The 1125093-nt window shown below is 38.0% G+C and overlaps 3 protein-coding genes, 1 long non-coding RNA gene and 1 pseudogene across 5 annotated transcripts; 2 read left to right on the top strand and 3 right to left on the bottom strand.

Moving 5' to 3' along the window:
* Window positions 1-29988: 29988 nt before the first annotated feature.
* Window positions 29989-158973, bottom strand: LOC112446322 (uncharacterized). Its single transcript, XR_003034254.2, has 3 exons — window positions 157306-158973; window positions 30384-30490; window positions 29989-30166 (listed from the first exon to the last, which is right to left on the bottom strand). It is a non-coding gene; the product is annotated as an uncharacterized lncRNA (long non-coding RNA).
* On the top strand, window positions 75590-123336 carry VWDE (von Willebrand factor D and EGF domains). Its single transcript, XM_059886025.1, is given in 27 exon segments — window positions 75590-75599; window positions 75752-75999; window positions 76834-76925; window positions 77461-77510; window positions 77513-77602; window positions 80277-80304; window positions 80306-80492; window positions 80740-80813; window positions 82197-82444; window positions 85130-85170; window positions 86650-86784; window positions 90551-90706; window positions 90831-90953; window positions 96351-96515; window positions 101088-101217; window positions 101220-101261; window positions 108298-108398; window positions 108454-108568; window positions 109611-109706; window positions 110606-110686; window positions 111941-112002; window positions 112060-112120; window positions 116360-116455; window positions 116559-116654; window positions 117536-117643; window positions 120429-120520; window positions 123322-123336. Coding segments are annotated over 27 exon segments (2742 nt in total).
* Window positions 158974-168668: 9695 nt separating the features above from the next.
* Window positions 168669-196282, bottom strand: TMEM106B (transmembrane protein 106B). Of its 2 annotated transcripts, none has more exons than XM_015468283.3 (8): window positions 195920-196282; window positions 193532-193753; window positions 190391-190454; window positions 184896-185055; window positions 176937-177077; window positions 176630-176679; window positions 175501-175554; window positions 168669-174755 (listed from the first exon to the last, which is right to left on the bottom strand). In XM_015468283.3, the coding sequence occupies exons 2-8, from the start codon at window positions 193749-193751 to the stop codon at window positions 174617-174619; spliced, it is 828 nt and encodes a 275-aa protein (XP_015323769.1). In that variant the 5' UTR covers window positions 193752-193753; window positions 195920-196282; the 3' UTR covers window positions 168669-174616.
* A 92203-nt stretch (window positions 196283-288485) lies between these two features.
* LOC101902990 (tigger transposable element-derived protein 1-like) lies at window positions 288486-290258 on the bottom strand (annotated as a pseudogene).
* Window positions 290259-572520: 282262 nt separating this feature from the next.
* THSD7A (thrombospondin type 1 domain containing 7A) lies at window positions 572521-1043328 on the top strand. The gene is given in 28 exon segments (NM_001206743.1): window positions 572521-572683; window positions 766817-767648; window positions 823919-824167; window positions 826993-827171; window positions 869842-869997; window positions 871324-871536; window positions 937526-937720; window positions 949720-949954; window positions 954502-954617; window positions 966588-966720; window positions 968124-968227; window positions 980807-981001; window positions 982704-982967; window positions 999699-999877; window positions 1002104-1002109; window positions 1004142-1004275; window positions 1009081-1009234; window positions 1011942-1012086; window positions 1013645-1013760; window positions 1017229-1017346; window positions 1017594-1017739; window positions 1018159-1018333; window positions 1032217-1032390; window positions 1036195-1036290; window positions 1039388-1039470; window positions 1039823-1040033; window positions 1042466-1042553; window positions 1043244-1043328. Coding segments are annotated over 28 exon segments (4944 nt in total).
* The last annotated feature ends 81765 nt before the right edge of the window (window positions 1043329-1125093 follow it).

The following is a 1125093-nucleotide window of genomic DNA, read 5'->3' as shown; positions in this document are numbered from 1 at the left end:
AAGACATTTGCAAATATAAAAGTCTTTGAAAACCCAGAGGTGAGCTAATCCAAGCCAGATTGTTTACATTTTCACGAAATTTATCTGGAAACATGTAATCCTGTGTTTTGGTGGAATTGGAGGAGCTTGATTCTTCTTTTGCCTCCAGCTTCTAATATTGTGTGATAAGTTTGGTAAAGAGGGCATTTGAGAATAAGCTGCTGCTGCTGCTGCTGCCAAGTCGCTTCAGTCGTGTCCGACTCTGTGCGACCCCAGAGACGGCAGCCCACCAGGCTTCCCCGTCCCTGGGATTCTCCAGGCAAGAACACTGGAGTGGGTTGCCATTTCCTTCTCCAATGCATGAAAGTGAAAAGTGAAAGGGAAGTCGCTCAGGCCTGTCTGACTCTAGCGACCCCTTGGACTGCAGTCCACGGGATTTTCCAGGCAAAAGTACTGGAGTGGGGTGCCATTGCTTTCTCCGTAAGAATAAGCTACTGTATGTCAATTATCTAAAGAATAGAATCATTAAAGCTTTTGAGAGCCACTGTGAATTGGTTGCTGTCTCTTTTATGTTTGAGATTGCTTGGTAAATGTTTGAATTTGACATGACTGCTCACTGAAGGATTTGCAAAAACTGACATGTTATTAAACTGAGGTCGGAGTTATCCAAGGAGAAAACTACAGTGAGAAAAGACACACATATAAGGTACAGACTGATTGTCTCTAGTGAGAGAAGGAAAATAGACAGGCAGAGAGAGCTGACTCATAGTCATGGAGGAGCACTAGAGAAGGTTCCAGAAATTATGGCTATTGGGTACTATGGGCTGCCTTTGACTAGCCAGCATTGGCTTCTGTTTTTGGATTTCCATGATAGTATTTCTTTATCATTCCACATGCAATCCATATGTTGCTACATTAGATAATCAAAATATAAATCAGTTCCTATGAACCAAAAGAGTATAAATGAAAGGGTGAGTTAAAACTTGAATGTTCTGTAATGGATGATAGTACTATTTAAATGCCATTAAATTTCTCCTAAAAAAGACTTTATTTTGACATGAATAGGCTCCAATCAGTAGCACTGATAAGCTGTGGTGCAATAAGTCACAAACCTTGGTCCATAAAAAGTTGTATCAGAATTTCCTGGGGAGGTTTATTACGTATTTTGATTTTTTGGGTTCCATCTCCAGAGACTGTATTCAGTGTGTCATAAGATAAGCCTGGGAATATACAATTAAAAAAATGCTTCCCAGGTGACTTTGATGTACAATTAACTTTAGGAAAAAATATGAAAGTTAGATTTAGAAGGTGAGACTCAAGTCTAGATAATTCTAGACCAATTCTATTATATTTTCAAGTTAGATTTCCTCATCTTTAACATAGATAACAATATTCTCTATCAGGTTGCGAGGATCCCTGAAATAATATACACAAAAAAGGCAATTTTGGAATAGAAAATTAATTATTAACTACTAAAATTCCTTTTAAAGGCAGTGATGCTTTTTTTTTTTATACAGACTTTATGAAATCTTAGAATGCCTGCAATGACACAGCCTCTTTCTAAAATATTCCCAGCCTGAAACCTATTCTAAGGAATTTCAAGCCCATAGCATCATCACAAAAGGTTCCCATGCCCAACAGCCCTCATACCAAGAGATTCCCAGGCCAGACTTTTTTCAAGGCATTAGTACCAATTTGGTTACTCATGTATAAATACTATTAAGATTCTCCTCTTTTGATTGTAAACTTTTATTTCACATTTTATGTGTTTTGTTTTGTTTGGGTGAGCTTCTTTTTTTCCCCTTCAATAATATAAACATTGCTTTCAACTCTATAGTTCTGTTTGTCAATGGAGATACAGGTTAATTATAGAAAAGTAGTTAAAAAACAAAGTTACAACCACAAAATAAAATATTATTAAGCTGTTAAAATATGCAAAATTTCACACATATAATTTAAATCAAAGGTAGCATAGAATATAAAGTATGTATATAGCAGGTTCCTCATAATATAATAAATTATGCTGTGCTGTGCCAAGTTGCTTCAGTCGTGTCCAACTCTGTGTGACCTTATGGACTGTAGCCTACCAGGCTCCTCTGTCCATGGGCTTCTCCAGGCAAGAATATTGGAGTGGGTTGCTTTGCCCTCCTCCAGGGGATCTTTCCTACCCAGGGATCGCACCCATGTCTCTTACATCTCCTGCATTGGTAGGAGGGTTCTTTACCACTAGCACCACCTACACATTTATATTTACACATATCCATATGTCTTTATATTTCAAACCCCCAAAGAATGTATATGAAAATTTTACCTGTGATTGTATCCGGTTCACTTCTAATATTTCTGTATTTTTCCAAATGTTTTGTTTTTTTTGACCATGACACATGACATGTAGGATCTTAGCTCCCTAACCAGTGATCAGACTTGGGCTCTCAGCAGTGAACGCATGGAATCCTAATAACTGGACTGACAGGAAATGCCTCTGTATTTTCCATATTTTTATATTGTGTATTATTTCACAATTTAATAAACAATTACTAAAATTATTTTTTAAATTAAAAAAATAGATGGAGCATAGTAGAGGATGTAAATGGCCTACTGATACTAGACGTCACTGTGGAAATACATACCACGATTCCCTGGATAATTTAGACACTAGCATGAGTAAGACTTTCGGTTTGGCTGAAGAGACCAGGGGGTGTGATGCAAAAGTGTGTAGGTCTGTTTTATAATCTGAAGGGTAGGTTTCAGTTACACAGTTATCCAAAACTCAAGGTGTAAACATAGTTAATAGCAGTTTTCCCAGCAAAGAGTTTAGTACCAGCTGACTATAAAAGTGAGACTGCTACAGCAGTTTCCCTACCACGTGAGTCAAATGATACAAAAATGTAAGTTGGGCACCTATGTATAGCTCCCTCAGGCTGTCAGGAAACCACATATGAGAGGAAATAGAAAACAAATAACTTGACCCAAATAATAGAACACTTCAGACACTTACGAAATTTTTTAAAAATTATCTTTTTAGGACATAATGAAGAAAGGTCATAGGATGTCATAGGTCATATGTTGAGTGTCATTTCAAATCACGACTTTCACAACCTAAAGTTGCCTATAAAGAATAATGGAAAGAAAACCAGAGAGTGTACCGACTTTAGTGACAGAAGAACCAGGTCTGAGTTCCAGTTATGGCACTGGAGTGTAGTTGAGTGGACTTAGGCATATATACTAACCTCTCCAAACCTTAGTTTCTCAACTGTAAAATTGAGATTATTCTACTGCCTACTTTACAAAATGTTCTGAGAATGAAATAAGCAATTGTGTGTGGAAATATTTTGTAAAGTAAAAAAAGACTTCACACATACATATGCATATGCCCACACACGTATCTAGTTTTTTTTCCCTTACCCTGGCAACTTTTAGTCCATTTAAATTAAAATTTATTTACAATTAAAATGACTACCTAGACTTTTTTGTTTGTTTAAAAGCCAGTGAGGATGTCACAGATTCGAACAGATATTCTGAGATGTAAAATATTACAAAAAATATTTTCTTCCCCAAAGCAACAGAATTTACGATTTTAAAAGAGGAGAATCTATTATACAGAGTGAAGTAAGCCAGAAAGAAAAACACCAATACAGTATACTAACGCATATATATGGAATTTAGAAAGATGGTAACAATAACCCTGTATACGAGACAGCAAAAGAGACACTGATGTATAGAACAGTCTTTTGGACTCTGTGAGAGAGGGAGAGGGTGGGACGATTTGGGAGAATGGCATTGAAATACGTATAATATCATATATGAAACGAGTCGCCAGTCCAGGTTTGATGCATGATACTGGATGCTTGGGGCTGGTGCACTGGGATGACCCAGAGGGATGGTATGGGGAGGGAGGAGGGAGGAGGGTTCAGGATGGGGAACACATGTATACCTGTGGCAGATTCATTTTTATATATGGCAAAACCAATACAATATTGTAAAGTTAAATAAAATAAAATTTAAAAAAAAAGGAGAATCAATTCAAATCTAGCGATAGATTTCAAAGCTTTTACCTTAGATCTTCAAGTCATTTGCAACAGCCATACCTCAGACAAGATTCCCAGTTGGAGGGAAATTAAAACACCAGTTCAATGATATTGTGCTAGAACTTCATTGTCAGCAACCTCCCTCACATCCAATTTGGGCATGACTTTCACACCTCAAGGGATTAAAAAATGTTTATTTAACTTGCAAAAAATATTTCTTCAAATGCATTGTGTATCTATATGCCAGCTCTGTTTGACCTTACCATTTACCAACCTGAGCTAGTAACTAAATTCAAAAGTATATCTAGCAAAATAAGGCTTTAATCTGTATACCTAGCAAAATATGACATTAACCTGTGTATCTAAGTACATTGCCCTGACATACATACACTTTCAACATATAATTTGCATTTTTAAATAATTATAAAAATCATTATTATAATCAGCATAATTATTATAAGTTATACTTTGGAAAATAGCTATGTGCAATCAAATAGCCAAATTATTATATTGTTCCAAGTCTTAGACTAAATCAATGTGATGTTGATTATCTAAACCAGAAGACAGGTAACAGAATTACTTTGGTCAGTGAAATGAAATCTTAGTATTTTTTTTTTTTTTCTAACATAGCTGGTATTCCAATGCAAGTAAATACTAGTTATTTAAATGTTACTGTCATAATATTTTTTAAGTACACAGGTCCTAGAAAAAGAGACATCCATCCAACATTAAAATCAGTGCTTTCAGTGGAGAGAGAGAGAGATCACACAAAACATATAAGTAAACAAAAATAAAACACAAGTCCATTGAATCCATGATAAGGAAGTACAAAATATTTTACATTGATCCTCCTCTTCATTGACTCCTTCTTAGGCAGAGAAGTCTCCTGATTGGTTGCTGGAACTTAGAATTACTCCAAATCATTATAACTGAATGACCAGAGGGATATGCTGCCATAATATCCTTTACCACAAAGAAGCAATGACTTCCATAAGGAATATTGAATGTCATATTTGCCATGAAGGCACCAAAGTAAGAAATAAAGAAGCAAAAGAATGTTATCACTGTTCTTAATGCATTAATATGGGCTTCAGTCCTGGTGTTTCTAAAACCAAGAGGTCCATTTTGCATCCGATGAGTGTGCTTGTAGAGAGAAATTAATAATATAACAGTGCATATTATAAATATAGTCAGAGGAAATATTAATGCCAAGTTGATGAGAAGAACTTCATTAATTTGCTTTGTGTTGAGTTTAGTCCTCTTAGCTGTGGCATTCCCGAGGATATCAATATCCACAATTTTAGGGTAATCCACCTTGACACACAGAGCTGCAATGCTCACAGAGGTCAGCAGGCTTCCCAGAAGCATCCAAGGCATTAACTTTGAGATCCTGACTTTCAGCCAAAGAAAACAGGACTGGGTAAAGCCTGTAACCTTGAGGCAGTAAAATAAAGAGAGACAGGTGGCAAACCAGAGACTGACAGAGCTGAAAAACATCCAAAAAAACAGCATTGGTGTACCATAAATTTTTGCGCTATAAAAGAGTGGAAAGAACACTGAGAAAAAACCTTGTACCATTAACACCGTCTGTAGACCAAATCTAGATATCCCTATACATACGAACAGGAGTTGCATTGGTGTTAGCTTTCGGCTTTTGACCAATTCATTGCTGTTGATGATTATAAGAAATCCATTTACTGTAACCCCTGTGATAAATTCTGCTGACATGATGATAACATGAGGAATACCTGACAAAGAGATCATGTTTCCTACCACAAATCTTAGCTTTTCCTTGTGGACACTGTTCCACACCTCCTCCAGATGATCTTGCAGATACACGCATACAGCATTGAAAAATGTGACCCTCTGCCAACTCCTGGGTCATAAGCAGAGTGGATCTAGAGGCTACACTAGACTTCTTCCTTAAGGAAGAGAATCAGAGGGAGTACTTTTTAAATCTGATGCCCTTTATTCAAAACGGTGGGAATGTAAATACAAAGATTTGAATGATGCTAAAGTATTCCAATTACATCCTGGCAAAAACTGTCATGTTGACATTATTCAGTTCTCACAATTACTCAATTATATAAAAAAAATCTGATTATAAATGTTTTATTTAGGTTACTACTGTTTTCATTTTTTCCAAATGCCACATTCTTGGGACAGACAACAATTTCTTATTATTGGCACAAGTATCCACTCTTAGATGTGGCTCTTTCTTCGGTACACTTTTTCCCTGTTAATACTCGTTCTAAGACACTTTAAATGAATTCTTCCTGACTCTCCCCCACCCAACCCCAGCCCTCCAAAAGGCAATTAATTTTTTCTCCAGAATTGAACATTATTTCCTGGGACTTAACTTTGTATAAGAATCCTTCATTACCCTAAATGATTTCTCATATTTTCAGTCTTCTTGGTAAAACTCTGACCTAAGGGTCAGCAAACCCCAGTGATAAAGGTAGTGTGTAATTTACTCACATGCTTATGTGCTCATGCTGAAGATCATCATTACAAAAGATAGATGGTACAGAAACTTAAAGCCAACAGCAGAGAGTGTAATTGCATATACGTTAAAATGATTTTTCTACCTTTTTACAAAGAGATGTCATATAACCTTGTTGAACTTTAGTTACAGCACATGTAAAATGTAAATAAATCATCACTGGGCTGTGCTTTTGCTTCTGTTAGGTCCATACTGTTTCTGTTCTTTATTGTGCCCATCTTTCAATGAAATGTTCCCTTGGTATCTCTAATTTTCTTGAAGAGATCTCTAGTCTTTCCCATTCTATTGTTTTCCTCTATTTCTTTGCATTGATTGCTGAGGAAGGCTTTCTTATCTCTCCTTGCTATTCTTTGGAACTCTACATTCAGCTAGGTTTGTCTTTCCTTTTTTCCTTTGCCTTTAGCTTCTCTTCTTTTCTCAGCTATTTGTAAGGCTGCCTCAGACAACCATTTTGCCTTTTTGCATTTCTTTTTCTTGGGGATGGTCTTGATCACTGCCTCCTGTACAATGTCATAAACCTCTGTTCATAGTTCTTAGTTAGAACTGGAACATGGACATGAAACAGACATGGAACAACAGACTGGGAAAATTGGGAAAGGAGTATGTCAAGGCTGTCTATTGTTACCCTGCTTTATTTAACTTATATGCAGAGTATATCATGAGAAATGCTGGACTAGATGAAGCACAAGCTGGAATCAAGATTGCCAGAAGAAATATCAATAACCTCAGATACTCAGATGACACCACCCTTATGGCAGAAAGCAAAGAGGAACTAAACGGCCTCTTGAAGAAAGTGAAAGAAGAGGATTTAAAAACTGGCTTAAAACTCAACATTCAAAAAATGAAGATCATGGCATCCAGTCCAATCATTTCATGGCAAATAGATGGGGAAACAATGGAAACTGACAGACCTTATTTTCTTGGGTTCCAAAATCACTGCAGATGGTGACTACAGCCATGAAATTAAAAGAGTGTTTGCTTCTTGGAAGAAAAGCTATGACCAAAGTAGACAGCATATTAAAAAGCAGAGACATTACTTTGCCAACAAAAGTTTATCTAGTTAAAGCTGTGGTTTTTCCAGTAGTCATATATGAATGTGAGAGTTGTACCATAAAGAAAACAGCACCAAAGAATTGATGCTTTTGAACTGTGGTGTTGGAGAAGACTCTTGAGAGTCCCTTGGACTGCAAGGAGATCAACCCAGTTAATACTAAAGGAAATCAGTCCTGAATATTCATTGGAAGGACTCATGCTGAAGCTCACCTGATGCGAGGAGCCAACTCAATGGAAAAGACCCTGATGCTAGGAAAGATGGAAGGCAGGAGGAGAGGACAACAGAGGATGAGATGGCTGGATGGCATCACTGGCTTGATGTACATGAGTTTGAGCAAGCTCCAGGAGTTAGTGATGAAAAGGGAGGCCTGGCGTGCTGCAGTTCATGGGGTTGCAGAGAGTCAGACAAGACTGAGACCAAACTGAACTGAACTGTGCTGTGCTTAGTCATGTCTGACTCTCTGCAATCCCATGGACTGTAGCCCACCAGGCTCCTCTGTCCATGGGGATGCTTCAGGCAAGACAATGGAGTGGTTTGCCACGCCTACCTGCAGCGGATCTTCCCAATCCAGGGATCTAACCCAGGTCTCCTGCATTGCAGGTGGATTCTTTACTGTCTGAGCTACTGCTGCTGCTGCTGCTAAGTCATTTCAGTCGTGTCCAACTCTGTGCGACCCCATAGACGGCAGCCCACCAGGCTCCCCCGTCTCTGGGATTCTCCAGGCAAGAACACTGGAGTAGGTTGCCATTTCCTTCTCCAATGCATGAAAGATGTAGTCTCCATTTTGCAGACTCCACAATGTAGTCTCTACATTTTCAGACTACGTCTGAGCTACTAGGGAGGCCCAAATCAGTATTACTTCATAACTGTTTGGTTATGGGGCTCAAACTGTTTAGTTCAGTGGCTAGGTCATACTAAGTACTCAACATACAGTAACTACTTATTAATACTATTAAGTTCAGTTCAGTTCAGTCGCTCAGTCATGTCCGACTCTTTGTGACCCCATGAACCGCAGCACGCCAGGCCTCCCTGTCCGTCACCAACTCCTAGAGTTCACCCAAACCCATGTCCATCGAGTCCATGATGCCATCCAGCCATCTCATCCTGTGTTGTCCCCTTCTCCTCCTGCTTTCAATCTTTCCCAGCATCAGGGTCTTTTCAAATGAGTCAGCTCTTTGCATCAGGTGGCCAAAGTATTGGAGTTTCAGTTTCAACATCAGTCCGTCCAATGAACACCCGGGACTGATCTCCTTTATGATGGACTGGTTGGATCTCCTTGCAGTCCAAGGGACTCTCAAGAGTCTTCTCCAACACCACAGTGCAAAAGCATCAAATGTCTTCTTATTGTATTTACCTCAGCAAAAAAATAAAAACCTGATTCTGTTAACATTTTTAATAAGGCAGTTAAAATGCTTTCAATAAGAAATAAGATTATAAGAGTATAGAAAATAAAAAAAGCATAGTACTGGGTTTGCCACCCACTGTACACATCATTCATGGTTTTGCTAGCCCATAAATGCACCTTCAGAGCCACTTGTGTGACATTACCCGGACACCTTCAGGTGACCTCCCAATACATCTTCTATACACCACAGATATCCAAAATGTAGTAAGATGTATCCCATCTTTATCTCTTCTAAAAGGCTGGTTTTGTGACCAATACATCAGTTTCCCTTTAGTGTCTGAATTTGTCATCTTTCTTGTCTATAAACCATGACTGTCCAGTGAATAGTATTTGCCTTGCCTGGTGATGGCGCAGTGGTAAAGAGTCCACCTGCTAATTCAGGAGATGCAGGAGATGCAAGTTTGATCCCTGGGTCAGAAAGATCCGCTGGAATAGGAAATGGCAACCCACCAGTATTCTTGCCTGGGAAAACCCATGGACAGAGGAGCCTGGTGGGGTTATAATCCCGGGGGTCATATAGAGTCAGATATGATGGAGCATGCATGCAGACATGACCTCTAGGGTCTATTCCCAATTCTTGGTACAGGTGAAGAAGCTTCTTCTCAATTCCAAACTCTAGACCAGAATCATGATTCTGGGATGAAGAAGAAGAAACAGGATTTGTACATTTCATAACTTGATGTCCTAAGTCACCTGAGACTGAGTTACAACTATTGAGTGACTGCATTTAAAAGTTTCTGATAACTGAGTTTTCAAATACTATAGAACTCAAAGGAATCTGGTCTTAGTCAAAATAAAAAGTCAAGCAATCGTAGCCTACCATTAACAAAAAGTTTTTTTAATTAATATTTTGTTACGATTGTATTTCACTGAATGAACTTGTTGAATTAAGTGATGTACAATAATTTGGCATGTACCTAATCAGTCAGATGATACTTATATGACAACTTAAATAATGTTAACTAAAAATGTGACTATTGGGGTAACTTTTTTTTTATTATAATAGATATTCATTGTTCTTTGAGAATATTGTTGCAAGGCATTATGGAAACGGTATATGAACATGGTCAAAATGTATTCTATTCTAGTGCAGCAATGGGGATCTTTTATATTTCTGATATCTTCACAACAATAACCGGTATTTGGGGAGACAACAATCATACTATCTTCTTCATTCCCTGTTATCCCTTCTCTGTGGTTATTTCTCTCAATTTCCACAGCAAACTAGGGTAGTAAAATATGGGCCAATATATATGAACTCTTGTTTGCTGCCTCAGAATGCACATCTGCCACAGAGACATAACATCTTAAGATAATATAAAATCACAAAGAACATTTTATGGGTAGGTTTTTTGAATCACACTTAATAGATAAAGATGTAATTTATAATCTGGAATCTATTCTTATTGAGTGTTCAACTGCTTTAAAATCTTTTGCTGAGTTAGTTTTAAACAGCCTTGCTTTTGTCACATTTTCACAGGTATATCTGGCAGTCTGATTTGTGGGTTATATGAATTTGTTAAAGAATTTATTTCATTTTGAAATCCTGGATTACAGCTCTAATTTGCCTCTCTAAATACTGCATTACTTAATTGAATACAAAGCTTGGATAGTCCAAGAAAGTGTAATTGGCATTCAACCACCCTTTTGCTGGCTTGTATTTGCATTCGTGATTTTCCTGTCATATGTGAATTGTTTTGCATGTGCCCTTATTGAACCCTGTTTTGGAAGGAGAATTTTAGAGAAGAGCTTTCTTAGATCTGGAAAAGTTCACGGCAAGTGAGACAGTGTTGAAATTAGTAATTTATAGGCTTGTTTATAGATCTTGGAAAGGCAGTGGTCAAATGGAGAAAGATAATTTTCAAATTAAACAATCTTTGAAAGTTTTACTAAAAAAATAGATTTCTTTGAAAAGAGAAATAACAGTATTTACCAAGAGACATTGGATATTTATGATTCATTAGGAGAATTTCAGTTTAGTCACCTTCCAGTAAATACATATGCTTCTAAATGCTCACACGAACCTTGCAAACTAGTGTACTTTCATGAAATTTTTGTTCGTCTGCTTGCTCTGCTTTTGCTTTGAACAACATGGTAAGAGTCACTTGATTTTAAGATGATGTTCATAAATAGCTTCTAAAATTAGGATAAACTTTAAATACTGTTATTAACCCTAGGTATTTCCCAGGCACAGAGATCAGTTTATTTGGTTCTCATTGGCTAGAACTGTACAGATGTCTGAATTTCTACAGCAAGAACACTGACGCCTTATTTTCTCATTAGCAGCATCTGGGCACTGTTTCCTTGCTGAGACCAAACTCGACTCACTAGAGAAGCAATATTTTAGAGTCTATGAAATATGTCTTCATGTCTTTCAATGTTCAATGTAGTTTCTATTTTATGTTGGATTGATTTTACTAGTCTAATGGGTTGTCTATGTGGATTTTTATTTTGAAGACAAATTTTTAAATTTAGTTTCTGAATTCCTTCCCCGAGTTTCCAGAATAATATTAAGTATCAGGTGAGTGAAGAAGAATCCAAATTGGGTGAGCATCAGGCTAATAATCCAAGCCACCACAAAATTTCTCCATATGTTATATTGCACTCAGGAGGTTAGTTTCTGAAAAAAACAAACTTCAAATTTAAATAATAGAAATTAAGGAAATTTGCTAATTGTATTCATATCTAACAATAATATTTAACTTGCCATAAGACTGACAAACATTTATTTTATTTTTAAAATATATTCTAGGCGTTATTCTACATGTGTGCATGCATGCTCAGTCATGTTCGACTCTGTGACCCTTTGGACTGCAGCCCACCAGCCTCCACCGTCCATAGGAATTTTCAGGCAAGAAGACTGGAGTGGATTGCCATTTCCACCTCCAGGGGTCTTTCTGACCCAGGGATCGAACCTGCATCTTCTGAATCTCCTGCACTGCAGGCATATTCTTTACCTCCTGAGCCACTGGGGAATACTTACTCTCATTTAATTCTTACTGAGAAACTATGGAATTGTTTGATGAACACAGTGAAGTCTCAGTTTTGAAACTTCAGGAGAGAGTAAATAAGGATTTGAATACAGGTGGTCAGCTTCTGTCCAGAGCCCATATTATTGACCAAAACACGACATCATATTCAGACTAGAATACTTTGCTTGACCAAGATCATCAGAAAATATATGTTAAATCACCTGGAGAATCACAGTGTAACAGCCATAGTCCTTTCCATCCTCATATATATTGGTAGGGAAGACTTAAAATCCATTCGTTTAAGATCACACCAGTGGAATGATAAAACCACAGAGACCCCGGAGTATTAACATATCTGACTGCATCTGGATGTCATGGGATTAAGGCAGCAGACAGCAAATACAATCTAGTAGTAAGCACTCAATAAATATCGTTACTGAATTTTTCTATGGAAGATGAGACACAACTCAGTTCTGGAATGGTAGACAATTCCTTAGGATTCAGAAAAACCTTATTGGAAGAAGAAAGGAATCAGATACCATCACAAAAATCCACATTTTATAGGGAAGGATATTTTGGAATCCTAAAAATTAAGTGACTTATTTAAGGTTCAAATGAGTAAAAACTTTTAGAACTAGTGTAGGCAGTTTCAATTTTCTGAACTTACCGTTTCTCAAAGGCAAAATGAGTGTATGGGGGAAAAATGAATTATCTACAATTTTGATTTTGTCAACATTTTCTGCCCAATGTTGGAAAGTTTCTTGCAGAACCCTGAATTAATTGAGCTGCCTCTGCATGAGCAATGTCCCATATAGGACAGATAGAGAATAGGATTTAATGATTCACTGATTAATATATTGGATTAATATCCAGTTTTTGAGCTAATTCTTCTCAACTTACCCCACCCTAGCCTAGTCATAATGTTTATTTTAATTCTACTTTGATGGTCTTTCTATGTGCAAATTATAATTTGTATCTCAGAGAATCAGTGAATGAGGAGGTAGAGAAGAGCTCAGTTTCTCCAAGAGACTGTGTTGTTAAGGATTTCTCTATCTCCTTATCACATGACTAACATTCAACTTTCACTGTGCCACGAGACAGTTTAAACCAACAGGAAATTAATGATGCAATACTTTTGAAAATTGCATAAAGGTGCAAAATGTAAATAATTGCTATAAACTGGTTGAATATGATGTATATATATATCTAAGAAATAGAATAGATGTAAATCTGGGATAGGGACATTTTAATTTTTTTCATTGGAACTGAGTAAAAGAAGCAGACCAAAGAAGAAAGGCTTAGTGCAAAATTCAGAGAGAAGTAATTAGAATGGTGTACTGTTAAAAGTAAGACACAAGCATTTTATTATTTCTCCATCCTGAAATGCACTCTAGCCCACCTTCAGATGTATAACATTCCTTAGTAACACACATGTAACCAGGAAAAGTAGCTGACAGCAGAAAATATGGTAATAAAAATAAGTGTAGTCTCCCAAGTTGAGATGTTATAAAATAATTTATGACGAGTAAGAGGTGTATAAATTAAACAATACATTTTCTACCAAAATATTGAGTGCAAAAAGCTCATTTAATTTTTAAATTTTTCTGATAATTTTAAAAGTTAGAATTACCTCTTTTGAAAATAGAGATAGGAAACTACATCTTGAGATATTAGATAACTTACCTAAATTTAACCAGACAATCCATGATCAAGGTAGAAATGTATTTTGATTTCCATATACACAAATGGATACATTCCAGGCACATTAGTCACATTTTCTACATTGTTGAGAGATTTCATATTCTGAAATACAAAAAGAATACAATTCCAAATCATAGTTCAGAACACATACAATAAAAAATAAAAATAAATCATGCAAAGTTGTTATTATTTAGCCCATTTTGAAGACCAGATTGTTTCAATAAATTTAAATAAACATAAAGTGTTTAGATATTTTGACAGTGATCTGTGTTTTCTCTGAGTGTGTTTTTAATATTCATTTTTCCATATCTATTTCATATATGAAGTGATCCTATTCCAACATGAGACCCTGCTATACCATTATATTTCTGGAGGGGCTCTGGACTCAAAAAGAAAAGCAATAGCAATTTGTTGGAGACTGTCATATTTGTTACTATTTTCCTGATCTTCTCAAGAATAAATTCTTAAAAGGCAAGATTTATAGCAACTAGAAACCAATTCAGTTAAAACGCCAAAACCATCATTTATCTTCTTTAGCTTCAGTATGTTAGTTTGGGCTATCCATGATCCAAGATCAATTTCTGTCTTTGTTTTCTTTTTTTTTTTAATGACCTTTGTTTAAGAGAGATATCAAAAGCTTAATCAAACAGTATTTTTCCTTGTTTGAGATATAGCTGATGTTACCTGGAGACAACATTTGTAGAAAATAAGAAGCTCTGTGTTCAATTTTGGTGATACTGACATTTCAGAGCTCTTGATGAATTGACGTGGCAATATATGAGCCTTTCAGAAGGTCACATGAAGCAGTCCATCTACAGTGGATAAAAAAGGTGGCACAAACCTTCCTTGATTTATATATGGATATAATCATGTGGGCCTTTTGTGCCAACTAAAAGAAAAAAATAGATTATGTATTAAGCAGTATGTGTAAATTGAGCTTTACCCCAAAGGTATTCACATATATAAATGCCAACACTTCTAGGAGACATTATTTCTTCTGAATCTGAAATATCAAGCTAGTATAGCATCACTACGAACAAAGCTAGTGCAGGTGATGGAATTCCAGTTGAGCTATTCCAAATCCTGAAAGATGATGCTGTGAAAGTGCTGCACTCAATATGCCAGCAAATTTGGAAAACTCAGCAGTGACCCAGGACTGGAAAAGGTCAGTTTTCATTCCAATCCCAAAGAAAGGCAATGCCAAAGAATGCTCAAACTACCGCACAATTGCATTAATCTCACACGCTAGTAAAGTAATGCTCAAAATTCTCCAAGCCAGGCTTCAGCAATACGTGAACCGTGAACTTCCAGATGTTCAAGCTGGTTTTAGAAAAGGCAGAGGAACCAGAGATCAAATTGACAACATCCAATGGGTCATTGAAAAAGCAAGAGAGTTCCAGAAAAACATCTAATTCTGCTTTATTGACTATGCCAAAGCCTTTGACTGTGTGGATCACAATAAACTGTGGAAAATTCTGAAAGAGATGGGAATACCAGACCACCTGACTTGTCTCTTGAGAAACCTATATGCAGGTCAGGAAGCAACAGTTAGAACTGGACATGGAACAATAGACTGGTTCAAAATAGGAAAAGGAGTACGTCAAGGCTGTATATTGTCACCTTGCTTATTTAACTTCTATGCAGAGTACATCATGAGAAACGCTGGACTGGAAGAAGCACAAGCTGGAATCAAGATTGCCAGGAGAAATATCCATAATGTCAGATACGCAGATGACACCACCCTTATGGCAGAAAGTGAAGAGGAACTAAAAAGCCTCTTGATGAAAGTGAAAGAGGAGAGTGAAAAAGTTGGCTTAAAGCTCAACATTCAGAAAACGAAGATCATGGCATCCATTCCCATCACTTCATGGGAAATAGATGGGGAAACAGTGGAAACAGTGTCAGACTTTATTTTTGGGAGCTCCAAAATCACTGCAGATGGTGACTGCAGCCATGAAATTAAAAGATGCGTACTCCTTGGAAGGAAAGTTATGACCAACCTAGATAGCATATTCAAAAGCAGAGACATTACTTTGCCAACAAAGATCTGTCTAGTCAAGGCTATGGTTTTTCCAGTGGTCGCGTATGGATGTGAGAGTTGGACTGTGAAGAAAGCTGAGCACGGAAGAATTGATGCTTTTGAACTGTGGTGTTGGAGAAGACTCTTGAGAGTCCCTTGGACTGCAAGGAGATCCAACCAGTCCATTCTAAAGAGATCAGTCCTGGGTGTTCTTTGGAAGGACTGATGCTAAAGCTGAAACTCCAATACTTTGGCCACCTCATGCGAAGAGTTGACTCATTGGAAAAAATTCTGATGCTGTGAGGGATTGAGGGCAGGAGGAGAAGGGGACGACAGAGGATGAGATGGCTGGATGGCATCACCAACTTGATGGACATGAGTTTGGGTGAACTCCAGGAGTTGGTGGACAGGGAGGCCAGGCGTGCTGCAATTCATGGGGTCACAAAGAGTCTGGCACAACTGTGCGACTGAACTGAACTGAACTGATACTTATGACTGGGCTTCCATGGTGGCTCAGTGGTAAAAAAAAAAAAAAATCCATCTATCAATGCAGGAGATGTGGGTTTGGTCCTTGGCTGGGGAAGATCCCCTGGGTTTCGTCCTTGGCTGGGGAAGATCCCCTGGAGAAGGAAATGGCAACCCCCTCCAGTATTCTTGCCCAGGAAATGCCATGGATAGAGGACCCTGGAGGGTTACAGTCTGTGGAGTCACAAAAGAGTCAGATACAACTTAGTGACTAAACAGCAACAACAAATATTTAAGACTGTGACACCCCAAACTGGTGAGTATAGGAGAAATGTTTCCTCTTCTAAGATTGCTGCTGCTGCTAAGTCACTTCAGTCGTGTTCGACTCTGTGTGACCCCATAGACGGCAGCCCACCAGGCTCCCCCGTCCCTGGGATTCTCCAGGCAAGAACACTGGAGTGGGTTGCCATTTCCTTCTCCAATGCATGAAAGTGAAAAGTGAAAGTGAAGTGGCTCAGTCATGTCTGACTCTTAGCGACCCCATAGACTGTAGCCCACCAGGCTCCTCCGTCCATGGGATTTTCCAGGCAAGAACACTGAAGTGGGGTGCCATCGCCTTCTCCCTTCTAAGATTACATGCATAGTATATTTGTGTATATGTGTATAGCAATATGTACTTATAATATTTAGGTCCTTCTGCTGATGCTGTCCCTTGGAAATAAAAGATTCTAGAAACAAGTTAACCAGTTGATTCTAAATTTTGAAGACTGGATTTTTGGAATTGAATTTTTCATTTGGGGTAGATGTGTGTTATTTCTTTTAAACGCACATGTTCTGATTCTCTAACATTTGGTGATCACTGGTAACAGGTAGAAGAAAGGGGGGGAAATTCTTGAGAGACTTTTCTTTATGCATTTATGTCAGAGCAGTTCTGTCTCTGAGGAAGAGTATATGTTCATTCACTGTAATCCTTACAAATTAACATACCAATGACAACTTTGTATCAAAATCCATTAAATGTTAGCAGTAGCCAATCAAATAAGTATGATTAATTATAAAGTGAGCCTATTTTTCCTGGGAAGTTTAAGAATAGATGTTAAAAAGGTAACTCAATATAACCATGGGTTCTATTACACAATTCTTCCATAAAAATGAAACAGAGTCTGTGACTAGTGTCTCTTTTTCTATTATTTTAATTAATTATTTGGTTGTTGTTGCCCTGCTTATTTAACTTACATGCAGAGTACATCATTAGAAACGCTGGGCTGGTAGAAGCACAAGCTGGAATCAATATTGCTGGGAGAAATATCAATAATCTCAGATATGCAGATGACACCACCCTTATGGCAGAAAGTGAAGAGGAACTACAAAGCCTCTTGATGAAAGTGAAAGTGGAGAGTGAAAAGTTGGCTTAAAGCTCAACATTCAGAAAACAAAGATCATGGCATCTGGTCCCATCACTTCATGGGAAACAGATGGGGAAACAATGGAAACAGTGTAAGACTTTATTTTGGGGGGCTCCAAAATCACTGCAGATGGTGATTGCAGCCATGAAATTAAAAGACGCTTACTCCTTGGAAGGAAAGTTATGACCAACCTAGATAGCATATTCAAAAGCAGAGACATTACTTTGCCAACAAAGGTCTGTCTAGTCAAGGCTATGGTTTTTCCAGTGGTCACGTATGGATGTGAGAGTTGGACTGTGAAGAAGGCTGAGCGCCGAAGAATTGATGCTTTTGAACTGTGGTGTTGGAGAAGACTCTTGAGAGTCCCTTGGACTGCAAGGAGATCCAACCAGTCCATTCTAAAGGAGATCAGCCCTGGGTGTTCTTTGGAAGGACTGATGCTAAAAGCTGAAACTCCAATACTTTGGCCACCTCATGCGAAGAGTTGACTTATTGGAAAAAATTCTGATGCTGGGAGGGATTGGGGGCAGGAGGAGAAGGGGACGACAGGAGGAGAGGAGGATGAGATGGCTGGATGGCATCACCAACTTGATGGACATGAGTTTGGGTGAACTCTGGGAGTTGGTGATGGACAGGGAGGCCTGGCGTGCTGCAATTCATAGGGTTGAAAAGAGTCGGACACAACTGAGCGACTGAACTGAGCTGAACTGGCATCTAAAGTGTTATCCCTGTAGTTGCACATTTTGGTGGAGAAGGCAATGGCACCCCACTCCAGTACTTTGCCTGGAAAATCCCATGGGCGGAGGAGCCTGGTAGGCTGCAGTCCATGGGGTTGCGAAGAGTCAGACACGACTGATCGACTTCACTTTCACTTTTCACTTTTATGCATTGGAGAAGGAAATGGCAACCCACTTCAGTGTTCTTGCCTGGAGAATCCCAGGGACGGGGGAGCCTGGTGGCTGCCATCTATGGGGTCATACAGAGTCAGACACGACTGAAGTGACTTAGCAGCAGCAGCACATTTTGGAGTAAGATTGACATCACATTTAGCTTGAGAAATAAGCATCGAAAACTGTGATATTCTTTATGCAGTTCAACATGTATTATCATGTGAAATGATATGAACATGTCCCACTGCTTTCCAGAGTCCAAATCAGATTCCCTTCTACCTTGCTCTGTCTCCCAAGTGATCCCTGGCATAAACATATTATTCATGAATAAATCTCCTCAGTATTTTGGCATAAATTACGAGAACACTTAGACACTTTTCTAGCTGGCACTATCTTGAATGAATACTAAAATCTTCAGTGATGGCTGGGCATAGTTCTAAAAATGGAAGCCCTATTATCATTAAATGAAGTGAAGTGAAGTGAATTGAAAGTCACTCAGTCATGTCTGACTCTTAGCAACCCTATGGACTATACAGTCCATGGAATTCTCCAGGCCAGAATACTGGAGTGGGAGGCCTTTCCATTCTGCAGAGGATCTTTCCAATCTAGGGATCAAACCCAGGTGTCTCCCTCATTGCAGGTGAATTCTTTACCAGGTGCTCCACCAGGGCAGTCCTATTATCATTAAATATCTTTTGTCAAATACTGTACAGATGAATGATTAATCTAGGTCTAGGATCACAGTTGCACAACTTTCAGTACTTTTATATTGTTTTTCTTTTGAAAAGAATGCAGTTGCTATAAACATTGATTATACATTTGTTATAAGAAGGGTTTTGCATGATAATACAGCATTAATTGACAACTCATTGATGCCGTAGATTACTTTTCATCCCATTATTTTGGAAAATGATCTTCCAAACCTCCAATAGGTAACTAACATTTTATAGTACATTCAAACAATAATTAACCATTCTTAAGTTGTTTCTAACTTTTGATAATATAAGTAATGCTAACCAGAACATCTTTGCATTTGATTTCATTTCTAATTACCTCCTTAGATGGGGATGTAAGAGAGGACCAAGGTATATGACCATTTTTAAGTTCATGTTATGTATTGCCATATGGTTTCCAGAGAAATTATATCAGTTTACATCCCATCAGCATAATATGAGAGTTTCTGTTTCCTATACGTCTCCTAGCTTTTTATGTAAAAATGTACTTTTTGTACTAATTTGATAAAATTACATTTGATAGTACATTTGATGCTAATGCTAAGTCACTTCAGTCGTGTCCGACTCTGTGCAACCCCATAGACGGTAGCCCACCAGGCTCCCCCGTCTCTGGGATTCTCCAGGCAAGAACACTGGAGTGGGGTGCCATTTCCTTCTCCAATGCATGAAAGTGAAAAGTGAAAGGTAAGTCGCTCAGTTGTGTCCGACTCTTAGCGACCCCATGGACTGCAGCCTACCAGGCTCCTTCGTCCATGGGATTTTCCAGGCAAGAATACTGGAGTGGGGTGCCATTGCCTTCTCCAAGTACATTTGATAAAATGTACTAATTTGATAGAGAAAATGGCATTTGATTTTTATTTGAATTTTTATATGAACTTTTCTAGATATATGCATGCCCCACTTAACTTTTCTCTTCTGTGACTCACCTATTTATATATATTGCTTTTTTTATTTTAAATTAAGGTAAAAGGGAATTTCTTTCATCTTTATGCTTTAAACACTTTCCTAATGAGAAAGGCAAACTTAATTCTATATATGCAATTAAAGTCATGATATACTTATAACTTCTTGCATCATTTTTAAAAGCATTTCTAATAGGAACACTTTAATTTAGCTACTATGCATTTTACTTTTTAATCTCCCTTGATATATTTTAATACATCATCTACAAATGGAGCCCAGAGTACATTGGAAATCTCCTGGTAAGTATGACAGAGATCCTTACGAGTGGTAACATATTCTGCCAAGAGTTTAGGCTCTTCTTGGTTATTGGGCCATGTTTACCTAGATTGTTATAGACTGATGAAGTAAGCAATTGTTTCATCCAATCCCCTTAGGCACATTTCACTGTTTGTGAATATGAGAGAATGGAGATTACTTTTAAAGATGGAATTAATTTTATTTCCTTGCAATGTTGATCCCTTGGGTAAGGTCCTTCAAATTAGTATTTAAAATTATTCCTTACTTATCTAAAGATTTCATTAAATTCCTATATTAAATCAACAGTTTATCATTGTTAGGTGAAAACCATGTTGCTAGTCAGAATAAAGATCAAATGAAAATGTTAGGTGGGGCAGCAAAGTCATCTACATATACATCACTAAAAACTGAGTGAACTGAACATCTTATGTAAACCATAAAGCTTATGTCAAAAATCTGTTTTTTTTAAATTTGCAAATATAGTCTCACTGTTCTGTGGACTCTATTAATAAGAACTACTTTTAGGCTGGTCTTTTGAAATATCTCACATTAAGAACTTACTGAATTAAGCCATCTGAATATTTTCTACTCATTCCAGGCAGTGGACTTATGAATAAGTTACAGAGATATTATAAAATGCACTAAGCTATTTCAATTGGTTTTTATCAGTCTTCTCATATAGCAGAGTTCAAATAATTTCACAATATTAAAATCATACATCATTCAATGTGATAAAAGGAAAGTGGAAATTTTTTTCTCCCAATAAATCTGAATTTTAATAGTATTTTTTCTTGGATGAAGTTCATACATATTTTATGAAGGGCAAAATTACCATTCAAACTTAAACTTTTTTAAAGGACTTACAATGTGGTCAAACTTTTTTTTAAAGCTCTAATTATTTATCTCAAATGGAGTAACTCAGAAAATGAGTGTCTGATGAACAGAATCTTCTGAGAAAGATGACATTACTAGCTTATAACACCCTGCCAGACCCAGACTACTCTGTCTTTCATATACAAAGGATTTTGTCTACTTGTACTCTCAATTCTAGCTATTCTGATTGAATTTTTACTGAAAATATCAATAAAACACATATGTTTATTTTCTTAAGAATTTAGTTATGTATATTACAACTCTAGATTCTATGTCAAACTATTGGGAAGCCAAAGTTAGCCCCATGAGGGAAGAAAATATAAAAGGTGTCTTATTCACTTAGAAAGAGCAAACAAAGCAAAACAAAACAAAAAACAATACGTAATGAAGGCAGTACCTTCTTTAATTAAGAAGATTAAAATGCAACATAGAAGCTTTTTGCTTTTAAAGTGAATCTCTAAAAATGTTACCATAAAAGCTTAAGTCCTGCCTATATATACTGGTAATTTTCAAACTGTCCGTTTTAACAAGTTAAATATCAGTGAATACCAACAATGTGCTGAAAAGAGAATGAAGAGAAAATTAATGACTTTTGGGAAGTAGGCAACAGAGTGATGAAAAGTTAAGTTGAAAATATGAACATAGACTATATATGTATATAGGCTCTTCTTTAGCAAATGATACACATGCCACACAGAAACAGAAAGTAGCATTTCTTATTTTTTCAATTAGCCTATTACGTGAAGTATAACAAAATGAGTAAACCAGTCTGGGATCCTTTTTTATTTACTTTGAACAGAAATTACTGTTCTTGTTACACAATAATTTGGAACTGAAAGAAAAATATGTATCCTGAGAGTTTAGTAGTTTTCAGAAATACTAAGTGAAAATTTTTGAATACTTCATTTAAGTATTTTCTGTGATATATGATTGGTTTGCAATGAAGGAAGATGGAAATCTACCTTGAGTGAAATAAATAATAGTTATACATAAAGTTAATATGAAAATTCAGTTGGATACAGACACTCATGATCTCTCAGGGCTCCAGGAATTTTTCTTGGATTATAGTTTTTCACTTTCTTACATTGCAGATGCCAGTGATGTCAATTAGGTATTGAGACCTTTTGTTTTCTTGGAACTAATAAACTCTATAAACCACTTTCTTAGAAGTTTCACAGAATCTGAGGTTGATTAGTGAGTTACATACCCAGATTAAGGTCCTTATCCTAAAGGAAAAAAGATATATGTATTGGAAGATTGTAATAACTGATGTTGAAAACAACTGGTTTTTAACACACACGGCATGGAGATAAAGGAATCGTTATTTATTTCTTAGATTCCACTGAGCCACCAGGGGAGCCCTCAAAGCAGTAGTGGATCAATTCAAACTTCCTTTGATCATGAGTGCATTTACTTATTTTCAAGTTTAACTTTAATTTCAAGTAAGTTTTTAAGACTAATTAATTTAGTTTAATGAGGTTTGGTTATAGCATTTTGTCTGGTGTATTGAAAAAAACAATTTTTACCTTAAAAAGGCATTAGCAATTAAAACCAAGACTGGCTTATAGGGAATACATTTTTGAGTCAATTTTTTCCATAGGAAATCATCTAGACATAATGATGCCTGCTATTTGATTATAAAAACAGCTTTTTGGTTTCATATAATGTAAATTCAGAATATTTATCATGTTCAACAAGCATTGTGACACAGTGGATTTATTGCGCCCCCAGTGAATTTGGATTCCTGACTGTTTTCTGATTAACTGACACATTATTGATCTATTAGGATGAACTGCACTTAAAAATCAGAATACTTCTTGTGTCTTTGTTTATAAGAAATATCATTTTCATGTTTCATGTATATGTTTTGGAAATTGTTCTAGTTATAATAATTTTCAGGATATGTATAGAAAGACAAAAATACACATCTTCTTACATATCTTTGGGTCATAATTCATCACCAAAATATATATATTTTTATGATTAATTATTGTATTGTTCTTTCATAGCTAATACAAGAATATTATTTTAACTTTTACATTAGTGACTAGGTTATATAATAAAATAACTAAATCTGTGAAGTAATAAAAGAGATTATTAAATAATGTTTAAAATAGTTTAAATGGCATATTTACAAAGATAAAATCATGTACTATGGTTTTAAATCCAATTTATCTAATCCTTATTTTGTTATCAAGGTAGTCTGTATATACAGAATGATACATATTTACATGGTGGAGGGGTTGTAGTTCCTGCTGTGTCTGCTTTGACATTAAATCACCATAGTGTAGGTAAATGTAGGTTTTGTTCTATGTAAATAAGTGAGATGATGGGTCTTTTTACTAATCCATATTTACATGTATTATCCAGATTTTCACTGTTGACAGTGAATCTTGTTAATAGCCATCCTGTTTTATGGAAATGTATGTGGAAAAGTTAAATACCATGTAAACATAGGGATCAGTTCTGGGTGTTCATCGGAAGGACTGATGCTGAAGCTGAAACTCCAATACTTTGGCCACATCATGTGAAGAGTTGATTCATTGGAAAAGACTCTGATGCTGGGAGGGATTGGGGGCAGGAGAAGAAGGGGACGACAAAGGATGAGATGGCTGGATGGCATCACCAACTCGATGGACATGAGTTTGAGTGAACTCCGGGAGTTGGTGATGGACAGGGAGGCCTGGCCTGCTGCGATTCATGGGGTCGCAAAGAGTCGGACATGATTGAGGAACTGAACTGAACTGAACTGAACTGAATGTAAATATGTTATAATTTAAATCCATTATTAAATTTAGTAATCCAATAAGCTGAAATACTTAAATAATGTTTGGTATAGGAAGAGATCTCTTTACTTGCGCAAATGTTCATTAAGTTGTTCAGATGCTTAGTGTCACACAGCTCAATGTCTGTGAAGAGTTAACAGCTTTGGGTGAGGGAGAAATTTCAGGACACCAGCTTTCGAAAAAATAAAACACAACTTTCCAGGCAGAGGTATATTTACCAAAAGCTAATGAAACAGGTGTTTCAGGGCCTCTTATTATCACTGGCTATTTACTTCCAGGGCCTTGTAAGGGACCATGGCAATGTGTGTGAACAGTTTTTTTGGTAACTTTTGCAAAAGCAAAATATTTTATCTGAAATTTACTAAGACTGGCCTCCCTTCACCTTGTTTTCTTTGTGAAAGTTAAGAAAGTGAAAGTGTTTTCTTTGTACTTTCCTCATTTTAAGTGGGACTGGAGTGACGCAGCAATTTGTGAGATATGTCTAAAAACAAATGGAGTTGGTGATGCACTGAGATTAAGTTTAATATGGTATAGTTATGTGGCTCACAGTCTCTTACATGAATAGTTACATAAGAGCTAGCTGTCTCTGTGTAGGAATGGCTTTCTACCATCCGTCATACCAATTTGGCTGGTGTCATTATCAGGAGTCCAAATTCCTACTGCTTCCTACATTCCTTGGGGCAAGGAATAGCAACTTTATTTGGAAGCTAGCAGACCAAGAAGATAGTGGACTGGTGTCTCAAAGAACCATCTTCTGTAGTGAGCTTAATCGCTCAGTTGTGTCTGACTCTTTGAGACCCCATGGACTTGGCTCACCAGGCACCTCTGTCCATGGGGATTCTCCAGGCAAGAATACTGGAGTGGGTTTCCATGTGCTACTTCAGGGAATCTTCCCATCCCAGTTAAAATTCAGGCTTCTTTATACTACCAGAGGAGGGGGTGTGGCTGGTTGTTGCAAACTTCTTGGTGCCAGAATCCTTTGTTTTTGCAGCTGTTTATGTAGGTTTGATTACAATCTTGCTGTAAACCTCCAACAAAACAATTGTTATTTACTGTTACACACCTTTCTCTGTGAATGGAAAAGTATTATACCTTTAAAGGTCAGAGCCTTAAGAATGGGCTACCATGCATATTTCAGGTCATAAGCAACATTCTTTTAGAGAGGTGTAGAGCCAACATGACTAAGCACAGGCAACAGAGCACAAGGGTTAGAGCTAAAGAAATAGATCCAATATGAAGTCAGATTTCTTCTTCTCTGTTAAATCATGTCACAAAGATATTAGCATCTGAGTCAGAACCTTTATAAACATGCCCAACAACATCTAACACTAGAAGTGTAGAAATGGATGAAAAATTTGTCTAAAAATAGACATACTCAAAAGCTAGTCTGTAAAAATTTGACCTAGCTTTACAGCCTACAAACAAAGGAAACAGCAAGCCTAAAACTTTATGTGATAGCACTAGTGGTAAACAGTGAAACTGAAATTATTTTTTCTAAATTATTATTAATGACAAAACATTTCAGTCACCTATGCTGAAGTATTGAATTATCTTCCTATTTTATGTTTTAAGTGCTATAATATTGCTTTATGTGAGGAGGCACTCAAAAACTATCATCCAAAAATGCATGAAAATGTATTTTAGAAGTGAGGGAATTATTAATAAAAGTACTGCGATTGTGATTTTTCTCTTTCTAAATATTTCTCACTTTTGTATGCCTAATTTTATATATTTTTTAAAATAAAGAGGGCCCAGATTATATAAACTCATAAAACTTGGTTCTGTCCCTTAAGGAATTTACAAAGAACTCCAAAAGGAGAATCTTTAGGAAGGAAGAAGTAATCCAACAACCTCTTTGTCATGACTTTCTAACTTGAATCCTGATGCTGTCACCACAGTCAGCTTTCAGGGAGACAGATTAATTTCTCTTTATTTAAATCCCTTTAAATTTCCTTTCTTGACCCTCAAAAAGAAAGTTTGCATCAAAAATATTACAGTTAGACATTTTTTCATGGTAGCGTCAGTTCAGTTCAGTGTCGCTCAGTCATGTCCAACTCTTTGTGACCCCATAAACTGCAGCACGCCAGGCCTCCCCGTCCATCATAAACCCCCGGAGTTCACCCAAACTCATGTCCATTGAGTCGGTGATGCCATCCAACCATCTCATCCTCTGTCCTGCCCTCAATCTTTCCCAGCATCAGGGGCTTTTCAAATGAGTCAGCTCTTCACATCAGGTGGCCAAAGTATTGGAGTTTCAGCTTTAGCATCAGTCCTTCCAATAGAACACCCAGGACTGATCTCCTTTAGGATGGACTGGTTGGATCTCCTTGCAGTCCAAGGGACTCTCAAGAGTCTTCTCCAACACCACAGTTCAAAAGCATCAAATCTTCAGCGTTCAGCTTTCTTCACAGTTCAACTCTCACATCCATACATGACCACTGGAAAAACCATAGCCTTGACTAGATGGACCTTTGTTGACAAAGTAATGTCTCTGCTTTTGAATATGCTGTCTAGGTTGGTCATAACTTTTCTTCCAAGGAGTAAGTGTCTTTTAATTTCATTGCTGCAATCACCATCTGCAGTGATTTTGGAGCCCCCCAAAATAAAATCAACCATTGTTTCCACTGTTTTCCCATCTATTTGCCGTGAAGTGATGGGAAAGTGCTGCACTCAATATGTCAGCAAGTTTGGAAAACTCAGCAGTGGCCACAGGACTGGAAGAGGTCAGTTTTCATTCTAATCCCAAAGAAAGGCAATGTCGAAGAATCCTCAAATTACCACACAATTGTACTCATCTCACACGCTAGTAAAGTAATGCTTAAAATTCTCCAAGCCAGGCTTCAGCAATACGTGAACCGTGAACTTCCTAATGTTCAAGCTGGTTTTAGAAAAGGCAGAGGAACCAGAGATCAAATTGCCAACATCCAATGGGTCATTGAAAAAGCAAGAGAGTTCCAGAAAAACATCTATTTCTGCTTCATTGACTATGCCAAAGCCTTTGACTGTGTGGATCACAATAAACTGAAAATTTTTCAAGAGATGGGAATACCAGACCACCTGACCTGCCTTTTGAGAAATCTGTATGTAGGTCAGGAAGCAATAGTTAGAACTGGACATGAAACAACAGACTAGTTCCAAATAGGAAAAAGAGTACGTTAAGGCTGTATGTTGTCACCCTGCTTATTTAACTTACATGCAGAGTACATCATGAGAAACGCTGGGCTGGAAGAAGCACAAGCTGGAATCAAGATTGCCAGGAGAAATATCAATAACCTCAGATATGCAGATGACACCACCCTATGGCAGAAAGTGAAGAACTAAAGAGCCTCTTGATGAAAGTGAAAGAGGAGAGTGAAAAAGTTGGCTTAAAATTCAACATTCAGAAAACTAAGATCATGGCATCTGGTCCCATCACTTCATGGGAAATAGATGGGGAAACAGTGGAAACAGTGGCTGACTTTGTTTTTCTGGGCTCCAAAATCATTGCAGATGGTGACTGCAGCCATGAAATTAAAAGACACTTACTCCTTGGAAGAAAAGTTATGACCAACCTAGACAGCATATTCAAAAGCAGAGACATTACTTTGTCAACAAAGGTCCATCTAGTCAAGGCTATGGTTTTTCCAGTGGTCATGTATGGATGTGAGAGTTGAACTGTGAAGAAAGCTGAACGCTGAAGATTTGATGCTTTTGAACTGTGGTGTTGGAGAAGACTCTTGAGAGTCCCTTGGACTGCAAGGAGATCCAACCAGTCCATTCTAAAGGAGATCAGTCCTGGGTGTTCATTGGTAGGACTGATGTTGAAGCTGAAACTCCAATACTTTGGCCACCTGATGTGAAGAGCTGACTCATTTGAAAAGCCCCTGGTGCTAGGAAAGATTGAGGATGGGTGGAGAAGGGGACAACAGAGGATGAGATGGTTGGATGGCATCACCCACTCAATCGACATGGGTTTGGGTGAACTCTGGGAGTTGGTGATGGACAGGGAGGCCTGGCGTGCTGTGGTTCATGGGGTTGCAAGGAGTCAGACAAAACTGAGTGACTGAACTGAACTGAACTGATGGGACCGGATGCCATGATCCTAGTTGTCTGAGTGTTGAGCTTTAAGCCAACTTTTTCACTCTCCTCTTTCACTTCCCTCAAGAGGCTCTTTAGTTCTTCTTCACTTTCTGCCATAGGGTGGTGTCATCTGCATATCTGAGGTTATTGATATTTCTCCTGGCAATCTTGATTCCAGCTTGTGTTTCCTCCAGCCCAGCATTTCTCATGATGTACTCTGCATAGAAGTTAAATAAGCAGAGTGACAATATACAGCCTTGATGTACTCCTTTTCCTATTTGGAACCAGTCTGTTGTTCCATGTCCAGTTCTAACTGTTGCTTCCTGACCTGCATACAGCTTTCTCAAGAGGCATGTCAAGTGGTCTGGTGTCTTTTTCAGAATTTTCCACAGTTTGTTTTGATCCACACAGTCAAAGGCTTTGGCATAGTCAATGAAGCAGAAATAGATGTTTTTATGGAACTCTCTTGCTTTCTCGATGATCCAGAAAATGTTGGCGATTTGATCTCTGATTCCTCTGCCTTTTCTAAAACCAGCTTGAACATCTGGACATTCACGGTTCATGTATTGCTGAAGCCTGGGTCAGAGAATTTTGAGCATTACTTTACTAATGCTAGTAGTGTCAGGGGAGTGTGTAATTTCCTCAATTCTGTCTCGTCACAATAAAAATTTGTAGCAATGGATGTTAAAGCCCTCAGCACATCACAGCTCTTGGACAGTGTTATAGCTCCATGTTACAGCTCAGTTTTATTTAGAAAATACATCCTCCAGGTGTGAGGGCATGCCGACCCAAAAGACACGGAGAGAAAGACAGAAAGAGCACAAGAGAGAAAAAGAGAGAGAGAGAGCATGAGTGGGAGAGAGACCCTGGCCCTTTGGCTCCTCTTTTTATGTGTTTTTTCCTCCCCCTGGGCCTGCCCTATATAAGTCGGGCTAGCGAGGAGTGCTGTTTGTTCTAATGAGGTTTCTCACTCCAGTACTCGGACCTTCCTTTGTTCTATTTTCACTGGCTTTTCCCTTTCTTGTCTTTTAGCCACTGCCATTCTGGACTCCTTTTTCCTATTCTGACTACCTAACAGTAGGATTATGAGTGGTTTTTAAAATATATCTTCTTTTGACAGTATTTATATTCATTGTCTATATTGAAAAGTACTTTTATTTTAGAAATTAAAACTGTAATTTTAAAGAACTTGGCTTAAACACAAAGTGAAAACTATCTTTGTTCTCATTGCTGCTGCTGCTGCTAAGTCGCTTCAGTCGTGTCCGACTCTGTGCAACCCCATAGATGGCAGCCCACCAGGCTCCCCCGTCCCTGAGATTTTCCAGGCAAGAATACTGGAGTGGGTTGCCATTTCCTTCTCCAGTGCATGAAAGTGAAAAGTGAAAGTGAAGTCACTCAGTCGTGTCCGACTCTTAGCGACCCCATGGACTGCGGCCTACTAGGGTCCTCCGTCCATGGGATTTTCCAGGCAAGAGTACTGGAGTGGGGTGCCATTGCCTTCTCCGTTGTTCTCATTAGCATGGTTCAATTGATACTAAATTTACATGATTGAATATTTATTTACTACAGGCCAGGCCAATGGCACCCCATTCCAGTACTGTTGCCTAGAAAATCCCATAGACAGAGGAGCCTGGTGGTCTGCAGTCCATGGGGTCGCGAAGAGTCGGACATGACTGAGTGACTTCACTTTCACTTTTCACTTTTATGCATTGGAGAAGGAAATGGCAACCCACTCCAGTGTTCTTGCTTGGAGAATCCCAGGGACGGGGAAGCCTGGTGGGCTGCCGTCTATGGGGTTGCACAGAGTTGGACATGACTGAAGCAACTTAGCAGCAGCAGGCCCTAGAATTAACTAATTTGTTACAATGTTAATTTTAAATGCATGAAAAAAAGAAACTGAAAAAATCATATGATATGTGCTAAATATTTAATCTTACACAGCATTGTTTTTTGAGGGAAACAGTTTATACTTTGTATATTATCTTGCATGTCTTATCCTGTTTGAGCAATCTGTGCAGAGATTTGAGTGATTACCTCAGAAGTCTTCCCTATCTCTTGCTTCTTAGGTCTCTTCTTGTCTGCATAGACCTCCTGTGGATAGAAGTAAGGGATAATTGGGGTTAAAGGCTATGGTGTACTAAATCTTTTTGCCCCCATTTCTCGTGTTGAAATTCTAACCCCCATTTTAATTTAGGTTTAGGAGGTGGGGTCTTTGGGAGGTAACTGAGTCTAGATTAGGTCATGAAGGTGGGGCCCTCATGAGCCGATTAATGCCCTTAAAGGAAGAGACAGCAGAGTTTGACTTTACCATGTTATGATACAGCAAGAAGAAGGTCATCTGCAAACCAGGAAGAAGGTTTTCACCAGACACTGTATCTGCTGGTACCTTGATTGTGGGCTTCTCAGGCTCCAGAACTGTCAGAAATATGTTTGTTGTTTAAGCCACCAAGTCTGCGGTATTTTGTTAGAGCAGCTTGAGCAAACTGAGACAAGAGACCCATCTCTGAGGGGAGTGTTGCATGGCTGGTATTCTTCCAAGTTTCCAGAAAAGACAAACAACCTTCCACACACCATCTCCTCACACCATCTCTTTCTCTTATTTTCTCTTTTCACTCTGAATAATGGTTATCTTCCCACGGGGTGATAATTCCCATTCACACGTAGGAAGCACTTCAACCTCTGTTGGTGAGAATATCCCTTGAAGAGAGAGCTTCTCTTTGTTCTTTATGAATGGCTTGAGAGCAAAGATATTTCAGGGTTCAAACCAAGCCTCTAGAAGCCTGTGCTGCTTCAAGGTTTTAGGAAGAGGGATTTTGCTACGGAGAGAGGAACTTGCCTTCCAAAAGGGAACTGGAAGGAGGAAGAGTGTGCCAGGCAGAGTCTTTGATGAAAACTGAAAAGGGCTGAAGGATACAAAAGGATGAATGAGAACTTCTGAGATATTTATTGTGAAATGTGCAATATAGACCCTCTGTTTTGAATCCTGGGTGACACTATTCAGAAATCTTTGATGTATAGGCTTGAAGCCTCTTCACTCTTTGGAAAAGGAGGCTTAAACAAGAGCTGAGACCTGGATTCCACGTGTAAAGGAGCCAGAGGTCAGCAGGAGTGCTGACACCTAGGTCACTTACAATAAATTATGGTGAATAAATTAATGATAAGAATCAAGACACACATGAATTATTTCAATAAAACTGTAAGAAAGTACATAGAGATGTAGGTAAAATGTGAAGATGACTGATTTATTATAGAATGGATATAGAATTTATGGCCAAAGGTCTATGGATTTGAGAGCTCTGTATGTTGTTTGCTTGTGGTCTATTCTTGACAAGTAACTTCAATTTTCCAAGTTTCTGTTTTCTACCTGTAAAATGTCTGAAGCCCTTATCTGTAAAATAGCTGCAACAATTTGTATAACTTCTCTGAATAGTTTTTTTGGTAAGAATTTTTGATAAATGGTGTGAAACTGCATTATTAGAAACCGGAAATTACTAGGTAGGAAGTTAGGCATGAGCAATTAGGGGTGGCCTCGCCAAAAAAGACTCAAGCTGGTCTTTAAACTCCACCCCAGACATATTCTCATGCAGCCCAAGAGAGCTCACAGATGTGCTACAAATTAATCACAGAAACTTCTTGAACTCTAGCACATGTGCCCTTAAAACACAGCTGTGTCCTCAAGTGACTTCAGGCAGTTGGGAGTTCCTTAATTGTCATAAATATTCTACACATACATGTGATTATAATAGACTGAATTATGGGAAAGGCATTCATATCAGAGCCTGTTATTATGTAACTTGCAACTGTCAATCAAAACTGTCAGTCCATAACTCACCTAAATGAATATGTAGAAGCCCTGTCTTGAAAACTCCCATACCTCATCATTCCTGTGCCAGTGCCTCTCTTGGCTTGGCCCACCTCTCCCTTGTGGTGTTATTTCTGTTCCTTACTTAATAAACTTGTTTTTGCCACAGATAAGGCCTCAGATTCTTCTCTGTGGCCTTACCAAGAACCTAGGCCCACAAGGGAGGGTCCTCTTTGACCCTCCCCCATGCTGTAACAGAACCCTTATATACATGGCCACTCTAGTCTATGATTAGAAAACAAGGTCATAATTTTTCCTACTATATGGTAACACTAAATCCCACTAGTCCAACTAATAAAATTAGCTCTAAGCTTCTTCCTAGTTTTTTAAGTTTTCCAGGCTATTGCCTCACATGTATCCAGGATTTAGAGCTATCCTTCTGTGGGAAAACTGCTGATGCTTCCCCAAGCCTTGGTACAGGTAAGACACTGTATGCTCCTATTTCCCACAGTACAACTGAGAGCAGGCTGTGACTTTTATCATCTAGAATTTGTTGAAGCGACGCATTAAAATAGAAGCATTACTTCTAGGGCAACTTCCAATTTGCATTAGAGTCTGTTAAACTAATTAAACAAAATGAATCATTAGGCTGAGGTGGCTCTAATGCCATGGCAGTGATGTAAGCAAACCAAAGTCTAAGCCTGTAAATGCCTCAAGGTTAAGAAATCAAAACCCAAGGTCAACCAATCACAAACAATTTAGGCTTTAAGCCACTACCAATCAATAATCTCTTTGCTTTGCTTCTCTCTTCTCTGTAGAAGAGTCTCTCCCAGAGCTCCTATCCATGGAGCATTCTTAACCACTTCCAGTTTGGCACTGTCTGATTCCAATCAACTTTTGCTCAAATAAACTCATGAAATTTTTTTAAACTTGTCTTTATACTGGAGTATAATTAACAATGTTGTGATAGTTTCAGGGAAACCCCACTTTCATAGTTGATGAACAATGTTGTGATGGTTTCAGGTGTACAGCAAAGTGATTCAGTCATACGTATACATGTATCAAATCTTTTTCAAATAATTTTCCTGGTTAGATTATTACAGAGTTTTGTAGACTTGTAAAATTTTTAATATGCCTCAGTAAGTCTTTTAGCACGTCCCTCAGAGGCGAACCATTCTCTACAAAGGAGAAGCCAGTTCACCTATCACTGAAGGCACCAGGCATTTTCTCACCTCACAGTCCAGGCCCAACTACCTATTCTCTAGGGAGAAAGCAGATTCTCACCTGCCAAGGCCATGGCCTTTCGCATTTCCTATCTCACACTTAATCCTTCCTGGGTTTCTAGACAGTGAAATCATATCCCTTCCCTTTAGCTTGGTACTTTTACCACAAGGAAGGGTCCAGTCCTGTGAACCACTGAAGACTGTCAAAGTATTTGATGACACATTTATCTAAGTTTGACTTGTGTACACACATGCACACACAGAGTTCAGTTCAGTCGCTCCATTGTATCTGCCTCTTTGCAACCCCATGGACTGCAGCACGCCAGGCTTTCCTGTCCATCACCAACTCCTGGAGCTTACTCAAACTCATGTCCATTGAGTCAGTGATGCCATCTAACCATCTCATCCTCTGTCATCCCCTTCTCCTCCTGACTTCAGTCTTTCTCAGCATCAGGGTCTTTTCCAAGGAGTCAGTTCTTCACATCAGGTAACCAGAGTATTGGAGTTTCAGCTTCAGTGTCAGTCCTTCCAATGAAGATTCAGGACTGATTTCCTTTAGGATTGACTGGTTTGATCTCCTTCAGTCCAAGGGACTCACACACACACACATAACTAATGCAGTACAAATAGTCCATTCCACACTATGTGCTGTGCCATCAAAATTCCATCCTTCTAGCTTACAGTCTTTGGTCCAGTTAGCTGGGTTGGAGGGAAAATGATCCTGATAATCTGTAAGCAAAATACTTGGCTAAGATTATCTCCCAGGGAGAAAATGATTGTTTTCAGCATATGGCCTCTCCTTGTACTGATTTAACACATGTTTCTTGGTCTGAAACATCTGCTTTGGGCTATTTCATGGTACTATGATTGCCCAGGAACTATGAGGAAGCAATAACTTCCAATAAAAAGCCCTACCAAAGGAATCCTCCACAGAAAAAAAGAATATTTGCCTGAAAGACAAAGCACTGTCTCTATCCAAGGAGGCAGGATCTATCTGTAATTTTCCCCAAAGGCAGTTTTTCCAGCCACAGAAAAATATTTAGATGTCATGCTCTGCTCAATTTCTTATATATTATATAATCATTGGCTGCTGCTGCTGCTGCTAAGTCACTTCAGTAGTGTCCGACTCTGTGTGACCCCACAGACGGCAGCCCACCAGGCTCCCCCATCCCTGGGATTCTCCAGGCAAGAACACTGGAGTCGGTTGCCATTTCCTTCTCCAATTCATGAAAGTGAAAAGTGAAAGTGAAGTCGCTCAGTCGTATCCGACTCAGCAACCCCATGGACTGCAGCTATAATTTAAAAGATTAAAATGACAGAAAATGCTCTTAATATATAATACAAATATATGATTAAACGTAAACAGTGGAAACAATGTCAGACTTTATTTCTGGGGGCTCCAAAATCACTGCAGATGGTGACTGAAGCCATGAAATTAAAAGATGCTTACTCCTTGGAAGGAAAGTTATGACCAAACTAGATAGCATATTGAAAAGCAGAGACATTACTTTGCCAACAAAGGTCCGTCTAGTCAAAGCTATGGTTTTTCCAGTGGTCATGTATGGATGTGAGAGTTGGACTGTGAAGAAGGCTGAGCGCTGAAGAATTGATGCTTTTGAACTGTGGTGTTGGAGAAGACTCTTGAGAGTCCCTTGAACTGCAAGGAGATCCAACTAGTCCATTCGGAAGGAGATCAGCCCTGGGTGTTCTTTGGAAGGACTGATGCTAAAGCTGAAACTCCAGTACTCTCGCCACCTCATGCGAAGAGTTGACTCATTGGAAAAGACTCTGATGCTGGGAGGGATTGGGGATAGGAAGAGAAGGGGACTACAGAGGATGAGATGGCTGGATGGCATCACTGACTCAATGGACCTGAGTCTGAGTGAACTCTGGGAGTTGGTGATGGACAGGCAGGCCTGGCGTGCTGTGATTTGTGGGGTCGCAAAGAGTCGGAAATGACTGAGCGACTGAACTGAAAGTATGTCTTAGAATTTGAATACTTATGCCTTTTTATAACTTCTAGAATAAACAATAGAATAAGTTATTACACTATCAACAAACATTAAAAGTCAAACATGTCGGCATTTTGTGTGCATATTTAGTAAACAATGTATAATAAAATTTTTCTTTTATTATGAAATTAATTAATGTGCATTATTCTTGAACATGTCTAGATTAAAATATTAGTAAAAATTTTTAGCCCAAAATAATTTTAATGCTTAGTGTCCTTATTTACAAATAGAAATTTCATTTCCAAATATACTGGCCAATGAGTTAGTAGGGTTTTCTACTTGTAATAATCTTTTGCTGCTGCTGCTAAGTCGCTTCAGTTGTGTCCAACTCTGTGCGAACCCATAGATGGCAGCCCACCAGGCTCCACCCTCCCTGGGATTCTCCAGGCAAGAACACTGGAGTGGGTTGCCATTTCCTTCTCCAATGCATGAAAGTGAAAAGTGAAAGTGAAGGCGCTCAGTCATGTCTGACTCTTCGAGACCCCATGGACTGCAGCCCACCAGGATCCTCTATCCATGGGATTTGCCAGGCAAGAATACTGGAGTGGGGTGCCATTGCCTTCTCCGAATAATCTCTTAGGTCATTTCAAATACAGTACCATCATTATAAATTTCTTCATGCTAAAGACTAAAGCATAAGCATTCACTTCATACAGTTATACAGGTGTATGTAACAATAAAGTGATGACATACAGTTTTATCTATTATAAACAAAAATAATAATATATCATAAAAATAAAAAATTATTACAAAACAATAATTAAATGTAAGTAATTAGTCACACAGAAAAAGTCTGGAAGGATGTAAATTTTTCCTTCATACATTCAGTTTTCTAGTTTAAACATCTATTACTTCAACCTTAAAATATAGCTTTATTGAGTTGATATTAATAGCAAACATGGATAAAATGTAAAATCAAACTGGAGAATCAGAAAAACCTTTTTAGGTGTTCATTATGAACATGTAAATCTAATGAACATAGTTTAAATTACAGATTGGTTAATTATTAATTGAGCCTTTAATTCTCAGAAACAGTGTTAGCTTGTTTAATTGATATTGAGGCCACATTATCTTACTCTTATTTTATATTTTATTCTTGGATCCTTCTGATACCTCTATCTAAAACTAGCACCAGTTTTACTTCCTTTATAGTTGAATAGAATAAAATTATTGATTTTACTTGTTAATTATCTGTTTCTTCTAATAGAATATAAGTTTCACGAGGTCTAGATCTGGCTTTGTTCATTCTAGTACTTTAGTTTCATGCATTGTTTACAGCAGGTGTCCAATGAGAAAACTGATAAACTCTGACTCAAAAACTTTTTCATTCAGATTATCTGGCTTTAGTCCATCAAATAGGTCCTGTTGGTGTGTTGCAATGAACTAGTGATATGTTTTCATCACACTGTTACTATAAATCCTGTTGGTTTTAAACCTAAATGCATGTTACTAGCTTGGATACAGGAAACCTTATCTTATTCACTGTGTGTGCTGACATTATTCTTTGCTTTATTTTATTTTCTCTATTTATGGCCTTTTGAATTCAATATATTTATTTTTTCATGTTCTCTTATCATGTTTATTTATAAGGATGCTTTAAATTCTCTTGAAAATGAGAAAGGTGGATAAGGAAGAACATAAAGAAGAGCATACATTTGATATGAACTGATTATAATTAGAATGACTATAATTTATCACTCAAACCATGGCATTTTTTGAGAGTGAAATAGAAAGTCTGTAATAATTACATCAACAAAGCAGCTATTTCTAGAAAAATAAGATGTCGCTCTAATTGTAATAACTTCACGTTTGGCAAGATATAGAAAGTTGTAAATACAAAAATAATGAGCCAGGAAACATGTGCTCTAGCTTGGTCTAGCCAGGTCTTTGGGACAATGACACAGAGCGTGGTCCTCTACTCTCCAACTGGTGTTCTCTGTGCATGTAGCTTCACTCTCCTTTTCCTAATCCATCCTTTTCTGGAATATTTTTTTACATACAGTACAGAAGTTCATTTGTATCACTCTATTCTCAAGGTACAGATTATTCTTTCTGTATTGTCATCCACTAAGTTATCCTACGAACTCATGCAACTCAAGCAAAAGCTGAACGTTTCTCAGTACTATATTCTGGATTTCTGTCTCAGAACCCTCCTTGAGGCAAGGAACACAGAGAAGACTATACTACATACCTAAGCAGAAAAAAGATGAAATATTGGAAGGAAGAGAAAGATGGACTGATACTTCAAAATATTATTCCACCAAACCTCTCACAACTGGGTCCAGTTCAGTTCAGTTCAGTTGCTCAGTTGTGTCCAACTGTTTGTGACCCCAAGAACTGCAGCACGCCAGGCCTCCCTGTCCATCACCAACTCCCGGAGCCTTACTCAAACTCATGTCCATAGCATCGGTGATGCCATCCAACCATCTCATCCTCTGTCATCCTCTTCTCCTCCTGCCTTCAATCTTTCCCAGTATCAGGGTCTTTCCCAAGGAATAGTTCTTCTCATCAGGTGGCCAAAGTATTGGAGTTTCAGCTTCAGCATCAGTCCTTCCAATGAAGATTCAGGACTGATTTCCTTTAGGATGGACTGGTTGGATCTCCTTGCAGTCCAAGGGACTCTCAAGAGTCTTCTCCAACACAACAGTTCAAAAGCATCAATTCTTCAGTGCTCAGCTTTCTTTATAGTCCAACTCTCACATTCATATATGACTACTGGAAAAACCATAGCTTTGACTAGACAGACCTTTATTGGCAAAGTAATGTCTCTGTTTTTTAATATGCTGTGTAGGTTCTTCATAGCTTTTCTTCCAAGGAGCAAGTGTCTTTTAATTTCATGGATGCAGTCACCATCTGCAGTGATTTTGTAGCACAAAAAAATAAAGTCTCTCACTGTTTCCACTTCCCCATCTATTTGCCATGAAGTGATGGGACCAGACACCATGATCTTAGTTTTCTGAATGTTGAGCTTTAAGCCAACTTTTTCACTCTCCTTCACAACTGGGTCCATTCTGGCCTATTTTTCTCCTTAATGTCTTTGCATGAGTAGTGTAAACTAAGACCCAGGGCAGCCAAAAAAAAAAAAAAAGAAAAGAAAAGATGTTTCTAACTCCTGTCCATGGCTATATAGACAGAAGATATAAATAATATTTTATTAAAAATTGATTTGTGGATATTTCAGGAAGGCTGATATGCAATATGTGATAAATGCCTCTGGTCAACAAAAAAAGATGTCACTAAAAGTGAATAGAAAAAACTTCACAGTTTTTCTCAGCAACCAGCAAACAAAAATGTAGAGGCCAGCACGACAGCCTCTATATAGAATAAACTGGAAGGAGTTAGACAAAGGCTCTGTAGGTGACTGTGGAGATACTGAATAATTAAGACAGAAAAGATACTTCAAAGAGTTTCTAGTTCAAGGTGTGTTCTCTTCACCTTAGTATTTCTGGAAAACAAGAACTTACATAGTTGTTATTCATATGAAGGCCAAAATATATATTAGAATATGTGGTTTTAACTTCTATGATCAATCATTAACTGTGCACAGACAATTTTCTTCATTTTAGGAGATTGCTGCCATGTATGGACAAGAATAGAGTTTTACAGTTTGCATCAAGACTGTCCAACATCAGTCCACCGGTGAGTAATAGCATAGCAGTGAATTGCAGATACAGCTTGAGTTTCATACATGTCAATTCAGTCCAAACAATGTTATCATCAGTATTTAACACTTGATTAGGTACTGGACAATCAGAGATATATAAACAAGGCTTTGATCCTCAATTAGCTTAGAGTTTAGTAAGTGAGATAAACCTAGAAACAGATCAAATTTCAATACCATGAGATAAAAGAAAATGTTCTACAGGGCAAGAGCAGAGTTCAGCTTTAATAATGTAAAGACATGAAGCAGGAAGTGTGAGAGTAAAGGCTGAGAAATTAGACACAGTCCAGATATGGAAAATAGTGTGCTTAAAAGTAGAAAATTATTCAAGTAAGTTAATACAACATAAGTGTATTTGTGTGTTGATGATAATATACAATAAGTTAGGTCCTACATGTGTTGAATGAAGAAGTTAATTATGTATATCTCAAGCTCTGACAGCAGTTCAGGACTGGAGATTGACATTGATGGGTTGGTGAATATGAATAACAGATAAAAATATGAGAGACTACTATACAGGCAAAGTGAGAACAAGGGGCCAAATAAGGGAGTTTAAGAACATATTTATTGAGAATCAGAAGAGCAAGAAATCTACCAGGAGTTTATAAGGGTAAAACCAGGAGATCCCTAGAGCACTAAAAAGACATTTAAAACTTTTTTGCCATGTCACAGGATTCTTGTATAATATCTGATAAAAACATGTGTGCACTTGTCCAGTAAAATCAATATTAAATAATGTTAAATAGAATATGCAATATTAACTAATAACAGCCAGTATAACCAATATAGTTAGTATTCACTTGTAGACGTTAATGCGCTTCGTACAGTCAGTATTAACTAATAGTTACACCCTTGTACCTCTAGTTTTATATTTTCAAATATAGAAATGAAAACTGAAAGTAAGAAAAAAGCCGAGTTTATTAGAAAAGATGTCATTATTTGATTCTTAATTTTCAGAACAGACTTTTATGTGTGAAATAATGGTTATATATTATACTAAATTAATTTAATCTTGTGCTAAAAAAACTTTGACTCATAAAATGACATAGCTATATATAGGATATACACTACAAAGCCCATGCTGCAAAAAAAGTGTAAGCAAGTGTAATGTAACATCAGAATTTTCCAAGACTCTTAGCTGATCCTTTTACGTCTTTGCCTTTGTCTTCAGATTGATGATGGCAAAGATCAACCTCTTTGGCAAAGTTTGTCCTACTAATAATGTGTGACTGCAGGTTGGCAGCTGTCCTGTTATTCAAGAGAAGGACTCCATGATTCCCATTCTATCTTCAACAAAAGCTCTAGACACATTAAAATTTCCTTTGAATTTTTTTATCTTTGCAAAGCTTAAAAACTATTAATCTGGATGAGATCACCAGTTCTAAAAGTTACTTTTTTATCCAGATATTAGATTATATTTGTATTGTTTTTTATTATTGTGCAGATTAGAATCTATAGAAGCTCCAAAATAGGCAGATATTTTTAAAGAAAAAAATACAGTCTGTGGAAGACATGTTGACAATTATTAATTTGCAAGCAATTTGTCAACAAGCTATCACTGGCATACCAAATAAAGCTGGGTTCTGTTATTGTAAATAAGGTTTCAATAGAACACAGCTATACCCATTTGTTTATAGATTGTTTATATCTGCTTTTGCCTCACCATAGCAGAGATAAATAGTTTCTATAAAAGATTAGCCAGTAAAATAAAAAATGCTTACTATCTAACCCTGCCAAACCTAGAACAAAAGCTGGACAGTGTGCATGGAGCAGAATGATTCTAGTTCAGCTGGGGACTAAACAGTATTTAGAGATCTCTGGCTAAGTGTTGATTAAGGCAGCCTTTTGTTCTCTTAGTGCTTATATGCTGATTAGTGTATTTACTCTGTTACCAACAACAGAAGAGGATATTTCAATCACTGTGCTTGTAATGATGACCCAGCAATGACAGTGCAGTAAGAATTGCTGATTATTGAGTACTTGCTAGGCATTATGCTCAACATTTTATATGCATCACTTTATTTATATAAACTATATCACTCAGTTGCAAATGATTCTATATTATTCCCATTTTCGAGAGGATAAAATGAGGCTTGGATACTTTGTGTAGCATCGTCAGGTCACATTTAAACCAACACCATCAATGTCAAGAGCCTCAATACTTAATATGAGATTAGAGGGCCAAGGGAATAAATAGTAGAGGCTTGTTCATACTCAGTCTTTGAGTGCAGGTAATTTTGTTAGAGGTGACATTTTAGTTAACTTATACGGAAAGGGGAAGAGTTAATCAGAAAAACAGAAGAGGGGATGGGTATATGAAGGCCATACGCAATCTCTAAACTTCCTGACAATTTTGCAGAGTAATATGTAATTTAGTTTGTTTCTGGGTACGCTGAGTAACAAGATTTATTTATGGGTCATATGAGAAATCAGAGATCAGATCAGATCAGATCAGTCACTCAGTCATGTCCGACTCTTTGCGACCCCATGAATCGCAGCACGCCAGGCCTCCCTGTCCATCACCAACTCCCAGAGTTCACTGAGACTCACGTCCATCGAGTCAGTGATGCCATCCAGCCATCTCATCCTCTGTGGTCCCCTTCTCCTCCTGCCCCCAATCCCTCCCAGCATCAGAGTCTTTTCCAATGAGTCAACTCTTCGCATGAGGTAGCCAAAGTACTGGAGTTTCAGCTTTAGTATCATTCCTTCCAAAGAAATCCCAGGGCTGATCTCCTTCAGAATGGACTGGTTGGATCTCCTTGCAGTCCAAGGGACTCTCAAGAGCCTTCTCCAACACCACATTTCAAAAGCACCAATTCTTCGGCGCTCAGCCTTCTTCACAGTCCAACTCTCACATCCATACATGACCACAGGAAAAACCATAGCCTTGACTAGACGAACATTTGTTGGCAAAGTAATGTCTCTGCTTTTGAATATGCTATCTAGGTTGGTCATAACTTTCCTTCCAAGGAGTAAGCGTTTTTTAATTTCATGGCTGCAGTCACCATCTGTAGTGATTTTGAGCCCAGAAAAATAGTCTGACACTGTTTCCACTGTTTCCCCATCTATTTCCCATGAAGTGGTGGGACCAGATGCCATGATCTTCATTTTCTGAATGTTGAGCTTTAAGCCAACTTTTTCACTCTCCACTTTCACTTTCATCAAGAGGCTTTTGAGTTCCTCTTCACTTTCTGCCATAAGGGTGGTGTCATCTGCATATCTGAGGTTATTGATATTTCTCCTGGCAATCTTGATTCCAGCTTGTGTTTCTTCCAGTCCAGCGTTTCTCATGATGTACTCTGCATATAAGTTAAATAAACAGGGTGACAATATACAGCCTTGACGAACTCTTCTTCCTATTTGGAACCAGTCTGTTGTTCCATGTCCAGTTCTAACTGTTGCTTCCTGACCTGCATACAAATTTCTCAAGAGGCAGATCAGGTGGTCTGGTAGTCCCATCTCTTTCAGAATTTTCAGATCCACACAGTCAAAGGCTTTGGCATAGTCAAGAAAGCAGAAATAGATGTTTTTTTGGAACTCTCTTGCTTTTTCAATGATCCAGTGGATGTTGGCAATTTGATCTCTGGTTCCTCTGCCTTTCCTAAAACCAGCTTGAACATCAGGAAGTTCGCGGTTCACATATTGCTGAAGCCTGGCTTGGAGAATTTTGAGCGTTACTTTACTAGCGTGTGAGATGAGTGCAATTGTGCAGTAGTTTGAGCATTCTTTGGCATTGCCTTTCTTTGGGATTGGAATGAAAACTGACCTTTTCCAGTCCTGTGGCCACGGCTGAGTTTTCCAAATTTGCTGGCATATTGAGGGCAGCACTTTCACAGCATCATCTTTCAGGATTTGGAATAGCTCAACTGGAATTCCATCATCTCCACTAACTTTGTTCATAGTGATGTTTTCTAAGGCCCACTTGACTTCACATTCCAGGATGTCTGGCTCTAGGTCAGTGATCACACCATCGTGATTATCTGGGTCGTGAAAATCTTTTTTGTATAGTTCTTCTGTGTATTCTTGCCATCTCTTCTTAATATCTTCTGCTTCTGTTAGGTCCATACCATTTCTGTCCTTTATCGAGCTCATTTTTGCATGAAATGTTCCTTTGGTATCTCTGATTTTCTTGAAGAGATCCTTAGTCTTTCCCATTCTGTTGTTTTCCTCTATTTCTTTGCATTGATGCTGAAGAAGGCTTTCTTATCTCTTCTTGCTATTCTTTGGAACTCTGCATTCAGCTGTTTATATCTTTCCTTTTCTCCTTTGCTTTTTGCTACTCTTCTTTTCACAGCTATTTGTAAGGCCTCCCCAGACAGCCATTTTGCTTTTTTGCATTTCTTTTCCATGGGAATGGTCTTGATCCCTGTCTCCTGTACAGTGTCATGAACCTCATTCCATAGTTCATCAGGCACTCTATCTATCAGAACTAGGCCCTTAAATCTATTTCTCACTTCCACTGTATAATCATAAGGGATTTGATTTAGGTCATACCTGAATGGTCTAGTGGTTTTCCCTACTTTCTTCAATTTCAGTCTAAATTTGGCAATAAGGAGTTCATGGTCTGAGCCACAGTCAGCTAAGAAATAATAATACTAAAAATAACAAAAGTTTCCCCACTTATTGAGCACATTCTATACAGGAATGCTAAAGCTTCATATGTACCGTTTGTTTCATCCACACAGTAACTCTATGAGGACTTCCCTGGTGGCCCAGTGGTTAAGAATCCATCTACCAATGCAGGAAACATGAGCTCTATCCCTGGTCTGGGATAATCCTGCATGCCACGAGGCAACTGAGCCCATGTCCCACAGCTACTGAGCCCACGTGCCTCAAACTCATGCTCCAAACAAAGGGAAGCCACCACAATAAGAAGCCTGTGCACCTCAATGAAGAATAGCCCCTACTGGCTGCAAATAGAGAAAGCCCTCCCATGGCAATGAAGACCCAGCACAGCCAAAAATAAATCAACAAATAAATAAAGTAAAACTTTAAAAAAAACATAAAGTCTGTTGCTTATTTAAATTATATGCAGAGTACATCATGTGAAATGCTGGGCTAGATGAATCACAAGGTGGAATCAAGATTGTTGGGAGAAATATCAACAATCTCAGATATGCAGATGATACCACTGTAATGGCAAAAAGCGAAGAGGAACTAAAGAGCCTCTTGATGAATGTGAAAGAGGAGAGTGAAAACTGGCTTAAAACTCAGGATTCAAAAAACTAAGGTCATGGCATCCAGTCCTATCACTTCATGGCAAACAGATGGGGGAAATGTGGAAACAGTGTCAACTTTCATTTTCTTGGGCTCCAAAATCAACGTGAATGGTGACTGCAGCCATAAAACTAAAAGCAGCTTGCTCCTTGTAAGAATATCTATGTCAAACCTAGACAGTGTTTTTAAAAGCAGAGACATCATTTTGGTGACAAAGGTCCACCTGGTCAAAGCTATGGTTTTCCCAGTAGTCATGTATAGATGTGAGAGCTGGGCCATAAAGAAGGCTGAGCACCAAAGAATTGATGCTTTCCAACTGTGGTGTTGGAGAAGACTCTTGAGAGTCCCTTGGGCAACAAGGAGATCAAACCAGTCAATACTAAAGGAAATCAACCCTGAATATTCATTGATTCTGAAGCTGAAGCACCAATATTTTGGCTACCTGAGGCAAAGAGCTGACTCATTGGAAAAGACCCTAATGCTGGCAAAAATTAAGGGCAAGAGAAGAAGCAGGTGACAGAGGATGAGATGGTTGGATGGCACCACAGCAATGGACAAAGAAGCCTGGCATGCTTCAAGGGGTCACAAAGAGTCTGACATGATTTAGCAACTGAACAGAAACAATTAAAAAAATAACTTTATGAGGCAAATATTATTACTATCCTGATTTTACAGATGTCAAAACAGGTAAAAATAAGTTAAATATATTGCCAGTGTTACCTGGTTAGTATCCCTCGTGTTTAGATGGTAAAGAATCTGCCTGCAATTTGGGAGACCTAGGTTCGATTCTTGGGTTGGGAAGTTCCCATGGAGAAAGGAATGGCAACCTATTTCAGTTATCCTTGCCTGGAGAATCCCTGGGACAGAGAAGCCTGGTGGGCTAAAGTCCATGGGATCACAAAGAGTCAAACACGACTGAGTGACTAACACTTTCAATTTTCACCTGGTTGGTAAGTGGCAGAGCTAATTTTCAAAACTTGTCATTCTGAATATAGGTCTCTTCCCAATGCAGTGCCTTACATTGGGAAACTCCTTGATTATGATGTAGTAGCTCTCTGAGGAATGGCAACCTGACAGCAACCCACCCCTACCCAGCTGACTTTTCAAGTAATGAATTCAACTTTCCAAAGGTAAAGACACAATGAGTCTAGAGAATGGGTTTAAAGAATCAGCTCTATCTCGGAGTGTCCTGCTATGGGTTGATTTGAGTGCCTACCTCTGTGGTCTCTACCCCCAATTCATATGATGAAGCCCTAAGCCCCAGTGTGACTATACCTTGAGACAGAGTCTTTCAGTTCAGTTCAGTTGCTCAGTCGTGTCCGACTCTTTGCGATCCCATGAATCGCAGCACGCCAGGCCTCCCTGTCCATCACCAACTCCCGGAGTTCACCCAGACTCACGTCCATCGAGTCAGTGATGCCATCCAGCCATCTCATCCTCTGTCATCCCTTTCTCCTCCGCTGCCCCCAATCCCTCCCACCATCAGAGTCTTTTCCAATGAGTCAACACTTCACATGAGGTGGCCAAAGTACTGGAGTTTCAGCTTTAGCATCATTCCTTCCAAAGAAATCCCAGGGCTGATCTCCTTCAGAATGGACTGGTTGGATCTCCTTGCAGTCCAAGGGACTCTCAAGAGTCTTCTCCAACACCACAGTTCAAAAGCATCAATTCTTCGGCACTCAGCCTTCTTCTCAGTCCAACTCTCACATCCATACATGACCACAGGAAAAACCATAGCCTTGACTAGACGAACCTTTGTGGACAAAGTAATGTCTCTGCTTTTGAATATGCTATCTAGGTTGGTCATAACTTTCCTTCCAAGGAGTAAGCGTCTTTTCATTTCATGGCTGCAATCACCATCTGTAGTGATTTTGGAGCCCAGAAAAATAAAGTCTGACACTGTTTCCACTGTTTCCCCATCTATTTCCCAGGAAGTGATGGGACCAGATGCCATGATCTTTGTTTTCTGAATGTTGAGCTTTAAGCCAACTTTTTCACTCTCCACTTTCAATTTCATCAAGAGGCCCTTTAGTTCCTCTTCATTTTCTGCTATAAGGGTGGTATGATCTGCATATCTGAGGTTATTCATATTTCTCCCGGCAATCTTGATTCCAGCTTGTGTTTCTTGCAGTCCAGCGTTTCTCAATATGTACTCTGCATATAAGTTAAATAAGCAGGGTGACAATATACAGCCTTGACGTACTCCTTTTCCTATTTGGAACCAATCTATTGTTCCATGTCCAGTCCTAACTCTTGCTTCCTGACCTGCATATAGATTTCTCAAAAGGCAGATCAGGTGGCCTGGTATTCTCATCTTTTTCAGAATTTTCCACAGTTTATTGTGATCCACACAGTCAAAGGCTTTGGCATAGTCAATAAAGCAGAAATAGATGTTTTTCTGGAACTCTCTTGCTTTTCCCATGATCCAGAGGATGTTGGCAATTTGATCTCTGGTTCCTCTGCTTTTTCTAAAACCAGCTTGAACATCCGGAGGTAATAAAGGTTAAATGAGGTCAGAAGAAGACTTGCAGATGACCAACATTCTCCCATGGTGGAGAGAAAATGTCTCTTCCTCTTCTTATAAGACCATAATCCAATCAGACTAGGGCCCACCCTTCTGACCTGCAAGACAGATGATGCAGTACTGGAAAACAGTTCAGATCAGATCAGATCAGATCAGTCACTCAGTCGTGTCTGACTCTTTGCGACCCCATGAATCACAGCATGCCAGGCCTCCTTGTCCATCACCAACTCCCGGAGTTCACTGAGACTCATGTCCATCGAGTCAGTGATGCCATCCAGCCATCTCATCCTCTGTGGTCCCCTTCTCCTCCTGCCCCCAATCCCTCCCAGCATCAGTCTTTTCCAATGAGTCAACTCTTCGCATGAGGTGGCCAAAGGACTGGAGTTTCAGCTTTAGTATCATTCCTTCCAAAGAAATCCCAGGGCTGATCTCCTTCAGAATGGACTGGTTGGATCTCCTTGCAGTCCAAGGGACTCTCAAGAGCCTTCTCCAACACCACATTTCAAAAGCATCAATTCTTCGGTGCTCAGCCTTCTTCACAGTCCAACTCTCACATCCATACATGACCACAGGAAAAGCCATAGCCTTGACTAGATGGACCTTTGTTGGCAAAGTAATGTCTCTGCTTTTGAATATTCTATCTTTAGAGAGCACTAATTTATAAAATCTGCCCCACCCCACCCCTTCCCCACACCAGTCCCATGAATGGTCTGTACTGGCTGCCAGGTACTTGTTTGTGTTGGAGTAAAACACACGCAGGGGTCAAGGCAAGCACTTGTAACCCACAAGCTATTAATAACTTCCACCGTAGAGGTGTAGTGCCCTTTGGAAACAGAGAGGGCCTCCTGGCGGCCAGATACTTGAACCTCTAATGAACCCAATGAATACACTCTGATGGTGTTGTCTGTGTCGTGAACACAAGGCTCTAGTCTTTAGATTTCCCCATGAAGTTCTAGTGCAAACCGCTTTGATTGGGTTTCATATAAAAAGCCAATTGACTTTAAAAAGGGAAAAAGAAAGAGCAATGGAAAGGTTTTATGTTTGAGTTGAAGAATATCAAGAAATCAGTGAGATCAGACTGATTACAAACGACTTTAAAATCTTCAAATCACACACAGTGGAGACCAGTCCTCTGAAGTTACAAACTATGTTTGGCAGCACTTAGTAGAGATGGAAATGGGTCCCTGAGGGATACAAAAAACCTTGGCAGAGAACAGTAAAGAGAGTTACAAAAAGTTTCATTTAATGGAAAGAGGATAGCTTATCTCTAAAAGGCTCCTCTAGATGGAATTCTCCAGGTAAGAATATTGGAAGGGGTCACTGTTTTCCAGGGCACCTTCCTGACACAGAAATCGAACCAGTGTCTTCTACATTGCAGCCAGGTTCTTTACCAGCTGAGCTACCAGGGACACTTATCTCTAGAGGCAGTCACAATCACTTAAGAGCACCAAAATCCCTACAACTCAGAGTGACTGAGTCCAAAAATAACTTCAAGTCATCTCAGAACCTTAAAGAACTATGTCACATGGGAATAATAGTTTTGATGCAAATGCTCAACTTCAGAAAGCGTAAAGGTTCTGAATGGCAGGAAGGAATGGGAAACTAAAAGAACAACAGCAAAATGCTTGAAAACTTCAACGCACAATGGGAACTTGTAAGTGATAGAGAGAGACAGTTAAAATCTCTGATTGAAACTTCCTGAGGATGAGTGTGCCTCATCTCATTAGAGAAGACTTACCCTGATGATGGCAACTTGAAATCAGAGGGGAAAAGGTGGTTCAGAAAAATGAGACACAACAGGCACCATCTTGAAAGCAGGACTCCATCTTGGGCTGGACTGTGAACTTTTAGCTATAGGCCCAGTATTTATGGAAACGACATAGCAACTGGAAAACCAGACCCCCCAGATGGAAGAGCTCCAGGGCTTGTACCTAGACTCTCCATTGCCTAAAAGAACACACTAATTATCTGCATAATTGAATAAAATAATACATTCTATTATGTTTTTTGGGGTATGACTACAGGCCTATTGATAATTGTCCACTGCTAACTACCTAGGCTTAAGGCATATGAATCATGGGTTAACTTTGATTGTATCTTTCTTTCCTTTGTTCAGACTAGCTTCAGGGAATTTGGGGAGGTGGGTTTGGGCATGTACACTTAGGGTATATAAGGTTTTCACAAAAGCTGTTTGGGGTCCTTGGCTAAGAGGAGACTCTGCCTTGGGCCCACCAGTGTAATAAACTGCACTCCACTATCTCCATTGTCCTTCTAAGTGAGTTTGTTTCCCAGAATGCGTGGCTACAGCATTATTTTCAAAGCCAGTCATTGGTTATTAAAGTAAATATTAGGTTATTTGTACTGATTTCTTCATATAACTGGTAGCACATAGAAATAGACTTTTATATTTCAAATATCTCTGACTGTTCATGTCAAGCTTCAATTATGGCTGCAGTTATCATGGACTAATTTATTCATTTAAAATGCAATACTTATACAATCGAATTCTGGGGGGTCCAATTGAAATGAAAATAATGTTTTAATAAGAATTATAGTTTCAGCTATCTATATTCTAAAACTACTCTTTTAGGAGTTATATAAAACTTTCATAAGAGAAAATGTGTCATCATTTAAAGGGCAGCACCTACACTAGAAAAAGGTCAATCAAAATTTCTTTAAAGAGAGGAAATCACACAGATTTTTGGCTGTACATATGGATGTTCTCAGCAACTGAATCAAACCTGCACATCACCCTGGACTCGGTGCCTTTACATCCCCCTCCTCCCCTGGCAACTTGAGGATGCAGGAAATTCCCTGACCCTCTCTGGCAGCTGCCCCGGGCTGCAAGTGGAATACCAGGTGTGGCAAAGACTGGATTCTAAACTCTGATTCTGCTCATTTTTGTCTGTTTTGATCATTTTCTTAGCTCTTTGAGCTTTCAGTCAACAGAGCTGCCAAGCAACTTCAAATTTTTTTGTCATAGGAGAAAATCCTGTATCTAGAAAGAAGTGGTGCTTTCTGATTCTTTCCCCACATTTGGCCATGTTACTGTAGGTATCAAGTTTTCAGTATGTAAAGGTAATGTTTTCATAAACTTTGGGAAGTTTGTACTCTCTTCCTCTCTCTCTCTCTCATTTTTTTTAACCAACAAATGTATTTTGTCACAGTTCTGAAAGCCAGAAGTCAGTAATCAACTGGCAGGGACTCACACTCTGGATGCTCTAGGGAAGAGTTCTTTTCCCGTGTTTTCTAGCTCCTGGAGTCTGCAACATTCCTATCTCTGCCTTCACTTTCTACGTTGCCTTCGTCTCTGTGTGTTCTACTCCATTTTAAGTTATAAATTCCCTCATCAATTGATGCTGCGTTTCATATCCATCATGTACAGAGTTCGATATAATTTAGTTGAGTTTCTTTGATAGCCCCAGTTAAACCTACTATTAAGATTTTTATTGGTTTAATAATAATTTTATAGATTATTTTAGGGTGAGTTGACATTTTTAACGATGTCTCATATCCACAGAAAAACATACATGAGTATTTAATAAACTGTCTTTCATATATTCAGCAGAATTTCCTTCATTCACATGCTGCACATTTAAGACTTGTTTTTCAGCATGTTAACCTGCCATATTATGCAAATACAACATTTTAAGGTGTTAAGCTTTTTTTCCTTCATTTTTTCCCCTTCTTTCTTTCCTTCAGTTAGCCTCTGCATAACCTCTGAGAGAATGGATAAAACAGGAAGATAACAGAAACTTGTTCCATGTGTTTCAACTTTTATTTTGAAAAGCTTAAACCCTGGAGGAGAGAGAGAGAATTTGGAGAGGGAATAAAATATCTCTGGGAGAAAGATGGCAGGAACAGTATGTACCCTTTCACCTGTCACCACCTGAAACACAGAGACATATGGGCATGCCCTAGCTGGACTAGCCTAGATTCGGAAAAGGGAGGAGAGGCAGGGGCAGAAATTAAAGGAGTGGCTATAGGGCAGATCTAGGCAGAAAGATCAGGATCAGCCTTGAAGAAAGTTTCCAGTGCCCTGAAAACGGCTATGAAGCAGCAGCAACCTGGGTACACATGACGAGCAAGGCAAAGTCTACTGCAGCGGATAAGAAGAGGGGCAGAACTCCCCAAATTAACAGAGCCTTGCCACTCTGCGGGGCCCCCAGTACTGACAATACCAGGGACATACCACATGAAGCAAGAACTCTTATCTTCTAAAAATTCCCTGAGTCGAATACACACTCACAATCCAAGCCCACACCAAACACATTAATAATTATCTTGTTATATTGATGATAGGTTTCCTAATTTAGCCCAAATATGCCCCACATCATTTTGTGGATTTGTTAAAAAATTATGGCATGATACCACATCCTTCACTTTCTCATATTAGGTGAGAAATAAAACACTGACACTTCAGTTGCTGAGCTAGGCATATTATTTAATATCTCAGAATTTGTCATTATTTGTTCCATGTTTTACTAAATTTGGCATGTATTTTCACAGGTTGATACTTAGGAATGAGGTTATCTGTGGCTTAGAGTTTTAAAATATTTATGAACTTTTTAATGTCACATATAACACACTTCACTTCACTTCATAACACACATACAGAAATGTAAATAAACCAGAGGTGATATACAAGTACAAAGTGATCTCTTGTTACAGCACCTATTCAAGAGAGAGAGTATTAATAGCAAGTTCTCAACCACCTCACTCCTTACACAGTTGGAAAGCTTAACCACAAACAAGGTTTGGGTTTATGGGTCTAAAACACCAATATGACTGCTTCTAATTCTTTTTTCTTTTTCCTTTGAAAATAACACTAAATGTACCCTTTTATGTATAGTTTTGAGAGTTTTCATGAACATAATCAGTGTGCACCTACCTCTATAAGGAAAGTATATAGTATATATCTCATCCCAAAATGTATTAATATTTCTTCATTCATTTGGAATCAACAAATATCCCATTGTCAGCCCCTGGAATCTACTTACTTGTTCTCTGAGCAGAATATATCGCCTTGCAATAATATCATATAAATGGAATCATACAGTAAATAGCCACTTAAGTCTGTCTATTTTCAATAGCATTATGTAACTGAGACTAATCCTTGGAAAAATGCCATATTTGCTTTACAGTTCCAGTGCTGCCTGTTCAGCAACATTTTTTCCAAACACAGCTTGCCAGAGCCACTTATTTACAAGAAATAAATCACTTTTAATGTTAGGGAGAGACATATAAAGTTTATTAAAATACAGCTTGACAATCACTATGCAAGTATAAATGAAGATTAATGGTGGCAACAATGAGGGAGCAGAGTAAGCGATGCATGAGACACTCTGGAGATGGCTCACTTTTCTTGGCATGAAATTTACAACTCCTTTATCACTGGATTTATTTTAGCTGAATCATGAAGGTGATCTTTCCAGTAAGAAATAAGGGGAAAGTAGTGTAGGCAAAGGAAACAGCGAGAACAAAAGTATGGTCGTGGAAAATCACACGTCACATTTTGACGTCACAGTGCAATATATGTGATTGCAGAAAAGGACGTGCATCTATCTCAATTTCCTAGTTCAAATACAAGACCCCTCTTTCATCTGATATTCTGCTGTTTAGATATAATATCACTGAGTTGTGTCATGCTAAGCAAGTATAACTGGAGTGGATTATACTGTGATTTGAAAAGATGCTAGACAAATTTTTGAGAATATGAATAATTAGCGAGCATTTTGTTGATCAGGTAGGTAGAGCCAAATGGCAGTGATTGTATATCAACTTGGGCTTTTATCATTTTTGTTTTTTAAATATTTGAGGGGCAAAACTGAAAGGACAAAGCAGTTGTTTTTAAGCAGGTTTTTAGGTGCCCTTGTGTATCAATGCCAGGTCTCTCAGCAAGGAGTACAGAAGTTACTGGGTCTTCTGAGACCAATAATGAAGCTTATTTTTAACTCCCTCATGAACCTACTGAATAACAGTGTCCATTCAGATCCTTGACCTACCTTTCCTAATCAGCATAATTCATACTTTTCCTGGATTAAATTTATTTATTTATTTTGCTGTATGTGTTTTTTTCTTTTTTTTAAATTTAAATTTATTTATTTGAATTGGAGACTAAATACTTTACAATATTGTATTGGTTTTGCCATATATCAACATGAATCCGCCATGGGTGTACACACGTCCCCCATCCTGAACCCCACTCCCACCTCTCTCCCCATACCATCCCTCTGGGTCATCCCAGTGCACCAGCCCCAAGCATCCTGTATCCTGCATCAAACCTGGTAATTTAATGAAGAACTTTTTGAGTGTCATCAATGTCTTAGTTACTGAGCCATCTTCTGCAAATAACACATTGATCCAGACAATCTTTACTTCAAGGACCTCACAATTTGGTGGGGTTGGCATACAGGGAAGTGGGAAACTTTCATGAAATAGGTAAAAATCCATTGACAGATGAATGGCTAAAGAAGATGTAATATTCATACACACACACACATATATATGTGTGAAATTTATGGAGGATAAATTAGGAGTTTTAGATTAACATATATATGGGCTTCCCTGGTGGCTCAGAGCTTAAAGCATCTGCCTGCAATGCTGGAGATCTGGGTTTGATCCCTGAGTCAGGAAGATCCCCTGGAGAAGGAAATGGCAACCCACTCCAGTATAAAGCAGGTGAACAACAAGGATCTAGCATATAGCACTGAGAATTATACTCAATATCTTCTAATAATCTAGAATAGAAAAGAATATTCATGTGTATATTTATGTATATAACTGAATCACTTTGCTGTACATTTGAAACTAACACATCGCAAATTAACTGTATAACAATTTTTAAAAATGGTTACTGAAAAAGAGCTGTAAGAATGTTTGGTGCTTGGAACTATGGGAATCTTTGACATGTTAAAAAACACTGGAAAAATCAAACCTGAGTAGGTAATAACCAGGTAAAAGATAAGGAACAGAAAGCCTTACGACCAGGGATATGAAAGAAATGGGGACTTTATTGGTGGTTCAGTGATTTAGACTCCATGTATCCAGTACAAGGGGCTCGGGTTCGATCCCTGGTGGGGGAACTAAGGTCCCACATGCTGCATAAGGCGACCCGAAAGTAAAACAAACAAACAAACAAGAAAAGAATAAGAGCCTGTCCTATCAGGATTGTGATCTGCTGCCTAGGAGCAGAGGTGTGCATTCGGGTTGAAGAAGAGGATAAGGAGAGGGGCCCACTCTGAATACTTTGTAGCTTATATTTTGAACATGAGGCCTCAAGCAAAAGACGGTGAGGATGAACTGACAGATTTAAATAGACATGTGGGTAAAAATGAAAACAAAAAAGAAGTTGTTGTCCATAAACTAGGTGAGAAGTAATGGCTATCTGCCCATGTAGCATCAGGAGAGAAGGAAGAACATGAATGGGTCCGAGTGGTGTTACAGGAGCAGACGGGTTGAAGGGACTGTCTGACTGTGGGAGGCGCAATGGAGGGAAATGAGAATGACCTGCAGGCTTTCAGTTGAGAGGAAACAAGGGAATTATTCCTGAGATAGGAGATCATGGAGAAGAATTTTGAAACTTAATGTGTAAATGGTACATGTGTCCAGAGTTGGCATGCTGGGACGTGGAGACCACAAGCTAGCTGTTGAATATGCATTTGGTCTTATGGGTATGGAGTCAGGAGAGTAGTTGATTGGAGTCAGGAGAGCAGTTGAGTGGTTGTGTCTGAGGAAACCCTGGAAACACCATGATATAGCAATGACTGGTGCCGAGTACCTAAAAACACATCTCAGATCAGTTCAGTTCAGTTTAGTCGCTCAATTGTGTCTGACTCTTTGTGACCCCATGAACTGAACTGCACGCCAGGCCTCCCTGTCCATCACAAACTCCCGGAGTCCACCCGAATCCATGTCTAAAATACATCTCAGGTTGCTCTTTTCATTTCTGAAATTTTGTGAAAGCTGCAGGGATAGAGGAATGTTGCTGCTACAACTTTAACCCTCTACTTCCTCCAACTTCTCCTCACTGAGGTGGAAGGTGCCAGGAGCATCCTCTGAGAAGCATCCTTCTCATGCACAGTCCAGTACGAGCCATTAGAGAGTGAGGAACCTGTCTGCAGGGATAATCAGGGGTGCTGCTTCTTCCATACCTCTTAAAAGTCCATCTCTGAAGTTTCTGAAACTACTCAGTCTTTCCCTGAAATAACTGCACCTAGCCAGCCGCGTGGGGCCATGCTACCTTCGGTGAGCACAGGCGCTTGGGTCCCGCGGGCAGTGCCATGCCGGAGCTGGAAATACCATAGAAGGGAGAGAGCACAGATTTGGGTTGGTGTCTCAGGCAGGAGTCACGGAGGCGGGAGCACAGGTTGCCATCGCGGTCCAAGAGAAGGCCTGGCTGAGAATCCAAGTGAGAACCCGCGGTCAACTCAAACTTGGAGGAGGAACAGACAGGGAAGCCCAGGATGGCCCTATCCTCCCCATCCCCGCGACCTGGGATCCCTGACGTCTTCGGAGGCTGGTCACCAGCTAGTGTTCCTGGCCACGAAGGTCGGAGAGGTAGGAGGCTCTGTCTATGAGAGGACGCGAGGAGCATCTTCCTGGACAACTAGAGGTTGTGACTGACCCTGACCCATAGCCACCCTGCCTTGATCCAGATTTTGCAGGGGTCACATTTCTTCCATTGGTTTTAGTTTTCCTCTGCATACTGGCCCTTGTCTTCTATTTTTGTCGCTGGTATCCTGCTCCTTAAAATTCCCTCAATAATCTCAGCACTTATCCGGCATTCTAGCAGCAAGGAAATTCTAATTAGCAAAAAGAATCATCAGACACTGCTTCTGTTTCGATCCCTCTTGCTACTGTAAATTAGATCTCTTTTGAGGGACAATCCTCCTGCTCCCAACTCCTTTAATCTATGCAAAGAAAACATAGTTAATGTATAGTGCAATTAAAACAACAAGAACAGTATTCATTTCTAGTTACTGTTTATTTTTTATATAGAAAGGAAAATCAAAGTAAAAATAGGCTATTATTATTTTCCAAGTATATTTATGTTTTTGAAAAGCTAAATCTGTCTTATATATGTGAATTACAAGTATTTTCAGCTTTTAGAAAGTGCAGAAAAATAATAATTAAAAAATTAAGTTCAAGACGTAACCATTTAGGATATAATTCTGTCTTTTGGGGCTTCCTTGGTAGCACCAGAGGTAAAGAATCTGCTGGCCAGTGACGAGATACAAGAGACACGGGTTTGATCCCTGGGTTGGGAAGATCCCCTGGAGAAGGAAATGGCAACCCACTTCAGTATTCTTGCCTGGAGAATCCCATGGACAAGGAGCATGGCGGGCTACAGCCATAAGAGTCAAACAGGACTAAACACAACAACACACTGTCTTTTTATTATTGTGTGGATTGTAATCAATTTTATTAAGTTTAGTTTGATTTGTAAAAGGGGAGCTATCTTCTCACCAACCATAAAATTTTTAAATGAATATTAGACCCAATTTATTAGATCATATCCTGAAATAACTCACCTGTGTATGGGTGTTTTCTTTTTTCTTCTAATAGAAATACCATGTTTTATAATGACCATTTAAAATGGATGCATGTAATGTATAAAATATGTATTTATTATAGCTAGACAAAACATTTTGCAAAAAATACTTCACCAAAATTTAAAAAGAAAAGACACTTCAGGCTTTATTATAGTTTTACTATAGACCACATATCCTCTTTTTACCCTTAACTTAGTCTTGTCATCTGTCTTCTATGGGCAAACATTGTCCCATGTTCTAAACTCCAAGTTTCATTGACTGGTACCTCCTTTGCTTTGCTAGCAGATTTACCATGGTTAAAATGTAATAAACATCTTATTTAAATGAAACCATTTAGTAGTAAATATGCACTTATTTCAGTTAGACAAAATATTAAAAAAAACTTGAGCAAAATTTAATAAGGAAGGAAGTTCATTATTTTGTTATAGACCACATGTCTCCTTTTCAGTCTTCACATAAATTGCATTGGCATCTCTAAAATAAATATTGTCCCTTACCAGGTTACTTTTAAGCTCCTATAAAAGTAAAGTAGGTAATATCATTTAATCAAGTAGAGACAGGAGAGGAGTGAGAGGAGGAAATGAATGTTTGTTGAGCATCCTTTATGTTTAGCAAGCATTGTAGGGACATGAAAATATTTATAAACAATCTTCATTAAACCGAAAGATCAGCTGAAGTATCATAGAGTTATTTATAAGTCATTAGCACCAGAAACATAGTAGATTTATCTTTGACATGTGGTATTAGATAATACCCCTCATGTCCAATTCTTCGCGACCTCATGGACTGTAGCCCACCAGGATCCTCTGTCCATGGGGACTCTCCAGGCAAGAATACTGGAGTGGGTTGCCATGCCCTCCTCTAGGGGATTTTCCCAACCCAGGGCTCGAACCCAGGTCTCCTGCATTGCAGGCGGATTCTTCACCAGATGAGCCACCCGGGAAGCCCATGAATGCTGGAGTGGGTAGCCTATCCCTTTTCCAGGGGATATTCCCAACCCACAAATAGAACTGGGGGCTCCTGCATTGCAGGTGGATTCTTTACCAGCTGAGCTACCAGGGAAGCCCTTATAAACAATCTTCATTAAACTGAAAGATCATTTCAGTTGAAGTACCATAGAGTTATTTATGTCATTAGCACCAGAAATACAGCAGGTTTACCTTTGACGTGTGGTATTAGATAATACCCTGGGCTTCCCAGGTGGCTTCAGTGGTAGAGAATCCACCTGCCAATGCATGAGATGCAAGAGACTTGGGTTTGATCCCTGGGTCAGGAAGATCCCCTGGAAGAGGAATAGGCAGTCCAGCCCACTGTTCTTACCTGGAAAATCCCATGGATATAGGAGCCTGGCAGGCTACAATCCACGGGGTCACAAAGAGCTGGACACAACTGAGTGACTGAGCACACATGCACACACACACAATAGATGATACCTTAGTTTTACAGCATCTACAAGTAACTGTGGAGTCAATGCTTTTTAATCCTGTTATAGTTACTTACTAGAATATTTTCATAAGATTTTAACTGATATTCAATTTTGGCATCAAAATAAAATAATGAAGATAATAAGGTAAATTTTCATTGAAATCCCAATTCAGAGCCAGTATGGAAAATTTTTTATGGGAAATAAAGCTATCTTATACCTGATTCTCTTGAAGAAGAAGCTGTAGAGTAAAATAGACTGTAAGTCAAAATAGAAGGAGCCAGTTAAAACAATTGACATATTTCTAATTGTCAGACATATTGTATTCTGAATAAATACTGCAGGCACTGAGGAAAAACTCTCATGTATTATACTTAAGATTTTGTTTGTTAATTGTTTGTTCACATACTGGGTGTAACAATATACTTTCTTTATTTCTTATGATTTTTTGAACATATAGCCCAACAATAATATATAATGCTATTAAACATTTGCAATCTTTAGAATCTTTTAATTTACACACCAATAATATTTTAGAACTTGTTCAAATATAAAACCAATATAGGTTTGAAAATAATCTTCGTCAGTTTTCCTCCTCTTTTACACATGACTGTTGGGGAAATCAGTCCTGAATATTCACTGGAAGGATTCATGCTGAAGCTCTTAATACTTTGGCCACCTGATGTGAAGAAGTGACTCCTTGGAAAAGACCCTGATGCTGGAAAAGATTGAAGGCAGGAGAAGAAGGGGATGATAGAGGATGAGATGGTTAGATGGCATCACCGACTTGATGGACATGAGTTTGAGCAAGCTCTGGGCGTTGGTGATGGACAGGGAAGCCTGGAGTGCTGCAGTGCATGGGGTTGCAAAGAATCAGACATAACTGAGCAACTGAACTGAACTGAACTGTGTTATGCTAAGTCACTCAATCATGTCCGACTCTTTGTCACCCTATGGACCCTAGTTCGCCAAGCTCCTCTGTCCATGGGATTCTCCAGACAAGAATACTGGAGTGGGTTGCCATGCCCGCCTCCAGGGGATCTTCCTGACCTAGGGATTGAACCCTCATCTCTTACTTCTCCTGCATTGGCAGGCAGGTTCTTTACCACTAGCGCCACCTGGGAAGCCTCTTAGTGAAGTGAAAATGAAGTTGCTCAGTCATGTCCGACTCTTTGCGACCCCGTGGACTGTAGCCCACCAGGCTCCTCCGCTCATGGGGTTCTCCAGGCAAGAATACTGGAGTAGGTTGCCATTTCCTTCTCCAGGGGATCTTCCCGACCTAGGGATTGAACCCAGGTCTCCCGCATTGCAGGCAGATGCTTTAACCTCTGAGCCACCAGGGAAGCCTGGGAAGCCTCTTACACACATGACTAAACTATAGTTAAGATTTCCCAATCTGATGCTTTACATTGGAAACTGTGCGGAATTAGCACACATTATCAAGTGGTAATCTTCATTTTGTTCATCTGTTTTTAAAATATTCTAGGTTATCTTGTACTGTTATTAACAACAAAAATTCTTTTCTAATCTCATGGTTATACTTGGATGTTATTTGTAATAGAATATGAACATAAAGGGCTATTTTTGATGTGTTCCATACTGATACTTTTTTGGCATGAGCTTCTGCTGTTTCAGAGGGAATAGGTGGATCCATTTTAGATGTGTCCTAACAACACAAGAGAAGACTCTATACATGGACATCACCAGATGGTCAACACCGAAATCAGATTGATTATATTCTTTGCAGCTAAAGATGGAGAAGCTCTATACAGTCAGCAAAAACAAGACCAGGAGCTGACTGTGGCTCAGACCATGAACTCCTTATTGCCAAATTCAGACTGAAATTGAAGAAAGTAGGGAAAACTACTAGACCATTCAGGTATGACCTAAATCAAATCCCTTATGATTATACAGTGGAAGTGAGAAATAGATTTAAGGGCCTAGATCTGATAGATAGAGTGCCTGATGAACTATGGAATAAGGTTTCGTGACATTGTACAGGAGACAGGGATCAAGACCATCCCCATGGAAAAGAAATGCAAAAAAGCAAAATGGCTGTCTGGGAAGGCCTTACAAATAGCTGTGAAAAGAAGAGTAGTGAAAAGCAAAGGAGAAAAGGAAAGATATAAACATCTCAATGCAGAGTTCCAAAGAATAGCAAGAAGAGATAAGAAAGCCTTCTTCAGCATCAATGCAAAGAAATAGAGGAAAACAACAGAATGGGAAAGACTAGGGATCTCTTCAAGAAAATCAGAGATACCAAGGGAATATTTCATGAAAAGATGAACTCGATAAAGGACAGAAATGGTATTGACCTAACAGAAGCAGAAGATATTAAGAAGAGAAGGCAAGAATACACAGAAGAAGTGTACAAAAAAGAGCTTCATGACCCAGATAATCACAATGGTGTGATCAATGACCTAGAGCCAGACATCCTGGAATGTGAAGTCATGTGGGCCTTAGAAAGCATCACTACGAACAAAGCTAGTGGAGATGATGGAATTCCAGTTGAGCTATTTCAAATCCTGGAAGATGATGCTGTGAAAGTGCTGTACTCAATATGCCAGCAAATTTGGAAAACTCAGCAGTGGCCACAGGACTGGAAAAGGTCAGTTTTCATTCCAATCCCAAAGAAAGGCAATGCCAAAGAATGCTCAAACTACTGCACAATTGCACTCATCTCACACGCTAGTAAAGTAATGCTCAATATTCTCCAAGCCAGGCTTCAGGAATATGTGAACCGTGAACTTCCTGATGTTCAAGCTGGTTTTAGGAAAGGCAGAGGAACCAGAGATCAAATTGCCAACATCCGCTGGATCATGGAAAAAGCAAGAGAGTTCCAGAAAAACATCTATTTCTGCTTTATTGACTATGCCAAAGCCTTTGACTGTGTGGATCACAATAAACTGTGGAAAATTCTGAAAGAGATGGGAATACCAGACCACCTGATCTGCCTCTTGAGAAATTTGTATGCAGGTCAGGAAGCAATAGTTAGAACTGGACATGGAACAATAGACTGGTTCCAAATAGGAAAAGGAGTTCGTCAAGGCTGTATATTGTCACCCTGCTTATTTAACTTATATGCAGAGTACATCATGAGGAACGCTGGACTGGAAGAAACACAAACTGGAATCAAGATTGCCAGGAGAAATATCAATAACCTCAGATATGCAGGTGACACCACCCTTATGGCAGAAAGTGAAGAGGAACTAAAGGGCCTCTTGATGAAAGTGAAAGAGGAGAGTGAAAAAGTTGGCTTAAAGCTCAACATTCAGAAAACGAAGATCATGGCATCCAGTCCCATCACTTCATGGGAAATAGATGGGGAAACAGTGGAAACAGTGTCAGACTTTATTTTTCTGGGCTCCAAAATCACTACAGATGGTGACTGCAGCCATGAAATTAAAAGACGCTTACTCCTTGGAAGGAAAGTTATGACCAACCTAGATAGCATATTCAAAAGCAGAGACATTACTTTGCCAACAAAGGTTCGTCTAGTCAAGGCTATGGTTTTTCCTGTGGTCATGTATGGATGTGAGAGTTGGACTGTGAAGAAGGCTGAGCGCCGAAGAATTGATGCTTTTGAACTGTGGTGTTGGAGAAGACTCTTGAGAGTCCCTTGGACTGCAAGGACATCCAACCAGTCCATTCTGAAGGAGATCAGCCCTGGGTGTTCTTTGGAAGGAATGATGCTAAAGCTGAAACTCCAGTACTTTGGCTACCTCATGCGAAGAGTAGACTCATTGGAAAAGACTCGGATGCTGGGAGAGATTGGGGGCAAGAGGAGAAGGGGACGACAGAGGATGAGATGGCTGGATGGCATCACTGACTCAATGGACGTGAGTCTGAGTGAACTCCGGGAGTTGGTGATGGACAGGAAGGCCTGGCGTGCTGCGATTCATGGGGTCGCAAAGAGTCAGACACGACTGAGCGACTGATCTGATCTGATCTGAACAAAGTAAATATCCACTTGAAAATGGAGAGTTCCAGAACTTTAGATATTTTTGATAAGTTGTATGCTGTCATATTAAAAGTGGAGCATATTTAATATCATATAGTTTCGGTTTTGTATCATTTTACATAGTGCTAGAATTTTTGTATCATTTTACATAGTACTAGATTTTGACCATTAAAATAGGTCCTTTTGAAACTCCTGTCTTTTGAAATTACATTATATGTCATGAAGCTTTTGATTCTTATATTTATCAAAAGAGTTTTAACTAGTGATAGCAGAAAAAAGTCACAGTAGTTTTGGCTTTGAACTTATTTTTTGTAGGTAACAGTATATTTGACAGATTTTTTTCTTTATGGGTCTTCATTAATTTAGAATTTATACACCTTTATGTCTTCTGCAATCTCAATGAACTAAATCAACAAAATAGATTTACTAATTCAACTTGATATAGAGTACTTGTGTGCTAGTTCCCGAAGAAAGTATAAACGAATTGGGAAAAAGAAAAGATATGAATCCTTCAAGTGCTCTGTTTTCAAGAAAGTGTACTTCTAAATGAAAAAAATGAAAATGATACATGTGACTATCAAGAAGTTTGATATTAGTGTTATTGAACAGGGTTCTTGGCCTCCTTAATCAATAGAAACTGATAAGAGAGCAGAAAAGAAATTCAGGCAAGGTGTTATTGGGACTCCTGCTGCAGCAGAGGGAGAAGGCGATGGTACCCCACTCCAGTACTCTTGCCTGGAAAATCCCATGGACAGAGGAGCCTGGGAGGCTGCAGTCCATGAGATCACGAAGAACTGAGCGACTTCACTTTCACTTTTCACTTTCATGCATTGGAGAGGGAAATGGCAACCCACTCCAGTGTTCTTGCCTGAAGAATCCCAGGGACGGGGGAGCCTGGTGGGCTGCCGTCTATGGGGTCGCACAGAGTTGGACACTACTGAAGTGACTTAGCAGCAGCAGTAGCTGCTGCAGCAGAGAAAAGAGAGAACAAGCAACAAGTTCCCTTGTTTGCTTGCTCCCCAAGGGGGTAGGCAAGCTGGTTCCTTTTGTGGAATGAGAGTGCGAGTGTGTCCAGGGGTCTGGCTGGAGTGGTGGCTTAGGTGGTTTGCCCACCCCTTTGGTGGTGGTGTGTGCAAGGGGCATGCACAGTGCTCCTGTCTCTTCAGAAGTGACAGTTGGATTTTTGGTCTTTTTGTATCTTATTGTTTGCAGTTATTTTTAGTACCTTATAGTTTCTTCATATTTTGTTGCCTGAGGAGACATCTGTGTAGATTCAAGCACTGCAGCAAAGGGTTCCAGGTCCCAGTTCCCAGCCTTTTCATTAATAAACAGTTTAGGGCTTTTAAACTGTTCTACTGCTGTTGATCTTGTTTTAATGTTAGCATTGTATCATTAGAGTTGTGTTGTTTTAATGTTAGTAGTTGGTGTTTTAATACTATAGTTGCGCCTACTTATAGATTTAAGGGGGAAAGATCTTGGCAAGAATTTATGGAAATTTTAGAGATAAGAAAATGTCTCAAACTCACATTAAGGGAGAAGGGTTAGAATCATAGGAACCCAGTAGTCTCAAGAATTGGTTGTTGACTGAGTAAATGATTAAAGTTGTTAATCTGTCAAGCATATTAATTATCCAGTATGTACCCAATCCAATTTGAATGAAACAAATGATTTTTATGAAATTTTTTGTATCTGAACTATTGTGGTCAGTCTATCTTTAAGTGAAAAGAATGCTCATTACCATTTTTTTTTTACTGTAATCCTAAAATTTCATCACTGCAAAACACAGCTGTGCTGCTACTTTGACATTTACTATATTCTATAGTTTTCAGTCATTATCATTAAGAATAGGTCATGCTGACTTATTAAAGCAAGCTGAACACTATTTAAATAATAAAGTTTAAAGAGCACGTAAAAAAGGTTTCCTGGTCAAGGACTCCCAGAAATCTTCTTGTGTTATATCCTGTTTCTAATAGTGAGTTACTAACTTGGTCTTAAGAAATAAAATCTAAACATGCCAATTTGTTTTTCAAAAATGTTCTTCATTCAATTTAAATATTGTCCTCTATCATCTATGAAATACTTTTATTACAGTGCTTTAACGGCACATGCCTTTTCCACTACTGCCTAAAGTTGAAACAGCTACTCACTAGAAACAGCTCTAAGAAATAATAGACAGGAAATTCACTTCCCTGAAACTAGACTGAGGATTTTCTTTGGTAGTTAGAGAGGAACAAGTCAAAGGTTTCACTTTACTAGAAGTCTCTCATTAAAACCGTTGCTCAACATGATATAATTTACAAGAAGCCGCATGTTTCCTCAACATGGCAATTTTTTCAGTCTCCTTTGGTAGTGAATTATACTCATCTGTTGCTTATATTGAGATGTACTTCCTAGCAGCAATGGGCTCCCCTATGTGACTGGTTGCGTGTGAACTGTCAGTGTTATATAAGCAGTGTTATCCTATCTCTCTTTGGAAATTCCCCTCAACGCCAACCCCACTCCTCTTGCAACCGCCCTGCCCCATGCCTTCTGCCTGCCTTTTGTCTGCGGAACACTTTAGCCAAAGAATAACTTTAATCAGAGAAATGAGGAATGCAGAAACAAAGGAAAATAGTCAAAGGAGACCAAATAATAATAATGTAGTCATTAAGCATAGTAAAGGATATTTAGCTCCTTCTCAAAGACTATATATAATAGTCTGAGCCATATCCTGTGAGCTGTCTTATAGGTACTGAAACACCAGATGGAAGAAGTTAAGTATATGATGACCAGACTGTACCCAGGATATGAGCTGCCATAATTCTCAGAATTGGCCTCAAAGAAATGGGAACAAGTGGACCCTGGAATTAAAGGTTAACTAATCTGGAAAAGTCAGCCGTGGCCACAGGACTGGAAAAGGTGTTTTCATTCCAATCCCAAAGAAAGGCAATGCCAAAGAATGCTCAAACTACTGCACAATTGCACTCATCTCACACGTTAGTAAAGTAATGCTCAAAATTCTCCAAGCCAGGCTTCAGCAATACATGAACCATGAACTTCCAGATGTTCAAGCTGGTTTTAGAAAAGGCAGAGAAACCAGAGATCAAATTGCCAACATCCAATGGATCATTGAAAAAGCAAGAGAGTTCCAGAAAAACGTCTATTTCTGCTTTATTGACTATGCCAAAGCCTTTGACTGTGTGGATCACAATAAACTGTGGAAAATTCTGAAAGAGATGGGAATACCAGACCACCTGACCTGCCTCTTGAGAAACCTGTATGCAGGTCAGGAAGCAACAGTTAGAACTGGACATGGAACAATAGACTGGTTCCAAATAGGAAAATGAGTACATCAAGGCTGTATATTGTCACCCTGTTTATTTAACTTATATGCAGAGTACATCATGAGAAACACTGGGCTGGAAAAAACACAAACTGGAATCAAGATTGCTGGGAGAAATATCAATAACCTCAGATATGCAGATGACACCACCCTTATGGCAGAAAGTGAAGAACAACTAAAAGCCTCTTGATGAAAGTGAAAGAGGGGAGTGAAAAAGTTGGCTTAAAGCTCAACATTCAGAAAATGAAGATCATGGCATCCGGTCCCATCACTTTACGGCAAATAGATGGGGAATTAGTGGAAACGGTGGCTGACTTTATTTTTCTGGGCTCCAAAATCACTACAGATGGTGACTGCAGCCATGAAATTAAAAGACACTTACTCCTCGGAAGGAAAGGTATGACCAACCTAGATAGCATATTCAAAAGCAGAGACATTACTTTGCCAACAAAGGTCCATCTAGTCAAAGCTATGGTTTTTCCAGTAGTCATGCATAGATGTGAGAGTTGGACTATAAAGAAAGCTGAGCACCGAAGAATTGATGCTTTTGAACTGTGGTGTTGGAGAAGACTCTTGAGAGTCCCTTGGACTGCAAGGAGATCCAACCAAGTCATCCTAAAGGAGCCCAGTCCTGGGTGTTCATTGGAAGTACTGATGCTGAGGCTGAAACTCCAATACTTTGGCCACCTGATGTGAAGAGCTGACTCATTGGAAAAGACCATGATGCTGGGAAAGATTGAAGGCAGGAGGAGAAGGGGATGACAGAGGATGAGATGGTTGGATGGCATCACCAATTCAATGGACATGAGTTTTGATAAACTCTGGGAGTTGGTGATGGACAGTCAGGCCTGGCGTGCTGTGGTTCACGGAGTCTCAAAGAGTCAGACACAACTGAGTGACTGAACTGAACTGAACTGTATCTAAAACAACCAAGATGATGCTAGTCAGACCACTGATGACCAGTTTGAAGATGACTATTAAAGGTGAATATGCTGTTTCTGTATTTAGCCTCCCTCCACGTCCATTTCTGGAGAAGGCAATGGGACCCCACTCCAGTACTCTTGCCTGGAAAATCCCATGGATGGAAGAACCTGGTAAGCTGCAGTCCATAGGGTCGCTAAGAGTCAGAAATGACTGAGCAACTTCACTTTCACTTTTTCACTTTCATGTATTACAGAAGGAAATGGCAACCCACTCCAGTGTTCTTGCCTGGAGAATCCCAGGGGGCAGGAGAGCCTGGTGGGCTGACGTCTATGGGGTCACACAGAGTCAGACACGACTGAAGTGACTTAGCAGTAGTGGTAGCAGCACCTCCATTTCTGTATATAAAAACTCTTGCCCCACTGGTTGTCAGTTAGGGAGGAGTTGGCCTTTGGACAGATGTCTACCCTCTCCCTTGCTCAGTTGCTGGAATCTGAAATAAAGCAAACTTTCCTTCCCATCAACCTGGCCTGTTTATTGGCTTTTGGGCAGTAAACAGCCAGACCTTCACCCTTTTGGTATAAATGTGGCCTAATAATTCTGATTTGTGTGATAATTTTTGAGATATTTAGTCTATAGACCCAGAAAGACAAAAATGCATATGTATGCATAGGCATGCTTACCTAACGAAGCTGATTAGACTTGTATTTTCTCACTTGTTGTTCAGTGGCTAAGTTGTATCCAACACTTTATGACCCCATGGACTATAGCGCACCAAGCTCTTCTGCTATGGAATTTTCCAGGCAAGAATACTGTAGTGGGTACCATTTCCTTCTCCAGATCTTCCTGGACTAGGAATCAAACCCACATCTCGTGCATTGGCAGGCAGATTCTTTACCACTGAGCCACCAAGGAAGCCTTATTTTCTCACTTACTCATATGAAAATTTTCGTTACAATTTAAAATTTAATAGTCCCATTTATCGTGTTTATTGCATGCCAGGAATGGAGGGGACATTTTGTTCACTATCTTATTTACCCCTCATCACAGCCCTGTGAAGTATTAATTGATCACCTTCTGTTACAAATGAGAAATCTAGGACAATGCTGGGATTTCTAGCACAAGTCTGCCCAACCACAAAGTCTGTACTCTTAGCTGCTATTTGATCAACCAAGTTCTCTTCTCAAATCAAAGAAAACATGTTAGTGAAAGGTGCATTTGGGCAGTGAAGTCAAGGAACATATGTACCAGACTAACCCAAGTCATGATTTTTGACACTCCATTATCCTACCCCTAAAATGAGGACTTCGATACTGAGCAGAGGTTGCTGATTGGCAGCTATACCCTGGAGTTGTGTCTTTGGTTTGACAAGGAATTTTTCTTTATTGTTTGTTTTTAACTAGTTGTTGGCTTTTTAAATTAGATATTTCATAAGTATTAAAAAGAAAAAAAGAATGAAAGAAGAAAAATGCTTGGTTATTGTGAAAAGAGACCATCTAGGATAATAGGCCCCTCTCCCCAAAAGAAAAATAGGCCCAAATTTTGTTAGTACAATAATCAGCTGGTGGTAGCAGCTCCTCTCTCTGTGTGGTCAATTCCTTTTCATGCCCTAGTCTCTACCTCTCAGAGCAGTTTCGAACTAAACCACTTTCACACATTTACATTGCCAGCTCTGCCTCTGTTGACATCTGAGTAAGTATCCTGTCCTCAAGCCATTATTTCCCAAACTATCCTGTGCAGAGCTGGTGGGTAGGGCCCCAAGATTTCCACGCAACCTTTAATCAAAGACTTTGATACACATTATTTTTAAAATAAATCATTTATCTTAAAATAAGCTTAAAAACCATTCATCTTGATGACTTTCCCAGCTCTAAAATAGGTAACTCTTATTCAGCTCTAACTAGAATATCTTTTCTTATTATTGTGCAGGTAAGAAAACAGAGAAATTCCAAGAAGGTTTAAAATGTTTCTGTAAAACAAAAAATCATACATTTTAAAACTAAGGAAGAAGTAAACAATGTGAATGGTAAGTAGTTATTAATAATAATACATAGTCTATTTTCATTACCTGTGAAAGATCTGCAAACTATGGCCCACAGGTCAAATCTGACTGATGGCAGTCAGTTTTTGTGGATAAAGTTTTGTTTCAGCACTGCTATACCCTATCCTTTATGTATTGTCTATGACTGTTTTTACTCTATAATTACAGAAAAGTAGTCTCAACAGAGATTGAATTGTCTGAATTTACTATCTGCCCCTTTATAGAAAAAGTTTGCAAAAATCTAGAGAAAAATCTGGGTGATACCCATAGAGCAGAATGGTTCTGGCTCAGTTGGAACTAAGTTAGTATATAAATTTGCTAGAGTTAAGTGATGATTAAGACACTGTTCTTCTCCACTAAATTTCTAATTGATTCATTTGCTCTGTCACAAACAACTGAATAAGATATCTCAGTAACTGTGCTTATAAATAATATAGAAATATACAGAACGTAGTACTGTCAATTCTCTAGCATTTGACAGGCATTATGCTAAATACTTAATTTTTAATACTAACACAATGATAAGCACTAGTATATTAGTTATATTTTCCCAGATAGTTTAAGTAGCAGACTTAATGTCAACGTAACAATGTAGTCACAGGGAATATAGTGGGAGGCAGATTCTTACTCAGCCTTTAAGTTAAGAGGAATTTGCTGGAGGTGTATTAGCTAAATTATAAGGGGTGTATGGGAGAAGAAGAGAAAAGAGAGAGAGTGAGGAGTTACAAAGGTCATAGGCAATCTCTAAATTTCCTGACAATTTCCTTTAATTTTATCTTCTTATCCCCTGCAGTAAATGGATATAGGTAATGAGATTGCACTGATAAGCTGCATGAAAAATAACAATACTAAAAACAGCCCAAGCCTCAGCCATTTGTTGAACATGTTCTAAGTGCCATGTATGATAGGACCTTACATATATGGTTTGGTTTAATCCACAAAGTAACTTTATTAGGCAAATACTATTAACCCCATTTTACAGATAAACAAGGGTAAAGAGAAATATCTTACCCAGAGTTACTAGATGGGAATGGGCAGAGTCAGATTTCAAATGATGTGCTCTCATTCCAGAAATCGTCTTAACCGCTGTATTGAACTGCTTCACCTTGTTCAGCCTCCTCAGTACAATACAGTAGCTCTCAGACCAGCTGACTTCCCATGTCAAGAATTGAAATTCTATAAAGGACAAATGACATATATACACTGCCACGTGTAAAACAGACAGCTAGTGGAAAGCTGCTGTATGGCACAGGGAGCTCAGCTCACAGCTCTGTGATGACCCGGAGGACTGGGGTGAGGATGGATGGGAGGGAGGCTGAAGAGGGAGGGGATATATGAATACATATAACTGTTGCACAGCAGAAACTAACAAAACATTGTAAAGCAATTATACTTCAGTAAAAAAAAACAAGGTAAAATAAATTCTGTAAAGGTGGGGACATGTGGGCTCAGAGAATCAGAGCCTGTTTTGAAGCCTTCTGTTGGGCAGAATTGTGATGCTAAGTCCCTTTCTGTGCATCAAGCAGGGATTCCCTGATCCAATCAGCAGCAACCAATAGTCAACATATTCAAACATTAGGAAATCAGGGGGAAGAATGTGACCATCAAGTAGAGATTCTTGGATGCCTCTCTATTTAGGTAGTCATTGAATTATTGGCCTCACTTTAGAAATCAATAAATTAATTCTCTCAACTGTTAAATAACTTCCCCAAAGTTATACAGCTTTTAAAGTATCAGATTCCAACTTTGAATCAAGGTTGGTCTAATCCAGTAATGTTTGTTCTTTTTTTCACATCATGAAAAATTTAATTTCTGAAACCTAAAATATCAGAAAATCCAGGAATTTAATTAAGTACACTAAAGTCTTTGGTTTTTCTTTTAAGGGTCTAAGCATTATTTGAAGTCTAAGAGGCTTGCTAATAGAGTAACCATTCATGAAGAAAAGTTGCTCAAAATTTCAAAAATGTTGACAGTAATTTTCATTTGCAGTATTCATAAAAGTTTGAGAATCTTTTACAAACTGACTTCAAAATTTGTCATCCCAATTTTGTACAAACAAATATTTAAGATGTTTTACTTTTCTTCACCTAAGATCAAATGAAATGCACTGAAATTTTCAAGACAATCCTTTCTAAGTCATGCTTTAAGTGTTACAACTGCTAAATAAGCTTCAAAATTGAGTCATGGAAAAAACAAAAAACATAATGTTTGATCAAAAAATTTGAGGATTTTTACATGTACACCCAAGGACTTACTCAAATGTTAATAACAACATTATTCACAATGACCCCAAAGCAGAAACAACTCAAAATGCCCATTAACTGCTAAATGGATAAGCAAAATATACTGTAATCATACAATGGAATATTATTTGCCAATAAAAAGGCATAAGGTACTGACAAAGCTACAGTACAGATAATATCAAAAAGTGAAGCCTGTCACAAAAGAACATGTATGATTCCATTTATATGGAATATCCAAAAAAAGAAAATATGTAGAGACAGAAGGGAGATTAGTTGTTGCTTGAGACTGGAGATGGAGAAAGACTATAAATTGGCATGAGATTTATCTTTAGAGTGATAGAAATGTTCTAAAATTAGATTGTTATAACGTGTGACCATGTGAAGTTGCTCGGTCACGTCTGACTCTTTGCAATTCCATGAACTCTAAGCTACCAGGCTCCTCTGTCCATGGGATTTTATAGGCAAGAGTACTGGAGTGGGTTGCCATTTCCTTTTCTAGGGGATCTTCCCGACCCAGGGATCGAAGCCAGGTCTCCTGAATTGCAGGCAAACGCTTTACCATCTGAGCCATTAGGGAAGCCTATAATGTTTGCACAGCTCTGTAAATATGCTACCATGCATTGAATTATGCACTATAAAACAGGTCAATTTTATGTAAATTAACAATACATCTCAATAAAACTATTTTAAAAAATGAGTTTGTATCTTATAAAAATCCAGCTTATTTCAAATTGGACTAGTGTGAATGTTATATTCTGACATCCATTAGGTTCCTTCGTAAATCTATCCATTTCCTAAATAATGGAATTACTGCTCCAATATTATCAAGCATTCCTTCTGGAGTTAAAGAATTTAACTAATTACATATTACAAGTTATAATTGTGAGGCTCAAAATGCTTTGGGATTTAGAAAAGGATGACAACATAAATCATATAAACAAAAACAGAAATGTCACATAGCTTTACCATCTGCTACAACATTTTATTTAAGTCTTCTAGAAGAATCTAAACACTATTCAAGTATAATCATGACACTAACCAGACATGTCAATTATAAAGGTGTTGTATAATATATACTTTAGATGTGAGCATTATTGCTTATGTATATGAATGGCTATTGACAGGGAAAACATACCTTTCCCTACTCCATTTAAAGTAACTTTAGTACTCTAGTCTCATTTTTAAACCACATTGTGGAAGATAGTAAGTTTAAACAAGTTAATTTTTGTATTAAAATAATGATTTTTCTAAAAGCTTCTCTTATTGTTGTACACCAGAAACTAACATACTGTTGTAGGTCAATTATACCAATATGTCAAACAATCAAAGAAATAAACGCTTAGAAAAAGAGATCAGATTTGTGGTTATTGGAGACTGGGGATGGGGGAATTGGGAATTGGATGAAGACAGTCAAAAATACAAATTTCCAGTTATAAAATAGGTAAGTACTAGGGATGTAACTGGAGAAGGCAATGGCACCCCACTCCAGTACTCTTGCCTGGAAAATCCCATGGATGGAGGAGCCTAGTGGGCTGCAGTCCATAGGGTCGCTAGGAGTCAGACACTACTGAGAGACTTCACTTTCACTTTTCACTTTCAAGCATTGGAGAAGGAAATGGCAACCCACTCCAGTATTCTTGCCTGGAGAATCCCAGGGATGGGGGAGCCTGTTAGGCTGCTGTCTATGGGGTTGCACAGAGTCGGACACGACTGAAGCGACTTAGCAGCAGCAGCAGCAGGGATGTAACATACAACATGATAAATACAATTAACACTGCTGTATGTTATATACAAAAGTTGTTAAGAGTGTAAATCCTGAGTTTTCATCACAAGGAAAATACTTCTTTTTCTTTTATTTTGTATCTACATGAGTTGATGGATGTTCACTAAACTTACCATGAGAATCATTTCATGAGGTATGTAAATCACATCACTATGCTATCTACCTTAAATTTATACAGTGCTGTATGTCAACTATGTTTCAATGAAAGTGGAAAAGAAAAAAATAGAAAATAAAGTTGTTTTTTTATATACAAATAACAGAAACAAAATCTTTGAAAAGTAGTAATTTATCACTCTTCTGTAAAATATGCTGAATTAAAAGGAAAACTGCTTAGGTACTAAGACATGGTCACATGTTGCAGTCTACGTGATTTTGTATGGTTGACTGATATGTAATCAGGTTGTCATTTCTATATGAATTTCTATTAAAAGTAAACTCAGTCAGGGGTTGAAAGTGAAAGTCACTCAGTCATGTCCAACTCTTTGTGACCCCATGGACTGAATAGTCCATGGCATTCTCCAGGCCAGAATATTGGAGTGGGTAGCCTTTCCCTTCTCCAGGGGATCTTCCCAACCTAGGGATCGAACCCGGACTTCCTGCATTGCAGGGGGATTCTTTACCAGCTGAGCCACAAGGGAAGCCCAAGAATACTGGAGTGCTTAGCCTATAGCTTCTCCATGGGATCTTCCTGACTTAGGAATTGAACCAGGGTCTCCTGCATTGCAGGCAGATTCGTTACCAACTGAGCTATCAGTGCAGCCCATTAATAAGGGGTTGAACCATATTGAACTCTACTGACCATTTCCAGGAAACCTCCTTGAAACCAATAACACTGAGATATGTTTAAGGAAGGGCTTTCGTTCTGGCTGATGGGTTAAAGATTCATTCTTCTTATTTTACCTTAATTTACTTTTTATTCAAGTATGGTTGTTGTACAATATTAGTTTTAGGTACGCACCACAGTGATTCAGTATTTTTATAGATTATATTCCATTTAAAGTTAACATATTAAACTGATAAGAACAAACACTATACTTCAGTTCAGTTCAGTCACTCAGTCGTGTCCGACTCTTTGCGACCCCATGAATCGCAGCACGCCAGGCCTCCCTGTCCATCACCAACTCCCAGAGTTCACAGAGACTCATGTCCATTGAGTCAGTGATGCCATCCAGCCATCTCATCCTCTGTCGTCCCCTTCTCCTCCTACCCCCAACTCTTCGCATCAGGTGGCCACTAGTGAGTTAAGTGGAAAAAGCTGAAAATAACTTAGTTGTTTTCAATGGAAAATTCATCTATACTGACTTAAGTCTGCAAAAATAGGCTGAATAAAAACCAGTTACAGTACTGTGGGGAAAAACAAAAGGTAATAAAAAGCATGTTTTAACATACATTATTTAGTGAGGTTCATAAAAAATTTGGTTAATATTCATATTAATTTTTTTTATTTTTGAAAAAGAGAATAACCAATGGAGGCATGGTACTCTAAATACCAGTGGTATATGTAAAATGCACTGTGTAAAATATCACTGAGAGAAATAATACAGAATGCCTGTATGGAGGATAAAGGGAAGCCAAGAGCTAATAAGTACTTAGTACAACTTAAGTGAAAAGAAAAGTTTTTCTTTTTTCTATCAAGAAAAAATTTCAGACGATAATGTCCTGGGAAAAGGAAACAACCAGTCCATTCTGAAGGAGATCAGCCCTGGGATTTCTTTGGAAGGAATGATGCTAAAGCTGAAACTCCAGTACTTTGGCCACCTCATGCAAAGAGTTGACTCATTGGAAAAGACTCTGATGCTGGGAGGGATTGGGGGCAGAAGGAGAAGGGGACGACAGAGGATGAGATGGCTGGATGGCATCATTGACTCGATGGACGTGAGTGAACTCCGGGAGTTGGTGATGGACAGGGAGGCCTGGTGTGCTGCAATTCATGGGGTCACAAAGAGTCGGACACGACTGAGCGATTGAACTGAACTGAAACCATATTGACATAAAATGAATCAGGATAAATAATAGAAAATTTAGATACCAGCTCTTTTTCTTTAAAAAGTGGTACTGGAATAATCCTCAAAGTAAATCACTCTGTGTTGTTTTTCTATGCCCTATTTCATTTGCAAATGGATTTTCCAGCCCATTTTTCTAGTGCTCTCTAAACAAGCAATTGTTGTATCTCAAAGTCTCAGTTTGATTAGACCCTGTTAGAATAAAATAATATCCTTAATAATAGAAACATTAACCATAAGTATAATTTTTTTCTGCATTATAGACTTGGATTTTCTTTGTGATACACTTATATTAAAGTAAAATCACTTCTCCCTCTTGAATAAACAATAAATTTAAGCCACCTGTTATGATACTCAGAATATTTGTGTAATTGTAAAAATTGCAGTACAACGTCACACACAATTTGAGAAAGTAACGCTTGAATGAAAATATTGAGTCAAAAATTAACAGATACAGCTTCAGGATAAAATAGAGAATACATTACAGCAGGTGCTTTGTTAGAATTGACAAAGTGATAATTGTGCCTTTCAAGCAGAAATAATTTATCTGTTGTTGTTTTTGGAATCTTTTTCTTTATATTTTACCAAATGTTTTTTGATCTACATTCTTGCAAGCAGTGATTAGCTTACCCAAATAGAGGATGCCAAGTGATTCAAAAATTAATTTCATGATTTATTTTCTTTTCAGTCATTTGTTATCTCTTCCTAGGAATCATTTCCATAGATAGTTCTTCCCTATTTGGAAATAAATTCAACATTTTTTTTAGTTTATTTAATAGAAAATTTTCATTCAGATATGTAATTTTTCAAAAATCATATATACTCGAAAGTAGTCTATTATTTCCTTAAAATCTAGATAATGATTTGGCCTAATGTTTAAAATGTTTGGCAAAATAATTATTACTGAGATTAATTTGGGATGGTTCATTTGTTATTGGGATTTTGTAACTAGATGTCTAACAAATAATACTTTAAAATACCTGAAATTACATAACTTTGTTCCCCTCACATTTAGACTAAGGTCTCAGAATTTCCCAAAATCTAGATTACAGAATTGAGAAAATTATTTTGTGATTATCATAAATTAATTACAGTGCATATCACAGAAAATATTTGTATTTTTTAGGACATTTAAAAAAATCTTACTTTTAATATTTATCAGTCAGATATTTTTCTCTTTTCTAAAATAGAATAAAAAAAAAATCAAAAGCTATTTTGAAACATTTAGATTCCCCCGATTTAATCTTAAAAATGCCCAGGGCTAAAAATTGTAAAATCTTCCAGAGTTCCTCGAGAAACCTTAAACTTTTTTAACCTCAGAAAAAATGAAAAGAATGACTATTGTTTAACACTTGATATTTTTCACTACTGCTCCTGCTGCTGCTAAGTTGCTTCAGTTGTGTCCGACTCTGCACGACCCCATAGACAGCAGCCCACCAGGCTCCTCTGTCCCTGGGATTCTCCAGGGAAGAACACTGGCGTGGGTTGCCATTTCCTTCTCTGAATATTTCCCACTAACATCGTGTAATCACTTCTGTAATGAACATCTCTTTCAACCCAGAGTAATGATGGATTGGGTTATGAGAGTAATTTATAGGAGTAAAAGGGTAAAGCATTTGATTTTGCATCATCATGACTATATTTATATCAGGAAATTATAGAGTAGAAATCTTATTTGTTCCTTTTTTTTAGAAAAGATAATTGCTTAACAGAAAGTAAATTCCTTTTCAAGAGCTAGACTTTTCAAGAGTAGTCATATTCAACATGCATTAATACAAGCTTGATAAGCTGACATATTTCTCTGCTATTAATATCTATGAGATTATGAGTCAAAGTAAGAATATGGTACTTTGCTGATTGCCAGAGAATAATTATTTTTCTAAATGTATTTTACTTTTCCTTAATATAAATCCCTGAGTTACAGTTTTCATGAGCTTTCCCATAACAACTCTTTAAGATGACCAACTACAAATTTTCTCCCACCAGGTCAGCTGTCTGTCTCATTACCACCACCACCTCCAGGAAGGCCAGAGGTTGTGGTGGAGCTTATTGAGTCCAGGCTTTTCTGTAGGTGTGCTTTTGATGTTTTCCCTACAAACAACTTGGTGGGATTTCACATAGCTTGGTCTAGGCTTTCTTCTCAAGAAATCAAAGAAGAACTGAAACAAGAGACCACAGTTCAGGCATTCTCTCTTTTAGAACTGGATGGTATAAATCTCAGACTTGGAGACAGGGTATGTTCAAAAAGTTGGATTTTCTTTTATTTTCATAAATGTGTTAATTTTTAAAAATGGATTTTAAAATTGGAAGTGGGAATGAATTGGGACATTAGCATTGACACATATATAGTCATGTAAAATAGATAGCTAGTGGGAACCTGCTACAAAGCACAGGGAGCTCAGCTCAGTGCTCTGAATGACCTAGATGGGTGAGGAGGGTCAGGGAGGTCCAAGAGGGAGGTGATATATGTATACTTAGAGCTGATTCACTTCATTGTGCAACAGAAACTAACACAGCATGGTAAAGCAATTATACTCCAAGAAAAATGAAAAACAAAAATGTTAAAAAATATATATAATCTAATATAAGCTTTATCCTCAGGATATAAAGCACAATGTTTTTCTTTTAATTTTTTTCTTGGAAGTTGTGCCAACTCCGGTGATAACTGGATTAATCAGTAATCTTAGTGACTTTATATGAGTATCTGCTTTAGTAATTCACTGATTATTATCAAGGAACCCTTATGAATTTATGTCCCTTTCTTGTTTTAAAATATAATTTTATTCTGGAAAAAAGTTTCTATTTTTTCAATGATAATATCATTTATTATCCACCTTTAAAAACATCTTAAGTACAAAGTCTACAAAACACTGATTTATGTTGAGGTTTATATAATTAATATTTTATAATGGACTTTTTCTCAATTTTCAAGCAAGCTTTTAAATTACTTTTTTCTATTATATCTTATGCACAATCTACCAAAAGTTAGAGTTAAGTATTTTAATAATTTATCCATATGTCTTCCAGAATTGTGTTGGTAAATGACTATTTGTTAACTGTATTCATAGATATTTTGTAGTGCTTCTGTCTTTTTCTTGGAGAACCCACATGTACAAAGTTTAGCCATCGAAAGCCGAGAATTTTTTGCCGGCATTAAGGTATGTAGCAGTGGGTGTAGATTTGAAAGATTATTCCTCTGGAACTGTGTTTTCCACATTGTGATCTGTGGCTGCTGGTTCCAGAACCACATCACAGACTCCATGCTGAGACCCAGGAGTTTGTATTTTTTGAGAAATAGCTCAAATAATTCTAGTGCCAGTGAGCTCTGAGGGCCTGTTACTGAACTACAGTTGGAATATACTTGCTTTTTTTTTTCTTTCAGAAAAAAATTCTGTCTGCCTTGAACCAGAATCATGAAGGCAGGCTTCAACCAGACTGCCTAAAATGTGTTGTGGAACCAAACTGTGCCTAAACTCTAAACATTACAGCAACTCCATGAACTCTTCTGTGCATTGCTGATGTATTTAAGGGTTTGGTTTTAATTGATCTTGTTTAGTTAAAAAATTCTAGTGTTTATTGCTATCATCAGCTCACTCAGCAAAACAGGAGCTATAGAGGGGAATGCCCTTTCAAAATTATTATATCTTAGAAATAAATTATATTTTAACATGATTGCTTTACATGTTTTCTTACACCAGTTACAACCTGAGCACTATATCTGAAGATGGGAATGAATACCAGTTGAGGATAGCACAGTTCCTATTGTTTGTCCTACTGGATTCAGTGAGCTTGATCAGGAGTGCAAAATCTCATTAAAACTGACAACTGTTGATCAAGGTAATATGCTAAATCCATTTCATTATTATATTTCAAATACTAACCAGTCCTTTTTTCCCTTCAGGAAGTCACTGGAGTGCACTCATATAATTAATTATATTGCATGTTTACATCATTTTACAACTCAATCATGTTAATAATACTGGGCCAAATTTATGATTGCCAAAGCAATCTATATTGCAGTCCACATTTATCCCTCCAGGGCTCAAAGCACAAGTTAGGAAAAAAAGACAATAATAAACAGTCTCCACATTGTTATCTTTCTCTTCCTCCTCTTTTTTCTCTTTCTCCTGCTCCTCATCCTTCCACTTACTCTTCTCTTTGCTTTGTTTGCAGAGATTGAGGGACACACTGGTCTTTAAGATCTTCCAAGTCATCCCTAATGAGGAAGGTGTGATAAGTTATGCTAAAAGTTCAAGCTTATGTAACACAAATCTCATAATGCATTCTTCCCACTCTGCTCTCTAATGTAAGCTCATGTCTGAGATGTTTTGCTTTCAAATCCTTCCATTTGAATTACTGGTTATGGAGATTGTATGACACGGTCACATGCATGTCACTGTCACAGCCACAGAGAGAGCTGAAATTCCCCCTCAGAACAAGACAGACTAGGAGAGGACAAACTGTCTATAGCAGTGACTGGGTTGATTGGGTTCTTTGTTTTTCCCTTAAGCCTCTGATATAGGGACCAATCAAGTAAAATATAAATAAAATAATTTTCAAGAGAGATTACAACTCTGTTCATATATTAATACCTTTTTCACCATAGGGCATAAAATTTTATTCAGTAAATACACCAAGTGCAATGTATCTAGGTCTTCACATCTGTATTACACTTAATTAAACCAGAGAAACAAAAGGATAAAAATGCTAAGAGAGATTGCCTTATAGGAAGTACTCACCCAGAAAAAGAGATGACTACAGAGATAGAAAAAAGAATCAAAAGAAGCTATCCCAACATGCTTGACACTCAACAGGCTTAGGTAACACCCAATTATTCCCTCGGATTTCAGGAGCAACATAAGCAATACTTTATTTTTAAATACAACCCAGAATATGAAATTAAACCCTCTCTCTCAGGCTGTTTGACATGTCTACCTCAAGCTATTTGCTTATTGTGTATTTTTGCATAATATGCAAATTTTACTAAAGTTTATGGGGAATAATAGGAAGAGGGTGATGTTATTGACATCTTCCAAAATTGTGTTAGGCAAAGATTTCCTTCCAAGTGTAAAGTATATTTGCTTGCTCTAAATTCTTTCAACACGATAAGCACTGCTAAAATAATACAAAAACAGCCTAAATATATTCCTACATTTTAGAAGTTTATCTGTTATTTGTCAATTAAAAACAATTTTCTTTTTTTCTGGATAAAATTTATTTCATCCTGATATTCTTCATCTCATCTTCCTTAAGTATATTCTCATTATATCTCTACTCCTGTAGAGCGGAAGTTGGTGTCTCCTACCATATTTCTGGGCTTTGCAGGTAGAGCTAGTGGTAATGAACTGGCCTGCCAATGCACGAGACTTAAGAGAGCTGGGTTCAATCTCTGGGTTAGGAGGATCCCCTGGAGGAGGAAGTGGCAACCCATTCTAGTATTGTTGCCTGGAGAATCCCATGGACTGAGGAGCCTGGTGGGCTACAGTCCATAGGGTTGCAAAGAGTCAAACATGGTTGCATCTCTGAGCACACACATGCACTGTATTTCTAGAAAGACCCCACTGCTTTTTCACAGTCTTAAAAAGAACAGTACTTGGCCCTCATATCATAGACTAGGGGGGATTATGTCTGTGGTTCTATCTAAGCAAGATATATTTCATATTCACCTTAGGGAGATGGCTAAGAGTTTAGATGTTTCTGTTATTATGTATATGGGAAAAGTATATATTCCTAGGGAAACAAAATGTATGAAGAGAAAATCTTTTCAGGAACTTAGAATCCATGCAGTGAGCCTATCTCAGATGGACTTTTGGTGGACTCTATCCATTTTGTTTAGTTATACAAATTTCTAGAGTTCCTTCCTCCTCTTTTCTTTCCAACTTATTTCTGTGTGTGTTTTTTGTTCCAAGGCAAAAAGCACCTCAAAGTTCTGAATATACTGGGACATTTAGAAGGTGAAAAGAGATTGAGGATTTATTTCTGGTGTGGAATTACTTAGTTTTGATTTTTCTGTTTTTAAAAATGATGAACTCTGTATCAATAATTAAATCTGCTTAGTGAACTCTATTTCAGTAATCATTGCTATCCCTCAACAATGGATAGATAGAATGTAAGTTCAAGCCCTAAGATTTATCTGTACCCAAGGCCTAAAAGAATTAGAAAGAAAAAATTAATGATGTTTCATAGTGTTAGAATTACATTGTTTTCTTTACAGAAACAAAAATAAATTTTATATTGCTTCTAAATTATTTCCAAGAGCATATGAATTTATAACCTATGAAAAATAGTAATATGTATGTATATATGTTTACACACATGTTGATTAACTATTTGTAAAGATCAGGTAGAGTTCAATAGCTTTGGTTTATTCAGACAGAAATTACCAGTATATTTTTAAGTAAGAGGAAATAATTTAAGAATAAATTCTGAATTCACTGTTCTATGTTGTTATGGATTTTGGTTGGTAGTTTCTCTTAGGAAAATTTTCTGTGTATTTTTTTCACTAAAATAGGTACAGAACAACCAGGCTTAAATTTGGCAGTCTTCCCGTCACGTGGACCTTCGTCGGACGTCATCCTGTGCTAACGGAACCTGCAGCCACGCTTTTGTCTACTATACTGCAGTTACACATTTTTCACAAGATGGGAATAGAGTCACAAATATTGTAGTAGAACCTATAGTTCATGAGAATTTCCTGTGGAACAGCTGTATTCCAGACAGCATCCAGGTTTACAGATTATAAAAACCTTTTTATAAACTAAGCTTTAAAAATATATGTATTTTATCACTATACCTTATAAACTTTTCATCTCAAAATTATTTAATGAGCTATTTCAGTTTTTAAATGATTCCTACCTTAATAACTATGATAAAACAGTAGCTAATTAAAAATTCACTGTTTGTTAGAAAATGTATTGTATATCTCTAAATAACAATTAATAGTAATATTTAGGGAAAATTTCTTTGCTTTTAAGATCAGAGTGAAAGATGTCCCAACTGCTTACTGCTATTCATTTACTGATCCACATATAATCACCTTTGATGGTAGGTAGGTTCCTGAAAGCTTTCTCCTTTGGTAGTTTGTGTTTTTCTTGGATTTTTTGCTTTGTTTTAAACATTATACAATTTTTTTTCTTAGTCCTCTTCACTGAAAGATTAAAAAGGAAGGCATGTATGGACATCACTGTTTTGTTTCTAAATATTTGTTCATGTGAAATGTTTTTTGCCCTAAAATCTAGTTCTTTTTAAATATACAGAATAATTGTGAAGCTGAGTTTGTAAAAATGAAGATTCTTATAAATACAGTAATTTTAGCTTGACCATTTACTTATCATAATGATTAAATTATGTATTCTAGAGATATGTACTGTATCACATTTCTACCTGATATTGAAATAATAATATTGAATGTTTAGGTAAGATGATTAAGCTAACACATATAATTATTTTAAAAATTAACCACTTCTAATTCATTGCAAGAATACTCAGGGGAAAAACTGTTGTAGCCATCATGAATACCTGGATGTCTGCCTTTGGAACTTAAAGTAAACTGAGCAAAATGACCCAACAGTAACCTAAACTAGCTTGCTATTAATACCTGCACAGAAGGATTTAAACTCAGTTATACTGTTTTGGGAAATACATGATTTTAAGATGTTGCTAAAGAAATAATAAGAATACCTCTTCATTGAGTCATAATATTCTTTGTGATAGAAGGTCATTTCTTCTTTAAAAAATTATGTGATCATTGCTAATAAAATTATTTAATATCAGCAAGAACATGTAGAGCCCCTCACCAATAACAAGTGAAATTCCAAAAGTCTGAAAAGGTATTGAAAGGTTGTAGGCGGTAACCCACATACAACAATCTTTTATGATTATAATTAAATTAAATTAAATTCTTTATGATTATAGCTAAACTTAGAAGCTTTAGTGGAAAAACCTGGAGAAAGCATAGTGGCTATTAATTTAATTTGTTATCATTCAACAGTATTAACCATGTAACAACTAAGTGGCAAACCACACTCTAAGTGCTGGAGTATGGCAGTGCACAAACAGACAAACGTCCCCTAGCCTCCTGAGGCTTACGTTTGTATGGGTGGACAGAGACACACGACAAAGTATGTAGTGTATCTGAGGGGAAAGAAAGCAGTGTCACAAAGAGAAGGTTGAAAGTGGGGACTGACTGAAGTGATGACACAGAAGAAAAATGCACTGAGAGAGATTTGGGTGTTTATTACTACCTTGTTTCATTTAGTAATCTACAAATAATTGTTGTGATGTATAAAGCTATTAGAATACAGATTTTCCATTCTTGCATCAAAATATATTGAATGCATATAAATACATTTAATATGTATATTTAGTTTATAACATACTGTTGTGATATTTTATACCAATTCTTAATGCAATTGACTTCTGTTAATGATAGGATATATGATAACTTCAAGACTGGAACATTTGTGCTTTATAAGAGTATGTCACGTGATTTTGAAGTCCATGTACGTCAGTGGGACTGTGGAAGCTTTCACTATCCTGTGTCATGTAACTGCGGCTTTGTTGCCAAAGAAGAAGGTGATGTAGTTACTTTCGATATGTGCAGTGGTCAGCTACATGAATCACAGCCATATTTATTTGCAAAGAGCCAAGATGTAATCAGCAATATCAAGATAAGTGAATCTTAGGAAGAAAAGTCATAGTATGTATGATTCTTCACTGTTAAAAGTATTTTTTGTTTTTTTCTACTGATTTTGGATTCAAATCTGAATTTCATCTATATTAAATTAGGTGCCATTATTTTCCAATGTTAATTTTTTTAAGAAAATAACTTACCAATTAACACTGATCTCAGAATACATTTTTTTCACTTACCACACAAATAGACACAACAAAGTTCAAACTGTCAAATCTAAGTGCCTTATTTTAAGATTTCAGTATGATAACAATAGATTATTCATAAAAATATTTTTATAACATCCAGTAAACAGTATATTAGGCAGAGATGAAATACATAATTAAGAATAAATATTTACGAGTAACTATTTTTGAAATGAATACAGATGATTCTGCTTCAGGAATAAACTGATAGATACATGAAAGAGATTAGAAAATCAAGAAATAGACCTAAGGTTATATATTTTAAAATAATACTTAATATCTGTGAACTGATTATTTGCATTTTAAGGTCACCTTCCTTTCATCTTCCAAAAAAGTAAATTCCAGGTGAATGAAATTTAAAATTTAAATCAAAGTAGTAGAAGTTGCCAGGTCCAGCACAGCCGGTGAGAAAGACCTGAAACGGGGGCAAGCACCATAATGAAAAAACAGACCCATATAATTTGGCAAGTGGGGAGTCAGGGGGCCATCCTACTGTCCATGGCAGGAAGACAAAATGGCTCCTTCCAGCCCTCACTTTTATTGGCAGAAGTCACATGAGATCATTAGGGAATAGCTATACTGGGGAGTTTGATTAGCGCAGGCTCTGCTGTTGATCAGGAATACAGGAATAACTTGTTTTGTTTCCATGGAGACGGACACAGGGGTAGGCAGTGAAGCGGAAGAGAGAGCTCTTCCTGACCCAAGAATGTCAGGTTAGCATGCTTACTAGGACAATCACGAGGGCGCGGTTTGCCGCACCCTCGAGTCATGGGGCAGGTTCTGGTCTCTACTCTGCCAGGTTGCAACAGAAAGTTTAAGTAAATGTTTTTATAGCATTGAGATGAGTAAGAATTTTTAACATAGCTTTATATATTTGAATTGTCATTAAAAACCAAAATGCAAATCAAAAAGGGAAAATACTGTTACATATAAAGCATAGTTAATATAGAAACCACTCATACATCACTAATATAGTCAGCACTCCAATTAAAATGAGAAAACAATATAAATAGGCAATTCACAAAGAAATAAAACAGACTAATATACCCAGAAGTACAAATAATCAACAAAAATATGAAAACGTCAACCTCATTAGTTTATCAAAGAAATGAAGATCAAACACCTCTCATGCAAGACCAAGTGTAGAACATGTAGTTACAGACTTTCCAGAGAACATATGTATTATTCATATATTATGATCTGAACCTGTGCATGCCATTTTTTCAGGAAATTTTAGTTCTGAAAATTTGTCAAAGTAAAATAATCAAGGATGTGCAGAACCTTAGTGATACTCATTATATTTTTCCAAGAGGGAAAAAGTACAATTAATCAGTGATGAATAAACCATTTAACCAAAACCCTAAATATAATGCTGTCACATAATAGAACGTTTTGTACTCATGAAAATTTTGGAGTAAATGTGGATTTATTGACAGGTGAAGAAGATATTAATGAAATGTAGGAGAGGTTTACAAAGCACTTGCATTAAGATATACTAGCTACCTCAGATTGAGTAGTACTGTAAAATTTGTTTGCTTTTGTATTTTTCTGCAGTGCACATTTAACTGATTTCATGCAAAGGAGAAAAGCTCTGTTTTTAAATTTAAAAGTTTAAAAGGGAAGGAGAGTCAGACGAACAAAACACAGGTGGTGTGTTTTCAGTGATCTTCAACACAGACACCAAAGCGCCTGACCTGGGAGAGGGCTGATCCTCCTGTGAGGAGGCTCATGGATGACATAGGCTTTTAAGATGATTCAAGAAACCCCCTTGCTCCCATTCCCAGTTGCCCAAGCAACTTTCTGGTATAATTTGGCTTCTTATTCTATTTACCTACTGACTGCAAGAGAATACTGATTACCCACAGGAATCTGTTCTCTTCTGGAATTATATTTATCTGTGTAAATTAATTACTCGGCAGTCTAGCTCTACATGAAATAATTATTATCAGAGATATTATTTTGGAAACATTATCCTCAACATTTCTAGCTGTTTTAATTGTATAAAATATTTGCTTTAGTGTAAATTATTTAACAAAAGGAGTATAAACAAAATATCTCAGTGGAAGGATCAATATGGAGATTAAACTTCAATATATAAAATATATAAAGATAAAACTTTATATTTTGCTCATTTTACTAATATGCTTAGTTTTTTTTCTAATCTGTCTAAATGGTACTCATTATTTTGTCCCAGTAAATTAGAGGAAGACATTAGAAAGTCAGTTTGATTCTCATAATCATTAAACCAATAACTCCTGATTTTCCTCCTACCACCACCAACCTGCTCTTTTCCATCTCAGTAAATGCAAACTTCTTTCCTCAATTGTTCATGTTAAAAACTCATAGTCACTTTGACTTTTCTTTTTATATCAAGCCTCACGTTTGATCCATCAGAAGCAAATTCACCTCTAGTATCAAAGAATTTTATCTCTTTCCCTGCTACCAACTTAGTCCAAGCCACCATTATCTCTCCCTTAATTATTTTAGATTCTCTTAAAGTTTATTCTCCATGCAGTGATTCCTTTGAAATGTAAGTCAGACTGTACTATTCCTCTGCTTAAATCCCTTTGTTGGCTCTTCATCACTTTCAGAGTAAAATTGGCAGGCCCTACTATAGCTTAGAAGACTGTGTATAATCTGAGACTCCTCTCTCACTGAACTCATCCACCATTCCTCCATAGGTCATTACTTTCCAGTGTTCTCTAGTGGAAGCGTTACTGTTCCTAATAAAGGCCAGCCTGCTTCTCCCTCAGGACCTTTGGACTTATCACTTCCTCTCACTGACACATTCTTCCACATATCTTCATGACTGACTTCCTTGTCTTTTCTATTCAAATATCATATTATCATATAAAATCCTTCCATGGTCATTCTAAATAAAATAGTTTTTCTCACACAACCCCATAGAATTTATCTCCCTTAATGCATTAATAGTTAATATACATTTTCTCCATTGTCTTGAAAATATACTTTTTCTCCACTGTCTTATGTGATACACTTCATATTTATTTTTTCTTTTTTGTCCTCTCATAATAGAATGTAAGTATCAGGAAGGCCAAGACTATTTTGTTCATGATTGTATCTCCAACATTTAGAATAACAGCAGAAAAATAGAAGTTGCTGTGTAAACATCTGAATATATAAAAGAATATTATTTTTCTAAATTTTCATAAATATTTCAGAACTCTAAATACAAATAGCAGGATTTTTATATCCTATTGCTTTTAAAGTTATATTCACGTAGATCTTGACAGTTCTTAAAGGATTCAATGACTTTATGCATTTATCTATTTTAATAGATAATGCATTTATCTATTTTAACCACTAGATCTTACTGATAGAGATAATGAATAATCTTGCCATGACCAGAAGGAGAGAAATACCATAAGAAGGTCATCTGACTCTGACTGATAAAGAAATTATTTTCTCCTACGACTGAGAAGTATACCTAAGATTATGGTATCAAGTATGACAGCAATAATACATAAAAATAGCAACAATACTGGGACAACAGCATGCACAAAATTTGATAATTCTTTCCTAAAAGTTATGTTAAGAATTGTTTTTTAATTTAATACATTGCATTGCTAAATACATTATCTTATTACAAGGGCATTTTTTCATAACCTATTTTTATAAGAGCATTTTTTCTGTAACGTGTCTCTAAGACATAAACCAAATGGCAAAGCAAAACATACACAAGGTGGCAGTAATTTGTTAATACTTGTATTATTTGGTATCAAATATTATTAAAATATTAATTAAACCTGTATAATTGGGCACTGATAATATCTGTAATGCTATTTCTATTGGCTGAATAGTAGGTAGTACTTCTTTTAATACTAGATTACTGTTAACATGTAACTGTTTAATTAATGTGCTAAATAATATTGGGGATAGACTTTAAAATATTATTTTACATATGCTTTTAATTTTGGCCTTGAAAATAATTTTTTCTGGAGTTAAAGAAAATATATTATATTTTTTAATCATTTTTTTCTGAAGACAAGTTTCCTGAGATTATAGAACTTGAGAATGCTGGATTCTGTAATATTTGAAAATATAACTGTGTGATGGTGAGAGTTTTTGGTCAAGGCTTCAAAGAATCACCTTCAATTAAATGTGAAGTTACTAAACTGAAGGTATGTTAATTATAATGTCAAAAACAATTAAGTTCATGAGTTATTCAGGTTAATTTTCTTTAGTTTGGAGTATCAATTAGCAACATAATCTCAAAGGATGTCATATCCTCAGAGAGCTGAACAGGAAAACTGTTAAGTTGCTTAACCATAAAGCTTCTCCTGTTTTTTATCATTTTTATTGAGGCATTAGCTCACTATTTCAGTCTCAATAAAAAATTAAAATAATATCAAATGATATCGGCGTCTTTATTGAAATGTAAAAACACAAAGAATGGAGGTCATTTTAATCGAAGACACTTTGTTTAAATTACAGGATTTAGAGATATGAACAATTCCCTTTTGCAAACCAAAAAGTTAGGAATAATTGTGCTCATCCTTTATATTTCCCTTAATATGGATTTCATATGGGAAAATTGCAAAAAAAAAAAAAGTGTTTTTCTTTCTTGAAGCCACATAAGACAGACATGGTCACTCAGTTTTAATATTAGTGCATCAAATTATACTTTATTTTTGATGATATTTATATGATCTTCCTTTTATTTGTGGAATTTTAAGGAGCATTTTAAATTTAGAAAGTACTTATTACGTTGGGTAAGCTAGAAGCTTACAATAGTAAAACATAATTTAGCATTTTTTTTTACTTTTCTCTCAATTCATTCTGAGATTGAGAATTTAAGGAGGAAATAACTTTTGTATGTGTCTTTGTCAAATAGTTATACGTAAGAGTTATGCTTATTGCAAGATTTTGAGTAGAGCCTTTCCAAATGAGCCATGAAATATTTTAACCTCAGTGAAATAATAAGACATGTAATAGAAAATGTAATATATATTATTTCATTCACTTTAGTGTTGCTCATGAAAGTTGTCATTATATTGTTCTTGGCAGAATAAACCACATGTTATCACCACATCATACCACATCACATCAAATGTGATCATCACAGTCCAATTAAGTGATCTGATGAGAGAATTTTATAGGTTTATATTCTCTTGGAAAGTACATTTTGTTCTTTCAGATATACTTTTTACTGTGCTACTTCTTCTCATACTACTTCCCTCCTTCAAATATCTGATAAAGAGTATACTCTGGAATTCTCTAACTCTATACAGAACTATAGGAAAATATATATATAATATATATATATATTAACAAGAATCAAAATTACATACATTAACTATTTTCTTTCTCACACTGTTTAGAATGTTTATGTATTTTATTTGTAATACTGTTGGATTTCTTTTTATAGTATTTGTATTCCACTTTGAATTTCCTTCACACTCTGGTTGATTTTAGTTATATACTTATTTGGAAGGTATGTGATATATTATCGTGGTTCTAATAGTTGATGCCATACAAAAGGTATACACTGCAGAGAAGTGTCACTTTCTTCTCATCCTTGTGTTCCTCTCCCCATTGCTCCTTCTTTCCATCCTGTTCCCATCCATTTTCCAAATGTATCCATTGTTTTTTTTTATTCTTATTGTATTTCTTTTGCACAGAGGAGAATGTGAATTTCTTTTTTCCTATGAATGGTAGCATAATACAGATGTTCTTTTTTACTTTTGCAGTAGTCATTTTTAACAAGTTTTTGTCTAGAGCTCCATCCACCCAGTCATTTTCTTCATTCACCCTAAAAGCATCTAGGACTTTACAGAATCCAATTTTTAAGAACTGGATCACTTAAGTGATCCAGAATTAAGAATCCCGTCACTTACTGATAGGATTAAACTTAAGTTGCTATCCTAGAAACAATGACCCTTCATGATCCAGCTATTGTCTGTTTTTCCAGGTGTGAACTCCTGTACTCTAGGAAAATCCCATGCTTTTTCCTGCATTACTGTTTTTTCACATGGTATCCCCCTCCAGGCTTCCTAAATTGCACTCATCTATTTCTGCTCCCAGTATCCAAAAGGCAGTCTCCTTTTTCACTTTCAAGAGAAGTGCTGTTCCTTTTTTGAAGCCTTCCTTGACCACGCTAGTTAGACTTAGCGGCTTCTTTCTCTCATTACACCTTATTTGAATCTTGGTTATAACAATAAGAAAGTATTTTGTTTTTCTTTCCTCTGTGATCTCTTTCTTTTAGAATATTCTCATTCCATATGAAAGAAAGTGAGTGTTAGTCACTTAGTTGTGTCTGACTCTTTGTGACTCTATGGACTGTAGCCCACCAGGTCCATGGAATTTTCCAGGCAAGAATACTGGAGTGGGTTGCCATTCCCTTCCCCAGGGATCCAACCCAGGTCTCCTGCATTCAGGCAGACTCTTTACCGTCTGAGCCACTAGGGATTCCATACAGATACTCACAAAATATTGTTGAATGGAAAAGAAAGAGAACCCTGTTTATTCTTCATTTGGAGTAGGCTTTCTAAACAGAAGAGTGGAAATAACCCCTGTATTCCTGGTCATTGCCTGGAGTCTTGTTTCAACACCCAAAACCAAAACAAGAGTCCATACATCCATCTAAGTGTCAATATCATGACTACCGTCTGATGATTGTTGTCATCCCCCTCTGCTGGAAGGGAATCACTGATTTATCTGCTAGGCCAGACTGTACACAGTCCCTTAAACATGGAGATGTGTTATGGGGCTCACTCTTTCAGCAAGATAGCTTCTGCTAGCCATAGACTAGTATGTTCTTGCTTTTTTTTTCCTGCTGACCTGTAATATTGAAACATCAGTATACTCCTATTTCTGAGCCCTTAAAAACATTCCAAGGCATAAACTTTTTAAATATCTGAACCTAAATTTTAGTAATAAAATATATCCTTTTTCTGTGTTGTTATGTAGCCAGAACGTTATTCTTGCTTTACTTCTTTAGATACCAATGCAATTCAATACTGAAAAATAGTATTTAAAGTTTAAGTATGATATGACGTTGAGTTATTAAATGTGGTGAATTGGTTAGAATATATTTAGTTTTAAGTTACATAAATTGAACTAGCTTGAGCAAAATGATATTATGAGGAAAATGCATTTTTCACAAAACCCCAATAGGAACCTGACTGCTGAATTCTCAGGAAAAAAAGAATTAAACTTGGGACTTAAACACCATGAAGACTCAGTTTGTCTGCATTTGTATGTGTGTGTGTATCTGTCATGGTCCTGCTTGTCTCTGTTTGTGAGCTTCATTTTTCCCTTTCACTAGGTATTACCTTTCTCCAAGAGTGATAAACATGGCCATCAACAGCTCCATAGCTTTTTATCTTGTAACTCAAGCCTCCAGGCTGGCTTAACATCCTCTATGGTACGAAGTTAAAACATCTGAAATAAGCATTGGCATAGCTTTGGTCTACCTACGGACCAGTCAGATGTAGTCAAGGGAGGTGGGTCATGTAAGAAAATGAGAAGCCCTTTGAAAACCATGTATATGGAGGCAGAAAGGGCGGTTTCAAGTAGAAGATGGGGTCAAGAGAAGTGAAGGATTTTCTGGGTAGAAAACCAGTCTGCTATGTATCAACTACATAGTCAAAAATGTTTCTTCTTGCTACAAAAGTCATTACTTGGGATCCATTATTTATGGCTAATATTGGTAAGTTATTTGATTTGAACCCACAAGAAGTGTGTGAGTCATTAAAAGCAATTTATATCAAATTAGGATGCATATGTATTCTGAATAAAACTGTCAATGTCAGTTTTCTTTCTTTATTATGCATTCCATTATACCAGGCACATATTTTAAAATTAATATTTTGGTTATATGCGACTCACTGGCAAAGCATTTCCATGATCTAACAGAGGTTAATTGATTTTTCATTACGCTTTCAGTTTAATAGCAGTAAATGGGTCCTTGAAGAGGCCCTCTACACATACACTGTTTTTCAAAACAGCAGGACTGTTGATTGTCAGTTGCCCGCTGATGTTCAGCAGTCTAGTACCATAGATATAATGAGTGATAAACCAATCATGAAGTGGCAAATAAAGGTAAAAAAGAAAAGATATCCTCATATTTATAAATAAAATATTTATGTATTAAAATTTCATAATGAATTTATAATATTATACTTAGAACAAATTATCTGATTATAGAACTACATATATCTTGCAGGTATCTAACAATAGTTATAGGTTCAGTAATCCCAAAATAATGATCATATATGATTGAGCTTGTCAAGTTAGTGGTCTCTATGAAAAGGACTTGTGTACTAGATCAGATCAGATCAGTCGCTCAGTCATGTCTGACTCTTTGCGACCCCATGAATCGCAGCACGCCAGGCCTTCCTGTCCATCACCAACTCCCAGAGTTCACTCAGACTCACGTCCATCGAGTCAGTGATGCCATCCAGCCATCTCATCCTCTGTCGTCCCCTTCTCCTCTTGCCCCCAATCCCTCCCAGCATCAGAGTCTTTTCCAAAGAGTCAACTCTTCGCATGAGGTGGCCAAAGTACTGGAGTTTCAGCTTGAACATCATTCCTTCCAAAGAAATCCCAGGGCTGATCTCCTTCAGAATGGACTGGTTGGATCTCCTTGCAGTCCAAGGGACTCTCAAGAGTCTTCTCCAACACCACAGTTCAAAAGCATCAATTCTTTGGCGCTCAGCCTTCTTCACAGTCCAACTCTCACATCCATACATGACCACAGGAAAAACCATAGCCTTGACTAGACGAACCTTTGTTGGCAAAGTAATGGCTCTGCTTTTGAATATGCTATCTAGGTTGGTCATAACTTTCCTTCCAAAGAGTAAGCGTCTTTTCATTTCATGGCTGCAGTCACCATCTGGAGCCATTTTGGAGCCCAGAAAAATAAAGTCTGACACTGTTTCCACTGTTTCCCCATCTATTTCCCATGAAGCGGTGGGACCGGATGCCATGATCTTCGTTTTCTGCATGTTGAGATTTAAGGCAATTTTTTCACTCTCCTCTTTCACTTTCATCAAGAGGCTTTTTAGTTCCTCTTCACTTTCTGCCATAAGGGTGGTGTCATCTGCATATCTGAGGTTATTGATATTTCTCCCGGCAATCTTGATTCCAGTTTGTGTTTCTTCCAGCTCAGTGTTTCTCATGATGTACTCTGCATATAAGTTAAATAAACAGGGTGACAATATACAGCCTTGATGAAATCCTTTTCCTATTTGGAATCTGTCTGTTGTTCCATGTCCAGTTCTAACTGTTGCTTCCTGACCTGCATACAGATTTCTCAAGAGGCAGGTCAGGTGGTCTGGTATTCCCATCTCTTTCAGAATTTTCCAGTTTATTGTGACCTACACAGTCAAAGGCTTTGGCATAGTCAATAAAGCAGAAATAGATGTTTTTCTGGAACTCTCTTGCTTTTTCTATGATCCAGCGGATGTTGGCAATTTGATCTCTGGTTCCTCTGCCATTTCTAAAACCAGCTTGAACATCAGGAAGTTCACGGTTCACATATTCCTGAAGCCTGGCTTGGAGAATTTTGAGCGTTACTTTACTAGCGTGTGAGATGAGTGCAATTGTGCGGTAGTTTGAGTATTCTTTGGCATTGCCTTTCTTTGGGATTGGAATGAAAACTGACCTTTTCCAGTCCTGTGGCCACTGCTGAGTTTTCCAAATTTGCTGGCATATTGAATGCAGCACTTTCACAGCATCATCTTTCAGGATTTGGAATAGCTCAACTGGAATTCCATCACCTCCACTAGCTTTGTTCGTAGTGATGCTTTCTAAGGCCCAGTTGACTTCACATTCAAGGATGTCTGGCTCTAGGTCAGTAATCACACCATCGTGATTATCTGGGTTGTTAAGATCTTTTTTGTACAGTTCTTCTGTGTATTCTTGCCATCTCTTCTTAATATCTTCTGCTTCTGTTAGGTCCATACCATTTTTGTCCTTTAACGAGCTCATCTTTTCATGAAATGTTCCTTTGGTATCTCTGATTTTGTTGAAGAGATCCCTAGTCTTTCCCAGTCTGTTGTTTTCTTCTATTTCTTTGCATTGATCGCTGACAAAGGCTTTCTTGCTATTCTTTGGAACTCTGCATTGAGATGTTTATATCTTTCCTTTTCTCCTTTGCTTTTTGCTACTCTTCTGTTCACAGCTATTTGTAAGGCCTCCCCAGACAGCCATTTTGCTTTGTTGCATTTCTTTTCTATAGGAATGGTCTTGATCCCTGTCTCTTGTACAATGTCACGAACCTCAGTCCATAGTTCATCAGGCACTCTATGTATCAGACCTAGGCCCTTAAATCTATTTCTCACTTCCACTGTATAATCATAAGGGATTTGATTTAGGTCATACCTGAATGGTCTAGTGGTTTTCCCCTACTTTCTTCAATTTCAGTCTGAATTTGGCAATAAGGAGTTCATGGTCTGAGCCACAGTCAGCTCCTGGTCTTGTTTTTGCTGACTGTATAGAGCTTCTCCATCTTTGGCTGCAAAGAATATAATCAATCTGATTTCGGTGTTGACCATCTGGTGATGTCCATGTATAGAGTCTTCTCTTGTGTTTTGGAAGAGGGTGTTTGTTATGACCAGTGTATTTTCTTGGCAAAACTCTATTAGTCTTTGCCCTGCTTCATTCTGTATTCCAAGGCCAAATTTGCCTGTTACTCCAGGTGTTTCTTGACTTCCTACTTTTTCATTCCAGTCCCCTATAATGAAAAGGACATCTTTTTGGGGTGTTAGTTCTAAAAGGTCTTGTAGGTCTTCATAGAACCATTCAACTTCAGCTTCTTCAGCATTACTGGTTGGGGCATAGACTTGGATTCCTGTGATATTGAATGGTTTGCCTTGGAAACGAACAGAGATCATACTGTCGTTTTTGAGATTGCATCCAAGTACTGCATTTTGGACTCTTTTGTTGACCATGATGGCCACTCCATTTCTTCTGAGGGATTCCTGCCCGCAGTGGTAGATATAATGGTCATATGAGTTAAATTCACCCGTTCCAGTCCATTTCAGTTCGCTGATTCCTAGAATGTCGACGTTCACTCTTGCCATCTCTTGTTTGACCACTTCCAATTTGCCTTGATTCATGGACCTAACATTCCAGGTTCCTATGAAATATTGCTCTTTACAGCATCAGACCTTGCTTCTATCACCAGTCACATCCACAGTTGGGTATTGTTTTTGCTTTGGCTCCATCCCTTCATTCTTTCTGGAGTTATTTCTCCACTGATCTCCAGTAGCATATTGGGCACCTACTGACCTGGGGAGTTTCTCTTTCAGTATCCTATGATTTTGCCTTTTCATACTGTTCATGGGGTTCTCAAGGCAAGAATACTCAAGTGGTTTGCCATTCCCTTCTCCAGTGGACCACATTCTGTCAAATCTCTTCACCATGACCCGCCCGTCTTGGATTGCCCCACGGGCATGGTTTAGTTTCATTGAGTTAGACAAGGCTGTGGTCCTAGTGTGATTAGATTGACTAGTTTTCTGTGAGTATGGTTTCAGTGTGTTTGACCTCTGATGCCCTCTTGCAACACCTACTGTCTTATTTGGGTTTCTCTTATCTTGGGCGTGTGGTATCTCTTCACGGCTGCTCCGGCAAAGTGCAGCCATTGCTCCTTATCTTGGATGAGGGGTATCTCCTCACCGCTGCCCTTCCTGACCTTCAATGTGGTATAGCTCCTCTAGGCCCTCCTGCGCCCGCGCAGCCATGGCTCCAGGTCACTCCTCTCGTTGCTGCCCCTGGTCTTGGGCGTGGGGGCGTGGGGTAGCTCCTCCCGTCTGCTGCCCCTGGCCTCAGGCTTAGGGGCGAGGGGTAGCTCCTCCCGGCCGCCACCCCTGACCTCGGACGTGCAGTAGCTCCTCTCGGCTGTTCCCGTGCCATCGCAGTCTGGTACTCTCGGTCGCCTCCCCTGACCTCGGGCGTGGGGTAACTCCTCTTGGCCGCCGCCCTTTGGGCATGGGGTCCTCCCGGCTTCTGCCCCTGACCTCGGACGTGGCGTGCCCGTCGCAGCCGCCTGCGCTATGCCGCGCCCGTTGCAGCCGCCAGGTATGTAACTTTTCCATTATTTTCACATTTGCATCATAGCTTTTTCATTTCCTGTGCTGCTGGAATATTAATGTAAGTTTTCACTTTCATATCACAAATACTAATAGAGAAAAGCCTTCTTCAAGGTTATTCAAGATTAAATCAAAATTGTTCTTCTGCCTATAACTCCTGTTAAAATGGCTGAGTTTCTGCCTTAAAAATTTTGAAGTGACAGGTTTACTCCTGAAACGTCAAAACAAGAGGTTCAGGTTGAATTTTCTTTCCTACACACATTTTAAAAGTAGTAATAGTGATTTTCCAATAAAATGCTGCCTTATGGTTACTTTATCTTCTTTGTGGCAAATGACATGCATTTAGACAGAATTTGTAAAATGTGAAGGTAACACATTCAAAGGGAGTTTCCTGTGGCCGCTAAGCTCATTGAACCATGCAAATATCTACCATTTAAGGGATAACAGAACAGCACAGCCTGGGCTGAAACTTCTCACCCATATCCTTTTTAATCTATATCCAGTCCACTAGGCTTATCAACAGGTTTATTTTCTATGTCAGTTGCTGATTTAAGTGATACCATGTGTGTAATATCACCTGGCTCTTCAGAACTAAGAAGCATATAAAATAGTTTTCATGTATCTGTTGTTCGGTCACTAAGTCATGTCTGACTCTTTGTGCCCCCATAGACTGCAGCACGCCAGGCTTTCCTGTCCTTCACTATCTCCCAGAGTTTGCTCAAATTCATGTCCATTGAGTTGGTAATACTATAACCATCTCATCCTCTGCCTCCCTTTCCTCAGATTTTTAAAATTTTCTTCTTGAGATTAACAATCAGATCACATCAATAAGAAATTTCTGTTTTTGAGAAGTTGTTTGATTTTCTTTCCCTCCAAATATTACATTTCCATATGTCCTGAAATAATTACTCTTCAAATGTTGTTATTCACAGTTGTTTTAACCTCTTGGGGCTATTTTGTTCTCATTTTTGTGCAGTGTTCCAAGTAATGTCAAGGAGATTTGGTAGAATGAGCAAGTTTATATATCCTGGACAAAATTTGATCTTCTTCCCAAGTTAAAAATGATTTCTACATTTATGATTATTTCTTTGTATGTCAGCATTTCTCTCCACTATTTGTGTAATAGCATCCATTATCAAGTATGGATGACTATGCCAGGGATCTAGTTTAGTCTTGCCATGTTCAAAGGACTAGTGGGCTCCTGGAGGAAGGGAGAATAACTATAAACCAATCTGATTCCTAGATATGCAGGGGAAAAGAGTCTGTTTTTATTTGTAAATAAAACACTTCCTGTGTGAGTTTAGCAGTAAAAAGAAAGAAAAGTGATGCTTTATTCCCATGTTATTTATAAATTGTTATAATTGTACAGAGGTACAATTATATGCATTTTCTTATTCCTTTCATATTGATCAGTTCCATTAACACATAGAGGAAATTATTTGTTTTCTAAGATGCATTTATGATCAGAATATACAAAAAAATGTTTTCTAAAGTGAAAAAAATGTTTGCTAATCAATACAGACTTATAAATTGCATTTGTTGGAATCATCAACATATATGTTGCTGTCTTTTATGTATTGTGTATTTTTTTTCCTAAACACTAACTAGTTGTATCTTGATTGGTGTTTTCCTTTTAAAAAAATCTCCATTAGGAAAATGTTTGCATTACCAATGGACTCTGCTACATTGAAGGGGATAACAATCCTACCAGCCCTTGTTCAATTTGTAGACCTAAAATTTCAAAATTTACATGGTCATTTTTAGAAAGTAAGTTATTCTTTTTAATCCAAATATTTAAAAACAATTTAAAATCATGGGTTACATAAATGTTTTTTTAAGATGAATACTGTGAAATTTAGGATTTTTCTTAATTGCATAATTTATTTTGCTGCAAGGAAATATAAGATGAAATGTTTTCATTATATATAATCTCTATGATTGCAGTACAATAGATATGGGATTTTTATTTTAATATGTAATAAAGAACACAAACCCAGCGCTATTATTCTGTGACATTCTGAGCATAATATTGGGTATGGATGATTTCTGGATGCTTTGTTCCACCTAAAAAAACTACCCAAATTATAGTCATGTACCATATAATTTATTTACTTCTTTAAATATAGCCATGTATGATTCGATATAGGTGTTTCTCACATTCTCTTTTTTAATAAGGCCAGGCATCACAAAATACAACAAGATATAATTACTCCCTGGTCCCATGTAATTTTATCTAAGGAGTCATAAAGCCTTATATTTACATAGTGCTTTGTAATGTCACCATGTACGTTATTGAAAGTGCAATTTTCATTATTGTGTTAGACCATATGAGTCATTGCTCAGGTGCAAGACTTGGGATATTATGGGAAGAGTAGAAATGTGGGGAAGAATTTAGTGCAAGAAATAAGAGAAACACAATGTAACTTCTGAATTGGTGTCTTTTTTTAATGGCTTTGTTATGACTGATTCATCATAAATTCACAGTGTTCAAAGATATAAGGGGCATTGAATTATCTGTTCCAAGACCCCCATATTGAAAGGTGGGGAAATTAAAATCAGTCAGTATTATAAGGACATACAGGGGCAAGTTCAGTTCAGTTCAGTCGCTCAGTCATGTCTGACTCTTTGCGACCCATGAATAGCAGCACACCAGGCCTCCCTGTCCATCACCAACTGCCGGAGTTCACACTCAGACTCACGTCCATCTAGTCAGTGATGCCATCCAGCCATCTCATCCTCTGTCTTCCCCTTCTCCTCCTGCCCCCAATCCCTCCCAGCATCAGAGTCTTTTCCAATGAGTCAACTCTTCACATGAGGTGGCCAAAGTACTGGAGTTTCAGCTTCAGCAACATTCCTTTCAAAGAAATCCCAAGGCTGATCTTCAGAATGGACTGGTTGGATCTCCTTGCAGTCCAAGGGACTCTCAAGAGTCTTCTCCAACACCACAGTTCAAAAGCATCAATTCTTCGGCGCTCAGCCTTCTTCACAGTCCAACTCACATCCATACATGACCACTGGAAAAACCATAGCCTTGACTAGACGGACCTTTGTTGGCAAAGTAATGTCTCTGCTTTTGAATATGCTATCTAGGTTGGTCATAACTTTCCTTCCAAGGAGTAAGTGTCTTTTCATTTCATGGCTGCAGTCACCATCTGCACTGATTTTGGAGCCCCCCAAAATAAAGTCAGCCACTGTTTCCCCATCTATTTGCCATGAAGTGATGGGACCAGATGCCACGATCTTAGTTTTCTGAATGTTGTGCTTTAAGCCAACTTTTTCACTCTCCTCTTTCACTTCCATCAAGAGGCTCTTTAGTTCTTCTTCCCTTTCTGCATAAGAGTGCTGTCATCTTCCTATCTAAGGTTATTGATATTTCTCCTGGCAATCTTGATTCCAGCTTGTGCCTCATCCAGCCCAGTGTTTCTTATGATGTACCCTGCATATAATTCAAATAAGCAGGGTGACAATATACAGCCTTGACGTACTCCTTTACCTATTTGGAAACAGTATGTTGTTCCATGTCCAGTTCTAACTGTTGCTTCCTCACCTCTTCTTAATATCTTCTGCTTCTGTTTGGCCCATGCCATTTCTGTCCTTTATTGAGCCCATCTTTGCATGAAATGTTCCCCTGGTATCCCTAATTTTCTTTAAGAGATCTCTAGTCTTTCCCATTCTGTTGTTTTCCTCTATTTCTTTGCATTGATCGCTGAGGAAGGCTTTCTTATCTCTCTTTGCTATTCTTTGAAACTCTCCATTCAGATGCTTATATCTTTCCTTTTCTCCTTTGCTTTTCGCTTCTCTTCTTTTCACAGCTATTTGTAAGGCCTCCTCAGACAGCCATTTTGCTTTTTTGCATTTCTTTTCCATGGGGATGTTCTTGATCCCTGTCTCCTGTATAATGTCATGAACCTCATTCCATAGTTCATCAGGCACTGTATCTATCAGATCTAGGCCCTTAAATAGTCTTGTTTTTGCTAACTCTATAAAGCTTCTCCATTTTTGGCTGCAAAGAATAGAATTGATCTGATTTTGGTGTTGACAATCTGGTGATGTCCATGTGTAGAGTCTTCTCTTGTGTTGTTGGAAGAGGGTGTTTGCTATGACCAGTGCATTTCCTTGGCAAAACTCTATTAGTCTTTGCCCTGCTTCATTCAGTATTCCAAGGCCAAATTTGCCTGTTACTCCAGGTTTCTTGACTTCCTACTTTTGCATTCCAGTCCCCTATAATGAAAAGGACATCTTTTTTGGGGTGTTAGTTCTAAAAGGTCTTGTAGGTCTTCATAGAACCGTTCAACTTCAGCTTCTTTAGCATTACTGGTTGGGGCATAGACTTGGATTACTGTGATACTGAACAGAGATCAATCTGTCATTTTTGAGATTGCATCCTAATATTGCATTCCAGACTCTTTTGTGGACTATGATGGCTACTCCATTTCTTCTAAGGGATTCCTGCCTGCAGTAGTAGATATAATGGTCATCTGAGTTAAATTCACCCATTCCAGTCCATCTTAGTTTGCTGATTCCTAGAATGTCGACGTTCACTCTTGCTATCTTCTATTTGTCCACTTCCAGTTTGCCTTGATTCATGGACCTAACATTCCAGGTTTCTATGCAATATTGCTCTTTACAACATCAGACCTTGCTTCTATCACCAGTCACATCCACCACCTGGTGGCGTTTTTGCTTTGGCTCCATCCCTTCATTCTTTATGGAGTTATTTCTCCACTGATCTCCAGTAACATATTGGAGAAGCGCGCCGGCTGTGATGGATCCGGCAGAAGCGTGGCTGAGAGGAGCTACACCAAATCTGAGGTCAGGGGTGGCGGCCGAGAGGACCTATCCCAAGTCCGAGGTCAGGGGCGACAGCCGAGAGTGCCAGGCTGCAACGGCACAGGAGTGGCCAAGAGGAGCTACCCCCAACCCGAGGCCAGGGGCGGCGGCCGAAAGGAGCAACCCCACATCCAAGGAGCGGTGGCTGCGCGGTCATAGGAGGGCAGAGAGGAACTACTCCACGTTCAAGGTCAGGAGGGGCGGCGGTGAGGAGATACCCCTCATCCAAGGTAAGGAGCAGCGCTGCGCTTTGCTGGAGCACCCGTGAAGAGATACCCCATGTCCAAGGTAAGAGAAACCCAAGTAAGATGGTAGGTATTGCAAGAGGGCATCAGAGGACAGACACACTGAAACCATAATCACAGAAAACTAGTCAATCTAATCACACAGACCACAGCCTTGTCTAACTCAGTGAAACTAAGCCGTGCCCGTGGGGCCACCGAAGACGGGCAGGTCATGGTGGAGAGGTCTGACAGAATGTGGTCCACTGGAGAAGGGAATGGCAAACCACTTCAGTATTCTTGCCTTGAGAACCCCATGAACAGTATGAAACAATATGAAAAGGCAAAATGATAGGATACTGAAAGAGGAACTCTCTAGGTTGGTAGGTGCCTAATATGCTACTGAGATCAGTGTATAATCATAAGGGATTTGATTTAGGTCATACTTGAATGTTCTAGTGGTTTTCTCCACTTTCTTTAACTTCAGTTTGAATTTGGCAATAAGGAGTTGATGATCTGAGCCACAGTCAGCTCCCAGCCTTGTTTTTGCTGACTGTACAGAGCTTCTCCACTTTGGCTGCAAAGAATATAATCAATGTGATTTTGGTGTTGACCATCTGGTGATGTCCATGTGTAGAGTCTTCTCTTGTGTTGTTGGAAAAGGGTGTTTGCTATGACCAGTGCGTTCTCTTGGCATAACTCTGTTAGCCTTTGCCCTGCTTCATTCTGTACTCCAAGCTGCTTGTTAACACAAACTTGATCTTTTATTGTTGGTTGTTGTTTACTTAGTTTGTGGTAGACACGAAAATCAATAACTATAAAAGTAAATAAATTGCAGTTCTTATTCTTGAAGTTCCTAAGTAGTGTAGGAAAGAGACACATACGTGTGAAGAACAAAGTTCATGGAAAGAATACAGGTGGTTGACATTGATTGGGTGAGTGTAACCATAGGAACATCTGTTAGCTCTGCTGCCATAACAGAATACCACAGACTGGGTGACTTAAACAGCAGAAATTTGTTTTCTTACAATTCTGGAAACTGGAAGCTTGAGATGAAGTTGCCAGCAGGGTTGGTTTCTGGCTTCTCTCTAAGTCCTATAGGATTCATGCCTTATGACCTCATTCAACTTTATTCACCTCCTTAAAAGTATCTCCAAATACAGCCACATTCAGGTTTAGGGCTTCCACTAATGAATTCTGGGGAACACAATTCAGTCCCTTAGAGAAGCATCTGCTGAAGAGGTGATGTGTAAGCTAGTTCTCTGATCTAATTTGCAAGGAGTTCAATGCACATGACATTTTTATATGTTCTTATTCACAGTGCTTTGGTTTCATAAGTTTAACTCTGATCTGTTTTTCGTGTATACATTTATAGTTGAAACACGCTTTTTAAATGAATTTATTGCACATACTGTGGTTCTCACAAGGTCTGACAACAGTGTAACTAAGGAAAAGGATGGTATATATGCCAGAGACGGAGGAATGTTAAGCCAACGAATGGAAATGCCTTTATTAGGTAATTATTTTAGTTAAACTCTAATGACAAGTATTATCTCTCATTTGTTTTTCAGAAGATTCCCATATTTACCCCTCAGGAATTTTTATTTTCAAAAAGTTCGAAGATTATATAATGCATTTTACAGATTATCCTTTTTCTTGCTAATCTTTTGAATTTTCTGGTTTATATTCTAGATAAATGAGTCATGTTGTGTTAGGAACAAATTGCATAATTATTTAAGGTGATTTTAGAGAAACTTAGGGTTGGAAGTGATCATTCCAAACTTATATTCTATAAATTCCTGGTCATTCATCAACTACTCAAACCCTACTCAAATGTGAAACTCACTGTTTCATAAGACCTTTTCTTCTTCACAATGCTTTCTTTATAACTCTTGTTTTATTCAGTAACACTCTATTATTCTTGCATGTTTCTAATTACTTTTCTTTATGCCTTTGCATACTGTGATGTCAGCTGTTTATCTTCCAAGATATTGCATTTGTTCATTTTGCAAGGTATTGTTGATTATTGCAATATAGGAAATGTATCCTAATTTTAAAGTTATTCATGCACCCAGTTACCTTATTTAACGCTATTTACACTCTTCTATGGTTTATTCTTGTCTTGATTTTGTCGGTAAAACATATTTTTGCAAATGGTGAGTTTGTCTCTATTTATTTTTATAGTAACTAAGATTTAGTCTAACTTTGATGTACCGACACTAAGCAAATATTTTTAATACATTATTTCATCTGATCCTCATAATAGCTATATATAGTAACTCATTTCCATTTTACAAATGAGTAAACAGAGGCAGGAGAAGGCAATGGCACCCCACTCCAGTACTCTTGCCTGGAAAACCCCATGGATGGAGGAGCCTGGTAGGCTGCAGTCCATGGGGTCGCTAAGAGTCTGACACAACTGAGGGACTTCACTTTCACTTTTCACTTTCATGCACTGAAGAAGGAAATGGCAACCCACTCCAGTGTTCTTGCCTGGAGATTCCCAAGGACGAGGGAGCTTGGTGGGCTGCCATCTCTGGGGTCACACAGAGTCGGACACGACTGAAGTGACTTAGCAGCAGCAGCAGCAAACAGAGGCACTGATGGGTTAAGCAATACGTTTACAGAGTTCTTAAATTACAAAGGCAAAACTTGAACTTGAGCAATCTAACAGCCCTCTTCCAGCTCTCAAATTTATGTTCTGATTGTAGTGGCTGGGACCTCCGGTGCAAAGTGTGTAGGAATGTTTCTTAATAGTTTTGTTTCTTAATGGTTTTAGTGGGAATTCTTCCATGTTTTGCCCCTAAGTATGATATCACTACAGGTTTCTGCTGGAATTTTCCTTTTATTGGTTGCTTTCTCAGAATTCTCTGGTTTTAAGTCAGGAGTGGGTTTTACATTTTATCAAATGCTTTTTATCATCACTAACTATGTGCTATAACTTCTGTCCCCTGGATTAACTTTTTCAGAATGTTTTCATAATTTTCTTTTTTATTTATTTAGTTTTGACTGTGCTGGGTCTTTGTTGCTGTGAGGGCTTTTCTCTAGTTGTAGAGAGTAGAGGCTCCTCTCTAGTTACGGTGCCCAGGCTTCTCTTGATTGCAATGTCTTCTCTTGATTCAGAGCACAGTCTCCAGGGCAATCAGGTTTCAGTAGTTGTGGTGTGTGGACTCAGTAGTTGTGGTTTGTGGGTTTAGAGCATAGGCTCAATATTTGTGGTGTACAGGCTTAGCTGCTCCATGGCATGTGGGATCTTCCAGGAACAGGGATTGAACCCATGTTTCCTGCATTGGCAGGCTGATTCTTTATCACTGAGCCACCAGGGAAGCCCTTTCAGACGTTTTTTTTCTTTTAACAAAAATGGATGTATCAAATTACTTTTTAACATGTTAATTTTTTCACTTATATCTTAATAAATTATGTTAGTTGAGATACAAGTCTATTTCATCCTGATGTGATAATATATAACTACACAGCTGCACTTGATTTATCTTAAATAAAATAGTATTTCATTTTAAATTTGTGTATTTTCAAAAATAATGCTGACTATAAGATTATGCCACTCTGATAAAATGTTGATGTTTCATCTCTTTGTGCATGTTCCAACAGTTTTGCAAAATAGTCTTTCCTTGAAATTTGGTAAAATTTTTTTTCCATTAGATCAGCTGTCCTGACATCATTTTAGGGTTATTTTATATTGTTTTTCTATTTCTTTCAATGTAGTTTTTCTGTCATCTACTCTATCTTCTTCAGTTCATTTATATTTTGCAAAAACTCATCGAGATTTCAAATTCTTAGTTTAAAATTATATGTATTATTATATACTTTAAAATTATTTTCATGTATGTATCTTTTCTGTTTTCTTATCTACAGAGTTGTTTAGTTTTATCTTTCCATTGTTTGTTTTTGGATAAAACTTGCCAAAATCATTTTTTTTCAAATAATCATTGAAATTTGCTTTTCTGTTGTTTATCTGTTTATAACTTTTCTTTGACTTTTTATTGTTTTGTAAGAGTTTATTCTGGCCACTGATCCTTTACATAATGTGTACTTGAAAGTGTCTTTTCTATCTCTATGGCCTACCTTATCTATATTGTCTTTTTATGCAGAAATATTAAAACTTTAAACAAATACTTCTATACTGTTTTATATTCTGTGTTATCTTGTGTATCTAAATATATTACAAGTTCTCAGAGGGCAAGAATCATGTGTTGACTTTTTAATGCTGTAAGACTCCTAGAATAGCATTTATACATGCAATAGATTTAAACAAAAAATTTTTAATTGAAATATGCATGCATGCGAAGTCACTTCAGTCGTGTCAGACTCTGTGCGACCCTATGGACAGCAGCCCCCAGGCTCCTCTGTCCACAGGATTCTCTAGGCAAGAATACTGGAGTAGGTTGCCATTTCCTTCTCCAAAATAAAAGGATGAGCAGTATCTTATTAAAGATGGTATTCTTATACAAATCAAGTTCCCAAATGTGTTTCACACCAGTGTCCTGAATATTCGGGGAATAAAAGAAAGACCTCACATCTAGATGAAAACAAATGATCTGGAATTGGTTGCTAATATGTTACCAAACAGAAACTAGTTACCTCATTAGAATGATTCTCTAACAAGAGAACCAAAGGCAGAGAAAATATGCTAACATTGCAAAGAATCCTGAATTTAGGTTATATATGAGGATGAATGCCTTGAATGAGAAGGTTGCTTAATTTGGGATTAGATATTGAAGTATAATTGCTTTACAGAATTTTGTGGTTTTCTGTCATGTATCAACAAGAATCAGCCACAGGTACACCCATGTCCCCTCCCTCCAAGACCTCCCTCCCATCTCCCCCCACCTCCCCACCCCATGCCCACCCTTCAGCCTGTCACAGAGCCGCTGTTTGAGTTCTCTGAGTCATACAGCAAATTCCCATTGGCTATCTATTTTACATATGGTATTGTAAATTTCTATGTTACTCTCTGCATACATCTCCCCTTCTCCCTCCTCTCCTCCCACCATGTCCATAGATCTGTTCTCTATGTCTGTTTATCCATTGCTTCCCTGAAAATAAATTTATCAGTGCCATTTCTTCAGATTCCATATAAATGTGTCAGTATAAGATATTTATATTTCTTTTTCTGACTTACTTCACTCTGCATAATAGGCACTAGTTTTGTCCACCTCATTAGAACAGATTCAAATGCATTCCTTTTTAATAAACTGTGGAAAATTCTGAAAGAGATGGGAATACCAGACCATCGGACCTGCCTCTTGAGAAATCTGTACGCAAGTCAGGAAGCAACAGTTAGAACTGGACATGGAACAACGGACCGGTTCCAAATGGAAAAGGAGTACATCCAGGCTGTATATTGCCACCCTGCTTATTTAACTTATATGCAGAGTACATCATGAGAAACGCTGGACTGGAAGAAGCACAAGCTGGAATCAAGATTGCCGGGAGAAATATCAATAACCTCAGATATGCAGACGACACCACCCTTATGGCAAAAGTAGAGAGGAACTCAAAAGCCTCTTGATGAAAGTGAAAGTGGAGAGTGAAAAAGTTGGCTCAAAGCTCAACATTCAGAAAACGAAGATCATGGCATCCAGTCCTATCACTTCACGGGAAATAGACGGGGAAACAGTGGAAACAGTGTCAGACTTTTTGGGCTCCAAAATCACTGCAGATGGTGACTGCAGCCATGAAATTAAAAGACGCTTACTCCTTGGAAGGAAAGTTATGACCAACCTAGATAGCATATTCAAAAGCAGAGACATTACTTTGCCAACAAAGGTTCGTCTAGTCAAGGCTATGGTTTTTCCAGTGGTCATGTATGGATGTGAGAGTTGGACTGTGAAGAAGGCTGAGCACTGAAGAATTGATGCTTTTGAATTGTGGTGTTGGAGAAGACTCTTGAGAGTCCCTTGGACTGCAAGGAGATCCAACCAGTCCATTCTGAAGGAGATCAGCCCTGGGATTTCTTTGGAAGGAATGATGCTAAAGCTGAAACTCCAGTACTTTGGCCACCTCATGAGAAGGGGTGACTCATTAGAAACGACTCTGATGCTGGGAGGGATTGGGGGCAGGAGGAGAAGGGGAAGACAGAGGATGAGATGGCTGGATGGCATCACTGACTCGATGGACGTGAGTCTGAGTGAACTCCGGGAGTTGGTGATGGACAGGGAGGCCTGGCGTGCTGCAATTCATGGGGTCACAAAGAGTCAGTCACGACTGAGCGACTGAACTGAACTGAGGTGCTATCTCATTGTAATTTTGACTTGCATTTCTCTAATAATGAGTGATGTACATGTAATAGACTTCAAATGAAGGAATGAAATACCTAATGTTAAATACTACAGAAAGTGTTAGTCACTCAGTCGTGTCCAACCCGTTGCACCTCCATGGACTGTACCAGGCCAGGCTTCTCTGTCCGTGGAATTCTCCAGGCAAAAATACTGGTGTGGGTAGCCATTCTGTTCTCCAGGGGATCTTCCCCACCCAGGGATCAAACCCAGGTCTCCTGCAGTGCAGGCAGATTCCTTACCGTCTGAGCCACCAGAGAAGCCCTCTGTAGGTAGAGCAGAACATTAATAAATATTATGCTAACTGTGACTAACATCTTTTTCTTTTTTGGTTGTTAAATTTGCATCAACTGTCAACAGAACATTCACTACTTGGTGCGAGCTCAGTCCACAGTCCTGCAACTACGAAAATGTTCTTGGCTGCAACCAACTACCTCTCACACTTCTCGTTAAAATCAATTACAACTCAAATTAATCATTCAAAGAAGGCTATTTCCCATCAGATATCAGATTTGAATATGTGGCTCATACCCCTAGTGCAAACCTCTTCCTGGAGGAGTTGGCAGTTCCTACAAACAACCATAGTTCTTTAAGCATTCACCTGAACAGTTCTCATGGTGAAGTATTACCCAGAGTCTCATCCAAACAGAGGCAGGAGAGTATAATTCTCAAACTAACAGGTCTGCCCAAGGTTATACACAGTATAAAAGGATGGGTTTACATCATCACTTATTACAGCCATCACTGTTTTGCCAGAAAAGCCTGGATTGACCAAAAGATCAAGTTGTGCTGAATCCCCTTGCTTTCTTGGTGTTTCCTGTGTGCCAACCACAGATGGTCACTTCCAGCGTGGACGCTGCCCCTTTGGATATTACGGAGATGGTAGCAATTGCAGAGGTAGTGTGACAACTCTTCAAATGTCACAAAGAAAACTATCTAGCTCACTGTTAAGTGCTTAAGAAGATACACCTTTCTATATATTACATTTTGTTTACTCCATTTAGTTCACTAACTTCTACTCATTTTATTTATTATTTGGGTATATTCTCTTCACATTTCAAAAAAATTAACACAAGTGTTGCTCAAATTTTTAATAATGTTGATACTAAAAAACATTATATAACACACTACAAATATATGAATTAATTACCTACTTGTTCTAGGGCCTTTGGAAATATTTTGTTTCTATTATGTCATATAATCCACAAGGACTCCATGTACTAGGTATTATTTTTCCCGTTATACAGAAAAGAAAGCACAACCGTACAGGGCCAACCGACACTCCTGGTAGCAAGCAGCTAGGTATAAAATAACAGTATGAATAACACTGTGGTCTGGGTTCTTTTCAGCTCACAGAGGGTATTTAGCCTTTAAATGACTAATCCTGCATTATTTGTATAAATTAAGTTTCTCTGTAATTCCTCCAGCTCTTAACAATAAAACAAGTTAGGCATCACTTTAATTTTGAAAGGATTGTTTACTTCTTTTCACAATCATCAGCATAGTTTTCTTTGATACAAATAAAACTTCTGGCTTAGAAGTTACATTTTAATGTTCATATTATTTTCTTGTGTGTGTGTGTGTGTTTTGATTTGTTTGAGACCAGCTTAAGAAACAGAGCTGTTAGGGTGTTCCTTTGTTCTGAGTTACCTTGAGGAACTTCATTGTTTTTTTTTTTTTTTTCTGTAGGAATAATGATAATAACCTTTAATTCTTACATGTTTATAACATAAAACTCCTTTTTATTAGCAAGTAAAACAACCTCAATCATTTCAGTTACTTCAAAAAGTGTTAAATGCCTAATAGAGTACATTGGGTTGTCAGAGAAGCTTAAGAAATAAGAACATATAAGCTTACGATGTGTTGCTGGCATTTTGCTCTTTGACATTCTGATTATCCCTGCCATTCACCAGCATTTAGCTAATTAGTATCTGACACTAAACTGCTCTCTGAAAGACTGAAATCCCTTTTATGGTTAGCAGCCACCATGTCCAACAGCAGATTTTCTATGGGACTAATTTCCTCATATGGTATGTTTTTCTTACCCTATTAATCATTTACCTCAGTCATCCTGGTAGTAAAACAAATATAAGGGGAAAAATAATTTTGTGAATGTTTGCAGTCATTATTGTTTAATAGCAATTTCAAATTTTCCAATTTCAGAGAATTTTACTTTTATTACAGAATTAAGTCTACAGGCAATGTGTATACACTGTATCTACAATTCAGCCTTTTTGCCTTGATTTTTCCAGCCATTTGTAAACATCCTTGGGGAAGAAACAGAGAGTGTGTTGCCACAAACATATGCAAATGCAAACCTGGTTACACCGGTTCTGACTGCCAAACTGATTAAGTATAGCTTTTATTTGTTTGCATAATGAATTTAATTGATAATTAATATTTCTAAGCCATGAGCTTTATTTTTTACAGCTGTATGTCATCCTGACTGCAAAAACCATGGAAAATGTATTAAGCCTAACATTTGTGAATGTTCCCCAGGACATGGAGCAATCTGTGATGAAGGTGATAATTCAAATTAAAAATCAAATAATAAAACCAAAATAATGCAATCTTTTAAAAGTGTTTTAAAGGTAATTCAGTTTTACTGTGTACATATTAATATGTACACAGTATATGTTAATATGTACATATTAATATGTATTAATGCTGGTGAGGGAGTCTAAGTTTTGTTAATGTTTATTAAAAATAATTTATTGAAGATTTAAAAAATTTAAATTTGCCAAATCAGAGAGCCAAAAAGCAATAGCTCATATATCTTTGGTAAAAGTATCTGCAGAAATATTTTTTTGATATTTAGTTATATGGAACCATATCCCTATAAATATTTTAGCTTCAAACAAAGGATATCTGCCTATTGAATAATTTCTCAAACATGGGTCCAAGGAACTGCTATTACCAAATAATTAGAAGGTATCAGGTAGCAAAAAGAAACCTAAAAATCATTTTTAAAAACATGTTTATAGCCATATAATTTCATTGCCTTGGTTGAAATCTTAAATGGAGAGTTTAGGAAATGGCATTCCTAAAATGGATAATACTTTAAAGAAAAAAAGTTGTTAAATTTTTAAGTAATATTTTTAAAGAATACATATTAGTGAGTTGTACATATATAATTATTAATAAACTGAGAGCCTATTGTGTTTTCATGGCAAGGCAAGGCACAAATTAATAAATTACAGTAAACACAGAATGAACTAACAGAAACAGTATGAATAGCATAGAAAATAATTATAGAAATATAGAAGTGTTCTCTTTGTAGGGCAAGAATGTGTAACTCCAAGTCTCACTTTTCAGAAGAAACCTTAGATTGTGCATTTCCATCCAGTTAACCAAAAGTTTTATAAACCAAAACATGCTGATGATTTATAGGTGTCTACAGAGTGTGACCTCATAGTCAATCCCACAGAACTAGATTTCATGCTAAAATAGAACTAAGTTTACTATAAATTGCTCATAGCAGAAGGTTTTATTGTGCTTGTGCTTCATAAACATAAACTGACTGTTTCCAAATTAGGAGCTGATTTAACACAATCTGTGTCTGCAGAAGGCTGGAGACCACCTTGTCAACATGGTGGCACCTGCTTAGCTGGAAACCCCCACTTTTGCCCGTATGGTTTTGTAGGAATAAGGTGTGAAACAAGTAAGCAAAGCTCTCTTGCAGTCTAGTATAATGAAATTGCTCCTTGAAGAGTTGATTGCTCTAATGCTAACTGAGATAAACCCAAACCCTATGCAAAATATATGCCTTCATGATTTGCTATGATGATTACCATTCTGCATACCACTGAGAGCACTGGGTGCCAGTAGTAAGTAAGATAAAGAAGCTTGTTCTTAGAAACAACTCTTTTCTGGACTCTGTCCATGACCATTACTTTGAGATAATAAGAATTCTAATTTGTTGTGTGTGCATAGTTGCTCAGACATGTCCAACTCTTTGCGACCCATGATCTGTAGCCCATCCGGCTCCTCTGTCTGTGGGATTCTCCAGGCAAGAATACTGGAGTAGGTTTCCATTTCCTTCTCCAGGGGATCTTCCCAGCCCACGGATTGAACATGTCTCTTGCATCTCCTGCATTGGTGGTTGGGTTCTTTAGCACTTGTGCCACCTGGGAAGCCCCTCTAATTGTTGGCTTATATACAAATTTATCTCATTTAATCTATGTCTATGATTACTTTCATTAGTAACAGTTTTCACAAATAGTCAACTCTTGCTTACTATTCATCTCAGTGATTTTCTACTTTCCCCATCTGTATTAACAGCAAACAATAAAGGTAACTGAATACGAAAACTGCGAACTATTTAAAGCCAAAAAATAAAATGTTTTTTATCTTTCTCTTTAATCTTATTCATTAGACTGTGGTTGGCAGTTATGAGCAACTAAGTCATAGCCTTTTCATACTGTTCATGGGGTTCTCAATTCATGGGGTCACAAAGAGTCAGACACGACTGAGCTACTGAACTGAACTGAAGTCATAGCCAATAAGATGACCAGTACCGAATCTAACTTACCTTTCTTTTAATTTATCCTATGATCTTAGTTGTCTGTAACAGGCACTGTGAAAATGGAGGCAAATGTCTTAAACCAGATGTCTGTGAGTGTAAGCCTGGCTGTAGCACAGGTAAAATCAGAAATATTTTCAATAAATATGTCAGTTGAAAGAAATTTAAGGTGCGTCAGTGGTTTAAGGTGCATCAATGGCTTAAGGATAAGGACTTGCAAAACATAAAACTAATCAGATGAGATTGGTATAGAGTTTTTATTTCAGATAGATTTTTAACACCCTGTCTCTCATATTCATTCATTATCTTTGTATACAACCATAGAATGTATTCCAGCTTTAATCTTATCCAACCCAACCAATACTTTCTTTTTTGGCTTTTATTTTTCCCTCATACTCTGCCTTATGGTGGAGAGAAACATATTTGTGTTGCATATTGAGGTCTCTTTGAAGATTTTTTTAAAAATCACAATGCAGACATTCTGTTTCATTAAATATTCAAGCACTTCTGAGTTAACTGGACATCATAATGTTATTCTATTTATTACAGTATCAGGCTTAATTCCTTGGCAGTGGTGTTTGCCATTATCTGTTTAATCCATTGTGATCTAAGGACTTTTCTCAACATAAATTTAATTCAGTGTTTATAGCTTGACAACTATGTGTGAAGCATGATGCAAAGGGAAATAAAGATCAATTTGATTTTTTCCCATTACAAGTAGCATATCATTAGTGAAGGAGATACAGATTATAATTATAAAAAGCACTATGTTACAAGTTGGGTAACAAGTGACATAATAAATGTTTACCTTTCTGGAAGCAGAGGAAAGAGAAATTCATTCTGACAGGTGCAGTTAGGAATAAAATTGTAAACTTTGGAGAATTGGCAAAATCGGGATTAAAAATGGAATTTGGGGTGACTTTCAAAGTGGAACAAAGGGAAAGAAGCAAAAACAAAGTGTGTTTTTGAGTGTGCTAGGACTTGAGTGCAGTGTTCCTATTTGAATTGGCAAGATGACTTAAAATCATGACTGAATGTATTTGAGCAGATTACAGACTATCCTGTTTGTGTTGCTGAATTGCTTTCTCTTAACTTCCAATTGTTTTACCAACAATGCTTACCAAGGGCATTCTGAATTCTAATAACAGCTTCTACATTCTTAGCTTGGTAATAACTTAATGAACAAACTTTCAAAGCTATTATCTGGTTATTCCTCTCCTCTTATTTTGGAAAAGTCTAATTAATTATAGGTTATGGGTTTAAATGGCAGTAAAAATAAAATATTTCATTATGCACCATTCTGTACTTCAGGGCAGCTTCCATTTTTAAATAACAAAACTTTTATGGTCCTTCTCCCTCCTACTGTTTACCAGCTTTGTGTGACCCCGTTTGCCTCAATGGTGGTTCCTGTAATAAACCAAACCCTTTCAGTTCAGTTCAGTCGCTCAGTCGTGTCCGCCTCTTTGGGACCCCATGAATTGCAGCACGCTAGGCCTCCCTGTCCATCACCAACTTCTGTCCGAATGGATTCTTTGGTACACAGTGTCAGAGTGGTAATTATTCTTTCTTTATAAATAAAAAGGCAAAGGAAAAGTTAGACACAAACAGAGCTCTGAGTAAACAAACATAAGACAATTTTCAAAGGGGAAGATGTTATTTATTTACTCTATTTCTTGTGACATTGCAGTTTTGGTCACCAAATTACCAATTCACAGAAATATATGAGTTATTGTGTAAAATGTTTACTTATTCAACTTATGTTAGGCTCACAGCCTTGGTGCATTTGTAGGACCAAGGTGTGAAACAAATAAGCCAAGCTCTCTTGCAGTCTTTCATGTGCAATGGTGTCATTTTTGTTGCCTTCTCTGCAAAAATGTTTTATTTACAGTCAATCTAATGTCTACTACTAATTTTATCTCATGATCTCTCTTGACTTTAGTTTCATTAAACACTTATGAAGAGCCAGCTACACACAGCAGTGTGCCCAGTAATATGAGACATAAAGATGTACCGTTTACCCCATTTACGGCCTATGACTTTAACACTTTCACTCATTGAGTTAATGCTATAAGCTGTTTTTGTTTTTGTTTTTTTTCAGAATAATGGGCATGACCTGAAGTTAAGCACACAGGCATGAAATAATGTCAATAAATTAAGTTTTAAATCTGTTTTCTGCATCTTAGTAGTTTTGAGCCTATATGAATATAGAGTGGATTTTTAGTATACGATGTGATAATTTAACTTCTAAAATACATACTTTCTTTGTCATGTTACAGTTTGACTTCAATCCTGTTTTGTTTTTTCACTTAGAGGTAGGTTAGGATTCTAAGATTGACACTGAGATGGAGAAGAAACCATCACTCTAATACTAGATATATTAAGCATTCAAAATGAGTTTTTCTAATTCAGATTTCTGTTAAGAAGCCAGGGTATGAACATGGAATGCAAAGACCAGGTTAAGGCAGATCTTGAAAATTAGGAGATTATTACTAAATGCATGTTTAAGAGTTTTAGGTAGAATTTTGAGTGGAGAATGTGAGAAAGGAAATAAAAAGCTATGCTTCTAATGCTATTTGCAATAGGTGTAAGATTTACTAAGAAAATTTATCCTCTAAAATGTATATGCTGACTATATAACTAAGTAAAGCAGGGACTCTCTAAATTACTAAATTGAACTAAAAATTGTCTAATGAACATGTCATGTTAAAATTTTTGGAGTTATCAGTCTTTATAATCTCCTAGTGGCATGGATATGACAAATTTATAGTTTCCAGGCCTTTACTTTCAAGTTTGAGCTAGACAGTTGCTGTCAGGTGTGAATGAGACTACAGTAGACCATATACAAGTACAGTCAGCACTTGGCATTAAGTAATGGTATTATTGTTATGATACGTTATAGAAAGTGCAGGGGAAAATATGGTCTTTATTTTTATTAAGTCACATCCCTTCTGAGCCCAAATAGAGGGAAGGGAAGATGGTATACATATTGAAAGCCACTGAATAAATTAGGCAGAATATGGTTAAAATAAGTATAAGGAGCATATACTGTGTATTCTATAGCATTTCAAAAGAGGGAGAGAGACACTGAGCTGAAAACAACACGAAAGGTTAACTATTAATAAGCAAGACTTAAAATGTGAGGCTGTGTGTGTGTTAGTTGCTCAGTTGTGTCCAATTCTTGGGACCCCATAGACTGTAGCCTGCCAGGCTCCATGGGATTCTCCAGGCAAGAATATTGGAGTGGGTTGCCATTTCCTTTTCCAGGGGATCTTCCTGACTCAGGAATCAAACCCAGGTCTTTGGCATTGCAGGCAGACTGAGCTATGAGGGAAGCCCAAAATGTGAGGCTCAGTTCAGTTCAGTTCAGTTGCTCAGTCATGTCTGACTCTTTGCGACCCCATGAATTCGCAGCACACCAGGCCTCCCTGTCCATCACCAACTCCCGGAGTTCACTCAGACTCACGTCCATCGAGTCAGTGATGCCATCCAGTCATCTCATCCTCTGTCGTCCCCTTCTCCTCCTGCCCCCAATCCCTCCCAGCATCAGACTCTTTTCCAATGAGTCAACTCGTCACATGAGGTGGCCAAAGGACTGGAGTTTCAGCTTTAGCATCATTCCTTCCAAAGAAATCCCAGGGCTGATCTTCAGAATGGACTGGTTGGATCTCCTTGCAGTCCAAGGGACTCTCAAGAGTCTTCTCCAACACCACAGTTCAGAAGCATCAATTCTTCAGTGCTCAGCCTTCTTCACAGTCCACCTCTCACATCTGAACATGACCACAGGAAAAACCACAGCCTTGACTAGACGGACCTTTGTTGGCAAAGTAACGTCTCTGCTTTTATGAATATGCTATCTAGGTTGGACATAACTTTCCTTCCAAGGAGTAAGCGTCTTTTAATTTCATGGCTGCAGTCACCATCTGCAGTGATTTTGGAGCCCAGAAAAATAAAGTCTGACACTGTTTCCACTGTTTCCCCATCTATTTCCCATGAAGTGATGGGACTGGATGCCATGATCTTCATTTTCTGAATGTTGAGCTTTTAGCCAACTTTTTCACTCTCCTCTTTCACTTTCATCAAGAGGCTTTTTAGTTCCTCTTCACTTTCTGCCATAAGAGTGGTGTCATCTGCATATCTGAGGTTATTGATATTTCTGCCTCATATCTTCCAATTTCCTTCATCCCTTAAATGCCATGAGCTCTTTCCATACACAAAGTAAGGCCAGATTACTTGGCTCATTTTGGAGTTTGATGGAAGATCCATCTGAGACTGGAGAATCTCATAAATATGTATACATGACTGGGTATTCTCCTAAACCTCCTTTTCTTAAAATGGGATTCAGGGTGGCACAATGAAGTCCATGTTTTATGCCATTTCTCTGTATTACTTTAATTATATATACTTTTTTGTATAGATGTAGTATTTATCTCTATCAAGTTTTATAGAGTATATGAGTACTGCCCATTATAAAAAGGTCTTTTATTCTTTTTATTTTTAAGTGTTAAATTCCTAACCACAGGTATTTCTTGTGGTGTTTTTGTAATGAATAATAGAAATAATCTTAAATTCAATAAGGATTGTTGTTGTTCAGTCGCTCAGTCGTGTCTGACTCTTTGTGACCCCATGGACTGTAACCCACCAGGCTCCTCTGTCCATGGGACTCTCTTAGCAAGAATACTGGAGTGGGTTGCCATTTCCTTCTCCAGTGTAAGGATTAGAAAGCAGAAAACTTAAGATCATTTCTCCATTATAAAAAGTACCAATAAAAATGCCAGAGAAAGGGAACTCAATCATTAACCAAAAAAGGCTCAGTCTAAAATAATGGATATTATTCATTTGCTAAAATCTTTCAGTTATATTGATTTTATACAAAAAGTGTTACATTATTTTCACCTATGAATCTACTTGAAATCAGCTGAATTTTTCTTAGTGTTTGGAAATTTTCAAAAGGGGAATCTGTCCACAAATACCTTATTACCAAAACAAAACAACTGGGCATTCACTTTTACACCAAAAACTAAAATCCACTTAATCATCACTTAAGGAAAATTAAATTTAAAAATTTATAGGCAAGTTTGCCTTTGTATTACTATTTTTATATAACTGAATTTAATTGTCACATCAAGAAGAAGTATGATGCAAGAAAAATCCTATAAAAGATACAAACATCAATTTCTGAACTCCATGGAACAGAACCATATACATAGAAGTTACTAGTATACTGAATTCAGGATTATCCAATAACTATTCTTGAAAAAGCCGATGATTTATTGTTAAAAAGATTTTTTCCCAGGCCCTGACAGGAATAAGTCACATATAAAGCTCTGTCTCTATGACCTCAGTAGGTACCTAAAAGTAACTTTAAAGTTTTTTCTAAACATATGACCAATTGTATGACCAATTTTTCTAACTTCCATAGGAACAGGTCTTATTTTGAGCTTGGTTTTGACTTATTTTCTTGTTTTTTTTTCCCAGGTCATTTCACTCTTTACTTTAGAGTTTGGTGAAACATAAGATTAGATTCATAATATTTGTACTATCATACTGAAGGCTCCATTGGTTATGAACACTTCACCAATATATTTCCAAGTTTGCTAACCCACTAGCAACGTATGGCTATAAGCATTGTATTTTATGATTTAGAAATGATGGTTTTAACAACTTGCAGTTGTGATCTTTTATTTTACTATCTCATTTCTCTGCCTTATGTCCCCATAGATCACACACACATAATGCAACATATAATAAGTGAATATGTGATATTCACAGATTGCTGCCATATATTCTTTTAGCTATCTGCCAGCCTCCCTGTAAGAATGGTGGTCACTGCATGAGAAATAATGTGTGCGTCTGTCCTGAAGGATACACTGGTAGGAGATGCCAAAAAAGTAAGACACTACTAAATATGTTTGCCAGCTACAGGTAAAGCAAACATATTAATAGCAAAGCTACTGATATTTAAGGACTAATACTTCATCCCTTTATCTCCAGGTATCTGTGTTCCCATGTGCATTAATGGAGGAAAGCTTGTGGGACCAAGCCTTTGCTCTTGTCCTTCTGGCTTGACAGGGAAACAGTGCAACACACGTAAGGGAAATGCCCTTAAAAGGCTAAAGTCCACATGGGAACGTAAAGCAGGACTTCAAAGAGCATGTTCCTTGTTTTTTGTTTCCTTGCTTTTATTTTTTCTTATTTAGTCCTACTTTAGAATTTATCTTTTTTTTTTTTTTTTTAGAATTAATCTTTTTTATTTCACTCTTCTTCCATTTCCCAGTGCAAAGCAATCCTCCTTCCATTGGTTTATTACTGGACTTGCCTAAACTTCTAAATCCAAAAGGTCCTAATTTCATATTACAAAATATGTATAAGCTTTCCTAGGAAATTCAGTTAGCATCAGTTGCATCAGTGTTTCAACTTTAAAACTGTTTTCCATAAATGTCTCTTGGAATGTTAACATCAAACAAACTCCTCTGCCTTATATCAAAATAAATCACTTAATTAAAAAAAATATATATATATATATCTTTTAAAAATAGAGTAAAATGCCAGTTCCTCTGAACTCTTTCTTTCTAATTAGCAGAAGTACAGGGTATCCTGTATTTTCCAGTCTAGCCAATACAGTTGCCAGGATAAATGACATGTATTTAAGTCTTGGTTTCAGTTATAAGTAGGAGTCAGGGGAAGTTTTTTAAAAAATTACTGATTTCTTGGCCCTGTCTCAGACCAGTTCAGAACCTCCTGAGAGGTTTTATTGCTTTCAATCTAGTTCTTGAGATGATGGCAGTTCTCATTCAAATGTTTCATTTTTTCCATAAAAGTCTAACAATGGGAAAAAGGTAAGGGGAAAAATTCTTTAATCATTGATGTTTTAACTGTTTCTCTTTTTTCTTTAATGAAAATTGTTGTGGCTTATGGTAGGATTTGACAAGTAAATTAAGTTCTAAACTTATTTATTTTTCCATTTGCAGCAATCTGCTTTCAGAAATGTAAAAGTGGTGGTGAATGTATCACTCCCAGCATATGCCATTGTCCCACCACATGGGCAGGAGCACAGTGTCAAACACCTAAGCCTACACAACTCACTTTCTACTCTGTGTTCTGAATCTGAATCTATTCTAATTATTAAATAAAGTATAGCTTTAAGAGAAATATATATAGAAAAATAAATCCCAGTATGCTGATTCATTAAAGTTTTAGAAATGCAGGGATGTCTTATCCGTTTCTATACCTATTTAAAAAGGAATGTGTGGTATGTTATATTAATGTTTTGTGTAACTTAGAAAGATCCAAAGTATAATCTGTGGGGTGTCAGTGAATTCCTCTTAGGTGGACTTAAGAATTTTTTGTTTTTCATTTTAAAAGATCTTTCTTTCTTTTTCTTCTAGTTTTATTGCAATATAATTGACATTCTGCACTGTATAAGGTGTACAACATAATGATTTTACTTACATATATCATGAAATGATTACCACAATGTTTAGTGAATATTCATCTCATATAGGTACAACATTAAAGAATTTTTTAAAAAAAGTATCTTTCCCTTGTGATGAGAACTTTTACTCTCTTATAAGCTTTTGTATATAATGTACAGTGGTGTTAATTGTATTTATCATGTTGTACATTTCATCCTCAGTACTTATTTAACTAGAAGTTTGTAACTTTTGACTGCTTTCCTCCAAGGGGGAATTAGATGAAGAAGGTTTTAATATATAGTTTAAATATTTTTCTATATTATAGGGTAGATACATATCTATCATGGAAATCAGACAAAATATGAAAAATTTTTAAAAAATAAATCTCTCCAAATTCCTTCACCCAGAACTAGTTTCTTCCTTGATTTTCTCATCTTAGCTATTTCCACTTTTAGTCATAAATTTTTACATAGATGGGATTTCATGCTAAAGAGAAAAATCAAATTTTATGTAATTTTGAAATTTATGTAAACTTGAAATAACATCTTAAAATATTAACAAATATTGACTTAATGGGAAAAACAGAAAATCTCCTCAAAGTACTTTCAAATGTTCAATAACTGCATAATATAAAAACTGGTAATGCAAATGTATTATAAACTGAAATTATACAATTGTAAAATGACTATTTTTTTACTAAAAATACCTGCTCTGCTTTTCAGTATGCTTGAGCCACACTCATTTCCATTTGTCAGAGATTCTGCATGTAATTTTTATGACTCTTAGAGTTTATTTTATTATTAATCACTACTCACTTCTCAATCTAGTAAAATACTTTCAAAGAAAACATTAAGTGCTAGCACTTATGTAAGAAATATGTGCTCAAAAATCAGTAATTCACATTGAAAGTCAGATGTGATAAACTGCTATAAAAAGGAACACTCGATTTGGCCTACTCATTCTGGGAGGGGCTGTGTGGACCATGAGAGAATGATGAGACGCTAAAAGCACGGGAATGTGAAAATATGCTCCAGTGCTTGTGAACTCAGGTACTTGAGCACAGTCTGAAGACGTGCACCCTGTTTTTGCACCTTGTAGCTTCTGTGTGAGTTTTTAAAAGTCCCCTTCCTCAAAAATGCTTTACTTCTCTCTGGAAACTGTCTAAATACTGATGATATTATTTATACAAGTTGTTTTACTGCCATCTTTTGGAAAAATTGTTGTAATAAATATTAAGTCTATGATGTCTGTGATATGAACAGTGTTTAGTTAGCTGTGGAACCTCATCCTTTACACAACCTGCTCAGCTGTACACAATAGCTCTGATAAAAACATATCTTTCAATGTTGCATTTATACTAGAGGGAGTATTATTCTTATATATGCAAGCTTCAAATATGAACTATTTAAACAGATACTTCTCCCGTGAAAAATAACTGTATTGTATATAATTTTACATCATGCCTATATTTAGTCAGTATTACTTAAAAGTGTTTCAGAGTCCTTAGAAACATAATTTTAAATGATACATTAAATTCCGTAATATAAATACTATAATTCACTTGACCTTTCCTCTCATGTTGAACATTTCTGTTATTTACAAACTGCTACTATTATAAGAATTTTTCTCTATAGGTGGGTAGGTAGGTAAATGATGGAGGAAAAAAAAGACAAAAGATAAACAGATATTGAAATAGATATAGGTATTTTAAAGCTGCATAGGAAGAGATTTTAAAGAAGAAATTTCTAGTAGAGATAATATGAAAATCTTTAGGAAGCTTCCAATAGAGTGGTTTCACATTAAACTTCCACTGAAGTGAAGTGAAGTCGCTCAGTTGTGTCCGACTCTTTGTGACCCCATGGACTGTAGCCTACCAGGCTTCTCTGTCCATGGGATTCTCTAGGCAAGAATACTGGAGTGGGTTGCCATTCCCTTCTCCAGGGGATCTTGCCAACCCAGGGATCGAACCCTGGTCTTCCATATTGGAGGCAGACACTTTAAATCTCTGAGCCACCAGGGAAGCCTTCCATCAGGAGTACATAAAACTTCCATTAGTAGTACATAAAATTGTCTGTTTTTCCATATGTTGGTCAGTACTGAGTTGCCCCTTTTAAATTTTTGCTAAAAAAGTTTTACTAAAAAGCAAATTATGAATGCTGATTTGAATCTCCTCTCTAAAGAAAACAAAAAGATCTGTTTTAAATACTTTAAAATATAGCCAATGAAAATGTTTGCTTTAATAATATTGATATCTTTATGAAATAGTAAAACTGTTGTGTTGTGTTGCACACTGGTTGCAGAAATATAGTAGTGCAATTGGTCATTCATTGATTCTTATGACTATTTTATAGCCAAGTTGCTGAATGGCTTCAGGCCTTTGGAATTGTCTGAAGCATTTGTGTTAAAAGACAGTAACTGTAAAAACTTGTGTATTACAGCAATTTGCAATCAAAATGTCTTTATGGAGGCATATGTGTACTCCCCAACATATGTTCTTGCCGCACTGGATATTCTGGAGTCAAATGTGAAAAGAAAATACAGGTATTTTACAGTTTAAACAAAGATTGTATTAGATATTGACACCTGCCATCAACTGGGATATTCAGCTGATAGATACAGTAATTTATACCTGTTAATGCTTTTTGTGCTTTTACTTCTAAAATAGAAAATATACAAGATTTTACTGTTTTCCTCTAAAACTAGAAATCGTATCATTTTTGTGTCATTATAGAGTTATCTTGTAGAATTTTCATGTGCGCTTATGGAATTTCAGTGTGTAGATAACAACCATCAAACATTATATAATATTTCATGACACCAGAGCTGAAAGAGAGCAAGTATCTCACAATATAGGTTTAAGACACCAATAATTTATATTTGGTCAAATACTAGTTAAAAAGACCACCTTCACCCTTTAAAAAAATTTTACCACCTTTACATCAGGGAATCACTACTTCATTGATGGGGGGAGGCGTGTTTCTAAACATGTTCAGCGGATCATATGCCACTGAAGCATTGAATATCCTCATTCTTTTCCTTGATAAGAGTTCTCTCTCTTCATTTGCGTGCAAGCATGCTAAGTCACTTCAGTCCTGTCTGGCTCTTTGCAAACATGGACTGTAGCCTGCCAGGCTCCTCTGACCACGAGATTTCTCAGGCAAGAATACTGGAGTGGGTCGCTGTGCCCTCCTCCAGGGGACCTTCCCAATTCAGGGATGCAACTCACATCTACTCAGGGATGCAACTCACATCTCTTGTGTCTTCTGCATTGGTAGGCAGGTTCTGAAAAACTAGCACCACCTGGGAAGCCCCTCTCTTCATTTACTTGATGTATGTTCAGTTGTGTCCTGCTCTTTGTGACTCTGTGGACTATAGCCTGCCAGGCTCCTCTGTCCATGGGATTTTCCAGGCAAAAATAACTGGAGTAGGTTGCCAAAAAACCATTTCAGAGAAAACAATTTTAAAAACTCTTCATATCATTAGAATCAGGATTTCTTTGTATTTTGAAAATCAAGAAAGCAATAAGACTTTCTTGCAGTTTCTGAAGCTGTACCCCCCCCCCATGTGAACTATAAAGCCAGTGCTATGTAAACATCTATTTTAAAAGTTTCTATGATTGTATCAGCACTAGTAAAATGAAATTGAATTTTTTAGGCCTCCAATTTTAAATTTCTAAATATCAGCCAACGTATTTTTTCAGTCCTGATTCCTACACAATCACAATTGCAGCAGAACTCTCCAAAAATTTCTTAATCTATTGGTTTAGTTGCTAAGTTGTGTCCGACTCTTGTGACCCCACAGACTGTAGCCTGCCAGGCTCCTCTGTCCATGGGATTCTCCAAGCAAGAATACTGGAGTGGGTTGCCATTTCCTTCTCCAGGGGATCTTCGCGACCCAGGGATAGAACCCGGGTCTCCTGCACTGCAGGCAGATTCTTTTATCAACTGAGCTACTATCTATTAGATTTCCTTTTAAAAAGCAATTATATGCTATTTAACACTTCAAAAAATCCAAGGGTCTTGAATATCAGAGTACTCTGGAGTATATTATATTTTGAAAAATGATAAGGAATTTTATTCCTGAAGATACTGAATGAGACTGGCTTGGTGGCAAAGTGGATATGTATATATGTCTTTCTCCTAGCAGTGGTGTTCCTCATGGAAGTTCCTCATCATTGTGTTCCTCATCTCCATTTTGAGAAAAACAAGATCGTAATAGTATTATGGTTTGAAAACTAGAAAACAAAAGTTACTGAGTATTTGATCAGCTATTATTGAGAAAAATAAATATTTTAATATAAAAGTTTGAGTTAAGGCAGTCTGAATATACTTTGAGATTTTTTTATGGCACAGAAAACCCTATGACCTCAAAAGCTTTCAAGTCCACTTTGACATACTAAACTACTTCTCTATGTTCTATTATTATGTATTTCTTTACTATCCAAATCCTTCCTCATATGACTACTAGCAGATCATCATCCCCATTTATGTTTCTGAGATCCATCTGGAACCATATTAAGGAAAGAAAAAAACACGAGGTCATGGGGCAAATGAAACAAAAAGAGTTAGCTCAAGGACCACATGTCCTGCTCTGTTGTAACCTGCTCTCCCAAGCTCTTATGGGTTGCTAGTATTTCAATGAAAGAGACAAAGAATTACTAGCTAGAAAGAAGACATGGAGAAAGAGGAAATGGGGAAGGGAGGTGCTAAAGAGGGTAGTTTGATGAACAGCTTTGAGAGATTTCATAACCTGCTGCCTAACTGCCAAGTGTATTTCTTACATCCCTGCCACTTGTTTGCTCTGTGACCTTGGGCAAGGTATTACACCCCACCCTGAGCCTTAATTGTTTTCATCTGTAATATGGAGCTTATATGGGGTTGTCATAGGATTAAATATGTTAAAGTATGTGAAGTACCTAGAACAGTGCCTGGCATGTAGAAAACACTATGTAAGTTTGTTGGTGGTTACACTGAATAGAAGAATAGAGAGAGGTGGAGAAAGAAAAGGATGGACAAAGAGACCTGAGAGGAAATTTTGCAATACATGAATGTCAAAAGTCTTTTCCTAGAGAATATAAAAATACTTATTTGGTTTTATGGAGCATGGATATTTCTTGAATATAACCCTTTACCAAGATGGAATCATATATAATTGTATGCAAGCTCCATTAAGTCACAAGTATTTTGACATTTAAATATGATCTTGATTAGATCTCAATTTTATGAGAGCAGTTCTTAGTCTCTAGTGCTTTATGTCAGGAGGAAGAAGGCAGCAAATAATGAGTCAGAATTACCTAGTTTTCTAATATTCTTTGAAACTTGATTTCCCTCTTTCTACTGCAGGTCAAATACCATTGAGTAATATCAAGTATAAGAACGGACATTTTTATTCAGAAGAAGTTGAAGTTAATTATTAATACTTGAAGTTTATTTATTTATTTATTTTACCAAAAATAAGTGTACATTTTATAAGAGGAAAACAGCGCTATGCCCATCAATATTCGTAACACAGAAACCTCAGGAGGTGAGAGGAGGAAGAGACATAAACATGTGAACACGGGGAGATGCTGGTGGCCGGTGCGTGACATCACGGTGAGCCTGCACACGCGCACACACACAGCTGACCACCTCGATGTCAAACACCTCGACGGAGTCGTCCAGCAGCTGCACGCGGATGTGCGTCCGGGCCGCTGGCCGTGCCACCCGTGCCGGGGGGCCCTGACCGGGCTCCAGGGTGCTGACGCCCACGGGGGTCGCGGTGCCCAGGCGTGCCCCCGGGGTCTGCAGGACTCTGTATGTTCCTTCCAGCTCCCCCATTCCTCAGCAGCTGAGAAGGAGTGTGACGCGGCCCGCCGCCTGAAGGCCTTCCCAGGCCGGGAGCAGACTCCTCTGGCCGCTCACTCTCCGGAGGCGCCCGCCCTGCCTCGGGCTTCGGCCCGCGGCCTCCGCCGCCCGCCCCCGAGGCGTAGCCTGGCCCCCGCTCGCCCGCTGCCGCGCGGCCCCGTACCCTCTAATACTTGAAGTTTATTTGAACATCATTCTTAAAGCTCTTTTAAAGGTTGAAGAAACTAATAAAAACAGACTGGTCTTAGTTGTCATTGTTAGAGAAAAGGAAAGGAGAAATCCAGATAATCAAATTTTTACTTTGACTTGTGATTTGTTATTAACATATTGAAATGATGTTTTTGACAGTCACAATATTTAATAAACTGAATATTTTCCTTGTCTTTACTGTGACAGTGTCTTTATCATCTGGGACCAGTCAGCATCACAGAAGGCATCTGACGTATCCAGATATAAAGTGTTAATGCAAAATTAGGAACTCTCAGGACTGCTGGAAGAGCCTTGGTGGGGATGGGGGAGACTAGGGAAGAGGTCAGGAAAGCAGCTGCTGAAGGTCAGAGAAATTGAGAATGAAGATGTCACTTTAATTCCAAGCATCTAACAGCAAACACCTTTGAAGAAATAATGGCTTCCTATTCACGCCCAGCTTCTGACTCTCTGGAAGGCTCTTTTCATTGGTGAACTCTAACCCAGAACCACACAGAGAAGGGGTTCTGGAAAATGTGCTCCTATCCTTAGGAGGAAGTGACAGTGATGCCAAGGGAACAAAAGTGAGCTCACACGGGACATATTGAAAGCTCTGCATCTTACTCCTTTGGACTATATTCTGGAGGTAAAGTTATTACTTTTCAGTGATAAAAAACCATGTTTAGTTTGGTCTGTTTATTTTTCATCTCTACTCTTTCTGCTGCTCTGACGTGTACCATTTCTGGAGAGCGGGGAAGAAATAATGGAGTTTGGAGTTTTAAAAGACTCATTTGGTCACTGTGTTTTCTGTGAAAAGGTCTTTTATTCATCCATTCTTTTCGGTACCATCATCTATTTTGATGCAGAAATGAGAGAAACTGTCACAAAATCAAATCTGCCTATAAATATCAAAAGAGATTTGAATACTTCATAAAAGAAAATTAGATTGACATGATTTTTAAAGAAGTGGGAATGTCAACAAAGAATACATAAATAACTGAAAGCTCTATTTCAGAGATGCAAATAATTATACATTAACTAGAGTTATAACACTTCTTTTTCTCTATTATATTTGACCTCAAACTTCATTATCTTTTTCAAAAAACATTTTATTTTAATTTGAACATGCCTATTAAATCATATGAGTTTACAAAACTCATTCTGTTTTTTTAAATGGAAAGACTAAGCATTCCTAGGCCATGTCTAAAATTACAAGACAAAGTAATACATTGTTAGAATAAAATTATTGCCTAACTTTGATAAGAATCTATGCATTCAGTGTCAGAATTAAGGAGATTTTATCATTTCATATTTGCTGAAAGATAAAGAATCATTTAAGAGAATATAACATGTTTTACTATGTCTTATTTTATTACCAATAATATAGAAATACAAATGCAAAATAAACCTTTAATAATTTATATGTGGTTAAATTTGTAGTCTGTTGTGAAAATAAGTGCTAGAAAGAAAAAAGTACTTTAGATGAGAGTGAATAATTTTTTAAAGTTAATAACTAGAATTAAATTCCTATAGAAGCTGTCATAATGAAATAGCTATAATTTTTATATCTGCTTCTGCCTTCTTTGCTCAGTATACAGTATTGCAATTTTATTAGTAACTTACTAAGCTGATCTTCAATGTATATTTTTTATAGTTAAAAAGTTATAATAGCTCAAGTATTTATCCTGAAATGTCTAAACCAGGATTTTAAAATCTTTATAAACATTTTCTAGATCCACACCAAGACTCTCAAGCTGCAATTAAAATATTAATCAGTAGACTATGCATTTATAATAGATTTAATGGACCCATATAGGCTAATAATGAAGAAATGCTATGGTTTACAGCTTACAGATTTTATATAAAAGCATTCCTTATGAAAGCTAATGACTCATGCAAATAGAAGTAATTTTCAGAAATACAATGTGAACTTTGAAAAGCAAGTAATTTGATAAATTTATGGAGAAGTAATTTAAGTTTTTCTTATTTCTTGGTTATATTTTCACATCTATTAACTTGAAAAATCTTTTATCCAAAATCTATTTGGAGAATATTTTGAAAATAATGTGTTTGAGAATTTAGGCAAAAGTACTTCAACATGTGTAAGTTCCAGTGTTTATGTTATCTTCCAAAAATGAATTCTGATCTTAAACATTGTTTAATATGCTTGGCTATTTTGTGTTTATTCGTGTTAACATTTAAATGAAATATATGAATTATCAAATATTCTTAACCTTTCTTTGACCCTCTAGAATTGGGGAGACCTGGGTTTTAATTCAACCCCAAATCTTCATGCCATCTTTTCCCAGTTATGTGGCCTTGCACAAACAGCTTCTATATTTAATTCCTTCATTTGTAAGATAGGGATAAATAATTCTCATTTCAGAGATTAGTGGATAATTTTTAATTTAAAATGAGATAATTATAAATAATTTTTCACAATGTCACCTAATAAATGCCCAATATGAGTGTTATTATATGTTGCTAAAAATGAATTAGTGGAACCACTAGGCTGAGGAAAAGATGACAGACTCCTCTATTTGAGTTTTAGGTTTTCCAATGATTATTGTATATTGGTGTTTCTTGTTTCTGACTAAAGAGTTTACTTTTAAAAAGCACTGATTAAACAATATGTGAGTCAAAAGCAAGATAAAATAAGGGGATGTAAATTTTCAATCAACTCTGGCATACAGTTATTTAAAATTGAGGACAGTCTTGTCCATCAATGTGAAAACCAACTAACCTCAGCTGTCAATCTTTTAAAAATGTTGTAACTGCCAGATGGAATTAGCAGAGTTTCACCTGCAGATGGTGCTAGATCCTCAGTTCCCAGATACCATACATGCGATGCAAGACGACCACTGGGTAAGACAGCTTATTAAACATTTAATGCAGACATGATATCTTTCAAAAATAAATTTCTTTGCTAACACAGTATCGGTCTTTCTTGTGACCTAGACATCTGTTACACCTGGTGATTAATCAATAATTTCAGCCACTTGGCTGACTGCAGTTAACAATTCCCATTGTGCTAGTAAAGGATAAATTGCATTTGAAGATTTAGTGACCATCTATATGAGATTTAAATTGCTGTGAGAATTATTAGGGTAAGCAGAAAACCTTTGTTTTTCATATGTACATTGAACTTGGAAAAGTCTAGAAATGCAAATAGTCAGTACTTTCAGGTATTTCAAAGTTATAATGTTTTCTCCTATTATTGACAAATAATCATAAGTCCCATATGTGGTACACCCTGAGAGAAAAAAAGGCTTTGTAAAGGATGATGGTTTTCTGAATATACTCCTTCTTGGCACTATAATTTTATCTGAAGTAAGCAGGTTCCCCCCAGCTATATGTCTTACATATGACAATACCTGGAAAGTCTTTGACTTGAGAGACTAGAAACTTGAGAAAAGTATTAAGACTTACTGGACAAAAACAGTACAGTGAAAGTAATTCCACTTTATTTCCCAACTCCCTCAGATAGGCAGAAAGATAAATAGATCATATACTATACATATATATATAGTAGACTCTGATATCAAACTTAAATCTTGCTCACCAAGTAACTGTGGCCCTTGCTAATGTGACCAAGAAATACTGTTAGGATCTAGTTTTGATTCTCATCTAAGATCTTGAGATCTTCATCTGCATTTTCTTTACTGCTTTGGTTCAATTCTGCCTGAGCTGAGATGTTCTCTCTTGGTTGAGGGCTCTGATTATGAATCAAAGGAAATTCTTAGAGTTTGTGTTTCCATGCCTCCAAGCTGTGTTTTTAGCCATCAAGACCTGTCAATGTTTGGCAAAAACCACTACAATATTGTAAAGTAATTAGCCTCCAATTAAAATAAATAAATTAAAAAAAAAGACCTGCCATTCTTTTCTAAGGACGATCTTGATGATATCCCCTAGGTTAGTTTATGGAGACGGCAGCTTCAAGGTGCTTCATCTATGAAGCAACCCCTTTGTTGCTGTATCAGTGTCCTCTGCTGATGCACTCTCATTGATGACTTGCAATTTCTGAGGACTCCAGAAATAAGCAGGACTTTTTTTCAAATTCTTTTTTGTGACAACAGTCAATTCTTCCTTTGGAGCTGACCTGAAATCTATCTCCCCATATTAAAGATTCAAGCCATTTTCAGTGTAAAGTCATCATCAATGCACCCTGCCTGCAGCATTACAAGTGAAATAAATAAAGCATCAGAAATGCTATGGATAGTCTGACCCCTTCATTTTCTACACAGTGGCCTGCAAAGAAGAGTAGAATGGTTCAAACCAAGAAAAAAACATAAAGCAGTAGCAGAACTTCGTAAAAAAAAAAAAAACAAAACTGGGGCACCTTCTCATAGCGTTTGTATCATGTCTCACATGAGTGATAGAAAAATATTTTAGTTTTCTTTTTCTCCCCAGAAAAGAAGAAACAGCTGTAGGAAATGAAAATTGACCTTACCAGAAATAAAACTTGAATTGCTCATTTTGAGGGTTGGCATACGGCTGTGTGCTTGGCTCTGCAGAGCAAGAGTGGGATTTTTCTAGAGCCATATGGTTGGAATCAAGAAGGGCAATGAGTTAAAGCAGACAGAAGGCAGTTTATGGGTAATGATAAAGTCCTGAAGCATAATATATTCTAAAATGTTTCCAATACTAGATTTACATTGAAAAGGAGGGGGCTGCCAGGAGATGCACTGAGGTGTTTTTCTCCTGAAATGAGAAAACAAGGATCCCAGACTGTACTACCTGTCAGCTCTGCTTAGATGACCTTACCTTCCAGTCGCTGTTAAACCAAATGATTAAGAGAAATGTCCTGTTTCTAATTGTTTGAACATCATGATAGTCTTCCAAACCAGTATCTATTGAGTTTCCACTGAAACAGAAAATTCCTTCATTAACCCATACAGGCAGGTTGATAACAGGCTCTGCCAGTCTATATTACTCAGCCCTAACTAACCTAGTGAGACAACTGACTAGAAAGGGAGTTGTTTCATTCCCCATTCCTCAGGGAAAACTAAACTGACAAGCATGGTTGAAACCATGATGGATAAGCAGTTTGTAACTTCTGACAGAATTCTCATGCTGAAAATACATATGTGAGATTTTAACTAATTAGGCCTCAAGCTCTTTGTAAAAGCCACACTGCAATTAATTAAGATGCTACTCATTATTTTTCAAAAAGCAAATTCTTTATCATAATTCACAAAAGTGTCAGAGAAGAGCAAACATTCTAACACTACCATATTATAATTTTTAATGCTAAAATAGATAAAATATTTAAGACGAACTCTGTTATTTTTAAGCTGTTCATTTGACTTGAAATTGACATATTGTTATGAATACTTTAGCTAACATGTAATTATAATTGAGTTAAATGAAAATTAAAATCAAGATTTGTAATATTTTATTGAGATCCAAATTTAAAGAATTATCACATCCACTTTTAAGAGCAGTGCTACAAAACGGGACCTGTCAGTGGAAATCTTGAGAGATACAGCCAATTAAGAGAATACATAAAAATTTTAAATAATAACCTCTGATATACTACTCTTTGAATAACAATATTTTAAGTGACATCAATAAAGTTATTACATATTCAGCTATGAAATTTCTATAGACCATATGAAACAGTAAGTCATGCAGAACTTAATCTTACATCTTTGAAAGATGGCTATGTTATATTAAATGAAAAATATGAAAAGGCAAACTTTTAGACAATCCTACTGCTGCTGCTGCTAAGTCACTTCAGTCGTGTCTGACTCTGTGCGACCCCATAGACGGCAGCCCACCAGGCTCCCCCGTCCCTGGGATTCTCCAGGCAAGAACACTGGAGTGGGTTGCCATTTCCTTCTCCAATGCATGAAAGTGAAAAGTGAAAGTGAAGTCGCTCAGTCGTGTCAGACACTTAACAACCCCATGGACTGCAGCCTACCAGGCTCCTCCATCCATGGGATTTTCCAGGCAAGAGTACTGGAGTGGGGTGCCATTGCCTTCTCCAGACAATCCTACTACACTCATTTTAAAATGTGTTTGCATGCACATATGTTTTTAATAACAAAATTTCTATGAAGACATATACTTTTTTTTTAATTGGTTACCTTAAGAAAGTATGATTAGGAGCTGAGGAATGATTTATATAGATGTTACTTATTACTTCTTATATATATTTGTACCATCTGCTTAGAATTTTTTAGTGATCTTAATTTTGTAACGTATACTTTTGTAGAATCTTCAATTAGCTTCAAACAATGCTGCTCTCTTGAAATACCAAGTAAGAGACATTCAGAATAATATGAATTGAAAATCAAAGGACGACTGCAGTTTATCTTAACTGAAAAGGGGCAATTAAAATTAATTAAAAATTTAATATGTTATTTTAGAAAATTTCAGTTGTGGTACTTTTTTCAGAGTAAAAAATTTTCCTAACTCATTATTGCATATGGATTAAAGTTGTAAACTGTTGTATTTAAATTAAGGAGAATGGTTTACAGTCCTCTGAGTATTATCATAAGATTAAAATTAATTGCTCAGAATTTTCAGCTGAGGCCAAACTGGACAGCTAATCAGTCATAAGCTAATGTTATTAGCTTGATTCTTGTTATCAAACTGTCTTCTGATAATACCAGGCAAGTGGGTGGGCAGAAAAAAAAAAAAAAAAAAACCTCCATATAAAAATGATGGAACCAAGTTCTTTTGTTTGCAATAGTTCTAACATTTAGAGATCACATTTATAGCAAACACTTGAGTTTACTACTTGAATAATTCAAGTAAAAAGCTTACATGTGCTTAAATTCATGGGACCAAAAATCCACAAAGTATATTTTCTACTTATAAGTTTGTTACAGAAAATGACGACTATCTTTCCTTTTGAAAAAATACATGATATTTGATACATACAAAAGAAAATGGCACTGTATCTCTGAAGTGATAAAGAATACCAAAATGGACACCTACAACTCAATCAATTCAGAAATATGCCAATGACAAAAGAGTTGCGCCTATTTCTGTTCTCCTTTTATAATCTTGCTTCTCCCCACTCCAAATTATTGTCCTGTATTTTGTGTTCATAACCTGTGTTGTAGATGCATGCTAAGTCGCTTCAGTCGTGTCCAACTCTTTGAGACTCCATGGACTATAGCCTGTCAGGCTCCTCTGTCCATAGAATTCTCCAGGTAAGAATTCTGGAGTGGGTTGCCATGCCCTCCTCCAGGGGATCTTCCCAACTCAGGGACTGAACTTGCATCTCTTATGTCTCCTGCATTGGCATCTGGGTTCTTTACCACTAGCACCATATCAGGAAACCTTTAAGACAATGACCACCACTTCCTGATACTAATACCCTTATGTGATCCCTTTCTTTTGAGGGTATGCTGAACTTAGTGATTCATTTGTAACCAACAGAATATGATAGAAGGAATGACTATCACTTCTAAAATTAGGTTATAAGATACCTAACTTCTCTCCCTACTTTCATATCCCCTTTCCCTTCTCTCTCTCTCTCCCACTCTCATTTTCCCTCTCTTCATCTCTGAGAAAAGCCAGTTACCATGCTACCAGTTTGCCCATAAGAAGGCCTATATAGCAATGAACTGAGGGAAGCCTCCAGCCAACCCAGGAAGAGCGGAGGCCAACAACCCAGGAGGAACTGAATCTTGATAAAAACCACAAGAGTGATTTTTGAGTGGATCATCCCCAGGTCAAACCTTGAGATGACACCATCATACTGACTGAAACCTCAAAAGACACCATGAGCCAAAGCACTTAAACCACACCTGAATTCCTGACCCACAGGTAATGTGATATAAGAAAATCATGTTTTCTGAGTCACCATTTTTTGGAATAACTTGTTAGATAACAAATGTTTATCCTTACCTTTATAAAGTTTTGATACAGAGCAAAAAGTTTATTAATTTCTGTTAAATCCAAACTTTAAACTGTTTTTTTTTTTTTTCTATTCTTCATCTTGTGAATTTATTATCTGCCTAATCTTCTATAATTTAGAAAGGTACTGAAATTTTTTTTTCCTTTTTTGTATTGGCTTAGTTCTTCTTGTAATTTTATCAAATTTCCCTTTATATACTTGAGGCCATTAAATTAGATGCCTAGACGTTTCTAGTATACCAGGCCTTTTCTTAGGTGGCATAACATACTGGTTAAGTGGATGGACTCTGGGGACAAACTGGCTTCTGCATTTGAACCCTCATCTTATTCCTTACAAGCCGTGATCTGAAGCAAATTATTTAACCTCCATCCCTTCATTTCCTCATCTAAAAAAAAAGGAAATATAAATAATATCTATCTGTTGGATTTAAATGTAGTTTAAACAAGTTGATACTTTTACACAGACAGCAATAGTTGACATAGAACTATTGGTAAATCACTATATGTTGTGACTTATTTATCCTTAATGCTTTTTGCTGAATGGTTATTAAAGGTTACCTAAAAATTATTTTGAAAGCTACTCATCTTTATTTAAATTTTCCTGAAAAAATATATTTATCTGGCTAATCATTTTCTACTGTACTTTCAATGCTTCTCTAGCCTTAAGTTTTATGTGTGCCTCTGGAATTCAATGCAAAGCTGATTTTTTTTTTTTTTTTTTACTAGTCATTTTGCCTTTTAATTGGAGAAATTGTGTATCATGAATTACAAATATTTTGACTTATTTCTTATCATTTTGGTTTTTCCTAGGTGTTCCACTTCTGCTATTTTTTCTCTTTTCATACTTTCTTTTGGATTGATTGAGATGCTGTATTTGTTTGGATTTTGCTTCCTCTTTTCCCTTTAACTGGCCTGGGCATAATATATATTTTGATCTTTATGATTATTGCCTTTGAAATTCGCAGTTGAAAAACAAAATATAAGTCACTCTTCACTCTCATTTCAAAAAATTTAACTTTTTCAACAGTTTAATTCCTGTCAGTCTCTTTCCAAGTTACATGCTATTGTTTAATTTTATCTTCCTTTATATTCTAATTTAGAAATTATTACTTTTATAAAGACAAAATTTGATTAAGTTAAGTGTTTACTAATTTGCTTTCCATTCTTTCTTGCCTCTTGACCTTCATTTTGGAATCAACTTTTTTCTCCCAAAGCACATTCATTTACAAGTTCCTTTAGTAAATTTCTATTGATGGTAAATATTCTATTTTTATGTTAAAGTACTATTATGATTCCCTCTTACTTGAAAATAGTTGTGCTGGATACTTAATTCTGGTTTTATGGTTATTTTCCTTCTATTCACTGAAACTATTATTTCACTGTTTCTAAAATTTATCTTATCAACCTAATTATTGTTACTCTGTTTTATTCTGGTTCTTATCCTATTCTTCTTTTTTTTATTTGTTCTGTAGTTTGACTACAAGGTGTCAAAATGTCATTTTATTTTTAATTTATACTGCTCAGTAAGTATTATATTTATTGTATCTATGGAATCATCCAATACCTACTCATAAGGTTGTTACAAGCATTAACTTAGTTAATGAAAGTCAAGTGCTGTGAACAGTACTTTGTACATAATTGATACCATGTCTGTGTTTTATTGTTACTGAATAATGATAACTTTTATTATCCTCTCCTTAATATTGCCTGCCACCACTGCCATTACTTGTATTCTTTCCTCTAGGACACCCATTAGGAATGTAAAGCACCTGTCCATTCCAGTCTAAATGTCAATTAACTAATCTTTCCTATTTTCCAAATCCTTGCTTCTATGTGCTGCTGGGTAATTTTGCAGATCTCTCTCTGAATCACTAATTATCTTTTAGGTTTTGTCTAATCTGCTATTTCATCTGCAAGTGTTGCTGATTAGGCATTCTGTGCCTGACTCTGTACAGTGCACTTGATCTTTACAGTGTCCCACCTAGGCTCCTTCCCTATAGTTTCTGGTGGAGCCAGTACAAGGGGAGCCATCGGTAGCAGACCTAAGTTCAGGAGGAAAAGGAAGGAAATGTCAGGTACTGAGTCCCCTCTTGTCTCCCTGTGTTATCATAACACTTTCATTTTGAGAGAGTTAACATTTTACTTCGTTATGAAGCTGGGATTTATTCTTGGTATATGAAAGGCACAAAAGGTATTTTTTCTTAAACGAATACTGAACTGCTTTCTTCTGAATCATGACAATTCCAAAATAACCAGGAAAAACAAATCATTTTGCATCATCTAAATATTACCATGCCCATAATCACTAAGTACTTTATGTGAAGTTGCTTCAAGAATGTTAAAGATAAATAAGCAAATCCTTTTCCAATCTAAAGAAGAGAAGCAGAGCAATTCTCTTTAGATGTATCACATCTGGTAACAGAATGGGAATTGTTGAATGAAGATGGAGAATCTGATTACAAGAAAGAAAAAAAAATGTTTAGAGATTTGGCATAATGTGATGTAAAGCTTTCAGAAAAGGAAAAACTAAAAACTGCCAAAAGGAATTTATGAGCTAACATGATTTTTTTTCCCATCTGAAATAAAAGACGATAATCATAAAAATGCTTTGCTACTTTTCCATATATTTTATTACTTATTTACATGCAACTACTACAACATTCAAGATTGCTGGGAGAAATATCAATAACCTCAGATATGCAGATGACACCACCCTTATGGCAGAAAGTGAAGAGGAACTAAAAAGCCTCTTGATGAAAGTGAAAGTGGAGAGTAAAAAAGTTGGCTTAAAGCTCAACATTCAGAAAACGAAGATCATGGCATCTGGTCCCATCACGTCATGGGAAATAGATGGGGAAACAGTGGAAACAGTGTCAGACTTTATTTTGGGGGCTCCCAAATCACTGCAGATGGTGACTGCAGCCATGAAATTAAAAGACGCTTACTCCTTGGAAGGAAAGTTATGACCAACCTAGACAGCATATTCAAAAGCAGATACATTACTTTGCCAACAAAGGTTCATCTAGTCAAGGCTATAGTTTTTCCTGTGGTCATGTATGGATGTGAGAGTTGGACTGTGAAGAAGGCTGAGCGCCGAAGAATTGATGCTTTTGAACTGTGGTGTTGGAGAAGACTCTTGAGAGTCCCTTGGACTGCAAGGAGATCCAACCAGTCCATTCTGAAGGAGATCAGCCCTGGGATTTCTTTGGAAGGAATGATGCTAAAGCTGAAACTCCAGTACTTTGGCCACCTCATGCGAAGAGTTGACTCATTGGAAAAGACTCTGATGATGGGAGGGATTGGGGGCAAGAGGAGAAGGGGACAACAGAGGATGAGATGGCTGGATGGCATTACTGACTCGATGGACGTGAGTCTGGGTGAACTCCAGGAGTTGGTGATGGACAGGGAGGCCTGGCGTGCTGCGATTCCTGGGGTCGCAAAGAGTCGGACATGACTGAGAGACTGATCTGATCTGATCTGATCTGACTACAACATTAATGGCATACATAACATAGAGAGATTGTGAGTTAACTTATAAATTTAAGAATAATAATTCTTAAAGAAACTACTTACATACTGTACACAAAAATCACTGCATTGGCACAAAAGTTCTTCACCCAATTTATATTTTAAAATTATTCCCTAACCAGCTAAATTCATAATAAACTTGAGAATGGGCAGTGCCATAGTCCACACTTATTTTCAGTTTCCCTGAAAAGTTCAGTGGACACGTGTGTATATCATTTCCAGAGCATCTTTTCTCATTCTCAACACCCCTACTTTGAGTTAGTAGCAGGAAATCTTAACCAAGACTCCCCAGTTCTATCCAATGATCATTTTACTAATGTTAACCTGTCAAAGTCTTGAACAAAGGTTCTTGAAACAGTGAATAACTAGGTCGATTTGGTCACTACAAAGCACCTCTAATAATTTTTGAGCTTCCAAAGATCAACAACCATCCACAGCTTACTCTTGAGCATTCCATCTGACCTAACTGTGCTTTTTAACCATCCTACAATGACAGAAATAAAATAGTTATGAACACTAGGATGACACCAGCTTGTCTTGATATCTGTACACCCAGTTATTAGGTTGGAGAAGGCAATGGCACCCCACTCCAGTACTCTTGCATGGAAAATCCCATGGGCAGAGGAGCCTGGTAGTTTGCAGTCCATGGGGTCACTAAGAGTCGGACACGACTGAGCGACTTTACTTTCACTTTTCACTTTCATGCACTGGAGAAGGAAATGGCAACCCACTCCAGTGTTCTTGCCTGGAGAATCCCAGGGATGGGGGAGCCTGGTGGGCTGCCGTCTAAGGGGTCGCACAGAGTCGGACACGACTGAAGCGATTTAGCAGCAGCAGCAGTTATTAGGTCTAGGATACTTTATTATCTGTATAAAGGAAACTATAATATTTCAGCACATATAAAACACAGCTCAACTACTAAATTATAAAACACTTAAATCAGGAAAAAGTCTAACAAGATCTGGTCTCTAACAATTCAAGAGTCTAGAAAGCACTGTTTTTCATGTTTTGGAGGTGGCAAACAAATCTGGCCTCAGAGAGTGTTCAGTTCAGTTCAGTTCAGTAGCTCAGTCATGTCTAACTCTTTGTGACTTCATGAATCGCAGCACGCCAGGCCTCCCTGTCCATCACCAACTCCCGGAGTTCACTCAAACTCATGTTCATAGAGTCAGTTTATGCCATCCAGACATCTCATCCTCTGTCTTCCCCTTCTCCTCCTGCCCCCAATCCCTCCCAGCATCAGACTCTTTTCCAATGAGTCAACTCTTCGTATGAGGTGGCCAAAGTGCTGGAGTTTCAGCTTTACCATCAGTCCTTGCAATGAACACCCAGGACTGATCTCCTTTAGGATGGACTGGTTGGATCTCCTTGCAGTCCAAGGGACTCTTAAGAGTCTTCTACAACACCATAGTTCAAAAGCATCAATTCTTCGGTGCTCAGCTTTCTTCACAGTCCAACTCTCACATCCATACATGACCACTGGAAAAACCATAGCCTTGACTAGACGGACCTTTGTTGGCAAAGTAATGTCTCTGCTTTTGAATATGCTATCTAGGTTGGTCATAACTTTCCTTCCAAGGAGTGAGCGTTTTTTAATTTCATGGCTGCAATCACCATCTGCCGTGATTTTGGAGCCCCCAAAAATAAAGTCTGACACTGTTTCCACTTTTCCCTATCTATTTCCCATGAAGTGATGGGACCAGATGCCATGATCTTCATTTTCTGAATGTTGAGCTTTGAGCCAACTTTTTCACTTTCCTCTTTCACTTTCATCAAGAGGCTTTTGAGTTCCTCTTCACTTTCTGCCATAAGGGTGGTGTCATCTGCATATCTGAGGTTGTTGATATTTCTCCTGGCAATCAGAGAGTGTTACATTTATCTAAAGAGAAATCCTAAATTCAAGAGGAAAGCGTCAGTGTACATGTCTTTATAAAAGATGACATTTAAATGAAAGTTTGCTTCTAACCTACAAGGTGTACACTTTATGTCTTGAAGTGCTGAGGACTTGGCAAATATGAATACTTATAAAACCAAACCCAACATATTCCAACTCTATATAACTTGATAGAGTAAAACATGAAAGAGGAAATGTGAAACAGCACTCTCTGTGTTGCTGAAAGTTAGACAGGGAAAACAATGAACAAATGTATCTGTCTTGAAAAATGTATAACTAGACTCAGCAAACTAGATACTTTTTATCAATTATTAAGGATGCATGTAAAGGGAATTTTTCAGCATACTTTCCTTCTCCCCTCTGCCTTATAGTTTTAAAGGTTCTTTGTTCCTTTGATTTATTGTTCTGCTTGTGCATTCCAGCCCCAGAGTCATAGTTAGGGGACAGCTAAAATTAAGGGACTAAGGAATAGTCTGTCAATCTTTGCCCCTTGGGTAGAAGGCTGCTATACAGCAAATGAAAAATGAAACATCATTAAGAATAAATTGTAGGTTTTGAGTATGTTCCTTTATTCTCAAAATGGGTTTTCTTTTTTGAGAATCGTCTCTTTCCATTTGAATTGGCTTGTATTATAAGCTGATTGTGGCATTCTGTTTTTGTTTGAGTCTGCCCAGATGTTCCTTCCATTTACAGGGGAAAAAAAAATCTACTTCTAATACAAAGTTCTGTATTTTTAAGTCCCATCTGATGAGTTGAGTTTCAAAGTCCTAGAAAATTCTTCAGAAACTTGTGACTTTTTTCTTTTTAATCTGCACTTTGCTTTCTAATTTGAGAAGAGCTTTTGTTGACTTTTTTATTAAGCTTTAAAAGTTTTCTTGCATTTTGCTAACCAGCTAAGTTTCACATTTCAGAGTAGCGTCTTCATGTAAAAAATTCTAATGTGACTGCTATTTAGTTTTGAAATATATGAATAGCCTTATTTTCACATTTTTGTTTGCACTGAATATTATCGCAGAAGGATAAGTTTCTCTGGAATAATATTTAATTATAAATATAGAATACCATATATAATTATGAACTATATCATATTTATAACATTATAATTATTTTAACATTTATAATTATTCATGGAAGGGAAGAGGAAAAGCTAAAACCTAGTCTTTTAATATCATTTTTAAAATCAATTAACTAAAATGCTAATTACATAACTCTAAGTTAAATCAAAACAATGGAGTTAATATATATATTTATTAAACCACTCAAAAGAGAATAAAACCAAAAGGAACAATGTGTCTATCACACATGATATATTTCTCACCCATTTTCATTTGAGGGGAAAAAACTGTTGGCAAAATCATGCCTTGGGTAGAAGAGAAGCTAGGTTTTATTAGCAAGTAGCCCAAAAAATGGAGTGGTAGGAAAGAATTTCTCAGGCCAGTTATCATAAGGAAATCATTGGGATCAAAGTCAAGAATTTGTGGAAGCTGTTTGCCCATATTTCAATATCCAAATATAGGGGGAATGAAACATCTTCAGGTAAGCCCTAGAAACTTGTGGAAGGCTAATACCCAGACTCCTGACGTGGCAGGCAGAACTGTCCAAAGTAGGAAAAGGAGAATGAAGGCTCTCCGATAGTGCAGGCTCTCTGACGTAGTATGCCCTCCTTCAGATCTTGTCCAAATAGTCAGGTGTCCTCCTTCCTTTCCAGGTTTCTCTCTTCCTCCATCCTCTCAGGCTGAACTATTAATACTTGCAGCTGAGCTACTGAAAAACCACTGACCAACTTTTATAGGCCTTTTAATTTGGGCTCAAGTTTTATTTTCTTAATAGTAATTTACTACTCCTCCAGATAGCTTGAGTATCTGCATTTCTAGAGCCTTGTGCATATTTTCAATGTCTGTGGTGTCATACTCTATTTAATCATTAGCCTCATATACAGGAGATGATCAGAAAATGTCACGCGGATTCATGAAGGAATCAGCAGAGCATTTTAACTATACTAAAACCGACACAAGATTTTTTAAAATTAGTACTTTTTAAATAAGCACTTGGTTATTATGATAAATTAATGCTAATCTTTAGAGTATCACATTCTTTTTTCAGAAAACATATTATGTAACTGCTAGAAACTAGCTGTAATTTTTACAAGAAAAAATATAGGTGATTCTCATATTAACTTTTATTCATTCAAATGTTGTTATAGGTTTTTAAAAGAGGCAGGATTCTCAGGTACCCAGTGCAAATTGTTGGCTTATTGTCATCATACTAAAATCTGACAAGCATGTAGGATTTTTGTCACAAAGACTCTGAGGTCAAATTACAAATCACTTTATAAGAATTCTGTTCTCCCTGGGATTGGGAACTATTTATTAGAGGGACAAAATATAAATACCAACAATTTTTAGGTACAAAGTGTTATCTATCAATGACAAAAACTAAAAGCTGTTTCTAGGTTCTAAAGTACCCTAGAGAAGACAATTGCAAAAAGCAGCTGCAAAAAATTTTTATGTGTACACAGTTCACTCTACATCAGAAGAGGAAATGATTATTTTACATCTTCATAATGGGTGATGTAAAGTTAAGAGTGTTGTGCTAGCCATATTGATTGACATGGGATCTTTTCTTTCACATTATTGTGGCTTGTGTATATCATCATCACAACTTTTAAGTTTTAGTGTGGTTGTCCACTGGTATTTTTTAGAGCTTTTTCAGTACCACGATGGAAAGAAATGACACAAAATAGATTCATAGGAGGTGCTGCTGCTGCTAAGTCGCTTCAGTCGTGTCTAACTCTGTGCAACCCCATAGACAGCAGCCCACCAGGCTCCCGTCCCTGGGATTCTCCAGGCAAGAACACTGGAGTGGGTTGCCATTTCCCTCTCTAATGCATTAAAGTGAAAAGTGAAAGTGGAGTTGCTCAGTCATGTCCGACTCTTAGCGACCCCATGGACTGCAGCCCACCAGGCTCTTCCATCCATGGGATTTTCCAGGCAAGAGTGCTGGAGCAGGGTGCCATTGGCTTCTCCATTATGGGTGGTGAAGTTCTTTTAAATACTCTTGAGTTGTTCCACTATGCACTGCTTTAAGAACTGGATGATGTAAGGCTGTCATTTTCTTCCTTCCATAACTTAATGGCAATTAACACAAACAAACCTCACAATCTTCATAATAATGTATCTCGTATCTCTCACGCGTCACTTTCCACCTGAATGTCATCCCAGTTCACCACAAATGAAAGTCTTGGTGATGCTACAGAATCCCAGGCACTATTTGTCACCAGCAATGGGACCCTGTTGGCATTTAATTTCACTTTTCTTCAACCCAAGTAGACCCTAAAACAAGGATTTCAGTGCTAGTAGTCTACCGGGAGGTGGACCCATGAATACCTTTAGGCTCAGTGGAAAAATGAGACAGCGAAGAAAAGTTAACTAAGAAATTTACTACTGCAGTCACCTGGAGCCTGATCTAACAGAGTGGATTCACAGTTCAAACTTACTCTTTGAAAATATGAGGAATTTTCCTGGCAGTCCAGTGGTTAAGACTCTGTGTTTCCACTGCAGGGGTTTTGGGTTCTATCCCTGGTTGAGGAACTAAGACCTTGCATGCTGCCACCACGAAAAAAGAGAGAGAGAGAGAGAAGAAAAAAGGAAAAGAGACTCTGAGAGGGCAGTGGTGGGTGAGTATGCACTCAGTCATATCTGCCTCTTTGTGACCCTTTGGACTGTAACCTGCAATGGGATTCTCTAGGCAAGAATACTGGAGTGGGTTGCCATGCCCTTCTCCAGGGGATCTTCCTGACTCAGGGATCAATCCCATGACTCCTGCATCTCCTGCACTGCAGGTGGATTCTAACTGTTATACCACCAGGGAAGCCCAAAGGGCAGTGGTATTTATCTACAAATTCCCACTACTGTAGTCATTGTCTGAAGAATGTTATGGGGGACTGAGAGACAAGCGCTAGTTAACCTGCATTCCAGTCTGCATGGGCAAAGTGAAGAAGCCAGAAAAATTCCTCTGGCAAATAAATGTACATGCTGATGATCAGAAGAAGTAGGGCTTATATATTATGGTAGTTCTAGGAGCAAGATTGAGGAGCAACTAGTAATAGCACTTCTTGATTTATTGATATATACCCCAGAAATGTCAAAAGCATGTGTCAAGAAGGCTAATGTCAGCTGCAATGATGGAAAACTTGTTGATCCATTATTCAGTTTCTAGACCTAAGCCATTTCTCATTCCCAATTGAAAGGGACAGTGGGTAACATTAAGGATGGACTCTGTCACACCACAGCAGGTATAGGAGATATTCCCCAGTCTGTCCAGAGGGATCCATGACAAGTATCCATAAAGATGCACATGGAAAGAAGTGGAAAATGGCAGTTCTTCAAGGACTGTTAGTAATAATTATAGGGTTGAGCTGTAACTGATACGTAGGATCCTTTTTGTGGCATAAGAGGTACAGTAGACAGCATAAGACCATGGACCCCAGTGGTCCTACTATATACCTTATCACCTAAAAGCGTCCAAGCTAGTAACATTTTCAATGGCCTCTTAAATGCCCAACTTGAGTCTTCAGCCAGGATGCCCAATCACTCTGAATGGTTGGAAGTTGGGATACTGTTCTTCAAGATTCAATATATACTAGTTTCATTTCAAGCTACACAGGATCTTAGTTCCCCAACCAGGGATCAAACCTGGGGCCCTCAGAAGTGAAAGCATGGAGTCTTAAGTGGAGTCCTAAGTCTTAAGTGAAAGCATGGATTCACCGGACCACCAGGGAATTCCCAAGATTCAGTATTTACTTTAAGCTAAAAGCCACTGTGTGGTGATATTTTCTCAAAAGCTTAATACCTAGGGTTGGGGCCAAGGTATGGGCATAACGATCAGCTCCCTCATTGTCACTGCTACCAACCCACTTGGGGAATGTTTGCTCAACTCTCCCACAACTTTAGCCTCCACTGGATTACAGACACTGGTTTGGGAAGGCGTATGAGATGGAATGCTTCTATCAAGGGACATAGCAAGGGTTTGCCACTAAATCTACAGCTTTGGTTGCCACCTGGACATTTTGGATTCCTGGTACCAAAACACAAGCAGGCAAGAGAAAGTCAGTATCCTGGGAAAAGTAATGGGCCATGGTTATCATAAAGTGATAAGGTTGGTGCTAGTGACAGGCACAGGGAAAAACAGGTCTGAAATTTAGATGGTTCTGTTGGGTATCTCTTCCTGCCTCATCATCTCCAGTGGTAAGTGTGAATGGACAATAAACCATGCACAATCAGTGATCACATGGGTAAGGGAAAAACTGAAAAGTGTGATGCTAGATTGATAAAAACAATTTTAAGATACTAAGGAAAAACTATTTATAAATTCAATCAAAATTTATAGAAATTTAATTGTTATCCTTATTACTTTACCTGATTATATGATAATTCATTATCATTATGGAATATGATTTTTTAAATTAGAAAATGGGTTATGGATACTGTACAATAAAAATGAGATAAGTTGTATATACAAATCCACTTTTCTTTAATACCAGAACTTGTTTGAAAAACTACAGTGTAATAAGTCTTTAATAGAAAATTGAGAAATTTGTTTGTTAGAGAACATCTATTTTTAATTTCAAAGGTTATTAAAATCAATTCTGTTTCACCATATCCTTTCATTCCACTTCATAGCACTCATATTGAACCCGGCAGTGCTTGGACAATCACAGCAAGTTGGTTATTATGCAGCCACACTTTAAAGTCTGTTGGCTTATTATGTAGCCATTAAGAAGATTGATTTTTTTCTAAAGTAATTTTCATATTTCTGATTAAATCTTCCCATGAATTTATTTTTCAGTTGTGGGACACATCAGAGTTGTATGGTAAAGTAAATTAAGCCTAATTTGAAACCTCATTTAAACCACTATTGTATATTTTAACACATTGAACTGATTTTCTCCTGTGTGAGGCAGGAATTTGTTTTAGATATTGAAGTTTTGCTTCCATTGCCGTGCTGACTAACTTTTACATCTCTGTAGATACCTTCTCCATCTTTCTCTGTGGCCCAGGGAGCTGAACCTAGTAGGCATCAATTTCCTTGCCCACAGACTTTGGCCTCAGCCATTGAGACAAAGCCAGGAGATGAGAGAGAGCTGGGAGCAGCGTGGGGGTTAGTGTGAAGATATTCATTCTTCCATATTCCCCCATGTTGTTTGTGGTCAGCAGACACATCACCTTCTTTAAAACCTCCTTCTCCAGGATCTGATCATTGCTACTTCCCCTGCCTCTTTCAATCTATGGCTAGTAAAGGCACTCTGGTTGTTAGTTGCACAAGCATAGCATACTGCCCCCCGCCGCCCTGCCCCACCTTGATTTATCTAAAGAGTCTAAAAATTTTCTAAAATTTTCTAAATTTTTCTAAAGATTTTTCACCATTCTAAAGAGTCATTTTCCTAAGCTCTCCTTTACTGTCAAACTTGAATCCACATGTGTGTCTTACCAGGACCCTGACTAATGTAATTACTTTAAGTATATTTCTTTTCCCTATTACAAAAACCATGTTGTTATTTAGTTGCTAAGTTGGGTCCAGCTCTTTGCAACCCCATGGACTGTAGTCTGCCAGGCTCTTCTGTCCATGGAATTTCCCAGACTAGAATATTGGAATGGGCTGCCATTTCCTTCTCCAGGGGATATTCCTGATCCAGGGATCAAACCCACGTCTCCTACTTGGCAGGTGGATTCTTTACCACTGAGCCACCAGGGAAGCCCCCAAAGCTAGAAAAGTTATAAAGGCCAATAACTGCTTTGAATTCATAACTTACAATTATTACAGTTAACTCCCTTGGACACACACTCCTTCACTTATAAATCCAGGATGGACGACTAAAGTTTCGAACAAAAGACCCTTTTCCCTACTTCCTCATATCACTTTTATCAGTTTACCTTGAACTTCTTTTTTTGTGTTTCTCTCCTCTCATCCTCCCCACTTCCTCCAAGTGAACCAAGGATCATACATACTGTATTTTCCCATTACATTAGTCCTCTCTCCAACTAAAGCCTAGAATGACAAATCTGCTAATTTGGAAAAATTTAAAGTGGTCTTAAAGTTCTACTTTTAAGTATACCTTAAATGAATATGATCAGTTGTCTACTGGACATTTTACTAAGTTATTGAATTAATATGCTCAAACATTGTCTTTATTTTCCTTTCAGCTTGCTACTTTTCTTTAATAACAAATGACAGCATGATCTTTATCAAACTAGAATCCATGTTCATCCCCAACCTCTCAATTTTTCTTTCTCTGACATCTAGTTATAATGGTTATTGTAAGGATAGCACCAAGCATGTATTGATTACTCTAAAATCAGTACTCTACTTATTTTATGTAACATTTATAATAATAGCTAATATTCATCAGGAATTACATTTATCATATACCATACTGAGTTTAACTTGTATTTGTTCAGTTTTAATAACATCACTTTGATGTTAAACACTATTTCCACTTTTCCAGGTGATACTGAAGTACAGTAAGTTATTAACTTCCCAAAGTTAACACAGATCATAGCTGGCCTAAGTTTGAGTTCAAAAATGATGCTATTAACTACCAGATTACTTTCTTTTTCTAATGCCATATGGGAGAAATACCCAATTTCACAGATGAGACAACTGATTTCCAAAGATATTTAATTAATTGCCCAAGATCACACAGCTAGTCAGAGGTGAACATAGGTGTTACATACACTTTTTCTTCCAAAATTCCCAGAAGCATAGTTTTCATTAAAATTTGCTCATAACACTTAAGAATTTTTTTCTTAAAATGTCCCACAAACTTCACTATTTGAGCAAATTTGAACAATAAAGTAATATTTATGAGCCATTTTTAAGATAAAAATTGTGAGTACAACTTATGTTCTCCAAACACCATAAGCACCATGATCATTCAGCTAGGAAGCAGAGTAGCAAAGATTACAACTTAGACTGTCTCACAACAAAGCCAGCTTTTTATCTATTTCATGTTATTACCAAATCCTATAGAAAAATAACTCTAAAATTTCCCCCGTTTCCTCTCCATTTGTATCACTACTGCCTCGTCACTTCTCTCTTTTCCAGTAAGTTCATAATTGTTTTTCCTTCTTCCTCCCTCACCGCTCCCATTTCATCACCCACACTACCTTTTTAAGTTTTTCTATAATTAAAATCAAATTACAGGGAGAGAATATTTGTATTGAACATCTCTGATAAGGGACTAGTATCCAAAATACATTTTAAAAATACCACTCAATGGTTAAAAGGTAAATGAACCAATTAAAATGTAGACACAAGATCAAAAGAGATATCTTTCCAAAGATGATATACAAACAGCCAAGAAGCACATGAAATGATAATCAATATCACTAGTTATTAGAGAAATGCAAAGTCAAAACCACAAGGAGATACCACTTTACACTTAACCACAATGTCTGTATTTAAAAGGGTGAACAGTAACAAGTGTCAGTGATAATGTGGAAATACAGGAATCTTCATAAATTCTTCTGGGAATGTAAAATGGTGCACATGCTTTGGAAATGGCTTCATTGTTTTTTTAAAAAAAAGTAAACTTAGAGTTATATTACCCAGCTCTCCCAATTTTCAGTATAGATTCAAAAGAACTGAAAATATATGTTCATATAAAAAACTGTACTCAAATATTCACAGAAGCATTAACTTGAAAAATACAATAGAAACAATCCAAATGTGCATAAATAAATGAATAAACAAAATGTAATATATGCATAAAATGGAATATTATTCAGCTCTAAGAGGAATGAAGTACATGAATGAACCTTGAAAAACTATTCTCAGTAAAATATGTCATTCACAGTCACATACTGAATAATTCTGTTTACATGAAATGGCCAGAATAGAAAAAATCTATATTACCAGAAAGTAGATTAGTGGTTGCCAAGGGCCAAGGGGAGTAAAGAATAGGAAGTGAATGCTAATGGGTATGAGGTTTCTCTTGGGCCAAGTCTTTTACTATAACTATTAAAATATATTAGATTATATTACATACACTATATAAGTCAAAGTAGACTTAGCAATGCTGTCGGAATAAACCATGGTAAAATCTAAGTAGTCTAACACAATCAAAAGTTAATTTCTCATGAATGCTGTAAGAAATATCTCATATTTAATATCATCTACTAAAAAGAGTTCAATTCATCAAACCACTGATGAAATGTTAGCTGTATCAAACAGGGAATGAAAGAAAAGACAGGTGTGTTTTAACCATCCTTCCACTGACAGCATCCTCAGTAAAATATATATTTACAGGATAGGTTACATTTGGCCATTTGGTTTTTTCTTTTTAAAAAAATCCTTTAACTAATAGATAAATTAGTATAAAGCCCTGAAAATTCATTGCTCTTTAATGACCTACAAAGGCTTTGTCTTCCTAATTTAAACATATTTTGATGCCTAATTAAAGATAAAATAAGGCCCTCTCATGCAGTTAATTTCATATCATTTTATGACTATAAGAAATAAAATTCAATTTTGTAGTCAAACAGCCTGCTAATTTTTGTGGTTTAGTAATAAAAGCTTAGATGTAATGGAAATATGTAGTGATTTACCTTGCAAATGATCAAAATAATCTATAAAGTCATTATTTTTAACATAAATTGTTAAAATTCATATTTTGTTATTCCGATAAACAGTCAGTTAAGACATTACTTATTAAACTTTAAGGGGTATTAAAAAGTCCCTAGTAATAGCACAAATTTCAAATTTGTTATATTTCAAAAATGTTTTTAATTATATAGTGAGACAGAATTTGAAGATAAGCAATACATTCTTAACAAGTAGGATCAATCTCCTGGACACAAAAAATACAGATTGGTCTATATGATATAGTTTGAGGGTGTTTCTCCAAGGACATTCCTACTTGCTGCTCTGTCTTAAATTCCAGTTAATGATTCAGTCACCGAAATATGTGTTGGTTGTTCAAAGACTTGTGAATTCAACAGTGAACAAGAACAAAGACTCTGTCCATTTCCCTGAAACCTTAGTCATTCATTATCACCTTAATAACGTTTGCCATAAATGTTCATGCTGTCTATACTATATTAACTTAATAATTTTCTTTAAAGTGACTTATTTTACTTAAATCTATATGAGAGAAATCAGTGCAAAGCATATTAAACAGGTGGAATTTGCTCTTAATAGACTGTAATTGTAAAGAAATTAATATAAGAAAACAAAATAACCATATTAATTAATAGAGTCCATTTGATAATGACTTTGGCCCTGATGATTCTGAACTTGAATAGAATACTCTCTCCTTATTTAAAGGAGGAGATCAAAAATAGCCAGGACATGGAAGCAACCTAGATGTCCATCAGCAGATGAATGGATAAGAAAGCTATGGTACATATACACAATGGAGTATTACTCAGCCATTAAAAAGAATACATTTGAATCAGTTCTAATGAGGTGGATGAAACTGGAGCCTATTATACAGAGTGAAGTAAGCCAGAAGGAAAAACACCAATACAGTATACTAACGCATATATATGGAATTTAGAAAGATGGTAACAATAACCCAGTGTACAAGACAGCAAAAGAGACACTGACGTATAGAACAGTCTTATGGACTCTGTGGGAGAGGGAGAGGGTGGGAAGATTTGGGAGAATGGCATTGAAACATGTAAAATATCATGTAAGAAACGAGTTGCCAGTCCAAGTTCGATGCACGATACTGGATGCTTGGGGCTAGTGCACTGGGACGACCCAGAGGTATGGTATGGGGAGGGAGGAGGGCGGAGGGGTCAGGATGGGGAACACATGTATACCTGTGGTGGATTCATTTTGATATTTGGCAAAACTAATACAATTATGTAAAGTTTAAAAATAAAATAAAATTAAAAAAAATGGTTTGAGAAGTATTGAAAACTACAAAAAAAAAAAAAAAAAAAAAACCTGGAACTTTCCATATAATCAAAAGAATCACAGAGTGATTTGTTTTTTAATATGATGTCTCAAGACAAATTATGATCACTTTGGAGAACAATTTAAACTCCACTAAAATGGGTTCCTTGGCTATAAGGATTTGTCCTCCTGTGAAATCTTTTTCTTAGGTACAAAATATTCTATACAGATTACTTGTATTGTGAAAGTAATTCTGTATTTTAAGTGACCTCATAGGATAGGAAGTCTTTTCCTGAGGTATTAAGACTCTGAGTAGATTATAATTGAAGAGACCCACTGGGCTCAGGCCTCAAATCTCTGAGATTTTAATAAAAGGGAAAAGTAGAGAGAGGTCAAAAGTAAGGTGAAAGAATATTTAACTATTTTGACAACTTCAAATCAGCTAGAAAGTTGAAATAGGATAAACAGCAATTCTCATTTTCAGTTTATAAAACGGTTTAGTTCAGTGGGTAATTAATAAATTCTTAAATAATTAGCTATTATATTCCCAAATTAAACTTCATTTTAATTACTTAACTGAGGTGTAACAAATATTACACAGGTGTGTTGTAAATTTATTATCTCATTTGAGATGAAAAATAAATCCAAGCTGGAATTATTGTTAAGGCAGAAAACACTGTCATTGCTGTGTTGGACAGTCTTTGTTTGCTCAACTAGAGATACTCCTTACTTATCTCCACCCTACTCTACATTCTGAAATACTTAACTTGTGTGGATTACATCAACATGCTCCCTTGTCCTCTGACATTCTATTCAATTGGGTAAGCCCAGCAGAAGTTTAGGGGAAGGGAGGAAAATGAGATCTGAATGTACTTTTTCTTCCTGGCTTCTTTCTTGTGGAGTGAAATGTGTTGGCAAGCCCCTTGACTAAAGACCTCAGCTCCTATTGAGGAATTTCTCTCGAAACAGCCCTTTTTGTTTTTTTGTTCCTTCTGTCCTAAGGGTGGTATTAGTGCCATGATTCACCAGTCTCAGGTGCAGTACAACTTCTTGTGCTTTCCCTATACTTTATCCACATGCTTTTCAAAAACAGTCATTTTTTTTAAACACTCGGCAAATTACCCAGTTTGGATGTATTACTTTATTATTTTCCTCCTAGGCCACTGACTAGCTCAAACACCCATTTATCTTCTCAAGAACTTCAGTGGTTTGGGGCCAAGTATTCACATAAAATTAATCTTTCATAAGAAGACCTAGTTTTAAAAAGACATTTTCTTATAATTGTTTTATATTTCAAAGGAAACAAACACTCTGCATTATTGTTGAAATTTGAGTTCCTGTTCTCTATTTCATCTTACAGTTTTTTAGGAGGAAAAAGGTCATTGACTAAAACACAGAAGATTCAAAAATACCTAAAATAACTATCAGATTGAAAATACATATTAAAATAAATTTTCTCTTGTAGGAGATTCATTTTCAAATTTTAATGACTAGTTCTGGCTACCATGGAGTAACTAGGAACAAATTTAAACTCCTATCATGAACACAATAAAACTGGAAAATTTTATATATACAAAAAAAATTTGTAAGCCTTGAAAAGCTACCACCCAGGGCTATTTATGATCCTTGAGAGAAGAGAGGAGGATGAGGTGAGCCCTACACTCATTGGCTTTTTCAGTGAGGCATTTTCCAAACTGTTAGCGAGGAAAATAGAACACAATCAGAGAGTGCTGTTTCACTGGGTGGAGAAAATAAAAATCAGAGTTCTGGGTTACATAACTGGTTGGGATTAGAGGATCAGAATACTAAAGAGAAGACCAACACAAGGAGGCCAAAAATATGCATTAAAATTTCCCTCTGGGAAGGGAACCCTCCTACAGTGTTGGTGGGCATGTAAATTGGTATAGCCACTATGGAGAACAGCATGCTGCTGCTACTGCTAAGCTGCGTTAGTCATGTCCGACCCTGTGCGATCCCATAGACAGCAGCCCAACAGGCTCCTCTGTCCCTGGGATTCTCCAGGCAAGAACACTGGAGTGGGCTGCCATTGCCATCATGGAGAACAGTACAGAGGTTCCTTAAAAAACTAAAAATAGAGCTACCATATGACCCTGCAATCCCATTCCTGGGTATATATCTGGAGAAAAGTATGGTCCAAAAAATACATGCACCCCAATGTTCATTGCAGTACTGTCTACAATAGCTAAGACATGGAAGCAATCTAAATATCCATTGAAAGAGGAATGGATAAAGAAAATGTGGTACACATATACAACGGAATTTTACTCAGCCATTGAAAAGAATGAAATAATGCTACTGCAACAACATGGATGGACCTAGAGAGTGTCATATTGAGTGAAGTAAGTCAGACAGAGGAGGAGAAATATCGTATGACATCCCTCATATGCAGAATCTAAAAAGAAATGATGCAAATGAAGTTACAAAACAAAAACAGACTCAGAGACTTCAAGAACAAGCCTATTGTTGCTAGCGGGAAGCATAGGGAGAAGGGATAGTTAGGGAGTTTGAAATGGGCACGTACACACTGCTATATTTAAAATGGATAACAACAAGAACCTACGATATAGCACTTGGAACTCTGCTCAATGTTATGTGGCAGCCTGGATGGCTGGGGGTTTGGGGGAGAATGGATATATATATATGTATGGCCAAGTACCTTTGCTGTTCATCTGAAATTATTACAACATTGTTTGTTAATCATCTATACCCCAATGCAAAATAAAAAGTTTAAAAAAACATACTCTTCTGGTCTTTGGCCAACTCATAAAGTTTGCATGTTTATTATGAAACACTGGGAGATCTAGCAGAGAATAGCGGTTGGGATACTGAAAGTTTGAGTAGAGATTTTAGAAGCTTCACAGACTGGATTTTGGGCCCATTAGAACAGAAATTTTTTCCAAACAGGGTTTTTCATCTAGAAAGGTCAGCCTTGCAATTGAGGACAAAAAGCTAGGAGTAAAAGGATAACTAGCATAGACCAGGACTATAAGTTCTTCAATCAAGCCATTCAAAGTAGAGGCTGGTAATTTACTCCTTGCCAGAGCAAAATATAACAAAATATAGGTGAATATATATAACCATAAACACCCACATAAAATAATTCAAATGTTTATTATAAACAATTATAAATTACTAAACAAGCAAAAAACAACAGGTAGTTGCTCATATTCAAGATGTAGGTTCAAACCCAGTAATGATTAAGGAAATGGAGTTGCAGAAAACGAGTTCAAAATTACTGTAATACATTAAAGATAACAGAAAATAATGAGGAATGAAAAATGATCTTTTGTAGAACATTAAAGTCTATAAAATTATCTTAATGGACATTTTAGAACAACAGAACACCAAAATATAGTATCCGAGATTAATAACTTATTGAATAACTTTAACAGCACACTGAACAGAGAAGACAAGATCAGTGAGTATAGATAGAGACTGTTGTCATGCTAAGTCATGGCCAACTCTTTGCGATCCCGTGGACTGCAGCATGACAGGCTCCCCTGTCCTTCACTATCTCCCAGAGTTTGCTCAGATTCATGTACACTGATTCAGTGATGCTATCTAGCCATCTCATCTTCTGCCACCCACTTCTCTTTTTGCCTTCAATCTTTCCCAGCATCAGGGTCTTTTCCAATGAGTTGGCTCTTCACACCAAGAAGCCAAAGTACTGGAACTTCAGCATCAGTCGTTCCAGTGAGTATTCAGGGTTGATTTCCTTTAGGGTTGATTGGTTTGATCTCCTTGCAGTCCAAGGGACTCTCGAGAGTCTTCTCCAGCACTATAATTTGAAAGCATCAATTCTTCAGTGCTCAGCCTTTCTTATGGTCCAACTCTCACATCTGTACATGACTACTGGTAAAATCATAGCTTTCACTGTTGAGCCTTCCCTGGTGGCTCAGATGGTAAAGAATCCACCTACAATGCAGGAGACCTGGATTTGATCCCTGGGTTATGAAGATTCCCTGGAGAAGGGAATGGCTACCCACTCCATATTCTGGCCTGGAGAATTCCATGACCTGTATAGTCCATGGGGTAGCAAAGAGTCAAACACGACTGAGTGACTTTCCTCTTGACTATCTGGACATTTGTTGGCAAAGTGATGTCTCTGTTTTTTGATAACGCTGTCTAGGTTTGGCATAGCTTTCCTTCCAAGGAGCTGCAGTCTTTTAATCTCAGGGCTGCAGTCACCTTCTGCAGTGATTTTGGAGCCCCAGAAAATAAAATCTGTTACTGCTTCCCCTTATGGTCCTTTCATTTGCCATGAAGTAATGGGACTGGATGCCATGATATTAGTTTTTTAAACATTGAGTTGTAACCCAGCTTTTTCATTCTCATCTTTCACCCGCATCAAGAAGCTCTTTTAACCCCTCCAAAAAAGTGTGGGGGATCTTCTCTAAAGCTGTGGCCTTCAGAAGTTTCTCCTTTTCACACTAGGTCTGCCTCCCACAATTCATCAAAAGTGACATTTAAGTGTTTCTGAAACCAGCTTGTAGCTACAGCAGCTTCTGTCCCAGGAAACTTTATCTTATCTATGACTTTTTATGTTTGCATTTCTCTCCAGGTTTTGGTCAGTGGTTTGCAAGTTTCCATCCCTGTGTTGGGAAGATCCCCTGAAGAAGGAAATGGCAACGCACTCTAGTATTCTTGCCTGGGAAATCCCATGGACAGAGGAGCCTGGCAGGCTACAGTCCATGGGGTCGCAGATGTGCATATGACTGAGCAACTAACACTTTCAATTTTCACTTTGCCCTGTAACCTCAATTCTTTGATAAGCCTAAGATAAGTCATTGATTTTCAGATTTTTTTCCCCATCATTTTTCTTATAAGGGTAAGAATGATGACTTCTAATTTCCTTGCATGTCAGAGTTGAAACTGGAAATCTGCATACATCTTTAAATAAATATTTTTATTTTATAACATTAATGTCTTTTTCAGAATTTATCTCTTAAGCCAAATCTAAAATGTCCCTAATATCAAATAAAGAGACATTTCTCAGAATGTCCCTTTACCTTTTTTTGAGATTCAATCTCATCCAAAGGAAATACTATGTCTATACTCGATTCTTTCATGTGTCTCTACTACAATTTCATATGACAATCTTCTCAATAATGCATATTTAAATTTAAAAGAACCTGGAGCTGTATTTTAAATCACATACAAAATTACTCCAATATGGGTCACAGACTTAAATGTGAAAGCTAAAACAAACAAGCCTCTACATGAATACAAAGTAAAATATATCCATGGTAGCTCTAAAAATAACGAGATTTGCTAAAATTAAGAACTTTGGTTCACTAAAATAAATTATTAAGAGAATGAAAGATAAGATAAAACAGAAAGAAAATAACCTCAATATATAGGTATCAACAAGCTCATTTCCAGAACATATGAAGAATTCCTATTAAATGAGGAAGAGGTCATTCAACTGTTAATGGGACATTAACAATACTTCCTAAAAGAGAGAATATCAAAGTGGCCAATAAATGTATATAAAAAGATCCTCAAAAAATTAGTTTTCAGAGGACTACAAGTTAAAACCACTCTATATCCACCAAAATAGGTAAATTAAAAAATATCAAAAGACAATAGGTGAAGGTGTGGAGCAAATAGAACTTTTCCTGGTATTAGCAATCTGGGAAAATATCTACCTTTTCCAACAAATGCCAAACATAATCTTCGACCTACCGATTTCAATGAAAAACAGCTTATTACTGATACACCCAACAACCTGTATGAATTTAAGAAACTTAATGTCAAGCCAGACACAGGAGTATGTGATGTATGAGCCTATTTACAGGAAGTTCAAAAAGAAAACTAAAATGGTGATAAAATCAGGATGGTGGTGCGTGTGTGGTGGGGAGTACTGTCTGGTTAGTGACAGGAGGGAATCTTCAAGGAAGTCTACAGTGTTTTGTATCTTGATTAGGGTAGTGGTTACATGAATGAATCAAAGTATAAAACTATATCAACTGTATCTTTACAATTTGAGCACTTTATATTGGGTAAGTTACATCCCAATTTTTTTAAAAAGATACATCGTCACTTTCAATCAACTGAAATAAATATAAGGTTGAAATCTTTGCTCCTCAAACAATCAATTTTTTTGTCTTGCTGCATAGGCCAAATAGAAATATTATCTTCAAAATATAAAGCATATTTTTCTTTAAAGTTTAAATGCTAATATTATTTTTCATAATAATAACATTAAGCTTCCTTTTGATTGTTCATGTTGTAAAAAACTGAATCTACCTCCTGCCAAGTTATACAGAACCATCTCCTCCATTTATTTACTTTTTCTTTTTTTTTTGTCAAATATTGAGAAGTGGCAGTGTGACACTAGTCAAAGATTTACAGCAAACACATTTCTAGTTTGAATAGAGGTTTCCATTGCAATATTGTTCTCCAACTAAAATGTCTAATTTGGTGGTGGTCCCCTCATTGACTAGTGACAAGTCCTTTAATTAAGAACAAAAGATCATAACTACTAGTTAACTCTTTGTATATAGTTTTCCTTAAGTTTGCAGAATATTTGCTTAGTCAGTCAATTCCAGCTAAACAATTTAGCAATAGTGTAGCAAACCAGGAATCTAGAGATATGGAACAAGGGGAAGTTTACATTAGTTTAACAGAAATACAACATGTACACAATATCAATTTTCATCTTGGGATTTGTATTAATAATGATGGATTCATTTTGATATTTGGCAAAACTAATACAATTATGTAAAGTTTAAAAATAAAATAAAATTAAAAAAAATAATGATGGATCAGCCATTTGGGAGTGATTCTAGCAAAAGCTTCTCATATTACGAATCTGGCATCAACACTATTTAATTACAGAGCACTGGCTGAAGTGCTCTTTAACTTCCTTCTACATACAAAGTAAAGTGTTATTTCTAAAGTTATTCCATTCTATTGCTTAGAGAAAGTTCCACAATAACTTCTTAATGTACCATATTATGATTTCTCCATAGCAGTCACTTACATAGGTGCACTTATTAGAAATTTAATCAGCTTTTCATTTTATGCATAGGTGAGTTCTTTGCTAACTATGAGGAAAAGAGAGCCATTTTGCTATATGCGGCAGTGGCTCAGTGGTAAAGAATTCGCCTACCAATGCAGGAGATGCAAGAGGTGCAGGTTTGATCCTTGGTTTGGGAAGATCCCCTGGAGTAGAAAATGGCAACCCACTTCAGAATTCTTGCATGGAAAATTCCATAGACAGAAGAGCCTTGTGGGCTACAGTCCATGGGGTCACAAAGAGTTGGACATGACTGAGCATGCATGCACCCCCTACTTTAAGAAAACATCATAGCTTCTGGGGCTTCTCTTTAAACTACTAGTGCAGCTCTGGAATCCTCATTACTTCTCTTTCATGTCCCTAGGCCTAGACTTGTATCAAGCCACCAAATATTAGGGAGCATGCTATCCAGCCTTACAGTGGTCACAGATCACTGTCACAACTTACATAACAAATTTAAACCTCTTTAATAAATTGTGGTTTTCTGTTCCCCCATTCCCAATAAAAGAAAGAAAAAGAACACATCATAGTATGCATTAGATTTCTCCATTCTCTCTCCCTTTTTCATATGTAGCATGAAAATATACTATATTTTCTTTAGCATAGAGACTGACTACATTATGCTCATTGCTGCACACTGTGTCTGGTTATAAAACTACTCATCTAAACCAGTAATTTCTTCTCTGCTGCTGCTGCTGCTGCTCCTAAGTCACTTCAGTCATGTCCAACTCATGGACTGTAGCCTACCAGGTTCCTCTGTCCATGGGATTCTCCAGACAAGAATACTGGAGTGGGTTGCCATGCTCATCTCCAGGGGATCTTCCCGACCTAGGGATCGAACCTGCCTCTCTTATGTCTCCTGCATTGACAGGTGGGTTCTTTACCATTATTGCCATCTGGGAAGCCCCCTAATTTCCTCTCAATCCTATACAAAAAACTGTACCCTGGAAACAGGTGAGGGCTCTGTTACATAATTAGATCCAGCTTGTCCAAATATAAAAGATACAAAAACCAAAACTACAAACTGTTAAATATTTTCTACTTTTGTTAAAAAACAGATATAGCTTTACAACAAGATTTTTTCATGGGGTAAAGGAACAGGAAAATTAATAGCACAATTTCAAAATTAGTTTTATTTCTTGACAAACAGCATGATGAAGACAGGCAGCCTGGAACTGAGCAGCAAACCGCCCCCCCCCCCCCGCCCCCCAAACACACACACACCAGAACTCTGGCCCTGTCCCCGCTGAAGGGAACAATATGAAGCAGCTGGACTGGGCGCCTGTCAGGAAAGCTTGTCCTCCAGAGCTCAAGCTTGCACTTCTCCATTCTCTAATCAAAGCATAGAACTTTTGTTTGCTTTTGAACCACTCAGTCTTATTCTATTGGCACAAGTGATACCAGGCAGGAGGCCCCCACCTGGTGATGCTAACCACCCACTCTGTCCTAAAGTTGCAGGGGATCACTCTGGGGCGTCATCAAACTCAAGGGAAGAGGCTCCTGAGCCCCAACCTCCAGCCAAACAACCTGCGGCAACAGACTCCCCTTGAGTATGCATGTGAACCTCTTTCTGACCTGAAGCTTCTCTTCTAGAACAAAACCCAAGTGTGACCAGGGATACTCTGGCCACAGCAGTGAGTCTCAATGTCAGGGGACACTTGCCTGCAGGTAAAAGACATAGATACCTTCACTTTAAGGAAAATATGACATATGACCATTATTCTCTTGTTATTATTTGGGCCAAGTATCTTAAATTGTCTGATGCCCTTTGTTTCCAAAAGGTAAGACAAAAGGTGGTCGCTCAGGGATAGAGAGTTCTGGCTGAGGCCTTGGGATCATCACACATATCTGAAGGCAGCTGGGGGAAAGTCCCGCTGCTCCACTGGGGTGATGACAACGTCTACACTCAACAGGAAGCATTTACAGAAAACAACCTGTGCCCCTCAGTGCCCCTCAAGAATGAGGGGCAGGGCAAAAGGCAGAAGGGGGATTTGTCACTAGCAAAGCCCATTAATAATACCCAGAAAATAAAAATAGAACATGGGTGAGAAAATAGTCTAACCTTTTTTTCTTTTCCTGTTGGCTTAGTCTTGTTTGATCTGCTCAAAGGAAGTCGTGTACAGAGGCCTCGCACCCAGCACTTCGGTCCAGAGTTCTCAGAGGGCAACGGCGACACCTGACGTTCAAGATGGCCGCTGTGGGCTGTGCGCAGAGGTGCTGCGCCTGCGCTGCCGGGAGCCTCCGGCAGCCAACAGCACACCTGGGCCAATCTGCAAGAACTCCGCCCCTCCCTGCTAACAAGGAGATCACGCCAGTCAATCCTCAAGGAAATCAACCCTGAATATTCACTGGAAGGACTGAAGCTGAAGCTCCAATACTTTGGCCACCTGATGCAAAGTGTCGACTCATTAGAAAAGACCCTGATGCTGGGAAAGATAGAGCGCAGGAGGAGAACGGGACGACAGAGGATGAGATGGTTGGATGGCATCACCCTGCTGACAAGACCCCTGTAAAGGATCCCCGCAGCAGCCTGTCAGGGAGAGCACATATTGTAAAGCAGGTGCTTGCGTCTCCATTCTTTGATCAAAAGAGGAAGCTTTCCTTTGTCTGGAAGAAAAGAAAAAAGAGAGAGGAAGAAAGGCAGGAAAGGAGAAAAAAGAAATGAAAAAGAAATGAGGTTTCTCTTTATGCCACCTGCTGTCTGCGTGCTGTCACTTCAGTCGTGTCAGACTCTTTGCTACCCTGTGGATTGTAGCCCGCCAGGCTCCTCTGTGCATGGAATTCTAAACTGAAATGAATTGCTGTGCCCTCCTCCAGAGGATCTTCCTGACCCAGGGATCGAAACCGCATCCCTTGTATCTCCTGTATTGTCAAGTGGGTTCTTTACCACTAGCACCACCCGAGAAGCCCATGCTATCTGGTACATTCCTGGAATTTTCTGCCCACATGATGAGTTCAGATCCTACCTCCAGGACTCTTTTTAAAAACTCTTGGAAAAAGTCTGAGGCTGAGGCAAGGTTTTCATTGAGACTTTTCAGAATTTTCTGTGTTCTACAACTGAATATGATGATGGCACGTCCCCTGCCTCCAGTTCTCCCAACTCCACCATCCATTTTTCCTCTTTGTCTCTTCCCACCCCAGTATCACTTCACACTTGAGGGGTCTCCAATGCCCACAAGGCACCCTCACAACTAGGATCCACAGACATCTTTGCTAACAGCTGTCTCTCTACCCCTAGTGTCTAGGGAGGAAGATGCCCACTGTAAGCAGGTCAACAGGAAGAGAGACTCCAGGAAAGAGCTCCCATAGGGATGAAGAATGGGCTCAGGGATTGTAGAACAGACAATTCAGAGTCCCAGGTACCATGGTATGGTTTAGAAGGTGGAACACTGTCTCTGAGTGGTCACATACCTTTGGTCCTACAGGCTGTGACATGGAAAATGGCAGCTTCTGTATGTGCTGGAATAGACACCCCTCTTGTCCAAGTCTAAGAGTTGTGTTGATCCCAGTACTACTGGACTGGGACTTCCCTGGTGGTCCAGTGGCTATGACCGTGCCCCCAATGCAGGGAGTCCAGATTCAGTCCCTGGTCAGGGAACTAGATCCCACATGCTGCCACTGAATTCACAGGCTGCAACCAAAAGTTAGCATGCTCCAGCTAAAACTCCCACGTTCCGCATCTAAAACCATCCTACATGAGGTAGTTTAAGAAGATCCCGCATGCCACAGCAAAGATAGAAGATCCTGAGTGCCGCAACTAAGACCCGGTCCAGGCCAGTAAATAAATGCACACATAAATAAATAAGAGAATGGCTATCTTAAAAAAGTACTAGTGGAATGACAAAACTTAGGAGGTTCAACGGGGTATTAGGATGTAAAAATATTAACTGTGTACAAAACATCAATGCTGTAAAGAAAAGGCAGAACATTGACAAGAATATTCAGTGAATGGAAAATAATCCTATGACTGATGCTTGCAGGCCATCACATGGTCTTAGAACACAAAGCATGTGGGTTTTGTATTAATGTCCTCCTACCTGTCTTTGTGGAGAAGACAATGGCACCCCACTCCAGTACTCTTGCCTGGAAAATCCCATGGACAGAGGAGCCTGGTAGGCTGCAGTCCATGGGGTCTCTAGGAGTCGGACATGACTGAGTGACTTCACTTTCACTTTTCACTTTCATGCACTGGAGAAGGAAATGGCAACCCACTCCAGTGTTCTTGCCTGGAGAATCCCAGGGATGGGGGAGCCTGGTGGGCTGCCATCTATGGGGTCGCGCAGAGTCGGACACGACTGAAGCGACTTAGCGGTGGCGACCTCTCTTTGTCCCTTCTTCCCTCTCTCAGGATGAGGAACCTGTTCAAAACCTGGTGCAGTGTTGTCCTACTCAGAATTACACTCCTCAAAGAGGTAACCTTGCTTTTTTTTCCTTTCCTCATCACCCCTGGAAACACCCTGGGTCTTAAAGAATGTGATGTCAGCTAGGTGAAAGGGAAAAGGCAAGGACAGGAAGAGCACTCTCTTTCACAGTGTCCTCTGAGAGGAGTTTTTATAGGCAGTACTCACTGGAAGAAATGAGTCTTTCATTGGTGGAGATCTGGTGTTAGAGGAAAATTTGTTGGAGACTGTTTGGGTCAATGCAGTTTGTACATAGCTACCTCATGGAAGTTAGGGACAGTATCAAAATCACAATGGTGCATTTTGGAAAATATGAGGATAACTGAACTGTGAAGATATATTTTTTAAACTAGGAATATTAAATGTACTATCACATTGCATAAATTATGCTGGTGATGGAGGAGAAGATGAAAAGACAGATGTATGAAAATAATGTGTACAATTTCTACTAGGAAATAAACAGAGAAAACATCATTACAATTTCTTCAGTGTGGGAAAAAAACCAACTAAAATCTTAGGTGTCTCCTTCATAAGAAAAAATAGCAAGTGTGTCTTCAAACTCTTTTCAGACATTTAAATCTTAAGGGTCTATTCCAGATTTTAATTTTTCTATTTTACAACCTAGGAATGACTTTTTAGAGATGCTATTAACGACTCCATTCTCTTTCACTAATATGAAATTATAATAATTTCATTGGAAATCACTACTATATATTATTTTATACTTTATTTCTTCCATAATTTTGTTCATATATTAGTCTCATACAGTACCTACAAGACATTATAAGATAGGAAATTACCAAGAGAGATTTAATGTAGAAATAACAATGGTATATAGTGTCCCTACCTATTCATTTGTGCTTACATAACTTTGGAGGTGCTCAAAGGGTTCCACAAATATTGAATCATTAAAGCTTAGTACTCCTGTGAGGTGCGCTTGGCTATTATCATTATAGTTTATTATTATTCAGACAAATCAAGTGTCCCCTGGAGTGCCGCTGAATGGCTCCTGCAGAAAGCATCGGCTTTTTAATATTCAGTATCTGAGAGTTCACATTTCAGCTTTGTAAAATTAGCTCATTTTTCTTAGGATCGTCTCTTGTGAATTACTGGCCATTATCCATTTTGGCTAGTGGAAAGTAGCATAGCAGAAATAAGGCTCACCCAGCTTTTAGCAAGCCTTCTAGGTGAAAGGCCATCTTGCTTCCTTCTAGAGATACAGGGTAGAGACAAAACAGTTGAGAGATGCAAAGTAATCAGTGCATGGTTTGCTTCCCACCACCATGTCTCATGAACAGAGAAATAGAGATAGTATCACCCGGAGATGGTATCACCTGTACTGTGCAGCCCGGGCCACAGATCTGTGGGTTGCTTTTTGGTTTTTTGCTTGTTTTTTGTCAGCATATCCCTTGCCTTCATTTATTTTCTTTCTGTCTCTATACCCCTAAGAACTGAATGACACGCCCTGATTCATTTCTGTGTTCATTTCAAATGTACCTGGTGTTTGGCAGAGATGCTTTGCACTTGTCTTTGAGAGAGGTGTGCTTTCAGAGATATACAGTGGTAAACCACCCTCAACCAGCCCTGATTTCTCTACAGGAATGCCTGGAGCCTGGAAGACTACAAAAGCCCGGGCTGCCTGCAGCTGCCCCTGGAAATCTCCACACTTTTCCTATAGCCCTGATTACCTGTCTGCCACTTACTGCTTAAAAGTCTCCAACTTTCATCCCTTCAGGAGAAGGTGCTTTTAGAGCATGAGCTCCCCTTCTCCATTCTCTGGTCATCGAATAAAAGCCTGCCTTGCTTGCACCAAACTGTTTTATTATTGGCAATATGATCCTGAGGAGATAAGAACTTTCTGACCAAGCCAGAAGGCTTCAGTTCAGCTAGGACTGTAAGATAGAGGCTGTCTAATTTGGTAACAATAGGTCAGATCCCACAGGTTAGGGCTCAGTCCTGTAAGACCACCCCTACTTTAGACACCAACTGAAATCCTGGTTGTGACCTGTACTTCTGACTCATGGGCTTAAAACGGGTTCCCATGACTGCTTCCCTGAATTTAGTAATTTGCTAGAATGGCTCACAGAGCTCAGGGAAACATTTACCTATGCTTCCCAGCTTATTAGGGCTTCCCAGGCTTCCCAGGTGGTGCTAGTGGTAAAGAACCCCCAGGCAAATGCATGAGATGTAAGAGACGCAGGTTCGATCCCTGGATTGGGAAGATCCCCTGGATCTTGGGAACCCACTGAGAATCCCCATGGACAGTGGAGACTGGCAGACAGTCCATAGGGTCACAGAGTTAGACACAACTGAACCACACATGCAGACATACTTTCCAAAAGCACAGCTCCTTGAGGGGCAGAGTAAGTTCTAGACCTCTGGTCTTCTAACAACCAGCCCAACACCCTAACCCATTTCCCAAAGTGTGATACGTTTGTGAACAGTGGAACAGGACGGTGTTTCTCTATACATTGGTAGATTTAAATGTAATGACTGTATAATTTTAAAACAATACGATTTCTCCACCAAACTGTGATATCATGGAAATTATTGGTTAGGAGAAGGCTAGCACAGATAGAATCTGTGGCTGAGGGTCAGTGGTGTCAACAGCAAATTAATCAGTCAATTGAAGAAAGAAACAGAAAATTTTATTTGAGACAAATTGAAGATTATAACTCAGGGGTAGCATCTCAGAAAGCTCTGAGAAGCTTATACCCATTAGAAGTTAGTTCAGTTCAGTTCAGTCGCTCAGTCGTGTCCGACTTTGCGACCCCATGAATCGCAGCACGCCAGGCCTCCCTGTCCATCACCAACTCCCGGAGTTCACCCAGACTCACGTCCATCGAGTCAGTGATGCCATCCAGCCATCTCATCTTCTGTCGTCCCCTTCTCCTCCTGCCCTCAATCCCTCCCAGCATCAGAGTCTTTTCTAGTGAGTCAGCTCTTTGCATGAGGTGGCCAAAGTACTGGAGTTTCAGCTTTAGCATCATTCCTGCCAAAGAAATCCCAGGGCTGATCTCCTTCAGAATGGACTGGTTGGATCTCCTTGCAGTCCAAGGGACTCTCAAGAGTCTTCTCCAACACCGCAGTTCAAAAGCATCAATTCTTCAGCGCTCAGCCTTCTTCACAGTCCAACTCTCACATCCATATGTGACCACAGGAAAAACCATAGCCTTAAGGCACAGTCAAATAACTTTTTGAGGCAGAGGCTGCTGCTGCTGCTGCTAAGTCGCTTCAGTTGTGTCCAATTCTGTGCAACCCCATGGACTGCGGCCTACAAGGCTCCTCCGTCCATGGGGTTTTCCAGGCAAGAGTATGGGGGTGGGTTGCCATTGCCTTCTCCGTTTGAGGCAGAGGGCCCTACATTAAATGTTGTATCAACAATTTACACAATCCTGATCTGAGCTAAGCATCATCTTGGCCCCTCATAAGATCAAGAAGAAATGTTATCTTTTAAGGAATTGTCTTGATGGTGTTAGGAGAATGTTGCTCTTTTTGGTGGGCAGACATTTCTGCTGATGAGGTCAAAGGGCAGAGAGAATTTTTTATGTGTAGTTTTCTTGTCTTGCCATAAAATATGAACTTTATTTCATAGAGGGAACGATGGCAACTGCCTAAAGTTCAAGAGACCTACCGTGTACCATTTTCACAGGCTTTGTTTAAAGTGGGGGCTATGGTGTAAAGGACAGTTAGAGGAGAAGGATGAAGAGAAGAAGGAATGGTAACTCTAGCTTTAGTTTGGGTTTTTTTATTTGCTTATTTGCTGATGTAAAAGTATTCATTTGTATAACTCACCATTTTTCTTTTCCAATGAAGTTATACTAATGCCAAAGATAGAGTACGAAATGATGAAAAAGTGCACTGCTTTGAAGATGATCTTCCTCTGGCAGTTTCCTTAACTGTGAGTCTCAAGATTTCTAATTCCAGGTATTGGTGTTCATTTCTTGGGAAACCCTTACAGAAGATCTGCGGCATAATGGGCCTGGGTGCGGGGATTCACAAGTGAATTCCCAAGGGATATTCCCAACTCAGCACCATCTTCAATGACCTTTCCTTCTTTTGTGTATGTTACTCACTCAGTCTTGTCCGACTCTTTGCAACCCTATGGAATGTAGCCCGTTAGGCTTATCAATGCATGCGATTCTGCGGCAAAAATACTGGAGTGGGTTGCCATGTCCTTCTTCAGGGAATCTTCTTGACCCAGGGATCGAACCCAGGTCTCCTGCATTGCAGACAGATTCTTTACCATCTGAGCTACCAGGGAAGCCCCAAATGAAAGATCTATCCATCTCTAAAGTTCTTCCTTTCTTTATGTAGATCCAAGTTTTTGGCCTGTACCTTCTCTTTGAAGAAATCATTTGAACATTTCTTGCAAGGCAGTTCCTATTGGCAACAAATTCTCTCAGTGTTTGTTTGTTTGAGCAAGTCTTTATTTCTTGTTTATTACCTTCAGTGTTGATTTCTAATTCACGATTACTTCATAATCTGAAAGAGCCACTGGAGCTCCTGTCATTTAGTCTGGGTTCCATGCAATAGAAAAGAGGATAGAAGAGGACCTTTTCCTTAAATAACTACCCATGAATCTCATATACAGTGCTTCCACTTACATTATTGGCCGAGATTTAGTCATATGCCACATCTAGGCACAAGGCAGGCTGGTAAAGGCAGTGTTCTGCTGCTGCTAAGTCACTTCAGTTGTGTCCAACTCTGTGCGACCCTATAGACAGCAGCCTACCAGGCTCCTCCGTCCCTGGGATTCTCCAGGCAAGAGTACTGGAGTGGGTCGCCATTTCCTTCTCCAATGCATGAAAATGAAAAGTGAAAGTGAAGTCGCTCAGTCGTGTCCGACTCCTAGCGACCCCATGGACTGTAGCCCACCAGGCTCTTCCATCCATGGGATTTTCCAGGCAAGAGTACTGGAGTGGGTTGCCATTGCCTTCTCCTTGTTGGTAAATGCAAGCTTGTGTGCTCAGTCATGTCCAACTCTTTGCAGCTGCATGGATTGTAACCTGCCAGGTTCCTCTGTCCATGGGATTTTCCAGTCAAGATTACTGGAGTGGGTTGCTATCTCCTCCTCCAGGGGATCTTCCCTACCCAGGGATCAAATCCACATCTCTTGTGTTTTTTTGCACTGCAGGCGTATTCTTTACAGACTGAGACATTGGGGAAGCCTCACTTGTCGACAAGGGACCCACCTAAAACTCACAGCTCTGTAAAAGAGGAGAGTGGATATTCTGAGGCAACAAGATGTCTCCAACAGCGGAGAGTAACATTATTTCTGTGAGGAAATGTGCCATTAGAATCATGAGTCCCAGTAGATAGATGACTAATGCATAAGGAAGCCATTCACAAAAAGGGCAGCTAATTTATTAGTACTTTAGCTGCTCTGTTCTTTGAGCACACATAAATCCAAATACTATAATCACCTCTACTGTGTCAGCATGATTCACCTACATTACACTGTTTGTATATAATTCATAAATGACATGTTTGTTTCAGCAAGCATACTTCATATAAAGATTGGCTAAACAGTATCAAGTTAATTTCCATAACCTTAAGTTATCTAGAAAGATTTTTGCTCCATGAAATTCACTACTATGGAAAACGAAACATTAAACTGTCTTCATTTAGAAAATAGATTTTATAATAGGTATGCTTTATGTTCTATATTGCACTGAATAAAATGAAAATGTAGAATCTAAGTTTAAGAGACATATTAAATATCTCTATTGCAAAGATAATAAAGACTGTCTATATGGTACATTTTAATTTGCTCTCAAAGTAATCATTAGCAATTATAAAATTAAGTGTGTAGTTCTTTTTTCTGTAATTAAATAGCATCAATTGTATAATTAAAACAAGAAAGATATTCACACAGCAGGAGTCAGAATTGTACCAGAGAAAGATATCTGAAGGGTTGGGAATATCCTCTAGAGAAGGGAAAGGCTACTCACTCCAGTATTCCAGCCTAGAGAATTTCATGGACTGTACAGCCCATGGGGTCACAAAGGATTGGACATGATTCAGTGACTTTCACTTCACTTCATAAATAAAGTTGAGGAGGCAGAAATTTTCCTCTACCCATCTAGGTCCTCTTGACTTAAAAAAGTACACAATGTGGGCTTCCCTGGTGGTTCAGGGAATCCACCTGCCAATGCGAGTTTGATCCCTGGTCTGGGAAGATCCCACATGCCAAGGAGCAACTAAGCCCATGTGCCACAACCACTGACCTGCGAGCTCTAGAGTCTGTGTTCTGCAACATGAGAAGCCACGGCAATGAGAAGCCTGCTTAGCACAACTAGAGAGGATCTCCCGCTTGCTGTAACTGGAGAAAAGCCCACACAAAACATAGACCAGCACAGCAAAAAAGAAAAAAAAAAACCCGCCAAAATCAACAAAACGTAATGTGCAGGTTGTGAGTTAAGTTTTATTGGGTGCATGAGAACTACAGCCTGGGAGACAGCATCTCAGATAGTTCTGAGAAACTTCTCCAAAGAAGCAGGGGGGAAGGTCAGTATATATAAGATTTTGGTGATGGGGGAATACATGCAATCAAGCACATATTTTTCCAGAAGATTTCTGCTAGTTTCATGAAGCTTTTGCAAGTAATGACAAACAGTTGTCACCATGAAAAGGAGTTTAGTACTTTTCTAGATATGGGGCAATATAAGAATTAGGCTCATAAAATCAGCTCCTGAAAAAATAAATCTAACTATCTAAAGACCTGTTGTCAGTCCCCACTGCACCCCTTTCCCAAGCAGAGTGCCTCATTTCTGCTCTCCACCCTGAACTCCTTTCAGGGGTTGTGGAAAGTAATTGGAGTGGTAGATGAATGAGTACTACAGCAGTTAATATAATAGGCAAGAATATCTCTTCTCATTATACGTATACAGACAATAAGAAAATCAGTAAATATGTATAATGTTTCACATAGAGATAGATGCTATGCAAGAAAGTAAAAGGCATGAGAAAAAAAAAGGGAATTCCATGGTTCAAGGGTGTTGAAAGTGCTTCTACCTTTTTAAACCTATGCACAGCTTATCAAAGAGTCAGCTAGTATTTTAGGAAGGAAAAGATACTGAAGAAGGCAATGCTTTTAACATTGTGATAAGTAACATGAATATTCAAAATGTAATTTAAGGAAATTCCATATTACTTAACTCAAAAAACACAAGATTATCCACAAGAACAAAATTAAAATTAACATATAAACAAGAGTGTAACTTTTAAAAAATTATACTTTATATGTGAACAAATAACTTCTGGAATAAAAGACTTTATCTCAAATTCATGAAAGCTTACATTTGAGTGTAAAATGAAAGTGTTAAGTCACTGAGTCGTGTCTGACTCTTCGCGACCCCGTGGACTGTAGCTGGCCAGGCTCCTCTGTCCATGGAATTCTCCAGGCAAGAATACTGGAGTGGGTTGCCATTCCCTTCTCTAGGGGATCATCCCAATGCAGACCGATTACCTTATTTTAAAAAATCTGACTTTAAGCTCATTCTTGACTTTTTATAGGTTTTTACAGATAGCATTTGTTTTAATTCTGAAGTTATTCACAAATTATTAAGACAAAAAAGTCAGTTTTATTTAGAGTGTACTCTTTAATATTTAAGAATTAAATACCTGAAACAGATTTGTTATTAGAATTCTTGGTGGTTCTAAACTCTTTGTGGAAATTTTAAAAAAAATATTATCATCAATATATTCTATTAGAATCTGAAACTCATAAAATGAAAAAAAATGTTCAACTGTTCATTACAAAATCACTTTAAGATACAGTTCCCAAACTTTTAAAGCTTCCTTTGAAGACTAACCATTTGAAATATATTTTTCCCTTGTCATTCTCAAAGCTATTTTTAAAATATAAACATAAAATATAAATTTAAGGTTTTATCTGCCCAGTTATGAAATATGTTTCAGTCATTAGCCAGAGCAGCTTTGTTAAACTGCACTGTTACCATTAAAGAAGTGACTGAACATCACACTCTAGGCCAATGGTTTCAGGGTCCGTTGTGGAAGATGGGTGGTGAGGGATTGTGGGTCTTCCCCCAATGACATCAAAGTGCCTGTGTTTTACCACGTATTGGGGTTATACATAAGACTTTGTATAAAAAATAGGTTTTGTAATGATGGACAGGGAGGCCTGGCGTGCTGTGATTCATGGGGTCGCAAAGAGTCGGACATGACTGAGCGACTGAACTGAACTGAACCTAAAAAAAAAAATTCTGAAAGTCACTGAGCAAAAAACAGACATCTATCAGGGAAAAAAAAAAAACACAAAAAAACACCTCATGAATTTGTTCTTCTTGAGAAATTGGCTAGGAAATGCACATGCACATAATAAATCTTTTTTTCACCAAGATACTACAGATCACATTTCATCTAACTGCAGATCATGCAACTTGATACAAGATTTTTAAAACCTTTAAAAACACTAATTCTAAGCTAGCAAAATGCATTTGAGTAATGATTAAAAGTTTAAAACACGTTTTTTCAGTTCAAAACAAAAAGAGTTCAAAAACAAAATAACAAATATTCTTTGTGATTAGGCAATTCTTTTAAAAGTACACAAATGGAAAAATGTCGCCAAATATTTCAGTAAGTTCAGAGGAAAAGAAGCAGAGCAGGGTAGGATACCTGAGCTGGGTGTTGGAAAATAAGTTTGGGAGACTAAAGAAATGGTTAAAGAACGTTCTAGGGAAAAAGAATGAGCGAAGTGTGGACAAAGGAAAGGAATGTTTCCAAGGAATGGGATATATCTCAGTTTGCCTGGGACATAAGGGAGGGGCAATGACAGGAAATAAAGACTGTGAATTGTAGGTTGTGGCCAGATTAAAAAAAGATTCCCAACACCACAGTTGGGACTAGGGCTTTATTCAGTAAAAAAACTAGGGACTAATAGCAACAGAGATTTCAACTACGAGACAGATTTCAGAGATATTACTAGACTAGACAGTATTAGGCAACAAATTAGAAGCGAAGCAGATGAAAAAAATCAATTTCAAAAGCATAACCAAGACACTTGACTGATACAAATTTTATTTTTCATGCTAAAATTTTTACAAATTTGATTTTGTCATACACAATTACAAGAGGAACAGTTACAAGTGAATTAAAAAATAGTATTTGGGGGCACTTCTATTCATTTTACTGTCATAAGTATGTTTTGTTACAGGTACAGCAACAATAGTTATTAACTACAGAACTGTTCAACTTGGAAATTTAGTAAGTATATTACAATGGAGGCTAATACCTAATATAAACAAATAGTAAGTGCCCAAACATAGTCTCACACTCTATTATTATTTATTGCACAATTAAAATCACTGGTTAGAACCTACCCACCGATGCCAACAATTTCTGACCAAGCATGTCAAGTCAGAAAGCATTTTAAAATCATTTCCCCAAATCTTACTTACTTTAGTTCTATGAGGAAATACAAGACAAAACACACAAGACAAAGCTTCCTGATATTATATGCCTAAAATAAATCATTATACAATGAAATTATGCATCTTTTGCAATGTGGCATTTTTCCCGTCTCACACAGTAACAAAAGATGAATACAGCTTACAGCATTTAAGAGTCAACTGACTACAGCTGACATAGTATCTCCCAGATTTCTAGTTTCTAAAATTCTGGGGGGAGTGGGACAATTTGAACTGTAACAGTCTACAAGGTAGTAACATTACCTCTTGGCCATTGGCCCAATACTAACCCCTTTTGTTTTTTAGTATACAAAATATGCTGAAAACATTTCTCTTAAACACATTTCAATTAATGTAATTAAATAGAAGGCAATAACTTCCTTCTAGAAGAATTAGATTTAGCTATGAAAAACTTGCCATATATTTGTTTAATTTATGGAATACTTTTTGGGTCAATACAGACCACAGTGTATTTTTAAACTTAAAAGCCTATGCTAAACATGAGTAAAAGGAACTAAAAACAGAATCACACTGGTAGTTTTTTAAAAATGAAAATTACCATTTTTATCCCTATAGTATATAAATATATCACTTGCTTTCATCCTAATTAAAGGTCAACTTAAAAAAAAAATCCACTGTGAAATTTAAATTCTAAGCACAAAAATATACAAATATTAGTTCTAATCAGAAATTTCAGCTGACAAGTGAACATTTTTACTTTCAAATATGTAGATCTGGGATACAGTAGTGAATTTTTTGATTGAACACATCACAAATATATCTAGTTTTCATGTAAAAATAATTTTTTTAAAGAAATAATGTTTAACAGTCTTTTTATCCCACCTCAAACATATTTTTTCCTTAAAATAGTTTAACATCTCATTTAAAACCTGATATTACAAAAAAAGAGAAAGAAATGAAATTAATTCTTAGATGTATTTCAGCCAAGTAGTTACTGTTTTCAGATGTTATGAACTAAAAAATCACAGAATGGTGAGTAACCTTTGGCTTACAATCTCACTAGTACCAACTGGGAAGCCCAATCAAGGAAGACATATGTACTTGTTAATTTAAAATTTTATATCTTTTATAAAGAAACCCTAACAGATAAGCATTAATAATTAAAGATAAACACTTTATACTAAAGATTTATAAAATAATAAAGTATCTTAATAGTATTCTTAAAAATACTATCAAAAGCCTCAGTCCTACATATTATGTGCAACATCCAATACATTTTTATGAATAAAACATTTTCAAAGGCTGGAAAGAAAATATGCTTACTGTAAGAACAATGATGCTTGAGTAAAACCGACCTGTGTGAATCTCTAATCTGCCACTTTAAAGCTTATGTATATTTCTTAACCTCTCTAAAACCCAGATTTCCTCGGAGACAAAATGGGGGAGGGGTAATGACAGTCACTACCTTACAGGACTCTGCCGAGGGATAATGAGAAAAGTTAGTACAGTCCAGTATGTGACACAGAAAGTAATCAGTAAACATTAGCTATACTGAGAAGTGACTTACTTTGGGGTCAAATATCTAACAAATCATTTTCTTAAATAAGACATAGCAATATACAAAGAATTATTTTAAAATTAAAAAAGAAAGTCAAATGGCATGAGGGAAAGTTGGGGACACGTACTCCAATTAAACATCCAGAATTATATTGCAATAATGATAAGGCTAAGAACCACAAAGATTCATCAGGCTGACGTTTGAAGTTTTTAAGTCACTTTCATTTTGTTTTGGCAATCACTTCCTATCTATTTGAACACCACACTGTGTTATTCCTAAACTACGAGTCAGAAGATCCAAAGTGAATTTTATTTTCTTTGAGAAAATAATTCTTTGAGTAATAATAATTCATGAATTCTTTGAGAAAATAATTATGTCATTTGCCTAAACAAACAAAAAAGCATAGAAAAAATGCACACAAATAAAACCATGGTCCTTTACATGTTACATGTACAGTAAAGATAGCTATTTAGAAATTGCAAGCAGTTTATCTGGTGTCTAATATTTTCAAACTATTATTTCAAATCTCAAATCCATTAATCTCTTCTTTATAATTAGTCTATCTATTATCTTTATTGGAATAATCACAGATTTAACAGAAAATTAAGCTACTTAAAAATATTAAGTTATAGATTATGCTCCAAAATATCTTACAAGTGTTCATTTCCCTTGAAAATATTTCAGGTACTAATTTCAAGATATCCAAAATCTTAGTTCATTAGTATTAACTGTACTGTCATTGTGTTACCCATGTGAACACTTTCTCTGATTTTTACTTGTACTAACCTGAGTCAACAGGGCTTTCCAGTGGGTGATTTCATTGACCAAGCACAGAAATGGCAGACAGAAAAATTCGGTCTGGCATCAGTTAAAGTATTTATTAAATATTCAGCAAGACCCTCAACTTCTCCATGCCTCTTTTTCATTTTCTAAAAGATGGAGCTCCTACCACCCTCCTTTTCTGACTCACAGGATTCTGACAAATGATATGACAAAACAAGAGTTCTGCAAAGGGCATGGTGCTCTATAAATGTAATATCAAAACATGTAGGCTTGGTTAGAAGGACCAGTCTATTATAGGTGCAAGGAAGTTATACTTGGAAATATCAGAGAGAAAAAAATTAACATCTTTACCATGTTTGTTGAATAAGATCTAAAAATAGTTTTTTAAAAATCCTATTACCACGTAAGAAACTGCATTGGACAATGACCTAAGAAAGGTTAAAGCCTCATCTGTTCTTTCCAGATTTTTATTTTAATGGCTATAAGTCTGCATCATCGGAATGTGCTTTTGTAATTGTATTAATTTACAGCCTACTTGGCTCTAGGGTTCTCTGGCAGTTACTTAACCCTCTGTGAAAATAGTCACAAGTGATCTTGATTTCTCTACTACTTTCTTTTTTTAACTTATTTTAAATTTCAGTTTCTTTCTGACTTGAATGCCAAAGAAAGCAGGAATAATAAGGAATTTTTAATTTAAAGAATGAATAAATATTCAGAACTAAGTCAGTAAAAGCAAATGTTCTCTAACTTTCCTGACTCTTCGGCAGATGCTCTGTGTCCACTTTACAAGGATATTAGAGCTACGCATCAGAAGAAAAGTCCACTTAGTTTACACTGTACAGTTTTCCAAGGTTAAAAGATACAAAGTAGGAAAATAAATTAGGATTGATTTTTGAAGAAGGCATATCTGAAAGGATGATTTTGAAGAAATGGGACGAAACAAAATACGGTATTTTTTTTTTAACATTTTTTGCTTTTACACAGTCACTTAAATGCTATTATCTCTAAAAGCTGTTAGTCATTCAGTCATGTCCAACTTTTTATAACCCCATGGACTACAGCCCGCCAGGCTCCTCTGTGCATGGAATTTTCCAGGCAAAAATACTGGGGTGTGTTGCCATTCCGTTCTTCAGGAGATCTTCCCGACCCAGGGATCGAATCTGGTCTCCTGCACTGCAGGCAGATTCTTTACTGTCTGAGCTACCAGGGATGTCTAACTCATTAACTAAATGAGAAACTAGATAGGTTACTGGTCAGGGATGTAGGAACAGATCCGGATGCACTAATGGAGGTGATTGTTGAAGACAAAGAAGTAAAAATTTTGAGGCAGAAGAGGGTCTGGATACTACTCATTAAAACATCAGAAGATAGTAGAGTGAGAAAAATGAAATGAGAACAATGTGAAAAATACAGTTAGAACCCACACAGTAGTGAAGTATGCAATTTCAAAGAGACAAAGGGTGATCAAAAAACATGGCAGAAAAAATATTAAATATTGGGTTGGACCACAAAATCCATAATTAATTTAAAGGGGTGATTTTAGTTTAATAGTAAGGATAGATGAGTTAGCAGTGGATTAACAGGAGACTAAGTAGTTAAAAACGAAAAAGAAGTTAGTACATTTCATCATTAAAATGGTTCATTGAGGAAAACTTAGAAAAAAAGGATATGAAAGCTAAGGGGAAACCTGAGTAGGTTTTAAAGGCAGAAAGAAGGGCTTCATTAGCTCTAATTACTTATAATTAAATAAAGCTCACGTTTTATAGTTGAGAGAATCAGACTTATAAATAAGAATGTTTCAGACCTATGTTAGGCACTTTTCAGGTAGAGAGAGGGGTAACCTGATTTATCACTAAGGAACTGAAGGAAATTAATCTCAAGCCAATGACTGTTTTTGGTATCAATAGTCAGCCCCTATGCTCAGTATCATGTATTTCAAAGGTACTTTGAACTTGGGAAGTGAAAAGGCCAAAAGCCCAAATGCAAAATGGTATTAAAAATATAAAATAGTAAAGTAAGTCAATAATTTACACTTCAGAACAACTTTAAACAAAATCCAAACCAAAAGTAGAAAACTTAAAAAACGTAACTCCTAGAGGCCTGATATCCACGACGTGCAAAGTAATTAAATTTAAAAAAAGTATAGATTTTGCTATAGCCACCATAATTTATAACAGGATTTCCTGGATAATTTTACCAAAGTAATAATTTCACCTCATTAAAACATTCATAAAATTGATGATCTGAGTACCTAACAGTTGTGAAAAGTATCTTCATAATTCTTTAGTATGAAAAGCAACATTAAAAAAGTGGATCACCAAAATATTTTATTTCAAATCTATGTTATACCTGATCAAATATGTATTTGGAAACATATTCACATTCTAGAGGTTTCTGAATTTCATTTTCCTGTTTTTTTAATTTTTATGAGCAACTTACTAGATTTTAAATCTGTACCACTTTAACATTTATTACAACTATTTAGAATCCATGCATAATTTATTTACAATACTGTACATTAAATGGTTATATTTGAATATTACACAAAAGTTTCACACAACTATAACATGGAAAGACATGTGAAACATATTATATAGGGGTTTTTAAAATTTTTCAGGTATAGAATTCTGCAAACATTATTTTGGTTTATAAGTGTTATGCAAACACTAGCTTGAAATAACACTGACAAAACCATGCAAATGAGTGGGATTTCAAAATGAAAAAGTAAAAATATTTAGCTAAAAGCTAAAATAGCATATAGGTTAAATACTACCAAGTAGCAATGGGAGTTTATAAAACAGGAAAAAAGAAAAGGTATTCTTTAAATGTCTTCATCAGTAATAGGCCCTCTGTAATTTTCTATAAAAACATTCAGAAATAAAGTTTCTCAAATTATGTTCATCACCAAAATTATGTTTTCAGTAGTGATTAGAGCTGTGAATTTTAAATAAGTATCTGTTATCCTGAAGGAGAAGTCTTAGTTTTCCCCTTTGGGAAAGGAGTGAAGAACATCAATCAGTAAATTTAGGTTCAAATAAAAGATCCTGGTATAAACATCACAAACACAGAGTGGAGAATTGTAATAAACTACAAGTCCACATATTCTTAGATATACTCTTAAAACAGAAGTGTAAACTTTAGGTTGTTCAATTTAAGATCTCCTATCACGAAGTACCTCATCCTTCAAAGTTTGGAAAATATCAATAGGTATTTTTTTTCTCTAGGTGCATCTCTGAGTTTTCACTGTTGTGGCTGAAGTACATTTAGATATTCAGATTGCCCCAAATGATACGTGGTGTTTCTTCCACAATCAACATACTGGTACCTTTCCTGGGATATCTGTTCGGAATGTCCAAAGTAAGTTGTCGTTACAGTAACTCTGAAAATAAAATAAATGGAGAGAAGCACTGAATAGTTATATATAAAAAAAACTTTCTAAAGTGGGAACACTTTATATATCAAAATTCTTTTCAGGGGGAGGTTATTTGATTAGTGATAACTTAATGTTGTAGACATGGGTCTCTTAGGGAGTATTTCGCCAGTAGACAACAGGAATGCTGGCTGAGCAAGCCCTATCCAAATAATTATATGCAAAAAAAATGTCATTTTTTTCAAAACACCTATCTTTGGCTAAAAATATATTTAGTTCATTGCACTCTTAAAAATAATCACACAGTTCTCTCATCAGAGAAAAAGGGTTAATTAGGTGTTAGCTAATGGCCTAAAGACCCAACCTATAACCTACAATGTTTTCATGGCTTAGGGAAACACCCAGCTTGCAAACCAATAACATTATTTCTCTTCACTACTGTTACTGCCTTTACCACAGGGAGCAAGGAATTGGCTGTTGAGCTCATCCTTCTCTCTGTATCAATTTCTACTGTTTTCCTGAGTTCTTGGAAGGTCCAGATTCACTATTTAGCAGACATGTGGTCCTTCCTGCTTCTCTGAGCTCCCATTTCCTCATGTGTAAAGTGGGAAACTATTTTCTTCACCTCACTGCACTTATGTAAGGCTTAAAAACACAAATGAGACAGCATTTATAAAGATGTGTATACTCTAAGCTAATGTTACACATCTAAAGTTGAAACAAAGAAATTACTTCAAAAAAAAATCATACTTACTGCATCATGAGCACTATGTTATGTACCTTGATGGTTAACAGTGTACAGAAATCACTGTTAAAGAAAAAAGCAATGTAAATACACACAAACTATGACATTAGAAATTTATTAACAAAATAGTTTAATTACAATTCCTCTTCCTATGTTAAAGCCAATAGAAATACTATTAAGAAGATATAATAATAGCCATTAAATGGTGGAGCATTTTCTATATCTCAAATGATTAATATTTTCATGGCTTCTTATTCTATGCTTTCATACTACAGCAGCTGTAGAGTTGTCTACTAACTACTTCTATTTTTTTTTCACCTTTTGAAATTTTAGTAACCAGATTATTACCTACTCAGAAATTCTGTATCAGGCTGATATCAAAAGAGGATTAAAAAATTATCACAGTTTTTTACTTAACAAGAGTTAATAATCATTTAGACCTAATTTACAAGTTTCACAACTTCAAACCTGAATAGAATATTAAATGTCATTAGCATTTGTAGTCCTCCTATACAAAAACAAAAAAATAACAAAATATGAGAATATGATTTTTATAACATAGTAAATAAAAAGTGACATGGTATGCATAATCCTAATTGTGAAAAAAAAACTATGTGTACAGGTATATGTACATTAATGTTACACATTTTGAAAAGAGAGAACAGAGATGATCAAAGGCCAGAAGGAATATTCTAAAAATGTAGTCTTGTCTCTGCTGAAATGATGGAAAATTAAACATATATATTTATTAAATATATATATTCACACATGTATATACGACTCTTTGTGACCCCATAACCCCATGGACTGTATATGGAATTCTCCAGGCCAGAAACTGGAGTGGGTAGCCTTTCCCTTCTCCAGGGGATCTTTCCAACCCAAGGATTGAACCCAGGTCTCCCACATTGCAGGCGGATTCTTTACCAGCTGAGTCACAAGGAAAGCCCAAGAATACTGGTGTGGGTAGCCTATCCCTTCTTCAGTGAATCTTCTCGACCCAGGAATCGAATTGGGGCCTCCTGCATTGCAGGCGGATTCTTTACCAACTGAGCTATCAGGAAAACCCTATATATTCACACATACACACACTTATTCTTTATAATTTAATGAGAGAAAATAATTAAAAATCAGAACTTACAACATATAACTCATTTCCTCTGCTATGACAGTAGGTACTGTATAATCAATCTGAAAGGCAAAAAATGAAAATAAACCAACAGAGAATAGTATCAAAATATCAAATATTTCAGACACATTTCATAACTTAAAAGAGTTTGGAAATCTCTCTTTTTATGGGTTTGATTCTATGACTTTCTTTTACATACGTATGGGATACATTTCAAAGTCTAATTTTTTAGGAAAACCCCCATCTCCTGAAAGTTAATATTATATACAAAGTTGAGATGTATTTAACTCCTCCAAAGTATTTTCTGAACGAAGCTTACTTGTTTCATATCCAGTGGACCGATACTGGTTATGTTGTTTAAGCGTGCCTTTCCAATAACTGTTTTTGAAAACTGAACTTGTGCAGTGATGTTTTCAACTTCAACAGAATAATAGTTATTGTTCGTTATATTTAGTGTATTCTGAAAAAGAAAGGAGGTAGAAAATGTGCAAGTTATCTTAGAATAGGCATAATAAAGAAGTATTCAAAATAAATAGAGAAAATGACTCCAGCTGTGGCTATGCTTCATTTACCAGGAGGAAGTAAATTGTCCCCCAAAACATCAAAGAACATTGAACCAATTATTTGGGTTTTGCCTGAGTGCTATGTATATAAAACACATACAATGAACATATACTTTTAAAGAGTAGGCTCAGGAAATGTATAGTACCAGAACATAGAAAAATCAATGTTATAAAATGTGTTTGTGGCCTTAGCAAAAATTCAATAGAAGTTGTTGTTCAGTTGCTAAGTTCGGTCCAACTAATTGCAACCCCATAGACTGCAGTATGCCAGGCTTCCCTGTCCTTCACTATCTTCCAGAGTTTGCTCAAACTCATGTCTATTGAGTCAGTGATGCCATTTACCATCTTATCCTCTGTGGCCCTTTTTCCTCTTGCCATCAACCTTTTCCAGAATCAGGGTTTTTTCCAATGAGTCAGCTCTTGGCATCAGGTGACCAAAGTACTGGAGCTTCAGCATTAGTCCTTCCAATGAATATTCTCAGTTGATTCCCTTTAGGATTGACTGGTTTGATCTCTTTGCTGTTCAAGGGACTCTCAAGAGTCTTCTATAGCACCACAGTTTGAAAGCATTAATTCTTTGGTGCTCAGCCTTCTTTATGGTCCACCTCTCACATCCATACATGACTACTGGAAAAACCATAGTTTTTTTTTTTTTGTAATTATTATTATTTTTTTAAATTTTATTTTATTTTTTAACTTTACAATATTGTATTGGTTTCGGACTTTTGTTGGCAAAATGATGTGCCTGCTTTTTAATATGCTATCTAGGTCTGTCATAGCTTTTCTTCCAAGGGAACAAGTGTCTTTTAATTTCATGGCTGCAGTCACTGTCTGCAGTGATTTTGGAGCCCAGGAAAATAAAATCTGCTATCTTTTCCATTTATTCCCCCATCAATTTGTCAGGAAGTGATGGGACCAGATGCCATGATCTTTAGTTTTTTGAATGTTGAGTTTTAAGTGAGCTTTTTCACTCTCCTCTTTCACCTTCATCAAGAAGTTCTTTTAAGTCCTCTGCTTTCCGCCAAAAGTCTGATAACATCTGAGGTTTTTGATATTTCTCCTGGCAACCTTGATTCCAGCTTGGGATTTATCCAGCTCAGCATTTCATATGCTGTACTCTGCATGTAAGTTAAATAAGCAGGGTGACAATATACAGCCTTGATGTACTCCTTTCCCCATTTTGAACCAGTCCATTGTTCCATGTCCAGTTCTAACTGTTGCTTCTTCACCTTCATACAGGTTTCTCATCAGGCAGGTAAAGTGGTCTGGTATTCCCGTTTCTTTAAGAATTTACCACAGTCTGTTGTGATCTACACAAAGGCTTTAGAGTGGTCAATGACGCAAAAGTAGACGTTTTTCTGGAATACCCTTGCATTTTCTATGATCCAATGGATGTCTGCAATTTGACCTCTTGTTCCTCTGCCTTTTCTAAATCCAGATTGTACATTTGGATAACCACAACATATTGGTCATCCAGTTTATTAAGACCTTTTTGTATAGTTCTGCTATGTATTCCTGCTACCTCTTAATCTCTTCTGCTTTTGTTAGGTCCCTGCCATTTCTGTTGTTTATTGTGCCCATATCTGTATGAAATGTTCCCTTGGTATCTTCAATTTTCTTGAAGAAATCTCTAGTCTTTCCCATTCCATATTTTCTTCTATTTCTTTGCATTGTTCACTTAAGGTTTTCTTATCTCTCTGTGCTATTCTCTGGAACTCAGTATTCAGTTGGGTATATCCTTCCCTTTCTTCTTTTTTTTTTATTTTATTTTTAAACTTTACATGCTTCTCTTCTTGTCTCACCTATTTGTAAGACCCCCTCAGACAACCATTTTGCCTTCTTTCATCTTTTTGGAGAATGGTTTTGGTCACTGCCTCCTATATAGTGTTATGAACCTCTATTCATAGTTCTTCAGGTACTCTATCAGATCTAATCCCTTGAATCTATTTGTAACTTCCACTGTATAAATGTAAGGAATTTTATTTAGTTCATATCTGAATGGCCTAGTGGTTTTCCCTCCTTTCTTGAGTCTGAATTTTACAATAAGGAGCTCATGATCCCAGCCACAGTCACTTCCAGGTCTTGTTTTTGCGGACTGTATAGAGCTTCTCCATCTTTGGCTGCAAAGAATATAATCAATCTGATTTTCGTACTGGCCATCTGGTGATGTCCACATGTAAAGTCATCTCTTGCATTGTTGGAAGAGGTATTTGCTATGACCAGTGCATTCTCTTGGCAAAACTTGGTTAGCTTTTGCCCTGCTTCATTTTGTATTCCAAGGCCAAACTTGCCTATTACTCCAGGTATCTCTTAACTTTCTATTTCTGCATTCCAATCCCCTATGATGAAAAGGACATCTGGTTTTGGTGTTTGTTCTAAGTCTTGTAGGTCTTTGTAGAACCGTTCAACTTCAGCTTCTTCAGCATTAGTGTTTTGGGACACAGACTTGAATTACTGTGATGTTGAATGGTTTGCCTTGGAAATGAACAGAGACCATTCTGTGGTTTTTGAGACTGCACCCGTAAAGTACAGCATTTTGGACTCTTTTGTTAACTATGACGGCTACTCCATTTCTTCTAAGGGATTCTTGCCCACAGTAGTAGATATAATGGTCATCTGAATTAAATTTGCCCATTTCCATTTCTGTTCACTGATTCCTAAAATATCGATGTTCACTCTTGCCATCTACTGCCTGACCACTTCCAATTTACCTTCATTTATGGACCTAACATTCCAGGTTCCTATGCAATATTGATCTTTACAGCATTGGACTTTACTTTCACCAGCAGACACATCACCAACTGGATGTTATTTCTGCTTTGGCTCTGCCTCCTCATTCTTTCTGGAACTATTTCTATACTCTTTCCCAGTAGCATGTTGGACACATCAATCAGGGGAGCTCATCTTCTGGTGTCATATCTTTTTGTCTTTTCATACTCTTCATGGGTTTCTCAAGGCAAGAACATTGAAGTGGTTTGCCATTCCCTTCTCCAGTGGACTACGTTTTATCAGAGATTTCCACCATGACCCATTCGCCTTGGGTGGCCCTGCACAGCATGGCTCATAGCTTCATTGATTTACACAAGAATATGATCCATGTGATCATTTTGGTTAGTTTTCTGTGATTCTGGTTTTCATTCTGGAGGCCATGGGACTGTAGTTCTTGCTTCTTCTGTCTGTTTTCTGATGGATGAGAATAAGAGCCTTGTGCAAGCATCCTGATGGGAAGGACTGGCTGTGGGGAAAGCTAGGTCTTGCTCAGGTGGGCAGGGCCTTGCTCACTAAATATTTAATCTAATTTTCTGCTGATGGGTGGGGCTGTGCTCCCTTCCTGTTAGTTGTTTGGCCTGAGCACCCAGTCCTGGAGTCTGCAGGCTCTATGGTAGGGCTGGTGGCTCAGATGGTAAAGAATCTGCCTGCAGTGCTGGAGACCCAAGTTTAATCCCAGAGTGGGGAAGAACCCCTGGAAAAGGGAATGGCAACCCACTCCAGTATTCTTGCCTGGGAAATCCCATGGACAGAGAAGCCTGGCAGTCTACAGTCTGTGGGGTCACAAAGAGTCAGACACAACTAAATGACTCCACATGCAGGCTCTATGGTGGGGCTAATGGCTACCTCCTCCAAGAGGACTTATGCCAACATGCTGTGCCTCTCAGGGCTACTGCTGCAGTGCCCATGTCTCCAAGGAAAATTACTTTTTTATTTTTCAATAAAAGTAACTCTAAAGTTCCATCCAAATTTTTCTAAATGTTAATATGTAAATGTCTTCACAGGCTAAGTTATTTCTGATTCTACTGAATACAAAGACAACCTTTTAAAATGTTAAGCAAAACTTTAAACTATTTTTTTTTAATTGGTATTTTATCTCATACATGAGTAGAGGTTTCCAACAGGTCACTTTTAAGAGGAATTGGAACAGTTTCAAGACTTGATGAAAAGAAATACAGCTGCATCATTTCCACACTTAATTAACAGCTGGGCTGAACTTCTGCAATTCTAACTTAAAGAACTGTTTCAAATTACTTTAGAAAACAGTCAATGAAAAGAAAAACTGTTAAATCAGGAAATAACAAAACATCTAAAATAGTGCTAACAAAATAAATCATAAATAAAATCACAAAACATTAACTAATAAATCTTGAAGAAGTATTTGTAAGGCAGATAGTAATGGTTGTCACCTATACTACGAGGCCTTACAAAGTGGAAAAAAAGACATAAAGCCTCCTGTTAAAAAAAAAAATAAGAGCAAAGGATATGAGTAAAGAAATCAGCAGAGTACAAATATAAATGGCCAACACTATTTGTCAAATTAATTTATGGTCAGAGAAAAGCTGATTTAAATAAAGGTGGAATATTGCTTTATATCCATTAAACTAGTAAAAGTTATAGAAAATGACAGATTCTATTTCTGGCAGGGATATGGGCCAAAGGGTGTATTTTTGCATTCCTGGAAAATACATGAAGGATTACAGCAATATTCATTGAAATTTAAATTATGCATTATCCTCTGACCTAGCAATTCTACTTCTGAGCAATTATTCCACAGAAATAAAAACATTAGGATGTTAATGACAGTGTTATTTGTAGTGGCAAAAAACAAAACAAAACACAAATCTTGAAAATAAAGTGAATGTCCAACATAAAGTAGAATGCTTGAAAAATAATATTATGTCATTACATGGAATAATATGCAGCCATTAAAAAGAATGAATGAACTCTAAGCAGAAAATCAGGAGTGATTCCTGCAAAGTATTAACAACTGAGAAAACCAAGATGCATAAAAGTATGTACAAAATATTATTTTTAGAACTAAATAATGATTTAAGAAAAACTGAACATATGAGTTTATAAGTTAATATGAATATGGAGAAAGATATGGAATGAGGCAACATGGGATAAGTGACAAGACAGAAAATGGTCTTAGTATAAAAATGATGACAAAAAAAAGAATGTGCTAGCAACCAGTAATTTTATGATCACATTTATGCATTCATTTTGTTAAATGTAGAGAAATGTTTTAAAATTCTATAAAATAGTAGAAATAACCTTTCTCTAAATATACAACATTTTCACCTACTTGGGTCTTAATACCAATATCATTTTATTTCTAGTTGCTGCTGCTGCTAAGTCACTTCAGTCATGTCTGACTCTGTGCCACCCCATAGACGTCAGCCCACCAAGCTCCTCTGTCCCTGGGATTCTCTAGGCAAGAATACTGGAGTGGGCTGCCATGTCCTTCTCCATTTATTTCTAGACACTACAGTAAAAAATTGTAAATTTAAGGTCAATGGACCCTCTGATATAGACCAAGGAATGGGATCCAGGAAAATTTTGGAGTTCTATTTAATATTGGTACACATTTTTTCTGATGAGGTGTCCATACTTTTCATTAGAATATTAAAATATTTTTTTAAATTCATAGGCAGCCCACACCATGGTAGTCAGCTCATTTTGTGTTGTCTTCCCATTTGCTCTGAGTTAATATTCCGCACAGAGAAGAAACTGCATCATGTGACATCAGTACCTTTTAGAACTGATCAGCATGGGTAGATGGTTTGAGGGGAAAAAAAAACGTGTAAGGTATTCTGTGGTGCCGTGAATGTTAGTCATTTTGGAGCTTGGGTAAAGGGAGGCAGGTTGAAACGTGTAGATTCCTCATAGAGAAGTTTTCTATTTCCCAGAAGTTAAAAGGTCTTCAGAGGACTGTACCTGTCATGGGGGTTTAGTAAAAAATGACCTCTCTCATTCTCCAGATCATGAAAATTATAGTGCAGCAGATGCTACATATTTCTAATTTTTAGCTGTTTCTAAAACAATGAAGGCCTATCTTTTAAAATTTAAAAAAAAAAATGCAAACAGGCTGGAAACAAAAATACTTTTAAGAATTACAGAAAGATAAATTGGTAGCTAAAAAGATAACACAAAGATGATGCAAAACAGGCTGGAAACAAAAATACTTGTAGAATTACAGAAAGATAAATTAGTAGCTAAAAAGGTAACACAAAGATAAACATCAAGAGAGACAACAAAAAATAAGACAGGACAAAAAAGTTTAGTATGAAAAATAAAAAATTTTACTGCTGAAAACTGAGAATCCATTTAATTTATAAGGCAAGGGACTGCAGTCATAGGCTTTTGAATAATGATGATTTATTATCAAAGGCCTTAAACTTATGGTCTTTAACTGCAAATTTACTTTCAGGAATTTATCCTTAAAAAATAACCGGAAATGGAAGCACAAAGTTTAAGCACAAAGATGTTTTTGGAATAAATATTTGTAATATCAAAACTAAGCAACTATTAAGAAGGTTGAGTAAAAATTGTAATATGGCCATATAAAAGACTACATGCAACCACATAATATGGGAAAATGCAGTGAGATCAATTAAGTGAAAACGTGTATGTATACACACTCACGTATATGTGTGTACCCTTTATACATAATTCCATTTTAAAATGTATTATGTGTAAATATATGCATGGAAATGCTTATATACAGAGTTAGCACACGTATATTTAGTCATCTCTCGGTATCCATGGGGGATTGGTTTCAGGACCAACTATCCCATCCACTCAAGGTTCCATCATACCAAAATCTACAGATGCTCAAGTCACTGATATAAAACGGTGTATATTTGCATATAACTTATGCACATCCTCCACATAACATCTCTAAATTACTTCTAATATCTAATATAGTGCAAATGCTACATACATAGTTGTGAATATAAAGTAAATGGTATGGAAATAGTTGACAGGGTATAGCTAATTCAAGTTTCTTTTTTAAAAAGAAGAATAAATGAATCCATGTGAATTCTTTTCTTCCTGTAACTAAGGAGTAATTCTACCCAACACACATTTCCTTTTCAGTCCCTATGTCTCTCAACCCCCCTCCAGCACCACAGGCGCATCTACCTCAATCTCTAGCACACCAATCAACTCTTCAAGGAAAACGAATGAGGTCCTATATTACCCTTCCAAACAAATCGTTGCCACACAGATGTACCTTAAAGCCAGAAGCAATGTATCTTCCTTACTAATAATACAGTGATTTGCAAACCATGCTTACATAAATGTAGAACACATACAAGACCTTCTCTGAGGTTTTTGTTTGCTTGTTTCAGGTGTGGGAAGGCTGCAGAATCCTAAAAATTATTTTCCTGAGAAACAAAGATTTTCACACATACTAATTTACAAGAGAAGTCAATCACTTGTTCACTACCTTTGAAAACAAAGGAATGGTCTGTTAAAGATGGCAAAAATTGTGTTTCACAAAACACAAGGACATGAAAATGTTACATGTATAACATCTATTCAATCAACTATATTAACATCTTGCTAGGAGCAACTGAGGGTCTAATGTTGAAAAGTAAACAGATTGTAAAAACTTTTCTCCCAGTAATTATTTTATTTTACCCTCTCAAAGGCATCTTCAAATGATAAGGATTCTGAATACACAGAATTTGCCATTTTCAGCAGAATCAAAGATGATAGAACAAGTCAATACATCAGACAGAAAGAAAGAAAACTAAGTATTAAAGTGTTACCTTTCATGTTCTCTCAATAAGGACAAAGGTGTTGCTTAACATGATAAAGCAATGATGTCTTCATGTTGATGTATGGCAGAAACAAGCACAATAAAGCAAATACCTCGCAATAAAAATTTTTTAAAAATAAAGGAATGAAGTCAAATATTAATATAAACATGTTCTTACCGTGATATTTAAATATATTGTGCGTTTTTGAACATCATAACTAACGTATGCTGATTTGACGCCAATGTATTTCACATCAATAGAACGAGGGAAAAGGAAAAACACAGCCAGTCCAGAAAGGAGCAGACAGACAAACACAGAAGCCATCACATACAGTTTGCTGGAAAAAAAAAAAAAAAAAGGAAAGTGAGATATTTAAACATAGATGCATCAAAAATTACATAATGAAACATTCAGAGAAGACATTTTCATTTTCAATTTTTTCCCTATTATACCAGCACGAAAAGATGTTATGATTTTTTTCTTTTTAACCATCTTTTTACATTATAAAAGTATTGAATAGAGTAGGTTTGAATCTATTAAGCATTAAAATATTCTTCTTAAAAGACATATTTATCTTTTTGGAGACTCAAATTTCAGGCTTATTATAGATAGAACATTTACTGTGGTGATGCCCAAAGCAGGCTGCTCATTAGAATCAAACTGCGGAGCTTTATAAAAGTATATATTTCAAGACTCCCTGATGAATTTACTGAAGTAGAATTTTCACATGTGTGTGAAAATCTGTGGTTATTTTATCAACTGGATATATAGTTAGAATCAATTGTTTCAGTTTGTTTCAATTTGTAGGAACTGTTTTTTTTTTTTTTTTTACTTTTGATACAATCTTTTAAGTGATATTAAAAAAAAGAAGGACATGATCTAAAGTCTAAACAACAGAAATATATGCATGTACACACAGATATTTAATTTGCTTACCTGCTTCCTCTTCAAAGTTCGGTCCCAAACTCTGAAGGTAATCAATTTTGTTGGTCTATAGTTTATCATTCTATTGTCTCTCTCTCTGTGTGCATGCATGTATGTAGTTTCAAAAGAAATGTGCTTTGGATATCATGCTATAGTAAAATACAGTTCTTCCTCGTTCCATTTTATATATAGATATAGTGTAACTTCTTCTACTAGTCCCTTTCTAGTGGCCACTTACATTATTTCTAGTTTTTGGTAAAATAAATACTAGCACAGTGAATAATGCATGCAAATGCTGTTATTTGACAGTAATCCTTAGAATAAACTTTTCAAAGTAGAATTCCTGAGCCAAAAGGTAAACGTGTATGTAATTTTGACAGGTAAGGCCAAATTTCCCCTTCAGTAGTAAGGCACAAGTGCGCTTGTTTTCACACAGTATTGCCAACAAAATAACACGGTCAAAATTTTGGACTTCTGCTCATCTGATACACAAGAAACGGTACCTCAGTATTGTTCTAATTTGCATTTCTCCTATGAGTGAGATTTAATATCTTTTCATATGTTTAAAAGATACTTGCTTTTCTTCCTTGTGAACTGGCTGTTCACAGATCTTACTTTTTGTATGGTTAGCCTTTTTCTTCTCAAACTGTGAAACTCTAGAGTAAGGATATTGGACCTCTAATAATATTTGCAAATACCACTTCTTAGTTTGCTATTTGTATCCTGACTTGATCTGCATCTTGTTTTTGCTTTTATCTTTTAAAAGTTAACCTACACTTTTATTAACTTTTTACATTTTATCCAAATTTATTAATCTATTCTTCTATTCAGTTCAGTTCAATTCAGTCACTCAGTCGTGTCCGACTCTTTGCGACCCCATGAATTGCAGCACATCAGGCCTCCCTGTCCATCACCAACTCCCGGAGTTCACCTCAAACTCACGTCCATCGAGTCGGTGATGCCATCCAGCCATCTCATCCTCTGTCATCCCCTTCTCCTCCTGCCCCCAATCCCTCCCAGCATCAGACTCTTTTCCAGTGAGTCAACTCTTCGCATGAGGTGGCCAAAGTACTGGAGTTTCAGCTTTAGCATCATTCCTTCCAAAGAACACTCGGGACCGATCTCTTTTAGAATGAACTGGTTGGATCTCCTCGCAGTCCAAGGGACTCTCAAGAGTCTTCTCCAACACCACAGTTCAAAAGCATCAATTCTTCGGTGCTCAGCTTTCTTCACAGTCCAATTCTCACATCCATACATGACCACTGGAAAAACCATAGCCTTGACTAACGGACCTTTGTTGGCAAAGTAATGTCTCTGCTTTTGAATATGCTATCTAGGTTGGTCATAACTTTCCTTCCAAGGAGTAAGCGTCTTTTAATTTCATGGCTGCAATCACCATCTGCAAATATCACAGTAATCCAAGTCTATGCCCCAACCAGTAACACTGAAGAAGCTGAAGTTGAATGGTTCTATGAAGACCTATAAGACCTTTTAGAACTAACACCCAAATAAGATGTCCTTTTCATTATAGGGGACTGGAATGCAAAAGTAGGAAGTCAAGAAACACCTGGAGTAACAGGCAAATTTGGCCTTGGGATACGGAATGAAGCAGGGCAAAGGCTAACAGAGTTTTGCCAAGAGAACACACTGGTCATAGCAAACACCCTCTTCGAACAACACAAGAGAAGACTCTACACATGGTCACCAGATGGTCAACACTGAAATCAGATTGATTATATTCTTTGCAGCCAAAGATGGAGAAGCTCTATACAGTCAGCAAAAACAAGACTGGGAGCTGACTGTGGCTCAGATCATGAACTCCTTATTGCCAAATTCTTCTATTACTGGATTCTAAAACAGTTAGGAAAGCTGCTCCACTCTAGGTTATTAAGAAATTAACTCTAATTTCTTGGACATTCTTAACTATCTAGAAATTATATAATAAAGAGTCAGACTGTTTATAAATCCTAGTTGCGTTTTTCTTTCCATGAAGACTTGGCATGCTGTTTTACTGCTTATGTGTTTAAAGCATTGTGGTCAAGAAGGAACATGCCAATATAAATCCTAGTTGCGTTTTTCTTTCCATGAAGACTTGGCATGCTGTTTTACTGCTTATGTGTTTAAAGCATTGTGGTCAAGAAGGAACATGCCAATCTGATTTTCTATCCCTTATAATTTAATCAATCCTTTGCTTGGGCATTCAAAGGGGCTGTTGAGTTTTTTGTTATTACCTTTGAAGTCCAGTAATTTCACTAAGACTGGTTATTTCCAAAATTATGGTATGTCTTTTCAGTGTGTAGATTTATGTCTTGTTTATTTCAAGGAAGTGATCTTGAGTTAAACGTTTTCTCTTTCTTCAGTTTGCCTCCTTTGATTTTCTTCAAGAGCTCCAGTTACATTTATGCTCGATCTCCTTGGCTTGTGTTCTGTACCATTTTCTCTCAAGTACTTTTCATTAATTTTTGTTTGTGTGTGTGCACGAGTGAATGTTTTCACTTCATCCTTTGTATCTGCTCTGTCTTCTAAGTGCACTTTCCAAGGTATTTCTTTGTGTTCTTTCTGCTTGTCTTCATCTCAAAATTATTTTTCTCTAATTCTTTCCAGGGACCTGTAGACTCTCTTTTCATATCCTTCTATTGTTTAGTCACTGTATTTCTGAGCTCCTCAACTTTTGACTTTTCTGTTTTACTGTCATAGCTTCTATAGTTTCTTTAATCTCTTTCAGAACACGGAAGTATTAAGTTAAAGTTCTCATCTGCTTCTGATAATGCTTTATCATTTGCTAGTATTTTGATCAGTTCTTCTTTTATAAGTTTTACTACCTGTATGCAGGTCAGGAAGCAACAGTTAGAACTGGACATGGAACAACAGATTGGTTCCAAATAGGAAAAGGAGTATGTCAAGGCTGTATATTGTCATCCTGCTTATTTAACTTACATCAGAGTACATCATGCGAAACACTGGGCTGGATGAAGCACAAGCTGGAATCAAGACTGCTGGGGGAAATATCAATAACCTCAGATATGCAGATGACACCAACTGTATGGCAGAAAGTGAAGAAGAACTAAAGAGCCTCTTGATGAAAGTGAAAGAGGAGAGTGAAAAAGTTGGTTTAAAGCTCAACATTCAGAAAACGAAGATCATGGCATCTGGTCCCATCACTTCATGGCAAATAGATGGGGAAACAGTGGAAACAGTGGCTGATTTTATTTTTTGGGGCTCCAAAATCACTGCAGACAGTGACTGCAGCCATAAAATTGAAAGATGCTTACTCCTTGGAAGGAAAGTTCTGATCAACCTAGACAGCATATTGAAAAGCAGAGACATTACTTTGTCAACAAAGGTCTGTCTAGTCAAGGCTATGGTTTTTCCAGTGGTCATATATGGATGTGAGAGTTGGACTACAAAGAGGGCTGAGCACAAAAGAACTTATGCTTTTGAACTGTGATGTTGAGGACTCTTGAGAGTCCCTTGGACTGCAAGGAGATCCAACCAGTCCATCCTAAGGGAAATTGGTCCTGGGTGTTCATTGGAAGGACTAATGATGAAGCTGAAACTCTAGTATTTCAGCCACCTGATGCGAAGAGCTGACTGATTTGAAAAGACCCTGATGTTGGGAAAGATTGAAGGCAGGAGGAGAAGGGTACAACAGAGGATGAGATGGTTGGATGGCATCACCGACTTGATGGACATGGGTGTGGGTAGTCGCCGGGAGTTGGTGATGGACAGGGAGGCACGGCATGCTGTGGTTCATGGAGTCGCAAAGAGTCGGACACTACTGAGCGACTGAACTGAACTGAACTTTCATATGATGCTTGATGGTAATCTGTTTTGTTTTTTTTTACTGCTCGTATTTAGATACATTTTTGTACTTTTAAGAGAAGTTGCCATATTATGTGGTGAGGATGGGCCAGGATTGCTTTCATAGCTTCACTGTTCAAGGACTCCATGCTCTGTTACACAAAGTATTAGATGGTCTCTACGTATATGCACTTCTATAGTTTTGGGACTATCTGTATGGTTTCTGAACCTCTTCTTTTATCACTACTCTTGTTCTATACAACCTGGATTCTACTGTCAGTAATTTTTTTCTTTAGGTTGTATCTTCCTTTTTGTAGGAGTTTTTGTTGAGTTTCCTTAAGGTCTTTGAGGACTTAGGATGGCCCAGTTCCTTTAGATTTTCTCAAGGCCCTTCTGTGTATCTCTGTCGACTTTTGTGCATTCTCTCCAACTTAAAGAGTTTTTAGATTTTCTATGTTAACAGAATATTCTCAGAGGAAATTCACTGGAAGTCTTCTGAGTGGGGGCCTCTTCTCTTGGGATAAAGTATTTACTTTGTCCAAGGGCTCTTAGGAACTCTCCTTCTGCGTTTCATCACAACTTCCCCAAAGCTGCCAAGCACTTTTGGGTCCTTATGTCATCATGGTATGAATAACCATATTTATTCTGAAGTTAGTGGGAATACCTTAACACCCATTTTTGATGAAAATGTTGTCTCTGTGTAACTGAGACCTAATTGCTCTTTCAGGTCTACCTGTTTTAACAGATTTAAGATTTCGATACTACACTGCTTTAAGAACTTATGCAATCAGGAATCATTTTTATTTTCTAATGACATAATGGATATGATGGCATAACTTAACCTGATACTATTTTTCCTTTTAATAGTTTTAACTAAAATACCTATTTATACATATTTGAAAAGCAAAAAAAATTTTTTTAATTGCCATTTTCTTATGATTACTTACGTTCTTCTTGGCCTTAATCTCTGATCACTGTATGGAATCAATGCCACCAGTTGGTTTTCTTGTCCTAAAAGAATTAGATTTAGAAATGTATTAACATGATTAATTAAAAGTATAATGACTCCTCATCAAAGTCTGGTTTGGAAAGAACACAATACCATCTGGCTCTCATCTCATTCCTTTATTAAATTCTCTCAAAATCTTCAAAAATCATCCAGTAGTAGCTGAGTTCCAAAGCAGACACTGTGTTTTTTTCATATCTGAATTTCTAGCTATTCAAAATACTATGAAGAATGAGAAAGAGTAATTCTTTCTTCCAGTGGGGGAAAAAAAAAATCACCAAGTCCAGGCTTTCAGATCTGAATTTACCAGGCTTTCCTTAACCCAGTTTTCCATTAAGATTTCAATTGGGTTATCTGAATGAGAGCAGAAGCAGCATACTGTTACCACTGTGTACTGAAACCCTATAACTAGAAAGGTTCTTAAAGTATTCCCCTTGAAAACCAAAACTGACATATATTAACTCTCAGGCTTCAAGACCCCAAACGTATATATAGCCTTCCAGGAAGGACTCTTTCAGGTCACACCCCTCTCTATATTAAGTTACTTCAAAATTCAATATTTCTTTCTTGGGTTGGTGGATCAGATGGTAAAGGATGTGCCTTCAGTGCAGGAGACCTGGGTTCGATCCCTGATTTGGGATTATCCCGTGGAGAAGGGAACGGCTACCCACTCCAATATTCTTTCCTGGAGAATTCCATGAACGGAGGAGTCTGGCAGGCTACACCAGTCTGGCAGGGGTCACCAAAGCATCAAACATGACTGAGAGGCTAACACTTTAACTTAATGAATAAATGGACCTCTAAATGCCAATTTTCCAATCTTATGAAAACTTGTTCTTCATATTAACTATCAAAGCCCCATAGTCAAATTCTCTTTTAAAGCTTTCCATAATACTTTTGTTATACCTCCCTGCCCCCTCCACAAGTCTCCTCTCATCCATACTTCCCCTACCATATTCACATATAAATATATATCTGTGTATGTGTGTGTGTGTGCATATCTTATTTGGTGCTATTCATCTGTTTAAATGGCTACTGATTAAAAATAACCCTTTAGCTACTATGTCTGTATCTACACAGCTAAAAGTAGATAGAGAAGAACAGTCTCATTTTAGATCACTAATTTCAAGTGGCCTTTAATAATGCCAACACTTACACTATATTTCCCGAGTTCATACTCTCAACCTGACTCTCCCAAACTACAATTTCATAACTTCAGCTTTCTCTTCAAACCTCCAATATCTTCTCCCCTGTCCTTACGCTCAGTTCACGATGCGGCAAAGACACAAGGATTCCCACCAAGCTCCTACCACCACATCCACGCACCCACCCGCTTGTGCATCCATGCACTCTACCTCCCCTCCTCCTGCTAGGAGTAAACTGGCTATGCTCCTCTGGAGGAACCTGTTGTGCTTGTGCACTGTAATATTCCTTGCCACCTGCATTATCAGTGTTCTATGGATCAGTCTCATCAGCAAACACATTATCCATTCCATCTTCAAAAAATTCTTCTCCTGACCTTATAGTCCCCTCTAGCTATCACTTTTCTCTCCTCTCCTGTACAGCAAAACTCAAAGAAAAGCTATTTTCCGACTATATAACTTTGCGCCTCCTATGCACTCCTGATCCCAGTCTACACACGTTATGCATTCCTTTGCTACCAAAATTGCTCTTTTAAAAGGTCTCTGGCCTCTAAATTACCAAATCCCAAGGTCAGTTCTAAGTCCTCACATTATCTGATCAGCAGTACCTAACATAGTTGATGGACTTCTCCTCCACCAAGGAGTACATTTTTCTCATTTACCTTCAAGGATACCATGGACAAAGGGATTTCCTGTTTCTGCTCTAGCTGCTATTTTTAGTGTCCTTTGCTAATTCTTTCTCATGTCACTGACCTCAAAATGTTGCAATGCTCCAAGGTTCAGTGCTAAAGTCTCTTCTGTTTTCTATTTACACTGACAACCTTGGTGCTCTCATTCAATTCAGCTTTAAGTATCATCTCTACACCAATATGACTTCATGCTAGGCCTTGCATTTGAATTCCCAGCCATTAGTATAACTAACTTCCTACTGAACATATCCACTCAGATGTCAAAAGTGCATCTCCAGTTTTATATATCTAAAACTGAACTCCTGCTCTCTCCCCTGACACATATACTCAAACCTTTTCTCTATATTAATAAGTGGCTACTCCATTCCTCCAGCTGCTCAGACAAAAATATCTTCAAGATCATCCTTCACCTTACTATCCACAATACACATCCAGACAGCCAAAAACCTACTGGCTATACTTCAAAAATATATCTAGATTGCAAAAATGAGACTTCAGCCCTCCCCAGGCCCCCAGTCTGGTGCATTAATACCTTAAACTACAATAATCCTTTAATTCTCAAATAGCTACTACCTCTGCAAAGGTATTGTCATTCTGGCCTTCCCTCAGCATCTCTCCAGGGTCAAATATTGACTTCAATCAAGAAGTAAATGAGAACAGTACAAGGTTTCTTACATTATTTCTCCTTACTTCCACTGCTACTAAAGTAACCTACAAACAGCACATGGGGATTACTCCCTATCAACTTCCCCTATGACAAGGCACAAATTGATTTTTTTTCCTATATGGCTCATCTTCATGTATCATCCCTCTTCATGTAGTTCCTTTAAAAAAGAACTAATTAGCGCATGACCAGCTTATTATTATTCTTTAAACAACAAATTAAAAATATTCGGTCACCACATTACTTAACCTAACACCCACTACAGCAAAGCAACCGTGACCTGATCTCTATTGATACCAAATAGGACTAAAAGTTTACAGTCAAGACACGCTGCATATCTGCTATAATTTCAGGTGGGAAAGAAAAAAATATTGGAGGTAGAAGGGTGCTTTTCATTATTGCTTTAGGATCCCTAATTAAAATCTTTATGTTTGTGTCCTTTTGACAGAAGATAACTGATAGGAAGTTTTACCTTTAATTCTGTCTTTTAAAACATAAATGGTTGTGCTTAGACCCATGAGTTTCAAAGTAATTGTGAAAGTTCCTGTAATTATTCTTTAATGGAGAAACAGTGCAGTAACACATACCCCTAGGAATTCTTCCTGTTCCTTGACAAGTGGGGCAAGTGACACTGTCTCTTCCCGTAAATTCCACATATGGGAACTGAGAGACATCGCCACTTCTTCCGTCTTCATTATGGACTTCACCATTAACCAATCCGTTCCTTATATTTTCAGTTGATGTCATGCCATCATAACCATCTTCTTTATTTGAATGTAAAGGCAAATGAGAAAAAGACTTTCCCATGTCTAAGAAAAAGACAAAAATCTTACAGTAAACTTCAGTTAAAAGAAAGTATACTTAAAAACATTACAGGATATTTATACTCATCAAATTAATTAAAATAACCCTCAAGGGAGTATTCAAACTACTATTTGGGTTGGAATTATATTCAATCAAAATAATGTCTTAAATAAAACAGCCATTGACTAGAGTCCAAAAGTACTTTTCTAACAAAATATTATGAAATGATATCATATCAAACTTGTGATGAGAAAGGGCTTTCAAACAACATTAAAATTTGACAGAAGTCTACACTTAAGAGTGTAGTTCTTAAGTGAGAACTCTTAAGAGTTCTCTGAAAAGAAACACATGTGCTTCACTTTTCTTAGAATAAAACAAAAACACGTTCTACCTTTAAAACAGCAGCAAAGCAAAAGTTGCTTTGGGCAGATTACAGCTAGGTCTCACCAGGTAATGTCAAAGTAGTATTTTTCAACCTTTTAAAATTCATGCCCTTATGTGATAGACAAAATCCACAATCTTTCTCACACTCACACTTCTAGCTTTAAACATTTGCAACAACAAAAAAATACAAAAAACAAACCTCCAGATTTTTTCTTTCATTCAACAGTTGGTGAAAGTTAAAATTAATAAATTAATATTCCAAAATATTGACTATAATTCACCAAGACAAAGCAGCAAAATTTAGAACATTAATTTCAAGTTTTTAGGGTAAGAGTATCAAAAACGCAGGTGGGAAATTAAATAAAATTTAAAGACAAATAAAAATAGGAAGTGCTAGTACCTATATCAAAAGACATCCACAGGTAAGTAATGCAGTAAGACCAGTTGAAGTCACACAAGTTTTAGGATTAAAATAAAATTTTTTTTAAGCCATATATTTTAATCTGTTGATATTCTCGGCACAAATTAACAAAAGGATAAAGCACAATTGAAAAACAATCCACTTCTGTTTCGAAATGTGACCATATATTTTTTATCATTTCCTAAAACAGATTATTAAAGGCATTCATATAAAAAGATATGTCTTTAAAAATGCTCATTGCTTTTAATAAGAAAAACTGACCCTCAAAATAATTCAACTTATCTTATTCTATGAAGAAAATCCGACTTTTTAAAATTTGTATGCGATCCATGTATTGGGGTCACTCGAACACAGGGTAAACAGCAGGATAAAAAATTACATAACTAGTGGACAAACTTAAAATTTCAGAATGATGAATAAAATGCTTGTTTTCAATATTTAAAAAAATCTATGTACACACTGCCCATTAAGTTCAAAAACATAAATAACTTATGACCTCTAAAAACGCATATATTTCTCTGGATTTTGCTCAAAGACATTTACTGCAAGCCAAACCAATACTTGCCAGTCACAGGTGGTTCAGGGGAGAATTAACATCACTGACCCCACACACTCTGACCTTGGGCTTATGTGGAATACTAGATGACCGGGGATCAGGGCGCCAAACGCACCCTTTTAGGATCTCAGTTAACACAACAGAGGTATAGGGTACCTCCCACTGTAATGACTTAAAGGGAAAAGACACAGAAGGCAAAAAAATAAAACAACAAGAGGCTCTCAGTCGGAGTCTGTTTTCTATCCTTATGTAACAGCTGCCTTAGAGTCGGCGTGGGACTGGTGTTTGTTTCATCAAGGTTAATGGACAAGTGCCAGGCTTTGTCAGGTACTGCCCATTCCTGCCCTCCCTACTGGATTTTCCTCAAAGAGCTGCTAAGTTTAACCACTTTTATTCTTGGAGACTTATAAAGAGGTGCTAGGCCCCTGTGCTCAATATATATATATATATATATATATATATATATATATTTTTTTTTTTTTAAATCAAAATCCCTTCATTTACTTAACAGCAACACGAATCTTAGGCTCATTATGGAAGGGGGGAGAAAAAGTACAGGACTCCATCCGATTTAAATAGGTCGTGAGCTTCTAAACGAAAAAAGTCGGCGCCTTTCGTAAGCCTGCCGACTCTGGAAAGGTTAAAGATGAAATACAGGCAGTCGGACAAGAATACTGAAAAAGAGCAGAACTAAGGGCTACCGGCCGCTCAAGGCGTGGGGGCCTGGTATCTTCCCCGTGCGCCGGGCTTGCACCGAAGCCCGGAGTCCCCTGGCAGAAGGCTGGGCCGGGGGAAGAGGAGCTGACACACCTCCATCGCCCGGCCCGGAGCGTCTCTCTGCCCCGCAGCCTCCCCTCCGCCACCTCCTCCTCCGGCTAGGCTCTTTCCGGGGCGCCCGCTCGGCCCCCGCTGGTGAAGGGGACCTGGGGGCTGCGCGTCCCGGGTCGCTCACCGGCACGCGGGGTGCTGTGCAGTCCCGAGCAACTCCGGCTCGGACAGGCCCGAGGGCAGGGTCACGGAGTCCGCAGTCCCGGGTGCTGGGGCGGGAGCGACGGGTCTGCAGCGCTGGGTCCCCGCGGGGTCGGGGTGGGGGTGGGGCAGCACCACCACGGCATCAGCTGAGGCCCGTCGCTGTCGCTGCAACCTGCGCCCGCGCCTGCGCAGAGCGCTCCTGGTGGGGCTGTGGTGGTGGTGGTGGTGGGGGCAGTGTGTGTGTGTGTGTGTGTGTGTGCGCGCGCGCGTGCTGTGGCCCGGAAGGGCGCACTACGCCTGCGTCCTTCCTCCGTCTTAAAGCTCTGAATGTCTGCGGCGGTTTTTATGTGCCGTCTCCCAGTTTCATTTCCTTCGTGTCTCAAGAACTAGTGGTAAAATTTGACTGCTCTGGCCCTGGAAGATTTGAAAATAGTAGTACTCCCTCCGTTTTCCCCTATCAGGCTGTTTCCCTTTGCAAAGGGGAAAGACGGTGACAGCTCCCTGAGCTGAAACAGCCTCTCGTCCAAGCTCTTCAAGTGGTCCCTGACACTCGCGACGCTGGGAGTGACATAAATCGGTTGGTAGACGGGTGTCTGGTAGCTGAGAAGTCACATCTGTTTTAATTTAGAACCTCTTAATTATAGAAAGGAATAGTAAGTGGGTGGGAACCGGATATGGTTTTGTTTTTGTACCTTATGTCTCCTTCCTCCCCATAAGTGCTTAGTTACAAAGAGTGTGAGATCCCCGCCCAAATCCCCGTGTTTCAACTCATCCCTGTGACTTGGGGCTACTCTCCCCAATATCTCAAAGGGTAGGTTATCTCATGTGAAAAATGAGAATAACCATACAGAGTTGTTTTGAGAGTTAAATGAGGTATTGGCAATGCCTGTCAACCGCGGACTGGACTCATTGCCTGCAGAGAACTTCACGTTTAATGAATGAAAGCTACTTTTATAATCACGGTCACAAGGTACCTCATAACCAAGGAAGTAAGTGATAGTAATTTATTGTATTTTTGTGTTCTGACACGATAGGTAGCCAATAGAATATGTAGATACGTAAAAGTAAGAAATGCAAATAAAAAACATACAATTTAATATCTTAAATTCCTATTTACACGTGTAAGATAATGAGCCTGCTCACATAATGTTGGTAAAGATATAAATAACCTGGCAAGCAGTTAGACAATATGTAGCAAGAGTATTAAAACTAAATTTTCACAACCTTTAGCCCCACAGACCCACCTTTTGGAATTTATCCTAAACCTAAGGTCTTCCATTGTGGCTCAGCTGGTAAAGAATCAGCCTGCAATGCAGGAGACCTGGGTTCGATCTCTGGGTTAGGAAGATCCATGGAGAAGGAACAGCTACCCACTCCAGATTCTGGTCTCAGTCCATGGGGTTGCAAAGTATCGGAAACGGCTGAGCAACTTTTACTTTCGAGGAGAACTCTAATAAGATTTCAGTACAAAGTGCATGCATGCTAAGTCGCTTCAGCCGTGTCGGGCTTTTTGCGACCCCATGGACTGTATGTCCATGTCCTTTCTGAGGACCCCATGTCCTCCAGGCTCCTCTGCCCACGGGATTCTCCAGGCAAAAATACTGGAGTGGGTTGCCATTTCCTTCTCCAGGGGATCTTTCTAACCCAGTAATCGAATCCAGGTCTCCTGTATTGCAGGCAGATTCTTTACCGACTGAGCTAGGAGGGAAGCCCTCAAAGTGACAGTTGTTCAGTTGTGTCCAACTCTGCGACCCTGTGGACTATGCAGTATGGAATTCTCCAGGCCAGTATACTGGAGTGGGTAGCCTTTCCCTTCCCCAGGGGATCTTCCCAACCCAGGGATAAAACTCGGGTTTCCCTCATTGCAGGCAGATTCTTTACCAGCTGAGTCACCAGGGAAGCCCAAGAATACTGGAGTGGTTAGCCTATCCCTTCTTGGGATCTTCCCCACTCAGGAATGAAGGCGGGGTCTCCTGCATTGCAGGCGGATTCTTTACCAGCTGAGCTAGTAGGGAAGACCAAGAATGCTGGAGTGGGTTGTTATTCCCTTCTCCAGGGTATCTTACCGACCCAGAGATCCAACCTGGTATTGGCAGATGGGTTCTTTACCAGGAGCACCACCTGGGAAACCCTCACTTAACCTAAATGTCCAACAACGTGAGGTTAGTTAAATCATTCCTCACCTCCCCTTTTAGCCCATATCTTCCCTTGGAAGCATTGATTAAATTATTTAAGCCCTCATATTTAGCCCAGGCCTTCCAAAGGTGAGGAGAGGGGTGAGCATCTTTCACTAACATTGTTTGAAATTTCAAAATAAATATTATGGCTAAAAGAAATCAAAATCATGGAGGAAAAAAAAAATAACTTGCAAATCTATTGTAATGGCCTACCTGTATCACCCTACACTTACAGAATTAAAGGGTTACCTAAATATAGAATAGCCATGCAATTAGATCTTATAAAATTTGTAAAAATTATGTTTTAAATGTTTTATTACATGAAAAGTGATGATAATATACCACTAAATAAAAGCAATATGCAATAGATAATGTATGAAATATTATAAAGGCTGTACAGTCTGTTCCCATTAGAACATATGGGTATAAATGGAAAGAACTATACAAAGTAAGCAGTCATTTGTAGTTTGAGGCTATGCTTTTTTTTTTTTAATTTGGGGAAGTGAGACATCTGCTGATTTATTTTGATTGGCTGTGCTGCATGGCACATGGGATCTTAGTTTCCTGTCCAGGGATTGAATGGACCCTCCTTGCATTGGAAGCAGAGTCTTAATCTCTGGACCACCAGGGAATTCCCTCATTTTTGAATTAGCAAATGTTTCTTTAACATATATTGTTTTTCAGTTTAAAGGTATTATTTTAAATTCTCAAGGCAATACTTAGTCATTATTCTATCAACTGTTCATGGGAGTGTAACTTAGTTCAGCCACTGTGAAAAACATTATGGAGTTTCCTTAAAAAGTTAAAACTAGAAGTACCATATGACCCAGCAATCGCATTATCAGAGTATATATCTGAAAGAGATGAACATGAGGTCTTGAGATATCTGCACTTCCATGTTCATTGTTGCATGGTTCACAGTAGCCAAAATATTGAAACAAAGTAAGAGTCAGTTCAGTTCAGTGGCTCAGTCGTGTCTGACTCTTTGTGAGCCCATGAACCGCAGCACGCCAGGCCTCCCTGTCCATCACCAACTCCTGGAGTCCACCCAAACCCATGTCCATCGAGTCGATGATACCATCCTACCATCTCATCCTCTGTTGTCCCCTCTCCTCCTGCCTTCAATCTTTCCCAGCATCGTGGTCTTTTCCAATGAGTCAGCTCTTTGCATTAGGTGGCCAAAGTATTGGAACTGCAGCTTCAACATCAGTCCTTCCAATGAACATTCAGGACTGATCTCCTTTAGGATGGACTGGTTGGATCTCCTTGCAGTCCAAGGGACTCTCAAGAGTCTTCTTCAACACCACAGTCAGTAGATGAATCAATAAACAAGATGTGCGTATATATTGATATATATGTATATATACATATGTATATACATACACACATACACAAACACATAGAAATGTTATTTGCCAGTGTGAAAAAAGGACATCCAGTTGTTTGTGGCAACATAGATAGAATTTGAAGGCATTGTACTAAGTGACAGAGAAGGCAATGACAACCCACTCCAGTACTCTTGTCTGGAAAATCCCATGGACGGAGGAGCCTAGTAGGCCGAAGTCCATGGAGTCGATAAGAGTTGGACATGACTGAGCGACTTCACTTTCACTTTTCACTTTCATGCACTGGAGAAGGAAATGGCAACCCACTCCAGTGTTCTTGCCTGGAGAATCCCAGGGACGGGGGAGCCTGGTGGGCTGCTGTCTATGGGGTTGCACGGAGTCGGACACGACTGAAGTGACTTAGCAGTAGCAGTACTAAGTGAAGAAAGTCAAGCAGAGAAAGAAATACCATATGATACAGTTTATACATGGAATTTTACAAAGCTGACCTCATAAAAACAAGCTAGGATTGTGGTTAAAAAAGGAGTGGGAGAAAAAGGAAATATTGTACAAACTTCCAGTTACAAGATTAATAAGTTCTGGGGACTCTAATGTATAGCATAGTGACTATAATTAACAATACAGTATCATACACTTGAAAAACTAGATAGTAAATGTTCTAACTGCAAAAAGAAATGGTAATTATGTGACATGATGCAGGTCTTAGATAATGAAGGCTATGGTGGCATCATTTTGCAATATATAAGAGTATCAAATCAACGTGTTGTACTCCTTAAGCTTATACAATGTTATACGTCAATTATATGTCAGTAAAGCTGGAAAACAGTAAGAATAATTAAAACTAGTTAGTGACTTGAATTACCTGAGTTTTTTACAGGATCTTAGTAATAATTTCTAATGAGAATAATTTTAAGAGTTTGAGAAAGCTGTGCTGAATGAATGAATTTATTGTACCAGGCATTCTTTATATCACCTCATTTAAATGTAATAGGTTCTATTATTATCCCACATCTTTTTTTAAAATAGAGGAAGTAGAGGATTTGCGGTATTATGACTTATTCATGGCCACAGAACTAGCAAATAGCAGAACTGGAACTCAAATATTCTGGTTTCAAAGGCTAAAGTATTATCCACCATAGCAGAGGTGTCTGTATTTAATTTTAAAGATGAATTTTGTCTGGAAAAAAGGATTAAAATACATGAAGACTGAAAAATATATGCTAATATAAAAAGTAATTCTTAAACTTCATAGCAGAGAATGTGAAGGGAATGAAACTGCTCTGGGTTTTCATGGAATAGAATGCTGAAAGCAGCAACAAGAATAATTTTTTTTTAGATTTGTTGGACTATAAAGAAAGCTGAGTACTGAAGAATTGATGCTTTTGAACTATGGTATTGGAGAAGACTCTTGAGAGGCCCTTGCACTGCAAGGAGATCCAACCAGTCCATCCTAAAGGAAATTAGTCCTGAATAGTCATTGGAAGGACTGATGTTGAAGCTGAAACTCCAATACTTTGGCCACGTGATGCAAAGAAGTGACTCATTGGAAAAGACTCTGATGCTGGGAAGGATTGAAAGTGGGAGAAGAAGGGGACGACAGAGGATGAGATGTTTGGATGGCATCACCGACTCAATGGACGTGAGTTTGAATAAACTCAGGGAGTTGGTGATGGACAGGGAGGCCTGGCGTGCTGCAGTTCATGGGGTCGCAAAGAGTCAGACATGACTGAGCGACTGAACAGAACTGATAGAGGTAGGATCTTAAATATGCTCATAAATTTTTTTCAGATATTCTTCCCCAATAGATAGTTTTACTACTCTTTGCTACTCTGTATTTTCAAATCTTAGTCTAATACTTACATATGAGATGATAATTTTCTTCTGTTTTTGTTTCTTTGTTTTTGCCACACGTACAGCTTGTAAGATCTTAGTTTCCTGACCATGGATCGAACCAAGGGCCTCATGAAAATGCCAAGTGCTAACCACAATCCCCACAATAGGTTTTCTTTAAGAAATAACAGGATTCATCAAATCAAAGTTTATTTGTTTCTTTGACTTGCTGTGTGTTAGTTGTGGCACACAAGATCTTTGATCTTCGTTGCGGCATGCGGGATCATTTCATTGTGGCATGTGGGATCTAGTTCCCTGACCCAGGGTTGAACCTGGGCCCCCTGCACTGGGAATGTGGATTCTTAGTCACTGCACTACCAGGGAAATCACCTAGAGTTCACTTAAAAGACATTCCAAATCAGTGCTTGTTAAATTATTTTCATAAATCTCTTTAGTAATATGAAATATGATATGAAACTACTCTCCCAAGGTGGGAGAAAAGAAACAAAAACATTTTGTGTACATTCTCAAGGGAGTCACAGATTTCCCTGATATCTGGCCATGTGGGCCAGATTAAAAACCCTTGCTGTAAAAATCATTAAGGATTAATGTGGCAAGAAAATAGATTATAAAACCCAGTTAGATAAAGATGGCTCTATTTAGACCTCAGTCATTACAACAATGGTGCTATATTTGCTAGCCATTATTTGTTCTAATTTTCAAAAGGGGCTTCAGGAAATAGTAATTATGAATTAGCTACAGAGACAGGATTCCACTGTGGCGTATCAGCATTAGGTGACCCTACATTTCTTTTCAAAATACCCTGAAAAGATTCACCTTTCTTTCTTTCTTCTTTTTTTTCTTTACAGTTTTTCTACTTTCAGTATTGCCATACTTTAAATTGCAGTTTAACCTTAAAGAGGGGTAAGTTTTAGTTTTTATTTATAAGTGAGACATAGCTTGGGCACCCTGGATTCTGGCTTTGTGTTCTTCAAATTTGCCTCAGTGATCACCGTGGTACTAATATCTAAGTAGACTCATTGTTTTATGCATTGTCATTTTAAAATAGCCTGGTCATAAGGAAATGTTACATGTTTTATGAATACCCTAATCATAGAAATAATATTCAAAATATAATAAATTTAAACTAAGAGTGAAGTAGTAAGAATCAAATTAATTAAAACTTTAAAGTCTTAAGGGAGCTTCTAAATATTGAGATCTTACCACTTTGACACCTAGTATCCCCCAAGCTCAAAGTGGTGTTTTAAAAATCTAGTTAGAGCTTGTAATTAAATGAATTGTTCTTTTTCATTAAATATTAAATCTAAAATAGGAAGTGAAAGTAGATGAGAAACTGGAAATACCTGAATAGAGATTTCATATGTATAAATTATTCATTGTGTCCCCCTGGTTCTTCAGTCTTCCAGAGTCACCCTTTCCATTAGTAGACAAATAAAACACCATGAACCCTCTTTTAGAGACATGTGTTGTTGTTGTTGTGTGTTGTTGTTGTTGTTGTTGTATTCGACTCTTTGCACCCCCATGGACTGGAAAGCTTCCCTGTCCTTCACCATCTCCTGGAGTTTACTCAAGCTCATGTCCATTGAGTCAGTGATGCCATCCAGCCATCTCATCCTCTGGCCCCTTCTCCGCCTGCCTGGGGCATATACTCCCCAGTTTTTCTAAAAATATCTGTGAAGGAAGGCTTACAACATTTTGCTGAAAGTTGACTGTCATTATTTTCCATGCTGTGCTCCTGGCTGAAGTCTTGATCACTTTGTGGTGTCGTATCACTCCTTCTGGATTCTTCATCGTATTCTCTGCATCCTTTTGCCATGCATTTAAACATGGTTCCTTTCTGTTAGACCACAAGTCATCATAAACAGAAAGCTGTATGTGTAACAGCTAAAGTGGTTTAAGCATACAAAAAGCAAACAACTTAAAACTGTATCCAACACTGGTTTTTATTAAAGTTCAAAGTTCATTTTCTGCCACAAGTCATTTTGTAGTGATCCTCCTTGTGCCTGAGCCCAGTCCATCAGTTACCCAGGAGCCCATTCTAATTCTCCAGCAAGATTTTTCCCAAATGCTTTCCTGTCAGTCCAGGGGCCCAGACTCTCCTTTTCTCAAGATATTGCAGTGAAAATAGAAAATTCCTCTTATAGAGGCCAGTTTGGCTGTACCTTTACCTTAATGTCTGTTTTAAGACTAGCCTTGAGACTTTTCTTTTTTTATGACCCAAATGGCCCCTTATGTTTGTTCTCAAATACAGCAGTGTCCTCCCACCTTTTGTAGAGTGTAGTGACATTTATATTAAAAATTTGAAATCCTTTCTTCTTTTGTTCCTTTATTGAAATGGAATGACTACAATGTAAAAGGACTAACGTGTAGGTATGAAAATTCTTCCTGTGAAATGCCAGTTATCAGTTCAGGTGTTGGATGAAAGTGTTTATTCTCTATAAACAGTTCTGTTCAACAAAAATACAATTGAGCAACAAATGCAAGCCATGTATGTAATTTAAAATTTTCTAGTAGCCGTCTTAGAAAAAGTAAAAAGAAATGGGTGAAATTAATCTTAATGATCAGTCAGTATGTCTAAGTCATTATTATTTCAACATAAATATAAAGATAAAAAATTAATAAGATATTTTAAATACTATGTTTCATATGAAGTTAAAAATTGATGCATTTCAATTCAGAGTAGCCACATTTCAGGTGCTCAATAGCTATATGAGGCTATTAGTTTATTTATTTTGTAAGTTTATAAATAAATTTATATTTATATACATAATATATTTTACCTATTTGTAAGTAAATAAGCATGTTCTTTTATTTTATTTATTTATTTATTTTTGGCTTTGCTGGGTCTTGGTGGTTGTGTGCGGACTTCACTGGCTGTGGTGAGCAGGGCTTGTGGTGCTCGGGCTTCTCATTGCAGTGGCTTCTCTTGTCATGGAGCATGGGCTGTCAGTGCACAGACTCAGTGGTTATGGCACATGGGCCTAGTCACTGCAAGGCATGGGGGCGAAGCATGTGGGATCTTCCTGGACCAGGGATCAAATTCATGTCCCCTGCATTGGCAGGAGGATTCTTAACCACTGGACCACCAGGGAAGTCTAGGATGTATTCTTTTAGTAACAAGAGTTCCATGCAGTAATACAAAATACCAATAGAGTTCTTAGTTTTTGCTTTTTTTTATTATATAACTAGAAATTTTTAGTTTAAGGAAGAAAAGAATACCACTTGCCTCTCATCTCTTTTTTTTTTTCTATTAATTTTTATTGGAGTATAGTTGCTTTACATTGTTATGTTAGTTTCTACTGTACAGCAAAATGAACCAGCCATACATATACAGGTATCCCCTCCCTTTTGGACTTTCTTCCCACTCAGGTCACCACAGGGCATTAAGTAGAGTTCCCTGTGCTATACAGTATGTTTTCATTAGATATCTATTTTATATATAGTATCAATAGTATATATTTGTCTATCCCAATCTCCCAATTCATCCCACTCCCATTTACCTCTCACCTTAATGACTATTTAGACTTTTGTGCTATCTCCAAACTTTATTTTGATTTTCATTATATTTGTTCTCTGTTACTGTTGACTAGAAAATATATTCACAACCTAAAAGTTGAGAGTTATGTTTTATTTGGCGGGAATTTTTAGGACTTCAAGCTTAGGAGTCAGCATTTCAAGTAACCCTGAGAGAACTGCTCCCAAGAGGTAGGCGGAGAGAGGCCAAGATAAATAGGGGTTTTGTAACAAAGGGCAGGTAGTCTGAACTTCAAAAGATTATTGTTAATTAAAGAAAACTAGATATGTCAAGTTTAGACATTTAGTGTGTTTCTATGTATGGGAAGACTCAAGAGTCTGGGCTCATTGAAATCATTCCTTTGATATGCACCTTAGCTATCTGGGGCCAGTATCCTGTGTTTTCAAATTCAGGAATTCTTTTCTCCTGAGTTCCCTTAGAGCTCATCAGCTCACCATAGACTGTGGTGCAATCGTTGATGACTGTGATAATCTTTCTTTACTGATATGGCAGGAAACATTCCATTTCTCATTCCTAAACACTGTTTTGCTTTCAAAAGCTCTTCCATACTCCAACTCCTAAATTATGGCAGTTGGATACAGCCTAGCCTATTAGCATTATTATCTTTTATGTTTCCCAACATGAAACCCCTAATGAAGTTTCCCCTGAGTGACAGATATGCATAGGAGTATCAGGTTAGTTTTAGATTTAAGACAGAAGAGCCAAATGGAAGCTGGCATATCTACATGGTGTGTGTTAAAGTATATGTATTAAACCTTCTGATTTCAACTTTTCAAAAGTATTAAGTATCACTGTGAAGATGTTCAGTTCTTCTCAGATTAGTCTTCGAATTTCAGTCATTAATAATTCATAATGATGGTTTTTAACAAGAAATATTAGTATATAGACATAGACCTTTGGCATATGGACAAAAATTGTTGCCTGCCATTTTGGTAAACAGAATGTTGCCCCACCATCAAGCCATTAACCACTGTAGCTGCCTCTGAGGGGCATTCAGGATGGAGAAAAACAGGGTATTGGCCCTAGGTAGTTAAGATGCATATCTAGGAAATAATTGCAGTGAGCCCAGACTCTTGGATCTTCTCATACAAAGGGAAGCATAAAAATCATTAACTTGAGATGCCTGTATTTTGTGATTAGCAGTAATCTTTTGATGTATGACTACATTTTTTTTCCCAGCAGAAACTTCTGTATATCCTGGCTCCTCTTTTACCTCCTTGGAGCAGTTCCTCACAACTATCTGAATAGCTCAGAGCTATTTCTCAGAGCTATGGCTGTTTCCCAGGCAATAAGCCTCAGTAAGATCCCCAAGTAACACATAACTTGCAACTTTTAGGTTGTGCATTTTTCTCCAGTCAACAGGTATCAGTAGAGGGCAATGTCCATTCCAGTCACTGTTCTACTTTGAACAGAACCAATGTGTGCTTTCAGAGAGGGTGTGTCTTATCTCTAAGAAATCACTCTCAAAAATAATATCCCCCTTTATATTGCTTAAAATCTAGTGAAGTAGAAAGGTAAATCAAGGAAAACAATGAAATATGATAAGGTATATGAATGATAGAAGTAGGCATAAAAGAATGCTATCTACTAGTATCCGGGAATAAAGATTGATGATGATTCCTTGGAGAAGTAAGGAATGTGTAGATTTTTTTTTTTTTAATTTCATTAAAATTTTCCTGTGGTATATTGGCTACCATTAGCATACATTGGCATACCATTAGCTATACATGTTTAAAGTACACAATTTGAGAAATTTGGACATATGAATATACTTGTAAAACCAAAACTGTGATAGAAATAATGAACATATTCACACCCACAAAAATTGCTTTGTGTCCCTTTGTAACCTCATTCTTGCTACTCTTCCACTGATATACTTTGTCATTATAGATTAGCTTGCATCTTCTAGAATTTTACATTAATGAAATCACACATTATGTACTCTTCTTTGTCTGGCTTTTTTTCATTCGTCTACTTGATTCATCCATCTAGTAAGTATGCACAGTCCATCCCTTTTTATTGTTAAGGAGTTTTCTCTTATAAGGACCATGGATGTGGGTCATGGTCCTGTAGCACAATCTATATTGTCTCTATGGTTTTACACCTAATCCTGAATGTATAAATGGACCCACATGGGGGAAAAAGCTTGGTATGGTCATTCTTTTTAATTTTAGCCATTAAATAGATGAGTAGTGGCTTCCTCCTGTGGTTTTAATCAGCATTTCCCTAATAGTGACTGATGTTGAACATTTTTTCAAATCCGTATTTGCTATTCTCATAGACTGTTTGATGAAGTGTCTGTTCAAGACTTTGCCCAGTTTTTCTTATTATTTTGTTTTCTTTTTATTGAGTTTTGGGAGGGTTTTAAAAATATATTCTGGATACAAGCATTTATCAGATATATGATGTGCAGAAAATTTTCCCTTCAGTCTCATTCTTTTAACTTTGTCTTTCAAAGAACAGAAGTTAATTTTGATAAATTTGAATTTATCAACATTACCTAAAGCCAGTTAGGTAAGAGAGTTAAGTAAATCAACAATTACAATATAATGTGATAAGTCCTATGATAAGGATTTGCATAGGATGAATGAAGAGATGGTGTTTGACTCAAACTTAAGATTAATAAAGACTTTGTGAAGGAGGAGATGCCTGAGGAGGAGCTAGTTGAGTAAAGCTGGAAATGGAGTTGCAGGCAAGATAAGAACATTGGCACAGTCTGTGAAAGAGAATGATATTTTAACTATGAAATCTGTATAAGTGGAGCATAGTATACCTATGAAGGCAAAAATGAAATTAGGCTGAAAACTGAGAAAATAGTCATTGAAGGATCCTGTGCATTAAATGGTTATGACTTTATGCTAATAATTATGGTCATATGTGCATTTTTAAAAGATTTTCAGTAGTTATTGCTGAAAATGCATGGGGATGGATGGGATGAATATTGGGGGCTGAGAGACCAAATAAGAAGTGTGAGAAGGACCCAGGACAAAAGTAATGATGCCTGGGGGACAGAGAAGGTTCAGTATAGTCCTTCAGTCATGTCCAACTCTTTGTGAACCCATGGACTGCAGCATACCAGGCCTCCCTGTCCATCACCAACTCCCAGAGTTTATTCAAACTCATGTCCATTGAGTCGGTGATGCCATCCAACCATCTCATCCTCTTGTCTCCTTCTCCTCCTGCCTTCAATCTTTCCTAGCATTAGGGTCTTTTCAAAAGACTCAATTCTTCGCATCAGGTGGCCAAAGTATTGGAGATTCAACTTTAGCATCAGTCCTTCCAATGAATATTCAGGACTGATTTCCTTTAGGATGGACTGGTAGGATCTCTTTGCAGTCCAAGGAACTCTCAAGAGTCTTCTCCAACACCACAGCTCGAAAGCATCAATTCTTCGGTGCTCAGCTTTCTTTATAGTCCAACTCTCACATCCATACATGACTACTGGAAAAACCACAGGTTTGACTAGACAGACACTTATTGGCAAAGGAATGTCTTTGTTTTTTAATATGCTATCTAGATTGGTCATAACTTTTCTTCTAAGGAGCCAGTGTCTTTTAATTTCATGGCTGCAGTCACCATCTGTAGTGATTTTGGAGCCCCCCCAAATGAAGTGTGTCACTGTTTCCACTGTTTCCCCATCTATTTGCCATGAAGTGATGGGACCAGATGCCATGACCTTAGTTTTCTGAATTTTTTTAAAATTTTATTTTATTTTTAAACTTTACAATATTATATTAGTTTTGCCAAATAAGTTTTAAGAAAGAGAAGGTGGATGGCTATAAATAATTGGAAAATAGACTAAGAAAGATTTGACTATCACTGAATATTTCCTATGAGACTGTGGAAGAAGTTAAATGTGAAATTGGAAAGAACATTTTTAAGCATAAATGACCTAAATGGTGTAGCCAAGAGACAAGGATGCACAATTTGAAATTTCATTATTTGTTTTATATATTTTGTTCTTTGAGGAACTAGTGGAATGGGATTGATGAGATGGCTGGTAGATCAACACGGTCATTAGCTTAGTAATGGACACTAGTAGTCAAGGAATAGGTGGAACCACATACTCAAGGGCTTCCCTGGTGACTCAGAGATATAAAGAATCCTCCTGTAGTGCAGTAGCCTCAGAAGACATGGGTTCGATTCCTGGGTGAGGAACATCCCCTGGAGGAAGGCATGGCAACCCACTCCAATATTCTTTCCTGGAGAATCCCATGGACAGAGGAGACTGGCAGGCTTCAATCTGTAGGGTTGCAAAGAGTTAGACATGACTGAAGTGACTTAGCACACACACACTATACTCAAAATACATCCCTATATGTTTTGCAAGTTGAAGATTATTTGGGATTCAGATCTTTATAGGAGAATAATAAAATCTTTCCAGGGGAATAATATATCATAATTAATACCTCCTGTGTTTGTATTTTAAGATTAATCATTAAATAATCAGAGCAATCTCATGTGAGACAACAAATTTGCTAAGTGACTTGGGAGACAATTAGACTATTCAGGTTGGAGTTCAACTGAACAGCAGGAAATGAAACTGACAGATTTTTTTTTTTTTTCCTGTTCAGAGTTGGTAACTATAGAGATCAGTGAAGTCAGAGAATGATAGGCAAGTTTTATGTGTTTAGTTGGGCAACTGACCAAATCCAAAAGGTCAGCCCAGCTTGGAAGTAGAACTTTCCCATTCCAGGCTAAGACAATATGGTTAGTATTAAAGAAACAAGAGCTTTCAGGACAAGGCTATCCTTATACAGTGTGAGAACCCTGAGCAAAGAGCCAACAAATGCAAATTAATGATTCAGGCAAAATGTCTGAGCAGTGATACATCTGTGGTGGAAACTAAGCTAAGAATATAGCTTAATAGTAAACCAAGGTCTATAGCTTCCCTGGTGGCTCAGTGGTAGAGGATCAGCCTGCCAGTCCTGATCTGGGAAGATCCCACATGCAGTGGAACAATTAAGCCTGAGCACCACACCTATTGAGTCTGTGCTTTAGAGCCCAGGAGCACGACTACTGAGCCTGTATGCCTCAGCTACTAAAGCCCATGCTCCCTAGAGCCTGTGCTCCGCAACAGAAGAAGCCACTTCAATGAGAAGCCCTCACAATGCAATGAAGAATAACCCCCTCTTGCTGCAACTAGAGAAAAGCCCACACAGCAATGAAGACCCAGCACAGCCAAAAAAAAAAAAAATCTAGAAAACCAAGATCTGAATTGTTCTCAACATATTGGAAGTCCAACAATGCACAAGTAGAGAAGGAAATGTGACCAGAGTCAGAGACTCGGAATGAGAAACATGGTCAGATAATAACAGTCACAAGGGGATCAAGTACTTTAAACTACATGAACAAGTACAGTTAAGTGGTTAGGAGAGAAAGAAGGAAGTATTTCACTTTTACTAGTGATCCTCACTCCTGCTGAAAAGAGAACTCTTGAGGCAGTGTTTTGAAAGTGTTCTAAAATAGAAATACAGAATCCAGTCAAGTTACAAAGTAGGACTTCCCTGGTGGTCCAGTGGTTGAGACTCTGCCTGTAAATGCAGGGCACATGGATTTAAACCCTGGTTCAGGAGGATCCCACATGCCTCAGGGCAACTGAGCCCATGTGCCACAACTCCTGACTTGTGCTCTGGAGCCCACGAGCTGCAACTCCCAAGCCCACATGCTGCAATTACTCGAGTCCGAGCTCCTAGAGTCCATGCTTCACAGCAAGAGAAGCCACCACGAGAAGTCTGAGCTCTGCACTGAAGAGTAGCCCCTGCTCACTAAAGCTAGAGAAAAGCCTGTGCAGCATCAAAGGCCTCATGCAGCCAAAAATAAAAGCCAGTTTATTTTAAAAAATTACAAAGTAGTAAAAGATTACTACATGAGTGCACTAAAAACAGGAGTAAAGGGAGACCAGCCAAATGTTTAATGGCTGTGTGTAGGCTGCAAAGATATAATAGATTATAATCTCATGGCACTTCAATCATCAAGGGAGTCTGTGCCCACCCTCTAACTCTTTCCCAAGGCCTGAACTAAATACTCAAAAGTAATATGTGAAAGGCCATGAGTAAGGCAGGATTACTGGGGAAAATCCCTTTAAGGATGCCAGGCTGTCTTCAAATGCACTGCAGCAATGCTCTGAGGATTAGAGGCAGGCAGCAAGATGGAGGAAGTTCAGCTCAGGCAGCAAAAGGCAGGCAAGACCAGGTAGTAAAGAGAACAACCCACAGACATACTGGAAGCTAAGCTTCTGAGCCAAGAGTTAACAATTCAGTGGATGGGCTGTCAGGTACAAAGTCATCTCTAGAGTTTTGCCAGTGCTTAACACCCAAGCACTTTTAAAGGACATAGTGAGCTGAATCTAATTAATTTCAAAAAGCCCAGACTCAGCAAATTTAAAGATTCAGTTTATGCAGGCTTCCAAAGAAGAAGCCTAGTAAAAAAAATGTGGTAAGATACTTTTTAGGGTAAATATTACTTATTGTTCTGTGTTATATAATATATAGCACATAACAAAAATTGTGAAATATGTGAAGGCACAAGAAAATGTGAGCCATGGTCAAAAGAGAAAATAGTTAAGAGAGGCAAACACAGAAATGGCCCACATGTTGCAATTATCTGAAAGGGAAAGGGACTTTAAAATCACTATAAAAAGTGTTAGAATATGTAGGAAAAGTGAACAACATGAATGAATAGACAAGATATTATGATGAAGCAAAGGGAACTGTTTAAAAAAGCAAATGAAAATGATAGAAATAAAATAGATAAAATATCAGGCATAAAAAGTCCACTTTGTAGGATTATTAGCAAACTGGATACAGCAGAAAGAGAATTCATAGATTTGAGATAGTTCAATAGAAATTATACAAATATAAAAAGCAAAAAAAAAAAAAAAATGGGGTGGAGGGGGACAGAGGGAAGTGTCTGATATTTGCAGGACAGTATCAAATGGTCTAGCATACATGTAGCTTAGAATTCAAGGAGAAGAAAAAAGAGGACAGAAGAAGTATTTGAAGAGCGAAAAACTAAGAAATCTCCAAAACAAATGAAGATATCAATCCAGAAAGCTCAGTGAGTCCTAAAAAACATAAATTGAAAGAAAAGCAAACTTAAGAGATCATAGCAAAAAAAATCTTAAAACCAGTCACAGAAAAATGATACACAATACATGCAGGGAAAAAAAATGTTTTAAAAAATCATTAGTGATTTTTTTATGTCAAAAAGAACAGATGCCATAGGGTATGGAAATGAAGTGGAATTTTTGAAGTGTCTTAAGATGGTGACTGCAGCCATGAAGTTAAAAGACGCTTACTCCTTGGAAAGAAAGTTATGACCAACCTAGATAGCATATTGAAAAGCAGAGACATTACTTTGCCAACAAAGGTCCGTCTAGTCAAGGCTATGGTTTTTCCAGTGGTCACGTATGGATGTGAGAGTTGGACTGTGAAGAAAGCTGAGCACCGAAGAATTGATGCTTTTGAACTGTGGTGTTGGAGAAGACTCTTGAGAGTCCCTTGGACTGCAAGGAGATCCAACCAGTCCATTCTGAAGGAGATCAGCCCCGGGATTTCTTTGGAAGGACTGATGGTAAAGCTGAAACTCCAGTACTTTGGCCACCTCATGCGAAGAGTTGACTCACTGGAAAAGACTCTGATGCTGGGAGGGATTGAGGGCAGGAGGAGAAGGGGGCGACAGAGGATGAGATAGCTGGATGGCATCACTGACTCAATGAACGTGAGTCTGAGTGAACTCCAGGAGTTGGTAATGGACAGGGAGGCCTGGCGTGCTGCGATTCATGGGGTCGCAAAGAGTCAGACACGACTGAGCGACTGAACTGAACTGAAGACTATAAAAAACATATATCAATTTAAATTTTATGTCTAGCAAAAAAAGCCCCAAATATTTCAGACAAAGCAAAGCTTTTTTCAGACAGACAAAAGCTGAGCAAATTCATCTCCAGAACATTTCCAGCAGAAATTCCAGAAGTTCTTTAGGCTAATGTGAAATGACATCAGATGAAAGTTTTGATATATAAATAAATATATAGAGAAATTTTCTTTTTCTAAAGCTACACATGCCTTTAAAAGATTATTGACTAAGATAGAACAAGGTGGTGGAGGAGTAGGTGGACGTGGAGTACGTCTCTCTCCATGGATACATCAGGAATACACCTTCAGACTCAGAAAACGAGCTGAGAGCAGACAAGAATACCTGACAAGCTCAGCTCAGCTCAGTCGCTTCAGTTGTGTCCGACTCTGTGCGACCCCATAGACGGCAGCCCACCAGGCTCCCCAGTCCCTGGGATTCTCCAGGCAAGAACACTGGAGTGGGTTGCCATTTCCTTCTCCAATGCAGGAAAGTGAAAAGTGAAGGTGAAGTCGCTCAGTCGTGTCCAACTCTTAGCGACCCCAGGGACTGCAGCCTATCAGGCTCCTCTGTCCATGGGATTTTCCAGGCAAGAGTACTGGAGTGGGGTGCCATTGCCTTCTCCGGAATACCTGACCAGAACCACGCAAAACTCAGTAGGAGGAAGGAACTAGGCGGGGAAATGGGAGTGTTAGTAGGACTGGACCTGCTTTGGCAGGTGGAGGAACTGAAACAGGGGTCCGAGCCCCACATTGGGGCAATTGTCTGAATCAGAGGAGAAATGTTTAAGGCTGAGAGTGAAACAGCTGATCTGTGGCAGCCTAAATGGAATGAGAATCAAGACAGTCCCTGCTGCAGCCATACATACCTGGCACAGGGACATGAATCAGCTAGAAGGCACAGCAGCTGGGAGCTGGAGTTTGGGGATTGTGGAGCAATCCCAGGGTGAGGGCTGCTGTTGACTGTGGAGAGACGGGTTGAGGGGAGGTGAGGAGGGAGACTGTGATGGAAAATGCCTGTGGAGGAAAGCTGGGCAGCCATGGAAGCAAGGTGATACTTCTGGGTCATCGTAGAGGGTGGAGCCAGTCCCATAGCCTCTCTCTCCCCACATGCGAGCATCAGCAGCTGAACAATAGAGAGGCTGGTCCATCAAATGCCTGATGCACTGAACTACGGAGTAGGACCCCACCCAGGGTGCCCCTTTAAATGCCTGATGGGCTGATCTACAGAGTAGGACCCCAGCCAAGAGGGCCCCTCTATGTGCCTGACTCGCTGAACAACAGAGAAGGACCCCAGGCAATGGAGCCCTCTAAGTGCCTTATATCAACTACAAAAAAAAAAAAAAAAAAACCTGTAAGTGATACAAACACATGGAGATTAAATAACAGGTTTATACATAACCAACAGGATACTGAATAAATCAAAAGGGAAATCAAAAAATTTCTAGAAACAGATGACAGTGAAAACACTGTTTTGAAAACTCAAAACTTTTGGGATGCAACAAAAGGAGTCCTAAGAGGGACATTTATAGCAATACAATCCTACCTCAAGAAATAAGAAAAACATCGAATAGACAACCTAACTTTACTCCTAAAACAACTGGAAGAGGAAGAACAAAACACCCCCAAAATTAGTAGAAGGAAAGAAATCATAAAGACCCGAGCAGAAATAAATGAGCAAGAAATGAAAGAAACAATAGTAAAGATAAATAAAACCAAAAGCTAGTTCTGTTGAAAAGATAAACAATATTGACAAGCCTTTAGCCAGATTCATCAAGAAAAAAAGAGAAAAATAAAATCAACAAAATTAGCAATGAAAAAGGAAGGTTACAACAGACAGTGCAGAAATACAAAGGATTAGAAGAGACTATTAAGAACAACTGCTGTTGCTAAGTCACTTCAGTCATGTCTGACTCTGTGCGACCCCATAGATGGCAGCCTGCCAGGCTCCCCGGTTCCTGGGATTCTCCAGGCAAGAACACTGAAGTGGGTTGCCATTGCCTTCTCCATTATGAACAAATATATGGCAATAAATTGGATAACTTGGAAGAAATGGACAGATTCTTAGAAAAATGCAGTCTTTCAAGCCTGCCAGGCTCCTCAGTCCATGGGATTCTCCAGGCAAGAATACTGGAGTGGGTTGCCATGCCCTCCTCCAGGGGATCTTCCCAACCCAGGGATTGAACCTGGATCTCCTGCATTGCAGGCAGATTCTTTATCATGTGAGCCACTAGAGAAGTTCCAAGCCACCCCCCACAAAGGAAAAGATGGTGAAAATTTCGTCATTTGGTAATGCAAATCAAAACTGTTTCTCATCCACTTGAAGGGCTGAAATGTAAAACAAAAATCCCTGAGATATGAAATGTATAAATATTAGTTCATTAATGGTAACAAGTTTACCTCACTCATATAAGCTGTTGCTGCTGCTGCTAAGTCTCTTCAGTCGTGTGCAACCCCATAGATGGCAGCCCACCAGGCTCCCCCGTCCCTGGGATTCTCCAGGCAAGAACACTGGAGTGGATTGCCATTTCCTTCTCCAGTGCAGGAAAGTGAAAAGTGAAAGTGAAGTCGCTCAGTCGTGTCCGATCCCTAGCGACCCCATGAACTGCAGCCTACCAGGCTCCTGCGTCCATAAGCTGTTACTATTGTGTAAACTGTTGTATATAGGACTCTGTCCTATGGTGAACATGTGAAGCAAATAAAATGCTCATAAACTGCTAAAGAAAATTGAAAAGTAAATTCTTTGGAGAACCATCTGACAGCTTCTTATTAAGTTAAACATACATCTGTCCTATGACCCACGTACCTAAAGGAATATCAAACATGCCCATAAAAAGACTTATACAGGAATATTCATGTCAGTCTTATTCTTCCTATATCAAAACTTGAAGAAAAAACCCAACAAATATCCATCAACAGGGTAAAGCAAATGATACACATTTGTACATTCATATAATAGATTGCTGCTGCTGCTGCTGCTAAGTCGCTTCAGTCATGTCCAACTCTGTGCGACCCCATAGATGGCAGCCTATCAGGCTCCCCCGTCCCTGGGATTCTCCAGGCAAGAACATTGGAGTGGGTTGCCATTTCCTTCTCCAATGCATGAAAGTGAAAAGTAAAAGTGAAAGTGAAATCACTCAGTCGTGTTGGACTCTTAGCGACCCCATGTACTGCAGCCCACCAGGCTCCTCCGTCCATGGGATTTTCCCAGCAAGAGTACTGGAGTGGGGTGCCATTGCCTTCTCCATATAATAGATTACTACTCAGTAATTTTTAAAAAAGAAGAAATTACTGATAAAAACAGCGTGTAAGTATCCAAAGAATATTTTGATGTGCAAAATAATCTGGATTTTTTTTTTTTTTTTTTTGAGTGTCATAAGTGGCTTTTATTAGGTTGAGGAGGGTCTCCTCTACACTGACTCTGTTAAAAGGTTCTATCATAAATAGATGTTGAATTTTGCCAAAAGTTATTATTTTATCCTCTTAACTTGTGATTTATTATTTTTAGTGTAATGTTTGGAATTTCTTTTTTCAATTAATTTATTTTTTAATTGAAGGATAATTGCTTTACAGAATTTTGTTGTTTTCTGTCAAACCTCAACATGAATCAGCCATCAGTATATATATATACATCCCCTCCCTTTTGAAACTCCCTTCCATCTCCCTCCCCATCCCACCCCTCTTGGTTGTCACAGAGCCCCTGTTTGAGTTTCCTGAGCCGTACAGCAAATTCCCATTGGCTACCTATTTTACATATGGTAATGTAAGTTTCCATGTTACTCTTTCCATACATCTTACCCTCTCCTCCCCTCTCCCCATGTCCATAAGCTTGTTCTGTATATCTGTTTCTCGATTGCTGCCCTTTAAATAAATTCTTCGGTACCATTTTTCTAGATTCTGTATATATGTGTTAGAATATGACATTTATCTTTCTCTTTCTGACTTACTTCACTCTGTATAATAGGTTCTAGGTTCATCCACCTCATTAGAACTGACTCAAATCCATTCCTTTTTATGGCTGAGTAATATTTCATTGACTATGTATACCACAACTTCTTTAGCCAATCATCTGTTGATGGACATCTAGGTTGCTTCCATGTTCTAGCTATTGAAAATAGTGCAGCAGTTAACAGTGGGATACATGTGTCTTTTTCAATTTTGGTTTCCTCAGGGTATATGCTTAGGAGTGGGATTTCTGGGTCATATGGTGGTTTTATTCCTAGTTGTTTTTTTTTTTTTTTTAATCTCAATGTTAATTTAATTTAATTTATTTAAAATTTTATTTTATTTTTAAACTTTACAATATTGTATTGGTTTTGCCAAATATTGAAATGAATCCACCACAGGTATACATGTGTTCCCCATCCTGAACCCTCCTCCCTCCTCCCTCCCCATACCATCCCTCTGGGTCTTCCCAGTGCACTAGCCCCAAGCATCCAGTATCATGCATCGAACCTGGACTGGCGACTTGTTTCATATATGATATTATACATATTTCAATGCCATTCTCCCAAATCATCCCACCCTCTCCCTCTCCCACAGAGTCCAAAAGACTGTTCTATACATCAGTGTCTCTTTTGCTGTCTCATATACAGGGTTATTGTTACCATCTTTCTAAATTCCATATATATGTGTTAGTATACTGTATTGGTGTTTTTCTTCTGGCTTACTTCACTCTGTATAATGGGCTCCAGTTTCATCCACCTCATTAGAACCGATTCAAATGTATTCTTTTTAATGGCTGATTAATACTCCATTGTGTATATGTACCACAGCTTTCTTATCCATTCATCTGCTGATGGACATCTAGGTTGCTTCCATGTCCTGGCTATTATAAACAGTGCTGCGATGAACACTGGGGTACACGTGTCTCTTTCCCTTCTGGTTTCCTCAGTGTGTATGCCCAGCAGTGGGATTGCTGGATCATAAGGCAGTTCTATTTCCAGTTTTTTAAGGAATCTCCACACTGTTCTCCATAGTGGCTGTACTAGTTTGCATTCCCACCAACAGTGTAAGAGGGTTCCCTTTTCCCCACACCCTCTCCAGCATTTATTGCTAGTTTTTTAAGGAGTCTCCATACCATCTTCCATAGTGGCTGTATCAATTTACATTCCCTTGCAACAGTGCAAGAACATTCCCTTTTCTCCACACCCTCTCCAGCATCTATTGTTTTTAGTTTTTGATGATAGCCATGTGACCTGTGTGAGGTGATATCTCATTGTAGTTTTAACTTGCATTTCTCTAATAATGAGCGATGTTAAGCATCTTTCCATGTGTTTGTTCATCATCTGTGTGTCTTCTTTGGAGAAATGTCTGTTTAGGTCGTTTCCCACCTTGTGATTGGGTTGTTTGTTTTTCCGGTATTGAGTTGTATGAGATGCTTGTATATTTTGGAAATTAATCCTTTGTCAGTTGTTTCACTTGCTATTATTTTCTCTCATTCTGAAGGTTGTCTTGTCACATTGCTTATGGTGTCCTTTGCTGTGCAAAAGCTTTTAAGTTTAATCAGGTCCCACTTGTTTACTTTCGTTTTTATTTACATTACTCTAGGAGGTGGGTCATAGAGGATCTTGCTTTGATTTATGTCATCGATTGTTCTGTCTATGTTTTCCTCTAAGAGTTTTATAGTTTCTGGTCTTACATTTAGGTCTTTAATCAATTTTGAGTTTATCTTTTTGTATGGTGTTAGGAAGTGTTCTAATTTCATTCTTTTGCATGTAGCTGTCTAGCTTTCCCAGCAGCATTTATTAAAGAGGCTGTCTTTGCCCCCATTGTATATTCTTGCTGCCTTTGTCAAAAATAAGGTACCCATAGGTACATGGGTTTATTTCTGGGCTTTCTGTCTTGTTCCATTGGTCTATATTTCTGTTTTTGTGCCAGTACCATACTGTCTTGATGACTGTAGCTTTGTAGCATAATCTGAAGTTGGAAAGGTTGATTCCTCCAGCTCCATTCTTCTTTCTCAAGACTGCTTTGGCTATTCGGGGTCTTTTGTGTTTCCAAATGAATTGTGAAATTTTTTGTTTTAGTTCTGTGAAAAATGCCATCGGTAATTTAATAGGGATTGCGTTGAATCTGTAGATTGTGTTTGGTAGTATAGTCATTTTCATAATATTGATTCTTCCTACCCGGGGACATGGACTATCTCTCCATCTCTTTATGTCATCTTTGATTTCTTTCAGCAGTGTCTTATAATTTTCTGTGTACAGTTCTTTTGTCTCCTTAGGTAAGTTAATTCCTAGATATTTAATTCTTTTTGTTGCAATGGTGAGTGGGATTGATTCCTTAATTCCTGTTTCTGATTTTTCAGTTAGTATTTAGAAATGCAAGTGATTTCTGTGTATTGATTTTGTATCCTACAGCTTTGCTAAATTCACTGATTAGTTCTAGTAATTTTCTGATACTATCTTAGGGTTTTCTATGTACAATTTCATGTCATCTGCAAACAGTGAGCACTTTACTTCTTGTTTTCTGATCTGGATGCCTTTTATTTCTTTTTCTTCTCCAATTGCTATAGCTAGGACTTACAGAACTATGTTGAATAACAGTGGTGAAAGTGGACACCCCTGTCTTGTTCCTGATCTTAGGGGGAACGCTTTCAGTTTTTCACCATTGAGAATGATGTTTCCTGTAGCCTTATCATATATGGCCATTACTATGTTGAGGTAGGTTCCTTCTATGACCACTTTCTGAAGAGTTTTAATCATAAATGGGTGCTGAATTTTGTCAAAGGCCTTTTCTGCATCTATTGAGATGATCATATGGTTTTTATCTTTCAATTTGTTAATATGTTGTATCACATTGATTGATTGTGTATATTGAAGAATCCTTTCATTCCTGGAATAAACCCAACTTGATCATGGTGTATGAGCTTTTTGATGTGTTGCTGAATTCTGTTTGCTAAAATTTTATTGAGGATTTTTGCATTTATATTCATCAGTGATATTGGCCTGTAGTTTTCTTTTATTGTGTTGTTTTTGTCTGGTTTTGGTATCAGGGTGATGGTGGTCTCATAGTATGAGTTTGGAAGTGTTCCTTCCTCTGCAATTTTTTGAAGGAGTTTTAGAAGGATAGGCATTAGCTATTCTCTAAATGTTTGATAGAATTCTCCCGTGAAGCCGTCTGGTCCTGGGCTTTTGTTTTTTGGGAGATTTTTGATCACAGCTTTGATCTCAGTGCTTGTAATTGGGTTGTTCATAATTTCTGTTCTTCCTGGTTCAGACTTGGCAGATTGAATTTTTCTAAAAATCTGTCCATTTCTTCCAGGTTATCCATTTTATTGCCATATAGTTATTCATAATGCTGCTGCTGCTGCTGCTAAGTCACTTCAGTCGTGTCCAACTCTGTGTGACCCCATAGACGGCAGTCGACCAGGCTCCGCCACCCCTGGGATTCTCCAGGCAAGAACACTGGAGTGGGTTGCCATTTCCTTCTCCAGTGCATGAAAGTGAAAAGTGAAAGTTGTTCATAATAGTCTCTTATAATCCTTTGTATTTCTGCATTGTCTGCTGTAACCTCTCCTTTTTGATTTCTAATTTTGTTGATTTGATTCTTCTCTTTTTTCTGGATGAGTCCGGCTAAAGGCTTGTCAATATTGTTTACCTTTTCAAAGAACTAGCTTTTTGTTTTATTTATCTTTACTATTGTTTCTTTCATTTCTTTTTCATTTATTTCTCCTCAGATCTTTTCTTTCCTTCTACTAATTTTGGGGGTTTTTTTTGTTCTTTTTCCAGTTGTTTTAGATGTAAAGTTAGGTTGTCTATTCTATGTTTTTCTTATTTCTTGAGGTAGGATTATATTGCTATAAACTTCCCTCTTAGAACTGCTTTTGCTGCATCACATAGGTTTTGAGTTGTGTGTTTTCATTGTCATCTGTTTCTAGAAATTTTTTTATTTCCCTTTTGATTTCTTCAGTAAGCTTAGTTATTTTGAAACATGTTGTTTAATCTGTATATCCTTGTGTTTCTTACCGTTTTTTTTTCTTGTTGTTGATATCTAGTCTCATAGTGTTGTAGTCACAGAAGATGGTTGATATGATTTCAGTTTTCCTAAATTGACTGAGGTTTGATTTGTGACTGAAGATGTGGTCTATCCTGGACAGTGCTCCATGTGCACTTGAGGAGAAGGTGTATTCTTCTGCATTTGGATGGAATGTCCTGAAGATATCAATGAAATCCACCTCATCTAATGTATCATTTAAGACTTGTGTTTCCTTATTCATTTTCTGTTTTGATTATCTGTCCAGTGGTGTGAGTGGGGTGTTATCATCTTTTACTATTATTGTGTTACTGTCAATTTCTCCTTTTATGTCTGTTAGTGATTGTCTTATGTATTGAGGTGCTCCTGTGTTGGGTGCATAGATACTTACAATTGTTATGTCTTCCTCTTGGATTGATCATTATGTAGTGTCTTTCCTTATCTCTTGAAATTTTCTTTATTTTAAGGTCTCTTTGGCTTGATATAAGGATTGCTACTCCAGATTTCTTTTGCTTCCCATTTGCATGGAATATATTTTTCCATCCTCTCACTTTCAGTCTATATGTGTTTTTAGGTCTAAAGTGGGTTTCTTGTAGACAGCATGTAAATGGATCTTGGTTTTGTATCCATTCAGCCAGTCTGTGTCTTTTGTTGGATGATTTAATCCATTTACATTTAAAGTAATTATTGATATATATGTTCCTATTGCCATTTTCTTAATTGTTTGGGGTTGATTTTTCTCAATTGTTTGGGGTAGATCTTCTTCTTCTCTTGTATTTCTTGACTATGTAAGTCCCTATAACATTTGTTGTAAAGCTGGTTTGATGGTTCTGAGTTGTCTTAACTTTTGCTTGTCTGAAAAGCTTTTTATTTCTCCATCAATTTTAAATGAGATCCTTGCCAAGTACTGTAATCTTAGTTGCAGATTTTTTCCTTTCAATACTTTAAGTATATCCTGCCATTCCCTTCTGGTCTGCAGAGTTTCTGCTGAAAGATCAGCTGTTAAGCATATGGAGTTTCCCTTGTATGTTACTTGTTGCTTCTCCGTTGCTGCTTTTAGTATTCTTTCTTTGTGTTTAGTCTTTGTTAGTTTGATTAGTATGTGTCTTGCTGTGTTTCTCCTTGGGTTTATCCTATATGGGACTCTTTGTGCCTCTGGATTTGATTGACTTATTTCCTTTTCCATGTTGGGGAAATTTTCAACTATAATCTCTTCAAAAATTTTCTCATACCCTTTCTTTTTCTCTTCTTCTTCTGGGACCCCTATAATTTGAATGTTTGCGCATTTGATATTGTCCCAGTGGTCTCTGAGACTATCCTCAGTTCTTTTCATTCTTTTTACTTTATTCTATTCTTCAGATGTTATTTCCCCCATTTTTTCTTCTAGCTCACTGTTTCGTTCTTTTGCTTCAGATATTCTGCTATTGATTCCTTCTGGAGTATTTTTTAATTTCAGTAATTGTGCTGTTTGTCTCTGTATGTTTATTCCTTAATTCTTCTAGTCTTTGTTAATTGATACTTGCGTTTTCTCCATTTTATTTTCAAGGTTTTTGATCATCTTTACTATCATTATTCTGAATTCTTTTTCAGGTAGTTTTCCTATTTCCTCTTCATTTATTTGGACTTCTGTGTTTCTAGTTTGTTCCTTCATTTGTATGGTATTTCTCTGCCTTTTCATTATTTTTTTTTTTCAACTTATTGTGTTTGAGGTCTCCTTTTCCCAGTCTTCAGGTTGAATTCTTTCTTCCTTTTGATTTCTGCCCTACTAATGTTGGTCCTGTGGTTTGTTTAATCTTCATATAGGGTGAGATTTGTGCTGAGTTTTTGTTTGTTTGTTTGTTTGTTTTTCCTCTGATGGGCAAGGCTGAGTGAGGTGGTAATTCTGTCTGTTGATAATTGGGTTTGTATTTTTGTTTTTTGTTTAGATGAGGCTTCCTGCACAGGGTACTGTTGATGGTTGGGTGATCCCAGGTCTTGTATTTAGTAAGCTTCCCTTATGTGAGTTCTCACTTTTTGATACTAACTAGGGTTAGTTCTCCTGCAGTCTAGGGGCTTGGGGTCAGTGCTCCCACTCCAAAGGCTTGATCTCTGCACCACCCTGTGCCAGCCCGGCTCCCAGATCCCAGTCCCAGCCAAAATAATCTAGATTTTTAAAAATGTATACAATGTAATTCTGTTTACATGAATTTCAAGAAACGGCAAAGCTAATATATGATTATAGAGGTCAGAAAGTGATTGTCTTGGGTAGAGGTAGAAATGGACAAAAGTGGCATAAGGAAACTTTCTGGGATTATATAAATGTTCTTTTATTTTAGTTTTGACAAAACAGTGTTGCATGCAATTGCCCAAACTCTTTGAACTGAACACTGTAGATCTCTTGTATTATATGAAAATTATACTTCAATAAAAAAATTTTAAATTTATACCTTAGATGTACTTTTCTTTCTCTTTATCTTACTTCGTCTTCCATCCTGGAGGTTTCTGTTTGTCTTGACTTTTCATTGCAGAAGCTTAATATTCCATACTTTTTTCCCATGAGATAATAAGGTCATATTCAATTCATTACTTTGGAGCTCTGTTTGATGTTTGTATCTTGTTACTCTTATTAATATTTAGTTGGGCTCTAAATTCCTGTTGTATAGAGGGTGTGCCTTTGTCTGGCCTGTGTTGCCCAGTCTTTTTGCTGCTTTATTTCCTTACCTGTTTTCCTGGATTTTGAACTTATTACCTCTTCTGACCTTTAGTACCTGTATAAACTTTAAAGTTCCTTCATGTGTCTATGTTTCTTTTTCATTCATTGCACTATCTCTATAATGCTGTTCCATGAAATGGAGGAACGATATACTGGTTTTGAAATAAATGTTAGCATTGCATACAGTACATTTGAAAGAAATTACTTTTAAGAAAAGTAAATTAAAATAATGAAACTGAGCAATAAATGAGTTGATGCTTTGATTGTATTTGAATAGATGTATTTTCTCCAGTATATCTAGCCTGATTTGATCATAAATAATTTGGATAAAATTTTAAAATTCAATACATGTATTGTGTCATGGAAATCATTGTGTATTATATATCTTAATTTTTTTCAATATTTGCTATTAAATAATTATTTTATGCTTTATTTTTAAGGTTTTTCTGGTCAAAGACCAGGAGGAGAGTGAAGATAGGCACAATTAATTATATGTATTGATTATTAATAATAAATCATGTTAAATAATTAAAATTAAATAGTGAATACTATTCAGAATTTTGAAATGGACAATAGATACAGATTGAATACTCTCAACCAAAGAGGCAAAGTTGACAGTAGCTTTGAAGAGCTGTTATCAGATAATAATAGTGAAATGCCATTTGCACTTTAAACTAGAGAAAGAGTTAGGGAAGGTTGTCAGATACTGGAAAAAAGAAATGAGAATTGTGTCCTGCAGAATTGGCTCATTAATTCCACTCCAGTGTGCCCTTTTGTTCATCTAGTCACATTTGAGCAGCTTAGCCCCTCCGTGTCTGACCCCAAGACGTGTGGGCTTGAGTATTTGATAGGATGGCTATTTAACAGAATACTGGTGCCTTCTGCAAGGGAATTCAAGTGTCAACACTGCCAGGAGTCTGCAGTCAGTCATTGGTCTTCTGCCTTTCCTGTCGTGTTCTTCCTGTCGTGTTCTTCCTGTCACTTTGATTTCATTCCTGCTCTGCTTCTAATGTACTCATCACCTTGCAATTGAAGTTTTATATGTTTTTACTGCTTAATCATTCTTTTCCAGCTAATGTTAAACACTTAGTATATCATCAGTGCCTTACTTTTATTATTCTCCTTATATTAAGAATTAATGATCTACATGGAAGTACTTCCCCCTGCCCAAACTCCCCGACAGATGTATTTGACCTTTTCCCCTAATATAATCATTCCTATGACATTTGCCAACCTGTTTTCATTGAATTATTTTGGAGAGTTCATAGAATACTTGGCGGCAATACTTTGAGTCACAAATACAAAACTAAACAGCAAATAGGGAACATTTGAAGAGGCTTTGGCACCAGCTAAATAAACCAGTTGGAAGACACAATCTGCTGCTTGAATCTAGTACCTGATGACTAATGGAAAATTACAGAGCCTCACTTCTAACCTTGACATTGTTATAGGATGTGTTTCACAAGAGATCAGGCATGTATATGCAATAAGTAGAACACCCAAAAATAAGCTCTGTTAAAGACAGCATCTATGAGAACATTCTACTTATTTTGCTTTTCCTATCCTGGCACTAGAACTTGACTAGAATAATTATGTAGAGGTCATTTTTACAAATACGGCTGCAATAATTCCTTTATTAGGACTCTAAATTATTATGTGCTTGTCTAGAATGACTGAACTCACTATGGGATGATAACTATATGAACTTTACTATTCAGTCAACTGGGAACATAATTATGTGTAATAGACAGTGGATTTCCATATTCCTTTTTCACTGAGAAATTGCCATAAAATTTATCCTGATGTATGAAAAGACATCACCTTCTTTTAAATCAAGCTTTGGTTCATTTCTTTTATTCTCTGATTATGGTGGGTATGCTGTTAAGTCTCTGTGCTTATGTTTCCTGTTTGTTTTGTAAATTTTTCTAATTCTTACTCCAAGTCTTCAAAGTTTAATTGTCTTTAATAGTTATATTTTTTAAAGGTTGACATCTTTCTTATCTTTTTCATAAACTACATAATGCCAGTTTTATATTTCCAGGTACAATGTGTTTTTCTTTTTAGAGAGAATGTGAGCATGTGTTGCACCTCTTTTTTTTTATTTTTAGGGATATCCATGTTCTTTGGGTAGTTAAGTGGTTTCTTCAAAAGAGAGGAGTGGGGTGGGATACAGATTTCTGATTTTGAAGAGAAGAATCCAAGGTTGGAAAGAGCAGAAATATACATATGTTTTTGTGTAATGCCAAAGAATAGCTTCTTAAATATTCACTGTAAACTATTTTATACTGATAATGTAGATTTTATATGAGTAATTTTAAGCATAGTAATACAGATGGTTGAACCTCAACATTTTTGTCTACAGTGTCTGAAAACAGGGGGCTTAACAGTGGTCTTAAGCACATATATACCTGTGGTGGATTCATTTTGATATTTGGCAAAACTAATATGATTTGTAAAGTTTAAAAATAAAATACAATTAAAAAAAAAAAACTGCTGAGGGATTTCTTCTTAACTATTAAGACCCATGTGCCAACAGATGATATGGTTGATAATAATTGTTGGCATATTTAATTGTATAATTTTTACAGTGAAAGTGACCTTTTCTTCTTGACACAAATCATTGTAAACTTCCACTGATCCTTTTTCCACATGGGAACCTCACATAGAACATAGATGAGAAATTACAATACATTCACAACAACTTCCCAATTGATATTTTTTTCACAAAAATAAAAATTAATTTCATTTTCACAAATTACCTCAGGAAAGAATTTTTGATCACTGTGGTGGTTATCAGTTCAGTCCCTCAGTCATGTCCTACTCTTTGCAACCCCATGAACCACACACGCCAGGCCTCCCTGTCCATCACCAACTGCCAGAGTTCACCGAAACTCATTTCCATTGAGTCGGTGATGCCATCCAACCATCTCATCCTCTGTTGTCCCCTTCTCCTCCTGCCTTCAATCTTTCCCAGTATCAGGGTCTTTTCCAATGAGTCAGTTCTTCACATCAGGTGGCCAAAATATTGGAGTTTCAGCTTCAACATCAGTCCTTCCAATGAACACCCAGGACTGATCTCCTTTAGGATGGACTGATTGGGTCTCCTTGCAGTCCAAGGGACTCTCAAGAGTCTTTGCAACACCACAGTTCAAAAGCATCAATTCTTCAGCACTCAGCTTTTTTTATAGTCCAACTCTCATATCTATACATGACCACTGGAAAAATCGTAGCCTTGACTAGACAGACCTTTGTTGACAAAGTAATGTCTCTGCTTTTTAATATGCTGTCTATGTTGGTCAAAACTTTCCTTCCAGGGAGTAAGCATCTTTTAATTTCATGGCTTCAATCACCATCTGCAGTGATTTTGGAGCCCCCCAAAATAAAGTCAGCCACTGTTTCCACTGTTTCCCCATCTATTTGCCATGAAGTGATTTATAGAGCTATGAAATTGCTAACAACAACATAGCCTAGACCTCTCTTGGGTGTGGCAAATGGATAGACAGTGTGTTTTTCCAAAGTGAAAAATGTAACCTTGTAAGAATAAGTCTGTTTTCAAAATTAATGTTTTAATTAAGATTTTATTCATATATTTTAAGGGATATGGATGTTCTTCTTTTGTTAGAGTTGTCAGCTTAAAAAAATGCACAATGTGAGAGTTGCATGTCAAGTTTTATTTGGGGCGAAATGAGGACTGCAGCCTGCAAGACAGCATCTCAGATGGCTCTGAGAGACTGCACCGAAGAGGTAGGGGTGGGAGAAAGGTCAATATATATGTGATTTTGGTCATGCAATCAAGCATTTATCTTTGCCAAGGTTTTCTGCTAGTGACAAGGAGCTGATGTCACCATGAAGGGATTCAGTACTTTTCTAGATATGAGAAGATTCAAGGATTGGGTTAATAAAATCAGTTCCTGAAATTATCTAACTATCTGAACATCTGTTCTGCCAGTTTTCCCAGAGCATGGCGTGCCTCCTTCTTGATACTCACCATGAACTCTCTTCTTAGGGAGTTGAAGGTCAGCTGCTGTAGCAGCATTTGTCATTGGCACAGTGTTTTATTCACCTTTTAAAAGTTTTTTTCACAAGTTGAAGTCAGAAGGTACTTATCTTGTATAAGTCCAAAAGGCAAGGGACCTAAAATTAATTTTTATCACGACGTTTAAAAAAATAATTTTATCTCAGACACCATTGCCAGAAATATCACAGATCAGATCAGTCGCTGAATCGTGTCCGACTCTTTGCGACCCCATGAATCGCAGCATGTAAATAATTGTTGAGTGCATAAAGGAACATCAAGGGAGGAAAAATACTTTACTATAATTTGAACCATATATATTTTATCCAGTTAGATGGTGCTAAAGCCTGAGATAGAGAAAACGAGCCAGCTGCACTCATCATTATTATTTAGCCTTTCATTATTACTAGTTACCCCCATTCGTGTTGGCTCCCATATTGTGTACTCTGTCCCCACCAGTATCAGTTCTTTGCCTCCCACAAAACGTTTTACTGCCCTGAGCTCTTGTAAGCATTTGAACTTCTTCTTAAGACTTGAAAGATACTCTGAAAAAAATGAAGGAACCAAGGAACCAATTATAAACTATAGAATGATAATAAGACATTATATAGTAACATGCTAATTAATAGCTACTCAGGAGGACTCATTAAAGTGGACCACCTGGTCTGACTGTAGCACTTTATTGATAGCGTGTGTACTATAGAGGCAAGAAAACAAGCATCGTACTATCTGACCCTCCTTATTTGGAACACGCAACATCTGGCAAACATTTTCTTCCTCTGTTTCCTCCACCTCCCAGAGGAAAAGGGACTATTTATTTCAGAGATTGATTTTAAGATTAAAAACTCATGTGATTGCAATTTAAATTTCTTACTATTCTCCTGCTCTCCGCCTCTGTGTCCTGCGGCCCCACAAGCCTCTTCTTTCTAAAGCCTCATCTTCTTGTTCTAAAGCTCACTGACTATAAATCTCTCTCTCTCTCTCTCTCTCTCTCTCTCTATGTAGATTGAACTGAAATACTCCCTCAAAACATATACATTTACATTCACAAGTTTGTTTACATCAAAAAATTTAAAATTTGCCCTAACAAAACTCAGACCATTTTGGTACAGTTAGAAGTGCCTTGAAAGTGCCCTCTCTGCACTCACCTTGGAAATTTACAAACACTATGTTCAGTAGTGATGGTGGTACAGCAAGATAACATTTCCTTACTTATATTAACATCAGTATGAAGTAAAATTTATATCAGTGGTAGACACAAAGTATACAAAGTCAGAGATAAATAATCTTTTAAGGACAATGCAAAGTAGTATAAACATGAAACATCATGGCATATTTTTTTAATTTATTTTTAGAGTATAGTTGCTTTACACTGTTTCTATGTTTCAATTTTGAGGAGAGAAATGTAAAAATATCACAGTCTTTTAACATGACATTGTGTACTTGAAACATTGCACTTTCCATGTTGGTCACACAGTATAGGTATTCTAGTGTGAACAAGTGTAGGTTCATTGATGACAGTTCTAGAAAGAAATCTCCTTTAACAGGATCATAATTCTGCTGAGAAGCCCTATTCATGTTGTTTCATTGTTCTGCCTGAGCTTCCCCTATGGATTTAATTCACTATCATATTTGGTTTTCTAAACATCTCCAGAAGGGAAGAGAGTTTTATTTTACTACAGCTGTTGTATTGCTTAGGTGTATGATACTTTTGTAATATAACATAATAAGATGTATTACAGTTTAATGAGTGTTGTTTTTTGAGTTAGGAGATCACATGTAATTGAATCACACTGAATTGAATAGGTTGGTTTAATTCCTGGAATCAGTAGTGCTAGATCTGCTGGGAAGGCCCACCAAAATTATTTTATCAATTATAGAATTGCACATGATATAATGGAGACCTTAATAGACTCCAGATTCAGATAATGTTATAACTTAATGACCAAGCAATACAGTTAAATGTCATTTCCAAATAAATAATACTATTGATCCCATGTCAGCAGCGTATATACTTATAGCTTCTCTTCCTGATATCCAGATCATTTACATTAATCAGTATCCCCTCTGTCTCTCTCACTCTCTCTGTCTCTCACATACAGACACACACACAGTCTTCACAGTCTTAGCATTTAAGAGGTACGAAAGATTCTGAAATTAACTGATGTTATAAAGGAACCAAAGTCTCATTAGCATACTGCTCTTATCAACTAGTTAGTTCATCACTTATACCCTAAGATCTTTCCAACAATGATTTAAAAGCCTAAATAATTAAGTTTCAGTCAGAATGTTTCATATTCTAAGTATCATCCATATTTTATATGGATACTAAGTAGTTTATGTATTTTAAAGTAAATGGTAAATATATTTTCATAGTAACCTTCAGTTTAAATGTACCATGTTGCATTTAAAATGTCATGCAGAAAAAGAGTTTCTGTATCATTTGTTAGAGACTATATCAGCCTACAAGTGTTGTCAATTTAGGTTTACTTCAGAATATTGTGGGTTTTCTTAAAATGACATATTTGCACACAGGTACAGACTATAACTTGGTCATTACTTTCATTAATAAGAAGATTTTAAATAATTAATGATTGCTTCTTAGATGTAGTATATAATAGTTTGAAAACAAGAAAAATCAAGAGTGGTTATTTTCATGCTTTAGTCATTCCTTATCCGGAGAAAACAGAGTGGCTGGAAAACACAGGGCTGAAGATTCAGACAAATAAGAGTCTGAATCCAGATTTGTGGATATATGTATGTATGTGTGCAGGAATATATTAGCATTAGCATGCTGCTGCTAAGCTGCTAAGTCACTTCAGTCATGTCCAATTCTGTGTGACCCCATAGACAGCAGCCCACCAGGCTCCCCCATTCCTGGGATTCTCCAGGCAAGAACACTGGAGTGGGTTGCCATTTCCTTCTCCAATGCATCAAAGTGAAAAGTGAAAGTGAAGTCGCTCAGTCATGTCTGACTCTTCACGACCCCGTGGACTGCAGCCCACCAGGCTCCTCCATCCATGGGATTTTCCAGGCAAGAGTACTGGAGTGGGTTGCCATTGCCTTCTCCCAGCATTAACATAAACATTGTAATATTTTACTTTTAAAAAAAATATTGTTTTTTTGTGTTTTTTTTTTAAGTTTTTAATTATTTTTGGCTGTGCTGGGTCTTAGTTGGTTTGTGGGCTTTTCTCTAATTGTGGCAAGGGGGTTGCTACTCTCTGGTTGCTGTGTGAGGCCTTCTCATTGCGGTGGATTTTCTTGTTGCAGCACAGGCTCTGGAGTGTTCGGGTTACCATAGTTGTGGTTCCCAGGCTCTAAAGCTCAAGCTCAAAAGTTGTGGCTCACGGGCTTAGTTGCTCCATAGCATGTGGGATCGTCCCAGACCAGGGATCAAACAATGTCTCCTGCATTGGCAGGCAGATTCTCTATCACTGAGCCACCAGGGAAACCCTAATTCCCATTTCAAATTTAATTTTTATCCCGTTAATGAAAATTTGTTTTGTCAAATAATAATGTTATGTCGTTTACTATTGATTAGAGGTTTGGATCAGCACACTTATCAAAAAGACATAGAAATCATTTCAAGAGTATCATAGCATTCTTAGAAAAATGGATAGTTTCTTTCTGAAAAGAGAAATTAGAACCTAGAGGCATAATTAATAAATTTGTTCTCAGTACAGTAGCCAGTGGAAGAATTTTGTACCATGTTGGAGTAGTCTTTTCCAAAGCTTTGCTATACCCGCAGACCCAGTTAATTCATCAGATGCCCAGTTTCTAGGCAGTGCTTTCCCACAGCACTTTCTGCAGTGATGGAAATGTCCTTTATCTGTACCATCAAATAGGACAGTCACTAGTAGCCACATTTGGGTACAGACACTTAAAAGGTAGAGACAGTGGAGATGAATTTTACATTTTCTATAATTTTTTTTTAATTTAAATAATCACGTGTGCCCAGTGACTATTCTGTTGGACAGCACCGTAGCACTTAATCTTTATTGTGGTGTTCATTACAGGGGATGTTTTTAATAATTGCATTTTGACCCTTACTCTGATAAGCTGTGTTACTGTGGTTCATTGTGTCATAAGCAACAGAAGTCAACTTTAAATAAGTTAAGAGGGGAATTTATTAGAAACATATTAAATTAGTTCATGAATTAAAATATGAATTGATCAACTAAGCTTCAAAAAGACAGACAAAAAGCCAACTCCAAGGACCTGAGTATCAGGAGCCTGAGACTTCTAGAGAGGCTACTACTAAAGTGACTTAAGTTTTAATAATCATCCAGAAAGAATCTTACTGTCTTAATGGATCAGTTGTCTAACTGGATCAGTTTATCCTTGATCTGAGCTCAGCTGGTAAAGAATCCTCCTGCAGTGAAGGAGACACAGGAGGCACAGTTTACATCCCTATGTTAGGAAGATCGCTTGGAGAAGGAAATGGCAATCCACTCCAATATTCTTGACTGGGGAATCCCATGGACAGTGGAGCCTGGTGGGCTATAGACCATGGGGTCACAAAGAGTCGGATACAACTGAGCGACTAAGCACAGCACAGGGGTGGAGGTAGATAGGAAATTATCTTGGTACTAAAGCCAGTCGAAAGATCAGTATAAGCTGGGTAGTCACTCCAACTTGTGCCTAGCATAAATACTAATTTAGATCAATATTTAGGAGGTTAGCATGACCTATTGTCCGACTCTGTGCAACCCCATAGACGGCAGCCCACCAGGCTCCCCCGTCCCTGGGATTCTCCAGTCAAGAACACTGGAGTGAGTTGCCACTTCCTTCTCCAATGCATGAAAGTGAAAAGTGAAAGTGAAGTCACTCAGTCATGTCCGACTCTTCACAACCCCATGGACTGCAGCCTTCCAGGCTCCTCCGTCCATGGGATTCTCCAGGCAAGAGTACTGGAGTGGGGCATCATCGCCTTTCTGTATAGGAAAATACTATTTACCATAGTTCAACTATAGTGTGTGAAGTATTTCCTAAAATTTTCCCTTGCTACTCAGGGATGTTGCATGTATGGTCTCTAAGCACTGGCATCACTGGATGTTATTAGAAATGCACATCTCAGAGTGCAACCTAGGGCTACTGAGTCAGCATGTGCATTTATTAATAAGACAGTCTAAGTGATTTGTATGCACATTAGGTTGGAGGAGACCACATAAAATGTTTTTCAGGTCAGCTTAATGAAAGCTTTCATGTGGTAATTTTTAATCATAAAATAGTACATATTTATTTACTTAAGTATATGGATAAAGGCCACGTGGCGGGCCACTGAAGGTGCCTCTAGGGCCCGGGAGCAGCCTCTGCCCGACAGCAGCTGGAAGCTGGGCCCTAAGTCACACAGCTGCAAGGAGATTAACTCTGCCAAAAACCTGGAAGAGTTCGAGAAGAAAACTCTTTCTTACCTAAGTTACAGGTCAAGAGGTCAGCTGTGAACAGAGTGAGCCTGGGTGACATGGTGATTGCCGTCTTTTGAGAAATCAGGAGACCCAGCTAAGCTGTGTCTGAACTGCTGGCACACAGAAACTGCTAAGCTACTAGGTTTGTGGTAACTTATTATGCAGTAGTAGATAACTGATAAAATTGTCATGAACCATAGATGCTATTTGGTATGTAGAATTGGATGAAATCACTTAGAATATAATGCCCAACAACTATCAATCCAATACTGTTTTATAGGTCACTTTTTAGTCAACTTTTAAAAGCATCTAAATGCTGTGCTAAGTCCTTTCAGTCGTGTCCAACTCTTTGCAGTCCCATGGACTGTAGCCTGCCAGGCTCCTCTCTCCATGGGATTCTCCAGGCAAGAATACTGGAGTGGGTTGCCATGCCCTTCTCCAGGGGATCTTCCTGAACCAAGGATTGAACCCTGTCTCTTAAGTCTCCTGCACTGGCAGGCAGGTTCTTTACTGCCAGCACCACCTGGGAAGCCGTCTAAGTGCTATGTCTAAGCCTAAATCCAAGTTTTCAGGAAAGAAAATGTTATTTGGCATGCTTAATCCATGAAATAATCACTGTATCTAGGAAGAAATCAGGGCACCTAGAATGAACACTGGCAAGGCCTCCATCTCTGTGAGTAGGGGGAAGGAAAGTGCAGTTGTCAGAGAAGAAAGCCACGGGCTTGGCAAACACCTTTACATTTGTCTGCAAACCTGTCCACTTGAAAGACTGTAGAATGATACATTTTAATTTTCATTTCTTGGCTACTGCATTTAGGGTCTGTGCCAATCAGAATTCTGCGTAACAGTTTTTCTGTTTCAAGACCTATTTGTTAAGGAGCTTAGATTCATTTTTAAAAGCCACATTTGTCATAGTATTATGTATCAAGGGAGACTTTGTATTGATGTTTTTAAAAGATACGTCTGACATGTAGTGTTTTTATTTTCCTTAATTATGAAAACATGACTGAGTGCACACAAGCACACACACACAAAGTGCATATACCAGACTGGGAGCTGGCCATGCTGCTTTCTCCTTGACCTATAAACGAAATGATCAGGCTGCCTTCATAAGATGCACTTGATCTTCCAAAATGTGGCCGTTCATAGAATGCAGTAATACTGAATTTCTAAAGAGGTCAAAGAAAGGATAATCTATTTAGCAGGAGGATTGGCTGATGCCAGAGCCCATCCTTTAGAAGATTACTGTCACTCTATATAAGCTTTACTAGAGATGTCATTGGCTCTCTGCTCTCATCTTCTATGAGACTTTTCGCTTTGGCTTCAGTCAGGAAGGGGCACGTGTATATGACCAAGAAATCCTTGCCTCCTGACCTCAGTGATATGTTCCTGAGGTGTGTTTGTTACTCTGGCTAGATCACTCCAGTTTTCTCTTGTGCCAGTGAGTGGGGGAAAGTTTTGGAATTGTAATATGCAGGAACTATTGGTTTAGTTAACTGTGGATATCAAAGAGGGACGCTATAAAGAACTGGTGCCGAGGTTATTCTTTTGACATGGCCTCACAGAATTTTTTTTTTAATTTTATTTTATTTTTAAACTTTACATAATTGTATTAGTTTTGCCAAATATCGAAATGAATCCGTCACAGGTATACCCACGTTCCCCATCCTGAACCCTCCACCCTCCTCCCTCCCCTCCCCTCCCTCTGGGTCGTCCCAGTGCACCAGCCCCAAGCATCCAGTACCGTGCATCGAACCTGGACTGGCGACTCGTTTCAAACATGATATTATACATGTTTCAATGCTATTTTCCCAAATCTCCCCACCCTCTCCCTCTCCCACAGAGTCCATAAGACTGATCTATACATCGGTGTCTCTTTTGCTGTCTCGTACACAGGGTTATTGTTTCCATCTTTCTAAATTCCATATATATGCGTTAGTATATTGTATTGGTGTTTTCCTTTCTGGCTTACTTCACTCTGTATAATAGGTTCCAGTTTCATCCATCTCATTAGAACTGATTCAAATGTGTTCTTTTTAATGGCTGAGTAATACTCCATTGTGTATATGTACCACAGCTTTCTTATCCATTCATCTGCTGATGGACATCTAGGTTGCTTCCATGTCCTGGCTATTATAAACAGTGCTGCGATGAACATTGGGGTACACGTGTCTCTTTCCCTTCTGGTTTCCTCAGTGTGTATGCCCAGCAGTGGGATTGCTGGATCATAAGGCAGTTCTATTTCCAGTTTTTTAAGGAATCTCCACACTGTTCTCCATAGTGGCTGTACTAGTTTGCATTCCCACCAACAGTGCAAGAGAGTTCCCTTTTCCCCACACCCTCTCCAGCATTTATTGCTTGTAGACTTATGGATTGCAGCCATTCTGACTGGCGTGAAATGGTACCTCATAGTGGTTTTGATTTGCATTTCTCTGATAATGAGGGCCTCACAGAATTTTATGATGAAGGAGATGATACTGGTTTGTGGAGAAGGCTGATGTACTGGTGAAATGGAGGTGGTGGTGGTAAAGCATAGATCAAAATTACTTTTGTTTCAGAGAAAGGGAACAGCTCTTGGCCAAAGAGAAATACCCCCAGAGGATATAAGGGTTGATGGTCTAATCATTCTTCATCTTATGAAACAGAAACATCTAAAAAATTAAACTGTCATATACCTTAAAGAATGGAGTAGGAAATGACAACCCACTTCAGTATTCTTGCCTGGAAAACCTCATGGACTGGTAGGCTACAGTCCATGGGGTCACAAAGAGTCGGACATGACTGAGCATGCACACACGTATCTTAAAAAATAGCTCAAAAATTATTTTAGTGTCTTTAGAATAAAGGAGAATTGCCTCAAATTTTGTCCACCTGCAAATTATTCAAAATAAAAGCAATACATTAACTCATTTTTACAAATAGTTTTCTTTTGTGTATGTGAAATTCTCATCAATTAATTTAAATGTTCATTTGAAAATGCTTATGAAGTATGTGGTAATTAATCCTAAAGTTGAATATTCTTAGCTTTTCTTTCTAAGTAATGAGTTTTTTGTGTCTTTAGAATTCTTCATTTTACTTTGTTATAGTTTAGAAATCTCTGAAATAATGAAGTTATAACCAGAAATATAGAATAATCTTTAGTTTGAAATATTTCTAAACAAGGGAGAGACATAAGCAAAATGGCCATATAGGAATTCCCAGGACCTGTGTTTATCCAGAAACTTCAGTTTGTGTAACTATCCACACAGGAAAGTGTAACTATCCCCACTTCATAAGTGCGAAGGATTCCAGGGAAGGGTTTTCAGGCCTCTGACTTATTCCAGCAGCTGCTCTTTCCAGGAAATGAAAGAGATACCTGCACTCCCACATTCATGGCAGCTTGTACTCACAGTAGCCAAGACACAGAAACAGCCTTAGTGTGTGTTCATGATGACTTCATATCTATGATGAATGGGTAAAGCAAATGTGGTTTATATACCGCATATGAAACATTATTCAGCCATTTTTTTAAAAAAGGAAACCTTAACTTTTGTTGACAATATGGATGGACCTTGAGGGCATTACAGTAAGTGAAATAAGCCAGAAAAAGAAAGGCAAATACCATATGTTGTCACTTAATATGTGGAATCTGAAAAAGCTGAACTTACAGAGATAGAGAATAAAATGGTATGTGTTAAAGACTGAAGCGGGTGGGAGGGGATGGGAGATGTTGGTTAGAGTATATATTGAATACTGCCAGCTGGATACTGCCAATCCTGGAGAAGGAAATGGCAACCCACTCCAGTATTCTTGCCTGGAGAATCCTGTGGACAGAGGACCCTGGTGGGCTGCTGTCTATGGGGTTGCACAGAGTCGGACACGACTGAAGCGAGCATGCATACATGCCAGCAATAACATGAATAAATTCTGAGGATCTAAAGTACATCACAGTGGCTATAATTACCAATGTGTATTATGTGGCAACCGAAATGTGATAGTACTGGGAAAAGCAATAAACCACTGAATCATTTTCTCAACCAAAATTACCAGGCGATTCTGCCCTTTAAAGGGATTCTCTAAATTCAATACTCAGAAAGAGTGGTCAGTGATGTTTGTGTTGAATAATACCTTACACCCTACATTGAGGGCTTTGAATTCTTTCCAGTTTTGCACTGTGTCCTAACAGTGTTATTGCTGAGGTGCCTGATTATACTCACTTGGTTTGGATATTATGCCAGCTTTATAAGTTACCATGCTGAAGCTGAGATGAATGATATTTTCATCCTTGTCCTTCTCAAGTTAGTGGTAATATCCGAAATTATCTTGGATAATTGCCTCTTTATATCCTTCAAAATATATCTATTGTATGGGTGATTCATAACTTAGAATTCTTTTTTTTTTTTCATAACTTAGAATTCATTATAGATGTTCATTTTCTTAATAAGGGCTTCCCTGGTAGCTCAGACGATGAATCCACCTTCAATGCAGAAGATGTGAGTTTGATCCCTGGGTCAGGAAGATCCTCTGGAGAAGGGAATGGCAACCTACTCCAGTGTTCTTGCCTGGAGAATTTCATGGACAGAGGAACCTGGTGGGCTACAGTCCATGGGGTCGAAAAGAGCTGGACATGACTGAGCGACTAACACTTTCACTTTCAGTTTCTTAAAAAACCTGTGCCAGATCACTCCCTAGGCTTCAGCTAGAATAGATTCAGGTGTAAGATATCACAGATGATCTTAGCCCCTACAGTAAACTTTTGAAATCGATGTCATAAAAGGGTGATTCTATCCTGTCATTTTCAACTTTTAAAGAAAACATAAAGGATTTCTTCTTTAGCAAATGCATTATTAACTTGTGTAAATTATAATCAGAATTATGCATTCACTGTGCTTAACTATGCAGTGTTGAGTAGAATATTTTAATTTATTCTTATTTAAAAATTTATTTTACAGAAGTAAACACATTGATTTACATTGTTGTGCTAATTTCTACTTTAGAGCAAAGTGATTTAGTTATACATGCCTTCTCTTTCATATTCTTTTCCATTATGGTTTATCACAGAATGGTGAGTATAGTTCCCCGTGCTATGCAGTAGGACCTTATGTTTACCCATTCTGTATAAAATACTTTGCATCTGCTAATCCCAAATTCCCAACCTATCCCTTCTCCATACCCTTACCCCTTGGCAACCACATGTCTGTTCTTTATGTCTGGGCATCTGTTTCTGTTTCATGGAGAAGTTCATTTGTATCATATTTTAGATTCTACATGTAAGTGATACCATGTATTACTTGTCTTTCTCTTTCTGATTTACTTCACGTAATATAATCTGTAGGTCCATCCCTGTTGCTGCAAATGGCATTATTTCATTGTTTTTTTATGACTGAGTTGTGTATCATTGTACATATGTACCACATCTTCTTTATCCATTCCTCTGTTGATGGCATTTAGGTTTTATCCATGTCTTGGCTATTGTAAATAGTGCTGCAGTGAACATTGCCATGCATGTATCCTTTTGAATTTTAGTTTTTTCTTGATATGAATGTTTTATTAATGTCTTATTCATTAGATCACTGTTTATGACACCAAGTTCAAGTGTAAAATTCACAAGTCACATGTGACTTGGTTGTTTAAACCTCATAATGCTTTCTTTATATGTAAATTTTATAAAAATGAAAGACCTATCTGGATGTTAATATTTTTTGTGTTATTCCTAAGTTGTTTTGTTGACTATAACACATTAAAGAGGACTGTCTACCTTTACTAAGCCAGTATTCTTTGTATTTTCTTTCCTTTCCTTATTTCAGTTCCTTAGTTTTCTTGTTCATACAATTAGGTTGAACTGTGTGAAATTACAATTTCTGCCATTTCTTTTATTTGGCTTAAATAAGAGAAATTGCAATAGAAAATGAATAAATTTTATGATGCCAAGAGTATTTGTCTTTGAAGATTCAATGAATAATACCATATGTCAAAATTTTTTCTTGGGAAAAAAGATAACCTGGAATTCCCAGACAAAAATTACATTTAACTTCATCAATATAAACATTATACTTAGTTCCATTATGATTCTAAGAAAAACTCATCTGGGGTTAATCATGCTGTAGACATTATTATCTATGAAATAACATTTATCTTACAGAGAAGATGAATATTTCTACCTGAAAGCACACAGAGCATATTCCTTCTTAATTAATTATCTTGTCTTCAAAACTGGATATATGACCAGTCATTCAAGCTACTGAATTGTGGATTTGGTGTAAATTCTAGTTATTATTTCAAGTAACCTACCTTGGTAGGAGGAGCAGTTTTCTCAGAACTACAGAGATGCTGTCTCCCATTATTAAATCCTAGAGTGCTTTCATTGTAAACAACTGTTTTCTTGGTACCTATAAAACAAAAGTCAAATTAACCTAAGGACTTTTTTGAACAATAAAAAGCAGTTGAGGAAGCCTCATTGAGGCCCTCTCAATGGGCCTTACAGATGCTAATAAGAGCAATTAAGAATATCAACAAAAAAACTTGGAAAAAAACAAAAAAGTTCTAGCTATTATTTCAATGAGATAATTTTTTTTTCTTTTAAAAAAGGAGATGCCACTAACGAATTTAAAAATATTCTTTGGATGGTTATTTAGAATGGGATAAATAAAAGAGACATTTATGTGATTAAAATAAGATTTAATACTACACTACCTAAAGCTGGTTTCCCTGTTGGGTCAGACTGTAAAGAATCTGCCTGCCAATGCAGGAGACCCAGGTTTGATCCTTGGGTTGGAAAGATCCCCTGGAGGAGAGAATGGCAACTCACTCCAGTATTATTGCCTGGAGAATTCCATGGACAGAGGAACCTGGCAGGCTACAGTCCATGGTGTCACAAAGAGTTGGACACGACTGACTAAGACTTTCACTTTCACCTTGGTAGGATGATTCTGCAATGTCTTTTTCTTGCTTTACAGTTAAGCTGTAAAACTGGTAGCCTTGTAAATAAATAAATAATGATAATAATATGCTGCAGTTATATTCTGTCTTAATATAAAATAATAAACAACTAGATACCTCACTCTTTGTTCATGTTTTGTTCTAACATGATGGACTATTAGACAGCAATGATGCAAACAAAATAGAGTCAGTATTAAAAACAGTATCTACTGTTCATATTTTGTACTCTAGTCACATTAAGATTGAGTGAAATCTTTTTTAACTGAAAATGACTTTAGTTCTATTTTTAAGTATTGAAACTGTTGGTAGTGTATAAAGCTGTTTGGGATTTGGTGGCAGATCCTTAGATATCAGGACAGATAAGAGAAAGCAATATAATATAGAATAAAAGAAACAGAAATTTTTAGTTTTTAAGAATATTGTTTGAAGTTATACAGAACAACAGAAAGTTTGTCTATAGTGATCCTTTATAATACTTTAAAAAAATTATGGAAATAGACAATATAGTCATTATTAATATCTAAGTTTCTTAAGTATTTTTCAAAATGGGCCTTTCAGATATTGGCTAAATTGTGTTTTGGTGAAATTAAAGGAAAAGAAGGTACAGGATTGGCCAGTAGTTTAGTTTTTATCTTGTAGACTAGAGGTCTATGTGAATATTATTCTATCACAGAAAAATTATGTTCCATTCCTCCTCTGCTAACCTTTTTCCTTTCTTCCCTCCCTTTCTTCCAGCTTCCCACCCTCCTTCATTTTTTATTTTCTCCCTTCTCTTGGTGAAATTAAGACGAAGGGGAAAAATGAGTTGAGAGGAGAGATGGGAAATGCTCTTAATACCACAAAGACTTTCAATGACAAAACAACAATCTTAACGACAAAGAATGATCTGTTAATTCCTTTGTCCATGTGTTATGGAGGCCTTTTCTCCCCAGTAATGCTGTTTGTGAGATAATCATGATCTATCTTAGATGTCCTTAGCATTACTCTGGCCTACTCTGGCCATCATTCCCACTGTAAGGCTCTTTATCCAATTTCACAGATGATAATTTCTAGTTTGTAAACCATTGGTTATCAGTTAAAAGAAATCATGCAGAACTAATGCTTTGGCTACTGTAATTAATCTTTATATTTAATCCTTGTTTGATGAATTGATCTGCATCAAAGAGTGGAGTATTTATTCCAAATCATATCCTTGGTGTACTGATAATCAATTTTTACTATCATCATAGTCATCTAGAAGAAAGGAGGAACAAAATGATGTATCTCGCATATAGACCATTAGTCATCATGTTGCATATCATAATGTTTTACTAAATGAGGAGTTCTGAATTCTTTGCCTTCCTACACAAGGTCAACTCTGGATATAAAATAACAAGGAACAATTAAGAATAATAAATGAGTAATGACAAAAGTTGAGCTTCCCAGGTGACTCAGAATTTGCCTGCCAATGCAGGAGACAATGGGTTCTATCTCTGGGTCGAGAAGATCCCCTGGAGTAGGAAATGGCAATCCAGTTCAGTATTCTTGCCAGGTAAATCTCATAGACAGAGGAGACAGGCGAGTTACAGTCTGTGGGGTCGCAAAAGAGTCAGACATGACTCCGTGATTAAACGACAATGACAAATGTATTAAAGATTTAGCTTTTGTTTAGTTTATAATCTATCACATATTACATTCTAACTCTTAATTCACTTATTATACCAAATTATTATATGTAGTAAAAAATATACTTAGTAAATCTTGCTTTAAAATTTTTTAAAATTTTGTAGCTACTCCAGGATTGGATATGTTATTGTTTTAACCCAGTGGCTCTCAAATGGGGATGATTCTTTCTCTTGGGGGGACATTTGGCAATGTTTAGAGATATTTTGTTCATCATGATTTAGCGTTTGCTCTTGGCATCTACTAGGAGGCCAAAGTTACTGCTAAATATCCTGCGATACACAGAAAAACCCCCTTTAACAAAAAATTATCTGGCCCAAAATATCAGTAATGCTGAAGTTATGAAATCCTGAGTTAAATATACATTGAACACTTCCTGGGCCCTTGATATTGTGCTTAGGAATATCTGGGGATACAAAATAGGCCAGGTAATCAATACACTGAAGAAGCTTGAAATCTCAGAGAAGAATTGAGTTGAAAGTGCCAATAATTATAACAATGATAGCAAACTGATTAATACATCACAAAAAGACAAAAATCATAAAAACTCAGTAGAGTCAACTCACACTTTCTTGGGAACTTAATTTTACAAAGAGTGTATATCTGGAATATTGGCTAGAAATAAAACTTTGGTTCCAGAATTTGTATGAAATTGTTATTTTTAAAAGCATTTTCCACTGATGTATAGAACAGTCTTATGGACTCTGTTGCAGAGGGAGAGGGTGGGAAGATTTGGGAGAATGGCATTGAAACATGTATAATATCATGTATGAAACGAGTTGCCAGTCCAGGTTCGAAGCACGATACTGGATGCTTGGGGCTAGTGCACTGGGACGACCCAGAGGGATGGTATGGGGAGGGAGGAGGGTTCAGGATGGGGAACACATGTATACCTGTGGCGGATTCATTTTGATATTTGGCAAAACTAATACAATTTGTAAAATTTAAAAATAAAATTAAAAAAAAAAAAAAAGTAAAAGCACTTTCCAAGTCTCCCCCCCGCCCCCCCGCCAGATTGTAGTCTGTCTCCAAGTTGATCCCCAGTTATCCTTTTGTCCTGAAATATGTGCTTCTGTGTAGCCCCCTCCCACACTGAATTGTGCTGACCTATATAACCAATAAGATATAGAGAAAGTGATACATAAACTACAGGGTCTAGTCAAAGGTATCACAGCTCCCACCTTGCTTTCTTTTGGATCTCTTTAACTGTAGAGGAATCCAGATGCCGTGTCATGAGAACACTCAAGTAGCCTTGGCAGAGGCATATATGCAGAAGAACTAAGGATTCCTACCAACAACCAGCACCAAATTCCTAGCCAGCTGTGTGAGTGGATCACTCAGCTATCATCAGGCCTCAAAATGACCGCAGCCCTGACAAACATCCTGATTGCAGCCTCGTAAGGGATACTAAGCCAGGACTGCCCAATATAAGCAGCTCCCAAATTTCTAATGTAGAGAAACTGTCAGAGAAAATAAATGCTTATTGTCATTTTTAAGCCTCTTAAGTTTTGGGGTAATTTGTTATGTAGCAGTATATACCTAATATATTCTTAATGAAAGTTGTCTCATTTTATGCTTCTAATAACAGTGTATGAGAGCACCTGATGTCCTCTCTCTACACTTTCTAGCATGGTGTGGTGTCATTTTTTGTTTTCTTTACAATGAAATAGGTAAATAATAGCATGTCATTGTTAGTTGGATTGCATTTTCTTAGTGTGGTTAACGAAGAAGGCAATGGCACCCCACTCCAGTACTCTTGCCTGGAAAATCCCTTGGAAGGAGGAGCCTGGAAGGCTGCAGTCCATGGGGTCGCTGAGGGTCGAACACAACTGAGTGATTTCACTTTCACTTTTCACTTTCGTGCATTGGAGAAGGAAATGGCAACCCACTCCAGTGTTCTTGCCTGGAGAAGCCCAGGGACAGGGGGAGCCTGGTGGGCTGCCGTCTATGGGATCGCACAGAGTCAGACACGACTAAAGTGACTTAGCAGCAGCAGTGTGGTTAGACATATTTTCACATATTTAAGAATTATTTAATTCAATATGGCATCTATTCACATACTTTACTCATTTTTCTTCCAGGTATCTGTTGTTTTCCTATTTATTTTTAGGAACTTGTCATATATTGAGAAAATTTGCAATTTGTGCTTGATCCAAGTTGCAGATTTTTCCTCTGGGTTTTTAAAAATGATTTTTCAATAAAAACATTTAAATTTTTTGTGGTAAAAATTTTCAACATTTAAAAAATTACTTTTGGACTTTGTACCACATTTATAAAACTCATCCCATTTCTGAGGTGACTTTCAAAATCCTACCATGGATTTTCTAGCATTTCTTGGTATCCTTTTTATATTTAAATATTTAATTCATCTGGAGTTTCTTTTATATTAAGGTATAAGGTAAAGATTGAGCTTCATTGATATTCTTGTTCCAAATAGTTACTCAAGTCAAAACAACAATCATTCTGAACCAATCTTTCTCCTAATTTCAAATGTTTTCTTTCTTTTACATTAAATTGTGTTTGTATTTGGGTGAATTTCAGGTTTTAAATCTATCTAGTATATTCTGTTGGTTGACCTCTCTGCCTATGTTATGTCACTATAGAGTTACATTATTTTTACGATATACTACTTTGCAGAATGATTCTATTTACTAACTCAATTCAATATTTATTGAGCACTTGTGGTATGTCAGATATTATTTTAAATGTTCAGGAAAAAGAGTGAAAATATTTTTGTGAAAATATACTTCTCAGTGGAGAAAATAGACAATCCTAAACCAAATAAGTTTATGATATGAAAAAAGCAAATTGGTATAAATACTATATTTTATATAGGATTTTCACAGGCAGTTTCTCTGAGAAGGTGACATTTCATGTGGAAGTAAAATGAATATGATTTAATAGAGTAAAAGCATTGCTGGCAGAAGGAAGAATGAGTACAAAGCTAATAGGCATTCAAAATGCACGTTTGAGGAATATTACTGAAGAAAAGTGGGCTTCCCAGATGGTGCTAACAGTAAAGAACTCCCCTGCCAATGCAGGAGACAAAAGAGATGCAGATTCGATCCCTGGGTGGGGAAGATCCCCTGAGAGGGCATGGCATCCCACTCCAGTATTCTTGCCTAGAGAATCCTGTGGACAGAGGAGCCTGGTGGGTCGCTGCCCATAGGGTCGCACAGAGTCGGACATGACTGAAGCAACTTAGCATGCATACATGCATTGGAGAAGGAAATGGCAACCCACCTCAGTATTCTTGCCTGGAAAATCCCAGGGATGGAGGAACCTGGTGGGCTGCCATCTATGGGGTCGCACAGAGTCAGACATGACTGAAGTGACGCAGCAGCAGCAGCAGCTCCAGAAACAACCGATGTGCTTATCAATGGATGAATGGATAAAGAAGATGTGATCCTAATTCAACCATGATAAACAAGAAAAATTTTCAATTTTTTACTATATGGGTGGATTTTGAAGGCACAATGCTAAGTGAAATTAGATGGAAAAAAGACACACTGTGCGGTATCATTTATATATGGAATCCAAAAACAACACAAAAAATACATGTAAACAGAGAGTAGAAAAGTGGTTGCCATGGGCTGGGGAGTGGGGGAAATATTGAGAGGTTGGTAGAGGGATACAAACTTTCAGCTCTAAGATGAATAAGGTATGGTACTGCTACTGCTAAGTCGCTTCAGTCGTGTCTGACTCTGTGCGACCCCATAGACAGCAGCCCACCAGGCCCGCCCCCGTCCCTGGCATTCTCCAGGCAAGAACACTGGAGTGGGTTGCCATTTCCTTCTCCAATGCATGAAAGTGAAAAGTGAAAGTGAAGTCGCTCAGTTGTACCCGACTCTTAGCGACCCCATGGACTGCAGCCTACCAGGCTCCTCCATCCATGGGATTTTCCAGACCTAATACAAAACATGTGGACTACAGTTGATAATACTACACTACACAACTGAAATTTTCTAAGAGAGTAGGACTTTAGTGGTCTCATGTTTAAAAAACAAAGCAAGGAAGAAAGAACAAAGAAAGGAATGGCTAGGCACCTGGAGTGGAGGACTCCTATACTGACCTATCCTGTTCTCAAGGAGGTCACAGTATGGAGAGAGAGCAGTCACTAGGATTTGATGAAGTCATAAGTGATCATGAGGCTCAACTTAGCAATTTTATGTTTATTTGCTTACTATTCATATTTTTTCTTTTGGTGAAATACATGTTCCAGTATTTCATTAATTTGCAATGCGATTGATTTATTTTATAGCATTTTAAGTATTATATATTCACAATATATTCATTTATAAAATACATATTTCTCTACTAGTATCCTTTTTCTATTTCTGGATATAATCCAAGATTTTGCAATGTATTTAGGCATCACATCTCCTAGTTTCCTCTAGTTTGTGAAATTTTCTCTGTACTTTCTTGAAAGTTTTAAAGATTACTGGTTAAATGTTTTGTAGAATATTGCTCAATTTGTGTATAGATGATATTTTCTCATGATTTCCCTGAGATTCTGGGTCTTGAGGAAAAATATCACATAGATGAAATGCCCTTCTCATTGCATCCTATCAGAGGCACAGAATAGAAACATGTATTCACTGGTGAGCTTAAGCTTGATCACTTGTTTGACAGTGTATCTGCAAAGCTTCTCTCCTGTAAAGTCATTATTTTTCCCTTTACATACTCTATTCTTTACAAGTGAGTCATTAAGTCCGGCCCAGAGTAGGAGAACTAAGCTCAGTTTTCTGGAGGGAAGGGTATGAAGATGTTTGTGTAGGTGTTTAAATGACTGTAATAATTAATACATGTCTTTTCACTATGCAGCTATCCTGTTTCTCCTCAAAGTTTTGTCCACTAATTTTAACATCAGCATGTCTTGTCTGCAGCAGTTGTTACTGTTGTGTTCTAATGGTGATTTTCTGTTTCTCACACTTGTGTATTTAATCTTTGGAATTCTTCTGTAAGAAGATTTGTTCTTTCTCTCCCATTTGTTTCTTATTCTAGGGTTTGAGAAACTTTTCCTGATAAGGTCCAGATAGTAAATATTTTAGACTCTGAAGGCTGGATTTTGAAGGCAAAATCCAAAGTATCTATTACTCTAATAGTTGCTCTAAGACATTGTTCCAAACTTTGCAGTCACTTTTAACTAAGTTGTGTCTGAACCCATGGACTGTAGCCACCAGGCTCCTCTGTCCATGGGATTTCCCAGGCAAGAATCCTGGAGCAGGTTGCCATTTCCTTCTCCAGGGGATCTGTAGTCTACTGTTAATTGTGTATGTGTAAAAGAGCGTTTCATAATGAGACACATATTTTAAAAAAACTGAGACATTTGGACATTGTCTTCTGGATACATTTTAATTAATGGAACATAAAATATGCTCTTGAGAGAACTTGGTGCTGTTTAAAGATCTGACAATTGGAAGATACTTTTTCTTAGTGGAAATACAGTCTCTTAAAACTTTAGCCAACTTCAGACATAGGTTCCTATATTTTATAGATGATAAAACTGATGCTTGGAGGACTTAAATTTTGTGAGGTCCTATATAGGGCTGAGACCAGAGTCTAGACTCTAATACTAGAGAGCGGTTTTTTCCCCATTATCCTTTGCTGCCACGTACAAGAAGATATGAATATGTCAGATAAAAAAAATGTAGAGTTGAACTAGTCTTTTAAAAAGTTTTACAACTATAATGATTTAAGAGTGACCATTACCTGTAATATTGGAAAAAGAAAATCCTTGTCTATTTGGTGTTTATGACTGCTCACTGCCGGGGAAGGTGGCAAGCAATAAAAGAAGTGCCCAAACATAAAACAAGTGCTCTGGCTCCCATTTGTTTCAGCAATTGTCAGGGAAGATAAATTAGTCAGCACAAATTCCCCAGAGGTGGCATGATGTGTAAGACTAATAAAACCATACCTGATGATTCCCTTGGAGAACGAAAGAATAACCTCAAAGAAGAATCGGAATTAACAAGAAATGAGACCAATCTTTCACAGCATCATGAAGGTTAGAAAGATAAAGCTATAGTACTCCAAAAGCCATGAAATTACTTCTAAAGGCAATAATCGATTTAGTGGGAAACATTAGAAAACTACAAGTCAAAAGCAACATCAACAAGAATGGTAAGCCCCGGGGGTCACAACCATCCAACAAAATGCCAGCTAAGCCCTGCGTCCCTCCGCCTGCTCCTCAGTTAAGATTGATTCTGTCCTGAATCCTGAGCCTGAAACAACTGTTTCCTGGGGAGAATTCTTTTCACTTACTAAGGATTACCTTTCCTTCCCTGCTTTTACAAAAAGGGAGTAAGGAGGTAAGGTGGAAGGAATGGAGGGAAAGGGGAAAAAGAAGAGAAGAAAAAGTCTTGCATTTGTCTGTTTTCTTCCTTGATTTTGCTTTACTTGACTGGTTGATCAGAAGACCTTCAATGAAATAGATTAGTTCAGCATTTTTTATGTTTCTCACAATAATATGAGTTTATTATAATAATAAGTAATGATTTTCTTGATCATGTCAAGTCTTTTCTGAGTAATATGCGTTGCTCTGTGCTCCGATAGGGCTTCCCAGGTGCTGCCTGCCAATGCAGGAGACACAGGTTCAACCCCTGAGTCAGGAAGATCCCCTGGAGAAGGGAATGGCAGCCTGCTCCAGTATTCTTGCCTGGGACATCCCAGTGATAGAGGAGCCTGGCAGTCCATGGAGTCACAAAAGAGTCGAACATGACTTAGCAACTAACAACAACAATAATTTTACTTATACATTTAGTTTTTCTCAAATAGCTATACTTTCTTGAAGAAACAATTGGTTCTTTCATATACTTTTCCTTTTTAATCTTAAGTGCCATTACCTAGAGACAAACACTTCCAATCACTTAATTCATTGTTCTAGTCCTTAGCTCATACTTCTAAATAACATGCACATGCTGATACTCCCTGATTTTCATTTACAGATATCTGTTGAATTCCTTGGATGAGGTTTTACTTCTCTTTGCCTCCCCCCTTCCCATCACAAATACTTTCCCTCTTCCTGTATTTCCAATGTACGTATTCATAACTGTTGGCTAAATCAACACTTAGCATTTGTAGTATTTATACATACCTAAATATTAATAATTAATTTAAAATTAATATTAAAAGGCTGTATTTTTTCTGGCCATATAAAATATACTTTTGATTTTCTGGGAAAAGTTATGTTGACTGTCCCCCATCGATAACTTCTGGTTTCTCTCTATAATACCATGGAATTTTTTTTCCAGTCTCCCAAAGAAAATACACTCCACAGTGAAGCAGTTAGTGAAAAAGATTTTTCTAAAGACCTGTTAAAATAGGAGACTTAAGAAGAACACAGGTCATATATTTTATGCCACATAATATTTTTACATCTTTAAAAATCTCCCTGAAGAATCATTCCCATGTCTTTTTTTCTCAGTTGCCTGATAGTGAAGGGCAACTTTTCTCAGTTGCCCTCCCTCCTAATAATTTATGTAATTCCCTGTGCACAGAGCTCTCTCTAACTCTCCCATCTTTTGATTTGCCTGAATCTTTCTTTTTTGTCTTTTTACTTTATGGCTGTGCTGCAGGGCATGCAGCATTTTAGCTCTGCAACCAGGGATCAAATCCACATCTCCCGCATTAGAAGGCAGAGTCTCAACCACTGGACTTCTGGAAAAGTCCTGCCTGAATCCTTTCTGACACCATGTATTCTAGTCCTCCTCAGGCTTTTCATCCTCAGAAACAACATATGACATCCGTGGTATGTCTGTGAAAGACCTTTGTGTCAGACAGAGTAGTCGGTTATTTCCTGGTGATGTTGTTTAGTCACTAAGTTGTGCCCGATTCTGTATAACCACATGGACTGCAGCATGCCAGTCTTCCCTGTGCTTCTCTATCTCCTGGACTCATGTCCATTGAATTGGTGGTGCTATCCAACCAGGTCATCCTTTGTTGCCTCTTCTCCTCCTGCCCTCAATCTTTCCTAGCATCAGGGTCTTTTCTAATGAGTGGGCTCTTTCCATCAGGTGGCCAAAGTATTGGAGATTCAATAGCAAATGAAGCAACTGACAAAGAATTCATCTCAAAAATATACAAGCAACTCCTGCAGTTCAATTCCAGAAGAATAAACGACCCAATCAAAAAATGGGCCAAAGAACTAAACAGACATTTCTCCAAAGAAGACATACAGATGGCTAACAAACACATGAAAAGATGCTCAACATCACTCATTATCAGAGAAATGCAAATCAAAACCACAATGAGGTACCATTTCACGCCAGTCAGAATGGCTGGGATACAAAAGTCTACAAGCAATAAATGCTGGAGAGGATGGGGAGAAAAGGGAACCCTCTTACACTGTTGGTGGGAATGCAAACTAGTACAGCCACTATGAAGAACAGTGTGGAGATTCCTTAAAAAACTGGAAATAGAACTGCCTTATGACCCAGCAATCCCACTGCTGAGCATACACACCGAGGAAACCAGAACTGAAAGAGACACGTGTACCCCAATGTTCATTGCAGCACTGTTTGTAATAGCCAGGACATGGAAGCAACCTAGATGTCCATCAGCAAGACGAATGGATAAGAAAGCTGTGGTACATATGTGCAATGGAGTATTACTCAGGCATTAAAAAGAATACATTTGAATCAGTTCTAATAAGGTGGATGAAACTGGAGCCTATTATACAGAGTGAAGTAAGCCAGAAAGAAAAACACCAATACAATATACTAATATATATATATATATGGGATTTAGAAAGGTGGTAACAACGATTACCTTATATGTGAGACAGCAAAAGAGACACGGATGTATAGAACTGTCTTTTGGACTTTGTGAGAGAGGGCGAGGGTGGGATAATTTGGGAGAACGGCATTGGAACATATATATTATCACATGTGAAACGAATTGCCAGTTCAGGTTCGATGCATGAGACTGGGTGCTCGGGGCTGGTGCACTGGGATGACCCAGAAGGATGGGATGGGGAGGGAGGTGGAAGGGGGTTTCAGGATGGGGAACACATGTATACCCCGTGGCGGATTCATGTCAATGTGTGGCAAAACCACTACAATATTGTAAAGCAATTAGCCTTCAATGAAAATAAATAAATTTGTATTAAAAATAAAACAAAAAAAACCCAAAGTATTGGAGATTCAGCTCAGTCCTTCCAATGAATATTCAAGACTGATTTCCTTTAGGGCTGGTTTGATCCCCTTGCTGTCCACAGGACTCTCATAAGTCTTTTCCAACACCACAATTCGAAAGCATCAGTAGCTCCTAAACATAAAGTGGTGGTAGTGCTGGCTTAGTCACTAAGTCGTGTCTGACTCTTTGCGAGCCTGTGGACTATAGCCTACCAGGCTCCTCTGTCCATGGGATTTTCCAGGCAAGAATACTAGAGTGGGTTGCTACTTCCTTCTGCAGGGTATCTTTCAGACCCAGGGGTTGAACTTGCATCTCCTGCATTGCAGGTGGGTTCTTTACTGCCGAGCCACCAGGGAAGCCCAAACATCAGGTACTTAATATAAAAAGATTTCTTGTTTATGACACATGCCCAGTGCACGTTGGTGGGAGGGGGTCTGCACCAGGTTGATTTATGCTTCCAGAATCATTGTCATAACACATTATTTTCACTTACAATTTTAGGAAAAGCAAGTCGCATGTCTATACTTAACTGTAATGGTTACCCTACTGTGTGCCAGGAAGGACAAACAGTATTTTAAAATAGCTCTAGTGATAATTTTAACCATTATAGTAACCGTGTGTGCATGCATGCTAAGTCACTTCAGTCATGTCTGACTGTTTGAGACCCTATGGTCTTGAGCCTGCCAGGCTCCTCTGTCCATAGGACTCTCCAGGGAAGAATACTGGAGTGGGTTGCTGTGCCCTCCTCTAGGGGGTCTTCCTGACCCAGGGATTGAACCCACATCTCTTACATCTCCTACATTGGCAGGCAGGTTCTTTACCATTAGTGCCACCTGAGAAGCCCATGGTAAGTGTGAGTGAGTGATAGTCACTCAGTCGTGTCCAATTCTTTGCTACCCCATGGACTGTAGCCTGCCAGGATCCTCTGTCCATGGGATTCTCCAGGCAAGAATACTGGAGTTGGTTGCCAGTTCATTCTCCAGGGTATGATAAGTACAAGGACTCCCTATATGCAAACAAACAGACTCTTACAAATAACATATATATATATAGTTACTGTTATATGTATTTTTCCTAGAAAAATCTTGACAAAATGCAACAGAAGTCCATGGTTTCTCTTATATTTACATTTCCTAGGGGTTGTTGATCTTCTTAAATCATTAAGCTTATGTTCTTCTCCCAAAAACTTATGAAATGTTTGCCATTTGCTGTAAATATTTTACTGCACAAGTCTCCTTTCACTTTGCTTCAGAGAGTCCAATTATTATATTGTTTGATATTGTCCCACAGGTCACTGCAACTCTGTTCATCATTTTTCAGTTTCTTTACTCTTCCTTTTGCATAATTTCTATTAATCAGTCTTCACATTCTTCAACAATTTCTTCCATTATCTCCAGAAATTTTTCATTTAAGTTATGGAACTTTTCAGTTCAACTTTAGTATTTTTTAAATTGTTTTCGCTTCCCGCTATATTCTCTTTCTAGTTGTTATTGTTGTCATCCTTGTTGTTGTTCAGTCGCTAAGTCATGTCCAGCTCTTTGCGACCCCCATGGACTATAGCACAGCAGCCCTCTCTGTCCCTCACTGTCTCCTGGAGTTCGGCCAAATTCACATCCATTATTTACTCATTATTACTATGAAATAAACATTTTATTTTTCTGCTTTAGACATATTTAAAATAGCTTCCTTAACGTCTTTGTTAAATCCAGCGTAGGTACCTGGTCATCACTGATGTGTTTTAGGGATTGGCGCTCATCCCTCAATACCCAGGCACCTTTAATACTGATAATTCCACTTGGACCTCAGGTGTCTGATCACTCACAGCAATGGTGGAACCACAGAGTTAACCCTGGCAGAAGACAGCCCTTAATGGACAGCCACCCCAGGAAAAGTCTAAAGCACCATGATCTGTACTCAGCCTGAAGTACTGCTGCTTTTTCTGGGGCCTGCTAATACATCTACCCATATTGTACTGCCAAGAAATGACTGTTAGGACTTAGAGAAAATGAACTCACGGTTCTCGGGGGGAAAGGGTTGTGGAGAAGGAAGACATAGTTAGGGAGTCTGGGATAACATGTACACACTGGTATATTTAAAATGGATCACCAGCAAGGACCTGCTGTGTAGCTCAAGGAATTCTACTTAATGTTATGCAGCAGTCTGGGGGAGAATGGATACATGCACGTGTATGACTGAGTCCCTTTGCTGTTCACCTGAGACTGTCACAACATTGTGAATTGTCTATACCCCAGTACAAAATAAAATGTTTAAAATGAAAAACGAAAGAAAGAGATGACTGTTAGGGCACTGGTGACTCCCTTTATATGCCATCAGATTGAGCTAGTCTCTTTCTGGAGTGCCAGCCTGTTACTCTAAAGTCTCCTCTTTAGTCAGGGATCTTAGTTGGATTATGGGGCCAGGAGAGGACTCTGCAACTTCCCTTATGTAGTTAAATATTAACTGTGAGGCCTAAGAACCAAAGTAAAGGACCACTCATTTGGGAAGTATTTACATAATGTGCTAAAAAAAAGTTTCATCTTTGGTGTAGATAATTAGTCAAATATTTTATCACCCCTTGGTGTCTGGGGTCTGTCTCCATGTTATCAGTTTTATAGCATATGTTTTAAAATTATCTTTTAAAAAGATATATATATATTTTCTAAAAGTGAAAATAACTTATTTCCCATTATATATATTTTGATAGCTTCTAGGAAGAAGGAGGGCCCAATTAGCCTGACTCACTCCTAACTCATCCATTGGATCACCCATCTAATAGAGGAAAATGTAACCTCCCTTATCTTAAAATGTCTAAAGAAAAACATTCTTCTGTGAGTTTACTTCTAAATTCATTGATTATTACATTAACTTAAAATATTGTAAAAGCTATTTAAATTTTCCAAAAGATGACATACCAACTTCTGAGAAGTGAAAATAAATCTAAGGCAAAACCTTAATTATTACATGCATATTTGATTTGTTATTGTAATACATTTTAGTTTTAATTATTAAAGTCTAAAATAAAAATTATTTAATGCTGAGAACATTGAAAACACTAAAGTAAATTTATCTCAGAGTAAAATTCTAGTGAGAAACTGAATATCAGCTATTAAATATTAACTTATATTGTCTTGAGAAAAGAATATTAGTGTAATGACAATCTAGGCATTTACTCACAGCAGAATATATTTCTGATTAAGAGTATTATTTCAGGCCCAGTAAGCAAATGAGAGTACCCATTCATTTCATGCAAACCTCTGACTAGCTGCCTATGGAAACAGATGTTTCTCGTTGCTCAACTAGGCTAGGTTCAAACCGGTGACCTGGAGGCAAAAGGTTGTGGATTCTGTTATCAATCATCTAAGTGACCCATTCCTCTAACAGCAAAGTACTGGCTCAGACAAAGGGAGGGGAGAATTATTTGATTCAACTCATCAACACATTATGCCAGTCTGTTAGCAAATATCATCTTGTACAAAATATGAACAGCATAAAAAGTAGGCTTCCTTTTATTGGAACATATGGAACATATGTGAGGAAAATGTGCCAAATCCAATATTCTGCAGATTGCTGTGAATTGTTAGTGAGAAGATTCATTTGCAGTTCCAAGGTGTTTCTTGCCTGTGACTGTCAAGCAATGGCAGTATGATGGATTGAGTTACCCCAAGCAGGTCTCCTGTGAATAGTCTCTGGCCTCTGTCGGATAACATTGCAGACGTGACTTTTACACTCACTGTTAACATACATGGGGAATAAGTTATTTCACTTTTCTATCACACTATTTTTTACTTCTTTGTACTAGATAACACAATAGAGAGTAAAAAAATGATTGTGGATGTATAGCTGGCAGAGAAGTCAAGAACTGCAGTCTAGAATACTCATTGCTTCATAAAGATCGCTCATATACCTAATTTCTGAAAACAGAATACAAAAAAGTGGAGACAGAATGTTGTCTTATGATTAGGTAGCAATAAATATTCAATGCAAATATGAAATGTACTCTTGTGCTTTTGTCTGAGATAACCTAACTCCTAAAACACTGTAGCAGAACATCTTTTCTGAAAGGATTCCAAAACAGTTTCAGCTGGAATTTTATGCCCAATTCATCACCGGCTTACTTTGTGCCACATAGTGTTCTAGAATACAGAAATGGACAAAGCCACCAAGTTGCCTAGCATTGTATGAACATAACTGATACCCTATTGAGAAGAGATAATACAGAGAGAGAAACAAATGGTAATGATAGTTTTAGTAAGGAATAGTTTAAAGAACTCAAAGCAAGGTAAGAGAAATGGGAGTCATGTAGTTTTATATGATTAGATAAGTTATTAATAAAAGGTCTGCATGAGCAGATAACATGTGGGAAGAAGTATGAATAAAAAGGAAAGCAAGTTTAAGGTAAAATTCATTTCAGGCAGAAAGGACGATTAAAAGACCATGGTAAGGAATTTGCATGGATTGCTCAAGAACTGGCAAGAAGATCAGTGTGTCTGGAGAAAATTGGATGAAGGAAGGAAAGGCAGACTAGGGGATGAAAGTTATCCATGGGCTAGATCATTTGGGACCACAAGGTATATAAATGCTTTGGGATTTGTTCCAAGTGTCATAGGTAGGTTTGGAAGGCTTAAACACAGGGATAGATTATTTACCTGTTAAAGAACTTCTCTGGCTGGGTATGGAAATAGACTCTAGAGGGTTAAGGATTGAAGAAAACAGTTCATTGCAGTAGCCCAGGTAAGAGTTCCTGATGGATGGAACCAAATGATTATAAGAAGTAGTATTCCTACTCTGGACATAATTAATGCTGATAGGATTTTGAGTCTGTGAGGACCAAAGGCATCAAGAATACTTACAAGAGAATACTGATAAGCTGAGTGAATGGCTGGGCCATTGCCTTAGATATGGAACATTAGAAGAGATGCCATTTTGAATGGCCAAGGGGTCAACACTCTATTTTGAACAGGATAAATGTATGAGAAAATGCCTGTTGGATAGCTGTATTTATTTTCTATGCTGCATCACAAATCATCACAAACTTAGTGATTTAACCCAAGTTTATTATTTCACAGTTTCTGTGGGGTTGGAGTCTGGCTGTGGCTTATCTGGATTCTCTACAAGCCTGGAAGCAAGCTGTCAGCCATCTGGGTTCTCATCTGGCAGTTTGATCGGGGAAGGATCAGCTTCCAAGCTCGTTCAGATTGTTGGCAGACTTCCTTTCCTTGGACCCATTGGGTTTATGTAGTCTTGCTTCTTTAACATCGGCAAGGAAAGCAACACTCTAGAACAATCAGCTAGCAGGATGGAGCCTTATATAGTACCAGAGTTGGAGAGAGAAGTTTTAGAGTTGTCAAAGCATTGATATTTCAAAGTCTTGGGTCCGGAGGAAAATATAATCGACAGTGACATGGAAATGGTAGTTTATTTCAGTGGACATACAGAGGGAATATTCCAGTCAACTAGAGTTTATTAAAAGGTGCAGAAAATAATCCTAAGATCAATTTTGCTACTTAATGGGTCAATTCTTGTCTGCCTTCACATGGCTATTACTCTTAACTAATTGTTGGCTGCTATAAGAGAGTTGTGTGCTTAGTCACTCAGTCATGTCCAACTCTTTGTGACCCATGGACTGTAGCCCGCCAGGTCCCCTATCCATGGAGGTTCTCCGGGTGAGAATACTGGAGTTGGTTGCCATACCCTCCTCCAGGGGATCTTCCCAACCCAGGGACTGAACCCATGTCTCCTGCATTGCAGGCAAATTCTTCACCATTTGAGCAAACCCATCAAAGGTTTAGGGTGTGCTTCCCAGGTGGCTCAGTGGTACGAATCTGCCTGTCAGTGCAGGAGACACAAACAACATAGATTTCATCCCTGCATCAAGAAGACCCCCTGGAGTAGGAAATGGCAACCTGCTCCAGCATTCTTGCCTGGAAAATTCCATGGATAGAGGAGCCTGACAGGAGCAAAGGGGAGCTCCTTCTTTGCTCCCCATGGGGTTGCAAAGAGTTGGACATGACTGAGTAACTGAGCATGCACACATACACACACACAATAAATCCCAACACAAATACTGTTCTAAGAGCTTTTAAAAGGTCATCTAATTTTATCCCTATAATAAATTAATGAGATAGACAATATTGCTATTTTAATTGATGAGAAAGCTAATGCTCAAGATCATACGGTTACTAGGTTCAGTTCAGTTCAGTTCAGTCGCTCAGTCATGTCCGACTCTTTGCGACCCCATGAATCGCAGCACACCAGGCCTCCCTGTGCATCACCAACTCCTGGAGTTCACTTAAACTCATGTCCATCGAATTGGTGATGCCATCCAGCCATGAGGTATAACTAATGGATGTGTTGTGACTTCATAATCTACACATTTAACCATGTCCTTCATAGCGTCTCCCTTTGTGTCCAAATTGCCTGGGTCCTGATTCCAGTTCTCCACTTCTGATCACTGACTGGTATTCTTTATACCTGCATGAATTTTTTTGATTTGTTTTCTCTCATCCTCCATCCAGATAGTATCTAGTTACTTCCTCCTTCCCTTAAGAGCTGTCTACATATACTTTGTAGACTGCAGTTGATTCAACATTGTGTAATAGAGGTTATCTTTCACAAACTTTAGTCTCATCACTAAAAACTAAGTTATCTAAGGAATTCAAATCTGAATTAAAGTAGTGCACAAGAGGAAATTAGTTAAATCTGTTAGTTTGAACCTAAAGAAAGAGGAAGTCCCGGAGAAAGAAGGAAGATGATTTTGAGTAGGAGAGAAAGAAGTAAACACATTCATCATTCTTACAATTATTATGCAAGTAGGCTATACGCATTATATATAAGAATAAACCAGGAATTATGACTTGAGAAATAACTTAAATATTTCAAAAGGGATGGTGCAAAATTTGTTTCTCAATCATAATGGAATGCATTATAGTAGAAATTTTAGTTGATTCCTTTTTGTCTTATTGTACTTAGCTCCTGGTGAATGGTTACAACTAATACATCTTACACAGCACATTCACTTATTTTTGTTCAAATTATATATAGGATATGGTTTAGTATATCTTTTTCACTCTAAGCATTTTTATCCTTGACCAGTATTAGCACTAAGGTATGTTTCTAGTGCATATTCAAATCGAGGGGTACAACTATATAGAAGATCCTTTTTCTTACTGAAAAATAGTCCAAGATAAATTATTATTTAAAAATCTCTGATATTTATAATAGTTTTTACTATGGAAAACCCCAATCTAATTTTCCTGGATAGATGTTTTAAAGAATACAGTTTAAATGATTCTAGATGTAAGCAAACCACTTTTCATATCAGAAGTATAGAGTATGTGCCTATATAAAATTGCATGTTCATAAAGTCTTTGTTGATCCTTTTAAACTTGTTCGTCATAGTAACCTGATCTAAAGACTTAATGTGTAAGGTTGACTGTTCCTGAGAGGGCTTCTGAATAGCAAGCATAGTTCCAATAAGTATTATTGATAGAATATATTCCCACCAAGACTAGGTCTTTATTTTACTCATTTTTAATGTAATAGAACCTGCTGTCATTAAGGGGAGAAAAATTATAGTCTCTAAATGCAAGTGATCTCAATTTGGATGATATCTACCATGCTAATTAATTCTAATATTTTACAGTGTTTACTTTGGAATTTTCTTTTACATTTTATAATGAAGAAAACAAAGTTGAATATCTAGCCTTGTTTTTAAAAAATTAGAGTCGTCTTTTCCTCATTATTTCTACTTATAGTACATATATAGAATTTTAAAAAATGTTAACTCAGAACTATGCATTTGAGAACTCACCCCTCAAAATACATAGAGAACAATCCTCCATAAGTTCACACTGCAGTGGGTGAGGATGTGGTTGGCTGTTACTCCTTTTGCTCGCCTTCCAGTTCCCTGAAGGAGCAGAATGATGCCAAATACTACTTGCTCACAGTTTCATGTTTCCTATGAATCAAACTGTAGGTACTTTCCAACAGTTTATTGAGAACATAGAAGCAATAACAAATTTATCAATAGTGAATGAAACAATGATCAGTCATCTCATATTTTTGTGTTTTGTAGGAAAACATCAGTGCAAGGAACCCAGGCTTGCTTTTCTGGACTCATGATTTTTTTTTTCTCCCCTGAAAGGAATTATAATTTGTGCTTTAAAAAGAAAATGTGGTAAGTGGCTTGAAGAGATTTCACCTTTCTGGGACTTAGTTATGCAGCCTGAAGGAAAACTGAATTTAGACTACAGGTAAAACTTAATCTAAATTGTTTGGCCTGCCAGATGGGCTTCCTACTGTTTATACTTCACTTCATATTGAAGACAGTCTACATTTAGCAACAGTATTCTACAGGGTTTTCCTTAATCTTCCTGCTTGTGTGCTAAGTTGCTTCAGTTGTGTCCAGCTCTGTGTGACCCTATGGACTGTAGCCCTCCAGGCTCTTCTGTCCATGGGATTCTCCAGGCTAGAATGCTGGAGTGGGTTGTCATGCTCCATGTGCCTTTTTGTGGGAACTTTGAAGATTCTTTGTATCCACTTCTAGTACATATGGAAACATAGACAACTTCAAAAGTATTAACCAAACTGACATTAAATTAATGCACTATATTATCTATGTGAAATGAAAATACGTGATGTATTCTGATTTCATTCTGAATTTACCACTTAGAAAGTGATGATGATCTTTAACCACTATGACTAAAGAAGTTGATTCAGTCTGTTTTGGCATATCTCCTTTGAATCTCCTTTTTCCTTGATCTGTGTATCGATCCTGAGTCCTCGGTCATTAAAATGACTTCATGCTATTACTACTAAGTTTTTGTGCACAAGATTTCAATGTTAGTTTTTCTAGTAATATACTTTACATTGTGAAATAGTTTATTTCTGGAAAACAATTTGACACTTTATGAAGTTAAATATACAGTTACCATATGATCTGCCAGTTCTACTCCTGGGCCACTCTAGAGAAATAAAAATTTAAGTTCACACAAAAACCCATACATGAATATTAATAGCAGCTCTGTACGTGAATGGATAAACAAATTGCTGCACAATCACTCTGTGAAAGACTGCTCAGTACCAAAAGGAACGAACTCCATATGTGCATCAACTTGGATGGATCTCCAAAACATTATGCCAAATGAAAAAAAGCCAGAAGTTTAAACATTGTGTGGTTCCTTTGATGTGGCACTCTAAACAAAGACAAAGCTATATGGACAGATCGGTGGTGGCCAGGGGTAGAGGAGGGGGTATGACTGTGAATGGAAAGCACAAGGGAGGTATTCTGGGGGTGATGAAGCTGTTCCATGGGGTTTCCAGGATGGCTCAATGGGTGAAGTATCTGCCTGCAACGTAGGAGATGCAGGTTTGATTCCTGGATTGGGAAGACCCCCTAGAGAAGGAAATGGCTACCCACTCTGGTATTCTCTCCAAGAAAATCCCATGGACAGAGGATCCTGGCAGACTATAGCCCATGCGGTTGCAAAGAGTTGGACATGACTGAGCACACACACACACACACACACACAGAAGCTGTTCCTTATTCTGATTATGATGGTAGTTATACAAATCTGTCTCTATATGTATAAACATCATTGAATTGTATTGTATTTTCCCAACCCAGGGACTGACTCCAGGTCTCCCACATTGCAGGCAGATTCTTCACTATCTGAGTCACCAGGGAAGCCCAAGAATACTGGAGTGGGATCTTCCCGACCCAGGAATCAAACTGGGGTCTCCTGCATTGCAGGCGAATTCTTTACCAGCTGAGCTACCAGGGAAGCCGTGAATTGTACACTAATAACAGTTGGAAAACAACAGAATGGGAAAGACTAGAGATCTCTTCCAGAAAATCAGAGATACCAAAGGAACATTTCATGCAAAGATGGGCTCGATAAAGGACAGAAATGGTAGGGACCTAACAGAAGCAGAAGATATTAAGAAGAGGTGGCAAGAATACACAGAAGAACTGTACAAAAAAGATCTTCATGACCCAGATAATCACGATGGTGTGATCACTGACCTAGAGCCAAACATCCTGGAATGTGAAGTCAAGTGGGCCTTAGAAAGCATCACTACAAACAAAGCTAGTGGAGGTGATGGAATTCCAGTTGAGCTATTCCAAATCCTGAAAGATGATGCTGTGAAAGTGCTGCCCTCAATATGCCAGCAAATTTGGAAAACTCAGCAGTGGCCACAGGACTGGAAAAGGTCAGTTTTCATTCCAATCCCAAAGAAAGTCAATGCCAAAGAATGCTCAAACTACCGCACAATTGCACTCATCTCACACGCTAGTAAAGTAGTGCTCAAAATTCTCCAAGCCAGGCTTCAGCAGTATGTGAACCATGAACTTCCTGGTGTTCAAGCTGGTTTTAGAAAAGGCAGAGGAACCAGAGATCGAATTGCCAACGTCCGCTGGATCATGGAAAAAGCAAGAGAGTTCCAGAAAAACATCTATTTCTGCTTTATTGACTATGCCAAAGCCTTTGACTGTGTGGATCACAATAAACTGTGGATAATTCTGAAAGAGATGGGAATACCAGACCACCTGATCTGCCTCTTGAGAAATTTGTATGCAGGTCAGGAAGCAACAGTTAGAACTGGACATGGAACAACAGACTGGTTCCAAATAGGAAAAGGAGTACGTCAAGGCTGTATATTGTCACCCTGCTTATTTAACTTATATGCAGAGTACATCATGAGAAACGCTGGGCAGGAAGAAGCACAAGCTGGAATCAAGATTGCCAGGAGAAATATCAATAACCTCAGATATGCAGATGACACCACCCTTATGGCAGAAAGTAAAGAGGAACTCAAAAGCCTCTTGATGAAAGTGAAAGTGGAGAGTGAAAAAGTTGGCTTAAAGCTCAACATTCAGAAAACGAAGATTATGGCATCTGGTCCCATCACTTCATGGGAAATAGATGGGGAAACAGTACAAACAGTGTCAGACTTTAATTTTTTGGGCTTCAAAAATCACTGCAGATGGTGACTTGCAGGCACGAAATTAAAAGACACTACTCCTTGGAAGGAAAGTTATGACCAACCTAGATAGCATATTCAAAAGCAGAGACATTACTTTGCCAACAAAGGTCCATCTAGGCAAGGCTATGGTTTTTCCTGTGGTCATGTATGGATGTGAGAGTTGGACTGTGAATAAAGCTGAGCACCGAAGAATTGATGCTTTTGAACTGTGGTGTTGGAGAAGACTCTTGAGAGTCCCTTGGACTGCAGGGAGATCCAACCAGTCCATTCCGAAGGAGATGAGCCCTGGGATTTCTTTGGAAGGAATGATGCTAAAGCTGAAACTCCAGTACTTTGGCCACCTCATGCGAAGAGTTGATTCATTGGAAAAGACTCTGATGCTAGGAGGGATTGGGGGCAAGAGGAGAAGGGGACGACAGAGGATGAGATGGCTAGATGGCATCACTGACTCGATGGACGTGAGTCTGGGTGAACTCTGGGAGTTGGTGATGGACAGGGAGGCCTGGCATGCTGCGATTCATGGGATCGTAAAGAGTCAGACACGACTGAGTGACTGATCTGATCTGAACAGTTAATTTTACTGCATGTTAATTTGAAAATGCAATAAAAACAACAATGTCATCACACACTCACTAGGATGGCTAAAATTTAAAAACCTATTTGGAGTCACGTATTTGGATAATTGTTCTTCAATTTAGGTTCGTCTGTCTGGAGAGCTGCAGTCCATGGAGTCGGAAAGAGTCAGATATGACTGAAGCAACTGAGCAAGCAAGTTTTTATCATGCTTAGACTGAGATTACAGGTTTTGGGGACGAATGTCCAGAGGTGAAATGCACTTTTCATCACATTTTATCAGGGAGTACATCAGATCAACATGGTTTGTCAGTAGTAATGTTAACCTTGATCATGTAGCCAAGGCAGTGTCGGCTTTTCCCGTACAGAGCTTTGATTTTATACACAGGTTGGCTAGGCAGGTGGGAGGAGTGGTCCCGAGCGTAGCCTTGACACAGTCAGAAATCAGGCAGACCAGATTCAGCGCCCCCTCATCTCAGAGAATCCTACTGTAAAGGTCGGAAGTGGGGTCACCCCTCTGACATCTGCACTGCTCGCCCCTACCCTGAACTTCTACTTTAGGAGGGTTTGAGATTCCTGACAAATCAAGAACCTGCTGTCTCCTGCTCTCTGTTCTGCTCAGGGCAACCAGAGCTTCTCCACAATCAAAATCACTTGACAGCTCTCTCAAATTCATATCTTTTAGCACGTTCCCATGGTTTTTCGGATGGAATCCGTATCCCTCACTCAGATGTCTGATCTGGTTCTGCCTCCTCTCACACCCTCCCCTCACGCCTCCCTGACTCCAGCCACACTACCCCCATTTCTGTGCCAGGAGTACACAGACCTCACTCCCAACTCAGGGCCTTTGCACTTACTCATCTCCTGCCTGGAACTCTCATTTTCCTCAGATCTCCTTATGGCTAACTCATACTACACATCTCAGCTCAAGCGGCCCCTCTGCAGAGAGCTTTCTCTTTCTCCACTTCTCCTGGGTGGCTCTCCTTCCTTCTAGTTCCGCCCTTCATAGTCATTGGTCCACTCTGAAATCACCTAGTTTATTTGGCTGTTGATGCCCATATCTCCTGTGAATTGTGAACTCCAGGAGAGCCACAGCCTCATCTGCCTTGGTCACCACTGTTCCCTGGGGTCTAAATACAGGGTCTGGCACACAGTAAGTTCATAAATTAAAAAATGTTCTATGAATTAATAAATCTTATCTTTTTCTGTATTCTTGAAATCAATCAGAGATTTAAACAGGAATATACTTGTGACTGAGCATCACATATTTTGTATGTTGAACCAATCAAGAGCTCAAACTGGAGGATAAATGCCAGTAACTGAAACCCCACCCAGTTCATTCAGAAGAAATTTCCTAGGTGACAGAGTCCGGTATTCCTCAAATGGAGCAGAAATCTCAACTAAACATTTGGGACTCCGCCCTTTATATACAGCCATGCCCTCCTCCAGGAGATCTTCCTGACCCAAGGATCAAACCCATGTCTTATATCTCCTGTATTGGCAGGTGGGTTGTTTACCACTACCGTCACCTGGGAAGCCCATATACATATATATGGTGGCTCAGCGGAGTTCAAACTGGAGGATGCTGCTGCTGCTGCTGCTAAGTCGCTTCAGTTGTGTCCGACTCTGTGCGACCCCATAGACGGCAGCCCACCAGGCTCCCCCGTCCCTGGGATTCTCCAGGCAAGAACACTGGAATGGGTTGCCATTTCCTTCTCCAATGCATCAAAGTGAAAAGTGAAAGTGAAGTCACTCAGTCGTGTTCGATTCTTAGCAACCCAATGGACTGCAGCCCACCAGGCTCCTCCATCAATGGGATTTTCCAGGCAAGAGTACTGGAGTGGGGTGCCATTGCCTTCTTCGAAGCTGGTAGATAAATGCCAATAACTGGGAAGCCCCCAGTTATTTACTAGGGAGGGGGGATTTCAGGGCGCGGGGAGGGGGAATGTGAGAATATGCATGTGCGTGCTAAGTCGCTTTCAGTCGTGTCCAACTCTTTGTGACCCCATGGACTGTTGCTTGCCAGGCTTCTCTGTCCATGGGGACTCTCCAGGCATGAATACTGGAGTGGGTTTCTGTGCCCCACTCCAGGGGATCTTCCCAACCCCATATACACATATATATAAATATTTTTATTGTGGTAAAAGTCACATAATATAAACATACTATTTTAACCATAATCGACTATATGGTTATAGTGGCACTAAGTACATTTACGTTGTTGTGTAACTCTCAGCATCATCCAGTCTCCCGAATTTTTCACCTTCCTAAACTGAAGTTCTATCCCCATTGGACACTGACTTGCCATTTCCCCTCCCCAGGCTGCCTACCCCGCAGCCCCTGGCATCTACCAGTATACTTTCTAACCTTATGACTTTGACTATTCTAGGTTCCTCGTATAAGTAGACTCAGTATTTGTCTGCACCTACTGTATACGGCAATGCATTTTTAAGTTTAACTTAATATATGTCCTATAAACAGATTGCACCTTCTTTTTTTCTACCTGTGCTATACAGTAGGTTCTCAAAAGTTATCTATTTATACACTCTGTATATATATCAACCTCAATCTCCCAATTTATCCCACTCCCCCTTCGCCCCCTTGGTGTCCATACATTTGTTCTCTATGTTTCTGTCTCTATTTCTGCTTTACAAATAGGTTAATCTATACTATTTTTCTAGATTCCACATATATGCGTTCAGTTCAGTTGTTCAGTTGTGTACAACTCGTTGTGACCCTGTGGACTGCAGCATGCCAGGCCTCCCTGTCCATCACCATCTCCCAGAGTTCACTCAGACTCATGTCCATTGAGTCGGTGATGCCATCCAGCCATCTCATCCTCTGTCGTCCCCTTTCCTCCTGCCCCCAATCCCTCCAGCATCAGAGTCTTTTCCAATGAGTCAACTCTTCGCATGAGGTGGCCAAAGTACTGGAGTTTCAGCTTTAGCATCATTCCTTCCAAAGAAATCCCAGGGCTCATCTCCTTTAGAATGGACTGGTTGGATCTCCCTGCAGTCCAAGGGACTCTCAAGAGTCTTCTCCAACACCACAGTTCAAAAGCATCAATTCTTCAGCGCTCAGCTTTATTCACAGTCCAACTCTCACATCCATACATGACCACAAGAAAAACCATAGCCTTGACTAGACAAACCTTTGTTGGCAAAGTAATGTCTCTGCTTTTGAATATGTTATCTAGGTTGGTCATAACTTTCCTTCCAAGGAGTACGCATCTTTTAATTTCATGGCTGCAGTCACCATCTGCAGTGATTTTGGAGCCCCCAAAATTAAAGTCTGACACTGTTTCCACTGTTTCCCCATCTATTTCCCATGAAGTGATGGGACCAGATGCCATGATCTTCGTTTTCTGCATGTTGAGCTTTAAGCCAACTTTTTCACTCTCAACTTTTACTTTCATCAAGAGGCTTTTTAGTTCCTCTTCACTTTCTGCCATAAGGGTGGTGTCATCTGCATATCTGAGGTTATTGAGATTTCTTCCGGCAATCTTGATTCCAGCTTGTGCTTCTTCCAGCCCAGCGTTTCTCATGATGTACTCTGCATATAAGTTAAATAAGCAGGGTGACAATATACAGCCTTGACATACTCCTTTTCCTATTTGGAACCAGTCTGTTGTTCCATGTCCAGTTCTAACTGTTGCTTCCTGCCCTGCATATAGGTTTCTCAAGAGGCAGATCAGGTGGTCTGGTATTCCTATCGCTTTCAGAATTTTCCGCAGTTTATTGTGATCCACACAGTCAAAGGCTTTGGCATAGTCAATAAAGCAGAAATAGATGTTTTTCTGGAATTCTCTTGCTTTTTCCATGATCCAGCGGATGTGCAATTTGATCTCTGGTTCCTCTGCCTTTTATAAAACCAGCTTGAACCAGCTGAAGCCTGGCGTTAGTTTACAATTTTTTCTCTTTCTGACTTAATTCACTCTGTATGACAGTCTCTAGATCCATCCACACCTCTGCAAATGGCATAATTTTGTTCCTTTTTTATGGCTGAGTTATTCCACTACATACACGCACCACATCTCCATCCATTCCTCTGTTGATAGACATGTAGGTTGCTTCCAAGTCCTAACTATTGTAAACAGCGCTACAGTGAACATTGCAATACATGTGTCTTCTGGAATTATGGTTTTCTCCAGATATATGCCTGGAGTGGGACTGCTGGGTCATATGGTAGGTTTTTTTTTTTTTTTTTTTTTTTAGTTTTTTTAAAGGAACCTCCATACTGTTCTTTATAGTGGCTATATGAATTTACATTCCCACCAATAATGTAAGAAGTTTCCCTTTTCTTCACACCTTCTCCAGCTTTTATTGTTGTAGATATTTTGATGTTGACCATTCTAATCACTGTGAGGTGGTACTTCATTGTAGTTTTGGTTTGCATTTCTCTAATAATTAGTGATGTTGAGCATTTTTTTCATGTGCCTCTTGGCTATCTGTATGTCTCCTTAGGAGAAGTGAATATTTAGGTATTCCACCTATTTTTGATTGGGTTGTTTATGTATTTATTTTGGTGTTGTGCTGCAGGAGCTTTTTGTATATTTTGGTGATTAATCCCTTGTCAGTTGCTTCGTTGCAAATATTTTCTCCCATTCAGAGAGATCTTTTCATCTTATTTATGTTTTTTTTTTTTTTTTAGGCTGTGCAAAGTCTTTAAGTTGAATTAGGGTCCCACTTGTTTACTTTTGTTTTTATTTTCATTACTCTGGCTATGGTGAAATATTTTAGATTTGTTAAAAAGAATATACAGAGAGTTCCTGAATGCCCTTTACCTATTTTCCCTTTATATTGATGTTGTATATAACCAAGGCACATTTGTCAAAATGAACAATTAGCATTGGTATGGCATCACCGACTCGATGGACATGAGTTTGGGTAAACTCTGGGAGTTGGTGATGGACAGGGAGGCCTGGTGTGCTGCAATTCATGGGGTCTCGAAGAGTCGGACATGACTGAGCGACTGAACTGAACTGAACCTCACTATTAAAAAAAAAAAAAAAAAAACAACTACAGACTTCATTCAGATTCTTCAGTTTGTTTTCTAGGATCAAATTTCTATTTCAGAATACACAGTGGTGATAGTTAATGTTTGCAAGCACCAAGATTTTATCCATTGCTTTCCTCCCATCATACTCTAGTCAGCTTGCTTAATGGTCCTGAGAATGTCTTCCTGTTCTTGATATTTTAGTTAACAGTAGACTCATTTGCAGAGAAGGCAATGGCACCCCACTCCAGTACTCTTGCCTGGAAAATCCCATGGATGGAGGAACCTGGTAGGCTGTAGTCCATGGGGTCGCTGAGGGTCGGACACGACTGAGCGACTTCACTTTCACTTTTCACTTTCGTGCATTGGAGAAGGAAATGGCAACCCACTCCAGTGTTCTTGCCTGGAGAATCCCAGGGACGGGGGAGCCTGGTGGGCTGCCATCTATGGGGTTGCACAGAGTCGGACACGACTGAAGTGACTTAGCAGCAGCATACTCATTTGAATTCGCTGACCTTAGTGACTTCTGTGTCCATTTTGTTGAATTGCTGTTCATGGTGGAATCCATAGCCATCAATGACTATAATAATGGTAGGAGGAAGATGATGATGGCATAAGGAATACAGAGAAAGAGCTTTGGTTTAACTTTTTGGTAGAAAGACCTTTTTTATTCATGAAATCTCAGCTTACAATGTAGCTTCATTACTACAGTGACATGAAAAGACCTGGGACATGTTAAACATTCAAAGGCAACAAGAATCAGGACAATTAGTATCACACACATTAAGCCTTTGAAACTGAATGTATCAGTTTAGTTTTCCTAACTAATCAAAAGAAGAGGTCATTATTATACACAATTTGTTGTTTAAAGTTATTAGATTAAAAATCTTAAGAATTAGACTTTAATATATATTTTAACTTTTTATTTTATACTGGAGTATTAACAATGATTAACAATGTTGTGTTAGTTTCAGGTGTACAGCAAAGTGATTCAGTTATACATATACATGTATCTGTTCTTTTTCAAATTCTTTTCCCAGTTAGATTGCTATGTAATGTTGAGCAGAGTTCCCTGTGCTATGCAATAGATCCTTGTTGGTTACCCATTTTAAATATAGCAGTGTGTACATGTCAATCTCAGACTCCCTAAGTATCCCACCTCTCCCTTTCACCCTGGTAACCATAGATTCTTTCTCTGTATCTGTGAGTCTATTTCTGTTTTGTAAATAAATTCATTTGTAACATTTTTGGAATCTGCATATAAGGGATATCATACTGGATCTCTCTATTTTAAAAATATATCTAATTTATGTATTATATATAGATGTCTACATAATACATATACATATATTACATAATACATGGCCATATATACATAAATATATATATATATATATATAATTTAGATGCACTTTGAAATATTTTAAAGTGTGATCCTTAAGATCTTTAATCTGCTAAATTTCTAAACAATTATATATGTGACATACAAACACACACACATACATACACATTCAGTGCCAGGAATTTTATTCTCAGCACTACTTTAGCTGTCTTCTTAAAAGTTTGATGTTTTATTTGCATTTTTAGAGTAACATTTAAATAGATTTTTCTGTGTTGTTTTGAGTGTATTCTATATAACTCTTTTGTGATTGCTCTATTACATTATACATACATATTTTGTGTGTGCATGTATATATATTTGTGGTAAATCTATGTTGTTGTTGTAGAAGACTATGTTTATATGTTGTTGTAGAAGCAGAAAAACATCTACTTCTGCTTTATTGACTATGCCAAAGCCTTTGACTGTGTGGATCACAACAAACTGGAAAATTCTTAAAGAGATGGGAATACCAGACCACCTTACCTGCCTCCTGAGAAATCCGAATGCAGGTCAAGAAGCAACAGTTAGAACCAGACATGGAACAACAGACTGGTTCCAAACTGGGAAAGGAGTATGTCAAGGGAAAGGAGTACATCAAGGCTGCATATGGTCACCCTGCTTATTTAACTAATATACAGAGTATATCATGCAAGATACTGGGCTAGATGAAGCACAAGCTGGAATCAAGATTGCCAGGAGAACTATGAATAACCTCAGATATGCAGATGACACCACCCTTATGGCAGAAAGCAAAGAAAAACTAAAGAGCCTCTTGATGAAAGTGAAAGAGGAGAGTGAAAAAGTTGGCTTAAAACTCAACATTTAGAAAACCAAGCACATGGCATCCGGTCCCATCATTTCATGGCAAACATGAAACAATGGAAACAGTGACAGACTTTATTGTTTTGGGGTTCCAAAATCCCTGCAGATGGTGACTGCAGCCATTAAATTAAAAGACACTTACTCCTTGGAAGGAAAGTTATGACTAACCTAGACAGCATATTAAAAATAGAGACATCCATCTAGTCAAAGCTATGGTTTTTGCAGTAGTCATGTATGGATGTGAAAGTTGGACTATAAAGAAAGCTGAGCGCCAAAGAATCGATGCTTTTGAACTGTGGTGTTTGAGAAGACTCTTGAGAGTCCCTTGGACTGCAAGGAGATCCAACCAGCCAATGGTAAAGGAAATCAGTCCTGAATATTCATTGGAAGGACTGATGTTGAAGCTGAAGCTCCAATACTTTGGCCACGTGATGCAAAGAACTGACTCATTGGAAAAGACCCTGATGCTAGAAAGATTGAAAGTGGGAGGAGAAGGGGACGACCGAGGATGAGATGGTTGGATGGCATCACCCACTCGATGGACATGAGTTTGAGCAAGCTCCAGGAGTTAGTGATGGACAGGGAAGGCTGGTGTGCCACAGTCCACGGGGTCACAAAGAGTGGGCCAGGACTGAGTGACTGAACTGATAGTTAACTATGTCGTTTTTGTTGTTTAGTCACTTAGTCCTGTTCGACTGTTTGCAACCCTATGGACTGCAGCCTACCATACTCCTCTGTCCATAGGATTTTCCAGGCAAAAGTGCTGGAGAGGGTTGCCATTTCCTCCTCCAGGGGATCTTCCCCACTCAGAGATCAAGCCCGTGTCTCTTGCTTGGCAGATGTATTCTTTACCACTGAATGACCAGGGAAGCCTATGATATATTTACATATTTGTATTATATCTATATATCTGTGTCTAACTATGATATTTCTAACCCCATCGTTTTTGTCTTCTCCTGGGACTCTGATGACAAGAAATTGAATCTTCTATCACAGTCCTGCAAATCCACAAGGGTGTGTTTATCTGTTCATCTATTTATTTATTGATATGTAGCTTTCTCTTTGTTGTTTAACTAGTTAAAGAGTTAGATATGAAAGTCCTTTGAACGTTCTCTCTATGAAGTACAAATAGAACTGAAAAAGGATATAATAATAGAATATAGTGTGTCTATGCAATGAACAAATATTTATATAGTTATAATGAGATAAATGCTGTTATGGGCTATAAACTTTTATAATTAACCAATATTCTAAGGACAGGAAATTTTATTATTATTATTGAATGGGAAATAAATATTACCAATCTTGGAGTAAAAATACAATGTATGGATAGCAGAAATTGGATGATAGACTGAAGAGAGGTGGGAGAATTATAATACTGTCATTGTCCAAAATAGGCCATCAAAAAATCATATCTGTAAATAATGGAGTAAAAAACAAGATTTTAAACTGTTACCATTCCACAGTGACTGTGTAATATATAAACTAGATGCTCATCAAACTTTTAAATACAACTAATCTAAATTTCTAGTTATTACTGCAGCTTCCTAAAACTGAATTATGGCCAGTAAATTGGAAAAAGAACTAATATACACTGTTTACTGATTTCTGAAAATCAGAACATGTTTTGTTTTTCTACATTCTCTCCCATATGTTTCTTATGCAGCTTTATTATCTCCAGAATATTTATTGTCTTTCATTTTTCTTTATGGAAGAAAAAGCGTTTCCCTTCCTCACTATATTTTTATTATTTTCAGCAAGTCATTCATTCATTCATTCAATTTCTTGGTATCCAATCTGTTATTCTTCCTCAATCCTGCTGACTTCTTATTTTGGTTTGAACACTCACTTCATACTTGGACTGTAACTTTCCTATATAGCTTTTAAATTTTTTTCCACAAGATTCTGGTTTGGTTTGTTCTGATATTCTCTGCTTTTCTAAAATCTACAAGATGTTCTACCTTATGAGTAAGAAGAGGTATTACTTGTGCCAAATTTTTCATCTTAAACCAGAAGCTCATGATAGCATTATAAATTAGTCATGATTCAAATTCATAGCAAACACCAGGACAGGAAATAAATCATAGAAGCAATAGGTATATATGATCCATGAATGCATCTAAAGATTCTGCCCCATTTTTATGTTTGAAAAGGTGACAGTTTTAAAATAATATTTATGTAGGTTTAGTATAATTGTCCTAAAATCTGAACAGAATTGAATAATCACTGAAAAACAACTTTCAAAGGTTGAGCAAGACAGAGAGGTATTTTCATTTAGAATTGTTAATATTTTTCTTTCTCACAGTTTCTAGCTTAACTCTAATGTATTTTAATTGCATCTTAACTCTACTGATCACTCAAGGCTAGTAAGAAGTGAATGTGATGATGGTGAGGAGACATTTTAATGTAACTGATAGATTAATTAACATTTAAGTATTTGAGTGTACATAAATCTTGTGATCAGGTTCTGTATCAAATTAGTTAAAATTTTCAATGTTATTACTAAATTAAGATGCTGAAGTCTCTTACTGCTGCTGCTAAGTCGCTTCAGTCGTGTCTGACTCTGTGCGACCCCATAGACGAAAGCCCACCAGGCTCCCCCATCCCTGGGATTCTCCAGGCAAGAACACTGGAGTAGGTTGCCATTTCCTTCTCCAATGCAGGAAAGTGAAAAGTGAAAGTGAAGTCGCACAGTCGTGTCCGACTCTTAGCGACCCCATGGACTGCAGCCCACCAGGCTCCTACGTCCATGGGATTTTCCAGGCAAGAATACTGGAGTGGGGTGCCATTGCCTTCTCCGAAGGCAAGTCTCTTAGGCTTTATTTTATCATTTGGTCCTTTATTACTAGAAAAGGCAATTGTGATAACCTGTACATTTTTGTAAGCTAATATTAGAAATGTTTAATGATAGCATATTGTTTAGTTAATTTAAAACTTGGTGCTAATAATTTTATACTTGTCAAGTCTTCCCAAAACTATATGAAGTGTTCTGCTATCAATTTAGCAAAATTTAAATCATTGTGAGATATAACAAGCTAATATTTGTATGTTGCAGTTCAGTACTTAGCAGACTGCTTTGCTCAAAATAGGTGTTACACTAAGCTTGAATGAATGAGTAATTTTGGGATTACTGAACCAAAACCTGTGGTTGCAGAATGGAAATATTTTGAGATAATAGAACTGGCTTTGTTTTATAGAAAGAATACTCAAAGCAGCTTTGGATAATCAGTTGTCAGCTTTGGGGTTTATGTGTCTGGGAAAGAGATAAATCGCAGCCTGTTGTGTAGAGACCACAGAACTGTAAGACCAAATTGAAATATTCAGTGGCAGAGGGATAGATGAGAAAAAAATAGTTTAAAGCTCTTACTCCTTCCTGATGGTATTATTTCCACCACTAGAAATTCCTCTTATAATTTTGAGTAAAGCAAGAAGTGAGACATAGTTTTCAACCCTTCCTTTAAGCATGGCTTCTTTTCCTTCATGAGAAATAAATTACTGGGCACACCCATATTTGAAAATAATTGTGATATTTATTTTAAGTACCTAGATTTTCATAGAAAACTGGAAATGTTTTAGTAAGAAATGGACTATTCAAATCATATACCCAGAACACTTATAATTCCTAATAAGGGCAATTATTAATACAATTATTGATAATTAAATATTTGATATTCATTTAGCAGCTAAGTTTTAAGTCATCTTTGTGATCCAAAGCTATATTCATATATACCATCTAACAAATGTTTTCCTAACTTCATTATCCCCAGTTAAGTAAAACTCTCTACTATCTGTTATCAGTTCAGTTAGATGCTCAGTCATGTCTGACTTTTTGCGACCGCATGAACCATAAAACACCAGGCCTCCCTGTCCATCAACAACTACCAGAGTTTACCCAAACTCATGTCCATTGAGTCGGTGATGCCATCCATCCATCTCATCCTCTGTCGTCCCCTTCTCCTCCAGCCCTCAGTCTTTCCCAGCATCAGGGTCTTTTCCAATGAGTCAGCTCTTCACATCAGGTGGCCAAAGTACTGGAGTTTCAGCTTCAACATCAGTCCTTCCAATGAACACTCAGAACTGATCTCCTTTAGGATGGACAGGTTGGATCTCCTGCAGTCCAAGGCACTCTCAAGAGTCTTCTCCAACACCACAGTTCAAAAGCATCAATTCTTCAGCGCTCAGCTTTCTTTATAGTCCAGCTCTCACATCCATACATGACTATTGGAAAAACCATAGCCTTGACTAGATGGGCCTTTGTTGGCAAAGTAATATCTCTGCTTTTTAACATGCTGTCTAGGTTGGTCATAACTTTCCTTCCAAGGAGTAAGTGTCTTTTAATTTCATGGCTGCAGTCACCATATGCAGTGATTTGGAGCCCCCCAAAATATATGACTATCTGTCATATATTTAATTTAAGAGCCAGATTCTTTTCTCCTACTCCCCAGTTTAATCCATTGTACCACCTGAGTAACTCTCTTAATTAGTTCACGTCTCCCTATGCTTATTGTCAGAATCCTCAACTGGGCTGTAGTCACTACAGCCATATTCCCTCTGCTCTTCCTCTCCATTCTCCAAACATCAGCCAGAATATGTCCTTTTTAAACCATCTCCTTCACACTGCTCATTTCCACCCTTCCCTGGGATCCTTAGGAACTCTTGGAACACAGTAGTCAAATGAGTATTTTTAGGAAGAGATAAGCTAAAATATATAAACACCAACTTTCCTAGCTCTTCAAATAAGGTTGGTTTAATTAATTTTTTGTTGTTGTTTAGTTGCTAATTTGTGTCTAATTCTTTGAGATGCCATGAACTGTAGCTGACCGGGCTCCACTGTCTATGAAATTCTCCAGGCAAGAATACTGGAGTGGGTTGCCATTTCTTTCTGCAGGGGATCTTCCCAACCCAGGGGTTGAATCCTGGTCTCCTTCATTGCAAGTGGATTCTTTACTGAGCCACAAGGGAAGCCCCTCCAAGCTCATGTGTATGCACAGTAATACTGTGTGCTCACTTCATGTAAGCCTCTCTGATTTTCTATTTCAGCATACAATGGTTTCTCCTGCCGCACAGATTTTACATATATTGTCCCCTCTTCGTGGAATGTTCTACCCCTTCTCTTTGCCTTATCTAGATGGTGATCCTCTTTCAAATCACAATATGGATATTGCTATGCAGGTAAACATTTTCTAACTCAAATAAGCTCCATCCCCAAATTATGTATTTCCTTAGCACTAGATAATGAAAGACAGGGAAGCCTGGCCTGCTGTGTTCCATGGGGTCTCAAAGAGTCAGACACAACTTAGCAACTGAACAATAGCAAAAACCAAGGCTCATAGTTTACTATGAAAAGCTAGGTTCTAACGCACAACCTCAATTTTGCACATAGAGTTTCTTGATAGTAAATATTGGTTTAATACTTTCTTCTCAATTAATTACTGAATGTGAACTCTCCAAAAATAGAAACTATTTTGTTAACTGTGTCCAACATCTGAATGTATGATATTGTCTGGTAGGTAGTTGGCATACAAAAAATATTTGTTAGCTGATTGACAAATAGAATGATTTAGAATTTACTATATAGTGTCGTATACCTAAAATATATTTTTCTAAATCTATTTGCACCCCTTATTATGTTGAACTTTGTCAGGCTAGTAGGTAAGGTGAAGAGAGGAGAAAGTGGGAAAAAAGATTGTCTGAAGAGCTAGAGGGGAAATTGAAGAGAGGGTAAAAGGCAGACACTGACAGTAGAGAATAACATCAAATCTTAGAACATAACAAAACATATCCAGAAGTCTTTCCTGGTTTTTTTCTTTTTCTTTCAACACAAGTTTTGCTATTTAGAGGCTAATTAACTAGAATGGTATCTCTATATCTTTGCCACTGTTAACTTTTGACATTTATATAGGCCATTAACACTTCCTCTAAAGTGACCATGTGAAGGGAGTGGGGTGAAATTTAAGCCAGGCAATTTGCTTCCTGTTGACAGAGTTTGTAATATGATTGATGGGGGCAGAAGGTGAAACTATCTGGTAAAATGAGTTTTTTTGCATTATCTGTGTATTTCATATATCAATGCCAGTATTTCTCAAACTGCAGGTCAAGACTCTAGAGGGAAGGGTTACAATATAATTTAAGGGGTTTCATATATGGGAACTATTTGGAGGTGGAAATTGTGGGTTATATTGAGAGTATGAGTCATCTTTTTATTCCTCAGCTCGCCACAATTCCTACTTCCTAACCTGTTAAAATTTGTTTTAACAATATTCTGCCAATTAGAGGATATAAATCTTTAAGTTGTATTATTCAAAGTGTAAGCACTTTAAAAGAAAACATTAGAGAGTGTTGAAATCACCTGTCTCTGCAATTCTGCCTGCAGCACCTTGCATAGTGCCTTAAAACCAGTTTATGTCTATAGGTTGATTTGCTTTCCACTTACTCACAGGAAAAAAAATATGATTATTATAAGAGAAAATGACCAAAATGTGGAATTGATAGGTACCACCCATCATAGTCATTATCGGTTATCATAGAGAAGAAAAAAAATAAAATGTGCAGAAAATGTTTATTCTTTATAAATTTGTTTTGAGCTCCTGATATATTAATAATATTAAACCCCAGATTAACTATATTTCCCAAGGTCTCTTTTATATATTTCATGTTTGATTTCAGGCATTAATTATGCTTTTGTGTCCCATTTGTCCATTTCCTTTTACATCACCTTTCTCTATTTTACCCAAGAAAAAGATCCTTTTACTTGTGGACCATGAAGATTTATATTAGTACCTAAACTTTACTGCCAAATTACATTCATATTGATCAAACAACTTTGGTTGAATATTAAGCCCCTGTAAACATTTTTTAAATTTTTCAGTATATGAACATGGAAAATAATGAAAGTAAATTGTTTACCTTATCTAAACAATTGCCAGAAGACATAAGGATTATAATGATAACATTTTATATTACAATTGCTTGTAATAGATGGTTTTATTATAACTGACAATTCAACTTAGAGTCATAAATAAGTAAACTGATATCTGCAGTCATATATTTTATTTTTTATTTGTTGTTGTTGTTTAGTTACTAGGTCGTGTCCAACTCTTTGAGACCACATGGACTGTAGCCCACCAGGCTCCTCTGTTCATGGGATTTCCCAGTCAAGAATACTGGAGTTGGTTGCCATTTCTTTCTTCAGGGAATCTTCCCAACCCAGGAATCAAACCCACATCTCCTGCATTGCAGGCAGACTCTTTACCACTGTGCCACTGAAGAAGCCCTGTTTTTCTATTAGTTATCGTTAAAATTAAATAAAAGAATTCTTAATTTTCCAGTAAGATATTCCTCTAAAAATACATTGTAATACTTTAATATCAATATTTAAGAACAGTTTTTGGCTTCAAGTAACAGACATAAATTATCTTAAACATAAGAGGGCATTCATTAGTGAATATAATTTCTAAGGGCCTGGGTGTATCTGAAGATGACTGACAGTTGGAAGCTGTGAGGAGCACCAAGACATTCTTTCAGTTTACCTTCTAGTATCATTTCACTTATCAGATATTGCTTTCTTCATAAAATCAAAGTCATGACATATGATATCACTTCTCTTACAGTTTGGCAAGAAAGAAAAGCAAGAACCCTCTTTTTCTACATCTTGGGAGAGATTCTCACTAACATGGCGGGATTAATATCCATAGCTTGACATGTAGGGATGTGGTTGCATTATGATTGGCCCTGTTTGCATTTCCTGCCCATCCAAATAACTGAAGACGACAATGTAGCATACAGTGGAGATATTATTGTGAATCCAGGATGTCATCCAAATGTGCACGGGCAAAGTTTTAATATTCACTTAAGCCAAGTTATATAATATGCACACACACATGCAAATACATACAATATAATTGTGCATACTAAAATCTTAAACTAGATTATCTGAAGTTATTTAATTGTATATTTGATAACTGTTTTTTTAATTGAGATATTAATTTAAAAAAAGAAAGGCTACTTATGATTGCCAAGGGTGGAGGGGTTGTGGGAGAGATGAACATGAATTGGGAATTTGGATTGGTAGGTGCAAACTATTACAGTTACAATGGGTAAACAACAAGGTCCTACTGTGCAGCTCAGGGAACTATATTAACTATCTTGTGATAAACCATAAAGGAAAAGAATATAGAAAGAATGTATATATGAGTATAACTGAGTCACTTTGCTGTACAACAGAGACTGGCGCATTATAAATCAGCTATCAGTTCAAATCAGTCACTTAGTCATGTCCAACTCTTTGCGACCCCATGGACTGCAGCATGCCAGGCTTCCCTGTCCATCACCAACTCCTGGAGTTGATTCAAACTCATGTCCATTGAGTTGGTGATGCCATCCAACCATCTCATCCTCTGTCATCCCCTTCTCCTCCTACCTTTAATCTTTCCCAGCATCAGAGTCTTTTCAGATGAGTCAGTTCTTCACATCAGGTGGCCAAAGTATTGGAGTTTCAGCTTCAACATCAGTCCTTCCAATGAACATTCAGGACTGATTTCCTTTAGGATGGACTGGTTGGATCTCCTTGCAGTCCAAGGGACTCTCAAGAGTCTTCTCAAACACCACAGTTCAAAAGCATCAATTCTTCGGCGCTCAGCTTTCTTTATAGTCCAACTCTCACATCTATACATGACTACTGGAAAAACCATAGCCTTGACTAGACAGACATTTGTTGGCAAAGTAATGTCTCTGTTTTTTAATATGCTATCTAGGTTGGTCATAACTTTTCTTCCAAGGAATAATCATCTTTTAATTTCATCTCTGCAATCACCATCTGCAGTGATTTGGGAGCCCCAAAAAATAAAGTCTGTCACTGTTTCCACTGTTTCTTCATCTATTTCCACTGTTTCGTGTTTGCTCTGAAGTGATGGGACCGGATGCCATGATCTTAGTTTTCTGAATGTTAAGTTTTAAGCCAACTTTTTCACTCTCAAAGCTCTTTCACTTTCATCAAGAGGCTCTTTAGTTCTTTACTTTCTGCCATAAGGGTGTGTCATCTGCATATCTGAGGTTATTGATATTTCTCCCAGCAATCTTGATTCCAGCTTGTGCTTATCCAGCCCAGCATTTCTCATGATGTACTCTGCATATAAGTTAAATAAGCAGGGTGACAATATACAGCCTTGACATACTCCTTTTTCTATTTGGAACCAGCCAACATCCGCTGGATCATCGAAAAAGCAAGAGAGTTCCAGAAAAACATCTATTTCTACTTTATTGAGTATGCCAAAGTCTTTGACTGTGTGGATCACAATAAACTGTGGAAAATCTTGGAAGAGATGGTAATACCAGACCACCTCACCTGCTTCTTGAGAAATCTGTATGCAGGTCAGGAAGCAACAGTTAGAACTGAACATGGAACAACAGACTGGTTCCAAATAGGAAAAGGAATACATAAAAAAAAAAAAAATCAACTATACTTCAATAAAAAAAAGAAAGCCTACTACTAGCTTTAAAATATGGTCATTGATTTTTCACATGTAGGTAAATATATTTTTAATCAAAAGAAGAGTCAGAAAATGTAATTTATTTTTATAAAATATTTTTAAAGATCCTTACGTAAGACTAAACACTTCAGAAAGTGTTAAGACAACATCTAAACAACATTTGCGTCAAAGAAAAAGATCAAATGAGGACTTAGAATTTATTTTGAATTGAACAAAAATGAAAACTCAGTGTATTAGAATTTGTGTGATGCTACTAAAGCAGTATTAAAGGGGAAATTTGTAACAGTGAATGCCTATATTAGGAAAGGAAAAAAAGGTCTCAATGACTTTAGTGTCCACCATAAGAAACAAGTAAAAGAAGAACAAAATAAAACCAAGTTAAGTGGGAAAATGAAATAAGATCAGAGCAGAAATCAGTGAGAATAAGAGCAAGATGGCAGAATAAGTAGACCCAGCCCTTGTCCCTCCACAAAGACACTGACTTAACAATCACTTCAATTCAGTTCAGTCCAGCTCAATTGTGTCCGACTCTTTGCGACCCCATGAACCGAAGCACGCCAGGCCTCCCTGTACATCACCAGCTCCCAGAGTTTACGCAAACTCATGCCGATTGAGTCAGTGATGCCATCCAACCATCTCATCCTCTGTCATCCCCTTCTCCTCCCGCCCTCAATCTTTCCCAGCATCAGGGTCTTTTCTAATGAGTCAGCTCTTCACATCAGGTGGCCAAAGTATTGGAGTTTCAGCTTCAACATCAGTCCTTCCAATGGACTTAACAATATATGGGCCAAAATATGGGTACTCCAGAAATCAAGAAATTGTGGAACCCTATGCAGGTGAAAAGTTGAGAACAGCCACACTGAAATTAATGATAAGAACTAGTTCACTTTATTTCCAGATACCTCACCCTTAAGTCAACTGAACTCATTGCTGTTAAAGAGAACTTCAACTCATGGCTTCTTGGTGGGAAAGAGAAAACTAGAATAAGTGTCCAACATGCAAGATTTTCAGATAACTGCCTGAAGGACTTTATTTCCTTCTTATATGACTTGGAGCACTGCCATGGTTGGAAACAGCATAGTTTGGATTCCTTGGGACACTGAAAGTAAGAGAGAATAGGAGTAATTTGCTTTTACACCAGAGGATCTGCAGTGCGATAGACAGGGGCCAGTGTGGGTTGGCACTATCAGAATGCAACCAATTTATGGCTTCTTGGGCGGGAGAGTGGGGCGTTCATCCAGGTATACCAAGGGTTGCCAGAGGGAGTGGTTTCTGACTGGCCTGACTTCTAGCACTGACAGAGAACCAGGATACTTTGGATGCCTGCAGGCCACGGAATAAAAAGGAGCTGGACAGCTTCATGCAGCAGTACCACAGAACCTGCAGTATTGCAGATAGACACTAGAGGGAGTAAGAGATTATGAGCTACTGAAAGAGAAACTCGTAATAGCAAATCTCTCTAGTCGGGAAATTACAGGTACAAGAACAGAGAAATTGCATCCCCCCGAAAAAGGTTTCAGGGGGCCCCAGAATCTCTAGCTGTATTAATTGGTGAAAATCTTCCCCTGTAAAAAGCCAGCCTAAAAGTACTGAGAAAAGTGCTATTTTTTCAAATGAAAAATAGCACACACATACACAAAATCACAGACACACAGAGACAGGAAACAGTACAATCAAAGGAACAAAATAAATCTAAACAAAGATTTATGAATTACCTGGCAGATAATTCAAGGTAATTGTCTTAAAGGAGATCAGTGGTCTACAAGAGAACACAGATAGACAACTAAACAAAATCATGAAAATACATGAGCAAAAAGAATATCAATGAAGAGACAAAAAGTACAAAAAAGAACCAAAAGGAGTTCTGGAGCTGAACAATACAATAACTAAATTGAAAAGCTCACATCAAGGGTTTGACAACAGATTTGATCAAGCAGAAGAGAAAAATCAGCAAAATCAATAACAGTTCATTTGTTTTTGTTTTTTTTTTTAACATGTCTAAATTTTATTTTATTTTTAAACTTTACATAATTGTATTAGTTTTGCCAAATATCAAAATGAATCCATCACAGGTATACATGTGCTCCCCATCCTGAACCCTCCTCCCTCCTCCCTCCCCATACCATCCCTCTGGGTCGTCCCAGTGCACTAGCCCCAAGCATCCAGTATCGTGCATTGAACCTGGACTGGCATCTCGTTTCATACATGATATTTTACATGTTTCAATGCCATTCTCCCAAATCTTCCCACCCTCTCCCTCTCCCACAGAGTGCATAAGACTGTTCCATACATCAGCGTCACTTTTGCTGTCTCGTACACAGGGTTATTGTTATCATATTTCTAAATTCCATATATATGTGTTAGTATACTGTATTGGTGTTTTTCCTTCTGGCTTACTTCACTCTGTATAATGGGCTCCAGTTTCATCCACCTCATTAGAACTGATTCAAATGTATTCTTTTTAATGGCTGAGTAATACTCCATTGTGTATATGTACCCCAGCTTTCTTATCCATTCATCTGCTGATTGACATCTAGGTTGCTTCCATGTCCTGACTATTATAAACAGTGCTGTGATGAACATTGGGGTACACGTGTCTCTTTCCCTTCTGGTTTCCTCAGTGTGTATGCCCAGCAGTGGGATTGCTGGATCATAAGGCAGTTCTATTTCCAGTTTTTTAAGGAATCTCCACACTGTTCTCCATAGTGGCTGTACTAGTTTGCATTCCCACCAACAGTGTAAGAGGGTTCCCTTTCCTCCACACCCTCTCCAACATTTATTATTTGTAGACTTTTGGATCGCAGCCATTCTGACTGGTGTGAAATAGTACCTCATAGTGGTCTTGATTTGCATTTCTCTGATAATGAGTGATGTTGAGCATCTTTTCATGTGTTTGTTAGCCATCTGTATGTCTTCTTTGGAGAAATGTCTATTTAGTTCTTTGGCCCATTTTTTGATTGGTTCATTTATTTTTCTGGAGTTGAGCTGTAGGAGTTGCTTGTATATTTTTGAGATTAGTTGTTTGTCAGTTGCTTCATTTGCTATTATTTTCTCCCATTCTGAAGGCTGTCTTTTCACCTTGCTGATAGTTTCCTTTGATGTGCAGAAGCTTTTAAGGTTAATTAGGTCCCATTTGTTTATTTTTGCTTTTATTTCCGATATTCTGGGAGGTGGGTCATAGAGGATCCTGCTGTGATGTATGTCAGAGAGTGTTTTGCCTATGTTCTCTTCTAGGAGTTTTATAGTTTCTGGTCTTATGTTTAGATCTTTAATCCATTTTGAGATTATTTTTGTGTATGGTGTTAGAAAGTGTTCTAGTTTCATTCTTTTACAAGTGGTTGACCAGTTTTCCCAGCACCACTTGTTAAAGAGATTGTCTTTAATCCATTGTATATTCTTGCCTCCTTTGTCAAAGATAAGGTGTCCATATGTGCGTGGATTTATCTCTGGGCTTTCTATTTTGTTCCATTGATCTATATTTCTGTCTTTGTGCCAGCACCATACTGTCTTGATAACTGTGGCTTTGTAGTAGAGCCTGAAGTCAGGTAGGTTGATTCCTCCAGTTCCATTCTTCTTTCTCAAGATAGCTTTGGCTATTCGAGGTTTTTTGTATTTCCATACAAATTGTGAAATTATCTGTTCTAGCTCTGTGAAGAATACTGTTGGTAGCTTGATAGGGATTGCATTGAATCTATAGATTGCTTTGGGTAGTATACTCATTTTCACTATATTGATTCTTCCAATCCATGAACATGGTATATTTCTCCATCTATTAGTGTCCTCTTTGATTTCTTTCACCAGTGTTTTATAGTTTTCTATATATAGGTCTTTAGTTTCTTTAGATAGATATATTCCTAAGTATTTTATTCTTTCCGTTGCAATGGTGAATGGAATTGTTTCCTTAATTTCTCTTTCTGTTTTCTCATTATTAGTGTATAGGAATGCAAGGGATTTCTGTGTGTTGATTTTATATCCTGCAACTTTACTATAATCATTGATTAGTTCTAGTAATTTTCTGGTGGAGTCTTTAGGGTTTTCTATGTAGAGGATCATGTCATCTGCAAATAGTGAGAGTTTTACTTCTTCTTTTCCAATTTGGATTCCTTTTATTTCTTTTTCTGCTCTGATTGCTGTGGCCAAAACTTCCAAAACTATGTTGAATAGTAATGGTGATTTGAAATTATTGAATCAAAGGAGCAAAGAAAGAAGAATATAGAAAACTGAAGAAAGCTTAAGGGGCTTAGGGATATGATTAAGCAGCTGTTACATACATTATAGGAGTTCTAGAAGTGGGGCAGGGGGAAGATTAAAAAAAAAAGGCTGGGGGGAGAAAGGGACAGAGAATGTATATGGAGACATAAAACAGAATTTCCCAAACCTGAGAAAGCCTCTTGATGAAGTGAGAGAGGAGAGGACAAAGTTGGCTTAAAGCTCAACATTCAGAAAACTAAGATCATGGCATCCAGTCTTATCACTTCATGGCAAATTTATGGGGAAACAGTGGCAGACTTTATTTTTGGGGGCTCCAAAATCACTGCAGATGGTGACTGCAGCCATGAAATTAAAAGACACTTCTTGGCAGGAAAGTTATGACCAACCTAGACAGTACATTAAAAAGCAGACACATTACTTTGCCAACAAAGGTCCATCTAGTCAAGGCTATGGTTTTTCCAGTAGTCATATATGAATGTGAGAGTTGGCCTATAAAGAAAGCTGAGAACCGAAGTATTGATGCTTTTGAACTGTGGTGTTGGAGAAGACTCTTGAAAGTCCCAAGGAGATCCAGTCAGTCCATCCTAAATGAGATTAGTCCTGAGTGTTCATTGGAAGGACTGATGTTGAAGCTGAAACTCCAATACTTTGGCCACCTGATGCGAAGAGCTGACTCATGTGAAAAAACCCTGATGCTGGGAAAGATTGAAAGTAGGAGAAGAAGGGGACAACAGAGGATGAGATGGTTGGATGGCATCACCGACTCAATGGACATGAGTTTGGGTAAACTCTGGGAGTTGGTGATGGACAGGGAGACCTGGCGTGCTGCAGTCCATGGGGTTGCAAAGAGTTGGACATGACTGAGCGACTGAACTGAACTGAGAAAGGAAATGGGCACCCAAGTCCAGAAAGCTTAAGGAACTCTAGCTAAAATAAATCAAAAGAGGTCCACACTAAGAGACACAGTATAATTAAACCATCAAAAGAGAAAGTCCTGAAATCAATAAGAAAAGCAGCTTGTCATGTGCCAGGGAGCTCACTTAAGATTATCAGATTTCCTGGCAGAAACCTTTCAGTCTGTAAAAGAGTGGGATGACATATTCAAAGTGCTAATAGGAAAAGAAAACTACAAACTAAGAATACTGTATCCATCAAAACTGTCCTGAAAAGATGAAGGATAAATAAAGACTTTCTCAGATAAACAACAGCTGAGAGAATTTATCACCATTAGACCTACCCTACAAGAAATTTTATAGGGAGTCCTGCAAGTTGAAATGAAAGGATACTATATAGTAATGTAAAAGTATATGAAAATACAGCTTGCTGGTAAAGGCAAATGTATACTTAATACAGAATGCTGTAACAGTGTATTGGTAGATTAGAATGCTTCTAATTTTGATACAAAATTTAAAAGATAAAAAGCGCAAAAATTAACTACAAAATTATGTTAATGCATCCACGATATATAAAGATTAATTTGTGACAATAATAAAATTGGGGGTGGGGATATGTAAAAGAGTAGTTTTACATATGATTGAAGTTGTTATCAATATAAAATAGATTTTTAGAGCTACAAGATGTTTTCTATAGGCCTCATGGTAGCCACAAAGAAAATATCTATGGAGGATACATAAAAGAAAATGAGAAAGAAATCAAAACATGTCAATACAAAAAAAAAAATAGCAAAAGCTTCACATCTTTCACAGCAAGTATTGTCAGAAAACTGTGGAAAAGTGAAATGGAGAGGTACATCTACTCTTTATTCCATCATAAATAGAAATTTTATCAAATCATAAATTTTTGGAATTCCAAAAATTTTTGGAATTTTGAATCAATCAGAAATTGTTTTAAGACTTTAAGAGGAGTTTTAGGTTCACAGCAAAACTGAGAGGATGGTATAACAATTTCCCATATACCATTTGTTCCCACACGTGGGTAGCCTCCTCTTATCACCATCCCCCAAGAGGATGCCGCATTTGTTACAATTGATGAACCATCATTTCATTATCACTCACAGTGCATAGTTTATATAGGGTTCACTCTTGGTGCTGTGCAATCTAGAAATACAGATATACAAATACACAAATATATTCATGTATATAATACAAATGTTTAATAATATGTATCCATAACTATAGCATCATTAATCATCAGAGGATTTTCACCGCCCTAAGAACTTTTTACTTATTCGTCACTATCCTTCCAGCCCTAGCAACCACTATTTCTCCTGTCTCTATCTCTTTGCCTTTTTCAGAATGTCACTGTTGAAATCATACAATGTGGCCATTTCAAATTGGCTCATTTCACACATTTAAGTTTCCTCCATGTCTTTTGTGATAGATCATTTGTTTTAGTATTGAATAATATTCCCTTGTCTGGATGTCCCATACTTTATTTATCTTTCCACCTACTGTTGGTCATCTTGGTTGCTTTCAAATTTTGGCAATAATGAATAAAGCTGTCTGCATATAGCTTTATTATAAACATTTGTGTGGAAGTTTTTGTGTGGACATGCTTCCAGCTCCTTTGGGTAAATATCAAGGAGCTTGATTGCTAGATCATATGGTATGAGTGTGTTTAGTTTTGTAAGAAACTGTGGAAATCTTTTCCAAAGCAGCTGTAGCATTTTGCACTTTTGCCAGCAATGTATGAGAGTTCCTGTTGCTCCATGTTCTCTTTGGCATTGTCAGTGTTTTGAATTTTAGCCATTCTAATAGTGTGCAGTTGTATCTCATTGTTATTTTAATTTGAATTTGTAATGGCATACGATGTTGAACGTCTTTTTATATAGCTTATTTGCCATCTGTATAACTTTTCTGGTGAAATGTCTTTAAGGGTACAGGCCCACACAAATTGATTTTAAGAGATGGCTAGATAGCATCACTGACTCAGTGGACATGGATTTGAGCAAACTCCAGGAGATAGTAAAGGACAAGGAAGCCTGGAGTCCTGCAGTCTATGGGGTCGCAAAGAGTTGGACACAACTTAGCAACTGAATAACAGTAACCTTTTTATTTAAAAAAATTTAATCTAAACTTAAAGTCCTCAAAATATGTGCTTTTTACCATTAAATATAATGTTAGTCAATTGAATATACTTTCTAGCCATTCAAAATGCTTTCTAATATATATCGCTCAGTCATGTCTGACTCTTTACCACCCCATGGACTCTACAGTCTGTGGAATTCTCCAGGCCAGAGTACTGGAGTGGGTAGCCTTTCCCTTCTCCAGGGAATCTTCCCAACCCTGGGATCGAACCCAGGTCTCCGGCAGTGCAGGTGGATTCTTTACCAGCTGAGTCACTAGGGAAGCCCAAGTATACTGGAGTGGGTATCCTATCCCTTCTCCAGCAATCTTCCTGATCCTGGAATCAAGCCGGGGTCTCCTGCATTGCAGGCGGATTCTTTATCAGCTGAGCCACAAGGGAAGCCGTCTACTATATATAGAAATATATATTTAAGTAAATATTTTAATAATTATTAACTTTGAAAATTTATACTTTCAGTTATAAAAATTACCACGGTTCACAATTAATATAGTTTTCAGTGCAAAAAATCTGAATGGTGTATATAAGCCTGAGGCTTTTGAAATTGTTTGTACTTTAGCATATGAGTTGCTACTGCTGCTGCTGCTAAGTCGCTTCAGTTGTGTCCAACTCTGTGCGACCCTGTAGATGGCAGGCCCCTCTGTCCCTGGGATTGTCTGCCATTTCCTTCTCCAATGCATGCATGCATGCTAAGTCGCTTCAATCGTGTCTGACTCTGTGCGACCCTATGGACAGCAGTCCACCAGGCTCCACCATTCACAGGATTCTCTAGGAAAGAATACTGGAGTGGGTTGCCATTTCCTTAATTACATGATGATAAATTATCCCAGGAAAATAAAAGATAATTATTAGGAAAAAATCGGGTAAAGGGTAAAAATAGATTTTATACCTCTGTTGCTAAGATATAAGGAACTCACCATGTTTTATGAAAGTACATCAATAATAGGACCTCTAATATGCATTGTGCTTAGTATAGATTGTCTACAAAAGAGAGTAGCTTCTTAGTGATTGAAAATATAATCTTTAAATATGTCACAATAAAGTTTTTAATAGGCAATAATCATTTTTCTAAGTTGTTAACTTACTATATGGAATTAGTAAATTTAGTTTGCAATAAACATAACATTTGATATCCAGTCAATATTTAACTTTATTTTAATGAAAATTATAAACTTGGTGACCTAAATTAATCTTGTATTGCCTGTATTTGAAAAACATTGAGGAAATTGTATGATTAGGAGAGACAAATTTGTTTTCCTGTTAGTAGTGATACATTCATATTTTCCAGAAAGCGAAAGAACTGTAAAACTATTCAAAGGGTTTGGGTCCAGGTTCAAGAAAAAAAAATTATTTCCTAGATGTTAGAAAGTTCATATGTCCCTCATAGTGAAATCCGGAGAAGGAAATGGCAACCCATTCCAGTATTCTTGCATGGAGAATCCCACAGACAGAGGAGCCTGGTGGGCTGCTATCTATGGGGTCGCACAGGGTCGGACATGACTGAAGCGACTTAGTAGCAGCAGCAGCATAGTGAAATCTTGCATATGAGAATAAGCCAGTTACTGCAGGCTATTATTACCTATGACATGGGAGAATTGGTACTACCCATTATGTATTCCAACTCTGTAGAAAGGTTTTCCACCTTCCTGCTTCCTCTCTTGTCTGAGCACTCATATCCCTGGATCTCCTTATTTGGAATCACAGAATCAGTGTGGCATGGGTGTCATTATAGCCAAATATGGGTCCTTTATGACATGACAATGCAGTCAACCCTTGAACAACATGGGTTTGAACTGCACAAGTCCACAAATACCCAGCATCTTTCTCAATATATACATGCAGTAGCACACAATCTGAGGCTGGTTGAATCTGTGGATGCAGAAAGGCAATTGTGGAGAGCTGACTCAGTGACTTGAGCATCCACAGAGTTTGACATATGTGGGGGTTCCTGAATCCAATCCTCTGCAGACACCGAGGGACAACTGTATCACTGTTGAATATCCAGGAAAAATACATCGGTGTTCACCACTAATGTACAACCCACAATTTTCCAAATGTGTTTCATTTTTTTACTTAAAGTTTGCCCTTCTACAGGCAATATCTTAAAGCTCTACTCATGAGATATGTAAATACATATAAGCATATCTTGGAGACCTTATGGTTTTGTTCCAGATGATTGCAATAAGGCAGATGAAGCAAATCTCATGAAGTTTTAGGTTTTATAGTGCATTTAAAGGTATGTCTATATGATACTGTAGTCTCCTAAGTGTGTGATAGCATTATGTCTAATAAAAAGCAATGTACATACCTCAATTTAAAAATTGTTTATTGATTTAGAAAATGCTACCATCATCTGAGCTTTCAGTGACTTGTAATCTTTTTGCTTCTGAAGGGTCTTACCTCAGTGCTGATGGCTGCTGACTGATCATGGTGGTGGTTGCTGAAGACTGGGGTGGCTATGGTAATTTTTAAAAATAATACAGCTATTGAGTTTGCCACATCAATTGACTCTTCCTTTCATGAATGGTTTCTCTCTAACATGCAACTGTTTGATAGTATTTTATCCACAGACCTTATTTCACAGTCAGAGTCAGTCTTTCAAATCCTGCTACTGTTTTATCAACTAAGTTTATGTAATATTTTAATTATTTGCTGTCATTTTGTCAGTCTTCACAACATCTTCACCAGGAGTAGTTTCCATCTTAAGAAACCATTTTCTTTGTTCATTCATATAAAACAGCTCTCTGTGGAAGTTTTATCATGAGATTGTAGCAATTAGCTACATCTTCAGGTTCCATTTCTAATTCAAGTTCTGTTGTTAATTCCACCACATTTGCAGTTACCCCCTCCATAAGAAATCTTGAACCCCTCAAAGTCATCCATGAGGATTGGATCAACTTCTTCCAAGCTCCTGTTAATGTTGATATTTTGATCTCTTTCATGAATTTCCTTAATGACATTTAAAATGGTAAATCCTTTCAAGAAGGTTTTCAATTTATTTTGCCCAGATTCATCAGAGGAGTTAGTATCTATAGCAGCGATAGCCTTAAGAAATGTATTTATTAAAGAATAAGAATTGACAGTTGAAGTTATTCCTTGGTCTGTGAGTTACTGAATAGATGTTGTGTTAGTAGGCATGAAACAACATTAGCCTCACGGTACATCTCCATCGGAGCTCTTGGTGATTAGGTGCATTGCCAATGAGCAGTACTGTTCTGAAAGAAGTCTTTTTTTTCTGAGTATAGATCTCAACAGTGGACTTAAAGTATTCAGTAAATTATGTTCAAAGTAGATGTGCTGTCTTGCAGGCTTTATTGTTTCATTTATAGAGCACAGGCAGAGTAGATTTAGCATAATTCTTAGGGGCCCTAGGGTTTTTGGAATGGTAAATGAGTCCTGACTTCAACTGAAAGTCACCTGCTGCATTAACCCTTAACCAGAGAGTCAGCTTATTTTTTGAAACCAGAAGCCAAGCACCAACCATGACTATCTAGCTATGAAAGTCCTAGAAGGCATTGCCTTCCAAGATAAGCTGTTCTACTTATCGAATAAGCTGTCCCATCTACATTGAAAATCTGTTATTTAGTTTAACCACCTTCATGAATTATTTTAGCTAGATCTTCTGGATAACTTGTTGCAGCTTCTATATCAGTGGGGGCAGATTCACTTTGCACTTTTTTTTCATGGAGATGGCTTCTTTGCTTCAACGTCATGTACCAACCTCTGTTCAAAATTTCCTTTTGCAGCTTCTTTACCTCTCTCGGTCTCCATAAAATTAAAGAGAGTTATGGCCTTGCTCTGGATTAGGCTTTGGCTTAAGGGAACATTGTGCTTAGTTTGATCTTCTACCCAGACCACTAAAACTTTCTCCATATCAGCAATAAGGTTGTTTTGCTTTCTTATCATTTGCGTGTTCACTGGAGTAGCATTTTCAAATTCCTTCAACAACTTTACACTCACAGCTTGGCTAACTGGTGCCAGAGGCCTAGCTCTTGACCTACTTTGGTTTTTAGCATGCCTTCCTCACTAAACTTAATCATTTCTAGTTTTTGATGTAAAGTGAGAGGTGTACAACTCTTTTGTTCACTTGAACATTTTGAAGTCATTCTGGTTGTTAATTGGCCTAATTTCAATATTGTTGCATCTCAGGGAATAGGGAGGTGTGAGGAGATGAAAACGTTGGAAACATTGTGAGAATTACCAAAATGTGACACAGAGACATGAAGTTGAAAAATACTTTTGGAAGAATGGTGCCAATGGACTTGCTTAATTGTGAAAAATATAATATCTACCACTTGAAGTAAAGTGAAGCAGAATAAAACTAGGTATGCCTATACATGGGGCTTCCCTGGTGGCTTACATGGTAAAGAGTTTGCCTGCAATAAGGGAGACTCGGGTTCACTTCCTGGGTTGGGAAGATCCCCTAGAGAAGGAAATGGTAACCCATTCTGGTATTCTTGCCTGGAGAATCCCATGTACAGAGGAGCCTGGTGGGCTACCAGTCCATGGGGTCACAAAGAGTCGGACATGACTGAGCAACTAACACTTTCACTTTATGCCTATACATGTCTTCTTTCCTCTTTGAAAACATTATATTAAAGTATATTATATAACATACAGTTATAGGTAATGGTAACCCACTCCAGTACTCTTGCCTGGAAAATCCCATGGACAGAGAAGCCTGGTAGGCTACAGTCCATGGGGTCGCAAAGAGTCGGACACAACTGAGCGACTTCACTTTCACTTTTGATAGTTCCAGGTAACTGTACAGTTCAGTGACTTTTTTACAAGATGAATACACTTATGGTACAACACATGCATGCGTGCTCAGGCATGTCCAACTCTTTGCGACCCTATGGACTGTCATCCACCAGGCTCTGTCCATGGAATTCTCCAGGCAAGATTACTGGAGCAGATTGCCATTCCCTCCTCCAGAGGAACTTCCTGACACAAGGATCAAACCTGTGTCTCTTACATCTTCTGTATTGGCAGACAGATACTTTACCACTGAGCCACCTGGGAAACCCATCCTTATGGCAGTTCAGTTCAGTTGCTCAGTCGTGTCCGACTCTTTGCGACCCCATGAATCGCAGCACGCCAGGCCTCCCTGTCCATCACCAACTCCTGGAATTCACCCAGACTCACGTCCATCGAGTCAGTGATGCCATCCAGCATCTCATCCTCTGTCGTCCCCTTCTCCTCCTGCCCCCAATCCCTCCCAGCATCAGAGTCTTTTCCAATGAGTCAACTCTTCGCATGAGGTGGCCAAAGTACTGGAGTTTCAGCTTTAGCATCATTCCTTCCAAAGAAATCCCAGGGCTGATCTCCTTCAGAATGGACTGGTTGGATCTCCTTGCAGTCCAAGGGACTCTCAACAGTCTTCTCCAACACCACAGTTCCAAAGCATCAATTCTTCAGTGCTCAGCCTTCTTCACAGTCCAACTCTCACATCCATACATGACCCCTGGAAAAACCATAGCCTTGACTAGACGGACTTTTGTTGGCAAAGTAATGTCTCTGCTTTTCAATATGCTATCTAGGTTGGTCATAACTTTCCTTCCAAGGAGTACGCATCTTTTAATTTCATGGCTGCAGTCACCATCTGCCGTGATTTTGGAGCCCCCAAAAATAAAGTCTGACACTGTTTCCACTGTTTCCCCATCTATTTCCCATGAAGTGATGGGACCGGATGCCATGATCTTTGTTTTCTGAATGTTGAGCTTTCAGCCAACTTTTTCACTCTCCACTTTCACTTTCATCAAGAGGCTTTTGTGTTCCTCTTCACTTTCTGCCTAAGGGTGGTGTCATCTGCATATCTGAGGTTATTGAGATTTCTCCCGGCAATCTTGATTCCAGCTAGTGTTCCTTCCAGTCCAGCATTTCTCATGATGTACTCTGCATATAAGTTAAATAAGCAGGGTGACAATATAGAGCCTTGACATACTCCTTTTCCTATTTGGAACCAGTCTGTTGTTCCATGTCCAGATCTAACTGTTGCTTTTTGACCTGCATATAGGTTTCTCAAAAGGCAGATCAGGTGGTCTGGTATTCCCATCGCTTTCAGAATTTTCCACAGTTTATTGTGATCCACACAGTCAAAGGCTTTGGCATAGTCAATAAAGCAGAAATAGATATTTTTCTGGAACTCTCTTGCTTTTTCCATGATACATCAGCCCAAATCCAAATATAGAACACTGTCCATCAGTCAAGAGGGCTTTTTCACCTTCCTATCAGGCATTAACTCTGTCTATTAAAAAGTCACTGGTATGCTAGCTTCTACTACCATGGTTTGGCCATTTTAAGTTTATGTAAATAAAACCACACAGAGTGTACTCTTCTTTTCTCTGGCTTATTTCACTCTAGACATTATGTCTGAGAAATCTGTCCATGTGGCTGCATATAGCAGTAATTTGTTACTTAAATTGCTGCATAGTATTCTATTGTATAGAAATGTGACCATGTAATTACTATACAGTGAAAGGATATTTTTACCATTTTGCCTATTTTGAATAATGCTATATTTACTAGTTGTGTGTGTGTGTGTGAGCATCATTTTGGGGATGGTACCCAGGGGTAAAATTGCCAACAGCGCATAAGAATGTATACAATCAGTTATGCTCAGCTTTTATAGAAACTGAAGTAGTTTTCCAAAGTGTTTTTGTGTACGTATGAGCAGTGTAAGAGAACGTTAGTTCTGAATTTGCTAGCCACCACTATTTGTGGTCACACTATCAATCTTCTCAATGTATAGTAGTGTCTTATTTGTGCATATTTGCATGCCCTTTTAAGTCATGATATTGCCTATCCCTTTATTTTATCATTGGTCACTTAGGTAAGTGTACTATCATTAATGAAATGCTTGTTCAAGTCCTTTGCACATTAAGAAAAAAGTTCTTCCATTTTCTTGCTAATTGGCAGGAGTTCTATTACATCATAGATGAGTACTTTGCCGAGTATATATGTTTAAAATATCTTCTTCCAATTTTGTCTTTTGATGAACATTAGTTCTTCACTTAAATCAAGTCTAAATTGAACATACTTTCATTGATAGCTGTTGCTTTTTGTGTTCTATTTAAAAACTACCTTTCATTTGGTTACAAAATTATTCTCCTATGTTATCTTCTGAGTTGGGGCTAAAAGAAAAGAAGGTTAAAATGGAGAAACAACAGAGGGATTAGAGTATTAGATAAGCTGCATCATTAGTTTTCCAACTTTGCTGTACACTGAGACATGTGGAAAGTTTTTAAGCCCCCAGTGCCCCTGCTGTGCCCCAAATCGACTAATAAAGAATCTCTCGGTTTGGTACCCAGGCACTGGTATATTTTAACTGGATTAGAGAGCATTTAGGTGGGGAAAAAATGAGCAAAGAAAGAACTGCATGGGACCAAGTACTGTGAATGTCAATTCAGGCTAGATTGTGGGTGCCACAGAGTGAAGTAATGGTGACTATCATGGGAATTAAAGCCATGGCTTGTAGAATTTTGCGTCCAGAATAAAGATTCAGATTGAATCCAGCAAATAGCAGGGCTGAAAAAGTTTTTTGAGGAAATTAATATGATTCACTAATCCATTAAGAGGATTAAAGTGGCAGGGGATAGAGGTGGATTGTAAGTGGGGGAAACGAGAAAATTTTCAAATTAGTACCTGTGTTCTGGCTTTTATAACTCTGGTAACTATCAGAAACTGTGTGGTGAATTTCACATGTATGAGATTTTTCTGACAAGAGGATCTAAAGCTACCATCAGATTTTCAAAGGAATCTGAAATTCCCAAAGGCTAACAGCAAATAAATTAGAGAAGGAAATCAGTTGGTAGTTATTATGTTTTGCCACTTAAAAAGTTATTGAACACCCAAACCATGAAAAGAGAAGACTGATGGCAGAGATGTTTATGGATGGACTAAGAAGTGTCAGAGGCTGAGTGTGTGTGTGTGAGAGAGAGAGAGAGAAAAGGGAAGAGGCAGAGGGGAGGGGAAAAGAATGGTGAAAACAAAACATGAATTAAAAGACAAGATGACAGGAAGAATAGATAGATGATTAAGAGGAAAATAATAAGAATGAGTAATGGAAGAGGTATTAAGATTTTATAATTTTATTTATTTATCGGCTGTGCTAGGTCTTTGTTGCTATGGCGGGCTTTTCTCCAGTCGTGGCGAGGGATGACTACTCACTCTCTAGTTGGCGGAGCACAGGCTTTTCATTGTGGTGGCTTCTCTTGTGGTTGAGCGTGGGTTCTCGGGCATGCGGGCTTCAGTAGTTGAAGTTCCTAGGCTCTAGAGCACAGGCTCAATGGTTGTGGCACACAGGCTTAGTTGCTCCACAACAAGTGGGATCTTCCCAGACCAGGAATCGAACCCATGTCTCCTGCACTGGCAGGCAGATTCCTTACCATTGAGTCCCAGCGAAGCCCCCTGAGGTGAAGATTTTAAAACTTGAGTTTGACAGACAATTTGATATATAGACTTGAACTTCTAAATCAATTGTATTGAAATGATCAGATGATCAGAAAGAAAAATCAATAATCAGTTCATGAATGTGAAAGTAAAAGTTGCTCAGTCATTTCTGACTCTTTGCGACCCCATGGACTATACAGTCCATGGAATTCTCCAGGCCAGAATACTGGAGTGGGGCGCCTTTCCCTTCTGCAGGGGATATTCCCAACCCAGGGATTGAACCCAGGTCTTCTGCATTGCAGGTGGATTCTTTACCAGCTGAGCCACAAGGGAAGCCTAATCAATCCATGGTCCTTATATTTTTACTGTAAGCATTCAGTGGGTATAATTTTCATTCTAGCCTCTTGTTCTTTGGTATCAAAAACTCTTTCTTTTATTTTATGCTAGGTGATCTACACATTAAATAAATTTTAAAGTAGGTATTGAAAATAGAATAAGATCCTTTAACAGATTTTAAAAAGTAATTATTTTAAGTGATAAAATTGTGTGCTAAAAGTTTAGATTTAGATGCAACTGTCAAAAAAGCTTAGGAATTCATTACAATTATGAAGGGATACATTTTTTAAACTCATTTTCTCACGTAGAGGTAGGAAAGAATTATTGCACAAAGAACTGATAGATGAGCTGAATCATATCACTGCTTCACAGATAAGGCTACTGTGAATGAAATAATGTGTTTAATGGGAAAAAGTTGACAGGTTCTTAACTTTAAACATATTACATATGTGTAAAGCCAGAATAATGGCATTTGGTACCCTGGGGTTAAATAAAAAACCCATGAGAAAAATCATAGACTTGATTTTTGGGAGATTGTGTTCATAAGGTAAAACCACATTCATTTTATGCTAATAAAATAAGCTGAGCATTTCTTGAGTGTAGTCTTTGCAAATAGCCATCATTTCAGAGACTGAGTCATCATAAAGTCTAGCTGTGTTTATCATTATCTTACCACTGATAGCTGGATAGCTACAATTCCAATAAGTCTTTCATGATAATATTAAATTTTTATTTTCTAAGACTTGACAATCTGATAACTTCCATAAGGCTAAATACACTAGGTTATAAAAGCTTAGTTTTCTATATCCTCTGTCCTCCTAAGTTTTTGATGTTATGCCTTCATATATCTACTAGGCATTCTTGAAATTAGTGAAATTGGAAAACTTTAATCTGCATCCCTATTGTTGGTTATTTTCCCTAGCAGAAGCAAGCTCAGAAATGGTAGATAATTGTTAGGATTTTCTTAGATGAGTGGGTGGGAAAACCAAAGAGGAAGGCAGGGAAAGACATTGAGTGCATTTGAGTTAATAGGCAATGGGATCTGAGCTGAATGAGAAAGTTAGTAAGCATAGGATGAGGTCACCAAGCAGCAAAGAGGTAAAGAAAGACCTGGCCACCTCAGATGTGCTGTAGAACCTTGAGAGTGGGAATAGTTAAACAGAATAATAAAAATATAGTATTTATATTTAAAGTGTATGGACTTTTATACCATTGATACTCAGTAAGTACTCTTTGTAGTGCCCACTATTTCCTCCTTACTCTGAGGATAAAGGGAATTTTATGTGTGATATTATTTAACTTTGTTGATTTATAAAAATAAAAAAATACATTATGCTTTAAAATAATTCTTAATGATAAAAATAGATACACAATGGCTAGAGCATGTTAGGAAATGAATGTAATAGAAGGAAGTGACTTTTAAATGATGAAGAAATATTATTTTTACTTTAGTATTCATTATTAGAGTCTTTGTAATGATTCAATATAATTACAGTGTTCATATTTTTGCAATGTACTGGCTAAGCCCAGTTGAAATTGGAGGATATGAAGTACTAAACCACTGTAAAAGAAATAATATCATGATATTAATAAGTTTGGTATTCCATGTAGATTAAGCAAGCTAAGGTGTTAAATTATGGATATCCAAATTATCTTTATTATCATTTTATAGGAGAAGGCAATGGCAACCCACTCCAGTACTCTTGCCTGGAAAATCCCATGGATGGAGGGGCCTGGTGGGCTGCAGTCCATGGGGTCGCTAGGAGTCGGACACGACTGAGCGACTTCACTTTCACTTTTCACTTTCATACATTGGAGAAGGAAATGGCAACCCACTCCAGTGTTCTTGCCTGGAGAATCCCAGGGACAGGGGAGCCTGGTGGGCTGCCGTCTGTGGGGTCGCATAGAATCAGACAGGACTGAAGTGACTTAGCAGCAGCATCATTTTATAGGAAAACCTACTAAAAGGTAGTATACAAATATACCTAGTATAAACGTGAATAAAAATGTGTGCTATAGTAAATTAGCTTATGATACCAAGTCTTCTTATATAATGAATTCTTTTTGGGTGGGCTTTTATTATTAATATAAAAGTAATAATAAGGAACTAATATATCATAATGGCTTTTGTAAGCATAACTACAACTGCTTTTGTAAAATGCAGGATGATAGGATAAAAACATTAAAATGCACACCATTAATTTATGATGAATTATAATGCCTGGTATGTTCCAATTAAACCTTGGTCAAATCTATTTTTAGCTTGTTAAAAATTACTTAACTTGGTCAATTTTGATCTTTATTTCCCCTTACCCACCCATAGTGTGGTTGCCCACCTTTTAATGAAGAAGAGAGAAGGACAAATATTAAACAAATAGATGTGAAGAGAGGTTTGCTGTATCATTTACTTCTACCATTGACAAGAGTGTCAGAATTTGTACGTGGATTTTGGTCAACAAAAATAGACTGAAATTTGTGGCAAAGTAAAATGTACTGAAACTCAGATGGAGTATCTGCATGAAACTGATGCCTATGGATGTGTAGGACTCATGAAATTATTAAATGTTTTAATCTTCATCTTTACTCAGAAAAGAAATCAACAGGTCCTACCCTCAAAGACCTTATTATCTAGAAGAATAAGGCAAGGCAAATGTGTGTTCAATAAGTAAAATGATATTCAGGGTGTATGAAGCTGAGAATGCTTTCCTCAGACTAGAGAATTCAAGGCAGCTTCATAAGAAAGATAATACTTCAAAGGAAGCTAGATGGGCAAGTTGGACTGAATTCATCTGGGGAGGGTGTGTGGACCGGTGTGAATAGAGACAAGAGTTGTAGGTGGGGCCAGGATATTCCAGATAGATCAGATCCTGCAAAGGTCTGGAGGTGTGAGGAATATTTCACATGTTCAATATGAAATATAGTTAAGTATGGCCAGGAGTGTAAGAGAATTATGAGGGATGATGCTAGAATGTTGGGTAGGGGCATATTGTGCAGGGATTTGTATGCTGAGGCAAAGAGTTAGACATTATTGTTCCACTGGAAAAAAGTCATTGAAGAAAAAACAGTGGAAAGATTTTTAAAAAGGCTCCTCTGGAGGCAAAGTGAAAATGGATTGGGCAGTGTATCTGGATGAAAAAGAAAAATTTAGAGACTTAATAAACACATGCAAACTGAAATGGCCAGTGTAACAGAAAATGATGTTTTCAAATACCTTATTGCAACAGAGGAAAGAATCTTTTTCCTCTCATCTTGTCCTTGTGATCTTTCTAAAACGTTAATTTGTATATGTGAAATCAGTGTTTCCTCTAGAGACTCCATCAGAGAGGAATCCACTTAGAGGGTCTTTCAGGTTGGAGGCAGGATCCATTTCCTTGTGCAAGGAGGATGTACATGTCTGCTAAGTTTCGTTAGTCATGTCCAGCTCTTTGTGACCCCGTGGACTGTAGGCCGCCAGGCTCCTCTGTCCATGGGATTCTCCAGGCAAGAATACTGGAATGGGTCGCCATGCCCTCCTCCAGGGGATCTCCCACACCCAGGGATCGAATGTCTCTTATGTCTTCTGCATTGGCAGACCGGTTCTTTACCACTAGCGCGACTATGGAGGACATCAGGTTCTTACTGGCTGTTGGCTAAAAGGTGTTCTCAAATCCCAATGGCTGCCTGTAGTTCCCTGCACTGTGCTGGGTACATGACAGTTTGCATATTCAAGTCCAGCAAGAGAGCATCTCTCCCATCTGGGGACTAATGTAATCCAATTGTATATAATTTAAGGTAATCATGAGAGCCTTTGACTGTGTGGATCACAACAAACTGTGGAAAATTCTTAAAGAAATGGGAATACCAGACCACCTTACCTACCTCCTGAGAAATCTGTATGCAGGTCAAGAAGCAACAGTTAGAATTGGACATGCAACAACAGACTGGTTCCAAATCAGGAAAGGAGTATGTCAAGGCTGTATGTTGTCACCCTGCTTATTTAACTTATATGTAGAATATATCATGCAAAACGCCCAGCTGGATGAAGCACAAGCTGGAATCAAGATTGCCAGGAGAAATATAAATAATCTCAGATATGCATATGACACCACCCTTATGGCATAAAGTGAAGAAGAACTAAAGAGCCTCTCGATGAACGTGAAAGAGGAGAGTGAAAAAGTTGGCTTGAAACTCAACATTCAGAAAACTAAGATCATGGTATCCAGTCCCATCACTTCATGGCAAATAGATGGGGAAACAGTGGAAACAGTGACAAACTTTATTTTTGGGGGCTCCAAAATCACTGCAGATGGTGATTGCAGCCATGCAATTAAAAGACACTCCTTGAAAGAAAAGTTATGACCAAACTAGACAGCATATTGAAAAGCAGAGACATTACTTTGCTAACAAAAGTTCATGTAGTCAAAGCTATGATTTTTCCAGTAGTCATGTATGGATGTGAGAGTTGGACTATAAAGAAAGCTGAGTGCCAAAGAATTGATGCTTTTTTTTAAATTTTTTTATTTTTAAATTTTACAATATTGTATTGGTTTTGCCAAATATTGAAATGAATCTGCCACAGGTATACATGTGTTCCCCATCCTGAACCCTCCTCCCTCCTCCCTCCCCATACCATCCCTCTAAGACAGAAATATAGATCAATGGAACAAAATAGAAAGCCCAGAGATAAATCCACGCACATATGGACGCCTTATCTTTGACAAAGGAGGCAAGAATATACAATGGATTAAAGACAATCTCTTTAACAAGTGGTGCTGGGAAAACTGGTCAACCACTTGTAAAAGAATGAAACTAGAACACTTTCTAACACCATACACAAAAATAAACTCAAAATGGATTAAAGATCTAAACGTAAGAATTGATGCTTTTGAAATATAGTGTTGGAGAAGACACTTGAGAGTCCCTTGGACTGCAAGGAGATCCAACTGGTCAATGATGAAGGAAATAAGTTCTGAATATTCATTGGAAGGACTGATGCTGAAGCTGAAACTCCAATAGTTTGGCCACCTGATGCAGAGAACTGACTCCTTGGAAAAGACCCTGATGGGGATGACAGAGGATGAGATGGTTGGATGGCATCACCAACTCCATGGACATGAGTTTGAGCAAGCTCCAGGAATTGGTGATGGACAGGGAAGCCTGGCGTGCTGCAGTCCAAAGAGTAGGACCCGACTGAGTAACTGAACTGAACTGAATCATGAGAATGATATCCCATCATCTTTGCCATTTTTCTATTGGTTTTTATTAGTTGGGAGGAAGCCACAAATTCTGCTTGCATCCAGAAGAATGGGATTATTGAAGGATATGCCTCAGGAGGCCATCTTATACTGTATCCTCCATACATACATTGATGAAGCTTTTGATCAAAAGTGAGAATCTAATAAGTAATCCTGTTAAAATGGAACAATCTGTTATACTTCAGGGGCTTTCCTAGTGGCTCAGATCATAAAAAATCTGCCTGCAATGCAGTAGACCTGGTTTCAATCCCTGGGTTGGGAAGATCCCCTGGAGAAGAAAATAACTACCCACTCCAGTATTCTTGCCTGGAGAGTTCCATGGACAGTGGAGCCTGGCAGGCTACAATCCATGGGGTCGCAGAGTCAGACACAGTTGAATGACACACACACACATACACACACATACATTATGTTTCAGAGAGTGATCTTTTAAAAATACAATTGGAATCATCATCTGTAACTATACCCTATTTTCCTCCTGCTTATAACATTCTGTAATTTTCTAACACACTTGGAGTAAAGGCCAAAGTCCTCATCAAGGTTTATAGACAAACTTGAGTTGGCCCCTATTAAATCATTTCCTGTGATTTCCCTCTTTGCCCTTGTGCTCCAGTCATATTCTGAATTTTCCTAGATGTGTGCCTTTGAAATAATTATTCCCTCTCCCTCCTTACCTTCTCCTTGTCAGTGCCAACTCAAAGTCAATGTAAATTTTCCAGAAAGGCTATAATCTAGAATTTTACCAGTCATCGTTGAGTATAACCTGGTTTCTATTGTCTTTTTGAATCAATAATTGATGGTATTTTCTTCTGGTCTATACTGCTTTTGCTGGTTAGCCTCCACCTCCTCTACAGTTGAATATAAATTCTACAAGAACAAAGTCTTAATGTGTGTAGTTCACCCAGAGCAGTTTGTTTCATTGGTGGGGCATAATATTTATTTGTTGAATGAATGAAAATCCCCTATAAATCTTCTCCGGAAGCAGCTTTTGTCATTACTTGGGAAATCAGATTTGAATTATAAAAAATACTTATTTTACTTCATGTGTTTTTGGTTTGACTGTCTACATAAATTGTCAAAATCTTAGCAAATATTGTAACTTGCATTTCTTTAGTAATCACCGTAAAAACCTCATGCTCTGAGAACATCATTTTTAACGCTGAATGTATGTTGCATGTTTGTCTGGACATAACCATTATTTTCACTGAGTTGCAGTTGTGAATTAACTATTTGCCTTATTTACTGATTAGCAAGTCGTATTGTTGCTTACTAAATGTATTTCAACCATGTAAATGATTTCTTATTCCAATAAAAAATAATGAAGAAACTGATTGCAGCTATGATTCACTTGCATTCTTAAAGAAATCCATTAATGGCAATGCTATAAGATTAAGACTATTCAAATGTGCTTTAATACAAATACCCCAGAAATTTTAGTGATTTTAGGAGTATGCTACTACCTTTGAAAGGGATGTGATAATGCCATTACCAATAAAAAGAAAGACTCTTGATCAAGTAAATATATTCTGGGACTCCTTCTAGCTTGTGCAGTGCTGCCTGGTGAGGAGCTTGATAAGAGGTTGGTTTGTGTTTGGAGTGCAATCTATACTACTGATGATGTGGACTGGAGAATATAGAAATCTGGAGAGGAACTGGATGAATAATGAGTTGCACAGAGCTTTTATCTTTTCTTTTTTTTTTTAGGGAAGCTATTCAACATTGAAAAATGTAGTAATTTTTTTTTAATATCAAGAAATTAGCTTTAATCAATTCCTCTAAGATTAAGAATAAAACAAGGCATGTTTTCTTTTCAGGAGACAAGACTGAAACTTGAACTTACAAAGCATACTTAAATATGCGGAGATTCATAGACACACTCATTTAATACCTTGTAACACAGTAGCTTGAAAAGAAGTATGCAAAAATTTATATATAATTAAGATCAAGGTGTAAAAAATGCCGGCAGTGGACTCTCCAGTAAATGCCTATTATCAGAAACTCACCTGAAGGAGCAAAGCTAGAGGAAGGTAATTAATCTTCAAGATTGAAAGTGTTATAATAGCAATTGTCCTTTTTGAGGTATATAATTGAATTTTCAAGAACATAGAGTCATCTACTTTTAAAGGTGAAAACAAAGAATGTGTATGGATTTATGACATTTCCCAAGCATCATTTTTATTTTTTAATGAAGAGATTCAAACTATTAATCTAGGTGAGATGTATATAATGACTGATCAAATTGTATCTTGGAACAGGCTGTCTAAATAGCTTATGGTCACACACAGTGACAAAGAGTTTTAATAGGTTTCATCAGCAAGGACTTCATGAATGAAAGAAGGGATAATTTCTCTTCCTATATGAGATAGGTTCTTTTCTTTCTGATGCTACCACCTCAAAAAATCTTTTCATGAATTATATAAAGGTTACAGCACTACATTCAGTCAGATAGTACTTGCATGCCCTTCAGTGATAAAGTTTCAAAGAAAGTCCTTCTCCTTGGTGAAAAAGGAGGGAGGGGAAAGAAAGCTTCATTCACTGTAGCACAGTATACAGGGCCAAGCGTTGTGCTGCATTATAGGTTTTGTGTGTGTGCTCAGTCACTCAGTCATGACTGACTCTTTGAGACCCCATGGACTGCAGCCCACCAGGCTCCTCTGTCCATGGGATTTTCCAAGAAAGAATACTGGAGTGGGTTGCCATTTCCTATTCCAGGGGATCTTCCTGACCCAGGAATTGAACTTGAGTCTCTTCCATCTCCTGCATTGGCAGGTAGATTCTTTACCACTGAGCCACCTAGGAAGCCCACTATAGGTTTACATAGATAATAAAATACAAAGTTTTCTTGCACGTTGGTGTTTTCCATCTGTTGAATAAACAAACAGGTTTTCTGTTTTTGTCATTTTTAAAACAACTTGTGCTAAGTCTCTAAATGAACAGTGTTCTCGATGTAAAGCAATGGAAAACTTGTTTAGAGAGAATGTTTTGAGAGGGCTTGTTTTGAGGGTGGGTGGGTTGGCTTTTAAGCTAAGATTTAAAAGACATGGCGGAGAAATCACTGGGTGAAAACAAGTGAATATGGCTTTATATGACGCAAGAGAAAAAAGAAGGAAGGTCACTAGAGAGATGAGTCACCCCCTGCAGATGGGTCAGTTAAGAACAATGACACACAGTCATTAGATTAGGAACAGGAAGGGTTATAAGTTGCTTTGGCAAGAGCAGTTTCAGTTGAGGGTAGAGAACGAAATTCAAATTGCTCAGAATTGAGGAATGAATGAGGGCAAGGCTGGTGGTAGTAAAAGGAAAGCCATGAATACAACCAATATCAAAAGCAACTTATATAGTCAATTTCATGTTGTTGTATGATCTAAACACTTGACAACACAAGTTGTAATTAGTAGCATTATTCCATGGTAGGTTATCGTAAGACAGTATTACATAACCATTAAATGTAATATGAGAGAATATTTAACAATATATGAAAAAGCTCACTCATTTATAAATTGAAAAGTGGAATGTAATACTGGCTATGCAGAAGTCTTTTAAATATATGACTCTAACACATCTGCCTATGAATATATAGATACAAAAAAAGATGGAACTTTCATGGTGGTCCAGTGGTTAAGACTGATGATGGTGGAGGTTCAGTTGCTAAGTGGTGTCCGACTCTTGTGACCTCATAGACTATAGCCCACCAGGCTCCTCTGTCCATGGGATTTCCCAGGGAAGAATTTGAATGGGTTGCCATGCCCTCCTCCAGGGGATCTTCCCCACCCAAGGACTGAACCTAATTGTCTTGCATTGCAGGTGGATTCTTTACCCACCAGCCACCAGGAACACCCCATGGTTAAGACTGCTGCTGCTGCTAAGTCGCTTCAGTCCTTTCCGACTCTGTGTAACCCCATAGACGGCAGCCCACCAGGCTCCACCATCCCTGGGATTCTCCAGGCAAGAACACTGGAGTGGGTTGCCATTTCCTTCTCCAATGCATGAAAGTGAAAAGTGAAAGGGAAGTCGCTCAGTCATGTCCAACTCTTTGCAACCCAAAGGACTGCAGCCCACCAGGCTCCTCCGTCCATGGGATTTTCCAGGCAAGAGTACTGGAGTGGGTGCCATCACCTTCTCCAATGGTTAAGACTACGCACTGCCAATGCCAAGGGGAACTTGGATTTGATTTCTGATCAGGAAACTAAGATCCCACATGCCATACACTGCAGCCAAAAGGTAAAACAAATAAAAGAAATAGAGAAAGATGTCAATATTAGATACCATTATTTTATATTATGTTCTATATATATGTGTGTGTGTGTAAATGTAACTACAAGAGTTCATATTCATTGACTATAAACAGGTGTTATATAAGTATAAACAGTCGTCATCTCTGGGTGATTGTTTTATTGACATTAATGTTTAACAATGAACGTGTATCTTATAATCACAAGTTAGAGATTAAGCATCATAAAAAAAAATGTAACAAGCTCTAAACTCACATAGACTTGCTTCAAGTCTATGCTCTGGTAGTCACTAATTTATCTTCCCCAAGTTACTCTTTAATCCTCTGTGAAAGGAGAATTAAAATAGATGGCTTGTAAGGTTTGCAAGATCATATTAACAATATATTAAAAGTTCTAGCACTTTAAAAATGATTATGCTGTCAATAATTTACTGCTACAGGCTGAATGTTTGTGTTCCTTCCAAATTCATATGTTGAAACCTAATCCTCAATGTGATGGTAATTGGAAGAGGGACTTTTGGGAGGTGATTAAATTTTGAGTGTTGAACTTTCAAGAATGGGATTAGTGCCCCCAGAGTGTTCCCTGCCCACTCTGCCATGTGAAGACATACCAAAAATATATCTGCCCATGAATTAGGAAGCGGGCTGTCACTAGATGCCAGATCTTCCAGCATGGTGATTTTGGACTTTACAGCCTCCAGAACTATGAGTAATAATTTTTTTAAAATGACCTGATTGGTGCTGTTTTTGTTGTAACAGTCCCAACAAACTAGGGCACCTCCATAGATTTTTTTAAAAAGTTATATATTCTTATATGTATATATGGGCTTCCCTGGAAGCTCAGCTGGTAAAGAATTCCCCTGCAATGCAGAAGACCTTGGTTTGATTCCTGGGTCAGGACGATTCTCTGGAGAGGGATGGGTTACCCACTCCTGTATTCTTGGGCTTCCCTGATGGCTTAGATGGTAAAGAATTTGCCTGCAATGCGGGAGACCTTCATTCGATCCCTGTGTTGGGAAAATCCCCTGGAAGAGGGCATGGAAACCCACTCCAGTATTCTTGCCTGGAGAATTCCCATGGACAGAGGGAGCCTGCAGGCTACAGTCCATGGGGTTTGCAAACAGTCAGATATGACTGAGCGACTAAGCACAGAACAGCACATATGTATATATACTACAATATGTATACATAATTTTAATATGTATGGAAAAGTGAAATTGAAAATGTTAGTCTCTCAGTCTTCTCTGACTGTTTTTGACCCCATGGACTGTAGCCCACCAGGCTCCTATATCCTTGGAATTCCCCAGGCAAGAATACTGGAGACGGTAGCTATTCCCTTCTCGAGGGGATCTTCCCAACCCAGGGATTGAACCTGGGCCTCCTGCATTGCAGGCAGATTCTTTACCATCTGAGCCACTAGGGAAGCATGTATCATATATATATCTTCAGTAGGATGTATTAAAAAGAACAATGGTGTAATAAACTAGGGAAAGAAGAGAATTTCAAGTAAACTAATGGAATTATTAGGTATAGTTGGTACAATTCTATATGGTCTTATACTTTTAAAATAAAAATAGTAATTTTTAATTTTTAATAGGAGAAAGGTTTTACCACCCATAATATATATCCTTCAAAGATTTTTTGTAATTTTAGGTATATTCAGGAAGTATCCTGTCATCACTGACTATGTGCTTACATATTCTACAAAACCCAAATGTGATTCATTGAGGTGTTAAAGGTGTAATTATGCTTCTGGAATTTGGAGTGTAGAAGGATCTAAAAGCGAAATGAAAAGGCCAATTATAAATTGGGCCTACAAAAATGAAAAGCAGTGATTTTTCTGCACTACTTTATAAAAAACAGAATCAGGTCATTCAGTTATTTTTACTTTAAGGTTAGGTTAGAAGATTAACTCCTTTTCTTCTTGTGATTAAGTTTGTGCAGGTTTTATAGTAAAATTTATGTCTTCTTTAAAAGTTATAGCAAAAGAGAATAAAGTTTTCCTCACCTGAGGCTACTATGAAATTGCAACTCAGAGGGAATTTCTCTTTCATATACCTTCTGTCATCAATGCAGGTTCATAAATTTCAGCTTTTTGTTTGAGTGTTCTATAAAAATGGAAATCTAAGTTGAGTTTGGTATATGCCTATTTATTTATATAAAAAGCTGTGTATACCACATATGTCCATTAATGATCTTTTGCTATATTTATTACTGCTAAGCAAGTCTGATATTTTGGCACACAGATGAAGGTGTTGGCAGACACATTCCCTTCCATTAAGGTAGTTGTAATCTGTGATAACATGGATGAAAACAGCCACAAACCACATAAAGAGTATTCAGGCAAAAATATGATACCAACTTTGAATAAGAAACAAAAGTAATAAACTGAGGGTTTGGTGCATTTTGGAAGAAATCAGCAAAGTAGTAATAGATGCATATGTAAATAAGCTCAGAAAAAGATTGTTATCCTCTCCTGTGTTCCTGGGGAGAAATTCAGGGAAATTATGGGACTTCAGTGATAGTTTGAACAGTAAAAGGAAATACATCGGAGAGAGCTTTGGGGTAGGTACTGTTGATATCACATAGATTTTCCGCTTTACAGTGATGAGTTTCATCCACTGAGGATAAAATTGGATTATATATCAACTCTCAAAGTACAGTTATATGATGGAGTTATTATCACCAACCATTAAGAGTCCCATTGCTGGATTTGCTAAGACAGCAGAGAGCAATATGAACAAAACATCTGGTATTATTTAAAAGCACATCCTTTGCTGTCAGGAGATTCCATTACTGGCTTGGCTACTCCATCATAACAATCTCTAAAGCTTTCTTTTTCTTATCTGCAAAACAGGCAGAGTAAATAGTTCTTGCAAACTCTCTTGTACTATCAGTAATGGTCTATGGTTCGGATTCACCATCAAACCCATGAGACACAGTATCTTTTAACCAGTACCAACTTTTTTGTTTTTGTTTTTAACTTTAAGGAAACTTCACATAGCAGCAATATGGCAGAGGCTATGGATTCTGCATGACTACTTTTTTTTTTTTTGCATGTACTACATATATTTATACATATATTTGGTTGCACCAGGTCTTAGTTGCAGCACATGGGATCTTTGATCTTCTTTGATGCCTGCATTTTTTTTGTTTTGTTTTGCTTTGTTTTTCATTTTGGCATGTAGGATCTTTAGTTGCAACATGCAAACTCTTAGTTCCGGCATGTGAGATCTAGTTCCCTGACCAGGGATCACACTCAGACCTCCTGATTGGGAGTGCAGACTCTTAGCCACCGAACCACCAGGGATCACACCAGACCTCCTGAATTGGGAGTGCAGACTCTTAGCCACTTAACCACCAGCCTAAGAGTCTGCACTCCCAATTCAGGAGGTAATGGATCCGGTAATGGATCCATAACATGTACTGCTTTTGATGTCCCAGTCACTTCATACTTGGGGCACTGTGATCAAAGATGCTGGACAACCTAGGCTTAGAGAGTAATCAATGCCTGCAATCCCTTTAGCTTTTTCCTTTAGTCATAGTCACCTCAGGTGCTCATAGTTAGCTCAATCATCAGAAAACTTGCTTGTTATCAATAGAGATTATTCATTACTTGCTGTGGACAACAAAGCAAGTGTTTGGTTCAATATGTAGTTCTTGGCTGGATTCTCACTTATTTTCTATGTGGCATCCAATTTTTCTATAAATCTTGTGAAATATATTGCTAGGAGAATTGACTGAGTCAAATTCTCAGGCATCCCTGATAAGTATCAGTCAACAATTACCCTTATTAATAAGATTCAAAATATGAGATTGATGTTTGGTTTTCAGGTGTTATCTGACCAGATTCTATTTAGGATGTGATATCTATAACTGTACTGCTGCTCCTACTAGACACACACACCTTTATAGCTTTTCTTAGTATCACACCTGGAAACAATTTTTACATTGCTTTCTAATCAAGAGTTGAAGGTATTAATTTTCTTTAGTTTATATTTTCATCAGTAAATAAACATTTAGACATATACTTAAGTAGCTGTTATAGAGAAGTGATTCCATTTTGGTATCAAAACTGTTTTTTCCACAGCATTGGATTTAATTCTAAGTTTCCAGTCAGGCAAAGTTGCCAAAGATCTCTTTCTATTTTGAGCATATTACTGAAATTGTCAGATTTTAGTGAAATTTACAAATATAAATGAATGTTCCATAATGTTTATTTATATATTCATGAACATGTGCTCAGTTGTATCTGACTCTTTGTGAGTCCACCAGGCTACTGTCCATAGGATTTCTCAAGCAAGAATACTAGAGCAGGTTGCTATTTCCTTCTCCCAGGGGATCTTCCTGATGCAGGGATTGAACCCAGGTTTCCTGCATTGCAGGTGGATTCTTTACTGCTGAGCCATTAGGGAAACCTAATTTATGTACATTCTTATCCTTCAGTGTTACAGCTCAGAGGTGAAGCAGACGGACAGATGATTGTATTTTGCACTGTTAGTCTTCAGAGGACCATATAAGTAGAGCAAGGAAGGGAAGCTAATCACATTGCTTTGTCTGCTTTTTTTCAGGGCTGCTTTTCTTCCATTACTTTTTAAAATCCATAAAATAGAGAAATATCATATGTTTAGTATCTTGGGATCCTTTGGTCCAAGGTTCTCTTAGTTTTCAGATTTTAAACCTTTTGGAGAAAGTTGTTAAGAAAAAAATGTACTTTTTATTATGACATTTTTCTTGTCTCTCTTCCATTTCTGCCACTTCTCTTCTCTCCTCTTGTTTCCAACTTAGTCTGATAATATGACAGCTTGAACCAACCAGTTCAATTTTGAAAAAAAAAAAAAAAAACACACACAGAAGGTATAATATTAAAAAGTACAAAATAACACTAACCAACCAAAATCAACCAAAAACGGAACAACTTCCCTTGCATTGTCCATTGGTTCCTAAGTGTGTCTCTTCTTAGAAAGGATGCTTCTTTCCCTACAAGGAGAATCTCTTCGCTATGCTATATTTGTTTTGGTAAATGATGAAGAGTTTCCGTGTGAGGAGGAGAATGAATATTTTTTAATGTACAGGCAAAAAACTACCTTTCAAAGGAAATGTGCCAGGAGATCAACAGGGGCATCTCTTCCGTCTTCAATGATTTTGTGCTTAAATGATGTGACTGTTTATTTCCCAGCAAGAGTTAGGACTTTTAGACTCTCGGTAACAGACAATGCATTACTTTTCCAGTTAGTTCATGACTTAATCAGGACTTATTTCCATCCTAGCTCATGCAGACATGATAGTAATGTATGCTGAGGCCCTTGCATCCTAGTTGGATAAAAAGAGGAGGAAGTTATTATCCAGCTTTATGGGAGCAAGAATATGAATACAGCTATTGAGCTATATCTTGCAGTGAATAATTATCTGTATATTATCTGAATGGTTCATAGAGAAAAGTCATGGATATGTCAGTGGTGGCTAAATGATAGAGCTGTATGCTTCACTTGGGTACAGCAACGTGAGAAGTCTAACTGACACAATATAAAATCCAGTGGCATTCTGGTCCAGGTAATCTGCCCACCATGAAAGAATTCTGGCCAATGATTGGTATTGGGAAAGGGGTTACAAATAGTACTGTTCCCATCATAATGTGACAGCAAGATTTAAGACAAGAAGGATATCAGAACCCAGCAAAGAAGGTGTGATTCATAGACACGTTCCCTCCCTATTTGAAAGTTGGTACTCAAGTTCTGAGATGGAGTTAGAATCACAGATTTAATATATTAGGCGATGCCTGCTAAGAAGTTGATATAAACTGTGGCTGTACAGAGCTGGACATCACGTACTGTGTGTATGACTGAGAAATCAGTTATCATCCCTATACAACTGTAGGCAGAGGAGATTGGCAGTAAGCCAGTTCAACATCTCATTTTCAAGCTCATTCCCACCCTTCCCTGGGATCTTTAAAAACTCTTGGAACACAGTCTCAAGATGAGTAATTTTAGGATTAGATAAGCTAAAATATATAAACACCAACTTTCCTAGCTCTTCAAATACGCTTGGTTTAATTAATTTTTTGTTGTTGTTTAGTTGCTAAATTGTGTCTGACTCTTTGCAACCCCATGGACTGTAGCCTGCCAGGCTCCTCTGTCCGTGGGATTTCCCTGGCAAGAATACTGCAGTGGGTTGTCATTTCCTCCTCCATGGATCTTCTGGACCCAAGGATTGAACCCACATCTCCTGCATTGTTAGGTAGATTCTTTACCATTGAACCACCAGAGAAACCCTGGTTTAATTAATTATTTCAAAATTTGAAATATCACCAATAATTGTGCCAGTGTTTATTTCTCAAGCAACAAAGACTTTAGTCCATGAGATAAGCACTACAGTAGTTTTCAATATCTGGCACTCATACAGTAAACCCTTCTCTCTGATTTTTTTCAAAACATAGAGTTCTAGGGTTCTCACTGCAGGAATTCTAGGGTTCCTTGGCCTGACAGGTTTGGATGCTATAAGGATATTATGGATACTCTTATGACTTTAAGAAAATGGATCATGCTATTTAATTGAGATTTTAAGTTTATAACTTGGTCAGTTAGCATCACTGACTCAATGGATATGAATTGGAGAAAACTCCGGGAGATTGTGGAGGATAGAGGAGCCTGGTGTGCTGGTCCATGGGGTTGCAAAGAGTTGGACATGATTTAGTGACTGAACAATAACAACTTGCTCCCCCACATGTTTCAAATACCGTTAAAACTGTAGATGTTACATTTTAAACTCGATGGTAAGCTTTTATACTTTATTTTGCTGTATTTACATAAAGTTGATTATATCCATTTTTTATGGAAAATATATCCAGTTTTATATTATTCCTCTACTTGCCCACTTTTTTTCTATTAGGAACTCTTCAGTAGTCTGTCTCAGTTCCCAAACTTTGCCATCAAAATCATCTCCAATACTTACTTAAAAGGCAGATATCTTTGTCCAACTTCAGACCTACTTCACTAGATGACTTTAATCTAATGCAAAATTTAGGACGCAGTTAGTTGTAGATCTGTTTCTCACCCTGCCACTTCTTCACTCTATAATTGAAGAAGTACATTCAGTATTCAGCAAACATTTGTTGATTGCCGTCAAAGTGCTGGAGACTGTGCTAGGTACCAGTGGTCCAAAATAAGCCAGCCATATTTCTGTCTTTAGAACCGGAGAGTTCTAAAGCACAACACAATGGCATACACAGCACAATAGTGAAGTGAAAAGCGCAACAGTAGCAAAGAAAAAGAGCCACCGCCCTTTGTACAGAAAAGGAGGGTACATTATTTCACAAAAGATATGACTTGTGAGCAGGGTTGAAGTAAGTTTCTGAAGAAGTAGACAGACACCCTAGGGAGAGAAAAAAATAAATATCCCTCAATGCTCAGAGAGAATGAAAATTTCTGGTGGGTGGAGCCTACCATGCATAGGTAGAAATCTAGGGGCTTGAGAAGGGCCCTATGAATTAGAGTAAGCAGACTCTTTTAGTCTACACGTGATGAGAAATACTGAAAGATTTTAAGGAAAATGATATGACCAGGTGAAGGTCTGCAGCTGCTTATGTATTACAAGGCAAATCATCTCTTAAAAGGAAGATTGTACCTTAATATCTCCACTGCACCAAAACAGCAAAATAGCATTGGTTATTATGAATGAATGTACAATGTAAAATAATCAGCTTTGATTTTTATAGTGGACTTGATTGGATTACTTTCATCCAGGGCACGTAAAAACAAAGATTCTAGTGATCTTGCTATGGGCAATGTTGCAAAGGACAAAATCTCTGTATTTTTATATAAAGTTTAAAAAGCAGTTATTAAGTTTTGTAAACATCTGAAATGAAATGGTGTTATTTTTTTAATTCCCCTCTTTCCTATTGGAACTTTCTGTTTGTGTATAGAATTCTTAAATGCAGTTCATTTAAGTACTGTGACAACCACAAGTACTGTCACAAACCAGAGTGCCCTATCTCTATATATGTCCTTCATCAGCTCAGATAGTTCTTATTCAATCTTCAGGGACGAAGGAGAAATGAAAAAAAGTCTCAGGACAAGCCAAGGAGATTCACTTACTATTTATAGAATAACCTTACGTTGGAGAGAATCAGCTTTTCAAAGAGAGGGAACTAAAGCTTTCAGTATATGTTTAATAGGAATGACATCATTGTGAAATATAAAGAAACAACTGCAAAATGAAAGGAATCATTTGTAATTCTAAAAGAAGAATGTAAAGAATAAATATAAAATTATCAATGAGCTAACTGAATGATTCTGTCATCTATTGTTTCATTTATTATTCTCTCTGGATGTTTATCTTGAGAATATTTTCTTAGGCAAGTTTTGCTATCCCCTCAAGACCTGTCCTAATAGTGAGATATTACAAAGTTAGCATCACCTTTGCATCCTGAATATCAGCTCTACACCCATATTGAATTTTTGCAAGTGTAAAAATTGATGTGTTAATGCATAGTGGCTTTAAAGTAATTATTCCATTTAAGTAATATTTAAAATAATTTAAAAAAATTCTACTCTTGTGGATCGTAAATCCTGCCCAGTTTAAACTCTAGAAGTGTGAGAGATACTCTGTTCCTTTTTTGTTTGAAATCAATTTCATGGAGCTGTAGTTTTTTGCAGCGCTTTTATTATATAACTGGGCCCAGAAGATCCCCATCCCCCATCTGTTCACTATAATGTTTTCTTCCCATTTTATTCCAGAAGATGCCAAGACAGCCTCCCGGTGGGTTACCTTGGCAACCTCATGTGTCATGTTTTAGAACGTCCTGGGGCTGCAGCTTTATTTCCATTTGCATGCGCTTCAGTCAGCTAACTGTAAATTATAAAGGCCTTTTGTAGTATCAACCTCTTTTTTTCTTACAGAGTGAAAAACAGATAATTAAGATTACTGTTCAGTAAAATCTATTTATATTTAGGACACTATATAGGAACACTTAGATTACTCTTACCTAAAGTCATGGTATTTTTCACAAGCATGTCATAAACTGATGCTGTAACGGCATATATATAATATGCAGTGTATTATACACATAATATAATACCCAGTGTGACTGCTTGATCTCATCTTTGAAAAGCATGTCACTTTCCAATCTTTTGATGACAACCTAGTTTTATTACATCAAGCTACAGATTTCCAATCAAGCAAATATTGAAAGTGTATCATTTAGTGTTTCTCATCTTAATAGTCCCATCTCTTTAGCTATATCTTTTTAAAAGTGTCGTAATTTTTTTCTGTAAGCTTAAAATACTTTCAAGATATTTTTTCAGAAAATAGCATACAATTTGTGTTAATCTTTCAAAGGTAGACTTTTGCATTTTTATAAAAAGCAAGAGACGTAGGTCTATAATTTGAGCAAAGTTATATATAAAATTGATAACAAAGCTAAAGTGAAAAGTAGTTCTCTTTGAAACTCCAGCATTTGTTAGGTATCAAAGTGAGGGCAATGAATCAATGTTTTCAGTTCAGGAAGAAAGCTACAGTCCTGCATGCTCCACAGTCCGCAAGATGGTTTTTGCTTCTTTGTGAAGAGTTTAGGCATTCCATGATGACTGACACCATTCCAAGAAAACGTTATGCTATGAAATAGTTACATTTTTCTGTTTGACCCAGCCTCAATGTTACTTTGAAATTAATAACCATCTCTTTCAAAGAAAGGATCTCTGAAGAGCTTTTCTAGGTAATTTTGAGGACCACCGTAAACTGGGCTAGCTATATTTTCCCCTTTCCTTTGTTAGGGGGATATACTGAATATGCATCAACGTGTGTAGGGTGATTCAGTTTGTATTCTCTTTTATAGTGCTTCCTTATAGGCTTCATTATTCTTAGTATGTCATATATTAGCTTTGAATTTGATGAAGATAGTCGAAATAGATCGATCATCTTTGTTCATAAACTTTATTTTTCTAAGATCCTTCTTATTCTAAAAGTATTAGGAGAATCTTCTAATATGGTGCACCCATTAAGGATGTCTGTATCTGAATATCATTTTTTGGTCAATATCCTTAAAGCAATATGGTTTCTTTAGATATGAATTTGTACTGGACAATTCAATACCTAAAAAGGACCTGGAGTAAAAGATGATTTTTTTTTTTTAACTACAAAGAGGAATAAAATTAGCTTGATATTTTATTTATTGGTTTGGAAATCCTTTGAAGAGATAAGAAGGAGACAGAAGGACTAACTTTGACAGTGTCATTCAGCTTGTTCATTTTAGATCAACTACCAATACCCAAGTCTTGTTCTTACAACACTATTAAAATCTTCTCCAGACTTTAGCTGTTTGTGACACCAATGATTGCTTCCAATTTTTTTTATTTTAGGTGAACGGTTTTAATGTTTGCATATCAAAGGCAGATTGTTTCTCCTTTTTATTTTAGGTGAACGGTTTTAATGTTTGCATATCAAAGGCAGGTTGTTTCTCCTATAGCCACAGTAAGGTTACATGTGTGTGTATATATGCTCAGCTGTGTCTGTCTCTTTGAGATTCCATGAACTGCAGCCTGTCAGGCTCCTCTGTCCATGGGATTTCCCAGGCAAGAATACTGAAGTGGGTTGCCATTTCCATCTCCGGGGAACTCTTCCTGACCCAAGGATTGAACCTGCGTCTCCTGCATTGTAGGTAGATTTCTTACAGCTGACCTTCCTGGGAACCCCACAGTAAGGTTAGCTAGCACTAAATGACAGGTGCGATAGTTATCTCTGGTTCTGAGCAGCCATTGAGCCAATGATCTCATTGAGATCATTGAGCAGATCTTCTAGTCAATGAAATGGTTTTTCATTTTAAATATTTTCAGATGAACTTATGTGCAGATGGATGAGGTAAACCATCTTTTTCAGTTCATGGCATATTGTCAGTCAACACTGTTCCATGCAAAGCTTCTCTCTTGTTTTCATTCTTTCTCTCTTAATTTTTTAATAATTTTATTGTGGTGTAATTTACATATGGGAAACTGAACCCATTTAAATTGTATGATTTATAAGTTTTGACATGTGAAAACATCTACGAAATTACCATAGATGTAGTTTTCAAGTCCATTAACAGAAGAGCCTCCTTGTGTATTTTGATCCTCAAAGTATTTTTTTTTTTTGACAATAAAGACTCCTGAGGTGCCCAGAGTCACACAGTGAATAGGCTCTAGTCTCAATCTTAAATTCAAGTTTATCAATTTCTGGTCTTTAAGTCTCAACATGGAATATAGAGTTTCTTTATTAAGTATCTTGAGTCTAACTGTGTATTCTGGAGTGGTCGTAAACCATCATCAGGTCTGATCCAGGTGAGTGAAGTAGAGAAAAGCATACCAATTATGAGTCAAATTGGATGGGTGGAAAAAATATAAGCCCCCAAACAAACAAGTCTTTACTCTTGTTTATTCATGGCTGTTGAGTAAGGACTTTATGTTTTCAGAGCTTCAGCATCCCTTTCTTTAAGCTGGAAGATCAATTCTTTGCCACTTATTTCAGACACCTGTGAGTAATAAATGAGGTGATAGATATAAAAGTTCTTTGAAGTTTGCAAAGTGTAAGACACATGAAGAATTTATGGATGGTAAAGTGAAGTCTCTGGGAAGAAAGTAACTGTTTTTGTGGGGTGCCCATAGAAGTAAGTCAAAACTAGAGCTCTACATACAGTCTAGTTAATAATAATAATCCCATGATCTTCATTGAATATTTTTATTTTAGTTACTTAGTAACTTTGTTTCATGTCAACATTGCTTCACATTGCTACAGATAGAATTAATCTCTGAAATAACATGAAAACATTTAACATAATTATTTTAGTGTAGTTTTTCCTCCATGGTCAGGAAACTAAAGGCTGGAATTAGAACTTTTATCAGAAAATAAGATATATGCATGCTAATTCAGTATATAACATCTTTTCATTAAATTGATTTTGTAAACAAAAATTTGTCTAACAGTATGTCGTGTTTTTCCATTTTTGTCATATTTAATCTATAAATTTTTCATGCATTTACATTTCAGGCAATTTACAATTCTCTTGATTAGTGTATCTATCCATTTCCCCATGTACAGGACAATTAATCTTATTTTTTCCCTGGGGTCTAGTTTTAATATTTGTTAGAGAAAAGTAGAACATGAAATGCCAGTAAAGAAATTACCATGTGTATCATTTGCTTTCAGTTTTGAATAATATAGGTGAAGTATGTTAGCCCCAGGAAAACCCTAAATGTTGTCTTCTTACTACTTAAAGCATATGAAGACTAACTTATAATGTAACGAAGTAGATTTTTTCCAAGCTACTTTTATAATAAAACTCACTTCTTGAATAATTCAGAGCAGTGGTTCTTTAGGGGGAAGAGGAGATGGTTTTGCTCCAAAGGAAGGGAAAGTATTAGTCCCTCAGTGCTGTCTGACCCTTTGTGACCCCCGTGGACTGTAGCCGGCTAGCCCCCTCTGTCCATGGGATTCTCCAGTCAGAACCCTGGAGTAGGCTGTCATTCTCTTCTCCAGGTGATCTTCCCAACCCAGGGATGGAACCCTGGCCTCCTGCGTTGCAGGTAGATTCTTTACCATATGAGCCACCCAGAAGCCCTTTGCTCCAAAAATATCTGGAAATGTTTTGGTTTTAAAAAGTGAAGGGGTGCCACTCATATCTAGTCAGTAGAGGCCAACGATTAGGCTAAACACCCTACAATGCACAGGACAGCCCCCACAACAAAGAATTGTCCTGCCCAAAATGTCAATAGAACTGATATTGAGAATCCTGGCTTAGATTCAGTGGGTGACAAAATCTCATAATTGGTTGAAAGACTCACTGAGGGTTGGGGAAGGGAGAAATTTTACAGAGGCAGATTGAATAGGCATTAAAGAAAGTCATGATTTCAGCATCCAGAGCTGGGGACTGGGGAGCCTGGTGGGCTGTCATCTCTGGAGTCGCACAGAGTCGGACACGACTGAAGCGACTTAGCAGCAGCAGCAGCTATGGTTTTCACACTAGTTTAAAAAATTAGAGACTTCCAAACCTTAGAGGAACAATCCACGTAGACTTAAAAATAAATCACACCTGAAAGCTGTTCTGTCAAGGGTGTTGGGAGATCAGCTTGGTCGGTCGTTTTGCCCTTCATAGATCCGTAAGGGTGGCCAGGAAGAAGGAGAAAAAAAATGGAAGGGAAAATATAGTAAGAGCAAAATCCAAAAAGGTAAGCCTGTGAAGGGAATAGCAATACTGTGGTGTCCTTTGTTACTGATTTTTGTGTGTAGTTTATTGGGTGGGTAGGAGGAAAGAGCGAGTGAGTGGGACGCTGGTCTTGAGCGCGCCCTCTGCCAGACTCCGACCTCCACGCCGCACCCTCCTCCGTGTCTGCCTATTCCCAGCAGCTGCGCCCGCAGGCTGAATATTTGTTGCTCCTGTCCGTCGCGTCTTTCAGGACCCCACGAGGAGCTCCCTGTGCCGCCTCGGGATAGTTCACGGAGAGGGCGGCCCGCAAGGCCTCCGCCCTGTGAGTTTTCGGGCAAGTACCATGCAACACTGTTGCTTCGAAGTTTTTTTCTGTTTAGACAACAATGGCAACCCACTCCAGTACTCCTGCCTGGAAAATGCCATGCACGGAGGAGCCTGGTGGGCTGCAGTCCATGGGGTCGCTAAGAGTCGGACACGACTGAGGGTCTTCACTTTCACTTTTCACTTTCATGCCTTGGAGAAGGAAATGGCAACCCACTCCAGTGTTCTTGCCTGGAGAATCCCAGGGACGGGGGAGCCTGGTGGGCTGCCATCCGTGGGGTCGCACAGAGTTGGACACGACTGAAGCGACTTAGCAGCAGCAGCAGCAACAGCAAGAACTGAAAGTTCCAAAATAGTTCTCCTTACACCTTATTATTGTTATTTTTTGGAGGAGGGATGGGGAGAGGTGGACTAGGACATGGAGAAACTGGGGAAATTTGACCCAATGAAAACAGTAATATTTTAATTAGCGTAAATATTTTAATTTATCCTTTACTTTCCTCATTACAAGCTGTTATCTTTTATTCCTTTGAACAAATATGACCTGAAGTTAGACTCAGTGAAAACTCAGGCAATCTTGATTCCAGCTTGTGCTTCATCCAGCCCACCGTTTATCATGATGTACTTTGCATATAAGTTAAATAAGCAGGATGACAATATACAGCCTTGACGTACTCCTTTCCCAGTTTGGAACCAGTCTGTAGTTCTATGTCCAGTTCTAACTTGCTTCCTGACCTGCATACAGATTTCTCAAGAGGCAGATCAGGTGGTCTGGTATTCCCATCTCTTTCAGAATTTTCCACACTTTGTTGTGATCCACACAGTCAAAGGCTTTGGCATAGTCAATAAAGCAGAAATAGATGTTTTTCTGGAACTCTCTTGCTTTTCTGATGATCCAGCAGATGTTGGCAATTTGATCTCTGGTTCCTCTGCCTTTTCTAAATCCAGCTTGAACATCTGGAAGTTCACGGTTCACGTATTGCTGAAGCCTGGCTTGGAGAACATGGGAGATGAGTGCAATTGTGTGGTAGTTTGAGCATTCTTCGGCATTGCCTTTCTTTGGGATTGGAATGAAAACTGACCTTTTCCAGTCCTGTGGCCACTGCTGAGTTTTCCAAATTTGCTGGCATATTGAGGGCAGCACTTTCACAGCATCATCTTTCAGGATTTGAAATAGCTCAACTGGAATTCCATCACCTTCACTAGCTTTGTTTGTAGTGATGCTTCCTAAGGCCCACTTGACTTTGCATTCCAGGACATCTGGCTCTAGGTGATTATCTGGGTCATGAAAATGTTTTTTGTCTAGTTCTTCTGTGTATTCTGGGTTTCCCTGATGACTCAAATGGTAAAGTGTCTGCCTGCAATGTGGGAGACCTGGGTTTGATCCCTGAGTTGGGAAGATCCCCTGGAGAAGGAAATGGCAACCCACTCCAGTACTCTTGCCTGGAAAAATCCCATGGGCCAAAGAGCCTGGTAGGCTACAGTCCTTGGGGTTGCAAAGAGTTGGACATGACTGAGCAACTTTACTTTCACTTTCTGTGTATTCTTGCCACCTCTTCTTAATGTCTTCTGCTTCTGTTAGGTCCATGCCATTTCTGTCCTTTATTGTGCCCGTCTTTGCATGAAATGTTCCCTGGGTATCTCTGATTTTCTGGAAGAGATCTCTAGTCTTTCCCATTCTATGGTTTTCCTCTATTTCTTTGCACTGATCACTGAGGAAGGCTTTCTTATTTCTCCTTGCTATTCTTCGGAACTCTGCATTCAAATGAATATATCTTCCCTTTTTTCCTTTGCTTTTGGCTTCTCTTCTTTTCACAGCTATTTGTAAGACCTCCTCAGACAGCCATTGTGCTTTTTTGCATTTCTTTTTCTTGGAGATGGTCTTGATCCCTGTCTCCTGTACAATGTCACGAACCTCCGTCCATAGTTCATCAGGCACTCTATCAGATCTAATCCCTTGAATTATTGCCAAATTCAGACTTAAGTTGAAGAAAGTAGGAAAACCCACTAGAGCATTCAGGTATAACAAAGACCTCATAGAGGGTAAAATACAGAGGGGTCTAATTAGACAAGTGAACCTAGTTTAATGGAATAATCCTGTTGAGCTGAAACTAGGATTTGGTAACAAAATGGTAAAGTTGTTTCAAAAAATTTAAAAATGAATTCCCATTGTCTCTTACCTGCATCTAGAGTTACTGTTGATGTTATATGAAAATAAAGTTTAAGGTTAATTTTGCTGATTGTTTTTAAACCCTCCCTGGCACTGTGCTTATCTTACTGAGAGATGCTTAGGAAGAGTTCTGTGAATGTAACCTATTTGAAAGAGGAGAATTTGTAGGGTGGGGGGAGCAGAGTGGGGAGCATAAGGCCACTTATTATTTCATTCTTGAAATAAATTCATGCCAAATCTGTAAGCTAAGCTACTTTGAAAAAACTTCAGTTTCATGTATGGTAGTTAGTAAAAGGAGGCTGAAAATTTTTGTTGGAGTTTTGCTTACTAATTGTGCAGTTTAAGACCAGTAACTTAACAGTTTGGGGGTAGTTTCTTCAACCTTAAAAGATAGTCAGTGGTTTGATTAGTGGGAATATATAACTATTTTTCTGGCTGTAACATGAATAATCACCTTCCTCACTCCTAACAGCCTTAGGTGGACCAGGTGAAGATGGGATGATGCTTCCCAGGTGCTTCTCATCATGATCTTTTCCCCTTCCCTTCCCATCAGGAGATTCTTGAATCCTCATAGACCAAAGACTGGGTGAGTTGCCTAACTGTATAAACTGCCGAATATTTGACTATTCTGCAAAAGACTTTCTGTAGTCATAGTTTTTTCTTAAGCAAAATTAGTAACAACATAGGTTTAAACTGGGTTGAGTGATGAATGATTTACCTTACAGTTGTATTTGAAATGTTGTTGTTAAGTTGAAATATGTCCAAACATGAGTGTGGCACATACATGTTAAGGTTACTGTATGTAGGCCTAGACTTTGGCCTAGGCGAAATGGGGCTGTAGAAAAATACCTTTATAAGTTAATTAAACCTTTAATTTCTAATTTGGTTCACTTGTATCTCCGACCTCCTGGATACGGTCCTGTGTAAATTGGGCTCATTTGAGCCCCTTCTTGGCCTTAAGATGTGTACTGTTTTCACTAAAATTTACCTTGAATCATTATCTGCAATGAATTTTTATTTTGAGTACATGAGATTTTTTTATGACTGATATGCCATGTATATAAATTAATCTAATTTATTTATATGGATTGCTATAGTACTGAATGTATACATGTTACTATATGTGAAGGTGAGTATAATATTAAATTTGCTGTCTGATTAGATCATGAATATATATATATGTGTGTGTGTATATATATATATATTTCCATGATATTTTGAAGGTTTGGGGATTTGGTACTGCATTTTCTGGTAGATATTAATAATTTGAGTCAAAAAAGATCTCAGCCATTGATGACGTGTTACTTGGAATTCCTTAGGTGGGATAAATAATCTATGCAGATGAGATTCTATAAACCTGTTCATCAGATATTTCCAAGGTTATGTTTGGGTAAATTCTCCTTTATGTCTTTAATCTATAAGATATAACATGTGCTAACATTGGGGAATTTGAACTGAGGAATACAAGAATTGTGCCAGTGTGTTGGGCACATTTCAAGTCAGATCTGCACCACTCACATAAGACTTGGAAACAAGATAATGAAAGTGTAGTTTTCAACCAAGTTTATCAGTTACTAGGAAGATAAATTAGAGGGGTAGCTAGAGGTTTGATGAGAATGTTAAGATCTGTGGAGAGGCTTGTTTGGGTCAAATTAATGGTGCTTCACCCATTTTCTATGGAGGAATGGAATGAAAGGCTTTTTGAAGAAGGGAATGTCTTCCCATCACCTGAAATTAAGTTGGGGAAAGTTCACAGTATCTGTTCATAGGGTTTGATAGCATTTTGGAAATTCATACTTACATACATGTAAGTAAATAAATGTATTTAAAAAGATGAGAGAAATGTCCCTGCCTGAGCAGAGTTAGGAAGCTGCATTAGGAGTAAACTGCAGTGACATCTTCCCTGGTAGCTCAGACGGTAAAGCATCTGCCTGCAATGTGGGAGACCTGGGTTCAATCCCCAGGTTGGGAAGATCCCCTGGAGAAGGAAATGGCAACCCACTCCAGTACTCTTGCCTGGAAAATTCCATGAATGGAGGAGCCTGGTAGAGCAAAGCCTGGTAGATCGCAAAGAGTCAGACATGACTGAGCAACTTCACTGGCAGTGACATCTGTCATTCTAGAAGGCTATATACATTTGACTGATTCTTGGGAAGAAGTTGTCCTGAAACCATTTAGAAAGTTTTTCTAACCAGGAAGACCAAAGGTGGACCTCTGGAAGTGAATAGAAGCCACCAGCAGAGAGGAATATTTCATGTCAGAACAATTGAGTGTTCAGTTGGATGTCCTTGGAGAAATGGACAGATGTGTTCCTTCTCACCCCAGTCAGGATTTGTCGTCTGTCGCCCAGAAGACGCAGCCTCCATATGACGTTGGCACCTGCCCCTTCCTCCATGTGACCCCTAAGGGTGACAGTCTAGTGAAGGGGGAAGGACTCAAGAGAAGAAAGCACCTAACCTGCTCACTGCTACAGGCTTATTAGCCTGAAATGGGCTCAAGATGGGAAAAGCAGAGGTTTCACCTTTATTAAGTTTGAATTTGATTATTACATTAGGTGGACATTTTAACTAATGAAATGGGATGATCCTTTTGATTAAAGGGAATTGGAAAACTGGATACTTCTTAAAGTTTTATCTAGGAACAGGAAAAGAATTATCCCAGAGAAGAAGGTTGAAAGACAGTGGAAGAAAGTTTTTTATGTTTATTAGGGAGTCTAACTTCTTTAAAGAAACGATTATTCTGTGATTCCTTTGTCTTTGGCTCAGCTGTGGGATCTTGGCCAATGTGCTTAATTTGTCCAAAGCTTTGGTTTCTATACCAGTATACGGGCATAATACTCGTACCTATTTCAAATCTTATTGTGAGAAACAAATGTTACTGACACAGTGCCTGACACAATGTAGAAAGTGAAAGTGAAAGTCTCTCAGTTGTGTTCGACTCTTTGCAACCCCATGGATGGTACAGTCTATGAAATTCTCCAGGCCAGAATACTAGAGTGAGTAGCCTATCCTATTGCCAGGGGATCTTCCTGTCCCAGGAACTGAACTGTGGTCTCCTGCATTACAGGTGGATTCTTTACCAACTGAGCTATCAGGGAAGCCTGATGGTTCAGTATCAGGCTAATTTATCTGTTTAGGTGAATTATTAGAATGACTTGGCTGAGGCAATACAAATCAACAGATTTCAAGCCTGGGCTGAAGAAAGTGGTGAGCAAAGGCACAAACTTGTCTGATGCCTTGATTCTGGCTACTCCTCCCAGATGTGAGGAAGGAAGTGTCAACTTGCCTAACCAGTTTTTTCCGACGCCTTTAAAAGTAAACACAGTAAAACAGCTTCTTAAAGATACAACTGAATATATATCTGTAAAAATAGGAGCACAAACCAGGGCTTCTCTGGGCCATTTATATAAAATAGTTTTAGGGGAAAAATAAAGATTCTGGCGAAGGTGAAAACGGAGTCCAGTTGTTGAAGGCAAAGGTAATACTTAAAAGTCAGATTGCATAGATGTCTAAATCCAAATGCCAGTGAATTATTTTCAGATAATACGACATCAAAGGCACTTGTGGCTATGGATAACATGTAAACATTTGAAATCTCAGAACCACTACTTTGGCTTCAAACACCGGGAAGGTGTTTAAATGGTGACCAAGGAGTAGCATTACTTTTGCTTTCTTTGAGTTTAAATGTTCCAGTTGTTTGCGAAAAATAAACCAATGTATTATGAAATTCAAGATGTAAACTAAACTCCAGAGGAGTGACATGTGGTTAGGAAGGCACTAAAAATATGCAGCTGGATTTTGATATTCTCATAAACATAAAGGCTTGATTTGGTTTTGGCCTTTTGTTAACTTTTAGTAAAATTACACAAGTAAGTATCTGCATACCAGGGAAAATAATCTCAATTAAAACATCCAAAAGAGAAGGCATCCAGCTCACTGTGACTTGTTCAACCACACAAATTGAACTATAAAATATATATAGGTATAAAAGAATACCCATGGTGCCTTTTTGTGTTCTTTAAAAGAAGTAAAAGTACCTGGCTCTTTGATCTTGTCTCTAGTCTCTTGCCTTTTTTAAACATGATTCCAAGGACACTTATTTCTCCATAAATGTGTAATCAGTAGGAGCTGACAAAATAACTTTCTGCAACTCCTTGTTCATTTTCCCTCCACAGCTCCGTAGCTCTTAAATGAGCGATTAAAAAAATTCGAAGTGTGGGAGGCAGAGGATCAGTGCAAATCCATCTGAACTTGAAAGAATCTTTTGATATTTTAAACTAAGTGTCCATATTGGGATGAACAGTATCATTATCTTTTCATGGAATAAACTACTGTTTTTAGAAACTAACCCAAGTTATGAAGAGCAGTAAATATTATAGTTTTAGTGAAAATGTTGTTATAGAGTTGTGTATTTTAAAACTTCTTTCTTTTCTGTCTTCTGAAAGCAAGTGTCTAAAACAAGCTTGGAGTATAATTTTGAATCGACAGTGTACTCACAGGTCCTTCTCCCTCATTTTATAACTGAATCTTAGATTGAGATTCTACATCGATTAGTAGGACTTGGACTGGAACATAGACCTTGCTGTACATCTTTATGATAAAAAGAAGTCCAAGAAAGTTAAGATCTGTGACAGTGACTTTTTTTTTTTAAAGGTTTGGATTTTGGGGGATAGATTTAGGTAAGTGAGAATAGCTTAATTTGATATAATATTAGTCTTATTTAATAAAGAAATAGGAAATAATAACTTTTTATTTTATTTTATTTTATTTTTAAACTTTACATAATTGTATTAGTTTTGCCAAATATCAAAATGAATCTGCCACAGGTATACATGTGTTCCCCAGCCTGAACCCTCCTCCCTCCTCCCTCCCCATACCATCTCTCTGGGTCGTCCCAGTGGACTAGCCCCAAGCATCCAGTATCATGCATTGAACCTGGACTGACATCTCATTTCATACATGATATTTTACATGTTTCAAGGAAATAATAGCTTTAAATCATTTATCTAAATTAGTTTAGAGATATAAAACCATAGTTTGAAAATGTCAAAGAATATTTGAGAGAACATTTACCTGGATAAAGCCACAGGAATGACTATTTATCGTTCTTTCCTTCTTTAGTAGGATATGGCAATCTTTCTTAAAATTCTCAATTTTTTTCAACATTTTCTAGATTGTAACTTTTGTTGAATTAGAGCACAATTCTTAAGGAATTTGAACCAGCTTTTTCATTTCAATTATTTAATTGTTTTTAATAGTGCTCATTTTATAACATTAATTTCAGTGCTTGATGTATGGAATATTTTATTATGTGCTGCTGTATGTACTTGAATGTTCAAATTCTGGTAAACTCTAGTAGTTCTGAGCAACATCATGTTTGTCAAATTTACTAACTGCTTGGCATACCATTTTCTTAAATAGCCTTAGACACATTTACTGAACTATGTACTAAAAATAGTTTATTCATTTGTAATCCGTATGATACTATATTGGAAAAGGGAATGGCAACCCACTCCAGTATTCTTGCCTGGAAAGTTCTATGGACAGAGGAGCCTGGCAAGCTACAGTCCATGGGGTCGCAAAGAGTTGGACACAACTGAAGTGATTTAGCATGCACACATGCATGATACTATATATGTATAGAAATTCATTTGCCAATAAAAATCCCACCTATCTGATAATTTTTATAGATAGAATAATAATTGTTTAATAAATAACATAATTGGCACTCTGAAAGGAATCAAACTGTGGATGAATTAAATAATTTGTTATTTTTAGTCTAGGCTATCTTTAAACTTTAATTAAAGAGGATGTTAAACTTGTTAACTTAAATGATTTATAAGGCAAATGATTGGGTTGCCACCTGTTACTGAAATCAGTACATTTTGGTGTAAAGCAATGAATTAAATAACCACTCCATTTTCTTTAGAAGCACTTGAGTTTATATAAGGTTTAGAATTTCATCCACTCTTCAAACTCCTTTTCAGTAAATTTCTCCTCAACCACCATGATTTAAGGTAAAATACCTTTTGTATTGGGTAAGAAGTGATGCCCTTAATTTAACCAACCACGTGACAGACGTGATGTGAAAATAGTTAAGTAACAATGAAAGCTGCTCCTAGAGACAAAAAACACACTGTGTAGTTTCACAGGAATTTTCATCTGTTAAAGTATAGTGACGTTTGAATCATTGGGAGTATTTGAAGAAAGGTTTGGGTCATTAAATAAAGGGTAGATGGTAGTTCATCCATGTTGGTTTCTGAAATTGCCTGTAAAATGTATCATGAAATAAATTCCTCCCACTTGCTATTTCGTCCCCCTTATGCTTGATACTGTGTGTGTAAATATCAGGCTGAAATAGTGGGACTTAAGTACTTAATTAGGTGACTCAGAATTAGATATTAAGTATAGGAGTATGGGGCATCTCTAATATTTTAAACCTTGTGGCTAATATATCATAATATATTTAAGGCATGATTGAAACTGGATTGTCTTCTAGTAAAAGTTCAAGAATCCAGAGTTGAATTTGACTGTTTTAAAATTACATGGTCATTAACTTGTAATCAGTGTTGTTGGTTTATCACAAAACAGTATTCTTGTTAGCAGAAATCATTGTCACCATGAGAGTACTTTCAATCGCAAGCACTAGAGATTTGATACTGACACATGTTGAGAGGATGTCACATTCAATTAAAACAAAACTAGCCCATTAATGGTGAAAAATGTGTTTTCTGGAGCCAGACTGACTATATGCAAATCCTGACTTCACCATTTCCTAGCCATGTGATTTTTGAACAAATGACTATCCTCAGCTGTCCTCCCATGAGGCTGAGTTTGTGAAATGACATATTTATACATTCTTCAAAGTCTTGCTCTAAGGGTTGAATGACTTAGTATATATCAAGTGCTTAGAATATTGCCTAGCACATTTGAATTATCAACAAATATTAGCTATTAGTTCTCCACCCTTGCTTCCCCCCACCCTGCTTTTTTTTTGTCCAGCTGCAGTGCGTTTCAAACTACTTTGTGTTAAATTCTCACCTCTTGCTTTCTCCTGCTAGATTCATATCTTTTTGGTTTATGGAAGAAAGTTACTTCTCTAAGACTGAATTATGTGTGTATGGTTATATAAATATATGTAAAGATGTGTGTGTATATGAGAGCTGTATAAGTAATATTTTGGACAATATATTCAGGAGGATTTATAGGGTTTCTCTTTAAATAGCCATATTCTTGTTAAAGGCAATAGTTTGGACCGTTCTACATATGTACTTAAACACAATGTTTACAGGTCTTAATAAGGCACTGACATGACATGTACATCTTTCATTGAGTATATTAGATCACTTGCTCCCAAACTTATTAGAAGATTCCTTTAATGATGACAGATCTCTGAACCAGCACATGATAGTCAAAGAAGTTTTTCCTCAGAGAACACCAAAAGTTGATGTGGGAAGCTTTCAGTTTAGTGGTTAAGACTAAGAATTGCCTTTGCTACTCAGTAGCTGTGTAATCCGGAGAAGGCAATGGCACCCCACTCCAGTACTCTTGCCTGGAGAATCCCATGGATGGAGGAGCCTGGTGGGATGCAGTCCATGGGGTCCCTAGGAGTCAGACACGACTGAGCGACTTCCCTTTCACTTTTCACTTTCATGCGTTGGAGAGGAAATGGCAACCCACTCCAGTGTTCTTGCCTGGAGAATCCCAGGGACGGGGGAGCCTGGTGGGCTGCCGTCTATGGGGTCGCACAGAGTCGGACACGACTGAAGCGACTTAGCAGCAGCAGCAGCAGAAGCAGCTGTGTAATCTTACACAGTTACTTAATCGCAACTCCTCTTTAAAACAGCTTGAATTTTACATTCTTGTAATTCATATAAATGCTTTATTATATTTCAGACAATGTTGCTCATAGTTCAAATGATTAAAACAGGAGCTGGGAAGAGTAAAGTATGCAAAATGAAATTTCAATTCTATAACTCTTACCAATTGTTTCAAATGTTTACCTTTATTTTACGAAGAGAATGAATAAAAAACCTCACAATTATTTCTTCCTAGATGACGCGTTCTCTAAGAACATCTCTGGTAGTGGACCTCTACAGCATTTTTATATATGAACAATAATTTTTTTCAGTGAAAGTAGCATTTGCATAACAGCTTGTCTTAACTTTAATTTGGAAACATTAAAAATTAACGTCAAGGTACAAAATTGGGTTGTATCCCTCACTTGAAATATATTTTGAGAACTTAAAAAAACCTCAATGTCACATGATTTGTCAGTTCTATAAGTGTTTACTTCTCAATTTTTCTACAGAATAATCAATCAACTCAAAAGTCATGAGAAACTGAATTTTGCTTTGGCTGTGGAAACAGCCTCAGAAATACCAATTCTAGATATACCTAACCGCATCTTGTCTTGCCAAGATCTAAAAAAAAACAGATCCTATAATAAAAGCAATTTTTTGACTAAGGAAAAACCAATTTATGACTTCCCCAGTGGCAGTTTGAACAAATGTTGAGACTTTGGAGGATCTATTAATGTGGGAAAAATAAAAAGACATGCTTCTTTCAATGATCTGCTCCCTTAAGGTTAATCTCAGCAAATGAGTCAGCACGTCAAACCCCAACCCAGAAAGTTTTGTTTTTTAATAAAAGGTTGGCAAAATAGAAAAGTTTTATTCTCCAAATGTGCAAGTCCACATTTTACTAGTTTTTCAGAACGTTAGATAAGAGCTGCTGCTGCTGCTACTAAGTCGCTTCAGTCGTGTCCAACTCTGTGCGACCCCATAGACGGCAGCCCACCAGGCTTCCCCGTCCCTGGGATTCTCCAGGCAAGACCACTGGAGTGGGTTGCCATTTCCTTCTCCAATGCATGAAAGTGAAAAGTGAAAGGGAAGTCGCTCAGTGGTGTCCGACTCATAGTGATCCCAGAGATGGCAGCCCCAGGCTCCTCCGTGTAAGAGACCCATGTTAAATGAAAAGAGGTGGGTTTTGAGCTAAAAATGAATTCTGAATGAGCCATTGTTAAAGCTCTCATCCTTGTGATGGACCAGCTGCCGGATTGCAGGCTCACACCGAGTCACTCAAGGCTTACAGAACACCCAGAGTGTGCTGGACACTCAATAGTGCAGCACCATCTCTGGGATATATTGAATAATCACAGATCTCCTTTTAGACATGAATTATTTTACACTGCCCAGGACCTTTTAAAACAAAGCAGAGGAAAGTATAAAATGAATCATTTACTGGAGTTGGCTTTACTGGCTTGGAAAGGAAATTTATTTGTAGGCTCTATTTATAACTGTGACACAATAATTATGAAACCCCTTTCAGTTAAATAAAACAAATGCTAAATGCTTTATAAAAGGCTTTATTCTTGCCAAGAAATAAAGAATCTTTTAGAAATACTTTATAAGACATCTTGCCAGAGTAGTGACATGTAAAGAAGTTTATAGCAACTGCAAGTGTCTGCATTTTACGAAGTCACTTGAGTCGTGTTCGACTCTGTGCTACCCATGAACTGAAGTCCACCAGGCGTCTCTGTTCATGGTATTCTCCAGGCAAGAATGCTGGGGTGGGTTGCTGTGCTCTCCTTTAGAGGATCTTCCCAACCCACGGATTGAACCCATGTCTTTTAAGTCTCCTGCATTGGCAAGTGGGTTCTTTACCACTAGCACCACCTTGGAAGCCCACAAGTATCTACAGAGCTGCGAAAACAGTTACATTATTGTACCTATGTTTTAAACCACATTCTGCCAAGAAGTAGAAAAGTGTAAGAGAGGAGTGTTTTTTATTTTCTTGGTTTTAATTAATTAAAAAAATTTTTTTACTCTTTTTTCGAAGGTTTGTTCTGGTAGGAAATGGAGAAACCCAGTAAAAATTTATACTTATCATAGATAAATCCAATGTTGCCTTCCCCCCTCTCCTTTTTGATTTGTATTGGACTGTGGAAGGACAAGGGAGTAGAAATGAGAAGGGAATAATCTTCTGGCAAGTGAGTACCTACAAGATGGAAGTTGTAGAGACTAGAGAACAAGGAGATAAAAGGTTTCTGTCATTTAGAACAGAGAAAAATATTCAATTAAAATTCTTAGATTAAGTAGAGATAACAATGGTGTAAAAGGTATTCATTTTGTAAAGAAAATATTTTTCTACATAATTATGTAATTTAAAAGTTAAGGTTCAAAAAGATCCTGTGCTCAAAAGTATAAAAAACACAGAAGTAAGTTAACTATTTTAGGTGCAGACAAGCATTAATTTTACTTCTTTAAATAGATTCTTATGTGTTGCTAATTTAAAAAACTTATTTTGTAATAGTATTTTAAACTAGTGATTAGCAAAGAAGTAATAACTCAATTTACTATATATTTGCCTTCTCTAACTTTACATCCCTTGCTTCCTATTAAAGTACCATTCCTGTCAAGTCCCATCACTCTTAAAAAACTGCCACTTTTCACTTTTATCTTTTTATAGTTAGTTTTGTTGGATTTTCTTTTTTATGGCTATTTTTTATGTATCTCTATTACCTCTGTTTTATGAATATGACTTTTTTCTCTTTTTAAATGGTTGAGCACACAAATCTCTCTTTTTCTCCTTTTTCCTCCCCAGCTTTATTGTGATATAATTAACAAAACTGTAGAGATAATTAAAGTGCCCATTATCATATACATTGAAAGGATTCCCCCCTAGTTAATTATCACACATTTGCCTCAGAGATTTATCTTTTGGTGTGTGAGAACATTTCAGTTTTCCTCTTAGCAAATTTCAGTTATACGATAGTATTACACAGTAGTGTTATCAGCTATAGTTGCTATGTTTTTTGTTAGATCCTCAGATCTTATAACTGAAAGTTTATACCCTTTTGCCAACATTCTCTTATTTCCTCCAACCCTTAGCAGCCACTTTTCTACTGTTTCTGTGAGTTTGATGTTTTCTTTATTCTACATAAGTAATACCGTGTAGTGTTTGCCTTTCTGGTTCTGACTTGCTTCACTTAGCATAATGCTTTAAGGTTCAGTACAAATTGTTGCAAATTTCAAGAGTTCCTTCTTTCTCATAGCTGAATGATATTTCATTGTATGAAATATCATTGTATCTTGTTATCTTCCTCTGTTGATGGGCACTTAGGTTGTTTCCATAGTTTTCTGGTCATGTAAAACATCTCTAAGTGAAGTGAAAGTTGCTCAGTTGTGTCTGACTCTTTGCAACCCCATGGACTATACAGTCCATGGAATTCTCCAGGCCAGAACACTGGAGTGGGTAGCCTTTCTGTTCTCCACGGAATCTTCCCAATCCAGGGATTGAACCCAGGTCTCCCGCATTGCAGGTGGATTCTTTACCAGCTGAGCCACAAGGGAAGCCCTAGAATACTGGAGTGGGTAGCCTATCCCTTCTCCAGGGGATTGTCCTGACCCAGGAATAGAACTGGAATCTCCTGCATTGCAGGCAGATTCTTTGCCAACTTAGCTATCAGGGAATATTAAGTTTCTGCCTCTTTGATAATGTTCTTTAAATTTTTTTCTTCTGCAGCCCTCACCCATTTCACTAATTAAATTGTGAATAATTAAAGTTAAAGAATGAAATGATTATTTGTATGAGTACATTTTTGTGATTTACAATCATGAAAGAACTCCAACCAGAATGCATGTCTCAGGCATGGATACTGTTTTCCACTTTTTTTTCAGTGCCCATAATAGTGACAGACACAGCAAGGGAAATAGAGATGAGGATCAAACAGAGAGAAATTATGTTAAAATACTACATTGTAGTTGTTGTTAAGTTGCCCGTCATGTCCAACTCTGCGATCCCATGGACTGCAGCATGGCAGGCCTCCCTGTCCCTCACCATCATCTGGAGTTTGCCCAAGTTCATGTTCATTGAATTGGTGATGTTGTCCAGCCATCTCATCCTCTGATGCCCTCTTCTCCTTCTGCCCTCAATCTATCCCAGCATCAGGGACTTCCCCAATGAGTCGTCTGACCAATATACTGGAGTTTCAGCATCAGTCCTTCCAGTGAATATTCACGGTTGATCTCCATTAAGATTGACTGGTTTGGTCTCCTTGCTGTCCAAGGGACTTTCAGGAGTCTTCTCCAGCACCACAGTTCAAAGGCATCAATTCTTTGGCATTCTGCCTTCTTTAAGGTCCAGCTGTCATAATCATATGTGACTACTGGGAAGACTGTAGCCTTGACTATACAGACCTTTGTTGGCAGAATAATGTCTCTGCTTTTCAACACACTGTTTAAGTTTGTTGTTGTTTTCCTGCCAGGAAGCAGTCTTCTGATTTCATAGCTGCAGTCACTGTTTGCAATGGCTTACTAATGAATTGTTTTTAAATATGAAGGTACTCTAAACCTAAAGGTGGGGAGAAACCAGTGGAAGGTGCTTATTAATAGGTTCTCTTGTCATATTTCCTCTAAATTTGTGAATATGACAGGTGTTCACAAGTATAGGGGTGATTATGGGAATCTTATCAAACTATAATAATAATCAGAAAAAGTCCATTGTGCATACATTAAGAGAATCAAAATGTCATAGTAGGTAGCAGAGAGGTGGACATAGGACATTATCTTAAAAAATGAAAGAAGAACTTACAGAGGTATTTTCCTCTTACTTTTTTAGGGTATTTTCTTATGATTTTCCAAACAAAATGACAGGATGTTATGACATGATCCTTTTGCTTTGAGTCCTACATTGCAGTCAGTACAAGAATTTCTTTTAGAAACAGGCACTACCCATTTTCCCAAAGATTTTTTAAATTAATGCTTTGATATTAAAATTAATCTTTTCTGAAACTTACCTTGGTGGATTCTTTCTTCAGTTTTTAATTTAACTCTGGTATATCACCGTTTGTCTATGGCTTTCCAATTTATTGTAAATAATAGACTACTTTTAACATTTTACTTTGTAAATGATTTGAATATCATTTACACATATATATAATATATGTGTGAATATCATATATATCACAGTATTTTCAACACTCTAATTGATAGTGAGGGACTGAACAGTTAGATTGAGCAATGAAGATGGTAACCAAATAGTAAATGGGGGGAGATATGAGTGCTAACCTGTTTCACAGGTCATCAGTTCACTTATGAATTAGTTTGGGCAGTGATGTTTTGCTTTTCTATCCTACTTTATAAATTCACAGTGTTTTGAAAATGAATGTTAGGGTAGTGGGAAATCCTGATAAATATTTGAAGCTAGAGGTGTATAGAGAGTATTCTTAAGGGCAAATTGTGACTTGACTAAGGATCAGGTGTGCCATTCATGGAAGCTTCCTATCCACCAGTGTCAGGCTTCTCTACCATTGGCAAGGTGGACGATCAGGTCTCTGAAGGTGCATACCTTCATGTTTGTGGTCTGTGGGTGCATACCCACCATGTTTCATATAATTTCACCCAGTCTCACACTTCACACAATATTCATTCCCTTTTCTTTTCTCCCATTCTCTTCCCTTTCCCCCTTTCATGATTGGTGCTGTTTTTAAAATAGTTTCTGGCTGCTTTCTTTTAGAGATATCTTTATTTTTATTTCAAGATAGACTTTTTCCCTTAACTTTTAATTTTGTATTGAGGTGTAGCTGGTTAACAATGTTGTGATAGTTTCAGGTAAACCGAAAAGGGACTGAACCATGCATACACAATGTATCCATTCTCCCCAGATTCTCCTCCCATCCAGTCGGCCACATAACATTGAAAAGAGTTTGATGTGCTATATAGTAGGTCCTTGTTGGTTACCCATTTTAAATATAGCACTGTGTGTACATGTGTACATGTCCATCCCAAACTCCCTTTCCCCGTTCTTCCACCTAGCAACCATAAGATCTTTCTCTAAATCTGTGAGTCTCCTGTTTTGTAAGATCATTTGTATCATTTCTTTAGATTCCCCATGTAAGGGATGTCATGTGGTATTTCCTCTTCTCTGACTTACTTCACTCAGTAGGACAGTTTCTAGCTCCATCCATGTTGCTGCAAATGGCATTATTTCATTCTTTCTAATGACTGAGTAATATTCCATTGTATATATGTACCACATCTTCTTTATCCACTCCTCTATTGATGGATGTTTAGGTTGCTTCCATGTCTTGGCTCTTGTAAACAGTGCTGCAATGAACATTGGGGTGCATGTATCCTTTTGGATTATGTTTTGCTCTGGATATATGCCCAGGAGTGGGATTGCAGAGTAAGATAAACTCGATTTTGAGTAACTTATGCTTATGGAAAATGTACAGGATATCCCTGCCTCCACCTTCCTGCAGTTTTCCCTATTAACATCTTGCATTGGTATAGTACATTTGTTAAAATTGATAAGTGAATGTTAATATACTAACTTTATTCCACTATTTATGTTAGGATTTACTCGGTTGGACCTTCTTTGGGTTTCACAAATGTATAATCATCTATTGGCAATGAGAGTGTTGTGCAGAGTAGTTTTATGCCCTACGAGTCTTCTGTGCTCTAGTCATCCCTCCCTATCTTCAAATCTCTGGAAACCACTAATCCTTTTGCCTTTTTGATACTTATTTCTTTTCTAGAATATTGATAGTTGGCATTATAAAATATATAGCCCTTTCACTTGGGCTTACTCATCAGTTTTTTTGATGAATCTCCATTCTGATTGGTCACTTAGTCTTTGTTTTGCTGAGGTCTTCACACCTCTTCCAGTGTTCTTCATGGAAAGGATCTTAAATGATCCCATATGTGCTCTCTCATTTATGTGGCCTTGATCGTGTCTATGGAAAATTCTGATAAATTCATTTTCTTTACAGCTGAGTACCAGCTGACCAGTGGGGATTACTTCTTCATTGTGCTTTTTATCAAAAAATGTAGCCAGTGTTTGACCTGGAAAGATGACTGGCATTCATTCAGGGATCTCCTTCCCTTATAGCAGCTCCTCTTTGCTGATATGGAGTTGGCAGATAATGCTTCCCATCCTTCCATTCTTCAAAAAGACTCTACTGTAAACCCTCATCAGTGTAACTGAGGGGTTTAAGAGTCATTGTACTGATTGTTGATCCCCATAAAAAATTATTGTCTGGAAACTTACTTTGGAAGCTCAGTTTAACATCCTACAGCAGAAGCAACTCAGAATATATATTTTTCCTCAAATATTCAGAGATTTATCACGAATCCTTCTACTTTTTCCTTTGTATGCTAAAATGACACTCAAGGAGTGCCTTTCCCAGACCCCTTAATGTCATTTTTCCTGTTTTCATTTGGATACCATTCTAATTGACAGTCCTAAAATATGTGGAATAAAGCAAAACTACCAGATCAGCAAATACTACAAGAGAAGATACATATTTGTGACATATATACATCAAATGAAAATAATATAAACTTAACAGTTTTAAATATTTTACCTATGAGAGGAATGGATCATGAGGTTCTTGAATAAAAATGGTTATAAACCAAGAGTTCTTTGACTCCCCCAAGGAAGTAGTCTTCCACAAAATACCAGAAGAAATTAATTTACAAATTACTATATATATAAACAACTTTTTAGGTTTCTATACTGTTTTCCTCTTGCTAAATATGAGAGCATGACCTACTTTTCTCCAACTTGTGCCTCATTGGGTATTTGCTCTATTTTATACACAGCTATTTTCTCTTTGAGTTACTCTTCTACAGAAAGCACTTCCCAAAATGACTCATTAAAAACAGTTCTGTGAATCTTAATCAGAGATTCATAGTTTGTATTCATCTAGTTCACAACTCTGTGAATTGCCAATTTTTGTTGAATTATTTACATAGAAATGAATACATTTTAACTGTTCATTAATTGGCAGTATCTAATATTATCTTCTATTTGCTACTTGCCTTGTGGACATTAAGAAAATGATTTTGAAATTCAGTTGGCATTTTGGGAGGCTGGCCTAGATAATCCTATTTCTGGAAAATCACTGATTTATTGCAGAACATACTTAAAAAAAAAAAAATCTCTTCTTAAAGGTATATCACTCTTTTCTTTAATATCCTTAATACAGTCAATGGACTCTTTTTGTTTTAAATTGTTTGCCTTCTAACAGCTGATTATCTGGAGAAACTTAGGCTAACACCAGCCAACAGAAGGAAAACCCAGTAAATGTGGCATGACATAGCAGATAAGAATGTGGAACTATGAAGCCAAACTAAGAGGATATGAGTCCTTTGTCATCTTCCTGAGTTACTTTGAGTATGTTTCTTGACCTGTCTGTAACTTAGTTTTTTATGTATGAAAACCAAATGAAAATGAAAGTGAAGTCACTCAGTTGTGTCCAACTCTTTGCAAACCCATGGACTGTAGCCTACCAGGCTCCTCAGTCCATGGGATTTTCCAGGCAAGACTACTAGAGTGGGTTGCCATTGCCTTCTCCCAAGGGTACTGGAGTGGGTTGCTATTTCCTTCTCCAGAGGATCTTCCCAACCCAGGGATAGAAGCCAGGTCTCCTGCATTGCATATGCTTTACCATATGAGCCACCAGGGAAGCCATGAAAACCAAATAATAGCACATATCTCATAGGGTAAAAATGAAGATTGAATGAGTTAATACGTGGAAAGGGCTTCTCAGTGCCTGGGATGTTTAAAACACTCAGTGAATGTATGCATTTTAGTATTTGTGACGTTGTGAGGGGAAAATAGGCCAAATCCTATTCTTTGTCTATCAGTACCAGGAATTGTCATATTTTCAGTTTTTCCCCCACATAAAGAACAAAAGAAAGTTAATCAACTCAAATTCTGTGATTACCCTTTGCAACAGCCTGGCTTGAGAAACTTTTAGCTCAAAAAAGCTAAAAATATTAAAAATCCAACATAGGACACTAGAATTTAAATTGACAAGGTCTTTTATTTTATGAGGTATTTGGCCATGGTTTAAACCATGCAGAAAGGGGTTCAGAAATTTCCTTTGCTCATACGAATGTTTAATCTTCTACCTTAGGGAAAGAAACAGTAGTCCTCAGTAAGTGTACATTCCCTTCTGAAAAGAACTTATTCCAGAAGGAAATAGTGTGTCAGCCCTCTGATGGGTTTCCGGATTTTGGTTCCTTCACTTGCCTCTCCAGAGGGGCCTCTGTTTGAACCCCTAACAATGAGGAGGTTCTATGCAGTCCCAAAATCTATAGCTAAGAACTGGTGCGCTTGATGTTCTCTTAGCTTAAATTACCTTCTTTGATTTTATGACAAGGTATTCTGAAGGATTACTCACATTCTGGCATTCTATCTACTTTTATTTTACATGTTTTCTTTTTTCCCGGTTTGCACTTCTTACAAACCTAGAGATGAAAAGCACACAGAGCATGGGTTCACACAGAACATTGCGGTGAGGGAGAAGCTGAAGTGCTTTCCAAGTTCTCTTGGAAACCCCTGCAGACCTCCTGCCAATACTCATGCTATACAGAAAGGTTTGAGGTAAAAATTCAAAGTGATAAAATCTCAAGTGCCTAAGTTGATAGTTACTTTTTCTATATCAGTGTAACTTTAAAATGGCAAATGGTTTCTCCTCCTAGGTATCTTTTCTAACATTATATATTTAATAAACAATATCCTATAAGGTCAATAAGGTTACACATTTAGAAAATAACTGACCCTCAGATTTCAATTCTGAGACCCTCAGATTGATTCTACGTGAATCAATCAGATCAGATCAGATCAAATCAGTCGCTCAGTCATGTCCGACTCTTTGCAACCCCATTATTCGCAGCACGCCAGGCCTCCCTGTCCCTCACCAACTCCCGGAGTTCACTCAGACTCACATCCATCGAGTCAGTGATGCCATCCAGCCATCTCATCCTCTGTCGTCCCCTTCTCCTCCTACCCGCAATCCCTCCCAGCATCAGAGTCTTTTCCAATGAGTCAGCTCTTCGCATGAGGTGGCCAAAGTACTGGAGTTTCAGCTTTAGCATCATTCCTTCCAAAGAAATCCCAGGGCTGATCTCCTTCAGAATGGACTGGTTGGATCTCCTTGCAGTCCAAGGGACTCTCAGGAGTCTTCTCCAACACCACAGTTCAAAAGCATCAATTCTTCAGTGCTCAGCTTTCTTCACAGTCCAACTCTCACATCCATACATGACCACAGGAAAAACCATAGCCTTGACTAGACAAACCTTTGTTGGCAAAGTAATGGCTCTGCTTTTGAATATGCTATCTAGGTTGGTCATAACTTTCCTTCCAAGGAGTAAGCGTCTTTTAATTTCATGGCTGCAGTCACCATCTGTAGTGATTTTGGAGCCCAGAAAAATAAAGTCTGACACTGTTTCCACTGTTTCCCCATCTATCTCCCATGAAGTGGTGGGACCGGATGCCATGATCTTCGTTTTCTGAATGTTGAGCTTTAAGCCAACTTTTTCACTCTCCACTTTCACTTTTATCAAGAGGCTTTTGAGTTCCTCTTCACTTTCTGCCATAAGCGTGGTGTTATCTGCATATCTGAGGTTATTGATATTTCTCCCAGCAAACTTGATTCCAGCTTGTGCTTCTTCCAGTCCAGCGTTTCTCATGATGTACTCTGCATATAAGTTAAATAAGCAGGGTGACAATATACAGCCTTGACGAACTCCTTTTCCTATTTGGAACCAGGCTGTTGTTCCATGTCCAGTACTACATCTCAAATTAGTCTTTACGTTGACCAAAACAGAGTCACTATAGGCATATTAGTTAGGTGTCACAAAATAACTCAAATTAAGGAGTGAGTGAAGAATGTACAGCTTTTTATATAACTTGATATGTGATACTTCCAGTTTTAGTTCTCTATCACATTTTTACTTTTATTAAATTATTCTAACAGCTAAACCATTAGCTACCTGCTCGTTAAGTGAAATAAAACAGGTAAAATGTCTTGTAGTGTCTGGTATATAAAGGCATTCATTAAATATTATAATCTTACCTCCTTCAATTTCTGTGTTTCAAAATAGGGGTATTAAGAATTTAATCAGTTCCTTTATGTATGTATAATACTAGCAAATTTGATGTGGGAAGTGAGTACTAAAAAGTTGTTTTATGATGTAGCTGTTTTATTCATTGAGTGGGGAGTTGAAAGAAGGTTACAAATTGGGAACGTCCTGAAATATTCTACAAAAGCGTTTTATTAAAAAAAAAAAAAAAGTTCCTCCCTCTTCTGCCCTCCTCCAGGGCACTGCCCATATAATTCTGGAGGTGTGAATGTGGGAAGTTTCCTTTCCCAAGTTTCCAAGTTTACCTTAGACTTAATCACAAAAGGGATCCTGGTGACTCAGATGGTAAAGAATCTGCCTGAAGTGTGGGAGAACTGGGTTCGATCCCTGAGTCAGGAAGATCCCCTGGAAAAAGAAATGGCAATCCACTGCAGTATTCTTGCCTGGGAAATCCCATGGACAGAGGAGCCTGGTGGGCTACAGTCCGTGGAGTTGCAAAGAGTTGGACACAACTGAGCAACTAACATTTGCAGTCACAAAGGAAAAGTGCAAGTGAAAGTTGCTCAGTCGTGTCCGACCCTTTGCGACCCCATGGACTATACAGTTCATGGAATTCTCCAGGCCACAAAGGAGATCTCAATTTATTTTTTGGGACATCCAATACCCTTGGAAAAGGTTCGGGATTAATTGGGAAAGTAGACAGACAAGTTTGAACAGGGTAGTGCCAAGAATGATGACGCATCTGTAGTTTTTGAACTCAAATCCCTTACTTCTCCTTCTCTTTGTCCTTGCTTCATTATTCTTAGAAAAACTGCTTTCTAGCTGAAATTGTCAGAAATTGCCCTTCAATGATTTTGTCATTGCTTTAAGGCCTAAAGCTATTATTCTCCAAAAGAACTCATAATTATATCGTGCATATGTTCTCAGTTGCCCAGCTGACTCTTTGTGACCACGTGGGCAGTAGCCTGCCAGACTCCTCTGTCCATGGAGTTTTCCAGGCAAGAAAACTAGTGTGTGTGTGTTCAGTCACTTCAGTCGTGTCCAACTCTTTACGACACCATGTACTGTAGCCCTCCAGGGTCCTCTGTCCAAGGGATTCTCTAGGCAAGAGAGAATTCTCTAGGCAAGAATACTAGAGTGGGTTGCTATTTCCTCCTCCAGGGGATCTTCCTGATCCAGGGATCAAACCTGCATCTTCTTTTCTACTCCATTAGCAGGCAGATTCTTTACCGCTGAGCCACCTGGGAAGCCATAATTATATATATATGGGTTTGTTATTATAACTTCATGAACTTTAAGGGACCCAACACCTATTTCTGCTTTATTGACTATGCCAAAGCCTTTGACTGTGTGGATCACAACAAACTGTGGAAAATTCTGAAAGAGATTGGAATACCAGACCACCTGACCTGCCTCTTGAGAAACCTATATGCAGGTCAGGAAGCAACAGTTAGAACTGGACATGGAACAACAGACTGGTTCCAAACATGAAAAGGAGTACGTCAAGGCTGTATATTGTCACCCTGCTTATTTAACTTATATGCAGAGTACATCATGAGAAACACTGGACTGGAAGAAACACAAGCTGGAATCAAGATTGCTGGGAGAAATATCAATAACCTCAGATATGCAGATGATACTACCCTTATGGCAGAAAGTGAATAAAAACTGAAGAGCCTCTTGATGAAAGTGAAAGAGGAGAGTGAAAAAGTTGGCTTAAAGCTCAACATTCAGAAAACGAAGATCATTGCATCTGGTCCCATCACTTCATGGCAAATAGATGGGGAAACAGTGGAAACAATGGCTGACTTTATTTTTCTGGGCTCCAAAATCACTGTAGATGGTGATTGCAGCCATGAAATTAAAAGACGCTTACTCCTTGGAAGGAAAGTTATGATCAACCTGAACAGCATATTAAAAAGCAGACACATTACTTTGCCAACAAAGGTCCGTCTAGACAAGGCTATGGTTTTCCTGTGGTCATGTATGGATGTGAGAGTTGGACTGTGAAGAAAGCTGGGTGCCGAAGAATTGATGCTTTTGAATTGTGGTGTTGGAGAAGACTCCTGAAAGTCCCTTTGATTGCAAGGAGATCCAACCAGTCCATCCTAAAGGAAATCTGTCCTGGGTGTTCACTGGAAGGACTGATGTTGAAGCTGAAACTCTAATACTTTGGCCACCTGATGCGAAGACACTGACTCATTTGAGAAGACCCTGATGATGGGAAAGATTGAGGGCAGGAGGAGAAGGGGACGCCAGAGGATGAGATGGTTGGATGGCATTACCAACTCGATGGACTTGGGTTTGGGTGAACTCCAGGTGTTGGTGATGGACAGGAAGGCCTGGCATGGCATGCTGTGGTTCATGGGGTCGCAAAGAGTCGGACACGACTGAGTGACTGAACTGAACTGAACTGAAGAGTTAAGAATTTTTTTTTTTTTCTAATATTTGAATTTATGGGTTCTTTTTCTAAAAAGCGTAATCATTTTTTTTTGGACTAGATTTTCTTTAAAATTAATCATCAGCAATAAGTGCTAAGTTGCTTCAGTCATGTCTGACTCTTTGTGACTCTGTGGACCGTGGCCCACCAGGCTCCTCTTTCCCTGGGGGTTCTCCAGGCAAGAATACTGAAGTGGATAGTCTTTCCCTTCTCCAGGGGAAGATTGGGATCTTCCCAACCCAGGGATAGAACCCAGCTCTCCCTCATTGCAGGTAGATTCTTTACCATCTGCGCCACCGGGGGAACCCAGGAATACTGGAGTAAGTAGCCTGCCTCTTCTCCAGGGGAGCTTCCTGACCCAGGAATTAAAACTGGGGTCTTCTGCATTGCAGGTGTTTCTTTACCAGCTGAGGAAGCTAGTCTGGGATTTTGCACTAGCTTTCTAGGAAGTCATGTTACTGTCTTGTTTTATCCTCACCTACATCAGTTTCCTTCCCCTACCACTGCCAATGTGATTATAGTCATGCCATTATCTTGTTTCAAAATCCTAGAAACCAGCTGGGTATTTTAGTCATTAAGGAATTCATAGTTTTTTCAGCTTGCCATTGGTATTGTGATCCTATTACAAAAAAGGCATTCTTATTTTGTATTTATCATAGAAATTAAATAAAAATTAATGTTGATTTTCTTAAGAAAGATATGTGATTTTTATTTGCTTTGGCTTTATTTTTCTAGTATTAGATGTATTTTTAAAATATGCATTACTTTATGAAAATCCTTCATGGTTCCCCAATTTTGTTTAAATATTTTGTAGCTTTTTACTAATGTTAAAAACTCTACTTACTTTTCAGATTCATTGTTCTATGTTTGCTCACAGCTCTGTTCCCAGATATATTGAGGAATTTGCTGTTCATTTTTTTGATTCATATTCCTTTTTTGCCTCTGCATATCTGCACTGTTCTAAATGGAATACCTTTTTCCGTCTTTGATGCTAACTCCTGTTCTTCCTTAGTAGCCAGTGCTTGTATATGTTACTGAACTCTGTATCATACCTCATGATACATTTTCTGGCCCACCCCACCCCCTTTTAGACAGTCAGCTACTTGACAGCAGATACTGGAAACTAGCTTTATCTGGAATGGCACCCCACTCCAGTACTCTTGCCTGGAAAATCCCATGGACAGAGGAGCCTGGTAGGCTGCAGTCCATGGGGTCGCTAAGAGTCGGACATGACTGAGCAACTTCACTTTCACTTTTCACTTTCATACATTGGAGAAGGAAATGGCAACCCACTCCAGTACTCTTGCCTGGAGAATCCCAGGGACGGGGGAGCCTGGTGGGCTGCCGTCTATGGGGTCGCACAGAGTCGAACACGACTGAAGCGACTTAGCAGCAGCAGCAGTAGGTGCTAGTCAATGAATGAATAAATTTGCAGCCCAAGAGAATTTTTTTCTTACAAAGTGGGCCTCCTTTACTACATTTAACTCTTTAAGACCAAAGTTTCTAACTAGGAACAAAATCTCCATACTTGAAACAGAGGCAGATGGTTTCCTCTGTTCCTCCTCTTCCTTCCTTGCCAAGATCTTCCTTCCCCACATCCCCTGAAAAATTCAAAGCTGGAAGTTGGGACGAATAAACATGAATGTATTTCTAGACGCTCTGTTAAAAAAAAAAAAAACAAACAAAAAAAACCTCATTGCCCTTCAAGACTTTTCGGGATTAATGACCTTCCTTCTGTCATTTCTTATTGTAGGCTAGAGTACAGTGTAATTTGCACAGATTTTGCACAGATTTCCCTATTCACAGGGATATCTGGAATATTGTTTTAGATGAAGTTAATATAATACATTGTGGCTATCAGTTTTGACATGATCTAAGAAATACTGAAAAGTTATAACTTGTCTGTGTTTAATATAGATTATAATCTTACAACACAGGATAGTAACATAGTGTCTCATAAGGGGGCTTTTAACTGTATGCATTGATGCATTGGAAGTTTATTAGAAGAAATGGAAGAATGTGGTCACTCTTTGGAAATCAGTTCAACTGTTTCGCATGACCAAGTTTCCCTTACTTAGAAAGAAAGCCCTTATTTTCCTTCAAAACAATGCCGTTTTGTCTCCTATTTTTTCTCACTAAGGAACATTTTATTTGTGAACCAAAAAATAATTCCTCATACAACAAATGCAGATTCACTAGTGTAAATTTAGTTAATTCTTGTCAACTATGAGTTTGAAATATGAAAATAAGTGCCTGTAGAATAATGAAAAGGCATTTTTTTCCTCAGGTTGTTTTTCTGCTACACTTAGAAAATAGGGAAGAGGAAAGAGAAAAAAATGAGAATGAGGGGGAGAATGTGAGGGGGTGGAGAGGAATGGGGAGCGGGAAGTACCTCACTCAGTTGTAACACATCAGAAGGTGAGAAGGCAAACATGCATTTCTGAGGTCTAAGTAATATCAGCATCTGATGGGAATTCTGATATGACAGTGAGAGCTTCACTAAATCGTTGTGATAACATGGTGCTTGGGATTTGGTTTCAAGGACTTCAAGATGTTTCATGTTCTTGTATCCGAATTTTTATATAGTTTATTTTCCTTCATAATACCAACCATTATAAGAAATGAAGCCAATTTTGGTAACAAGTGTTTTAGTCAAAAAACAAAGAACCCCACAAATGTTAGTAGTAAGCTACTTGAATGACCTATGTTGGTTGAACAAGCAAAGAGACAGTTTTCTTTCACTGATTCATTTCATGTTCTGTTGATTTGGGCACTTATATTTTTCCATTATAGTACAATATTTTTTAAAAATTAGCATAAGTATTTTGCAGGGGTAGAAAATGTTTCCCTTCTAGTTTCTTTGACTGATCTAATGATTAAATTGATATAAGACCAACTAAGAGAAGAAACAAATTTAGTTATATACATATGAGAATCTCATAAAGACATGAGACTTAAAGGCAGTCAGACAGTTTAGGCTGACATGCTGGCCTGAGCTAAGGGTAGAGGTAGGGGCTTGGGGCTTCAAAGGGGAGAGGGCTGATTCATAGGAGGAGGATGAAAGCAGATGTTTGGTAACCAGATATTTATGCCGCTGTGTTAGGTAGGTCTTTCAGATAAAGTTTTCTTTGGTAACAGATCTCTTCCTGGCCATTTTCTGTATTGTTGATGTTTGCTCGCTAAGTCGTGTTCGACTCTTTGTGACCCCATGATCTGCAGCATGCCAGGCTTCCCTATCCTTTACTATCTATCCCAGAATTTGCTCAAACTCCTGTCCATTGAGTTGGTGATGCCATCCAACCCTCTCATCCTCTGTTGCCCTCTTCTCCTCCTGCCCTTGGTTGAGCTACCTATTATACCTTGGAAAGAAACAAAAAACATGTGTCATGCCCCAAGAATGGAGATGCTCCAAGTCCTGATATTTGAGCCTGATGTCTTCTAGTGTTAGTCGCTCAGTCATGTCCAACTCTTTGTGACCCCGTGGACTGTACCCACCAGGCTCCTCTGTCCATGGGATTCTCCAGGGAAGAAAACTGGAGTGAGTAGCTATTCTCTTCTCCAGGGGATCTTCCCAACCCAGGAATTGAACCCAGGTCTCCTGAATTGCAGTTGGATTCTTTACCATCTGAGCCACCAGAGAAGCCCATGTCTTCTAGAATTAAGCTAACTAATCCCTTGGATTTTTCATTTACTTGAGCCAGTCTGTTACCTTTTCTGTTAAAATATTATTCATTTATTATCTGGCTGTGTTAGGTCTTCGTTGTCATGGGAGATCTTTCGTTGCAGTACAGGAACTCTCTACTTGTATGTGGGCTTCAGTAGTCACATGTGGGATCTTAGTTCCCCAACTCAGGACTGAAACCACCAGGGAAGTCCCTTATTACCTTTTCCTTTAATCACTTTTGTTTTCGTACTTACATCATCCATTCCTAATGGATAGTATCTGTAATCTTGATTTTAAATCTCATTGTCAGACCATAACTTTATCTTTCCAGTTTTCTGTCACATTACTTCTTCAACTTCTCTGAAACTGCTGTTTCCTTGGCTCTTTGATGCCTAAGTAGATATTTGCACATAGTAGGTCTTGACAGATCACTAAGGAGTTAGTGATATGACTCCTCTGTTTAGCTCTATCTTCTCTTTAGATTTATTTAATTTCATTTATATATGACATAACCACTTTGCTGGCAGTACCCTCTACTTCATTATCTACCATTTTCATCTTATGTCCTTGGTAAAACATTAATGTTTCATCAGTCTAACTGTCCTGTCTTCATGATTCCGCGTAAGACCATGCCGCCTGCTCTTGTAGGAAATGAACTCTATCACAAAGGAACTCTCTTAATTCTCACCTACACACCTAAAATTTAACTTCACACAATACTTTCTCTTTCCCTTCTGATACAATGAAAAGACCCATGTGGGCTCTGGGTTCCATGTCTTCCCAGCTGGTTTGGGGTCTTTTATTTATCAGTTATTTCTTTGTAATACTATATCTTTAACCTCAACCTTCCTATTTTTAGTTTTTGATACATATTTGTTTTCTCACTGTTTCTCCTTCAAACTCACATTCCCTTCTAGTTATTTTCCCCCTCTCCCTCCTAATAAATAGACTTCTTGGAAGAGTTGTCAACGTATCTTACCTGAATTTTTTTTCACCTGCCATTTTTATTCAATTCAGTGAATTCTAGCTTTTTCCTGTGTTCTTACCTGATAACCCTTTGACAAGAAAACCTAATAACTTTCCTCTACCGTTTAATAGATCTTACAAATGAAATACTGGACAGTTTTCATTTTACTTTTTTATTCTCAGTTTGATATTATAGGCCTTATTTGATCTTCCTCTGTTAAACTGCATAAGTTTTCTGCACTTTAAATTCAGTTTCTTGATCTTGATAATAAGTTTCCTGTTATACTTACACAAATAATTGTATATTTGCTAGATTTGACTAATGTCATTCTCTTCTACCGGCTTGTGTGTACTATTTTGTTCATCCTTTTAGCTACAGCATCTCATGTTCTTCTTGCTCTATAGAATTGATTAAAATAGATATTTTTAAATGAGAGTAGCGTGATTATCTAACTCAATATGGTAGGCAGAATAGTGACCTCCATAGATATTGGTGTCCTCATCCTTAGAACTTGTGAGCATGGCATTTTTCATGGCAAAAGAAATTTTGCAGGTGTAATTAAATTAAGGATGTTCAGATGGGGAAATTATCCTGGATGATCTGGGTGGGTAAAATGTAACAAAAAATCGTCCAAGGGAAATAGCAGAGCAGGAGAATCTGAAAACATGACAGAGATGGTGGAGTGATATAGCTACAAGCCAGGTAATGCAGGTAGCCTCTAGAAGTTAGAAAGTGCAAGGAATGATTTTTCCCTTACAGCCTTCAGAAAAAAATGCATTGGACACCTTGATTTCAGCTTTCTGAGACCCATTTCAGACCTCCACCTCCAGAGTTGTAGGATAATAGATTTGTGTTTTTACCACTAACTCTGTGGTACTTCGTCATGATGGCAGTGAGAAACTAATACATGGACCACTTTGATCTGCCTAATACTGGCAGAGACTTGTGTTCTCCTAAAGATAATGACCAGATTCTTCACATGAATGACATATAGCATCGAAAATTGGCTTTTTAAAATTGCATCAGCTTTATTTTGATCACATACTAATAACCTTAATAGAAGTTTACAATTCTAAATAACTTCCAGTTCCCTAAATAATTACATTCTTCTTTGCTTTGCCTATTCTGATCCTTGGCCTCAAAATTCCTCCCATCAGACCATTTCCTCCAAATCGAGTATATTTGTATAGAATAACTATAGGAAATATTGCATGGTCATTTCATGTATTATTTACAAGATACATGTAATTTAAAAGTAATTTTATATTTGTATATCTGTTGAATATCCTTGTTGTTGTTCAGTCAGTAAGTTGTGTCTGAGTCTTTGCAACCCCATGGACTACAGCATGCCAGGCTTTCCTGTCCTCCACTATCTCTCAGAATTGCTTGAAGTCATGTTCACTGAGTTGGTGATGTCATCCAGTCATCTCATCCTCTGTCGCCCGCTTCTCCTGCTGTCCTCAATCTTTCCCAGCATCAGGGTCTTTTCCAGTGAATTGGCTTTTTGCATCAGGTGGCCAAAGTACTGGAGCTTCAGCTTCAGCATCAGTCCTTCCAGTGAATATTCAGGGTTGATTTCCTTTAGGATTGACTAGTGCTAGATGCTAGAATCTCTAGCATCACAGTTTGAAAGCATTATTTCTTTGGTGCTCAGCCTTCTTTATGGCCCGCTGTAACAGCTGTTACAGCTCTCACATCTGTACATAACTACTGGAAAAACCATAGCTTTGACTAGACAGACCTTAGTTGGCAAAGTGATGTCTGATTTTTAGCACTCTGTCTAGGTTTGTTGTAGCTTTTCTTCCAAGGAGCAAGCATCTTTTAATTTCACAGTTGCAGTCATTGTCCATAGTGATTTTGGAGTTCAAGAAAATAAAATCTGCCACTGTTCCCATTGAATATCCTAAACTGGGTTAATATGAGGTATAATCATAGTAAGTAAAAGCCAGAAGGACTTGGAGTTTATCCACCCCTACCTTATTCACATAAGGCAGCAGAAACTGAGTCATCAATAATGTGACCAATATATTTTATCTGACTGAGGATGGTAAAGTGAGGGAGATGATAAACCAGCTATTGTAACCTCCTTCATTACTTTTGAAAGAACAGACAGAGAGGCATAAACTTTCTTATGAAATACACATATACCAATAATTCTGACAGCTCAAATATTATGATAGATGTTAAAAGGGATAGAAAAAAATGGGGATTGGAGTTTTTTCAATTGTCTTTCTTTCTTAATTCTGCCTTGACTGTATTGGAGATGGTGATGATACAGATGATGAATGATGATGGTGGAGGGATGATACAGATGATGTTGATTCTGGGATGGATCCAAATTTTGTGTGACCTAAATTAAATCTGGAGCAACTTGGGGAATTCTCTATAAAAATATATATATATCTGTAACCACAAATACAGGTTTACTTGTAAAATGATTATTTAGACTGAGAAAAGATATCAGAGTTATGTCTTCAGAAGCTGATAGATATGATGGTCATTGCAGTATCCTAAAAATAATGTAATGTTATCAATTAACTGTCTAAAACAATTTTTCTATGTTTTGAGTGTATATTCTGACCACTTATTCATATGACAATAATTTCGTATCTTTTTCTATAAAAAAAACAAAACACCAAAGTATTTTCTCTCATATGATTGTCTGAATTTTTATTTAAAATTGACTGTATAGAAGAGTTTCTTTCAGCCCCACAACTTTTTATTGATGTCATGTAAAATTTTAGGATTGTCAGAGTTGAAAGAACCTCTTTATTACATCATATGGTTATAAAAGCTTGAGTAATTTTCCAACAGCCATTTTGTGACTACATTTAAACATGCTTCTCTTCTAATACCCACATAATTCTAGTGCTGGGCTCTGCAGGGAACATTTGAAATAACTGTGATCTCTGGCCATGCACATCCATGAGAGAATCATTCACTGAGTGGTCGCTAGGAATATGCTTGAAAGTCATTCCTAGGGCTAGATGGGTAGCAGTTACATAATATATGAATGACTGAAATTCACATATGTTGTGTCATATTTGTTCCCAAATCAATTGTCCCTTAGCTGAATATCAAAACAATGCTTGTAGCCAGTTCAGTGGCACCCAGACTATGGGAAGAATCATGGAGCAGAAGCAAAATGAAAAGAAACAGTGGTCTTAATTGAAAGTGGATAAAATCTAATTTGTAAAATATTTTGCACACCACACGACCATGTGAACACACTGTTTGACATCTGTAGAATTTGGGAAGAGTTTGATGTCATAGGAGTCTAGACTGTTTATCTCCTTAGCCCCGTTGCACATTTAACTTTGATAGTATTTTCAGTAGTGTTTTAGAATTTGCACGAGTCATGGCCAAAGATAACCAAATTACTTTCTTGGGAGAAAACATTTCAGAATTCTCAAGAGTGGAAGCTAATTTTGAATTCTGAGGAAACAGAGTAGGAATAGTGGTATGGTGATAGAGTTAAAAATGAAATAAATCACAGACGTTGGCTTCCAAATTATTGCTGAATAATTAAACACATGACGCTGGCTTCTTCCTACACTTTGTCTGTGCTCTTTGTCATCATGAGTTTGAGTACTACTTTTATATAAATTTAGATAAAAATTTGGAAAAACACTAAACAGAATGCAGCCCTGTGATTTCCCACTAGGTAGCTCTTCCAATCTAACACCATTTAAAAATATTATTCGAATATCTGATTCTTTAAAGCTATTCTGCTCTAATGAGATTTTAATAGTGTTTGCTTTGTGTATGCTTGATAACCTGATACAATACTGCTGAGTTTGCTGTAAAACAAACAAAAAACTATGTATATCTCAATTGCATACCTAGACCTAGAGTGCTATATTAGAACTCAAGATACTTCACAGAGATGGAGTCAAGTCATCATTCAATAAGAAATAGGGAAATGCAAGTTTAAGTATCTTGCGGTAGGAAAACTTAAAGATATCTTTAAAGCTTGGATAACAGCTACCTCTGAGCTTATGAACTATAGGAATTTCATAAGTGTTGATTGAATGGATCAATGTACTGAGAGTAATTATAGTCACTTATGCTGAAAGTAGTCTCATTTCAAACTATTTGATTTAGGAAAATTATAATTAAAATAAATAATTTAAAAAGTAATGTCTTTTTGGTATGAGATCTTTTTCCTGACATTTTCAACTAAATAACGATTTTACAATAATCTTTTGGGAGAAGAAAATAAGAAACTGAAAATGACAACGTTGACGAATAGTTTTGATGGTATATATTCTTAAATTGAAAACTATACTTCTGTGTCTATAGCATGGATGCCTGCAGTAACTACTGCAGTGCTTGGCATGTATTTGACCATTATTTTGATGATTAGTGCTGTTCACCAAATGTTGTTGACTCCCTGCTTTCTGGGCATTTCATAGGACTGATGTTCTCCATAAGCTGAAGCAGTCAGATGTCATGCTGTTTGCTTTGGCCAATGGAAAGTGAGCAGAAGGAGAAACCTGAGAGTTGGCAAGTGGTACAGAATTGTCTGCTCTCCTTCTTTCTCCCCTCTCTCCTTTATCTTGGCAATTGTCATAGCATGGAATTGAAGCCTTCCTCAGCCTGAGTCCCTGAAACAATGGGGAATTGTTTGTAACTGCAGCATAACCTAGCCTATTGAGACTAATGTAACTATAGAAACAGATGAAGATTCTGTTTTACTTTGTATCATATTCCTGTTAGTGCACATTGTCAATGTTGTTAGATTTTAAAATGTACAGACCATTCAGGCCTTGGGGTTGAATTTGAGCAGTCTTCTCTGAATTAATAAATTATCCAATAATGTAAATCATATTACCCAGTCTATATTGTATAAATATTAGTATATAATATAAATATTGTATGTTTGTTTTTCCCCTATTCCAAGCATGAATAGAAATATTTAAAATAATTATAAAAGTTATGCACATATGTACATACAATTTTTAATCTGTAAAGGTAGGTGGAAGTTTAGTTAAATAGCATATGAGAACCTTTACAGTATTAATGATGCACCAACTACCCTGATAGCTTTATAATTGATTTAATGGAAATTTTTATCAGCTGACTGATAAATCTTAGGGTACACATGGAGATATTGTGATGTCATTTAGGATAAAATATATTTAAGCTATGAGCTTTGCAAGTAGTTCAGTGGTTAAGAATCCACCTGCCAATGCAGTAGAGATGGGTTCCATCCCTGATTAGAAGATCCTGTGGAGAAGGAAATGGCAACCCACTCCAGTATCCTTGCTTGGGAAATCCCATGGACAGAGGACCCTGGTGGGCTGCTGGACATGACTTAGTGACTGAATAACAACAGTATTTAAGCTAATGGTTAGTACTTTTGGAGATAGAATTTTCAGATCACATATAATGACCTTTTAAAAAATTCTGTGCTTTTAATAATGCATAAGAGTAAAAAAAACTGCTAGTTGTGAGTGGTCATTTATTGATAAATACATTTTCTTCATGTTTATACAAATCTGATTCTTTCATATGGATACTGAGTTCGGTCATGTTTTTGTAAGAAAGTGAAAGTCGCTGAATTGTGTCCAATTCTGTGATCCTTTGGACTGTCCATGGAATTCTCCAGGCTAGAATACTGGAGTGGGTAACCTTTCCCTTCTCCAGGGAATCTTCCCAACCCAGGGATTGAACCGAGGTCTCCCACGTTGCAGGCGGATTCTTTACCAACTGAGCTAACAGGGAAGCCCTTTGTAAGAAAGGTGCTATTCAAAACTTAGCTGTAATTTCAGATGATCTACAGCTGCCGCTGCTGCTGCTAAAGTCGCTTGTTGTGTCCGACTCTGTGCGACGCCGTAGATGGCAGCCCACCAGGCTTCCCCGTTCCTGGGATTCTCCAAGCAAGAACACTGGAGTGGGTTGCCATTTCCTTCTCCAGTGCATGAAAGTGAAAAGTGAAAGTGAAGTCGCTCCATCCTGTCCGACTCTTAGCGACCCCATAGACTGCAGCCTACCAGGCTCCTCTGTCCATGGGATTTTCCAGGCAAGAGTGCTGGAGTGGGGTGCCATTGCCTTCTCTGGATCTACAGCTAATCAAGAATAATTTTCTACATTCTGATTTTCTTTATCCCAATATTTAATACTTTTAAAGAAGACAAACATCAAAGAGCTCAACTTTTATATAAAGCCTTGTAAGAGTGGGAGTGTGCAAGTTATTAAATCATGTATGATTGCTCAGAATTACTCAATATTTTCTAGTAAGTTAATTGGAGCAGGATAAAAAGGTATATTTTACTAAATCCACACAGATAAGCTTATCACTTCTTTCAAAAACAATTATTTCTTTGCATTTCTCAGTGCTGAATCTTCTCCCAGTCTGTCTGAATTGTGTTCTTTTGGAACTTGGAATAATTCCTTCTCAGTTCCCCAGTGCTTCGAGATTCGTATCTGGGGCCCAGATTCTTTAAGTCATTGCTTTAGATGGACTGCAGACCTCTAGTTCAGTGAATCCTAATTTGTTTTGAAAGTAGACTCCAATGGGAATCTGTTGAAAGCTGTGAATCTTCTCTCTCCCCCTTCCTCCCTAACCTCCCTTAAAGTCCCTGCTGCCACCCAGGCTCCCAGTCAGCTGTCTTACTTTGTGGTGGGCTCAGGGTATAGCTTCAGTCCCACTGTTGGCAGTGAGGTTGGCCCACAGGCCAAACCCAGCTTTCATATTTGATTCTAACTCATAGGTTTCTATCCTGGTTTCAGGATTTGATTTGTATACTTGCTTTCCTCCTGCCCCCTCTGGAAAGGTGTATTTCCCTTAATTTCTGAAAACCAAGAAAAAGCAAAGCTTGCTTTATGTCTAATTCAGTTGTTTTGTAGCAGTAAGATTCTTTATGAGCTTCCCTGGTGGCTCATCAGTAAAGAATCTGTCTGCAATGCAGGAGATTCCAGTTCAGTCCCTGGGTTGTTGATCTGCAGTTGCTTAGTCATGTCTGACTCTTTGTGACTCCATGGACTGTGTTTATGCCAGACTTCCCTGTTCTTCACTATCTCGCTGAGTTTGCTCAAACTCATGTCCATTGAGTCAATGATGCTATTCAACCATCTCATCCTCTTCTCCTCCTGCCCACCAATCATTTCCCAGAATTGGGTCTTTTCTAGTGAGTTGGCTTTTCTCAACAGGTAGCCAAAGTATCGGAGCTTCAGCTTTGGCATCTGTCCTCCCAATGAGTATTCAGGACTGATTTCCTTTAGGATGGACTGGTTGGATCTCCTTGCAGTCCAAGGGACTCTCAAGAGTCTTCTCCTGCCTCAGTTCTTCAGTGCTTAGCCTTCTTTATGGTCCAGCTCTCACATCTATACATGACTACTGGAATAACCGTAGCTTTGACTTGATGAACCTTTGTTGGCAAAGTGATATCTGCTTTTTAATAGGCTGTTTAGATTTGCCATAGCTTTTTCTTCTAAAGAGCAAGCATCTTTTAATTTCATGGCTGCAGTCACCATCCACAGTGACTTTGGAGCCAAGAAAATAAATCTCTCAAGCTTTCACTTTTTCCCCATCTATTGCCATGAAGTGATGGAACTGGATTCCATAATCTTAGTTTTTTGAATGTTGAGTTTTAAGTCAGCTTTTCCACTCTTCTCTTTCCTTTCATCACAAGGCTCTTTAAATTCCTCTTTGCTTTCTGCTATTAGGGTGGTGCCATCTGCACATCTGAGGTTATTGGTATTTCTCCCAGAAATCTTGATTCCAGCTTGTGCTTCATCCAACTCAGCATTTCTTATGATGGACACTGCAGTAAAGTTTAATAAGCAGGGAGACAGTATACAGCCTTGACATACTCCTTTCCCAATTTTGAACCAGTCCATTGTTCCATGTCTGGTTCTGTTGCTTCTTGACCTGAATACAGATTTCTCAGAAGGCAGATAAGGTGGTCTGGTATTTCCATCCCTTTAATAATTTTCCACAGTTTGTTGTGACCCACACAGTCAAAGGCTTCAGCATAGTCAATGACGCAGGAAGAGATGTTTTTCTGGAATTCTCTTGCTTTTTCTATGATCCAACAGATGTTGGCAATTTGATCTCTTGTTCCTCAGCCTTTTCTAAATCCAGGTTGTACATCTGGAATTTCTTGGTTCATGTACTGTTGAAGCCTAGCTTGAAGGATTTTGAGCATTACTTTGCTAGTATGTGAAATGAGTGAAATTTTTCAGTAATTTGAACATTCTTTGGCATTGCCCTTCTCTGGGATTGGAATGAAAATTGACCCTTTCTAGTCCTGTGCCCACTGCTGAGTTTCCCAAATTTGTTGGCATACTGAGTGAAGCACATTAACAGCATCATCCTTTGGGATTGAAATAGTTCAGCTGAAATTCTTTCACTTCCACTAGCTTTGATGGTACTAATGCTTCCTAAGGCCCACTTGACTTCACACTCCAGGATGTCTGGCTCTAGGTGAGTAACCACACCTTCGTGGTTATTCAGGTCAGTAAGACCTTTGTTTTTGTACAGTTCTTCTGTGTATTCTTGCTACCTCTTCTTAATATCTTCTGCTTCCTTTGGGTCCATACTGTTTCTGTCCTTTATTGTGCCCATCTTTGCATGAGATTATCCCTGAGTGGGGAAGACTTTTCAGAATATATTAACTAACTGTCCAAAGCTGAACCACAAATGTAATTTTGGACATTGGTTGACACTTTATGAAATGTATTTTAATTGAAACAATTATTTGACTCCTAAGAATATTGAAATATTTAATTATATAAAATTGATTTTTATTAATGTCAGTATTGCTATAATTGTGTGTGTATATATATATATATATATACACACACTGTGTACTGCTGCTGCTGCTAAGTCACTTCAGTCGTGTCCAACTCTGTGCGACCCCATAGACGGAAGCCCACCAGGCTCCCCTGTCCCTGGGATTCTCCAGGCAACACTGGAGTGTTTTGCCATTTCCTTCTCCAATGAATAAAAGTGAAAAGTGAAAGTGAAGTCGCTCAGTTGTGTCCGACTCTTAGTGACCCCCATGGACTGCAGCCTACCAGGCTTCTCCATCCATGGGATTTTCCAGGCAAGAGTACTGGATTGGGGTGCCATTGCCTTCTCCAACACTGTGTACAGCTAGTTCTAAATATTTCTATATACAGCTGACTTTCCTACCTGATTTCATCCATTTGATATCATCCATTTGATACCAGTGTGTCTTGAAGACCTGTGCAGTGCATATTGTAGTGTGTATAGAAAAATGCTTAAGATGAATGTGTTCATTATTAGCTGGTATTATGGTTGCATTATAAGTTATGAGATTTGACCAGTTGGGTTTATTTTGCTGTTAACATTGTTTCATTGGGTAGCTTAATTCAATCCAGGTTACACAAATAGTTACTGATTAAATTTTATGTGTTAGGCTCTTGGGCAGGAAAAAAAGTCCTTCTTGCAAGACTGGACCTTGACTGACATTTGGGAACTTAACTATAAAATAGTTCCTTACAGTGATATGAAACTTTAGCTAAATGAGAAAAGGGACTCACTTTGCCTAGACTGTATAAACAGTGTGATTTATGAGGAATATCTGTTTTTCTTTTTTGAGTCTGGGATTTTGCTATTAGTTAGGCAGAGAGTACCTTATGTGATGAACCCCCTCTATAGACCATTCAGCCCTGAAGTTCTAATGAGCTGCTCTGGTAGACAGTATTTTGCACGTGTTACCACAGTTTCATGCTGGAGGGAAAAAAAGCATGTCCTGGGTGACTCCAAAGGGAGAGTACTCTTTTTTTCCTGCCACCCGCACACTGTGTGGCATGTGGGGTCTTCGTTCTCCATCCAGGGGTCAAGCTCATACCCCTGCACTGGGAGCGAGGAGTCCTGACCACTGCACTGCCAGGGCAGCCTAAGCGGACTCAACGTCTGAACTTGGTTTCCTCTGGTCTTTGCCCCATACACCTTTTCCCTTTGCTATTCTGCTTTGAATGTTTTCTCTGTAATAAATCATAGCCATGACTCAACTGTATGCTGAGTCCTGTGAGCCCTCTAGTGAACTGCTGACCATGGGGGTGTCCTTGGGGATCCCTGATACATAAGTTGTGCATCAGTTCTAGGGAACAAATAGAGAAGGGACACTTGTTCTTCAGGAACTTGGGAGGAAGGAGGCAAGTTTGTACAGGTGTATGACATTCAGATAGATAATAACAGTATAATTTTGTTAATAAATATAGATATAAATCTTGTTATGATAGCACTGAAAAAGGACACTGTTTTAAAGGTTCAGGATAGTTTTTTTTGAGTCAGGTTTTGAAAAATGAGAAATATTTTGCCAAGTGAAGGAGGAAAGAAAATAGCAATGGTAGTAATAATGGTCACAAAAATAACAGTAAACACACCATGCTTACCAAAACCTGTTTTAAACCCTTTATATATGTTATTTAATCTTAATAGTAATCATGTGAAGTAGGTGATAACTGTTTCATAGAGGAGGAAACTTTAGCACAGACGTATTAAGCACATTGTACAGACTCATAGCCGGTGTACAGTACCCTAGAATTTAATCTCAAGCAGTCTGCCTCTTACTCCATGCTATTGTTCTAAGGAAGGAAAGCAAGAGGCTATATTCAATACATTTTTTTTTTCAGTTCCAAGCTTTAGACATAGAAAAGGCTTTCTGAATTATAACACATCTTTGAATTGAGAGTTTCGCAGCATAAACTTCTAATTTCAATAGAGAAGTACAATTGGAATCATAAACTAATAGAAAATAATATAGAACAGCATGTTTATGTAATGCAATCTGAAAGAGGCAATGTAGACACTCAGCATTACTTCCTTTGTCATGTGTGGCCCAGTGGTATCCTCATGTTGTCTAGATCAATGATAAAAGCCTGATAGTGTCTCAGTAATTGCTTTAGTAAATAACATCTATCCTCCCTTTGGATAATCTTTAGTACATTCTTTATTGTTATAGCTGACTTAATATTTTCAATGGTGAATGACTTATTTTTTTATCTTTGGTATCTGTGTGTGCATACATATATATATATATACCTTCAGACTTGTTGAATAAAAAGTGAATATAGCATTTTATTCAGTTTTTTCCCCAACTGATGAATAATGTCTTGAAGTTTTAGAAAAAAATGAAGAGAATTATACATACTTTTGGTGTAAGCAGTGTCTTTTTTTATATTAGAAATTTGTTTATTACATTTCCTTATTAGTTTTATTTTTAACTGGAGGATAGTTGCTTTACAATGTTGTGTTGGTTTCTAGAATAAATCACACGTAGACAATATGTCTCCTAAGTAGGAGACAGCTCTCAGGAATCTCTCCGTGTAAATGAGAAATATTTTAAAGCAGTAGACAAAAATGGAGAACAGAGAATAAGGGAAAAAGCAATATGACTGACACTTAAGTTTGGGGAAAAACTGTTCTTAATTTAAAAGAATAGAAGTTTTTCATAAAATCATTCTCTGAAAGCTTTAGAAAATAAAGTGCTACCTTTTAACTTGTTCTCTCTCAAAACCGTAACACGGCTTAGAGATACATATGAAAAAGATAGACATATTGCATACGAAAAACCTAAATATCTCTAGATACATTTCGTATTTCAGCATTCTTTGCTTAATTTGACTGCAGTGTAATCCTGACTTGTTTAAAATTGCATTTCATTTTATCTATTATTGAATTATATTTAATCTACATATATTTCTTGTGTACGGCATAGTTATCCAGCACTTATATATGTTAAGATCACCATGATAAGTTGTTATACTCTGTCACTGTTTAAGCTTATTACAGTATTATTTTCTGTGTTTTCTATGATGCATATTGCATCTCCATGACTTATTTTATTACTGACAGTTTGTGTCTCTTAATCCTCTTCACGTCTCTGGCAACCAGCAGTTTGTTCTCTGTCTCCGTGAGTCTGTGTTTCTTTATTCTCTTCTGTTTTGTTGGTTCATTGTTTTGATTTTAGATTCCAAATATAAGTAAAATCATAGAGTAATTGCCTTGGACTTATTTCACTAAGCATAATAGCCTCTAGACCCATTTATGTTATGGCAAATGGCATATTTCACTCATGGCTGAGTAACAGTTCACTGTATAATATACACCACATCTTCATTCATTTATCATTGGACACTTCAGTTGCCTCCATTATCATGGATGCTTACAGTTGCTGCTATAAATAATAATGCAGACAAAGGAGTGCATGTATATTTTTAACTTAGTGTTTTCATTTCTTTGGATATATAGCCGCAAATGGAATTTCTGGATCATATTGTAGTTCTATTTTTAATTTTTTGAGGTGCTTCCATACTGTTTTCTGTAGTAACTGTACCAATTTGCACTCCCAGCAACAAGGAGTTTTTACCTCCACATACTGGCACTTGTTACTTTTATCTTTTTAAAATGGCCTTTTTGACATCATGCTTTAAATTTGCACTTCCTTTTTTTTTTTCAATGACTTTATTATTTTGACTGTGCTGGGTCTTTGTTGGTGCCCAGGCTTTTCTGTAGCTGCAGCGAGTGGTGCACAGACTTCTCCTTCCAGTGGCTTCTCTTGTTGCGGAGCACGGGCTGTAGGGCACGCGGGCTTCCATAGTTGTGGCACATGGACTCAGCAGTTGTGGTTCCTGGGCTCTAGGGCAGAAGCTCGTGGTTGTGGCACGCAGGCCTAGTTGCTCTGCAGCATGGGGCATCTTCCCAGATCAGGGATTGAACCCATGTATCCTGCCTTGGCAGGTGGATTCTTTATCACTGATCCACTGGGGAAAGCCCTGTATTTCCTTTAAACATTTTTTTAAATTATTTTTGGCTGCATTGGGCCCTCCTTGCTGCCTTTAGGCTTTTTTCTCTAGTTGCGGCGAGCGGGGGCTGCTCTTTGTTGCAGTGCAAGGGCTTCTCGTTACTATTCTCTTGTTGCAGAGCACAGGCTCTAGGTCCAGTGAGCTTCAGTAATGGCAGCACACAGGCTCAGCAGGTGCAGCACGTGGGCTTAGTTGCTGCACAGCATGTGGGATCTTCCTGGACCAGGGATTGAACCCGTGTCCCCTGCATTGGCAGGCGAATTCTTATCCACGGTGCCACCAGGGAAGTCCCCTGCATTTCCCTTCTGATTAGTGATGTTGAGCATCTTTTCATGTACCTGTTGGCCATCTATATGTCTTTTTTGGAAAAATATCTGTTCAGGTTCTCTGCTTATTTTTTTCAGTTGGATTGTTTGTTTGATATTAAGTTATGTTATTTAAGTGTTCTGGGTATTACCCCTTAGTGGATGTAGGATTTGCAAACATTTTCTCCCACTTTGTTTTTTGCCTTTTCAGTTCTTTGCTGGTTTTCTTTGCTGTGCAAAAGATTTTACATGTGTAGTCTCGCTTGCTTTTGCTTTTGTTGCACTTACCTGAGGATACATATCTAAAAAAATATTGCCAACACTGGTGTCAAATAGCTGACTGCCCGTGCTTTTTTCTGCAAGTTTTATGGTTTCAGATTTTACATTCAGGTATTAATACATTTGAGTCTATTTTTGTTTATGGTATAGAAAAGTGGCCCAGACTTATTTTTGCACACGTTCAGTTCAGTCGCTCAGTCGTGTCCAACTCTTTGCGACCCCATGAACTGCTGCACGCCAGGCTTCCCTGTCCATCACCAACTCCCAGAGCTTGCTCAAACTCATGTCCATTGAGTCTGTGATGCCATCCAACCATCTCATTCTCCGTCATCCCCTTCTCCTCCAGCCTTCAATCTTTTCCAGAATCAGGGTCTTTCCCAAGGAGTCAGTTCTTCGCATCAGGTGGCTAAAGTATTGGAGTATCAGCTTCAGCATCAGTCCTTCCAGTGAATATTCAGGACTGATTTCCTGAACTGAGCACTGAGCTAGTAGGTAGAGGGATAGTTTGAAAAATGGCACCCTCTACTGCTTCAGTCCCTGGAGAAAGTTCCAACAGATCTTTGCCTCTTTGGCACTTTGCCTACAGTTCATCTGTCAGTCTTTTTCTTGTGTGGCCCTAGTACTTTTTAAACTCCTGCCTTCTGTGCTAGGTCTCAGAGCAAGTGAGTTTGTGCACAAGCCCTTTAAGAGTGAAGTCTGTTTTTCCCCAGCACTTAGGCTCTCCTGAAAGTAGGTCCTTTCGGTTTTCAAAGGCAAATGTTAATGGGGCTCATCTTCCTGACGCAGGTCCCCAGAGCTGGGGTGCATGATGTGGGGCTTGAACTCCTGCTCCTTTAGAGGGGACTCTGCCTTTATGATACCTCCCTTTTGCTTGTGGGTGGCTCCACTGGGGATATGGGTCCTGACTTGACTTCATCTCTGTTCCTCCTACCCATCTTGATTATTTTCTTTTTTCACTATGTCCTTAGTTGTAGAAGAGCTTTTCTGCTAGTCTTAAGGTCATTCTCAGAGTTTTTCTAGAAGTAGTAGTAGTTTTGGTGTGTGTCTGTGGGGAAGAGGTGGGGTCAGAATCTTCCTACTTCACCATCTTGATCCTGCATAAGAAGTCATTTTTAATACAACTGGGAAAATGAAATTTTCAAGTGACCTGACACTTATGTATAAAAAATGATACTTTCATAGATGGAGAATGAAAACTACAACCTATATTTGAGCATAAGGATGAAATTCATATACCAGTAGAGTAATTTTTTGGAAAATTTGCTTAATTTGTAGTTATTAGAAATTTATACTTATGTATAAAAAGGATGGTATTAGTTTCATTTGGTCTAATTATATTGAGTCTAATACTCAATATAATTATATGCCTGGAGTCACAGTATGTTTTTTAAATTTCAGTCACTGTTAAATTTTTATTCCTAGAATGACCATTTGGTTAATTTTTATAGTTTACACCTCTCAACTGAAGACCTCCAGTTTGTTATGTAATCACATGACAATACTCACAATATTTATTGTAATAGTTATGTCTGATAATTCAGTGTCTTTTTCTACTGTGGATTTGCTTCTGTTGCCTTTTTCCCATTTGGCCTTGAGTAATTTGTTCTTTTTTCTTGATGTGCCTGAAACATTTCGATGAAATGTTCTCTTTCCATAACGTACGAAAAAATTTAAGGGTAATTTTAGTCTTTGAATATTTTATTTTTTTTGAGTGGATTCACTTTTGCTTCAGGTAGAGAGAATGGATTAATTATATTAATTCAATTCAACACAATTGTAGAATTTCAGTTCAGTCTTAGAGCTACTCATCTGTGTCAGCTTTGAAATAAGCATGTTGCTTATGTGTGTGCATATACACACAAATATCAATGTAAGTGTTTGATATATAGTCTTGTTTGGTTGTGTAATTGATATCAACATTCATGGGTCCTACCTGGGGTGTTTATCAGGACCACTTCTCCTTGATGTCCTTCGACTCCAATTTGTTGCCCCAGTCCCATTATAAGCTCTGTTCAAGTTTTCAGCCCCTACCCTTTGCTTCCCAAGTGGCTCAGTGATAAAGAATCCACCTGCCAGTGTAGGAGAAATAAGAGAAATGGGTTAAATCCTGGGTCTGGATGATCCCCTTGGAGTAGGAAATGGCAACGCACTCCAATATTTCATGGACAGAGGAGGCTGGCAGGCTACAGTCCATGGTGTCGCAAACAATCAGAAACTACTATACACAACACCACCACCCTTTGCTTAAAAATTGGCAAATGACTTTAAAGGGAAAAACAGTAATGAACGTTGGGCTCTGTCCTTTGTACTTCATTCTCTCTAGGACTAGGACCTCTCAAGGCCACAGCCTTGGTAATTCTTAAATGCTTTCAAAATGATGGCATTTGGATTTTAGACAGTTCTCCCAAAATCCGTGCTCAGGAACTTTGTTCTGCAAGTTTTTCTGCAGAGAGAGCTATACGTTAGAGAAAAGGAAAAATATAAAGCGTACTTAAGTGTATTATTTTTTGTAGAATTAGTGATAATTTGAGAACACTTGACTATTAAACATACTGTGCAGTAATACCATATTAATCTGTGAGTGAATAAGCTAATGTGCTTAACAGATACTTAACATAGAATGGATAATTTCATTCAGTAATGGCTTTAATCTGGATTTCCTAGCCTAGATTATAGTTTATGTTTTAGACTACGGTATCATGCCATTCAGAGAGTTAGATGCATAACCTGTGCCTTAAACTCCCTGCTATAGCTAGAATCAGATGTCAACAGGATTCCTATTGTGAGTCGTGTCTGAAATTAATCTTTTTCACTTTTCATTATTGCATTCAGTTTGTTTCTTTCTTGTAATGAAGTGGTAATAAGTAAAATGCTTGGGGTTGAGTTATAGTGAATGTAATGATGACAAATATAAAAAAAATGAAAAAATATATATGTGTATTCCTTGCACTTGACTGTTAGTCTCAATGTAAGTTCACAGTTTTTATGAAAATGTCATTTATTTCAGTTCCTAATGAGTCCCTTGTCCTTCAGTAAATTAGAGAAAATGCTGTTTTATTACTTCACTTAACTCAGCACTGTGAATTACCATAAATGCACATTAGTATACCGTTTCTCTGGAAGCCTATTTCACATAGCTTGGCAAACAAATGAGAGAGACACATGAAAGGAATTACATAGTATTTTAATCATTCGGCAGCACTTTTGACTTACAACTTTGACATAACATTTTAGGGAAATAATGAGGTAATGATTGAAGAAAAATAAACTACAAATTTACTCTTTGAAATATTTGATTCCAAAATTTCAGATGTGAGTTATTTTTACCATAATCTGTAGGCCTTGATGCTTTTTATAGATGGTTTGTGTGCATCAGTTTAACAGGAAATACATTCGTCCTCATGACCACCTGCAAACCACAACCATCAGTGTTCAGGGACCATTCACAGCAGGAAGGGCTGGAAGGACGGTTAACACCAGTAGCATGTATGCATACTAGAATATTAGAGCTTTGCTTATGCCTGAAAAGTCAGTAGTGGCCCAGCTTTCACTTGTAACATATGTAACGACTAGTATCCAACATGTATAATTTGTTGAGGCTATTTGTCTTTGACAGGTAGCCCGTTTTTAATAAATGAATTAATATTACCATTCTTTATTTCCCCATAGTGATCATCATCCCCCAGAGCTGAAGAATTAAAACATGCAGTTCTGTATAAATCTCCTTGTGTTATTATTTGCTTTTGCATTTATTCATATACTGAGTAAATTCTAAAAAGTTCAGCACATTCTTATTAAAATGGATTTTTGGTTTTCATCTTTTAGTACTAAGCAGCTTTCAGTTATATAGAATTTCTTTCAGGCATGTGAACACATTTGGTGCTTTGAATGCACTGATTACTTTAACCATGCTTTACATTCTGTTCTTTACACATGTTCGTAGTTACATACATACAATATGCATCAATTGTTGAATTAAGATTTATAGAAATAGATGCTAGCCACCTATAGAAGCTCTGCATACAGAAAAGAAAGATAAACATTTTAAACAGGATAATTATGATCATCACTATTGTAATTAAGATATATTGATGGTATCGATATATGGTAACGATAACCCTGTATGCGAGACAGCAGGGGAGACACTGACGTATAGAACAGTCTTGTGGACTCTGTGGGAGAGGGAGAGGGTGGGAAGATTTGGGAGAATGGCATTGAAAAAAAAAAAAAAGATATATTGAATACACAGAAATATATTGAATACACTGAGATATATCAAATACCCTGAGATACATTGAACACACTGAGATATATTTGTATGCAATAAAGTGCTTAGAGTTCCTGCCGTCTTAGCTTTACAAGATGAAGGTCGTAAAGAACAGGGGTGAAAAAAAATTCTTTACAGTCTTGGTCCAAGAGTATTTTATAATATGTGACTCCCAAGTCCTTACATTTAAGCAATTTATGTTCATAGTTTTTAAAAATGGTTTTATTTATAAGATTAATTACCTATTTGGATATGTACTTTGACCTTATATATGTCAAAAATATATGGGCTTCCCTCATAGCTCAGTTGGTAAATAAAGAAAACCGCCTGCAATGCAGGAGACCCCGGTTCAATTCCTGAGTCAGGAAGATCCCCTGGAGAAGGGATAGGCTACCCACTCCAGTATGCTTGGGCTTCCCTTGTGACTCAGCTGGTAAAGAATCCACCTGCAATGTGGGAGACCTGGGTTTGAACCCTGGGTTGGGAAAGGCTACCCACTTCAGTATTCTGGCCTGGAGAATTCCAGGGACTATACAGTCCATGAGGTTGCAAAGAGTTGGACATGACTGAGCAACTTTCACTTTCACATCAAAATATATTTATTTTCCATAACATACTTGGTTCTTATTTCCACATGCCAAATACGGGAGGCGACACCTGCTGGCAAAGGAGCTTCCACTCATCTCTTCCACTTTGAGATGCTCTGAGTAAATTTTTCAGGTATCTCATTACCTACCCTGAACGAAGCAACTAATAAACAGATGGAAACATACTGAGAGTTAGGCACCATGAGGCTGCACTAATCAATAATATGTGATTTCTGTCTTCTGAAACCTTACAGCATGAAACTAAATAAATTTGCTAAATTGCAGTTAGAATAGAAAGGGTAGAGGTAAAGTTTCCCTGAGAGAGCTTTTGCTCTTAGAACAGAGAAAGTACTGAATTTCAAGGACATCCAAGAATTAATCTGTCCTCAAGGAGACCCTCAAGAGAATGAGCTTCTGTCTTCTTTCACATTTCAAAATCATCCAGTGATCTCTTATCTTTCACCCTAGACTGGACACACACCAAACCCAGACTTTAACATTGCTTTCTCCCTGTGTGCTCCAGTATGTTATCTGCTCCTTTTTCTTCCCCTGTTGCCCAGAATTGACCTCTTCAGGTTACATATTTAAGGTAAGAAAATAGTTTATTTACCAAGTAAACCTTGTCTTTTCCAGACTTAAGTGGTGTTGCAAAAATAAACCCTTCTTTGGCTTTAAGTTTTTCAGCTTCCTCTGACAGGAAAAAAGTGGAAGCAGGTGGGGACCTGCAGCGGTGCATCCACATTTGGGGAAAGGGCTTGGTGCTTACTCTGAAGTTGATGTATGCCAATCAGTACAATAGAATTCTCTAATAACAGAATTATTATGCTGACTCAGGTTAAATTGTTAGCTCATGTGGTATGTTTATCTTGCCCTCCAGCATCGGTGGTGTAAAGGGGTTAATTTCACCGTACTGCTAGTGAATATGATGAATGTTAAAAAGCAGTTTATTTTTTGGTCCAAGCCCAAATATCTTTGTAAAAAAGGAAAACATTGCTAAAAGTGGGCTTGAGGTTGACTTCGCAGAGGGTTAACATAAATAACATGAGTAGAACGATAATTAAAATATGAGCAGGTAAATGCCCTCAAGCACTGTTTTAATGATGGACACATTCCAAGAGGGCTCTTACCTCCTCGGGGCAAAGACTGGAAGCCCCTTTTCTGACTCTCAGACAGAGGAGGGCATGGCATCTCATTTCAGTTGTCAAGTGCACATTTTAGGAGGAAAAACATCTAGAAATACACAGAAGCCCACTACTTTTCAGGGTGGAAAAACAGCGCAGCTATAAGGATCAGCTGCTTAGATTTTTCGGTTTTATTTTGTTTTTGCATGAAATGAACTTGTGAACATTTTGGCCAGTAGCAGCTTTTAGAAATTAAATGCTTTTGATAAATTTTAGGCAGAAGCCCTATATTATGCCCTGGATTGACGCTGCAAAGAATTTAGGGCATATCTCATTGCTTGCTTTTCATAGGCACTTACATATGCCTTTAAGTCATAACTGTTTTGTGATCATTCATTTTGGGATATACTTCATTGTAGCCATCAAGTTGTGAACAAGTTGATATAATCTTTTTCTGCTATTCAGTGCTAAGCCTCTCCTCTGAACTGGCTTAGTGTCTAGGCAGCTCCCTCCTGACATGGCTGCTGGTGACCCTATAAGCCCTGTGACCTTACCAGCTTTGTGCACATGCCCCTGGGAAGGTTTGGTTGCAGAGAATTCCTTATAAGAACCTACATTTCACCATCAGCATTTCCCTGAGTTAGATAATTCTTGCTAGTAAAATTAGTAGTTCTAAATGCTTGTGTGTTTTGAACCCCTAGTGTGCATGCGTGCTCGGTTGCTTAGTCATGTCCAACTCTTTGTGACCCTGTTGACTGTAGCCCACCAGGCTTCTCTGTCTATGGAATTCTCCAGGCAAGAATACTTGAGTGGGTTGCCATTTCCTCCTTCAGGGGGTCTGTCCAAGCTAGGTATCAAACCCATGTCTCCTGTTTCTCATGCATTGCAGATGGATTCTTTACTGTTTGAGCCTTTGGGGAAGCCCCCTTTGAACCCCTAGCGATTCTGACTAAATTGGTCTCAAGTGAACTGAAAGTATTAGTATTTTTTTTTTCAAAGTTCCTGAGGTGGGGAACCCAGCATTAGGTGATTTAGGGAGAAACCCCAAATCAATTCCCTCAGGGGAGGGGAGCATGGTGCCCTCTAACTTTTCCATGGACTTGGCCATTCCACTTGCTGCTTTCTGTCCAGAAGTACTTGCCAAGTGCCACCTTTTGACTAAGTCTTGCTTAATTTGGGGTACTGAATCTTGCTTTTGCGTGCTTTGTAGTTCAGATTTGTTCTGGTTTCCTAGCCTGTGGCTTTGCAAGCTTTCAGACAATTCACTTGGGCTTCACATCCTGCAACTGGAGGCCAGCCTAATCTTGGGTGATGTCAGCCTGCAGTGGCTTGAAGCACAATTTCAGTTTCCCAACCAGAGACTGAAGTCAGGCCACAGCAGTGAGAGTGCTGAATCCTAGCCACAAGACCCCGAGGGCCTGTGACAACACCCTGATCCCTTGACTTTGGAGAAATGAATTTCTACAAAGAGATGGAAAGTAGTGAAATAAGTGTTTATTATGAGGGAAGAGTATGTGTCAATAGACTCACATGGGCTGGCTCAGAGAGAGTGAGTTGCACCCTCAGGGTACTATGAATCACGTTTATGGGGCATTTTTTCTTCTGGCCAATCATCTGGCTTTGCCTGTGTGTAGATTGACATCACCTCCTATAGGTGGTGCCCCACCCCCTACCTTTTTGGTCCCTGAGGAGCTTTTCTGTTCATGTGTAGTTGGCAAGGTTTCCTTGACCTTGAGAATGAGAAATATGTGATCTCTTTATCTTTTTATCTGGACAAGTCTTAGCTCCTCCTGGCTCCTGCTATTATCTTCATCTTGGAGTATCAGTCCACAGGGTCCAAAATCCAGCTGCTCAACCTGGGCCCATCTATCCCCTGCCTCAAGCCTACTCTCTCAGCCAAGAGACAAGCCTGGACTGTAAACCATACTGTTACTAGAGATACAGGCTCATGAAAGCACTGTGTGCATTTTACCCCTTATCGTGTGAACCCCCCAATTCATAGTCTTTGAATCCCCTCTGCCTACCATCCTCTTCACTAATCCATTGAATATATATTAGCCTTTTAGTGTATGTGCTCTGCTGTGCTAAGTCACTTCAGACGTGTGTGGTCATTAAAACAATAAAAATGTATGTTGTGGCATTAACCTTCCCTTTGGATATTTTCAGTTATTCTCATCAAAACAAACCAACAACTAAAATATAAGGATTTTTTTTAAAACATTTATGCATTGTTTACTTGGCAAACAATGTAAAAAAATATGGGTGTGTGTATTTACAAGTTTCCAGTAATCTGGACTTTTACACTGCATGGTGTGACTCCCAATGATACTAAGATTGCTCAGGATATTTTAGTGGATTTTCAGATGGCTCACGTTATTTGGAATCAGAGTTGTGATACTGTTATCTCTATAAAGTAGTACTGACACACGTGTAAACCTTTAACGACTTAAGTTTACACTCTTGTAGTTATGATAATGCTTTCTGCCCGTTACTCACTATTCAAGAAGTTTTGGTAATATTTTCAAAATGAGCTAGAGTGTAATCATTGAGGCAAAAATCCATGATTCAGTAGCAGAGGTTATGTTATTAAGTTATTTGAATTATTTGATTTGAAGTAAGGGAAACCAATTTGAGATCCGTCTAATAGTGAGGGCATGGGGCCATAGCCAAAAGTCCAGGGACAGAAATTCATTCAAGACCCAGGAAAAACCATTGTGACTTTCCATCCTTCATTTTTATTCCTCCATGGATGTCTGTTTCACTGTGTATTTTTTCAAACAAGGTCTCTCTTCTGCTATATCCACTTGGTGGGATATGGTTACTCCTCTTTACTTACGTCACATGTGGTAGATTTAGCCATATTCGAAGTGTTAAGTGGCTCTGGAGAAGATGATCTGTTTCAGCTTTGCTCAGGAGTCCACTAGTCACCAGTGACGACTTGGTGTTAGTGTACTGAGCTCTGACTTCTGGGGCTTGGACTATCATGAGAAAAGGGTGTGAACTAGGACACACAACAAGCTAGTGTCAATTCTCATTTTGGGAATGCACAAAACGGTCAGATTTTACTTGTGTGTGAGGTTTAGCATTATTATTTGCAGCTAGATTTTCCTTGGCCTAGGGATCAAGACCCTTGTCATCAGCTCACCAATTATACACAGGGACACCATTCACCTTCTTTTCCTGTATTTACGTAGTTGAAAACCAGTCTGCTACTTCCTATTTTGTCCCACAATAACATGACTTGGTATCTTCCATAACCCAGGTCTGGAGCAGCTTGTGATGTACCTTGGTTTAAAAAAAAAAAAAGACAGAATAAGATAGCATAGGTTGTTCCTTTTTCCTCTGCCTTTCTCTCAACTATGACCTATGTTACTTTAGCATCCGGTCCAGCATAATCATCAGTCATCATCGTAATTTTGATAATATTTAACGTTACTGAATGTTCATTACATGCACAAGATTAGGCAAGTACTTTGATTGTCCCATTTAATACTGATGACAGCTGTATAGTGAGACACACATCTCCATCCTACAGACTGGTAAACTGGATCTTTGAGAAATTCCAGACAAAGTATGAAGTGATCGTTCTGGATTCCGACCCTGGACAGTCTGACTTCCAGTCCAGAGTTCTCTACCTAAGGATTGTGAAATACTGCAGGTGTACAGGCCAGTATCCCTTGCAGCCACCCTCCCACTCATTCCAGTGTCAATAGCCAGATTCTTCATCCCAGATACATGTCTCAAGACCCTGTTGGCCTGCATAATGTTCCTCGAGGGTAGTCCACTTGGTCCCACAGTTAAAAGATTCCTTTCATGAAACACTGACTTTGCTAGGGAGGGTATAATGATTGAATATTTATCCTCTGCTATCGGCTGATGTTTGTGTAATACCCCCATTGATATGTTGAAATCATAAGCCCCAGTGTGATGTTACTAGGAGGTAGGGCCCTTGAGAGGTAATTAAGTCATAAAGGTGGAGCCCTCTTGAATAGAATTAGGGCCCCTATGAAAAAGACGTGGGAGCTTGCTCTCTCTACTCTCTACCATGGGAGGATACAGTGAGAAGATCACCATCTGTAAGCATCTCAGAAATACTTCTCTCTAGTTTGTAGAGAAACTGCTTAAACCTCTTTGTAATCCCATATTTTGCCCAGTTCATGTTCCTGTTTGTACTTGAAATATTACCATTATAAATCTTGAAAATAAAAAAGATATCCTGGTTGTTTGCAGTCCTGGTGAAACACAGTATCAATATGATATATTTCAATTTCTTTTCAAAACTATTAGAATGTATTTCCACTGGTGAAGCAATTGGGTGCATTTTTTTTTTTTTTTTTAATCAAGAAGCTCATGGTTCATTCCTTACGTATTTTCTTACAATGTAGGCAAACACAAATCCTTCAGGCACTTGCAAAAAACTCATTGTTCCACTATGCTAATTTCTGATTTCTCCCTAGGGGAACATAATGGTAAGTATAGCTCTGTATTTGGTGGCTAGGGCAGCTAAGACTCTGTACTCAACTTTTGCAAAAGACAGAGAAGAAACATTCTTCTCAAAAGCAAACTGGAAAGTTCAAAGGCCCAGCTTCATTCCCAAACGGTGATTTGACTGTTTTCTTAAGATGAGTTACTCTCTGATTCAGTGAAAGGAGGGTACATAATGCTTACCTCTAGTAACTACCTTGCCAATGTTTTTTAATGATGCTTCTGGGATGCACTGGAGAAGGCAATGGCACCCCACTCCAGTACTCTTGCCTGGAAAATCCCATGGACGGAGGAGCCTGGTGGGTGGCAGTCCATGGGGTCGCACAGAGAAAGTGAAAAGTGAAAGTGAAGTCGCTCAGTCGTGTCTGACTCTGTGCGACTTCACTTTCACTTTTCACTTTCATGCATTGGAGAAGGAAATGGCAACCCACTCCAGTGTTCTTGCCTGGAGAAGCCCAGGGACGGGGGAGCCTGGTGGGCTGCCGTCTATGGGGTCGCACAGAGTCAGACACAACTAAAGTGACTTAGCAGCAGCAGCTGGGATGCACTTGGATGTCAGTGGTCCTTTTATGCTTATGTGTGGGACACACCCCGGTTTTACATCTTAAAGTAGCTTAAGAGAGAATAAATATAGGAATATTAGTTTCCTACTACTGCCATAGAAAAATAACAACTTTAGTGGCTTAAAATAACACAAATTTATTGTCTTGCATTTCTGAAGGTACGAAGTACAACCTGAATGTCACTGGTCTAAAATCAAGTTGTCAATAGGGCTGTAGTCTTTTTAGGAGGCTTTAAGGAAATATTTATTTTGTTGCTTTTTCCAGCCTCTAGAGGGTGCCTGTATTCTCTGACTCATGACCCTCTTCCTTCATTTACTCTGTCCATCTCAAAGTCCTTAAGCACATCTGCCAAGTCCCTTCTGCAATGTCAGGTAATGCATCACAAATCTGGGTGTTACCATGTAGATAACTTTTACAGAAGGGTGGACATTCTTTTTGCCACAGAATAGTTTAAGACAGCAGTGAAAGTGAAAGTCAGTCAGTTATGTCCAACTTTTTGCAATCCTCTGGACTATACAGTCCATGGAATTCTCCAAGCCAGAATACTGGAGTGGGTAGCCTTTCCCTTTGCCAGGGGATCTTCCCAACCCAGGGATTGAACCCAGGTCTCCCACATTGCAGGCAGATTCTTTACCAGCTGAGCCACAAGGGAAGCCCAAGAATTCTGGAGTGGGTAGCCTATCCCTTCTCCAGTGGATCTTCCCAATCCAGGAATCAACCCAGGGTCTCCTGCATTGCAGGCAGATTATTTACCAACTGAGCTATCAGGGAAGCCCTAAGACAGCTGAACACAGAACTGTTAGGTAAAATGTGTAAATTAATTTTGGGTAGGATTTTTCTCCCTCACATAAATAATCTTTCAGTTATCACCATGTGAAGTATTTTTATTTTCATTTTACTTTATTATTTCTACTTTATGTGAAAATTGAGACCCATAAAATTGTCATATCTTGCTTCTAGTTATAGGAGAAGCCAAAGACTTAGTTGAGCCCTCTAATTTAAGGCTTTTTCCTCTTATGGCTATTCCAGATTGTTCATAAGGTAACAGACAGAAAATGGATGTCCTGGAAAATTATAGGTTCATTTTTGGTTCAGAATACCTCTGGGAATGTGGACTATCCACACAAGTACTTCAGATTCCTTTTAATGAGACTGATAGCAAATCTTCCCTCTAACTTTTAAAACTATGAGTAAAATATGCAGTCAGGCCAGGGCAGAATGTATTTGAATAAATACTTAGGACAAAGACAATTGAATCTGAAAATCTTAATGGTATACAGATCATAGGACTACGCACCAATTCAGGAAAAAAATTAGTGAATAGGTCACGTCACCAGTGCTTCTCAAACTTTGAGTCATGTATCAAAATCATCTGGAGGATTTGTTACAATGATGATGGGCAAGCTCCACACTCAGGCTTACTGATTCAGTAGCTCTGGAGTTAATTTGCAGTTCTGAAATATTCTCAGTTGATCTTGAAGATGCTGGTCTGGGACCACACTTTCAGAACCTGCGGTGATGACTTTTAATTTAAGAGAGAAGTTTTTATTTCAAGAATGAAATCAAGATGGTTCTGAAGGGCTCCTTTGCAATCTGCTAGTCTTCTTTGCTTCTTGAGTTAGGAACTGTCTTCTTTTATGCTGGGTATAAGTCCGGACCTGAAGTGGGAAGGGAAAGAAACATTTGTGCCTGCCACTTCCTGAAAGGGAAAAGGAATGGGGCTTTGATATAAACAGATATAAACTGCAAATCTTTTTGAAAAACTTTAGCTCCCTATCTTAAAGGAAACTGCTTAACATCTGTTCCTCAAATAATTTTCCCATCAGTGATTCAAGGACACAGCAATATTTGAAAACCAAGAGACTAAGAAATTCTTCTGTGGTACATGAGTTTATACCTTTATTACCATATTGATCTTCAAATCTTAGGTTTGATTCTTTACTTCTCTGGGGTTATACCATGAACTATGATCATTACCTTCATAAGTTGAGCCTCCAGATCACTCCAGCCGTATGTCTGCAGGTCTCTGGTGTTGATCTTTTGCTCCCTAAATTGACTGTGATTAGAGGGCATTGGGCTTAGGCACTGTCAGCTACTCTGGGCTAGTTCCTTCCTGGCTTTCTAGACCACAGTCTCAGGCAAGCTAAAGCGTACTCTGTTCTCTCTCCAAAATACTTTCAATTGTGCCATTCAGAATAGCATCTGGAAAATAATGCCTGATCATCTAGGCAAGATTTACTTAAGTGATTTAGTATAAATTTTGTTATTTTAGCCAAATTGTCCAGTACTGAGAGTTGCTACTAATACTAATGTTCACAGAACTACTGATGGCATTTGCAATAAGGTGAGTTCAGATGAAATAGTAATAGTTACTGAAAAGAAATGGAATTAGTCATATAATTTGAGTGGTTCTGACTTCCACTAGAAGATGTCATGAAACAAGGCAACCTGATGGACAGTTCACAAAGTTGCATGGATCAGACTAAACTGCATGCACAGTGCCCTTAATTTCAGAGCCATGTGTTTAGAGACCTTCTTGAATTCCTAGTGTTATCAAGAAAATAATCACATGGTTGATCCACATTTGCATTTCTGACCACCAGTCTAGCTAATCAGTACACTTGGCACCCTGCAGCTATTTTATGAAAGTTTCAAAGCTTCTTTCTTAAAGGCATGAATGAAAACTCAAATGTCAGAAACCTGGTGGCCATTTTGAAAATTTAGCACTGACTATTTATTTTCACTACAAAAATGGGAAAAATGCAGTCCTAATGGAGAAACTTACATACATTATTAATTATTATTATAAAACTGACCTGGATAAGAAATAGGATATTGCATTTTCTGATGTGATCTTTAACAAGAACAGAGTAGCAGAAGGTCTGAGCATAATTCTAGAGCACCATATGATCCAACGAGTAAAATGTCATAAAATTTTCAGTACTGGGTAGAATTCTCACCACTCATTAAACTGAAAAATGAGAGAAGCAAGACTTCTGCTGCCACACACTTTGATAATGAGCCTAGTTTTCTTGATACAGAAATAAAATACTCATTCTATTCTCTTTTGAGCAATATCTTTGAAATATTACTAACCTTCATGGCAGAGGTTGCTTAATCTGCAAATATATCAGCTAGCAAACCATTATTATTGCTAATAACCTTTATTCACATTACTCAGAGAACTGCTACTTATACCATTCTTTAACAAATGAAGTTACAGCATAGTAGGCATACTGAAGCTTATTAAATTTTTATACATCACTAGTCCCCACCTCCCTTAAGGTTTAGCTTGTATTTTTTCTCTTGTCTTTTTATCCATGAAGGCATTTTCTTTCTACTAAGGACAAATATTAAGTGAAAATTTGAGGATTTTTAGTGCAATTCTCATCTGTTATTTTATTTAAAAAGTCATTAAAGCATGAACTCAAAGTGGATATGTGAAAATATGGTGACTGTTAACAATATTTTAAAAGTGCAGATAGTTTTGATTGTATGAAAGTTGCCAAACTCACTATATAGTATATAACTTAAAAATAGCAACCCTCCCCCAATCCTTTAGTTTGACCTGCATGGTTCATCATGACTATATCACAACAACTTCTTTTCAACATGGTTATTTTTCAAAGTTGAGTTTAGAAACCGTTGATTTTTTTAATCCTCTTCAATTCATTAGTTTTCTCGCATACCATTAACTTTTGGTATGTAGTATTTTGGGCTTCCCTGAGGGCTCAGTGGTAAAGAATCTGCCTGCCAATGCAGGAGATGCAGACTCAATCCCTGGGCCGGGAAAATCCCCTGGAGAAGTAAGTGGCAACCCACTCCAGTATTCTTGCCTGGGAAATCCCATGGACAGAGGAGCCTGTTAGGCTACAGTCCCAGGGTCACAAAAAAGTTGGAGACCACTTAGTGACTAAGTAACAACAACAATGCAGTGTTTTGGTATTTTCTACCAAAATTTCTGCCAAATAGTATAAAAGTACTTTCAGGGAATGGAATATAAGTAAAACAGAACTACTTTCAACTTCTAATAATTTGCCATTTCTTTCATAAATTTCCAGAGGGAAAGCAACCTTTCCGTTAACAGTAAGTATTTGGCCTTTGGCCAAATATAGTAAAAGAGACTTGCTAATCACATTCATAGTAAAATAATTTACCAATTATTCATATGCTAGTGAAGATCAAATATGTCTCAAGTCACAGATAGACCTTTTAGGATCAAGGCTTGAACCAGAAGTCAGGATGTATGTTGTGAAGATCAGGAGAACCAGTTCTGTTTTCCAGCAGGTCAGGAAAATAAAGTCTACACGTTTTCACAGTAGCTGAAGTAACTGGTGACTGATGGGCTTATGTCCCTGAATAGTCATATTTTTAATGATTAAAGAATATTAAGTACTTATAAGCAAATGAGGATGAATAATTCGCTAAAGTAGCATTTATAAAGCCAGGTTCAACATGTAAAGAGCTTTGAGGTTGTAACTCCCATCCTTTTAACAAGCAAAAAGCTGAACAAATTGAGAGTTAATACCTCTCTAGATTCATCAAAGAATTGGAACCACAGGGCAAACTGCTGCCCCCAAACTGTAAACACAGGCAAACACATAGAATCACAGTTTATGGGAAGCAGAATCTCTTGCTGTACCTGGGTAGGAACACTTAGAGTGTAATTAATTATTGGAGACTAGCTTGACACAGAGAATGTTTTGTGAGCTTAACCTTAGGAAAGGTTCCACACTTCCCCAAGTTTTACCACCAGGAGCCCCACCAGTTTCTCAGGTAGAAATTAAAGTAAAATTCCCTCCATGCTTTAAAAAGGGAGAAGGGGGAAATAACCATTTTGAAATAACCTGAGGCTTATACTCATTGAAAACTATTTTACCAGAGTCTAATTGACTTGAGTTTTACCAGAACCTAAGTTCCCTGGAGGAAGGGAAATATCTAAATCTGGCCCCCTCTAGCCTTCCTGTCACCTAAAGGGATAGGAAAAGATAAAAACTGACAAGCACTTGTGAAGGTCATCGACCAGGGACCCAATGGCAATAAAAATACTGAAGCTGAATCATAGGAATATAGAATGCCTATCCCTATCCACATACCTAACCACCACATCAATAGGGCTCCTGTAAAACCATGAAAGAACTGTAAGCATCAGGCCCTGTTTAGAAGGAATCTCTAGGGAAACCAATAGACAACAAGGGATACAAGAACAAGGACACCAGAGGAAATTTTTGCCTCTGAAATCACACGCAGTAGAGAATAAAGAAAACTTAACTCTTAGCCACACACTAAAGAATTCTTTACCCCTGATCCTTTTACCTGACACATCATATCTGGCTTTCAACAGAAAGTTGCAAAGTATGCTAAAAAGCAAAACATAGTCTGAACAGACAAAGCAAGAGTTAGAACCAGACTGAAAGATAAAAGATTTGAAAATTATCAGACTGGGAATTTAACTTTGATTAATATGCTAAGGGCCCAAATAGAAAAAGTGGGCAGTATACAAGAACAGCTAAAATAATCAGATTAAAACTTAGAGATTCAAAAGGAAGGGCTAGAAATCACAAACATTTAGTCAAGGAAAAAATTACATTTAGTAGGCTGATCAGCAGGCTGGAAAGAATCAGTGAACTTAAAGGCATGTCAGTAGAAAGTTGAACTAAAAGGCAAACAAAAAAAAGGAACTGAGGGAGAGGAAATGTTTCTTAAGCTACAAAAATAATGTCCATCGAAATTGTATACTTGGCAGGAGGGTGTATGTGTATACTTGTGTGAGTTAATTTTTTTTAAAAAAACAATTGTGATGTCCATACAGTTTTGAAGCTTCATTTATCCAGCACGGTGTTTTTTGGGAAATTTTATATGCCACTATATAATACATTATTTTATTAAAGTCTGCCATTTCCTTCCTCCAACCTTCTATGCCTTCTTAGTCTCTCAGGTGTATTTGTTTATATTTTTTTCTTTCATATAGAGAATGCATTATCATCTAGTATGGAAATGTGTCTGTATGAGTTTGGTAGAGGGAAATTGTGAATCTCACCAAAATATTTAATACTAATGTGCATGTCCTGAGACAATCTGCTTTCCATATGTAGGTTTTTTTTGTCTGATGATTTCCTCAAAACAACTAAAAAGGGACTTTGGAAGAAGTTTAGAGGTTACTTTTTAAGGAAAGAAGAAAAACAAAAGAAGAAAAGTGGAAAGGGATATCTTAGGGTAAAGGAAGTAAAAAAAAGTTTCCAGGATGAGTGTTTTAGGGAGAAAAGGAGAGAAAAAATAAGGAAAATGACACTTTCAAAGGCATAAACCCAGTTTTTCATGCCTTTTTGTCTCTTCCCTAATTGTATGGTATTGTCACTGGATTCTTAATAGGCCAGGAAAAACTTAGGAAAAAATGGAGGGAATATGTTAGGAGACTTTCTCAGTTCCTTTTTTACTTTTATTGGTATTAATTTTCCTGTCTTGTTCCACTTGATCTTTGCAAGACAGTGGGAATGCAGGCATAGCTCTGAAGTTAGTATGTATGACAACCCTGAAATTAATCACACTTTCTGAGGTAGTAAACATTCTATTTGAAATAGTGGACTGCAGTGTGCAGTATATCATAGGGTACTGCTTCCTTGTTTCTTACATTACCTGGGTTTTAAGATGTTCTTTTTCTCAGTTTCTGTTTGCTTTCAAATTGTGTTTCTATGACAACTTATAGATTTAAAATTAAACTTGATTTTTTAAACTGGTATGCCTTAAAAATAAAACCTTTCAACTTTTCATCTTCCTCATCTCTTTTATTCAGTAGAAAGAACATTCGTATCCTATCATAGCCCTAGGCATATTATTCATGAATTCCAACTGCTTGAGCTCATGATTAACATAGAGAAAACTTAACACTGAGTTTTTGCTATGATTTTTTTTTTTTTTTTTGCTGAGATGTTAAAATATAGATCTAAATTAAATTTGATTACATACATACATGTATGTGTTTTCTATGTAAATCTTTTATATATTCTACACATGACATGAAGAGTGAGTCTATACATGGTAATTGTCAAAAATTTTAAAAATTTATATTGCTATCTTCTCCAGTACGCACTTGCATCTCTACTAACTTGAGTGGAGTTTTATAAAATTGGTTGTTCAAATTTAAAAAATTTGCTAGTCTCTTATTTACTTCATACTCCATTCATTCTGTTTTTTATTTTATTTTTCAGTTCAGTTCAGTTACTCAGTTGTCTCCAACTCTTTGTGACCCCATGGACTGCTGCACGTCAGACCTCCCTGTCCATCACCAGTTACTGGAGTTTACTCAAACTCATGTCCATTGAGTCGGTGATGCCATCCAATCACCTCATCCTCTGTTGTCCTCTTCTCCTCCTGACTTAAATCTTTCCCAGTCTCAGGGTCTTTTCAAATAAGTCAGTTCTTCACATCAGGTGGCCAAAGTATTGGAGTTTCAGCTTCAACATCAGTCTTTCCAATGAATATTCAGGACTGATTTCCTATAGGATTGACTGGTTGGATCTCCTTGCAGTCCAAGGGACTCTCAAGAGTCTTCTCCAACACCACAGTTCAAAAGCATCAAGTCTTCAGTGATCAGCTTTCTTTATAGTCCAACTCTCACATCCATACATGACTACTGGAAAAACCATAGCCTTAACTAGACGGACTTTTGTTGGCAAAGTAATGTCTCTGCTTTTTAATATGCTGTCTAGGTTGGTCATAACTTTTCTTCCAAGGAGCAAGAGTCTTTTAATTTCATGGCTGCCATCACCATCTGCAGTGATTTTGGAGCCCAGAAAAATCTGTCACTGTTTCCCCATCTATTTGCCATAAAGTGATGAGACCAGATGCCATGATCTTAGTTTTCTGAATATTGAGTTTTGAATGAGTCTGAATGTTAAGCCAATCTTTTCACTCTCCTCTTTCACTTCATCAAGAAGCTTTTTAGTTCTTCTTTGCTTTCTGCCACAAGGGTGGTGTCATCTGTGTATTTGAGGTTATTGATATTTCTCCCGGTAATTTGATTCCAGCTTGTGCTTCATCCAGCCCAGCATTTCTCATGATGTACTCTGCATATAAGTTAAATAAGCAGGGTGACAATATACAGCCTTGACGTACTCTTTTCCTGATTTGGAACCAGTCTGTTGTTCCATGTCCAGTTCTAACTCTAGCTTCTTGACCTGCGTACAGATTTCTCAGGAGGCAGGAGAGTTGGTCTGGTATTCCCATCTCTTGAAGAATTTTCCACAGTTTGTTGTTATCCACACAGTCAAAGTCTTTGGCATAGTCAATAAAGCAGAAATAGATGTTTTTCTGGAACTCTCTTGCATTTTTGATGATCCAGTGGATATTGACAATTTGATCTCTGGTTCCTCGGTCTTTTCTAAATCCAGCTTAAACATCTGGATGTTCATAGTTCATGGCCTGGCTTGGAGAATTTTGAGCATTACTTTACTAGCATGTGAGATGAATGCAATTGTGTGGTAGTTTGAGCTTTCTTTGGCATTGCCTTTCTTTTGGATTGGAATGAAAACTGACCTTTTCCAGTCCTGTGGCCACTGCTGAATTTTCCAAATTTGCTGGCATATTGAGTGCAGCACTTTCACAGCATCATCTTTTAGGATTTGGAATGGCTCAACTGGGATTCCATCACCTCCACTAGCTTTATTATTATTATTATTATTAATTGGATGTAAAAAATACGTAAATATGTAAAATATGTCACCTAAAGTCTTTGCCTTGGAGCAACTGACTCTGGGCATAACCTCTCATGGAATATTAACAGCATAGAAGAATACCCTGAAAAAGTGTTAAACTTCCTGAAAACCTAGAGAATGTTATAGTTTTCAGTTTTTATCTTGTATTTTTCTTATTATATACATTTATATTTCTTCTCTTTTCTCTCAATCCTGACAAATCTTTCCTACTTAAGGTTTTATGGTAATTTTATTGATTTTAATCTCTCAATGTAGATTCCACTTGCAAAATTGTAATTGTGATATTTTGAAGGCCACAGACAGGGAAGAAATCTTTCTGGTGATTCCCATTTTACATTTTAGGAATCTGATATTGATGACAGCCATATTTCAAGAGAAATAAAATGGTTTGTAATCCATGAGGTGCTCTGTCCTTTACTTGCCCATCTACATACCTCTGTTGCCTCAAGTCATTTTTTAGGAAGAATCCTAGGGACAGAGGAGCCTGGTGGGCTGCCTGGTGGTCACACAGAGTCGGACATGACTGAAGCGACTTAGCAGCAGCAGCAGCAGGGAGGCCCGACCCCTGTGACCTGGCCTTGTGGGTAGATCCCACTCATTTCTAGTACATCACATTTAGAATGCCATTGAAGTTTGCCATTGACTGTGGCATGGGGATGCGACTATACCCTCTCTTGGCTAGATTCTATTATAATCTTTTGTTCCCAAAGTGAGTATATAGACTATTAAGGGAAATTTAATGAATTTACTGTAGGCTTCGGGTAGTTGACCCAAAGTTCCCGTTGCTTGGTTTGATAGATGGAAGATGAGGTGGCTTAGCTAGCTGACTGCTGCTTGTCACATCAGCATCGGTGACTTGAGGTAGGTCTGTGTTGTGGGGAGATGTCATAACTGAACATTTTAAACCTCAGTCTTCATTTCTGCCCCTTTATCCAGTGCGCTCAGTCTAACCCCCTTGGGAGGCCCTCCTCCCAGCCACACACATACAAAAATACACAGAATTTCCCAACCTCTCTTTCCGGTTATCCCATGTGTCTTTCAAATTTTGTAGCCTAAAGCACATACTAAAGTCTTTTCTCATCTTTCTTGATGTTTTTCTGCTGGCCTTGAAGAAATGGATGCTTTGTACTAGTGTTTGTCTTCTGACTGTTAGAGGAGAATAATGAAGACTTTTGTCTCCCATTTAGAGGAAATAAATGTTGTTGTAGGTAAAGGGCTTTTATTCCAGGCTGAAGCTCATTTTCACCCAAAGTATTTGAAATCAACACACTTCCCACTGTGACGACTCATTTATTTCTAAAGGTCCCCATCTGGTCTCTGTGAGAAATTCATATTCTTCCTATTAACATAACTTTGACCTTACTTGTAACAAACAAATAGCTAATAACTCTGGTCTTACCAGAATGCAAGAGCACCCGCATTTCCCTGCCCTGGGCTATGTTAAAAAATTGTCTTATATTAATAGGCAGTGAAAGGTGGTATGCCTATTCGCCTGTCTTCAGTTTCTATATTTCTTCATGAATATTAGGGTTGAGAAAGAAATTCAATCCAGCAAGTCAGTTCATAAAAAATAATTGGTCCAGTGGGGTACTAAAATTAGTAAGCTAGGAAACACAACCTCTAAGACTCATTTTCTTCAGTCCCACTGTCATCAGTATAGATTTTATATCCTCTGTCCAATATAGGAATATTTCCAGATGGCTTTATGGAACTTTCATTTTATTTTCATGATAAACTAGAATAAAATTATAAATGCTTTTGCTTATGCAGGGAGACTAACAGGATAATCTAAGAAATCTAATTTAAGCATCTATGTTATGTGTTTTTTTGAGGATAATTAAGATTATCATTTCAGTTACTTAGATCTCTGTATCTTTTGGGAACTGTTTTTGGTTAATGCTGAAAAAAATACAAAAGCGTTCATGGCAGCCATCCTCAAAGAATGAATATTTTCACAACGACTCTGTTTTGTAAATAGCCACCAGATACTGAAGTTCCTTATGAAAATGAACTTCATGTAAGACTTTCAGACTTTTACATTATTTGTAATATTTTGATAAGTAACATACATGAGAACTTTAATTTTTCCAAATGCTCTCATATCTTGTCTTTTACCTGTACTGTGATATCTGCTTCTTTCTCTGGTTAGCTGAAGCTTTTTATTTTAGTCCTAATCCTTCACTAATGTGTTACTGAGAGATGTAGCAGGTAGAACCTATTCCTTGCCCTGGTATCTACAATTTGTTTCGCTCCCTTTCACTTTATCTGTGTATTTCTAGATAGCTTTTTTTTTTCTTCTTTGCCTTTTGTCTTGACTCAGTCATTACCAAATATCTTCCTCTTTCTTTCTATTTTTCTAAAATTATCTACTCTAGCTGTATTTTCATCATTTTATTGCTGAACTTTACCTCTTTTCCAAGGGTCTTATACTAGGAAGGAGAATGATCTACTGATACTATGTAGAGTAAGAAGAATCACATCTTGTCCCTTCCCTGTTCAAATGAAATACCTATATCCATTTTATGAGTTTATTGATTACCTACAATGTCATGTGCCAGACGCTGCTAGGGGCCCTAGGACACAAAGATAAGCATGCTGTTGTTCTTGAAGTCAAAAACCTTTTAAAGTAAATGCCATAGAAATGTCTGATTCAGGTATTGCTTGGTTTTTGATGACAGATAATTCAAAGCCTTCAGACAATTATGATGGCAAATTATTGCAGATCTCCATATCCAGATTTAAATCATATATACTAACCAGTTCTTTTGCATTACTGGAGTGTGAATGTAGTCTGAACTACTGTTTCTAAATAATTGAAAATTTTCTAGATTTTTGACCTGTCTTATTTTGGAGTAGGAAAGTATCTTAAATAAATCACATTTTCTCTTTTTAGTCTTTTATGATTGATTTGATTTAGGATATCGGAAACAGTGGGGAATATGATTATCATCTTACAGCAGTTGGAGGGTAACATTACAAAATAGTGGCCAAAGTTAAAAGTCATTTTTATATGAAATAATACAGTGAATATTATGTTCATATTTTTTCAAATTTTATTTGGGAAATGCAATTAATGATGACTTAAGAGACACAGATTCGATCTCTGAGTCAGGAAGATCCCTTGGAGTAGGCAGTGGCAACACACTCCAGTATTCTTGCCTGGAAAATTCCACGGACGGGGAGCCTAGCGGGCTGCCATTCATGGGGTCTCAAAGAATTGGACATGACTGAGTGACTGAGCACACAATTAATGATATTTTTATATTATCAGGGAAAAACTTAGTTGACATTAATTGCTTACTACATGACAGTTGCTTTGCCTTACATATATTACCCTATTTAACATTCTAGCTGAGCTACTACTTCGATATCAAATACCTTACCAATTTATTCTACTATGTTCCATATGATGTTAGTAACCTGTGTTAGAAATAGATAACACCAATTAAACTTTGTATTATCTAAGTATTTTTGTGCATAGACAGTCTTTTCTTTGTGATTAATTTATGTGCCCATCTTAAAATAATTTCTTTAGAAATAATTGATTCAGCCAAGTGTCTTCTCGAATTCTCCCCATCTTCTAGATGCTGCAATTTATAATATGTTTTCCTATTCCTTTCCTGTTACTGAAAGTCTTTGTTCAAACTTTGGTCCTCATGTTAACATTTTTTTTTCCCCCATAATATCAGTATCTGCTTAAGAATATAACATTAGGACTAGAAATCATAAGGGTTCATGGAGAGTAGTAAGAGAATACTGCTGTTTCCCACTCTGCTGTTCTCTGGTACATTTAACTTGGATCTTGTCCTTCTGTCCTGCTCCTGTGATTCTCAAAGTCCTTGGTTTTCTCTCAGTTTGCTTGAGAGCCTGCTGAGATGAAAGCTTCTATAATAAGGTTTAAATTTACTTCCGTCTCTTATGTTTTCAAGAACTCTTCATCATAGCCTCTATGTGTTTTCCTTGTAAGTGCAGATGAGGTGGAACGTGAAATGAGTGACATAGCTGCTGGTAGTAACCAATCTTAGAAAACACCAAGAAAAGGTTTTCATTTAGGGAAAGGATTATACAGGGAAAAAAATATGTAAAAATATACAGATGCAGTAGACCAAGAAGGAAATTCTAAGTAAAAAATAGTTCAGTTCCTAGGCCAAGGGGGAATAAAACTGATAACCTAATTGCTTGAATACGTAGAGGAGGGTGGTAGATAATCAGTAAATTCAGACATGTTCCACATGTCTTTATAAATTATTTTCCTCTAAACTCCCCCAAATGCACTCCTTGTCCTTCACTCTGTCCACTTGTTACAGCTGCCTTGCTGGATCCCTTGCCTTAAGACTTGGAATCCATCAACATCGAATTGGCATGGTTCTCATTTCAGGAGGTTTGGGAAGGGGTCAGATTATTTCCAGCTTTAAAAGTATATCAGGAGCTAGCTGGCTTAGTTGCCCTGTTTGTTACCAGATTCTTTTTCTAAAACATAGTCTATTACATAACAACATACCGATGTGTTCACAACTAGAAAATTATTTGTTAGAGGTTTTCTGGGTTTCTTTCACATTTTATTAAAAGGAAAATTTCCCCAGGCTTATTAGCACACATGAGTGATTGTGACATACCTAAAAACAGATTCCCAAGCTACATTATAAGATGTGTGACCAGAGAATTCATGTCAACTCCCAGCTCTAACAACTTTACTGATTTTAATAAATTAATTTTTTTACATAGTTTGTAATCAGTTTATTAAGTTATAAGTATAGTTTATACTTATATATAAATATACTTATTTACATATACATATATATATGTTTATACATATAAATACTTATACATATTTATACTTATATATATATACTTTATACATATACATACTTATATATGTTTATACATATATAAATTTATACATATATATACTTATATATGTCCTGACTACTAATACTGATGTCTGTTTAAACATCAAAGTAGAACAGTATTTAGGCATGACCTTAATTCCCTGAAAAAATTTCAAATATTACCTAATATTTTATCCAGCTCAGTTTTCCTTAATGAATTAACTGCGGTCTATTTCTAGTGTGATCTGTCATCAATTGTTTTTCTTTTATCATGAGAATTTTTAACCATTCATTCACTTACTTGATAAAAATTGAATACTTCCTTTGTTGCAGGTAATCTGTTATAACATAGCTTTAAACAATACATATCCAGGCTCTGCCTTCCACAAAACCAGGGAGTTAGAGATTCTTTTTTTTTTTTCTTTTTTGACTACTTGCTAATAACTACATCCTTATCCTGATAATTTTTCTTTGTAGCTAGATAAAATTGCTGCAATAATTTCTATTAAAATGTCTCTTGTTTAGGGAATGTACCACAGTATAATAAAGGCTGTATATGATAAGCCCATATTGAACATCATGCTGCTGCTGCTAAGTCACTTCAGTCGTGTCCAACTCTGTGCGACCCCATAGATGGCAGCCCACCAGGCTCCCCTGTCCCTGGGATTCTCCAGGCAAGAACACTGAAGTGGTTTGCCATTTCCTTCTCCAATGCATAAAAGTGAAAAGTGAAAGTGAAGTCGCTCAGTCATGTCCGACTCTTAGCGACCCCGTGGACTGCAGCCTACCAGGGTCCTCCATCCATGGGATTTTCCAGGCAAGAGTACTGGAGTGGGATGCCATTGCCTTCTCCGTTGAACATCATACTCACTGGTAAAAAGCTGAAAGCTTCTCCTCTATGATCAAAAACAAGATAAAGATGCCCACACTTGCCATTTTTGTTCAACATGACATTGCAAGTCCTAGCCGGAACAGTTAGTCAGGGAAAATAAATTAAAGATATCCACATTGGAAAGGAAGAACTAAAACTCACTGTTTATAGATGACATGATAGTACATATAGAAAACTCAAAACTTTACCAAAAATGTAACTAAAAAAAGAACTCAGTGAAGTTGCAGGATGCAAAATAGTATACTGAAATCTGTTGCATTTATATACTCCAATAATGAACTAACAGAGAAATTAAGAAAACAGTTGTATTTACAATTGTATCAGAAAACATAAAGTACTTAAGAATAAGCTTAGCAGAGGAAATGGAAGACCTGTACGCTGAAAGGTATGAGACACTGATGAAAACAATTGAAGACACAAATAGAAAGGTATTCTGTGCTCATGGATTAGAAGAATTAATATTGTTAAGTATCCATACCACTTAAGGAAATCAACAGATTCAGCGCAATTCCTATCAAAATTTCAATATCATTTCTCACAGAAACAGAGCAAGCAATCCTAAAATTTTTACAGACCCACAAAAGACCCTAAATGGTCTTAAATAAATAAAAACACACATAGATCAGTGTGACAGAACAGAGAGCCCAGAAATAACCTCACATGTAAATAGTCAATAATTAACAGCAAAGGAGACAAGAATATACAATGGGGAGAGGTGAATCTCTTCAAAAAGTGGTGTTGAGAGAGTGGGCCCACTCTTATGCCATATACAGAAATTAACTCATATGGATTAAAGACTTGGACCTCAGTCGGAACCCACAAGATTCCTAAAAGAAAACATGGCTGATAAACTCCTTGACATTGTTTTTGACAATGTTTTCTTTTGATCTGACAACAAAAACAAAGGAAACAAAGAAAAAAATGTGAGAATACATCACACTAAGAATTCTTCACAGGAAAAGAAATCAATAAAATGAAAAGGCCGTTATCTGAGTGGGAGAAAATGTTTGCAAGTCATATTTCTAATAAGACACTGATAGCCGAAAGAGGGGGCTTCCCAGGTGGTACCAGTGGTAAAGAATTCACCTGCCAACGCAGGAGATGTGAGAGTTGCAGGTTTGATCCTGGAGTTAAGAAGATCCCTTGGAGTAGGAAATGGAAATCCACTCCAGGACTCTTGCTTGGAAAACTCCATGCATAGAGGAACCTGGTGGGCTACAGTCCATGGTGCTGCAAAGATTCGGATGCAACTGAGCATGTGTCCAGAATCTACAGAAAGCACACATGGCTCGGTAGCGCCCACTTGCAAAAAAATCAAATTTAAAAAATGGAGAAGGAGGATCTGCATAGATCTTTTTCCAAAGAAGACGTAGAGATGTGTCCACCAGGTACATGAAGAGATGCTCAGTGTCACTAATCGTCAGAGACAAAACCTCTGTAAGATATCACCTCATACCTGTTGCTGCTGCTGCTGCTGCTAAGTCACTTCGGTCATGTCTGACTCTGTGCGACCCCATAGATGGCAGCCCACCAGGATCCGCCATCCCTGGGGTTCTCCAGGCAAGAACACTGAAGTGGGTTGCCATTTCCTTCTCCAATGCATGAAAGGGAAAAGTCAAAGTGAAGTCGCTTAGTCGTATCCGAGTCTTCGTGCTCCCATGGACTGCAGCCTACCAGGCTCCTCCATCCATGGGATTTTCCAGGCAAGAGTACTGGAGTGGTGTGCCATTGCCTTCTCCGTCACACCCGTTAGAATGGCTTTTTTCAAAAAGAGAAGAGACAACAAGTGAATGGAAGGATGTGGAAAAGAGAACCTTTGTGTGCTGTTTTGGGGAATGTAGATTGGTGCAACCACTATGGAAAATAGTATGAAAGTTCCTCAAAAAATTAAAAATATAACTACTGTACGATCCAGTGATTTTACTTATGGGTGTTTATCCAAAGAAAATTAAAATACTATCTTGAAAAGATATCTGCACCACATGTTTATTGCAGCATTATTTACAATAGCCAAGTTATGGAAACAACCTGTGTCCAGCAATGGACATATGAAGACAATATGGTATGTACGTATAAAATGGAATGCTATTTGACCGTAAGAATAAACTTTTTCTGTTTAAAACATCATGGATGTACTTTGAGAGCATTGTTGTTGTGTAGTTCCTAAGTTGTGTCCAACTTTTTTCTATCTTACTGACTGTATAGCCAGCCAGGCTCCTTTGTCCATGGAATTTCCCAGGCAAGAATACTAGAGTGCTTGCCATTTCCTACTCCAGGGGATCTTCCCAACAGAGGGATCAAACCTGCATTGGCAGATGGATTCTTTACCACTGAGCTGCCAGGGAAACTGTCTTGAGGACATTAGGCTAAGTAAGTCAGAGGACGACAAATGTGTTATCTCACTTGTATGTGGAATAAAAAGAAAAAACAACAAAAACGAACCTCGTGGATACAGAGAACATATTGGTGGTTGCCAGAAGCATGGGTGTGGGGCTTGGGTGAAATGGATGAAAGGAGTTAAAAGGTATAAGCTTCTAATTATAAAATAAGGTATGCAGATGTGATTTTTATCATGGCAACTATATGTTGCAACAATATATTGCATATTTGAAAGGTACTGAGAGAAATATATCTTAAAAGTTCTTACCACAAGAGAAAAAAGTCTGTAAATATGTATGGTGGTAGATCTTAACAGACCTTATTGTTGTGGTCATTTCACAGTGTATAGAAATGTTGAATTATTTTGTTGTAAACCTGAAACTTGTATGATGTATGCCAATTATACCTAAGTAGAAAATGTAATAATATCTCTTTCTATTATATAAAGCTATATTAATAACAAGTTATGCCAAGTGAATGGTGTATACATACATATATATATATGAAAGTCAGTCTCTGCCCATATATATATTTACATACATACATACATCCTTCTAGATTTTCTGTGCATTAAAGTTATATTTTACATACAAGTGATCATACTGGCTTTCCTGTTCTACAGTTTTTCTCTCAAAAGCATGTTAGATATTTTAAAAATTTCACTCTACTTCATTTCTTTCAATTACAATATTTTCATTTTCATTGGTCGGCTAATATCCCATTGATTGGAATAATCATGCTCCAGGAGGTGAATATTAGCATTTTTTCCTCAATTTTCACTGTTTTAGACAACGATGAAAAACAACACCAAATTTCATTGCTATTTTAAATCTTTGTTAACATTTGATATTCTTTGATTATGAATAAAGCAGAGCAATTTTCCTCATAGATCAAATGCTTTATTTTCACATATGTATACTAGCACTTCATCTGATAGGTTTCTGTTATAAATTTGGAATCCTTCATACTCGCTTCTTGGAGAAGGCAGTGGCAACCCACTCCAGTGTTCTTGCCTGGAGAATCCCAGGGACAGGGGAGCCTGAAGGGCTGCCGTCTATGGGGTCGCACAGAGTCAGACACGACTGAAGTAACTCAGCAGCAGCATACTCGCTTCTACATTTTCCCTGTATTCTCCAAAAGAATTATAAAAACTAATTTCCCAGGATTCTTTTTTCCTAACTGTTCTCAATTATATCAGTGAAAGACATTGAAAAGATATTAGTTTTTAGAGAACTAAAATCAGAATTGAAAATTGGACCATTTTGGATTGACTTGTGCTTAACTCCGGGAGTTGGTGATGGACAGGGAGGCCTGGTGTGCTGCAGTCTGTGGGGTCGCAAAGAGTCAGACACGACAGAGACTGAACTGAACTGAACTGAAACTAATCTGTCGTACAGATTTGGTTTTGGTGAACTAACTGACCTGATTTAAAGTTCTGATTGGTTTGGGTCAATGGATTACCACCAAACATTTGCAACTATTCTACTGAACTCAGTCCATGTGAAAGTTATGCAAATACTTTTCAAGTAGCTGCCATAAACATGAGAAGAAGTTATTCAAATGTGCATAAGTGATTCAGTACCATTCAGGAACAAAACAGCAGTTTCTCTAGTTTCTCTTTGGTGGTCACATTTCTGCTGGTGCCTGTACAAGTTGGGCTTTATCAGTTGATAGAGTAACTGAGCATGGAACCCAGATGCATGCTGCCTTTTAATACTGATCTCCTGTTTTGAAGTATAGTGAACTTGATCATTCTGAACTTCAGACAGCAAAGATCAGTAACATAAGAGTTGACGGAAACCAGTCCAGGTGATAATATTATCAAAAAGGTAAAGGATTTTTCATCAGAGATGGTAACTAGTTCTTTAAACTAGCCAAGACACAGTTTAGAAATGTGAATCCTAGAAATGTGTTGGTTTAGGATAATTAATATATAGATTTTTAGTATATTAAAGTTTTACCAAGATGATTCTTTATCTTCTTGATAAATATAACTCCTTTGCTAAGAGTTATATTTGACATTATGACACTGTCATAATGATAGAAGAGTTTCCACAAGGGTATGTAGAAGAATTCATGCTGCATATATCAGCATATTCAGTCCTAGGTGGATATCTTGATCATTTAAACACATGGTGAAAAATGAAATATCTATATAAATATGACTTGAGTGATTTTCAGGATACGTATTAACTAGAAATCCCATCTGGAAAGGTATATGGGTGTGTGTGACATGGGGTTTTCAGAATTTTTGAGACACTTCTTTGGTGAGTGTTTCTTAAGATGATGAATATATTATAGTTGGGATTTTGTATCTGACTTACATAGTCTTGGCCTGCTTCTCTGTGAAGCAAAGTGAATAATCAAAGTCTGTCTTAGAAGTGTCAATCCTTTTTGCTTCAGGGATCAAAAAGTCTAGAGGTAAGCAAAACACCAGGATAGTGATTGTTTCTAAAGGTTGCTTAGCCTTTAGAAGAGAGTCATGGATGGAGAAACACAGAATAATGTAAATATAATTCTTTATCCAGTTTCAGATTCCATTTTTGTGCTATTCTGTTTTATTTTGGATATTTCAGTATAGCCTGTGCAGTCAGATATTGTATTTAAAAATTGAAGAAGCGTTAGTTATCCTTAAGTGAATAGAACAGTTTTCATAAATAGAAGTATATCTTACTTATTCTTTTTTTCTTCTAATGAAAATAATTAAGATCTTCAGTTCAGTTCAGTTCAATCGCTCAGTCATGTCCAACTCTTTGTGACCCCATGAATCGCAGCACGCCAGCCCTCCCTGTCCATCACCAACTCCCAGAGTTCACCCAGACTCACATCCATCGAGTCAGTGATGCCATCCAGCCATCTCATCCTCTGTCATCCCCTTCTCCTCCTGCCCCCAATCCCTCCCACCATCAGAGTCTTTTCCAATGAGTCAACTCTTTGCATGAGGTGGCCAAAGTACTGGAGTTTCAGCTTTAGCATCATTCCTTCCAAAGAAATCCCAGGGCTGATCTCCTTCAGAATGGACTGGTTGTATCTCCTTGCAGTCCAAGGGACTCTCAAGAGTCTTCTCCAACATCACAGTTCAAAAGCATCAATTCTTTGGTGCTCAGCCTTCTTCACAGTCCAACTCTCAAATCCATACATGACCACAGGAAAAACCACAGCCTTGACTAGATGGACCTTTGTTGGCAAAGTAACGTCTCTGCTTTTAAATATGCTATGTAGGTTGGTCATAACTTTCCTTCCAAGGAGTAAGCGTCTTTTAATTTCATGGCTGCAGTCACCATCTGCAGTGATTTTGGAGCCCCCAAAAATAAAGTCTGACACTGTTTCCACTGTTTCCCCATCTATTTCCCATGAAGTGATGGGACCGGATGCCATGATCTTTGTTTTCTGAATGTTGAGCTTTAAGCCAACTTTTTCACTCTCCACTTTCACTTTCATCAAGAGGCTTTTTAGTTCCTCTTCACTTTCTGCCATAAGGGTGGTGTGTCATCTGCATATCTGAGGTTATTGAGATTTCTCCCAGCAATCTTGATTCCAGCTTGTGTTTCCTCCAGTCTTAGCTGACTCTAAATTCCAGAATATTATGACATTTTAAAAGAATCACTTCATTGAGTATTAGAAGCAATTAAATATAGTCTTGGTTTTGGTCAAGTCAAATGAATTATCTTTTTATCTTCGTATTCTGGTGAGTGGAATTTTAAAGTAAAATTAAAAGTGATCATTCTATGGTCTCTACTGAGTCTTCATATTTTATTAACCTTACAGTAAATAACTAGTCCTTATATTAACGCTTCAAATAAGAATTATTAGCAGTGTTCCACATGTAAGAAAATTCAAGCTTTGAAAGACACAGTTTGTATGAGCTACTAGGTATCTGAGGGTTTCAGGATTTGAACCCAGTCCTTAAACCATCCAAAGCTTATGCTCAGGAATAATAGTCATTACCAATTTTGTAAGAGTATTCATAATTTTGGGACTCTCTTTTCTTAGCATTGTTTTTTCTTACCATTCACTTAGATATTTGTTAGAATAAAAGAAATAAATGTTATCAATTGAGTTTTTTTGTTAGTTTTGATTTTAAAAATACTATTTTTTATTTTTCTTGCTGTAATGTGAAATCCAAGAACCAGAAGTGATTGGACTGAAAAGTGTCCCCCATCCTTCCTTCCTCGTTTCAAATAACCAAGAAATGTCATTCTTTTAAAATTTACCTTAGTTCCATTGGTAGCACTTGGAAGCAAAGGCAGAAATCACTAAATATGACTTTTATTTGAAGAGCGCATTGACTAAAAGATGGAATCGAAATGTTAAGTAACTTACCCTTGATTAACACTAAAATTCAACATTTAAATGTTTCTTGTGAGGACAGAGGTGGAGGGCAGCAGAAGTTTTCATCTACTTCCATGGCATTAAATACCACCGCCATGCTTGAATCTGACCATTTATGTTCTAATACAGCTCAGACTAATGGATCCAGTTGCCTAATTGACGTTTCCACTGAGATTTATCAATATTTTAAAACTTCTTAACGTGAAGTAAATACACATATGGAAGAGTGCCCTCCACCCCAGTAACTATTATCTTAATGTTTAACTGCTGTCCTAACACTTTATAGTAGTCATCAAGATTTTAAATATACATTTATATATTAGTGATGGATTATTAGCTTAATGCCTGTTGACCTAATCTCTGTGTTCCATCAGTACATTTTATTCAGCATATGTATCAATCATCTAGCAGACTGCCTGATACTTAGTCTAAATAATACATTGAGTAATGAAGGGACTATATAAAATACAACCAACTTGTATTATGTACACAGACTAGTGTGCTGATACATATAGAATTTTCTGATTAATTCAAGGGATAGGGAGAAAGGGAGAGTTAATTCTTGCTGGTTATTGTACCCACTTTTTTTTGCCACACTATGTTGCATGTGGGGCTCTTAGCTCCCCAGGCAGGGATCGAACCCATGCCCCCTACATTGGAAGCATGTAGTCTTAACCACTGGATCTCTGGGGAAGTCCCTCTGCCCACATTTTCTAATAACAGGATTTAGTTAAATGTCTACATTTTCTTCTGGTCTTTCTGCTATTATTCAGCAAAATAAAAAATAGTATTTTCTTTATGTGTAACAAGTAAAAAGTCCATGTACAAAGCCTACAGTATTTTATTTACTTTCTCTTGAATAAAGAATGGAGAGATTTGTAGTTTTAGTTTATGTAACAGCCAAGCAGGCGTGAACATTTTTATAAAAACAACATCAGGCTGGCATTGGAAAATCATTCTTTCAGCATGTGTCATTAGTTGGATCTCTCATCCTTTTCCAGTTTATTTTTCTTTCCTTAACACTTTTGTTCCATCTCTCCTTTCTACCTGCCCTTCTTTCTTTCTTTTTAATGTCTACCAAGTCTTTAGGTCTTTCGGGGGAACCCTTGGGGCTTGCTCAGCACTGGTGGCCCTTGGGGCTGATGAGGAATAGAGCAGCATATGGTTGATCGAAACCATGTTGAAACTACTGGCAGATATCCTATGTGTATAATTACTGTTTAGGGCTTTTTTGGTTTTTCTGTTGAAAGGTCCCATTGTGCCTGATTTATTAGTTACTGGTTTGAACACTTACACAGTAAGCTGCAATTCTGTAATTTAGAGGAAAGAACCCTCATGTGCCTGTTTGCAAATTCTTGTAGTTGAAGACTTCCCTTCAAAAAGGATACTGTAGATAAATCTTTGAAAAAAACACACAAAATATCCTATGATACTATTACCCAGGCTAAATGTCACTAAAGCAAGTTAACAGTAAAACAGCGAAAACAAGCCATAGTTTCTGTTCTTTCTGCCTATAGAATCTCTTTACTGAAGAGTGAAACATTATCACATACTCTATGTTAACATGACTTTGTATGTTTGATTCTGTTCTGTTAATGACCCACAATTGTATGTGAAACCATAGAGAGTAAAATGATTCTTCATATTAATGCTTGAATCTAATAATTCATCAAGAAAATGTACTATAAAATATATTTTATAAACAAATACTTAAATTTCATCCTTCAGTTCAGTTCAGTTCAGTCACTCAGTCGTATCCGACTCTTTGTGACCCCATGAATCGCAGCACGCCAGGCCTCCCTGTCCATCACCAACTCCCGGAGTTCACTCAAACTCATGTCCATTGACTTGGTGATGCCATCCAGCCATCTCATCCTCTATCATCCCCTTCTCCTCCTGCCCCCAATCCCTCCCACCATCAGAGTGTATTCCAATGAGTCAACTCTTCGCATGAGGTGGCCAAAGTACTGGAATTTCAGCTTTAGCATCATTCCTTCCAAAGAAATCCTAGGGCTGATCTCCTTCAGAATGGACTGTTTGGATCTCCTTGCAGTCCAAGGGACTTTCAAGAGTCTTCTCCAACACCACAGTTCAAAAGCATTAATTCTTCGGTGCTCAGCCTTCTTCACAGTCCAACTCTCACATCCATACATGACCACTGGAAAAACCATAGCCTTGACTAGATGGACCTTTGTTGGCAAAGTAATGTCTCTGCTTTTGAATATGCTGTCTAGGTTGATCATAACTTTCCTTCCAAGGAGTAAGCATCTTTTCATTTCATGGCTGCAGTCACCATCTGCAGTGATTTTGGAGCCCCCCAAAATAAAGTCTGACACTGTTTCCACTGTTTCCCCATCTATTTCCCATGAAGTGATGGCACTCATCTCACACGCTAGTAAACTAACGCTCAAAATTCTCCAAGCCAGGCTTCAGCAATACATGAACCATGAACTTCCAGATGCTCAAGCTGGTTTTAGAAAAGGCAGAGGAACCAGAGATCAAATTGCCAACATCTGCTGGATCATTGAAAAAGCAAGAGAGTTCCAGAGAAACATCTATTTCTGTTTTATTGACTATGCCAAAGCCTTTGATTGTGTGGATCACAATAAACTGTGGAGAATTCTGAAAGAGGTGGGAATACCAGACCTCCTGACCTGCCTGTTGAGAAACCTATATGCAGGTCAGGAAGCAACAGTTAGAACTGGACATGGAACAACAGACTGGGTCCAGATAGGAAAAGGAGCACGTCAAGGCTGTATATTATCACCCTGCTTATTTAACTTATATGCAGAGTACATCATGAGAAATGCTTGGCTGGAAGAAGCACAAGTTGGAATCAAGATTGCCGGGAGAAATATCAATAACCTCAGATATGTAGATGACACCATCCTTATGGCAGAAAGTGAAGAGAAACTAAAAAGCCTCTTGATGAAAGTGAAAGTGGAGAGTGAAAAAGTTGGCTTCAAGCTCAACATTCAGAAATTTCATCCTTAGTAATCCATTACTTTAAAACAAATGCTAAGTGAAGGACAGTAGCTATTTTGATGATCAATGTGTCATCTTGATGCACACATTAAATTGTTTTTAAAGAATCAATAACATTATTGAAGTATCTTTTTTGTAATCTTCAAGTTTAACAAAGTCAGATTGATAGTCTACTGTAAGTTAATATAACTACAAATTACTTATTTAATATTATTGCTCTAGTTTAAATGTATGCATGTGTGTAAGTGCCTGTGTATGCTTATACTATATTACCTAAAGAGCTTAGGTTTTGATTATGACTCTTCTAATTTAAATAGCAAAGATGGTAAAAGCAGAGTATCATAAATCTGTCAATGGCTTTACTTGAGATTATTTTTACCTGAAGCTTCAGCAATGTTTTTCCAAAATGAATATTTAAAGAAGATGGCCTGCCATACACTTTGCACCTGACCTAGTGCAATTTCTGCACCTGTTGCCCAGGGATAACTTTGGTTGTGGATGCTATGGGAGTGATGGACAGCAACATGATGAGTTCAGGCCATGCTGAATAGCTATCTCTGTAATACAGTGTCAGTGTGAATGAGAGAACAGTTCCCTGACTTCTATGTGACTGCTCTTTTTGAATAAGTTTGACTTTAATGAAAAAAAATATGAAAGTGGGAATGTAGGGAAAGTGTGGTCTACTACTCAGGGGTAAAGCATTTTCTCTTTTGCGTTATTTATTTTCTAAACTCTTTAATGCTATGTACTAAGTGGTATGGGAAAGTTACTAAAGTGATATCCTGAGACTTGGCAGTATGACTCAATTTAGAGGGAAAAAAATTTTGTTCCTTAAGAATTTTTTTTGGTAAATAGTAATTGATAAGTTAATGTTTTTAAAGCACTCACAACTGCTAAACTGCCATTTTTTTTTTACAGTCCATCATATGACTCCCAGGATGAGTACATGCCAAACATTTATGCAACTGATTATAGGAAGAGAGCTATGTTGGCGTCAGAGAAAGATTATTGGGGAAAGAATGGCTAGGTTAGTTACATAACTGATTAATGTCCTGAGGGGTGTACATGCTCATTTTTTCATTCATGTCCAACTCTGTGTGACCCCATGGACTGTAACTGCCAGTCTCCTCTGTCCAAGGGATTTTCCAGGCAAGAATACTGAAGAGGGTTGCCATTCCCTTCTCCAGGGGATCCTCCTGACCCTGGGATTGAATGCATGTCCTGCACCAGCAGGCAGATTCTTTACTAAGCCACCTGGGCAGTGGCCCATGATTTGGGGATTACATTTTCTATCAGACAACTCATTTGCTTCACTATCGAATGAAAATCTACCAGTTAACTGGTAACTTTACCTCCTCTGGGCTTTTAATTAATGAATATGTCAAACACATATTCTCCTTAGGCTGTTTAAAGAATCCTGCAGTGTGATACTCAAAACCTAGACTGTTTTCCCTTTGCCTTATTTCCAAGTGTGAATATTTTTTTCTCAGCAGCAGTCATTGATGTATAAAAAGCAACCTATAAATGTTTAAAAACAAGGGAAAACGTATTATGTTTAGGGTGAAAATTAGAGAATAAAACTCCTCTGCATAAGATAGAAATTTATTTTATTCCCAGGAGTTGAGTGTGGGGAGGAGATGAAATCACAGAGAAGGGACCAGAAATAAAAAACAGAAGTTAAAGAAAAAAGGAGATTGAGCGCTGCCTGAGGGAAGGCTAAGGAAAACCCACAGTTGTGGCACTACCAAAAGGGATTTTGAGAATGGAGATAGCTAGGATTTGAAGTTACTTGTACTGTTCAATGGATGATATAATTTATCTCTTTGTCTTCCATTCTTTCGTAAGTTCTGTGCTCATGAATGTTGTGTGTATGCTTTAATTTGTAAATTGGTGAATGATTTTTTTGTATTGTATTAAGTTGCTTCAATTGTGTCTGACTCTTTGGGACCCTGTGGACTGTAGCCCACCAGGCTCCTCCGTCCGTGTAATTTTCCAAGCAAGAATACTGGAGTGGGTTGCCAGTAGGTTGCCATTTCCTACTCCTCGGGATCTTCCTGACCCAGGAATCAAACCCGCATCTCTTATATCTCTTGCATTGGCAGGATTCTTTACCACTAGTGCCACCTGGGAAGCCTGAATGATTTTATAAATAGATTATTTATAAATAATATAATAATAAATAGATTGTTTATAAATAAACAAATTTTTGAATATATTTATGTATTCAACAATGACTTTTGAACCCAACTGTGTGCTGACCATGTATGAGTTGCTGGACATACTGAGTGTAATTGAACAAAGAAAATAAAAATGAGCCTTTATAGAATTTATAGTTTAGTGTGAAAGTCAGACAGTAAATAGATGAACACATCAGTATGTAATTGTAACTTTTGGTGAAGGCTATGAAAATAGGATACGGTGATAGAGACTGATAGGTTTAGAGATCTATTTTAATGGTTTGGCCTAAGAAAGCTCTTCCTCTGAGGAGGCCGTTAGGCAGACCTAAAGTGGAGACCATCGATGAAGAGGGAAGACATATCCTGGGTGTTAGTTGCTTAGGGCTGCCATAACAACCACGGACTTGGTGGCTTAAAACTATAGTATTTACTCTCTCCCAGTTCTGGAGGCTCCAAGTCCAGAATCGAGGTGTCAGCAGGGATGCTTCCTTCTGGAGGCTCTACCAAAAATCAGTCCCTGCCTATCTCCTGGTTCCTCATGGCATTTGGCCAGCCTTGACGTTGCTTTGCTGGTAATTGCAGTCCTCCAGTTTCCACCTCTGCCTTCACAGTGCCTTCTTGAGAGTGGCTGTGTTACAAGTCCCCCTCAGCCTTTGTCTTAGAAAGAGACCGTCACTGCATTTAGGGATACCCTAAATCCAGGATGAACCCATTGAAATTCTCTGTTCAACACTAGGCAGGGTCTGATTTCTCACGTGCAGAGACAAGCATGTGGTAAAGAGTTCAAGGAAAGAGGATGTTTTGGGGGAGAGGGAGAACAGGTCATTATCCAGTTGACGTGGTGGGTAAGCTGTCATGTTGCCAGCTATGAAAGTGAGTAGAGCTGGAGATAAGCCTCGTGAATTTTCAAAAGCATGAGGAATAATTTGGGCTTCACAGGGCCTAAACAGGGATTGAAGTTGTCTGTGAAATCCATTTGATGTTCAGCTCATTGCTGCCTTTTCTCACAGTATTGTCAAAAGTCTTCTGACTTAATGAGCTTATTCTAAGTGGGTATGCTCTTCTGCCTTATGTATAAATTGTCTGCATAATTACTGCTTGTGATTTTCTTGTCTGTTCGAAAAGGGTCATTTTTCACGGTCCTTGCCTCTCTGGTTTTGTTACCATATTCCATTTCTGAAATCATCAATGCCTCACAATCCATTTTCCATATCACATCTTTGATAGAGTGAATCAAAGCCATAGTGCAGTGGTATTATACAGGTTGTCCAGACCAGCTGAGTCTTCTCATATGATGTCTAAATGTACAATATGCATATATCACCACTTTGAAAAACAGTTTTAGGTTCCTTCACTAAGATATGCCAATATAGTTCAGCTTGGAGTATAAAATAACTGGTTTTGAAATATTACTGAATCTGAAGAACTCTTGTTCAAGTAGACCAGTTCCACTAGGGTCAATTTTGTCTCATGTTAAGGGAATGGTTTTAAACTCTACTCCATGAGCATCATTTTATATAATTGAATACAACTTATATAAAGGTTGTACTGTGAAACCTTAGATTATAGCTGATGGCTTCCTTAGATACAAATAATAAAGAGACTTCCTTTAACCTCTCTCTCTTTTTTTTTTACTGGTCACTTTTTAAAACTTGTTTTTGGTTGCGCTGGGTCTTCATTGCTGCACGTGGGCTTTCTCTGGTTGTGGTAAGTGGGGGCTACTCTTGTGGTGCAGGGACTTCTCATTCTGCTGGCTTCTCTTGTTGTGGAGCATAGGCTCTGGGTGCACAGGGCTGCAGTGGTTGCAGCACACAGGCACAGTCACGCAGCTCCTGGGCTCTGGAGTGTGGGCTCCGTAGTTGTGGTGCATGGGCTTGCCCTGAGGGGTGAGGAGTCTTCCCAGACCAGGGGTTGAACTTGTGTCCCCTGCATTGGCAGGAGGATTCTTATCCACTGCACCACCAGAAAAGTTCCTTTCTTTACCCTCTTACATGTGGCTTTCCAACTTCCTTTCCAAATAATGTGAATGTCCCAGTAGCATACTGGCCTGTAGGTAGGGTTATAATCATTGTTAATCATTCTTCAGCATCTTAAGGTGGATACCTTTAACATTGTCAGCCACTAACCTGAATGCTGAAATAGTAATATTAATAAGACCCCGTTTAGGAAAACTTTTGATTAAATGAATTTTTTGCATTTCTGACTAGTTTCTTCTGCTTATAGTTTCCTCAAAGTAATTTAACAGCAGCATCTCTGTAAAGGAAACCAATTGATTACTGGTGTAAGTGTGGAGACTGTAACATTGAGAAAATAATTGAGAAGGACAGAACAAAGTCAATTCACTCATACCTATCCTGCGTACCTTCCTTCTGCAAGGCAAAAGGAAATGAACATTAGAAAGGTTAAAGTTGGTCTTGCTGTCAAGCAATTGAAGGACATACTTAAAAAAACAAAAAACAAACAAAAAAAACGTATGTAAAATAGCAATTTGTGCTTTGAGAATGTTCCCCAAATGTATGCTTGGATCCAATGTGGAATATACACGGAAGGACTTTGGGGAGCATACAATAATTTTCAGTAGTTTAACTAGAAAACTATGTCAAATAGCAACTTAAAATTTAAAAGCAAAGCAGATGAATTAATTTATTTGTTGACTCAAGATGGGTTATAGACAAATGAAGACAGCAAAAATACAGCTTTTCATGAGGGAGCAAATGAGATGTGCCCCACTGCGAAAATGAAATGTGACCAAAAAAAGCAGTTTGGAAAATAAGATTGTTTGTTGGGATTGCATTTAAATATGCTTAAGAAAATAGCCATGCCTTGTGACAAATGTGAGGTGGTGTAGAATAATTTACTGAATACTGTTTTGTGGGAAAATTTTGTAAATCATCATGTTAGATTTATTTTTCCCATTAAAATATAAAAAGCTCCTCACAATTTATATCCCTTAAGAGAATTAAAAGTTATTGGTTTATTGCATTTCTTATATTTAACTTGAAGCTTGTTTGGTTGTTGTATTTGACCTTGAATAATGAGAAAATAAACCTAAGATTAGAGCAATATTTTCTTTGTTTTATTACTTTCATTTTTTTCCCCTTTTGGGTAAATTAATGTATGTTTCTGGTGTGGCAACAAAATTTAGAGCAGGGGAATAAATCAAGAGAAGGGAGACTGTCATTTTTTTTTCTGTCAATAAAGGTGTTTTTAGACAAATTCTAGCATTATGAGGATTAAATGACTTATTCTTGATAAGAGAAACGAAAATCAAGACCAGAAATCTTTATTTTTTATTAATTAATATCCTTTGTATAAAAGTTTTAAAGATATTTATTTTTCAGGTAATTATATATTAGAAATTCATCTAATGTTAAAATTAGGACAGTAGGTATTATTCGATTTTAAATAATAGACTATATAAAGCATATTCATATAGAGTTTTCTTCTAAACCCTGAGTAAAGTTATCTAGTCTACCTTTCTGGCAGAATTGGTTGATTATCTTAGCACATTCCTCATACTGAAGGAGAAAACCTCAGCTCAAACTTTCATCAGTTCCACTCTCATTTTTGTAGCCTCATGTTCCACTTGGTAAAAATGTATAAGTTTTCATACTTCTGATGACAACTATAAAATGTACTGCTCTGTAAGATAAGACTGTAGGATTTACCATAATTTGTGTATCTTATGGATTATGTCCCTACTTTTTTTCAGAACTGTGAAGGAAAATTGGACTGAATTATTAGACAGAGAAGACTCAGTTGAAGACTGTTGCAGTGGCCGGGGGAGGGAGATGGAACTCAACTCTGCTCAAACAAAGTCTGGAGGAAATTGTAAGCCGTGAAGTGAGCTAGTGAAAAACTAGTGAGAGATGTACGGAGTAGTGAGGAGGTTGGTCAGAGTGACTAGGCCAATTATTTGCAAATAGGTGATTATGGCTTCTAACTGGAGCACTGTCTTTCTGGCTGAAAATAGTTCAAAGGGATGGCTTCCCTGTCTTCCAGAGAGACATTCTGGGTCATCATAATGGCAAGAGGCTGGGAGAAGATTTATATCTCAAAGGGGCAGAGAAAGAATATAAAATAGAAAGTTTTCTAAAGAGAACTCATGTCACTTTTCTAAAGTGAAAAGAGAAGTCAGAGGCTTGTGAAAATGAGTGTGAGTCACTCATTCAGGTCCAACTCTTTGCCACCCCATTGACTGTAGCCCTCAGGTGACTCTATCCATGGAATTCTCCAGGCAAGAATACTGGAGTAGTATTCCCTTCTCATGGGATCTTCCCGACCCAGGGATTGACCGAGTCTCTTGCATTGCCAGCAGATTCTTTACCATCTGAGGCACCTTATAGTCAGAAGGAAACCTGTCTCAAGTTGAGTCAAGCTGAAGGATGCTTAAACCAAAACTAAAGTCAAGATCAGTTCATTGGCTATGTCTCCAGAGGTCATCAAAGAAAGTATTCTTTTTATGAAGATTGTTTCACTTCCAAGTACACTTAGCCCTTGAACAACACAGGTTTGAGCTGTGCAGGGCCACTTCTATGCAGAAATTTTTTCAATAAACTAAAGTACTACACAGTTCATGGTCGAATCTGTGGATGTGAAAGTGTGAGCACAGAAGACTGTGTGCTAATCCTCTAACACTTAGGCCTATTAGCATCTTAAAACATGAAAATAGTTATATTGCTGCCATCGCTAGTTCCTGTGGCTTTATCTGTATATTCTAAACATATAAAATAAAAGTCCTGTGGGTGGAACTGTGCACCACCCCCAACCCCAATCCATATATTGAAACTCTAACTTGCAATGTGACTAATGCTAATAGCACTGTATGTGGAGAAAGGGCTTGTAGGAGGTAATTAAAGTTAAATGAGATCATTATGGTGCAATCTTAAACCTGTAGACTTGGTGGCCTTTATAAGAGAGATTTCCCTCTCTCTGCAGTCCATGTGGGGACATAGTGGGCAGCCATTTGCAAGCCAGGAAGAGAGGGACTCGTAGAATCTGACCATGCTGTCACTCTGATGTTGGACTGCCAGCCTCCAGAATAGTGAGAAAATAAGTGTCTATTGTTTAAGCCACCCAGATCCTGATACTTTGTTACAACATCCTGAATGACTAGTATAATAATGAATATAATGCGGTAGAGACAGTGACATATTCTGAAGCTTGGTCTTAGGGGAAACTTACCTAATAACTTCAGGTCCAAAATAACTTTTTCTTTGCAGGAGGATTGATAGGGATTTTCAGTGACTGAGGACTATAACCCACCTGCTAATTTTTCAGTTTTCTGCATGTATTTGTTAGATAGTGCATCCTTTTTTTGGCACCACACATCACACCTGGGAATTAATTTAAAGTAAGAATAAAAGCAGCCTACAGTGGCTTTTGAATCAGGACCTGCAAGAGAATCATTGGAATCCAGTCCTGCTTCTCGAAACCTCCATGTGGTAGAACTGGGATATTTCATACAAGTTCCTGAATAACTTTGACTACCTTGGCTACCTTGTAAGATCTTCTCTCCCTTCTTAAATTTACCGTGTTTAACACATGTATTAGTTAGAATCAGTTTCAGCTGCATATAGCAGAACAAAATCATCTTCTAAATTTTTTCCACTAGCAATGAGTAAGTGGTGGTGGGGCTAGGGGTGAGAGAAGAGAGTGTAGACCCTGTGTATTTAGTTTCTTCTTATAATCAGTAAGTTTCCATTAGATTGTGATCCCACTGAATGAAGGGACTATGCCTCTCATTTACCTCTATAGAGATTAACTTCTAAAATGGTGCCTGGGACATAATCTCAATCAGTAGTTTCTTAATGTGCAAATTCAGTATTCTTGCCTTGAGAAGCCCATGAACAGTATGAAAAGGCAAAATGATAGGATACTGAAAGAGGAACTCCCCGGGTCAGTAGGTCCCCTATATGCTACTGGAGATCAGTGGAGAAATAACTCCAGGAAGAATGAAGGGATGGAGCCAAAGCAAAAACAATACTCACTTGTGGATGTGACTGGTGATAGAAGCAAGGTCCGATGCAATAAAGAGCAATATTGCATAAGAACCTGGAATGTCAGGTCCATGAATCAAGGCAAATTGGAAGTGGTCAAACAAGAGATGGCAAGAGTGAATGTCGACATTCTAGGAATCAGCGAACTCAAATGGACTGGAATGGGTGAATTTAACTCAGATGACCATTATATCTACTACTGCAGGCAGGAATCCCTCAGAAGAAATGGAGTAGCCATCATGGTCAACAAAAGAGTCCGAAATGCAGTACTTGGATGCAATCTCAAAAATGACAGAATGATCTCTGTTCGTTTCCAAGGCAAACCATTCAATATCACAGTAATCCAAGCCTATTCCCCAACCAGTAATGCTGAAGAAGCTGAAGTTGAATGGTTCTATGAAGACCTACAAGACCTTTTAGAACTAACACCCAAAAAGATGTCCTTTTCATTATAGGGGACTGGAATGCAAAAGTAGGAAGTCAAGAAACACCTGGAGTAACAGGCAAATTTGGCCTTGGAATACGGAATGAAGCAGGGCAAAGACTGATAGAGTTTTGCCAAGGAAATGCACTGGTCATAGCAAACACCCTCTTCCAACAACACAAGAGAAGACTCTATACATGGACATCACCAGATAGTCAACACCAAAATCAGATTGATTTCTTTGCAGCCAAAGATGGAGAAGCTCTATACAGTCAGCAAAAACAAGACCAGGAGCTGACTATGGCTCAGATCATGAACGCTGTATTGCCAAATTCAGACTTAAATTGAAGAAAGTAGGGAAAACCACTAGACCATTCAGGTATGACCTAAATCAAATCCCTTATGATTATACAGTGGAACTGAGAAATAGATTTAAGGGCCTAGATCTCATGGGTAGAGTGCCTGATGAACTATGGATGGAGCTTTGTGACATTGTACAGGAGACAGGGATCAAGACCATGCCCATGGAAAAGAAATGCAAAAAAGCAAAATGGCTGTCTGGGGAGGCCTTACAAATAGCTGTGAAGAGAAGAGAAGCGAAAAGCAAAGGAGAAAAGGAAAGATATAAGTATCTGAATGCAGAGTTCCAAAGAATACCAAGAAGAGATAAGAAAGCCTTCGTCAGCGATCAATGCAAAGAAATAGAGGAAAACAACAGAATGGGAAAGACTAGAGATCTCTTCAAGAAAATTAGAGATACCAAGGGAACATTTCATGCAAAGATGAGCTTGATAAAGGACAGAAGTGGTATGGACCTAACAGAAGCAGAAGATATTAAGAAGAGATGGCAAGAATACACAGAAGAAGTGTACAAAAAAGATCTTCACGACCCAGATAATCACAATGGTGTGATCACTGACCTAGAGCCAGACATGCTGGAATGTGAAGTCAAGTGGGCCTTAGAAAGCATCACTATGAACAAAGCTAGTGGAAGTGATGGAATTCCAGTTGAGCTATTCCAAATCCTGAAAGATGATGCTGTGAAAGTGCTGCACTCAACACACCAGCACATTTGGAAAACTCAGCAGTGGCCACAGGACTGGAAAAGGTCAGTTTTCATTCAAGTCTCAAAGAAAGGCAATGCCAAAGAATGCTCACACTACTGCACAATTGCACTCATCTTAACGCTAGTTAAGTAGTGCTTAAAATTCTCCAAGCCAGGCTTCAACAATATGTGAACCATGAACTTCCAGATGTTCAAGCTGGTTTTAGAAAAGGCAGAGGAACCAGAGATCAAATTGCCAACATCTGCTGAATCATGGAAAAAGCAAGAGAGTTCCAGAAAAACATCTATTTCTGCTTTATTGACTATGCCAAAGCCTTTGACTGTGTGGATCACAATAAACTGTGGAAAATTCTGAAAGAGATGGGAATACCAGACCACCTGATCTGCCTCTTGAGAATCTATATGCAGGTCAGGAAGCAGCAGTTGAAACTGGACATGGAACAACAGACTGGTTCCAAATAGGAAAAGGAGTACGTCAAGGCTGTATATTGTCACCCTGCTTATTTAACTCATATGCAGAGAACATCATGAGAAATGCTGGACTGGAAGAAGCACAAGCTGGAATCAAGATTGCCGGGAGAAATATCAATAACCTCAGATATGCAGATGACACCACCCTTTATGGCAGAAAGTGAAGAGGAACAAAAAAGCCTCTTGATGAAAGTGAAAGTGGAACATGAAAAAGTTGGCTTCCAAGCTCAACATTCAGAAAACGAAGAAATGGCATCTGGTCCCATCACTTCATGGGAAATAGATGGGGAAACAGTGGAAACAGTGTCAGACTTTATTTTTGGGGGCTCCAAAATCACTGCAGATGGTGACTGCAGCCATGAAATTAAAAGACGCTTACTCCTTGGAAGGAAAGTTATGACCAACCTAGATAGCATATTCAAAAGCAGAGACATTACTTTGCCAACAAAGGTCTGTCTAGTCAAGGCTATGGTTTTTCCAGTGGTCATGTATGGATGTGAGAGTCGAACTGTGAAGAAAGCTGAGCACCGAAGAATTGATGCTTTTTTTTTTTTTCCAACTACAATTTTATTTTATTTTTAAACTTTACAAAATTGTATTAGTTTTGCCAAATATCAAAATGAATCCGCCACAGGTATGCATGTGTTCCCCATCCTGAACCCTCCTCCCACCTCCCTCCCCATACCATCCCTCTGGGGCGTCCCAGTGCTCTAGCCCCAAGCATCCAGTATCGTGCATCGAACCTGGACTGGCATCTCGTTTCATACATGATATTTTACATGTTTCAATGCCATTCTCCCAAATCTTCCCACCCTCTCCCTCTCCCACAGAGTCCATAAGACTGTTCTATACATCAGTGTCTCTTTTGCTGTCTCGTACACAGGGTTATTGTTACCATCTTTCTAAATTCCATATATATGCGTTAGTATACTGTATTGGTGTTTTTCTTTCTGGCTTACTTCACTCTGTATAATAGGCTCCAGTTTCATCCACCTCATTAGAACTGATTCAAATGTATTCTTTTTAATGGCTGAGTAATACTCCATTGTGTATATGTACCGTAGCTTTCTTATGCATTCATCTGCTGATGGACATCTAGGTTGCTTCCATGTCCTAGCTATTATAAACAATGCTGCAATGAACATTGGGGTACACGTATCTCTTTCCCTCCTGGTTTCCTCAGTGTGTGTGCCCAGCAGTGGGATTGCTGGATCATAAGGCAGTTCTATTTCCAGTTTTTTAAGGAATCTCCACACTGTTCTCCATAGTGGCTGTACCCAGAATATTGGAAATAAAAACAAAAATAAACAAATGGGACCTAATTAACCTTAAAAGCTTCTGCACATCAAAGGAAACTATTAGCAAGGTGAAAAGACAGCCTTCAGAATGGGAGAAAATAATAGCAAATGAAGCAACTGACAAACAACTAATCTCAAAAATATACAAGCAACTCCTACAGCTCAACTCCAGAAAAATAAATGACCCAATCAAAAAATGGGCCAAAGAACTAAATAGACATTTCTCCAAAGAGGACATACAGATGGCTAACAAACACATGAAAAGATGCTCAACATCACTCATTATCAGAGAAATGCAAATCAAAACCACTATGAGGTACCATTTCACACCAGTCAGAATGGCTGCGATCCAAAAGTCTACAAGTAATAAATGCTGGAGAGGGTGTGGAGAAAAGGGAACCCTCTTACACTGTTGGTGGGAATGCAAACTAGAATTGATGCTTTTGAACTGTGGTGTTGGAGAAGACTCTTGAGAGTCCCTTGGACTGCAAGGAGATCCAACCAGTCCATTCTGAAGGAGATGAGCCCTGGGATTTCTTTGGAAGGAATGATGCTGAAGCTGAAACTCCAGTACTTTGGCCACCTCATGTGAAGAGTTGACTCATTGAAAAAGACTCTGATGCTGGGAGGGATTGGGGGCAGGAGGAGAAGGGGACGACAGAGGATGAGATGGCTGGATGGCATCACTGACTCGATGGACGTGAGTCTGAGTGAACTCTGGAGTTGGTGATGGACAGGGAGGCCTGGCATGCTGCGATTCATGGGGTCGCAAAGAGTCGGACATGACTGAGTGACTGAACTGAATTGAACTGAATGAAATAATGAGTAAAAAGATTTGTATTTTGAAAGACAAATGAAAGTCCATTTTGTGTACAATTTTTTAAATGTCAGAAAAAAGAAAAAGCCCACAAGCCTTCCCTTTAGGTAATAGAGAACTATTGAATATTTTCAAGATAAGACATGATAAACATTTTTCATATTTATCACATATCTTGTTATAAATGCTGAGAGATATAATTAGTAGAGAATGATTACTTAACATTTTTTGATTTGGGAAACTTTTAAACTTTCATACATTTTAAAACTTAATTTTATTAAGAAAAAATAGATTATTTTTATAGAAATGGCTAAGAATAAGGTAAAAATACTTAGGCTAATAATAAAAGATATACAGCTATATGGATTATTTTGTTTTATTTTTTGGTTTTGAACAAAACTGAAGCCCCTTTCATGCATCAGTAACCATATTCTTACTTCTAACACATACATTAGTTTAGTCTTGTGTGCCCGCATGCTAAGTCATTTCAGTCATGTCCAACTTTTTGCGACCTGATGAACTATAGTCCTCCAGGCTCCTCTGTCCATGGGATTCTACAGGCAAGAATATTGGAGTGAGTTGCCATGCCCTCCTGCAAGAGATCTTCCCCACCTAGAGATTGAACCAGTTTCTCCTGCATTGATAGGTGGCTTCTTTACCATTAGTGCCACCTGGGAAGCCTCATCTAGGCATGATCAGTTATTTTTAAATTTGCAGCCCCTGCCCCTCTCCAGAGGCTTATGGGTGGGACTCAAAACTCCCAAGCTTCTAATCAGAGCTTGGTCTTTCTGGTGACCCCCATCCATTCAGGAAGTCATCCAGGACCCTATTCAGAATTATGTCAATAGAACAAAGGATACTCTGAATACTCTTATCACACAAAATTTTTACAAGGTTTGTACAGCCCTGTGTGAAGAATGAATTCAAAGACAATATTAGAACAAGAGATTCTCCTAGTATTCTTTTCACTTAAGATGTTACAAGGGTTTCAGGGGTTCTGTGCCAGGAACCAAAGGCAAAAGTCAATACATATATATTTTCTATTACCTCATAACCTGGAAAATATTTATTGTTTATAAGACAGGTTCACTACCACCCCCCACCCATGTACTTTCAAATCCTACCTTAGAGAAATAAGAGAAAGCATTTTATTGAAATGCCCTCACCTTCTCCAACCCATAGGCACTTGCTTTGGGCCATATCTCCCATGTTTCCTCTTTATAGGAGGGAAAGGAGAGGCTCTCTTTATGGAGTCAGTTCCTTCTCCTGTGTTCCAAATCCCAACACATCGTTCAGTGTCTGAGACCTTAAGCGTGGATTTTTCCTTTTCCATAATCATACCTTCAGTCTCTCCCTTTCTGCCGGATTCTTGCTCATCAGCATGTGTATGTATGTTAAAATATCTCTCATCTTTAAAAACTCTTCACAGATCCATATCCTCATCCAGTTAGCACTGCTTACAAACTCAAGAAACAGGTTCTTCTTTTAGTCTCAATTACCCACTTATTTATACTGTTTCTGATTTAATATCAGTGGCTGTCAAACCTTGCTGACTGTTAAGATCATCTTAGGAGCTTTAGAAGAATTCCTAATGACCAAATATCTCCCTCAGAGATTCTGATTTAATGGATGTGTAAGGAGTCTGGGGTTCTGCAATTTTTTAAAGTCATAAAGTGATTCTGATCAGCCAGGTCTGAGATTCAATGCTTTAAATTCCATCTTCAGTTAATTTTCATCCACAGCTGTAGCTTTATTTTCTTTGTAACTAATATACGTCTATATTTTAGACTTGGGGAACTTTCGGCATATAGTTATTGGAGTTTTTATGAAATCTGAAATCTTGAACTTGACCATGAAGCACTTGGCATGGTTCAGTGTAAAATAATGAGGAGTGTTTTAGCCATGGAGAGATGGGTCTAGCAGTCTTCTTCATGGATCATGTCCCAAGAGTCCAAACTTGGGCAGTGTTTAGAGTTCTACAATATGGAATACAGCTTGAAAAATTGTGACCTTAGAAGGAAGGAGCCTAAGAGAAAGGGAGAACTCTAAGAAAGGAAGGAAACAAGATTTCAAGAGAGGAAATTACAGAGAGGAAAAAATTTAAAATATTTTTTCCCCTAAAAGCTTGTTGCCTTTCTCCCTCAGTCTCTTTATGTTTCTTAGGCTGGCACATTATGAAAGGTTGGCAACAATAGAGGTAAAATGAGGCTGGTGTAAGCCTTTCTTGGAGCTTTAATCTGATTTCAGCAAGAAATCTGATGGGTTTATAGAGGGGAAAATGAATTACTGTGAATGAGTCTGATACAGTGCTCGACAGAAAGTATGGGTTTGCCTTTCTTGAAGAAATATCTATGGGCAACTTCTTCTGATGCTCTGGACAGTAACTTTTTTTTTTTTAATTTTTTAATTTTAATTTTTATTTTTAAACTTTACATAATTGTATTAGCTTTGCCAAATATCAAAATGAATCTGCCACAGGTATACATGTGTTCCCCATCCTGAAACCTCCTCCCTCCTCCTGCCCCATACCATCCCTCTGGGGCGTCCCAGTGCTCTAGCCCCAAGCATCCAGTATCGTGCATCGAACCTGGACTGGCATCTCGTTTCATACATGATATTTTACATGTTTCAATGCCATTCTCCCAAATCTTCCCACCCTCTCCCTCTCCCACAGAGTCCATAAGACTGTTCTATACATCAGTGTCTCTTTTGCTGTCTCGTACACAGGGTTATTGTTACCATTTTTCTAAATTTCATATATATGTGTTAGTACACTGTATTGGTGTTTTTCTTTCTGGCTTACTTCACTCTGTATAATAGGCTCCAGTTTCATCCACCTCATTAGAACTGATTCAAATGTATTCTTTGTAATGGCTGAGTCATACTCCATTGTGTATATGTACCGTAGCTTTCTTATGCATTCATCTGCTGATGGACATCTAGGTTGCTTCCATGTCCTGGCTATTATAAACAGTGCTGTGATGAACATTGGGGTACAAGTGTCTCTTTCCCTTCTGGTTTCCTCAGTGTGTATGCCCAGCAGTGGGATTGCTGGATCATAAGGCAGTTCTATTTCCAGTTTTTTAAGGAATCTCCACACTGTTCTCCATAGTGGCTGTACTAGTTTGCATTCCCACCAACAGTGTAAGAGGGTTCCCTTTTCTCCACACCCTCTCCAGCATTTATTATTTGTAGACTTTTGGATTGCAGCCATTCTGACTGGTGTGAAATGGTACCTCATTGTGGTTTTGATTTGCATTTCTCTGATAATGAGTGATGTTGAGCATCTTTTCATGTGTTTGTTAGCCATCTGTATGTCCTCTTTGGAGAAATGTCTATTTAGTTCTTTGGCCCATTTTTTGATTGGGTCATTTATTTTTCTGGAGTTGAGCTGTAGGAGTTGCTTGTATATTTTTGAGATTAGTTGTTTGTCAGTTACTTCATTTGCTATTATTTTCTCCCATTCTGAAGGCTGTCTTTTCACCTTGCTAATAGTTTCCTTTGATGTGCAGAAGCTTTTAAGGTTAATTAGGTCCCATTTGTTTATTTTTGCTTTTATTTCCGATATTCTGGGAGGTGGGTCATAGAGGATCCTGCTGTGATGTATGTCAGAGATTATTTTGCCTATGTTCTCCTCCAGGAGTTTTATAGTTTCTGGTCTTAATCCATTTTGAGTTTATTTTTGTGTATGGTGTTAGAAAGTGTTCTAGTTTCATTCTTTTACAAGTGGTTGACCAGATTTCCCAGTACCACTTGTTAAAGAGATTGTCTTTAATCCATTGTATATTCTTGCCTCCTTTGTCAAAGATAAGGTGTCCATATATGCGTGGATTTATCTCTGGGCTTTCTATTTTGTTCCATTGATCAATATTTCTGTCTTTGTGCCAGTACCATACTGTCTTGATAACTGTGGCTTTGTAGTAGAGCCTGAAGTCAGGTAGGTTGATTCCTCCAGTTCCATTCTTCTTTCTCAAGATTGCTTTGGCTATTCAGGGTTTTTTGTATTTCCATACAAATTGTGAAATTATTTGTTCTAGCTCTGTGAAGAATACTGTTGGTAGCTTGATAGGGATTGCATTGAGTCTATACATTGCTTTGGGTAGTATACTCATTTTCACTATATTGATTCTTCCAATCCATGAACATGGTATATTTCTCCATCTATTAGTGTCCTCTTTGATTTCTTTCACCAGTGTTTTATAGTTTTCTATATATAGGTCTTTAGTTTCTCTAGGTAGATATATTCCTAAGTATTTTATTCTTTCCGTTGCAATGGTGAATGGAATTGTTTCCTTAATTTCTCTTTCTGTTTTCTCATTATTAGTGTATAGGAATGCAAGGGATTTCTGTGTGTTGATTTTATATCCTGCAACTTTACTATAGTCATTGATTAGCTCTAGTAATTTTCTGGTGGAGTCTTTAGGGTTTTCTATGTAGAGGATCATGTCATCTGCAAATAGTGAGAGTTTTACTTCTTTTCCAATTTGGATTCCTTTTATTTCTTTTTCTGCTCTGATTGCTGTGGCCCAAACTTCCAAAACTATGTTAAACAGTAATGGTGAAAGTGGGCACCCTGTCTTCTTCCTGACTTTAGAGGAAATGCCTTCCATTTTTCACCATTGAGGATAATGTTTGCTGTGGGTTTGTCATATATAGCTTTTATTATGTTGAGGTATGTTCCTTCTATTCCTGCTTTCTGGAGAGTTTTTATCATAAATGGGTGTTGAATTTTGTCAAAGGCTTTCTCTGCATCTATTGAGATAATCATATGGTTTTTATTTTTCAATTTGTTAATGTGGTGTATTACATTGATTGATTTGCGGATATTGAAGAATCCTTGCATCCCTGGGATAAAGCCCACTTGTTCATGGTGTATGATCTTTTTAATGTGTTGTTGGATTCTGATTGCTAGAATTTTGTTAAGGATTTTTGCATCTATGTTCATCAGTGATATTGGCCTGTAGTTTTCTTTTTTTGTGGGATCTTTGTCAGGTTTTGGTATTAGAGTGATGGTGGCCTCATAGAATGACTTTGGAAGTTTACCTTCCTCTGCAATTTTCTGGAAGAGTTTGAGCAGGATAGGTGTTAGCTCTTCTCTAAATTTTTGGTAGAATTCAGCTGTGAAGCCGTCTGGACCTGGGCTTTTGTTTGCTGGAAGACTTTTGATTACAGTTTCAATGTCCGTGCTTGTGATGGGTCTGTTAAGATTTTCTATTTCTTCCTGGTCCAGTTTTGGAAAGTTGTACTTTTCTAAGAATTTGTCCGTTTCTTCCTCGTTGTCCATTTTATTGGCATATAATTGTTGATAGTAGTCTCTTATGATCCTTTGTATTTCTGTGTTGTCTGTTGTGATCTCTCCATTTTCGTTTCTAATTTTATTGATTTGATTTTTCTCCCTTCGTTTCTTGATGAGTCTGGCTAATGGTTTGTCAATTTTATTTATCCTTTCAAAGAACCCGCTTTTGGCTTTGTTGATTTTTGCTGTGGTCTCTTTTGTTTCTTTTGCATTTATTTCTGGTCTAATTTTTAAGATTTCTTTCATTCTACTAACCCTGGGGTTCTTCATTTCTTCCTTTTCTAGTTGCTTTAGGTGTAGAGTTAGGTTATTTATTTGACTTTTTTCTTGTTTCTTGAGATGTGCCTGTATTGCTATGAACTTTCCCCTTAGGACTGCTTTTACCGTGTCCCACAGGTTTTGGGTTGTTGTGTTTTCATTTTCATTCGTTTCTATGCAAATTTTGATTTCTTTTTTGATTTCTTCTGTGATTTGTTGGTTATTCAGCAGCGTGTTGTTCAGCCTCCATATGTTGGAATTTTTAATAGTTTTTCTCCTGTAATTGAGATCTAATCTTACTGCATTGTGGTCAGAAAAGATGCTTGGAATGATTTCTATTTTTTTTGAATTTACCAAGGCTAGCTTTATGGGCCAGGATGTGATCTATCCTGGAGAAGGTTCCATGTGTGCTTGAGAAAAAGGTGAAATTCATTGTTTTGGGATGAAATGCCCTATTGATATCAATTAGGTCTAACTGGTCTATTGTATCATTTAAAGTTTGTATTTCCTTGTTAATTTTCTGTTTAGTTGATCTATCCATAGGTGTGAGTGGGGTATTAAAGTCTCCCACTATTATTGTGTTATTGTTAATTTCTCCTTTCATACTTGTTAGCATTTGTCTTACATATTGCGGTGCTCCTGTGTTGGGTGCATATATATTTATAATTGTTGTATCTTCTTCTTGGATTGATCCTTTGATCATTATGTAGTGACCTTCTTTGTCTCTTTTCACAGCCTTTGTTTTAAAGTCTATTTTATCTGATATGAGTATTGCTACTCCTGCTTTCTTTTGGTCCCTATTTGCATGGAAAATCTTTTCCCAGCCCTTCACTTTCAGTCTGTATGTGTCCCCTGTTTTGAGGTGGGTCTCCTATAGACAACATATGTAAGGGTCTTGTTTTTGTACCCATTCAGCCAGTCTTTGTCTTTTGGTTGGGGCATTCAACCCATTTATGTTTAAGGTAATTACTGATAAGTATGATCCCGTTGCTATTTACTTTATTGTTTTGGGTTCGAATTTATACACCGTTTTTGTGTTTCCTGTCTAGAGAATATCCTTTAGTATTTGTTGGAGAGCTGGTTTGGTGGTGCAGAATTCTCTCAGCTTTTGCTTGTCTGAAAAGCTTTTGATTTCTCCTTCCTACTTGAATGAAATCCTTGCTGGGTATAATAATCTGGGCTGTAGGTTATTTTCTTTCATCATTTTAAGTATGTCTTGCCATTCCCTCCTGGCTTGAAGAGTTTCTATTGAAAGATCAGCTGTTATCCTTATGGGAATACCCTTGTGTGTTATTTGTTGTTTTTCCCTTGCTGCTTTTAATATTTGTTCTTTGTGTTTGATCTTTGTTAATTTGATTAATATGTGTCTTGGGGTGTTTCACCTTGGGTTTATCCAGTTTGGAACTCTCTGGGTTTCTTGGACTTGGGTGATTATTTCCTTCCCCATTTTAGGGAAGTTTTCAACTATTATCTCCTCAAGTATTTTCTCATGGTCTTTCTTTTTGTCTTCTTCTGGAACCCCTATGATTCGAATGTTGTAGCGTTTAATATTGTCCTGGAGGTCTCTGAGATTGTCCTCATTTCTTTTAATTTGTTTTTCTTTTATCCTCTCTGATTCATTTATTTCTACCATTCTATCTTCTGATTCACTAATCCTATCTTCTGCCTCTGTTATTCTACTATTTGTTGCCTCCAGAGTGTTTTTAATTTCATTTATTGCATTATTCATTATATATTGACTCTTTTTTATTTCTTCTAGGTCCTTGTTAAACCTTTCTTGCATCTTCTCAATCCTTATCTCCAGGCTATTTATCTGTGATTCCATTTTAATTTCAAGATTTTGGATCAATCTCACTATCATTATTCAGAATTCTTTATCAGGTAGATTCCCTATCTCTTCCTCTTTTGTTTGGTTTGGTGGGCATTTATCCTGTTCCTTTATCTGCTGGGTATTCCTCTGTCTCTTCATCTTGTTTAAGTTGCTGAGTTTGGGGTGTCCTTTCTGTATTCTGGCAGTTTGTGGAGTTCTCTTTATTGTGGCTTTTCCTTGCTGTGTGTGGGTTTGTACAGGTGGCTTGTCAAGGTTTCTTGGTTAGGGAAGCTTGTGTCGGTGTTCTGGTGGGTGGAGCTGTATTTCTTCTCTCTAGGTAATATGCAGGACAGTCCAGGGCTTACATGGTGGCTGCGTCTCTTTCCTTCTCTTTCATCCTTGGCACGTTAACTCTGTTCTCAGGGCTGTGAGGTGCTGCTCTACCACAGAGGGAAAAGTACTGGGGCAAAGACAAGTGCCAGATAAATGTCTTCCTTCACACAATTCTCTAAAGCTTCACTTCACCATTTTGGAACTTCTCAGGAGGTGCCAATGGTAAAGAATCCATATGCCAATGCAGCAGACACAAGAGATGTGGTTTCCATCGGGTGGGGAACGTCCCCTGGAGGAGGAAATGGCAAGCCACTCCAGGATTCCTGCCTGGGAAATCCCACGGACAGAGGAGCCTGGTGGGCTACAGGCCACTTGGACAGTAACTTTTAAAATTCATAAGATGTATGTCTTCTATACATATCATAGAACAGTAAACTTTCCTCTTCCTTTTCCATGTTCTTGTGAAGGATTCTTTGTCTTAAAGATTTTCACAAAATAAATCATGGAAGACAGGTAAACGATTTTTAAAAATATGTATTAGATAACTTCTTTTACTTTAATGCAGTTTAATTACTATATTATGTTTACAACATTGTTTTTCATAAGGCTGACTCCTTAGTGTCTTGAGAATGCCAGCTAATTAAATATGTTTACCCTAGTCACATGTTCTCCCTTAAACAGTACAAAACAAAGTCTTCCATGCTGTCCTGTCTTTATGACACAAAATAATTCTGTTTTTCTCAAAATCCAAAATCCTTTTTATTTTAAGAAGTGTAGTTACTAAAAAAACAAAAATCAGAATTTTGTTTAGGTAAATGTTCTTCCACTAAAAGTTTTTTTCTGGAGAATTATTTTAGACAAAGGACAATGTTTTATTTAAACTGTAAGAGAGATTTTAACAGTTTTTATTTCTTTTTTTATGGTGTCAACTTCATTCTATAAATGGTAATGTAACATGTTTACCTGTGATACAAAGTTTAATGTATAGATTGTTTGACCTTAAATTCAATTGTAGTTAAAATTAATGATTATATATCTTGAAAATTGTGTTCAATTTGAACTTTTCATGTGTTTATTTACATTAAAATCCACTTCAAATGTTGTTAAAGTAAATGATTTAGAGTCAGTCTCAATAGTCTTATGAACAGTAAGTGCTCTTCCTTGAAAATATGCATGAAAAATTTCCTGTCATTCTAGTGCTTAATTTTAGTTTGCTTGTCTAACCCCATCTTAACTAAACAAGGAGTCTAATTTGCTTATTTAATTGTTTAATTATGACTTTTCTGGCAGTTTCTGTGTTGACATGTCTTACAAAATTCTGACTCCCAACTGAATTGAAACACGTGCCCCCATATATTTTAATGTTCTTATGTATTTCTCCGTATTAATGTTTTCTTCAGTTCTTAGCATTTAACTATAAAACATTTAATAAGATTTAGAGGAGAGACTGTGATCCTGAGAACACAGTTTTCTCTGTTACTATTCTTGAGTAGGCAGCTGCATGTCAACACTCCTAACCTCAGAAGGCCTCAGCCATCCTCCTCCTGCTCTATTTCCCTTCTCTTGCTACCCTCCACCCCCACATTTTCTTCTAAATTAAACTGTTCATGAGTTTTATTACAACTTTGAATCCTTCACTGCTTTTTCCACAAAACTTTTAATAATATGAATTTCTCCTTGGTCAGCAAAATTTTCACAATTAAGACACAGATACTTTGAAAGCTCTGTAAGCAGTCTTCTAAAACAAAGCCTGACTTTAAAGCAGTTTATATTTGCACACACTCGATATAAATATATTTGTCGTAAGCCAGATTTGCCCAAATGCTGTTCTCATTTCTCAGTATGTAACTTTCCATTTTGCACAGAATAGACAATTTCTAGTAATTTAGGGATCATTAATATGATTTTGAATATAATATGTAGCTATGACTGTTTTTCAAATATGTTGTTTTAGTTTATGATGGTTGACTATCAACTAATTAAATAAGTGCCTGAGGGCATCCTTCTCCAACAAACAAGGGGAAAAAAAAAAGATGAAATAAAAAAGAGGATGTTGATTTTTTTATGAACAAGTTATGAATGCATGATTTCAGTACAACTGTGTATAGTAAAACTTGAATAGATGCTAAGAATAATTTTATTGTTGTTGTTGTTGTTTATGTTACTGTGTTTTTAAAAGAAATCTGGAGGAACAAGCTATTTAAGGTTATTGTGTGTCTAGTTACAGATCTTTTCTGGTTGTCCTGTTCCTGATTTTAGGAAGACAAAACCTCTGTAAGCTTTATCTTCATAATCTTTTTGTGACCTGTGTGCACCAAACCGAATACTTTATGCTTATTTTCCAGCTCTCAAGTCTCTCTGGTTTCGATAATAAAACAAAAATTTGAAGCAGAAAAATTATTGGTAGCTTCTTACAAATCTTGGTTGAAAGTTTGACTCAGGTTGGTGTTGCCTTTATTGCTCATGATCCACGGAAAGTCTTTTAAAATGATATATAATATACTTTATTAATGTATATTTGAGTCATTCTCTTCTTTCATGCTAATAGTTTACTATTTTGTTTTATCATATGTTAATCCAAAGTATGTTAATAATTTTAATAAAAATTAAAATGATGGTAAAATGAGATGAAAAGTCATTGATAGAGTTACATACTAAATTTCATCTTAAGTTTATTTTTTAAACTGGAAATTTACATCGAGCATTTAAAGCTTTGATTAGCTACATACATTATACTGGGAAATATTTTGTCCCAAAACTAAAATGAGAGAGAATGAGAATACTTAACTTAAAAAATAAAGTGTTTTACTTCTTTTGTTTCAGTATTTCTTGTATTCTACCTCAAAACATATTATTACTATTAATTTAGAAGACCAGACAAAGCATCTTAGACAAAAATTTACAAGTGTTTTGCATTTAAATTAGTAAAACTTCAATTTCATGATTTTTAAAAAGGAAATTCTAGCTATATTCATTTGGAAAAAATTGCATGAAGACTAATGATTTTAAGGTATATCTAATTATAATCTGGGCAGGGAATTAGAATTCTTTTTGTGATGTAAGAAATCACTTATTTTTGTAATCTTCAATATAAAGGAGAATTTTTCTCCTGATATTTATTGTGGGCCTAAAAATACCAGTCTTAGAGTGTGACATCACTTGGCTAATTAAAAATGTCAGCCATACTTAGCTGTGAGAGTACTATGTTTATAATTTGTTTTAATGGAGTAGAGTTGATTTATTGTATTAGTTGTGTCCAATTCTATGTGACCCCATGGACTATGGCCTGCCAGGCTCGTCTGTCTATGGAATTCTCCAGGCAAGAATACTGTAGTGGGTTGTCGTTCCCTTCTCAAGGGATCTTCCCAATCCAAGGATAGAGCCCAGGTCTCCTGCATTGTAGGCAGATCTTTACTGTCTGAGACACAAGTTTCAGGTGTACAACATTGTGCTGCCTTGTATAAACTTATTATAAACTATTGACCATATTCCCTGTGCTGGAATACATCTTTTAGCTTATTTTATACTCGTTTGTTCAGCTTAATCCTCTACCCCTATCTTGCCCCTCCCATCTTTCCTTTCCCCACTGGTAACTACTAGTTCACCTTCTGTATCTGTGAGTCGGTTTCATTATATTCATTCATTTTATTTTTCAGATTCCACATATAAGTGTTAACATATAGTATTTACCTTTGTCTGATTTATTTCACTAAGTATAGTACCTTATAGGTCCACTCATGCCGTCACCAATGGCAAAATGCAATTACTTGTTTATGATTGAGTAGTATTCCATTGTGTGTGTGTATACCACATCATCTTTATCCATTCATCTGTTGATGAACACTTAGGTTGCTTCCATATCTTGGCTATCGAAAATAATGTTGCTATGAACATCAGGGTGCATGTGTCTTTCCAAATTAGTGTTTTTGTTTTCTTCAGATATATGCCCAGGAGTGGAACTGCTGGATCATATGGTAGTTCTATTTTTAGTTTTTGAGGAGCTTCCATACTGTTTTCCACAGTGGCTTCACCAATTTACATTCCCACCAGCTATATTTATAAAATCATATACAAAGAAATATAACTGTATTCTTCTATTTGGATCTCCCAGAGGAAAACATCAGGCCAGAAACCATACCACACTTGAATGTAAATGACTGGGTGTAAGACCAACTTTCCTTAATAATTGTAAGAATTCAGTTTGCATTTGATGGCACAGAAGAATCTCTAAGTTAGAATGCACTATACTTCTGCTACAGTATAAATTCATGCTCTGCGATAGGCAGCTATCTTATGCAGTGTTCCCATAGGAGTTCTACTGTGTGTCATTTAGTAACAAGAAAGATAAATTAAGAGTTGTGTTGTTTTAAAATTGAATGGTGGGACGCCCCAGAGGGATGGTGTGGAGAGGGAGGAGGGAGGAGGGTTCAGGATGGGGAACACATGTATACTAATTAAATAATTTTCTATTAAAGAAAAAAAAAAAAAGAAAATTATAAATTAAAAAAAAAAAAATTGAATGGTGGGACATGTGAGAAAGTATATGGAAACTTTGATATCATTTCCTGGAGCTTTATTCCTAAGATGTCTTACGGTTTTTTACTTGTAGCCTTGGGAGAGTCCCCTCTTTAAGCATTCATGCCTTATCACTGAGCAGAAAGGCATATATTAAGCAACCTTGTTCCCACTCTTTAGACATTTTTGTTGATTTTCAGACATTTTATTTCACGTTAATATATGAATGCATACAGCTCTGTGGTTCACAGTATTCTTAAGAGGAACAAAGATGAAGTTAAAAAAAACAAGAAAACAAAAATGAGCATGGCTTCTTTCTGAGATACTTATAGGTAAAATGTTCAGTTTTGCAGTTCCTTTCTGTCCCAAAATGCTGTTATCTTTACTCCATAAAAATATGGACATTCTAAATGAAACACAGTGTATCAAGGGATATCATCAGTCTCAGACAGAAAACAATTAGGCTGGCATAACTTTTGAAGAGAAAGTATTTAAAGTCCACAGTAGTACTTTGTACTCACAAGCAGTATTCGAATTATAAAAGCCTGGGGTGAGCATGGCTGCATGTTACTGATGAGCTCAGCATCACTTTTTAAAGATTCACTCTAATCAGGTAGATTTGACTGTTTTGTAACTACAGATTAAATGCTCATCTCACTCCTTCCCCATCCTCACAAATAGAGAAATCTAGAGAGTGAAATACATCAGCTCAAGTCCAGCAACCCTGCTGAGAGAAAATATCTTGCAGTTCTCACTGTGAGTTAGTAGTATATTTGTACAGAGAAGACAGCAGGCTTTATCACACAAGATGGGTACTCATTCTATTTCTGATTAACTTGAGTGTTTCTGCGTTATTAGGGACAAACCATCAGTAATTTAAATTGTCCCACAAACTAACAAGGAAATGAGATCTCTGTGCCTTTAGAAACATCACAATGGCTTATGAAGTTAGATAAGTAAGATTTTAGCAGAGATTCCTGAATATTATAAACTCTGAGTGCTACATTTGCTGTTTTTTATGTAGTGAATGCATAAGTACAAGACTGTGCATTTACTTAAACATTCAGAATTTATAGAATCTCTTACATGCTGTCAATGTTGTGTTAGGTATTAAGGATATAGCTCTTTGTCAAGATAAGATCAGTTTCTTCAACAAAAAAGTAAAATACAGTAAATGAAAATTGAAAACAAGTAAAGATATTTACTTTTTATTTAATGGAAAAGAAAGAACTTAGGACTGACAAAATAGCCAAGAAAAGCAGCTGCAAAAACATTGTCATCAGGGAGAAGGAAAAGTATTACTCACTCTCCCACTTCAGGAAAAAACAGCACTCAGCAGGTGTCAGAGTATTCAATCTGGCCAGACGGTGAGTGCAAAGAGAAAATAAATGGGAACTGTTTAAGTCAAGTTAAAAAAAAAAAACAAACTCCAAGAGAATATTTAATTTGAGGCCAAAAGCCTACAGTTCTACAGGCTTATAAACAGTGTGTTCAAGCAAACTCCTTCTAATTAATGTATACTTTGGAGACCCACCACTCTTTTGATTTATATAGAGAGAGCAGCTTAATGTACGGAGAAGGCGATGGCAACCTACTCCAGTATTCTTGCCTGGAAAATCCCATGGACGGTGGAGCCTGGTAGGCTGCAGTCCATGGGGTCGCTAAGAGTCGGGCACAACTGAGCAACTTCACTTTCACTCATTGGAGAAGGAAATGGCAATGCACTCCAGTATTCTTGCCTGGAGAATCCCAGGGACGGGGGAGCCTGAAGGGCTGCCGTCTATGAGTCGGCATACGACTGAAGCGACTTAGCAGCAGCAGCAGCTTGATGTACTTCTCTCTGATGGTTAAAATAGCTAACTTTACTGCCATGACATACTTCATTTCTGTATCTTAACTGAATACCAGAAGGTATTTATAAAGTAATCATCTAGCAACCATCAGTAATGAGGTAGCAAGTATGATTGTGTGAATGGTGTAGATGGGAGTTCTTTGTCTTTTCCATTATGTCTGTTAACATTCATAGAGATTTTTTTTTTTTTACTGAAAAAATAATTGGTCATTTATTATTGGCAGTTTATTTCAAAATGAACATTCTGCAGCCAAGTAAGGCAGATAAGGCAGTTGGAAGTTATAGTTTAAAAAATTAATCCTTAATGCAGTTTTATATACTGTACATTTGCTTTATGTCTCCTGATACTGTGAAATAAAAATCTGCACAATTGTTTAAATGTAATAAAATATAGAGACATACAAAAGTGAAATTAAAGGCCAATTTGGATTCTAGACGTAGGGTCATTGTGAATTTTTTGGAGAGCTTCCTTGCAGATTTAACCCAACACATACAAGCACTAAAACACTTAAGAACATACTTGGCATCCATTAGCATATGTACGATTCATCTGTGAACAGCTTATCCTGGAAGTCTTAGCTCTCTTTACTTTTCTATTTCCCCATTACCACTGGCAATATTGTGATATTCCAGGCAAGCATTTTTGAAATAGTGTTTTCATAATGTTTTTGTTTTACCTTGTGTGTGTGTGTGTGTGTGTGTGTAACACACTATGTTTGTCACTTTTTCTTTACACTTATAAATTTTCAAGCATCTAAAAAATGGAGGAATGGAATCATCTCTTCTAAACCTTTGGTATGTATGTGTGAATATTGTAAAGAAAACCTTAGATGTTTTTGTACCCATAAATATTGATACCTCATATAAATATCTCTACCAGAGGATTTTGAAAATATAACCCTTATATGTAACAATAAAATAGTTTCTTAATGTTAAATCCATACTTTTCCCTAGTCATCTCAGAAATGGCTCTTTACTGTTGGTTTGTTCCAATTTAGGTCCAGACCAAATAATACATTCAGTTGGTGTGACCTTGCCTTTTTTCTTGCCATTTATTTGTGCATGAACTGTGAGAGATGGTTTCCACACTGAGTTGTCCCACCTCTGAATGGGAATCACAGCTGGAAGTGTCATAAGCTTCAGTCATTCACCAAGTTCAGAACACTGTGTGACTTATTATATAGTTAAAACCCATGCACTACAACTACTTAGAGCTCTAGACCCCAGGAGCCACAACTGCTGAGCCCGCATGCTGCAGCTACTGGTGCCCACCTAGCTAGAGCCTGTGCTCTGCAACAAGAGAAGCCACCTGGAGAAGCCCACACACTGCAACGAAGAGCAGCCCCTGCTCACTGCAATGAGACAAAGCCCATGCAGCAGCGAAGACTCCGTGCAACTAAATAAATGAATAAAGATTTAAAAAGATATAGAAGATTGTGACTTTGCAGTAGGGAAAGACTTCCTAATAGAACCATAGAAGCACAAACTATAATGAGAAAAAGTACTAGTACATTTGATTGCATCAAAATCATGGTTTTATTCAAGCCCAAAAAAGTTGAATTTGGAAAAGATACCTGTAGCATCCAAGCCAATAAGAGATTGTTATGGAATGTTCTCTCCAATTCATGTCGAAATTGAAATTCCCAGTGTGATAGCATTTGGAATCTAATTGTGTTTAGATTAGGTCTTGAAGCGGAGAAGGCAGTGGCACCCCACTCCAGTACTCTTGCCTGGAAAATCCCATGGACGGAGGAGTCTGGAAGGCTGCAGTCCATGGGGTGGCTGAGGACTGGACACAACTGAATGATTTCACTTTCACTTTTCACTTTCATGCATTGGAGAAGGAAATGGCAACCCACTCCAGTGTTCTTGCCTGGAGAATCCCAGGGACAGGGGAGCCTGGTGGACTGCCGTCTATGGGGTCGCACAGAGTTGGACACGACTGAAATGACTTAATTAGCATTAGCATTAGCATTAGGTCTTGAAGCAGGGGGTGCTGTTGATGGGATTAGTGTTCTCATAAGAAGAGGAAGAGAAGCCAGAGGTGTTCTCTACACCATGTGAGGACCCAGGAAGAAGGCCTTCACCAGAACTGGGTCTTACTGGCACCCTGATCTTGGACTTGAAAACCTCTAGCACTATGAGAAATGTCTGTTGCTTAAGACACCCAGTCTATGGTATATTGTTATAGTAGCCCATACTGAGTAAGACATGGATAAATCTGAAAAAGTTTTGACAGCACTAATTTGCATTAGCAAGAGAAAACAGGTAACACAGAAGAAAGCGAGGTATATAAAAGGTAGTACACAGAAAATGGCTAACAAATATGTAATGACTGGTGAATGTAAGCTAATCAGTAATGAAAAAATTACAAGTTAAAGTAACTCTGATATACTACTCTATATGGAATATATTTTTAAACAGAAAATTGAATTATTAGACTGTTTAGGAAATAGGGGATACAAGTTCTTATGTAGTTCCAATTGATATATAAACTAATAATAGGCTCTCTGGAAGGTAATTTGAAGGTTTTTGTGAAATTAAGCATGCTAAATTTCCAGAATATCGCAATTGTATTCTTAGTGCTTAGAGGGAGGAGAATTTCTCAATAGATCTATAGGGGAGCTAGTATAAATACATTTAGAGCATTTTTTGTGCTCTCAGTTCAGTTCAGTTGAGTTGCTCAGTCGTGTCCGACTCGTCATGACACCATGAACTGCAGCACACCAGGCATCCCTGTCCGTTACCTCCCAGAGACCACCCAAACCCATCTCCACTGAGTCAGTGATGCCATCAAACCATCTCATCCTCTGTCATCCCCTTCTCCTTCTGCCTTCAATCTTTGCCAGCATCAGGGTCTTTTCCAATGAGTCAGCTCTTCGCATCAGGTGGCCAAAGTATTGGAGTTTCAGCTTCAACATCAGTTCTTCCAAGGAACACCCAGGACTAATCTCCATTAGGATGGACTGATTGGATCGTCTTGCAGTCCAAGGGACTCTCAACAGTCTTCTCCAACACCACAGTTCAAAAGCATCAATTCTTCAGTGCTCAGCTTTCTTAATAGTCCAACTCTCAGGTCTATACATGACCATTGGAAAAACCATACCCTTGACTAGACGAACCTTTGTTGGCAAAGTAATGTCTCTGCTTTTTAATATGCTTTCTAGGTTGGTCATAACTTTCCTTCCAAGGAGTAAGTGTCTTTTAATTTCATGGCTGCAATCACCATCTGCAGTGATTTTGGAGCCCAGAAAAATAAAGTCAGCCATTGTTTCCACTGTTTCCCCATCTATTTGCCTTGAAGTGATGGGACCAGATGCCATGATCTTTGTTTTCTGAATGTTGAGCTTTAAGCCAACTTTTTCACTCTCCTCTTTCACTTTCATCAAGAGGCTCTTTAGTTCTTCTTCACTTTCTACCAGAAGGGTGGTGTCATCTGCATATCTGAGGTTATTGATTATTCCTTCTGGCAATCTTGATTCCAGCTTGTGCCTCTTCTAGCCCAGTGTTTCTCATGATGTACTCTGCATCATGAGATGCAGAGTTAAATAAGTAGGGAGACAATATACAGCCTTGACATACTCCTTTTCCTATTTGGAACCAGTCTGTTGTTCCATATCCAGTTCTAACTGCTGCTTTCTGAACTGCATACACGTTTCTCAAGAGGCAGGTCAGGTGGTTTAGTATTCCTGTCGCTTTATGAATTTTCCACAATTTGCTGTGATCCACACAGTCAAAGGCTTTGGCATAGTCAATAAAACAGAAATAGATGTTTTTCTGGAACTCTCTTGCTTTTTTCATGATCCAGTGGATGTTGGCAATTTGATCTGGTTCCTCTGCCTTTTCTAAAACCAGCTTGAACATCTGGAAGTTCACGGTTCATGTATTGCTGAAGTATGGCTTGGAGAATTTTAAGCATTACTTTACTAGCGTGTGAGATGAGTGCAATTGTGTGGTAGTTTGAGCATTCTTTGGCATTGCCTTTCTTTGGGATTGGGATGAAAACTGACCTTTTCCAGTCCTGTGGCCACTGCTGAGCTTTCCAAATTTGCAGGCATACTGAGTGCAGCACTTTCACAGGATCATCTACCAGGATTTGAAATAGCTCAACTGGAATTCCATCACCTCCACTAGCTTTGTTTGTAGTGATGCTTTCTAAGGCCCACTTGACTTCACATTCCAGGATGTCTGGCTCTAGGTCAGTGATCACACCATCATGATTATCTGGGTCATGAAGATCTTTTTTGTGCAGTTCTTCTGTGTATTCTTGCCACCTCTTCTTGATATCTTCTGCTTCTGTTAGGTCCCTACCATTTTTGTCCTTTATTGAGCCCATCTTTGCATGAAATGTTCCCTTGGTATCTCTAATTTTCTTGAAGAGATCTCTAGTCTTTCTCATTGTGTTGTTTTCCTCTATTTCTTTGCATTGATTGCTGAGGAAGGCTTTCTTATCTCTTCTTGCTATTCTTTGGAACTCTGCATTCAAATGGGTATATCTTTCCTTTTCCCCTTTGCGTTTTGCTTTCCTTCTTTTCACAGCTATTTGTAAGGCCTCCTCAGACAGGCATTTTGCTTTTTTACATTTCTTTTTCTTGGGGATGGTCTTGATTCCTGTCTCCTGTACAATGTCACGAACCTCCATCCATAGTTCATCAGACACTCTGTCTATCAGATCTAGTCCCTTAAATCTATTTATCACTTCCACTGTATAGTCATAAGGGATTTAATTTAGGTCAAATCTGAATGGTCTAGTGGTTTTCTCTGCCTTCTTCAATTCAAGTCTGAATTTGACAATAAGGAGTTCATGATCTGAGCCACAATCAGCTGCCGGTCTTGTTTTTGCTGACTGCATAGAGCTTCTCTATCTTTGGCTGCAAAGAATATAATCAGTCTGATTTCGGTGTTGACCATCTGGTGATGTCCATGTGTAGAGTCTTCTCTTGTGTTGTTGGAAGAGGGTGTTTGCTATGACCAGTGTGTTCTCTTGGCAGAACTCTATAAGCCTTTGTCCTGCTTCATTCTGTACTCCAAGGCCAAATTTGCCTGTTACTCCAGGTGTTTCTTGACTTCCTACTTTTGCATTCCAGTCTGCTATAATGAAAAGGACATCTTTTTTGGGTGTTAGTTCTAGAAGATCTTGTAGGTCTTCATAGAGTCATTAAACTTCAACTTCTTCAGCATTACCGTTTAGGGCATAGACTTGGATGACCGTGATATTGAATGGTTTGCCTTGGAAATGAAGAGAGATCGTTCTGTTGTTTTTGAGATTGCATCTGAGTACTGCATTTCAGACTCTTTTGTTGACTATGATGGCAACTCCATTTCTTCTAAGGGATTCCTGCCCACAGAAGTAGATATAATGGTCATCTGAGTTAAATTCACCCATTCCAGTCCATCTTAGTTCTCTGATTCCTAGAATGTCAATGTTCACTCTTGTCATCTCCTGTTTGACCACTTCCAATTTGCCTGATTCATGGACCTAACATTCCCGGTTTCTATGCAATATTGCTCTTTAAGGCATCAAACCTTGCTTCTATCACCAGTCTCATCCACAACTGGGTGTTGTTTTTGCTTTAGCTCCATCCCTTCATTCTTTCTGGGGTTATTTCTCCACTGTTCTCCAGTAACGTATTGGGTACCTACCACCTGGGGAGTTCATCTTTCAGTGTCCTATCTTTTTGCCTTTTCATACTGGTCATGGGGTTCTCAAGGGAAGAATACTGAAGTGGTTTGCCATTCCCTTCTCCAGTGGACCACATTCTGTCAGACCTCTTCACCATGACCCATCCATCTTGGGTGGCCCCACACAGCATGGCTTAGTTTCATTGAGTTAGACAGGCTGTGGTCCATGTGATCAGATTGGCTAGTTATCTGTGATTTCAGTCTGTTGCCCTCTTATGCTGAGAAGGAAATGGCACCCCACTCCATTACTCTTGCCTGGAAAATCCCATGGATGGAGGAGCCTGGTGGGTTACAGTCCATGGGGTTGCGAAGAGTCAGACATGACTGAGCGACTTCACTTTCTCTTTTCACTTTCATGCACTGGAGAAGGAAATGGCAACCCACTCCAATGTTCTTGCTTGGAGAGTCCCAGGGACGGGGAGCCTGGCAGGCTGCCATCTATGGGGTCACACAGAGTTGGACACAACTGAAGCGACTTAGCAGCAGCAGCTCTCTGATGCCCTCTCTCAGTGCCTACCATCTTACTTTGGTTTCTCTTACCTTGGATGTGGGGAATCTCTTCACGGCTGCTTCAGCAAACTGTAGCCGCTGTTCCTTACCTGGACATGGGGTAGCTCCTCTCAGCCCTGCTTGTGCACTGTCTCAGCCACCTGCGCTTGTGTGCTGTCAGGAATAGACAAAATAAGTATCATCACTATTAGAATAGATAAGAAGAGACAAAAGTAACTGTGCAGAAGACAGTTGTAAAGAACTAGATGCATCCTGATTTTATGAGTTGATTTTTAAACATCAGTCTTGAATGGAGCAGGGGGAAGTGTGGAACCATCCCCCCCCCCTTTTTTTTTATGTATATAAATGCTTACATGCACCAAATAATATTTGTTTTTTAAAAGACAAATACTTCTCAAAAGGCACATAATAAACTTTAAAGTGACTGCTTATGGTAGATGGTGAGATAGAAAAAAGAACTAGAATTGGAAATTTAAATGGGAAGGACCTCATACCAACTAATGATGTAACATAGCACGACACGACATAAAGAGTATGAGTCATTCAGTTATATGCTTCTGAAATTCAAAGAACAGTCACAGCATCTCAGAGACAATAACATAGGACCCTGGAAGGGGAGAAATTTGAGTGCTAATTATTTAGCCCAAAAGAGCCTATCACATTCCAATAAATTAGTGAAATTAAAGAAAATACATACCTGGATCTATCTTGTTAAGTTTGTTTTTAAGTTAAAAGAAAGTGTGGGGGAGATTAGTAGTTTTATTGGGAGATTGTATTTATGTGTTTATAAAGAACACATAAAGATCTAGCAAGATGCTTAATATTGTGTACAATGCCAAAAGTATGTTATAATCTGTTTCTGTTGGAAAATGGAATGGGAGTTGGAATTGGAGATAAAAACACAAAATCTTACATTTCAAGTACATTTAAGGAAGTGTACTAAAATGCAGCCAGGCATTATTTCTAAGAGGTTGAATTAGTTCAGTTCAGTCACTCAGCCGTGTCCAACTTCTTTGCCACCCCATGGGCTGCAGCACGCCAGCCTTCCCTGTCTATCACCAATTCCAGGAGATTGCTCGAACTCTTGTCCATCGAGTTGGTGATGCCATCCAACCATCTCATCTTCTGTCATCCCCTTCTCCTCCTGCCTTCAACCTTTTCCAGCATCAGGGTCTTTTCTTCCAGTGAATTCATTCTTCACATCAGGTGGCCAAATTATTGGAGTTTCAGCTTCAGCATCAATCCTTCCAATGGATATTCAGGACTGATTTCCTTTAGGATGTCCTGGTTGGATCTCCTTGCAGTCCAAGGGACTCTCAACAGTCTTCTCCAACACCACAGTCAAAAGCATCAATTCTTCAGCCCTCAGCTTTCTTTACAGTCCAACTCTGACATCCATACATGACTACTGGAAAAGCAATAGCTTTGACTAGACAGACCTTTGTTGGCAAAGTAATGTCTCTGCTTTTTAATATGCTGTCTAGATTGGTCATAGCTTTTCTTCCAAGGAACAAAATCTTTTAATTTCATGGCTGCAGTCACCATCTGCAGTGATTTTGGAGCCCCCCAAAAATAAAGTCTCTCACTGTTTCGCCATCTATTTGTCATGAAGTGATGGGACCAGATGCCATGATCTTAGTTTTGTGAATGTTGTGTTTTAAGCCAACTTTTTAACTCTCCTCTTTCACTTTCGTCAAGAGGCTTTTTTGGTCCTCTTCACTTTCTGCCATAAGGGTGGTGTCATCTTCATATCTTAGGTTATTGATATTTCTCCTAGTAGTTTTGATTCCAGCTAGTCTTCATCCAGCCTGGCATATTGAATGATGTACTGTGCATATAAGGTAAATAAGCAGGGTGACAATATACAATCTTGATGTACTCCTTTCCCAGTTTGGAACCAGTCTGTTGTTCCATATCCAGTTCTAACTGTTGCTTCCTGACCTGCATACAGATTTCTCAGAAGGCAGGTAAGGTGGTCTGGTATTCCCATCTCTTAACAAATTTTCCACAGTTTGTTGTGATCCACATAGTCAAAGGCTTTGGTGTAGCCAATAAACCAGAAATAGATGTTTTTATGGAACTCTCTTGCTTTGTTGATGATGCAATTTGATCTCTTGTTCCTCTACCTTTTCTAAATCCAGCTTGAACATGTGGAAGTTCACAGTTCACGTACTGTTGAAGCCTGGCTTGGAGAATTTTGAGAATTATTTTGCTGGCGTGTGAGATGAGTGCAATTGTGCAGTAGTTTGAACATTCTTTGGGAGATTGGAATGAAAATTGACCTTTTCCAGTCCTGTGGCCACTGCTGAGTTTTCCAAATTTGCTGGCATATTGAGTGCAGCACTTTCACAGCATCATCTTTTAGGATTTGAAATAGCTCAACTGGAATTCCATACCTCTACTAGCTTTGTTTGTAGTGATTCTATCTAAGGCCTACTTGACTTTACATTCCAGGATGTCTGGCTCTAGGTGAGTGACCACACCATCCTGGTTATCTGGGTCATGAAGATCTTTTTTGTACAGTTCTTCTGTGTATTCCTGCCACTCTTCTTAATACCTTCTGCTTCTGTTAGGTCCCTACCATTTTTGTCCTTTATTGTGCTTATATTTGCTTGAAAAATTCCCTTGGTATCTCTTTTTCTTGAAGAGATCTCTAGTCTTTCCCATTCTTTTGTTTTCCTCTATCTCTTTGCATTGATTACTGAGGAAGGCTTTCTTATATCTGCTTGCTATACTTTGGTACTCTGCATTCAAATGGGTATATCTTTCCTTTTCTCCTTTGCTTTTCACTTCCCTTCTTTTCACAGTGATTTGTAAGGCCTCCTTAGACAAGCATTTAGCCTTTTTGCATTTCTTTTTCTTGGGGATGGTCTTGACCACTGGCTTCTATACAATGTCATGAACCTCCATCCATAGTTCTTCCGGCACTTTGTCTATCAGATCTAATCCCTTGAATCTATTTGTCACTTCCACTGTATAATCATAAGGGATTTGATTTAGGTTATTACTGAATGGTCTAGTGGATTTCCATACTTTCTTCAATATATGCCTGAATTTTACAGTAAGGAGTTCATGATTGAGCCACAGTCATGTCCTTGTCTTGTTTTTGCTGATTGTATAGAGCTTCTCCATCTTTGGCTGCAAAGAATATAATCAATCTGATTTCGGTGTTGATCATCTGGTGATGTCCATGTGTAGAGTCTTCTCTTGTGTTATTGGAAGAGGGTGTTTGCTATGACCAGTGTGTTCTCTTGGCAAAACTCTATTATCCATTGCCCTGCTTATTTGATTTATTTTTATATGGATATTTTTATCTTCCAAATTTCTCACACTGTTTACATACTTCTTTTAAAACTAGAAAGTGAAAGTGAAGTCGCTCAGTTGTGTCCAACTCTTTGCGACCTGTGGACTGTAACCCACCAAGCTCCTCTGTCCATGGGATTCTCCAGGCAAGAATACTGGAGTGGATTGCCATTTCCTTCTCCAGGGGATCTTCCCGACCCAGGGATTGAACCCAGGTCTCCCACATTGCAGGCAGATGCTTTAACCTCTGCGCCACCAGGGAAGCCCTTAATATTAAATACTTCATTGTTTAGTCACTCAGTCATGTCCGATTCTTGCCACCCCATGGCCACGCTTCTCTGTCCATGCAATTTTCCAGGCAAGAATACTGGAGTGGGTTGCCATTTCCTTCTCCAATTAAATACTTAATCATAACCTAAATAACAGTTTGTGAGATTCCTTGCTCAGGTAGGTAAAGCTAGTACAGTTAGAAAAATGGACAGGAGAAACATGAAAATTACTGATATTGAGAGCAAAATCTTGCTAATTATATGGCCCCAGCATATACAGATATCAGCAGAGCAAGTGAGAAGGACTTAGGACAGTGGTTTCTCTTGGAGATTTAGATTTATAAAGGGTTATTTTTCTTGTGGCAGCACATAGTAGTTCTGACACACAGATTATTTTTAATATACTAAAGCTTGTGTTTCAATACCATGAGTGAATGGAACATCAAATTATACATTCTCGGCACCAAATCTCTTAAGGAGTTTTCGTGAGTTCTGCTTTCTAAAACTGCTTTTAGAAGATTTTATCTTATTAATTGCTCTTTTGAAGATAGTATAATACCATATTAATTAATATGAAATTAATCATTTGAGCCTCAACATATGCATCACTGCCCCCGGGTTTTGTATTCTCTCTACGTTAATATCCACTGTATCTTTTGTGGTTATACTCTAATTCAGTTCAGTTCAGTAGCTCAGTCATGTCCGACTCTTGAACTGTAGCGACCCTTGAACTGTAGCACGCCAGGCCTTCTTGTCGATCACCAACTCCCGGAATTTACTCAAACTCATGTCCATTGAGTCGGTGATGCCATCCAACCATCTCATCCTATTTTGTCTCCTTCTCCTCCTGCCCTCAATCTTTCCCAGTCAGGGTCTTTTCAAATGAGTCATTTCTTCACATCAGGTGGCCAAAGTATTGGAGTTTTAGCTTCAGCATCAGTCTAATAGATGGGAAAATTCTTTATTTGTTTTACTATTGTTGCTGGGGCAGCTGACATTACCAGAAGCCTCTGAAGCCTAGGATTTTTCTTTCTTTCCTGGAGGTGCCTCAGGTCTTTGATGAACTGAGGTCATTCTGAGGGACTTAGTATCAATGAATACATCTATATGGACAAACCATTTAATATCTCTTTTTGGAAACACTTTTTCTCCATTCCAAAGAGTCCTTCCGTGTTTAGTTCTACTTCACATTTATAACTTTAAGAAATCAGAGGTATCAGAAGAAAACTGTGACAGTAATGGTTAAGTATAAACATGAATTCTGGTTTCAAAAAACCAAGAAGTAAAAAAGGATTGAATCCAGTCCTGGTCAAGTGGTCTACTGAATTTTTGAGGATTATCAACTGTTGAAATTGAAGATGTTATTATTAACCACATGGATATCTAGTATTTCTCAGAATTGAAGCAAGCTATAAAACAGGGTGATCTCTTAAAATTACCTCTCCTACCCTGGGACTTGACATTCTCTTAAAAAGCTTAACTGCTAGAGTTTCACAATGACTTTTCTGTCTCCAGATGTTGCTTTAGAATATTTTCTTCTACATCATGCATTATTATTCAGCTCCTTTGCTGTTGGCTTTGTCTGCCTTAGCTAATAAATGAACCCAAGAATGAAACTGATACTGTGAGCAAGAGCCTACTAATTAAATGGCCCAAGCATTTACAGACCAAGAGAGAACTTAGGATAATGGTTTTTCTTAGAGGATTAGATTTACGAAGTGCTACTTTCTTAGCACATTTGAGAATAGGGCATTAGTGACTCTAATGCACAAATTATTTTTAAAATACTAGAGTTTGTATTTTAATACCATGAAAAAAAATCTTGTAAAAGATTTTTATTGCATAAATGCTACATACTGGGAAGGGTATACTAAAAAAAATATGGTCCATGGACTCTTACCTGTTAACATTGAAACAGGTACAGACATTGAGAGTAAGTGTTCAGACATTTTCATGGCAATTTGACATTGTCATGATGTCTGATCATGTGGTCAGTGATGGTCATGTTGAGCAAGGTATAAACCATTTAGGGAACTGTTGAGCTTGAATGTTTAGTCACAGAGAACAGAAATTATATTCCAGTCACATTAGGGCATGTAATAGTTTAAGATTATTGACAAATACCACCTAGTAAAGTACAAAATTTGGAATCCTGTCACAACTTTTATTTAAAGATGTAAATTTAATTAAATGCAGGCTAAATTGTTGAAACTGGCTTCTGATGAAATTTTGAAGATTAATTTGGAAAATAAACAGTATTATTTTATATAGAAGTTAATAACCTAAGCTTGCTGAACTTGCTTTAAATGCTGTTCACTCCTTGCTATCAGCATGCCTGTGTGAGAATGCTTTCAAATGAAAATGATATTTAACACTTAAAAGTATTTTATATATACATTACTGTATACAAATAGCTTTTTTGGCAATTCTGTACAGATTAGAAAAATAAGCAAAAAGCAAGGTTGTCACATAAAATATTTAAATATTTTTATATATGCTGTTTATTCAAATTGTGTGTATAGGTATTTAGTATGGGGAATTACTGTTTCCTGTTAACTTTTAAATGCCAAAAAACGTTTTAAGAGTCAGATGATTTTTTACATTAATCACCCATATATATTAATATGTTTTATTTCTATTTTTTTAAATTGGGATATAGTTCCTTTACCCCAGTATATAGCCAAGGCTGTGTATTGTCACCCTGCTTATTTAACTTATATACAGAATACATCATGTGAAATGCTAGGCTAGATCAAGCACAAGCTGGAATCAAGATTGCCAGGAGAAATATCAATAACCTTAGATACGCAGGTGACACCACCCTTATGGCAGAAAGCAAAGAAGAACTAAAGAGCCTCTTGGTGAAAGAAGAGAGTAAAAAAGTTGACTTAAAACTCAACATTCAAAAAACTAAGATCATGGCATTTGGTCCCATCACTTCATGGCAAATAGATGGGGAAACAGTGGAAACAGTGACAGACTTTATTTTGGGGGGCTCCAAAATCACTGCAGATGGTGACTGTAGCCATGAAATTAAAAGACTCTTGCTCCTTGAAAGAAAAGCTCTGATCAACCTAGACAGCATATTAAAAAGCAGAGACATTACTTTGCCAATAAAGGTCCATCTCGTCACAGCTATGGTTTTTCCAGTAGTCATGTACGGATGTGAGAGTTGGACTGTAAAGAAAGCTGAGCGCCAAAGAATTGATGCTTTTGAACTGTGGAGTTGGAGAAGACTCTTGAGAGTCCCTTGGACAGCAAGGAGATTCCAACCAGGACATCCTAAGAGGAAATCAGTCTTGAATATTCATTGGAATGACTGATGTTGAAGTTGGAACTCCAGTAATTTGGCCACCTGATATGAAGAATGGACTAATTGGAAAGGACCCTGATGCTGGGAAAGGTTGAAGGCAGGAGGAGAAGGGGACAACAGAGGATGAGATGGTTGGATGGCATCACTGACTCAATGGACATGAGTTTGAGTAAACTCAGGAAGTTGCTGATGGACAGGGAACCCTGGGATGCTGCCGTCCATAGGGTCACAAAGAGTCGGACACGACTGATGACTGAACTGAATTGAACTGAGTATTACAAAAATGATCAGTTTCTAAAGTTTTCCAGGAAACTAGTTTTCATTTGCTGCTTGTGTTCTTTTTAACTGTACATTTTAGGATTAAATATTAAGTTTGGCTAAGGTAAAATGAAAAATTAAGTCACTTTGTGATTTTTATTTTTAAAAGAATTCAGTGAGTAAACTTTATTTTAGCCCGAAACTGGTTCTTTTAATTGTAACGGAAATGACTGTGATGCTGTAAAGGATTTGGCTTTTTAAATAAAGATGACAACAATCAACAAATGGCATCTTGAATGCTCTTCTGTGCTGAGTGTGCTGAATTTCAGTGATGTAAAGTAAAGGCATAACTCCATTCCCAGATGAGAGGGATTTCAGCCTTAGATGAAGCACAGAGAGAACTGTGGATACAATGTCATGGTCAGAGGATAATTAGGGAAATCTGGGATGGAAATACCCAAGGTGAAGTGGACAAGCACAATTGTGCTAAGAATCCAGTGTTGAAGGCAGGAAAGGCATAACTTGCATAGATATAATGGGTAAGTCAAGAACAGGAATGGTTCGAAAGGAAATAACATAGCACTGTAAATTTGAAAAATGATGTAAGCCTCAAGTGTGAGCTACACACATACTTTTTAATTTTCTAGTAGCTATTTTAAAGAGTAAAAAAAGGTGAAGTTCATGAAACATTTTCACCAATATATCCCAAATGTTATTATTTTGTAATTATGCAAAAATTACAAGTGAGAGACTTTATATTTTTCACCAGTCTAAGTCTTCAAAATTTGGTGTGCATTTTTTTTTAATCAAAATTTAATCAAAATTTGGTGTGTATTTTTGACTTTGTATATCTTTTCATAGTAGCTGCATTTCATGTGGCTACTGACCATTGTATTAGGTTGTTTTTTTGGAAGTGAACAATGAAATTATTTAACTGTAATTTTAACAAACTAGAAATTTTGAAGTAGAATGATTTTGGTGTATCAAATATGCCACATCACAAAATTTAAATTTTGCCTCTATTGACCTGTTAGGGTAAAGATGGGAATTTCTAGCGCTCATTAAATTCTCAGTAGTCTGAAGCCATAGGTGTGCTTATGTTTGTCTGTATAAATAATGGTGTAGAATGATATATGACAACCAATTTCCTCAATGAAGTAAGGTTTTCAGTGTGACAGGAAATAGAAGCTATTTTTCTTCATACATTTTTAGATTATTTAATTTGCTATAATTATTGTGTTTTGAGTGCTTACAAGGATTGGTCACTTAGCTAAATTCTTTACTAGTTTTCATTAGTTTCAATCTGAAAACAACACAGGAATTTAAGTACAAAAATGAGGGACTTCCCAAAAGTCACACAATACGTGGCTGACTGGGCTTTAAAATAGCTTGTTTTGTTTGATCTTTATTCCAGTCATTTAAAAAAGGATTGAATGAACAATATTAATAGAATCAACTTGCTTAATTTAGTCACTTTAACTCATTGTGTATTTTTGCATTAGGTTTCAATTCCATTGTAGAATGAAGTGAATTTTGTTCCTAGCTCACATTAAATGCCAGTGAGAATAAAACCAACCCAAAATTTCCGTGCAACTCCTCTTTGAACAATAGATAGAGAACCAAGGGAAATCAGTGCCTTGGCTCTTTGTGACTTGAGAATGCCTTTCAGTGTATTCTCTCATTCATACATAGTTAACGTGACTTTTTACCTGCTGCGTGGGACTGACAGACACTAAGGAGTTATAAGCCCCACTCCACTCCTGCGTTTTTTCCTGAAACATCCTTTATGGTCCTTGAATAAAAGATAATCTGCAAAATGCTGAAAGCTTTTGTTTACAAATTGACTATACTCTGGAGATAAATGTCTATAGTCAGTTCTACCATCTGGTATACCTGTTTAAAACAAGAAAGCATCTTATATACAACAGTGTTTTGACAGACACTCATTTTTTAATGGGCAAGTCAGGTTATCCTCAAAGGTACTGAGTAGGGAAAGCAGTCATGTATTCAAGGATTTGAATTTTTCCTTCTTTTAATTCCCCATTTCTCCATAAGTGCTTACAGTTAGCATTCATCTCTTTCCTAATGCTTTGGAAATTAGAATGTTTGTTATACTCTGCAGTTGTTAGATTGCCTAAGACAGAGTGAATTTTAACTTTAAATAATCTCAATAAAATTATCACTAAAATGCTAGCATTTATAGTTCTTTGTGCGTTTTTACTTGCTGGAATCTATATTCCTTGAAGGAGATTTTGATATACTTAGAATATAATGGAAACTCTTGTCTCAATTTAGCTCTTAATTATATTAATTTTTATGATTTTTTAATGTATACTCTACACTAGACCTTTTGGAAATAGTGTTCATTATAGATTAAAAATTGATTATGGAAATTTTCTACAGTAAGGACAGTAAAGAAACACATATTTAAGAGAAATTAGGAGATAGGAAGATCTGAGTTTCAATTTGTATTAATCCCACAAAGTAATCTTGCCTGGAAAATCCCATGGATGGAGGAGCCTGGAAGGCTGCAGTCCATGGGGTCACTGAGGGTCGGACACGACTGAACGACTTCACTTTCACTTTTCACTTTCATGCATTGGAGAAGGAAATGGCAACCCACTCCAGTGTTCTTGCCTAGAGAATCCCAGGGACGGGGGAGCCTGGTGGGCTGCCGTCTATGGGGTCGCACAGAGTTGGACACGAATGAAGCGACTTAGCAGTAGCAGCAGCACAAAGTAATACTGAGCTTGTGAAATTTTATTACCATCATGTGATAAATATGCAGAAGGTATAAAATAGCTTGATTGCAGCTTTCTTTTTACATATTTTCCACAGGGCTCAGGTTGGTATTTAAAAACATTAAAATCTCTCTGTGACCATTTCAGGCATGTTCACAAGTATTCTTCTGAAAATAAACCTCACTTCTGGACAAAAGATAGAAAAACTGAAAGGTGTCATACAATATTATTACCTGAATTGGTTGATTTTTAAATCATGTGTTAAAATACTAATTGCTCTACTGAGCTAACAAATTTACACTTACAGATTCAGATGACTTTAAAAATAGAATTTTAAAGGTAGATTCTCTCATTTTTGCTTTATTTTACTCAACTGCAGTATCATATTTTTGCCATATAAATCTTTGAATACATTAAAGAAAGAATTTTGTCTTAATACATATTTTTGAAATACTTGAAATATTTCATCATTTTCACTAAAAAGAATAAAATCCTGAAACACTTTATGTGAATTGAAAGTTGCTCAGTCGTGTCCAACTCTTTGTGACCCCATGGACTATAACCTGCCAGGCTCTTCTGTCCATGGAATTCTCCAGGTCAGGATACTGGAGTGGGTTGCCATTCCCTTCTTCAGGGCATCTTCCCAACCCAGGGATCAAACCCAGGTCTCCCACATAACAGATTCTTTTACCATCTGAGTCACCAGGGAAGCCCCACAATGCATTAACATATATTCTAAGTTAATAATTTTACGTAACTTTTTATTAAGAAGTAATTGGATCTCTAGAACAATGCTCTGAATTAAGGAAAATAAGTGCATGGTTATTGTCATTTTGTAAATGAAGAAATTTAGGTCCAGGGAGATTAAGTGATTTTTTTAAGGGTCTGAATGGGTCCTCAACTATTCTGAATACTATATATTATAAAACATTGGTCAAAAATCAATATAAAATTATAGAATGAATAATCCTATACTTAAAGCATGAGATTAGAGGTTTATATGTGTAGGCATTTTTTCCTAGCAGTGAAAGATTTTTTAGAATGCACACAATGAAAGAGACATATGATACAAGGAAGATATACATTTGAACAAATGTAACAAAGTTTCATAAATTCAAATGGCAATAAAAAGCCTTCTAAAATAAAAGCAAAATAATTATGTTCTAACTAATACATAGCATAAAATTGCATGTAGATGATTGACTGGTTTAATCATTCTTTCATGGCAAAGATATTTATTGAGTGCCTACTGTACATTAAAGACCTGTAGTAAAAGCTTGGAACACTAGAGTGAATGTCTTCTAGAAAGTCTTAGAAAGTTGCCCTGTATAGTTGTATACAAGTTGTGTAGTCAACTCGTATAGTTTCATAGATCCCATCAGTATATAATAAAGATACATACTGACCATTTAAGGGCTTCTCTGGTGGCTCAGACAGAAATGAATCTGCCTGCAGTGCAGCAGGAGACCCAGGGTGGGGAAGAACCCCTGGAGAAGGGAATGGCAACCCACTCCTATATTCTTACCTGGAGAATACCATGGACAGAGGAGCTTGGTGGGCTACAGTCCATGGTGTTACAAAGAGTCAGCCACACCTGAGTGACTAACACACACCGACCATTTAAATGCTATATAGTTCCTTCATAATAAAATTTTTTCAACATAATATAAATGTGAATTATGAACAGTGGCATAGTAATGATTACAACTGCTATAGTTTAATGTAAAACAAATCGAATATGTTCGGTGACATGAAAGAAAAAACCCTGCCACAACATCAACAAAATGTAAACTGGCAAATAATCTACTTGGTGATGAGAAAGAGAAGTTGGAATGAAGGTACTTTGTCAGTTCTAATTATCCTAATTTGAAGAACCAAATAGGCTCACCAGATGTTACTACATGAGTTAATTCTGTCTTCAACATTAAAAGTAATTAACTTACATGCTTACACTTGTGCAATTTCTTAGACTGGAATTAAATTCACATGTTATGACTTTGTGTAATGCTTTCTTAAAACAAAGCTCGTATTAGAATGATGTAAATTCCTTGTAAATGAGAAAATTCTGGTTATCTGCTCATAGGCTATTCTCTGAGGAGACTGTCCAGGGCAGAGTCACCTCTCCCAACGTTTGTGGCAGAGAGTGGGGCTTAGACCTTGCCATCCTGCTTCCGTTTGTGGCAACATGGCTGCTGGTTGCATGGTTCCAACATGGTTCCCTTGACACACTTTCTTTGTCTTATCAACGCCTCCAGAGCCTCATAAGAGAAAGCACCGTAAACTGAGGTGGTGATGTTGAGGCTGTATCTTCTGCCCACTGGTCATCTTATTGACTGTAATAATAGCAGCTAACCCTTACTGAAAGTCAGGCAATTGTCTTAGTGCTTCACATGTATACCCAGCTTTTTAATCCTTACTTCAAGTCTTTTTGTTAAGTTTATTCAAGACCTGTATTTTACAGATAAGCATCCTGAGGCCCAGGGTGGTCAATGGGCCAGTAAACACCCAGTGATCTGAGATTTGAACCCAGGCTATCCAGACCAGAAGCTATGCTTATAACAAGTCATGACTGTGGGGCAAAAATATTTTATGATTTCAGGTTTCCTGTACTCGTGTTCATGTGTTTGACCTAATCTTCCTTAACCCTGACTTTTTTTTTTTTTTTAACCCTGACTTTTTAATTCATAAAATATGAAAATAAGTCTGTGTCCTGCTTCTGTTAGGTAGTTAGATTAGGAAAAAGGAGTCCAAAATAAATAAAACTGAGCTGTAACCGAGCTGTAACGCTGGTCCGCCATTTCAAATTTTTGCTGTGGCAAGACAGAACTGAGGAAATTACACACTCCCCCAACATCTCTGGTGCCATTTCTCAGATTTAACCTGGCTGAAACAACCTCATCTTGGCTCCTGTGAGGCAGAGGCCAAGCATAGCAGAAGCCCAAGTCGGCGAAAGCTCCTGTGGTGGAAGCTCCTGTGGTGGAAGCTGAATGAGAAGAAAACCCAGCGCAGTGGAAGTGATAAGAAGCCCAGAGTGCTGGAAACCCAGACAGCAAAAACAAACTCTGCAGAAAGCTCATGCGGCTCAGTCTCAGATTCCAGGAGACCTCTGGTTAAGGTAGGAGGTCCTCACTCCTATGGTTGGAAGGACATATGGCTAACAAAATCTTAATTCCTTTAAATCTCTTGTTTCTTGTTTCAACTTCAAATTGACATTTACCAAGAGCATTGCCAATGCCTGAACAACAAAGGCATTTGCCATCTGCCTCTATAGAGATTGAACTCCATGCTGCTGTAGCTGTTGACCTTCAACGAACCCTGAGGGAATTCAGGGTGGAGTAAGGCACTCTGTGCTCCAGGGAATCTGGTGAGAGAGGTCTTTAGATAGTTGGATGTTTTTAGGAACAAATTTTATGATCTCAATCCTTACATCTCCTCATTTCTAGAGAAACACTAAATCCCTTCATGGTGACATCAGATCCTCATGACTAACAAAAAACTTTTGTAAAATGAGTGCTTCATGGTATTGAACTCTCCCTTCACCAAAACTTCATATATTGACTTGCCCCCACTACTTTGGAGCAGTCTCTCAGAGCTATCTGAGATGCTGCCTCCTGGGCTACAGTCCTCAGTTCAGTTCAGTTCAGTCGCTCAGTCATGTCCAACTGTTTGCAACCCCATGAATCATAGCACGCCAGGCCTCCCTGTCCATCACCAACTCCAGAGTTCACTCAGACTCATGTCCATCGAGTCAGTGATGCCATCCAGCCATCTCATCCTACGTCGTCCCCTTCTCCTTCTGCCCCCAATCCCTCCCAGCATCAGAGTCTTTTCCAATGAGTCAACTCTTTGCATGAGGTGGCCAAAGTACTGGAGTTTCAGCTTCAGCATCATTCCTTCCAAAGAAATCCCAGGGCTGATCTCCTTCAGAATGGACTGGTTGGACCTCCTTGCAGTCCAAGGGACTCTCAAGAGTCTTCTCCAACACCACAGTTCAAAAGCATCAATTCTTCAGCGCTCAGCTTTCTTCACAGTCCAACTCTCACATCCCTACATGACCACAGCCTTGACTAGATGGACCTTTGTTGGCAAAGTAATGTCTCTTCTTTTCAATATGCTATCTAGGTTGGTCATAACTTTCCTTCCAAGGAGTAAGCGTCTTTTAATTTCATGGCTGCAGTCACCATCTGCAGTGATTTTGGAGCCCAAAAAAATAAAGTCTGACTCTGTTTCCCCATCTATTTCCCATGAAGTGACGGGACCAGATGCCATGATCTTCGTTTTCTGAATGTTGAGCTTTAAGCCAACTTTTTCACTCTCCCCTTTCACCTCATTTTGCCCCAAATAAAACTGAACTCGCAACTCTCAAGTTGTACCTCTTTTTTTTTTTAGTTGACACTTGTTTCCTCGAACTCCCTGCAAACAGGTGTGCCAGTGGTGGGTACAATTGAGAAACTCTGGCAGGGGCTACTTACTAGCTGTTTCCCAACAGGCTGGGGGTTATTTTGTCCTTAATCTTCTTTGTGCCAAGGATCAGGCCAAAAAAAACTGAGCACAGGTCAGGTATTTAGAAGATTTTCCAGAAGGTTATGAAGGGGATTCCTTGGCATGTTTTTCCCACTGCTTTTTCCTCCCATCCTCCAGCTCCTCTCTCAATCTATGCCACTGCTTACAAAGTATTGGGCAGGTCATCATCTTTTCATTTCTGAAAGTTGTGCTTGAGATAATTTACCTAAGATTGTGACTCAAACCCACGTGGCAGGGAGTCTGTGTTATGCTTACTCACTCAGTCATATCCGACTGAGATTTGAGCCCAGCTACAATCCACAGTGCCTGGTTTTAAGATGTAATGAAGCTCAGGTTCTTGATGTCTCATTGCAAAAAATTCAGTGAGAGACACAGCTATAGGTAAGAGGTGGATTTGTTCCGGTTCAGAAAGAAGCACATTCTACAGGGTGTGGCCATCTCAGAGGGCAAGTGCAGTGGCCATGGAATGTGGTGTGGTTAGTTTGGGCAAGCTGGGTGATTTCTTATGCTAACGAGTGGGAGGATCATTCCAACAATTGGGGAACCACCCACTCCTTGGTCTTTTGACAATGCCTTGGAATTGTCCTGCCACCTCAGAGTGTCATTTAGCTTGCATATTGAGGATCAGGGTTTAGTTGAATTTGACTTGTCATCTTGGAACCATTTGATTTTAATCTGTTTATGTTGTGCCCAATGTCATTCTTTCAAAAGTTGTGCCCTGCCCCCTTCCCTCCTGTTTCATGCTCTTTTCCTGAGCCCCTTCCAGGCCCACAGTGTTACCTCTACAATCTTCTGGAGGGACAACCAGAAAATAGTTGGCCTTTGGGAGGGAAATACTGTATAATATCCAATCCCTCTAGATATTCAGGGCTTCATCTTCCATGTTTCCTATAACATGTGCAACAACAGCATCTCTCAGTGGACCCACTAGGGTAGGTGACAGGCACACAGTGCCTGCTAGAAGTCCATCTGTTGGTGGCATCCCTTCAAGGGCAATTGGGCTTCCAGGGATAATGTTTGCCACTTTGGAAGTTAGCCCTGCAGGCCATTTGGTCCCCAAACCCTGCCACCCTTCTCCTAAAGTTACAAACATAACCCCAGATCAAATCTACACTCCACTTTTATGAAATATCTTGTCTGTTGCCTCTAATCAGTTTGTTCTTAGTTCAGTTCAGTCACTCAGTCATGTCCTACTCTTTGTGACCCCATGGACAACAGCACGCCAGGCTTCCCTGTCCATCACCAACTCCTGGAGTTTACTCAAACTCATGTCTATTGACTCACTGATGCCATCCAACCATCTCATCATCTGTCTTTTCCTTCTCCTCCCACCTTCAGTCATTCCAAGCATCAGAGACTTTTCCAATGAATCTGTTCTTCCCATTAGGTGGCCAAAGTATTGGAGTTTCAGCTTTAGCATCAGTCCTTGCAATGAATATTCAGGACTGATTTCCTTTAGGATTGACTGGTTTGATCTCAGTCCAAGGGACTCTTAAGAGTCCTCTCCAACACCACAGTTCAAAAGCATCATTCTTCAATACTCAGCTTTCTTTATGGTCCAACTCGCACATCCATACATGACTACTGGAAAAGCAATAGCTTTGACTAGATGGACCTTTGTTGGCAAAGTAATGTCTCTGCTTTTTAATATGCTTTCTAGGTTGGTCATAAATTTTCTCCCAAGGAGCAAGAGTCTTTTAATTTCATGGCTGCAGTCACCATCTGCAGTGATTTTGGAGCCCCCAAAAATAAAGCCTCTCAATGTTTCCATTGTTTCCCCATCTATTTGCCATGAAGTGATGGGACTGGATTTCATGATCTTAGTTTTCTGAATGTTGAGTTTTAAGCCAAGATTTTCATTCTCCTCTTTTACTTTCATCAAGAGATTCTTTAATTCTTCTTTGCTCTCTGTCATAAGGGAGATGTCATCTGAATATCTGAGGTTATTTATATTTCTCCTGGCAATCTTGATTCAAGCTTGTGCTTCATCTAGGCTGGTATTTGCATGATGTACTCTGCATGTAAGTTAAATAAGCGGGGTGACAATATACAACCTTGACGTACTCCTTTCCCGATTTGGAACCAGTCTATTGCTCCATGTCTGGTTCTAACTCTTACTTCTTGACTTGCATATAGATTCTCAGGAGGCAGGTCAGATGGTCTGATATTCCCATCTCTTTATGAATTTTCTACAATTTGTTGTGATCCACACAGTCAAAGGCTTTGGCATAGTCAGTAAAGCAGAAGTAGATGTCTTTCTGGAACTCTCATGCTTTTTCAGGGATACAAGGATGTTGGCAATTTGATCTCTGGTTCCTCTGCCTTGTCTGTGTCTAGCCTGAACATCTGGAAGTTTACAGTTCATGTACTGTTGAAGCCTGGCTTGGAGGATTTTGAGCATTACTTTGCTAACGTGTGAAATGAGTGCAATTGTGTGGTAGTTTGAGCATTCTTTGGCATTGCCTTTCTTTGGGATTGGAATGAAAACTGATCTTTTCCAGTCCTGTGGCCACTGCTGAGTTTTCCAAATTTGCTGGCATATTGAGTGCAGCACTTTCACAGCATCATCTTTCAGGATTTGAAATAGCTCAACTGGAATTCCATCACCTCCACTAGCTTTGTTCGTAGTGATGCTTCCTAAGGCCCACTTGACTTTGCATTCCAGGATGTCTGGCTCTAGGTGAGTGATCATACCATCGTGATTATCTCGGTCGGGAAGATCTTTTTTGTACAGTTCTTCTGTGTATTCTTGCCACCTCTTCTTAATATCTTTTACTTCTGTTAGGGCCCTACCATTTCTGTCCTTACTTTGCCCATCTTTGCATGAAATAGCTCATGAAGATCTTTTTTGTACTTACTAACTCCTACAACCAATGTTGTCCCCTTGTAGGCAACATTGTTCCACCCCTCTTGTTATTAAAATACTCTTAATGCCCCTAACAGGACCAGATAACCCATTTTCTTTTCATTACTTCTGTTACTATCTGAAGAAGTTCTATGACAATGAAATGTTTACCATTGGAAACACTCTAAACTGCTCTTATGGAGGACTAGGGGAAGAAATTAGTGACTTACATTTCCTCAGAGCAAGAAGAAGATAAGGCTTATGGCTGTTTCACCACGTTCCCAGTCTCAGAGCACAAGCTTGGATTGCTTTACATCATGATATCTATTCCCATCCATGGTGGACAACCTAGCAATAAGTTGAGTACAACCCCTTAATCCTACCCAGCACTGGTTATGCTTCAGACCTTAGAGATGACCAACTCCAGTCCGGGGGTCCCAGGTCAACTTGCCTCGACCTACCTAGGGATCTGGTCCATAGATGGTTGTCACGCCTCAACCTGTTTGGGGATCTGCCAGTCCAGGGGTCCCAGGATGTCAACATATCTTGACCTGCCCAGAGACCCAGTTCTCAGGAGGCTGACCTGCCTCGACCTGCCCAGGAATTCGATCTACAAGAGGCTGTCATGCCTTAACCTGCCTGGGGCTCTGCACCCTGACCCAGGGACACCTGGCTCTCAGGTTGCAGCAATACTGGGTAGGTTAAGCTTCAGAAAGGCTCACCTTCAAGGAAGTCCACCCATGAAAATGGAAGGAGGCATATTAGTTTTTTTTCTTTTTTCGTTTCCTCCCTTTCATCACTGTCTTTCAGATGGGAAATAACCAATCCATTTCCTGACAGATGCCCTTGAGATGCATCCTTGATAACTGGAGGCTGTTTGATCCTCTAACTCTAAGGAGAAGTTGCTTAAAATTCTTTTGTGCCATTGCATGGCCATGGTATCCTCTGGGGGACAAGGAACACTGGCCTGAGGATGGGAGTTTAAAGTACAATACCAGCTATACTTATTCTTCAAAGCACAAGGGAAATGGACAGAGATCCCCTATGTCCAAATTTTCTTCCAACTAAGAAATATGAAGGAACTCTGTCTTAAGTATGGGATTGGTGTATGCTGTAAAAGTGAGCCTACTATGCAAATGGTGTTAGGCACAGACAACCAAGAGAAGGAAGCCACCTGAGAAGGCTCACTTCCCATGGCTCCCAAGTTGCCTGGTGCTCCTTTCTTGTATCCAAGTGTACCCCCATATCTGGAGCACCCCCTCCACAAATGCCAACTCGAGTATGTCCCTTAGTTGGAACTGGAGAAGAAATTGGACCAACTTGGATCCATAAGCCCTTCTCCCTCTTAGAACTAAGATCAAACAAGACCTGGGAAGCTATACAGGTGACCCAGACAAATATACAGATGCATTCCAACACATTGCCTTGGCCTTTGACTTGACGTGGAAGGACATCATGGTCATATTTAGTCAAACTTTATTGGACCCTGAGTATGCTAGGGTCTTAAAGGAAGCTTGAAGGTATGCTACGGGGCTTCACATGTCAAGTGATAAATACCCAGTGGTGGAAACTGTGGTCCCCTCCTCAGATCCTAATTGGAATTATAATGACCCTGAGCACATCTGGGAAAGGGTCTTTACACATTTCTGATCTGTGTAAAGGAAGGACTAAAAGCAGCCAAGCAAAAGTAATCAGCTGTGCCCAAGTCTCAGCAATAACTCAGGAGCCCAATGAGAACCCCATTGCCTTTCTGGAAAGGCTAAAAAGAGGCCTCCAAAAGTTTACCAATCTGGACTTAGACTCTTATGAGGGACAGGTGATTTTAAAGGACAAATTCCTGTTCCAGTGTGCATCAGACATCAGGATAAAGTTACAATAGCTATAGCAACAGGGCCCTGCTGCCTCGTTAGGTGGTCCAGACAGCCACCAATACTTTTTATAACAGAGAACAGGAGAGGGAGGCCAAGGCCCGGGAAAGGGAGAAAAGGAAATAGACAAAATGTGCCCAGATGCTAGGTGCCCTCCAGGGAAGCCCTATGGCAAACCCTGAGTCCTTGAAGGACAAGGCACGAGGCAGATGCCTAATCTGTAGACAGGCGGGACATTGGGCCAAAGAGTGTCCAAATCATGACAAGTCTCCTGAAACGGCTTGCTACAAATGCCATCAATTGGGACATTGGGAGGCACTCTGCCCTAGGGATCCAAGAGCCTCAAGGTTAAGCACAAAGCTTCCCCTCATGATTGTTCGACAAGTGGTCATCTCTTGTCTCACTTGCCAATTAAACAGCCAGATGACACCACGCTTATGGCATAAAGTGAAGAGGAACTAAAAAGCCTCTTGATGAAAGTGAAAGAGGAGAGTGAAAAAGTTGGCTTAAAGTTCAACGTTCAGAAAACTAAGATCATGGCATCTGATCCCATCACTTCATGGGAAATAGATAGGGAAACAGTGGAAACAATGTCAGACTTTATTTTTGGGGGCTTCAAAATCACTGCAGATGGTGACTGCAGCCATGAAATTAAAAGACTCTTACTCCTTGGAAGGAAAGTTATGACCAACCTAGATAGCATATTCAAAAGCAGAGACATTATTTTGCCAACAAAGGTCCATCTAGTCAAGGCTATGGTTTTTCCAGTGGTCATGTAGGGATGTGAGAGTCGGACTGTGAAGAAAGCTGAGCGCCAAAGAATTGATGGTTTTGAACTGTGGTGTTGGAGAAGACTCTTGAGAGTCCCTTGGACTGCAAGGAGATCCAACCAGTCCATTCTGAAGGAGATGAGCCCTGGGATTTCTTTGGAAGGAATGATGCTAAAGCTGAAACTTACCTCATGCGAAGAGTTGACTCATTGGAAAAGACTCTGATGCTGGGAGGGATTGAGGGCAGGAGGAGAAGGGGACGACAGAGGATGAGATGGCTGGATGGCATCACCAACTCGATGGACGTTAGTTTGAGTGAACTCTGGGAGTTGGTGATGGACAGGGAGGCCTGGCGTGCTGCAATTCATGGGGTCCCAAAGAGTTGAACACGACTGAGCAACTGAACTGAACTGAACTGAACTGAAGGAGCTGGAAGATCCCAGCTCGCCCAGCCCACCCAACATGGTGGGAACTACCCAGTAGGGGGCTGGCAGATGGATTTTACCTAGAATCCAGTTTCTCAAGGGTATAAATACTTATTAGTCATGATAGCTACATTCACAGGATGAATTGAAGGCTTTCCTACCTGGACTGAGAAGGCTGAGGAGGTAGTAAAAAAACTGCTCCATGAAATAATTCCAAGATTTGTTCTGCCCAGGTCCTTACAAAGTGACAATGGGACATCATTTACTTCTAAGGTCACCCAAGAGGTCTCTAAAGCATTGGTCTTAACTTATTATCTCCATTGTGCCTGGAGGCCTGTCTTCAGGAAAAGTAGAAAGAGCCAACCAATTCTTAAAATCAGTGATAGAAAAGATAACCCAAGAGACCTTCCTGGGATGGAAGGAGGCTTTACCAATAGCTCTCCTCTGCACGCATATTGCCCCTAAGGAACAGGTTGGTCTTAGTCCTTATGAGATGCTCTATGGGAGACCTTTTGTTTATGTCAATGAATTCTTCCTTGATCCAGAGGCTCAGACTATCCAGTCTTATACCATGGCCATTGGGCAATTCCAGCAAGATTCCACACTTGTGGGGTGTCAACCAGGACCCAAAAGATTCTAAAGAGCCACCACTATATGCTCCGGGGACTCAAGTCCTAATTAAAGTCTGGAAAGATGGGTCCTCTAAAGCTCAACTCCAGTCCAGATGGGAGGACCCCTACTGTGTAATACTTTCTACCCCCACAGCAGTAAAGGTAACAGGACACGACTCCTGGATTCACTACTCACGAGTCAAGCCATGGAAGAAAACAGAAGATATTCAATACTTCTGTGAGCCCCTGGGAGATCTCAGATACCTATTTAGGACTACAAATGAGTGCCATTCTAATGAACACCCCCAAAATTAGGTGTCTGGGGATAAGATTTCTCAGAATAGCTCTAAAGATCCAACACAGCTTGGCAGGGGTTGTACTCCACAATAGACAGGAGGTAGATATCCTGATCCCTGAACACAGAGGGACCTGAGGCATTTGAATGAGACATGTTGTTTCTGGGTAAATACCTCCAGCTAAGTTAAAGAAAGTCTCGCAGTCTTGAAGAAAAACATTCAGATCCTATGGGATCTCAAAGAACAATCTGGAGAGTCCTCAGGGTGGTTACAATCTCTCTTTGGGGGGATCCTCCTGGTATTGATGCTGCTTCTACATGTATTGTTGCTGCTGCTGCTAAGTCACTTCAGTCATGTCCGACTCTGTGCAACCCCATAGATGGCAGCCCACCAGGCTCCCCCGTCCCCTTATCCATGTATTATCAATTGTCTAACCGGTTTTTTCTCTGCCCATGTCAACAAGCTACAGCATGCAGTGCAAGTTCAACAAGGATTTATAAAACTACCACCAACCATGGAAAATATCACTCACCCTTAGTTTGGTACTGTGATAAGGACTCTGAGCCTTGAGACTAGCAAGACAGGGAGGCCCAAGACCCCTCACCATCCAGTTCAGCCAGGAAGTAGCCAAAGAGAACTCAACATCCATATTACCAAAGAATTGGGCCTCCTATCTCTTTAGGCGGGAATGTTAGGCAGTTAGAATAGGAAAAAGGAGTTCAAAATAGTGGTCGCCAAAAGACACGGGAAAAGCCCACAAAATAGAAAAAGGAATGTCTGAGGACCAGAGTGAGAATCTCGGGTAAAACAAACAGCCCTCCTGGCTAGCCCAGTTTACATAGGTCAGGCTCAGGGGGAGAAGGAAAAACATATAAAAAGAGGAGCCAAAATTGAACTGCTGACTTCTTTTCACTTTTTGGGGGTCAACCCACGCTCATGCCTCAAGGATGTATTTTCCTTTGCTTGCCAAATACAACTGAGCTGTAACACTGGTCTGTCCGTTGCTTCAAATTTTTGCTGTGGCAAGACAGAACTGAAAAAATTACACGCTCTCCCGACACTTCCATCACAGAGTTTTCATTGATGACAAATTTTAATGTATGAAAAAGTATTTGGACGCTGGAAGATACTATATTAGGGTAAAGATGATTACCATTTGGACTGTTGAAAACCTCCTTCTTTATTCAGCTGTTTTCTTTTTGGCCTTGTGACAGTGATCTTTTTCAGCTTTTCTAACTGTTCCTTTTCTTTGTCTTTTTCTGGCACCATTTTAACATGCACAGGAAGGTGTGAAAGCCAGGGTCTTATCCTTGACTCTGAGAAATTGAGATGTCACCTACTCCAACAATGGGGTATGTCCAAGTAACAATGTGATAATTTCAGGTGAACAGCAAAGGGACTCAGCCATACACATTTGTGTATCCATTCTCCCCCTAAACTACTCCATCTTCTAGGCTGCCACATAACACTGAGCAGAGTTCCATGTGCTGTGCAGTGGGTCCTTATTGGTTATGCAGATTAAATGTAGCAGTGTGTACGTGTCCATCCCAACCTCCCTAACTATCCCTTCCCCTCATCCTTCCTCCTGGCAACCATGAGTTCTTTGTCTAATGAGTCTTTTTCTGTTTTGTAAGCAAGTTCATCTGTATCTTTTCTTTTTAGATTCCATATGTAAGGGATATCATGATATTTCTCCTTTTCTGACTTGCTTCACTCAGTATGAGAATCTCCTGGGTCCATGCATGTTGCTGCATATGGCATTATTTCATTCTTTTTAATGGCTGGGTAATAGTCCACCTACTCTGACTTCTTAATCTTGCAGATAAAGAAACAAGCTTTCAGGGTAGTTATCTGATGCCACAGGTTAATTTTATCGGAAATGGCATTTATTCATGTATTTTATTATCTTATCTGAAGTCCTTCCGGTACAATGCTGGGCTGATTCAGTGGCAGGGGTGGGGGCCACATCTTGCTTTCACATCAAAGGTTACTAGGTTTGAAAGTTTGTAGTTGAAACATAATAATTTCAAGTTTAAATGTTTTAAAACTAGTTCTGTATAAGATTTCAAGTAGTAGTATCAGTTAAAAGCAGAAAATGGAAATCAAATTGATTCCATAATAAAAAGATATGTAGTATCAGAATAATAGAAACATCTGTTTTTACATCTTTTGGGAATGGGGGAAAAAAAAAAAAAACTGATTAGTTTGGGACTGATCCAGATAGATGTCATTTTAAATTGCTTTCTTCTGTTTACCAAAATAATGCAATTAGTTGGAATAACTAAAATAAAGATAGGTTCAGAACAGATGTCTGGCAATAGACATTCACACTATTAAAAACTGTATATGGAACTGCCTGCTAGGCACATTCATGCAGAAGTAAACGTTGGGTCATTCTCAAGAAAAATGAGCCTTGATTGAAGTGCACAGATTTAGCCACACATTTCGTTTTTAATCAATAGAGATCATCACTTGCTTCAGCTAGGCAGAATGATGTGGTTTGGACTTGGAGGGAGAAGAGGCAGGTTAATCAGTTTACTCTAGAGATTGACACAAATCTTTCTTTTTTCAATTTTAAAGATTTTTTTTTCTTATATGCTTTATCTTCCCTTCAGTTTGGATTGTGAATATACATCTGTCTACTTCTGTATATGTATTTACACACAGACATACATTCCCTCATAGAGTTAAGCCATAATATATATAGTAAGTCGAATTTAGAGATATTTTCACTAAAAACTTAATGCATATTTTTGTCTAGATTTTCTGAGTAAGGAAAGGATAGTGGTGGTTTTATCAAGTCCAAGCTCGCTCTGTTCATTGCACTACAGGCCATTAAATTGGAGACTAGGTGCTGAGACAAGGATTAATGACTTTATTTGGAAAGCTGGCAGACCGAGAAGATGACAGACTAATGTCTCAAAATAACCATCTTGTCGGAGTCTGGATGCCAGGTTCTTTTATAGAACAGAGAGAAGGAGGAGGTAGTAAAGTAAAAAGGTCATGAGTCTTGCAGAGGTTTTCTGGAATGGTCAGCCTCAGAGAGGGAATGTGTTAATTTCGTCCTCCAGTAGCCATTCACAGTGGACAGGATCAGACTATTTCCCTGAACAAAGGCACTTTGGTTTAACATTCAGGCAGATGGGCACTGTTCCCTGAGGCAGGCCATTATGTATAGACAGTATCCTTTTAGTAAACAAACGCAACTGGAAGCAGAGGTTAAAATAAAAGAAACAGATTCAACAAACAGATTTTGTTGATCCCTGTAACAGTTACAAGGTTGGTCTGAAATGGCAGCAATGGATTCTAACCAAAACATAAAGGGGTTTTTATTTGTATTAACAGAGTAATATAAAAGCAAAGTGCTAGATTTAAACTCCATTAACTATCTGAGGACCTTTGGGCATTTTCTTAGTAATGTGACTTCATTCATAATCTGCAAAGAGTAAATGTTATAGAAATTATATTCTGTAACTAAGTACTAGTTTTTCTTTCCCTGAAGACTCTTAAGTACTCCTTAAATATTTATTCATTCTTTTAAAATATTTCCTGTATGTCTCCACAGTATATGGGGCAAGCATTGTAAAGGATGAATATAGTCTCATGTTGCAGAATTTGAGTTTTAAAGGATGCAGATTTATAACTTAAAAATCCAGGTGATTTGGGCCTGTAGGCAGGAAACTTAGTTTGCTCTATGAATACAGAATCTATTCAGTGAATCTACTCTGGTTTGGGTAAGGATCTGGGAAATATATAGGGATTAAGGGAGGTATTATGTGGCTACAATTTGAAAAGCTTGGAAGGTCAGCAGAACCAGGTTATGAATTGTCTAATGAATTATGCTAAGAATTTTGAAACTCATCTCATTGACAGTGGCAAGCTGTAAAATGGTTTTGATATGGAAATGAGTGGGCAGATTTGCATTTTAGAACATTGTTTAAATTGATTTGTCAATTAAGATTATTTTAAGACAGGATTTATTCCCTTTAAATCTTGATAAAACTCCATATTAATAAAGTCTTATCAGATACTGAAAAAAAAAAGGGGGGGGTGGAATTCGCTCTTGTTCATTTCTGTTTGAGAGTTATCTATTTTGTACCTAATAGGTATATTTCTTTTGCCTGGAAAATCCCATGGATGGAGAAGTCTGGTGGGCTGCCATCTCTGGGGTCGCACAGAGTCGGACACGACTGAGCGACTTAGCAGCAGCAGCAGCAGCAGGTTCTGTGAAATATAAGACTCCTTGAGACCACACTGAAGCTTTCTTAAAGTGATAACACTTTGAAGAAGACTTCTTAAAGTGATAACACTTTGAAGAAGAATAATTAACAAGTATCCCAGGGTTAGCACAAGTTTGCCTGACATACAGTGAGGCCAAACAACCAAAATTTTAGAGTTTGGGGCAGAGGAAGGTTTATTGCAGGGCCATGCAAGGAGATGGGCGACTCATGCTTTGAAAATCCCAAGCTCTCTAAAGGGTTTCAGGCAAAGCATTTTTAAAAGCCAGGTCAGGGAGGGGAAGGTTGCAAGGTACATGATCAAATAAATCTTGCACAGTTCTTTTGTTGGCTTATGGTGAGGTAACAGGGTGGTGTCACAGGGTTTAACTTTATCAATCCTTAGGTTCCAGGAGGCCTGAGGCTCAGTGCTCATGGTCATCAAGTAGTTAACATCTTCCATTTGGGGTGTGTGTATGTGTGTGAGAGAGAGATCTGTAAAACAACTCAGAAAATCTGCATCAAATACTGTCCTTTAGTACTTCATAGAGGAGCTTAAGAAGAGGATATGGGGAAATGGCCTATCCTGGGAAGCACCCATATGGACCTGCTTGATTAAAACCATATTCTCTTAATTTATAGGATTTTTGATCATTTGTTGATTTATAGGGTTGTCTGATCATTGATTAACTGTTTTCTTCCATTTCCTTTTTAACCAATGCAAATCTTCTTACACATGTGCCTTGAAACCATCCTCTTGATCTCCTTTTCTCCCATGGAGTTTAATCTCCTGACAACCTTGGGTTTCTCCAAGAAAATTCTGTTTCGTGCAGCTGTCTTTTAAATTTATGTCTGCAACCCCCAGTTGTCTTGGATCTTCAGTCTAAATAGCATCTAGAAGACAAATGTATTTCTTTCTAGAAATCAAAGATGACATAAACAGATGGAGAGATATTCCATGTTCCTGGGTAGGAAGAATCAATATTGTGAAAATGACTATACTACCAAATGCAATCTACAGATTAAAGGCAATCCCTATCAAATTACCAATGACATTTTTCACAGAACTAGAACAAAAAAATTCACAATTCATATGGAAACACAAAAGACCCTGAATAGCCAAAGCAGTCTTGAAAAAGAAGAATGGAGCTGGAAGAATCAAACTTCCTGACTTCAGGTTATACTACAGAGCTACAGTCATCAAGACAGTATGGTACTGGCACAAAAACAGAAATATAGACCAATGGAACAAGCTAGGAAGCCCAGAAATAAACCCATGCACCTATGGTTAGCTTATTTTTGACAAAGGAGGCAAAAATATACAATGGGGCAAAGACAGCCTCTTTAATAAATGATGCTGGGAAAACTGGACAGCTACATGTAAAAGAATGAAATTAGAACACTTCCTAACACCATACACAAAGATAAACTCATGGATTAAAGGCCTAAATGTGAGACTGGAAACTGTAGAACTCTTAGAGGAAAACATAGGCAGAACACTCAATGACAGAAATCAAAGCAAGATCCTCTATGACCCACCTCCTAGAGTAACGGAAATGAAAACAAAAGTAAACAAGTGGGACCTGATTAAACTTAAAAAGCTTTTGCACACCAAAGGAAACTATAAACAAGGTGAAAAGAGAACCCTCAGAATGGGAGAAAATGACAAAGGATTAATTTCCAAAATACACAAGCAGCTTATACAACTCAATGCCAGAAAAACAAACAACCCAATCAAAAAGTAGGAAACTACCTAAACAGACATTTCTCCAAAGAAGACATACAGGTGGCTAACAAACACATGAAAAGATGCTCAACATCGCTCATTATTAGAGAAATGCAGATCAAAACCACAATGATATATCACCTCACACTGGTCAGAATGGGCCTCATCAAAATGTCTACAAACAATGCTGGAAAAGGTGTGGAGAAATGGGAACACTCTTGCACTGTAGGTGGGAATGTAAATTGATACAGCCACTATGGAAGATGGTATGGAGATTCCTTAAAAAACCAGGAATAAAACCACCATATGACCCAGTAATCCCACTCCTAGGCATATACACTGAGGAAACAGAAATTGAAAGAGACACATGTATCCCATTGTTAATTGCTGCACTATTTTCATTAGCTAGAACATGGAAGCAACCTAGATGTCCATCAACAGATGAACGGATAAAGAAGTTGTGGTATATATACACAATGGAGTATTAGTCATCAAAATGAATGGATTTGAGTCAGTTCTAATGAGGTGGATGAACCTAGAGCCTATTATACAGAGTGAAGTGAGTCAGTAAAAGAAAGATAAATACCATATTCTAATACATATATACAGAATCTAGAAAAATGGTACTGAAGAATTTATTTACAGGGCAACAGTGGAGAAACAGACATAGAGAATAGACTTACGGGCATGAGGAGAGAGGAGGAGAGAGTGAGATGTGTGGAAAGAGTAACATGGAAACTTACATAACCATTTGTTAAATAGATAGCCAACAGGAATTTGCTGTATGGCTCAGGAAACTCAAATAGGGGTTCTGTGTCAACCTACAGGGGTGGGATGGGGAGGGAGATGGGAGGGAGGTTCAAGAGGGAGGGGATATATGTATACCTATGGCTTATTCATGCTGAGGTTTGACAGAAAACAGCAAAATTCTGTAAAGCAACTATCCTTCAGTAAAAAATAAATTTAAAAAATGTATTTCTAAATATTACTGATTGCTTTCCATTGCATTACTTTGATATATCATCATACTAAAACTGGGTGCACTGATAAATGTTTAACAACTGACTCTTAAGGGGGAAAGCATGCCCTGATTTGTAGCTCCTGTCCCTGGTGCAAATAATTCCATCATTGCACATTCCACACTTCCAACTTGACATCACTGTGAAGTGATGTTCAGAAAGAGATATTCACAGTGGACTGTTTTGTGTTGGTATGAGCCAGCTCTGGCACACTGCTGAAACATTTCCTTCCTGCTACACAAGGTGATTGAGTGGGACAAAAAATGTAGAGGGCAGAGAATTCTGAAACCCCATCATGTCTCAGATGCATTAAACAAGAATAAAATGACCCAAGAGAAAATGAATTTGAAAAAATTCTTTCAATTTTAAAATATTAACAATGTTCCTTCACTTTTGGGCTTAGAAGCTAAGAATATACTAGTAGTTAGCTCTTAGTCTATTAACTTGCTTTCAGTTTTGAAATCTAGTCCATAAATCTAGCCATTAGAGACCTATTTCCAAAATACTAACGTGGGGAGAAAAAATAATCTTCCCTCTATCCATCTAAATTCTTGGCTGGGACCCGCCTCCTCATTCCACCTTATAAAAAACAGATTAACAGTGCAAGAACAGAAGTTTAATAAAACGTATATATGTCTTGTATATGTGGGAGTTACCCAGGAAAAGCAGCTCCTTCTATGGCCCAAGCCTTTATATTAAATACTATTGCAAGGAGAAGGAAGTGTTGAGATTAGGGTGAGGGGAGATTGAGTTATGGGAGATGAGTATGCAAAGCAGAGTAAGCACAGGTATGATTGTCATGAAGATTTAAGTCCCTGCCCTCTTTATTGATAAAAGAGTTTCTACAGTTTTGCTAATCCCCTTCTTCCTGAGATAATGAGGAAGACATTCTTACAAAGGGAAATTTCCCTCATAAATGTAAATTTTTCTTACAAAAGGGTATGGCTCAGCTTTCAGAGTTTTTGCTAGATCTGCTGTTGCTTAAAAATAATTTTATGACAAAGAAGCGTATTTTGGAGTGACAAATTCTGCTTCCTTTTACTACTATAATATGTTCTGCTCTTCTGCCCACTTTTTAAATTAGTCTGTTTAATTGGTATGTGTTTATTTTACTTTTTCTTGATCTGCTTATGTTAGATTTAAAAATTAGAAATACATAAAAATAAATATAAAAATATTATAGTTCTCTAACAAGTGGGTCAATACTGTAAATATTTTTGAGTTTCCTTCAAATCTATCTGGTCTTTGATTCTGTGTGTGTACATTTGTATATATATAAAATGTATTTGCAGATCAGATTATACTGTGTACAATGTTTGTTTTTTCTTAAAAAGAAATCATGGGTATTTTCTATATGAAAAATTTCTAGTAAACCATATTGGTAGTAGTTAGATCATATTTTGTGGTAAGTATCATGTTAGATAGATAGAATAGGAAAAAGGAGTCCAAAATGGCGGTGGCTAAAAGAAAAACAAAGGGAGAAGCCTGAGAAAACAGAACAAAAGAAAATCCACGGACCAGAGTGAGAACTTCAGGTGAAACAAACACGCCCCCTTCTTGACCAGCCCAATTGGCTTAGGGCAGGCTCAAGTAGGGGACGAGACAAAACATATAAAAAGAGGAAGCCAAGACGGATTGAGGCCTCTCATTTGGGCTCAGCCTGCCCTCACACCTCGAGGGTATACTAACCTTTGTTTTTTGAATAAAACTGAGCTGTAACCGAGCTGTAACACTGGTCCACTGTTTCAAATCTTTGCTGCAGTTAGACAGAATTGGGAAATTATACACTCCCTTGACAATCAGAATAAATTATTTGTGTATTTTTGAAATTTAAGTAAGGAGTTTACAGTTATTCAGTATTATGAATTGGAGAAGGAAATGGCAACCCACTCCAGTGTTCTTTCCCGGAGAATCCCAGGGATGGGGGAGCCTGGTGGGCTGTCGTCTATGGGGTCGCACAGAGTTGGACACGACTGAAGCAACTTAGCAGCAGCTTAGCAGCAGCAATATTATGAATAATGCTTCTGAAACTATGTACCTCAGATTGAGACTAAACCCACACAGCCCAGACTCAAACCTGGCCCAAACCCATGTTTTCCAACTGAGATCACACACCTGGTTTCAGGACTTAATGAAGCTCAAGTTTTGATGTCTCATTGCAGAAAGAACTCAGTGAGAGATAAAGTTGTTAGGGGAAGCACACTGACTGAAACTGCCCACCCTGGTCAGGCACCATAATAACCATTTGCATGAGTTGTTTTATGGCAGGAGGTACTGGTAAGGAACCTGAAACTAATAAGCCACCACCAACAGGGAGAGTTCAGGAAAGGTAAAAAATGACACTGTGTGTACAACCATGTCACAGAATCCTCACTGCCGTCCATCTTGGCTGAACAAGGCGTGCACCACCAGGAAGGACTCCAATGAAGTCAGAATGATTGGCTAAGGACAACTGGGAAACTTAATCCCATTCCATAAAAGCCAGGGTTGGGAGATAAGGTGGCAGAGCAGTTCTCCTGGGTTCCATTACCCAACTGCTGTCCACCCGGCTGTCCCTTCCCAATAAATCTCTTGCTTTGTCAGCATATGTGTCTCCTTGGACAAGTTATTTCTGAGTGTTAGACAAGAGCCCACTTTTGGGCCCTGGTGGATTTATTTGCAGAGAAGCATATGCCACAGATAGAGTGTGGGCCATCTCAGAAGGTGAGAGCAGGCTCGAAATAGGGGGTGGTTAGGCATTATGGTCTGGCTAATTTTATAGGCCAAAGAATGGGAGGATTATTTCAACTATTTCAGGGAAGGGGCAGGAATTTCCAGGAATTGGTCCACCGCCCACTTCTTGGTCTTTGATGATTGGTCTAAGAATTGTCATGGCGCTGGTGAGTTTGTTATTTAGGTTGCTGATGTGTTAAGAGTGTGTTCTCAGGCTCAAGGTCTAGTGGAATTTGACTTGTGTGCCATCTTGGACCTCATTGGTTCTAATCAGTTTATGTCATGATTCTGGGCAATGTTGTTCTTTTTTTAAAGTTTATGTCCTGCCCCCTTCTCTCCTGTTTCACCTTGAAAATACAATTCTTTATATGCTTTTAAATTATTCTCCCCCTGGAGTAGCATTTCACAAATTAAATGTATGTTTCAAAAGAAATCAGCTGACAAGAACTTAGATACAGCTTTCAAAATGCTCAGAAGAAAGTAAAGTAACCCCCCACCACCACTCCCCACTAAGCTGGGCTTTACTTTTTCCTCAGACTCGTTAAACTGTAGACAGTCTTCTTCCTGACCCTGGATCCTTGAATTGCCTTTTCTTAGAGCGTTTGCTGTAGAAAACTTGTAATTGTTCATTCTTTCTTTTCCCATTGAGATGTAAATCTTCTTAAAGATCTTTGCCAGTTTTTTTTCTTTCAGGACTGTGTTTCTCAAAGGCTTGGAGGCTATCCCTCTAAAATGTAATCATCATGGAAGATAGGTGCTCTGTCACCTGTCATAAAAATAATTGAAGATATTTTTCCTTTGGGTGAAGCCAGTTAGTAAACAAAGGTGGCCTAAGATCCTCCTGCTCCAGCTCTTAAAATTCTCCAGCCCTTCCTCTCAGAGGAGTTGAGTTCAGACTAAACTCTGGCCTCTATTCTGTTATAAAAGCCTTGATCACAGTTTTCCTTGGCCAGTGTAATTTTTACTTTGACACACCATATAGACTGAATTGTGCCTACACCCCCTAATTCATACATTGAAATCTTAACCCCAAGTACCTCAGAATATGATTATATTTGGAGATTGGACATGTAAAGTGGTCAGTAGGAAAGATGAGGTCATATGGGTGGCCCATGTTAGGATACAGACATACAGCAGGAAAACCATTTGAAAGTACATAGAAAAGATGGCCATTATAAGCCAACCCTGCTAACACCTTGATTTCTTATGTCCACTTTTCAAAACTGAGACTAAACTTCTGTAGTTTAAATCATTCATGCTTGGTAACCATAGTAAAATAATAATACCTCACTAGTAGAATATGAGCCTGGTGGGCTGTCATCTCTGGGATAGCACAGAGTTGGACACAACTAAAGCGACTTAGCAGCTTAGCAGCAGTAATATGAAAGGACCTGTCTTGTTGCATCATCAGTATTTACTACTAAACATTGTAAGTGAAAGTTGCTCAGTCATGTCTGACTCTTTGAGACCCCATGGACAATACAGTCCATGGAGTTCTCTAGGTGAGAATACTGGAGCCTTTCCCTTCTCCAGGGGATCTTCCCAAAGCAGGGATCGAACCCAGGTCTCGTGCATTGCAAGTGGATTCTTTATTAGCTGAGCCACAAGGGAAGTCCAAAAATACTAGAGTAGGTAGCCTATCCCTTCTCCAGAGGATCTCCCTCACCCAAGAATCAACCCGGGGTCACCTGTATTTCAGGCAGATTCTTTAACAACTAAGCTATCATGGAAACCCAAACATTTTAAACTATTTACTAAATTAGTAAATTCATAATTGTTTTTGATCGGCTTGCTTTGTATTTACATTAGTTAGTAGTAAGGTTTTCTTTGCCCTGTGTTTATCATTATATTTATCCTTGTATACATTAATTTTTATACATTATACATTTTCTATATTAATCACTATAATTACTGCCTGACCCATTTTTCTTTTGTGCTTTTAATGTTATTGTTCTTAAAAATCTTTCTGAATGATTTTTCATATTTGAGTATCAAATGATTCCTCAGTTTGTCATCTTTTTTGCTATTTTCATTAAACATAGATTTCTGTGATCTATTTACTTTTATATTTAGAAACCTGTCTTTTATCTAAGGAACAGAGACAACTTTTCCTTGGATACTTTTTTCTAGGATTTTTTTTTTTTTATTCTAGTGTTTCTAAGATTAAAAAAAAAATAGTTCCATGCTTAAATCCATCTGAAATTTATTCTGGGGTGATAAGGGAGTTGATTATTTTCCTAACACCTCTTCAGTTCCCTATTAGCATTTACTAAGTAATACATTAAAAGACGCTTACTCCTTGGAAGGAAAGTTATGACCAACCTAGATAGCATATTGAAAAGCAGAGACATTACTTTGCCAATAAAGGTCCGTCTAGTCAAGGCTATGGTTTTTCCAGTGGTCATGTATGGATGTGAAAGTTGGACTGTGAAGAAAGCTGAGTACCGAAGAATTGATGCTTTTGAAATGTGGTGTTGGAGAAGACTCTTGAGAGTCCCTTGGACTGCAAGGAGATCCAACCAGTCCAGTCTAAATGAGATCAGTCCTGGGTATTCTTTGGAAGGACTAATGCTAAAGCTGAAACTCCAGTACTTTGACCACCTCATGCGAAGAGTTGACTCATTGGAAAAGACTTTGATGGTGGGAGGGATTGGGGGCAGGAGGAGAAGGGGACAACAGAGGATGAGATGGCTGGATGGCATCACCAACTCGATGGACATGAATCTGGGTGAGCTCTGGGAGTTGGTGATGGACAGGGAGGCCTGAGGTGCTGCAATTCATGGGGTTGCAAAGAGTCGGACATGACTGAGCGACTGAACTGAACTGAAGTAATAGATTCTGTTTATTGACTTGGTGGTTTATCAACTAGTAAATGTTATGTAGTGTGTGTTCAGATGTGTCTGACTCTTTGTGACCCCATGGACTGTAGCCTGCCAGCGTCCTCTGTCCATGGAATTTTCTAGACAAGAATACTGGAGTGAGTTGCCATTTCCTACTCCAGGGGATCTTCCCAACCCAGGGATTGAACCCACATCTCGTGAATCTTCTGTATTGACAGGTGGATTCTTTACCACTAGCGCCACCTGGGAAGCCCAAATTTATATTAAAAACATATCTCTAAGTTATGTCTTGCCCTCTATGTTTATATAAATAGCATGTATATAGCATGCATGGTACTATACTATAATACAGCTTTTTTATTATTTAAATATGATAATGCAAATACTTTCTCAAGACTTTTTATAAAAATTCTTGGCTCATTGTTAATTTTCTACTTGAACTTCTTTATCATTTCATTAAATATATTTTCAATTCCCAGCCCCATTGGAGTCTTATTTTGGGAAGAATACAACCTTTTAAGAAATAATTTGTTCCCTTTCGGTTAACAAGGTATTTTTTTTGTCTCTGATAATTTAGTTATTTTGCATGTATTTCTATAAAAATGTAGTTCATTTAAAAGCATATTGCAAGCTAGTCATTCTTTTCTTTCTTTACTGTTGTTAATGATTTGGTTAATGGTTCCCATATCCATTAAATAATCCATTCATTTGGTGCCTGGAAACAGTCATTTAACAAACAATAATATAAATATTTTTCAGTTGGTTGTTCTCTTCTACTTTTGTTTTTTTAAGTGAATATTTTTGAAATGTAGTGAATTTCTAAAAAATGATAGTTGTTTTTGCTTCATCACTTCTCTGCTTTAGGACTTGAAGAATGAAACTATTACTGATGCTATGAAACAGTGTTCCCACCTTTAGCAAGGAATTTCTAATGTTTTGTTTTTAAGTATAAAGCTGAACAGTAATTATCTCTGCAAGTTTTTTTTTTTTTTAACTAAGGAATGGTATTGAATTTTATCAAAATTATTTGAGAATGGTATTGAATTTTATTAAAATCATTTGAGTTAGATCACATTCTTGCTCTTCCTTTGTTCACATAGTTATGCCTATAACATGATACTGACACCTACTGCTAAGATATTAATATATTCCTGTAATTAATAACTGTTCTACTATACACTTGAATTCCATTGATTTGCTAGTAGCTTGTTTAGCATTATGAAATTCAGGTTAGATCACTGGTTGTATTATTTTATGTGGCTTTATTACTTTATTAACAGGCGCTAGAAGTTTGACTCTTGAAAAACTCAAGTTGTATACATTTATTGCAAGTTAATAATGAGGTTCTTAAAAATCTCAACTTGACCTTATAGGAAAAAACTGAAAAACTTTTAAAGCTGTATAGAGAAAAACTAGGCTTAAAATACATGTTTGTTTTTTCCAACAAGAAATATCTGAGTAAAAATAACTCTGTTGCATAAATAATTTTTGTATCAAAATCCTATTGGCTAGTCATATTGATAGTATTGTCTACATTAAATGATTTTCTGACTTTCCATATTTCTTACCTAGGAAATACTAAAATATCTTAGGGACAAGTGAATATTTCTTGAATGTTTTATATAGCATTGTAATTATACCTTTTTTCAATACTGTAAGTTTATAATGTGACACATATTCTTAAAAATCACCTACTATGAAAAATGATTCAATAAAACACTGTAAGGATTATGGGGAAAAGTTGAAATCTCATAAAAATGGAAGTATAGTTTTATATAAAATATATGACTACTACAATAAATGTTGCATTTACACATTTGAAAAAAAGACTTGAGGCTTTGCTTATGGCATGGAAATTAGAAGGGTTGCAGATGAGTTATCTCAAAGTGGTGGAAGTAGGCTTAGCTGAAATACAGAAAAAGTTGTAACACCATTTGTGGGTGTATGGGGCTCACAATTCACACTGAACTGGGGAGGCTGGAAGGGTGTGTGTTTGTGAGTCTTTGTATTGTGTATTTCTACTATCTCTGTTCAGCAGGGTGCACTTTTCTGCCATCACCAAGTATTTCTTACAGATGAAATCATATTTTAAGTAGACACAAAATTCCGGATATGCTAAATTTTTCTCCTTAGTATATTAATCATGTTGGAACAAATTCACTGTTTAAAACAAGTATTACAGCAAAACTGACTTTATGTGGTGAGCTCAAGTACCTAGTCTGGTAATTCTTTTGGAACTAATTCTTTTGTGTAATTGTTTTTCCTTTTTTAGATCTGTTCAGGTTATCTTCTTTTGGAATTATTTTTGGTCATCTCATTGATTTTATCTGCAGTCTGAGTGTGCTTCTGCTTCTGTGGTCTGATTTTAGTCCTTGCCTTGGCCCGATGCCCAGCTCAAATCTTTGTATATGAGTCAATTGGGAAAAATAGGATGAAACCAATAGTTCCCAAAGGAAATTTTTATAACACCTTCTTCCTCATTTCTCTGCTGTGCTTGAAGTCATGCCTGCTTTGAAGCAATTTTTTTTTTCTGCCAAAACAGTGCAGTGTAGAGTTTGTATAGCTACTGTTTTCTGTGAAGCATGACCATGATAGTCTGTAAAATAAGGATTCTTCTCTTGCTGCCATTAGGAGTGTGTTCTGTAATATGACAAAAGTTTTTACAAGAGCTTCAAGTAAAACAAATCATTTATATTGTTATTTTACCAAATGTCTCAAAAATGAAATGTAAATATGGGGAGTTACTTTACAGCCTCAAAATTTTATTTGCGTGTTGAACAATTCAATTCAGTTCATTTCAGTCGCTCAGTCATGTCCGGCTCTTTGCGACCCCATGAATTGCAGCACGCCAGGCCTCCCTGTCCATCACCAACTCCCGGAGTTCACTCAGGCTCACGTCTATCGAGTCAGTGATGCCATCCAGCCATCTCATCCTCTGTCGTCCCCTTCTCCTCCTGCCTCCAGTCCCTCCCAGCATCAGAGTCTTTTCCAATGAGTCAACTCTTCGCATGAGGTGGCCAAAGTACTGGAGTTTCAGCTTTAGCATCATTCCTTCCAAAGAACACCCAGGACTGATCTCCTTCAGAATGGACTGGTTGGATCCATCATTTATTCAAAATAATGTTAAAATGTGAAACATGCTTGCTTGAAAATGCTGAAAGTACCTTTCAAAAATAACCACAATTGCTGGACTGAGAAAACACTGAGAAATACAAGCAACTCACTGAGGTATAATTCCTTGAAAAGACAGAAAAAAGATTTGAGTGCACTTCACAGCTAAACAGTGTTGCTTGTGTATTGCTTATTCTTATTCAACTATGGACTATGGTAAATGGTTGCTCACCCCTCATGGTAATTATGAGTTATTAATAATAATGTTATTAATTCCTATTAACACTTCCATCAATGATAATAATTCAAACTAGTATAATATAGTAAATTGTAATTTACAAAATATTCTCACTTACATTATTTGTTTTAAGAAGCAGGCTCATTGATGAAAAATTCTTCCATATAACCATCCACCCTACAGAACCAGTGTCTATTCTTCAATTAACATGGTAGAAACCATGTTCATTTGTTCAGCTGTAGTAGTTGACAGTGGTTATACAACATAATTCCTTAGAAAATCAGATTCCTTGGTTATTTGTCAAAATATCTGGGGTTGCAGAGCAATTTTAAAATTATAAATTTAGCAGATTTTCAAGAAAAGAAAGCTTAACTTAATAATATAGGCAAGTTGAATCTTAATCCATAGCAGCTGGATGTGGTGTTAGCAAGGTAATGAAATAAGAGGTCCCCTACTTGTATTCCACCGTAAGAACAGTAACTTGGTAGTCATCTGTGGACAAAAATGCCTTTCTGGGAACTTTGGGATCCACTGGGAGGTAGGAGGCTGTGAAAGCCTAGCAGAGCTGAAGATTGAAAAGGGTCATTTTGAGAGGCCAAGTCTGCATCCAGGTGGCAGGCTTGCTGACCATGGTCCCAGTTACTAGCCTGATGTAGTCTTGTCCCCTTGTAGACTCAACCATAGCCCCATTTGGGCTTGATACTCCCACCAGCACCATCTCCCAAATTTTTGTTTCAGTATACTTTTAAAATTTCACTTTTGATTTCTTTTTGACTCATGGTTGTCCAGGAGTGTGTTATGTAATTTGCACATATTTCTGAATTTTCCATTTTTCCTTTGGCTGTTGATTTTGCTTCATACCAGTATGTTTGGAAAGAAACTTGGCATGATATTTTAATTGTCTTAAACTTACTAAGCCTTGTTTTGTGACCTTACATATGATCTATCCTGGAGAATATTTTGTGTGTGTTTGAAAATAATGTGTGCTCAGGTCCTGTTGTGTGGAATGTCACAGACATGTCTGTTAGGAATATTTGGTTTAAAATATAGCTCAAGTCCAAAGTTTGCTTATGCATATTCTTTTGAGATTATCTGTTGTTGAAAGTAGGATATTAAACTTCTCTACTAGTGTTGTGTTATTTATTTCTCCTTTCAAATGTGTTACTATTTGCTTACTAAATTTAGGTGTGCTGATGTGGTGCATGTTTATTTATAGTTGTTATATGCTCTGGGTGAATGAATCCCTTTATTATTATACTGCTTTGAGTAATTGAAATTTGGCAAGAGATTCTATCTTGGGAGTTCCCCAGTGGTCTTGTGGTTAGGATTCAATGCTTTCACTCTGTAGCTTGAATTTGATTCCTGGTTGAGGAACTGAGATCCTGGGAGTGGCAGAGCTTGGGCAAAAAAGAAAAAGAATAGATCTTAGCAAACACACACAGTAGCTATGTGAGGTGATGGTTGTGTTAATAAGCTTGATTGTGGTAATTCTTTATAAATATATACATATATTAAATCATGTTCTACATCTGATATATACATTTTTAATTTTTCATTTATACTTTAATAAAACTGAGAAAAACCACTATCACCTAATTTAAGAGTTCTAAAGGAATAAGAACAACAGCAATGACCATAGCTTTCTCTTGACTTTAACAAAAGTGATCCATAGGAGCAATAAGTACAGTATCAAGTTGATTTTGTCTTCATTTGCAGATGGGCATGTAGTTGTTTTTTTTTAAAAAAAAACTTTTTATTTTGTATTGGGGTATAGCTGATTAACAGTGTTATGATAGTTTCAGGTGAACAGCAAAGGAACTGAGCCATATATGTACATATATCCATTTTCCCCCAACTCCCCTCCCATCCTGGCTGCCAGGTAAAATTGAGCAGAGTTTCCTGTGCTAAACAGTAGATCCTTGTAACCAACCAGGTCATGTAGTTTTTATGTCATGCTTTCTCTTTGGTGGCTGAAGAATGTATGTATATAAAGACATACCTTTTGACAATTCATTTTAGCTAAAGAGAAGCCTAGGGAAATAATACATTGTCTAAAATAGCTTTTTTTTCCCTGAAGTTTGTTAAGTTTGAGTCATTGAACATGTGATGTTTAAAAATCTTTTAGACAATAAATTTTAGGAGTACTTTATCGTTGTACACTTACCAGTTTATGATGTCTCTCTCTCTCTCTAGTCCCTCACTCATGTCTGACTCTTTGCAACCCCATGGACTATAGCCTGAAAGGCTTCTCTGTCCATGGAATTCTCCAGGCAAGAATACTGGAATGGCTTGCCATTCTCTCCTCCAGAGGATCTTCCTAACCCAGGGATCAAACCCTGGTCTCCTTCATTGCAGGCGGATTCTTTACTGTTTGAGCCACCAGGGAAGTACTTAATGATGTCTACTCATACGATATGCCTGAAAAAGTATATTATAACCTTGATAGTGACATAGATGTCTCATGGAAAGAGTTCTGATGCCCTCATGCCAGAAGGAGAGAGAGGGGTCAGTCTGGAGGGGAGAAGAAATATATTGAGCCAAAACAGCTTGCTTGATCCCAGAAGCCAGAGTGTACTTAACTGATGAGATCAAGATTTGAACGTGTTCCAAGTGTACCTGTACGGTACTCACGTGTAATGACTTCAAGGTCATTTGAGCTTATGGTTGTAACTAGGCCTGAATACTCATCTTAATTTCTGAGTTTCTATAGTTTATAAACATGATTTTTTCAGAACATATTTTTAGTGTTTATATGGCTTGAAATTGTGAAATTGGATAGAATTAAAAGCAGCCTGCAGAATAGTGTCACTAAATATTATTTCCTAATGTTATTAATAAATCTTTCCACTGGTCCCTAGGTATATGAAGTTAGGGAGAATTAAATCTATTTACTTTATTTTCAACGTGTGACATTGTTATTTGTGTAAGTTAATTATTGCGATTATTGTGATTACTGAGATTAATGTATCACTTTAGTGCCTAATTGAAGGGAGTTAGACACTGCTGTGGTTTAAAGCCCATAGTGGGTTCAGTATCTATTCTCAATTCCAAAGAAGCTAAATTTAGATGAAGGTGAAGAGGTCTGCCTGGCTTTCCCAGTGGGTAAAGCAGAGGAAACCTTGGAGAAGATTAACTGAAAGAAAATTGAAAGGCGTTTTTCTTCTTATTTTATATGTACCATCAGTTCAGTTCAGTTCAGTCACTCAGTCATGTCCAGCACTTCATGACCCCATGGACGTAGCATGCCAGGCTTCCCTGTCCATCACCATCTCCCAGAGCCTACTCAAACTCATGTCCATTGAGTCGGTGATGCCATCCAACCATTTCATCCTCTGTCTTTCCCTTCTCCTCCTGCCCCCAATCCCTCCCAGCATCAGGGTCTTTCTCAATGAGTCAGTTCTTCACATCAGGTCGCCAAAGTATTGGAGTTTCAGCTTCAGCATCAGTCCTTCTAATGAATATTCAGGACTGATTTCCTTTAGGATACACTGGTTTGATCTCCTTGCAGTCCAAGGGACACTCAAGAGTATTTTCCAACACCACAGTTCATTTCTAAATTTTGGTGAATTTTACTGCTAGTGATTGATATATATATATTTGTATGTGTTTTGATTAAAAAGTCAGGATTCCTTTTATTAGTATATTGAAAGTGAAAATGGCATTTGCTCTGTCGTGTCTGACACTTTAGGTGACCCTATGGACTATAGCCCTCCAGGGTCCTCTGTCCACGGGATTCTCCAGGCAAGAATACTGGAGTGAGTTGCCATTTCCTTCTCTGGGAGAGCTTCCCAACCCGGGGATTGAACCCAGGTCCCCTGAATTGCAGGCAAATTTTTTACCATCTAAGCCACCAGGGAACTGTGGCCAAAGCACTTTGGGCTTTTAAGTTTTCATTGTTTCATATGTTAAATGAGGATTAAAATATCCGTGTACTATAAAAAGTTGTGAGAGTTAAATGAAATAATGTAATGAAAGTATTTTGTAAGCTGAAAGGCATCAATAATGTGTTAAGTAATAGTGTGTCCATGTGTCCATATAATGCTGAAAGAAAAGCATACTATACTTTTTCCCACTTATTTACTTATTTTTTTTAGATTTTTCTTTTTAGAGCACTTTTAGTTCACAGGAAATTGAGGGGAAAGTACAGAGATTTCCAATATGCTCCCTGCCCCCCATGCATACGTACCTGTTAGTCACTCAGTCATGTCTGACTCTTTGCGACTCTATAGACTATAGCCCTCCGGTCTTCTCTGTCCATGGGATTCTCCATGCAAGAATACTGGTGTGGGTAGCCATTCTCTTCTCCAGGGGGTCTTCCTGACCCAGGGATCAATCCTGGATCTCCTACATTGCAGGCAGATTCTTTACTCTCTGAGCCACCAGGGAAGCCATGCATTCATAGCCTCCTCCATTTTTGACATCCTCCACAAGGGTGGTACATTTGTTATAACGGATGAACTTGCAGTGAGATATCATTGACACCCAAGATACACATATTACCAGAGGGGTCACGCTTTGTGTTGTACATTCTATAGGTTTGGACAAATATATAAGGATATGTGTCTGTCGTTATGGTATCAGGCACAGAAATTATCTCTACTCTGCCTATTCATCCTTCCCTACCACCTAACCCTTTGCAACCTCTGTTTCCTTACTTTTGTGTATTCCAGAATGTCATACATAAGAAATGAAACAGTGCATTGCCTTTTTGAATTGGCTTCTTTCACTTAGTTATATTGCTTAAATTTTCTCCATGTCTTTTCATGGCTTGATAGCTCTTTTTTTTTTTACTATGTTCAATATTTTGTTATAACCTATAAGGGAAAAGAATCTGAAAAAATATATATGTATGTTCAACTTCGCTATATACATGAAACTAACACAGCTTTGTAAATCAACTACTTTCCTCACTGGAAAGGAGTCATGAGATGGTAGAGAATGGAATAATAGCTTTATAATAAATAACAACAACAAAAACTGTATGCCAGCATATTGAGTGGCCCATAGCACCAAGAGGGATTGCCAGGTGGCTCAGAGGTAAAGAATCTTCCTGCCAATGCAGGAGATGTGGATTCAATCCCTGGGTTGGGAAGATCCCCTGCAGAAGGAAATGGCAACCCACTCCAGTGTTCTTGCCTGGAAAATTCCATGGTCAGAGGAGCCTGGCAAACTACAGTCCATGGGGTTGCAAAAGAGTTAGGCATGACTGAGCAACTGAGCATGCATAGCACAAAGAAGGTGCACAACCTGCTGGAAGAAAGCAATAAAGGAGAAAAGAAGAAAGAAGGGAAGGAGCAAAAAAGAAAAGGGTGGTTAGATTTTGGTTATGCAGGTTGGTCATTGTTTGCTACTGTTTGCTATTAATAGTAAGCTAATGTATTGCTTGAATATTTGGAACTGATTTTCAGAGCATCTAAGGCTTTACTAAATGCTTTATGATTTCTGAGACTGTCTTATATATTCCATGTATTTAAATGGATATGGATGTATATTTCTAATGTATCTAAATACCTATATTTTTCTGTTATTCAGGGGCTTTCCTGGTAGCTCAGCTGATAGAAACCACCTGCAATGCAGGAAACTCCAGTTTGATTCCTGGATCAGGAAGATCCACTGGAGAAGGGATAGGGTACCCACCCTAGTATTCTTGGGCTTCTTTGGTGGCTCAGCTGGTAAAGAATCTGCCTGCAATGCGGGAGACCTGGGTTCAATCCCTGGGTTGGAAAGATCCCCTGGAAAAGGGCAAGGCTACCGACTCTAGTATTTTGGAGAATTCCATGGACTGTATAGTCCATGGGGTCACAATAAGCTGGACATGTTGAGTGACTTTCACTTTCTGTTATTCATGCCTTCCTGTGTGTGGGTTGATATCTTTCATTTCACTACATTAAAACTATTTGAGCAAATCGCTGCTGTATATTTTCCTTGTATATTAAAAAGAATAAAAAGTTATCAACAGTGCAACAAAAAGTTTTACTGTGGTAAGCATGTCTCCTTTAATAAATATGAGTAAAAGGTGATTTTTATTGTTGGTGTTGCTGCTAGTTTACTTATGTTTCAGAGAGACTAGCAGCAGCATTATTATTATAGCTGTCCACAAAAGCTGATTGTCGTATTGATGGTAATATGTACCTTAGTAAAATAATGGAGTTCAGTATGCATTAAATTTACTGGCTATATATTCTATTGTAGATATATTTTCATAGTTAATGACTTGACAGTTAATAGATAGATCATAAACATTGCTATTTAGGTTTATAATAATTACTGTGGAGACCACATTGGTAATTATTGCCATCCAATGCTCTTATAGCTCTGTTCTTCTCTAGAGATACAGACTTCATTGTGAGAATCAATCTCTAGGTTTCCCTACTGAGGTCTAATGCAATAGATATTAAATCATTATATTTCTTCATTCACTAAAGTTGAGAGTGAGTTTGGACTGTAGTTCCTATTCTGTAATAAGCTATTGGTCTCAATTATAGGTAGATTTAGAATCTCATTATCCCTCTACTGCAGAGAGGGAACTACTTCTGAGCATTTACTCTGCGTTTTATATGGCATATGTTAACAAGCTATACATCTTGTTTTTTGTGTCATGATTTTTCCCTCTTAATATTCCTTTGAATCGCATTGTTAGAGAAGAAAAAACTCTTTTCTAGATATTTTGCCAATATAAAAAATGCTTGTTAATCAGTTTGAAAACTTGAAAACAAATATAATCAGTCTCAGATTGTTAGCTCTCTACTGTTAAACGACAATTCTGAGAGCTTTACATGGTATGAATATTTTATTGAGTGAGAAACAAACTTTTCAAGAGTAGGGTTCCTTCAAGTCTTAACCTGACATGTTGCTCATAATGTTACAAGATGACTTATAAAGTGAAAATCAAAGTTTTTTAAACTTTACAAGGATTAGTTATTACTGTGGGGGGTTTCCAGAGAGCAGGGGATTGGAAAAAATGAGTAACTTGGAAGATGTCTTAAGTTTCTTTTTTGATTATCAGAGGCATTTATAAGAAATGACTTAAAGTAACTTCCCATTATATCTATGAAATTAGCTAGATTTAGCTTTTCTTAATTGGAGAAGGAAATGGCAACCCACTCCAGTGTTCTTGCCTGGAGAATCCCATGGACGGAGAAGCCTGGTAGGCTGCAGTCCATGGGGTCGCACAGAGTCGGACACGACTGAAGCGACTTAGCAGCAGCAGCAGCTTTTCTTATGTGGCTTAAGTGATTTTTTGTCTGCTTGGGAGTTTTTAAGGTTGGTCTCTATTTTATTTTAAATACTACTATGGCTTCCCTATATCATATAGTTTTTTAAAATTTTTATTTTTAATTGAGGGATAATTGCTGTACAAAATTTTGTTGTTTTCTGTTAAGTCTCAACATGAATCAGCCATAGGTATACATATATCCCCTCCCTTTTGAAACTCCCTCCCACCTTCCTCCCCATCCCACCCCTCTAGGTTGATACAGAGCACCTGTTTGGGTCTCCTGAGACATACAGCTAATTTCTGTTGGCTATCTATCTTACATATGATAATGTAAGTTTCCATGTTACTCTCTCTATACATCTCACCCTCTCCTCCCCTCTCCCCATGTCTGTAAGCCTATTTTCTATGTCTGTTTCTCCACTGCTGCCCTGAAAATAAATTCTTCAGTACCATTTTTCTAGATTCCATATAAATGTGTTAGTGTACCGTACTTATCTTTCTCTTTCTGACTTACTTCATATCATGTATGTTTTGTTGCCTCACTTAAACCTGTACGGTCTAGATTAAAACAATTTTTAGTAAGTTAAATGACATAGCCTTTCCTAATTATATTGGTTAAAAGATCAAAACAATACTCAGAATTACTACACAAACTAATTTTTGTTAGATATAAAATTTTAAGCATTAAATTGCATAGTTCTTTAAAGGATCTTTTTTTATTGAATGACAGGATGTTGATGCTTCTCTGTGTTTTTTTCCAGGAAAATAATTTCTTATGGATATTTTCTAACACTAGCGATAACATTTTATCTGCAAACTTTCTAATTTACCGAGAAGCATTTGAAGTACTAGTTAGTATTTTTATTTTGTGTCATAGTAGTACAGTATAATCCACATGTGAAGATATTTAAAAGTTTTCTCAACTTTTAAATTAGAGCCTAAACTTAATATGCTGTCTTCCACAGAAATATTACTGAAGTAAATCTATAGAATTATATAATATTGAAATATGGATAACTGACAGAAAGTAACAGTATTTTTACCTGAAACTCCATTTCAATTTATGAGAACGGGCCATTTTAATATTCTTTCTACTTTTCCTTAAATATTATGGTGTGCTTTCTGTTTTATCCCAGTATAGCATTTGCTGAGAGCAAAGGCAATGAATTCCACCGATACTGGAGGAAATTTATGTGCCTATGGATTTCATCACCCTCGTGAGGAATATCATGACTCCACAAAATGTAAAAACTGGTACTCTAGATGGTATACAGAATTTTGTGTATGATTTACAGGTTCACTGATTTACCAGAGCCCATTTATATATAAGTATATTTTTATTTTGTCACATGAAATATTCCAGCATTCAATAGTCCATATAAAAACCCAAAATTATAACATTTTTCTTGCAGACTCAAAAGAAGGCTGCACTTAACCTTCAGTTTAGAATCCTACCTTCAGTCTTAACAGCTATTGCTTATAAACATCTCAGCACTCCTCCAAAGACAGCAGGGCCACCACTGGGCAGTGAGATACTTCTTGTATTTCTGAGGTCAGCAGTTGTGGGTGTTTTTCTAAAATACCTGAAAATAGTATAGTAAAATGTGAGTTGTCCACAAGATGATGATATTAACAGAATATTAATAGTTCAAACACTTTTAGTATGAAGGTTCTAAAAAAGCCTGTTCCCTTGATATCAGGCCTCTACTCTGGGAGAAATTACTTTTAATTAACTTCTGTGTATTTTTATTTTGCTAAGCTATTGCTACACAAATATTTTTGATTCCTCTGTCCTTATGGTCTCAGTGGAAGAGAAACTCTTATCTACCTTAAAATTTTACTCTATCCCCAGTACTCTGACTTTTGCTCAGAGACTTTGTTTCCATGATTATTCCTACAAATCTCTATATGATATCCCTCTCATTTTCCTTCAGATTATAAAATGTTTTTCTTATATTGTACAAACTTATAGTTTCTAATCCTGCAGTCTTTCTAGTTCCAGTGTCTTTATCCCTTCATACCTGAGCTCCTTGAAGAGGTAATTTATTATCTTTGTCTCCAACTTATCTCAATTTACTCTTCAAATTAGTTGATCAAGTCAACTTTAAAAATCTCCTCATCTTGACTGAACTTTAGAAAGGCTTCTTCTTAATTCTAGGCCCTTAACTTACCTTTTCTTAGAGCATTTACTTCAGAAAAAATGGAATTTTCTGTTCTTTCTCTCCCCTTTGAAATATAAATCTTTTAAAAGACCTCTTGACAGTTTGGGCTTCCCAGGCGGCACTAATGTTAAAGAACCTGCCTGCCAACGCAGGAGACATAAGAGAGGCAGGTTCAATTCCTGGATTGGGAAGATCCCCTGGATAAGGAAATGGCGACCCACTCCAGTATTCTTGCCTGTAGAATCCCATGGACAGAGGAGACTGGCAGACTACAGTCCATAGAGTCACACAGAGTCAGACGGTTTTATTGATAAAACCAAGGAATGTCTTTTTCAAAACCTGGGAGCCATCCTTCAATCATTAAGGAAGATAGGGCCCCTGACTGCCAGTTTCTAGGTAAGAGTCGAAAACCTACACTGGGGAGGCACTTTGCTCCAGATTGTAAAACGATCACCTGTCATGAAGATGGGAGAAAATTTATCTGTAAGGCCAGTTAGCAAACACAGATGGCCCAAGATGCCCCCGCTCCATCTCTTAAAACTCTCCAGTCCTTTGCCTCATTGGAATTGATCTCAGGCTGAGTCTGGCCTTTCTTCCCTCTGGCAATAGCCATGAATAAAGTAATCGTTGTCCTTTTAACTTTGTCCAGTACAATTTTTGCTTCGGCATGGTACAATCCCTTTTCTTCCCTAGACACTCCTCTTTATCTTCTTCTACTAATATCACAACTATTCTCTTAAATTAACTCACTTTTGAAAAACGTTTCATTAATTGACAACCTCTAAGACTATTCCATAGTGATAACCATGACTTTTTTCTTAAAATTAGATCAGAGCTCTTTGACTTTTTCTGATATTGTTCCTAATTTCACAGTTCTTTAGCCATAACTGTTGGTAATCCCTATGTATTCTTCCTTCATTCTTTACCTATATATCTCTACTTTGTTAATTTCAAATATATTTGAATTCCCAAGTACATGCTTATGGCTTTGAAATATTCTTCAGGCCATACTTCTCCTGAGTTACTAGGCCATGTTTCCAGCTTCTTCCGTGTATCTTCACCTTATGCCTCATAAGCATTTCAGACCTTCTATTTATTTAGAAGCTCACCTTGCAGCTTTTACAATATCCTTTTACTGCATGAGTGCACATCTCTCCACACAGCTGGCCAAGCCAATAACTTGGGCCTTGACCTAGAGCAGATTCATTAATTTACTTTTTCTGATACAAAGGAAGTGCCTAATACATTTTGTTGAATAAAACAATATACGGAAAATATTTTACAGAATCTTATTTTTTAATCTGACTTTTTATCTTCTCTCTGGATGATGGCCAGGGATTGAGATGTAACCAGAATGAGTAACAGCTTAAAAAACTTAACCTGAGGGCAGGGAGGCTGGTAACGTGGTGATGATTGGTTGCTTTTTGAGATATTAAAAGCCTAGCTCAAAGCATGACAATAATTAGTTTATAACAACATTTGAGTATATGAGTACTGCTGCTTCTGGTGCTAAGTCGCTTCAGTCGTGTCTGACTCTGTGTGACCCCATAGACGGCAGCCCACCAGGCTCCTCTGTCTCTGGGTTTCTCCAGGTAAGAACACTGGAGTGGGTTGCCATTTCCTTCTCCAATGCATGCATGCGTGCTAAGTTGCTTCAGTCATGTCCGACTCTGTGCGACCCCATGGACAGCAGCCCACCAGGCTCCTCTGTCCACAGGACTCTCCAGGCAAGAATACTGGAGTGGGTGTATATGAATGCAGTATAATCACTACCAGGACAAACTTTCTGTAAATTGTTATGTAAAGACAGTTTAAACTTTGTGTGCCAAGAAGGAAAACTGTTATATAGGTCCTTATAAAGTCTATTAAAATGTGATCATATAAAATTGTGAAAAAAACATTCTAATCTCTCCACTGATATAAAACCAGCTAGAAGGCAGATTTAGCCCACAGGCCATAGTTTGTCAATCCACACTCTGTAACATATTATAAATGAGAGTATCAAATTCATGATGCAATGAGCCTGACTAAAGCTTTTTAAACAATTAATTCCAAATCTGCCACCAGTTATACTGTGTGGTGTGGATGTGTGTGTGTGTGTGTGCATGTGTGTGTGTGTGTGCATGTGCATACGTATTTTTTGCTGTGTTCAGGGTCTTTTATTGGGACACAGTCCTTCATACCTTGGGCTTAATATTTATTCCTCTGTATTATAGTTTCTTGGTAGATATAATTGGTAAAGAACTAAATAAACTATTTAATTGAATTTTTATTGTGGTTGTATGTGAACAACTAATCTGTGGCTCAGATGGTAAAGAATCTACCTACAATGCAGGAGACCCAGGTTCTATCTGTGGGTCTGAAAGATCCCCTGAGAAGGGAATGGCAACCCACTCCAGTACTCTTGCCTAGAAAATTCCATGGACAGAGGAGCCTGGTGTGCTACAGTCAGTGGGATCGCAAAGAGCTGGACACGACTGTGCAATTAACACTTCTACTTCCAATCATTAGATGGAAATGAGATGAATTATAGTCATTTCTTGTCATCAAGTGTGAAACTAGTATTAATCTAATTGGCAAATGCTAGGAAAAATGGTGATATTTGTATTTATCACAAGATTGTCTTATTCATGATGTAAATTTCATTGAGAAGAGGTATTTGCAAGTTCGTTACTTCCTAGTTTTATGGAACTCAGATGTGCTTGTTGTTGTTGTTTTCTTTTACTTAATGGGAGTTGATTGTGAGCATACCTTGCAGACCAAGGGAGTTCAGAGGCTTTTACATCTGTCAACACCTCTGGTAACCCAGTAGGAGTTTGAGTTCTGTCTTGATTTGGTTCCCTCCTGTCTACTTGCCTCCTGTCCTACCGACTTCCTCCTGCATTACCTTCCTCTCTAAATTCTCTGATCAGAGTTGTGACTTCTATTCCATGTAGATTTTGCTTTCTTCTTCATGCATGTGTGCGTTTGGCTTTTTTTTTGTTGTTTTTTAATTAGTAACATTGGCAGCTTCTAAAGGAATCCCTAATCAAGAAGGTAGGCATATTTCCCTGGTGCTATGAAACTGAGGTTTAGTTTGAGGGTGTGATCCATTTCTTATCCCCCAAAACGTGTATTGTGTGAGATTTTCCTTTTTATTTATTAAAATTTTTTTAATTAAAAAAATTTTTTTTGGCTCTTCATTTTTAAAGGTGTTCAAAATCAGTTTTCAGTCTAAAACACTGTCATTTAAACAAGAGGCTAGTCAATACTTCAAATAAAAGGACACATTATGATTTGAATGTTGTTCCCACGAAGGGAAAATGAAATCTGATTTATGAGCTTGACAGATGATAATAAATTTTTTTAGAAAGTCTGTTTTTCTTTTACTGCTTTTTGGTTGTTCTGTGCCTGCCATGTAGTTAAAGGGAAATTAGACTTGTAGTTCCTAAATCTATGAATTCAACCAGCTTACTTAGATCCATCTTATTATTTTGAATAGTTGCTCTAAGTGGCTTTGAGCACTTAATAGTCCAGTCTGAACCTATCACATGGTTGATCCAGTAATCACTTATACATAAAAGAAAGATGGCTGAACTCAAGGCAGCCATGAAAGACTAGTTTTAACTACTGCCATTCAGTGGAGGCGCCATGGCTTCCCTGGTTGCTCAGACAGCAAAGAATCTGCCTACAATGCAGGAGACCTGGGTTCAATCCCTGGGTTGGGAAGATCCCTTGGAGGAGGAAAAGACAACCCACTCTGGTATTCTTGCCTGGAGCATTCCATGGACTGAGAAGCCTGGCTGGCTGCAGTGCATAGGGTCACAAAGAGTTGGACATAACTGAGTGACCTACACTTTCACACTTTTGACACTAGTGGTACAGGAAGTTAAATGTTCTCATATTACTCAAAGAACAGAAAATCCTCAGATAGTTATTGATATTCATAAATGTACAGTTGACAAGTAGTAACCAGAGATTAATACATTAAGAGACTAAGACGACAGGAAAAAGAGAGCAGGGCATGCAGGAGAGAGTAGTTACACTTTAACTCACCCTGATGGAGGCTTTGCAGGAATGCAAGCTCACAGTTGTCAATGCCTATGATTTCTTTCTTTCAATTAAAGCTAAAAATCTGGAATTTATTGTTAGAGTGTTATGGGTTGAGTAGTGTTTCCCCACTGCCAACTTAAAATTCATATGTTGAGTCCTCATACTCAGTACCTCAGAATGTGACCTATTTGGAGTTAGGGTCATTACAGAGAAAATCAAGTTAAAATGATGTTGTTGTTTGGGTCATAATGGAATATGAGAGGTGTCCTTATAAAAATCTAGGCACAGACACACACAGAGAAAATGATGTGAAAAGACCCAGGACAAGGAGGCCATCTGTAAGATACAAGAGAGAGGCCTGGAACAAAACCTTCCCTCACAGGTCTCAGATAAAACCAACCCTGCCAACTCCTTGATTTGGGATTTTGATGGCACCCCACTCCAGTGCTCTTGCCTGGAGAATCCCATGGATAGAAAAGCCTGATAGGCTGCAGTCTATGGGGTCACTAAGAGTCGGACAGGACTGAGTGACTTCACTTTCGCTTTTCACTTTCATGCATTGGAGAAGGAAGGGGTAACCCACTCCAGTGTTCTTGCCTGGAGAATCCCAGGGATGGGGGAGCCTGGTGGGCTGCCATCTGTGGGGTTGCACAGAGTCGGACATGACTGAAGCAACTTAGCAGCAGCAGCAGCAGTCTTTTGGTGACATAGTAAATTTCTATTGTTTAAGTCATCCAGTTTGTGATACTTTATTGTGACAATCATAGTACTGCTGCTGCTCTGTCCATGGGATTTTCCAGGCAGGAGTACTGGAGTGGGGTGCCGTTGCCTTCTCCCAGTCATAGTACACTAACACATAAAGTCTTCCTGGGTTTCAGATATTGGTAACCTACTGAATTCAAGTTGAAACTAAAACATTATCTTCACCCTTTTCCCTTTTGACTCAGAATTGTAGCTGATTTCAACAATTTTATCATCAGAGGCAAAGGCAAGTGTGCCTGCCTATCTAAGGATGTTGGGTGATGATTGAACATTTAGTAGTATATTTGGGATTTTTTTCAATCATTATTGGATAATAATTCGGTTATTAGGTTATGTTATTAGGAAATAGGGCTTCCCAAGTGGCATTAGTGGTAGAGAACCCACCTCCCAGTGCATGAGACATAAGAGATGTGGGTTTGATCCCTGGGTTGGGAAGATCCCCTGGAGAAAGACATAGCAATCCACTCCAGTATTTTTGCCTGGAAAGTCCCATGGACAGAGGAGCCTGGTGGGTTATAGTCCATAGGGTCACAAAGAGTCAGACATGACTGAAGTGACTTCACACACACAAAAATAATTGCTTGCTAATTATTACTTATTTTTCCTTTATAAAGGCCTCAAATTCAATTTATCCAAGAGAGAGGATTCGGTTGGTTGAAATCACGCTGCATCAAATACTTTTATTTATCAATGTTCAATTACTTTTTTTTTTTCTTAAAATAGATCATCTAAATGGTTGAATACCATTTAGGCTAGCATTTATAGATGAGGGAGCAGGTGATGAGCAATCACTGTATGAGCACTCACCTATGGTTGTGGGTATAGAAGGTAATCAGTCTTTCATGGACTGCTTTCCACAATAGTTCAGTTCATTGACAAATGCGTGTAAGGTTTTGGTCACATAAAATTTGTCTAGAAATTTATAATATTCACTCACTGAGTTATTGAAGAGAGAAAAGTTAAGCTCAAATATCTTTATGGTTGGTTAAGTGGGGAAACAGTGGAAACAGTGTCCGACTTTATTTTTTGGGGCTCCAAAATCACGGCAGATGGTGATTGCAGCCATGAAATTAAAAGACGCTTACTCCTTGGAAGGAAAGTTATGACCAACCTAGATAGCATATTCAAAAGCAGAGACATTACTTTGCCAACAAAGGTCTGTCTAGTCAAGGCTATGGTTTTTCCTGTGGTCATGTTTGGATGTGAGAGTTGGACTGTGAAGAAGGCTGAGCACCAAAGAATTGATGCTTTTGAACTGTGGTGTTGGAGAAGACTCTTGAGAGTCCCTTGGACTGCAAGGAAATCCAACCAGTCCATTCTAAAGGAGATCAGTCCTGGGTGTTCTTTGGAAGGACTGATGCTAAAGCTGAAACTCCAGTGCTTTGGCCGCTTCCTGCGAAGAGTTGACTCATTGGAAAAGACTCTGATGCTGGGAGGGATTGAGGGCAGGAGGAGAAGGGGATGACAGAGGATGAGATGGCTGGTTGGCATCACTGTCTCGGACATGAGTCTGAGTGAACTCCGGGAGTTGGTGATGGGCAGGGAGGCCTTTCGTGCTGCGGTTCACGGGGTGGCAAAGAGTCAGATATGACTGAGAGACTGAAGTGAACTGAACTGAACTGACTGAAGTCTTATGGCATCTGTGTTCATCAAACATTTATCCAAATCTGGAACAATATAATAATGATAGTTGCAGGCAGAGAATAGGATGCTTTAAAAAATGATTTACCTTTCAAACATAGTATCATCCTCAGCTATATTTAAATCCCATATTGTTTAACAGTATAGTCTTGTTGGTTCTGTTAGTAAATGACAGTTGAAATCAACTGATACACGTTGCTAGCAGTTTTAAATAGTTCATAACCACAAACAAGTCTATTGTTAGACTATTTTCTTTCACTGTTTTATACTCAACCAGATCTTAAATTCGTGTATGCTGATAATAAAATTCAAGAAAGAGATAAATATGTATTTCAATAAGCTAAGACTTTTTTGCATAGTAAACATTAAAGAGATATGACTAAGTCAGTTAGATACAATGTTACTTTATGTGTCTCATTTTCTCAGTCTTTGAAATTAAGTTAAAAGAAATGAATTATAAGGGATATTTTAGGACCAAGAGATAAAAGCAGAAGGGTAGGTAGTTTTGTCTCCATTAGTTGTGGAAAATGTGTTTTATTTGATGGTTAGAAGAATATTATGGAAAAGTAATATTCATGTAAAGTATTAAGTTGTTTGGTATAATTTTTTTCTTTACATCCATTTTGCTAATAGCACAAATGGGCTAGAGAATACATTCAAAGAAGTTAGAGCCTGTTTTTTTCCCCTATTTTAAAGTAATGAGCATTTATCAAAGATTTTTTTTTTTTTTTTTAAGAGAGAACTGCCCATAGACTTTAGCGTATACCTTAGAAGGCACTGGTGTCAGAACAAGGCCATGTCACTTGCAAAAGAAAGTCTGCTAACTGTGACTACTATTTTTACCTGCTTTATGAGCAGCCGACCTCCTGAGTGCATATAAGTAAGCTCATTGTTTAAGCATTAAGAGAACCTAGGAGAGGGACTGTGAGGACCAGTGAATAATACAGAATCTATTCTCCTTTGCAGATTCTATAACTCAGAAAATGCACGAGGAAAATATGATTTGGGGAAGACAAACATTCATTTTTAGTAACATTTAACTACACTGGAAAAACTGATGTTTGAAGAATAATGCCCTATGCTTTCTCTGGAGAGCTTGTGCACCTGTCTGCCACATCCATGGCATCCTACGGAGTGTTTATGCTGTTTGGTAAAAGCCCTGGTGGCGAACTCGTAGTTTCTCTCCCAGTGCTGTGTGCTGATGACCGTAAATAATATATAACCCCAAATTCTAAACTGTGTATTTGCCATTAACTTTATAGGAGGAACATATATCAGAGTAAGGAAAAAGAGCAGGGTTTAGACAGCATGATTTGTTTTTGAGTTATAGGACTCAATTGAGATTGATATACGTGTAGCAGCTGGCTTTTGATATGAAATACAATTTAAACCTTAGAGATCTGTTAACCAAAGAGTCATCATTGACATTAAACAAAGTTGCTCGATTCAGGGAAGTAAACTCACGGAATACGGCATCATTTTTGAAAGTATACTATAAACCTCTGGGCAACATATTAAGATGTTATGCCCAATTTTAATAGGCTGATATGATACACAGTGCATGGTACTTTTTTCTTTAGGTGATATGAAGATAAATAGAAACTCTTGCATAATTGCTTCCTTTCATTTACCAAGTACCCTTAACTCAGTTTTTAAAAACCCAAGCTATTCTCACTGTAGGGCAGGTTAAAAGCCTGGTAGCATCCTGAGTCATGGCAGCATTCAGTTCAGTTCAGTCGCTCAGTTGTATCCAACTCTGCGACTCCATGGACTGCAGCATGCCAGACCTTCTTGTCCATCACCAACTCCCGGAGTTTACTCAAACTCATGTCCATTGAGTCAGTGATGCCATCCAATCATCTCATCCTCTGTCATCCCCTTCTCCTCCTGGAATCTTTCCCAGCTTCAGGGTCTTTTCAAATGAGTCAGCTCTTCACATTAGGTGGTCAAAATATTGGAGTTTCAGCTTCAACATCAGCCCTTCCAATGAATATTCAGGACTGATTTCCTTTAGGATAGACTAGTTGGATTTTCTTGCAGTCCAAGGGACTCTCAAGAGTCTTCTCCAGCACTACATTCAAAAGCATCAATTCTTTGGTGCTCAGCTTGCTTTATAGTCCAACTCTCATATCCATACGTGACTATTGGAAAAACCATACCCTTGACTAGATGGACTTTTGTTAGCATAATATGCTGTCTAGATGACAATAGATAAGTGAAAATTGTGCAACCGTTAGTTACTCAGTTGTGTCCAATTCTTAGCAACCCTATGGATTGTAGCCTGCAAGGCTCTTCTGTCCATGGAATTTTCCAGGCAAGAATACTGGAGTGGGTTGCCATTCCCTTCTCCAGGGGATCTTTCTGACCCAGGGATCAAACCCAAGTCTCCTGCATTGCAGGCAGATGTTTCACCATCTGATCCACCTTTGCTTTCAAATAAGTGATGAGTGAGTTTGATTGCAATTTATAATACATATTGATATTGTAAAGTCAGTTTTATCATATTAACATTTGTTAACCTATTTCATTTTCTTTTATGTGTTACTAAAGATGATGTCAACTATACTATTTTTTCTTTGAAATACACAGATAAACACAACAAAAATTAGCAGGAGACTGCAGGAAAAGTAATTTATTACTGTGCTTTTTAAAAAACTGGACTTCAAATGTCCATCTCATTTATGAGACCTTTTGCTTCTATGGCTCAGACAGTAAAATGTGGTGAGAAAGGAAATTTTCTGGAATTAGTATATTTTTTATCTTCCCAGGTGCTTGGGCTTTCCAGGAGGCACTAGTGGTAAAGAACCCACCTGTCAATGCAGGAGACATAAGATACACAGGTTTGATCCCTGGGTCGGGAAGATCCCCTGGAGAAGGAAATGGCAATTCTCCAGTTGCCTGGAGAAGTCAATGGACTGGGGAGCCTGACGGACTACAGTCTACAGGGTCACAGATAGTTGGACACAACTGAAGGGACTTAGAATGCACTCAATAAATCTTAAGTACAGAAATCTCATATGTTTTCAAATTAGAGTATCCTCAGAAGCTTTTAAAATGACAGACTTGGAAACCCCATCTGCAGCTCCTCTGCTAGATCTTGCTGAAGTCGGACCCAAGTTGCTGACTAGTTAACAGCCCCTATCTCATAGTGGCTCTAATAAAATGCTCCTGAGAGAGGGACATGTGGAAGATACTAAAGCAGCAATAGTTGATCTAATCACGTGAATCAATTATTATTTTTTCTTACATCATTAATTAATAGATATTTATTCAATATGTATGATCAGTGGTTCAATATAGGTTTATATATTTCTATTGGAAGAGAGCGAACGGTTCAGTCTGCTTATTTTTTGATTTTGTTGTGATTGAGGTCGTTTGTTTAGGACACTAACATTTTTCAAAAAACATTAACGTGAAAATCACTTAGTCGTGTCCAACTCTTTGCAACCCCAGGGACTGTGCAGTCCATGGAATTCTCCAGGTAAGAATACTGGTGTGAGTAGCCATTCCCTTCTCCAGGGACTCTTCCCAACCCAGGGATTGAATCCAGGTCTCTCGCATTGCAGGCGGATTCTTTACCAGCTGAGCCATAGGAAGCCCGATTAGGTTTTCCTCTAATACATTTGAATTTTTTTTGAAAAGGAAACAGCAGGACTATAGAGGAGTGCTATAGTTGATTTCACTTTTTGGTGTTAGATTGTTTGAAATCTGATCTTTATCCCTAAAACCTATGTCACAGAGCTTATCAGCTGTTTTCTTCTAGAAGTGTTATGGCTTCATAGCTCAATCCATTTTGATTTGATTTGATGTGTGTTATAATATAGTGGCTGAGTCTTACTCTTTTTCATGTGTTTGTCCAGTTTTCTCAGCACCATTTGTTGAAGAGATTGTCCTTACTGTGTTGCATATTATTGGTTTCTTTGTCAAAAGTTAATTGATATATATGTGTGGATTTGTTTCTGGATTTATTTTCTCTGTTCCATTTATCTGTGTATCTGTTTTTATGCTAATACTATTTTGTTTTAATACTATAGCTTTGTAATATAGAGGGAGCACAGTGCCTCCAGCTTTGTTTTGTTTTGTTTTGTTTTGGATTTCTTTGGCTATTCAGGGTCTTTTGTGTTTCCACACAAACTGTAGGATTGTTTTTTTCTAGTTTTGTGAAAAATGCATTGAAATCTTGATAGAGATTGCATTAAATTTGGAATTTCCTTGGGTAGTACGAACATTTTAATAAATTTGTTTTTTCCAATCTTGTCTTTCTGTGTATTTGTGTCTTGTTCAGTTTCTTTCTCCAATGTTTTATTGTTTTAAATGTACAGATCTTTCACCTCCCTGGTTAAGTTCATTCTCAGGTATTTTATTTTTTCTGATAGGATTGTTTTCTTGAATTTTCTTTCTGATACTTCATTATTAATGTATAGAAATATAGCAGAGTTTGTTTGACATAATTATTTTGTATCCTGCAACTATTATTTTTTTTTGTTAGAAACTTTATGGTTTTCTTTATATAATGTTCTCTGAAAATAACAATAGTCTTACTTCTCCCTTTATAATTTGGCTACCTTATATTTCTTTTTCTTGCCTAATTGCTCTTTAGATAGAATGTCCAACACTATGTGGAATAAAGATGCTGTTCGTGGACATACTTACTTTGTTCCTGATGTTAGAGGAATAGCTTCTAGCTTTTCACCATGGAGTACAGGATTAAGTGTTGGCTTGTCATATGTAGCCTTTTTTATATTGAGGAACATTCCCTTTATACCCACTTTGTTGAGAATTTTTATCACAAATGAATGTTGACTTTTGCCTCTCTGTCTGTTGAAATCATCATATAATATTTATTTTTCATTTTGTTAATATTGTGTGTAACATTGAATGATTTGTGGATGTTAAATCATCTTTTCATCCTTGGAATAAATTACAACTGATCATGGTGGGAATTTTTACATTTTTTCTTATATATTGTTGAATTCTCTTTGCTAATATTTTATTGAGAATTTTGAGTTATTGACTTGTAATTTTCTTCCAGTGTCCTTGTTTGAAATCAAACATCAGGGTAATAATAGCCTCTTAAAATGAATTTGGAAGAGTTCTTTTCTGGTTTTTTTTTTTTTTTTTGGAAGCATTTGAGAAGGATCAGTATTAATTCTTCTTTGAATGTTTGGTAGAGTTCATTAGTGAAGCCGCCTGGTCCTGGATTTTTGTGGGGGTTTTTTGACTAGTGAATCTGTCTCCTTACTATTAATTGATATGCTAATACTTTTTATTTCTTCCTAGTTAAGTCTTAGAAGGTTGGGTTTCCAGGAGTTCATTCATTTTTTTCCCCTAGGCTGTCCAATTTGTTGGCTTGTAATTGTTCATAGTAATCGCATATAATCCATTATATTTCTGTGGTGTCACCTGTAACATCTCCTCCTTTATTTCTGATTTTGTTTATTTGCAGTCCCTCTTACTCTTTCAGTTTAGTTAGAGGCTTGTCAATTTTATTTATCTTTTCAAAGAACTGTTAGTTTTATTGATAATCTCTATTGTCTTTTTATTCTTTATTTCTGCTCTAATCTTTATTGCTTTCCTTCTACTAATGTTGGGGTTTGTTTGTTCTGCTTTTTCTAGTCCCTTGCAGTGTAAATTTGGTTGTTTTTATGAGACTTGTTTTGTGAGATAGGTATTTATTGTTATGAACTTCTCCCTTAAAACTGCTTTTTTTTTGCATCACCAAATTTTGGTATGTTACATTTTTGTTTTTGTTTGTCACAAGGTATTTTCTGATTTCTCTTTATTTCTTCTTTGATCATTCATTGTCATGTTTTCAATCTCCACATTTTGTGAATTTTCCAGTTATTTTAATTATTTTCTAGTTTCATACTATTGTGGTTGGAAAAGATGCTAGATATGATTTCAGTGCTTTAAAATTTGTTAAGGATTTGACTTATTCTTTGACTAAAACTTAGAGTTGAGGTGGACTTACCAAAAATAATGCTACTGCTGCTTCTGCTAAGTCGCTTCAATTGTGTCCAACTCTGTGCGACGCCATAGACAGCAGCCCACAGGCTCCTCTGTCCCTGGGATTCTCCAGGCAAGAATACTGGAGTGGGTTGCCATTTCCTTCTCCAAAATAATTCTAGTTGTCTCTGCTGCTGCTGCTGCTGCTAAGTCGCTTCAGTAGTGTCCGACTCTGTGTGACCCCATAGACAGCACCCACCAGGCTCCCCCGTCCCTGGGATTCTCCAGGCAAGAACACTGGAGTGGGTTGCCATTTCCTTCTCCAACACATAAAAGTGAAAAGTGAAAGTGAAGTGCCCGACCCTCAGCAACCCCATGGACTGCAGCCTACCAGGCTCCTCTGTCCGTGGGATTTTCCAGGCAAGAGTACTGGAGTGGGGTGCCATTGCCTTCTCTGCTAGTTGTCTCTAAACCCCTCAATTACAATATATTGCTTTCACTTCAGACTTATTAATTAAAATAGTTTTCTTTCTTCTGTATCCATAGGTATAAATTAAGACTTAGAATATTAAATGAAGTACAGGCTCAATAAATCTTGAAGATCCTTACTTGGCATCGGCATGAGACATATTTCTCTTTATTTAACAAAAACCCTCCATCAGTCAAGAAAACAGACATGGACCATCAGAGATTTGCTATTATAATTGACTCTTCAGTGTTGTGTATGTGTTTAAACAAACTAAATTTTCATAGATTAGAACATTTAGTATAATTTTCTAGAGAAAAGCAGAATACCCTATAGAACCGAGGAGAAGCATTTTAGTACTACTTTTGCAGGTAAGCAAGCAAACAATTTAAAAAATTACATAAAGCCAAAAGAACAGAAACTTACCAAATTTTTATACCTTTTTCCAGCTATTTTAAAGAAAAAGACCAAGGAAATGTATTAATATTTTAATAAAATTCTGCTTAATAATTCTAGTCACAAAAGCATATGCAAATACTCATTTAACTGTCATTTTAAGTGAGCATAGTTTTCTCTTACCTGGTAACATTCAGGAAACTATTTTGACACATATACCAAGGAGCTCTCTCTGGTAAGAAGTTGTATTTTTTGTTCCTGTTAACTTAAGAACTTTCTGGTCTCAAGCTGACTGATTTTGTTTTTTAAGTAACAAAGTTAACACATTATCTTGTCGGAGGATTAGGAAAAATATGTCTATGCAGATACATGAAATAATCTAAACTATGGTGTTTATCAAGGATATGGAAGCACTGGTGGGAGCTAGTTGAGTCCATTCTGAGTAATTGTCAGTAGAAATGAGTTTGGCCATTTTCTTTTTTAACTAGGAAATTTAACCAATATTGGTGAGTAAATATTGATACTGCATGTCTGCATTCATTAAAATGCAGAAGCTTCTCATTTTGAATTCCGTAGGTGTGGATTAGAAGAAGGAAAGGATTAGATGGAAATGCCCTGCAGTATAAACAAACGTATTCATGGGATAGATAATTTCGATCTAAGTAGAGTTGCATTTGCACAGGAATCCCTATATACTCTTAGTGGGCTTTGAGATGATATACCATTTGGGGAGAAGAGAATCCCTTGTTGACCATGATGAGAAACAACATCAGCGAATGCTTTGTTCATAAACAATTGTTTCATGCCATAATTTATATGATACCTTGTTAATTGATTATTTGCCCTTTAGATAGCTGTAATAATGAATGACCCATCCTTATTTTAACAGCCTCCATGAGTTTTTCTCTGGGTCTTAAAAATGATTTCTTTTCATATTAAAAACCATAGCATTAAAGTTGCTTTTTCAAACGTCATCTTCTGTCCACCAGCACCAAATTTTATAGTATGTTGTTAACATTGTGTAGGCATAGCTCCATTTATTTTAATTATATTTGGAGATATAATGTACACTATGCATTTCTTTTTAGAGAAAAAAAGTACAGGTACCACCAAAAAATAGTTAGACAAATATCACTTATTCAGAAATTGCCTTGGATTACATGAAAAGGAAAATGTGTAATGAGGAAAGCTATGTGTTTAGAATAGTATATTCTAAACCTAATGCTACCTTCAAAAGGGGTGGGACTGCAGAGGTGGCGGTGTCTTTCTCTGTCGATAGGCCCAAAAGGAGATATTTTAATCTTTTTGTGCTGAACTCAGGTGACATGAGAAGAGCAGTGTGGCTACTGCGTATGTGCTTGCTTGCTTACTTAACAGTCGTGCACTAGCTTGGGCCCTGGTAACAACCATGCTTCTCCATGCTGAATTTTACCTCTGCCTGTGCTACGTGGATAAGCAAGTCAACTGTTCAGAGTTTCCTCAGTTAAATTCACCAAACATTTATTGCAACTGTACCATGTGGAAGATATTGTTCTAGGCATTATAAGGGATACAACTGAAGTGATCTGAAAGGCATCAAAGAAGAGCTGTAATTAACTGCTGAATAAGGATGAGTTTAGGAGACACATGAATGCAGAATGCTTGGTTTCATTTTGGAACATTGATCCAGTGTACTGAAACAGAGTTGGTAGGGGAATATGATTGGGATAGGTTAAAAAGTTAAAATGGAAGATTGGTTCAAATTTATGGGAAACTTAATGCTCTTACCAACAGTTTGGGTCTTATGTCAGGTCAATAAGGAAGCATACTTTGGTTCTGACTAATACGTGACCTCCATCCTCACTGTGTAAGTTCAGAGTATCATCTTTTCTTATGTGATGGCTTCAGTGTTTTTCCATCTACACCTCCTGTGTATTAACCCTCGATTTCACTGTAAGTTCAGTGAAATGAGGGCTTCCTAGATGGCTCAGTGACAAAGAATCTGCCTGCCAGTGCAGGAGATGCAGGAGACATGGATTCTATCCCTGCATCGGGAAGATTGCCCCTGGAAAAGGGAATGGCAACCCACTCTTGTGTTCTTGCCTGGAAAAATCCATGGAAAGCGGAGTCTGGCAGGCTACAGTGCATGGAGTTGCAAAGAAGAGTCAGACAAATGAGAGAGTGACTGAGTGTGCACGTGCACAAACACACACTCTGAAATGAAGCAACTTTCCCTTCGTATTGTGAAAAATCCGATACGTGTTGTTTTACCTCTCAAGACAATTTAAGATTTCCATTGCTTATAGGATAAATTCTAATCTCTGAGTATAGCCTACAGCATCATTTATGACTTCTCCTTTATTCCTTCCCTGGTTATTGCTTCTACTTTCTACTTTGTCTTTCCAAACCTGTTTACTATGCTAATTCAGATATACCTGATCTTAGGCAAATTATTCCTTTTGCCTAGAGTACTTTCCCTTTCCTTATGTTGCTTACTCAGGGAGTGTCTATAAAGACTTCAAACCAGCTTAGTAATCATCTTCTTTATGAGAACTGTGGACTCCTCTCTTGCTCATCATGGTATTACTCATGATGAGTGTTACATCATGGCATTACTGGGCTAGTGTTGTTTCATAAGCACCCTCTACTTGTTGGACCTGAAATGCTGTTATTTGTTCAAATCTCTTTTGCCCATTATGTGGTCCAAGTACTGCATTTCGGACTCTTTTGTTGACCATGATGGCTACTCCATTTCTTCTGAGGGATTCCTGCCCGCAGTAGTAGATATGATGGTCATCTGAGTTAAATTCACCCATTCCAGTCCATTTCAGTTCGCTGATTCCTAGAATGTTGACATTCACTCTTGCCATCTCTTGTCTGACCACTTGCAATTTGCCTTGATTCATGGACCTGACATTCCAGGTTCCTACAGAATGATATCTGTTCGTTTCCAAGGCAAACAATTCAATATCACAGTAATCCAAGCCTATGCCCCAACCAGTAATGCTGAAGAAGCTGAAGTTGAACAGTTCTATGAAGACCTACAAGACCTTTTAGAACTAACACCCAAAAAAGATGTCCTTTTTATTATAGGGGACTGGAATGCAAAAGTAGGAAGTCAAGAAACACCTGGAGTGACAGGCAAATTTGGCCTTGGAAACGGAATGAAGCAGGGCAAAGACTAATAGAGTTTTGCCAAGAAAATGCACTGGCCATAACAAACACCCTCTTCCAACAACACAAGAGAAGACTCTATACATGGACATCACCAGATGGTCAACACCAAAATCAGATTGATTATATTCTTTGCAACCAAAGATGGAGAAGCTCTATACAGTCAGCAAAAACAAGACCAGGAGCTGACTGTGGCCCAGACCATGAACTCCTTATTGCCAAATTCAGATTTAAATTGAAGAAAGTAGGGAAAACCACTAGACCATTCAGGTATGACCTAAATCAAATCCCTTATGATTATACACTGGAAGTGAGAAATAGATTTAAAGGCCTAGATCTGATAAATAGAGTGCCTGATGAGCTATGGAATGAGGTTCGTGACATTGTATAGGAGACAGGGATCAAGACCATGCCCATGGAAAAGAAATGCAAAAAAGCAAAATGGCTGTCTGGGGAGGCCTTACAAATAGCTGTGAAAAGAAGAGAAGTGAAAAGCAAAGGAGAAAAGGAAAGATATAAACATCTGAATGCAGAGTTCCAAAGAATAGCAAGAAGAGATAAGAAAGCCTTCTTCAGCGATCAATGCAAAGAAATAGAGGAAAACAACAGAATGGGAAAGACTAGAGATCTCTTCAAGAAAATCAGAGATACCAAAGGAACATTTCATGCAAAGATGGGCTCGATAAAGGACAGAAATGGTATGGACCTAACAGAAGCAGAAGATATTAAGAAGAAGTGGCAAGAATACACAGAAGAACTGTACAAAAAAGATCTTCACGACCCAGATAATCACTATGGTGTGATCACTGACCTAGAGCCAGACATCCTGGAATGTGAAGTCAACTGGGCCTTAGAAAGCATCACTATGAAAAAAGCTAGTGGAGGTGATGGAATTCCAATGGAGCTATTTCACAACCTGGAGGATGATGCTGTGAAAGCGCTGCACTCAATATGCCAGCAAATTTGGAAAACTCAGCAGTGGCCACAGGACTGGAAAAGGTCAGTTTTCATTCCAATCCCAAAGAAAGGCAATGCCGAAGAATGCTCAAACTACCACAAAATTGCACTCATCTCACACGGTAGTAAAATAATGCTCAAAATTCTCCAAGCCAGGCTTCAGCAATACATGAACCGTGAACTTCCTGATGTTCAAGCTGGTGTTAGAAAAGGCAGAGGAACCAGAGATCAAATTGCCAACATCTGCTGGATCATGGAAAAAGCAAGAGAGTTCCAGAAAAACATCTATTTCTGCTTTATTGACTATACCAAAGCCTTTGACTGTGTGGATCACAATAAACTGTGGAAAATTCTGAAAGAGATGGGAATACCGGACCACCTGATCTGCCTCTTGAGAAATCTATATGCAGGTCAGGAAGCAACAGTTAGAACTGGACATGGAACAACAGACTGGTTCCAAATAGGAAAAGGAGTACGTCAAGGCTGTATATTGTCACCCTGCTTATTTCACTTATATGCAGTGTACATCATGAGAAACGCTGGGCTGGAAGAAGCACAAGCTGGAATCAAGATTTCCAGGAGAAATATCAATAACCTCAGATATGCAGATGACACCACCCTTATGGCAGAAAGTCAAAAGCCTCTTGATGAAAGTGAAAGTGGAGAGTGAAAAAGTTGGCTTAAAGCTCAACATTCAGAAAACGAAGATCATGGCATCCGGTCCCATCACTTCATGGGAAATAGATGGGGAAACAGTGGAAACAGTGTCAGACTTTATTTTTCTGGGCTCCAAAATCACTGCAGATGGTGACTGCAGCCATGAAATTAAAAGACGCTTACTCCTTGGAAGGAAAGTTATGACCAACCTAGATAGCATATTCAAAAGCAGAGACATTACTTTGCCAACAAAGTCCATCTAGTCAAGGCTATGGTTTTTCCTGTGGTCATGTATGGATGTGAGAGTTGGACTGTGAAGAAGGCTGAGCACCGAAGAATTGATGCTTTTGAACTGTGGTGTTGGAGAAGACTCTTGAGAGTCCCTTGGACTGCAAGGAGATCCAACCAGTCCATTCTGAAGGAGATTAGCCCTGGGTGTTCTTTGGAAGAAATGATGCTAAAGCTGAAACTCCAGTACTTTGGCCACCTCTTGAGAAGAGTTGACTCATTGGAAAAGACTCTGATGCTGGGAGGGATTGGGGGCAGGAGGCGAAGGGGACGACAGAGGATGAGATGGCTGGATGGCATCACTGACTCAATGGACGTGAGTCTGAGTGAACTCCGGGAGTTGGTGATGGACAGGGAGGACTGGCGTGCTGTGATTCATGGGTTCGCAAAGAGTCGGACACGACTGAGTGACTGATCTGATCTGGTTATGTGGTCATTCTTGAGAACAGGAATTTTATGGTATTTTAACATTTTTCATTTTTTGGTTTGAGATTTTTCATCTTGCTATTATTTTTTGAGCAGTTCTGGGCTCAAAGAGGTTCTCTTTAAATAAGCGACAAAGTATCACTGTAGACAGAGCCATGTTAATTGTCTCAATTACTGTCACTCTAGGTTCTAAACACACTTCTAAATGGAAAAAAAAAAAAAACATTAACTTGAATAGTTTAGGGGGAAAAGAGCTTATCTAAAACAAACAAAAAAATCAGTGTAGAGATTAGTTCATTCTTTTGGAGGCTGTAGAATATTTTTATATCTTTTAGTTGAAAAGCAGTTTACTCTGTTTACAGGAATTTTTAGAAAAATATACATTGAATCATTTTTATAGTCAGATGCCCACTTGTAGGTCTGCATCACCGTTTGTTTCCATCACAATTTAGGATCTTCTTCTACTAGCTCATTTATAGAACTGGGACATCTGCTACTCTTGGACATTCAAGCTCATGTTAGAGCCAGCTGCAGCATACATTATTTATTTGAACAGCTGGTTGATTTGTAAGTTTGTAAAAATTCTTCCTCTAAAAGCATCAATGTATGATTTATTTATTTTGTATTTTCCTTTTTTGCTCAGTGATTTTCAATATATACAAGATTCTATGAACAGGATCTGGGTAATTAAAATAATAACAGTAAGAAATCTCTGAAACAGTGGCATCCTTCCCTTAAATAAGGGAAAATGATACATTGGATAAACAAAAGAGATGGCATTATTTTATTTCCTGCGAGGCACTTATTAATGTATCCAACTTATATATTGAAAAACTATTTTTGTTTATGTAAGTTCTATGAGTGGATCAGTCAGTAAAATTTATACATATAAAAAAATGCATGACCTCGTGACAAGCAAAAGTTTAACAGGTGAGCTTTAAAGATTTATTTTCTAATTGGTTCCTGCAAACTTTATCAAATTATTGAATTAAGTAGTGACTGAATTACTTTTAAATCCTAAGATTTCAATAATTAAAATTAGAGAAAAATATTTTTGAACCTTAATATATACTTTTTCGTCCTAAAATGGTAATGTAATTTTTCTTTGTTGTTGTAATAAAAGCATAAGGCTGATACTGTCAAAAACAAACTGATGTTACAGGGGACTATATACATATTTATCCTGTGTATTTTTTCGGAATGTTCACTGAAGCACAGAGGATGAAAAAAGACTTAAATACTACACAAAGAACACTTGAGAAGTCTTAGTGTGTTGTATGAATGCTTACTTATTTGTGACACATTCACTTGTATTCTTAATCAGCTGAAGCTTAGATCCTGAAACAGTAACTTTGATGGCTAATTTATGTTGATCACAACACTACATTATGGGTTATTTCATTACAATGAGTACCATATTATATGAGTTTTGATGTTTTTAAACCGTGGATTTTTGATTGTATGTGAAAATTAGCATTAGTGTTTTTTGTGCACTGAATATGATGTTCAGTTCAGTTCAGTCACTCAGTCGTGTCCAATTCCTTGCGACCCCATGAATCGTAGCATGCCAGGCCTCCCTGTCCATCACCAACTCCCAGAGTTCACTCAGACTCACGTCCATCGAGTCAGTGATGCCATCCAGCCATCTCATCCTCTGTCATCGCCTTTTCCTCCTGCCCCCAATCTCTCCCAGCATCAGAGTCTTTTCCAATGAGTCAACTCTTCTCAAGAGGTGGCCAAAGTACTGGAGTTTCAGCTTTAGCATCAGTCCTTCCAAAGAAATCCCAGGGCTGATCTCTTTCAGAATGGACTGGTTGGATCTCCTTGCAGTCCAAGGGACTCTCAAGAGTCTTCTCCAACACCACAGTTCAAAAGCATCAATTCTTCGGTGCTCAGCTTTCTTCACAGTCCAACTCTCACATCCATACATGACCACTGGAAAAACCATAGCCTTGACTAGACGGACCTTTGTTGGCAAAGTAATGTCTCTGCTTTTGAATATGCTATCTAGGTTGGTCATAACCTTCCTTCCAAGGAGTAAATGTCTTTTAATTTCATGGCTGCAGTAATCATCTGCAGTGATTTTGGATTTCATTCTTTTAGCAGTTAGTGTTAAAACAGGTGTTACTAGCTAGGTTTACATTCAGTCAGCATGTTTCCTGTTTCCCAAAGAATCCAAGTACTACAGAGTGTGCCAACACTGGTCTCACTTCTGATACAAATGCTCTTGTTCAGTATTATCATTGTCCCATAAAACAAGAATTGATTTAGATTTACATATGTACTTACCACTTTTCTCAGCTTAATATTTTTCTTGCATCTCCAACATTTCTTTTCCTCATTCCTGAAATGTCTGTGTCAAATATGTGTGTATACTGTATCTTCCACATACTATTCTTGATGCCCTTTATTCTGCAAGTATTGCAGGGTTTTCATTTGGACTTTTTTGATAGCTGTATCATCATTTATGAGGTAAGAACTGTGCAGACACAGTGTTTTTCAGGAAGTGTGGTTAATTAATTGTCAGTGTTTTCCCATTTCAGCCTACTTTTGCGCAGGTCTCTATACAGTGGAGATCAGCTTCATTTACATAGCTGGAAGTGATATTCTGGCTTTAAATAGGATTCTCCTTGGTCTGTACCCTCTCGATCAAAATCATATTTCTTAATCCTTTGCTCTTCAACCTCAGTCTTGTTTGGAGGAGTAGGTTAGGTAATGGAATACATGCAAAATGAAAATGTCTAGAGTTTAATTCTAAAGAATTCTTCATTTATTCTTCATTTGTAATTCTTAATTTATATATCAACCTATTTTAGGCAATAAATGGTATCCTTCATTTGTTTTAAAATCATAAAACCTGATTCAGAATGTAACAGTATGAAATATCTTTGTATATTTTCCAGTATGAAAAATTTTGTTTCATTGAATATTCTCATTATTTTGTGATGGTGTGAAGCAGTGGAGGGGGAAAGTCACTTACTTTACCATGTTCCTTGAAAGTCTCCAGACTGCGATTTTGTGAATAACCTCTGAGGCATCATAGTAGTATAGTTTCCAAGATAAACTGCATTTTGATGTTTATCTCTCTGCTCTGTCTTTTCCTATCTTCTAATCGTGGAGACTTTTGCATGTGAAATTCTTCATGGTTCTACTGGATTTTTCCCTCCAACGTCTTATCTCTCATTTGTCTCATCAACTTTCATAATTCTAACATCTCCTGTTTTCCGTACAATTGTCCGTTCTGTAGTCTAGTCATGATATTAATGTTCTGAAATATATTATTGAAGATTGCATCCACTTATTTTTCTATTTCTCAGTTTAATCTGAACCCTTTTTCTCTCATGCATGTCTTATTTCATTAATTTTTTTCATTAAATGTCTTTCAGAAATCTGCCATTTCTGACTTTTCTGGTGACCTTATTTTCCTGACTTTACAGGGTTGGTATATCAGAATCACTTTGGTAGTAAACTTTTGCTTGGACTCCAAGGACCTGCTGTTCTGTAGGTTCAACACTGTTCTCACCCCCACCCCATTTGCACTTTTTCTTTGCCCAGACACCACTGCTGCTGTACCATTCACTTATTAAGGAATCAGAGCCTTCAAGCTAGCTTCTGTAGACCTATCTTAAAGTCACCTCCAGGGACAAAAGAAATACCCTTTTAAGCTCCTAATAAATCCAGCTTCTTACATAATTTGCTGTTAAAACTGTGACTAGATAGCTACTAATCACAGTAGAGCAACTTTAATCATCAAGAACTATCCTTGGTAGTCCAGATGGAAACTTTCTACCTTTTCTGAGTTCCAGGAGCACCTTAGAGATATTGGCATATTGATGATATGTTTTTGTACATGTCTGGCTTTCTCTGTAGAGTCTAGTGTGGTGTGATTGCTGTAATGGCAGTCAAGTGTGGCTGTCGAACACTTGAAATATGATTAGTCTGAATTGATGTGCTGTATGTATAAAATGCATGCCAGATTTTCATGACACAGTATGAATAAAAAATGTAAAATATCTTATTATTTTATTGTGAACCATAACAGCTACAAGCATGTTGCGACTTGTAGCACACATACACAAATGTTTGCAGAAACCTTTACTATGTTAATGTGAAATCAGTTCTGAAGTCACTTAGTTTCCAGAAAAATATCCTGGTTAAAAGGAAACCTGGATCATCTGGCCTGTAGACTTACCATTTTTCCTTTCAGTTCTGTGTATTGAAAGGAAATACACAGAACAAGATGCCTACTGAATCATCTTCCCAAGCTAGAGCTCACTTCTACTTTTTCATGCCCCTCTGTGGCCTTGAGGTAGAGCAGTAATAAAGAGCAATAACTAGTTAAATCATGCCTTTGAGGCCTGAACTGTGCAGCTTCTTGTGTAATAGGGATTAACTGAAACCCTGAGATTACTTAGGTAAATACGTGTTATCTGATAATGATCCATTCTGGTTGCTTTGTGTCACTTGAAGTCATGACTTTGGCTTATGATGCAAAGACTGCTGACGATCTGACATAGACTTGCTCTCAAATCGCCCTTGTGTCTTTCCAGTATAAAATGACTTTGGAGCACTTGATGGACTTTCCCCCCTACCCCGCCTCTAAAGCTGGGAGCACAGCAGTGTCCACTTGAATGGCAAATTGTGATAAAGTAGCAGGAGCGAAATTGCATAGCATAATCACTCCAATTTTTTATTGAATTGAGCCCTTTGCTCTTTTTCTTGACAGAACAGTTTATTGAATGTGCGTGCGGAAAACAAAGAAAGGCAGTAAAGAAACGTATCATTTTTTTCTGCCTGAGAATAGAACAGAGAGAAAATGTGTCTGCTTTCAGAGTGCACTTCTTAAGTGGAAGAACATTTTCAGGTGCAAACAGACTCTTTAGAAATATTATAAAACTGTGCTGCTCAAGGGCAATTCAGTGACTGATGAGGTTTCTGTCTGGCAGCCCTATCAACTTGAACAATGGAAGTTTCTTGTGTCCTTTATTCCTGGGAAATAGAGAAATTCTACTGACTAATAAAAATTTTTCATTAAAAGGTAGAAAGAAAATTTTAACAGATGGCTAATGTTTTATTTTGTACATTCAATAATAGAAGGTCTGTCAGCTGCAGGTTGAAGTTTTATAATGAACATGATTTAATGGAAAATCGTTTCTTCAGAATTTCAGGTAGAAATTCACAATGGAAATTCCTAGTTTGACTCATAGGGTGAGCGTGGGTCCATTTGACATATTTCAGAAGCTTCCTAGCACTCTTGAACTTAATAACCTTTGAAAATAAAATATTGAAATTGTTTAATTTCACAGATTCTTCAGCACTCTTGAACTTAATAACCTTTGAAAATAAAATATTGAAATTGTTTAATTTCACAGATTCTTCAGTTTAAAATGGAAACAATGGTGTTGTCACAAAATGTTTTGGTGAAATTTATTAATAAACTTAAAGCCTCAAATTCAGATACTGGATTTTATTATTTAGTTACTGCACATACCAATGGGCTTCCCAGATGCCTCAGTGGTCAAGGATACACCTGCCAGTATAAGAGATGCAGGAGATAAGGGCTCTATCCCTGGGTCAGGAAGCTTTCTTGGTGGAGGAAATGGCAACCTGCTCCCATATTCTCGCCTGAAAAATTCCATGGACAGCAAGTTACAGTCCATGGGACTGCAAAGAGTTATTTAGATATGCCTGAGTACACACACACACACAGCAAGAGATGACTTTGATAGAATATTTTCATTGATGCTGTAATCTCAGCACATTCTAGTTATGAAGCGTAGGCTTTTGTCATATATTTTAAATATTCTTGAAAAAAGTAAAAAATTGAAGTGAATATCAAGGATCTTGGGACTTTCATCCTTTTGTTAAGTTTTATTTGCTCTTAATAGGATTTTTTGTTAAGAAAATTAGAAGCATATTTTGCAGTTAAAAAAAACCTCTCATTTAATACTAAATGGGAGTTTCCCTGGCGGCCTATATGATAAAGAATCCGTTGCAATGCAGGAGACCTGGGTTCAATCCCTGAATCGAGAAGATCCCCTGGAGAAGAAAATGGCAGCCCACTCCAGTATTCTTGCCTGGAGAATCCCATGGAAAGAGGAGCCTGGTGGGCTACAGTCCATGGGGTCACAGAGTCAGACATGACTGAGTGACTAGCATTTAATACTAAATACCGTGATCATGATGTTTTTCTAAAAGTTACTTAGCAAGAATATCATTTTATTAAGTGTTTTGTTTCGGAATTCTCCCAAGGCAAGGAATATTATACTTAAAACTTGGAAATTTTTTAGTAAATATACTGTTGAGAAAAAGTCCTATTTAGCAGAATGGCTCACAGAAGCTGGCAGGTATTTTTTTGTTCTCTGGGAATTCCCCTGCTCTCCATATGAACTTCCATTATTACTGAAAAATCTTAAATGCAAAGTTGGTGATGGACAGGGAGGCCTGGCGTGCTGCGATTCATGGGGTCGCAAAGTCAGACACAGCTGAGCGACTGAACTGAACTTAACTGAATAAGGTCTTACTTCAAAAAGTGTTGTACTTACAGCAATAGTAGCGACTAAAACACCAAAGTTTAGTCACTCTTGAATATCTCTTAGCTGTTTTTCCCATTTATCTTATGTTGGCTTTCCAGTGTACATATTTGCCAACTGAATGAAACAGTTTATTATTAAGCATTAGTGTAAAATTAAGAATTTAAGTGAATTTAAAATTTAAGAATTTTAAACAGCAGAAGATAAGAATTTCATAACCTGCCCCCCCCCCGCCCCCGCTCCCCACCCTGCCATCAAAGGGTTTCCCTTATGGCTCAGCTGGTAAAGAATCCGCCTGCAATGCAGGAGACCTGGTTTTGATCCCTGGGTTGGGAAGATCCCCTGGAGAAGGGAAAGGCTACCCACTTTGGTATTCTGGCCTGGAGAATTCCATGGACTGTATAGTCCATGGCTTTGCAAAGAGTCAGACATGGCTGAGTGACTTTCACTTCCACTTTCCCCACAAAGTCTGGTTTTATACATTTATATGATTTTCACAATTTTATTTTTCAGTCTTTGGAACTAATCTTACTTGGAGGTAGGAATACTATAATGAATTACACTCTTCAAGATGATCTCTTTTAGTACTGTGGGTGTTCAGTTCAGTTAAGTAAAATGTATGTAGAAAAGACTTGAATGGTGTTCAAAAAGGAGTTGTGATAAAAAATAATGTTATACTTGTCTAACTGTTGATGTAATGATTCACAATGTGTAAAGAAAACTTAAGATACTAAACTATATTTTATTTGATTTAGCAATTCATATATCAGCTTTATTAGAAATTATAGTTTGTTTTCTGGACCCAGGTTTTATTAAGGTACATATTACACAAATAAAATGGAAAGCACTTCTTCATGCAAAGTGTAAAAATGACCTAAATCTCTAAATGGCTTATTAAACAACAAAAATGTGAAATTAACTTTATCATTTTAATGAGTACATGTAGCAATCATCTTGTACCTGATTTTATACCATCTGCTTGGTATTTTAAAACTCCCTACTGGTTTACAAGTTCTAATTTGAAGAATAAGTAGTACTAGATAATTTTCTTATAATTCCTTTTCTCTTGTAAATCAGTGTGAATGAACAGAAAACCATGATTTATTGCCTCTCCTGTGCCTTTTATATCAAAGGTGCTGGTTCCTGGTGGCCCAGATTGTGTAGGATGCTTCTTCTGGCGTGTCGTCCCTCCGACTGTGTCCTTAGGCTGGCTTCCTGTCTGAAGGGTGTTTCTTTCCCTGGTAGCTCAGTTCCCTTCTCAGCCCGGAAGCCTACAGTTGCTGCGGTGCTCCCGCTGCTACTGTTTTGGCACTGATGGGCTCCTGCTGTTTTAGCATAAATGTTGCATTTACACACTGAGAATAGTTTTCTTGACATTTGGGAGAGCTGTTATCATGAACATGATGAATTCATGAGCCAGAGTGGTTTTGCACTCTCTATTCTATTTTTCATATATTTAGTATCACTTTGTTATGGTGCTTCAAGTAAGCATTCATGATTTATTTTCACAGTTTTACTAGGAACACAGTGTACAGTCAGATATGTATCCCAATAGATTTTGTTTTCCTATGAGGTTATGATTTATCCAGTTTATATTTTTCACTTAAAAACTATTTTCATATATGTTTAGATTTTTTTTTTTTTAGACTATATATATGTAGTTGAAAAGCTCACACTTTGGGAAAAGACATAGTTGAGTTTTACACTGAGGTCCATTTCTTACTCTGTGATTTTGGAAAAGTTATTCTATACCTAAAGACCTAGTTTCACCTTCTGTAAATGAGAATAGTACCTTCTTTATAAAGTTGTGATTAAATTGAATAATGCATCTAAAATATGCAGCACAAGGAAGATGTTGAACAAATATTACCATCTCTATATCAGAAGGAAATAAAATTTGCAAATTACATTTCTGATAAGGAATTTGTATTCAGGTGTATAAAGAAATTCTCAAACCCAACAAAAAATAATATTAATTTCAAAATAAGCAAAATGATTTATGCTTCTGGAAAGGCGAAGTTGATAATACATTTGCTTATTCTTCTTATGTAGCAAAGCAAAAAACCCTGGACATTATGAATGATGTACATGTGTGTATATATCATATGTGTGTGTGTTTGTGTGTGTGTGTGTGTGTGTATGCATATATATATGTATATATATATATATCATATGATAGCTTTTAATGGTGGAGAGAACACAGACTCTCTAGGGACCTTGGGACCCAAGAAGCATGATGGCGAATTTCTTGAGTTTTTATTTTGCTTTATGTATTCAATACTAGCCCCTAAAGTTGGAAACCTAGAAACACCAATAGGCACAGACAAAAAAAAAAAGTCCTAACAGAAAGCTTGCACTCTGCAGCTCAAGGACCAGACAAGCAAAGGCTATCTATCAAGATAGACAGTAATCACTCTACAGAAGCCAGACACTAAAGAAGACAACTTTGATCCCCTCTCTCCCACTTTCCACTCTCACCAAGGTATAACAAGATGCCTCAATCCTCCCACAGGAGAGGTATCAAGCAAGGCCCAATAGGGAGCCAGGACTTCTCATCTCCAACAGCCAGCTATCTCTAAGACCCCCATTATGTCAGTGGAGACCACCTAAAGAGCGTGGACTTTGATCTTCACCAAGAAGTAATAAAGAGTCTCTCCCCACCTCAGTGGGACCTTTTCAGAGAAGCCACAGTGGAGAAGGAAATAGAATTGTGCAATTAGAGGAACACACAAATAATCTCCATAAGATAGGTCCGTGGATAGATGTTAGGACTAGTAGGTATCAAACAAACAGGCACAAATTATCTACATCACCTCCAGTGTTCTCCTCCTACAAATGTATTTGGTTATTAAATAAGGACAATAGTTGCTGTAGAGTGCAGAGTCCTGGCAAACACGACTTTAACCAGGACTTTGAGGTTAACATCCCAGTAATACTGATACATACTGACCTCATATATTCCCTGATACAATGCACTGTGAAGGACGCAGCGTCTCTATATGATTTTTCCCAGTAATGTAAAGTCTGAGCCTAATATAAGAGAAGATCAAACACTCTGAATTGGAAGAGGACATTCTAAAAAAGTAACCAATCAGTAGTCTTCAAAAGTGTCAAGAAAGACAAGGGAGGAAATCACAGATAGGAGGAGATAAATGAAACCTGCTCATTAAATGCTGTGTAAAATCCTGAATTGGATCCTGAAACATAAACAAGACATTAGAGGAAAAGTTAATAAAGTCTGAGCAAGTTTAATATATTAGTTAAAATAGTAAAATACCACACCAAGTTTAATTTCTTAGTTTTGATAAATACCCTGTGGTTAAAATGTTAACATAAGGAGAAGCTGAGTGAAAGGCTCTTCTTGGGGTGTAAGCTGTGCTGTTTTCAAAAACCTTTACAATATGAGTCTGAAATTACTGCAGAATAAATTTTAAAAATCTGGACGTTTGCATCTGAAGCGAGTGAAGCAGAACCTATTGATTGTGGTCAGTAAATTGTTTTCTGTAATCATGTCACAAGTCACTGCTTAGTCGCCTTTTTGCACTGTTTTTCCAGCCTGCTTAACTGGCACTTCCTAGAAATAGCTTTGCTTCACAGTGTAAGTGTGATCAGTGTAGACTGGACTCCTGAAGTTTACAGAGAAATATTTGAATAACATGATTCCCAAGGACCATATAGTTTTTTTGTGTGTTTAAGAAATATAAAAGATATGTCATGTAATTTTAAGGTTATTCAAAAGCATTTATTTTTAAGGAAAATTACAATGATAAAAAAGAGTGCTTGTCTGAAAGATGCTATTTTGAGTGTTGATTTGAATTTTTTTTAGTTTTTGCTTCAAAGAAATATTTGCATCTTGCGTTTGTGTGACTCTAAGTGAGGTAATGTTGTATAGACATTTAGGATAAAATTTAAAAACCATTAAGGGCTGGATTACGTTATATTAACATAGAAAATGAGCAGATAGCATTTTCCATGTTCTATAAGAAGTTGTGTTTGTAATATCTGATAGATTTTTTTTTTTTTAATTTAAGCAGATCCAGAAATTTATCAGAGCTCTTCTTGCACAGTGAGAAAGTGCTGGAGGTACAACTAGTGGTGAGTGATAACCCGGCAGTAACATTTGGGGGTTTACCTAATGCTTTCATATACATCTCCTTTAATTCTCATTAACAATTTCTGAGTAACTTAAAAGTATGAAAAATCAACCCCACTATCATATTGGAGTAAAGGAGTTGGGGAAGATGCTACCTTTTTGCTAGAAAAAGAACTCTTCTGACCAGTCAGTATCAAAATGAATAAAGGGAATCATGTGCAAGGAGCTAAGGTGATTTTCCTTTGAACTGTTTCTTTGTAATAAAGACAAAGGAGTTTAGTATGGATAGAACCTAACTTTTTATGACTTACACATGTTTGTTGACTTACCTTTTTTTCCTTAGCATTGTGTCTGTCACTTTGTGTTTTTTGTCTGAGCTTTCTACTATGTTGTGGAGAACAAAGAGTGCAATAATATAAGCCTCAAAAAATATACATCAGTTTTGAGTTTTGTTAAATTAGCTTAAGTTTGTTTCATTTTATCACTGCCCAGCTGAGATAAAAATTTACAAGGAATTTTAGAGTCTTTCTAATGGGTATGTAATGGATCTCATTTTGGGTTTAATTTGCATTTCTCTGATGACCAGTGATATTGAACTAATTTTCATGTGCTTATTTGTCATTTTTGTCTCTTGTAGAAGGTCTGGTCCAATCGTTTTTCTTTTTAATTTGGGTGTATTATTATTATTGAGTTCTGAGTTCATTATTCTATCTACTTGTTTTTTGGCAGAAAGTGCATTAAGAATATTTTCTGTTATGTGTGATTTGCCATATTTTCTAAATAGCCTTTCAAAGAGCAGAGTTTAAAATTTTAACATCCAGCTTATCACTTTTTGTGTCTTTAGTTTGTATTTCTTATAAACTATCTTAGAAATCTTTGCCTGCTCCTGGGTGGCAAATGCATCTGTTGAACTTAGGAATGTGCATAACTTTAGTTTTTACATTTAGTTCTATAATTCATACTGAGTGAATTTCTGGACATGGTAAAATTAAGATTCAATATTTGTCTTTTCCTATGGATAATTAGTTCTTGCACTACTTGTTGAAAAGGGTATCACCCACTGAATTGCTTTGGTACTTCTTTTGGAAATCAAATGGGCATGCATATGTGGGTTCATTCTTTTACCAGCTGAGGTACAAGGGAAACCTTTTTTTTTTTTTCTTTTAACCCCATGGATAAGACAGTCCATGGGATTCTCCAGGCCAGAATACTGGAGTGGGTAGCCTTTCCCTTCTCCAGGGCATCTTTCCAACCCAGGGAATGAACCCAGGTCTCCTACATTGCAGGCAGATTCTTGGGTTCATTTTTGAACTCTCTATTTAGTATCACTGAACTTTAGCCTTTTTTCAGTCCCAAGCAATGGATATTACTGTAGATTTATAGAATTTTTTTTCAATCAAGTATTATTAATATAAGATTTCTTTTTTAAAGAACTGGTTTACCTTTTCTAGATTCTTTATTTCCTTATGTATTTTAGAATAAGCTTGACAATTCCAAGAATAAAAGCCTGCTGTATTTTGGATAGGATTGTCTTAAACTTACAAATCCATTTGGGGAGAATTTGCAATTTAACAATATTAAGCCTTTCTATTAGTAAATATTTTGTGTGTTTGTGTGTGTGTATAATATAGTATATAACTATGTAAGAGGATCTAGTGTATATAATCGCTATTTAGAACTTCTTAAAATGTGTTTTTGAGAAAATATCTGAGTAGATTTAAGAGAAATTCAAGATAAAGCAAATTGGTAAGCTGTGTTCCCCGGAGAAGGCAATGGCACCCCACTCCTGTGTTCTTGCCTGGAGAATCCCAGGGACGGCGGAGCCTGGTGGGCTGCCATTTATGGGGTCGCAGAGTCGGACACAACTGAAGTGACTTAGCAGCAACAGCAGCAAACTGTGTTCCCATGTCTTCGGCTTTTCATAACTGAAAAAAGTTGCATTAAGGTCTCTAATTTCAGTGAGTAAACATTTCAAAAATAGGATAAATGGATAAAATTGGCTCATTATAGGGAGTTAGACCTGAAAAGAACTAGGGTGCAAGAAAGATAATATTCTCAGAACCTGACCCTAACTATTACTACATTTTGACTTTTCATCCCAAGAACTTTCCTATTTAAATCTTTTTCCACACACTGATTTGCTCAGTTTCTCTGAAAGTTTTTTTTAAATTTTTCTCCCTTCTTATATTTTTATTGCTTTGTGACATATATGGAATACCAGACTTTTTTCAATCTATTTAAACAGGGCCTCCGGGTCCATCCTGTGCTTACTCTTCCCTGCCCGTTCTAGTCTCCAGTTGATCTTTGTGTATTCATAATCACAATTCTGTGTCATTACAGTGGAATATGATTTGTTTGGCTGAGACCTATGTGTTCATTCATATTAGCCTGGCTATTCCATTATACCTTTTCACTTAAGCAAGTTTGTTATATGCTGTCATGTACGTATGTTTAATTGTAAAGACAGGAAAAAATAAGACTTGAATAGGTCTTTTTATTCTTGTCATAGTTTTTCATTTCTCTGTGTGGCAGACTGGTTTTAATGTTGAAACTGATCAGTTACAAGTGGTTGTCTGCTGTGCTGTATGGCAAAAGACTGAAGCTGCACCTCTGCTGCTAAGTCACTTCAGTCGTGTCCGACTCTGTGTGACCCCAAAGACGGCAGCCCACCAGGCTCTGCCATCCCTGGGATTCTCCAGACAAGAACACCGGAGTGGGTTGCCATTTCCTTCTCCAATGCATGAAAGTGAAAAGTGAAAGGGAAGTCGCTCAGTCGTGTCTGACTCTTTGTGATCCCATGGATTGTAGCCTACCAGGCTCCTCCGTCCATGGATTTTCCAGGCAAGAGTACTGGAGTGGGTTGCCAAAACTTACTGGTTAAAAAGTAGCATAATCAATTAGCCATGTCTACCAGTGTTTTGTGTAGGAGCTGCCCATGTGTCAAACCTGCATTGTATTAGTCGCCCTGAATGTGGGCCTATCCCTTTGCTAGTCCTCACATAATAAACATGGTTTGGAAAGCAATTGTATTGTTATTATATCATTTTAGGTATAGATTTCTAATAGTCTTATAGCATATGATGATATTGTAGTCATTTATTTTGGTTTCATATGAGCATTTTTTTAATCACTGCATTTCCATTTCAAACTAAGCTTATTGTTTCTCTCTTTCCTCTGTCTATCTGTCTGTCTGTCACTCTATCTCCTATTTATATTTCTGTCTGTAATAGATGGGGTCACAAAGAGTCAGACACAACTGAGCAACTGAACTGAACTGAACGTATAGATGGAAAAAAAATCAGTCCTTCATCACAGATAGCTTGTGAAGACCTGGGCCAAAGAGCATTTATTAACTTAAATGGCACCCTACATTTGGAAAAGGATTATAATCTAAATATGAAATCTTTGAAAAGTGATTTGTAGTTAAGCCCAATTATTTTATGTTAAAAATTTGATGTTATGTGGAAGTAATCGCTAAGGACTGTTTTTCCCCTTACCTTATTGGTTCCCACATTGTTTCAAGTCTATAGACTGTGTGCTTTGGCTTTGGTTTGCTGTTTATATGCATGGATACCCCAGTAAGTTTAAGGCTTGATTACAGATTTTTAGTGTGTTGTTAAAAGAAAATACTGGAGCAAAGACTTTAATCATCAATATTCACACATAAATTTTTACTGAATTGCTAGATTCTAGGTATAGAAGTAAACAATAATACCACTCTTTAATGGCCGGTTTACTTTATACTTAATACTTGTCTAATTAAAAACATTTTACTTATTTGAATGATTTTTCTGACAAGTAAATTATGTGACAGAGTCTATGGACAATTATTTACTTCTTTGCCTTATCTTATAATTAGTGATTACTTGCTTCGAATCTTACATATTATATTTCTTTATTAATAAGACAAAAATTAAATGTATTTAAACAACCTTAGGAAGTATATTTTTTCATTATTATTATTCAATACAGTTTTGTATTAAACATTTGATTTCAAGTTAAATCATTGCTCTGATTTCCTGTTCAAATAAGTGAGAAAAAGGGATAATCTGTGTAGGCCTTTCTTACTGTCACTTCCATATTAAATTCAGCAAACTGCTCTACAGAAACTACCTTTTCTTTTTTTTTTTTTTATTTTATTTTATTTTTAAACTTTATAATATTGTATTGGTTCTGCCGTATATTGAAGTGAATCCGCCACAGGCATACATATGTTCCCTATCCTGAACCCTCCTCCCTCCTCCCTCCCCATACCATCCCTCTGGGTCGTCCCAGTGCACCAGCCCCAAGCATCCAGTATCATGCATCGAATCTGGACTGGCGACTCATTTCATATATGATATTATACATATTTCAATGCCATTCTCCCAAATCATCCCACCCTCTCCCTCTCCCACAGAGTCCAAAAGACTGTTCTATATATCAGTGTCTCTTTTGCTGTCTCGTATACAGGGTTATCGTTACCATTTTTCTAAATTCCATATATATGCATTAGTATACTGTATTGGTGTTTTTCTTTCTGGCTTACTTCACTCTGTATAATAGGCTCCAGTTTCATCCACCTCATTAGAACTGATTCAAATGTATTCCTTTTAATGGCTGAGTAATACTCCATTGTGTATATGTACCACTGCTTTCTTATCCATTCATCTGCTGATGGACATCTAGGTTGCTTCCATGTCCTGGCTATTATAAACAGTGCTGCGATGAACATTGGGGTACACGTGTCTCTTTTCCTTCTGGTTTCCTCAGTGTGTATGCCCAGCAGTGGGATTGCTGGATCATAAGGCAGTTCTATTTCCAGTTTTTTAAGGAATCTCCACACTGTTCTCCATAGTGGCTGTACTAGTTTGCATTCCCACCAACAGTGTAAGAGGGTTCCCTTTTCTCCACATCCTCTCCAGCATTTATTACTTGGATCACAGCCATTCTGACTGGTGTGAAATGGTACCTCATAGTGGTTTTGATTTGCATTTCTCTGATAATGAGTGATGTTGAGCATCTTTTCATGTGTTTGTTAGCCATCTGTATGTCTTCTTTGGAGAAATGTCTATTTAGTTCTTTAGCCCATTTTTTAATTGGGTCATTTATTTTTCTGGAGTTGAGCTGTAGGAGTTGCTTGTATATTTTTGAGATTAGTTGTTTGTCAGTTGCTTCATTTGCTATTATTTTCTCCCATTCTGAAGGCTGTCTTTTCACCTTGCTAATAGTTTCCTTTGTTGTGCAGAAGATTTTAAGTTTAATGAGGTCCCATTTGTTTATTTTTGCTTTTATTTCCGATATTCTGGGAGGTGGGTCATAGAGGATCCTGCTTTGATTTATGTCGGAGAGTGTTTTGCCTATGTTCTCCTCTAGGAGTTTTATAGTTTCTGGTCTTACGTTGAGATCTTTTATCCATTTTGAGTTTATTTTTGTGTATGGTGTTAGAAAGTGGTCTAGTTTCATTCTTTTACAAGTGGTTGACCAGTTTTCCCAGCACCACTTGTTAAAGAGATTGTCTTTAATCCATTGTATATTCTTGCCTCCTTTGTCAAAGATAAGGTGTCCATATGTGCGTGGATTTTATCTCTGGGCTTTCTATTTTGTTCCATTGATCTATATTTCTGTCTTTGTGCCAGTACCATACTGTCTTGATAACTGTGGCTTTGGAATAGAGCCTGAAGTCAGGTAGGTTGATTCCTCCAGTTCCATTCTTCTTTCTCAACATAGCTTTGGCTATTTGAGGTTTTTTGTATTTCCATACAAATTGTGAAATTATTTGTTCTAGCTCTGTGAAGAATACTGTTGGTAGCTTGATAGGGATTGCATTGAATCTATACATTGCTTTGGGTAGTATACTCATTTTCACGATATTGATTCTTCCAATCCATGAACATGGTATATGTCTCCATCTATTAGTGTCCTCTTTGATTTCTTTCACCAGTGTTTTATAGTTTTCTATATATAGATCTTTAGTTTATTTAGGTAGATATATTCCTAAGTATTTTATTCTTTCCATTGTAGTGGTGAATGGAATTGTTTCCTTAATTTCTCTTTCTGTTTTCTCATTATTAGTGTATAGGAATGCAAGGGATTTCTGTGTGTTGATTTTATATCCTGCAATTTTACTATAATTATTGATTAGTTCTAGTAATTTTCTGGTGGAGTCTTTAGGGTTTTCTATGTAGAGGATCATGTCATCTGCAAACAGTGAGAGTTTTACTTCTTTTCCAATTTGGATTCCTTTTATTTCTTTTTCTGCTCTGATTGCTGTGGCCCAAACTTCCAAAACTATGTTGAATAGTAATGGTGAAAGTGGGCACCCTTGTCTTGTTCCTGACTTTAGAGGAAATGCTTTCAATTTTTCACCATTGAGGATAATGTTTGCTGTGGGTTTGTCATATATAGCTTTTATTATGTTGAGGTATGTTCCTTCTATTCCTGCTTTCTGGAGAGCTTTTATCATAAATGGATGTTGAATTTTGTCAAAGGCTTTCTCTGCATCTATTGAGATAATCATATGGCTTTTATTTTTCAATTTGTTAATGTGGTGTATTACATTGATTGATTTGCAGATATTGAAGAATCCTTGCATCCCTGGGATAAAGCCTACTTGGTCATGGTGTATGATCTTTTTAATGTGTTGTTGGATTCTGATTGCTAGAATTTTGTTAAGGATTTTTGTATCTATGTTCATCAGTGATATTGGCCTGTAGTTTTCTTTTTTTGTGGGATCTTTGTCAGGTTTTGGTATTAGGGTGATGGTGGCCTCATAGAATGACTTTGGAAGTTTACCTTCCTCTGCAATTTTCTGGAAGAGTTTGAGCAGGATAGGTGTTAGCTCTTCTCTAAATTTTTGGTAGAATTCAGCTGTGAAGCCGTCTGGACCTGAGCTTTTGTTTGCTGGAAGATTCTTGATTACAGTTTCAATTTCCGTGCTTGTGATGGGTCTGTTAAGATTTTCTATTTCTTCCTGGTCCAGTTTTGGGAAGTTGTACTTTTCTAAGAATTTGTCCATTTCTTCCACATTGTCCATTTTATTGGCATATAATTGTTGATAGTAGTCTCTTATGATCCTTTGTATTTCTGTGTTGTCTGTTGTGATCTCTCCATTTTCGTTTCTAATTTTATTGATTTGATTTTTGTCCCTTTGTTTCTTGATGAGTCTGGCTAATGGTTTGTCAATTTTATTTATCCTTTCAAAGAACCCGCTTTTGGCTTTGTTGATTTTTGCTATGGTCTCTTTTGTTTCTTTTGCATTTATTTCTGCCCTAATTTTTAAGATTTCTTTCCTTCTACTAACCCTGGGGTTCTTCATTTCTTCCTTTTCTAGTTGCTTTAGGTGTAGAGTTAGGTTATTTATTTGACTTTTTTCTTGTTTCTTGAGGTGTGCCTGTATTGCTATGAACTTTGCACTGAGGACTGCTTTTACAGTGTCCCACAGGTTTTGGGTTGTTGTGTTTTCATTTTCATTCATTTCTATGCAAATTTTGATTTCTTTTTTGATTTCTTCTGTGATTTGTTGGTTATTCAGCAGCGTGTTGTTCAGCCTCCATATGTTGGAATTTTTAATAGTTTTTTCCTGTAATTGAGATCTAATCTTACTGCATTGTGGTCAGAAAAGATGCTTGGAATGATGTCAATTTTTTTGAATTTACAAGGCTAGCTTTATGGGCCAGGATGTGATCTATCCTGGAGAAGGTTCCATGTGCACTTGAGAAAAAGGTGAAATTCATTGTTTTGGGATGAAATGTCCTATAGATATCAATTAGGTTTAACTGGTCTATTGTATCATTTAACGTTTGTGTTTCCTTGTTAATTTTCTGTTTAGTTAATCTATCCATAGGTTTGAGTGGGGTATTAAAGTCTCCCACTATTATTGTGTTATTGTTAATTTCTCCTTTCATACTTGTTAGCATTTGCCTTACATATTGCAGTGCTCCTGTGTTGGGTGCATATATATTTATAATTGTTATATCTTCTTCTTGGATTGCTCCTTTGATCATTATGTAGTGACCGTCTTTGTCTCTTTTCACAGCCTTTGTTTTAAAGTCTATTTTATCTGATATGAGTATTGCTACTCCTGCTTTCTTTTGGTCCCTATTTGCGTGGAAAATCTTTTTCCAGCCCTTCACTTTCAGTCTGTATATGTCCCCTGTTTTGAGGTGGGTCTCTTGTAGACAGCATATGTAGGGGTCTTGTTTTTGTATCCATTCAGCCAGTCTTTGTCTTTTGGTTGGGGCATTCAACCCATTTACGTTTAAGGGAATTATTGATAAGTATGAACCCTTTGCCATTTACTTTATTGTTTTGGGTTCGATTTTATACACCGTTTTTGTGTTTCCTGTCTAGAGAATATCCTTTAGTATTTTTTGGAGAGCTGATTTGGTGATGCTGAATTCTCTCAGCTTTTGTTTGTCTGTAAAGCTTTTGATTTCTCCTTCATATTTGAATGAGATCCTTGCTGGGTACAATCATCTAGGCTGTAGGTCATTTTCTTTCGTCACTTTAAGTATGTCTTGTCATTCCCTCCTGGCTTGAAGAGTTTCTATTGAAAGATCAGCTGTTATCCTTATGGGAATTCCCTTGTGTGTTATTTGTTGTTTTTCTCTTGCTGCTTTTAATATTTGTTCTTTGTGTTTGATCTTTGTTAATTTGATTAATATGTGTCTTGGCGTGTTTCGCCTTGGGTTTATCCTGTTTGGGACTCTCTGGGTTTCTTGGACTTGGGTGATTATTTCCTTCCCCATTTTAGGGAAGTTTTCAACTATTATCTCCTCCAGTATTTTCTTATGGTCTTTCTTTTTGTCTTCTTCTTCTGGGACCCCTATGATTCAAATGTTGTAGCATTTAATATTGTCCTGGAGGTCTCTGAGATTGTCCTCATTTCTTCTAATTCGTTTTTCTTTTTTCCTCTCTGATTCATTTATTTCTACCATTCTATCTTCTAATTCACTAATCCTATCTTCTGCCTCTGTTATTCTACTATTTGTTGTCTCCAGAGTGTTTTTGATTTCATTTATTGCATTATTAATTATATATTGACTCTTTTTTATTTCTTCTTGGTCCTTGTTAAACCTTTCTTACATCTTCTCAATCCTTGTCTCCAGGCTATTAATCTGTGATTCCATTTTGACTTCAAGATTTTGGATCAATTTCACTATCATTATTTGGAATTCTTTATCAGGTGGATTCCCTATCTCTTCCTCTTTTGTTTGGTTTGGTGGGCATTTATCCTGTTCCTTTACCTGCTGGGTATTCCTTTGTCTCTTCATCCTGTTTAAATTGCTGAGTTTGGGGTGTCCTTTCTGTATTCTGGCAGTTTGTGGAGTTCTCTTTATTGTGGTGTTTCCTCACTGTGTGTGGGTTTGTACAGGTGGCTTGTCAAGGTTTCTTGTTTAGGGAAGCTTGTGTCGGTGTTCTGGTGGGTGGAGCTGGATTTCTTCTCTCTGGAGTGCAATGAAGTGCCCAGTAATGAGTTATGAGATGTCTGTGGTTTTGGGGTGACTTTGGGCAGCATGTATCTTGGAGCTCAGGGCTGTGTTCCTGTGTTGCTGGAGAATTTGCCTGGTATGTCTTGCCCTGGAACTTGTTGGCCCTTGTGTGGTGCTTGGTTTCAGTGTAGGTATGGAGGCGTTTGATGAGCTTCTGTCAATTAATGTTCCCTGGAGTCTGGAGTTCCCTGGAGTTAGGGTTTGGACTTAAGCCTCCTGCTTCCAGTTATCGGTCTTATTTTTACAGTAGTTTCAAAACTTCTCCTTCTATACAGCACCACTGATAAAACATCACAGGATTTTAATCTATTGCCTGTAGCTTCCAAGGCGGTTCCCTCTGTTATAGCTTCTTCTGTTTGCTGGTTTCTTTAGTGTCTGGTTTCCGCCCTGGCACAAAGGGGACGGTGGTGGATGCTTTTTTTTTTTTTTTTTTTTAGGCTCACTTGTTCAGTCGCGCTGTGGGGAGGGAGGGATGCTGCAAACAAATAACACTGGTGTGTGCTCACAGTACCTCAGCCACACTGGGCCTGCCCCCGCTCACGGCACATGTACCTCTCTGCCGACACTGCTCAGGCTCTAGGTTGCTCCACCAGGAACCATCTGTGGCCGGCCCTGGGTTGCTTGCACCTCCCAGGTCTAAGCCGCTCAGGTTCAGGCACTCTGGTAGTCCTCAGAGGCGCAGACTCGGTTGGGCCTGTGTTTTGTGCCCTTCCCAGGTCCGAGCAGCTCAGGTGATGAGGTGTTTGGCGAGCGCGATTGCTGCGACTTATCGCCTCCCCGCTGCTTGGTTATCTAGGTGTACAACCGGCGCACTTTCTCAGGCGGATGTTGACCATCCAGACCCCCAAGAAGTTTTAGTTAGCAAAGAAACTTGCTTACAGTTTTGAGGATAATGTCTCTTTGGGGCTGTGGTTGCCCCCTTCCAGCTCTGGCTGCCTGTCACCGGAGGGGGACGGTCTGCAGCTGGCTATCTCTGTACAGTCCTTTGTTCCATGCACATGCCTGGCGGTGTTTTAGGTTAGGGCTGGCTTTTCTCGTGGTAGATATCCCACAGTCTGGTTTGCTAGCCCAAATTATTTTGCTCAGATAGCGCTTGGGGTATTCAGGCCAGATCCTTACTCTAAGCGATGCAGCCTGCGCCCTGCCTCCCTGCCCAGCCCCCGCTTGCTAGTGGCCTGTGCAGGCATCTGCGCTGCTTCTCCGCTGGGGGAGTTACCATAGGGCTCGTAATCTCCTTTCGAAGACATGGGTTGCTTTTCTGGGTGCCTGATGTCCTCTGCCAGCATTCAGGAGTTGTTTTGTGGCATTTACTCGGAGTTTAAATGTTCTTTTGATGAATTTGTGGGGGAGAAAGTGTTTTCCCCGTCCTACTCCTCCGCCATCTTAGCTCCTCCCCCTACCTTTTCTTATGAACTAAATTTATTAGGCATGTTGTTCTTTTTAATTGTGAAGTGCTTATATAGAAGTTAGCTTCATTAAAACTTCAATTTTCTGTATTTCTCACTAAGATAGTAAAAACAGTTTGTCAAATAATTTAGTTCATTTTAAATCTCAACTGGAAGGAAGCTGGGCAGATTGGTCTCAATGTTCTTATTCCTTCTTTAAATCATACTTAGTGTGATTTAGCTCATCCTAGTATGATTTCTTTTTTTCTTTAATAAATCAGTCACATTTTCTCATGTAGTATACAGTACTGACATATTTATTGGTCTCTTTTTATATCTATTATGATACTTCTATTGAATTTTTAGGTAACATGAAGTTCATGTATTACTTGACTATATATTGATCTACTTTTAAAATCCATTGCATATAATATTTTTAATTATATAAATACTTTTAAATATCTGAATCATTTACGGTTGTTACCATATATTATAAATTTTTAGTTTTTTTAGCATTTATGATGGGAAAATTCTTTCTCACATTTACTTGTGTGTATTCTTTCCCTTATATTCTATTATATGCATATTGTTAAAGGAGATGATGGTAATCATTGATAGCTATAATTTGTTTTTTGTTTTTATTGAACTGTAATTAAAATCAATTATCAGCATTATTACCCATGGGATGAACTCTGGAGAGATATGGGTGGAGGAGTGGTAGAGCTGAGTGTTATCAGCCGACAGGTGCTAAAAGAAAACTTGAAAATGAGCATATTCTTCCACAGATAAAATGCAGAATAAGTTGAAGGCTGAGGTATTGTCTCTGCCACTCAAAGAGCAGATTGCTTCTTGAATAGCAGATCTAATTCTTATATTGACTGTAGGGTAAATCTAATCAGATTTTACAGAATAACCATAAAGCAGTTTGCTAATTTAACCTACTATCTGTGTTGAACAGTCCAGCCCAATTTTTAAAAGATGTCCAGAGGCCAGAGAATAAGATTCATAATAAAAAGATTTCAATTTTCGAAATAATTACTTGTTAGACCCTTCTGAGAAAGACATCTGTTCTTTTAAACTTTATATATACTTGACTGAATATGATTGCTATTGTCTTTTTTTCTCAGATTTCAAATAGCTTATTGTAAACTTTAGAACCCATAATAAACTTGTATTGGCACTACCTCTTTTATTACTTGTATTTTATGTATGTAAACTATTGTTGTTCATTCACTCAGTCATGTCCAACTCAGCATCCCTATGGATTGCAGCATGCTAGGCTTCCTTGTCCATCTCTGTCTCCTGGAGTTTGCTCAAACTCATGTCCATTGAGTTGGTGATACCATCCAACTATCTCATCCTCTGCCATCCCTTTCTCCCCCTGGCCTCAATCTTTCCCAGCATCAGGGTCTTTTCCAATAAGATGACTCTTCACATCAGGTGGCCAAAGTACTGGAGCTTCAGCTTCAGCATCAGTCCTTTAAATGGATATTCAGGACTGATTTTCTTTAGGATTGACTGGTTTTATCTCCTTGCAGTCCAAGGGACTCTCAAGAGTCTTCTCCAGCAACACAGTTTGAAAGCATCAGTTCTTCAGTGATCAGCCTTCTTTATGATCCAGCTCTCACATCTGTACATGACTAGTGGAAAAACCATAGCTTTGACTATATAGACCTTTGTAGACAAAATAATGTCTCTGATTTTTAATATGCTATCTAGGTTTGTTATAAGTTTTCTTCCAAGGAGCAAGTGTCTTTTAATTTCATGGCTGCAGTCACTGTCCACAGTGATTTTGGAGCCCAAGAAAATAATCTGTCACTGTTTCCATTGTTGCCCCATCTATTTGCCATGAAGTGATGGGACTGGATTCCATGTTCTTTATTTTTTGAATGTTGAGTTTTAAGCTAGCTTCTTCACTCTGTCCCTTCACTCTCATCAAGAGGCTCTTTAGTTCCTCTTTGCTGTCTGCCATTACAGTGATATCATCTGCATATCTGAGGTTATTGATATTTCTCCTGGCAGTCTTGATTCCAGCTGTGCTTCATCCAACCTGGAATTTCGCATGATGTTTTGCATATAAGTGAAATAAACAGGGTGACAATATACAGTGACGTACTCCTTTCCCAGTTTAGAACCAGTCTCTTGTTCCATGTCCAGTTATAACTGTTACTTCTTGACCTGCATACAGGTTTCTCAAGAGGCAGGTCAGGTGGTCTGGTATTCCCATCTCTTTAAGAATTTCCCACAGTTTGTTGTGATCCACACAGTCAAAGCCACATAGGCTTTAAAGTAGTCAATGAAGCAGAAGTAGATGTTATTCTGAAATTCTCTTGCTTTTTTTATGATCCAGCAGATGTTGGCAATTTGATCTCTGCCTTTTCTAAATCCAGCTTGTACATCTGGAAGTTCTCAGTTCACTTATTATGAAGTCTAGCTTAAAGGATTTTGAACATTACCTTGATAGCATGTGAAAAGAGTGCAATTGTGTGGTAGTTTGAACATTCTTTGGCATTCCCGTTCTTGGAATGAAAACTGACCTTTTTCAGTGGCTACTGCTGAGTTTTCCAAATTTGCTAGCATGTCAAGTGCAGCACTTTAACCAGCATCATCTTTCAGGATTTGAAATATCTCACCTGGAATTCCATCACCTCCACTAGCTTTGTTCATAATAATACTTCCTATGGCCCACTTGACTTCACACTCCAGGATATCTGGCTCTAGATGAGTGACCACACCTTTGTGGTTATCTGGGTCATTAAGACCTTTTTTTTTGGTACAATTATTTTGTGTATTCTTGCCACTTCTTCTTAATATCTTTTGCTTCTATTAGGTCCATACTGTTTCTTTCCTTTATTGTGCCCTTATTTGCATGAAATACTCCCTTGTTATCTCTAATTTTCTTGAAGATATCTCTAGTCTTTCCCATTGTGTTTTTTTTTGCTGTTTCTTTACACTGTTCACATAAGAAGGCTTTTAAAAATCTGTTCTCACTATTCTTTGGAACTCTACACTCAGATGGGATATCTCTCATTTTTCTTTGCCTTTCGCTTGTCTTCTTTTTCAGCTAGTTGTAAGGCCTTCTCAGATGGCTATTTTGCCTTGTAATTGAACATTCCAATTGACTTCTATTAAATCTTCCTCCCATAATGTACTCTTAATCAGAAAGCCAGTGACACTAGTCAAAGAAATGAAAGACAGGTGCAAAGTGTAGTTCAAAACACTCATTCCTCTGTCACCCTGTTGGTTTACATCTAAGGGTATGTTACCTACCAGAGCCCACTTCTTGAAGTAATGGACTTTATGTCCCGTATTTGGTGATTAAAATTTCTAAGTACTTAGGAACTTTAGGCTATGTGTTTATCCCTTTGTTTCCCTTTACCTCTGCTCAGTGTCTGTGAGAAAATATTGCAGAATTGAAAAAGCTGTCCAAGTTGCCACTGGGGGCCCATTCCCAGAGATTTTTCCCTGAGTGAAGGAAGACTTTGCACATGCCCTTCACTCCAGGGATTTATGCCTTGGAGAACGAAGTGTCAAAAGTGAAACTAAGTGACAGGATAAAGTGTGGTGAACTCCAGTAGTGCCAGGCAAATAGAAATCACAGCATGCTTCTGGGTAAATTTCTTTTTTTTCTTTTCTTTTTTTTTTTTTCAAATTTGGTGTAGTCTAAAGTTAGTTTCAGAAATCCTAAATTTAAAAATAGGATTTTTTTCTTGATGCTATTATACTATTTTCACTTGCACTCTACTTATTTCATATTTGCAAAGTTGATACATCCCAGGGTAATATTGTATTATAGCACTAATTGCTTACTGTTTAGATATTTGTGGCCATTACAATGATTGCTTTAAAGACAAACTTGGCAAAAGTAAATTTTTTTGATATTGAATAAACTCAAATTTTATCAAATTGTTTAAAATAATTTGGTAATAACCAAATGTATTATTCAAATCTAAAAAGTCGTTTCAATGCTGCCAGCATCCAGTTTCTTTTTACCCTAATAGCTGGTTTTTTGGCATTTTTCTGTCTTTTATTGTTGTTTTGTTTTTGTTTTCCTGCAGACCTCGTTATAGCAACTTTTAAAATACAACTTTCATATAAAAATTATATAAAATATTTAATCTAGATTAGAAGTCAACACGACTGATACGATAAGAGTAAAATATATGGCAATAACCAACTGGTGGTTTCAGCAGTGAATTATGGAAGATGGTTAATGTTCTGGGATTTCACCTCTGGGTACTTGGTCATAGTTCTATCCAGACAGCAGTGTTTTCAAGCTTTCTAGGCCAGATGGTACAACAAATAATTTTAGGGAGGAGAAAAAAAACAATTAACAACAAACACAGAAACTTTTATTTAAAAAAATTTCTTATTTGTTCATAATTAGAATAACTATTAAGTCTTGATTAGATTTATGTAATCACAGATAACCAATTTCTTTTTTTTATTTCAGTATAGTGGTTAGATTAGGTTGAAAGATTCCAGAAAAATAAAAGAACTCATGATTATCTTTAAATTAAATTGTTGTTTATTTATAGGCATGGAAATTAACAATGTTTAAATGACTTTCAGGAGTATATATAGTATTTTGAAAGAAATGAAATTTAAGTATACATGATAGCTGAGTAAATTGAATCTTGCTTATTTGAGATTTCACTTGTCTTCTAGTCTAGTATAAAGAGTGTCCTAAACTAAGCTTTAGATAATCACAGTTTTACTCCTAATTCTGCTTCCAAATAAATCACTCCTTTACCAAATATATTATCAAATTATTCAACACAAAGATATTGTCTCCCCCAAATTTTGTAAAGCTGATACAATATAATGCAAAGGATAGGAAGCCAAGGCTCTATCTAACATCGTAATTTTGAATATTTATTATTGGAATATGCTACAGGTACTTTGTTTAAATAAAACCAGTGTAGTTTGTTTTACTTTTAATAATAAATAATATTTAAAGCATATTAGTGATAAAATGATTTTTGGAAGGCAAGATTTAAGAAATTTAATCACAGTAAGCTTTTATTTTAACTTTCTTTAGTAAATTTAATTGTGTTTTATCTAACATTTATATTTTGAGTAAATACAAATGCAAAAGCAAAATGGTTACTTTTATTAAAATTTTGAGATCCTGAAGATGAAGTAATATAAAAACAGAAGCTGACACTACTGGCATAAATTTTCAGTGCTAATTAAGTTGTGGTCTACTGGTTCCCATATGTTTTGCTTGGTTGCTATGATCAATGTTTTGAGCCATGAAAATAAGTGGAGGTCCATGTGCCCATGGCCTAATGAGGACTGGGCAGTTAGCCTAAGTGAAAATTTAGCACTTCTTCTAGTTTCCTTTGTCATTATTTTTAATCTGCTTTGGTGATACATCAAATGTTTCTCCTTTAAGCAAATGTCTTTGCCTATTGATAAAAATAAACTCAAGAAATGTTGATAACAATCTGTAATACATAATGCAGTATGCAAGGTTGTGGGGAAACCACTAAAATGGTCCTTGTTCTCAAGGAGGTTCTAGTAATACAGAAAGTATAGGTATGTAAACAATCATTTTATACACTAGATCATTGTTTTCAGAGTGTAATCATGTTTGCCTTGGCAAGTCAAGTAATAAATGGAATGATATTTATACACATTTAAATTCACATCCACATCTCTTGTAAATTACTAGTTCATTGCTGATATACTGTCAATATTTTGCACTTGTGAAAATGCCTTAGAAAATGGTTGGAAAATGCATAAAAATGGGGAAACTGAATTATTGCATGAGGGTCAAATAGGAATGTTGTACTTTCCTTATTTTAATACTCTTTTCCTAAACCCATTATATCAAAGATAATTATTTTAGAAATGCAGCATGAAGACAATATCACACAACTCAAACAAAAAATAACAATAATGACTCATATTTAAATTTTAAGTTATAAAACCTATGAGATGTTTGCTTCATATTGCTTATTTTTTAAAAGATGCTACATTCCTATAGAGAATATTCTATATTCATAATTATTTTATTCAGTCTGCATATTAATGAGAGGGATGAATTAGTTGTATGTTACTGATTTTTAAATATATTTTGTCTTATATCACGTACTCCTTTTGATTTATGAATGTTAGTATCATAATGTCACATACATACAGATATTTGTCTGTTATATTAATTTATACTAGGAAGTCAAAATAAATTATAAATGCTGTTTTCTTTGTAGAATATTCAAATACTCTACTATATAGGTCTAATGATAAAGTATCCTCTTTCTACTTCACTTTCTTTGGCATATATCTCCCTTTAATCTATTATATTTTTCATTAGAATTTACTTATATACTATTTAATAAGCTACTGTTCTTGAGTTCTAGGCTTTAAAATATGCTTATTGATATAACATGCACAAAAGAGATAAAACTACTATATTTGCATTCTCTTCATCTTTTTACATTCATCCCTTTTTAGGTGTTTGTATTTGATACATTCTCTTTTGCTCTTTGCGTGTGTCATCATAGTGCATTTACTTCAGGTGTCTTATGGGAACACGATATTGGTATAAAGATTTAGACTTTACTGCTGCATCATTCGGAGAAGGCGATGGCACCCCACTCCAGTACTCTTGCCTGGAAAATCCCATGGACGGAGGAGCCTCATGGGCTGCAGTCCATGGGGTCGCGAAGAGTCGGACACGACTTAGCGACTTGACTTTGACTTTTCACTTTCATGCATCGGAGAAGGAAATGGCAACCCACTCCAGTGTTCTTGCCTGGAGAATCCCAGGGACGGGGGAGCCTGGTGGGCTGCCGTCTATAGGGTCACACAGAGTCGGACACGACTAAAGTGACTTAGCAGCAGCTGCTGCATCATTTAGTTGACTCGATTGTTAAGGAAGAGTTTATGGGACCATTATTCCCAATACTTTTACATGTTTAAAACTTTGCATATTACTTGGGTACACATTTTTGGGTTATACTAGGTTTCACTTAGGAATTTTTGGAAATTGTCCAGTGTCTTTGGACATTAAAAATTGATATGAAGAATTCTAAGACCGTTCAAAAAATTTCTCCATATATTTCTCTACTTATATTTTGATCTTTAATCTAGCTGGACAAATGATAGTTTCTTTGATTTCAGTTACTGGTAACTTTAGTAGGGTATGTTTGCATGTTGTCTAATTTGGCCTTTTTTTTTCCCAGTAGTATTACATGTTTCTACCAAAGTTTAGATTCAAATATACTTGTATTTTAAGACTTTACTTATTTGTATATCTGTAACTATTAATTTTGTTCCACTGTTTACTTTCTTTTTTAATAATATTCTATTTTCATGTTCTTTAGCTTGTTTCTGTCAGGCTCATTTTAATTTCATTTTAATTTTTGTGATATTTAATTTTAATGTCATATCTTCCCTGAACTCTTTACCTTTCCATTATATCTATTTCTGTTTTCTCACCATCTCATCTCTAAATTCTTGTATTTTGTTTGGTATGCTTGATCATAAAAGCGGCAACTTTATTCATTTTGTAAATTCATAAGAGAAATTTTTGGACTAAATGTTCATGTATTCCATGGTATACCAGGTTGAATAGTGTCCCTTCAAAATTTATGTCCCTTCAGAACCTCATAAGGTGGATATTTGGAAATAGGGTCTTTGCACACATAAGTTGGTAAAAAGAGGTTTTGAGGAATTAGGGTGGTCCTTAAATCCTGTGACTGATGTCCTTGTAAGAAGGCCATGTGGAGACATAGGCACTCTGGGAAAATCCATGTGACAGTGGAGGCAAAAGTTGCAGTAATGTAACTGAAAGCAAGGGAATGCAAAAGAACGCTAGCAACCATCGTAAGTAAGGAAGAGACAAGGAAAGATTCAGAGAGAGCATGGCTTCAGAGAGAGCATGGCTTCAGAGAGAGCATGGCTCTGCTCACACCTTGCTTTTGGACTTCAAGCTTCTAGATCTAGGAGAGACTATATTTCTGCTGATTTAAGCCAACCACTTTCTGGTAATTTGTTATTAGGAAGCTAATGTAATTGGTAAACTTGCTGTAATGAGTTTTCTTCGTCAGCCACTTTTCTTTTTGTGTCTTAGTGTTTTTGTATGCTTGTTATATGCGCTATACTAATCAGTCCCTTAAAGAGGTGGTGTTTCTGTTTCTTTCATTTTTTTAATCATGGAGGACCAGGGGTGTTTTCTAGCCAAACAGATTTTTGCTAACGACCTAGGGATTTGTGTTTATACTTCTTTATCTATATTCTAAGCCAGTGGAGATGTGCAACTGTAGTTTTGCACACAGTAAAAGATGTCTTTTCTGCCAGAATAATGTTTTCTTTTATGGTTTGTATATGTGCTCTCATCCTTAGCCTATGCATCTCATTAGTGCCACTGAAGACTTGAATTTTTGATTTTGTATCATGGTTTGGTCCCTTTGATCTATTCTGTGGTTTCCAGTTATAAAGCTAGTATCTACTCTTCTGTATATTCTTTCATAGGGTTTAGGTATTTTTCGAAAGACAAAATGTGATGCCAATATCCTACTACCAGAAAGTTCTTTAACTAATTATATAAATGGCAGTCCAAGTTTAATTTGCTTTAGATTATCCTAGTAGGAGGCAGTTTAATATTTTGAGTTGAGTATATGGGATCCAGAACCCAGTAGCTCAGATGCAAGTCCCAGCTCTGCCGCCTTTTATATCTTTGGGGAAGTTACTTTTATGTACTTCAGTTTGCTTATCTATAAAATGTACTAATAAATAGGTGTCTTTTAAAGTTTCTGAGAACACTAAGTTATCTCTCTTAAGTGTCACATATATAAAATTTTTAGTACTTGTCAGTATAATTTCCTGTTCTATTTCATTCTTGTTCACAGATAGGTTTGCCCAGAACAAGCGAAAGATCTTATTCTGAAAACCATCCAGATATTTGCAAGTAATTTTTATACTTTAATTCTGTCTTAGTCTTTCAGTCTTGGTCTTTACTCAGTAAAAAAATACCTATTTTAGTATCATTGAGATTACTTTATCAATCCTTAATTTATTCTTAGTGTTCATTTGTGAATTTCTATAATTATCTTAATCTTTCCTTTAAGGATTGTGAAATGGCTGATTTCTGTCAGAATCATGAACCATCCTAGCAATATGTAATAAACTGGAAAAAAAAATCTTGGACAATATTTTGTTTTTCTGAAATTTCGGGAAGAATAGCTAACAGTGTAACTCAATTTCTTACTAAAAGTAAAGGGGGCTTTCATGTTTGAATACTTTCTATAACATTTAAAAATCCATTGTCCTCCTGGTAAAATTGTCTCATCTCATCATCTGAGATCATCTTTTCTAATCCTTTTAACATTCTTTTAGCATAAAATTCTCGCTTTTAAGCATCAGATATTCTTGGTACTAGGTGGGAAAAAAAGCTGCTACTAAATGTCTTTGAAGGAAAAGTGAATTTCCATGTTGAAATTAGGATTCCCAACATGAAATAAACTGAGTAGAACTGGGAATTTTTCTCTGTTAACTTCTATGGCTGATGTTATGGTGAATGTGAAATCAGGGCAGGTCATCCTTCCAAATCAGAATCTTAGAAACATGGACTGCATTACAGACCAGGAACTTTTCTACTTCTTAGGTATTCATTTTCCTTTCAAGTAAATGAAGGGATAATGTCAATCTTGAGTCCTTTCACTAAATCCATATACTTTTGACTTGATGAAGACTAGTTTAATTATGATTAGTTTAATGTAAGTGAAGAATGTGTTATGATGATTGATAAATGCTCTATATGACCCTAATATTGTAGAAATGTGAGCACTCTGACAGTATGGCCTACTTCTTGTAAATCAGTATATATGAAATAAGGAAAAAATTAGCTAGTTTATTGATTTTCTTCAACTTGTATGTAATTCCTAAACCATACATATCCATGTTTAAATGCTTATGCAGTAGTAAGATTTAAATCTTCTTTTTAATTTATTAGATTTCAGATATTTAGGAGAATGTCTTCAAACTTTGCATTTAATTGAAATGTCTTCTTGAAAAGTCATATTTGTAGATGTCCAAAATGTGAGACCTTAAGTGAAAAATTTGCATTTTTATTTTCTGTTTCAAAAATATATTATGAGGCTATTAAAGAAGATAATAGAATAAATTACATACTTGTGTCTTTGTCTTAACTGGCAAGAAAATCTAGAGATAAACTCAGGACCTAGTTTTAACACTGTCCTTAAATATATATCCTGTGGTCCTTTTACTCACTTAGGTGGCCTGTGATCTAATACTCCATATATCCATTTATTTTACATTGCTTTTGAGCTTCTAACCTTCTGAAATTTCCTTGAAAGGAGACCGAATATTTGTTAAGGATAAAGGATACTCTCCATAACCATGTGTATTTAAAATATCCCATTTAAATTTTCCTTTAGAAGTATTCTCAATACTCCTTATGTACTTACCATTCTTAAACTTATGATGATGCAGTGTTTGTTTATACATGTAAATGTAACTGGTAACATTTTATATTGACATATTTGAATTGAATTTTAGTCTCAAAATGAAACTCACCCAGGAAGCTATTTGAAGAAGCATGAGTAATCTTTAAGTAAATGAGAGTGGACCAGGTAGCTACTATCAAAGACACCACAAATATGGTAGCTTACAAAGAAAGAAGCTTCTTTCTACTTCACATATAGCCCTATGTAGGTAAGTTCTACTCCACTGAGTTACCCAAGGACCCAAGCTAGAATGGTGGCTCTGACATCTCACTATACACAGGGCTTCCTACTTAGGCCATAAGGTGGCTGCTCAGTGGTCAGTCTGCACTGTCTAAGGAGGTGGACCAGAATGTCCACTGAAAATGTGTTGTACCTTTATAGCCAGGCTGGTGAGCCATGTTGGTAATGCAGTTTCAGTCTTCATTGTAGCTTTCAATGTTACCTGTATCCACACTCCCATTTCCAGCTCATTTATCCAGCCTTCTCAGTTGCTACTTCCTCAATCAAATCACATTCTACCCACAGGCAGCAAATCATGGTTCCCAAATGCACAATGTCATGTTCATAATATTTATACATCATTTTCCATGTTTTTTTCCTGTACCTCTGACACCATTTCTTTTTCTCAGAATGCTTTATCAGTCTTCAGTACACAAATCTCTGTGCCTTTGTTCAAAATATATTATATATCCCAGTTGTATTGTAAACTCTTTGTAGGCAGCTACTATGACTCACAATCATAGTTATGCCATTTCTGAGCTGTGTGACCATGGGCAAGTTATTTAAACCTCCCATACTTCATTTTCCTTATATGAAGTTGTGATATGTCCTTGGACAGAGGAGCTTGGTGGGCCACAGTCCATGAGATCACAGAGTTGAACATGACTGAGCCACTGATGCGTAGGGTTAGGTAAAGATTGAATGAAATAGTCTAGGCAGAGCTCTTTCAAAAATAGCTCTTTCATCAAAGATAGTATAAGCACTCAACAGATGTTAGTTATTCATAGTTATCACTGTCTTTTGTGCCTCTAAGATACATAGCTTCCCCATAGATTTCAAGGACATTTGTTACTTGATTTTATTTGAAAATTGCAACCTACATAGTGTATTTCATAAGTTCACAAAAGACACACAACTTGGTTTGTGACTAAGACTATAATGAGAATTGGAACGTGAAGTGACTGTGATGGCCTGGAATGAAGGATAAACCAGGGCCAGGACAATAAAACATAATGGCTTATATTCATCAAGAGTATTTTTCAGCTGATTCATGTCAATGTATGGCAAAAACTGCTACAATATTGTAAAGTCATTAGCCTCCAATTAAAATAAATAAATTAATTTAAAGAAAAGAATATTTCTCTCTCAGCCAGGCAAAAATACCATTCCAATTGCATTTTGTATGCATGGCTTCAGATGGAATTTATTTCTGTAATGAATGTCAACACAAATTGTATTTTCTGTGTTTTGTACTATTCCACCAATAGGTCAGACAACTTGAGATAAGAATTCAGTGTATTAATACATGTACACTTGTCCAAATATGTACATACAAAGATGTCTACTAAGTATTGTTTATAATTTTAAAAATAATAGAAATAACATAAGTGCCTAAAGATAAATATTGAGTAAATCATCACTGTTTAATGAAATATTACATAGAATTAAAAGAATATGAAAAATCCATATTTATAGGCATAGAACAGTATGTTGAACTGTTACATGAAAATATAATACAATCATAACATAATATTAATAACATTAAATATAATATAATTTATGATTTCCATGTAAATTCATAAATGCTTTTTAAAATTATATACATATATATATTTTTACATCTAGAAGGATACCTATTTAAACTGTAAACAGTTCTGGACAACAGTTTAAAGTTTGTATGCTTGGTTTACTATTTGAACCATTTAAATGAGCATATATTGTTTTCTAATACAATAATAATTTCCACCTAGGAATATTTTCCTCTAAAGGGTCAGGAATGCAACTTACAGTTCATCTTTGAAAAAGGAAAGGATGAAAAAGAAAAGGCATAGGTTTATGGGACCATCCACAGATTTGCAGCTTGGCTAGACACACATACCAAAGGAACATTATCTTCTTATCCATTGCTCAACTTACTGGTTATCTTCTGGGTTGACCTTATTCTTAATTCTGAGTCTCTTGTCAGCTCGAGATTTCTCTGATCCTTTAATTGGCAATGCCATTGAGAAGAGAATGCTTTTGTTTTTGACAGTTTTAATATTGGTCTTAGAGCTGAGTTTTACTCTTCTGACTTTCTTTGTGAGCCCATCCCTGAATCAATCACTGTCACTTTATCTATGTCAGGCCAGACATGCTATATTAGAAAATTTTCAACATAATTAAAACCTTCTATTACATAAGGTGTTTTATATTTTACCTTAATACTTTCCTTTTGTATTATATGTAGAAACAAATGCCCATTTTACAAAAAGATTTTCATAAAAGTTTATTTATATTTGGTTTCAGTATTCTGGTGGTCTCTTGGTGTTTAGCTCTTCACCTATTTGGTATTATATTGAGAGAAAATAATAAACAGTTTTCCAGAATGATTACTTTCCTTCTTTCCCCATCAATTAAGTTGGAATTTTTATATCTCTCCCACTCACTTGCATGCAAGTACTTCTAGACATGCACATATAATCTAGAAGTACTTTTGTTTTTGAGAGTTTTGCCATTTATTAATAGAACATTGTCTCTTTCACATTTTTTTTTCTGGTCATAACAATATAACTTATTTTACATTTGATTTCTATTTATATATATGTGTTTTGCTGTACATATGTGTTGTACTGTGCTAAGATGCTACAGTCATGTCCAGCTTTTTGCAACCGTATGGACTTAAGGTTCCTCTGTCAGTGGGATTCTCCAGGAAAGAATTCTGAAGTGGCCATGCCCTCTTCCAGGGGATATTCCCGACCCAGGGGTCAAACCTGTGTCTCTTATCAAACCTTGCATTGGCAAGTAGGTTCTTTATCAGTAGCATCACCTGGGAAGTTCTTTGTCTTTTTCTCTCTTGTGGTCTCCTTTTGTAACCTTGTTATTGTTATATGACATTATTCCTTTATATTTTGTGTCTCTGTTAAAAGTTTCTCTTGTTATTCTGAGGCTTACATGAAATAAAATGTATTTATAATAGCATTTTAGACTGATAATAACTTACATTTAATTTCAAACAAACACTCTACACTTCTATTTCTCTTCCCTCCACATTTTGTCAATTGATATCACACTTTATGGGCTTCTCAGGTGTAGGAGGGTCCAGTGATGATAAACTCCTGAGCTTTACTTTTTGTCTTGCAGTGCCTTTCTTTCATTTCTGGAAAACACTTTTTCTGGGTATAGTATTCTTGGCTGGCAGGTTATTATTATTTTTTTTTCCTTTCAGCACTTTAAATGTATAAAACCACTGCTTTGCCTTGGTGTTGCCGTGTTTTCTTGATTTTTTTTTTTTTTTTGTCATCCACGTAGCCTTGTGTTCGTATCTGTGCATCTGAATAAGCAGACCTTTCCTCTACTCTTTACAGACTGGCTTCAGCAGGCAATGACATTCTTCTGTTGGTTCCCCAGGCTGATGAAATTATCTCCAAACTTGAAATCAGCCTAGGTTGGAGCTGGGTCATATGACTGCTGCTGAGTCTGCAGTGGGTTCCACAGCTGGTGGACCTGTTACCAGGAGTTTGGGCAGACTGATTACTCAGTGAAGGAGACTGCCTCCAGCACCTTGTTCAGTAGGGTTTGACACTGAGTACAGGGCTGCTTTAGGGTTCATTCATATTTGGATACAGAAAGATTGGGTCACGGATATATAAGCAAGGTATACAGATGGTCTTGACTCCCACCAAGTCCTTGAGAGAGCTCCTTTCAGATCATTTGGGGAGTCAGTGGGCAGTCAGGACTGTCCTCTGACTGTAGCTGAGAGAGGAAGGAATCATTGCTGTTTAAGGGTTCACAACCAGGACGAAGTCCTCCAGACCTCTTCCCTGAGTTATGTATGGATAGGACTTCTCCAGGGTCACTTAGTATATATGATGCCAGTGGTAGACTCAAAGGCCGCTGGGGCTGTAGCCAAGTCCATAGGGGTCAGGGTTTTTCTAAGTCTGTAGCCAGGAGTCAGCCATCTTGGCATTGGGCTGTTTTCCCAAAACAGTCCTCCTCAGTTTTAGACTCCACTGGGGTTTCACAGTTTTCCATCTGGATCCCAAAGCTCCCACAGAAATCACTATTGTCTATATAGATGGCTGCCAAATTATTATGTTGAGGGGGGATATGAGCAGGGGACCTTCTAGTCTATCATTTTGTGGCTCATTGTTTTGTTTTTCTTAATCTATATCTTCTTGTTTTGTGAACTTTGCAAGAAAAGTCCTTCTATAATTTCTTTCTTTTTCTTGGTATTGTTTCCTTCCTTTCCTCTCTTGTGCCTCTGAAATTTCTACTGCAGATGGAAGGAACTTTTTTGAAAGAATTGACATATCTTGTATGATTTCACATCTTTGTAATTTTAATTTTCATATGAGGGATAATTGCTTAAACTTCATTTAACTTCATATATTGGGATTTATAGAAGTTGGTTTAATGCAGTCTGATGTTCATTCTCTCTACTGCAGCTTTTTATTCAATGTATTTTAAATCTCCATTTCTTGATCTCAGACTTGTTCTTTTCAATGAGTTCCAATTCTGTTTGAATAGAGGCAGAATATTTTTGAATCCTATCATGATTCAAAACAAGTTAGATCATAAAAAAGTTAGATCATAAACAAGTTAGACATCTTTGAAAATTCCTTTTTTTTAAGTAGTTTTATTTCCTTGACAAGACATATGCTCTAACTTCCACTCCCCACTTCTTTAAATATTGTAGCATATTTTCACATGTTTTGTAATGTTGCTCCTTTTGTTGGTATTTATGGGTAAAGCCATGAACTATTGAAGCCTGGCTTGGAGAATTTTGAGCATTACTTTGCTAGCATGTGAGATGAATGCCATTGTGCAGTAGTTTGACCATTCTTTGGCACTGCCTTTCTTTGGGATTGGAATGAAAACTGGCCTTTTCCAATCTGGTGGCCACTGCTGAGTTTTCCAAATTTGCTGGTATATTGAGTGCAGCACTTTCACAGCATCATCTTTTAGGATTTGAAATAGCTCAACTGGATTCCATCCAGCAGAATATGAACCATGAATTTCCATGTGTTCAAGCTGGATTTAGAAAAGGCAGAGGAACCAGAGATCAAATTACCAACATCCATTGGATCATTGAAAAAGCAAGAGAGCTCCTAAAAAATACCTACTTCTGCTTTATTGACTACATCAAAGCCTTTGACTCTGTGGAGCACATCAAACTGTGGAAAATTCTTAAAAAGATGGGAATACCAGACCACCTTGCCTGCTTACTGAGAAATCTGTATACAGGTCAAGAAGCAACAGTTAGAACGGGATATGGAACAACAGACTGGTTCCAAATCAGGAAAGGAATACGTCAAGGCTGTATATTGTCACACTGCTTGTGAAATGCTGGGCTGGATAAAGCACAAGCTGGAATCAAGATTGCCAGGAGAAATATCAATAAGATATTTTGGGTGACACCTGAGATATATGGATGACACCACCATTTTGGCAGAAAGCGAAGAACTAAAGAGCCTCTTGATGAAAGTAAAAGAGGAGAGTGAAAAAGCTAGCTTGAAACTCAACATACAGAAAATTAAGATCATGGCATCTGGTCCTATCACTTCATGGCAAATAGATGGGGCAATAGTGGAAACAGAGAGAAACTTTCTTTTCTTAGGCTCCAAAATCACTGCAGATGGTGACTGCAACCAAGAAATTAAAAGATACTTGCTCCTTGGAAGAAAAGCTATGACCAACCTAGATAGCATATTAAAAAGAAGAGACATTACAATGCCAACTAAGGTTTATCTAGTCAAAGCTATGGTTTGTCCAGTGGTCATGTATGGATGTGAGAGTCAGACTACAAAGAAAACTGAGCACCAAAGAATTGATGCTTTTGAAGTGTGGTGTTGGAGAAGACTCTTGAGAGTCCCTTGGACTGCAAGGAGATCCAACCAGTCCATTCTGAAGGAGATCAGCCCTGGGATTTCTTTGGAAGGAATGATGCTAAAGCTGAAACTCCAGTACTTTGGCCACCTTATGCAAAGAGTTGACTCATTGGAAAAGACTCTGATGCTGGGAGGGATTGGGGGCAGGAGGAGAAGGGGATGACAGAGGATGAGATGGCTGGATGGCATCACTGACTTGATGGATGTGAGTCTGAGTGAACTCCGGGAGTTGGTGATGGACAGGGAGGCGTGGCGTGCTGCGATTCATGGGGTCACAAAGAGTCAGACATGACTCAGTGACTGAACTGAACTGAACAGAAGCAGAAGATACTAAGCGATGACAAGAATACACAGAACTGTACAAAAAAAATCTTCATGACCCAAATAATCATGATGGTGTGATCACTCACCTAGAACGAGACATCCTGGAATGAGAAGTCAAGTGAGCCTTAAGAAGCATCACTACAAACAAAGCTAGTGGAGATGACAGGATTCCAGTTGAGCTATTTCAAATCCTGAAAGATGATGCTGTGAAAGTGCTGCACTCAATATGCCAACAGATTTGGAAAACACAGCAGTGGCTACAGGACTGGCAAAGATCAGTTTTCATTCCAATCCCAAAGAAAGGCAATGCCAAAGAATGCTCAAACTTCCTCACAATTGCACTCATCTCACACGCTAGTAAAGTAATGCTCAAAATTCTCCAAGCCAGGCTTCAATAGTACGTGAACTGTGAACTTCCAGATGTTCAAGCTGGTTTTAGAAAAGGCAGAGGAACCAGGGATCAAATTGCCAACATCCACTGAATCATCAAAAAAAGCAAGAGAGTTCCAGAAAAATACCAATTTCTGCTTTATTGACTATGCCAAAGCCTTTGACTGTGTGGATCACAATAAACTGTGGAAAATCTTCTGAAAGAGATGGGAATACCAGACCACCTGACCTGCCTCTTGAGAAACCTGTATGCAGGTCAGGAAGCAACAGTTAGAACTGGACATGGAACAAGAGACTGGTTCCAAATAGGAAAAGGAGTATGTCAAGGCTGTATATTGTCACTCTGCTTATTTAACTTATATGCAGAGTACATCATGAGACATGCTGGGCTGGAGGAAGCACAAGCTGGAATCAACATTGCTGGGAGAAATATCAATAACTTCAGATATACAGATGACACCACCCTTATGACAGAAAGTGAAGAAGAACTAAAGAGCCTCTTGATGAAAGTGAATGAGGAGAGTGAAAAAGTTGGCTTAAAACTCAGTATTCAGACAACTGATTTCATGGCATCGGTCCCATCACTTCATGGCAAATAGATGGGACAACAGTAGAAACAGTGACAGACTTTATTTTTGGGGGGCTCCAAAATCACTGCAGATGGTGACTGCAAACATGAAAGCCCAGGTTGAGGGACAGTAAATAACCTAGTTTCTTAAGATTTAATACATTTTATTAATATATTCTACCTTTTCTTAATTTATAAGATTAAAAGTTTTACAAAGAAAATGAGAATAGTCTATGTTATTATTTACTAATGAATTTTGCTGTCTGTAGTGATCATTGCTTGCTTTTTAAGAAAGTGCTCACAAACCATGCCCTTATTTCAGGCAGACCTCAGAAATATTGTAGGTTTTGTTCCAGACCTGGAATAACGTAAGTTACATAAATTGTTTTGTTACCCAGCTCATATTAAGGTTATGTTTATACCATACTTTGTTAAGTATTTAATAATATTTTGCCTTAAACAATGTGCATACCTTAATTTAAAAATACCTTATGGCTAAAAAATTCTAAGCATCATCTGAACCTTCAACAAGTTTTAACTTTTTGTGATTGTGCCATCAAAGATCACAGATCACCATACAAATGCAATAATAATGAAAATGTTTGAAATTTAGCCTCATATTACCAAAATATGACACAGAGACATGAAGTGAGGTGTTGGAAAAAATGGCACTGATAGGCTAGCTCTAAGCAGGATTGGCACAAACCTTCATTTTGTAAGAAATGCTGAATCTGTAAGGTGCAATAAAAGGAGGTATGCCTATAATTTATTTTAGGCTCGCAAGTAAAATTGACATTAGATTCTCTTTCTAGACTGTTCAGTATCAAATTATCTCCCTTATGAAAATGCACCCAATTGATTACATTAAATTGAAAATGGAAAAAGTTCGAGACACAAATGATCTGTAAAATGTAAATAATTTTAGCCCCATCTGCTTCAGATATTCTTGGAAAATGGAATTTTGAAGCACTAAAACTGAAATACCATTTTCATATTTTCAGAATGTATTACTGTAATGTTGTAGACACTGTAAAATCTTATACCTAATTTTGTGTTAGCGTTCTGAGACCACTTTACTAAGAGTTTCCTTGTATGTAGAAAAAGCCATGTGAAGATACAAGTACCTACATGCCAATAACTTGGAAAGAGGCATTAGAATGGAAGAGGACAAAGAATTTGGTAACATAATTTTTAGGAAGTTTGGACTTGAATTTGATGTAGCCATTCATTCTTTTGTCTTTAATAGTCAAGTCACTCAAACGGTGAAATGGATAAGTAGAATTAATAGTCAATAAATTCCTAATATGCCTCAACTCTGAAAATTCTTCAAGTTTCTATTTCTACCTTTGTGGTGACAGCTGTCCGGATGTTTTGTTACTCAGGAGCCATTTTGTTTGTTGCATTTCAAATGCTCCGCTTAGGATAGACTTGCTAAATAATTAAGCCTGAGCACCATGTGGATCCTCCATGAAGGTCTTCAGTCAAATGACCGTCACATAATTATTGCTCTGCTTGAACAAATCAGTATCTAAAAAAGAGATCTATGACTTATCTGGGAAAATGACACTGTTCCCTTTAACTGTTTGCTTTGCTGTTGTTTTCTGTTGTGACTTTGATGCTACAAAGATGTAACCTTCTAGGTTCTACTGTTACTATATGTGTAAACTAGTTTTTTTGTAAAAACACTTTAAAATTACAGAACTCAGGAGTTACAGAAAATAAATCCATCGAAAATTTAAAATCTCAGTGTACTTGAATTATTTAAATGAAAAGTCATAAAAAATATTAGAGATTTTGGAAATAACTGAAGAATAGATGGATTCTCTAGGCAATTTGGTTTTGGTGATTAAAAAGCCCATCTCCCTGACTTTAGGGAAAATGCTAGCCTCCCTCCCCTCCCCCACAGTGCATACTAATGCATGTTTTGTTAGCCCTTGATGCCTGGAAGAATAATTTTATTCAGTAACTGAAGTCTCATACACCCTTGCTCCTGTTTACCCCGCCTTGTAACACAGATGGACTAAATGGGCCTGCAATTCCTCAGGGTTTTAAAACATTCACTGTCGTGGTTCAGAAATTGTGGCTGCACCACTGACTTCCTACTAAAACAGCCTATGTCAGTATGGCATTCTAGACGTAAAGACTGCATAAGATGGAACCATATCCTTAACATCTCTTTATGGACTGTTAATCACCAAAGCAGATAATATAATGGATTGCAAATATTTACTAGTTTTCACTTCTATATTTAGCTGAGACTAGATAATTTAGTTAAGGTTTGCAAGACAGTTTCTTCCGAAGAGTTTTGTAATTCTGAATTTAATAAGGAACAATTCCAAGAAAAATACTGTGCATTATAGTGATTTTGATTGTTGGCCATGAAATAAAAAATGCTTTCATTTCTGACATATTATGTAAAAACAATAAAAACAGACATAATATTATCTATTAATGATATACAATTGCATCCTTAGGTTTAAAAAAATATGGCTCCATAAAAGCTCACTGAGGTTTTTCTCATGGGAAAGCAAAAAACAGACAATTCTGTTCAAAGGGCAGAAAAACAGAATAAAATGAATATAAATCTTCGGGAAAAGGATATCAGTTTCATTGATGCTTTACTGATGAACAGTATTCATTTCAAATGCATTAATAAAAACCTGTCTCACAGATAATCTCCTTCTCCCCAAATGGACTTTGCTTTATTCAATATTTTAAAATTTCCTGGTGAGAATCTTTACAGGGGAATATTCAGGCCCTGATTTATTTGTCATTTTATTAAGTTTGCTTCCTTCTTTAGTCCATATCTGTTTTGAAAATGCATAGCCTCAAACACAAGCCAGCTGTGTAAGTAAATCATATAGGAAAATCCATATGAGGAAACAAAAGGCAGTAACAATAAGTCATATGTAAAAACATTTATCAGTGATGATGAAAATGAATTCTGCAAGGAGATGTTTCATTGAAACTCATTAAGATAAAGATCAGTGTTGGGATATATTTGTTAGAATAAACTCTAAAATCATCACAAAGAAAAAGAAACTTTGTACTTGCTTGAAAAGATAATAAAGCCCTGTGATTTCCAGACTGAAAACCACACTGTTTAGGAACTAAACAGGGTAAGTGAAAGATTCAAAGATTAAGTGAGAATAAATTTAAAACTGCAAACTGCTCTAGGAGGCCTGTGAGACACAGGCTAAATATTTAATGATCCTGTGTCTATGCTATAGAGAGATCTAAAATGTCAAGTTGAAAGTCTTTATAATGGGCATATCTTGAATAAAATGTAAGAATCAATTCCCACAACTTTGTGGCACATACAGCAATCAGTGTGCTAAATCAAGAAGAACAAGTCAGGTTAATTTGTGTTAATCTGTTCTTACACTCTGGCCATTTATTTAAAGTATGCTGCAGAATAATATAGGAATAATAACTATTTTACAAAGATTCTTCATATGGAAATAAAAAAGAGACTCTGTTATTAAGGTCTAGGGACACTCTATTAGGGCCTTGAGGGATGAGATAATCATGGGAGCAGGGAGGCTTTTATGCCACTTCCAAGGGAAACAGCACGTGGTGTGGTAAACCCCTGAGGTGGCTGGTGATGACTACAGAATTAAGCCTCTGGGGCGTTTTGAGGGAAGGGTAGGAGATTGTATGGGGGCCGTGAGAGGCTTGTCTAATTCTCCTGCACATCCTTAACCCCAGCTTAATTTTATCATCTCTAACCTCTGAAGCTATAATGCAAGGTGTGTGTAAAACCAATTTGCTTTAAAGTTCGGCCTGTGGAAAACAAAAGCTTCAAAATGTGAACAAACAAAGCTTAGGGATGGATGGAATATTTTTAAATGCAGTATAAGGTGATTGAAACACTATTGGATTGACTTTTTCTGATGGGAGTGAGTGGGGCCGACTATATTCTAACACTGAAAGGATTAAGGATCATGTTTACTCTTGAATGCCTCTATTTAAGCTTGTGAGAACTTTCCATTTTTCATACAATCTATTGATTTCTCTTTGAATTAACTCATATCTTAGTTTTTACCTTGTTTGTAAGGCTGAAGAAACTGTTGAAGATGGAACTAAAATAACCTTGGCAAAAACATACTGTTGTTCTCTGGAAAAAATTAATACAGTAATTTGAGAAGATGAACACAACCCAGTGTTCGTAGCAGCATGGTTTACAATATCCAAGATGTGGAAGCAATCAAAGTGCCCATAAGTGGATGATTGAATTAAGAAGATGAGGTATATATTTTAAAATGGAATATTACTCAGCCATATAAAAGAACAAAACACTGCCATTTTTAGCAATATGGAAGAACTTAGAGAATGTTATGCTTAGTGAAATAAGTCAGAGGAAAACAGTGAGATATCACTTATATGTGTAATCTAAAAAATAATACCAAATGAATGTATAGACAAAACAGAAGCAGAGATACAGAAAAAACACACTTCTGGTTATCAAAAGAGGGACGGAAGTAAGGATGGTATGGGATTAACAGATACAAACTACTGTAGAGAACAAAGTTACAAAGATGTATCATATAGCATAGGGAATTATACCCATTATCTCACAGCAGTCTACAATGGAAAATAACCTGCAAATATATTGAATCACTATTTTGTATACTTGAAACTAATACAATATTGTAAATCGATTATGCTTCATTAAAAACAAAATAATAGCAAAATAAAGTCAGGAGTACAGGCACAGACATGCTAATATACTGTATCTGAATTCTCAGAAAAAAGAAAAGAAAAGAAATGTTGGCTTTTTTCCAGGATTGGGAAGTTGGGAGGGATTGTTGTAGTGGCTAAAGAGGCATGATGAGCCTTGACTGGATCCAACTTAAAAAAAAAAATAATGAAACAAAAGCCACTAAAGTTATTAGTTAGTTATTGCTAAAGTTGTTAGAATAGTTGTTGTTGAGTTGCCAAGTCTTTTCCCACTCTTTGTGACCCCATGGACTATAGCCTGCCAGGCTCTTCTGTCCATGGGATTTTCCAGGAAGAATACTGGAGTGGGTTGCCATTTCTGTCTCCAAGAGATCTTCCTGACCCAGGAATTGAACTCACGTCTCTTGCATTAGCAGGTGGATTCTTTACCACTGAGCCACCAGCAAAGCCTTTGAGTAACAGACCTTACATTTAATTGCCCACTTAAATTGTTTCCCCACATGTTTACCTTTTATACTTGTCAAAATGGAACTCTTGGTCATTGTTTTCATACTACATTATCCATCTCAGATAGTATGAAAAATGAGTATGATTGAGGATCAACAGGAAAAATAGTACCAGTTTTAGATTAGAAATTTCATAGCATCTTATTGACTGAATGAAACTTGGTCTTTTAAAAATTCTTTCCATGTAGACATGATATTAACAGAGATATTAGTAGACCTGATATAGAAGCATTAATGTGAGGGGATTTATACAATTTATTTCTCCTATTTAGAGGTTAGTATTTATGAAAATTGCAAATAATTATTAATGTGATGTGGCTATTTACTTACCTGATGATGAGAGAAGTATTTCTCTAAAAATATGACTTACAGATAGATCTTAACCCAAGAGTCTCTTTTTAAAATGATTTTTCAGTGCTCATTATCCAAATTGGTAAAACTTTAGTTGAGTGTGTAATATCTTTTTGTAAAGGTAAATTGTTAGTTGAAAACCTTGGCTCTCATTCCAAAGTTTAACTTTCCATCAGACTCATCAATAAAAATATATTTGACATAGAATAATTCTTCATTTCTTCCAAGGACTCTTTTTGTCTGTTCCTCTAAATTATGTCATATGTTAGCAGTTAATTACCACTTAATATTTCCCCCCGTTTGTATAGAGAATGACTTCCATAATATATTTATCTTTTCCTAATAAACTAATTTGATAGTTTGACATATGCAGTGTAACTTAAAAGTGAAAGTGAACAGTGGATAGGCTAAAATGTGGGGAGTGTTAAAGTGGACTATAGAGGCGTGTTTTTATTAGATTTGAAATACTATATCTTACAACTGAAAATGCAAATTATGCTGTACCATAATGTTCCTTTCAAGCACACAAGATAAAATTTGCATATCTAAATTGAATCAGGCTGAATGGGTTTCCCTAGTCTCTTTCCCTTGAGCAGCAGTCAGCCTGGAAAAGCTTGCCAGTGGTCCCAACAGTGAGTTTTTAAAGTCCACATTCAAGAGTCTTCTTGTGTGTGTATGTCTTTTGAGGTGTATCTACATGTATCTGTGATGTATAAATATCAATACATTCATACTTTATTTTTATTTTAATTTCTTAGGGATTTACAGCAAAATGTTTCCACCTTCTGATAATTAAATGCTTTACATTTTATGTTATTTTGGTATATTTTTCAAAATCTTTCTGCCCAATGTCCACATTGCGCTTTTTTCTTTTACTGATATTATTGTTAGCTGATGTTTTAGAGTGTGATAAATACCTGAAACTTTGAGTTCTAAATGAAATTATCTTTACATATTAATAAAGTATGTTCTCTGCTCCATTCATCTTTAAGGAAATACCTTAAATATTTAATGAAAAAGAATAAAGTTTTATGGGGCTATTTGAATATATCATACATTTTATTTTTTAAGTACAAAACTCATATTCAAATTATTTTTTTTAGTCTCGTTTATTTATAGGTATATGCTGTAACAAAATTTTGCACACAGTCAACTGTTCAACAGATGAAAGGTTCACTCTACAATAGAATTTACTTAAATTTTAATATTTACATATGTGCTAGTTTATTTTAACTTTCTTCATTGGAATTAAAAATGTGGTTCAAGAACTTTGAAATATTGTCATGGTTAATTACCTTAACACGTTTATGTGTGTATGTGTGTGTACATGCTGAGTCGTCCATGGACTGTCCACATGGACTGTAGCTTGCCATGGAATTTTCCAGACAAGAATCCTGCCATTTCCTCCTCCCGAGGATTTGCCCAATCCAGGAATTCAACGTTTGCCACTTGTATCGCCAGCATCTCCTGCAGGTGTATTCTTCACCACTGGACCAGTCAGTTTAGATAAAATGAATATATGTGGAAAGTTTTGGATGTAATGGACAACTACATCATTGTCAAGACTTCAGCATTCCAGATCAAAGCCCCTGACTCTAGATGCTATTAATAAAAATCAACTTTAGCTATGTTTAACATATTTTCAACTTTAGAAATGTTTGAAAATTAAAATAAATCCCAAGTGTTAACAAGTCAACAATAACCTTACGCAAATTAGCATTTAAAAAAATTGGCAGTGCTTCTATTTTTATAATATGTCAGATTCACTTCTAGTATATTTGCCTCTAGAGGATTGTATGTTTTATCCAAATGTCATAGAAGTATTTCTGTGATGTTCATTCTTTTCCATTATAGGTTATTTACAAGATACTGAATTTATTTCCTTGCACTATTCAGTAGATCCTTGTTGTTTATATAGAGTAGTGTATCACAAGTGAAGACTCTACACATAGACATCACAAGACGGTCAACCCTGAAATCAGATTGATTGTATTCTTTGCAGCCAAAGATGGTGAAGCTCAATACAGTCAGCAAAAACAAGACCAGGAGGTGACTGTAGCTCAGATCATGAACTCCTTATTGGCAAATTCAGACTGAAATTGAAGAAAGTGGGAAAACCACTAGACCATTAAGGTATGACCTAAATCAAATCTCTTATGACTATACAGTGGAAGTGATAAATAGATTTAAGGGAATAGATCTGATAGACAGAGTCCCTGATGAACTATGGATGGAGGTTCATGACATTTATGTTTATGAATGACATGTACAGAAGACAGGGATTAAGACCATCCCCAAGAAAAAGAAATGCAAAATAGCAAAATGGCTGTCTGAGGAGACCTTACAAATAGCTGTGAAAAGAAGAGAAGAAAAAAGCAAAGGAGAAAAGAAAAGATATTCCCATCTGAATGCAGAGTTCCAAAGAATAGCAAGGAGAGATAAGAAAGCCTTCCTCAGCGATCAATGCAAAGAAATAGAGGAAAACAACAGAATGGGAAAGACTAGAGATCTCTTCAAGAAAATTAGAGATACCAAGGGAACATTTCATGCCAAGATGGGCTCAACAAAGAACAGAAATGAGGTATGGACCTAACAGAAGCAGAAGATATTAAGAAGAGATGGCAAGAATACACAGAAGAACTGTACAAAAAAGATCTTCACGACCCAGATAATCACGATGGTGTGATCACTCACCTTGAGCCAGACATTCTGGAATATAAAGTCAAGTGGGCCTTAGAAAGCATCACTATGAACAAAGCTAGTGGAGGTGATGGAATTCCAGTTGAGCTATTTCAAATCCTGAAAGATGATGCTGTGAAAGTGCTGCACTCAATATGCCAACAAATTTGGAAAACTCAGCAGTGGCCACAGGACTGGAAAAGGTCAGTTTTCATTCCAATCCCAAAGAAAGGCAATGCCAAAGAATGCTCAAACTACCGCATAATTGCACTCATCTCACACGGTAGTAAAGTAGTGCTCAAAATTCTCCAAGCCAGGCCTCAGCAATACATGAACCGTGAACTTCCAGATGTTCAAGCTGGTTTTAGAAAAGGCAGAGGAACCAGAGATCAAATTGCCAACATCTGCTGGATCATGGAAAAAGCAAGAGAGTTCCAGAAAAACATCTATTTCTGCTTTATTGACTATGCCAAAGCCTTTGACTGTGTGGATCACAATAAACTGTGGAAAATTCTGAAAGAGATGGGAATACCAGACCACCTGACCTGCCTCTTGAGAAACCTGTATGCAGGTCAGGAAGCAACAGTTAGAACTGGACATGGAACAAAAGACTGGTTCCAAATAGGAAAAGGAGTACGTCAAGGCTGTATCCTGTCACCCTGCTTATTTAACTTATATGTAGAGTGCATCATGAGAAACGCTGGACTGGAAGAAGCACAAGCTGGAATCAAGATTGCTGAGAGAAATATCAATAACCTCAGATATGCAGATGACACCACCCTTATGGCAGAAAGTGAAGAAGAACTAAAGAGTCTCTTGATGAAAGTGAAAGAGGAGAGTGAACAAATTAGCTTAAAGCTCAACATTCAGAAAACGAAGATCATGGCATCTGGTCCCATCACTTCACGGCAGATAGATGGGGAAACAGTGTCAGACTTTATTTTTGGGGGCTCCAAAATCACTGCAGATGGTGATTGCAGCCATGAAATTAAAAGACGATTACTCCTTGGAAGGAAAGTTATGACCAACCTAGATAGCATATTCAAAAGCAGAGACATTACTTTGCCAACAAAGGTCCATCTAGTCAAGGCTATGTCTTTTCCAGTGGTCATCTATGATGTGCTGTGACTGCTGCTGCTAAATCACTTCAGTCGTGTCTGACTCTGTGCGACCCCATAGATGGCAGCCCATCAGGCTCCACTGTCCCTGGGATTCTCCAGGCAAGAACACTGGAGTGGGTTGCAATTTCCTTCTCCAATGCATGAAAATGAAAAGTGAAAATGAAGTCACTCAGTCATGTACAACTCTTAGCGACCCCATGGACTGCAGCCTACCAGGCTCCTCCATCCATGGGATTTTCCAGGCAAGAGTTCTGGAGTGGGGTGCCATGGCCTTCTCCACTATGGATGTGATAGTTGGACTATAAAGAATGCTGAGCACCGAAGAATCAATGCTTTTGAACTGTGGTGTTGGAGAAGACTCTTAAGAATCTCTTGGAGTGCAAGGAGATCCAACCAGTCCATCCTAAAGGAAATCAGTCCTGAATATTCATTGGAAGGACTGATGCTGAAGCTGAAACTCCAATACTTTGGCCACCTGATGCGAAGAGTTGACTCTAGAAATGACCCTAAATCTGGGAAGGATTTGGGGCAGGAGGAGAAAGGGACAACAGAGGATGTGATGGCTGGCTGGCATCACTGACTCAATGGACATGGGTTTGGGTTCCAGGAGTTGGTGATGGACAGTGCGGCCTGGCGTGCTGCGATTCATGGGGTCGCAAAGAGTTGGACACGACTGAGCAACTGAACTGATGTCTGTCAATCTCTAATTTATCCTCCCCACTTTCCCTTATGTAACCATAAGGTTGTTTTCTGTATCTGTGAGTCTGCTTCTGGTTTTTTGAGCTGTATGACCTGTTCATGTCCACTGGAATAAATGGTTAACTCTATTTGTTGATTCTTTGAAGAAATATGTAGGAAAAAAATGAGATTGCTGAAATTTTTAAAACTTATGAAATCAGTTTTTGCTGGAATAAAATTTTATTAAAGATTTTGGAGTATAATTTGGCAGTATCTGAGTAAGTGAAGACATATATGCTCATGATGAAGCAATAGTATCACATGGGTGTTTAGAGAGAAACTTGCCTGTGTGCCCAAAGATGGTATACAAAGATGTTCGTGGCAGCCTAATTTTTATAGCAAAATAGTGAATTCAATCTAAATGACCACCAAAAGAAGAATACATAAATAAAATAAAATATGTTTATTCATTAGATTTTAAAGTGAACAAGCATTATTTGTCATCTGTGTTAACATAGATTGGGAGATACAATAGTTTGAGTTGCACTGAAGCATATTCTGAGACAAGACTTTAAGTGCAGATAGTTTATTTGGGAGAGCATGCATGCTAAGTCACTTTAGTAATGTCCGTCTTTTTGCGACCCCATGGAGAGTAGCCTGCCAGGTTCCTCTGTCCATGGATTCTCCAGGCAAGAATACTGGAGTGGGCTGTCATGTCCTTCTCCAGGGGATCTTCCCGACCCATGGATCAAACCTGGGTCTCTTAAGTCTCCTTTATTGGGAAGCAGGTTCTTTACCACTAGCACCATCTGGGAAGCCCTGTTTTGGAGACAGTCACAAAGGAAACCAATAGGTGGTGGAGAAATGAAACAGAAAAGAGAAGAAATCCAATAAAGGATATGTTATCAAGTGATTCACCACTGTGAATAACTCGGACAAGTACAGGCCTGCTGGAGAACTCTGGAAGACGGAGGAGGATCACTTCAGGGATGAGGGCTATCAGCATCCATCAGTTGCTTGTTAAGGGCTGCTGTGGAGGAGGAGAGGAGCTTATTTTGATCCTTCTGACCTGATGTACTGGGATGGGTGAACTTTAGTGGTCAAAGATAGGGATAGGCAAAGTGATGCAGGTGCTTAGCTGCTGAAAGTCAGGACTATTGGCGAGTGCCTGGGGAAGATCTTGGTCCCTACCAAACTGATGACTGCGCTTGTTGGTGAGGATTAGGAGGAGGGTAAGGAATGAAGTTGGGGATGCAGGACAAATTCCATTTACATGACTTTCTTTCTGTCTCTACTAAGTAAAACTATTTCATGTAAATCTTATAATATATTAATGTCTTTCAGTTCTGATATGAGTACACAGATGTTTGGGATGGCATTTTTAAAGTTTCCTAAAATTTAAAACAAACTAAAAGTGTAATGAAAAAGCCAATTAGCCTTTTATTAGCACACACTGATTCAGTTCTGAGAGTAAAGATACATATTATGAACTCCTTGAGATCAGGTATCATAAAATTTCATTTACCAGAAGACATACAAAGAATCTTGGAGGAAATTTGTAAAACAAATGCCAGAATTAATTAATTCTGGATTTTAGTTTACAAAGTCATATCTCTACAGGTATTCTAGGCCAGCTGTGAGTTAGACTTTTTGGCTTTAGCCATTATAAGCATAATTGTCTCATACTTCTCTGATGTACTTTGGTGTTGCCTAGGCAAGAAATTTAATGTCCATCTTAACTGATCTTAGTATATAATGTGTGTGCTCAGCCGTGTTTGACTCTTGTGACCCCATGGACTGTAGCCTGCCAGGCTCCTCTGTCCATGGAATTTTCTAGGCAAGAATACTGGAGTTGGTTGCCATTTCCTCCTCCAGGGGATCATCCCTTTCCAGGGATTGAACCCACACCTCTTGAGTCTCCTGTATTGATAGGTGTATTCTTTACCAACGGCACCACCTGGCAAGCCCCTTGTATAGAATACTGGCATCAAAAGAGGTAAGGCCCTGGGTATTAAAGGCATCTTTCAGTGGATGTGAATAACCAAGACAACAGAAAACTTAAGAAGCTTGTCATTTGAGAGCCTTGATCCTCCTCTATGTAGATCATAGTAAGTCTGTGTAGATGGGTTTTCCATTTTTTTAGTATCTTGAGAAAATCATCTTCGATGCAGTTGTGAAGACAGTAAATCTCAATCCCTTGTGTAGAATCAACAAAGAATAGTAAGATATGAGTTTTCCTCCCTTTATTATGATTACAAAGGTACTGATACCACCAAAGTTTCCCTGTGAATGTTAAGAAACATGTTGGGAAATAAGTGAAGTGTATATAACCCCATTCCAAAATATCAGCTCATGAGGCAAAAACTTACTTGTGATGAGCCAGTTAAAGACTGTTATCTAAACATCATGAAATTTAATTTTATCAGCCTTACAAATAGCTGCTTTCTTAGTAACCAAAGGCTGTTAACAGTGTTTGGTGAGTAAAAAAGGGGGTGTCTAATTTGTTCTTTTGGTGGTAGAAAGAACTAATAAAACTAAAATGAAAAGGCAGAAGATGGAAATGCTTAAAGTCATACAGATAACTATTCTTCACAGAAAATATCATTTGAACTAAACTTATGAAATACTGATTGAAAAAGAAACTTGCCTTCTGTTCCTAACATAATTATAATGTGAAAAAATATAACTCTTCTTTGAAAGTGAAAAGTCCTTTGTGATACCAACACTGAGTAATTTTAAAAGTTGTAAGGATGTAGTACATTTAAAGCTACTGTCCAAAAATAAAGTATGGCAAAATAAAATCTCTAAAGTCTACAAGGCATATAACATTTTGTTGTTGTATATAATTTATAGGTCTGAAAAGTCACTGCTTGGTTTGCTTAAATCCTAGATAAGATAATCTTGCAAAAGTAAAGGACCAAATACTCACTCCAGACTTAATACTGATTCCGCTCTTGCCTTAGGCAGTATGTAATGCCAGTGTGTTTCAAGTTTTGTTTCTGAAGCTTGATGTCTAAGTACCAGCATTTTTCAATTGCTTATTGTGTGATCTCTAACTAGTTGGTGCCTGCTAAGCATCCTGAAACAAACCGCTGTGTCCGTGTATCATGCACTCCTTTGCCTTCGTGCTTGTCAACTGGAAAGGCTTAGTTTCTCCTACTTTCTGGTAGGCTCGCGGCACATGGTTGAAAGTTGCCAAAGTAATAGAACTGAAAGTGTGGATAGATAATGTTTTAAAAGTAGATACTCATGGTTCACATTCTGTTTGTGTTTTCACCTTGGTTTGAAGTGAAATTACCTGTTAGGAAAGGCTTCCCAGATAAAGCTGGTGGTAAAGAACCCCCCTGCCGGTGTGGGTAGACGTAAGAGATGCGGGTTCGATCCCTGGGTCAGAAGATACCCTGGAGGGGCGGGCACAGCAGCACGCTGCAGTGTTCTTGTCTGGAGAAGCCTGTGGACAGAGGAGCCTAGTGGGCTGTAGCCCATAGGGTCACACAGAGTGGGACGCAGCTGAAGTGACTTAGCGCATACGCACCTATTCTAAAGTGTGAATTTTATCTTGTGAAACAATTTTTAGCCTAATAACACCTACCCATTCCTTGAAGAAAAAAGTCTAGAGAAGACAGCTTTGACTGCTATGAATGAACAACAAAGCATGTAGATGAAGAGTCAAGAGTAGCTTGTCAAAGCAAAATCTAAATTTTCTTTAAAAGGTTATTGAGAATCTCTTTGATCCTTCATTAAAATTTTTCATCAAAAGTTCAATTTTCACAATATTTATCATTATTATTTTTTTCTTCTTAATCTTACAGTGTATTATTTCTTTGAATGGATCATCCTTTCACTAATTATATGAATGAATTCCAATAACACTTTCAAAATGGAGACTCCTTTTTTGAATTTTAGGAGATTCCCTTTTTCTTTCTAAGGGTAATTAGTTATTTTGTTCCAGTTATCTCTGTTTCCTCCTCAAGAGAGCTGTGCTGGCACTGTATCACTGAGATACCATGCGTACCATGACTTTGGTTATTATATTTCAGGATCTTTCTTGTGATATTCTTTGTATGTTAGACCGTTAATTTTGTTTCTGCACATTTATATTTCTTCTTACTGCTCCAATATGAATTTTTAATTCTCTTGTTATTGATTTAATTGTATATGTTTTTAAATAGATTTTTAAAAAATCATACAAACAATACTTATTTTGAAACAAAAGTCAAATATCACTGGAGGACCAAAACCAAAGGGAAATGTCTCCTGTATCTTATATCTTTTATATCTTATATATTGAAAATGAATTTCTAAAAAGTTCAACAGTTTAAAGGATATATTACCCTTTACATTTTGATTGAATTTATTATATTGGATATTGAATTATATTATATTGTAATTATATATATGTTATATATATATTTATTATATATATAATTATTATATATATTATATATAATTATATAATATATTGTATTGAATATATTGAATATTGCCAGCTGCTAAGAGGTTGTACCTAAAATCGCATTGTAGAGTGTGAGAGAGCAGGCTTCTCCACAGTATCATTTAGAGCAGCCTGGAACTAGGGGATGATGGGGCTGCTAACCAACTCGTAGAAAATAAATAGGCGGCATTACTGTATGATGGTGTTCCTTCACCAGAAGAACTGCTGGATGCATAAAATGTAGGTGTCTACTAAATGCTATTAAACATACTTTAATCTTACTAATACTAATATAACAGGTAAAATATAGTCCAGGCTATGGTTTTTCCAGTGGTCATGTATGGATGTGAGAGTTGGACTGTGAAGAAAGCTGAGCGCGGAAGAATTGATGCTTTTGAACTGTGGTGTTGGAGAAGACTCTTGAGAGTCCCTTGGACTGCAAGGGGATCCAACCAGTCCATCCTGAAGGAGATCAGCCCTGGGATTTCTTTGGAAGGAATGATGCTAAAGCTGAAACTCCAGTACTTTGGCCACCTCATGCGAAGAGTTGACTCATTGGAAAAGACTGATGCTGGGAGGGATTGGGGGCAGGAAGAGAAGGGGATGACAGAGGATGAGATGGCTGGATGGCATCACTGACTCGATGGACGTGAGTCTGAGTGAACTCCGGGAGTTGGTGATGGACAGGGAGGCCTGGCATACTGTGATTCATGGGGTCGCAAAGAGTCAAACACAACTGAGCGACTGAACTGAACTGAACAGGTAAAAAATTGGCTTCTCATTGCTATTTTGAATTTAATTTTTTAAATTATAATGTTGAACTCTTTTTTCTTGTCTCCTGGCCAGTTGTACATCGCTTTCAGTGATCTGTCTATTGATAAACTTCATCTGCTTTCTTATAGTATTGTTAAATATTTGTCGTGCTAGGGATTTTATATCTTAAAAAAAACTGAAGGAATGTATAGAAAAAGCTTCTTTTCAGTTTTTCTTGGTCATGGGATCTTACTCTTGATGTGTTATTTTAATTAATTATTTTAGTTAAAGTATTAGTAATATAATAATTTTTGAAATTATAATTACTAATTTAGTAAGTAATTATTAAATTATTTTAATTAATTATGATGAGACCACATGTCATCTTTTGGCTTCTGAGGTTTTGATTATGTTAGCCCTCCTCAGAGAAGGCAATGGCAACCCACTCCCGTGTTCTTGCCTGGAGAATCCCAGGGACGGGGGTGCCTGTTGGGCTGCCGTCTAAGGGGTCACACAGAGTCGGACATGACTGAAGCGACTTAGCAGCAGCAGCAGCCCTCCTCATTCCAAATTTATCATCCCACATTTTGTATTAGTACTTTTACAGTTTTGGTTTTATTCATGATTCATTCATCTGTAATTTATTTTAAATTATGAGGAGAGATGCATTATTCCTGACTTCCAAATGGCTGGCAGTTTGTTCAAACAACATTTTCTGTTTTCTTTATTTCTCTTTGCTGATTTGAAATGTCACTTTTGATGTGTTCTAAACTGTCACAGAAACTTTGTTTTGTTTGTAAAGTTTATTTATCACCTGGTGTGCGGGCCCACGGTTCTGCACACCTCCAGTTGTGCCACTCTCAGGTTGTTTTCAATGTGGTGAGTTTATCTCGTAGAATCACAGTCCGAGGCTGTTTCCATAGCTGTGTATTTCCGTTTAAGTACTAGAATCCATGTATCTGATTTAATATTTTACTATCACTTAATCATATGGAGTAATGTAAGGAAAATATGTATGAAGCTGATTAACGAGCATGAATTCCAGTTGAGCTGTTTCAAATCCTAAAAGATGGTGTTGTGAAAGTGCTGCACTCAATATGCCAGCAAATTTGGAAAACTCACCAGTGGCCACAGAACTGAAAAAGGTCAGGTTTCATTCCAATCCCAAAGAAAGGCAATGCCAAAGAATGCTCAAACTACCACACAATTGTACTCATCTCACACACTAGTAAAGTAACGCTCAAAATTCTCCAACCAGGCTTCAACAGTATGTGAACCATGAACTTCCAGGTGTTCAAGCTGGTTTTAGAAAAGGCAGAGGAACCAAGATCTAATTGCCAACATCCGTTGGATCGTGGAAAAAGGAAGAGAGTTCCAGAAAAACATCTATTTCTGCTTTATTGACTATGCCAAAGCCTTTGACTGTGTGGATCACAATAAACTGTGGAAAATTCTGAAAGAGATGGGAATACCAGACCATCTGACCTGTCTCTTGAGAAACCTGTATGCAGGTCAGGAAGCAACAGTTAGAACTGGACATGGAACAGACTGGTTCCAAATAGGAAAAGGAGTACGTCAAGGCTGTATATTGTCACCCTGCTTATTTAACTTATATGCAGTGTACATCATGAGAAACGCTGGACTGAATGAAGCACAAGTTGGAATCAAGATTTCCAGGAGAAATATCAGTAACCCCAGATACTCAGATGACACCTTTATTGCAGAAAGTAAAGAAGAACTAAAGAGCCTCTTGATGAAAGTGAACGAGGAGAGTGAGAAAGTTATCTTAAAGCTCAACATTCAGAAAACTAAGATCATGGCATCCGGCCCCATATCTTCAAGGCAAATAGATGAGGAAACAGAGGCTGACATTATTTTTTTTGGCTCCTGAATCACTTGCACATGGTGATTGCAGCCATGAAATTAAAAGACGCCTACTCATTGGAAGGAAAGTTATGAGAAACCTAGACAGCGTGTTAAAAAGCAGACACATTACTTTGTCAACAAAGGTCCATCTAGTCAAGGCTATGGTTTTTCCAGTAGTCATGTGAGGATGTGAGAGTTGGACTATAAAGCTGAGCGCAGAAGAATTGATGCTTTTGAACTGTGGTGTTGGAGAAGACTCTTGAGAGTCCCTTGTGCTGCAAGGAGATCCAACCAGTCCATCCTAAAGGAGATCAGTCCTGGGTGTTCATTGGAAGGACTGATGTTGAGGCTGAAACTCCAATACTTTGGCCACCTGATGTGAAGAGCTGACTCATTTGAAAAGACCTTGATGCTGGAAAAGATTGAGGTCAGGAGGAGAAGGGGACAACAGATGATGAGATGGTTGGATGGCATCACCAACTCTATGGACTTGAGTTTGGGTGGACTCTGGAAGTTGGTGATGGACAGGGAGGCCTGGCGTGCTGCAGTTCATGCAATTGCAGAGTCGGACATGACTGAGCGACTGAACTGAACTGAAAGTCACTTAGGGAAAAACTTGGCCTTTATATTTAAATTTAAACGTAGTTTTTTCCTTATTTTGGAAAATCCCCTGAGAAACATTCAAATTTTCTTTTCCTGTCTTATACAGCTCTTATTAATTCCCAAGTTCTTCTAGCTTAGTTTATTTATACATAGGAATTCCTTTTGCCATGTTTTCCAACTAATTATTCTTAGTTTCAGGAAATTAATGATCATTTTACCTAATAAAATTTTAATTTTTTGACTTCTCAGTCATTTGAAAGGCTTTTCTGTTGATATCTTTGGTTTTCTTAGATATATGATGTTATAAATTTAGTTACTGATAGTTTTCACTCTAATAGTTGTTTATTCTTTCTTTTTTCCAATTATATTTTTGTACTATTAGGATAATTGAAAACTTAAGTAGCAACATTTGTATTTGTATCTTGTTCAGTAATTTAGTGAGAATATATTGAAATGTTTTCTGGAGAATGTAATTACTTTGTGGTAAGGGACATACATCTTTTATCATTATGAAAATAGCGGTGTATCTTTTGTTAAGAAATTTTATCAAATTTCTTTTTGGTATATTATAATGATCACAGAATGTGTCTCTCTCTCCCTAGAAATATGGGGAAATATATAAGTCCTGATATTCAGCTATTTGCATTCTGGGCATAACTCTAAATAATGTTTTCCAGTTTTTTATTTTTCTACCAAGTAACTCAATTTGTCAATATTTTATTTCAAAATTTTGCATCTATATTTCTAATGAAATCTTTTTTAAAATTGAAGTATAGTTGGTTTACAACATTGTGTTAGCTTCTGGTGTACAACAAAATGACTCCGTTTTGTATATATGTATACTTTTCCAGATTCTTTTCTATTATAGGTTATTAGGTTATTGCAAAGTATTAGCTATAGTTTAGGACTTTGTTGTTTATATGTTTCTTATCTGGTAGTGCATATCTATTAATCTCAAGCTTCTAATTTATGCCCCCTCCCGCCCCACTTTCCTCTGTGTGACTGTTTCTGTTTTATAAATACGTTTTTTTGTATCTTTTTTTTTTTTTAGATTCCACATGTAAGTGATATACTGAATTTGTTTTTCTCTGACTTATTTTACTTAGTGATCCATCCAAGTTGCTGCAAATGGGATTATTTCATTCTTTTTTGTGACTAAGTATAAGATCCTCTAGAGTGGGAAATGGCAACCCACTTCAGCATTCTTGCTTGGAAAGTTCCATGGACACAGAAGCTTTGTGGGCTACAGTCCATGGGGCCACAGAGAGTCAGATACAACTGAGCGACTAAGCACATGCATACACACAGATATACACAAGAGCTTCTTTATCATTTATCTGTCAATGGACATTAGGTTGCTCCCATAGCTTAGCTGTTGTAAATAGTGCTGCTGTGAACATTAGGGTGCATATATCTTTTAAATTAGTTTTCTTTGAATATCTGCCCAGGAGTAGAATTACTGGATCATATAATATCTCCATTCTTAGTTTTCTAAGGAACTTCCATCACATTCTCCATAGTGGCTGCATCAATTTATATTTCCACCAACAGTGTAGGAGGCTTCCCTTTATCCACACCTTCTCCAACATTTATTATTTGTAGACTTTTTGATGATGACCATTCTGACAAATGTGAGATGATACCTTGTAGTTTTGATTTGCGTGTCTCTACTAATTAGTGATGTTAAGCATCTTTTCATGTATATACATGCCATCTGTAGGTCTTCTTTGGATAATTATATCTATTTAGATCTTCTACCCATTTTCTGATTGGACAGAAAATTTGTTGTTTGTTTGTTTATTTATATGAAGTGCTATATATGATATTTATATGGGGCTTGTATATTTTGAAAATTAATTCCATGTCAGTCACACCTTTTGCAAATATTCTCTCCCACTTATCTTTTCATTTTGTTTATGGTTTCTTTTGCTGTGCAAAAACTTATAAATTTAATAAGTCCAGTTTGCTTGTTTTTGCTTTTATTTCTTTTGCCTTGAGAAACTGACTTAAGAAAACAGTGCTTAGATTTATTTCAGAGAATGTTTTGCCTATATTCTCTTCTAGGAATTTGGCATCATGGCTTATATTTAAGTCTTAAACTATTTTGTGTTTATTTTTGTGTATGATTGAGGGAGTGTTCTAACTTCATTGATTTACATGTGACTGTCCAGTTTTCCCAACACCACTTGCAGAAGAGTTTATCCTTTCTCTATTGTGTATTCTTGCCTTCTTTGTCAAAGATTAATTGACCATAGAATGTAGATTTACTTCTGGACACTCCATTCTTTTCTATTTATCTGTAATACCATGCTTTTAAAATTACTGTAGCTCTGTAGTATATTGTCTGAAGTCTGGGAGGATAATGCCACCAGCTTTGTCTGGCATAAGAAGGACTTATACGGACCCTTCTGAAACTCTTCCAAAAGATTGAAGAGAAAGGAACACAGCCAAAGTTATTCCATGAAGCCATCATCACCCTGATATCAAAAGCAGATAAAGATATTACCAAAAAAAAGAAAGTTAAAAGGCAGTATCACTGATAAATATAGATGCAGAAATCCTCAACAAAATATTCACAAAATGAATCTAGCAATATATAAAAAGGATCATTCATTATGAGCAAGTTGGATTATTCTGGATTCACAAGGATGGTTTCAGCATACTCAATCATTGTGATACCCCATATCAGCAACAGAAAAGACATAAATCACATGATCACCTCAGTAGATATGGAGAAGGCTTTTGATACAATATTCAGTATCCATTCATGATAAAACTGTTACCAAAGTGGGTATACAGGGAGCATATCTCAGCAAATAAAAGCTGTTTATGACAAACCTACAGCCAGCATAATACTCAACAGTGGAAAACTGAGAGCCTTCCTGCCAAAATCTGGAACAAGATAAGGATGTCCACTTTTACCACTTCTATTCAACATAGTGTTATAAATCCTAGCCACTGTAGTCAGACAGAAAAAGGAAATTAAAAGGGATCCAAATTAAAAGAGACATGGTAAAATTGATGACATGATACTCTGTATGCAAAACGCTAAAGACTCCACACAAAAACTATCAGCTCTAATAAACTAATTCATCAAGGTAGCAGAATACAAGATTAACATACAGAAATCGGTCGCATTTCCTTGTAAATATAGACTATCAAGTTTAAACGTTTAAAGCTTGTGTTTACCTGCTTAGTCCAGAGACATTTTAGAGGATGGATCTGTTCGTAGTGAGTTTGGAGTGGTTAAAGGAATCTTGCATGAAATTAGATGTGTCAAGCCAGTGATATTTGGAACTATAAGATGTTCAGTGTCTCTGTGTAATTCAATGGCAACTTAAGTTTCCTGCAGTTGTGTAGGGAAATTAAAGTCAGGTTTAATTTCAGAGCAGTATGTATTCATGACCTTTTTGCTGTGCAGTGAACTCTGTTTAATGTTTCCCCTCAAGGTGCTGCAGTAATTGTTAACAAGAATCTTAACTAACATATAAACAGTTGAATGAAGCTTTCAGTGCAGATTTTACTGGTTTAAAGAAGATTAGCCTCTTAATTGTAAGAAATTATAATGATTTCTCTGTTGCTATTACTCAATGACTTCTCTTTAGTATAAATTGACTTGTGGGATTTAATTACCACATTTATATTGTCTCACCAAAATTAAGTAGAAAATTCAATGAATCTGGCTGTTTTTAAGTGTTTTGCTATTAGATTAATAAAAGATTTTCAGAATGTCAGTGTGAATTGGGCAGGAGAGATAGCCTACTACCATTCCAATAGCCACAGCCAATAATGAACTTTTGCATGAATTATGACTAGATCTAAATAATATTAATAAATAATATTTTATATAAATATTTTAATGAAAACTGACAAATCAAATGAACCATATCAGTGTCTCCTTACCTCCAGATTTAAAAAGCAACACTTTATGATAATCTCTGGGTCACATAGTTATTAGGGAATTAAGATTATAAAAAATATTAATTAAACTCAAAGTAACCAGTATACTGGAAATGCCAAGATAACTTGGTGTTCTGAAGTTATCTTTGTTGAAACACAGACTTGGTGTTTTGCAAAGAAATCATTTGTTCTGCCTTAGTGAAGCTAATTATTCTCAGCATGCAACCGCTGTTTCAAAAAGGCACATCAGCCTTTGCTGTATGTTGCAGGAATTAAAACCCAATCAAATGAGATAATGAAGTGCATACAAAGGATAGGATTTCACTTTTGCAATGCAATAAAAATGAAAGCCATTAAAAATCTTGCAAAAATCATAATTTAGAGAGGAAAAACATGCTATAAAGCAAATGTTTACCGTTTATTTTAATTACTTACTGCTTAGAGGTAAGCATTAGGTTTATTTATGGTGTGGTTTAAACTCTTATTTTCAATAACTGAGGAATATGGTGGCTAACAGTCCAATATGAAGCAGCATAATGCAGGAGCTTTTTAAATTTCATGGAAGACTAAAAGGATATAGTGCATATTATTCAGGGATAAAGCTATATATTGTAGGAATTTCATGATAAAATACTAAGAAAGTGGTTATAGTAAATAGTAAAAGGCCAATATTGGTGCTCCTTTGTACCTGTATGACCTGAAAGAACAAAATACATTAGTGCTCCTATTCATTAAAAAAAATAATAACATCTATGTTAATATCAGCAACATATTACCTATTTAAAAATCTCTACTTCCTCTCTTTTTCCTGTGAACCTTACTTTTTTTCTAAGAGTATATAAATCATTAGTATGCTGCTGCTGCTAAGTCGCTTCAGTTGTGTCCGACTCTGTGCGACCCCATAGACGGCAGCCCACCAGGCTCCGCCGTCCCTGAGATTCTCCAGGCAAGAACGTTGGAGTGGGTTGCCATTTCCTTCTCCAATGTATGAAAGTGAAAAGTGAAAGTGACGTCGCTCAGTCGTGTCCGACTCTCAGCGACCTCATGGACTGCAGCCCACCAGGCTCCTCTGTCTGTGGGATTTTCCAGGCAAGAGTACTGGAGTGGGGTGCCATTGCCTTCTCCCAATCATTAGTATAGCCCCCCATAATTGCATAATGAGAGAAAAACATGATAGGGTGTGGGTCTGTCATTCGATTTTACTGAAGAGAAATCTCTTGTGATTTAAACCCATTGAGTTAGTACTTTTTTCAATTGATTGTTTTGGTGTTTGTTTTCTTCCACACTCACCATTGTCAGTGATTCTTCCTGCTCCCACCAACACTACCTTTTTAGTTACCTGGGGTGAAATTAGAATGGATTCTAGGTTTTGTCCCTAGCTTATTATGGGAGAGACCAGAGTAAGCTTTCCTTTCAGCTGCCAACACAGTACAGTCATTGCAGCAGCCCAGAATGTGAAAGCAGCAGGATCCAGACATCAGCAATGACAACGCAGAGAGCCTGAAGTTTCTGTTCATTACACACTGTGGGGGCTACCTGTCTGGAGCAGTTTACTCTGCAGAGTATTGATTGAGGATAATGCCCACTGGTAGTTATTCACATGTCTAACAATACCATGGACTTTTCTCTTGATTCTGTGTTCTGTCTTCATTTTACATTTTGTCTTGGTTTACCTGATGCTATCGTATGTATTATTTTGTCCTAGGATTGAGGAAGATGGCAGTTTGGTAGCAGGTACACTTCCAAGCTCATTAACATGCACACAGGAAGACTCAGTGAATGATGTGTGGTGTATATGTACGTCACTGTATCTCCAGAGCTTCACAGTACTTGGCACATAGTAGGCACTCAGTAAATATTTTCCCATTGATTGAATGAACAGATCAGTTTTCATCAGGTTTGATTTGGCAGACATAGTGGAGATCACATAAGAACTGTGCTGAAATTAACTTTCCACAGTCACATCTGGGTTACAATTTAGCAAGCCCTGGGAAGAGCCTTGGTCTAGATGCTTGGCTTGTGGTTTGTTGACAGTGGTGTACTTGTCAGTATTTATATTCTTATTTTGGGCTAAAAATGTAAAGATTTCAGAATATTCAAACAGCTGCAAAATGTGGTTTCTGTCACTTTTAATTTAAAGACCCATGTGTTTATAAGGGCATTTTGTCCACGTACTCAAAAAGCCTTAAAAAAATTGGAAAATGAGCTATGTTGTCGATTAAATAGTCATGTTTGCTAAGACACTTTTGCAGTCCTGCTTTTATTCACATCCCAGTTTAGATGCTTATGTGCATTTCTTTTCAGTTGAGGAAAGTAAAATTGGATAGTGAGCTGTTGTTCGGCCACAACTTGGCTGTTCTTAGCCCGTTTTTCAACTTAGAAAGGAAAACAGGTTTTGAGTACCTTTTTGTCCCCTTTATCATCTGCTGGGATCTGCAACATTTTTTGTGTCACCAATTAGCAAATGAAAGAAAAATTATTTTCATTGTAAATTGCAGAAGGATGCTATTGTCATAAACTGAGACAGGTTAGCATCTGTATCTCAAGGGAAAAACTTTTGGAAGTAGCAGATCTGCCAGTAGCAATTAATTAGAAAGCTTTTCATACTGTTTTCAGCTACAGACATGTACTAGCAGCTAGAGAAAATTGGTAGTGACGTCCGCTGTCACCACAGGATAGTACAAAGGATGGAGCTCATTTACTGACATTTGCTTTTTTCTTAAAGTATCCTGTCTTCATCTTTTGTTGAGCTTGATTTTCATTTTCAAATGCTGAATTCAACATAACTATAGATTTTTTTATTGCATTGTAATGTGCAGTGTGTAAGATGTAAGCATATCTCTCTCCATAAGAATGAATACATCTTACATTTGTGAATGCCAAGAATTGGTGTTGAACAGTTGATCTCTATTCACCACCTACTAAGCTGAAGTATAAAGAAAGGCCACACTTTTAGTAAACAAAGATATATCAGCTTAAAATAGCAGTAGGAAGACTGTCAAAAATTGTTATTAAAAAAATAAACATGACTTTTATATAACAAATTGTTTTATCTCAAGGACAAGCTTGAGTTTTTAAGTTCCTTTATGGATAATCATGTATACCAAGATTCATTTTTCTTAGGAAAATATTGCCATTGAATTCATTCTGTACATCTGGTCCTAGGACATTTGAGTACAGTTGTTTATCTCCGAGTCTAATTACTAAAAAAAAAAAAAAAAAGTTTCTTTTACATTTTAAGCACGTGAATTATTTAAATTATTTTCCTTTTTTTCATAAGCACTTTTCATGCATTTATTTCATGGACCTTGTACTACTTAAATAAATTCAAATCATACAAATAGGGGCTTCCGCAGTGACTCAGCAGGTAAAGAATCTGCCTGCAATGCAGGAGACACAGGAAATGCAGGTATGATCCCTGGGTTGGGAAGATCCCCTGGAGGTGGAAATGGCAACCTCCTCCAGTATTGGTGCCTGGAAAATCCCACAGACAGGAGCCTTGTGGGCTATAGTGCACGGGGTCCCGAAGAGTCAGACATGACTGAACGACTAACACTTTCACTTTGTGTTTATTGTATTTTTAGTGCAGATATTCTCTACAAAATCACTGATTTTCAGAAAGCTGTCTCTAATTCGGGGAGATAATGTATAGGGAGATCAAGGTATCTTACTACTATTTTTTTGGCCACACTGCACTCATGGGGAACTTCGCAGATGAAGTTCCACAACTCCTGCCCTGGAAACTAGCAGTTTTAGCATTGGCCCACCAGGGAAGCCTGATATGCTACTACTTTCAAAACCATCACTAAGCACATGGGCAAATTGTTAAACTTCTGTGTTTCTCTTTTTTTTCCTGTTGTCACATAATGATGCGATTTCTATTTCTAATGTGAAAGGTTTAATGGACGTTTAACATATGAAAGTAATGAACATCAGTTAGTTTGTCTTCATAGTTGATTAAAAATGTAAAAGAAAAATTAAACTAGAAAATGAAATTATTGACTCCCAGTTAAACATTATGGGTTGAATATAAGAGATCTCTGTGCTTCATCTTCAAACCCTGCTAAAACAACAGTAGCAGAATTTTAAATGTATTAAAACAGGGCTGTCTGGTGATGAAAGTAAAATCCAATGCTGCAAAGAACAATATTGCATAGGAGCCTGGAAAGTTAGGTCCACGAGTCAAGGCAAATTGGACATGGTCAAGCAGGAGATGGTAAAGAATAAACATTGACATCTTAGGAATCAGTGAACTAAAATGGATGAGAATGGGTACATTTAATTAAGATGACCATTGTATCTACTATTGTGGGCAAAAATCCCATAAAAGAAATGGGGTAGCCCTCATAATCAACAGAAGAGTCTGAAATACAGTACTTGGATACAGTCTCAAAAACAACAGAATGATCTTAGTTTGTTGCCAAGGAAAACCATTCAACATCATAGTTATCCAAGTCTATGCCCCTGCCACCAATGCCAAAGAAACTGAAGTTGGTCAGTTCTATGAAGACCTAGAAGACCTCCTAAAACTAACACAAAAAAGATGTTCTATTCATCATTGGGGATTGGCATGCAAAAGTAGGAAGTCAAGAGATACCTGGACTAACAGGCAAGTTTGGCCTTGGAAAACAAAACGAAGCAGTGCGAAGGCTAACTAAATTATGCCAAGAGAGTGGATTCATCAAAACAAATACCCTTTTTCAATAACACAAGAGATGACTTTACTCATCAGTTCAGTTTAGTTCAATTCAGTTGCTCAGTCATGTCTGACTCTTTGAGACCCCATGGACTGCAGCATGCCAGGCCTCCCTGTCCATCACCAACTCCTGGAGTTTACTCAAACTCATGTCCATTGAGTTGGTGATGCCATCCAACCATCTCATCCTCTGTTGTCCCCTTCTTCTTCTGTTTTCAATCTTTCCCCACATCAGGGTCTTTTCAAATGAGTCAGTTTTTTGCATCAGGTGGGCAAAGTATTGGAGTATCAGCTTCAGCATCAGTCCTTCCAATGAATATTCGGGACTGATTTCCTTTAGGATGAACTGGTTGGATCTTCTTGCAGTCCAAGGGACTCTCAAGAGTCTTCTCCAACACCACAGTTCAAAAGCATCAATTCTTTGGTGCTCAGCTTTCTTTATAGTCCAACTCTCACATCCATACATGACTTCTGGAAAAACCTTATCTTTGACTAGATGGACCTTTGTTGGCAAAGTAGTGTCTCTGCTTTTTAATATGCCATCTAGGTTGATCATAACTTTTCTTCTAAGGAGCAAGGGTCCTTTAGTTTCATGGGTGCAGTCACCATCTGCAGTGATTTTGGAACCCCCCAAATAAAGTCTCTTACTGTTTCCACTGTTTCCCCATCTATTTGCCATGAAGTGATGGGACTAGATGCCTTGATCTTAGTTTTCTGAATGTTGAGTTTTAAGCCAACTTTTTCACTCTCCTCTTTCACTTTCATCAAGAGGCTCTTTAATTCTTCTTCACTTTCTGCCATAAGGGTGGAGTCATCTGTATATCTGAGGTTATTGATATTTCTCCCTGCAATCTTGATTCCAGCTTGTGCTTCATCCAGCCCAACATTTCTCATGATGTACTCTGCATATAAGTTAAATATGCACAGTGACAATATACAGCCTTGATGTACTCCTTTCCCTATTTGGAACCAGTCAGTTGTTCCATGTCCGGTTCTAACTGTTGCTTCCTGACCTGCCTACAGATTTTTCAAGAGGCAGGCCAGGTGGTCTGGTATTCCCATCCCTTTAAGAATTTTCCACAGTTTATTGTGATCCACACAGTCAGAGTCTTTGGCATAGTCAATAAAACAGAAGTAAATGTTTTTCTGGAACTCTCTTGCTTTTTTCAATGATCCAAGGATATTGGCAATTTGCTCTCTGGTTCGTCTGCATTTTCTAAATCCATCTTGAACATCTGGAAGTACATGGTTCATGTATTGTTGAAGCCTGACTTCGAGAATTTTGAGCATTGCCTTACTAGCATGTGAGATGAGTGTGATTGTGCGGAAGTTTGAGCATTCTTTGGTATTGCCTTTCTTTGGGATTGGAATGAAAACTGACCTTTTCCAGTCCTGTGGCCATTGCTGAGTTTTCCAAATTTGCTGGCATATTGAGTGCAGCACTTTCACAGCATCATCTTTCAGGATTTGAAATAGCTCAACTGGAATCCTGTCACCTCCACTAGCTTTGTTTGTAGTGATGCTTAGGCCCACTTGACTTCGCATTCCATGATGTCTGGCTCTAGATGAGTGATCACATCATTGTGGTTATCTGGGTCATGAAGATCTTTTTTGTGCTGTTCTTCTGTGTATTCTTTCCACCTTTTCTTAATATCTTTTGCTTCTGTCAGGTCCATATCATTTCTGTCCTTTATTGTGCCCATCTTTGCATGGAATGTTCCCTTGGGATCTCTAATTTTCTTGAAGAGATCTCTAGTCATTCCAATGCTATTGTTTTCCTCTATTTCTTTGCATTGATCACTGAGGATCAATGCACTGAGGATCTTATCTCTCCTTGCTATTCTTTGGAACTCTGCATTCAAATGGGTATGTCTTTCCTTTTCTCTTTTGCCTTTCGCTTCTCTTCTTTTCACAGCTTTACACATGGACATCACCAAATGGCCAATACCAAAATTAAACTGATTACATTCTTTGTAGATGATTACATTCTTTGTAGATGATATGAATAAGCTGTGTACTGTCTGCAAAAACAAGACCTGAAGCTGACTGTTGCTCAGATCATCAGCTTCTCATAGTAAAATTCAGGCTTAAACTAAAGAAAGTGGGAAAAACCACTAGGCCAGCCAGCTACGACTTAAAATCTCCTATGAAAATGCAGTGGAGGAAATGAGTAGATTCAAGGAATTAGAATTTGTAAACAGTATCTGAAGAACTGTGGATGGATGTCCATAATATTGTACACGAGGCAGTGAAGAAAACTATCCCAAAGAAAAAGAAAAGCAAGGATACAAATTTGTTATCTGAGGAGGGTTTACAAATAGCTAAAAAAGAAAAGTGTAAAACAATGGAGAAAGGGAAAGGCATATCCAACTAAGCACAGATTTCCAAAGAACAACACAGAGAGACAAGAAGGCCTTCTTCAGTGAACAATGTGTAAAACTAGAAGAAAACACCAGAAGGGTAAAGACTAGAGATCTCTTCAGGAAAATTGGATATATCAAGGGAACATTTTGCCCAAAGATGGACACAATAGAGGACACAAAAGGTAGAGACATAGTAGATGGCTGAACAGATCAAGAAGAGATGGAAAGAATACATGGAAGAACTACATAAAAAAGATACAGATGAACCAGATGACTATGATGGTGTGGTGGGCCACCCACCACATTCTGGAGAGCCAGAATTTTGGAGAGCAAGACATTCTGGAGAGCAAAGTCAAGTGGGCCTTAAGAAGCACTGCTGTTAATAAAGCTGGTGGATGTGAAGGAATTCCAGCAGAGGTATTCAGAACCCTAAAGAATGATGCCATCAAGGTGTTGCCTTCATTATGGTCAGCAAATCTAGAAGACTTAGCAGTGGCAACAGAACTGGAAAAGGTGAGTCCTCATCCCAGTTCCTAAGAAGGGTAGTACTAAAGAATGTGCTAACCATCAGACAATTGCACTTATTTTTCTTGCTAGTAAGGTCATGCTTAAAATCGTGCATGCTAGGCTTCAGTACTATGCAAACCAAGAACTTCCAGATGTCCAAGCTGGATTTAGACAAAGAAGAGGAACCAGAGATCAAACTGCAGACATTTGCTGGATCATAGAGAAAGCTAGGGAATTCCAAAAGAAACATCTATGTCTGTTGCATTGACTATGCAAAAGCCTTTGACTGTGTGGATCATAATAAACTGTGGAAAGCTCTTAAAGAGACAGGAATACCAGACCATCTTACCTGTTTGTTGAGAAATCTGTATGTGGGTCAAGAAGCAGCAATTAGAACTCTATATGGAACAACTGATTGGTTCAGGATTGAGAAAGGAGTAAGACAAGGCTGTCTGTTATCACCATGTTTGTTTAATCTATATGCTGAATGCTGGGCTGGATGAGTTATAAGCAGTAATCAAGATAGGCAGGAGAAACATTAGCAACCTCAGATATGAGGATGATACTACTCTAGTGGCAGAAAGTGAAGAGGAACTAAAGAGCCTCTTGATGATGGTGAAGGAGAAGAGTGAAAGAGCCAACTTAAAACTAAACATTAAAAAAACTTAGATCATGGCATCTGGTCCCGTTACTTCATGGCAAACAGAGGGGAAAAGGTAGAAGTAGTGACAGATTTCCTCTTCTTGGGCTTGAAATCACTGAGAATAGTGATTGCAGCCATGAAATCAGAAGATGTTTGCTTCTTGGCAGGAAATCTATGACAAACCTAGACAGCATGCTGAAAAGCAGAGACATTACTCTGCTGACAAAAGTCTGTATAGTCAAGTCTATGGTCTTTTCAGTGGTAGCTGAAGTATAGTTGTGAGAGCTGGACCATAAAGAAGGCTGAGTGTGAAAGAACTGATGCCTTCAAACTATGATGCTGGAGAAAACTCCTGAGAGTCGCTTGGACAGCAAGGAGATCAAACCAGTCAATCTTAAGGGAAATCAACCCTGAATACTTGTTGGCAGGACTGATGCTAAAGTTTAAACTCCATTATTTTGGTCATCTGATGTGAACAGCTGACTCACTGAACAATTCCTGATGCTGGGAAAGACAGAGGGAAGAAGGAGAAGAAAGGATGAGATGGCTGGATGGCATCCCCAGTGCAGTGGACAGGAGCTTGGGCAAACTTCGAGAGAGGGTGAAGGACAGAGGGGCCTGATGTGCTGCAGTCCATGCAGTCGCGGAGTCAAACACGACCCGGTGACCAAACAACAGCAATGCTAGCTTCCCTAGTGATTCAGTGTTAAAGAATCCACCTGCCAATGTATGAGACATGGGTTCAATCCCTGGTCCAGGAAGATCCCACATGCTGTGGATCACCTAATCCTGTGTACCACAACTACTGAGCCTGCGTGCTAGAGCCCGGGAGCCGCAACTGCTAGAGCCCATGTTCGACAGCAAAAGAAGCCTCCACAATGAGAAGTCCAAGCTTGGCAACGAGAGAGTATCCCCTACTCGTCACAACTAGAGCAAAGCCTGTGTAGCAACAAAGACCCAGCACAGCCAGAAATAAATAAATAAAAATGTTTAAAAATGTATAAATACATGAGAAAAAGAGGAGTTAGTACAAATAGTGTTGCATCTCCAAACTTGCATCTCCTACTTGATTTTTTTTTTCCCCCACCACCGAGAGCTACCTGGGAAGCCCATAACTCTCTAGAGAGCTGAAAACATGTAAGAGGGTTATATCATCTAGGTAATCAGACAAAGAAAAATCATAAGGCTTTCGGGTGACACAGTTGTCTGAATGCAGTAATTTATGGTTGAAATATTACTATTTATTTATTAAATCTATTCCATTTTCTTCATCTTGAGCCTACAGGGAGATAAATTTCCCAGCTTCCCTTGCAATCAGATTGTGACTATATAATATCTTTTTGTACAATGGTATACAGAGATAAATAATGTAGACATCTCATAAAACTGTAGCACTCTCTTGCCCTCTCCTTTCTTTCAGAGGCATCCATGTAGAACACATGTTGAAATACTGAGTCAAAAGATGGAAGCACTCTAGGTCTCTGGAAAGTAGAACAGTTGAATCAGTAAACTTGAATATAGATCAATTGAAATGATCTAATATGATGAATATGGAGGGAAAAACAAAAAGATAACATGAGCAGTGCCTCAAAGATCTGTGAGACAGCATTAAACATGCCAACAAATAGGTTGTGGAAATTCCAGAAGTAAAGGAAGTAGAAGGGGACCCTAAAAAAATGTATTTGAAGAACTGGCCCTCAAATTTGATGAGAAACGTTAACCAAATACCTAAGGAACTCAACAAAGCCTGAATAGAATCAGAAATCTACATCAAATACAATAAGAATTTATTATAAAACAAGAGAAAAAAAGACTTATCAAGTCCAAGGGAACCACAATTGAAACCATGGGTTAAATCTGTTTCATCTTCCTTCACTAATCAGAGTCATTTTAAGATTTACATGTCCTCCAAGCAGCATGTAACCTGGACAGTATGCCATTTGACTGAGTTGTTTTCTAGAAACTTGGAGTCAGCTGCTTCTAGTTCCAGCTTGAGCTGGTTAAGACGGGTAGACCCACTGATCCTCTAACTGGACAAGTCTGAGTATCCGCTCCATGACATTTTGAACATGCATAGTCCTGTAGCTTAGCTATCTATTTCCAGAATAACAATTACCATAGCTTTTTTTCCAGTCAGCTTTTCCTATGCTCCCCATGCCTCAAACTGCCCTGCTTCATTATTCATTATCCCATAAATACCTGGAACTCCTTGCCTTTAGGGAGGCAGATTTGAGATTTGGAAATTAACAAATATATGTAAAAATGACTCACAGAACAAGGAATTCATCCTAAGGGAAATTAAAAATATATTTTGAACTGAATTAAGATGACACAACATGTCTGAGTGAACTCTGGGAGTTGGCGATGGACAGGGAGGCCTGGTATGCTGCAATTCATGGGGTCGCAAAGAGTCGGACACGACTGAGCGACTGAACTGAACTGAACTGAATGCAGAAGAGCAGTGCTTAAGGAAATGTTTTGATTTTAACGCCTATGTCAAGAAAGGCCTACATCGTAAAACAAGAAAGGCTCATATAACTTCAGTAAGTAACCTAAGTTCCTAAGTAACTTAAGGCTTCAGTAACCTGTTTCCACCTTAAGAAACCAGAAAAAAAAAAAAAAAAGGCAATTAAGCCTTTGGCAAAAGGAAAGAAATTATAAAGTTAGAACCAATGAATTTAAAGAAAGAAAATCAGTATTAAAAAATCAGAGAAATCAGAAGTTCTACGAAAAGACTGGAGAAAAGGACAAACTTATAACTAGGATGATTAAGAAAAAAGAAAACGGATACAAATCACCAAAATCAGGAATGAGAGAGGAGAACGCAGTATCAACTTTATATGATACTTTTTGGCTTAAAAAACAGAAGTATTTTAATTAAGGTGTGTATGCTTTTTTTTTTTTTTAAAGACATGCTGCTTCACACTTAATATACTACATTATAGTATGAAAATAACTCTTACGCCCTGGGAGAGCAGAATATTCCATGACTCCCTTTATGGTGATATTTGTTTTATTATGATAGCCTGAAACTGAACCACAGTCTCTCTGAGATATACTTCAGAGTGGAACAAAAGTAAACCATTTGATATATGGTCAGTTGATTTTTGATTACAAAACGCTGAGACTCTTCAGTGAGAAAAATGACAACCTTTTACAATTGAGTGTCCATGTGCCAGGTAATGAGTTTAGAACTTTACTATCATACCATGCATAAAAATTAACTCAAATGGATCAGACTTAAACCTATGTGACCACTGCACCTATTGGTGGTGTGCAAAGACCCACCATGGAACTCAGTGATGCTGGTGTCTTTTTAGCCTGTACATTTCTGAAGGCCTTGGTGATTCATGTGGTCTCTGTGTGTTCACTTGGACATAATCTTTTCTTTGGTCTTCCTTTTCCTTACATAATGTGTCTAATCCAGCAGTGTCTCTTCCTTCCCTGTCATTTCAGTTTTCATAAGTGTTTGTCCAGGCTTCTAGGAACCATCAGTTTGCACCACCCCTTTCAGTCTTTGGCAGAGTATTAAAATTTGTATCCTTGGTATGTTTCTCCAAGTTAATAAATCTCTTATCCCCATGGGTTCTGAACCCTAATTAAACACGCTCAAAAGCAAGCCTCTTGAATAGTCTTCTGGCTTCTACCAGTAGTTGCTAGCTAATTCTCATAGCTACTTTGCTAGTTCAGCCTTTTATTCTCTTAACAAACTTAGCATGACTAGGCTGAATTAATGCTGCAATTGGGTTTCCCTGGTAGCTCAGCTGGTAAAGAATCCATCTGCAGTGCAGGAGACCCAGTTTGATTCTTGGGTTGGGAAGCTCCCCTGGAGAAGGGATAGGCTATCTATTCCGGTATTCTGGCCTGAAGAATTCCATGGAGTCCCAAAGAGTTGGACATGACTGAGCAACTTTCACTTTCTGGATTTTGAGCATTACCTTGATAGCATGTGAAATGAGCGCAGTTGTGAGGTAGTTTGAACATGCTTTGGCATTGCCTTCTTTGGGATTGGAATGAAAACTGACCTTTTCCAGTCTTGTGGCCACTGCTGAAATTTCAAATTTTGCTGGCATATTGAGTGCAACACTTTTACAGCATCATCTTTTAGGATTTGAAATAGCTCAGCTGGAATTCCATCACCTGCACAAGCTTAGTTTGTGGTAATGCTTCCTAAGGCCTACTTGACTCCAGGATGTCTTTCTCTAGGTGAGTGACCACACCATCGTGACTATCCAGGTCATTAAGATCTTTTTCATATAGTTCTTCTGTATATTCTTGCCACCTTTTCTTAATATCTTCTGTTTCTTGTTAGGTCCATACCATTTCTGTCCTTTATTGTGCCTGTCTTTGCCTGGATTATTCCCTTAATAACTCCAATTTTATTGAAGAGATCTCTAGTCTTTCCCATTCTATTGTTTTCCTCTATTTCTTTGCATTGTTCACTTACGAAGGCTTTCTTTTCTCTCCTTGCTGTTCTCTGGAACTCTGCATTCAGTTGGGTATTTCTTTTCTTTCCTCTTTTGCCTCTTGCTTCTCTTCTTTTCTCAGCTATTTGTCAGTCCTCCTCAGCCAACCACCTTTCCTCCTTTCATTTCTTTTTCTTTGGAATGGTCACCACCTCCTGTACAGTGTTACAAATCTCTGTCCACAGTTCTTCAGGCACTCTGTCTACCACATCTAATCCCTTGCATCTATTTGTCACTTCCACTGTATAATCATAAGGGATTTGATTCAGGTCATACCTGCATGCCCTGGTGGTTTTCCCTACTTTCTTCAATGTAAGCCTGAATTTTGCAATAAGAAGCTGATGGTCTGAGCCACAGTCAGCTCCAGGTCTTGTTTTTGCTGACTGTATAGAGCTTCTCCATCTTCAGCTGCAGAAAATATAATCAGTCTGATTTCAGTATTGACCATCTGATGATGTTCATGTGTAGAGTCATCTCTTGGGTTGTTGGAAGAGGGTGTTTGCTATGACCAGAGCATTCCCTTGGCAAAAGTCTTTTAAACATTGCCCTGCTTCATTTTGTACTCCAAGGCCTAACTTGCCTGTTACTCTAGATATCTCTTGACTTCCTGTTTTTGCATTCTAATCCTCTATGACAAAAAGGACATTTTTTTTTGGTGTTAGTTCTAGAAGATCTTGGAGGTCTTCATGGAACCACTCGACTTCAGCTTCTTCAGCATTAGTGGTTGGGGCATGGACTTGGATTACTGTGATGTTGAATAGTTTGCCTTAGAAACGAACCGAGATCATGCTGTTTTTGAAACTGTACCCAAGTACTGCACTTTGGACTCTCTTGTTGACTACAAGGCCTACTCCATTTCGTGAAGGGATTTTTGTCCACAGTAGTACGTATCATGGTTATCAGAATTAAATTTACCCATACCTGTCTCCATGTTAGTTCACTGATTCCTAAAATGTTGATATTCACTCTTGCCGTCTCCTGCTTGACCACATCCAGCTTACGTTGATTCATGGGCTTAACATTCCAGGTTTATGTGCAACATTGTTCTTTACAGCATTGGCTTCTAGTTTCACCACCAGATTCATCCACAACTGAACATCTTTTGCTCTTGGGCTCAGCCTCTTCATTCTTTCCAGAGCTATCTCCATGCTCTTCCCCAGTAGCATACTGGACAGCACTTGACCTGGGAGGCTCATATTCTGACATCGTATCTTTTTACCTTTTCATACTGTTCATGGGGTTTTTTGAGGCAAGAATACTGGAGCAGTTCGCCATAGCCTTCTCTAGTAGACCACCGTTTGTCAACTAGGCTGACTTAGTGCTTACTCCTAGCTATCAACCCAAACGCTAGGAGAGGTGGTATATGCCATCTCTTAACAGGGAGAGGTAGGCTGCCTCTCAACGCTTTAAGAGTTCAGAGGAATCTGGGGAACCAGACATGGGGCCATTGACTCATATATCAGGTTCCAGGTTTTTCCAAGCAGATCCTAATGTTAGCTTAACACATGGGTCTCAGTTGACCATTCAGTTATCTTTGAAGTTGTCAACTCTTAATGATTAAGTTTTTGGTTTGATCTTCAGCTTTGTTTCCACTCTGCCACTGTAGGAGATAGAGTCTCTTTTTCAGGGCTCCAGGCTTTCATATTTAGTTTTCAATTGTTTGTTAAAGTTCAGTGCATTTTCATTATCCACCTGTAGGACACCAGCACAACTAGTGATAACTAATCAATTATGTTGCCTCTATATACATTATTCCTCTGTACTTTTGAGCATCTGAATCATTGCATTAGCCTGATGTTGTGTATGGAAGCATTCTTCCAAGTTAACCCCTGGTGAAATATTTTAATGATTGGGGTACTAAGTTGTATCAGGACTATTGATGCCTCACGTACCACCCAGGATGAGGTCCTTATTGTAAGGTTTACACTGAGTGATCCATTCTCCAAACCTGGAAGGATCTGAACCAAAATACTGTACATTTTTACCTGATACTCAAAACAAGGAGTCTGAATACTCATAGCAGATCTTTATTGTTTCCAGAGTTAGTTCCGAGTAAAATGGAGAAATTCTAGTGTTTATTTTCTTTGTGTAAAACTATTTAAAATTTAGAATCTCCTCTCCTTTCAGCATATATACTGACAAGCCAGCAGACTAATAAACTAACCAACCAACAAACAGAACAAAGTAGTTATAAAGAAAAAGGAATTATAAAGAAAATAGATGGTGAAGGAAAATAGATGATTAATATTGGAGTCAGAATTGGGGAAGTAAAATTCATTGTTACTTATTGCAAAGATAAAAAGTGAAATATTTTATCTTTTAATAGTCTGGTGGGTGTGGCAAGAAGGGGGAAATAGAAAGAAGCCCAAAATTATTTTTTTCTACCCCAAATATTGGTCAACTATGACACCTAGAGGCCACACAAACAGAATTCTTTTGGGTAACTTTTTTTTATAAGGCAAGATGTGTTTATGTAGAGAATTCTTTAAAGTTATTTCAAAATGGATATTCTTAGATAGTTTGCCATGTAGTCCTGAATAACAGATATATTCCTTCATTTCATCATTATTTTTCTTCCTAAAAACTGATGCTATTAAAAGTTATTTCCCTCTCTGTCAAGTAAATGAATTTTTGATTGATTTTAAGTGCTGATCCTAATCACTGAAAGTCATTGTCTGTATATCTTTTGGGTCATCAAGTATGGGCATATAGTTATTTATGTTCTACTGAAAGAGAAAACACATGTATACATCTGTGCACACCCACCCTCTCTGGAATTTGGAAATGAGGACAAAAATAATAAAGACAGATACAAAAGCAACACATGAGAGGTAATAGGGTCAGAACTGTCTTCTTTCTAAAAATTAAAAACACCATAAATTCTTTGCATTTTTCCATCCATTGCTTTGAAAACTTTTATTGCCTGGCTCATTAATACTTGAATAGTTCTTCATGAAAAATGAGTGATTGACTTCAAGGCAGGCTGTGCAGATGGTCAGTTTGATCTGCATCTTTGAGACTTCTCGTGACTAAATTTTGACATCATGTCATGAAAACATTTGTGTGTTATTTATGTCATTTGCTAGAAAACAAAGATTGCTGTGTCTTGCTATCTCTTGCTGTTTATCAGTTTTATTGATAGGATTTATCTGACTGGATACTATAGCTTTCACAAAGGAACATGTATCTGAATATATATATCATTTATGTGTCCTCAGAGACCCATACATTTCTGTCCTCAAGTGCAATAATGACATTGTTATAGAACACATATGTGACAGCGGTGGAGACAAATGTTTCTATGACTTAGTTTCTGTAACCTCGTCCAGAGGTATCTGTCACTAATTGTGCATGTGTGTGTATCTGAAGTGATTTTTTTTTAACTCTTTAAAATTGGATGCTTGGGGCTAGTGCACTGGGACGACCCAGAGAGATGGTATGGGGAGGGAGGAGGGAGGAGGGTTCAGGATGGGGAACACATGTATACCTGTGGCAGATTCATTTTGATATTTGGCAAAACTAATACAATTATGTAAAGTTTAAAAATAAAATTAAAAAAAAATAAATGTCAAAAAAAAATTTAATTGAAATATAGTTGATTTACAAATGTTTCTGGTGTCCAGCAAAGTGATTCAGTCATACACATACATATATGTCTATTCTTTTTCAAGTTCTTTTCCAGTATAGGTTATTACAAAATAGTGAATATAGTCCCCTGTGCTATACGACTGGCCCTTGTTATTTGTCTATTTTATAGATAGCAGGGCTTCCCTGGTGGCTCGGATGGTAAAGAATCTGCCCACAATGTGGGAGACTTGGGTTCAATCCCTGGATTGGAAAGATCCCCTGGATCAGGGCATGGCAACCACTTGAGTATTCTTGCTGGAGACTCCCCATGGGCGGAGGAGCTTGGCAGGTTACAGTCCATGGGGTCACAAAGATTCAGACAGGACTGAGCAACCAAGTACAGTGTATATCTGTTAATCCCAAATTCCTAATTTATCCTCCCTTTCTTCTTTGATATCCATAAGTTTGTTTTCTATCTATGATTCTATTTCTGTTTTGTAAATAGCTTCATTTGTATAATTTTTGTGGATCCCATATATAAGTGGTATCATATGATGCTGATCCTTATCTGACTTACTTTACTTAATATGATAATCTCTAGGTCCATCCATGTTGCTGTAAATGATAATATTTCATTCATTTTTATGGATGAATAATATTATTTAGAGTAATCTTTAAGCTTTGTGTAAACTGAAATTAAAAGAAGGAAACCAATTGTTGGCTGGTTTCAAACATTACAGCAGAATATGAGCCCTAGTCATGTATTTTAAGTGGCAGCAAATTTGGAATTAGCACCAATCCCTTGTTCTTCGGTATAATGCTTGAAATTGTAGCCATGATGTTTTAACTCTTGACCAGTTGAGAAATTATTATACAACTATGGACAAATATAAAAACCAGAATCTTAAATTTTCTTTTGACATTAAGCTCTTAAGTGTAGCATCTGGTGGCTTTTCAAAGGGTTAGGTCATTATCCTGTACATCAAATTGTCCTAGCTTGAATCCTTAGATTCTCTGTCTTCTGTTATTTAATGACTTTTTACTTGGTGGATTGGTTTGGGAATTTCCAAGATTGCTTAGAATGGGCTGATTAACTGAATACTTTGTTTTAAATGCTGTTTGTGCCAGAAGTAGAGGATTTTAGGGTTTATCACCCCAACATCTGAGAAAGGAAAACAGTATAGGAAAACACTGCCTTTGTAAAGTGGTATTACGGAGTGTTCTCTAAGAAGACAGACCCAAAAAAGCTATAGCAAATCCTATTCTCTTCTTTGGTCTAACTGTTGAAACAAGTACTCTTCCAGGCAGCCACACACAAGTTGGAATCAGGCTTTTTTGTATCCTTTATCAACCTATAATCTCTTGATGGTTGCCTACTATTTTTCACCAGTGAAGAAATAGTAATCCACACTAGCTTATCTCTCCTAATCACAGACTCACAGAGCGAAGGCTCTCTGAGCTTTTAATTCCCTCTTAGAGGCCTAACAGAGTGGAAAGTAAACAAAGACCAAATTTGCAACCTTCAACATTGCTAATTTCCTCTGATGTCAGAATGCTTAAATAGTCAAGACCTAGAAATTATTTGATCAAACCTGCTTTTAATCTAATGCATGCAGCAGGGCTGTGTCTGGAATGATCTGCAAAACGACAGGCGTCCCAGGAGAGCTTTATGGAAGGTTTCCTCTTTCAGGAACAGCAGTTTCCTCATTTTAAACTCTGCTTGGCTATGCTGATGGAGTAAATTCATAAAGAGTAGTTTTCCTGCCTTTTAGATTTTGTTTTATTTGGCTAAATATTGTCGACTGGATGTTAATAGTTTTCTTTGGCTTTCTTTTTAGCCTGGTTTTTAATTGGCTAAATGCCTTGATATTATTTTAGCTTTACTAGGAAATGAATAGTAGAGGTTATTATTGGGGAGAAGAGAGAAAGGGCAAAGCATTATCAGACTTCACACACATTCTTTATTACTACTGGTTTAAGAAAGAGAAAACAAAGAACAAAAGGTCCAAACCCATTAAATTATATAAAGACACTTTTCCTACAGTAGTGTTATGAGAAATCAGTGTCAAATATTTTTAAGTAAAGAATTTACTAATTTGGAGATACACAAGTAAAACTCAATTTGTCCTTTAATTTTACTCAGAACTGTGTGAATCCTTAAAAGTAACATAATTTTGACAGAGAATAAAGGGATAGCACTTTTATATTTATTTTTATATAAATATAAAATATTTTATAAAATATAATTTTATATGTGAAATATAATTTTATGATTAGTTTTTGTAAAATGTTATCCATATAATTAGGTATCACTGTGAATACTTATTAATACTAATTCAGTTTTAAAGGCTGTTAAGAGACAATGTACTTTGATTTCTAACAGATCAGTACTGCTCATATTTTTACTGATAAAATTAAGTTAAAAAAAAAAGATTTTTAAAAGTTTAAGTGCCTTTCAACAGCAAGTAAATATTTCTGCTTTTTTCCTATGTTTTTCACTTCTGATGATAAATACTGCTCCCCACATAAAGTAATTCAGAAGCACTGATGCTTTGTGTAAATACATATATACTAAGAACATGCCTTCGATCTAGCATTTGACTCCTTGGGTGACGAAGAATTTCAATGCCTGTTATTTGTCATGCCGAAGCCTGTCGGGTGGTGATTCTTTTTATTGGTGTATCCCTCCAAACATATTTCATCACGCCATGTGCACTGGAGTTCTTTGGGTGTGTTGGATCCGGGTGTCCCCTCTCCGGTGCACTCGCCTCCTCTCTCGCCCTGGCGCTCTAGCCGCCCCCTGCCTCCAGCGCCCTCGGTGCTGGGGTCGGCTCACGCCCCCTCCTCTCTCTCCAGCTGGCTGAGGCGGGGGCGCGCTGCCTCCCGGACTGCAGGACCTGCTCAGTCAGCTGGGGCCCCCTGCGGACGGCTGCCTCCCTCGCCGCCAGGACCTGCCACTCTGCGCGGAATGGCAGCGGCAGCAGCATCCCCGCCAGCGGCGGCGGCGGCGGCAGCCACGGCCACCGCAGACGCTATTGTTCCCCGGTGTTAAACGCGCTTTCCCTCCTTTTCATCTGACACGAAAACGAACAATAGCGGGAAAGAGCTTTGCGTTCTGTACTTGGGAAGACATTCCGAGGGCGAAGGAAAATTCCCTGCCTGCCGCGTCCCCTTCAGGGATCTGGACCCTGGAGCGGCTGCGGGCGGCATGGGGCTGCCAGCGGGGCGCTCGGCGTCCCGGAGCCGGGGCACTGCGGGCCGGCACCCGGCCGTCCTGCCGCTCCTGCTGCTGCTGCTGCTGTGCCCGGGCGCCTACGGGGCTGCGGCGCCTGGCGAGGCGGAGGCACCCATCCTCTATCTGTGGAAGACTGGTAAGTGGAATGGAGTGCCCCAGTGCTTCCCATCTTCACATCTGGGTCCACATCACAAAACTGCTGGGCTTCAGGAGGGACCCCTGTGCTTCTTGATGACCTGGGTGTGCTGGGATCCTAAGGTAAAAAGTATGATTCCTAGGAGGCAAATTAGGTCGTGTCCGAGGCTATTGGGAAAGAAGAACCGAATAACTAAAAGGCATTAGTGAGTCACTGGAATAATATTTCCCTCACAGCTTCATAGTTAATGAGGGCAACCAACGCTGCACTTTCATAATTAAATGCAATATTTTTAACCTCTGTGTTCTCATTCTGTTAGGACTTTCTTAAATATATTTCTGGCAAAGAGCAAGCAAACATTTAGCCCCGGTTTTTATTCTGTGTTAAGGCAAACAGTTCACTGATGTATACGGATACAGACTTAAATTTGTTAAGTGTAGCTTATGTGGGACACGTGGAAACAAGCCAAGTGAGGGCATGTCTAACAGTTAAAGGCAAATGGGGCGCCAGTGAGCTGGCTGAGACCTTGTACAGCTCAATTCTTAATGAGTGAATTGTGGGGTTCTTGAAGTGTGTGATTGTTAGGATGTTTAGGTTTAAACTTTTCCTGTCTTGAAAATTTTTTTTTTTGCTTTGTTTTCAACCAGCCAACAAAAGCAAGCAACTAATTGCCCCTTGGAATCTCCCAGCAAAGTGCTGACCAGAGGTCCTGGTGGGGCAGTGACAGGCAGGAAAACAATACCAAATGAGGAATTACCACTCCTCTCCTGGGGCTCCTCTCTCCTCTAAAGGACGCTGAGAATTCTTCAGCTGACCTGAAACTTCTTGTTTATAGGAAGAAAGTGGGAAGCATTATGCTTCGTGCTTCTGGCTAGGGATGGATTTTAAAGAGTTTCTTGGCAGTGCCTAAACATTAAGAGAAGGATGCAGTAGATATGATGGGGGAAGGTATATTATTGGTCATAGGATCACAAATGAGTTGCGGAGAGTGTCTCTGACCTGACTTCAGCTGTTTTTAGAGCTCTAAGGCAGAGACAAATTAGTCTGTGCTACAGTAACATTGATATCCTAATTTTTTATAAAAAATTGTTGGATCTGTGTAGCAACTTAGTGAAGAGATTGAATAGAAACTTATCTAAAGCCAAAGTACATAATTTGCCTCAGAATCTTGCATGAAATAACACACATGTATGCATGATTAGAAAAGCCTTTTGGATATTAGTGTGAATCATTCTTGTTACCACTTGAAGTTTAAAGATCAACTGATTAGTTGATAAAGATGAAATCAAAATTTTTTTTTTTCAATTCAATGTAAAGAGTTGAGGATCTCTGATTTAGCTAAAGCCAGGGTTCAAATTTGTACTTTTAAAGTACTAACAGCCGAGCAGTAGTTCAGATCAAAGATGAGTCTATGCAGCATTCACTGTACAGAATCTGAGGTGCCCATATGTGTCAATATCAATGTCATGATGGAAACATAAGCCAATTAAACTAGTGGAAAGCTCAGAAGAGCAAGGATATGGAGGCTTTGATTCTAGTGTCTGTTCCAGCTCTTGCTCTCTTTAGGAACGTTGGAATGTCACTTAACTTTTGATCTCCAGTTTACTCATCTGCCTGTAAATATGACCTTCTCCTGACTATTCCTCATATCATGAAGATGAAATGAGTGAGTGATGAGAATGTAATCTTTAAACTTTAGAGTTATGTGCATGGGCAAATATAAGCTAGTATGATGAGGATAATGTAATCTCTTATGGTGAGCCTTGGTTTGGTGAAAAAAAAAATGGTGAATTAAACAGGAGAGCAAGATAAGAACCTTTTAATTTTTTTTTTTCCCGCAGGGAAAGTAGACTTTACCATATCTATGAAGGGACTGAGAGTAGTTATCAGAGGAAATAGAGGATATTTAAAGAAGAGGGATACACGTAAATGAAAATACAGAGATGATAGAATCCTAAGTGTTCCTCATTTGATGGCAGTAAGGAGACAGGCAGGGATTTGGGAGAGAAAATGAGGTGAGACAGTCTTAAGATTCTGGTGGGATAAGCTTGGTCTTGGTAGAACAGATTATTTAGCATCACATTATTGGTGAGATCATTGAATTAAAGTGATTTAGTGAAAAGTACACTGGATGAAGAGCTGATAGAGGAACTCAGCACTGGCAGGGTCATTCAATGACTTTAGTTCTTGGTTTCCTATTTTGTGATATTTACTGATTAGGAAAGATGATATTTAAAGGCTTTTTCAACCCTGAAGTATGTGCACATATGCACATACATACACCATAAACATAGCTGTATGCATATATACACATATATAATGTATTAACATGTATATATACATATAGGATATATATGTACATAATGTGTAAGGTTAAGGATACATAGTGTATATTATATGAAAGTTTAATGTATAAGGCATTTTTAATTATTTTTTTTAAAGTCAGTCACAACAAAGGGTTGTTGAGGACTCACTGTGTGACTTACATGAAGTCATTGTGATAGAGAATTAAGATACTGTTTTCCCTGCCCGCAACAAAGTCCAGTTGAATAATATACAACAGTTGCAACAGGGCATACCATACTCATGAACAGAACACTATGAGAGCAAAGAAGTTGTATAGCTGATAGAAGGAAACAACAAAAATGTAAGGCATGACAATACAATATTCACAGGTCTTATAAGTGTTGGAGCTCAAGTCTGGAATATTTGGTGGGAATGAATGGATTTAGTGCTAATGAGAAGAGTTGGGCCAGATTGTAACAAAACTTTCAACCTATGATAAAGATGTTAGATTCTAACCTATAAGCTGGTGGAAGCCATTATAACCTAGAGTAAAGTAGCTCTTCCTGGTAAATTTTAGGTTCTTGCCTCATGGCTAAAGAATTTAATGAGAGACAGTTGATAGGTAAGAAGTGGATTTATTTAGAGAAAAACACACTCCACAGACCAGAGTGTGGGCCATCTCAGAAGGCAAGAGGCCCTGAAATATGTCTTGGTTAATTTTTATGGATTGGGTAATTTTATAGGCTAATGGGTGGGAGGGGGTTTCCCTGGTGACTTCGGCAGTAAAGAATCATCCTGCCAGTACAGAAGACTCTGGTTTAGCCCCTGGGTTGGGAAGATCCTCTGGAAAAGGAAATGGCAACCCACTCCAGTATTCTTGCCTGGGAAATCCCATGGATACAGGAGCCTGGTGGGCTATTGTCTATGGGGTCGCAAAAAAGGAGGACATGACTTAACTACAACAACATCAATGAGAGAGAAACTATTGAAAGAGCCTGACAATGTGTGGTCAGAACAGGTCCAAAGAAAATGTCAGTAGGTGCTAAATGAAGAAGATATCTTCGGAAGGGGATGGGGGCACAAAGTATAAGACATTTTCGAGAGTCTGTAAAGGGATTATGATATATTTCAGAAAAGATCAGTGAAAGGAGGAACTAATAAGATAATTCCTTTGGGAAAAGACATTTTAAGTAGAATAGTAGAGATAGAATCTTGGTTGAATAATAAACCAGATAGTGGGAAAGTTATAGTATTGATACAGTGAGTAACCAAGTGGTATTTAAGTCTCACCACAACATTGTTGCTTTTCAACAGAGAAAAAACCCAAAATATAAGATATTAAATTATAAAAGTAAATGTTTCAACAGTTTTATGTACAGTTAAAGCTAACTTTTAATACTTGAAAAACATATTTCATACATGCAGAGTTAGAGAACGTACATTATTGGAAGGTAAATAATTTACTGTTACTGATAAGCATTAGACAGTTTTTCTATTTAATATTCTCGAGTATGGAATTGTTTCAGTAATAATTATGGCTAATTATATTCACCTAGCAATTCCAAATGAAGGGCATTGAACAAAGTATGATTGACTTAACATGAGTCAGACAAAAAATAGTAAATACATCCAACTTTAATCAATTTAGGCTGCAGATATATATTTTCAAAAAAGTTTTAATGAAATAATTGAATTTATTTTTATAATAATGAAATTACATTAAAATCCAAGAAATAGATGCACACTTCAGTTCAGTTGTTCAGTCATGTCTGACTCTTTGTGACCCCATGGACTGCAGCATGCCAGGCTTCCCTGTCCATTACCAACTCCCAGAGATTATTCAAACTCATGTCCATTGAGTCGGTGATGCTATCCGGCCATCTCATACTTTGTCTTCCTCTGCCTTTGATCTTTCCCAGCATCAGGGTCTTCTACAGTGAGTCAGTTCTTTGCATCAGGTGGCCAAAGTATTGCAGCTTCAGCTACACCCTAGCTACACAGCTTCAGATACACAGTAGCCGTTTTTCAGAATCAGGTGATGAAGATGTATATATAACTAGTTCTGAGTTTTTTTTCAAGGAAATTCTCACATTAAGCACTTTTGACCTGGGTTCATCCAGTGCAAGACAGTGCTATTAATGACTGGCACTGTGTGCTTTACACGGTTAATTGCACATAAAATAATTGTTTCATCAGATTAAAATAAAAACAGGCATTATCCTTTTATCTTTCTGTACTAATATAAAATATTCTGCAATGTATATGAAAAAATAGCCATCTTGGTCTTACCATTCTTTAAATAACATAGGTGAGAAGAATGTTATTCCAGGTAGTAGGAATATAAGGTTGACATTATCTTAAAAAAAAGTTTTGCATTTCAGTTGTGATTATAATTTGTCTTAATTTAGAATGTGACACAGTTTTCTTATTAAATGAAGAATAGAGATGGAGCAGAGGGAGGGATGGACACAGTATCCAGGGATGGACAGGATGGGTAGATGATCAACGCCAGTTTATTTGGGATAACATAGATCAAAATGTTTTTTTCATGGTACCTGTGGAATTATTTCATCACCCTGAATATTTTCTTTCATCCCCATTATGGATAAACATCTTGTATTTTGTAGGGGTTTTCTGAGGATTAAGTATAATAACATATGTATATACTTGTAGAATACTTCATATATATTGGGACTTCAATAAATGTTAAGGTATATTATTGCTATTATTCTATTATATAATAGAATGGTTACTTAATTTTATGACCTGTAGTAAGTCTAATAAAGTGCCTTAGCTTTCTATAAAGGATCTGTTTTTTGTAAATGCACTAGAAATTACACATTGATACAATTATAGTGCTAGATATTCCAACAAATTATAAGAGAAGCAGCATTGTGAAATGGAAAGATCATGGACTTTGAAATCAGACAAATCATTTTAAATCTTGCCTCTTCCTTATTGGTGAAATTACTTAAGCTCTGACTTTTTTTCTTGCCTTAGACTGGTGACAGGGGTTCTGAAATTAGAGGGCATTTGTAGAGTTTTAAAAAGTAGTAACTAGTATTTAGCACAGTACCTAAAGTATAGTGACTATATTTTAAAAAATGTTAGTTCTTTTCCCATTCTTTACCTTTTTCTCTCCTAAAAATGTCATAACTTGAAGGAGTTTCACTGATCCAACACATTTATCTGTTTTCTCCAACTAAGAAACACCAAGACAAACAAACCAAATCTAGAAAGAAATGTTCTATTGTAGACTTGTCTTTTTTTGTTGTTATTTAATTACTTTGGCTCTTACATGTAGATAGCGTGGACCAAAGACCATGAAAATATTCTGAGGTGCAAATTCAGGGTGAATTATATAAATATAATTTTCATACTTTATTTCATATAGTGTCTTAAGATTTCTTTGGAATCTGAACTTTCACATTCTTGCAGTTACCATTGTCACCAGTGTTTTCCAAATTAAATATATTCACAGTAGAATTGCTTGTGGTTATGATTTGTTTAACATCCTAGGTGATGATTTAAATAAATAAAAATCTACAGTTTGTGCCCTATTTTCCTGCTCGTCTTTCTTAGCATACATAGCACAGTTCAGTTGAGTCACTCAGTCGTGTCCGACTCTTTGCAACCTGATGAATCGCAGCACACCAGGCCTCCCTGTCCATCACCAGCTCCCAGAGTTCACTCAGACTCATGTCCATCGAGTCAGTGATGCCATCCAGCCATCTCATTCTCTGTTGTCCCCTTTTCCTCCTGCCCCCAGTCCCTACCAGTATTAGAGTCTTTTCCAATGAGTCAACTCTTCGCGTGAGGTGGCCAAAGTACTGGAGTTTCAGCTTTAGCATCATTCCTTCCAAAGAAATCCCAGGGTGATCTCCTTCAGAATGAACTGGTTGGATCTCATTGCAGTCCAAGGGACTCTCAAGAGTCTTCTCCAACACCACAGTTCAAAAGCATCAATTCTTCGGTGCTCAGCCTTCTTCACAGTCCAACTCTCACATCCATACATGGCCACAGGAAAAACCATAGCCTTGACTAGACGGACCTTTGTTGGCAAAGTAATGTCTCTGCTTTTCAATATGCTATCTAGGTTGGTCATAACTTTCCTTCCAAGGACTAAGCGTCTTTTAATTTCATGGCTGCTGTCACCATCTGCAGTGATTTTGGAGCTCCAAAAAATAAAGTCTGAAACTGTTTCCATTGTTTCCCCATCTATTTCCCATGAAGTGATGGGACCAGATGCCATGATCTTCGTTTTCTGAATGTTGAGCTTTAAGCCAACTTTTTCACTTTCCTCTTTCACTTTCATCAAGAGGCTTTTTAGTTCTTCTTCACTTTCTGCCATAAGGGTGGTGTCATCTGCATATCTAGTGCTCCAGTTTTATTACAAGCTTGTTGATTATCTGCTCCAAAAATCACATGCTCAGGATTTGTGAAGGTTTAATAGCTCAATGGACTGTGGTAAGACTGATCACTCCTAACACAAATTGTAAGTAGCTACCCTGGAAAAGGAAATGGGAACCTACTCCACTATTCTTGCCTGGATAATCCCATGAACTAGAGGAGCCTGGAGGGCTCCAGTCCATAGGGTCACAAAGAGTTGAACACAAGTGAGTGACTGAACCTGCATTTGGTTTGTAAAATAATAAAATACCCAGTCCGGACTGAGATTAAGAGTTCTGTGGAGCAGCACATACTGAGGTCTTTTTCTGCCTTTTGTTATTATATAAGAAAAGGTGGGAAGAGATGGATAGGGTGAGGTGCTGATGTTCTGATTAGGTTATTGGGGAAGTGTGATATGCTTTGAATCCTTTTAGGAGGAAATGAAGCCTCTCAATCTCTGATTTAAGTTTGATGACACTGAACTGTGGGTCTTTCTGGAATGGGAGAGTGGAAGCTTCCAGGCTTCCTAATATAAAGGCACATTAGTGAGTTCTTTAATAACAGAAGCACTGGGGAAGTGGCATTCAGGAAAATACATCTTTCCTATCACAAGCGTATCATGGGGTGTGAGTTAAAGGTGCCAGTGAGTCATAAGGTAGAGATTTTTTTCTAATTTTCTTCATTGGAACTTTACACTTGACACTTTAGAATGAATTAAAATGATGAAAAATAAAGGAATTTGCATTTAATCCCCAAATACCTAAGCAATAAGAAAAGTACTTTATTTAAAGGAAGAGATATAACAATTGGGCTTCCCTGGTAGCTCAGCTGGTAAAGAATCCGCCTGCAGTGCAGGAGACCCCAGTTCAATTCCTGGGTCAGGAAGATCCCCTGAAGAAGGGATATTCTTGGGCTTCTCTGGTGGTGCAGACAATAAAGAATCTGCCTACAATGCAAGAGATTTTGGTTCTGTCCCTGGGTTGAGAAGATTCCCTGAAAAAGGGAACAGCTACCCATTCCAGTATTCTTGGCTGGAGAATTCCATGGACAGAGGAGCCTGGCAGGCTATAGTCCATGGAGTCACAAAGAGTTGGATATGACTGAGCCACTTTCACTTCACTTCACTTATAACAATTAAAAATAACCCAGTAAGGAGAGTGGCGGAGAAGGCGATGGCACCCCACTCCAGTACTCTTGCCTGGAAAATCCCATGGACAGAGGAGCCTGGTAGGCTGCAGTCCATGGGGCCGCTAAGAGTCAGGCACGACTAAGCAACTTCACTTTGACTTTTCACTTTCATGCATTGGAGAAGGCAATGGCAACCCACTCCAGTGTTCTCGCCTGGAGAATCCCAGGGACGGGGGAGCCTGGTGGGCTGCCATCTATGGGGTCGCACAGAGTCGGACACGACTGAAGCGACTTAGCAGCAGCAGCAGCAAGGAGAGCGGAGGGAACATGAGTACTTAAAACAGTGATACCAAAAGTACTATCTGTTGCTTCTGATATGTCCTTGCACCTAACCAAAAGGATGTCTTCTCATCTTCTAGAAGAACTATTGAGCTAATTGGTATTTTGCATAATTTAACATGTGAAATCATAATCTTTGGGAAATCATTTTTATTGGCTCTATATTATTGAATCAGCTGTGCTATGAGAAAAAAAATGAAATAAGGGCAGATGGAGAAAATCATAAATAAAGACAATATAAAGACAACCATTTTCAAATGGCACATGTAATCAAGTAATGTTTAGATGGGCTCTTGTTCCAGGAGCCATCAGAGAGAGAGATGGTTCACATAGCAGGTTTGACATCAGTTAATTCAGGAGAAGCTATGAATGACTGCTAAAACTTGGAAAGAAAGTTAGACGCAAGAGAGGAGCAACAAAACAAGGAGAGAAAAAACAGGCAAATCATTTGCATTCTTTTAAAAGCTATTTTTAATAGGCTTTATTTTTGAGCAGTTTAGATTTATAGAAAATTAAGTGGAAGAATTTAGAGTTCTCATATAACCCCCTCATCCTCTCTCCAATTCTCCCTATTATTAACACCTTACATTAGTGTGGTACATTTGTTACAACTGATGAGCCAATATTGATGCATTATTATTAATTAGAGTCCATAGTTTGTATTATAGCTCATTTTATATGAGGATTCACTCTAATTTACTTTGGGTGATTTTGAACAAATACATAATATATTCTCTAATATAGGTATGGACTATTACAGTGTCATACAAAGTAGTTTCACTGCCCTAAAAAATCCTTTGTGCTTCACATGTTCTTCTCTACATCTGTCCATCTCTCCTCCCAGATTGCTGGTAACCAATGGTCTTTTTACTGTATCCATACATAGGCTTTTTCAAGACTTTCATGCAGTTGGAATCTTACAGTATGTGGCCCTTTCAGATTTAGTCTTACTCAATAATGTGATCTAAGTTCTTCCATTCTTTTCATGGTTTGATAACTCATTTTTTTAATTATATTTAATTGAATGATAATTGTTTTATAATGTTGTGTGGGCTCCTGCCATATAACAGCGTGAATCATCCATAAGTATACATATGTCCCCTCCTTCTTGAACCTCCCCCTACCAACCATCCCCGCCTCTAGGTTGTCACCGAGCGCCAGGTTGAGCTCCCTGCGTTTTAAAACAATTTTCATTAGCGATCTGTTTTACATATGGGAATATACATGTTTCAGTGCTATTCTCTCAATTCATCCCATCCTCTCCTTACCCCGTTGTGTCCCAGGTATGTTCTTTATGCCTGAATCTCTACTCCTGCCCTACAAATTCATTCATCAGTACCGTTTTTCTAGATTCCATATCCATACTTCTTTCAATATTCCGTTGTGTGGATATAGTATGGTTTATCTGTTTCCCTATTGAATGAAATCTTGATTGATTCCAAGTTTTAAAAATTATGAATAAAGCTGCTTTATCCATCTACATCCATATGCAGATTTTGTGTGGACCTGATTTTTTAGCTGTCTTGGGTAAATACCAGGGAGTGTGATTGCTGGATCATATGTTAAGAGTATGTTTAGTTTTCTAAGGAACTGCCAAACTGCCTTCCAAACTGTACCATTTTGTATTCTTGCCAACAGTGAATGAAAATCCCTCTTGCTCTGCATCCTAGCCATGTTGTCAATGTTTTGAGTTTTAGCTATTTAAATAGGCATGCAGTTGTACTTTCTTGTTATTTTCATTTGCTATTCCCTAATGAGAGATATGATGTTGAGCATTATCTTTTCATCTTGTCATCTGCATGTCTTCTCTGGTAAGGGATCTGCAGTCTTTTCATCACATAAATGAAAATAGTACAAGTCAGTAGAACTCTTATGTAATGGAGTTCAAAGCCTCAATCCAGCCGGTGCTGCACATACTCCATTCTTCTTGTTGCTCTGATGATGTGTCCCCCAGTGAAACACAGTTGTTCATATAAAGAGAAAACATATATGGGAATTAAATAATGAATTAATTGAGATGGGTGTACACTTGGTCGAGTTCTGCCTTGAGTGGGAAACTTTGGGAGAGAGTTTGGCAGCGACGGACAGTACCTCGAGAGAGAAGCAAATGGCCTGATATAGCAGCCTGCAAGCTTGTGAGATTTTTAAGTGTACTGTGAATGTCTTATATCTCTAGCTTACTCCGGTCTGGTTCAGAAATCACATACATAGCTACCTATCCACTTGTTCTTGCGTGGAAGAAGCCAGGAGCCGGCAGAAAGTCAAGGTGCAATAAATATCCTTCTGAACTTCTGGGGAACAGGGGAGGTCTACTGTCCTGAAGCCATAGGGAAGCTGACCTGAGAACCAAGTTGTCAAGGTTAGTCTGCCGGTCAGATTACTCCCACAGACCTTCCTGTGAACACAGAGTGCTGAGCACCACCAGAAGGGGAGTAGTAGGATGATGACTCAGAAGTGGGTAGTGTGTGTGCACAAGGGTAGAAATACAGCCACCAAATTGCTCTGGTGAGAGAGCCTGATAGAAAATTAGCTTTTCCAAGCAAATGTATCAGACACAGGTGTGGATTATGTGGTTGGAATAATTTAACCTATGGTATATGGCCAATGCAGGGCTATCTAATTGTGGCACAGTCTGGATAAGAAGTTACCCCTTAGATTATTACAGTAGTAGCAATAGTAGCTGGTGACTGCAGCTGTGAAATTAAAAGACACCTATTCCTGGGAAGGAAAGTTATGACCAACCTAGACAGCATATTAAAAAGCAGAGACATTACTTTGCCAATAAAGGTCTGTCTCATGAAGGCTACGTTTTTTCCAGTAGTCATGTATGGTTGCGAGAGTCAGACTATGAAGAAAGCTGAGCGCCCAAGAATTGATGCTTTTGAACTGTAGTGTTGGAGAAGACTCTTGAGAGTCCCTTGGACTGCAAGGAGATCCAACCAGTCCATCCTAAAGAAGATCAGTCCTGGGTGTTCATTGAAAGGACTGATGTTGAAGCTGAAACTCCAGTACTTTGGCCACCTGATGTGAAGAGCTGACTCATTTGAAAAGACCCTGATTCTGGGAAAGATTGAAGGCAAGAGGAGAAGGGGATGACAGAGAATGAGATGGTTGGATGGCATCACCAACTCAATGGAGATGAGCTTGAGTAAATTCTGGGAGTTGGTGATGGACAGGGAGGCCTGACGTGCTGTGGTACATAGGGTTGCGAAGAGTTGGACATGACAGAGCGACTGAACTGAACTGAACTGAATAGTAGCTGGACACTCTGAGTATTGTAGATGATGGATAGGTTTGCAAGTATATTCTATAGCATGCCTGCTAAAAAATGGCTTCTGAGCACAAATGGTGCCTGTTTGGGTTCCACTATGTAAAAATTATTTTTAGTTTTCTCTACCAAAATCAGAGAGTGTGACTGTAAATGTCAAAGGGACCCTGTGTATTCAGTACTTCCCTTTGACAATGAGTGAGAGTGGTTGCAGAGAATTGAACCTGTATCTTGAAATGAAATAAACGCTGATTCCTCAGCAGTTAAATAAATATATGTGTGTGCGTTTGCGTGTGTATGTAATAAATAGAAAGAGATGTTCCTGAGGACACTTTTGAGCTGGATAGACGTGAATCTTGACCTAATTTTGTTGTTTATTAAGAATGTGCTCTCTGATCTCTCTGTCTCTTGTTCCTCAGACATACCATATGTATGAGGCTGGTATCTACCCTCCAGGTTATTTTAAGGGTAACTTGAGGGAAACCTGTAGTGCACTTGGGTGATGCCTGGCACACATCAGTGCTCATAAACATTCTCTTTTACTTGGCATGTCCTGCTGTGAGCTATGAATGCCTCCTCTCTGGGATGGAGTTTGTTTCCTGGATCTCTCTGTGTTCTTTCCTTCATTTTGATTCTTCTTTCTTTTTGCATCTGAATTTCAAGATTCTCTGCAACCGATGTTGCTCTGCTTTCTCCCTGCTGTCAGAGCCACCCATGTAGTTGCAAAAGCCTCTGTTTTGCTCTTTGCAGAGTTTTCAAAGCAGTTTTAAAACAGAGACATTCTACCTTAGTGTTTTATTTTTACTGTGATGGTGCATATCTTTGCCATGCAAAGAATGCTGGAGGTGTGACTCTTTAACTGGGGTGGTGTGTTCCAAAATTCCTTTGTGTGAAAACACCTAAGAATATTCTTGGCAAGACTTTCCTGGTCTGTGATGCTGTGAGTGAAAGGGTGTAGGAAATGCACAGTCAACGCTGAGGCTTCCTTTCTCAAGGTTCTCTTTCCTCTCCTATAGAACGCTTTCTCTTTTGTTCCCTCACTCGTTTCGTCCCTCCCTCTGTATGTAAATGTAAGTGTCGTGTATATGCTCTGTATATGTATGTGCACATCTTGTGTATATATAAATATCCTACTTACACCTCAGTACATGTGGTTCAAAATCTTCTTAAGGAAATTAAACGGTTTCTCAGTTTGGAGGAGAAATGGTTATTCTACAGTTTTATGCCAATTGCAACCAGTTTATTTATTTATTTATTGTTTATTTATATATTTTTTTGCATTGGCAATTTATTTTATTTTTTTAATTTGAATTTATTTATTTTAATTAAAGGCTAATTACTTTACAGTATTGTATTGGTTTTGCCATACATCAACATGAATCCGCCACGGGTGTACACGTGTTCCCCATCCTGAACGCCCCTCCCACCTCCCTCCCCATACCATCCCTCTGGGTCATCCCAGTGCACCAGCCCCAAGCATCCTGTATCCTGCATCGAACCTGGACTGGCGATTCGTTTCTTATATGATATTATACATGTTTCAATGCCATTCTCCCATATCATCCCCCCTCCCTCTCCTACAGAGTCCAAAAGACTGTTCTATACATCTTCGTCTCTTTTGCTGTCTCACATACAGGGTTATCATTACCATCTTTCTAAATTCCATATATATGCATTAGTATACTGTATTGGTGTTTTTCTTTCTGGCTTACTTCACTCTGTATAATCGGCTCCAGTTTCATCCATCTCATTAGAACTGATTCAAATGTATTCTTTTTAATGGCTGAGTAATGCTCCATTGTGTATATGTACCACTGCTTTCTTATCCATTCATCTGCTTATGGGCATCTAGGTTGCTTCCATGTCCTGGCTATTATAAACCGTGCTGCAATGAACATTGGGGTACAAGTGTCTCTTTTAATTCTGATTTCCTCGGTGTGTATGCCCAGCAGTGGGATTGCTGGGTCTGTATATTCCCTAAATTTTTATAGCATCTATAAAATTATGATAGAATTACAGTTAAAATTTAATATACCATTACAAGCATACATATGCATGCACACACATACCTGCATACATAAATGCATGCAACATAACATATACACGCTAATAGCACAATCATTTATGGTTAAAAGATTGCATAGAACTTCACCTGTCATCTGGTATCATGGAAATTATTATACCTCCTCACATGTGTTTTATATCTAGTATTTATAGAGGTGAGTTTTATTTTATTTTTTTAATTTAAATTTATTTATTTTAATTGGAGGCTAATTACTTTACAATATTGTATTGGTTCTGCCACACATCAACATGAATCCGCCATGGATGTACTCATGTTCCCCATCCTGAACTCCTCTCCCACCTCCCTCCCCATACCATCCCTCCGGCTCATCCCAGTGCACCAGCCCCAAGGATCCTGTATCGAACCTGGACTGGCGATTCGTTTCTTATATGGTATTACACATGTTTCCATGCCATTCCCCCAAATCATTCCCCCCTCTGTCTCCCACAGAGTCCAAAAGACTGTTCAATACATCTGTGTCTCTTTTGCTGTCTCACATACAGGGTTATCATTACCATCTTTCTAAATTCCATATATATGCGTTGGTATACTATATTGGTGTTTTTCTTTCTGGCTTACTTCACTCTGTATAATCGGCTCCAGTTTCATCCACCTCATGAGAACTGATTCAAATGTATTCTTTTTAATTTTTAATGGCTGAGTAATACTCCATTGTGTATATGTACCACTGCTTTCTTATCCATTCATCTGCTGATGGACATCTAGGTTGCTTCCATGTCCTGGCTATTATAAACAGTGCTGCGATGAACATTGGGGTACATGTGTCTCTTTCAATTCTGGTTTCCTTGGTGTGTATGCCCAGCAGTGGAATTGCTGGGTCATAAGGCAGTTCTATTTCCAGTTTTTTAAGGAATCTCCACACTGTTCTCCACAGTGTCTGTACTAGTTTGCATTCCCACCAACAGTGTAAGAGGGTTCAAATATATGCAATTAGGAATACTTTTCACTAAAATATTAATTACAAAATTTATGTTAAAACTTTGTTTTAGAAAATTTTATGCCAATTTAATATTCGTTGGGAGCCAACTCATGTATAAGATCTCATTACATGAGTCCTTGCATTACTTCCCACTAATTTACAGCTTTTATTTTAGGATTCTTTTTATGTCTCATCATCTTCCTGTGTTTGCCTCTCTGGTGCCTGAGCAGGCTTCAAACTGCAATCCCTGTGCAGATTTCCAAGAAGTACTTTTCTTCTAATAGCGCTGCTGGTCAGAATGTCCAGTAACATTGTTTATATGAAGTATTTCTTATAGATAGTTTACACTGATTGGGCTATCATTAAGGCAGTATATGTCACAACCTCAGGTGGAATGATGCAGATTAATTATTGTTTTATTCTACATGTGTATATGGATAATGTATATATCCAATGTATTTTTTCTATGGGGAATATAGTTTACTCAGAGCCACTATATTACACAACTCCTGGTGACTTTTTTTCTTCATCAATTTGTGTTGATCAGGTTCAATTAATTAAAACTGGCAAGTGCCTAGAGCCTGTCTTATGCCAAGCTCTGTGCTAGGTGCTGGAGCTCAAACACACACAGCACATAAACCCATTCCTTCTGAAGTCCCCTATCATGGATATGCTTGTGCTGAGTTGCTCAGTCGTGTCAAACTCTTTGCGAACCCATGGTCTGTAGCCCACCAGAATCCTGTGTCCATGGGGACTCTCTAGGCAAGAATACTGGAGTGGGTTCCTATGCCCTCCCCCAGGAGATATTCCCCACCCAGGGATCAAACCCAGGTTCCCACATTGCAGGAACCTGGGTTTCTATTGCTATTTCTTTGCCATCTGAGCCACCAGGTAAGTCCCCCTATTGTGGATAAAAAAGTAATTAATTCTTAGTGAGCTTATTGTAAAAACAGAAGCATGTAATAATATAGAATGAGAAAGGGGTGATTATCTTAGAGAAGGAGACAGGGAAGGGAAGATTCGCATAATATACAAATTGAAAAATAAACAATTTACAAAGTGGACAAAGGCTATAGAGAGAAGTCCAGGCAAAGAGGAACAGTTGTGAAGAAAGTATATGGTGCACATGTCCAGGGGCAGCAGGAAGTTCTGAAGCGTGAGCAGAAAGAAGGGAGCGTGTGGACCACAGCAAACAGGCTGTCATATGGAGCTTAGCCGCTGCTTTTAATTGTTTGCAATCTAGAAGCCCAACTCAATTTGGATGGATAAAATATTACTAAGAATAAAGATATATTTGCAAATATAAGTCATATGTGAATCTGTGGATTTTAGAAGATTGTCAATTGTATGACTAAACTGTTCTAGTTCTTATTGCAAACTTGCTATGAGCATTGCTGTCTTTACTAAGTAAGGTTGATTAAACAGTTACTTCAAGAGTAGAGTATCCTTTCAGGTTTATGTATTAGGGTGACTTAATATTTTATCTTTTCCTCTACAGTTTTGATTAGACCAATGTTGAAATGAATAAACCTGAAATCTATGTATTATTTGTCTGAGAAGTCAGTGACAGAGAATATAAATGACTGAAGTGGACCAGCCATGATGTAAAGAATAGTTAAGCTCACTCTTCTCTATGGAGACTTGGTTAATTAAAGAAGCTACACAGCTTCTCACTCTGCTGTGGGTCTGTTGAGGTCCATCATTTAGAGATGGGGTTCAGTTGAAAAAATTCTTGTAAGGGTCAATTTCCAACTAAGTCATGTCCAACTCTTTTTTGACCCCATGGACTATAACCTGTAGACTCCCGTCCATGAGATTTCCCAGGCAAGAATGCTAGAATGGATTGGCATTTCCTTCTCCAGGGAATCTTCCCGACCTTGGGATTGAATCCGTGTCTCCTGCATTGGCAGGCAGATTCTTTATCACTGAACCACCAGGGAAGCCCATAACACACAATACTGTATGCCAGATACAGTGTCTAGTGAATCAGAATTGGATTATGGGCCACTAGTTCACAGTCTTTGTTTGACCATCATGGCAAGTCTTTAAATAGGATGGAAAAGATATTTAAAAAATTTTTGTTTTGAGTTTGAGAATGACTAAGATGAGAATATATGAAACTCCAAAATCAAAGTATCTGAACAGTCCTGTTTCCAGTGAACATCAACATTTCCCTCCACTTAACATACTGTGCTTCATTCATTCTTACTAATGAACATGCCTCATGGAATGAAAGAGACTAGCAGGAGCAGGGCATTGGCTGCCTTGAGCTGGTGTGTGTAATCACGAAAATGCAGTGGAGATCACAGAGTTCAATCTCGCTATAAAACAGCTTCTCTGACAGCTTGCAGTGGTGACTGTACACCTCTAATTGGTGCGCCATCAGAATGGATTTGGATTTATGGAATCACATAATTCATAAGGAAAGGTTTGAGTGCTGCTAAGATACATCTCTCTCCCTGTCTTGTACTACAAGATTTAGTATAACTTCTTCAGTTCTGTTGGCTTGTTTTGTACAAGTACTGGCTTTGGACTGCTTGAGCTGTGAAAATTCCACTGGAAGAGAATAAATATTAAAGAGCAGATAATATGGTCTTTCCGGAGAAGGCAATGGCACCCCACTCCAGTACTCTTGCCTGGAAAATCCCATTGATGGAGGACCCTGGTAGGCTGCAGTCCATGGGGTCACTAAGAGTCGGACACGACTGAGCGATTTCACTTTAACTTTTCACTTTCATGCATTGGAGAAGGAAATGGCAACCCACTCCAGTGTTCTTGCCTGGAGAATCCCAGGGACGGAGAAGCCTGGTGGGCTGCCGTCTATGGGGTCGCACAGAGTCCGACACGACTGAAGCGACTTAGCAGCAGAAGCAGCAGCAATATGGTCTTTCAAACGTGGTTGATCAAGCGCTCCACGCTGTGGGCATCATGATGTCCCAAATCATGACGAAAGTTCTCAGAGCTCTCAGGATCATTCTTCTCAAAGTAATTTTGTCTCTTAATAGAATCATCTACAAGCTGAATCAATTTGATGATTTAGTGAAAAACGTGAATATTAGAGGAAAGAGTGATCCTTGTACTCTTGTCACTGCAGATAAGATGAATCGCTTTTCTTGGCCATGTGCTGAGTATTTAGAGTTGCTATCACAGAGCCATTTTTAATAGCTTTATTGGACATAATTCACATGCCATACAGTCCACCATTTAATGTGTGAAATTCAATAGCTTTTGGTATATTCACAGAATTGTGTATCCTTCACCACAAATAGCTATAGAATATTTTCATTACTCCCAAAAGAAATCCTGTACCCCTCAGCCCTTGCTCCCAGACTCCCCTTCTATTCTGTCACACCCAGCTCCAGGCAAGTACTAATATAACTTCCATCTCTTTATGTTTACCTATTCTGGACATTTTATATAAATAGTCACACTTGATGTGATCTTTTGTGACTGAATTCTCTCACTTAACATATTTTCAGGGTTCATCCATGTTGTAGTATGTAGTAGTACTTCCTTTTTTTATGCCAAGTAATATTCCATTTGTATGGATATACCACATTTTTAGAATCCATTCATCAGTTGACGGATATTTGAGTTGTGACCACTTTTGGTCTATAATGCTGCTATGAACATTCATGTACAGATTTTGGTGTGGCATGCATTTCTGTTTCTCTTGAATATATACTCAGGAGTGAAATTGTTGGGTTTTATGATAAATATATTTAATCATTTGAGGAACTGCTAGACTGAGCCATATTATTTTTAAAATTATTTTTAACTGTCTGTTTTATATTGGAGTATAGTTGAACAGTGTTGTGATGAACAATTCAAGTGTACATACACATGCATCTATTCCTTTTCAAAGTCTTTTCCCATTTAAGTTACTCCCTAATATTAAGTAGAGTCCCCTATTCTATACAGTAGGTGCTTGTTAATTATCCATTTTAAATATAACGGTGAGTATATGTTAATCCCATACTCCCAAACTCTCCCTTCCCCAAACCTTTCCTCATTGGTAACCATAAGTTCATTCTCTAAGTCCATGAGTCTGTTTTTATTTTGTAAATAAGTTCATTTGTATCATTTCTTTTTAGATTCCATACATAAGCAATATCATATGATATTTCCCTTTCTCTGAATTTCTTCACTCAGTATGACAGTCTCCAGGTTCATCCATGTTGCTGCAAATGGCATTATTTCCTTTTTAACGACTCATATTCCATTGTATGTATGTACCATGTCTTCTTTATCCATCCCTCTGTTGATGGACATTTGGGTCGCTTCCATGCCTTACCTGTTGTAAACAGTGCTGCAGTGAACATTGGGATGCATATATTCTTTTCGACCATGTTTTTCTCTGGATATATGCCCAAGAGTGGGATTTCTGGAACATATGATAGCTCTATTTTGAGTTCTTGAAGGAACCTCCAAACTGTTCTCCATAGTGGCTGTACCAATTTACATTCCCACCACAGTGTAGGAGGGTTTCCTTGTCTCCACATCCTCTCCAGCATTTGTTGTCTGTGGACTTTTCAATGATAGCCATTTTGACTAGTGTGAGGTGATATCTCATTGTAGTGTTGATTTGCATTTCTCTAATAATTAATGATGTTGAACATCTTTTCATGTGCCTCTTGGCTATTTGTATGTCTTCTTTGGAGAAATGGCTATTTGGGTCTAATGCCCATTTTCTGATTGGGTGTTTGTTTTGATATTAAGCCACAAAAGCTGTTTATAAGTTTTGGAGACTAATCCCTTGTCAGTCACATCATTTGCAAATATTGTCTTCCATTGTTTGTGTTGTCTTTTTATTTTATTTATGGTTTTCTTTGCTCTGAAAAAGCCTTTGAGTTTAATTAGGTCCCATTTGTTTGTCTTAGTTTTTATTTTCATTATTCTCATAGACGGATCAAAAAGATATTGCTGCAATTTATGTCAGAGAGTGTTTTGCCTATGTTCCCCTCTGAGACTTTTGTAGTGTTTGGTCTCACATTTAGGTATTAAATCCATTTTGAATTTATTTTTGTGTATGGTGTTAAAATGTATCCCGATTTCACTTTTTAACATGTAGCTGTTCAGTTTTCCCAGCATCGTTTATTAAAGAGACTGTGCTTCCTCCCTTATATAGTGTTGCCTCCTTTGTCATAGATTAATTGACTCTAGGTATTTCTATCCTGTTCCACTGATGTATGTTTCTGTTTTTGTTCCAGTATTATACTATTTTGATGACTGTAGTCTGTAGTATATAGTCTGACATCAGGGAGCCTCATTCTACTAGCTCCATTTTTCTTTTTCATGCTTGCTTTGACTGTTTGGGGTCTTCTGTGTTTCCATACACATTTTAGGATTTTTTTTTGTTCTAGTTACATGAAAAATACCATTGGTAATTTGAGAGGGATTGCATTGAATCTGTACCTGTAGATTTCCTTGGGTAGTATAGTCTTTTTGACAATATTGATTCTTCCAATCCACGAACATGGTATAATGTCTTTTCATCTGTGTTGTAAAACTTTCATCCAGTTGTCTTCTGATTGGTGAGGCTGTGCTCCCTCGCTGCTAGCTGTCTGAGCTGAGGTGACGCAGCACTGGGGCTGTTTGGCAGGGCTAATGGTGGCGTCCAGGAGGCCTCACTCCAGTGAGTGCTTCCCAGGCCTTCTCTGGGCAGTTTTCTGTCCCCACGTCGTGCCGCAACTACCCCCGCACCTCTGCAAGAGACCCTCCGGTGCCAGCAGGCAGACCTGGCCCAGTCACTGATGGGATGACTACTCTTTTCTCCCATGTCCTGTTGCACACAAGATCCCCTGTGTGTCCTCAAAGAGTGGAGTTTCTTTTTCCCCAGGCCTGTGAAAGTCCTGCAGTCAGATCCCTCTGACCCTCAAAGTCAGACTCTTTGCGGACTCCTCCTCTTGTTGCCCAGCCTCCAGGCTGGGAAGGCTGCTGTGAGGCTCAGCACTTTCTCTCCAGTGGGAGAGAGAACTTATGTGGTGCAGTTGTTTTCCATTCTGTGTGTCACCCAGTCAGTGGGCATGGGACTCGATTGTATCATGGTTGCACTTCTCATCATCTTGCCCTGGCTTCCTCTCTGTCCTTGGATGTAGAATATCTTTTTTGGTAAGTTCCAGCATTTCTTTCAAAGAAGGCAATAGCACCCCACTCCAGTACTCTTGCTTGGAAAATCCCATGGACAGAGGAACCTGGTAGGCTGCAGTCCATGAGGTCGAAAAGTGTCGGACACGACTGAGCGACTTCACTTTCACTTTTCACTTTCCTGCATTGGAGAAGGAAATGGCAACCCACTCCAGTGTTCTTGCCTGGAGAATCCCAGGGACGGGGGAGCCTGGTGGGCTGCCGTCTATGGGGTCGCACTGAGTCGGACACGACTGAAGCGACTTAGCAGCAGCAGCAGCAGCAGCATTTCTTTGTCAGTGGTTGTTCAGCAGATAATTGTGATTCTAGTGTTCTTGTAGGAAGGGGTGAGCACAAGTCCTTCTTCTCTGCAATCCTGAGCTAATCTCCTAAGCTATATTATCTTTAACTTAGCACAGCACACTATGTATTACATTTTCCAGGGGTTTAAATTATGATGTAATTATCATTTGAGAAAATACATTAAAATTCCGAATAAAAATGTATTATGTAATTAGAATGTAAGTAGTTGAGAAATACAAGAAAGTACTTTAGGGAACCTATAAAATCACATTTAGGAGAAAAGTCTTGAGTACACTTGTAGGATGCCTTGGAATAAGCTTCTTTTGGGGTTTTAATCTGATCATGTAGTGAATTTTCAGTAAAGAAAAAGTAGTCAGGGTGGGAAAGCTGCGATGAGTTAAAGAATGAGTGGATGACTTAATCATATGTATTTAAAATGCACAGAAAAACCTAAGTGATGCTAATGAAAATTTTAAATGTTAATGAATTTAAGAAGTTGCCCATTTGGTGGTTTTTGCAACTTAGTGGGTGTAATAACAATCTCTGCTTGTATTCTCATGGTACTCTACAATTCTCTGAGCACTCATACTAAACATGTCCTTTTGCTAAATTCTCATGATTTCTTCATTAGTGTTGGGCAGGACATAATGTTCTTCTGTTTTAATGAAAGAATAAACCCATGTTCCTAAGGCCAAGTGATTTCCCCCAAACTGCACTGTTAGTATAACACTAGCAGTCAGGATAAATATCTTACTGTCTTTGATATTATGACATAAACAAAAATAAAAATTTTATACAAAACAGTTTAAATTATATGCCCTAATATTTTAATTGAGTAAGAGATAGGGAAAAAATTCTTGGGTATGTTAAGAGTGAGCTTTAAATATTTAAATTAGCATTATGTAGGATAACGTGTTGGAGAAGGCAGTGGCACCCCACTCCAGTACTCTTGCTTGGAAAATCCCATGGACGGAGGAGCCTGGTAGGCTGCAGTCCATGGGGTTGCGAAGAGTCAGATACGACTGAGTGACTTCACTTTCACTTTTCACTTTCATGCATTGGAGAAGGAAATGGCAACCCACTCTAGTGTTCTTGCCTGGAGAATCCCGGGGACGGGGGAGCCTGGTGGGCTGCCGTCTATGGGGTCGCACAGAGTCGGACACGACTGAAGCGACTTAGCAGCAGCAGCAGCAGCAGGATAACATGTAGCATTAGGTAGAAGGAAGTGGCAACCTGCTCCATTATTCTTGCCTAGAAAATCCCATGGACAGAGAAGCCTGGCAGGCTGTAGTTCATGGTGTTGCCGAGAGTCAGACACGACTGAGCAACTGAGAACACATGTAGTATAAATATGAGACAATAACAGACATTTAGTTTGAATACTTTCAGACAAGCATAGGCAGATATAGTAAATGATTACAGATTTGGATATTATAACTATTTTCACTATTTTGTAACTTGATTGAGCATTTGACAGTTTCCTTGAGATTTGAACATTTACTCTAATAATTTTCTTCAATTCTGTGACATAAAATAATGACATGCTTTTTTCTAAATAATTCATTATCCTGTATTCAAATGTAAACATATTGTTATATTGTTCCACAATGCAAAGAATCTTAGTATTGAAAAGTTTAACTACTGCTTCAAGTCATAACTCAATATTTAATTTCAGTGTATTGATGTTACCCTTTTTTTATTCCTCTTTTTTTAGAGTCTTATATGGATTTTGATTGTAGGTTTTCTCGACAGTGTAACACAGGAGTTTATACTAAATACCATTAAACAAAATATCCCAAAAATCGTCTTTACATCTCCCCAAATGTCCCACAGAACTTCTCTCTCTCTGTTTTGTAGTCGCTCACAAACATACGCACACACATGCAGGCACTTGCTTGCACAGTCTCCGTTCCCTCTCCTAAGTAGTCTCAGGTTGCTTTCACTCTCTTCTTAAGCTTTTCTTTACTGCTGGACTCTTTGTAGCCCTTCTCTTCTATTAGTTTCCACCCATTCTGTGGTTCCTTATAGCTTAAGGAACAAAGTATATAGATATATTAGTGATTTGATTTATAATATGTAAAATATAATGATGTATTATAAAAGTATCCCAGTTTGTAGTCTTCCTTAAGGAGTGAAGATTTGCCGTTAAATTTAACTTGGTTTTTTTTTTTTTTTTGGCTTTAGTTTAATACAATAGAAAACAGTAAAAGTAGTCAGACCATCTGTGTTGTGTTTAGGTACAATATTGCACTCTACCTTTAATTTCAGGGAATGGTTTTCCAAATATATAATGTGATGCAATTTCTTGAATAGGCTTATTACTGACAACAGAACTGCTGACTTGCAGTGTCCTGTACAGGGAGACTATCTTTCCAGCTGTAGAGTTCCTTTTCTTTTCTTCCCAGGAAGAGACAAAGTGAAAACCTGCCAGCATCATTATATTTGCCTGCAGGCAGTGAAACTATGACACATTCTTTGTGGACTACTGTAAGGGGTACAGCTGTGAAATGAGCTATAATTTATTATTGAAAGTAAAAGAACTAGTGTAAATTTATTCAAATGAAATGCTTTGCAAACATTACAGTAAATAGGCTTGGAAACATTCTCATTCTGTCTCTTGTACTTCAAAAATTACTTTTCTGTGAAAAAATTGTTTAAAAAAAATTACTTTTCTGAAGACACTATATCTTATGACATGTGATGAAAGAGATGAAAATTAGGGCTGTAAGTGTTCATGAATTTATGTGGTAGGTTTCTCCTACTAGTATAGTAGGTTTTTAAATTCAAATTCAGATCTATGTTTCAGTTCAGTTCAGTCACTCAGTTATGTCTGACTCTTTGTGACACCATAGACTGCAGCACGCCAGGCTTCCTTGTCCTTCACCAACTTGCGGAGCTTACTCAAACTCATGTCCATAGAGTCAGTCATGCCATCCAACCATCTCATTCTCTGTCATCCCCTTCTCCTTCCACCTTCAATCTTCCCCAGCATCAGAGTCTTTTCCAATGAGTCAGTTCTTCGCATCACATGGCCAAAGTATTGGAGTTTCAGCTTCAGCATCAGTCCTTCCAATGAGTATTCAGGACTGATCTCCTTTAGGATGGACTGGTTGGATCTCCTTGCAGTCCAAGGGACTCTCGAGAGTCTTCTCCAACACCACAGTTCAAAAGCATCAATTCTTCTGTGCTCAGTTTTCTTTATAGTCCAGCTCTCACATGCATACATGACTACTGGAAAAACCATAGCCTTGACTAGACAGACCTTTGTTGGCAAAGTAATGTCTCTTCTTTTGAATATGCTATCTAACTTAGTCATAGCTTTTCTTCCAAGGAGCAAGCATCTTTTGATTTCCTAAATGTAGAACCAATGTCAAAAGTCTCTCTTGACAGAGTGGATGGTTAACTCCTAAATATATCGTGAGCACATTGAAGGATCATTTTAATCCTCAAGTATAAAGTATCCAGCCAGATAGCAGTTTTACTTAGAGGAAAATGTGGAATATTCTAGAATGTTCTATTTTGAAGGTCTTTACTAACTTCTGTACAGTACATGTCCTTATTTTAAGTTGTGTTGTGTGTGTGAGTGTGTGTGTATTTGATAATTCTCTTGGTTAATGTGCACAGGAAATTTGGTATCTTAATCAAAGTCTGCTTAATGGGCAGAAGAGACATTATACACAAATCACCAAGTTTTAAAATATTGTAATCCAATAAGATGTACTTAACAATAACATCATAGTGCACATAATTTAATCTGCAGTTTATCGTGATGCATAAATGTCTTCAGAAGGTTGAAGTGCACCAGAGTCTTCATTATGAACAAAATTGTATTGCTGAATAGAACTATGAGGAAGTTCTGTGAGAAATGTTTCATTGGTAGGATGCTGAATTAAGTGATATTTAAGTAGTCCTTCTGATTTAGTGGTTTTCTATATTCAAAAATTTACAAAGACTTATATCATTCTACTCACGTCAAAAACTTTGAGAGTTGAAGTTATTCTAGGTCTGTGCTAATATTGTTAACGATTGTGCCTACATGTACACATGTATATTTCTTTTATTATATGTTGCATCGTATTAATGCATCTAGAATGGACAGATGAATTCAAGTAGACAGACTGTTATTTCATCTTCTAAACAAAGCTATTCTCCCCTGTTCCATTTTAATCTATTACAAACGTGTTAGTGATATCAGCATGAGGTATGGTGCCCTCTGAGCCCCAATATTTACTGCACAAACATTTTCCTCTACTCCTGTCTAGATCCTTGTCTAACAGTGGGGAAGTACAGACTCATAGGACTGATCCTTTGGTCACAGAGCTCATGAGAGGCAGACGCAGAGCAACCATAAATCAGTGTAACTGGGGCTATGGAGAAGGCATGTTTGAAGTGCTGTAAGAACACTGAAGAGGCAGTGATCAATTTGTTTGGGCTGGAGAAGGGCGAGGACGAAGAGGGAAAAGCTTGACAGAAGTGGATGACTAAAATGCTGAGAGTTGAAATGATGGGAGAGCATGCATACTAAAGGCAGAAAGATATGAATTAACAATCTAAATGGATTTTATATTGTGAGTAGCTTTCTCCCTGCCTGTGAAACTTGTAACAACTCCCTGTTGGTATCTTCAGCAACCTCAGTGATTCCCTTCAGTTTTATTTCTTCTTTCATAAACCTGCCAGCTTTATGCAACAGCTACCGTTTCTACCTTGTTTCTGTTTCCTTGCTTGGTCTCTTATAATGTCTACTTGAACTCCACATTCTGACCTTAATCCTAGCTAGTTACTTTTTCACATTCTTTGCTTCACAGTTTAACCAAACATTCAGTTTAGATCAGCTTCTTTGTCAAGCCCACTGTTCCACAAACCCCAACTTCAAAATGAACCCAGAAATATCAAATGACTGTAATTGGTTATTACATCCAACTTCTAGCCATGTTTACCTTGAACCATGTGTTATAACATTTATGCTTTGGTACAAATAAACTTTCTTTGGGGCTTTAGTGGGAAAGCCAATGAAAATTTGTGTATAAAAGTATGTTGCATATCCATTAGATCCAGGAATTAAGCAAGTGAGCAAGTTCAAGATTTACATTAAGTAGTTAATTTGTATTTAAAAAGTGTCTTAGCTCTATCTGACTTGATGATATATACTGGTGCTTACTTTAAATATTCAGTTGGTTAAGTCTTAGGGCTCCTCTTCATGTAAAATACAATTTGATACATTTGTAACTCTATAGTGATAAGGTTGTGAAAATCCTGCTATAGTAAGTGAGCTACTCTTAAGCAACCACTCAGAAAGAGGAGGATAGTGCTATGTAGTAAAATGTAATATTTGAAGTTCTTGGTACATAAGCAACAGATAACCATAACTCTAAGAGTAAAAGATTATAGGATCCAAAATTTGCTCTCCTGTGAAGACTCAGCTCAAATACCATTTCCTTGTGAAGTTTCTGTGATTTTTCTTCCTGATGGGTGGTAGTACTTTAAAGGACAATATTTCCTCTTCTTTGCACCCTGCTGAGGAGGTGCCTTCCCCAAATACCTGTAACTTTCTTTTTGATACTCTATATGTCTCTTACTCTTGAAATGTGAACTTCTTTAGTCAGGGGTTATTTTAATCACCTTTGTTACTCAGTATCTATTACATTCGTGATGTCAGTATATGGCTGATGAATGAATAAATTACCTTATTTTAGATCACTTAATTTTTATATCACTTTTGTTTTACTTCATAACATTCATGGACAATTTTCTTATTTTATTAAATTACTTTAGAAAAGTTGATATTTTTAATGGAGTATATTTTCTATTATATTGGCCATTTAGGTTGTTTTATTATGGAAAAGATGCTAAGAATTAAATTCTTGTAGGTATGTCTCTTTTGCACATCTCTGAGTACTTCTTCATGATGCAGTCTTGGAAAGAAAGTCATTAGGTTAGAAGGATGAATTCTTTTAAGATTCTTGGTACAGACTGTCAGATTATTATAACTGCTAGTAGAGAAAGGATGGTGCCTCTGTCACCTAACTAAAACTGGGCGTAAAAGTTTACAAACTTTTGCCAGTATAACAAATCTCGTCTTCTATCTCAATATTATCATTATTTTTAATTGATAAATTTTAAATATGTTAAAATATATTTTTCCTTTTTATTTATTTATTTTTTTTTTTTCTAATTTTATTTTATTTTTAAACTTTACATAATGGCGGATTTATTTTTCCATTTTTATATATAATTCTTTATGTTAGTTTTGGTTTCTTTTGAAACTGTCCTGAAGACGTTGGAGCTGGACCTGGGAGGTGTTTCAGCCTGGCATAATCAGAACATCTCACGAGAGGGAAGGAGGGTTCTGTGGAGCTGTGCATGGATAGTCAGGTAGATGGATAGGGGAGGGTCAGCGAGAGGCCCTCCAGGATGCTTTAGCAGGAGAACAATGAGGCATATAGGAGATGCATATGGGGGTGGGTATCAATATTGTTCTGACAGCTTATTGTTTGTCAGTTAAGTCATTCATTTTGGTTTTAATTTAGAATTATTGATCTTAGTTGAGATTTGGGAAAATAGGCTTAAAAAGTTAGCTTTATAAGGGGCAACTCTTTTTTTCATTAAAAAAATTATAAAGAAGTCAGGCTTGTGTATTATAGTTGTAGTGAAATATTCATTGATTTAAAAATCATGTCAGGTGAATTTTTACAAGATCATGTCAACATGATCATAACTATGTCTTTTACTACACGTCATGAATTTTTAAAATCTATTCTTTTCCAGATTCTCTTCCCATATAGTTATTACAGAATATTATGTAGAATTCTCTGTGCTATACCATATGTCCTTGTCCTTGTTGATAATCTATTTTTAAGATAGCCATTCATAAATGGTTTTGAATGTAATATATTATCACCACTTCTGAATAAAATTATTGTGGTTTTTAATATTTCAAATGTTTTAAATTGCATATGATTATGAATTTGTCTTAAACTTGAAATCACTATGATTTATTTTACATTATGTTAACTAGCTGACATTTCCAAGCCATAAAAGCAGATGTGAATCAATAAAATTTATCATCAAATCTTTGCATATGTTCATAATGCGAGGGAATTATGTTCTCTAAAGAAATTTTAGAGTAATGTTAAGGATTTCCATGATTATTATTAGGGATAATTAGAAATCTGCGGCAGAGAAGGCAATGGCAACCCACTCCAGTACTCTTGCCTGGAAAATCCCATGGACGGAGGAGCCTGGTAGGTGGCAGTCCATGGGGTCGTGAAGAGTCGTACACAACTGAGCGACTTCACTTTCACTTTTCACTTTCATGCATTGGAAAAGGAAATGGCAACCTACTCCTGTGTGCCTGGAGAATCCCAGGGACGGCAGAGCCTGGTGGGCTGCTGTCTGTGGGGTGGCACAGAGTAGGACATGACTGAAGTGACTTAGCAGCAGCAGCAGAAGTCTCTTGGAGATTTTTATTTATATATATATGATATTTATATATGTCTGAAAGCATTGCATTAATAAGCTAAAGAACCATAGCCACAAGTGAAATAGCATGTATATATACTTTTATTTAGTAAGCAAAAATAATATCATATAATTGCATTATTGTGCTTCTTCTTTAAGTACTAACAATAATAAATACAATGTAGTATTTCAGTTAATATTTTGATGACTAAGATCAATCATTGGGATGTAGAAAAGAGACAGTCTCCAATTCTTCCAAATTCCTTTGGGAATGAGAAAAAATATTGCAGAGGAAGCATGAACCAGAATGTACGGACAAGTCTGGATGTGTGAACTAAAAGTTAAGAGACTTGCGTGAATAGAAGTGTAGGTAGGTAGTAGACTGAGATGGAGTGGCTATGAGGTAGGTGCTGGCTTAATTACAGTCCTTGGAAGGAAATCAGTGCAAGGATTCAACTTGTTACTCAATTCCCATAACTGGGAGGGAACCTAAGGGCTTGACGATAGTGAATAAGAAAAATATTTATGATCAGGCTTAATTATCAAAATTACCAGAATTAATGTTGTTTCCTTATGGAGTCACCAAATTTGTGTAAAATCTCTCTGACTTTTCCACCATTTCAGTCAAATAATCCTAGAACCAGGGTGGGTGGGCTCAACCTGCAGATGGGGCCTCTCAGGCCCCAGGTGTGGGGACTGAGCACCACCAGGCAGTTTTTTTGAAGAAACAATGGAAGTGTTCAAAATGAAGTCACAATATTTAAATCATTAAAGGTGGTATGAGCCAGGTTTCCATTTCCTCTGTGAAAGGAAGGAGAGATTAGCCTTAACCATTAGCTAGGAATTGATGGTCATGTGATATTATAAACTTATAATTTATCAGCCATAGGCACTGTCTTGGCCAGTGTAATTCATGCACATTGAAAAACTGTGTATAGCATTTTGTGTAGCACATTGAACACATCTCCAAAAGTCTCCTAAGTAACTTTCAGTGTTGAGTTGGAAGTTGATCTCTGGGATTTTCTATCTATTTTTACATCATGTATGTCAGGAAATGGAGAAGGCAATGGCAACCCACTTTAGTACTCTTGCCTGGAAAATCCCATGGGTGGAGGAGCCTGGTAGGCTGCAGTCCACGGGGTCGCTAAGAGTAGAAAACCACTGACTGACTTCACCTTTACTTTTCACTTTCGTGCATTGGAGGAGGAAATGGCAACCCACTCCAGTGTTCTTGCCTGGAGAATCCCAGGGACGGGGGAGCCTGGTGGGCTGCCGTCTATGGGGTCGCACAGAGTCGGACACGACTGAAGCGACTTAGCAGCAGCATGTCAGGAAATCTGTTCTTCATGTCAGTGTTTATAGGAGACTAATAATTTTGAAACATCTTCACAAATCTAGCTGAGCATATGTTTTCTGGATAACAGTCAAGAAATCTGCTATTTTTCTTTTAATATATAGAATAAATCCAAGAACCCACAAAAAGAGAACTTTAATTGTGTAATCAATACTGTGCATAAATATCTTGCTTAGAAGGAAAGAATACCTAAACATGTATTTCTAAAATCTAATTTTACTAATTTGGAATAAAAATGAATGATAATTACAAATAAGTTCTATTTAGTAACAGAATTGTCTTCAGTAGCAGAGAAGGAGATAGGTTGTAAAAATGAGTGAATATTGATTTAAATTTCTGAAATAGAAATTGTAAACCAAAATAATTTTAATAACATTTCAATTGCCTTCTGAACAAGAAAATTTAATAATGACACATTTACTATCCACGCAGTGTCTCTAAACTGAATCTGTTGTCTTTCTAGTAATGATGCTTATGAGACAAATTCCTCTTTACCACTTCTTCTCCTTGTCTCCTCACTCCTACTGTTAGAGACCTTCCTGATATCTAACTCATATTCTGGAGAAGCTTTTAGTTTTACGCTTTGAAATACATTTGTACTCAAATAGAGTAAGAAATCATACACTTTGAACTGACTGAAATTTCTACTTTTAGGTCTCTTGTTAACGTTTTATGTGACTTGCTTAACTTTTTCTAAGTTTTCCACTTCTCAACTAAAAATGTATTGATTGTAGTTCCTACTGTAAAAAACTATAATGACTTAAGATAAAACCCCCAGCCAAGTATGGTCACTCACACTGAGGCATTTATAGTAGCCACAGGGCCCAGCACTTGCTGATCTCTGTCCCAAAGATACCTACTGTCCCTGCTGTCTTCACGCCTGCTCTTCCTTCAGATTTTTCAGGAAAACATTTACGTTATCTCATCATATTATGTAGTCTGGTAGCTCCATCTGTCTTTTTCTAGATACAGGCACATTTTTAAAATATCTGAGCAGTTATTTGATTAATATATGTCTTCTCACAATATTTTAAGCTTTCTGAATGGAAACGTGCTATGTCTAGATTTTCTCATCTTTGTATTTTGATAACATTGCACAGAGCTTGACACATTTTATGAGGCAGGTGCTAGTTAAATGGATAGATGCATGGATGAAAGAATGAATAAATATATGGTAGTGGAAATACTTAATGAACATTTAGTATGTCAGATATTGCACATCAGATAACACATGCATACAAAAAAAATCTACTAGGTACTTTTATATCCTCAGTTTAACCACAGAAAGCGTGACTAACTTAATGATACACAGATGGGAAAGAGAAGAACTGGAAAAATAATTTATTTCCCATCTGGCTTGAAACTCAGCCTCTCTCCATCCTTCCCTTTTATTTTTTCCATTTACTTCTAAATGCATATGAGGTGTCCCAGTATTAGTACACGCACAGGATCCAGAGACTTTTTCACTCTGTCCTTCCTTGGCTTCTCCCACAATGTGGTGATCACACATTAACAATTTCAGATTCAACAGTCTCAGGCCTCTAACACAAAGTCGATGTTTCTTAAACTTTGTTCTGTATCAGGAGCATGGGAGGAGATGTTCATAACGCACATACCGTTTCCCGACTCCAGGACTGTTCGTTGAATAATGCGGTCTCCAGGCGATGATATGGCAGTTGCCATGCTATGTCAGTGTTGAGGAACTTAAGCCTGAGGAAGTCTGATTTGGGAACAGAAAGAGATTATGTGGGTTAGGTATAGTGCAAGAAAGTGATACAGTCAAAAAGAGTCCTCTGCTCTAAAAACAAGAAGTTTCAGCCTTGGGAACATGAACTCAGTGTTGGAGACTGAAAAGTTTTGTAAAGAACATAGATGTGTCTTTATGGTTAAGAGACAGTGATATCATACATAATAGGCAAAAAACTGTCGATATTAAATGGCTTTAAAAATCATATGGAAATACTGCCTGTGAGATGAGAAATTTTCATTTTGTAAAAATAACAGTAGAACAGTAGAAGCACTTACATGAACTGATTTAAATGTGTTCCTAATAACCATGCTATGTGAGACTGCATGTATATTCTTAAATATGTATCACTGTAATTTGTAGAAAGTTTGCCTAATTAGAATAATACACATATGTACCACAGACTTTAAAAATTTTTGCTCTTAAACAAGTCAGAAAAACATGACCATAACTTAGAGGTTTATTGTGTTTATTTTTGTCATTGTGCTGTATTTTTGTATTTTTATCATTGTTTTTGTTGTTGTTTGGCTCCCCCCCCCAACCCCCACACCCTCTGGCACAAAAGAAAAAACATGTAGCTACTCACTTCTCCAAATATAAACAGAGCTTACTTATTTTCCGATTCTTTAGAAAAATATTTTACAAATTTGAAGTAATGTGTTAAATGTTTATAAGGTTAGATGTGAATACTTAAAACTCACGAACATAGATTACATTAATTTGGAATTCATAATATTTTGAGGAGTGACGGAAGTTCTAAACTCAGACGTACCTGCTTTTTTTGTTTTTATTGAAATACAGCTGATTTACAATGTTATGTTTCAGGTGTACCACACAGTGGTTTATTTGCATACATTGTGAAATGATCACCATAAGTATCAGTCTGTCTCCATACAAAGTTATTAAAATATTATTGATGAAATTCCTTATTTTATATACTACATTTCATGACTTGTTTACTCACTTCAGTTCAGTTGCTCAGTTGTGTCTGACTCTTTGCAACCCCATTGACTGCAGCACGCCAGGCTTCCCTGTATATCAGCAACTCCTGGAGCTTACATGAACTCATGTCTATTGAGTCGGTGATGCCATCCAACCATCTCATACTCTGTCATCCACTTCTCCTCCTGCCTTCAATCTTTCCCAGCATCAGGGTCTTTTCCAAAGAGTCCACTCTTTGCATCAGGTGGCCAAAGTATTGGAGTTTCAGCTTCAGCCTCAGTCCTTCCAATGAATATTCAGGACTGATCTTTAGGATGGACTGGTTGGATCTCCTTACAGTCCAAGGGACTCTCAAAAGTCTTCTCCAACACCACAGTTCAAAAGCATCTATTCTTCAGTGCTCAGCTTTCTTTATAGGCCAACTCTCACATCCATACATGACTACTTGAAAAACAATAGTCTTCACGAGACAGACCTTTGTTGGCAAAGTAATGTCTCTGCTTTTTAATATGCTGTCTGGGTTGGTCATAGCTTTTCTTCTAAGGAGCAAGTGGCTTTGAATTTTATGGCTGCAGTTACCATCTGCAGTGATTTTGGAGCCTCCCAAAATAAAGTCTCTCACTCTTTCCATTGTTTCCCCATCTATTTGCCAATAAGTGTTATGTAACTGTAATTTAGTATCTCTTAGTCCCTTTCAGCTCTTTCGCACCCCCCTGCCCCCACCCCAGCCTTTCTGCAACCATCCATTTGTTTCCTGTGTCTTTGAGTTTGTTTTCATTTTATTATTTAAATTTTACATATGAGTAAGATTATGTGGTATTTGTGTTTCTCTTTGACTTACTTCACTTAGTATAAAGCCCTCTAGATCTGTCTGTGTTGTCACAAGTGGCAATTTTTTTTTTTTTGTGGCTAATGTTCCATTGTATTTTTTTTATTCATTCATGTATCAGTGGATACTTAGATTTCTTGCATATCTTGGCTACTGTGAATATTCTGCAGTGAACGTTGGAGAGCACATCTGGTGTAAAATACTGTTTCTGGCACTTTCTAGTATTATTATTTTGGACATGTTTCTTAAGCACTTTATCCTCAATTCAGTCATCTGCGCATCACAAATTTTCTGTCAGCATTAGGTGAAGTAATGTATGTTAAAGACTTAGCATGGTACTTCCTGTACTTAGTTAAAAAAAATAATGCAATGAATCAGTATTGACTCTTAGTACCACATCCAGCAATTGAACTTTCTGAGCTGCTGTAGGAGCCTCTTGAGACTCCCGCAGTACTTACCTTTAGACCACTCATATGTACTCCTCATTGCGCTCTACCTGGGATCCTGGATCTACTGCATGTGTTCTAGACACATATAGTGGAGCCAGCGTCTAACATGCCTGTTGACTTAGTGTACCATCTTCACAGGTTTTCATATGTCAAAGTCAGCACAACTGTTTCATTCTATATAATTTTATGTATGTCTACTGTAGTATCGCATTCTGTAATCTTGCTGCTAAATAATTGTGTAATCTTCAGCTTCAACAATGGTAACAAGTGGGTTGGATTTTTCTTTATACTCACTTTTAGCTGTTAAAATCTCTGTCATGATCCCTCAAGTAACACTCTTCTTATACCATAACCATTTGGGTCTGGTTTTGTTTATAAAACAATTATTAAATAAAAGACAATTTTTTCAATATTCATATTGAACTTTCAGTATGAGAGATGAAACCCTAAATAGTTCTTTTTTCTTTTGCTACCAATAAATAATACAGATAAATGTTTTAGAATGATAACCAGAAATATCATCTAAGGTATGGAATTTTGTATAACAGTTCAGTTTTATTAACTGAACATTAATGTTTTCCTGATGCAATTATGAAGTAATTTAACTTGGGGTATGATGTAGTCTAAAAATCAGTGTAATTGAAAACAGTGTATCATATTAAGTCCATAAAAATAAAAAGGCCCTAAGTGCTGCAGAATTTTCTTCACTGGACACGTAAGACTTTATTTGTCCAAATCCATTTCCCTATTTTAACCATTCTGATAACTAAAACAAAGTAGGAGACAATGTAAGAGACATTACAGACACAAGTTCAATTCCTGGTCGGGAAGACTCCCTGGAGGAAGGCATGGCAACCCACTCCAGTATTCTTGCCTGGAAAATCCCCGTGGACAGAGGAGCCTGGTGGGCTACAGTCCATAGGGTTGCAAAGACTCGGATGTGACTGAAGCGACTTAGCACACATGCTTGCAAAGTGCTTTTTATATTGTTTGCTAATATGTTTCATATTATTTCTTTACTATAGCACTATTTTACCAAAATTATGAATGTTATTGCTAATATATATGCATGTGTAATTCTTGATTTTTCAAAATAAGTAAAATGATTTAAAGAGGATTATCTGATATATCAGTTATATATTGACTTCATGCATTAATAACATATGTTCATATTTTTATTTCCATCTTTGTGTGTATTTAAAAAACATAAAAATGTTACTCCGATCACCTAAATAATGGTTATACAAAATGCTCAATTTATGAATACTCATCAAGAATACATGATTTATATATGAATGCATTTTTGTGTGTTTTATTTTTTTTTAAAGTAAGAAAAAAGAACATAATTCTATATAGTAGTAAGAAGATAGTGTAAATAGTTATACCTTTACCTGTTCATCTTAATAGAGCATAGATGGTTAGATGAATCCTATACAAACTTTTTATCTTAACTGTGCATTAATTCAAATTGATGCTTCTGCTTTTGCCTCTGCCTATGTGTTGCTCACAATATCTGTACGTCATATATTTTAAGATGAAGGTCTAGGTGATTAAGTTTTCTCTTATAAATTATTAAAACTATTATTAGTTTCTCAAGCAATAATTTAAATTGAATGCAAGTAAATTTAATAACTATTTTGAGGTCATTCAGAGTAATGCATCATTGATTATCTATTGAAGTGATGTCTTAACATGTGAAAGTGACATTCGATAAGCCTCTACACTTAGAGTAAAGCAGAAAGCAAATGAGTGATGTAGGAATTTAAATTGCCACAAAAAACACTGACTTAAATGTGTTATCCTTAAATAGCATCAGTGTTCTGAAATATAAACAGTTAATCACTTAAATATAAAAGCAAATTTTTAAATTTTTACTGGAGGTAAAAGGTAAGAAAATATGCATAAAAGCTTAGAAGGTATAAATATTTATTCAGAGTCATTTTGATTTACACAATTTCTGACTGACAAGTTTTCTAAATTGTGGAGTCTAGCTAGAATTTACCTCATATAATTTTATCTATTAGTGGCTTCCTTTAGAGAGCTTTTTTCAGGCTTAGAAGTGAAAACAAAATAAAAAAAGAAAGACTCTTTGTCCCTTATTCAATTTGTTATTCACATTTGAGTAGCATCTTGGATGGTGGCTCAAATGGTAAAGTGTCTGCCTACAATTCAGGAGACCTGGGTTCGATCCCTGGGTTGGGAACATCCTCTGGAGAAGGAAATGGCAACCCATTTCAGTACTCTTGCCTGGAAAATCCCATGGACGGAGGAGCCTGGTAAGCTACAGTCCGTGGGATTGCAAAGAGTTGGACACGACTGAGCCACTTCATTTCACTTTTGGATGAAAACTCAGCAATGCTATTTTAGTATGCATACATTTGAACCATATTATACATGCTGTGACTGTATACCTACAAAACTCAACATAGTATAGCAAACTATTACCATTAATGGGAAAGTATGCTAAGTGACTGGATGCAAGAAAAATATACACAAATTAGTAGTTATATTTAAAGTAACTAACCAAACCACTGGACATGGAACAACAAACTGGTTCCAAATCAGGAAAGGAGTACATCAAGGTTATGTATTTCACCCTGGTTATTTAACTTATAGGCAGAGTGCATCATGAGAAATGCTGGACTGGATGAAGCACAAGCTGGAATCAAGATTGCTGGGAGAAATATCAATAACCTCAGATATGCAGATGACACCGCCCTTATGGCAGAAAGCGAAGAAGAACTGAAGAATCTCTTGATGAAAGTGAAAGAGAGTGAAAAAGTTGGCTTAAAGCTCAACATTAAGAATACTAAGATTATGACATCCAGTCCCATCACTTCATGGCAAATAGATGGGGAAACAATGGAAACAGTGACAGATTTAATTTTAGGGGGCTCCAAAATCACTGCAGATGGTGACTGCAGCCATAAAATTAAAAAACACTTGCTCCTCGGAAGAAAAGCTATGACCAATCTAGACAGCATATTAAAAAGCAGAGACATTACTTGGCCGACAAAGGTCCATCTAGTCAATGCTATGGTTTTTCCTGTGGTCATGTATGGATGTGAGACTGAGGCTGTAAAGAAAGCTGAGCACCAAAGAATTGATGCTTTTGCACTGTGGTGTTGGAGAAGACTCTTAAGAGTCCCTTGAACTGCAAGGAGATCCAACCAGTCCATTCTAAAGGAAATCAGTCCTGAATATTCATTGGAAGGACTGATGCTGCAGCTGAAACTCCAATACTTTGGCCACCTGATTCAAAGAACTGACTCCTTAGAAAATACTCCTTAGAAAACTCCTTGGAAAAGATTGAAGGCAGAAGGAGAAGGGGACGGCAGAGGATGAGATGGTTGAATGGCATCACTGACTCGATGGACATGAGTTTGAGCAAGTTTCGGGTGTTGGTGATTGACAGGGAAGCCTGGCATGCTGCAGTCCATGGGGTCACAAAGAGTTGGACATGACTGAGCGACTGAACTGAACGGAGCCATATTCTAAATGGGAAAAGTATCATAAAAATGATAACAACTTCCAGTTTAATATATGTGTGATATAACCACATTGCCAATGGATTTCTGTAGAATCCTATACAAAATTATCTTAAAGATGATCATAAAAACTAATGAATGCATGCTAAATGTTGACTTCTAAGTGTCATTCCATTTTTAAAAAAACATGAAAGTCGCTCAGTCCTGTCTGGCTCTTTGTGACCCCATGGACTGTAGCCCTCCAGGTTTCTCTGTTCTTGGAATTCTCCAGGCTGGAATACTGGAATGGGTTGTCATTCCCTTCTCCAGGGGATCTTCCCGACCCAAGGATCAAACTCAGGTCTCCTGAGTTGCAGGCAGATTCTTTACTGTCTGAGTCACCAGAGAAACTTGCTTTTAAAAAAAAGATATCTTGCATTTAAATCCAAAAAAAAACCTGACAAATATTTTAACACAGTTCTAGGAAACAGTCAAGGCATAATTATGAGTATTATAATTTATAATGATCAAAAATTTTTTGCAAATAGTTGATGGGTTGGCATTATAAAAAATGTTGAACTAGGTGAAGTTTTATTTACTTGTTTTCCGATTCTTCTTTTGAGTTTTTCTTGAGCCCATATTTTTATTCCTATCTACTCAAATATCTTTCATATTTCTTAGGGCTTTTCATTCCATCAATTCTTTGCACACTAAGATTCATTGGTTCCAAAATATTTGGTCTCTATCCTGGTCAGGAAGCAGAAAAAAGGGGTTCAAAGAACAATCCAACAAATGTGTATATATTTATAAAGTAGTAAAGTCTTCTGTAGTAGTATATATTTATTGATATGTATTTGAAATATAAGTAAGTATTCTATTTAAATCATATAAAAACTTAAATCTATGGGCTGGTGAAATGAATTATAATGATTGGAGACTACAAATTATATTCGATTTTTACAGTCTTTGTTTTGTTTTTTTTAAATCAAGCCATTATCAGAAATGTAATTGAAGGCCATCTGCTATTTGTAAAGCCTGATTTCCTGTATGTAGATGGCATCATTTTCTGACAAATCATAAATGGCTTGTAAATGCTACTAGGGGTTGAGTTTAGGATTATTAGGATATTATGTGACTCTTGAGTTTCTAAAATAAATTTTTTCTTTCCTCTCCAAAAAGACAAAAAAGTTTTCTGTGTATGCTTGTATGTATGTTTGTGTGTGCATATGTGTGTGTATATTCACATATATTTAAAAAATTTAGAATATAGCTAATTTTCCTAAAAATGCTTGAATCCGTTAAAATGATTATCCATCTAATTTTGTGCAAAATTCAAAGTTGGGTATTGCAGTAGTAAAAATAGAAACAAAACCCCATTACAAGTGTTCATTAGATATAATCTGTTTTAAAAAACAGCAACTACTAAATTCTGTAACTTCTAGGTATAAAAACATTCAGAATTAACATGTATAACAACATTATACATGTTAGAAACTGTTCTAGAGGACAAAAAACCTTCAAGGCCAATGATATTATTTATGTGATGGATAATTTGTTTTGTTTTTCTTGATACTTTGAAAATGAAATCCTATTTCTACTCTGTTGTTGTATTGTCTCTAAATATGGCACAGGTTAAATAAGTTACCTTCTGGTGCCTAGTGCTCTGCCATACATAATTTGCTTCTATTTTGAAGAAGACAAAGACGGCATGAGTGCTTTTGTATGATAGGCGAGTGGGTGGGAGGGATGTTGAAAAATCTTTCACTGGCAAAGAGACTTATATTTTAAGTGACTTTATGAAGATGAGCTCCTCGTTATTGATTCTTAGGTCTTAGGTGACGATATTAAAGCTTCCGGGAAAATTAAGCAAGCTTAATGCTGGTACAGACCCCTTAGCTATGCTGCTTTCTCTTTCACGCTGTGGATTAGCAAGAGATTGACCTGAATTAAATCCTTATATCATATTGCTTGTTAGAAAAGAAGCAGGGGGGAGAGAAGGAAGTCGATGTATAGAAGAGATTTCCATTTTCCTTTATATTTGGTCTGAAGGACATCACTAATGAACATTAATTCCTGAGCATAAGCTTGATAGGGATATAATTCTAGATCAGAGGGATGCTATTCAGTTTGACTTAATAAGAAATTCTCAGTTGAATTATGCAGAGAAACAGTAATGAGTGACTGGATAAGCTCTGAAGTACTGACTATAATTTTTCAAGTTATGAGTAAAACTGTTTTTTATGCATCTCTATAACATAGCCTTTATTTTACTATTGAAGAAAAATGTGATAGGAGGTATAGCTCATGTATCTTGACCTCACAAACTTATTTATCGTATACCCTCTGTGTTTAACTGGCTTTAATGTAAGTGAAATATATTAGAATATAAGTACATAAATGAAAATATAATTTAGAAAAATTTTATGTCCTTAAAAATTCCTGCTTTCCTGATTCTTCTCTACCTTTTTCCTCACTATATCACATTTATTTTTGAAAACATAATCTAAGATTCATTCTGTTTTTCTTCCTAAACTTTCCACAATTTTATGTGTTTTTATGTTGAATAATCTGATCACCAGATTGAAAAAAAAAAAAAACATCTGCACATTTAGTTTTTATTTGTTTTTCACATGTTCTGCCTAAAAATTTTTGGAAAAGACAAGGAACACATAGGCAGAAAAGCATTATACTAGAAGTCCAAGGCAGCATAGTTAACATTAAGCATGAGCATTTTCATTTTGTTTTATTCAGCTATTTTTTAAAGAGTTTGAAATTGGATGCTTATAAAATTTTATTTATTTTTTACTTGAAAAGTATAGCATTTCCACATGACTTTTAGAAAGAATCAATGTCTTAATGACTATGTAATATTCCTTTTTGATTATTTTTTGATTTTTTGCATGTTTCTCCATTTTGACATCAAAACAATATATCTTTTTTTATTGTTTTCATTTCAGACTATTTCCTTAGATTTATAAAAGAAAAAAACAAGAGTGCATTGTATAATCATGATTTCAAGATTCTTGAGTTTTTGCTAATTTTTTTTAAGTCTAAATTTTATTTTTGTGAAAAAGCTGGTTTCTTCCCCAGAGGAAGAAACATTTTTTCCAAGTTCACTGTTCAGTCTCTGTATGTCATAGCCCTTTTGTCATTGCTGTGTGTTTTTCCGTTACATACTGGAAGAATTATTTTGGTGTTGTTAATTATGTTTTGTTGCTTAAAATGTAAATATTAAATTTGCCGTTCTATTTTGATGACCTGAAACACTTATGACCTCCTCAGTCTCTCCTTTACCCTTCTTACTGTCTTACCATTTGAACCTGTTAGCTTCATTTCTCCTGTGGTTGTCCCTTTCTCTTGCATAGAGACTATATGATTCTTTTATTCTTTCAGTGATACCAAACAGTTTAATGTAACTTTTTCCCTTTCCAGTAACTTCCCTTTCCAATAACTCATTAAACACACAACAAAATTTTAATTGATCCATACGTACCTTACTTTGAAATTATCGTTCTCTGGTACAATGCAGAGATTGAGAAACTGCAGCCCGCAGGCCAAATCTTGCCTCAAACCTTTTGAAAGTAAAATGTTATTGGCACAGAGCCTTGTCCATCCCTTTACACATTGTCAATGGCTGCCTCTGTACCATAATGCAGAGGTGAATAGTCATGGTAAAGACTATGTGAAACAAAAACTCTAAACTGTTTACTAGCTGGCCCTTAATAGAAGATGTTGCTCATTTATAAGATAACAGATTAAAAAAGTTTTGTTATGTTTGCTTTAGGCTACCCATGTATTTCCCCTCTCTATCTTTTATTGAAATCACAGAAACTTTAATAGATACAGTTTGGAGCTATTATATTTACTCGATGCAGAACACATAACCTTGGCTAGTTTATTCACATGTACTTCTTCTGGAATTTGTATTTGAATAGATTGCATTTTGTGGTGAAGTTCTGATTAAACTGTCCCCACTACAGGACTGCTGCAGATATATTGCAGGAAAGGAGAGTTGATAATAAACTCAGGAAGACAGAGTTTGGAGTTAGGAGTCAGTTTGTTAAGGATACATATACCATGAAGAGTAGTTTTCAATGGGCAGCAGCCATTAAGGACTTTTCATCAGGAGAATGACATTCTGATTTATGCTTTAGAACAAGCAGATTGCCCTGTTCCTGCGGAAAAGCTTTACTGTAAAGTCGAAGAGCTTTTCCATTATCAGCAGAATGATCCAAGCCAGAGAGGGTAAGAAACTTCAGTCAAGCAGTGATGATGAAGAGGTAATAGAGTGATGTTTAGAGAGTAAAAGCAGTGACACAGAAGATGGAAAGAGTGAAATGGGGGAAGTGGGAAAGACAGTTCCAAGGGCTCTAGTCTGCACTACTGTTAATGGCAGGAAATGCACAGAGAAGAGAGGTTCAGACTAATGCTTTACTTTTCAGACATATGAAGGTGAAGGTGTTTCTGGGAAATCTAGGTGAACTTATAAGGTGAATCGGAGAAGGCAGTGGCACCCCACTCCAGTAGTCTTGCCTGGAAAATTCCATGGGCGGAGGAGCCTGGTAGGCTACAGTCCATGGGGTCGCTAAGAGTCGGACATGACTGAGCGACTTCACTTTCACTTTTCACTTTCATGCATTGGAGAAGGAAATGGCACCCCACTCCAGTGTTCTTGCCTGGAGAATCCCAGGGATGGGGGAGCCTGGTGGGCTGCCGTCTATGGGGTCTCACAGAGTCGGACACGACTGAAGCGACTTAGCAGCAGCAGCAGCAGCAGCAGCAGCAGCAGCATAAGGTGAATAGACTACCAGTAAACAAGAATAAAATTAGAAAAAAGCTTCCAGGGATACCAGGAAATGCCCCAAAGCAAGCGATAGGCAAGGAAGAGGAGGAAGCAAACAGCAGGAAGCGTGAAGTATCCACAGAAAGGGAATGGTGCTATGCAGCATGCATTTACACACTTCACTCGTTTTATGCAATTCCTCTGTGACTTTACAATGTAGAAATTGTTTTTCACTTGCTCATATGAAAGAAGAGCCATCAATACCACAATTTGAGATTTAAAGAACTAGACTCTATAGGTTTTGTGTCCTGTGTGCATGATCAGTCACTCAGTAGTGTTTGATTCTTTGCAACCCCATGGCAAAGAGCACCAGGTTTCTCTGTCCATGGAATTCTCCAGGCAAGAATACTGGAGTGGGTTGTCATTTCCTCCTCCAAGGGATCTTCCCAGCCCAGGGCTTGAACCCTTATCTTCTGCGTCTCCTGCATCACAGGCAGATTCTTTACCGATGAGTCGCTGAGCCCTGTGTTCTCTTTATGACTAAATATTTTCTTAAAAGGGAGACAACAGTAAATACCTAGGCTGCCATAATTTACTAAGGAATTTTCTTTATGAATCTTTTGTTCATGTGAGCAGACAAAGGTTCACCATGAAATATACTTTACAAATATTACTCAACTGTTAAAATCAATTCAGCTTTGAAAAAACTACAGTTGTTCCCCAGTTCTTAATAGAAGGTAAATACATCAGATCTAACTGCTTATATTCCACAATTTCCTAAGAAAAGGAGATAATGATGTGAGGGGAATAATGTATTTATTGGTAGGAGAGCAATTCCAATGAAGTTGCCAGAGCTATCTATAATGAGAGATAACAAAAGCCAGTTGCCAAGTGAATTGGATGGAGGATACTCGGTGGCAATCAGAGCAAACAGCTGAGACATACTAACCTGAAGGTTTTTAGGTTTATATACTAGTTATTATATTTATGATTACTTTCAATTGTATGTTACCATATATTTATTATCCAGGGTATCTTCCCAACCCAGGGATCGAACCCAGGTCTCCTGCATTGTGGGCAGATTCTTTACCAGCTGAGCCACAAGGGAAGCCCATATATTTATTTATACTATATCAATTAGAATTGACTAGCCTGTGTCCAGCCAGGTTAAGTACTTATTGTTAAAGTTGTGTGCAGAAGTAAAAGGGTCAAATATAGTTTTATTTTGATCTTGTAAATTTATAGTAGACCAGAAAATTATGCATGGTTAAATTTTCAGCCCTCCTTTTTTTCGTTCTTTACAATACTATAAACTTGATAGCATATTACAATAGAATACAGGGGGATATCTAGAATGGGTTTTTTCCTTTAAAAATGTTGTGAAAGCAGTAAGATTTGTGAGTAGTCAACCTGGTGGAAAAAAACACGTTTATTTAAAACTTTATCTCTTGAAGAAAATTGATAGAAATTAAAATAAAATCATCTATTATCTCACTGACTTGAGGGTATGACTATGGTCTATCAGTCTTCATATTTTATTTTTATAAGCTTGTAATAATACATATTTTGGCATTTATGTGTATCTACATATGTGTGTATACTTGAATCTAAAAAATCTTAAAAATCATTTGGTAAAAGCTTTCCTAGGCATTAGATAACCATATTTTTATCAGTGTTGATCAGCATAGTAGTCTTCAAAATTTTTACAGTATTAGGAGAATTTCAAGTGAAAAAAATTACTTGTTTTTAATGTAATTTTAAACTTCATTAGGCAGAAATGCTCCTACTATCTGCCACTAGGAAGATCTTACTTTATAAATTTAAATTTTTTGTTGTTGTTATTGTACCAAAACAGACAACGAACCAACATAGAGGAATTTGAAGGACTGTGTATGAAGCATTCTATTGCAAAGTAGGGAACTGATTGTTCTTTACTTAATCACCCCCATTCTCTGTACAGTTGCTTTTATTGTTCCTTCTGTGTAAATGTTGCCAATCTGAAGATATGTTACAGCTTAGCTCCCTAATATCAGTTCAATTCAGTCACTCAGTCCTGTCCAACTCTTTGCAACCCCATGGACTGCAGCACGTCAGGTTTACCTGTCAATCACCAACTCCCGAAACTTGCTCAAACTCATATCCATCGAGTCAGTGATGCCATCCAACCATCTCATCCTCTGGAGTCCCCTTCTTCTCCTGCCTTTGATCTTTCCCAGCATCAGGATCTTTTCCAAGGAGTCAGTTCTTTGAATCAGGTGGCCAAAGTATTAGAGTTTCAGCTTCAGCATCAGTCCTTCCAATGAATATTTAGGACTGATTTCCTTTAGGATGGACTGATTCAATCTCCTTGCAGTCCAGGGACTCTCAAGAGTCTTCTCCAACCCCACGGTTCAAAAGCATCGATTCTTCGGCACTCAGCTTTCTTTATAGGCCAACTCTCACATCCATACATAACTACTGGAAAAAACATAGTTTTGACAAGAAAGACCTTTGTTGGCAAAGTAATGTCTCTGCTTTTTAGTATGCTGTCTAGGTTGGTCATAGCTTTTCTTCCAAGGAGCAAGTGTCTTTGAATTTGATGGCTGCAGTCACCGTCTACAGTGATTTTTGGAGTCCCCCATTTTAAGTCTGTCATGTTTCCATTGTTTCCCCGTCTATTTGCCATGAAGTGATGGGACTGGATGCCATTATCTTAACTTTCTGAATGTTGAATTTCAAACCATCTTTTTCACTCTCCTCTTTCACTTTCATCAAGAGGCTTTTTAGTTCCTCTTTGCTTTCTGCCATAAGTGTGGTGTCATCTGCATATCTGAGGTTATTGATATTTCTCTCAGCAATCTTGATTCTAGTTTGTGCTTCTTCCAGCCCAGCATTTTGCATGATGTACTCTGCATATAAGTTAAATAAGCAGGGTGACAATATACAGCCTTCATGTACTCCTTTCCCAATTTTTGAACCAGTCTGTTGTTCCATACCCAGTTCTAACTGCTGCCTGTTGACCGGCTTACAGATTTCTCAGGAGGCAGGTGAAGTCGTCTGGTATTTCTATCTCTTTAAGAATTTTCCATAATTTGTTGTGATCCACACAGTCAAAGGCTTTGACGTAGTCAATAAAGCAGAAGTATATGTTTTTCTGGAATTCTCTTGCTTTTTCGATGATCCAACAGATGTTGGCAATTTGATTTCTGGTTCCTCTGCCTTTTCTAAATCCAGCTTGAACATCTGGAAGTTTCCTCAGTAATATTGGTTGTCATACAGTCAGCACTGTTATAATACAATCAGCACCATTCCTTTTCTATTTATTTATTTTTAATTTCTGTACAGTATAGCAGTATTTGAGCTGCTTAATTTGATTTTCAACCCCAGTAATTTGGTTGACTTCATTATAGAACATTCAGAAGTTTTAGCCTAGTCATGTAGGCTTTTATTTTCACTTTGATTGAGAAGTCCATGAATATTTAATTTGCCCCTTCTAGACTTCAAAAAATATCTTTATTTCACTTAAAATCTCTATTTCAGTACACTTCTTGTATCTTCTTATGTCCAATCTTATCTCCATAGATTTAGTTTTCGAATAAATACTGGAAGTAAAGTATCAATGCAGAACAAAGATTTTGTTATTCATATTCTATAAAATTTTAATACTGATTCTAGATATGCAAAATTGCATGTGCAAATTTACTTTCTCCAACAAATAGTTATGACAACAAATTGGACTCCCAGAAGTCTGTATCACATAAATCCCTCATAAGGAGCTTAGAAGATGCTTAGGAAGAAGCGCACCCTATGAGTAATTATTCATGAACTGCCATTAGGGACGTACAGATAAATTGCAATTTAACAGAAGGTCAAGAGAGTTGGTAAAACAAAAGTATTTTTTGTGTTGGTTCTTAAAAGACAAGGATTTATCTAGTTGGAAAAGACAGTTGTGAGGTCCACAATTTGCCTGTTAGACTAGAGTGGCCTCCTAACTGGTCTTCTGTCTTCCATTCTTGCCCTCCATATAGCAGTCCAGGTGATCATGCCTGCTCTTAAAAATATCCCGAGGGCTTCTCTTTCCCCTTGAAATAAATCATAGCCATTTATAGTGGCCTGTAGTCCCCTACATGATTGGTTAATCATCCATCTTTCTGATCTAATCATTTGTGTCTTTCTACTTTGCTCAACAAAGTTCCAGGCACCAAAGACATCACTTCAGGCCTCTGTACTTTGTTATTCCCCTTGCTTAGAAAGCCTCTTTGCATCTGTAAGGGGCTGAGTGCACTGGAGAATTCCAGTCAGTGCTCCAGTGTCACCTATTCATTGAGCCTTTCCCTGATCATGCACTCGTCTCCTCACCCTGAATTACTATTTGACAAACCACTCAGTTAATATTCCTCATAGTGCTTATTGATATAAAGCTTCTTAATTCTTATAGATTTTACTCACTAGACTGTAGTAACAACAGCTAACATTTAAGTGACAACCTATTTTCTGGTACTTCATCTGTTACTACTCAGTGATAAATATTAACTCATTTAGTCTTAGAGCAATACTAGTGGTTTGTTATCGGAGAAGGCGATGGCACCCCACTCCAGTACTCTTGCCTGGAAAATCCCATGGACGGAAGAGCCTGGTAGGCTGCAGTCCATGGGGTCTCGAAGAGTTGGACACGACTGAGTGACTTCACTTTCACTTTTCACTTTCCTGCATTGGAGAAGGAAATGGCAACCCACTCCAGTGTTCTTGCCTGGAGAATCCCAGGGACGGGGGAGCCTGGTGGGCTGCCGTCTATGGGGTTGCACAGAGTCGGAAAGGACTGAAGCGACTTAGCAGCAGCAGCAGTGGTTCGTTACAGTGTTATCTGAATTCTATGAATAATGATATTCAGTCGCAAAAGACTTAAAAACTCCAGGTGAATAATAGAATTAAGATATGAATAAAGGAGTCTTAACTCCAGAGCCTGTGAGTTCACCTACAGCTCTGTGTTACACTCCTACCTCCACACTAAGTCTTCTTTGTTAGTATCTAAGAAAAAGCATTATTTGTACTCAAATAGTTGTTGAAAATTTAAAAAGACAGGCTATAACTTGAATAGTATATATATGGGCATACATGGCTTGTATAGAAGCTGAAGGGAAAACAGTTCCGCAGCAGTGAATAATACCAAGAGTCTCTCAGTTAAAAAAAAAAAAAAAAATCAGAAGGCTACGCAGGGACTATTGAATACCTTAGAAATATAATTCCGGTCAGTAGATTTGGACCAGACTACAGAAGATCACATGCCAGATAAAATTAAGCAGTTGAAAAGCAGTTGATTTATTTCAGTAGGAGAGTAAGTATCAAGTTTGTGTTTTTAAAATGATTGTAGCAGAATGATCGAGAAAGAACAGTAGAATACTAAAGGTGGCTATACCATGACTGCAGTAACAGAGGCAAAAGATATTGACATAAGTAAGGTGGGCTTAGAGAAATGATTGGGATGGATTAGAGGCAAAAGAGTGTTCAGAGGCTGAATGAAAACTTGTAGGATGGTGGCGTCATTAAAAAAGAGAAGAAACAGAAAAAAACCTGTGCCATAGAGAAGATGATGAGTTTAGATTTGGATATGTGGACTTGGCAGTGACTGTGGGACATTCAGTTGGACATTTCAGCAGGCACTGGCAACCTGGAACTGGTGCTTCAAAGTGGTCATAAGTAGTGAGAATGGAAGTTATGTGTGTGGAAACCCCATTCCACTCGGTCATTCTCTAGTACAGCAAATTGAGAATGAATAGAGAGAGAAGGCAATGGCACCCCACTCCAGTACTCCTGCCTGGAAAATCCCATGGACGGAGGAGCCTGGTAGGCTGCAGTCCATGGGGTCGCTGAGGGTTGGACATGACTGAGCGACTTCACTTTCACTTTTCACTTTCATGCATTGGAGAAGGAAATGGCAACCCACTCCAGTGTTCTTGCCTGGAGAACCCCAGGGACAGGGGAGCCTGGTGGGCTGCCGTCTATGGGGTCGCACAGAGTCGGACACGACTGAAGTGACTTAGCAGCAGCAGCGGGGAGAGAAAAGACAGATAAAGATCCTAGGGCAGCATCTTTGGAGCAAAGGCAGAAAGAGAAACCAGAGAAGAAGATCACGAAGGATACAGCATTAGGGAAGACTGAGGAGGAGAGCATGTGCAACAGAAGATAGGGATGCTCAGGAGTGACATTGTTCCTAAAGAAATCAATAAGATTAAGAGTGCTGCTGCTGCTGCTGCTAAGTCGCTTCAGTCATGTCTGACTCTGTGCGACCCCATAGACAGCAGCCCACGAGGCTCCCCCGTCCCTGGGGTTCTCCAGGCAAGAACACTGGGGTGGGTTGCCATTTAAGAACAGTCTATTAAGATTAGTTGATCAGTGAAGACAGTATCCAGACTGCAAGTGGTAAATGCCGAAGGAGGGCAGGCATGTGATTTAAGTGGACAAAGCTGACTCGACAAGCATGGTAACGACCTGGAGAAAACTGCTCATTTTAATTTTTTTTCATAGATTTTTTTTTCAAAAGACTCGTCTTTAGTAGGTTCACAGCAAAATAGAGTGGAAAATACAAAGAGTTCCCAAGAAACCCGTGACTCTCACGGATACACAGCCTCTCCCACTATCAACATCTCCCTGCGGGAGTGGTTACATTTGTTATAGTTGATGAACTGACATTGGCCCATCATAACCACTTGAAGTGCATAATTCATTTAGGGTTATGTTAGGGTTTACTCTTTTTGTAAAGTCTATGTATTTTGATAAATGTATAATGACATGTGTATAGTATTATACAGAGTATTTTCACTGCCCTAAATATCCTGTGCTCCACCTGTTTACTTAACCTTTTTAATGAGCTTCAGTGGCAACCACCGATCTTTCTACTGTCTCCGTAGTTTTGCCTTTCCCAGGAATGGCATATAGTTGGAATCATACAGTATTGGTCCTTTTTCAGACTGGCTTTGTTACATTAATGTACATTTAAATTTCCTCCGTGGTTAATAGGTCATTTCTTTTTAACACTGAGTAATATTCCATCGTCTGGATGTACCACATGCTATTTATGTATCCACCTACTGAAAGAAATCTTGGCTGCCTCCAAATTTTGGCAATTATAGATTAAGATGCCATAAACATCCACCTGTGGGTTTTTGTGTGGGCCTAAGTTTTCAACTGCTTTGGGTAAAAGTACCGAGGGGTATGATTACTGGATCATATGCTAAGAGTTTGCTTAGTTTTGTAAGAAACTGCCAGACTATCTTACAAAATGAGTGAATCATTTTTCATTCCCGTCAGCAACGAGTGAGAGTCCTCTTGTTCCACATTCGCACTAGAAACTGGCATTGTCTTGTCTGTGTTTTGGATTTTAGCCATTCAAATAGGTGTGTAGTGGTATTTGGTTGGTATTTAAATTTGCAGTTTCCTAAGGACATATGATGTGGAGCATCTTTTCATATGCTTATTTGCCATCTGTACATTTTGGGGGAGGTATTTTGGCTCATTTTTTAATCAGTTTTTTAATTCTTAATGCTGAGTTTTAAGAGTTATTTGCATATTTTGGATAATCGTTCTTTATCAACAGTGCCTTTTGAAAATTTTCTCCCTATCTATGGGTTGTATTCTTATCCCTTTGTCATTGTCTTTCACAAAGCAGACATTTTAAATTTTAATTAAGTTCAGCTTATCAATTATTTCTTTCATGGATTGTGCCTCTGATGTTTTATCTAAAAAATCATCACTGTACGCAGGATTGTCTACATTTTCTCCTATGTTATCGTCTAGGAATTTTATACTTTTGTGTTTTGCATTTATTTCTGTGATCCATTTTCTGTTATTTTGTGGAAGGGGATAAGGTCTATATCTAGACTCATTTTTTTTCCCTGTCAATATCCCAGAAACATTTGTTGAAAAGACTGTCTTTTCTCCATTGTATTGTTTGCTTCAGTTTCAAAAGCAGCTTTTGTACAACTTCATATGTTTTCCCTCAGGAAGTCCTGGTCAGTCCAGTGTTTCCTAATCATTTTATGGTTCAAGGAATCCAGAAATCCCCAAAGTTAACATTTTCTAATACTTAAGTGTGGGTGAATAATTTAAAATTTATATAAACTATTGGGAGCCATGCAGGTAGCTCTAGCCACTAATGTGCCCTGAGGGCCACTAATTTGTAGCCACTGCGTTGTGTGAATGGTTGGTTATAAAAGAGAGATTAGCAAGCATAATTAGTTGTTTCATGTTTTAATTTTTGTCAGCTGGGTGTGGAAGGAGATAGATATCAAAAGTCAAATGACATTTCTTGTTTGTATGTTTTTTAATGAGCATTCCTTTGAGAAGAGCTCCGGCAACAGAGTTCTGTGGTTGAAAAATAAATCAAGGTCTCAGGTGCCTTTTGCTTTTTTTTTTACTTCACCTTTCTTAGCATTTTTTTGTAAGGTCACAGCAATTGCAAGACAGCTAGCTGATGCACCTCTAGACTTAACAACCACACTCCAGGCAGGAAGTGCGGGAGGCAAAGAAAAGTTACTTCTTGGAAGGCTTACCCTTTTTAATAAGAGAAGATCTCCTCCAGGGTTTTCTAGCTGTATTTGATGTTTGGCCACAGCCCTGTAGCTTGGCTTTTCATGACTGCAAGGGAAAATGCACAGTTGGTAATTCCGCTTGCTTCTCTCTACTATAGAGGAAGGTAAGACAGAAGAGGGTAATGATGGCTCTTGTATGATTGGCCCAGTGTCTGTCACATGTAGAGGTGGGAGAAGAGTGAATACAAGTAGTAAACAAAGCATTCTAGAACTGATAAAGGATCTGCTGGAGAAGGAACAGCTGAGCATTCAAAATAACAGGAAATAATAAGTAAAGCAGATTATTTTTTTGAGAAGAGAGAAAGAAATTAACTAATATGCAGGGCTACTCCATAATGGATAAACCGGGTTAAAGGAAATTATTTCAAGTTGAAATTGGAAATGAGATTGAGGGGAAAGCAGGAAAATATCTCCAAGATTTAGTGAAAGATGAATTAAAGATTACAAATTAACTCATTTGAGTTTTGAGAAAGGATTTTTGATGTTATTTCTGGCTATTTTCTTCATTAAGTATTACTTTCTTCACTAAGTATTACTTTTTTCATTAAGGCTTGGCAAACTGATTGCAATTGTATTTTGAGGGCTGCTGCTACTGCTACTGCTAAGTCGCTTCAGTCGTGTCCGACTCTGTGCGACCCCATGGACTGCAGCCTACCAGGCTTCTCCATCCATGGGATTCTCCAGGCAAGAACACTGGAGTGGGTTGCCATTTCCTTCTCCAATGCATGAAAGTGGAAAGTGAAAGTGAAGTTGCTCAGTCGTGTCTGACTCTTAGCAACCCCATGGACTGCAGCCTACTAGGCTCCTCCATCCATAGGATTTTCCAGGCAAGAGTACTGGAGTGGGGTGCCATTGCCTTCTCCCATTTTGAGGGCAGGATATATTAAATGTTGGGATATGATATAAAATATTGAAACTAGGTGAATGAATTTAAAGTATTTATTAGAACATGATTTTAATAATCACAAAAGTGGAAGAAATAAAAGCATAGTGGGACACATACTGTGCCAAAAGAAACAGGAGATGCTTTAGGGGCAGGATTAAAACAGTAAAGATAAAGAGTAGGTAAAAATGGGAATGAACAGATGAATCAGAGATAATATTTCACACACTGTGAAATACCTCATATCGTGAAAGACCTCCTTATACTGAATGTTAATGCTCTATAAAATGTAGTCTAATATTGAAAGTAGGAGTGAACTTATAATAATAGAAAATTTGAAGGATCAAAAATAGTAATATTAAATCCAGAGTCATAAACCCCACAGTGAAGCCAAGGCTGACCTGGAATGTGTACAAATAATCAGGGAATTGGGATTTTTCTAAGAAGCTGAAGACGGGAGAAAAGACTGTGGAACTAGAAGAGGTAGGCAGTTGGAATTGAGATTCCCACATAAAGTTCAGACATGTGAAGAGCTATGTATGCACCCTTGGGAAAAAAAGGACTGTAATCATAGGTCTCCATTTCATATATTTAAAGTTATATAGGACAAATATAAAATTGTCCTACCTAAATAATGTGAGAAGTTAATTCATAGTGGTCCCTTTTGGGTTCCTTGAAGTACTGGGCAAAAATCACCACAAACCCACAGTTTACAGTATTCCTATAGTCTGAATATTTGCTCACAATATCCTATTTGTAATACACACACACAAACATGCACACACCCACACACACACACACACACACACACACTGACTAAGGCTCAGGAGAAACTATAGACCTTATTATTCTACTGCATGAAATTATTGGCCCCAGTCTGTATAAGTATTTTTAGAATGACTTAAAAATTCAATATGGAGTGAAAACTTCTGAGAACAGACAAAGTTACTATCCAAGAAAAGGAGGAATATTTGAAAGGGAAAAAAGTAAACTAGAAACAAATAGAAACAATAATAATTGATCTTAAGAATTCAGTGGATTATTTAAGAGCAGATTAGGTATGGATGAATAAAGAATTAATTACCTGGAAAATGAAGAAATTAAACTTAATGGAACAAAAAAATTGCAAATTATGGAAGAGGTTAAAGGGCATTGGAAAGAAAAATGATATTATTTAACTGATGTCCAATTGGAATTTCAAATGATAATATTTGAAGAAATGTTGGTTGGGAATTTTTCAAAAATGGTGAAAATATCTCCAAAAATTCTCCTAAAATTCAGGAAGCATTAAAAAAACTCATTCAGAATTATATATGTGTGTGTATATTTCTAGAAAGAATAACATGGAGAAGACGATGGCAACCCACTCTAGTACTCTTGCCTGGAAAATCCCATGGATGGAGAAGCCTGGTAGGCTGCAGTCCATGGGGTTGCTAAGAGTCAGACATGACTGAGCGTCTTCATTTTCACTTTTCACTTTCATGCATTGGAGAAAGAAATGGCAACCCACTCCAGTGTTCTTGCCTGGAGAATCCCAGGGATGGGGGAGCCTGGTGGGCTGCCGTCTATGGGGTTGCACAGAGTCGGACACAACTGAAGCGACTTAGCAGCAGTAGCAGCAGCAGAAAGAATAACAAGCAAATATTAACTATAGCAAGATTAGGGAGAGAGCCTAGTTTCAAAGGAGAAGGTATTGACTTTTATTTTGTAACTTTCTGTGCAATTGGAATTTGATAATGCTGTAGTTTTCAGTCAACAGGGATTTTTAAAACTTTATCTTAAGAATAATTAAATTTTATAAACAACAGATAATAAGTGGGTAGTTATGATTTATATCAATTAATTGATCAACCAAAGGGGAATTGTTTTTAATTTTTAAAATTTCATTTGGAATCTCCTAAAAGGACATTTTTATCACATCTTTAATACAGAGAGACAAGTATTTCCTCTTTGCTAATATGCAAGAATATCTAATTAGGAAGGTAGTGTTGCTTTGACATTTCTGCACTTGATATTTATATTGTAACATAGGCATTGTGAATACAGATGCAGACAGTACCCTACCTCTTTCTTCTCTACTTTATTAGCTATTTGACTTCTAACTGCTCAATTCTGTATTTATTCATTTGAGGGCCTTCTCGGCCATTAAAGCCTGCTTTCTCTGCCTGGGAAATTAATGTTCTTGTAGTAGACCCCCAAAAATAGTAGGTGAGAGTTTGTGTATAAATACCCCAGCTCTCTTGCCCCTCAGCACTGTGATAATGAATGGTCAACTTCATGTTGGCTCTCAGAGTTTAAGCTTCTGTTGCTTTCTGTGACAGCTAATTTAACCATGTGCCCTTTATTGACTCCCCCCCTCTTTTGGGTCTCACTTTCTTATCCCTCTGGCAATGTTTCCTTTCAAGGAAGTAAACTATACACACTCAAATCATGGTGTTAGAGTTTGCTTCTGCAGGAACTTTAACTAAAGCAAAAGTAGTTATCTTCGTTTATTTTCATAATTGAGATTTCAATAAAATAGATGTTCCTCAGTCATTAAAGTGGAAAAATTTATGTAATTTCATCATTACTTATGGAAGAGTATTTCAGAAACCTAACAAAGAAGTCTCTATTACTGCAGAAATAATTCCATCTCCTTTTTAGAATAGCCACATGGGCCACAGCAAAGCATTTCATGGCAGAAATGTCTATAAATCTAAAAAGTAGGAGAGAATCACAAACACAGTTTTACATATTACATGTGTATTTTATTTTGCATGTGTATTCCTTTTCCAAGGCCATTAATAAGTTTCTGGCCTCAAATTTATTTAAGACCTTTGACTGGTTTAGGTGTTGAATATTGCTTACTCAACTCTGAAAGTTTCAACAAAAGAGACCTGAATTGTGATTTCTGTCATCCCCATTGCCTGAAGGTCATTACTTTTCTTTTTTCCTAAATAATGTTTACAATTCATTTGGGAAACTACTAAAAGTACGAGGAATGAATGATTACTTTTTTCCAGAGTACCTGTGTGTATGTGTGTGTGTGCTTAATTAAAAACTGTCTTTGTCTTCTGCAATAAAGACATCACAGCCCCATCCCTAAAAATATATTTCTCATGTTGATTCCTAACATCGGGCTGATCATTTGTGACAATCTGGCAGATTATTATAACCATGGCAGATGGCCTTAGACTTTAATCAGAAAATCCAAACTGAAGGTCCTGGATTTCCTTTATATTTTGTCCTAAAGTATGAAGTGCTACAGAACAGATGGGAACATTCCTACTTGTTGAAAAAAAAATGTTTTCCCAGTAAATGATTATAAATTACCTTCCATCCTAGAGTCTAAAACATGGTCATTAGCCAAGGGTGATTTTACCCTCTTGGAAACATTCGTCGATATGTCTGCAAACATTTTTTATTATCTTGACTTGAAGCAGTGGAGAGAGTGGTGCTTCCGGCATTTGGTGGATTGAGGCCAAGGGTATGCTGAGTATCCTACAGTGCAGAGGAAAGCCCCCTTAACAAAAGATGTAGCGCCTGGGAAACCCTGGTCTGTATGTCAGGAGAATTTGCACATGTTTCTTTTAATTTATAGCTTCTTGAGACACTCAGATATTATTTTCCCCTTAAAGTTTTGAAGATAGAACTCTTTTAACAACTGGATTTCAAAATAGAGAAGAGGGATTGTTTTGTTATCAATATAGAGCCAAATCATTTTATAGTTTGTTAGTATCTCAAACAGATGTTCAATAAATATACAAGTAAGAATAACATGGGACTTGCAGATCTTACTTATTTAAGATCCACCCAGATTTTGATAATAGCTCTTTCACTTGTAGCAAACACATTAACCATATATGGAATAAAACAGACTTTGAGAAAAGATCGTTAAGGTGGATTTGTACATGGAAATGCAGGTTGCAGAAGGATCATCTCCATCCCCTGACCTCGTAGAGTACTTGATGCAGCATATGCTTCTACTGTCTCATGCCTAGCACCCATGTTTTGTTTCTCTGTCCAGGATATCGTATTACTACCTAATGCTTCCTATGAAATTAAAGTTCTTATTGCATTAATTATCCATTGCTGTGTAAAAAAAAATTCTAGAAAATCTAGTGGCTTAAAATATGCATTTATTATTTCACACAGTTGTTGTCAGATCAGAAATTTGAGGAGTAAATTAACTGGATGATTCTGGAATAGGATCTCTCATAAGATTGAAGTCAAGGTGTTTGTAGAACTACAACCATCTGAAGACTTGACTGATGCAAGAGAATCCACTTCTGAGGTGGCTCATTTGCATTCCCAGCCTGTTAGAGCTGGATCTTGGCTCAATTTCTTACCATGTGGACCTCTAGATCCAACCAGTCCATTCTAAAGGAAATCAGCCCTGGGTGTTCTTTGGAAGGAATGATGTTAAAGCTGAAACTCCAGTACTTTGGCCACCTTGTGCAAAGAGTTGACTCATTGGAAAAGACTCTGATGCTGGGAGGTATTGGGGGCAGGAGGAGAAGGGGATGACAGAAGATGAGATGGCTTGATGGCATCACTGACTTGATGGACGTGAGTTTGAGTGAACTCTGGGAGTTGGTGATGGACAGGGAGGCCTGGCGTGCTGTGATTCATGGGGTTACAAAGAGTCGCACATGACTGAGTGACTGAACTGAACTGAAACCTCTGTGCAGGGCTGCTTGAATATCCTCAAAACGTGGCAGCCAGCTTCCATTGGAACTAGTAATCCCAGTGAAAGCAAGGCAGAAACCAGAATATTTTTATGACCTCATCCCTAAAGTCACTCGCTATCATTTCCACAATAGCTGGTTGGTTACAAAGATCAGCCTTATTCACTGTGGGAGGAGACTGTGTAAGACACAGAACCCAGGGGGTGCAAACTATTGGGGGGCACCTGTGATTCTGGTTCCCACACTTTTGATGTATTCAATCAAATATTTTACTAAGATTAGCCAAAGTTTTCTCTTCCTTCTGCATGTTATAGAGTATGTTCATAAACTATTTAGCTATATTTTATATTAATTCTGCAGCCCATTGATTGACTTGAAAAAGAAAGCGACTAGAAGGAGAGAAATCAATAAGCAAGTTAATATAATGGTTCATTCAAAGTGGGATGAGGACTAGGCTTATGAAAGCATAAGTAAAGAGTGGTGGGAAAAGAACGGGAAGCTGACAGTTTGAGTACATAAACATTAGATGTCAGAGACCTAGACTGCAGATGATTCTGAGAAATTTTACCTGTTTGTAGATAGAACATGACCTTAAGTAAGATAGCAAAACAAACAGGTAAAGAGTACTTTTAGATAATGAATCTAGTTTTGATCTTTTGGGCCTTGATATGTCAGACAAAGAAATTCACATAAAAATATCCAGAAAGGAGTTGCAAACTTGGATTTGTTTTATGGGAGAGGGTACCTAATTAGAGATCTTGTCAGGGAATTAACTGCTAAAAGGTATAGTTAACATGGATGAAGTTGAGGTGGGTGTGTGGAGGGGGGGCGGCTTTAACATTGAGTGGATGTAGATAGCTCTCAAAGATCGATGAAATACTTCTTGATGCCTGCGTGCTAAGTCAGTCACGTCTGACTGTTTGCTATCCTATGGACTGTAGCCAGGCTCCTCTGTTCATGGGATTCTCCAGGCAAGAATACTAGAGTGGGTTGCCATTCTCTCCTCCAGGAGATCTTCCTTAACAGGGTTTGAATCCACATCTGTTACCTCTCCTGTATTGGCAGTCAGGTTCTCTGCCCACTAGCACTGCCTGCTGCTGCTGCTGCTGCTAAATCGCTTCAGTCATGTCCGACTCTGTGTGACCCAAGAGACAGCAGCCCACCAGGCTCCCCCATTCCTAGGATTCTCCAGGCAAGTACACTGGAGTGGATTGCCATTCCTAGGAAGCTCCAAATACTATTTTCTAATTTAAGTAACTTGGTATAATGAAAAGAACATCACATTGTGTTGAATCTCTCTCTGGCACTAACTAGTAAATTGATCTTTGACAAATCATTTAATTTCTCTTATCCTTACTTTTCACATCTATTTAAGACTTAACTTTATAGTACATATATAGTACTATATAGAAATCTATATAGTACATCTCAGAGAAGGCAATGGCACCCCACTCCAGTACTCTTGCCTGGAAAATCCCATGGACAGAGGAGCCTGGTAGGCTGCAGTCCATGGGGTCGCTATGAGTCGGACATGACTGAGCGACTTCACTTTCTCTTTTCACTTTCATGCATTGGAGAAGGAAATGACAACCCACTCCAGTGTTCTTGCCTGGAGAATCCCAGGGACGGGGAAGCCTGGTGGGCTGCCTTCTATGGGGTTGCACAGAGTTGGACATGACTGAAGTGACTTAGCATAGTACATCTCGGTCAAAAACTTAATGACACATATATTGACATTTGTTTTATGTGAATATTAATATTCTTATTCATAGGATTGGAATAGGAACAAAATAAGATGTTGTATATAAAAGTACTTTAAATTATTGTTCGTGTAGAATCTGCATGATGTTTAAAAATAAGGATATTATAGTTTTGTTTGTGCATATAGTTGGTAGAATCATTGGGTATATTTCTTAGTACATGATTTCAGTGTGACAGTTTCTGTTCTCATGAGCGTAGTTTCTTAAAAAATCAGTATGCAGTTAGTCTCTTTTAATTGTCCATCTAGGTATAAAGCTAGAATTGTGATCTCTGAATATAAATATCATTCTTCATAATTAAAAGTATTTATTTAGTTTTTAAAAGTACTTTCCATTTTTTTGATCTCTTCAAAAATAAGAACTTGGTTATATTGAGCTTTATTTTTGTTGACACAATTAACCACATTCAAATCTTTAAAAATGGAGAGATTAACATGGAAACATATACACTATCATATGTAAAATCGATAGCCAGTGGGAATTTGCTGTATGACTTAGGGAACTCGAGGTGGGATGATGTGGGATGGGGTGGGAAGTGGGAGGGAATTTCAAGAGGGAGGGGACATGCGTATACCTATGCTGACTCATGTTGATGTGTGGCAGAAACCAACACAGTATTGTAAAGCAATTATCTTTCAAATAAAAATTAAAAAATAAGTGTGGAACTACAGCTACCCATTAAATAAGTGTTACAACTTGGTTAGTCATAGATAAAGCATTATCTAGGGAGGAATAATGAATAGCTTTATGTTTGAATCAAGTGTTAAAATGTGTGACAAAGATGTTTTTGTCCTTTAGAAACTCCTAGGAATCTGTTTAGTGGTTTATCTTTTCTAAAGCCCTAGAAAATAATACCCAAACTCTGTTAATGTGTTTACTGCATAGAGAAGGGTTTTGTTATTGTTGGAGAAGATAACAATTTTAATAGCCTTCATCATGTTAACGGTTATCATAGAAAAAAACTACCGGACTTAAAAGGAAACCAAGCCATAATTCCCATATCAGCTGTTTCATTCCTATTCAGTTCAGTTCAGTTCAGTTCAGTCACTCAGTCATGTCCAACTCTTTGTGACCCCATGAACCGCAACACGCCAGGCCGCCCTGTCCATCACCAACTCCTGGAGCCTACCCAAACTCATATCCATTGAGTTGGTGATGGATGCAACCATCTCATCCTCTCTTATCCCCTTCTCCTCCTGCCCTCAATCTTTCTCAGCATCAAGGTCTTTTCCAATGAGTCAGCTCTTCACATCAGGTGGCCAAAGTATTGGAGTTTCAGCTTCAACATAAGTCCTTCCAATGAACACCAAGGACTGGTCTCTTTTAGGATGGACTGGTTGGATCTCCTTGCCGTCCAAGGACTCTCAAGAGTCTTCTCCAACACCACAGTTCAAAAGCATCAATTCTTCGGCGCTCAGCCTTCTTCACAGTCCAACTCTCACATCCATACATGACTATTGGAAAACCATAGCCTTGACTAGATGAACCTTTGTTGGCAAAGTAATGTTTCTGCCTTTTAATATGCTGTCTAGGTTGGTCATAACTTTCCTTCCAAGGAGTAAGTGTTTTTTAATTTCATGGCTGCAGCCACCATCTGCAGTGACTTTGGAGCCCCCAAAATAAAGTCAGCCACTGTTTCCACTGTTTGCTGATCTATTTGCCATGAAGTGATGGGGCCGGATGCCATGATCTTTGTTTTCTTAATGTTGAGCTTTAAGCCAACTTTTTCACTCTCCTCTTTCACTTTCATCAAGAGGCTCTTTAGTTCTTCTTCACTTTCTGCCTTAAGGATGGTGTCATCTGCATATCTGAGGTTATTGATATTTCTCCTGGCAATCTTGATTCCAGCTTGTGCTTCTTCCAGCCCAGCATTTCTCATGATATACTCTGCAAATAAGTTAAATAAGCAGGGTGACAATATACAGCCTTGATGTACTCCTTTTCCTATTTGGAACCAGTCTGTTCCATGTCCAGTTCTAACTGTTGCTTGCTGACCTGAATATAGGTTTCTCAAGAGGCAGGTCAGGTGGTCTGGTATTCCCATCTCTTTCAGAATTTTCCACAGTTTATTGTGATCCACACAGTCAAAGGCTTTGGCATCAGTAAAGCAGAAATAGGTGTTTTTCTGGAACTCCCTTGCTTTCTTGATAATCCAGCGGATGTTGGCAATTTGATCTCTGGTTCCTCTGCCTTTTCTAAAACCAGCTTGAACATCTGGAAGTTCATGGTTCACATATTGCTGAAGCCTGGTTTGGAGAATTTTGAGCACTACTTTACTAGCGTGTGAGATGAGTGCAATTGTGCGGTAGTTTGAGCATTCTTTGGCATTGCCTTTCTTTGGGATTGGAATGAAAACTGACCTTTTCCAGTCCTGTGCCCACTGCTGAGTTTTCCAAATGTGCTGGCATATTGAGTGCAGCACTTTCACAGCATCATCTTTTAGGATCTGAAATAGCTCAACTGGGATTCCATCACCTCCACTAACTTTTTCGTAGCGATACTTCCTAAGGCCCACTTGACTTCACATTCACATTCCTGTTAAATGTTGTTAATTTAATATGGATCTGCTGAATTTTACTTCATTAATGCCTTTCTTTACATCTGTGGACTTTAAGTGCTAGGGAATTCTATAGGATTGTTACCGCAGAGGGACATTGGAAATTTGGAAGACACAGAAATAGGTAAGATCTAGGAGCCATCTTCATTCCCTACTCTGGGTCCTCAGTAATGGGGATGATCTACCCACATAGGTAGACTTTGAATCATATTAGAGTACACTGTATGGTAGTTAATAGCCACAGTTGGCTTAGGTCTACAAGTTAGTGTGTGTGTTTGCGCGTGTGTATGTGGGGGGAGAGGGTGAAATTAATTTACATTTGTAACTGCTTTTGTTGCACCATTATGGCAAAATGATGGCCTTATGAGTTTTGTTGGGTCTATCAGCTTTAACATTCTCTCTGTTGTTGAACCTGTTATCATTACTGAATTTTGGCCTTCTTGTAGAGAGAAAAGTATAATAAATCTCTTGAAAATGTTATCAAGTGCCACAAAGTGTCCCCTTCTGCTGAGAAGAGACAGCTGTAACTTTGCATTCTCTCAAGGAAATGGGCTTTTCAAAAGCTGAGCTGAGCAATTTACATTGCTTTTTGTATTTTTCCCATTACACATTATCTCTGGTGATGTGCTGTCATACAAAATAAGCATTGCTTTCCATTCTGTTCTCAAAAATGAGAAATTATATCTTTTAATGCTTTTATAACATCTAAGAATATACACATAATGAATGCCTAGATGAACAAATGTAGTATGGTTAGACTTCTTCATATTAAATCAACTGAAACATCTATAGCAGTGTTTCAAAAGTGATAGCCATTGCCACACTGATGGCTGAGATACCTTAAATTTAAATTGGCCTGATGAGAAATGACCGCTAATAATGGAGTTTTACTTTTTTCTTTAAGCTATGGAATACTTTTAAGCTCTCCAATGTTAGGACTTTTAAATGAAAACAATTTTATTAATTTATTAATTTGGCTCTTTTAGAACACTTCTATAATGTTTCATCAGTTCATTCAGTAGATATAATGTCCACATTTTCAGAGGCTGATTTTTTTTAAACTTTTACAAATTGGGTATGAAGAATGAAATAATATGATCCCATGTCTTATAAAACATTACAAACATTCAAACAGAAGAATCCAAAAGGGACAATCATGGTGCAATATGCATTCAAAGTAGATTCTGTATAAAGTCGTGAAACAGAAAATGAGATCTGATTATAATGGACCACCCACTCTATTAAGGTTATGAATAGTGACCAGATAATAAAGGGAAGGTTTTTTTATTTTTTTTAATTTTCTTTTTCTCTCTAGGGACTTCTGAAAAAATATAAAGCCTCCAACATTTTCCTTCCAGGCATTGTAGTCTCAGCAGCTTGATGTGTTTCATTATTGGGACTGATTTTTCATATGCAGATTCAGTCTCTGGGGCAGAATTTCATATGTGAGTTTAGAACAGCTTCTTCTACAAATTTGTTAGCTGCCCTGGGGGAGAAGATGAAACATATGCCCTAACGTTCATGTTTCTGATCATTGGTGGTCTGGAAGGATGCAATTTTCCCCCCAGTAGAACCTATCCAGAGAATCATTTTCAGTTTGTTTCATTGAAATTGCAGTTCCCTGGGGCCAGTTGTGCCTTAGGGAACATCTGCTTCACCATCAAAAGAGGCCTACAGAGGGAAACTACTCTCCTTAACTTACCTTTTAAAAGAATACCAGATCTCATTTATTTTACTTACCAAATGTGCCCAACAGTGGGGACATTTGAGGAGAATATTAGAGAATATGTAAGTATTTCATTATTTGAATGTTCATGGTTATTAATTTATGGAAAGTAATTTTATCCTTTTTTGTTTTTTAAAATTGTTACATACATAACAAAATTTACCATTTTCACCATTTTTAAGTGTACATTTCTTTGGCATAAGTATGTTCACGTTATTGTGCAACTAGTACCATCATCCATCTCTGGAATATTTTTCATCTTGTTACCCTGAAACACTGTACTCACCGAGTAATAACTCCTCATTACCTCCTCCCCCCAGGCCCCGAAAACTACCATTCTACTTTCTGTCTCTATGAACTTCCTACTCTAGGTACTTCATATAAGTTGAATCATACAGTATTTGTCCTTTTGTAGCTAAACTTGTTTCACTTAGCATGTCTTCAGCATTGTATCAGGTGTCAAAATTGCCTTCTTTTTTAAGATTGAATGACATTCTGTTCTATGTCTATACCATGTTTCATTTATTCACTCATCCATCAGTAAACACTTAGGTTACTTCTACTTTGTTGTTTGTTGTGAATAATGCTGCTATGAACCTGAGCATACAACTATCTCTTCAAAACTCTACTTTCATTTCTTTTTTTAAAAATTTTTATTGGAGTGCAGTTCAGGTGTAAAGCAAAGTGAATTAGTTAGACACATACATATTCCATTCTTTATTAGATTATTTTTCCATATAGGCCATTACAGATCATTGATTAGAGTTCTCTGTGTAATATGCTGCTGCTGCTGCTAAGTTGCTGCAGTCGTGTCTGACTGTGTGACCCCATAGACGGCAGCTCACCAGGATCCCCCGTCCCTGGGATTCTCCAGGCAAGAACACTGGAGTGGGTTGCAATTTCCTTCTCCATTGCATGAAAGTGAAAAGTGAAAGTGAAGTCGCTCAGTCGTGTCCGACTCAGCGACCCCATGGACTGCAGCCCCCCAGGCTCCTCCATCCATGGGACCCTCCAGGCAAGAGTACTGGAGTGGGATGCCATTGCCTTCTCCTCTGTGTACTATAGTAGGTCCTTATTAGTAATCTATTTTATACATAGTTGTGTGTAAACAAATGAAATTACTTACTTTCACTTCTTCAAGGTATATACCCATCTGGAATTGCTGCTTGTATGGTAATTCTGTTTTTAGATTTTTGAGGAACCACCATACTATTATTCACAGCAACTGTACCATTTTACATTCCCATCAAGACTATGCAAGGGTTCCACGGATGGACCTGGAGATTATCATACCAAGTGAAGTAATTCAGACAGAAAAAGACAAATATAATAATGTGATATCGCCTATATGTGGAATCTAAAAAATTATACAGTTGAACTTATTTACAAAAATAGAAATGGGCTCGCAGACTTAGAGAAGGAATTTATGGTTACCAGAGGGGAAGCGTGAAGGGGAAGAATAGATTGGGAGCTGGGGATTGACATGTACATACCACTGTAGTATTTAAAATTGACAGCTGACAAGGATCTACTTTATAGCCCAGGAAAATGCTCAATATTCTATAATAACATAAATGGGGAAATAATTTGAATAAGAATAAATGCATGTATGTGTATAACTGAATCTTTTTGCTGTATATCTGGGACTTATACAACATTGTTAATCAACTGTACTCCAATATACATTTTTTTTTAAATGCCAAAACTTTTGAAAAGTGAAAGGTTGGCAAACACATACACACACATATATACACATACTTATAATGAGTGATCCACAAGTTTTGTACAATATTTGGTGGTGATGTTTTATGTAATATTTCTGCGTTTCCAAATATTAAATGGAAATATAAAAAATAATCCTAGTACCACAGGTTATCATTCCTAAAAAGATGATTCTAAATCTAGAGTTCTAGAAAAATATATGTTTCAAATTAAAAAAAAAAAACAGTACACAAAGGGTTCAATTTTCCCACATACTCATGAATACTTGCCATTTTCTGTTTTTTTTTTTTTTAAGTTAATAGTCATCCTAATAGATGTGTTGACTTCACTTTTTATTACAAGTAATAGTATTAAATAGTATTTTTATTTTCTTAGACTACATTTCTAGATAAAGATTTATTGGCATAGAGGCAAGGCTAATTGTATGATTCTTAGTAAATTGCCTTACAAATTACTATTCGCATTTATATTTCAGCTATTGGTATGAGTGCCGCTTTCAACAGAGACTTACCACTGCTGGTTATTATTATTATTTAAGATTGAATAATTTCTTATTGAAACTTTTTTTAAAATAGTGAAGTTTCATAACACTATATTTATTTAAATATTGTTTATTTAAAATGTTTCAGGTGTACAGCAAACTGGTTCATTTATACATTATATATTCTTTTCAAATTCTTTCCCCTTATAGGTTATTACAAGATATTGAATATTGTTTCTTTTGCTACATGGTAGGCCCTCATTGTTTTATTTTATACATGGTAGTCTGTGTCTGTTAATCTCAAATTCCTAATTTATTCCTCCATTGCTCCTTCCTCTTTGCTAACCACATTTGTTTTCTTTATCTGTGAATCTGTTTCTGTTTTGTAAATAAGTTCATTTGTATCACTTTTTTAAGGTTCCACATATAAGTGATAAATATTTGTCTTACTCTGACTTGCTTATTAACATTATTTTACTTTTAAGAATCTTGAGTTAATAATTGCTATATGTGTGCCAGCAAGCTCAGTCATTTCAGTCATGTCCCACTCTTTGTGACCCCAGGGACTGCAGCCCTCCAGGCTCCTCTGTCCATGGGATTCTCCAGGCAAGAATACCGGAGTGGGTTGCCATGCCCTCCTCCAAGGGATCCTCCCCACCCAAGGATGGAACCATCATCTCCTGTGTCTCCTGCATTGCAGGTGGATTCTTTACCCCTGAGCCACCAGGGAAATCCAATAATTGCTATATATTGCAAGTAGTCATAAAAACGTTTTTAGGTTAAAGTTAGAAAGACTCATTGGAATATTTCTCATTTAGAATTAAACTACTGGTGAACAAAATTAAATTTGTAACTATTTCTTGGATATAAGTAAGTGAACTGGCTATAAATAAATACAGAAATGTTCATTTGCTATATGTATATTGAAAAACTACATGTAGTACTTTATAAGTAGTATGAACTCAAGAACTATTTACCAAAACTAATAAATCAAGTAAGTTATTTAGAATTATACGGGGAATGGTAAAGACTTTAGATATAATTACCAGAAGTGTTTCTAAGTAAATGTACTAAAAAAAATTGTTGCGTAGAAAAGTGGTTCCCTAATGACTATTTTTTTGGAGAATAGATCCTACAAAAGAAAGATAATGTCCAGTTAAACTGATTTACATCACATGCTAATGTTAAATGGCAACCCAGTGATAACCTTACAAACTCTCTCAAGTCCCAATCAAGGGACCACCTTAACTGATTCTTTAATAATTAATGCTTGTTTGGTTACAGATATATTCAAAATGAATTTTATAGAATAACTTGCTCTGCAAGTGATTATTTTAAAATCCATTAAATGTACTATAATAGACCATGTGTTTGAGAGCGTAAAGGATCATGATGCTTGTGATGTTGAGATTGATTGTGTTCTAGAAAACTTGTAAGCCAAGTGATTGTAATTCAAAATATATTTTTTCATTTAAACATTAGATTTTTAGATAAATCTTCAAAGATGAAGTGTTCTGTATTGTAATTTAACAATGGATCATAAGTTGTCAATCTTTTCTTTTAAAGAACTGAGATGTATATTAAACACATGGAAAATCTCCCAGCACTTTTGAAATAAAACCATGGTCTCACTGTCCTTGTTCAAGAAGTTTAGTCCTGTGCTCAGAATCTCTAAGGTAGAATTGGAGATCACTTTTGATCATATGCATCTCTAATTTCCTAAATAAGTACCACTTAAATACCCAGGAATAGAAGAGTGACTAGGTAACGCATATCCTGAAAAGAAGTTTGAGTGCCATGCCCTGCAACCTGAAGATTCCTATTCACCTCTCCACTCTCAGAGAGCGGATTCCATAATTCCATATTGCCACAATATGAAATACATGCCATTGGTTGTTTATTTCCTTTGGTATTAAGGTAGTTTGTGATTACATTGCTGATGTTAGAATTTGAAATATGGAAACCTTACCAGGTGGTTTTGCCTCCTAACAAGCATATGCTTCATTTACTGTTGTCCTTAAAGTAGTAGGGGCTTCTCAGGTGGCTCAGTAGTGAAAAATCTACCTGACAATACAGGAGACCCAGGTTTGATTCCTGGGTCGGGAAGATCCCCTGGATAAGGAAATGGCAACCTACCCCAGTATTCTTGCCTGAGAAATCTCATGAACTGAGGAGCCTGGTGGCTACAGTGTGTTGGGGTCACAAAGAGTCAGACACAACTGAGCATGCATGCCTTTAAATGTGTTATAGGACAACAACCACTATTGGTAGTAACCCAGGCTTTTTTGCAAATGAGCTATGAAGTCAGGTTGCAGTCTCAGCATTTCGTCATTAGGATACTATATAGTTTGACAAGTATAGTGTTCTTACTCCAATTCTGATTAAATTCTGATTAAATACTTCTTCTACATTAAATACTTCTTGTACATTACTAATCAAATACTTCATGAGCATCTGACTGGATTATATTTATTCTGAATCATTTGATTGTAAATGAGCTTTCTCATATTACAAAATATCTAGAGGGTAGTCAATGTATTTATTTTATTTTCCCTTCAGTTCCTCTTTCAATTTGTAAAAGTGAGCAAATATCTCAGTTGTCTTGAGGTCCTTTCTCATTCTACCTCTTTATTGCTTTGTTCTCCTTCCAGATTTCTGTGTCTCTGTGCAGAACTGTTTCTTCCTTGCAGTTTTATTTTCCACAACCCATTGTGTTCTACCACAAAATTGCATTAAAATCTTGCATTTTCTAAGTAAAAAGAATGCCATAAAGATTTTTTTAAATTTCATTAAACTTTCAGCAAAGATTAGTTAAGAATCTTTTGTATGCTTTTATGTGCTATGAACCCTCCCGGTCCTTCAGTGAACATAAAACCCTACAGTCCAATCATCTTGGAGCTTACTTTGGGGTAATGCATGCAATAAAAAAGAAAATACTGTGTAATCAAATATGTAACAATTTGAGAAGTGATTTAAAAAGAAAATGTACATGTTAACAATGTGTTGCAGCCAAGTTACAATTTTAAATAAGGGGGTTACACTAGATCTTCTTGAAGTACCTTTAAATAAGGAATTAATACATCTAGAGGAATGGCGTTTCAGGCTGAGGGAAGAGGCCAGTGCAAAGGCATGCCTGATATGTTTGAGAAACATCAAAATTTGCAGAGTGGCTGAAGTGAATTAACAAAACGGGGAGAATTATAGGCAAAGAGATCAGAGAGATTATGAGGAATTAAATCATGTTGGGCTTTGTAGGTCACTCTGAAGAATGGCCTAATTCTAAATAAAATGGCATACCAGTACAGATTTTTAAGCAGGTGAATAACGTGACCTGATTTTTTTTTTCAAATTAAAATGTCTTAAACCCACATAAAAGTTGAAATAATATGCAATGTATCTATGTACACTTTTTTCCTAGGTTCATGAACTCCTTACCTCTTCCCAAAGTTGCTCAGTGTACACACACACACACACACACACACACACACACACACACACACACACTCTTCCACTTTGGGAGTCATGACATGTTGTCTCCAGACATCATGACACTTCCCCCTAAACATTTGTTTTGCCTTCCCCAGAAACAAAGACCTTCTTCTACAGAGCTCCATGACCATTATCATACTGAGTGCAATAAGCAGTAGTTTCGAATTTCCCCAGTTTCTCTCAAATATCCTTTTCACCACCTGGCTATTCTGTAATCCTGGATAAGCTAATAAGGCTCACTCATTGCATTTGCTGAGCTCATTATTATTCCTTATTTCTCCTGTCTTCGTCATGGCAACTAATTTCTGAAAGAATTCAGGTCTCTTGTCCTGCAAATCACCCCTCATTCTGTATCTGTAAGGCTCCTGATTATATTAGATTTTGGTTATAATATCATACTATACTTTGCTTCTTTCTATATTCATTGGCTAGTTTGGCAGAGTAAGTCAATCTTATATTTATAAAGTTCACATGACATTCACTTGTGTACTCTCTAGAAGGACAAACATTGAACCAGTAGAGTTATTTCTATAAGTCATATTCATTTTAAATGATAAATGAGACTCTTGGTGAGATAAATTATCTTGGGATCAATACCTTTGAGTTTGCCTTGAAAAGTTGTGTCTTATTTACCTACTTTGTTTTTTTCTATTAGGGCAGACAGTTGATTTCTAAAATTTGGAAATTTCTGGTTAGATGTGTTATTGATGAAATTGCTGTTCAGATCTGATGACATTTTAATATAGAACAAAACTGGATTAAATGACCTTTGCCACAGTCGATGTTGGCCTTTCTTCTTGTTAAGTGACTGGGCAATTTATCTAAGTTAAGGGAAATGTTGTGATTGCTAAATCAACTGTCGTAGATAAAGATATACACCATTCATCTTGAAAAGGTTCGCCAGGCAATAGTAATAAGAGAAGGTCAAGGGACATGGCACTTCATAAACCTTCTTTTAAGGTTTCATTGTCCTTCCACGCTTAACTAGTAGTATTTTTTTCACTCTTAAGTCTGTATTCAGGGGTTAGTATCACTGAATAGACACTGTACACACCCAGTAGTTAGAACAGATTTTGGTGGATCATTGCAAAGTCAAACTGTTAGATTTTAGTCCAGGATAAAAAGTAACCTGTGTTTATTCTTCTTGATGGGAAAGCAAGCTCGAATAATTATGACTTTAAGTTGCTTAGGTTCTGGCCTATTTCTAAGGAAAGTGGGATTTATTTCCTTATAGTGTTGTACCTGGTCAGGGTATTCAGATTAGAAGGGACAGAACCAGAGATTCATAACCAGCTTGGGTATAAAATGGAAGACTGCTGCTGTGCACTTGGCACAAAACTATTCAAGAGAATTAGATGTTCTTCAGGAGAACTGGAGCAGGTGAAATGTTTCATATTCTCACTTAGTGACAGCATGTGTGACTAAAATAAACTGAGAAAATGTGGCTGAAAAACAAAATTTGAGTTGGCAATACCTGAAGTTCTTTCTCTAGAAATGACTGTACTAACCATGTATATTTTAATCACTCATCGGCCTAAGCAGCTTTTAAGTAGTGAAAGCATTTATTAGTTCTGACATTATTTGCAGATCTTCATAGGTAGCTAGTTACCTTTGGGACTAATGAAAAGTGATGCTCATATTGTTGTTCACTGGTATATCTAACTAACACATGCCAAGGCTGGATAAGTTTATGTATGGTTATGTACTTTCAAATCATTTCTCCCTGTGTTACCTTGTGACATATTAGCCTCTTGAAATCCTTGTCTTACATTTTTATGGCTTTTCCTACCTTAACATTTAACTATATAAGCAGGGAAATTCACTTAAATTTTCTGAAATTTAGTTGCTTCATTAGAAATACCATATTTGCCAGAAGGCTGGAGTTGAGTAAACTAACTTCCTAAAGTCCCTTTGAAGTACTATTATCTATTAGTTTACTATATTTGTTTACCCATAATTACTCAAAATTATGAAATCAATATTTAGATTTTAATAACATTTCAGGATATTGATCTGACTCTCTTTGTGATCTTTACATGACAATCTACATAAGATCATTATAATTTCATTCCCTTCCTTTTATTTTCTTATTTATCTATTTATAGTAGAGATAATTTGTAAATATTATTTAATTTCAATTTCTCTTTAATATCAGAGGCATCTGTGCTGTCAAACACTGACATAACCTTTTTACTGTCGTGTGAATCATTCAGCTTTTGAGATTTAAGTTGAGATAGAATAATCGTGTTGGACTGAATTAAATCTTTTGGAACAATAGATTAGTACTAATATATTTTCAATGAAGAATTGCAGGATTTATTTATGTTCTTTTTCTGATTCTCAGTTGGAAAGAAGAAATTAAAAATGGTAAAGGGAGGAAAATATTTAACAATATATTGAATAACTAATGGATCATAAAGTTTAAATTCTTTTAAGAATTTTGCAAAAATCTGACTGATCTCCTTTTTATACTAATCATAGTCCATGGTAACTACTCCACAAAGCAAATTTTACATTATCTTTCCAACTGACATTAAAAAAAAAAATACATCATCTTTAAATTCTGATAAAATGAGCAGTAGAGAAGAGCTTTGAAGAAGAACTAAAGCAATTACTGAAATATGTTTTCTCCTGAAAAGTCAAAAACAATATTTAATGACCAGGCAAAATAGTGCTCTAATCATTAAGGGAAATTATGTTCCAAGGGTAAGTTAAGGTGATAAAAACTGATTGTTCATTGATAAACTAAATTAGAAGAGCTGACAAGCTTTATTAATACATCTACTTGACTTTTTTGAGTAAGACTATTTTCAGATACCATGCTCTATGTTAGGTGTATTTATATAAAAAGTATTCATATGCATATATTAATATCGATATCTGTGTTTATATGTGTATATACAGGTACATATATATCTGTGCAGGTATTATGTGCATATATGTATATGTATACATACATATGTATATACACATTACAAACAAAACAAGATATAGTAAAAATAGTTTTAATTTCTATGAGCACAAAAGGAGAAAGCATCTCACTCAACCTAATGGAGATCTAGGCAACCAAAAATTAACCCAAAGGGTGATGTTCTAGCCTCGGCCTGAAAGTCAAATAGAGTTGCTAAGGTGGAGGAGGACAGGATGGGAGAAGGCATCTGAGACAGAGAGAGCAGCAAGACTGTGCTTCTGACTGTGAGACGATTTGGGTACCATTAGGGTCCATGGGGTCGCTCAGTCGCTCACGACTGAGTGACTTCACTTTCACTTTTTACTTTCATGCATTGAAGAAGGAAATGGCAACCCACTCCAATGTTCTTGCCTGGAGAATCCCAGGGACGGGGGAGCCTGGTAGGCTGCAGTCCATGGAGTTGCTAGAGTCGGACACGACTGAGCGACTTCACATTCACTTTTCACTTTCATGCATTGGAGAAGGAAATGGCAACCCACTCCAGTGTTCTTGCCTGGAGAATCCCAGGGACAGGGGAGCCTGGTGGGCTGCCATCTATGGGGTTGCACAGAGTCGGACACGACTGAAGTGACTTAGCAGCAGCAGCAGCAGCAGGGTGTGTGTGCTGAGTTTCTCAGTTGTGTCTGACTCTTTGCAACTCTATGGACTGTAGCTCACCAAGCTCCTCTGTCCATGGGATTCTCCAGATAAGAATACTGGAGTGGTTGCCCTTTCCTTTTCCAGGGGAAAAGGAAAAGGTGACCTGAGTCACCTGAGTTGGCAGGCGGATTCTTTATCACTGAGCCACCTGGAAAGTGAGTAGGAACATAGTTTGATTTGGGGAATTAAGATAGTTGTTAAGGAAAGTATTAAAACAATTCAGAATGGCTTTATCTGTCATAAAAAAAATTGTTATTTTCATTTTATTTTGTGATCAGTGCTAGGGACACAAGAATTTTGAACAAGTATTTGGGATGACATTAGTTAGAAGACTATTATGATATCAAAGGCGGAAATGGTTTGAAGGCTGTTTGTAAAAAAAATTTTTGTTGTTGTTTATAGTTGCTCAGTCATAGACTGCATCCTTCCAGGCTCCTCTGGTCATGGAATTTTCCAGGCAAGAATACTGGATTGCGATGCCAATCCCTTATCCAGGGGATCTTCCTGACCCAGGGATTGATCTCGTGTTCCCTGCATGAGTGGATTCTTTACCACTGAGCCACCAGAGAAGCCCCCTGTTTAAAAAAAAAAACCAACAACAATTAGAGGATTTTAAAATTTGTCAATTTTCAGCTCTTTCATAGTGTATTGGGCTTCCCAGATGGCACCGTGATAACCTGCCTGCCAATGCAGGAAACTTAAGAGACTCCAGTTCCGTTCAATACCTGGATCCGGAAGATCCCCTGGAGTAGAAAAGGGCAACTGCTGCAGTATTTTTGCCTGGAAAATTCCATAGACAGAGGAGCCTGGCAGGCTGCAGTCCATGGGGTCACAGAGAATTGGACAAGACTGAGCAAACATAATGAATTACTGCTCATTCACATGTTAATACAGTCTTTTCAGTGGTGTGCTTTTATATACAAGGAGGCAATGCCCCCTCATAAAAAACATGCATTCTAAAAGCATCTTCGGGAAATAAGCTCTAAGAAAGTGTTTCTAATGAGTCATTCTATCTGCAAATATGTGATCTATTGACCAAAATTGTGATGGTCAAAAGTATTATTTCTTTTTCAACAGATTTTTTAAACAGATTGTAGATTTCCCTTTTCCATGAAAAAAAAATACTGATTGTTAAATATATTGTTTAACCAATAATGAAATATGTTTTATTAATGAACACCAAAGACAATTTTTGGATTTAGAAATAGAAATACTTTTTAAAATCTGAGTATAAAACTCTTACATAGTGTTTAATGTGATTGAAGTCTTCCTCTGGTTTCACAAACAGCAATTAAACCTTCAAGGCCTTCCAGCACAGTTTTTGTTTGTTTGACATGTTTGTAATTTTGCATTAGACATGTTTGTATTTTATCACAATCTTAACAGCATGACGAGTTTGTATTAAAATAATAAGTTAGAATAGTATAGTTGAGTAGTTTTTGTTTTCCAAAATATGTGAAGTCAGTGGATAATTAGTTTTTGAATACATAAAAATGATTAGTATCACATTAAAACAAGTTGAACTTCATAAATTGTTTCCAGTTGAAAGTATTAATTTTGATTATCTGGTTTTTAATTTGTTGTTTGCTGATATTATTCGCACAGTATGTGCTAAAACCTCTGGTAGAACATGAAAGCAGTAATAAAATCTGTAAGCCATCCATGAAGGGGACTCTTACAAATGTTGAGATTGTGTGAGCCTGCAGGCTGCATGGCTGTAATTGACCTTCTGTGAGGCTAGAGTTCTGCAATCCTTCCTGTAAGCTCAGCAAGTAAGATTGGATTTCTCAATGTTTATATTTGTTGACTGATATTTTTGAGTTAGCAAAGTTCCTGCTTATATCATTGTTCTTTGGATATGAAATGCAAAATTACATCTTAGTTTCTCTTTTTTTTTTTCTGCTAGAGATTTAGCTACATAGATATTTTTGAAATGACTATCCAGTAAATATTGCTGAATGTTCTTAGTTTCAACACATTTATTCCTTCCTCTGTGTAAATATACTTAACTCTACTTGTAGTCCTGTAAATCTCTCCAAATTTAATTCAGTTAATTTTTTTCACCTTCTAGTTTGGTAGTTTTACACTTCTTAGCTAGTTAGTGGTTATCATAGATATCTTATCAGAAATATTTAAATTTACAAATCCTTAATTTAATTGCTGTCTCTTCCTTCTGCAAACTGCAAGCGCCTTGCTGCTGCTGCTGCTAAGTCGCTTCAGTCGTGTCCGACTCTGTGCGAGCCCATAGACGGAAGCCCACAAGGCTCCCCCGTCCCTGGGAGTCTCCAGGCAAGAACACTGGAGTGGGTTGCCATTTCCTTCTCCAGTGTATGAAAGTGAAAAGTGAAAGGGAAGTCGCTCAGTCATGTCCGACTCTTAGCGACCCCATGGACTACAGCCTACCAGACTCCTCCATCCATGGGATTTTCCAGGCAAGAGTACTGGAGTGGGGTGCCATTGCCTTAGACTGTTTTAAATCACATCACATATTGACTTCTAACCCAATTCCACAGTGATAAGTGAACGGACTCTGGTATGATTTCAAAAATGTTAGACTGTGAACATTTTGCACCTTGTTTTATGTTCCTAGATATGTTCCAGTTCCAGTGTTCCCTGGTTCATAGTCTATGGGAACTTGAATAGAATTTTATCTTATTGTGTGAAAATTGTGTAAATCTTAATTATGTTGAGTTGGTTGAATTGGTTCATGGTGCTTTTCAGATCTACTATATCCTTCTACTTTTCTGTCTGTTCATTCCATTAATTTTGGGGAGTGTGATATTGAAACTCCAGCTAAAATTCTTTATTTATCTACTTAAAAACATTGTGATACACACACACACACAGTGGAACTACAATCAACTATGTTCTGTATTTTCAAATCTCCTGTAAATGGGTTATCATAGTTTTGTAATTTAAAAAAGAAAAAAACAAATCACACCTTTCCAACTTATCTAAAAAGGTGTGATTTGATTTGTCATATTTAATTTTTGCATTTTTATTTCCTAAATATTAGATACTCTTACTAATTCTTTATACACGCATACCCTGTTTTGATATTGCAAGTTCAGTTCTGGATTACCAAAGTAAGGCAAACATTGAAATAAAGCTAGTCGCAAGAATTTTTTGGCTTTCCTGGACATATAAAAGTTATGTTTATACTATACTGTAGTTTTAAGTACAATAGTGTTATGTCTATAAAATAATGTACACAACTTAATTTAAAAAGTAACGCTATTGGAAAAAATGGTATCAGTGGATTGCTCACTGCAAGGTTGCCACAAATCTTCATTTTGTAAAAAATGCAGTGTCCGTGAAGCGTGGCAAAGCAAAGCACAATAAACTGAGAGGTATGCTCATACAGTCAATAATACCTTAAATCTATCCACATCTATGGACTGTTTCTCAGATTTTGAAGCTCAATAACTTCTTTATGAAGTATGTTCTTAAGAAGATTTCCTAGTGAGAATATGTAGTTGGTCAATTGTCCTTAATTTTGGGTATCTGAAAATGTCCTTAATTCACCATTATTTTGAAAAATAATCCTTTTCCTAGTGTATGGCTGGTTGCAAGATGCCAAATACTTTTTCTTAGCACTTTGAGAAAATTTAATATATTCCTTTGTTTTATGTTATGCTTCTAGATGTGAGTTTTGAAAAAATTCTACTTCTAAAAATTCACTAGAATCCCAAATCTTAGAACTGATATTTTTGATCAATTTTGGAAAAAAAAAAATTTAGCCATTCCTCTTCTGAAACTACTTTCTCTAATTCTCAGAATACTAATTGAAGATATTAGAACTTGCTATTTGTTTTCTCCTTGTCCTGATGTCTGTGTCACACTATGAATGATTTCTACAGACCAGTATTTCAATTCATTAATGTTCTCGTGTGCTGTATCAAATCAGCTGTTTAACATTCTCACTGAATTTATATCAGTAATTTGAATTTTATCTTTTATTTGTAATTGTTTTATTCTTTTTCAAACTATTAGTTATTTTATAGCCTCTTTTTATTTCAGCATACTTTTGTTACATGCATATTCTTTTCAGTGAGTAAACATTCTTACATTATAATTCCGTTATCTGCTCTTTTTGCACATATTAGTTGCCTTGTGATAGTTATTGTTGACTTTTGCTCCTGGTTGTTCCTTTCCTAGTCATTGACATGGCTCAGACAGTAAAGAATCTGTCTGCAATGCAGGAGATCTGGGTTTGATCCCTGGGTCAGGAAGATCCCCTGGAAAAGGGAATGGCCACCTACACCAGTATTCCTACCTGGAGAATTCCATGGACAGAGGAGACTGGCAGGCTATAGTCCATGGGGTCACAAAGAGTCAGACACAACTGAGCGACTAACACTTTCTTTTCCTATTGAACTTGTGTTCCTTAGAACATTATTGATGAAAATTCTTTGAAGTTTGGGTTTGAAGTATTTTCTGCAAAAAGTGATTTGTGTTTTTTTCCTGCCAAGTCCCTGCATCATAACCAGCATGGTGTCTCTTAAAGCTGATACTTTCCCTAAGGTACTTTTGGCCAGGAATCAGCAAACTACAGCCTTAAGAACAAATTCAGCCTGCCTGCTGCCTGCTTTTATGATTAAAGTTTTATTGGAAATACAACCACGGTTATGTTTTGTTCTTGGCTGCTTTTACTACTGTAATGGCAGAATTGAGTGGCTCCACAAAAACCATATGATTCACAAACTCTCAAATATTTACTGTCTGGCCATTTGCAAGAAAACTTTGTCAACTATGGTTTTAGAGCATAGAGGTAGTATGAATTCCAGCCCCAACCCTAAAGGAAGATTTGTGGTTATGAATTATCACAGTATGTAGAGTGCTGACTAATGAGTACTGACAGTATTTAGAGTACTGACCTGGTGGAGTCCTAACATCCTGCACTGGTCTTTCAAAAAAAAATCTTGATTTATTTCTTAATAGGAGGAAAATTGCTTTACAATGTTGTATTGGTTTCTGCCACTGTTCAATAGCACAATGTGTACTGGTTTTTAATTTGATTTCTTATTTTGAGCTGGTTAAGACTTTGTCATATGTCCAGTATATCTCTAACCATTAAAGCTAAACCCTGTACCATCAAAGATGAATGAATGAAAAGATACCTCTGGCAAATACAGATTTTAACATCTTGTCTCACTGAATTAATGTGAGAATAAGAATGTTAATATTCTGGAGCATCAACAGTCAGCTTCTATTTGGTCAGTAACAAAAAAGTACCTCTAATCTCAGTCCGTCAGTCGACTCACTCTGGCAAGTTTTATTTAAAGCAAAAGACAAGGAAGTGAGAGTTTAGATTTCTGTGACACCACTCTTGCTCCTGCCCCAAAGTGTATTATCAACAAAGAAACAAGGGTGTTTTTTTTTTAAAGAAAAAAGTGTAATTAAATTATCCTTAGAACTTCCAGTGGCTTCCCATATCTCATGGAATAAAATCCATGTTCTTTATCATGATTATCTAAGCCCTGCATCACTTTACCTGCATGACTTAACTCTCTGATCTCATCTGCCATTTTCTTATCTATTTTATAGTCTATAGTCACACCTGCTCTTTTGATATTCCTTGGTATAAGAAGGACATGTCCATCTCAGTGTGTTTACAACTCCTGTGCCTAAGTATTTTGATCACTTAATGTTACCCTTTCAGAAAGGATACTGCATATCCTACTTAAAATAGTACCTTCACCCATCACTTACTACACAATGAGCCTGCTTTATATTTCTTCCTCTTCCCTATAGATGTTATTATATTATTTATTTGATACTGGTTTCAATTATCTACTAAATTATCTACTATCTTTCTCTTGCTACTAAAGTATGTTTCATGAGATTTGTTGTTGTTCAGTCACTCGGTCGTGTCTGACTCTTTGCGACCCTAGGCTCTTTACAGCACTCCAGGCTCCCTTGTCCACCACGATCTCCCAGAGTTTGCTAAAGCCCATGTCCACTGAGCAGATGATGCCATCCAAACATCTCATCCTGTGTCTCCCCCTTCTCCTCCTGCTCTCAGTCTTTCCCAGCATCAGGGTCTTTTCCATTGAGTTGGCTCTTCACTTCAGGTGGCCAAAGAATTGGAGCTTCAGCATCAGTTCTTCCAATGAATATTCAGGGTTGATTTCCATCTAGGATTGATTGGTTTGATCTCCTTGCTGTCCAAGGGACTCTCAGGAGTCTTCTCTAGTACCACACTTAGAAAGAATCTGTTTTTCAGCACTCAGCCTTCTTTATGGTCCAACTCTCACATCTCTACATGACTACTGAAAAAACCATAGCTTTGACTATATGGACCTTTGTTGGCAAAGTGATGTCTCTGCTTTGAAATATGCTGTGTAGGTTTGTCATAGTTTTTCTTCCAAAGAGCAAGTGTCTTTTAATTTCATGGCAGCAGTCACCGTCCCCAGTGATTTTGGAGCCCAAGAAAATAAATTCTGTCACTGTTTCCATTGTTTCCACATCTATTTGCCATGGGACCGGATGCCATGATCTTCGTTTTCTGAATGTTAAGTTATAAGCCAGCTTTTCACTCTCCTCTTTCACATTCAACAAGAAATTCTTTAGTTCCTCTTTGTTTTCTGCCATAAGGATGGTGTCATCTGCATACCTGAGGTTACTGATATTTTTCTCAGCAATCTTGATTCCACCTTGTTTCATTCAGTCAGGCATTTTGCATGATGTACTCTGCATATAAGTTAAATAAGCAGGGTGGCAATATACAGCCTTGACATACTCCTCAATTTTGATCCAGTCCATTGTTCCATGTCCAGTTGTAGATATTGTCCAGTTCTTCTTGACCTGCATACAAGTTTCTCAGGAGGCAGGTAAGGTGGTGTGATATTCACCATCACTTTAAGAATTGTCCACAGTTTGTCGTGATCCACACAGTCAAAAGCTTCATTGTGGTCAATAAAGCAGAAATAGATGTTTTTCTGAAATGTCTTTGCTTTTTCTATGATCCAACCTCTATGATTCCTGAGGTTAGGGACATTGTACTTGTTCATTATTGTATACAAGTACATGGTCAAGTTCTTGGCATACAAAGGGGTTCAGTTAATAGTATCTGAATAAGAAGATGAATTCGAACTCAAACTTACACAGACTGCAAAATAAAAGTTTACCCTTTCCATTGTGCCACACTCTTCTTATTCCTAACTTCTGTTTAAAGCCTTTCCTCATTTTTCAATTGATGCTTGATATTCATATTATTTATGTTCTTTTCTCCACAAACATGATATTGGATTTTATCATTGACTGTTACTCACCAACCTAGCCTAATAGCACCCTTCCTCCTCCCCTCATAGTTTTTTTTTTTTTTTTTTCTGGATTCATGAGTGAGATCTGGATACTCAGTGTGTATCAGAATTAGTCTAAAGTTCTGAAACTTCCATGAGCACTCCATAGGCTTTAGCCTCTAGTACTAAAGTGGTGAAATCTGGGAGCTGGGTGTCCTAGACTGGGATGGATGTTGGCAAGTTAGGGGAGAAGCTGTCAGCAAGTTGACAAGTAGGAAATAACCTGCCTAGTTTGAAGGACAATAAGTGCTTTAAAACTTGTGTTTACATTGTTTTCTCGATGGACTTTTCCTCAGACTCTAATATAAGTTGCAGGAGGACATGGACCTTTGACTCTGTGTCCGATACATGTAAAATGATATCTGCTACATATTAAGGGCTTAATACATATTTTTGAATATATAAAATTGATATTTTTTAAAGGTAAATTCAATAGCATTTGCTTATGGACTGGATGTGATAAAATGAGAAGAAAGAGAAGTCAGTAACTTAAAAAATGAAGTTTTCATTTATGAAGGAGAGGGAGGACTGTGAGAACAGATTTATGGGTGATAGGAAGGGTTTATTTAGGATATATGAAGTTAGGGGTGTATATTATATATCAAAGTGGAGATGCCAGGTAGTTAGTTAACGTGTGATTCAGAAATTCAGGGAAAAGACTACAATTGGAGATGTCAATTTGGAATTTGTCCATGTTGGGCTGTCGAATGGCTGTGCTGGACAGCAAAGGATTCTCTGAAGGGTACTTGTAAGGGATGGCTTATACATTCAAAAGACTATTTTGGCAACAATGCAAAGAATGAAGGAGAAATGTAGAAGAAACTGTTAATACTTGAAGTGGGAAATTAATATTTTATGCAAAATAAATGAAAAAGATAAATCCTTAACAAGAATAGAAACAAGAGGAAAAGTAAGGCAGTAATGGCTTTATGTGCATTTAAGAGGTGGGATGTTTAGGTTTCATTAACATCGTGAATATGGAGGGAGGAAAAAGAAAGGAATCACAGGGGCTTGAATGAGTAACTGAGTGCTTTGACTATGTAAGAAGCTAGAATACAGGGACATTCAAAATCATATGTAACTGCAATGTTAGTTTTAGATAGGTTGAGTGAAGTAGACCATTCAGGTATGACCTCAATCAAATCCCTTATGATTATACAGTGAAATGACAAACAGATTCAAGGGATCAGATCTGATAGACAGAGTGCCTGAAGAACTGTGGACAGAGGTTCATGACCTTTTACAGGAGGCAGTGATTAAGACCATCCCCAAGAAAAAGAAATGCAAAAGGGCAAAGTGGTTGTCAGAGGAGGCCTTACAAATAGCTGAGAAAAGAAGAGAAGCTAAAGGCAAAGGAGAAAAGGAAAGATATACCCATTTGAATGCAGAGTTCCAAAGAATAGCAAGGAGAGATAAGAAAGCCTTCCTCAGTGATCAGTGCAAAGAAACAGAGGAAAACAATAGAATGGGAAAGACTAGAGAGCTCTTCAAGAAAAGTAGAAATACCAAGGGAAATTTTCATGCAAAGATGGGCACAATAAAGGGCAGAAATGGCATGGACCTAACAGAAGCAGAATATATTAAGAAGAGGTGGAAAGAATAAACAGAAGAACTATACAAAAAAGATCTTCATGACCCAGATAATTATGATGGTGTGATCACTCACCTAGAGCCAGACATCCTGGAATGCAAAGTCAAGTGGGCCTTAAGAAGCATCACTACAAACAAAGCTAGTGGAGGTCATGGAATTCTAGTTGAGCTATTTCAGATCCTAACATGATGCTGTGAAAGTGCTACACTCAATATGCCAGCAAATTTGGAAAACTCAGCAGTGGCCACAGGACTGGAAAAGGTCAGTTTTCATTCCAATCCCAAAGAAAGGCAATGCCAAAGAATTCTCAAACTACCACACAATTGCACTCATCTCACACACTAGTAAAGTAATGCTCAAAATTCTCCAAGCCAGGCTTCAACAGTACGTGAACCATGAACTTCCAGATGTTCAAGCTGGATTTAGAAAAGACAGAGGAACTAAAGATCAAATTGCCAACATACGCTGGGTCATCGAAAAAGAAAGAGAGTTCCAGAAAAACATCTATTTCTGCTTTATTGACTAAGCCAAAGCCTTTGACTGTGTAGATCACAGAAAAATTGTAGAAAATTCTGAAAGAGATGGGAATACTAGACCACCTGACCTGCTTCCGGAGAAACCTGTATGAAGATCAATGAAGCAACAATTAGAACTGGGCATGGAACAACAGACTGGTTCCAAATCAGGAAAAGAGAACATCAAGGCTGTATATTGTCACACTGCTTATTTAACTTATATGCAGAGTACATCATGTGAAATGTCGGGTTGGATGAAGCACAAGCTGAAATCAAGATTGCCGGGAGAAATATCAATAACCCTAGATACTCAGATGACACCACGCTTATGGCAGAAAGCGAACAAGAACGAAAGAACCTCTTGATGAAAGCAAAAAATGAAAGTGAAAAAGTTGGCCTAAAACTCAACATTCAAAAAAAAAAAAAAAAAAATCATGGCATCTGGTCCCATCACTTCATGGCAAATAGATGGAGAAACAATGGAAACAATGAGAGACTTTATATTTTTGGGCTCCAAAATCACTGCAGATGGTAACTGCAGCCATGAAATGAAAAGACGCTTGTTCTTTGGAAGAAAAGCTATGACCAACCTAGGCAGCATACTAAAAGCAGACATTTCTTTGCTGACAAAGGTCTGTCTAGTCAAAGCTCTGGTTTTTCCCGTAGTCATGTGTAAATGTGACAGTTGGACCATAAAGAAAGCTGAGTATCAAAAAATTGGTGCTTTTGAAATGTGATATTGGAGAAGACTCTTGAGAGTCCTTTGGATTGCAAGGCAATCCAAGTAGTCAATCTTAAAGGAAATCAATCCTGAATATTCATTGTAAGGACTAATGCTGAAGCTGAAACTCCATGACTTTGGCCCCCTGATGTGAAGAACTGACTCATTGGTAAAGACTGGGAAAGATTGAAGGCAGGAAGAGAAGGGGACAACAGAGGATGAGATGGTTGGATGGCATCACTGACTCGATGGACATGAGTTTGAGTAAACTCTGGGAGTTGGTGATGGACAGGGAAGCTGGCATGCTGCAGTCCATGGGGTCACAAAAAGTTGGACCTGACTGAGTGACTGAATGGACTGAACTGAGTGAAGTATCTTTTAATCATCATTAAGTAGTTTTTTAGCTGAAACATGAAAATGTAGGTGTATATCCAGATTTTTGAACATGTCAGTTTTTTTCAGACTGGTTTAAAATGTATCTGTGGCATATTTTTACCTTTATTTGTCTAATGAAAGTGAAAGTGCAATTTGCTCAGTCGTCTCCAACTGTTTACGACCCCATGGACTGTACCCTTCTAGGCTCCTCTGTCCATGTTATTCTCTGGGCCAGAATACTGGAGTGGGTAGCCGTTTCCTTCTCCAGGGGTAGTTTTGATCCCAGGCCTCCCACATTGCAGGCAGATTCTTTACCATCTCAGCCATTAGGGAAGCTCAAGAATACTAGAGTGGGTAGCCTATCCTTTCCAAAGCACATCTTCCCAACCCAGGTATTGAACCGAGGTCTCCTGTATTGCAGATGGATTCTTTACCATCTGACATAAGAGGGAATCCCTTCTATTTATCTAAAGGTTGTTATAAATCTATAATTACATAGCATTTTTTTTAACTTTATTTCAAGTTATTTAACTGAAAACACCTATATGTTTTAAAGGAGTATTTCTTTGAAACTTAGACATATTAAAAAGTTTTAACTTCTTTTTATAACAAGTGAACTGCACAATTTGTATGCCTGTAATACATTCATTTGTTAACTCAGATATGTGATTACATTGAAATCTCAATCCCCAAAGTGAATGACACAGATGGTTTCCTTAATATAACATCCTCTTTTTATCTAGCCTATAGATAATATTCCCTTAACTGTGTTATTTAAGCTAGTAGAAAAGTCAAAAGAAAAGGATTTCATATTGAATTGTTTCAAATAACTTTGCTGGTGGTCACAAAGAGTTGGACCTGACTGAGTGACTGAATGGACTGCAGCACACCAGGCTTCCCTGTCCAAATAACTGAGCTATACTGCTCAGTTATCTGAGAAACCTAGTGCTAGAAGCATACTTCCCTGACAGTCTCCAGTAGCCACGCCTTTGGCTCCACTGGTAGGTGGAGCCAAAGGGGTAGTGGTGGGTAGTGGTGGGTAGTGGTGGTGCTGATGCCAGGACCATGCTTCCCCTGGGCTGTTCCCAGCCGTTGACTGCCCACAGCAGGGGTACAAGAGCTAAGACAGTCTGCTCAACAAGAGATCTCATTTGTATTTTTGGTCCAAACACTTCCCATCAGCCTGAGACTTCCCAGAATTGTATCGCCATTGGCGGCTTTGTTCACCCCATCCTTTCTTCCCTATCTCTGTCATAGGTAAGACACCGCATAAGGGACTGAAGGGCTCCGCATGACTTCTGCCCCTTCCCTTTCAGTTATTTTAAAAAAATGTTTATTTCTTTTTGGCTGTGCTCAGTCTTCGTTGCTGCACCGGCTGTCTCTAGTTGCTGTGAGTGGGGTCTCCTCTCTGGCTCTGGTGTGAGGGTTTCTCATTGCAGTGGCTTCTCTTGTTGCAAAGCATGGGCTCCAGTAATTGTGGTGTGTGGGCTTAGCAGTAGTGGCTCAGAGGTTCCAAAGATCAATCTCATTTGTTGTGGCCCATGGGCTCAGTTACCCCGCAGCATGTAGGATCTTCCCAGACTCGGGATGGAACCAGTGTTCCCTGCATTGCAAGGTTGATTCTAACCACTGGACCACCAGGGAAGGCCCCCCTACCCCCGCCCCCCACACTTTTAGTCTTAATTAGCATTTTCTCCATAAATATCTTACATGTCCAATCCCATCTTGGCATCTGCTTCATGGAGGACATAAGCTGTCATCCCTATATTATGGTGTTCTTGGGTTTAAGATTTTTCATATGACCATATTATTTTCGTATTCATACTTTTAGTTGGAATTACAGTAATTCAGTGTGGACACTTGCTGTTTGGAGAAATGTTTTATGGAAGATTTCTGTGAAATGTTCACCTGTTTTATAGCATGTATCTACACCAGAGTTTGCCAGTGTCACCACTAATGAAATTTTTGGATGTCTCTTTGTTTTGACAGCTGTCTTATTCATTGTATGAAATTCGGCAGCATCTGTGGCCCCTCTACCCACAAGCTGTCAGTAGTGCTATCTTCCATGCTGCAGACGTTGTCGGATGTCTCCACGCGTTGCCAGTGGCCTTTCATAGGCAAAATCATTCCCAGATGTAGAAATACAATATCTGATAGAATCAATTATACCCTAGGAAACAAGCGAAGATTTGATCATTACAGCTGAAACAGTAGGAAAGGTTTTTAGGAGATGGCACTGAGACAGATTTTGAAGAAGGGCAAGGATTTCCTTACCTTTTAGGCAGTTTTAGTTGCATGACTTAAAACATAATAGCAGAAATAAAAGCACATAAAAGAAAACCCTTTCCAAGGAGACTGTCTTGATATAATCAGAAGAAATGTCCTTTACTGGCAGTGGCACAGTAATAGATATGTAACTTCTCCAATAGTAATATTCCGTAAGGTAAAAGCTGTATTTCTTGTTTCATTCCCTTTATTCTATCAGCTTTTAAGTAAATGCTGTGTGGCCTCACCATGTCACTTCAGTGTGTCTTTTCTCCATTTGTAGCGCAGGCTACTAAACCCATGAACTTTGTGCCACCCTAACATTTCCTTACGCGAAGCTCCTACTCCCAGCTCTTTCCTGCATTTTATTATTTCAGCCTTTTTATTGCTGTTCTGTATTTTGTGTGATATTACTCTCATACTTCCTTCAGTTCTTTAGACATTTTTTTTTTCATTTCTTTGAACATATCTATAATATTTGATTGAAATCTTTGTCTACTAAGTCCAATATTAAGGCTTGAGGTAGCTTCTGCTGACTTCTTTTGTCTATAAATGGGTCAAAGTTTAAAGTTTCTTTTATGCCTTACAATTATTTTTGTTAAAAAGTAGAAGTTTAATATAATGTGATACCACTGAAAATTATACTCCTCCCCCTGTTGCTGCTGTTGTTATAGTTGTTTATATTGTTCTGTATCTGTTCAGTGACGTTCATGAACCAAGTCTGTAAAGCTAAGATCCAATTCTCTTAAAATCTGTACTAATGCCCCTTCTTTATTCTAGATATTGATAATTTATGTTCTCTCTCCCTCTCATCCTTCTCTCTCATCAGTTTTGCTCAAAGTTTATAAGCATATGAGTGTTTTCAAAGAGAACTTTCTTGAGTGTTTTTCCCATATGTGATCTTGAACCTCAGAACAGTTTTAAGGAGGGATCCAGTTTTAAGGTGGTTCTAAGTTTTAAGATGGGTCCATCCTTAATCTGGAAACTGGGCCCAGATGACCCATGGTGACAATGGCAGCTACAGCTGAAACAGTGATGGTGACAATGACTGCAGCCATGAGGGGGAGAAATGATGTTGCATTTTTAATTTCCCAAACTCCACTTTTCCATTATTGTTATATTGGAAAGTAATTGATTTTTATATAGTGCAACCTTGTATCCTGCAACTTAGCTATAATCGCTCATTAATTTCAGGATATTATTGTTCATTCTTTCAGATTGCCTTCATAGATGATCGTGTCATTTGCAGACAGTTTTAAGTCTCATTTCCTGATCTGTATACCTTTTCTTTCCTTCCTTTATTAGCAAGGACTTCTTCTTCAGTGTTGAAAAGAAGTGGTGATAGGGAACATCCTTGCCTAGCATCTGATCTCAGAGGGAACACTTGGTTTCTCACCATTAGTTGTGATACTATCTGTAGGTTTGCTGTAATGTTTATTAAGAATGTTCCCCATATACCTAGTTTACAAAGAGTTTTTATTATGAATGGGTATTGGATTTTGTCGGACACTTTTTATCAATCTATTGATTTGATCATGCAGTTTTTTAAAATAATGGTTATTTTAATTGATTTTCCAGTGTTGAACTAGCCTTGAATACTTGGGATAAATCCTGCTTGGCTGTGGTATATCTTTTAAAATGTTTTTTAGATCTGATTTGCTAACATTTGTTGAACATTTTTGTGTCTATGTTCATAAGCAATACTGATTAGTTTTCTTGTAATGCCTTTTATCTGGTATTGGTATTTGGGTTAATTTCCTATACTGAGTTACGACTACCTCTGCTTCTGTCTCCTGAAAGAGATGGTAGGAAGTTGACATAACCCCTTCCTTAAGTGTTTGGTAGCATTCACCATGAACTCATCACTCACTCGGGCCTGGTAATTTAGGTTGTGGAAGTGATTAATTATTGATTCATGTTCTTTTGTAGATATAGGCCTATTCACATTGTTAGTTTCTTCTTGTATGTGTTTCAAAAGATTGTGTTTTTCAGAGAACTGGTCCATTTCATCTAAGTTATAAAATATGTGGACACAGGGTTGTTCATAGTACTCCCTTATTGTCCTTTTAATTTTTGTGGGATATATGGTCATGTTCTCTCTTTCATTTCTTATATTAGCACTTAATCCTTGATTTTTTTAAAAGGGTACCTGAATTTTTATTTTTCACTGGACTCAGCAAATTATGTGTTAATCCTTAACTCTTAAGGGTGTACGTAGTTTGGAAATTTATACTTTAATAATGTAGTATATCATTTTCCTACCTTTAGATGATTTCTTTTGGCTTTGTTCTAAGTTTTATTTTGGACAGGGAGAGAATTAAAGATTAAATTACAGAAATATCAAGAATATGTGTTTACTTTTCTGTTCAACTATTTGCATGTTAACAATTTAAATGGCAAATACTTTAAAAATTTTTTTCTGAAATTTTGTCCTAGAAGTGTTTTCAAGAGAAAATGACCTTTCACAAATTAAGAAACAGCTTCATTTCCAATAACCTGCTAAGTCATATTATCTGAAAGCTCCATTATCTGAAACAGCCTTGATCTCATTCTCTTCCTATTGAAGCTTTTCCCAGAAAGAAAACTGTTCTTCACTCCTGAAATTTAGTCAGTTCATCAAGTCTTACCAGTTTTGTCTTCTAAACAATTTAGCAAATGACTCACTTCCCTCCTTTTCCACTTCTATAATCACACCCTGTGTACTTCAGTTCTATTCTACCGGACCTTTCTGTTTTGACATTGTGCCAGACTGCTCTTAAAATTAGTAATCATATGGTATACAACTCCCCTATTTAGATTTCCTTAGCTTTTGAGTTTAGCTTTTTAGCTTAGCTTAGCTTTTGAGAAGGCAATGGCACCCCACTCCAGTATTCTTGCCTGGAAAATCCCATGAACGGAGGAGCCTGGTAGGCTGCAGTCCATGGGGTCGCTAAGAGTCAGACACGACTGAGCAACTTCCCTTTCACTTTTCACTTTCATGCATTGGAGAAGGAAATGGCAACCCACTCCAGTGTTCTTGCCTGGAGAATCCCAGGGACGGCGGAGCCTGGTGGGCTGCCGTCTATGGGGTCGCACAGTCGGACACGACTGAAGCGACTTAGCAGCAGCTTTTGAGTTAAAGCACAAGTTCCTTCACATGATATAGATTTATTCATGATTTGGCCAGTGGCCTCAAGCCTCTTGTCTGTAACCTTCATGTATATTCTGACATGCAAAAATTGTATTTCCCTGAAGGTGACCTGTTGTGTGAATATCATTGTGCCTTCCTACATACTTTTCTCTCTGCCACTGATCTCTAATTTTCCATTGTTCCATTGGTTAATGCCATTCTTAACACTCAGTAGTATGTCAGTTTGTCTATGACACTTTCCATGGCCTGCCAGGGAAACTAAACTCTCATAGCTTGGTGCTGCACAAGATCCTCCTTTCCATCATTACAGCAGCACATATTCATTGTAGAATTATTGTTCATTGTAGAATTATTGTTCATTTGCTTTTGCCTATCTAAACATATTCAGTCAGTCAGTTCAGTCACTCAGTCGTGTCCGACTCTTTGCAACCCCATGAACCACAGCACACCAGGCCTCCTTGTCCATGACCAACTCCTGGAGTCCACCCAAACCCATGTCCATCAAGTCTATGTTGATGGACATCCTCTGTCTCATCCTCTGTCGTCCCCTTCTCCTCCTGCCCTCAATCTTTCCCAGCATCAGGGTCTTTTCCAGTGAGTCAGCTCTTCCCATCAGGTGGCCAAAATATTGGAGTTTCAGCTTCAACATCAGTCCTTCCAATGAACACCCAGGACTGATGTCCTTTAGGATGGACTGGTTGGATCTCCTTGCAGTCCAAGGGACTCTCAAGAGTCTTCTCCAACACCACAGTTCAAAAGCATCAATTCTTTGGCGCTCAGCTTTCTTTATAGTCCAACTCTCACATCCATACATGACCACTGGAAAAACCATAGCCTTGACTAGACGGACCTCTGTTGGCAAAGTAATGCCTCTGCTTTTTAATATGCTGTCTAGGTTGGTCATAACTTTCCTTCCAAGGAGTAAGCATCTTTTAATTTCTTTGCTGCAATCACCGTCTAAACATACTAGGTAATCATTTTCTTACAGGTAGAGGCTGTCTTCTCTATATGCATCTCTAGCACCTAGAACAGGACTTGACATATGCTAGACTTAAAACTTATGGGATGAAAGAATCAATGAGTGAACCCAAGAAGCTAAATTGATAAAACTAGATTATGTTATAAGTGTGTTTGTAGGCATTCAGTAATTTAGTATGGATAAGGAAAGATGGTCACTTTCTGATGGGGAATCCTGGTAAACACTACCTTAGCCAAATGATTAAGGTTAACATCCCTAATGAGGATCAAGATTAACAAGCCTAATGATGTCAAATTGAAACAATGTATACCTTACATATTAGGATGAGAAAGCACTCCATCTCTGAGGTATTTGTTCATAAAACCAATAATTACAAGCTTATCATGAGAAAAACATCAGACAAACCCCAATGAAGGAACATTTTATAAAATATGTGACTAGTCCTCCTCAAAACTGTCAAAGTTATTACAGAAATGAAAATCTGAAAAATGTCATAGTATAGAGAATCCTAAAGAGACATGACAACTACATGCAAGGAAAGAATCTTCAATTAGATCTTGAAACAGTAAAAGATATTAGGGAAAAAATACTGATGAAATACACACACAGTCTGGGATTCAGGTGGAAGTAGTTTACCAAAGTCTGTTTCTTAGTTTTGACAAATGTGCTTTCTTTCATTTCTTTGAGTATAAGATGTTAACATTAGGGAAGTTTGTAAAGGCTATATTTAAACTCTTTGTACTATCTATCTGTGGCTTTTCTGTAATTTTGTAGGTATACCAATATAAATGTTCATACACAAAATATAAGGACAAATGCCACAACTGAAAATACTAAGTGAATACAGTTAATGGTTAGTTAAACATGGTATGAAAATTTATATCAACACTATTAATCTATATATTTAAATTGAAAACAAATGTACATTCATTAGTCAGTCTTTTGATGTCAGGAAAAGGCTTGCCCTACAAGTTTATTGCCTCATGTATTGGTACATTAGTCAGTATGAACATAGGGCTTAATTTTAATTCAATAAGTGAGTTATATTAAGGTCAAAAAAGATATCTCCTTCTAAGAACTTTTTTTTTTAACTGTAAGAGATCATTAATAATAAGACAGTGATTGTATTAAAGACCTTTATCTGCAGTACCCAACCTGCTGCTGCTGCTGCTAAGTCGCTTCAGTCGTGTCCGACTCTGTGCGACCCCATAGAGGGCAGCCCACCAGGCTCCCCCGTCCCTGGGATTCTCCAGGCAAGAACACTGGAGTGGGTTGCCATTTCCTTCTCCAAGTACCCAACCTACTATGTGAGAAATCATGAGATGTTAAATTTCTGTGAAAGCTGTGGATTTGTTTTGTGTTCCTCAACAATGAAGGGATCTCTAGAAGGAAGGTGCAAGACCCTTCAAAATGCTATGTAGTGTCAGGCCATGTCAGCTTTGTCTGTATTAAGTGTCTGACAACATTCTGAGTGGTTGTGCTGAGAACAAGTGGTAGGAGCCATCAAAAGTTAACAAAGTGAAAGTCACGCAGTCATGTCCGACTCTTTGTGACCCCCGTGGATTATACAGTCCATGGAATTCTCCAGCCCAGAATACTGGAGCAGGTAGCCTTTCCCTTCTCCAGGGGATCTTCCCAACCCAGGGATTGAACCCAGGTCTCCTGCATTGCAGGCAGATTCTTTACCAGCTGAGGCACAGGGAAGCCCCAAAAGTTAACAAGATTATAGTTTATTTTTGTTGTTGTTTAGTCCCTAAGTTGTGTCCGACTCTTTGAGACCCCATGGAATATAGCCCACCAGGCTCCTCTGACCATGGGACTTCCAAGGCAAGAAGGCTGGAGTGGGTTATCATTTCCTTCTCCAGAAGTTTATTTAATGATTGGATATTCAACTATTCATTAATTTTACCTAAAACTTGAATTTTTAAAAATCAAGATCTTTGTAATTCTTTATAGACCATTTGAATATCACATAAAATAGGCAAGAAGTGCTTTTTGGAAAGATGTCTAAGTGCAGTATAGAATTATTGGTTGGTGACCATACTGTGGGATTGGGCAGTCAGATCTCTATTCATTCAGCTCTGAGTGTTTTATAATTGATAATAAAAATTAGTGAGTTTTCACACTACTTTGTACTTAATCTTCATGTGACCATGGTGTAATCTTTCTCGGGAGTGAAAAAGCAGTTTTCAAGAGGAACTATATCACTGAGAAAATACATTATATACTAAGAAGAATTAAAACACAGTAGCTGAAAATAATATCTGAAACTAGAATGGATAGGATTAGATTACAAAAGAGAGTGCAGTGTTTATTCTTAATTATTTAATATTCTCACAGAAATACTGCTCTCCATTGAGCTCATCACCAAATTGATGAGACATTTGAACATGCAGAATATAAATTTGATCTCTCAGACTTAGATGAGTATCCCCAGTGGATGATAAATTTATTTCCAGTTGCCATAAATTTCAGGTCTAAGAGATAAGGAAATACAATACCATAAAAGTAGGTTCAGTGTTACATTCTAAACACCTTCACTATTTATTATTGAGTTGATTTGTAAAGATAACCAAAGTCAATAAAGCATTGCTATGTATCTTATCTATTAGGGCTATAAAATATTTGTATGCTTTCATAAATGTTAATGAAAGAGACTAGGTAAGCAAATGTCACTGACTGCAAACTAGAGTTTGGAAAGACAGTATTATGTAGCACAGTAGTTTAAATCATAAATTTTCTTGATCTTTACCCTTTGAATAAAGGATAAGGCCACCTTGGTGTAGCTGAAGTCTTCGGTAAGGAAAAGGAGTCAGGACTCTTGATTGCAGGCACACTTCTAACCTTAATGGTAATATTTTTGAAGAATTGTATCAGAAAGTAGCAGATGGTATTGTGAACCTCAATGAACAAAACCATAATGACACAAAAGACAGCCATTAATTAGGTATGAATTACTGTGTTTTAAAGTGCTGGCTGTGGAAGGAGAAATGCCACCTTTGAATGAATAGCTTCCTCTGTCTGACCTGACCTCCTCCCACTTAGATGGGAAGGTGATAAATCACGAAGTGCAGCAACAGCAGGGATCCTTATTAATAGCTACATCCAAGTCATCTGGCAGTCACTGCAAGTGCCAGTGACATGCACAAAGGTTTTCCTTCTCGGCTGAAAGGATGTGAATTTTCTATGAGAATCTGTTAGAAGTGAATGGGATGTGGAATTCTCTGGGTTGTGCATCTGAGCACGTCATCTACTAGACAAGGTAGAAATTCTTAGAACGTGCTGTATCAACACACGAAGGCATTATCACAGTGATTTGAATTGAGAATTTTATAAGAGTAGGTATATTCTTGAAACAAAAAAATGACTCTTCAACTTCTCTTTAATGAAAATAAAATTGAAGCAATGAACAAAGTATTTGATTTTTTACTAATCACCTAAAGAGAAATAAAGTTTTAAAATGAAAACTTAAAACAGCAACTGGATTTAGTTGTTTCCCCTCTCTCAGCCTAATTGTTACAGAAACAATTGAATCTGATCATTTCTTTTTAAAATATGTTTTTCAAGTTTTCTTAAGTTCAGTCATTCTGGTACTGCCTCTGAGTTTGACAGCTTTTACTGAAAACCATAACCAGATGACAAGCAAGAAGCAGTGAGGTTTAATTTTGATTTTACAAGTTTTCAGTACTCCCAAAGTTAAAAGTTAAAGACTTGCTTGAAGGAATAGAAGGAGTTTGAATTTAAGAAGCCTGAGTTTAAGCTCCAGATTAAGCCTTGTGTGACTTTGGACACATTACTTATCCTTGAGACTGAGCACTCACATCTATAAAGTAAAAATTAGCATGCCAGCATTATCTAGCATAAGGATTTGGGGTGAGTATCATATTTGAAAATGTATACATGTGAGCTTTGGAAATAGTAAACTTATATATAGTTTAGAAGTAATATGAGAACTTTCTTCAACTATATTCTTTGTTTCTGTCATCAACATAGTTATTAAAAATTGATTTATATAGACACTGTATACCTTTGCCTTTCATTTTCCTTTTGCCTTCCTAGAGGTGTTAGCTTTATAATTTAAAAATATTTATTATCTCAGATTTATTTTAACCAGTGAATAATCAAGTTTTCATTTATCTATCCAGTATTTTATCTGTTATAAAGCTAATAATACAACATTAGATGAGATCAAGTACATTCAGGGTGGTGTGGCCATAGACAAAGATAATATAATATTAGACAACTTGATTGAACACGACACTTCAGTCATGTCCGACTCTGTGAGACCCCATGGATGGCAGCCCACCAGGCTCCCCCATCCCAGGGGTTCTCCAGGCAAGAACACTGGAGTGGGTTGCCATTTCCTTCTCCAATGCATGAAAGTGAAAAGTGAAAATGAAGTCGTTCAGTCATGTCTGACTCTTAGCGACCCCATGGACTGCAGCCTACCAGGCTCCTCCGTCCATGAGATTTTCCAGGCAAGAACATAAGCTAAAGATAGGTAATTGAAAATAAAATGTTGTGGGAGAATGTAGGTACATTGAGGTAGAGAAGATGTCTTTCATAGGATGACACTTGGGAAAACATCAAATGACCTGAGGGAGAGTGTCATGTAGATATCTTAAAGAAGAGTTTTTTCCAGGAAAGAAAACACCTTTTTTAAGTATTCAGCCACAGACTTCCCTGGTGGTTCAGGGTCTAAGACTCTGTGCTCCTAACGCAGGGGCCCAGGTTTCCTACATGCTGCAGCTAGGACCTGCTGCAGTCATACAGGGTTCAGCCATTGAGCTGGAAAAGACACTTGGCATATTTGACTAGCAACAAGACCAGCATAGCTGGTACAAAGTGTGCAGAGAATGGATGGGGCTGGAGGGACATTGAGTGTCATGGTAAAGGGTCTGAATTGGCTTCAGAATGCACTGGGAGGTTACTGGAGGTGGACACAATCTTAATTTAGCTTCTAAAATGATCATCCTGTGTGCTATGTGAAGAAAAGACTGCAGAGAAGTATATCACATTCCTCAAATGCACATCATCAGGTATTGTCACACCTATCTCTGAGCTCATTGATCCTCATTTCACCCACCCACCATGGTTTCCAAATTAATGTGAGCATGACCTGAGATTACATTTTCTCATGCCTCTCGCCTTCCATTATAGATCCTCACTGAGGTGTGAGATGCATGAGATCTTACTATGTGTCCATGCAAGTACAGTCTGGAATTATAAGGGAATTAACTCTAGAAGAGAGAATGTGGACAGATTTTTTTCTCTCTTCCTCAGAATTGTCTCGAGTTAGAGTAGCTCTTGTGGTCTCTTAAACATTTGTCTTGAAAGAGTGAGCAATGCATTATTCTTGGTGCCATTGCATGGGCAGCATTGTAGTTTACTCTGCTATTGGCTCAATTCTCTATCTTACCGACCATTTCCATTATTCTGTATCCTTTGGGAGTGCACTTCCTAACACAAGAGAAACAGAAATTCTTTCCCTTCCTCTACTTTCTGGGGAAAGCAGGCTAAGATGTGAAGAAGAGGACAAGTATAAAGACCAGTTGACAGTATATTAAAGTCATCCATATATGGAATTTAGAAAGACGGTAACAATAACCCAGTGTACAAGACAGCAAAAGAGACACTGATGTATAGAACAGTCTTATGGACTCTGTGGGAGAGGGAGAGGGTGGGAAGATTTGGGAGAATGGCATTGAAACATGTAAAATATCATGTAAGAAACGAGTAGCCAGTCCAGGTTTGATGCACGATACTGGATGCTTGGGGCTAGTGCACTGGGACGACCCAGAGGGATGGTATGGGGAGGGAGGAGGGAGGAGGGTTCAGGATGGGGAACACATGTATACCTGTGGTGGATTCATTTTGATATTTGGCAAAACTAATACAATTATGTAAAGTTTAAAAAAAAAAAAAAAGTCATCCAGGCAGGAGATGCCGGTGACTTGGAATCCAGTGTTTGCTGCTGTCTGGTAATCAAAAATGTGATTTAATTATATTTTTGATTTCTTCTTTCTTCATCACCATATTACCTACCTGATGTTTTATCCTTGAAAGAATGAAATACTGTTGAATATGGTTTTATTTTGATCTTCACCCTCCTCCAGCAACCTTTTTCATTTTTATAACTATGTCATTCTAGTACTCGAAAGCCTTTGTCCTTCAGTTTATCACCATATTAAATTTTAATTCTTTTGTTTATGTTTCATGCTCTTCCATAAGTTGCCTCATTAAAACTATCCAAATTTATGGTATACTTCTTAAAATATAATAATCTCCTTACTGCTCAAAAGTATGTTCTTATTCCTAGGATTTTCCATATGTTACCTTCTCCATAGCCAAATAATATCAAATAGTAACAGTTTTACTTCTTCCCCTTCAAGTTGGATGCTTTTTCTCTTTATTTCTTGTCTTTTTTTTTTTTTTCCTTTTGGTCTGATTGCCATGGCTAGGCCTTCCAGTACTGTGTTAAATAGAAGTGGCAAGAGTGGGCAGTCATGTCTTGTTCCTGAAATCTAGAAGAAAACTTTTTAGATTTTTACTGTTGAGTGTGGTGTTAATTGTGGATTTGTCATCATCTTGTGTGTGTTTAGTCGATCAGTCATGTCAGACTCTTTGTGACCCCATGGACTGTAGCCTGCCAGGCAAAAATACTGGAGTGGGTTTCCATGCCCTTCTCCAGGGGATCTTCCCAAACCAGGGATTGAACCCAGGTCTCCCACACTGTAGGTGGATTCTTCACCATCTGAGCCACAAGGGAAGCCCATGTGGATTTGTCATAAATGTTCCTTATTATGTTAAGATATTTACCTTCTATATCCAGTATGTGAAAGTTTTTTTATCATGGATGAATTTTGAATTGTTGAGTGTGTTTCTGTATCTCTTGAAATGATAGTGTGATCTTTATCCTTTTGTTAATGTGATGTATCACATTGATTAATTTGCAAATATTGTACTATTTTTAATTCCTTGATATAAATCTCACTTGATCATATAGTTATTCCTTTTTATGTATTGCTGGATTCAATTTACTGATCTTTGTTGAGGACTTCTGCATGTATACTCACCAAAGATATTGCCCTGTTACTTACTTTCTGCCTGTTGTATCTTTGTCTAGTTTCAATACCAAGGTAGTGATGACCTTGTAGAATGCATTGGAGAAATGTTCCATATTCTTCAATATTATGAGTAGTTTGGGAAGAATAACTCTTCTTTATATGTTTGACAAAATTATCCTGTGACGTTATGTGGTCCTAGACTTTTGTTTTCTGAGATTTTTTAAAACTACAAATTCAGTTTCACTATTAGTGATCAGTCTGTTCAAATTGCTGATTTCTTCTTGATTCATTTTTGGCAGCTTGTATGTTTTTAGAAATTCCTTCATTTTTTTCTTAGTTGTACAGTTTGTTGGCATGTTACCATTTGTAGCATTTCCTTATGATTTTTTTATATCTTTGAGGTTTTCAGTTGCTATTTCTCCTCTTTCTATCTTATTTTGTTTAGTTGGGCCCTCTCTTTGGGTGAGCCTGGCTGAAGTTTTATCAATTTTGTTTTTATCTTTTCAAAAAAACTAGCTCTTGATTTCATTGATCTTTTTTCTTGTTTCCATGGTCTATGTTTTATTTATCGGCTCTCTGATCTTTATTATATCTTTCTTTCTGCTGACTTTGGGCTTTTTATTTCTTTTCCTAATTCTTTCAGCTGGTATGTTAGGTTGTTTGAGACTTTTCTTGTTTCATGAGGAGGGCCTTTATCACTGTCAACTTTCCTCTTAGAACTGCTCTTACTGCATACCATTGGTTCTAGAAAGTTTCATTTGCATTTTCTGATTGCATCTTTGGTTTCATCATTGACTCATTGGTCTTTCCGTATGTTGTTCCATTTGCTATATACATTTAGGTGCCCCTGTACTGGGTGAGTATATATTAATTGGTGCAATGCCCTCTTATTGTATGGTCCCTTAATCACTATGCAATAGCCTTCTTTGTCCTTTATTATAGTCTTTGCTTTGAAGTCTGTTTTGTCTGATATGAGTGTGGCTACCCCTGGTTTTTTGTTGTTACTGTTTGCATGATTTATCTTTTTCCATCCCCTCACTTTGTCTGTGTGTGTCTTTAGTCCTGAAATGAGTCTCTTGTAGGCAGTATATTGAAGAGTTTTTTTGTTTGGTTTTTCTCATTCAGCCACCTTATGTCTTTTGATTAGGGCATTTAATCCACTGACATTTAAATAATTATTGATAGCTATGTACTTATATGGACTTCCTTGGTGACTCAGTGGTTTAAAAAAAAAACAAAAACACCTGCCAGTGCAGGAGATTCTATCCTGGGTCAGGAAGATCCCCTGGAGAAAGAAATGGCACCCCACTCCAGTATTCTTGTCTGGAGAATTCCATGGACAGAATTCTCCTGACCAGCTACAAAAGAATCAAATACAATTTAGCAACTAAACAACAACAGCAATGTACTTTATTTTTAATAAAATAAAATGCCATTTTATTACTTGTTTTCCAGTTATTCTATAGTTCTTTTACATTTATTTCTAATTCTTTTTTTTTTTTCTTATGGTTTGATACTTTTCTTTAGTAGTATGTTTAAATTATTTTCTTTTTTTTTTCTAATTTTATTTTATTTTTAAACTTTACATAATTGTATTAGTTTTGCCAAATATCAAAATGAATCTGCCACAGGTATACATGTGTTCCCCATCCTGAACCCTCCTCCCTCCTCCCTCCCCATACCATCCCTCTGGGTCATCCCAGTGCACTAGCCCCAAGCATCCAGTATCGTGCATCGAACCTGGACTGGCAACTCGTTTCTTACATGATATTTTACATGTTTCAATGCCATTCTCTTTTTGGTTTTTGCCTATCTATTGTAGGCTTTCAGTTTATGGTTACCATAGGGTTCATATGTTGACCCGTAATTATATCCACTTGCTCTAAATGGTAGTCTTTTAAGTCAGGACACATTCTAAAAGATCTACATTTTTAAATCTTCTCCCTAGGAGAGGATTTTTGTATTTTTGATGTCATGTTTTATGTCTTTGTGCTTATCCCTTAGCAGTTTATTATGGTAGTTATAGTGATTTTTACAATATTTTGTCTTTTAATCTATATACTGGCTTATTTAAGTAATCATCAATCCTTACTACATATTTTTCTGTCTTTCCTAGTGGGATTTTCTCTTTCCTGTAGATTCTATTTTTCCATTTAGAGAAGACCCTTCAACATTTATTTTAGGGTAGGCTTAGTATTGATGAAGTCCTTTAGTTTTGCTTGTCTGAGAAGTTCTTCATCTTTCCTTCTATTCTAAATTATAGTCTTTCTCGGTAGAGTATCCTAGGTTGCAATTTTTTTCCCTTTCAACACTTCGCATATATCATGCAACTCCCTTCTGACCTTCAAAGTTTATGCAGAGAAATCAGCTGATAACCTTATGGGGGTTCCCTTGTATAAGACTCTCTGTTTTACTCTTGCTGCCTTTAGAATTCTCTCTATATATTTGACTTTTACCATTTTGATTACGATGTTTTGGTTTGGGTCTTTTGGGATTCATTTTGTTTGAGTCCCTCTGTGTTTTCCATACGTGAGTACTGTGTCTTTTTCCTTCTTCAGGCTTGGAAAGTTTTCAAGCATAGTTTCCTCAAATACATTTTCAATCCCCTTCCTCTCTTCTCCCTCTGAGACACTTACACGGTGAATGTTGGTGTGCCCAATTTACTGCAGATATCTTTTTGAAAGTCAGTTGATTATTTTGACTGCACTGGGTCTTTGTTTCTGTGCAGGCTTTTCTCTGGTTGTGTGAGTAGAAGCCACTCTCTAGTGGTGCGTCGGCTTCTCACTGTGATGGCTTCTCCGGTGGAGCACAGGCGCAGCACGTCCAGCCTATGCAGCGTGTGGGCTCAGTAGCTGCGGTTCCCAGGCTCTGGAGCACAGGCTCAGTAGTTCTGGCATGTGGGCTTAGTTGCTCTGCAACATGCGGGATCTTCCTGGATCAGAGATCAAACCCATGTCTCCTGCATTGGCAGGCAGATTTTTTACCACTGAGCCACCAGGAAAGCCTCTGAGATCTCTTAAGCTATATTAATTTTTAAAAATTTGTTTTTCTTTTTGCTTTTATGAGTGGATTGATTCAATTATCTAATCTTCCAAATAACTTATACGTTCTCCTGTATCAGTTTGTTAGTCCCTCTAATGTATTTTTTATTTCCTTCTAATGTGTTTTTTGATTTGAAACTTCATTTCTGATTGAGTCTCTTTTATGTTTCCTAGTTCCTTGTTAAATTTTTCACTGTGCTAATTTATTCATTCCCCTAATTTAGTTAGCATTTTTATTACCAAAGCTTTGAATTCTTTATCTGATAAGTTATTTCTAGGGATATTTAGGGACTTTTTTTTGCTCTTTCCATTGAGAGCACTTCTTCTGCCTCTTCATTTTGCTTAACTTTCTCTCCGTTTCTGATTTTACGTTAAACAGTTACCCAGAGATCTCAAAGGGGTGTTCTTATGTGGGAGCATCATTATACAAATTGTGTGTACCCAGTGCGTTTGGTGGAAAAGCTGGATATGATATGGATGCAAAGTACATCTTTCCTCAGGGTGTACTGGTGGTTACCACTTTGGTACAGGGTGTGACTGGAGATGGAGGGAGCCAGGTTTGAGTTGGGACTTTCCCTCTGCTCAGTGGCCTCTGTCAGGTGTGGGATCTGTTCCCAAGCTGTTGTAGCAGAAGCCCTGGGGGTTGAGCGCAAGCTGGCTCTGTACCCTTGATGTGCGTGTTTTCTTCTCTCCCCACACTGGGACCCTTGTCCTGGAGTCAGGGGAATGCTAAAGCAGAAGGGGGCTCGTGTAGGCTCTCGGCTCGTGTTAACCACAGAGAAATGTCCAGGCTGTCTGCAGTGCACTGCCTGTTTAGACATTCACGATTGTTTCTCTCATTTCGCGCAGAGGCAGCTTTGTGTGCAAGTTCCCTTTGTCACTTACAGTGGGTCACTGACCCCACCTGTTGCCGCCCCTGCCCGCTTGTGGATACACACTGCAGGACAGGCAGGGCCTACATGGACTTTTTGCCTGTACTGGGGCAGAAGCAACTGCTGCCAGGGTTGCAGGCTGCTTCCAATGTTCTGCTTGAGTAAGTGCCAATGATCACCACCCTGCCCGACCCGGACTCCGCCTGAGATATGGGCACCTCTCCATCTATCCGCTGATCTTCACATTCTGGCATATAAATATTCTTCTCATTATGTCAGCAAAATGAAATAAATGTCAGTATCCTTTTTTAAAGGTCAAAACTGCCTTTTTAAGCCATTTAGTTCTTAGTTTTCCATTTGTGTGTATAAGTATCATAGGTGTACTTAGCCCTTTATTTTAAGTATCAAGAAAAATGATGGCTTTCTTTTATGATTTTGGTTCCAGAAGAATAAACGCAATATTGAGGTTTCTGATGGCAGCTTTGAAATAGCTTTGAACAGCCCTAGATATTAGAAAAGAAGGAGAAATTTGTTCTGACTGTTATCATGTAGACTTGCTACTGCTACTGCTAAGTTGCTTCATTTGTGTCCAACTCTTTGTGACCCCATAGACAGCAGCCCACCAGGCTCCCCTGTCCCTGGGATTCTCCAGACAAGAACACTGGAGTGGGTTGCCATTTCCTTCTCCAATGCATGAAAGTGAAAGTGAAAGTGAAGTCGCTCAGTTGTGTCCAACTTCGCGACCCCATGGACTGCAGCCTACCAGGCTTCTCCATCCATGGGATTTTCCAGGCAAGAGTACTGGAGTGGGGTGCCATTGCCTTCTCCTAGTTTAGTGTTACTATTCAGAACACCTTAGGTGCATCTATGATGTTAACCAAGTGATATCTGTATTTCCTCTGTGTTCATCATTAGAAAATAGTTCATTCAATGTCTATAAACACTATTTGCTGCTTCTTTGCCTTGATATTAATATGAAAATTTAGTTGTAAATTAGATATATTAGAAAAAGGATTGTTGAACTTTAAGTACTGTGTATTTACCATGTGAATGTTTAGAACTTAATAAATTTAATTATGTTTAACACCTGAAGTAATATGCTGCCATTTGAGTATAAGAAACCAGGTCATATTGGTTCCATTTTTCTGGTCATAAATTTTTCACTTTAATATAGATTATTTTATGTATATATCCATTTTACATCCATAGTTAAGAATATAAAAACTAGATATTTATAATTATAAACAAAGCACTTGGTTTTGCTTTCCCATGATTCGAAAGTATGCTTATCCATCCAGGAATGAATACTTAACAATTTCAGCATCATGTTACACTATGTCAACATGAATACCAGCATCAACATGGAGATGTATTAGTCACTGTATGTGAATCAATATCTGATTTCTGACTTTTGGAACTGTCAGTCAAAATTCAGCAATGGCGGTGACATGGGTAATACTGACATAGTGTGAGTGAGGTACCTCATATCTATAGTGCGTGGATGTCTCATGTATGTTTTTCTCTTACTCCTGTATGCATTATTCCCATAGAAAATGCAATTCTCCAAGGGATTTTTTTTTTAGAGGACAAAACCCAGCATGGAAAGCTCTTGTCGAGAAGTTGAGATGGGAGAAGTTGGTTTGTTCAGTTGGTGATAATAGAACTGTCATCAGAAATTGTCAGTAATTTTTCTCATACAAGTATATTTAATTACAGTTCTGGATAATCAACAGTAGCCTATGCTTTTTGAATATTTATGTTCCAAGGGTTATGTTTACTAAAAGTTCATAGTTATAAAAGGTAGCTCAGTGTCACTTAATATGTTCAGGGTCATCCCAATGTACATGTGGTCTTTGAAATTACATTCTTTGAAGGCATTTAAAAAACATCTGTGTGAGGTAAATAGGTTACAAACTTTGAAAAGGATTCATCTGAAGAAATAGGCCTTCGATCATGGTTCATAAGCCCTCACCTCCATTTGATAATCTTACAGTAAGGTCACTGCCATGGGCCTCTTACATGTACTTTCAACGCTGTAAGGATAATTAACTCTGGATCCAAGGTTAGGCAGAGTCGTATAGATGGAGTTGAAACCACATTTGCTGTCATTTTTTTTTTGTTGTTGCCTTGTAAATAATTGAAAGATCTTCATGCATGAGTAAATGTGTTGTTTTGTGTTTTAAATGTAAGCTATATACTCTAGGTACAGTGTAAAATATATTTGACTTTATAATGTGCTGAAAACATTTTGAAAGATGAAAGGACATTGATACTTAAGGTTGGAAGAGTAATCCCTTAGGATTAAGCTCATGAATAAGAATTAATTTCATGTTTAACGTGGTTTCACTCACTTTACTTTCTGTGTTCTGCAGTATGCCACATGGCTGACTGCACTTGGTTTTCAAATTTTTATTTGATATTTCTGATTTGTGGCTTATCTATCTAATGATTACGTATTATCATACTTGAAGCAGTACATGGTCAGTTTTTCAAAATCTTACTGTCAGAGTATTACCAAAGGGTGTTATGTGAATCTCTATCAAAGTAAAAATGTGTTCATGTTTTGAATGATCAAATATGTACCCATGTATTTGATGCTTACTAAAAAAAAAAAACCAAATAACCCTCTCTTTTGTGCAGATAAAATCATACCTCTGCTGTGAGGATTTTTCTAGAGAAATACTTTTTAAAATCCTTAAGTAATGAATGGTATTGGTCTTAATATATGTGTGATTATGTGAATATTCACTTACTACTTTTGCTGAAATGCTTGAAATGCATAATAACATATATAAACAGTATATTCATTTAAATTTTAGTGTCACACTAAAATAAGCTGGACTTAGGGCACCATTATTTATGGTAATGATTAGGATGATCAAATATATAAGGCTTTTTAATAGCATTTTTGAAGGAGAGGACTGGAAGGCCAAGTGTCATAATACTTCTTATATCAACAAGCTTTCTCTGTTTCTATGGCACAAATCAGATTCTTTTGCATAAGTTATCTGAGATTTAGTCTATAATTTGATTTCCTTTGTCATTTCAACCACATTACATTTCTGTTTTACATGTGGATTGATTTCTGTCCGGCTTCTTGCTTTTATTATTTATTTAGATCAGGCAGTTGAACTTTAACTCCACAAATGAAATAAAGTAGAATGCTCTTTTATTATTTCTAATGAAATAATAAAAGAAAAAATGATCTTGAGATAACAGAACTAGACCAGTTTTGACCCAAGCAATTGACTTTAAGAATTCACCATAAACATGTAATTTCTATTAATCTCTCCAAGGCATAATGAAAGTACTGAGGACTCTTAATTTTATGAGTTAAACATATGCATTACACATAGTTGATGAATCTTTCCTGTCAGGCTTCCCTGGTAGCTCAGTTGGTAAAATCCACCTGTGATACAGGAGACCCAGTTTGGTTCCTGGGTGGGGAGGATCCCCTGGAAAAGGGATAGGTTACCACCCCAGTATTCTTGGGCTTCCCTGGTGGCTCAGCTGTTGTATTAAGAAGCACTTATTCTCTGTCAGCAACATAGTAGGCACTCTTACACGGTAATCAGAGGTTATCTTCCCTCAAAGATTTTCAGAATTCATAGATACAACGCTTATTTTTATGAAAGGCAGCAAAATAATTAAATAGAAAAATACTTCATTGTATATAATGGAACATGAATACAATATTATATGACATTATACATAGTATAAGACAAATAATCATCATAGTGAATAAAATTACAGGATTTCAAGAAGAAAAATAGATTCAGTTTATTGAAAAGGGACAAAGTTAAATATGAACTGTCTTGAAGGGAGTTAATTAGGTTGCAGAGAGGCCCAAAAGAACATTTTTAAGCATATAGTAATCCAAGAAAATTGCAAAGTGAGAGCATGTATGTGTGATATGTCCTGGGGAAGGTGGAGAAGCTGTTTTAACTGTAGTAGAGAGTTGGTGTAGGAGAAAGAAATATGAATGAGAAGATCAGCCAAGATTGCCTTGTGGAGGGTGAATGAGTGCACCACCAGATAAATATCTGAGAAGCTATCAGTGGATTGAGAGAAACTCAGGAGACAGAAAATAAAATATAAAAGGGAAATTCAGTGAAAGAGATGACTTAGAAATGGGTGGGCAGCAGGCTACAATAAATGAATAGTATTGCTCCAAAGATAAAAGAACTGAACATAGAGTTATAACTACTGACCAGTGTTCAGGAGGATAAACATTTACTTAGCTGAAAAGTTTGGGTGAAAAAGAGAAGTTGTGGACAAAAATAACCTGTATTTAGTTGTTTTTGAAAAAGGTGAGGAAGATAAAAACATGGTAGTCAAGAAGTAACTTTAAAATATTTATTTTATAATAATATATTGTAATGTATGATATAGATTAATACTTTGTACTTTAAAACATTATATTTGAATAAGACAAAAATATAAATTAAAAAAAAGGGAAAGTAAGATTAAAGAATTTAGAGTACATTTAGTGTCCTCCAGAAGCTCCATTTGTTTTTATTTTATATGCTTTAAGATAAACACAAAAATTTAAAAATTATTTCTCAATTTAATTAATCACTAACATAATTATTATCCACTAGTATTGTTTTTTTAAAATGCTTCACTTCTTTATTTTAATTCATGTTAAACATATTGAATATAAAATTCCAGGTTCTGATTCTATGTTCAGTAAGATTTAATATTTGGTGCCATGTGCAGGTGCAAAATAATTCTGCAACAAAAACAGGTGAATCCAAAAAAAGAGACTATATTAGTATTCATGCCTACTAAGTCATAACAGTCATTTCAGATCTGCTTACTAATGAGAGAAATTAGACTACTGTTGTTGAATACTTCAACATTAATTATTGACTGGTTATATCTGTGTCTTCACTAATGTCAATCAGTTGTTTGGCAGACTAATTGAAAGTCTTTTTTCCCTATGCCGTCAATAAATAGGTCTAAAACCTACTGAAGTTCTTTATTTCAAATATTTGAACAAGTGAGAAAATTTTGATTCCAAATATAAGTGTGCATAGTGTCCATGGGTATTTAGTCAGTCAGGTCAGTCGCTCAGTCGTGTCCGACTTTTTGCGACCCCATGAATCGCAGCACGCCAGGCCTCCCTGTCCATCACCAACACCCGGAGTTCACTCAGACTCACATCCATCGAGTCAGTGATGCCATCCAGCCATCTCATCCTCTGTCGTCCCCTTCTCCTCCTGCCCCCAATCCCTCCCAGCATCAGAGACTTTTCCAATGAGTCAACTCTTCACATGAGGTGGCCAAAGTACTGGAGTTTCAGCTTCAGCATCATTCCTTCCTAAGAAATCCCAGGGCTGATCTCCTTCAGAATGGACTGGTTGGATCTCCTTGCAGTCCAAGGGACTCTCAAGAGTCTTCTCCAACACCACAGTTCAAAAGCATCAATTCTTCGGCGCTCAGCTTTCTTCACAGTCCAACTCTCACATCCATACGTGACCACAGGAAAAACCATAGCCTTGACTAGACGGACTTTTGTTGGCAAAGTATTGTCTCTGTTTTTCAATATGCCATGGGTATTTCGTTTGCTTAAAATACTACCTTGAAAAGACAGACAAATATATTTATGTTTTCCAAACCATCTACTAGGCAGAATTCTTCTCAGTTCAGTTCAGTTGCTCAGTCATGTCTGACTCTTTGCGACTCCATGAACTGCAGCACGCCAGGTTTCCATGTCCATCACCAACTCCTGGTGCTTGATCAAACTCATGTCCATCAAGTTGGTGATGTCATCCAACCATCTCATCCTCTGTCATCCCCTTCTCCTCCTACCTTCAATCTTTTCCAGCATCAGGTTCTTTACCAATGAGTCAGTTCTTTGCATCAGGTGGCCAAAGTATTGGAACTTCAGCTTTAGCATCAGTCCTTCCAATGAATATTCAGGACTGACTTCCTTTAGGATTGACTGGTTGGATCTCCTTGAAGTCCAAAGAGAATTCTTGTAGAATTCTTCTAGAAGGCAGTAAATTTGGATTTCATTTTTTAATAAAAGAAAACTGTTCAATGTACCTTTAAATCTGATTCTTTTTGAAAGTGTTTTACCTGAGCAAACCAGCACATTTGGTAGTATAAATGATATTCAGGATAACTGTCCACATATCATTACAGAGTATTGTTAAGAATTTACTGTAGATCTTGGTCTTGTATTAGCTTATGTGCTTGCCTGCTTGCTTCTAAAACTAGTATAGCCTATTTGGCCTTTCATCTTCTACTTCTTTCTTGCATTGCACTAAGAAGGATTCAGTGAAAGAAATTCACATGAGATATTATCTGTTCATAATCTTACTCTAGAATCTGTTTGATCAGTTGTTACAGAGCGTGGTTCCTCCTCACAAAACACCACTTTTGCTAAATGTCATCTAACCATGCACAACATATCTTTATCCATACATATTCTTATATACTGTCTCAAACTAAACTTTTCATGAGCTATGATGGAATACTTTCATGGTTGTATCTCCCTGTGAGCAACATCCCCAAATTACATAATTTGGCATGCCTCTTCTATCAACTCATCAGCCATGTTCTCTGTGTGATTCGTCCTGAAAGTTTGCTGACAAAGGATTTCATTTCAGTTGTCACGCTTTTGTTTAACATGTATTATTTCAGTCATTTTCTTTGACCAGGGCAAAGGAAAGCTATGTTCCTCTAATGGTACAATTTCATTTCATTATTAAGTTAGAAATTTCAAGATAGTTCAAAATGCTGTTTAATTTAGAACACTTCTATTAAGTGATAATTCGTAACTCAATACTGCTGGAAAAGAGACAGAAGTTTGTCATTATTAACAAAATCTTTAGTTTTAAAATATCTTATTCACCATGAAGCCTGAAGGTACTGGAAAATAAACACATTGTTACTAATATTTTAGTGTACATATTGATACTGGCCATCTTTGATACTGATACTGAGTACCTGTAATATTTTGAGGAAAGTTTAGGATTTGATCAATGCAAATCTCAAAGTACAGAGTACAGTTAGGCTAGTTAGTAAGTGCTTTGTGAATTATAATTCAAATAATATTCTCAGTCATTCCATAGGTCAGTTTCTTATTAGGTATGGCTATATTGTCATTGTACCCTGAATACTGGAGTGGGTATTCAGGGTAATATCTTCTCCAGCAGATCTTCCCAACCCAGGAATCGAACCAGGGTCTCCTGCATTGCACGTGGATTTTTTACCAGCTGAGCTACCAGGGAAGCCCATACCCCCTGCAACCCCCCAAATGACTGAAAAAGAGTTTGTAATAGGAAAAGAAAAATCAGCATTGGCAGTTTCTTGTTCATTCATGTTTGCATACTTTGTCCTATCCTTAATTCATGTTGACACTTTCATGCCATATATTTATTTTGGGAAAATTGATTTATGCTACCCTGGATTGTATAATGGACTTCCCTGGGGACTCATTGGTAAAGAATCTGCCTACCAAAGCAGGAGACACGGGTTCAGTTCCTGGGTCATAAAGATCCTTTGGAGAAGGAGATAGCAACCCTCTCCAGTATTCCCTGCCTGGGAAATCCCATGGACAGAGGAGCCTCTTCTTTTATAGTCCATGGAGTTGCTAAAGAATCAGAAATGACTTGGCGACTAAACAGCAAGATTATATAATACTTCAATCAGTGTATTAATGTACTAAGGAACTCCAATATGTTAAACAGTGAAAATGTAAGGAAAAAATTAAATATGCCTTTGCTTGATCTAAGTCTGACTTTCAGAATAGCATAGGTAGCCAGTGAACTAAGTAAGGCACCAGTATTGGTTTGTACACCAAATATTAGCAATTCTTAATGTGTTCTTTATTTTATAGATAAAACATAATTTGACTAAAAATTAATAAAGTACCTGGAGAACTTTTTGTAGATTCAGATAAAGCAAGTCTGGAGTGGAATGTGAGAGTTTGCATTTTTAACAAGCCGCTGGTAACTCAGGCTTCTGGTCCCTGGACCACACTTGGAATAACAAGATTCTACATTTTAATGCATCTTCTCACAAACACCTTTAGGAAGCTTGCTTCCAATTTGAAGACAGCTGTAGACAATTAGGGTATCATTTAAGGGTTTTGTAAGAGAAAATAAACGGAGAAGGCAATGGCACCCCACTCCAGTACTCTTGCCTGGAAAATCCCATGGAAAAAGGAGCTTGGTGGGCTGCAGTCCATGGGGTCGCAAAGAGTCAGACACGACTGAGCGACTTCCCTTTCACTTTTCACTTTCATGCATTGGAGAAGGAAATGGCAACCCACTCCAGTGTTCTTGCCTGGAGAATCCCAGGGACGGGGGAGCCTTGTGGGCTTCCGTCTGTGGGGCCGCACAGAGTCGGACACTACTGAAGCGACTTAGCAGCAGCAGCAGCAAGAGAAAATAAAATCAGGTTTATTTTAAGAACCGAATAGAGAATCAGGTTAGTAAGTTATTGCAGTTGTTCAGTCACTCAGTCGTGTCTGACTCTTTGCAAACCCATGGACTGCAGCACACCAGGCTTCCCTGTCCTTCATCTCCCAGAGCTTGCTCAAACTTGTGTCCATTGAGTTGGTGATGCCATCCAACCATCTTGTCCTCTGTTATCCCCTTTTCCTCTTGCCTTCAATCTTTCCCAGCATCGGGATTATCAAATTATTGCAGTAGTCAGGTAAGAAGGGCTAGCATTGTTAATGGAAATGAAAAATACTGGCTGTATCTTAAGGGAAGAGAAAAACTCAATCATATGAATGACCAAACCCTATTGATATTGGAGTACCTTTAAATGTTGAGATGCTTTTCTGTCATCAGTATAAAATAGAAATAGCAAATCTCCTTCTAGGTAAACTAGGAAAATATAAAGAACACAATGATATCTTTCATTTTTTAAAAGCATGAAAACCTCATTGGTGTTCCACGTCTATTCATTGTGGTAGATTTGGTAACTGTGTATTTCAGTTATTTCAATATTTTGATCTCAAAATGAATTTAGAGAAAGGGTAGTATATGAAGATATTCCTTTTAATAGGTGTTTTAGAGATGATATATTTATTAACTTATGGCACCACTGGATCACTGTTTTAAATTGCTCCTTCCCCTTATTTAGGGTATTAACCATTTCGGATTTTACACTTTTTTTGTAGGGAGTAACAGAACAGGAAGGGAATCGCTGCAATTAGAGAATGAAAATATGATAGCCTAGAAAAAAATGTCAGTGAAAGGAAAGACTAGGAGATGGTAAGGGAGAAATGAATGAGGAGTTCAAGAGAGTTGAAAATGCGTATCTGATGATATTGGTAAGAACCTCGAAGTAAGAACTTCACAAATATGTATCCATTGCCTGCTGCATTCCTGGTAAAATGGCAGGATATAGTCAACTGCAACCTACATTTTCATTAGAAAGACAATACCGATCATGTGATAGAATATCACACTGGGGTTCAAGATTAAAATAAGAAATAATTTTGTGCCTTTAACAAGGATCTCAGAACCTCTATCATGTAGCTACTGGTTGGTGTATCATGTAGCTCTCGTCCAAACTGCAACAACCTTGTCAAGAAGTATTCTCCAAACCTCTGGTTTTCATTATAAGAAAGGCAGGATAGATATGAGAAATTACTCTTTGGTGACTGAAAAGTAATTTAGAAAACATGCAGCCAACTAGGTATGATGTATTTATGTTTTATGATTCCCAAGTCAGTGTTATTTCTTCAGACTATGGGAAATGGTGTAAAGGGAAAATAAGTTAATTTCAGCACTACTCACACACTGGTCAGAATTACGTGGTACCCACAGATAAAATAGCCAATGTGGAAAAAATATTGGTCCAAACTCTATTTCTCCTTGATTCAGGTATTCCGTGGGGGAGTCACAATCTGTCTAGAATATCAGCACAGTCATTGTCCACCTCAATCAATTTAATGCAAAGAGGAGAAGGGGAGTCATTAGGATGCAAAAAAAAAGAAAAGAAAATCAATTCTGAGCATCTGTCTGCATGCAGACCTCAGGCCAAAACAGATTGAGTACCAAAAAGTAGACAAAGGGAAATCCCAGATTTCACTGTGCAGTTCTTTGGTGCTGCTCCTATTACATGATTAATGGACTTTTCATTTTGAATCATTGTGTTTTACAGCTGCATGTAATCATTACTCCTAAGACTAAAACTATGATGTGTGGCAGAAGCTTTAGATGAGGTGAGGCATGATGGATTGTCATGGGCAAATTATTAATAGAAAGGTTCATTTTCTAATAGAACTATAAAATATGGTTTTTTTACATCTCCCTTTTGAGCTCTGGTTCTAGCTGCCAAAGTGAACTGTATCATTCAAAACTACACAACTTTGCCAAACGATCTAGGGCATTTGGCAGAACATCTATCACATTTTATTTTACTCTAGTTCTTATAAAAAATGTTTCACATCACCATATTGCTCTAGAAAGCAGTTTTTTTCTAAATACTGTTAAATCATGATTAGACCACAGTGTGATAACCACGGTGAAAGAAGAACAGTGCAAATTAGTGTGCTAATTGTTTCTATTGAAACATTACAATTTTATGTCACTTTCAGTATCTTTATACTATAAATGTAAATTTTAATATTGAAACACTATTCAACTATTATCTCTTTTTTATCTATTTAAAAAAAAGAGACATACAGGATAAAGTCATTCATGAGGGACACCTAGCAAATAATTATTGAACACACGGTTTGAACCAAATTAGGAATCTAATCGGGCTTCCCTGGTGGCTCAGTTAGTAAAGAATCTGCCTGTGATGCAGGAGACCCAGGTTCAATCCCTGGGTCAGGAAGATCCCCTGGAGAAGGAAATGGCACATTACTCCAGTATTCTTGCCTGGAGACTCCCATGGACAGAGATGCCTGGCAGGTACAATCCATGGGGTCAGACACGACTGAGCAACTAAACCACTACATGAGTGTAAACCTAGCACTCTTGATAATTAAGGTTCAGAAAAAGTGAGATAGATTCACAGTAGAAGTCATGCAAATATTTTTAGATGTTCAAGTAAATGTAATATGGATGTTCACATCTATTTCATGAACATATATAAACATGCAAAAATAACACAAACATCACCACATATACAAATAAAAGTCTATATCAAATGCATAAAGTAGACTATTTTAAAAAACTAATTAACCACATAATATTCAGTCATTGAAAAGACAAATAATTTTCCATTTTTATGGCTCTGTTGACGTTTTGCTTTCCAATCTGGGTTCTAAACTAATGTAAACTTGTAGAATGATACAGTATTGATTCTTAGTAAATCCAGTACAATTCAAAGCCAAACAAGCTAAACCTTTCATAACTTTAATAACAAAAATGTTTTAAAGAACAATATATCTGAAAATGTTTGATACAAGTTTTTAATCATAGAAATTGTGTGTGATGCTTAAGCAAGCTCAGTTCTTATATACAGTTCTGTTAAGAACATCTCAAAGTTAAGAATACAAATATAATCTTGTTAATCCTGTTTCATTACATGTGTAATCAAGTTACCAAGTGTTACCAAGGCATCCTGGGAATTAGAAAGGAGGATTTATTTTAAATTAATGCTTCTACAGGTTAAAACTTCAGCATTTTTTCCAAATAAAAGTATGAAAGATTGACATTAAAACTTAAAGCATGTTTTTCATTGAATCATGTTTGAGTAGGATTTTAAACTTTACAAAAAAAGTATTGATGAGTTAAATGGCTTTTCTGCTATTCTTTGTTCTTAATTTTGAGAAGTTTCTTTACTTTATTCATTGTCCTTGTCCTAGGCCCTATAGTGAATGGTTGTATTTAGGAATTTTTAAAAATTCTGTGTCCCTGATTTGGTCTGGGAGGAACATCTCAACATTTCATTTTTTGATTACTGCACTTACAGCTTACACAGCAGGCTTGATCAGTAGTTTTTAGCTGTTATGTGTACCTATGCATATGTATATCCTTATGTTCATGCACTGATTTGGGTATTCAGATATACACACACATACACACACACACACACATATATATATAGGTATATAAGAAAGGAGAGAACTGTTTTTCTGTAACATTTTTTTTCCTTTTTAAAAACTTAGCTTCCATAAATGTTCACAATAAATTGAAAGCCACATTTAATATAACAAGTATCAAAATATCAAAACTTAGGCTTAAGTAATACATTGCTGGAATTCCCAGGAATCCACCTGCAATGCAGGAGACTCAGGTTCAATCCCTGGGTCAGGAAGATCCCTGGAGAAGGAAATGGCAACCCAGTCCAGTATTCTTACCTGGAAAATCCCATGGACAGAGGAGCCTGCTGGCCTACAGTCCATGAGGTCACAAAGAGTTAAACACGATTAAGTGACTAAACAACAGCAATACATTGCTATGGTGAGGAAAAATATATACACATATATATGTATATATTGTTACACATTTTTTCCTTAGTTAAATTTTGCCTAGATTTTGATCCACACTAATATTCCATGTGACCTGTTGTAAACAGTCAAATTAGTATAGAGGGAAGCTGTCCATGCCAGAGAATAAGATCAGGGGAGTGTTACTTGAAAATGTTTAATAAAAAGATGTGTTTGCTGCATATACCAAAAGTGGAGCCATCCTGGCTTGATTGCACAGATACTTTGCACTCTATTGAATTCTGTACTAGAAATTATTATAGTTTGGCATATTATATGACCCCAATGAGTTTACAGCTTGACTAAAAGACAAAGTAGTACGGAGAAAAAAATGCAAAAGAACCTGATCAGTGGTATGATGAGAGTATATGGTGCCATGGTGTGTGCCCTCTGGGGGAGGACCTAACTGGGTTGTGAGAGACAAATATGACTTTTTTGGAACAAAATGTAGATTAAGCCATTAATGTAAATAAGAGGATAAACTAACCAGGCAAAGAAGATGGGAAACTTTTTGAAGCTGGGAAGAATTAAGGAATAATATTAAGGAATCTTAGGGGTAAAAGATAATAAGAGTTTAGTATATTCAGAACACAGAGAACAAAAGAGAGACTTTTGAAACAGTAGACTGCGGCAAGGTAATAGAAAGTCTGAAACAGCACATGAATTTTGCATTTTGACCAAAGGCCATTGTGAAATGATCGAAGAATTTAAAATAAAAATGTAAAAATCAGTTTTCCTGTTAAAGATCACTGGGGTGGTAACTTGGAGGATGAAATAAAGAGGAAGAAGACTCAGGGTAAAAAAGGTTTCGCTGACTCTCAGTAATCAACATGAGCGATGCCCATGGCTGCTTTAGGACAGGAAGTATAAATGGAGTTTGTTGTTTGGTAGCTCAGTTGTGTCCAACTCTTTGCGACCCCATGGGCTGCAGCACACCAGGCTTTCCTGTCCTTCAGCGTCTCCCAGAGTTTGCTCACACTCATGTCCATTGATTCGGTGATGCCATCCAACCATCTCATCCTCTGTCATCCCCCTCTCCTCCTGCCTTCAGTCTTTCCCAGCATCAGGGTCTTTTCTAAGGAGTCAGTTCTTCACATCACATGGCCCAAGTATTGGAGCTTCAGCTTCAGCATCAGCATCAATGAATATACAGGGTTGATTTCCTTTAGGATTGACTGGTTTGATCTTCTTGCTGTCCAAGGAACTCTCAATAATCTCCAGCACCACAGTTCGAGGGCATCAATTCTTTGACACACAGCCTTTTTTATTGTCCAGCTCTCACATCCATACATGACTACTGGTAAAACCACAGCTTTAACTATATGGACCTGTGAGGTTCTTTAGGGTTATTTGAGGAAAAATGTATTTGGAGGATGAGGTTTGTTTTGTTTTGTACATGTGGATTATAGAAGTAGAAAGTCGAGTGAGGTGCCGTTTCCCGACCTAGGGATCTAACCCGGGTCTCTTGCATTGCAGGCAAACTCTTTACCAATGAGCCTTCTGGGAGGGAATCCTGCTAATTTAGGTTTTATATAGGTAACCAAAAGGCTTACCTTTTCTTGAAAGTGAAAGATGTGACACTTGGCTGTGTATGAACTTTAGAAAGAACGCATTGGCATTCACAATATATTGTTGATAATATGTTTGTACATGAAAAAATAAAGTCCAGCTGTTCTCTGTGCAGTAACAGTTACAAAATTCCTCAACGACTGTAAAGTGGTAAATTTGTCGATGCTTCTTTGATATCCTTTTTGCTTTCAATCATTTCCCCATTTCAACAATGGTGTTTAAAGCCTCTTGAGACAAAAAAGAAAATTTACAATCAAATCCAAAGTTTTATATGTCCAAACTTACTTTGTCTTAAATTATTTGAACAAAAATAGGACCAAACTATGCCTCTGAATATGTTGTTTTGCTTTCTGTGTTTTAAAATTTGCTTTAGAGCTTTATAAATTACTCTTTAAAAGGATTCTAATTGTGTGAAGATTTCTTAAGTTTTATGGATATTTTAAATTTTAATTTTTATTTTATACTGGAGTATAGTTGATTTATAGTGTTTTGTTAGTTTCAGGTGAATAGCAAAGTGACTCAGTAGTATATACACATATATCCATTCTTTTCAGATTTTTCCCCATATACGATATTACAGAATATTGAGTAGAGTTCTTGTGCTAAAAGTAGGTCCTTGTTGATTATTTTATATTTAATAATGTCTGAATGTTAATCTCAAACTCCTAATTTATCCCTCCTTCCCACCTTTTACCTTGGGTAACCATTAATTTGTTTCTGAAGTCTGTGAGTGTATTTCTGTTGTGTAAATAAGTTCATTTGTATCATCATTTTTAGATTCCACATAGAAGTGATATCATGTGATATTTGTCTTTCTGTGACTTATTTCACTTGGTGAGATAATCTCCAGGTTCATTCACATTGCTGCAAATAATTACTTTTTTGTGACGAATACTCTGTTGTATATATATGTACCAGTTCTCTGTTGATAGACTTTTCGTTTCCTTCCATTTCTTGGCTATTGTAAATAGTGCCGCACTGAACATTGGGGTGCATGCATCTTTTTGAATTGCAGGTTTTCTCAGGGTATATGCCAAGGAGTGGGATTTCCGGATCGTACGGTAGCTCTATTTTTAGTGTTTTAAGGAACCACCATTCTGTTCTCCACAGTGGCTGTACCAATGTACATTCCACCAACACTGTAAAGGGTTCCCTTATCTCCATACCCACTCTAGCATTTATTGTTTGTAGACTTTAGGATGATGGCCATTCACCCTAATGAATGTGTGATGATGTGTGAGGTGATATCTCATTGTAGTTTGATTTGCATTTCTCTAATAATTAGCAAAGCTGAGCATATTTTCATGTATTCTTTGGCCATCTATATGTCTTCTTCAGAGAAATGACTATTCAGATCTTCTATCCATTTTTTGATTTCTTTTTTTTTTTTGATATTGAACTTCATGAGCCATTTGTGTATTTTGTAAAGTAATCCCTTGTCAGTTGCTTCCTTTGCAAATATTTTCTATCATTCTGTAGGCTGTCTTTCATTTTCTTTACGATTTTCTTTGCTGTGCTAGAACTTTTAAGTTTAATTAGATCCCATTTATTTTTGTTTTTATTTTCATTACCCTATGAATTGGATATTACTGTGATTTATGTCAGTGTTCTGTTGATGTTTCAGGTGAAGATTTCTTACTAGCTAATTCTTTAGTCAATTCCTTATCCTCAATATGGTTGGTTAATGCTATATTAGGACCTACTGATTAGAGCAATTTAGGCACAGGTTGATGATTCATTTAAAGGAAAAAATGTGAATACTTATCACAATTGTACCCATTGTTTCATAGTAGACCCTACCTTGAATGTACTAGCAACTAGTTCCACACAACATGATCTTTTAATTATCTATAAAAACTATAGACTGTGCCAGTGTTCAAACTGAAGATATTTTAATAGGTCAATATGAATATGAAAATATTCTTAATAATTTATTCTGATTAGATATAGTAAACAAAACAACCATTGTTCAAATTGTATATACATATATACTTAGGTTGGAGAAGGCAATGGCACCCCACTCCAGTACTCTTGCCTGGAAAATCCCATGGACAGAGGACCCTGGTAGGCTGTAATCTATTGGGTCACTAAGAGTGGGACAAGACTGAGCAACTTTACTTTCACTTTTCACTTTCATGCATTGGAGAAGGAAATGGCAACCCACTCCAGTGTTCTTGCCTGGAGAATCCCAGGGACGGGGGAGCCTGGTGGCTGCCGTCTATGGGGTCACACAGAGTCGGACACGACTGAAGCAACTTAGCAGCAGCAGCAGCATATACTTACGTAGGGTAAGCAGTTTGGTAGAAAGAATGAAGTCTAAATATATAAAATTGTTGAGAGCATCTCTTTCCAGGTGGTGATAGTGGTAAAGAACTGGTCTGCCAATGCAGGAGACACAAGAGACGAGGGTTCGATCCCTGGGTTAGGAAGATCCCCTGGAGGAGGGCATGGAAACCCCCTCCAGTATTCTTGCTTGGCAAATCCCATGGACAGAAGAGCCTGGAGGGCTATAGTCCATAGGGTCACAGAGAGTTGGACACAACTGAAGCGACTTAGCATGCACACACACATGATCAAAAAAGCCTCCATACAAAGAGACATACAAACAGTATTGTAAAATATGAGCTTGCAAATCCTTGTGTAATTTTACATCTCTTGTGCTATCGATATATATTAGAGAAAATTAAAGTACTCTCATGAGGATGCAGAGTGCTCTTCACAAACTTGTGTTTAGGCTCTGGTCCAAAAAAAGTGTGTATATCCTCTTATGTCAATTACTTCAGTAACAATTGCAGATATATTGTTGACTCTCTTTGACAATACATAAGGTTTTTTGTTTTAAAATTTATTTTTAATTAGAGGATAATTGCTTACTATATATTGTGTTGGTTTCTTCTATAGAGAATGAAGTTTTGAGAACATGGTTGTCTTAAATTTCATAGAATCAATTTTGGATTTTGGAAGGTGCAGATGGGTAAAGATCTTGGAAGAGATTATATAGAAGGCGCTCTGGAGGCTCTACATGAAATAAATATCATAGGGCCCATATGAAGATATGTATCTGGGACTGTAGGCACAAAAGTACTAGTTATGAACCAGCCAGGAGACCAACAAGTAACACTTGATATCCACGTGTTAGTTTGGAATCAAATAAGAGACAGATTGAATAATGCCCATCCACATTGGAGAAGGCAGTCTTTACTAAGTTCTCCAATTCAGAGGCTAACCTCATCAAGATAGCCCTTTACTTTCACTCCCAGAAATAATGTTTAACCTGGGAGCTCCATGGCCCAGTTAAGTTGGTCCATAATATTGACCACCAGATTTAAAAGCCAATTTGGAGAATATTGTAGGCAACAGTGATGTAAACATAAATATGATTCATGACAATAAGAACAAGATACACTGAATAATACAAGGCATATATTGAGTTGGAGAAGGCAATGGCACCCCACTCCAGTACTCTTGCCTGGAAAATCCCATGGACAGAGGACCCTGGTAGGCTGCAATCCATTGGGTCATTAAGAGTGGGACAAGACTGAGCAACTTTACTTTCACTTTTCACTTTCATGCATTGGAGAAGGCAATGGCAACCTACTTCAGTACTCTTGCCTGGAGAATCCCATGGATGGAGGAGCCTGGTAGGCTGCAGTCCATGGGGTCGCTAAGAGTCAGACATGACTGAGGGACTTCACTTTCACTTTTCACTTTCATGCATTGGAGAAGGAAATGGCAACCCACTCCAGTGTTCTTGCCTGGAGAATCTCAGGGATGGGGGAGCCTGGTGGGCTGCCGTCTGTGGGGTCGCACAGAGTCGGACACGACTGAAGTGACTTAGCATAACATAGCATATATTGAGTTAGAAGATACCTACTGAATAATCTATTGGGTTTTGTGATTTTTGTTGCTGTTGTCATTGTTGAAGAACTTAGTGATAGAAATTTTACAGGGTCACTGTTCAGTTTCAAGATTCCGAAGCCTATAATCTGAGCAAGGAAAGCAGGAGAGCAGGAATCTGTGGCTTAAGGGGGAGCATGGTTGTCTGTGGGAGGGGTCAGGCAGCTTTAGTCACCTTTGTGCTCTTCCCCATAGGATTCTGTGTATCCGCATCCTCCTCTTTGAAAACACGTGTTGTAATTTCTCTTAATCTCTGCTTCATTATTATCGTCTGCTATGTGCTGGCTGGTGAGATGAATTAGATGTGTCTATTCAGAACTGAAGAGTCACAGAGGATTGAAGAGGACCAGGATTCAATCCCTGTGTTGGGAAGATCCCCTGGAGAAGGCAATGGCTAGCCACTCCCATATTCTTGCCTGGAGAATCCCACAGAGGAGCCTGGTGGGCTACAGTCCATAGGGTCGCAAGAGTCAGTCACACTGAGCGACTAACACTTTCACATGAGGAAAAATAAGAATAGTGTACCTGCCTGGGTCCCTTCTTAACAGGATTGTTCCTGGGTTTGTTCCGCTAACTTGGATACTCCTCTTGCAGTGGTCATGCTAAACAATCTGTTGTAGTTTGCAAGCTTAGAATTCTTTGAACCTGACTGAGGAGATCCATGTAGGCAGAGGGGCATCAAAGAGAAAGAATAATGATGCAGAGTACTCTGTGTACACTGTTTGCTGCAAATTTAGTCAAATGGTATCTGTTGGCTCCAAATATTCCTGTGGTTAAAGTGTTATTCTAGAAAAGCAACTAATCGCACACACACACACACACACACGTATATATATATATACAACTTTAAGATCTTAAGTAATAATACCTTTGTTATATGTGATGCACTCTGATATTTTTCCTTTTTTCCTTTTCTATTCTATTATCTTCTACTCTATTCTGTTCTATTTACTTTTTTAAAAGGATTGATACTGATCCACCTATTGGTTGTCACCATTTGGGAAAAAAACTGTGTGGCCATTTTTTTCCATTTAATAAAATCTGAATCTTGTTAAATACTCAGGACCTGTTAGTAAAAGTTACAGAGTTTAAGTGACATAGGATTATTTGGCATCAGTGTACCTGTTGCACTTGAAGGGATTTGCCACTAGACTGAGAAATAATGATCATCTGACTTCTATAATATAGGTTGAGGGATGGGTGTGTATTTTCTTACTCCTTAGAAAAAGAATCTCACACATAAGACATGTTTAAAATTGCTTCCTGATATATATATATAAAGAGTTTCTGTCAATTACTCTGTCTAGGAAGTTTCCCTGTTTAGTACATGAGTAATCTGCTAAAGGGGCAGAATGACAGTAAATTCATATCTTATGCTTAGGGCTTAAATGAGCAGAGAGTCTTATTTTTGACAAAGAGATTAGCAATCAGTTCATTTATTTTTAAGCTGTTGGCCACCACTATAACATGGCATGTTTTATAAGCTAAGCTGAAAGAGGCATTTAGAGAGGAAAGGATTATAAGAATAAACTTGAACCCTGTAAAGTAGGATCATCTTTTTTTTTTTCCTTTTCTTTCTTTGGCCTATTTTGTAGTTTCTTCTAGTCCTTCCTTGATTTGAGGAAGGGAAGTGAAATGCAAAATGCCAGTCTCAAGAGTTGAGTTTTGCATGACTTCACCTGGCTTAGCAGGTGTGTGGTTCAGCAGCAGTGTGCTATGCAGAACTGGTCATTGACGAGCCATAGCATTAGAGCTATAGGTAGATTACTGCATCTGTGTTTGGAAGAGTTAAGAGAGATTATCTGTCCTGTCAATCACTCTTTACGTATACATGGACATACAAAGATGGGCAAGTAGAGATGTAATACTTTGGAAGTTCAAAGGAAGGGGAAATTTGACACTTATTCCTGGGCTTAGAATGTTCACATTGGAAGGAACTTAAGTTTGTCTGGCTCTCGGGTTACAGTCTGCTCTGTGTTCTGAAGTATGCCCTTTTAAGAAACCTTTTTAGAAAATTGATGATTTCTGAATGGGAAACAGAACAGCTTGATTCCTATAATAACTTACAACCAGTCACTTATTACCTGATACATGGACATGAGACTTGATGTTAGGATTAAAGAGAAGACAGTTGTAAGTAAATAAATGCAGTCTGAATTTGTGGCAACAAATTTGACATTCTGCCTAGGTTACTAGGGCATCAGGTTCATCTGGATCATGGATACCTAAGATCTGGCCAGTAACTGTGCCCATTGGAAATGAAGATAACTTCTAATATTTGAAGGTGAGGGGTATACTTGAAACCTAGTACCTAGATTAATAATTATATTTGTGCTATATCAAACTGTTGACTATTTTCAAAAAGCAAATGACTATAGTAGAGGTTAGATGATGTCTGTATGATCTGTAAACTCCAAAGCAAGATGGCATTTTATATGATAAGAGGAAAAAAGTTATCTGTTCCTTTCACTGGTTTATTATTACTTATTTATGACTTAGAAGCCCAAGCACAAACCAGTAATGAATAATATTTAGCTACTGTAGTAGACTGTGGACAGTAATATTAGAGTTTAATATATAGGATCAGCCCTTCACCCAGGAGGTCATTTTGTATGATGCTGTCATCATTCTCTTTGAGTAAATTCACTCTTTATAGCAGCCCCAGTAAATAGCTGCAATATAATCTGGAAACATGAGGTCTTCCCTGGTGGCTTAGTGAGAAAAGAAACTGCCTGCCAGTGCAGGAAACACAGGTCAATCCCTGGATTGGGAAGATCCCTGGAGAAGGAAATGGCAACCCACTCCAGTATTCTTGCCTGAGAAATCTTGTGGGCAGAGGAGGCTGGCGGGCTATAGTCCATGGGGTCAGATATGACTCAGCGACTAAATAACAACAGTCTGGAAACAGACACCATAAACACAAGTTCTGTAGTTTTCTCCCTTAATATTATGTGGTTTCTTGCAAGAAGGTTGCTTTTCAACATTTCTCTTCATGTGTTACTTGTAAGAAGATTTCAGCTGAGCATTTTTATTTGTTTCTGGGGACAAAAAGAGAAATTCAGAGGGATGGTATGGGGAGGGAGGAGGGAGGAGGGTTCAGGATGGGGAGCACATGTATACCTGTGATGGATTCATTTTGATATTTGGCAAAACTAATACAATTATGTAAAGTTTAAAAATAAAATAAAATTTAAAAAATTCAAAAAGGAAAAAAAAAGAGAAATTCAAATAAGTGAGCCCCTGAAAGATAGTCTTAAGGTTTTTATTGATAGGAATACAAAGATGGTAAGTAAGTATTTATCTCAACTAGGATATTCCTGTATTAATTGGAATTTGACCACATCTCTCTTGTTCAGAATGGTTACCCAAACAATGAAATTGGAGCACAGATGAATTGTCTGTTATTGGGATCACAGACTTATATCAGTTCTCACTGAGGCACAACCAGTTAGCTTTTTTTTTCCTTAAAAAGATTACCACATTTATTACCTACATTGTTCCATGTATTATAGCTTCACATTTATTATTTCACATAATCCTAATAACAGTCTCATCTGGTAGCTAATTAAAATGCCACTTGCCTGATGAGGAAATTGAGGATATTAAAGCATGAAAGTACAAGTGTAAATTTATATGGAGAGGAGGAGAAACATAGGAATGAAGAGATTAATTGGTTTTACAAGAAATAATTGTCTGATTGAAGATTGAAGTGATATTTCAAAACCTTCATTTGGGTCTGAGAATGTCACATTCGACTGGAAGAACTGATACAACTCATCGGTAGGGCAGAGATTTGAACTCTGGGCTGTGTGGCTCAGGAGCAGGCAGTTCCTGCTCTTCCGTAAAATCTTTCATGTATATAACATGGAGTGGAGGACAGACCGTGGGTGCAAATTCCGGAGGCACAAAATCATCAAAACTTTCTTGTCTGTGTGTTCAATTAGATACTTTGAATGCAGTTGCTTATTTGATTTATTTATTTGTATTCAACTTTCTAAGACTTTTTAGCAGTCCTTGGAAAGTAAATAAGACAGCATTAGAAATATTCCTGAAACTTTTTCTTCAAGAAAAGTAAGCCAAAAATTTTTTGCTGAATTAAAACTCTTTTATACACATGTTGTTTAGATACATCTTAAAGTCATTTAATACATAAGTCTTTTTTGCTGCCTCCAATCTGAGCTATACATTATATTATCATATTAGATAATAATCACAATCATCATTTGAATAGCAAAAATATGAGGTAATTAGATCCTAGAACTACTTATTTCAGCTATCTATTGTTCTGTTCTCATTTTTGATATAACCTGCATGATACTGTGATCATCTAAAGCAGATGATAGTCTTTAAATAGGGACTTGTAATGTAGACCTTTTTTAAAATCAATTTATTTATTTTAATTGGAGGATAATTGCTTTACAATATTGTGGTGGTTTTTGCCGTACATCAACATGAATCAGCCAGGGGTACACAGTTTTTTTTTGTTTTTTTTTTTTTTATCTTAGGTCAAATAATAAAGCACTTATCCTCCTCAGAGTATTATGCAAACTAATCAATCATGCTTTCTTGAGAAGTAGGTCAGCATACAGATTCTCTGTGCCTTAGAACTAAAGAAGTACTTTTTTAATTCTGCATGTAAGAATGCAGCAGGGGCTATCCACTCTGGATTTTATGGCTACCCTCAAGTGATTCTAGCCTCCACTCCCTTGGGACTTCACGGTTCAAGTTTTCTTGCATATTATTTTAGGTGAAAACTTACACTACCTGTTGTTGAATTTCATATCTGAGATTTAGCCTTGATGGGTCAATGGAACAAAATCAAAGTTACTGAGAATCTAATTCTCGTTCCCCAAGTGATCTGAAAGAAATATGAGTTATAGGAAGTACATGTATTTGAAATTAGAAAAGTCACTGAGCAATAACTGGCAAAGTTTTTTTTTTTTTCCTCTGTGGGTGCATGCATATAAAACATATTTAACTGATCCTTGGTACACTGGTTCTAGAGGCTTATTCCATGGTCCACCAGCATCAGTGTGAACTGGGAATTTGTAAGAAATTTGTAAGAAATGCAAATTCTTGGGCCTTACCCCAGACCTACTGTGGCAGAAACTCTTGGGGTACAGCTGTGCGATCTTTGTTTTAATAAGCTTCCATGGGATTCTGATGCTTGTTAAGGCTTTGAAACTGTCACTTTAATGCATACAACAGATCCCTCAATTTTCTTGAATAATTGAATAAGTGTTTTCAGTAAAGTGACACTGTAAAGTAGTTGTCCTGGATATTCACAAGCTTTTTAACCACAGTGGCATTAAAGAAGTTATAGTAGCATGTATAGTTTACTTGCTTTTTTGAGAATTAACAGTCAGTCAGACGGGCGGTATGAAGTTGTGTCTAGGTAGGAAAGCCTATTTGCATCGATCCTGTACAAAATTCAGAGTACCTTCAGCTTCTCTCCCAGGGGAAGGCTTTAACTGGCAGGAAATGCTACATTTCTTGTCAAACTTGCTGTGTGGCTTCCTAGTCATGTTACCTTCTAAAAAATCTTTCATTTTTCTGTTTATAAAGGACCTTTTTTTTGCAATGTCCAAGTACTGGTTCCTTCCAGAAATTTAATATAACATTACCAAAGCTAAGTTTAACTACTTATTATGTGTCTGTAAAAGCCTTACTATATTAAAAAATATATATGTCAGGTGTAGACTGAAATACAGACCAAAGGAAGCAGCAGCTGAAGATGGGTAGAGAAGAGATTCCTTCAGGTTCCTTCCATCCTAGCTATGAGTTATGGCCATAAAATCAAATCTGAGTCACAAGGGATTCAACTGCCCGTAACTCATTTACCGGGCCTAATCGTGAGACTGGTAAGTCAGAAAGCACAGCAGCCGTGACACTCAGGTGGTGTGTAAATCATGTTAGCAGATTTTTATTATCTCAGGCTGATCTGGCTGTTGTAGAGTATTTGTGAGTATAAATTCATGTGGTTAAGAGAATCGATCATTTATGAGGTTTCATTGGGTGTGCCTACTGTGCACAAGACACTCGGGGAATATAAAGATGCCTGTCACATCGAACTCGTCCTGCTTGAGCAGAGAGCCTACAAAAAGTAGGAAATTAAATAATCTCAGTAAATGATTCAGAAACCCTCCAGCTTTGTCTTCTTCATAGACCAGCTTGGGTTTTACTAGTGATTTTCATGAAAGCAGGGGTCTTATCTTACTCATTTTTACTTTTCAAGGGCTTAATACAGAGTTTAGTGCACGGTCATTTCCAAGTAAATCAAGGTTATTAAATTTCTTTCTTTTCTGAATTTTCCTTATAATAATTTTCTCAACCATTCATGTAGTATCCGGCAAGTATTGCTTAGATTTCCATTATGTTTCCTATGTTGATCTACTTCACTTGCCCACATATTATACAATGTCTAGACATGCATCAGTCACATTAAATGAAATTCCATTACCTAAATGCCTAAAGATTATGCTTAGTTGATCCACAGTGACTATTTGTTAATGATTGTGGACATAGCATATTGAGGTACAGCATATTAGACCACGATACAAGAGATGACAATATAAGACTGCCAACTGAGTGAGTGGTTCGAAACTTAGAATTCAGAGGACACATAAATCCCTGGGCTAGAGTAAAAGGAGAAAACGTTAATGGTACAACAGTTTGGAGCTAAGGTGGGATTTAAAGGTATTCTACTCAAAAGTCTCCGTGTTACAGCTGAGAGAATCTAGCTACCGAAAGAGTAAATGATTTATTTTAAAGGTCCTATGGTTTTATGTTTATTTGTACTTTGTTATCTTGAGTTGTTGATAAGATCTTATTAGTTATTGATTTTATTATAAATTTTGTGCACCCTCAGTAGAATGTAATACAGTTGTACCAAATATATTAGAAAGCAAACGGTAAGCATTTAGAATTTCTATGATTGCTTATTTTATTTTTAGACCTATGGAAACACTTTCAAATCTGTGAGAAGCATGAGCAAAATCCATTGAATTTTTCTAAATTAAATGTTTTAATAGCATCTATAATTATGCAATATTGCTGATTTATGACAAGTATTTCAACATGAGTTGAAGGAATAAGTATAAATGTTTAACGCTGAACACTAAATTATGACATTGTCCCTGTATTATCTTTATAATATGTAAAGTATCAGTTTAACTAGTTTTAATTCTAGGCTTTGAGCCAGGTATTTTGAAAATTAATAAGTTGTGATTAGGCAAAGAAATTGGAATTCACTTCCAGGTTAAAGGAATGAGGAGAAAAAGAATTTAAAGTGGGGAAAATTGCTAGAAATGTTTGAGGAACCTCCTGACATCCCTCAGTCTGATTCAGCTATGTGCTATTTTCATAGGGTTAAGAAATCATGGAGAAGGAAAAAGATAAAATATGCATATTCAAACTTATGACAGTCTGTTAGAAAATAAATGAGAAAACAGAAAGTGATCCTTGAATAAAATATTTTATTTGTATGAGCATCTTTCACTTTCAAGAGTTATTTTGGCCCAAGCCAAATGAATTTCAAAGGAATATCAAATAAGCATTGAAAAATGCAAACATGGAAATGAGAATATACTAGAGAATGCTGAAGGCTTTAAAACAGATTCCTTTGGGTCTCTCAGCCTCTGGTTTCTGTGTGCATTTTATATTAATTAAAAATAAAATAAGGTTTCTCTACTGCAGGGGAAGATCTTAGTCTCTCTGATGGCTTTGCCTGCCAGGCATACACATCTGTGGTTTTGCAGAGATTATAATGATAGAATGTATTGATTCTAGCTAACAAATAGCAAAACAAAAAAATCATTTGGGGCTCCCCTTAATAATAAATGCCCAGACTTTTCTGTGATTTCTGAACCCAACAGAATTATATGAACTGGTTCAGGAAGCAACCAAAGTACTTGGTGTATGAGACAGGGTGTGGTGGTAAACAGAAGGTCTGTAAAAAATTAATAGCTCCATAACAGAGAAGCAAAACCAGGAGGCCAAAGAACTTTTGCAAAGACAAACACTGTGCTTACCTTCCCACTATGCTTCACTGAGATTTACAGCTGCTTGGGCGTGAATTCAAAGAAAAGCAGTGGAAAGAATCAGAAATATTCATGGTGTCATGGCTAGAGACAGGAATTCAGAGGTCTGTTTTAAAGTGGTTGTTCTGCCTCATGGACAGAGAGGATGATCTCATTTCCTAAACTCAGTGTGACCCCATTAGTTCTAATGGCTAAATCATTTTGAAAATTCATTCCATTTTATATTTAAGCCAGTTGCATGTTTTATGGAGAAAGTTTTCTCAACTTCACCTTTGTCTTCCTCTTCAGTCCATGTTTTAAAAAGTAAAGAATATGACATCAAGGAAACTCTCTTCTTGATTCTACAAAGACTCAAGCAAAGAACAAGAACAGGCTGAGAAACCCTGAATCAGAGTTGAGTGGATTCCTTAGTATCTGTTCTGTTCAGATAATGACAAGAAGATGACTGATCACTCATTTACCAATAAGTCATTGGTTCTTTAGGCTCTGATAAATGTATCTTAATGATTTTCTGTTAAGCTTAGGCCTAATCTTTGAAAGTGATTAGAACACATTTCTTCTGTTTTGTATTATTTAACCTGGTTTACAGATAGAGCTTGTTTTAAGAAGCAAATGTGTTCCTGCCAAGTAGTTGATACTTTTGTTTTTAAATAATATCCTTTTAAGATCTTTAGGCAATTTTCAAAACTCAAGTGATGGAAACTTTTAAAAAGAAAGATAAATCTAAATTTATAGGATTTAAATGGATGTTAATATACTATTGAACACAAGTGAAACACATGTCCTGTCTTAATAGACGTGTCTTGTGAATAAAAGTAGATTGTATAGCTGCTAAGATATAAAGGATGTTTTTGCAGACTAATGGCATTTTCTTTATTTTGTGAGGAGTTTTAGCCTCTGACATTTCATTGTGTGCTTTCCCACTTGCAAGTGTAATGTGCAGTCCCTGCTTTGAAAAGTCATTTGCATCTCAATGAAAGTAACAGTTTGATAAATATTTAGTGTGCATTCATACTCAAGACCATAGCCTTTAGATTGACACTGGAGCATTATACATGTAGCTAACTATTACAGAGAGATGTGTACAACTCGCAGTGTGGTACCTTTTTAGTAGCACATTTTAATATGTATAAGGTGGCTGACAGTATTACATTTATGTATGATGTACATGGAATAACAAACCTTATATAAATTTTCAGGTGTAAAATTATGGTAATTCTGAGACATTTTGTATGAAACAGATCAATGTGGCTTCAAAGTATATTAAGAAGTATAAGAAGTATAACCTGGATTGTTTATATAGCATGGAGACTATATAATAGAAATGTTATTCTTGATAACTGTGTGCACTTATATGTTATACCATATTATATGCTTACTCATTTTATTCAAACAGTCTATATTATGGACCATCGAGAAGCCTTATTATGTGATAGATATTCTTAGAGACACTGAATAATGGTAAAATTGGAATACAGAAGATGAGGTTTTTGAACCATGAAAGACAATGAGTTATTTTGGTAATCCCTAATATGCTCAGATTAATTTATAGAAACTAAAATTTGTGATGGGTTCTGTTATTCCAAAAACATTTTCCCATAAAAAGGGAATCCTTTGCCCACTAAGCCAAGTTAGTTTAAATGTGCTTAAAATATAGTGCAAATCTCATTATAAAACCTGATTAAAAAAACATGTAAAAGTTAAAAATCCTCCTGCATCCCTCAATCCCCTGTTTGAGGGCATATCTCCTTCTGTCCTTTTTTTGTAAAAGGAATTTTTAAAAAGTGGGAGTACAGTGTAAACCCAAGTGCAATAGTCTGATTGAAAGGGAAGTGAGGAGTAAATGAAAGTTTCAAGTGCCTGTGAAAAGAAACTAGGACTCCCAGAATCACTAAACACTGAATCAGATCGAATGTCCCTGGGTCATCACCTTCTGGAAGCAGACCCTGTAGCTAGGCCTGGCTCATTTAAATTTGGAATTACCAAAATGTATAACAGGTACTTTAAAGCTTTGTATATATTTCCTCACCTCAGTAGCTTAAGCATGTTCTTAGAATGTTTAATTATTTCTGTTAATCCTGTTAGGCAAACATAATCATGATGAGGCTTTATATTTTACTTAGGACGCCATCCCTAAGGTTTGAGTCAATTTCCCATTATTTGACAATATTGTCTCAAATTGTCATTGTAACAATGACAAATACTTCTAAATTACATACAGTAACCCAGTGGTGCCTTTGTTCTTCCCCTCTGCATGGGGAATTGATCACTTCCTTAAATCAGTCATAGTATTTTGAATGTATTTTTTAAAGTCACTTAGTTGTGAAGTGTCAATGAATGATTAGCATTTCAAATATGGCGCAGCCATTAAACTTATCTTGGGTGAAGCACCCATTGGCGGTGTGTTTTCTCTTTGGAGAGCCATTTCAAATGAGGCATGGTAAATTATTTGATTTTCTTTATGGTGCCCCATAATATAGTTCCCAAACCACCACTTAATATGGCAAATTATGCCCCCAAAGGTCTCAAAAGCTATACAGCAATTGTTTCTTAATCTTTTCTTGGTCATGAACCATGAACAGACTATAAGCTAAGCATATTCTCCCCAGGAAGTAAGTGAGAGGAGAAGCAGCACATCCGTGAATTCGCATATAATTCCTGGACCCCTGGCTAGCCTCAGGTTACAAATCTCACTCTGGGGAACAGGATTGGTGTAAATGTTTCCCAAGGGTTGTAAAAACTGCTCTTTATGAAGCCCTTCCACAACTACTGTTTGACCCGAGCACTGTTGACAAATGGAGAAGGAAGCGCATAAGGATTCAAAAGCTGTGTGAAAATGTTGGCCTTTGGGAGGAGAAAATTTTGTCTGTTGAAACAGAAGGGAAGGTAAGAGATAGAAAGCAGTTCCATAAAGTAATAGTAATAACAATAAAAATAATGATACAGTAATAGTTATTATTTATTTAAGCCTATCATGTGGCAGACTCCATTATAAAGCACTTTACATGCATAATTTAATTTGATCCTTGCAACAACTCAATAACATAGAGACTATTAAAATTTCAATTTTGAAGACGAAGGAACTGAGGAACTATTTTTGAGAGGATAACTAACAGGTCAATGCCACTGTTAGTAAAGTATTGTAGAAGACCCCAGCTCCAAAGCTCAGTATCTTAATCACTATGCAATATTTAAAACAATGGCAGCTTTGTTGGTTTGGTAGCAGAAAGTTGAAACTCATGCTGATGTTCTTTCTGATCTAAAGTGTGAGATAAGTTTATATCTAGGAACTAAGGGGTAAGTTTGGTTTGGGAATATTTAAAATGCTTTTATTTTTTCATAGAATATGTGTCTCAGAATTGACTAGGGAAAGTGATATGATTTGCAGAATTTATATGAAGATAAGGACATGGATTTATAATGAAAGTCACGTGGCTGATGAATAGATTTTTTTCCTAGTAATTCTGGGAAGCTTCGGTGTAGGTATGGAGAAAGTGAAAGTCACTCAGTCATGTCCAACTCTTTGCGACACCTGTGTAGCCTGTCAGGCTGCTTTGTGCATAGAATTCTCCAGGCAAGAATACTGAAGTGAGTAGCCATTAGCTTTTTCAAGGGATATTCCTAACCCAGGGATCGAATCCAGATCTCCTGTATTGCAGGCAGATTCATCTTCTGAGCCACCTGGGAAGAGAAAGCATACAACAAAAAGATATTAGGGTACTGGTAAGACCACTAATGAAATTGTAAGGTACTGTGTCAAAGACAAATAAGGGAAAATGTGAGAAAATCAAAGAAGTAATATACTCATGATGCCAGTGAAGTTGAAAAAAAAAGTGTTGTAGTGGGAATAGTTGAACAATCTAGTTGGAAGATAAAAAAAATATTCAGAAAGCATAATCTAGCAATAGAATTGATGATTTTATATGAGGATTGCTTTTTTTACTACAGTGTGACTTTGGGGTGATTGGATGAAGGAGATGAAATTCTCTTAGGTGCAAGTGACAAAAAATATACCTCAACTGATTTAAGCAAAATTAGCACAGGTGTGGAGGGCGAGAAAACTATACATAGTAAGCTAGAGGTAGAACCAGCCACGTGTCACCTTTTGAGACTCCAAATACCACTGAGACGCCCAGGGATCCCTATCTCCTTTCTGCTTTGCCATCAAAGAAATTCAGTGAGAAAGAAACTGCACCAAAACAGATATTCTATTGATTGCCTGTAATCCATAGTCCCTACGAGGTTAAGTCATTTAAGTCATATCTTGTGCATGAATGAGAAGAAAATCTTGTAATTCTGTTAGCAGCAAGACATATTTAGGTATACTAAGGTATGCTGTTATCTGTCCACTATTAACTTACTATGTCTTTAAAATATTATATTTCTTATATATCCTTATGTTCAGTTTGAAAATGCTGAGGATTTTGTATTTCATCTTGTAATTCTGTTAGCAGCAAGACATATTTAGGTATATTAAGGTATGCTGTTATCTGTCCACTATTAACTTACTATGTCTTTAAAATATTGTATCTCTTATATATCCTTATGTTCGGTTTGAAAATGCTGAGGATTTTGTATTTCAGGCAGCCTACTGTTATTAGGATTTTGATTAAATCAAACTTATTTAAAGTTTGATTAAAAGTTCAAATAACTTGTTGTAGGTAGAAACTATCTTTTTCCCACTTGTATTAGGGGATCCTAATGAGGATTTCCAGTGCTTTGTTCCTCTCAATTAAATCCTTGTTCTGTATATAGAATTAGTGTAAAGATTGGTTTATGGTTCAAAGATGCCACTAATTAAGTGATAATCTAATGTATTCTGAAACCTGTTGTGCTTTCAGCTCGTCTATATTTGTTGCCAATTATACTTCCAATTAATTCCAGCTTCAGTGTGTGAAATGTTTTTTGCTTCACTGCACTGAATAGAGGGGATGCCTTAACTGAAGCTTCTCGCTCTGATCTTCCAACTTTGCTCTTCTTTGAGAAAAGATAGGCTTTATGAAGCATGTTAACTTGTTCAGCACATTTCAGTAGGTCCTTTTGTCCATCAGTGTCCATTCAGTTAGGGCATTAGGAAGATAGAAAAGGTATATGTGAAGTCAAAGGTAAACATAAGGTCAAAGTATAGTCAGGCACCACTATATTTAATTTTAATATTTTCTGAACAAAAATCATTTTAATGCACAATTCATATAAGATATCATGCCTGGCACTTTGCTGGCACATAGTAGTAAATTTTTGTAAACGTTTAAGACTACAGATACCTTCAAATAATGGCAAATATTGATTCCAGAAGAATAGAAAGTTTTCAACCGTGATTAATGAGGGAGGCAGTACAATAACTGAAAAATCTATGGGCATTGGATATACACTGGCACAGTTTTAATCCTGCCGCTGTCACTTATTGGGTGTGGTGGAATTAATTTTATTTAGTAAAATAAATTATATTTATTCTGAAATAAGATTTATCTGATCCTGTTATTTCTGAATTACAAAGCAGGAATAATAACTAATAAGCACAGGTGTATGTGTGTGAGAACTTGAAGCTATTTCTCATAGTTTACAGATGGGCTCCTTTGTCTGTAATTAGCAATTTGACACAATTTGGGGATGCGTTTTCTAGCTTTTTTGACGGGCAAGCTTTGAACACTGCCAATAAATTTGAATATGTGCAATAGATGAGGAAACAATGGAAACAGTGTCAGACTTTATTTTGGGGGGCTCCAAAATCACTACAGATGGTGATTGTAGCCATGAAATTAAAAGACGCTTACTCCTTGGAAGGAAAGTTATGACCAACCTAGATAGCATATTAAAAAGCAGAGGCATTACTTTGCCAACAAAGGTCCGTCTATTCAAGGCTATGGTTTTTCCAGTGGTTATGTATGGATGAGAGTTGGACTGTGAAGAAAGCTGAGTGCCAAAGAATTGATGCTTTTGAACTGTGGTGTTGGAGAAGACTCTTGAGAGTCCCTTGGACTGCAAGGAGATCCAACCAGTCCATCCTAAAGGAGATCAGCCCTGGGTGTTCATTTGGAGAACTGATGCTGAAGCTGAAACTCCAGTACTTTGGCCACCTCATATGAAGAGCTGACTCATTGGAAAAGACCCTGATGCTGGGAGGGATTGGGGGCAGGAGGAGAAAGGGATGACAGAGGATGAGATGGCTGGATGGCATCACCGACTCGATGGACATGAATTTGGGTGAATTCCGGGAGTTGGTGATGGACAGGCAGGCCTGGCGTGCTGCGATTCATGGGGTTTCAAAGAGTCGGACATGACTGAGTGACTGGACTGAACTGAACTGAACAGTACACATTAGGCTACTAGGGAGGAGTGAGACCAATGGGACAACCATTCAGACAACTGATCTTACCTAGAGAAAGGCAATAGCCAAGAGTGCTGTGCATGTCTTCCCTAAGCAGGAATTCTCAGGTTTGAGTATGTCCACTCAAAGAGTTGTTTGCTTGTTTGGATTATTTTTTGTTTAAGTGTAGTTTGATTTACAATGTTGTATTAGGTTCAGGTATACAGCAAAGTGATTCAGTTATACACACACACACAGACACACACACATATATAAATATACACTTATGCTATATGGTCTTTTTTTCAGATTCCATTGTAGGTTATTGCAAGATATTGAATAGAGTTCCCCATGCTGTATAATAGGTCCTTATTTATCTATTTTAATTATAGGAATGTATATATGTTAATTTCAGATGTCTAATTTATCCCTACCCTCACCTTCCCCTTTGGTAACTATAAGCTTGTTTTCTGTGTCTAAGAGTCTATTTCTGTTTTGTAAAGTTCATTTGTATCTTTTTTAGATGTAAAAAAATGTAGGTATTATCCTATATTGTCTTGATTTATTTCATTTAGTATAATAATCTCTAGGTCCATCCATGTTGCTGCAAATGGCATTTTTTTATGACTGATATTCCATTGTAGGTGTATACTACATCTTCTTTATCCATTCCTCTGTCAGTGGACATTTAGGTTGCTTCCATGTCTTGGCTGTTGTAAATAAGCAGCTGTGAACGTTGGGGTGCATGTGTCTTTTTAAATTATGACTTTCTCCAGATAAAGGCCCAGAAGTGGGATTTCTGGATCACATGGTAGGTCTATCTTTAGTTTTTTAAGGAACTTCCATACTGTTCTCCTGTATGTAACTGCATGTAACAGGAGTTACAGACATAACTTCTATATGTAAGTGGATGTAACAATTTACATTCCCACCAAAAGTCCGGGAAGATTTCCTTTCTTCCACACCCTCTCCAGCATTTATTATCTATAGACTTTGTGATGGTGACCATTCTCACTGGCATGAGATGATACCTTATTATAGTTTTGATTCACATTTCTTTACTAGTTAATGATGTTGAGCATCTTTTACTGTGCCCATTGGCTATCTGTATGTTCAAAGAGTTGTTTAATGGAGTGTCTTCTTTGGAGAGTTTCCAGAGGGCTGAGCAGACATGATTGTAATTTTCTGTCTAGAGAAACTAAGAAGAATTACACTGAGCTAGCCTAGTCCCAGAGCAGAAATAAGTTTGAAGGGAAGAAAAAGATGTCACTGACCATAATATTGATAGTAATAATTGTAGCTAATAGGTTCTGAATACCTAGCCTGAGACAGATGGTGTTCTAAATTCTTCACATATACTGTAATATTTAAGTGCCAAAAAGATCTTATGAGATAGGTATGTATATTATATACATTTACAAATGAAGGAACTGAAACATAAAGAATTATTTAATTTGCTCAGGCACAATTTTAAGATGACTCCCCATGATTCCCAGCTCCTGGTTATTCAATCAAACACTAATCTAGATACTGCTATGAAGATATTTTGCAGATGTAATTAAAATTCAAATTCAATTGACATTAAGATGTGGAGATTTATCCAGGTGGGCCTGACTGACTGAATCACATGAGCCATTTAAAACAGTTTTCTTAAACTGATGGCAGAAGTCAGAGATTCAAGCCACAAAAAGGTCTTGAGGTGCCATCACTCCTTTAGTGATGGAGCGAAAGATGGGAAAAGACCTGAGAATGACCCCCTATAGCTGGCAAGAAAACAGGGACCATAGTTTTGCTTTCTAACTCTAAATGTGACATGAAGAGCAACGTCACCTGGGAGCTTGTTAAAAATGCTGAATATCGTTCCTACCCCAAACCTAGCAAGTCAGAATCTGCATTTTGATGAAGTAGCTTATTTGCACAGTCACGTTTTTGAAACACTGCACTAGGGAAAAAATGGAGAAAGAAATGGCCACCTACTCCAGTGTTCTTGCCTGGAGAATCCCAGTGATGTGGGAGCCTCATGGGCTGCGTCTGTGGCGTCGTACAGAGTTGGACATGACTGAAGCGACTTAGCAGCAGCAGCACTAGGAAAAAAGAAAAACATAATAATTTGTGTATCACAGTTCCTGTCATTTTCCAAGCAGAGTGTAGTTGAGGAAGATACTAAGGGAAAGTGAAAGACATTTCTTCATTTTCTAGTTTTTAGTATCCTTCTAGTGAAGGCTTCCCAGGTGGCTTAGTGGTAAAAAGAAATCCGCCTGCCAATGCAGGAGACACAGGAGACATGAGTTCAATCCCTGGGTTGGGGAAATGCCCTGGAGGAGGAAATGGCAACCCATTCCAGTATTCTTGCCTGGAGAATCCTATGAACAGAGGAGGCTGGCGGGCTACAGTCCATGGGGTTGTAAAAGAATCAGACACAACCAAGTGGACATGACACTCACGCGCGCGCGCGCGCACACACACACACACACACACACACAGTGAACTGTAGTGATCTCTATGGCTTAGAAAACACTGCTCAGAATATTCAAAGGGTGAAACAGATTGCTGAACTAAGAAGGAGAATAAAAACTCACATCCATGAGTCTTCAGATGATTTACATACATCTTCAAAGAAAGATCTGTGTTATTAACAATCTGTATGCATTGTATATGAAACCCCGATAAGATATTTACTACCTGCTGCTTGCCTTGTCTGATTCATCTGGATATTCAGCATCCTTCATAAAGAAAAGAACCCAAACATTGCATTTGTTACCAGTTTGAGTGGTGAGCACGTGTTGAAACATCCAAGGGGAGTCCTAAAATATTTTATTGAATGTTCAAATTTTAAAGCAAGCATCACTATTTTAAATCATGCATGCCCTTTTTTTAAGTAGTAAGAATTACAAAACAATTTTTAAATATCACTATATGAAAGCTATGTTGTTTTTTGTGTTCTTGTAGAATAAAATTAATAATCAAACTAAAGACTGCATCACTAGAGAGGACAGTGCAAACATCCTAGGCATATGGAGTGGGTAGCCTATCATTCTCCAGCGGATCTTCCCGACCCAGAAATCGAACCAGGGTCTCCTGCATTGCAGGCAGAATCTTTACCAACTGAACTATCAGGGAAGCCCATAAATTTACATAGAGTTGTTTTAATGTTGCCATTTTTTTTCCAGTGTGAAGCTGGAATTACTTGTAGATGAAATCTGTTCTTTTTCCCTGGGTTATGAAGCAATCATGAATACAGAAATACTTTATTAGGTAGATAGGGTAGTGAGAGCAAACAGGCATGAAATCCAGGGCGCAACAGTCTCAACAGGAGATTGCCATTAAGATCAAAGTAAATTATTACATTTCTTAGAAATGTTTGTGAGAGATAATTTAGTCTCTCACCTGCTTTCAGAAAGAACCACATGTAAACAGGCAAAACATGAAAACACTCCAACTACAGTTTTAGCAATAAGATGATTTTTAGTAGAGGCTTTATATGTGAATTTCTTGCCACTTGGTTATACATTGAACTGTTGATTTTTTTTCTGCTGAAGCCAATATATGTACTATTAATTTGCATTAGTAATCTGTGTTAGACTTGATTTTTTTAAAGTGGATTTGTTTTTTCAGTTGAGAAAAATAGAATTACATAAAACCCAACTACCTTCCAAAAGTTGTAAGGAATTTCCAATAACATATGGTTGGTTTGTGTTTGAAATGAGTGCCCTTCACTATGTTTTGCACTACTGTTGTAGAAAAGGAGACCACATTATTGAATCAGTATCCCTTTAATTATCCCATGAGTTGAAAAGTCTGCCAGAAATTGATCCAGCAAGTACTATCCATTTAACATGATCTACAATCAGGAGAAGTTCTGTAAAAGAGTTCACATCTTTTAGCACATTGTATTCCTTGTGGTTTTCAGAAAATAATTATTAAAATAGTGAACCTTCTATAATTATAATTTTAAAAAATATGGCCTTCCCAGTATGGCTCTCCTGGTGAAGAATCCACCTGCCAGTGCAGGTGCCTCCAAAGATGCAGGTTCGATTCCCGGGTCAGGAAGATCACCCGGAGAAGGGAATGGCAACCCACTCCAGTTTTCTTGCTTGGAGAATCCCGTGGACAGAGGAGCCTGGTGGGCTATAGTCCATGGGGTCACAAATGTCAGACACAACTGAGCGAGTAAGTACAGCACAGCAAAATAAATAGAACCTTACAAAATTTTCAGCAAATAAATACTATTTCCACATACTTCTAAGAATATTCTTCTTACACACTGTTCTAATTCAGCTTCTAAGTGAGTGAGCATATTCGGTTTAAGATTTTGTTTAGAGCCACCAGAGATGTACTGGGACAAAGTAACTGTCAGGGTGTACATTTTCAGTGGCCTTTTTTGACGTTTCCATCAATACAAATTATAATCACTTTTATAACACACTTTGTTTATGTGAGATCCAAGAAATCATTTAAATGAGACTGTCACACTTAAGTTACACAGGTGGCGAAGTGCTGTCATCAAGCAGCAAAACTAGCTTGTTCGGAAATTGTGAGTTTAAAGGAGAATTTTTAAAATGTTATGTGCAACATTTATTTATTTAAAATACTTTATCACCATAACTAACTTTGAAGGTAACACACTTGCTCAAATTTAAAGAATTCTTTTTGCACTGTGCCTAATTTACTTATAATTCATATATTATTTTTATGCATAATTTAAGTGTGCTGAAGTCAGTAATTGTAGTCATAAAATCAGAGAATTTCCAAACTGATAAGAAAATTAAAGACCAGTGATAATAAATAGCTAGACATCTGAAATATACAAAGTTTACATTAGTACTTTTTACTAGGAAGACATTTCTAGTGAGATTTCTCTTTTCTCTTTCCCAGGGAAAAGACATTAAAAGGATCATCTAAGTAGAGCAGTATTACTACAGTATGGGTTTAATTTTACTCAAAGTATATTCATGTACTTCATTTTCTCTATGGCAAAAGGACATTAAAAAAAAGTGTTTTACAGATGTATAGAACAGTCTTTTGGACTCTGTGGGAGAGGGAGAGGGTGGGATGATTTGGGAGAATGGCACTGAAATATGTATAATACCATATAAGAAACTAATTGCCAGTCCAGGTTCGATGCAGGATACAGGAAGCTTGGAGCTGGTGCACTGGGATGACCCAGAGGGATGGTACAGGGAGAGAGGTGGAGGGGGGTTCAGGATGGGGAACATGTGTACACCCGTGGCGGATTCATGTTGATGTATGGCAAAACCAATACAATATTGGAAAGTAACTAGCCTCCAATTAAAATAAATAAATTATAAAAAAATAAAGTAATGCACAAAAGCAAAAAAATAAAAAAAATATGTTTTAAAGAGTGAGACTGCATAAAAGTAATTAAATAATTCCATCTTCAGCTACATGGATGGACCTAGAGATTATCAAACTAAGTGAAAGTCAGAGAAAGAAAAATATATGATATCACTTATATGTGGAATCTAAAAAATGTTATAAACAAGCTTATTTACAAAACAGAAACAGACTTAGATAATAAACTTATGGTTCCAAAGGGGAAAGATGAGAGGAAGTATAAATTAAGAATTTGGCATTAACATATACATCACTGCTGCTGCTGCTGCTGCTAAGTCACTTCAGTCCCGTCCGACTCTGTGCGACCCCATAGATGGCAGCCCACCAGGCTCCGCCATCCCTGGGATTCTCTAGGCAAGAAGACTGGAGTGGGTTGCCATTTCCTTCTCTAACGCATGAAAGGGAAAAGTGAAAGTGAAGTCGCTCAGTCGTGTCCGACTCTTTGCGACCCCATGGACTGCAGCCCACCAAGCTCCTCTGTCCATGGGATTTTCCAGGCAAGAGTACTGGAGTGGGTGGCCATCACTACTATGTATATAATAACATATAGATACAATAAAATAGATAATTGACAAAGACCTTCTCTAAAGAACAGGGAACTATGCTCAATATTCTGTAATAATCTATATGGGAAAACAGCTTGAAAAAGAATGGATACGTGTGTGTGTGTGTGTGTGTGTATAAAACTCAATCACTTTGCTATATACCTGAAATCAACATAGTGTTGTAAATAATGTAAAATAAAACTTAAATGAAAAAAAAAAGAGGCTGCAGTGCTTAGATAGAATATGAAATTCCATCCCTCAAGGTCAGCCTCAAACTAACCTGAAGTCACACTGTCTTATCAGTATGACAGAAGTTCATTTATTTTCTTGCTGCAAATTTGCTGTATTGGGCTTTTCTCTCTCTTAATTAGTTATCTGCCTCTTAGCAATGTTAAGGAACCTTGACATTGTAAATGCAAAAGCAAAACAATCAGTAACATTTCAAGGCACCTATGTATAGATATGTTTATTTTTTTAGTCCATTTATATAAGAAATAAACTTGAGTTACATAGCTGACTCAAAACCTGGTCTGATTCTCTAATTTTAGATACCTATTTAAAATGATTACAGCTGTTAGTTTCTATAATTAATGTTTCTCTCTCTTCACATTACTATTTCTGAAACTAGCAAATTCCTTAATCTTTGTACTTCCTTCCAATGTTGGATGATTTCCAAGCTGAAGTGTTGTTTTGAACCTAAATAAAATCAGTTCAGAACAGCTCTATGATATATTGAGAAATAAAGGCGTCTTTGGGGAGAACTTCAAGTGCAAATTAACTTGAAATAATTTAAACTGAGTGTGGCATAATTTGCAGTCTTTCTTCTGTGCAGCTATGGGAGCTGCTTGTATAGGCCTGGTTGGGGGAGTTACCCAAATACTTGGAATTTTGTCACATCTGTCAGCTGTAGCTAAATGGAAAATATAGTAAAATCTAACATTACATATATTTGGAAGGTTCCCTAGAGGGTCTTGTCTCCTTGCAGCGGTGAATAAATTATGTGAGAGCTGAAATGAAATACAGTATTGTTGATTTGCAATTTGAAAGATTGAAAAAGAAATCATTTCTTGGATTCACTGTGTAAAAATTCTTCACAATCAGAAGCTCCTATCTATTACAGTCACATCTTCTAATTCCCAAATCAGCCCAGGGTAATCTAGGAAGGTTTTGGTTTTCTTCTGGTTTGTAAATTTTTTATGAAAATATTTTACAGAGAAATGATCATTAGATCATATTTGGATATATACAGTCAGCAAATTTCCATTAAAAAAAAAGTTACATGAAAGCAGACATACCAGCAGACCTTACAATATTAAGTGTCAGACTCCATCAATGCTAATTTAATATGATTATGCAGTTAAGAAAAACAGTAGCTTCCAGATCAAGTGGTGGCACTCATACAATTAATATATTAGTTGAAACCCTAGGTTTCAGCAGTAGTCTATTAGAAATTGGCCCTGTGAAGTGATTATTTACATGCATTTAATTGGTGTTAATTTTAGTGGAGAAACTTTATGATTTTCAATTCCTAGGAAGGCTCTTAAGTATAGAAACTAGATGACCTTCAGTTTGGTCTTCTTACTATATATGTTACTTCATTCCTACACAGAGATCTTTAACTAGATAGGAAATTGACAACAAAAAACTTTCTGCATCATCTTGAAGAGTTCTCATGAAGGTAAATGAGAAGACATTTGAAAGCAATTTATAAACTGTAAAGGATCAATAATGATTATTATTATCTTTTGGGGTTCAATAAGCAGCTGAAGAAAAAGAATTGTGCACATCTCTTACCTGTGTATTCACATAAAATGTTTAACTCATTACATAATCTCAAGATTTGCCTTGATCATGCAGAAATATTTACTACACATTAAATTTATACAGAATACCACATGAGCTATAAAACTGTGAATCATAAGCATCCTGAAGGGGGTTATTGTTCAAAAATATGGCAACATATAACAACATAAAAAGAAAACTGTTAAAAAAAAAGAAAAAGAAAACTGTTAGCTAAATTATGGGAAAATAATATTTTGTTCTTCCTGAAGGAACCTGTGAGGACTTTTGCACTTAAGTTAGACCTTAAAGAGTTAATGAGCCGTCAGCAGTCTGAGTAAAGTGGGGATGTTATTGTAGGTATAGGGAATGTCCTGGGATGCAGGATGCAGAAAGGTTTTGGAAGAGTCAAGGCAAAAGATCTATTGGTCAATGACAATACAGTTAGACCCAAGAATAGGAAAACATTAAACTATGATATATTAGAACACTGGAAATTGCAATATTTATTTGGAGTTGTTTAGGTGCTGTTGTGTCCAACTCTTACAACCTCATGCGGGCAGCCCCTGGTGGGCTACAGTAACAACTCCAAATAAATATTGCAATTTCCAGTGTTTTAATGTATAATAGTATATTTGAATTCAAAGTTCATAGATCTTTCATCATAGAATTGTTTTCCTGTTCATCTCTTACTGATCATAATATACTTTAAAGGAGATATTGGCAAAACAGAGAATATATCAAGAGCCGTCAGGATAATGAATCATCTTAGAAAAAATGACAATGTAAAGATGATTGACCTAGAAGTAGTCATTGATTCATTTTTCAATTAACATTTATTGAGTGCCAAATGTGTGCCAGACTCTCTGCTAGATGTTACAGTTCTAGGAAATTATGAAGATATTATCTGTATCCTCAATAGACTACTTAGTATTAGAGAAAGAAAAAAAAGAAAATACTGATTACCATATAGTGCTAACTACATGCGTAAGGTTCTATGGAAAGATAAAACCAAGTACCCAATTTGTCTCAAACATGATAGAGCAGAATGGCCTGACCAGGGAGATTTTAACTGAACTCATATTACAGGACCCAAGAGAGTCAGGCTGTCAAATGAGATGGGAAAGATATTGAGAGAGGAGTTATTTGATAGATAATATGATGGTGTGACAGTATGTTAGAACACAGTAGTAAACAATACTGGAAAGTAAATGGAAACAGATTCAGAAAAGCAGGCTAATAGTTTGAACTTCATTTTGAATATGGTGGTACTCCAAAGGCATTTCTTCTTTTAATTAGAGGAATAATCACACAAAACCATGTTTTGTAGACACTTCATGACATCACTGCAAAGAATACACTGAAGGTGAGCATAGCCGCGAACAATGGGACTAGAAGACTAAGGATGGTCCGCAGTCTTGACGAAAAGCTGAACTAAGTTTCAGTGCAGTTTGGTACATGTTGAACAGGTATAGATGTGAAGTAATGAAAGGCGTTTAGGAAGACTGTAGTTTCTAGCCTGTGTCACTGATGAATACTGGGGTCTATTACTAAACTAGAGAATATGGAAAGAAGTAGAACCTGGTTTGGTAGGGAAGATGATGAATTCAGCCTCAGTTCAGACATGTTTTGAACTTCTGTGTGAGACAAAGATGATATTCCATGCTCATGAAATTGGAATAATCAATGTTAAATTATCCGTGCTACCCAAAGCCATATACAGATTAATCAAGTCCCTATAAAATTTTCAGTGCCATTTTTCACAGAAATAGAACAATTCAAAAATTTGTATGGAATCACAAAAGACCCCATATAACCAAAGCAATATTGAGAAAGAATAATGGAAGTATCACATTCCTTGATTTCAAACTGTATTACAATAATAGCCTAAGTAGTAAGATATTGGCATGAAAGCAAACCCATAGAATACAGAGCCCAGAAGTAAACCTACGAATATATGGTCAATTAATTTAGAACACAGGAATCAAGAATATAAGGGGAAAAGACAGTCTCTCCAATAAATGTTGCTGAGAACTGACCAGCCACACGTGAAACAATGAAACTGGACAACTTTCTTACACCATACACAAAAGTTAATTCAAACGGGATTAAAGTTATGAACGTAAGGCCCCAAACTGTAAAACTCTGAGAAAAGAATATACACAGCTCCTTGACAGGCATTGGTGATGATTTTTTAAATATGACACCAGAAGTAAAAGCAACAAAAGAAAAATTAAAAATAGGACTGTATCAAACTAAAAAAGCTTCTGTGCAGCAAGGAAAATCATTGACAAAAATCACACAACCTATGGAAAATGGGAGAAAAATTTGCAAATCGTATATCTAATAAGGGGTTAATATATAAAACATATAAAGAACTCATATAATTCAATAGTAAAACAGCAATCTCAGTTAAAAATTAGCAGAAGATCTAAATACATTTTTTCAGAGAAGACATAAAGAAGGCCAGCAGGTACATGAAACGGTGTTCAACACCAGTAACCATCAGGGAAGCCAAATCCTAATAAGGTATATTACCTCACACCTGTTAGAATGGCTGTTATCAATAAAATAAAGGATGACAAGTGTTAGTGAGGACGTGAAGGAAAGGAAGCCCTTGTACCCTGTTGATGGGAACCTAAACTGACATAACCACTATGGAAAACAATAAGGAAGCGCCTCAAAACTTAAAAATATAACTACCATGTGATCCAGTAATCCCACTACTGGCTATATAGCTAAAGGAAATGAAAACAAGATATTTAAGAGATATCCATATCCCCCATATTCATGGCAGCATTATCTACAACAGCTTACATATTGAAACAACCTAAGTATCCACTGATAGATGGATAGATAATAATATTGTAGTGTGTGTGTGTGTATACACAATAAAATATTATTCAGCCAAAAATGAGTGAAATCTTGCTATTTGCAGCATCATTCAGGTTCCTTCGGGGCATTATACTTATTAAAATAAGTCAGAGAAAGACAAATATAATATGATCTCTCTTACATGTGGAATATAAGATAAAAAAGGTTAAAGATACAGAGAACAGATTGGTAATTGTCAGAGGCAGGATATGGGGGTTAGGAAAAATGAGTGAAGGAAGGCAGAAGTAAAATATGCAATTTAACATTTTTAGAATAGTTACAGTTTTCAACTTATGGCAAAATCTGTTTAACAAAATAGAATGAGTCTAGTGAGCTGTTATGAAACATGGCCAAAAGCATTAACTAAATGTAGTGTGAGCTCATTAATACATATATACTTGTTCCGATGCAAATAAATAGCTTTAAAAGATACATATCATTCTTAACTATGGTCACCTCTTAGAACAAGTATATGCATTTTTAAAAGGAAAAAAAAATTCATTTCTTTACATTAGGTTTATATTCCAGAATGCATCGCATCACCACAATACATCAGTTCAGTTCAGTTCAGTCGCTCAGTCATGTCCGACTGTTTGCGACCCCATGTACCACAGCACGCCAGGCCCCCCTGTCCATCACCAACTCCCAGAGTCCACCCAAACCCATGTCCATTGAGTTGGTAATGCCATCCTACCATCTCATCCTCTGTCGTCCCCTTCACCTGCTGCCCTCAATCTTTCCCAGCATCAGGGTCTTTTCCAATGAGTCAGCTCTTCGCATTAGGTGGCCAAAGCATTGGAGTTTCAGCTTCAACATCAGTCCTTCCAGTGAACACCCAGGACTGGTCTCCTTTAGGCAAACTAAAATTTTGCAAATAGTCCTCTAGAAGTAGACTTTGAACTCCCACTCACACTCCATTATTGATAGGACATTCTCTCCATATTATATTACTGCTGACTCTTCAATTATTGTTGCTTCTTATCAAGTGCCTTTAGGTATATGAGTTTGCAAACCCTTATCTACTAGATCAGGAAATCCCTGTTTGACATTCAGAGCAATTTATACTTATGGAGCCACAAAGAAAGAAGTTTAATCTTCTTTCCTGTGGTAAATCTTTAAAACAATATGTTATTTCTTGATAATTTCGTCCTTATTTATGGATTTAATTACCAACCATGTTGCCAACTCATTATTTTCAACTGCCTACCAAACACTTCCCAGTCTTTGTCTCTTGCTAGATAAATAAATGAATTTATATTTTTAAGAAATGAAATATAACAGTTTAATGCATTTAGGTTGAAAAATTGAAGTAGAAAGCCTATTGCATATTTCAGTTCAAATATTGTGGCTATGTTCAGAGTAACACTGCTTAAATAGAAACCCGCTTGGGCCTTTTCTGGTTGCTATAGATTGTGTTTAACAAACTTCCTGAGCACTGCGATGAACAAGCCCCACACTTATGAAAGCTTTACCACCTCATATTCAGTAGTTGGGCTCCCAGTCAGCTGCTCTGTCTACAAAGCAGCATCTGTCATTTCAGCTCTCATTGGTATTCTGCCCTGTATCTGAAAATGTTCAGTATTCAGCATAACTAGAAAACTCCACAATGGAGATATAGTAGAGCTTGAAATTTTTATTTGGAATAGACATAAAAATGCAGGATATTATCTCTGAATCTAATTCTTTGCCAGGGAATATTGGTCCAACTGTGGTTTCTGGTGGCCTGGGAAGAGCCTAGAGTTGGTCTACTTTTAGCCTTTACTTAAAACGCATGGAGGTACATGTGAATCCCAAACTCCCTAACTATCCCTCCCCATTCCCCACTGGTAACCATAAGTTCCCTTTCTAAGTCTGTGAGTCTGTTTCTATTTCATAAATAAGTTTATTTTATTTCTTTTTAGATTCTACCTATAAGTGATATCATGTACATAGCACTGTATTTAAAATGGATGGCCAACAGGGCCCTGCTGTACAGCACAGGGAACTCTGCTCAGTGTTATGTGGCAGCCTGCATGAGAGAGGAGTTTGAGGGAGAGTGGATACATGTATATGGATGGCTGGGTCTCGTCGCTGGGCACCTGAAACTGTCACAGCATTGTTAATCAGCTGTACTCCAATATCAAATAAAAAGTTTTTGAAAAGTTTGGAGGTAATTGCAGTAACTGAAAATGACATAGGTAGAGTGACATGGTAAAAATTCCAAAATGAAATCACTAATCATATATAGAGTCAGGCTTAGAAAGATAGCCAAGAGTTTCAGCCAAATGAGATTTTAGGAACCAATGAGAAATGAAGTAAGCACTTTAGAGTGGCGAAACTTAGCTATGCTAACTTGCATCTTTATTAGTTCAGTTCAGTTCAGTGGCTCAGTCGTTTCCAACTCTTTGCGACCCCATAAATCACAGCACGCCAGGCCTGCCTGTCCATCACCAACTCCCGGAGTTCACACAAACTCATGTCCTTCGAGTCGTCTCATCCTCTGTCGTCCCCTCCTCCTCCTGCCCCCAATCCCTCCCAGCATCAGGGTCTTTTCCAAAGAGTCAACTCTTCACCTGAGGTGGCCAAAGTATTGGAGTTTCAGCTTTAGCATCAGTCCTTCCAATCAACACCCAGGACTGATCTCCTTTAGAATGGACTGGTTGGACCTCCTTGCAGTCCAAGGGACTCTCAAGAGTCTTCTCCAACACCACAGTTCAAGCATCAATACTTCGGCGCTCAGCTTTCTTCACAGTCCAACTCTCACATCCATACATGACCACTGGAAAAACCATAGCCTTGACTAGACAGACCTTTGTTGGCAAAGTAATGTCTCTGCTTTTGAATATGCTATCTAGGTTGGTCATAACTTTCCTTCCAAGGAGTAAGTGTCTTTTAATTTCATGGCTGCAGTCACCATCTGCGGTGATTTAGAGCCCCCCAAAAATAAAGTCTGACACAGTTTCCACTGTTTCCCCATCTATTTCCCATGAAGTGATGGGACCAGATGCCATGATCTTAGTTTTCTGAATGTTGAGCTTTAGGCCAACTTTTTCACTCTCCTCTTTCACTTTCATCAAGAGGTCTTTAGTTCCTCTTCACTTTCTGCCATAAGGGTGGTGTCATCTGCATATCTGAGGTTATTGATATTTCTCCCGGCAATCTTGATTCCAGTTTGTGCTTCTTCCAGCCCAGCATTTTTAATGATGTACTCTGCATATAAGTTAAATAAGCAGGGTGACAATATACAGCCTTGATGTACTCCTTTTCCTATTTGGAACCAGTCTTTTGTTCCATGTCCAGTTCTAACTGTTGCTTGCTGACCTGAATATAGGTTTCTCAAGAGGCAGGTCAGGTGGTCTGGTGTTCCCATCTCTTTCAGAATTTTCCACAGTTTATTGTGATCCACACAGTCAAAGGCTTTGGCATAGTCAATAAAGCAGAAATAGATGTTTTTCTGGAACTCTCTTCCTTTTTTGATGATCAAAATGCTGGCATTTTGATCTCTGGTTCTTCTGCCTTTTCTAAGACCAGCTTGAACATCTGGATGTTCACAGTTCATGTATTGCTGAAGCCTGGCTTGGAGAATTTTGAGCATTACTTTACTAGCATGTGAGATGAATGCAATAAACCTGCATATTTAAAATCTCAAACACAAAACTTATTTGAGTACTCTTGTAAACCTAATTACTGAGATGTTGGGAAAAATAAGGGAAATTTTTCCTCTGAGTTTTATGAAATAAATTACTCCAAAAATAGATATATTGAGCTTTCATGAGATAAGTAAAATCGAGATGCCTTAATGAGTTGCAAATCTGATGTATTTCAGACTTTTTTTCCAAAAATATGCATGTAATAAAAATAATGTGAGCTATATATAACCAACTAACATTTATCATGGTACATGAATTAGTACATAGAGTTTCCGTGCACAGGAAGTGAAGTGAAGTTTCTCAGTTGTGTGCGTCTGTTTGTGACCCCACGGACTGTTGCCTGCCAGACTTCTCCATCCTTGGGATTTTCCAGGCAAGAGCACTGGAGTGGGCTGCCATTTCCTTCTACAGGGGATCTTCCTAACTCAGTGATCGAACCTAGTCTCCTGCATTGTAGGCAGATGCTTTACCGTCTGAGCCACCAGGGAAGATCTTCTGTGCACATATATTTTCTAATTTGTTCCCCTGGAAATATTTTTTTCCTTATTTTCAAGATGAAGAAAACAGAGAATAAAGCTAGTCAGTAGCAAAGGTATTCCTCTTCATGGATCACAGCCTTGTCATGGCACAGGGGCTTGCATAACTCAATAAAGCTATGAGCCATGCTGTGCAGGGCTACTGAAGATGAACGGGTCATAGTGAAGAGTTCTGACAAAACATGGTCCACTGGAGCAGGCAGGGAATGGCAAACCACTCTCTTGCGTCGAGAACCCTGTGAACAGTAAGAAAGCACAAAAAGATAGGACACCAAAAGGTTAGCCCCCCAGGTTGGAAGGTGTTCAGTATACTACTGGAAATGAGTGGAGGGCAATTACTAATAGCTCCAGAAGGAATGAAGTGGCTGGTCCAAAGTGGAAATGATGTGCAGTTGTGGATGTTCCTGATGGTGACAGTAAAGTCTGTTGCTGTAAAGAACAGTACTGCATAGGAACCTGGAATGTTAGGTCCATGAATCAAGATAAGCTAGGTGTGGTCAAGCAGGAGATGGCAAGATTGAATGTCGACATCCGTCTTAGGAATCAGTGAACTAAAGTGGACAGTAATGGGAGAATTTAATAGAAATGATCAATATAATACAAATGATCATTATATATAATTTCCGCCCCCAAGGGATATAATGATCCCTTAGAAGAAATGGAGTAGCCTTCATAGTCAACAAAAGAATCTAAATATATGCTTGAATGCACCTTCAAAAATGACAGAATGACCTCAGTTTGTTTCCAAGACCAACCATTCAACATCATAGTAATCCATGTCTGTGCCCCAACCACTGACACTGAAGAAGCTGAAGTTGAATGGTTCTATGAAGACCTACAAGACCTTCTAGAACTGACACCAAAAAAACCCCCCAAAAAACTATGTCCTTTTTCATCAGAGGAGATTGGAATATAAAAGTAGAAAGTCAAGAGATACCTGGCATAACAGGCAAGTCTGGCCGTGGAGTACAAAATGAAGCAGGGCAAAGACTAACAGGGTTTTTTTTACGAGAACATGCTGGTCATTGCAAACACACTTTTCCAACAACCCAAGAGGTGACTCTACACATGGAAATCAGCATATGGTCAATACTGAAATAAGATTGATTATATTCTTTGCAGCCAAAGATGGAGAAGCTCTGTAGAGTCAGCAAAAAACAAAAACTGGAGCTGAGCTGACTGTGGCTCAGATCATGAGCTCCTTATTGCAAAATTCAGGCTTACATTTAAGAAAGTAGGGAAAACCACTGGGCCATTCAGATATGACCTAATCAGATCCCTTATGATTACATAGTGGAAGTAATGAATAGATCTAAGGGATTAAAACTGGTCAGCAGAGTGCATGAAAAACTATGGAAGGAAGTTCCTAACACTATACAGGAGGCAATAATCTGTATAGAAAATGTAAGAAGGCAAAGTGGATTTCTGAGGAAGCTTTACAAGTAGCTGAGGAAATAAGAGAAGCAAAGGCAAAGGAAAAAGGGAAAGATATACCCTACTGAATGCAGAGTTTCAGAGAACAGCAAAGAGAGATAAAAAAGCCTTCTTAAGTGAACAATGCAAAGAAATAGAAGAAAATAGTAGAATGGGAAAAACTAGAGTACTCTTCAAGAATATTGGAGCTATCAAGGGAACATTTTATGCAATGATGGGCACAATAAAGGACAGAAATGGTAAAGACTAGAAGAGAATAAGAATAGTTGGCAAGAATACACAGAAGAACTATGTAAAAAAGATCTTAATGACTGGATAAATACAATGGTGTGGTCACTCACTTAGAGCCAGATGCTGGGAATATAGAGTCAATTGAGTCTTACTAAGCATTATTATGAAAAACTTAGTGGAGGTGATGAAATTCCAGCTAAGCTATTTAAAATCCTAAAAGATTATGCTGTTAAAGTGCTGCACTCAGTATGTCAGCAAATTTGGAAAACTCAACAGTGGCCACAAGACTGGAAAATGTCCATTTTCATTCCAATCCCAATGAAGTGCAATGCCAAAGAATGTTCACTACTATACCATTGAGCTCATTTCACATGCTAGCAAGGTAATGCTCAAAATTCTTCAAGCTAGGCTTCAGCAGTGTGTGAACTGAGAATTTCCAGGTGTACAAGCTGGGTTTAGAAAAGGCAGAGGAACCAAAGGTCAAATTGCCGATTTTCACTGGATCAGAGAGAAAACAAGTGAGTTCCAAAAAAACATCTACTTCTGCTTCATTGACTATGCTAAGACTTTTGGCTGTGTGGCTCACAACAAAGTATGGAAATTTTGAAAGAGATGGGAATATCAGACCACCTTGCCTGTCTCCGAAGAAACCTGTATGCGTATCAAGAAACAACAGTTAGAATCATTCGTGGAACAACTGACTAGTTCAAAATTAGGAAAGGAGTATGAAAAGGCTGTACATTGTTACTCTGGCTATTCAAAGTACATCATGCAAAATGCTGGGCTAGGTGAATCACAAGCTGAAATCAAGGTTGCAGGGAGAAATGTCAATAACCTCAGATATGCAGATGATCCCCCTGTAATAGCAAAAAAGTGAAGAGAAACTAAAGAGCTTCTTAATGAGTGTGAAAGAGGAGAGTGAAATAGCTGGCTTGAAACTCAACTTTCAAAGACTAAGATCATGACATTCGGTCCCATCACTTCATGGCAAATAGAGAGGAAAGTGTGGAAGCAGTGACAGATGTTATTTCTTGAGCTCCAAAGTCACTGCAGACAGTGACTGCGGGCATGAAATTAAAAGATTCATTCTCCTTGGAAGGAAAGCTATGAGAAACCTAAACAGTGTTTTATTTATTTATTTATTTTCCTTTCCTCTTGTTTTTATTTTCCTTGACCATTTTAATTACTTGTTTTCAGTTGTGGATTTTATTTTTTTTTTAATTTTATTTTATTGTTAAACTTTACATAATTGTATTAGTTTTGCCAAATATCAAAATGAATCCACCACAGGTATACATGTGTTCCCCATCCTGAACCCTCCTCCCTCCTCCCTCCCCACACCATACCATCTGGGTAGTCCCAGTGCACTAGCCCTAAGCATCCAGTATCGTGCAGAGAATCACTTTGTTGACAAAGGTCCATCTAGTCAAAGCTATCATTTTTCCAGTAGTCATGTACAGATGTAAGAGTTGGACCATAAAGAAGGCTGAGTGCCAAAGAATTGATGCTTTCTAACTGTGGTGCTGGATAAGACTCTTGACAGTCCCTTGGACAGCAAGGAGATAAAACCAGTCAGTCCAAAATGAAATCAACTCTGAATATTCATTGGAAGGACTGATGCTGAAACTGGAACTCCAGTACTGTGGCCACGTGATGGGAAGAGCTGACTCACTGGAAAAGACCCTGATGCTGGGGAGAATGGAAAACAATAGGAGAAGAGGGTGGAAGACGATGAAATGGTTAGATGGCATCCCCGCCCCAATGGACATGAATTTGAGCAAATGCTAGGAGATAGTCGAGGACACAGGAGCCTGGCATGCTGCAGTCCATGGGGTTGCAAAGAATTGAACATGACAATGAATTAACAGCAGCAGCAGTAGAAAAGGTACTTTTTTATTATGGAACACTACATCTAACTCATTAATCTTCTCTTATGAAAATGAAATAATATGGTGTCTAACTATGGTTGACCTTATCATTACTATTCTGACTAGACAGCTCAATGATGCTAATCTTGAACTCAAGATTAAATGTTAGTCTCATTTGATTGCCTTCTAACTAACTTGGAGCAATCACTTTAAACTTTATGAGTTTACTTGAAAATTACAGTATGTAGTGATTATATGCTACTACTAACTATCCTAGGTTATGAGACTCTGTCTAGTTAGTACATCATTTACTCTGAGAGTTGTCAAATGGTATACTTATTTCTGATAGTGTTCTAGGTCAGAAAGTTTACTAGCTTATAATATTCATCTATCTTCTAGATTTCACATTTCACAAGGCTGTATATATCTTTTGTTAGAAATGTTTCTTATATGGAAAATTTAAATGTATGACTAAAATAGTTAAAGTCCATTCTCTTTTTCCTACTCTAAATTTTCATTAATATGTTTCCTACAAATTTTGACTTCTTTATAGTCTCAAAAGTTCACTAGTGACATACTCTCTTAGAAAAATTGTTATAGCTTCAGATTCCATTTAGTTAGCAAGATATAAGTTAGTACTTGAGAACATGACTCAAATAAAAGCTTAAGGGCTAATCTGGGAGCCATAGACATGATCATAGCTTCTTTCCCTGAAAGAGTAAATGATTAGGCTTAAATCATCGTTTACAGTATAATATTATTTTTGGTAAAATATTATATAGTACGTGAACTGTGAACTTCCAGGTGTTCAAGCTGGATTTAGAAAAGGCAGAGGAACCAGAGATCAGATTACCAACATCCACTGGATCATCAAAAAAGCAAAAGAATTTAAGAAAAACATATATTTTTGCCTTATTGACTATGCTAAAGCCTTTGACTGTGTAGATCACAAACTGTGGAAAATTCTGAAAGAGATGGGAATACCAGACCACCTGATCTGCCTCCTGAGAAATCTGTATGCAGGTCAAGAAGCAACAGTTAGAACTGAACAGGGAACAACAGACTGGTTCCAAATCGGGAAAGGAGTACATCAAGGTTGTATATTGTCACATTGCTTATTTAACTTATATGCAGAGTACATCATGCGAAAAGCTGGGCTGGATGAAGCACAAGCTGGAATCAAGATTGCAGGGAGAAATATCAATAACCTCAGATATGCAGATGACACCACCCTTATGGCAGAAACCAAAGAACTAAAGAGCCTCTTGATGAAAGTGAAAGAGGAGGGTGAAAAAGTTGGCTTAAAGCTCAACATTCAGAAAACTAAGATCATGGCATCTGGTCCCATCACTTCATGGCAAATAGATGGGGAAACAGTGACAGACTTTATTTTTGGGGCTCCAAAATCATTGCAGATGGTGACTGCAGCCATGAAATTCAAAGATGCCTGCTCCTTGGAAGAAAAGCTATGACCAACCTAGACAGCATGTTAAAAAGCAGAGACATTACTTTACCAACAAATGTTCATCTAGTCAAGGCTGTGGTTTTTCCAGTAGTCATGTATGGATGTGAGACTTTGGACTATAAACAAAGCTGAGTGCCAAAGAATTGATGCTTTTGAACTGTGGTGTTGGAGAAGACTCTTGAGAATCTGTTGGACTGCAAGGAGATCCTACCAGTCCATCTTAAAGGAAATCAGTCCTGAATACTCATTGGAAGGACTGATGTCGAAGCTGAAACTGCAATACTTTGGCCACCTGATGGGAAAAACTAACTCATTTGAAAAGACCCTGATGCTGGGAAAGATTGAAGGCAGGAGGGAAAGGGGACGACAGAGGATGAGATGGTTGGATGGCATCACCAATGTGATGGACATGACTTTGAGTAGGCTCTGGGAGTTGGTGATGGACCGCGAAGCCTGGCATGCTGCAGTCCATGGGGTCGCAAAGAGTCAGACACGACTGAGTGACTGAACTGAGAGTGACTGATAACATCTTACAAGATCCTTTGTTTTCAGAGTTCACCTAGACCTAAATATGTCTAGAAATTCATATTGAAAAATTAATTCCAGTGTTCACATTTCACATGTTCAAAGGTTTACCTCAAGAATATTTCCTAAAATGTTCTTGTAGTTTTAAGGGAAGTTGTTTCCCTTAAATTGATTTAAAGCCATCATATTTAAACTGTTTTGCAAGGATAGCTGAGATACTTGTGTGGAATGGAAGGATGGAGAGGGAGGCAAGAGAGGTTGAGCTAACTGAACTCCAGCATCTTCTTCAAGCTAGTTCAGCTTCATCCTTAATTTTTTTTTTTCATCCTTAATTTTTATGTACATGGTGTGCGTGTATGCTCTGTTGCTCAGTTGTGTCCCACTCTTTGCGACCCTATGGACTGTAACCTGCAAGCTCCTCTCTCCCTGGGATTTCCCAGGCAAGAATACTCAAGTAGGTAGCCATTCCCTTCTCCAGGGGATCTCCCCATATCAGGGATTGAACTTGTGACAATGCATCTCTTGCATTGGCATGCAGATTCTTTACCACTGAGCCATTTGCTAAGCCTTTATGTGCATTGAGCATCTGCCTAATAATTTAGCAATTTTTTAAAAATTTTATTTTATTTTTAAACTTTAAAAGATTGTATTAGTTTTGCCAAATATCGAAATGAATCCGCCACAGGTATACATGTGTTCCCCATCCTGAACCCTCCTCCTTCCTCCCTCCCCATAAAAAAGAAATACTCAACTACTAAATCTGAAGAGCCAAATTTCAAAACCAGTGGCCCAAAGTTGTCCTGTTTTCCCATGGGAAGTAGAGAACTCCTTTTGAAATAATGCACCCATCATATAGTCATGGGGATTGATCACCTTATCCATTTTATTTATGTAAATTATTTTCTTCTTATTTAGATATATCAGAACCACTGTCAGCACACACTTCAGTAGGAACTACATGAAGCTATTGCACAATAGATATAATTATGCCCAATCTAAGTACTCATTATTTTCACATTTCAAATTTTGTAATTATCATTTCTACTCCTACCTTACTGCCACATATTTTGGTTGTTATTCCAAATATCATCATATTTTATTAAGCTAGAATCTTTGGATCCATTTTTCTCTGCTCAAGCCTCTCATAATGTCACATGCTACTCCCCTTGACGTTGATAACTCCAGCATCAACACAGGCTTTTCTGTGAATTGGGTTTTGTCAACAGAATTTGTTTTAGTTTCTCTGCCTGCTGAATGCCAGAATATTTCTCTAATGCTACATGTGATTTTGAAATATTCAGTTTTTGTTAAATTATTCTTTTATGTCTGAATATCATATATTTTGAGAATAGCCTCTAAGCTTAGGAGAAATGTGAATGTTTTCTAATATCATTTATATGTTTATATAATATCCCACAGGAAGCTATATGTAGGAAATTATAACATTTATGGATCACTCTTGCAAAAGGACCTAAAGAGTATGAATTTTGGAAGAGTTTCAGAGGCAACTGTAACCTAATGGGAAGGTAGATCTCTTTCTGCCAAATTATCCTCTCTTCAGACTTTCTGGCAGCTTGTCCTCTCATTCCATTATGAAGCCTCCACTGACCCCTTGGGTCAGATTAAAAACCTCTGTTTTACTCTCTTATTACCATGTACTTTGCTAGTGTTTATTACAAGTGCAATTTCCATGCATTTTACTATGAACATTTGATTAATGTCTGTTTCCTCATTGGACTGTGAGTTCCTTGAGGGCCAAGGGAATCAATCTTTTTGTTCATCATTGTACCTTCAGTGTCCACCCTAATGTTAGACCTAGCAGGCTCAAAAAATGTGTTGAATAAGTTTAAATAAATTCATCCATGTGAATGATTTCCCTCATTTGGAATTACTTTCACCCTAAAGTTTAAAGGATATGAAAGCTTAACACATTATGGACATTTTGTTCATATGTAAATAATTTCTCCCCAAAATATAAAAATTTTCTTTTTTTCCACTTTTTTAAAGTGAAGAATTACCTAAATTTTATGACTTTATGACTTCAATATTCTACTTAAATTTATCACTGATACCTATCTACCTTAGGTAACCTTTTATTACTTAGAAAATACCACTAAGAATGTAAAGGAAAACTGAAGACTGATTAAGGAAATATCATCTAGGTATCCCAATATTTGAACACTTGTGTTCAACTCAGCTTGCATTTTAAAAGGGAATATTTCAGCTAAGAAAGGAGGTTTGGTGTATCAGTAAGAAAATGCATATAGTTTTAGTCTCCCCCATATATATATATATGTGTGTATATATACACACACACACACACACACAAATATAAAGGATTCTTATAGGGAAATTGTTGCCTTGTTTTCCCCTGGGGAAAAATTGAGAAAACATGAGTTGTTTGGGGAGTGGCATGAATTTGCCTTCAGGGAGCTAATATCTCCCCAAAGGGCACTCAGGGTGGATCAGCCTATCTATCATGGAGCAGGAACCTCAGAAAAACAAATTTGTCTCAAACTCCCATCTTCTGAAATACTGGGGAAACTTCCTTAAATAATAGAGCTGAAGGGAAAACACAAACACCAGCCTCAGCACAAATTTCCTGATCGGAGATCACTCTAAGAATTTCAGGAGGATATGGAATGCTGTTTGTTTTCTCCATTCTTAGAAGAATATGTGGTAATATTGACAATTTAGGTTCATATTTGGTATTTAATATGAATTCTTTGTTTGCTAGAAGCTAAACAAGTCTCATAATATTCTCCTTGAAATAAAATGAAATGTGTAATTGCCAGTATTTTATTAACAGCTGAAGCTTTAAATTTATTGTAGGCAGGTAGAAAACTCCAGAGCCCAGCTTGGCAGCAATGCTCAGTGGTCTTTGTCCAAAGCTATACTTTTTTCTTATTCATTCCAAATGGGTGAGAGCTTTCTTAGTTGGAGTAGGTTCCATACATGAAAAGCTATCTTTACTCCATTTGCTACTGATTTATAAAGGTTTGACCTCTTATATTTTTTGAAATTGTGGGTTAACCTTCTTGCCTCAAGGAGAATGGCAGCTGGGAATGACATTTCCATTTTCTAAAGGAATATTACCATAGAAGCAGGACTAAAATGGCTCATGACATTAACCTGTGACTCTTAAGGGGATAGCATCATTTACCTGGTTTGTTAAAAGAAAAAAGAAAGCTATGATTTCATGTTCAATTGACCAAAAGAAAGAAATGAGCATAGACACTGCTTTTCAAAAAGAGCCTCACAAGGTTTTCTCAGTAGGATGTGTCAAGGCCAAGGTTACAGAAGTCATGTCTACTCTCTGCACTGTCAGTTACTCAAGTCATAACCCTGTTCCAGTAAAAGTTACTTCTTTATTCCTATCAAATTAGGGGAAATAACAGTTAAGATAGAAGTATTTTATTGCATACTGAGACATAGAAAGCAGTCATTGAACCAGCAAGTACTTTGACCTGACAGAATAGTTTTCATTTTAGCAGCTTTAACCAATTTAGCCATAATTACTGGCCAATAGCTTGTCAAATAAAGAAATTCTCAGCTCAGACTCTGTAGCTTAATTTTTTACGACATAGCCCTACCCTGGCCAGAGCTTACGTTGTTGTATCTTGAATATTTTCTCTGTATTGTATAGAAATTCTTATCGATATTTTAATTTTAGAAAGAAGGAAAGCCTACAAAAACTGATTTCTACTTCAGAGAACAAATAGAGGAGAAAGAAACAAAGACCATGGAGGGGTGGGTACTACTTTTTAAAATATTTATCCTTTCTATGTACATGAATTCCAGTGAATTCTGTCTTTACTGAATTTCTCTTTGTAGTGGAGCCATTACATTTTACTTACTGTAGACCTCAAAGTGCTGCTATGTGAATTAACTGGGGTAAGGCAAAACAAGCGTGGAGTGGTCAACTTGATGAAGTGTAGGCACCCAAAACTATTGTCTCCTGGTCACTTTCCTTCTCCAGCACGCCCATTTCATACCCACCTAACTTCCCATCTTGTCAGTCTCCCATCACTGCTCTGTAATCCTACATACTTGCTCCTTCTTTTCCTATTAAGAATATTTGCTCATGTTTTCTATCTGCCTGAAATGTCCTGTGCTTGCCTGCTAACATGGCTGCTGCCTCATCATTCAGTCTGTGTTTAGGTTTTACCTTTTCAGGAAGGTCTGTCTGTGCATCCTGTGCAGTAGTCCCTCTACTTTGCTAAAGCAGTATCCTTTTGTTCTCTAATGGCATCTTGTCATTTTCAATGTACGGGTCATTAGACTGTATGCCAGTGAGTTTCAATTCAGTTGCCCATTAACGTGTCTGGGGAGCATGGAAACAGTGTTGGTGCTTGGGCTTCATCTTCTTGAAATTTCCAGTAATTGATCTTGAGCAAGACCCAAGTATCAGTATTGTTTAGAAGTTCCCCAGATGACTCTAACCCACAGCAGAGGTAAGGAGATCTGCCCTGCACTGCAGAAAAGCACCGGTTAACTTCACTGGTCACTTGCACAGGGCTTGGCAGCTATGAGACTCATTCTGACCAACTATAGAATAGGCATGTTAGAATTCATGTCTGGCTTATAACTGGCATTCTAGTTCTCTTTGCCTGTCAGAATATTCCTTGGAGATGATAAAAATATTCTCAAGCAGTGATATTCTAAAAGTTGAAAAGAAAAAGATAACTGCAAGTATAAGAAACTCTTCTGAACCTCAGAATAATAATTAATCCTGTTTTCCCTTCCAGTGATGAAAAGGAAATGTTTTCCTTCAGTTTTTTTTTTTTCACACTAAGAAGAATGTTTTTAAAAAGTCTGCTGTAAAATGTGATGATAAGCAATGTGTATGTATATTTAATTTTTTTTTCTTTTGAGAATCTATCCATAGATCTCTAAAGCCATAAACCAGTATCTTTATCATAGGACAGTCATTCTGACTTATTTTGATCAAAATGGTTAAATTTTAAATATATAGACTTCTTTGAATTGCTGCTTATTAGGAAAATTCATTTTGTTTTTAAACTGTTATCTGTATTTTACTGCACATTTTATTCACAGATGATGATTTCCTTATATAATCAAAGCCAGAAATGGAGTGAGGCATTTTTCTCAGTGCAAAATTTAAGTGAGGGAGTCCCACTCAGTAATCAAAATAGTAACATTTTAAATGTAATACATTTAGAAATGTAAATTAATGCAAAAAATCCATCATGAACAAAATATCAAAATTGTAAATGAAGACTACTGCCATATTGAGCCATAACACAGTTTGAGGCAAAAGGAAAAATGTGCAGCTCTAGATATATGGTTTGATGTATTTTTAAATGGATAATTTTTTCAGAACATTATAATTGAAAAATGTTTAAATGATATTTATGCTAAATATTTGGTACAAAATTATTATAATTTTAATTCAGCTGAAGCTAAAATTATTTTAGGTTGTCTCTTGGTCAAGAGAAATTGTCAAATGTGACAATGTTCTCAATTCAATAAAAGCTAGAGTTGACATATTTCCTTTTGCCTCCAACATGTCTCCTCCACACTGCATAGTGACTCATATAATGACTTTTTATTTATAAAATAATTTAACTGTCCACCAAAGGTAAATATGTGGCATTATTAAACCAAATTAAAATTGTTACGAAAGTTAAAAGTCAAACGAAAATGATTGTTCTGTATTAATAATGAAGATTTAACATTTATGCCCTTTGAAATATAACAGTATGGTACAAGTGTAAATATGCAATATTGGTTCAAAATGGAAGGGTAATAGAACCATTCATAATTATAGGATTAACACCTTAATTTAATCTAAGATAGTACAAAATACAGTGAGAGAACTTTAATAATAGACTATAAGGTACATTTATTGGCTAGATATCAGCTTGACCATTTTATTTAAAACAGGGCATTTTAAATAACAGTTGTACTTGCTATCAGCTCAGTTCAGTTCAGTCGCTCAGTCATGTCCGACTCTTTGTGACCCCATGGACTGCAGCATGCCAGGCCTCCCTGTCCATCACCAACTCTCAGAGCCTACCCAAACTCATGTCCATCGAGTTGATGATTCCATCGAACCATCTCATCCTCTGTCGTCCCTTTCTGCCTTCAATCTTTCCCAGCATCAAGGTCTTTACAAATGAGTCAGCTCTTCGCATCAAGTGGCCAAAGTATTGGAGGTTCAGCTTCAGCATCTGTGCTTCCAATGAACACTCAGGACTGATCTCCTTTAGGATGGACTGGTTGGATCTCCTTGCAGTCCAAGGGACCCTCAAGAGTCTTCTCCAACACTGCAGTTCAAAAGCACCAATTCTTCAGCGCTCAGCTTTCCTTATGGTCCAACTCTCACATCCATGCATGAACACTGGAAAAATCATAGCCTTGAATAGATGGGCCTTTGTTGGCAAAGTAATGTCTCTGCTTTTTAACATGCTGTCTAAGTTGGTCATAGCTTTTCTTCCAAGGAGTAAGCATCTTTTAATTTCATGGCTGCAATCACCATCTGCAGTAATTTTGGAGCCCAAAAATAAAGTCTGACACTGTTTCCATTGTTTCCCCATCTATTTGCCATGAAGTGATGGGAACGTATGCCATGATCTTACTTTTCTGAATGTTGAGCTTTAAGCCAACTTTTTCACTCTCCTCTTTCACTTTCATCAAGAGGCTCTTTAGTTCTTCTTCTCTTTCTACCATAAGGGTGGTGTCATTTGCAAATCTGAGGTTATTGATATTCTCCCGGCAATCTTGATTCCAGCTTGTGCTTCATTCAGCCCAGCATTTCTCATAATGTACTCTGCATATAAGTTAAATTAGCAGGGTGACAATATACAGCCTTGATTTATTCCATTTCCTATTTGGAACCAGTCTGTTGTTCCATGTCCAGTTCTAACTGTTGCTTCCCGACCTGCATACAGATTTATCAAGAGGCAGGTCAGGTGGTCTGGTATTCCCATCTCTTTCAGAATTTTCCACAGTTTATTGTGATCCACACAGTCAAAGGTTTTGGCATGTTCCCTGTTTTGGTATGTATATCTGTTAAATATACAACCACAGAATGCAAAAAAAAATTGAAATTGCTGTAGAAGTTTCTGATCAGCCTTACTTGGATTACACATATTAAAATGAAATGAGTATTTTGTGTTTCATTACCCCAGTAAGATTTCATGATAATCCAAAATACGTTCTTAATTGAACCTTTTCCTTGTTTGTTTTTTAATGTTATGTGCATTATATATGTCTGGTCATTTACCTGTAAAGCTAAGCATCGCTATTTAGAATATTTAAAGCAACAACAACAAAAAAGATTTTATGTGATCATCTTTTGAAAGGTTGTGTAAAACTGTAAAGGGGTTTTGCAGCTATTCAGCATATTGGAAATTACAATGAATAATAAATGAACGAAAGGTGGCTCTATGGGATTATTTCTAAACATGAAAAATGTTTTCTAAGCTTCAAAAGCTCATGCCTATAAAATCATTTTACTGTTGTTTTTACAGTTTAAATAGTCAGGTATTTGATTATTACTAATAAACTGTTTATAGCTCAGAATTGCATCTGGAACCGAAAAGTAAACTATTTTATCCTATGAGTTTGTAATGTCTTGTAAATAAAACCATTTCATGCTACGGGCACAACCAGAGGCTATCAGTGGAGCTGGTTTCCCTCTCATTTTGAAAACTGATTTCACTAGTACTGGAGGCATCAGAAAAGCAACTAAAAGCATTTGCTACTTTCCCTTCCCACTGTTTACCACTGAAGGTCCATTAATGTTCCTTTGTAGCCTTTAGCTCTTCCATAGACAGGACAGAAGAACTCTTCATTATCTGCTGCTGCTGCTAAGTCACTTCGTGCGACCCCATAGACGGCAGCCCACCAGGCTCCCCCGTCCCTGGGATTCTCCAAGCAAGAATACTGGAGTGGGTTGCCATTTCCTTGGCCAATGCATGAAAGTGAAAAGTGAAAAATGAAAGTAAAGTCGCTCAGTTGAGTCCGACTCTTAGGGACCCCATGGACTGTAGCCCACCAAGCTCCTCCATCCATGGGATTCTCCAGGCAAGAATACTGGAGTGGGTCACCATTTCCTTCTCCATCCATTATCTGCTGTTAACCTCTAGAGCTGTACACATGAAAATCACCTATCAAACATCTTAGGAAACGTTAAATCCTATGAAAAGTAGCATTATTTTTATAGAAGTCAGGGAGTCTCACATCTAAGTCAGTTGTGTGCAGTGTATTGGACTATTAGGAAAATGTGAGCATTTAAGAGATTTCAGTTTAACATAATTGCAGTAATAGGGAGAATTATTGGAGAGGGGGTAATTTTGAGTATTCGGACCCAGTTTTATTAAGATATTCTGAAAGCATCATGTTCTTCAAAAAGATAGGATTGAATCCCTGTGAATAATAAATTTCTACCAAGGACTTTGAAATAAATGAGTCCTGTGCTTTTGCTGAATAAGTTAAGGTTTCCCTGGTGGCTCAGATGGTAAAGAATCTGACTGCAGTCCAAGAGATTCTCAAGAGTCTTTTCCAACACCACAGTTCAAAAGCATCAGTTCTTTGGCACTCAGCTTTCTTTATTGTCCAACTCTCACATCCATACATGACTATGGGAAAAACCATAGCTTTGACTAGAAGGACTTTGTTGACAAAGTAATATCTCTGCTTTTTAATATGCTGTCTAGGTTGGTCATAACTTTCCTTCCAAGGGGTAACTGTCTTTAAGTTTCATGGCTGCAGTCACCATCTGCAGTGATTTTGGAGCCCCAAAAAATAAAGTCAGCCACTGTTTCCACTATATCCCCATCTATTTGCCGTGAAGTGATGGCACCGGATACCATGATCTTCGTTTTCTGAATGTTGAGCTTTAAGCCAACTTTTTCACTCTCCTTTTTCACTTTCATCGAGAGGCTCTTTAGTTGTTCTTCACAGTCAAAGGCTTTGGCATAGTCAATAAAGCAATGTCTGTTTACTAGTTTCTGGGAAACTGTACTGATGATAGATAAGTTTAGAGGTGGTGTGTCTCTGAAGTGAGATCATAGATTCTGGTTATGGCTTGTTTACTTATATTAATTTATATTCATAAATCTTCAGCTATAATAAGCCTTTTTAAAAGTCAAATGTTTTACTTCTTTTTAAAGAACCAATAGTTTATCTAGAATAATGGTGATTACAACCAACAATAAAGTGGTCTGATCTTTAATTTCCTGAAGAATTCTGGCTATTCATTTATTTGGAAATCGTGTGACACTTTGTACATTTAAGTTACAGTATTCCACTTGCAAGGTGTCTATTTCAAAGAGTTCTCTCACATTGGTTATTGTGTTACTCAAGGAAAGGCCAAGCATCTTATTATTTTGTGTCTCTATACATGGTGTTCAAGCTGGTTTTAGAAAAGGCAGAGGAACCAGAGGTCAAATTGCCAACATCTGCTGGATCATAGAAAAAGCAAGAGAGTTCCAAAAAAACATCTATTTCTGCTTTATTGACTATGCCAAAGCCTTTGACTGTGTGGATCACAATAAACTGTGGAAAATTCTGAAAGAGATGGGAATACCAGACCACCTGACCTGCCTCTTGAGAAATATGTATGCAGGTCAGGAAGCAACAGTTAGAACTGGACATGGAACAACAGACTGGTTCCAAATAGGAAAAGGAGTTCGTCAAGGCTGTATATTGTCACCCTGTTTATTTAACTTATATGCAGAGTACATCATGAGAAATGCTGGACTGGAAGAAACACAAGCTGGAATCAAGATTGCCGGGAGAAATATCAATAACCTTAGATATGCAGATGACACCACCCTTATGGCAGAAAGTGAAGAGGAACTCAAAAGCCTCTTGATGAAAGTGAAAGTGGAGAGTGAAAAAGTTGGCTTAAAGCTCAACATTCAGAAAACTAAGATCATGGCATCCGGTCCCACCACTTCATGGGAAATAGATGGGGAAACAGTAGAAACAGTGTCAGACTTTATTTTTCTGGGCTCCAAAATCACTCAGATGGTGACTGCCGCCATGAAATTAAAAGACGCTTACTCCTTGGAAGGAAAGTTATGACCAACCTAGATAGCATATTCAAAAGCAGAGACATTACTTTGCCAACAAAGGTTCGTCTAGTCAAGGCTATGGTTTTTCCTGTGGTCATGTATGGATGTGAGAGTTGGACTGTGAAGAAGGCTGAGCGCCGAAAAATTGATGGTTTTGAACTGTGGTGTTGGAGAAGACTCTTGAGAGTCCCTTGGACTGCAAGGAGATCCAACCAGTCCATTCTGAAGGAGATCAGCCCTGGGATTTCTTTGGAGGGAATGATGCTAAAGCTGAAACTCCAGTACTTTGGCTTTGTCATGTGAAGAGTTGATTCACTGGAAAAGACTCTGATGCTGGGAGGGATTGGGGGCAGGAGGAGAAGGGGATGACAGAGGATGAGATGGCTGGATGGCATCACTGACTCGATGGAAGTGAGGCTGGGTGAACTCCGGGAGTTGGTGATGGACAGGGAGGCCTGGCATGCTGCAATTCATGGGGTCGCAAAGAGTCGAACACAACTAAGCGACTGATCTGATCTGATCTGATCTGATACATGGTATAGCTAAAAGAAAAAGAAATCTTTAATTACTTAACATACAGATTTTTGAAAACCACTTTTTAAGTGTTATATTTTTATCACACAAGTATTTCCAGTTGATCAGAGGAAAAGAGGTATTTCTTCTCTAGTGAGATAGGTTTTGTGTGCATATTAACTGAATAATTAATTATTTATGTTATAAATCAATGAATTAATATTTTATTCGGTTCTTTCATATTCCATGTGGGACTTCTGTAGCAGAGACCCTCTATGTACATAATGACTTGTGGATTAGTGAAATAGAAATATTAATTGATAAATAGCTTGAACTGGGAAAAATGTTAAATGCTGACTCTAGGGGAAATGCTGGGGCGTCCCAGGTGGTGCTAGTGGTAAAGAACCTGCTGCCAATGCAGGAGGTGTGAGAGATGTGGGTTCTATCCCTGAGTTGGGAAGATTCCCTGGACTCACTCACATGCCATAGACATAGTGGAGAACTACTCATCTAAATTGATGCTGTGGTGTTGAAGAAGACTCCTGAGAGTCCCTTGGACTGCAAGGAGATCCAGCCAGTATATCCTAAAGGAAATCAGTCCTGAATATGCATTGGAAGGACTGATGTTGAAGCTGAAACTCCAATACTTTGGCCACCTGATGTGAAGAACTGACTCATTTGAAAAGACCCTGATGTTGGGAAAGATTGAAGACAGGAGAAGAAGGGGACAACAGAGAATTAGGTGTTGGATGGCATCACTGACTCAATGGACATCAGTTTGAGTAAACTCCCAGAGCTAGTGGTGGACAGCGAGGCCTGGTGTGCTCTAGTCCATGAGGTTGCAAAGAGTCGGACACGACTGAGTGACTGAACTGAACTGAACTGAACTGAAATCATCTAAAAATACTATCCTAGCCCACTTTTCTTAAAACTTGGATTTAATTAGTTGGAGAATTCAGAACAGTGGGGAAAATATGCATACTTACACCATGTATATAATAACCAGTCATGCCCAAGCTCTGATTTAACTTGAGATGTAAATGTTTATCTTAATGAAATAATTGGACCATTCAGGATAGAGGCTGAATTACATGTGCCTTGCTCTGTGTTCCACTTTCCTCCATCCATACCTCTATTTTAAGACTTGATATTTACAGACATCATAAAATTGTGGGGCTTCCTGATAGCTCAGTTGGTAAAGACTCTGCCTGCAATGCAGGAGACCATGGTTTGATTCCTGGGTCAGGAAGATCCGCTGGAGAAGGGATAGGCTACCTACTCCAGCATTCTTGGACTTTCCTTGTGGCTCAGCTGGTAAAGAATCCGCCCACAATGTGGGAGACCTGAGTTGGATCCCTGGGTTGGGAAGATCCCCGGGAGAAGGGAAAGGCTACCCACTCCAGTATTCTGGCCTGGAGAATTCCATGGACTGTATAGTCCATGGGGTCACAAAGAGTCGGACATGACTGAGTGACTTTCACTTTCTTGGGCAGCTCTTTAACTCTTAGTTGTGTCTTCTAAAGATTTACTGTTTGTTTGATTCACTTTTTCTTGTTTAATTATGCTGATGTGTTGTGAGGTTAAAAGCAATACTTCCATTTCTTATGGGGAAGAATGGACTTCACATCCAGAGTAGAGCACTGCACTGAATTCAGAGACCTATACTTCTTCGTCCAATTTGCTATCATGACTCCCACCTTGATCTTGGAAATACCACTTCAGCATTCTAATTTCACCATACTCAAAGTGAAGCATTTGAGTTCAGTGGTCTCTGAAGCCTCTTTTAACTTTAAAAGAATATGCATTTATTTAGCTCTTAATATTAAAATTATACATACTGTTTTCTCCTAATTCACATACTTCTATTTAATGTATGGCTTGAAAAGTTTTTCTGAATGCTTTTAATAAAGCAAATGAGCAATTCCTTTCACGTATTTTTCGAGGTTGTTTTATGTAATTCTGTTAAAGTAATTCATAGGGAATTATTTAAAACAGAGTAGATTACTCTGTGTCATACATTGATTTATGAATGGGTTACTGGTAACAAAATATTTGTTTAATCATTTACATTTTTTGGCATTTAGACTGTGGACCCATAGGGAACATCATCTTTTTTCAGGAGTATGTTTATTGTAGTGTGGCTGTAATCTAGGACCAGTGCAGTTGCATTGGAGAGGAAAGATGTCTTTCCTGTCTCCATTTTGCCCTACTTTTAGTATTAATTTAAAACATTATTATATAACTGGTCCTATTTGCAAGCTAAGTTTTTGATAAAAAATGGTCCATAATTAATTACGACTATTAAGAAGAAAGGAGAAGCATAAGAAACACTACAAATGTTCATGTTTGTAGGTTAAAACAATATTGATTTCATAGGAAAATGTAAAGAGAATTGTTAGCAAAGCTGAGAATACCTCCTATATTGTTCAATCACTACTGCTGCTACTGCTAAGTCCCTTCAGTCGTGTCCAACTCTGTGGGACCCCAGAGACGACAGCCCACCAGGCTTCCCCGTCCATGGGATTCTCCAGGCAAGAACACTGGAGGGGTTGCCATTTCCTTCTCCAATGCAGGAAAGTGGAAAGTGAAATTGAAATTGCTCAGTCGTGTCTGACCGTCAGCGACCCCATGGACTGCAGAGACCTATATCAATTCAGACAATTAACACTTAATATAAAATCTGCTTTTTAAAGTAAGAGTACTATTTAGATTATACAGTATATTAGTATTTTAGTTTTTTTGGCTTAATATGCTTGTATTAAAGTAGATACCATTTTTAAATGAAACAACCAGTAATGAAATTTCAAATGTTTTAATTCCTCCTTTTCCTGAATTGTTAGCTAATTCCTCGTATAAAATAGAGTGTCATTTTTAATAGTTTTGAAAAGAAAACTTTATTTTATATTCTTTTTGATATACTTTGTAAAATATAACTTTAAATATTTTTAACAGAACATTGCACTATAGATTAGCATAATATTTAAAGGAATAAAATTTCATCACTACTGGACAGTCAAATGCACTATGTGTTCCTTGATAATAAATTCATAAAAAATAATATTCAATAAAATTGTTTGATCTCTAATAGATACTAGTTGCTGTGATAGGCAGTATGTAATAGGCAGAATATAAATTATAATAATATTAATTATTTCCTGCTATCCGTTTGAACACCCACAAGAACTACTCAGGAAAATTTCTAAGTGTGAGTGTTTTTTTTTCACTCATTCCTTGCAGCCTTTTGAGGTCCAAATAATTAAGAATCAATGAGGTAAATACTGATCATCTTTAGCTAGCTAATTAGAGGAGGGTTTACTTTGAAGAGAATAAAGCCTTTCAGTTGCAAAAGACCTCCTAAAGCCCTAGATAGTCAAGTAATTTTTAACATTTGTTGTCTGCTTTCTTATTCTGTATAAAAATTTACTCTTGGGGCTAACTTTGTGCCTGTAATTTTGTATTCTTTCTCTTTAGCAAGGGTTCCCAAATTGTACAAGCTTCAGATCCCACAAAACCTGGATCTGTTCCTGCAGCTCTAAGTGTCTGAAGTGGGTTGCTTGTCTTCAAGACTCTCGAGACTGCTTTTTTAAGTTGGACCCCATTATCCAATTTACTGGACCTCTCCCTCTAGTAAAGTAAAACTCCCCATACACAGGGAGTTTTATCTGCAAAAAGCTAGAGATTACAAAAGGAGGTGAGGTCTCCAAACCCCTACATCCCAATATTTTGAGGAGGGGGATTGTAATGGTCACATTACAGAAAATTTTGTTGAAAAGAGATGAGAACAGCTTTTAAATGTGGGATATGTGTAGCTGACCAAGAAAGGTTCAATTGAGGACACAATAGAAACGCAACTCACATTTGCCTTATTTTCCTCTGAGGTTTTAGGTCTCAACCTTAGCACTTACTGGTTCTTGTCATACCATATTTATTGAATTTATATGCCTGCAAAGCTGTTCTAGCTGGCAGGGTCTGAAAATTATTGGTAATTAACATTAATGGGCAGGAACAATTTCAGTGGAAATTGGCATCATAGCATAATAACTAGTTCAGAGGGTTGGCCCTTCCACTATTCACATTTCCTCCTTGGAAATAAGCTTTGTTGCATCATCTTAGATATGCAGAGACAACTGGGGATTTTTCCTTTCTTTTGTTTGAAATCTAAACGTGCTTATGCATCAAGAAGCAGTCAAGTAAACTCTGCTTGACATCACAGACAAAGCCTTTGATGCTGCTTTACCTGTGGATCAGTATTGATGGCTCCTGAATTGTGAAATTCTACTACAAGTAATAGACCCGTCAATTTGATACCTAAGTCACCCGTTTCCTTTTCTTTGATTTGCATCCATCTTATTAGAAAGTGACTCTCTTATTGATTCTATTCAACCCTTGAGAGAGGAGATAAGAAAAACGAAAATGTGACAGAGATAAGAGGCCGTCAAGGTGATCCATGGGTAGAGTCTAAAGAGAAGGATAGTTCCTGAGGAAAATTGGGATCTTAGTAAATGCTATTAAGGCTACAGTATTTAGAGGTTAGAAAAAGCCCTTTAAAGGTTACCGTCGTGTACTTAAGAGTCTGTTCTGCTCTTCTATCCTGGGTTGTAATTTAAGTGCATCAGAAAGCATGTGTCTCTTTTATGTTTCTATGTGCAAAGGTGTTTAAAACGTACATTGATAGCCATATACAACCAGGCATCAGGTCCAGTGGCTATTTGCTACTCATTGCTGAGTAACCAAAATGTCAAAATATGTCTCTGAACCTTAGGCAAATATAATTTCTGATCTCTAGGTTTTTACTTCTCAGTAATAATAATGCTAAGTGATCAATTTAATACTCATAGCATCCCAATGAGTTGTATCTTCTTACTGTCCTCTATATAAAAATGAGGGAACAGATGCTGACAGAGATTAATACAAAAGAAATATAAGACAAGCATCTACACAAACACAAATTAAACTGATACTGTGTATACTATTATCACTCAGTTCTTCTGACTGCCATAGATTGTATTTTGTTATAAATAGGGATAATATATGTTTTGAGGTACTTCAAACTACTATGACTCAAAAACTCTATTGTCTTAGCTAATTTCTTTACCTTATATTAGAAAAAAATTTTGAGTCTCTTCTCAAATTTTCTTGTCATTTGAATTCTCTTGAATTCAATGTTAATTATTTATTTTATTCATATATTTTATTTTATATATGTATATATATCTTAATGTTAGTTTTGATACATTTTGTGTTTTTCTAGGAATTCAGTTCAGTTCAGTTCAGTCACTCAGTCGTGTCCGACTCTCTGCGACCCCATGAACTGCAGCACGCCAGGCCTCCCTGTCCATCATCAACTCCCAGAGCCTACCCAAACTCATGTCCATAGAGTTGTTGATGCCATCCAACCATCTCATTCTCTGTCGTCCCCTTCGCCTCCTGCCCTCAATCTTTCCCAGCATCAGGGTCTTTTCAAAAGAGTCAGCTCTTCTCATCAGGTGCCCAAAGTATTGGAGTCTCAGCTTCAACATCAGTCCTTCCAATGAACACTCAGGACTGATTTCCTTTAGGATGGGCTGGTTGGATCCTCTTGCAGTCCAAGGGACTCTCAAGAGTCTTCTCCAACACCAGAGTTCAAAAGCATCAATTCTTCGGTGCTCAGCTTTCTTTATAGTCCAACTCTCACATCCATACATGACTACTGGAAAAACCATAGCTTTAACTAGATAGACCTTTGCTACTTTATTCTTTCCTCATTTCTACAGGTTAGTACTTAGATCATATTTTCTACAGTTGTTTTCTTTAAGTACTTTTAATTTAAGCATTTAAAATTATAAAATTTTCTCTAAAAATTAGTTTAGCTTTATCTCACAAATTTTTACATCACATTTTTATTCTCATCTGCCATGAAATAGTTTTTAATATATGTTGTGATTCTTTATTTGATTCATATTTAAATGCACATTGCTAATTTTCAAGCACTCAAGGCAATTCTCTTTATCTTTTTGTTACTGATTTATAGCTTAATTCCACTGTGGTCAGAGAATATAGTCTATTTGATAGTAATCCTTTGAAATTTGTTGAGATTTGCTTTGAAATCTGCATGTGGTCAATCTTAGCTCTTGTTTTGTGTATATTCAAAAGAATGTATTTATTGTACAGCTCTGGATGCAAGGTTATATGTATATCAATTATGTTGAGTTTTGTTAATCATGTTGTTCAAATCTGAATCGCTAGTGGTGTTGTCTATAATTCTTCTATCAGTTAAATAAGAGAAGTTTGTTAATGTCTTGACATTTGTCTGTTTCTCCTAGTTTTATCAATTTAGCTTTATATGTTTTGAGGCTGGATGTTACTTAGGTACATGGAAATATTTTATTATTCTGGTAGATCAGTATCTTATTACTGTTAACTATCTTTGTGTCTTTTCTTAAAACACTTTGTCTGGCATTGATATATCTGTTCCAGCTTTCTTTTGGTTAGTGTTTGCATGCTATAATTTGCTTCATCTTTTGACTATAACTCAGTTTCCTTATATCTTAGGTATTACTCTAAAAAACAAGAGTTGGGCTTCAGTTTTATATCCAGTCTGACCACCTTTGTTTTTTACTGAGAATATTTATTTAATTTACATATACTATCTTATTGTTTTCCCAGTTTTCAATTTCTTCTGCATATATTTTTCTCTCCTTTATTTCACTAATTATTTTTACTACCACTATTTCTTTTCTGATAGCTCATTAAGTATATGTTGTTTGGATATTCTTTCAGTGGCTTAACTTTGTATTCATTAAAACAACTCTAAATTGTAGTTCTATGTAATCCCAGAAAATTTAATGACCTTAAAACTCTTTGCCTTTGTTTACCCCATGTTCTATTGTTAACACTCACTTGGATCTAGCTTTTCAGTCTTTATTACTTCCTGAAGGATTTCCTCTTGGATGTTTTATTCTCCTATTAACTTGTTTGAATTTTAACGATTTTTTCATGTCCCATATGTTCTTACTTTTTTTTTTCAATCTTTACATCACTTTAGACATTTTAATTGAATATCTTCTATCTCATCAATCCTCTTGCTGCTAATTCTCTGTTAAGTTTTAATTGCTGCTGCTGCTAGTCACTTCAGTCGTGTCCAACTCTGTGCAACCCCATAGACGGCAGCCCACCAGGCTCCCCCATCCCTGGGACTCTCCACGCAAGAACACTGGAGTGGGTTGCCATTTCCTTCTCCAATGCATGAAAGTGAAAGTGAAGTCGTTCAGTCATGCCCAACTCTTCACCACCCCATGGACTGCAGCCTACCTGGCTCCTCCGTCCATGGGATTTTCCAGGCAAATGTTCTGGAGTAGGGTGACATTGCCTTCTCTGTTTTAATTAGATTGTTATATTTTTCACTTCTACATTTTGTATTTGATTGTTTTAAAAATAGATTTCTGCTCTCTGCAGATATTGTTCGTCATGTTTTCCACATTCTGAAAAACATTCATCATAGTTACTTAAACATGAAGGCCTGATAACCTTAATAATACAGATCTCCTATATTTTGATATCCAAAGCAATTTTTGGCTGAATCCCCACCATTGCAATTCTTTAAAAGTTTTTTTGTGTGTGGGGGGGTGGGGACTCTGTATAATTGATGCAATCTTCCAGATAGGATCTTCCAGATAGGATCTCTGGTGTTAGGCTATGAAAATATCACCTTAATTCAGCTGGTTAGAAGCTGAATTTCAGCCTTCTTAAAAGCTTATTTTTTTCCTTTATCCATAAATATAGCATTTAGAAATTATAACTGACAGCTGAGGTTTTTTTTTTTTTTCCTTCCTGGTCAACCTGGATATAATATTTTCTTCCCAGGTCCATAAAACTACTAAAAGTTCTAATCTTCTTCACCTTTTGGCCATAGTTTAAGAAATGGAAAATGCCTCAAGATGAGACAAATCTCCAACTACCTACTCTGTACTTCATTTTTGTCTGGGATATTAGTTCTTCAGGCTCTTGCTGCATTCATATTTTTCTGATGACATCAAACAGATTTTTTTTTTAAATTAGCTTTTCTAATTGTTCTCATTGGAAAGATTGGTCAGACAGAAGCAAGTATGTAAGGGTCAGTGACAGAAGATGTATTTCTTTTTTTCAACAATTTGCACATATTTTTCTCAATTCTGTTTATACGGTTTTCTTATTTTTATACTGAACTCTTCTGTGCATAGGTAATTTATTTTGGTGTATATTACCAGGTAGAGATTTAGCTTCTTTTGTCAAGAGTTCAATGTTACTTATTATTTATTTTTATTCATATGTTTTTATTATGTACTATTAATGTAAAATGCCCCTTTATTATATTTTATTTGCATATATATGCTTCTGAATATTATACTGTTTAGCTGAACTATTCTTCAGTTCTTGTATGTCATTTTTTTTATATCATATTGTGACAGTATAAAAGCAGACAAGTCCCAATTGCGTTGCTTGTATTCACGTTTATTTTGCATAGAGTTGATTATTTAAAACAATATGAAGTTTGGAATCATTTTCTCTTTCAAAATTGTTTCGTTAGTGTTTTTATTTGACATATGTTAACCTGGATATCCTGTTAGCCTTTGTTCTACTTGTAAGCGTATGATAGTTTTTGTATGCTTTGTATAAGCTGATCTTCTGAGTAGGTGCAATGCTACATGAGGGTAGGAACTGCATTACTTAGAAACATCATGGTACATCCAGATCTGGCACACAACTTAGCAGTTGGTTCTACTCATTATCTCTTCGTTGAAAGCATGAGTAAATTTATGAATTATTCTTGAAAAAAAACTGACTTTTTTCCATATTAATTCTTCACATCTAGGAGCACATGCCTCTCTGCCTTGACTAATATAAAGTTCTCTTTTATAAATTGATATAAAATAATTAGTGATCTGTACCTTCCAAATCTTAATATACATACAAATTATCTAAGCATCTTCTAAAAATGTAGATTCTGAGTAAATAGGTTTTGGTTTGGGTTTGCAGATTCTGAATTTAGATGGGGAAAGAGTGGAAACTTTGGTGAGTGACTTTATTTTGGGGGCTCCAAAATCACTGCAGATGGTGATTGCAGCCATGAAATTAAAAGACGCTTATTCCTTGGAAGGAAAGTTATGACCAACCTAGACAGCAATTAAAAAGCAGAGACATTACGTTGTCAACAAAGGTCCATCTAGTCAAGGCTATGGTTTTTCCAGTGGTCATGTATGGATGTGAGACTTGGACTATAAAGAAAGCTGAGTGCTGAAGAATTGATGCTTTTGAACTGTGGTGTTGGAGAAGACTCTTGAGAGTCCCTTGAACTGCAAGGAGATCCAACCAGTCCATCTTAAAGGAGATCAGTCCTGGGTGTTCATTGGAAGGACTGATGTTGAAGCTGAAACTCTAATACTTTGGCCACCTGATGCGAAGAGCTGACTCATTGGAAAAGACCCCAGTGCTGGGAAAGATTGAGGGTAGGAGGAGAAGGGGATGACAGAGGACAAGATGGTTGGATGGCATCACCGACTCGATGGACATGGGTTTGGGTGGACTCTGGGAGTTGGTGATGGACAGGGAGGCCTGGCGTGCTGCGGTTCATGGGGTCACAAAGAGTCGGACAAGACTGAGCGACTGAACTGAACCCAGGCACTACTGATATTCCTATATTGTAGGTTACATACTCTAAGTAGAAAGGGTCTAGACTCTTAAATATGACTTATGTGAAAATTTGTATTTTAACTGAATTAAGGTGTTGTGCTCATTAGGATAAGTTTCTCCTCACTAAAGTATAAATAGTGATAAATCTTTCTAATTAGGCAGCTGAAATTTAATTAATTAGTATTTATTCATTACAGGAGTATTCATATAGTAGCAATTAATGTGATATGCATTATCTGAAGCATTGGGGCTAGAAAAATAAAAAGAGAACGGTTAGAAGTATGCCAAGTGGACTTTTAGAATTCCAGGTGTGAGTGTAGGTTGCTTTAGTGCCTTTAAGCACATTATAAGCCCGTCTAATGTAATGGATAGCTACTGTAATAAATGGGATCTAAGTTATTCATATCCAGTCATTTACACAGTAAGGGAATCAACAAATGGGTAATGACCAGAAGAAAAGTCAAAGTGTTAGTCACTGAGTCGTGTTCAACTCTTTGCGGCCATATGGACTTGAGCCTTCCAGGCTCCTCTGCCCATGGAATTCTCTAGGAAAGAATCTGGAGTGGGTAGCCATTCCCTTCTCCAGGGGATCTTCCCGACTCAGGGATTGAACTCAGGTCTCTCGCATTGCAGGCAGATTCTACACTGTCTGAGCCACCAGGGAAACCAAACCAGAAGAGCTAGAGGTAAATGAAAGACACATTTTCTGTTGTTAATGTTTGTTTTTTAATTTGAGTAAATTCAAAACCCCAAATATGTCAAATATTTTTCCTTTGGAATACTTTCAAAAAGTGCAGTTGAAGTCCTAAGAAATATACCTTTTCTTGATCAAATTCCCATTTTTTTCAGTCATCCTCTTAGGCATCTAAGCATTCTATGGAACTCTGCTGAGAATCTTGAAATATTTTCCAGTGCATTTTACATGCGCTCATTTTCTTTTCAAAACAAGCAACAATTATCATGTTTTTCAGGAGCTACAGAGAAGACAGATAAAAGAATTCCCTCACCAGTAGACTCTGCTTTATAATTCCTTATGTCATGGAAACTGCAAGATATCAAATAACAGTTGAATTTTTATGGCATAAAATTCTGAAAACTGCTTTCATACAGTTAAAAAAATTCAGCCATTGGCAAAATGAGTTTAAAAAACCTCTACATGATGGATATTTCCTGTGAGAACTGTGACTCTCAAATCTAAGGGGTAATGTTTGTCACACTGAGAAATCAGAATGCTTGGGGAAGATAGCAATTATGAAAATGTAACAGATCCTCAGAGAGACTTCCTGACATTGAAGAAAATGCCATTGAAATAATGAGTCAACTATTAACACCATCAGGGTGAAAGCAAGCCTATGTGAGGAAAATAATTTGAATTCCATCACTTCTTGTCCTTATCTTCACAAGCATATTAGCAAGTGACAAATAAGACTAAAATAAAATACACAGGATAAACATGCATCTTTCTGATGGCAGTCTCAGGGAAAAAACTAGAAAAGAAGGCAGAAGGTTAATAATGTTAAAGTTTACTAAGTAAAATCTCATTTTCAACAATCATGGGTGTCTCTTTCTTAAAAAGAAATAATCATGCTTTACAATTTAACTGTCTAATGTCCTGGAGGCTTGAGTTAGCTTTAGGCACAAATTTTCTTAAGCTACGTTTATTTTACTCACCTATTAGCCCTGCAGTTAATGAATTTTTGATGTTGAAATCACAGACTGCAGGTCCCCTGTTGATGCCGGCTGGGTGGCCATCCCGTCTATCGCTTGACTTTCATTACTGTCACTTTCTGAGTGTAATGCAACCTTGACCTCCATAGTCTGGGTAGTCTATTTTCTAGCCTCTTGATAATTCACACAGGATGTCCAACTATTTATTTTAATTCAGAATCTTTTCCTTCGAGGATTTCTAGAAACAGCCATCCTCTGCTAGCTCTTACAGCTCACCAAGTATATATTAAGGAGGAATCCCAATTATGTCTTAAGTAAATGTGTCCTGAAAAAACTTTAGTATCATTTTTTATTGGCAGTCTTGCATTATAGTGGGAACTACAAAATGAATGGGTTTCCTAGGTGGCTCAATGGTGGGGAAAAAAAAAAAACAAAAATATTCACCTACCAATGCAGGAGATGCAAGTTTGATCCCTGGGTCGGGAAGATCCTTAGGGGAAGAAATGGCAACCCATTTCAGTATTTCTTTCCCGGAACATTCCATGGACAGAGGAACCTGGCAGGCTGAACTCCGGAGGGTCGCAAAGAGTCAAACGTGACTGAGCACACTCACAGAAGTAACATGACAAAGCTCCTGTCCTTGAGTAGCTTAAAATCTCATTGGAGAAATAGTTTCACACAGGCAAAATGCTTTGTAAATAAAATAGGACACAGTGTAACAATAGATCAGGACATGTGAGACAGATAATGTAAGAAAGTCACGCAATTACAGCATATTTTTGAAAGGAAGTTGAGATTTATTAATACCTGTAGTAAAGTTTTGTAAGCTATATTAAGATAGGATACACTTATGGAAAAGTTGCCCGTGGCTCCCCAACCTGCCCCAAGCTCCCCTTCCTTTTCAGACCTATGTCCCATGTGCTTATTTATTTATACAGTCTTCATTTCCTGGTTTTGTTCATGCTGTCCCCTATTCCTGGCACTCTCTTCTCCCACACTAGTATCTGTCCAACCTTATGTACTGTGATTGCCATTTCTATCTCTCCAACTGAAATATCACTGTTTCCATCAAACTTTGTGTTCCCCAATAGGAGAAGAATATCCTACTTTAGGCCCCCAGTGAGCCCATTTTCCTCTCTGATTGTAATAATAAAACTCACTCTACTATTTAAAAGAATTCAGTGTTAACTTATGATATATGACAAGGAACTGTGATTTAAAGCATGTCATTAAGGCTATTTTGCTAACGTGTGTGTCTCCACAGCCCCACTCTTCGAAATAATACCAGCAGATTACATAAATTTATTGCATGGTGGTTTTAACAATTGTGTCATATTGAACTTACTTCAGAATTTGTTATAAAAAGTCAATAGTGGATTCTTTTTTCTCCATCATATTTTAAAAAGAAGATAATAATGTTCATGTTTTTCTACATTAAAAACTATTTTGAATTTTCCAATAATGACTTTTCAATAATGTGAAAGAAAATTCCTGAATATCCATCAATATATGAATGAATAAACAAAATGCGATTCACAATGGACTTGTCTAAAATAGTTAAACTTGTAGAAGCAGAGTGTAAAAATGCTGGTTTCCAGAGGCTGGGAGAGGGGAAAATATTAATCCATGGGCACGTTTTAAAAAGTTCTAATGATCTGCTATACAACATTATACCTATAGTCGATAATGTACACTTAAAACTTTGAGTGTATATCTCATGATAAGTGCCCCTACAACAGAAAACCACAATTTTAAAAATTTAAGATTAAACTCTGGTAAGGAGGAACACAGTCTAAGTAACCAAATGCAAGTTTCCTCTATCCTGCTGGTATGTCCTATTTAGCCTGGAGACCATCTGTGATCTGTGAGCCCCTGTGACCTTTGTACTCTAGCAAATAATGAGCATTCAGTATAGAATGCTCAGAACATTTTTAGCACTGGAATTGCTTCCTATAATGAGAATTTCATTTATGAGTGTAATTTCGATTTAAATAATCCTTATTTTTTTCCACCAAAAGAATACTAAATTGATGCAGATAGATGTGTGAAGTGTTTGCCTTGTAATTAGTCTTTATTTCTTGGTAGCATTATATGTACACTATATCAAAGTATGCAGACATATATTCTAAACATTAACCTTCAAATGTAAACTAAAAGGTTACCAGTCCTGGGCAATGCAGGGGAATTACAGCCTTCTGGGGGTAACCTCTCATACATAACTGCATGCATGGCACCTCAAGAACGTGGATCAGAGTTGCTGATCAAGGAATCTGGAAGAGCTGAGAGGTAAAACGTACCTCTAGTTCCTTGAGTCAGCCTCTGGGTAAGGCTTCACTGAATAAAGAGGTGTTCAGGGACAGGAGTTTCAATATGTGCCTCTGTCCTAATGGGGCTGAGTTAGCCAAGCAATTACCAAAGGAGTAGCCATAGTGAGTAAATTCATTACATAGCATATATAAACTGAAAAACTCTAAATGTTGACAGACCATATGTGAGATTAGTTAGCAGAATTAAGAGGCTTGGTTAAGACTCATCATGTTGAAACGGATATGAGGTTATTATTTTTTGTCTCAATTGGAATAAAAGATATGTGGATGTTGTCAGATATTTTATTTGTCTAGTCTGTTTTGTTTTCTTTACTAGTTTCCAGATTGCTCTATCGTATTATGGCACAATCTAACAATGCCACCAAACACCTACAAGCCTAGTGACCAGACCAGATGTCTTATTAGGAATAAGGAGGGGAAAGCAAGCAGATTAGTATTTAGTTTGGAGTCTTAGAATTTTTGGAAAGTCATCAGGGAGAGTTCAGCTTAGAATTCTTAGAAAGATTATTTTATAGAAATATTGGGAAGAAATCTCTAATAAATAAAGCTCTCTACCAGCAGAATGAAGTGACATTGCTAAACAATGAGCTCTTGTGACCAGAAGTATTCCACCTGAGGCTAAAAGAACCAAAAAAAGATTATATTACAGGATCTGCATGGATCCTTCCAAGCCACAGATTCCAAGATAATGATACTTTTTGTTCGTAAATTAATGAATTATTTTTGGAGCCTGAAGTCACTTTGATAATTTACTAAATAAGTTTAAGAAACAGAGTCCCACTGTGAGCTGTTCATCTAAGATGAAGTCTCCCATGGTAGAGGGTGAGAGTAGAAAGTCAGGGAATGTGAGCTGGGAAGTCAGGACACCTGGGTTCTGACCCAGGCTTGGATGATACCTGTGTAAGCTGCACTTAACTACTGATGATTTGAAGATCCCTGGCTACAAAATGCTGCACTGTTTATCACTGCGGTGTCCTTAGTTTTAAATTTTATGATTTCCATGAATGTGCAGCTGTCAGCTCTCGTATTCCTCATCTTACCATCTGCCTTAGTTGATTCACTATCATCCTCTTGGAACCAATTAATCAGTGAAGCCATGTGAAATTATGCCCTGAGTTAATTTCAATTGATACATACATTTTTAAATGCATCCTTACTGTGATTTTTAATCAAGCAAAAGAAGTATCACATCTACATGTGTCTTCAAGAAGACTAATGGTGTGTCTTAAAGTATAGATTGGCCTGATACACCAGTATTAATGTAATAGATTTTTAAATTATAGTTATTTAATACTTATGGAATTTGCCAGCCATGGAAATTTAATAATCAAGGAGAAATGTATACCCAAACACAAAAATGTGCATAGAAACAAAAATCAGAAAATGGATGTTTATTTCTGACTCCCTAATTCTGAATAAGATCTTAATGTTTTAGGGTAAAATTAACACTTCCTAAAGATATAATGTTCACAGTTATTAAAAAACAGAACTATATGCATCTTCAACACTGCCTTTTTGGTCATATTTCTTTGAAGATAAAACTGAATATCTGATTTTGTTAAGAAAGGACATGAATTGTGTGTGTGTTAATTGCTCAGTAGTGTCCAGCTCTTTATGACCCCATGGACTAGAGCCTGCCAGGCTCCTCTTTCCTTGGAATTCTCCAGGCAAGAATACTGGAGTGGGTTGCCATTTCCTTCTCCAGGGGATCTTCCCGGCCCAGGGTTTGACCCTGGCTCTCCTGCATTGCAGACGGATGCTTTACCATCTGAGCTATTAGGTAATTAGAAATACTCAGCATTGATCAAATCCTGTTATGGCTTAATTTGGGGCTGTCTTACATGTGCTGTATTTTACAAAATGAAATTATTACATGAAAAGTACTGATCAACTCTAATTCTTGAGAAATTTGTGCATGTTTATGGATAATATTTTATTGTCAGAGTTGGGAAGATCCTTCTAAAAATCAAGATATTCTTCACTTCATTTTTTGGGAAACAAGCTTTTACATTCAAATCTTTAATTACATACTGATTATTTTTCATTGCATCTTATAATTTTGGACTCGTGCTTAACTTTATAAATTCACTTGACTTTATCCATTATGGAAATAATAATAGAAGGTCTACTAGACATTTCCAAGTCACTGATATTGCAAATTACTGCCCTAAACTATAAACTCAAGTTCCTTGGTTATTTAGAGTTTGGAAAGATTAAATTGGCTTCAGAGGAAATATTCTGGTAGCAAAAATTTGATGTTTCAGGTACTTGAATTGCTTACTTTTCTTAATTACAACATTTAGTGCAATGGCAATTATGTGGAAATAATAATTGCCTGTAATGTAGTCCTGCCCCAGTGAGCAAGAGAAAGAAATTAACATTTATTGTGTGTGAGCCTTATTAATTGCTATATCATATTGGGGGGAAAATCTACTTTGGTCTTGTTTTCCTAGAGTGGTTTATTATATGCAGAAGAATAGTAAACTGTAAAATAATCCTAAAATATACTTTACAAAAAAGTAACAGGCATGCACATGTTTGTTAATGAAAGTAGGGGCAAAAAATATCCTAAATAATCAAAGAATAAAATGTTTCTAGATGAATAATGAAAACAGCTCAGATGCCAAAAGGTTATTACTTCCATTCATTTTGACCTTTACATTTTGTGAAGATCATATCCATAATCTCATGTTAATGGCTAAAACTGTATTGTAATTATTGTATGTAGTTAATAGTGTAACATCATCAGAAGAATGTGAAATATATTTTAATGATAACTATGTATTTAATATGCTAGGCACTAGACCTAAGATAATAATGGTGGCGTTTCTGAGCTACTATCTTTTTTCAGTGTTTAATAAAACAAGGAAAAGTCTATTCGATCTAAATTGCCTCTTCCCTTTTTGCTTGAAGGTTTCAAATAAATTGCCTCTAGGCCCAAGGAATTTAAGAATTCCCCAATGCTTTGAACTGGACAGTAACTTCCTAGAACCTTAACACTGTGTTGCTATATCCAGAAGTGTCTTGAAGTTTCATAAGATTATAGATTGAATATAAAAAGTGTGAGCTGAAGTTTGTTGTAACATTTTATTTTTTTAAGGCAAAATGTACATAATATAAAATTTGCCATTTTGCCATTTTCAATTGAAGAGTTCAGTGACCCTAAGTATATTCATATTGTTATGCAACTATTACCAGTGACCATCCCCAGATTTTCCTCATCCCAAAGAGAATGCACGCATCTGCATGCATCAAACAATAATTCCCCATTCGCTTCTTCCTTTAGTCCCTGGTAACGTTCTGCCTTCTGTTTTATGAATTTGGCCACCCCAGTGCCTCATATAAGTGAAGTTATACAACATTTGTCTTTTGTGTCTGACCGACCTCACTTAGCCTGTTTTCAAGGCTCATATACATTGTAGCACATATCACAATTTCATTCTTTTTCAAGGATGAATACTACTCCATTCTATTTATATGCCATATTTTGTTTACTCTTCCATTTCTGATGTTTCCACCTTTTGTAGTGCTTTCTTAATTAATATCTATTTTCTTGCCTATCACAGCACCTAGTACATTATAGGCTCACTAAACACTAAATATTTATTGAATGAATAAACATGCTAAAAGTTCAGGTTTCTTCAGCCATCAGCAATTTTGTCCTGAAGGTATATTGTTTTTAGACAGATGTTTTTCATTTGGCATTTTTGGAAGAAAAACAACAATACAACCAAAAAAACCCCCCATCATTTGCTAAGCATGAGATGCCACTTATGTGCTAGCTGAAATCCCATGGCTCCACCTCCACCTCTAGTTACTCCTGTGACTTCAAATTATGCACAACTTTAACTAGATGTGTGTGACTTCAACTCACCAACAGCTGAGCAGCCTGATTTCCCAGAGCTTCCCTAAGATGCATGTAGAAACCCACTTGGCACCCACTCATGAACAACTTGACATTGGGAGAGAGTTACCAATCATGGGGTCATTCTTGACCAATTGGCAAAAGGGGCAAGAGAATATTTATTTTGTGATATCAAAAAATCACCTGCTTTGTGATATCACCTGCTAGGCTGACATACAGTAGCTTACTATTGAGAGTTACTAAGACTCTGACTATCTGAAAGATTGAGATGAACTGTAGGTAGGAAGTGAGGCATTTTATGTTATCTAACATCCTTGGAGAAATTAGTGCCACGTTAAACATTCAAATGGAGAAGGCGATGGCACCCCACTCCAGTACTCTTGCCTGGAAAATCCCATGGATGGAGGAGCCTGGTAGGCTGCAGTCCATGGGGTGGCTAAGAGTCAGACACGACTGAGCGACTTCACTTTCCCTTTTCACTTTCATGCATTGGAGAAGGAAATGGCAACCCACTCCAGTGTTCTTGCCTGGAGAATCCCAGGGACTGGGGAGCCTGATGGGCTGCCGTCTATGGGGTCGCACAGAGTCGGACACGACTGAAGTGACTTAGTAGTAGTAGTAGTAGTAGTAAACATTCAAAAGACACTGGAGACATGGTCCACATCATATTCCTGCCTAATTGGCCTGTTGTGTTTCTAAAAAAAAGGTAGAACTGAATGGATTGTAGAAGATGACAGCAAGTTGCTCTAAACTTAACCACGTGTTAGGCCTATTTGCAGATGGTATGAGAGATGTGCTATTTAAACTACGACAAATAAACAGGACCTTGGTAGGCAGATACTGATCTAAAAAAGGTGTTTTCCTCAATTCTCATTAGTAAAATGAATCAAAGGCTCTTTGCTTTTACTTGAGTCTATATAGCAGACACAATCACTCCCTCATCCTGGAGACAACATTTATGCATTTGTCGAAAAGAAAATCCCACTCAGTTTAGTTCAGTCGCTCAGTCATGTCCGACTCTTTGTGACACCAGGCTTCCCTGTCCATCACCAACTCCTGGACCTTACTCAAACTCATGTCGAGTTGATGATGCCATTCAACCATCTCATTCTCTGTCATCCCCTTCTCCTCCTGCCTTCAATCTTTCCCAGCATCGGGGTCTTTTCCAGTGAGTCAGTTCTTTGCATCAGGTGGCCAAAGTATTGGAATTTCAGCTTCAACATCAGTCCTTCCAATGAATATTCAGGACTGATTTCCTTTAGGATGGACTGGTTGGATCTCCTTGCTGTCCAAGGGACTCTCAAGGGTTTTATCCAACACCATAGTTCAAAAGCATCAATTCTTCAGTGCTCAAGACTTTCTTTGTAGTCCAACTCTCACATCTATGCATGACTGCTGGAAAAACCATAGCTTTGACTAGATGGACTTTTGTTGGCAAAGTAATGTCTCTGCTTTTTAATATGCTGTCTAGGTTGGTCATAGCTTTTCTTCCAAGGAGCAAGTGTCTTTTAATTTCATGGCTGCAATCACCATCTGCAGTGACTTTGGAGCCCCCAAAAATAAAGTCTCTCACTGTTTCCATTATTTCCCCATTTATTTCCCATGAAGTGAATACCACTGTATTCATGACATTGCTAGTTGGATTTGGTGACTAGGAAGTGACAATTAGATATATCCTAAAAAAAAAAAAAAAAAAAACACACACACAGGTGGCACCCTCAACACTCTGACTGGGAATCTTAGATTGCCCAGTTCATAAGGTGTATTTTCTACTTTACATTACTGCAGGTGACAGTATTGCTTTAACTCTCTGTCATGATATGAAAATCCCCTTTCCTCAATCTCCATAGGATTCTCACTCTTTATTTTTAAAATCTTTATTGGAGTATAGTTGCTTTACAACATTGTTAGTTTGTTAATGAGCAAAGCGAATCCATTATACATACACATGTATCTACTCTTTTATAGATTCTTGTCCCATATAGGCCATTACAGAATATTGAGCAGAGTACCCTTGCTATACAATAGGTCCTTATTAGTTACCTATTTTATATATAGTAGCGTGCATATGTCAAACCCAATCTCCCAATTTATCCCTCCCCCCACTTTCTCCCTTGGTAAACATAAGTTTTCTATATCTGTGACTCTGTTTCTGTTTTGTAAATAAGTTCATTTGAACCATTTTTTTTTATATCCCACATTTAAGTGATATCATATGATATTTGTCTTTCCCTTTCTAACCTACTTCACTCAGCATGGCAATCTCTAGGTCCATCATGTTGTTGCAAATGGCCTTACTTCATTTTTTATGGTTGAATAGTATTCCATTGCATATATTACCACATCTTCTTTACTGTTCCTCTGTTGATGAACATTTAGATTGCTTCCAGGTTCTGGCTATTATAAATAGTACTGCAATGAACATTGGAGGTACATATATATCTGTTTAAAATTATAGTTTTCTCCAGGTATATGCCTGGTAGTGGAATTGCTAGGTCATATGGGATTTCTGCTTTATTGACTCTGCCAAAGCCTTTGACTGTGTGGATCACAATAAACTGTGGAAAATTCTTCAAGAGATGGGAATACCAGACCACCTGACCTGCCTCTTGAGAAACCTATATGCAGGTCAGGAGCAACGGTTAAAACTGGACATGGAAAAACAGACTGGTTCCAAAGAGGAAAAGGAGTACGTCAAGGCTGTATATTGTCACCCTGCTTATTTAACTTCTATGCAGAGTACATCATGAGAAACGCTGGGCTGGAAGAAGCACAAACTGGAATCAAGATTGCCGGGAGAAATATCAATAACCTCAGCTATGCAGATGACACCACCCTTATGGCAAAAAGAGAAGAGAAACTAAAGAGCCTCTTGATGAAAGTGAAAGTGGAGAGTGAAAAAGTTGGCTTAAAGCTCAACATTCAGAAAATGAAAATCATGGCATCTGGTCCTATAACTTCATGGGAAATAGATGGGGAAACAGTGGCTGACTTTATTTTTGGGGGCTCCAAAATCACTGCAGATGGTGACTGCAGCCATGAAATTAAAAGACGCTTACTCCTTGGAAGGAAAGTTATGACCAACCTAGATAGCACATTGAAAAGCAGAGACATTACTTTGCCAACAAAGGTCCGTCTAGTCAAGGCTGTGGTTTTTCTAGTGGTCATGTATGGATGTGAGAGTTGGACTGTGAAGAAAGCTGAGTGCCAAAGAATTGAGGCTTTTGAGCTGTGGTGTTGGAGAAGACTCTTGAGAATTCCTTGGACTGCAAGGAGATCCAACCAGTCCATCCTAAAGGAGATCAGTCCTGGGTGTTCATTGAAAGGACTGATGTTGAAGCTGAAACTCCAATACTTTGGCCACCTCATGTGAAGAGTTGACTCATTGGAAAAGACTCTGATGCTGGGAGGGATTGGTGGCAGGAGGAGAAGGGGACAGAGGATGAGTTGGCTGGATGGCATCACCGACTTGAAGGACATGAGTTTGAGTAGACTTAGGGAGTTGGTGATGGACAGGGAGGCCTGGTGTGCTGCAATTCATGGGGTCGCAAAGAGTTGGATATGACTGAGTGACTGAACTGAACTGAACTGATGGTAGTTCTATTTCTAGCTTTTTAAGGAACGTCCACACTATTCTCCATAGTAACAGAACAAATTTACATTCACTTGTAGGAGGGTTCCCTTTTCTCCGTACTCTCTCCCGCATTTATTGTTTGTGGATTTTTTTGGTGATGGTTCTGATTGCTGTGAGATGGTACCTCATTATAGTTTTGATTTGCATTTCTCTTAGAATTAGTGATGTTGCACATTTCTTTATGTGCATCTTGGCCATCTGTATATCTTCTTTTGAGATCTTCTCACTTCTTTTTCTTACTGGCAGCTGCCATTAGGCTTCTTCCAACAGCTTTTTTTTAAAAGCACCTTTGGCTTTTCCTAACACTTTCCTCATTTCCCTTTTAACCCTGGCCACTGCCTGGTTCCAGAATTCCATTCCCAGGTTTTGGATTTTTGGTTATGGCAGCATACGTCTTTCAGGACCATAGTCTGTGTTAGATGTCTATTACTACATAATAAAATTACTACATAGTCTGTGTTAGATATCTATTACTACATAATAAAATAGTAATATCTATTACTACATACTAAAATTGCCTCAAAATTAAGCTGATTATAATCCATAAAATTATCTTAGTTTCCATGTTTCAAATTTCCATGAAATCTGGAAGCAGCTTAGCTGGGAAGCTCTGACTGAGTCTCTTATGTGGCTGTGGTTAACACCAGCCAGGCCTGCAATTTTCTAAATAGTGACTGGTGCTGAGAAACTGCTTCCAGGGAGATCATGGGTCAATGGCCTTTCATGGAGTCTAGCCTAAAGAAATCATCTCTGATGCATGCAGATTTTAAAAGATTGTCACACAAAAATGAATTATTTCTGTGTGAGAAAAAAGCATTTCACAACTTTCACAAATTTTTCTCATAATGTGGGTTCTTATTATTTCCAATAGTGATATGAGACGATGGAAGTTAATGACATGGTACATATTATATTATGTTTTACAAAGGGAAGAAATCAAGATTCAAAGAGGTTAAGTAATTTTCATAAGAGAGATCAAATTGATAGGGCCTGAAAATAGATTGCTATATTTGGTAACTGTGAAATCAGCTTTCCTAGTCACTGATTCATCATTCATTGTCTCATCAGATTTAAAGAGCTTGTTCTAATTTTTGTACACTTAATTTGATACTCTTATATAACTTCTTATTAAAGTTTAATTACTTATTGAAGATGAAAGCTCAGCTTGACTTCACAGTGATCTTTCCTTATCCACCAAACTGATTTATCATTTGAGAGCTATATTTTAAATTAAAATGAAATTAAAACTCAAATCAAAAAAGTTATGAGCGCTCCTATTTTTTTTCCTTTAAAAGGGAAATTTAATCAGTTTTAGGTCAGTAAATATTCAACATTTAATTGTTTATGCTCATAAATGTACACAAAGGAGTCCTCTTGACAAAGTGCATACTTAGAATTAAGTCAATTAGTATAATATAGAGTGGCACGATATGCCAGGCATTTGAATTTACCAATCTATGGGATTATTTCAAGACGGACATTTAAGATCACATGTTGGCTTCTATCCACGGGAAAAAAATCCCTTGAAATGACCAAATCAATACAGAATAAGCAAAATTATTTTTCAGTGTTGGAAAAAAGGAAAGACACTAGAATTCCTCAAAAGCTTTGAGGTCTTTTGTCGACCACAGTACACAAAGGATTGGATTTAAGGGAATAAAGACTATCTGCGTGTTAAAATAGTCAAAGGATGGACTCTGAGGAAATAAGCACATAACATTCCCCCAGTAGAAGCCCAGATTTAAAAAAAATAGCAGTCTGTAAATTATCAGGAAAAAGTGTATATTCGTAAATGGCTGTCTGGAGGACAAACTGGTACATTTGGGTGGACACATCTGCAATACTGATGTATCAAAAGCTTGAAAATTTGAAAACCTTTTGACTAAATTCCCTGACCAATATAAAACAGTGAATGTTTATTGTAACATTCTTATAGTTTGGAACAACTTTTTAAAAAACTTAAATTTCCACAAATAGAATATCAATTAGGTAAATCGCTGTAAATTGATACAACTTGCCACACAACCAGAGTATAAATCTAACTGGGCAAATATGAAGAGTATCTGACTTTCAGTGTTTAGTAGGATCAGTCTTTGTATTTCTGTGTGTGTGTATGTGTATGTGTGTGTGTGTACCTGAGCCTGCCCACCATCTATTGAAACAGAGTGACTTTTATAGCAGATTGTAAAGTAAAAATAGCAGATTATAAAACAACTTATAGCATGACCTTAAATTTATTTAAATATATTTTTAATTGCCTAATAGAATGATAGCAAAATATGAAGACTAGTTACCTTTAATTTATGGGAGTTATAAAGAATTTTCTGATAATTAGCAGTCATTTCTAGTTATTCTTCCCTATGTATTTAACTCAAGTATAAACAAATAGAATTTCTTTTTTAATTCTGTGACTTTTATATTTCAAAAATAAAATACGGTGCATAAATCATGAGACAGAATACAGTATATTACAAAGCTGTGCACTCCTTGCTCTTGATAAACTAGGATGTGCTGTTCCATAAGCAGATCCAGGAGGGGAAAATGCACCATCTCATCTGAAGGATGCAAACGTATTTAGTCAAACAAGAAACTGGCTCATTTGAGAGTTTATAGCAAACAAGGACAGAAAGTAGTTTGCATAATTTTCTTATGCTCCTTTTATAGTGTTTATCTTTTATGCAGCTCTTTGGAACAGTTGCTAGCCACCTGTCAATAATGTGGCCTTTTATAGACTCAACCTTTTATTGTTCTCATGCCCTTGACATATAAAAAAAACCTTAGAAGGAGTCCGTGTTGAATATGGTGGGCAACATACTAATTTTAAATTTAAAAGACTGTCTTTTATAGACTGAAATAAAGAGAGAGTTTTGAATGACATGAAGAGAATAGGCATGCTATGCAATCCTCTTTAGCAGGAATAAAAATAAATTCGTTATTTTATAAACATTTTTTGAAAGTTAGTTAAGAATCATATTTAAAGCCCTAGCCAGTGGAAAACTAAGCCACATAGAATTCATTTAAAGTTGTTGTAACAGTTTTGCATAATTTTGCATCAGTTCCAAGTGAAAATATTTGGATTGTGAATCCAACAATTACATAAATATTTTGTATATGTAAACAGTTGTTGAAACTTCTTTTTGCTGGAATAAGACATCCAGTGTTTTTTTCTCAATTTACATAAAATCTGTCAAGCTAAGTTTTCTACATATATTTATTGACCTGCATCCTAAAAGCACTTTGCATGATACTGAATGAACACAGTCCTATAAATCTGTATGCAGGAATACATTTCCATTCATAAAGGAATATTATCCAAGCCCTTAAGTAAAAAGCTACCTACTTTTTATTTTGTACAATTAGATTCCTAGTTCTCTGAATATAATAATCATGAACAAGAACAATAAATGAAGCAAGTTTCAAACCAATGTAAATTCTTTCTACTCTTGTTAAAAAATAAAAAACCAAACATCCTGATACACAAACACAACATTTCCAACACCATTTCCCACTCTTAGTCACATAAGATGCGGAGCTACAATTTAATATTTATGCAGAGAAATATGAATTAAAAATATCACATTCTCATATTGTATTTGGGAGACAACTTCATGTTCTCCTGGATAGAATTTGAATGTTGTGCTTTCAAATTGCACTTAAAAATATTTGTAGTTCTTCAAACATGGTAGCTAACTGGGCTGACAGTTCTTAGCTGCCAAGAACAATCTTAGATGTGGTCCCCTTTCTGTTCAATGTGTGATTGTTTTAATAGTACGTGGAGGACAGAGGTAGATAGCTCTTTATCAGGAATACATTGGTGAAGATGTGGTTTTTCAATTGGACACAAATGTAATACCCAAGGTGCAATGAGAAGATAATAAAACAGGTAAGATAGCCTGCAAAGTGAATGAGCTTTACTTAAGTTCAATTGTGATTACATTGCCACCTCTACTTACACTGGTGCCCTCATGCATTTATTTTCCTTTAGCCTAGTGAGTATTTTTATAGATCTCTAGAATTTTCTTGGGGTATCTCCTGGTTCTCAGTGTAAATATACTGGGAATAAAATAAACCCAACAATGTTATCTATAACTAAATGATTAATAGGAATCTATGATACTATTTTTGGAATGAAAATTGAATTTGTATATAGAATATATGCTCTTTCTAGTTTTCTAAGTAAACTTTAGAAATACTTATTCATTATCAGTATGTATGAAATAGTGTAGACATTTCCTTGAACTCAATTTTTTTCCTGTTGGCATTGATATTGAACATGTAATGCTAAGTCATTTCAGTCGTGTTCAACTCTTTGTAGTGCTTTGGACTATAGCTCACCAGGCTCCTCTCTCTATAGGATTCTCCAGGCAAGAATACTTCAGTGGGTCACCTTGTCCTCCTCTAGGGGATCTTCCTGACCCAGGGACTGAATCCATGTCTCTTAAGTCTCCTACGTTGGCAAGTGGGTTTTTTACCACTGGCACCACCTGGGAAGCTCTAAGCATGTAACTAATGCCTTGAATAAAAAGATCGACAAAACAAAGTCTCTCTTTCCTGAACAAAATAATTGAGGACATTCATTCAGAAGCCAGCCATGAAAATTAAAGAGATATGATCAAGCCAAATTTGACAAAAATATGCAGAGTTCTATTGTTAAGGAGCCATAGAACCAGTCTAATGTGATAAACAGATATTGTCAAACTATTATTTAGTAAATTAACTGAAATTGTAGTAAACATGATGTGAGAAACATGCAGGGCTTTACCCATCTTTATTTATCTAGAGTAACTTTCAAACTTAATAGTTAACTAGTAGTGTGTATTTCTGCTTCCTAAGTTGAGATGGTTTGTTTTTTAGTAAGTGTGTTCGCTTACTCAATAATCACATACAAACTTAAAGCCAGTTAACATTTTGTATAATCAGATGTCTTAATAAAATACTTTCATCAATTAGTTGAAGCATACCCATTAGTAGTAGTGCAACCTACCTAAGGAGTACAATTAAATATTCTTAAGTGGCAAATCTGTAACTTCTATTTTTACTTGGAGGATAAAAGACTAACTTCTTAATAGTCCTAATCTGATTTGGTCTATTCATTCTAATTTCATATTTATATCAAGAATTAAAAAACAATGAATTATTAAGGAGTTCTCCTGAATTATACCTGGGTTTTATACTTTGAGTTAGTTCAAGACTCTTACATTTTGAAATTTAGATTTAATGGTATGTAACTCATTTTGACTGTGTAGATCACAATAAACTGTGGGAAATTCTGAAAGACATGGGAATACCAGACCACCTGACCTGCCTCTTGAGAAACCTATATGCAGGTCAGGAAGCAACAGTTAGAACTGGACATGCAACAGACTGGTTCCAAATAGGAAAAGGAGTACATCAAGGCTGTATATTGTCACCCTGCTTATTTAAATTATATGCAGAGTACGTCATGAGAAACACTGGGGTGGAAGAAGCACAGGCTGGAATCAAGATTGCTGGGAGAAATATCAATAACCTCAGCTATGCAGATGACACCACCCTTATGGCCGAAAGTGAAGAGGAACTAAAAAGGCTCTTGATGAAAGTGAAACTGGAGAGTGAAAAAGTTAGCTTAAAGCTCAACATTCAGAAAATGAAGATCATGGCACAACAGGGAGGCCTGGCGTGCTGCGATTCATGGGGTCGCAAAGAGTCGGACATGACTATGCGACTGAACTGAACTTAACTCATAACTTGATGGTCCAATATAAATGTGTCTTTATGTGCTGTGTTTAGGTTGAGAAATAAAGATTACTGTTGTTCGGGTACAATAAGGAAAATGAGTAGATAGCAAAGATGTATGTAAGTAACTAAAATTATATATATATATACATATATATATATATCACTATGTTCCCTTGAGAAGAGTCCCATATTCTGATTCTCAAACTGGTTATTTAGAAAATCTCTAAGCGAGCATCAACAGATTTCTAAATACGTATTTTCCTTTGATAAGTTGAAAGTAATATTAAAATACTATCAGGTAGTCTATGTTTAAAAATGTAATAGATTCATTGACCTTCTTGGCTCATAAAGTTTTGACATCAGTACTGTGGGAGGACTGTTTCCATAAATGTATTTTAACTCTGGACTGGAAGAAACACAACCTGGAATCAAGATTGCCGGGAGAAATATCAATAACCTCAGATATGCAGATGATACCACCCTTATGGCAGAAAGTGAAGAGGAACTACAAAGCCTCTTGATGAAAGTGAAAGTGGAGAGTGAAAAAGTTGGCTTAAAGCTCAACATTCAGAAAACGAAGATCATGGCATCCGGTCCCATCACTTCATGGGAAATAGATGGGGAAACAATGGAAACTGTGTTAGGCTTTATTTTGGGCGGCTCCAAAATCACTGCAGATGGTAACTGCAGCCATGAAATTAAAAGACACTTACTCCTTGGAAGGAAAGTTATGACCAACCTAGATAGCATATTAAAAAGCAGAGACATTACTTTGCCAACAAAGGTCTGTCTAGTCAAGGCTATGGTTTTTCCAATGGTCATGTATGGATGTGAGAGTTGGACTGTGAAGAAAGCTGAGCGCCGAAGAATTGATGCTTTTGAACTGTGGTGTTGGACAAGACTCTTGAGAGTCCCTTGGACTGCAAGGAGATCCAACCAGTCCATTCTGAAGGAGATCAGCCCTGGGATTTCTTTGGAAGGAATGATGCTAAAGCTGAAACTCCAGTACTTTGGCCACCTCATGCGAAGAGTTGACTCATTGGAAAAGACTCTGATGCTGGGAGGGATTAGGGGCAGGAGGAGAAGGGGATGACAGAGGATGAGATGGCTGGATGGCATCACTGACTCGATGGACATGAGTCTGAGTGAACTCCGGGAGTTGGTGATGGACAGGGAGGCCTGGCGTGCTGCGATTCATGGGGTCGCAAAGAATTGGACAGGACTGAGCAACTGAACTGAACTGAACTTAAACCCCTTATTACATATGTATATGAAGTTGATAAAGTAATGATATGTGTATGCCACATATCAAATTCTTATTTTCATGCAACTGTGATTAGTTAGCATAATGTTTTCAGTCAATCTCTTTTCTATTTACAACTCCACTATTCCATTTGTAATGAAGCTAACATCTTCCCAAGTTGTAAAAGCTAACATCTTCCCAAGTTGTAAACATCCTCCTAGTTAAACAAAATTAAATGTTTAAATAGAAGCACATTCTTCATATCTCATTCTTTGTAGATTATTTTTGTACCGGAGTATTTAAGTCTCAAGCTCTAAAATCTAGGATAAATCATAAAAATAAAAGTCAGAACTGGAATCTGAAATCCAAGATGGTTTACTTATTCATTTAAGATGTGACCTTGGCAAGTGACTCCTCCTTGGCACTGTTTTCTTCATCCATAGAGTGAACCTGCTAGCCTAGTTTAGTGGTTTTTTACTTTTCAGACAGAAGCCTCTTCTCAAACAATACATATATATAATCTCAACATGTATAAAAGTGAATGATAATAATGGAGCTTTTCTTAGGGAAGAAGCCATGAGGAAGGAGGACAGTGGGGTGGGGCTGAGTGACCCAAGAGTCCAACCCTGTATGCTGCCTGTCCCCTTCCCACAAAACCTACTGAAGATGCTCTCAGTTCAGTTCAGTTCAGTCGCTCAGTCGTGTCCGAGTCTTTGTGACCCCATGAACTGCAGCATGCCAGGCTTCTCTGTCCATCACTACTCCTGGAGTCCACCCAAACCCATATCCATTCAGTCGGTGATGCCATCCAACAATCTCATCCTCTGTTGTCCCCTTCTCCTCCTTCCCTCAGTCTTTCCCAGCATCAGGGTCTTTTCCAGTGAGTCAGCTCTCTGCATCAGGTGGCCAAAGTACTGGAGTTTCAGCTTCAACATTAGTCCCTCCAATGAACACCCAGGACTGATCTCCTTTAGGATGGACTGGTTGGATCTCCTTGCAGTCCAAGGGACTCTCAAGAGTCTTCTCCAACACCACAGTTCAAAAGCATCAATTCTTCGGCACTCAGCTTTCTTTATAGTCCAACTCTCACATCCATACATGACCACTAGAAAAACCATAGCCTTGACTAGACGGACTTTGTTGGCAAAGTAATGCCTCTGCTTCTTAATATGCTGTCTAGGTTGATCATAACTTTTCTTCTAAGAAGCAAGTGTCTTTTAATTTCATGGCTGCAATAACCATCTGCAGTGATTTTGGAGCCCCCCAAAAATAAAGTCTGACACTGTTTCCACTGTCTCCCCATTGGTTTGCCATGAAGTGATGGAACTGGATGCCATGATCTTAGTTTTCTGAATGCTGAGCTTTAAGCCAACTTTTCAGTCTCCTCTTTCACTTTCATCAAGAGGCTCTTTAGTTCTTCTTCACTTTATGCCATAAGGGTGGTGTCATCTGCATATCTGAGATTATTGATATTTCCCCCGGCAATCCTGATTCCAGCTTCTGCTTCCTCTAGCCCAGAATTTCTCATGATGTACTCTGCATATAAGTTAAATAAGCAGGGTGACAGTATACAGCCTTGATGTACTCCTTTTCCTCTTTGGAACCAGTCTGTTGTTCCACGTCTAGTTCTGGTGCTTCCTGACCTGCATATAGGTTTCTCAAGAGGCAGGTCAGGTGGTCTGGTATTCCCATCTCTTGAAGAATTTGCCACTGTTTATTGTGATCCACACAGTCAAAGGCTTTGGCATAGTCAATAAAGCAGAAATAGATGTTCCTCTGGAACATGTTCTTCTCTTGCTTTTTCCATGATCCAGCGGATGTTGGCAATTTGATCTCTGGTTCCTCTGCCTTTTCTAAAACCAGTTTTAACATCTGGAAGTTCATGGTTCATGTATTGTTGTAGCCTGGCTTGGAGAATTTTGAGCATTACTTTACTAGCGTCTGAGATGAGTGCAATTGTGCGGTAGTTTGAGCATTCTTCGGCATTGTTTTTTCTTTGGGATTGGAATGAAAGCTGAATTTTTCCAGTCCTGTGGCCACTGCTGAGTTTTCCAAATTTGCTGGCATATTGAGTGCAGCACTTTCACAGCATCATCTTTCAGGATTTGAAATAGCTCCACTTGAATTCCTTCACCTCCACTAGCTTTGTTCATAGTGATGCTTCCTAAGGCCCACCTGACATCACATTCCAGGATGTCTGGCTCTAGGTGAGTGTGAGTAATCACACCTTTGTGATTATCTGGGTCATGAAGATCTTTTTTGTACAGTTCTTCTGTGTATTCTTGCCATCTCTTCTTAATATCTTATACTTCTGTTAGGTCCATACCATTTCTGTCCTTTATTGAGCCCATCTTTGCATGAAATGTTCCCTTGTTATCTCTAATTTTATTGAAGAGATCTCTAGTCTTTCCCATTCTATTGTTTTCCTCTATTTCTTTGCACTGATGACTAAGGAAGGCTTTCTTATCTCTCCTTGCTATTCTTTGGAACTCTGCATTCAAATGAGTATATCTTTCCTTTCTCCTTTGCTTTTCGCTTCTCTACTTTTCACAGCTATTTGTAAGGCCTCCTCAGACAGCCATTTTGCTGTTTTGCATTTCTTTTTCGTGGGGATGGTCTTGCTCCCTGTCTCCAGTACAGTGTCACGAACCTCCATCCATAGTTCATCAGGCACTCTGTCTATCAGATCTAGTCCCTTAAATCTATTTCTCACTTCCACTGTATAGTCATAAGGAATTTGATTTAGGTCTTACCTGAATGGTCTAGTCTACATCAAATAGTTCCTCAGATGCCATAGATGGATTTTGAAAATAATGTGATTATATGATTTTTACATTTCTTTAAAATTCCAAAATAATGTGATCTCAATTACATAAATTGATATTTGTCTGTTAAAGCCCTGAGAATCCTATCTTTAAAAAACAAATGATATATGCAAATATAAGTTGATTTTAATCTATGATAAGGATTCTAAGGTTAAGAGCCCACAACTCATATTAAATCCTCTGACTTAAGTATTCCATAAAATTGCTCCATAATGTCACCACATAATTTGTATTTAGGAAATGAATACATTAATAAAACACGAAGTCACCCTTTAAGATGCAGAAAATTACAAAAAGTCTTTTAGTTAAATTTTTATTCTCTTGTCCATCTGTACATTTTACTGTGGAGATGAGAAAGAAAAATTTTTTTGGTAAACTTAAAGGCAGAATGTGCTATAAAATGAAGATTCTTCACTCCCAGTTTTGGTTACCAGAAAGAGAACACTTCTGCCAACACATGTGTACAACTAATAGATTCTTGAGGTCATAGGAAGTAGAGCAGTGGAAAATGAGGGAGAAGAGAACACATTGTACAAAATAGTTAATTGCTCGGGAAAAAAAAAAAAAAAAAGCCTGCAGGAGACATGGTTCTTCACAAGCTGTCATTTTCTTTGCCAGTTCCTGAAATGCATGTGATGGATGCAAGGCAAGGGGAACAGCTTTTCACTGTGACTAGTTTCTGGTGACCTTTATGAGCAAGGGTTCTCTTCTACCTCACATTAAGACAATGCATAAAATTAAGTTTTCAGTAATCCCAAAAGGACTCAAAGTTAACCTGTCCCAGCAGTTCCCTTATATAAATTTTGTGGCACAGTTCACCTTCCGCAAGAATAAAGTGTAGATCATTACTTTCCAACAGCCCTGTAAAGAGACCTACTTTACCACACTCCAGGGAAGTTAACGTTCTAGATCTTGAAGTGTCTTTCTGGAACGTGAAGTAATTTGTGGTTTTCTTCTAGTAGCACTGTTAACTCTTGTATTTTTTTTAGGTCCGTGGGGCCGATGCATGGGAGACGGATGTGGCCCAGGAGGCATTCAGACCCGGGCTGTGTGGTGTGCACATGTGGAAGGATGGACAACGTTGCATACAAACTGCAAGCCAGCCGAGAGACCCAGTAACCAGCAGAATTGTTTCAAAGTCTGTGACTGGCACAAAGAGTTGTACGACTGGAGGCTGGGCCCGTGGAATCAGTGTCAGCCGGTGATTTCAAAAAGCCTGGAGAAACCCCTGGAGTGTGTTAAGGGAGAGGAAGGCATTCAGGTGCGGGAGATAACGTGCATCGAGAAAGAGAAAGATGTCCCTGCGGAGGATATCATCTGTGAGTACTTCGAGCCCAAGCCGCTCCTGGAGCAGGCCTGCCTCATCCCCTGCCGGCAGGACTGCATCGTGTCCGAGTTTTCCGCCTGGTCGGAATGCTCCAAGACGTGCGGCAGCGGGCTGCAGCACCGGACGCGTCACGTGGTGGCGCCCCCCCAGTTCGGCGGCTCGGGGTGCCCGAACCTGACGGAGTTTCAGGTGTGCCAGTCCGGCCCCTGCGAGGCCGAGGAGCGCATGTACAGCTTGCAGGTGGGGCCCTGGAGCACGTGCTCGATGCCCCACTCGAGACAAGTGAGACAGGCCAGGAGACGGGGGAAGAGTAAAGAGCGGGACAAGGACCGAGGGAAAGGGGTAAAGGATCCAGAGGCCCGTGAACTGATCAAGAAGAAGAGAAACAGAAACAGGCAGAACCGCCAAGAGAACAAATACTGGGACATCCAGATTGGATACCAGACCAGAGAGGTTATGTGCACGAACAAGACAGGGAAAGCTGCGGATTTGAGGTAAGGTATCTCTCTGTCAAGACCACGCGTTAGAGAGTATTTGAGACCTGTGGTTGGAAGTCCTGAAATTCGTCTGTGTGTCCACCTAGGGGAAGCCACCCCCAAGGGGGTCATTTTTCATTTTAAGGAACTTATATGTTTGTGGGTTTCCTGAAGTTATTTTTGTTTTGTTCATACTTAGGCACTCTACCACTAGAGTTCATTTAAATTTTTCTGTCAAAATCTAAAGCTTAGGAGATTCTCTATAAGATGATACTGCTGCTTTAAGTCAGCAATGCTGTTTTACACCTATAAGGGGAAAAAAAAAAAAAGACTTACATAAAGGGCTGGAGTTTAGGAATGTTCAATTCAGGTACTTATTTTAGTGAGACTAAGGCACATTTGCAATTTCTAAGTTTATAGCATTTTCAGAATTACCCTATAAACAAAATCTAAACCACCACCCAGGGAGCTATTTGTAAGAATAATTCCTTTCACATTTTATAAAATGGAATAACTTTCCAGAGAAGAAAAGGGGGAACCAGCAGAAAACAAGGTAAGTAGAAGTTATTTAATCATGAGTAGCTTAGTTTAGAAAACATGTAATTAATTGGCTGCATTGTCTAGACAGAAATTATTTGTCAAGTTATCTCTGGGTAAACAAGGACTGTATTATGAAAGACTTTCTCATGTATGATTTATTTCTTGTGAAAATATTCATTGAGGATTATCTGAAGGATATGAGGTTCTCTGGATATTCTAAATTTTGCTCTTGGATAAGCCAGACCATCTGGGAGTGGCTTATCTGAATCATTTGCATAATTGCTTCTTCTGAAATATTTACGCAGCTATGATTTGGAGTGAACTGAGAGAAATTATGGTAACATCACTCAGAATTTTATATCATATTTATTGTAGAAATGACATTGAAAGTGTCATCTGCTCCATCACACAGTCTGTTCTCTTGATTAAAAACACATAAGATAAATTTCACAGAAGTCTCAATCCATGTGCTTCTGGTGAGCATCTGGATCGTTTTCCTTATGGCCCCTGGAAATCTTGTAATAGGTCACGTTTTCCTGTTTACTTTGGCTCTTGAGAATATAAATAGGACTGTGTGGCATGCCTATTATTCACTAACCACCACCCCCCACCTACCCCCCTTCCCCGACCCCACCACTGGCTTCTTTTCCTTCTCATCCTGATTATTTTCCTTCATTCTTTCCTGTCTAATGATTTTACTGTCTATGGATTTTGAAAGCTGACCGAAAGCCTTTTTGAAGCAGGATACAATTGAAATAAGTGAGAAAATAGACAATTGATACATCAATTGATGAGAGACAATTTCTCTCATCATAGTGTTGTTCTGGTTACTATTTTTAGGATATTTGCTACTCCCGTTTTTTACTTACACAATAGTATTTTCTTTCAGCCATACAGTAATTTGCTCTTTCTGTCTATTCAGAAGGTGTTTGTCCAACTATTTTTCTGGTCTTGCTAAAGTATACTTCTCCTGCCTTCATTACTCAGGTTCCCTATAACCCCCTGTGTGTGTGTGTGTGTGTTCACCTCTGATGCTGTCATGTACATTTTCAGTTCAATCTCTGTTTTTTCTTTTCTGTTCAATTTCTGACCTTTTCTTGGTGATTTCCTGATCTCTTTTCCTAAAGTATTAGTTATATTAGTTATTTGGCTCCCACCATTTAATTGAATGAGGCTCCAAGGCAACTTGAGTTTTCTCCTGCTGTCACTGGGTTAATATACTGTAGACATTTAATTTCATGTTGACTACTGAATTAAAAGTATAATTAGAATAGTAGCTACCACTTCATGGAACCTGATATTCCCAACCAGTTATTTGGAAGTAAATAGATTTAAAAATCTGTAGATCTGTCAGGTTCTTATTTCATTAGACATATCGTATCTATTCCAATAAAATGACACTTGCATGTATGTTACAATTTACTTAGTTTATACTAGGCTATAAATGAAACTTTATGTTAAAACAAATTGCTTCATAATATTTCTCTTATTTGAAGACTATACAGACTATATGAATATCTCTGGTTAAGAGAGTTAGTTTTAGTAAAGAAGAGACAACAATTAGATATTTTTCTCACGCATTACACAATATCAGTGAAGCTAATAAAGTGTGAAGAGTAGATGGATAACTCCAACAAAGAACAGGGCCACAGGTGCAAGACTTGATGATTAAAGTGTTTCATCTTATATCAAATTCAGAAACAGTTTCATGACGTAAGAGAATAAAAAGTTATTTAGTAAAGCTAAAAAGGCCTATTACAAAACCTAAATAAACTTAGCTAAATAAATCTAAGAATCTTGGGCAAGCAGTTCATAGCGCAAATAAAAATTTTAGTAGAATTGCTGCTAGAACTTCAAAGCTAAAGATGATAGATTTGCTTTCTGCTTCAAACAGACTAAAATCAATAAGGATGAAAGACGTGAATGAAAGTCCATCTTTTATGACAATGGGAAACAATCACAGTCGCAAACCATAATTGATAGAGAAGATTTGGCCAATGCAGTGAAATTAGATATAATTAGAGAGGGCAATTAGAGGGGCATCATGTTTTTACATCTTTCATAAGCACTTAAAATCTTTAAGAGTAGCGTGAAATTTCTGAGGTGCCAAGTCCATGACACGTCTTACGATGGCATGAACTGTGTTAGTGAAAGTGCTGTTGGAGCACCCTTGGGTTCTGTTTGAAAACAGAATGACGTAATAGAAGGACTGGAGGAAACTCAGTATGCCATTATTGCTAAGAAAAGACTATTAGTTTGATAGACTAGGGGATTAAAATTTTGATGACCAGTAGAAGAGAGTTATAAAGCATTACACACACTATGACATAAGGGGCTTCCTTGTGAACCTGTGATTTCCAGCCGGGCCTGAATAGAGTCTTAACCTAGGTAAAGAGTTGTTAGGAAAGTATTAACAAATAGCTTTTCAAGAAACCAAACATATTAAAGGAAATATGGTCTTCTGAATCAAAACCAGAAGTTTAGTGATCAAAGAAGAGTCAAGAAAATAGAATTTTAAAACTGATTTGTCACAGCTCAGAAACGAATTATAAAACAAGAAAGTCAAATTTATATTGCATGCATCAGTAAGTAGAAGATATTCCATGGTACAAGGTGTCAGTGAGATGGAAAACAGTTTAAGAACATCAAGTAAACTCCAATTTAAAAAAAAAAAAAAGATGGTGGATCTGAAAATAAAAGAGACCCCTATATGAAATAATGGGATTCCTCAAAACAAGAAAAAAAAATAGATCAGAAAAAAGGAAAGCAAAAGAAGATAAAACCCCCAAAATATAATCGAAGACTTTCCTGAGCTTGAAAAGCTTTAATCCGCAGATTGAAATTGCAAAGGGCCACTATTCTGCTAGAGGAGACTGAAATAATGTTCTTGTGGAAGAACTAATACAGAACAATTTTATGAAGAGAGATAGACAAAGAGGCACCAAACCAAAGAACAGAATAATACCCAATTCTGAAACACTAGAAGCATTTCCTTTGTAGAGAAAAATAAGATAAGGCAGCACATTATCTCCACTGTTAACATTGATCTGTTGGTACCAGTCAATGTAGTTGAAAAGAGCAAGAAGTGAAAACTGGAAAGCAGGTGGAAATATTAAGATTTTTTTCTAGATGTTTTATAAAACTCAAGATATCCAATTTAAAAAAAACAGTATAAACAATAAAATACTTCAATAGGATGGATGGACACGAAGATAATATCCCAAAATCAATATATCTCATAGATGCAAACTGCAATTAGCTAAACATGATGGAAACAAAGTACTAAAATATCCCATTTACAATAGTAAAAAAAGATGTAAATAAATCTACTTATAAAGTTTCTGCACAGAGTACCAGAGTTGGAAAGGTACAAAAGTAAATGTGTGCCTGTCCAGAACATCTAGTAAATATACCAACTGTTCCTACAGTGTTACTGTAAAACAAACAAGAGAAAAGTAAGTAGAAGCCAGGGAAATTCTGAAAAATCAAAGTAGAGAGCAAAGACTAATATCACAAGATAATTCAATCATTTTATTCATTGAATAATAACAACAATTTTATGTTAGTGCATGAACAGTCAGATCAGAAAAGAGTCTAGAAAAAAGACCCTGAAAACCCTATAACATGGTACCCTTGAGGAAGGAGCATTTCCAAGCTCAGTGAAAAGATACAATGTAATGTTTGTTTTGTTTGTGGGCAATTGCTGCCCCATGTAAAGAAGAAGTGGGGAGGGCAGAAAAACTGTATCCCCTTTTCAGTTGTATACCAAACAAAGTCCAGGTTCATTTAATACTTAAAAATGTTGTATTTTTAAATACTTGAAGAAAGGATGGAATGTTAAAATCTTAAAATAAGGAAGTATGCCTTAGGCCACAGAATCCAGAGGGCATACAGGAAAAGATTGATCCATACTATTTATTGTAATAAAGAAAACTTTGCTTAGGAAAAATGGTTATCAATTAATATCCAAATAGATAAACCAAAAAAAAATTTTTTTATATGTAAAATTGACACAGAGCTAGTTTTCTTAATGCTAAAGAACTCCTATAAATCATTAGGGGAAAAGTCCAAAATCTAACATGGAAATAGCCAAAAGTTCAAGAGAATGAAAAGACAAACCACACTGAGGAAACCATCTGCAAGATACATTTGATAAAGGGCTGCTATCCAAAATACATGGAGAACTCTTAACAGTCAGCAGAAAGAAAACAAATTACTGGATTAAAAAATGCACTGGAAAGCTTTAACAAACCCCTCACCAAAGAAGATATACAGATGGCAGATAAGCATATGAGAAGATGCTGCAAGTCATATGTCATCCAGGAGATGCAAATGAAAGCAGTAATGTGATACCACCACAGACATATTAGAATGGCCAAAGTCCAACACACGGGCAACACCAAAAGCCGGTGAAGATGTGGGGCAACAGGAACTTTCCTACATTGCTGGCAGGAATACAGACTGGCACAGCCATGTCAGAAGACAGATTGGCAGCTTCTTACAAAACTAAGTCTACTCTTACCAAATGATTATGCTTCTTGGTATTTACCCAAAGGAACGGAAAACATATGTCTACACAGAAATCTACACATGGATGTGTATAACAGCTTTATTCATAATTACCAAAATCTGCAGGCATCCAAGCTGTCCTTCAGTAGGTGAATGGATAAAGTAACTGTGTTACATTCAGACAACAGAGTATTTTTCAGTGCTTAAAAAGAAATACACTATCAAGCCATGAAAACACATGGAGGAAACTTAAATGCATATTACTTTGTGAAAGAAGCCAATTTGAAGAGGCTGCATAGTGTATGCTTCCAACTATATGGCACCCTGGAAATGGCAAAACTACGGAGACAATAAAGAGATCAGTGTTCCAGGGGTTAGATGGAAGGGTAGAATATATAGGCAGGTCACAGAGAATTTTTAGGGCAACAAAACTACTCATTAGTATCATGTAATACTGTGACAATTGACAAATATCCAAACCCATCGAATGTACAACACCAAGAGTGAGCCATAATATACACTACAGGTTGTGGGTGATAATGACGTGTCAGTGTAGATTCATCAGTACCGCTCTGATGGGGGATGATGATAATGGGTGAGGGTATGCATGTGTCGAGGCAGAGGGTATATGGCAACTCTTGTGTGTTTTTCACTCGATTTTACTGTGAACTTAAAACTGCTCTAAAAATCATGTCTATTAAATTCAGCAAAGGACAGGATCAGGTCAGAGAAAATATGCTAATCCTCAATCATAATTAAGAAGTATAAAACATTGTTCCATCTCATTTTCACCTGTCAGATTAGCAAATAAAAATGTTTGGTAGTGTACCAGGAATTATAGCCTCCAGGTTTGGTGATTCATTAAAAGGACTCACAGGAATCAGCATATAACTGCATTCATGGGTAAGATTTATTACAGTGAAAGGAGACAGAGCAAAATTAGCCAAGGAAAATGTGCATGCAGAGAAGATGAGAGGAAACCAGAGGCAAGCTTCCAGGGTCTGTCTCTGAGGAGTTTCAGCCTGTGCCCCTCCAGCACACAACTGCAAGAACACGGGCAAGGTGGTGTCCCCTGGGGAAGCTCCCTAGAGACTCAGTGCCCCCAAGTTTTTATTGGAGTTGAACACATAAGCACTCTCTACCTAGCATATACAAAACTTGCAAACTCCCAGAGGGAAAACAGTGTTCTCCATAAATCAAATTGCTTAGACAAACAAATTAGTCACTGAGAGCCACTTTATAATTTAGAGCAGTTTTATCATTTAGAGAAAATTTGATATCAGTGTAGGGAACTGCTTACAAGTTTAATTACCAGATGCCAGCTAATGGCCAGTCCTACAAACAAGGCCTTTGTTTGGATAGAAGCCTAAGACTTGCTGGTGTAGCACCAGTAGTATTTAATTAGGGAAAGAAAGCCTGTTATACACTGTTGGTGGGGGAAAAAATTGGTAAAAAGTATTTGAAAATAATTTTATAAAGTGTGTCAAAATTAAAAATACATGTTCTCTTTGGCAGTGATTTTATTTCTAGAATTTAAAAAAATGCATCTGTGTGTAAATATATGTATAGCTCTTATTATACCATGATTTGTTACAGAAAAACAATCTAAAACCCACCAGTAAAGGGCTACTTAAATCATGGTGCTTCCACATGTAGAGGGTTTTCAAGATGGCATTTGTGGTAAAAAAAAAAAAAACCTGCCTGAAAATGCAAGAGACACAGGAGATATGGGTTCGATCTCCTGGGTTGGAAAGGTCCCTTGGAGGAGGGCATCACAACCTACTCCAGTCTTCTTGCCCGGAGAATCCTATGGACAGAGGAGCCTGGTGGGCTACACCCTGTAGGGTCTCAAAGAGTCGAACATAACTGAAGCAACTTAACCAGGAATGTCACATATGGAATGCCATTGCAGTTATTACCAAGTGAAGTTATGCATCTCAATGCAGACTGCCATAACAAAGTATCATAGACTAGGTGCCTTATAAATAACAGAAAAGATTTTTTCTCACAGTTCTGGAGGCTGAGAAGTCCAGGATCAAAGCATCAGCAAATCTGGTATATGATAAGAGTCCTCTTCCAGTGTGCAGGCTCCTAACTTCTCACTGTATCTTCTCATGGCAGAATCGGGGAGAGAGCTCTCTCTAGGATTCCTTTATAAGGGCACTAATGCCATTCATGAGAGCTCCATCTTCATGATTATCTCCCAAGGTCCCAACTCATAGAATCACATGGAGGGTTAAAGTTTTCATCATATGAATTTTAGGGGGACACAGGCATTCAGTCCATTGCAGTATGTGACTTCTCTTTAAACTTAAATAAGAGAGTAAGGAGTTAGGGTTTTAATTTCCTGCCTTGAAATTAGCCAGTAAAAACTGATAAAAGAAATAATCACTTCTGTTTATAGTATTAAAAAAGGAAGTTGACTGGCGTGAAATGGTACCTCATTGTGGTTTTGATTTGCATTTCTCTGATAATGAGTAATGTTGAGCATCTTTTCATGTGTTTGTTAGCCATCTGTATGTCTTCTTTGGAGAAATGTCTGTTTAGTTCTCTGGCCCATTTTTTGATTGGGTCGTTTATTTTTCTGATATTGAGCTGCAGGAGTTGCTTGTATATTTTTGAGATTAGTTGTTTGTCAGTTGCTTCATTTGCTATTATTTTCTCCCATTCTGAAGGCTGTCTTTTTACCTTGCGTATAGTTTTTTTTGTTGTGCAGAAGCTTTTAATTTTAATTAGGTCCCATTTGTTTATTTTTGCTTTTATTTCCAATATTCTTGGAGGTGGGTCACAGAGGATCCTGCTGTGATGTATGTCACAGAGTGTTTTACCTATGTTCTCCTCTAGGAGTTTTATAGTTTCTGGTCTTACGTTGAGATCTTTACTTCATTTTGAGTTTATTTTTGTGTATGGTGTTAGAAAGTGTTCTAGTTTCATTCTTTTACAAGTGGTTGACCACTTTTCCCAGCACCACTTGTTAAAGAGATTGTCTTTTCTCCATTGTATATTCTTGCCTCCTTTGTCAAAGATAAGGTATCCATAGGTGTGTGGATTTATCTCTGGGCTTTCTATTTTGTTCCATTGATCTATATTTCTCTCTTTGTGCCAGTACCATACTGTCTTGATGACTGGCTTTGTAGTAGAGCCTGAAGTCAGGCAGGTTGATTCCTCCAGTTCCATTCTTCTTTCTCAAGATTGCTTTGGCTATTGGAGATTTTTTGTATTTCTGTACAAATTGTGAAATTATTTGTTCTAGCTCTGTGAAAAATACCATTGGTAGCTTGATAGGGATTGCATTGAAAAAGTATCCACGTGAAAATTCCAGATGTAAAGGAAGGAGGAATCTAGGACTTAGAGGTGGGGAGGAGATTCCTTTAATTAGAACCCAATCCAGGAAGATCCACTCAAGAATCTTTTCCTTTGGAGTATCTCAGTCCTGCTAGGTGGGCATGGCCCCTCCACAAGAGGAGAGGGGGAAAGTCCTTAGTAGCCAATTCCACATCCATGTACCACAGGGGAAGTGTAACCCTAACCCCTCATCTCCTGGCTGAGTTAAGTTGTCAAAAGTCAAGTGGAGAATAAGAGGGTATAGGAGGCAGAGATTTCTAGATTGTAGCAAGCGTAGCTTTAAAGCTCTTAAGATTTAAGCCTTGGCTATAGGTCACGCTCACCTCTGGAAATCTTTTAGCTGTCCCAGCTCACCAGTTCCTGGGTCTACATTTCAAAGGCATATATTTTAGGAAGAACTATGGAATCTTCGATATGTAATACAAAGCATTTAGTCAAAGTAGGACCTACTTTTGAAAATATCTTCATCTAAACATGCCTTGTTTCATTGTGTTGCCCAACAAAGGCAATTGGTTGCAAGTATAAATCCAATAGAAGCAATACTAAGAAGTGTGGGAAATTCAGCCCAGTAAATTCCTGAGGGAATAAGATTTAGGATTTAAAACAAATTTCTGTTGGCTAAGCCAAGAAAAAGTAGATTTATCAAGCTTCTAGATAACGCCATATATCAGGCATTTTAGGCACAAATATAGAAGGATTAAAAAAAAAATCTCAATCCATAAATATAGTCAACTCATCTCTGACAAAGCAGCAAAAGCAATATGCTGGAGCAAGGATAGTCTCTTCAACAAATGGTGCTGGAACAACTGAATATCCAAGTGCAGAAAAATTCTAAACATAGACTTTACACCCTTCACAAAAATTAACTCAGCCTCCAACAAACAAGATGCCCTTTCATAGGTGAATGGATGAGCAAAATTTGTTTACATTTAGACAATGGGGCATTATTCAGTGCTAAAAAGAAATGAGCTATCAAGTCATGAAAACACATGGAAGAAACTTAAATGCATATTACTAAGTGAAGGAAGCCAATCTGAAAAGGCTACGTACTATGCGATTCTAACTACATATGTCATATTCTGGAAAAGGCAAAACTATGGAGACAATAAAAAGGTCAGTGTTGCCAGTAGTTAGATGGGAGAAAGAGATGAAAAGGGAAGGCTTTTAAGGCAGTGAAAATACTGTGCATAATATGGTAATGATGAATAGATGCCATTATACTTTCATTCAAACCCATAGAATGCACACCACCATGAGTGAACCATAATGTAAACTATGGACTTTGAGTGATAATGATGTGTCAAAGTAGGTTCATCCTTGGTTAAAAAAATAATGTACCTTTCTAGTGAGTGATTTGATAATGGGAGAGGCTTTGCATCTGTGGGGGCAGGGAGTCTATAAGAAATTTCTGTGACTTCCTCTCAATTTGTGGTAAATTTAAAACTGCTCTAAAATAAGTAATCTTTTTAAAAAGAAAAACTGCCTAATACATGAAGAATAAAATAGTAACTCCCAGAAATACTGACACATTGGAGTATTTTTCTCTGAGTTTGTTACCAATTTTCTTTTTTTTTTAGTCTTTATATAAATGCGTCTTAGCATTTCAGTAGTGATGAATCATGCTCAAATGACTGATTTTTTTCCTAAACTCATGCTTTTTTTTACATACCCTCTCAACTTCAAAATTAAATCTTATTGAGCAGGAAATTGTATTTCTTTTCAACACAGTCTCTTTCTGTGTGTTTCCTGTTTTACATTAGAATATCTGTTAACTACTCCATCCTCTTTTAAGCTTGCTGTCTAGAATTGGTCATGTAAAAGCTACTGGCTTTACAACAGTCTGAAAATTGCAAAATTTAAGTAATAGATAATTAAGAGAAATACGTTATTAATAAGAATAGGGAAACCTATGCCCTCATGGCTACACACCATTGCACAAGACATTTAAACTTTGTGGGACTTAAATTTTTTCACCCATAAACTATATGTGTGGACAGTGTTAGGCAGTGATGAGTGAAAGAAGGAGGGATATTAAAAATTCTCCGATAGCCTTCCAAGTTTTGTGATGACAATGAACCTTGAACCAAAATCATGCCTAAAATTGCAGGTGTAAAACCGTATATATTTTTCTTGGCAGAAAGTTAATTTTCAACATGTTCCACAAATCACTTGATCGTGAAACATGGAAATGAGTATCTGTGCAGGACTTGTAGAATAAGACAGCTGTCCTGGTCTTGAAAGTATCTGCGTGGCTTTTACTTGGTTGATGTGCTATATGGTTCCTGAGGCCTGTTCCCAAACTATAACTGTGAATCAGTGAAATTGAAAATCTTATCCTAAGCTTACCAAAAAGGAGGTAGTAAATTGCCCACTTTTTTAAAGTAATACTGACTATTTTTAGGTTACTCAGAGTCCATTTATAAAATTACTACTTTTCATGCATAAATATCAGGCTTTTAGATTAAAAAACTTTCTGTAATATCGCATGTTGATTTGCCTGCCAGATACTCACCAGTATGTCTCTCCATCTTGCCTCAGCTGCATTCTGGCCACATCTTACTAAAGAAATAGTCAATGTGTCCACATTTTTTTGTAGATAATATATGGCTAACCAGAAAACCTTGACTTTTTTCAAGCCGACCGGGTATAGATTATATTTACTCTCAGAGAGTCACTCTTAACCCTTGCAGATCCAGCTTAGGTGCCTGGAGATTCATCTCTGAGCGGCATATTAATAAGACTTCCCAGTTTTCTTCTTCCTGGTTGAACTCGACCCACGGGAGTAAGTGAGGTCTATCAGAAAGTGGGAAGAGAGGACGATTGGGGTATTCATTCTGCCTTCTTGGGTCAGCAGTGGCTGAGTTTTTCTAACAAAATACTTCAGCCTTTGCCTAGCAGCCTTTTCCTATGGCTCTCCATCTGTCTTAGTGCTGCTAAAATCCTTTTCTTGGTCTCTTGATAAACCTTGGGATGATAAATTTCTTCGTTGTTTAAGCCCCAGGGTGCTTCGCCATGCCTTGACAATAACACTGCCCATGCTGTTGTTAATAATCCTTGTATTGAACTCTTCTGAATTAACTCTTGTAAGTCTGCAGTTTGCTTTCTTGCTACCCCTGACATACACTGGAATATAGTATCAGAGCCAGAGAACTACTTCTATGTCATTGCTGATTTACTTGTTAATTAACTTAGTCTTTATTTACTCCCATTCAACTAAGTGCCTGGCCAATAATCAGCCTCCAATAAATGTTTGTCAAATATTAAAATTTAAGTAAGTATTTAGTCTTAGAACTTGAGCCTTTTAGTGAATAGTAGGGAGTCAAGTAAGGCCAATAGGAAAATGGAAACTTCTGCAGATTGTTGAAGAAAATAACCCAAATATTCAACTAAGAGAATATAGAATATATATAATATAGAATATAGATAGGCCATTCAGGTGACATCCCTTAGGATATATTTCAATATCACTGTGCCTGTTCAAAAATAGCAATGTGGCCCTCAGGGTCACTTCTCATATCCTAAGGTACCACTGTCTCATCATGCCTGGGTATCTTCACCTCTTGTACACCTGTCTTTGTTACCTCCCAGGAGTGTTTTTTGATATAAATGATGATCCTATCATGGGATAGTTTTTTTTTTTTTTTTAAGGCAACTCTTAGGTAGCTTTTAAAATATGTTTAACTTAAAGGAAAGCATTTAAGGCCAGGGGCTAACCTTAAGCCACATTGTAGACATCACTGCCTCATGCTCCTTCATATAAGCTTTACATCAAGTTCATTCCAAATGCCTTTCCTCACAACTTTGTTAATATCTCTCATTTGATTGTTCTAAGTTTAGCTTTCTCCCTTGAGCTGGTGTGAGAGCTTGTTTCCTTGAGAAATTTCCTGGAGCAGGCACTTCCTAAGCAGCATGGCCACGGATTGGGCAGTGACCTTGCGTCTCCTTGGCAGCAATTTTGATCTCACCCATTGTTCTCTTTTATTTGCTGGAATTCTACCAGCTTTATATGGGTAGTACCAAATCTCTCTCTGACTGGAATATAACAAGAATTTCAATGGGAGGAAATAACTTTCAAAGGAAAAAAAATCCATGTGGGATAAAGAATTTAGCAAACCATTAATGCATTATTTGAATACCCTAATTAAGAATATGCTCACTGTTAGAATCTACTAAAACATTGTGTTAGTAACTTCATGTTTATATCTTATTTCCTCCTTAAAATTGTTGCTTACATACTGGGCAGTATTTTAGGCCTCTTATCACACTTTCGCCTTGCTGTGTTCTTTATTGTTCTAATTTTATATTATTTTATTACAGAGCAGTTATCCAATTTTACCCCAAAGATTTTTTGACAACTTTTTTTCTCTATGTGGTATAAGTATCTGGTTACTGATACTACAGTTTGAAAGAATGTCATCATAGAAAATTTGCTTGGGTAGTATTTACCAGGATAGCGATTGAATTGTAAATGAACAAAATCACTGCACTGTGCCTAATACAAATAGCCATTGTACTCTGAAGATCTTGGAATGTTGGTACAATTATGTCCAGTGTAAAGAGCTGGAACAAAGAAGCATGTTTTTGATTTTAAAAAATCAATCTTGACCACTGATAGACAAGAATGCATTAAATTTTGCTTTGATATTACAAAAAAAAAAGTAATAAAGCTTTGAAAAGGCCTCTAATATCTTACAATCAGATTACTAATTGACATGTATCATATATGTAGTGGTGGTGTTCAGTTGCTAAGTCCTGTCTGACTCTTTGCTGTGCCATGAACTGCAACTTCCCTGTCCTTCGCTATCTCCCGAAGTTTGCTCAGACTCATATCCATTGAGTGAGTGATGCCATCCAACCATCTCATCCTCTGTCACCCCCTTCTCCTCTTGCCCTCAATCTTTCCAAGCATCAAGGTCTTTTCCAGTGAGCTGTTTGCATCAGGTGGCCAAATGTGTATGTGTATATAGACAGATAGATAGCAGTCCTCTTGACAGATGGATATAGATAGAATAAAGGGATAAAATTTTTATTCAAGAGTAATAACTAGACTTTCAGATTTCATACAAGAAATGATATACTGATACATTTTGGATTTTACATAGAGTTTTAGAAAGCTCATCAAAAATGCTGTTCTCTAGCAAGTTCACATCTATCAAGGATCCTGAAGAGTAAAAATTTAAAAAATAGGTGAACTAAAATATGGTAGACACTATATAGTTCCAACTCTATGTAAAGCACTGTCCCTTTACTTGATATCTGAACTTTATGCATGAGAAACAGGAAAAAAGTGAAAAACTAAGCAAAATTATTTTAAGTTACTATAACTCAATAAAGACTCGGGAAGTTTCTGATTTTTATGAGTTGTGTAATATATAGATCATAGTTGCTAATAAAAACACCTGATGAAAAGATAAATCTGAAATAAAATGACTATAGTTTTCAAGAGAAAGCTGCATCTATATTGACTAGAATAATTTGATAAGGCAACAAAATTTAACAAAGTTCCCCAAAATGAATTGTGTTTACCTAGGTTTGGTGTGATGAGGAAAGTGAGCATTCCAAGTAAAGCATAGTTTTTTGAAAAAAATCTCAGAACTGGGAAGGAACAGATCATCTCTAGAGGGTGGTGAAGATAGTAAGACAAAAAATTTGAAGGGCTTTTTTAGTAAGCAGGAGCAGAATTATGTTCACAGTCATAAATGGCATGCAGAATGGATTGGAGGGCCCAGATGTTAGTGTATAGGCAGCCTTGACTAGGTCATGTTAATAATCCAAGAAAGGGGTGAGGAATGTCTGAATCGTGGTATCAGTGCTGGTGATATTGAGGTCAAACAGACAACACAGAATTGGTTTAGGAGGAATTCAGTCTTGGCAGTTTCCACTGAAAAGTCTGATTGTATCTTTGATCTCTGCCTTCTATGAGCCTCTGATTTCCGCAACTCTGAGCAATAAATAACAACATGCAAGGATAGCTAGGTTAGCTAAAATGAAACACTGGCAAGTAGTAGAAACAGAAAGAAAAGAAGTTGCCTTTACTGTTTTGGTGGTCAGCTATTTCATGCTCCTCAAATAATATATGGAGAAGACAATGGCAACCCACTCCAGTACTCTTGCCTGGAAAATTCCATAGATGGAGGAGCCTGGTAGACTGCAGTCCATGGGGTCAATAAGAGACGGACAAGACTGAGCAACTTCACTTTCACTTTTCACTTTCCCGCATTGGAGAAGGAAATGGCAGCCCACTCCAATGTTCTTGCCTGGAGAATCCCAGGGACGGGGGAGCCTGGTGGGCTGCCGTCTATGGGGTCGCACAGAGTCGGACACGACTGCTGCGACTTAGCAGCAGCAGCAGCAGCAAATAATATATAGGCTTTAAACTGGCCATAATATTTGGGGTACCACCTACAAAATAGATCATAGCCAAGAATGCTATGATTAATGCCAAACCACTGAAGCTGATCCCTAACTGTCCCTGTGCATATATTTTCATGATGATGATAAGTGAGGTTTTCCTCTACTCTTTGTTCAATATGTCCATGTCAACATGTCACTTTGATCCTTATAATTATGTATGCTAGCCAAATTCTACCTTCTGCAGGCTCAGTCCTTTCAGAAAGGAAGAGAAAGGGATGCAAAGAGATTCCTTTTTAATAATTACTTCATTCTACTTGATCAGTTCAGTTCAGTCACTCAGTTCGACTCTTTGCAACCCCGTGGACTGCAGCACACTAGGCTTCCCTGTCCTTCCCAACTCCTGGAGCTTGCTCAAACTCATGTCCATTGAGTCAGTGATGCCATCCAACTATCTCATCCTCTGTCGTCCCCTTCTCCTGCCTTCAGTCTTTCCCAGCATCAGGGTCTTTTCAAATGAGTCAGTTCTTTGCATCAGGTGGCCAAAGTATCGGAGTTTCAGTTTCAGCATCAGTCCTTCCAATGAATATTCAGGACTGATTTCCTTTAAGATGGACTGGTTGGATCTCCTTGCAATCCAAGGGACTCTCAAGAGTTTTCTCCAACACCACAGTTCAAAAGTGTCAATTCTTCAGTGCTTAGCTTTCTTTATGCTCCAGCTCTCACATTCATACATGACTACTGGAAAAACTATAGCTTTGACTAGACAGACTTTTGTTGGCAAAGTAATGTCTCTGCTTTTAATGTGCTGTCTAAGTTGGTAATAGCTTTTCTTCCAAGGAGCAGGCGTCTTTTAATTTCATGGCTGCAGTCACCATCTGCAATTATTTTGGAACCCAAGAAAATAAAGTCTGTCACTGTTTCCATTGTTTCTCCAATTATTTGCCATGGAGTGATGATGGTACCAGATGCCATGATCTTAGTTTTCTGAATGTTGAGTTTTAAGCCAGCTTTTTCACTCTCTTCTTTCACTTTCATCAAGAGGCTTTTTAGTTCTTCTTTGCTTTCTGCCATAAGGGTGGTGTCATCTGCATATCTGAGGTTATTGATATTTCTTCTGGCAATCCTGATTCGAGTTTGTGCTTCATCTAGCCTGGCATTTCCCATGATATACTCTGCATATAAGTTAAATAAGCAGGATGATGATACACAGCCTTGACTTATTCCTTTCTCAGTTTGGAACCAGTCTGTTGTTCCATGTCTGATTCTAATTGTTGCTTCTTGACCTGCTCACAGGTTTCTCAGGAGGCAGCTAAGGTGGTCTCGTATTCCCATCGTTTTACAAATTTTCCACAGTTTGTTGTGATCCACACAGTCAAAGACTTTGGTGTAATCAATAAAACAGAAGTAGATGTTTTTCTGGAATTCTCTTGCTTTTTCTGTGATCCAACGGATGTTGCCAATTTGATCTCTGGTTCTTCTGCCTTTTCTAAATACAGCTTGAACAGCTGGAAGTTCACGGTTCACATACTGTTGAAGATAGTTTGGAGAATTTTGAGCATTACTGTGCTAGTGTATGAGATGGGTGCAATTGTGTGGTAGTTGGAGCATTCTTTGGCATTGCCTTTCTTTTGGATTGGAATGAAAGCTGACCTTTTCCAGTCCTGTGGCCACTGCTGAGTTTTCCAAATTTGCTGGCATATTGAGTGCAGCACTTTCACAGTATCATCTTTTAGGATTTGAAATAGCTGAACTGGAATTCCATCATCTCCACTAGCTTTGTTCATAGTGATTCTTCCTAAGGCCCACTTGACTTCGCATTCCAGGTTGTATGGCTCTAGATGAGTGATCACACCATCGTGGTTATCTGAGTCATGAAGATCTTTTTTGTACAGTTCTTCTGTGTATTCTTGCCACCTCTTCTTAATATTTTCTGCTTCTGTTAGGTCCATTCCATTTTTGTCCTTTATTGTGCCCATCTTTGCATGAAATGTTCCCTTGGTATCTCTAATTTTCTTGAGGAGATCTCTAATCTTTCCCATTCTATTGTTTTCCTCTATTTCTTTGCATTGATCACAGAGGAAGGCTTTCTTATCTCTCCTTGCTATTCTTTGGAACTCTACACTGAAATGGGTATATCTTTCCTTTTCTCCTTTCCCTTTATCTTCTATTGATTCCCCACCCTGTCTGCCAAAGAGTGTGACTTGGCTTTTTTTCTTCTAGATAATGAGTAAGAAAGAAGGACTTCCAATCAAGGCATAATAGACTAGTGGGAATGGAAACAGGACCAAGCCAGCAGGAGGCAAGAGAGACTCCTGAGGCACAAAATTTGAGGATACTTCCAGTGTCCTGCCAGTGCTTCCTTCAGTTTTGCTCCATAGGTGCTTAGCCTGACTTTGCCTCACCCTGCATGAGTCGGGGATGAATTGACTCATGGACCAACTGCTCTTTTCCAAAGGCTGATCATCATCTGTATCTGTATACTTATTCAGCAAATGAGTCCCTCTTATGTGCTTGGTTTTCCCTGGTGGCTCAGCAGTAAAGAATCTGCCTGCCAATGCAGGAGATGTGGGTTGGATCCCTGGGTTGGAAAGATCCCCTGGAGAAGGAAATGGCAACCTACTCCAGTATTCTTGCCTGGAGAATCCCATGGACAGAAGAACCTGGCGGGCTACAGTCCATAGGGTTGCAATAGCCCATAGGGTCACAAAAGAGTTGGGCATGACTTAGTGACTAAACAACAATTATGTGCTTAATCTTTTTATTTGAAAAGTAGTTTTACCAGCTTTGACCTTGCGTATCCCTCCCTTATAACTTAGATGGTGTAGAAATCTAGCAGAATTTTAGGAAGGTGCAAGGCACTGTGGAATAAAGTTTGAACTGATGCAAAATTATGAATTACTTTTTCTTTGAGCCAAAGGGTCCTCCTTTGTGAGAGGCCTTTTAAGTCTATTTTTCATTTGTGTCTTTCTTCTCTTCTTTAATTAAGTGCATATATCTAAAGCCTTTCTAAACATCCATGTGATGGCATTTTGGAGACTGTCTCTACTCAGTCTCATTTCATCTGGCTTTGATTTTGTTCCTCTACAGATACTGATTATTTAACGTTAACATACAACTCATATAAGCTATTCATAATAATACATGGCTCTTCACTCTGTTATTAGAAAAGAATAGTGAGGGGAAAAATTTTACATATTCAGACAGGTTAGTAAGAGAGAGAAGTTAAGGTAGATGAGTCTTTGGTGAACCTTTTAAAGGAAACACCTTTCTCTTTTGGTTAGTTTGAAAAAAGGATGTAGTGTCACCATCTGCTAGGAGCATACAAACTAACTAGTATTATACATTCAATGAATAGTATTATGGGGGAAAAATAAATCATTTTATACAACTGATGTAACTGACAAAACACCAGCATCAAACTTAGACTGCCTGGATTTAAGTCAGAATTCTATCATTTATTTTCTGATTCCAAAATGGGGATAATATTCCTGCATTATATATGTATAAGGATTTTTGTGAATACATTAAAAGCTATCTGTGTAAAGTTGCAGTGTAAATTGAAGTGGCTGAGCAAAATCTGAATTTTTATTAATAGTTAAGTATGGCTTTAAAATAATCAGATGGCAAAGATCCCTGAAAACAAAACAAAAGAAAAAAATGAAAAGAACCACAGCTCTTTCCATCTTAGATTCTTAAAATCCCTTTCAAAAGGGCAGAGTTATATTACATAAGAAGAAAGAAATCAATAAACAATGATTTACAAAATAAAATAAACACCTTTTAACGTTTATTTGTCTTTAATATGGTAGGATAAGACCAATATCAAAGGTAATATTTACTTTGTAAATATACACATTTTACTGTGAATCTGTTTTTCTGATAAACTCACAGAATCTTGGGTTCTACTCACACAAGACGAAAAAGCTAATTTAAAATCTGGAAGGATCCAATATATAATTATAAGATATTACCTTTAGCTATATCCTACTAAGCATGAAATAAAACTATTTTTGTAAAAATTATATGATTATGGATAGCCATACTACAAAGGATATTTAAAGATAATTTTTGTATGACTTGTGATATTCAACAAATGTTTTATATATATATATGTGTGTGTGTGTGTGTGTGTGTGTGTGTGATAGCTAATGTCATTGACTATTTTGGTCTTCAAATCCGTGATTTCTGTGAGGAATTACTTTATCACAGATTTCCACTGAAAAATATTTTACTGACCTACCATTTCTTAATTATTTTGTCTTTGTTTCCTAATAAGACACTGCATTCAAGATAAAGCTAGACATAAACAAGGTACTATATTTATATATTGTATCGCTAAATGTCAGGGGTTAATGTCTTCAGCAACCTGTCCATAGAGACAAAGTCTGGGTATTAGGTCAGAACGCTGTGGGATTTTTCTGTATAATACAGATAAATCAAAGAAAGCAAATTAAAATAAATCTGCAATTAAAAATTAAAATATGAAAGTAAGGGTTGTGTTAGAAAATTGTGAGGAAACTGTTACTAAAGGGATGTCATAATTAGAATCATATAAAGTTTATATCTTAGCAGGAGGAAAGGAAGGGGTAGTAAAGAACTGAAAGAAATGGAAGCATTAAAGTGAATCAAAACTAGTTTTAATTGAATTTGTCATGATTTGGATGAGGCAGTATTGAATGAAACCCATAATAGATCGTGTCATGTAATGTTAATTTTGACAACTGTAAATCAGGCTAAGAAACACTGTGAAATCATCATGAATGATGCATATGCTCTGTTGTGGCATTCAGTTTTAGACTTGCAAATTTGATTTCTGAAACTGTTTGCATTTGAACAACCAAAGCAGAGTGTTGTGAAATAAATCCGTTTGAAAAGAAAACATTCCTTAATGTGATTTGCAGAGTTTCTTGGTAAGAGTGCATTGCTGACATATTTTTACATAGCTTCATTCTCTTACTTTCATTATGAAGCTGACAGCCTGGAGCCCAGGGGAGCCAGAGGAACAGGAGAAGCTGAGAATGAGTAGGGAGTAGGGTCAGGGTTTGGGAGTAGGTCCTATTTTGTTGCGAGGGTCAGGGCTGTATAATCCACAGTGAGCATTTATTGCTTGTCAGGGACATTTGCGGAGAATGGAAAGGTTGTATGAACAGTAATGATGAAAAAGGTCTGGTTCTCTCTTCTCAAGCCTAAATGAAGTGCCTCAGTTGTGCTGTACATTAATTTGCCTTTGATAATAAGAACGTGTTCTGTATCATTCACGTGCTGTGTTTTGTCAGCTATAATGTGGACTACTTGAGAGTGTCACTCTGATTGTTGTCCCCTATCCCTCTACTGTGAGAGGACTTTGAGGAGGTGCTTAGTACTTGATGCTTCCAAAAGATGAGGGGCTATAATCATTAACCTAGTAAATGCAGCCCCTGAAACTGCGTCCATTGTTCTGCCTGGATCCTCTCTATTAGAAATGACCATGTTGGCAAGGTCAGTTTTAAAAGTTGAAATTTAAGATATGTCTTATGCCTGTAATCCCTTTATATGCATTATATTTATTTCATTAGTATGCAAATGCATGACAATACTTCTATATGTAAATTAAATACATTAATCTAGGACAGTAACCTTAATACCAAAGGTATATCATTGATTTAAAAAAAAGTTTCTGGTGAATATTGTCTAGAAAATTTTTAAAAGGGAAGATGAAATTTTAAAAATTTTAGACATTTAAAAAAACAATACTGTAACTATCCTACAATTAAAACTAAAATAGTAGAAAAGCTTTTAAAAAGTACTATTCATAATAGTGTAACATACTTCAATAAAAGAAAATGTTGAGCACTTATTGGAATTACAATTTTAAGGTATGCATGGAAGAAGAAAGGTATGAAGTACAAATAGAATCGTTTTGCTTAGACAACTAGTTTTTATTGAGAAAAATCATCACATAATTGATCAGATGTTTGTCATCCCCATGGTTTGTTGTTACCAACTTACTCTCCAGACTTGAGAAAGAAGACAACTAGATGTTCAGAAAGTGTTGCAACAGACTAGAACCTGGCTGTAAGTTAGACATGAGTATTACCTAATTGGGATGTGCTCTGTCAGTAACTCTAGCTTATACAAAGGTGGAAAAATGTGAGATCAGCACAAAAAATTGTCACATTATTCTAGGAAGACAACAGAGTTAAATATTAATTATATAATCAGAAATTCATAAATATTTAAACTGAACAAATTAGGATCACTTGATACTCCTCTGTTTCCTTGTGCCTTTCTCCATATCCCCGGCCTTGAGAATATAAAGACTGTAAAATAAAGAAAAAAAAATTGTTCTTTATTCACATGGCTATTTTAATTTAAAAATCTAGATATTCTGTATTATATAAATATTCAATATTATATAAATCATATCAAAATTTATCTTTGAAACTTAGTTGTTAATGCCTAGATATGGTAGCAAAAATCATAGTTTAATCCCTATGAGCATGTATTTCAGATGTCAGTATTATAAAATTACATTGAAGCTTACATCTCAAAGTTTTCAAAAACCTAGTATACTTCAGTAACAGTAAATAGAACCACCTTTTTGTTTCTTATTTGCTGATCACATTCCTGTGCTTTGTGTCCTCTAACTTACATATTAATATTGCATAATGTGATTACTTTTAAAAAATTATTTTTATTACTCTTCATACACAATTCAGTTCAGTTCAGTCACTCAGTCGTGTCTGACTCTTTGCGAACCCATGGACTGCAGCTTGCCAGGCTTCCCTGTCCATCACCAATTCCTGGAGCTTGCTAAAACTCAAGTCCATTGAGTTGCTGATGCCATCCAACCATCTCATCTTCTGTCATCCCCTTCTCCTCCTGCCTTCAGTCTTTCCCAGCATCAGGGTCTTTTCTAATGTTAGTTCTTCACATCAGATGGCCAAAGTATTGGATGTTCAGCTTTAGCGTCAGTCCTTCCAATGAATATGCAGGACTGATTTCCTTCAGGATGGACTATTTGGATTTCCTTGCAGTCCAAGGGACTCTCAAGAGTTTTCTCCAACACCACAGTTCAAAAGCATCAATTCTTCAGTGGTCACCTTTCTTTATGGTCCAATTCTCACATCCATAGCTGACTACTGGAAAAACCATAGCTTTGACTAGACTGACCTTAGCAAAATAATGTCTCTGTTTTTTAATATGCTGTCTAGGTTGGTTATAACTTTCCTTCCAAGGAGCAAGCATCTTTTCATTTCATGGCTGCAGTCACCATCTGCAGTGATTTTGGAACCCAAGAAAATAAAGTCTGTCACTGTTTCCATTGTTTCTAATCTACTTGCCATGAAGTGATGGAACTAGATGCCATGAAATTCATTTTTTGAATGTTGAGTTTTAAGCCAGCTTTTTCACTTCTTTCACTTTCATCAAGGGGCTCTTTAGTTCCTCTTTGCTTTCTGCCATAAGGGTGGTGTCATCTGCATATCTAAGCTTATTGATATTTATCCTGGCAATCTTGATTCCAGCTTATGCTTCATCCTGCCTGGCATTTCTCATGATGTACTCTGCATATAAGTTAAATAAGTAGGGTGACAATATACAGCCTTGAGGTACTCCTTTCCCAATTTGGAACCAGTCCATTGTTTCATGTCTGGTTCTAACTGTTGCTTCTTGACCTGCATACAGATTTCTCAGGAGGTAGGGAAGGTGGTCTGGTATTCCCATCTCTAAGAATTTTCCATCATACACAATGGAAACAGACTTATTTTTCTGTTAATGTAAACAATAATACCTTTAAACTGAGAACAATATATTAAAACATAAAGAAAAAGTAAAAGCCGCCTAGAATCTAACCACCCTCAAATAATCACCATTCATATTCTGGTGTCTGTGCAACACATTATGTATTTATTGTGTATCATGTAATTGTGCTTAAATTGGATTGTATCATACATACTAAATGTATTGTTATTTCCGTCCTTGCTCCCTATTAAAACTCATGCACATGCCCATTCCTCCATGGAGTGTTGTTTTAACAAGCTATATTCATATGCAGCTACACATATTGGTCTTACATATGCATACAGATGCACAATTAACTTATTTTTCACATTAAAAAAAATAGATCATATTGTATATGTTTTTCCATTTCCTGTTTTTTGCTACATAAAATCCCATAGAAACCCTTCCAATTTATACAGAATAGCTCTAAACCATTCTTTTTAAGCTTTTAAATTCTCTGTTGATACTGCTAACTTTATTTCTGGTTTATGACTACCGGGAACCAACATGCAATAAATATTCTCATATATATGTCCATTTAAATTAGTATTTTTATTTCTATAGGGCATATTCCCAGGTGAAAGATTTCTGGGTCAATTTTTACTTTAAACTGTTTATAGATGATTTCTGAAAAGATGGTAACATCTAACATTTCCATTACCAGTGTTTAAGATTACTCTTTTCCTCGCATTCTTCTAAATAAATGCTCTGAATTATTGGCTGTTTCATGCTTATGAGTAGTATTATTATTTGAATTTTCAATTCCCTGGGTACCAAACCTGAGCATTTTGTCATTCGTTTCCTCTTCTGTGCATCTGTGTATATAATAAACAAAAGATACGTATTTCTTCTCTTTTATGTGTGTTGTTCTTAGTAGTTTATAGCAACTCTTGTTATTTTATGGTAACTAAGTCTTCATAACATTCATTAATTTTTTTTTTCAAATTTGTTATCTGCTGACTAGCACAAGGTTTAAATATTGAAAACATCAGGGTTTTTTTTCTTTTAAAAGTTCCACATTTTCAGTTGAGGTTAAGATGGCTTTTCTAGTCAAAAGTTACATATTTAGTCTCTGAGATTTTCTCATAAGACTTGCGTTGTTTTAATTTGCCCTCTACATCTTTTCTATAAGCTTTCATTTATAAATTTTCCTTCCTTTGTACATCTATCTTTGTTGGCACCATTTAAGAAGGTCTTATTTTTCTCATTTCCTTGACCTTTCAATACCTCAGATTTTTCAGATTATAAATCTGGATTCTCCATTCTATATGACTAATCTGTTTATCTTCTCCTGTTCAGCACCCTGTACCTTTTTCTAAAGGAAATATAGTGTATTTTTCCATATTTGGAATGAAAAGTGTGCTCCTTCCTACTTTTTTAATGATTTTCTAGCTATTTTAACACTGAGATCTTTAATTATAGGACAAACTGTGTTGTGATTTTAACTGGAATAATTTATATTTGAATATAATTATAAACTATCAGCAAGGCTGTATTATAGTTTTCTCTTTCTTGTGCTCTTCTGTTGTGTATCATCCTTTGAAATAATACATTATAATTTGTATATCAATTCTGAATATTTCTAGCTGTCTTTGGTCCTAAGTATTTTATAGGTGATATTTTTTCTTACTGATATAAATAGAATTTTTAATATTTCCATGTCTAGGTGGATAAAGCTGTTGATATTTATGTCTTTAACTTATATTCATCCACATTGCCAATTGTCTTTTAATTCTAAAAATGTTATATTAGAATCTCTTGATTTTTCATAATATACAATGGAACCATTAACAGAAGAAATGTTTCTCTAATCTCTTCCAGTGTTTATGTCAGTTATTTCATTTGAATGGTATTTTTACTTGGGTGAAAAAGCAGTTTCAACTATAATAGTGATCAGTAAAATTTTTTCCCTGGGGAATTTATTTATGTTCACTGAAATAATTGTTTTTAATTATTAGTACAGAAGAAGAAAATGTAATCTAGAGGCATTAACTAGTAATGTGGTATTTGAGTTCTCTTTTATCTTCAGAAGTCTTGCAAATAGGAAACCTCAAATTTATTCTGTGCTTTAGATTGGAATTAATATATGGTAAAAATACTTAGAGATGATTGGCCTTATAATGTTGATTGTGCTATACAGCCCATGCACAATGAATTGTGTCTAAGGAAGTGCAGAGTGTCATTAGTTAAGAGCTCTTGTTCCAGTAATTCCCACTGGAGCTGGAGCAGGTAGTGAGACCTGTGGTCTTCAAATACAGTAATATGTGTTCTACCTCAATAATTGAAGAGAGACTCTTGATAATGGCAATTTTCAATTAACTCTATGTCTTAAATAGCCTATTACTTAAAGAAGAGTAGTTAAGTATTGAAACAAAGCATTGTAGTTAATTTACCTTTATCTTAGTTCACTCCCTAATTAGGCCAGAGATTAACATCTAAGGTAAATTTAATATAACAAGAAAGGAATTGGTGATTGTTGGTATTTGTGATAAATACTAAATAGTGTGAGCTATCAGTGTCATTTGCCAACCATGAAAGCATTAGAAATTCATTTCATGTCTCTTTTAGTATTCATATAATGTTATAATCTATCTACTTCCAATAAGGATTTGAGGGTGGTTTACAATAATAAAGCAAAATGAATTTGAAAATGAATGAATTATATACATGTGTGTGTATATATATATATATATATATATATATATATATATATAATGTATATCATAGAATATATATATATGTAGGAAATCAAAACCCATCTTTGAGAATTTACAACCTTCTGCTCATTTCATTATTTAATACTTTCCCCTTTGCCTGTTGTTGTTGAGTTGCTAAGTTGTGTCTGACTCTTTTGCGACCCCATTGACTATAAACTGCTAGGCTCCTCTGTCCATGGGATTTCCTAGGCAAGAATAGTGGAATGGGCTGCCAATTCCTTCTCCAGGAGCCCTTCCCAACCCAGGGATCAAACCCATATTTCCTGCATTGACAGATGGGTTCTCCCCCAAGGGAGCTACCGCAGAAACCCTCCCCTTTGCTTATTTTCCCTTACAATAAAAAGGGAAATAAGCTGCAGAGTTGTATTCTCTTGAGAAAAGTAATTAGAGCAACAGAAGAGCTAGACTTTCCAGAGCTCTGTGGGCTATGGTGAAACAGACCTTGGGGAGAGCTAAGAAGGGAATGGCTCAAGTGAGAATGAGAGAGTGAGAAAGCAAGAGGGAAGGGCTGAAACAATTTAACAATGAGCCACTTCCTAGGATTTAAGTGAATAAAAGACAACAAGCAATTTAATCACTGCTGCTGGGAAACACATTTTATAGACTGCTTTTAATGTGTGAGAGACATTGAGAAAAGACTGAATTTCAACTTTGATTTTTAAACATCATATTTGGATGAGATGAGGCAGTGCCCGCTAGAAATTTATTTCTGCCTCTCCTGATAGCCTTGGATCAAAATCGTCAGACCATATGGCTGTTTACAGGATCTGTGCCTTAATCTGTTACTGGCATTTTCACATGTGTCATCTTGACTTATAATAAAATTTATATGTCCAATTTAGTGGGAAGAATTGAGATAGAAATCTGAACACCACTCTGAACTAATTCCAGGTGCATTTTGTAATGATGCATTTTTCCTCTTAAAAGTAGAGAAATTGAGAACTAGGGCAACTTCGTGAAGGTAGTGAATGTGTCAAAATTTACACTGAGTAGTAATGATGTTGGGAGAAGGCAATGGCAGTCCATGGGGTCACTAAGAGTCAGACACGACAGAGCAACTTACCTTTCACTTTTCACTTGCATGCATTGGAGAAGGAAATGGCAACCCACTCCAGTGTTCTTGCCTGGAGAATCCCAGGGACGGGAAGCCTGGTGGGCTGCCGTCTATGGGGTCGCACAGAGTCGGACATGACTGAAGCGACTTAGCAGTAATGATGTTAAAAATGTGCTTGCACTGGTTCAGGGATATACATATAAAAAGTAAACTTTTAAGAGGTTTTAATCTAGATTTACTGTGTAGCACAGGGAATTATATTCGATATCTTATAATAACCTATAATGGAATATAATCTGAAAAAAAATTTTGTCTATTTAAAATTTTTGTATATAACGATGGAAGTATCACAAGTAAGGAAAATTTATTCAATAAATAGTACTTTGACATTAGTTATATATAATAATTTAGTAACAAAAGATCATTTTTAAAAATAGATTTAAAACCTACTATATACAATACAGCAAAATGAATACTAGTGAGATATTTTTAAAATGCTAAATAATGGAGGAAAGTAGAAAACAAAAATTATCTAATTTATGGATGGTTTCCTCCATTAAAGTAATTAAAATAATGGAGGAAATCACAGAGGTCAAAATTATATAATGTGGTAGATAAAGCACACTGTGTGAGACCAGACAAATCTGGATTAAATCAATGTTCTTCTCCTTACTTCAGACAGACTACATTGACCATAATTGCACATTACAATTAGAAACTGGCAACTGAAAGATAGCTAAAAGAAAAATATATACTCTCCAGCTAAAGAGGGGATGAAGCTAAAAAATTGAAAGCCACTTATAAATAATAGAAATTGAGTACATTATAAATGAAAATATATAATTTGGTATTTGGCCAAAACAGTAATTACAGACCTAAGTGAATTTATTAGAAAGCTAGTACTGTATACTGGTCAGTTATCTTATCTGCAAATAATTGAGTCCATAATAGCTAGTTTAAAAGCAGAAAGAGGTTTATTATTGACAACGGACAGAGTGCAGATTTCCAGGGAGAGCCAGGGAAACAAGGTTTGATGCCACATGGCCAGATGTACCCAGTCCCACAAGGGAGAACACCAGCAGAGATCAGTGCCTTCTTCATTTCTCCCTACTCAGCATCCCAGAAGCCAGAGGCTGTATTGTAGCTGGTGTAGAATAATCAGACATCTCTTTGACCACTTGCCTTCCTCTCAGGATGATCTCGTTTCTTATCTTGCCCATGTGTGTGTTGAGGGGGTGTGTGCGTGCACTCACGTGTGTGTGCACACTCAGTCGTGTCCAATTATTTGAGACCCCGTGGACTATAGTCCACCAGGCTCCTCTGTCCATGGGATTTTTCTGGCAAGAGTACAGGAGTGGTTGCCATTTCCTGCTCCAGGGGATCTTCCCAATCCAGGGATCGAACCCACATCTCTTGGATCTCCTGCATTGGCAGGAGGACTCTTTACCGCTGCACCACCTAACTTGCCTACACTTGAGTTCATAATCCTACCAGGCTGCATACAGTTGCATTTTTTATGAACTCTAGTTCATATGTGTAACACAAGCTGCAAGTTAACCAGAGATATGTGGTCTTCATCCTTCCAGTCTCTGATGTACATGAGATATACTCCAAGGAGATTGGAATCAAGTGAAGTAAGACAGTCTGTGCTATTTGCCTTAATAAGTCATCCTCTTTTTTCAGATGCTAAATGTTTATAATACTTTTATTCCATTCTGATGTTTCATATATCAGTATGACAACAGCATGCTACTGAAATTGAACTAGCCCTCTGACGAAGGAAAATAGGTTTGCCTTTTCTCCAAATTCTAAAAAGTACTTAATTCTATCCCTTGTAATATTTCTTTCTCTAAATCAACTATAGTCCAAAATTTAGGTAAATGTATATTGTGATATTATCCAACACCAACTTGCCATATATAAAATAGAAAGGACAATAGGTAGGAAAAATTAATATGATTACTATAAAGGAATACATATATACATAATAAAACAAGAAAGAAAAGTGAACCCAAAGTTTCTGTAATTGTTACAAGGCTCTAGTTGTGATACGTAAGTTAATTCTTTCAGTGTGTATTCAGTTTTCCTTTCACTTTCACCTAGAATTGCAGCTGTTGGGGATCCTTTGCTTGGGGAGATGACACTAACCTTGAATGCCCTGTCGGTTTGAGGTTAATAGATCTGCCTTCATAACACTAGACATTGCAGTACCAAGTGTGCTAAGTTGCTTCAGTCGTGTCCGACTCTTTGTGACCCCATGGACTGTAGCCCTCCAGGCTCCTCTGTCCATGGGATTCTCCAGGCAAGAATACTGGAGTGGGCTGCCATGCCCTTCTCCAGGGGATCTTCCCAACCCAGGGACTGAACCCAGCTCTCCCTCATTGCAAGCAGATTCTTTAATGTCTGAGCCACCATAAGCACCTCCATTCTGAAGCTGCATCTCCAGCTGTCTTTGTTGAATACAGGATCAATTACCACAACCAATTAAGTAACCCTTCCTTTTTATGCCGATTGATTTAGTGGCACGAAGAACCAAAACAGCCTATTGTTTACTCAGCTTCCAAACCACTAAGAATAATCTCCTAGTGGAATAATTCATGATTTGTAAGCTAAAACCTCTTTAGCAGGATGTCCAAAGTCCTGCAAACGAAAATTTTTTCAAGTGGATCACTAAATGTAACTCCTTATTCTACCCTTTGGTTCACAGAAACATATACATTGCCTCTGGAAAAAATAGCACCATATATTTGCTGCTGGTTCAGGTAAAATATCCCAACTTCACCAACCATTATTTCCCAGGTGGTACCTTAACTGAAACATCTTTTGACCATTTTGTCTTTCCATAGGGCCAGTTACTTCTGAATGCTGGGGCTACATGTTAAGACCAGTGGATCCCATTACGTTCATTTCATTACTTTCATTCATTTGCTATAAAATAGGTTCCCTGTTCAGAAGCAATAGGGTGCCATGACTGAATAAGGCATTTAAAGAAGTCCTAGAGGGCAGTGCTGGCAGAAGCATAGTGAACAACGAAGGCAAATTCACAGACCAAGGCCTGGTCTGTTCCCTTGAGATCAAACTGCACGCTACTTCTAAGATCGAAGACTTTATCCGCAGCCAATCGCAGAATTGTTCTCGCAGAATATGATGCTGTACCAGAGTCCAGGGTTGTCCACTGCTGCTGGCAGAATAAACATTCAGACCAGTGGTGTCATTTAGCTTTGATGCAATGAAGTATGTATTTTGAGTACCTCGCCAGCCTGTCCACCTCTTCCGTGAACAAGCATTGAGGTAACTGAAGAAACTGCCTGACATTATGGAGGTGAGGTTCAGATAAAAAGAGCAAGCATGACTTTGTGCAACACTGAGATTCTCTTTTTTATTAATTTATTTTTAATAGGAGGATTAATAAGTATTTAATAGGTATTACTAGGATTTAATGGGCTTCCCTGGTGGCTCAGAGGTTAAAGCGTCTGCCTGCAATGCAGGAGACCTAAGTTCGATCCCTAGGTCAGGAAGATCCCCTGGAGAAGGAAATGGCAACCCACTCCAGTATTCTTGCCTGGAGAATCCCATGGATGGAGGAGCCTGGTGGGCTACAGTCCACGGGGTTGCAAAACTAGGATTTAATAGGTAAATTTGTTCCTAAGTATATTATGCTTTTTGTTGTAGCAGTGAATGGGATGTTTCCCTAGTTTCTCTTCCTGATTTTTCATTGTCAGTGTATGGGAATGCCAGGGATTTCTGTGTGTTAATTATGTATCTTGCAGCTTTACTAAATTCATTGATTAGCTCTACTAATTTTCTGGTAGCATCTTTAGAGTTTTCTTTCTTTATTTTTTTGAGACAAGGAAGAGACTAATCGGGGGGCCAGCAGACTAAGAAGATGGCAGGCTAGTGCCTGAAAATAACCATCTTCTTGGGGTCTGGATGCCAGGTTCTTTTATAGATTAGAGAGAAGGAAGCAATGAGGAACTAAAGTCAAAAGGCAGAATGGACAGGGAGATGCAGTGGGGAAGTAAAGTGAAAGGGTCTTCAGTCTTGCAGAACATCTCCAAAGGAGTCTCGAGTTTTCTATATAAAGTATTATGTCATGAGATCCTCTTTGGCTCCACGACTATTGTTTCTACTGAGCCATGTAACAGCCAGGTTCAGAGTACTTGGGGCAAAAGTCTGAATGAGCTGGAAGAGCTTAACTTCTTTGTTTGCTTTCGTGCTCGCTTGTTTTGCTCTTGGCCTCACTCGCAGCTGTGCGTTAACTTAGTTTACTTAATAAATGGATCAGATTAAAAGCTCTGCATGTTGTGTATATTTCCTCTATTATCCAGAGATTTGCTTTGCACTTGGGGTGTCATGTGCCCAAGATTATTGGACACCTAGAAACCTCTCTGTGGTGGGAGTCCTTGAATTTTTTATCACATCTGTTTGCTACTTCTAATGGCTGTATATTTCACAAGAGAATCTCGAGTACTTGTCACTGTCTGATGACAAGATTTTATGGGCATAGTCATCCGTATAGCTGTCCTGTGGGATGATATGAGCAAAGTCCCTGCGGATTAAACTATGGCAGGGAGAGTGATGCAGCCCTGAGTTGTAAGATACTGAAAATGCCCTGCTGTCCTTACCATGTGATGGCAGAGAGGACAAGCAAATGGTCAACTGGTTTATAAACAGACATTCATCCTCACTAATAATCAGAGAAATACACAGTAAGACAACAAAGAGTTAACCACTATCACCTTTCAGATTTAAAAAACTATTGAAAAGTTTGATAATACCAAGTTTTGGTTCAAATATGATGAAATGGGATTCATCCACTGCAGATCAGACTATGAATTAGGATTTTGACCTTGGAAGATGATGATCTTGGAATACCGTCCAAATGTACAATTAAAATGTACGACCCATAAAGTCACTTCTGATGCTTTTCCGACTGCTACACTACATACATGTATTTAAGTACATGTAAATGTCCATTGAAGGATATTTGTGTTTGCAGATATGCAGTGTATCTCTAGGCGCGTATGTGATTAAAAAGTAAATATCTGGATACTTGTTTGACAGATTTTGACCCTCACACCCACTTCAAGAATATAAAAAGAAATTAAAGTACTGAGCAAGAAGGATTTATCAACTGATTTCTTGGGAAGAAAAAAAAAACCTACTGCTGTTCTTCACCTCATACCTAATGAGGGGCCTTTCCTCAGGATGTTTCCATTACCTGTGTTGTAGCCACGCGTTCCGGGAAACAAACTCACTCAGAAGGACAATGCAGATAGTGGAGTGCAGTTTATTACATGGGCGGGCCCAAGGCAGAGTCTCCTCTTAGCCAAGGACCCCAACCAATTTTTGTGAAAACTTTATATACCCTAGGTGTACTTGCTCAAACCTACCTCCCCAAATTGCTTGAAACTAGTCTGGACAAGGTAAAAGAGAGATACGATCAGTTAAACCATGATTCATGTGTCACAAGACTATATAAACAGTGGACATTTATCAATAGGCCTGTGGTCATATCCGGATAAACATAATGGAATTTACGACTTTGTTCTGTTACAGAGATAATTAGCATATTCTTTTAGGCAGTGGAGAGTCCAAGTCCAAGTCCAATTCCTGAGGCTCTTTTATCTGGGGGGTCTGGTTTCCCATTGGTATGCCACTTCTGTAGACACCGGGCACAAAGTTCAGAATCCACTGGGAGGGTGACCATGCGTGTAGCCTAATGTTCGCAGCCTGGCCTAAGATGGAGTCCATCTGTGTCTGTTTCCTCCTTCACCTGGGGTTTGGGAATCTAGTTAGACCGGATTAATTGATGACTTGGGGCTGTGGCCTGGGAGCCTGCAGTGTGGGCATGCACTCTGAGATGATTATGGCAGAGGCTGCCTCCTGCAGACTCCATGAAGACCATGCTATGGTGGGAGAAGACAGCGTGGGGTCATCTTGGGTGTTGGAGGGGCGTGGAACCCAGGAGCAAGAGTGTGCTACCTTTCCCTTAGGCAGTTCAGATATGAGAGCTTGGGGCTGAAGAGCTGGCATGAAGCATCCGGCCTTCTCAGTAGAGACGCTGATAGCAGCACTTAACAGAACTAGAAAAGCCAATGGAGGCAACTCTATGTATTTGAAAAACTGTCTAACATTTCAGGGTTGCAGTTACCTTATCTATAAAATGGAAGAGTTAGTTGGGGGAGTATTATCCTGGGTTCCTGTCAAAGGAAAAAAAAAATGCCTTATGGTATTCTTATGATACTTATGGCCAGTTGTAGCAGTGCAATCTGGGTTATCCTATCACCTTACATATTGCTTTGATTCAGGAAGTGTAAAGCTCAGCAAATAATGTTATAATATTATTAAATCTACCCATGTATTGCATTTGATTAAAAAATACAGTCTGTATAGTAGCTTTTCTGAACTAATAAGGAGACTCAATGCCTCACAAACCATTAAATTGATGTTATGGTTATTATTAATATTAATGAAATTGATCATTAATATTTATTACTGTGTAAACATTTAATATACAGTAATTATTTTCAGAAGTAATATAATAGATCTCCCCCGCCTGAGTACACAATTATACATTTATGTTAGAATTACTTTACTCTAAAGAATAGTCTTAGTAATTAGTTATCATAGAATATTTGTGTGATAAAATAACATATTGTAGTCAACTCACCCTGCTAAAATTAAAATCTATATATTTAAAAGTGCCATCTGCATATATTTAAATCATTTCCTTCATCTTATAAAAATTGGATTCATTTCTTTTTATTGCTCATTAGATGTTGTTTTAGATAGATCTTCCCTAACACTTGAAATAGAGTTGCAGTAAAACAAAACTGTATTTTAACTGAAAAAAAATTATCTTTCCAAATTCTGGTAGTTTTGACAAATATATGCAAGTTATTATTGTCCTGATCAGATTTCCATTTGTAACTCAAAGCCCTGTATGTCTTATAACATGCAAATAGGTATGTAAACAGACTCTACCCTCTCCTTTTCTTAATCTTCCTTAAACATCCTCGTCCATGTAACTCTGTAATTCAACAAAAGAACTTTCTACCATTAAAGAGAAATAACTTTGAGATTATGAGGTACATCTATTGCAATATAGTGAAGAAGTGATGCAATGAAAATATAGTCAATAACAGGTACTTTTCCATTAAGTTTAACAAATACTCTAGCTGCTGCTGCTGCTGCTAGGTCGCTTCAGTCGTGTCCGACTCTGTGCGACCCCATAGACGGTAGCCCACCAGGCTCCCCCATCCCTGGGATTCTCCAGGCAAGAACACTGGAGTGGGTTGCCATTTCCTTCTCCAATGCATGAAAGTGAGAAGTGAAAGTGAAGTGGCTCAGTCGTGTCCGACTCTAGCGACCCCATGGACTGCAGCCCACCAGGCTCCTCCATCCATGGGATTTTCCAGGCAAGAGTATTGGAGTGGGGTGCCATTGCCTTCTCCAAATACTCGCAGGAATCCCCATATAGTCAGAGTGACTTTTCATTTTTCATGTTTATTTCATTTTATCTAAAGATGTTGATTTTAAAGCCCTGTTTCTGAATGTCTTGATTTCTTCCCTGAGTCTTTTGAAGAATGCATTAGGGAAAGGCAAATAGAATTATCCTCTTTTAAAATATTTAGCTTTTTCCCATTTTTTTCTCAGTGTAGAAACAACTAGGGAAACTGTTTTTCATTCCACAGAGTGCACATTTCAAGAGTTTATTAAAGAGTTTTTGAGTAGTGGTTGTGAGATTTCATTATAAAGTATCTGTGTCTCAAGAAGTTTTTATATCTTCTGATTAAAAGTCCCTTCTCCAGTTTTATCACATATAGAACACCCTTTACTACTTGTATGCTATGTTGACAGTGATTTTTATTGTGCTGGGTTGTCTCCATCATATTGTTTATTAATTGAGTATATGTTATCTATTTCTTGCCCGATATTGACACATAAATAAACAAATGAATAAATAAGATAACATTACTGTATTTGAAAAAGAATAAAGTCCAGTAGAGGAGAAAATAGCATCACACACACAGAAACTATGGGCTTCCTGGGTAGCTCAGCTGGTAAAGCTCACCTGCAATGCAGGAGACCCTGGTTTGATTCCTGGATCAGGAAGAATCCCTGGAGAAGGGATAGGCTACCCACACCAGCCTTCTTGGGCTTCCATCGTAGCTCAGATGGTAAAGAATCCACCTGCAATACAGGAGAGCTGGGTTTGATCCCTGGGTTGGGAAGATCCCCTGGAGGAGGGCATGGCAACCCACTCCAGTATTCTTGCCTGGGGAATCCCCATGGACAGAAGAGACCCCTACAAATCCATGGGGTCACAAAGAGTCTGACACAGCTGAACACACACACATTTTAACCCTTGATATTTAAAAAAAATTAATAAGCTTCTCTGCATAAGCTGGAAGTGAGAACCTAGGATTCCCTCTCACTAAAGTCATTTGGCCTCTCATCCTAAGGCCACACCACCCTGCCCTCATGAATGTCCCGCTAGAGCCTACTTCAGCACTGCCATACCTGGGCTCTTTTCAGCTCTTTCTGAATGAGTAGCAATAATATTTAGGAAATGTCCCTCTCAGGAGGCACAATTTCTGCCTCTATTTAAGTTTTACCTGATCTGAACCAGCTTACCACTCTTTGTCGATCCTGGTGATTCTTAGAGACCAGCTCTGCCACTTTGTCAGAGTGGCTATTTAAAGCAAGGTTCCTCCAATCTGGGTATGTCATTTGCTAATCTAAATTGATATTTTAAATTCCCCGCGCTTAAATTCAGTAGTGAATAAGAATGTCATAAGCTTGAGCAGGTCTTTGAAATAGTAAACTAGCCAGAGAGAACCAGAGACTGAAAAGCAGTGCCAGAGTGCAGTTGGTGTTCTGTGTTTCCACGTTCGTGAGACTAGGGATTGCATGGGAAACTTAACAGTTAAGAGAAAGGATCAACTGGACTCCAAGGCAGCCATTGTGGGCTTTTGAGCAGATGATAAATTGAATAAATATAAACGTATCAGGTCATTCTGACAGGGGAGTAGAGGACTCTGGATACAGGGGCAGATTAAAGAAAAATGGTGGTTTAGCCTTTTACTTTTCCCATGGGACATGGAATACCTGCCTCAGAATGATAAGAATGGAAATGGAGATCAAAGGATGATCTGAAAAGATGTCCTGCATAAGGATTTGTGTTAGCTTGTTGCTAATTAGCATAAGAGAGTAGACAGTGAAGAATCAGGAGGCTTGGAGAAGACAACAGAGCAAGCCAATTTGAGGGGAAGATGGTGAGTTCTGTTTGCGAGCTCTTATATTTGAGGTAGATAGAAATAGGTCCATAGTTATTTTAGTTGAACATGGTTATGGATGCTCATCTAAGAGAGTGAAAGTTCAGAGAAAATAGAAAAAGACCAGAGACATATCAAATGAATGGTCATCAAAAGCAGGAAAAGTGATGTTATTTTAGAGTAACTGCATTATTTTTCTTATAGTTTTATGAATTAGATTCCATGATCATGTTCTATACTACTTTCAATAGTCACTAGGAACTTTGGATTGTCCAGGCACTGGGCAGTTGGCCATGTCAGGCAAATGTTAATTAATCCAGTGTCTATATAGAAAAGAATTTCCAATCATTATTACTGCCCCAAAGCTTTCTTGCTTTTAACTTCTATTTCTTACCAGAGATATATTAGATTAATTCTCTCACTCTCTTTCATATGTTATAAAAGTTATGACAGTTAGTCAGTATTTGATTTGATACTTAGTAAGTCTCCTTTTTTTATAGCCTATTTTTCATAGCAGAGTACACAAACATCATTATAATAAATATCTTTACAACAATCCTATTCCTAAGAGCATTTCACAACCCATGCATACCAGAACTTTACACAATTAATTTCACTTGGAATTAACTTGGAAGAAAAGTTATGACCAACCTAGATAGCATATTGAAAAGCAGAGACATTACTTTGCCAACAAAGGTCTGTCTAGTCAAGGCTATGGTTTTTTCAGTGGTCACGTATGGATGTGAGAGTTGGACTGTGAAGAAAGCTGGGTGCCGAAGAATTGATGCTTTTGAACTGTGGTGTTGGAGAAGACTCTTGAGAATCCCTTGGACTACAAGGAGATCCAACCAGTCCATTCTGAAGGAGATCAGCCCTGGGATTTCTTTGGAAGGAATGATGCTAAAGCTGAAACTCCAGTACTCTGGCCACCTCATGCAAAGAGTTGACTCAGTGGAAAAGACTCTGATGCTGGGAGGGATTGGGGTCAGGAGGAGAAGGGAACGACAGAGGATGAGATGGCTGGATGGCATCACTGACTCAATGGACGTGAGTCTGAGTGAACTCTGGGAGTTGGTGATGGACAGGGAGGCCTGGCGTGCTGCAATTCATGGGGTCGCAAAGAGTCGGCCACGACTGAGCACCTGAACTGAACTGAAGTCTCCTTTTAAATAATTGATATGTTCTTGTGATTTATAAAAGAATATATATTTGGTTATTCAGATGACCAGAATATATTTCTCAAGTATATTTGGTCTTCATCAACGATAGTTTCTGGCTCAGAGTTGCCCAAACCATAGGAATTCTTCAGTGTAGATAGTGATAAAAGTGTCTTTGTTATGTCAATAGGTGATTTTTGAAAAGCACCGAAGGGTAGGGGCTAGTTGTCAGTGGAGCCAGCTTGTGATGGAAGAGTTGGAACTTTCAATCCCATCTTCCCCCTCTCCACCTTCTAGCAGAGGAGAGGGGCTTGAGGTTGAAGCAGTTGCCAGTGGCTAATGATTTAACCAGTCTTGCTTCCTTAAAAATCCCCAGAAAGATGGGTTTGGAGTGTTTCCAGATTGATGAAGAAGTGCAGGTGCAGATGGAATGACAGGCCTGGAGAGAGCCTGAAAGCTCCACCCCCTCTCCATACCTTGTCCTGTGCATCTCTTCTGTCTCTCTTTTCCTGAGTTATATCCTTTTATTAAATAAACCCCTATTCTGGTAAGTAAAATGTTTTTAACTCTGGGTTCTGCAAGCTGGTGTAGCAAATTATTCAAACCTGAGAAGCAGAGTCTTGGGAATCTGTGTGTGGCTGCAGTCAGTCAGTACAGAAAGCAACCTGGCATCTGAAGTGAGAGGGTGGGGACAGTCTTGTAGGCCTTTGAAATCTGACACTGTCTCTGGGTAGATAGTGTCAGAAGGGTAGATAGTGTCAGAAGGAAGTTGACCTCCCGAACATCCAGTGAGTATCCAAGAATTGCTTATTGATGCTGCACACCCCCGCCCCTGCCACACACACACATTAGAAATTAGATGCAGAATTCAAAATAATAGCTAAAATATTTCTATGGCTAGGTTTCCCTTCCATTTTCCTTTAGTCTGACTTTTGTGAAACATTCCTTAATGCTGAAGAGGGCCTTTAATGAAAGGAATTGCCCAAATCAGTCATGCCAGGTAACACCATTTTAGAAGGCTGGTAGGTAGTTCTCACCCTGGCTTAGAAAGCTATCTACAGAGTTTTCACTGGGGGCAGCTTTGGGATTGTGCCATGAAACTTCACTGTGGTTCTCCTGTTGGAACGGCATGGGTGATAAGGAAGCAGCTGCACACAAGCATTCGCTGTTTGAAAGGATAGGAAATGTATGTACTGGCCCTTCCAGGGAGGCCTCACTGCTGCAGCAGTTTAGCCCACTACTCAGTACATGCAGTGCTGGTAGTCCCACATTCAGCTGCTGACCAGCAGCATGGCCCTCAGCTCTAATAGGGAGCATATGATCCCTCCAGCTGGCAGGTGACACCATTTGGCAGCGTTCCCAGCAGCTCAACAAAAGGTTTTCAAATATCAAAGCCAGGGGAAAGACCTCTGCCTTTATAAGGAAAGTAATTTGACTGTGCATGCATTTTGCTTCCATAAGAATTATTGCTTCTAACTCACTGAATTCTGTGAAGGAAAGGGCACACTTAGAGAATGAAATTAAAAAATATGTAAACTGTTCATTCAAATGGATAAATATGTGTAAAATTAGAGGAAATCAAAGTTTGTGCTTAGAAAAGGAATGCTATTTGAACATAATTAAAGGTGGGAAAAGTATTTTTTAAATTCTAGATTCTCAATTTATGATTAATTGTTTGTAACATTTAAAATAAATTGCTTGAAAACCATTTTAGAGCATAATTAAGAAATATTTTATGAATATATATGTGTGCTCTGATTTTTCACTAATTTTTGCTAGTTTCCAGTTCTGAAAAATTCAAGATAGAAATAAGACAGTTTTACAGATAGGCTCTTGAATAATGTTCTGTGTTATGAGTGTAGCCATAATTTATGTATTTAACCTTCCCATTATTTATAGCCATTTGTGTTGTTTCCATATGTTTATAAATGTGATAAATGTCCTTATATTAATACTGTATCATTGTGGGAAAAAAGGAAATACCATTTGCACATAGTTAGAGATGGGAAAGGTATTATTTTTAAAGATCCAATATGAAAATGCAAGCCAATAAGAATTTAGATTGGTTAGATTATGAAGACTTAATAGGTTTTTATTGAAGAAAGGGACTTTAGAGGTCTTTTCAGAAAATGTAATTTCATCATATGAAAAAGCTATGTGGTAGAAGAGTCACCTGATCAGAGTCACGCAACTCAAGAGTGGCAGTTTAGAAATGACTTGGATCTCGACTATGAATACAGCATTCATCAACTTCTAACCTGTTACAAGTGGAGACTCAGAAAACTAGGCAGTCCTATCAGTCAACTCATTTATTCAGTTGAAAAAAAGGAAACAGTAGATCATAGGAAAAATAAACATATATTTGAGTATTATATTCTTATATTAATCTCTGAATATGATTTTAAAGTTAAATCATTTGTGTGTAAGCATAAGAAATGAAACTGCAGACATAACTGTCAGCTGGTTGATGGCTATCTTGTATATGTGAAAAATACATCTGCCTCCAAAAGTGTGTAATTTTTTTTCTCAGATAGTCAGTAGAGTTATAGTAATACTCTGTATGTGTTTTAAGTTCCACGCGCTTATATTTTCTTTATCATTTTTTAAAAATTGAAGTATAGTTAATTTACAATGTGGTTTCAGGTGTACATAAAAGTGATTCAGTTTATATATATATACGTACACATATATAATTTTTCAGATTCTTTTACATTATAGGTTATTAGAAGATAATTTAGTTTGATACTCTATACAGTAAGACTGTGCTGATTATCTATTTTATATATAATAGTGTGTATATGTTAATCCCAAACTCCTAGTTTCTGTCTTACCCCACTCCCTGCTGTCCCCTTTGGTAAACATAAGTTTGTTCTTGAAGTCTGAGTTTGTTCCTGTTTTGTAAATAAATTCATTTTTTTTTTATATTTCACATTTAAGTGATATCATATGATATTTGTCTTTTTGTGTCTGACTTAGTATGATAATCTCTAGGGCCATTCATGTTGCTGCAAATGGCATTACCTATTCTTTTTATGGCTGCCTAATACTCTTTTGTGGAGAAGGAAATAGCAACCCACTCCAGTGTTCTTGCCTGGAGAATCCCATGGACGAAGAAGCCTGGTGGGCAGCAGTCCATGGGGTCGCACAGAGTCGGACACGACTGAAGCAACTTAGCAGCAGCAGCAGCAGCAGTACTCTTTTGTGTGTATATGTGTATACCACATCCTCTTTATCCATTCACCTGTCAATGCACATTTAGATTGCTCCTATGTCTTGACTGTTGTAAATAGAGCTGCTGTGAACATTGTGCATACCCTTGTATTTTGCAGGTCAGGATAAGGACAATCACTTTCATTAACAGAACAATTTATGTAATCCAGTAAAACATGGGACCATGATGCCTAACAGAATATACAAGCTACAAATGTATTTTGCTTTTTACCAACAAAATGAATTTTTTAATCTACTCTGAACATGAAATTGTGTTTGTTCTCTTTACAAAACTTGGGCATGCTTATTAATATTATGAAAAGATTTATGGTATTACCCTTTATATAGAAAATTCTCCTGTAACATTAATAGTGTTACTGAATTTATTTGCATCTTTGCAGGATGAAAACATGCCCTTTAAACCACCTAATATCTGATAATAAATCCCATTTTGTGTGATCTACTCAGTTTCTGTTTTCTGTAGGAAGAAAGGCTATATTGTTAAAGACTCCTTTGTTGACTGTAAATAGTGAATGATTCTATTTTGGGGGTAGTTGAGAGAGTTAGCTGTAGATCAGTGTTCTCAAACTTCAGTATGTTTATGGATCACTTTGGAATGTAGTTAAAATACTGATTCTGACTCAGTAGTGAAGCCTGAGAATCTAAGATCCTGCATGTCTAACAAGCTTTCAGTTAATTGTCAAGGTGTTTGTCTGCAGACCACTTTTAATACCAAAATTCTAGATTATACTAAGCCTTCAAGAATAACTTCTGCCTCCAGAGCCCCTAACTGCAGATGTTAGACTTCAGTGAGACAATTAAAAACTATTCTGATCCATTTTATTACTGTCCCTGGATCAGAAACAGTATGTCTAGGGTGATTTCCAAACATAACTACTATGATGTTGTTTTCTTTTTTGCTTTGTTAGGAACAAAAAAATACTTTTTTCATATATTGATACCTATCTATCTATTGATTGATCAAGAGGAGAGGTGAGAGAGAAAGGATTAAACAAGTGATTCTAAAAGAAACTTCAAATAGGGGATTTACAGATGTCACATGTTCACCACCTCAGTGCAGATATTCAGCTTACCTGATTGTAAGGGACACACATTTCTTGCTTATAACTTATGACATTTTGTTTTCATTCTGTTATTTCATATTTTTCCTGTGAGAAGGAAAAATTGTCACATGGTTCTACTTGGGGAGGGATGTTTCAGGCCACATTTCAAGACTTTTCTTGAGCGTGGGCCATAACACCTAGGTCCTGAGAGATACAGAAGATACTGAGAGATACAGAAGACAGGAGATGAGACTCCAAATGACAAGTGGTGTAGGCAAAAGTGGGTAGATAGAAGTGGGCTAGTGTTATATGGAGACAGTAAGGAGACTGTGCAGAATTGCAGGGTACTAGGGAGGAAGACTGAACATTAATTTTGCTTAAGTAATGACCAGAGTGTCATGGGGTAGTGACAGATTATAGAGAGCTTTGATTACGAGAAATGAAAGTTTGGACTTGGTCTTGAAAAAAATGAGAGATGTGGAAAGTTTCTTTTTAAAAAGCTAAAGAATGATCATGCTATTTTGGGAGGTTAATTAGGCTACCTTCAGAAAGAAGGTATATTTTGACAGGTATTATGATTATTAAATGGGCTACAGAAATAATTTTCATACAAAATATTTAAAATGGCATTTTATTTTGTGTAGTACAGTTTGAATTATCAAAAATGAAATAAAAAGTAACCTACAGTTTATCGATTTTAACCTTGCCCAGAAATAAAAAATGTTAAATATACTGGATGATCAGGTTTAAAAGTAACTGTCAGAAATATCTGTGCTCTTTCATCTTTTAATGAAGTCTCTTTAAAGGCAAAAATTAAACTCTGCCTTCTCCACTTTTTCATTTTTTTCAGTCTAATTCTTCTCTGTGTGATTCAAGGTGATTAAGCAATACCTGTTTTTGTCTCAAAGCCAAACTTTTCTTCTGTTCAGTCTTAGCCATCAGGGCTATCCTGGATATACCACACAAACAAAAAGGAAACTTTCATAGTTTCTACATTCACATCTTCTACCATGCTGCTCTACAGAGGCATAGCCTTTGTCTTTGATTCCCAGAGGTGTATATTCTCACTAAAACCATAATGAACCAAAATGTGTGGTTCCCCTAAGCTCTCTCATGTCATCATTTTGCATGACCAGAACAAAGGAGAGGATGGTAAATGATGGTAGCTGAACAATTTAGTAAGTGTCAATTTGGTGACTCTATTTAGTCTCACTAGCAATTGCAAAATGAAATTAATAAGCACCACAGTGCTCACAGACCTATCAAGGTCCACTGTAAGATCATGTGTGAATTAGTCAGGCCTAAAATGAGCCCCAGATTTTATTTTCCTGTGCTCCAAAATCACTGTGGATGGTGACTGCAGCCATGAAATTAAAAAGATGATTGCTCCTTGGAAGAAAAGCTATGGCAAACCTGGACAGTGTATTAAAAAGCAGAGATATCTCTGTGCTGACAAACGTCTGTAGAGTCAAAGCCATGGTTTTGTCAGTGGTCATGTATGGATGTGAGTTAGACCATAAAGAAGGCTGAGTGCCAAAGAATCGATGCTTTCAAGTTGTGATGTCCCCGGGACTGCCAGATCAAACCAGTCAATCCTAAAGGAAATCAACCCTGACTGTTAATTGGAAGGACTGTTGATGAAGCTGAAGTTCCAGTACTTTGGCCACCTGATATGAAGAGCCAACTCATTGGAAAAGACACTGATGCTGGGGAGGACTGAAGGCAGAAGGAGAAGGAGAGCAACAGAGGATGAGATGTTTCGATAGTATCATGTACTCTGCTGCTGCTAAGTCGCTTCAGTTGTGTCCGACTCTGTGCGACCCCATAGATGGCAGCCCACCAGGCTCCCCCGTCCCTGGGATTCTCCAGGCAAGAAAACTGGAGTGGGCTGCCATTTCCTTCTCCAATGCATGAAAGTGAAAAGTGAAAGTGAAGTCACTCAGTCGTGTCCGACTCTTAGCGACCCCATGGACTGCAGCCTACCAGGCTCCTCCATCCATGGGATTTTCCAGGCAAGAGTACTGGAGTGGGGTGCCATTGCCTTCTCTGATCATGTATTCAATGGACCTGAATTTGAGCAAACTCCAGGAGATGGTGGAAGACAGAGAAGCCCAGCATGCTGCAGTCCATAGGGTCACAAAATGTCAGAGATAACTTAGTGACTGAATAACAACAAAATGAGCCCCAGTGTGTAAACAGTCAGCTACTCCTGTGGCCTTGACTGTGAACTCTGATATGCTCATGATTTTTATAAGTATACAAGTCATCCAGAACTTTAAACTGTGATCCTTAATTCTGGATTAGTCTACTGGAAATTTCTGCATGTTGGATATGTATGAAATATGTCCATATCAAATTAAGATACTAATGTTAAACTCAATTATCAACTGCCAGAAACTTGCTTTTTCACTCTATGTTCTCCATTTCAAAGTATCGTAGTAGTGCTCCCCAGATCGCCAAAGCTAAAAACCTCCAAGTTATTTAGTGACTCCTTCCTCTCTTTTAACACCTTCAGCTGTCCATCAGTTTATATGGTTTCTAACTCCCCTTTTGATAGTTTCTGACTCCATTTAATTTCCCCTGTCATTGCTTTTGTTCACACTTTCATATGTCTTATAAGCAGAAATATCTAGTTAGAATTCCATTTCTGCTACTTTATCCAGACTTTTGTGAGACATTTGGATTCCATTTCTGTGGTACTCGTGGTAAAGAACCCGCCTGCCAATGCAGGAAATGTAACAGATATGGGTTCAATACCTGGGTCAGGAAGATCCTCTGTAGTAGAAAATAGCAACCCATTGCAGTATTCTTGCCTAAAAAATTCCATGGATAGAGGAGCGTGGCAGGCTACAGTCCATAGGATCGCAAAGAGTCAGACACGACTAAAGCAACAGAGCATGCATCTTAAAATAAAAGAGAGATAAAGCTTCATCTTACAGAATAGTTTTAAGGATTTCATGAGATAGAGATATTTTAGGTAAAACAATATAGTATGTGGCTCACAGTAGGGATTCAGTGAAGATCAATCTCATGTTCACAATCATATCTCCCTCAGTTTGACCAACGTCTAGCACACAGAAAGCACTCAGTCTGTGTTTACTATAAATATTAATGATGTAATCATCATCATAGTCTCTCTGTTTCTAACCTTTTACCCTGTTATTCCAACCTCCACCCTGCCGCTGGAATTTACATGAAATGCAAGTATCATGTCCTTTATGCTCCAAAACTTTGAATGGTTCTCTCATCCACAGAAGGTGCTTTTCTGGATCTACATAGCTGCCCTTGATCTGACCTAGGCTTCAATTCCACTCTTGTTTTCACTGCTCAACAAAAGCTCCTTACAATGAAGCCAAGGAAAAAAGCTGTATTTCCCCCACACACCAACAAACAAAAGACTGTTTTTCATGTTTCTATCAATTACCTTCACTTGGTCTAAAATAATAATGTACTACTTCATTTATCCTTCTGTGCCTCCCCAAGCAGAATTGTATGATTCCAGTTTAATTACTATAATCTCATCTTTGTACTCTTGAAGTCCAATATGTAGAGTTACTTGATTTCATATTTACTGAAATAATGGTATTAGAAAATTAAAGGAAAAATAAAGTATAAATAGATATGTTACATGTCTTGTATATTACAAACTATATAATCATATTACTTAATACTGTTCTCATGTTTATGCTGCTGATTTCTATGTAGGACCTGCATTAAAACTTGTTAACATGGATCAGGAAAATTCATGTGATTTGACTTTTCCCTAATTACTAAGTCCTCCTTAAAACAAGTAGCACGTTTTCAAAGTGCTGCTGCTACTGCTGTCAAGTCACGTCAGTCATGTCTGACTCTGTGCAACCCCATAGACGGCAGCCCACCAGGCTCCTCTGTCCCTGGGATTCTCCAGGAAGGAACACTAGAGTGGGTTGCCATTTCCTGTCAAAGTGCTGCTGCTGCTAAGTCGCTTCAGTCGTGTCCGACTCTGTGCGACCCCATAGACGGCAGCCCACCAGGCTCCCCTGTCCCTGGGATTCTCCAGGCAAGAACACTGGAGTGGGTTGCCATTTCCTTCTAGGATGGTACAAATCCTGGGATTGTGAAATAGTGAAACTAGTGGATTCACAATGTGCCAGTAACCCTGGCATTGGTCTCAGCTACAGCAGTTTGCTCTAACAGAGATTTATAATCAGTTTAATTTGTGAGAAGAAGGGCAGAGTGACTAAGAAAATAGACTCTGATTTTAGAAAATCCAAGTTCAAATTTCGGTTCCCTTCTTGCAAATTCCCATATGATCTTGAACACATTGCCTAACCTTTCAGAAACTCTTTCGTATAAAATAGAAATAATAATGGTACCCACACAAAAGGATATTGGCTGTTCAGTCTTTCACTTCCATCTGACTCTCATCCAACCATCTCATCCTCTGTCAGCCCTTTCTCCTCCCACCTTCAATCTTTTCCAGCATCAGGGTCTTTTCCAATGAGTCAGCTCTTCTCATCAGGTGGCTGGAGTATTAGAGCTTCAGCCTTAGCATCAGTCCCTCCAGTCAATATTCAGGACTGATTTCCTTTAGGATTTCCAAGGGACTTTCAAGAGTCTTGTCCAAAATCATAGTTCAAAAGCATCAGTTCTTCAGTACTCAGCCTTCTTTATGGTCCAGCTCGCACATCCATACATCACTACTGGAAAAACCATAGCTTTGACTGTATGGACCTTTGTCAGCAAAGTAATGTCTCTGCTTTTTAATATGCTATCTGGGTTGGTCATAGCTTTTTTTTTTTTAAGTAAGTTTATTTATTTTAATTGGAGGTTAATTACTTTACAATATTGTATTGGTTTTGCCATACGTAAGCATGAATCCGCCACAGGTATACACGTGTTCCCCATCCTGAACCCCCCTCCCTCCTCCCTCCCCGTATCATCCCTTCCAAGGAGGCAGTGTCTTTGAATTTCATGGCTGCAATCACCACCTGCAGTGATTTTGGAGCCCCAAAAAATAAAGTCTGTCACTGTTTCCATTGTTTCCCCATCTATTTGCCATGAAGTGATGGGACCAGATGCCATGATCTTAGTTTATTGAATGTTGAGTTTTAAGCCAGCTTTTTCAACTCTCCTTTTCACTCACCTTTATGAAGAGGTTCTTTAGTTCTTCTCTTTCTGCCATAAGGGTGGTATCATCTGCATATCTGAGGTTATTGATATTTCTCCCAGCAATCTTGATTCCAGCTTGTGAGTGATCCAGTCCAGCATTTTTCATGCATGAGGTAATATGAATTAAATTTTAATCTTACACTGTCAAGACTTTCAGATACACAAGACTCACAAGATTGCCATCTGGTATTAGTCTGCTTAGAAAGATATAGAACTTGTCATCATAGTAACCATAGTCATTCCTCGTCTTTGATGGGAATTCTTCTAGAAATTCATGCAACACATTTCAGGGGAAGAATGATAATTATACATCCAGCAGGTCAAAGAGCAGCCTTGCATTAAAAGTATCAACCCTACAGGCATTGGTATCTCTGGAAGTGATCTGTTTGTAATAGCCTATAAAGTCTCCAGAAAAATGAATTCTAGTCCAAGAGTTTAGGGAAGCACAAAGCTGTAGCTTCCTACCAGGTAGTTTTAGTTTCTCCACAGCAAATTAAATTTATCAAATTGATCATTCTATTATAAATAATATTATCTAGTAACATAGCTGATATTTCAACTTTCATCAGGTTACCAGGTAACTGTAAGAGGAGGCATTTAACTGATGGTCAAATTCTCCACAAAAGATTAAAAGGGACTGTTAATTCTCTGCCTATACATAGAATATAAACTTTGTAAGCATCACATGTGTGTATGTGTGTGTTCAGTTGTTCATTCATGTCCAATTCTTTGCAACCCTATGGACTGTCACCTGCCAGGCTCTTCTGTCTGTGATATTTTCCAGGCAAGAATACTGGAGCAGATTGCCATTTCCTCCTCCAGGGGATCTTCCCAACCCAGGGATCAAACCCACATCTCTTGCATCTCCTGCATTGGCTGGCAGATTCTTTACCATGGGCACCACCTGGAAAGCCCCATATATGCATATATGTGTATGATAACAATCTGATGAAGTGTTATAAATGTATCTAAGAGGAAATTAAACATGGAGGGTTTTGTATGAAATGAGTTGTAGAGGTCATCATTTGGTCATTATTTTGCCTAATTTTCATGAAATACCTTGTGTTGTTCATCACAGAGGAAGTTTTGCTCTTAGGTTAGTGTTGTTACCTAATGCATCATTAATAGGCAATATGTGACATGTGAGTAAAAATGGGATTCTGGTCCTCTCTGTTGTTGTAAGGAGCAACAGAGCTGACTCATAGGACCATTTTACTGCCACTCTCAGATGATTCTTCTGCCCAGACCTCCCAGCTCAGACAAATTGACTTTGACGTTTTAAGCTCTAATTGTTTCCTAGGAATGCAATTTTCATACACATGCCAGTAGAATTAAGAAGATTGAATGTGAGTTGTTATATTAAAATGGACCTGCCTCTCTGTATGGTTGATTATCATAGTTAAATATAGCACCTGAATGATGAGACAGAATTATCACTGAACTCTCCCATTGGAACAGATGCTCTATTGTGGCAACAGGCCTCCTCTATCTTGTAAACATGAACTACTAGTTATTGATAATGTGCATGAGTTCAACTAAGAATCAGCACAAGGCAATCTAATTCCAGGAAAATCCTTCAAAGTGCATAAACCCAAGGTCGATGACATTCTCTAACATCATCTTCATCTTTGTAAGTAGACATTAGGATTAAGAATTCAACATCCCTTCTGAAAGGAGGGTTGGGGAGAGTCTTCTATGACACCACAGTTTGAAAGTGTCAATTCTTCAGTGCTCAGCCTTCTTTATGGTCCAACTCTCACATTGATTCCAACTGCAGGATGGAGAGCCTTCATCAATCCTTGGGAAACTGAGGACTTAATTTACAGTAGGCACATCTCTCAAGGCAGGTCTCTCACCGAAATTCCTCGTATTAGTGTCTGGTTGCAGTTTGCTAAAATAATAAAAGCATATCATCAACAGCTCATGCATTGCCTTGGTGTGGACCCAGAGTGCAAGCATAGACAAAGAGCAGACACTGACTTCACACTCCGATAGGTCACAGTTTGATAATGAAATCAAAGTGCATGATCAACAGTTCATACATTGCCTTGGCGTGGACCCACAGTGCAAGCACAGAGGAAGAGCAGGCACTGACTCCACACTTCTGATAGGTTGCAGTTTGCTAAAATAATAAAAGGGTGTGATCAATAGCTCATACATTGCCTTGGTGTGGACCCAGAGTGCAAGCACAGGAGAAGAGCAAACACTGATTTCACACTTCTGATAGAGATCAAGCCCTGAGCGTTTGGAGTGTGAACACTGACTCCAAGACATTAGACTACCAGAGAACTACCCCTGCTGCTGCTGCTAAGTTGCGTCTGTTGTGACCAACTCTGTGCGACCCCATAAACAGGAGCCCACCAGGCTCTGCCGTCCCTGGGATTCTTCAGGCAAGAACACTGGAGTGGGTTGCCATTTCCTTCTCCAATGCATGAAAGTGAAAAGTGAGAGTGAAGTCGCTCAGTCATGTCTGACTCTTCGAGACCCCATGAACTGCAGCCTACCAGGCTCCTCCGTCCATGGGATCTTCCAGGCAAGAGTACTGGAGTGGGGTGCCATTGCCTTCTCCAGAGAAATAACCCTAGCGGGTACCAAATGGTGAGAACTCACACAAAGGAAACCACTGTAAAGAAGACCCAGCATCACCCAACCACCAAAAGCACCCTGTGCAGGATGCCTCATCTAAACAACAAACAAAATACAAACCCAATCATCAGCAGACAGGATTACCACCTCACTCAGTGTTTCCCATCAGAGGAAAAGCAAACAAACAAAAACTCAACACAAATCTCACCCTATAAGAAACTTACACAAACCACTGGACCAACCTTAGGGGGCAGAAACCAAAAGGAAGAAAGAATTCAACCTTGGAGTCTGGGAAAAGCAGACCTCAAACACAGTAAGTGTAAAAAGAAATAATGAAAAAGCAGAGAAATATTACACAAATGAAGGAACAAATTAGAAACACAGTGGTCCAAATAAATGAAGAGGAAATAGGAAAACTACCTGAAAAAGAATTCAGAATAATGATAGTAAAGATGATCAAAAACCTTGAAAACAGAATGGGGAAAAATGCAAGAATCAGTTAACAAAGACATGGAAGAATTAAAGAATAAACATGGAGACAAACAACACAATTACTGAAATTAAAAATACTCTAGAAGGAATCAATGGCAGAATATTTGAAGCAGAAGAACAAATCAGTGACCCGGAAGATAAAATGGTGGAAATAACTTCTGAAGAGCAGAATAAAATAAAAAGAATGAAAAGAAATGAGGATTGTCCTCTGGGACAATATCAAATGCACCAACATTCGAATAATAGGGGTCCCAGAAGAAGAAGATAAAAAGAAAAGATATGAAAAAATTTTTGAAGAGATTATAGTTGAAAATTTCCCCAACATGGAAAAGGAAATAGTCAATCAAGTCCAAGAGGCACAGAGAGTCCCATACAGGATAAATCCAAGGAGAAACACGCCAAGACACATACTAATCAAACTAAAAAAGACTAAACACAAAGAAAGAATATTAAAAGCAGCAAGGGAGAAGCAATAAGTAACATACAAGGGAAACCCCATATGCTTAACAGCTGATCTTTCAGCAGAAACTCTGCAGACCAGAAGGGAATGGCAGGATACATTTAAACATTTAAAGTACTGACAGGGAAAAATCTACAACCAAGATTACTGTACCCAGCAAGGATCTCATTCAAAACTGATGGAGAAATCAAAAGCTTCTCAGACAGGCAGAAGTTAAGACAACTCAGTACCACCTAACAAGCTTTACAACAAATGTTAAATGGATTTACATAGTCAAGAAATACAAGAGAAGAAAAAGGATCTACAAAATCAACCCCAAACAATTAAGAAAATGGCAATGGAAACATATATATCAATAATTACTTTAAATGTAAATGGATTAAATGCTTCAACCAAAAGACACAGACTGGCTGAATGGATACAAAAACATGACCCATGTATATGCTATCTACAAGAAACCCACTTTAGACCCCAAGACACATATAGACTGAAAGTGAGAGGATGAAAAAATATATTCCATGCAAATGGGAAGCAAAATTAAGCTGGAGTAGCAATCCTCATATCTGACAAAATAGACCTTAAAATAAAGAAGATTACAAGAGATAAGGAAAGACACTACATAATGACCAAGGGATCAATCCAAGAGGAAGACATCACAACTGTAAATAATATGCACTCAACATAGGAGCACCTCAGTACATAAGACAAACACTAACAGACATAAAATGAGAAACTGACAGGAACACAATAATAGTAAGAGACTGTAACACCCCACTCACACCAATGGATGGATCATCAAAACAGAAAACTAATAAGGAAACACAAGTCTTAAATGATACATTAGATGCTGCTGCCACTGCTAAGTTGCTTCAGTCGTGTCCAACTCTGTGTGACCCCATAGACCGCAGCCCACCAAGCTCCCCTGTCCCAGGGATTCTCCAGGCAAGAATACTGGAGTGGGTTGCCATTTCCTTCTCCAATGCATGAAAGTGAAAAGTGAAAGTGAAGTCACTCAGTCGTGTCCGACTCCTAGCGACCTCATGGACTGCAGCCTACCAGGCTCCTCCGTCCATGGGATTTTCCAGGCGAGAGTACTGGAGTGGGGTGCCATTGCCTTCTCCATACATTAGATGAGATGGATGTTATTGATATCTTCAGGACATCCCATCCAAATGCAGAGGAATACATCTTCTCAAGAGCACATGGAACATTCTCCGTATAGACCATATCTTGGGTCACAAATCAAACCTCAGTAAATTTAAGAAAATAGAAATCATATCATGCATCTTCTCTGACCACAATGCTATGATATTAGATATCAATTACAAGAAAAAAAACTGTAAGAAACACAAACACATGGAGATTAAACAACACATTTCTAAAAAACCAACAGGTTACAAAGAAATAAAAAGGGAAATAAAAAAATTTCTAGAAACAAATGATAATGAAAACTTGACAACCTAAAGCCTATGGAATGCAGCAAAAGCAGTTCTAAGAGGGAAGTTTATTTATAGCAATAGAATCCTACCTCAAGAAAGAAGAAAAACATCAAATAGACAGCCTAACTCTACACCTAAAACAACTGGAAAAAGAAAAACAAAAAAAAATCCCAAAATTAGTAGAAGGAAAAAAATCATAAAGATCTGAGCAGAAATAAATGAAAAAGAAATGAAAGAAACAATACTAAAGATTAATAAAACTAAAAGCTGGTTCTTTGACAAGATAAAATTGACTAATATTTAGCCAGATTCATCAGGAAAAAAGGAGAAAAGAATAAAATCAACAAAATTAGAAATGAAAAAGCAGAGGTTACAACAGACAATGCAGAAATACAAAGGATTATAAGAGACTATTATGAACAACTATATGGCAATAAAATGGATAACCTGGAAGAAATGGACAGATTCTTAGAAAAGTTCAATCTTCCAAGAATGAACAGGAAGAAATAGAAATTATAAATAACCTAATTACAGGCACTGAAATGGAAGCTGTGATAAAAAAAATCTCCCAAAAAAGAAAAGCCCAGGACCAGATGGCTTCACAGGAGAATTCTGTCAAACGTTTAGAGATGAGCTAATGCCTATCCTTCTAAAAACTCTTTCAAAAAATTGCAGAGGAAGGAACACTTCCAAACTCATTCTGCAAGGCCACCATCACCCTAATACCAAAACCAGACAAAAACAACACACAAAAAGCAAACTACAGGCCAATGTCACTGATGAACATAGATGTAAAAACCCTCAACAAAATTTTAGCAAACAGAATTCATAAACACATCAAAAAGCTGGTTTTTGCATTCTAGGAATGCAAGGATTCTTCAATATATGCAAATCAATGTGATACACCATATCAACAGATTGAAAGATAAAATCCATTTGATAATATCAATAGATGCAGAAAAAGCCTTTGACAAAATTCAGCACCCATTTATGATTACAACTCTTCAAAATATGGGCATAGAAGGAACCTACCTCAACATAGTAAAGGCCATATATGATAAGCCTCGAGTGGTCATGTATGGATGTGAAAGTTGGACTGTGGAGAAAGCTGAGCGCCAAAGAATTGATGCTTTTGAACTGTGGTGTTGGAGAAGACTCTTGAGAGTCCCTTGGACTGCAAGGAGATCCAACCAGTCCATTCTGAAGGAGATCAGCCCTGGGATTACTTTGGAAGGAATGATGCTGAAGCTGAAACTCCAGTACTTTGGCCACCTCATTCGAAGAGTTGACTCACTGGAAAAGTCTCTGATGCTGGGAGGAATTGGGGGCAGGAGGAGGAGGGGACAACAGAGGATGAGATGGCTGGATGGCATCACTGACTCAATGGATGTGAGTCTGAGTGAACTCCGGGAGTTGGTGATGGACAGGGAGGCCTGGCATGCTGCGATTCATGGGGTCTCAAAGAGTCGGATGTGACTGAGTGACTGAACTGAACTGAACAGCAAACATTATTCTCAATAGTGAAAAACTGAAAGCGTTACCCCTAAGATCAGGAACAAGACAAGGGTGTCCACTTTCACCACTCTTATTCAACATAGTTCTGGAAGTCCTAGCTACAGCAATCAGAGAAGAAAAAGAAATAAAAAGAATCCAGATCAGGAAAGAAGTAACGCTCTCACTGTTTGCAGATGACATGATACTGTACATAGAAAATCCTAAAGATAGTACCAGAAAATTACTAGAGCTAATCAATGAATTTAGCAAAGTTGCAGGATATAAAATCAATACACAGAAATCATTTGCATTTCTATATACTAACATAGAAAAACCAGAAAGAGAAATTAAGGAATCAATCCCATTCACCATTGCAACAAAAAGAATTAAATATCTAGGAATAAACTTACTTACTGAGACAAAAGAACTGTACACAAAATTATGAGACACTGATGAAAGAAATCAAAGGAAACATAAATAGATGGAGAGATATTCCATGTTCCTAGGTAGGAAGAATCAATATTATGAAAATGACTATATCACCAAATGCAATCTACAGATTCAATGTGATCCCTATCAAATTACCAATGGCATTTTTTACAAAACTAAAACAAAAAATTTCACAATTCATATGGAAACACAAAAGACCTCAAATAGCCAAAGCAATCTTAAGAAAAAAGAATGGAGCTGGAGGAATCAACCTTCCTGACTTCAGATTATACTACAAAGCTACAGTCATCAAGACAGTATGGTACTGGCACAAAAACAGAAATATAGACTAATAGAACAAGATAGAAAGCCCAGAAATAAACCCATGCACCTATGAGTACCTTATTTTTGACAAAGGAGTCAAGAATATACAATGGGGCAAAGACAGCCTCTTCAATAAATGGTGCTGGGAAATCTGGACAGCTACATGTAAAAGAATGAAATTAGAACACTTCCTAACACCATACACAAAGATAAACTCAAAATGGATTAAAGACCTAAATGTAAGACCAGAAACTATAAAACTCTTAGAGGAAAACATAAGCAGAACACTCGACATAAAGCAAAATCCTCTATGACCCATCTTCTGCTACTGCTGCTGCTGCTAAGTTGCTTCAGTCGTGTCTGACTCTATGCGACCCCATAGATGGCAGCCCACCAGGCTCCCCCGTCCCTGGGATTCTCCAGGCAAGAATACTGGAGTGGGTTGCCATTTCCTTCTCCAATGCATGAAAGTGAAAATTGAAAGTGAAGTTGCTCAGTCGTGCCCGACTCTTAGCGACCTCATGGACTGCAGCCTATCAGGCTCCTCCATCCATGGGATTTTCCAGGCAAGAGTACTGGAGTGGAGTGCCATTGCCTTCTCCGGACCCATCTCCTAGAGTAATAGAAATAAAAAGAAAAGTAAACAAGCGGGACCTGATTAAACTTAAAAGCTTTTGCACACCAAAGGAAACTATAAGCAAGATAATAAGTCCACCCTCAGAATGGGAGAAAATAATAGCAAATGAAACAACTGACAAAGGATTAATTTCCAAAATATACAAGCAGCTCATGCAACTCAATACCAGGAAAATAAACAACCCGCTCAAAAAGTGGGAAAAAGACCTAAATAGACATTTCCCCAAAGAAGACATACAGATGGCTAACAAATACATGAAAAGATGCTCAACACTGCTCATTATTAGAGAAATGCAAATCAAAACTACAATGAGCTAATCACCTCACACTGGTCAGAATGGGCCTCATCAAACAGTCTACAAACAATAAATGCTGGAGAGAGTATGGAGATAAGGGAACACTCTTACACTGTTGGTGGGAATGTAAATTGATACAGCCACTATGGAAGACGGTATGGAGATTCCTTGAAAAAACTAGGAATAAAACCACCATATGACCCAGCAATCCCACTCCTAGGCGTATACCCTGAGGAAACCAGGGTTGAAAAAGACACATGTATCCCATTGTTCATTGCAGCACTATTTACAATAGCCAGAACATGGAAGCAACCTAGATGTCCATCAACAGATGAATGGATAAAGAGGTTGTGGTACATATACATAATGGAATATTACTCAGCCATAAAAAGGAACACATTTGAGTCAGTTCTGATAAGGTGGATGAACCCAGAACATATTATACAGAGTGAAGTGAGTCAGAAAGAGAAAGAGAAACATCATATTCTAATGCATATATATGGAATCTATAAAAATGGTTCTGAAGAATTTATTTACGGGGCAGCAATGGAGAAACAGACATAGAGAATGGACTCATGGACATGGGGAGAGGGGAAGAGAGAGTGAGATGTATGGAAAGAGTAACATGGAAACTTACCTTACCATATGTAAAATAGCCAACGAGAATTTGTTGTATGGCTCAGAAAACTCAAACAGGGGCTCTGTATCAACCTAGAGGGGTGGGATGGAGAGGGAGATGGGAGGGAAGTTCAAAAGGGAGGAGAGATATGTATACCTGTGACTGATTCACGTTGAGGTTTGACAGAAAACAACAAAATTCTGTAAAACAATTATCCTTCAGTAAAAAATAAAAAAAAAAAAAAGAATTCAACATCCTTCTAATTCAAGGAGGAAACATTAGATAAGAATTTGAACATAAATACTTTACTGGTGACTAAATATTCTAGATCTATTTAGAGGATATCTCTACAGCAGTATAGCCTAAAAAATTTATATTTCTAATGTTTGTTGTTCAATTGCTCACTCAAGTCTGAACTCTTTGTGACCCCATGAGCTGCAGAACACAAGGCTTCTCTGTCCTTCACTGTCTCCCAGAGTTTGCTCAAACTCAGGTCCATTGAGTCGATGATGCCATCCAACCATCTCATCCTCTGTCACCCTTCTAATGCTTAAAGAAAGTGAACGTGAAGTCGCTCAGTCATGTCCGACTCTTTGTGACCCCATGGACTGCAGCCTACCAGGCTTCTCCGTCCGTGGGATTTTCCAGGCAAGGGTACTGGAGTGGGCTGCCGTTTCCTTCTCCAGGGGATCTTCCCAACCCAGGGATCAAACCCAGGTCTCCTGCATTGCAGACAGACACTTTACTGTCTGAGCCACCAGGGAAGCCTCTAATGCTTAGGATGTGTTTAATTAATATACTCATATGTAGACCTTGCATTAAAGTATGAACTGGAAAAAGTTGAGGTATTTGAATAAGCCTACATTATAATTGTAATTGACAGCTAAAATTTCAAATGATATTAAAAATAATTATAAGCATAAATTAAATTACTTTTTCTATTCAAAATAATATTGTAGTAGTTATCCAAGCATGTTTATTTAAATCACTAAACAGAGTGAAAATTGTCTTATGTTAACAGTTCATTTTCTAAGTTAAAACAAATCTGGAGTGAGTAAAATGAACAATATGGTAAACTTAGTTTCAGCTAATTTTGCTTCATCCTTTTATTTTCTATTTCCTGTGAATGGTTTAACAACTATTACAAACTAAGAGGAAATGCAAATGTTAGCTTGGAGTCTAACAGCTTTTACACGTCATAAATGTTGGTACGTTTTCAGTGAAATTGAAATTGTACTTCCAAGTAGAAATAAAAATGTCCAAGCTGATTTTGCTCTGGAACGTGCATGCCTGCCTACAAGTTCATGCCTGCCTATAAGTTCATGCCTGCCTATTAAGTCTGTGATGAGAATATTAATTCTCTTTTGCAGCTTCTGCCAGCAAGAGAAGCTGCCAATGACCTTCCAGGCCTGCGTGATGACCAAGGAGTGCCAGGTGTCCGAGTGGTCAGAGTGGAGCCCCTGCTCAAAAACATGCCATGACCCGGCATCCCCTAAAGGCACCCGCATGAGAGCTCGGCTCATCAGGCAGTTTCCTATTGGCAGCGAGAAGAAGTGTCCAGAACTTGAGGAAGAAGAGCCCTGTGTGTCTCAAGGAGATGGAGTTGCCCCCTGTGCCACGTGAGTTAATAAGGACAGTGGTCTCTGCTGCCCCGTCTGCCCAAACTGCATATTCCTTTAGCTGTTTGATTTCAACTGGATGGTGTGTTGAGAAATACTGATTTTTACAAATTCTAAGTAGAAATGTATCTCTTTACAAACACTATCCTATAAAAACAAATAATACCAGTTTTACTAAATAAAAGTGTCAGTAACAAGCTATGTTTTCCAATCTTCACAAAAGTTGGATTTTTAGCAGTAGTTCTTTGCATATTTTCTATAATGAGGACTGACAAGCTTTTTTTGTAGTGGAGAAAATAGTAAATTTGTTAGTCTTTATGAGCCACATGTGTCTCTGTCATGATGATTCAACTCTGCTGTTGGAAAGTGAAGTCACTCAGTCGTGTCCGACTCTTAGCAACCCCATGGACTACAGCCCACCAGGCCCTCCGTCCATGGGATTTTCCAGGCAAGAGTCCTGGAGTGGGGTGCCATTGCTGTTGGAGCTGTAAGCAATATGTAAAGAAATGAGTGTGGATATGTCTCCATAAAATTTATTTATAGAAACAGTACAGGTTGAATTTAACCATAGTTGGTCAACTAGTCTATAAGGTAAAATAATCTTTCAAAATATAGGTTCCTTTTGCCTATTGAGCAAGCCCTATTAAAATTCAGTACTGTGTATAACAAATCCTATTAAATAGAGTAGAATACTACATCAAATAATAAGACTTTAAGCTCTCTCAGGACCAAGATTGCTTATTAACCTTGGGTGTGGAGATTGTTTCTTCTTCAATCACTTGTATATGTCGTAGGACCAGGCACATAGTAAGTGCCCAATAAATGTTCATCAAATTCAGATTAAACACGACTGATTTTGAAATATTTGGCACTGTAACTATATTGTTTTTATCCTTAAAAATCATTTCGAAGACATTTCTGTGAGTTAACTTGGTGATAAATATGTTTCAGGTTGGTCTGAATGTAGAGAGTATTTACGAAAAAACTTACAGAATCTTAGTTTATCAGTAGGTACCCACAAGCTTCATTGAAAGGTTCCCTGGAATATTTGAAACATTTAGAGAACAGGCTTACAGCTTGCACTTGATGAACCAGTGAAGAGGAAAATTACCATTACCAGCTGCTGCTGCTCCTCCCATTTCTAACAGTAATAATAATAATAACAAAGCATAGTAATGATTCATACAAGATCTTCAGTTATGCAGCACTATGGAATCCTCCCTTCTCCCCTAACATAACCAGTAACTGAACACTCTGAAGAGTTTCCTTCCTAACTTCTCTGCCTGCCCCACTGACTTGTGTGTTCCCCTGACATAACAGTTTCAGGGAAGTTGCCAGGTTCTCTAGTCAGAGTGTTTCGTTTCCTGCAAGATTCTTCCTTTTTTTTTTTTTTATCTCAAGTTAGGATGTCTTTATCCTCTCAGTTATTCAAACATCATTAACTATTAATTAAAATAAATCCCTATTCTAAATCTCTGTCTTCTAACCCTTTGTGGATGGTAGCATCTTTTTTTAAGAATGTGTAATCACTTGACATTACTAAAAAATTTATTTCTCCCTCAGGACTCCTTAGGATGACCTATGTTGGGATGCTGCTCTATAAAAAAAATAAAATAAAAATTTCATTTTAACTCCCCTAATGAATAGCTTGTTTAGTTTTCTTTTCTGTCACGCCGCCCCATCCCTCCTCCCAAGGCATCAATTATCAATGATTTTATAATTGACCTGAATGCTGCACCTCCTTTATAAATATATGTCAAGAGCATTGTTCCTTGATGCCCCAGACCTGTACCTCTGTTAAAATTACCACTTACAAAAATTGAAAAATAGGCATGAAGTTCACCTTTACCGACATGAAACCTTACCACTGACAAAGCAAAGCATCTTGATCAGACATCCAAGAGCCCATTTAACCTTTTTGTCTAATTGAGATGAGCATTAGCACATCCATTTGTACCTGTGTTGGCTGTTAATCTGATTACTAAGGAAGCATCTTGGTAAAGTGACATAAAGTACTCCAAGAGCCATTTTCTTTGTGCTTTTAGAATATCCATTTTCCTTGAGGTGGAGAAATGCCATCACTGTCTATCTTCAGTGACATCAAGACCCTGGCTATCTCCTTAAAGCATGTGTTAGGCTGACAATCCCCCGACATTTTTTTCACATCATAATCTTGATTGGAGCTTTAATTTAGAAGCATAGATCATCTTTCCTATGTTCCACTGATTAGAAATGTCAGCTCTTTTCATCATTCATCAGTACTCATCAGGGATGCTCAAATGTTACAGGAGAAAAAAAAAACACTCTTATTCTCAGCAATAAAGAGAAAACTCTGAATTATGTTATATTTTTGTTACTAACACACAATTAACAATTTTGACCAGTACGAAGAAGGAATTTTCATACATTTTATTAAAGACAAAACAAATGTTTGGGTTCATCATCATATAGAATGTTCTCCATTCTCAGATTCAATCTTCCTTTGTTTATAAACATGAAAAAAGGGCAAGCCTGAGTTCAGCTTAATTAAACATAAAATGTCATATATTCAGCATTATGCTCTCTTTGCATAAAATATTTATAAGTAACTTCTAGTAGGTGCAATTAAAACTGGATCATCTTAAATTTAACCCCTCTTTAAACGGAGCAGGGTAAGGATGTAGAAGAAGGGATTGAAACTGAACCTGTGCCAGAGGTGTGGTCTAAGATTGATTCAAGGGGAAGGAATTGTTCAGATTAATTTTCTTGAGGGGAAAAAACAAATTGGATTGGAGAAAAGTTTTATTCACTAACACATGGCCACTGCCGGCATTTTCTTTATCTAGATACAGCTGGAGGACCACAGAGTGGACTGAGTGTCGGGTGGACCCTCTGCTCAGTCAACAGGACAAGAGGCGAGGCAACCAGACGGCCCTCTGCGGAGGAGGGGTCCAGACCCGAGAGGCATACTGCGTACAGGCCAACGAGAACCTCCTCTCGTTGAACACGCACAAGGACAAAGAAGGTAAATCTTGTTTTCTTCTCAAGTACTCACCTATGGACAGCAGGCATGGGAGCATCCTGCAGGGGTATATGTGCAGTCATTTGGGGGCATGAAGAGCCATATATTAGTTCACATTATGGCAGATATTAACTATGGTGAATGGTAGTCTAAATGATGGTTGTAAAAATAATTAATAAAGTTCCATCTTTAGTTCATTCTGGTTTGTTGACAAGCCTCTCTTTAAATTTTGACTTCAGATTCTGAGTCAGAATTTAGAAAGAGTAATCAATTATCAAAATAGAATAAACATGTGTCTTATAAGGATACATATAGGATGCAAATATGTGTTCCAAAGCCCAAATTTCTTTTCTTCGTATAAGAATAAGTAAAACCTGTATGTTAAAAAAGAAACTTTGTTTTGCTGTTTTATAATAATGTTGAAAAAATAAATTAATTATGGTATTCAGAGAAAATTCACTTTGAATTTAAAAGAAATAGAATAAAACTACAGGAAAAGATCTTTAACCCAAAGGCATAACTTAAAAAAAAAAAAAAAAACCTTTGATTAAATGCTTTGATTTGGTAGACATATCTTAGAATTTATTTGGTCTAAATCTCAGTTTGGGGACCAAATGTGATAAGTGTACAAAAGAATAAGTGAGTCCAAGATGGCCAAGACTAAAAGTACATATTGTTAAATATTAATATTAGTCTAAAATTCTGATCATCATTGGACTGAGCCTCTTAAGAGCCTCTTAACATTTTACTACCTGAGGGACTGCAGGACTTGTAGCACTAATACATTCAGCACATATTGATTAGTTGCCAGAAGAGTTCCAAAAATTGTCTATGGTGATGAGGACAGAAATATCAATACAAATTTCATGTCAGGAAAATGCTCATGGTCATCATGAGGGCACACAGACCAATAGTCATAATGCAGTATGAAAGTGAAAGTGTTAGTCGCTCGGTTGTGTCTGACTCTTTGCAACCCCATGAACTGTAGCCTGCCAGGCCCCTCTGCTCATGGGATTTTCCAGGCAAGAATACTGGAGTGGGTTGCCAGTTCCTTCTCCAGGGAATCTTCCCCACCCAGGGTTCAAACCCAAGTCTCCTGCATTGCAGGCAGGTTCTTTACCATCTGAGCCACTATAATTGAGTTTTAGAATAGCTGTAGTGAGAAAATAGAGGAACCTTCATAAACAATGTGGAATTTGAGCTGAGTTATGATGCATATACTCCATATAGTTAAGCAGGTCAGGCATGCAAGAGGGAGTTTATTCTAAGCAGAAGGAACAGCATGTATTAAAGGTAAAAAGAAAAAAAAAAAAAGAACGGAATAAAAAAATATTCAGAGAAGGAATATGACCAAGAAGAATCACAAAAACAAGGAAAGAACCAAGAGAAAAAGACGTTTCATAAAACAAAAGAAGAGAGAGCTCTTTTGCCTCCCAAAAAGGAGTGGTTAGTAATTTTTGGGAAATAAGGACTAAAGTTTTGCATTTGCAGCTTGCAGAATTTAATTGTTTTGTATCCACTGGCTTTACACAGCATGTTAACTCATTTAGTAATCTAGCCTAGGGATACCTTTTACTACTAATATGTCTTGCGATTTTAAGGAAGTAGCATAAAACATGTAATGTTAGTACATTAATATTTTCTTAGTCACTTTAATGGCTACATTTTTAATGCCCTTTGGTGAATTTATTATGGCAGTCCTTTCAGAGTAGTATAATTTCATTGCTAGAAGTAGATCAGATTTTAGTTTCTGAATGTCAATTATATCCTGTAGGTTATTACTTTCAAAAGATCCTTCAGAATTTTGAATTGTAATTGGACACTTTTAAAAATTATTTTGTCATAGAGTTCCCTGACTACTGCTGTCAAGGCACTGCAGAGCAATAAAAATAAAAGTCACAGGAAAAAAAGATAAGACACAAAGAATATTATTATTAAGACGTATCTGTTGGACTAATGCAAACACCAAAGCAGAGATTCATAGATATGGAAGTAGTCAATTCACCTAAAATTAATATTCAATCTTGTAAGTATATAACATAAATAACTTAAGAATCTGTGTCCTTTCATGTCAAATATCAATAATATTAATAAGCCTCTTATAGTCTTTGCAAAAACAGTTGTTCTTACTAAAAGTTGCAGTTATTTTTTCCTCAGAACTTAGACTATGTGAGTTCTCCCTGCTGCTGCTAAGTCGCTTCAGTCGTGTCCGACTCTGTGCGACCCCATAGACGGCAGCCCACCAGGCTCCCCTGTCCCTGGGATTCTTCAGGCAAGAACACTGGAGTGGGTTGCCATTTCCTTCTCCAATGCATGAAAGTGAAAAGTGAAAGTGAAGTTTCTCAGTCATGTCTGACTCTTAGCGACCCCATGGACTGCAGCCCACCAGGCTCCTCCGTCCATGGAATTTTCCAGGCAAGAGTACTGGAGTGGGGTGCCATTGTTGTCTCCAATGTGAGTTCTCCCTCAGATCAGATCAGTTCAGTTGCTCAGTCGTGTCCAGCTCTTTGCGACCCCATGAATCGCAGCACACCAGGCCTCCCTGTCCATCACCAACTCCCGGAGTTCACTCAGACTCACGTCCATCGAGTCAGTAATGCCATCCAGCCATCTCATCCTCTGTCGGCCCCTTCTCCTCTTGCCCGCAATTCCTCCCAGCATCAGAGTCTTTTCCAATGAGTCAACTCTTCGCATGAGGTGGCCAAAGTACTGGAGTTTCAGCTTTAGCATCATTCCTTCCAAAGAAATCCCAGGGCTGATCTCCTTCAGAATGGACTGGTTGGATCCCCTTGCAGTCCCTAGTAGTACTCAATTTTCCCCAGTAGGAAACTTGTTAGATATACCAGCATTCCAAGGGTAACACATGTGAATACTATAGATATGCGTCAATGGAGAACAATTAGACTGTGGGCTGTGAAGATTGTTCACAGTCTTATCTTTTTCAATAAATACGAAAGAATGAAAGCTTACTTTATTAAAACAGGGAAACCTCTCAGAATTGCTTGTTTATTCAGTCCTAACAAGAAGGTACTGATCTCAAGAAATCCTGACTGTTTAACCATGAAAAGCCTATCCTAAAAGCAATTCATATTGCACTTAATTTGAAGAACAAGGATTGCACTGGTGTTTTTGTAGATTCTCTCTCTGTGTTCTATAAATGTCTTCTCACATATAACCAAACTATTAAAAATACTTTAACCCGAAATACTTTAGCCTCAATGTGAAATTTCTTTATACAGAAATACTGAAAACAAGTTATATGACATCAACTTCCTTTGTTATCTCGGTATATCATGTTACATAGAAGATTGATAATGACCACCATAGCGCAAAAGCCAGATCACTTTAAATTACTTTATTCATGGATGTATTTTCTGCTAATAACTGACTCATACCACACAAGGCCATAATTCTTTCCCTTGGGGCTAATATATTTAATTTTCAGGAAGTTGAAATATTTATTATTAAAGTACTCACAAAGTATAAAGTATGATATTCAAAACTTGGTATGAGTTGAATTATCAGGATAGTTATTAAGTTGGTAATGGCATCTACAGACAGTAGGAAAAATATGTCTACTTGATATTGGAGAATGTCCGTATTTTATCCATGGAACTCTCTCAGTTCTAAAAGAATATTGAGGTGATCAAAATTTCCATTACACTTATTTAGAAGAAAGACTTGACAGGTTCTCTGCTGAGAAGAGTCAGTAGTAAAATCTTTGACAGTTTCTATGAGCTGGCTGTTCAGAATTCCAGTAGTCTTGAAAAATGTCCAACTTGTCCTGGCATGAAATCTATCCTCAAAATATGACAGGAAGAGGCCTTGCCCATGAGAAGGTTATCAGTGTAACTCCTAGAAAGCTGATGGAAGTGTTACTGATCATTAGATGCATAATATGAATTGACTCTTATAAGAGTTCATAGAGAAATGAAAGTAGATTCTAGCTATAATAACTCAAGACATCCTTCCAGTTGATACAGAATGAACATGTTTTCAAATGAGGGAAGCCAAAGCTATTAGTTATAAAGCACCATAAAGCTTACTGTGATTTATATCATAAAAAATTTTAGAACATGCTTTTATGCAAAACATACCAAATAATCCACACTTATATCTGCATAAGGTCTGTGAGATTTGTGGTTATTAAGAAAGACAGTCTGGATAATAAGCCTGTATGATGACACTGAATGAGACAAACCAGCAGAAAGTTTTGGAGGATCAATGGAAAGATGGATTGAGGGCAGGATGATTGTACTATGAATGGGTAGACAGAAGGATGAATAAAGAGCTCATGTTTTCACATGTTTTGCCCCCAAAAATGTGAATAAAATAGTCACCATCCCTATGAAGTACAAATTATTTATAATTGTAGTCTTCTTACTGTAGTTTCCACAGACTACCCTGCTGCTCTTACCCTGTTATTTCAGAAACTAAATATCAGAGTACATTGAAGCCTAGTGCTGCACCTTCCCTGTCCATCGCTTTTGAAATAACAGGTGGATGAGGCTGTTTTACATAACATTTCAATCAGAAATGTGTATCAAGAGTCTCTATACCTTCCCTGATATAATTCTTAAACCCTCTAGGAAAGATAGTAGTTTCGTTTTACTTTCTATTGTCCTTGAAATAGACTTAAAGCTGGGGCTTCCCTGGTAGCTCAGATGGTAAAGAATCAGCCTGCAACTTAGGAGACCCTGGTTCGATTCCTTAGTCAGGAAGATCCCCTGTAGAAGGGATAGGCTACACACTCCAGTATTCTTGGGCTTCCCTGGTGGCTCAGGTGGTAAAGAATCCACCTGCAATGCAGAAGACCGGGGTTTGATCCCTGGATTGGCACGATCCCCCAGAGAAGGGCATGGCAACCCACTCCAGTGTTCTTGCCTGGAGAATCCCCATGGACAGAGGAGCCTGGTGGGCTACAGTTTGTGGGGTCCCAAAGAGTTGGACATGACTGAGTGACTAAATACACATGAAATAGAAATGATTTTTTGTCTCTTGGCTTTCTATAACATCATCATATAGATATAAATATTGTAGAAAACATAAAAGGATTTTTGAATTTACTAACTTTATAATGTCTCAGATATCATAATTATATAAACATGTGTAAAGTTTGGTTATGAACACTTTTGTTGTAGTAAATTCATGAACGTGTGAACAGTTTTCATAATTTATCTTTTTTTTTAAACATACCACTTTGTGCTCTACTAATCTTCATATGGTAAATGAAGAAGGAAGTAAGTCACATAATTGTTGTGTTTGAGAAACATACCCTACCTACACTGATACAGTGAGATGTAAAAAGCATTGTGATATAGAATAATTAAAACATAAGAAATCCCTGCAGGAATCAGGCCTTCCTCAGAAATTGGTCCTCTGGATATTTTGTGGAAGAGAAGGGATGTTTCCCTACTCCCCTACAGAAATTTCTTTGTGATCAGTAGATTACAAAACGGAAAGTGAGATGCAAGAGGTTTCAGCCACTGGGATAGAAGTTAATAAAAACTTACATGCTGGGAATTAGATTAAGCTGGTCAGTGGTCTACACTGGGAGTAACTTAGAATTTTTAGTATAGGAGGAGCTTACTAATGATGGGTCAGGAAAATTCAACCAAAAAGGTAATCAAATAAAAATATAAGGAGAGAGCTAGGAAATCATCTAATCATGAAAACAATGCTTATAATACCTTTGACTTAGTCAATGTTTAATAAACATTTGTTGTTTGACATGTTTACTCTCCCCTTTGTTAAAGGGCTGCAATTTTTAAAATTTGTCTGAAAATTGTCTCTTTAATGCTTCAGTTGCAATTAAACATTGTCTCTTTCAGGTGGGGACTCTAGTCACACACATCATCCTTCACCCCTGAAGAATTACTATTCACACCTCCGACTCTAAATACAGGAAACATGATGTAGTTGTTAGATCAAATGATGAGAATAAAAATTTATGCATTTTGTGTAGGTGGGCCCCTCATTTAAGAGACTATTTTTATTTGTCTGTTTTTTTCTCTTTTCTAATTATATAGATAGCTTAAAAATCTTTTGAATATTCATACTAAGGCTACCTTCATGAGAATCCCAGACAGATAATCAGGAAATATGGTTTTCATTTCTGTTTGGCCTTATATCCTGATGCGCATTGCTTATTTACCTAAAAATATTTAATGACATTTATGCTGTGTTTAAGCAATATGGTAGAGTAGCTGAAAATCATATTTTTTTTAAAGATTTATTGATTGATTGATTTTTCTCTGTGCTGGGTCTTCATTGCTGTATGTGGGCTTTCTCTAGTTCCAGTAAGCAGTCTTCTCATTGCAGTGGCTTCTCTCGTTGCAGAGCACAGGCTTTAGGCATGCAGGCTTCAGTAATTGCAACATGTAGACTCAGGAATTGTGGCTCACTGGCTCTAAAGTGCTAGCTTAGCAGTTTTGGTGCACAGGCCTAGTTGCCATGTGGCATGTGGGATCTTCCCAGAGCAGGGATCAAACCCGTGTCACCTGCATTGGCAAGCAGAGGATTCTTAACCACTGGACCACCAGGGAAGGCCTGAAAAACATACTTTAAAAAATACTTGGACATTCAGGATGCAATAGTTTTTAAAATACTTTTAAGAGCAGAACTGAGGTCTTGATAAACTAAATGATTTCCCAATAATGAAAGCTGAGTGGATACCTTCTGTGATTGCCCTTGGGAGGGGATGGTATGGGAGATGGGTTTGCATTATGGGGACTTGGGAGAGTGGAACCAGTAAGGGGCATGACATTAACTTGTGCTCAGAGAAAGAGAGCATAAGCAGAAATACTGCATTACTTCATCAAACTCAAAGGGTTATAGGATCCATGAGTGAGCAGAAAAATTCAACATACTTATAGCCGGAGATAAAAAAGAAGTAGATCAGCTTTAGCCTTGAATCAGGGCAAAAACAAACCTTCCTAAACATTCCAGCTATGGCCTGTACTCATATGAGTTTAAGTCTCAAATTTATGGTACTTCCATAAATCCTGAGACCACAAAGCTGAAAATTAAAGTAAGAAATGGCATCAGACAATTATATCACCAAAGTGCCTGACATAGCAAAAGTAAAAAGTCTAAAGAGAGAGACATTTTAACCTAAGCTGCAGGATTTTCCTGGATAAATGATGCCACTCAAAATTGTGAGGTACATGAGGAAAAATAATTCATTGTAAACAGGATTTAAAATGCCTAACAAACAGTAAAATTGACTTGCAAGTTTGGAAATATTTTAAAAAGCAGATACAGACTATAAAATACATATATTAAAACTTATTTCAGATGTAAAGGAAAATTAGAACATTAAATATAATGAGGCACAATTAAAAAGACCAGATTTTTTAAAAGAAAAGAAACAGAAGTTCTAGGACTAAAAAGTACTTTAACTGGAAATAAACAAATGGATAGATTACACATATTGAGATAAATGATTATCAGTACATTAAAGACAAATGTAAGCAGATAATCCAAAATGCAACATTGAACATAGAAATTGAAAATTGAAAAAAAGGATAACAGTCATACAGAATTAAACAAGAAGATTCAGAGTAAGAGAATCAAGAGAAAAGACGAGAGAATTATTTAGAATTGATGAAAGACAAGAACGTACAGAATCAAGAAAGTTTGCTAGCAAGATAAGAATATTTGTATAAATTATATACAATATAGTGAGTTTTCAGCTAATGAACTCCAAAGACATATTAAAAGGCATAGAGAGAAGGAAAAAATTAATTACAAAATAATTAACAAATTAACAGTGACGTTCTCAACAGCTACAAGAAATCAAAATAATATATTCAAAGTTATAACCTTTGTCGGAGTCAAAGGTTATTCTAGAAAATCATTTTGTTTTCATTATTATGATGCCAGTCAAATGTATGTGTTTTACTGTGATCAAACTTAAGACTATGGATTACTCAGTCCAGGCAGGTACCACTGGTGAAAAGTGTATAAACACACAGATTCATACATTGTACTTCCCAGGCAATAATGCCATCTTTATATAAAAAGTGCCGATGAAATTTTTATTTTATCAGGAAATAACATGAGATTTAAATTATACATACGTATGTGCAATGTTAACACTATCCAGAAGATTGAATGGCTGGATTGTTTAAATGACATTTGATAGAACATTTTGTTGGGTAATCAAAATTCCCAGAATTTTCTCCAGAATTTTTAGAGTAAAGGATAAGCTTCACAAACATAAAACTCAATACAAATTATACTGCTAACTTGATATTGTTCAAAAGCATGAAAATTATAACAAATTTTTTAAACTGAAGGAAACATCTGAATATTCGTGAGTATCTCAAACCTATCTCCCTTTGTATCATTCTCATTTTTTTTCCTAGTTTCTTAATGGTACAGGTGAGTGACACTAGCTTGATTACCTAGACAAAAGTAATCATGACAAAGGAATTATTACCCAGAAAAAGTAACAAAATTCATTATGTATGTTGGTGTCTTTGACAAAGTTTGGTGTCTGACAAAGTCATAGATGGTACACTGTTAAATATGTGAGTTATATTGAGCTAATAAGGATAGAACATTCTGGATAATAATGTTATGACACAAAAAGGTATTAATGTGCTAGACACATTGAAACTTTCCCAACTTATAAAGTCCAATGAAATACTTAAATACCTATACTTAAGACCCAAACACTCATGCTAATAGGAAGTTAATACCATAATGGTGATGATGATATGAAAACAAGGTGTTGATTGTGTTTATTAAGGGTCACAAAAGAGTCAGACATAACTTAATCACTAACAACATTAAGACACTATGTTAATTATTTGATTTCTGTGATGACTAAATGTTTAATGTGGGGAAGGAACAGTTGGCATCAATTGTTTAATATTATTTTCTTTGCATTAAAGTAGACTTGTTTATAATGTTGGGTTAGTTTCAGGTGTGCAACAAGGTGATTCAGTTTTTCGTATTCTTTTCTATTATAGCTTATTATGAGATATGGAATATAGTTCCCTGTAATATACAGTAGGATTTGTTGTTACCTATTTTTAAATTTTTATTGGAATATAGTTGATTTACAATGTTATGTTAGTTTCATGTGTAAACTGGATCAGTTACACATATACATATGTCCACACTTTTTTAGATTTTTTCCTCATACAGGCTTCCCTGATAGCTCAGTTGGTAAAGAATCCACCTGTAATGCAGGAGATCCCAGTTCAATTCCTAGGTGGGGAAGATCAGCTGGAGAAGGGATAGGCTACCTTCTCCAGCATTCTTGGGCTTCCCTTGTGGCTCAGCTGGTAAAGAATCTACCTGCAATGTGAGAGACCTGGGTGTGATCCCTGGGTTGGAAAGATCCCCTGGAGAAGGGAACGACTACGCACTCCAGTATTCTGGCATAGAGAATTCCATGGATTGTATAGTCCATGGGGTCACAAAGAGTCGGACATGACTGAGGGACTTTCACTTTCACTTTTCTTTTTCCTCATACAGATCATTGCAGAATATTGAATAGAATTCCCTGTGCTATATACTAAGTGCTTATTAGTTATCTATTTTATATACAGTAGTGTGTATTTGTTAATCCTAATCTCCCAGTTTATCCTCCGTTTTTCCCCCTGGTAGCCATAAATTTGTTTTCTGTATTGTGACTCTGTTTCTGTTTTGTAAATAAATTCACTTGTATCATTTTTTAAGGTTTCATATATAAGTGCTACAGTATGGTATTTGTCTTTCTCTGACTCACTTTACTCAATATGACAATCTCTAAATCCATCCATGTGGCTGCAGGTGGCATTATTTTGGTTTTTTATGGCTGAGTAATATTCCACTGTATTATGGAATCTTCTTTATCCACTCCTCTGTCGATGGACATTTAGGTTGCTTCCATGTCTTGGCTCTTGTAAATAGTACTGCTATGAACTTTGGGGTGCATGTATTTTTTTGAATTATGGTTTTCTTCAGATGCATGACCAGGAGTAGGATTGCTGGATCATATAGTAGTTATATATTTAGTTCTTTAAGAAACCTCTATACTGTTCTCCATAGTGGCTGTACCAATGTTACATTCCCACCAACAATGTAGGAGGGTTCCCTTTTCTCTACAGCCTCTTCAGCACTTATTGTTTATATATTTTTTGATGACGGCCATTCTGACTGGTGTGAGGTGATACCTTATTGCATTTTGATTTGCATTTCTCTAACAATTAATGATGTTGAGCATCTTTTTATGTGTTGGCCATTTCTATGTCTTTTATGGAGAAATGTCTATTTAGGTTTCCTGCCCATTTTTTGATTGGGTTGTTTGTTTTGTTTTTTGCTTTTTTAAAATTTAATTTATTCATTTTAATTAGAGCCTAATTACTTTACAATATTGTGGTGGTTTTTGCCATACATTGACATGAATCATCCATGGGTGTACATGTGTCCCCCATCCCAAACCCCCCTCCCACCTCGCTCCCCAACCCATCCCTCTGGGTTGTCCCAGTACACTGGCTTTGAGTCCTCTGTTTCATGAATCACACTTGGACTGGTGATCTATTTCACATATGGTAATATACATGTTTCAGTTGAGCTGTTTGTATATTTTGGAGATTAATCAGTTGTCAGTCACTTTGTTTGCAAGTTATATATAGTAGTTTGTATCTGTTCATCTCAAACTCCTAATTTACCCCTTCCCCTCTTCCAGTTTTGTAATCATAGATTTGTTTTCTACATTTGTGAGTTCGTTTTTCTTTGGTAAATAAGTTCAGTTGTATCGTATGTTTTTAGATTCCACATATAAATAATATCACATGATGTGTGTCTTTCTCTGTCTGACTTACTTCCATATTGCTTCAAATGATATTTTTTTCCCTTGTCTTTTTATGGCTCAGTAATATTCCATTCTATGTGTATATACCACATCTTCTTTATCCTTTCCTCTGTTGATGGATATTTAGATTGCTTCCATGTCTTGGCTATTGTAAATAGTGTTGGTGTGAATATTGGGGTGCATGCATCTTTTAAAATTAGAGTTTTATCAGGACATATGCCCAAGTGTGGGATTGCTGGATCACATGGTAATTCTATTTTAGTTTTTTAAGGAACCTCCACACTGTTCTCTATAGTGGCTGCACTAATTTACATTCACATCAACAATGTAGGATGGTTCCCTTTTCTCTACACCCTCTCCAACATTTATTTGTAGACTTTTTGATGATGGCCTTTACAACCAGTGTGAGGTGGTATCTCATTATACTTTTGATTTGCAGTTCTTTAACAATTAATGATACTGAGCATCTTTTCATGTCAGAAAAGATGCTAATGTCACATGTTTCATGTCACAATACTCAGAGGAGTGTTGTATTAGTTGCTCAAGTTGTGTCTGACTCTGTGACCCCAGGGACTGTAGCCCACCAGACTTCTCTGTCCGTGGGATTTTTCCAAGCAAGAATACTGGAGTGGGTTAACATTTCCTTCTCCAGGGGATCTTCCCAACCCAAGGATCAAACTGGGTCTCCTGCATTGCAGGCAGACTCTTTAGCATCTGAACCACCAGAGAAGCTTGTGTCACAGGGTTATTGTTAAACTCATTCTGTGTCTGTTCTCCCAAGTGTTACTTTTCTGAACATCAATCACAGTCTGATTAATGAAGTGCTACAATTTGGGTACCTCACTTGGTATTTCTTCACTCACTGAATACATACTTACTGAGCAACTGTTTATGTTGCACCATTGATTTAGATGTTGAAGATAAAATGTTTTAAAAAGCAGACTTGATCGCTGCCATCAGTATTTAAGGCTACAAGTAGCCTTGTGAAAAGTGAAAGTGAAGTCGCTCAGTCGTGTCCGACTCTTCACGACCACTCCAGTGTTCTTGCCTGGAGAATCCTAGGGATTGTGGAGCCTGGTGGGCTGCCATCTATGGGGTTGCACAGAGTCGGACACGACTGAAGCGACTTAGCAGCAGCAGCAGCAGTAGCCTTGTATTTAAGGCCTGTTTACTGGAGGTTCAGAGTTGCCCCTTCAAAAGGCTGACATGGAGAGGCTTCTACACATTGGAGAGCCAGTTTGGTGCTCTTTAGTTAAAATATGAAAATACACTATATAAACGTGGTCCATGTTTAACAAAGAACCTTTACCTTTATCCATTGGGTATATTATTTTTCTGGAAATCACATGTTTTCAAAATGTGACTTAAGAATCACCTGTATGCTTTAAGAAAATACAAAAAATCCCTGGGTATTATCCACTGGGATTATGATTCTGTAGGTCTGAAATGGATGCAGAAATCTCTTTTTGATAAGCACCATGATGATTATAATCAGGGAATGATTTTACCATATATCTCATGATGGTCCTTTTCAAAGGCCCTTTCCAAAGCCTTCGGAGAGACTGGAATAGAGAATCTATTTTTTTTTTGAGGCCCAAAATGTACATAATTTATGCATTTTTAAAAAAGCAAAAATTGCAAATACATAAGCTCTCTATCACACTTTCAGAAGGGTCTTGTGTATGTGAAGGCCCCTGACCTTAAGCTCTATGAGTTTCTTTTATTTTTTTTTTACTATTTTTTTTAATTTTATTTTATTTTTAAACTTTACAATATTGTATTGGTTTTGCCAAATATCGAAATGAATCCGCCACAGGTATACATGTGTTCCCCATTCTGAACCCTCCTCCCTCCTCCCTCCCCATACCATCCCTCTGGGTCGTCCCAGTGCACCAGCCCCAAGCATCCAGTATAGTGCATCGAACCTGGACTGGTGACTCGTTTCATACATTATATTATACATGTTTCAGTGTCATTCTCCCAAATCTTCCCACCCTCTCCCTCTCCCACAGAGTCCATAAGACTGTTCTATACATCAGTGTCTCTTTTGCTGTCTCGTATACAGGGTTATCGGAGAAGGCAATGGCACCCCACTCCAGTACTCTTGCCTGGAAAATCCCATGGACGGAAGAGCCTGGAAGGCTGCAGTCCATGGGGTCGCTGAGGGTTGGACACGACTGAGCGACTTCACTTTCACTTTTCACTTTCATGCATTGGAGAAGGAAAGGGCAACCCACTCCAGTGTTCTTGCCTGGAGAATCCCAGGGACGGGGGAGCCTGCTGGGCTGCCATCTATGGGATCGCACAGAGTTGGACACGACTGAAGCGACTTAGCAGCAGTAGCAGCAGCATACAGGGTTATTGTTACCATCTTTCTAAATTCCATATATATGTGTTAGTATCCTGTATTGGTGTTTTTCTTTCTGGCTTACTTCACTCTTAATGAATCTGTTCTAAATTCTAACACAAGATTTTTTTGTTCTCTGCCAAAGACGATCAGTATATTAGGATGAGAAACAGAAATACAGGCATGTGAGTCCTGAAAACAGGTTCCCCAGAGCTCTATATGTAAAACTGGGGAGAATGGAGTGACTGGGAAAAGTCACTCTGTGTCTTCAGAAGTGAAGATATTGGTCTTATTTATGTTCACTGAGCCCTAGTTTTAGGTCCCTGAGCTGCTGATCTGTAGAAGACCATGATACGTTGCTAGGAGTTAAGTTAGGAAATTGGAGGGGAAGAACACTTTACACTGAGATGCTGTTTCATCTTACTTTATACCTGTAACCCAAGATGGGAAGAAGCCAGAGCTGTTAGTAAAAGACCTTCCATTAATGAAAGAAAAAGGGTGTATAAAATGTCACAGAACCTGACGCTATCGAGTGACTGTGCTGTGCGTGCTTTTTGTAAGCCTTAAGCACTTATTTCATCGAGTCAGTTGTAGGTGAGTGATAGCACCAGAAGGAATTTTGAAATGAGTACTCAGGGACCTGCACTGGCGAATGAATAGAGTGTTTTTCTTTTTTTTTCTGAGGCACGCTCCTGCCATCTAAGAATGTAAAAGAAATGGTTTGTGGCGGGCTGTTCCCTGCCTTGCTGATGATTGCTCAATAGGGAGTAGCTACTCTCACCAGTGTTAACAGAGGAGTACAAACTACATTGTGGAACTCATTAATATTTATTCCTGCTAAAAGCAATGGGCAATAAAAAGGGAAATAAACCGGGGAGAATAGCAATGGGAAAAGGAAGCCATGACAACAGATTCATCTTGAAAAGCTTCACCATTTATTGCACACAAAAAAATACACTTGAAATACAAGAATCCATATTATTAGTTCAGAACCCACTCAAAACGCCTCTTATGGGTCAACTAACATTATGAGAAAAATTGTATGTTGAACACAATTTAAGAATTTAAAATAGCTGTCCATACTCTTGTAATTATGTGATTTTGAGTTATCATTTTACACAAAACTACATTTTCTCAGCATCAGAGTCAATGCTCCTGTCTGTAGACAAGAACTTCCTCTAAGCCAAGGATCCGCTGTCTGTTGCAGCAGAGACCAGTGACATTCCTCTTCCTTTTCTCATGCTGCTCCTGTATTATCTGACTTGAAATGCCTTCAGCCATTGTCACAACTGTCCAAATATCTGCTGTTTCAAAACATCTTTGTTGTACTGTTAAGATTTCAGTGATCTTCCTTCATCCAAAGCCTATGCCTTTCTTATACTACATTACACAAGTTCCCATTTGATTACACAGAATTCTATGCTTTAATAATTGTGTCATGAGTATTATGCCAACTCCCCAAGATTGTAAGCTTAGAAGGAGGGAATGGTGTTTTTCCCCTCCTAAATTTTAGTTTATCCAACATTCTTACCAGAAGTCTGGGTGGTTTGGTAACTGCGTCGTTTAGAAATATCTGTAAGAAAGATTAAAAAGCCCTTCAATGAAAGGATGTTGACTTCCTAGACATCTAATTTATAGTGTTTCATTTTGGACTAATATTTATGTCTCACTAACTTCATTTTTTTCTTCCTTTGTTTTCCTTTCCTTTGCAAAGGCTTAATGAGATAACATATGTAGAGCACATCCTAGCATAAGGCCTTGTGCTTATTATATGCCAAATGAGTATTAACTGCTTTTGTTTATGTGTTTACTTTTCTGCTTAAATTGAGAAAAAGGAAGGAATTTTTTTAAATGATAGTTTTACTCTAAGCATTTTGCATGTAATAAAGGCTTAATTGTATCCTGGCCTTGCTAGTTGAGAAACAACACAGAGAATGTATAATTCATGGAGTCTCTTTTCAGTATGTCTCAAAATCCTTTCATACGCTTACATTATAAATGAAATTGCTCCTTTCTTGGAAAAATAGTCTTCCTTTGTATTATTTCAGAGTAAAAAGAAATAGAACTATTTTACTTCTGTATTTATAGGAGACAGAATAATTACCGCTTCCCTTACTTTGTGACGCTGAATCCTTGAGAAGTTTAAGCAGCACTCTGTTGCTAAAGGAGTCTGATGGAGGTACTTGCAATAATCCTGGGATTGTGTGGTTGCTCTGAAAGCACATTTACCTCATTGCTCAGCCTATCCCACACTGGTTCGTCTGCCCTTTATGGCACACAGGATTCCTGAGCATCTAAAATCATATTTGTTAGGCCTTGGTGTTGCTCAGTGACTCAGTAGTGTCTGTTTGTTTGTGACCCAATGGACTGCAGCACACTGGGCTTCTGCATCTTTCACTATCTCCTGGAGTTTGCTGAAATCCATGTCCATTGAGTTGACGATGCCATCCAACCATCTCTTTCTCTGTCACTCCCTTCTTCTCTTGCCTTCCATCTTTCCCAGCATCACGGTCTTTTCCAAGGAGTCCACTGTTCGCATCAGGTGGCAAAAGTATTGGAGCTTCAGCATCAGCCCTTCAAGCGAATATTCAGGGTTGATTTCATTTAGGGTTAACTAGTTTGATCTCCTTGTTGTCCGAGGGACTCTCAAGAGTTTTCTTCAGCACCACAGTTCGAAAGAATCAATTTTTCGGCGCTCAGCCTTCTTTATGGTCCAATTCTCAAATCTGTACACGACTACTGGAAAAACCATACCTTTGACTATATGGACCTTTGTTGGCAAAGTGATGCCTGCTTTTTAATATGCTGTGTAGCTTTGTCATAGCTTTTTTTCCAAGGACCAAGCGTCTTTTAATTTCATGGCTGCTGTCACCATCTACAGTGATTTTGGAGCCCCCCAAAATAAAGTCTGTCACTATTTTCATTTTTTCCCTATTTATTTGCCATGAAGTGATGGGACTGGATGCCTTGATCTTAGTGTTTTGAATGTTGAATTTTAAGCCAGCTTTTTCACTCTCCTTTTCACTCACCTTCATGAAGAGGCTCTTTAGTTCTTCTTTGCTTTCTGCCTTAAGGGTGGTGTCATCTGCATATCTGAGGTTATTGATATTTTTCCTGGAAATCTTGATTAGTTAGGCTTTAGGCCTGGGAGACCTTAACTTTTTTTGTCAAAATAATGTTAATAAATACATGCGAAAAATCACAAAAAAGGCTTTCTATTTTGTTTGTCCTCAGCTAGGTCTGGTTAGAAAGGCTTTGGTCAATTAAGTTCCTACTGCATTAGGAATTTCCAGAAGTATTTTGAGACTAAAAAGTCAGGTTTTCACTAAGAAAGCTATTGATCCATTTCTCACTGTCTTTCAAAAATTCATAGCAGAAGGACTAAGCAAGAAACTAACATGTTGTAATAGTGTTTTACCATTAATGCATGACTGCATTTTCACAGACATGCCAAGACAGTAAGTGACAAAAAACAGACTCAGGCCAGTTTTCTGATTCCAAGTCTAAATTCTGTCTAGTCCACCTCTGCCCTGTGAATTTGCTTCAGAATAAAAAAAACTGGGTACAGCAGCTACCCACAACCTTACCAAAATCATCGAAACTAGCTGTAGTGTACTAAATGATCTGTCTTCAGAAATATCACAAACTGATGATATTTCTGTTGAAAAAATAAACAAAAATGGTCCTTGTAACAGAAAATTGAAAACAAAATTAAGGATAATTTAATTGCCCTTTAAGATTCAACACCATTAAGAGATTGATTCCTCAATATGGTTCTATGAGAGGTCTACATGTAGTCTTGCCCACGTCAAGTCTTGAAGTCTTGTCAGGCTCTTGATATTTGAACCAATATTGTGTTGAATTATATGAAATTGTTAGTTTTGTAGGTCAAGAGCTGTTGATTAGTGGCAGTTTCCTGTATGTCATCTGAAAAGGTACCTTTACTGTATTATGTCAAATCACCTAGTGTCTATAGGTTTTCCACTGTATCAAGCCTGCAGCGAGTGGCCATGAGTTGTAGTCGTGGTTTCCACGTGAGCAATATATGTTTGTGCTGTGTGCAGTGTGCTTTAGAGAGGGTAATGATTGTCTTCTGTAAAATTATGTAAATTTCCCCATAGTAGATATTATTTATGGGAAGACAACTTATATTGATGGCTTGACAGTGACTTGAATTTTTCAAGCAACTTTTATTCTATGTGCAGTTAGCAATCTGCATTCAATTATGTGATTTTTAATACTTATCTGTGCCCCATTTTGTTTTATGTAAGCATATAAAATAAAGGGTGATACTGTCATTTTAAGAATAAATGGGTGAAGAATGTGGGACAAAGGAAAAATACCAGTAGAAAGCGATTATCAACTCGATGAATATAATAATATACAAAATGTGTGCCATAAGATCCTAGAAATTTCTTGAAGTGGGACTAATAGTTTTAGCTCTAAGCTTGTAGGAGCCAAGCAATGAGGAATACTATGTTAATTACGAAATTCATAGCATCCATTAGATAGTAGAAACCAGTTGTAAAGGAAAAGCACAATTTCTGGTTTTAAGAGAAAGAAAATTCACCAGTAGGCCTTAATAAAGAGGACACTGCAAGGATACTGCTTTACAGCCTCATTAACATCTTTAGTATCAACACCACAATGAATTTTATAAGGAAGCTTTTTCTTTAAGCGGTTTTCCTCAATGTAGGCCACTCGCGTAAATATGAAAGTGTAACTCAGAAAAGGCAAATCAGTGGGGATTAATGTGATATGGTACAGATTTATAGGTCTCTGCTAAACAGGATAACCCAGGGATAGAGTTCAGAGTATCTATGAATGGATGTGGAGCTATTCCCTCAGGCAGCCCTCCTCAGAGCCTTGATAGATGTTGAGAGACAGAGAGTTTCCTTACAACCCCTGACACAGGGATCTGGAGCACTGTTGTTCTGAGTTCTGTTTAGTTGCACTTAAATGCAGAGACACATATTCCAGCCATCATCTAGGTGAGAAGAGGATTAGCATCCTTAAAAGAAAATCGAAAGGCTTGACAAAGACATAAGCTTGAATAAAATATGATCCCACTTTGAACAGTGAGAAAAGTTCAGCCCTAACTAGATGTAGGACAAGGAACAACTTTAGACACAGAAAAAGGAATGTCAAAGGTCCTTAAATCTATTCCAGCACACACCCATGATAAAAATCTGGACACAGGTTCAAGGGAGACCGAGCTTCAACATTAATGCCATGTCTTGGAAGAAGGAGTTTCATTTTTTGGTGTCTTCTTCAAGATAAAATGGGAATACCAGACCACCTGACCTGCCTCTTGAGAAATTTGTATGCAAGTCAGGAAGCAACAGTTAAAACTGGACACGGGACAACAGACTGGTTCCAAATAGGAAAAGGAGTTCGTCAAGGCTGTATATTGTCACCCTGCTTATTTAACTTATATGCAGAGTACATCATGAGAAACGCTGGACTGGAAGAAACACAAGCTGGAATCAGGATTGCCGGGAGAAATATCAATAACCTCAGATATGCAGATGACACCACCCTTATGGCAGAAAGTGAAGAGGAACTACAAAGCCTCTTGATGAAAGTGAAAGTGGAGAGTGAAAAAGTTGGCTTAAAGCTCAACATTCAGAAAACGAAGATCATGGCATCCGGTCCCATAACTTCATGGGAAATAGATGGGGAAACAGTGGAAACAGTGTCAGACTTTATTTTGGGGGGCTCCAAAATCACTGCAGATGGTGACTGAAGCCATGAAATTAAAAGACGCTTACTCCTTGGAAGGAAAGTTATGACCAACCTAGATAGCATATTCAAAAGCAGAGACATTACTTTGCCAACAAAGGTCCGGCTAGTCAAGGCTATGGTTTTTCCTGTGGTCATGTATGGATGTGAGAGTTGGACTGTGAAGAAGGCTGAGCGCCGAAGAATTGATGCTTTTGAACTGTGGTGTTGGAGAAGACTCTTGAGAGTCCCTTGGACTGCAAGGAGATCCAACCAGTCCATTCTGAAGGAGATCAGCCCTGGGATTTCTTTGGAAGGAATGATGCTAAAGCTGAAACTCCAGTCCTTTGGCCACCTCATGTGAAAAGTTGACTCATTGGAAAAGACTCTGATGCTGGGAGGGATTGAGGGCAAGAGGAGAAGGGGACGTCAGAGGATGAGATGGCTGGATGGCATCACTGACTCGATGGATGTGAGTCTCAGTGAACTCCGGGAGTTGGTGTTGGACAGGGAGGCCTGGCGTGCTGCGATTCAGGGGGTCGCAAAGAGTCGGACACGACTGAGCGACTGATCTGATGTGATCAAGATAAAATTATTTACAAATGTAAATATGTAGACGTAAATAAGTTAATTTGAAGTAATTAATGTTAACAATGAGGAGGATTGAAAAGGCAGTAGACACTATATGTGAGATGCTGTTCTGTTTTACAATTAGTGGCTCATTGGGCCTTCACCAAAAGCCTAAGAAGTACCATTGTTATATAATACTGAGGTACAGAAAAATTAAATATTTTTACCAAGGCATATATAGCTAGTAAATATAATAACCTGGATAGTGAATCAAAAAGCCTGCTTTCTGAGCCTGTGCTCTTAACCAGTATGCCATAGAGTTAGGGTTTTTAATTATAAGACAATTTGATACTGGGAAAAATTTAAACTCCCCTCTTAAATGACATTTGTTTTAAAATATATTGTTCAGTCGCCCCATCATGTCTGACTATTCGCAACCCTATGAACTGTAGCATGCCGGGCCTCCCTGTCCTTCACCATCTCCCAGAGCTTACCAAGTTCATGTCCATTGCATTGGTTTCTTTTAAATTAGGTCTCAGAGCCAATGGTTTATAAGGTTATTCCTGTTTAATAGCATAAAAACTGCATATATGAAAATGCTTATGCTTCTATTACTATGTCAGAAAATTAGTCATTCTTTCATTTATTCAACCAATATTTTCTGAGTGCCTTCTATGTCTCGGTAATATTCTAAATGGTGAAAACAGAGAAGTAAACACAGAAAAAATTCTTGCTGTGAATTTTAAGAGATGGGTTGAAAGCAAAGAGATAAAATAAACAAGCAATCATCAGATAGCAGTAAGTACTATGCAGAGGATCAAAGTAGGGGGATGTGAGACAGAATGATGGTGCAGTGATATTTTTTTGAATCTTGAGAGTATTGTTTGGCTTCCCAAATTTGTATATCTAGCCTAAAATTCTCATCTGAGAAATAAAAATTATATAATGACCTATCTGTTTGACATCTCCAGTCAGAACACTCAGGTATATTTGTCTCCCTTCCATACATTCTTATAATGGCAGAATAAATGAAAGTTTTAAAATAATATTAGAGTACAATATTAGAGGACTGTGAAGAAGGCTGAGCGCCGAAGAATTGATGCTTTTGAACTGTGGTGTTGGAGAAGACTCTTGAGAGTCCCTTGGACTGCAAGGAGATCCAACCAGTCCATTCTGAAGGAGATCAGCCCTGGGATTTCTTTGGAAGGAATGATGCTAAAGCTGAAACTCCAGTCCTTTGGCCACCTCATGTGAAGAGTTGACTCATTGGAAAAGACTCTGATGCTGGGAGGGATTGGGGGCAGGAGGAAAAGGGGCCGACAGAGGATGAGATGGCTGGATGGCATCACTGACTCAATGGACGTGAGTCTGAGTGAACTCCGGGAGTTGATGATGGACAGGGAGGCCTGGCATGCTTTGATTCATGGGGTCGCAAAGAGTCAGACATGACTGAGCAACTGAACTGAACTGAGAGTACAGTCTACTTGAATAGTGCAAGTTTCATTATCTACTTGGTACACATGTCAAAATAAATCCTTTTAAGCTACTTAGGGGTGAAAAAATCACTATCAGAATAGGCAACACATAATAGTTTAGCAAATATTTACTGAGTAAATCAATAGATGGACTTAATAAATGACCCCCAAGGGTTGATATATATGATTTCTAATAATCATTATTTTGCAAAATTTCTTCTTCTGATAGCTAAAGAGATGAAAGTTCTAAGATATGCATATTTAGAAATATATTTATAAAATCCTTGTAAGTAAATATTTTAAATCATCAGAAAATCAAGCATATTGTTAGGCTTCAGCTTCCAATTATAATTAAGTAACCCTCTCAATAAGAATAATTGTAAAATTGAACAAAATTACAAAGCAGCTGGTTTTAGGTATTAAACAGCAAGCAGCAGAAAATTGTGGTCATAATTGTGAGGTGATCAATCACCTCAGTCTTCTACTTTAGACTGTTTCCTAACACAGAGTAGAAAAAATGAAGACAAGCATAGCTTCAGGTCTTGCTGAAATAAGAAGTCAGAAATCTGAGTTCCAGGATGCTAAAATGACTAGAAATTTCAGTGCAGCAAACAGAGAAAAAGGAGCTGCACTGAGGGGAGTGGGATAGAGTCCAGGAGTCTATGTTGGTAACTCCATGGAGCCTTGACCAGGGCATTGTGCTGACTGAGACTCTGTAAAGTCTAGCAGAGATCCTGGGCTACAAGGCTGATAGAACAGATAGTGCAGTACTAGGAGATGTCACGGAGAAGGCAATGGCACCCCACTCCAGTACTCTTGCCTGGAAAATCCCATGGACAGAGGACCCTGGTAGGCTGCAGTCCATGGGGTCGCTAGGAGTCGGACATGACTGAGCGACTTCACTTTCACTTTTCACTTTCATGCATTGGAAAAGGAAATGGCAACCCACTCCAGTGTTCTTGCCTGGAGGATCGCAGGGACGGGGGAGCTTCATGGGCTGCCATCTATGCGGTCGCACAGAGTCGGACACGACTGAAGCCACTTAGCCACAGCAGCAGCAGGAGATGTCAAAGTTCCAGCCCTGGAAGGATGAGAATACTCACTGAACACCTCAGCCCTCATGGTTTAGGAATAGGACCATACTGTCACAACCAAATTCAAATCTGAACCAGATAAGCCTGAATCCAAATGAAATCAAGTTTGAGAAGATCAAAAGGATCTACTGGCAATTTAACTGTTTAACAGAAAAAAAATCATAAAGGAAGATGATGCAGTTCAGATTTCCTGCAACATAGTATTCACAGTCTAGAAAGTGTGATAAACCATTACTCCAAGGAATTTCCTGGCAGTCCAGTGGTTAGTGTTAGTTGCTCAATTGTGTCCAGCTCTTTGCGACCCTATGGACTGTAGCTTGCCAAGCTCCTCTGTCCATGGAATTCTCCAGACAAGAATAGACTGAGTCAAGCCCTGTTTATGGAACTAAATCCTGTAAGGCATATGTGGTGCAGCCAAAAGAATTAGTAATAATAAGTTACTCTATGTACAAAATTAAAGAGATCTGTTATCAAGAAAAAAGTCAATAGAAGTATATCTGAGAAGACCCAGATATTACAGTTAGCAGACAAGGACTTTAGGGAACTTATTACTGTACATATTTTCAAAGGTTTAAAGGAGAAGATTATCTTGGAGAGTCAACAGCTGGGAGTATAAAGGTAAAGTTAGACATCTATAAGACTATGGAAATTCAAAAATGTAACAGGTCTGCAATTTAAAAAATACATTCAGTGTGCTTAACTCTTAGTGCTACCAAAAGAAGGATTAAGTGATCTTGAAAATAGATTGATGGAAATTGTTGAATCTGAGTAGGAGAAAGGGTTATTGATCTTGAAGACAGATCGATAGAAATGATCAGATCTGAAGAACAGAGAGAGGAAGAGGTGGGGGTTGGGGAAGTGAAGAGAGACTCAATAATTGGTGAAGTCATGCTGCTGCTAAGTCACTTCAGTCATGTCCGACTCTGTGCGACCCCATAGACGGCAGCCCACCAGGTTCCCCCGACCCTGAGATTCTCCAGGCTAGAGCACTGGAGTGGGTTGCCATTTCCTTCTCCAATGCATGAAAGTGAAAGGTGAAAGTGAAGTCGCTCAGTCATGTCTGACCCTTAGCATGGACTGCAGCCCACCAGGCTCCTCCGTCCATGGGATTTTCCAGGCAAGAGTACTGGTAAAGTCATATCCAAGTATTAATGATACTATAGGAAAGAGAGAGAGTGATCTGATAAGTAAGATATTTGATGAAATAAAGGCCAAAATATTCTCAAATTTGTTGAAAAAGAAACCGTCAACTTTCATATCTAATAAGCTCAGCAAACCCCAAACAGGATAAATATAAAGACAACGATGGCAACAACAACATATTAAACTCAAATTTCTGGACACTGAAGATAAACAGAAAAGTCTCAAAGCACCCAGAGGAGAAGCCACATGATATATACATGTGAATAAAGATAACAAAGGATTGAAATCTCATCAGAGACAAGCAATGTTTCTGCTAGGGGAAAAAAAAACAGTTGCCAACTTAGACCTTGGGAATTGAGTAAGTGCCTTCAGGGCCCAGTATTCTCTCTTCCCCAGAATAACATCCTAATTTACTTTGGCGGGACAGCTAAAGAATCTGAGGGGCCTCCATCCTTTCTTTAGTTTCAGAGGCCTTCATCTGGCAGAGTCAAAACCCAGAGTCCTGAGGAAAGGACCAGCTTTTCTTTTCATATCTATGGTTTCTCAGGTTTATTTGGTGCCAGCTGATCATTGTGAGTCTTTACAAAATGAACATGGCTGTCCAGCTTAAATCCTGCTGAGCTAATTGGCAAACTCCTCTAACCTGAGGATAGAGCTGAGAAATACCACAGTCGGGAGGATTCTTTGATGAATTCATCAAGACTGGAGACAGAAATCATCTTGACAGAACACAGGAACCAAGCAAAATACATATGAGGCAGGATCCCGAGTTTTGGATCCTCTTCTAAATATCTTCTCAAGAGCCCTTTTCAGGTTGTATACCACCTGGTCCTTCATCAAGATGGAGCCAGAAGCTTAAAGCCTCTCTCCACCTCCATGTCTGTAGTCTCTCCTTTCTTGGGCTGTAATGCTGACATTTTCTTTTTTCCTCACGTTCAGGGGTTTCTTGAGTCAGGTTTGAATGTGAAAGTCACTCAGTTGTGTCCAACTCTTTGCGACCCCATGGACTGTAGGCCACGGAATTCTCCAGGCCCAAGTACTGGAGTGGGTAGCGATTCCCTTCTCCAGGGGATCTTCCCAACCCAGGTCCTCCTGCATTGCAGGTGGATTCTTTACCATCTAAGCCACCAGGCTAGCCCTGAGTCAGGTCTAGTGGCTTTTAAAACAAGTAGCTCTTCATGTAAACTTTGAATGATGTGTAATGTTAAAAACCAAGACCATTCCATTTTTTTAAGCTATACTTTAAAACACTCAGAGACGCCTTGGGGGTTAATCAGGAGGAGGTCAGCAGAGTAAAAGGAGAATTCCTCACCCATATACCTGTACATTCATTGCTGAAGGTTCTCTCATTTTTGCTTTCAGATTAAAAAAAAAAATCTGAACTATCTGAGAACAGGGAATTTAAAAATAATAGGAGAAATTAGGAGTAAAGTCTTTAAATTACAAAAAAGATTTAGAGAAAAAGTAATAAGGTAAAAATATGATATGCAAAATACCATTAAAATAAAAAATGAAAATGAAAAAGATACAAGATTTTGATTATTACAATAGACTGGAAGTCAAGAGGAACATAAGTATGAGAAAAAGCTGAGATTAAAGAGTTAAAAATCTGTGAGATAAAATATAAGGGAGCTTCATTAATAATTAATAAAAGTTCAGTTAAAATTGATTGATGATTTGATTGTAAGACCTGACACCATTAAATGCCAAGAAGAAAACATAAGGGGTAAGGTCCTGACATTGGCCTTGGCAATGATTTTTAGATTTGACACTAAAAGCAAATGCAATGAAAGCAAAAATAAACAGTGATGTAGTGGAGCTACATCAAACTAACAAGCTTCTACTCAGCAAAAGAAAGCATCAACAAAACGGAAAGGCAAGCTGAGGAAAGGGAGAAAATATTTACAAAGCACGTATGTGATAAGGGATTGATAACCAAAATATACAAGTCAATCAGCTTTAGAGATCTCTCACTTTCTCCCACAGTTTTACTCATTTTCCCTAAAATGATTTTGAGTTAGTCACTAAGTCTGTCCCACTCTTTGCGACCCCATGGACTGTAGCACATCAGGCTCCTCCAGGCAAGAATACTGGAGTGGGTTGCCATTTCCTTCTCCAAAATGATTTTATCAGCACACATAAGTGAGTCAAGGAGATCACCAGTATCAAAGCTCCAGAAACATTTCCTAATGAGCTTTGAAATCTATAACGGCAGATGTTTTCGAATCTCCAATTTCATTTTCCAAGCAGTTTTATTTAAAAGAATATAGTATAAACTCAGGGAAAGTATTCAAACTCAGTTCACATGCTACCCTAAATTAAAATGTGAACCTAGGCTTATAAGAATTTTATTCAGGAAGAAATACATCACTGATAGGAAAAAGTATACCCTTGAAGAAATGGCTCTTAATATTCTTATGGCCAAAGACAACAGTAAGCAGTTCTTTACCAGAGTGTGCACATCTCTGTTCTGGAAAATTAATGAAACTTTCTGAAAGATAAGTATTTACTGCTACAGAGATTTGACATCTTACGCTTAGCTTCAGCTCCAGTCCTGTGTAGCTATGTTTCTCAAAAGGTAGTCTGAGCATTACTTGCATCAGAATCAACTGAAGTGCTTGTTATAAATCCATATTCTGAGCTTTTTCTTAGGTTTCAGTCCAAATACAGTGCCCACAGATTTCTGGACACAGCACCCAGAAGTCTGCATCTTTAAAACAAGTTCTCTCCTCACTCCAGCCTTCCAATAATTGTTGCATGCACTGAAAATTGAGAAGGCTCTGTTGTAAGGTTAAGCATGGATCCTGAAAAACCATGATTCTACTCCCCAGACCCAGAAATCACTAACTTTGCACGTTCCAAAAAGTTCTAATGCAACATGATGACGTTTTCCAACAAGCGATGTTGTGACTCAGTCACCTTTGATCTTTTCTTTGCTATTTTAGAAACACATGCTAGAGTTTAATGCTAGAAACTTTAGAACTTTTTTTTTTCAAGCCTTAGCATGGACTTCACGTATCTTACCATGAATGGGCTGAACATTAGCAGCTCTCATGTGAGAGCCTAATATAGCTCATGTTATAGCCTATAGGAGTAATCTAGACATCTTGGAAACTTTGTTTAAATGTCAAACCCAGCAATTTCATCTAGACGTGCCAACTCAGCTGGCAGCTGCAGGAATGAGTGAACTAAATGGGGTGAAGCTTAACAGGTCGGGAGTAGACATACAGAGAGGAGGAATTGGGATTCCTGTCAATTGGAATGTTGTATGGAGCATAGGACCCTGATCTTCTGAAAGGCATTGTGAGGAAAAAAAGAAAACCAAAACTCATCACAGTCTGAAAGGTAGAGAACAATGAGAAATGGTGCAGTGACAACCAGAAGTTCGGTATTAGTTGCTTGGACCAAAATCTTTGGTGTCACTCTTGATTTCTCTCTTTCTCACCATCAGGTCCTTGGGAAATTCTTCCAGCTCTACCTTCATTGTTTATCTGACCACTTCATGTCGGCCATCACCCCTGGTCTGAAGCACTGTCTTCTTTTGCCTTTACTGTTAGAATAGCATACTAACAGGTGTCACCATGTCCCCTGTCCCCCCACAATCCATTCTTGGCACAGCAGCAAAGCAGTCATTTAAAATCGTAAAAATCGTAGTCAGGCTGTGTCCGTCCTCCACTCAAAGCCCTGCGTCTGCTGTGGCTCACTCCAAGTAAAATCCGTCTCCTTCCCCTGCCCCTTGTCTCTGACCCCACTTCCCATGCCTCTGTCTCCTGGTCCTTTTTCTCCAGTTCCTTGAGCCTCCTCTGTAGTTCCTGGACCACACATTCTGCCAGGAATGTTCTTCCCCCAGACAAGTGCTTGGCAAACTCCATCCCCTCCCTCAGCCTTTTCTCAAATGTCTCTTTCTCGAAGAGGCTAGATGTGATCGCCCTACTTTAAATTGCCCACCTCTCCCCATCACACTCCCGGACCCCTTCCTCTGCTCTTTTTTCTTTCTTCTTGGCTCTTTTTGCCTTATACCATGCTATACCAGTTAGTAGTTGATTAAGCTTCTTGTTACTTTTAGATTTCTCCACTCCTTCAGTGAAAATTCCCACTGCAAGAAAGCTGACACCTTTATCTGTTTTGTTCTCTCCTAAATCCTGAGCATCCTTGTGTTCCAGTATGTGCCTGGTACATATAGGTATTGAGTCAACATTCGCTGAGTGACTTACTTAAGTAAATATTCACAAACACTGGCCCTGACCAAGTAAGTGTAAGGGCAAATGTAGAGATAATTACAAAGGATTAAGTGGAGAAAATTAATTAGAAGAAGAATCAGATCTGAGATATGCAAAAATAACTAGGTGGGTCAGAAAATCTGAGAGGGCATGGATCCAATAGACTCATTATGACAATAGCTTATTTGTAGGTGGTAAGTAGTTTTGAGGTTAGAGGTCAAGGCTGCCCATAAATCATGCTTTTGGCCTTTGACTCAGTGTTTCAAGTTTTCTTTTATTTTTAATAATGACATTATAAGCCAAGACATTATAAGGAAATGCCATAAAATTTCTCTAAGCTTTTTGGCAGGTACATCCTCTGTCTATGCAGTGATCAGGGAATGAGTTCTATGGATAGAGGTTTTGAGAAAAGAATGAAAAATTTCAGGAAAAACAGAAAATCTCATACTGGAGGTATATTCACCTCTGTTTGCTTCTGAAAAGGGTGTAGCTGGGCTTCCTTAGTGACTCAGATAGTAAAGAATCTGCCCTCAATGCTAGAGACGCGGGTTTGATCCCTGGGTTGGGAAGATCCCCTGGAGAAAGGAATGGCTACCCACTCCAGTATTCTTTCCTGGAGAATCCCACAGCCTGGCAGGCTACAGTCCATGGGGTCACAAAGAGTCAGACACAGCTGAGCCACTAACACTTTCACAAAGTGTAGTCAGTAACAGTGGCAGCAACCTGCCATGGAGAAACTTGAGTTAGTGCAAGTTTAGCATAGATTTTTTTTTTCCCCAGAAGAACAGGGAAAAGTTGATCGAATATGCCAGTGAATGTGACTATGCTTAAGTCATATCCCAAATTATTTTTTCCTTCAATATCCCATTAAGCTTGGTATAATGGACTGAATTGTGCCCCCCTCCTCAAATTCATTTGTTAAAGCTGTAATCCTAATGTGACTTTTCTTGGAGATAAAGAAATAAGTCTTTAAAGAAATAATTTTGGTTAAATGAGATCAAAAGGGTGGGGCCCTGATCCAATAGGTCTGGGAAGAGGAAGACACCAGTGATGAGCACACAGAGAAAAGATGGTGTGAGGAGGGTGAAAGGCCACCAGAAGAGAGGCCTCAGGGACCCTGCCTGCACCCCTGTCTAGGACTTGCAGTCTCCAGAACTGTGAGCAAATACGCTGCTCACAGACACCTCCTCTGTGGTATCTTGTTACGGCAGCCCCTGCAGACTGTCACCCTTGATCATCAGAACAATTCTATTTGGAGGAGCTCAGCTCTGCAGGGCTGGTTGCAGGCCTTCTTTGATTAGATGTTCTGACTTTTTAATAGCTGTTTTTGAAACAATAGTTGCAGTTCTTTGAAATTCTAACTGCTAAGGTTCTCTGTCATTATATTGTGGATAACAATACACGCTCCAAATATCTGCTTATTGTAATTTACAGTATTTGTTAATGTTTTCATTAGGTTAGGGGCATGGTAAATGGGAATTTCAGTCAATAATACTGTGGAAGATTTTAGTGTAACTTTTATATAGATTATTCTCCAACAGGTCCTGTTTAAAAAAAAAAAAGGTGGGGAAAAAAAAAAAACACAAAAAACCTCTGTATCTGCAGTTACAACAGATGGTACATCCCCATGGTAGGAGAGTGATGTCCTCATCAAGCTGTTGATAAAGTTTGTGAAATTTAAATCCTAACATGATTGGCATTGCCATGAAGATATATATTTTGAACAGTCCCATGTATTTTTAAATGTCCTTGTTTTGTAGGAATAAGGGTCACCAAGAGAAATTACCTGACATATGCTTGTCCCTATAAATACTTAACAGTGTTTTATTTGAGTCAAGACACAAGGATAGTTGTTCTCTAGGCAATATGGCATTGTGAGCATAGGCATATGGATCTCTCTCTGTAGTTCCCTAAATTGACCACTCAGAGTCCATAAATAGAGAACAACCTGCATCAGTCAGCCCTTGAAACCAGGAGAGAGCTCATTCAGTGGCTAGACGCTTAAAGCAGTTTCTGTGTGCTAAGATGATAATGATATAGGATTGAGGCAACAGAGGCACCAGGGCAAAGGAACAACCCCTGTGAGATGGAGTTAAATTCCTAAGAGAAGTAGGAAGGGATCTGGCAGTCCTGTCCCTGACACCAACAGAGCAGAGTGAAGGCTGGAAGCAAAAACAGTAATAAGCCCATCACTTGGTGCCCACGGCACACCAGCTGGAGGGTGGGTGGAGTCCTTTATAGAGGGAAGATGGCTTTCTTAGAAGTCTGCCCAGTCTGTCCAGTTGACAGCGCCAATGGTGTTCATGGACTAGCTCTTTTCGCCACCATCAGTCTCCTCAATACCCGTAATTAAAAAGTTAAAACTAGAATATATAGCTGAGAAGAAAAGAAAGAAAAAGGTTCTCTTCTTATTTTAATCTGGACCTAAGTTATTCTTTACTGGAATATTTGGGAACAACCTTATCTAAATGTATGAAATGTATTCAGTGCACCTTTTACTTGACTGTTAAACCAAGATGCAAACTCGCACAGCCACTATGGAGAACAGTGTGGAGATTCCTTAAAAAACTGGAAATAAAACTGCCATACAACCCAGCAATCCCACTTCTGGGCATACACACCGAGGAAACCAGAATTGAAAGAGACACATGTACCCCAATGTTCATCGCAGCACTGTTTATAATAGCCAGGACATGGAAGCAACCTAGGTGTCCATCAGCAGATGAATGGATAAGAAAGCTGAGGTACATATACACAATGGAATATTACTCAGCCATTAAAAAGAATACATTTGAATCAGTTCTAATGAGGTGGATGAAACTGGAGCCAATTATACAGAGTGAAGTAAGCCAGAAAGAAAAACACCAATACAGTGTACTAACATGGAATTTAGAAAGATGGTAACAGTAACCCTGTATGTGAGACAGCAAAAGAGACACAGATGTATAGAACTTGTCTTTTGGACTCTGTGGGAAAGGGCGAGGGTGGGATGATTTGGGAGAATGGCATTGAAATATGTATATTATCATCTGTGAAATAAATCGCCAGTCCAGGTTCGATGCATGAGACAGGGTGCTCAGGGCTGGTGCACTGGGATGACCCAGAGGGATGGGGTGGGGAGGGAGGTGGGAGGGGGGTTCAGGATGGGGAACACTTGTACACGCCTGGTGGATTCATGTTGATGTATGGCAAAACCAATACAATATTGTAAAGTAATTAGCCTCCAATTAAAATAAATAAATTTATATTAAAAAAAAACCAAACAAGATCGAGTGAGTCTAGAGGAGCTTCCCTAGTGATTCAGTAGTAAAGAATCTACCTGCCAGTGCAGGATATGTGAATTTGATCCCAGGGTCAGGAAGAGCCCCTGAAGAAGGGAAATGGCTTAGTATTTTTTTCTGGGAAATCCTAAAGTTTTTTTTTTCTGGGAAATACTAAATGGCTTTAGTATTTTTTCCTGGGAAATCCCGTGGACAGAGGAGCCTGGTGGGCTACCGTCCGTGGGGTCACAAAGAATGGAACAGGACTGAGCAACTAAACAACAACATAGCAAGCCTAGAGTTTAACCCCCAAAGATTAAACAGATAAATTAGATAAATGTAAATATACCACAATTTCAAACACAGGGACCATTCAAATAGCTTTGTTCTGAAACTGTCTAATATAAGAAAAAAAAATCGGATAATGTTTTGTGACCTCAGTCAAATGTTTTGATTTGATTCGAGGGGTTATCCAAACGGCAAAGACAAACAAGCACAAAGAGGAGGCGAGTTAGGTCAAACAGGATGGGCTGGGGATGAAAATCGTGCCTATCAGTTCATAAGCTGCATAGAAGCAGTGATAGGTCCATCAGATACTGAAAATATTAATCATGGTGTAGAAAATGAACTCAAGACATCTGTGCTTCGTAAATAAAGTATATGTCTTGTGTTAATTTAAGAAATGATTAATCCAAAACAGTAGCTCTATAATGAATTAATCATAGCCAGAAAGGACTGGCAGTGAGCTTCAAAGTACATTAAATACTGAGAGATAATTCTCAACCATCATTTTAAATATGGTTGCAAAATTGATTAAAGTGTAAGTACATTATCTTACAAACAATGCCTTCTATTATTAAAAAGAAAATAGGTTTCATGTCCTCATTAACTATAGCAGCCTATGAAAGATAAAAGAAATTTTCTGTGATAAAGTTTAGTACAAGAACATCTTCAAAAAGCTTTAAGCAGTTGCTGATACAAGTAGAATTTGATTAATTTTCAGAATAAAGCAAAGACTTTATTTGCTTGACATAAGTTCTTTATTGTGCCTCTAGCTGACATGTAAGTGGATGTGGAGTAGACCATCAGTAGAAGCTTCATGGAATTAAAAGTACTTTGGTTACGTAGACCCTAAATTACTAACACATACTTATAATAAGAAAAACAAATCATCGTTGCCACTGCCATTGACCGTCTAGCACCCTTGGGCAAAAGGTTCCCAATACAATGGCAGGGCTTTGCACAGAGTTGGCATCTAATACATATTTTAACACATTGAACAAAATAAGAACAAAGGAAAGGGAAGCCATTTGTAACTGATTTTATTTATAGATCTTTGGAATCTCTTTCATTATCAGGCACCTTTGTATTTAATAATGGTGTTTGGTCAGTTCCTACACAGAAACCAAGACTTAAACCCAAGAGAATTTCCCTGTATTTGTGAATTTGCAATCAAATAAGCTTGTTTGAAGAAACAATGCTATTTTAAGAAAAAGATAAGATTTTCAGGGAAGACAATGGATAATGAATACTGTATCAGGAGACTTTATGTAAAATGCGTAGCCATTTTGCTAAATGGATGAATGAATTATTAAACCTATTGCATTTTTCTCAACCTTTGAACCTTAATATATCTTTTGAATGACTCAGAGGAGGCATATCATTGAACATACAGATTTTTTTTATGAACATACAGATTTGAAAACATGCTGGTTGTGAAATCTGTCATTTAAAATGTTTTGAGATTTTTTTTTTTTTGAGATTCAAAATATATATTTTAATGATAAAAAGTTTAAAATAACACATTTGGTATATTTTTAAGCATTAGAACAAAACTTATTTAGCTTTAAAATTGTTGTATTAAAAAAAGATGAGAATCTAAAATGTTGCTTATTAAAATACTGAGGACTCATTTGCCAGATGAATATCACTCCCAATTTCTTCTGTCACCCCCACAGCAGTAACTAAATAGACTGTTTAAGAAATATATTATGTCTCCTAGTCAAGTCACACTTCATATTATAGACTTCCAGGAGTTTGGGGTAAAAAATGGGGGAAGAACATGTCTTCTACTAATTGTCATATCATAGTATATAGCAAAATGGGTCAGGGCATAGTTGCTAAAGTCAGATATCAGCTCCCACTAATTAGCTGTGTGACCTTAGGCAAGTTACTTAATCTCTGTGTGCCTCAGTTTCCTCATCTTCAAACTTGAGGTTACTACAGTTGTACCTACTTCATGAGATTGCTGTGATGATTAAAAGGATTTAGTGAATTCAATTTAAGTATTTACTATTATTATTATCAATATAAGAATAGAACATCCCATGTTAATAGTAATTTACTAATAATTGGATATCCAGTTCTTGATACCTTGTAGAATGAAAATTTAGTTTCATTCCCAACTGATGTTTGAAAGTCACATTGATTTTCACTCATTGGCCACAAAGGCTGATGTTGGATTATCTTGATAGCCTCATTTTACTGTTATGACTTCCCTGGTGCCTCAGACGGTAAAGAATCCGCTTGCAATGCAGGAGAACCATTTTTAGTCCTTGGGTTGGGAACATCCCCTGAAGAAGGGAATGGCTACCCTCTCCAATATTCTTGCCTGGAGAATTCTATGGACAGAGGAGCCTGGTGGGCCACAGGGATCATGAAGACTTGGACATGACTGAGCAACTGTCACTTTCCCTGTTATGCCATATATACATAATATTAATAATCCGCATTAACTGTATTTTAATACATTATGGCCTATTTTAGATGTATTCGCCTGTGTGTGTGTGTATGTGTGTGTGTGTGTGTGTGTGTGTTTACTGAAACTTTCTCATTTATCCTTCCAAGATCACTTCGGGTGGTACTTAGAAGTATACACTGAAAATCATGGAGCCAGACTGCATGAATGTGGATCTAACTCTCTTTCCTAGATATATGACTTTGGGAAAGTTACTTAACCTTTCCATACTCAGTTTCCCCATTTGGGAATAATTATCCACCGCCACCACCCCAAAGAGAGATAACTGAAATACCTATCCCATGGGGTTTTGTGAAAATTATATGACTTAATATTTGTTAAGTACTTGGGGGACCATAACATTGCCTGCTGCTGCTGCTGCTGCTGCTAAGTCGCTTCAGTCGTGTCTGACTCTGTGCGACCTCATAGACGGCAGCCCACCAGGCTCCGCCGTCCCTGGGATTCTCCAGGCAAGAACACTGGAGTGGGTTGCCATTTCCTTCTCCAATGCATGAAAGAGAAAAGTGAAAGTGAAATCACTCAGTCATGTCTGACTCTTCGAGACCCCATGGACTGCAGCCTAATAGGCTCCTCCGTCCATGGATTTTCCAGGCAAGAGTACTGGAGTGGGGTGCCGTTGCCTTCTCCGTAACATTGCCTAGCACATAGTAAATGCCAGTAAGCATTTGTTATTAAATAAGTCATATGCACTCCATCCACAGGTGGGGCTCCTATTCTAAATCTGATGTTTGACATTCCTTGCTTTTTCTTACATATTTTACCTGTCCATGCTTTTCAGCCAGAGACCACCAGGAACATACCTGTGTTTGAACAAGTTGGATTTATTACTTTTTGCAGCAAGGATGCACTCACACTTGGGCAAAGCCATGGCATCTCAGTAGGAGTGTCAGAAAGCACTTATATTAGCATTTGGGCTTCAGTTAAGTAATTATTTTAGGGGAGTTTAAATAAGTGGACTTTGCTATGGATTGAATGCTATAAGGAGGCAGGTGTGATTCTATAAACAGGTTTATCTTAACCTTACTGGAAAGTAGCAAAGACTAGAGGGAGACCAAAACTGTAATAGATAAAGAGGCAAACCTCACTCTTAATTAGCTGGGAGATGGGAATAGTTGATATTTTGGTGGTTCCTATGGTGACCTTGTTTTCACTTAGACAATGAAGTAGTCTTATTTTTTGTCATACTCCATCAGAGCCTAGCTGAAAAGACCAAGCCAGTTCACAGACAATGGTGGCCACTCCCTCTTTTTCAGACACATATTTATCCCCAAACATGATGATAATGCTTGCTTTTTAAAACTTTATATGAGTAGTATCATTTTGTATATATTCTTCTTTGGTTTGCTTTCTTCACACTGATACACTTGTGCATTTCATCTTAGTGGTAATTGTACTATAGTTTATTTGCACCTCTGTATAACATTGTATTGACACAGTAGTATGGACACCATCATTTAAAATCCATTCCCTTTTTGTTGGCCACCTGAGTGTTATTCCTAGATATTTTCAGTTATAAACAATGCTGCAATGACAATTCTTGTAAATATTTCCTGAGGTAAATGATGTCTGATGACTTTTTCCAAGGTGTATACCTGGGAGTAAGCCTGTCTTCAAACATTTGAGAAGAATATTCCAAGTTATTTTCCCAAATGTTGAAAACAACATAGTTTTCTAGAAGTGGTGTTTAACTGTTGTGGCTGCTTCACATCTTCTTCAGCGCTTGGTTTGGCAAACATATAAGTTTTTGGATAAACTAGTAGATATAAAATGTCATTTCAGATTTTATTTTTCTATTAACCCTCATAGTCTTTGACTTTTAGTGGTCTATCCTCTTGTATTCATTTCTTCCATCTTATTCTCTTTGTTCCATTTTTTTCTGTTTCTTTGTTTCTTCTTTCTTGCCTTCCTTTAAATGTATTACAACAGTTTTGTTATTGTTATGTTGTTTCCCTTGGTTTAGAAGTTATATATTCTGATCCTATTTATATAAAGAGATTACCTTAAAATATTAAAGTCCAGACCCAAATGAATATAATCTATAATTAATATGCTAACCTTGCCAAGGGCTGTAAACTATTTTACCTCTGAGTACCTTTCACCAGCTTACATATTATATAGTCTTGTATTTTATTTCTATATTGCTATTTGTAACTGTCTGTATTAGATTTCTATAACTACTATAACAAATGACCACAAACTGGATGTTTTATCTTCTAGTTCTGTAGGTCAGAAGTCTGACATGGGTCTCACTTGACTAAAATCAGGGCTTTGGTAGAGCCATATTCCTTTCTAGAGGCTCTAATGAACACTTGTTTCCTTGCTCATTCGGATTGTTGGCAGAATTCAGTTTTCCGCATTTGGAGAACCAAGATCTCTGTTTCCTTGTTAGTTGTTAGTTGGGGACTGTCCCCAGCTTCTAGAGACCATATTCTTTGGCTTTTATCCCTTTCCTCCAAAGACAGAAATGGCAAATCCTCTCATGCTTTGAAACTCTGCTCTTCCTTATCCCATCTCTCCTTTCTGACCAGCTGGGAAAGGTTCTCTGCTTTTCAGGACTCATGTGGTTAGATTAGGCTGATTTCAATAATCCAGGATACTTTCCTCATCTCAGGGCTTGAACCCTGAATCACATCTGTAAAGTCCTTTTTCCCATTAAGATAATGTATTCACAGATTCCAAGGATTAAGGCATACGATCTTTAGGAGACCACTGTTCTGCCTTCCACACTCTCTGTTTAAACATCAATTATGCTTTTACAGTTGGTGTTTGCTCTTACTCACGTTTAATATTTTCTTTGGTCACTGTTCCATCTGCCATCTTAGTCCCTGCTTTTCTGTTCACTTCCCTTTGTATGAGAAAAAAATCCTTTAGAAATGTCCTTAATGATGGCCTGTTTAGTTAAACTTGCATGTTCTGACTGAAAATGCCCTCCTTTGTCCCTGGTAATTAAAGAAATCTAGATATGCAGGTTCGATGACTTAGGATCAGTAATGCCCCAAAGGAAAGGCCAGCTTTAGGATTCTGGTACTATACAGGATTTGTGCTCTGGATCTGGGGAATCATTTGAGGATTTTCCTTTCTTATGATCCCAGTTATAAAGTTGAAAAGTTTTATTTTTAAAATAACATATAGGCTTCTGCTTCCAGGAAGATAGAGAAGATGTAATTTTTCCTAATTCTCTCACTAAATTAAAAAAAAAAAATCCTTTAGTAAACAGACCATAAAATGACTCTGAAAGATGGAGAAGGAGGCAGACAAGCTAGAGATTTTAAAACTCAAGAAAAGACAAATGCTGAGTTCCCTTGGTGTATCTTTTCCTCCCATGTCTCAGACTTGGAGTGAGAGAAGAAAATCACCCAGAAACGCCTGTGGGAGCAGATTTTGAAAGGATCCAGCAGATACCTATTCAGGCAATGTTAGAATTTGCTTCCAACACCATATGAAAATTAAAATGTATTCTCTATCTATAAAAAACTAAACATGTAAGAAGGAATGATACTGGTTGGTAGAGTGGATTAAAAAATATGACCCAACTATACACATTCAACAAGAAACCTCAAATATAGCAATAGCCCAGGTTGAGAGTAAATAATGAAAAACAATAAATCATGAAAATATTATTCAAAGAAAAGCAGGAACGGGGTATATTACTATCAGACAAATTAGATGTCAAAGCAAAGAAAATTACCAGAAAACTACTGTAACTCACTGAATATGGAACAGGAAACTTCTATCCAGACAGCAGTAAAAGAAGGAACAAACAGCAAGCTAGTAGGACCAAAAGGAAGCTGCAGCCCAAAATCCCTCATAAATACAGATACAGAATCCCATAGCAAAATATTAGCCAACAGAATTCAGTTATACATTCCAAGAATTGAAGACTGGGACCAAGGACAGTTTACTCAGGGAAACATGGCCAGTTCAGTATTGGAAAAATCAGTTCATATAATCCACCACGTTAACAGCCTAATGAGCAAAAGTTCACACGATAATATCAGTCAGTGGGGAAAAAGAACTGAGCAAAATTTACCACCCATTTATCATAAAAACTCTCAGAAAAATAGGACTAGAGAGAAACATCCTCGACTTGGTAAAGATCATGTACCAAAACCTATAGCTAATGTTATACTTAATGGCGGAAGACTGAATTCTTTCCCTGTAAGATTAAGAACAAAGTGGGTGTAGACAGTCTTGTAGCTACATCACTCTAATCTCTCTCTACTTTACGGCAGTTTCTTTTTTTCTGTGTGTCGTCACATGGCCTTCTCATAAGGACAACAGTCATTGGATTTAATTAAGACTTACCTGAGTCCAGTAGGACCTCATTAGCTAATTATTGCAGTGACCCTATATCCAAATAAGGTCATGTTCTGAGCTTCTGCTAAGTCACTTCAGTCGTGTCCGACTCTGTGTGACCCCATAGACGGCAGCCCCCCGGGCTCCCCCATCCCTGGGATTCTCCAGGCAAGAACACTGGAGTGGGTTGCCATTTCCTTCTCCAATGCATGAAAGTGAAGTTGCTCAGTCGTGTCCGACTCTTATCGACCCCACAGACTGCAGCCTAGCAGGCTCCACCGTCCATGGGCTTCTAGAAGACACGAATTTGAGGCAGGGTGGAGAGGGAAATACTATTCGACCCAGTACATGTACCCTAGCTGTATCAATATCAATATTCTGGTTGTGGTATTATACTATAGTTTTGTGAGATCTAATGGGAGAAACTGGGTAAAGGATATGTAGGATCTCTGTGAAACTACAATTTCATGTGAATCTATACTTATCTCAGAATAAGACACTTAATTTGAAAAAAATTACATATTCACTATTCTTAGGGATTATACAAAAAGTATATTTTCACAATACCATATTGGCCTCATTACTGGAAACAAATGATTAAGTTTATCTCCTATAAGGAATTTTTGTCTATTGTAATACTCTATACAAATGCAAAATGTTTCAGACCTACAAAAATTGCTAAGTCTAGAAAATATTCTTTTATGACCTTGTGAAGCATACAGAGTACATATAATTATTTTTTTTAATTTTATTTTATTTTTAAACTTTACATAATTGTAAAAACCCTTTAAGTCATATGAGAACAATAAAATATCTCCTTTATTTTCAAGAGATCAACAATAAGACTTTAAAAAATCTAATGTATACTTCTTTGGACCTTATACTGGAAGAACAGTTTCTTAATAATTTCTAATAAAATTATATAAGAATGATGACTGGGCCATGCTAAAAAATTCATTTCTCAGTGTTTGAGAATAAGGGATCAGCAATAAATGCTATATTATGTAATATAAAACTGTAGGAGTTATATCTCACAGATTAATCTAGAACCTAATAAGATCTTCTGTGTCTGTTCTTTACTTCATTATTGAATCACACTGAATTCAGATAAATCTTGAGCCATTGCAAAAAATAAAAAAAGACAGCTTTTGAAGAGTTCGGCTCATACCTGTGATTTACATTAATCAGCATATACTGTTTGAAGGCATAGAGTTGACTCTGCTGAACCTATGTTTCTCACTACCCAAACCTCCTCTTACTTTCCCTGATGGTTTCATCCTGGTTACCTCCACTGGTCAGTCTGTATATTGGGCATGAGGCTTGAAGTGGTAGCCCCAATTTGCCACCTCTTTGTATGCCAGGGAAGGTGTAAGACAGAACCCAATCAGTTAGATCAACAATTGTGTGATTCATATTTGTAAAACTGGCTGAATACATTTATTTACAGTATCTTTTTTTAAATAAAAAAACTGAAAATGCAAAAAACAAAACAAAACAAAACAAAACAGCATATACCGGATAAGAAAATCTACAGTGAAAATCACCAAAGGAATAGAATCATACACAAATACATATTCTCCACTGTGTTTATTTGATTAATGAAAGATAGATAGAAAGTTGTCTGTGAAATTGAGGCTTTTATCAATGGAAAAAAATGCACAGTGTGAAAGTTGTGAATTAAGTTTTATTTGGGGCAAAATGAGGACTATAGCCCAGGAGACAGCATTTTAGATACCTCTGAGAAACCTCCAAAGAGGTAGGGGAGAAGGTCAGTGTGTGTGTGTGTATGTGTGTGTGTGTGTATATATATATATATAAAATTTTGATGAAGGAAATACGTGCGATCAGGCACACATTTTTTGCAGAAGGTTGCTGCTAATCATAATGAGCAGATGTCACTCTAAAGGATTTTAGTGTTTTTCTAGATATGAGGAGATGCAAGAAGTGGGCTCATAAAATCTTCTGAAGCTGTCTATCTGAAAGCCTGTCCTGTTAGTTTTACCCAGAGCACAGAGTGCCTCCTTCTGGGTCTCCACACTGAACCCCTTTCAGAGTGTGTTGAAGGTCAGCTGTCACAGAAGCTTGTGTTTAATCCTTGAAGAGGCAGATGGCAAGTGCCAATTTTTAGTTGGCACTGTTTTTCAAGAACTGTATTATCTCTGTGCTGAGTTGGCCAGCTTAGCAGAAGATTGTTAAGCATATTTTGCTTCAAGAAATACTTCCTTAAGCCTTTATTCATCATATTTCTTTTAGTAGTTAAAGAATTGTGAGTTATTATTCTTCTTTGTTTACTCAAAATACACTGTTAAAATTAAACTTTAGAAAAATGGCCAGGAATTAATGTTTTTATCTGTTTCCTTAATTAAAAAAAAAAAACCTTGTTTCCTCCTAAAGTTTTCAACTTTCTATATAAAATAAATTTCTTCAGGCTTTAATAGTTCTCACAATTGTATACTTTCCAACTCTAATTTCCAAAACTGTATGATAACACCGAACCATAAAGTTACTTTTAGTTCACTGAAAATAAAACACAGAGACTTTTCAAGTAAGTATACATATAAGCACTAATTTAAATCTGCCTGCAATGCAGGAGACCAGGATTTGATCCCTGAGTCACGAAGATCCCCTGGAGAAGGAAACGGCCATCAACTCCAGTACTCTTGCCTGGAGAATCCCATGGACAGAGGAGCCTGGTGGGCTACAGTCCATGGGGTCACAAAGAGTCAGACATGATTGAAGGACTAAAACTTTCACTGAAAGATTCCACAAATGAAGGAATTACGTTAACTTGAAGTTGTAGGAGTTTTTCTATGTATTATAGACTTACGTTAGTCAAGGTTCTCTGGAGAAACAGAACCAATAGGTTGTATATAAGTACATTATAGGAATCGGCTCCCAGAATCCTGGGAAGAAGGCCACTGGTGTACTTTCTGGTTTCCCAGAACCAGGAATTCTGATGTCCAAGAGCAGAATATAGATATCCCAGATGAAGAAGAGGAAAAATGGACCTTCCTTCACTTTTTTGTTCTATTCAGACCTCAGTGGGTTGAATGATGCCCCACCCACAGTGGTGAGGAAAGTCTGCTTTAGTCTACTGATTCAAATGCCAGTCTCTTCCAGAAGTGACCTCACAGACACACCCAGAAACAGTGCTTCACCTTCCCTTAGCCCAGGCAAGTTGCCACATGAAATCAACCATCCCAAGATTCTTATGCCTGTAAGAATATTAAAAACAAATCATTTTATGTGAGATACATATTATCAGTGTCATTTTTTTTTATATTCAGACAAATGAAGCATTTATTTCTGTATTTTCTGTCATTACTGTGCCAAGGTCTTTCACTGTTGGAAAGCAATCCAGTTAATCATTTTTGGCTTTGGCTAATGTTACGATACAAATTAGTAGCAATTCTGAAAACCTAAGTGAGAATGCTCATGGTGCTCATGTTAAGCAAGTTAGGGATGCCCAGTCATTTATTTTCACTTCATTGTGTATGGGAGGGGAGAAGGGGAGGGCTATGACTCAGAAGGGAGGGAAATAAGTACTTCTTGGAGGAAAACTCTGTAGAATATTTTTCAGAACTGAAAAATGTGGCAGAAAGAGGAGTTAATATACTAGCCTTTATGATTGTGTGTGTTTCTGTATGTAGAAAGTTGAGGGATATGCAAGTACCTAAGTTTGCTTTAATATTTAAACTACAAGTAGATATGTTGAATATTTTTATTTAAAAGTTGGGATATTATAGTTTAAAATATTTTATTTTCTCTATGAACATCTATATGCAATCCCATGTAATTGGAATTTGATAGTCCTTAACGTGGGCTTCCCTGCTGGTTCAGCTGGTAAAGAATTTGCCTGCAATGCGGAGGACCTGGGTTCAATGGGTTGGGATGATCCCCTGGAGAAGGGAAAGGCTACCCACTCCAGTATTCTGGCCTGAAGAATTCCATGGACTGTATTGTCCATGGGGTCACAAAGAGTCGAACACTACTGAGTGATTTTCACTTCACTTTTACATAAAGAACCTAAGAGTTAAATCTCTTATTATGTCAGGCTTTTTGTGCTACATGGATGGGCTTTTCAGAGTACCAGACTATAACAGAAGCTAGCTGTCATTAAAGGAAATGTGTGTCTAAGACATTTGCTTCTTTAAATTTTTATGACAGTAGTAAACTTGATTCTCTTCTGATGTCTTTATAGCTTCAAGTATCTTTCTCACTTAGTCATTTTTAACCAGAACTATGGACACCATCTGACATTAACTGTCAAATGTATGTGTTGTACAAAATAGCCAAATTGCAGTCATCAAAGGAAGAAAGAAGCATGGGCTAGCAGTATTTATCCACAGTTCATTGATCAACTCATGAACATACATGGACAGTTATAAATTAGTCTCTTTAGCAGTTCTGAGCTTTGGATCACATACGCAGGTGCTGTACTCTTGAAAGTTCTGGAAAGTACCTGGTGAGTCATGCAGTTGGAGATACAGATGCCCCATTTGGTCCTTCATCATATCCACCAGGTACCTTTCTGTGGGCCAAAACAGAGACTATTGTGCCACAAGGCACTCAGTGGAGATTTTCCATAGACATTTATTTCCCCTCCTACTCTGTTCAGTCCTCCAAAGTAAATTCTACATTTTTAGAATCTGACTATAAAATTTTAGAAATAAAATTAGCCATAAGTATTGTTTTATTGGCTAGGAATATTAGACTCAGCATTATTAATTGCATAGTGGTGAAGCTGAAGATTAAACAGTTTTAGGACTTCGAGCCCAGTTTCCTTTGATGACACCACATTGCTTCCTTTTCCCCCTTCTCCTTCTCCTTTTATTCTCAGGATGGAGCTGAGAAGCATTGAAGTAATGTCTTTGTGACACTTCTCTAAGCATTTTTCCTTCTTCATACACATAGAAGAATCATATTATTGACCAGTACTATGTTTAATGCTTAGGGGATCTCTCTTTGTCTCCAAACAGCCCCAAAACCAGTGGACTTGAAATCATGCACTGGCCCTGTCCCCAACACGACACAGCTGTGCCACATTCCCTGTCCTATTGAATGTGAGGTTTCACCTTGGACAGCTTGGGGACCTTGTACTTATGAAAACTGTAATGACCAGCAAGGCAAAAAAGGTATGTAATACTAAAATGGCATGCTTGAAACTCCCATCAATGGAGTCAAACCATGAATTATTAACAAACGCTGCTGCGTGTTCCTGTGATCATTTGTTGACAGTATTTTCTAGAATGGCTAAAGAGTACTGATTACAAAAGAAGTATAAACCCACTCTGGTAATGACACCAGAAGATAAAAACTGCAGAATGTAGGCGAGATGCTTATTATTTTAGACAACAGATGGAGAACATCTAAGGCAGTTGGTGCAGTGGTTAAGATGAGCTATGGTGTCATACTGACCTGAATTGGGAAACCTGTTCTGTCCTCTACTGTTTAGATAAGTTAATTAATGTAAGTCTTTATCCCCTCATCTGTAAAAGTGATGTAATCTGATCTGGCACCCATGTTTTCTTTAAAGATCCAAGGAGATAAAACATAAAGCATTTATTTCATTGCCTGACCCATAGCTAGTACCTAATAAGTAGAACTCCTTATTATTTTAAGATGAGAAAATAATGACTATTACTTTTATGATGCAAATGTTATATCTGAAAAAAGTAAAATAAATGCAGTTGTTTCTCATGTGGTAGGCACGGTAGAGTGATTTTTCACATGATCTAGTAATTGAAAACACTTTTCTATTTTGTGTCAAAGAACAGCTTTCTAGTGATTCTAGTATGTTCACTTAGTAATGGACAGACTTACTAATTTTGTCATACAGTGTCAGACAAGGCAACACTTAGGTGCTATTAAAGCACAGAGCAGGTCTTTGAATACTCCTCATTAGAACCCAGATGGATTATATCCCTAATTCAAATTTCTGGGGAGTCTAAAATCAACTAAGGCTCAAAGAGACAATTTCCTGAGATCATCCAACTTCTCAGAGGTTCCTTTTCAAGTTTAACCACATAAGCCTGTTGAGGAATTCAAAGTAATACCACTTTTATTGGGATCATGAATATTTCTGAATGGATTGAGATTTTATGGTGTCTTTGGAGATTTCATTGTCTTTGAACATTTTATAACTACAGACTTTCCAAATTAACCAAAAGCAAAATCTCCTCTCTCTTTTTCTCTCTCTCCAGCTCTTTTCTTGCTTTATTTTTACTATAGTAAACTAACACTAAAAGTCCCTCTTTGGCCATTTGTTCATTCATGTATTCATCTAATAAATTATTAATGAGCTCCCATTAAACTAGAGTTTGGGGATACACTAGTGAATAAAGCACATATGAATTTTACCCTTTACCTTCATCCTGCTTTAACTTAGGGTTTCATTCAGCCTTCTGAAATATTCAACCCATGATGGTAACAAAGGATATTTTCCTTCCCCAACAATTCAGGTTTCAAACTGAGGAAGCGGCGCATCACCAATGAGCCCACTGGAGGCTCTGGAGGCACTGGGAACTGCCCTCACTTACTGGAAGCCATTCCCTGTGAGGAGCCATCCTGCTATGACTGGAAAGCGGTGAGGCTCGGCGACTGTGAACCAGATAATGGCAAGGAGTGCGGTCCAGGCACGCAAGTTCAAGAGGTTGTGTGCATCAACAGTGATGGTAAGAAAGATTATCTGTCCTCCTTTTATTTTATGGTTGTTTTGTTTGGCCCTGGAGAAATACTTTTCCTTGTGTTAAAATATCATGTCTTCTCGCGGCATAGCTGGTTCTGTTTACAAACACAGAAACAGCTGCCCCTTCCATCCTTTCTTCTTTCCTTCCTCTTTCTTCTCTTTCTCTCTTTCATTTTTTCTGATGGTGGCTGTGGGGAGGGTCTTTAAACAATCACAGGGTATTTTCACTTTTAAAATAAGTAACATGCAATAAGAAGCCATCATCAAGACAAGGTGTAAAAACAATGAGAGGTAACATTTTTCTAAGATTTTTTAATTTGCCATAGAAAGTGATATGTAAATAAAGAAGAGTTGTTGGCTTTGGTTGACTTGATTTGAGAAGCCTTCATCTCCCACCCTTAGTGTGTCTTAGTAATGATTACCAAGCCATGATTCCTATTGCAGCCTAGAGTTCCTCCTGAATCAACCTTCTGAACTCTGGGACTCTCCCTTCCAGGAATGTCATAGAGCCCCCCTGGGTGAGGATTTTCCACAAAGTTCTCTTCTTGAACCATAGGAATTACCCAGGACTTTACAACTGATTTTTGTTTGATAAAATATATTGCCTTGCTCTCAGCCTTGACTGAGATTTTTGCATCCTTTCCAAGCGTGATGCTGCTGTTTCAGGGAGATTCCCCCTGACTCTTTAGCAATCCCTGAATTACACTTAGGAAACACAGAACTCCCCCAGACGTAGTGTAAATCTCTGAAAAATTGTCTCTAAGGTCCCTTCCAACTCTGGAATCCTGTGACTGCACATCAGAGCAGCGTGAGCACCACGCCGCAGGGTCCCATGGATGACAGTTGCCGCTGTTTACAGCATGCGCAGAAACGTTCTGGTGCCCCCGCAGGGCCACTGGAACATCTGGTAACCGTCATGATTCCTTCTATCCTATTTCCTTCCAGCAAACAGAATCTTTTCCTCCTGTGACTCAATCACTGCTCAGTAGAGAAGGATACTCTCTGGGGTAAGAGACTGACAAGCACTGCCAGGACTGAGAAATGAGCCTTTCAACTTTGAAATGTGCAGTGTTGTCTTTGTCTGGTGTCTCAGGTGGTCGAGCAGGACCGCATCAGGTAAAATCTGAACCGGCACTGGAGGCTGGAAGGTGAATGTGAAGGGGATTAGAGCTCCAGATACTTGACAGTGAATGTTGCTCTTTTCTCTGTAGATATAATTAGTTATGATACATCCTCTCTTTAGCTTGTACCCAGTTCTACTCTAAAGGGAAAGAAAAGAGGATTAACATCTAGGAGAAAGGACGCAAATGGAACGCATCCTGCTATGTTTATAAACCCACTTCAAATCCTAATTTGAGTCAAATGACACTACATTACCATGTGAGTTGCTGGAAAAGCAGTAAGGGTCATATTTATTTTAACATCATTAGTAACTCCCTTAATGATACTGCTTCTTGATTCCTTTTCCTCAATTTAAATAATTTTTCTTAACCTCCTAGAGACCTAGGGAGAAACTGGGATCCCAAGTATTATTAAAAGTATATCTGTGTGGGCTAGGATGAAAACAGCTCTAAGATGAAAAGTTAATTACGCATGGAACTTCCGGCTAAATGTTATAAAATGAAAAATCAGATCTTACATATCGCAGTGGTCTTCCTGGATGTTTGTACAAATTGAATACATTTGAAATATACTAGAGGAGCTGACTATTTTAAAAACATTAGTGATTAATTTTGTCAGGTAAAAAAATATTTTGTAGGACAATCACTTCCAAATTTTCTTATGGAACATTGAGACAAGCAGACAAATGAGTTAGCTATGTCTAGTTACATTCAAAAATAATGTGTCATAATCTGAAATACAAGTTGATAACTCAGTATACATAAGGCAGATTTCACTTTGTCCACCAAACAAAGACAATGAATTTTAAAAGGTAAGAAATGTGTTACTGAAATTCAGTTTGTTATTATTGTTCTTTATCAGGACATCTCCTCTGTCATTACGTTTTACTCCCTGACATATATTAGTTGTAGGGCAACTCAATACTTTAGCTGGCTTAACTCCAGAGATGTATAAAATCAAGAGAATCTTTTATTATAAATCCTAGAGCTGTTCAAATTTATTATACCTGAAAAATAATTGCACTGCTAGAATCAGCTCAAAAGCTGGGGACCTGTAAGTGCTATACGAGTATTATCATGTGGTCATCTGGTAAAGTGTTTAGCAGCTGCATTGAATGTCATTTTGTAATTAAATCGAGCCCAGGGAATTAAAGTTGATTAGTTGTACAGACTGTACCTCTAGGCCTGTCTGTGGCTATAGATTTTGTTTTATAATTAAGTTACAGCTCAACTAGGGAAATGAGGAATTAGAGCCTGTGAATCTAACAAATAATTGAAAAAAAAAATCTTTTTTCTCCCAACTTCCTCACAAATTTCACAACTTTGTTAATGATCACAAAGTGTCTAAAGTCTCTTTTCTTCTAAATTATTCTTTACCAGGCTTTTGGGATCATTAGGATTTGCTGCTTGCTGTTACTGTTCATTTTCCCAGCTGACTTCTAAGGAGCAGGACTGGGAAAGAGTTGGAAGAACCCCCAAGAGAAGTTTTGTATAGATTCTCTGACAGAGGGGTGTAACAAAAATGAGAGACAAAGGAGAACTCAAGGAGGCAATTAGCCTCTCCAGAAAGAGAGGAACGTTTTATGTGTAACAGAAAAAAAATATTACTCATAATTAAAAGACCTTCAGAAAAGCAGTGCCAGATCTCTGAGCACAAAGGCAGGAACTTTGCACCAACGGTCTGGTGTGATGGGGCAGCGGGCAAGTGGGATCCTCAAGGATGCTGAATCTGTGAGCAAACCCAGAATCTGCCTTCTTCCAGGTTTAGCAGGATTTGTCTGTGTTTTCGGAGAAGGCAATGGCACCCCACTCCAGTACTCTTGCCTGGAAAATCCCATGGATGGAGGAGCCTGGTGGGCTACAGTCCATGGGGTCGCTGAGAGTCGGACACGACTGAGCGACTTCCCTTTCACTTTTCACTCTTATGCATTGGAGAAGGAAATGGCAACCCACTCCAGTGTTCTTGCCTGGAGAATCCCAGGGACAGGGGAGCCTGGTGGGCTGCCGTCTATGGGATCGCACAGAGTCGGACACGACTGAAGCGACTTAGCAGCAGCAGCAGTCTGTGTTTTATTTAAAGGTGTAAATTGATGAGGCAAGTGTACTTTGTTTCCCAAATTGGTTCCTTAGAGACAGAAGGAAAGCAGGGCTATTAGGCTGAAAGTGAAAAATAGTCTGTAATCTTAGTGATTATGTAAGGATACTATAAATCAAATATTGTTTCCATATAAGATGATATAAAATCATACTATCCATATAAAATGATGCTATCCATATTTCATTATCATGTGTTCTATTCCAGGAATCTGAGTACTGATACCTTTCTGTGTGAATTTCAAAACTACTGTTTTCCTGGAGTTTCTATGCTGCCTTTCTCATTTTTATCCACATGAGTAAAAGTTAACATCTAACCAGTGACACTGACATGCATGAGTCATATTCACACTTGACAGAGATTTTTATGAAACCCTAAAATAATATTTTTATAGAAGTAAATCAATACAATCCCTGATTACACAGCTACTTACGTTAATGGTACAATAGTAATAGCAGTATCCAGCCATGACCTCCAAGTGTATTATACTGTTATTGAAGCTCAATTCCTTCCTCTTCTATTAGGTAAAGTGTGTCAAAATTCAACTAACTGGGAATGTCATGATTATATAACCTTAAATTATTGCAATTCATTTGTTAAGAGTAACTGACTTACTCTAAATGTCATTAACAACAAATGTTTAACATACACCTGAACCCTGATTGTAGCACACCATTGTGTCATGCCACTGTGGTTAAAAACTATTGGATTTCTAAGAATGCCAACAGATTTTTCATGTACAAATAAAAAAAAGTGTACACATAATTTCAGGGCTTTCCAGGTGGCTCAGTGGTAAAGAATCTGCCTGCCAGTGCAGGAGACACAAGAGACACAGTTTCAGTCCCTGAGTTGGGAAGATCCCCTTGATTAGGAAAAGGCAACCCATTCTAGTGTTCTTGCCTGGAAAATCCCATGGATAAAGGAACCTGGCAGGCTATAGTCCATAGGGTCGCTAAGAGTCACACATGACTGAGCGACTGAGCATACACATAAATAACATTAGATGTTTTAAGTCATCTATAGATAGATATGAGATATATGTACATAAGTATATTTTCATTATATGCAAGTATTTTTCAAATTACCCTGTAAGATGCTAGATCTGCTTTGTCAAAGGGTATCTTGGATCCCCCAGTATCAAAATCTCCTTAAGTGTGCTATAAAACCAGATTCCTGTCTTATCTACAGACTCACTTAATTACAATATATGGAGGCAAGTTCCAGAAAGCTGCATTTTATGGAGATTTCTGGATAATTCTGATGCATGCACAATGACGTTTGTGAACCCCTGTACTAAAATGAGAACAGGATTGTTTTGGTGGAACCTAGGAACTGACTCTTTTATCCAAAGACTCCCAGCACCAAAGCAAACTGGCTGGATTTGGGTAATGCTGAAGAAGACATAAGGTTAAGACAACTAAGAGAGTAGTACTGAAGCAGGTCTTTAAAGTAAATTTTTCTGCCTGTTTTGGGAACCATTTCTGTATATCGGCAGAAGTTCCAGAAGAACAAACTGTGAAAGATGGTTGAAGATGACTCTAATATCCCAAGCACTGGCTTGTCATATGACTTCTTAATCTTTCTTAGTTTTTACCACCAATTTCTTCCTCTCCCTCATGGAACAAGATATGTGTCCGCATATGAGTAGAAGGAAGGAGAGACTTGAATACTATTTCTTTCCTAAGCAGTTCATGTTGTACTTCTTTTTTCCCAGGTATTCAGTATTAAGAGGAATGTAAAACCTGGTATCCTGAAGTAAATCAGGAATAAACACCTAAAAAGTATGGAAAATTTTTGTGTCTGGAAAACAGGACTCGATATGGGGAGAAATGGGGCAAGGCTGTTCTATTTTAAGTCTTGCTGTACATACAATGTATATGCAATTTGCAAATCATGTAAATGCTGAATTAATTTGTCCAAATATATATTTATTAGAGAACAACAGTTTGGAGGGGGATAGAGGTATTTGGAAAAGAGTATAAGAGGTAAGGAGAAAATCATCCCAGGAATAGAGATTACAAAGCTTCTAGTTGAAACTAATATTTGGTCTGATTGAGAATATTCATGAGCTGCCCTAGAGACATAGATCACGTTGAGGATTGGGATGCCAACAGTTGATTAAGGATGTGCTCTCAGGGAAAGCCAGTAAGAAAATGGGGAATGAAGAAGCAAAATATTGAAAGGGGAGTGTGTTTTGGGTACCCAAGACCACCCCCAGGTCCTTAATTAAGGAGAGGAACTTATAGAACTTAGTACATGATTTATTTTATCAAAAGGACACAAAGTAAAATCAGCAAAAGAAAAAAGTGGGGGCAAAGTCTGAAGAAAACCAGGCGCAAGCATCTGAGAGTCCTCTCCCAACAAAATCACATAGGATGTGCGTCATTTTCCATCAGTGAATTGTGACATGTGTGAAGTGTTGTCTACGAGGAAAGCTCATCTGAGCCCAGGAGTCACGAGTTTGTATTGACTCAGCCATGCAGTCACCTTCTGTTTGTGTGCTGTGCTCAGTTATGTCCGACTCTTTGCTACCCCAAGGTCTAGCACACCAGACTCATCTGTCCATGTGATTTCCCAGACAAAAATACTGGAATGGGTTGCCATTTCCTCCTCCCATTGGATTTTCCTGACCCAGGGATCAAACCCCGTCTCCTGCATTGGCAGGTGGATTCTTTATCACTGAGCCACTAGGGAAAGCCTGACCTGCTAAGTAGCACATACCAAAATTGCAGACTCCCACAAGGAAAGCAGTCTTTCAGTCTAAGCAGCAATTATTTGTAAAAATGCTTTATGCACAGTGAGCAAAATTTTAATTATTTGGAGAGCATGGAAAGTGAAAGTCGCTCAGTTGTATCCAACCCTTTGCAACTCCATGGACTGTCCATGGAATTCTCCAGGCCAGAATACTGGAGAGGGTAGCCTTTCCCTTCTCCAGGGGATCTTCCCAACCCAGGAATTGAACCCAGGTCTCCCGCACTGTGGGCAGATTCTTTACCAGCTGAGCCAGAAGGGAAGCCCAAGACTACTGGAGTGGGTAGCCTATCCCTTCTCCAGGGAATCTTCCCCACCCAGGAATTAAACCAGGGTCTCCCTCATTGAATGTGGATTCTTTACCAACTGAGCTATCAGGGAAGCCCAGAGAACGTAGAGCCCTGCAGATATTCAAGTTTCTAGATGCAAGCTACGGGCCAGAGTGATCAAGAGTGTCTAAGGGTAGCAGTCTCAGGCCTGCTAAGTGAACTCCTTTCTGCACAAAGAAACACCGAAGTTTCAGACACAGTCTAAGCAGGTAAGACACTCTGGAGTGTCAATTAAATCCCAAAGCTTATAGTTTTCAAAATAAAGGAGCTGGGGTTTTATACTCTCCAACCAGTCAACCACTGGCCCACAGATGCTATCTGGAAGGAGGAAGGTAGGTCCAGGAAACTTCCAGCTATTATGACATAATTGTTCATGAATTCTCCAGTGAAATTTAAATAATTCTATTTTAAGTTAAATGGAAAGTGGAATTTCAGAAGGCTCAGAAACTTTAAAACACCCAAGTAGCAGGCATTGAGGTTGTTCAATAGTTGAAAATGTTGACATATCTTTTCAAGAACTTGAAATTGAAAAACCTATTCTTAAATATTTTTGCTTTTTTCCATCAGGATAATACCCTTTGTGCTGTATCTTTCCATAATTATTATCAATAATGTACAAGAACCTCGTAATACAGAAGGAGGAGTGATGAAAACGTCAGTTAAAATTTGTGTAAGTTTAGAAGGGAAGCTAACCTATGATTTGCTCCTAAAACTTTGAGTTCAGATCAATTGAAATATCTGTAGAACACAGTTTCAAAACCGTGATCACTCTTTGGAACTGGAATCTACTTCTTAACACAAATTACATAGCCATTATGTGGAAAAGCTGATCTTTTTAAATGCACGAATATGTCCTATAACTGAATTGTTTTTCCATAATTTAGGCAATAAATCAACTAAGGAGTTTCCTTCCTGTAGAATGCTATGTCATTTAATGTGTTTGGAATATAATTAGGTTGGATATTATGCTTAAATCTAAGCTCTCTTACTTTACAATTAGGATCATCTAACACTGTTGGTAAGAGTTTGTTTCCTATAATTCGGTTGAGATTCTCTATTCAATTTGTTGTAAAGATGAAAGTCATTATAGCCTTTTTAGAAAGTTTAAGACAACAAGCTATTCTTCAGTGTTGGTTTGTAGTAATCACAATTTTATTCTGGTCTTAAAAAATCTGGCATCAGATGTCCTGATCTAGCTTTGTGCATTTGTATATGTAAGTGTGTGTGGAATGTATGGATCTCCCTGTGGCTCTGTGGTAAAGAATCTGCCCGCAATGCAGGAGACACTGGTTGTATCCCTCGGTCAGGAAGACCCCTGGAGGAAGAAATGGCAATCCACTTCAGTATTCTTGCCTGGAAAATTCCATGGAGAAGCCTGGCAGGTCTCAAGAGTCAGACACAACTGAGCATGCCTGCCTGTGTGATATGTATATTATGTTTTGATATGATATAAATAAAAAATACTTTTTTATTTGTAAGGAAGTCATCAGGATTGAGCCAGTGTTCCATTGCCTAGCAGTATCTTAGCGAAGAGCAGAGTTTTATAAGGAAGTTTCTTCTTTAAAGTAGGATAGTTATAGCAGAAACCTCGAATGAAAGTTAAGTGAACAGTAGTTTGCTAACCACTTAACTGGATGATATAAATCTCTCACTGAGTGTTATTTACCACTTGAAATGGCAAATGCAAGAGAAAGAAAATAGCTTTTCACTTTATCCTAAGTGGTCAAGTGCCTTAACATAACCCAGGGCAGCCAGTTTTCTCATAGCTGGGGCAGTAAAAGCCAGTATGATAGAAGACACATCCTTCAGTCATTTAAACTGGAGTTTGACTGTTAAACCTAACAGATTCTCCTAACAGATTAAACCTAACAGATTCTCATCCCTTACACTGTCTCTCTCTCTTATGTGCCTCTGTGACTTTGTTTATCTCGTAATCTCCTCTAGCTGACTCTGTTTCCCCTGATTTCGTTGAGTCTCCATCCCTCTGATTTCTTTCCTACCTCTCAGGTCATGTGTCATGTAACTGTTGCCGGGCAGTAAACCACCTCGAAACTCAATGGCTGAAACAAAACTGATTAGGATTTCTCGTGATTCTGCCAAGTTCCTGTTCGGGTTTGACTGTGCTCACTTGCAGAGGTTTGGCTGTGCCTGGAGCCAGATGCAAGGTGGAGCCCCTCACATATTTTCCAGCTGATGTGAACTGCCCGCTGAGGTGTGTTGGTGCTTCTTGACAGGGGCTCTCATTCTCACTTGGGCTAACAGCTTCCTTACATGGTGGACATAGGGCACTGCTTTAAAAGGACGGAAACAGAAGCTGACAAGACTCTCGAGCTTGTCCGATGTTACTTCTGCCACATTCTTTTGGTCAAAAGAAGTCCCAAAGACAACTCAGATTTAATGAAGAGAGAAACAAGCTCTACCACTTGATGAGAGACATTACAAAGAATTGTGGCAAAGGATTTAATTTACCACCGTCCACCATCTGGTCACAGTTGTTTTCATTCCTCTAAAATGCAAGGTACGCCCCCTTTTCACCTGAGACTATCAAAATTCTCAGGCAGTTACGTCATCAGGCTTAAAGTTTACTATCTCATGATCTGCATCTAGTTCAAATGTAGATGAGGTATCTCAGGGACAACGGTTCAGGTGCAGGGACTCTTTTTTTAGCTTCCTGGGTGGCTCAGGGTTTAAAGAATCTGCCTGCAATGCAGGAGACACAGGAGATGTCTATTTGGTACCTAGGTGGGGAAGATTCCCTGGAGAAGGAAAATGGCAACCCATTTCAGTATTCTTGCCTGGGAAATCCCATGGACAAAGAAGTCTGGCGGGCTGCATTCCATGGGGTCACCAAAGTCGGACATGACTGAGTGACCAAGCACTCACACACACACTTTTTTATTTGTATTCTTTTTTACACATATGCTTTGAGCTCTTATTTTTAAATGAGCTATTTTTCCCCTGAAGGCAATTTGTCAAATTCTTTCCTATGCATTTCAAAGTCATTTAGTGCTATTTTTTAATTATAGACTTTTTTTTTTAGGATAAAAAATAGACCTTAAAATATAAAAATAAATTTATAACCTTCTTATTGAAGTGAAGTGAAGGTCCCTCAGTCATGTCCAACTCTTTGTGACCCCATGGACTATACAGTCCATGGAATTCTACAGGCCAGAATACTGGAGTGAGTAGCCATTCCCTTCTCCAGGGGATCTTCCCAACCCAGGGATCAAACCCAGGTCTCTAGCATTGTAAAAATAAAATGACAGTCTCATCTGATCAGATTAAAATTACAGAACTTGACATCTTAAACAGAATTGTGCTTTGTATCTTCCACATAATACCCCCTCCACAAACACAAAATTATTTCCTATGATAGGATTAGAGTGTTTATTTTTAAAAATTGTAAATGTTGAAGAGCTTTTGTCTCTAACTTGAATATCATTATTCCTTTCTTTTTTCTGTGAATTTAGAAAGTACTCAGTCCTACAGAATCTCTCAGTTTATCTGAATGAATTATTTAAGATGTCAAAACATGGAAAACATAACCCTCATATTGAAAGATATTTCAATTTGTAGATATAATAAAAAGTTTAATCATTCAGATAATTTCCCCCCAAAATGAAACCCTTTCTTCCCTCCCCTGACATACACATTTCTTCAAGGTCTTACTCTACACTAGTGCATACTTTCCACAGAGTGATTTGTGAAAAATGGTTTTCCTTAAGATAATGACTTCATATAATCCTTATTTTATGTTACTTGTCGCAAAGAACCTGATTTCAGATTGAAATTGAAATTTATGGTTTCTAGGTGTGGCTACTCTCAAGTCAGAGGAATTTGAACGAAAAAGACAAGATACCTTCTCCGCACATACAACATACAATGATGTAACAGGGAGCAGAAAATCAGAATAGACTCAAAGATGAGAAAAATAGGAAGCGTTCGGCAGTCCGTGGTCTACACCAGTTCTGAAACCCAGCCTGTCTCCACTATATCAGGGGAGGGAAAATTCCTTGATCTAAGCCAGTTTTTGTTACTTGAGAGTGGTTCCCTAGTCCATTTTACTCCTTGGCTCTTTGTTCTTCACTTCTGAACTTCTGGATTTTCCATAAGATGTCTCGCCTTTTCTGTAAGAAATGCACGTTTATAGCTGAGGAACTTCCTTAGTCTGCCTCCTCCTCATGTAAACCAGAGAGCCTGGAATTCTTTTATTCATTTTGAAATTTTTCAATTTCTCGAAGACCAAGGTGACAGTGTTTTTATCAATACAGCCCTGAGTCTGTTTATGTTTTGTAAATAAGATTACTTGTATCATTTCTTTTTAGATTTCATACATAAAGGATGTCATATATTTAAAAAAAAAAAAACGTGAGTTTCTAAGAATCTCATTGGAGGTCACTCTCTGGTACCAAAACCATATCCATAATGTGGATAATTTGTTTTTGGAAAAAACCTCTCTTTATTTTGGGCCATATATGAGGCTGCTGTGGAAACTGCCTTTAAGAATTTTAGAGGCCCTTTAAAAGACAGCTGCTGCTAAGTCGCTTCAGTCATGTCCGACTCTGTGCGGCCCCATGGATTGCAGCCCACCAGGCCCCCCGTCCCTGGGATTCTCAAGGCAAGAACACTGGAGTGGGTTGCCATTTCCTCCTCTAATGCATGAAAGTGAAAAGTGAAAGTGAAGTCACTCAGTCGTGCCCGACTCTTCGCGACCCCATGGTCTGCAGCCTACCAGGCTCCTCTGTCCATGGGATTTTCCAGGGAAGAGTACTGGAGTGAGTTGCCATTGCCTTCTCTTTAAAAGACAGAGAGTCTTCTAAATACCACTAAATTTTTCTGAGGTCTTATCAAAGAACTTTTAGCTGCATCCTTGAATTGATTTTTATCTTAGGCCATTTATGACTCTGAAAATCTTTCTCTCTTCTTCTAACTAGAAGAAAGAAACTATTTTATTTTCTATTTCAGCACATCATGGCATCATCATAATTCCAACTGCACATTGAGTTATTCTTTTTGTAGTTTATTTCTCTCTCTATAGCATATGATTCTCAGTGGAAAGAAGTTAAATTGACATTATTTAACATCTTTCCCGGAAACATCTGGATTCATAGTTTCATTTAATATTTTCTATCTTGCAAGTTTCTATAAGCAACAGTTCTGCCAATTTTTCCAAAATATGTAATGTGAGACTCTGACTCCATCCTCTGTTAACAATCTTCTCACCCACTTTTCAGCCTTTACTACATTTTGGCCACGCTACCTGTTTTTGTTGTTGTTGTTGTTGTTATTGTTCAGTCGCTAAGTTGTATCTGACTCTTTGCAACCCCTACAGTATCTGATGCTGTTAATAACAGACTCCTCTGTCCTCCCCCAACTCCTGGAGTTTGCTCAAGTTCATGTCCATTGAGGTAATATTTTAGGTTTATGTTTCAGAAGACCCCATTTCTAGGTACTGAGTTCTGTACCAGATCTGTATGCTGCATAGCAAACCACCCTTAAACTTAACAAATTTTTTTCCTCAATTCTATTGGTTGGCTGGGCCTCTTTGGTTCTCTTTGGTTCCTCCTCGGCTCACTGGTCAGGTATAGTGCACTGGAGGGCTGTTGTGGATGGTGTCTAAATTGGCCTCAATAATATCAGAGAAGGAACCTTGTTTTTCCTCCCTGTGTGTTCTCATCACCAGTGGACTAGACTGGCTTAGTCTCAAGGTGATCCCAGAGCAGTGTTCCAAAAGGGCAAAACAAGTAAAAGACCTTGTAATGCCTGGATTCTGGGGCAGCCATAAGGTTACTTCTACCACTTTCTTTGGGTCAAAGCCAGACACTGGGCTAGCTATATTCAAGGGATACTGGACTCAATTATACTTTTTGATGGGAGGTACTTGTCAGAATTTGTCTAGCACAGGCTACTTCTGTTTCCAATATGCTATATTCCTTCTGTGCTTCTTCCTTAAATGTTAAGATTCCCCGTCAACCTTCTGTTTTTGAGTTCTACCTGACAGCTCCAGCTAAAGCCTACTGGCATTTCCAAATTAGTATATACCAAAGTGAAATTGATCATCTTCCCTCCAAAATTGTTTTTTCCTCCTGGTTTCCTTCTCTCACTCATAGCACCAAGATTTACTCAGTCCTGTTGATAGAGTCAAAACTGTGAGGAGACATAAAGGAGGCAAAGAAGTCACTCCATGAGAATTTGGGCAGATAATGTTCTAGGCAGTTGTTCTTCAATTGCTCAGTCATGTCTGACTCTGAAACACCCTGGACGGCAGCATGCAAGGCTTTCCTGTCCTTCACTATCTCCTGGAGTTTGCTCAAACTCATGTCTATAGAGTTGATGATGTCATCCAGCTATCTCATCCTCTGTTGCCCCCTTCTCCTCCTGCCTTCAGTCGTTCCCAGCATTAGGGTTTTTTCCAATGAGTTGGCTTTCATATCAGGTGAACAAAGTATTGGAGCTTCAGCTTCAGCATCAGTCCTTCCACTGAAAATTCAGGATTGATTTTCTTTAGGATTGACTGGTTTGATCTCCTTGCAGTCCAAGGGACTCTCAATAGTCTTCTCCAGCACCACATTTTGAAACACATTTCTTTGGTACTCAGCCTTCTTTATGCTCCAACTCACATCCCATACATGACTACTGGAAAAACCATAGCTTTGACTAGGTGGACCTTTGTCAACAAAGTGATGTCTCTGCTTTTTAATATGCTGTCTAGGTTTGCTGTAGCTTTTCTTCCAAGGAGCAAGCATCTTTTCATTTCATGTCTGCAGTCACCATCCACAGTCATTTTAGAGCCCAAGAAAATAATATGTCACTATTTCCACTTTTGACCCCATCTATTTGTAATGAAAGATGGAGTCAGATGCTATGATCTTAGTTTTTTGAATGTTGAGTTTTAAGCCAGCTTTTTCACTCCTCTTCCTTTCATTAAGAGGCTCTTTAGTTCCTCTTCACTTTCTGCCTTTAAGGTGGTACCATCTGCATATCTGAGGTGGTCGATATTTCTCCTGGAATCTTGATTCCAGCTTGTGCTTCATCCAGTGTGGCATTTCACCTGATGTACTCTGCATACAAGTTAAACAAGCAGATGACGATATAGCTTTGATATATTCCTTTCCCAATTTTGAGCCAGTCCATTGTTCCATGTCTGATTATAACTGTTGCTTCTTGACCTGCATACCATTTTCTCAGGAGGCAGGTAAAGTGGTCTGCTATTCCTGTCTCTTTAAGAATTTTCCAGTTTGTTGTGGTCCACACAGTCAAAGGCTATGGCATAATCAATAAAACAGAAGCAGATGTTTTCCTTGAATTTTCTTGCTTTTACTATGATCCAAACGCATGTTGGCAATTTGAGCTCTGGTTCCTCTGCCTTTTCTAAGTCCAGCTTATATATCTGGAAGTTCTCAGTTTGTGTTCTATAGAACACTATAGCTTGAAGCATTTAAGCGTGAACTTGCTAGCATGTGAGATGAGTGTGATTGTGTGGTAGTTTGAGCATTCTTTGGCATTGCCTTTCTTTGGGATTGGAGTGAAAACTGACCTTTTCCAGTCCGGTGGCCACTGCTGAGTTTTCCAAATTTGCTGGCATATTGCGTGCAGCACTTTCACAGCATCATCTTTTAGGATCTCAAATAGCTCAGCTGGAATTCCATCACCTCCACTAGCTTTGTTCATAATGATGCTTCCTAAGGCCCACTTGACTTCACATTCCAGGATGTCTGGCTCTAGATGAGTGATCACACCATCATGGTTATCTGGGTCATTATGACATTTTCTGTACAATTCTTCTGTTATTCTTGCCACCTCTTCTTAATCTCTTCTGCTTCTCTTAGGTCCATACCATTTCTGTCCTTTATTATATACATCTTTGCATGAAATGTTCCCTTGGTATCTCAAATTTTCTTGAAGAGATCTCTGCTGCTGCTGCTGCTGCTATGTCGCTTCAGTTGTGTCCGACTCCGTGTGACCCCAGAGACGGCAGCCCATCAGGCTCCCCCATCCCTGGGATTCTCCAGGCAAGAACACTGGAGTGGGTTGCCATTTCCTTCTCCAATGCATGAAAGTGAAAAGTGAAAGTGAAGTCACACAGTCGTGTCCAACTCTTCGCGACCCCATGGACTGCAGCCCACCAGGCTCCTCCATCCATGGGATTTTCCAGGCAAGAGTACTGGAGTGGGGTGCCATTGCCTTCTCCGGAAGAGGTCTCTAGTCTTTCCCATTCTGTTGTTTTCCTCTCTTTCTCTGCATTATTCACTTAAGGCTTTCTTTTCTTTCCTTGCTATTCTTTGGAACTCTTCTTTCAGATGGGTATATTGTTCCTTTTCTCCTTTGCTTTTCACTTCTCTTCTTTTCTCAGATATTTGCAAGTCCTCCTCAGACAACCATTCTGCCTTGTGGCATTTCTTTTTTGGGGGGATAGCTTTGGTCACCACCTCCTGTACAGTGTTATAAACCCCCATCCATAGTTCTTCAGGCACTCTCTCTATCGGATCTAATATCTTGAATCTATTTCTCACTTCCACTGTATAATCATAAGGGATTTGATTTAGGTCATACCTGAAGGGCCAAGTGGTTTTCCCCTACTTGCTTCAATTTAAACCTGAGTTTTTCAACAAGGAGCTCATGATGAGAACCATACTTAGCTCCTGGTCTTGTTTTTGCTGACAGTGTAGAACTTCATCTTTGGCTGCAAAAAATATAATCATTTTGATTTTGACCATCTGGTGATGTCCATATGTACAGTCTTCTCTTGTGTTATTGGAAGAGGGTGTTTTCTATGACCAGTTTGTTCTCTTAAGAAAACTCTGCTAAAAAGGAACATCAAATGCAAGACCCAGAGGTGGGAACTGCTTTGAATCTGAGGCAGAACACAGTGGCCAGTGTGGTTGGAGTAGAGCATTTTAGGGGCTGAATAATGAGGGATGAGCTGAGAGAGGTTATGGAGTAGGAAGACAAAACAGAGGCCTTGATCTTCACTCTAAGACGAAATCTGTTGGCAGGTTTGAGTAGACAAGTAACTGGAACTTTGACTTTTGTTTTTAAAGAATCATTCTTGTTGCTTTGTTGAGAATGAACTTCGGAAAGCATGAATAAGAAGCAGTGAAGAGGCTATGGCAGTAATTCAGGTGAGAGAGAGTGGTGTGGCTTAGATAAGGGTGGCAACAATGGAAAGGGTGGTGCTAGTTTAAAGGAGACAGACTGATTGGGAATCATTGAGGCAGTTAATAGAGACGGTGGGGTCCTGTGAGCAGATTCTCCTTACTTGGGGATCACGGGGATCTCCAGACATCCTCTCTTGACTGTGTGATTTAGCTACTTAAAAATCTCTTGATGGCTTTCTGTTGCCTCCTGCATAGTGTTCGGAGCTATTTAGGAATCACAGTATGTCTTCCCTGATCTCATCTGCCCTTTTTATCACTCATCTTTCTGTCCTTCTGTTTTTTGCATCATGGTACATTTTAGAGAATTTGGTTATTTCCAGTTTACCCATAATCCCCTCTATACTGCTTGTCACTCTGGGGGTAGGGATCATGTCTGATTTATTTTAGTGTACTTATTTCCTAGCACTGTGCTCCACATAACAGGTTGTCGATAAGATTCATCACTAATTTCTTTCTTTTATTCCTGAACCTTTCATCTTTTCAGGAAATGACTCTCAATTTCTCCTTAAGTAAACTTTTGTTACTGCTCTCGCTGCAAATTCAAACTTTGCCTACTAGAGGTCAGATTAGACAGGACAGCAAATTGCATACTCTATTAGCATCTCAATGTGCCTTCCAATTCCATACTCTCACGTGCCAGTACACCAGAAAACAGCCACTCTATTTGCATAAAGAGGAAAAAAGTAAACAATGTTTATAAAAACCTACAATCTGAAGGATTCGTCTCACAGCATTTTTTCATTAATCTGATTTTTGCTGAGATTCAGTTTTCTGCAACCCAGTCATTGAAGCACTAAGTATGGGCTCAGATGCTAACTTTACCATTTTCTTTGGCAAGTTTCTTAAATCCTCTGTGACTAAGTTTCCTCATCTGTGAAATAAGGATAGTGCCTTTACCTACTCATAATATTGTCGTGGAGTGTAAATGAGTTAAAATATGTTAAATGGTAAGAATTGTGCCTTACACATAGCAAATACTGTTTAAATATTTGTTGTTACTTTCATTCATCTGATGTGAATTCAAAATATAGTGAAAAAGGGAACTAAGCACAAAGGCCATTCTTTTTTGTTTGTTTGGCTAAAGATAATAATTTTATTAATTACCCATATTGATCAAATTATTTACAGCCTATCATTTATTTTTTATAACACTGTCATAAAATTACTATTATGTGTATATTTTTGTATATATTCAAAACCATATGTATATACATATATCCTTAAAAAATGAATGCCTGCTTTTCTATTCTATTAGCTATCAGAAAATAATAAGTATGTAATAGTAACATTCCATCATAGAAAATCCTTTCTCTTGTTACACAAGGAAGTAGATCTCTGAATTGACATTTCTTTTTTTCCACTGAACACATGCTATTGATTCAAATTAGTATTGAGCTAATAAAGTCTTCATTTATTAAATGAAGAGAACTAAGATCATTTGAATCAACTGATTTGAATTTGACCCAATTTTGAAAATTAGTTCTCATAACATTTTGCTATTAGTTTAAAATTAGATTATGAGTACATTTTTTATTCATATGATGTAAAGATTGTGGCATGCACAGAAAATTTTTGTTTTCTTTCTTTCCTTGGCAAGATAATGTTAGTGGCTATAGTCAGAAATCGGACTTCACTTGACTTAGATCAGGGAGATTTTTGTGGAATGGCAATTAAATATCTGAGAAACTAAATCTGTAGTAATCTTTGAACTCTTAAGACTACTAGTCTTCCACAATACTCCTCAAAAATCCATATTAGGAGGTAAGAGTAGATGCTGCTTAGCTGTGATCCTCAGTCTAAGATTTCTTATTTCAGTAGCACCTGATATTGAAATGGGGAATGAGGTATGATAAGCTGTAAGATTAATACAGGGCATTTTCTTGGTTTTGAGTTTTACCAGTAAGCTAAAAGGGGATAAAGAATTTAAGTAAATTATTAAAAATTTTTAATCTTTGATCTTATATCTTGAAGTCTTAAATCCTTAATTAAAAGAATTTGTAAATTGATACAAAATTTTTAGGTACCTGTTTATCATATGTTACTTGCCTACTCAACATTCATTCATTCTCTCTCTCATCGACTATACCTCTGACTTTTCTTTGAGGAATTTATCCATCCCCCAAACCTATTCACAAAGCTTGCCGGGATGGTACTTGCCAAAGCTGTATTCCATCTACCTGCCCATAGTGATTGCTTTAAGGATAAGCGTATGCCCCAGTTTGGGCTAGCAGGAGAGAATACACCCAAGAATTGTGTGGAAATAACCAAAAAGACACTGTAAGTATCTAGTCTCTACATAATGTTGATAATATAAAAGACAGAGACAGAGGTATTTGTTGGTACCATTTGAGCCATTGAATATATCCTGACCTGAAGTCATTATTTAAATCAGTAAAGTGTTTTCTTATTTCTGTCCCAGAATGGATCTAACTGATACAAAAAGAGACTAGAAAGTTAGTTCCCACTTTGAATGAGTGACTGTCTGGGCTCATACTCCCATGTGTATTCAATAATCGCCTCTAAGCAATTATTCAATCTCTGTTTTTCTTAAGAATATGTCTATGAAACATTTTCAAAACCTTTTGATTATTTAAAGAAGGGTCAGATGTGGCTTTTTTGAATCAACTAATTTTGCTAGAAGATTTCTCAGTAGAAGAAATGCAAGGTGACAGTTCGATGGAAGAAGAAGGACTTGTTTTATACCTTTAAAGCATTTGATGTTAGATTAAGAAAATATTCGTTGTCCTTACCAAAGCAGAAGTAGGCCAACAGAAATGGAGTCGTGTCTAAAGTGCCTCAAGGCATCTGTTTTTTCTTTCCCACTATTGTTACAAGATGCTTTTTATCCTTCCTGTCCTTTTCTACTCTTTTGTCATTGAACCATTCCATTGCTGGACATCATTGTAGAGATCACAGAAATATGACATGATGTCACAGAATTTCTTCCTAATATTTTTCATATTAAGATTCCAAAACGTTAGCTTTGATTCAGAGCTATATCAGAAGTTTTAAATAAGAAAAGTATACAGTGACCCTTCTGAGTATTTAGTTTGGGCTTTTCTAGGCTGCACAACACAGAAAATGGCCATGTGCCATGAGAGAGCTAGAACCCTGCAGAGAAGTTCTGATCACATCAACATTTAGAATTGGTTTGAACATTGGTTAGATCACTAAGAGTCTGGTACTTAGACTCACTCATTCATCCATTCCACAGCATGTATTTAATGATATATTTCAGGCATTTTGTATTAGGTTGGTACAAAAGTCATGGCGTTTTTGCATTGTTGAGCTTTGCCATTTGATACTGGAATACATTCTTAAGTAAATGTGGTTATGTTATACATCATTTTAATGCACACTTTATTTTACATTTTTTGCTAAAGAGTTATTACTTGCTGTTTATTTTATATTTTAGACTATAGAAATGATGTTAGACAAAAAAGCCAATTTGAGTGTTTTTTTATTTGAGTTCAAAATGGGTTTTAAAGCAGCAGAGACAACTCACAAGATCAACGATGCATTTGGCCCAGGAACTGCTAATGAACATCCAGTGCAGTGTGGTTCAGGAAGTTTTGCAAAGCAGACCAGAGCCTTGAAGATGAGGAAAGTAGTGGCCAACCATCAGAAGTCCACAGTGACTAACTGAAAGCAATCATCAAAGCTGATCCTCTTAAAACTACATGATAAGTTGCCGAAGAACTCAATGTCAGTCATTCTATGGTCATTCGACATTTGAAGCAAGATGGAAAGGTGAAGAAGCTCCACAAGTGGGTGCCCCATACCTGTGGCGGATTCATGTTGATATATGTCAAAACCAATACAATATTGTAAAGTTAAAAAATAAGAAAATAAAAAGAAATCATTGTTTTGAAGTGTCATCTTCTCTTATACTGAGCAGTAGCAAACCATTTCTCATTCAGGTTCTGATGTGCGAGGGAAAGTCAATTTTATATGACAATGAGCGATGACCAGCTCAGTGGTTGGACCAAGAAGAAGCTCTAAAGCACTTTCCAAAGCCAGAATTGCACCAGAGAAAGTCACGGTCACTGTTTGGTGGTCTGCCAGTCTGATCCACTATAGTTTTCTGAACCCCTGTGAAACCATTACATCTGAGAAGTATGCTCAGCAAATCAGTGAGATGTAGTGAAAACTGCAGCACCTGCAGTCAACATTTTTGGTCATCAGGAAGGGCCCAATTCTTCTCCATGACAGTGGAAAACTGCACATTGCACAACCAGTGAATGCTTCAAAAGTTGAACAGATTTGGCTACGAATTTTTGCCTCATCTGCCATATTCACCTGACTTCTCACTACCACTTCTTCAAGCATCTTGACAACTTTTTACAGGGAAAATGCTTCTACAACCAGCAGAAGGCAGGAGATGCTTTCCAAGAGTTCGTGGAATGCTGTAACCTGGATTTTTATGCTTCAGGAATAAACTCACTTATTTCCTGTTGGCAAAAATGTATTGATGGTAATGGTTCAGATTTTGATTAATAAATATGTGTTTGAGCCTAGTTACAATGATTTAAAATTCACAGTTCAAAACTGCAATTACTTTTGTACCAACCTGATAGCATGTAACCCAGATCTGACTGCTTATTGCTCAGAAGCCATTAAAGAGGCCAGGCTGGTGGAAAGGAAAGTTTGCTTTATTTTGGATGTTGGCGACAGGGGCCGAGGGTACACCTGTCCAAAGGCCACCTCCCCCCACTGAGAGTCAGTGGGCAATAGCTTTTATAGTCTGAGGGAGGGTGGCTACATGCAGAAACAGCACAGTCAGCTCTGACAGTCATCTTGAAATCGGTCCTCAGTGGTCTGACCAGCATCATCTTGGTTGTTTAAATCTTTAGGTCCAGAGGTGGTTGTTTCCATTTCTTGAGACCAGTCCTCAGAATTGGGCTGCTATATCATGGCTACAGTCTGGTCATCATGTAGTTAACTTCTTCCACCTACTAGGGTTTCGATATCTACCAGACAGCTCACAGAATATGGTTCAGAATATTACCGATAGACCTTGAGAAGGAACTAAAGGTCTTTGGCTCTGCTTAATGACTAACCCATTATTATTTGGTTTCCTTTAGCTATTTTCCTTTGTTTCTTCATGTTCTCACTTCCTCTGATTAAACTTACTCTTTGGCTACACTTTTTCCACAGCTAAAAAGCAGGCTGAAATTGTTGGCAAGGATGTAGAGAGAAGAGGATCCTTGTACACTGTTGGTGGGATTGTAAATTGTTTCAGCCACTGTTGAAAAGTGTATGGAAGTTCCTCAAAAAACTAAAGATAGAGCTACCATATAAACTAGCAACCCCACTCCTGGGTATATGTCTGGAAAAAACACTGTTTCAAAAAGATATATGCATCCCAGTGTTCATAGGAGCATTATTTACAATTGCCAAGATATGGAAGCAAACTAATTGTCCATCATCTATTGAATGGATAAAGAAACTGTGGTATATACACAGGCAAACACACCCACAGTGGAATACTAAGTCAGCCATAAAAATGAAAAAAATTTTGCCATTTGCAAAATGTTTGAACTTGGAGGACATTATACTAAGTGAAATGTCAGAGAAAGACAGATGCTATATGATATCACTTATATGTGGAATATAACAAGTACAGTGAACTAATGAATATAGCAAAAAAAAAAAAACAGACTCACAGATACAGAAAACAAAGTAGTAGTTACCTGTGGGAAGAGGGTGGAAGGAGCAACATAGGGATGGAGGAATGGGAGGTAACTGCTATTGAGCATAGGGCAGGTTCAAGGATGTGTTGTCCAACACCGGAAGTATAGTTAGTATTTTATATTAACTATAAATAAATGGGAAGGAACCTTTAAAACTGTATAAAAATATTCTAAAATAAAAAATTTTTTAAGTATTCTGCTATGGAGGTGGTATAATCAGATAATGTAGAAATAGAACTCCAACTACAGCAGGGAGGAAAGGAGGTTGAAACAGATGCTCTTATTCTTCTTTAAACTAAACGAAGTATATTTGTCTTTAAAACCAAATTTGACCTAGGAACAATCCTGAGGATTTTATTGTAGTGGGATTTGGGTTTCATCAGTATTGCCATTGCTCTTGTTCCCCTCACATGTTAAATTTAGAAAGTGAGGGAGTCCATATGTTTTAGAATTTTTATTTTATATATTTCATCAATCCTGAAAGATTTTTATAGGTTGTCATAATGCTAATGGAATATTCCAAATTAGTATGATATAGCAAGTAAATAAAGAAAGAAGTTATACTGAACACTTTATTTTTTAGTTATTTTAAAGAGCCTCTGATAATGTAGCTATAAGGATGTCTTTCATAATTACTGGAGAAGATCATATCCAAATGTTACATATACATACCTCTGACCTCTACATAAAAGTATAAAATATTGATAGGTTATTATAATATCGATGAGAGTTGTAATTTTTAAATATCGTGTTTTAATATGCTAGGAATACTTGGAAAAAAGTTGTAGTAATTGTATTAATTCCTTTACTCAGAAGTAGTAGGGTTGTTTAAGTTTTGTATTCCTGGAATTGATCTAATCATTTAGATTGTGACAATGATTAAATTGTGATTAAAATGTTGATTGTTCTTATGTGTTTAATTTAAAATTTTATTTTCTTCTATTTTCAATTTAGTATGAAGAATATTATATTATGTATTTTAAGGTACTTTAATGCGTTCATTAATAATGCAGTTTCTTAGCAGGGTGGAGTTAAATTAAATAATAACTTAATGCTGTTTAGATGGACTGTACTCAGGGATGGTTGATTGATTACAGTCAGGGGAAAACACCACACCAGAGTTGCATTTGAGTCATAAAAGAATCCTTCACCTTTGTTCACAAAGTCAAATCCTCTTCTCATAATTTGATAAAAGCATTTCAAAGCGGATTTACTGAAGGCTTAAAATGTAGCTTTGGTCAATAAAAAGGTTAGTATTAAATGTGAAAAACATGATAATATGTATGAAGAATGTGCCTTTCATCCCCAGAAAAAAGGAAGTGTTTATCTCTTTGTAAAATTAATAAAAGCAAGCCTGGTTCCCTACTGTTTCTTTTTAAAGATACCATAATTATTTAGTCAAATTCAGAGGAAAAAAATATTTGTTGAACTTTTCTTTTCTTTCTTTTTTTTTTTTTAGGGTGCCAAATCTAAACATTTTATTATGACAGTGAAACCTATAGTTGATATCTTAGTATATTACAAATGAAATTTATGGCAGAGTCTTAAGGCACAAAGACATAATGCACACACACACACGTACATATATACACATACACACATATGTAATACATATACATATAAATGATGAATATATTATATACACATGTCTTAAAATGTCTACGCTACTAGCTTTAATAAACATTTGAATGATCACTTTATTTTACATATTAATTATTAATCTCTATTGTTCCTAATGATAACTACATTGCAAAAATAAAGAACTACTTTTTGATGAGATATTTAAATTAACATGAGTGAAGAACAGGACAAGGGAATTGAACTTTTCTTTTATGAAATTGTACTTCATGTGGGTTTGGGGATACAAATTAACCATACCTTCTGAATTAAGTATATCTTGATTTCTTAACAACTTCACTCTTTCTCATAGAAGAATGGCAGTAATTCAACTGAAGCGTAATGGTCCATATTATTCTAATTTGACTGCCCACATGCATAAGAGGAGGAAAATAGAGCTCTGGGGCCATTCAGAGTACCTAGGAGAGCTCAGATGTGTGCTGCGCTTCTGCCTGGCTAGGCACATATGACGTACAAAGATTGAAAATGTTTTTACAACCAAATCACCACTGTACTTATATAAAATATTTATTTGTCTTTTAAAGTTTCTACATCCATAAAAAGATTGCTCATCTGAAGCAACTTAGTTTCAATTTCAGTTTCACTGAAACACTCAAAAGTATTACTCTAAATGAGTGGGGTTTGTGCTTTCTGTAAAATGGTACAAGCCTTAAACCTGCTCGAGCTGAACCAGTCAAGCAGGTCATGAGCCCTGTTGTATCAGGAATGGATCACATGGCACAAACCTTCGGAGCTTCATGCCATTCTGGGCAGTTGTGCAGGAAGACTGTCGTTCATCTAGAATGTAGGATACCTTCATTTGGAATGTGCCCTCTGAAGTTCTCCACTACGCTGACTTTCCGCCCTTCTTAGAGCTAGATTCTGAGTGCCATCACAGAACCAGGATCCAGTTAATATTTAAAAAAATACAGGGAGTTACCAAACATATGACAATACTGCAACAGCAACAAAAGTGAAAATCAGTGAAACAATAGCACAGTCAATAAAAAGAGCACCCATACCATGAAGTAGAAGCTCTTACACAAAAGGGGAAGAGTCATAAATTATTCTGATCTTTAATGTAAACAGTATATATTATAATCTTCAAGTATGTTCATTTGTGGCCTTCCCAGATGCCTCAGTGGTAAAGAATCTGCCTGCCAAGCAGGAGCCTGGTCTATAGAGTCACAACGAGTCAGACACCACTTAGTAATGAAACAACAAGGACAGTGTTCATCTATACAACCTCTAGTAAGCTACTCTGAGGAATAAAACCCAAAATGTGGATTCTTAAAGAAAAAAATTGTCTACAGCCTATACTAAAGGGATTAAGAATAAAGTATGCAATAAAGAAAATCTAAAAGGAACTGCAAGAAACAGAATAAAAAGAATGTCTTTTTGTCAGGAAGCATATTAGTTTTAATAATTACTGTGATGGAGGGCTATACAATATATTCCAGTCTATTGATCTCCCTGTCATTCTTTTCTAAACTTTCAATTATTCACTGCTGAGTCATTTTTCAAAGTTATAAATTCACTTTTTTTGTAATTTTTTTTTGAATGGGAATATACAAATTGCTTTTTCTTTTTTATCAGAAATGGTTGGTTGATTTTGTCAAATAACTTTCCTATATATGTTGAAATACTCCTGTGATTTTTATTTCTTAGTGTGGTGATGGGATAGAGTTCATTAATTGATTTTTGAATGTTAAACCAGATCTATCTGGGATAAATCCCACTTGGTCATAATGCATACTTCCTTTTATACATTTTTGGATTTGGTTTATTATTATTTTGCTGAGAATTTTTGCATCTGTATTCCTGAAAGATATTGGTCTGTATTTTTCTTTTCTTGTAATGTTTTTGCCTGGCTTTGTTACTAGGGTAATATTGACCTCATGTTTAGGAAGTTAGAAAGCATTCTCTCTGCTTCTACCTTCTGTAAGAGATCACAAAGAATTGGTATAATTTCTTCCTTAAATGTTTGATAGAATTCCCTGGGGTACCCATCAGGACCTTACACTTTCTGTTTTTAAAGGTTATTAAATATTGATTCATTTCTGTAATAGATATAGGCCTAATCAGATTGTCTATTTCTTCTTACGTGACTTTTGGCAAATTGCGTCTTTCAGGGAGCTGCTTCCTATTTTTGTTATTTTTTTCAGGGGTTGTGGATATACAGACACAGGATCAAGAAAGAAGATAGATCAGTGAAATGACAGAAGAATCATTATGTAGAAAGACAGAGAATAGTAAATGTCCACATGACTTAAGAGTATGTTTATTTGGAGGATACACATAATTTACAAAGGAAAACCTCTCTTTATATATTATGTGTATATATTTTAAAGCATTGTTATTATTAACCCCTTTAAAATTTTTAAAGAATACAGCAGTCTGTTTATAAGCAGTGTGTGGCTAGATTAAGACATGGTCAGAGGAGTATCTGAATACACGGTTGAAACTGACTCTTCAGTTCACCTTCCTCTGGTCTAGAGTCAAGCTCATCTCCTCCTTCTGCTCAGAAGGTGGCCCTTATACCAGCGGCACAGCATCTCCCAGGATCTTGTTAGAAAGGCAGTATCTTGAGTCCCAGTCCAGACCTTCTGAATCTAAATCGGTATTTTTTTTTAACTGAGGTATAGTTTTTAAATTTTTTAATTGAAATATAGTTGATTTTCAAAGTTATATTAGTTTAGGTATACAGCATAGTGATTCAGTTATACATATATATATATATATTCTTTTTTAGATTCTTTTCCATATGCTTTATTATAAGATATTGAATATAGTTCCCTGTGCTGTATAGTAGGTCCTTGCTGTTTATCTATTCTATATATAGTAATGTGTATATTTTAATCCCAAACTCTTAATTTATCCCTCCCTTCCTTAGCCCTTTGGTAACCATAAGTTTGTTTTCTATGCCCCTGAGTCTAAATCTGTTTGGTAAATAAGTTCATTTGTATAAATATTTTAGATTCCACATATAAATGATATCATTTGATATTTGTCATTCTCTGGCTTTCTTACTATGATAATCTCTAGGTTCATCCATGTTACTGCAAATGGCATTATTTATTTCTTTTTTGTAATTGAGTAATATTCCATTGTGTATGTAAGCCACATATTCTTTATCCATTTATCTGTCTATGGATACCTAGGGTGCTTCCATGTCTTGACTATTGTAAACAGTGCTGCTATGAATATTGGGGTGCATGTATATTTTGAATTATGGTTTTCTCTGGATACCTGCCCAGGCGTGGGATTGGAAGATCATATGGTAGCTCTGTTTTTAGTTTTTTAAGGAACCTCCATATAGATCTCCATATGGCTGCACCAATTTATATTCCCACCAACAGAGTAGGAAGGTGGATTATGCAAATCTTAAATGAATTTAGACAAAACTGACATTTTTACTGTATATAATATCTCCATCTAGGAGCTTGGTGTATTTTTCCATTATATGTCAAGTTTTCCTTTATTTTTCTCAGTAGAGATTAGAAAATTACTTTTTATGTTGAAGAAAAATACTCTTAGAGAAAGAGATGGAGTGATGCGATTACTGCTGTTACTTTCATTTTCTAATGCCTGTAACTCTCATTTGGTAATCATTTTCTAAAAGCAAAAGTCAAATTAGTCATGTTCTTAGAGGGATCAGAAAGCTCAGCTTTTACTTATGATTCTGTTTCTGAGTAGTGTTTGTACAATGCATTGAGCTGTCTGAAACTTCCATTCAGTTCAGTTCAGTTCAGTCGCTCAGTCTTGTCTGACTCTTTGCAACCCCATGGACTGCAGCACACAGGGCCTCCCTGTCTATCACCAACTCCCAGAGTTTACTTAAACTCATGTCCATTGAGTCGGTGATGCCATACAACCATCTTATCCTCTGTCGCCCCCTTCTCCTTCTGCCTTCAGTCTTTCTCAGCATCAGGATCTTTTCCAAGGAGTCAGTTCGGATCAGGTAGCCAAAGTATTGGAGTTTCAGCTTCAGCATCTGTCCTTCCAATGAATATTCAGGCTGATGTCCTTTAGGATGGACTGGTTTGGGATTTCCTTGTTGTCCAAGGGACTCTCAAGAGTCTTCTCCAGCACCACAATTCAAAAGTATCAATTTTTAGGCACTCAGCTTTCTTTATAGTCCAACTCTCACATCCATACATAACTACTGGATAAACCATACCTTTGACTAGATGGACCTTTGTTGACAAAGTAATGTCTCTGCTTTTTAATATGCTGTCTAGGTTGGTCATAACTTTTCTTTCAAGGAGCAAGCGTCTTTTAATTTCATGGCTGCAATCACCATCTGCAGTGATTTTGGAGCCCCCAAAAATAAAGTTTGTCACTGATTCCACTGTTTCCCCATCTATTTGCCATGAAGTGATGGGGCTAGATGCCAAGATCTTAGTTCTCTGAATGTTGCGTTTTAAACCAACTTTTTCACTCTCCTCTTTCACTTTCATCAAGAGGGCTTTAGTTCTTCATTTTTGTCATAAGGGTGGTATCATCTGCATATCTGAGGTTATTGATATTTCTGCTGGCAATCTTGATTCCAGCCTGTGCCTCATCCAGCCCAGCATTTCTCATGATGTACTCTGCATATAAGTTAAATAAGCAGGGTGACAACATGCAGACAATATAGTTCCATTCATTAATGTGCAAAATCAACACAGAAGTGAATGTGGTGTGATATGTATTTTGGGTCTTACATGTTACCCCTAATAAAGTACCATTTTCTAGTAACTTTTCTTTGTAGTTTGGGCATTGAGAGAGTTGATCTGAGTTTGCCAACCGTAATAATCCTTTCATTTCTTTGGCATTCAGATTCTACAGAAATATTTCAAATGCCTCAAAACACCTAGTGCAGATTATCATGAAAGGGACAGTGAAAAAAAATAAAAAAAAAAAAGAAAGGGACAGTGAATGTTTAACAAAGGAAAAATATTATATGTACCTGTTATAGTTTTAATTAAATGTGTGCTGTGCACTGATATTTTAATTTTCAAAGTACTTTCATTTTATAGTAGACACCAAACAAACATTACCACAATATATATTTTCCATAACAAATATGAAAGCAATGAGCTGATAGAAACTTTTAAAAAACTCTAATATTATAATTTCCATAGCCCTGATGTAATCTTGTTCCTATATTTAGTATTTTAGCATTAAACAGATCATCATTTTATCTTTTATCTGTAGTAATTTATCTGTAATAATGTAGGATGCCCTAAAAATAATAGTCTTTAGCTGTCAATAACAGCTTTTATCTCACATTATCTCTTATAGTAGCAACCAGAAATAAAAGAAACAATCCAAAAAGCAAAGCCCAAGGATAAAAGAGAAAAATACTTTAAACCCGTATGTAAGTGTGAACTCTCATCCATAAACATGAGAGTGCAAGAAAACTGTTATAAATCAATGTGTTAAAATATTTACCCAAAGAACAGTTTAAATAAAATTGATTTCTACTAGTTTTATTTAGGCAAAGTGACCTACTTCAGTTGGGCAGTTGCTTAGTGGCCTGTGGGGAAACATGCACTTTTAAAAGGAAATGGGGGAAGCAGGCTCTGACTCTTGGGCTGCCAGCTAGGAATTCTGTCCTCTGGACAACGGGTGATAAATGTTCTCAGTCTGTCAAATAGTACCTTTTCCTTACCACTTTCCACCACTTCAGTTTTTCCCTGATAGTATCATGAATATCCTTACTATCAAGGTCTTTGCTGCTGCTGCTGCTAAGTCACTTCAGTCGTGCCCGACTCTGTGCGACCCCATAGACAGCAGCCCACCAGACTCCCCCGTCCCTGGGATTCTCCAGGCAAGAACACTGGAGTGGGTAGCCATTTCCTTCTCCAATGCATGAAACTGGAAAGTGAAAGTGAAGTCGCTCAGTCGCGACCCCATGGACTGCAGCCCACCAGGCTCCTCCATCCATGGGATTTTCCAGGCAAGAGTACTGGAGTGGGGTGCCATTGCCGTCTCCCAAGGTCTTTATCAGGCTCTAATTCTTCTTTCCCTAGCACTGGTCACACCTTTCCTGGGTTTAGGACCTAAAAAGCTTCGAGACTGTAAAGTTTTAGGACTAAAATAAAAAAGCTAGATTGGTCCTTTATCAGAAAAGGTTTATGAAATCTTTTTAGAAAATAGTGATTAGGTATAGTATTTTTCCATATGAAAGTAAAGATAGTCTGTTTCTCTGTACAATTGCCTTCTCACTGAATTGTTTACTTAATGTGCCCATGTTGAAGACACCGTCACAAAAGGCATGTGGAAGGAAGTTGTTGTGGTAACACTTATGCATTAATTATATAGTATCTCCTTTATGAAAATCATGGGAAGAAATTTGCTATTTTTTTAAATCAAGAACAATTTTACCTCCCCTGAAAATTGTCCTAAAAAATTCATTCTTGGATAACTTTGATAATCAATCTCCTTTATGTTGACTGCTAAGAAGCTTAGAACTATGATTATGAGGAACCTGTAACCAGTATATGGGATTTTATATGCATAACTGCTTGTGTTAACTTCATTTCTCCAATGTCTGTACTTAAAATAAATTTATGACTCAACTTTTTAATTACTGTTAACACTACATTAAACCTTTTTTGGAACAATATGACATAGGAATTAATATATTAAATTCCAACTTCCAGACATATACCTGGAATTTGGAAATCAACCAGTTAGATGGTTGTGACTGCCTGTACCTGGTATGTGCCAATCCTCTTTTCCTCTCACTCCCCAATCAGTCATATGAAGGAGAAAGTCATACAGTGGAAACATTGTGCTATGAAAACTCCATTGTTTACATTTTTACTGGAGTATAGTTGGTTTACAATGTTGTTTTAGTTCCTGCCGTACACCAAAGTAAGTCACTTATATGTATAAATATATCCACTCTTTTTTATAGTCTTCTTACATATAGATCAATGCAGAGTACTGAGTTCCCTGTACTATACAGTATGGTCTTAATTATCTATTTTATATAGTGTAGTGTGTATGTGTTCATCCGTCTCCCAATTTATCCCTCCCCTACCCTTCCCCTTGGTAACCATACGGTTGTTTTCTTTAAACATGTGGCTCTATCCCAGAGTCCTAAGCTTGTGACTCAGTGTGTCTAGAGAGTTCTGTCTCAGAGATAACATTTGCCAAATTAACAAATAATTTTTTTAATTAGTAATTATGTATAAAGTTCTTTGAAAATGCAAGGCTATATAAATGGATTTGGCATGTTTCATTATTTAAAGGTATAAGAGAATGGAAGGAGACCTGGATGACATTTTGTAATTGGAAAGTGGTCCTACTAACAGGGCAATTCAAATGGAGCACTCTTCGGTTATGTGTGTGTGTGTGTGTGCAGATGTGTTTTGATATATGAAATGTCTGAGTATGTAGTATGCTTATTATCACAGTCTAATTTAAAATGATCACCACTTATCTGATAAAAGCAGAAACATTTTAGAAGATTACATTTTGGAGAGCAGTATTTGTGGGCTTTTCTTTCAAATAGCAGAGTCAGCATTCTGATTTCCTCTCAGACCCTTCAGTATATTTGTAGACTGGTGGTCTCCATATTGATCCCTCTTGTTTCCATGACTAAAATTGATTCCTCCTGCCTAACACTGAGACCTTTGCCTGTCATCAAGCTTACTTTTTCTCTTATGCCAAAATGACATTTGATTGGATTATTCAACAGAAGAAGGCTTCTGTCATTGAGCACAATCAATATCCTTGTGTTCACTGATTTTATAGACCTTTCAGTGGCTACCTTCATAAATGAAAGCTGGAATGGTTCAGGTTGTAGTCAGATTATACCAAAACTTGAAGTTTTGTTTTTTTTTTAACAGTTGTGAAAAGCTCTTTTATCAAGCTAAATATTCATCAAGTCTATTTCTAAAAATGTTATGTACTCATACACAAATATATCAGTCAACAGATATTTTCAAGCATTCAAGATGTGCAAAAGTACGTATATACATGGTTCATATTTTATATATGTACATATATACAATAACAGAGACATATATGGAATATTTACATAAAAGATAGTTACAATAAAAATAGCACACAATTAAATTTAAATGAGTCATACTATTAATAATGATAGAAGTAATATCTATCACCTATTATAACAACTCTTTTGTACTAGGCTCTTTATACTGTGTTCAGCTTTTACATCTCTCATATCTAACCTTTATAAAAGCCCATCAAAAGAGTTAGTGTTAAATCCATTTTGCAGACAGGGAACTTTGGTAACCTACTCAAGATTGTGCAGCTAACACATAGTTTTAAGTTCAGCTCCATTTGACAATGTCTACAGTTTGTCAAAGTATCCTGTTGCATCTCTATAGACTTTACAGATTTTCAGAGGTTAGGGATTGCCTCCAGCTATAGGAGGATTTGACAGAGGACAGGTTGAATTAGCATTTCTTAGTGTGCTGGAGTTTCAAAAGGGTTTCTGAGTTGGGGAGAAAAGGCCCAAGTTGGTGAGTAAAGACAAAGGGAGGAGGTGCACATGCGTCCTGGAGAATTGAATATGCTGATATGTACAGAGCTTAAGTTTCATCTGAAAGTAGTTTGGAGATAAACTGAGTCACTAACACAAGGTTATGGAAGGATGTGTGTGCCACCTAATGGCTTGGGGTTTATCACTGAACAGACCACATTTACCTGAAAACTTTTGGGGGAAAGTATAATACTATCAAATGCTGGATTAAGACTACTGTTTAACCTGACAGAACTGGAGGATAGAGTCTGAGTGTCTGGAAGTAGAACAATTAGGAGACATTTAAATTAGCCCAAAGATATGGAGCTAAGTTCCACAACAAGATTCTCGCAGTGGAACTAAAAGGCTAGTGACGTTTTTAAGGACAAATCAGATCTTTGCAATTGAATAAATAGTAATAGAAAGTTGATTCAGACATTCCTTCAAAATTTGGGGCCTAACTAGAAAAGCAAAGTTACCACAAAAACATTTATCTATAGTTTATAGGAGCAAGTGACCTTGAGAAGAAAGGTTATTTAGATGAATTAGTTATATTTGAGATATTAAGCAGCATAAGCAAGTGATGTGTGATGAATAGGAAATAGAACATCAAAAGAGAGGTCAGGAATGAAGTATGACTTATCAAATATAAGATAAAACCACCAGACTAGATCAGACCTCTAAGTAAATAAAGCATCAATTCAGTTCAGTCACTCAGTCATGTCCAACTCTTTGTGACCCCATGAACTGCAACACGCCAGGCTTCCCTGTCCTTCAACAAATCCCAGAGTTCGCTCAAACTCATGTCCATCGAGTCAGTGATGCCATCCAACCATCTCATCCTCTGTTGTCCCCTTCTTCTCCTGCCTTCAATCTTTACCAGCATCAGGGTCTTTTCCAAGGAATCAGTTCTTTCAATCAAGCAGTCAAACTATTGGAGTGTCAGCTTTAGCACCAGTCCTTCCAATGAATATTCACAGTTGAAATAAAATATCATTCTTATCTGAGTTACTACCATGTGCAGAGTATGCACTAGAAAATTTTAAAGGTAATAATTTTATTTCTATTTTATAGTAGAATGAACTGAGACTCAGATTAAGTAACCTGAGTATAATAACTCAAGTTATTAAAGTCATAGCTATATAATAAAGATTAATAATTATGACTGATTCTAAGAACAATTTTAAAAGCCAGAAAAGAAATATTTTTTTGAGAACACTGGAGAGCTAACAAGGCAGTGAAGAATTATAGGAAAAAGATCTGAGAGGAGAATGGCAAAAAAAAAAAAAAAAAATGTTTGCTATTTGGATACTCTCAGCTGTATGGATATCTACAACTCTAGAATGGGAGGCTGTGTGGCTGAGAAGATTAACAGCTTTTAATAGCCAAATAGTGCTATGTAGACAAAATTAGAGTTCAGGATCAGCCAAGAAGGGGACTCTAGTGAGTATATCAGTATTTAGGATGAGATCTCAAAGAACCCTGCTGCTGCTGCTGCTGCAAAGTCGCTTCAGTCATGTCCAACTCTGTGCGACCCCAGAGACGGCAGCCCACCAGGCTCCCCCGTCTCTGGGATTCTCCAGGCAAGAACACTGGAGTGGGTTGCCATTTCCTTCTCCAATGCATGAAAGTGAAAAGTGAAAGTGAAGTCGTTCAGTCATGTCCGACTCTTAGTGACCCCATGGACTGCGGCCCACCAGGCTCTTCCATCCATGGGATTTTCCAGGCAAGAGTGGGATGCCATTGCCTTCTCCACAAAGAACCCTACTCTAGGATAAATCAAAAGAATAAATAAATGACCAATACACAGAGAGTCTCAAGGCCAGCTTCAGATCACTTTAATCATTAAAACTGGATTAAGTTGTCCAGGATTTCAAGAGACAAGTACAGATTAATAAATACAGTGTAAGATTTTATTAGATCACTAACAAAAACTGATAGAATAATAACACAAAAACCAATAAGAATAACAAAGGTTTGGAAAGCACAATAAACAAATTTGAACTAGAAGAATATTATATCTAATAATCACAGAGTAGTCTTCTCAGTAATTACAAAATCTTTAAATATTGGGGGACATAAAGCAAGTGTCAATATATGTAAAAGGTTTCAAATCTCCCAGAATGTATTTTCTAATCATAGTACTATTAAGCTTGACATCAATATTAAAACAATAGATACATTCTTCATGTGTGGAAATTAAGAAATAATTTTCCAGTCAGTAAATGAATCAAAGAAAAAAATCAAAATGCAAAGTAAAATATATTTTTAACTGATTTCTAGTATAAATACTATGTATCCAAACTTATGAAATGCAACTAAATCTGTATGTGAAGAGAAATTTATAATCTTAAAGACATATTAGACACAAAGATAAACTTAAAAAAAAAATAGCTGAGTATCCCTGTACTTTAAAAAGTATACTAGAAATAGAAGCATAAATAATAGGGAGAAAATATTTGAGTAAAAAAATGTATGGAATAGAAAATAAAGCATGCACTAGATAATGATAAAGGCACACAAATTTGTCTTTTAATAGACTACTTAAAGATTTATAAATCCACACAGAGACAAATGAGAAAAAAAGTAAGTATACATTACCAATTTCAAAGTGAAAGGGGGAATATCATTAAATATCATAAAAACATGAAAAAATAGTAAAATAATAAGATTAACTGATTGATGCCAGTTTAAAAATTTAGGTGAAAAGAATAAATATCCAGAAAAATGCAATTCACTAAAATTGAATCCAAAATAAATATCTCCCATAAAGAAAAGTACAAATCCAGATGGCTTTACTAGCAAATGCTGCCAAAATATTAAGGAAAAAGCACTGTCAGTCTTATCCAAATTTTTGAGAGAAGAAAAAAATGAGAGATAATCCCAACTTATATTTAACGAGACCAAGCATAACATTAATACCAAAGTTAAAGTTGAAACTGGATATCAAAATTAGAAGCAAAAATTATAAGTAAAAGTTAGGAAATAATACCCAATTATATATAAAGTGAGTAATAGATAACAAGTAGTTATGGTTTTTTCCAGGAATGTGAGGTCAGTTTATTATTCAGAAGTCAAACAGCTGATTCAATTAGTTAACCATGTAAAAAAGAAAGTGCAACTTTCTCAGTAGATTCAGGAAGGATGTTTGGTAAAATTTAACCTCTATTCAGGATATAAACTTACAACATTCCAGTAATGAAAGGAAACTTACTTTATATTGATAAGTATGTGATAAAATTGCTAAATCATGTATGATATTTAGTGATAAAGCAGAGACGTTACTTTGCCAACAAAGGTCCGTCTAGTCAAGGCTATGGTTTTTCCAGTGGTCATCCGTGAATGTGAGAGTTGGACTATAAAGAAAGCTGAGCACCGAAGAACTAATACTTTTCAACTGTGGTGTTGGAGAAGACTCTTGAGAGTCCCTTGGACTGCAAGGAGATCCAACCAGTCCATCCTAAAGGAAATCAATCCTGAATATTCATTGGAAGGACTGATGCTGAAGCTGAACCTCCAATACTTTGGCCACCTGACTCAAAGAACTGACTCCATGGAAAAGATCCTGATGCTGGGAAAGGTTGAAAGCAGGAGGAGAAGGGGATGACAGAGAATGAGATGGTTGGATGGCATCACCGACTCAATGGGCATGAGTTTGAGTAAACTCCAGAAGTTGATGATGAACAGGGAGGCCTGGCATGCTGCAGTCCATGGGCTCACAGTCAGACAGGACTAAGCAACTGAACTGAACTGATGAAAACTTTCCTTCTGATGTATTCAGAATATATAAAAAACTGCTACAACTCAATAGGAAAAACAGTCATTCCTATGGAAAAAAATCATTAGGAGACCTGAACAGACTTTTCCAAAAAGACATTGTAAGATAATATAGATATATATTAAAACATACTCGTTAGTAACTAGAAAATGCCAATTAAAACCAAAATGTTGTACCTCTACACATATACAAGGATGGCTAAAAGTTCAAAAGTTAGACAGTACCAAAAGTTAGTGAGGATGCACAGCAAGGGAACTCTCAAACACTGCTACAGAAAAACTGATGGTTTACCATTGTCTAGCAAAAATGAACATACTCATCACCAGTGACTTAGGAATCTCACTCCTAAGTATATACCGAAAGGAAATGTGTGCATAAGTGCTCTAAAACCATGTGAAGAATGTTGAAAACGTTTTCATATGAATTTTAAAAGCAAACAAAACCAAACAACAGAGCTAAAAATCAAAATAATAGTTACTATGGGGAAGAGGGAAGGAGGAACTGTTGCAATGATCATAACAAGGCACCAGGGCTTCAAAAGTGCAAACAAGTGTTGTATTTTGCACTCTTTGATAAGTGATTGCCCAGGTGTGTTTTCTGACAATTACTGAACCATACATTTTTTTAGAACATCGCCCTGCCTATATTATATACTTCCAAAAAAGTAGGTAAAACCAAATACTAAAAATAAGAAAAAAGTCAACTGTCTAGAAAATGAAAGGAAGAGGTTCAAATTCAGGTCTGTCTAATTTCAAAGCCTATGAATGATTTATCCTCATTCAGTAAAATAATTGCAAGGAGTAAAACTTTGGTTCATATTCAGATTTGGTGAACAAATTTCTCAGGAAGTCTATATTAATGAACAGTGACAATGGAAACATTAGAAAAAGACATGTGAATGTAATATGTTCCTGCACTATCTCCGGTTCTTAGTTCTGATTTCATTTATAGTCAGTGCCACAGAATGTGATTATAATTTCACATGAGTTCATTTTGTCCACTGGATGAAATTATAAATTTCTGGAAACCATAAGTCATATTTAATTGGGTTTTAGTCAGAATGGCTGCCATCAAAAAGTCTACAAAGAGTATATTCTGGAGAGGGTGTGGAGAAAAGAGAACCCTCTTATACTGTTGGTGAGAATGCAAACTGGTATAGTCACTATGGAGCACAGCATGGAGATTCCTTAAAAAACTGGGAACAGAACTGCCATACGACCCAGCAATCCCACTACTGAGAATACACTCCAAGGAAACCAGAATTGAAAAAGACCATGCGCCCCAATGTTCATTACAGCACTGTTTACAATAGCCAGGACATGGAAGCGACCTTGACGTCCATCAGCAGACAAATGGATAAGGAAGTTGTGGTACACATACACAGTACATATACTCAGCTATAAAAAGGATCACATTTGAGTCAGTTCTAATGACGTGGATGAAACTGGATCCTATTTATACAGAGTGAAGTAAGTCAAAAAGAGAAACACCAATCCAGTATATTAATGCATTAAAATGGAATTTAGAAGAACAGTAACAATGATCCTATATGCAGGACAGCAAAAGAGACACAGATGTAAAGAACAGACTTTTGGACTCTGTGGGAGAAGGCGAGGGTGGGATGATTTGAGAGAAGAGCATTGAAACATGTATATTACCATATATAAAACAGATGATCAGTGCAAGTTCAACACATGAAGCAGGGCACTCAAAGCTGGTGGTGCTGTGGGACAACCCAGAGAGATAGAGTGGGGAGGGCCGTGGGAGGGGGTTCACGATGAGGGGACACATGTGCACCTGTGGCTGATTCATGACTATGTATGGCAAAAGCCATCACAATATTGTAAAGCAATTATCCTCCAATTAAAATTAATTAATTTAAAATAAAATGATAGACATATTTAATTGGGCTTTAATTACCCACAGCACCTAGTTCTGAACACACAGCGCATACATGGCTACAAAATTTCTCTTCCATGTATCTCATTATATGCATCTTTAAAACATACTTTCTATACAGAACATTTATGAAGTTGTGTTTAAAATACTGTAGTTTTCTTCTTACATCTCAGAACAGTAGAAGGCCCTAAAAAAAGACGAGGTAAAATGGCAATCAGAAGCTCACACTAAAATATTATAATGTGTTGGAATTTTCGTCCTTTTATCTGATTCCCTTGTGCTTTTTCTTTATAGCTTGTACTTTGTTATACTCAATGCAACTGTTTTTAATGACATAGACGTGTTTAAGGAAGGAAAACATATGTTTTGCAATCTCAGTATAATAGGTTTTGTAGATTTTGTAGTATGGTAGGTTTTGAAACATACCCTTTGATTTTTTTTAATTATATGGAAATGTTTCTACCATCTCTTAACTGTTGACTCTATTACTGTGACAAATGGCAATACATTTTACATATGAAAATAATTACTGGTATGGAAGAATATTGTTGCTTTATTTTATCATTTTGTATCCTGTAAAGATACAGGATACTTTAGTTCCTTTATGTGACCATGACTGCAATTCTGATAGATAACAGCTGTATAAATAGAGATACCTATGCCCTCTAAGGAGAAGGCAATGGCACCCCACTCCTGTACTCTTGCAGGGAAAATCCCATGAATGGAGGAGCCTGGTGGGCTGCAGTCCATGGGGTCTCTGAGGGTCGGACACGACTGAGCGACTTCACTTTCACGCATTGGAGAAGGAAATGGCAACCCACTCCAGTGTCCTTGCCTGGAGAATCCCAGGGACGGGGGAGCCTGGTGGGCTGCCGTCTATGGGGTTGCACGGAGTCGGACATGACTGAATTGCCTTAGCAGCAGCAGCAGCAGCATGCCCTCTTAGGGCTTCCCAGGTGGCCAGTAGTAAAGAATCTGCCTGCCAGTGCAGGAGACGCAGGTGATGCAGGTTCAATCTCTGGATCAGGAAAATCCCCTGGAGAAGGAAATGGCAACCATTCCAGTAATCTTGCCTAGAAAATTCCATGCACAGAGAAGCCTGGTGGGCTATGGTCCAGGGGGTCACAAAGAGTTGGACACACAGACCATGCCCTCTTAATACCAAATAGAAGTGCTAATGAAATTACAGATCAATTGGCACCATATCCCCAAATGTGTGTTCATTATTAAACACAGAGTGTCTCCTAAGTAATTACTGAAGTATATGTAGATTTTCAATTAATATTTAATCTTTCAAAAATGCAATTTAAATTCTGCTTGCCTATTTCTCCTGTAAAGTTGTTGTGTGGAGTTTTCTATTATCAGTAAATAGCTTACTTTTTCCTCCAGAAAAATATAGGATTAAGAGTTTTGCAGACAATTAAGTATTTATAACCAAAATATTATTTACAGCATTTTATACTAAAGCCAGACAGTGGCCTTAGTACATATACAAACAAGCCCACCTCTGCATGCAGACAAGGTTAATTGGCTTGTGAAAACCTTGTTTTATCTGATAATAGGAGTGAGTGACTATATTGCATTAGTGAAGTGTGCTTTCATAATTTCTATTCTGAAAGGCAGTGGCACCCCACTCCAGTACTCTTGCCTGGAAAATCCCATGGATGGAAGAGCCTGGCGGGCCGCAGTCCATGGGGTCGCTAAGAGTCAGACACGACTGAGTGACTTCACTTTCACTTTTCACTTTCATGCATTGGAGAAGGAAATGGCAACCCACTCCAATGTTCTTGCCTGGAGAATCCCAGGGACGGGGGAGCCTGGTGGGCTGCCGTCTTTGGGGTCACACAGAGTCAGACATGACTGAAGCGACGCAGCAGCAGCAACAAGTCTGTACTAGGTCACTTAGAGTCATGAAACAATTCTCATTCTCAGGGTACAAGGACATTCAGTTCTGTTCAGTCACTCAGCCGTGTCTGACTCTTTGTGACCCCATGGACTGCAGCACGCCAGGCTTCCCTGTCCTTCACCAACACCCAGAGCATGCTCAAACTCATGTCCATCGAGTCGGTGATGCCATCCAACCATCTCATCCTCTGTCATCCCCTTCTCTTGCCTTCAATCTTTCCCAGCATCTGGGTCTTTTCCAATGAGTCAGTTCTTTGCAAACTGACTCAGTTCATGCTCTAACGCATATCCATCGAGTTGGTGATGCCATCCAACCATCTCATCCTCTCTCATCCCCTTTTCCTGCCCAAAGACATTAGCTAGGTTTAATCAACAACTCTACTTCTCTTCCATTCTGCCTTTCCTATTTCAAAAAATGGATCAATGCCTTAGTTTAAAACTTTTGATTTTATATTTCATGTATGTGTGTGTTTTATAAGTGTAGTTATCTTAACCTTGGAGATGGAAATGGCAACCCACTCCAGTATTCTTGCCTGGAAATTCATATGTACAAAGGAGCCTGGTGGGCTACAGTCCATGGAGTCGCAAAAAACTCAAATGAGACTTAGCAATTAAACAACAACCTTGACCTTTGGTGTAGAATTTACTTTCAGTAAGTTCATTAAATTACTAATTAGGCATTAGACTTCATTATAGCTAAAATACAGCTTAAATATACACGCATAATACAAATAGCAGCTCTTATTAATTAATAGGAAGGGGAATTGGCAAATACATTTTTAAAAATGATCACGGTCAAAAGTTTTCATATTTATATAAACAAATTACATTCAGTACTTACTCAGTCACAGTATATTCTAAATCATGATTGATACTGCTACTTGGAATATTTTGTCAGGCTCTTACTGTGATTTGGCAAGTCACAATTATGAAATCCCAACTCATTTAGCCAAAGCAGTATTCCACTCTTTTCAGCAACTTTAGAGGTTATATCCCTGGATACCACAACTAATATTATGTATACAGATCATCTCCAGAGGAATACTGGAAAGACTACTAAATATGAATAAAGAGAGATGAATTCTAGTTCTGTCACTTACTGCAAAACGTTGGACGAATCTTTTCTACTATCACCAGTGCAGTTTATTCATCTCTAAAAAAAAATAAATAAAAAGCTCTCTTAAGCTTTAGTTTTCTATGATGATAAATCAGTATCTGGCAATGAATCTAGCCATTTTAAAAACACAAAGACATTAAGTTGTTTTCATGATCAGTAGGTAAGTGAAATTTCCATATTAAGTAAATACGTTATATCTGATTATTGGTACTTGTGCTTATTTATGGCAATCTGGATTATTAAATTGCCTGTCTTGAACATTTGCTGGATCAGAGAGGAATTCTTTTCTCTCAACAAAAAGATAGAAATGCATGGTCAAGTTGACAGCCGTCAGAAGTCAGCCAGGGATATATCAACAAGTAGAAAAATAGGGTCAGTTTTGAGGGTTTGATGCCAATCTTGTTGGAGTTGTGACTATTAAGTTAAAATACTACATACTGAACAACTGATTATACTGTTCTGAGGCCAATAGGATAAATGCAGAGTTCAACAAATAAATTTCATTGTTAGAACAGAAACCAGAATCAGAGCAGAATTTTTCCATTTTTCAGTTGAAGGCATGTATTTTAATATTTTCTAATGGAATATTAATCAAGTTTTCCAAGAACAGAGACATGTTTGAGGCAAGAGAAATGTGTTTGGAGGGGATTTGTTAAGACTGCAACCCAGGAGACGCAGATTTAAGCACTTGAATTGTGTTCTGCCACATTACAAAATGGGAGAAACTTACAAAGGAAAAAACCCTAAGGTTTTATAAATTGTCAAGATTTAGGATTGGAGCTGGCAAGAAGTAAGGGTGCTGGGTAAGCAAGTATTGGACATGAGGGACCAATGAAGTGAATATCAGAGAGAGAAATACTACAACCAGAAGGAAGAGTCCAGACAGAATGCTTCAAGTGTTCCAGGAGTGTCACATGGGCCAGTGGGGCTGGAACAGAACATGAAAGCAGCAAAAGATTGATGTGACAAGAACCACACCACAGAGAGCCCTTTAGGACTTGGGAAGCCACTCCACATCAGTGGGAAGCTCTTGGAAGATTTCAGGAGAGGAATGATGTGATCAGAATTAGGATTTTAAACTGGCTGCTGAGTGGAGAAGAGCAGGCATGGAAGCTGGAACATACAAGGTGACTGAATGAGTAATAAAATGATCAGGATACAAATGAACCAAATATAATAACCATATAAATCAAGGAACATCCTCATGCTTAGTAGTAAAATGCATTCTCTTTGCTATGAAAATATTAAATTAACAGAGAAACTTAAAAATGAAAACATTAAAACACATGTATTTTTTGCAGCGTCCGTCAGTGAGATTGTCTGTACATGCTGGTAACTCTGCTTTAGTATTGCTTCAGGAATGCTGTTGTTGCTGTAGGATCTCTTTATCCCTGTGTGGTTCTCATAGAATTTTATATAATTTGCTTCAAAAGTACTTTCTAAAACAGGTGCTGTTTTTAAAGCACTCAGCGCCTCCATCCCTTAATTCCAAATGCTTACCATGCCAAGTCATTACCAAAAGGACAAGAAAATAAGTACTGAGCACCACAGATACATAAATCTCAAACTGCAATGCACGACCCAGTAATGCAATAACTGCACAAATGCCATTCAGCTAGCTTATTTCATTTCCTCATTAAACTGAGTCCTCCGTCAGTTTTAACCAAGTACAATTTCCCATGACCCTATTCACTAAACATGCCAATGTTATATGCATTTCTGTTTTTCATTCTAATGGAAAGGAGTCTCTCCCTGAGTCCACCTAAATCTTTTTATTATATAAATTCTCCAATGTATTTAATTTTTTTTACCTTAAATATATGTTATGCTTTTAATAAAATTTGATGTTTCTGTCTGTGGCAGCTCTTTTATTCCCAATTGCACTATAAAACTGCTTTGCCTTTATCTTCAAAGTCTTCTGCTCTGATCATTTGAATTAAAAAAAGAGTCCCACGGATACATGGATAAAAAAGGATGTGGTGTGTGTGTGTGTGTGTGTGTAGTTGTTCAGTCACTCAGTCATGTCTGACTCTTTGTGACCTCTTGGACTGAAGCATACCAGGCTTCCTGTCCTTCATTCTCTCCCAGAGTTTGCTCACATTCATGTCCATTGAGTTGATGATGCCATCCAACCATCTCATCCTCTGTTGCCCACTTCTCCTCCTGCCCTCAGTCTTTCCCAGCATCAGGGTCTTTCCCAGTGAGTTGGCTCTTCGCATCAGGTGGCCAAAGTATTAGAGCTTCAACTTCAGCATCAGTCCTTCCAATGAATATTCAGGGTTGATTTCCTTTAGGATGGACTGGTTGGATCTCCTTGCAGTCCAGGGGACTGTCAAGAGTCTTCTTCAATACCACAGCTCCAAAAGCATCAATTCTTCAGTGTTCAGCCTTCTTTATAGTCCAGCTCTCACATCCGGACGTGACTGTATGTAACTGAATGTTATTCTGTCATGAAAAGGGAAATATTCTGCCATTCGTTTTGGACCTTGAGCATATTGTGCCGGTAGGATGAATCAGACAGAAAGTACTGTGTGGTGTTACTTATATGAAAAATCTAAAAAAAAAATAAACTGTAAAAATAAAAACAGAGTAGAATGGTGGTTACCAAAGAATGAGGAAGGATAAGATTGATTGTATTTAAGAGTACAGACTTGTTACTCTTAACGTGGTAAATAAACTGTGGAGATCCAATGTACAGTATGATGAATATAGTGAATAATACTATGCTATAATTATGTAATGTGATAATATTCCTTCAGTGACAGTCATATTATATAGGTATCAAAGTCACATGTTTTACACCCTGAATTTACAAAACTTAACATGTCAACTTCATCAAATAGAAAATAATTCCTTTACAATGTAATATTCTTGGAAGCATAGATTGTAGCTGTGCTAAGTCCCTTCAGTTCAGTTCTGTTCAGTTGCTCAGTCATGTCCAACTCTTTGCGACCCCATGAATCGCAGCACGCCAGGCCTCCCTGTCCATCACCAACTCCCGGAGTTCACTCAGACTCACGTCCATCGAGTCAGTGATGCCATCCAGCCATCTCATCCTCTGTCGGCCCCTTTTCCTCCTGCCCCCAATCCTTCCCAACATCAGAGTCTTTTCCAATGAGTCAACTCTTCACATGAGGTGGCCAAAGTACTGGAGTTTCAGCTTTAGCATCATTCCTTCCAAAGAAATCCCAGGGCTGATCTCCTTCAGAATGGATTGGTTGGATCTCCTTGCAGTCCAAGGGGACTCTCAAGAGTCTTCTGCAACACCACAGTTCAAAAGCATCAATTCTTCGGCTCTCAGCCTTCTTCACAGTCCAACTCTCACATCCATACATGACCACAGGAAAAACCATAGCCTTGACTAGACGAAACTTTGTTGGCAAAGTAATGTCTCTGCTTTTGAATATGCTATCTAGGTTGTTCATAACTTTCCTTCCAAGGAGTAAGTGTCTTTTAATTTCGTGGCTGCAGTCACCATCTGCAGTGATTTTGGAGCCCCCAAAAATAAAGTCTGACACTGTTTCCCCTGTTTCCCCACCTATTTTCCATGAAGTGATGGGACCAGATGCCATGATCTTCGTTTTCTGAATGTTGAACTTTAAGTCAACTTTTTCACTCTCCTCTTTCACTTTCATCAAGAGGCTTTTTAGTTCCTCTTCACTTTGTGCCATAAGGGTGGTATCATCTGCATATCTGAGGTTATTGATATTTCTCCCAGCCATCTTGATTCCAGCTTGTGTTTCTTCCAATCCAGCGTTTCTCATGATGTACTCCGTCCAACTCTTTGCGACCCAATGGACTGTAGTTCTCCAGCTTCCTCTGTCCTTGGGATTCTCCAGGCAAGAATACTAAAGTGGGTTGCCATTTCCTTCTCCAGGGGATCTTCCTGACCCAGGGATTGAACCTGAGTCTCCTGCATTGCCAGTGGATTCTTTACAGTGTGAGCCACCAGGAAAGCCCATTTAGGTTGTAGCTGAGTTTTTTGAAATACTTAAATCATTCCTACTTTAAGTTGAAAAGGCAAAAGGAATTACTCTCTCACATCAAATATTGGAAATGGATGTTTGCAGTTAGTGATCATTTGTTTGTAAGACATTTTAGAGAGAAGAATTAGAGCAGCTGATGAAATGCAGTGGATTATACTGCAAAATGTGTTTACCAACTGGGTGATCAGTGATTTCCATGCTCTCTTTGCAGCAGTGCTGGATTGGAGATTGGCTTTGTTTGAATTGCTTTCTCAAGAGCTACTTCATTTCTAATGTGTCCTGAAGAAATGGAATGGGGTGAATTTCTATCAATACCATTTACTGGAAGGTGTACCAGAACATCTTGCTTATCTCATCAGATATATGTCTATTAAAATTACCTTATTGATTTATGTTGAATAGTTTAATTTCTGGATTCATGGCATCTGTGTGGTCTTCTGTAATGAAGTCTCACAGTTATTTAACTTCAGTTCCTTTATTTACATAGATTCGGTGATGTTATCAAACCCATAACTTTTTCTTGTCTTTCCTACTCCTAAGTTGTTGACTTTAGTTCTACTCTTCATTGGCTGAGTTTCTTCACTGTCTCTTTTGTTTTGTTTCAAGAAATTCTGTGTTTTTAACCCGATGCATGCTTCAGTGAGATTTACTGTTTTTATATTTGATTCAGAGTTTCCTCACTTGTGGAAGCAAGATAGTATTTTCTGCTTCTCAAGATTATTTTAAGCAGTTTACATAGCATAAGTATCTTGGCCTTGGGAGAAGTGGAATTTGTGTTTCTTGGTGCATCAGATAATTGAACACAGTGTTGTGAAGTAGTATCTATAATCTCTGTCATGGCCTTGTACATAAGAAAATAACAGATGTTTCTTCCCTGAACCCTTAACTTCATATGCTCACTGAATGAATAGTAGAAATCCAGCTATATCATTAACAGTGTGGTGTGACCCTGAGCAAGTCTTTCCTTTTCTATGGCCCCCAGTCTTTAAACTGAATCACTTCCATCTTTTCTTTCCACACTTTTCTACGTGAACAACAGTCTTTTATTGGAGAATTACAAGATATCAGTCACATATTATTCAACTTCCACACCTTAGTTTCCTTTTCTGTAATACAGATATAGTAATCATATGCACTTCGTTGGATTGTTAGAGAATTGCAATTAGCTAAAACCTGTGAAAGACTGGTGCCTAACACATAGCAATGCTCAAATGTTCGCAATTATCATTTCCAGATTGTGATTTTTTGTTCATGTCCTTTTGAGTAGAAATAGAAGTATAGTGTTCTCATATGATCATAGCATTTGTTTATACTTCTGACGATAGAATTTATCACTTGAAAAATTTATGATCTTAGAATATTACTGACAAGTTTCCTCTGTAGGTCTTTATTGTTATTCTAGGCATTGACTTCCAAGTAACTTGCCTAAAAATCTCAACTCCCCAAATCCCCTGTTATTTTGAGTCTGTGTATTTCATCTCATGCATTCCCTCAGGGCTTTGTAAGTCCATCCAAACCCAAGCAGAGTAGCTTATTATTCATGCCCTCGGGGTAAAGACTTCAAAAGTCTTAGCACATTAGCTATGGAACTCATTCTGCCTGCATCCTCTCTCCTTGTTTGATCACATAGGCAGCCTCTATTCCATCTTTCGGATGTACACATAAGCTGAGTACTTTTTAAGATTTCTCTAGTTCAATAGTGGTTTTGATTTTTTTAATAGCTTCTGGAGAGCATTATCTTGGCATACAATGCTAAAAGATATAGTTTTACAATAGAAAGTATTCACACTTTTTTTTTTTTTTAATCTTCATTGGTACTCTAGCAGCTACTTATAGAATTGGGGGATAAAAGTGCTGTCAGTTTGTAAGTGAATGTAATCACAGTTTCCTTAGTATTTAGGCTGATTTTTAGTAAAAGAGTTAGACATAAACTGTTGTTTATGTCTCTTCTTTCTTTATTTGCTGACTCAATTATTATTTTTAACATTTATCCTCATAAGCATTAGGGCCAATGCTCCTTAAAGCTTTGTTGCCTGGTTACTGCATGTGTTCTGAACCTCAGATTATGAAAGTACAATGTAAAATAGCATATGAATGCAGGGTGTTAAAAATATATCAAAAGGTGAGATTATAAATCAGATAAAATTTTATCTGAAAAAGCATTGCTTTGTAAGCCAATTATTTTATATTTTTTTTTTTGCTTTTTTTTTTACTCTCCTCCTGAATGTTTTGTTTTTGACAAATTATCAGGCTCCAAGCTTGTAAAAAGAGATGTATCCAAAGGTCGAGTTGCTTATAAAAGCACTACTGAAATGTCAGAAACAGTTACACTGCATAGAAAAACAAACCTCCAAAGAAATTAAGCTTCCATTTGTTAAAAGTTGTGACTTTACTGTGGTTCCATTTTTCAAAGTTATACTGTTTTCAGATTGTAATATGCTACATGGAATTGGTCTAATATAAGGGTAGATTATATTCTGAAAGAAAAAGAAAATGTATTTTGAAAAATGCATTAGTATATAGATTTGTGTAAAATATAAACTCATTTGTTTTACCAGTTTTGAGTCATGCCTATAAGATACTTATGCCTGGAATTTGTTATGTTATGATGGAGAAAATATGAGCTTTGAAGTCCAGGAATATGGGCTTGAAATCCTGCCTCTGCTTTAAATAGCTGATGAATTGGGCAGAGTTGAAAAGCAAAGAAAAAAACTATGATTCTCTTTTTCAAATATTGTAAAATGTGACTAACAAAAATATTTACCTATTGTCATGATGATGATCACTTGCTAGACACTTATGAGGTACTCAGAAATGTTATTTCATCTCCCTTAGTTTAGACTATAATAATCAGTGCAAAGCTATTATAGATTTCTAAACAGAAAAGAAACACGAGAGATTATCTTACCTTGAATGGCAGTGATAGATAGATTTAGATTTAGACTGGGGAGAAATTTAAGGTTCTTGAGCTCAAATGCATAATTTTTTTGTTTCTTTACTTTTTTTCTTTTAAAATTATGATGGAAACACTAGGAATTAAAAGAACAGAACTTGTAAATTGTTGCTTATACTCAAGCCTTTTATTTGTAAAACTTAACAAAGTATTCACTGACCAAGACACAAACACAAACCAATTTGAAAAGATGCTTTAATCTGGCAGTCTGTTTTTAAAAATCAGTATACTTTTTTTGTGTGCAAGCCAGCACACACCAACTGAATATTAGCATCATATTTACTTGATAAAATTGTGTAATATCTTTAGCCTAATCTAGTTATGTTTCAATTTTAGAAAACATTTACTCTTTCCTGTAAGAGCAGAGTTTCCACTAATGTATACCAATGCTTGCTTTTAGATTTTGGATCAAATTATATTACATATATATTGGTATAAATGTGTGTATGTGTTCCTTCAGAGCAGCAATTGTATTTTATTGATTTATGATTAAATAGCCCACCTACACTCATCAAAGTATCTTATAAACAAAATGATATTACCCCCAAATGTCTTTATTAGGAAACCACTACTATAGAACTTCATTGCTTAGTCTGTTTATAGAAGACGAAGTAAAAAAAAAAGAGCCCACTCCGATTTACTTATATGTCTCCTTAAAATACCTAAATTATCTCTTCAGCTCGGGACTTGAGATGAACAACAACAATAAAAGTTATTTAAGAGAAATTAAGGTGATGCAATGGGCCAGTGTTATATACTTTTAATTAAATAAGTACACATAAATGTTAGTCCCAAATATGACTATGAGAATTTGGTTTGAATTATTAGACCATTCTTCCTTCTATCTGTCCTTCTTCAGAAATAAGTAGACAGAATAGCTCCTGAACACTGATGTATCAGAATCACTTAGGGATTTTCCCCCCAAAATGTATTGAAATGTAATTGACATATAACATTATATAACTTTGAGATGTACAAGATGTTTATTTGATACACTTAATACTGCAGTATGATTACCATCCTAGTGTTAGCATCATGCTAAGTGAAATGTCAGAGAAAGACAAATACAATATGATCTCACTTATATGTAGAATCTGAAAAAGCTGTAATTCCCAAGGGCTTGGGTAAGCAGTAATGAGGAGACATTAGACAAAAAGTATGAACTTCAAGTTACAAGATGCATGAGTTCTGGGGATCTAAGACACAATGTTGTGGTTATAAATAACAACACTATGTCATATATGTGAAAACTGCTAACAGAGTAGATCCTAAATGTTCTCCCCCCACACACACACACACAAATGATAATGTTGTGATGTGATGGTGGTGTCAGGGATCTTCTTAAATGCTTCTGAGATCTTGTGTAGATCCAACTGAGTAGTTGTGTAACGGGACCTGAAGACAAGAATATTTAGAACTGTCACCACTCCCCACCTTCCCCCAGGTTCAGAAAACTGTGGACTAGAGTAATTTTTCTATCTTTTCTCAGATTCTTGTTCTCATTGGCCTTTAATTTTGACTTATGTTGACTGGTTCCTGAGTTCCATTCTGGCTCATCTTTAAACAACCAACTCTTGCTTTATCAGTACAGATACTAATGTTTTATAGCACTCCCAGGTTTACTTCCTACAAATATTCATTAATCATGGTTTGGCTTTGTTTGATCTTAACAGAAGCTTTCTGTTTCTGTTGTTGAACTCTTTTTCTACCAACTGTAGCTATACATTTTTTTATTATTATTGTTACAAACTCGTGATTGTTTTTAGGTCTGAGATGGTCCTGAGCAACATTTCATAAATGTTTACTCTTGAGGAAATGGGCTGGTAAGTTCCCAGCAATCTGTGATTTTCAGTGTGGAAGTGAACAACTTTTGGATCAATTAATAGGATCACATTTCTCCCATCAGTTCAGTTCAGTTCAGTCGCTTTCAGTTCAGCTCAGTTCAGTTCAGTCACTCAGTCGTGTCCGACTCTTTGCGACCCCATGAATCGCAGCATGCCAGGCCGCCCTGTCCATCACCAGCTCCCAGAGCCTACCCAAACTCATGTCCATCGAGTCAGTGATGCTATCCAGCCATCTCATCATCCTCTGTCATCCCTTTCTCCTCCTGCCCCCAATCCCTCCCAGCAATCAGGGTCTTTTCCAGTGAATCAACTCTTCGCATGAGGTGGCCAAAGTATGGAGTTCCAGCTTCAGCATCAGTCCTTCCAATGAACACCCAGGGCTGATCTCCTTTAAGATGGACTGGTTGGATCTCCTTGCAGTCCAAGGGACTCTCAAGAGTCTTCTCCAACACCACAGTTCAAAAGCATCAATTCTTCAGCATTCAGCTTTCTTCACAGTCCAACTCTCACATCCATACATGACCACAGGAAAAACCATAGCCTTCAATCACTTAGTCATGTCCAACTCTGCAACCCCATGGACTGCAGCATGCCAGGCTTCCTGGTCCATCACCAACTCCCAGAGCCTACTCAAACTCAAGTCCATCGCATCAAAGATGCCATCCAACCATCTCATCCTCTGTTGTCCCCTTCTCCCCTCACCTTCAATCTTTCCCAGCATCGGGGTCTTTTCAAATGAGTCAGTTCTTTGGATCAGGTGGTCCAAAGTATTGGAGTTTCAGCTTCAGCATCAGTCCTTCCAATGAATATTCAGGACTGATTTCCTTTATTTTTGACTGGTTGGATCTCCTTGCAGTCCAAGAGCCTCTCAAGAGTCTTCTCTAGTACCACAGTTCAAAAACAATTTCCTTCCATCAGTAAAGCTTTATTTTCCCTAGGATTCTTTTCTGTGATTTACTAGCAGATACTCCACTAGAGTTATCCATGTTAAAGAGACAGACTGTGACTTACTCAGCTGTAACTGAGCCCACAGAGTTTTCATGGTTCAAACTCTGTTTCTACATCGGGGTTGTCAGAGGGCAAAATGGAAGATCTCAGAAAAATTTAATGGTGATGATTAATTACTTGAGTTAATTTCTGCTTCAGAGCCTTCCATATAGAACAGTCTCCTATATTTTACTGTTCTCTCTTCCTGATTTCCAATCACTTAGCTTTCATTCCCTCAAAACTGTGTTCAAATTTCAGAATGTCTCCCTTTAAAAACTGTGTGATCTCTGATCACCGATCAATTCTATCAGTGAGCCAAATTTTACACTATATTTATTTCTTATTTATTTTTATTATAGATTACTTTTATTAATTTTTATTGAAGTATAGTTACTTTGTGTTTCTTCTGTACAGCGAAGTGTATAAATAACATGTATACATATATCCTGTCTTTTTTGGATTTCCTTCTCTCTTAAGTCACCACAGAGCACTGAGTTCCCTGTGCTATACAGTAGATTCTCATTAGTTGTCTATTTTATACATAGCATCAATACTGTATATATGTCAATCTCAATTTCCCAATTCATCCCACCCACCCACACATCCCCCCGATAGCTCAGTTGATAAAGAATCCGCCTGCAATGCAAGAGACCCAATTCAATTCCCAGGTTGGGGAGATCCGCTGGAGAAGGGATAGGCTAACCACTCCAGTATTCTTGAGCTTCCCTGTGGCTCAGCTGGTAAAGAATCCGCCTGCAGTGTGGGAGACCTAGGTTCGATCCATACGTTGGGAAGATCTCCTGGAGAAGGGAAAGGCTACCCACTCTGGTATTCTGGCCTGGAGAATTCCAGTCCATGGGGGATTAGTCCGTGGGGAAATAGTCCATGGGGTTGCAAAGTGTCGGACATGAATGAGTGACCTTCACTTTCACTTTCACCCATCTGACCTTGGTGTCCATACATTTATTCTCTACATCTCCATTTCTGCTTTGCAAATAAGATCATCTCTACCATTTTTCCAGATTCCACGTATATGTGTTAATGCACAATATTTATTTTCTGTTTCTGACTTACTTCACTTTTATGACAGTCTCTAGGTCCATCCACATCTCTGCAAATGGCACAGTTTTGTTCCTTTTTATGGGTGAGTAATATTCCATTATATATATATGTATACCTCATACTCTTTATCCATTCATCTGTTGATTGACATTTAGGTTGCTTCCATGTCCTAACTTTTGTAAATAGTGCTGCAGTGAAGACTGGGTTACATGTGTCTTTTGGAATTACTTTCTCTGAGTATATGCCCAGTAGTGGGATTGCTGGGTCATATGGTAGTTCAAAGGACTTCCCTGTTGGTTCAGGCAATAATCTGTCCACAATGTGGGAGACCCAGGTTCAATCCCTGGGTTGGGAAGATCCCCTGGAGAAGGGAATGACAACCCACTCCAGTATTCTTGCCTGGTGAATTCCATGGACAGAGAAGCCTGGTGGGTTACAGTCCATGACGTTACAAAGAGTCAGACATGATTGAGTGACTAACACTTCACATCATGGTAGTTCTATTAGTAGTTTTTTTTTTTTTTAAAGAAACCTCCATACTGTTCTCCATAGTGGTTGTATCAATTTACATTCCACCAGTAGTGCAAGAAGGCTCTCTTTTATCCACACCCTCTACAGCATTTATTGTTTGTAGATTTTTTTAATAGTCACCATTCTGATGGGTGTGAGGTGATACCTCATTGTTGTTTTGATTAGCATTTCTCTAGAAGGAGAAGGCAATGGCACCCCACTCCAGTACTCTTGCCTGGAAAATCCCATGGTTGGAGGAGCCTGGTAGGCTGCAGTCCATGATGTCGCTAAGAGTCGGACACGACTGAGCGACTTCACTTGCACTTTTCACTTTCATGCATTGGAGAAGGAAATGGCAACTCACTCCAGTGTTCTTGCCTGGAGAATCGCAGGGATGGGGGAGCCTGGTAGGCTGCAGTCCATGATGTCGCTAAGAGTCGGACACAACTGAGCGACTTCACTTTCACTTTTCACTTTCATGCATTGGAGAAGGAAATGGCAACCCACTCCAGTATTCTTGCCTGGAGAATCGCAGGGATGGGGGAGCCTGGTAGGCTGCCATCTATGGGGTTGCACAGAGTCGGACACGACTGAAGCGACTTAGCAGCAGCAGCAGCAGCAGCAGTGAAGAAAGCTGAGCACCGAAGAATTGATGCTTTTGAACTGTGGTGTTGGAGAAGACTTTTGAGAGTACCTTGGACTGCAAGGAGATCCAACCAGTCCATTCTAAAGGAGATCAGTCTTGGGTGTTCTTTGGAAGGAATGATGCTAAAGCTGAAACTCCAGTACTTTGGCCACCTCATGTGAAGAGTTGACTCATTGCAAAAGACTCTGATGCTGGGAGGGATTGGGGGCAGGAAGAGAAAGGGACAACAGAGGATGAGATGGCTGGATGGCATCACTGACTCGATGGACATGAGTTTGGGTGAACTCCGGGAGTTGGTGATGGACAGGGAGGCCTGGCATGCTGCAATCCATGGGGTCACAAAGAGTTGGACATGACTGAGCGACTGAACTGAACTTAACTGAATGATTAGTAATGTTGAGCATCTTTTCATATGGTTGTTGGCCATCTGTTTATCTTCTATGGAGAAATGTCTAGTTCTTCCACTTTTTTTTGAATTGGCTTATTTGCTTTTTGATATTGAGCTGTGTGAGCTGTTTGTATATTTTGGAGACTAATCCCTTGTCAGTCACTTCATTTGCAAATATTTTCTCCCACTCTATGGGTTATCTTTTCATTTTTATTGATGAACATTTTATGTGATAAATATAGTATCTCTAAATTATTTGTTCTCCTTAATCCTGGCAAGATTTCAAAGTCTAATATAGGTCTACTTAATATTTTTCTGTAATTTTTCCATTACTCCATAGACTCGTTTGTGCATTGTGATCTTATAATAGCTACTTGTAGAGTAACTATAGTTTTTATTTTTGTGAATATAAAAGAGATCCCAAAATGTAAGAGTGCTTAAAGATGGTAAAACAAAAACATTTACAAATTGACATTGTTTTTTAATGTAGTCCTAAATGGCTTCCCTAATGGCTCAGCAGGTAGAGAATCCACCTACAATACAGGAGATGCAGGTTTGATCCCTGGGTCAGGAAGATCCACTGGAGAAGGGCATGCATCCTGCTCCTGTGATCTTGCCAGGAAAATCCCATGGACAGATGAGCCTGGTAGGCCACAGTCCATAGGGTAACAAAAAGTCACACATGACTGAAGCATCTGAGCACATCACATCCAAAGAGTTGATAAAGGCGTGGAGTCATCTTTTTCTGAGTAGTGTGGTCCCCTGAGCCTAATCTTGTTGCAACCATACCCAGAGCATTGCAAATGGATTTGTTGGACAAGGTATGTCAAGTGACGACAGATGGTGGAATGTCTTAAAACACAACAGACAGGAACGCACGCTTGATCTGGAAAACTACAGGGAATCATTAGAGGGTGTAATACAATCACAGCAATGTGGCTGGCTGACTGGTGGATAATTTGCAGGACAGATTGGAAATCTGAAACTCTCTCAGAGAAAGAATGAGAGGTAACCAAGACCTGAAAAAAGGAAAAACAGAAGTTTGAAAAGAATAAAACAAAAGGGAAAGCCACTCCCAGCGCCCTCATCCTCAAAGAGCCTTGCAGAGTTGTAAGAGGGACTAACTGGGATACAACCCGTCAAATGCCTTAGTGGGACAGAGGATGAGTCTGGAGAGATCAACACAGGAGTTGTATTTCATTTCCAAGTACATGGGATTCTATGGAAATGCTTGATATGGAACTGTGCATTCACATAAGCTTTTAAAGTTAATTAAACCAATAGGTGATAATAAATGGGACTGTTCTGTTGATGGTATTGATAATGCTTCAATTGCTTTCATTTAGTAACGTAGGTTCTCTCATTTAGTACTGTAAAACAGTTCAGTGTAACTGCATCACTGCACCTCCAAAGAAGGTTTTTTTTTTTCCTTGTCTAGAAGATGCCTGTGAGGCTTAATGACTGAAAGTAGTTGTGTGCAGCTGTTTAACGTACAGTTTTTAGAAGTTGCATAGAGAAGGGACTGAAGGAAGATTATAGGATGCCACACGTCTTGGTACTTCTGCTTATCACTGTGATCTAAATATTCTCTAATATAACCTTAGATTTTTAAATTTTTGATTGAGGCCCAGAAGACATTTATAATACAACTCTAGATAATTTTCAGAATATGAGATTTAATATCTAATGGTCATAATTACATAAATTGGCTTTTCCAAAGGTTTCTGTATTTTCCCACAACCTTAGCACTTTAACAAAAAGAAAAATACAAAATTACTGAATGGTGAAGTTTATGATGTGAGTCTAGTGCAATGATATTTTCTAATACCTTTCTGCAAGCCCACTTATAACCAGAATTATGGGGGAGATGATTAAGCATGTTAATGCAAGTGTATTGAAAAACATAGTGTTTTGAATGGAGTAGATCCATTTCCACAAGGGTGCAGGGAGGGATGTTCAACTCCTCCACTGACAGAAGGAGATGAAATAGGCGTAATATTGCTATAATATGTAACTTTTTTCATCTGTGTGCCAGACATTGAGCTAGGCACAATTAAAACATTTTTCTCATTTAATATGTACACCAGCACCATAAACAAGTTTCTCATTTAATATGCATACCAGTACCATAAATATTTTGGCCTTCCCTGGTGGCTCAGTTAGTAAAGAATCTGCCTACAATGCAAGAGACCTGGGTTCAACCCCTGGGTTGGGAGGATTTGGAGAAGGAAATGGCAACCCACTCCACTATTCTTGCCTGGAAAATCCCATGGACAGAGAAGCCTGGCAGGCCACAGTCAATGGGGTCACAAGAGTCGGATACAACTTAATGACTAAACCACCACCACCATAAATATTTAACTTCCATTTTGCAGATTAGGAAACTGAATCTCACAGCAATTAAATAATTTTCCCAAGAACACATAGTAGTTAAGTGATAGAGGCAGTATTTGCACCAGGGCTGTTTCACTTCTAGTTAACTAAAAATGTAAATTTGGAAGAGATGATGTTAACATTATAGATAATTTCAAACTCAAAAACAAGGAGACTGAAGTCACAAGAAAGAGCAAATCAAGAATGAAAATATGAAATTAAAACAAACTGAGGAACTAAGAATGAATTAAGCTTTCTTTCATCTTGAATAATGCCAGAGGTAAAATCATTATTTGATTTGTCTAGAGTTTCCATGAAGTGAAATGTTAGTTGCTCAGTCATGTCCAACTCTTTGCAACCCCATGGATTGTAACCCACTAGGCTCCTCTGTCCATGGAGTTCTCCAGGCAAGATTACTGGAGTGGATAGCCATTCCCTTCTTCAAGCGATCTTCCCGACCCAGAGCTCAAACCTGAGTCTTTTGCATTGCAGGCAGATTCTTTATTATCTGAGCCACAAAGGCTTCAGAGAATTTCTTAGTGCTTTTATAGAGAATTTCTATAGTGCTTTTATAAACATGAGTCAGTTCACCTTTTAGTTACTAAAAATGAGCAAAGCACGGTTTTGTTCAGACAGATGAACAAAGGTATAATTGGAAAGAGCATAAAATGAAGTATTAATTTTAGTTAAGAAATACATTTCACACCTTTATTGCCAAACACATGTACCTTCAGTTTTACCAGTATCATATTTTACATATAGAGAATATGAGTTTAAAAATTCAACATGATAGTTGACGTTCAACAGAGGCAGAAGTCATGGACCTGATAACTGTCTTTACTGTTTACTTATTTTTCTGCCTAACCCAAAGTGAAATCCTTAACTAGAGTTATTCAGAAAGGATGTCAGTGATGTAGTAACAAAGAGTTGTTTGCCTAACACCCTATTCACTAAGTGGGCAATTTGCACTACAAGTGCCCTAAGGTCAATGAAGCAAGAAATGCAAGGTTATGGTTATATTGAGTACTAAATTTTCATCGTTTATTTATAACAAATCATTTTACTTACTACACTTTGTTAGGTTTCTTCTCAAAAATGAAATTAAAGCTTGTACTACTTTTTATTTTGTTTTATAGTTGATTTACAATGTGTTAGTTTCAAGTGTATAGCAAAGTGATTCAATTATACACTCACACACATATGTATATAGACATATACATATATATATATATATATCTCCAGACTTCCCTGGTAGCTAAGCTGGTAAAGAATCCACCTGTAATGAAGGACCCCCTGGTTTGATTCCTGGGTCGGGAAGATCCCCAGGAGGATAATAGGGTACCCATTCCAGTATTCTTGGACTTCCCTGGTAGCTCAGGTGGTAAAGATTCTGCCTGCAATGTGGGAGATCCGGGTTCGATCACTGGGTTAGGAAGATCCCCTGGAGGAGGGCATGGCAACCCATTCCAGTATTCTTGCCTGGAGAATCCCCATGAACAGAGTAGCCTGGCAGGCTACAGTCCATGGGATTGCAAAGAGTTAGACATGACTGAGCTACTAAGCATAGCACAGCATGTACATATATCAATCCTTTTCTCGTGTAGGTTACTGTAGAATACTGAGAAATTTTCTATGTTATACAGTAGGTCTCTATTGATTATCTGTTTTATATATAGTGGTGTGTGTATGTTAATACCAAACTCCTAATTTTTCTTCCCTCTACCTTTCCCTATTGGTAATTGTTACTTTGTTTTTAAAGTCTGTGAGTCTGTTTTGTAAAAAAGTTTATTTGTATCACTTTTTTAGATTCCACATATAAATGATAATATATGACATTTGTCTCTGTGTGTCTGACTTCAGTTAGTATGATAATCTCTGGGTCCATCCATCTTGCTGTAAATGGCAGTATTTCATTCTTTTGACAGCTGAATAATATTCCACTATATATGTACAATATTTTCTTTATCCATTCCTTTGTTGATGGACATTAAGTTTTCTTTCATGTCTTGACTATTGTAAACAGTACTGCCATGAACATGGAGTTGCATGTATCTTTTCAAATTATTATTTTCTCCAGGTATACGCTGAGGAGTAGGATTGTTGGATCATATGGTAATTCTATTTTTAGTTTTTTAAGGAACCCCCACACTATTCTCCATAGTGGTTGTACCAATTTACAGTCCCTCCAACAGTGTAGGAGGGTTCTCTTCTCTCCACACCTTCTCTAGCATTTATTGTTTGTGGACTTTTTGACAATGGCCATTCTGATCAATGTGACCTGGTTTTTTGATTTGCGTTTCTCTAATAAGTGATGTTGAGCATCTTGTGCTTTTTGGCCATCTGTACATTTTCTTTGGGGAAATGTCTATTTAGATCTTCCACCCATTTTTTAATTGGTTTTTTAAAAATATATTGAGTTTCATGAGCTCTTTGTGTAATTTGGAGATTAATCTGTTGTCAGTGGCTTCCTTTGCAACTACTTTCTCCCATTCTATGGGCTATCTTTGTTTTGCTATGGTTTCCTTTGCTGTACAAAAGCTTTTGAGTTTAATGAGGTCCAGTTTATTTATTTTTGTTTTTCATCTACGAATTTGATCCAAAAAGATATTGCTGCAATGTGTGTCAAAGAGTGTTCTATGTTTTTCTTTAAGAGTGTTATAGTATCAGGTCTTACATTTAGGTCTTTAATCCATTGAGTTTATTTTTGTATATGATGTTAGTGTTATAATTTCATTATTTTACCTGTAGCTATACTGTTTTTCCAGCACAAATTATTGAAGAGACTGCCTTTTCTCCATTGTATATTCTTGTTTCCTTTGTCTTAGATTAATTGACCATAGGCGCATGGGTTTATTTCTGGGCTTTCTAACCTATTCAATACAATAGTATTTCTCTTTTTGTGCCATTACCATACTATTTTGATAACTGTAGTGTTGTAATATCATCTGAAGTCAGAGAGCCAGTTCTTCCATCTTTGTTTTTCTCTCTCAAGATCGTCTTGTCTATTCTGGGTTTTTTACATCTCTATAGAAACTTAAAAAAAAACAAAACAGTTTGTTCTAGTTCAATTAAAAATGTTGTTGGTATTCGATTGGAATTACATTGAATCTGTAGATTTCCTAGGGTAGTATTTTGACAGTATTGATTCTTTCTACCTGAGAACATGATATATCTTTCCATCTGTTTGTGTTATCTATTTGATGATTTCTTTCATCAGCATCTTGTAGTTTTTAGGGTACAAGTTTTTGTCTCCTTAGTAAGTTTATTACTTTTGATGCAGAGGTAAATAGGATTAGTTTCCTTAATTTCTCTTTCTGATCTGTTGTTGATAGTGTATAGAAATGCAACAAATTTCTGCGTATTGATTTTGTATCCTACAATTTTACCAAATTCATTGATAAGCCCTAGTAGTTTTATGGTTAAAGCCTGTATTACTCACTACATCAGAGCCTAGATTTGGAATATGGCTGCTTTCAGGGAAGGAAGACGTTTTTTATCTCAGGGTCACTTGTTTCAGTTTTGCCTGGAATGTGAAAACAGGCTGGAGATAACAAAACAAAGGTGGCAATGAAAACAACAGAGTGTGAACATAAAAGACAAGCTTATTAAGGATGGAAAGAGTTTGAAAAGGATGATGAAAATGGAGGAAAATCCTGAAAAAAATATATAATATGAAGACCCTAATTTGTTTAAAGATATTTAAAAGTCAGTGGTAATATATATATAGTAAGAGTAGGTGAAGCTAAAGATAACATTCTTATGAATTACATATAAATTGGTCAAAATAAAAACTGCACCAAAGTTACACAGTAAGTCAGTTTTTATTCTAGACTGTTAGGCTGGAGAGAAGCTAAAATCAACTATGCAGAAACACAAGGCATTTCTAAGCTCTGGGGTAAGCTAGTGGGAAAACACTGGAGGATGTTAGAGGAGATTGATCAATGGGATGTTTTGAGCACATAGAGTTACTCCTGAGTCTGCAGATGTTTTTGTGTTTGTGTGATTAGACCATCTGTGTTTGCTACTTGGTGCCCAATGAAGAAAATAGGCACCTACCAACCCATAGAGACTGAGAAATCAGGACACTATCTTTGATGTTTCCATGACAGAGATGGTTCCCAACTCTTGAGAAAGACTTTTCCTGGGTTGTAAAACACTGACAAGAGGCTAGGAGAAGATTTACACCGATTTCAAAGGGGCAGAAAGAAAATTTACAATCAAAATTTTTCCAAAATAAATTATCTAGGAGAAGGGAGGTCAAGGGCCCAGAGTCAGGAAGAAAGCTGCCTAAAATTTAGTCAAGCCGAGGGTAATGTTAAGGCTATCTTGGTTACATTCTATTAATAGTAATCTGACAATTGGAAATGTATAATACCAGTGGCTTTTTCAGGAAAACAACAAATGTTCTGGGCTTTCCAATTCATTTTTTTCCCTTGTCCAACAAATATTTACTGCTGCTGCTAAGTCACTTCAGTCGTGTCCAACTCTGTGCGACCCCACAGACAGCAGCCCACCAGGCTCTGCCGTCCCTGGGATTCTCCAGGCAAGGACACTGGAGTGGGTTGCCATTTCCTTCTGCAGTGCACGAAAGTGAAAAGTAAAAGTGGAGTTGCTCAGTTGTGTCTGACTCTTCGTGACCCCATGGACTGCAGCCTACCAGGCTCCTTCGTCCATGGGATTTTCCAGGCAAGAGTACTAGAGTGGGTTGCCATTGCCTTCTCCATATTTACTGCAAAACTCTTTTAAGTCTTAACAATAACTGAAAGAAGGGATCCAGATATAAAGATGTTGAATAAGATAAGATCTCTGGTCAGAAGGTTCTCATAGGCTAATGGGGGTAAATGTGAGTAAACAGATAATTGTAAACAGTTTTAAACAGTGTAATGTCTACAAAACTGTGTGAACAGGATAAAGCGTAACTCCACCTGGACAGTTTAAGAAAGTCAGAGGAGGTTTGTAGAGGAAGGAAATCCAGTCCTAAAGGATGACTTAGCAAGACGTGGGACAATGAGGCATGGAGAACCATGTACACGAAATGACAGAGGAGCAAGAAAGCAGCATGTCAGTTCCTGGAAAAGCAAATGGCTCTCGTGGCGAGAATTCAGGGAAACCACGAGGCAGTGATGGAGAAGGAGGATGTTTTGTTTTCTGCCCTAGTGAGAATTTGGCCTTCAGCTGATAGGTATTGGGAAGACTGTGATGCTCATATTGCATTTTAGAAATACACCCTTGGGGTCAGGATGGGTGATGGGCTGCGGAGGGAATGGCATGCTGCCGGCCACCAGAGGAAAGTGGGCAGTGATCTGGAAGAGAACACAGGGTCAGGCAATACTGAGTACATTGAATAAATCAGACCTGCTACTGAATGCGATCGCAGAGGGAGTGCAGAGATTAAAATTGATTTAGAAACTTCCCTTTGAAGTGGAAGAGATGTGTAGCATCTCTTCAAGAAGGGGAAAGAAAAAGAGTTACATAAGTTATGGGTCTTTTACTTCAATAGGTAGAGAGTGATTCTGAACCTACATATCTTACAGTTGTTTTAAAGTTCAGATAAGATGGTTATTTTAAAATGTTTTCTAGGAGATGTAGGCAAATAGGATCCTCCATTCTTTTCCTATCTCAGTTCCCATCTCAATTCTTTATTGCATTTATATTGGTTATCAATATGTAAGTAAGTATATAAATAATAGCTTTCACTTTCACAAGTCCATATGAATTTTTAAGACAATTTCTGAAGAATACATAAGACATCAACAACTCAATAATAATTCTTACGGTGACTCTAGAGTTTGTACATGTCTGGCAAGACGAATCTGATCCCAAAGTTACAATATTAGAGACTTTCTAACTACTGTGATTTAAAAAATATATATATTGACTGTATATCTGGTTTTCCTCTACTTTGATTTCTCCTTTCTACTTACCCTCATCTCAGTTTCATTGCACTGATGAATTCTGATTTTACAATGCCTTCTGGAGGTGTATTGCACAAAGTACTACTGGGACTGTTAAAAATCAACTATAACAATCTCCACATTTCTATGATTAAAAAATAATCAGGATGATGCAAGTGACGTTTATGGAATAGGACAAAATATATTTTCACATTAAAATATAGTTCATTATATTTTAATATCATTAAAAATGTATACATTAAAAATGTATTTAATGTATTAGTGTTGTGTTCTTAGTGACTCAGCTCCTAAACTATAAAAACCTTGACTCTATAAAAACCTTCATAAACCAAGGTTTGTCTTTTATATTACATTTACGCTTCACCACAATGAGTGCAATAAACTTTTAGTATATACTTTTTCCAAGCAAAGAAAAAGTCTTAACTTCTGACCTCAGTTCTCATCGTGTTTTATTTCTCTGGAAATCTTCATGAATTTTTAGTTTAATTACTTCAAGCAGATGTTCAGTTCTCTTATTCTATACTAGGAAACAGCAGAATGAAAGGAGATACTTTAGAAGAGTTAGAGTTTGGTGGTATCTATGAAAATAGATTAAACAAGGGGACATTTGGGAGTTACTTCAAAGATGCAAAATACATGTTTAAATGGATTGAAATGGCAAATTATTAAAAATATTCTTAAGATTATATTTGTGAAGAAAAATGTTAAATGGGAGTCACCAACTTAAATATTTAAATACGTTTTTGAGTTCATAAAAATAAACTCAGGCATTTTCATCTTATTCCTCAACTTCTTGTTATTGGGTTTCACAAACAAGGTTGAACAAAATATGCTTCAGTTAAGGCATCAGAGCAAGACTAAATTGTAATACATAGACAGTGATTCATTCCTTTATTTCTGTGTTATATATTTCATGTAAAATATGCATATTTTTAAGATTTGGTTAAAATGTCTAGAGCTTGATGTGGACTGAGGGGACGAATATGTTATCTAAAAGCAAAGCAGTCCTTCCAAATTTTTCATGTTGGAAATGCCAAAAAATATAGCATATTTAATACAGAAAGGCAAGCATGAGGAGGATTCTAAATGTTGGCATCACATTCAGAATAACAAGAAATTAACCTCAGAAAAGTCTTCCCTGGTGGCTCAGACAGAAGAATCTGCCTGCAATGCTGGAGACCCAGGTTCGATCCCTGGGTCGGGAAGAGCCCCTGGAGAGGGAAATGGCAACCCACTTCAGTATTCTTTCCTGGAGAATCCCGAGGACAGAGGAGGCTGGTGGGCTACAGTCCATAGGGTTGCAAAGAGTCAGGACATGACTGAGCGAGTAGCACTTCACTTCAACTTCAGAAAGATTAAAGGAAAAAAAAAAGAAACAGGTTGTGTTCTGTGCCTGAGTGAGTTGTAGAACTATGTTATTCATCGTAATGATAATCAGATGTGCCTGCCTGGATTTATGGGGATGCACATTCAGATAATCAGAGTCTCAGATGGTTCTATAATGGAGACATATGGTGGTTGAAAGTGTCCTAATAATAGGAGAGTCGATACGGAAAAATGGAATTTCCATTTCTCTCTATGGAAAGAGTATAAATTAACCTGATATTTTATATGTTTATGTTTTATTTACTTCTATATTTTCTCTGTAGTGTCATGTAAAACAGTTTTTATCTCCTTAAAATGTTTATGTATATGTGATCATATGGAAATGTTAATTGGACTTATTGTAGTGACTGTATATACCTAAAATTAATGTAGCGTTATATGTCAATTATACCTAAAAAAAAAAAAAAAAAGATTGTTGTCACAATTAGCTGGGATGATGTGTATAATATTCATGGCACAGTGCCTGACCAAGGATGGGCAATCAGTAACTATTCATTGAATGACTGTTTTCACCCAGATATAAAGAGAGGATTAAAAAGGTGTCCCACAGAGAAATGAATGATGTTAGGTATGAAATCCAGATGAATTTGTTTATATGGTTCTCTTTCACAAGGCAATTTGGTTCTAATCCAACCACAAGAGAATAAGGGCAGAAAAATCTTAAAGCAATCCTTTTTAAATTTTACCTGCATACAGATCACCCAGGGATCATTTGAACATGCAAGTCACAATTTATGGGTGGGAACTGAAGAGACTGCATTTCTAGCAAACTCCAGATTGTGCATATGCCAGCGGCTGTCCTCTGAATATACCTTAGCACAGTCCTCAAGCAGTGGAGTACGTGGCCATTGAAGAAATACTGTGCTTAAACCCATATTTGTCCAGTCCAACCTTCTGTTCCCTAGAACAGTAACTTCAGGTCAATTAGTTTATCTGTTTACATAGCACAAGATTATTTCATGTCCACTAGGTTCCTGGTGCTCTTTGGGTTCTAAGTATAAAATAATGAGCAAGGCAGATAAGAATCATGCCCTTATCAAGCTCATACTCTAGTAACAGGATTAGATACTAGACATGTAAATAATTCACTACAGTAGTTTCTAGTGAAACTAGAAAATGAAGCTTTAAATTATTAGACTTGCTCACTAGTGAGTAAGACTCACTAAAATGAAAATAAAATGAAGCTACTATGAAATTGTATCTGGTCAGTCCCTGATAGCTCAATTGGTAAAGAACCCTCCTGCAGTGCAGGAGACCCCAGTTCAATTCTTGGGTTGGGAAGATCCCCTGGAGAAGGGAAAGGCTACTCACTCCAGTATTCTGGCCTGGAGAATTCCATGGACTGTATTCCATGGGGACACAAAGAGTAGGACACAACTGAGTGACTTTCACTTTCAAGGCTCCCCTCGCAGGGAGACAACTGAAACCTGCATGGTGAGAAGCAGTCTACTGTGTGAGGATCTGAAAAATTGATGAAAAGTGAAGAGCAACAGTGAGGCAACAAAGAGATTGGTCTGTAGAAGGAAAGGGGAAAAGCCACTGTGGCTAGGACATAATACTGGTATTTGGATGCAAGACCGCGATGGGCAATCGGGAGCCATTAGGGGCAAACAGGGAAGGTCACATGTGACAAAGCTCAGGGGGCAAGGGAGTAGTAAACTAAATGCTGAAATCCTGGAGGTCAGATCCAAAGTGGATCTTTTGAGCTCCACAGAGGGTTAAGGAGACTCTAGAAGGAATGTAACTACAGGAAAATATACTAATACATAACTAAACCAAAAATGAGGAGTGAAAAAGAGCTAACATAAGATGTGGAACAGAAGTTAAAAAAATTCAGAAAGCAAAAAAGGTTAAAATTGTATATCTCTTAGGTTTATACTATGAAAGAAAGTGAAGTCAAAGTGTTAGTTACTCAGTTGTATCCAATTCTTTGCGACCCCGTAGTCTGTAGCCCACTAGGCTCCTCTGCCCGTGGGATTTCCCAGGCAAGAATACTGGAGTGGGTTGCTGTTTCCTTCTCCAGGGGATCTTCCCAACCCAGAGATCAAACCTGGGTCTTCTGCATTGTAGGCAAATTCTTTACTGCTTGAGCCACCAGGGAACTCAGATTTATGCTATATGCAACAGAAATGTATTATGTCATCCAAAGTAATGTAATAACACATGGGTAGCAGTCTCTCTTCAAATGCTACAGAATGAATTAAATTTTTCTGAGTAGAAATGATTAGGTAACTATTATAGAAAACAAAACTGTAGCCCCAAACTTGCCTTACATTTTACAGACTATTGGAAACGAAAGTGGATGAAAGTAGATGAAACAATAAAAGATAGCAATAAAGGAAATAAAACATATGCAACTCACTCTTTGCACTAACAAAAAAGTCTAGAAACACAAGAGTCATCATTGTTATTTAAATTATAAAATATTACATGCCTTGTTTTATAATGATTTTTGTACTCTATCATATAAGCTATCATGTCATTTTTTGGGATATAAGCCAAACTCAAAAGAGATCTCACAGGTCAGAGTAACTAAAGGAGAATGAATGATGTAATGATGACTCACCTCCATTTTAGTGAGTCTTACTAGTGAGCAAGTCTAATAATTTAAAGCCTTGCAAACTAGTGATTGTTAACATGTAAGTGCATTATAATTGATTTTTTATTTTGCCTGATGATTTAAAGCCCTACAAACTAGTAGCTATTTAATATGTTAGAGCATTTCCAATTGACTTCTGATTTTTTGTCTTGTTTTTAAAATACATGAATAAACAATTGTCCATTAAAATGATCCTCCTAACCCTCCATCAGTGACAAAGCAGAGTTTTGTCAATGAACAAAAGCAAGATTAGTCACCTTTTCTCATCTGAATGCATAATGCCTTAAAGCACACATTTCTGATACACCCATCCAGAATTATGGATATAGTCTGTAGAAAAATAGCGGATTAATTTTGCTTGTTTGTATTTGTTTTACTCTGTTTGAATGACCTCATTAGCTCCTATGCTTACCAGCTATGCAACAGAGTTCAGACTTTTTTCATACTGTATTTTGATCACTTATTTGTATTTATTTTAGGTTTCTTTGGCATTTATTAACAGCAACAATATTTTCTTTCTCATTGGTCTTTTGTATATCTCACTTCATTCACTCAAAAAACACCAAATAAGTGCCAGACTCTAGGGCTTTGGGGTAACAGGAAAAGTGAAGTGAGATGAAGCTAGAAAAGGAAGCAAGAGCCATGGGGTTTGAAGTCTCATAAACTTTTGAGAAACCTAGCCTTTATCTTAAGAGCAGAAGGAAACTGAAGAGCTTTCAGCACTGGAGTGACAACATCTTGCTTCTGCTATTTGCATACCTTGTTTTTTTTTTCCCCCTTTCAAAATGGGATCGCTATAGCCAGTGGTTTTATAATACTGTCCCACTATTTATGCTTCCTGTCTGTTTCCAGCTAACAAAGTCATTTTTAAATGAAAGAAAAAGGTTGCCAGTTGTACAAAAGTAAATTTCCTAGGAGACACAAGAGTTTACAAATAGCGACTGTGAGTTGGTTTCATGAAAACAAATAGTACATCCTATGGATAGAATCATTATTTGTGAATGATGGCTCATCTCCAACAATTAAATAAAGGGAATAGACGTAGTTCACTGATGTTCTTTATTGCAGAGATTAGTATCTATAAACATCATTTCCTGGGCAGGTATTACAGCATAAAATACTTGAAGCAATGTGTTTGATCTACACACCTAAGCGCTGATAATAAAAAAGCCTCATTTGGGGATCTATCTGTTTATTCATTCCTGGTATTCTTTTAACATCTGGCTGTAGTAGACAGTGACTCTTTTTTTGTTGTTGTTGTTGGCTTTTAACAGAGAACAAAAGGAAAGTAAGCTAATTTATTCTGGTGCCCGTCTGGTTTCAGTTGCTCATTTTACATTATTTTAAAATGATGGACTGTTGGTGATGATGTCTTTCCCAGGAGAAGAAGTTGACAGACAGCTGTGCAGAGATGCCATCTTCCCCATCCCGGTTGCCTGCGATGTGCCCTGTCCCAGGGACTGTGTGCTCAGCATGTGGTCAGCGTGGTCCTCCTGCTCTCACACCTGCTCAGGAAAAACCACAGAAGGAAAACAGACACGAGCGCGGTCCATCCTGGCCTATGCAGGAGAGGAAGGTAAGGTTTCCAGCTTGAGAAGGGACTCAGATCTCTTCCAGAAGCTGCTGTGCCTTTCGTTGTGTGTACAGCCTGGATACAGTGATAGTTCCACAAAAATCAGCTTCCTGAAACCCAGCAAACCAAGGAGATTTAATATCTGTTGACATATTAGGCTATCGCAGAGTCGGACACGACTGAAGCGACTTAGCAGCAGCAGCAGCAGCTTGCTGCTCTTCCTTAATATTAACCTTGAACATAGATCTTTAGTAAAAGAGAAAAGACTTTGAAAAATGAATTCACTTTTCCTTTCCTCCCTCCTAATAACTCAGGTTCTTTCTACTTCAAAGTGTTAAACTTGTGGAGAAATCTGAAAATGACTCCTTAAATTCCAAATGACGGGTTTCATTGTTTTCTCTCATTTCAGTAGTCAGTTTTTCCCAGTGAAATCCTATTCTACCATCTCATAAGTACTAAACTTTATTTAAAATCACCACCACCATGATTATTGCTTGACTGAAAATGACATGGATTTTCTACCATTCAGGTTTCTGAACATAGGCTCTGAGTTTCATATGTAGATTGTGTTCACTTTTAAAATATGTTGCTCCTAAATCACTTCATGCTATTGGGTGAATAAAGCACAAGTTTCTCATATATTCATACCATGCAAGCTCCATTGTCAAGAAATACAAGGCTCTTGGTAATTGTCTCTCAAGTTTGTATCTGAATGCTAATTTGGCCTCTGTGACTGGGTGATATAATGTCATACTTAATCTTGTCATTCTGGAAAATAACACAGGAGTAAGGAAAACACAGAAATAAGTCAAGTTCTGTCACGTGCCACATGTTCTGTCTCAGGAATATAGGCATATGTTATTTAAATATGATCAGGCTGAATGACTATCTTCATTCACATTTAACACTAGTTAATGATTTCTATTTGTAGTAAGCACATGTTTCTTTATGTGCACATGTTTCTTTCTATACCCCCAGTTAATAATCAATTTTAGAAGAGTTTTCACATTGCTTATTTCATTTTCCTGTTTATGAAACATTTTAGTGATAGAAATCTGCTAGTGTTCTTTTTTAATCAAATTTTCTTTCTTTGTATGTTATTCTGTGCAAAAATACAAGGCCAAAAATATGTTGGCCTTAAGGCACAGGAGAAAATGTAACATATTTTTTTTTAATTTTATTTTATTTAACTTTAACTATAGACTTAAGTCCCAGGAGAGAAAGGAGAATGCGGTCCAGTGGGTTGGGTCCCTTTGTTTTTCGGGAATCAAGGCTTGTGGGGGGAATGTTCACACCCCGCTCAACATCTCCAAGGAGCCAGGACGTAGCAAACTCATGTTTACATATTAATTTATCCATGCTAAATTTTGTATTGGTTTTGCCATGTATCAAAATGAATCTGCCACAGGTATACATGTGTTCCCCATCCTGAACCCTCCTCCCTCCTCCCTCCTCCCTCCCCATACCATCCCTCTGGGTCGTCCCAGTGCACCAGCCCCAAGCATCCAGTATCGTGCATCGAACCTGGACTGGCAACTCATTTCATATATAATATTATACATATTTCAATGCCATTCTCCCAAATCATCCCACCCACAGTCTTTTGGACTCTGTGGGAGAAAATGTAACATATTTAAAATAGTCAACCTATGATAAAATTTAGAATTTTTTAAGTGTCCAAACACTTTTTTCTCGTCACCTCAATATAAGTGTAATTTTTTGCTACCAAAATAAGAATGTATCTGTGGAACCTAATAGAAAAAATAGAACCTTTCCAAGAAAAAATTATATTCCTTATGTTGTCAAACAATAACTCTAACCTTGTAGAGATTATATTCAGACTTCACACTCTATCAGCTCAAATTATGTCTTGGGCTTCATTAAAATTAGATCTGTGGTCACCCCGCTTCCTATAAATCCATTATACTCTGCAGACACTTGCTGTGTGACTAGTAATGAGTGACTTTTCGCCTTATGAGTCACATGGCTGAGATTTTGCCATGCTTGCAGAACTCACCAGATCATTATTTCCGTAGACGTGATGCTTCACACTGAAAGGTCATGAAATGCTTTAAAGGCAGGAATTTATGATTGCTCTTTGGTATGTATCATCTGCTTAGTTTGAAAGGATGGGACTTGGATAATTTTTAATGAAGGCTAACAGCTGCATCATAAGAAACACATGCTGGAGAATTATAAATGTGAAAATAATTAATCATAAAGGTGAGGTGAAAGTTGCTCAGTTGTGTCCGACTCCTTGAGACCCCGTGAACTATACAGTCCATGAAATTCTCCAGACCAGAATACTGGAGAGGTAGCCTTTCTCTTCTCCAGGGGATCTCCCCAACCCAGGGATCCAACCCAGGGATCCCACATTGCAGGTGGATTCTTTACCAGCTGAGCTACAAGGGAAGCCCGTGAACTCAAAACATTATTTTAAGTGGAAACTGTAGAGGAGATTCAGTCAATGGGGAATCTGCTGTTATTTGTCTCTGTTAATAACAGCTACAGAAACTGGTATCATTATGTGAAATATTTAATGAAGAATTTGTCCTTCAAAGACAATTTAATACCTGTTATTTGCTTGACACTGAAACACATTTTCTTTCCTTCAAAATAAGACTTTTCTAATTCTGAAGCTATTTTTTAAATGATTTAGAAACTAATTTGCAGGAAGTTTTAAAATACGTTTCCCTGCCAATTAGATAACCTTTTTATAATTCTGCACAAAAGCTATTTTTTCTATTATTCCCCAAGAATTAATACTTGTATGTGTCATGTGTGCATGTATCTAAGTCGCTTCAGTTGTTTCTGACTCTGCAACACTGTGGACCGTAGTCCGCCAGGCAAGAATACTGGCGTGGGTTGCCATACCCGCCCCCAAGAGATCTTCCCAACCCAAGAATCGAACATCTCCATCATTAACAGATGGGTTCTTTACCCCTGGCGCTATCTGGGAAGCCTGATCTTCTTAATTATCTGTGGATCAGAATATTACTGTGATAACCTTAAGGGTAAAGATCACATTAATAAAATTATATATTGATTGTTTAGACATGAAATTAAATGATTTTCTGGTGAAATAACTTACAGGACAAGTCCACATGCAAAGCATTTATGTGGATTTACAAAATAAATGCTGTAACCTATTCATTTGTACTTTTATCTCAGTAAAAATGTCACCATTATACATTATACTGGAGATTATATAACCTCTGTATTGATGAAGTCAAAGTTGTACTGCAGTAAGCCCATAAATTCAGTAACTTAATAGAACAATTATTTTTCCCTCTTGGGAATTTTGCTACAGTGACACTCAACTCTCCATGACAGTCTGTCCTCCATGAAATGTCTCAGCATATTGCACCTCCGTATGAAAGCCTACCTCACAATCTTCATGCCAGAGGAAGAAGGTAGCTGGGGACTCTTATCTGTTTTAAGAGAGTCAGCAATTAAATTCTTTCATCCAGAGTGATTTATATCATTTCAACTGACATTTCATTATCAAAGCAGGTCATATAATCATGACTTGAATTTGAACCTAATTTCAGCAGGGGCAGAGGAAATACATTCCTACTGTGTGCTGGAAAGAAAGGAGTGCTGGCTACTGATCTTATCCCTGGTTTATCAGTCTTCTTTTGTATGTGTCTATGTATCTACCTCTATGTCTGTGTATTTATATCCATGTGTGTATATATAAGTGTGTGAGATAGAGGGGTATTCCATATGACCCCAATGAACTAGACACACTTTGCATTGTTAAAATGTTATGACTCATTATTTTTTTACTCCTGTTAAAAGAATGGTAAAATAATAGAATAGCACTTTCCTTTACCTCATGCTATACTTTCTTTTCCCTTTCCTTCCTGTCCTTTCGAGGCTCTTTAGCTCCCTTCATGAACAGTTTTATCTGCAAAGTTATTAAGTGGAACCAAACAATTGAGCATCTGTGCCAGCAGGTGGGCAGGAGAGGGGGTCTGTAGTCATCCAGGGTGGGTTGTCAGAGCCCAACCTGAGTGAGATGGGCATCCCCAGTGAGAAAAGGGTGGCCTGACCTGAAATGTCAGAGACGCTGAGAAGTCTAAAGGGAGGGGCACATGGATTGCACAAGAGAGTAAAAGCAGCGACCCAACACAGGATGCCAGGGCACAAGCAGGATGAAGAGGGAATCTCAGCACTGAGGAAACCAACCCAGTGGGAGGTGTCGGAGCCAAGCAGGGTTGAGGAGGGTTTCAGTAATGTGGAGTGGTTGAATGCAGGGTGTCAGAGTATGAGCAGAGCGATGAAGATGGCCCATGGTAGAGCAGTGAGGATGGCAGTGGGAGATTGGTGAGGGGGGTTGGTTGACCAAATAGGTACATGTATTAAACATAGTTGGGTTTCTTATTGCTAAAGAAGGGAGTTTTGAATATGTTAAGAAAGAAAACTAGAGTAAACCTTGTTGTATTATATTGGAATTTGAAGTTATCAGTGTGAATTCATGGTGTTCAATTTGTAAACCTAGACATGAAAGTGAAAGTGTAATCACTCAGTTCTGTCCAACTCTTTGCAACCCCATGGACTATACAGTCCATGGAATTCTCCAGGCCAGAATACTAGAGTGGGTAGCCTTTCCCTTCTCCAGGAGATCTTCCCAACTCAGGGATCAAACCCAGGTCTCCCGCATTGCAGGCGGATTCTTTACCATCTGAGCCACCAGGGAAGCCCAAGAATGCTGGAGTGAGTAGCCTTCTCCAGGGGATCTTCCCAACCCAGAAATTGAACTGGGGTCTCCTACATTGCAGGAGAATTCTTTACCAATAGAGCTATCAGGGAAGTCCTAGACATAGAAATACATAAATGCATAAAATTCAAATATAAGTATGATATTCATATTATAGACATACACATGTGTTAACTCTGTTCACTGAAATGACATAAGAGCAGTGGGACCCTATTAGCAGTCAGTGTGTTTAGCACTGAGATCTTGGTGTCTAATACCATTCTCCGATGAAAGGAGCCAGGGCTTCTTGGAGAAATAGCTGATTCTAGGGCTGGAATAGCAAAAGTACAAGATGTGCCTGGAGGATCTTGTGCCAGAAAGAAAAGGAGAGGAAAATATTTCAAAAGGTCACACTATTGTATATATAAAATAGATAACTAACAAGCACCCACCATATAGCATAGAGAACTCTACTCAGTATTCTGTAATAACCTATATGTGAAAAGAATCTGAAAAAAAAGTGGATATACACACTTATATACATAACTGAATCACTTTGCTTTATACCGGAAGCTAACACAACATTGTAAACTAACTCTACTCCAATATAAAATCAAAGTGAAATTAAAAAAAGGTCAGGGAAGCTAGCTTGAAGAGTCTCCCACTGGCCACATACAGGAGCAATGTGAATGCAAATTAACAATAATAGCTATTTATATACATTAACTAAGGAAACCATGAATCCATACTTGATATAAATAAATTAATTGGAAGTCTGATGAAGAGCATTATATTTACAGTCTTAAGTATCCTTCTAATGAAGAAGTTTGACAGACACTATGTTATTTCAGTAATCAAAGTTTACATCATCAGTCATGGGGCAAATACAAAGGATGTGTTCCTGGTGTGGTACAAGGAGAGCATGATGTCATGTCTGTACCATCCCTGTCAAAGATGCATATTGTAGAATCTGAACATGAGGGAACATCTGACAAATCCTACCTGGAAGATATTCTGCAAAATAACTGGCCCCTAATCTTCAAAAGTGTCTAAGTTATGAAAATTAAGGAAAGATTGAGAAAGATTGAAGGAAACTAGCCAGACATAAGCTCTAAATGCAACAGTTGATTCTGAACCAAGTCCTTTTATTACAAAAAATGTTCTGAGATAATTGGCAAGTTTAAATGGGTCTGAGGATTGGATGGAAATAATGCATCAGAATTAATTGCCTAATCCTGAATATTGCATATGCTTATGTATAGGAAAATGCCCTTGATTGCAGGAAATAATACTGAAGTATTTTGGGTAATGGGGCATCATTTCAATAACTTCTTCCATATGATCGAGGGGAAAAAATTATTGGTAACATTTTAAATATCCCTATAGTTTTGGGGTTAATTCAAAATTAAACATAAAAAATAATAGAATAAAAATAATTTGAATACAATTGCTTTTCATATAATCTTGGAGTAACATTATGTAACCTATTATTTTGTGTATTGGCAGTAAACAAAAATGTCATAAAATGCCTCTTACTGAAATATTGTCATTTGGAAACCAAATCACAAATGGCATAACTGAAGATAGTTAATATAAAAATATTTCTTTTCAACTTGAAAATAAAAGTGTGTGTATGTGTCTTGTTTCAAAAGCCTTGAAGACTTTTGGTTAAATAAGATTAATAATTTGCTTTTAGATTTGTTTGATACTTTGATGTAAAAATCTTCTTTGTATCATGTGAAAATACAGGATGGGTCCCAAGAGCTACTTTAGAATTATTTCAGGAATTCTAAAAGAATTCAATCCTTTAACACTTAAGTTTGACATATTTTTGATATAAACAGTAGTATATTGAATTTTTTAAAAAATTAAAAATTGATGTTGTAATTATGACCTTCTCCATTTTTTAATTCATGTTGCAGGTTCTTAACAAACTTGGTTAAAAGGAAAAATTATTTTCAAAGTGTTTTCCACTAAGTATAACAACTTCTGTTCTCATTATAGTCAATTATCTTTAAAAAGCAAGATATAAGAGAATATTTATTCTTGCAGAGTTCAGAGTGACCTGATATTATAACTTCAGCCAAGTGTTACTGTGTCTTTACACCTTCTTTGTACTTGCAGAAAATAGATGCAAATTGAAATAAAATTATGCCAATTTTTCCTCAAATAATTAGTAGTCCTGAGAAGTTTTACTTTGCAGTATAAAACATTGAGAGGATAAATATTTGTTTTACCTTGTTTCATTTTTGCAGTGGAATGATTTTAGTTCTGAAAACCAGGAAGTACTTCTATTTCCTATAGAGGAATTTGAAGAGATCAGGATCTATTTTGAGCGTACATACACACATAACTCTGACTTCTAAGTAAATACTGCCGCTTCCCCATCTTCCTGAACTGACTGAAAGAGCAGTTCTGCTTCCGTCTGTTCCTACATGACCACCACTTCGGTCTGTTCCTACAGTCCTACAGGACTTATACAGACTCTACTGTGGGGTATCTTTTGTCCCTTACTACAAGGGGGAAAAAATGGAGGGGGTGGTGGCCGCCCCAGCGTCTCTTGAGGTTCTCGCACTTCCAGTTAGATTCCCTGAAATCATGCCATTGCCTTTCACCCACCAGTAATCTGCTGTCAAAGGTATTAGGGCTGCAGTAGCAGGCAAAGTTACAAGTATCTTAAAATTGTAATTCACAGTACAGTGTAACAGCCTCTTCTTACCCTGAGCCTCGTCCACTTTTTTATCCTTATCCTCAGTTACTTCCCTGTGTGAACTCTGCACTCCAGTTGACTGCATCAATATTGCTAATTCCCAGGGTCATACCTGCCTAAGTGCCTCAGCTTTTATTTAGTTTCTCTTCTGCTTAAATTAAATTTTCTCTTCCTTGTCTCCCTTCCCAGAGCTCTGCTTATCGAACTCCTATTTCTTCAAAAGTCATCTCAATGCCTCATCTCAACAACCTTAGTCATTTTTAGTATCCCCCAAACTAATGTAATTTTAAACTTTTGAATCCCAATTATACTAAATACCTCTTTTAACGTAATTGTCATATTCTTTATCATTATATTATTGCATTCACCTAGAATTGTACTCAATTCTTTGCTTATATTATCACCCCTATACTTCTCTCCACTGCATTGTAAGATCCTTGAGAATAGCAAGAATTATTTCTATTTCTAACCCCTCTAGACTATCCCTTGAAGCATAGGTAACCATTGCATATTGCAGTCAGTTCATAGGTATTCAATTAATGTTTTGAAAAGGTCTTTTTTAAAAAACACTTATTTATTTCTTTGGCTGTGCCAGGGTCTTAGCTGCGGTATACAGGATCTTTAGTTGTGGCATGTGGGACTAGTTCCCTGACCAGGGATCGAACACAGGCCTCCTGCGTTGGAAGCTCACAGTCTTAGCCAGTGGACCACAAGGGAAGTCCCTGAAAAGATTCTTTTTTTTTTCTCTCCAATCTGTCATCTAAATTGTAAGGACTTCAATGCCATACTCAAAAACAACAGCTCTGTTCAATGTCTCCTAACCAAGGTCTTTTGGGCTTGATGGTAGGGAGGAAAAGTCATTTTTAGTTTCTGAGAGAAGCTTTGCATATTATAATTGGCATTATAAAATCTTTCCTTTTGGTGAAGTGATAGAAAGCCTAAATAGTCACATTAATATGAAGCATATATTTTTATGTAGAAGAGGATTAAAAAATATACACTTATCACTAATTTTATCACAGGTGACATTTTATAATCTCAGTACTACAGGAATGGGAATATTCCCAGATGTCTGGAATTAAATCTTCCCGTAAATAATAAATAAATTCAGTATCATATCTATCAATTTTTCAACCATAAAAGTATTCCCCGAACAACATGACGGTGCTGCAGTGACTGATTATCCAAGCCATGCTTTCCAAATTGCCACATCGTTATTACAATTAAGACCACACTGGGACTTATCTGTGCAAATACCTTGACATCACACCAAAAATGCTGATGCAGCTTTAATGTGGATTGGGGCAAGAAAATAAATAGTCTTTATGTTTGTAAACTTAACAGTTATTTTGCAGTTCCTGGACGCATTATGCTGATGTTGTAGAAGCTCTTTTCTTATTATTTTTTTCAAAACCAACCAGTCAATTCCAATGTCAAAAATAATGCAGAGTTTTAAAATCACAACTTACATAGCATACATACATTCAAAGTAAAAATGGGGTAAGTAAAAACACATTATTCAATTGAGGAGGGGTAATTTCACTATTAAATAAGATATAGTTTTAAATGGTTATATAAAATGAACACAGTTTTCTACAGTTAGCATGTGTTTTCCTGAGAAATACCATTGGATAAATCTAGAGCCTCAGGGAAGTGGGTAATAAGAGTTCTCATTTACTTCTCTCCAATCCAATTAGCAGGTTTAGGAGTTGTCCCTATTCAAATACTAAACTTCTTGCTCCCAGGGTTGCTGAGCTGTGTGATGGAAGATAGGATATGAGCTGTGACAGATGTTTTCACCTTCATGAAGCAGGGGACAGTAGTGAAACGCTGTTTAATACAGGTTATTCTGATGTTAATCCCATGTTCAGCATTGCATAAGTGCCTGTAAATTGCAGTTAAATTATCACATAAATTGCCTGCTGATTTATATGCTGAATAGAGGGATGTCCTTAGTCACAAATGAAATGATACCTGAAGATCAGCTCAGGGTGTGATTTTGCTTATTACTTTTACCCAGATCTCAAACTTTAGGAGCCATCCTCCATATTAGTGTTAGTTGCTCAGTTGTGTCTGACTCTGTGACCTCATAGACTGTAACCTGCCAGGCTCCTCTGTCCATGGGATTCTCCAGGCAAGAATACTGGAGTGGGTTGCCATTCCCTTCTCCAGGAGATCTTCCCAACCCAGGAATTGAACCCAGGTCTCCTGCCATATTAGGGTCACTAGCTATTGAATCACTTTTCTTAACATTTTTAAACTTTTTAAAACTTGCTTTCCTAATAAAACCCACCTTTTATTATGTTCAGTATTCCTCCATTTACTGTCACAGATATGTGTGATGAACACCCAAGGTCCCACCATTCCATGTGAACAACCAGTTATTTTCTATTCTTAAAATGAAATCCAGAGATACATAAGTGTGACTAGATCAAATTGTCAATAAAGTAAACAATAAATTTCTCCAAATACTCTGTTTTTAACAGGATAAAGCTTTTTATTTTCAGAGCTAGCATCACAAATAGCATTTCAGTTCAGTTCAGTTCAGTCGCTCAGTCGTGTCCAACTCTTTGTGACCCCATGAATCGCAGCACGCCAGGCCTCCCTGTCCATCACCAACTCCCAGAGTTCACTCAAACTCATGTCCATTGAGTCGGTGATGCCATCCAGCCATCTCATCCTCTGTCATCCCCTTCTCCTCCTGCCCCCAATCCCTCCCAGCATCAGAGTCTTTTCCAATGAGTCAACTCTTCGCATGAGGTGGCCAAAGGACTGGAGTTTCAGCTTTAGCATCATTCCTTCCAAAGAAATCCCAGGGCTGATCTCCTTCAGAATGGATTGGTTGGATCTCCTTGCAATCCAAGGGACTCTCAAGAGTCTTCTCCAACACCACAGTTCAAAAGCATCAATTCTTCGGCGCTCAGCCTTCTTCACAGTCCAACTCTCACATCCATACATGACCACAGGAAAAACCATAGCCTTGACTAGACGAACCTTTGTTGGCCAAGTAATGTCTCTGCTTTTGAATATGCTATCTAGGTTGGTCATAACTTTCCTTCTAAGGAGTAAGCACCTTTTAATTTCATGGCTGCAGTCACCATCTGCAGTGATTTTGGAGCCCAGAAAAATAAAGTCTGACACTGTTTCCACTGTTTCCCCATCTATAGCATTTAGGTAAAAACAAAAAAACACCGGACTCCATAAATTCCTAACTGCTCCTGTGACTGCATCATTTAGCTGTTTAGACTCATCCGCTTCATAATTTTTAACTTGTTCAGCAGCTGTGGATATAAAATGAGATCCCACCTATAAAGTACTTATAATGGGGCCAGCATGTTAAAAAAGAGTTCCATATTGACAACTCCACACCACATTCTATTGATTAAAGGACACATGTGTTTAACCCTTTATCATCTCTGTAATTACTGCATCTTATATTAGGTTCATTTTAAAATCACTGTGACCAAGCAGCAGTTATAATATAGTTGTCATTGCTAGTACTTGGGAATTTCATTGTTATTCCTGAGAGCAATAGCAACCCCATAATATTTCTACCAAAAACAAAGAAATAAAAATAGGTAAGGGCCATTTGAGGAAGGAAAATAAACCCTCCCTTGGTTGCTAGCTTAAATCTTTCATTGACAAACATCTTCTGGTACAATTAAAAATGGAGCCACATTAGAACTTAGAAATAGATACCAGTATCCTGGGAAAAAAAAAAAACCGTGGAGACAACAGGGAACACTCTTTAAGAAATCCTGGATAACCAATGCATGTGATGCCACAGGGATGATATATGTTGGAGAACACAAACTTTGATGAGTGTCAACTAATAAGCTACTTGAAAGATTTGGATTCTGAATGTAAAGAAGTTTTAGGAATACCTTCCCTTTTAATGTATGTAAAAGTGGTACATTTTTTTAGAAGTATCTAAATAAGTCATACAAAGCTATTTGGGTGAGTATACAGTAAAAATTAGAGTTGATAAAAAAGTATTGTAGTTTAATTTGATGCCATTTTACTCTCTCTGGGACACATAAAATGGTCTATCTCACAGTCATTCACACATTTTAGGTTTGAAGAAATATGGTGTATTATCATTAATACATGTATAATGTATTCTTCAGTGATGCCATGGAGGGTCAGAAAGCTGCTATTGATTTTAAATCACCCTAAATCCTAATTCACTGAAATAAGCAGCACTTTGAAACCTATAATTAAGACTTTCAATTTGATGGATATCATTTGTGAACATACTGGGTTTTCCCCGTCTGTAGATTCTCAGTGTCCATTTTTCCTCTAGTTAGGAATTACATAGGCTTTGTTTGTTCCTCATTTTCATCTTCTCTAGAGAATAATGGCCTGTCTTTGAGGTCCTCCTGAGTCCCCCAAACCGAATATCAAATATACCACAAAGTTTAAGTTTTAAGCCAGACAATGCCATTCATGTGATTTGCCTTCCTAGCAGTGTATGACCACATGTGCTAGTAAGTGGCCGGTATCATTCTTATTGTTAATTCCAAGGAGCAGAGGATGATAAGGTTTCTGTTGGCACCATATCTAACCTGCTGATACTGTCTGTTTTTGTAGGTGGAGTTCAGTGCCCAAACACCAGTGCTCTGCAAGAGGTACGCAGCTGTAACGAGCATCCCTGTACTGTGTACCACTGGCAGACTGGACCCTGGGGCCAGTGTATCGAGGACACTTCAGTTTCGTCCTTCAACACAACTACAGCTTGGAACGGGGAGGCCTCTTGCTCCGTTGGCATGCAGACAAGAAAAGTCATCTGCGTGCGGGTCAATGTTGGCCAAGTGGGACCCAAAAAGTAAGGACTTGAAAACGACAATAGTTAACTCCTGTGGCCAACCATGTCGGGATGGGCCCAGGCTTCACTTGCTTCGTGAAATGGAATGTTTGATGCTCATCATACCTGACCTCAAGAGTAAGACTTCTCTGTTTTAAAGGCAGCCACTGATAAAGTTATAACAGCTGGTACCTGGGATCCATAAATTCTGTAGAAATCTCTCCATGTGGTACCTACTTTCAGTGTTAATAGTAGCACTTTCTGCTTTTGTTGAGCTAGTAAGGCAGTGAAAGAAGTGCTCACTCTAGGCCTGGCTGATCAATAGGGACAGTATCCAAAGTCCTAGCAGTGGGGGTCATCAATGACCTCCTGTGTACCCGTAGGCTGTGGAGGCTGCCCATCTAGTTGAATTGGGCAATAGCCTTCTATGATCTGCCTTTCATTTCCCTTAGAAGGCACTATATCAAAAATACTGAGGCCAAACGTAGTACATCTTTTAATGGTTAAATGAATAAACCATTTACTCCCAAGAGAGAGCCTTAGGATAGGATGAGAGTTAGAATAAGCAGAAAAAGCACCAGTGTCTCACTGTAGTTAACAAGTAGTGTGATAACACAGCAAATGGTTTGCTAGAGAACCCAAGAGTTGACATATTGTATGTGCCTTGTGAGAAACAAAAAAAACCATATCAGTAAAAACTGGGCTAATCATTTCTTGAAGAAAATTAATAAACCAGTTATAAAAATATATGCAAAGAGGAAAAAAACTCTTATCATTTGTGATTTAGACAGCATCCATCTTTTAAAGTTCGTATCACCTTAGCCATGTGAAACAAGAAAAGTAAAACCCATCAGTTTTTCACTGGTATAAGCCATTTTTCACCGGTATCAAAATTTCTGAAAACTTGGTCAAGTACTTAGGTTTCGTGTGTGGTCTTAAACATACTACTTAACAGATTCTGGCTTCAGTTTTCAAAAATATTTGCAGAAATTTAATGAAAACAGAAAGTAGTAATGTAAACACTCAATAAATCTTAAAATTATTTTCTCTTGGAAAATTTGAGATACTTCTTAGTGTTTCAGAGAAATGATAATAATGTAACTGATATATGACAAACTCCAGGGGATAAATAAAAATCTCATGATGACTTGTTTCTTTCTAATGGCCAGGGTTCTGGACTTTAGCAATATTTTGCCCCATGATTTAGTTAGAAATTAAGAAACATGCAAAACCGATGGGTTTTACTTTTCATGTTTCACATGGCTAAGATGATATGAACTTTGAAAGATGGGTGCTGTCTAAATCAGCAATGATAGAGATTTCTTCCTCATTGCATGTATTTTTATAACATTTATTAATTTTCTCCAACAAATGATTAGCCCAGTTATGCTGATATGGTTTTTTTTGTTTCTTACAAGGCACATACAATATGTCAACTCTGGGTTCTCTAGCAAACAAGTATGTAGCTAGAAAATATATGCCAAAAGATTTAAGTAAATTGAGAAACTATTCCATATGCTTCATAGGTAGCCCCAAACCAATATTTCAGTAAAAATGATGCTAAATTTGTGATGAATGTAACAAAGGATATTAATGTGCAGTATATTAAAAGTCAATAGCAGTAACAGCAGAAGCGGAAGTCCCAAGTGCTGGGGGATTGTGGGACTTGCTGGGACAAGCAAAGAGGCAGAAATATTTGCTGCAGGGGGTTATCACCTTGACCAACTTGTCATGGTTCAGATTGGAGGGTTATTGTTCTGAGCTTCTATGGGTAAGCTCACTCTGTTCCTCTTGCAGTTTCATTTACCCTTTAGATGTTACTGTTATATTTTCCTCCCTTATGCAAACTATGAGAGTTTTTTCCTCAGCGGTGGATGTACATACACGCAAGCCTATGTGTGGTAAAGCTTGGTGGATTAATGTCATTAAATCATTCAATAGAAAGGATATCCTGAAGCCCCATGTCAGAGCACCACAATAATCCATTAAAAATGTGCTTTACCCTTGCTGCCTTTATTCAATGACCTGGATACAAGTATAGATTTGTTAAATCAAATGAGTTTCCTTTACCCTTAAAGTTCTAAAAAATAAAGCAAATACTGTGAATTCAAAAGAAAATATTACTACCCTTATGCCTAAATATGCTAGGAAATTCAGTGACTGCTTTTCGGTACTAGGCATTTGAAACAAAAATGCAAATAGAAACCTTGTTTTAAAGTCCTCTTAATAAAACAGATTACTGTGCAATGGTAAAATCAATGTTATTGATCTTATCTATCCTCCGAGTAACAAACTTCAACTCCTATCACATCTGTTTAATTTGACCTTGAATAAGATTTGGGGGAAAATCAATTCCTTGATTTAAACCACAAACACTAAATACAAACAGTACAAAGGAGAAAAGAAGCATGTTGACCGAACCAATTGCCTCACCAAAGGAAGCCTGAATTCATTTCATTGGCTGTGGTCTAGGCTGTATAATTTATATCGGTCTGTTCATTTAACAGCTTTGTTGTTGGTAATTTTGTTCTCCGCGGCTAATCAAATATCTTGCTGAGGAAATTTCTAAACTAAAATAGAATTTTTGAGGTTGTCAATGATAGCATTGTAAATTCCATTGATTTATTCAGAGCTAAAATTTGAAAAGCATGTAATTGAGTAATGCTCTCCCATTGTTAAAGTTCTAAAATTGCCTCATTGAGAAGGAATGCTTCCAATAATACTTACTAATAGTTTCAACAAGAATTAACAGGATGATTATATGTGAGGTTTTGCCATATAATGTTTCCTGGTTAAGAATGTAGGTTAATTTATAATTCTAGTTATAATCTCAGTTGTAACAAAACATTAACTTCTAATGATTCTTATCTAAGAATGACTTATCAAAGAATGACTTTGAGTAGGCATAGCAGTTAGGAAAATCCAAGCGTATATTCAACATAAACCAGAGAGGATATTTCATTTTGAAATGTTAAATCCAATGTATTTTTTAAAATCCACTTTCAAATAAAGGCTGGTGTTACTGAGTGAGCAAAAAAAAAAAAACATGTATCTGTATAGTTGAATAGAATGTAATACTTATGGATGAGATAGGACACATAAATAAAAACTTATAGATATATCAAAAATGAAGTGTCAGCAGAGTGCTATATAGAAATTATGGGAAGGAGATTAATGATGTTGATTTATTCACTCATAGTTCAGTTCTGAAAACCTGATTAACTTGTTGAAAGACAATTTATCTTGACGTACAAGAAATTTGACTTCTCCTATGGGGAGTATTTTTAAATCCCATTTTTCACTAATTTGCCAAGTTATTCCAGCAACAGTTATACTGGTTGATTCACTTCTTCACTGCCTCTTAACTTACTTGTCAGAGATGATATGATATCACCTCAAAAGAAAATTTTTTAGGAATCAGAACATTACTTTTAGTTACATGAATTATGTTATTATGTTTTGTTGTCCTCGTGTGCATGCATCTACTAGTATTGATAATATTTGATTGCTAATGATAGTAGAATCAGATTGTGAAGATTCATAAAAGAATTGGGAATCAGATTGTGAAGATTCATAAGAGAATTGGGAAATTTAAAAATCATGTAATAAGTACACAATAAACAAACTAGTTTATTTAAAACTCATACCTCAGCTTCCTAAAATTTTTCTAGGAAGTGAAAACCTTATAAAGTATAAGGCATTTCAGTGTTTTGTCGTCATTTTTCTCTCGTGTCCCTAATAATATATTTTATATTTTGGTGTTTTAAGATAGTATAATTAAGCTAATTTTACTATAATTTATGTCAAGAACACAGTGTTTTGTTTTTCTTTAAATTACTTATTGACTCTTTTTATTTATATTCATTCACTCTTTTTGTAACAATATTATAATTTATAAAAATACCTAAAATATTTAAAATCCAGTAGATTAAAACTTGGAAGAAAATGGAAGAAAAAATAAGAATACAGTGAATGAAACCAGGAACAGAACAAAAATTGTTTATCTTAATTAGCTGTATACTTTGTTTTATTCCTTATTTTTATGACACTCATAGCTGTAAATATAATATTGGTTTTTGAGCATGTACTATGTATAGAATATGCCATTATAAATTTACTTTTTGCTAAACATATTTTATAAAAATAAAGTACAGAGTAGCCTGGAAAATTATGATTGACAATAAGCCTATTTAGTTATATAAAGGTGTAGAATTGGTTCCTTAAATTGGTAATTTGAACTTTCATAAATTTCTTATAAGGCATGTTAGAAAGTGCAGTTTTATTAATAGATTGTTATAAATGGATAAAGAACAATTATTGTATTTTCTCTTACATAGCACAATTACTATAATTAAATTTTCACTTCCTGCCTTGAGCTTTATTGAGGTTCAGTTCAGAAGAATTATTTTAGTTGTATAGTTCTTGTCAAAAAGTAGAAAGAATCCTGGAGGTAGAATACTACAGATGGATGCCTGTTTAGCAATTTTAGAAGTAAAAATTCTAAAGATATAAATTACCTGGTTCTGGGTTAGTACAGAGGCCTAGTAATCTCCCTTTGCTCTTCCTAGGTGTCCTGAAAGCCTTCGACCTGAAACAGTGCGACCCTGTCTGCTTCCTTGTAGGAAGGACTGTATCGTGACACCATATAGCGACTGGACATCTTGCCCTTCCTCATGTAAAGAAGGTATGCCCTGAAGAGTTCTGAAGGCAGTTCACCCAGGAACCCTCTCTCTAGACCTCCAAGTTCCTCTGGCTGAGCAATGTTTTGATTCTTACATGGGGCTGACTCTGTGATCCTGGACTGGGACAAATGCCATGAAATTTGGATTTCCTTCTAGAAAATAATACAGGTTTTAGAGTACCAAATGAATAAGTCAAATGAGTTTTATGCCAAAATGGACTTAAATAACTGTGTGATATAGATCTAAGTGAAAATATTCTAGGTTTTATTATATTCATAATGTTTCCTTTAGCACTGATTCTACAAGAATGTGTAGTGGCCTTGTGTATTTCAAAAAGAATACAAAATGATCTTATGAGTACTCATGGTTTTCAACCTACTTAGTTGCAAGAAATAGCCATGGGACCAGATTCACTACAGATTCAATTATGTGACCCAAAGGATGGGAATAAAGGAAAGAGGGAAATGATCAAAGTGTACCTCTGCCAACATTTAACATGCCATGAGGCATTTATAAGATGAGGATTTGTTCCCAGTTTGGTTTGGTTTTTTCTTGGCATAATTGTCCTGCAGTTTGTGGGTCATCTGCTTGGCAGCTCTAGAGTGGGGCTAATGGTAACCTCCTCCAAGAGGGCTTATGCCACATGCATAAGGTCCTTTCTCAGTGCCGCTAAGAAAGATGTCATCCTCTAGGTGACTGTACAGAAAGTGAGCACCTTTTCTCTCAGTGTCACAAATGACATTGTCTCCTACTTTCTATTTTACTCTTCTGACAAATAGAGGTAGTTTATCTTAAGTTTCTTTTATGCTTCTACTTATGCTTCTTGACTCACTATAGGGATTAATGTAAGAATCAACTTCTGGTTTAACAACTGCTTTAAATTACCAGAATATATATTTTTTAATCCTGAAGATATTACATAAGATTATAAACTTCATAATTGATTGTTTTAGCTGTGTGGTTATTTTATATAATTCAAATATGGGTTCCTTTTTATGCTTTTTCTATTCTAAATACCATTGATATATAAAATAAATCACAAAGTGACCAAGAATAGAAATTTTTTCTGTTATTTCATTTTTTAACATCTTATTTATCTATTTATTTTTGGCTGTGCCCAGTCTTCATTGCTGGACTTTCTGTAGTTGCTGCAAACAAGGGCTCCTTTTCTTTCCATGCTGGGACTTCTCACTGAGATGTCTTCTCTTCTTGTGGAGCACAGGTTTCAATAGTTGTGACATTCAGGCTCAGTTGCTCTATGGCATGTGGGATCTTCCTGAACCAGGGATCAAACTCATGTCCAATGCTTTGGCAAGCAGATTCTTTTTTTTTTTTAATTGGAGGATAATCAGTTTACAATATTGTCTTGATTTCTGCCATATATCAACATGTATCGACCATAGATATACATCTATCCCCTCCCTCCTGAACCTCCCTCCCACCTCCCACCCCATTCCACCCCCTTAGGTTGTCACAGAGCACCAGTTTGAGCTCCCTGTGTCATACAGCAAATTCCCGCTGGCTACCTCTTTTACATATGGTAATGTATATGTTTCCATGCTACTCTCTCAATTCCTCTAAATTCTTAACCACTGGATCAAAAGTCTTTTAAGGCATTTTAAAAGCTTTGGGACAAAAAGAGTTAGCATTAACTCTTCAAAAATGTTAATGACTGTAATCTTATTGATATAGCAATGTCTCTGTCATTTTTATCCAGATTTTCTTCTTTTATCCCCTTACTTTCTTTTTTTTTTTTAATTTATTTTTGATTGAAGGATATTTGCTTACATTATTGCATTGGTTTCTACCAAACATCAACATGAATCAGCCATAGGTTTACCCATGTCCCTTCCCACTTAAACATCCCTCCCAGCTCCCTCTCCATCCCACCCCCTAGGTTGTTTTCCCCTGAGTCATACGGCAAATTCCCATTTGCTGTCTATTTTACATATGGTAATGTCCGTTTCCATGTTACTTTCTCCATACCTCTCACCCTCTTCTCCCTGCCCAACCTTGTCCTTAAGTCTGTTCTCAGTGTCCGTGTCTTCACTGCTGCTTTTGAAATAGGTTCATCAGCCCCAACTTTCTAGAATCCATATATATGCATTAGTATATGATAATTGTTTTTTTGACTTACTTCACTCTGTGTAATAGGTTCTGTGTTCATCCACCTCATTAGAATTGACTCTGTCTCCTTACTTTCTTAAAAACTAAATAGCATATGATATCTTTTAGTTTGGTCACAATCAGCAATAGAGTTGTAGTTTCTCATAGATTGATGTTTCTGTGATAATTGTTGGTTATTCATCATTACCATGAAAAAGGTTGTTTATTATATGAAATTTATGTGCTTGAACATTTTATTCTGGATATTTTTATACTTAATATTTTATATTGATGTAAGCCATTTACTAATAATTCCAAAACATGCAGTTACATTTGTAGTACCATGATTAATAACTTCACAGAACTTTAACATTTGTAAAGTAAAATGTTTGAAAGTAGAAAAAAACTTTGCCTCTTCTTTATATTGGACATTTTTTCATTTTGCATAAAATATTTTGAAATAACAGTTCTCTTGGTCTTAAGTATTTGAAAGAAATAAAGTAGGGACTTCCCTAATAAATATTTCTTTTTTTAAGGAAATAAAGTAGGGTCAAATGGTTAAGACTGTGTTTCCACTGCAGAGGGCATAGGTTCAATCGCTGGTCAGGGAACTAAGAGCCTACATGCTACATGGTGTGGCTAAAAAAAAAAGAAGCCTGGTGTGATTATATTTTAAAAAATTTTAAGAAATAAACCAGAAATATTCCATTAAATTCATTCTAGAATAGCCCTCCTAAAAATAAGGAATCAGGTAAATATCTCTCATTTCATTATATCTTCATTTGAAACTAATTTGGGATATTGAAATGTGTCCAAGAATTAGGTAATAGTTTAGTAGCCTATGAATTTGTTATTTTATTATGCATTATCTGTGTCTGGAAAAGGAAGAAAATAGATATAACTTATTAAAAACCTATAATTGGAAATTAAATAACATGATTTTTAATTTGATCTCTGCTGATGCTTTTTATAGCACTAAAGCTGCTTTACTCTTCTCTGACCATTTATAAAATATAAAAAATTTTATATGACAAACTGTAATTAAACTCATATAAGGCACTTAAAAATTTTACAGATGAGGGAACAAATTGTAAATGCTCTGCATGTATTAATTAAATTAATACTCATCTGTAATATATGTATAAATACATATTGCATTTCTAATTTATTGATTACTGTATTTAACTAACACTTTGATGGCCCTACAGAGAAGAGCTTCAAAGAAGCTTTTGATCTCATTTAAAATACAGAACTATTCTACATAGAGCAGATAATGTAAGACTTAGATGACCCAGTAACAAGATTTAGTGGTGAAGCAGAAAGAGCTCTAGGGAAGAAACAGGAAAAATCCATTGTGGGAGCAAATATCAGGGGAAATCTTGCTGAAAAGAAGGGAGAAGAGACTTTTTTGAAAGAGAGAATGCATAAAAGAACCCCAGGTGATTAAAAGCATCAGGAAAAGTCTTAGTGACCATGAAAAAGATGGACTGTTCAAAAGAAAGAGGGATCCAGCTCATTGGACCTTGGAATGTCTGGGGGAAAGTCAGAATGTGTAGTTGGAAAATTGAGGCCAGTTGTAGAAGATTGAATTAGACTTAGGTGGCGCTAGTGGTAGAGAACCTTCCTGCCAATGCAGGAGAGGTAAGAGATGCCAGTTCCATCCTTGGGTCGGGAAGATCCCCTGGAGAAGGAAATCACAACCCACTCCAGTATGCTTGCCTGGGAAACCCAATGGACAGAGAAGCCTGGTGGGCTAGAGTCTATAGGGTTGCAAAGAGTTAGACATGACTGAAGCACCTGAGCCTGCATGCATAGCAGGACACAATTTCTAGTTTTTGATTGAACATAAAAATGAGTAATGAGTTTCATGATGTTTGTGTATACGTGTGTGTGTGTATGTATATATACACACACATATGTATGCATCAGTAAACAGGGAAACCAATTTTTCTGATATCAGGAAGCTTATTTTCTGGTAGTATGAGACAGAAAAGACATTTAATGATTCTAATGTCTTGATTTCTTGTGAAGGATCAAGTGAAGGATTCAGGTTAGGTAAGAGAAAAGATGTGAGATCATTTTGGAGAATGCAAAAGTGGCCAAGTAACATATAATAGAACTTGTAATAGGCAATATGGAATAGCCATGTAGTCGTGCATTTTAAAAGGAGTTGCTCAACACAGTTGCCACTGTTTATTCAACCATGTTCAGCTGCCTGAATGAAGGAAAGGTGTAGGAAAATAATTAGCATCGATTAAGGTCAGGGTTGGAGAAGGAAATGGCAACCCACTCCAGTGTTCTTGCCTGGAGAATCCCAGGGACGGGGGAGCCTGGTGGGCTGCCGTCTATGGGGTCGCACAGAGTCAGACACGACTGAAGCGACTTAGCAGCAGCAGCAGCAAGGTCAGGGCTCTTCTAGAAGAGCACAAGAAAGAGAGAGTGGAACAGAGAGTCAAGAGTGTTTTCAGTGGAGTACTTTTAATAATAATGGAGTATGGAATCTAAGGTAGGTTGGGATGGAAGTGGGTCATGAAGGGGATGATATAGAGAAAAAAGTGTTTGGGAGAGTGGATTGGCAACCTTTAGAAGTGTAAAGCATTTTAGTGAAATTAACTTTTACCTTTAGTATAGTAGGTAAAGTGAAAGGTTAGGTGGAATGACCAGAAATTAAGGTGTTTAAAGATGAGAATGTACAAATATTGATGAAGATATCATCAAGGGATGACAGAAGAGCTAATAATTGATGCAAGATGCACAAAAAAAGTCACTGGAGCTGAGGAGGTACAGCAATTCAGAGCCTCCAGTGCCTTGAATAGAATAACTGTGTGGATGCCCAAACCAACAGAGTGGTGGCAGGGGTAGGAAGAGAAAGGATTACAGTGAGGGATATTCTAAAACCATTACGTAATGAAATGTTAGTTGATGACTGCCACAGAGTAGATAGATGATGGTAAAATTAATGACAGGAGCTTCAGAGGAGTTAGATGTTATTGAGTTAGTTAGTATCATCCACTTAATGAACCTGAATTTGACCAAACTCCAGGAGACGGGGTTAAACAAAGGAGCGTGGCGTGCTATACAGTCCACAGGATCGCAAAGAGTTGAACATGACTTAGCGACTGAACTACAACAGCGTTAAAGCGACGAGAAAAGACTGGGAAATGGCTAGTAGAAACTGCCTCCACTGGCAAAGAATGCGAAGGGAAATTTCTAAGAAAAGATCGAAGCTGATGGACAACGTGCTCCTTTGGTTGTTGTTGTTCATTAGCTCAGATCAGATCAGTCGCTCAGTCGTGTCCGACTCTTTGCGACCCCATGAATCGCAGCACGCCAGGCCTCCCTGTCCAACACCAACTCCCGGAGTTTACTCAGACTCATGTCCATCGAGTCAGTGATGCCATCCAGCCATCTCATCCTCTGTCATCCCCTTCTCCTCCTGCCCCCAATCCCTCCCAGCATCAGAGTCTTTTCCAATAAGTCAACTCTTCACATGAGGTGGCCAAAGGACTGGAGTTTCAGCTTTAGCATCATTCCTTCCAAAGAAATCCCAGGGCTGATCTCCTTCAGAATGGACTGGTTGGATCTCCTTGCAGTCCAAGGGACTCTCAAGAGTCTTCTCCAACACCACAGTTCAAAAGCATCAATTCTTCGGCGCTCAGCCTTCTTCACAGTCCAACTCTCACATCCATACATGACCACAGGAAAAACCATAGCCTTGACTAGACGAACCTTTGTTGGCAAAGTAATGTCTCTGCTTTTGAATATGCTATCTAGGTTGGTCGTAACTTTCCTTCCAAGGAGTAAGCATCTTTTAATTTCATGGCTGCAGTCACCATCTGCAGTGATTTTGTAACCCAAGAAAATAAATTTTGTTACTGTTTCCATTGTTTTCCCATCTATTTGCCATGAAGTGATGGGACTGGATGCCATAATCTTCATTTTTCTGAATGTTGAGTTTTAAGCCAACCTTTTCACTCTCCTCTTTGACCCTCATCAAGAGGCTCTTTAGTTCCTCTTCACTTTTTGCTATTAGGGTGGTGTCATCCACATATCTGAGGTTGTTGATATTTCTCCCAGAAATCTTGATTCCAGCTTGTGCCTCATCCAGTCTGGCATTTTGCATGACATACTCTGCATATAAGTTAAATAAGCAGGTGACAGTATACAGCCTTGACATACTCCTGTCCCGATTTGAAACCTGTCTGTTGTTCCATGTCCTGTTCTCACCTTTGGGTACAATGGTGGAAAGATTAGAAGATAGAAAAGACTGACAAATTGAATTAAGTTGTGCACAGCATGTATGCTGTGATCCAGGTGATGATGCAGGGGGAATCGGAACTGCTAGTTTATCAGGACGAATGTCAGGTATGTGAGATGTTTATTTGGGATGGTGTCTCAGCAGAAGGTATTAACTGCTGTAAATTAAAATGCCTGGAGCCACTAGGATACTGGTCTCCTCTGGAGCTCCTAGGTGGTAGTGGCCAAGGAGTGCAAGAATGCCAGTTCAGGAATCTGCTATCCTGTGAGCAAGAGGTTCCGAGAGGTAGGGCTATGTTTGGCCAAGCTCAGACCATCTCCCCACCAGCAGGTGAGCTCTGCCTCTTCTGTTTGGCAGCTCTCTGTTGAGTCTCCAAGAACAAAAGCCTTTCAGAAATCTAAACCTAGACACTCAGACTTAAAAAGAGTAACTATAATTGTGTATTGAGGGGAAAAACGAAAGACCAGGGGGTGGCAGAGGAGGTTGCTATTGAACAACAGTGCCAAGATGCTTTGTGTGCTGGGAGAAGCCTTTTCTGTTTTGCCTGTAGACTGCTGTAACTGAGAATAAAGATACAATGGTTTTATAGAAAACTTGTCTTTTGTTGCAGGGAAAATAAAGCAATGACATGTCGTTAGCTTTTCATTATTTGATATGAAATAGGAATGAGGCAAGCTCCATTGAAATTACTCTGACTTCCACACACAATTTAAAAATGTTTAAAAAGTTGAATGTTCGAGGATAGATAATAGCAAAAGAAAAGTAATTCAGGAATGGGGTTGTTCTTTGAAATTTAATTCTATAGGTAAAATTTACATTTTATAAGAGTCTTGAACTTATGAAAATGGGGCGCTATCCTCCTTTTTAAATCACTTTAGATAGGTAACATTATATTATAGTATTGTAGAAAGAAAGATCAGAGTAGCTCAGGGTTCCAGAAAGAACAGAGTAATTTGAAATTACTTCTCTCATGGTGTATGTGTATGTGTGGGTGTGTGTTAGTCACTCAGTAGTATCTGATTCTTTGTGACCCCATGGACTGTAGCCTCTGTCCATGGAATTCTTCTGGCAAGAACACTAGAATGGGTTCCTTTCTCTGGGGGATCTTCCCAATCCAGAGATCGAACCCAAGTCTTCCACATTGCAGGCAGATTCTTTACCACCTAAGCCACCAAGGAAGCCCTTCTCTAGTGATAACGTCTTGAAATATCAATCCTGATAAACATCAGTATTGAGTAGAGAGTAGTTTAATCCTCAAACCAGTGTACTAGTTAACTTTTCCAAATTATCTTTAAGAGCTTTATTAAAGATGGAAAACATTTATGCATATATTTGTAACTCATCTTAAAAAATCAATACTTTTGATCAAATAATACACCTGACTGCTCACAATCTGTTTGCTTCTTTTTTTTTTTTTTCTTACTACATTTATTGACTTGAGGGCTGGTAGGGATGTTGCAGAGACACCTTTTCTACTTTGATGCTCTCAAGCTGTACTCTTCTAGAATTACCCCCGATGGGCTCAAAACTGCTTTTACATTTTACTTTTTGCATGAAATGTTTCCCTTTCAATTTCTTATCACTATGCTGCCCCACCTGTCATCTACCTCACTTCCAGCTTAACCCATCTTAGTTTTGCCTGCCCTTTAAATCCTTCTATCAAGAAACTTCTCCAGTGAAATTTACCTTGAATGTCTTAAGATAACTGAAAAGTATGTAACTGAGTGAGAGATTATATATCCTCTGAGTCTCTGTGGCCCATTACCACATAAATATGTTATCCCTTTTTTCTGTACCTATCCTAGGTAGGTATTTTCAAGTATAAACACTACAGGAATATTCCTTTATTTTTCCCCTGCTCATTATTTCCAATGAAAGTGATACCTTTTTTTTAATTAAAACTAAAGAACAGATTTAGTACCCATCTGAATAATTCTATAAGAAAATGGATAAAAAAGAACAGAAGATGTTAGTTATAATCCAGTTGAGAAGTGAAATTAATGTGTTTGCTCATTCAGCAAATATTTATTAAGACTTTACTCTGTGTGACCATTGCTCTCAGTGCTGAAATACAAAGATAAATGGAAACTGCATTATGTATCCCCACCACATGCAATAAGTGGTATAAATACATACATATGAACTTTTCAAGTTCCACATTTACAAACTCAAGTTACTGGTGAGGAAGCTTCCATTTTTATTTATTAAATTTTTTTAAACATGTGCTATAGCTCTCCCATTGCACTCTGATCTGAGGGCTGTATAACTGGCCTGAGCTCTACGGTGCTGTTTTGTTGCATGTATGAGTAATTCATTAACTGAGAGCTGAGAAGAAATGAACCTCCTAGTTCATAGGAACGTGGATGTCATGACACTTTCTGTGTAACTCCATTAAACTTCCTCTCTAGGTGTTATGGCTTTGGAATGTTCCATTTTAATCGGATCACAATCTCTTAACCTTAACTTGCACAAGGTTAAGGTATTTGAACTTTTTATAAGAATAAATGGATTCCCATTGTGGAATCAATTATGGATGTGAAAAAGAGTTATCATTGTCTTATATATATCTAGTACAAGCTTGTGGAGATGGTGATAAGGCACTTTCAGAGTTTTATATTAGGAGGCTTTTTGCTTTCAAAACAGTAAACAAAGTAGAATTGAAATACTAACATTTGATTGCTGCTTCCTACCTGAACACCCTGGGTATGTACCAGGTGATATCTAGGGAATCTATATGGCACCACTGATGCTAACCTCATTCTCCCCTCCAGTCTCCAGATCCCTTGACCTAAATTCTGTGTCTGTTTTTTATCAGTCAGTTAAAAAAAGTTACTGACTCAAGAATTTCAACCACCCGGGAAACAAAGACCCCTCTGCTCTTTCCCTCTTTTTCCCTGTTAAAAAACAAACACATGTCTTCCTGCTTCCCTCAAGGCTAAACAAATGATATGAATGCTCATTTAGTCTTTTAAAAAGATTAAAGACACATCATAAATATAAAACATAAGGAAAGTAATAGATAATAGTGTTAAAAAAAAAGCATGGAGTCAGGTAGTAAATAGGGTAGAGGGAAGGGAGAAGAGAATTTATAATGTAAAATCAAAGTCAAGGTAAGCTTCTGTACTTGAGAAAATTAACTCTGAGATTCTGGTGAATAAAGCAAGAAATTGAAGCACAGTGGGTTCTTAACAGATTTTGAAGGGAAACAATATTTTTCCTAGCTCTAAATTATTAGAAGAATTTATCACCTGGGTCTAAAAATAGCAGTCAGTGAACAATATAATAAATGAAGATAGCATTGCCAATTTTATTAAGAGTCCTACTGGCACTCCTTAGATCTTTCTTAGATAAATTATACTTAATATGTAAAAGTTGCAGTTAGCATTCAGACTATGATTGCTACAATTTTTAAAAGCCTATGATAATATTTTCAACCGCGTTAATACTCTGCTACCCACTACCTCCCTACGTCATTAGTTCCCTACGTCATTACCTATAGTGTTCCAGCTGTTCACTAAAATAGTTAAAACAGTCATTAATAGTACAAGTTTCCCCCACTATAGGAAAAATTCTAAAAAGCTACATGCAAACCCTAGAATCTTAAATTGGGACATACAGGGTCAATTATTCCAAAAGATGTCAAATTCAGCTGTTTATCACCATTTCCCAGCAAGCTTTGTCAAAATCAGATTCCCACATCCACAGTTTCGCACATCCAGATCCCCAAAATTCTCATGTATTAGTTCTAGGTACATGCCGAGAAATCTGTTTTTTGTTTGTTTTTTTGTTTGTTTTTTCAAAGAAATTCTCCTGCATTATCAGACATTTAGGATTCCCTAATCTGACCCATTATCCTATCTAATACAGTTCAGTTCAGTTCAGTTCAGTCGCTTGGTCGTATCTGACTCTTTGCGACCCCATGAATCACAGCATGCCAGGCCTCCCTCTCCATCACCAACTCCCGGAGTTCACCCAGACTCACGTCCAGCGAGTCAGTGATGCCATCCAGCCATCTCATCCTCTGTTGTCCCTTCTAATACAGGCATCTCCAATTCACATTTCTGGAACTCAGTGGCCAGACCATGTTGAGGGGTAACCCTGACTCCATGTAAAATGATGTTCCATTTATTGAAAACTTCTAATCATAAAATCATATTTTTCTACAAACAATGACTTTAAGGATATTTCATTTCATTTCTGGAGAAGAAAATGGCAACCCACTCCAGTATTCTTGCCTGGAAAATCCCATGGACGGAGGAGCCTGGTAGGCTACAGTCCCTGGGGTCTTGAAGAGTCAGACATGACTGAGCAACTTCGCTTTCACTTTTCACTTTCATGTGTTGGAAAAGGAAATGGCAACCCACTCCAGTACTCTTGCCTGGAGGATCCCAGGGACAGAGGAGCCTGGTGGGCTGCCGTGTATGGGGTCGCACAGAGTCGGACACGACTGAAGTGACTTAGCAGCAGCAGCAGCAACAGCAGCAGCAGCATTTCATTTCTTACTAAACTTTCATTGTGTTAAGGGCTACTAACCCTTCTAAATATCTCTGTTTTTGTAGTCTACATCTCAAATATTTAATTGTCTTATGAAAAAATGTAAATGCATCAGGGGAACTCTATTAAATGACACATGACTATTCATCTTTAAAATGTATATATTGTAAGTTGAGATATATTTTATCAAAGCTGTCAGTCTTATATGTCACCTATTTCTCATACTAAAAAATTCTGAACAACTTTATATCAGTAACACTGTTAAGTTGATACCTTCATCTAAGGTAAACCTTAATTAGATACATTGTTTTTTAACATAATTTGGAGTAATTTACTTACAATAATTATTACTATTTTGAATGCTTCTCTAAAAATTCTGTCTCTAGGAAATTACAGCTCAGATGTTTAGGATGTGACCTGAATTAAAGATCTTAAATTGTTTAACATGAATAATGAATGACCAGAATAATTATGAGTTATACATTTCAAATTAAGTGAATAGCCAAGAAATAGAATTTCACATAAAACATTGAATATATTCTTGTAAGAAAGATTCATTAGATGTGTATGAGTCCCATGTGGTAAACAGGGCTATATATGAAATGGGATGAAAATAAACTTAAGGGAGAGAAAAATAAATTAATTAGATCTGTCATATTTCTCAAGGGGAAAGAAACATACGACAGAGCAGTCACGTTGTAACGGAGCCTTAGGAAGGCTAGCTGACTATGGAACTATTTTCTCCATTCTTCACATTTTTAATATAAATTGATTGGGTTTCCAATATAAGCAGTCTTTGGGAGAACTGAGGAAACCACTCCATGAGGCCTCTCATTCAGGGATGTCAAAGCCATTTCCTTCTCCAATGCATGAAAGTGAAAAGTGAAAGTGAAGTCGCTCAGCCATGTCCGACTCCTCGCGACCCCATGGACTGTAGCCCACCAGGCCCCTCCGTCCATGGGATTTTCCAGGCAAGAGTACTGGGGTAGATTGCTACTTCCTTCTCCATAAAGCACGTGTAGCTGGAGGCAATGTAATTTCTTCACACAGGCTGGTATTCGGAGATTTCTTTATCAGTGCAGAGAACAAAGGTTAAAAAGCTGCTTCATTCCAGGGGACTCCGGAATCAAGAAGCAGACTCGGCACCGCGTCATCATTCAGCCGCCAGCCAATGGAGGCCGGGACTGCGCGGATCCACTCTATGAAGAGAAGGCCTGCGAGGCCCCGCAAGTGTGCCAAAGCTACAGGTAACGGGCTGAAAGAAAAGCCTTGTGAGCAACGCACTGCGCAAAACACTTCAGGTCCTACTCTTTCCAATGTTAAGAAAAGGAGCCAACACTATATGCAGACTCACTGGAGCTGAGGATGTGTATGACTGTGGGCACCATCTCTTGCCTTTTTTAAAGAGCTGCTTTGCTGCCAAAATCATCTCCAGGGACACAGATACTTGTGTAAACTTCCAAGTTCTATTTTTAGCTTCGGGAGCTTGAGGAAAATTCTTTTGTTGATATAAACTATAGGAAATGCAGAAAAGTGATTAATAATTATGAAACATGTGCTTTCGAGAATAGCCAAAGCAGTCCTTCCTGAGCTCCAGAGAGCACATGTTCTTCATGAATGCTGGCATTCTTGCTCATGAAGTGACATCTTCATATCAGTGATATTAATACGATGTCTGTTCTCTTCATTTCTGGTCACCTCAAGGGAATTAAAGCTACTGAAGCTATACGTATCATCATTGTGATAATTATTAGAGAAAAGTTTTTTTTTTCATAACTATTTTTAAAAGGTACCTAATTAAAGCTTGATGTAGTGAAAATTTGCAGTCCTGACAAAACTTTCAGTGCCAACAAATGAAATATTATGGCATCAACTGATGGAATGTGTGATCACAAAATAGTAATTTAAGATGAAATTGATGGCAAATTTGTCATCTTAATTTATCTGTATTTAATTCTTAGATGACAGACAATATAATTGTATGGTTACATGATGGACATTAACTATTAGCCCAAACTTATTTATTTGAGGGATTTGTTTTTGTGAAGTATATTATAAATTACACCTTCTGAGTTACCCCTACGATGCTAATCAAAAGAGCATTATACAGAAGGCTCATGGCTTGAATGCAGTTGTACAATTTGATTATAAAATAAATATACCTTTTTAAAATGAAACACATCCCTTCTGATACTATCTGCTACATTTGCTGGCAATCCTAATCATTAAAAAGGCTAAATATGGCACTTGCCTGGTGTTCCAGTGGTTAAGGATCTGCTTCCACTGCACGGGGTCACGGGTTTGATCCGTGGTTGAGAAACTAAGATCCCACATTCTTCATGATGTAACTTAAAAAGAAATTTTTAAAATAATTTGACATTTTAAAATGCTAAATACTATCAGTAAAGTTCATTCTTTAAGGAATTGACTGTGATGGACCCTTGTCTCCACTGCCATAGAAAGTACTTTTATATTTAGTGCTGCTTTTTAAAATTCCTTGATGAAGATTTAAATTGAATTTGAATAGGACCAAAGCATTGTCAAATTCCTTTCTGTAGTGGTCAAAGTCATGGCTCCTTGGCATTGTATCACTGTGATTTCTCTGGCATGTTTGCTTCTTCTCTATTCGGCTTCTGTTCTTTCCATGTAGGTGGAAGACTCACAAATGGCGCAGGTGCCAGCTTGTCCCTTGGAGCGTGCAACAGGACAGCCCTGGAGCGCAGGAGGGCTGTGGGCCCGGACGGCAGGCAAGAGGTGGGAGGCCCCATTCCACACTTGATTTGCTTCACATTTCTCCAGCATCACTAATTTAACCACTAGCTAGCCTGTAGAGTTTGTTATTCTGATGCCACACTAGGCAAGCAGAGCAGAGCACATAAAAATCTGCTACTATCCATTCTACCACACACCAGAACACGGAGACCTGTCTTTTAAGTTGTGTCCCTTGTTCTTTGACATTAGTAGTTCACTTGTCATTGTTGTTTTAGTTGCTCAGCTGTGTCCGACTCTTTGCGACCCCATGGACTGTAGCCTCCCAGGCTCCTCTGTCCATGGGATTCTTCAAGCAGGAATACTGGAGTGGGTTGCCATTCCCTTCTCCAGGGGATCCTCCCAACCCAGGGATCGAACATAGCTCCTCTAATTGCGCTTCCGTTCATGCTTATCTGAAAGATGATCAGCATGTACAGTGCAGCTCGTTCTTGTTGTTGTTCTTGTAATTCGTTTTTGGCTCATGGTATTCCATAACACTTCGCTTGTCACCTTAACAATCAATAAGATTCTTACATCTTTGCCCTATGCATTATGTATGTGCATGCATGTAATGTAATATAATTGGTTAACTTTCCCAGAAATTCTCAGAAATGCTACCCCCAATTCGGTTCATATTTAGTACTGATTTTTAAATGGCAAATTTATGTACTCAAAACCTGCCATATGTGGACTGCAATCTGTCGACACTGCTAGATAACATGGTATCTTGCAGAAATGAAATATGGAAATATTTCCAGCTTTCCATGATTATTTACTAGATATTATGGATAATACTTTCACTCCAAGCTTTGAACAGTGTTCTTTATACATGTAGCAAATTCATTCTGTAAAGAGTACATGATTCTTTTTACTCATGCTGCTTATACATTTAATTCCAGATACATATTTAAAATGTATTTTGAATATGTAATTGAATACACAGCCACCTTTCTTTAATTCATAAAAGCATATTTTACACCCTCATTTGTAGTTACATATTTGATGATATTGCGAAAGTGTGAACATACAGAACTGGATTCCAGTTTTTGCTGATTTCATCTGGGACCCCTTTTCTTTACAGAGTAAAGGTTGCTTTTTTTAAATTTGAAAAAAAAAATAGCATCATTTTTGGTAAGAATTTTCTATTTTGAAAGTCATTTTAGAAATCTTCATTTGAAACATTTAGTTTACAATTAACATTAACTAGTTAGTGATTTTCAGGATTTTGTTTTAATACTTATTTTTCATTCTGTATCCTCTACCATCAGTATCGGCTAAAAAATAACTCTCTCCCTTCACAGTTTCAGAGACTTAGGTATTTAGAGTGGAAAGTCTTTCTCCCCATTTCAAACCATTCATGAGAAATTGAGTGATATAAGGATTTCTTGTCATGCCCTACTAATTCCTCCTTGAATCAAGTATACATTTGCATACAGTCTGGACCCTGCATAGAGTTAATAATGAAAGCAGGCATGCGTTTAGGAATCAAGAAACCTAAATTTTAGTCCCAGTTCTTTCACTCACACAATGTGAGTTTTATTCATCCCTTTGCCTTTCTAGGTCTCAGTTTATTTAGATGGGGAAAAAAAGAAAAGAGGACTGGACCAAATGATCTGTTAACAATTTTTTTTGTATCCTACAATCTATGCACAGATAATATCCTGCCATCAAAGTGTGACATGAATTTAGGTAAAACAGGTGAAAACTATACTTTTGCAGGCACTGAGGGAATTCTAAGATGTGAAAACTGCACAGGGTGAAAACAGGTTTAGTTTTGAACACTTTTACTTGACTGCACAACCTGGGTTTATTTGTTTCCTCTCTCTCAGGCTGAGAAAGTGCTGATCCTTACAGTGCTTTGCACATAGTGAAAGTGAAAGTCGCTCAGTCATGTCTGACTCTTTGTGACCCCATGGACTATACAGTCCATGGAATTCTCCAGGCCAGAATGCTGGAGTGGGTAGCCTTTCCCTTCTCCGGGGGATCTCCCCATCCCAGGGATCCAACCCAGGTCTCCCATATTGCAGGCGGATTCTTTACCATCTGAGCCACATGGGAAGCCCTTGCACATAGTAAATCTTCATTAGATGCTAATTCCTTCCCCTTTCCTGATAGATCGTGGCCTAATGAATATGTGCATAGATCGCTGTAGGCATAAAAGCAACAGTATTAACAAGGTCTTTAGTTTTTTATTGACACAGTCTGTATAAAACATTTCTTTTGGTGATTACCAGTGATCTTTTCATTTCCAAATCTAAAAACCTCTGCTTATTCCTCTTCGTAGTTGACTGTTCATTATAACAAGTAATGTCTGCATAAATATACTCAGAAGAACCCCTTTAAATTCTGTATGAAGATAATCTTTTTATTTGTTGCCTTGATAAAGATTTTATTTTTCCTCAAAGCCTATACTCCTACAGAAGTATGAAATGGAGAGAGTTAAGAGTGAGGAAATATCTTGTATTATTGGTAGAAAGGCAAAGAATTCTTTTGTTGATGGTCATGGCTGTTTTCAGCACTCTGCAGAATTGGCCTGTCAGACTCTTGTTTTATTTTCATCTTTGCCCTTATCCAGACTTTTAAAAATGCCAAACTGTGCTATTTTGAATAATTAAAATAAGAATGTAAGAAATTAGTATCTTACTAAATTGTAAGATGATGTAGTGAAAATTATTATCAGTGAGCAAAGACTATGGAGAAGCTATTCCTCCTTCCTCTCTAATACTCCAGACTTTCTAATTCCAGTCACTCTTGTGACTCTGATTGCATTCGGAAGACTGTGTAGAAAGAGTCATGAGTGTTAAGAAGGGATGAAGATGTTCAGCCCAGGGAACTTAATTTGTTTAGGGAAATGAGATCACTGGTAACATTGCCTAACAAGAAGGAGATAAAGACGGAAACCAATCTATTGCAAAAGTAGTCATTTGAACATAAAGAGCTTAAGAAAGATCTAAAGGATGAGCCGGGACTTGACTTGTACCATAATATTAGATTAAATAGAAAGGAGAAAATAATAGAAAATGAGAGCAAGTCTATTATTTAAGCATCGGAGGTAAGGAAAACAAAAACAAAAAAAAACTAAACGTGTTCACAGAGAAGTGGATAGATTGAAGCTCTGAAGATGTGAGCTGGAGCCCGGGGTAATTTTGTAGAGGGCCATAAATGTCAGGATCAGTATTTTAGACCTTGTTCGATAAGTGGTGCAAGCAAGGACCTGATGAAAGCAGTGTTTTATCTGTCAGCGTGTACAGAGTAAGTTAGAAAGATAAGACACATGGGTCTGGATGCCAGCCAGAGCATTGTTGTAGCAATGCAACGTTGAAGAGCTCAGACTGGAACCACTGTAGTCAAAATGGGTAAAAATAAATGGATTTTCAACATGTAATAGAAGAAAATAACTTTAGGACATAGTAGCAGACAGCAGCAGGGGGATGGACCTAAGTAAGTCAAAGACCATCATATCGTTTTTAACTCTAATATTGTCACTGTGTATAGCGAGAGAGTTAAATACTCTGTGTGAATTTTCTCTTCTAACTAAAAATCTTATGAAATCTCAGATCAAATTTAGATTTTGATCTAAACTAATTGTAAAACACTGCATTTCAAGAATCAAAAAGAAGAACAGGATTTACCTTGTCCTTCATTCTGATGTGAACTACATTTTGAAGTGCTAATTTAAATTTCTTCGGTTAAATAAACATGTTGTATGAACCAAAAGAAGAGTTAATTTACTAAGTATGAATAGAAAGGAAATAATGTGTGTGTCTCATATACTACACATCACTCAGAAGAACACTTAGAAAGTCACTATTCATTTTTTCTAAAATGACTTGAGCCTTTCTTATTAGTAAAAAAAAAAAAATAACTCTTAGTTCTTTTACCAGCTCCTAGCAAGCTGCCCTCGTCGTCTTCATATTGAGTCACCTGTACCTACTGTTAGCCACCTGCTAACAACAAAAAACATTAGCCAGTGCAGGAGACTTAAGAGATGCGGGTTTGATCCCTATATGGGGAACATAGCCTGGAGAAGGAAATGGCAACCCACTCCAATATACTTGCCTGGAGAATCCCATGGATAGAGGAGCCTGGCAGACTATGGTCCATAGCATTTGCAAAGAGTTAGACATGACTGAAGGGGCTTAGCACAGCACAGCCATTATAGACAGATGTTCAGTTTTACTCTTAATCCTGTTATTAGCATAATTCCAGCTGTAGGAACCATCAGCTACGGTGATGCATTGCAAAGGAGCTGGAAAGCAGTTATGTTCCCAGAGTCTCTTTAATGAGTCACCAACAGTAGCTGCTTATCATCCCAGTGCTGGCACTCCTTGTAAAGCAAAGCAATGAGAATCAGCCTTCCCCACAAATGAGTTAGAGTAACACAGGTGTGAGAAGATCGGAAGATTCTACTCCGGTCAGGTAAATGCAGTCATGACCAAGTCTACATTCTGTGTATTTCAAACCTATGTGAAAGTACTCTTTGTGGAAATGCTTTACATTAGAATACAATAGGGAGTTAGGAGTAATAAGGAACTTTAGTGAGGCTTTGGGTATTGAGAATGGTGCTTCCAGAAAATTTCATTCAGCGGTGGTGGTGGTGTTTAGTCGCTAAATCACGTCTGACTCTTTCGTGACCCCATGGACTGTAACCCACCAGGCTCCTCTGTCCATGGGATTTCCCAGCAAGGATACTGGAGTGGGTTGCCATTTCCTGACTCAGGGATCAAACCTCCATCTCCCGCATTGCAGACAGATTCTTCACTGCTGAGCCACCAGGGAATCCCTTATCTGGTGGTATAAGCACTAAAAAGAGAGAGGAGAAAAAGGTATTTTAAAGAAGGAATTAACAGGGTTTTGCAACTTTAAATCATTCTTAAATCTCACAGGGAAATTTTAGGCTTCTGAAATAGGCATATTTCTTATTTTTTGTCAATAAAAGAAATGCAAACAACAAAATTATATCTAGTCTATTTAATGTTTAAATGTATGTATACAGGTTATATTTGCTTTGTGCTATTCAAGTCGCTTGGTATAAACTTTTAATAGAACTGTAACCTCTACTGTCTCTTCTCTCTGCTCACATTTCTACAGTTTAGATGGCATTTAGAGGGCTAAATTATTGATTGGTCAGTGACTATGTCATTGAAACATAGCCCTACTAGCTGTAGCTAGAGTCATCATTACATTTACATTCAAAATAAAAGAGGTGGCTCATATTAATGACAGTTTGGGACATTTTATTTATTTTTTCCTCTATAACTGTCCTAAGGGGTAATGTCAACCACTACTAATAAATATATTTTAACAGTGTTTATTACCTTATGACATATATATATCAGGAATATGATCCAAAAATATCATAGATTAGATCCTTGGATTTCATGAATTCAAATTTATTCTTTCTCAATCTCTGTGTTGATCTTGATGCTACCTCCTGCCAAGTGTATTTTCTGTAATTTAGATGGAACTAGAGTTAATAATCCCCAGGATCAACCCTGCCTGATCTCCCACACACTCTGTATCCTTGCATGCCAAGGAATGTCCACTATGATGTTGATCCATCACTAAGATCTGACATCAGCCTTTACGTGGAAGCCAGCCTGATTCAGATGTATTCTCAAGTCCAGACCACAGAAAAGAAAAAAACTTCAATTGTATGCCTCACATGGCAGGGACCTTCCAGGCCCTGGGAGTCCTTACCCTGTATCACATATTGGTTAAAAAGGTTATAAAAGGAAAGTCTAGGAATAAAAAGGAAGGTTCTAATTTTCCTCCCAACAAAATTACATCTAAATGAATTTGTATAAGGTGAGATGTAAGTATTTAACTATAATTCATGCTGTTATTTTTTGTGAGCAAATAGTGGCTTAAACAGTATTGATACCCTTGCTATCTCTCTTTCAGTTAATTTCTAAAAGATTATACCTTAGAGGCATTATTGGGGTTAGGCCCAGAAGATCTGGGCCAATTTATCTCAGAAACTCACATTAATCTATTAATTTTCAGAGACTTTTATAATATGCATGAAAATAATGGCGTAGAAAGAGAACTAGGTAGAAAAGAGCCAAGGAGTTTACTGTAAAGAAATTTTGTGCAGACATGATTTTTAAACTCTTCTTTGGGCTAATATATAATTGTGTGTGTGTGTGTGTGTGTGTGTGTGTGTGTGTGTTGCTCAGTCATGTCCGAGTCTTTGCAACTCCATGGACTGTAGACTGCCAGCCTCCTCTGTCCTCCAGGCAAGGATACTGGAGTGGGTTGCCATTTCCTTCTCCAGGGGATCTTCCCGACCCAGGGATTGAACCTGGGTCTCCTGCATTGCCAGCAGAAGCTTTACCATCTGAGCTACTAGGGAAGCCCATGATATTTAATATTAATTGTATTAATAGTATATATATATATATATACTATTAATACTTACTCATTACTAGACAATATCTTCATATTCTTCATTGAGGTAAGTTGTTATTTAAAACTTCTAGAATTATTTCTGCTTTCAAATCACTTCCTCTAGTTTTCTGTGAATATCAGCATTCTAGTTGATTTGGGGATTTTGGTTTTGTTTTAGATCTCTGAGAGCCCTGTCATAAAATGATGAGTAGCATTTGCTGCTTTTTAAATAGCTGATAGAATACGCTTGACACAGGGATGTCTTTGTGATGGTTCCTCAGTGCCCTGTTGGTTGTGATGCAGTCAGTTAACCCTTCCCAGCTCCCAGTCAAGGATCTAACTGACCTTGGTCTGTGCTGCTCCACGGGGAGCTGATTATTATTTCCTAGTAAGTCTCTACACAAGGACTTTTGCATATATTAAGAGCATCAGTGAGACTAGAGATCACTGGTAACTATTTAGAATCAATAAAAAAAAAAAAAAAAAAAGGTGCATTTCTTTCCATTCGGCCAGAGTTACAGTCACAAATTGTAATTAGGAAGTGTAATTTGGCAGATTTGTCCGTGAAAAATCTCTTCCACACAGAGAAAGACCAAGATCATTAAATCCATGTAGTAAACAACTGGAGCCCTCTTGCATTATTTATAGGTTTGGTCTTATTTCTAAGCACAGTTAGGTCTCTTGGTAACTAGCTCCCACTCACATTAAGCTTTTTCTCTTTTATTTCTACATGATCCATTTTCACTATTGTCTTTTTTTTTTCTTTCGTAATACCATAGGAAAAAAAAATCACTCCTCTAATTGCTCAGTCAGCCCATCATATTCTGTCTGCAGTGCTGTCCAGACATGGTTGCTGTGGGAAAAGCCCTGTTAATATGGCTCAATTTAATAAATAAGGCCTCAGAGCTCCTTGAACTCTTCGTTACATAGAATCTAACAGCTTTCACTCCACTCGGGCATTGATCTTATTCTATTTCCTGTAATGAACTTCTGTGTACAAATTTTCAATCTAGTCATTTATTTCACTCTGATTATTCAAATGGAATGACAATTTGACCTTACATGCTGAAGGGTAATCCACAGACCAATAGAATACCTTCTTTTGGTGCATCTTGAACAGTAAGGGCATTTCATTCCTCTTCAAAAAAATGAAGATAAGCAACTCCATTCTGAATTCTATTAGATTTACTTCAGAGCTGCATCAGTAGCCTTCCATTTACGTACTCATATATGCATAACCCAGATACCCATGTCCTTTTAGCTCAAACCAATGTTAGCTGCTGCTGCTGCTGCTAAGTCGCTTCAGTCGTGTCCGACTCTGTGCGACCCCATAGACGGCAGCCCACCAGGCTCCACTGTCCCTGGGATTCTCCAGGCAAGAACACTGGAGTGGGTTGCCTTTTCCTTCTCCAATGCATGAAAGTGAAAAAACAAAGTGAAGTCGCTCAGTCGTACCCGACTCCTAACGACCCCGTGGACTGCAGCCTACCAGGCTCCTCCATCCATGGGATTTTCCAGGCAAGAGTACTGGAGTGGGGTGCCATTGCCTTCTCCCAATGTTATCTATTGCCTTTCATTTCAGAAACCTTTATTATTCTCCTCTTTAAAACATAACTCAAAATTCAACTTACATGGAAACACTCTGGAATTGGCTGTACTTATTCTACTTATTAATCTTTTTATTTAAATGTATGGGATGTGTCAAAGATACACAAAAGTATAGAGACTGATGTAATAAATACTAGCCGTGTAGTCATCACTGACGTAACTTGAACAGATTGTAACATGTCACTCTTGGTCATCAGCTACTCCTCACACAGGTAAAGATATCGTGCTGGAGTATTTTAAAACAACTCCCAGTTAAGATGTACATCTAATTTTTTAAACATAACAAAAGTATTATTATAACACTAAACAAAATTAAGTGTAATTCATACCATGTCTAATATTCATACCACATTTAACTGTCCCCCATTGTCTCAAAACTGTCTGTTTACAATCAGTTTGTTCCAATTTGGGTTCATGAATGTCTCCACATTGCATTTGGTTAGACTATGTCTTCAGTCACCTTTAATATAACAATTTGAGCTCCTTTCTTCAGAGCATTTACTTGTTGAAGAAACTGGCGTTCTTACTTACCTTTCCAACATTTCCTCAGTATTGTTGGGCTGAGCTTGCCTTGCTTAATTTACAAGTAACCCCCAAGGTAGTCACATGGATATCTTCTAGGCTTTCAGCCTCCTAGAAGCTGCCCATCCATGACACTTAAATAACTTCTGTGCTTCATATAAATAAGCTAACATTATAAATCAGATTGATATAATCAGCATAAAGAAGGAATTTTGCTTTAAAATAATTGTTTTTATATATGCTGACCTCACTAAGAAGCTTTCGTGCTCATTTTCATGGTAATTTATCCATAGGGCAACATGGGTTTGGGCCATCTTCCTAACAAGGCCTCAGCCCAAAGGAAAACTTGGGTAATTGTTATACGCAAGATACGCACCCTGCACCTGTAAATACAATTGTCTGTGTATATGTAGCTTTCTCATGTGCTAGGAAACCATGCTTAGGATGACACATCTTTTCTGCAGTGAAAACCACCCTATTTTCAGTGTCTTAAAGATGATTTCTAAGATTTATAAAGTTGAGAACTCAGATGGTTTCCTTTCCAAACATTTATATTTTCTTCACCCTAATAGCAGGAAGTTCATTTCAGATTACATTCCTGTTTGAATTGTTGTATTTCCTCCAAGTCAGAATAGAAACAAGTTGAGATGTATGATAAGTTTCAATATATTGTACAAATGGTACTGTTGCTGCTTGTTTGGATAACATTGCATAAGTAATTCATTCAAAATACACTGCCTAAACTGTCAGATAAAGGGAGTGGAGTGCTGAGTGGGCTCCTGAGAACAAATATGGGAATTTTACATATTTTTTTTCTTTTGAGCTACTTGAAATACTTTTTGAGATTTTGCATGCTACAGGAATATAGGCTTTAGGTTTACATAAATGGTATAGATTTGCACAGAAGAAATTAGTTTCTAGAATCATGTTGATAGTAGTTTTACTTTATTTTGGTTTTTCATGTCCCTTAATGTGATGATGGTTGGAACAATTATGAAATAAAATTTATAAGAAAGAACCTTAGAAAACCTTAATGGAGAACCCAAGGCAATTGCATTTAGTTTAAAAGATTTATAGTCAAGTCTCTATTTCAGAGAGCCAAATTGGATGCTTAGATAAATTCATCTTTTTTCTAAGAATATAAATTTAGTTTTGTAGATTTTTTTTCTTTTAGTTATAAACAGTGTGACTCTATTCACAGCTTAGAACTCTTATGGTTAAATTTCTTATTTTCCAGAATAATCATTTTTGAGGTTCCTACATATCCTGATGAGTAAAGATCTAATATTTTCCTCTTTATCAATCCTTCCTCTTAAGCATCCTTGGAGCAACTTTGGCCACAAACTGTCAGAGCTTCCTTTGTATAAAGTGTTCAAGCAGGTGTAGAGAGAATTGCAAAATCACATGAGCTTATTAATATACTTCATTTTGTGGATTGCTCCTATGCGAATCCACAGGTAACAGTCTTCCTGCCTACCTGGATGCTCGTTTTGGTATACTCCTTGTACTCCAAGTTTAAGTTCCCCTTAGCTCGTTCCCACGTGCTCAGCCTTGGCATAGTGCCAAGCTTTGGGAACTTGGGCACCAGAGTACCCTCAGTTTTAGTCACAAGTCTCAGACAAACATATCCTAGTGACTTGAATACTCAGGCCTGTAGGACTTAAGCTTGAATGGACATGAGGACCATCTGAGCAACTTGAAAATAAATGCATATTCCTTGACCCCACACACAGAGCTCTCATCCAGGAGCTTTGGAATGAATACAGAAATCTTCAACTCGAGTAGCATTCCAGGAGTATCTGATGCCCCTAGAAATACACTGCCTACTAGAGCAGTGGTCTCATTTCACTGATACGTGTTTGAATCATCAGGGAGCTTTAAAAATGATATTAATGCCTGGGACCCTGCCCTCAACCAGTTGAATCAGAATGTTGGAGTTTAGCAAGGGCATGCACATGTTCCCAAAGCTATCCAGGTGATGATCATCATCTGCAGCTTGATGTGAGAGCCTCTGCCTGGCACTGGTCTGATGACTGCAGTCCACCAGACAACTCTTCTTCCAAGAGGTGAGAGTCTCTTGGAGCACTTAATGTTGTTGCCTGTCACATCAGCTTCCTAAAGTCTACCACTCTCCCCTCAACCAGGTTTTCACATCTTTAAAATTCATGGACCTCTGTTCATTTCATACAGATTGGCTTTTCCAGTGTTGTGCCTATTAAATGAAGAGAGAACTAGAGCTAAGAAATAAGTGTTTTCACCTGCATTTGCCCAATTAATGTAACTTTTCCTACAGCAGTACCAACAAGTTGTGTTCACCGTACACAGAGAAAGTCTTCCTTGGATAAAGCTGTTTTAAATCTTTTTACACACCCCATCACACACTCCTGTACTACAGGGTAGTTTAGTTTTAACATACAGATCCAGAGGGTCTGACTCTAGGCTGCAGTGTCAGCCTAGACCAAAAACCTGAAAGGCCCACGTAAATCAGTCTGACTGGGCCATTTAGGCTGGTTCAATAAAGCCTTAACTTTAGGACCAAGGTCTAAATGTTTCTTCTGCTTCCTCAATAAAAAATGAATTATTTCTAAAACCAATAGGGGGGAAATGGCTTCGGGAGGAAAGAGGACTTAGACATCACTTGTTGTTTTTCTTTAAGACATTTTACCTTAAAGCAATTTTACGTCTATGTTCCATAGGTAAAAAAATAATGACTTGGTTTTAAAAATTCAGTCAAACAATATCTTGGGAAAACTAAAATAGATAAACCAGAATTATTTGACCCTTTTTTGAGACTCCATATGTAATTATTGGAAATGCCAACTATGATGTGATAGATTAAGATTGCTGAAAGTTTTGTCTTAATTTTTTAAATTGGAGGATAATTGCTTTACACTGTTGTGTTGCTTTCTGCTGTACACCAGCATGAATCAGCCATAAGTATACACATGTTCCCTCCCTCTTGAACCTCCTTCCCTCCTCCCAGCCCATCCCACCCATCTAGGTTGCCACAGAGCACCCGGTCAAGCTCCCTGTGTTATACAGCAACTTCCCATTAATTATCTGTTTTACATATGGTAACATATATATTTCAGGGCTACTCTCTCAATGCGCCCCACCCTTGTCTTCATTTTAAACTCATGCTTGTTATTTGTGCATGTGAAGAACTTGTACACAGAGGGAAGTAGGGAGGGACTTCGACACTGCCCTCTCCCGTTCATCATTAATCACTTCAAAGCCGTCACAACAAGCTTTCAATGTAATTTTAAAAAGAAATATGCTTTTTTATGCAAATGGAGCTCTGTGACAAGTTTCATAAGCATTCTCCCCCACCCAAACCTTCCAAAGAGTTGACTGCCACTAAGTCCCTTCTAGGTAGGGGCTTCCCAGGTGGCACAGTGATAAAGAATCTGCCTGCTAATGCAGGAGACGTGGGTTGTATCCCTAGATTGGGAATATCCCCTGGAGAAGGAAATGGAAACCCATTCCAGTATTCTTGCCTGGAAATTTCCACGGGCAGCAGAGCCTGTCTGTTTTCTCTTTTAAATAATTCATTTCTAAATATAATCCACATGTGACTTAATATCTTTGAAAGTGAAAGTATTAGTTGCTCAATTATGTCCAACTCTTTGCAGTCCCATGGACTATATAGCCGGGCAGGTTCCTTTGTCCTTGAAATTCTCCAGGCAAGAATCTTGGAATGGAGGCCCTTCTCCAGGAGATCTTCCCAACCCAGGGATAGAACCCAGGCCTCCCGCATTGCAGGCAGATTCTTTACCATCTGAACCACCAGGGAAGCCCTAAAATCCTTAATGACATCTAATAAAACCTGCTGTGTGTGTGTGTTTGCTTCTGTTGTGTCTGACAGATATCTGTTATTTTAAAAATGCTATAGGATCAATTTAATGACCATGTGATTACTAGAAACACTCCTACCAGATTTCTGCTGCAAATAAAGAGTCAGAAGAGGATTTCTCCACCTAAGTAAAATAATGTTAGGTTAATTCCTGATTAAGGGTAATTACATTCAAATTCATGATAAATAGCCCTTTGCTTTTCCTTTAGCCATTACTTGTCGAAAGCAAGATGGAGGGCAGGCTGGCATCCATGAATGCCTCCGGTATGCAGGCCCTGTGCCAGCCCTCACCCAAGCCTGCCAGATGCCTTGCCAAGATGACTGTCAGCTCACCAGCTGGTCCAGGTTTTCTTCATGCAACGGAGACTGCGGTGCAGTTAGGACCAGAAAGCGTGCTATCGTTGGTAAGAATAATTGGGATGCCAAAGCCAACACTTGCCAAGGCAGAAAAACATAATAAAAAGTCAGAACAAGATAGTTCTGACAATGTATTTGGAAAATGCACGGATATGCCTTATTCTTGCTGTCGTAACACTTAATATGGCAGGGGATTCAGAGCTGTATTTTAACATAAGGTGGCTGTGACAGATGCATTATGTACTTTTAGTAGAAAAAGTAGCCTTGAAAATTGAACTCTGTCTGCCTAAACAATCTGTGCTAGATTACTTTTTGGTTTAAACATGTACTTTTGTTGAATTACCAATAGACTGTGAGGTGCTTAGAAAAAAAGTTTTTTAGGAACCCAGGGAGAGGTTGCGACTTGGTTTTCTCAAGTCATTCTCCTTGTCACAACCTCAGATTATCCTTCATCATCTAGAAGAAAAATACGACATTAATTCTGTATCTGAAAGCTTTATTTTAAAAGGTAGTCACAGTGGCAAAAAGCATAATGAACAGAAACAGGAGCCATCATGCTGAACTAAACTCTGAGGCATTCAAAAATACTGTCAGTGGCCAGAGAAACCTAAAAATGCTCATGCTAGTAGAGTATTCAGAATCTGAAGTGGTAAAATGGACCAGCTGTCATAATAAAGACTATTGAAAACTGTATAAGGCAGCTTATGAAACTTAAATATATATATAAGACATATGTAATTAGTTATGTGCAATATAATTAATATATATGAGATAAATATATGTAATCTAATTAAAATAATGGTTTTATTCAGGCACATATTACTATTATACTCAAGTTTTTATCTTACAAGGGAATTTATTTAGGTTTACACACAAACTATTTCTAATATTTTTATTTGATATTAAACATTTTCATGTTTAATATCATTATTCCCTACATTAATCACCAAGTATGTCAAAATGATTGTTCTTCAGAACTATTGAAAGATGTGAAATCACAATCAGAAAAGTAAATGTGAAACTCATTTTCTGAACTGCTGCTGCTGCTAAGTCGCTTCAGTCGTGTCCGACACTGTGCGACCCCATAGACGGCAGCCCACCAGGCTCCCCCATCCCTGGGATTCTCCAGGCAAGAACACTGGAGTGGGTTGCCATTTCCTTCTCCAATGCATGAAAGTGAAAAGTGAAAGTGAAAGGGAAGTCGTTTCTGACTCTTAGAGACCCCATGGACTTCAGCCTACTAGGCTGCTCCGTCCATGGGATTTTCCAGGCAAGAGTACTGGAGTGGGGTCCCCTTATATAACTATACCATCTATTTGGACTTAACAGAAAGTTAGTTAACTGTGTGGGCCTGTGCAGTGACTGTCTCTCCATGTCATATTTTTGCACAGATTATAAAGCAGATATTTATGCAGTTACCTCAGACTCCCCAGTCACTGAAAGCATGTGATCATTTGAGAGGATTTTAATCCTTTCAAGGAGTGTAAAATTCAGCACAACAGTTAGTGCCTTATTGAAAATGGGCTTTTTTAAACTGAGAACAAAAAGAAAATTTTCACTATGCAAAGCACCCAGTATAACAAAAACATACATAAAAAGCACTGCGGAGGGAGAAAGTAGCATTTATTTATAGGCTACACTTGAATACAGTTGAAAATACAGAAAGGAAGGTAGGAAAGGAAAAAAAAAAAAAAACCTAGGGATGCTTGGTATTAATAATGGTATTTTCCGACTTAATTTTCTCCACAGGAAAAAGTAAGAAGAAGGAAAAATGTAAAAATTCTCATCTGTACCCCCTGATTGAGACGCAGTACTGTCCCTGTGACAAGTATAACGCACAGCCTGTGGGAAACTGGTCCGACTGCATTTTGCCCGAGGGGAAGGCGGAAGTGTTGCTGGGAATGAAGGTCCAAGGAGATATCAAGGAATGTGGTCAAGGATATCGCTACCAGGCGATGGCGTGCTATGACCAGAATGGCAGGCTCGTGGAGACGTCCAGGTGCAACAGCCACGGTAGTCCAGTTTTTCCTCACTGTTGAACATTCGTTATCTTTGGGGTTGAAATGCACATGTTTCAGAATGGAGGGAAATGAAAGTTTACTGAAGTGAGTTCTACACTGAACATCAGGGGCACCACCACACTGTATGTCTATCATTTATATATAACAGGACATTCAGTGGCACTTGTCTCATTGTCCAGAAGTTGGCAACCAAGTCCCAAAGCTGGTGGACAGGGAAGCCTTGCTGTGCAGTGCTTAGTCATTCAGTCGTGTCCAACTCTTTGTAACCATATGGACTGCAACCCGCCAGGCTTCTCTGTCCATGAGATTCTCCAGGCAAGAGTACTGGAGTGGGCTGCCATGCCCTCCTCCAAGGGATCTTGCCAACCCAGGGACTGAACCTAGGTCTCCCGCATTACAGGCAGATTCTTTACCAAGTGAGCCACCAGTGAAGCCATCACCTTACATGTAGCCAAAATGGTGCCAGAGACCTCCTCTGGGGCTGAGTAGGCTTGACAATCCCCAGCAAGTCTGTGTACAGAGAGTGGGGAGGAGTACAGAAGATGTCACCAAAATTTGATAATAAAGTTTTGAACTAGACAGACTTTTAAGAACTGAACTGGCAAGATTCATGACGTGCCTAAGGTGCATTCAGTGGCAGAGGAGAAAGATTGAAAGCCATAATTCTTGAAAACTCGAGTATCTCTTGTTTATTCATCATTAAGTTGAGACTGGCCCAAACAAACAAAACCAGAAAAAGGTACATAGAGTTAGGAAATTTTTGTTTTCTAAAGAAACAAAAAGTATATCAAAAAAAAAAAAGAAGCTAATTTACTGTGTTAATGAGTTGCCAAAAGTTTGCGAAGAGTGGTTTTGGCCAAAGTATGTAGTGAACTCTTTGGTTCTACGTCATAATATAGTCAGCTTTAAGCAATATTTGTTCATTCTTTTAATGTATCTGTCATTTTATTATGGAATGAGATCAGTTTCCTATGGGTCAGCCTGAATGATGGATGTCACTTGAGGATGTCACGGATGTCACAAAATATTGTTTGTACCAATATTTGCAAACATTGGACAGTGATCTTCCTCCCTTCATGGAGGTAACCTGAGAAAGATGAATTAAACTACTAGGAGAGAGGTACATGGCAGTTCCCGGCCAACCTTGCTGCAATATTTTCTGCTATCGGAACAGAACTCCTCCAGTTTTATTATATAGTTCAGAAGACATCATGAGCTAATAGGATCATCTCACATAGATAAACCATTATGGGGTATCGTGGTGACACGCTTATGGAATCTCTTGAATCTGTCCCCAAAATGAAGTTTCCAAAAGCCCTGACTTTTTTTTTTAACTTTATCTAATAATTACTGTTATATCGAAGTCTAGTGATAGGAGCCCCCGTTATAAGACTCCATTATGTTGAGGCTCTGGATATAAGAATTTTGTATATGTGCATTTCTAAATTTAAGATTATTCTATGCATTTAGAACAATATTAAGTTTAGTATGCCTTGAAAAATTTCTGTAAGAGTAATTGCTTTTTTATTCTCTGTATCAAATAACATTTTTGTTGTTCGGTAGCTAAGTCAGTGTATCTGACTCTGCGACCCCATCAACTGCAGCACACCAGGCTCCTCTGTCCTCCACTGTCTCCCGGACTGTGCTCAAGTCCATTGAGTCAGTGATGATATCTAACCATCTCATCCTGTGCCACTCCCTTCTCTTTTAGCCTTCAATCTTTCTCAGTATCACGGTCTTTTCCAAAGAGTCGGCTCTTTGCATCATATGGGCAAAGTATTGGATCTTCAGCATTAGTCCTTCCAGTGAATATTCAGGACTGATTTCCTTTAGGACTGACTGGTTTGATCTCCTTGTTGTCCAAGGGACTCGCAAGAGTCTTCTCCAGCACCACTGTTCAAAAGCATCAATTCTTCAGCACTCAGCCTTCTTTATGGTCCAACTCTAATCGTGGTAGATGACTACTAGAAAAACCATAGCTTTGACTGTAGAGATCTTTGTTGGCAAAGTGATGTCTCTGCTTTTGAATATGCTGTGTAGGTTTGTCATAGCTTTCCTTCCAAAGACCATGCGTCTTTTCATATCATGGCTGAAATCACTGTCTACAGTGATTTTGGAGCCCAAGAAAATAAAGTCTATCACTGCTTCCACATTTTCCCCTTCTATTTGCCATGGAGGGATGGGACCAGATGCCATGGTGTTAGTTTTTTGAGTGTTGAGTTTCCAAGCCAGCTTTTTCACTCTCCTCTTTTCACCCTCATCAAGAGTCTCTTTAGTTCCTTTTCACTTTCTGCCGTTAGAGTGGTATCATCTGCATACCTGAGATTGTTGATATTTCTCCTGGCAATCTTGATTCCAGCTTGTGCTTCATCCAGCCCGGCATTTCACGTGATGTGCTCTGCGTATAAGTTAAATAACATAGATGCTATATATAGCAAGAAAAATGTAAATGCACTTCCCATCCTGAGGTGATATGATGATAATGTAGAAGATCCATAGTTAGTCATTAAAACGTAAAATTGAAGATCACTTAAAAAATGTTTCTCCTGACTTGTAGCATGTAAGTGTTTGCTCATGTTTTAAATTGTTACTCGTAGTGAATCACCAGGATAATCATTTGTTTTTAATACAGCCTGTAAGATTTCAGAATGACTCTCATCTGTTCTCTCTTTTACCCTGATCTGCTAATTAGATGCATGAGCACTTCAGTCAACCACTTAACAGTCAATCTTATTTTTAGAAAAAAAAGAAAAAGAAAACTTTAAAAATATCTTGTGACTCTCATGAAATGTTTCAGTTCTGTTCAATCGCTCAGTCATGTCTGACTCTTTGTGACCCCATGGAGTGCAGCACACCAGGCTTCCCTGTCCATCACCAACTCCCGGAGCTTGCTCAAACTCATGTCCATCAAGCCAGTGATGCCATCCAGCCATCTCATCCTCTGTCGTCCCCTTCTCCTCCTGCCCTCAATCTTTCCCAGCATCAGGGTCTTTTCCAGTGAGTCAGCTCTTCGCATCAGGTGGCCAAAGTATTAGAGTTTCAGCTTCAGCATCAGTCTTTCCAATGAATATTCAGGACTGATTTCCCTTAGGATTGGCTGCTTTGACCTCCTTGCAGTCCAAGGGACTCTCAAGAGTCTTCTCCACAAAAATATTTGAACCCTTGAAGAAAGTACAACTACAGAAAAAACTGAAATTGACCAAAAGCAGTAGACTTCCTGCCTTAGCACTGTCGATTCAAAGCACGAAGAATTCAGTACTATATTTTAAAAGAAAAGCACATCTAGCAAAAAGGTGGGTCCCCGGAAGCACTGAACTTCATGGAAATTGTGTATGGATCGCAGTTCTTCAAGTGAACTGTTCAGTGAACTGTTCCAATTTAGCTCTTTGTGTCTATCCAGCATCATTCCTTTCTCAGTGGATCTGATCTATGATGCATGTCCAGTGGGATATTTTAGTGTTTGCTAACAGTTTTACTCAAAGTCTGAGGAAATTGACTCTCTATTGCCTGATTTCTTTGGAATTACTACTGATGTTCTGTCAATCCTGATAGTGGAATGCTATCACTTTGGTACTCTATCCTAGGCGTTCTCTAAATTGCAGTTTCTATGACCCCTGCCTTTGCTCGGCCAAATCAGCTTTCCAGATGTATGGTGGAAATGGGGTTTTTAAGTGGCTTTCAAGAAAAGTCTCTTACAGCTTTCAGTTTAAACATAAAATTGATCCCCACGTGTGTGCAGTGCAAAGACACTAATCCCCTGTCCTGCTCAATAGTGGCCTTATGGCATTTCTATTTAATCTGTGTTATCCATCTGTGGATCATATTATCAGTTATTATACTGATAAAACAGTTTGACTGTCATCAGTTTAAGTATATTATTTTAGGTCATTTCCCATGTGGTTACCATTTTTTTTTAAAGCATCTGTAACTCAAGGCACAATTCTGTCTGGAATTTCTCATAGTGATAGACTCTGTACTGAAAAGCAATACCAATACTCCAAAAATCAGATCTTAAAGTATACCTGGGAGCCAAATAAATGTTTACCCCTCCTGATACATGGTATTAAATATAGTTCCCATGCAAATGTTAATATATGAATAGATTTTGGGCTGTTATGTCTCCTAACCTCATAATACAAACTACATATATTTACTTTTGCTATGAAATCTTGGACAGTGTCACTGTTGGCAACAGACTATAAATCATTCAAAAACCAAATTACACGTTTTCTCGTCACTGCTAGAATCCTCTAAGACCTTGATTGTTGTTGTTCATCGCTAACTCGTGTCCAACTCTTTGCCCCCATGGACTGCAGCACGCCAGGCTTCCCTGTCCTTCACTATCTCCCAGAGTTCGCGCAAACTCATGTTCATTGATTCAGTGATGCCATCCAACCATTTCATTCTCTGTTGCCTCCTTCTCCTCCTGCCCTCAGTATTTCCCAGCATCAGGGTCTGTTCCAAAGAACTTGATTGGTTTACTAGAAATTGATTGCCTATGCAAATAGTACTAGGTACTTCTCCAGTTAATTACTCTTAAAATTTCACATAACAAGAGGTAGAACTTCTGGAATTATGATATCATTTAACCTCTATATTTTGAAGAATCATAGAGGTAACCTAGCTTATGCAAGGTACATGTATATAAGATTCTTATTGAAATGTGACAGATTTTATTATGCTGTCCCTCAACCCTACCAAGATCGCCCAAAACCCCTTTTTCTGCTCAACGTTTTGTATTTCAAAAGCATATATCACTCTATAACATACCATGTAATTTATTTATTATATTTTTGTCTATGTTGTATCTCCTGTACAAAAATGTAAATTGATGAAGTTATCTTTGACTACTCTATTCACTCATGTATCCCAAGCACTAGAACAGTACGTGCTCAGTAAGTATTTGTAGGATGAATGAATGAGTGAAGAGTTGGAGAGAATTTTTACAGCTATGTTTGATCTACAGTCAGGCTTGGACACTTTTTCAAACAATGTCCTTCCCTGTGTCACAATTCTGGGGTATAATCAAACAGATCACTGAGAACTAAGATCTTTGGAATAAACATATATAATCCACAAACTTTCTACATGCTCTTCATCAAGTATGTGTGCTTCTCTCTGCCTACTGAATTGTAGGTAGGTTCAGAATTGCCTGATTTGCACAACACCAGATTTGGACAACAGCCTTTCTCTTGGTTTATATTAGTAAACTGAGACAACTTGCTTTTTTCCAGCCTATATTTACAGCTTTAATTGGGAATATTGAATTTTTATTTAATTCTCTTTGTGTCCACTCAACTTCCCTTGAGAAAATAAGGAGTAACATTTCTATTAGGTTTATCTCAAAACAACGCTTTCAAGGTGAATGGGATAAATTGAAAAAGTGCCAGATACTCAAGTCTTGAGCACTTTGAATTATGTAATTTCTTCCAGACACTTCTCTTAAATCTTTACTCTCAGCATATTTGTCTATGATGTTCCTCATATCGAGTTTAAGCCACAATGCACTATCAACAGATATTCTAAAACTGAACTCATTTTTATTTGTGATGTTTTATCATCTGTTAATGTCAAATAAGCAGAAAAGCCTATCTCATAGGACTGTTTTTATTGAGCCCGTGCTGTTATGTATACATAGGTCTCCTATCACCTAAAAGTAATTTTATAAATTGCTGTTGATACCTATCAAATACTTACCAACTTGGACAGACTCTGAGCAAACTTGAGAATCAGCTTTTAGGTTAAGTTGCGTGTGTACTCAGTTGCTTCATTCATGTCTGACTCTTTACGACCCCATGGACTGTAGCCTACCAGGCTCCACTGTCTATGGTTAAATTACTTGTTATCAAATGTTTTCCTAAAGGGCCAAAAGCAAATATTTCAGGCTCTGCAGGCCAAAAGGTATCTGTAACCACTACCCAATTCTGCAGTTATAGCATGAAAGCAGCCAGAGACAATATGTGAGTGAATTGCACAGGTATGTTCCAATAAAACTTTATTTAAAAGAATAGGCTGTCAGCCTAGGCTATCATTTGCCAACTGGGATTTGAACCCTTCTTACTCAGACCAGCAGTGTAGACATTCCAGAAAAGCCACTGGAAATTCAGCCCACATTGTAGAACTGCCGAGTCATCTTCATTCTGACAAGATGGTGGGGAGGTGGGGGTGTGCAGAGGGTGTCAAAATAATCAAAACCTAATGGGTGATAGTTCCCTTGCTTACCAGTTGTGGGGAGGAACACAAACATTAGGAAGTTTTAAAAATTTGTAAATATGGATCTTTATAAGGTGAATGCCTATTTAGGTATGATTTTGAAAACAGAATGAGTTCTGTAGGATCTTCTGTGAAAGGATATTGGCAAGTTAACGATTGCCCTGAGGATGAGGAAAGTCTTTTTTGGCTCAGATTGGGAAACAGGAGAAAGCGCTGTGTTTATTTACTGCTCTATTCATAAACAGAGTACGGTATTGTATTAAAGTGTTGTGTGTGCTTTTGACTTTGTGCACTCAGGATTCACAATCCAGTGACTAAATTCTAGGACTTTGTCCTGCCTTTTGACCATCATGCTGGCATTCAGATAGCTGTGCTACTTGTTCCAGGACACATTACACTCTTTTAATTGTTTCAGTCTTTTAACTACAGTCGCTATTGAATTGTTCAGCATAGTTTGTCTAATGCTTCAGTGGTATAAGATTAATTTCCCTTTAACATTAATTCTAAAGTAGAATGATTTGTATTGATTCTTTCATGCTTTCTCTCTTTGCCTCACATGTTATGAATGGTATCACAGAGAACCTTCTGGACAGTAATAAATGGCTTTAGCAATTAGTTTTCGAAGCATCAGTGGGGTTCAAAGTATGCCCATTAAAATTTGATATTTTGCAAAACCCTTTCTGGCACCCACAGTCATTCTTACAGGTTGCTTCATAGGGGGTTTGTACTGCAATACTAATTATTTTAATAAAAAGAAAGCTCTGCAAACTTTACAAGTGAAACAAAGGCTTTTTAGTAAGATATTTTCATTTTATAATGATAGCCCACCCTATGACAACATTTAGTATTATTGCATAATAACCTAAATGGTCTCCATCTTTATTTCACCAGTTTCCTGCAGGTATGATGTGGATGATTTGAAAACAGGTATCGTGTTTGAATGATCGTCCCTCAGTGTCATAAGGAACTGTAAATGCTGGATGCTGCTTTATCAGTCAGAAATTCTCGTATACGTGCCACCAAGTGTGGGGTTTTTTTTTCCTATTAGGATTTATGGGAACAAACAAAAGACCATCAGCAAAACTTAGAAAAGGAATGCAACCTAAGTGTATTTCTTGTACAAGTGCCCAATTGAAATTTTTAAAATTCAGAGAATACTCAATTTACAAGTAAATTTTAGATCAAGAACATGTACTTTTAAGACATTGTGGAGCTCAGAGTACATCTGAGAAAATTAATTATGGATATGAAGAAAGTAGATTCTGAAATAAGCTACATGACCACTGAACCATAATATGCCTGGAATGTTTTCCTTTTTGTAATGAAATTCTATAGAAGATGATATAAGGTTAACGTTAAAGGTTAATTAGAAACAAAATGGAGTGAGAAATTATTCCTTATTGTAGTAGATGCCTGTATTTGAGGAAGAGCATGTTTCATTAAACCAGGAAAAGAGGCAATTTTTTAATTTTTAATTTTTTAAATGAACTGAAACGGCGTGCTGATTTCTCTAAGAAACTTTTTCAGTTGGTAGTATTTTTCTAATGTCTTAATTCATTTTAGAATTTAAATCTTTCATTTGATAACACAGATGAAGCTAGTGTTTGCTTTTATAGTCATCTTTCACAATTGAGATCTTTTTCCCTTCAAATGTAAAAAGACAGGCAGAGAGTGAGAGACTTTTCCTGAGGTAGAAGATGCAAGTTTAAAGAACCAGGGAAATAAAGAAGGGGCTACTGTGGATATGTGGGCACAAAAAGAAACCAGGTGCCTAGGGTGGAGCGTAAATAAAGTGTGGGTACCAGCATTATTTCCTAACAGGCTCCCTGAAGGAGGACCCTAGAGGTTGAGGGTGACTTTCCTTGGCAGTTTTCCTGCAGCTACCATTCATGCTGTATGAGATGGGAATACTTCTGGTATTATCACTTAGTTCTGTGTGCTCTATGTCACAGAGACCTCAACTTAACTAGTACTTATAAGGTTTTAAACTGGGCTCCATGGAGCCCCTCAGGCCAGGCTGTCAAACATAGCTTCCAGGATCCCCCATACACGGACTGGGCTTTCTACCTTTTAGGAACAAAGTGTTTCACTGCTTAAAATAAAATTTAACTACCAAGGACAATTCATTATTTGCAACAGCAGCAGAGAAAAATCTATTTACATTTGTCTTTATCAACAATATCTGCTATTATGTTTTATTCCACATCCTTTCTTTTGGGCTCTGACCCCTCCCCCTCCCCAATGCCTTAGAGGAAAGATAATACTGAGTGAGTGAGGGAAAGTCGCTCAGTCCTGTTGACTCTTTAAGACGACCCCATAGTCTATATACAGCTCATGGACTTCTCCAGGCCAGAATACTGGAGTGGGTAACCTTTGCTTCTCCAGGGGATCTTCCCAGCCCAGGGATCGAACCTAGGTCTCCCGCATTGCAAGCTGATTCTTTACCAGCTGAGCCACAAGGGAAGCCCTCAGTTCAGTTCAGTCGCTCAGTCGTGACCAACTCTTTACGACCCCATGAATCGCAGCATGCCAGGCCTCCCTGTCCATCACCATCTCCTGGAGTTTACTCAGACTCACGTGCATCGAGTCAGTGATGCCATCCAGCCATCTCATCCTCTGCCGTCCCCTTCTCCTCCTGCCCCCAATCCCTCCCAGCATCAGAGTCTTTTCCAATAAGTCAACTCTTCGCATGAGGTGGCCAAAGTACTGGAGTTTCAGCTTTAGCATCATTCCTTCCAAAGAAATCCCAGGGCTGATCTCCTTCAGAATGGACTGGTTGGATCTCCTTGCAGTCCAAGGGACTCTCAAGAGTCTTCTCCAACACCACAGTTCAAAAGCATCAATTCTTCGGTGCTCAGCCTTCTTCATAGTCCAACTCTCACATCCATACATGACCACCGGAAAAACCATAGCCTTGACTAGACAGACCTTTGTTGGCAAAGTAATGTCTCTGCTTTTGAATATGCTATTTAGGTTGGTCATAACTTTCCTTCCAAGGAGTAAGTGTCTTTTAATTTCATGGCTACAGTCACCATCTGCAGTGATTTGGGAGCCCAAAAAGATAAAGTCAGCCACTGTTTCCCCTGTTTCCCCATCTATTTCCCATGAAGTGATAGGACCAGATGCCACGATCTTCATTTTCTGAATGTTGAGCTTTAAGCCAACTTTTTAACTCTCCACTTTCACTTTCATCAAGAGGCTTTTTAGTTCTTCTTCACTTTCTGCCATAAGGATGGTGTCATCTGCATATCTGAGGTTATCGATATTTCTCCCGCCAATCTTGATTCCAGCTTGTGCTTCTTCCAGCCCAGCATTTCTCATGATGTATTCTGCATATAAGTTAAATAAGCAGGGTGACAATATACAGCCTTGACGTACTCCTTTTCCTATTTGGAACCAGTCTGTTTTTCCATGTCCAGTTCTAACTGTTGTTTCCTGACCTGCATACAAATTTCTCAAGAGGCAGGTCAGGTGGTCTGGTATTCCCATCTGTTTCAGAATTTTCCACAGTTTATTGTGATCCACACAGTCAAAGGCTTTGGCATAGTCAATAAAGCAGAAATAGATGTTTTTCTGGAACTCACTTGCTTTTTCGATGATCAGATAACTTCAGTGAAATGATTAGGTGTGGTAATCTTGCTGATGACTATGATAATTTGATTGATAAAACCACAGAGTTGTTCATTACTCATGTTGTGTTATGTTGTTGTTGAGGTTGTTGTAGTTGTTTAGTCACGAAGTCATGTCCCACTTTTTTGCTACCCCAGGGACTCTAACCTTCCAGGCTCCTGTCTGTGGGATTTTCCAGGCAAGAATACTGGAGTGGGTTGCCGGTTTCTCCTCCAGGGGATCTTCCCGACCCAAGAATGGAACCTCCGTCTCCTGCATTGCAGGCAGCTTCTTTACCGCTGAGCCACCAGGGAAGCCTATTGTATTATAAGGTTTCATAATTCATAGAGATGCTAACTGACTCTCATATAGAATCCTGTTATATTAATGCCCTGCACGTCCAAAGTAACTGTAATACCCATTAGTTGAATATAGTCTAATACCCTTTAGTTGAGTGTCTTCTCATTTCAGGACTCCCCCTGTGGCTCAGTGGGTAAAGAATCCGTCTGCAATGCAGGCCACACAGGAAACTAAAGTTCAATCCCTGGTCTTTTTCTACTTCAAAGTATCATCAAAATGGTTATGTAGTGAGCAAGGCTTATACGTAGGAATTTTTTTGTAAATGCATGAAGAATTAGACATAAATCATATGGTTTATATTAGACATAAACCATGTCAATGGGCTCAAAAGTAACCTGAGAGCACTCCAACATATTTGTGGACATTTTAAAGTTAAATTTAAAAGGAAAATCTTCACTTGCATTTACTCTCCAGTGTTTAGCCATTTTTTCATAGTTACATTGAAAGTCAGTTTAGCCCTGACAGGAAATTGTAGTTAATCTGCATAAACACAAAATGGTCGTTTAAAATAGTCATTAAAAAAATATTCAAGAAGTTTATCTGCATAACAGTTTCCTCTCTCTTTGCCATAAGTTTAACCTTTACTTCTTTAAAACTTTATAAATTAAGAAGAAATTTTCTTAAGTTTAGGGGTTTTGTTTTTGTTTGTTAGCTTTTGCATTTTTTCCCTTATCTAGAAATGGACATAGGAAGGTCTAATTAAACATTAACTCTGTACAGCTCAAAACATGAATCCAGTTTTAATGCATTATAATTACAACCTGTCAGAATGATCTGTTTCTTACTGGTCCAGTGATATGCTGTAGGAAAAAATTAAGAAGCATATAATGCAGTGTCTAAGTCATTCTCCTAGAGAGTCACAGTTCATGTTAGCAAACAAACAACACACAAAAAGAAGAAAGCCCAGGGTAAAAAGACCTGTTTAACCTAGTTTAATGCAACAATTTTCCAACTTGCTTGACCATGTCATTTATAAAAATCATGTTTAACACCTATTAGGATCTTCTCAACTCAGGAATCAAACCCAGGTCTCCCACATTGCAGGCAGATTCTTTACTGTCTGAGCCACCAGGGAAGCCAAGAACCCAACAAACTAGTGTTTAAAGATCATCCTTTGGAAATACTCGTGGGCTGCTGTCGGCGGGGTCGCACAGAGTCAGACACGACTGAAGCGACTTAGCAGCAGCAGCAGCAGCAGCAGCATGGCATTGTGTGATTCTTGTTGACTAAAAGAACAGTGCCCTGAAGGATCCAGTTAAAAATAAATCACTCTACTGTTTCAAAGTTAGTTTCTTATTACTTCATAATCTGAACACTCTATCAAATATGTTTATATTGCTGACAAAGCCCTATTTCCAAAATGGGTTCTTAGAACTTTTTTTCCAATTTTTAATACAATATTAATTAAAACTATAAATGTTAGATTTGGGGAGAAAAAGTCCATAAATGCCTTCATGTATGTAATTATTCTCAAAGTTTTTATTTTGGTTGAATAAGTAAACTTTGGATATGGGCTCTTGCATAAATAAGTTTATTTCCTTTTTAAATAAAATATACATCTGAAAGTAGAATTCATTTCTGTCACTAACTACCTGGACTTGGGCTAAACTTCACAGGCTAAGGGTTCAGTTCTCTACAAGACTGCTCTCGCCTCCGACATGAGCTGTGCATGTTCGGGAATCCCGGGTGAGCCTCGCTTCTGACCAACTGGCCACAGATTTCAGGTCCCCACTACTCCCTCAGGTTCAATAATTCACTGGGATGATTCAGAGAACTCAGAAAGCACCATACTTACAGTTAGAGTTTTATTATAGCAAAAGGATAAAAATCAGAACCAGTCAATAGAAGGGACACACAGACGAGGGCTGGGAGGGTCCCAAACACAGGGCATCCGTGCCGTCACCCCGTGGAACCAGGAGACATCACCATCTTGGCCCCTGGATGTCCTTTACCAGCCTGAGCTTTTGTATCCAGAGTTTTCTAGTGGGGAAGGAGTTATTATGTAGGCATTATTAGTTGAATCATTGACCACAGAGTTAAACTCAATCTCCTCTCCCCAGAGATTGGGAGGATATCAAGAGGCTGAAAGCCCCAAGCTTTTTAAATACATGTTTAGTCTATATGGTATAGTCATCCCCTTTCCTTAGACATCTTCGCATAAACTCACATGTAGTCTAAGAGGCCCAGCATGAATAACAAAGATACTCCTGTCACTCAGGAAATTTCAGAGCTTAGAAGCTGTCTGCCAGGAATCAGAGAAACAGAACAGCCAAAGTCTTCATTATACAGCAGTGTTTTAGAGTTTGCTCTTAGAAATGGCCTTGACCGTGAACTGCATAGGTATACTGCCTGAATCTGAATGCTCCTAGTCATTGCGTAAGCTATCGGTATTGGAAGAGCAACAGCTACAAAATCTGACAGCAGTTAAAACTACTGTTGAAATTTTCTGAAAAAGTCTGTAAGTACCTAGCAGATATGAAAAGATATGTCTTCACATGTATATGAAACAAAAATATAAAAATAAAATTAAAATAACTGTTTATTGCAGTTACATAAGCTTACCTGAATACTTCATTATGAACATTTTAATTGCCTAGGGTTGATTCATAACCTTTCATACACTGAATGTAAGAATTTTATAGGTAGAATAGTTGATTATAGGCGTTTGGATATATACATGGTAGTTTAGTTTCCCCAGCTTTTCAAGTTATCTGTTCTTAATCTATAATTACAAAAGAATATTCTATTCATTTTGAAACTATTTTTCAGTAACCTTTTTCAGTATTTTCAAATCCATAAGGACCATAGTAGATAAACTTCTAGCTAAATGTTCTCATTTGCAATTGCAGTCATGTGCATATAACACACATTTAAGCAGGATAGATTTTTCAGGTCACTTTTGAGATTAATCCAGCTGTTTCCAATGGAGGGCCAGCAGAGCTCATTCACACAGCTGTAAATCAGAACCAACCAATATGTTCCACGTGCTTTCAAAATGAATTCTTTAATCTATCAACAGTACACCTTTCAACAGCACGATATCATAATTGGGAAAGTTGTTGAAAGCTACTTTATCTGCACATTCATAATTCAAATGAATGAGGTGACTGGATATATCTCAAAGGTCCTCTGGTTGCCACTCAAAGCCTGCTAATTTTGTATTCATTTCAACCTTAAAGCAGCCATCAAAACAGATATAGATACAAAAACTACAATCAAAATTCAGAAGTTTGATTTTTTCATGTGTCATATTCTGTGTTGAGCTACCAAGTTTTAACACCCTCATTGTGAAGTCATTTATTTTATTCCAGCATTCTCGGGAACCATAAATTGCTTCAAGATGCCAGCAGTTTATTTAGCCTTAAAACGCTTCAGATGTTTCTGTCTTTCTATCCGCCATGATCGTTTGGTGTTAATTGCCCTCAAAAATGATCCTAGTGGAGAAGGCAGGGGAATGCTTATCTGGCAGTTCACTAGTAGCATTAAGGATTTTAATTGTACGAGATACACTTGACAGGCAATTATTGAATGTTGTTACACATTAGAAAATTAAAATGGAATGCTAAGCATTATACTCTTTCGCAGTTGTGTCTTTATCTCAGTGCCTAATTTGTATCTTTCAGCAGTTTAATTGAGTTTTATTGGAGAGACATTTTCTGGAGTACTCTATTGGAAGATCAAACATAAAAATTTTATATCTGCTTACTTAATAATACAATGTGAATCAAACTGAAGTCAGACATGACATATTTCACCAGTGCCATTTGTACTTCAGCAGATAAAATGGAAAGAATTTCCATTTATCTGTTACTCTGAAGTAGTGACATAAAAATCATGTGAGTCTACTGTCAGTTATAATTACTGAATGGCAAAAGGTTAGAGGTTTGTTTTTGCGGTTATTTTGATCTTTTGCAAGCCAGGAAAGGTGGCGCTAGTGGTAAAGAATCTGCTTGCCAGTGCAGATGACAGAAGAGATGCGGGTTTGATCCCTGGGTCAGGATGATCCCTTGGAGGAGGGCAGGGCAACCCACTCCAGTATTCTTGCCTGGACAAGAATTAATTAATCCCATGGACAGAGAATCCTGGCATGCTGAGTTCATAGGGTTGCAAAAAGTCAGATACAACTTAGCACGCACACACGCACAAGGTAGGAAATGAAATTCTAGAAATATTTCAATAATTTATTACATATGAAATAGTAGTGTTCTTTTACTAAAGCGCTTTTGATAATATTTGGCAATAGTTGGGTTTTTGTTAATTAATTGTCTTTTATAAACATCAAATAATTTGGTTACTGATGACATGGATTTGTAAGTGACTTTAGACATTTTTAGCTTGACTCAAAATGAATTATATACCTCAGTATAAGAACTGAAACTATAAAACTCTTGGGGAAAAATGGGCGTTTTTGACTTTTATGACCTTGGATTAGATAATCGTTTCCTAGATAGGACACCAAAGTACAGCAATAAAAATAAAAATAGATAAATTGGACTTCATTACCATTTAAAATTTTGTTCTTCAAAGGACACTAAAGTAAAAGAGACATAATAAGCAAGTTTTGACAAATGTATAAAGTGGAGCACTCATATCCTGCTAGTGGTATCGTAAAATGGTACCGTCACTTTGGAAAACAGTTTGGCATTTCAGTAAAAAGTTAAATAAAGAATTATCGTATGATCAGATAATTCCATTCCTAGTTACATACCCAAGAGAACTGAAAACTCGTGTGCAGAAACTTGTACACAAATATTCACAGCATTATTTGTAATGTACGAAACATGGAAATAACTAAAATGTCCATCAATTGATGAAAGGATTGAAAAATATGATACTTCCATACAATGGAATACTATTTAGTTATAAAAAGGAGTGAGGTACTAACACATGTCACAGCATAGAAGAATCCTGAAGACGTTGTAGTAAGTAAAAGAAGCCGATCGTAAAACATAATGTTTGATTTCATTTTATAAAATGTTCAGAATAGGTGAATTCTTAGAGATACAGACTAGATTAGTGGTTGCTAGAGAACGGGAGGGAAAATGGGAAATGGCTGCTAACAGGTATAGCAGTAGTAACGAAAATGTTCTAAAAGCAGATGGTGGTGATGGTTGCATAACACAGACTATATTAAAGACCAAAACATGAGCTGACCTTTATGATATATAAATTATGTCTCAATAAAATTTTTAAAAGTCCACCTAGAGTTCTTAAGAGAAACTGTTTACATTATGCTGCTGCTGCGAAGTCGCTTCAGTCGTGTCCGACTCTGTGCGACCCCATAGACGGCAGCCCACCAGGCTCCCCCATCCCTGGGATTCTCCAGGCAAGAACTCTGGAGTGGGTTGCCATTTCCTTCTCCAATGCATGAAAGTGAAAAGTGAAAGTGAAGTTGCTTAGTCGTGCCTGACTCTTAGCGACCCCATGGACTGCAGCCTACCAGGCTCCTCCGTCCATGGGATTTTCCAGGCAAGAGTACTGGAGTGGGGTGCCATTGCCTTCTCTGGTTTACGTTATAGTCATTTTCAAAATGGAATCTTTGGTGTTGATGTAAAATGGTAAGAGCAGAGTGTTCTCTTCCTTCCAGAACAACCACTCTCACAGGCAGAGTGTGACAGAGAATAACACTGGACTCTTGACCAGGGGAATTTTGCTTTTTCCACTTGTTTGTCTTGAGAAAAATAGGGATAAACTGATAACTGTGAAATGCCAAGTTGGTACTAAGGGAAGGGTTAGGAAAATGCTCCCATTTCTCAGGACAAATCTGTAGACTCTTAATTGACTGTGTGATTTGATGGAATGAGTGCTAGACTAGACTCAGATCCTGGCCTCATCTCTGACTGTGTGACCTTGCCCTTGTCAGTTATCTCTCCGTACGTGTTTTCTTATCTGTCCAGTAGAGCATCCGTACATGCCCACTACGTTTATGCTATTTTCAAGAGAATCAAATGAATACGGTATGTGAAGGTGCTTTGAAACTGACAGCACATATAATAATATGAGGCATTATTTATTTAACATCCTTCATTTTTCTTCATCAGACTTGATTTTCAATGAAAGCGAAACAGAAGGTGCTAAGTTAAATGATTCCTTTTGAATACTGATTGAGAGGGTCTGGCTTTCTTCTTGAGGGAGAATGTTGCATGGACTCAGACACTTGAACTTATGTGACATTAGCAGATAGGATTTTACAGAAAACTGTTATCATTTTTTTAATGTATTATTCCGGCAGCATGAGAATGACATGGCAGCAGACAGGTTATTGTCAATTAAACACGAGCTGTCAGAAAGTCAGAAATGTTGAAATATGGTGAGCATGAATCCTAAGCAGATCATACAGCAGCTGCTTAGCTGTTATTTGAACAGAGTCACTGTGCTATGTGTCATTTTCCTGCAGGATTTAATTTGAGTCCCTAATGACAGAGACACCTCTCCATTTGCATGTTGCTGCCAAGTCCTTCTAAATGGGCTGGAATGGTGGGTGGTAATAGCCGAGGGCCATGTGGAGGAGACAGCCCTTGTCTCATTTTTGTCTGCTCAGGTTACATTGAAGAGGCCTGCATCATCCCCTGCCCCTCAGACTGCAAGCTCAGTGAGTGGTCCAATTGGTCGCGCTGCAGCAAGTCCTGTGGGAGCGGTGTGAAGGTTCGGTCTAAATGGCTGCGTGAAAAGCCCTATAATGGAGGGAGGCCATGCCCCAAACTGGACCATGTCAACCAGGTATCTTCTGCTCTTGGGAATATTGTAAAATACCTCTTAGATGCACACTGATCTCTCTCTCTTTTTTTTTTAACCCAAAATAGAGAATAAATAATATCCCCTGAATAAGATATTTGACCCACTTTACAATGCCTGAGTAAATTATTAAAATTACAAGTCAGATGGATGATCTCTGTATTCTCAAGAGATTTAATATACTGTATGTGTATATATGTGCATATTAATGTAATAGAAATAAAAAATGAAATCTGCCTTTAAAATACTGTCAAGGTATTTAATCTGTTGTTATACAATAATTTGAGTGTTGGGAGCAAGATTGTCGTATCTGATAAATCCATTAGACTCAGAAAAAAAATCTCAATTGCCAACCATACAAATTAAAATCAAGGAAGTTATGTAGGGTGTGGGTCAAAAATGGGAAATATATTCTGTTGATATGAAATATGATAAGATGAAAGAGATGAAGATGGTGTCAAAGTGACTCTGTGTTATCTATCAATTTGGCGATTGGCCTTTTCAGTATTATTTGGAACTTTCTTTGACTTTGAATACACACTTTGTTAGCAGCTATTCATAGTTATGGCTTGTGTTCCACTGGAAATAGAGTGAAATATCTAATAGGAGGAATTGTTTAATATAAGATTGCTAGTTTAACGTAACATAAGATTCATCAGACAGTTATTGCCATGTTTGATCTACATGAGGATTAACAAAGAGTGAATTTCACACTAGATATGAAGATATGTGTGTGGATATTAAGATGTATGTTTAACTCACAAAAGAACAAAGTTATATGTATGCACCAAATTTAAATATGTAGGTATGTTTCATACACACATAGATTGTCTAATTTTAATCTTCAAATACACTGCTCACCCATATACATTTGCCTTCCCAAAAAAACCTTTGTTCATCACAATAAAATTATAGAGAAATAAAAATAACTTTTGAATAAAGCAATTAAGGGCCAAGAAAGTGGAGAATTAAATTGCATAGAAAGTCTTCTAAAAGAATGTTGATTTTTCGCAAGTAAAATTGCTAAACTTGCCTTTAAATAAATGCAACTAAAGGTGACTAATATACTTCACTGCTGCCACCTACTGGTAATCGAGTGTCTCTACCCCAGTAACGATCTCTAAAGAAGAAAATGCATGACCCTGATGAAACAGAAAAACTGAAATGTAATGTTTATAATACAAAAGAATATTTTTCTACAAGTTTTGAAATATTGACTTTCCAGTAGTAAACTAAAATTTCAATAATTTTTATTCATGTTTTGAATAAATTCTACTCATTTTCTTAGCTTCAGTGTGTATGTGTACAGCCAGTCAGAATTTAAGTTTTGCTTGCCTCAGCGTCTTTTATGTAGTGAATTTAGAAAAGTTCAAAATGGCTGTGCCAAGTTGTCTTTGCTACTAAAACTTTTACCTAAGCTCCTTCTGTGTCACTCTGATAAAATCTAATGCAGAGCATGTTATCTGAGTGTTTGTTACCAGACTACTGGTTACGGTATATTGAGACATGTACAATGGAAACTGAAACAGGAAATAATAGATTTCTGAATCTTTGAGCATAAATGTTCTACATTAAAAGTAGAAACTTCTAAGGATTCATTTGTTAGTAAAATGTAAGAAAAGAATATGCAAGGTTTGTGTAACTGAAAATTGGGGGGGGGGTTGGTGTAAATTTTTGAAAATTATGTCATATAGATTTTTACTGCAGTCATACCTTCCTCAATAAGTAATCTGTGGTAGTTTGCCTTGAAAATGGTTTCTGAGGTTCCCTTTTCCATTTGAGGAAGCGAATACTCATTTCCTCAGAAATGTGGGTGAATGAATTGATTAAGATCAATCAGTCTATAAATAGCCTGCTCACAGTTTGGTCCACCAGATATTTGCAGTCATATTCATTCCCCAAGATACGTATTTTGAGGTCTACTCGGTTTTCTAAGATTTCTTCATCCTGCCTACCAAATCCTTTCCTGGACTGTGCTGTTTGCAATTTGTTTGTGTATCTTAATTTTAAACAATAATAAGGAGGTAGCTTTTCTATTTTAAGGTCTAAGTTAAATGTTCGAGTCATTTACCAAGAAAAAAACACACCCACCTTTTCTATATGGAAAATACTTGAAACTTAGAACGTGAGATCTTCTCGCCAAATATACCAACATTTTAACTTGTCTCTGTTTCTCTCCCTTTGCTTCATTCCTGGTGAACCCTGGTCCAGGCCCAGGTAAGAACTGCTAAACCTCATGGTTCATGATAGAGTGCTGTTGGTTTCCATTTCACTCCTGGCATCAGAGAATGTATTCTTTTTATCTTTCACACAAAAGAAGTCATATTTTTCATAAAACTTTTCTTCTGCAGCTATTCCCTTTTTTTTTTCCCTAACGTGTTACATGTGTTTTCTCATTTTAAAATCAGGGCCTAAGGTACAAGGATAGAAGAGAACAAGCTTAAATCTCTCGCCTTGAAAAGGCAGTGGCACCTCCTGTCTCATGCTTCTTGGGTGAGGGAGAGGGGTAGGTGGGCTCCAAGGGGTCGCAGGAGGCCGCTCTGAACTGATATTCTCTCCAGCATGGGAGATTAAAATGAAAGCCGTCAAAGGACTAGGAAAGATGGCATTTCCCCTTCACTTGTTCCCTTCTCCACAACATGCAGGGTAATGTTTTACTAAATACTAAAATAGTATTTAGTTCTATTTTAATACAGCACACATGTGAAGGTGATCATTTATGACAGTCATTACAGAGTCTTACTCCAACAGTGCATACTTTTTTTCTATGTGTGGTAGGTCAACTTTATTCACTTTCCAGGGATGTTTAGTAAAACTAAAATTTGCACAAAGAATGGTTCCAATGGACTACTTAAATCTGTATTTTCTGGAATTGAATAACTATATAAAATATTCACGTACTATTGTGTGTGGGTGGGTATTATAAAGTAGGAAATAGAGTTGAATTATAGATTTTGAAATAATTTTAAGAGGCATTTTTCTTTAATGATTGAGTCAGCTCTGTTGCAGTGGATTAAAGTCCTTTTTTTAAATTAATTTACTCCATTCTTCTCTCACTGAGAAAAGACTATAGTTGGTTCATTGTGCTAAAAATCCTGAAACCCACCAATGACGCCACCGCAGACCTGGACCTGCAAGCCTTAACGGGCACCAGAGCACCGACAATTTGCTTTATTTCATGTGGCCCTCAGTGCCTTGCAGCTGTGTAATATGAGACCAATTTCAGACCTCACTTCCAAGCCCTAAATGATTTAAGATAACTTTATTTAAGATAGCTATATTTCTTATTATTTATCTTTTAATTTCCTATATGGAACATGAAAAAATTCTTATTGGTATACATACTTATTTGGAAAATGGGCCAAATTATATTTATTTGAAAAGAACTACTTTTATATGCTGTGTTCTTACTGTTGTTCAGTCGCTAAGTTGCATCCAACTCTTTGTGACCCCATAGACCGCCCCATGCCAGGCTCCTCTGTCCTCCACTATCTCACAGAGTTTGCTCAGATTCATGTCCATTGAGTCAGTGATGCTATCGAACCATCTCATCCTCTGCTGCCCTCTTTTCCTGTTGCCTTTCAGTCTCTCCCACGGCATCAGGGTCTTTTCCAATGAGTCAGTTCTTCGCATCAGGTGGCCAAAATATTGGAGCTTCAGCTTCAGCATCAGTCCTTCCAATGAATATTCAGGGTTGATTTCCTTTAGGGTTGACTGGTTTGATCTCCTTGCAGTCCAAGGGACTCTCAAGAGACTTCTCCCAAATCACAGTTTCAAAAGTGTTGTTATATGCTTCCTTAATTGCTTAAAAATTAATGATAATTCTTCTATTCATTCATTCATCTTACTCAACAAATCCCTATAGAATGCCTCACATATGAACACCCTGGGCTAAGTACTGAAGACACAGAGACTGTGACCAGGAGGTATGGCCCAGGAAGTTATAATACCGTGTGGTAAGCATCAGTCCAGGAAAGTACGGAGTGCGTCTGATGTGGTCCGTGAGGTCTGATCTCCAGCTACAGTGTGATCGCAGATCAGCAGAACACAACAGGGCTAGCCCTGCCTGCCCTTCACTGCTGCAACTCGAACTCTCACGAGGGCCTCCATGTTCCTGTTTTAGGACAATGAACAGTAAAAGAGAGGCTGGTATAAAAGTGAAATATCTTGAGTACTGAACTGTGAGGCGTCCCCTCTCACCTTCTCCGGCTCCGGGCAGTGAGGTCACTGAGAACCATGTGTGTTTCAGGTGTATGAGGTCGTCCCTTGCCACAGTGACTGCAGCCAGTACATATGGGTCACAGAGCCGTGGAGCATCTGCAAGGTGACCTTTGTGAACACGCGGGACAACTGCGGAGAGGGTGTGCAAACCCGAAAAGTGAGGTGAGGTCAAGCACGGGGGAGCAAAGGCACCGCCACCTCCCGAGTTCTCGTGTGCCAGCCTGAACTTGCCCTCCCCCCAGGTCTCCTGAGTGAAGTTCTCTTCAGTACTTTTAGGGAGTCTTGTGTTCATGGAAAGCTCTGAGAGGATCTGCTTCCAGCAGCAGTTTGTCACCCTCTGCCTTCTGATTTTTGAAAGCTTTGCTTCACGGTGCTCTTGCCCAGAAAAGGCTGCATAGTGAACGTGAGCTGGACTAAAGGCAGATTTTCCAATCCCAATCACTTCTTCCTTAAAGGTCAACTGTATTTCTAACCATAGTTCAGTGATAATCTTTTATAAACTCTTTTATCTTTTGATGCTAAGGCATCAAACTGTCCACCTTTTGAATACTCCCATTGCCCTGGAAAGCCTTCACTAAAACCTTACCCTGGCTGGCTGGTGCCACTCATGTGTTATCTGTGGCCAGTGGCCAGTAGGGTAGCCACTCACCACGTGTGGCTATTTCACTTGAAATCTAAACCAATGAAAATTAAATAAAATGCATTTCCTCAACCACACTAGACCCATCCTAAGTGCTCCATAGTCAGAGGGGGCTAGTGGCTATTCTTTGAGACAGCACGGTTATTTTTCCATTGTCATAGAAAGTATGAGAGCCTTGTCATACTGCTGAGCAGCCTTGTTAGATCTATAATGCCCCACATACCCCTTAGTGTTTTGAAAGATCCATCTATATGTCTGTCCCCTTTATTAAACGCTATCTCTCCAAACTGAGACTCTGTCGTAGTCATAGAAATTCTCTAAAACCCAATACGATTGAAATATTGTAATAAATATGGTTTAGTTGCTGAGTTGTCTCTGACTCTTGTGACCCCATGGACTTAGCCCACCAGGTTCCTCTGTCCACGAGACTTTCCAGGCAAGAATACAGGATTGGGTAGCCATTCCCTTCTCCAGGGGATCTTCCTAACCCAGGAATTGAACCCAGGTCTCCTGCATTGCAGGCAGATTCTTTACTGACTGAGCTACAAGGGAAGCCCATAATAAGTGTAATACAATTAAATTGACTCATTAAATTATACCTAAAGCATCTGCATATGATTCTTAAGGGTCTCAAACCTGGGAAATCAGTATATGAGGCTTTATTATCTCCACTTTAAGAAAAGATTCAAAAGTACTAAGTAATGTGCCTAAGCAGACAGTGAGTGAAGTGACAGAGTTGCATTGAAACTCAAATGTTTTGCCACTCTTTAACCAGTTTATCCTAACTCTACTGAGTGATAAACGGTAAAGAAACATATAAAACATCCAAAGCTTTACAACTTCCAATTGTGAAGAATTCCATTCTTACTCATGACGTAGCTCTTCGTGAATTTAAGATGACTGTTTCTTTATCTGTTTCAGTAGGAAAGTAGAGCAAGTTAATGTTTATATCATAAAACCTTGGGACTGTGTAAAACATTGGCTCTGATAAAAATAATCTCTTTTGTTTTTAAACCTCACTCATCTTAAGTCTCAAGTTATTTTTCTGAGTATTAAGAAGTGGATGAGGTGGAGGGTGGAGGAAATGAGTTAATAGGGAAACAGGGAAGAAAAAGATATTCTGTTTTCTACCACTCTTCTGCCAAATTTAAATTTTATCTTTAAAATATAAAAGTATTTTCTTTATATTAAAAATTTGATAAAGTTGGTTTTTTTGTTAATATAAAAATTACAATAGCTTCTTTCAGCTTTCCCTCCAGCTGTCTATTATTATATGTTGCTTCTTTTTGCTTTCCAAATGGCTATTGTCAATGTTTTCAAACACATTTTAAACAAAGTAACTTTTAAGGTCAACCTATTTTTTCAGTAAACATTTTTAATGCAAATAGAGAATTGATGAAAATTTCTTATCATGTAATAACGCTCCTTAAGGTTAAATGCCGTGTTAGATGCAACCATTGGGTGACATTTCAGGACAAATACATCTATAAGGAAGTGTGAAAGTGAAAGGCGCTCAGTTGTGTCTGACTCTTTGTGACCCCACAGACTATACAGCCCATGGAACTCTCCAGGGCAAAATACTGGAGTAGGTAGCATTTCCCTTCTCCCCAGAATCTTCCCAATCCAGGGACTGAAGCCAGGTCTCCCACGTTGCAGGCAGATTGTTTACCAGCTGAGCCACCAGGGAAGCCCAGGAATGCTGGAATGGGTAGCCTATCCCTTCTCCAGCGGATCTTTCAGACCCAGGTATCAAATTGGGGTCTCCTGCAATGCAGGCAGATTCTTTACCAGCTGAGCTGCTAAGGAAGCTCTTTTAGGGTGGTGTAACATATCAAAGACTGAATAATGGTAGTGATTTGCCCTGGTGAGACAGAATATTTTTTCACTGACATTTTTCTAAAATTTTCAGCACATGATGATAATAAAAACCAGTCAGATTTGGTTATTTCTGTTGCTTTTGAAATTTCTGCAGGCAATCTACCCCCTTACTGCCACAACTGTGGTGGGTGCCTGGCTCCACCCTTGGCCCCAGTTTGGTTCTATGCTCTGTTTTCTAAAACAGTTTGATATTCTCACAGCATAATCCCTTCTCTTATGGAATGGAAAAAGTCCAAGCATTTGAAGAAAGCAAATGAACTTAAAGTGCCTTCCTTTGGGCTCAAGACTTGATCCAAATAGGTTTTCTGTCTTCTGCAGTGCTAAACAGTGGTGGTGGGACTAAACCACTATCCCCATTCTACAGTGACAAAAATATCATTAATACAAAATCAAATAAATAAAACTTACAAATAATTTGAATGCCAACAAGAAGGTTTTTTTTTTTTTTTTTTTTTGCAGTTGTGGCACATTTAAATGATGAAATTGCAAAATTCAAATGTAATCATTAAAAAGTATGTTTTAGAAAAACAGTTAATAACATGAGATGTTTATCATATTAATGTTTTTCCTAAATGGTGCAAATAGTAGGTAAAGTTTATTCCTATTTAATGAAATGAAAATATATGTTTAAATACAGTAGTCTGCTAAGAGTGATTCTCTCTGATATAATGTATTGAATTTTTTATCATTTCTTCTGATTTTCCTAAAATGAATTTATTACTTGTATAATAAAAACTGAAGGAAAAGAAAAGCCTTTGAAAATAAAAAGTTTTATGTACATAAGTACTTAATAGAGTATTGAACATCTGTCCCTAACTCTGGATCAATACGTAATTTTGCAAGTTAATCCTTGTACATCATGTCAGAGCCTAACATGAATGCAATCTTTTCTTAGCAGCAAATCCAACTTTGGAGATTGAACTGTCCTGTCTGTTCCGTGTCCTCTCAGAGCTGCTGTCAACAGAGCATTTTTAAAATGCCAGTGAAGCTAGAAAATTTTTCCTAAGACACTAAAATTCTCCCCCCAAAATGTATAATTTAGTTTTTTCCTTCAACGGTGAAATTGCAAAAAAGCCTACATTTGCATGTTTTTGTGATTACTTTTTATTTTTTAATTTATCTTTAATTGAAGGATAATTGCTTTACAGTGTCGTGTTGGTTTCTGCCAAACATCAACATGAGTGATTACTTTTTATATTTATATTCGCATACAAAAAAATGCAGAGCTGGGTATCTGTGTGGATATTTTTCAGGTTACAAACCCAGTTAAGACGAAACCAACAGCATACTTTTCCAGTTTTTGCTGCATCCCACAGGAAACCCACATTTCTCTTAAAATCAGCAGCACGGTATGGAAAGGTGATTCTGCAGAGAACTGTCAAGATGCAATCTCCCTACTGATTGTAAATCCCTGAGAAAAGTTGAGATTCCAGGTATAATTGGTAATACAATGCAACCAACAGTTTAAAACATTGCAGTGGGTTTGAGGCTTGAGAGCCCAAGCCTTCCTCTTCATCTCCTGCAATGCAGTTCTCTTCCCAAACTTAATAATTCGGTTGACCTTCTCTGAGTCACAAATGAGGGATAAAGATTTTGTCTTCTATTAGAAAAGTGCTTGGAGAGATTAACTATGGTAAAAAGCGAAGTCCAGTATACTAGCCACTTTAATTAGACTCCCAAGAGATGAGTTAAAGAGCCCTTTATGACTGCTCACAACACAATGAAATGTAATGAAATGTTTGGATTTATTCTGTTAAAGCTAACAGTAAAAAAGGTCAAGATATAGGAAGATCCCAGCAACCCCATTTAGAGAAGTCGTGCTATTACTCTAATGATTGTCTCTCACTTCTGGATTTCTTTTAAGGTTATCAGCAAACGGGAAGCTAAAATTACTTGTTAAATGACAAAATAACTTGATAAAGATCATCAGTTACTTTCAAAAGCAGTTAATGAAATTTCTGCCTAGGAGATTTCAATGTGCGTTGTCTTCCATCATATATGAATCTACCTTCTCTGTGGAATCCACTATTTTTCTTGAAAGAAAAAAAATGCATTATATTCCAAAATTGCAACCCATCTCTGAATATCTGTAGCCAATGCTTTAGTTTCTGCATGATAATTTAGGTGTAAATAAATGACTCTCTCCTTTCAGAGGAAGACACACAGAATTTGTATATACAGAGTATACACATAGTGGCTATAATTTAAAAGATGATAATGATACATGCAAGCAGAGATTTTTGATTTTTAAGTCACACTGAAGGGCTCCAACTATTTATGGGAGGCAGAGATCTTCTGTGTCTTTATGTTTGGAGAATTTTATTCATTAAATGCCAAACTCCCCATCCCCTGCCTCCATGGTGATACCTTAAGAGAAACCTTGAACCTTGTGGGTTGGCCATTGTTTGATTGTCCAAATTCCTTCACTGATAGACATGTTTTCTTCTAGATGCATGCAGAACACAGCGGATGGCCCCTCTGACCATGTAGAGGATTACCTCTGTGACCCAGAAGAGATGCCCCTGGGCTCTCGAGAGTGCAAACTGCCATGTCCTGAGGATTGTGTGGTATCCGAATGGGGTCCATGGACCCGATGCTCTTTGGTGAGACAATTAACCATTTGTTAATGTAGAATTTGCTTAATTCCTTACCATTAAAGCTTTTAAGCTTTTAACTACCATTAAGAAAATAAAACTTGGTTACTGAATTAGTTACCAGGGTGTGCTGTTGGCTACGAATGTGCCATTTAAAATCAGCAGTGTTTAGACTCATCCCGGCACAGCTTAGCTTCTTGCAAACTTTATACTCCATCACCATCCTCCTAATCCTAGCACAAAAATGTCTTTAGATTGATTTATGAATACACAGCATGTTAAAAACTGCAGTGGTGATAATGATTCCCTCCAGGTAAAGAGATAAAGAATGAGACTCTAGTAAAAGTGCTTTCATGGTGTCAAGATGTTATCATCTTTTGCTTTTTGCCCAGGCCATTTTATTTAAATTGTAGGAATAATCTTTCACACTGTGGGGATATGGCAGCAGGAGTATTGACACTAAAACTCAAAAGATTCTGGTAAGAAAGGGAGTAGAAAGAAGAAAGCTGGGCATCAATGAATCTCTTTCCAGGCACTGACTCTGAGCATCTTTGGACCTGGAAAGCCAGCTGAGAGTTTCAAATCGCACAGAGCTTCTGGATTTCAGCAGCCCATGGAGCACTTCCATGGGCCCTGGGGAGGAGAGTCACTTGAAACAGGACTGGCTGATGATGTAGGAAATTTGGCTTACCCCAGGCACATTTGTAAAGCTGCACACTCAATGGGGCATCAAAAGCATGGAAAAAATATTTAATGTGTAATTTATTTGCTGAAATATAATATGGGACAGATACATGTTTTCAAGGAGAAATTAATTTTCTGTTCCAGTGTTAACATTATTAAAGATGCTGATTAGCAGCCAACTGATAGAGCAGGAGCAAAACAGGGGTGGCATTTGACTTGGATACAGAATAAACTTCAATAAAGAATCAATCAGCTGTTTCACAAGGGTATGCAAATGATTTTGTATTCTAATTTCATAGCATCAGGTTTGAAGTTACTGTTTCTGCTCTTAATAACCAAATGTTTCCAAAACAAGACTGTACCAGTAGGAGAATGACAGCCAGGTTTTTTAAATTAGTGCTACCTTATATTTGTGTGCATGTATGTGTGCACATTAGGAAAATATTAATAGCTGTTTTTCCATGGACAGAGGAGCCTCGTGGGCTGCAATCCATGGCGTCACAGAGTCAAGCACAACTGATCAACTAATACACACACATACACACAATCTTAATTTTGGGGGTCCAAGAAAATAGATTATAAGTTCTGTGACCCACAGTAAAATTTGTGACCTACAGTAATTAGTATGAGCATATATTTTTGTGTATGGATGATGTGATGTATCTATTAATATTTGACACATACTCTTTTTTTATCCCAGTTTTATTGAGAGATAATCAACAGACATGTTTAAGGCATACAGCATGATGGTTTGATTTACGTATATTGTGAAACGATTACCACAATAGTTTCAGCTAGCATCCATCTTCTCAAATACGTATGATAAAAAGAAGAAAAGAATAAAGGGGGAAAAATGTTCTGCTTGTGATGAGAACTGTTAAGATTAACTCTGTTAACACCTTTGCTATATAACATACGGCAGTGTTAGCTACAGTCATCATGCTGAACTTGATGTAGTCCAAGTAGTAGGGATGTATCCCTACTACTTACTGTCTTACAACTGGAAATTTGTACCTTTGACCACTTTCCTCCAGTTCTCCCTCTCCCCTACCCCTACGTCTGTTAACTGCAAGTCTGATCTTTTTCTATGAGTTTTGTTTTTTTGTTTTAAATGCCACATGTAAGTGAGAGCATACGGTATTTGTCTCTGACACTTCACTTAGCATAATGTCTTTGGGGTCCATCCCTGTTGTCACAAATTGTAGGCATCCTCGTTTTTTATGGCTGAATAATATTCTGTTGTATAATCACACTACAGCTTATTTATCCATCGATGGGCATTTTGGGTTTTTTCTGTATCTTGATTATTGTAAATAATGCTGCAGTAAACATATGGGAACAGATATATTTTCAGGTTAGACACAGACTCTTAAGTATTGTCAACTGAAGAAAAAGACACAGCCTGAAAGTTGCCAGTTAAGTTTTATTTGGGGATCTTACTGAGGACAATGGCCTGGGAGACGGCCCTTTAGATAGCTCTGAGGAACTGCTCCAAAGAGGTAGAGGAGGAGGCTGAATAAGCAGGAGTTTTCTGCTGGGGAAAAAAAAAAAACACATGTAGTCAAATATCAAGAGTACTGTTAATCAGTGAAACAGAAATCTCTAGTTAATGATTTTAGTGCTTTCCTGTGTATAGGATTATGCAGGACTCTGGGCTCATTGAAATTATTCCTTAGACATGTATCTTAACCATCTCGGGTCAGTATCCAAAGCACAGAACGCTGCCTCTTTCTCTCGATCCTGTTTGCCTCAGGGCACATCGCCTGCGGCAGCTGCAGTGGTAAGGGTTTGGTCCTTGTGGAACGGGACAGTGGCACCATTCTCTGTCTGCCGGGATGGCAGGCAGCATTCCCGGTCCACAGCCTCTTAGAGGCAGATGGCACATCAGAAACTCATCCAACTCCTGGACTTACAGATGAGATTAGCCAGTGGCCCAAAGGTTCTAACTCTTGCTCCAGTGCTTGCCTTAATCCATTTGCTCTTGTGTGGCCAAGTGCTCACCTTTCTGAGGAGTTACGTTATTCTCTGTCAGCCTTGCAATCAAAGCACTTTCCGGCAAAGGGCAGCTGATCCCATCAGACAACCAGCTGAGGAGGGAAGAGCCTGCCCTGACACTGTGGAGAAGGAACCCTGCAACCTGAACAAAAACTGCTTCCACTATGATTATAATGTAACAGGTACGTGAGTAGCCTTCACCTCATAAAGGCCAAATTCCACGTCTGTCAGCTTAGCAGCATTCCCAGAAGGATGGTTCACCTCCATCCACATGTCTTTTGGACATGCTACCTGGTGGTTTAGTCACTGAGTCGTGTCTGACTCTTGTGACCCCATGGACTGTAGCCCACCAGGTTCCTCTGTCCATGGGATTCTCCAGGCAAGAATACTGGAGTGGGCTGCCATTTCCTTCTCCAGGGGATCTTCCCGACCCAGGGATCGAACCCACGTCTCCTGCATTACAGGCAGATTCTTTACCACCTGAGTCCCCAGGAAAGCCATACACACTGCTTACTCTCCCAGCAGTAATTCTGTATTAAATGAAATAAATATTTATCTGTCTTATTTTTAATAAACATCAAGATAGAGAATGAAAAATTCACACAAACATTAGCTCTTAAGGCAGATTGTGAATAGTCTAAGGGTACCTATGTAAGACATCCTCCCACTTTCAGAAGGTGGAAATAAACATCTTTCCCATGGATAACAGTTTATTGAAAGATGTCTTTCTTCTTCAGAATATGTTTAATCATTATGAGTACTGGGACAACAATTCTTTGTGTGGGGGCAGTTCATATGCATGATTAGTCTGATGTAAAAAGCATTAGCAAGCTTAACCTTCCAAATTGTGTATGAAGAGAATTTTTTAGTGTTATCAAAGATCTAGGCAAAAAAAAAAGACTGTATTTTTTAGAAGAAAAAAAGGCTTATCATAAATTATATTTTTCCCCAAACCCTCGTCTCATATGTCATCAAGGCATATACTCTAGGAAAGAAGAGTTTTTTTGGCTTATATGACTTGGGGCAACACTGAAACTTATTTTGGAATTTTCCCCCATGTAATTTTCATGCTGAAATAAACCCCAGAAACTGTACTATGACACATAGCAGTCAGCTTGATTTTTTGTTCCTTTTGGTTTTCTCTTCAATTTGCTTTTGTGACACAATGAAATCACAGTTCTCTGGGACAGGCTACATTACCCTGGGAAGAAAGATAAAAGAATTACCTTGCAAAAGATACTTAATACGAGAAATAAATATGGCCAAGCTGGTTTTGAAATAAATAATACATTTTACAATATCCTAAGTATGGACAGCAAGTGAAATAGTTTTATTTGGATGTAACTGCACAAAATGCCAGACATTTAAAATTATGATTATTTTGCTAAAACAAAAATGTTGAGATTTACATTTTTACTTTAATTAGGATAAACAGTTTCTAAGTGACATTTCACCTGCAGGCCACAGCCATTTTTACAGCATCACCAAACGACTAGCCATCAAGATGGTCAAGGAGACAGCTGCCTCAGGAATAATCCCTGTAGCTGTGTGCAGCCCCAGCAATTCCATTTGACTCCTGATACGTTCAAAGCTGGGACCCATATGCTCTGCATGTGTGATGATTGATGGTGGGGCTTAGGAAGCAGTTGTGAATTAAATACGGGATTCAGGTCATCCGAGTTTCATTTGAAATCTGTTCCGTACATAGCCTTCTGTTCTGATGCACTCCTTCCCTTTCAGACTGGAGCACGTGCCAGCTGAGCGAGAAGGCAGTATGTGGGAATGGCATTAAAACAAGGATGTTGGATTGTGTTCGAAGTGACGGCAAGTCAGTTAACCTGAAATACTGTGAAGAGGTGAGGGGAGGCTGTGTTATATCTTTGTGAGTAAATTCTTCCCGAATAGTCTCAATTCATGCTGAGCCAAGTGACCGGTGCGTTATGCAGCTCTTTGCCAGCAGATGTTTTCTGCTAAACACGCTCTTGAAAAGAGATTCTTTCCAGCACTACTGATTTCTACACATAATTTCCTGTATTTTGTTCTGCTGGGAGCCCAAAGGTATGCTAATTAGCCCATTCTGAAAGAAATGCTTGGGTAACAATAAGTAATCAAGGTGAATAAAGGCAATAAATCTTAATCAGACTGCTCATCATCTTTTGTAATTTCATATGAATTTTGTGTTGCCTGGGACACCTGCCAAGAGCCGTCATTTATTCTCTCTGTTGCAAAACATTGATCGCATGTGGTTTCGTAACAGATTTTGATATTAGGATCTAATATCCAGCTGTGAGAGTCTGAGTCAGGTCTGGGTAAGAGAGAGCTTGAAATCCAAACAAAGGAATGGAGTCTACCATTAGTATCTTTTGGGTACAGAGATCTGTAACTGTCAATTCTCCAGTTTACAAAAGTAATGTTATCGTTTCTAATATGACCTTGTGAAATGTGAGAAAACGTAGTCGTAGTTTTCACGAAGCTGTTCTTCAGGTTACAATTATTTTGTCTAATTTCCAGACGAAAAGGGTACTCATCTTCCTGACAGGTTTTGACTCCTCCTGAACTAAGGCCCAGTGGTTCAACATGAACCAGGACAAGCTCGAACCTTTGTAGACCTGGAACACCAGGGAGGGACTTGTAACCTCAGTAGGGCTCAGTGGACATGTGACCACAATCTCTGTCTGCCTGTCCTAGAGCTTATTATAAGCCTGTGGTAAATTATTCCAAATCTTAAGGGAAAACTCAAGATGGAAATATTTTAATCCATTCAATATCTTTGATATTATCATATAGACCTAATTTAACTTTCTATATATCTGTCCATAGGAACGGAGTTCCCAAATGCACTGAAAACAAATTTAGTTAATAAATTCCTCTATCTTACAACATAATTCAGTCAATTATGGCCTTAGCTTTAATCAGAAATTTCATACCTGAATCAATTTGGCTTTGAAACTAATAACATCAAAGTAATGTGACCACTATAAAAATACAAAAATAACATTATTAGTGAATATTATAAAGTTATACACACAGGCTGGAGAGCATCCTGTGATCTGCCTCTCACATGAGTCTTTTTTTTTGTTTTTGTAAATGCACATGCAAATGCCCTTCTAGGCCAGAATAAAATAACAATGAAGAGCTCTGAGAGCTTTCAGAAAGCTTAACCCAAATCATATAAGTTGTTGTGTCACTAAGTCGTGTCCGACTCTCTTACATAATCACATAAGACCAGTGTTTAAGTATCTCATATGACTCCAGAAAAAAGATATAAATAAAGCCTTTTATTTCTTAAATGAAATGTGAGTAAAAGTCTGAGAAATAGTTTTTGTTATCCAGAAGTCTGGATAAATTTACTTTTATGTACAAATATTATGTTTGACTACTATGATGACAATTAGGGATTCAAATTGTAACATTTTAGCACATACTGTATTCAGGGAGAACAGTGCTCCTCTCACAGGAATTGGATTAAAGAATTCATATCCCATTTTATCCACCCTATGGAAGCAGTGACTTCCTATGGAAGCAGCAGGAATTGGATTAAACAATTCATATCCCATTTTACCCACCCTCTGGAAGCAGGACTGAACGACTGAACTGAACTGATGGAAGCAGTAGAATTAAATAATAGCCCTGAGAAAAGCTGGCTGTCTTTTCTAACACTGGATTGGTTGCCTACCTACTAATACATGTGCAAACCCTTCATTCCGTGCAGCTGCAGTAGCTAACTCTTGCTGTTCCTCTAACAGCCAAAAAGAAAGATGGCACTGCTATCCAACAAAGAGGAAAATTAGGGTTAAACCCATCCAGCATTTATATAGCACTTCTGTCTTTGATGTTTCTCAGACATTAATTTACCTGATACCTAATAATTTGGTTTCTCCTTTCCTATTCTTTGATCCCTGAACATATGTTTAGGTAAATGATAGATTAGATAGATGATAGAGGAGAAAAGAAGAAACAATAAATTTAAGAAACACTACATTGTAAAGCAACTGTACTCCAATAAAAATGAAGTAATAAAAAAATTTAAGAGAGTAAGTAGTACAGGGTTAAAATATCTTACTGCTAGATACCCAAAATGTCTGTAAACAGACATCCTTTTTAATCCCCTAGTGAAATAAATAAGCCAATAGTAACTGAATTCTGTGATTCAAACCCTTTCTCTATGAAACCATCATGTACCTTAAAAGCAAAACATAATTTTTATCATATCACCGTAAGATTTCCATCTCTAATCTCCAGTCACTTCAAGTGATTTTCTGAGACTTAAGTGATATGGTAAAAGTTTTCATACCAAATGCTCAGCTTTGTCAAGTATTACTGGTGGAGAATATAATGGGAGTGTCTGCTGAGGGTTCTGGTGCATAGATCACCAATCTGATCCTCTCCCAGTGCATAACTTGGAGCCAGGAGCACTACTTGAATCACAACATAACATTTCAGAAAACTTTTCTTTTGCCATTTTCTGCTATATAGATTAGACACTATAAGCTTATCTTTCATGTAGAAATAAAAAAGGTCTTAAAAATCCCCAAGGATTACCAATTTTAAAAATTGCACTTTCCTAACCTGCTCTTAATTTTTTCCATCTCAGTGCTACTTTGCACCTTAGACTTTTAACATGTGTGCATACACAGTGGATAAAATCTCTTCCTGTACTATAAAGGTAGACTACTTAAGCAGTGCAACTGAATGCAATAAAATACACATTATTATGAGATGAGGCTAATGCCAAAATAACAATTACACCACCGTTGGCTGCTGAGTTTTAAAAGAGAAAATCTCTGTAAAAAATTAATAAATATATATAAAATATTTGTAATAAAAATTCTAAAGGCCCACTCCTCCTTTTGAGAGAAGTAGCTTATTCAAAACTGTTTTATATTATGTTAGTACATTATATTTGGGGGTTTGAGTGGCAAGTGGTCTTTAACTTTTCTCCTTTGCTTTTCAGTTTGACATCCACATATAAAAATAATATCCCCCAAATGCAATTATATGTCTGTATATTGATGATAGTCTTGGTGTTTAGTAGAAAATATTTGTGCTTAGACCTATTTATTCCTCCTTTAGGGAAATTCAACCAATATGGAGATTAAATCTTCCTTTTTTCATTTTTTATTTAAAAAGGTCAATAATATATAAGTATATTACATAAATTTGTTTCTCCATTCATCCTATTCCTTTTGCCCCACCTCTCCTGGAGTGAACCACTTTATATTTTTAATAGTTGGGGTCTTTGTCCTGCAGACATGTTTTTACTTTATTATGCATCTTGCTTATTCTCGGCATCAGTACTAACAGATCTGCCTCTGTCCTTTCAGCTTGGCTTGGAGAAGACTTGGCAGATGAACATGTCCTGCATGGTGGAATGTCCTGTGAACTGTCAGCTTTCTGACTGGTCTCCGTGGTCAGAATGTTCTCAAACGTGTGGCCTCACAGGTTTGTTTGTGCCTTATTTGGCATTTGATTAATGGTCAAGGAGTACAAAATAAAACGTCCCTCTTACTTTAAGTCATATCAGACAATCTTCAGAAAGGTTGAAGCGGGGTATATTTCTTTCCAAAACATCTAAACCTTTCTTGTTCCTCAAACCTCAGGAGAAATGTCTTTGATCCCTTCTCCGAGAAAGATACATGCTTGATAATATGGCATATTACTAACAGTGCATCACGTTGTATCTTTTAAGGAAAAATGATCCGAAGACGAACAGTGACCCAGCCCTTTCAGGGTGATGGAAGACCATGCCCTGCCTTGATGGAACAGTCCAAGCCTTGCCCAGTGAAGCCCTGTTATCAGTGGCGGTATGGCCCATGGTCTGCATGCCAAGTGCAGGTAATCAGTCTCAAGAAGTGGTATGGAAATGTGTATTCTTTATTTGCAGAGACTTGGTTTCAGAAATCTCTCTCAGAGCTTACAGATGGCATGTTTCTTGTTAAAGATTTTAGTACCTTGCCATTTCATAGCTGTTTAATTAGTTTTGATAACAAGCACTTCCTGTCCCGTATTTTAAAACCATTTGGAGACTGATCCATTTTAATGAAAATTTATTTGCCTGTCTTTGGCTAGAAAACAAATAAATTGTTCATTGTATGCTTTATAGCTGGTGCCCTACAGGACTTCTTCCCTAGGGTTTCAGATGCTCCTTAAACTGCTCATAAATCATAATCAGTGGTGCAGAGATGACTGTTGAGCGATAAGCTAACTAATGAATTATTTTCTTTCCTGATTAGTCATTTCTTCCTCCACTTCAGGATGCGCAGTGTGGCGAAGGGACCAGAACAAGGAATATTTCTTGTGTAGTGAGTGATGGGTCAGCTGACGATTTCAGCAAAGTGGTGGATGAAGAATTCTGCACTGACATTGAACCCGCTATAGATGGTAATAAAAAAGCGGTTCTCGAAGAAACCTGCACCCAGCCTTGCCCAGGTAACAACAGCAAAACAGAATTCATACTTTTGGCCATTCCTTACCAGGACCACGGTGAAGGGGTTGCATGTGTAAGCCCAAGGTAAGAGATGTCAACAGTCTTCTCATTCAGTAATACCTGTGCAAACAGCTAGAGGCTGTAGTGTGGATGAAGTGGGCATTGCCTCCTTATTGCCAGCTGGGGGTGAAGTCCAGTTCCACATGAGCCTCTATTGACACTCACCTCCTTGGAGTTTTAACATCTGCAAAGAATGGCAGAACATATATGTATTCAGGATTTCCAGAAAGAGAGAACGGAGAATGAGAGGCAGGCAGTGTTTATACACATAATGCATAGAGAAGGATTTAAGTCATAATGAAAGCTTCTTGTGGGTCCTGGGTACAGTGCACAACAAATTCACACCTAGATACGCTGTAGTGAAAACATAGAATGTAGGAAAATAGAGAATTTATGAAGCATTCAGAAAGAAAAATCAGATTACCCACAACTGGAAGACAATCAGAATTATAACAGATATCGTCTTAGATAGATGGAAGCCAAAAGATAATGAAATATATTCAGAGCATGATACAAAATAATCAACAACCTAAAATTCTACTGCCAGCTAAATTATCATTCGAGAGTAAGAAAAAATAATGCTATGTGAGAAAACTTTCCAAGAAATCAGTGGCTCAATGTTGGACACAGGAGCGAAGCAAGTAAAATGTGCAAGGAAAATGCTATGTATCAAGTGGTGTAGAAATAACTAGCAGCAAGTGATATGTTAATGATGAGGAATTTGGGCTTCAAGTAGAACACCCAAAGGCAGATAGAGTCAAAATAATCGCATTGTCAAACATGACCCTGGGCCTTAAGATCAAGGGGCAGCAATATATTTGTGGGCTAGAAAAGAACAGGAGAAGGCAATGGCAACCCACTCCAGTACTCTTGCCTGGAAAATCCCATGGGCGGAGGAGCCTGGTAGGCTGCCGTCTATGGGGTCACACGGAGTCGGACACGACTGAAGTGACTTAGCAGCAGCAGCAGCATTCCATTGTATGTATGTACGTGTTTTTGTGCATTCCTCTCTTCCTGGACATTTAGCTTCCATGTCTTAGGTGTTGTAAATAGTGATGCAGTGAACTCTGGGGTGGGTGTGTCTTTTCCAGTCATACTTTTCTCTGGATACAGGCCCAAGAGTGGGATTTCCAGACCATACAGTATCTGTGTCTTTAGGGTCTTAAGGAACCTCCATGCTGTTCTCCACACGGTTGTTAGCAATTTAGGTTTTCAGCAGCAGTGTGGGAAGGTTCCCTTTTTTCCAGGCCCTTCCTAGCATTTGCTCTTTGTAGACTTTTTGATGATGGTCATTTTGACAGGTGAGAGGTGATACCTCAGTGTAGATGTGTAGCTTTGATTCGCGCTTTTTTTTTTTTTTTTTTGATATTTATTTGTTTGTTTCTGGGTTTCTTTTTTTGTCTGTGCTAGGTCTTTGTTGCTGTGTGCAGGCTTTCTCTCGTTGCGATGTGCGGGCTTCTCACTGTGGTGGCTTCTCTTGTAGGGGAGCATGGGTTCAAGGCGCACAGGCTTCAGTAGTTGAACATCTCATGAGCTCCAGCTGTGGTGCACAGGTTTAGTTGTTCCCTGGCATGTGGGATCTTCCCAGACCAGGAATCGAACTTGTACAAGGCACACTCTTAACCTCTGAACCACCAGGAAAGTCCTTAATTTGCTTTTCTCTAACAATCGGCTACAGGGAAGACCTTGGTAGGTGCTTTTTTTCTTTTAAAGAGTATGAGTAAAATTTCCCTGTTGAAACTGACTTTTTGAAAGCCTGCCCTGTTTTGAATTGTTATTCGATTATGTACCCCAGGCCATTGTCTTAAAGCAGGAGTCACTTACAGCTGTACAGTCATATTGAGTTTTTAGTGCACCAGCGCCGAAGAATTGATGCTTTTGAACTGTGGTGTTGGAGAAGACTCTTGAGAGTCCCTTGGACTGCAAGGAGATCCAACCAGTCCATTCTGAAGGAGATCAGCCCTGGGATTTCTTTGGAAAGAATGATGCTAAAGCTGAAACTCCAGTACTTTGGCCACCTCATGCAAAGAGTTGACTCATTGGAAAAGACTCTGATGCTGGGAGGGATTGGGGGCAGGAGGAGAAGGGGACGACAGAGGATGAGATGGCTGGATGGCATCACTGACTCGATGGACGTGAGTCTGAGTGAACTCCGGGAGTTGGTGATGGACAGGGAGGCCTGGCGTGCTGTGATTCATGGGGTCGCAAAGAGTCAGACATGACTGAGCGACTGAACTGAACTGAACGGATCTGAGCCCATAGATTTCAATTTGCTGTTACTAGAAATGGCCACAAGGTGGCAGCATTTACTCTTTCCAAACTGGTTATTGGGGCACCAGAGCCTTAGAGAAAGTCCTGTTCCTGGGTTGTAAATGACAGTGGAATGTAACAGAAAAAAAGACTCAAGGGTTGTGTCTTATTTCCTGCCTCTGTTCTTCACCCCTACCTGGACAAATCCCAAACCCTTCAAATCTGCCCTGCCAATGGTGCTGTCATCTTTAAGTTGGGCACCTTAAAAAGGAAGGAAACTGGAGGTAGGAGCCCCACCAACAGGAGCTATGGAGACCTGATAACTTTTCAAAGCTCCTCCAGCCCCAAGGGCCCACCATCCTTTGGGTACAGTCGGTATACCTGTGGAAGACTGGCCCCTAGCATGGGCACTGGGCTTTCATCCAAGGGGACAGACATTACAGGCCCAACAGAGGCTCATTCGCCGGCGCATTGCTGTCACCTCCCTCAGCACCATGGACAGTCCAGCTGGGGGACCCAGGTTGCTCAGGCTCCAGGGTGTAGCAGAGCCAGGGTCACCAAGCCCCACGGGGCATATAGGAGAGAACTCATTTTACTTGTAAAATTAGTACTTATTTTCTGCTGGAGTGTAGTTGTATCCCAGGGTTGAGTTTGCTGTAGGTGGACAGCAACTAGATGCAGATACACATAGATGAGCATCTAGTCTTTTGAGGATGCTTTGCCCTCCTGGGGTATGAGTGGAGAGTAGGGTTTTCTGTGGTGGACCGTACATAGCTCCTTGTTGATGCTCTTTTTTGAGATATTTGAGTGTGTATAAGAAGATCCCCTGGAGAAAGAAATGGCAATCCACTCCAGTATTCTTGCCTGGACAATCCCATGGACAGAGGAGCCTTGCCGGTCTATGGGGCTGCAAGAGTCGGACACGACTTAGCAACTAAACCACCACCACCACGTTAATAGAAGATGAGATGGCTGGAAGGCATCACCAGTGCAGTGGACATGAACTTGGACAAATTTCAGGAGGTGGTGAGGGACAGGGAGGCCAGGCATGCTACAGTCCATGGGGTCACAAAGAGTCAGACACGACTGGGTGGCTGAACAACAATGTTATCTCCAAAGCTTCCCTGGTGGCTCAGTGGTAAAGAATCTGCTAATGCAGGACCCACACGTTCAATCCCTGGGTCAGGAAGATCCCCTGGAGAAGGAAATGACAACCCACTCCAGTATTCTTGCCTGGGAAACCCCATGGACAGAGGAGCCCAATGGGCTACCTGAGGTCTCTAGATGGAGACACCACTTAGTGATTAAATCACCATCACCACAGGTTAATCTCAGCGTCCTGACTTAAGCCTACCCCTGCTCTTCCCCCAACAAAATCCTAGGTGCATTTTCTAAGACTCTGTCTTCTGTAGATGAATTCCTTTGTCTCCATTTTTAGATTCCATCTAAAGGTGATCTGTACGACATTTGTCTTCCTCTGTCAGATGTACTTCACCTAGAATGATCGTCAGTAGGTCCTTAAGCGTTCCTGCAAATGGTATTAGGTTATTCACTGAGATGGCTGAGTAACATTCCCTTGTACATAAATGCATCTTCTTCTGTTCATCTCTGGAAGGACACAGGATTGCCTTCATGTCTTGGCTATTGTAAATAATGCTGCAGGGAACATTGGGGTGCTTTGTTTTTTCCAGTTACCTGGAACATTTTTCCAGTTATACTCAAACCCCAACAAACAGTGGGGTTTGTTTTTTCCAGTTATACTTTTCTCCAGATATACACCCAAGAGTAGATTTCCGGACCATAATGTATCTGTGTCTTTAGGGTTTCAAGGGAACTCCATGCTGTTCTCTACACTGGCTGTTAGCAATTTTTATTTTCAGCAGCAGTGCAGAAGGGTTCTCTTTTCTGCAGCCCCTTTCCAGCACTTACTGTTTGTAGACTTTTTGATGGTAGCCGTTCTGAGGAATAAAAGGTGATACTTCTGTGGAGATATGATTTGCTTTGTGAGAGTGGCCACTGGTAAGGATCTTTGTCGGTGCTTTCTTTAAGAGTGTGAGTAAAATTTACCTGTGGAAATGGGCTTCTTGAATGCCTGCTCTGTTTCAATTTGTTACGTGATTATGTCTTGAAGGCAGAAGACACTTACAGCCCCAGAGGCCTTGTGAATTTAGGCATGAACTTCCTGATGTTCAAGCTGGTTTTAGAAAAGGCAGAGGAACCAGAGATCAAATTGCCAACATCCGCTGGATCATGGAAAAAGCAAGAGAGTTCCAGAAAAACATCTATTTCTGCTTTATTGACTATGCCAAAGCCTTTGACTGTGTGGATCACAATAAACTGGAAAATTCTGAAAGAGATGCGAATACCAGACCACCTGATCTGCCTCTTGAGAAACCTATATGCAGGTCAGGAAGCAACAGTTAGAACTGGACATGGAACAACAGACTGGTTCCAAATAGGAAAAGGAGTTCGTCAAGGCTGTATATTGTCACCCTGTTTATTTAACTTATATGCAGAGTACATCATGAGAAATGCTGGACTGGAAGAAACACAAACTGGAATCAAGATTGCCAGGAGAAATATCAATAACCTCAGATATGCAGGTGACACCACCCTTATGGCAGAAAGTGAAGAGGAACTAAAGGGCCTCTTGATGAAATTGAAAGTGGAGAGTGAAAAAGTTGGCTTAAAGCTCAACATTCAGAAAACAAAGATCATGGCATCTGGTCCCATCACTTCCTGGGAAATAGATGGGGAAACAGTGGAAACAGTGTCAGACTTTATTTTTCAGGGCTCCAAAATCACTGCAGATGGTGACTGCAGCCATGAAATTAAAAGACGCTTACTTCTTGGAAGGAAAGTTATGACCAACCTAGATAGCCTATTCAAAAGCAGAGACATTACTTTGTCAACAAAGGTCCGTCTAGTCAAGGCTAACGTTTTTCCTGTGGTCATGTATGGATGTGAGAGTTGGACTGTGAAGAAGGCTGAGCACTGAAGAATTGATGCTTTTGAACTGTGGTGTTGGAGAAGACTCTTGAGAGTCCCTTGGACTGCAAGGAGATCCAACCAGTCCATTCTGAAGGAGGTCAGCCCTGGGATTTCTTTGGAGGGAGTGATGCTGAAGCTGAAACTCCAGTACTTTGGCCACCTTATGTGAAAAGTTGACTCATTGGAAAAGACTCTGATGCTGGGAGGGATTGGGGGCAGGAGGAGAAGGGGACAACAGAGGATGAAATGGCTGGATGGCATCACTGACTCGATGGACGTGAGTCTGAGTGAACTCCGGGAGTTTGTGATGGACAGGGAGGCCTGGCGTGCTGCGATTCATGGGGTCGCAAAGAGTCAGACATGACTGAGACTGAACTGAACTGAACTGCAGAGTACATCATGAGAAATGCTGGGCTGGAAGAAGCACAAGCTGGAATCAGGATTTCCTGAGGAAATATCAATAACCTCAGACATGCAGATGACACCACCCTTATGGCAGATAGTGAAGAGGAACTAAAGAACCCCTTGATGAAGGTGAAAGTGGAGAGTGAAAAAGTTGGCTTAAAGCTCAACATTCAGAAAACGAAGATCATGGCATCTGGTCCCATCATTTCCTGGCAAATAGATGGGGAAACAGGGGAAACAGTGGCTGACTTTATTTTTCTGGTCTCCAAAATCACCGCAGATGGTGCAGCCATGAAATTAAAAGACACTTACTCCTTGGATGGAACGTTATGACCAACCTAGATAGCATATTCAAAAGCAGAGACATTACTTTGTCAACAAAGGTCCGTCTAGTCAAGGCTATGGTTTTTCCAGTGGTCATGTATGTATGTGAGAGTTGGACTATGAAGAAAGCTGAGCGCTGAAGAATTGATGCTTTTGAACTGTGGTGTTGGAGAAGAGTCTTGAGAGTCCCTTGGACTGCAAGGAGATCCAACCAGTCCATCCTAAAGGAGATCAGTCCTGGATGTTCATTGGAAGGACTGATGCTGAAGGTGAAACTCCAATACTTTGGCCACCTGATGCGAAGAGCTGACTCATTGGAAAAGACTCTGATGCTGGGAGGGATTGAGGGCAGGAGAAGAAGGGGACAACAGAGGATGAGATGGCTAGATGGCATCACCGACTCAGTGGACATGGGTTTCGGTAGACTCTGGGAGTTGGTGATGGACAGGGAGGCCTGGCGTGCTGCAGTTCATGGGGTCACAAAGAGTCGGACAGGACTGAGTGAACTGAACTGAACTGACCACTGTTTTCAAAGTTGTTGTTCCTAGAAATGGCCACAAGGCGGCAGCACCTCTTCTTTCCCCATCTCTGGTTACTGGGGCACCAGAGTCAGAGAAAATTGTGTCCTGGGTTGTAAATGAGAGTGGAATGTGCCAGAACAATGACCCAAGGGCTTGTGTCTCATTACTTCTTGCCCATCACTCTTCACCCGCATCTCTGGACAAATCCCAAATTCTTCAGTTCTGCCCTTCCGAAGGTGCTGTCGTCATCTTCAAGTCAGGTAGCTCTAAAGATGGAATCTGGAGGTAAGAACGCCACCACTGGGAGCCCTAGAGACCAGATGACTTTTCAGAGCTCTTCCAGCCCAAAAGGTCCAACCTCCTTTGGGGGCCCTCAGCTTGGTGTGACTGTGGCGGGCCAGCCCGGGTGAAAGATTGGGCTTTCACACAGAGGGGACAAACACTCCAGGTCCTATGGGGGCCCACTTGTTGGCATATCCGAGGACCGTCCAGCCTTTCACCCATGGCTGCCCAGACTCCAGGGATGTGGCAGCAGCCCGGCTCACAGAGGCCTGAGGGGAATATAGGAGGCAATTCATTTTATTTGTCAAATTAAAATTTTTATTTGAAATATAGTTGATTTCCAACGTTGAGTATGTTGTAGGTGTGCAGCAACTTGATAAGATAGATGAATTTCTCATCTTTGGGGGATGTTTTTCCCCATAAGGTATTCAAGTGTTGAGTAGGGTTCCCTGTGCTGTAATGTAGGCCCTTATTGATGCTCTTAGAGATATTTGAGTGTGTATATGTGTTAATCCCAAAGTCCTGCTTAAACCCTCCCCACCCCACCCCCGATCTTTCCCCTTCAGTCACCCTGAGTGGTATTTCCAAGACTGTGTCTTTGTCTTTTGTGAAGGTGTTCTTTTGCACCAATTTATACATTCCATCTATAACTGATACCCTATGAGCTTTGTCTTCCTGTGTCTGATGTACTTCATCTAGAATGATCATTGGTGTTCCTTCAAATGGCATTAGTTCATTCATTGGGAGAGCTGAGTAACATCCTCTTGTAGGTATGTATATATATACACACACACACACCCCCATTCATCTCTGGAAGTATATTATGGTTGCCTGCATGTCCTGGCTATTGTAAATAGTGCTGCAATGAATGTTGGGGTACATGTGTCTTTTGCAGTCATACTTTGCTCCAAATGTACACCCAAGAGTGGGATTTCCGGACCATATTGTACTTGTGTCTGGGTTTTAAGGAATCTCCATGCTGTTCTCCAGGGAGGCTGGTAGCGCTTTGTTTTCAGCAGCATTGGAGGAGGGTCACCTTTCCTCCAGAGCCTCTCTAGAACTTACTCTTTGTAGCCTTTTTGGTGATGGCCATTCTGATGGGTCAAAGTCGGTGGTGATGCCTCTGTGTAGATTCGGTTGTACGTCTCTTTGTGGGCACTGGTAAGGATCCTTGTAGGTGTTTTTTGTTTTGTTTTTTTTCTTTTAAAGAGTGTGATTAACATTTACCTATTGAAATTTGCTTTTTTAAAGCCAATTCTAAGTGTTAGTTGGTTAGGTACCCTAGGCCATGACTGCAGGGTAGAAGGTGTTTATAGCCCTGCAGGCCTTTGGAGTTCAACGTGCCCCGAGCACTGGTCTTAAAGCTGCTGTTACTGGAAACAGCCCAAGTGTGGCAGCGCTTCTGGTTATTGCTGCCCCAGACTCAGAGAGAAGGCCTGTTTTGAGTTGTGAATGAGTGTGGAATGTGCCAGAACACCCACAGGCTCATGTCTCATTGCTTCTTGCCCATCATTTTTCACCCCCACTACCTGACAGAACCCCAAACCTTCCATTCTTCCCTGCAGAATGCACTGTCATTAAGTTGGATGCCGCTAAGGAAGGAATCTGGAGGTAGGAACCCCACCACCGGGAGCCCTGGAGACCAGATATCTTTTCAAAGTTCCTCCAGCCCAAAGGGTCCACCATCCTCCGGGAACCTTAGGCGTGGTGTGGCTGTGGAGGGCCGGTCTGGGTCCCGAGACTGTGCTTTCATCCAGCCGGGACAAACACTGTCGGTCCGGCAGTGCAATGATTAGTTGCTCAGTCATGGAGAACTCTGCGACCCCACGGTCTGTAGCCCGCCAGGCTCCTCTGTCCATGGGGATTCTCCAGGCAGGGATACTAGAGTGAGTTGTCTTGCCCTCCTCCAGGGGATCTTCCTGACCCAGGGGTTGAACCCAGGTCTTCCTCATTGCAGGTAGATGCTTTACCATCTGAGCCACCAGGGAAGCCCAGGAATACTGGAATGGTAGCCTATCCCTTCTCCAGGACATTGTCCCAACCCAGGAATCCAACAGGGGTCTCCTGCACTGCAGGTGGATTCTTTACCAGCTGAGCCACCAGGGGAGCCCCCCCCCCCACAGGGGCTCAGTTGCTGGCATATCCTTCTCAGACCCAGGCAGCTCAGTCTCCAGGGCTGTGGCAGCAGCCCAGGTCACTGAGCCCTGAGGGGAATATAGGAGGCAATTCATTTATCACATTAATGTTTACTTTCTACTGAAGTATAGTTGCTTTCCAGTGCTGAGTTGGTTGTAGGATACAGCAACTTGAAGAGGTATACAGTGATGAATATCTGGTCTTTGGGGGATGCTTTGCCTCTCTCCTATATGCTGAAGCATTAACTAGGTTTCCCTGAGCTGTACTCTAGTCCCTTGGTGATGCTCTTTTTTAAGATACTTGAGTGTGTATATATTAATCCCAACATCCTGATCAAACCCTGCCTTCACTCTTTCCCCTTCAGTAATCCTGAGTGGCTCTTCCAAGACTGTGAGTCTCTTTGTAAATGAATTTTTGGTATCAGTTTTTTAGATTCCATCTATAAGCAATACTGTATGATATTTGTCTTCCTGTGTCTGACATAACTCACCTAGAATGATCACTGGTAGGTCCTTCTGTGTATATATCCATCACTGACTCGATGGACGTGAGTCTGAGTGAACTCCGGGAGATGGTGATGGACAGGGAGGCCTGGCGTGCTGTGACTCATGGGGTCGCAAAGAGTCGGACATGACTGAGCGATTGAACTGAACTGAACTGAACTGAAATAGCCCAGACCATGTGGTATCTGTGTCTTTAGGTTTTTAAGGAAACTCCATGCTGTTCTCCACAGTGGATGTTAACAGTTTACATTTTCAGCAGCACTGAGGAGAGTTCCTTTTCTCCAGGCCCACTCCAGCACTTACTGTTTTTAGACTTTTTGATGATTGCCTTACTGACAGGTGAGAGGTGATCCCTCAGTATAGATTTGATTTGCATTCCTCTAATGATGGGGCTTCCCTGGTGGCTCAGAGGTTAAAGCGTCTGCCTGCAATGCGGGAGACCCAGGTTTGATCCCTGGGTCGGGAAGATCCCCTAGAGAAGGAAATGGTAACCCCCACTCCAGTATTCTTGTCTGGAAAATCCCATGGATGGAGAAGCCTGGTGGGCTACAGTCCATGGGGTCGCAAAGAGTCGAACACGACTGAGCGACTTCACAGAACAGAACAGAATGATGGACAATGTTGAGGATCTTTGTTAGGTCCTTTTTTCTTTTAAACAGTGAGTAAAGTTACCTGAAATTGGCTTCTTAAAAGCCTGCCCTGTTTGAATTGTTATTCTATTATGTACCCCAGGCCATTTCTTGAAGGAAGGAGTCTTACAGTCCCGCAGACTTTGTGAGTTTTAAGTGCCCCTGTGCACCTGTTTTAAAGTTGCTTTTACTCAAAATGGCCACGAGGAGGCAGCATTTCTTCATTCCCAACTCTGCTTATTGGGGCACCAAAGGAAACAGCAACCCACTCCAGTGTTCTTGCCTGGAGAATCCCAGGGACGGGGGAGCCGTCTCTGGAGTCGCACAGAGTTGGACACGACTGAAGTGACTTAGCAGCAGTAGCAGCAGACTTACAGAAAGTACTGTTCTGGGTTCTCAATGAGAGTGGAATGTGCCAGAACACCCACCCAAGGGTTTGTGTGTCATTACTTCTTGCCCATTTCCCTTCACCAGCCAAACCCCACCTCAGACAAACCCCAGGCTCTCAACTCTGTTCTGCTGAGGTTTCTGTCAGTATTTGAGAAGTGCAAATTAATTCAAGGAGGTATCACCTCCCACCTGTCAGAATGACCATAATGTAAAGTCAACATCAGTAAGTGCTGTAGAGACTGGAGAAATGGGAACCCTCCCACAGTTTGTGGAAATATAATTTGGTACAACCATTTAGGAGTGCATTATGGAAGCTGCTTAAAAAACTAAAAATACAACCACTATATGATCTAGCAGTCCCACTCCTGGGCATAATTCAAAAAAGATTCACGCATGCCTGTGTTCTTGGTGGTGGTGGTTACAATTACCAAGACCTGGATGTAATCCAAGTGTCGATGTAATTGACAGAGGAATGGACAAAGAAGATGTGGTACATACATACAAGGGAATATTACTCAGCCATTAATAAGAATGGAGCTGTGCCATTTGCAGCAACAGCGATGGGCCTGGAGATTCGTATAATAAGTGAAGTAAGTCACAGAAGGACAAATACCGTATGATGGTGCTTACACGTGGAATCTAAAAAAAAGACACAAATGAACTATTTACAAAACAGATCCAGACTCACAAGAGCACAAACTTGGTTACCAGGGGGGAAGGGATTGGGAAGTGGCTTGAGAGTTTGCGACTGACATATACACACTCCTACAGATAATTGACAAGGCTTGCTGCATAGCACAGGGAACTTGGCTTAATGTTCTGTCACAGTTTAAATGGGAAAAGAAGTTGAAAACGAATGGATACTTGTATAGGTACAGGGAATCATTTATGCTGTACACTTGTAGCTAACACATCATTGTTAATCAACTGGACTCCAATATAAAATCTGTTGTAAACAACTTGAAGAAAAACTTCAAGATCTCATAGTAACATAGAACAGGGCAATTCACCATTTTAATTAAAGCAAATTAGAAATCCAGTGGGAGGCTCCTGTTGTAAATTACAATCTATTCATTTCCACTCCTCTCTTGCTAATTTTTTCCAATGATGGGTTTAAAAGCTAGCAACATATGAGCTAATAAGCTTAAAGAGTAGAATATTGAGGTAGCAAATGCATTTCAAACAGTTGTAATTATCTTTGGCAGACAGAGTGTAGTTTTATTATTACAGTGGTTTATATGACAAAATATAAAAATATATTTTATGCAAGTCAGTGCCTCACACTCATTTACGGTTATTAAATCTTGGAAGCTTGACATAGATTATTTTGGAGTGCTAATTGTATAATTTACAGACTAACATTAAAAGATTGAATTTTGTGTCAAAATACACTATGTCAAGTGGTATGAGAAGAGAGCTAAAGCCTAGCAGTAAAAAGGTGTATTTTACTTCCATGGAGTTTGTGGTCTCTGAGATGAAGTTATACTACACTCATATTGACAGGAGCTCCTCTATTTCATCTTTAATAGTTTCTCCTGTATAATTAAAAACTGAGTGACCCAAAAGGAGCATTTCCTAAGGGATACAAATATTTCTAAAACTTTCTTTGACCGCTTAAAAATTATTACTAGTTTCTCCCTAGCAATTCCAAAATTTACTAGAATTTCCTTCATTAGAGGATGACATTACACAGAGTAATAATAACACACTATAATCAAGGCCCACAAAATTCAGTCCACTTCAGTATTATACATGGATCTGTCTGTCAATAATTCACATCTTTCCAGAACTTCTTAATCCTGCCACAAGTTTTTTTTCATTAATCAGATCTGCAGGCAACTTTGTGCTAACGTTAGACATCTTCAGCATAATATAAGACAATATAAATTAGGTAATATGGCTGAAATAAAGTGATAAGAACTTCTTATGGATCTGTATTTATCAAAATGTACTGTACCCTCTGATGATCTGAACAGTATCATCAAGCAGTGTCCTAAAGAATGAATTAGTGTATGGGAAAGGTGTATTGCATTAAGTCTTCCCTGTTCTGAAAATGGTTGAAGATGAACACATACTATGACCCAACAATTCTACAGAACTATAACTAATTTCTAGTTATAAACCCAAAAGAGATACCTATGTAAGTTCACCAAAAGACCCACTAAAATGTTCACAACAGCAGTATTCATAATGAGAAAAATTTACAACTCTATACACGCCCATCAGTAGTATAATGGATATGTAAATGGTGGTATGTTTATATAATAAAGCACAGCAGTAACAATGAGCAAATTGTGGTGGATCTCACAAACATTAATGAGGGAAAGAAACCAAACTTTAGAAAGCGCATGTGGTTCTGCTCCATGCATAACCTGGGGAGGGTTACTGAGATTCTGAGAATGCTTGGTCGCTTGATTTAAAGGTTGCTTACATGGGTATTTAATCAGATTGTGAAAATTCAGCTGTCTGTGCACTTGTGTCATCATTTTGCATCTATATTATTCTTCAGTATATAATTGAAGAGAGTAGCGGAAGTCGACTGAAGATACAGGTCAGAGGAAATTGTGTGTGTTACTGCCACATCAGAGCAGATTGGTTGGCTGTCTTACCACCACAGCTTTGAGAAGAAATAGGAACCAAGCCTTGGACTTCAAGTTCCTCAAAATTTTGAATACCTAGATAACAAGACCTCTGTCTATTTATATTTTCTTTTAATAGTACCAAGTGCTTAGCAAACCTCTTTATGATGATAATGACAAGAGTTGCGGTGGTTGGTGTTAATTCAGTATCGTTGTCATTTAAGATAAGGGGAATCATGACAGACAAGCTGCTTTAAACATAGTTTACATTTGATATCATTAAGCAACACATAGCCTATACTCAGTAACATCCACTCAGAAAATGACACTTTTAGCACAAATGTATAAATAGACTCTTGAGAGTCCCTTGGACTACAAGGAGATCAACCAGTCCTTCCTAAGGAGATCAGTCCTGGGTGTTCATTGGAAGGACTGATGTTGAGGCTGAAACTCCAATCCTTTGGCCACCTGATGCAAAGAGCTGACTCATTTGGAAAGACCCTGATGCTGGGAAACATTGAGGGCAGGAGGAGAATGGGATGACAGAGGATGAGATAGTTGGATGGCATCACTGACTCAATGGACATGGGTTTGGGTGGACTCCGGGAGTTGGTGAAGGACAGGGAGGCCTGGCGTGCTGCAGTTCATGGGGTCACAAAGAGTCGGACACGAACTGAACTGAATATACGTCTTACCAATATCATGTATGACTGGCATACCTAAAAACAATGCTTAATTGGCTTAAACATAAAATGATGATCTGGCTGGCTATTCTTTACGGGCAAGGGTATAAACTACCACCCTGTGTTTTGCAGGTGACTGTTATTTGAAGGACTGGTCTTCCTGGAGCCTGTGTCAGCTGACCTGTGTGAATGGCGAGGACCTCGGCTTTGGTGGAATACAGGTCCGTTCCAGAGCAGTGATTATACAAGAACTAGAGAACCAACATCTGTGCCCCGAGCAGAAGCTGGAAACAAAACCATGTGATGGTGAGTGCGACCATTCATAACACCTATTTATTTTAGTGTTGTGTTGATAAGCAAAGGAAAAAGTGTAAATTTTTCTCTTAGATAAGGAAATTTGCTAAGATCTCACTTTTAAAAAGTTGAGAATTAGGTTAAGGGTATGATTCTGAATTCTAAAGATTTAGAGAAAAAGAGTCTTGCCACCCTTCATAAGTTAGGTATGAAATACTTAAGAGTATCTCTAAGTTTTATGAGTTAAAGCAAGCTAAGATCATTTGGAGCATGTTATTTGTACATACCTATAACAATCCTGATCCAATGTGAATCTAAAAATATCCTCAATTTATTTAAATCAAAAGAAAAATTACAAAGAAATAGCAAAATGAGACATTTTACTATAGTCTCAGAAATTGATAAAGTATTGGTAAGGACTGGTCTGAATTTTATAAACAGAATATATAAAAATATATGTTTCTATGTCATGTGTATATATATATACACACAGAGCCATGCACCCAATATAAGCAATACATTTACAAAAACCTCAGAGCATTATTGTCGTCTAGCAGAGAATGTCTTGCTCAACAAAACACCTTCTCATTCTTGCTTATGTTCTGAAATAATTAAGGAGCATGACATATATTAGCAAAGAAGGGCCAAAATAACATCTGTATTACTGAAAAGTTGAGGAAAGCTTAGAATGTTGGAGAACAGTGCTTACAGAAAAAGCCACCTGACTAGATGACTTAACCCAGGAATTATTGAATTATCCACCTTAGATTACATTTTCTCAAATTTACCATCTATATTCTGGGGACAGGGTAAGTAAAGAAGGAGAGATAGGACAGCAGTTACAATAAGTGAGTTAATGCCCAAGAAAAGAAAGAGGGTTGTTTACCCCATCATGACAGTTAGGAATCAGCAACAACAATTGCAAAGAACTTCTCTCATGCACCCACAGAACTAAAAGCTGAAAGCTGCATTTCTAGAGCATTACACATCAAATGTATGCAGGGTGCAGCAGCAAAGTATTTAGAAGGGGATTTAAAGCATTACGTGCTTATACAGGAGAGAGAAAAGTGTAATATAAACTCGACTTTCAACTCAATTTAAATAAAAAAAAAAGAAAAGTAAAGGGAGATAACATACAAGTAATACAGATAAATACAAATTCAGTGAGATAGAAAATAACCAAGATAATCAATAAAACCAATAGCTTGTTTTTTGATCAAAGTAGACCACCTCATGGAAAACTCAATGAAACAAAAAAGAGGACACAGTTATAATACTGATAGTGTTTAAAAACTATAATTTCTGTGAATATATTTTGCTAATAAATGTAAAAACTTGACAGCTATTTAGAATGTTATTTATCAAGAGTAATGGAGAAGCAAACCATAGATTCTGTAACTATTAAAACCCAAGTGTGTCAGATAGGCTCACACATGCACACACACTAAAACCTAGATGGCTTTAATTATGAGTCTTACTAAAATTTAAACAGACAACTCCCATTTATGTGAAATCTTAAGAAATAAAGTTGGGTAGAAAAAAAAATGAGAAAAATCTCCCCAGTACAACACCAAGATCACAAACAAAAATGGTAAACAATAAAAATACTTTTAAATCAAAATTTAAATCTTCTACATATTGAAACAGGAGGAGGGCATGGCAACCCACTCCAGGAGCCTTGCCTGGAGAATCCCATGGACAGAGGCGCCTGGCGGGCTGCAGTCCACGGGGTCAGAGAATGCGATGCGACTGAGCATGTGCACACAGTAAAGCAGCTCATAAACCAGACAAGCCACAGACACAGAAGAGATATCTGAAGTCAGTTTGAAGGAATTCATGTCTAGAACAACTATCCTAAAGCTTTTCATCATTCGAAGACAATTTCACAGTTGTAAAATTGTGGAGGACCCCAAATGGCTTTTCTTTGATGTATACATATCAAACTTTTGCACACTGAAAAATGACAACTGTTAAGTTTTTTAATATTTGGTAACTTATTTAAAACAATCACAAATCAATTGTATGTTATCATAACATATTTCCCGAAAAATAACTATTTTCCAAAGCAAAAAGAAAATAACTTTTATGACAGGCATGGTCTTCTTTTACACTTTTCCACGTCTCTGTAACATCTGGCTTAACTCAAGACAGCTGGATTCTCTTATCTGCCTCTGCATTCAGTCTATGGCCATCTTAGTTTAGTTTCTGTATGTGAGGGAAGTTCAGGCTTACTTACCCAGCTGTGCAGTTAGAGGGGGAAATCCTCACACACATACTCTGCTGCTGCTGCTGCTAAGTCGCTTCAGTCGTGTCCAACTCTGTGTGACCCCATAGACGGCAGCCCACCAGGCTCCCCTGTCCCTGGGATTCTCCAAGCAAAAACACTGGTGTGGGTTGCCATTTCCTTCTCCAATGCATGAAAGTGAAAGTGAAGTCGCTCAGTCGTGTCCAACTCTTAGCGACCCCATGGTCTGCAGCCTACCAGGCTCCCCCGTCCATAGGATTTTCCAGGCAAGAGTACTGGAGTGGGGTGCCATTGCCTTCTCTGACACATACTCTGAGGGAATGCCAAAGGCATCCCTGGTCCCCGGACCATCATCTGAGAACTGTTATTCTAGAATAAAAAATTCCCACAGCTCAGAAAAGGCATAGATTTCAGTAAGGGTTGGGGAGAACCAAAAGATATACATAAGCAGTTCACAAGAGGAAATCTGAATGCTGCAAAACGTTTTTCTTACTGTTTGATAATAGCTGCAAGTTAAAATGACAAGATAGCTTTCCATACCCTCAACACTGACAAGAAATTTAAATCTGGAACTTACAAATGTTTTTGAGGGTTTAGAGTAATAGTAACTCTTATTCACTACTGGCGGGTATGTAAACTGTCACCATTTAAAGAAAAACAATGAGCTGTGTTTAGTAAAGTTTCAGCTATCCCTACAGTAAAGCCCAGAAATTTCCCTTCTAAATATTTACCTTAAAGAAACACTAGGAGGCTTGCACAAGGCTGGCCACTGAGGCACTGATGTAATAGTATAAATTGAACACGACGTAAAAGCCCATCCATAGAGGAAATAAATTGTAGTTAGTATCATGGAATTCTATGCAGCAGTTAAAATTAATTGACTGTGTCTGTATTAAAAAATCACATAGAAATAGTTCGTCTATAACATTGGCTATTAAGTTTCAAAAAGATATATGTATCATGTGTCAATATAATGCTTTTTAACTTTTAAAACTGCCTACAAACAATACTGTAAGTCATTTATGGATTACATATATTTATATTATAGTCATATTCAAAGAATAAAAAGCCTGTCACAGAAATGCTTGTATCTACTTCAAAATAGTGCATATTGCAGGACAGACACAGAGGGAGATCAGGAAGGACTATAACAGGCCATCAAGTTTGTTAGTATTTTTTACTCATCAACAAACAAAACTAAAGCAAATATGACTAAACAGTAATATTTATTAAAATTGAATGATAGGTCGTTGAATATATTTTTTCAGTTATTTGTCCTTATTTGTATGTCTGATATAATGCTTTAAATAAAACATAAATTTAAATTGAAAATCTGGGTTCACATCAAACAGTATGGTAGCCGACTTGTAAATTAGTTGGCATTTAGGCACGCATCTCGAATTTTGTAACATCTATATGGCAACTTCAGGATGGTAACTTCACATTTGAATCATTCAGGATGGACTTCTTATTTGTTTCTAATTGTTTATAAATATTTCACTAATACCTGTCTCCATGATGTCCCCCTGGCCTGCAGAATTCCTCTGTTAATGTGTATTGTGTCCCTGCAGATGGACAGTGTTACGAGTATAAATGGATGGCCAGTGCTTGGAAGGGCTCTTCCCGAACAGTCTGGTGTCAAAGATCAGATGGTGTAAATGTAACAGGTAAACCTTCCATTCCTCTTTGTTCTTTGAAAGTCTTCCTATAACACACATGTAATCGGTTCAAGAAAATAAGAAAACAGAGATATTCTTTCAGTATTCCACATGTGGTTGAGTTCACAACACCTGAGCTGTGTACCTGATGACCAGTGATAAATTATTTTACTTTTAAATGTTTCAATTAAATTCCCCCTCACCAAGCCATTTTAGATATTACTGTCTAATTCTAGTAAATTACTATTATAAGTTAATCTCAGATTGTTTTCTTAAAAGTTTTATATATTAGTAACTTACTACATGCTAAAAAGTCAGTGTTTTGTTGACTATATCTGTTTCTGTGCCTTAGAGGCAATATATGCAGCCCAAAAATATTGCCAAGATAATATGATTATACAAATCCAAACATTTTGCTTAAATTCAGAAATCTATAAGCTCTAGTTTTTTTTAATTAACTAAGATACAAGACCTATTGGTAAAACTCAAGCTCAGAGCATCTGAGTAGTCACAGTACCTACTCTGTCCCCACTCAAACCTTATTATACATTGAAAGGAGACATCCAAATGAAGAGCTTTTTTTTTAATTCCCTTTGACCCAAACAGACCCCTTAGAATTAATCTGCTGCTGCTAAGTCACTTCAGTTATGTCCGACTCTGTGCGACCCCATAGACGGCAGCCCACCAAGCTCCGCTGTCCCTGGGATTCTCCAGGCAAGAACACAGGAGTGGGTTGCCATTTCCTTCTCCCAAGACATTTACTAAAAGTTTCCTTATCTGAGTCCAGTAAATGCAAGGGATCCCAAAGACCCTTGAAGAGGGAAGAAAATTGGCTCCCGAGATAGAGTGAGCCACCCTGCAAAAATTTCCTATCAACGAACTAAGGTCAGAAGAAGAACCTCAGCATCAAGCCTATGGACCCAGAAGATGGGTGCCCAGTGTCTCAAACACTGACCTGCTGCCATTGTTTTGACCCTCTGGCAGAGAAAAAGGTAGTGTGCATTTTGGTGCCTCTGAGTAATATCCATTTGTAAATTTAATTGTAACATCTACAGTAAGATGACAGGATCAGGGATCAATATGCTTTTTGGAAAGCATAAATTTTTATATTGAATTTTAAGTTACTTGGATTTACTGAAACCTAATTATGCATTTCCAGCCTATGAAAGCTAGAGCAGGATGTCAAATTGTGTTCTTGTGAAGATAAGATTTTATACATGAGCAATCTGGGTTAAGAAACACTTGATAATAGCAACTCTCAATGGACACATCTATAATAAAGACAAGATACCTACCAGGAAACCCTTTACTCTCTGACAGTGTCATTTTCTGGGGAAAAAAAATCCAAGCAAGGCACTCTCAGAGGCAACAGGGGGAGACAGAGCTTTGGGGAGAGGAGCACAGGCTTTCTGAACCTGAAGACATGAGAGAGGTGGTCCTTCCCAGGTGGCAGTACTGGTAAAGAACCTGCCTGCCAATGCAAGAGATGTAAGGGATGCAGGTTCAATCCCTGGGTCAGGAAGATTGCTTGGAGGAAGGCATGGCAACCCACTCCAGTATTCTTGCCTGGAGAATCCCCATGGACAGAGGAGTCTGGCTGGCTACAGTCCACGGGGTCACAGAGAGTCAGACACAACTGAAGTGAATTAGCATGCATGGACACCACTCAACTCAGGTTTTGAAAATGAATGTCTACCTTCTTTAAACTAATCAGGAGTTTTATAGCTTTCCCAGTGAATCCTGTTAGTTTTCAGTGTTTTCTTTTTTTTCCCCCCCAAATATGGATGCAAATAATCGTTGTCTGACTTTTATTCTACACATTACAAGTTCTTTTCACACTGAAATTGGAGCTATTCCCCAATATAAGGTAAGTCAAATTTTAAAAGACTTACCTGTAGAAATCATATTTTCAATTTCTTTTCCATAGAGTATCCCATGTATTTATCCCCATCTAAAGCTGTTTTATAGCAAAAAAAAAAAAAAAAAAATTGTGTAAATGATTTGTGATAAAACACTATATGCATTCTTCTCCCATCTTTTAGTAGAGGTGAGACTGTTTATGGGAAATAGTCAAGCATGTAAAGTATATTACCTACCTTGATCGATTGTTCTAATTTTATGAATAGTTGTCCTTACAGGAAACTCACAATGGTTTCCTTTGTCTTCATGTGTTTAATGCTGATAACTTCAGTACAGCCATGTCACTCCAGCTGCCTTGCAATGACTAACTGCTTTTACATAACAATTTTTCTGTGAATATTTTGTTTATAATGTTAAGTGATAAGGCAAAGAATTAACACCTTTAATTAGATTCCAGAGGATCATCAGTTCCATAAATAAAGGAAAATTTTTGTTTTGCTAAAATTCTGTGAAATTGATCAAGTGTGGTTTGAAGCTATGAGTTCTTTACATGCTACCAGTTCTGTTTCTTAATGACATCTAGTCTCATCTTGAAAACTTCATTGTAACAACTGTGGCGTACCTGGTATTAAACTCGAGAAGGAGGAGGAAATAAGAGGAGTCACTGGAGAACTGCAGTGTCAAGTTAAAACAATAGTGCAGACATACCACTTAGAAGCTGCATTTGTTTTCTTATATACCAAAAAAAAAAAAAAAAAAAATCCTGAATTAGTGACTTTCTCCAAAAGAAATACGTATTATAAAAAAATCCATTCACAAGGTTGTCACATAAATCAAAAAGGTATCTTAAGTTGAAGACTGTTCATTTGAAAAACAAGGAAAGAATTTTAACTTTAAAAGAGAATTAAATCTGCTTTTTAATGTTGGACTTGGTCTCAGAAACTATGACATTAGCTTGCAGACAATTAGTGTTTTCAAAGTATCGGCTATAAAATCATCTAATCAATAGGTACTTACTGAGCACCTGCTGGGGTGGCAAGTACTGTGTCCTCTGAATGAGAAGGATCTCAAGTTCCTAAATAAAAGTGGTCAAGGTTAACCAGGTATTCCAGTCAGCTGCCCTCAGAAGTCTGTGGGACTCCCAAGGCAGTTTAGGATTCAAAGACCCCTCTACAGCAATGGTTATTTTTTTTTTTTATCACTGCAAGAGATGCTATTTGTCAAAATATGATTTTCTGTTCTGCAGGGGGCTGCTTAGTGGTGCGCCAGCCTGATGCTGACAGGTCTTGTAACCCACCGTGTAGTCAACCCCACTCATACTGTAGCGAGGTATGTGTGAATTCATTAGAGTAGACAAGCCAGCTTCATCGTTTGTCATCACACTGCTTCTGGTACAATCCATCCCCCCCACCCCCCGAAAAATGTCTTGAGGCATAAAATTTCTATTTTGGGACTACTTCTTTTTACCAGTATAAATAATTCTGAATGCACTTCCTTCTACCATTAGAATAAATTTGTATAAGGTACCAAAAAAGTGTGTTATTTTTTACATAGTGGTGACAGAAATTACGTGGAGTAAATTCCCAGAACAGTACTTCTCTAAAGCCTGCCATTCAGGTCAGCTGTGGTATACTTACAAAGATCACCTTGCATGTACAGTGTAAGTCTTGTTCTCCTGCAGACAAGGACATGCAGTTGTGAAGAAGGGTACACTGAAGTCATGTCTTCCAATGGTACACTTGAGCAGTGCACACTTATCCCCGTGATGCTGATACCCACTGTGGAGGACAAAAGAGGAGACGTGAAAACCAGTCGGGCAGTGCACCCAACCCAGCCCTCCAGTAACCCAGTGGGACGGGGAAGGACCTGGTTTCTGCAGCCGTTTGGGCCAGGTGAAGTTACCAGACAGTGCTGATGCGGCATTCCTTGGCTGTATATTTAACCAATAATGAGCAAGCATTTTCTTAAGAGAGAATTATTTCATCTGTAGTCATTTCTTTTGATACTGTCTTATATTCGTATAATTTTTACAGTTATTATGAAAAAGACAATCATACTCAAAATTCAGAGATATGAATCTGCTCTCTTCTGAGAAAAATTCTAGGATTGATAAATTTCAGTCATAAATTTAGAATTATTTTCACATTGATTAAAGCAATCTAACAGTGAAAATATTAGGGGGAAAGTGTGTTGTCATGCAGAACTAGAACAAATCAAAACTATGAAAAGACATTCAAGAATTTTCCATCTGACCACAGAGTGTTAAATATTTGAACCCTATATGGGAAGGTCAGTAATGCAGGGGATGCTTGGCAGCCAGACCAATTTCTGTCAGTGCTTGGAGCTGGCACACTCAAATACTCAGAATCTGTACTAGGACCAGATACATGGGGACAGGCGTGGAGCCGTCCTGTCTCGATGGGACAGTCTAAACTTGGAGACTGACCAGACCCATATCATTAAACAGACAGCTCATAATGTATCCAGTAATGGACGTGAAGCCTGGAGGCTGATCACATTCTAGCCTTACTCTGCGCATTCGGTCTCCTCAGTTGATTCAGCCATAAACTCACCCCTGGGACTAAGCTGGTGCTTGAAAATGTGCTGCGAGAGCTATATGTAACAGCTCATGCCACTTCTCCTCACACCCTAGAGGGATTACCACTTCATGACCAAAGGAAATTGCCAGGCAAAGCAAAGCATAAACTTCTTCCTAACGCCAGTAGAAACTTGAGAAAGGAAGGAAAGAATTTGCATAGCTAGCACAGCTGTATTTTTAATGCATGGAGTCAAAACACTCTACCTTACTGGTGAATCACTACTGGGATTTTTTAAAAGTATTTTCACCGCTTGGGTGATTAATATATAACCACATCATCCCTGACTTTATTAGATTTTGATCTGAAGATAAAATTTATTTTGTAAAGCTGACCTGTCTGTGTAAGCATGGGGAGCTCTTCTTCTCAGTATCCAAGATGGCGGACCAACAAATGGCCATTTGCAGTCTTGACCTTGACCAAGAATCCAAGCAGATCTCATATCAAAACTGCTTTTTAAATATAACATATTATTATTGTCATTTTTCACTTTATAGTTTTCCTAAAATGAACATTTTAATATATTAAAAAGGTATACATTATAAAAACATACAATTAGAGCATGCTCTTGTTTTCTGAAAAACCCAAAAATATTTGTTGAACTTCTCTCAGAACGGATAAACCCAACAGTAGAACAGTTCTTTTGATTTTGAACTCACTCAGTTTTTAAAAATATTTAGAATTGAAAAAAGGAATATCTAGAATATTAACTTGATTTATTTCCAGCATATGAATGAACTCCTAAGTTGATCCAGCTCTAGGCAAAAATAATCATCATCATAGTACTGATTTTGACATCTTTCAAATGTTGGATAAACCAGTCTCTGTGGGGTCAGTTTGCCCAATCTATAATTTCAATATTAAAATTAATGTTTAAAAAAATAAATATAAATAAAATTAATGTTTAGCTGGTTGGGTATAACAGAAAATAAATGGTGTGAGGAACAAGTTAGACAAAATTATTAATACTATCATCCATTTGAAGTTTCTTCAGAATATAAAACAGAAGTTCAAAGAGAATGAGACCAGAAAACCAAATTTTAAATGTTCCTGTCATAAAACTAGAAAAAAAGTTCCTGTCTTATCTGATTCCATAAATGGAAAAGACAGAAAAAAAGTTCTTTTGAGATTCTTTCATGTGTTAATCAAACTTGGTTATTTTTACAAATGATATTGTCAAATTAATTTTAAAGCACACTCTAAAGTATAAACTAGATAAAGGATTATTAATTCCAAAAATGTTAAATATATTTACTTTCATCTGAAAAAAATATTTAAATGACAAAATTTACGTTGAGATACCTGTCAGCATCAAAAAAGTAGGAATTTTCTTGAAATTGCATTGTTTTCTTCTTTTCTCACAATTGCCATTCTGAAGATAGAATGAAAATCAGAAGAAAACATTTATATAGCATAACACATGAGTTTAAAGTAAAATCCATATAGGAAGTAGCAGAAATTTAGACATATTAACTTGAAATCTGAACTTGAATTGCAACATTATTTATCATTTTTCAATTCAGTTTTCATTGAGAATTTATCTTTAATGAAAGAGCATCTAACACATAATATCAGCTTTGCATTAATCATTAACTCTGCCTAAGCAATAATTCATTTTGAGTTTTCAAAGAACTTGGTCATATGTGACTGGTCATTGGTCATAGTTAAAGACTGTAATATATACAGCAGACTAATGTAAGTTAATGACCAATGTCTGTTCTTCTCAGATGGGAGACTGAAGACCTGGGTTTATGGTGTAGCAGCTGGGGCATTCGTGTTACTCATCTTCATTGTCTCCATGATCTATCTAGCTTGGTGAGTGTTTAAATATTTAAAAATCTAAGGAGATCTATTTCAGAGGAAATACTTTCAATTGGCCATAACCAGGAACAGCGATCTAATGTCCCACATAAGCATTCAACATTTATTTAGGGTTCATCTGAGTTTCTGAATAAGCATAGATGGATAATCTAACAGCAACTGAATCCGAACCATTTAATTTCTGAATATGAGCCAGAACTGCCCCAAGTCATCTTCTCAAGTTGTTCCCCCTGGTTATGCAAGCACCATATATTACTTTGTATACTTATGGTGAACTGTACTTTTTTTATTAAGTTACTACTGAGGAAGAGATTATGATAATACCTAATTCAACTGTCTTTTAAAACATATTATAAGTTGTGTTATTTATAAAAGTTTGTGGACAAATATAAATGACTATACTATAACATTATTCCATTATTAGTACCAGAGAAATTATATCTAGAAAATTTATCTTTTACAGAATAATAATATACTTGAAGGGTTCTGGTTTATGTTTATTCAGAGGAATAAAACTGAGGAATTCAAAAACCAGAAAATCAAATTTTGGGGTTGAATTTAGAAAGTGTAGGCAATTAAGCAATTTTTAGGTTTATCACTGTTTCAGTTTTTTTCATTTAAAGCAATAAAAATTACAATTGAAGATTTTCTTTCTCACAGTTTTATTGATTTTTTTTTTAACAGCAAGAAGCCAAAGAAACCCCAAAGAAGGCAAAACAACCGGCTGAAACCTTTGACCTTAGCCTATGATGGAGATGCTGACATGTAAGTCGTAACTTACTCTGCAGCTTCCAATTTCAGCTTTCTGCCTTTGCTGTGGATATCCAGAGGCCACAAAGCTATTCAAACTGTGTGGATTAAACTACAGTGTTACTTCTTAAAAGATCATCATTAAGGAAGGAGTGAAAATCACAGTGCCATTGGATATACCAAGTCAGGACTACTTACATCGAAACCATCAGCCCTGAGAATTCTAGGAGATTTAGTTGATACATGATGCATTCTGAGTCTTATGTGATCTTTTCTGAAATCTACCAACTGATAATTCACTTTCATCTCTAAAAACACGATGGTGGGACTGACCAATTTAGGATGCCTGATGCAAGCCTCTGTCTGCAGTGTTAACCCCTAGTAACATTTTCGCATGAAGAGTTTAATACCAAAATCTCTACACTACTATATTCAAACATAACAACATGCCTACTCAATTGAATGATACACATTATTATGTCAGATTATATACTTGTTAATAAGCAATTTTAATGGTGGCTAAAACTAAGCTCTAAACTGAGCAGAAAACCCATTGAGTAAATTCAGCATCTTGGTGGTTGATAATAGTTTCATTGAGTTGCATTTCAGAGGCAAAGACCCTTTTGTAAGACTTCTTGCCTCTCTCCAAAGTGCGAATGCTGGACATGTACTAGTACCTTAGAAGAGTCCTCAAGTTCAGTATTTTACAATGGTTGTTGTCTGGAAAACTAATTTGCTTGTGTTAATACAGTACATTTCTACTTTCCCTAATTTTCAAACTGGTTGCCTGGATCTTTTTTTGCTATATGGAAGGCACATTTTTGCACTATATTAGTGCAGCATGATAGGCGCTTAACCAGTATTGCCATAGCAACTGCCTCTTTTCATATGGGATGAAGACATCTGTGCTCAAAGTGTCGTGGAGACATTTACAAGTTCTTGTGTCCTGAAGAGAGTAAAAGTTCAGCTGGGACGGCGACAGGATGGAGTTAGCTGTTACATCTGCTGTATACATACTTCCTCATCGCTGCAGCCACTGTGATATCAACAGCATGGCGATAACTTCAGTGTTCAAGTCCCGAACTCACTAACCCTCCAAAAGACGGTCCCCTCTAGTCAGCTTCTAATTGTACTTTGAAGGCTGTTTATGACTAGATTTTTATATTTGTTATCTTTGTTAAAAAAAGAAAAGAAAAGAAAAAAAGGAGCTGGTTGTCTTTTTAATTTTGAGCAGATGGAAAAAATAATTTATTGGTGATTTTTTGTAATTAAAAGAAATCAAAATGGTCTGATTTTTTTTTTCCTCCCAGATTTGTTTTCCTACTTTCAGATGGAATGTATTTCAAAATCCATAGTTTAGTCTTTCTCAGTGGTAAAATTTGAAGCAAGTCTTTTTAATGTATGATATCAAAAACTAGAATTTTCAAAAGAGAAAAATAAATATTTTGTCCAGGACCTCATTAAATATCTAGACCAAGGGTGGCACATTCTTTTTTTTTTTTTTTTGGTAAAAGGTCAGATGGTAAATATTCCAGCCAGGTCTATGTTGCAGCCTGTCCATTCTGCCGTTGTGAGAACACAGCCATAGACAATACACAATACCGTCCATAGAGAATGGGCGTGGCTATTTTTCAATAAAACTTCCTATAAAGTCAGCAGGCCATGTTTGCAAGTTATGATTTGCTGGTCTAGAGGTTTTTTCCCAGTGCTAATTGTCCATCATGTCATCTTGAGTTTTCACTCATTTCCCCTCTGACTGTGATCAGGGTTTAATTTCAAAACCAAAAAACAGTCATTAAACATCTTAATGTATTGCAAGTAGTTATATTTTTCACAGATGTAGCCCTGGGAATGGCACAGTAAAATGATACCTAACTTGGCTGGTTTCTTTCATATGAAAAGAAAATCCAAAAGGTGCCATTAAAAAGCAATATCATTTTTCAGGCAACAGTTTTGCAACAACCTTTGGGAGAGGAAAGGACATCAGATGTTCAGGTCTTTAAAAAAAAAAAAAAGTATCACAAGCCATTTTATCTTAAACATAGCTGTGTTGCTGTACAAGTGGTTAGGACTCGAAGGTATTTCACCTTCGTACTAGAGTTTGAATTCACCCTACTCTTCATTCTAGAGTATCTGCAAAGATTACAAAAGATAGATTAGAATGTCATTGTCCCTCAAATAAGCAAATTTCTACATATTTAAATCAGCATTAAAGGTGGTATGCACTAATAACCTTGATCAGTATTTCCTGTGTTAAGCAATGTGTAAATCATTTCTGAGCAAACAGGTTATCAGGAAAATGAGAATTTTGCCTTAGACCAAGGCTTTCAATAAGGAAAGGCATAAAAACAATTCCATCTCATCTGTCTGTCTCACTAAAAGAGGAAGACAAAAATAATATTGTCACCCTAAAACTGTGATTGTCAATAAATGTACTCAGGGGTCTCCCAAATAATCCTCAAGTTGATTTATTTGAGTAAAATGAGCTCCCATTTGTCCAAAATGGTTGAGAAAGAATCTATTACCATTACGTGAAGAATCTTGCTAAGTCTTATACCCTTGAAATTGTTGAGTGGAATAAACTGTTACTACTAATGACATAATACTATACAATGGCATTCATTCAGAAAGCAGATAAGTGTCCTCCTACCTATACTGTTAAAATTAAATGAATTCATAGGTCAAAATTATGAAAAGCCAAGGTGACCTTACTCATAAATTGATTACCTTTTGCAACATTACATGTATGAAGTAATCTAGATTCAGTGTGACCTAATACTAGGGAGCATACTGGAAGTTGGCCTTTTGTTAGGAAAGATACAAGGAGGCTATTTTGGACAAATGAAGGTTACTATATTCATGTTTATAACATGAAAATAGCCTTATATTTGTTCTTGGCATAAGTCAATAATGAGTTAAATACTTTACTGGGATTTCATCAAAACAGTATTCTTCCTGTTCATTCTAAGAATTCAGGAGGGGAATATAGTAGTAACTTGTCTATTGACACTTTTGCCTTACCAAAATGGTCTGTGAGCCCACAAAGATTAAGAATCACTGTTCTGTAAGTACGAAGGTCTGCTTGGTTGGGGGGAGAAAAAGAAATGAAAAATATTGACACAGTATTATTTTGTTGGACTGTTTCTATTTAAATGACATAGAAGTGACATAACTGATCTCGAAAGGGGGTGATTTGCTCATTCATCAATATCTAAGCTAGGAAACTGACTATAATCCTTATTTCAAAGCCTTTTCGAGGACACTCCAGTGTAGCTTAAAGCTAATTTGAAAAGGGGTTCATAAAAGCATGTTCTTAATTATAGCAAAGCACAAAGTACCTGTAATAAGACTAATATGTATTGAATTATCACACGTAAGACACTCTGCTAGATATTGTAAAATATTAGTAACGGCTTTTGTTTACATGCATATCTAAGACATTCAAAAGAAGGGGAAAAGCTTAATGAGTGAAAATGACGCACACATCACCCTTCACTCTGTTTGGCGTTCAAACTTGGTGAACATTTTTCCTCATGTAATGTCTGTGTGTCAGGCCGTGCTGGCAGGCTTGGGCTATATGTCTGCTCCACCCTCAGGCAGGTGGCAGTGGTCCCAGCAGCTTAATCCGAACCCTCTTAAGTTCCTAGACATTTCAAGACAAAGTTAGTTATTTAAAACTTCTCACAGGAAGCAAGGAACGCCTCTCAATTTTTCCTAACCTCCAACTCGCTGTATAGCCTTGCTCCTTTACAATGATCAATGCCTGGTCTCTTGTCCAGCCTGCTCCCTTAGCAACAACTAGTCTTGTCTGCTTCCCCTAGAACCATCTAAACATGCCTACATTTTTAATAAGAAAAGAGGTGACTACCTATATCTCTTTTCTGTTGGAGTCAAAGTGTCACTTAGAGTGTGAACAGTTTGGTTTAAACAGAATTGTACCAGTCAAAGACATGGATAAAGAAAGGAAAGCTGTGGAGGACGTCCCCCACCCGCCACCCCACAAAAAGACCTTTTCTGTAAAAATGTCAATTCTTACCTTAGATTTAGTCCTACCCAGTAATCCCCCCTCCACCAACCTTCCCCTTGCGTCTCTGTACACGTCCTACCCCGTGAGACAGCAAGGGAGGCCTGCAGCTCTCAAAACTGACAAAAAAAGAGCCTGTCCTTAGGCTGAATCAAGGTTTGAATAGCCTTGCAAGAATCAGGCTTCCCAAATGGCCCAGGGTCTCACTATCTGTAAATATATTATCAAATTAAAATGTGTTTCTTGTTCTGTTTCCCCTCTAAGCTTGAGGGTGTTGAAAGAAGAGCAGTCTGTGAACACATCTGTGAGGAATCAGGTCAGACAACCATCTTCCCTGGGTCTGGTTGCGATGTGAGAACTGAAATTGCTGCTTGTCCCCTCTGGTGCTGCCCTCTGGTGGCCGCAGCTAACAGAGCAGGATTTCAGGGTCTGAAACAGGAGTGTGGGCCGCGCAGAGGGGACTGTAAAAGGATACGCGGTGTGATACGATAACGATAATTCTGTATCTAGCAGGGACACTGAAAAATGGGTATGTCTACATTGTTAAATGAGCAAAACAAATGCTAAATGGATAGCGTTAATTTTGTAGCTTTATGTTTTTGTGCTTCTACCAAGCCTGATCTTAAAATGGGCAATTTTATGAAGACACTTAGTTGTGAGCGTCACGTTTCCAGCGATCAAAAATCTCTAGTCTATTTAGACTGTCCTTGGGTGTCAGTCTTCCCGTGTTTTGTAGATTTTTTTTTTTTAAGCAATAGTTTCTAGATTACCTGCTTTGAATGCTCACTGAGCTTCTCTCAACTATTTTTCAGGAGTCTATTTAAGTTTTTTTTTTTTAAATAAACATTAAGATTTCCTTTCTGGTACTTTTTTCTTGCCTATTTTTAGCACAGAGATTTTTGAAGCGATCAGTATCTGTCATTGTAAAATATAACTTTATTAAATTTGCAATGTCTTTCTATAAATTATAACCCCCTAAATGTGTTTTCTTTTTGGTTAATTTAATTACCTGAGTATTTATTTTGTTTAAATAAGAAGGCAGCTGTCTAAGAAGTTTTTGTTAATATTACTTTGTAAATTGTGTAATGTAATTTATTTTAAATTATGTACATTTCTTTTTTAATGCACAAGAGGTCTATGTACAATTTACTACAGATTTGCAAATACTGTCACTAAGCTTTACTCAGTTAATACAGATGGCATGTGAGGATGTAATATGCTTTTTTACATTTTCATATGGGTTATTTGTAAATTAACTGTTGCTGATAAACATAAAACACGGAGATCATTTTCATTCTACTACTTGTGTGTATCTGTGTTTTAATTTGCATCCTTTGCTGCTGAAGTGTGGGTTAACACTTATTTTCAATGAAAAAAACATCTTTTTACTACCGTATTGCCCTCTCTTGGGTCTTTTTGTTTACAATCCCAATTTAGAAAGTTTGAGAGATGCAAACCTTTAAGTGTCTGCAGAAGCCACAGTTTAATCATCCTGGACAAAGGACCCCTTGGTTTCCAGTGCGTTACAAGGTAGGAAGCAGCAGAGGACGCTGAGACACGCTGGAACACTGCGGTACAGAGCTTCTTCCCCTCAGTCAGAAGGCAAGCCACTCCCTGTCCCTTCTCCCCGTGTCTTCCGGCAGGAGACTAACCCTCAGGTGGAAGCTCATACGTGAATAAATTAAGATTCCTTCACTCCAAATTAAGATGCATATGTTAACAAATTCTGAAAGGGATGCACAAATTAGATGAATCATTGCAATTATTGTTAGGGTAGCTTGCAACTAAAACATTTTTTGAAATTGCTATTTGCTAAAATATAGCTAATAAGGAAGGAACCTGTTAAACACAGTATATAAAGCTCAAAATATATAGCTAGACTCAAATGCCTGATGAAAACACAGTGATTTGCAGCCTCCTTATTTTCTATCTTGTTCATTACAACTGATTCAAGAGGAGAATTTTTAAAATAACTGATGTATCTCTAGGTATTTGGACATTCATAGTCAAATCACTAACTTCATTTTTTATTTTGCAACTCTAATTTATGTCCTGCAAACACAAATAGGAACATGACTGGTCTACATTTTGCTGGTTGGTCTGAGTCCCTAGTGATTCCTTTCATTACACACCAAATGTACTCCAAAGAAAAGCCACCACACACTACAATTTACAGGTCTTGTCAGTGTCCATTAGTCTGCAAACAGTATGTCCATACAGAAGTGCTTACATGCAGTCAGGCTTTCTGATGTTGCATCTTTTTTTTCCCCCCCTTTTTCTTTCAAGGATCACTCCCTCTCCCGCTTTCCACCTTCTGCCATAGCATCTCCCTGCCAAGGGAACTCAAGTTACCAATCTGATATATGTTCAGCCATGTTTTTCTCCCTGATCATACAATCTTATGAATATGATGGTGACAGGCGTGGAAAAAGAGAAGACAGAAAAATGAGTTAAATTTAGATACAATTGGAAAATAGCTTCATTTCTTTTCCCATTACTATTTCAAACAGAGTGAAATGTCCTTTGTCCTTCCCTTGGCAGCACCCAAGGCAAATCCCATAGCTTTTTGGTCACAATTTGAGTTACGGAAAAGACTCAGTCCAGGCCAGAACAAAACCTCCGTCTGTCTCATGGTTTTTCATTTCTCTGGTGACTAGCAAATTTGAACAATGTCTGTCTTTCCTGTCTGTGTTGGCTATTGGGGTTGGTCCTCTCTTACATATCATCTTTAAATGGCAATTCTGGCTCTACCAAAGTAGTTGTTAATTTTAGGCCATCAGCGAAATTTAAACTTTTGGGTAAAGAAAAATTTCTGAATTTTATTTCTCCACAATCTAGTTTTCTATCCCAGGCAGAGATGATCTTAACGAGGGCCCATGCCTCTTTATTGTCCCCAGCTGTCTGTTCTTTCCTCAGGATGCTCACTGTCCTCTCTTGATGGCCCTTGAGGCCAGTGTCACATGGAGGTGATGAAGTTGGAACTAAATCTTCTCTTAAAACCACACACTTTCCTTAGAGCTCTGCCCTTACTGTTCTCTCTACCTGGAACACTCTTCCCCTTGATATAAGCCTGGCATCTCCCTCACTTCATGCAGGTCTCTGCTCAAATGCCACCTCCTATGAGAAGTCTTCCTTGACTACCTTTATCCCTTTTATTTCCTCTTGCCGTTTTTTAGTTTTCTCTGTGGTCCTGACTTTATATATCTTTTTGGCCTGTGGTTGTGTTTTTACTCTCTCTCAGATACACAGGAGAGAGGCCAAGTCTTTATCTGTTTTGTTCCTCACCTGGAATCAAGTCCAGCACATAGTAAGAACAAATTCTTGTTGGATGATTAAATGAACCGAAGAATTAGTGAACTGTGAGTTTAATGGACAAAGAATCATTAAGGTTAATTAGCAGATCAGTTATAAAGAGACCACTAAGGTTAATTGACCAACTAATTCATTCAAAGCTTCAAGTTGTCAGTTCTCTGTCATGAATCATTTTATATCATTTCACTTGCCAGAAATATGTTCACCTAACCTACTCAGAAAACACAATATTGTGACATGCGAAGAGCAGTAACAGGGCAGGCAAAGAAATTATATCAGTAATGATGAGCCTGGCATCAGAGAGGAGTGACAGCTGGGGACGTGCCAGCAGGATGTGGGTGACGGGATTTGGAAACGTATCTTGAGAATGGAGTCTGTAAAAGAATTCTTTCATAGCTTTCTCTTATTTTCACTTCATTGCATGGAAAATTCCAGTGGGAGACGTGAGTGAGCAGGGAATACTGGAAAATAAAGGAGGCAGGCAATCACAAATTTCTAAAAAAAAAAAAAAAACCTTGTTCCAGGATCCAAAAGCAGCCTGACTCTCCTACTAAGTCTTACACTGTATTAATTTACTTTATGGTATAATATAATACCAATAATATCTTGAGTGTCCCTTGGACTACCAGGAGATCAAACCAGTCAATCCTAAAGGAAATCAACCCTGAATATTCACCAGAAGGACTGAAGCTGAAGCTCCAATACTCTGGTCACCTGATGCAGAGAGCCAACTCATTAGGAAAGACCCTGATGCTGGGAAAGATTGAGGGCAGGAGGAGAAGGGGACGACGGAGGATGAGATGGTTGGATGGCATCATCAGCTCAATGGACATGAATCTGAGTAAACTCCAGGAGACGGTGAAGGACAGGGAGACCCGGCGTGCTGCAGTCCATGGGGTCACAAAGACTCAGACACGACTTAGCAACTGAACAATAATACCGCCAAGTGATACACTATTTGCTTGCTTTAAAACAGAAATACAACAATAAGAACAGAATAAAACTGCAATTCAGTGTTTCCCCAATCCCCATTACTCATTTTGAAAGAGCGGAGGTGGACATTCAGAAACGTGTAAATACGTGAATTAAACATTTAAAATCCATTCCTTCTAGAATACAGTGTCTTGATTTCATGGAAAAGTGAAAAGAATTTCAAGATCAGAGTCAGTTGGTGAGTCTAGGACTATGTTCCCCACAACCCACTGCCTTTCATAAACATAGGGATGAAAACCCAGTCAAATCACATCTAGTTTGACAGCTGATGTATAACTATACCCTTTCACAATTTATCTTTATAAAAGGCTCCTTCATTTATAATATTCATCTGGGGATTTTGGTGTTTATCACTTTTTACTATCTTTGCCAAAAGGCTACATGTCTTCTGATTGTACTACCTTGCTACCTACTGGAAAAATAATTTAAAAAATAAATCAAGAAGTATCCTAACTGTAGAAGGTGTCATAATGGATAGGATTTTTATCTGATATCCACTTTAAAAAATCCTTAAACGTTACAAGAAAATTATTTTGTGTATGTTCATTCTAATGTCTGTATGTAAGAATCCACAGCAAAAGCAAATTAAAATGTCTCCTATAATGAAGTAGATAATGATGTACTGAAGCTCTGTCTAGTAGTAATTATGATATAATGGCATGTTGCAAGAAGATTATGGCAACATTTGTTCAGCAATAGAAACTAAAGAGGACTTTGATACAATTCTCTTCAGAATAGGCATCATATTTGCCTTCAAAAGTTAATAATCCCTAGTCAAAAATATTTCAGTGTAATTATGGATCCATGCCAAGGCAGATGTAGCAGTAAATTAGTACATTTCTTAGATAACAGCGCCATGCCTAGACACAGTCCGTAAGTTTTAAAAGCAGTACCTTCCACTGACAGTTACTGGATCCTGCCTATTATACAAAGCTTGTTTAAAAAAAAAAAAAAGAAAGCAAAACTAAGGAGGAATCAAAAAAAATCATTGACTGAAAGATCCTTCTTACTTTTTGGTAGGATATAAGAACAGTGTCAGAAGAAAAAGAAAACGTAAGTGACTTTTAAACTTACAAAAAATGATTCTCATGAACATTCATAGTTAAAGAAGTGCCATTTAAAACAAAAACCCTGTGGATGAAGGAAAATGTTGTGACAATACATGATTGTATCAAGCATGAGGCAAAGTAGATTTTTGTTTATTCTAATGAGGAAAATATTAAGTCAATGAAGGGCGATGTAGCACTTTCTTAAATTAAAAATAAACATGTCTTTTGACTTAGTAACTCCATAGAGTAGGAAGGAAGGATAGATAATAGATGACAAGCGTGGTATGTGTGTACACTGTGCGTGTGTGTGCACGTGTGACAAAGATGACGGTAGGTAGATAATTGATACAAAGCCTGTGCACAGTGATAGAGTATACGGATATGTATCACATTTGTGGTTATAAACATATGGAAGCAACATAATGTAAAAGTTTAAATAAATTATGGTGCATTCATAACACACAATACTATGCAATATTCTGTAAGATCCTCTTATTTCTGTCTTTAATTTTTCAGAACTGAAGACTGGCAAAAAAATTAGTGAAAAAGTCATAGCGCACACATATTCACAAAATATTGCTAAGTTACGCTCTAGAAGTAGTCTTCAAACCATATATTTTCAGTGTTACAAACAACTGGAAATTTAGAGTCTAGATTTTTGCTACAGAATGAAACTCAAAAATATTTCATGGGGATGATGTAGGTATAAAGCCAACTTAGAAAATGGTTACAATTGAGGACACTTCAATATAAATAAAAGGAAAGATAATGTTAAATGTGTGTCATTTGGAATGGAAAAGTCCCTATCTTCCAAAATAACTACCCAAATGACAACAACCCTGTGGCTGGTTGCTGCTAATGTGAGACTAGATGTGGAAGTGCCAAAGAAATAACAAGAAAATAACCAACCTGCAGTTTGGTAATTGCCTGGAGTTAAATTTAATGAGCTGAAAAGGAAGGTTTCTGCAACATTAGGGGGAGCAGCTGGAGAAAGAAACCCGTTCCTATCTGTGATGGTCGGTGCTTACCAGCTAATGAGCAGGACATTTGCAGCTCATCGGATTTTAAAAAAACACACAACACTCACGTGAAAGCTCAGAGAACTGATAATCGTCTTTCTGATTAGATACCCAGCCTCAATTTTTGAAGCTAATTAAGTGGGGGGTGGGGGGGAATCTCCAAAAATTTGCATTAGATGGCTCTGGGGGGAAAAAAAGCAGAACAAATGTTTATCTAATTGTATCCTCACTATCAGTTCAGTTCAGTCTCTCAGTCGTGTCCGACTCTTTGTGACCCCATGAACCGCAGTACTTCAGGCCTCCCTCTCCATCACCAGCTCCCGGAGTTTACCCAAACTCATGTCCATTGAGTCGGTGATGCCATCCAGCCATCTCATCCTCTGTCGTCCCCTTCTCCTCCTGCCCCCAATCCCTCCCAGCATCAGAGTCTTTTCCAATGAGTCAACTCTTCGCATGAGGTAGCCAAAGTACTGGAGTTTCAGCTTTAGCATCATTCCTTCCAAAGAAATCCCAGGGCCTATCTCCTTTAGAATGGACTGGTTGGATCTCCTTGCAGTCCAAGGGACTCTCAAGAGTCGTCTCCAACACCACAGTTCAAAAGCATCGATTCTTCGGTGCTCAGCTGTCTTCTTTATTGACTATCCTCACTGTATATCTTCTGAAACACTCTGTTAGAACTTGGTTGTGAAGACCAAACACAAGAAGTATGTAAGAAACTTTTATCTTCCATTCAGGAGTAAAATACTGGGAATTAAACATCACTGGCCAATACAAAGGTAGCTGAAATGGAAGGCTAAATGCCACATGAAAACATTCAGTTCTAATATACCGAGATTGCTGCAATAATATAACTGCTGGAAAGCTGTTTTTTTTGTTGTTTTTTGTTTTTTTACTTTATAGAAGAAATTACAGTTATCACTGGGAGTCTGAGAAGACCACTTGGTTAGTGAGATGTCTGAAACCTTCTCAATCAGACTGAGAAGTGGTGTTCACTGAACACAGGCAGTGGCCGGTGGTCTCTCTCTCATTCATTCATTTACAGTTGAGGAGAACCTACTGGGTGCCAGGTTCCAGTCTAGGCCTGAACGGTGGGAGGTGAGAAAGAAGAAACCCAAAACTGCCCTTACTGATAACATGATCCAATGAGGGGTAAGCCAGTAAATAAGGAACACGTCATTGTAAATCAACTATATTCCAATAAATTAAAAAAAAAAAAAAATAAGGAAATGTGCTTGTTGATGGACACGGCCATGGAGAAAATAAAGGATACGGTGAGAGTGAATGTTAGAGCACAGCAGTGGAGACCCCCGTATAAGCGTGATATTTTGTATTCCTGCCCCCAGTTCCACTGGACAGGGTGGGGGAGACGAGTGAGGATCCACCGTGCCACCTGCAAGCAGTTCCCTGAGAGAATCCTCCTCCGAGCAGACGCTGCCTCCGCAGAGAAAGCTTCCACTCTCCAGGCTGCCAGTTCAGCACCACAAGAAGGACCTGCGCCCAACCCGGGTGCCGGTTCCAAGTCCAGGCTAACACCAGATTGGCTATAACCCAGAGGTTCCCGTGATCCAAACTCAGCATAAATCCACTGGCTAGAACGGCTCGACCATCAGCAACAACAAAAGCTACAACCTAGCAAAAAGATAGCCTTCATCCAAAGAAAGCAGCAGCCCCCAGGCAGCAGTAGGCTTCCCTTGTGGCTCAGCCGGTAAAGCGTCTGCCTACAATGCAGGAGACTCGGGTTCGATCCCTGGGTCGGGAAGTTCCCCTGGAGAAGGAAATGGCACCCCACTCCAGTATTCTAGCCTGGAAAATCCCATGGACGGAGAAGCCCGGTAAGCTACAGTCCATGGGGTCGCAGAGTCGGACACGATTGAGCGACTTCACAGGCAGCAGTAGGAGGGGCTCCAACATGATGAAGTCAACTCCCATAGACGCACGCAGTGTCAGGCCGCAAACCGGAGAACAGTTTTCCAGTTCCGCACAAGTTCTCCCACAGGCGTGAGAGTGCTCAGCCCCGTGTCAGGATTCAGGATTCCCAGCCTGAGGGGCATGGCACCGGGAGGAGGAGACCCCCAGAGAATCTGATCTGAAGGCAAGCTCAGGGGGCGCAGTGGTAAAGAACCTGCCTGCCAATACAGGAGACACGGGTTCAGTCCCTGGGTTGGGAAGATCCCCTGGAGGAGGGCAGAGCAACCCACTCCAGTATTTATGCCTGGAGAAGCCTGCCGGGCTACAGCCCACGGGGTCGCAAGGAGTCAGACATGCCGGAGTGCGTGCGCGCGCGCACACATACACACACACAAGATTTGGTTGCAAGACTCCACGGGACTGAGAAAAAGAGACACTCCATTCGGGACACGGAAAGGCTCCTGTGAACCAGGACACAGGGGGAAAAGCAGTTACACCCTAAGACACTCAACCGAACCTGCCTGCCCAGAGTTGAGGGATCACCCGCAGAGACGGCCGGTGTGAGCAGGGACCCACAGCGGGGAGAAACACACCGGCGGCAGCAGCTGTGGGAATGGCTTACTGGAGCGAGCCCCACTGGAAGCTGCCAGTACCGCACCCAACAGCTTGCAGGCTCCTGACCTCAAGAAACACTCTGGAGTAGGTGAAGGAGTAAAAATGACGGCGCAGGCTCTCAAAGAGTCAGTTACAGAAGTTAATTTAATTCACACTGATTACAAAAGAAAAAAAGCATATACAAAGATCCTTACCACTTCACATTATCACAGAAGTGCAAATCAAACTTCCAAGAGGTACCACATCCCACCGATCAGAATAGACATCCTCAAAAAGTCTATAAGCACTCAAACCTGGAAGGGGCTTAGGGAAAAGGGAACCCTCCTAAACTGACATTGGGCATGTAAACTGCTAAAAAGTCGCTGGGAGAACAGCATTGGGGTTCCTTAAAATCCTCAAGAAATATATACCATGAGATTCAGGAAAACTATTCTTGGATGTATATCCCAAGAAAACCAATTGGAAAACAACTTGCAGCCCAACATTCCTGGCAGCACGGTTTACAGCAGCCACCATACAGGAACAGCCATAATGTCAATCGATGGCTGAATCCATAAACATGGTGTTCTATAGACATACAAGGCAATGCTACTCAGCCATCAAAAAAAAAAAAAATGAAATCATGCCACCGGCAGCAACCTACAAGGAACTAGCAATGATCATACTCGGCGACGAAAGTCTGACAGAGGAAGACACACATCGTGGCAGCCCTCATGGGTAGAATCTGAAACTTGATAAAAAGTGCCTCAATTTCAATGCAAAAACAGACCCGCAGACTCTGAAAACCCAACCAGTGTCACTGAAGGCCAATCAGAGCTGAGAGTTTTCAATCAGGATGTTTGGAGTTACATATAAACACTCACGTGTGTAAAAACTGGTCATCAACAAGGACCTACGACAGAGCACACGGAGCCCCAACAATCCCCTGCTGCTGCTGCTGCTGCTGCTAATTCGCTTCAGTCGTGTCTGACTCTGTGCAACCCCATAGACGGCAGCCCACTAGGTTGCCCCGTCCCTGGGATTCTCCAGGCAAGAACACTGGAGTGGGTTGCCATTTCCTTCTCCAATGCATGAAAGTGAAAAGTGAAAGTGAAGTCGCTCAGTTGTGTCCGACTCTTAGCGACCCCATGGACTGTAGCCCACCAGGCTCCTCCATCCATGGGATTTTCCAGGCAAGACTACTGGAGTGGGGTGCCATTGATTTCTCTGAACAATCCCCTATGATACCCTAAAGGGACAAAAGCTCCAAAAAAAAAAAGGCCAACATATATATCAATCTATACCTCAATCAACTTGTTTTACACCCGAAACAAACACAGCACTGGAAATCAACTACACTCCAGTAGAGAACAGTCCTTGACAATGGCTATGACATTCCCGCAGGAGACCACCTGCAATGCAAAAGACCCGAGATTGACCTCTGGGTCAGGAAGATCCCCTGGAGGAGGAAACGGCAATCCATTCCAGCATTCTTGCCTGGAGAATTCCATGGACAGAGGAGCCTGGCAGCTACCATCCACGGGTCCCAAAAGTCTGAACCAGCTTAGCGACTAAGCCACCAACAAAACCACCATTATATTCAGCCAGCCTCCATAACCCAGGCTACAGTCACATCCCTGGATCCTTGGAGTCTTGGGTCCCAAGGATGAACTGCCCTTGGGCTGAGGGAACTGAGAAAAATGTACCCAGTTAGATGTGTCGTGATTGTCTTGTTGGGAAAAAATAAAAATCTCCAGGTCAGGGCTGGCCGCTCACAATGAAACTGAGCCTAGGAATCCAAAGGAAGTTGTACCTTTATTTCAAGATATGACAAATGATGCGGTCTTTACCTCTCTGGTAATGAGTTTCTATCTGAAAAGTTGTTCTCTAGAGTTCACTCACAGAAAGAGCAACAGCAGTCAGAGAAGGGCAGATTTGACAGGGTTGACATTTGAATCGAGCGGACATTGAATGGGATTGTGGAAAAATTGATGAGACCCAGGCCTTGGTCATGTTTCACTCTCTTTGTCATCTCCAGAACAGGACTTGACTAAGGCACTGGCATCCCAATAATCAGGTTGTTACTTGTAACAACAACTTTACCAGTGCCCAGGGAAATTTAAAACTACAAGACCAAAGAGGCTCCAAATGAGTCTTCTCCTTAACACATTGCCTGGGTAGGTAACAGAATAAGGATTATAAAAAGACCGACTGTTGAGAAACAGATTCTTAAAGTTAATCTTAATTACATGGCCACCCTATGTTATTCAGATTTGAAGTCAATATCAAAGAGGTATTCCCTACCATCCATCAGAATGGACATCTTCAAAAGGTATACAAAAAAATAAACAATGGGCAGGACCGGGAGAAGAAAAAGCCCTCCTGGCCCATCGTAGGTATAAAAATAGATAAGACCTTCATAGAGAACACCATTGTGCTATTGAAAAATTTCGAAACACTTTTAGAATAATACCTGGAAATCACAAGATGATTATGTATATCTCCACAAACTCTAATTGGAAAAGAGACTTGGAACACTGTTTACAGTAGTCAAGATTTGGAAGCCACCATAATATCCATCAACAGACGAACGCATAAACACGATGTGGTATGTACAAAGAAGGGACACATACTCAGCCATCAAATACAGTGACATCAGGTCGGTGGCAGCAAGCTACAAGGCCCTAGGGATTCTCATACTCAGGCAATTGTGACAGGCAGAGAGCGATCATACAGTACATCTGGAGGGTGAAATTCTCAAACTGGTACAAAGTCAGTCAGCTGGAAGACAGGAACACACCTATGGCTTTGGAAAAATCAATCAGTAAGTATTCCTGAAGACCAAACAGCCGGGTAGGATTAAATCAAGATGTTTCCATTGCCATACACACACTTACAGGTGCAGAAAAGATCAGAAAGACCTAGAGAAAAAGGGACCCCCGACAATTGTCTACACCTGCCCTAAAGGGATGAAAAGTGGGGGGGAAAAAGAAGATACTAGTGGACACGGAGCAGAATAAAAATGCTGTATACCCTAAAAAAGTACAACATTCAAAATCGACTAAAAATGATTAGAAAAACAAGTTCCTTTTCAAACGAAAGGAAATGCCTTTGTGTCCAGGCAGGCCTCAGAGAACAGAGCTGCGGTCACATCCCTGAGGCATGAACAACCCTGGAACCAGAGAATGGATTGCCTTAGGGCTGAGGGGGTTCTCGAAAATATGTGAACAAATTTTCCTCCGTTTTAGCTATATGGTTTGTCCTCTCTGGATCATCACCACACCAGACTTTCACAGCTAATCCAAGCCTCTGTTGTTCAGTTGCTCAGTCGTGTCAGACTCTTTCAACCCCATGGACTGCAGCACACCAGGCTTCATTGTCCTTGACCATCTCCTGGAGCCTGCTCAAACTCATGTCCATCAAATCAGTGATGCCATCCAACTATCTCATCCTCTGTCGTCCTCTTCTCCTCTTGCCTTCAATCTTTCCCAGCATCAGGTTCTTTTCCAGTGAGTCAGTTCTTCACATCATGTGGCCAAAGTATTGGAGCTTCAGCATCAGTCCTTCCAGTGAATATTCAGGACTGATTTCCTTTAGAATTGACTGGTTGGATCTCCTTGCAATCCAAGGGACTCTAAGGGATCTTCTCCAACACCACAGTTCAAAAGCATCAATTCTTTGATGCCAGGGCTTCTTTATGGTCCTTTTCTCACATCCATATATGACTACTGGAAAAACCTTGGTTTTTGACATACTGTTTTGACTATATGGACTTTGGTCGCCAAAGTGATATCTCTGCTTTTCAATACACTGTATAGGTTTATCAGACATTTTCTTCCAGTGAGAAAGCACCTTTTAATTTCGTGGTTACAGTCACCATTTGCAGTGATTTCAAAGCCCAAGAAAATAAAATCGGTCACTGTGTCCATTGTTTTCCCATCTATTTGCCATGAGGTGATGGGACCAGATGCCATGATCTTCGTTTTTTGAATGCTGAGTTTTAAGCCAGCTTTTCACTCTCTTTCACCCCTATCAAGAGGCTGTTTAGTTCCACTTTGCTTTCAGCCACAAGGGTAGTGTCATCTGCATATCTCAGGTTATTCATATTTCTCCCTGCAATCTTGATTCCAGCTTATACTTCATCCAGCCCAGTATTCCACATGATATACTCTGCAAGTTAAATAAGCAGGGAAACAATACCCAGCCTTGTCATACTCCATTCTGAATTTTAAACCAGTCCATTGTTCCATGTCCGGTTCTAACTATTGCTTCTTGACGTGCATACAGGTTTCTCAGGTGGCAGGTAAGGTGGTCTGGTAATCCACACAGTCAAAGGCTTTAGTGTAGTCTATGAAGCAGAAGTAGATGTCTTTCTGCAATTCTCTTGCTTTTTCTATGACCCAAGGGATGTTGGCGATTTGATCTCTTTTCTAAATTCAGCTTGAATATCTGGAAATTCTCAGTTCACGTACTGTTGAGACCAGCTTGGAAAATTTTGAGCATTACTTTGCTAGCCTGTGAGATGAGAGCAACTGTGCAAAAGCTTGAACATTCATTGGAATTGTCTTTCCTTAGGATTGGAATGAAAAATGACCTTTTCCAGCCCTGTGGCTGCTGCTGAGTTTTCCAAATTTGCTGGCATATTGGGTGCAGCACTTTGACAGCATCATCTTTTAGGATCTGAAATAGTTCAGCTGGAATTTCATCACCTCCACTAACTTTATTCAGAGTGATGCTTCCTAATGCTTACTTGACTTCTCATTCAAGGATGTATGGCCCTTGGTGAGTTCAGTTCAGTTCAGTTCAGTTGTTCAGTCGTGTCTGACTCTTTGTGACCCCATGAATCGCAGCACGCCAGGCCTCCCTGTCCATCACCATCTCCTGGAATTCACTCAAATTCATGTCCATCGAGTCGGTGATGCCATCCAGCCATTTCATCCTCTGTCGTCTCCTTCTCCTCCTGCCCCCAATCCCTCCCAGCGTCAGAGTCTTTTCCAATGAGTCAACTCTTCGCATGAGGTGGCCAAAGTACTGGAGTTTCCACTTTAGCATCATTCCTTCCAAAGAAATCCCAGGGCTGATCTCCTTTAGAATGGACTGGTTGGATCTCCTTGTAATCCAAAGGACTCTCAAGAGTCTTCTCCAACACCACAGTTCAAAAGCATCCATTCTTCAGCGCTCAGCCTTCTTCACAGTCCAACTCTCACATCCATACACGACCATTGGAAAAACCATAGCCTTGACTAGACAGAGCTTTGTTGGCAAAATAATGTCTCTGCTTTTGAATATGCTATCTAGGTTGGTCATAACCTTCCTTCCAAGGAGTAAGCGTCTTTTAATTTCATGGCTACAGTCACCATCTGCAGTGATTTGGGAGCCCAAAAAAATAAAGTCTGACACTGTTTTCACTGTTTCCCCATCTATTTCCCATGCAATGATGGGACCAGATGCCATGATCTTTGTTTTCTGAATGTTGAGCTTTAAGCCAACTTTTTCACTCTCCACTTTCATTTTCATCAAGAGTCTTTTTAGTTCCTCTTCACTTTCTGCCATAAGGGTGATGTCATCTGCATATCTGAGGTTATTGGTATTTCTCCCAGCAATCTTGATTCCAGCTTGTGCTTCTTCCAGCCCAGCGTTTCTCATGATGTACTCTGCATATAAGTTAAATAAGCAGGGTGACAGTATACAGCCATGACGTACTCCTTTTCCTATTTGGAACCAGTCTGTTGTCCCATGTCCAGTTCTAAGTGTTGCTTCCTGACCTGTAACTACCCCCAAAAGTATGCCCTTTAGACTTGAAGTTTGAAAAGTCATCTGTTCTGTATAAGACCTGGTGGGAGGTTTTTCATCTGCTACTCTTTCTTTAGAATGCTTCACAGGCAGAAGACAGCATCGGGCCAAGGTAGATTTGAAGGGGTTGATAATGCCAAGGTAGGGGATAGCTGCATGGAATGGCGAACCTTTAAGGAGACACAATTCAGCCCTTAGGGATGGTTTTGCCACATTTCACTCTCGTTTGGAACTCAGCATGAACACGAGGACTTTGGCTCTGGTGCCCTAAAGAATCCGGAGAAGGCAATAGCACCCCACTCCAGTACTCTTGCCTGGAGAATCCCATGGACAGAGGAGCCTGGTAGGCTGCAGTCCATGGGGTCGCTAAGAGTTGGACATGACTGAGCGACTTCACTTTCACTTTTCACTTTCATGCATTGGAGAAGGAAATGGCAACCCCCTCCAGTGTTCTTGCCTGGAGAATCCCAGGGACGGGGGAGCCTGGTGGGCTGCCGTCTATGGGGTCGCACAGAGTCGGACACGACTGAAGCAATTTAGCAGCAGCAGCAGCAGCCGCTCTAAGAATCAAGGGAGGAATGCAGTGCTGCCACCCAGTGGCCATAAGTTGTAACAGCCGTCGTAACACGAGTGCGCAGGGAAATTGAAAACTCCCAAGCCTGAAGTGCCAGCAAATTTGGAAAACTCAGCAGTGGCCACAGGAATGGAAAAGGTCAGTTTTCATTCCAATCCCAAAGAAAGGCAATGCCAGAGAATACTCAAACTACCTCACAAGTTCATTCATCTCACACGCTAGTAAAGTAATGCTCAAAATTCTACAAGCCAGGCTTCAGCAATGTAATACGTGAACCGTGAACTTCCAGATGTTCAAGCTGGTTTTAGGAAAGGCAGAGGATCCAGGGATCAAATTGCCAACATCTGCTGGATCATCAAAAAAGCAAGAGAGTTCCAGAAAAACATCTATTTCTGCTTTATTGACTATGCCAAAGCCTTTGACTGTGTGGATCACAATAAACTGTGGGAAATTCTTCAAGAGATGGGAATACCAGACCACCTGATCTGCCTCTTGAGAAACCTATATGCAGGTCAGGAAGCAACAGTTAGAACTGGACATGGAACAAAAGACTTGTTCCAAATAGGAAAAGGAGTACATCAAGGCTGTATATTGTCACCCTGCTTGTTTAACTTATATGCAGAGTACATCATGAGAAACGTTGGACTGGAAGAAATACAAGCTGGAATCAAGATTGCTGGGAGATATATCAATAACCTCAGATATGCAGATGACACCACCCTTATGGCAGAAAGTGAAGAGGAACTAAAAAGCCTCTTGATGAAAGTGAAAGAGGAGAGTGAAAAAGTTGGCTTTTTAAAGCTCAACATTCAGAAAACAAAGATCATGGCATCTGGTCCCATCACTTAATGGTAAATAGATGGGGAAACAGTGGAAACAGTGTCAGACTTTATTTTTGGGGGGCTCCAATATCACTGAAGATGGTGACTGCAGCCATGAAATTAAAAGATGCTTACTCCTTGGAAGGAAAGTTATGACCAACCTAGATAGCATATTCAAAAGAAGAGACATCACTTTGCCAACAAAGGTCTGTCTAGTTCTAGTCAAGGCTATGGTTTTTCCAGTGGTGACATATGGATATGAGAGTTGGACTGTGAAGAAGGCTAAGTGCCGAAGAATTGATGCTTTTGAACTGTGGTGTTGGAGAAGACTCTTGAGAGTCCCTTGGACTGCAAGGAGATCCAACCAGTCCATTCTGAAGGAGATCAGCCCTGAGATTTCTTTGGAAGGAATGATGCTAAAGCGGAAACTCCAGTACTTTGGCCACCTCATGCGAAGAGTTGACTCGTTGGAAAAGACTCTGATGCTGGGAGGGATTGGGGGCAGGAGGAGAAGGAGACGACAGAGGATGAGATGGCTGGATGGCATCACGAACTCGATGGATGTGAGTTTGAGTGAACTCTGGGAGTTGGTGATGGACAGGGAGGCCTGGTGTATTGCAATTCATGAGGTCGTAAAGAGTCGGACATGACTGAGCGATTGAACTGAACTGAACTGAAGCCTGATGGGCTCTAAAGGACTTTTGCCCTCAAGACCTCACCTGGTTAGGTGTTCCAATAAGGTTACTAATCCGGGCAGACACTGAAGAGGATGATTTTAAAATGAATTTTTGCTAACATTATTTAAAAATGTTTTAAACAAAGGACATACTGATTCCTTCCCAGCCTACATTTTTTGAGAAAAGCTTCATCACATCTTCTAAGCGGTAAGCCAGAAGAGCCATTTTCAAAAAAGTGGACAAAGAGTGTCACCTGGGCAGTGTCTGGAAGGAAAAGGACCCCCTTCAACATGTTGGCCATAAAAACAGGAAATGAAATGGAGAAAAAATCGGTCTACTGAAAATCTTCCAAACACTTTTACCACAAGGCCTGGAAATCACAAGTTGGATCTATATCTCGACAAACTCTAATTGAAAAGGAGCCTCGAAGCGTAACATTCATAGCAGCACTGTTTACAGTAGCTAAGATTTGGAGCCACCATAATATCCATCGACAGATGAATGCATAAAGACGATGTGGCATGTGCAAAGAAGTGAAGGATGCTCAGCTGTAAAACATGATGAAATCGTGTCAGTAGCAGCCAATGACCAGGACCTGGGGATCCTCACACACAGTGAGCTAATGCTGACAGAGGAAGAAAGAGACCGTATGATATCCCTGGTGCGTGGAATCTCAAAACTGACACAAAGCAACTCCATGGGAAAAGAGAACCAGGCCAATAGTCTTGGGAAACCCAGCCAGTTTTCCTGAAGACCAAACAGCTGGGTAGGCTTCAATCAAGACATTTCCATTGACATATACACCCTTGTAGGTGTAAGCATCAATCATCAACTGGACCTAGTCTAGAGTAAAAGGGACCCCAGTCAATCCTCTACACTACCCTAAAGAAACAGAAAAGTCCAGGGGAAAAAAGGAACAAGATATCTGTGGATATGGATGGAATCAAAATGCTGTACAACCAACATGAATGCAAGATTCAAAATCGACTAACATCGATTCGGAAAAAAAAGTTCCTTTTCAAATGCAAGGAAATGCCTTCTGCGTTCCAGGCAGGCCTCACAGAACAGAGATGTGGTCACATCTCTGCAGCATGAACAGTCCTAGAACCAGAGAATGGAGTGTTTTAGGGCTGAAGGAGATCAGAAAAATATGGTAACAAATTGTCTTGGGTGGCAGCTCTATTGTCCTCTCAGGATAAAATAAACATCTCCACACTCGGGCCTGCCTACCACAGCTAATCCAAGCCTAGCGAACCCCGAAAAAGTCCACCCTTCAGGCTGAAGTTTGAAAAGCCCTCTGGTCTCTGTAAGTCCCTTTGGGAAGCTTTTCACTAGCTAGTCTTTCTTTAGAATGCCTCAGTGAGAGGACAGCATCCGGCTAGGGTAGATTTGAAGGCGTTGATAATGCAAATATGGTGGAGTGCTGCATGGGATGGGGAGCCTTTAAGGAGACACAATTCCACCTGTAGGGATTGTTCTGCCACATTTCGCTCTCCTTCCGAACCCAGGAGGAACATCTGGACTTAGGCTCTGATGCCCCCAGCATCAAGGGGAGGAATGAAGAAGTGCTGCCGCCTTGTGGCCACTACTTGTAAGAACGGCTTTAACAACAGGGCTCAGGGAAGTTAAAAACTCCCAAGCCTGAGAGGCTCTAAAGGACCTTTGCCCTCAAAACGTCCTCAGGTTAGGTGTTTGAATAAGGTTACTAATTGGGGCAGGCAATGTAGAGGCTGATTTCAAAACGAATTTCAGTTACAAAATTTAGAATTTTTTAAACCAAGGACATACCGATTCCTCCCCACCCTACATTTTTCCAGAAATGCAAATCAGATCTTCAAAGTACTAAGCCCTCCCACCAGCCAGAAGTGTGCCATCCTCAAAAAGGAGACAAACAGAATCACCTGGGCGGGGCCTGGCGGGAAAAGGACCCTCCTTGGTCCGTGTTGTCCAAAAACAGAAAGTGAACAGAACACAATCGGGCTCTAGAGAAATTTCAAACCACTTGAACCATAAGACCTGGAAATGAACGTGGATGTGTATCTAGACAAACTAATTGGAAGAGACACCAGCAGCACAGCGTTCATAGCAGCAGTGTTTACAGTAGCCAAGATTTGGAAACCACTATAATATCCATAGACGGATGGATGCATACACACGATGTGGTATGTACAAAGACATACGTGCTCATCCATCAAATACAATGAAATCATGTGGGTGGCGGCAAGCTACAAGGACCTGGGGATTCTCATATGCAATGAGCTAATTCTGACAGAGGAAGAAAGAGACCATATGGTATCCCTGGTGCGGGGAATCTCAAAAGTGACACAAAGCAACTCAATCTGAAGACAGACACAAAAACATAGGCGTGGACGACTCAGTCAGAATTCCTGAAGACCAAGCAGCTAGGTAGGGATAAACCAAGGCGTTTCCATCGCCATATACACCCTCATAGGTGTAAACACTGATCAGCACCTGGCCCTAGTCTGGAGGAAAGAGACCCAGTCAATCGTCTATACTGCCCTAAAGAGACAAAAGCATCAAAAAGAAAGTACAAGATGTTAATGGACATGGAGCAGAATCAAAATGCTGTACACCCAAGTACAACATTGAATATTGACTAAGACTGATTTGAAAAAGAAAGTTCCTTTTCAAATACAAGGAAATCACTTCTGTGTTCCAGGCAGGCCTCGGAGACCAGAGCTTCAGCCATATCCCTGAAACATGAGCAGCCCTGGAACCAGCAAATGGTTCCAGGCCTTAGGGTTGAGGGAGGTCAGAAAAATATGTGGGCAAAATTTCCTGAGTTGCACATATATGGTTTGTCTTCTCAGAATGAATTCAGCCTCTCCACTCCCTGGCCAGCCTTTCACAGCTAATCCAAGCCTAGTGACCCCCAATTAAGTTCTCCCTTTAGCTTGAAGACTGTTATCTGGTCTCTATAAATCTCGGTGGGAAGCTTTTCACCTGATACTCTTTGTTTAGAATGCCTCACAGCAGAGGACAGCATCCAGCCAAGGTGATTTGAAGGGGTTGATAATGCAAAGGTGGCGGAGTGATGCAGGGGATGGGGAACCTTTAGGGAGACATAGTTTAGCCCCTGGGACTGTTCTGGCCTGTCTCACTTGCATTTGGAACCCAGCATGAACACGAGGACTTTGTCCCCAGGGCAAGTGGAGGAATGAAGGCGTGCTGCCTGCTTGTGCCACTTTTAGCAACAGCTTTAATGCCCACGCTCAGGAAATTGAAAACTCAGGAGCTTGAGTAAAGGACCTTTGCCTTAAAAGCCTCACCTGGTTAGGTGGTGAATAAGGTTACTAATCGGGGCAGGCAGTGTACAGGCTGATTTCAAAATGAATTTCAGTTACAAAACTGAAAAATTTTAAACAAAGGACATACCGATTCCTCCCCACCCTACATTTTTCCATAAATGCAAATCAGATCTTCAAAGTGGTAAGCTCTCCCACCAGCCAGAAGTGTGCCATCCTCAAAAAGCGGACACACAGAATGACCTGGGCGGGGCCTGACGGGAAAAGGACCCTCCTTGGACCGTGTTGTTCATTAAAATAGAAACTGAACAGAACACAACCGAGCTTTTGAGAAACTTCAAACCACTTTAACCAAAGGCCTGGGAATCACGAGTTGGATCTGTATCTCCACAAACTCTAATTGGAAAAGAGACTTGCCGCGCAATGTTGGTAGCAGCAATAGGCCCATAGGCTTGGACGAGCCAACCACCATTCCTGGAGACCAAGCAGCCAGACAGAGTGAAATCAAGATGCTTCCATTGTCATACACACCCTTATAGATGTGAAAATCAAACATCAATTGGATCTTGGACTAGAGAAAAGCAACCCAAGTCAATCATCTAGATCACTCTAAAGGGACAGAAATGTTGAAAAAAACAAGGTATTAGTGGACATGGAGCAGAATCAAAATGCTGTACTCCCTACACAAGTACAACATTGAAAATTGACTAAAATCGATTCAAAAAAGAAAGCTTCTTTTCAAATGCAAGGAAATGACTTCTGTGATCTGGGCAGGCCTCAGAGACTGGAGCTGCTGCCATATTCCTGAAGCCTGAACAGCCCTGGAACCAGAGAATGGATTGCCTTAGGGTTGAGGGAGCTCAGAAATATATGTGAGCAAATGTTCCTGGGTTCCAGCTGTATGGTTTGTCCTCTCTGGGTAAATTCAACATCTCCCCACCCTGGCCACCCTTTCACAGCTAATCCACGCCTAGGGACCTCCAACAAAGCCCTCCCTTTAGACCTGAAGTTTGAACAGTTATCTGGTCTCTATAAATCTTGGTGGGAATCTTTCCTCCTCCTACCCTTTCTTTACAATGCCTCACAGGCAGAGGACAGCATCCGGCTAGAGTAAATTTGAAGGCATTGATAACGCAAAGGTGCTGGAGTGCTGGATGGGTTGGAGAACCTTTAAGGAGACACAATTCGGCCATTAGGGATTGTTCTGCCATACTCTGATGTCATTTGCAACATAGCATCCGTAGGCAGACGTAGGCTCTGGTGCTTCCAGAAACATGTTGATGAATGAAGAAGTGCTGCCGCCTTGTGGCCACTGCTTTAACAGCAGTTTTAAAACCAGTACTGAAAATTGAAAACTCTCAATCCTGAAGGGGCTCTAAAGGGGCTCTAAAGGACTTTTGCCCTCAAGACCTCACTTGGATAACTGTTTGAATAAGGTTACTAATCCATGCGGGCATTTTAGAGGCTTATTTCAAAATGAATTTTACGAAAAATATAAACATTTTTAAAAAGAGGACATACCCATTCCTTCCCAGCCTACATTATTGGAGTAATGCAAATCACATCCTTGAAGCTGTATGGACTCTCACCAGCCAGAAAAGTCATTCTCAAGAAAGTGGACAAACAGTAGCACCTGGGCAGGGCCTGGAGGGAAACGTACCATCTGTCCTTGGACCATGTTGGCCATAAAAACAGAAAACGAAATGGAGAACAAATCGGTTTATTGAAAATCTTCCAAACACTCTTACCACAAGACCTGGAAATCACAAGATGGATCTATACCTCGACAAACTCCAACTGGAAAAGAGACTTACAGTGCAACATTCGTAGCAGCACTGTTTACAAGAGCCAAGATTTGGAGGCCACCATAATACCCAGCGACGAATGAATGCATAAACACGATGTGGTTTATACAAGAAAGGAAAGATACTCCGCATCAAATACGATGAAATCATGTCCGTGGTGGCAAACTCCAAGGACCCGGAGATCCTCCTCCTCAGTGAGCTAATTCTGACAGAGGAAGAGCGAGACCATATGTATCCCCGGTGTGTGGAATCTCAAAAGTGACACAAAGCAACTCAGTCTGAAAACAGATACAGACCCATAGGCTTGGACGAGCCGACCAGCATTCCTGAAGACCAAACAGCCAGGTAGGTGGAATCAAGATGCTTCCATTGCCATATATACCCTCATAGGTGTAAACATCAATCATTTTTTGGACCTAAAGAGACTCAATTCAATCATCTATACTGCCCTAAAAGGACAAAAGAGTTGAAAAAAAGGAAACAAGATATTAGTGGACATGCAGCAGAATCCAAATGCTGTACACCCTACACAAGTACAACATTGAAAATCGACTAAAACTGATTGAAAACAGAAAGTTCCTTTTAAATTGCAAGGAAATGACTTCTGTGATCCAGGCAGGCCTCGGAGACCGGATGTGCGGCCACATCCCTGAAGCATAAACAGCCCTGGAATCAGAGAATGGGTTGCCTTAGGGTTGTGAGACGTCAGAAAAATATGTGAGCAAATGTTCCTGGGTTCCCGCTATCTGCATTGTCCTCTGTGGATGAATTCAACATCTCCCCACCCTGGCCACCCTTTCACAGCTAATCCAAGCCTAGTAATGCCAGACAAAGTCCTCCCTTTAGACTTGAAGTTTGAACAGTTATCTCATCTCTATAAATCCCAGTGGGAATCTTTCCTCCTGCTACTCTTTCTTTAGAATGCCTCACAGGCAGAGGACAGCGTCCAGCTAGGGTAGATACGAAGGAGTTGATAATGCAAAGGTGCTGGAGAGCTGCATGGGATGGGGAACCTTTAAGGGAACGCAATTCAGCCTTTAGTGATTGTTCCTCATTTCGCTCTCATTTGGAACCCAGCATCGAAACGTGGACTTCAGCTTGGATTCCCCCAGAATCAAGGGGAGGAATGAAGAATTGCTGCTGCTTGTGGCCACTGCAAGGAACCCTAGCTTCAACAACAGTGCTCAGGAAAACTGAAAGCTCCCAAGCCTGAGGGGCTCTAAGGACTTTTGCCCTCAAACCCTCACCTGCTTTAGTGTTGGAATAAGGTTACTAATTCGGGCAGGTGTCATAGAGGCAGATTTCAAAAGAAATTTTACAAACTATATTTAAAATTTTTTAAACAAAGAACATACCGATTCCTACGGTATTTGAGAAAAACTTCATCACACCTTCTAAGCGGTAAGCCCTCCCACCAGCCAGAAGAGCCATTTTCAAAAAAGTGGACAGTGTCACTTGGGCAGGGCCTGGAGGACAAAGAACCCCTTGGACCACGTTGGCCATAAAAACAGGAAATGAAATGGAGAAAAAATCGATTTACTGAAAATCTTCCAAACACTTTTACCATAAGACCTGGAAATCACAAGTTGGATCTGTATCTCGACAAACTCTAATTGAAAAGGAGCCTTGAAGTGCAACGTTCATAGCAGCACTGTTTACAGTAGCCAAGATTTGGAGCCACCGTAATATCCATTGACAGATGAATGGATAAACACAATGTGGCACGTGCAAAGAAGCGAAGGATGCTCAGCTGTAAAAGACGATGAAATCGTGTCGGTAGCAGCCAACGACCAGGACCTGGAGATCCTCACACACAGTAAACTAATGCTGACAGAGGAAGAAAGAGACCACGTGGTATCCCCGGCGCCTGGAATCTCAAAACTGAAGCAAAGCAACTCAGTCTGAAGACTGACAAAGACCCATAGGCTTGGACAAGATGACCAGCATTCCTGCAGACCAAACAGCCAGGCAGGGTTCAGTCAAGACGTTCCCCGTTGTGTAAACATCAATCATCAGTTGGAGTCAGCCTAGAATGAGAGAGTACCCAGTCGATCGTCCATACTGCTGTCACGTAGAAATTGGCACTGACCAAGGGCATCACCAATGAGTGAACAGCAAAGGCATTTGCCATCTGCCTCCACGGAGATTGAACCGCAGGTTACTATAGCTGTTGATCGTCAACAACCCCTGAGGAAGTTCAGGGTGGAGTGACGCATTCTGTGCTCCAGGGAATCTGGTGGGACAGGTCTTCAGATAATTGGATGTTTTTAGGAACAGATTCTATGATTTCAATCCTTGCATCTCCTCATATCTAGAGAACCACTAAGTCCCTTCTTTGTGATGTCAGATCCTCATGATGAACAAAAAAACCTTTTGTAAAATGAGTGCTTAATGGTGTTGAATTCCCCTTTCACCAAAACCTTATATATTGACCTTCCCCCACTGCCCTTTTGGAGCAGTCTCTCAGAGCTATCTGAGATGCTGCCTCCTGGGCTGTAGTCTGCATTTTGCCCCAAATATCAAACATAACTAATAACTCTGAAGTTGTGCATCTTTTTAGTCGACACTGCCTAAGGGGACAAAAAAGTCAAAAGAAAGAAACAAGATACTAGTGGACATGGAGCAGAATCAAAAGTGCTGTACACTCTACTCAAGTACAACATTGAAAATTGACTAAAATCGATTTGAAAAAGAAAGCTTCTTTTCAAATGCAAGGAAATGACTTCTGTGATCGGGGTAGGCCTCTGAGACCAGAGCTGGGGCCATAACCCTGAAGTATGAATAGCCCTGGAATCAGAGAATGGGTTGCCTTAGGGTTGAGGGAGCTCAGAAAAATATGTGAACAAATTTTCCTGGGTTCTAGCTGTATGGTTTGTCCTCTGTGGATGAATTCAACATCTCCCCACCCTGGCTGCCCTTTCACAACTAATCCAAGCCTAGTCATCCCTCCAACAAAGTCCTCCCTTTAGACTTGAAGTCTGAACAGTTATCTGGCCTCTATACTACTGGGTGGGAAGCTTTTCACCAGCTACTCTTTGATTAGAATGCCTATTTTAGAATCCTGCTAGCGTAGATTTGATGGAGAAGGCGATGGCACCCCACTCCACTACTCTTGCCTGGAAAATCCCATGGATGGAGGAGCCTGGTAAGCTGCAGTCCATGGGGTCGCAAAGAGTCGGACACAACTGAGCGACTTCACTTTCACTTTTCACTTTCATGCACTGGAGAAGGAAATGGCAACCCACTCCAGTGTTCTTGCCTGGAGAATCCCAGGGACGGGGGAGCCTGGTGGGCTGCCGTCTATGGGGTCACACAGAGTTGGACACGACTGAAGCGACTTAGCAGCAGCAGCAGCAGCATAGATTTGAAGGGGTTGATAATGCACAGGTGGTGGAGTGCTACATGGGATGCGGGACATTTAAGGAGACACAGCTTAGCCCTTAGGGATTGTTGTGCCACATTTCGCTCTCCTTTGGAACCCATCATCAATACATGGACAGAGGCTCTAGTGGCCCCAGAAAAATGGGAGGAATCAGGCAGTGCTGCCTCCTTGTGGCCGCTTTTTGTAACAGCAGTTTTGGGGCTCGGAAATTGAGACCTCTCAAGCCTAATGGGCCCTAAAGGACTTTTGCCCTCAAAACCTCATCTGGTTAAGTGTTGGAATAAGGTTTCTAATCTGGGCAGGTGTTGTAGCAGCTGATTTCAAAATAAGTTTTATTAACATTATGTGTGTGTGTGTGTATATATATATATAATTAAAAAGGACATACCCAGCCTACAATATTGGAGAAATGCTAATCACATCTTCAAAGTGGTAAGCCATCCCACCAGCCAGATGAACCATTTTCCAAAAAGTGGACAAACAGTATCACCTGGGCAGGCCCAGAGGGAAAAGGACCCTGTTGGCCATAAAAACAGAAAATGAAATGGGAAAAAAAAATTAATTTATTGAAAATCTTCCAAATACTCCTATCACAAGACCTGGAAATCACAAGTTGGAGCTATATCTCGACAAACTTTAAGGAGCCTTGAAGCGCAACATTCATAACAGCACTATTTACAGTAGCCAATATTTGGAGGCCACCGTAATATCCATCGACAGATGAATGCATAAACACGATGTGGTATGTAAAAGAAGGGAAACATACTCAGCCATCAAACACAATGAAATCATGTGGCTGACAGCAAGCTACAAGGAACTATGGATCATCATGTTCAACGAGCTAATTCTGACAGAGGAAGAGAGAGACCATATATCCCTGGTGCGTGGAATCTCAAAACTGACACAAAGCAACGCCATGGGAAGACAGAACCAGCCCCACAGTGTTGGACAACCAAACCAGTTTTTCTGAAGTCCAAACAGCCATGTAGGGTTAAATTAAGACATTTTAGTTGACATACACACCCTCACAGGTGTAAGCATCTTTCATCAACTGAACCGAGTCTAAGGTAAAGGACCCCCCCCCGGTTACACCTTATACTAGCCTAGATGGACAGAAAAGTCGAAAAATAAAAGACATTTGTCTTTTATTTTGCAAATGCTGTATACTCTACACAAATGCAACATTCAAAATTGAGTAAAACCAATTTGAAAAATAAAAGTTCCTTTTCAAATGAAAGGGATTGCCTTCCGTGTTCCAGGCAGGCCAGAGACCCGAAATGGGGTCACATCCCTGCAGCATGAACAGCCCTGGAACAAGAGAATGGAGTGCTTTAACGCTGATGTTGATCAGACAAATATTCGAGCAAATTTTCACTGGTTGCAGCTCTACTGTTTGGCCTTTCTGGATGAAACCGACATCTCCACAACCTCGCCTGCCTTTCTTAGTTAATCCAAGCCTCGTTACCCAAAATAAGTACGCCCTTTAGGCCTGAAGTTTGAAAAGTCTTCTGGGCTCTATAAGTCCCCATGGGAGGTTTTTCACCTGCTACTCTTTCTTGAGAGTGCTTCACAGGCAGAGGACATCATCCAGGTAGCATAGACTTGAAGGGGTTAATAATGCAAAGGTTGGGGAGTGCTGCATGGGATGGGGAAACTTTTAGGAGACACAAAATGGCCCTTAGGGATTGTTCTGCAGCATTTCACTCTTATTTGGTACCCAGCATGAACACGTGGGGAGAAGGCAATGGCACCCCACTCCAGTACTTTTGCCTGGAAAATCTCATGGACGGTAGGCTGCAGTCCATGGGGTCGCTAAAAGTCGGATATGACTGAACGTCTTCAGTTTCACTTTTCACTTTCATGCATTGGAGAAGGAAATGGCAACCCACTCCAGTGTTCTTGCCTGGAGAATGCCAGGGACGGGGGAGCCTGGTGGGCTGCCGTCTATGGGGTCACACAGAGTCGGACACGACTGAAGTGACTTAGCAGCAGCAGCTTGAACACGTGGACTTTGCCCCCAGAATCAATGAAAGTATGAGGAAGTGCTGCCGCCTTGTGGCCACTTCTTTGTAACAACAGCTTTAACACCTGTGCTCAGAGAAATTGAAAACTCCCAAGCCTGAGCGGTTCTAAAGGACTTTTGTTTGCCCTGAAGACCTCACCTGGTAAGGTGTTTGAAGGTTACTAATCCGGGCAGGCGGTGTAGAGGCTGATTTCAAAATGAATTTTAGTTACAATATTTTAAATATTTTAAAAGACGACATACCATTTCCGCCCCCACCCTACATTATTGGAGAAATGCAAATCAGATCCCCAGCCACAAAAGTCATCCTCACACAGTGGAGAAACAGTATCACCTGGGCGGGGCCTGGAGGGAAAAATACCATCCTTGAACCATGTTGGATACAAAAATAACTGTCTGGGGTACAAAAATAACCATCTTGTGTATAAAAATAGAAAACAGCATGGAGATCACTATATGCAAAACACTTTTACCATAAGACCTGGAAATCTATATCTCTACAAACTAACTGGAAAAGAGACTTGCAGCATCATGTTTATTGAATCACTATTTACAGTAGCCAAGATTTGGAAGCCACCGTAATATCCACCAGCAGAAAAATGTACAAACATGATGTGGTATGTACAATGAAGGGATAGTTACTCAGCCATCAAAAAGAAAAATAAATGAAATAATCTCCTGGCAGCAAGCTGCAAGGACGAAGGTATCGTCCTACTCAGGGAGGTAAGTCTGAAAGAGACAGAAACACCTAATTTGGTATGTTTGTGTTTGGAATCTAAATATTGATGCAAAGCTACTCAATTCCAAGACATACACACATCCACAGACTTAGAAAACTTAACCAGTGTAACTGAAGGTCGCAGAGCAGTTTAGGTTGTACTAGGTCACTGGGATTGACATGTACACAATCATATGTGTAAAAATCGATCGGAAAATGACTTACTTTATGGCACAAGGGACGCCGCTCATCCTCTGCCACAGGTGATTATGTAAAAAAGGACATGGAGAACTTAAAAGGGCTTTTTATGTACCCGAGTCAAGTTGCTGTGCATCCACAACAAACACATCACAGGCAATCAACCATCAGTTCAGATCAGTCACTCAGTCCTGTCCGACTCTTTGTGACCCCATGGACTGCAGCACGCCAGGCCTCCCTGTCCAGCACCAACTCCTGGAGTTCACTCAGACTCATGTCCATTGAGTTGGTGAGGCCATCCAACCATCTGATCCTCTGTCGTCCCCTTCTCCTCCTGCCCTCAATCTTTCCCAGCATCAGGGTCTTTTCAAATGAGTCAGTTCTTCGCATCAGGTGGCCAAAGTATTGGAGTTTCAGCTTCATCATCAGTCCTACCAAAGAATATTCAGAACGGATTTGGTTAGGATGGACTGGTTGGATCTCCTTGCTGTCCAAGGGACTCTCAAGAGTCTTCTCCAATATCACAGTTCAAAAGCATCAATTCTTTGGTGCTCAGCTTTCTTTATAGTTCAACTCTCACATCCATACATGACTACTGGAAAAACCATAGCCTTGACTAGATAGAACTTTGTTGGCAAAGTAATGTCTCTGCTTTTTAATATGTTGTTGAATGGTTGGTCATAACTTTCCTTCCAAAGAGCAAGTATATTTTAATTTCATGGCTGCAGTCAACATCTGCAGTGATTTTGGAGCCCCCAAAAATAAAGTTTGTCACTGTTTTCATTGTTTCCCCCTCTATTTGCCATGAAGTGGTGGGAGCAGACCCAACTTTTTCACTCTCCTCTTTCACTTTCATCAAGAGGCTCTTTAATTCTTCTTCACTTTCTGCCATAAGGCTGGTATCATCTGCATATCTGAGGTTATTGATATTTCTCCTGGCAATCTTGATTCCAGCTTGTGCTTCATTCAGCTCAGCGTTTCTCATGATGTATTCTGCATATAAGTTAAATAAGCAGGTGACAATATACAGCCTTGACGTACTCCTTTCCCAATTTGGAATCAGTCTGTTGTTCCATGTCCAGTTCTAATTGTTGCATCCTGACCTACATACAGGTTTCTCAAGAAGCAGATCAGGTGGTCTGATGTTCCCATCTCTTTCAGAATTTTCCACAGTTTGTTGTGATCCACACAGTCAAAGGCTTTGGCATAGTCAATAAAGCAGAAGTTTTTCTGGAACTCTCTTGCTTTTTCAATGATCCAACAGATGTTGGCAATTTGCTCTCTGGTTCCTCTGCCTTTTCTAAATCCAGCTTGAACATCTGGAAGTTCACGGTTCACGTACTGTTGAAGCCTGGCTTGGAGAATTTTGAGCATTACTTTGCTAGTGTGTGAGATGAGGCAAATGTAGTCTGAGCATTCTCTGGCATTGCCTTTCCTTGGGATTGGAATGAAAACTGACCTTTTCCAGTCCTGTGGCCACTGCTGAGTTTTCCAAATTTGCTGATGTATTGAGTGCAGCACTTTGACAGCATCATCTTTTAGGATTTGAAATAGCTCAACTGGAATTCCATCACCTCCACTAGTTTTATTCTTAGTGATGCTTCCTCAGGCCCTTCCTCAGGCCTTGACTTCACCTTCCAGGATCTGGCTCTAGGTGAGTGAGCACACCATCCTGATTATCTGGGTCATGAAGATCTTTTTTTTGTACAGTTCTTCTGTGTATTCTTGCCACCTCTTCTTAATATCTTCTGCTTCTGTTAGGTCCATACCATTTCTGTCTTTTATAGAGCCCATCTTTGCATGAGATGTCCCCTTGGTATTTCTAATTTTCTTGAAGAGATCTCTAGTCTTTCCCATTCTATTGTTTTTCTCTATTTCTTTGCATTGATCACTGAGGAAGGCTTTCTTATCTCTCCTTGCTGTTCTTTGGAACTCTGCATTCAGATGGGTATAGCTTTCCTTTTCTCCTTTGCCTTTCACTTCTCTTCTTTTCTCAACTATTTGTAAGGCCTCCTCAGACAACCATTTTGCCTTTTTGCATTCTTTTTCTTGGGGATGGTCTTGATCACTGCTTCCTGTACAATGTCATGAACCTCCATCCATAGTTCTTTAGGCACTTTGTCTATCAGATCTAATCCCTTGAATCTATTTGTAACTTTCACTGTCTAGTCATAAGGGATTTGATTTAGGTCATACCTGAATGGTCTAGTGGTTTTCCCTCTTTCTTCAATAAGTTTGAATTTGGCAATAAGAAGTTCATGATTTTAGTCACAGTCAGCTCCCAGTCTTGTTTTTGCTGACTGTATAGAGCTTCTCCATCTTTGGCTGTGAAGAATATAATCAATCTAATCTTGGTATTGACCATCTGGTGATGTCCATGTGTAGAGTCTTCTCTTGTGTTGTTGAAAGAAGGTATTTGCTATGACCAGTGTGTTCTCTTGGCAAAGCTCTGTTAGCCTTTGCCCTGCTTATTCTGTACTCCAAGGCCAAATTTGCCTGTTACTCCAGGTATTTCTTGACTTCCTACTTTTGCATTCCATTCCCCTATAACAAAAAGGACATCTTTTCTGGGTGTTAGTTCTAGAGGGTCTTGGAGGTCATCACAGAACCGTTCAACTTCAGCTTCTTCAGCATTACTGGTCAGGGCACAGATTTGGATTACCATGATATTGAATGGTTTGCCTTGGAAATAAATAAAGATTATTCTGTCATTTCTGAGATTGCATCCAAGTACTGCATTTCGGACTCTTTTTCTCACTATGATGGCTATTCCATTTCTTCTAAGGGATACTTGCCCACAGTAGTAGATATAATGGTCATCTGAGTTAAATTCACCCATTCCAATCCATTTTAGTTCGCTGATTCCTAAAATGTTGATGTTCCTGTTTGAACACTAAAATGCCACTAAAATGCCATATCCTGTTTGACCACTTCCAATTTGCCTTGATTCATGGACCTAACAATCCAGGTTCCTATGCAATATTGCTCTTTATAGCATCGACTATACATCAGTAAAAAATACACTCCTTTGACAAATAACAGGAAATTTCTACTACAACACAGCACCCTCTGCAGGGCAGATTTGAAGGAGGTGATATTTTAAAGGGACAGGGTGCTGATTGTGAATGGAGAAGAATTAATGAAGTAAAAACCCTTGTGGGTTTGTTTTGCCACATTCTACTCTCATGTCCCTCCCAAGATCAGGCCTTTCTCTTAATGACAACTTTAACATCTGTGCTTAGGGTAACTTTTAACTCAGAAGGTCTGATGGGCTCAAAATAACTTCTTCCCTCGAAAAATGCCCTAGGTAGGTAATGAAGTATGAATTCAAAAAAGGCAGGTTCACAAGAAGTCAATTTCAAAAGTTAGTTTTACTCACAGTTTAAAGAAAGAAAGAGCACATATCCCATCTTCCTCACCAGTGCACATGATTACAGACATGAAAATCAAAACTTCAATGAGGTATCACCTCCCATGGGTAGGAACCTCAAAATTTCTACAAGCAGTAAATGCTGGACAGATCCTGGAGTAAATGAAACTCCTCTACACTGTTGCTGCTGCTGCTAAGTCACTTCAGTCATGTTCGACTCTGTGCGACCCCATAGACGGCAGCCCACCAGGCTCTCCTGTCCCTGGGATTCTCCAGGCAAGAACACTGGAGTGGGTTGTCATTTCCTTCTCCAATGCATAAAAGTGAAAAGTAAAAGTGAAGTTGCTCAGTCATATCCGACTCTTAGCGACTCCATGGACTGCAGCCTACCAGGCTCCTCCGTCCATGGGATTTTCCAGGCAAGAGTACTGGAGTGGGGTGCCATTGCCTTCTCCACTGTTGATGGGGATGTAAATTGTCCAGCCACTATGGAGAACATTATGGAGGCTCTCTAAAAACTACTTGTAGAAGTATCAGGTGACCCAGGAATCCCACTTCTCACCATATATTTGGACAAAACCTTAATTTGAAAAGATGCATGCACACAAATGTTCATTGCAGGGCTTTTACAGTAGCCAGGACATGGAAGCAACCTCAATATCCATCTACAGATTAATTGATAAAAAAGATGTGGTGCATATATACAATGGAATATTACTCACCCATGAAAAAGATAATTCAGCCTTTTGCAGCAACATGGAGAGACCCAGAGATTGTCATCCTGAGTTGAGTGAGTCAGAGACAAATATCTTATGCCATCACTTGTATGTGTAATCTCAAAAAAAGTGTACAAATGAACTTATGTACAAAATAGAAATAGAATTTCAGATTTAGAAGACAAATATGCTGTTAGCAGGGGCTAAGGGAGGCACGAATAAATTGGGAGATTGGTATTTCCATAGACACACTACTGTATAAAAAACAGATAATAAGGACCTACTGTTGAGCACAGGAAACTCTGCTCAATACTTTGTAATAACCTCTGGGGAAAGTATCTAAAGAACAGAGTGATAGCTTATGGTGAACGGTGTCAGATTCGTGATCTCTGAAGCAGAAGATTTAACTTTGGGACTAGGGACCAGGCTTGATTACACCAGACCTTTTGTATAGCAGAGTTTTATTAAAGTGTAAAAGGGGACAGAGAACGTTTCTGACATTGACATCAGAAAGGGGATGGAGAGTGCCCACCAGCTAGTGTTAGCAAGAGTAATATACTTTTTTAATTAGACATTACAATAAATCAAAAGAATGTCTCAAGGTTGTAAAAATTTTACCAGACCCACTCCCATAATTTACATTTTAGGATACCAGGATTAGAACTTAACAATAGAAAGATCCTACCAGACACACAAGGGGATAATCCTACCAGATAATCAGGATGGTGTGCTCACTCACCTAGAGCCAGACATCCTGGAATGTGAAGTCAAGTGGGCCTTAGGAAGCATCACTAAGAACAAAGCTAGTGGAGGTGATGGAATTCCAGTTGAGCTATTTCAAATCCTAAACGATGATGCTGTCAAAGTGCTGCACTCAATACACCAGCAAATTTGGAAAACTCAGCAGTAGCCACAGGACTGGAAAAGGTCAGTGTTCATTCCAATGCCAAAGAAAGGCAATGCCAAAGAATGCTCAAACTACCACACAATTGCACTCATCTCACACACTAGCAAAGTAATGCTTAAAATTCTCCAAGCCAGGCTTCAACAGTACATGAACCGTGAACTTCCAGATGTTCAAGCTGGTTTTAGAAAAGGCAGAGGAACCAGAGAGCAAATTGCCAACATCTGTTGGATCATCAGAAAAGCGAGAGTTCCAGAAAAACTTCTGCTTTATTGACTATGCCAAAGCCTTTGACTGTGTGGATCACAACAAACTGTGGGAAATTCTTCAAGAGATGGGAATACCAGACCACCTGACCTGCCTCCTGAGAAACCTGTATGCAGGTCAGGAAGCAACAGTTAGAACTGGACATGGAACAACAGACTGTTTCCAAATTGGGAAAGGAGTATGTCAAGGCTGTATATTGTCACCCTGTTTATTTAACTTATATGCAGAGTACATCATGTGAAACACTGGACTGAATGAAGCACAAGCTGGAATCAAGATTGCTGGGAGAAATATCAGTAATCTCAGATATGCAGATGACACCACCCTTATGACAGAAAATGAAGAACTAAAGAGCCTCTTGATGAAAGTGAAAGAGAAGAGTGAAAAAGTTGGGTCTGCTCCCACCACTTCATGGCAAATAGAGGGGGAAACAATGGAAACCGTGACAGACTTTATTTTTGGGGGCTCCAAAATCACTGCAGATGGTGACTGCAGCCATGAAATTAAAAGACACTTGCTCTTTGGAAGAAAAGTTATGACCAACCTAGACAGCATATTAAAAAACAGAGCCATAACTTTGCCAACAAAGGTCTGTCTAGTCAAGGCTGTGGTTTTTCCAGTAGTCATGTATGGATGTGAGAGTTGGACTATAAAGAAAGCTGAGCTCAGAAGAATTGATGCTTTTGAACTGTAGTGCTGGAGAAGACTCTTGAGAGTCCCTTGGACAGCAAGGGGATTCAACCAGTCCATCCTAAAGGAAATCCGTTTTGAATATTCACTGGTAGGACTGATGATGAAGCGAAACTCCAATACTTTGGCCACCTGATGCGAAGAGCTGACTCATTGGAAAAGACCATGGTGCTGGGAAAGATTGAGGGCAGGAGGAGAAGGGGATGTCAGAGGATGAGATGGTTGGATGGCATCACTGACACATGGACATGAGTTTGAGTAAAGTCTGGGAGCTGGTGCTGGACAGGGAGGCCTGGCATGCTGCAGTCCATGGGGTCACAAAGAGTCTGACAGGACTGAGCGACTGATCTGAATTGAACCAGACCCACTCTCCTATAATATACATTTTAAGATATCAGAATTAGTCAGAATGTTTTCAGGAAGGAGAAACTGTCCTCAAGCAGGATACATTGTTGATATAATCCCTAGTACAGAGTTTAAACTGAGTTGTTGTGTAATCATCAGTTCCTGGCTTAAAGAAAAAAACAGCTTTATGTGACTAAGACTAAAAAATGTAGAGAGAAAAAAAACACAAACATTTATCCTTTCCTCCTCCTTGAGAATTCCAGACCCCTATCTCCTCAAGAACCCCAAACCCCTTTCTCCTCCTCAGGGGCCCCAGATTTCTTATCAACCTGCCTAGGAATTGACTCTCTCAAGTGGTTATATGTATAACAGATTCAATTTGCTATACACCTGAAACGATCAAAACAGTGTAAACTACACCCCTGTAAAAATTATAAAAACTTATATACTTCAATAAAAATTATTAAACAATTTTTAAAATTTGTTTAATGATTTTTGCAGTTTATTACACCATGACACTGGAGTAATAGGCTTCACTATTCAACTGGAGGTTTTCTTATATATTTCAAGACTTGCTTCTCTTTAGGCTTTGATTGACCAACTTAAAATAACACAGTGGACAAGTTGTAAAAAGTTTGCTTTTGTCATATTTTCTCATAAAAGTGTACTTGTAAACAAATAGGACTCTATAACGATGTGTGTTAAGTTGCTTCAGTCGTGTCTGACTTTTTGCAACCCCATGGACTGTAGCCCACCTGGCTCCTCTGTCCATGGGATTCTCCAGGTAAGAATACTGAAGTGGGGTGCCATTTCCTCCTCCAGGGGATCTGAACCCCGTCTCTTATTTCTCCTGCATTGGCAGGTGTCTTCTTTACCAACTGTGCTACGTGGGAAGCCCGCTGTACCGCCTAGAATAAAATGTTAGCTCTGCACTCAAGCCGTGTGACCTTGAAGACCTTGTGACCTCTTTGTCTTGTGTTTCCATTTTCTCCGTTTTTAAAACCCAGACAAGATACCTTGTTTTTGTTAAAGACGGCTGCAAGTTCTTTGTTACTTTTGAGATATTTCGCTCTTCAGAACTGGACAGAAGCTGTGACTGCTTCATCAACAGAACACAGTAGACGTGATCTGTGCTTAAGACACTGATAGCTGCTGCTGCTTCTCAAACCATCTGTTCTTGGAACCCAGCCGCCAGGCTGAGAAAAAGCCCAAGTATCTCTGTAAAGTGGCCATTCTGGAAAGGAATCAAGCCTCCCACCAACCACCAACACTGGGCCCCTGGCCATTTTGTTCAGTCACTCGGTCGTGTCCAACTCTTTGCAACCCCATGGACTGTAGCACGCCAGGCTTCCCAGTCCTTCACTCTCTCCCAGAGTCTGCTCAAACCCATGTCCATTGAGTCGATGATGCCATTCAAACATCTCATCCTCTGTCACCCCATTCTCCTCCTGACCTCAATCTTTCCCAGCATCATGTTCTTTTCCAACGAGTAGGCTCTTTGCATCAGGTGGCCAAAGTATTGGAGCTTCAGCTTCAGTCTTTCCCATGAATATTCAGGGTTGATTTCCTTTAGGATTGACTGGTTTCCTGTCCAAAGGACTCTCAAGAGTCTGACACACAAGATCAATTATCCTAAAAGACACCTCCCCTGTCATCACTCTGCACAGATGAGTTATCCCACCCAACTATGCCCACATCACAGGTTTGTGAGCCAAATAAATTATTACTGTTTTTGGTCACTAAGTTGTATATAATTTCAATTCAGAAATAGGTGACAGAATTTGGTCCCTGGGAGTTACAGAAGTCTACAACACGTGACATTGGCTTTACCACTAGAGAGCAGGTAGAAGATGGAGGACCTCCAAAGGATTGCTTTCAAAAGCTTTAAGGGCCTGCGGACCTAGAACAAATGCACTGCCAGTTCTTTCTCTAGCAAAGGTGGATTTATTCTGGGTCGGGAGAGGATTGCAAGGTCTCCAACCATGACATGCAAGTCTCCAAAGGGCAAGGGAAGGAAGTGTTTTAATCAAGGGGGAGAAGGAAGCTGGAGGCCTATAGTAAGCAAAGAGTGCAAGAATTTTCATTAGCTGAATCCTTGTCAGAAGAGAAAGGGGGTCTATCTTCTTGTTAGGCTTTGCTATTGTCGCAGGGCTTGAGACCTTCCCTTTCTGGTCTCCCAACTCTATTTGAAGTCTCCGTTTGCTGATTGTTTACAGGTGTTTCCTATCTTACAGCAATCATGGAGTTTGGAAGACATGTTACACCAATTATTCACTCCCAAGTTTTTGAAGCATTAAAGTTTTAAAGTATAATTTAAGAAAGAAAAAAAAAAAGAGAGAGATCAATTAGACTAGGATGTAATTAGCTGCTTTGGTTTCAATTTAAAGGGTTATAAAATAAGATCTATCAAGAAAGCCTTAAAGTTCCAGAGATTAATTAATACTGGAATGGAAGTAGCTGGGAAGATTTGCAAAAATAACACTCAGTATATCACCTAGAGTTTTTCTCCACTGACAGGACAATAAAACACGTGCTTAAACAGCAGCAGGAAGGAGACAGGCTAAATTTAAAGCATGCTTGGCAAGAGTTATACTTGTAAATTCTGAAAAGGTCTGTGTTAGTTGCTCAGTCATGTTTGACTTTCTGCGACCCCATGGACTATGGCCCACCAGGCTCCTCTGTCCATGAGATTCTCCAGGCAGGAATACCGGAGTGGGTTGCCATTCCCTTCTGCAGGGGATCTTCCCAATCCAGGGATTAAATCCGGATCTCCTGCATTGCAGGCAGATTCTTTACCACCTGAGACACCAGATCTTTCCAAAAAGGTCTAAATCAGTTGTATTTGCTCTGGATGAGAATTTGATGAGAAGCCCAGAGATGGACTAGTCGGCCTCCTCAGTATTCATTTGCACACTTTCAGTTGCAAGTAACCCTGACTCAAAGTGCTGAAGCACTGAGACCATGTGTGGAGACTGACCAACCACTGCCGGACTGGCTGGATCACCGGCTCTGTTATGCCGCCAAGGATCTAGGTTCTTGTACCTCTTGTACTCGTAGTATCATTTGTATCTAATCCATGAGAAACCAGGTAATGCCTAACGCCCACAAGACATCTTCACCCCCTTGCTTATGAATTAGCTAGCTTGCTTTCTTAGAGCCATGACGCTGGAGGTTGCTACTTAGCCTTCCAACATCAAATAAAACCCATTTTGGGTTACTTTATATATGGGATTATTTGTACTGTTACTCCTTTCTAAATCCATGTTTGAGGGGGAAATGTCTAATGCAAGATGTTACCCACAATGTAACATTACCCAAGATGTCAGAAATTGTAACAGCCGTGAATCCAATGTCTGTTTTCCAAATGAAAATTTTAAATGTAGAGCTTTAGGTTTTCTATAGAAAATTAGGGCCATATATCCATTCACATCATCACAACCACCCCTCAAAGAACCAAACCTAGAGCATCCTAATTGTTGACTTCTTGGTCTGGCCCTTCTCAAAGGCAGTAGGATTGAGAGAGTCTTGCAAATTATATACACATTCACGATTATATCTTTGCTTGAATCCCAGGAAACAAAGCTTCCTTAAAACAAAGCTGACTTTGCTGTAACACACACACTCACATACCACGTACACACATTTTCACAGCTGTCTCATCTTTAGATAGGTTGACATCAAATGTCTTTTAAGACTATGGCAAACCCCTGAGGGTTTTCATGCTAAAGTATGTGATAGCTAATGTCAGACAATCCTAAGCAAATTATTTCACAACATCAAATGCCAAATACCTGAATACACAGAGGTTAGATGGCAGGGCAGCTGTACTGTACAACTCCAAGGAAGATCATGTACCCATGGACCAGAACTGTTCAGAGCAAACCCTAGACAGCTGTGCAAGGCAGCCCAGAAGGTGTTTTTCTTGCTGCCTCTAAACACAGAGCTCCACGTGACACAAGGATCTCCTGTCACTGCTCTTGTGAACTTGCTGGTTGTAAAACACAGGCTCTCCAGCTGCCAGAAGCCATCACTTTACCTTCCACACCTAGATGAGTGCACTTGAGCTGCCATTAACGTGTCAGAAATCCAGCCCCCTTCACCACGAACTTCAGCTACTTCTGAGGCCCCCAGGCTGCTGTCTCACGTGCTTTAGAAACAGATCCCTCACAGTCTTTAGCTCCAGCTTCTCCACCATGCCACTCTGCTGACGCCTCTTCAGTTTATGACCACTGCGAGTTAGGGTTAGACAGTGTGAACCTGGGGCCAAGAAGTACCTCTGCACTGCCCATCACCCCTGCATTGCTCCACCCATGAGCTGGAAGACAAGGTCAGTATCAGGGTAGTCATGTCCAGACTCCCCTCTGCCTCTGTCTGTTGGTTGAAGGGTCTGAAGAAGGGGATGGTGGTGGTGGTTTAGTCACGTCTGACTCTTCGCGAGCCCGTGGACTGTAGCCCATCAGGCTTCTCTGTCCATGGGATTTCCCAGGCAAGAATACTGGAGTGGGTTCCCATTTCCTTCTCCAGGGGATCTTCCTGACCCAGGGATCAAATCTGCGTCTCCTGCAGTGGCAGGCAAATTCTTTACCATGGAGACACTTGGGAAGCCAAAGAAGGAGATAGATTTGTGTAGTCTCACAATAGGAAATTCAAGAAGGGAACATAATTCAGTTCTCTAATTTGGGTATTGAAATCAAGGCAGCACCAGTCATTCTCCTACTGCATTTGCCTCTGTGATATTATATCACACAAGCATCCAGGGCTAGACGGTCCCTGTGGTTCATATCTGGGGGACTCTGGACACTTGCCTTGGCAGGTAAGTGACTCCAAGGAGAGACTCGAGAGCTGGTGCAGCAGAGTCTGATTGGTAGAGGGACTTGGTGCTTCTGCCGCAGCCAGACAGAACTTCACGGTGTTAGGAGATGCCACCAAACACTAAGTGGCTGCTTCTTTGACTGCTGGCTTAACACCTAAGCTCCTAGGGAGAGGAGAGTATGCTAACCTCCGGGAGTCCATCCCCAGAGGCAGAATTTCAATTAATTCTCTGCAGCAAAAGAGACGAATCCCCAGGTTTCACCAAGACCCTATGGAAGAATCTGGGACAAAGGGAGAAAACGGAAATGTGTAGGGAAAGCATTACTTGTGGCTATACATATACATATAGGGCCTAAGGGGCTTCCCAGGTGACACAGCACAATATAGGCAACCTTGTGGAGTTCTCCACGTGCCAACAAAAACCCACATGCCAGTGCAGGAGACACAGAAGATGCAGGTTTTACCCCTGTGTTGGGAAGATCCCCTGGAGGGAAATGGCAAGCCACCCCAGTTTTGTTGCCTGGAGAATCAATCCCATGGACAGAGAAGCCTGGCGGGCTACAGTCCATGGGGTTACAAAGAGTCCAACTTGACTGAGCACGCACTCAAAGGGCCCAGCCTAAGTCTAGCTGTATCCTCAGGGTTCCTTGCCAGAGTCTCCTGTCCTAGCCCATGGATCTCCAGGACAACTTGAGATATTTCTATCAGTCTAAAGACCACACAGACCTTTGACATCTGTGAGTGACTTCTCTCACTTCCCAAGCTCATCCTCTGGTCCAAAGCCCAACTCCAGAGCCCTCATTCTCTGACAGTCAACTGGGGGAGCACACACTGCTTTCAGGAGAACTCCACAAGGTTGCCTACATTTGCCAACTATGGTAGGATTACAGACAACTTTGCCTTTCTTATTTACACCCTTTTATTTCCCAAAACACAGAGAATAAATATTGTTTTCATAACAAGGAAATGTAATAAATCATTTTCGTTTAAAAAATCAAGAAACCCACTTCTGAGTAATGTTTGTTCAGGGGAGACTATTTTTCTCCAACAAAAATCAAATGTTCCTTGGAAAGATTCATTTCAATTAAACAAAACTTGAAACTTCAACAGTAATTAAGATATCATATGTCTATATAAGACAATGTAATGGAAAAGAATGTTGCCTGTAATCTAGCAAAACAGATACTCTTCTACTTGACTAAGATGCTCTGAATCAAAGGGAAAAAACTAAGATAAATTCCCACTATGTTATTTCCATATTGCTGCAGTAATGATTACCACAGATTTTTTAGTATTTTATAAACAGCAACAATGTATTGGTACTGGAGGTCAGAAATCTAAAATCAAGATGTCAATAAGGCTGCATTTCTTTTGGAGATTTCAGGGAAGAATCTTTTTTTTGTGTGTGTGTCTTTTTTTAACTTCCAGAGGCCACTTGCCTTCCTTTCTTGGCTCACTCCAACTTCCCTATATCACTTCAAGCTTTTGCTTTCATCATCACTTCTATTGTTAACTCTGACTCTCTTACTTCTCTCTTATAAGGACCCTTGTGTTTATACTGGGCCAACCTAGTTAATCCAAAATAAACTTCCCATCTCAAGATCCTTACCTTAATCCTGTCTGCAAAATCCCCCTTTCCACATAAAGCTAAATCTTCACAGATTCTAGGGGTTAGGGCCTGGGTATCTTTAGGGAAGACATTATTCAGCTTACCACACCCACCTTATATTTAAAACATGTTCTTGTTAAGGCACTCCCCAGATGTTACCAATATACACAAAATTCCAAAATGGAAAATGCTACTGTAATCAAAAATAAAAACCTCTCAAAGTCTCTTGACTTTTACATCTGAATTTTTTTTTAGAAAATTAGCTGGATAATCGCAGATTTGAAGCCAGTTAAACTCTCAAGTCTTTTGCCATGTAGACATAGTAAGAATACTTGTAAATAGGTTTATGATAAAGTTTTGGAAATAAAACATTTTGCAATTATTTCCTCATATGAATCTTTATTTCAGACATTTAATAATGTTTCCAGTGAATATTTGGACCTGTCTGTTTTCTAAAAGGAAGAAAACAAAAGAAATTATTGTGGTTTGACAGAGGCAAAGCATCAGAGTCCAGCTGGGAGTGCTGGTTTTGTCACTTATTAGTCATATGACTTTAGTCACCTCACCATATCCCCCTGTATAAAACTGAAACAATACTTCCTGCCTTGCCTGTCTGACAGGTGGGGGCAAGGAAAAATGAGATAATTGCAATCAGTCTATTATTATCATCCTACAAGGAGAGGCATTTGAACTGTCATCCTTTATTTTTAATTCAGATCACAAGGAGAAACACTTCAGTTTGGAGTTCATTGAGCTATTTCCTAGAATTCAGACCAAGGAGAATTGAATATGAAATTTCTTCTATCTTCACATAGCCTCACAGGAAGAAAAAAAAGGATCAGCTTAAAAGTAAGAAATATGTTTGTCATATCTATGAACTCGATTTATTTAGTAAAGAGAGCTCAGTACACTTATCAGTAAAGCTGACTTACTCTAACATTATTCCTTCCACCGCCAAAAAAATTTTTGTCAGCTTTTCACAGAACAACGGAACATCACAAAAAAACAAAACAAATGAAAAAAAAATAAAGGACAAACAAAAACTTGTCTTCCATATCTAGATGGCCTGAAACAAGTATTTTGATTTCCCTTCTGTTCTCTAGGATAAAAACCACTGCACTGTAAAATGTTTTCATTCATGCAATAAAAATCAATTGGCTTCAACAATCTTATACCTAGCTGCCTATCCTTCCACAAATTATGGCTTGAACATAAAACTTTCAAGAGCTTCTTTAATAGATCACAGTCATAACTGGTATTTCCTTCCCCCCAGTTTTGGTGTGTACATGCTCGAAATTTCATCCCCTTAAGACCTAGGTGATTTAGCATTTCCAGAAGAGCTCCTGAGAGTGAAGCTGGCAGTCAAATGTAGGAATCAGACAGCTTTGTGTAACTTAAAGAAAGCCTCCTTCAACATCTATTTAATGTTAGAGCCATCACGTTTCTCTTTGACAAGATTGTCTGCATTAAGGTTTCTCAAGAAAGCCAGGGGACTAATTTATTTCTGCCATCATGATTGACTGCAGAGCAGCTGTCAGGCAACTGAAGTGTCTCCAATCTCCAATACAAATTACTCTGGATGGTTTTTAAGATAAACTTGCCAAGCCTGTTATGCCTAGCAGCTCTGACTGGAAAATGGGCAATTGATTTACATGAAAAAATAAGAGGATCTCTTTGGGATCTTCATAATAACACTGCCATGGGGCTTTTGCTGATGGCCGAGAAGCCACAGATGTATCATGTACACCTAGAAAATTAAGGAAGCTATTCTATGCACACCTCTTTGTAGTTCATAATTTGGCAGCGTAAAATTGAGCTTGTCTAAAGCAACAGACTGCAAAAGAAGGCTACCATGAGACTCTTAGAAAATGCTTACTAAAAAGATTAATCAGGTAATACTGTGAACCTTTGTTTCCATCAATTGTTCTTAATGCAGATAAATTCCAAAGGAGGATAATGTATTTCTCCCCTCACTTTTTCAAAGAGGTAAGTTGTGTTCTTGCAGTAAGGAAATCAGTGTGTTAACTACGGTGGACAATGTGTTACCTGGATCATGAGGAGGTTGTATAAAAAGCAATTTGAATGAAGGACAAAGGGCCTAGGTTTTGAAGGGAAAAAACATCTATGAAATAAATCTATTTATACTGGTTTTAGCCTTTTTATTTTTAGGGGCTTCCATGGTGGCTCAGACGGTAAAGAATCTACATGCACTGCAGGAGACCCAGGTTCAGTTCCTTGGTTGGGAAGATCCCCTGGGGAAAGGAATGGCTACCCACTCAGTATTCTTGCCTGGAGAATCCCATGGACAGAGGAGCCTGGTGGGCCACAGTCCATGGGGTTGCAAAGAGTGGAACATGACTGAGCAACTAACACTTTCACTTTGGTTTTCATTTTTATGTAGCTGTGGATGTTTCCTTAAAGCGGTTTTTCATTGTTGATTATAAAAAAATCTTGGGTATCTTAACCGTTACAATTGACAGTGCAAATGAAGACTAAGAATGTCTGAATAGCTGAGAGGGGATGTGAGCTAGAAGCAATCAAGGCCCTTGGTATAGAGAGGACGTTATATGCCCCCAGAGAACAAAAGGACCTCTTGACAAAGCAGCTATCAGAACGGTACTGAGGGCAGAGAACCATGGAAAGGTATTCCGACCCTGGAAAGGTACTGGCAAGGAAAGGTATTGCTTATTTTGAGAATTATTGAGTATTACCCTTTACCAAGCAGTGCAGTAGGTGCTGGAGATATAGTAAATAAGACAAGCCCTCTCTTTCCTCAGAGCTCAGAGTACACCAGGGGAAGAAATAAAGTTAACTCGGCTTATCAAAACTCTTGGAACTCAGCTCAAGTGGAGGCTTAGAGAAAATGTTATGGTGTAAATGCTAATATTGGGAAATTAGAAATGTTATAAATAATGGTCTAAAATACAACCATAGAAGCTGAAAAGAATAAAAGAGTAAGTTAAATACCAAGCAGAAAGAGCAGAAGTCAATAATATAAAACAGAAAAACAATAGAGAAAATTGATATACTCAAAAGCAAATTATTTTAAAAGATGACAAAATTAATTAAGACTAGGCCAGATGATCAAAACAAGTTTTTTAAAAGGAAAATACAAATTATTCATGTCAGAGGTGAAAGAGGAAATGTACGGCAGAGCCTCTAGACATTATGAACATTCTACCAACAAAGTCATCAACACTGAATGACATAAAATAAGCAAGTCAAAGTTTTCAAAGTAAAAGAAACTTGAACCTAGCATTTTATATCTAGCCAAATTTTCACTCAGTATGAGAGTAATAAACACAAATCATCTCAGGCACTAAGGTCTTCAGAGGTTTCCTCCCACAATGACTTCTATCAGAAGCAATTCCAATTTCCTAACTATGACTCAAAATCCAGAACTAGTAAGGACAAAGACATGTGTATTTGATTACATTAAAGCATAAATTACAAGGCAAAACCCACCATAAAGTAAAAAAGTGAGAAAAGGCAGATTACAGAAAAAGAAATTGAAATGCCATTCAAATCTATGAAAAAAAACTCAATCTAGCTTGTAATAAGAGAAGTGCAAGTTATTATTGAGATATAATTTCTCACCAAAACAAAAAAACAAAAAAAGAATAAGAGATATAAACATTATACTAAGAACACTCAACAACTTGGACAAAATAAATAAATTCCTTGAAGAACAAATATTATCAAAACTGACAGGAGAATAAATAGAAAATCTGAATATTCCCTTTAATATACTTACTTATGCGTTAAGTAAATTGACTTTATAGTTTAAAACATTCTCACAAAGAAAATTTCAGACCTAAATAGCTTCACCTGTGAGTGCTATTAAATATTCAAGGAAGATATAGTACCCATCTTATACTAACTCCTTCAGAAAATAAGTGATAATAGGTTATATCCAAATAATTTTATAAGACCAGCTTAAATTAATATGAAAGTCTGAGAATAACAGTGAAAGTAAAGTTGAAGATTAATATCAATATCCCTCATGATACATATAAATATTCTTCTAAAATTTGCAAACTAAACATAGAAATAGATAAAAGAATAAATGACAAAATCAGGTTTATCACACATGAATGTGAGGTGTTAAGCAGTGTCCATTAATCAATATTTGTTAATAAATGTAATTCACCAAATTAACAAATTAAAAAGGAAAACATACAAGATCATCTCAATAAATGCAGAAAAATGTTAAAATTCAAAACCTGTTGTTGATAAAAACTCTCATTAAACCAAGCATATGAGAAAACTTCCTCCAACTGATAAAAAGCATCTATGAACAGCCTACATTTAACCTCATGCTTAATGGCAAATAGTTTTCTCCTAAGATAAGGTACTATGCAAGGGTGTCTGGGTTCATCACTTCTGTTCAACAATACACTGAATCCGATGTTCCAATAAAGCCAGGAAAAAAGAAAGCATATAAAGTTCAAAAAGAAAAAAGGAAAAATTTTCTGTTTTCAGATAATACAATCATTTACATAGAAATTCCCAAGGAATTTAGGAGAACAACTACAAGACTGGATAGATGAATTTAAAAGGTCACAAAATGCAATTATAAAATTGAATTGTATTTCTGTATACAAGCAACCAACAAATGGAAGATTAAATTTAGAAAACTATCACTGATAAGAGCATTCAAAAATAAAATATTTAGGGATACATGTAATTAAAGATGTGCAATATCTTTATACTGAAAAATCAAAACATTGCTGAGGGAAATTTTAAAAATCAAAATATGTGAAGAGATATATACCATGTTTGTGAATTGGGAAAAAATCAGTATTAGCCATTAAGATCTCAATTGTCTCCAAATTGATTTGTGAAAGGAGGGAAAGGGGCGGATAGAAACTCTAGACGACGAAGAAGGGACTCAGGTGCTGGGATGTGACAGCGACCAGCTGAAACCAAGGTGGCTTGGCGAATAATCCAGTCGTTAACCTTTGTCTCATTGTACCTTCATCTGAATACTAAATATCATTTGCCCTTATGCCATGGCAGTTCTGAGACCATAAAAGCCAAAACATGAGCAGTCACCCAATTCCTGGAAAATCCCCACCCTTCCCTAGAATAGCAAGAATATTCCTCCCACTTGTTGGCCTATGAAATTACTTAGCCCATAAAAACCAAAGACTCATGCCCTGGCCCCCTCACTTTCTGAGAGGTTTCACATTGTGTCTATGGAGAGTGTATCCCTCTAAATAAGCTTGCTTGTGCTTTTCTTTGGCTTGCTCTTGACTTTTTCCTGCCCAACACTAAGAACCCTCACTTGGCAGTCCATCTAAAGGACCCTTGTGGGTTCCAGGACATGACACGTCCACTCTGTGGCAATGATTTATAAAATCAAAGCAAGATCAATTATAGTCCCAACAGATTTTCTGGAAGAAATGGACAAGCTGATTCTAAAACTTATTTGGAAATGTAAAGACACTAGAATCATCAAGACAATTCTGAAAAACAAAAATTTCAAGACTCACACTACTTCAAGACTTACTATAAGAATTTCTAAGTAAACAATCTTCTCACCTGAAAAGAGACAGTTATACTTCTTTTCTGATCTTTATGTCACAAACTTCTGGCTTCTAAAATATATAAATAACTGCTACAATTCAATATGAAAAAGAAAGCAATCTAAATAAACATAAACAGGTGATAGATAGGAATAAACCTTCCCAAAGGAAGACAGAAAAACACCAATGAGCTCATGAAAAGGCCTCAAGGTAACTTATTACAGAAATGCAAATTTAAAAAGCAATGACATTCCATTACACAAACACTAAAGGCTAGAATTATAAATCTGTTTCAAACTGACTGCCCCAAATATGGGTGAGGATGGAGAGCAACTGGAACTCACATGTATTGTTGATTAGATTGTAAAATGGTTATTGGGCTGCACCCCACAGGCCTGCAAGCCCTGTACCTGCCCAGCTTCAAGATCAGAGAAAGAGCTTGGAGTTGGCGGCGACAGAAGCATCATTGGTTTAATCCAGGGGTCCCCAATCTTTTTGACAACAGGGACCAGTTTTGTGGAATATTTTCCATGAACTCAGGGGTAGAGGGATAGTTTTGGGATGATCCAAGTACATGACATTTATTATGCACTTTATTTCAATTATTTATTTATTATTATTATATCAGCTCCACTTCAGATCATCAAGCATAGTAACCTGGAGTTTGGGGACCCCTGGTTTCATGGATAGAGGATCTTACTTACATTTCTGAAGCAAGGTCCTGGAGCAACACCCGATGGTGTGTGACTGGTGGGCAGAACACGGCGGCACTTCACACTCTCGCGGGAGGGGAGGTTACCACTTATGGAGGCATTAGCGTCAGGTGGCTCATCGGTTACCAGGGAAACTAGCAAAGGGGCACGCCCCTTACAGCTCCTGTGAGTGGCTAACAGGTGGAGATGTTCTGACTTAAAGGTTAGAACAGTTACTGACTGGGGCGGGGGCAGGTTTGTAGTTAGGTGAGTGGCGTGAGTAGGTAGGTGTAGGTGAGGCAGACACAGGTGGAGCAGGGAATGTACAGAGAACAAATAGAAGAGCCACCTTGAGTGGCCTGATCAGTGGTTCATCAACTTTGAGCCCTGTCTGCACCTTCTTATGTTATATGTCTACCCTGGGTGCCTGCGTGTAGTCATATCGGGCTCTTTGCGACCCCGTGACTGTAGCCTGCCAGGCTCCTCTGTTCATGGGACTTTCCAGGCAAGAATTCTGGAGTGGGTTGCCATTTCCTCCTCCAAGGGATCTTCCTGACCAAGTGATTGAACTCTCTTCTCCTGCTTCTCTTGCATTGGCAGGTGGATTCTTTACCTGCCACCACTGAGCCACCTGGGAAGCCCATACATCTATCCTATGACCCGGCAACTCTTTCCCCAGGCATTTACTCACAGAAACAAAAATACATGCCCTCGAAAAGAATTGTACGAGAAAGTTCACAGTAGCTTTCTTTACACTTGCCAAAAACTACAGACAACCCAAATGTCCATCAATAGGAGAAAGAATAAACAAACACTGGTATATTTGTGCAAGAGAATGCTACTCAGAAATTTTTAAAACAGGAATAATCTATTAAGGCATGCACCAACATGGATGAGTCACAAAACATTATTCTAAGCCAAAGAATCCAAATAGTATGATTTCATTTACATAAACTTCTAAGACAACTAATAATTCTGATAAAATAATTTTGGTGGAATTCAAAATTGCCTCTGGGGGTTTGGGACTATTGTTAACTGGGAAGGGGCATAAGAGAGCATGCTAGAGTAATGGAAAAACACTTTTTTTTTGGCCACATGTCATGTGGGATCTTAGTTCCCCAACCAGAAATTGAACCAGTACCCCCTGCACTCGAAGGGCAGAGTCTTAATCACTGGACCAGCAGAGAAGTTCCAAAAAGCACTATTTCTTGGTGGCAATATGGTTACATGAAAGCATGTATTTGACAAACCTTATTTAGCTTTAAGATACATACATTACTCTGCATGTAAATTCAGACAGGTCTCAGGCAAAACGGTAAAATGTCAATATTGCTTATATCTAACTGGTGAATACCTAAGTGTCTGTTTATTCATCTCTGTTTTTCTGCAAATTGAAATAATACAGAATGTAAAAAAAGGAAAGAAACCAACATTTTCAACAATTATTCTGCAAAACTAGCTTTCTATGTACTGACAGCCTTAAGGAGGTACCATAGAACACTGGGTACCCAAAGGTTGGTGGATTGGAATGGGTGCTTCAGAAAAAAAAATAGTGTGCTCTTTTATCTGTTTACAAGGGACAGGGAACTTCATACTCAGTTTTAGATCACAGAGTTTAGTAACACACAGCTTACTTAGGGTTTTCTAAATCTCACAGTCAATAGTTGCAGGATAAATTAAATCTATAGAAAGTCATTTGCTGACTATCAGCTGCAAGGAGCACTGTCTTAGAAGAATTCAGTTCTAAATGTTATAGTTCCCCTCAAATAAATACTGATCTTAAGAATAGCTGAGTGTGAATACAGTTTAAAAGGAACCATAGCTGCACTATTTTTGCTTTATAGATAGATGTGCTCCTCCCCCAAATTATTTGGTAAAATAAAATTTTGTACATCAATCACTTTCTGGTCTCAAAGTTTTGCGGACTCAGTTCAGTTCAGTTCAGTCACTCAGTCATGTCCAACTCTTTGCGACCCCATGGACTGCAGCACGCAAGGCCTCCCTGTCCATCACCAACTCCTAGAGTCCACCAAACCCACGTCCATTGTGTCGGTGATGCCATCCATCTCATCCTCTGTCATATGCTTCTCCTCCTGCCTTCAATCTTTCCCAGATCAGGGTCTTTTCAAGTGAGTCAGCTCTTTGCATCAGGTGGCCAAAGTATTGGAGTTCCAGCTTCAACATCAGTCCTACTAATGAATATTCAGGATGGATTTCCTTTAGGATTGACTAGTTGGATCTCCTTGCAGTCCAAGGGACTCTCAAGAGTCTTCTCCAACACCATAGTTCAAAAGCATCAATTCTTCGGTGCTCAGCTTTCTTTATAGTCCAACTCTCACATCCATACATGACTACTGGAAAAACCATAGCCTTGACTAGATGGACCTTTGTTGACAAAGTAATGTCTCTGCTTTTTAATATGCTGTCTATGTTGGTCATAACTTTTCTTCCAAGGAGTAAGCATCTTTTTATTTCATGGCTGCAGTCACCATCTGGAGGGATTTTGGAGCCCCAAAAAATTAAAGTCAGCCACTGTTTCTCCATCTATTTGCCATGAAGTGATGGGACAGAATGCCATGATCTTAAGTTTTCTGAATGTTGAGCTTTAAGTCAACTTTTTCACTCTCCTCTTTCACTTTCATCAAGAGGTTCTTTAGTTCTTCACTTTCTGCCATAAGGGTGGTGTCATCTGCATATCTAAGGTTATTGATATTTCTCCCAGCAATCTTGATTCCAGCTTGTGCCTCATCCAGCCCAGTGTTTCTCATGAGGTACTCTGCATATAAGTTAAATAAACAGGGTAACAATATACAGCCTTGACGTACTCCTTTTCCTATTTGGAACCAGTCTGTTGTTCCATGTCCAGTTCTAACTGTTGCTTCCTGACCTGCATACAGATTTCTCAGGAGGCAGGTCAGGTGATCTGGTATTCCCATCTCTTCCAGAATTTTCCACAGTTTATTGTGATCCACACAGTCAAAGGCTTTGGCATAGTCAATAAAGCAGAAATAGATGTTTTTCTGGAACTCTCTTCCTTTTTGATGATCCAGTGGATGTTGGCAATTTGCTCTCTGGTTCCTCTTGTGGACTCAAGTAAGATATAAAGTTTTCAGTCATAAATAAATGTTTGATATTTCAGAGTTCTCATCATTTTCTCTAAACTGTCTTCATTATCTGTAACTTCTAGCATTTGTAGTTTCTCTGCCCCAACAGAGATTTAGAAATATCATTTATTGAACACTTTGTGTTAACACCCAGCCCTCAGGGGCCTCAGTTGAGGCAGCAAGAGTGGGAAGCATATTCACCTACAACATCATAGAAGGGGCCTCACTATTGGTCTGAGAGATTGGTGGAGCTAGAATTGGATTGCAGCATTGATTCATTCTGTGTCTTTGGTGGCTGGAGCACTAATAACAAACTTGGAATTGTTGAAAGCAATATTTTTGACCCTGGGACCTGGGAAGCAGAGAGAGCCAGGTGACAGTAAGAAGGAAGAGAAAAGCAAGACAAACAAGCAGGAAATCCTGAGAAAATAGTTCTAGCTCCTTTGGTTCCTAAAGATCAGCTGGAACTCTCCTAATTCCCCATTTTCCAGTATGCTCGTTCAAAGAGGTTGGTGTAATGGCAAACCCCAAACACATAGACTTGTGTTATTATTAGGGAGAATGTGTATGTATATCTGACCTCAAAATATCTGTGATATCTAACAGTCAAATTTCTGCTCCATGAAAATTAACATTTGAATATAGTTATAGAGGAGTTTCCCTGGTGGCTCAGTGGTAAAGAATCTACCTGCAATGCACGAGACCCGGGTTCAATTCCTAGGTTGGGAAGGTCCCCTGGAGAAGGAAATGACAACCCACTCCAGTATTCTCACCTTGGAAATTCCATGGACAGAGGAGTCTGGCGAACTAGTCCATGGGGTCACAAAGAGTTAGACACAGCTGAGCGACTACACAACAATAACAACAATAATGTGGAGACTCCTGGTGTAAGACTGTAAAATTACTTTCCTCAGATCTTCCTTGCTGGGATGAAGCTCCCACTTGGACATATTGAGTGTTCGGTTTAAGGGCGGTCAACTCTACATACATCCAATAATATTCTAGAGCTCTTACTGTGTCAGATCCTCTTCTAAATGTGCTAGTTGGGTTATCTCAGTTTATCCTCATAACCACTCCATGAAGATGGTAGAATTGTAACCACACTAAGAGTGAGAAAGGGGAGTCATAGTAAGAGTTTAGTGACTTGCCCACAGGTAGGAACAGCACTCAAGCCAGGTGGGCTGACCTAGGTCTGGCTCCTAACCATTTACCACTGCGTGGAGGTACCATAAATTATCGTTTAACTTCATATGCATTTAAACTTTAGATTATGGTGTTGTTATAGTTGAAGCTGGAGGAGGGGAAGAAGGAAAGAACTGAACAAAAGATAATTGATGGGCATTCCCTTCATTTGTCTTCATCTAGGATTACAAGGTGGAGAAGGCAATGGCACCCCACTCCAGTACTCTTGCCTGGAAAATCCCATGGACAGAGGAGCCTGGTGGGCTGCGGTCTATGGGGTTGCACAGAGTTGGACACGGCTGAAGTGACTTAGCAGCAGCAGCAGGATTACAAGGTAAAACCACTAATGAGTGTGCAGGGCTGCATTGTCATTCAAGGTGCCTTCCCCCCTACCAAAGGGCTGAAAGTTTGGGTTATAAGATGGACTGCAGGGCAAGTGCACACTGTGGCTTGGAATGTCATACTCCTCCATTTCACTAGCCTTTCACATCAACAAGTAGGGATGGGAGAAAAATGAGATGCTGCAGTTCAGCAATGGCTGAGCCAATGCAGGAGATGCAAGAGATGCAGGTTCAATCCTTGGGGTCAGGAAGATCCCCTAGAGGAGGAAATGGCAACTCACTCCAGTATTCTTGCCTGGGAAATCCCATGGACAGAGGAGCCTGGCGGGCTACAGTCTATGGGGTCTCACAGAGTTGGACACAACTGAGTGACTGAGCACATGTGAGCTAGGTGTAGGAGGGAGAAATGTTTTAAGGATCAAAACTCCAGCCATTCTGACTGCCTCGATTTCCTATTTGAGTTATCAAAGGAATTAACCTGATGCACAATTGCAGTAAAAAGGCAAGTATATCTGTGTTGTCGGTGTCAGACATGAATCACTATTACAAAATTAATAAACAGGAAGCTAAATTAAACAGAGTAGGATGATCAGAAGAGGGTGCTCTCATGCCCTGTCATGATAGCAGAGCCCAACAGGAAGAATAAAGACTCTTCTTCCTTCCTGGCCAGTACTGGGTCACTGAAAAGGCTCGGGTTCTTGGTTTATTGTAGCCCTCCCAACTTTCTTTCCCTCTGTAAAGTATGCTGTTTCCCTTGCTGTGGGGGGATTTGCATACAGCTCTCCATCATTGTAGGCTCTGAATTGCAATTCTCTGTTGATCTGGAATGAACCCATCTTTGCTGGAGAAATAGTTGGCAGCCTGTTTGTTTCAGGCAAAAGTATCATTTAGAATTATCTTCATTACTTCCAACCTTCACTCATTTCTCTCTCTGTCCTAATGTTTACTAAATAAAAGATATTAAATAGATGTACGGTTTAGGATGGCAAGGAATTCATGACCCAGTGTCGCCCAGTATCCCATTAAAATTCTAATTTTAAAAAAGGAAAACCTCCTAACAATAATGAAACTTAACTAGAATAATTAAAAACTTTTCTATGCATGCAGAGACATTTATGCTAATTATGACCTACGGAAGATGCTTCTTCATTTATCCCAAAGACTAATGGGAAAATTATATTGGAAAATGGTTTAATAAAGAACCAAATGAAAATAATTTTTATTTCTAAAGGATATCTTCAAAAAGATACAAAAAGACATGGCCTCTAAGACATGGAAATGGAAAAGTATAAGCAAAAGAGAGATGAAGATGGAAAATGAAAAGGATATCTGTGCACATAAAAGCTAAAAATGGAGCAAAAAGGAAAAATTTGGTGAATTTTATTCCACACAAAAAGTTTAACTTCACAAACCAAGTGAAATACACATGACAAGTTGGGGAAATGATTGGCAGCATATATGATGAAAACCGATTAATAGCTTCTTTGTAAATAGCTCTAACAAGAAAAATGCCACGTGAGGGAAAAAAGGACAAATAATGATGTAAGAAATGCAATTTCTGCTAAACATAAAAGAATCAGTCTAATAATCAAAGAAATGCAAATTGTCGTTCAGTGAGAAATTCTTTTTACATTTATTTAATCAAATGAAAAAGATGTTACAAGGCTGAGATGAAAGGGATCCTGTCATACAATGCTAGCTTGAAAAAAATTATTACAACTTTAGGAAGGGTAAGTTTGCTCTTTAAAGCACAAGTCATAAAATATTTCATAATTCTGAACCCTTAAACTTCAAGGGAATTTGTACTCAAGGAAATAATCAAATTCTCACCAATGTGTACATATTACGAGTTCAAGGTGGCAGTATTTCAAAGAGGAAAATATTTGAAAACCACCTATGCTTTTAATAATTAGAATTGGTTAAATAACTTTTGTACTTAATAATGAAAATTATCTTATGGCTGTTTAGAGTGGCATTTTTCGGGGGACTTCCCTGGCAGTCTGGTGGTTAAGAATCTGCCTTGCAATGCAGGGGATTTGAATTTGATCCCTGGTCAGGGAACTACAGACAAAGCAATGGCACCCTACTCCACTACTCTTGCCTGGAAAATCCCATGGATCGAGGAGCCTGTTAGGCTGCAGTCCATGGGGTCGCGAAGAGTCAGACACGACTGAGTGACTTCACTTTCACTTTTCACTTTCATGCATTGGAGAAGGAAATGGCAACCCACTCCAGTGTTCTGGCCTGGAGAATCCCAGGGACGGGGGAGCCTGGTGGGCTGCTGTCCATTGGGTCGCAGAGTCGGACACGACTGAAGCGACTTAGCAGCAGCAGCAGCAGCAGCAGGGAACTAAGGTTGCTTATGCCGTGTGGTGTGGCAAAAAAAAAAAAAAGAAATTGTATTCTTGAATCACCTGATAAACATGTTCATCTTACAATGTTAATTAAGAAAAGCGGAACAAAACTGATTAAAATTTTGTCAAAGGAATGTTATAAATATATTATGTCTATGAAGAGACGAAAAGCTGAAAGGAAATACATCAAAATGATATAATGGTTATGGTGTTTTGAAGAGGAAAATTACAGGTGTCTTTTTTTTTTTTTTACAGGTGTCTTTTTTATATTTTATAATATTTCTGAATTTTCTAAATTATCTGTAAGGAAACTGTGTCACTTTTATAATCAGAGAATATATTTGAAAAGTCATGGATTGATGATAAAAATATTCTTCACCCATATATGCAGAAAAATCAGTAAACAATACAAATAAAACCATCTACTAGTATACTGTCCCACAGAAGCATCTTTGTGTTCCCTTTGTTTTTCAAAGAGAACCCATAACAGCGTTCATACTTCATGGCATAGAGTTAGCAATGTTAATGACCTAATTTTCTTTTTCTAGGACAACATGGCTGTGATCTTGGATGATCTTCAGAAAAGACATCTCCTGGTATTTCTCCTTTCTCCCCCAGATTGCTTCTGTCATTAGTTTCACCACCACACTTTTCACAGCAAATATAACAGGGCTACCTTTGTTTACGCAACTCTTCAAAAGCTCTGCCAAATTTAATAAGACAGCAAACACATATATCCAGAAACCATTTCAGAAAATTAAATGCAATTTTCAGTTTCACTACACACATTTGGTAAATTGGAGTCCAGGCAGTGCTTTGAACTCTGATGAAAGGAGTAATGGCTATTCTCAGCACTGGTGCCTAATTTAAACTTTTGCATCACCTTAAAAGTTGTCTTAAACACTTTAGTCCACTAGATGGCAGACATGGAACGCTACCTGCAAGAAACTGAGTAACTTCTTAACAATAACCCTTAGGACAAGTAAGACCACAGAAGGTAAAATGAGGTTGAAAATGCGAACATGAGGGAGTATAAACAAACAAAGGGACATCTTTAATAATCACAGGTAATACTAATAATGTAAAATAAAAAATGATGACTCCTATCTGAACAGTACGTACTTTCAGTGTATAACTCAATCCTTTTCAAAGTTTGCTTTCTTTGATTAAGAAACATTAAAAAAAAAAAAAATCTTCCATGAAGAAATAGAGGTAACTAACCAACCTTGAAAAAGTAATGCTGAAATGTCTTAGAATATGGCAAGTCAATTAAAAATAAACAACTCTTGTATATCAATAGTTATATTAATACCATTATCTTTGTTCCTAATAGTAATGATCTATTCACATTTTCATTCAACACACATTGGTGATGTCTCTGGGTGGGCACTACGTGATCCAGATTTGCTTCCCTGGTGGCTCAGTGGTAAAGAACCCACTTGCAATGCAGGAGATGGGGGATTGATCCCTGGGTCAGGAAGATTTCCCTGGAGAAGGGAATGGCAGCCCAATATCCTTGCCTGGAAAATCCCACGGACAGAGGAGCTTGGTGGGCTACAGTCCATGGGATTGCAAAACAGACACAACTTAGCACTAAACAATAGCAACAACAATGACAAACTGGTGTGTTCTGCAACCCTATTCCATAATGCCTGAGCTGTCGCACCCTCAACTGAAGGCTGGCATTATGTGTCAGATGGCACGACACACTATGTCACCCAGAAAGTCGTAAGTGAGAGCTCATTCCTAAGCTCTTTGAAATTTCTCCCCCACCATCCCTCCACTGCAGTCTCCCTGGGTGACGCAACGGAGAACAAGCTGGTCCCCGTGTGCCATTTCCTAATTCCCACCATTGCTGTACCTTCCTTCACCCAGCAGTGTTTAGAGGACGAACATACTCATTTGTTAAAAGTTCAGTTCTCACCATTACTATTTCATTCCTTTTTACAAATATTTCTTGGATTTCTGCTCTGCCCCAGGCACTCAATTTGGTTAAGATAAAAAGTTAGTCACTGTTATCCAGAGCCATAACCTGGCAAAAGGAGAAGCAGGGGGAGGTGGATAAGGGGGTGACCTGTAGCACATGGAAAGCACCCCATGTCATGATCTTAAAATCATAATCCGGGACCCATAACCAGGGGGTGGGTATGAGAGACCACAAAGCCCGCCAGCACAGGTGAAGAAGAGCAGTCAGATAGCAAATCGAGGTTAACTCCATTGTAAAATCCATGGCTGTAAGCTCTGAGGTATTTTACACATACTCTGAGAATGCAGTATGTTAACAGTATGTTATGCTTCTAGGATCACCCATTCTAATAAAAAATATGTCTTTTCATATGAAGCAATAATTATAAGATATATATAAGTATATATAATACCATTTAGAAAGTGCTTTCTAAATTAAAAAAAAATGATACAAATGAACTTATATACAAAACAGAAATAGACATAGGAAATAAATGTGATTTCCAGGTGGTGCAGTGGTAAGTGGTAAAGAATCAGCCTGCCAGTGCAGGAGATGTGGGTTCGATCCCTGGGTGGGGAAGATCCCCTGGAGGAGGAAATGGCAACCCATGCCAGTATTCTTGCCTGGAGAATCCCACAGACAGAGGAGCCTGGCAGGCTGCAGTCCATGGGGTCACAAAGAGGCAGACAGGACTGAGCACACGTACAACAACATGATTACCAAAGGGAAAAGTTGGAGGGATGAATAGAAGGGATTAACACATACACACCATTACATGTACAATAGATAACCAACATATATAGGACCTACTATATAGCACAGGGAGGAACTATACTCAGTATTCTGTAATAACCTATAAGGGAAAAGAATTTGGAAAAAAATGGACAGACATGTATGTATAACTGTATCATTTTACTGTATGCCTGAAACTAACACAACATTGTAAATCAAGTATATACTCCCATTAAAAAAAAAAAAAAAAGAAGCGCTCTTTATAAATGTTTTAGGGAGGCCAGAGAGGTGATGTTATTTATAACTGGGGAGAATCAACAGAGTCTATGCATGAGTTGACACTGATCGGGTTTTAAAGGCCTTAAAGGGATTTGGACTTGTGATAATGGGCAGAAGCAGCAGCCTAGGAAACATGGACTAGGCAGAGGGAACAGTGGACTGTTCAGAGTGATCAGAGTGAATTTTTTACTCATTAATTTAAAATAAACATTTATTGAGCATCTACTGTATTCCTGGTACTCTTCCAGACTCTAAGAATTCAGCAGCAAAAAAACTACTCAGTCTGTTTTTTTTTTAAATCCCTGCTTCTCTGGTATATCATAAGTGAGTAAAATAGACAGTATGCCAAAGGATAAGTAAATGAATAAAAAAATGTCTAACTAAAGAAGGATATGGGCTGGAGGAGACCAGAGACCTGGAGGAGAAGGATATGCATTCCAGTAGAGAGGACAGTAAGTGCATAAGTCCTGAGGCAAGAACACACAAAGAAATAGGGGGAAAGAGAAACTGGCACTAAATAAAGAGAGGCCATCATATTGGCATCCCTCACGATATTCTGCTGACAGCTAAGATGGCTCCCAGATTCGACTGTGGCTTGAAGCCAGGGAGCGCTTCTCCTAAAGGTATTCAAACTCAGACACCTGCCTGAAAAGCGGACTGTCTTGTTTACATTCCATTCTGACAATAAGTGGGTAATGCTCCTCCTAAGGGGGATCTATGCCAGAATCCTACATTGGGGTAGAGAAGCAGTTTAATTCTTGGGTACATTCACTGGAAGGAGGAAATGGATCTCATGAAATGTGAGGGTAGGTGGTTTACACTGTAGAAGAGATGACCCTATGGGCTTCCGAGATGGTAAAGAACTTGCCTGCCAATGCAGGAGACGCAGGAGACCCGGATTGGGAAGATCCCCTGGAGGAGGGCATGACAACCCACTCCAGTATTCTTGCCTTGAGAATCCCATGGACAGAGGAGCCTGGTGGGCTACAGTCCATGGGGTCTCAAAGTGTCAGACACGACTGAAATGATTCAGCTCACATATATTCATGAGATGATCCTACTTTTCTATCCAGACTATGAGGAGAAGTTCTGGAAAGCTCCTATCACTGTGCTTGGTGACAATCAGGCCCCGGATCAGAGTCAACAATGACCATGCTTCGTCGGCTTCCTTATCTCGGCAGTCAGTACTTGCTGCTGCGGAAGTGCCTGCGTTGGCCAGCGCTCACGTCCACGTCTGCCTCGTGCCGGTGACGTGCCTGCGCAGTGTGCCTCATGTCACAGGGAGGGCCTCAGTGAGCCATCCTCACCCATGAGCAGACCAGGCTCAGTGCGGCCTTGCCGTCTTCTCTGGCTTCTGAGTCATCTTCACCATGACGGCACACATTCATGGTAAGAAGAAATGGAAAGCAGGGAGGATAAACAATGACACAGATCCGCAATTCAAGATGGTGGACTGGTCACGTGTGCCTTTTGTCTCTCCTCGCCTTTCAAGACTCCACTTTAACTTCATGCTAATTGAATAATTCACCTCATTATTCCAAAGAAAATTACTCTGAATTTAAGTTAGGCCACTTCTAAAACTGTGGACAATTCTTCAACAGAAGGGAATACCAGACCACCTGACCTGCCTCCTGAGAAATCTGTATGCAGGTCAAGAAGCAACAGTTAGAACTGGACATGGAACAACAGACTAATTTCACATGGGGAAAGGAGTACATCAAGGCTGTATATTGTCACCCTGCTTATTTAACTTATATGCAGAGTGTATCACGCAAAATGCTGGACTGGATGAAGCACAAGCTGGAATCAAGATTGCTGGGAGAAATATCAGTAACCTCAGATATGGAGATGACAGTACCCTTATGGCAGAAAGTGAAGAGCTAAAGAACTAAAGAGCTTCTTGATGAAAGTGAAAGAGGAGAGTGAAGAAGCTGGGTCTGCTCCTATCACTTCATGGCAAGTAGAGGGGGAAACAGTGGAAACAGTGTCAGACTTTATTTTTTTTGGCTCCAAAATCACTGCAGATGGTGACTGCAGCCATGAAATTAAAAGACACTTGCTCCTTGGAAGAAAAGTTATGACCAACCTAGACAGCATATTAAAAAACAGACATTACTTTGCCAACAAAGGCCCATCTAGTCAAAGCTATGGTTTTTCCAGTGGTCATGTATGGATGTGAGAGTTGGACTATAAAGAAATCTGAGCACTGAAGAATTGATGCTTTTGAACTGTGGTGTTGGAGAAGACTCTTGAGAGTCCCTTAGACTGAAAGGAGATCAAACCAGTCAATCCTAAAGGGAATCAGTCCTGAATATTCATTGGAAGAACTGATGCTAAAGCTGAAACTCCAATACTTTGGCCACCTGCTGTGAAGAACTGACTCACTGGAAAAGACTCTGATGCTGAGAAAGATTGAAGGCAGGAGGAGAAGCAAATGACAGAGGATGAGATGGTTGGATGGCACCACTGACTTGATGGACATGAGTTTGAGCAAGCTCTGTGAGTTGGTGATGGACAGGGAAGCCTGGCATGGCTGCAGTTCATGGGGGTCACAAAGAGTTGGACATGATTGAGCAACTCAACTGAACTGATTTCTGAACCCCAACAGGTGAGACAATGTCAGTGATTCCTTTTGGCTGCAATAAAAGTTGGAGGCAAAGTGGAGCCCTGCAAGGCCTTAAAATTAGTTTTTATTTTTTTTTAAAAATCATTTATTTTGGTTGAAGGCAAGTTGCTTTACAATGTTGTATTGGTTTCTGCTACACATCCACATGAATCAGCCATAGGTATACATATGCTCCCTCCCTCTTGAAGCTCTCTCCCACCTTCCTTCCCATCCTGCAAGGCTGTAACATTGGGAAACACTTTTTTTTTTCAGAAGGGAGAGAATCTGCAGCAGAATGCCCATGCCTGTGGTCAGGCCTTGGGCTGGCAGGTCACGGTCTCATGTGGCTTTCTATGCTTTTCCTCTTAGGACCATTACTCTTTTCAGTGCTGATTTGGGAATGAAATTAAGGTCCAGTTATTTCACGAATGCCATCGACAAACTCATCAGCAGCATTAAACCACCTGAGCACCCAAGGACAAAGACCTCTCCATGAGTCTCCATCATTGGTTCTTATCTTTGCATGGAAATCACTAATTGCATCTGAATTGCTGATGTAAAAACTCAGTAGAAATCAACTAATGGCATTCATTTGCTGGGTCAAGAAAGTAGTGACTATCTTATGCTTCTATGAAATACCATAATCCTTTTAGTCTGCCTGTTCCAGAATTCACCTAATATTTGTCTGTAATTCTTGTTAGTAAAACAGGGGGTTTTCATGAATACAGAAAGAGAACTACGGCGTCAAGCAAAGTAACATTTTCCTAAGTGTTGGACTGAATTTCAGGATATAAGTTTTAAATTCTAACAAACAGACAATTAGAACAATCAAAATTTAGATAGATCTCAACTGCCTAAATAAAAAAAAATGCTACTGAATAACATATTACCAATAATGCAGAATAGGATAATAAAAGCATTATCATCTAGTCAATTACAAAATTTTGTTTACTAGGTATCTTTTTACCTGACTATCCAGTCTTCATTTCAAAGGAAAGTATGTGTTTTCCTTGTCATCCAAACTGTCCTTCTACATTGTACAGCTTTACACCTGAAAGTACCCTCTTCAAGAGTCTCTATGCATCATGTTTTAAAATCCACTGTAAATAAGTCTGTAAAATAAATCCTTATGTACTTGAACAGAGGTGCCAATACAAGTAGACGCTGAGATAATATCAAAGGATTGAAGTAACATGTTGAATTAAGAAGTCCGTAACAAACTAGGAGGGTGGGGTGGAGTGGGGTTGGGAGGGAGGTTCAAGAAGTAGGGGACATACGTATACCTATAGCTGATTCATGTGGATGTCTAGCAGAAACCAACACAGTATTGTAAAGCCATTATCCTTAAAATAAAAATAAATTTAATTATACAAAAATTTGATACAGAAAATATAAGACAAAGGCATTTTTTTTTTCTTGAGCAAAGAGAAGCTCTTGTTAAAATGTATGGAGGAAAATTTTTACAATACTAGACTTTTAAACATTGTGAAGAGGAAATTTTTTTAAAGTGTTGCAAAAAAGCATTACAAAAATTAAAATGTAAGTGACAAATTGACTGAAAATATTTCCATTTTACATAAGAGAGATCAGAATCCAGAATATATATAAAGAATAAAAACTACCCTCCTAAAAAAGAACAAATAATATATACAGCAACTCTCACATAAGGGGAAAGTATAAATATACATTTACCCCTAACTTGCTAAAGTTCAGAGAATTAAAATTAGACATTAAATCTCAACAATACGTCATTTCTCACACAGCAAATTTTTTTAAAAATTTGATAGTATCAAGATTTGACAATTGTGTGAGGAAACAGCTGCATATGCCATTGGCTTTACAAATAGGCACAGCCACGGAGAAGGACAGTCTGTCTGAATTTGCCTTGTCATTCAGCCGCGAAGTCGTGCCTGTCTCTCTTGGACCCTATGGACTGCAGCATGCCAGGTTCCTCTGTCCTCCACTGTCTTCCAGAGTTTGCTCAAATTCATGTCCATTGAGTTGGTAATACCATCTGACCATCTCATCCTCTGCTGCCCTCTTCTTTTGCCCTCAATCTTTCCCTGCATCAGGGTCTTTTCCAAAGAGTTGTCTCTTCGCATCAGGTGGCCAAAGGATTGGAGCTTCAGCATCAGTCCTTCCAATGAATATTCAGAATAATCTGAATCCGCCTAAGACTCAGTAAATCCCTCCTTTGAATCTATCCCCTGAAAAGATTTGCCTGTGCCCACAAGCAGAGGGATTCAAGGATAAGTGAAGAATTGCTTGTACAGCAAAACATTCAGTGAAACACTCTTTCTTCAGGTGCTTAATAGGTATTAAGCAAAAAAGGATTTCTCAATCAGTTATGTGGAGGAAGCTCTAAGTTAAAAGGATCAGACCTCGTTATTGTGGGACTTCTTAGTATGGCAGATACTCTACACCGAGTTTCTGGAGGCCTATAGCAGACAGCACTTCCCACAATTACTGAACCACTAAAACCTTCTTTCAGGGACACAAGGAACTAGTGGTTTAGGAAGTGAGCTGAGGAGATGCTGAGCTACTTGATGCTGCAAAGCAGTTTGGGGCTTCTCTCCACAGAAAGGCCAGTGGAATGGGAGGCTCTGAACTTAGTAGTCAGGCAGACTGAGCAATGAGTAGACAAGGAAGAAATAAGACACTGAAGACTTTTCTTCAGGAATGTCCAAAGCAGCAGCATTGGCGACAGAGGGCAGTGCAGGATTTAGGGTGGGTATGCTGTTTTGTTCTGTTTTGTTTGTGGGTTGTTTTGTTTCTCTTTTTGTTTGTAGTATGGAAGACATGTGTGTTGGTAGATAATGGGGAATAATCCCGTAGAGGGGCGGGAAGTCCCGATGGCACAGTGGGTAAAGAATCCTCCTGCAAAGCAGGATCAGCAGGAGACATGGGTTTGATCCCCGGGTTGGGAAGATACCCTGGAGAAAGAAATGGCACCCCACACCTGTATTCATGCCTGAAAACTCCCATGGACAGAGGAGCCTGGCAAGGCTACAGTCCATAGGGTCACAAAGAGTTCAACACGACTGAGCTACTAAGCATACTGGCACCGGCAGAGGGGCAGAATTTCAAGCTACAAATACACCAGAGGAGATGCACATTTCTGAGACAGGAAGGCATTCGCCTTGCCAGGATGCAGTGTCATTCTGGCAGTGAGTGGAAGGGTTTGGAATGTGGACCCACGTACATTGGTAAATGAAAGAGGGAAATGATAACCTGAATACAGATTAATGTACGATTTCCTACTTTTTTCAATAAAGTAGGAGGTAAGGCAATCTTCCGTGAGGGAAGGAAACACCAGTGTGCCAGGTTTAAGGTGAGAGAGGTCAGTTGAACACAGCACTTGCAGGCAGGTGCTGTGTTCAACTCTGGTTTTCTTTCATCTCTTTGGCTTGGTGCTGATATTTCTTTAGTTTCTTTTACAGAGAAAGCAATACAATCAATAAAGACAGTGGAGAGGGGCAAGAGGAGGCAGTTGAAAGAAAGGGAAGGATATTTTCTTTCGGGAGAAGGTACAGCAAAGATTTTCCTTTTTTAAAGAGGAATAGTAAAAGTAGGAAAATAGTAAATAATAGTGAAAATAGTGAACAACAGAGGGTCTTGATGACCTCTGCATCAGAAGGCGGGTTAAACAACAAATAAGGATGCTGCTAGAATTTTCAAACATTGTTCTGAGATCCTAGTCATGCAGACCACTCAAGACCCATTCTTTAGGAAAATAAAAGCTCTCGGTTCAGGATGCACGTTGTAAGCACCACAGCTCTCCACAAGAGGGGAGCATGTCCTCAGTTTTGAATGTCTTTGGAGTCCTTCTCTTCTCGAGATTCTTTTTTTGCCTTTCACAGAGACGGAAGCTATACTCGACCTGTTTGTTGACTCTGGGAACATTGATGTGAACATAACACATTCCTCCCCCATGCAGGCACAGGTGAGATTTTATTGGACACATGCTCACCATTTGCAGGACACAGACCTGACACGCATGAAGAGCATGTTAAATGACAATGGGGACAGTGGTGAAGCTGTTTGAGATTCTGTAATTTTATTCTTCATAAGCTGGCAGAATTTTTCTCTTTAGTAAGCACTGTCTTCCTTCAGAAAATCTACCTTCCTCTCTTCGGTGAGTATATATTCGCCAAAACCATAGAGCAACATATACTGCTTATGTAAAAACATGATGGATGCGAATACTGTTTTTCCAGCTTAAAAAATACGTGTATGATTTCTTTGAGAGCTTGCTTCCAATACAAATATTTTATTACAATGTTTTAATCTTCATTAAGTACTGAAGATGTGCTAGGTTCTATAATTCATACCAAAAATAAAGTGGAGGGTACTAATAATATAAGAACCAGGTTTCATTATTTTTAAATTTTAATTCATAAGAGGAACATTACAGTGTTGCAGTGGGCATGTTTCCCAAGTTGGTAGAAATTGTTCAGACCCCACAAAATTAATGTGATAAAAATAGCAAAGTCTTATTTACTCTATAGCCTACTTGGGCACTTTGCAATTTAAGTAATTATGATTTAATGAAACATCTAAGAACCTAGAAGTAAAACCCTCTGGTTTATTTTACCCTCTTTAACTTTGAAGCAGATTTGTTTTGTTGGGTTTTGTTTTTGCTTTAAATTCTCTGGAGCTTGGGTTGTTTTCCCAGAGTGAATTATTTACTAATATATATCGTCCTCAAAGTAGAATATCTTCCATCAAACGATTGGCATCCACTAAACACTAATAACCTAAGAATTCAGCTGTGCAGAAAAGCAATCTGGAGTGTCTGGGAATGGACTGCTTGTTTCACAGATAATCCCGCCTCTGCACCAAAGAAACGGGGGTGAGGAGCCACATTGTTCTTTTGATAACACATGGTAGAGCCCCTCCCCGTGGAGCCCCTCCCTGGCTGTCTCCTTTCCCTGCTCTGCTCCGGAATGAAGGTGGGACTGTAACTCAAAGTGTCTTGCTTTCTGCTCATTACGATTCTGTAAAGTCCTGGCCTTTAGGAAATGTGTCTCCATTTCCGTGGAGATGAAGCAGGAAGGTCAGACTGAGCTTTAATCAAAGGTATCTCTCATGCCAGGGTAGGAGGCTTCTCTCCCTTACACGTGTGCCTTTGATTCGGTTGCTTTTTTTTTTTTTTTTAAGATGCCGAAAACCATGTCAGGGGCCTGTCTGTCGTCACTTAATTCAGATGCCTAGGGAAGACACTGATGCTGTCGTTGACAATTTACTCTTGCAGTATTTCTCTGCTGAACTCAGAGGGATGCTGTCACTGGTGCATTATCAAAAATACATGAAGTTCTCGCCCCTTATTAAGAGATGTCAGTTGAGCTAACGTTTAAAATACAACCCTAGCAGTGAGCAGACCCCATCTCTTGCAGGAAACAGGCGGGTGCGCTGTGTTGCCAGGGGGACCATCTCCCCCTGGGGAGGGTGTATTGTGCTGTGGCCCCATTTACTTCAGAGATTTTCCTCTTCTCTCTGGACGCTCTGTCAATCCCTCTCCCTCCCACCCCCCGCTGCCCCACCAGCATCCTCATTGCCACTGGTATATTTCTCTCTGTCCCCTATCCCCTCCCTATCTTCTTTGGCTGGGAGCGCCCTTGCTAACCTCCAACTCCTTTCTTTCATAGGAGAGGAAATCTCTTTTACTTTCCCAGTGTTGCCGATGCCATAATTCATTCTGCTTTAGGTAGGCATTTCTTTTTATTTCCTGAGGAACCCGAGTCATTAGATGTATTGCTAACTCAAGCAGTTCCTGGGCTGAGAAGGTGTCATCACACTACGTGGGGCAAGATCGGGGCTCCCTCTACTCCCAGACTTGACCTTTGGATCCCCCATCTGTTTTCCTTCTCAATTTTGAAGGCTCTCAAATTTCACTCAAGTTCAGGACTATATGTGCTATACACAAAATTTGGTTTCTGTTCCAGTTTGAAAAAAAATATGGATTTCCACTGTTGTGCTTCAGACATGTGAGGTGGTCATGAGGGGAGAGCCAAGCCTGGGCAAAACTGTCCACCCCACCCCCACTCCCCTTACCAGCCTCCCTTCCCCAGGCTCCTTTTCTTCCCCACTTTTCCTTCTGGCTGGCTATCTGCTGCTGGCTAACAGATCTTTAATACCAGCTTACATTGGGGCCATTTCCAGGGAGGTTTACAACAGAAAAATGAGAAGTATGAGAGACCTGCTATATGACCTTGGAAGGCTGCTTTCTCATGTTCTCAATAAAAATCTCTAAAGTGACTCCAAGGATGTTGTCTAGGATTAGGGACTTTCAAGAGGGCTAGGATAATCTCCATGTCCTCTCCCTTCACTGTAATAGCCTTTTCCTAATGAAGTGCTTGTCCTTTTGCTAATACACCTTGAACTATAGAATCTTCAAGAGATTAAGTAACAGTGCTTCAGGGAATAGAAACAGCTATTCTTTCAATGCCACAAATATTTCCCTCCTTACTTTTGGTTGCAATTATCACCAGCTTTCCCTGCACAACATCCAGACATTCAAAACCATGTACTAGACCCAGAATATTACACTGACAAGCAGGAGCTAGTCAGTTATCAAGAGCTAGTTATCAAGAGTTATCAAGAGCTCTCTTTTTCATAGCCCACCTAACATCAACTAAATCAAATTCTTATCCACAGGTCTTACCCTCTCTACCCCATTACCAGCCACATTCTTTCTCTGTCTCTACATTCTTGTAATTGTTAGGACTCTTAGCTGAGGATGGCAAAATCAGACTAAGGGGAAAGAAAAGGAGTTTGTTGTTTAGATATGAAGGTATCCCATAGAAAGCAAGAAAGGGTCGACCAGCAGACCAGGATAAGAGTAGGGACTCAGATGAGCCTCAAGAGTGGAAGCAAGGCTATGGGATCACAGCAGGGCTCCCCAACTCTGCTGTTTGTTCTTCAGTCATATTCCCTCCCCCGTCTCTGTCTGCTTCTCTGGAGCATGTCATTTCTCTCTCAACTGCTGCCATGATCTCTGCTCCTATGGCACGAAAACCACCAAACGGTCTGAGTTTTACACAGCATAGCTCCTGCTATGCTGCAAACACAGAATCACCTTTCTCAGGACAAATTTCAGAGTGCAGGATCATATTTAATGGGCCTGCGTAGCACCCTCACCTGGGGCCACGCAAGGTGCAGAAGGTGTTCAGAAGGTGCACTCACATGTCAGCACCCATTGTCACCAGATGGCCAAGTAGAGGCCAAAAGCAGGAGGGGTGGCTGTAGTGACCTGAATAATGGCCCCCAAAGATACCTGGGTTCTAACCTCTGGAACCTGTGAGTGTTACCTGTGTGGCCAAAGTGACTTTGCAGATGGACTAACTTAAGAATCTTTAGATGGGAAGGTTATCTAGGATTATCCAGTGAACCCTAAGTGGAATCACGAGTGTCCTTCCTGGAGCCAGGCAGAGGGAGATACAACTTTAAAGGAGATGGAAGCAGAGAGTGGAGCGATGTGCTTTGAAGATGCAGGAAGGGGCCACAAGCCAAGGAGTGCAGGCAGCCATTGGGGACTGGAAAAGGCAAGGAGATGAATGTCTTTCTAGATTCTCTGGAAGGTGCACATTCATGCTGATGCCTTGATTTCAGCCCAGTGAAAACGATTCTGGATTTCTGGCTTCCAGAACCATAAGAGAATAAACCTGTTTTAAGCCAGCAACTTTGGGTGTTTTATTACAGCAACCATAGGAAACTAATATGCTGCTACTGCTGTTGCTGCTGCTGCTGCTGCTGCTGCTGCTGCTGCTGCTGCTGCAAGTCGCCTAAGTCGTGTCTGACTCTGTGTGACCCCATAGACAGCAGCCCACCAGGCTTCTCTGTCCCTGGGATTCTCCAGGCAAGAATACTGGAGTGTGTTGCCATTTCCTTCTCCAATGCATGAAAGTGAAAAGTGAAAGTGAAGTTGCTCAGTCATGTCCGACTCTTAGTGATCCCATGGACTACAGCCCACAGCTCCTCCATACATGGGATTTTCCAGGCAAGAGTACTGGAGTGGGTTGCCATTGCCTTCTCCGAGGAAACTAATATAGAGGTTCTTAAAATACAAGGAAGGGAGGCAATGCCTAGGAAGGCGGTTTTTGGTGAGGCTCTGAGCTGTCAGTGCAAAAGATGCGTGCAGAAGACTGTTGTTAGGGCCTCAGGAGGGGGTATCACAGTGATAGTTGGATTCTGACTTCTGATTAGAGACTTCAGATACATGCAAAGAAAATGCATCATGATTGAACAATTAGATGCAAACCCTTTCTGGTTCAAGTGGGAAAGTTCAAAAGAAGTAGGATTGGATATAAATGGTCACATGGGGGAAGTTTCAAGAGAAAGCAAATAAAGGGGGAAAGGATCTGAAAAGAGAAGGAAAGAGAAAGGAAAGGTCCAAGAAAGACAGAAAAGAGAGAGAAAGAAAAAGGAAGAGAGAAAGTGTTAGTAGCTCAGTCATGTCCGACTCTTTGTGACCCTGTGGACTGCAGCCCGCCAGGCTCCTCTGTCCACAGGATTCTCCAGGCAAGAATTCTGGAGGGGTTGCCATTTCCTCTTCCAGAGGATCTTTCCAACTGAGGGATCAAACCCAGGTTTGATCCTGCATTGCCAGCAGATTCCTTATCATCTGAGCGACCAGAGAAGCCCATGGTAAGGTCCTAGAAAGAGCACTAAATAGGCAGTGAGGGCCCTGTTCCCAGTTCCCTGGTGCTAGTTCCAAAGTAGAGAGGGTTCTCTACCTTCATAGCCTTCGTCCAGGCAATTCTGAGGGGAGGGCTTGAAGGACCTGATCCTACACACCCACTCTAGCTCAAGGACACTGCTTGTGTGTCTGATGGTTCAAACTTGTGTCCGATGTTGGCCTGGATGTTGCCTTGTTAGCTCTTGGGGCTCCTGAAATTTATATCACACACTTTGGGACATGGTAGCTATATCAACACAAAATCCTGTACAGCTAAAATGGAAAAACCCCAGCTGGCCATGCACAAAATCTCCAAGACTCCTTGGTAAGAAACAGAACAAGAGAAACCAAAAGACATGACCCTTGTGTCAGCCCTGGAAAATAGCTTCACAGTGGACTAAGTGCTTATTGAGGCAAAATGTGAATATTCCTCAAGGAAATCTGGAGACAGTTCTGCAGAGCTGAAGGTAAAATACAAATCCATCAGCACCAGTAGAGGCAAGAACACATTCTCTGGTAACGGCAGAGTTTATGGGTCACGGGAAAGATGGCACTTTTCACAAAAAAATAAGGAAATTCCTGTATTTGGGGAAAATAAACTGAAGATAAACAAATGTGCCTGAAATCACATCAAAACTTGCTTTCTCCTAAAGTCCCAGTCTGTGTTCTTTTTGTCGACTAAAATCATAGAAGTTATTAGTTATTATTAGTTATTAGAATTTGAAGTTATTAGTTATTTGAATCTGTATAATTTTAAAAATATAGCTATAAATTGTACTTTCAAAAGCTTCAAATCATCTGAAGCTAAAAGGAGGGGCTGTTAGAGGTATACTAGGTTATGTCATGCAAGTGAAGAAAAGTCTGATTAACCTACTCTCAGAAAGAAAAGCAGATAGGAATTCTCCAGGGATGTCTTGGATTTTTTTTTTTTTCTGTATAAATCTGCCAATAACATATACAGACCACATAGTGCTTCTTACAAAATAGCACCCTAAAATTGCACAGCGATAACTACCAGCTCATGTCACAGCTGGGTTTCTATAGGTCATTGAATCATTCTATAAGGCCAGTATTGTCTGAATGGCAGGGCATATGATAGTATCCATTAATCCCTTGGATATCATCTCATTGCTGGCCCGTTTTTGCTGTGAGGTGGATTCAGTGATAATACGTTTACTATCAGTGCATATGACCTTCAGTAAACTCATAGACAATGTGCATGGATGTGAAGGGAAGACAGAGTCCAAATCCAGAGCATGTGTACCTCTTCTGATAGTTAAAAAAAAAAAATCCCCAATTTATTCACTGATGGCGCGGGCCCAGTTTAGTTGATCTAATTACCAAGTGCCCAGAAAGCATCCTTGAGGCTTGGTAGTGGTTCAAAATTGGATGCCCCTGCTTGAAAAACTGGGTACTCAGCAATGATCCAAGGCAGGAAAGTCAGATCTAGTGAAGGGGAGTTCATGCAGTTGAGCCTATAGCAAGTTTGGTATCTATCTCTGCCACCATGCCTGCCTTATTCATAAACCCAATTATTAAACACACACTGACTAATAAAGGGAAATGACATCTATGAACCATCCTGCCCAGCTGATTACCACGAGTTTATTCTATGAAGAAAGTCTTCTGAAAGGGATGTGTGAGATACAATTGTTTTCACGCTTTAAGGCCATCCTGAAAGACCCAACCACACTGCCCATTCCTTACCCTTCTTGTCATGAATAATCTAATCTTCCTCCTCCCCTGTGAGGGACAGACAATAACAATGGCCTAGAAATCAATATTGATCTTGATTTTAGGCCAAATTTCCTTTTAGGCAAAGTAGATAGCCAATTGGTATGCTTACTGCTCTGGCCACTCTGGAGAGTTTTAATTTCTGCCACTGTCTTTCAGGCCACTCCTGTCTGGAGCACTGCTGTCATACTATAGTCCATTCCAGTTCATGTCAGTGTTTCTTCAAGAATCAAGTGTGACAGTTTAATCTTTAGTCAAGTGGTCACAGGAAACCACCCATGAGACCATTCATAGCTATGGACTAAGAAATTCATGGGAATGTGAAAAATGGGAGTGTGTATGATCTGATTGTGTACATGACTTGTGCTTTCAGGATCCAATTTGATAATGGAATATTACTAGCCATGCTATGCTATGCTAAGTCACTTCAGTCGTGTCCGACTCTGTGCGACCCCATAGACGGCAGCCCACTAGGCTCCTCCGTCCCTGGGATTCTCCAGGCAAGAGTACTGGAGTGGGGTGCCATTGCCTTCTCCAGTTTTAAAGCTACATATATCAAATGGTATTAGTTGCTCATGAGTAGTTCAAACACTATACCTTGCTGCTGCTGCTAAGTTGCTTCAGTTGTGTCCAACTCTGTGCGACCCCACAGACGGCAGCCCATCAGGCTCCCCCATCCCTGGGATCCTCCAGTCAAGAATATTGGAATGGGTTGCCATTTCCTTCTCCAATGCATGAAAGTGAAAAGTGAAAGTGAAGTCACTCAGTCCGGTCTGACTCCTAGAGACCCCATGGACTGCAGCCCATCAGGCTCCTCTGTCCATGGGATTTGCCAGGCAAGAGTACTAGAGTGGGCTGCCATTGCCTTCTCCATAGCTTTCTATGGGACAGGTATTCTATATTCACCAGAGTCCATTTGAAAACTGGAAGCTCATTCTAAAGGGGAGAGTCACCTGGGGAACCTCATTCTAAAGGGAAGAGTCAAGGGAAGAGGATACCTCTGCTTTCAGACTCTAGAGACCACCACTAGATTGTCCCATTAGGGCTCATCACAGACTCCATTGTGCAACTCCATCTGCAAACAATACCATTGCACTTGCTGGGTTACAAAGGCTGAGGGAAAAGTAGCATGAACTTTGCTGCTGTTGTTTAATCACTAAGTTGTGCCTGACTCTTTTGTGACCCCATAGACTGTAGCTTGCCAGGTTCCTTTGTCCATGAGATTTCCCAGGCAAGAATACTGGAGTGGGTTGCCATTTCCTTCTCCAGGGGATCTTCCTGACCCAGGGACTGAACTCACATCTCCTGCTTTTCAGGCAGATTCTTTACCTCTGAGCCACCAGAGAAGCATGAACTTTTCTCTGAGAGAGTTAAATGTGTTTCTCTCATGCTGCAGATACTCAGGTACCTGGAGAGGATATATTCACAATGATTTCTCTCCTTTTTCTTGCCATGGTTCACTGTGGATAAAGTATATTTATCCTTGTCTCGCAGACTTTGGGTTTCCCCACCAAATGACTTAGTTTCAACAACGGAATGTACATGGACATGATGGTATTCCAGCTCCTAGAAGAGATTGTAAGGTGTGATGTCTGTTACCAATTGCTCTCTTGCATCCCTGCCCCGCACCAAGAGAACAGCCCAAGTAGATGGCCCTCTTAGACTTTGGCCCTAGAATGAGCATGGCACGAGGTGCATTACCTGCAGCCTGGATTAGCATTCCCGTGGCAATGCATGATGCAAGTGAAGGAGACAGAAATGCTTAGTTTCATAAACCACTGAGATTCTCAAGTTTATTTGTGACATGTGCTATGCTCAGATGCTCAGTCATGTCCAACTCTTTGCAAACCCATGGACTGTAGCCCACCAGGCTCCTCTGTCAATAGAATTTCCCAAGCAAGAATACTGGAGTGGGTTGGCATTTCCTCCTCCAGAGGATTGAACCCTCATCTCTTACATCTTCTGCATTGGCAGATGGATTTTTTACCACTAGCACAACATGGGCTTCCCATTTGTGACGTAGTAAAACTAAATGAAAGCAGACTAAGATGCCAAGTAAACAGGTCAAAAACAATGTACAACATACTTCTTTTGAATACGAAACAAACTGTCATCAAAATCTGAAAAGGACAATCATCCCATGCGTTGTGTTTCCTTCTCCATGTCAGAATAAAGGGATAAACTTGTATTTTAGAATGTTATGTGGCAGCCTGGATGAGAGGGGAGTCCGGGGTAAAATAGATACATGTATTTGTATGGCTGAGTCCCTTTGCTGTTTACCTGAAACTCTCACAACATCGCTAATCAGCTATGGTTTATTCACTAAGCTGTGTCTGACTCTTGCGCCAGGCTCCTCTGTCCATAGGATTCTCCAGGCAAGAATACTGGAGTGGCTCCAATATAAAATAAAAAGTTTGAAAAACATATTTTAGGTTGGAAATAATATCCCAACATATTCTAAAGTATCAATGCCATAGATATGTCATAGTATTAACTCTCAGAACTTTTGCATGTACTATCTCCTACTCCTTGAACCAAAACATCTGGGGTGTTTTCCTTTTCCTGCTTCCTCAGACTCATCAGAGAAGGCAATGGCACTCCACTCCAGTACTCTTGCCTGGAGAATCCCAGGGACAGGGGAGCCTGGTGGGTTGCCGTCTATGGGGTCGCACAGAGTCGGACATGACTGAAGCGACTTAGCAGCAGCAGCAGACTCATCACCTTGACATCATTGATGTAATGAACACAGATAGTACCCACTCTTGATGGCCTGCTGGGATCCCCTTGTCCAGGCAGGCCTATCAGTCTCCCAGTGCTTTGAGTGTTACCTGCTAATGACCTTCAGCTGCCAACTTTTGCCCAACAGTTACAGGCAGGAAGATACTTTCTAAGTAGGTTTCTTAATGGCTGAATGTAGGTGTACAGGCTGCTAGTTTTCCAAACTGAAATATGCAAGGTACCTGAACATACACACAATCCAGTGACCAATTCCAAATACCTTCTCGTGTTCATCTCCTGAGAGTCTGCTGCCTGCAATCTCTCTCCTGGACAATGACTGTGTTGGTTGAGGTTATTAGCATTGTTATCACCAGAAATGGACTCTGGCTAGCTTAATTTAAAAACCTTATTAGGGAGGAGTATAGCGGGGGCTCACAAATTAAAATAAGAATTGAGCAAGGGTGATTGGAGAGGTGAAGAAACTACAGACTCTCCAGGGACATTCGCAGCAGAGATTAAAGACCCTGTCTCTTTGGCGGTGGTTCTCAAGTTCATCTGCATATTCCACTCATGTGGGAATTATATAATCCTAGTGCTGATACTCAGTCCACACCCAAAACAAACTGAAATCAAAATCTTTTGGAATGGGACCCAGGCATCAGTATCTTTTATAACCCAAGAGTTGATTCCAGTCGGCAGCCATGGTTCAAACTTCAGCTGCATCAAAATTACCTGGAAGGCTTATTAAAACACAGACTGCCAGGCTCCAGTCCCAGAATTTCTGACCTACATAAAATCCATTAGAAATGATTTGTATTTACAACAAATTCCCAGGTGATGCTGAACTTGGGTCTATGGTGAGCCTGAGATTCTATATTCTTAACAAGTCCTCATGTGATCTGAGGCTGCAGATCCTCAAACCATATTTAGGATAGCAAAGATCTAGAGCAGGGGTTCCAAAACATCTTTTCTCAATTTTTAATTTGTGAGCCACCTGCTTGGTCTTCCCTAATCAGGTTTTAAATTATGCTAGCCAGAGTCCATTTCTATTGGTAACAAGACTAATAACCTCAACCAATGCAGTCACTGTACAAAAGAGTGATTTAGCAAATATCAAAGGCATTGCAAACCTTGTGAAAACACCTATTCTTGGACTCCAACACCAGATTTTGATTTTTTAGTTCTGAGGTGAGGCCCGATATTTTCTAAGTTGTTCTCAGATGACACTGTTCCCACCAGTCCACAGACCACACTTTTTATAGCGCTGATCTCGAGGTGGTTCTGACCATGGTGACTGTCCCCTGCCTCCCCAACAAAAGGGCATTTGGCAAGATCTGATTACAGTTTTGATGGTGGCACTGCAGCAGATGGGGAGAAGCTGGGAGGAGAAGGAACGCTATTGGTGTCCAGTGGGTAAAGGCCAGGGATGTAGCTAAGCATCACACGATGCATAGAAAATAAACAGCCTCCCTCGCTACTTTTTCTGATTTTGTAATTCCAGTGAGAAAGAAGAATATTTTCCCAGGTTGGGTCAGGTGCCCAGCTGTGTGGATCAGTCAACTATGCCAGGGTGGCAAGGCCTTTGTACACATGAAAGGGGAGAGCCAGTCCTCAGAGCAAATCAATAGAAGGCAGACAGTGAGCTCTTCTGAAAGTCAAGAGAAGTGGGGAAAGGTGTAACTTTAGCCAAGACAATTGTGCTCACTAGAGCAGGGTGGTGGTGGGTAATAGGCATCTCTGAGGAGTGACAAATGACTAAATCTTTGCATACACAGCAGTTGCTGGAGCTGCTTCTGTAATCGGAACAGCTGGGAACCTCATTTCAGGCTCTTGAAGCCCAGGGCAGCCGCAGACAGACAGCTCCCTGTGTTTCCTCGCTTCCCATGTGTCCCCTCTCTCAGGTAGCTTGAGCCTATTTCTTTTCCTTTCAAACTGAAGTATACACATGCAGGCAGGCTCACACATGTGAATGTGCATGCATAGTGCTCAATGTTGATTCAGTTTGAATTTTCAGTCTGTCCCCCACAAGAACTGGTGAAACACACAACCAGCTGGCGATAAAATAACTCAGCCCTAGTCTTTACTGGATCACCACTCACTCTGGTTGATCAATCCTGTTTCAGGTACTTTTTTGTTCTACCTAAGTCTACCTCGGAATTGTTATTGACACTGGTTCATATAGGAGTGTGGCTTCCCTGGTGGCTCAGAGGTTAAAGCATCTGCCTGCAATGTGGGAGGCCTGGGTTTGATCCTTGGGTTGGGAAGATCCCCTGGAGAAGGAAATGGCAACCCGCTCCAGTACTCTTGCCTGGAGAATCCCATGGAGGGAAGAGCCTGGTAGGCTACAGTCCACGGGGTCACAAAGAGTCGGACACAACTTAGCTACTTCACTTCTTCACTTCATATAGAAGTAGTAATAGCTAACTTCCACTAATATTCATTCAGGCTCTATGTTCAGATATATAAATATATATACATATGTAACACACACATACATATGCACATATACACATATACACGTTTAATTTTAATCCTCACAACATTCTTATGAGGTAGGATTATTATCAATGGAGAAAATTAGTTTTAGAGATCTTAGATGCTAGTCCAATGTTATGCATTTCTCAAGTATGTAGTAGAACAGGAATACAAACCCAGGTCTGTCAGTCACCAAAATCTTTTGTTTAACCATGGTCTTCTCCTGTCCTCCCCTATTCTGGACTTTCTCCTACTTCCCAATCCCAAGCATGAGCCAAAATATATCCCAATATCCTCAGGCGCTAAAACAGTTGAATGAGATCTTACAGAATTGTCATGGAAAACCAATTTAAATACAAAATGCTAATCAAAGTAGAACACACAGTACTCAAAGCTTAATGAAGACTATTTGAAAACATAGCTGAGGTACATATCACCAGTTAGAATGTCCATGTCACTCAAGAAAGTACAGAGCACACAAATGATTTCAGTGTGAGTGTTAGACGCTCAGTTGTATCAGACTGTCTGTGATCCCATGGATTGCAACCCCATGGCTCCTCTATCTATGGGGTTCTCCAGGCAGAATACTGGAGTGGGTAGCCATTTCCTTTTCCAGGGAATCTTCTCAACCCAGGGATCAAACCCAGGTCTCCTGCATTGCAGGCGGATTCTTTACTGTCTGAGCCACTCGGGAAGCCCAAAATGATTTCAGACCAGATGGCAAAGTAAACTTAGAATGAGAGAGGCCTCACTGAAGCCATTATCTCAACAGATACACTGCGTATGAGGCTGTAATGGCAGCCATCTCCCTGCAGATCACCCAGCAACATGCTGTCAGATCAGCTGAGCTGGAATGAACCCTGGGTATTAAAGAAAGTACCAAGGATTCCCCAATGCTTTGTGAATTTCAGACGCGGCGTTTCACTGGCTTTTACCACAGAGGGTAAATGAGTGGAGTGTGCCTGTGCCATGCCAGCTCCTCAGAAGGTTGTGTCTCATTTAGATCATCAAAGCCACTGGCCAGACATTCTTCATCCCGTGCTTTGTGGAATGCCAAGCATTCTGCAGATGGTCCTCCAAGTGCTAAATAATAATAGTGTCTAGCTTTCATGGGCTATCTGAGGTAGTCATTCTTCATACTCATTCTATTAACTGCCTCTGTCTCTGCTGTTGGTGAGAAACACTGTTATGAGTGACAAGATGGACACCTGGTTAAAAGACATCTTCAGAAATAGAACTCCTTGCTCCCAGTCATTTCAAATTTTTACAGCATTTGACTGAAGCAAAGCACACACACACACAAAAATTTAGTGACTTGTCCTTTGTGCTAGTTGCAAAATTTATAGTCACCCTCCCACCTGTATCTTCTCTGAGATCCTATCTGCCTTTGAGGGCTAACACAACATAATTCTACTCCACTATATAATGTAATGGTGAAGAGGAATTTTCTGCTTGGAACAGACCATCTCATTTCAATATGCTGTGACATCTTTTGGAAACCAATATCCTCTATAATGGGGAATGGCTGCAGATCAAGGGCAATCATTTCTCTGATTTATGAGCAGTGCAAGCAGATGGTTTTTTGAATATCTGGCCTTTTCCCAAAAACCTCATGCAAGCTAAGCTGTTGTATCTTTTTGAGTGAAAAGCTTTTGCTTCCAGGTAAAGGGCTGGGATGACTCAGAATCTGACTTTGTACTTGAAAACAGAAACAGAAGATGGTGTTCAAGAAAGCCAATGAACTTTTTTTTTTTTTCCCTACAGCTAGCAGCAATCATAACTACAGACCAAGCTGTGTCAGCCTTAAAAAAAAGAGAGAGAGAGCCAAATACCTGGTCTGGAAGGTGAAGATGTCTCATTTTGCTATGGTTATTAGATTATCAATTTTCTCCCCTCAAGACCTGTGTGATTCACAGGGAACACTATTAGTCTGGCAAGAATTAATTACAGCCCTGACAAAGGTGACTTTCCAAACAAAAGCAAAAAGGCAAACTAGTCTCCATGTGAAGTACCTGTGAAGGTAGGTTTGGCTAGGATTCTAAACAGGATCGTGGGAAATTCTATTAAAGAGCTCTTTTAAGTGCTCTTTTAAGTGAAAAACCAAGTAGGTGGGACTTGATCCTGAGCTATGACCAAAAAGGTGCAATTATCAGCATTATTTCAATATTTCAAAAAATTAAGGCTTTCATTTCAATTTGATTGATCCCCTCACAGGTCAAAAAAAGTGACAATTTTTTGAGGACTAGGGATTGACAGTGATAAAGATTGATTTCATCTCAGCATCAGAAGACTTGGGGATGTTGTACACATAAGTGAAGGAAGCCAGTCTGAGTGACTTGAAACAAAGGGAACCACGAAAGTGACTCTCTCTACAGTCAATATATTCAACGATGTGTCATTAATTTGAGATCCTACTTGTTTCTCTTTCTTTCTGGAGAATTCATGTTGGGAAAGTGTTTGAAGCAATCAAATGAGTCTTTAATGATCCTGCACTCTTTCCCGTAGCAATGAAACCCCTCCCTTCTCCT

This window comes from Bos taurus, chromosome 4, assembly GCF_002263795.3.
Source record: "Bos taurus isolate L1 Dominette 01449 registration number 42190680 breed Hereford chromosome 4, ARS-UCD2.0, whole genome shotgun sequence".
NCBI lineage: Eukaryota > Metazoa > Chordata > Mammalia > Artiodactyla > Bovidae > Bos > Bos taurus.
The sequence above is the reverse complement of the archived record's forward strand: the minus strand, read 5'-3'. Positions and strand labels throughout refer to the sequence as shown.

Coding starts and splice junctions, on each gene's coding strand:
- TMEM106B (XM_015468283.3), bottom strand. CDS start 193,751: ATGGGAAAGTCTTTTTCTCATTTGCCTTTACATTCAAATAAAGAAGAT. Junction 177,078..184,895: donor CAATATATTTAAATATCACG/GTAAGAACATGT, acceptor TTTCTTTTTCAG/AATACACTAAATATAACGAA. Junction 174,756..175,500: donor AACATAGTGCTCATGATGCA/GTAAGTATGATT, acceptor TTTTATTTTCAG/AGTTACTGTAACGACAACTT.